Raw genomic sequence first — 982,159 nt, 5'->3', positions numbered from 1 at the left:
ACCCTCAGGAATATTTGAGCTCATCCTAAAGTACTGACCTTCCTTTGGCCAGCTGACTTGCCCTCTAGGCTCCAGTGGTCAGACTGATGCTGACTGTAACGGGGCCCTACACACTAACCCCTGCTCGACTTCCGTGTCCTAAGCAGGAGCTGAATCCTACCTTTGCTGTCCAGACTAAAATCCTGGCAGGTCTTTGTGAGTGCCCACTTGGTTTTGGTTCAGTTTTTAATCTTTCCTCCCTATGTCTCCTCCTTTCTACATCCTTTCCTAATCATGGCAGGTGACAACCCTATTCTGCCTGTCACTCAGGCTCCCAACCTGGCCATCGTATTAGCTGGGATTTAGCTGAGCTGTGATTACTGAAATCTCAGTGGTTCTTGATTTCTGACTTCTCTAACAGCCAACCTTCCTAGCAATGCATGCAGGTAAATCTCTCCTCCAGACACCCAGTTTCATACCTAGATCCTTGCAGGTTCCCTTCCATTGCCCTTGAGAAATTCAATCCTACGCTGCTCCTGCCCACGGGCTATCAAAGGTCATTCTCTAGCCTGCATTGCCTCTCACCTTTCTTTTTCCACACTGCAATCTTTTTCTCAAATACATTGAACATAAGCTTTTTGCTTTGGCTCTCAACGTGCAGCTTGGCTGGTTCCCTACCTTCTGCAACAGCTTTCGTTGCCTGTCAAGGCAGTTACCCCCTGCCAGGGTGTCATCATCCCCTTGTTAAATTTTCCAACAAGAACCTGTATACTTTCTTCCATCAGGCCCTCAGGCCTGGGAAAGACATCTTGCAAAGAGCCACAAAGCTACATCATTACCTGCTTTCAAAGCTCTTATTTAAATTCTCCTTTGCCATAAGGCTTAAGGAAAAAAAACCACCTTTGCCTTTACACAGACTACAAAAGTCTATTATACTAAATAATATGTTTGTTCATGATTTCCTGTATTCCATGTAGATTTTTTCTTACACTTTGATTATAAGCAATTTAGGGTAAAAGAATTGCATTCCAGAGTTTGTTATTAAGACTCCAAGAACTGAGAAGATGTAAATACATCATAAGGATAAATAAAGGAGGGTAACAACTCTTTCATTAGAAGGACATGCCTAAATTTCCTGTCAGTCGGCTGTTGTGAGCTCCATTAAGAGCTGTGAGTGTTGACATCAGCTTGCCTAAATCATTGCCATTTTTTCTAAGGTAATAAGGCGTGTTGTGAGCTTTGAGAGCACCTCATTTCAATCAGCAGTATAAACCACCAGCTTCTTCTTCACTGCTGCATTTTTTGGAGAAGCCACTGGAGGGACACCTCCACTACAAAACTAAAAGCAGCCACAACCTGCTCCAGCACTTCCAGCCTTGTCCGCTCCTGCTCTTCTTGGGTGGAAGACTCCAAACACCGGCGTTATGTTGCCGGCTACAAATTATTTCTGGTTTAGAATCAAAGACCTAACATGACTTAAAGTTATTAGTTCTATAGACATAGGAGGAAAAGAAAGAAAGAAAGGAAAAAATGCTCATATCACTTCGGACCAGCGTTAAAGCTCAAAACTTCATGGGGGGACGTCAGAAGGCCTGCTCCTGCACAGCCCAACTTGCAGAGCACCCTGTGCTGAAGTGAGGTGGGCTCACACAAGCAAAGGCTGCGAGACCAGGCCAGGAACAGCCGTAGCACAGTCTGAAGCCAGCGGACATGTTTAGGCAACCAACTCATCTCTGACGGCCAGGCTGTTCCTCCTGCTGCTGCAGGTTTTCGGGAGTGATGTCCATAGCAAAGCTGAATTTCCCTTTTCTTTTCCACATCAAGTCTACTTGTGTTACTACAAGTTGACTCTTGCCAAACCACAATTTTTGGGGGAGTTAATAAACTAAATTTATGGCCATCCAATACTTTCCTGTAAAAAAATAACAGTCACCCAGGAAGTCGCCATCTGAGGAAGACACACCAAATGTGTCTAAAACATATCTCTGTGCAAATACGATTCTATTTTTGTCTGAAACAGAAGGCAGGAAACATTTATGTTCCTGAGTATCTAAATTTATCTTGAAAAGAGTATTTATTAAAGTCACCATAGAAACAGACATTTAGAAGTATTAGACTTATTCCAGTTGTTACAATTACTATTTCCTCCACAGCATGATCTGTTATATAGCAAATAATGAACAACTCAAGAGCTGTTATAATCTTATTCCAGAGATTTTTGCTCTTTGGTGGAAAAAAATCCCAACTTTTGTGGCATGTAAAACTGCCCTTTCACATCCCTACTTTAATTTACTGAACAAAAAGAGAAAAAAACTTGGAATATTTACCTGCAAGTAAAGATGCAAAGAAAAAGTTTGAACTTGCAGTGCTTAATTTTAGGGCAGTATCCAAGAGTGTTTGTCAGATTTAAAAATGTTTTTTTATTCGCTGATTAATAAGCCAGCTCCAAGGCTAACTGTACACATTTAATGAAGAATCTGCTCTGCCTGGTGGTCCAGTGGTCTCTCTAAATCATGTCAACAGTTGTCACAGCTCCTGCTTATAAAGCCATTTTAAAAATGAACCTACCACTGATTTGCAGGAGACCATTTTTGTGGTGTGACTTCTTTAACCACAGCATCCCCTCGTCGACCCAGCGATGAGCTGCAGCCCACGCTCGCTCCTTGCCTGGGACGGTTCCCTCTGGTTTATGCCGGGGATTCCAGTTCCGGCGGGATTGCCTCGCACTGACCACTCCTGTACCAATGCACTCGATGTGGGAACTATTTTGGTTAGTGAGCTTTTCATAAAGAAGCATCCTACAAATGCCAAACTCTGAAATAACTGTTTTTATGTGCTAAAAAACAACTTTTACCATGAAAAATGTTCTGCAAAGAATGAAACAGTCTACGCTCTCACCCTTCCTTGGTGCAGCCTTTCACGCTAGCTATTTAGTACAGTAGCTACTCCAGATTAACAGTAAGAGTTTCATCGTTTACGATACGGTTGACATAAACGTCCTATCATGAAAGCTTCACCTTTTCTTATTGGATGTATTTTCTAAAAGTGACAATGTAATCCTGTATGCACAGGTTATATTTATCACAGCTGGCTTAGGCAGAGACCGAATTAATTAGGAAGTGTCTCAAATGTCAGATCATTAAATGCAATTGTAAAAAGGTAAATTGTAGTCTTCAGTGAGCAGATATCTCACAAAATGATCCTTGAAATAAATTGCAATTGCTGTAAAATATTCCTTTCTTCTTTACAATCGCTTATAGGGACAATGTATATGGTTCCACATAAACTCTAAAACTTTCTAATTTGATGTGAACGTCAGCATAGAGGGTGCGATGAGGAATTTCTTTTAGTCTCTGTGGAATGACTAAACACTGAACAAATATTTAATTTGCATTTTACATTCCTATTGAATAGACTTTTCTTCTTCAAAAAATTCCCCTAGAGTTTATTTCAGTTCTTTTCTTGTCAAAAATTTATAGGAATAAAGTGGAAAAAAACAAGGTAAACATAGCAAACAGCTAACATTTAATAAATTCTTCCCTTTTTACTATTTTATACCAAAAAAGGTACTGTAATAGTGAAAAAAAGGAAAATGCAGCATTTTTCACCCATTCCACCCTCAAGTGTCAACTTTTCTACCCTGAAATCAATATTTAGACTCAATAGTAGAAATGCATTTTATTGGGAGAAACTCTTGTAGTATACTTTTAAAATCACGAATGTGAGGTCTGTTATTTTAATGCAGTATTTGAATCCAGGGACTCGCACGAAATTTCTGTATCAGGACGCTGTTAGCTGCATTACAAAAGGTAACAAATTAAGACAGAAAGCAGCATGTGGGAGATGGCATATTATTTTCCTCCCTTCTCCCTCTTTCCTCCCCAAATCAATCCGTTTAGACTGACCCAGTTCTAGCTGCGGTGTCAAGGCAACACGTTATGAAAAGGGATGCTTTGAAAGGGCTCCCGTCCCTTTGCCAGGGTATTTTGTAGGCCATTTTGGGGACGTCCAGACCCTTGTTGCTTACTGACTTTGCAGTACTGACACGATGCAGAACATGCCAGCGTACACGTGCAAACACAGGCGGGTAAACAAGCCCTTCTCGCCGCAAGAGCTAGTGTTACTGAGCTGCAGTGAGGAGGAAAGTTGCATTAAAAACAAGTACATGCTTTCCTCCCACTGCTTCTAGTGCACGGAGGACGTATCAGATCCAGAGGCAAAGGACAGGATTGGATAGTAGCAGACACAGTTAGTATGTCAGCACAGTGTTGAGGTTATAATATAATACAGACCTGTATTATATTAATGTTAAACGTAACATCTATAAGCAGTGGTCCTAAACATGCCAGAATTTATTTAAGGGGCTTGTTTCTTTTTAAGTTTCCCCCTAAATCTGCAGCTTTTCTGTGGGCACCCAGCTACCTGGCCTCACTGTCTTAAAATCTGTGGGTCTTACACATCCACACCGATAACTGATAAGAGGGGCTTAGGGTTGGCCACCCTCACAGGGACCCTTCCCTGGGCTTTCTCCTCAGTGGTGTGGTCGTAGTGACGGTCTCTACTCACTCTCCTCTGCAGAGCAGGTTGGAGAACCTGTTCCTGAACTTAGCGAGTGCTTGGCAAGTGAAGCTACCTACGTGGAAGGCCTCCAACATTTTTTCCCTATAAAACATTTTTGACAGCCCCCTGACTGGTCCCTCCCACAGTCCCAGCAGACTTGGGAAGAAGGCAGTTTTCAGCAGAAAAGTGAACACAGATTCCTGTGCTGCTCTCTCTGTCTCCTTTGCACTGTGCTGGAGAGGGGGGGCTAGGGTCTGTCCCATCTGCTTTCCCAGTCCTAAATTCACTGAGAGAGAAGGGACCATGGCTTGGAGAGGACATGTGCCTCTGCACTTGGTATGTCACTCCCTGGGACTGTACTAGAGGTGGGAAGGGACGCAAGGGGCCAGTGTACTGAAGGTGGCTCTGAACTGATGCTCAGGCACCAGCACTTGTAGGTAGGAAGCTGGATAGCTTTGAAATTCAGGTTTCAACTCTGCCGTTGTGAGTCCCCTTTGTTAGACTGTGTCAGCACATATTGGTACCCACAGGCATATGTACGGTAGCTTCACCTAAGGTATGAGATGATACTCACTACGTTCATAACCTGCTGTAATGGAGAAAGTATTTCCACCTAGAATTTGGCAATTTTCTGCGACGCCATCAGACTTTCAGTGCTCAGTGAGTCTGGCAGTATATGCCAGTACAAATGTCTGTGTGCTTAAAGGAATCCAAAAGGGACTGACCATCAGCCTCTAGGCTTCCACCAATCTTGCTGAATTACTTTCATTCAATCTTCCTTTGTGTTCTTACCTGCTATCACATTTATCCCTTCATGCACGTTCCTCCTATTGAAAGCACAAGCCTTAAGTCATCTGTTAAGAGGGTACAGCGAACGTTGCATGAGTGTATTCTTGGATTTTTTTTTCTTTGTGAACGGTTAAAATTGCTTCTTGAGGACATGAATGCCTTTTCTGGCTGTCTCCGCTATTCTGTCTTCATCTTTGACACTGAGGACACTTGAGAAGTATGGGTCATGTTGCATGGGATCATGGGATGCAGGAAGCTTAACACACGAATCGCAGACGTTCTGTTTTATTCATAAAGAAATAATTGGGGATTTTGTTTTCTCTTAAATGAATCTTTTGATTAACAGGCTGATGCTGGGCATTTTTTTAAAAGGAGTATTTTTTTTTTTTCAGACAGCAGGAATAATAAAAAGGTCTGTCTGCTTTTTGTTTCACATTATACAATGATTAGCCTGAAAGAGATATCAATTATATTTGTATAAGAACATTTTTCCTCACTGTTTTTAGCCCCGTGTGTTGCACTGATTAAGGGGAATTGATCTTTGCTGCCATACGAAAATGGGAAAACAAACATGAGCTCAGTGATTGTATAAGATGTGCATAATTTGAGCCAAGAGGAACGCTTTGTGGATTAGTCAGACCATGCAGACAAGTCTATCAAATGTACAACGTGTCATATCCAGATTTCTGTTTAGTGGACCTTTCTGTCCCAGCCTCCACATTTATCATTGTCTCCCTGACAGGAGCTCTGCCCTGTTATCCTGACTTGTATGTCATTTATCAGTGTTAAGTACAACAAAAGAGTATCTCTTTAAACCCCCTTTACCCTTTCACATGCTTCTACCCTTGAATAATGATATCTGTCTCTGCAGCCACAAATATTCCATTTCATCCTTTCCTTTGTATTATGATAGTTGTTCAATAAATGATTAAAATGGCATTAGTGCACTTTAAAATGAAAATTATTATATTATTGTTGAATTCGTGTGTAAGAGAAGAGATAAAAGCATTTGGGTGCTTTTGCCCCCTTTTTAGGCGTGTCAACTCAAAAGAATTTTGTATAAAAAAACCCCATCCACAAAGTCAAAACACAGCAATGCCAACTCAGCCCAAATCACACAGCCCCGAGCCCAAATCTGAATTTTCAGCCATGGCTATAAATCACTGACTCCAAAGCAAAAAGAGTGAATTATGACAAACACAGAAATGAAAATAGCATTAACGGTCTTTGAAAATTCTTTCACATATGACTATTCCATTTATTTTACTCAAGAACAAAGGCGGACATGGGGGAAATGGGCCACAAGAATCTTAAAAAGGTTACACAAAAAGTGAAAACAGTTGCTGGAAAAGATATTTCCCAGCAGCATTGCATGGCCATGTCTGCTGCCACGTTTTATAACAACGGACCGTCTTTATAGAAAGTTGGTAACACGCTGGAAGTCATAAGCTTCACGGAATTTATGTCTAGCTACTGCCTTGCAAGACATTTTATAGAGATGTGTTAGCAACTCTGTATAACAGGTACGGTCCAGGCTCAGGTTATTAATTATTAATCAATAAAAACCCCAAACCAATTACCAGTTCAAAACTTTGCTTCTCATTCTCTCATCTGTTCATACACATAAATCATCCGGTTCTCACACCCCTCCTCTTACACCTCCATCTCTGTTTTCCAGACCTATTTCCCTGTTCTTTTTCTGAAAGACAGAAAACACCTTGTCCTTCATGTTTTGCGTAGCCTCCTCATGCTCCTGGCTCTGGCAGCACTACACTGGTGGGAGGTGGGCCCTTGCACTCCTCGTCACCGTGCTGTATCCCTTCAGGCATCACTTAAAGGATGCTGAGACCCGCTCACTACTCCAGATCTGGGTCCTGAGAGAGTCATCAAGATTGCTTACATTTGTGCAATATCTGCCAAAGCCTCTCTGGCAAAGATGGGTAAGTGGCTGTAGGGTGAAAGATCCTGATGCTGAAGGGATGCCCAGGGAGGGGTTATTGGATGAAAACCAGGTCACCAGCTCCTGAAGCTGGTACACCAGGAATACGAGTAGGAGTGGAAATGGGGAAGTCATCTGGGAGGCAGGGTGTCTCCAGGAGCTCTTCATTCCCAGGTCTGGCAGCTGAAAAGGCTCTTGGGGCGTCTAGGTGCTGGAGGTTGGTTGCCATCCCTGAGAAGATTTGCCTCTTGTATTTGTTTCCTTGTGACCATTTGCTTTCAATGTGGTAACTAAGAGTCTGGCTATATATCTTGCTAATTGCTTTCTCTCTTGTTTTGCCATTGAGTTTACTTGATCCCCTGTGTACACTAGTCTTAAATACACTTAGCTGAAAATCAGTAGATTTTTACCGAGTAGAGGAATCAGGTTCTAGACCAGGTTTTCAGCAGAGGGAAAAAAAAACCCTCATAGGTTTACAAAAAGGACCATATAATGGTGTTTGCAGCACTTGTGTGCGGGCATGACAGACTCCAGGCAGCCTGAAACTTCCCTGTAGGTAGGGCACTGCCTGCTTCTTGTTGAGGAGTTGCTATCACAGACTAGAGATCTAGGAGTAAGTCTCTCACAGAGGCTGCCATCTGGCAGTATATATTTTTCAACTGGCATGCAAGTCCCAACCTCTGACTTCCCCAGGAACATCTCTGGAGGGCAGCGAGTCGGTCTGAACACCCTTCCTCTGGCTGCTCTGCAAAGATATCATCAAAAGATCCATCCCTGTGTGACTATCACAGCGTACGCAATGCTTCGGATGAGCTCCTGCCCAGACAAAGCCTTACTCAAAGACACTATGGCAGCAGTTTTCCCAAAATGGGATGCACTGACCTAACAGCCACTTCCCAGTAGAAGAAGGACCTATTCCTTTCCCTTTCCCCCATCTCTGCTCCCTGCCACACACTCTTGTCATTTACCATGTGGCAGGTCGGGGTCTCTCTGGATCCCTCTGCAAATGGATGCAGCTCATTAACTCAGCAAAAAACCTTTTTTTTTTCCTTGGTTACCAAAAATTACAGGAGACTGGACTGACAGGCAGCAGAGGACCATGAGAAGGGTCTGAGGAAACTAGAGAGAGTGGGAGCGTGTGGCTGAGTGTAGGGAAAGGGCACAAGACTCATGTCTCCATTTTTAAGGCAGTAGCGAGCCATTAGAACAGCCCACCAGATCATGATACTTAGCTTAATACATCGTTAGCTGTCCTAGAAATATTACTCCTGGTATAACTGAAGACAGCCTTCTCACAAGCGCCCCAGGCTGGTGGCTCACAGCTGCCCTACGATCAACTCATGACCTTTCAGTCATGAAAGCTCAGCCCAGTGATGAGCTCTCATCTTACAGGAGGTGTTTCGGGTGTTAGTTCCAGACGTATCAGTTAGTGTTTTGTACCTTGAATGAATTTCACCCTGTTTCCATTATTTCAGTCCACAGTGCCATGCAATTCCTTCTGTACAACATACCAGTTCTCCTGTTTGGCAACACCTCCCAGCTTTGTGCCATCAACACACACCATCAACACGCTCCTGACATTTGTGCCAATTTAGCATTTGCGTTTAGGCTACATTTTCAACAAACCACATGCTACTACATATACCTTGACAGAGGATGACGTAACCCCATGTCATCACTTAGTACAGCATTTGATGCTAAACACCCTCCTGGCAAGATTGTTGTAACTCCCACTGAAATCAAAAGGGGTCTTTGCACTGATGTTAGTGTGCCAGGCCACCACGCCGAACAGGCTGAAAAGTTTAAGATCAGTAAGTATAAGTTGTGAAGAAAATGGTTTGAATATGCCAGTGGTTTTTTAGGGTAAATTTTGTAGCTTTATATTGATCAATACAATGGGAAAAAAACCACCCTGTGTTTAAACAAAATTACAGTGAATTGCTCAAAGGCAAAACAAAATTCTCTGCTCAGCTGTTTGGCTCACATTCATCTCCCTTACTCCTATAGAAGTGACATTTTAATTAACTGTGTCAGGTGGATGTGTAACATCTCTGCTGAAAAGCCTGTATCTGCTCAGCTGTGTGTCATAGTTTCTACACCACTAACATCTACAAGAGGTCACGCTTTTGTGGTAGGAGGATCCAAATTCTGAACAAATACTTTATAATACATAATCTGTCTAAGCTTTTCTTCTACTTGGACAAATCTATGGAAAGTAGTGATTTCCTTGGATTATTTAAATACACATTCTTTTTCTATAAGCAAGCAAAAAAAATTCTATAGCAGGATCAAAAATCAGTTCTTTGTGGGTAATAAACAGTTTTGCATGGGACTGGCAGGCTAAATGGTAGCGATTTTGTTCCTCGAGTGAGTGCTTTTAGCTATGAATACCTAAGTGTGCAAATGTAAACTGCTGCTTCTGCAAATATATGTGCAGCTCTGAGGTTCACTTTCTGTGAATGTTAATGGACACAGAATTCAATCACATGAATATTCAAAGAAAGTGAACACAAAAGCAGCACAAGTGTGGTTGAAGCAAACAGATTTAAAAATGTAAGCCCAGAATCATGGCTTCCCCCCGCCCCACCAGTGTGAATGCCTGAAACTTTGAGAGCTTTACAGCATTGACCGGACTCTGAATTTTTCAGGTAAACACAATGGGATACAAGCCCTGAGACTCCACAGAGTCTTATGAGGAACGTATCGGTTGTATCACAAAGTCTGATTTGGATTTGAAGCTTTGCTAGTCAACTGTCAGCTCAGACCTAGATGGGACCGCTGTGGTGCGGGAAATGCTTCTACCGGGATGACAAGGAGATGGTCAAAGAAGAGGATCACTAGCTTTATGGAGCCCCTTGTCAAACCAGGAATGAGGGTGAGCAAGCAGGGAAATAATGTGTGAAATTCTGTGAAAGGTGAGGGATGAAGGTGAGCGATACGTTTATTTTTTTCAAATACAATTTGAAATACAAATACAATATTTTTTCAAAATAAGAATGTATGTTGGGGTTTAAATTGCAAGTGTGTGATTTTAACATCAGTGAGCGGGAGGGAGAAACAAAGGAGGAATGGAAATCTATATATACACTCATATATGTACTTGAACATATATTCTCAATCTGTCACCTTAAGACGTGCCCACTTAGCTGCAGCTGTGAGTGGGAACCTCTGAAAGAGTCACTGAAGCAGGAGTGGGCATACAAATATAATTAAACTCCAGGAGGCTGGAGTGCTGCATTTTGTTATTCAGGAACTTTCCTGATGCATTTTAATTTTACCAATAAAGAAATCGCACACAGACACAATCTTCAGGGGAAGAACATTGGAGGTTATGAACGAAACCAGTTAAAACTAAAGAGAAGCAATTCAGACCTTTGCAAAAACTAATGGCATTTTTCCAAGCGCATCATGAGCATACAATCAGCGGGAGCTCACCGCTCAACAGTAATGTGAGTAAATGGCATCTCCCACAGTGATAGTGGGGAAACTGAGGCACGTATGTGACTGGGGCTCTGATTCTGCAAAGCACTTACTTAAATATATGCTTCAAACATGAACCACCCTCACTGATGGCAAACATTGCTTTCCTGAATGTAGTAACCATTTGTCTCAAATCCCTCCACCTTAAAACAAGGATAACGCGATGGCTATGCTTAGAATTATTCTGTGGTTAGAAATATGCATTTGTTCACTTTGCTGAGACAAAAGCTACGCATATGGCTGAAGACCACAACAGGAGATGGTCAGAGACGGGCTTGGGATAGGAGTACTGTTGAGAATATCAGGCACAACTATCCCTGGTTTGATGGCAGTAGGAAGTGAGGAAGAGCAAGGACTGAGGCTGGTAGGTGATGGACAAGATGCGAAGGTATGTAGGAAGCCTCAGAGAGACGCACTGTTGAATCTGTGTGGCTGTTTCAATGGAAATTAAACGTAGCATGCTTACTACCATGCAAAATATGCAGTAACAAGCCTGGGGCTTCCTAGATACCCTTAGAGTACATCAATGTAAGCGGGGGATACTGGGGAAAGGCTCATTTTCTCCCCTCATTCACCTTGCAAGTTGGGCAAGACATGGTGGGGCAGAAATCAACCCATTTCTTTTCAGTATATTCCTTTCTAATCATCTTCTTAAGAACTAAGGCAAAGCTGCAGTGATTAGTGCAAGCTCCATGGTCAGAATCTTCATTTCTTTATGCCACCTTCATTTCTGCCACACAGCAACTTGCTTATTCAATAGCTTCAATAGAATATGGATTATATTTATTTATTTAGCTAGTAGGAAGGGTTTGGGTAACGTAGTCATTCTGTTAGGTCTTGATGCCTGTTCTAGTGGCATAACAGCTGATGACAGATCCTCAATAATCAAATCTAAATGCATTTTCAAAGAAATTAAAGACTACCTGTCATTATACTATCTTATTGGCACTATGTCTACTGCTGTTTTACTGATACTCCTCCAGACTAGTGAGATCTGATAAAAATTTGCATTTCAGTTTACATTATTTATCAGATTTTTAATTTTAGTATTCTGTGGCTGACTTCATAAATGTCTCATAACGATAATAACTGCAACTCTATGCACAGTTGCATTAAGACCTACCAAAACTCTAGCACACAAGGTTACTTGCTCTCTGTGTGGTTCCAACACAGAATAACTCTCTCTCTATTCCACTCAGTGCCAGCACCTCCTGCCTCTTCTGGAAATGCCACCCAATGACTTGGAGATGGTATAAACACATCATTGAAATCAATTTACTTAAAAGGATTGTGAACCTTGATATATGGGGAGATTTACTTTGGTAAGTTATGGAAAATTGCTGGAAAGGCCGGTACTACCTGGCTGCTTTTCCATTTTTCTTCAATGAGAGGATTTGGTGAAAAAGCAGAATTTGAGTAGGCTTCATCTCCCCTAACTTGAGTCATTTAGGAAGCAGGCACATAGTCTACACCAGCCACGTGGGGTCCCTCTACATTCAGGGAAGGGGAGAGACACCTTCATCTCTTACTGTGGGCTCTCAGAGCTTATGCTGAGGGGCCACTGCGATTTTGCACAGTCCCTCCTCAGGAAGACTTACTTTTCCCTGTCAGTGCTTTGCCAAAAATGTTGCCTTAAAAAAAAAATACTGACGAAAAGATTCTCTTTAAGTGTCTTTTTCACAAAAAGCCTGTGTTCTTTGAAAATTTTCTGATCCTTCACTTTGAACAGCATCCAAACACTGAAATAAAACCTAAACAATGTCTTGTTGCTAATTTTCTTTTTCCATATTCCAATGCTCCCTGCTTTCTCTCCATTTTTCTCTTCATTTTCCTTTGCTTTTCCAACAGAGGGAAAACAGAACAGAAAATACAGAGAGAGAGAAAGATTAAGCCTATTTAACTACACTGTTAAAGGCTCTCTGAACACACAGCCAGGGACCCACTCAGGACTCTCAGGGCAAGTATGGTTTCACCATAGGATATTCTCTGCAGAGTTGTATGGGATTAGGTGAGCAGGGTTACCTCTCCACTTTCTACTCAGCCATTAACCTGCAGCAATCTGCTCTTCATACTCCTGGGCTTCTCTGAGTTGAAGGGATAAGAGAGAATTTACGGTAATGGCTCATTTCTGCCATATCTGGGCCCTGGTAGCAGATATTGTGTTCCTTTCATCAACCTGGTGACTCAAAGCAGGCAGGATGCTGCAAGTCAGACAGAGCAGCCTGGTTGATTATTCTGCAAATATTTTGCTTTTTCAAATTTGCTTACATATCAAAATATGGGTTTAGCTGATAAAAGCCATTACAATCTATCAGGCAAATACTCAGTAATTTCCAAATTAGTCCATGGACTACAATACATTCAACTGATCTTTATAATCTCTCTTGTAAAAAAGATCCACCGTTCTAAGAATTACCTAAACATGGATTTACCAGGCAGATAGCTTGTAATGTAAATGACTTGTGTTTGGATAGGTAGAATGCATATCAAAATGCATGCTCAAATGAGAGACCATATTGACTCTTTCCGAGCTGTTATGGTCTATTAGATAAATATTATCTTGGTTCAGGATTGTGGTAGTTTTCTATATGCACAGTTTCCTGATAAGCCATATGGACTCTCAGATAAAATTGTGTCTTCAGATTTAGAAAGTGATATGGCTGAATAGCTGTAATGAGTATGAGGAAGCTCCTGTTAACCAATTAATCAGAATGTGTCACTGAATGCCCCCTCCCCTTTTTGTGTTAGTATGTGCTATAATATATACCCAGCAAACATGCATTGCTCAGTGGTATTTTGACAAAAAACACATGCTGAGGGCACGGCAACCAATCCTGGTACAGTTGTGGTTGTATTTGTATCCCTACACTACTGTGATTCCAGTCATCTTTCTGATTATTTTCCATCTTGTTCACACAAATGCACATATACGTATAACCACAGCTCACCGATATTAACAGAAAGAACTTCACTGATTTCAAAGGCATGGATTTTGGTCACACATTGCCTTTTCTCACTTAATAACATACTAAACACATTTTGCAATTGTCAATGGCAAAAGCTCAGTGGATTTACATTTCATCTACATGGAATGTGAGCTCCAGGGATCCCTGCGTAACTTGTAAAGAGTTCACATGAACTGACCAAGGCTGGGACACAAACCAAGAGAACCACCAGCTGAAGCCAGGTCCTAGCTTTGTAGGTGACACACCAAGCAACCTCTCCATCCTTAATAAACATGGGGATTTGTCCAGTGCATTCGTACAGCACATTGATGTGAGAAATTAGCTGGTGAATTCCAGTTTGTTAAAAGGGACTCTGTATCTCAGAGCTGACTATTTTTTCCCTTCTTGGTACACCTTGCAAAAGAGGTCTCTTGCTACTACCTAAACAACTGCTACTTGAAGAGGACAAAAAATGACATGATTTCTGGATAAACTGAATTTTGTCCAGCTGCTCCTCATGGTTAGAGGAATAATTTTCTCCTGAAGAACACCACAAAGGTGTACCTACACCGCATGGTTCAGCATTATGCAGAGATAACCAAGGTACCTTAGGGTACCACAGGCCTTATAAATGACCTCTGGGGTGCTTTCCCATAACTGCCACTCAGAACGGGCAGCACATCAGTGCTAAGTATCTTGTAAAAAGTTTTTTGAAAGAATCTAAAATTTTCTCCCAGCAGAAAAAGTGCCACATGGCTGCTGGGTAGGAAGCTCCCAGATAGCTGGGGAGGGCGAGTCTCACTTTGGGAAAGGGATGGCCCAAATACAGGCAAGGCCACGAGTGCCATTAGATTATACCTCACAAACGGGTTAAGCAGCTTTATTTTAGACCATTCTTTATTTTACCTCCAGACCTCAGAAGCTAAGGCAACAGATGGCATATTAAGAAAGTAATTGTAGCAGGTGAGGAATGTAACTTCATTTGGTCCTCTGTTCCATGACTTTCTTGTTATCTTAATATTACTTAAAAGTAGCTCTGCTTTGAATGGCTAAATTTGTTCTCTGAAGCACGCTGCTGAAATGTAAACATCATACAACTTTGATTTCTTATGAATAGAGAACACATGCTGTTACTGAAAAGAACATACAAGATTGCCACGCTTTTAGAAATCCAATGTTAATTATAAGTCGGGATTGGAGGACACAGTAAGCTTTTGCCCATTCACTGTGCCTAAAGATAATTTCCAAGCCTCTACAAAAATCGTACTTTGCAGGTCTGTTTGCATTCTTGTATTTCACCAGGAGAGCAGTATTTCCAGCTCCTAGTCCTTGCAGAGGAAGCTGCGGGCACTGTCTAATGCTGTTGCCTACCTTTGTGAAGAGGACATCACCATCTTGCCTGTGCTCATGTTCACAGCCATCCTCCATGAATCAGTGTTAAGATGTTCAGCTTTAAACAGCTCTCCCATGTTGTAAATGTGCTGTTGATGCTTTTATAGGCCAAATTACAGAACTTTTTTTTCATGAAAACATACCTCTTTCTGTGTATGTTATTAGTCTGTATGTCACACTTGGAATGTGAAAATAATGCAATCATGAGCCTGAAGCATCAAAAGGTGTCAAAATAAAACCAACCGCAAACAGTTGCTTTATCGTCCCAAAAATTTGACTAGAGGCAAGTGAAGATGAGGCCTCGTTTTCAGCAGCGACTGGATCCACTGGAACATGTAACTTACCAAACCAAAGCTGCACACAGTAGAAGTTTTGGCTTCCCTTTGCTTTTCCAGGCTCTAATATTTTATGCAGCTTATTTTAAATAACTAAAATAAATGGGAAAGAGTTGAGCATTGATAATAATGTTTCAAAGTTCTCCTAAAAACCACTGTGACTAAAAATGTTGACCCGCAAAACCCTAGGTAAGGGCACAGCCTCCCCTATTTCCAACATGTAAGTCACCTGGGAGGAACTCTTAGTGCTGGGTAGAGCAGAACTGGCAGGAAATAACGCACACTTTATTCTTGCTGCCACAGTGCAGGTTATTACAAGAACTCAGCTCGCTTTATTCAAATAACCATTCTGGAAATAGGCTACATTTCTGCGCCTTGTATTTCAGTGCACTTTTGGCGGTGTCAGACTCTAAAACCAGCAGTGCACTCTGTGGCCGGCTGTTGTGAAGACAGCTATCCCTTCCATTCTTCAGGAAACACTGTTCTCATGAGATTTCCAGGACAGCCCATGCTCTGTTCAAAAAGCTTGGATAGGCTTGAATAAATGTCTGACCTTCTTGAGGAAGAAAATGTAAACCTCCCTCCCCTCCCACCCCAGCTGGGATTCTTTTGAGGTTCTTTTCTACTATTTGTCTTTATTTATCAAGCAAAGACAATATGTTTGACCCTATATAAGAACAGAAGACTTTCAGACTTCAAGAAGTTTTCAGCTATAATGGAAACAAGTGAAGAAGTTCAAAATTGTGAATAAATATGAAGTTCGTAGGAAGGAAGTTTTTATTTTAAGTTTTTTACACTGTGAAGACTACACAGAATAAATAAAACCCCTCGTGCTTCTAGGTGCACAGCATATGATGAGCCCCACCCCCAGCTCAGTGTGACAACTGCTCCTATAATTATATTGCAGGTTTTGTGGAAGAAGTGCACAACTGTGTGGCTTGATCACCCAGGATTTGGAAGGTCTTTCATGTTTTTTATTTTACTAAAGCATTGCTATTTTCAGCCAATTTTAATGTGTGCCATCAAAACCCAAAAGTCAGTTAAATAGATGCAGGTTTTCTTTTTTATTAAATGCATGCCTTTTCACTTGCCTTTTTTCACTGAACATTTCATGTCCTCCTTCAAGTTGTTTTAGGTTCAGCCTCCAAGAGAGTAGCGAGGGAAAATCAGGCCATTTAAAAATAAAATAGATTACTTCTGCACAGCTTTCTTTAATCAAAACCATTATAACTGATGGCTCAGAGCCTTGATTACACCTCTTCAGAGGGCACCCCTTGATTTTGTGCGACATCCCTGATTATTTTATTTACTTATTTATTTATTTATTAGCTTTTACTTTCTGCCTTGATTTCTAGGTCACCGAGTTGAGGCTCTTTCTTGCTTTAAATGGACTTGCTTGTTTCTCAGTGGCAGGTTATTTTTCTTACAGGGGCTATGAAGTAAACAAGCCGCTTTTTCAGAAGAAGACAAAAATTCCCGTGATCACATATTCCTGGAGTTCTTTCTCTTTTTTTCACCCACTAGCCCCTGTGGAGAGCAAGATTGGACCAAGAGTCATTCCTCCCGACCTCTCCCGAGCCCCCGCGGAGCTAAGGGCCAAAAGGTCATTTTCTCAGGTTCCCTCTGGAGGGAGAATCCAAAGGTCATTCCCTCCCTCCCCAACTCACCCCAAGTGCATCTGACAGACATTTAAAACTCCTTTGAAGAGGGAGGGGAGAGACCGAGTCCATGTGCTTTACCTACTGCCCCTCAACAGCCAAGAGATGTGAACCGGGGCTGTGCATGAAATGTTTACCTTGACACTCAAACCTACTCAGGCTTGGCCCTGGGTTCAAGGTTTGGCCTTGGGTTCAAGGTTTGGCACTTTGTGAACTTCAGCAGGGATGGGCAGAGATTGCTCACACAGCTGTGAAGTGGGCCTAACCGTTTCTGCTTTCTTTTCTATTCCCCAAATCTTCCTCCTCCTCCTCTCAGTCCCCAGGATCCTCCTTCTCCTCCCAGATCGGGGTTTCACTAGGAGTTAACCAGATGCCATTAAGAAGTGGTGTTGAACAGCTCTGAACCTCCTGATGTTCCTGGTTCTTGGGGACGGAGCTGCAGGGATCATTTTATGACTCCCCTTAGAAAACAAACCCAGATAGACTCACACAGCCTCACCCGGAGCTCCTGCTGCTGCTGCCCACTGCCCTGTCATCCATGAACCCTGTGGACTGGTTTTGGAACCACTCTGCATTTCCCAAGACAGAAGTAAATACTCAAGGTTAGCATCTCTACACTTCCTCCTCATCCCTTTGAAGGAAAAAGTCTTTTTTTCTTGCTCTCTGAATGACAAAGGAAAAGAGAGAGATTTCTCATCCTTAATTTCTTTGACCTACCCGAGGAAGGAAGGGAGAGAAGAGCAACAGTTATTTCACAAGGTCCCCTGCAGAAGGGGGGCACCAAGGGTCACTTCCTCTCAATCTGTCCCCTCCAAAGGAGAGCAGTTTGGCTGTGTCAATGCCACGGTCCCTTTTGTGGTGGATAGGCAGCCGGAGGTCATCCCCTGCCCCAGCCCTGCTCTCGCTGCGGACGCACACACTCTCTTGTGCACTTGCTTTCTCTCGCACACGGGGGGCAGGGGAGATTAGTTCTTTTTTCCTCTCTCCGCTTTGTATAGAGGGAACTCACAAGTCACTACCTGGGCCCCTTTCGGAAAGAGACAATAACAAAAGGGCAGTTCCTAGAGGGTTTTTTTCTGAAGATTTTTCAGGGAGGCTGCTGGGGCATAATAGAATTAGCTGAGCAAAGCTTTAAAATCCAAACAACAGTGAAACGCTGAAGCATAGGCTTTGCGCCACTTGGAGGTTCTGGTGACACTGCCCAGCACAGCTGCAAATCCATGGCAAAATTTCTGCTGACTTCTGGGTACACACCAGCCCTAAATTTGGGGAAAACACTAAGGTCCTGTGAAGCACTGTAAGTAAGCAAGGATCAAGTGAAATACACTGGAAAATTCAGGTTCTGTGTTACCAGTCAGGAAACACTAAATAAAAACACCTACCCTGCTTGTTGTTTGGGGTTTCAACTGTTGCAGGTGACTCCTTTAGGGCCTGATCTGAATCCTTTGAAATAATCGAAGTGTTCTGGCTGAATTTCATGTGCCTTGGGTCAGGCCGCGACCAGGCTTCCATCTTCACATTAGTCTCTGGGAAGATCTTTAAGCAGCTAACGGGGAATTAAGAGTCCTTGTCAAGAGCTACCTTTTCACAGATGATCTTCTGATTCCTTCCAGTCTTGGGGCCAAATTTTATTCAGAGACAGGGGTTTGCAGTTCCCATTGAAGTCAATGAGCTAGTCTTTTCCACCTCCAAAGCACAGACAAGAGAAGTAAGCATTATGTAGCTGCTTACCTTGGAACAAGAATTTGGCCCTAAGATTTAAGTAGAAAACACACTTTTACATTGTAAAGGCAACCTACAATTTCAGCCTTCACTATTTTAAATGACAGAAACAGCAAACTGCTCAAAAAAGATGCGCAGACTTCTACGTACTCGTAAGACTGGCTGAGTAGAGAAACTAATTCGGCAGCATAAATTAACATGGACCCAGAACCTCCATGTGAACTCCTTAGCAAGAGTCAAACCTCCTTTTGACACACTCCAAGACCATTTGCAGGAGAGCAAACTGTAGTCCAAACTTCTTTCTTTTCTCCTCTTCCCCACTTCCTCTGCAAAGTCAGAATGACGTCTCTTAAGGCAGATGTTGACCCCTGCTACTGCGATTGCAGTCTGCACATTTCAGCGCACTGAAACAATTCAGGACTTTCCCACCCAGCTCCTGAGATAACGCATTGTTTCTATAGAAGCAGTAGCACTTAAATGTGGAACAACATAGTTTTTATACCCTAGGTAAAATATATCTCTGTGACGCTGCGAGGCTCGGGTGGTAAATGGCTACAAAAGACTTTGAGATCCCCGTGTATGTGTGCAATATTGATATTCTACCTCACCACTGTGGAGTTCAGGACTGATGCCGTTCATCAGTGCTTCAGATGACTCCCCTTACAAAGGAGGGATTTAGCCTTTGCAAATAGAAGTGACAAATTATTCTACACACTGGGTTGCACATAGGTGGGATGCTGGCCCTGCGCACAGCACTGAGCCTTTCTGCCCACGTCACTCAAGGATGTGAGGGGGAACAGGATCCGCTCTCCTGCACAGACTCGCTTGACTCATTCAAGCGTGAGCTCCTATTTCCACCCGTGGATCCGTGGCTCTGCCTCGGAATGTTCCACACTTCAAACTGCGCATGCGAGGATTCTTTATTAATTGTGATGATTTCGTTATTGCCACACAGTGCTGCTTGTTAAGAAGAACACAATGAATTTCAGTCATTGTAGTATCCTTTCCTCCCCTCCCTCCCCAAATGCAAAGTACAAATCCACTTAAAAAGCAGAGATCTTTTTGACTTCTAACAGAAACTTTTATCCGCGTAAGAGGATAAGAAATTCATTAGCTTAAGTTGTGTGATTGTAACAGCTCATTAGAGAGCACTGTGCCTTTCAGAGTGAGCATGCCTCCAGCCCTACGTGGAATCTGTCAAAGTTAAGGATAAAGGTATGGGACAACTTAACCGTCGTGGAAGGCAATTTCTTATTTTTAACTAGGCAGACCACAGGGTTCATTAAATGACTTTAATGAACAGTCACAGGCCTGATGTTCAAATCTTCATTGGTTTCTAATTGCAAGCAAAATATGAAATTGCTAAATTGATCTTTCTTGCCAGGAATTACAAATTTTAATTTACGGTCAGTAATTATGTTTTCAGATTCATTTTGACTAATTGTTGTCATTTTGGGTTTTTTTAAGGTAAAATAAACATTCTGATTTCAGGTTTAACTGCTGCAAAATACTGCTGTAAAAATCTTAACGTGGCTTCTCTTCAGACAAGGGAAAAACTGCCACTTCTAAACAGAAAACACAGTAATTAGTCCTACTAATTTGTTGAAAGAAATGCATGATAAAGCAGAGTTCTCAGCCATTTGTCAGATCCAGAAAGTTAGTGATACAGTATTTTTTAATCTGTGGAATCTCCAAAGGCATGGCCTTGACAAAGCGGGTCCTTTGCAACATTTTATAAAATATATGAGAGGAAATTGGAATGTATTTTTCAATCTTCCCCTGGCAGCCTTTGCGGCTTTAGTCAATTTATGCATCATCTGTTAAAGTTCTATACGGGGCACTGGGTCCCAAAATGTACTTTGAAGCATCCATAGCAAATCTTCTAATCTCTGCTTTCACTATCTGAGCAACATATGCATTAGAGTGGAATTTGGGATGTGCTTTTAGGTTGAGGGGTGAAATGCTTACTTAGATAACCTACAGTATCTCGGCTTCAAGTGTAATGTTCAGGTTCGGATAAATGATTGCTTTCATTTTCCCCAAAGATAAAAGATATGGTTTTATACTAGGATTTATAGACCTCTGTACCCACATATACATGGACATCAAGTATTTCTTTTAAAACATACGTTAAATACAAATATTGCAAAAGCAAGTATTTCCTTATGCCAGCCTGAGAAAAATGATACTATTTTACAGAACACGATGGTTGCAGTAAGCCACCATTGCGTGCCTTTAGTGATCGACGAGCTTTTCTGGCTTCACTATTCTTATTTAATCTAAACAAAGCTTAATAGCTTTCCTCCCCCTCAAAGAAAGGAAATTACACATTTTTGTGCGTGTAGCAGTACTATGACTTTACAAGAGTTTACAAAACTTCACAAAAGAATCACATGCGGGAAGGCTCAACGCTTTCTGCACTTTTGTTTCCAAGTACAGCTCCTACTACAGCAGATTTTTTGGTTGTTTTCACCACTATTCTCTTTCCACACTTCCTGCGTTTTTGCTTTGTTCTCCCGTATGTCATCCGAGAACAATGGCTGTGTCGTCTGAGGTGGGACAAGCTATCGGCATGGAAGGGCCAAGTCACAAAAGAATGATTATTGTTGTAGGGCGCAAGTGAAGAGAAAAAAAATATCTGATTTTTAAGCTGATTCTTTACAAAGTGCTCTCTCGTTCGCAGAGTATTACAGCGAGTTGTTGCAGAGTCCTTCTGCTTCGTGAAGACCAGCAGAGTATAAAACCATGTTTGTCGAATTACGCGGCTATTTGCAGTTAACAATCTTTATTTAAAAAAAAAAGAGATTTACGTAGGCTTTGTGCTAGGCAGGCACAAGGCATTTTTTCTCAGAAAGGTCCTTCTCCAGGTACAAGTGTTTTAAAATATACACGCTTGTCTGCCGCAAAAAAATAAACAAATCATTATACCACTTCCTGCTGATCAGAAACCCCCACGCCTTTTAGCGTCCACCCGCACTGTGACGCTTTGGCTGGACAGACTTTCAAAACCACCGAATCCCCTCAGAGCGAATCCCGCCGCCGGCCCAGCCGTTAACGGCGCCGCCTCGCGCAGGCTCGCGGCCGGCTGCGCGCCGCGCAGCGCCGCCCGTTGGGCGACGGCGCCTCCGTCTCTGCCGCCCCGCCGGATTGGCTAAGCGGCGTTAGAAAGGTGGTCGCCGATTGGCTGGGGCCGGCTGCTGTTGCTATGACTCTGTTGCTAGGGCCTCGGCCGTCTCCAGGCCCTGCAGGAAACATGTAATGAATTATGGATGGTTGATTTTCTCAAAGAGGCCTGATCTGAAATGCAGATGAGCTGCAAGGCCCCCCTTTTCTTCTGGGTTCTTAAAAAAAAAATATTAAAAAATAAAAAAAGGAAAAAAAAAATCTGAGTTTTAAATCAGAATCTGGCATTTGCGTCGTCCCCAGTCACAGCAGTGACTCCTGAATACTGATGTTAATTCTTATGCAAAGACAGGGCCAGAGGTCGCTATCTGTTATTTGTTCAGGAAAAGCTTGTAGGATTTTCACTGAACTCTGTGACCTGTTGGGGTATTTCCCCCCCCTCTTTGGTTCAGAGACAAAATAGGATACAAACACCAGAAGTGGTATTTTCTAACAGTTGGAGACAAAATTGTCCCCTTGGAGCAGGATGGAGCTGGAGGAATCCAGCAGCCAGGCCGGCCAGCATGCTGGCTTTTCTTGCCTCGTAAAAGATGTCTTTGCCCGAATATGACCTAAGACCTTCTGTGGGCATAGTTCGTGCGGTTCAGGCCCTCATTAATGGTTTCAATAGCCTTTGGCTGAAGAGAGGTTCCCTGTGAGTGCCACATCTACAACATGCCCACTTCACGCAAGTGCAAATCTGGATGTTGTTACCCACAGATAACGCCCCGGCTGGACTCCCCCACATGAACAAAGCCTCTGATGCTTCATACCTGGATAAACAGGTTGCTACAATGCATGTAATTTCCCTAATCTTCAACTATTAAGAAGTACGGTGGATGTTACGCTACAGAAATTATAATATTTTCCTATAATGAATGCTGATGTCAGAAAAGACACCTCTCATGCTCATACAGAGTTTAGTTTTGGGGTTTTTTCATACTGGTGACAAATGATTTCAATCCTTTCTGTGTCAAGCCTCTGTGGACAAATGTGAATTGAAAAATTATTAATTTTAGAGAAAATAATGAACCTGATCCTTATTTTGAGTCAGATTTAAGCTTGTGTAATTTTGGCCAGACTCAGCCAAGTGTGGGCATCCTCAGCTGTCCAAATACTGATCGCTGCGGAGGTCTCTTGGTACCTTGAAGGTTCATGACCGATGTGAGGAACGAGGCAGTCCTGCTCCTCCTCAAAGCCCTGTTTTTAAGGCAACTGCACACTAAGCGATTTACTCGGCAAGGAAATGACTGAGCAATTAGATTAATTTCCACAGATTTTGTGTCATGGAATTGATGCTTTTTACACCTCAACTCCTGACTGGTTCATGGCTCTTCCTCAGGGAGAAGCAAATGAACTTAAGCAAGAGCTCTGAGATGAAGATGAAATATATCCGACCCTCCTGTGATTGAAAGTAGAATGATACCTTATTTCCTTATTTCTAGGATTATCAAACAAAACGTTCTGATGTGTAAAAAGCAATGAGCACTAAAAAAAAAAAAGAAAGTCTGTGAAACACTACATACAGGAGTAGAAAACATGCTCAACTCTGACCATCAGGCAGTCCCTAAGAGCTTCAGCTGCAATGGCCCTTATGTTTTATTATTTTTCTATTATGAAAATGTTTGCTATTGAAGAAAATAGTTAAGGCGAAACTGTATTGCCTATCCCACCCATTCCTGACAGAACATTCATCAAACTCCATTAAAAAAAAAATCCAGGCTATAGATGTGTCATTAGAGACCCAATGATGCTTAAAGCTCAGAAATGTCTGAGATGCAGTTTGCTGAAAATACAGTATTAACATTTGTGTATATGGATGTGTTAAATTTGGGGTTTTTTTTGGTGACAGTGGTTCTGTGCAAGATACATTAAAATGAAAAATATGTTAACAGTTTGTACTTGCAGGAAATATAGGTCATGTTTTTGTGAACCAAATAATTGTGTTTTAAACTTTTCATTTAGTGATCTTTATTTTTGTATAGAATACTCTATGCCTAAGCCATTGGAAGATGATTATTCCCACACCTATATAAACAGAGCATGCACCATGAGATATGGAATAGCTTAAATAGTCAGTAAAGAGGCAGCAAATGACTTAAGCACATATGCAATTTAAACAAATACATATTTCCAGTGCTATAAATGGCCTCAGTATCTCTCCATGCTTTCTATTGAGGAGGCACAACAAATTCAACCAGCAGCAGCCTTGCTCTTCCTGTAGCTATGCTGTCAGGTTGTGGAAACGTCTTAGTAGAGCTGGGCATCGTAACGATGTCTGCAGCATAGCTTTTGCCTTCATACATTGGTCCTAACTTCACTAAAAGAGTGCTTGAACCTGCAGGGCAGAGAGACCTCAACTCCAGCAAGCCTCGTGTCTCCCCCAGGACGTTTTGTAGGCAGATCCTCAGGAGGAACCTTGCTGAGTTTTCCTGATTGAGATTTTATAATTCCCTTTGCTGTGTTTGCATGCTGGGGGGTGAAGGAGGGGCTGGAGGCCTTTATGGTATGGACCTAACAACCTGACTCAAACGGATACAATATATACTGGACAATAGCTCAAGTGCGAGAAGGTTTGGGGCCATCAACAGGGAGAAAAATGATGCAGGAAGCTTTCACAAAAGAAGCAGCTCTTAAGGAAAGAGCTGAATGAGGAAAGGGAACTTTTTGGTGCATGATGAGTGGGAGGTTGGTGTGTGGTCAGGGTGGAGTGGGAGGCAATCTTCAGAAAGCGGGAGTGGTTATGAGAAAGGAAGGAGAGGAAGTAAATTTTATTTTTTTTTCTTTATGTCTGTAGCATCTGATTGAAAAAAAATCAAATCTATTTCCAGAGAAAATATCAAAGTTATATTTTTCTTTTTCCAAATTTTCAGTGTTACTGTTTCAGTAGAAGTTTCTTTCTTTTAGAAGCAAAGGGCTTCTTTCAATTTCCTTAAAAAGAATGAAAACTTTCTAAGGCTCCTTTTCTATTAAGGACTGTATAAACAAAAAAGCTTTGCATTTTTAACAATAATAGTTTTAAAATAGTGCTTTAGCACAAACATATTCTTCACAAAGATCCTTCTATAATTTAAAACATTTTCTGGTGAAGTAATTTCAACCAGTTTATGCTATCAGTAATCTTCATAGAGTTTACCTTAATCCACAAACATTGTATAGTGTGATGAAGCTGATGAGAATCAACAAAGGATAAAGTAGAGTATTGCAGCCCAGATAAAGAAACGCACTGTTTAATGCCAGCTGCTCAGGAAATGTCAAAAGTAAAGTGAGTTTCGGGTCAAGGGCACTGGGAACACTGTGTTAGCAAACCCTAAGACATGCAGCTCTTGTTATTAGTATGAACAGGGATATGGTGAGTCCTTTTTAATCTATCCCTGGGCCTCCTTCTAGCTTCCCAGACACGAATCCATCCCATTTGGGCTCACCTCTGTGGGACTGCTGGGAGTTTTTCAAAACACACCCTCTTTGGTCTTTCTAATGTTCCCCATCAGGTTCACTAAAGACTGGGATTTCAGTGAAAATCCTGCTCCTAGGAGACATGTGGGCTCTGTGCCAGGCCTTGAAAGTGCAGCAAATCACAGGCAACTGCTCTTTTTTAACTTCCCATGACAGCAACGTTCTTTCTTCACCCCTTATTTTTCTGCCACAGCATTCAATAGTACCTGTGTCAAGCCCGTTTCCATCTTGCACACCTTTGCCTTTGAGCACTTTGGTGTACTATTCTGGAGCATTTAGATGGCAGGTGGTGGAGCGTACCTTGTTTATCTCTAGTTAAGGGAGTTGTACCTCTTGCTACAACACTAAATTGGGAGGTGAAACTTCTGAAGAAATAGGACTAGAGTGTGGGCAGGTTAATAGCTTGATGAACTTTTCTATAGGTAGCCCTTTCATGGAGGATGGGGCACCTTTTCATGTGACTAGGAAGCAGAGGATCTGGTTTGGGAGAACTAACATGGTATGCGCTGATACGGCTTGACAAAACGTCCCCAGCAGGTGCTGCAAAATTAGAAGAGTGTTGACATCCACTCTGGGATGAACAGCAAAGCAACTTGGCCCTGTAACTTTAAAGCCATAATAGGCACTTTCTGTACCTGAATTTCCTGTAGATGTCCTGTAGATGTGCACCAAATCTGCTGTGAAATACAAGGAATTTTGCAATAATTGTTCAGAGTTTTGCAGGTTAGCAGCATGGTTCGACTCTTTCCTTACTGATGTTTTTACCATCTCTGTGAATTTTCAGGGATCCCCTAAATGCATATTTAGTCCTTGAATGCTATGTTTTGTACCAGAGGAAAAATCCTAATATAACACTGTGCAATGTACTTCCTAACATGCATGCTAGTAACATGCAGTGCGATATGGCTTATACATTTTTATGACACAGCACTAGGAAAGAAACTTCTTAGGTACAAAGTCCGTAAGGTCAGCCAGGGCATTGGTCAAACTGATGAGGCTTACTCATTAAAAAGTTGTCATAATATACAAGTATGTTGTCACAGTTTTATTGTTTGAACAGTGGATATTGGGAGCTATAGATTGGGAAGAGAGAGCTGAGTGACTCAGACCCTGCTGGTGCCACAGAGATTTTTGCTTCTTAGAGCAAAGCAGTGTTTCAGAGTTAGTGCCGTTTGCAGAGTAATCGTCCTTCAAAATGAAGAAAGAACAGCCAACATGATGCCATCTACTAGGGATCCAAACCTTCACCTTCACAGAGAAGGGATTTATCTCATCATATGTTAGATGTTTACAGAAGAGACATCTACAACAGATCTAGTGGGCCCAGGCATTGGAGATAAACAGGACCTTTTGGCATGTAATTCATTTGATCTATTTAGTTCTGTCTTCCTTAGGTTGAGACAAACCCATGTCCTGGAAGTATGTGTGTTGGGACCACAAAGCCCAAAACAATATGCCATCACGACGGGCTGTGGTGGTCCAGGCTCTTCAGGAAACTCACTTTTTGTCTCCTTCAAAAGAGCTCTGTATCATGTTGAAATGTCTCAGCCATGTTGGTCTTTGCTATCTGCCACACAATCCTCTTACACACACAGCTTGTTTCTGAGCCTGGAAAGAGCCTTTTTCTGAACGAACCAATAACAGTTACTTCAAAGCAACTGGTTACTGGCCTTCCCTTCCCACTCCTCATACAGCAGCTGTTGGTAGGATCACTGCAAGTGTAGCCACAGAAATTGTTTTAAAAGCAGCTTGGTAGCTGCTTCAGCTTTCCAAGTCAGCTGGTTGTTGACTTGGGAAGCTGAAGCCAGCTGGCAGTGAGATGTCTAATACACCTCCGGAAACCACTGTGTATTTGCAGCGATTACCATAGTGACACAGCACACTGTTTTGTCCATGTTCTGTGGTCAAATAGAATAGGTCAAAATGTTGCCATTTATCCAAAACTGAGATAAAACAATGACATAAGAGGAATAATAGGACTTTGGATGCGGATCCCATATGCCATAATTCTACTGGATTGCAAATAGCTTCTATTATGTATGGGCTGGGAAAAAAAAGCCCCGTGATAGGTAGGATCTTTCTGGAGAAAGGACCGTGATCCCAGAATTAGAGATGTTTCATAACGAGTAAGTGCCCATGTTGCTAAAACATTGATATGGTAGTTGGCTGTGTGAATAAAAGTAGCATGGATAGTTAATGTGTAATGTGTAATAGTTAATGTTACTCAGCTTGTTTGCAAGCAAAAGCTCCAATTCCCCTTCAGCAAACTCTGTGTAACACAGTGGGCTGCTGTGTTGTGTATTGTTTGAGCTTTTCAAGAAGGTCTTGATCTCACAGCTATTAGCAAAGTTAGCATGTTTGAATCTGCCTATGCTAGCTTTGAATTTATAGAAATTCTGTTGGCAATGATATCAAAACTCATAGTGCAATCAATGAAAACAACATTGAGCTTTGGTTTCTTAGGAGTAATTTCCCCTAAGGTAAAAAAGCACCATAAGATCATCCTGTATAACACAGTCTATTCAGTTTCATGCAATTCACGTATATTTCCAGCATGATGATTTTAGTTAGATTAAAGCATTTATGTTTTCAGGGGTAACAGTTGCATGCTACAGGCATAGAACAGGAAGAGCAAGCTATAGTGCCAAGTATGTGTGAGGCCCCAGTTGATGGAGAGTTTGTTAAATGGGACATGCCTAATTGATTGCAATTAGTGAAAGTAATACCTTCTCCCATCTTTTAACTCATTTCTTTCCAATTCGACATGAGAAATTCTTCCCAATCTTAAATTTGCCAATCAATATGATTCTGCGCATGTAAGCCAGAAATACAAACGTACTATCTAGGAACATTTGTCTCTCTCTGTTCAGAACACAGATCTAGTTTCTTTGGAGTCTTCTTGTCAGTTATGGCAAATGTGTAATTTTGCAAAAAACCCCCTCAAACAGGCAAATAAACAGAAAATCCCAATCTCCAAAGCCCCGGTCATCTCCATTTGGCCAGTTGTGCATGAGAGGAAGAGGGAATCCTTCCTACCCTGCCTTGCTCTGAGGTTTTATTAAACCCTGTCTTTTAGGAAGGTATCTGGTATCGCCTTGAAACGTCCAGCCAATAGCGAGACCCTCACCTTCACTAGTAATCTTTTAGTGTTTAATTACCCTGTCTGCAGGAAAATTACATCTTGTTTCAAGGTTGAATTTGTCTAACTTCAACTTTCAGGTATTCAATCTTGTTCAAGCTTTTGTCAACAAGATTGAAAGCCCTTAATTAGGTCCACCAGTAAATACCTATATAAACTGATAGAATCATTCTATAACTTACCTGAAGTTCTGCCTCTAAAAAGCACTTCCCAAACTCTTGCTCTCCCCACATCTCCCTGACAGAGCTTCCTTTCTTCTATATGCTGCACGGTCAGAAACCAACACTGTCTTCTAGCAAGTGATGAGGAAAGAGGAAGAAATTATCTAAGAAAGAAAGAGGAGAGGTTCAAAAGGAATTGCTTGATGATTGATCGCTGTTTGTGTATTTGGAAGAGGCATTTTCTCTTGAAAAGCAAATCTCTGCTAAACATTCCCAGCCTACCCCCAAACAGGCTGTCAGCTCATTTCTACAATACTGATACTAAATGTTTGCAAAGCAATGCCCTGTCCTGGATCATACCTGACGTAAATCAGTCAAGCTCCAGGGAGGTCAGTTCCTGCCAGTGAAGCTATTGCGCTTTATATCATTTGAGGGTGTAGAAAGTGCTTTACAAAGAGGCATGTGGATGTTAAGGAACATCGGCTAAAGCAGTGATAACCTGCAGCATCCTGTATGGTGCCCTGTGTCCTTAATTCTCCTATCGCCAGTAAAATACAGGGCCCTCCAAACCTTGGGTGGGGAGCCGAGTCACAGTGAAATCATAGAAAACCCCAACCACTTACTGTAGCAAGTCCATATTAAACATAAACAGACAGTAAAAATTTCACTGCCAATCTTCTGTCGAGAAGTCTAGTTTCTCACCCTACCCATTGAGTTATTAATGTATTTAATTAGCACTTAACTTTTACATTATGAAAACATCAAGATAGACCCACCAGTCTAGGACATCACTAGATTAGGACAAAAATGTAATGTAGTCCCTATCCCAGCAAGCTTGTGGGACTGTAACACAAGCTATTTATAGCTGACCAGATCAAAGCATTTAGTGTAGAAGGAACAGGGGATCCAAAATAAGAAGGTGAGTACGGCTCTTCCCCACGGAGGAACCATGATCAGAATTCAGCTTTTGCCTGTGGTGTAGTTTCTGTGTGTACCCTACGGGGGTAAGTTCTCCAGCAGTGATTTATTTCCAACATCTTCATTTTTTTCTCTCAGGATGAAGCAAATGTTTTAAATTACAGCTATAGCATGGAAGAGAGAATTTAACTAAAGCACAAATATGAGTCATGAAAATTTTCGTGCCTTATTTTCAGGGTAATAACTAAACACCTGCTAAATTACATTTTAAAAAATTACCCAGTATTTCACAGTGGGTTTTATACTTTTGTCTCTTATTTTCTCTCTTAAGCTCCACTCTCGATCCTTGATCTGTGTGGGAAGATTGTCTCATCTATGCAGAGCTCCCAAAACTCAGCAGAGCTCTGCATGTACCGATGCTCTGCCCATGCGGGGCTGATTACAGGACAAGGACTAAGGTTTGTGCAACAGGGACAGCACTTCTTGGGGCATTTAGGTGGAGTCCTGGCATAGCGCTGTGTGCACGAACACAACATGAGAGAAGAGATCGTTACCCAGGAAAAACATAGACTTTTTTTGAAAGCTTGTGCAAGAGAAATAAGAAATTAAAAGTGACTTATCCGTGTCAATTCTGTCTAACCTTTACTTTCCCACATGTTGCAGTTTTCTTCTGTTAGCAACTTTAGCATAGTAAAAGCATCTCGCTGAGGAGGGGAATGCTGTAGATGGGCATTATCTCCCCCGAGATGTGGAGTGTATATTCAGTTATTGAGCCTCTTGGGAACATGGTGGAGGGCTCATGCTCAGTTTTCTGTTTTGCTTTTTATGTTTTCTTTAGTTGTTTTTCAGTCTGGCACTGAGTGGGCAGACAAGACTCTTGAACAATCTGTAATTACATAGTGTCACAGTTGATGAGGTTACAAAGGAGTAAATATGTAGTTGGTATTAGAGAGGATATTTTTAACAATACTCACTCTACATCTAATAGAGTGCATCTGTGTCCTCTGTGGGCACTCTGCCTTAGATAATATAAAAGGAGAGCAATGGGGAAGAGAGCAGCATAATAATATCTGCATAGTCTTCAGTGGAATCAGTTTCTGCAAATACACACTTGACATTTGAACTCTTTCATACCAGTGCTGCTCCTATTGATGCCAGTGGCATCTTTGCCCTTGAATAGGACCAGGATTGAATTCTGACTGTTGAATCTCTTATGACAAGAGAGGTAGAAGTTTCCCAGCATGATCTGATTGCTGTAGTCAAAGAGGAGAGTTTTATTAGACCATCGTGTCAGTAATTCTTGACCTGGGGTCATGACTGTGTCTCAGGGAGGCACGACAACTCTCCCTTCTTTTTGGCTCGCAAGGAGAGAACAAGAATCTGATATATTTTTCTGTTGTAAGATGGGTCACAGTGTAGAAAAGAATAAAATAGTTTCATCAGCCTGCCTCTGCTGGGTTGTTACCTGCTGTGTTTCCACTTCTGCTAGCCAAATTTTGGCATCTTGGTGATACAGAACAGCCTGCTCTGGACAGTACCACATGTCTAAAGTCATGAAATCATATTGTATTTATACCACTCAGAGCTGAGGGAAGTAACCTCTTAAAGAGTCAAAGACCAATTTTATTTTATGATGGCAATGTGAAAAGATTTGTTCAAAAGGCTGTTGCATACTGATGTATATTCCGTGGCTGAAGCAGTTACTAGACACACTCTTGGTCATCTTTATTATTTGTACTCCAACAGCACCTATGAATTCATGTATCTTGTCCAAACGTATAGAGTGACATTACTTGAAAGTCCATCATTACCAGCTTTCAGGGCAGATGTGAGAACAAGACGACTGACTTCCATGAACCAGTGCCAGTTCACCTCAGCTGTTGCTCTACTCGTACAACCTGAGGATGGGACTCGGGCTGTTGGGAACATCCCCCCACCTCTCAGCTTCAATATTCAAGGTATTGCAAGCATACTGATCTTCAGCAACAACATAGTGCCCCCTGCACATTACAATGAAATGGCAGGACTCTCCTGTGTATGGGGATGTTATTCCCTGGCTTATAGCGCAGCAGTAAAGGAAAAAGAACTTTTAAAAATACCTTTAGGAAAATAAGACAAAATTGAGAAAAGGCAACAGTACACTCAGTTTGCCAAAACCTGGACAGAAGCGCAGACCTGCACTATTTTCTAGAGTCACTTGCTGAATTCCTGAAGAAAGTACTAATAATTTGGTTTCGTTTTCCTTGCCTTGCTCTGTCTCTTTCTTCCTCAAATCCTGATGGCTTTCAGCATCTGACAATAGCACCACCTACGCAATACGGCAGAAATGATCAAGAAATAAGGGGAGTGGTTAGGTGATCTGCTTCTTGAGCAGCCTGCTAAGAGCCATCTTCTGTATGAATGAGAGAAGTCAGATGCAGCGTAGGAGAAATCCAACAGAGCTTGTTTGCTTTTTTTCTCCCCTTTCTTCCAGCCACAGGAGTGGACCGAAGCAATCTCAATCCCCTGGGCCTGTTGTGGTGTGGACAGGTTACCCCTTCCCCCAGCATGAAGGGTTATTTGTGACTTCTTCTTTTTGTTTGCCATTTACTCTGTTTTCCCTGTCTTGAGGTTTTCCCTCTCTCATTTGAACAGTGTTGCTCTGTTTTTGGCAGCAAGGTGTGCAGGACACAGCAGAGCCAGGCCTGCCTTCCTCTAAAAGGCAGAAAGAAAACAGTCCTTTTCCCTTTGGCTTTAGCACATTTTGTGGGATCTCTGCCTGACCCACACCATTCTCTTTCTCCGCCTCTGCTCCTCCTTTGGTCTGCCCACTCAAACGTTCCTCTTGCTACTCTTTACCCCCTTGTCATGTAAAACCTCAACATCCAGGTAATGAATGCCATCTCACCTCTTTTTCTTTACTCATATTTCTGCGAGGTGAATGAACCTGCTGACAATGGAAGGAGGAGATAAGAAATCCCCCACGGAAATATCACAAATACTTAAAATAATTTGGAGCAAAAATCCCTGCAGGTTTATTGAAAACACCCCCGCCTCGACACAGACAGATTTATTTATCTGCTTTACTGCATTTTGCTTACGTCAAGAGCTGGATTGCTCCTGTACAGCCCCCTCGCCAGGCAGATAATTGCTACATATTCTTTTGTATTGCTGCCACCACCTCCACCATCGGGCGCTTTCTCAAACAATCGCCTGCGCAGCCTCGGAGCAATCCATCTCTCTGCAGACAGTAGGATAACAGTGCTTTGATATTAGGGGTCTCCCAGGAGCAGGTGAGAGTCTTGCCTCTTTTCTTGAAAATCAAATGAAGTAAATACTGTGCATTTCTCCTTCCTTTTCCAGATCATTAGCAAAGATGTTAAATAAAACCAGGCTAGCTCTGTGACAGCTCCAGCCTCTTCTTGATGGTATCTTGTTGGCCGTCACTTCCATGCAGACACACCGACCTGATGCAGTGTCATTTATCATTACCTTTTGTTTACAGCCACTCAGCCAGTTGTCACTCTGTGTGACAATGCCTGTATTCAAGCCAATATGAATTTATTTTTCAAGAAAGACTTTCTGAGACTAAAGCTTATGCCTCACTAAGGATCCAGCTATACTGCGTTACTGGCAAGACCTTTTCCTTCACTGTCATCCATTATATTTCTGATTAAACAAATCATAGCATAGCCTGGCCTTTCTCTTCTTGTTATTTACTGCTCAGGGTTTCTTCCACGTGCTCATGCTTATCTTTTCAGCTGGATATTCATTAAGTTCTATTGCTATGCGTTCAGGCAATAACAATTTTTAGGCTTTCTTTGATTTCCTCCACCTGTCTCCAGCTCCTGAAGGCTGGTTTCCTTCTCAGCTCCCTGGATGTGGGACTGTCAGACTCTGTCGGCTGCAGGCAGCTGGAGACCTCAGCAGTGCCAGAACTAACCATGGACCCCAATTTTTGTCCTAGGAGAAGGATGCCTCTGACAAACATGACATCAGTATGTGTGAGGCAGGAGATAAACAGCTTTTTCTAGGTCACGGTAGCCACCGCAGTGGATCTTGGTTTTGAGCTTCTTCCTTTTCTACCCTTCCCTTTTCCCTTGCTGCCCAGTGAAGATGGGAGGAGAAGAGCCAGATGCAGGGGCAGCATGCCAGGGAGAGCTGGGCCGCATCTGGTCATCCCTCCCCTCCCTGCACTGGTGTGGCAGCGTGCAGGTGACAGCCTCTTTGCCACGGCTGTGGATGGAGGCAGGAGGACGTGCTCACCCGCTGGGTTTGCTGAGTTGTCTTCTGGAGGAAGGCAAAGCTGGATGGAGAAAACCTGCAGGGACTTGTTGGCCGTGATGCATGTCAGAAGCACGTTCAGCAAAATAGTTTGCTACGCTGTGGACAAGTAACGACTCTCCTTTCACTTTTTTTCTATTGTTAATACATTCATTGCCAAAGTAAATATTTCATTTCCCAGTACTAATGCAGCCCAAGTACCATTTATTACATATGTATTCCCTCCTCTATTGTCTCCTACCCCAACAGCACAAAATATGTAATTGCACAAAAAAGACTGGGGGAGCAGGGACATATCTTAAACTTCTTCTAAGCTGTCTACAACTTCAGAATTACAACAGGAACCAGATGCTGGGCACAAAAGACAGAACTGGATGAACTATTTTATGTAAAATTTCTGGTGAACCAGGAAGATTCCATGATACTAAATATTTACTTCAAAACAAACTTTATCTCACTGAGAATTTTTTTCTCTAATTTCATAGAAAGTATGCTTCTTTTTGATACTGTCAGGGTGGTATATTCTATTTTTTTATTGGAAAGTACATTTCAGCTAGAAATGACATGAAAATTTATTTCAAAAAAGTTTTAAATTCTCAATATCAAAAGGAAAATAAATTATTTTGGTACATGAAGCATTTTGTTTTATCTGATACAATGATTTTAAAAGTATTTCTCTGTTTGCTGATAACTAACAAACCAGTTTGGAATGAGACACAGTTATTTAAATGACATTTTTCCAGAGCTACTAGTGAGATAAAAATCCATTATCGGTAAAGCTCATGACTTAGACAATCTAAGTCATGAATGTTATGTTGAAAGCATCTTATGATCTTTAGGTGGTAGATGCTGTGCACTTGCATATATATATATATATATATATAAAATATATGTATGTGTGTGTGTGTTTGTATATATACATATATGAATGTGTAAGTGTATATCTGTAAACTACAAGTACATTGTACCATAGCAGTTTTGCCCTCAAATATAGTAGCTCAATATCGCTTATGGAGAGGCATGCAGTCTACATTATTACGGATATTATTTCTTTACAGCTTTGGACCCAGTCCAAGGTTTAAGCACATACTTATGTTTGAGTATATCAGTAATTGCACTGAGCTTTGCTTGACAGTTTTCCTTAAGTCTCTCCCAAAAGTCTTCCATGAATATATGGTGTGGGATTTTGTTACTAACCCGTTTAATAGTCCCCAATATCCCTCATTTTCTTCTGTTTTGGAAACCACCACAACACAACGCGTGCGTATGCAGCTTAGGCTTGTGTGCTGTATGTGCTAAGTGTTTGGCTCCCAGCTTTTCTTTGGTTCCCTCAAACAGGGCCACTTCTAAGAGCAGGCATAATAAGCAGGGCTGTAGCGTGCTGTGTAAGAGTCACGGTCCAGACGCCTTGGAGAGCAGACCTGCCCCTGCTGCCGACTGTATAAGGTGTTGAGGGCAGTAGCTACTATTTGGGGTGAGAGAGAGACAGCACTTGGAGAAGGTGTGTTTGCTGCCATCTCTGGCAGTATCAGGATCGGTAAATTCAGCTCCAAGCCTTCTACGGTGGGCGTGGATCCAGCAACCTGGCCCTGATCCTTCATCCTCAAGGCCAAATCTCAGTTTTGCCTGCTCCGAGTCAGACTGAGCCGCCTTTGCCTGTGTATGTGGATAGCATGTGTCAAGCAAGAGGTGCAGCAAGACCAGCACAGCCTGCTCAGCGGTGCTTAACGTGAGCGCTCCGTCAGGGTGCAGGTGCCACCTTCTTCTGTAGGGGACTGGAAAGCAAGTGAAAACAAGCAGATCAGCCTTTGGCTGCACAGAGCTACAGATCAGGTCCCCAGTGCCCAGCTCCCCACTGATGGACAGAAACGCGTTGTGGAGGCACTGTAGCATAGCTTGTTTAATGCCGCATTATGTTAATGCATACCGGAGAGCCATTAACATGGGAATCTTAGATTTGAAATATAACGAACCACACAATTCACTGTTTTGTAGCAGTGTGTACTCTGGAGTCATAAGCACATAAGTTTTTTGATCAAGTTTCAGCCCAAAGCAAATTTTCTCAGCTGAGGAGCTCTCTAATCTGTCTATCCGCAAATATATATATTTGTTTTTAATAAAATTTGTTAATATTTACCAGACACATAATGGCAATGTTATTTTTACCCAGGGTGCATGCTTTACCTATTAAATGTTATACAACCTTTCTAAAACCAAATTAAGCAAAACCATTAGCATCAATCCATTGAATGCAGGCGCTATTTAAAAAATGTAGATGTTTTCAAACACTAGAGTGAATGGAAAAATATTGCTGCCTTGACTGTCAGATTACATTTCTTTCCTATTGAAGCTAAGTGGGTTAAATTAAGTGATTAATTAACTATGCATCTGCACAGTTAGGTGGGCATTTTTATTCCGTTTAACTTATGTATTTATTTCTAGCTTGGGAAGAAAGGAACCGTAACAAGACAAAGGGAAGAACATCTAACAGAATTTGACATTCCCAATAGCACTATTGTAGTATGGATTTTACTATCATTTCCATTGTAGCATTGTTAATTCATGGGGTGTATAATTCAGGCATGAAAATTTGCTCCATGGTGAAATTTCCCAGTTAGAGGAAATTTTGCTAGATTTTATTTACTGTTTTTTTTAGACTAGAAAAGCTGTAACAACGTCTAACAAAAATAACCGCCTTTGTTGCAGGTTTTCTGAGTTTCTGCTTGTCACGAGCTGACTTGGCTCAGCCTGTCATTGTGCCATTTCCAAACCCAGCTCCTGAGCTGCTACCTGGACTTTTGTCTGCGGTGTGCGTGAGGGCGAGTAAAGGCGGGTGCTGCTTTGCAGCTGAGGAATGCTCAGCTGCCCAAGCCAGTCTGGGGCAAAAGCAAGAATCATAAGTTCGGTTTCCTCAATCCGCCTTCCAAAGTGCATGTGGATGTCAATAAACCTGCTGCTAATGTTCAGTGGAAGAAGGGCTCCTATGGCTTCTCCTCTCAGAGTAAAACTCTCTCCTTCCACCCCTTGCACTGCCCCCCCGTAACCGCAGCTGGGTGCAGCCTTGTGCTGGATTTTTCATCGAATTCCCCCTGCACGGCAAAAACAGAAGTGCTTTTCAGCGCTGCCGTTCGCCAAACCTCCTTTCCGAGATGGTTTTTATCTCGGTCCCTGCCAGAATCCCAGTCACTGGCTGGTACAAATGCTGTAAATGGACTAATGTGGGCCCAGCAAGCGCTGAGCCTACTGCTTTGAGCTGCACCTTTGAAAATAATGAGCTGGATTGTCAGAGCCTTCGGTCAGCAAGGCGAGAAAATGAGAACCCCGCGGCTCCCCTGCTCAGTTTGCAACTCCAGCTGCTGGCGGTGGCAACTATTCAACTGAAATTCCCTCCAGTGAGAAAGGTCTTTGGCAACATGGAAATGTTGGGATTTTTTTTTCCCCTCCCCTGTAACTTTTGTTTTTTGGCATCAGCTGCCTTGTGTCCTCATACAAAAGTTCTTTTATTTTCTTTTTCTTTTTCTTTTTTAAGCTGACATTTTGATTCTGCTTTAATTAAACCACTTTGGAAGCAGCATGACTCTGTTTTGGAATGAGTTGCACTGGTACAAGTTTTGTGCGGAGGCATCTCTATTTCAGAGTGACTACATCCCTTCTGACAGTCCTCCCACAGCTAGCCCACCTTGCCTTGCTTCAGGCCTCCATCAGGCTGGTTATTTTTTTACCTGCATGAACCCTACTGCTCTACAAGCATCCTGACCAGATGTCACAGGGCAGTTTACGTGCTGAGAGGCAACTGCTTTCGCCCCTTGGCTTTTCTGCTTGCTTGACACCCCTCTTGCTCCTTTCCCCCTCCTCCCTTCTTCCACTCAATTACTGACCCAGTGGGGATGCCATGCCCCAGGACTTCTCAGGCCTTTTTTCTCTCCCAGGAGAAGAGCATAGCCAGCCCTCACTGAATTAGTCAGTGCTTTGCTCTGACCTACCAAATGTCTGGGGCAGAGCATGCGGGCGGAAAGCAATTGTGGGGACAAGGGCCAGCACCCTACTACATCCAAGGAACATGGATTCCATTCCAGGAACACGGAACAATTCCATTACTGCAGGACAAGGGAGCTCTTGTGCTGCTCCCTCTGCCTAAAGTTCTGCCCCTGATTTTGCAAAGTTGTAAGTGGGTATAAATAGTGGTCGTTATAAGATCAGTGATTCTTTTTCTTGCTGTTTCCCTTCAAACCCACCCCCATCCTGCCCTGCTCATATGGTGCTCCTACAGCTTCATACTTTTAACAGCTTTGTTTTGTTCGAGTGTCTAATTTTGCAATAATTGGCCAAATGTCCCACCTTTTCCACGTCCATGTGCTTTAACTTTCTCTGTCTTGCCTGTTTAACCACTCTTCTCCTTTTTACCTCTCTCTCCTCTTCACAGAGCACAGTAGACATTCAAGTATCGGTATTTTGAACGGCATGTTTACTAGGGTAGACACTACCAGGTAGTGTTCATGAGTGAACACTCTCCCAGTTTTTAAACTATATTTATAGTAAAGGAGGTAAATCGCCAAACTTAAACCATGACAACATTACAAAAATCCGCGGGGATGACAAGGCAGAAATTCCCAGACGTCCTCTCTTGCAACTCCACTTCCAAGCTCATGAGCTCATCCCCACCAGCATTTCCTGCTTGGGGCGCATGCCTCAGTCTAGAAAGCACCATTACAAGGAATTCTTGGCTATTTTTAGTTAGATCCTTGGAATTTTTAACAATTCAGATTCAAATCTATTATTATAAAGTTTAGTTATTTGGATGTGCACTTTTATGATTGAAAAACGTATGGGAGAGGATTTAAAGATAATTAGTGCTCAGTTTCAGTGCCTGGGTTATAGAATAATACACAGCCTCCTCCTGGGGCTGTGTTCATTCAGTGTTTCCTTCCTACCCCAGCAAGGCCTTTCTGAGCACTAGTCTGGTACATCAGCATTGCTCCATTTCCAGGTCTTTTAGAGCCTTTTAAAGCAATATCCATTTCTGTTTTGCAGCCCAACATTTCAAGAAAGCATCCACTTACAGAAAGGAAATCCATGGAGGTTAAGAAATAATTACAAATCTGAGCAGAACTATTATAATTACAAATATTTTTACCCTGTGCTGTTGGTTAGTGGATTGAAAATTGAGCCCACTTGGATGAATTAAATGAAATGCAGGAGGAAGACTATTGGGAAGTGATTAGCTGGTCCCTGTGTCCTGGATCTCCTGTAGTGCACTACTAGGAAATTCATAGCATCCCCAGAGCCAAATGGCCGAATGCTGGATCACAGGATATCTTCCTGGGACACTGCACAGTTACTCTGAAAAAATCCAACACTACAATAAGCATGGAAATGCTCTTAAACTGGCATTAAAAATCTCACTGAATATGGTTAATAAAAATCTTATATCAAATACATTTTCTTAGGGGTGGGACCGAACTGGATAAGAAGATGGCAGACAGAATTAGGAAATTTGTGGAGTCCTGGCTCCGTGATCCATCTCTTATAGGAGAGAGAGAAAAGCAGCATTTTAATTCCAGGAAAAGAAGCACAGCAAATGTTTCTCCTTTGAACAAGCAAAGAGAGGAGGGAAACTGTGGTCATCCCTGTTCTGCCCCTGCTGCAGGGCAGCTACAAGCCATTGCCTGTTCAGGGCAGACAGTGAAATGCCAACCCAGCATAGCCTAGTGGGCTTGCTGGCTGCCATAACAGCTATGTTTAGAGGTGGGTATTTTCAGAATCAGGATTTTGTGTTGTAATCCACGTCACACAGCACCTGACTGGCAGATGTCTGGATACACAGCGAGGCTTGGAGGAATCGGTAGCTTGGAAGCGCTGGAGATTTTTTTTGACATTACTATTTTGATCACATTGTCTTTATTCCAAAAGTGAATTTCTAACTACACCCACAGTTCTGGGTCAGCAAAAAGCCATAACTCACATAAAAACAATCTAATTTTTAAAGTTGTCAGAATGGCAAGATCTTTAAAAATCTGTCAGCTCGTTAATATATAATAATCCCATGCCAGCTTGCCTTGCAATCATTTAGTAGATAAGATCTCATTTTGCTGATAACTAAATGAATTTTAGAACATTCAAGATTTTTTTTTTAAATCTGGTTTTCATTTGTGTTTGCTTGTAACTGTTTTTATCCATTTAATAACTAAAAAAGCATGTCCACAGTCTGTCCCTGGCTGAATTCCTCTGAATAGTTCACTCCTTCAGAGCGGTATTGGCCTAGCTTGTTGGTTCAGTGATCAGCATGATTTTTGAATCAATGTAACAGAGGAGAAGGTTTACATTACTGCTGCCACAAAATGTAATCAACTGCCTAGCATATTTGTCTGAAGAATTATTAAAGCATAGAATGCAAAGTGGCAGAAATAGAAGTATAATTCTGGTAAAATCATCAAAGGATGCAATAACCGAGTTAGAAAATGCAGTGACAGATCTAATTAACGAACTAAATTACAATTCAGTCCAAAAATAATTGTCATTAGAAGTAAAATCACATTTCTGTCTGAAGCGTCTCAGCATGTTTGCCATAGTGATTGGTAAAACTAGAAAGAAACCCACTCTCATTATTTTTTTAATGCAATTATTACACACAAAAATCAGTCATGAAATCGAATATGCCAGTTTAGCAAACCATTCTCAGCTAAGAGCCTTCCTTCTCACACCGCAACATAGAGGTTTAGGCTAGGGCTGCTGGATTACAACACTCTCCTTTTGTGCTCATCTTGGAGTCAACAGCATTTTTGGACTGACACCTTCCTCCCAAAGACCTCTTCATTTTCTGAATTAAAACAACAGACCATTTAATTTTAATATGGACCTAATTGTGCATCTGAATCAGTTGGAAGCTATCTAACAAAAGGAAAATACTAATAGGACACGTGCCAACTGCAGTTTAAGTTGGGCTGCTTTTAATATAAGCTGAAGAGCTTTTGTATTAAGCTCTAACAATGGGCAATACAGCCGCCGAGCTGATTACTTAAGCAACTTCTGGATATATTCACACAACAAATTTGAATTCTAAGTATTTTGCATACTGTTTCCACCTATATAATTGTCTGCTGGCCCTTATCATTATTTATTATGCAAACCTGAATTTTTTTTTAAGCATGAAGAATGAAGTAATTTAGTATGCAAACAGTTAAAACTCTCATGTGGATTCCGATTTCATATGTGTTGATAAATTCACTTACGATGACTGACAGTGTGAGACTTTTTGGGGTCATATCGGTCACTCTTTCCATGACACTGATGAAAATGATAAACTAAATGCCAGAAGTGTCCCTGGCGCATCATAGGATGAAATGTGTAAAATGTCAGTGTCTAGCCGGTGTCTATTAATAACTAAATATGATTGCGTGTAATGAGCAGAGATTTTCATGTTGATTGAAGTATGATTTCTTTTGATCTTCCAGATGTTGCTGCTTAGAAATTCATATTGCTCTTTTGCTGCTAAATGCATAATGACCTTTTAAAACCTTTTAACTGTTAAAAACCCTATTATTTTCAACAATGAAGTCAAGCTTCCAGCTTTTTTATGTTGATTGGAAGTTCCCCTCTCCTCCCGTCCTCACCTTCCCTTTTTGCTTTCTCTGTTCTCCTCTTCCTCTCTCTTTTTCCAACCCTTCTTTTCCTCTAATACATTTCTCTAGCAAAGTTCCTGACAACACACTGACTCCTGTGCTCAGAGGGGCAGATGGCATAAGATGGCTGGACCCTGTCACCACTTGTGTCACTGCTACTCCCTTACAGTCCCGGGGAGTTACCCAGCATTGCTGGGAAATTTGGCCCGAGCAAACATTTCATGCGAATGCCCAGGTCACCTCACTTCCGAGGTGGAAAAGAAACAAAGGCAGGTGTCAGAAATAAAGAATCATGTAGCCGATGTTGATAGCGGAGTGATCTGCTCTGAAGAAAGGAATCGCGGAGCATTGTAAGCTTTCTGCATGAATAATGCATTTGTGTCGCTCATTTTTGGGCTTAGTCACACCCTGCCTTCCACATTTGGCCCCTTTATAGTTGCACCTGTGCATGAATGGTGACTGCCTGAGAGCTTGCAAGAATAAAACGAGTCCTGGAGTAAAGGCAGCAGCAGCAGTACCGTAAGCTTCTCTTCATTATTCAGCTTTTGTGCCAGTCCCGCGTTAGCGGAAGGCAGTCTCTGGCCTGCGTGACTCAGCCATGTTAATGCAGGGAGCTGCTCCTGCACCACGAAGCTGTTTTAAGCTCTTAACCGATTCGGTTAGCGGCCACTGTGTGAAGAAAACGAAGAAGGGTTTTGGCTACTCCTGGCACTTTTGGCAATATGAGCTTTAGGATGCTTCAAGACCTCTGAATGGGCTTCTTCCTCATCACTGCACCATCCTAGCATCATTCACAATGAAAAAGGTCTTGGGGGACCATCTAGTCCAAACCCCCACCCCAAGCTGGGCCAGCACTGGCTTGAGACTTATTTTGCCCAACCCATTTAAAGTATTTTGGATGGGTCTAGAAGGAGAACTGTATCTGGTATGATTGGTACGGTATATTGTATCTGGCATGTTATGTTTGGTATGGTATATACTCCATGGGTTAAGGGCCAAATCCTCTTCATAGTCTCATTCTGAGCAAATGCGATGTTTCCAAGCAGTATTTACTCCTGTAAATTAGCACAAGGACAAATCTGCTTGGAACAGTTTGGCCAATTCACTGTAAAAGGCTTGTCCTATCTAGTTACTTCCCAACCATCCTTTGGGCCCACTGCCATCCAGCCTAGGAAGATGTTCATTGCCTGGACACTGGTAAACGATGGGAGGTTGCCAAGGGCAAGACTGAAGCACAGGGCCATCCTGAGGAGTTTTGTGACCTCTGAAATGGGGACACGGCTCACGGATCTCTTTTAGCTGTTGTGTAACAGCAGGAAAATGTACCACTTCTGCACAGGCAGTATGGAGATGGAAAAGACAATAAAGACAATAAAGCAAAGTAAAGCACCTAGCAAAATAAATCCCATCTCACAAAGTTTTTTACACCTAGAACTGTTCCTGGAAATTTTCAACATAAAACAAGATTCTGGTTTTAATTACAGACTCTGTGGCAAATATGCCACACAAAGCCAAACTCAAGAAGGTCCTACACCCTTGGAGGACCAGACCAAGTCTACCATGGCACAGGTAAAGAATGGCTGTAGCGGTCGCTGTACCAGATTATGCCAGATTTTTTGTGTTTGCAGGTGAAAAATGCTGTCCACCATATGGCATCTTTGCAATGTCTTTGTGAAAATGGCTGCATCTTTTACGGACTTCCCTGTGGATCTGTTTGTCACTAATGCAATAGTGGCAGTCCTGGGGCCCCATTGCTCTCAGCTACTGGTTCCTGTGCAATGTACTGTGTCATTCATTATATATGCTGGTCTCATCTGGTCTGACAAGCCTTCTCCATCCTCAGAAGCGATTACAAATAATAATGATGACAAAACCCAGCGAATTTTTGCCTTATTTTGAAAATGATTGTTTTGTGTAGCGTGAGGGCGCTTCCTGCCTATCTCCAGGGTCACCTGGCAACCATTTCCTAGCCTCCTGCCATCAGATCCATATCAAGCAAGGGCATCTGGAAGCTCATTTGGGATGGGAGCTGCTCCCTTTCACCATCCCTATGGGCCTTCTATGGGCAGAGGTGAGGCGACCGTGCATGCAATGGTTTCATGACCATTACTGTGATAGAGACTATTTAAACATATTGTAGCAGTTTCATTTGTGTGCTGCCAAAATATTAAAATAAAAGCTGATGCTAATACAGTATCAACCACCAACACTGCATAATTAAGCATGCATTATTTGCAGTTGATGTTTGTCTGTTTAATAGAATTAAGGATAATTAAGAGAAAACAGTGAGAAGATATCACTGCACAATATAACAATCTACCAAAGCAAGTGAAACAGTGAAAGCAATGTCTCCAAGTAGGATTGTTCACCCTGTGTGTTGCTCCCTCATTTCTTTAATGGGTCACTTAATCATAAAAATTATATATGTACATACATATATGTGTGTATATACATATATGGATTAAATGAAAAAGTGACAGAGCATGGTTGGGGCACATTAGGCTTTTAAAAGCTCTGTTTAAAGGGGACACTCAAATTTTGAGAGAGTAGAAGCATTTGCCACGTAGGGCTAAGATGGACACATCCCAAATTTCTCTCATCCAGCATCCTTTCCTTTTGTTTACACTGAAATGCCCCGTGACTGTTCCTGTCTGATCCCATTCCGCACTCTCCTCACCCTGAAGCTAGCATCTCTGAGTTGACTGGAGTAAGTCCAAAGGATGTTAAACACTGGTTTGGCCACTGGGTTTTGCTACAGGAGTAAAAGAGGATGAAGGGTTTGTGCCAATCCGTACCTTGGTAAAAGCATCTTCTTTTGATGTCCCACCTTGGTGCTAAGCCTCCTCCCTGGCTCTGGTGCCTCATATATAAATCACCTTTCTGTTGGTGGGTATCTCTTTGCTTCAAGGGTCTGTTCCTTTAATCAAAATCAGTAGGGACAGCAGAGGGAGTGTGGCTAAGGATGTATTTACTTGAAACATCCAGAGCTCTGAATATATCACCAACATGGGCCAGAATGGCCTGGGGAACATCTGTGCTTCAGCTTTGCTCAACAAAGACAAATATGTCTCACTCAGTGCTTCGCTCTTATATAAGTTTCCATATTGGTAGAAATAATTCAATGTATCTCAGTAATTCTGTTAAGGCAGGCTCACCAGTTCCCCCACCTCAGATTCGATAGTAATTGGGTTGATATTACCTGCAGGTATCTTTGTAAAAAGTTGCTGTTAATGTCACTACTCCAGAAGCTTTATCAATACATTAATTGGTGCTAGAAAGCTGACAGCCTGCCCTTATGAGTGTCTGGCTTTGAGCAACCTGAAACTTAAATTATTATTTGAAATTATTTTTGTTTTGGAAGATAATGTACAGAGGGACAGTAGAAGCAGCATCCTTAAACGGCACCTGGGTTTGATGAATGGATACCTAATGCAATGACTATTTTTATTTGTTCCTGTAGCGGAGGCACACTCAGGGGCTTTGGTGAGGATTAGGGCCTCTGTGCTCAGTACCATGTACAAACAGCTTGCAAGCGAACGTGGATTCATATATAAGAAAATGAAACCAGCCATTCCCTTTCAGAAAAATTGAATTCCCTTCCCAACAGGTCGATAATGCGAGCTCAGACGGCGGTGGTTGAAAAGGATAGCTGCCATGGTGTGCAGCGGAGCTTCTGCAGGAAGGTCCCATACCTCCATAAGGCTCCAGCAAGATGAATCTCTGCACCAACACAGAGCTTTTGGGAAAAAATCGTGCTCCAAGATAGAAACTTACTCCTCTGTCTTCATTCCTCCAGGGCTGCCTTTACAGGCAGGCACAGTTGGTGGTTCCCTGCAGTAGCAGGGGCTGGCAGACAAGGCACTTGGACAAGGTATGTGGCACAGCACTGCCCCAGTCCCCAGTCTGGCCAGTCTCTGTCTGCACAGCTGCTGGCAGAGACTGTAGGAGACAACGATTACTATTCTGGGGCTCAGCTCCTCCTCAGCAACAACTAAAGAAGCAAGTCCTGTTCTCCTTCCCCAGCCTGTCCCTTCCCTCTCTCACCTGATCCAGCATCTCCCATTCCCCACTCATGAAGCATTTGGGCAGATGGTCCAGTAGCCCAGAGAGAACTTAGAAAAGCAATCTTCCCCCAAACTGGTGTCTCCCAGCTTTTCCTATACCCTTCCTCTGAATCTCCTTTTTGCTTTTGCAGAATTGAATTTTACCCGTAGTAAGGATCAGCCTTGAGCTGGCATTGTGTTCTTAAGCTCTGCTGAGAGCTGATCCCGAAATGCACCTTTCTGCCTGGATTTTGCAGAGCTCTCTGAGGTCTGGTCCTCCTGGCACTGCACAAAAAGACCTGATGGGTTACCACAATGGGGTAATGAGGACTGCTGCTAGCGACCTGAACCCAGCTGGTCTAATTTGCATGCATGGCCGAAATTTTAGGGGCCTGGGGAGAAGGAAAAAGAGAGGGATACATCTATCTAAATCTCTTTGCCAGTCAATGCAAAGGCATAAGCAACTAGACTTGCAGAGGTTGCTCCGGTCTCCCTTACTTGTGAGGTCTAAGGAAAGTAGAGGGGAACCACTGGAAATGTTAGTTGACTTCATGCCTTTGAAATCTGCTTCATCACCCTTTCCTAAAGGCAGGAATCTAGTACTGGATGGTGCCATTTCTTATGTTTTGAACTATGTGGCAGTAGTTAGAGCACTGACTTAGGATGGGGAATATCTAGCTCTCAGCTTTCCTCCGATGGAGGTAGAAATGTTCTGCCATTTCCCAGATCTCCAGATCTCCCTGATCAGCAAACCACCCTGTACCCTGGACAAGAGCAGTCACCAACTCTTCTTTTCCAGCCAAGCCATGGTACAGCCAGGCTGTCGAGGTGGAAGAGACAGCAGGAGGGAACCGGGCAGCAGCCAGCAGCCAGGCACTCATCAGGCATGCAAGAGCAGTGCTGGGTTTTGCCCTGGCTTTCTCCTGGTTTTTATCCAGCAATGCTGAACTATAACAGCAGAGACGCCCCAGCATGCTGCAGCCGTAACAGCAATAGGGAAATGACTGCACCGCTTTGGTGGTATCGGAAGAAGTCCTGACTCATCTCCTGGAAACTGAGGCAGGGTGTAGGTGCCTGTTTGCCTACACTTGGGTTGCTTTAAGGTTGGTAGCCCCAACCATGCCACCTGCACCAGCAACTGCAGCAAAGAGCCTGGGCAACATTCAGGCTAAACCTGCATGGATTTAGCTGTCAATGTCCAAATATGCGATTGTTGAAAAGGAACAGTTTTGACGAACTGGACCAATGTCTGATATTTGTAAACCAGAGTGTGTCTGTGTTCATATTTATTCATACCATTCTCCGGTGTTCGAGTTCCTAGGTTGGTGTGAGGATAGTTCCTCGGAAATTAATAACTGTTAGAGCTCTGTGGCTCAGTGAATTGTTTACTTCTTTACATCGTTAATACTATCCTTGTAGGGAGAAGGAGTGTTGAAAATAATAAACACTCTTTCCTTCATTAATATTCTGAGGACTATGGGAGCAAAGGCAAGACCTGACTGCTAGCTACTGTGGGGCCTCCAAATGCAGCTGGTGCTTCGGTCGGTGCTCAGGTCTTTTCTCGTCACCATAATAAAACAGCGGTATCATTAAGCAAGCCCAAATTTGCATCTTTTCTGGCATACTGACTCTTCTGTTGTCTATCTCTCTCTGTATATGTGTTGTATATACATAATGTAGAAAACATGCAGGATTTTACAGGCTGGGCATGGGTTCTGCGGCTGGCTGGGAAATCACCTCTGAGCACTGGTGGTTGGTGGGGCTGAGGGTTCAGTAGGTGGCACTATTTCCTCTTGCTTTAGGACCAAACCCGAGTCCCAGCACGATGGGTGGGGAGCTGTCCGGCCCAAGTGCCCTGGTTTAAGTCCATTATCGGGGCTGGGTGTTTCCGAACAAGAAGTGAAGCTGCTTTTCTGGCCTCGGGTGGGAGGAGGACTGACCTTGGCATCGTAGTTAAAATTCATTTGTGTAATTTCATTCTGATTCTATAAAGCTCTTTTGCACATTCAACTGGGTATTGTATTGTTTTTTATTTTCCAGCCTAAAACCTGCCGTCTGGTATTCAATATGTTGTAGTAACTCTCTTAAACCAGTTATTACTGTCTACCCCAGAGATGGCTGCATTCCTACAGTGGAAAAGAAATGTGTCCCTATACATTCCTCCCCTCACAATGTTGAATCTTAATTAATCGCCACTTATAAAGTGCTTTGAGATCCCCAGAGGAAAAAAAAATGTATGGAAGTGCAAAGTATTGTTAATTGTTATTTTAGCACTTTAAAAGCACGAACCTGGTCCTGAAAACTAGCCACAAAAATGTACTCATTCCAAATTCTGCATGAGAAAACTCGAGGCCACAAGGGAATTTGAAAGGTTCCTAATTAGGCAGAATTCACAAGGCAGGCAAAAACTGGAAGACAAAGGTTAGACAAAAGAGGCAAGAATATATTTCATAGGAATCCAAAAGACAAGTAGAGAAATGCAGTGCCAGATACTTGGTCTAGACCACAGCCCAGGTGCAGATCCACCCGCGGAGATGCCCGCGCATTGGCACGTACTGCGCTGGTAAATGTGCTGGGCAAACCTATGCCTGAGGTAGCTCAAGCAACTTCCTTGGAGTGACACCAGGGATCTGCTTGGCCCCTTTTGTTTGGCTGATATCACAAGAGCAGAGACGGGGAATTGGACTGACATTGATAACTGCCTGCCGTAGAGTCGGGGGAGAGAGCGGTCATTTGTGTGCTGCTGGCTCTGCCTCATAGGGTGTTTGGATCTTGTGGGTATTTTCCCCCCCGTATTATTATTCTTACTATTTTTAGAAAATCCTGGAAAGGAGGAGCAAGTGGTTAGAAACACTAACTTAGAATAAAAAATGAACAACAGCCTCGGGGCTGGATTTACAAGGACAGCTCAGGACACTAACAGCCATTTTATATTCTAAGTCCAAGTGTAAATTTTCTAACTCTCTCCCCTCCCCTCACAGGAACCATTTAATTCCCTAAATGCCAAAGTTTCCACTGGTAAAGTCTGCCAGGTGCCATGGCACCGGGCTTGCACAGATAGACCTTCACCTGCAATTTGATGACTCTGAGTTGCTTGACATCTGTTTCACTGACAAATTGTTGCTCTTTCCCAGAGGAGGGGATCTTGCAGCCATACTTGGAGCCTGCTTTCCCCCCACCTCCCTGCTGCTTCTCACAAAACGCAGCCAAACACTCCTCCCCGCTACACACCAGTTCTTCTTCTGATAATCCTGGAGATCAGATCCCTGCTCTGCCTGTTTTGGGACAGAAACTCACAGCCACATCTCCCCTCTTTCTGGAGACTTTCTACCCAGTGTGGTACTGAGCAAGATAGGATGTAGTTGTCTCCGCCAATCCTGTAACAGTTATTTCCAATTTGCTTTGCATTTGCAATTCAGTATTCACAAGCTAAGGGACCCAGCCCTGCCTGTCCCCCAGTGCAGGTAAGGATCCAACCCCCAAGGCTGCAGAATCAACTCTTTACGGCTTCTTGTTCCCTGTGACTTAATGAATATTTATGTCTTTATTGCAGCATGGAATAGCTCAGGTCCCATGAGCACAGCAAGCAGGGGAATGTTTGATTTGTGAGCCTGAGATAGGGAGCAGCAGTAGCTGAAATTCAGGTGCCTTGGGGATTTCTGTAGAGGAGGGGAGAGCCCTGGTATCTATGTAATTTAGGCACCAAGGAGGTCTGGAGGATAGCTGTTTTGGAAGTTAGCACACAGAACAGCAGTTAGGCACCTCCAGCTCCCCAGTGAATCTAGTTCCAGAGGCTCCAGCACAATATCCAATCCATATTCACATATTTTGATTATTCAAAAAGGTTTTTACCTTCCCTGAAAATTAAGCACAAAGGGCCTAATTCTAGATGCTGCAGTGATATAACTCTTGATAAGTATCACTGAAGCTGATTAGCAAAACAGCGTTTCACATTTGCCTCTTTGAGAATGGGATTTGTTCCTTACCTAACCAGATAATAGTTTTGTCATCAGACTAATCCATACACCTGCAGAAGAAAGTATCTCTCTTGTTTTACTGTTGCCGTAACATTTCCTTTTTGGACATTCACTGCATATCTAAAGGCTCCACAATTTACACAGAAAATAGAGAGCTTCTCTTTCCTTGCTAGTCTTTGGTTGTTTTTACCTGTGCCCAGGATGCAGTAGTCAGTGTTCGTTTTCTTGGCGTAAGATACAGCAGATAAGTGTAACATCCTTAACAGAATACCACAAATACTGCATGGAAGGGTACAACATTTCCCTTTCAGGATGGATTTTTGCTTAGTGCATGCAGGTTTTTAATGTGAAATGTTCTCAAGAAGATTTTAAGACCAGAGCCCATTTTTCTTTGTGACCCCCCCATGAGTGACAGCTCAGGTGCTTCTTAGGATGAAGTTTTGTGAGACAGCTCAGCCTTACAGCCCACAGTCTGCAAAAGCGTAGTCTCCTCACTATGGATCCTGTGGTCTAACTGTTCCCCGTGCACTCCCTTGGCTCTTTGAACCTCTCAGCAACCAGTCTGAATCGTTAAAGAGACAACGTGGGGAAAGAAAAGAAATGAAAGTTTATATTAGTGAGCTGATCTGTCTCACTATGTTACTGGCTGAGCCAATGCGAGGGACTCGATGGGGCAGCACTGCCGGCAGCTGGGGGGTGCTCAGGGACGGAGGCTGCCCCCCAGAGCTGTGAGCTGTGAGCTTGCCCCATCTGCCTGTGAAACTTCACCCTTAGGGGTGAATAGATGTCATTCCTCTGTGTGACCCATCCCACAACCCTTCCAGCAGAGCTCCTTGTCTAGCATAGATGCAGCAAACTAGACCCAAAAGCCTTAATTAGTGTGCTGCCTTTGCATGTACCAGAAAGCAATCTGGGATGGGGGAGAGAGAGGACCTAAGAAGTGATGCTGGCTGTGGCAGGAGAAAATGGACTGCTTTCCTTCTGTGTTTGAGCCTAATTATTGCACTGAGAGTCTGTCTGCACCGGTGTCTTAGAGCTTTAGGGCTCTGTGCTGAAAGCAGGATAAGTGCCAGTAGCAAAGAGAGAGGGTACTCAGTACCAGAACAACAAAAACATCTTCATGAAGGCAGTGACCTGCAGGACTGTAATTAGCTCTGGTAGCAGCAGGACCCAGCTGTGATGCTGAACACAGATCTGAAGCTCGAAGAGACTCTGGCCAGCCACAAGCAGGCTCCGTAACTGTGCCAGAAGAGAAGGGAACAGAGGAAACTTCTGCCACGGTGACATGAAAGAGTGCTCAAAAGGTGTCTCGGGCTCTTGTGCCAGCTGGCTGAGTGGCTGCAGAGCCTAGGTATAGAGACTAATTTCTGGGAAATGTAATGACATCTATGTTTAATATTAGAGCTTGTGACTCATTTTCTCTATTTGCTACCCCAACTGCACAACCAAACACAGAGGCTCCAATCTTCTTTCCTATGACCTTCAATCATCTGTTGGAAAGTCACTTCATTAGGATGTAACTGAGAGAGTTTATTTCAGAAATTCCACTAACTGAGATGAAGAAACTTCTGTGCTGCATTTGCCCATCTCTCCTTGAAGACCAAAGATGAGGTGGGTCACCCAAAAGGCAGATTTTTCAGTCTTAAATTGTTCTGACCTTACACTGCAGTCTCCATATTTTCTTGAATGCAGTAAGCCGATAACCTTACCCTTGCCATGGTTTCACAGATCTGGGCCTCTGTTCATCATATTCCTCTAGGCAATTCCAGGTCTATTTTCTACCTGACCCCATGCTTCTGATTTGCATCGCAGGTTGCCTTTTCCTTTGCTTTTGCACATTTCTTTTGTTTAACAAAGAATCCCATCCTAATCCCTTGAATTTGCCCATGATTCTGCCATTAATCCCTCACAAAACCAGAAGGGTACAAAATGTAGACTCTCCCAGAACCCAGAGAAATCACTATCACAAGGCACATCAGTGCTAAATACTGTTGTTTACCCATGCACTCCAAATGCATTTATAGGTTACAAAATGGAGATGAGTTTAGGTTAAATAGACAGCTTTGTCACTTTGCAGATGACAGACCTTTAGACTCACAAGATAAATAAGACAATTCAAGCATGGCTTTACCACTCAACATACTTCTCCTTACATTCTTACAAAAGCTTGTGCAATTGTGTATTAATGTAAAAGGCACTTTCCTTCCTGTGATTATTTATGTAATCAGTAGGAAAAAATTCATGATGAACTAGACTCTGCGGGTCAGCCTCTGATCACTCTAATTTGAATGTTGGATGAAGAAAAAATGTCACAGGCAGCCAATATCCTGAAAAAGAGAAGATCTGCAGGGACACTGACAGGGGACTGGCAGTGAGTTGTCACAGTAGACTTCGCTGGTTATTTGCTGTCTTTCTCTCTGTGTATCATCTGGTCTTTTGCCCCTGAATTACTAGCTTAGGCTCCCCTGCATGCAAGACAGATGCCTAATTTGTGGATACCAACAGGAGTCATGTCCAAAATAGATGTTGAACTGCTCAGACCTGTTAAAACTGAGAAACTTCAGGGCACGTCTGAAAATACAACATTAGTTGCCTCAGGAACGCTGGTGCTTGAGGCTCTGATGCCTGCAGATTTTTAGGTGCCACCAGGTTTCATAAAGGAATGGTTTTGGGGGTACCGCGTTTTTGGGTCTTAAGCTTTAAAAAGATTTAGCTGTGGCATGGTCCCATAAGTCCTTGATATTTTTGTGCAACTCACAGGGAATCACCTCCACCTTGTCATCTCTGCAGTTTTGCTGGCTCCCCAGTTGGGGTGGGTGGTGGGTTACAGGGACACGGCATTCGGGCTCCTGCTGCTCCTGGGTGTTGTATGGGGAGCCAAGATGTCTGACTTGGGTGTGGCCATTCCTTTGTGTGGCAGGGTGCTTGGGTGCAAGGCTGCACCAGTGCCATACCAAGGCAAAGCCTTTTACCCCCTTTCAGTGAAGGAAAGCACAAATGCATTACCTTTTGGTTGGCACAGAAGTAAGTGATTCCAAGTGGCCACAGCAGCCTACATACTCATCGTTTGTCCGGTGATAATATACAGAACCTTTCCTAATCCCACCCTCATGTTCTTCTATCATAGAATCAAAGAATGATAGAACAGTTTCGGTTGGAAGGGACCTTTAAAGGTCATCTAGTCCAACCCCCCTGCAAGAGCAGGGACATCTTCAAGTAGAGTGGGTTGCTCACAGCCCCATCCAACCTGACCTTCAATGCTTCCAGGGATGGGGCATCTACCACCTCTCTGGGCAACCTGTGCCAATGTTTCACCACCTTCATCCTAAAAAATTTCTTCCTTATATCTAGTCTAAATCTACCCTCTTTTACTTTAAAACCATTACCCCTTGTCCTATTGCTACAGGCCCTATTAAAAAGTCTGTCCCCATCTTTCTTATAAACCCCCTTTAAGTATTGAAAGGCTGCAATAAGGTCTCCCTGAAGCCCTTTCTTCTGTGGGTTAAACAACCCCAACTCCCTCAGTTTTTCCTCACAGGAGAGGTGTTCCATCCCTCTGATCATTTTTGTGGCCCTCGTCTGGACCTGCTCCAACAGGTCCATGTCTTTCTTGTGCTTTGGACTCCAGAGCTGGACGCAGTACTGCAGGTGGGGTCTCAAGAGAGTGGAGTAGAGGGGCAGAATCACCTCCCTCGACCTGCTGGCCATGTTTCTTTTCATGCAGCCCAGGGTACGGTTCTATGATAAAGCTGACCATGGTGTTGATGCTCTCTGTCCTGAAGCTCTTCCCAGCTAGAGTAGGAGGACTCAGGTATGGCAGTGGCAGAGTTTCACAGGATCCTTACTGCAGTTCAGGAAAACAGTTTTATTGACACTTCTCAAAGGGGAGTAATCAATGGCTTGATGTCCGGCTGGTGGCCAGCAATGAGCAGAGTACTGGGCTCTGGTGAGATCCCATCTGTGATATTGTCTGGTTTGGGCCTCCACCTGAAGAGGGACAGGAAGAAACTGCAGCAGGTCTAATGGAGGGCAACCAAAATGGCAAAAGACTGGGAGCTCATGGCTCACAAGGAGAGGGTGAGGGAGTTGGATCTGTTCTGCCTTTGTGGAGAGAAGGCTAAGGGGCAAACTTATAACTAAAATGGCTTGATGGACAGCTACAAAGATGGAAGACCCAAATCCTTCTTGATAGTGCCAGGCACTATAAGAAGGGCAAAGACTACAAAATGTGATTTGGGATTGCAGTTTGGACATTAAGAAAACATGTTTCAGCAGGAGGGCACAGCAGTGGAAGAGCTCACCAGAAGTGTCGTGCAACCTCCATCTTTTGAGGTTTGCAAGTCTCAGCTACACAAAGCTGGTCCCGTGTGAGTGGCAGTCCAGCTGAGTAGGAAGATGGAGACTAGAGACCCCCAGATGTCCATTCCAACCAACATTTCTGTGATTCTGTGATTTAGACAATTCTGGGCATTTTTGTAGCTGTTATCTGTAGCACAAATGCAGTTCCAGGCTTCTGAAACAAGACTGAGTCAGACCAGGAGAACAGAACAAAAAAATCTGAGAGGAAAAGTTTTGCTCTGAAAACCAGTGCACCAGAAGACTGGAAGAATTTTATCCATATGCTGGTATAAGACAAAGAGCTGCGTGTTCGCCATTACATATGAATGGACTGACTGTGAATCTCCTGTCATGGTACGAAGAGCTGGGGATAACTTCAGAAGGAACCTGCTGGAAGGAGGCTCGGCATGCTAAAGTGATGAAAAGCTGCCTCTCAGCTGACAGCAGAACAAAGTCTTTTTATGCTCTAAAATGATCCTTATAGAGACTGAGAAGCTATTGTGTGTGGGGAGCCCCATCCAGCTCTTGACAGTGGTAGTGCTCTGGATTAAAATGTTAGGAAGAGAGAAGGAAATACCCCGAGGAAAGAAGTCAGCATTAATTTTACTGTTACTGGGGTTTGGGAGTGAGTAATGCTGAAGTCTCAGGCTTGCAGTCATCCATGTAGCAATAGCCCCCAATTTAGTCTGCAACAAAGAAGTCTGCTGTCAACACACACACACATCTACACCATCTTTCAAATGCCTTCTAGCACTGCTCACCAGTTACTTCCTATGTGATTAACACCTTCCTGATGAGCGGGCAACAGTAGCATTTCCAGTTTTCACTGTACGACAAGTCTTTGACTGTATGGGCTGGCTGCTGCACGAAGAGCAAATAGTGCACTGCCATTTCGCCTAATCCTGCGTGTCAAACCAAAGCAGCAGATTGAAGCTATGGCAGGCACATATCAGTGTGCATGGATATGAAACCTAAAAAAGAAATAAACTTGTAGATCTCCATGGATCTATTTAAATACAATATTTTATTCCATTCCATGTAGCTTTTTATACCGTTCTCATCACCATAGCAACAGAGGTCCAGCTCTTCAAAGGGTATTTAGGTATCCTTCAGCACCCAAGTCTACCAGCTGGGTGCTATTGCAGTCACAAAAATCTTATTAAGCTTCCACACACTCCTGTGTGTCTCCAAGGTGCCTGAGTACTGATGTACAGATGCTGCCCATAGCTGAGAAGCTGCTAAGGGCTCCAGCTCAAGCCAAAACAGGACCTGAAGACAGATCCTCAAAGTGAGAATTTCCCCAGTTGAGTCTCCAGTGCCTTGGGCACACCCTGGGAAGATGGTTAAATGAGCTGTGGGTCACCCAGTGGACAGCCTCGGAACAAGCATGTCCATATATTCATTTCTATACCTGCCAGTCTTGCCATCCCGGCAGCCCCATACAGCTTGGTGGTTAAAACACTAATGTGTGACAGACAGGTTCAAATTTTACTCTGAATCATTTGAAGGAGAGAAGTACACCTCCTTCTCCCACATCCTACCATAACCCTACTTCCAGTTCTCCCTGTTTGAATGAACAGGCTGAAGCAAAAAGATTTCCTCTGCAGAACTCTTTCCCCTCAGGGGAAAGGTTCGAATTTTGCCTCAAATGAAGCAAAACCAGGGAACTGAGCTCGAGTTTCCTGCAGCACAAGATTAACAATCATCTGTCATGGTTTGGTTCCGTTATCTTTTTGCAAAGGGAGATATGTGTGCAGGGGGATTTTTAAAATATACATATTTCTGTGCATATAAATTGTGTACTTCTTTGCATGTTTCTACTTAGATGAATAATGTGTGTATATTTAGCAGCATTGTACAGATATGGCATGAATAAAGGCTGTTGTGTACGTTTTTTATTTCCTCTCTCTAAATACCTCAATATATGTTGTATACAGTGATGTTTATGTTCAGACAGTGTGCAAGGCTGTGTGTGCATGGGCCCTGTTTGATGAGGGAAGGGGATCTCCTTGGCACAATACTTATTAGTATCATCAATCATCGAGGGTGTCATTTCCAAATTCCCTTTCCCTTACCTAATTTGCTAAACCTAATTCTTTATCACACTACAAAACCCAGCATGAGAGATGGAAGTGATAATGAGAGGTGGCTTGCTCATCCATGCTCTACTGTACAGAGGCAATGTCAGCCTGGCACCTTCTGGAGGGATTTCCCATTTTCTTTCTCTTTCCATGTAGGGTGCTCTGTATCTGCTCAACCCACAGCAATTAGCAGCCCATTGCATCCCTATTGCACTGTGACTTTATTTACTTCTGGCTCCTCAGTGTGCTCTTCAGTTGCTGGAGAGTGCCTAAGTCAAGCATCTTGCTTGATCTGTCTGCTGGTGCTTTCTTGCCTTAGATACATTTGCTAATGCATCCAGTTCAGGACACCTCCAAAATGCACTTCATTAATCTCAACAACCTAAGGTCATTTTTTTTTCCCAAGTCTCGTACTAAATTAGCAAAAGAAAGACCTTTATCAAAAACTTGCCTTATTGAATTTGCCAGTCCTGTTCTGCTTATGCAAATAATTGCATGTCTTTAAAACTTGGAGGGAGGAAAACAACAAACCATGAGTGGAATCTAAACTACTGACTCAAAACTCCCATCCTTGACAGGGCCAGGGCCAGGATTTCATCCTGTATGTGCTGTCACTCCCATCCCATATGCAAGTCTTGTTCTTGTCAATGAATTTAACTCACCAGAACTCATTGATTTCCCTGGGTTTATTCACAGGTTTGTCCTACACACAGACTCCTAATGGAATTAATGGATCTGCATCCTGCCCACATAGATTACAGCACTGGATTGGGGCCCAATTATTCATGGACGTGACTTTGTTTCACCAGCAGACCTTTAAAATACACAGCTTCTTCTCTCAGTTGTTGTAAAGAGGATGCCATAGAAAGAAAACAGAAGCATGTGAAAACAGTAATAAGGCAGGTCAGGAACCCTAGCAGGAAACGATCTTCAAAATCTTGTGCACGTTAAGAGAAAAAAAATTATACAAGCTCTGTTTTTCATAAGATGGGGAAGGTACGTCCAGTGCGTAAACCTTTTAACACCAACACAAAGGATCAGTGAAGCCTGACTCTTCTATTTGATGAGGAATGAGTAAGACTCAGAATACAAAGATGTCACCAGTTAGCAGCATCTCAGCTGGAAGTGTGAATATTTTTAGAAAACTGAAAGAAAGGGAGACTCATTTTTAAACAAAGAAGAGATTTTAATCAGATGGAGAAACAGATATTATGGGGGATGCTTTACAAAAATCCTTTGGGAATTTGGTTGCTTAGTGCCAGGAAGAACAGTACTTAACTCTTTTTTTTTTCTTTTTTTTCACTTTGGACATCTATGATTCCCCTCGTGACAACACAGTCCCACAAGCTAGACCATTTGGGACTCCCTGTTCAGATGCTGTCACAATGACATCAGTCTTCGTAGGAGCACAGAAATAACATTGTGGATCAAGGCACACAGTACTGAAGTTTCACTAAAACCAGAATCTTTATACAAGTCCAGTAAAACAGACCACTTTGGGAAGGACCTGCTCAAAAGGTGAAAAGTCACATCAGTAACTCAGGCCGACAGCAGTCAGGATTTATCAGAAAATTGGAAGAGAACGTTACTGACACAGAAGTTATGATAACAGGAGATACAGCGAAGGGTCTGCTTTGATAACTGGATTCACAGTGGTGCACCTTACCCACCCTGTGCGTCCCCCGGGGCAGGCAGGCAGACGTGCAGCAAAAGCTGTCACTCGGATGCCCCGTGTGCAGCAGCAAGAATCCCAACCATGAACTCAGCTATTTGCTCTGAGGCCCTGAGACCCCAAAGACTGCTTTTCCTTTACAGAGGAGATACCTGTTTGCTCAGCTTCCCGAGTGAAAGCCGTGTTCAGAGAGCTATAGCTATAAATAAAGGCTTAAACAATTGTATTTGAGATTGTAAAAGCTCTTCTGAGCAGGGATTGAATACTACACTGACTCAATGTTCCTTACTCTATTCTTGGTTGGCTTTTGGGCACCTCTGTAAAATTTACTCTCCAAGGAAAATATAAAAACCTTAAAGACTAGAAAATTGCAATATTCTATATAAGAGAAGTATCAAGCATAAGGGAGAACCCGTGCTTGCTACAGCCTAGACCTTTAAGGTAAATTGTGCTCTGATCTGGTCATTTCACACCCAAAGGGATCATGCCAATGCCAATGTCCAAGGAAAGGTACCATCAGGTTCCTTGTGTCCCATTGGATGGCCCATAAATGAACTTGCCTGATCAAGTCGTCTTTTCTGGGAGCTGTAAATACCTGATGGAAATGGCTTTTAGCATAGGGAGGCTACAAGGAATGAAGTAAGACTTTGGCACTGAAACTGCAAGTTGCTGGTCAACGGCTGTTTGTCTTCCCAGAGCCAGAACTCCAACTCTTCCCCACAGTAAATGCTCCAATATTCAGATTGTCTTAGGAGTATTTTGTTAGCCTTTTGTAGCAGACCTGTAGAGAAAAGAATCATCAAATAAATTGTAAGTGTAAAATAAAATGTGATTAGGCACAGGCAGTAAGCCTCAATTCCTGCATACTCCCTGCAGGCTGGGAGAAGTCCTTTTCCTCCCTTGCACCCTAAAGCTGTCCTGTGGGCTGCGTCCAGCTGCGTGCCTCACTGACACATGTCGTACCGCTACTCCCTGGAGGAGCTGCAGGATTCGCAGCTTGAACTCACAAGTTTTGGCAGTTCAACTCGTCTCCACGTGTGTGTCGCATTATAGTACCCTCCACACAAGAACGAGGTAGCCATTTCTCTGATGCAAAGCCAGCTGGTTGCTATGACAAAACATGGGTTTTGTTTGAATGCTGTTTTGAGGCTAATGTATACCTCTTGCACCAACATCTAAGGAGGTACTAGTCGAGATTTGTTTTAGGCTCCATATCTGAAAAGACCTTCCCTAATGGGTGGCCGTTCCATGGTGTCTAATATTTCTATGTATCCTATCAGTATGGCGTGTGAGTTAGCTCTGCTGAAGTTATCCTGCTCACTAGCAACATCAGGAATAGCCATGCATATAATCTGCTATGAGAAAACATTTAAGAACATTTTGCTGAGTGATGTGGCCATTTTGTCTCATAGGTCTATCAGAGAGGAAGGAGCAACCCCTATACAGAAGACCAACTCAAGAGCTACTTAACTCAGTTAGACCATAACAACCAACTGCAACGATGGTGAAGCTCCTACCCCCAGTGGCTGGGTTTCCACTCCACTAAGGCAGGCAGAAGTTGGTCAGGTCTCAATTTTTTTCAGTCTGTAGAATTTGAAAGAAGTCACCAAATTATTGCAGGGATAAATCTTTCTTGCATACTTTGAAATTGAAAAATATTATACTTCAAGGCAGAGGATTTTTTGACAGGTAAGTACCTTACGATTCACATTTTACTTTCATCAATCACAGTAAAAGTCAGGTAAGGCCAGTTAATAACTGTGCCTGGTAAATTTTCTCAACAAGTCTGCAAGGCTAAATGTTTCTACTATTGTATTTAGATAACTGCCACAGCCACCTACAAATGGATGGTCTGTACTAAGAAAAATATTATGACTTTTGCAAATCCACCAAGTTATGCACTGAGGTGCCATTCAAGCTAAGACGGTTATGAAGGCAGTTGTCACCATCCTCCTGCTGCTCAAAGGTCTGTGTAACAGTTTTGGCCCAGGAGCCAGCTGTACGCTGGGTTAAAACACCAGCAATTTTCACCTTGGGTTAAGGTTTAGTGGAACTCATTGTTTTTAATTTGCAGCTTTGAGAAGTGTAACCATCTATGTTTTATAGATTTTTCTTTTCCTATGAGGGAACTCATCAACTTTGATGTCTGTAAGTATTGATTCTCTGTATTAAGGGATTGGTAAAACAGATTAACCACAATAGCATGTTAATTAAGACCATGCTTCAGCTTTCCAAAATTACTCTCTTTTTGCAGAAAGCTGATGAATTGACTGGCATTAAAGACCATCCAAGCCAAGAAGCCAGAAGGTATAGATCACAAGGGAAATCAGCCGCGTACCCAAGAGAAAGTTTGGAGACAACGCAATCCCATTTTCACAATGTCCAGTGTGGGGCTGTTATATCGAAATCTTTAGTGGTGCTAACAGGATACTTCGCATAGACAGAGCCCTGTCAGATCTTCAGCCAGGTTGAGACTGGATTTGCCGTGCATACAAATCCCAGGATGGGGAGTCAAGACTAGGAACAGGACCTTGTCCCACAGAAAGATGTCCTGCCAAGCAAGCCTAGCCTATCAGACTGGGAATGTCTTCAGGTTTTCTACATTACCTTCAACTAAATCAACCATTTGGCTCCTTCCATCCTTAACTTTCATCTGTCTCGTGCAGTTAGGCTTCAACCTTTGGAGCAGACCCTTGTGGTGGGTTTGTGCCTGGTACAGAGGGTGCTAATCTGAGCTGGGGGCATTATGGCTGCCCTTGGGTAAATAACAGTTTTCAACCAAAAGGAAAATGCAAATGTCTTGTGTGTTGTGTTCACCCACCTTGGTGCTCCCAGACCCCTGCTCTGGAGCAAGGACTCTCTGCCGGCCTTTCACTCTGGCTTTGCTCTGCCTTTCCCAAGCCCCACTTCTGACTGCACTCTCACCGTTTATTTTTTTTTCAGAGGCTTTAAACCTCGGTGTCAGCTCAGCTCGCATTAGTGTCAGAGGAGTATCTCTTGGCAGTTTACAAAAGAGAAAATGGAAAGTCGAGCATTATTTAATGTATAATGTGGTAGAGTGCCTATGCTGAGCTTCTCTGAGAGGCTTGAGGCTCCAGCTACCTGAAAAAGTTGATAAAAGCTGCTGTCATCTGGTGATTCATCTCCCCTCTCTACCATGGCTCTGGCCCCGCTCTGCGTGGGAGACTCAACACACAGGAACTCTGTTTCTGATGCAAACTAGAAGTTAGCGGGGCTATTCACCCAAGTTTCACTTGCATTGATGTGTTTGTTGACTTTTCAACTGCCCAGTGTTCTTTTGAAGATATATTTAGTCAGGCAAATGCTGTGGGTTTGCTTTTTATGCAATGATGTGGATTGCTTTTTAGCTATTTTGGCTGGGAGTGAGAAGACCTGGATCGATTCCCAAGGGACGTCTCTGGTGCTAGGTCGGGCTGGTCTGATCCACTCTCAGAAGGGTACAGCACCGCGTGGGCTGAGTCACCTTCTACAGCAGACTAAATCCCCTCTCCATTTCTCCACTGCCCCTGTTACTCATTACAAGGGTATCCAGCAGACTAAATCCCCTCTCCATTTCTCCACTGCCCATTACCCATTACAAGGGTATCCAGTAGACTCTTGTCCCTCGTAGCATCATGCAAGCTGGAATGTGGGTTGGATTTCCAGAAAGAAATATTGTCAGTGCAACCCTTCAGGGTCATGTACATGCTTATATTCAGTTAATTTCTTTTTAATTTGGGCGTTGAAAAATGGAGGAGTGTGAGCTGTACAGCTTTGGAATATTGTTTAAAAATACATCTTGCCTGGGTAGATGGGAGTATGTAAAATGTGGATACCTTTTAGAAGAAGCCTCAATTTTATTATTGCTGTGATTTCCTACTTTCAACATTTTCTGGAAGGGAGAGGGATATTTGGTTCAGAAGTTATTTTAGCTCGTTCTATCCAATTTGCTGAACTGAATTCCTCCCCCCCTCCCCAAAAGGCTTTCTTTTTAATAACAGCTGTTATTTCTTTCCAAGTGCTGGGAAGAGGAGTCCAATAAACCCCTCCTTGGGTTCCTTCCAGAAATAAAAAAAAACATTTTGGCTGTCATTCAGGCCTCCCTTTTCATTAATTCTATTTCAATGTATTTTATATGACCGTGCGTCTGCCTTTGCAACAGCAAGGAATCTCAGTGGGACGGAGCAGCTTAATCGATCAGCAATCCTGGTCACCCAGAAAAAGTGTTAATTGGCCTCGGTACTTGAAGCATGTGACACCGCCTGACCTAATCATCAGAACTGGAGAAGTCAATAAATTAGAGGAGAAATGCAGATGGATAAAATAAGGACCCAATTCTATACCACACGCTGTGAACATTATTTCTGAAACCAGTAGCGCTATATGGAAAAGCCAAGTCAAACATTTGCTGGATAAGGCCCAGGGGAGCTAAGAGGAAGAATAGTTTTATGTTTTCAGAGTTTCACCTTTTAGTCTTCTGTCACGTACATTTGATACGTCTTAGCAATTTGCCTGAAAGCCCCTAACTGAATCTGTGAAAATTATTCATTTCCCTGCTCTAATAACCCAGCGGTGCAGCTTGCCTTGCCCCTGCGCTCCCCAGGGAGGGACTGAGGCTGGCAAAGCCAACGTGACCGGGTCAGGGGACCGGCAGGGACGTGCCAAGGCTCACCTCCCTCCGAGAGAGGAGCAGCGGGCACACAAAATCCAGCGTCGCGGTTAAATACCACAGGTGAGATCTCAGCTCCCTCTGCGGCAATGGGAGCAGGTTTCCTTAGCCACAGGGTCCAGCCAGGGCATTTACCTCCAACCACTGATGAGCTAATAACTTCAGGCTGCTAATTTAGGCCTGTAATTTAGACACATGAAGAGGCTGGTGTGAATACCTCCCATGGTGCCCGCAGTATTAGCCATCAGCAACGCCCGGGTGAGGGCTGAAGGAGAGTGGATTGCCTTCAGAGGCAGGGCGGTCTCCTTTTAGCCTTATTAAAAGTGCTCCCGTCCCTGTGCTGCAGATGAAGGACTTCAGTCCCCGGAGCCGGCAGGGGTGACTTTCCAAGCGTTGACTGCAAAGGAATTAGCATGTGCGAGCACACGCTGTCCCGATGAGAGAAGGGAAGGATTACCCTGCACACACAGGCAGGGCTTGAGCACGTGGGCTTTCGGCAGGCAGCGGCTGGCAAGACAAGAGTCCAACATCCCAAACCTGCATGGGGGCAGAGGCCAGCCCTCTGGTGCAGCATGGCTGGGTAGGACCAGGACACTTAACGTCCTTTCTGCAGGACTAGGTGGTGTCGGGATCGGATCTGGAGTAATAAAGCTCTTCATCCTGCCTGCTCCAAAGGCAGCGAGTACTGTAGTGAATCCTAAACCTTCTCTTAAACATTCAGAGAAAGAAGGAAATAAGCAGTAAATGCATTTGACAGGCAATGCGTAAGGAGCACCCCCACTGCCTGGTGTGTTCACCGTGAAGCACTGGCACACCAGCAGCACTGGGGTGCACAAGCCCCTTCAGGGTGGGACGTCTGGAGGGACAGACGCAGCCCTGGCCTCGTGGTGCTCGTGGCAGAGCCAACATCCCCAGGACCTTCCTGGAGAGGATGCAATGAGAAAAACTCATGCGGGCCCTGCTTGGGGTATGGTCCTCCTGGCAGCCAGCTATGGACGTGAGCAACTTCTCGGTGTGTTTAATGCCCCTGCTGGCCTGTCCTGCTGGGACGTGGCAGGTGACACAAGATTCTCAGATGTGGGACAGGAAACCCAGGGACATATGTCAACCCCCAGGTATGGAACCATTAGGACTGAAGCCTCCAGGATGAGGATGCTTAAAATTACATCTATCTCAACCTTTTGAACACTCATTTGGGTTCTGAATTACCTTCTAGTTTTTGTCTTTAAGGCTAATGGTAGCAAAGTATTTGTGACTATCTCTGCAGCCATGAAGGTCCTCAAAGGCTGAGGTGATTTTGTGATTAAACATTTCTGGACATGGTAGGTGGTAATTTTTTTCCCTCAGAACCCAGCAGGTGGCAAATGCATAGAATCCAGCCTGAATTTTTATGCAATGCAAAACAAAAATGGAGAGTTTCTTATGCAGAGGAGAAGCTGTGGGGACTGGGCTAAAGTCTCAGTCTGAGGTAGACAAGCCTCAGGAAAGGGTCCTTTGAACCAGAGGGTCCTGAAGAACAAATTTTCAGTGAAAGTTTTTCCATCAATTTTTTCAGCAAATATTGGATTTTTTCAATAGAAATCTGTCAGTTTTGCAGCTGACTCTCAAGCTAGTTGGAAAGTGGACAACTTTAATTTTTTTTTTAAAAAATCCAATTTAGAATTTTCCAGTTATTTCTTAAATTATCTCCAGGAATCCTTACAGCATCTCAGGTATCTTGACTGTATTTTGCTCCCTGACCCACTCTGTATAGCCACACAAGGGAGAGAGAAGAATCAACTGCAGATTGTGCCACTGTCTACAGCACCTCCCAGTACTCAGAAAAAACGAGCGTCACCATCCCTATTTTATATGTGGTGCAATGAAAATATTTATTTGCAGTCCCATTAGGAAACCAAATTTACTGGCTTCTTCTTTAGAACTTTGTCCCTAACCACCTCCCTTTTATTAATTTAAAAACACCCAAAACCACAGCTACAATGAGAGAGAGTTTCCTACCAGTTAGAAACACCTTGTGTCGGTGGAGCCAGTGGAGGGAACTGGTGGGAGAGGCACTGCTGCCAACCAGGTGCAGGGACACCAGTACAGGCAAAAGGACTCCCAGCTCCTTGCAGAGCCAAGATGGTAGCGAAGGGGTGGACATCTCCCACACCAAAAGCTATAGATGCCCAACCATGAGTAAGTGAACATGTGCCTGGTAGGAGTGCTGTGACGCTATTTTATCCAGCACAAATGTCTGGAGGTACTCTTATCCATCTGTTGGCTATCCACATAGCTGTGCTCTTTTTTTTTTTTTTTCCTGTTGTTGTTTATGTATATATAGGTCTGTGATATATATATCACAGCTCCAGAGATAGTTGCATAGATAAACATCTGTAGGCAAGGTATGGTCCACAGTGGGAAAAACCCACTGTGTAAGCAGAGAAGTTAACATAAATTTGCAGTCAAAAGTCCCAGACACAGTCCTATTAGTTGCAACTGTCCAACAAAATGTATTTTCAAAAGTAAGCAAAGCTTAAAAAAAAAAAAATATCAGGAAGAAGGTTAACAAGGCACTGCAAACTCATTTTGTTGCCCGTCAAGTGCCAGAAGGTGTTCAGAGACAGTGGACCTATTTATGTTAAGTCAAATATGGAGAGAAAGTAGACCAGGTTATAGTAGCCTGGTGGACAGGAAGGAGAAAAGACATGAGGAATAGGAGCAATAAAGTCTCCAGACCAGCTAGGTGAAAAGTGCAAACCTGTCTTGTCCCCTCCTTTCCATAGCTCACTTTTCCCCAGAGCCACAAAAGTGGTCTGTACCACATCCTTTATCTGCTGGCCTTTCAGTGGGGAAGACAGGGTTTTTAAATAAAAATAATAAAGCTTTCCATATATATTTTAATAAGGAAACATTCCTTTTTATCAGATTACCAGGCCTGTCATGATTCACCTCTAAGCCCTTCATTTGGCTAATGAATTTATGCCCCTCTTTCTAGGGGCGGACGATCTTGTCATTCACAAAATGATGCCGTTCTCAGCATATCTCACGCCAAGGCGAGGCAGGGAAAGAAATCCCTGCTCAGCTTCGTTGGTGCCTGTCCCTCCTTCCTCCTGTGCTCGGTGCTGTAAGAGGGCAGGTCATCACTTAGCTCTGACGCTGCTCTGTTCAAGGGCTGCTGCCCCGTCTCAGAGCCTTTGAGGTCAGAAGACACCATGGTGTGCTATGAAAAAAACCCTCACCTTTGTCCTTTCTCAGATCAGGAGCTGCTTACTCTGATACAGTGCAAAAAGCTCCTTCATTGATGCAGCTTGGGTGCAAACTGAGTGGAATAGGCTCCCCTGTGGCCCAACATGCCACGTCCTGCACCTAAAGGTTGAATAAGGGTGAAATTTTAGCTGAAATGTGGTCAAAAGAAGGCTGGACTTTGGTTGCAGTTGGGCCAGGAGGTGATTCTGCATCTCTGGTGTGGACAGGATAGTAACCCATATGGCCACATCACTCAGGTCGCTTCGAACTTTGCTAAAGACAGGATGTCTTCCATCCCCATCTATTTCTGAGCCATTTCACACCATGCCAGGGCAGCTTCTCAGCTCTGGTTCAGAACCCCAGAGGTACTGCCCACCACCTGCACTCCCATCATGAATATCTGGCAAACTTAGGCTTGAAGATGGCAGAAGAGTAAACTTGTGTCACAGCACACGGCACAGCCCTAAGAGCTGGAACACTGTCTGGTATTGTTTTTATAGTCTCTGGCTAAAAAAGAAAACAAAAAGTCATGTTTTTTTCCTATGCAACTTCAAAATGTCTATTATTCATAATCCTCGCACAAACTTAGCCTACACATGGGCAATCCCCGCGCTGCAGTCCTGGCACGGCAGGGAGGGAGGTCTGGCAGCTGCCTGTTGGCAGTGCAACGCTCCCCTAAGAGATGCAGTTTCCCTGACCAGAACCCTGGGCACACTGGGGAATGGCAACTTTCAGGGGAGACCTAAAGCCCATCGCTAGGTAGGAGTCCTTCCACATCTTGTGATGCTTTCCTTCTGCAAGAGAGGCTATTTCAGTAACGTCCTGCCTACTTAACGCCCAGCCTGTATTTTCCACTGGGAACAGTATTTTTCCACTTTCAGCCCCCAAACAATTCTGGGCTAAATAACTTACCACTGCTTATCTCTCTCTGCTGATCTGGGAGGAAGCCGAAAGGATTAGTGGAGACTACCACTTCATTTTTAGCTGGCTGGATTAGGGGAAGCAAATCCCACCCTCTATGCCTACATTACAGACTGAAGGGTTGGGGAACAGATGGGATGGGGAGAGGAAAGTGTGTGTGTGTGTGTGTGTGTGTGTGTGAATGAATACTTATTAAAGGGTTTATAAAAATATCTGTTAGTGGTACACTGCTGTGCTGTTATCTGTCATCTCCTGGATGGTCTAACCTGCACAGAGGCACCAGGCATTCCCCAGTCCTGGGTATGGGCAGGAGTTTATCACGATCCTGGTGCTTCCTTTCCCTCTTGCCCAACCCTCCATAGCTCACTGTACGTTAAAGGGAAACTCAGACAACTAATTAAATTAATTTTCCCTGACTTAAAAAACTTAATAATATTAAATGAGCTTTCACAGATGCCAAAAGTAAAAGGTATAATGGCATTTTCAGCCAACATTAAATTGTTAACTAATTCACATACATTAGAAATAGTGTAACACATGCAACCTCAGCCATCTATTCAGAACAAACCTTTAAAATGTGATGGTCTCAGTGACTCGTGCTGAGTCAGACCCAACTGGGTCAGACCCAGTTAGACTTGTATATATAACTGTAGGAGTCTGCTTTAGGATGGGGGGAATAGCATTGGTTATGTATGGCAGGGCTGTTTGTGCCAGCCATTTACCTAAGTCCTGCTTTTACAGGACTGGAATTGACCAAGGAAAATGACAAAAGCTTTTACAAGCCAGTGTTCTGCTAAAAAGGAGCTTTGTGGACATTTACGTGGTTTTGTGCACATTAGATGTTGTGCTAACAACTTTGGGTGGATGCAGAACAGGAAGAGCTGTGAAGGTCTCCCAGGGTAAATACCTACAACTGACAAAAACCGTGTTCTTTTTCTTACTGAGAAGAAGAAGATTATTGGAGACTGGAACATGCCCAGGCAGTGAGATGACAACACTGGAGATCACTACAAAGGTGTCCATCCATCCCGTTCCTGGGTGAATATGATGATATGGGGTTACTGCTGTAGAGCAAGGACCCACAGTTTTGCTGCAAGAGCATGTTAACAGCAGCCTTATTGTCAAGATTTCTATTCTTATGCCTTACACCCTCAAGTCCGAGCGGCACCAGCCTACAAACCATGTCCATCTCCATTTGGCATCTTGGCCATGGGGGATAAGGGAGGTGGAAGTCAAGCAGGGCATGTATTTGGCATAACAGAGATTCCAAGTGAGACGTGGTACAGAGTCAGGTTCAGCAAACACAGCTATAACAAAATCTTCCAGAACAAAAATGCTGAAAATGTATGAGCCAGCAGTGCATCAAAAATGTTTTCTTTCCCATTATCTCATCATGTTGTTATAGTGTCTTTACTCCCTCAGCCTCAGAGAAAAATAAAGTGATTTAACATAGCCTAAGGGTTTCTCCAAAAGGCTCAGCATTTAGTGCTAAAACTGCAAAGAAGGCCAAGTCCTACCTCACTGCTTAGGAACACAGTTTGCCTTGGTTGCCTGTCTTGTGGGTCTTTGCAATGGAAGTATGTGGGATGAGCAGAACTGTAATTCATTTCAGATGAATCCTAATAGATCCCAACTTGTTACTTCAGCTTCTATAATACCTTATTTAAAAAAGTAAAACAAAATCATGGGCTCTACTTAGAACGAACAGTAGAACAGATAAAAAAGTCAATGCTAAAGACCTTCTGTTCTGCAAGGAACGTCTCATTGAGTCAGGTCACTTACCCAGCTCCTTCAACCATGCATGGCTACACACACCAGATGTTAAATTAATCTCCCTTTTCAAAAAGAGGTGTGTATTCCTGCTCATGGAAACAAATCTATAAATAATCAAAAGGTAATTCTGGAAAAAGTAGTGGTTTGTTTTTCCCCTTCAGCCACTCATGAGAGCACTGGTTTCCTTTCAGCCTCGGCAATGCTTTTATCAGGATCACAAAGCTGTGGGTCCACTTTGGCTTCTGCCCAACAGATTAGGTGTAGCATCAGTAACACTGCACAAATTGGTCTTGCTCGCTCTCTGTCATAATATCCGTATGCAGGAACAAACATTTCTAACTTGGACAACACAAATGAAATCTGCTGGAAAACGGAGCAGATTTCCTGCGTGAAGGAAATAGATGCCACATTTAGAAACAAGTGCTACTAGAACACTGCTGTTCACTAGTTTTTTTACATGAACTCAAAAGTCTAAATACCATGTTTTTGGCCACTTTTCCCTTTTTTTCCCCTCTTGTGCTGGAAAGCAACAGTGCCTATGCTCCCACACAACGCTGTCACCGGCTGTGAGGTACACAAAGCCATTAAGCGCTACCCAGCATAAAAGCTCCTCTCCAGTTGTGCCCTGCTGTGGTCACCGCAGCACCTCGTGCCCGGGCTTGGCGTATGCTCAAGCAATGCTGTCTGCTGCTGAAGTCATAGCTCTCCCTTGAATCCAATACTGATGGATGTTCAAATGGGCATAATGAGGGTTTTCAAAAACTGCTGCCAGTTTGGGAGTGGTGGGTTTTATCTGGGAAACTACTGTCCTCTGAAATTCTCTCCCATACCTTGTGTCTTGGTAGAAGTAACAGAATACAACTGGTAGACACGTGATGTGGGATTTAGGCATCCAACGTCATTTGAGGCACCTCAGGAGATGTAAGCCACCAGCACAGGGCTGGCAACCAAAACACAAGACTTCAGCCCCTCAGCCATTTGGCATGAGTGCTGGAGGCTAGGCAGGATACCCACAGCATCTGCAGTGACATCGAACAGTTACAAACAAGCACTGAATCCTGCCCAGAGGGTGAGAGTCAGCTCATGGATTAAGACACTTAAATATAAATGCCTCCGTGTGTGCTACATGCCTGAGTGTCTACCACAGTAAACAACAACCTTGGTGGTGGAGCCTAGAGAGGGATTTGGCTGTCCAAGTGTAGGCATCTCCTTTTGGGGAGCTGATGAGCAATCAATCTGCATCAAGGGAAATTTCAATTAGGTCTTGAAAAGATATTTTTCACAAAGAGGACCCAGAGGAATCTGCATCTCTGGAGATACTCAAAACTTGTCTGGAAATGACTCCGAGCAATGTGCTCCAAGTGCTGCCTTGAGTGGGGGGTTGCACTAGCTGAGCTGCAGAGCTCCATTTTAAAGTTCATTCAGTAGCTCTCCACTGACTCCAAAAGGATACCAAAGCTATTTTAGTAGGTGTCTTACTCTATAAGCTGCATCCACCCCCTTGTGTCTAGAGCCTACATAACTGATGGCGTAAAAGGCAGGGAGAAGCAACATGGCTTTTGCAGGGGGAAGTCATATCTCAAAAGCCTACTAAGAGGCTTTGAAGGAATCAGTGAGCGTGCTGGTGTGGGTGATTTACTGGATATTGTGTATTTGGCTTTCCTAAAAGCGTTTGGCAAAGGCTGTCTCATGAAAGGTTCTTACAGAAACTGAGCTGCTATGGGATTCGGGGGAAGTTCTTTTGTGGATTAATGAGTGGTTAAAAGATAAGAAACGGGTTGGGAAGAAAAGGAGAGTTTTTGCAGTGGTGGTGATTCCCCAATATAAAGAATGTGAAAAAGGAGGAGGTGATAGTGAGGTGGCAGAGTGTGGATGACACATATTATCTAGAGTCGTAAAAACAAAAGCAACTGTGAAGTGTCATGGAGATACCTTGTGATAATGTGTGTCTGTGTGAAGATGGCAGATGAAATCACTAAAGATAAACATAAAGTAATGCACGTCATGAAATACATCCCTAACAATAAAGACAGAATGATGACCTCTGGGCGAGCTATTGCCCTGAAGAAAAGGAAGTTTGGTATTGCTGTGAACAAGGGTGGTCTGCGAGCACCAGCTCAGTGCTCAGCAGTGGAGGAGGGCAACAGAGTGTTAGAAATTCCAAAGAAAAGAAAAAAGAGAAAAACATCACTACGTGACAGTGCAGCTAGGGCCCTGTGCACCTGAGAGCGAACCTAGTAAAAACAGAGGTAAGGTGAGGGGTCGTAAAGGTGATCAAAGGCAGGAGACAACATCTGTAAGGGGAGAAATGACTCTGCAGTGTGGAACAGGGAAACGGAGGAGGAATAGCATAAGGATGTCTCTAAAGTCATGGTCTACAAAATCAGAAATGACTTCCCTTTTTCTCACAAGTGATCCGATGCAGTTATGAGGGAATAGGTTTACAGTTTCAAAAGGAAATGCTTTTCTACCTAATGCATAGTTAAACTTTGGAACTCCCTGTTTCAGAATATGGGGTGAATAGGATGATTCACCTTATGGTAGACACCCAAACCAGATCAGAAAAATCACACCCTAAAAACCACACCTTGAAATTTTCCTTCATTGACTACAAAGGAAGCTTATGATGAGTTGCTCGTCTGTAGATGTCCATGCAGAAGCTACTCAGAGGTTGGTTAAGATGAATCCTACCTCTAACCTCTGCTGGAAATGGAGTAACACATTCCTGTATCTTTGAGAACTGTGGCCAAAGCTCCTGCAGGGAAAAATCTGGTGCAGGGCAACTATGTCAGTTGCATAGCCCCAAACTTAGTTTAAGTCTGTATCTCCCAGGATGGTCATCCATGTAGAGTCTTTTTTCTGTATTGCTGATTTACCTGCGTGTGGGCGATAACTGGTGCATTCTCAAGGGGAGAAATTAATTTTTGGCTTAACTCCACTGCAGGAAGAAGAATTTCCCCAAGGATTCAGTTGTTTCAAGCACACAATGTGCCGGTCCTATCACTAAACCAAGAATAAACAGCCTACCAGTTACCCTTCCCCGTGGGTGCGTAGTTCTTTGTATTTGTTCAGCATGCAAAACAGAAATACCAATCCTGTCAGCACTGAAGTTTTACAAGTCCTAAAAATAAAGCCCTGAGGAACTTTGTACGACTTGAAAAGTTCCTGGTTTTTGTACCGTATGAGGGACTGCAGTTCAGCTGGGAGCAGGAGCAAGGCTCTCCCTTTCGCGCTGGTACCACGCAGGGCAAGAGATGGGCAGCTCTTTCCTCCTCTCCCCCAGTTTGCTGAGTGCTGTGTCCTCCTGCTTCCCCAAAAGCGTGAACAGCTCAGGCTCAGCGGAGGTGTGTTAGCAGAGATGGGCTGTGCAACAAGAGTATTCAGGTGTGCTGGGGCTGCTCCAGGCTGATACTCAAACCCAGCTCTTTCCGGAGCCCTACCAGAAGCCAGTACCCGCTCTGCCGTACTGTTAACGAGCTAGAGCCATAAACACAAACCCAAGAATAACAGCAACAAACAAAAAAATGCCCTTGGCAGCAGCTGAGACACCACCTCCAGTCAGAGCACCGGAGAGGGCAAGGCTGCGTGTGTCTGTGTGGCATGAAGCAAAAGCAAGCGCTGGCTGCATGAATCAGTGTATGCGCAACTGATGGCTTTCGTGTTTGCCTAGAAGATACATAATGCTCCAGTAGTTATATAGTTAAAGTTATTTCTCTCTTTGTCCTCCATCTGATGTTACCAGAGGCTTCAGAAAGCTATCTTGGAGATGAAAGGCCTCCTAAATTACACCAACAGGAAAACAGCTATAATGGTGCATATATTTTGCTTCCAAGATGAAAGTCACCTTCTTACACTGAGAAAGGCATAGATATTAAAACACGCAACTACATAAACAAGGTTAAAGAATGTACAATGTGATTCTTCTGATGGGATGGGAGTGAGCTGGACCAGGACAGTTTCTACCTTTCTATTTACACTTTCCTAGTTATTTCCAGGTGAGCGACAAACTGTTTTAAGTCTTCTTCAAAACACAAGTGAAATTTTAACACACAACACAGGACCATGAAAATTGCCATACCAGGGCTGCGTCTGATAACAGTTAACAATAGGTATTTCATGGAAAGATACAAACCTTCATATAATGGACAGTGCTTATGGGAAAATTACTTCCTATCCCCCAGAGAGAAGACCGGTTATTTTATGCTGTGCTTATGTGGGAACCTTAGACTTTATTCCTCTTAACCTTATTTAATATAACTGTGACTATTTCCCATTACCCATTCAAATCCTTCTGTGAATCCTGCTACTATTTTAAAACCATAAATCCTTGGGCAGCCCGTACCACCCATTATGTGATGCTCTGATCCACCAGCCTTCCCTCCCCAAAACCATTTTCCTGCCTTTAATTTTCCTGAAAGAGGGTATAATTTATTCCATTTGTTAACTTGTACACTCCGTGACACACACTATAGGCCAAATTTTTTCACTGCCCGGTTGTACAAGGAGGGTCACTGTAATTTAGTCATTTTTTTGCCCGCTTCACTTTCTGGTCTGAACACAGGGGTCTGCCTTGATCAAAATGTTGGAAGCTGCAATATTACAGGCCACACACCCAAGGCAGGGGTGGCTGCAATCTCTTCTGCTCAGAGCAGATTCAACGTGCACCTCTAAGCCGTCAGCAGGCCGTTTGTGCCCGTCAGCCCCGCGTCCCCACCTCGGAAACGCAGAATCCAGCTCTCCAGCAACGGACGGAGGTACCGCTCCCACCCCCAAATAAAGCAAAGCACCAGCTGTTAATGCTGTATGCACAATACCATACTCCACGGACAACGTGACTTTATTCACAAATATGATTTTTACAGAGGTAGAACAAAATACTTTGTATATTTTTTTTTAAACTATATACATATAAAGAATATAATAGAATGACAAGAAAGAAAAAGTTGTAAACAAAGCAATATTATGCCATCAAATACAGTACAAACAGCATGCAAGAACAGCTTCAAATGAAATCTTGCTGGTGTAACTTTATTTTATTTCTAATGTGGTAAATGAAGAGTAGTAAAGAGTCATGCTCTAATTGGATTGAGTATGCCAGAGCTCTGCAATTTTGTTTTAATTATTTTTTTTCTTTTACAATAAACCAACAGGATAGCTTTCTTTTCTATGTGGTGGGGAATGCTTTTGTAATGCCCAATGTAATCTCAACAGAAAAATATAATAATCAAATCTACAAAGTGTACTCTCATTTAAAAAGCAAAACCATAGAAACTGTACAGTTTTAAAAAGCGAAATATCTCAACTGCTTCTTAAGAGAATTTTCTAAACAAAGAATAAAATAGGCAGAATAAAAATTAGGAGAGCTATTGTTCTGTAACAAAGCTAATCAAACACTTGTTTTCCATTCCAATAAACAGTTTTTTTAATTAATGACTATTCTGGAAATTATTAAGTGGGCTGGGTTTTATTAATGTTCCACTTGACTAATAAAGCATGAACTCCTTACAGGTACTATAGCTGTCATTCCCTGGGGATGGATGGAGGTTGGTTCTGCATGCATGCTAGAGACAGGAACAAGGTTTAGTCATTGGTGTAGATTTAAAAAATATTTTAAAATGTTTTAAACGTTTAGTAGCATCTATAAAAATAATCTTGCTTGTTTTGCTACTGAATTGAGATTTGGATATGGGATTTTCTGCTGAAATTCATTCTTGGCCCTCACAATTGCTAAGGACTTCCACTGGATGTTACCTGGGCTGCACCAGGTCCCACAGATGATGGTCAAGAGCAATGGTTAGAGCTCATACCTGAAACACGTGAAGCCAACAGCAAACCCCACACTGTTTTCCCTCTGGCTAGGGCTGAACCTCAAGGATCTGGGCTTTGGGGAACAGTGCTGTCCTGCCCTTCCATCCTGCTAAATGCCAGCCCATGTCATGGGAGGGGCAAAGGCTGGAGAGAGCAACTGTGCTGTTACTCCTATGAACTATCAATGCTGGTGACAACCACCTCTCCGCCCCTCATATCTGCACACACTGTGACTACGTAAGTGTGGGGTCTGGCCAGGTCACTGTCCTGCTCGAGGCCAGCAGCCACGCTCGCTGCCACGCCTGTGGGAAAACAGGGTTTTCTCCCTCTGCCACAGGCTTTGACCAGCGAGGAAGGAAACTGGGAGCACTGGGGTTAAATTGCCTTCCTGCAGCTCCCCCCCTTAAATGTCACTTAAAGATTCAACCACACAAACAGCACCTGTAGATTCAATTTGTCTTTATCAAGAACACGAGGATGGTCAATATTAAACACATGCTGTTTACGGCTACACGTCAGGCACCAGCCCAAGCTTCAATCCCAATCAGTTTACTAAAGATCAAGCAGGATATTGAACAGGGAAGGACCGTGGGTCTCATTTGACTCTGGGCTCTCAGGTGATCCTGGCTTCCAGGAAGAAGCTCAACTCAACCTGCCAGCGAACACGGGGCAGGTCCCACATCCAGCGCAAGTGGCTGGGGACAGCCTGAACAACATCCTTTGCCAAATCACAAGGATTAAGCTAACTGCAGTGAAAAGGGTAAAGAGATACCTGCTCTGCATGAGAAATCCATCTCTGTGGCTTCATCCATGGCTTTGGCATCTTCCCGGGAAATGGATTGTCAAACCCCTCCGGATCGCCCTGGTGCAACTGAAACCTGCATTTCACTAATAGACCCTGCAGCAGATTATCACCCCCAGAAGCAGGGCATTTATTGAGAGGTGTGAACAGTATGCTACCTGCACAGATGAAATACTCTGTGTGATAGTTTACAGTCAACAGAGTAAGCCTGGCACCTTTTTGCGGAAGAACTGTACAAAACACGGCTGAAATAACAGGATTGTCAATGACATTCAGCGGGAGATACTCTAACCCTCTGAGTAAGACTGCATCTTTCTGTTGTGTAAACTGGTCTACAAGTATGAATAAAACAATACATCCCTGCCCCATTAGCCTTGGGGAAGATTAATGCCCTCTAATCTACGCTAAATAAACTCCGAAGCATGAAGACCAATATTTAAGTCCTACACTCAGCTGCTTGTGAATTAATAGGGATCACCCTGAAATTGCTATTATGAAATGCAAATATTTGCAAAAGAACAATTAAAAAATATTCCTGAAGTGCAAACGAAAGGCTCGTCAGCCATGTTTGTGGTATGCAGAGGGACAGTCAGAAGGCGAACGCTAATGAATCCCAGGGCAGAAATCTGTGCTAAAAACCCATTATCCCATTGGCAGTGGGTAATGGCAGAGCATCTTGCATGGGGCAATAATTCTACCTGATAACCGGAGGGCTTGGCTTAGGATGCCCTAATTTTGATTCTTTGGACAGTTTGCTTGGATATAACTACCTGTATTTTCAGAAAGCTGCAGTACATGGCTCACAGTAAATCTACTTCAAACACTTGCTGATACTGCTCAAACTGATCTCATCTGCCCTGATCTGCAATTTTGTGTTAGCTAAAGTAATAAAAGAATCCTGTTAAACCTAAATTATCAAATGAAAAAGGCAATTTTCTCATTCATACTCCATTAGTTTTTTTAGTTATTGCTAGGAAAGCTCTAAAATGCTTAGGCCATAAAATAAACATGTGGCTTAATGTACAGTATGTGTACTTAAGAGGATGATGGCATCTGCAGTAACTGCTCTGTACTGCCATAGTAATGGGATGCACAAATTAAGCAACAGCATATACCAAGTAAAGCATACAAAAATGTATGGCGAAAAGTAACAAGCCTTCCGCTTTTTTTTTTAAATAAGTCTTTAATTGCTAAAAAGAAGAAATCACCAATATCCACAGCTACAACACAAAATTGCAACATGGTTGATTTTGATAGATGCCTGTTACCTTTGTGCCAGCAAAACTCTGTGATATTGTTCTCTTTAACATTTCACTGATTAGAAGTTTATAAAAGCTTCCCCTTCCCAAATTAAATTCAATGATATATTTTCCAGTGCTGAAGTAATACGATTAGCCTAATATGGTTTCAAGCATACAACACTGTTTAGATTTTGGAAAAAAGCACCCCAAAATTCTTAAGTCACGGAGATGTAGGATAACATATGAAAAAGCATCCAAGCATTCACTTTTGAAAATGAAATTAAGAGCCTAGATCACTTAAATACCTTGGATAATTTTACTCTCAGGCCCTTCATTCAAACATACCAGATATTCTATCAATAATTTAAATTCCTTCAGAAGAGTACCACAACTAAACCTGTGAATTCACATAAGCAAGATTGCATAACCAAACCATTTACAGACATATTTTAGCATTACTTTGCAACAGTAGGCATTAGGATTTTGAGAACACAAGAATCTCTGAAATTCAGCCTGTGTGCTTCTTTATCCCTTAATGGTGAGTTAAAAGCAGTATCATTCAGAACAAGGAGTGAGCAGAGCCTCTGCAGAAAGGTGCAACCAATGTCTGGATCAGCCAAACTCGATGAGAATCATAAAATGCAGACTGGAGATTTCTCCTTCAGCCAGGCTTTTACAGAAATATATTTTCCTGGCTAAAAAGGATGGCACAGCACAGGTTTACAGAGGGAAATGCAAAAATATAAAGAGGAGAGTCCCATTTTCTTCCTCAGTAATCCCATAAACCCCACAATCTGTTTCCATAACAGCTCTGGACATGTACCTGAGTGCTGCCAGGGCCCTTCCCCATCACCTGAGGTGAGTCTACGCTCTCCGTTTCCACGCTGCCAGTGGTAGGTACATGGTCAGAGATGTTATGCTCGTTATCCCCCGGGTACCCATTAATGTGACCAACTTGTTCTCCCCAGTTGCAACAACTGTGCAGGCCTATTTACTTAGAGTTCAGATTTTCTTCCATTCATGGCACAAAGCTGAAAAGTAAACAACAGTTAAGAAAACATTTGCTTGCCAAAGCCCAGCAGGAGAAGGTGCAAGCTCTTTGCCAGAGCCTGGACTTGTGTTTACTCACACCCTCAGCACTGTTTCATGCTCTTGCTTGGCATTGTATAGGAAAAATCACCATCCTCTTCAGGCCCCCCCCCTCTTATTCAGCCTTGTGGAAGGTACAAAATATAACAGAACACTGTTTTCTGAGACTATATTGACTGCACTAATTACCCACAATACTGTATATTTGCTATTAAGAACATGAATGTGTGCTTTCAAAGTGTGACATTCAGGGCTTCGGGGATGTGAAAGGAATTAGATGGATTGTTCTGTCACTTAATCCGAGGCTTCAATGTACTTTTAAAAATTTGTTTAAAACCCCCCAAAACAGAATACACATTTTAACTGTTGAACTTTTACCAGCTAAAGGAGTTTGTAAGGACCCTATCACTATGTGGTTACAACAGAAGATACACAGTTAAGGTCAGGTCATGGTTTCCAAGAACATTCACAGGGACTGAGGATGAGGAAAACGAGGGACGGATCCTGCGGGAACCTTCAGGAGACTGAGCCGCTCACTGGGGAAGTGCCTTGAGTATTGCATTCACTTCCTCTGCAACCGCTGTCAAAGCAAACTCAAACTGCTCCTGCAGAGAGAACAAACACATACTCTGAATAATAAAACAAAACACTTTCCAAAAGCCTGGTGCACTGTTCTGCAGCCGAGCATCCTCAAGACATTGTTAAAAATATGAATATGCAGGATGAACTGTACGCTGCAACGGAAAGGAACAAAATGTTCTGGGATTATTGATGCCATATGACATGTTTGACAGTATCTTGAAGCCGGAGTCATTTTAATGGAGAAAAATGTTGGTAGCTGAAACTAAGCTATTGGGACAAAATGATGTATTGCAATTGCGTGGTCAGAAGCGTTTGGGAGTAGTTGATCATCAGCCATTTCCTTCTGACACAGAGATGGAAACTCGTTAACATAATTGAGATATGAAATAGGCGAGATGCTGCAAAGCAGAGCCTTTGGCTCTTCTCAGGACTGTTTCTAGTTGAAATCAGCTAGAATCTCCTCACCTTCTATCTATTATATAGAACAATATCTGCTTTTTGGTTTACCTGTTATTGTTCTTTTTCAGCCTCCCTTTTTAACAGCCTTTCTGCACCCACAAATTACCCAATGATGTTTAGACCGCTCCTATTTAAGAAACACTTGGGAAAGCTTTTCTCTGCTATTAATTTACTGTAAGCATAAAACCAAAATTACTAACAGGCTTCTGCGCTGCGTTGGCAGAGGTACGAAGGACACAGCCATGAATGGCCACCTCTTCTAAGTGCAACCCTAACGCACTCCTGAACTGTGTAGTCTTACAGAAGGACAAAGGAGCTTTACTTCCTCAAGGTTAACAGGTGTTAGATTTTCTAAGCAAGTAATTTTTCTCAGAAATTAAGCTTACTGAAATATCTGACAGGATGATTTGGTGTTTGCAACTTTTCAGATGAAAAAAGAAATGTGAGCAGTTTACTCAGAATATAGGCAAATCAAGGACACCAGACAAGGACTGTGGGGAAGTTTATGGATTTTCTAGAAGTACTCCAGTGGTTTAAGCCAGCCAGGATCAAGAGCTGTTGAAGAACCAACTTTGAGAATGGAGGTCTGAGATGCACCCTGCAACGTATCCTGAGGTCACTGCTGGGATACTAGCTGTGTCTCCAATTAGGAAATTGGTGGTCTGGCAGGTACCTTCAGCCCCTCGGTTTGCCCTGCCAGGGGCAGTGCGGGATGGCTGCAGTACGTACGCAGCAGTGGCGGATGGCTGCAGAACACAGCCAACCCCCAGAGGTGATTACTGGACTAATAGCATTCATTTTCCAAGTGTTTCATTTTACTGCAGAAATCTGCAGGAAGGATGAAAGAACAAACTACAGATGTACAACGCGTAGTTCAGAAAGACAGCTGACTTCTAATGCCTGCACTTCAGTGCCAGTCTTCTCTGCCTTGTCTTACCCCCCTGCACAGTCATCTCCCATGTGGAGATGCCTCAGAGAGAAGCAATGATGGGCACAGCTCCTGAGCAGAAAAAGAAAAACAAAACTCAGAATAATTTCTCAGAGACACTGACATTCAAGAATTTTGCTGTCTGCTTGGTGCTGTCAAAGTGGCATCCTTGTACATTTTCTGGACTGCAGCCAACAGTTTTTAATCAGACATTAATTCACCCTAAAGAGTAGGACTCATCCTCATTAGGCACAGAAAATGGTGTATATGTCTGCCTATGCCTCCCCACGCTCCCCAAGGTCTCTGCAATTAAAGAAAAGACTGGAAATGCTGGCGGCCACCCAGGAGCAGCAGTTATATTTTAACTGGAGCACAGTGAATGGGTGGAGGGCAGCGGAAGCAGAGGGCATTCATCTGGATGTGCCGTGCCAGAACCGAACCGGGTGCTTGTACCGGCTCAAGAAGCTTCAGGAAATTTGGGCTGATGCATGAGAAGTGCTCACCTCCGGGCAAAAGAACCTTGGGAGGAAGAGCCGGCAGCTGCAGGGCCGCGCTGATGCAGCCCTGCGAGGTGAGAGACCTGGGGAGCAGCCTGGGACGGGTGGGCGACCCTCGTGCCAGGGCTGGCGGGAGAGGGGCAAAGCGGGTGCTCCCGGGTGCTGACGCTCAGATGTGAGCGGGACAGCTGGTCCCCGTCGCTGCCAGTCCTTGGAGCACGGGGAGCACAGCAACAGAAGAGGCTGATCTGAGCACGACAGGGTTGACACAGTGATGCAGCCAAGTTTCAGAGATGTGCAGATGACTCTTCCAAGATGTGGGCGTCAGTTCAGAAGAAGGGAAGCTGCCCATGGTAATGAGGCTACCTAATGTGCTCTTCATCTGAGTATTTCACAGTCAGAAAAAGCTTGTAAGATCGGGGACTACAATACTTTAATATTAGTTCCATTGCTGAAAATAACTTATATTACTCTATTCACTGAGCAAATCTACCCTTTAGCTTTGTCGGTCCGAGATGTGCTCACCTTACTGTGGAGATCTGTCAGGCTGGAGACCATCTGACCTGCGAGTGCCTTTACCCCTCACGGAGGGGTACCCCTCACGTGAGCACAGAGCATCGTTGCACCGCCTGCGGAAAAGCATCTGTCTCGCCCAAGGACCGTGGACTGATCAACATGAACTCCAAAGTTCAGATATAGATTTTGGAGACAAGTTCAGTGGAGACCACCAGCTAACATTAGGTGTGACCCTAAACTACTGAGGCAAAACAACTTACAAAGCATAATCTTTACAGCCAGAGCTCAAAACTGACTGTGAAACACTGCAGTAAAGGGGACAGTAGAGCAGACACATGGGACGTGTGAGGACGTGGTCCTTCTGGGACGGCACAGCTGAGCTCTTCCCCCTCCTGCCTTCTGCATAATGCGCACAGGCGAAATGCAGATAGTGCAGCTTCCACTGATGTGCATCACCACCCGCCAAAGAAAAGCCTTTAAGCACCTTCCGCACCTTTCCATGAGAACAACCACAGTTAGAGCAAATGAATTTCAGTAATTTTTAAAGGAGCTCAGTTTGTTGTTTTGTACAGCTACGCTGTCATTCACGTATGCTGTTTGCATATACAAGATTGACTGGAGATGAATTTTAACATCTAGCTTTGCCTAGAAAACAGAGCTGGACAGGCATTTTGTGGCGTCAGTCCACCTATAATGCACGGGTGACAAGAATGTATTTGGTAAAAAATAAGCTATGTTTCATTAAGTCTACAAATAAAAATTCCCAGGAAAACAAACTGAGTTCATGTAGCAAATATGACACAATAAAGAATCTTAGCTAAATATTACAGATTGGGAGAGGAAAGATATAGAAGGAGAGAGAAAAAAAGGAAATGTATCTTTTTCCCGTCACAGAGAATACGCTTCCTCCGTCGTTACTTTTTCCTCTCACATGTGGCATATCAATTCTATTTTATGATTCTCCTGCAAAAAAAATACCCCAAACCACAAACCCTCTATTATGCTTCTCAGAAATGCAGAATGTCGTTATGATAATTTCATTACCATTTATTATATACAGTGCTTTTGAATTAAAGATCCCTTCCAGAAGACAAAATGTTGCAAACAAATCTTTCACATGCTCATTGAAAATGTGGAGCGCTGCCTGCTGGAAACACAATAACATTGCTGAAGTAAGTTGGTGTTTATTTTGCCTAGGGATATTCTGTAATTGGCATTTCTAACCTGACTTTTAATCCATTGTTTTAAATTACTCCAAGAGTCTAATATTCCTCATTTGTATTCAGTTGGGAAAGCACAGGGGTTTGTTTAAATCCATCAGAAAAATTCTCTGGGGATCGTGCATTGCTAGCATGTAACCAGATATTTATAATTTGCAAGACATTAGCTTGAATAAGTGATCTGGGTGGTTTTGAGAAAATGACAATGATGGAAGAAGGAGCAAGAGGAGAGATAAGTAATATCCCGAGAAAATTTTTCATCCTGGGTGAAAACACAGGGCACATTTCTTTTCTGGAGCTCTACCAGATAAATGTTGGGAGGGGAAAAACACATCTTGAGTGAGATTTTCATGGGACTCGGGTAACTATTTCTGAGCTAAGTAAGACAAGTTGTTCACATAACCTCATTCTTTGGTTCTGGAGCTATGTTTTTTCTTTTGTTGAAGGCAACAAGCTGTAATTTCTCTGCCCGGAGAGGGAAACTGGAATCTGAGCTCTATATTTCTACAGAGCTACCATACATTTTGGATGCATTTGCAGAGTAGTTCAGGACTTGCATCTTCCCTCACAGCAGATATATGTGACATTGGATACTGTGTGCTATATGAATTTCTTTTGCCGGTCTGAATAATCAAAGCAGAAGAAAGATTTGTGCAATTTTATGTCTTACTTGCAGATAAAGATTAGTTAGCTTTGACTGGCTCATCTTTATTTTTCATGCACTTACTTAATTGGTAAATAATAATGAACATCCCCCCAACTGTTCTCCAGCACCACTTCTCCTAGTATTAATGGGAAGATAAAATGATTAGGAAGAGATTCAAGAAAAGTTATGAACCAATGATTCCTGCAACACGCATTTATTTCACCTTTGTCCCTCAGCAATTTCAACTCCCTAAATGCTGCAGACTTTCCTATCAGTTCCAGCCTGGCCAAGACAGAGTGCTATCACATTGCTCTTGTTACTCAGTTTGGGGCTATAACTCTCATTCAATATTTTACAATGTCATATACAGGTTTATTTGGTCTCCATGCCCTGAATGAGTTTCTTTATTGTCATATTTGCAGCTCTTAACTTGCAGCAAATACCCCAAAATATCATTCCATACATCACTGGAATTGTTATAACAGAAACTTTCATTTTTAATTTAAGGGACTACAATCACACCATCAGCTATCTTTTAAAGTTTTACATCGTGGAAAAATGTCAAAACTATTACCACTGACAGGAATTATAGAGTAAGATGTTCACCTCACCAAAGGGTACAAATATAGTTACCATGCTACATCCATAAAGGACATGGCTTTAGGCATGATGTAAGCTCTTCCGTTCAAAGATACTAAAAATTACTTGATTTTCTACAAAACTGTATTTCCTTTAATTCAAAACTTCTTTTTTCAGGAAAAAAATCAAATGCAGCAGTTAGTTACATTCTCTTTAATGAGTTGAAGCTTTTAAAAAATATTACATGCACAGTTAAGCACAGATACTCTAAGAAAATAATCCATATTTCAGGATGAAAGCAAGAACATTCTTTCAAATGCACATTTTCTTTAGTAGGCTATAGATTGTTGTCTTGACTGCCCTTCATATATGGTAATCAAGATAGATGTTGGAGATGTTACAAGAAAGAACAGTAAACACCAAAGAAAGTAGCCTAGATAAATCTTCAGCATAAATAAACCTCAGTTGGTAGGGAGCCAAACAGAGTAATCAGCAAGCGACCTGCGTTAAATTAGGTCATACCCTCTCTCTTCTGTCATGAAAACAACTACTGTGAAAGACCTTTAATGTATTTAAAATCCCAGTGGATTTATTGACAGTACCTTTGTCTGGACCATGCCTGGTCTCTGGTCCCTCAAGTGCTCCAGGGTAGCAGCAATATCAATCTCTTTAGCACCTGCAACAAACCACAAATTGGGCTGAGTTCAGAGCACAAGATAATCCATGCTGCATCTGTCAATCTCTTGCTATCGGGTTCCCTTTGGGCTAACAGTCCAATTGAAAATTATTACATCCATCTCTCAGCAGACTTGGCAGGCAGCTGCAATTTTTGTGTTCATATAGAAAAATAAGAGGTTGGGGCAGCTTTTATTAACATTAATTCAGAAAAGCCAGAGAAAAACAAATTCTTAAAAATGTCTCTGCACCTAGAGCAGAATATATTTGGCAGAACCTAAGGGTCCGTCATGGCAATGCCACCGAGTGCCCCTTTGTCACTTCCAAGAGTATGCACTGAATTAAGGGCCCAAATCACACAAAGGTTTATGTTGTTAAAACAAGACTTAGGTGAATTTTTGTCACCTGCAACTGAGATCCAGAAAACCTGTCTGTGGCCTCCTAGTTCAGGACCTGCCAGACAATCTTGCTGTGTGGTCACCGTTTCAGCCGGCAAATCTACGGCACTTTCTTTAGGTTATACTTTGGGTGTCTGGCCACTGCTGCTGTGTAGTCATCGGCAGCACCAGGATGCAGAAAATAGGCATGCACAGCCTAGCTGCTGTGGGGACTGGCTCCCTTCCCCAGTGCACATGGAGGTGTTTTATTTTCAGACATGATCTGTGGAGAGCAAAGCAAGTCCTTGTGCCTCTCACCTTTCTTACGATAACCCAGAGCCTGGACAACCAAAGGGGATGGGGAGATGCTGATTTCCTCCTCAATTCTTCCTCCTCCAGTTTAAGATGTTTCAAGACCACCCTCTTCATTTTCCTTAAGTCCCTAACCTGACACATGTTTTTTGAAGGGATTGAGAGCAAATCAGGATTTTGGTCCCTCCTGTATCAACTCCAAGAGTAGAAGCCTGGCTGGAAATCCTCTGAGCTGAGAAGTTAACTACAGAGTTTGGCGCCCTCGCATCCGTCCCCTTCTGCATCTTGCAAGAATATCACACCGTGCCAAAGGATCAGGCAGAGGGGCAGAGGGTCATCCTAGCCCAAGTGTAACTGCCCCATCTCCGCTCCCCTGTCCCCTACTGCCCTGGTTGTCCATGCATTCTCCTAGGGCAGATGTGGGTCCACACCTTCTGAAGCTTAGAAAGATGCTGACCTCAGGTCTCTCTTCTTTTGTACGTACACTTTCATCACTAGATGGTTTATCAAGGACAGGGATTGGCTACAATTCTGAAATCTGCTCTGTTTTAAAGGATACTCAACAGTGTGCTCTGAAGACGACCGTGGCCCCTTGATGCGCAATTTGACAACCATTTCCTGTTGCCTGGCCCTAGGAATCTCCTGGCCCAGCCTGTGACAATTTGGGGCTTCCTTCTGGAGGCATTTAAATCTGCCCAACTATTCACAGGGGTCTCGGTGTCTAAGTTGTGGGCCACGCACCTAAAGCATTGCTGCTGCAATAGCTAACCTGTGCACATCTAGAACATATACTTGTTTAGTTCCCAGGACTGGATTAGGAGGATTGGGTCCAATGCTTACCACTCTTCCTACAACTCTTGTAATTTAAGGGCTTAAGCCTAACTGTAATTAGGTTCATGTCAATGTAAACATCATGCACCTCCTCATTTACCCAACTCAACTTTATAACTCAGCACCATCTTTTAAAGAATTCAGAAAAGCAACTAACAGTGAATGATTTAATTTTGTTTCCTTTGATAGAAGACAGAAGAAGATATTTAAAAATAACATCAGCTCTACAAGGATAATTTATTTGCAATATGTTCTTCATATCGATGAAAATATGTTCTTCAGCTGTATCAGAAATGGAATTAATTCATTCAGTAAATATAACAGTGACAAGTTAGAAAAGGTATCTGACAGATATTTTTGCTAATTACCATGGGTTGGGGCATTGTATGGCTTTTGCTTCCTCTACCACCACCCCTGCATTGTACAGGAATTTACAGGAATGAGCTTTGGAAAAAATAGAAAGTTTTATTTTAAAATAAAAACAACCCAAACCTCCTTACAACGAAGCAAAGCAATACATACTCACATATGCTGTAAAGTCTGATAACAGTGACAGTAATTATACCTTAAGTCTGTTGCAGGTTTTGCAGTGGCAGTTCATCTGGAAAGCATCAGTAAAGGTACACCCTTTGTAAACCCTAGCACTGGTGTAACATGGTAGCTCAATTCAGTGTTTAGTCTCACACGTGCACATGCAATTAGGTGGGATTTTCCTGTTCCACCACAGATGTCCATGGGAGCAGAGTTGTGTGAGTACCGTACATGCTTTACAGCCTTACTTGTGGCCTCATTAGGCTACCAGGAATTAAAATGTCCCAGCAGCATCCTGGCTCAACGTAAGAAGAATTCTCTCTTTCAGAAATTAAGATATCAGAAAAATTTAAGACACCAACATCCATGGATGAGGTTAACCACAGTCCTGACCCAGCCTCCGAGGTGTGCTGCAAGGATGAACCCGGAGATCCTCCCGGTGGAGCTGGCAGGCTTGAGTGCCACGTGGGCTTCCCCACGGCTGCAAACATGTATGTCCCCCCTCCAGTAAGGGATGGTCTTTACCTAAAAATACTCTAGCCTCAAGCCAACACAGTAACATATTAGGTGCAGGGAAAAGGTTCATGACAAGACCTAATAACACTTTTTAACGGCCAGATGGGCTTCTGAGCCTACCTTTGAAAGAGTTAATTCCTCCATTTCGGTGATGCAGATTGCAGGCATTTACTAGTGAACTGATGCTTGCTTTTTTATCATCATTAACGGAATGACATGCCTAATAGTGTGAACACCTGATTATAAAATACTGATTTAGCAAAACACCAAAGCATATGCTTGCACTGGAACATAACAATAGTCCTAGTGGGCCAGTGCGCTTAATGGGAAGCTTGTTTTGAAGTGTTTTGTCAGTAGAAGTCCCTGAAACATCATTTTTTACTGATCAGTGTCCCCCAGCCCATGGGTTGTGATCGGCACATCACCCACAAGCACTTCGGATGTCCTCAGCCATAGGTAATTAAAAGGAAAAGGAGAGCAAAGTATGATTTTGCCCAAAGCCCGTGTCTTGGTCAGAGGCCAGGGGGTTAGAAGCAAGGTGAAGCAGAGGCAGAGATTGGTTTGCTACCTCCTTTTCTCCATTTCTGAATGCCTCTGATACTATGGTGATGGGAACTACCTAAGTGCCTGGAGGGGCTGATCAACAAAACTTAGTGTTGGGCAGCTGTTTTGGAAGCAAAATATCTTGGAAGAAGAAAATTCACAGAAAAAAGGATGAAATCAATGGGATAGGATAAAGCCAGCATGACTTGTTTTCTCTCTGCATGAGCAAACCTCTCTGCCTCCCCCGCATCCACCACTACATGTTCTGCATCTAATCCCTTATTGTGCCTAAAACAAATGACTTTAAATATATATTGCTAGTCCACTATTAAATCTCATTTTGTGATGAGGGCTTTTTTTCTATTCAAACTTACGCTAGATTGCTGTTATATTATGTAAATTCAGCTCACTTCCACTGATGTGTGCGATAGCCTGTAGAAAGTTCTCCGGTGACAGAGACGGACAAAGGAAGAGATTTTCAAGGCACAAAGGGAGGTCTGAACCCAGCCCGCATTCACAGGTGAGAGGAGCTCAGTGTTTAACTGCAGTGTGAGCTTTCCACTCTCTTTGGAATTATTTTGTTGGAGTCTGACACAAATCCAACATCTTCTTCGCCACGCTGAGGCTTTCTCTTTAATCTGAGAGTACAGCAGTATGGCATAACATTCTATAGTACCCAATAACACTTGACTTATGCTTTGGAGCCATTTCAGGTGACAAAAAATACAGCATATGTTACATGCCATTGGGAGAGAGAGATATTGCATCTAAGGACATTAGGGTCAAATCACGCTCTTACTGAGATGGCCCTGAAATATCCACACACTGCTAAGATATTTTAAACATTGCTTATCTGGAAAGCCCACGTACAAACTAAATTTGATGCAGTGGTTTAGAGTACAAGCTGGAAGAACTTGACCCTCTGATTCCAAGGCTATCCCGTTATTGGAAGTGTTTTGCTCAGGCTACCAAATGATGAAGTCCAGTAATAGATGGAGATATCAATTTATTGTCATACAACAAATAATCTAGAGGAAGGGCTAAAAATACTAGGCTGGAGAGCACTGACAATTGGAAAAGAGAACACAAAATGCATCAAAAAGGCAATATTTTCTATCTTTTCTCCCCACCAATACATATCTGCTTAACAGTGCTACTGGTTTCGGAAAATAAAGAGTGGGATAAAAAAGGAAGCATTTAAAGAATAAAGAATTGCCTTTTCACCTTTTGACTGTATTTTACTCTGCAGGGAATAAATTTGGTTCGTATTTGTGACAGGTTCCTTTTTCACAATGGATTTCATTGCTTCTTTTAAATAAACGTAAAAATGTAACTTAGTGTGAGACTGAGCTAATGTTGTACCAGCAGCATTGTGAAAAATGACTGTGCAATGTGCGGTGTTGGTTTTTTTTAAACAGAACATGCATTTGCAGTAATTCACTGAGCCAGATACTACTAGCCTTCCCCCTGCCCTTAGCAGCTCAGTGAGCTAGCTGAGTAAATACCTCCAAAAGCACTTCCACCCCAGTGCAAGGCAGATTTTAACTTCAGTAATTAACTCTCATCTTCCTAAAGGCTTGAAGCATTCACAGTGAGTGCCCAACAACCCACATCAGGAACATTAACTGGATAAACTAAAGGAAAATAAGAGAAGATGCAAGCTGAATTATATTTTGCCCCTAAGGAGAGACGCGGTTTCTGAAGTTTAGGGTCACATCCTTTGCGACCCTTTCTCTCCCCGCAGGCACCAACGCAGGATGCACGCTGGCACTTAACAGCTGGTGCTCCTGATTAGCAGATCTCAAGGGGTTAAAGTGTTTGCCCTTAGATAGCCGCATAAATGCAGTATCCAGCATGTCATAAAAACATGGGTAAAAGTTGAATTCCCTTTTCCTCCTGCAATAAATAACGAGCTAGCCAAATTCTGCTGCAATAGGTTCCATGAGGTGACCAGCAGCAGCTCGCGATATTTAAAATCATCATGAATTACCTAATGTTAGTTTTATGACTATAATAATGACACCTTCCCTCTCTTCTCGTCCCCCTAACCATGGCAGGGGACCCATTTTGATAAGCACAAGAAACATGAGAAGCACTCTGTGGAGGATAATCCCTTCCACATGGCAGCAGCATTGCTGTCACTGTGATGGTACAGGAATATGACAGACAAAGTTTGCTGAGAAGGGTAACATCTTTTAATGTATCAGCTGGGAAGAAAAAACGAAGGCGTATCATTAAAAAGTGGTTTTCAGGTTCAGCAAACTACAGAGCTCATGCACCTGGAAACGTGCTGGGGTTTTTTTTTTTTTGTTATAAGAACAATCAACATTTGTTACATAAATGTATGAAAATTTTGGCTTAATTAAGGCAAGCTTTGAGATTTTATTTTTACGTAATAGGCTTGAACATACTTGCACTGAAAGCAAAGTCAAAAGTTCTATTTTATTCATTACTAATGAAAAGTGCAGCGTGGATTCTGTAAGACTGATAGAATTTTATATTAAAGGACTGTATTAAAAGGAATATTTTAGCTTCTAGATGCTCTGAATTTTCTGTGTATTTATAAAAATAAAATGATCCTTAAATACTTCATCAAAGCAGTTATTTGTGGGGGTTTCTTTTTCAATAACCCAAACTGAAGAGTTTTCTTTGTGATGTTTCACAAATACATATCACTCATAAATATTAAATTAAAAAGGATTTTTCTAGCTGGGAACAACTTTCAGATCTACTGGCATATATCCTCAAAAAGATACGATTATAACTCTGCGGAACGGCTATAAATTTGTTACTGTGAGTCCTAAAGGATGGCTTCGTCATTAGGTTGCTATGTTTTGATACATTCGAATTCTCTTCCAGACTGAGACTCCGACTTCCTACACCACTTTGGCTAAATCATTAAATTCACCCCTTGTTTCACACCATCATTTATAAAACGAACCATCTTTTTCCTACCTAATAAGTTATGAAGGCAAATCCATTAATGATTACAAGGTACTTGGACACTAGAGAGGTGAGGACCTAGATAGATACTCTATTTTTTTTCCAATACCCTTTGCACCTTTCTGTTCCCCTTGATCATAAAGTGATCACAAAGCTGAATATATGATGTAGGAGTCATGCTGAGCGGTTGTAAATGTGGGATTATTAGCACTGTTACCATTTCTCCTTAAGGAGATGACGATGATCTGTGTGGGAATAAGCATTTATCCCAATAGAAAAAAACCGGAGTACTGAGGGGAATACAGAAATGACCTGTCAAGTGCCTTTCTTTTTGCAGCAGTAAGTATTCAGTTTCATTCTAGTCAGATATTACCTGCTTAATGCATCTTTTTATATTTATTATATTGTATAGATTTTGAATTAGGCCTTGAAGGGCAAAGAGACTTGTTAGGTCAGATTAAAAACTGGCTCGTTAAAATCTCGAAGGAAGAGTCCCTAATACAGTTCTTTCACTGCTGTTGCTAGAAGCTGAAAAAGATCCAATTAATATTTGCGAGAGGCTGCTGATCGGCAGCCTTTTACCCTCAGAGTCACGCACGGCGCAGTATTTGCAAGCAGTCGGGAGTGCTGTGGAAGAATCACTTGTAGTATTATGAAACAGCAAAAATGCACATGAGAAAGAAAATAAGGCCAAAACCACAGTGTCAGCAAGGACAATCAGCTGTCTCATCACAGCGTGTCTGTGTTTAGGAAGAATACAAGTGGTTTTCGTGTTTGGGTGATGACTGCATGACTCATGCCTAAAAATGATGCTTCATGGTCAAAGCAAACTCGTGCACAGCGGCTTTATGCTGCCTTTCTTCCCTCCCCATGTGAGGACTCTGACAAATAGGCTTTTCTGGGTTTAGTACAACATTTTCTGGCCCTCTTCTGCATTCAGCTTTGCCTTGGCAAGGAGGCAGACAATGAACTGTGGAGACCCAAGGACAAACCTCCTGAAGAAGGACAGACAGTAACTAGACCCAGGTCTGCCAGGAGGCTAATATACCAAAAGGACCCATCTATACTGCTGGTTGTGATAGCGTATGGAAACCGAAGTGGGCTCTCTGGGGAGTTAGCAGGGTAAATCAGCACTCATGGACTATGACACTGGCGTAGCTATGCTGTTCCCAATGCCCAAGCTAGCTCGACGTAGCACAGATATGCTATAGATCTGCAACGCTTCTAAAGCCCTAGATGCCTCCAGCTTCCTACTGACAACTTCTAAAGGACAGTTCGCATAGCTGCTCCAGCGACTGTGTGCCCCATTGAGTACTTAATGTTGCAGCGAAACATTTAATCACACCATATGAGGGGCAAACTCAATCTGATTAAAGAAGAAAGGGTCATAACTAGGGGGAGTGTAACACCACTTCTTCACTGACCATTAGTTTTAATGGCATACCGGTAATATTTACTAACTAGCTTAGTCTCAAAGGCCCAGCCTCATCTCATCTACTCCAGCCATCCTTGAAGTTCGAATTGGAGTTAGTCATCTCCTCTCCCAACAGCTAAGAGAGAGAGGGGAAGCTCTGATGGGCAATTCATTTGCCTGAGAATTATCCTCCAGAGGTGCGTATCGTTCTCCATTGATGGCTGAGGAGACCTAGACAACTAGGTTAGGCGAGATGCTTAACGCTAGGTGCTTTATATGGCTAAAGTTAGCTGGAACGAACCTGGGCTGAAAAGACTAGAGTTTCTGCACTGCACTTTTGGGGTCCTGAATGCTAGAATCTGCCAAATCTAACAGTGTTTGAGATCTGTGTTTTCTGTCTTTGCCCTCCCCTCTTCCCTCACTCCCCAGTTTGGCAATTTTGATGGAAATGGCAAAAGAAAAAGCAACATGGAACCACAATGGAAAGATAAACCAGTTGCAGTATAGTGCAGGGAAGGCCATTGTCGTGGTTTAGCTTCAGTCAGCAACTAAGCACCACGCAGCCGCTCGCTCACCCTCCCCTCTGCCAGTGGGATGGGGGAGAGAATCTGAAGAGCAAAAGTAAGAAAACTCTTGGGCTGAGATCAGAACAGTTTATTATTATTATTATTATTATTATTATTAGTAGTAGTAGTAGTAGTAGTAGTAGTAGTAATGAAAAGGAAAATTATGAAAGAGAGAGAGAGAGGAACAAAACCTAGGGAAAAAAAACAAGTGATACAACCACTCACCACCCGACGACTGACGCCCAGCCAGTCCCCAAGCAGCAATTGCTGCCCCCCGGCCAACTCCCCCCAGTTTCTATACTGAGCATGACGCCATATGGTATGGAATAGCCCTTGGGCCAGTTGGGGTCAGCTGTCCTGGCTGTGCCCCTCCCAGCTTCTGGTGCACCTGGCAGAGCATGGGAAGCTGAAAAGTCCTTGATTTAGTGTAAGCACTACTTAGCAACAACTAAACCATCAGTGTGTTATCAACATTATTCTCATCCTAAATCCAAAACACAGCGCTATACCAGCTACTAGGAAGAAAATTAACTCTATCCTAGCCAAAACCAGGACAGCCATGGAAGTGAAAAAAGCATTGTAAGAGTAACTGCTGTTTGTATAGTGCTCTGCTGCAAAGAAACAAGAGTATTTTCTTCCTTCAACTTGCATTGTCTGAGTGCCCATTAAATAAAAACACTTGTAAATATTAGAGTTAAAAAAGGGAGCTGAACAACAGCTAGAAACTACAAAAATAAAAGCCATTTTCATTTGTAGTTATCCAGATGTCTGCTGCTGTAGCTGCTGGAGTTCTGCTGTTGGCCAGGAGGATCATTTGATGCTTTTCATGGAAAAAGAAAAGCGTCAGCAAAAACCTAGTGAGGGGGACACTTTTAAAGATAACAAAAAAGATAAATGTATTCAGGCTGGCATTTTCATTAAATGCTTATTCTTTCTCTGAGATGAACAAAATCTGTGTGCATGCGTGTATGCAGTTAGGGATGGACCCAACGTATACCTGAACCTGTGAACTGTCTGTAATTTAAGACAAAATACAAAAGGGCTTCTATACACCTAAAAATGACCCAAACTAAAATTTCACTACCTTTATTAAAACAAAACAAAACAAAACAACAAAACAACCACAACATGGAGGAGGGAGTACTTAAAGTAATAAAAGTGAAGTAATGAAAATTATTGTGACAGTCATACACACACAGAGTATAAATTACATAATGTGTTACTGTTTACACATTTTATATTAATACTTGAAAACTGCGTGTTATAAATGTATAAATGTAAGTGATATGGCTTTGTCAGTACACAATCCAAAGGAAGACAGAACACGTAGGAACAGCCTAATATTTTAAGAACTGCTACAGGAAAATAATGCTCCTAAGCTTTCACTGATTTCAACAGTCTTGCAGAGATAGAAATTCACTACTGACATGTCAGCTTTTAAGCTAATATCCGTTGTCAATGTGGAAGAAACATGCAGAAACCACTCACTGTAACTGAATGCAAATGGATGCTAATTTGAGGCCCAATCCTTCCTCACTTCCACTGTGCATGAGAACGTCACATCATACTCTATATCATCTAGGAATTGTTTCTCCTTTACATCTAGATTTCCCCCAGCCCCCCCAGAAGTTAAAAGTAAAAGGAATATGCCTAAATTACTACATGCAAGAAATAGAAGTTAATGGGCTGCATTCCATATAGGGTAAGATAACCCCTAATCACCTATGGTCACTCTAGAAAATATCAGTGCACACATCTAAATTTAACTTACACATGCACACGTGCGCACACACACGTGTACGTGCAAAGGGTAATGATAGCAAGAACTGTGGATGTGCTGCTGCTGCCTACTTATAGGTGTTCCCCAGTACCAGCTCCTGTAAAGTTCTACACAATTTGCTTCTTTTAGTACCTCTTCCAGAAACTGCCGGCGAATTACCTGGAAGGCAGTTCATCTCCACATGCTGAATCAAATATGAACAAACTTAAGATGCTGATTGCAAAAGTGACATTTCTGAAAACACGCCTCAGTTGGCCCTAAATTCTTGGAGTCTCCTTTGGAAAATGTGAATTTTCTTTACAGGGGACACAGAAGTAGCTCACCCACATGAATCTATTAAATTGGAAGAACTACATTTTATATTACTTTCATTTTACGTTGCACGTAGGTGGCAATGCTTTCACAAGACAGTACATGGAGTGACCTGAATAAAAGATGCAACTATTATGGATTCATTCTTTAACAAAGTTTATCCTTAAAAATGACTAAACTGGTCCAGCTATAGAAGTTGTGGAATAATTACACTTTAGTTAGGTAATATACATTGTACCCTTTACAGCCAGAAGACTACCATCTGGTCAATTAAACACTTCTCTTCAAATCCTTCTATGGACTGCTGCATGAGATTAGCTACAAAAAAAAGTAGTTCTTCACTCTGTATATAAACCTCCTTTTCCAAACATTTGCCCAGCTGCTTCTCAAACCGATAGCACAGTACTTCTATGACCAGCTTTTCCACTTTTCCATATTCTAACCTACCCATTGTGTGAAAAAATGCCGCCCAAATTCCTTATCTGCTTGTCTCCTCCTTAGTTTCAGTCAATGACCTCTTGTTTTCAAATTAGTCACTATCTCAAGCTGCTTACCGACATCAATACATTCCTTTCAGGGTCTTCTAACGCTCTATGGGGACCCCCCTTCGTGCTCCCTTTCCCAAGGAATAGCCCATGTCTGATCAGTCTTTCTTCACAATTCTTTTGCCCCAAACCCTGAATAATTAGGATTGCTTTCTACCACACTTTCCTAGTCCCAATTCTTTGCCAATAAAATCCCCAGAACAGCAAATAACAAGAAATATGGCTCTTTTAGAGTAATCCTTGACCACTAAACTATATAAAAAAGAAAAAAGCCAAAGAAATTACATCAATAACTTGTTTGCTTTTTGTTGGAAATCTCTATATGCCATAAAGGAAACCATCAAAAAATGCAGTCCATACAATGTGCACTAGGAAACATCAACCAACACCTTCCCCATGGTCACTAATTCATTTCACCACAGAAGCTTGTAGAACATGCTACTTTTTAACCTTCATTTTATGAACTATTAATCGATGACTCTATAGGGTCAGTAATGTGTCAAAAGCTTTAAAGCTTCATATGTCAATCTGTGTTTTGCAAAGGAAATAAACACTGTTTTAAACAGCTTGTTCTAAATAGCGAGAGCTCCCTGAGCATCACAGGCTGGACCGTAAAAAACTGTCCTATACATTCCCTATACACTTTTGCATGTAGCTGGGGGCCCAGCTCTCATTGTGATTAATTATCTGCTGGGAAAGGCTGCAAGGATGTTTGCCTAATTGTGTTTCCAGGGTAACTCATTACATAAAAGTTACAATACATAAATGCAGCTCATTTGAAAAACCGGCCTTATACCATATGACATGTTTACATGGACACTAAGAACATCCTTCAGAAATCGAAACAGCCACATTTCAGATTTACAGGGTTAGCATTGTTGCTGCTGAGAACTGAGGCAGTCTTGTGGATGGTACCATAGTGCACAAAGCAAAATCTAAGTTTTTGGCTTTACCGGCCTGCACTTTTTTCCTTTTTCCTAGAGATAATAACCTATCTCACCCAGCTCTCAAAGACCAGCAATGCCATTGGTTCAAACTTAGAACATGAAAACATCTACATTTTTAAGTCCTGAATTTTTCTGCCATAAATTTTTCTCCAGAATACCACCTATTTCTAATCCCGCTTCTTGCCCTCTTACCATTAAACACCACTTAAAAAAAAAGTAATCTCTCTTTTACACTGTATATTCTCTCAACCACTGTATGGCATGTAGTATGTTAAGTTTTATTTTCATGGGAGAAGCTGGATCCTGGGCTGAAGAAATATTTCCTCGTTCACCAAGAGCATGTCAGAAATACTCTGCTCTAGACTTGTATCAGCACAACCGAACAAGAGAATTTTCTCAGACTTTGCATAAGGACTCAAAAATAAGCAGATTGAAGCCATTTTAACATGAATATGGGCAAGCATTTTCTTTCATAAAACCCCTTCAGAGAGGAGCTAACCCCACAACTTCATTATGATTGTTAAATCCACACAGCAGATAAGCAAAACCTCAGCAAGGGTTCAGATTAGCCCAAATCATTTGATCACGATGAGTCAGAAGGCGAATTAAGGAATCTTTTGTTTTGCCTTAAAATGTCACGGTATAAACTGCATCTGCTCAGGAGCTGACTCACAAGACCCTCAGACAATAGGGTAGCGGGGGCAAGGAAAGGACTTGGGGAGATAACCTCCGCAGCCAGCCCAGGCCAGAGCGTGTGTGCTCATCAATTATAATCCAAGCTTTTGAATGTGAGAGAATAAACCGTTGGTTTGGCTTTGCTAAATCCAATCTTTTTGCTGGGTTTTAGAATTCGGAAATCAATACTTTAAAAGGATTTTAAAATTCATATTTGCCTTCCCTTTGACTCATCTCATTCCAGCTAGTTCAAACACAAGAAAATGGATGGTCAGCAAACCCCAAGCAGCTGCTAGCTGCATTAATATCTAAAAATCAAACTACTATCTACACTATCCAAGCCTCTCAGTTCAGAAAAATGAAAGTGGGAAGACTCATAATCTCATACTTTTTCTTTTTCATGCCAGAAACACTCAATAAAAATGTCTTGCAATATATCAAACTTTTAGTCACTACAATAAGCCTGCAGGAAAGACAAAAAAATGAGAACATTCGCAACTTTTCTCTAGATTGCACAAAAAGAAAAAACCTGATCAGCTCAGAGTTACTGTGAATTTGGGGTGAGGAAGGAATATCAAGCAGACTAATCTAAATCAGTTTATCGTCCCTAGTAACAAAGGATAAAACTCGTAAATACATCAAGAACGCTGACATTCTCAGCAGAAATCAGCCTCAGAAAAACAGTCTCTGTGAAAAATCCAGCAAGCATTGTTATCTACAAAAACAACCCATTATCATTTTCTGTATTTATTTAAATCATGGAAGCGCACATGGAGTTGAAATAAATAACTTCTCAACTTCTCACTCACTAGAGCTTGTCCTAAACTGTCTGCTGGGGAAATGAGAGGTCACTTGGTAACTGTCTCAAAATTGTAACACCCATGTAAAAATAGTATCATAGTTACACAGTTATCACAGTTAAATCACGTTAAATAGTACTTAAATGTGTTACTGTAAGGTCAGATGTAACACTGTTTAGTTTTTGTTATTACTTTGATGGGCATAGGATCAGGGTTTTGTAACGGCTCTGCATATGAATCTAGCAAGAAAAATAATTATAGTAATAAACTACATGATAAATAGCAGCGCTAAGCTACCGGAACAAATAAACAAAAGGATACACTTGCATTTAAAACTTTCTGCTGACACGACACAGGAATGATAGCACTGAATAGACACTGTTGTTCTCTGCCTGTTCCAGTATCTAATAAGATTATTTAACGTGGCTGTTCGGAGTGAACGCACAGAGGCAGTCATTACATTTACTGCACGGAAGCCAGTGAAAGTCATTAAAAACCCAACCCAACAGGAAAGCCTTCCTGATGCTGCGCAGAGCCGGAGGGAGTCCTGCAGGCTGGGGCTGCGCGGCTCCCAAAGGCAGCGGGGGGCCGGGACGGTGTTTGCCGGGCGAGGGCTCCTGCGAGCTCCCTGCGAGCCCCGGCGTGCCCTCCCGCCGGCGCACCCCCAGACTACACCACGGGGCAGTTCTGCCCTCGGTACCAACTCACACCATTCTGCAAGTGCGCTACAATAGGGTGCTTTGCCTTTTTTTTTTTAATTTTATTCCTGCTTTCTGGAATTGTTTGGGGCAGTCAGCCTGACGTGGCAGGTGTCGAGCACAAAATCCTCCCCAACTTGGTTTCTTTTCCCCTGCTTTAGGCTTTGCTGGTCCCTTGCTGGTGGTTTTTCAGGTCCCACAAGTCCCTTGCTGGTGGTTTTCAGCATCTAAAATAGTATGAGGGATGGCAACAGGCAAGACAGTAGAAGATATGAATTTATAACGTGTTTAACAGACTAAGTATTAGCACTAATTCAATGAGCGGTAGGAGAAGAAATTGTAAACGACAAAGGCATTTACAGTTAACTGTCTAAGAGAATGCAGGGAAGTAAATCATTACATGAAAAAGGAGCTCCTTTTCTCAACCTACCCTATTAAAAACCCCACTAAAGAGCCAAGGCATTTATTGATTGCTTTCTACTTTCCCACTGCCGAAACTAAGTACTCCTCTATTTACTTTGATTTAAAAATGCATTATTGTCTACTTTCTAATAAACCAGACAGTGGAACAAGAAACTCAAATTATTCTAAGTTTATTCCTAAAAGTCCGTTGTTTTTTTTTTTTTTTTTTGAAAGACTGAAGGCCTTAATCCTTAAAAGCCTTTTTGAAAGAAATGTTACTAGATGCTGGCCTTGCAGCTGGGCCCAGATTGAAAGTGCACTTACATTTTTATGTTTAGCGCTGAAGGACTCTGAAGTTAGCCCTCGCACTCCACATAAAAGCTTTGGAAAGGGCATTCTTTGCCACTCGTGCAATTCATTCTCTAAGAAAAGGAAATGGAAAGAAAGATTTCATGTCCAGGGCTTCAGGCCTTTGATCATTTGATGAACATTGGATCCTCAACCTGGGCCTCCAGCTTCTCAGGCCAGACAAAGAGGGCCCCGGCCGCATAGGCTGGGCCTCGGTTCCCGCCCGAACAAAACCTTTGGCGGCCGCACAGTGTGACAGCCTGGGAAAGGCCCACCTCAGCAGGGCTGAGATGCCCGCTCTGCCCTTTGATCTTTCATTTAAACCCCAGCCAAAGCACCAGGTCAGGGGATTTCGCGTCGCACACCCCTGTGGGCAGAGGGGAGCAGGTCAAGAACAAAATGGGGGTGACCGATCTCCAAAAAGCCCTGTGACGCCTTTCTCTGGCCAGTTTCACATGACTTGTCTGGTATTGTGAAGCGCTAAGCCCGCACTTAAAATGGAATTTGACATTACATGGTACAATGGAGTCAATAAATGGCATTCTTCAGTGCTTTTACAACAAAGTCAACCCTCCCTTAAGTGGCTGAAAGCCCCGAGCTAGAAAATACTTCTCATTTACTTCTTTATGCGAGTAAATTGCGTATACTTTAAATCTAGTTTTCATTACGGCTTCTCATTGCTGATGACTGAAATGAGCCGAACAAATACCTAACAAAGGTCTACATTAATTTTACGACGTACCATTGCTTCTATTTTTAAAGACTAGGTTGTCACGTGGCACGTAACAAGCGTTGGAAATATCTCCATATTCCTTCACAGAGTGAAAACCTATTTTCCAATGAGCATGAAAAACTAATCTCATCCCACTGAAAAAATTATTTTCAGTACAGTGCTAAGGAGAAGGCAAACACACAACTTCTTTTAACATCGGCAGCAAGTTCCGCAGGATGCTTGTGGGCAGAAAAGTAGGTCCATGTTCGACGAGACATGTTAACAGCCAGAATACGGAGAGGAAAAAATGCTAAACTCTTCTTTCTAAAGGGACAGGACGGCACTATGTCCCGCAGGACTGGGATACACAAGATGCAACAGATGACTGCAAAACACGGCGTGTATTTTTAAACTACATACAAAAATATGTCTGTGTTAGAAGATTTTAAACAACAACCGTAAAGTTATTAGAACTCAAAGAGCTAAATATTGCTTCTCTATATAAATTAATACATGTTTTTACAATTAATCTTTTTTCTTTAAATACACTTATGTGCATAATGCCAGATCAAGGTAGCTTAAGTACTCAGCTTAAGAAAGGCAAATAACTATTTTTTGTTTATTTTCAACCTCACAACCTCCTTTTAAAATGCGGTTCTGTGAAACTGTGATACAAACATGGCCAAAGGCATGAGGAAGGGGTAAAATATATAAACAAAGCTGACTATTATGTTTTTTTAACATACGGTCAGGTTTACATGCCCACTTTTACCCTCCTTCCTTTTGAAGACAGCATCAGTATCAGAAATTTGGTTGAGTTCTAACATGCAAAGACTATTCCAGGGTATCTCAAGTGAACCATGAACCATTTACCAATCAATAAAAAGTAAAGGAATGGTCCCAATCTCTAGAGAATCTATAGACTTCATTTTAAACAAACAACAGTATGTATTTATGTTGACAGATGATTTTGCACTTCATAAAATTACATCGCACAAAAGGAAACAAAGGAACAGAAAAGTTAAATAAATTGTTCAATATTGAACAGACAGTGGCAGAGCTGGGAACAGAGCATGAGATGATTTATTTTCAGTCCTCTGTCCTGTTCGCTACAGTTTTTTTCCTCCTAAGAGGCAAATTTGTGCAGCACACGGGGCCCTGGCCAGTACCAGCTCTTCCAGGCGCGTTGGTGGCAATGGGCAGCTACAAAAAGAAAAGTAATCGCCTCTGACCCTCGTGGCTGGGTAGGTGACGGGAGTGGGCAACAGCCACGAAGCAGCCCAGGACCTAACTCATGTCACCACTAAATAAGGATTGTACAGCCCCACGGTATCTTCTTCGAAAAACTGTAATAACTATTTTAAATGATAAAGTTAAACATTCCACTACTTCTCAACAGCACAAACCCCACCTCCTCATTCCCGAAGCATTTGCGTTCGGGTTTGTTGTTTGAAATGGCTATGAAAATAAAACTTGAGAACGTTGAGGAAAGAGTACAATTTCCCTCTAATTTATTCTCAGATTTTCTGTGAATATTGCTCCCCGCATTGCCATGGCAACACAAGCACAGCTTTCAGTACCGAGGAAGTAACAAGCCTTCGATCCTCACCTTTGGCCATTTTATTGAGAACCATGTCAATTAGAATGTAGGTTCCACTTCTTCCCGCACCATCGCTGCCAACAGAAAGGGAAAAAGAAAAAAATAGAGCCTATCAATGTGCATCTCGACTCAACAGGAAGGTACCTACCCTTAATGTTACACTGTTACACGTGGGGGGAGAGGACAGAACCAGGGGCTAAAGGAGGGTACTGAGAGAGGAGGGAAAGCTTGCGCGGAATTAACGTAAGCTGTTTGTGGAAAATTAACTATTAGCCTGCATGGATAAGAGGGATTTGGTTTGATTTTTTTTAAGCCGAGTTGTGTTAATGCAATAAAAGCATTTTAAACAACAGTGGAAAAGTCAGTAACCCTAAAGCAGGATACCATTTCTGTTCAACAAGTGTACGTATAAGGAGCTTATAGTCACTTGTATATGAGATCAAGAACCACAGAATAAACTAGACCAGAACGTTATCCTGAAGGGTCCCAAAAAGTCACGGATTGCATTTGAAGACAGCGGTCAGAGGGAACGCATGCAGAGACCTGTCTGGGAACCCAAGGATTTGATTACTGAGGGACTGCAGTCTTTCCTCACTATACATCACGAGTGATGTGTCTTTTCTGTTTACCTTTTCCTTTAATTCTTCCTTAGTTGCAATGACCAGAAAAAATGTTATCATGTAATTCCTAAGAAACAGCTTTAACTTTTGTGTATCATCAGCCCTTCCTCAGAGATGTGCGACCAAGCCTTGGGAGGGGGAAAGCTCCCTAATCTGAATGCAGCTTGTGTCCCTTTCAGAGAGCGACGTGTAATTGCCAGCATGATGCTCTTTTAGAGCTGCTGTTAGCAAACATAATTAAGACTTTAAGTAAAAGCTTTTTTTCTTTCCCTCCCCAAAATTTTTACAAAGGTGCATGTGTGACCAATTAGGCTGGTATGTAGTTTTATTAATTAAGCCATTATTTTTATTGATAGCTCAATTTGTGTACAAGAATTAATGAAAGGAAAAATAATAGAACAGCGTGAAGCACGTTATTGCATTTTGTTTACAGGCAGGCTATGAAACTTAATTTTTGTTAAGTCTCTGTAGACAGAAGTTTTTTTCTTTCAGTTACAAGATCACTGCTTAGAGAAAAGGAGGTAATGGTAATAAATTTTTTTTTCTATGTCTATGAAGGGAACAAAGACACAATCTTATTAGTTAAGCTGAATAATGAGAGACAAGGCAGCGATCAGGCCCAATAAAAACAAAAACTACTGAGCGGATGGTAGGCATTTCCATCCATCGCAGTAAGGAAAGAGCAAGAAACTTGAAGGCTCTTCATTCTCCATCAAATGTTTCTTTTCTCAGGCTTCCTGAAGGCGATGCAAAGAAGCCTGCTCCAGAGCGTTCACTTCTGCAGAGGGCCCCCTCGCAGCCGGTGGAAGGTGACTCTGCTGAGCCACAGGTGAGAAACACGTCCCTCCCTCCTCATTCCCACCCAGCGCGGAGTGCCACATGTCAAACAACCTGCCTCTTAGCAGGACTGGTTTTCTGTCTTCCTTATCTACAAGAATATTGTCGATAAATAAACGCAACATTCTCCTTATAACACAGAACCTCCAATGGCAAAACCAAACATTAGCGTTATTATGGTAAAGTTTTCCATTGGGCTGCCCAATAGCTTTCCTGTGCATCTGTCAGACTGTCGGGCCTAAAGATAATCTGGGTTTAAAGGATTACTCAATCTCTGGGTAGGTTTCCACTCCCTGACATTGCCCTCTTCTTACCATGATCACTAACAGCAAGCAAAGAAGAAATAAAACATAATTGAGTGTTAATAAAATAAAGAAGACTAAATTGGGAGGGAATGCAAGGAACTGCTATCATTTTCAAGGAGATTTATGAAATTGAAGTGCTACTTGTATCGGAAAGGGTGGCCGTACATTGTTAAGTCATGACACGACATCTATGAAATCATAGGAAAGGATAATTTTATTATGAAAACAGATCCTAAGTATTAATTAGCATAAAACCCCAGTTGGATTGTATTTAATACCTTCAGCCTACCTCACTATCTGTTTAGTGATTCATCTAAAGCTTTAATTTGCCCATTTTGTTTATATCTATATTAAATTCTTACACATACAAATCTCTCTAAAGCTATTTTAGAAATTGTACTTGCCTGCAATGAACAACTACTGGACAAGAGCGACCCCTGTAGCACTTGTTTACTTTTCTGAAATAAAACAGACACAAAAAATTAATTAAGCATATTACATACTGTTTCTTTAGCCAACTGTCAAAAATAAGCAATAAGAAAAAGCAAATATTGCAGTCTTTAAAGAAACAGTCAGGTTGATAATTTTCTAATATAACAAGCAGTTGTTACATACATAATCTTGTTTAAAGTTTGCTTCTGCTTTGCTGCTGTAGAAATCCCAGACAACATCCCATTATTGCTGTTGGCTAGGCAAAATAAATGATCTCTTTTCTCAAATGTCTCATGTCTTAGCTCCAAAACGAAGATTCTCTTGAGATGCTCTAATTTTAAAGCCAACTTTGAGTTCATGAGCTTGCTCAAAGAAACTTCGAGGGACATCAAACTGAATCCAAAATTAAAAATGGCCATTCCAATATACTTTGTACAATGTGTGCTGATTTGTAAAACCAGTTCGCCCCAGAAAGGCAAATACCAAATCTCCTGAAAAGCTTCTCACAAAATTCTAAAATGTAATCTATTGTGGTAAAAATAACTAAAACCATCAGTAAGCTTTACTGCTTTGGTTCTAGTGCAGAAGTCTTATATATTTAATATTTAGACATTATTGTTTTCTACAGCTTCCTGGCTACACATTCTCAGTGGCAAGAGAATATATATGAAGTCAATCAATAAAAGTACAGCTATAGAACAGGTCTGCTGATATGTAAACTCAATGAAGGAATTAACTAGTGCTGAAGCAAAGCCAGATACTCAGTCTAAGAATAGAGCCCACAAAATTGGTTTAAATCTATTTAAATTGCTTTACAAAAACCAAAATCCCAAACCCTCTCTTCTGCTCTAGGATATATTTTGCATGTCAAGTATGTTACAGACTCAAAAAACCATAAAATATGCACACATATGTTAACAAGGCAAGCTGAATAAAGGCCAAAATGGGAAAGCATTGCTTCAAGAAATCAAAACCTTTCATTCCATTTCCTTGATAAGATGTTTGAGTTTACTGGAACTAGAAGGTCTCCTATAAAACCATTTCACAAGGCAGCTTCCAAGGGGTGCCCAGACCCTCTAATAGTCCCCAGCTCAGCGCAAGTGTTACATAGGATCCTGACTGCTAAACTGAAGTGAGCTGCTGAAATTTGGCAACTGTGGTATGATGTTATTATGAATTTTAAAGCATAACTAACCTACTGAATCATTTAGTTCTTGGCTGTTCATCTATTCACTAACATCTGTGCTGTGAAAACATGCATATATCTTTAAACATTGCTTACAGTATAGCCTGAAGATGCCTAAACTTCTAAATCTGACAGGGAGTTGGGATACCTGGAACTCAACCCAAACAGGCTACAGAGATGTTGGTGATGTCCCATGAAACCGTGTTTGCACATTCTGCTTTTTATTATTTAAGATTCTAACCAAACTTGATAACAATATTAAGTTCTTGTAATGATTCCCTTTAAACATTAGAATTCAAGAATTTTTCACAATTCTTACTCTTTTGCTTACTGATGTAAATCATACTTGCAGAGACATTCTGTCCCTATTTATAGTCCTTGGATGTAAGTAATTAATGCAGTAGAACAACGTTCTATGAAATAAGTGGTAAGCCATCGAGAAGCACATGACTTTAGAAGTCAGATGGACCATTTCTATGTCCATAAATGCATATATACGCAGGCACTACCAAGCAAAACTTCAATGACTTAAGCTGCAGCAGAGTTTTCACATGAATGAATCATGCAATTCTTGATGGTCATATCTGAGGCTCAACTCCTTCTATACAATATAAAGCCTGATATTTTTTCTTTGTATTGTGCAGTAAATTATATTTGAAATGCCTGTAACAACATCTGATACAGGCAGTCTGCATTCCCCTACGTGCAGCTGGTCATCCTCCCCCCGCCCCCCATCATGTGCATTAGTAAAGAGTCGTTTCTGCATTTATAGCATTAACTAAAAGCTAATAACTACAGAGGGGTATTTACCATTTCTCTTTCTGCTTGTGTGGTTCCTTTGTTCCTTGTATGGCACCACTAATTTGATATTTGCATGTTGTGACTAGCCATCTACCAAAGTCCTAATATAATTTCAGTGACAAACTGGATCTAAACCTATCAGTAAATCAGACCTATCAGTAAATCAGACAGCCAGAGACACACGTTAGGGAAAGACATCTTATGTTTGTCAGTTTTATTGAAGGCGTTTTCATTATCACACATTCCAGAAAACACATTAAAACAAAGGGTTTCAATCCAGCTGGTTCATAGCTGTGTCTATATATAGTTTATGAAAATATTTAGAAGTGCAACAACATCTCATTTCATTCTTAGTTCTGGCTAATGAGAGTGAGCTGAAAATTCATCAGTAAGCAAAGTTCTCGAATGTTGAAGAAAATATATATTATATATATATATATATACACACGTATACAGGAAGAATTTACTTAGAAAGAATGATTAGTAATACAAACCAACCCTTGGCTCATTGAGTGAAAAAGAAATCATCATGCAAACCATCAGCAAGCAAAGGTCAGAGGTCGTTAGAGGCTCAGAAAAGGGGTTTCCCACATTGTCCCTGCAGCAGAGTCACAGTTTCCAATGATCACTTTTGTGACTATGCAACTGGGCTCATATTACTAGCTGCAACATCACAAAAATGACACTGGCAACCGCTAATTAGCTGGCAAAATAAGAATTTGTCCATTTTTAAAGTGAGCAGTGTTAGTAAATGCCATTGCACACAGCGAGAAGTGATAGCATAATAGATATATATTTTAAGCAAAGCCCTCACATGTGATGCTAATTATCTTTTAGCTTAGCAGTCCCTCTTTAAAGTGTAAATGTGCTCCCTCTGGGCTCAAGAAATATTTAATTACACATATCAGTGCATGACTAACAAGCTAGTCCAGAGTAATAATGATTGGTCTATTGTTCAAAATGAAATTAGGACTCCAGAAGCATTTAAAACTGACCAGTGGTTTCTGTAGTAGCCTCACCTCTCAGGGACTGTCTTTTGCACAGATTTTTTAAATATATGGAATAATCTCTTTTTGGCAATTTATACCTACATTATGAAAGTATGATAGATTATTCTGCAAAGTTTAATGTATCTGCTAAATGCAAAATCATCTAAAACGCTGTCTTATACATAGTAAGAGAAATGTAAGCTTTCAGTTTTCAAAGAGACTTGCAAAATTTACTTCAATAAAAATTTTAAGGTCCATATTTCCACAGACTCTGGGCAAGGTAATTTTGGGAATCCAATTTTTCTTGGTGATGAATTATAAAAAAATAGAGGGTTGGTTATGTATATGCTTAATTTCATATATGTATGTGAATATATAAATATACACACATATCCATATATATATACAAACACACTGAATGCACATAAAAACATAGATTAAAAGGAATGAGAGCAGCCCCTTCCTAGCACTACCCTACTACGAGTATGGTAGCACTGTCAGACGTTTATTCTGGGGGCTTTATGACTCAGCTGTCGTAATCCAGCCGTGTTTGTACTTTAAATAGGACGCTTCAGGTGCAAAACATGTATTGTATAAATGAATTCCAAATACATTATTTTAGCAATAGTGCATTAGGTTTTTTTGTCATTAAAAAACCAGCAACATCAGATGACCAAGAAAACTGAGATTCATAGACCAGCTATTGTGCATGCCAAAATTCCTTTTCGGGCGGAATTTTACTATGCATTCAGTATTATGAGTTCATTGTACAAAATCTGCACGTAGCAAATGATTACAGTACCCTACACTGGACTGTGAATACATATTAAATGAACACTCAGAATTCAATTAAATCTTAACAGGTTCATTCCCATACTGGCTTTAAATACAAAGAATGGCAGCTCCACTACTTTTCTCACCTAGTTATCATTTTTCTTTTTCAAAGTATTGCACAACACTTCTTCAACATGGCTATTTAACCCTTACACAATGTCACTCTAAGCAGTGCTTTCTTGGCGATGTGAACTGCGACTTACTGTAGACCTAATCCTGCAGTTCACGCAGGGACCTCAATTCTCACTGAAGCAAGTCGGAGTCGAGGTGCTCCGAACTTCAGACGTCCTGGCTGTACAGGCTCATTTATAGTCTAGTTACAATTGCTAGCAAATTTCCCACTAACTTCAAAAAGGGCAAAATTGGACGCTGTGTTGGCTCCGTGCTGCAGCCTCGCACGACTTAATGGAACCAATTCAGAATTTTCAGGACAGAAATTCACTACAGGCAAGTTCCACAAGCAAAGGGAAATCAACCTATAAAAACCACATTAAAGTTTGAACCCAGGCAAGAAAACCTTGAAAATTCAATTACAGTTTCAACTCCATCCTATGGCCGTGCTTCCTTCCTCCGCTATTGCTTTTGCATTGCGATTCTGTAGCATGTCCTTATATTCTTACCAAGCCATAGTTCCTAGTGACTCAGTACGGCTGTACTCCGTTACTTGACCTGCACCGTGTGAGATGACTCTCTGCTTTGAAAAGCCTTGCAATACGTACAAGAATACTGATGGATGAAGGGTGGCATTTAGTCCGAAATTTTTAAGGGTAAAATTTTGCCAACAGACAACTGTGCAACCAGCTCCCGTTGGATATAGGCCAGCCTCTCCCCTCAGGTGCAGATGCGTAACTCCGACTGGCATCAGTCAGAGCTCCCAGCACTTACTGAAAGAAACAAGTTTGGACCTTTTGAGCACTGAGCCCCTTATAATCACTTCGGGGGGTTGTAGGTAATATCGGAGTACAGAGAGGGAAACACACGATCCCACAGGCCGCTTGTGGATTGAGAAGCAACTCCCCAAACCTCCCGGAGATTCTTTTCATTAGTCATAAGCGTATCGCTGTGGATTAGCTGATACACACTAACACCTACACATGATGCACTGGGCACGGTTTGCAATCAAATGAAGATTATTTCGCTCCAGTATTTATCATGCATGGCTTTAATTTTCAAATTAAAATTTAGATAGACACAGCAAACATTAGAGAAGGTGGCAAGGACTTTCACAGGTTTTGCCTCTGTATATTTGTATTTTAAAGCCACGTTGACTTTCTTTAAAATTCCAGAGGGTATGCTTTGTCAACATTTTCATCTGCTTTCTCAAATTTCCACCTTCCTGCAGCCAAAGAAAGTCTAGAGCCCTCACTGTTTGATCCTTACGAGCAAACGCTCCCACGGGAATGCCGTTATTGCCACATGACTCCACTGTGATTCTTTTTTTCAAGCGTGCTCATAGTACATAATTTATTTGTGAGACTCCTGCAATAAGGATCATAGGGCAGCCACACAAAAAGCCTGGAAGTTGCAGAATGGATAAATACTTGGAAAACAAAGAAATACAGAAGCACCGAAGAGCTGTACAAAGGGAGGAAAGGAATCGATCTCTAAATGGGAAACGAGTATGTCTTAAAACCAGGCAACATCTACGTGTGAGACAACGCTAAAAATCAACCTACTGCAGATTTCTGTGTTAGTTGAGCATTGTGGCATCACAGGCTGAGGAACACCCTTTCAAACCAGAAATATTTAAAGGACAATTAAAAGGACTAGTTTAGTTCCTCAGGTCTGTATCATCTTAAATGAACTGCCATACTTTGTGCTTTACCTGCGGAAATCCAGCAGTGATCTTGTGGAAGCAGGAACCCTCTGATCGTTCCAGCTGAGGAAGTGGAACTGCGTCACTGTGCGGGTCTCGTTCGTCTGCAGGTTCTTCAGGTAGAAGCTCCTCACGAGGAAATCCTCGCACCAGATGTGCTCAGAGACAAGGTTTACCTACACCCCGCAGGAAGGAACAGACGGAGATCAGCAATTCCGGTTGCAAGCCACATCTTCAGGATTGCAGGTGTAAGATAGCTGGGATGAAGGAACTGCACGAAAGTTTTATTTTTATTAGCAAATTGGCCAGTGCTGGCAAAATATTTCTTTCTGATTTAGCAATCGGCGTAGTTGTCAGGAAGGCGTTAGCTGCCACTGCTATTTTATTGAAAACAAAAGAAATTCTTGAGACTTTTAATGCAAAAGGAATAATCACTAAATTGAAACTTTATATCGTTATGTGAATACAAAAGACACTGCCTGAAAATACGTTAGGCTGCCAGTCGCTTTCTACTCGGAAATGCCTACAATGCATTGCCCAGGCCATGCTCAGAGGTCTTAAAAATCTCAGAGTTGAATTCACATGAGAAGTGAAAAGTCAGTTTCCTCTGCTACGTAGAAAAGTAAGCATCAAAAATGCTGAAATGCAGAAAAAAGTTTGTTCACATTTTGGTTTAAATAACTCTATTTCTTCACATTTTCCTATTCTTCATATTTGGCATTGTGGCACTATTTTCTTCCTCTACTCAGCTGGACAAGTGGAAAAATCTGACAGCCATTATCAATGTTACATTGCAACAAAACTGGTGATACAATATTTTCGGCTAGAGAGGTAAAGCAGAAAATAAAAATATATATTTGTTGTTGTGACGGAGGCAAGAGGTAAAAATAGATAGCATTAATTACTAAAGCTATATAGAGGCTTTTCTACAAAGATATACATATGGTTTTCCTAAGGCAAAATTCACTAGTTCTAAAAATACTATTTTCCTATAAAATATAAATACACGGTTTCACATTTCAACCACTTGCAAAACCGCTTGAAAAACCAGATTGTTGTCCTTTTTTCATTGTAATACTTGGCTGATTATTTACTAGATTTTATTCAGCGGAAACTACCTCGCTATTAAAACTGTGCTTGAATTTCTCACAAATTTAGAACTACTCGAAGGCACACGAAGAGTACTTAAGAGCCGACCTCCAGGTTAGGTCAGCTTAAACCCCATTTTGCCCCGTAGGAAATCAACCCGTACACTTACTGTCACGTTTACAACCAGATATTTTGTTTAGGTACCTCATAGATGTGGTAGAGGTTTGACCCTTCGTCTGGCCAATAGTGGTAGCACTGTTTGACTCCATTTTCCGCGAGGGGTGTCAGCATGACAATAACGACACAGCCGTTCTCCCAGACCATCTGCAGACAAAGAAAGACACCGTGGCCACATTGTGACTGCCTAATTACTGCGTGACATGTATAATTACTGCACTCAGACACACAATCAAAATTTATTCCATTCACAGGAAATTTATTTCATTTTCATTAGACACTTTTACTCTGCAGCTGCTTTCAAATCCCTGAATAAACTGGCACCATATTTTGCAGGCGTCCATGAAATATTAAAGAATTTCCAGCGATTTCAATTCGGGTCTTCCACAAAATCTCTCCTTGTTCCTGGTACCGTGTTCAGCTGCTTTTCTGGCAAACTTTTAGACCCGCAAAGTGAACACTGAACGATGCTTGCGGAACACACAGCTATTTGGGTTTTGATATTTAATACCAAAGCAGCATGGACCTACTGAAGTTGCATGTACTGAAACCTGTTTGTGTCTTCAGCCCTATTTCTTTTTACAGTTCAGCACGTAGCAAAAGCTACTAAACTGCTGCGTTGCTGAAACAATCGTAAAAGTTGCATCTGAACAACCGTAACGAGGAAAAGGCAGGGAAACCCCAAACCAAATCTGTTCTTCCAGAAACATTTCAGACGGAGAGATGGTCCCTCCAAAAGCACATTTATAAAAGATTTGTTGCAAATGTGCATTACTTTATCTTTCTCTTTCTTCTTCCTTCTTTTCTTTCTTTCTTTTTCTTTTCTTTCTTTCTTTCCATTTTTCCTTTCTTATTTTCTTTCTTAATTTCTTTTTCTGTCTTTTTTCCTTTTTTCTTTTTTTTCTTTTAATGTTCTTTCCTCATTTTGTTCATTCTCCTCCCCCCTCCCCCTTCCCTCTTTTCTCTCTCTCTTTTCCCCTTTTACTTTCCTTTTCTTCCCCTGGAGCTAGAAGGCAAATCCAGCTCCTGCTGCAGCCCGTGCACTCACGGAGCACAGGTACAGCAGGAACAGAGGAAAACAGCGTACACGGCGTATCTTCACTACCAGCATGAGTGCTTAATAATTTAGACCAGCTACAGCGTAGGATACGGAATCCAGCGCATCCTCAACTAAAGGATTTGTGGATGTCTCCCACATACAGCAGAACAAGCAGAGATGCTCTGGTCTGGCGTATCTCTGTTCCAAACACAGCCCATGGCTGAACAAAAAGGCTCCTATGAATTAATACCAAGCAGCATAATCACTAAAAACTGTTATTATTATGCTGTACATTGATGTTATATTTGCATACAACTTTCATTGTCTTTTTGCTAGCATATAAAATTACTGAATGAAGAGTAAACTGCTCTTTTTGTGAAGGGTTATGTTTATTTCACAGAAATATTTATAAGCAACTGTATTGACATGTAAATTTTGTAAACAAAAAAGGCCTTTGTCTAAACTGTGCAAAGATGAGATGATACATTCAATTCAAGGATTATTTTTTTTAATTACATATCAAATAAAAAGGTTTCCCATTCATGGATAATGATGTTGTCTTCTCTTTTAAGAATAGCTTGCATATAGAGAAACAAATAACATTTTTCTTCCTTTTTGCATTTTGCAACATAATTAAAACAACTTTTAAAACCAGCTTAGAATTATTTAGAGAAATGAATCTAGGGTTTGCACAGAATAGGGTTATTTATAATTTGAACAGAAGTGGGGAAAAAAATTACAGTTGAATGTAACGAATAAAAATAACCTCTAATCTTCTTTTTTTTCCCCTCTTAAAAAGATTTTTTAACAAAAAATATCTGTAATCCACTCATCCTCCTGTTAAAAACTCACAATGCCACAAAACCAGCAAAAATACTTTAAGTTGATAGATAATTTATTTTATAGACAGACGTAGATTTATTATTTGTATCTTTTTTGTATTGCATTTGTTTTTGCACTGGGAACCTTCTTTGTATGTAAGGAAGATGATATAGATTTCATTCATTCTAACGTAGTTTCACCTTTTTCAGTCAGCGATCAGACTAAGATAGGAATTCAAAACATGTATCTTACTTTAAAACTAGCCCCAGTAAATCAGTACTTTCATCACATAACGATTTAATGTGCCTCTAGAAGGTATAGAAGCTCATTGAAGCCATTACGAAAATGAGGAGAAACACAGTTTTTATGAGTGTAATAAAAATACAATGATGTAGACCATAAACTAATCATCTAGCACTCTGCTTGTGCCACCCAAGTGTAACATTATAAAAGCCCACTCGTTTAGAGAGGAATCCTTACAGTTTGGCAACCCTATTCATTGGTTCAAAGATACAGCATTTCATTAGAGAGGGGCTGTCTGCATCTCTGAAGATTTCATTAAGCATAAATCCAAATGAAAGTTAATTTAAACAAACAATTTCAAAGTTACTCTGGGGTATAATATTTCTTTTAGGTCATTGTGTGAAAATGTAGAAGTCAAATCTACTAAATCAAGAAGGTAATACAATCTAGTGCCCTCAACCCTGTTACAAGCAATTGTCACTGCATCTCCTGTGCTTACCATTGAGATGGGATTTTCACTAAGACTCACAAGCCTGTGACTGGAGGACTACAGCATTTTCTTTGTTTCCTTGATAACTTAAATATTAGACCATCAGGCTGTTATCTGGATGTCTTTCCAAATAACGCAGAAGCGGGATGATTCAAAGGCAGTTCAGAGTTTTATACTGTTGCCTGCCCACCGCCCCATCTTTAACTTGGCGATGGGTTTTTCAGAAGCCACATCTCCCAACACCTAACACACTGCTGTGCTCAGAGTGTCCAGACATGGCCACGTGCTAGAAAGTGGCCCCAAGGAGTGTGTCTTTGTAATTAATGAAGGAAGAGATTGCACAGACCTGGTCTGCACAGTCCCAGTACAGCCTTCGGAGAAGTGCCTCTGGTTACCAAACAGACATTTCAGCTGGGGTTAGAGAATCAAGGAGGAGGTTCAGTTGCAAATTCACAGTCATTCATGTAATTCTGAACTCTGTATGCTTGCACAATAGAAAGTAAGTCAATGCATGTGACATAGGAATAAAGAGAACACAAGGTCTTCAGGGCAGAGGTTTTTCTTTTTAGGTAGAGCCCAGCAAAATTAAGCCTTAGACTCTAAGTGTTTATGAAAATGAAATATACATATATACATTTTTATATAAACTATATATTACATAATCAATATTATATATTATATATAAAACGTATAATATATAGTTTTATATATTATACGTGTATAATATATAGTTTATACATAACAGTTTATAACATATATTATACACATATAATATATATTATAATGTATAATATATAGTTTTATTGTATAATATATTAGTTTTATATATAATATATAAAACTAAACTTATTTCGATCACTTAGCACAGGCAGTTTCATGTTTGTAATTCATGGTAATACTTCCAGGAGAAGAAGAAATGTTGAATGGAGTCTTCTGAACGGAAGTGATAAAGTCCGAGTTATGTATAGGAGCTCACTATAGAGCTCTGCAATGCATGCTTTGCTGAAAAGGGAAGACAGTGTGTAATTTTATGTGACATGTCTACCTTCAGCCTATATGCCTAGACAGTAACATGTTAATGATCTTTAATGAGGTTCTGCCGTATGCATCATTCTCAAAACAATTCGTAGGCAAGAATAACACCATCCCTCTCCATTTACTGCAAATTAAGGGCTGAATCCTGCAACCCAAAGATGAGCAGTGCATTTGACATCCGCAGGATTTCCTGTTGATGAAATCCACCACATGTAGAGACCTCACGCTGTGGTTATCTAGTATGCCAGTCCCATTCAAAGGACTTCTGCATTGGGATTAATTGTATTTAGTACGAATTACTTGCAAAAGAGCACAGGATTGGTTTTTCAAGTAAGGAGAAAAATAAAGGCACAAATAGGAGAATCAGTGCCACAACACTGCCACAAATCCGATATAACGCCAGTTTTTGAAAGCTTGTATTTTAAAATTGCCTTGTTTACTAGCTTGTAAATAAAATAGTTAATATGAATCCTTTTATTTTTTTCAGACACTTCATCATTTCTAAGCTTCTTTTTATAATGAATGATCCACCCCAAACCCCTTTTTCAGTAATTTTCTTCTTTAGTTTAGTGATGGGGAAATGACATGTGCTCCGACCTGACACTCTTCTTTTGACAGACACTGGTGGAGAAGTTTCTAAAATGTGATGACTTAAAAGTAGGAAATAGATGGGATAATCAGTTAAGTCCAGCCTGTTCACCAAAAATAGCAGGCTAATCATACCAGCTGCTTTCTGGGAGAGATCTCCAGTAAACTAAAGAATTCACCTTTTCAGTCTTTTAGGCTTCCCAAATAGTTGGTAAATGCAACTGTTTGGAAAAGCAGACAAACAAGCAAACAAAACCCAAATAATTTCTAATGACAGTCAAAACTCAACATGAATAAACACAACTCCTAAAACAACAAAGCAAGGTACTAATCCTTTCTGGATCAGATAATATTCATCCCATTACATATCTTGAAAGTAATTAACTCAACTGTGACTTCTCTCAAGTTCTCCATTGGAAATAGGAAACACTGTACTGAATGGAGACAGTCAGAAAATTATATTTTCTGGAACATTTTAAGCCCAAAACACAATGTTTTAATGGGTTAAAAAAAAGCGGGGGGAGCTTTTAACTAAAAAAAAAAAAAATTGGGGGGGAATTTAGATTTTTGTTATCAACTAGAACTTCACCATGTATGCCAGTCAAAAAGCAACCTCTTTTGTGAAACCTTTTGGTTGAAAATGACTTATCATTTTGATATGAAATGGGTCAAATCTGGCAGTCAGAGCTGCCATTTGCAAAGTCAGAGCTGTGCCAGACAGCTAAGCAAATCTGTAGATTGAAAAATTAATGATCAACAATCTATGTTTAATTAAAAAAATTATCTGACTTTTGCAGTTGAAAAGACAGCTTCAGAGAGGACCATATATAAAAACGTGGTCGTCAGACTGGCTCCATGTGTTATGGCCCTGCTGTTGCAGCAACGCTTGTTTGGAAGTCAATGGGAAAGGCAAACTCAGGATGACTGTATGTGTTGCAATAACTTCTGCTCTCTCAGAGAGACATAAACTGCTCTTATTCTTCTCAGCAGACTCCTAACTCAAGCCTTATTATTAAATAATTTAAATAGCAGCGCTACTTAGTATTGCAGTGCTGACAAAACCACATTAAGGAGGGACAGTCCACCCAAATCACCAGTAACTAGCTTTTCACTTCAGTATTGGAAAGGTGGAACCTAAACAATAAAGGGACAGAAATTTTAAAAGGACCACTTCTAAGTACCTTCTCCAACTGGAGCCATAATTAGAAGTGAGTATGGTAAATATGCACTCCTTTACTGAACGCCTATGGAATTCCTAATGCTATATTTATTTCACATGGCTTGACAAGTTACTAGAGCTCTAGGGGCTACTGTTCTGTGCCTATCTCTCCCTTGCTGTTTTTCTTTTATTAAATTAAAATATGCATATTTTACACATTGAATTGCTTTGTGTCGCTTTTCATCTGCTCTTCTTTCTGAAGGTGAGAACTGATTAGACATGCAGGAAGTCCCATTCCAAGCAAGGAAAATAAAACTTGGGAATCAAGACTGCTTGAAAGCCCTGTGTTCTGCACAGAAGAACAAAATGCAGAAAAATAATTTAGTCTGTAAATTAATTTCAGCACTCACAAAACATGCTGAACTGGGAGCACAGAAACCAGCAATTAGAGCAGGGGAAGGTTTGGTACAGTTGTTCTTACTTAGCCCATGGGCTTGGAACACCGATTTTGCAGGGAGACTCATTCAGCTACAGGGACATGGTCTTCTGCCCACTGGGATTCGCCCTTGGAGATCACTGATGACTAATCCTTTTTACACAGGAAACAATCGACTGACAGTGTTTTGTATTTCTTTTGTTGAATTCAAAAACTGGAAGAGAAAAGCAAGTGCTGCCAAACAGAAATGCAAAGATTTATCATGTCCTGAAGACTGCAACTCCGGATTTGGGTTTTTAACATGCTGGTGTGATCTGGGAGGAAAACAATAGTCAGTTTTTGAACTGAGTCTGCTAATATACTCCTGAATATGGGTAGAGAAAAATTATTCTAAAAATAGTTTTAGATTAAGAAATGCAGCATCGAGGGCAATGAAAAGCAAATGTCAACCGAACTCCCTGGCTCAGATTAGGGCTCTACTTTTTACTCTTGGGGCTCTTTCTGCACTTTACATTTAATAGTCTTGCAATAAAAACAGAAAATAATCAAAGGAGCAGAGATGAGGTCTCTCCACTTCCCATAATCACAACAGTGTAAACCTCCACTCCAGTGAGCTTTCTTTTGGTTTGTTGGCAACAGATGCCCAGCTTTAACAAGAAGGGTGAAGAGCATTCCCAAGTTCAAGAGTATTTCATGTATTGGCAAATAGTGGAGGAAAGATGGGGTAATGAAGAGCACGGGCTTGATTCAGAACACGTAGGATGAAGCTCTTTCTCGCTTCCTGGAGCAGCATCCTAACCACAAAGGGGCAGCACCTGAAGTCTGCCTTCCTCGTCCTATGTCTGCCTCAGTGCTGTCCGTAAGTGGCATCTGCTTTGTCACCCCTGCCAGACTGGAGCCCTTCAAGGACTAAGGCATCTGGGGAACTATCTAGCCTAAGCTACAGACCTATTCAGGCAAAAGCCAGGGAATTTTCTGGTCCAAACTACAAGGGTTGACTGTATTTAATCTCATGACTTACTGTTGTAGGTGCTTTGAACCTTATTGAACGTCTGCAAAATGAGAAAAATAGTATTTCTCTACTCCTGTAGAAGTTATAGAATGTTCATATACTTATTAATTATGTTGGTCATGGAGGCAGGACATCACAGAAAGACAACAAATACTTACAAAAATATACATCATATGTGATTTCATTTTCTAAGGCAACTAAAGCATATCCTCTTAAGTCACTTAGCAGGAACTGCCTGATCCCTCCCTCTATTTCACTTAACATGGTAAAATAAAAAACCATGAAAATGCACTTCCCTCCAAAAAGGGGGAGGGGAAAGAAGGGCAAATGTGGGTAGATTTATGAAAGCAAGGCATAATGTGGGGTCCTTTCCAGAGGGGAAAATGATGGCCTCCTCCAGAAATCTCCATTTGGAGACAACGAACCTTAAGCAGACATTCAATTTATAAAACTGGCATAATTAAGAACAATTTTTCAGTGGAAGGACAGTTGGTTCTAAATATCCTAACTCCTAGGAATAGTTTCTTGCATATTATCATCCCTTGCTTCTTAGAATACTTTGCAAGTTAAGACATGTACTTCATGTCAAATACTTCATGGAATTATAACCCAGCACATACGGAAAATAATAAAATTTTATGCCTCCAGAATTATTCACAATATGGAACTCCTGCTGCGAAAACTTGTTATAGATCAGAAATGTTCTACATCCTCTTTCTTTTGAATTATGTTCAAAGAGATGTTGAATTTTAATAGCGTTATGTGAAAGAGCTGAGTGAAATCTCACTGAAGCTGCTGGACAAAATCATCACCTTTCATTCAAGATAAATGTAAGAAACAAGCAAACTCTTTTATGGAGCCTGATAACTGAAATTACAGAAGTTATCATCAAAACCAAGCGAAACGTGAAGCATATGGACCCATGAGTTTCTCTAGAAACTGATATGCTTAATGTAGAGAGAGAGGCATTAATCAAGGCAAGATGATTAATCCAGATAAGCAGCAAAAATGTGTAAAAGGAATAAAGAAACCACCAGCACAGCTCGACAAACTAGCATTGTGATCCTGGTAGAAGAAAAGCTGAAAGAGAGGTTGGGGGTAAAACACTGGGTGAATGAGGTTTGGAAAAAAGAAGTTATTGCCTGTTATTTGATTCTGCCTTTGTTCAAGGAAATAAAACTCTGTACTTTCTTTGTAAATAAAATGGAACTATATCAAAGCAAAACCCTATCCTGAGGATGAATTCTCTTTCCAGCTGAGAAGAAAACAACCCACAGACCTGGCAAATTGTTTAACCACTCAGGTAAAAATGGATTAATACCATGTGAGGAGAGGCATCCAGTTTTCAAGAAAGGGAATCGTGAGGTGGAATTCCCACTGAACGAAAATAGAATCAATGAAGGGGGTATCTCTCAGAAATAGTAATTGGTAAAAAGAGATGAAAACAAGACCAGATGAAATTAAAAGAAGACTTAAATCAGCTGGAGGCTTTTCAAAATTAATTAAAGTAGTAGCTGGAAAATTTCCAGAGCGGTCTAAGAGATGACATGCAGGCAGAGATGAAATCTCTGCTTGAGCCGCAAACACAGAGTATCCAGACAGATTAGGAAGTCCTGTGGCAAAACAGATCAATGAGATGACTAATAACACAACTCCTGCAGCTAGAAAGTTTTCAAAGAAATAGGTAAGCCAGGAAAGTTCTAACTTGGCACTTGCTGACTTAGAGGACCTATGCCAAGATTGTAAGGAGCTGGAGAAGTAAACTGGAGGGACACAGACAACTGTGGAAGTCTGATGCCTGGAAGTGGTCTTACGTGATTAGAAAAGCCAGAGTAAGAGTCTTGCATTTTTTTATCATTATTATTTTTACAACATATACAAGTTTGAACATCATTTGAAAATGAACAATATACAGGAGTTTGGACTCTCTCCAGCTCAAAGACTGTGTCTTTGAAAGAAGAACTTCCATCAAGCTGATCTGTCTCAGGTCAACATGAAAACCCAAATGAACAGAACGGTGTACAGAAAATCCTGAGTCTAATGGCCAGCACTAGTGCCTCAAGTTAGATGGTACTGAAGAACAATACCTGCTCTTTTTCCTCACCTTACCAAAAAGAACATAATCTTCCAAGAAGTGGTCACTAGTGAGATGATTGAAACTGGTCCTGCTCCAGTCCCATAGTGGTACTAGGCATGGGTTTGCTCACCAGTAGTAAGAATGCTAAACAAGATGAGCCTGGACAAAGCATCATCGACGCTTTATGAAAAAGCTTTGCCAAGTTTGGGAAAGAGAAGACACTGAGCTGACCGTGATCTTTGTTCAGATCTGGGCAACTTGAAAACAGTAAATGGGAATTTGATTGCTAAGTGTCTAATAGCACTTGCACAAAAATACTGGGCACTGGATCAACATAACAGGTTTTAGAGGGGCCGGCCAATAAAACTAGGAAAAAAGATTATCCACAACTAAATCATCTGTTTGGTCTTAAATAGAGATAATGGATGTGACCACATGACCATGTAGTTGACAGCCATGAAGAGCAGCAGACACTGCAGAGCAGTGTTAGAGCTCAGGAACTGAGCTCCTTTTGGAAGAAGCTTCCTCCAGATGCGTCTGTAGCTTTGTCCCCCGCCAACAGGCATTTGGTCCACTGGACCACTGAACAGTCGGTCTAAAGCAAAACCTACAAAGTAAATACTGTGACACTCTACAAATCCATTCCTAGTGGGCCACACTGCTTGCTAATGTAGACACAGTCACTGATGGGTGGAAGAATCTAATGCAAGTTTAAGGGAAACTAGATTTAGAAACTGTCTCTCTGGAATTCGAGCATGAAATCTAGATAGTCAGGACAAATCAGGAGCAGTTTGGATTTCATCACAGATATCAGCTGTGTTGTAAATGCCAAGAAAGTTGTCTTACGCTTTCAAGTAAAACAAATGCTTTGTAGACAAGTGTTTTCTAGAAATGAGCTTGAAATGCCTACAGGAATGGAAACAATTATAACAGTTTCTTGCTGGGGTAGCCTTTCAGCCAAGATAAAATGGAGTGGCTGATGCCCACCATGCAGCTAGGCTCTTGGGAATCTTAGCAGCTAAGTCTCTGCAGAAATAGGAAGCAATACATCTAGTAAACATTGCCATAGAAGGTGATGCCAAGCTCCAAGAGTTTCTGCTGGACTTGCTAAAGCATGACATTGTGCATTTAGACAAGGAACAGCAGAATAGTCCCAGGTCTCTCTGGAGTCAGTCACTCTTCTCACTCTCAGTCAGAAAACTGCTTCACTGAGCACACAAAAGGGGGAAAAAGCAACAGCTCAGCAACAGCTGGTATTAAGTGGAGGAGGGAAAGGGAGGAGAACCACTGAGAAGATGCATCAGGAATGAATAATTGAATTTTTAAACAATCCCCCGTGGCAGCACCATGGTCTGTATAAACTACAGAAGATTGTATTCAAGTAAACATCAAGGGATTCTGCCCTGACGGGAGTTAATACTCTTATTTTCCATAGCAAGTTCAGGTTTCTAATGCTTTACCTTAAAATAGGCATGATTAGGTGAAAAATGGATATAAACTTTGCTCCTGCATCTGCATTTGCTCCATATAAACTGCAGCAACGTCAAACCATGGCTTTTGATTTGTACAATGGACCTACTCCATTTCAGCGGATATGGATGCAGTGTTCTGTAAGGAGTTAATCTCTCCTGGCTTGTTTATTACACCTGGTTGATACCCTGGGCCATGTAAAAAGCTTGGGACAGGAACCGGCACATTGACACGCGGTCTGTAGGAAGTTTAAGTTTAAGAAAAGTGGGTGATGGGCCAATCTGACATCGGTAGATTGTTATGCTGAGGTAACAGACATCATCAAAATAAATGTAAGAAACATACTTTTCTATGGAACCTAACAGAAGAAACAATAAGAGAATATCACATCAAAAATGGACACATAGCCACAGTTGAGCAGAAGCTGAACCACGGTTGCCAAATGATTTCTGTGGAGATGTATACAGCAAATTTGGTGGGGAGATGGAGTGAACTTTCACTGATGGATAACCGGGAGGAGAAATCGCTAAAAAGGGCAGAAGGGAAGTGAAGGAAAGTGAAGACTCTCCACTCACAAATAGCATGAAGAAAGTCAAGAAAGAGACCTTTTGAGTACAAAGTTGAAATGAAGAAGATTGGATCACAGAACAAAGAAATAATGTTTTGGTTCTAGTTGCTCTGTGTCTGTGCAAACAGTTTGCCTAACTGTTTGAATTAGAAAGGGAGAAGAACAAAACATATCATTCATACTATGGTGGTATGATTAATTCTGATTTCTGTGTCAGCAGCAGTGCTTATACAAAGTTTATTCTTTAAATAACTTCTTTAAAAATGAGAACATACATTTTTTTTGACATGTAAAGGTGCACTAACAGGTAAAAATACACAAACCATAAATATACAAATATGCAAAAATTTACAATTAAAACCCCTGCGCCTTAGTAATCATAAAATATCATTACAGAATAGCTAACATGGTATTTGATTTTGCATGTTTAACTTACTTAAGAAACACATTTTCAAATATCATGCCTGATATAAGGAATCCACTCACCAAAGGAAAAAAGATATTGAAGACAAAAATCACAAGTTACTTGAAAATTTAAGCCAGAACAACAGCTCAACTGACTTCAAGCAGAAAGAATTTGCTCTGGACTTCTAAAAACCAGGCCCAAAATATCTCAGACTGAGCATTTAAATATCCAGGCACCCAAAATCAAACAAACTTTTTGAAAATGTCTTGATTCCCCATCAGAGACAGCAGGAAATTGTGACATGAGAAATGTCTTTAATAGGGATCAGTTAACACCTTCTAATCACAGACCAAGTGTTGCAGATGAAGAGAGATTATTTCAACTGATGCAAGCTCCTAAAATACAATGGCATTTCTGAAATTTTTACATAGATATTCTTTATCTTCAGAACAAAAGTTTCTAAATTCGTAATGCAAAACAAAAAATAAAAACATATGTTCATGTTGATAGTAAGCCCCAGTTGACCTCCTCCCCAAACAGCTTCAGTAAGCTTTCAGGCACGCTTTTACACTTACAAAGGAATACCTAATGCAGCATATCTGTCACGCAATCTCACACACCTAGCCTGGCGGTGTGTGTATGTCCAAATCTGAGAGCTGCACCAGCACGTAAAAAACCTGCATGCAAAGTATGCTCATATTTGTGCATCAGTAACTACTGCCTTTAGCCTCAGTCCTGCAAAAATGATGCACCTACTTAACTATGCAGCAGGGTCTTAACTCAGCCTTTAACTCAGCTACCTGTGGTAGGGAAAATACATAAGAATTTAAGCATTTTGGGGAACTGGGACATGTGCGAAGTAGGTTTCAATGGAAAAATTCATGGCACGTAGTGTTAGGTCCTTTTTGATCTGGAGAATGACAATGAATTCTGGCTACACTCTTAAGAAGGTCGGGCCCTCTGAAAATCATCCAGTCCTTGGCAGCAGTTTAATTACGGAGACCTGACCTGAAGTTTGGCTCTAAAATATGAATACTTTGGCTTGAGGTTTTCAATATAATTTCCAGATCAACTTTTTCTTAGCAGGGCTTGTCATATACATAAATGTCTACATAATATCCATGTACTAGATTTTAAGAAGACATTTCAACTAAGGTTTTTCCACCTATTGTGACTCAAGCACAACAGATTTTTATACACCTTACATTTCTAGAAGCACAGGAAAACATTTGACTTGTAATAGAAATTCAGTTTTCAATGAAATGTTTAACTTACCTGCCAGAAGTCAGCGACAGTAGCAGGGAGAGGGCCCTGGGTGGCAATATATGCAGGGTTTCGGGGGTCATGGTCCATCTGGAATAAGGAGAGAGAACACAGACTGGTTTTATTTAAAAGAAAATCCCTTGCTGTTTTAGAGACAGAAAGTATGCGAGGGCAGAAACAACGGACTTCCTAAAGGACTGTCACATCCCTCCATCCTTTATTGGCAAGCAAAGAATTTTATTTCTATTTATAAGCTCAGAGGAGACCTTTTTTCACAAAAGACTGATGCTACCAGATGACTATCAGCACACATGATGAGCAATGTCCTATGTCCTCAATATGCAGCGTAAGATCATTTATGGTGGTTGACAAAGGCATTTATTTGAGATCAGTACTCATGGTTTCATAGCAACCTAGGAGCCATTTGAAACATTTTTCTACACTGAGTGTTAAGAATGCGCCACACATCTAAATATGTTCTCCATTTCCACCGTGCCTGTCAAGGGCACATGTAACTAAAAACCAGCAAAAATGGGGAACAAATTCAGTTTCTGGCTTTTTCTGGTTAGCTGATTTATCTAAATGCACGGATTTAGCCTCAATAGAGGAAGTTCTGCTTAAAGATCTTAATTATTACATTTAATTCAAGGAGCAGAAAATTCACTGAGCAGAAAAAATAAAGAATCTAAGAAACAAAACCATCAAGAGTAAATAGGATTAGCGTGTTACAATGAATGTTTTCGAACTGATGGGTGGTTTTCTTGGTTCTAAATCTTAGGACCCATTCTGCTGAAAAAGAAGATCTGCTGATGGGATTAAAACCCAAGCAAACTCATTCTAACCCTGAACTGGGCAAGACAAAACTTTGAACATAAAGAAAAGAGACCCAGTTCAGCTCTCAGATGTGTGGGTGTGACTCAGTGACACCGAAGTCGGCGAGAGTTAACTTATACCCATGTAGCTGAAGGCAGAATTTGTCTCAATACACGATTCTGTTCCATAAGTAAAGATCTGAATAAGAATGAATGTGAGTCACATTTGCATTAAGAGGCATCTACTGAATTTATTCATAGCCTATCAAAATTTTCAGTGATGGTACATGTCAGCGTAAAAGAAGGCACCTCATAATTATGTGCAACATAAAAGAGGGAAGAACCATAAAAGAACAGATGTAAGTTATTCTAACAGAACAACAATATGATGAATGTTGCAAAAAGGAAGAGAACACTTTTATGTTTCTAATTTTCTGATGTATAATTAAGCCGGACTTAATATTAAAATTCTCCATGACAACACAGGTAGAATGAAGTCACTGAATCCATTTAGAATAAAAGCTTACTTTTGATTCACCACCCATAGTTACAAAAAACCTTGACCAGGATGTCTATAATACCATCATTTTATTCTGAGCTTCATTGAGATGCTTCTCTTATCAGCAAATAACTCTTCACAACAAGCAATTGCTCACAACAAATTTCAACCTTGCTTTCTTTGCCTTTTGACAAAAGCAATTCTGATAGCAGGACATTTACTACTGTGGGTATTTTGCAATCAGGGAAAAACTAGCTTTCTTCAGAAAGCAGTATTAGCAAAAAAACCTTAGGAACCATTTCAAAATGGGCAACTTTTTTTTGTTTTCATAAGAATTGAGACACTGAACTAAACACAGCTGAAAACACCAAATGTGATTAAGCAAAGTCAGGCTTAAAGGGTTTTTTGGCTCCATTATAGTTGAAATAATTTCTGTTGTTTTGTTTTGAATCCCACAGAGATCTATAGGATTTAATCATGTGCTTGAATGTTTTCCTATGCTGGAACTAAAAATCTTAGCTTAGAAAAATCGACCTGCACTGCAGAGGACTTGCTACTCCCAGTGGAAACTGTTGTAGGCTGCATCCACCTGAAAATGATGTCACTTGTCTAACACACGAGAGCCTGACTTGGAAATGTAACCGACAGTGAACACATCAAACTTTAGAAAAATAGTAATTTACTTTGAATTTCTTCTTAAACTAAACTCTTTTGTATGTAGACATGCCAGAAAACAAAGGCAGAAGAAATCAAGGATGATGCAAATAGCGCTGTCATGGAGGAAATACTTCTCAACATTCAGCTGATAAATCAGGAATAGGCCAATCTTGGCATTTCAGCATTAATCAACCTCTGTCACAAAGGTGCTGTTGGAACGTGGCAAACATTACAATAAGCACAGAGTAGTGAAGTGTATCAGCAGTTTAACAATAATTCAAAAGACAATTACAATTATTACATTCCAAGCACATTGTGTTGCACAGAAAACAATTATGAGCAGAAAGTCTTCTTGCTTGGAGCAAATAGAAGATGGCAGAAAGCCCTATCACACTATTAAATGATCTTTAACTGAACAAAAATAAAAGCAAAGATTAAACTAATTAAATGAAATTCCTGGTTTCATCAATTTTCTATTATATGTACTGTTTTAAAGGCCACATATTTCAAGAAAAGTGTGAAAAACCACTACTCTGGTCACATTCGATTTAATGTGAGTAGGTGACTGCAAGGGACGGTTCCTGAATGTTTTTGTTATGTTCTTTTTTATTCTCTCAAGGTCACTGAGAACACCAAGGGCATCTTAATCTATCAAAGTTAACAAAAGTTGGAATAAAGAAATAAAGTCACTAATGGGTTTTAAACTAACTAATCAAGGATCAAGTAAAAGGCTTTTTTTAATGTCAGTAGTCATTATCTTCTTTCAAGGATCCCTCAGATTTCTCACTTCATGAAAACAAAACAGAGAGTGTATTCTCCAGAGAAGAATAGAGAACAGCAGGCTCCATACTATCAAGCATTAAAACAAAAATTGACTGTTTGCTAACGTTTTACATTGGAACAACCTTCAGAAATCACCCTAATAGTAATTGTTCAAAAAGAACAGGATTTTTCCCTCTATGTCCCCATCAAAGCACAAAGTTCACAAGGCTTACATCAGAACTGGATCGAACAGCCATTTTTGGAAAGAAAAAGCTGCAATTATTACAACTGTTCTGCAATGGTGGAATTCTCATTTTCTGCTGCAGTACAACAAAAGCAATTCTGGTGATAATGTTTCAATCTATTTTTCCATGATTTTGTATCAGGGAAAGAAAGGAATCAAGGATTACTATAACTGACCATGCACTTGACTGGTGATTTCTGTCACTACCAATGTCAAAAGCAAATGGAAACAAAAAGGAGGAGCATTCAGATTTCTTGTTGGAAAAGAAATACTATAGAAAACTGAATGAAAAAGTCCCTATATGTTAGATAGGTTAGTGGCACAACTTGTGTTTTTCTACAGGGCTTTGTAATGAAAGTTGACTTACAGTATCTTAAAGTAGGAAAATAAATAAAGAACACAGTATCACAGTTAGTTGCATCTTTGTAAAATTAATATCAGACCACAATTCCACCTTTGCTTTACTAGAGAATAAAAGCTAGTCTGTTAGTTTTTCCTGCAAGAGTTCTACCATCCAGTTGCCTTATCCTAGGACTTTGCAAGGATTCCCTGAAGAACTCTGAATTTTGTTGAGTTTTTAGATAGAGATTGTGCTGCTGCATGATTTCACTGATAATGCTGATGAAATACAGCAAAATCAATACATTCTGGGAGTAAATCCTCAAATTTATTGTATTTGGACTTGAGAGTGGTACATACAGATTCCTGTTAAGTAGTCTTCTAAAACCGTAAACTGAAGTGTCAATAGGCATCAATGACCATTTTGCAGTCTCATGTAAATGATACACCAATTCCTTCCTGCCCTTTACCTTCCCTCTCAGCTTGTCAGATCCTTACTTTCCACACAGAAAGATGCTGGGTGAGATGTGGCCTCAGTCACACCATGTTTACCTTGATCTAAATCCTCTGAGTCCAGCTGAAATATTCCTAAATCATATGAGATCAGAATGAGACCCAGTGTAGACCAAATATGACAGAAAGAAAGTTGAACTCTGATTGACACCTTCAAAATTCGTACAGATTCAAGCTACTGCGTAGTTTCCAGATTTAATGTGTTTATAATACCAATAAAATCTTCTTTCATGCATGTATTTATTACACAGAGTATAGACAGTCTCTAAAAGTAAAAAAGTATATTTGTTTTTGTAAAAGAAAGCATATCCAGCAAATGCAGATGAACTTTGTAATCACATTCATCTCAGCATTAAAATTAAAAAGGTAGACTAGTACTCATCTTCATGTTTGAATTAAAATTTAAAACAATTTTTAAATCCTTCCTTTAAAACCCCTAATGGAATGAAAGAAGTAAATCTGGTTGTGAATGCCATTATGAATTTCAGAGTCTATTATTGGTGATGAAATTTGTATGCTGTGTTTGAACAAACTGTCATGCTAATGACATTCCTCAGTCTGGTGTCTTCAATAATAAGCAAACTGAGTTTTTAAATGTAGTTGATGGGATTTTTTTCTCTCTCAGACACCCTATGAGGAAAAACAGAATTCCCATTTACTTTCATGACCTCTGATTTAAAAGCAAAGCTTGCACATTATTTACTACTGGATGATTTTCCCGAAATTTAATGAGGACTAAGTACAAATATGACAGATGTAATTATCACAGTTTTATTCTGCACAGTCAGGGTCTCCTTGTGCTGTAATTGCAAGCCTTTCATTCAGCTGCCGATAGCAGAGTTATTATCATAGTACTTTATGTTATTTCAGAGAGGAAGGAAACAGATTTCTACCTCACTGTTACCATTCAAATTTCTCCTAAGGACTCATTTTGCCTGGCCTCACTCTACAGTGAAATTAAAGACCTACAGGAAGAACTTGGACTAAATCTCTGCTGATTCTCCTCACCCACTCCCAACCGTGGTGAGGCCATCACTCTAACCCCAGTTTTCACAACATATTGGAGGGAAAGGAGGTCTTGAGGGGGGTAGCACTTTTTAAAAGGAAGAAACATGTGGGCAGGTGGCCAGCTCATTGTCTAGCGCAGGGATTTTTTCATGGTGTACTGCTGCACTCATTTAGACTTAAGTTAAGGTTGAGCGAGCCCCAGCTGGAGGCTGGACCACTGACCCAGAAGCTGGAGATACCCAGCGACATGTACACAACTGGAAGCCTCCCTTTCCGAAGCTCAAATATAATTACTTTATTCTACACTCTTCACTCACCAGACAGCTCACACGCGCAGGGAGGAAAAATCCTCTTCCAGTCAGTTCAGACCATACTGATCCTGTGCTATTAATGCCCATCTTGCAGCTCACTACAATACTCACTCGTAGCCCAAGCGCTGCAAGGCGCAAATGCACCAGAAACATCACTGTATTGACATGATAATTACTGAGGTTATTTAAGTTGAAAGGCAGCAGTCTGAAGGAAAGAAACGGTAGGATTTTTGCAAGAGCGAATAAAGGCAGACTTACTGGTACTCCACATCCACTGTACACTTACAAAGACATTGATTAAATGTCTCAAATGAACAGCAAAAGCAATAGCACGTATGTCCAGCTCAGGCTGCAGTGGCTGCACAGCCACAGCAAATACTGCAGAATCCAGTGCCCAACATAATATTCCAGTAGGCTTCTGAGGCAGGAAGCAGGACTGAAAGTCTCTGTCACTTCTATATTCTACCTCATACAAAAGCAATACCAGATTAACAAATACATTTACACTAACCTGAAGAAATTTAATTTGTCTTGAAATGAAACAGTTTGCAGGGAATCTTTTCAAACTATGGGCTTACAAAGTAGTGATTTCCTTCTACCAATCTCCCACTGCATCACCTTCAGGAAACACACATTTTATCTATTGCTTTCAAAATAGCAAAATGACTATTGACTTAAGTGAAACAAACTCACAAAGCCATCTGGAGCATCTCTTTCCTTGGAATAACAGGTTGTCTACACAAATGTGGGCTGTGGCACTCCTTCCCATACAGTAGGGTCCCTATCCTACCACGAGAAAGAGGAACTCAAGAGTTTCTCTTGGAAGTTTTTCATGGCTATGCAAGATACTGGGTGCTTGTCCTAACTCAATGAAACACTCGTGCACTCACTTATCTCTGGGCATAGAAATATTTCTGTAAGAGCTACAGAGACAACCATAAGCATTTTGCTTCATCAGTGTGACTTGTTTTATTGGACAAAACTCTTGAGTCTGGGAAAGCTACAAAAAATAAATATCCTAACTTTCCAGAAGAAAACACCCTTAAGTGGTGGATGGAAAAGCAAGATTACAACCCTCTGTAAAAGCATGAGAGTTAAAGCAGTGGAAGCAGAGACCTTCTGCCTGCATTAGCTTCAGGCATGCTGACAAAGCAAATCTCTTCCCAGTTATGCCATCTTGGTCCTGCCTCTCCACACCCAACAGTACCTAATCTAATACTTTTCTCATCAGTGTAATTAACTACCAGAATTACAATTGCAACAGGCATATACACACATGCAACAATCTATCCCTCCCCCAACCAAATTCGTGTACTAAAACCAGTTAAGCTGTGTCTATACAGACTTCTGGGCAGGTTGCAGAAGCCCACCTTGGTTATTTGGTAAAAACACAGCCTCTGTACTGTTGCTAGCACTGAACCTGGCTTAGCACTGTCTACAGATGCTGTAATTGTGCTTCTGCACCACTTTGTAGTCATGCGAATTACAACCAAGCTCTTACAAGAATACAATATCTCACTTCCAGTTAACACCTCCCACTCCCGTGCTTGCCACAAAACCTCTCAGCTTCTACTATCAAATTAAGGCTTGACCGAACGTAGCTGTCTGAATGTGCCCTGAAGACAGGCAAACAGAGCACTGAAGCCCTGAAGCTGGACCTCTGTGCATGATTTACAAGCAGGATACAAGCAAGGTGCTCCTTGGAGCACCAAGTTACTCTGATCTCCCGATCCTGGGGCCAGCTAGAGCTTGGTCTAGTCAGAGACATACTTAAAAGTAGTCCAAAACCTGCTCTACTCTGTGCGCATCTACCCCTGTTCTCTAAAATGGCAGCTGGCAATCCCTGAAGCATGCAGGTGCTTTGGTTTACCCTCTACCCTAAGCCAAAGACAAAAGCATCCTGAAGATGTTTGTTGGGTTCTGTGCATCTTTTAACTCTTTGAATAAAACATTTTTTGTACGTTCAAGGAAATGAAGCTTTTGAACTCTGATGAAAGTAACAAAAACAAAGCTCAGAGAACAGTTTCTATGTAGTTGTGGGTTTTTTTAAGGAAAAAAGTATTGTCAACAACATTGGAAGGAAGCAGCCTGTAATTTCATGCTGTTGCAAATTGTCAGCTGCCTTGCCCACACAAAGTGATTTAAGTGGGGGAGTGATACTCCCCAGGAAAACGAGCCGGTAATGGCATACACAGCCCACTGCAGTGAGATCTAATTCTCCATCCTAGGTTCTTTCTCATAGTTTCCCTATAATAACTTTTTGGTGCCTAATTAATGTGAGTAAGAACCATGAGTAAAAGTGACTCCAATACTAGCAGTCTCACGGAGGTCAAGGACACAGTGCCTTTTTCCCCCTTCAAATGGATATCATGACACTTCCATTGAGACCCTATGACAGGGCAATGCTACTGGCTCTATCATACCTGTTTTGTGTCTAAAAATAGAGACCTTTTCTCCCTATCTCCTTTCACAGACAAGAAAGGATTCATATTCAGCTTACATAGGGTGAGAAAGGGCAGCTGGGCCATGCTGGAGTATTTGGAGGCAAAAATTGGATTGACCTATTCTGCAGTTTGAATGAATACACAAGTGGTAAGGGATCTTGTTCTTGCTTTCAGAACAGCTAGCTCAGAGAAGAACTGGGAGAGCTAGAGAAGCACAAAGCTATGCATCTGTAGGGCAACAGAGGAAGAGAGGTAAAAGGAAATGTCACTTCCTGCTGCAGAAGAAGTTCAGAAGCCTGTGCAGCTCAGCTCTCCACAACTGCAAAAACCATTCCTCCTACGACAGTAGATAGTAATACAAAGCAAAAAAAAACCAAGCAAGTTTTACCTCCTCAGAGAAGAAAAAACTCCGCTAAGGGCCTATCATTGAATTTATAATCCGTAAGTTAATAATATCATGTACAGAAACCCTGACAGTATCACAAGGTAGATCGATGACTATCTAGTGACTTTGTTTTCTTAGTACATAAACTTCAAGGGTATTGCATGCACATGTAGAAGATTTCTTTCTCTTCAATTTGAAAGGACAGCCTGAGACATCAGTGTTGTGAGGTGCTCACAACCTGGGGTTGCACAACCTGAGCAGTGAGGTGCCTCAAGTAAGCATATTTTAACAACAAGGAAAGACAGGGGCTCACTATTTGGATTATTTCTCATAGGTTACCATACTTACAATTGGGCTAGCATTGATGTAGTCTGAATTGTCGTGGCTATTTTCAGCTTTCAGGCATATCCTGGAATGATCATCTGCAAAGGAGAAATAAAGAGAAGAAAGTTTCTATACAAGTATTCTACCCATTTTAAGTTAAACAATTCAAAGTCAGATCAATGTGCATTTTAAGACAGGCAAGCAGGGTAAATATCAGAAAGGAAACTTCCTTCTGACTCCTAACTGCACATAGTCTTGATACAGCCACAGAGTCACAGCCTGACTCAGGAATGAAGCTCTAAGATATTTCAGAGGCTGAATATCAGAAAGCATGTCTTCATGAGATGCATCATAATGTGTTACAACCTCTCGTAGGAAAAAGGGGAATCTCTACTGCTCAGGGAGTTTAAGATTTAAACTAGGCAAATCACTGGAAAATACAGTATTATAGAAAACACTCCTGTGTTTGCAGGGTCCTGGAAGAAGTAAGCTGATGGACTTTGTCCAGCTGGCTTATCTATAAAATGAACAGCAGGAACATCGAAGTACAGTTCAGAGCTGGACAGAAAGTTAATCTGTCCTGATCAAAGACAAGTGCTGTGTGGTGCTACGTTAGTGATGAGGGGAGACGATATGACTTGGGGATGATTGTGGGAGAGAGAAAGTGCCAATAACAACTGCATCTAAAAGTACGACCAGAGCACATATAGCCATCTTACACTGCTGGTAATGTCGCTAGTTCAGACACCACTAGTAAAGAAAACAGCAGCTCTGGACATAGACTTACTCATGTTGTTTGCCCACCATCAAGATTCTTTTATCACTTTTTACCTTGTATTTTTACTGGTGCTAGCTCAAGTATGTTTAGAACAGGTACACCTCAAACTCCAGTCCTTTTTTTTTTACTTCAGGACATATGTAATGGATGGGTTTTATTTGTCTGCATTTAGACGGTGACAATGCAGATGTCTGCATCTGTTCCAGTCATCCAGACTCACTTTCTGCTACGAGAAAAGAAACATTTCTATGTCATGAATCATCTTGCCCTGATGTAGCTGTCTCAAACAGGCCAAATAGCACTTGAGAAGTGCCCGTTTCTTTCCACTGACTAAAGAAAGAAAGACCAGACCACACGCAGATAATTTATGCGAGAGATGTCTAAGTCTTTACATATGAATCTCAAACAACTTGTACCTGATACATAACCAGCACAATTGATACTTCTCAGCAAACCTACCCTGCACAGTATATTGTGGTGAGAGGTCATGGAGCTGCCCTTTCTATAACCCTCTACAGCTGAACATGGATACTGATGTTTTGAGAGGATCTTTCCACCATTTATTCAAACAGACAAAGTAAGAGTACATGAATACACCCTGTCCCCCTTCGTATCTGGTCTAGTGGTCCGTGACACCATTCTTAACAGCAGAATTACAAGTTGGCTTTTTAAACTATTAAGTACTAATAATTATTTTAATAATGAGCAACAATAAATGTAAGTAAGTACCACACAGGAAAGTAGAGACAGAGGGTCTGGACTCTGCTTGGGTTTATTCACCAGTAATGTCATGGCAGTTCAATATGTGAGCAAGACAAAGGTGTGCTTGTATGAGTGTTGTTTATAGTCACTCAATCGCATCAGCAAAATTTAACCCACCAATGTGAGCAACCTTCTCCTGGAATAAGATTAGAGGTGAACAAATCATGTCAAATGAATGAAGAGGCATTCTTTCCAGTTGACTGGAAGTTAGCAAAAAAACCCCCAAATCCCATCTACAAGAAGGGCCAGAAGGGGGATCTGGGGAACTACAGGCCTGTCAGTCTGACCTCGGTGCTGGGGAAGGTTACGGAGCAGATCATCCTGAGTGCGATCATGCAGCACGTTTGGGACAACGAGGTGATCAGGCCCAGCCAGCATGGGTTCAGGAAAGGCAGGTCCGGCTTGACTAACCTGATCTCCTTCTGTGACAAGGTGACCCGCTTAGTGGATGAGGGAAAGGACGTGGATGTTGTCTACCCACACTTTAGTAAAGCCTTTGACACCATTTCCCACAGCATTCTCCTGGATAAAATGGCTGCTCATGGCTTGGACAGGCATACTCTTTGCTGGGTAAAGAACTGGCTGGATGGCCGGGCCCAAAGGGTTGTGGTGAATGGAGTTTACTCCAGTTGGTGGCCGGTCACAAGCGGTGTTCCCCAGGGTTCTGTGCTGGGGCCAGTTCTGTTTAATATCTTTATCAATGATCTGGACAAGGGGATCAAGTGCACCCTCAGTAAGTTTGCAGACGACACCAAGTTGTGCGGGAGTGTTGATCTGCTTGAGGGTAGGAAGGCTCTGCAGAGGGATCTGGACAGGCTGGGTTGATGGGCCGAGGTCAATTGTATGAGGTTCAACAAGGCCAAGTGCCGGGTCCTGCCCTTGGGTCACAACAACCCCATGTAACGCTACAGGCTTGGGGAAGAGTGGCTGGAAAGCTGCCCAGCGGAAAAGGACCTGAGAGTATTGGTCAACGGCCGACTGAATATGAGCCAGCAGTGTGCCCAGGTAGCCAAGAAAGCCAATGGCATCCTGGCTTGTATCAGAAATAGTGTGGCCAGCAGGGCTAGGGAAGTGATCACCTCCCTGTACTCGGCACTAGTGAATGTGCCGAGTGCTAATGAACACACCTCGAATACTGTGTTCAGTTTTGGGCCCCTCACTCCAAGAGAGACATTGAGGTGCTGGAGCGTGTCCAGAGAAGGGCAACGAAGCTGGTGAAGGGTCTGGAGCACAAGTCTGATGAGGAGCGGCTGAGGGAACTGGGGTTGTTTAGCCTGGAGAAAAGGAGGCTCAGGGGAGACCTTATCACTCTCCACAACTACTTGAAAGGATGCCATAGAGAGGTGGGTGTCAGTCTCTTTCCCAAGTAACAAGCCATAGGACAAGAGGAAATGGGCTCAAGCTGCACCAGGGGAGGTTTAGATTGGATACTAGGAAAAATTTCTTCACTGAAAGGGTTATCAAGCATTGGAACAGGCTGCCCAGGGAAGTGGTTGAGTCACCATCCCTGGAGGTATTTAAAAGACGTGTAGATGTGGTGCTTAGGGACGTGGTTTAGTGGTGGACTTGGCAGTGCTAGGTTAATGGTTGGACTTGATGACCTTAAAAGTCTTTTCCAACCTAGACAATTCTATGTTTAACTGTTCACATAAAATTATTTCCTCTGGTAAGGTTTCAACACAATAGGAGGATGAAGAAAATGAGAAAGGGAACACGTGAACATGCACGTTATTCACTTCCACCTTACTTTGGCACCACTGCACAAAAAATCCGAAACATAAAAGTGAACTTGTGACATCTGAGATCCTGGGGCTGGCTACCCAAGATTTTGTATAGAAAGCTTTACAATGAGCATTGTCACAGAGTGCTTGAAGAACTACAGCTCTGAAACCTTTTGGCTATGCAGGAAATATGCAGGTTACATGCACTAAATGTGGTCTCTCATGTATCTTAAGCTAAGTAAGCACTCAGGATAAGTCCCATTCATTGGACTGCAAAAGTGTTTGAACTAATCACCAATGAAAATGTGTGAAATGTTTTCAAATGGATGAGGGAGAGAGAGCAGACAGTGATTCATTAGTATTTAGCAAACAGATGTCAGTGTGACTCTCCAATAAAAGTCAAGTGTCAGATCAGTAACTTCAGGATCTTTTTTTTTAAAACATAATGCTTTATCCAGACCCTCTGACTTAGTATACCATATCATTATCCTGCTGTCTTGGACGGTTTATCAGAGGGTGAGACATGTTAGGGCTTTGGTGGTGAAAAGGTGGTGAGACTTTGTATTTGCGCTCAGAAAAAAAAAAGGGTGCAAAAAAGGTTGTACATGTGTTTTCTGCATATATCAAGAGTTTGCACCCATGTGTGCTTCAGTGGCAGCATCAAGCGTTCATATTGACAATGAACAGATTGTGCTTGTCTATGCCTGTTATCACCTCAAAGCTTCTAGGAACTAGCATAATAGCTCTTCAGAAACAGGCAGAAAAAGAAGGGGGAAAAAAATAGAATACCATGGACACCAGTTTGTTACGTTAACATTAAGCAACTATGGGGAAAATGCCAAATGTACAAGATTTTTTTTTTGTAAAATGCATATTGATTATGTTAGAAGCAAGGAAAGAGAAGCAGGAGAAGCAGGAAATAAAAGGAAGGAAGGGGATGACAGAAAAGGAAGATATATAAGATCAATCTAAAAAGCAAGAAAAAACGATGAATGAAGAAATAGGAGAGGAGAGGGAGGGTAATAAGGAAGTGAGAGAAAAGACAAATGCTGCTACTAGCTACTGCAATCTGGCCAAGCTACAAGTAGTCATCATTTCAAATATCTACAATAGCTACTGCTGAATGCTGAACTACTTTGCATTTGCTACTGCTCCAGCAAAGCCACAGCTGAAAGAAAAGCGAAACATATAGATGGATATGCGTGGCAGAGAGAGGCTTCCTAAACAAGAAGGCTAGTACTAACCTATAGCTAAAAGTATAACACAATGTTGTATTTTATATACATATAAAATATAAAGTATAAAATATAAATTAAAGTATAAATTATAAAGGGTAGAGGATAAAGGATAAAATATAAAGCAAGAACACATGAGTTTGTAGTATATAAAAACTCAGTTTATAGACAGAAATCTAAGTTTTGGTGTCTACATACAGATATCTTCATGTGGACTAGGTTACAGTTAATGGGGCTTGATTTAGTTGGCTACACATGAACATGTCGTACCATTTGAGAAACTGTAGAGTCGATTAGACATTGCACAACGTTAACAGATAGGACACAAGACCTAACGACTTGTATCCTATTGGACCAGCATCTGAAGCTCACACAGGATATCTGAGGGCATCCTAGAGCTATTCATTTCACTGAAAATAAAAAACTTGCTTTTGGTCATTGCACAGATCTCTTGATGCCACTGCACTGACTAGCTCTTCACTGGCTGTAATGGGTGCTTTGATACCTGGCTTGCATGGAGGCAGCTACATGGAGATACTTAAATTTAGGCATCTTAATCTACGATATCACAGAATCATGCACAGAGAACTTGATTCAATGCCTCAGTGTAGGTTTGTAGTGAGATCTGAGGTTCCCTAAGGACACTCAGGCTAGCAGCTAGGAGGGCACAGGTCTCCCATAGAGCCTGTGTTATACCTACCAGCCCTGCGTGGGTGCCTTGAATACTTCAGGCATCTCCAATGGCACCAGATTCCTGTTTTTAAACAACTGAGTTCAGTGCAAAATGTCATATCTATCTGGATTATTGAAACAGCCACCAATACTACAGTAGTATGCCATCTCACAGCCTTCTATTTATCTCACAGTGGCCCTGTGACTTAATGAAGACCTATTACTTTTGCTGTTTTTCCAATGGGGATTGAAAGCTTGGAAAAATAAGACTCCCATCTTACCTAATTCCCTCTGTCTTCTGTTTCCTTTTAGTCAGATACTTCTGAAGGAACAGAACCAACAAACAAAGGCTGGACACAAGGAGTATGGGCGACTTTGGGTTGTCTGAATCCAAGCATCACAGAGCAGAGTGAATCTCACAACAATCAACTTGGCACATTCTGCCTGGATCATCATTCTCTTCCTTCTAGATTTAGGCTGATATTTTTTCTTCCATACAAAGCACTGTACAGAACCACACTGAAGTAAGAAAGTGAAGAACTACTGAGGAGCAAAAGTGGAGCAGTCTGAAGACTGTGAAGAATCATAATTTGTTGATTATCATTATTTTGCCCATAGGTTATTTGCACAAACTGGAACTCTTCATAGATCTGAACTGAAATCAAGTTCATTTATTCCAGAGCACTATTTGTACATGCATTACTGATAGGGATAATGCACACACCCAGAGCAAGCACCCTCTGCTCAGGTGTGCCCATCCTCGGTGCACATCCCCTGGCTCTGCTCTGACTGCACACAAGCCTCAGAGCTGAGTGCACACTCTGCCCGCAAACGCTTTGCTTTCCTTTGGGGGAAAATCAAAGCACAGAGGTAAGCAGGTTGCTCTAACATATACCATGACCCATGGACACAGCTACGGTAGACAGCTTTTGACAGATGTACACTGCAAAAAGTTGTCTGCCAAATGTTTAAAATACCTATATGTATCTATGGTATACATAAATAACAACATACAGTATCGACCCCATTGAGATGATTTTATTTTGCAGAGATGCAAGAAGAGAAAATGAAGTCTGGAAAGTTTTTTTTTGGACATCAACAAATTGAGCTGCTCATGTGTTCATACAGAAAAAAAGGTATCCCATTGCCCTAAATTATAGCAATCTGCTTGCTGGTTGGATAAAATGATGCAGTTTTGTTAATCTAGAAGGTCCGAGTTACTTCAATTGTTAGAATTTTTAAACTAGTAATTAATTAAGTGCCATGTCGAGGTGTTCTGCTACCAAGTATTTTAAAAGCTGTTTGTAAATAGAGAAGGTATAAGAGTAAACTCTGATAAATCTGTGAGATTAAAGGTAATGTTAATCTAGAAATTACATCAGTTGTGTAATCAGTAAAAAATAATATCATATTATTTTAAGACTGGTTAAGAAAGGAAAATGCAAAGTAAATACAACACGATATTAAAGCTTCTTTGAAGCCTTCCTAAGGTGAAATCTTTTACATGAATTGGCAATCTTGTTCTACCTTGTCAAGGTGATGATGAATATGAAAGGGGTAAGTAAATGCTAACAAAGCATTACTCTGTGAGAATACTTTGAATGTAGCATAACAACTTTGTAGCATATCAAAACCATATCAGCTTTGCTTCTTAATTTATTATGAAGCAAATCTGTGACTTTTTGCTATAGTTTTAATGTCAAATGTAGTCAAAAAGAAGTGGGCAAACTGGGCTCTTTCTCATCTCAATCTGATCTTAGAGCCTACAATAACCATCACCTTATCAAAATTTAATATTGTTTAAACTCTATGCCACACTTTCTACCCATCATCAAAGTAGTTTTAAGGGTACACCATGACAGCTGTTTACCAGTGCACAGCAACTTCAGAAAGTGAGGGCAGGTAATTTTGTGCAATTCAGTCAAAAAAAGAAAGTTCCCAGTGCACTAATAGCTCTAATAGAAGTTTCCACATTGTAACAAAGCCAAAAAATAGCATTTTACTCTCTTAAAAGTACTAAGGGATTTTAAATGTGCTAAAATACTCTTAATTAAAGCTTCAAATAAATTGCAGCCACCCTGTCCATGTCCAAATACCTTCCCAGGTAGTACTGATTCAGTCCAGACTCAGCAATGGGAAGAACAGGCATAACAACATGCCATGGAAGAAGCAATGAGCAGAGACTTGTCAACCGAAGGCTCATCAGTGTAGGATGATTCATCCGCATGGTACAATATAATGAAAAGAGACAGACTATCTCAGCTCTGAAAATAGTTCAGCTCTTTAGTATGGCATGACACCCAAGCTAAAAATCTCTGCTCTTTAGCACTGCCGCAGCTATGTTACATCCGGATTCAGAGCTAGAACGGCCTAGTCGGAGGGTCCCTATCTTATTGCTCATTGTATCACGCAGACACGTTTCCCACATCAGCTGAATAACCAGCATCAATTGCTGGCAACACCTGTAGTGCCCATGCTGTCTCCAGCGCAGCAACCAGAAACAATCTGGCTTAATTTATGAGCAGAGACTTGGAACAGCTTAAGATGGTCTGACTATAAGTCCATATTGAAAAGAACACTTTAAGCAGGAAGATCAATTTGCATCAATACACATTATCATGGAGCGATTTTTACTTCCTATCATGTCGGATAAATGCTATTCTTTCAGGATGGAAAAGAGCACAGAAGTCTTGCACTTCTTTAACTTTCATGGTTACCTCTTTAGAACTTTTCAACAGACCTGATCCCACAACACATGGAAGTCAGCAAACTGTTGCTGTTGCCCCAAAAGGCTTTTGACCAGCATGATATTTACTCAGGAGAATCCATATCGCCAAACTACTGTACTCCTCTCCTAGGCAGCAAAGTACTGCAGACAGAGCCAGTACATAAACAACACAGCCAAACCCTGCTGAAGCAAATATGCAAGGACTGATGGGCTCAGTTAAATTATCATGTACTTCCAAAGAATCTTCACTCTAAATCTGGCTCTGACATTTACTTAATGTGTTACCTGTCATTTCCCCATTTCTAAAGGAGGAATAGAACTTACTCAAGGCCCTCACAGGGAAAATTAATGTTTTCAGGGCACTTTAAAAATTAAAATAGCTATGTATTTTTGCCAAGCTACCCAGCTGGATTGTGGGCACACTGACTGAGAGCATTTGTGTTGCTGTGGACTATGCATATATTCTCAGTTTCAGTTTTGTTTCATTGGTTGCTTAATAAAATGTGTGGCCATAGATTACCAATGTAATCTATGAGATACATATATTTGCATAGGAAAAATATGTTGCTTTATTTCAAGCTCAGAAAGGTGGCTGCTTACAGGAAAGAGCAGATTCTAGGAACATAAACACTGGCTGGTTGGTTTTTTTTCTTTTTCTCTTTTTATCCTAAGCCTAGCAGAGAGAGAAGCCAGTTTGCAAGCTTATCCACTGAAGCCTAAAGGGGCTCATTCAGTACAGCTGAGTATCTGATAAACAGATCATCTAGCTCTGATTATAGACTGCTGGTATTACTGTTGGATGGACATGATACCAACTTGTCTAAACACAAGCCAAACTTCTTTCTGTTGAATGGCTACAGATGCCACTCTTGTACAGAAAGTATATTCCAGCATTGAAAAGCACTCTGGCTATTGAATTTCATGAGACAGCACAGCTGCAGCAGCAGTGCTATGTGACATAGTTGTGCATTTTTGTAACATAAATGCAACTTATAAGGAGTTAAACAGTGTCTGATATGACAACAGGACATGCACCCAACCCACAGTTGTAGCTACAGTTTTCTAGTACACGTGAGCTACTCTGTATTCTGTTTGCCTGTCATCTCTAGCTTTCAAACCACTGTGCAAAGGATATTGAGAAAAGTATCAACGACTTAAAACGCAATCATCTAAATTAGAGTGTACATACATGGTACTACAGCCCGTGAGCGATTCTTCTGGACATTTTCCTCCTGCTGTGCAATGGTGGTGGCATTGGGTTCAGCCTGGTAAGCACACAGAGCTTCCCACTCTTTCTCCAGACGATTCTTGTTTTTCAGATGATCTTCCATGTAGGACTGCAATTAAAAGAATACGGTATTAAGCATTGACTTAGCTAGGCTCAGAGCTAAGCTAAAAGGATGTATCTCAGGATGGAAAGCACAGGAATCCTGAGCTTTGGGGACAAAACACACTCAGTCTTATGACTAATTCATTCACTTAAGAGAGTTAACTTCAAGCTTATTTGTGCTATACAAAATGAGAACGCTAACATGTACCAGTGCTAACAGAGAAGAAATGCTTGAAACCCCCAGCTACTGAGCTTCAGGAGAAAAATATTTCTGCTTCAGTACCTAGAAAATGTAAGCCCAAATGTCTCTTTCATCAGGCAATGAAAAAGAAACAAAAGTCCATTGATAAAAATTACTACAACAACAGCTCACGTCAAACCGAAGGCTTTTGAAAGTAAAGTTCAAGCACATATGCAACTCACAACGATACAGCTGTTGAGAATTAAAAAATTGCCAGGCTGAAGTGTCACGACTCAAGTACCAGGTCATTAGGAACTCATCCTGCACATGGACTGGCACAGAGAGGGCCTTGAACTGAGAAGGTGCTGTTAAATTAATATTAATATAGGTTGTTAAAGATTGTACCTGGCATTCAGTAAAGTCAACAGTGTTAGGAGAAGCCTCACCAAAGAAAAATTAACTGGCTGTGGCAGGAATGATGGCCCATCACAGTATACTGGTGCAGGTCTTAAGTTTTTACAGATCTCCCAAGGCTAGAGATTCAGTATGGCAGCTCCAAAGGTTTGCCAAAAGCGAACTAAAACCCTATTCCTTCACCCCATGGACCTGAAAATCAATGCAGTAGGTGAAGGGAAGAGAGCAGACAGGAGGAAGGGTGGGGAAAGCCAGAAATCATCCCCTCCCTTTAACATGAAAAGTAAGAAAGTGATCACCTGGTACTGTAAGCCTACTTATACAGCCAAATTACCTGTCAGAGCCTGTCATCTTCTCCTACAGTAAGCAGCAGAATAATCACATTACACCCAGTTCGTACTTGTAAATTAAACTCCATATTACCTTTACAAGGTAGGTTGAAGTTAACATCCTTAAACAGATTAAAGAAGGGACAGACTGTTCAGGGGACAGGCACAGGGTCTGGACAGGGGTTGGGAGCAGAGCTGTGGGTGCCTCTGGCCCAAACAGCAGTCAAAGCGGTTCCCACTGGAGCACTCACTAATACAGCCCAATCTGTAGCAACACTCGTCTAGAAAAAGCTCCTGGAAAGGATTCACTGAAAAGTATAAAAAGCAGTTTAATTGCTTACAAAACCTTTTCCTTAGACAATCTCCGTTATGTTGAATAGCTCTTCCCAAACATGCTTTAAAGAAGAAAGGCTCGCATGCCCTCTCAGCAGGTTTAACAGAAGGTGCAAAAAGCTTGCAGCTTGTCTTCCACCAAATGGGAACGCTGCTAAAGCTGTCGCTCCACCGTGCTGCCCACCCCACCAGCGAGGCAGGAGACTGCTCTCTCTTGCAGCTTGAATGGTTTTTCGGTTACAAAAGAGCCCCTGACACTCAGCTTTGTTTTGTGCAGGGTTTGTGGGGTGTGGGTGTCTCTAGATGAGATTTGTAAATCAAACCTGTTACTGAAAAGCAATTCAAGAAGCGATGCTTCCAGAAAGAATATCTTTAAGGACGCAGAAATATATCGTGTTAGAAGAAAGGTTTCTAAAGGAGGTAAAAAATAGTGGTGGCCTAGATACAATCAAAACACCTACTGTGTGATTGCTTCTTTTCTATAATGAAGGAAAAAGCATCGCAGTGGACAGAGCCGCGACCTGACGGATGGGGAGCTGGGAGAGCTGCGTGGCCCCGTCGTGTGCTAGGGGAGCGCGTCAGCTAACGTGTTCCCAGCCTTAACCTGCAAGTTAATGAGAGAAAACCATCCTCTGATAGCTTGCTTGTCCTTGCCGAAAGGCTGTTGTTACTGGGGAAAGGAGGGAGGCTAAAGATCCCGTTCTCGTCTCCTAGTAAATCTGTGCCTGGACATGTATACTGAACATTAAAAAAGAGATAATCCCTCCTGAGCAGAGAATAGTTGGTATATAAGAATTTTTATGAGGCAAAGGGAAAAAACAGCAAAACCTTACAATAACACTGAGCCAAGACTCCTGGCTTCAGAGAAGCTGTTTAGCATGCAGCAGGCAGAGATCAGGCAGTCAAGGACCAGCCCATAGCATCTTCCCATTTTAAACCGCAGTTTTATAATCTGATTCATTTTGACATGCCCGTCACCAATGTCCCATAGATTTCAGGGACATTTTATGCAGATATACAGATCTGCCAACACTGAATCTCTCCAAAATACTGTGAGATCCACAAAGCTGTAGGAAAAGGGCTGTGAACATTTAATTCCTAAGGCAAGGCTGTATGTAGCAAGGAGTTTCCCATTGGCTCCAACTTGCCTATTTGATGATTTCAAGGATTATATTTTAAAAATAAATTTTATTTTCTTTTTAAATGGTCAAATGTGACACAGCTAAGGTAATTGGATTGCTTTTAGTGCACATGAATTTTTAAATAACTCATTCTCTTTAAAAAGGAATACTCTTTTTACTTTTACCTTCCTTTGTCAGGGAATCCTGACTGTAAAGACAAATGAATGTTCAAATGAAAACAAACTGAAATCTTTACTTTAACCGGACAACCACTTTTCGTGTAGTCTCAACACCTAGAACACACAGATCAGATTCACAGGGCACTTCCTGACAGATCGTGAAAAGGTGTTTGACTATTTGAACAGACCCATGGAAGGCTCTGTGCAATATAAACATCTGCTTTATGCACGTTTAATAAAGCTACCAAGAAAGAAGCTTGCTTTAAAACATTCAGAAGTCAGACAATTCCCTCAGAGTTAAGTAATCTTTCATTTACAGTCCTTCAGAGCCCCTACACTCATCCCCATTTTGCTAAACAGAAGCTTAGTGATTCTGAAACACTCTCTTGGGAGCTGCTGGATGTACATTAAATTGAGTGGAACTTCTGATATTTTAGCGATTGTATGTCTACTCAAATCCACCTCTTAATTAGGATGTTTTCATAAGACATTCTGCAGCGTTTGCCTGGTACAAAAGAAATTCATTACCAACATGTCAAACATGCACGTGATTGTCCTTGTCCCAGAGCAGCAGGTAAAATAAATAGAGGTTGTCGCCATTGTTACGCTACTGTAATGCTCCTCAAAGCCTGCTGAAAAAGGCAGAGGTCTAGTCTCACCAATATGTCCACATCAAGACAAGTCCTGTAACCCCAAGTATACGCTATTATTTAAACAAACACTGTCTGCTTGGCCAGATCTCCTGATGTACCTTAAATTTCATTAAGGCTTAATTTTCCTTCCACAGGGCCTCACCTGCAAGAACAATCAATAGCCTAGTTCATACTTTCTCTTGTATGCACAGATGAGATACTCTCGCTACCAAACATGTTATGGGGATAAGGAGGGTGCATCGATGTTATGTGGAGAGGGCGGATGTGTTGTAACTTCTATTATTATTGTGTGAGACATGCCAGTCGTAAGGCAAGAGATGAGCTTTCAGCCAGAAGATGAAAAACTGTCCCAGGGACAATGAATCTCTGGCCAAGAGAACCAGTGCCAGTGGCAAATATTAAGACAGATTCAGTGTGCCTGAACACAGGCACAAAGACAGAGCACAGCAGCCTGGCTTGCCTTTGGTAAAGCTCCATGAGCGCTCGGTTGATGTTCTAATATGGTGTCAAACCACTTTGGTTTTTTTTGCTTTTTTCTTTACTCAAGGAGAGGCATCCAGTGCATGCTCTGTGACTAAATGAAGGTTAACAAATATAACAATTACATTCTAATTGTCTGGTCAATCTCCAAATACCTTCTTCAGAGATACTATGGTTTGCATCTGTCAAGATATTTGTTTTAAAAACACCTATTTTATTAGCTGATGCTCAGCTATTACAAAAAGCAATTATTTTTGACAACGTACTTCCAAAATGGTACTTGATTAGACATTCTTTTCACGACCGAGGATGTCTCTTTCAATGAAAAATGGGCAACTGTTAAATTGACAGACCTCGACAGGTCTAATCGAATCTCAAATGTCAGCTGCAGAAGTGGATGGGACATTATCTTAATCCTCGTGAACGGTGACCACTCAAATCCACACCTTTCATCAGCAGTGTGAGAGCCACTGCTTTCAAACTGCTGCCGCTTCTTCCAGGTGCAGAGGGCCAGGCAGTGCCGTGGTGCTTCACTGGGTTCCTCAGAGGAATTTGGAGAGGAGAGAATTGGCCTTAGCTATTATATAGCAAATTGTGCACTAAACGACCATACTCGAAAGAATTTGTTTTGTTATTCCCTCCAATTGACTGAAGTAAAGGCTTTTTTTGCCTGAGTTCCTTGCTAACTTGTAGGCTACATTGTTCTGGCACAGGACACCCCAGCATTTTTGCTATTCTGCTTAAACTTCTTTGTCTTCTACAGTACATATTGCATTGACTATATGTAAGAGGAAAACTTTTCTGCATAAATCCAATTTACTTTCAACACAGCACAAGATTTTCTCCTTCCTTTTTCTGGCTTAATACCTTATCATTAGTGGCTTCACAGTAAATTTCTCTGTTCCCACTCATATTACTTGAAGTGCTATAGAAGTTAGAGACAGAAATAGCCTATCTGATTACACATTTCCAGGCCTTCAAATAATGCCTTGTGTCTTGTACTTCACTAAGAAACTTTGCTAACATTTAGGTGCCCTGTATCTGAAACAGAAGCCTAAAACACAGCTCATGACTATTGCTTGGGACACGAACTGTTCTGAACTATACATTGTATTTCTGGAAATACTCAAATATTTTCAGTAAGGAATAGTAGTACTCATTTGAGATGGCTTTTTCATAGGGATGCCGATAGTATTGCTTTTCTGTTGCAAACTTAATTTGCTACCCATTGTCACCAATCCATTTATTTCAACCTTACTCTGCTTACACAGAATATTGCTGTCCTGAATAATTTCTGCTTGTATATATTTCAGTGTCTTCACAGATCATGAATTAATGGATCTATGCAAACTATAGACATCTCTTCTTGCAACTCTTTTCTTCAAAGATAATTTAACTTTATTTGTTGTATGTGTTTTCAGGTATAAGGTTTTCAGACTTTTGAATTACTCCTCTGTCATCACTTCTGTGCAGAACTTTACACTGTGATACCACTTGCAAAAGTCATTAAGTCACTTCCATCCACTTCCAGATCATTATTTAAAAAGTTAAATATAACTGGATCTAACAGCAGTTCCTGTACTCTGCCAGCCACTCCCATACATAGCTTTTGATCATTACTTTCTGTATATCATCCTTTAGCCACATTTCAATCCACATAATTGTCTTCTAAAAAATTGACATTAATTTTTCAATTAACTATTCATGAGACAGTTTCAAGGCTTTATTAAAATCTGGATATTTTACATCTGTTGTTTTCATTTCTTCTACTGGTTTTGTAGTTTTAGTTAAATAAAAAGCAATCAAGTTTGTCCAGGCAAGATTTATTCTTTATAAAATTATGCACATTCTTACTCATTGTGCAGCTACCCAATGGAAAGGATGGAGGAGATTAGCAAACGCACAAAGGAAAGACACCAGCCTTCCCCATCCTCTTAAATGAGACCCTCACACTTATCTCCCTTTTATGCCCTTGAAAAATCTCTCACTAGATAATCAGCAATTTCTTTTTAAATATATGGTCCATTATTTTCTAGGGCTGGAGTCTGGACTCAGGGAATAGCAATAGAAAGGTTCATTTCTCTTCTCCTCTTTCCTTCTCTCCACTCCTCTTTTATGAAATTATGATTACTTTATTCTTCTATTTTGGTGCACCCACACTTGTCCAGATCTGCTCAAATAAAGCTCCCTGAGATAAGTGTCACTATGAGAATCCTGAGCCATATTCAGACCATGCGGAGCACCACAATATTTCTTCACATTTTCTAAGCATTTCTCACATCACCTAACACAGGTTCATAGTAGTGCTGAAGTTACTTTGGGCTCTTCCTTGTTTACAGAAGGTCGGTCTTTCTCTCTGAGCTTCTGTGGTGGTCTTGCAGAGACCGAAGGCTGGGAGGTCACCACACGTTTCCATGAAGAATGCTCTCAGTGGTGCCCCATGTAGAAGAAGAAAACACAGGAGCAGAGCCAAACTATGCCCATACCTTTCCTACCTTTCTTCCTTAACAAAGCAGACCTTCAATAAGGAGAGGATGCACTATCTCAACCAATTTAAGTCTTTCAATCAACTAACACAGTAAGAAAATCACAGTTTTCTCTAATAGCTATAGTTCTGCTAAAGCACCACAGATGTTTCTGATCCAACCAACTCGCAATAATGCAGAGCCTATAGCTGTTACTGAGACCAGCTCCACCTCTGAAATGTCACTCCATAACTGCTGTTAAAACCACTAGCTTTAGCCCTAACATGGCAAATCAAGTTTTCAATGTTAACTGTAGAGAAGTGTGACTTTATTGGGCTAGTTACATTTTTATATATATATATATATATATATATATATATATTCTTATATATATATTCTTATATATATATATATAAAAGATTCTGTTGTGGCAACTTATTGTCAGTATCTCACAGAACTTGTATCTGGAAGAAATCCTAGTAAATTAACATCTGGCTATAAAGTCTCACATATTCTCAATCCTGGGGAGCGTTCTGCATCCGCTGCTGTCAATGGCAACACTCCTGACTTCACTGGAGCCAGGATTTCATCATCTGATTAGTCAGTCGTTTTAGGCTGAAGGCTCCTTTCTCTTTTCTAACTTGTCTTGTGCCATCCCAGATCTCCTGATCTTATCAGCGAGAACTGTATAAGGTAATCACAAATGAAAAAATCTAGGAAATAAAACCCTGGGAATTTGTATTTTGTCTTTATAAAACACACTGAGAAATTACTTTTTCCTCCTCAGTGTTTGCAGCCATGTTACTACCATAATGTGTTTTGATCTAATTTTTCTCGTATTTCTCAGTACTTGACTACACCAGTGAAAAGAGTAGTTTTGAAGCATTTTCAATCCAGTATTTTAAACTACTATGAAGCTTTAATAGTAATTTGGCATTAAATACTACTAATATCATACATAATATGGTAGGTGATGAAGGAAAACTAAAAAAAAAACCAGAGGGAGGCAATTCTCTGACAAAGCAACCATTCAGCCTGGTTGAGAATAATATATTTATATTGTTTCAAAGAGGTTGTATTATTCGGAAATAAATTAACCTCCATGGTGATGTCAGCCAACAATAAAAAAGGACATTCCATAGTTTCAATTTTATATTTTTAGATGTAAAGATTATCGTAAACAACTAAGCATGTACACAGAGAGCACAGTCATGCTTTAAGCATGCCATCTAAAATAATTTTAAATGATTGTCCTTGAATTTCTAGAGAAGTATCAGCTTTGCATGAGCAGTTTATGACATTATCTATCAAACTAGACTATCGTGCAACTTTTGCAAGAATGACTGTAATTCACAAGTACATTAAATGGCAACCTATGTTCTGTTTACCTAAATTAATATACCCTTGATGTGGTGTATATCACTGCCTCCCCCTCTCTTAATGCTCTGATAATAGAGTTTTGTAACTTGTAAAAGGATTACTTCAATCCAATCAGCAGGTGCTGGGATCAGTGTGTGTCAGACAAATACTCGCTAATCCCTTTTCTTACAGCTCCCAGCTGCCAAAGGTGCTCAATGAAATCCCAGGGAAATGGCTGGGTACAACCTGGTGTGGACTGACGTAGGTTTTCAGCTCTGGAGGAAATCTTGGAAAATACATGTGATGCTAAACATTGCTTGAATCAGGAATGATGGAGGCAGGTATGCTTTTGAAAGGAAACATAGCTAAGAAATCAAACATTTTAAAAAAAGAGGATGTTTAATTATGAAATATTTACTCTACCTGGCTCTCTAAATATAGCAGAAGATAAAGAAATTCACTCTACAAAGAATCCTTCTTGAGGATTATCAGCTACTTAATGGTGTCTTCTAGGTCTTAAAATACAACCACCCCCATCTCCTCCTCCTTACCCCCTTTCTTGAAATCTAAATTATGCCTATGAAGCTTCACACCTGCAATTAATTTGCTTTAAATAAACCTCAACAGAAAGGAGAATATGATTACCATAAAAGGAATATAATTTGCTCCCTTACAATCTCTGTATTTCTATGGCTCCTTCTGTCCAACTGTCTGAAAGTACCCACATTACTTCTGCAGGGGAGGCAACTATCATTGCCGTTTCACAGATGGGAAATGAAAGGGCAGAAACACTGAAGTAAATTTCCCAGGGTCACAGAACATGCTCCTAAACCTCTTATTTTGCAGGGAAAATCAGAAATCAGTCATCTTGACCACTGTTCTTTCCTTTTCCCATGATCATGTTTATAGACAGGGCTAAAGGTTGTGCAACCTTCAGGGATCCATATCTGATAACATTTTTGTAATTAGAGCATACTAAATGTTCTGATTCTAACGGAATTAAAACAGATTTTGGTTTGGGGGTTTTGTTTAGAAGTACAGTGTTTAAGCGGTTGATGAGTAGAGGAATTTAATTTATGCACGTTAGATTCTGTTTATACAAGACACACCAAATTAAATAATAAAGATTTAAAAGATGAATTAGCCAAAATCAGTTTCCAGGCTTTCTGTGCTTCTTACGGTAGATTTCACAATAAAAATCTTAAATAATAGATAGCCTTTAAATAAAGGAAGAATGTTATTTCAAAAAATGGGGGGCTAGACCTCTTAGCCAAATACTATTTCACAGCATGAGATATGTTGTGACATTTCTTAAAAACAAAAATAAATCCAAAACAAAAAAACCCAAACTTCTCCATTAAAGACAACTCTGCAGTATAGGAACTGACGCCAAGGTTAGTGTCAGTTGAATTCGTCAACTGAGACACTCTGGGAAGTGCTTCTGGTAGCTTTGTTAAAATGCAAAAGCACAAGCTACACAGCTGAATAAAAAAGTAGCAGAAAACTGCAAAAAACCCCCCAAATCAAGTCCTTCAACTCTTTGTGATAAATATTGACACCCAATTCCATTCTCACAGGAAATTGCTATTTTCTTCTTACACATTAAACCTATTTTTCAGCTGATCCCTTCTTCTCACTTTATTTTTTTTACTAATGGTTTGAACATCATACCACAATCCAAGACATATTTGTGATTCATTTATATGCCTGCTAATGATGTTGTATGCCTGAAATGAAAACTTTAAAAATATATTACTACACACTAATTACCTAGCTGAAAACACAAAACCAAATTCCCTGCCTTCTTCCTCTCCAAGCCCCGCTAACTCAATTAAGCATCTAAATTTGGGCTCCCGGTTGGGTACTGTATTTGCAAATTTAGATTTTAATGAATTAAAGTCTGTGTTTCTTTTCAGAGCACTTGTACAGTCATCTTCATTTACTATATATAAAAATCACCAAGAGATAAATATAGAATTCTGAAAACATCATACTTAAAAATAATCTTCTCTTCAAGCGTGGTCAAGTTCTTCAGAGATAATGAGACTAGGAAAACCCAGGCAACCATGACCAAGTACATCAAAGCGATACAGCACATGATGTGATTTATAGATAGTCTGGCAAATTATGCCTCTGCTAGACAGTGGCCATCTTGAGGGTAGAAAGGAAAACATTATTTCTACAGACATACCATCCCCGCTAGAGCAAAGGGATAAGCAGTAATACTCTTACTACTCTTCTTAAATACGTGAATAAAAGTGAAAAGGTGCTTCTCCAGGAGCAGATCAGCTTTTTTTTTTTTTTTGGGAGGGGGGGGGAAGGTATCAAAATTGATCGTGAGAATCTGTACACAAACACACACAGGTTTGTGTGAAAATTGAGAATATGCAATACGAAATCCAAGAAGTCTTGCAATCCATGCTATACCCACAGCCTAGCGGCAGAATATGCATAAGCACAAGTGAACATACAGTCACCTGTGAGAAAAAGCAGGGAAAGCACAGACTGGATAATCAGCCTTTTCCTTACAAAACTCCCATAACGGCCAGAGACAGGAACCTTCAAACTCCATAAACATCTTTGATGGTCAAATCCTAACCCTCAAGACCATTTTGGAACCACATCCCAGACCTAGGATGCAGAGAAGTAACCCAATTAGAGTAACTGCCAGTGAGGACAGTAAGCAGTGAAGAAACTCTTTTTCCACAGAATTCCTTTCAGAACTTAATGGAGATGACTGTGGGAAAAGACATGCCTGACTTCTGCTCTATCCCTTCCATGTCACACTCACAGCCACAGCCAAACCACAGCAGCAGCAGACTGAGCGATGCTGGCCATGAGAAAGATGCAGCTGGCATCTACCCAGCCCCCAAAGCTAGAGGAAGTGTCTCATCTTTTAGGTAACCTTTTATCTATGCTTCATGGGATTTTCAGCTGAGGTTGGCCTAGCTCAGTGATTCTCAAATTCTCAAATATTTTTCTCATGAAAGCATTCAAAAGGAGTTGTGAAGTAATGGTAGAAAAGCTTTAGAAGTGCGTAAACTGAAGACATCCTACCTACTCCTGGGACTCTTGGGTTTCCATGGAAGCCAGTAAGGGATAACGCTTTAAAGAAGTTTGAGGAACGCTGGTCTAATCCACAGATGAGAATATTTGAAGTGACAGAGGGCAAAATAAGAACAAGGGAAAGACAACGGGAAAGAGGACAGAAAAAGAAGCCAAGAACAGACTGCAGAGGTCAACAAAGAAGTGAAATGATGGAAGAAGACACTGTACTGCGAAGAAAGAAAATCAGAAAAACAAAAACCAGAACACAGCAAATGAAGAAAATGCTATGGAAATAAGTGAATTTGGGTCATAACTGGTAACTGTTAACATTTCCTCATGTGCTGTTTCTTTTCCTTGGAACACTTCCCTTCACATGCTGAACCAAGGAGAAAACACTGAGAGTGACAGTAGTAGTTTTGAGTAGACAGTGAAAGTACTGCTTACTGCTAAACAGAAGGAAAAGCAAAATAAAGGACCTAAAATTCAGTGCATGTGTGCATGTGCATGTGTGCAATGGCTAAGGATCTAGCAGACTGGGAATATATTCTTGACAAAAACTGTTATCAATTCAGAAGAGACTCAGAAAATGAGTAGATGGCATCCTTTCCATCATAGAGGTAACTAACTATAGATTGCACATCCTCAGTTTGGTTTTCACAAGCTTTTCCAATGTGTATTTAATATCTTTCAGCCAGCTCTCCCAATATGGAATAGTTTGCTCTTAGATAATGAGGCCAAAACTAAACTCGCAGAATCAAATCTGACAGACCCAGGTGCAGAACTCCTTTATACTTTCATGTCATACTTTCACATCTTAAAAAAGACTAATGAGGGACAAAAAAGGGCAAAAATATTACCCTTCGATACGATCCTTTTTCTATTAAAGCCAGTATGATTAGTTGTGAGAGCAGAGCACTGGGACACCAGAGAATGGGGGTCTACTCCTGGCTCTGCTTCTGACCTTAAGGTTAGTCTTGGTCAAGACAGCTCCTTGTCTGTGCCTAAGCTTCCTGGACCAAAAAGACAGGATAATGACATTGACCTTTAAAAAGAGCTTTGAACCTACTGATCAAAAGTGCTATGTAAGAGTTGGCTTATTATTATTTTGGTTACTGAAGTGAGTTGAAAGGCTCCCAGTGACTTTAATCAAAATTTCTTATATCAGGCCCCAGAATCCTACCTGAAGGACAAAGTTTCTCAAAATTCAGTTGTGAGGATACACATATGGTAAGTCAAAGGTTGGTGCATACCCTCAGATACTGCAGTTTTCTTGATTCCACCAGAACTTTAAATGACACAAAAGTCATTTCTGGACTTCCAGAAGAAATAACGTATTAGGCACCATTAGTATATTCACTACATTAATAGCAATTAGACACTATTATAATGCTTTTAGTCAAACTGGTCTAATGCAAACAAAGACACTAATAGGTGAAAGGAGGCAATGAGGAAAGAAGAAAGCGCTTTTCTCAGGCAGGTATCACACATGCCCACCTGAGCAGCAGCAGGGCATCCCCCCACGATGAGCCACCACTGCCCTGGGGATTTTATGTTGCTGCTTCTGTGTGGTTGCTGTGGTTAATCAAACCAACTGTTCTGGGTGCCTTCCTACTAAAGCAGTAGGTAAATATCTGCATCAGAAATACTCCTGCAGTTAGAAAAGCTTTGGTTTTGAATTCTGCATTAGCTTCTCTGTTGACAAATTCAACCTCTTAACTACACCAGCCTACCACACTGGCATGGTGACTGTCTTACGGTTGTGGTCTACATGGTTTATTATGATTCTTACAGAGTAAGAAGAACCCTTGATGTCTTTGACTTAACACTTAATTATAATATATACAAAACATGCTTTTATAATGAAACTGCTGCTTCAGGTATTGTTACTGCATGCTATTTAACAACTGCTATGTTTAAGCTAAAAACCCTTTAATTTTGTCTGACGAATGAAGCCAACGTACAGTCTACGGCGCTTTCTGCTACAATACCACTCTGTCTGCAAGACTGTCGCAAAGGAACATTTGTAGGACTATCAATACAAAGATTAGTTCTGTAACCGGTAATTTTCTGAGTGAACCCAATGAAGTTCCCACAGAGGTAAAGCTCAGAGTAATCTCATGGTAGAGCAGGTACATGGGGGTCTGTTGTGTTGATGGTATCTTTACACAAAGTCCATCTACTCATGCAAATGATGTCTTAATCAAAGCATTTAAATGATCTCTATCTGTTCTGCTGGTAAGATTTGTCACTGGCAAAGACATGTGACATCTCTTACATTAGCTTTTTCTATAATGGGACACAAGCAAATTAATAGTGTCCTTTAACATACATCTCCTCCAGTACTTATGTGGCTGAGACCACTGCAAATTACATTTTGTAAATTACGACTGCTTTGCTTTTCACCATTTATGTCACTATATATTCGCAGTTTCCTCATCCTGAGGAGCGAAAACAGCCTTGTCAGCTTCATTTGTACACTCCTGTAAGAGATGAAAATTGCAAATGTTGCAAGGAAAAGTTTTAAAATTTAAAATGCCAAGTAGTTTTTCATTAACACTTAAAAGACGTGTATATTATATCTCTGCTCACAAATATTTATCTATACTTATATGAGGATACCGTTGCTGTACATGGAATTTGTACACAAGCATACGTGTGGGTGTAAAGCACCCACCACTGAATACTCACCTTAAGGTACATCACTCTAATAAAAATACATGAAAACTGAAAATATACCACCATTCAAAGGAGTAAGAAGGCCTACCTAAACATGAAGTAACATTGTTACCAAACACAATCATAGGCTTTTTCTGTGTCATAAAAATATCACCAAGATCTAGGGCCCGATTCTGACAGGGCTCCCACCAGCTAATCAGTCATGTGCAGATACAGCCTTGGGTGTAATTTCAGTTCTCAGGTTTTTCTGCTGTAGCTTTTTTCTGTTGTTATCTCAGTAGACATCTTCACTTTGGTAAGATGGATATTGAACTACCATCCTGCTACACATTCCAGGAATATGCACACAGCAAGCAGCTCGGCATCAGCTCACACATGAACAGCCTTAGCTCCCATAAAATATTCATTCATTTAAAAAATATTTGCACCCTGCTGTCAAACTTAGACAAATTCATACTGAGCTTCAGAAAATAGCTGTTTTAATGGTAAATGATGTTCCAGAAACCTCTTTCAGGCTAAACACTCTCGTCAAAATTATTTTAATAAGAAAGATTAACAATTTCAACATTAGCTGCTAATCCCCTTTCATTTGAAACTGTGCTGATAAAATTCTTTGCTTGTCATTCAAATAGTAAGTAATAATTATAGATTTGGGGCCTCCATCTCTTGCTTCATTAATAGTAAATTGCATGGAAGTCTGAAGCATAAAGTCAGCTTTGATACATCTCAAAATGCAATTTCCATAGCTTTCCTTAGCTATGTACAATTAATTACAGAGTTAATAAGGGGAATATGTTAATGAAAGGGAAATTATTCACTCAGACCACCTGGTCTTATCAAATTTCTTTAATATGTTTCCTTCTTTCTGTGAATTTGGATGACAGCAAGAACACAAATCATGGTGTGCATTGCTAGACCTTTAGTATTTTTATTTGCAACCAGCTAAAGTCCACTTAAATTAGATATGAAAAGAATGTAAGAACTATCCAGTACTAAATAACTCACTGTATTCGTTTTCTCAAGTTCAGTACCCTTTTAAAACAAAAATGCTTAAACAACTTTATAATTTCCAGACTCTGTTCAGTGCTCAGAGTATAAATATAACGTATCCAATAAGGAGACATTGTCATTGTTTGTTTATTTTCTTTAAAGAAATGAGTTGCATGTGCACATATTTAATAAAAGAAGTACAGAAACCTGCTTCAATTCACTACACTCTGACAGCTACTAGAGCTTAGCTGCTATGTGCAGTAGGGTTATTGGATGTTCATGGGAATATTTGAGATAGTACAAACAGCCCAGTCAGAAGGAGGCAAACCTTCACATAAGTCATCTTAAAAATAACACAGTTGTGATACATAGTCAGAGAAATATTTTTTAAAGACATGTCAAATCCAGAAACCAACCATCTTCAACAGACATGAATGGATTTACTACTAACCAGACTGAGGACAGAAACGTTTTAGGACCTGGATGCCAGCCCTCATAGTAATTCCAAAAAGAAAAAGGGCAGAGAATAATTCCCAGAGCAGTAACAGGTCATGCTTGAAGGAGGTGATGCTTGTGAGCAGTTTGTCACCCCTTCCTTCTATTCTTAGTACAATGCAATGGTACAGCAAGCAGCCAGAAGCAAGAGGCAACTCGCAATTTTCCCCAGCTATGAATAGGGTTTTCTTGGCCAGCTGGGCAACCTAAAGCAGCATTAGCACACAAGTTTAGGACAAGAGGATGAGGGAGACATGACAGCATTGAGGGAGAGCTACCAACTAGAAAAAATGAAAAGATATTACTCTCGTCTGAAACAAAAGAAGAGTTCTATAAAAGAGAGAAATTCATAGCAAAAGTACCTATTTTACAAAGGCATGCTGGGGGTGGTGGTAGTTGGAATACTTGAGGGTAGTAGACTTTCACATTATCTGGTTTTGACCAAAAAGTAACAGTCCTCCTTTACAGAACAGCAATGTTCTATGTCACCCACAAGTGAACTTCAGAGATTATTTTAATGGTTATCTCCTTAGCCAAAAATGTTTCCACAGCCGCATCGTGGGTGCATCTGCAAAATTTGATCATCACAGGAGCATTTTGTCTGTGTCCTACACATTAAATTTTCCAAATACCACCTGAATTCTGATACCTTACTCATGAAACACTGCCAACTTAAGGCCTAATCCCAGAAGGAGTTGCAGAAAGCAAAGTATAAAGATTCTTATCTTCTTGTTTATTTTTTTAACTTTGTTGAATGAATGGAGGGATTAAGCTGCCTTCATTGCCAGTAGCGTCTTAACCAGAGCACTTCCAATAACTTCTGCTGGCGTAGCCCACATGAAGAGAAGGACCTCTCCGAAATACCACTAGAGTTCTCCTCGATATCTTAAACTGCAACTGGTACAACGGTGCAAAAACACAGTGCCAGTATGATGTCCCCTCTTTGTAAGTATCATGAAGCAAGTCCCAGTTTCATCCTAAACTGTTACGTGTTTTCAGAAGCTCTAAAGTTGTAGTCCCATTTACCACATGACATTTAATCTTAGTGGAGCACCGTGTCTTGCAACCTTTGTGAGCCATTTCTTTATCCCACAGCGACTGAAAACTCACCTCCTTCTCACGTCCAAACTCTGCCACCAGCTCAGAAATACTCTATAACACGTAATATCAACTCGGGCCTCCTGCCTGAGAAGTCTTCCTGAACCACCCTCTTTCTAGTATTCTTCTCCTTCTAAATAGGCATTTCCACCTGTTAGATCCAAAATTATGATTAACTGCTACATCTGCTACAATGAGTTATCAATGACTTAATGCATGATGTGAGCATGCACAATAGGACAGATACAGCAAAGAGCACTTCATTACTGAGGACGCATTTGGAGCTAAAAGACAAGACCAGTAGCCTCCTGGATGAGTGTCCATCTCTGGTTTCTGCCACTAATGAGACTCTCTGAAGCAGTTGAGGACCCAGTAACATCCCTTCTCTTCAATGTGAAGTATCAAAACCCAGATCTTTTTCGTTAAATGACCTCTAGCATCTCTTGCTACTTGCTACAACTGGTACTTATCTTGCCTTGACATTACCTGGATGTTCTCTAGAAATGGAAAAAAGCTGGGAGAAACAGAAAAAAAGTTCAGACAGCCACCAAGTTTTGTTTCAGCCGTGGTAATGATCCTTTCTTTTTACTCTGTGCACATAGTTGCATAAGCTGGTTTTGTGTCATATATTTCTCTCAATGTAACGCTTTTAAAATTAGTACTCTAGAATATTAATAGCAATGTTTTCTTCATCTTTCTACTAAAAGCCTTAGGGAATGATGTAAGGTGGCTAAAAGTGTTCAACCAAAGCAGCTTAAACAAAGCTGGAATAAACACCTCACAGTCAAGCGACAGGCCAAGATGTAGTCACAGAAATTTGGCGAGTTATTTCTAATCATGAATACATCTGGGGAAAACAACCGACAGGGAAGAATTTAGGAAAAAAAAAATAAATCTGAAATTAATTTCATACTGTGTTCAAGAGGAATGTTTTTCTTGATTTAATACTGACTCTGTAATTGTCGTTATTTCCTAAAGCCCATTCAACAAGATTAATATAGAAAAAGGGAGGCAACTGAACATGAAACAAATAAAAACGGAAGAATCAAAGGGTAACCTGTTCATGAATATTTTTTCTGAGTTTTATTGATGAAATCTATGTAGCACATACATCCATTTATTAGATTTATGGCTCTATTAGTAGAGCTGTTTTCATATGCAATGAGATTTTTTGCACTTTTCTTTGCAGCTTTTCTTTGTTCCTATATGTCAAGTCCTGGCTTTAAACAAACAGAGGCAAATGTTTCAAAATAACTTAAACATTTAGGGAGGGAAAAAAACCTAAAAGGAAGGGATAAATGCCATTTCATCAGCAGAAGATCTTTCAGGAGGCAACCAGCTCCACTTGTCCCTAAAAGCGTGACAACTCAGGGAGAGAGGGGTAAAGATTTTCCCATCCACAGTATTTATGTCTTTTTGAGATATTGGCTATCTTGTCACTGAGTAATGCGATACACAACAGCCTTTTCCCTTGTGACTCCTCTCGTCTGACTGTTCGTGATGAAACGGCCTTTAGGGCCAAAGCCCTTCTTGGGACTTACATTTCGTGATACTCCTACAACTCTTTATACCGGCACAGTTGAAAGGTAAGTTGGGATTTAGACCCACTTAGCACATGTGTAAGGAGTTATGCTTTTAGCTAAACTTTGCCGGTGACTTGTTTCCCTTCCCATGTGAGGGAGGATGTTTTCTTCGTTTTCTCAGTTGTATGCTTTTTTTAAAACAGAGTATTTCTATTCTTGAAATTCATAAAGCGCTACAGAGAAATTAATGGTGGTAGAAGGAAATGGTGGAAAAAGAAAAAAAATTTTAAACCGACTAAATAATCAAACACACTATAATTGTGGCAAAGACCTTGTTTTCCGTACCTGCAGTCCTCACCTTTGTCCCTGCTAGCATTAATCACTTCTGCGGCATGCGTCCCCGGGCAGTGCACTGCACTCACACACCGTGCATCACGCTCCTTCGCTCAGGAAATGTTTTGTGTGTATATGGATTAAGCTCAAGGTGGAAAGAACACCTGCATCTAGCACAGTGCTATCGGTCCTCACATGCTGAAGTTTCTCTATTTATTTAGAGAAGTGTGTTTAGATGCCTTTTGCTCATGCTTTTATTGCAGCTTTAGGAATAAAATCAAGGGATTTCAGCAAAACGTGGTGCAGGATTTAACAAATATTTTTTCTTGTTGGAAAGTGTCTTCTATCACACAATCCCCCACTCTTCCACATTCAATCTATAAAGAAAATCTATAGCAGCTACCCCATAGAGTTCGTTTCAAACAGAGTTTATTTTAAAAAATGAGAGTGAGGGAAAATTGCTTAGAAACCATCAAAAAGTTACTATGCAGAGACTACAGAATACCAACGTTATCAAAAAACCCAGGTTCAACCTTGGAAACTATTCCCTGCTTGTTACCTTTCTCAGTCCCACAGCAACCTTGCCACTGATTCAGCATCAACACTAAATTGGATGCAAACTTCAGTATCTTGGGTTTGACTGATTTCCCAGCAGCAGGTCTCCATCCCATGTGCCCCTAGTTCAGGCTGTGTCCCAGGAGGTGCTCACAGGGGCTCACTCTCTGCGACACAACCTGTCCCAGAACTTTCTTTTGACACAAAGTCCTCATATGAAGCCGTCCTTCACTTCTCTAAGGGGAAAGTCCTTTCGGTTTTGCAGGCGAATTGCCAAAGACAAAGGGATCAAGTGGACTTACACCTCCTACATGCGAGGCCCTAGATTTCAGTCTCTAGTTCATTTGCTCCCACTGCCTCGTTCAGCCCAGTTATGAAACTTTCTTCTCCTTCTGAAAAGTACAGTATGCACAAACTATCACAGACTATTATTATTTCCAATACATACAGCAGTTTCATACCCTCAGAGAGAAGAATCTTCAGACTTCCAGCTTAAACAAGTACTGAAGAGCACCTTTTGGAAATTCACACTTTCTGAAATTCTAATTTATGTATAATGCTCCAAATTTTGCACATCTGTCTTTACAAGGAAAAAAAACCCAAAACACAGAAAATCAGTTCTGCTTCTGCAAATTCCCTCTCATATATGGTATTCAGAGAACAACCTCAAAATGTTATCATCAAAAGCATACGCTCCCTTCTTGCAGTACTGTTCTTCATTTAAAAACTCATAAAAGATCATAATTATTTTAACCAAACAAGCGTGGCAATATACGAAGCAGATGTGGGATCCAATCTACCTAACTTACTTGCTAAACTTGTGCTCCAGCACGAACAAAAGAGACTCCTTCATCTAAGCTGCAAACGTCAATGGGATGGTGCAGGCACAACAGGAGGCCTCCCAAGAGAAATCCTCTCTCTGCCTAATTCTCTGGAGACCTTCACAGCCACCCACTCACTTTACCAACTAGACGGGAAGTTTATGGACTCAAGTCAACAACACCACTTCATCAAGTGCCTAAAATGTAGCTATGTTAGAAGCCCAAGTCAGGGAGACTAAATCTCTCCTGGACACCTTCAACCCCCCCCAGTTCTCTTGCTGGACTGAAAAGGGAAGCGTTGCACTTTATTAGGACTTCTCTTGGCACTTGAAATATAGATGTACATATGTGAATAAAGTGGATGGAAATCTGCTTTTGAGATCCTACTCTTTTCCTTGCTGTGACCTTCCAAAAAACAATTGTTTTCTTGCAAAACCAACGGTGACCGAAATGAGGGCACTTCTTTGTTGTTGCTCATGCTGAAACCAGCCAGTCAGCGCCACAAACACGACTGCACACAACACGCTCCTCTAATTACACTTTCCAAAGTGCTTGGATCTTTTAGAAAGAGAATCAAAAAGTGCCATATGGGCCATCCTCCTGCTATAAATGTGAGGAAAAAGAATGTGAAAAAGGAAAAAAAAGCTCTGCATGTTGTTATCGCTGTCCTTCTGGGTCTCCTGAGTCCTCCCTGCTTCCTCCTGCCAACAGTACAAACTACCTCATGCTACTGTCAGCACTGCAGAGACATTGTCTTTGCTGTACAGGAAAGTGGCAGAAATGCAGGATTTTTCTCTTTGAAAGACTGGTTTCAGGTCTAAGTGAGGAGACTGCCCCACAGCCACATGGGTTTGGAAGATTCCTGGTTTCTCCAGACCTTGAGTACTACAAACGATGGGCTAACCACAAGTAGCAAGTCCTCCAAGAAAACAGTACCTGTGGCCAACCACAAACTCCAATAAAACCAAAGCTGAGGTGGCTTGGATATCACTTCAGGTACAACCTGCTAGCATTTTCCAGCAAATTAAACAGCTTTACAGAAATGTTTCTGACCAACGCTACCTCTGAGCAAGATTACATAGAGTCATTCAGCAGTTGCAGATGCATTTCTTCTAAGCTACTTTCATTAAAGATTTATTCTGTTTATAAATCAAAATAAAACATTCCCTGCTGCCACTTTATACAGTAAGCCATTGTTTTATTTTCTCTGGGGAGGTCCTGGCACCTATGAACAATAAAGACTGAGGAGCCCTAGGTCAGCTAACTGCTACTTCGCTGCACACTGTGGAACTGAAAAACACATTTACAGACCTGTAAGTGCATTTACCCTGCAAAGCAGATGGTATTTGCCATTCTTACTAGGCCCCTTGCTAATATTTCTCGTTGCTTTTTTAGGCACTGAGATATTCTTCACGGAAAATATCTACAAAATTTAAAAGATAAGACGACTGTGGCAGCAGGAAATGGGAAGAACTGGAAAACATCTTGTATTGAATGGTACAAAAGTTGCGAAGTGGCCCCTCACTCTCCTGCACTTGTAGCTGCAGGGCAAGGGGAGGAAAAGCTCACCTCTGGCGAGCCTCTTCTGTTGCTGAAGTCCAACAAGCCACAGCATCTCCAGAGGGACAGAAATTCAGGCAAATAAGGTATTAGAGATACGTGCATTTATTTTGGAGCAAAACATAAATTGGGTCAGCTCTCTGGTTTCAGTGTGACCCACGGTGACACAAAACATGAGCATTTCTGATCAAGTCCAATCATCTGCTCCAGTGCTGTAGCCAAGCGATGCTGATCTTCCCATGTTAACCTAACCTAGCTTCGCCTTCAGCAAATCTTGAATTTACAGTTTAACTACTTCCCTTAAGTAAACATCCCACTGCCTGCCTGACCCTCCTATTAAGCTTGCCCTGATATCCAGGCTAAATGCATCCTTTCGATTCTAACCCATATTTTCTTCCTAATTGTATCATCTGCATCCATTAAGAACAATTTTTTCCCATCCTGTATTTCAAAGCACATAGGCAGACTCCCCTGAATCACTGATTTTTGTTTGTTCAGTTTAGACTAAACAAATTAACTATTTTTACTCTCTCTGTGTGGTTTGTACTCTCAAGACACTACAGCATTTCTTTTACCCTTCTTTGAACCCTCACCATCTAAGATACAACATATGCTGTTAGATAGCTAACATATGTATGAGTTCATCCAGGGTTAAACAGGATTGACTGAATTATGGACACTGAACACCGTAACAGTGATCTTGACCAACCTGACTATTTTTTAAAGTTTATTTGTTGCCATGTGAAGACAATTCTTTCTTGCAATTTTGCAGAAATTCCCAGAGCCAGAATAAGTGGTTCCCATATGCAACTTTAAGCTTGACTTTGTGATTTTTTATTTTTCCCAACAATATAACTGAAAACAATTTTGCTCAATTTAAAGCAGTTGAAACCATTTGCAAATGTTAAATACATACTTCTGTCTACATAGGAAATTTTGCTCTTATTTCCATACAAATATATTGCCTTAGAACCTTACGACCAGAATTTGTACTTATTTTGAGGTTGGGCAATTGGAGACGTTCTTTTTTCCCCCAAGCATTTTAGTTAACTATGAAAGGAAATCAAGTTAATTTTAATTCTGGTTAGGCAAAAGTGGGACAGTAAAAACTATAACAAATTATTTTCTGTCATGGGAGCAACGCTTCCAAACTGCATTTGTATACCAGATTTTAACATAATACTTAATTAACTCCTTTGGGGGGGGAATAGGCAGGGCAGGGGAAGAAGTATGTACTCAGGATGACATACTCTGATGAAGCATCTGGTTTACAATCCTGCCCTGCTTTTGCTCAGTTTTATAGCTGACCTGATCAAGGCTGAAGGAGGTCAGTAACTTGGCTGAGGTCAAATGAGCTCTTTGGGTTTTGCTTGCCTTCATTCCTTTCTCCATTACGTGAGTTGGCTTATAAGAACTTGAAAAATATCTGAGAAGATAGTAACTTCAAATATAAGTCCAGAAAAAGAGAGAAAGAAGTTGGCCCAAAAGTATGGCATGGTGGAGAGTTTTCTTCTGAGAGACCCCACTGGTGAGTCTTCTCAGCAGTGCATAAATAAACCAGCAGGGAAGTTTCCAAAAGCACAACAACACTACCAACTGGAAAGGGTGCTTACTTTAGATCAACCGTACTAACAAATAGCAGAAATCAAATACAGAAAGCAAAGTAACACCTGACTCATCATCTTCACCATCACCATCTTTCAGCTAATTTCAGTGCACTCTACAAAGACAGCAAATATTTACAGAGGGAGGAAAATAAGGCACAAAAAATGGGGGATTACTCTACAGCTCTCCCAGCAGGACGCTAACAGAGAGAGACAGAAACAAGCTGCCGCCAGTCCCAACCACTGGATTCTGACTCTTACACACACACAGATCTTCACGTGTCCATCTTCTATACTGACACTGGTCGCAAGTCGTGTTTGGAAGTAACCCAAGTTTTCCAATGCAGACTCCATCAATAGAATATATTTGGATCATTTCAAAAACAGAAGAGATCCAGCTTGGAAGAAATTCAGCCAAGGACAACAAAATTCAGGTAAGGCTCAAAATTCGAATCCCTTTTCTTTTCTAAGTGTAATGGAAAACAAATTGCTCTGTATCACTAATATTCCGTTGCCTTCTCAGCTCAGATACCTCCGCACGCTGAAGATACATGGGAAAAAGCAGCAAGCTGATCAGAAATTTAGCAGTTTTCTTCAGTTGTCCAAGCTGAGGTAAACATGAATTAATAGGACAAAAGGACAACATGGGGCTTACCTTTTTTAAAGCAAGCACGCAAACAATTCGTATGTCCAAGATAAAACAATGTTCCCCAGAGACGAAAAAAGTCGATATAATGAAGAAGAAATGGAAAGAAAAATCCCTCTAGTTTTAATTATACAAAGCTAAGATTACCAACAAAGCTCAGGAATATTTTTTACCTGTGAAAAGACAGCTTCCCTTTCTTTAAAAGTTATCTCTTTCCAAAAGCTGAACAGGTACCTTAAATTCTGACGAAATTTCTCATGCCATGAAGACAAAAACACCTTACCAAGATCATGTGACCGGTGGAGATGTCCATGTTGGACTGGACTGGCTCCTCGCACCAGGACGACGTGCTGCTCCGGGCCGACGGGCTGGGAATGGGCCCATCGCTAAATTGTGAAGACACACTATTTATTCGAGAAGCATGCAGGGGCTCCGGGCGATCAGATGTTTTCACTGCCATGCGCTGACGGCATAGCTCCTAGAGAGAGAAAGAGGAAGAAACAACCTACGGTTAAGAGTAATTACAGGATACAGTCTACTAAAGACATATGATTTACAATATGTTTCCAGGCTGAAAGTGTTTTCCCCCTCACTGCAGTGATTTTTGGGAGGCTGTCTGTTCTGTTAGGCACATCTACAAAGAAATACTCAATGACATTACTATACGATGACTACCCTACCCTTTCAACAGTGTAATTATGACTGCACGTACAGCTCCTTTTAGATAACCAAAAATAATTTTTTGGAGCTTGACTTCTCTAACAGATAGCCTTTTTTCCCCCTAATATCACCCCACGTTCTGCGAAGCCACTTTTGAACTGCGCAACCTCCTGAAGTTAATGGGGTTGCACGGGAGTAATTGAGAGCGCTGCTTGGCCCTGGATATGCAAACTCAGCAAGCTCAAGGCAACTGAATTGATGTGCTCTCCAGTATAAATCCTAGTTGATAGATGCCTCATTTCTCTTCATTAAAATAGCAAACTCACAACACTTCCTCCCTGATGTGGGGCAGAGAGGATGAAGAATGACATTAACGAAGAATAAAAGCAGAAATCTGTCATTGTATTGTTTAAGCAGCTTTGGCAAGAAAGAAAATTCAAGCTCTCACACACGCTAATGCAAGCCGTGTTAAAACACCGAAATAGATCGCACTGGGAATACATATTTTCAGTTGCTCCCATGCATAGAATTCACGCAAAAATACAGAATTCTGGTTAGGTAACAGAAAATCCTGCTGGTGAAACCAACTCCTTACAGTATAAAATCCTGACTCTAATGGGATAAACAGACCCACAGTTACACTGTCATCGTTATAATGCTTTTAGAATCAGTTATGTGTGGTGAAATCACAGACAGGATAATAAAATTATCATTTTTTAACATATGTCTATTGTCCATGAGAGGTACTTGGCTGCCTGTGGCGCACAGCAAGACCGGCTAGTCCATAGTATCTGGACATATTGCACACGCGGTGTGGTTGCACATTTGTCTCAGATTACTCATTCTGCACAGACGAGTACTAAGAGCACAGTCTCTTGCCTCAGGCTAACAAAATAATACAGTCTGAAGAATTCATACTGTCGAAATGCCATGGCTTCTGTTTTCTTATTCGTTGATAATATAGTTGCAGCCCAAGCGCCATCAGTAGGATGATCTGAAAACCTCCATACATCAAGCGCAATAAAATCTTTTCAGACAGAAGTTAGAAATATAACTTTAAGACTATGGTGGTTTTTTTAACCTTGCAAACTTTAGGACACTGAAGGGGGAATCCTAATCCATGCAGTAGCAAGCCTTCAGACAAACCCACTGAAACCATTATATTGAGTTTCCTCTTGCCACCACATGGCAATGATTAAAGGCCCCTCCAAACATTTTCTTCTACCAAAGCTTCTGTTTGATTTGTCATTAGAGATGCTTATGTGGAATTTTACTATTTTATGGTGTGTAATACATTTTTTATATATATATATATATATATATGCATGTGCAAATTAAGATACACTGAGACAAAATTCGTATCATATATAAACAGGATATATTTTGTTGTCTATTACAAAAATACAGTCAACAGAAGTTTGGGAAGCACAGATTACTCCTTGTTTCTGGTGTCAGTTGTGGGACTAACTGTATAGACTGTCCCAAGTGAAACTGCTACCTGACTCCATCACTGCATTTCATATATTTATTAATTTCGTCCATGCCATGTAAGAATTTTTCAAATTTTTACAAAAAGCAGGGAGTTTTCCACACTTGACGAGAATGTTTTCTGTCACTTCATACCTTTGTTACTTCCTACTGACCTTAACAGGAAAAATATTCGGAAAAAAAATTAAACTTTAAAAATACTTTAAAATTGAGTCACATATATTAGTGTTAGATAGGTCAGTTAAACTATCAGTATTAAAACCAAGACTTTTTAACAGAAGAAAAAATGTTATTGTATTTCTCTTTTTTTAAATATAGGGACAAAGAAAAAAATCTCTCCTTCTCCTTTTCTCTGAAGGATCACACATGTCATAAGAAAAGATAGCGCTAGTCCAAAATGGCTATTACTAACCTCAGAACGACCTTGCGGTAGTGTAATTTCAAATCCCTGCTTTTAGCAGATTTTGGGAAAAGTATAAGAGTGCGGAAACTTTTTAGACAGAAAAATAAATCTACAGAAAACCAAAAAGCTGTTCAGATGTTTAGGTATCAGCCATTCTCAGAGGGAATGGTTTATTGGACCTAGCAAAAGTATAATAAGTAAAGGTATAAAAATATGTAGTCTATCACATAACTGCTAAAAGGATGTGTCTTCTGGCTAGCATGCCATGTGGCGTAGATACTAATTTATTATCTTCTAATAGACATCCTGCCACTTGACTCACCCCAACTCTGTGCTAACAATAGCATTTGTACTCAAACAGGATCTTTGTTTTTAAGTTGATCTGTTCCTGCTGCTCATATCCTGCCTCAAGTCATAATCCTCTGCTTTTACAAGTGGTTGCTGTGGAAAGGATTATAGAACTCTGCTAACAAAAAAGAATTGGGATCAAGTGAACTCTAAGAAATTAATATACCATTTTTACACAAATAATGACAAAAGAAGCAATATTATAGCCAACTGGTTCTGGAGCAGATTAACCTCCAACTAAAAAGAATGTTTTGGACATAAAGTATTTAATATGTTACTACGAAATGTTGTTTTAAAACTAAGTTTAACATGTTCATGGTCCTCATGAAAGAAGGTAAAGTTGAGAAACACAACAAATATAAATAAGTTTAAAAAAAAAAGTAACCTGATCTCAGATATTAACATATTTCTTTCCTGACATATATAGAACCAAAACAATTATTCCCAGAACTGCTGTAACTGTCAAATACCTTAAACAAAGCAACCACGTCACTGCACTCTGCCACAAAAAATGTTTAATGTAAACAGGAAGGTCAAATCATAGTTGCAGCAAAAACACCACTGAATTTCTTGATTGGTGTTTTAAATCTCCAAGACAATGGGTTTTCCCCTGCCTGTAAACAAGTTTTTTGTTTGAATTTATTTCCAGATTGGTCTAACGGCCCTGGACAGCTCTTCCTTCCCACACTCCCAGCCAGCCCAGCCCAGGCTGAGGAACCTGCCCCATGTGCACGTCAGCAGTCTCAGGACACCTACAGCTTCTGCTTCTTCAAAGCCACCTCTCTGTGAGCCCAACCATTTCGACTCCTGGTTGGGTTTTTAGCCTAGTGCTGCAGGGAGAACACAGTTACCACCACGTATAAAATCTCTGATGCGTGGGGCGTTCTGGGGAGCCCAATGGATTCCTCCAGGACATACGGACTGGGAAGGTCCAGCTCAGAGCAGGGAAATGTCTAAGTGTGGGATTTGGGTTTGCTTCATCCTTGAGATGGTCAGCAATGTCCCCTTCCTGCGAAAGGCATTGGGAATAGTGGGGTCTCAATGTGTGGGGTGTTTCACACCAGGTGCTCTAAGGGAAACACCATCCCTGGGCACTTACAGAGGTGGCATCACTTCACAAGCACACAAAGCCCTTGATGGTTAAGACCCTCATTAATATGGTATCTGTTACCTGTACTCTTCTCTGCACGCTCAGGTATGCTCTTCCCCACTCTCCAAAATCTCTACTCTCATAAGCGTTTAGCAAATCAGCCATCTACCAAACCACAATTAGAATTTAAACTTGACTAAAATGTCAAAGCTGCAAACTGTGAGAATGACACGAGCTGTATTTCTGTATCATCTCAGCACGTACACCATTAAAAATATTTTCTAAGAATGAATTCAATTTACTGTTGCACTTCTATATTTAGCCAAGTGGCTGAGGCTATTTCTGCCATACTGCGACTCAGTAATGTCTAGCCGTTGTTTGTGTATAGTTCGAGTGCCATTCTTTATTTAAAAACATCATTTACACCTAAAAAAGCAATCACAATGCATACAGTGAAATATGAAGAAATGATCCTCCTGACCCTTCGGGCTATGATCTAATGGATGGGTTGGACGTAAACATTTATTTAAAAGGTAATTTGAAGTTTATGACATTATTTCCCATCACATGGGAATTGCTATCATACTGAGGCACTTACTCTGTTTTTTATTTCCCAACATTTATTACCAAACTTATGTGGTGGTCACATGCAGTATATAATGGAAAAGTAATATCGCTGTGTGACAAAAACTGCCATAACCAAGACAAATATTCTGTAAATAATGTCCAGTTAAATGAGTTCAAAGTACAGCACAATGATCAACTACAGAGAGCTTTTTATTTGAGAAATAATTGATAACCTTAAACAAACCGTAACCAGTGTTCTCAGAAAACCCCTGGACCTCTTCCAATGAGGTTTTAAAGTGTTCCTAATACTTGGTTGTCCTCACAGAGACAAGGAGAAGCACGAAGCAACAATTATTTCCTCAGGTACAACAAATGGATTTTCAAATCCGTACAGTCCACTTGTGAATGAACCACACTGCACCATAAATGTAATTTATCCACATTTAAAGAAGGGCATTAAGAGACTTGTTGCACCTAATGGACAACAACCCACATGGATGGAGAGCCAGCCTTACCACTATGTTTTGTTAGATGGGTCTCTTGAAGAGATGAGTAAGAAGAGATGAGTTGATGAACTTGAAGAGATGAGTAGGAAACTCTCCTCTCAACCAAGGAGGCATCAAGTCTGTTCAGAAATGAACCCCACAGATACCTGTCCAGGTCTGGTTTAGAGATGCAACCTGCTTACCACCAGAAGTGTTAGGCCACCTCTTCTGGACGTCCCCAGCTAGTGACAGCAGCAGCATTTGCTGCCACTTGGCTTCGTGATGCACAGCAGCCATCAGTGTCACAGAAGGGCAAGACAGCAAACGATAATTTGGAGAAATGTTTATCTTCCATCAAGTTCAACTAATACAGTAGGTATCTGGAAAATCCATTAAGACCACATAGTTTACTAAAATGTTTGGTTTTGGAGAGAAATCTATGTATACACCCTGGTAAGGACTAAGAGTATAGGCAAGCATGGAACTAAAACCAGCTGGAACTGAGGCTTGAATGGTCAATATTGAATCTTTTCCCTTGTTTTATTTGCAAAAACGGAATTTGAAAAGCTCAGGGTGGCACGTCACAGGCAGGAGACCTGACCTGAGCATCCAGGTTAAGAGATGGTCAACGTGCACCTCAGCTTTCCACTCATTACTCTTAAAGATGAGGCACTCCACCTCAGAGCTGCCTCCAGCGAGGAGGTTGCTGTTTATTAAAATATACCCACTTAATGCGAACGCACTATGCAGTATCTTCAGGCAGTCCAAGTCCAGCCACCCACCACCGCACATGAATTGTTCTCATCTAGCTGGTACCAGGCGCATTATAAAGAAGTTGTTCAGTCCAAAGTAAATGAAAATAGCTTCATATCTAAAATACTGCTCTTCTTCCCCAGTCACATTCACCTCAGATCTGCTTAACAGGAGCCTGGGATCTGAGGGAAATTCCAACTTTCCAGTTTATTTAGAAAAAGAAACAGAATTTAATTACTATATATTAATGAAAATAATTTATTTTTGTAACTGATCCCCAAATTTGCATAATTCCAAAAATAAAGTCCAGGAAATAGGCCTAACATTTCCACGCTTTTAAAAATCTTTTGCTTAACAAATACAAATGGAAATCACCTGAGCTAGTCCAGAAACCAGTGTGGCACAATTATTTTCAGAATTAACAAAATATGAGACACAATAAACCCTTCCATGGTATAATTATTAAGAAAATGCAGAGACATTAGACAAAGAAATTACTGTTTATTAAAAGTGATAGCTGAGTGTACACCAAGCCCTTTCAACCTGACCTGCCTAATATTCTATCAGAAACAAATCTGCTTAAGCAGGCATGATCACAATAGCACTGTGTTCATTTTACATGCGAAACAAAATTGTTTTGTAGAAATTTTAAATTAAAAATGCTGACTATTAATTCTAAAGGATTCACGGCTATACTTTATAACAAAACATATAATGAAAACTAAGAATCTATGTAACCTTTTATATGCTAGGTATGTAAGAATAAGATCTTTAAAAATGCTTTTCTTCTCAGCTTTAATACATTTAATTAAATAGTAGCCTCACTTTCCTTTAAATTAAGGAGGCATTATTCACAGGATGAGCTGAGGTCTGCACATACAGCATGGATTTAACTGTTCTGCTCTGGATGCAGTCATAACACAGTGAGATTTAAAAAATGAAAAAATAAGGTAAGCTCATTTTTTTAAACAAATGAATCTAGGACTACAAACATCATTATTCTCTAACTAAATTTGCTTAGTGTTACTACAGGGTGAAGCTAAAGTCATTTGGCTGCCTTTGTTTTGCTTTTGCATACTTAATATGCTTGCAGGTGTTATAAATTTAACTTTAACTTATTTACTGTGTTTGTAGCTTTGGGGATAATTACAGTTTTATTACCATTTATTTTTGAGTTATTGAAACATACTTTCAAGCTTTAGTTTCATTTTAACACACTTTTTGTCCAGGAGTAAAAGAGCTGTTTACATATGTGGAATATTTGTACATATATTTTCTATCCTTGCCAGAAAAGGCAACTACTGAGATCAGTGTGCCTTCAGAAAAGGAACAAAGGGAGATACTGGAAAAATGTTTGAGAGTAATATTTTGAGAGACACAGCATCAAAGGTATCATTACATATCCATACCCTGTACAATTCATATTTATCTAGACTTGTATGTGATAGATCTTGGAAGGAAAAAAAAAAAAAGAAAAAAGACAAAAGTGAAATGTATTTATTTGATTGTCAATACGGCCTTAGTCTGTCCAGTTCAGTTTACTATCTGCCCTCTCGTACTGCACCACCCTCTGCAAAGCTGGATATAACTCTGAGTCTCGGTGTAGGGGTTTTGCTTTGTTTGGTTTTCAAATGACCTTAAAGACCTAAACAGGGCTGCTGTTTCTCTTTGAGAGCATTGCAGTCAAACACAGGCTTGAGACTCATTTTCCTAACAAAACCCCAATTTTGATTATGGTCTGTGAAATTAAAAATTTCAAATATTTTAGCATTGCGAGTGTTTCCTGGTGGTGAATCATGTAATTACGATTCCCCTCTCTTCATGTACACAAAGAAAGTAAAGCCCATGCAGGAGGGGAAAGGCAAAGAAAACATGGCTATCTTTATATGGAAAATTACTTTTCCTTTATTCGTATTTATTTGTTTTATTCCCTCTCTTTAAATTCAAGTCTTTGCACAGTGTTACACTACCAAACCAACCAATCAAAAAGCCATCACGGTCTTGTACGCGTCTCCAGAAGTCCAGTAGATGTGAAAATTTCTGGCTTGCACTGAGCCGAAGACAATGACTATGCAATACAGCTTAAGGAAATATTTTTACTTTAATTCTTTCAGTAACCTCTCGTCAACAAGGTAGACAACTAAATAGCCCAGAAGCTGCTGAAGGAGGGAGAGGTCTTTTCCATGGCTCGTGTCGCCAAGGAAGATGTGACAGCATAGGTCTAATGGTATTTCCTGGAAATAACGGTAGTGTGTTTTCCCTGCTGTCCATGCCAGGAAAGCACCGGCATCTTTGGGGATAATACTGCTTTCTTTCCAGAGGACCAGTGAAATTTGAAGACCATGTTTAGATTACTCTACTGGGGATTTTTTTCCTATACAAAAATACAAGAGACCACTCTAGCTGGGACTGTGTAAGTCAGTATGACTTTATATCCTTGATTTCTAAAAGAGGGAAGAGTTTTACGAAACAGATGCCTGACTTAACATGACTGCAGTACACTGGACTTCACAGAGAGAAGATATACGAAGAAATTTCATGTTTCTTTAAACTGATTTGAACTGGTATTTTCCCTGCATAATGACACCATGCTCATAATGACATCATGGTGGTTTCTCTCAGGATTTAAAGAGACTACCTGGATGCCTCCAAAGAAACCAGGGGCTATTTCTAATAGGACAGATCTGCAAACCATAGACCTGAAGTCACCCGAGATCTACTGGTGTTAAAGTACTCTGGTTTTTCTCAGGGTGTCCCTGACGGTGTCTGAGCATTACTGGTCTTGCAATTCAGACAACTGTAATCCTGGAAGCAGCGGGATATGAGATTGACTTACCTGCCACAAAAAAGAAAAAAAAAAAAAAAAGGGAAAAAACAAGAAGGAATATATTTTTTTGGTGGTTTCAACCAATGCTGGTTTCTAAATTGCATTTCCCGCATTTCAGCTGTGGTTGCATGTAGCATTTTACAAGTATATGGTAAGTATGAAGCTGGGAGAGGAAAGATTTCTTAAGGAGTCACTAGACAGAGAAAAATAATGTGTAAAACAAACTTCACCTTTTCCATACTTTGTTCATCTTAACTAACTCAAATACATGCTCATGAGGGCACAGCTGCTTCTTAATATGAATTTGCACAGTAAATTCACCGCTAGCACAGCAAGAGCCATACAGCACAGTATGGGTTACAAATAAACCGTAGTAACAATTGAATTAACCTGAAAGACCATGCAGAACCACGTGCAAATTCATCATGTATTTTGACTTTGTCTAACCCACCCAAAGCCCGATGCCAGTGCTTTCACAGATAACTGCCACAAATGTTTCCTTTTCCACTCCCAGCGTTTATAGTTGCCTGGGGCCCAAAGCAGGCAAAAAATACAGTCCCAAGCCAGCTGTAGTTTCTCAGGAAAGATATACATTAAGGCTGTGTAGTCCACTATTTTATTGCCCTGCAGGACTAAATATGGGAGATCATTTCTGCTAGGAATAAGAATTCTGAGCTCGCCAGCAGGACTCAGCATGCACTTCTTCCTCGGAAAGAAACAAATGTATAGCCACAAGTTTATGTCTAAAAATATTATTTTAGCCCATTGCAAATATTATTATTGCTTTCCTTAAGTCTGCGTAACTGCATTCATGGTACCAGATACTAAAAACAGTCAGAGAAATACAAAAAGAAGTCCTAAAAACTTCTAAAAACCTCAAATATGTTTTTTTTCGTAGAAGGTGGCTACACACGTAAGAAATGATGCTGGGATAAGGAAGTACTTAGCAAGGACGGCCATCAGCGACAAATTTTTTTTCATAACATCATCTATCATGGCAGTTGAAATTGCCAGTCATTACCTTCTCCTGATTTGAAAACTAAAGTCATTGCTTTCCACCCATTCCTGACTGAAAATAAAAACGAAATCACTCTTAACTCTGCTAGGAAGAACAAATACAAATTTTTTGAACAAGGAAACAGTGTAAAAAAAAGGATCTATATAACACAAAGCTGCTAGTAAGTCAGAGCAGGTTATTATGAGTGAAAAACTTGGTAATACAGAGAAACTCTCCTAAACTATGGAAAAAATAGTATGTATGAGTTCCATAGTGTCTCTGAGAACAGACACACACACAAAAGTCTTAAAGAATTAAAAATATTGGTCAATATTTCTACGCATTCACTTTATTAGTGTTACAGGAGATACTGGAAAAACAGAGGGTTTTTATACTCAGTACTGATGGTCAGAGGTACAGAGAGACTTCACATTTTGGAGAAAACGGCAAGAACAGCAAAAATGCACATTTCTCTTGGGCTCTCCCCTACCGCTCTGTACAACTGTGCTCTCAACCAGATCACGGTCGTGCCCTGGCACTGCCTGCCCGGAGGAGAGCTGCAGACCTCCCTGCCATCCCTGACCTGCCCCCCGGCACCGCTTACAATAAATACCCCGCAGCAGCAGCAAGGCGTTCGTGTGTGTGTTTGCTTTCAAAGACAAGAAATTCCTTGGCCATTACTGAAGCTCCTGGGTTTCCCTTCGCCAACTCACGCAAGCACAGGGCTTGTTAATGCCACCCCAGACCTCTCCGCCAGGCACCAGTTTGTCTGCAAGAAGCACCACAGGAACAGTGCATGAGAACACATACAAGGTGGGCACATTCCTAAAACTGTCACATCTTAATTTTGGATTATTTTAAGACCCGGGGCATGAAGTTACAGACATCTTCTAAAACATCATCAGCTATTTTATTACCTAGAATATTTTTTCTGACGTGCTTCTTTGGTTTTTGAGATTCCTGATAACAACTTGTGCATCAAGAACATTCTGCAGAAACAGTGTTGCATGTTGCAGTTGTATTATGCAGATAGCTTTTCCTCTATTAGTCTTTTATTTTATGTATTTAATGTAACCGAACATCTTTGCCCTGGTGCTGGGCAGAAGACAGAATAAGAGTTTCATGCTTTCTTCAGTTCCTCATTTTATATACTTTTTTCCTTTTCTACACTGCCACCTGTTACTGTTTTGGAAGAAATAATCTGTCTTTTCAATCTCTCTTCATATGAGTTTTCCGTGCCCTTAATCATTCTTGTCACCTTTTCCTCACTCCTTCCATTTCTGCAGCGTTCCTTCAGCAATGCACTCACAGAAGCCTCAAGCATTGATTTATACTTAATTAACTTCTAAAGCCCTCAAATAAACAAACAAAATTATTAGTCAACAATGCCTGGAGAGCCATTGGGTTGACCCAGACCTTCAAAAAGAAGCTGAAATTTGGAACAGCTTGCTAGGCAACCCTTCTGTATGTTTTAACTTCACACCCAAGAGCTTTCCAGTGAGGTTAATTAGGAATTGCAGCTCTTTATTTCACGCTTGTGGATGACAGTATATGGAATTTACATGCTCACATTCCCGTTTTACTGTACATATTATTTCCCCAGAGTACAGAGGGAGATGCTGTATGACATAATTTCACTATATAACATGAATTTACATATGTAGATTGTTCTTGCTCCCAAAACTACATTCAGCTCCATCACATTTCTTCTCCTATCTTATGTGGATAGCCAGCCACTGACGCCTTTCACTGTGATCCACTGCAGCAAAACCTCTTCCAGCAAATCACCCCGTTTCACTCCACATGAGGCATTTTTCTTTCCCAGGAAGCCAGGATGAACTCCAACTAAGAAGTTGGAAAAAGGTAAAATCCAAGTTTCTTTTCCCCACACTGTCAGAAAAGCAGCAGCATACTGAATTTTTCATTTTCATCTTTCCCTCATTCTTCTATTCACAGTTAGAGGGAAAATCAATATTCCTCCGACGGGAATATTCTGCCTGATACATTTTTGAAGATTAGGGGGACGTTCAGACCAGCAGTACCAGAAAATAGGTAGGGTTGGTAGTTATGGCTCTACTACAGCCCACTTCAAACCATATACCTCTGCTGTTGCCAGAGAGCACGACCAAGGAAAAGCCTTCCCACCTGCATGAAACGCATGTATCTATCTCCACGTTAGGTAACATTTCATGAGGGGAAAGGGGGTAGCTTTAATCAAGCTGTAAACTCAATAGCAAAAGTGAGTTTTATCATGATAATGATGAGCTGTTCCCACTTTGGAGAGCAAGATCAGCCACTTCTGAGATCTCTGAGATGCTGCCAGAACACAGTTCTGCAAACCAGCAGCAGCCCTACGTAGAAGGAAAAAGCAGGAATCATCAAGAAGCCTCCAACTATGTTAGCTAGACAGGAAAACAGAAAAATAAAAACTGCACCAAAAATGAATAGGATTTTATCAGTCTGAGATATTAAAAATTTAACAAACTATTTCCCTGATCAAAATCCGTGCTTGTTCAGAATGCAGTCATCCCAAGCAAACATCAATAAAACATCACTCATTTGTCTTTGGCAAAAAGTCTAGAAACTGGTCAGCAAAGCTTAGAGAAAACCTCATGCATTTTTCTCCTTTGGATAAGCCACCTACACTAAATTTTATTTTCTCCAATTCAAAAGCTATTCTCTCCCATCCCCCTCCAAATTAATTTTGGTTCTTTGCAAGATTCAACTTCTAGGAGTGTTCTTTTACAGTCCCCTTCTTCAGTCTTGATTTAGTTGTTTTGTAAGAATACAAGTGATGAAAACTGGATCGGCATGCTGAAAGCTGAGAACCTGAACTGGAAGATGAAGAGCTGCAGGAATGCCCCAGCTGACTTAAGCTGCAGTGACATACACTGGTACTATGAGAGCTTAGAACCTGCAATAGCAAAAATCACAGTGCAAAGACATCAGCTGAGCTGTCTCAGTCCTTTACTGTACCTCGCTGGTGTGCACTAACTCAATCAAATTTTCTTTTACAGTTCTTTAAACTGCTAGAAAGCATTTAGATCTCTGTTGTGCATGTAAATATATGAAAAGGAAAGCATCTTGGATAGGAGGTCCTTATCCCTGGAGCTGTAGCTTTGTCGCTGTTGAGAGGAATGAAATGAGGCCTCTTGTCCAGTCAACACAAATCACATCCTTGACTTCCAACTCTTTGTAGCTCTGCACACAGGCCACCCATGGGTCCCCCGCCCTCCCGTGTCACGCACGCTCCCGAGGCTGTTTGAGACACCACCTCTCACTTGTGCCTTTGGGAAGACTGGACCAGTTGAGCAGCATGACCCCAGTACAGCTCCAGTCTGCTCTACCCAAAGTTCTTATCTTATAGTTTATACCACAATAAAACGGGCAAAAACATCACCGTCCCCCCAGAATATTCAAGTTTGCAACATCCGCTTCCCTGCAAGAGCTGCACAACAGGGCTACAGGCAGAGGAAAGCTGAGGATTTAAAACCTACTTTTGTTCATCTGTCCCTCAAAACAGCCAAGTCCGTATGGGTTTACCAGGGTAAAACCTTAGGTGGCTGCCGTCAGCTTCAAATCCTTCACTAAGGCTAAGCACAAACACACAGTGCAGGAAGGAGAAGAGATCCCTGAAGCCGAGACCTCACTGGCTTTGGGCAGGACACAGACCTGCTCTGCCAGCACGCTGCCGAGCACAGCACATCTTCCCTGCCCGCACAGAGAAGGAGAAAGGAAGTGACACTGCATCCCCCACTCCCCTTCCCTTTCACTGTCCACCGTGTGAGACCGCTGTGCAGGATGAACAGATCTACCCAGAAGAAAGCAGGAAGAAGAATGTTTTTTATGCACCTTACAGACCTCAGAGAATAAACTGCAACCTGTTCCTGCTTGCAGGCAACATCATCCTACAACAACCGACAAACACCATCTACAACAGTTCTTTATGTACACAAAATTAACTTCTACTCTCTTCCAGGGAACACGACCCTGATACAAGATTCATTCCGCAAATAAAAAACTTCCCAGTTAAAAACTTTAATTTTTTTTTTTTTCTTCTAGTGCAGCACTCTGAGGGAATATGAGAGGCTCAGCAAGCCAGATCACAGTGTTAGCTGCTGAGCGTTCAGAGAATATACAATAGAAGAATGTGTCAAACCTGAAACATGATAACAGAGCTGCTCCAAAAGCAAAAAGGAAAATCCTAAAACAGAAAAAAGGGCAGAAGTGTGCAGGAAAGACAGGCCTGATTATCCTCTACATTACATCAGAAAAAAATGCCACTGAAGACAGTATAGTTATTCCAGAAAGAAATCAGGACACTTGAGATGATGTACTGCCTGGGACTGCAGATCAAATATTCTCCAGCCCATTAGGCAAGGCTGTGGTTATCTTTGGCTTTTTTATAACGTACAGGCACTGGGACATAATCAATTTACCAGAGGGAGACAATCCATTGTACTTATCCAGAACCAGCCCACGCTCAGCTGGCAAACAGCCTGCGGCGCGGCAGGGACGGGTGGAAAGGGCTCTGAAGCAGGAGTGGGATGCTCGGGAGCGGCAGCCCAGACCTCGGCGGTCCAGGACGGGGAGTTAGAGCAGGTAAAGCAACAGTGATTCTCACCCTCTAAAACAGGGTGGCCACAGCCAAACTACTAAGCAAACTGCCCAGTGAATGAATATATGTCTTTTTCTTGGGCTGTGCTAACTGTGCTGAGAAATTGTTTGGGAGAAAGTTGGGTGGCTTGGCCTGAAATGGTGCCAGGGCCATTCAAACAATTTACTGGTTTAAATTACTGGGTGAGATGCAGCCTGCAAGTCCAGAGCACCTCCAGCACATTTCTAAGAAATGCCTGTTTGGGTAAGGACTCTGGATTTCCCAGTAATTAAAAATGAGTCATTAACTTCATTTCCCCTCCTACTATTTTTTCTTAGCATTTTCTTACATCCTGAATACACAGAAATTATACTGCAAGATGCTTGGAGCACGTTTGTCCTTGTTCCACAAAACACCAAGCTCAAACGCCATATTCTTTACACAGGAAAAATAAACAAAGTCAGGTAAGGGGAGAGGGTCGACATCACCTCTCTGCCACTTTGCACTAGTCCCATGCAGATAAACAACCAACTGCTTGAAAAAGACAGTTTATATTACTCAAATCTAAACCCACATGGCACGTTCTTATCCAAGCACTCCAGGAGTTGTGTGTATACTCATTTTCCTTTCATGCCTGCAAAAACCCTCTCTCTCCACCTGCCCACTCTAATGTAAAGAGTATTTTACTCAAAAGCGTTGCTGCACTGCCACTGCTGCAGCAGCCCAGGACCTGGGCTGCAAAGGTAAAACCTTCTCTGCTCAGGGCAAGGCCATTTCTCCAACACTGAGTAATTTACAAAAGTTATTTTCTTAAATAGGAAAAGCTTGGAGGAGAGCTATTCGTAACAAGCCCAGCCAGCGCGGTTCCCCGGGGGCTGCCCCGCTGCCGGGGCCATGCGTGCTGGAGAGAGCAGGGCAGAGCAGGGGAGGAGGCGATGGGAGAGCACAGCTCCTCGCAGACGGACAGGGCAAGCTCAAATACAGATTTCCTGAAGTGCCCTCTGAAATCTGGGCCATTGGGCTTCAGCACTTAAAATGGGCATGTCTCATTAAGCAGTATTTTGAAGTTGATTTTAAACGCTAGGGGTAAGATTGATAACATACCCCTATTTATTTATTTATTTACTTACACCCCAATTTATCAAACAGGCATGTTTGATAAATTTCTGCTGATTTATAAATTCATACCGTATTTTGAAATGCTACTTTGAACATTACTACCATTTAACTCAATTTTATGGCTACCACAGGAAGCAAGGTTAGGGAATTACACAGCCCACTGCATCCCACGAATTGTGGATTGTTCTGAACACTAATCAGATAAAAAACAGATTAAAAGTTAAATACATATTTGTATACCTCCTGTTTTGCCTCATTCTGCTTTGCCCATCCACTGTCTGACTTCAGTGAAGTGTTTAAACATAAGGTAAGCTCTGCTAATCACCTGCAAACACTCCCCACTTCTTTCTTCTCTCCCATGATTGCTACACACAACTATTGTGTAGAATATATATTTTGTACATTGGGAAAACTGTCTCACCTTTAAAGTAGAGTCTATGTAACAACACTACATACAGTGTATTTGCAGGTTCCTGAGAATTTATTTTAAGACAAAATTCTAATTAAAGATAGAGAAAATTGTTAACATAATACACAATAAGCAGACTTAAATGGACAAGAACAACTCTTCTAATACATAACAATTACAGTTTGTCCTGTTGCTTTACATAGTCATATGAGATGATCTTTTTTTTCTCTTTTAATAAGGACACAGGAAAAGATAAGATTAAAAATGCATCATGTCCTTTGTTTTCCCAGAAGAAAACACAAGCAAGCCCGTCGTAGTAATCAGCCTTAAGGCAAAATTTTCATCTATCCAAAATCCTTACTAAAGGTATTCCTTACGGAATGTTTACTAAATACTTATGTACTGAATACATCTCATCCTCAGTGATATCTTTTTTGCTTCAGTGTCATGAGGGTCCTTGAAAATGAAACAGTTTTGCGTAGCCATGAGGTAATACTTCATGGTACTGATTCACCCCAGTTTACCAGCTTACTTTGGTCCCAATACTGATGGTAATTTGAATATTACTGAGAACTTGATAAATAAGAACAGCAAAATTTTCCTTTTTTTTTCCATTTCACTTAGTCCACAAAATTCCATTTTCTAAGGAGTTGATATACAGTATTACTATAACATCAAAGTCTAATACTATAATAACATGTTTGCTTATGAAAGTCAGTCTAGAGTGTAAAATATGAAGCCACATTAGAGGTAATGAATTATCTGTATTTAAACATACAAAAGAGGCATGATGGTTAAGTGGAGACTATGTTTCCAGTGGATTCTTTCAGTTGGAGCTTTTTAAAAATTTTGCAGCAAAATATTTATCGTAATTGTTGTAAATACCATGTTCTTAACATCTCTAATAACAAATACCAGCAGGATCAAAATCTTTAAAAGCACAAAGAAGTTCTTAGTGGCTTTGAATCCAGAAGGATCATGTAATTAATAAGACTGTATTTGCCAAAGGAATATATAATTTATATATAATATAACTCATGTAATAATGTAGAATTGAACATATAATTTACAACTATATGCCTGCCAAACGAAGTTATTTGAACAAGTTTTTAAAACAGCTGATGATGTAATCCAGCTGCACTGACAGTGCACGGCTCCTGTAACCTTGAACACTTCAGGCAGTTTAAGAAGGAACTTCATTGTAAACTGCTTGGTCTTTGCCCCCTTGCTTTTTCAAGGAAGTTCTTTTGGCTGAGATGAAGGAAAATTAAAAAGAACATTATTGACATAAAATATTAAAAGGCAGGCTTTCTCAAGCCAGCTTTAGTGCATTTTAACTTTTGCCTTTAAATTCCATTATGGGCAACGTTTTGCAGAGCATTATCAGTGATGCAGAAGACTATGCTCATCGCAAAGTTCTGCAGTGCAAAGTATAAAATATGCTGATGATTTAACATCTCGCACAACCCAGCGTTCCCCACACGGGGGTCAAAAGCCAGAGTTCAGCTGGACTCACAAATACATCACTCTTGAATCAAACAGACCATCCCTAAATAGTAGCAGTCACTAACATACACTCATTACATTAATAAATTGCTCGCTAATGGGAGCAGTGACAAGTAAGATGTGCACTTAGTGGCCCTGTTTGCAGCCCGCCCCCGATGCCTGAATGCCCGTTTTTCTCTGGGTTACGTTCTAAAGGCTTCAAAGTGCACGAAGAAAATCTGCTCAGTGTTGTGAAATAAATCAAAGACTGTCTGCTGAAAATTCCTAAAACGCTTTGGCCCTAATCTCCCGGACCAGAGAGTGGGCTTGCAGAATGCTAAACTTGCTTTTCAAAGAAGATCAAAGCAACACGAGCAACAAACACGGGTGCAGGTGTGCACATGCGCAGGGGCACCACGGAGGCACTCAGAGCCTCTTTTTAGTCAGCCCTGAATGCTAACGCTGACTTATCTAATCATTACATGTGTGATTTGAAAGGACAGGAGACGTGTTTAAAAGGTATGCAAAAATTGTCCACCTTTATGTATAAAATGCATTTTATGCACATGCAACATTTTCCGCGATACCCTATTCCCTTTAATTTTGAAAAGCTCCTTAGCCACTGCCTAATTAAACCAGCCTATAATTTTGTTGTTTAGTGATTCAAAGATAAATGAAGTTGTAATTGTGTATCTACCCTTCCTCGCGTTACTTAGTCTTTAAATAGGGTTTAGTCCCCCAGACCTTACTTTAACACTTTGAAGGCCAGCTGCTTGCCTTGCCAAACACCTGAAGAACCAGACTCACACCGCAACCTCTTCAAGCGGCATTGGGCCCTTTGCCAGCTTACCAAGGGCACCGCAAAGATTTTATTTGCCTGCTTCAACTTTTAGACGGTATTGGTTCTTCTGCCTAAGACTGGTCACTTGTACCCATGCTCACACAAGAAATACTCGCGCTAGTAGGTAAGTGGGCTCACACAAGAACTGCTCGCGCTAGCAGGTGAGTGCCCGAGGGAGAGTGACGTTGCATGACAGGCACTACGCCTCCGGCGCGGGGGGAGACTTAGCAGCCAACCTGCTATTTCCCTGACAATATGGTTTGTCTGTTTTCCCCTTCTCAAGCTGGTATTTCACTGCGCAAGCTAGAAGGGGGGGGGGCGGGGGGGGGGAAGCAGCTGTGGGAAAAAACTCTTTGAAGTTCACAGGGTGAGTAAGGCAGGAGTAAAACCCCGGATGAACTCTGCTGGCTGAACTGGGTTAGGATGAAAAATGCTTCTGCTAAATCTTGAAAATTTAGGTCAGTCTTGTTTATGTGAAGAAATAAACCACTGACATTTTGAGAAGCATGTGAATCGAAGTGATATTTCAGTGTTCTCTCTGAATCACATTGGGCCACCAGGCCTTTTTATACCGACCAATTTTTCCCTCTTCAAATTAAAAAAAATAAATCTGAATTGTCACTTAAGCTGTAAGCAGCAACATATTGGAGTAGCGTGCTTTAAAGTGTAGTGGCAGCAGCTGCTGAAATATTTCATATTTTTAAAATACACTGACTTAACCGAGTAGATACTTGGGAAACATTTAACAGAAGAGAACAAAGTAGGTACAATTTTCAAAGCTATCTGCTTTTTTCTTTCCTCGTATTAATACAGGCTACATTATTCCCCTATGAGTATCACAGAAAATGAGGAAAAAGATAATTGATGCTTTTCTGAGACCTAACTGATGTTACCCAAAACATGCATCACACCAGATATCCATTACATTTAACACAGCTCAACATAAGGCGATTTTGACGATGCGAATGGGGCTCAATCCTGTTTCTCTTCAAATCCACGTGAATAGTTTATCATATACAGAACCAGGCTCAGCAATTCATTTTGATAAAACGCTACTTAGCAGCATCAAAACTGCCTGAGTATTTTGTCTGCTTATACTGGGGCCTCCTACTGCTGCCATTGAAACAAATGGCAAAATTCCCATTTACTTCCATGGGAGGAGAGCCAAGCCCTGAGAAACCTTTGTATTTAAGGAAAAACATTTTTCCTCCCACTCATGACTACAGTTCCCCTGAAAAACCAATGGAAATGTTTAAGAAGTCAGGTGGTTAGGACTGGGCCCAAAGGTCAGGAACAAAGAATATTAATACAGTCTCGCTATTGAAAAACTGAGCAGCATCCTCGAAGCGTTGTTGTTGTTTTTAAACAGAAAATGACACTCTCAGATCTAACTAGGAAGATTTTAAAATACATATAAATCTGGGAAGAAGAAATGAAGCACACATTTAATTTAGTGTCTGGATTACAGATTCTTATTAAACAAACCAGAGCTCATTATAAAATCAATATCAACTTAACCACTATACTCCCAGGAGAAATGGCAAAAAAGGTCACTCCAAGAAATTCAAACAATTTTCCTGCTGGAAGGGCACGATTTTAATTACAGATACTATTAATTAGAGCTGTCAGTAGGAAGATTGTCCTGTTAATTATCACAAATTCAGTTTCAAGTGTGATTTTGGAACCTGGAGGGCTTCTTTTTTAAATTAAGAATTATTGTATTCACGTTTGATGGAAGAAAAAGACTACCTATTGCTTCTGTGGTTTAAATAAGTCAACAACAAGTTCCCTATTAAAACCAACCAAAAATAATTTATGGCCACAGTCTCTTTGGCCAACAAAACTGATCTGACAAACTGCTGTTTTGTTCACACTTTATCCTGGAGGACACTCCTTTTTTCCACTGGAAATGCTCTTGCTCTCGCTCTCTCTTGCTTTGGAAGTCATTAAATTTAAAGATGTAAAGTAATTTAAAGATGTTTTTTTTTCAGTAAACATTCAATCCAAACTGAAAACCATTCCTGAAGATACTAATTGTTACAGAAACATTCGTATTTATCATTCTGTACTGAAATCTCCCTGGACCCAGCCTGTGGAGACGTACTTAATACGTTACATCTTTAACACGTAAGAGGCACAGGCAGACCCAAACTTTGCGAGGAAATATGAGTTGATTCCCGTATGACTCCCAGCTGCCAATTTGAATCTACCTCAGCTCCAGAATCCAGAAAGACCATAATGTCTGAACCTAAGCAGAACAAGAAGGTAAAATAAAACTTGACAGAAGAGTGCCATTACCGAGACCCTACGGGGGCACAGCAGACATGGGTACTACAGCAACAATGTTTACACATTCTTGAATTCTTTTTCCTGGTCACACTTCAAATATACCGGGATAGCAGACCAGGGCTGTGTGGTGTAACACATGCATTGCCACACCAATAACACACCAAGAAATAAAGTGCCACGATCTCAACCAAACTTCAGGAAGATGCAGAGTGTCTCTCCAGCCAACACTTGTGAAATTGAAAGAGAAAGCCTGAGGTTTCTGATTTATTTCAGGAAATCTGAGTGCAGTCCTCCCGCATTACTGGGTACACATCTGCGACCATTGTTCTCCCAGAACCAGTCCTGGTTTACCTCCCCATCTATCAGCATTAGATTTCATTTTATCTGAATAATGGCAGAAGGTGGCAACAGATCGGGTCAAAGGCTCTTTTCATATCAGACCCTGAAGAAGTCGATTACTCAAAAAGAGAGACATCTTCAGATAACCGTGCAATCCATTCCTCATAAATGTTAAAGATTTTTCGTTATTAATAGTGGCAGGGGTGACAGATTATGGATATTAATGTTATTTTTCAGAGAATTTCAATGGCAAGGGCTTCTTCTTTCCTTTTTTTTTTTTTAAATGTTTCTAATTAGGCACGAATGTACAGCAACTACCAGAACAGCCAAGATTAATCCCCAGCAGCAAAAAGCCGCTCCAGTGAATCCGCGGGAATATGAACGGAGCCGGGGGGCAGCGTCGGGAACAAACCCACCCCCCGGCTCCCAGTACGGGAGGGGTCCCCCCGGGGGCTGCCGGGCACCCCGGGGGAGCCGGGCCGGAGGAGGAGAGCTCGGTCCTTACCTGATAAGCAGCGGGGGCGTCGGAGCCGGCGTCGGTCCCCAGGGCCGAGAGCTTCTCCTTCAGCCGGTGGTGGGCGCGGTGGCGGAGGCAGTAGGCGACCCCCGACGCCGCCAGGACCCCGGCGATGCCGGCGAGGGAGAGGAGGGTGAGGAGGAGGAATTTGGCGGACTCTGCCTCTTCCCCGCGCTGCGGGAGCGGCGGGACGTGGCTTTTCTGCAGGGGAGGAGAGAGAGGCAGCGCCTGAGTTGCGCGGTGGCGGAGCAGCGCCGAGCAGCGCGGAGGGGGGGGCCCCGTCGAGGGAAACACCCGGCAGCGCGAACTTTCAGCCAAGGATGGAGGCGAACGGGCGGGCAGGGCCAGCACTGCTGACATGCCCCCCCCTCCGTCCCCTCCCCTCCCCTCCCGGCGGCTTGCATTTAACGACCGAAAGGCGGAGGCGGGCGCGCTGGCTGCGCGCAAGCACCGCGCCGCGCCCCGCAGTTCCGCGCCCCCCCCGCAGGACCGCATGCAGGGCCAGGGGCTGCGAGGGGGCAGCAAGGGAAAATCCGGTATTTTTTTTTTCTTGGAGTGAAAAGCGAAACACGGAACGACGGGGGGGGGAAGTAGGTGGCGGTCCTTCCTTTTGTCTGTTGTAGAAGGAAAAGGATAAAGAAGCGCGATAGTTCCAAACTCCTCCAGATTACTATTATTTTTGCAGCGATAGGAGAGAATCCTTCTAGTGCGTTTCACTTGTCTCCATGTGCTAAAAAGTTGTACAATAATTTCCCCTCATTAGCTTCATTATAAGCTATATTAGCAACAATTAAAAACGCAACATGAAAATGAAAAGACCAGGCGCGCAAATTGCAGCAAGACTCATTTGGCCTGCTTTCCCCCTTTCACAATTACCAGGGAAATGAATTGAAAAGCACGCCCCTGCCTCAGTCCTGGTTGCTACAAGATGAGAACAATTAGCAAACTCCTTTCCACCACCTAATTTCGCGTGGTAACAAAATGGATTTTTCCCCATGAATGCCTAGCCGGCCTATTCATTATCTCTCCTCTATTAGTAATTTTCTGCTCCGTATTCAGCTAGCCAGCTCTTAATTTCCTCCTGTCTTGCAGTGTACACAGTGGCTCTTATGTCAGGCCCGGTCCATTTTTATCTTGTAATCATAAAGGCCACCAAAGCAATTATCGCTGGTCTTGACTGTAAAAGCTTGTCATTAATTAGCCTCCTTGCCTTCAGTGCTGCGGATTAGCCGGGGCTGAGGCAGAGTTAATGGAAATGCAGGCTCAATAAGACTCCCGGATTTTCTTGCCTGGATGCGCCGGGCGGAGGAGGGCTGCCGGGTTTGTAAACCCCGGGCGGCGGGGGGCGGGCGCAGGGCTCGCCGGGGCCGGGCATGTGCCGCCCGCCGCCGCCTCCGCGCCCGCGCAGCCACCGCCGGACCCGCCGCCTCCCTGCCTCCCTCCCCCAAACCGCGGCCGGCCCCTCCTCCAAATCCCAACAGCCACCAGGAGGACGGGGCTGACCCCCCCCCCTCCCCGCCCCGGCCCGGGGGGGGGGGGGCTCCGGGGCCGCCTCCCCGCGCCCACCCCCCGCGCTCCGCGGCCCCCGCCGGGCACCTGCCCCGGCCGCGGCGGGGGGAGCGCGGCCTCGGCCCGCACCGCTGCCCGCCCTCCGCACCGGGCGGGGGGCGGGGGACGGGGGAGGGGGCTTGCAAAGGAGACCCGGGAGGGGCAGCACCGACGGCAGCCGCCGCCTGCTCGCAGCTCCCGCCGCCTCGGCCCTGGGGGCCCGGGGGGGGCAAAGGGCCGCCGCGCTCTGCCATTAGCATCTCCGTGAAAGGCCGCCGGCCCCTCGGGGCCGGAGGTCGCAATCTGCATCTAAATAGGCAGCTCCAGCAAAAGTGCCGGCGCCCCCTCCCCGGGCGCTGCGCCCCGGGACGTTAATCCGCCTCGCCGCGGCGTTTGGCCTCCCATCAGCGAGGCAGGGACGAGCCGCCCACCCGGGCCCCCCGCGGGCCGGCCCCGCTCCCCGGGCGGCTCGGGCCGCCGCCCCCGCCTCGGGTCCCGGGAGCGGGCAGGGGCACCGCCGCCGGCGGCGGGAAGGAAGAGGCTGGCGGGCGGTTGCGGGCACGGCTCCTGAATCTCCTCTCTCTCCGCTTTCGCCATCGGGGTTTTAAACGATTTTCCTTCTCCGGTTGCCGTGCGAAAGAGCCGCACGAACACCCGGGGACAGGGCTGGGCGAGAGAAACAATGGCAACGGCGGGAGCACAGTGCTGTCAGATGCCCCGAGTGAACACGGGGGAGAGAAAGAGCGTGCCTGCCTTTCTCCCCCTGGAGTTCCAGTGATTTTAGATGTCGCTTCCAACTTCGCCAGGCAGTTCGCCCGCAAAGCCGGGGCTACCGTCCCCGGAGCTGGCTGCCCTTAACAAAAGAAGTGCTCGCCGAGACACCCCGCACGTCCCCAGCGCACGGCTGCACCCGGGAACGTGAAACACACACGGGGAAGAGTTTGAAACCTTCCGTGGGGTGTTGAGCATTGTTTACATCTCGGCAGGCATCTTCCGTGGGGAGCCGTGTAGCCGTGTCCCCAGTGATGGGCTCCAGGCAGGCGAGGGCTTGCAAAAACCCGACACGTCTGGGGGACCGGCGCCAACGCCTGCCCCGACTCTCCGCGCCCTGGAAGGGGATGGCGGCCCCGCAGCGGGAGGGAAGGGGCGACGGGGCACGGCCGCAGCCCGCCGCTCTCCGCCTGCGCGGCCGCCCGGCGGTACCCCGCCCCGTCGGAGCGGCTGCCGGGGAAGGGCGAGGGGCTGTGCCGGGGGGCCGCCGGCCCTTCTCCCCGCTCCTTCCTCCCGCCCGCTTCACGGGGAGCACCTCCGGAGCCGCTGCCGTCGGGGCCCGGAGGGTTCCCCTCTCCCCTCCCTGCCTCCGGGTGGGGGTGGAGGGGGGGGGGGGTTGGTGCTTAGGGCCACCTCGGCCAGCCCCCACGCCTCCCCTGGGAAACACCCCGGCATCGGTGACGGCTGCCGGCTGCGCGACCCCGCATAAAGCGCCGAGTAAAGCCGACGGCGAAGCCCCGCCGCCTGGCTCCGGCTGCGGGTCCCGCAGCGGCGGCGCTCCCGGGCTGGGGACACCCGGCGCCGCAGAGGGCAGCGGGGCCCGGCGCCCCCGGGCTGTCCCATCAGGAGAGCTTCAGGAAACAGTCCCCACTGCCCCCAACTCAGCTGGAGAGACCCGCTGCCCTTTCATCCTGCTTGATGTCTGACCAAACATCAAATTATGAAACGGGTAAAAATTAATCCGACGAGTTAGTTACCAGCTCCCCCCCCGAGCACAGATTTCCCCACCTCACCTAAACCCCTGATTCTTCCCTGCAGTAAGGCCCCAGCCTGAAACGGAGCCCAGGGTTAATTAGAGGCGTCCTGTCAGACTTGACTTGAAATTGACTTGAAATATTTATGAATTTGACATTTACAGTCGGATGTCTTTTAAAGCAGAACACCTCTCCCTGTGCTGGTTGGGGCTGCCACGGTGCGGGTGCGTGTGCCTGGGGTGGAAGGGGAACAATAGCTGTTGCATAACAAGAAAAACAAATCACCTTCCCCCCCCCAAGGCTTAACAAATAAATAGACCACATAAGTTACACATAATTAAATATTAAACTCGGCTACATGTAACTATGCATGGTTTAAACTTTATATAACAGAATATATTGACATTCCTCTGAATGATTTTCCGCTTGGAAAATTGTGTAGTATCACAGAGTCCCAAGTGAAGGAAAAACAACTAATTCCTAAATGGATGGCTTAGGAAGTGACTCTAAATACGGAGGCTTTGGAGATGTTCAGACAGTCTTTCCTTGCTTTAAAACAGCCCGGCCTGAGCTTAAATGCTAGAAGGCAGCGATTTACCCTGTCTCAAAACAACATTACACCTACCACTTACACTCAACAGTGTTTGCTTGAAGTACACTGCTTCTGTGAGGGTTTGTGGTGGTTGTTTTTTTTAAAGAGGGAAGAAAAAAATGCTTAGGATCTGATCTCATGTAGGCTTTCCCGCTCCCTCGACAGAACGCATTTTATATACACCCAAAAGTGAGTCAGTAACTAGAGCAGCCATAACTTTGGAGTCACAAATCACTGTTCTAATCAAAGAGCAGCATCCCGTTCTGCGGTGTCATCCCATGATGCAGCAGAACCGCCGACATTTCAAACGAATTCCAGGCAAATGTCAGTAAATATTTAATGTACGCTTTCATGTAAATAAGTTCTCACACCTATGTTGGAAGTGTGGGAGAAAGTCTTTGTAAGAGCAGAGAGGAGCTCCCATGCAGTGATGTGAAAGCTCACCTTCCAGATGCCTCAGCAGAATTACACTTCATTATTTCCTTTAGGACACGGGGCCTGATTCTGGTCCTTGCTGAAGCAAAACTCTAACTGAAGTTGAGGTGTTGTTTTGCTTCATAAATTTAAAAAGATATTCCTGATTGAAAACCCAGTTTGCCAGTTACTACACCCGACCTTTCTTCCAGTTTGCAAAGGAAAAATCACTCCCATTCATTTTAAACCAACTTGACATTATAATTTTTTGCAATTTTTGCATGCCTTGATTTTTACATTTATATTAGCTAGTTTTGTTTCTGAGCAATAATAAAAAAATGCAGATTTCTTAGTAAACATGGGCAAAAAGATGAACTTCAGAATACGATTTGTTTCAAAATATTAGAACGTTAAAAAACTCAAGAGGTGCTATTTTTAATTTGGAATTCACTATAGAATCTAATAAATGAGAGAAGTGAGGCGGAAATAATCATGTATTAATTCTGTGCGTTACAAAATCTTTTCAGAAGCTATTATCAGAGCAAGAGGCATTGTGGTTTGGATTCAGGGTGGGAGAAATCCTTTGTGCAACTGAAAGCTATTGTTCCTCTGTGCAGATGAAATTGTACTTGCAAATCTGCCATTCAAGGAGGGAAAAAAGTGCCTAGGCAGAAGAAAAGAATTCTACAAGAAAATAATTATTCTTAAAAATAAACTTCACTAAAATAAGTTTTAGTTCATCAGGGTTTTTTTTAGGAGAATCCTTTGCTAATAGTCGCAGCCACTGACATTAAAACAAACCATAAAGGATATGTGTATTATTTCCTTAATATAGAAAGCATGAAGAAAGGGATGTGTGTGGGTGTGTATGGAGATATATATATAATATGTATTCATATATATATATATACACACACATCTGTGTATGTCTGCTCGCTTAAATAAATCTAAACTTAAATTCACTTCTAGTAATATCCCTCTGTAAGGTTATCTGAGCAGGTTGAGATACACTATGCTGGCTAAGTTTTGATAGGTTACTAGAAAACCAGAGAAATACTTTACATCAGGAGGAGCCTGGCTACCCTAATCTGTCCCCAGGAAACCTACAGATAAGATTTTTTTCCTTTAGTAAAATAAGAAAGCAAACAGAAGGGAAAGCAGCATCTCCCTCGGTTTTGGTTCCTGCTTCTCCTCCCCTCCTTCGCACTCCCAGTCAGGTTAGACTGGGGCAGCAGGGCCTGGGGATGTTCACCTTCACTGCATATAATGTTTCTTGCGTTCAGCACTGCACTCCCGAGCTGTACGGTCTGGGCTACTTGTTGGTGTTTTAAGGGACTATCTTTAGAGTTAGTAAGAGGTTTCTGGGGCTGCTGTCCTCTGCCTCCCTCCTCACCCCCCTCCCCCCGGAAAGCTTGCCTGATGCCAGGATCACTTTCAGCAGATGTCAGTTCATCACCTGAAATGAGGTCAATTTAATGCTTTTACTCGGGAGGATGAAATCGGATGGGAAGGTACTTTTTGCTTCTTTTAGGGGTCGGAAAGATTAGACAAATCGACAAACACAAAAGGCAGATGGATTTCTGGGAACTGCAGCTTATTCAAATCACTGAGAAAGGTCACTGCAAGAGCCACAGATCTATTCATCTGTAGGGGTACAATGATCTTTCCGCAACCTTCAACACCACAAAGCACTCTGGAGCGTCTCTATACCTTTTAGTAGGATTAATACCACGAACAATGACTGAATACAATCAAGAATTCAGCGAGTTCAAAGATCCCTTGATCAATGGTAGATATTTTCTTCTGGCTTCCTAAAGGCAAACAGAAGTGAAGTTTCTGGTTAGAGTTACAAGAAATTATAACTATTATCCTGAATCCCACTACAAGGTGATGCTGAAATGCCAAAATGTCGAAGAACCCCAAAGAAGTTTGTGGCGTGGAAGGAATAAGGTTGCAAAAGAGGAAATTTAAAGAGCTTCAAGATTTTCCTGAGGATCTGGGTATTTTTTTAAGTCGGTACTTAGTTAAAGAGCACGGCACAAAAGCCTACAGCATCACTGACACACTGTAGGGGTAACACACGACTCAGGAAACCGGACAGCCACATCCATGCCTGTGGAGGAGGTAGGTGAGCTAGAGCCGGAGAAGCGTGGCCCGTCCTGCCCGCAGCCGCGCAGCGCGCCTCTGGGGTGGCAGCAAGAAGAGGAGGGTGCGGAGACTTCACCACGGTGAAGAAACTTCGATTCCCATCTCTAAGGGCTCAGGAGCAACTAGGGGAAAGCAGCAGAATGGGAGCACCAGGACGCAGGTTTCCTCCTCAGCCCAGGCTTTGTAAGCCAGAGTGAAACAGATAAATAGAGGGCTCAGCAGCTCCAAGTCACTGTCAGAGCCCGAGCCAAGAGGACGGTCAGCGACAGCCGAGCTTAATCAAGCATCTTCAGCAAGCAAGAGAAACACAAGCCGTAGTGCCAGCGCTGACCTAATGCTGATGCTGAAGGCACATAATTTAGGGATTAGACAAAGCGCCCTTAAAACCGAGTGCCAACAAGCGAGCCGTCTCTCGGTAACACGCTGGTGGAGCCCGGGGCCCCGCCAGCGGAGCAGCCGCCCCGTCTCGCAGGGAGCCGGGCCGGGCCCCGCGGCTCCCAGGCCGCCCCCGCCCGGGGACGGGGCTCCGGCGGCCGCCTCCGCGCACCCGCGGCGGGGGGCCCGTCCTCGGGGCACCGAGCCGCGAACGGGCCGAGGGGAGCGGCAAGGGCACGTCCTCGCCGCGCCGGGGCCGCTGCACCCGCTCCTGTCTGACGGCCCCCGAGGCCGGGGGCATCCCGGGAAGCGCTGGGCCGGGGGCGCCCGGGGCTTTGGCGGCCGCGGGGCCGGCAGGAGGCGAAGCGGCCCTCCCGCCGCCCGCACCGCTTCGCGGGGAGCCGGCCCGGCCTCGACCGACGGGGCGGGCGGCGGCAGCGGCTGCCCCCCATCCCGCCCGCCCCAACACCCCGCTCCTCCGCCCCACGCCGCGCACCCGGCTCCCACGCTCAGCCCCGGCCGGGCCGCCTCGGAACACGGCGCTCCCCCCCCCCGCCGCGTTTACCTGCTGCCATGGCGGCGCAGCCGGCGTGCCGGGACGGGCTCCTCCCTGGGAGGGCTCAGCGCACCTCGGCGGGCTCTAGCAATCCTCCTCCGGTGCCAAAACTTCCCCCGCTCCCCCCGCCTCCCCACTCCCCTCCTCGCGCAGACAAAGGCGGCGGCAGGCGGCAGGCACCAGCGCTCCTCGCAGCCCGCAGCCGCCTCCCGGCGGGGCGGGGGGAGCCGGCGGCCCCGGGCGGCCCGGCGGTCCCCGCGGGGCGCGGGCGCGGGTGGAGGATGCCGGCGCGCCCCGGCGCTGCCCTCCTTATATCGGGCCGCTCGCAGCCCCTGCCGGCTGCCGCACATGGCCCATCCACCGGTTGCTATAGCGATGCCTCCCCTCCACATGTTGCTGGCAGCAATTGGCTAAGGAGGTCTGGGCTGCTGAGAAACCCTTCGCCGGAGTGAGGCGGTGAATGGACACGGGCTGTGTCACTCATTTGGAAAAGCTGTTTGGGGTTTCTCTTGTGGATGTGTGGGGGGTTTTCGGTTCGGGGTTTTTTGTTGTTGATTTTTTTTTTTTACGCGTCCCCCCATCTCTTTTTTTTTTCTTTTTCTCTTTTTTTTTTTTTTTGGTGCCACTCTTGCAAGATGGAAGCGGAGGGTAGAACAATGACGGAAAGACAAAAATAAAATCAAGCAAGGACAGCAAGGAAAACCTAAAGATCATTTGCATGACAATACAGCAAAGAAGCCCGCAACGTTTCTTCCTGAAAAGACTTTCCTCCGTAAAAAAAGAAAAAACCAACCACACAGTGCCAACCAAAGGAGGTCCAAACTTTTCCCCCTCCCGTCCCGGTTCTCCAAATAACACACGAATTTAGGAAGGAGCAGCGTGCTGCGACCAGCCACGGGACAGCGGCGGAGCCCGGTTAAACAAATCACGGCAGGGAGTGCTGAGAGCCTGTGCGGTGCCGGTGCGGGGCCGCGCTGTGCCCGGCGCTGCGCACCCCTGACTCCGAGTTACAGCCGCTTTTCCGCGCAGGTGCCCGGAGCAGCACCGGCCCTTACAACGAAACGGACCCCGCAGTCTTCCCCGTCTCCCCCAAATTACAGCACGCCGCCGACAAACACTCTGCGGGGGCACCCCCGAAGCATCTGCCCGCGGAATGCGAAGGGGGGGCTGCCGGCTGGAGGTGACAGGTCCTTGGGAGGCCCCTTCAGGCCCCCCCCCGCCCCCGAAGCGCCCTCCCGCCTCCCTCTCCCCATTGTTTCCCATTGCCCCTACGGCTGGGGATGGCAGGCAGGGCAGAGCTGGCCCTCCTCTAACCGCGGGGGGAGGGGGGGGGCACCCTCCCTTCCCCTTCCCCTTCCCCTTCCCCTTCCCCTTCCGCTTCCCCTTCCCCTTCCCCTTCCCCTTCCCCTTCCTCCCCATTCCCCTTCCCTTTCCCCTTCCCCTTTCCCTCCGCAGCCCCCGCCGCCGCCCCTGTGCCCCAGCCTCCCCCGGCTCGGGCGGCGGCAGCCCCTGCGAGCCCCCCCGGGCAAAACCCTCCTGAGCCGAGAGAAGCAAATCAGGGAGGGGAGCTGCTCCCCCGAGGGCACCTCCCGCCCGCCCCGCTCCCCCGCCGCGGGGCGGCCCCGGTCCCGGTCCCGGCCCCGGTCCGGTGCGGAGGGGCCGGCGTGCGGGGCTGGGACGGGATGGACGGGGCGGGCCGGGCCGCCCCCTTCCCCACAGCCCCGCCGCACCGGCAGCCGTCGGGGGCACGGCCCGCTGCAGCCCGCCCGGCCCCGGCGGCCTTTGCCTTCCCGGCGGGACCGGGCGGCTCGGGCTCCCCGCGGCTTTCCCGGTGGCACTGCGGCAAGCCCGTTTTCCTTTTTTTCCCTCTTTTTTTTCTTCTCCCCCCCCCGACAGGCGCCTTGGCAAGCACTCGGGCCTGTCGGGGAAGCCAAGGAAGGGCGAGGGCAGCCTGGATCCCCAAAGCACCCCCCCGCCCCGCCCGGCCGGGACACTTCCCTTCAACCTGTAGGACAGCACCAAAAGTGTCATCACCGTCCACTGGACTGGGTCGTTCTGCCCTATTCAGAAAGGGCAGAGCAGTTGTGCCCTAGGCTCGCCCCCGATAACCGTACACGCACCCCGACCCTTCCCATTTCGGATTGAGGAAGGTGCTGTTTACACCAACACCATTTTTGACTCTAAGGTGTCCGGGGAGAAGAGGTACTCCTCGTGCTCCCACCTGGCTTCTGCTCACGGAAAATCCTTCACGTTCCCACAGATTAACACAAACTTGGCTTCTCCAAACATTTAATCAGCTACATTTTTAGTGCACGGTACCAACTTACTACTTTGTCAGTCTGTCAGCCTGATAGCACGCTTCTCTGTCTAATATTATCCTGCCCCAGGAAGAGCCATAGCATACATCATTTGCTCACTAACCTGTGTTACTTAAGTTGAAAGATAAATGAACCCGCCAAGAGATTTCATTAAAAGGACACGTGTGTTTGCATATTGATCCTCCTAATGAACTGTCTGAAACTGATAAATACTTCCATTAGCTTTGTAGTTTGTATTTCTTATTTACAAATATATTCATTATCATTTCCCGGGCAAATATTGCATCTTTTCAGAACTGTCAGGTTCTGAACAGGTTAAACATGAAATTGACTGGCCAAGTGTCACGAGACAGCAAAATACTATTTAAAATACATATTTTTTCAAAGCAGTGAAATTTTGAGAAATTTGTAGTGAAATTTAAAATACTTTTCATTTTAATGTAATTTTCATTACTTTTATCACATGCTAAATCCAGCCTTTGAAGGGATGGCAAATATCTGTGAGGGTTATGTCACAGGAAAGAAATTATTTAAACATAGATTATTTAATGTGCTATTCATTAAAAACGTAGGATGTGTTGCCAGACAGAAGAAAAAATTTTCAATAGTTTACTAATTCAAAACTTAAAAACTGTTTTTAAAGTTTGCATAGTACAGTTACTCACAGCCCTTATTTGTGGATCAGCTTACTGGTACTTGATCAAACCTCATTTTCAACTGAGTAACTTACATTTAGGTGATCTAAATACATTTTCTCATATGATTTAATGCATTTGTAAATGGGAAACCAAAAAAACTCTGACATCAGCAGCATTTCATTATAGAATTTCTAGAAAGTTTCATGCCTTTTTCTTGGAAAGCATTTGAAATCGAAAGTAAAAATGGCTTTGAGACAGTTCCTCTGGCTTTAGTGCATCTAAAATACCAGTATTTTGAAGATTCGCATTAACATTCATTGAAATTCAAGAGCTGTATTTGAACTATGCCTAAACTCAAAATATTCTGAACCTTGCAATTTCAATGGGAATGATGCTGAAAGATATTTCCAGTTTGCACAGAACAAAACTCTTTTCTGAGAACCAGCGATGTTTGTCAGGACTCCCTAAAAATCTGTTCCTCATAACTGGGTGCTGAAAACCACGCTGACCTTTTTGTCTTGATTTCTGACTACAGATCTGTCTGCGGGTTTAAGTTTAGTCACTTCTTTCTGCAAATGCATGCACAATATATAGCATGAAATAGATTTTCATTATTTTAAAGGATGTGTGATAAAGCTAAACCACCTTTTAATCTCATTTGTTGCTTTGTTTAAAAGTTTTATCTAACATCCTTTGGAGCCTTGCTCTTTAAATACAAATCCAAGTATGTTGCAGAGGATTTTCCACAGATTTTCTGTCCGCGAGGATCTTAAGATCAAAGTTGAATTTCCTTCACTCCTATGAGCAAAAAGGTTTTTCCAAATATTAAGTTCCTATACACATTTTTTTCAAATTACCTTAACTCTAGGAATACATGTATTAAGAAAGAGATGGAGCCCCATGTCTTGAAACCACCACACCTTTCTTATAAATAAACCCAACACCTAGGACCATAATTTGAAAATGGACTTAGCAGTATTTTAACCACTAGACTCCACTGAGTTTTATGTCTTATCTTCCCATGCTCATCTGTGAAGAGCAACACCAGACACTTTCTACTTCCAAGTAAATTCTAGAGCTCTCAGCTTTATTAAGAAAATGATTTCATTCTGGCTAAGATTTGAATCTAATTAATCTGTCTTGCATTTTAAAAATGATAACTACATTCAAGCTGCATACTATTCTTCAGAGACAGCTTAAAATATTAATTAAGTAAAGAGTGCATTTTCTATTTATTTTAATTACATTAATACAGTTTCAATAAATAAAATAGTTCTATGCTTCATCAAATCAAACAAACTTGAATGCAAATTTTTCTATTGATTATTTCTCTGTTCACATTGGCCCTTTTGACTGTTTATTTTTAAATAGGAAAGAGATGCAGAAATGTTTGGGGGTTCCCATTAGTGAAATGAGGTCCAACTGTCTGAACAGGTCAGCTCAGCCTTCTAGGAGGCTGATCTAGCCCTGTAAAAGTGGCATTCTGATAGCGTATTGCTTATAAAGGTAATCAGTGATATAAAACTGGATGTCTTTATAGACAATTTTAAACAAATGAAGATTTTCTTTTATTACATTTTTCCAGGTAAATTCAAAAAACCTGTTAGATCTCTCTGAGCCACTTGCCTGTGGTGCTTACTGATCCACAGACAAAGTATTACAAGACAACTGGATGAATTGTGGTTTTAATATTCAATTTAATTAAAGCTGACATGTTCTAGATTTGCAGGTGAACCTCTTTCTTGAGATAAACCACAGGACAAGACAGAGGCAGCCTTGTTAGTAGTTATGTCAAAAAAAAGTGTCATTCTACCTCATTCAGTAACGATTCTATCCTTCAAATATTTGAGCAGCAGCATCAGCTGAAGGAAAACTAAATATTGAAGAAAAAGTTTCAAAATACCTCAGGAGTCACAGCAGGTGGTTTGAAACATGTCCTTTATACCTTTCAGAACAGTTTGAATCTCTTTGTAATTTAGGGCCCAATCCTGCCCACCTCAATCTGAGAAATTCATTATAAATCAACAGAACTAATCAGAATAGCAACCGGATCACTATAGTAAATGTTTTCAGGGTCAGGCTTTATGTAAATCAATATTTCACAGAAAATACTTGCAATATTGAAGCCTTAATTGCATTGTGATTAGGTTTATATTCACAGAATATAGATAAAAATATTAATTTGAGTTTTAACATGAGACTAAATACTGTTATCATGAAAGCCTGATTAAGAAGCTTCTATAAAAATGCCAATTTAAAACCTGTTTATGGTAAAACGTTATGAGAAATGCATGATTTTACACTGTGATCTTGTTATAACAAAATGTGGCTATCATTGAAATGCTGAACTTATTTTACGCATCAATACCGTACGTGCCAATAATTCAGAGAACTGTTAGGCATCAGTTTTCTCTACTGTAACATCAGCAGATTAGTTTTGTTAAAGTGCTATATTAATATTGTCGTGAAAAGGGTATTTATTTCTTCTTTCCTGAGATGAAAACAAACTAGTAGAGTTTACATGTGAAAAAGTATTTTCAGAATAGTAGCCTGTGCTGCAAATCTGTATGAGATCTGAAATCAAGATGTGTTTTTTCTGCCTTTGACACAAATATTGCTCTTTCTATCTTATCTTCAAACACTGGTAGCCTCAGGACAAACATAGATTACATTAGAAAATTGTCCTTCATTATATTGATCGAAATTCACTTCCAACCTACCTGAATCTGATGTTAGAACATTTTTATTAGTTTTAAATTGTTTGCATTATAAATTTAAAATAACAAAATGCTTTTATAAATAGTTTAAAGTTCTAAAGCAGACAGTTTACAAAATTCTTACGTGCTTCATACAGTCCAACTGAGTTTCTTTTTACACCGACCTTCCATTTCTGACTGCAGAGAAAGACCACCTTTGTGGAAAACATAGCAATGCCTTTTACGAAAACATATTAAGACAGCATTTAAAATGTTGTTTTAACATTTTAAAACTTCTGACAAAGTTTTAACAAATGTCAGAATTACAGAGCACTGTCAGACCACCTAAAGTTCATGCACCGGTAGTACTCCACCTTATTTAAGATTTCTAGTTGGTGCTCCCATTGCTTTAGGGTCCCTGATAAGGGTCTTGCTTTTATGTTGTGACACATAGAAAGGGTGGAAGGCTGAACAGCATTAGCAATATCACCAGTAATATTGGTCCTGGAGCTGGGCTTTAACTGATAATTTGGCAAAGATGCCAGACACCCAGTAAAATCCTTCTTATACTTTCATTATATCTAATAAAGACACCGTGCCCACTCACACCCCAATTCTTTATTTTAGAAAGCAATTTGCCAGGGTTTTCCTCTTCTTTTTCTCCTCCTACTGAAGAAATGACAAAATGCCCCTAGATTGGAAGCAGGCCCTTGGTCAGTAAAGCGAGTAGGCACTATGTGCGTGGCATTTTTAATATAACTACGTTCCTGAAAGTATGAACGCTTATCAAAAAGAGAAGGAAGACCCTGACACTTATAGGAAGGAGGCTAGAGACTAGGTAACTTTCAGAAAGTCCCTTTCTTTCTCTGAATCATACAAGCATTCAAGTACATTGAAAAATTTTGCCTTTTCTGGCTATAGAAACAGGAAGGTGACTACATCGGTTTATGCAACCACAAGCTATAAAACCTAGATAAATAATTACGTGTGACAGCATGCTAAAATGAATGTATCATGCAGTCATTTTAAAAATACGTGCTTTAAATTTATGCCCTCAGATTACATATGAAATCAGAAAGATTGTTGAAAAAGTACTTATCCTATGCTTTGCATTTTGCATGTAATGAAGCATGCATATAGACACTCATTAGGTTTTTTCAATTAATATCAAAACAAAGTTTTTCTAAGTATAGATATGATATTCCATTTAAACCAGTAAGACTTTAGAGTCACTGCTTTATTGATACAGGTATGTCAATTTACACTAAATGTAGGTATGGTCTGTAAGCTTTTACCTGTACTCAGACACTTGGTGTTTGAAGTAATTATTACTGAAGTCTCATTTTTTTAAATGGAAGAAGAGGAGCAACAGTGCTGATTTATACCAACAGAAGCTTTCACCCTTAAACAGTGGTCTTAAAAGTGGCACCGAGAGCTACATCCACATGCCTGTCACTGGATTCCCATAACTTCGTCAGAGTTCTGGAAGGGCAAAGAATGAAGGGGTCATGCCAGAGCTTGATAAGATGCACACTGACAAGCCTCTCATGCAAAGCTAATTGCAGAGGGAAAGTCAGAGCTTCTGAAAAGATCTTCTGTTTATAACTTTTTTTGTGAGTTGCTCAGGCTTTTGAAAGAATATACCCTCTTGCCTCTTCCCTCCTTTTAATCACTCACTCTGTGTATGATAACTTTGTTCAAAAAGTTTTTCAGTAGATCTCAAAGATTTCTCTTAATTCAATATCAAATTTTAAATTGTTGGTAATACTCATGATACAGCCCTTTCAAACGCAGAGCTCAGGAAAATTTAGGAGTTCACCGTCTCAAACTACGTATAGAATTTAGTTTTCCACAATGAATTAGATACTCTGCAACTTATGTGTTACATTGTGAATTCAAGGAGAAACAGTACTTATGGAAAAACTTCCTCTGGAAGTCCTTCCAGCCCCCCTCTGATCCTGTCCTCAGAGCTCCTGAAGGCACCATGGAGATCTCAGGATGGACTTTAGGCACACCCAGGGAAGAGCTGCAGGTTTGGTGCTTGGATCGATCGCTTTGTGCATGAAAGTGTAACTCTCCCTCGAGCACCTCAGAGGCCAGGAAAAGAGTGCCACAGTCAAAGCTTACACCTTTTCCTACTACCTAGCCTTGCTTGTAGGACAGAAGCACACTAGGGCCTGACTTCACAGGAGGAAGGAAACTATGCCTTAAAGTACTGCATTGTTTAAAACGTAAATGTACTGAAAGTTTTTAGAGTTATAACTATGATTAATAGAAACATTCTGCTGTTTGGCTCTTTGAGCAAATGGAGATGCTGTTGAGAAAAGGACGTGCAAAGGCATTCTTTAAGGTCTTCATTTTCCTATGTCATTATCTCTAACTCACTGTTTTTAACAGTTTTGTTCCTTTAGATAAGTTAAGCCTTGGGATTGATCATCCTGTCTTCTGTTTCACTAAGCCGAACATTTGACGTGGCACTACTGGGGACTACTTTGCTGTAACCCCGCTACCTATGTTCCCTGATACACGCTTGTGCCTTTCACCCTGCTTTCATGCTTCCAAAAACCCAAGTCAAGTCTGTGAACCACAGAAAGTCCTTTAGGCCCCTAGTTAAGGGCTTAAGTGAGGTGCAACCGGTCCCTTGGTCTCCTGCTGGTCTAAAAGGGCTCATAACAAATATAATTTCTTTTCCTTTATGTTCAGTATATTCATTACTCTACTGTTGATCACAATTAAAAATCAACTGAAACAAATATAATCTCTTTAGAAAAGTTACCATAGAAACAACACCAGAGAATTCCCTTTAAAAATGTCAAGATTTCCCTCACATTTAAATACAGACTCCCAGGCATTACTCATGCACCATTAAAAACTGCAACATACCCAGTGAGTCATTAGTTTAAAAATATATCCATAAACATACACTCTTTCAAAGATAGAGATGTTTTTGTCTCAGTAAATATGTATCACGACATAAGCCAACTTTTGATTTTATCTTGTTCTGTTTTACATCCCCAGAGAAAATTTGAACACTGTTGTCTCTTGTTCAAACACCTGATTGAGGAAGGAGAGAACAAAAATCAAGAGTGACAAAACACACAGAATGTGAGAAATACCAGCAAAAGCTAGTCAGAAAGGAAGAATGACTTTGAATACATATTTACATGGTAGTAGACAAGATGAATGGGAAGAAAAATGTCTGAAATGAGACACAGTGCAGACATTCTCCACACACAGAGAGAATTTTAATGTTGTATCTTAAAATAAGAAATTTTTAAATTGAGAAATTTCCTAATTTAAACTAATCAAGGCTATGGTACTGTGCTATATCAGTTAATTTCCGTTTATTTGTGCCAATCTGTAGTATAACATTAGTCTCACATACTTTTCTACTCCATCCTTCTTCTGTGGGATCACTGGCAAACTCTGACAGATTTTGGCAGGGTAGAAGAAGGTCCATCTGCATAAGACACTTTGATCATATGGAAGCAGAAGAAAATATGCTGGAGTCAAAGTGGAAGGTGCTCCGCAAGTAATAATAATGCAAATTTAAAGAAAATTCAGAACTGGTCACAAAGAAAGCTGATAAATAGTTTATTCATAAACTCTTGCATATTTAGAGGAGATAATAATATAAAGGCATTGTGCCTTCCCTTTGCATTACTGGCTCTGCTGTAGATAAATAGCATGGCTGAATGGAACCAGATTAATGATAATAAAGACAGTTTTCTCATTTTCTTTGTAGTAGAGCCAACCTGAAAATGAGGAAAAACAACAAAATTGAACTAATTTTTTTTTTCTTCAGGCTCTTATAGAAATGTTTTATTTCTTTCATTTTCTTAATGCAAGGAGTCTTAGAAATTCACTTCTGAATTTTTAGTGGTAGAAGTCCTCCCATTCCTGCTTAGTCCTATTTCCTCCTTTTTTATCCTTCTTCCTCCATTTTTCCCTCCTCTTTGTCACTTACTCAAAGAGAGAAATAAATATGGAAGGATATATAGAAGAAAAAACAATAAATCCAGTTTAAAAAAAAAAGCCAAAAAACCTTATTTTTCTTTCTTCCAATTCTCAGTTTCTGCTGAGTATTTAAATTTGCAAAAATGCTGCAAACATTTCCCATATTAAAGATAAATCTCAAATAAAAATTTTATGAAATTTTTTAGCCACTTATCAATGCATATAATCATCATACTCTGATGGTTACAATATACCTTTAGTTTTTTGCTGTCAGAATTGTGTCTTCTGTTCCCTCTTCAACTGAATGACATGGAAAAAGAAGAATGAACCCAAGGAATGAAACTGCGATTATGTGAAGGTGAGGAGAGGTGCGGTATTAGGACAGATGTATGTAGAAGACAACAACAGAAAAACATATTCTGGAAGTGAGACCAAATTTTAAATTAACTTTCAGGTTTTGATGATAAATTTCTTGCCAATCAGAAAGATAAACACTGGTAGTATTTTTCCTCCTAAAACCAGGCAGGGCAGTGCATAGTACAGCTGTAACTGAGGCATCTTTGATATCTTGCTTCTGATTTAATTTCTTACTATTTCTAAAAAGAAAGCAGGTTTTGGAAATATTTCGATATCATTTTTCACCAGCACTGATCTCGTGAAGAGTCACATTCCCACATTTAGCCCAAATTATGCCCCAGCCACACTGATGAAAGGCTTTGCTCAACAGGCACCTAGCAAGAGGCAGAAGCATACCATTGCCAGCAAGGAGTGCAGGGAAAGGTTTAGATATGAAACACAGGCATATCGCGGCAAGTTTTCAGCTGGAAGTTGATTTTAAATCTTTGGTAATTATGTTTATTGCCACAGAAGGAGTTTCACACAGAAACAGGTCTGTTTGTTTCAAAACGGAGTTGTTCAACGTTGTCTGGATCGGCAAAACGCATTTTTTGGTTTATAGACTCAGTGCCATAACATTACATGGTGCCCATGAGAGCTGGACTTTGCATTTGGATATCAAAGGTAGATGATTAATGTGCTGAAGCTGCGCTGGCAGAGAGCTCCCTGCTGACCACACATCTGAGCATGGGCTATTTTTATGTGAAGTGTGAGATTTGCTAAAAGGAGGTGCTAGTTTCTTCAGTAGACCTCCTCACCTTGTTTCTTCAGTGGGATGTATTTCCTTTCTCTGTTATGAGAATTTCTCCATGTGCACCTCATCATTCATCTGCCTTTAGACAGGAACAAATACGAAATGGGACCAGCACAAAGGCCTGAAGTTCAGCCCTGAGGCCCCTTCTGCACGGTCCTGTAGCTTTGCCATGTGTAAGTAACACAGCTCACGCTAAAATCATGACACAAATCTCTATGCCACTCTCTGGTCTTCTCTCTGAAAGACAAGTCGCTGGAGCTGTAACAGTTTATGCTGGGGAAGGTCTGTCCTCATCTATTTTTATTCAAACATATGAATCACACTTCCGTGCACCATAGCTAGAAATAAAACAGTAGTCCACCTCAAAGCTTTAAATTACTTAGGGCTTAATTAAGAGTATGATAGAACAGATATGAAATTTAAGATGCAGTCAGTGGGTAAATTAATGTAGACACAAGCTCATGTGTCTGCTCTATACTTCAGTCTGGTAGTTTCATGCAGAACAAATTCCCCACTCATTTTTCCCCCTAGACATAACATAGAGTAGTGTAATAACTATGATTAGCATTATATGAAAATTAAACAATTTTGAAATGGCAGGGTTTGGAAACATGACTATCATATGTATGACAAAGAAAAAGGATATCTTTCTAATCAGTTTATCTTATACATGGATGAGGGTTGGATCTTGGCCCACTCCAGTTGCTTTGTGACACTCTGCAGTTTTCAGGCAACTGCGGGGATGGGTAGGCAGGTCCCCGAGCACGCTCCTGCATCAGAGGCAGACGAGTGGCTGTGTATTGATCCCTCCCAGCCTCTATAGAAGGGCCACTCCTTCAGGATAAGAATACAACACGAGTGCATTAAAACAAGAACATCGAGCTTCTTTTTAGAGAGCCCCCTTACACTTTTAATTAAGCTGATGCTAGGTGAGTGGTCCCTCAAAAGAGGAAATGTCTCAGAAAGACGACCAAAGCTCTCCTGTCTTATCCATGTGGGACGACCTATGAATCCTGCACACTCTTCCCAAGTTTGAGCATTCATCCGCATGGAAACAAGAGATGGAATAAGGTTACAAATTACTTCTCATCCCAGCCATTTCATCTGGCACTTTTTTCAAGAGGAATCCTCATTAAAATTGGGCTATTTTACAAGAAATTTCCCCGTTGCACTTGGTTGCCTGCAATAAATGCACAGTTGGGCTAAAATGCAGCATATTATCCCATTTCCTTGGTAGCACTTTGGTTTTGCCAAAGCGTTTACTCCATACACCAGGTTCCTTCAGCTGATGGAGCAGTAGAGGGGAGATGCTTAGGAACAGGCTCTGGCTCTTTGCTCTAGTATCAGACCAGTTTCTAATTTCTCTTTGCAGTCCCCATTCTGTCTCACCACTTAAATCTTTGAAAAAACCTCTCCATACCACTTTGGATTTTAAAAGGCAATTCATCTGCCTGAAGGATAATGAGGAGAAAACCAAACAAACAGATCATCAAGATCATTATTTATTTTTAAGCTGCTTCCTTTCCGTGGGTTTCCCGCAGAGCTCTGATTTTTGCTCTCTGTTGCTGTGTAGGACAGAGTTTAAGGAGAAGACTATAGATCTGAGACTAAGAAGGCTCTGTTGCTTTACACCCTATTACAACAATAAATGAAGAGACCCAAAAGTTTGGCTTTAGTCCTGGTTGTGTAAGTGTCACTGATGACATGTGGTAAGAAGGGGAAGAGAATTTCTTAAGAGTGTATTAACAAAATACAGTTTTGATTGCAACTTGTTAACACATTTAACAAAATGGATGTTAAACAAAATAAACTCTACATTTGGCCAGAGAGCTGGACCTCATTGTAATCAAGAGCCAGAGAACAAGAATGCTATAAATTGCTTTCCAGTGACTGAGAAAGGGAATAAATCCAAAGTCCTTTTTACAGGAGAAGAAATCAGGCGACTGTACTATTTCACAGTTACAGTGTATGGTTTAGGGCTACAATTACAAATCATAATTTTCAAGGGTGAACTCCCTGAATGGAGGAAACAGGCTGAGCGACCGTGTCCCTCAGCTGCACGCTAAGGAAACGTGCCCGGACTGACAGCGTTGCTGCCTCAGCTGCCGTCGCTCCCCTGCATCAGCAGGTCACTGCTAATGGCAGGTCTGAAGAGCGATGCTGCGCCTCCCCTCCTGCGTGCTCAGAGCTGGGGGACACTCCTTCCTTCCCGCTCCCTTATGGCGTTGGGACGCGGGAGGGCTCCTTAGATATTTGAGCTGTGCCTTTTTGCAGGAGAGAGAAGGTTGCTGGAAGCAGCCATGATGCTGCTCGGAGGGAGGGGGGATCACGACTTCCAGGAACTCGCACACCTGAGATTAACACGGCGCTGAACAGGGGAGGCAGCAGGGCTGAAGGCAGGGCTGCAGCCTCCAGCTTGCTCCTTCTCCCTGCACATCGAGGCACTTGGAGCAGAGAAGCAAAGGATCACCTCGGCGCCATCCTCCGTGCCTCTCAAAGACGCTCTCAGCATCTAGCTCTCAGACCTAGAACTGACTTTTTGTCGCATGCTAAGGCTCATGCATTGCAAAACTGTGTAAGGGTGGAGTGGGGAGAGCTTGGGCCCGACTGGTAGCCAGCCTGTGCCTTAGCCCACCTGCAAGCTCTCACACACAGAAGTGGCCATTCCTGAGCACCGGAGCCCATCACCACCTCCCTGCAGAAACATTGCATGACCACCATGGGGCAAGCAGGCCAGCCAGGCTTACTTGCAGAGAGACCTGATGTGGATGACACAAATGATTGCAGGTGGTGGAGTTATACAAGTTGATATTTTATTATAAATGCACAGATTCAGAGTGGGTGCTGTGCTCTCAGCAGCTGCAGACAAGCTTTCCCAAAGCACAGTGAGTCCTGGGGCAAAGCCCAGGTCCCTGGGCGCTGGCTGGAGCCAGGCTGCCCTCACCAGGCTAGATCTGCACGTGACCACTGAAGAAATCAAACCCAAGCGCTACAAGACCTTCATAATCATAGAGAGATGTGTATAACGACAGGCAATAACTGAAGGAGAGAGAAGTGAGGGCAGTTGGATTGCAATTTTGGATGCAGGCACTTCTCACTGCAGGCTTCTAAATCCTGCACTGAATTTAGCCCCAGATTTGAGGGGCAGCAGCTGCTTTATGCATTTTTCCTGAGTGTATCAGGTCTCAAACTTCTAAGAGCAGGGACATTAATCATCTACAAAACTGCTGGATTATTTATCATTGAAGAAAATCAAGCACTCTTACTCATACATTAATTTAAAATATTAATATGAATCTATTTGTCAGCAATGCTCTAAATGGTTATGAAGTATGTGCGGTGCAGCAGATTTTACTTACAGGAACACCAAAGCATGCCTTAACATCTCTTTTGCTGAAATTCAGCTATAAACTCTGTGACTAAGATGTGCCTTGACTTTAACACCTCTCCAGTGGCTTGCTGCTTTTCTTTATTAAAAAGGATCCCAGCAGAGTATTTTTTCTTGTTATAGATCACTTTTTGCCCCTTACAGTAGAAAATGTGTGCTCACAGTAATTTCTATATACCAGATTATTATTATTATTTTCTGTGATGATCAGATCTGAACAACTGGTCCTGGCAGAATGATTTATGCATCTCATTTCAATAAGAATAGGCCTCAATTTGATTTTAAAGGAAAGACGGGATTTTTTTTTTAAACAACCGAAGTAAAAGAGGATTACAGAGACCTCTGGAAAAATAAAAGATGCAAACATTTTATTTATTTCCTTAAATTTGCCTAATAAGATAGTCAGCACAACAACAACAGCAAAAGGTTTATTTTAAAGCCTAGAGGATTTTTAACACAGTTGGTATCGTAGGCTTTTAGTGCTAGGTATAGGCTAGAGCTGCTAGCTGGGAGGATTTGGGCAGATGGGAGGGGGATTGTGGATTTTATGGGCTGATTGGGCCACGGGGAGGAGAAATCAAGATGCCTGTCTAGGGGCAGGCCAAGACACCTTCATGGAAAGCCCTGTTCATCCTCTTACAGCCTGGTCACACACAGAAAATCACATTGGCATAAAACCATCTCACAAGCTGGACCAATAAATCCATAACTGGGGTTGGTATCAGTGCACCTACTCCAGGTGAGGGGGACAACTAAAAACTTCCTCAACAGCAGATTCCCAATGCCACCTACAGGGCTTATCAGCCCTCTCCTAATCCTCCAAAGTGCCCATCCCCAAATTAAACAATGTAGTTTCAACATATAATACTCTTCTTTTCAAACTGCAGTACTTTGGGGGGTATATAAAGGGACAGACAGAGATAAGAGGATGGGTGGGAAGAGGACAGGGTGATCTCCATCTTCAGACTCACGCCAGATCTCGTCAGAGCAGCATACAAAGCCTTCCAGAGCTAACAATGACAGCAAAGCGCTTTGCTCTACAGATTTCCATACATTTTTGGACCTTGGGAAGGTGAAGTGATAAGTGGGCATAGAGTTCCTAGTTTTCTTTCCATGTCAGTCCAAGATGTTTGGTATAATCTTTTGCAAGCCATTACATTTATCAGTTCCTGAGTTTTCTTATTTGTAAAATGGACATAGCAGAACTTCAGTCCCTCACAAGGCTGTTGTAGAGTTCAATTCATTAAAATTTATAAGATGCATTCAAGTTTTTAGCCAAAAGTTGCTGTATAAATTGCAAAGCTTGTAACATCTGTTTCCCCACACAGCTGAATACAAACCAGAAGAAAAAAAACCCTGTATACAGGTTTCCTTGTGCTACCATAGCCATTTTCTATCTTTTTCTTTATTGCTCAAGCTGAAAAGTTATAGGTGGGCATTCACAAATGGCACATCCTTTTTGAATAAGGTGTGACTCCCCTTTGGGACCCCCAAAAGAGAGCTGCCTCCAGATTGTGTGGATTTCTGGGTAACAGAAGTAGCATGAACTCACTGACTGTGGGGTCAGATCTCTGAGCCCACTGCAAGACTTCGATGCAATACTGCTAACAAGAAGTTGCAAATCAGACCAGGCACTGAAAAAATAAAATTAAATTAAACAAGTCGTCCAAGTGTTTTTACCCTGGTTTAAAAACAAGCAAGAGGGGCACAATGCAGTTAATTTAAATATCACAGCTGATAGACAGATGTTCAGACAGATTCCTGTAACAAGTGCCATAAAGCAGGAATAAACAAAGGTGGCTTTGTGAAAAATGCCAAAACCAGAATGATAAGGGGCAAAAAATAATCAGTTTTTGTGAAAAAAAAAAAAATAAAAAAAATTTCTAACTGGCCTTCAGAATGGCTCAAAGTTCACCCATATCATTGCAGGGCCAACACTGCAATTTCATGATCTTCCTAGGATCTTATAATACGCCATGGATATGACAAGTCAGATAATCTATCTCAGCTCCACCCATAAGACATGAAAAATATAGAGTTTAATGAGGTGGCTGCTGAGGGATAGTTAGTTTCATTAAACAACAACAAGAAGAACAACCTCTTGTTTCAATGTAGTCTTGGGGAGAAAGAAGAAAAAATAGAGAGATATGAATTGGTTGGCAAACCCCAAATATGTGAATATCTGGACAATGAATTTGTTACCTGCAGGCTGGTCAGAGAGATGAACTGCTTGCTTTAGCTAGGAAAGCCTGGTATCTAATCAGAGTCTTACATTCCAGTACCATGAAAAATCCCCCACCCCCAAACCAGAGGAGGCATTGCATACAATCACTAGCAAATTTAAGTAGGGACCAGAACTCCCAGGCTATATTGCTAGCTCTTGACTTCTCTTGGGCATGCAATTTAACTTCCCTGTGAAAGATTTTCATAAGCGCCAGAGGGATTCAGAAACGCAAGTCTCATTAATTTTCATTAGACTTGTGCAACTCCACCTCTTGGGTCCTTTGAAAATCTCCCTTCCTGTGTTTTTTAGTTGACTTCCCTGTTAAATAGGGATAATAATTACAACTGATCAACCTGTTTAAATAATACAGTTATAATATCACTATTATGTTCATAGATTATATTCAGCACTGAAATAAATGCATCATAATAAATAATGCAGAACTTTAACATCTGTTCTGGTTAGTAAATAATTCACAAGTCAATAATTAATTTTCTAGCTGTTCATTTATAATTCATAAATATTTGCCAAATATTCAGAATCTGAAAAATTTTATCTGAACTATTATGTGAACTTTTCCTTTTAATTATTACATACTCGCTATTTGTGTCATTTAGTTTGGCATTTAATTAACACAGTATTATTTTCTTTATCCTGACTGAATGAGTGAAATTTTACAAATGTTGGAAAGAAAGTCACTGTCAACACTGAATCATGAATATTCACTTAGTATCACTTTTCAATGCCCACGAAAATTCACAATGCTTTGAGGGCTCACCAGCATTTTCACAACAGCGTGATTCGTGGAGTCAATCTCAATGTGTTTATTCATGTTACATGCACTCGTACTATTTGACTTCATCTGCCAACTTGCCTACTTCCCAGTTGTTCCATTAGCCAGTTCTCCAGTTTACTCCCAGTTCTTACCTACTTCAACTGATTAGTATCTGCATGATGATTTGGAATTTGATGATCAAAATTTGGGTGGGAATATTTTTTAAACAATACCAGCATTTACAGAAAAATATACCTTTAAAGTATACATTCAATAATTCCCCAAGAACTTAAATGCCTTTTATAACCCTGTCACATTAGAAAAAGTGACAAAGGCATCTTTGACACATCAGGCTGTGGCTGTCTCAACAAAAAAAGACCCCAAAGCTCAATCACTGCTTTTTATTCTGCAAAACATGTATCGCTAAATATTGCAAATAATCATTACCATCAGTGTGCATTTGTAATGGAGCTTAGCAGCAAAAGACCTGAAAGATTGAGATTATCCAACCTGAGGCACCTTCCTTGACTGGTTAAATTGGGTAATTAGTTTCTGTAGGCTATTGGGGCTACAGAAAGTAATGAGTCTGCTCTACAGGGCAATTCTGGCTCTGGGCTGAAATGTTTTGAGGAGGCACATCTCGCTCTTTCTCTGGTGACTACACACAGGGCCAGAGCAGCTTTGCTCTTTAATCACTTCATGGAGAAATCGAGCCCTTAACTGCTGACTGAAGATGTTCCTGTTGTTTTAAAAGCAGGACAAATAAATATTCACTTGCTACTTTTCCCCTTGAAAGGGATCTCTGCATTCACCAAATGTTCCTGATTACGTGTCCGAAATAGTCTAGAATCAAAATGGATAGTTTTAGCCTGATTCTCCAGAGGACTCAAAATATGAAACTAATTTACATCTCAATTTAAATGCTTGTTCAGAACAACATTCTGCATGCAGACACATCCAAGCTCATGCCTGTGTCGATGCATGGGTGAGGGTACAGGGGTTAAAAATGGGACTAGAAGACAGGCTCAGGGCATAGCTTACTGTCTACAGCACTGACGGCTGCACTTCCTTCACTAATTAGTCCTTGATCAGATTAATCATGTATGCAGTCCTACTGAATGGAATGGGACTACTGCTGGGGACAAAAATAAAAAGCAAGTTTAAGTGCTGCAGGTGGTTAGAACGTCGATAACTAGAGCCAGAACCTTTCATATAGCAACTCAGGTAGGGAGAAGCTATCTTCTACCCAGCATTTCCATACCTATTACTTCACCAGAACCATTAGGATTGTTATACAGTGAATACCCCTGAAACAACAAAGTATCATTATAATGGATTTTTTATTAAGAGTTCATAGCATCCATAAGCTTATTCACACAGCAATGCGCAGCCATAAAGCTTTGAAGAGTGGGGTTTAGAGAGTGGAAAAGTAGCACAAAGGTAATTCAGTAAGATGTTGATCTCACAAACAGTATCAAAAGGCTAACTTTTACATAGATCATGACATTTACTTTTAAAGCTAAGAAGATTTTTCTTGTTCATATTATTTTCATTAGGAAGCTACACTTATTATGGATTTTTTCCCACTCAGGCACAGATGAATGAGACAAAAAGCCAGATATTTAAAACATTAATATAATGGACTGATACCCTGTAAATAAAGCTTTGTCGATTATCCATTTGCTTTAAATGTCTCTTTTGTTAAGCCACCATTTTTTAGGTCATCTCTGCGGTTTAATCCAAAATAGCTGTAACAGGTACTAGCCCTTGAATATAAGCATCACCTACAGACGTAAGAAGCAGACGGCAGGTGTGTTCATTGTACTCTGCTGTGAGGATCTTTGCACCTTTTAAAAGGGATTTGGTGCAATCTAGGATAGGGTCTACATTGTCATCAATGCTAAAATAAATTAAATTTGCTTTGAAACGATCTAAATACTCAGGGAGAGCCTACTATTGAGGCTGCCAAAGGCTGCCAGTTTCCTTAGACCTTATACTGGTCTAGTAATTTGTATACTTGTTTAGCAATGGACTCATACAGATCAGGAGGCTGGAACACCTCTCTTATGAAGAAAGGCTGAGAGAGTTGGGTTTGTTTAGCCTGGAGAATAGAAAGCTTCGGGAAGACTTTATTGTGGCCTTTCAATACTTAAAGGGGGCATTTAAGAAAGATGGAGAATGACTTTTTACCAGGGACTGGAGTGCTAGGACAAGGGGTAACAGTTTTAAACTAAAAGAGGGTAGATTTAGATTTGATATAAGGAAGAAATTCTTTATGATGAGGGTGGTGAGACACTGGAACAGGTTGCCCGGAGAAGTTGTAGATGCCCTATCCCTGGAAGTGTTCAAGGTCAGGTTGGACAGGACTTTGGGCAACTTGATCTAGTGAAAGATGCCCTTGCCCACAGCAGGGGGTTTGGAACCAGATGACATTTAAAGGTGCCTTCCAACCCAAACCATTCCATGAATCTATGATTTTATGATGTTACCCCCTTCTAGCCCAACAAATATTTAATCATTCCATGTGTGATGCAACAACTTTAATAGGACAGCTTGAAAGAACACATCTGAGAATGTGCTGGTGAGTTACAACATCTACCAGGAGACCAGACATGTTGGCATAATTCTCAAAGCATGGAAATTGAATCTGGTTGTCCCATGTCCTTGGTGATCTACAGGACAGAAGATAAGGCATTGGCAATTGCCATTGCCATTGTCTCCAACTACTGCTGTTTTCTTTTCTTGAAAATTGGCTGGTGGATAAAAAGCTACTAGTAGAAGAAGGTTCAGGGTTTTAATTCCCATCCAGATCTCCTGATTTTCTGTATTTCCTGATAGATATGTGGCTTAATCCTCTTTGGCCCCCTTAGGCAGTTCCCTACTCAGCATGCTATTTTTATGGAGGATCTATTATATATGCAAACCCTCCTACTCACTGAATGGGTAACCTGCATGGCGCATTTCTCTGAGACAGTGGACACCCAACCAATACACCCAGAAGCACAGGTGCTAAACCTGTCAGAATGGGAGGCTTACATCATTTTATAGGGTTAGCCTTAACTGACTTCCCTGAGTCAGAGCAACATTTGAATCTCAGCCTTGTGGCTACTGTGCTACTGTCATAACCAAAGGACTATTCATCCTTGTTCTTTGGAAACTCTCTACCAACACATATAGGCTTGGTTAATAAACTAGTTGGTATAACAGTGAATTTTTAAACTAATAATGAGTAGAAGAAAATTACTTTCAGAAATAGTGCTTATGAATCATGTCCCCATTATTCTAACCACATCAGTGAGTTAAGGCTAAAACAGGATACACCTCATTAAATCCGTGTTGTATCTAAAGGAAAAATCTAAGTCACAAATAAGTAACCTACTCCAAGGCCCAAAGTATCAGGACTTTTGAAAAGAATTGATGATAAATTCTGAAAGTATATGAACATTGATAAAGATGACTATTTCAGGTAAAAGTATAGGTAGGCTGATGTTGGGAGCAAAGGTATTCATGACAGTTTGCCCAACCTCTTCCTCTCATTTCTTAAATAATGCATGATTTGAAATGAAAGCAAGTCAACATCTCATTATCTGATGTACCTTCCTCTCACAAGTCACATCAACATGTAGATTCCCAAAGCGCTGATTCCCAAAGATGCAGCAGACTTGTCCAAGCCGTTATGAGTATCAAGAAACATTTCATACAACATGCTATCAGAAATAATTTCACACACAATGTCAAGTTCATCCTAAGCATATTTGGTGGCAAGAGTTCCTAATAAATTATAAGGCTAGAGAAGCCTAAGGAAAAGGAGGCTTTGTAAGTCCTTTGCTGAAAAGGGACTTGCATTTTCTTTGTCTGAAGTTATGACATTTTGCCTTTGGATGATTTTCTTGGCAAATACTATAGACCAGTGTCAGAAGGGGAGGAGAAAAAGAGAGACTGTACAATACTTTCTATTATATGCATCACATGGTGTCTTTTGGTTCAGTAGACATAAACAGCTTTAAAGTTCAAGGCTAATTCAAATTGGATTTTAGAAACACAAAGTCTTAAAACATTTGCACCAAACTAAGGGATTACACTCTTATCTTATCCTTAGAAAAGCTTTTGAAAAAAATATGGTAGCTCAGATTTTAAATTGGGTCTTCAAAACCCTCTTGTCTGTAGCTGTGTCATCTGCTTGGTTGCCTATTGTCAAAAGGTAAAATGTCTTATAGAGAGAAGGATTTGCATAAATTGCTATCACCTGCTGGCCACCCCAGGTTAATGAAAGTGGGGGAAAAAAATAAATGCATGAAGCCTTTGAGCCTAATCTTTCTTGACTGTTTCTGTGCCAAAAAAGATGAGCAAAATATTACTGTGGTTGTCTTCTTACCTTGCAGATCATTTACAACCTGGGCCCAGCCTTGCCCTTTGGTATTGCTGAAATCTTTATCTCCACCTACTGAAATCAGTCATCAGAAGGTGGAGGAACCTTTTCATAGTACAGATGCTTTTAGCTGTCTGCTCCCCACATGCACCAGAAAAGATGTAGCACAGGATACTGTGGGAACAAGCTGTACTAAAAGAAAATTACCCCTTAGTGGTTTGAGTAGAGCATACACAGCAATTGGACAATCAGGCTAGAAATAACACATGAGCAAAAAGCGTATTAGGCAAATGCTAATACTTTAAGTTAATTGTACATCTGGTAAAAAGGAGTTGAAAGGGCAATCTATAGCCGTCTACAGCTACCTAAGGGTTAGTTACAAAGGTGGCAGAGCCAAACTCTTTGCAGCAGTGTTAGATGACATACTGAGCACAACTATCATTGGCTGTGGCCTGGGAGATAAAGATAGCCCAAAGAGGCTGTGGAATCTCCATCCTTCATGGTTTTCAAGAGTAAGGGGGACCATACCATGACTGACCTGAGAGTGTGTTGGCGATAGCTGCAGTTTGAGCTGGAGGTTGGCCTAGACCTGCTCATGACCCTTCCAATCTCCATTTCTGTGATCCTATATAATGCTAACTATGAAAGTTAACACGGTGAATATAACTATTTACACAAAAGATAATATAAAAAGTATAGCAATTGTGAAAGCAGTAATTTTGTTCAGAGGGATAAAGAATGGTTCTGACAATTTACTACAGCATAAGGTCTTCTACCAGTCATGTCAAATGAATTGTATTTTATAGTGTCTGTTCTTTCCTGTTTAGACAATTCACAGGAACCTACATTAATATTCATGGAGATTTTATATTTACATCAGAAAAACAGATCACAAAATAATAGACAATGTTCACCTACAGGTGAGTCTCATTTCAAAAGGAGTCTCCACACTGCACTCTATTGTCTAACAAAGTTCCCCAAGTATTTAGACTTTCCAAAGTTTTCTCTCTTTTGCGCAGGAGGATAAAGGGGAATTTGGCTTATTGTTGGGGACTTTTAAACAGCTGTGAGACTGACCAAAGCATTGCCTGGAAATCTCAGAAAAAAAGTCACGGCACATGTGCCAGCCTATTCTATGTGCTATAACAAATATATTACCACATATATTAAAACACATTGAACTACGAATTATTATAATAGTGAAACCCTGGATTATGCACTAATCTATCCATGAAAAAGGTGTTTGATGCACATCTGCATTACTGCACACAGGCAGATCAACTATGCTATGCTGATACTGCTGCTTGGTATATCCCAAATACACCCAGCTCACTGCACATGCGATGCAACACAACACATATATTTCTTTCAGGGAAATCTCTGATTGATCTATAGGAGACATATCTGACTATACGAACAAGCATAAGAAGCAGTCTTGTTACACATGCAGTGCAAGGGATGCCCAGAGAAGGTTAATCTGTTCTCAGAAGTTGCTAAGTAACAGTACCCTGAGTTCGGGATCACTAATTACTCGATAGCTCATCTCCAAAGACTTTGACTTGTGTTTTATTGGCTGAACATCACTATTTCTTGATAGTCTGTTTGGACAGTAAGGGTTGAGGGGAGAAGAGAAAGCACTGAGTTGATTTAAATCAGCGGAGAATCTGCCTTGTCTCACAATTCTGAAGTTTGAATTAACATCTCAGTAAAAACTCCCTAGTCATGAGAAAACTCATCGACTTCTGGACCTATATATACTAATATGCCAAACGTTATTCACTCCAGCTACAATAGCACTATCTCTTTAGAACGCTCAAAATTCATTAGAAGGCAGGTGAAGTAAATTTGATTTTGTCAAGCTATCAAGTGAGTGCAGTATTACACAGAGAATGGAGGGCACTTATGTTTTGCATATCCTAGGTACATCATTTCTGTTTGCTGGAGGTTATCTTCTATCTGCCAGGGACTTTTTTTTTCCTTTTTTAAGAAAGAATCAATTGAGTCCCCTCCCAACACACAGGTAAATAAATTTGTACCAGCAACAGGATTAAGGTCAAAAACATCACCAACATTCTTCTGTAAATACCCAAGATTAAAATAAACGTATTTTTATTAATGCTCTTAGAAATCTCTCCAACATTTGAATTCTGTGACATTTGAACAATAATAATCTTTCTGCCTCTCACCGAGATGTGCATTTTTGTCAGCAAATACTGTAATACATGGCTTTAAGAGTCAAAATAAAGTTCTAGCAAACCTTTACATAAATTAAGAACAAGATCAAAGCCAAAGGACCTGCATTTGGTTCACAGGCGCCATGCTATTATTAGGGAGTAATGATGTACAAAAAAGAGTGCTAGCTAAAGCTGATTTGGTGTAAACATAATAGCTATTTCAAAAACATTTTAAAACAATATAAAAGATACCAATTCATGTAAAACATAATGAACATGCAGTTCCTTGTAGTGAAAAACATATTTTACAGGAGTTTGGCAGAGAGCACATCTGTAACTGAAATAAAAATCAATAGAATTTCTTGCATAACTTAGATGTAGCTTTATCCTCTTCTATTCAAATTAATATATGGGTTAGCAATTTATATGCCAAGTCTCAGCTCTCAGGGATTAGAAACAGCTGAGATATACTGCAACATTGAGGTTTACGATATGAAAATGCTGACAGACTCAAATAAAATAGCACTGCTGCTACGTCAGGTGGGAAACTTGATCCATGAACTATTACTGGTTGGGTGCAAATGTCTGAATCCACAGCTTCAGTCCAAAGGGTTCAAATTTGCCAACGGGATGTTGCCTAGCCTATATCTCTTTGTTTACAATACTCTTCAAAGTAATATTGTACCTTAAGTGAGCTTCAAATCAGCTACTTCTAGTAAAAGTATGCTGTAGTGGATCACCAGCACAAGGCTTGCATGACAGCTGAGCCTGCTTAACACCTTAAAGAAGGGATTAACAGATGTATTTTCTCAAGCACTGTGTGTGAGCCTCCTTCCTTCTCCTTCACTTCTGTCTCAGGATTCGCAGCACTGTGGTCCCTGCCCTGCTCTGATACCCCCCGTGCCCAGCACACATGCTGGTTATGGCAACCAGCTCTTCAGTTCAGAGGCATCCCAATGGAAAAGGACATTCTTCATAAATACAGGGTTTTTTGCTGTGGCCTTTCCCCGAAGCTGAAATGCCTAGATTACGCAGAAGCTCATGGCTAGACCCCAGACTAATCCCTGTGGATGAGGGTGTCGTGGCTTTCACCTGGTAAAGCTTGTTGTCAAAGTCATTTTACAGTGCAGCATGTTCCTCTCACCGAGGAGCTCTTCTCAGTGAGTCCAGGCCGTCCTGGGCAGTTGTAAAGGAAAAAACCAGCCCCAGTCACTGCTTTTGATGCCCGTGGAGATCATTACATTTTACTGTTTCCTCAGGCCACGGATAAATAGGGCTTGTGGTGCCTTGGGACTATAAAGGTGCATTTTTCTTTCATGGCACATCTCTGCTTCCTACAATACTTCCCCAAAGTACAAAAAAGTTGCAAAATAAAAACAAAATGTAAGGAAGTAGACTTGGAATGCTGTACTAAGCATGAAATTCCCCGAGGTGTGAGGTAATTGCAGCACCTAGCTGTCATGGTAACAGGCACGACTGCAATTAATAAAATTTAAAGTGTACTATATGTGGAAGATGTTAGGTAGAAACCTCCGCGAGCCTGTTTGTTTAAAGCCACTCCTGCCTTCCCACTTATCCTATCTGAAAACTCGCCTGATGCATCTCAGCCGGGCATCAGATTTTCTTCAGAGATTTCAAACCTTTGTGCAAAGCCACTGCCAGCCCTTCATAAACAGAATGACACTAAATTTTTCTGCCCTAAGGAATAATACCAAACACTTATAATTTGGAGAACGGAGTCTTCAGTTTTCTATGATGTGTGCTCTTGAATACCAGGAACTAATCTAATTTTGCATAAACCTCCTTTCACCGCTCGGCTTTATAGCCATCACATCAGCATGGTTTTCTAGCCAATGTCATGCTGCCCTGGAACTGAGAAAATCAATGAAGGTTAAAATCGCACACATGAAGGCATTGTGTTGATCTGCACTGCCATTAATTTAAACCATTTGGGGAGGCTAAAAAGCAACCCAATTATTTTCTATTTGCAATTCTAGTGGAGGGCTAATACACAGAGCAATACCTAGTATATAAGGAAATGTAAACCTGTCAGTTTACTGCTAAGTGACCCAGCTTATACAGATGTAATTAGAAAGTTATTAAACCAGAGTCCCTTTAGCCACGGCTTCAGCTGAACAGCTCTGCTACTAATACTATCCATTAAACTGCATCCATTTATAGCTTGAGCACTATCACTTTTTAATAGCATTACTCCTAACAATCAACCAGCATATGCTGTTTTGAGCATTAATCCTTGCCTGCCATGGACTACTTATAACCACAATATAAATTAAAATTAAAAGAACTGTAACACTATCCTTGCAGGTTGTGATTAGGAGGCACACCCTCTCTTCCAGGTGTGCAGGTGCCAAGGGCCAGACCTGCTCTCTTCTGATCAGTGCATGAGAGGCCGGAGGGACCACATGGCGTGGCTGGACGTGGTAGCTCACCTGGGGTGACATCCCACCTGGGGCTCAGAACTGTGTCATGTCACCTGCAAGCGAGCTGGTTGCCAGCTTGGTGGTAACAGTGATACCTTCCCCAGATGCCTTCACACCTCCTTTCAAGAGTCTGTGGCTAAGAGAGGGCAAAGTTTAGCAGAAACCGGCCAGGTAACCCTTACATCAAGGTGGAGCTCATTTTTTGCTGAGAGAATTTTTGCCCCATACCCATCCTTTCTGTGAACAGCCCGTAGGATCACAGAGGGAACCTGATTCAAAGTGCAAGTTAAACATGGGGATTTGTGCCATGTAACCAGATACTGAGCCTCCTCTGTCTAGTCCTTGAGAAAGGTTGAATCCTGTCCCCAGGAAAGATGTTGTCATTCCACTGACCCCTCTGGACATTTCTGAAATTCAAACCTCTACACAGGTCCATACAAGAGTTCATTAGAACCACAAAATATCTTCAAAATAGGTTCAACTAGAATGCAAATGAAGGCCTGTGGCAAGAAGACAAACTCTCTCTTTTTTGAGTTGACCTTTTCTATTTTCATCCATACTGACTGATCTGTATTAGCATGAGAAACACTATAATTTCAGTTGCAGCTCTTTTTAAAATCAGGCATTTCCCTAACTCCCTGCTCTATCTGTGGGAAGGTACCTTTACTAGAGATTAAATCTAGAAGCATCCAGGCTTCTGAGGTTGTACTGCATGGAATAGTTTAATTAGGTAATGGTACATCAGTATTTTTAGGAGAACTTTCATTTATTACATGGAAGTGATCATAAAAGTTGAATGAGCTCTGGAAATAACTTGTTCTTTTCTGAGACTATTCAAAACCTCATCTTTATTTTTAGATTTAAAATCTATCTTAATTTTAAACTGTATAGATACAGTGTACTTAGAACATATATAATTAGAAACGAGAAGTCTAGATTGCTCTAGATCAGGAGCTGTAAACTTTTCCTTAAGACTGACAGTTGCATTGAGTGTGGTTTACTATTGGAGGTAAAATATTTCTTTATAATAAAATGGCTTGCTTCTCAAATTCTTCCAGGTACAATCATCCATCAACTGAGTCTGCCGGATCTAACCTCAATTCTATAGATATCAAGACAAACAGAAATGGAGGAATTCTGCTCCTTTAATAGCCTCTAGTCTTTTCTCTCAGCCTTCCCTCCTGCATAGGATGTGGTATTGAACTCTAAGCCCAAAGGTTACATCAGCTACTCACGACTGTACCCACAGGTCCAATGCACTGACAGTCCCGCTTTTTCCATACATCTGTGGAATTTCTTTTGCTTCGCTAGATACTGTAGAAACTGTGTTTCTGATCATGTAGCTTTCTATACTGATTTTATCTGAAAGCTTGCTCATTTAGACCTAGGCATTTTTAAAATGAAAGTATTCAGCTCCTATACCCCAAAAGTATAAAACACTAAGGTACAAAGACAGAGTCTGTGTTTCTTAAAGCATTTCTAAGAAAAGACTGCAAGTTCCAGCGGGTAAGGCTCCCTGGCATTACGCAGTGAAAGAACTTAGAAGTAAAAAATCAAAGAAATTATGCAGTGCTAAAATACTAATAACTGCACCAGAACCATAGGTTTGAAGCAGTAAGGAGTATATGTGCACCTTCTCATCAGAAATGTTTAAGTGTGTACTGAAAATATTGATGTGGAAAGAATCAGTATAGAAAAACCTCAGCGTATGGATGGCTTTGCTGGAGTAGGCTGTCTTTAACAGTGGAGAAGAACAGTCTTTAAACACAGAGGCGAGCAATCTTAATTGCCCTGACCCTTGAAATAACAGCAAAACTACAGCATAGACCTCAATATGGCATGATTTTAACTAAGCTGCATAAAATTCTTGCCCTGTTGGCTCACCATTATGTGCTCTAGATGGGGCATGTAATAGAAAAGAAAATTTTTGTAGGAGAAAAGTCTCTTTTTCAATTTCTATTTGTTGAATAGTGATTGCATTGGCACTGAAGATGCTAAGTGTCTTGCTGGATTAGATGTTTTATGGTTCCTCATTATAGCAGTTGACTATATATATCTAAATGTTTTATAAGAAAAGGACACAAAGGGTCCTATCTGAAGAGAACTCCTGAGCCTGCATATTACCCCATTATAATCCATATAACCGGGTCTGACCTAGTGTGGCAGCTTACTGAAATATTGCCGTAATAACTACGTATACACATTGTAATACAGTTCAGGCTATTACCAATAAAAGTCAGTTGTCTGGCCTCTGACATTTATACAAGCCATAAATATCCAGAAATAAGAAAGCTAGATCCTGCTTTGCTACTTCTTGTCTTCCTAATGATGCAGTTTTTTTCAAACTTGTTAACAATCCTGTGTCCAAGAGCTGTTCAGCTCTATGCAGTCATTGTGCACGTTTCCATTATGCAAAACTTTCACTGAAGCTCTTTAACAACAATTTTTCCCTCTGTGATTTTGACACCTCAGTTATACTCTCCCTATGTTGTAAAATGAAAATTCTTAGATGACCTGACACAAAATAGTCCAGTTTTGACTTTTGTATTGGGACCTGTTTCCCTCCCAGGAAACACTTACAGTATAAAGCCAAAGCTGGTACAGCAGACCAAAATACTTTTTTTCATACTGCAGCTAAAGCATTGCAAAACAAAAAATAAATGTACAATAAAAATACATTTTCTTAAATTTTACAAAGTAGAAATGTAAGGTGTTTTTTAAAAAACCCAGATGTCCTCTATACTGGGCATACTTTGACATATTCTGTTTTACATCGACTTCAGCCACTGCAACTGTCTTCCAAAGTCTGCACAGGCATCCATGAAAATTTTAAATACTTCCATTCAGCCCTGGCACAGCAGCTCCTAATAGACACACTTGGATGGTTTAATACATTTACTAAAACATTTTAAGTCACTTGGTTCAGATAAAATCTGTGTAAACAGAGACAAGCCTCACGTGCCATCCTTAAACTGTTCAATCTCAGATCTCATCACCAAAAGTCACACAAACGTGCCCGACTATCCTGATGGGCATGTGCAACTCATCTTAACTTGAGGCATGGGGTAATGAGCAGTTGGAGAATTATACCTATTTTAACATTTAAATACAAGACTTGCTGCCTAACTTGATTGCCAGTTACAAATGTGGGCTTGTAGCTGGAAACCCCACTGACCAGGCCTGGCAAAGTCACAGCCCTAATGCCAAAACTGTACTCCAGATCAATGGGGATTTACTTAAGCCTAAAGGCTGTGTGTAAGGACAGGGAGCAACGACCTATTGCGCGGCTGGGGCTGACACATCTTTCCAGGCAGCCAGTCACTCTCTACCAAGTTAGGTAGAGTGGATGTCACCCAAACACAATTTCAAACTAGCAGACACACATGAAACAAGTATCTGTGTGAAGATCACCCTAGGAATTTGTGACGTGCTTTGAATCCTGATGAGGCGTCGACTGCTAGCTTCAGACCCTGATATTTCCTCTTGCAGGTGGCCCTGTTCATCTGTCCTTGGTTTTTACATCTTGTCCTGTCTTCCGTGCCGTCATTCTCATGTTTGTTCCTGCACTGCCTGCATTTGTTCCCAGGCCTCATTCTATCTTGCTGCTTTCTGAAATCCTCACCTCCTACCAGGCTCCTGCCTTGCCCCTTGGTTTGACTCTTTCATGACTTCTCCAGTTCTTGGTCTTGTTTGTCAAGATTTGTCTTGTCTTCTTTCACTCTGATTCAACTGAATTTAACCAACAGGCAGGACCACCCATGCCCCAGTCGTAACAAATTGAATCAGACTGCAACTTGCTGCATCTGCTTCCACCAAATTTGAGAGCCCTGACTACTGTAAATGTATAATAAAAGAAACTTGTTGAAACTGGGAGGCTCTACACTCCGATCGGTGTTACTTTTTTTTATGGAATGTAACATGATGAATTTTGGGAACGGCACATCTGCTCTCTTCCACAATTTCAAGGGGAATGTTGGAGGCAAGTTGCAGGAAGAAAAATGTATCAAAGGCTATTAAACACAAAGATACCATCTGTGGTTTAGGAAGTCCCTGGACTGCAAATCACCAAAAGCTGGGGAAATACATCAGCAAAGTGTCACTACACACTGGCCCTACTCCATCCTGCTGTTGCCTGCAGTTGGACGCAGACTTACACGGTCCAAGAAAGATGTTTTTATGTTCTCAGGTAGCCAGGGGAAAATTCTCATCAACATTTATAATCAACTGTATTTATTGAGGGGGAATCTGGAAAACTGAAGGCAGGACTCCTACCATCTGCTTAGTAGAGCCACTGCTTCAGGAACATCTGCAATTGCCTGAATGTCAAAGAACTGACTGATGGCACCAACGGACATCTTCCAGAACAGCAAAATCCCTGTATGAGTGTCTCCCCATAAAGTTTAAGGTGGTACCTTTTCCAAATGACCTGCCTCCTAGTCAGAGAGAAGGTGATGGTGGTGGGAAGAGGGATGTAAGCCCAATCACTCTGTGAGAGGGAAGGCAACAGGGGACCCACAGAGCCCACTGGGGTAACTGAAGGGGGGAGAAAAGGGACAGCCAGATTGAAACACCCCCCCTAGCCCCAGCCAATAGCATATGTGTCTTTTGTATGGGTTAGAGAAACCACAGAGCAAGCAGTGCCCCAGGCATGGAGGGAAAGCAGAAGTTTTAAGGCCTCCGTTAAGCAGAGGAGGCCTGAAAGAACAGTCCCTGAGCTGGGCCATGAGCTTGGATGACAAAAGCCACAACAGAGGTGAACCTCCTGGTAGATGGTATCCCCGACATCAGGAGATGCGACTCCTTGAAGCCTCTCTAATGCGAGGGTGCAGAATTAAATAACGTGTTGTGGAGACTTGCTAAAAGGTTAAAGAAGATCGTTCCATTTCTGAACAACTTGTGAAACACAGAGCTGGACTGTGTTCTGATGGAGCAGTGGAGCCTGTTTCAGCTTGTAGCAAAGAAGGACGAGATCAGACAGGATTTGAGCTAGGGTAGCACAAACCCTGAGCCCTAATCCTGTTGTTTCTCAAAACAGATGTGTTTCTTTTTTGCCCTGAATGTGCTTGCTCCTCAGTTCAGGCCCCAAGTACCGAGGAAGGGAGCGTGCCAAGGGACCGAGACACGCGGGCAGGAGGTGTTGGCTGCAGGTGAGGAGGCACCATGGCACGGGCGACTGACACGTGCCCCAGCCCAGGGCTGTCTGGGGATATCCCAAGCATCTGGCAAGTCTTTCTGCAGCAATGTTCTACACAATTTGTCCAAGATATTCTCTTTTCTCCCTCCTTGTGAATCCATGCAGTGACCTAGAGGACCCCTAGGAAGAGTCCAGATCCAATGCAATTAGCGCGAACATCAGAAAATGTCTCCCTGTCACACAACTCCATATAGCCAGGGCACAGCTTGAACATGTTTATTCTGTGCAAAGCTTATGAAGAATTTGCATTAGAAAACAGAGACAAATGGAAATTTTGGCTTTCGCTGCTGTTTTTAAAGCAAATGTCACCCAAAGAGCTATTTACCTATTATCTAGATTCTGTTGTTGATAATACTAGCTGCGCAATATGAATTTTTAAAATTTATTTTAAAGCAATATTAGGAAATGCATTTTGTACCATGTAATTACATTAATAAAGAAATTTGTTTGATGTTAAATATTTAGTCTTCTCTCACTGTAATCATATGTTTGATGCTGCATACATTTACAATGAAAAAATGCATTTTCAAATGTCTTCAACCTGGTTTTATGATTACTTGTTAATCACAATCCATTAAAACCTTAAGGTTTTGAGTGGAGGGTTTGGGGTTTTTTTTGTGTGTGTTTTTTTAAAATGGTCTGTTTTGCTTTGGTTGGCACAGTGAAAAGAAAAACGTAATTTGGGTTTAGCATGTAGAATTTAACTAAGCTTTATTTATTTTATTGTCAGAAGTAATAATAGGGAGTAATTTAAGTACTTTGAAGATGTGCATTTAGTGGTCTTTGAAGCATAATCCCATTAAGATTAATAATGAATTACATCTGAGAAAGACTATGTCCCTTAATGCTAATGTCTTTTGCAAGGTGGATAAATCGCTCAATTTAACAGCAAAGACGAATGTGTAGAGGAGCTGTAGTTGCACTGGCTTATTTGATGTGGGGAGGTTCTAATTTTGGTGTGGGTTTTTTTGTTTTTGTTTCTATCTAGAAGACCCAGAGACTCATGATCATTGAAAATTTTTGAGGAAAGCCATACTCAGGGATGAGTAGCTCCCTCGAAAATCACCACCCACTTCCCATGACTGCAAACCTTGCTGGCAATAGTTCCATCATTGTCGAAGACTTCAGGTTTCCCAGTAGGTCTTGGTCATGTTGTGCACAGCAAGCCTGAAGCAGCCAAAATGAGCTGAAGGGCTAAACGATGAAGAGAATGTAGATGGCCTAGTTCTAATTTGGCTCAATAAACTGTGCTCCTAAGCGTCCCATGTGGTCTTTCACAGGAATCAACGTTCAGAATATCGACTTCAAACTTCACTCAGCGGTACTGCAGTGCTCCAGAGGGAAGAGATTCTGCTTCTTTGCCTGGAATGGCAACATTTTTTGGGGTGTGCATAGCCATGAAGTAAAAGCTCGATGTAAAGAAGGACTTGGCTCTTTTAAGAGCAAGAGGGATGCAACGGAGGATTGAAACAGAGCCTGCAAAGTAAAGGACGAAGTTATGGCTCACACCCACCAGACCATACCAGGGAAGAAGCAATCTCCCTTTGTCCTCCTTTCAGGTCCAGCCTTGTAGCAGAGACCTGGTGGGACAGATCTCCCTTCCCACTCAGGTAGGATAAGCATCACTGGCAGGACACCAGGCAGAACCTCCTCCCATACCCTGCTATTACATGTGTGTCAGTCAGCTAAGTCTTCATTCTGCTTAATTTTTAAGAGCTAAAGAGATCACATTACACACTGGCATAACCACAAAATCAGTGCTGCTTTGCCCAGCAAATAATGGTATATGTCGCTTCTGATTACAACTGGTTCAAGAAGGCAACAAACCTCACAGTATGTGCAGCCTCCAAAGCACCTATTAAAAATACATTTTTATGTTGTAATTGCTTACTAAGATAGATGCATTGATTTCTTTCCCTCACATCTGAGAAGCAATTGCACAGACTTATATTCAGAAGAATGCACATAATATACTTGAAAAACTAAGCATGAAGAATCAGTTTAGATTTCACTGAGTGTGAATTTGGGGAGAAAAATTATCCCTCCACCTTCTCACTACTAATGCAGTAGGGTTTATTTTTGAATGAAGGCAATATGAGCTTAAATTAAATGTCAAATATAATTTAACATTAAAGCATGAAGTGGCTGAGTGTGTGCGTGGCAAAACTAGCAGCTCTTCTGAGTGGTTAATTGCTATCTACAAAATAATAACCTATAAAAAGATCTCTCATTTTCAGTAGTGAGGTTTAAATTTACTGTACTGGAATAATTCTAACAAAATAGAGCTTAGAAGCCTTTTTAGTCACCCATGCCACATGAAGACACACAATGCCAAATAAAAACATCTGCAATCTGGCTGCCTAGTTCTCTGGGAGATGTCTAGACTCCTTTTATAATCAGCAATGAGAAATAGACACTTCTAGGCTGCAGTTCATCTTGTCCTAAACTAGATATCTAAAATAGGCCAGAAGAATCACATCTGAAAAGTGCCTATTTCTCTCCACTGACTGTAAAGAAAGCCAGAAGTGATTAATTCAGAGGCAGAAAGCTACAAGGCAATGTGTAGTTTTGATCATTTTCTGCCAACAGGATCAACTGACCAATGCTGCAATTATATATTTTTTTTTCACTGACGCCTGATAGGTAACTATTATTAGTGTTAGAAAGTGGCTATTTTATGCAACATGCTACCCACTTTAGAAAGTAGTGAAATCCTTGGCAAAAGAAACTCCAAGTCTGAGATTTAGCTCTGGGGCTGAACTCTGGAAAGACGTTACAATAATCAAAACAGCTAAAACTGAGTAAAACCACCCCAACGGACCTAACCTTCCATCCATTTGTACACCTGCTTAATTCTAGCCATACAAATAGACCCATAGGGAAGATCTAGACAACTTTTTAAATAAGTTGTTGGCTACCAGTGGGCAAAGGTCTGTATGCTGTAGTACAAAGGACTGGCTGGAAACCTCCACTAAACCAGCTGAGTTCTACTCGAAGGAAGGGACAGTTTCGATAGGAGAAAACAAAACAGAGAGGACAACACATGTTTTTTATATTGGTATACTTCCTTCTCAAGGTTAAGTTATGTCTGAATTTTCCTTTTTTTTTTGGTGGTATTCCTAAATATGCAACAGCATAAATAATACAGAAAATCTGACTCAAATGCATTAGGAACAGCTAGACAAAATCCTGATATGTGTGAAGTTAACGGCAAAGCTATCACTGACTTAAATTGATTCACCACTTCAATCCTTCAGCATTTTGTGGTGGGTAAACCCTGGCTGGATACCACTCTATCACTCCCTTCCTCAGCTGGACAGGGGAGAGAAAATATAACGAAAGGCTCCTGGGTCAAGCTAAGGACAGGGAGATCACTCACCAATTACTGTCACGGGCAAAACAGACTTGACTTGGAAAAATTAGTTTAATTTATTACCAATCAAATCAGAGCAGAATAATGAGAAATCAAACCAAATCTTAAAAACACCTTCCCCACACCCCTCCTTTCTTCTCGGGCTTAACTTTACATCCTCCTCCCCAGTGGCTCGGGGGGAACAGGGAATGGGGGTTGCGGTCAGTTCATCACACGTCGTTTCTGCTGCTCCTTCCTCCTCAGGGGGAGGACTCCTCACACTCTTCCCTTGCTCCAGCGTGGGGTCCCTCCCTCGGGAGACAGTCCTCCACCAACTTCTCCAACATGAGTCCTTCCCACGGGCTACAGTTCTTCACGAACTGCTCCAGCGTGGGTCCCTTCCACGGGGTCACAAGTCCTGCCAGCAAACCTGCTGCAGCGTGGGCTCCTCTTTCCACAGGCCTACAGGTCCTGCCAGGAGCCTGCTCCAGCACAGGCTTCCCACAGAGTCACAGCCTCCTTTGGGCATCCACCTGCTCTGGTGTGGGGTCCTCCACGGGCTGCAGGTGGATATCTGCTCCACCGTTAACCTCCATGGGCCGCAGGAGGACAGCCTGCCTCCCCATGGTCTTCACCACGGGCTGCAGGGGAATCTCTGCTCTGGTGCCTGGAGCACCTCCTCCCCCTCCTTCTTCACTGACCTTGGTGTCTGCAGAGTTGTTTCTCTCTCATAGTCTCACTCCTCTCTCTGGCTGCAATTGTCCAGTGTTTTTTTCCTCCCTTCTTAAATATGTTATCTCAGAGGCGCTACCACCATCGCTGATGGGCTCGCCCTTGGCGAGCGGCAGGTCCATCTTGGAGCCAGCTGGCACTGGCTCTATCAGACATAGGGGAGGCTTCTAGCAGCTTCTCACAGAATTCACCCCTGTAGTCCCCTCTGCTACCAAAACCTTGCCACACAAACCCAATACACATTTATAACAACTAAAAATCTAAGGTGGTTTCCAGAATATGAAATAACAATATGTCATTGTAATGTCTCTATACAACTATTTCTGCTAGAAGAAGGAGGAAGAGATCTGAGATAAGAGAAAACAAGAAATCAGTTTTGTAAAGGCATTATCATTGGGGTCAATGAGTATAAAAGCAATAAACTATAATTTTCATCATGATTCCTTGTTTGTCTTCAAAGTTACATTTCAGAAGTGTAACACAGTTGTCCCATTTCTGTGGGGTTACAGGAACTTGCCATGTTCGTTTGGGCATATCTACCGATACAGAAGTTTTGATATAAAAGTTCACAAGGGTCATGTCTGTCACATGATGGAGAGTGTTGGAAAGTTAAATTAATAGAGTAATCTGAACATTAAATATACCTTAAATAGTAAGAATTACTATATAATCAGAAAAGCATTGAGTTAGATTTCTAAATGCTAGGTATAATACGGATGAAAGAAATGGAGGGTAAGCAGCCTGGAATCACAGGGGAAGGAGTAAGCAATTCCTGTCCAAACCTTTCTACCAAAACAGATACATCTAAGCCCTACGGAGCTGCCTTTTTACTTTAAGATGAAAAACTTTGAAATGTAAGCAAGGCTTAAGTCTCATTGAAAGTCACTGTTTTGTTTGTTCTCCTATGTCCAAAGTCAGCGCTGACAGCGGGCAAGCAGCCTGATATGGGACGAGGCCAGAGACAGCCTGTGGCTCTGGTAACACAGTCACACTCTGCATGGCCATTGCCAAATGTGCAAATCTGCAGGACGGTTTTACACAGTGGCACGAGCCTCGGGTGCTGACATCCTAGACTGCCTGCCAGCTTGGCCACCGCTTGCCCTCCCTGCGGATCGTCAGGTGCCAGCCGTGAGCTGGTTTGAGTGGCTCCCAGCTCCTTCTGCCCGCTGTGTCTGAGACAAGGTGCTGCCACATTGGCAAAGGCATCTCGGCACCGTCAGAGCAGCCCTGAACTACCTCATTTGCAGCAGCGGGAGCACAGGTCTTCGTTTGCCAAAGCAACAGTCACTCTTTGTAGCTGGGGAGGTTACAGCGGCCATGGGGGAGGTTCCTCACTCCGGAGATCAGAGAGGATCGGAGTGTTTTTTCAAGCCCTAGCACAATGTGCACAGCCACACCTCCTCTGCTGCCATCCCTCCCCTTGACATGCCATGGACAAGCACAGAGGGGCTTAGGGTTATTTCATGCCTGAGGTACTAAGGTACAAGATGTTGGTGTATTCCTGCTTTCCAGTTTGGTTACTGGTAGGAGCTTGCTGATGTGGCTTCTCTCCACATGTAGCTTGTGTGAAGCCTTTTACAACCTCAGTGCCTTTCCTGCACTGTGACTTCTGCCTACCCTCCGCTGTCCTGGCTCACGAGGGGACACAAGGACTATCTACCCTGTTAATACGCATGGGTCCACACCACAGAAAGTAGAAGCAGAAGTAGAAGGCCATGATAATCGTGTCTTCCTCATTTCAGAGGTATCCCAAACACTGACGTGCAACTACTCTTGCCAGCCCAACACAGAAAAAGCCAAAGAAAGACTGGTGCTTTGCTGCACTGGGTAGAAAAAACACCTATTCAGATTACTGGAAAAGGTAGTGTAACATCCAGGGGATGCTGTAGCACTATGTGGGGTGACTTGCATTGAACCTGCATTGAAAGGGGGGCAAGAACATCCTTGTGCAGTGATTCCGGTGATTACACTGTGAGAACAGAAAGTGGGTCAGAAGAAGAGGCCTGTGCGGAAACTGAGGCAGATGCAGTAAAACTCTGGCATGGGCAAATGTTACTTAATCTGGCATAAGGTCTGCTGACATCAGTTCCGCCAGGAATATTATCTATTTACTTGTTAGCGATTCTGAACTGGTGCAGTGTGGTGTAGAGTAATCACTGATTTGTGTCAACTGGTTGCTCCTTTTTCAGCAAAGTACCAAGAGCCCTCTTGCTACTGTCCAGCAACAGCCTTTGGTTCTTAGGCTACTGTAGAGACCTAGAGGTCTCTAAACCTGTGACCTAAAGTCTGGTAACCTGCTCCCATCAGTGCCATGATGCTTCATTAACATAATCCATTCACCAGCAGCTCTGCCTTCTGTATATTTGAAGTCATAAGGAGTGTTTTCAAACAAGAAATAATCACTTTGTCCACCAAGAGAGAATCTGAATACCTTATAATACTGGGCATCATATTAAAAATCTACCTGCAGTATTTGTTGTATGGTCTCCTATTCTGCTGCAAGCTAAAATAATTAAGAACTTTCTCTGAAACCTCAAGATTTGCTGATTTAGCAGAAAAGATGGGTTGTAACAGATGAACTCCAGCAAATTTTGCTGAGGTGGTTTAGATGTTACTGTTCTCGGTTATTTTTCCCCTCCTTCTGCCAAAGTTACTGCCCCTGGACAGAAGGGCAAACTAAAATGTGGGCCCATGTCTCACACCGCCCCTTCAAACTGCTGAGATATCAGTCTGCAAAGTGACGCCCTTGAAGTACAGGTGTCCAGTCTTTTTTTGTTGACCCTGATACAGGGCAGAGTTAAAAGAAATATCTCCATCAAAAGCCTTAAAAACAAAAGATGGAAAACCAAAAATGTATCAAAACTACCTCAGTTTTCTGTCCCACTTGTTCTCCCAATGAATTCAAGTCACAGCCTTATTTCTCTACAGCTGTGCTGCTAGCTGCTAAGTTTAGCCAGGGTCCTCCATTACAGGGCAAGATGAAAAGGAAGTTATGAAAGGATGTGAGCCATAGCTTTCCTAAACTTTTTATATTTTTTAAGTTCCTCAGTCGGCTCCCAAATACCTTTTCTGGTTCTATCACAATTCCAGCACACAGAATGGAAACACAAAGTGCCAAACAGATGCGGCTATTTGTAAGAAAAAGCCAAAACCTTCTGTCCTCTCTCAATGATCTCTGACTTTCAGAATCTTGCCTGAACATTCATCAAATATTCCCTTTGTCTGTTGTCATCCTTCTTACATACATAAAGAACTCATTCATGAATGTATAAACTTTTGTCAGTCTCTAAAGTAAATGGAGTTTTCTTCTAAAATGCTTTAAATCAAAATCAGTGCATGGTGCTCTTTACTGTTATCCTCCTTTCTTCAGAAAGTGTGTCTGCTTTTGATCCTTTATTCCAGACTTCTCCCCAGCACTGATTTGTCTGTCAATTTGGGAGCTGTGTCCTGTGTTAATGTTTAGATGGTGTATTTTGATGTTTTTCCTGTCTCGCTTTTAAAAAATCTCTCTCTTAAAATTGGTGCTGATAAAGGTTAAAGACGCGCAAGGAAAATGTAATTGAGGCTTTTGTTCTTCCTCTCCACCCCCCCACTATTATGTGAAGAAATAGTCAAGTAACTGTTGATGGGCCAGAAATTCCATTTGAGTTGCATCAAGCTCTGCACCTGCACAGGTAACAGACTTTGGTCCCTCCTACTACAGAATAAGGGCCCAAACTCACCAAGGACTAAAGACCATAGTCCAGGAAAAAGTTCCTCTTCAGGAAGCAGAAATCAATCTCTCCATTTCCTGCTTGGACCACCCCGCCTGCCCCGTCCCTCATATTGCATGCTGAGGGAATTATGATCTTGCTTTGATAAGCCATTTCTGTCATGCTGTGTGAGGAGACCACCACTTAGGATTCAGGAGTTGTGTCATCTCTTCCCAAACAACATTCAGTATTCTTTGGACAGTGCTTCATGTAATACCTTTCTCTAATAGTTAAATTGTCTTTATTCATCTAGTGAGAAGAGTGGCAACAAGGCAGCAGAGACTGAGTCAACTCTAAGGCAGAACGTAGCTGAAAGAGCAAAGAAATCTTTCTCTGGTGTATGCGTGTGTGTGTATATATATATAGCTTTTTTTTTATAAAATAAACTTTTGCATTACACTCACTTTCAGAGATAGAGAAGTCTCTGCTAAGAAGCAATGGAGAACTCTGAGACAGAGTAATTGGAAATGTGTCCTTCTGCAGCTCCTATTCACTGCTGGTGTTCAGCAATAAAAAGAGAATTGGAACCATGAATCACAAACACTACCATGCTGTCTTAATACTGCCTTTCAAGAACTGAAGAGACAAATACCACTTAGACAAGGAGAAACCCTCATATATCTGATACACCTCCAAATGTTCTGTGATTAATCTTCTTTCTTAAAAACAAACAAAACAAAACAAACACTGGTTGAACAAAAAAATCCCACATCCGACAATCTGGATTTCTAAAGTTTTGATGGAATGAGGCCATCGGTGAGCAACAGTAGAACTTTACATAGAAAAAACCCCAAACACTTTACTAAAGCTATCAAAAGACCTATTCTTTTAGGTAGTTTTGGAGTAAATAAAACAACACTTACTCCTTTAAGTGATTTGTTTGCATTAAATGATTCATTTGCATTTATTTGTCTAATCCCAGAGAGGTTATTGTGCTGCAGCATACTCACACATTCAATCGGGCTATTCTTTAAAGCCAAGTGCTGTGGCTTCTAAAGTGGGAGTGTGGATGCTGGATTTCAGCAGAGTTGGAAATCCACTACATAAATTGAAAGAGTTTGCTATTCTGTATTGTCCCTATCACGCTTGCTTGTTGAAACAACATCAGCCTTTCAGCAGTGGGAAGCGGGTGGCCCAGGGAGCAGGAGGGATTCCTGACGTGCCGCGTGGCCCTTTGGGAATCACTGTGAGATGTGTTTGCAAAAGCACTGGTGGCTGCCACTGTTCTCGCTATGAGCACTTTTTGAACAGCTTCCATAAGCCTCTTCAGGATTATGGTCCCATAGTGCTTAACTGGAAGGCAGTGAGAGTTTCAAGTGCAGATCCCTCCCCAAAGTCATGCACGCCCTTCGTGCTTCAAGGTGGGGCTTGAGTTTTTGGTTAGGCTGGCTGTCACTGCCATTTCTGCCTACATGCTCTTGCCGCTTCTCTTGCCCCGTCACCGGCCTTCATCTGGATCAGGGAACTGAACTGGCAAAAGACTAGAAAAAAAATGAAGTGAGCAGATTTTTGCCCATTTACCATCCTGAACTGGTTCACCATGATTGATCACAGGTTTAATGCAAGAAAGGAAATGGGAGCACACGGCTGGAGTAGGACAGAAGAAAGTTTTAAAGTGGTTTATCTATATTGTTAAACCACAGCCTCAGTTTATCTATGTATCTATCAATAAATCCTTCCCCATATGCAATGCTTTAGGAGCTGTGGTTGAAAAAGACACTGACGTAAGCGCTAATGCAATCTGAATAAATGGTGGCATTTAGGCAGGGGCAATGGGGGGGTGAGATAGCCATTACATAATGTAATTGGAGATTTATCCACCAAAGCTTTACATTTTGAGTGGGACAAACTGGATGTCCCAGAAACCAGCAGTTAAACAAACACTGAATTTGTAAACCCATTCAGAATTTGTAAAAAGTATTGTTGTTTTATTACTGTTATTTATCTTGATCGCGTTTGTTCTGCTTAGAAGAAATAAAACACCGGCACTCTTTGCTTTAATTGCTGGGCCTATTCTTTAGTAAACAATGAAAAGTGATTAGAGATGTTTTTTGGCATGCACAGTCCAAAACCACCTAGTGAGAGTTCAAAGAACAAAGCAAATGCTTATTGGAAGAAATTACTCAGCTAACTAAACTTGTATATCTTTGAGTCAGACATTTTTTCAGCATCTTTACCCCATTTATCAATGCACAATTACTGTCACTATTGTGTTGTGTCATTAGGCGTAAGGTTACAAGTGCCAGTCGGAATAAAAAAATTGCAGTAATGTTGGCATAATTTTTCATTATCATCTTCATTAACCACAGCTAGTGGGAGTAAGAGTTTATCCTTGCTGTTGTCATCGTCATGACAACGCTTCCAAAGCTTGTCTGTTGAGAGTTCACCAGATACAAAAAACTGAATGTCCTCATTATTCCGCTTCTCACACTCTCACCCATGCCAAGGGTGATCCGAGATGCACAGGGCCCTTGATTTATCCCCTGTGATTTCTCTTGACAGCCTGGTATGGTGTCTCAGCTTAAGGCAATCGGTCTGATTTCACAGTTTAATTACTGCTAATCTGAAGGAGCGTGGCCAATGCTAATGAGCCAGCAGCAATCAAAGCAATAATGGCTAAACTCGCCCTGTTTCATTCTTCTCTTTTTATTAAAACACCCCTGCCCTGAAATAAGCAAGTAATTTCTCCTTCTCTGCACAAGTGCATTGAGAGAACAGACGAGCCTCATGTACAACTTGGTGTTATTTCAGAAGCAGACCGTAGGATTCCTTTATATTTTGCACTTAAACCCTTGTTTAATGTTAGTTTCCAAACAGCTTTGATTCAAGAAAAGAATCAAAAGTTGGAAAAGACTCATTAGCGGATCACTAGCTCAACCGCAGATATCCACAGTGACACACTGGGGCCAAATCTGGGACGGAGACCTCCTTGATTTTTGCAGCTGGGCATCACCGAATTATACAGCAAATTAAAATATCTGTGACAGCACTGCTAGAGAAAACCTAGAATATTCAGAAAGGGCTTTATTGTAAAAGGAATTAATTATAAAACTGGATAACATCCTACCCTGCAAAATGACCAGTGCCCTCAGTTAACACCACCCAACGGCAGCGACTTGCACGTTCTCCCTTTTCTTGAGTGTCTCTCCTATTGTTGAAATAAATGACGGGAAGCATAGAAAAAAAAATCTTCAGGACTGATTCCTCTCAATCACACTAGCCCAAACATCAGGAGTAACTCCAGGAAAATAAAAATAATCAGGCCTCGTATCTGTCTTTCTGTACATCCTTTGGCTGCGTTATGAGTTCCTTCAGATAAATTTTCATTGTCCTTTTTCTTCCTCAGGGCAGAACCTCTATCTAAAATATTTACCAAACTTTACTGTGATTATTTGATTAATGTACAAAACCTTTTACATTTTAATGTTTCTCCAAACAGAAAGTAACGTAATAGAAGCAAGGGCCCCAACACCAGTATAAATCCTAGCTATTTCAGCAACGTTATACAGCTATTTCATGCTTACTCTGGTGAGACATAAGCAGACTCTGGCCCATTTTGAATTAAGCAGAAAAACTGTGTTTCAGTGCTACTGTGTGTGATTTATGATATATAAATAGAAGGTTAGGCAATATTTTGCTTGTTAAATGACATGGGAGGAAGAATGATAGAGAAATCAGCCATAAATAAGAGGTTTTAGAGGAAATTTTGAAGAATGTGAACTGCTTGTCTTGTGCTTGTCTCGAGTTTATCTGTCATTACTTCAAATTTGGTCTTGCTCAGTTAACCTGAAGGAAAATAGCTTTTTAAGAATTTTGTGAGCACCTAGGAATACCTGACCAGAGTGGAAAATCACATCTTCTTTGCAGATAAAGGTGTTTAATAAAACAGTAAATATTAGAATGTACCATTTGCTTTTTACAGCAGTGTCATTTAAATGTGTAATATAGCAAGACAGTGACACTTTATAGGATTAAGTCTATTATAAATCATTTTATCTCATCCATTCATTAAAGAGCTGTTCTATCAATGATTGTTTCACATTCACAATGTCATATTTAAAAATAGAAAAGTTCAAACTGTAATGCTACAGAGATCTATTATTTTGCAGTGTTTTTAAACCTATTTTACCTGGGTTTTTTTTACTCTGTCTCAGTACAAGAAAAATAATGCTATGGGTACTCACAAAATATGGCTATTTCCATAAGATATATGCGAGAGAGAGTGCCACAGGAGGGGAACATCATTCTAATAATATTTTGTACTTCATCATAGCACTGTCAGAAGATGCCAGTGGAGACTCCAAGTCATTTTAAAGAACCACTTCATTTACGGGGAAGGAGTTCACTCCTAATTAAGTTGGAAAGCCTCTGGGGCTTTCTCCAGCCTTTGCAATTCTGATTTCCTTGGAGAACTCCTGGTAAATCTAAGAGATCCAGAGATTTCAGTGTGATTAAGACCCTGTTGACACAGACATTAAAAAGGCGATAGTCAAACTATGCCATAAACCTTACACAAAAAAAATCCCTGTCCACAACAGCTCAGGTAAACTGAACTAGAAGTCTGCCCGTAATTACAGTAATATGGTGTAACTGTGAGGCACAAGTGATAACAAGGAAAAGAAGAAGAAAAATCTAGGTTTAAGATCTCACTTGTCTCTATTAGTACACCTTCTCAATATTCATCTGCCTTAGCTGGCTGAGGAGCTGGGAAATCTTGGTGTAAAGTGAAAAAAAAAATAATGTAGAGCAGGGAATTGTGTACGAAAGAGTTACAATTCCCTTATCTTCTAGCTTAGAATGTATCTATATGGCAAGAATGTAATCTGGTACCACTAGACTGATGTGGTATAGGTACATGGAGGGTCTCAAGCCATATAAATAAAACTGACGTGTCCACATAAGGCTAAATTCCCTGATTTGGTTCACTGGAAAACTCCACAAACTATATCAGTACATCAGGTGGAAGAGAAGGAAGGAAGGTGGCACAGTGCTTCTTTTACACTGATATTATAATAATAATAAAAAAAGAATGTACCTACAACTATGAGATGAAAATCAAATGACCTGAATTCCACTTAAGCCCCTATATTCACTCATTAGCTCATTAGCTAATCTGATTATGTCTAACACAGCCGTGGATTGTCCATATAGATGCACCCCAACATAGAAGGCAAGGAAATATCCATTCTCATTTGTAGTTCTGACTTGGTTCTCCCCTTTTATTGAACAACCATCAGAAGGTCTGGGTTGATAAGAAGTTGTCAGTCAAGAGTAAGTAGCAGACACGGGTACTTTGGCAAAATTGAGGCCTTGTAAATTTGGGTCAAAGAGAGCAAGTTACACTGAAAAGCTGCAATAGAGCAGGGAACTAATTTTATGTCATTCTGAATAATGGAAAGTATCACAGCCATTGAATTATCCTTCTCTTCCCATAAATGGGAATTGCTAGCACAAGTGTAAAGCCTTTTTGTCACTGAAGTGATACAGGCATCAAGTAAGAGATGTCATTAACAAATGTAGGGTATTTTAGTGAAGTGTGGTGTGATGGACCCTGTGACAAAAGACACACAATGATGACCAAAGACTTCTAAAATATAATGCAGGGACACATTAGTCACATAGAAGCAATGCAAAACAAAGAACAGACTGTCAAGAAATGCGAGTTGCTTGCCTTCTGGATGTTGTGAATTTGGAGGTCATCGGTTTTGGCTAGCTGTGGATCTGGCATTCTGGTACTCTCCCCCAAAAAAGGAATTTCTCAGACAATAATCTACCAAGTGGCCAGACTCAGTGCTGCTGAGACTGCACTTCTTACACAGTTTGAACTGGCTCAATTTTTATGTTATAATAAAGCAACTGCCAAATATTATTCTAAAATAATGTTGCTGCTGAGTTTTTTGCAAGACAGGAGTGAGACAGCAGTAGCAGGTCACTGCTGTGGAAAGAAGGGACCTGAGGAATCACAAGAAGAATCAGAAGAGAGGGCATTTGAAGCGAACACAAAGAGGGAAAACCAAAATTAATACAATTGGATAGACTTTCAAACAGAAACAAACGTCAGAGGCAAAGGAAAATAGAAGAAAGCAAACTTGGTTTGTTTAGCAACCAAGACTAATTCCCCTTCCTGTTAGAAAAGACCTTCATAGATCAAAGTATTAGAGTGCTCTGAATTCCACTTGGGCAACCAGCGATATCCTGATTAGATTTGTATTTAAACAGAATTCTCATACATTTCAATTATCAGAATCATTGGAGCCAAGTGCTCTGTCAAGTTAGACCTAAATTATCCATTCTCTAACAGAAAGTGAAAAGGCATACATATTGCTACCAAACATTGTTCTGTAGAGCCATATATACTTTTATCAGTCATGAGCATAAATAGAAGTATGCAGTATTCACACAGTTCCACCAGTTCCACTTACTACAGCAAACAAAAGCAAGCATATGCTTGGGTTTTAATTGCTTTAATATTCAAAGGATAATCTTTCAGCCTAGTCTTCAAAATCGTTCTTCAGAATAATTACTTCTGTGTGCTCAAAATGAAATAAAGATACTACAAAAGGTAGTATCATATGTTGGTATGATTTTCATACGTTGAAAGGGCAGCTTCTAAAAACAAGTGCCCTTGATGGCATGCCATTTGAGGGTGAAAAGCCAGATGTACCCCAAACCAGGAGTCTCTTTAAATGATGATGTGTGATTGATTGATTTGCACATTTGAATATCCCTAGTAGTGAATAGGAATCTAAATATCTATTGAAACAGCCCTGGAAGATAAGCATATTCACTGCTACTGACAAACAGCCTAATGGGTAATACCACCCAAACACAACAAGGAGGCTTGAAAGGTGTCTCTATAAGAGGTCTGGGCATCAGTGGGAATTCTAGCTGTTCCTTAAATGCACAAGAACATATATAGGGACAAAACATTCATCGTTCATTTAAAACTCATCAAACCACAAATTCTGTAAATAGCTGCTTCTCAGACTTAACACCTACATTTTGAAACGAGGATTTAAAAATGACGAAGACCCTTTTTTTTTTTTGTAACGTGGTTCCATTTTTAGGATAATATCACCACTACTTAAAAATGATGATTTTCTAATCTCTTGCTTTGGTTTTCTTACAGTACTGTATGAGGTTTAATGTCTCAACTTCTATTTGTTGCTATTCAGTAGACCCTAGGGGTCACGCTGTTACTATGTCTTATGCTGTCTGTAAAATTATGAAGTGTGTGCAGGATAATGGGGAGAATTCATCAACACAAGAGATTTTCTGTGAATAATCTTCCAGATTCAGAGAACCACCTCCCTCCTCCTTCCAAAATTTTACTGCTGAAAGAGATGACTCTGAATCACAATACAGCAAAACAAATTTCATCAGTGCTTGCTCCTATCGTGGACCTTTGACTGCTTTGTGATGGATCCCATCCTCCCTAGTCTGCTGCTGAAAGCAGCCTCTTTGCCCTCACTGCATTTTCTCACGGGTTCCTTCCACAGTATCTGCACAACATCCTATTTCTACTCCCAGACACTTTCCTTATTATAGCAATTTTCTCCAAAGAATGACGCTGTCTATCTCATCTGCAAGAAACAATAGAAAGCAAAGATGTTTAAAAATGTCATAGTCATCTGGATATATCCTTCTCATGTATCTCCTCCTCAATGTCCTCTAGGAGTCCCAGTTTCTGCGTTGTACTAAATGCAGTTACCTGGGCAAGAGATCAGCTTTTTCCCCATCTTACAAGAGACCTGATATATCTTTAAAACCCTAAAAACAATAATACACTATACAATAATACAATATAATAAAAATATAATAATAATAAAAGAACAAAGACTGCTTGTAACTTTTCCCTTATCTTGATGAAATTAAAAGTGAAGCAAATCTATTTATCACTAACACACCACCACCAACATATCTGAATTATGGTTTTCTCTTGTTTGATAGTTTAAACAATTTTAGAAAAATGTTAGGTGTACATCTGCTGTCTCCACTGAATAATTTCTCCAGAAGGTAGGATGACCCTACTCACACTTGCAGTTCTCTTGGACAGAAAAATAAACAAAAATTGTAATATGTATTTACCAGTCAGGTTCAGGTCTCATTTTAAGGAAGTAAAATGTCTGGGCTGGAAAATTCAGATATAATTCATATGTACAGTGGATAAAAAAGCATTGGTCTGAAAAACATACAAAAATTTAAAAGTGGCATAAAAATGCCAGATCTTGCCAATCTGTCCCGTTTTCTCTCTCTAGAAATTATAGTTTTATTTCTTCGAAGGGCTAACATATTTTACTAGCCCATGCGCCTAAGTGACACTGTTTTTAGCTATCACTTTAGATATTTACAGCACACTGGATCGTGTATCCTCTTGGGATCCTGTCAAAGCTGGCGTAAGTGTCTGTTACCCAGTTCTACCTCACCAGGTAAAATTCCAGAGTCAGGACCTTACTTTGCTTTTTGTCAATGAGGAGAAACATCAAAGGACCTTCTGTTGCTAGAGAGAAATGGGGTCATCTTCATCATTAGCAGCGATAACAGCTCAAGATGAACGTACAGAACCTCTGCAGAGTTGGAAATGCAGCACTGACACGCCCAGATGTAAATTGTTTTGTATTATCCAAAGCCCTTGTGCACAGTACTTCTCCCTTTTAACCCTTCTGTACGAAAGAGCAACTCTTTAAAAGGATGCCAGCAGTCTTCCTCCCATCCCCGTGGCAATATTCAGTATTCACTGAGGCACTTTTTGGGGTGTCACTAGATGCAGCTGTGTGTTTCCAAAAATTAGGTTTGCATAAGACTTGCACTTCTTACAAGCACTGGTGAGTCTGCCAGCCTGCGGCCCCTGAATTCAGCAGATGGCCATGTTTAGCCAGTGAGCTATGGGAACAACAAAGAGCAGGAACCGTCTCTCCTGAAACCATTAAGAAAGCACTGAAGCACTATTCGAAGTAGAGGCTCTGGAGTATTTTTATATATATATATAATGGGAAGGTGAAAAAAAATTAAACTGTTTAAAATTAAGGATATTATCACTTCAGTAAAAATGATGGACTAAGTCAAGCCATTTTACCTGCCCCTAGTATTTAGTTCTCTCACATGACAGCTACTGTGCCATGCTCTACAATAATCTCTGTAGGACAGGAAGAAAAACAAACACCCACCTTCCGTTTCAAATTATTTTTAGTAGGGTATATGAATCATCTTTGTCAACATAACCCAGAGGATATTGAAAGCCTTTAGAAAAGGCTCCTTCCATCACATCATTAAGCATATCTAAAATTCTTTAACTCATGCTCTGTCAAATGTTTTTTTTTGGGGCGAAAATGTTGTTAAGCCTCTTAACCATGCTCCTCAAATAAGAAGAGATCTGATTTTTCTTATATATGTTATTTACAGGCAAGAAAAATAACAAATATGCACAAGCAATCTTTAGGCTCCCTGTTTGGTATCCTTGTATGACTCAGTAAATAGCAAGAGATGCAACACATATACGTTTTAAAATAGCTTTAGTGATGCCAGAGAATGACTTTTGTATGGATCTTTGTGCTTTGCTCTTTCCCAGCTACACTAAACAACAGCAGTGGATGGTAGCAGGCAGTTGTGTTATGTACATTGTGTTATCCTACATGTATAAAATATTACATATTAATATAATCTACCTCTCTCCTTTAAAATCTTCCTTAGCACTGAAAGAGGCAATATCATCCTAACTGGACATCGAGTAACTCATCATTGCGATGAAGGCAGTCTGCTTCTCTCTTGTTTTAGACCATCTTCTGACTCAGACGGTCTTTGTCTTGTTGGTTTCCACTTAATTTGCCTCCTCATTATCTTTTCAACCATAAAAAGATGGTAACTTCTTTGTTACTTAAACAGAAACTCAGGACATCACCAAACTCTACCTGCAGACATAAAACTCTATAGGTTAAGATGTTTTTATTCGGTCTTTGATGGGAGGGGGGGAAAGCTAGACCACACTGTATGGACATTTCTTCTTTGCCCTAGGGAAAAGGCACCTGGGCTACTGAACAAGATTTACGACTGGGAAGTAAATCTTCCCTCACAGATGACCAACTCTAGAGTTGTCCCCCTTGATATTTACGACTTGAGCCAGTTTAACTGCTTTTTAGCTCTTGCCTGAGGCTATGCCTAGTCCTGCCTCAAGTCATCTTCCGAGAAGCCTCAGCCTAACAGAAAAAGTCCAAGGGAGCATGATAGAACGAAAACCCAAACCAGCTGACTGGGAAGCCAGAAAGATGGGAGAGGGCAAACAAGTTTGTGTTTCTTGAGGTTTACCAGCAGAGCACACACTGAAGCAGGGTGCAGGTAAGGAAGGCTACCAGAAGGGAAGCTCTTCCCTTCAGAAAACTGGGAAAGGTATAATAATAATAATAATAATAATAATAATAATAATAATAATAATAATAATACAGGTTTCCAAGCTTGAGTCTCAGTGGTTCATTCTCAGGAAAGAAAGCATGTAAAATATCCAGAGAACTGAAGAAAGCTGAAAAATGATCCTGTAACTAATCCGTCCTCATTTAGCCCACAGCTGTAAGATGATACTTCCCTAATGCAATCTTATAGTTTCTGTCAGTCCAAGACTTTGCGTTTTCCCGAACTGGAAGTTGTACCCAGACCACTGCATTTAATAACCTTTGATGCATCTTTCTGTCTTCCATTTGTCTAATCATTTCTTAAACCTTTTAAAACATATGGTATCCAAAACATCTTGTAGCAATGAAATCCTCAATTTATTTTGCATTATGAAGAAAAAGTGCTTTTCTGCTGCCTGGCAATTTCAGAGTGCCCCTACTTCTTGTTCTGTGGTAACAAGGGATGATCGTCTCCTCTCTGCATCCTCTGGATCATTTGTAATTTTGTACACCTTTTCACATCTTTGTTGTTCATAGTATTATGTGCACTGTGAGACTCCTTTTTCCCCAGAGTGAAGCGATTTGGTGCATTCAGTTTCTGCTTGTAGAGAAACTGTTCGGTTCCTCCACTTAGGCTGTCACCTTCTCTGCAGCTCTTCCAGGTCCATCACATCCCACTGGAGACAGGGTAACAAGAGCTGCACATAGCACATGAAACACAGGAACGTCACAAGTTAGAGCCAGGAAAGCATTTTCTTTTCTATTCTGTTCCTTTTCCGGTAACTCCTTGTTGTTTGATGAAGTTGCATTTTTACAAGCTTCTGGGCTGTGTGCCAGCATGATGGGAGATGACTTGACGTTTTCAGTGTTATTTTTCTAAACCCTGACTTCTCTGCAGTTGGCCGTCCTGCAGGTTGGCTTCCCAGGAAAGAAAAGAATTGGCCACGACTGAAGAGTCACTGCTACCTGTGTACAAACCACCCCTGCTATAGATTTCATCTCAAAGCAAGTGTTGCTGCTCTGGAAAAGTCCCTCTGGGAGAAGGCAGGTCCACACCATGGCTGAGCGGCTGCATTAGACACTGCAGTATTCTAATGTAATTAGAAAACAGCTGTGAAGAAACAGTCAATTGTTTTTTGGCAGTCACGGCCAATTTTGCACCAATGCAAATGATGAATCAAATCCTGCAAGTTTACAATATCTGCTGAGAGTGTAATGGCAGAAGCCACGCTAATGATTTTAAATCTCGTTTATACCATTTCTGGCTGATGGAGTAGTCCCTCACCCCCCAGAAGCCTCCAGTGTGAAGGAATTCCCATACACTGCACCATAACGCCTATTGGGAAAGGGGAGAGGAGAGCCAATGGGTTGGGTATGGAAATCAGGCAGCTGCCTTTCATCTACAGACTAAATATAGTACATTCTTCCTTACCAGAGCAGGAACCATGTCACTGAGCCATGCATTACTCAGCCTCACCAAATAAGCATAAAACTGGCAAGAGAGAATAACACGAAGTACCCAGTTACTACCAGGCTGCTCCTCCCTGACTATCAAACCCTGTCCACCCACTATGTATTAATGCATCAGAAATATTCATCCAGGAAAACAGCATTATTCTTTTAAACATGTTCCTCATACCAATTCTTTTAACAAACATCCAGCTCTGTTAAGGCTATCAAATATCAGCCTGTGAACTATCATCTGCTCCTAAAACACGTGCAACTTCACTGTCTGAATGATGACAATAATCTCTAGGGCCACATTCTCTTGCTGAGGCCCCCTGGAAGATCTTTCAAAATTATTGTATGCGTCAGCTGGGATTGGAAATGCTTCTTAGGAGGATAACTGCTAAAAACATATTTTTGCATTTGTAGCAGTGCCTGCTAACATGAACAAATGCAATCCAGTTGGCAATATGTTCGCATAAGTGCAAACTTTGTGATAAAGATGTTAGAAACAACATTTGAAAATGGCCCTTTGCCCTTCTTGTTCTGGCCTGAAAATAGCTGTGTGACCATCTTTAGAAGGCAGTATTTTCGGCCAGATAGTCAATAATTTTAATAGAATTAGCATGGGACAGAAATGCCATCCAAAAATGGATTCATGTTTAATCTGATAATCTGATCCCATATGGCACTTTAAAGAGTGGGAGGAATTAGTGTTTGCTGCTTAAAGAAATTACCCAGAAAATGACTGCTGAAGACAGACCAAATAGTACCTCATCAGCATTCAGTGTGAAAAAGATAAACAGCACAGGAACAAGAGAAGTTAAAAGGTGAGCCAGCAAAGAAAGCCAAAATTTGTTCCTGCATGGCTGGGAAAGGGATAACAATCAGATGATAAAGGCAACCTCACAAAGTACTGGATATAAATAAAGAGGAATTAGAATATATTGCACAGAAGGGTAGAAGGCAGTTTAAAAGCTGAACCTAACAATAAGCCAAGCTCCATCCTTAAATACCCGTTCACCTTCTCCGCAGTTCTGAGAAGGCGTTAAGAATGCATTGGAAAGCACAGTTTGGTCCCATATTTATCTCTAATCATCCTGATAAGGGAAGCGAAAGTCTCGGGCACAAGGCTCGTAATGACTGTCTTGGTCCTGACACTTGACTGCGCTTCAGGTCACAGTTTCAGGACACATTTCTGGGAGGCAAAACAAGCCAGCGTGGTTCTTTCTTCCTGCCCTCATCCCCTCATCCCTCAGTCCTGCTGATCCGTTTGTCTGTGCAGCCTTGTGGTGAACTAGATTCAGAAACTCAACTCACAGCTAATCCTGTTAAAGAATTAAAAAAAAAGGACCGAGCATATTTTTAATTCAGCTGAGGTCAACCAGTTCATCTGTAGCTCTGCAAAAAGTGGCTGTGGCACAACTGAGGAGCCACTCCTGGAGTGAACAGTTGGAGATAAATGGAGTAAACAGATGGAGATGAAGAGGAGAAGAGCGGGAACGGCTCAGACTGCCTTTGATACCAAAGACCGACTGCAGAAATGCAGCCTCAGAGCTCCCAGTTTGTGCTCTCTCTGGAAGTGTGTTAATATCTGCACAAACACAGTAAATACGGCCTTTGTGGTAAAAAAAATATAATGGCCAGAGAGAATAAAAATAGCTGAGGGATGAGACGTGACAAACATCCAAAGCACTGCAGGTTCTGGGCAGGCAGCTCAATAATTTCATGATGCCTTTTCTACGTTCTTCTATCAGGATATTCAGCTTCCTTGACCTTCCCCATGCTGGAAAACCTCCTTTCGTGACATCAACCTTCCATTTGGCCCATCCCCAAAAATCCTACGAAGTATGAAGAGCCCTTCTCTTTCACGGAAATTATGGAAGCTGAAGGGCATCAAAACAACGGCCAGTGAAGTTGCAGCTAAACCAAAGCAGGGTTTGCGGGTTGCAAATCTATTTAGTGCTTCTGTAACTTGACATAGACACGTAGCATGGGTTAAAAAACCAAAGAAAAGCTATTTTCCTCCTTCCCACCTCCCTGGAAAGGAAAGCATTTAGCACAAGAAAGTGTCTGTTGTAAAATGAAATAAGATGTGACTGTTCCCATATGGAGATTACACAAAATACACCCCTAAAGAATTATTCTGTTGCTTACTTCTCGGGTAAGAATACAGGATTTATCTATACAAGCAGCTCAGACCAGGGCAATGCAGTGGCTAATGAAACCCATGCCAATATGTGTCCAAATCCTTTCCTTTGTGTCACCCGTTCAAGCACACCAATTTGTGACAGAGCTACGAAATGAAAAATCACAGCCCAGTGCACAGAGATAATATAGACAATAACTAAGCTTTTGCTGCATGCTTATGCACACATGCAACACCCAGCATTCAGCTCAGGCAGAGCTTGGCTGGCTCACCAAAGCCAACAGCCCCGAGATAAAGAGTCCAAATTCGAGGGAGGGGAAAAAAAAATCTCTCAGGTGCAGTCTACAAACACAACAAAACACAGTACTTTTTGACCGTTATCCTGTGGTTCTGAACAGCCACAAACCCTGGGTCCTACACAAATATCCAAGGGCAGGATTAGCACTATGGTATTATGTCCTTAATGGGTATACACTTTTCTCTTAATTCTCCCTTTACTGCACCACCCATCTCCCTTCCTTCCTTTTAAACTACCTAAGGATGTCCAAATCCTCTGGAATATGTACTTTAAGAAACAAAATTAATTGCATCTATAAAGTCACCCTTTTGCTGAGTAAAACATCTTTTGTTTTGTTTACATAGCAACTGAGGCAAAGGGAGGACAACATCCATTTTTCCTCTAAAAAAAAATTAAAAACTCTTGTGAGATTCCCTAAAATTAAATACAGCTTAAGTGTCCATAGGAACGCGCCTAGGAAAACCTCTTAGATGAGTAAAAAAACCCAAAAAACATTTATGAGGACAGAGCAATATTTACTCACCAACAGTGTACAGCATGTCAAGGGGGTAAATACAATAAAGGTGTATATGTATGTTTCTCCTTACCTAACCAAGTAATCCATACAGTTTTCTATCTGCAAGATGCAAAACTGCAGCATGCTCTCAGGGTCTTTTTTGCTAAGGACTGGCCACTTCTGGCAGCTCTGTAAGCCCCCAGCCTCATGCCATTACCCAGACATTTATGTGGTTTAATGTTTATGAGATTATAGTTTCAGACTGGAAAGATTACAATTTGCCAGGCTAGATAGAGCCAGGCTAGAGGGCTTCCCCAATTAATAGCAACCCTGTTGTTATCACCAGTGATCCCTTCCAGCCTGTGCTTGATTTCCCTTGTTCCATTTCCCCTTTCCCTCCTCTAAAGGCCTTGTTTAACTCTTTGCAGAAAAATATCAAATAGGTGAACTGAGGTGACATAAAAGCAATTTCCCTACACTCACCTTCTTTGTGCTCTGGTCAGCCAGGATTTCCTTATTTCACCTAAGAGAAAGGTGAAGAATGTGTTCCTAAAACCAGCATGTTATTTGCCCGGCATCCTAGCAGGTTGTGCCACTATTAGCACGTCTAGCTCACTAACAGGACAGTGGTTGCTTCCCATCGGCTTTTACAAAAAAAATATTTATTGACAGGTCAGAAAGCAAAAATGGCAGATTGAATGTACTAGAGCAACCGTAACCGTAATCCTTTACTAAACCTATCCCAGAAGTTTCCTTCAGATTCTGCAGTGTGATTAAGAGGATGTCAGTAAATGATGTTTTTTATTTCAGGCTAAAATAAGGAAGATACCTTGCCTTTTTGACTGCTATATTATTTTCTTTATGGTCTTTGCATTGTGTCCCTCGTTTGTGTTGTTTCCAGATTCAGGAGTAACCAGACCTTCCTTATGGGCACACACTACAGTGCATCCTGCAGCAGGTACAACAAAAGAAGGACTCTTGTTTAAGCTCAGTTGTCTTATCCAATTACTGAGGCTTCAGGATAGATGCTGGAGACAAGTTTAGAAGAGGAACAACAATGCTGAACTCAGTACCATTATCTAGGTGCAAAACAGGGTGGGAATCAAGTCACAGATTACTGGAGACTTAATCTGGCAAGGCAATGAAGACTCTGAGCTCAGCCCTTCAAAGGCATTAGGCACTGCCTTAAATTTAGCACAAGTTCCAATGACTTTCAGTGTGTAAATAGAAACATCATCACTTCACATCCCTGAAAGGAATCACATTTAAAAGTCAAGAGGTTAAGCTATATTATCTAGAAAGACCAAGTTCCCCTTGTATCTCTGCAAGTCAACTGCTTTTAGGCAAGTTCAGACTATTACTTAATATGAAAAGCACAGGCTGCAGATGGAACAGGAGACATGTCAGACACGTGTCATGAAAAAAAGCTGGAATTAATGGAAGGATCTCATCAATCTCAACTTGTATTTGTGATAAAGACAGTGCAAAGTGAAGATATACCTTAAATAAGAAAGGGAATGTCAAAAGCATGACAGTTATAAATCCAAGGTCAACAGTAGCCTTCAAAGAGTTTTCTTAAGCAGTTGTGATGGGTTCCCAGTTTGCTGAAAGTTTTACATAAGACAGCTTGACACTTTATTGCCACAAGTTTCACAGCATAAAAATTTCAAGGCTTTCAGTTAACAGCAGATACATCTGAAGGAGATTATAGAACCTTGACCTAATTTGTGGTACCTATGTTAATTAAGCCATGAAGGGGTTCCCAAGTCATACAGGAGTGCTAAATTTTGCCAAGCAGTGGCACTCATTTCCTTATTTTGGCTACTTATAAACAACAGCTTAGTCTAAGCCAAAGCCCACAAAAGTCTTGACAAATATTACCATTACCATTGACTTTCAGATAAACCCCATAACGTCCTTTTCATCTTGAAGGCTATGTAAGCACTCCACACATAAACTGTTGAAGTTCAGCAGCTTTCAAACTGTTATAGAGCAACTATTTAACAATTTAGAGCGAATCTACACAATTCTTTGGAAGAGAATGTGAAGTCTACTTTAAAAACAGAATTTCCAGGGTTATCTTGGGTAGGTACAATGTAATCACTTACGCAGTTTAAAAGCATATGTTTTGCCTTGAATCTCTATGTAGTCCCTCTGAGAACGTAACCTTATGTGACCTTTTTTTTTTATTATTATTTTAAAGCTAATCCCTGAACAAGCTTTACCTTGTTCTCCCACAGCTCTCTCAGTGAATGCCAAAGTCTCTAAACTCCAGGTAAGGTCTCCAGCCTTCAGGGAATGACACAGCAGCTCAGGACAGGCTTCCCAGGAAAGACAGCACCTTCTGCCTGCTGGCATGCGGCAACGTTGTTTGCTTCAGTTTCTACGGTCTTCCCTGTTTCTTCTTCCTACCCCAAATCTGCCATCGCTATCCTTACAGTGTTAACACTGCAGCTCATTAGTTGCAGTAGTGGGCGACCTAGCTCTGTATTTTCCTCATTCCATTGGTTTTGCATTGTTCAAATAAAGTAAGTGGTTTCTCATTTCTTTGCCCGTCTAACTATGTCTATTCATTTGTAGCTCTTCTACAGTAGTTCATTCATACAAAATCAGAAGACAGATGTTAGATACCATAGCAGATAGACAGACACACAGATGTCCTTATATATGGGATTCCTTCCAATCTCCTTCATGTCTTGATCAAAATGAGAAATTATTTTTTCTTCAGCTTATATTGGGAATTAAACCAGGAAGCAAAAATATAAACAAATAGCAATTCTGCAGAATTACCAAAACAGAGAATTTACACTCACACTGTGGCGCATATTGGCATCAGTTATAAAACAGCACATCCAAGAACTACAAAATGTGTCATGGTCTCATTTCTAGCCATAGATGCTACATTTTAAATCTAGTCTGAAAGATAATTTTCAGGAGCAACCCACCTCCCACTTCAACTGAAGGAGCACAACTTCTGGTGCACTCTGTTTTCCTGGATACCTCCCGGGGGAGGTACCCTTCACTGCCTTGCCTCGATATCGATGCTTTTGCACAAGAGGTATAATGTGCTATAGTTCTTGCTGTAGCACTCCCACTCTCCTCTCCTGCTGAGCAGGTGAAAATGAGCAAAGAAGCTGCAAGGCTGCAGAGTATAAAGCCTTACAACTGCACTTTCATTACCAAATCTTTTCTATTGGAAACATAGCATTTAAAATCTTAGCTGAGAAGAGATTATTTTAAACAGTGAAAGTGAAATTACAGTGAAATTAAAATTTTCTGTTAAAGTTGCATAAGTGCAAAGGGCCCTATATATTTTGAATATTATTTTGTATTTGATGAAATTCTTAAAATAATAGTTACACCTTTGAAAGCAAACAATATTATTAGCTTTAATAAAGTTTGCCAAACGTTTCCTTTATTAGAAACATATTTTAGAATTTTGGGTGAAAAAAAAAAGTATCCCTTCCCAGTTTGACATCTCTCTTGAGCGAATTTAATCCTCATCCCAACCGCTATGTCTCCCACAACTTATTTGCTTCTCCTTGAACCTCATAAATAAGCTCTGTAGTGATCTGGGGAACAGGCTTGCTAGGTAATGGCAGTCACAGGCAGCAGGGGGGGCTCACACATAGGGTTACTTTGTTGGCCTTGCATATTTTCATGTTCATTTTCACTCTTTCCTGATGGTAATAGCAGAACAGAGAATTTCCATAGCAGTACTAAACTTTGGAACCTAAATTTTCTGATAATTTTCTTTGGAATTTCTGTACATGAATGCTTTTGATGATAATTTATATCTATTTCTTGCATCGAGACATTCATCAGTAAATCTCAAAGCACTTTAGAAAGGAGATCAATGTCATTATCATCATTTTGAAATTAGCTTACCAAGAGATTATTATTTCTGGTACAACGTGATTGCTATATAAAAGCAGTATGAGTGCAATGGCATTTGCCTTTGTGCCATAAGCTTAACACTGCTATCTAAAGATTTCTTTAACCAAATCAGAATACGACAGCCTTAGTCTTTTCTGCTATCTTGAAAAAAATCCCCAAAAACAACAAAGGAAGGATTGAGAGAAATATGAGTCTTTTTGACTGAATTAAGAAATCCAAGTTAACATTACTATATATTTTACTTAATTCCAAACATATAATTCCAGAAAGACTGACACACAGAAAAAAACCAGAAACACATGCACTAGAGGAAAGCTTTGCTGCTTGCAGGCTTGCTGAGCTACATGCCCTGTCCTCCACAGATAGAGCTTCACTGATATTTTGTGGAAACACTGTCTGGATCTTGAATAACACTGTGCTTGCTCTCTCTTAACAGAAAAATAACAGAGGCCTTCAGAGAAATCCATGCTAAAATGCCATATTGAAAATTGTTTACTGTTTTTTTGCTGCTGTGCATCCTTGACAGGGCTTAAACGTTGCCCTTACAATGCAATGTAGAACTCGGGCAAGCCATGACAACTCCTTGCAAGGGAGGGAAGATGGAAGGAAAACACTATGAATAAGTAACAGCAGCCAAAGTATTTCCGAGGAGTATGTTCTTGCATGAGCACCTTGTACAGCACAGGTCTAAATTGGATTTTTGCATATTTTTGCAGTAAGTGCATGAGAAAAACCATTAGTTAGTCTGAGAAACAGAAACTGGTAATGGTTAGCCAGAAATAATAATTTTTGCACTGCCAAAAGAAAAAAACATGGACAAATGTGTGTTTTGAAACAAAATTAAAGAGATTTGTATTTTAAATAGAACTGAAAGATGGGGGTTTTAATAACTTGCCTGTTTCTACCATTCAGGCATCAGCCTCAAGACAAAAAGCACATACAGCAAGAGAAAGTTCTGTAACCTTTTCAATATTCTTCATTAGACTCCACCATCCACAGCCCCTAGAGTGAACTGCATCATCAAATCAATTGCACCAAAGCCTCCTCTGATTTATGAAAGGCCTCACCATGGAGTTTTCATATACTAGTTATTTAAGTACTGAAAAGTCTTACCTATAGATCCTCAAGTAATTACACACTGAGAAAGCTCACGCAGAGCAGATTTTCAGCAAAGGGAGGCTGCTGTAGGAACAAAAGCCTTTTACAGCTGAAATCAGGCATGTATTACAGGTTTGTGTTTTTATAGGGCTGCATTAAGAACTGAGCCCTGAGACAGGCACAAAATGAGAGCAAGGGGACTTTCCCCAGTGATAAATCTGAAGAGCTACAAAGGCATTTCCAGGACCTTCACTATGATGGACGCCAGGCACAGGTTTTCCCTTTTCAACTGTCTGATTAAGCAATCTTTCTGGTGACCTGTGATGGCACACATACACACATGCATATGGTAGGTGCTACAAATAATACCACCTTTCTACAGTTTTTCAGTTTGGATTTTTTTTTTTTTTATGATCTCATCACCTTTACCTTCTCATTCCCCACCCACACAGAAAACAAGAGAACAGCCAAGTTGCTGCTTGCAGGAGTAGCATCTGCTGCACTCCTGCTTCTGGGATTTGGGCAGTGGATTTGTATGGGAGGTTCCCAGCCTCCGCAGTGGTGGGCCACTGTGTCGTGATGGTCTGGGTAAAAAGAATGCTCAGACCTTTTCTCTGAAACCTGTCCTTCAAACACAGCAGAAATGGGGCTTTTTAATGCATTTTGCAGGAGGAATGTTATCTTGGCATCTTGATTATTTCCAGCTACGTAAGTAATTCCCACTCTGCAATACAGTAAAAAGAGGAAAAGCAGCATCAATATCCTCCTCTTCACCAGTGGAAATGATTTTCCCCCCTTTCCTTCCCCCTCTCCAAAGTATCTCTAAAAGATGAACTAGAGAAGTGAATCAGCCCTCGTCCCTTCACAAAATGGAAAAAGACCACATTTATAAGTTTTATCCTCTTTTATAAAGATTTATATATACTTTATAAACATTTATACATGTTTATACTCTTTTAGGAGGGAGGGCAAACAGAACTTTGCAGAGCTTTTGCACCAAACTCAAACTTAACCCCTCTGCTCAACTTCAATCAATTCAGTTGGTAGGCTGCACGTTCACTGATATTTCGGGAAGCTCGCTGCATATTGTGGCTCCCAAAAATCTAGCTCCCACCAACAGCAACAGCTAAATTGACCTACCTGCTTCAGAGTTAGCTGCTGGTTACTGACAAATAGTTACGCATAATTGAGTTATATAGAAATATACTTTATACACGTTAAATCCCTACCAAAATGCAACTACAATTTTAATACAGAAGACTGAGCCATTGCAACTCTGTGATGCACCTCATGTGAGCAACTCCTGTGAGCATAGTCACAAGGTATTACGAAGGCATTGGTTTAGTTCTTGCTTATACACAATGATATATTAATTAGGTTACAATTTCATTGATATCCCAGGAGCTACAGCTACTTTCGCTGGGTGTCCTATAGTTTAGGATTTTTTTCAAGTAATTAAATATCACAGACTACAGTTTGGTGGATTTTAAAACACCTCTTTGACAAAGTCACTCAGCTGCTGCATCCTAACCATTATCAGACAAAATCCTAACCTGGACCCTGTTAGTTTAAGAAGAGCTGATGCTGCATTATTTTTAGCTACTTAGAAAGCACACAGTAATGCATAATGGGGGGATCGGGAGGAACATGATGTGCTCAACATAAAAAAGCTAAAAGGTCTAGAACTACCTGCAGGTGGACTTAATAAGACATCCTTCAGTTATGGCCTGCCCTAAGGACAAGAACTAGCACACAGCCAATTTGAGTGTAGTTAGCAGAACACCTTTTATTTTAAAATACTTTTTGAACCTAATAAAGCAATTTTAATTAGATCATTTAGTCAAAAGTTAGAGAAAGCCAGAATGAATATTGCTATCCTAAACACAAACCCTTCCTATAAACTGAGAGGGGCAGGTATTTTGAAATGGTAAAACACATGAATTTGTTCTATAGTTGTGCTTATACAGACCACCGTCTTGGATCACCTAGCAGATGCTCTGAATGCTTATGATCATATCATCCTTTGGAAGCTGAAACCTCATGTAGACTTAGGATAGGATTTTCAAAGGGTTGAAGCCCTAACTCTATTTAGGATCTTTTCCATAAATCCTAATCCTAATTGCCTGATGGGACATTTCACTGGTTACTGTATCTTTACTATTTTTAAGATATAAAGGCAACAGAGCTGAGGTTTGGGTTCATCTGATAGAACTCAAAATAAAAATACGGCATCTGGTCAAAAGATTTTGCCCTCAAAAGTGACTGATGTTTCTGATTTGTCATTGATCAAAGTGCAACTTATCTTCCTGGGGGAAATAAGAGGGACACAGGATTTTTCCAACAGGTGTGACTCACTAACTGTTTTCTTCCAAAAAACTTTTAGAAGTGAAATTATCATCAGATTTGGCAATGGGTGTCCTGGCTTTCCTACAACTGCTATTCTTACAGTGCTAATGACTTGCACTTGTGTCGGATCACACTGAACGCCCGTGCCACGAGGCTCCCTGTATCCCGAGGGATGCTGTAGCTCCTCGGCAGCACATACATTACCTGATGTCAGACAGCACCGTCTCCAACAGCAGCAGCATCCATCAGCTGCCACGAGCTAGGAAAGAAAGCAGCTGTTTCCAAATCTTTTTGAAATGATGTGTAATACACTCAAGCAAGCCTCCCTTCCTGTCCCCTGGGATGTATTATAATTATTATGAATTTGTATTATTAATACTGTATGAGTGTTAGAATATTTATTGTAAGTGTGGGGCCTTAACATTTGTACAACTCAAGTGCGTCTAGGGAGTCTCTCACTAAGTGCTGATATGCAACTTTTTCTAGATCAGTGTAAATATCACAGGACAAGATTGTACACACTGAGACAGAAAGTAAAAAACGTCATATTATCCTACAGGGCTGATGCTGGAAAGTATGCAGATGTATGACAGGCACCCAAGTGTGAATTTTGACAGGGCATTAGGCAGCCGGTCTAGCAAAAGTGTAATAAGATTGTTAACGAACAAGAGATCAATAGCCTTTTAATTTCTCCACCTGAAGTACTGCAAAACGCGCCCTGTAACACGAGGTTTTCCAGGGAAGGATGTCAACTACTCACTAATCAAAGCTACTTTCTGCAGCAGTGGTGCACCTCACAAATCGCCCTTTAAGAAACTGTTCCTGATTTACTTGCGAATCAAATTGCACTCGCAGCCCAATGTGGGATTGCTGTAATAGGAGAAAGCAACAAGGGAGGACACCTACTGATATATTACTTTTCTATTTTATTAGCAGGAACCGTGTTAAAGCCAATTAAATTTCATAGAACAGAGAACAGTTGTGCTCTTCTGGAGATTCCTGTGAAGGTTTAAAGCTAAAATTGAGAGTCTCCCACAGAAACTGTTAATTATAATTGTTCTTAATAAAGAGGGAGCACAAATGAAACCAGAATTTGAAACTATTGCTGCTGATTTAGCAGGTCTTTTAATAAAGCTTTGTTTATAAAAATTGTCCTCAAAACTCACTTTAATATTCCAGCAACACCAGAACTGCTCATCACAAGCAAGGTTATTTTTTGATTTTCAGTGCACAAAAATGCATGACTTCTTTATTTAACTAAAAAATTTCTGTCTAAACTTGGTATTTCATATCTCCAGCTAACACATGCATTAAGGGTCTGGAAATCGCCATTGCAATGTATTTTTCTCATTTTGATGCAAAGCACAGACCGTTCTGCTGGACCTTTCATAATTATTTCTGAAGCAGGTACACTTTTGATGTTCACAGTTTTAAGTGTTCAGGAAACTGATCTAACATAGAGAAAGTTTAACCTAAATTGCTAAATACACAGCTCACTCCTTTAGAAATAACAACCTTTTTGTTTTCATTTATAATTAAAAAAACCTCCTTATTCTGTTATAAGAATTTTTTTCCCCCACAAATAATGAAATATTGCATTTTCAATTTTTTAAAAGGCATTCTTAAGAAAACGTGATCAGGTGTTACTCCAGGAAAGAACAGCCATCCCTGTAAAGCTGCAAATGTTTCACGGCTGACTCAAAATATGCACAGAAGAAGGAAAACCCAGACTACCCCGCTAAATAATCACCAAGCTGCCTGAAGTCTCAACAGCTGCAAAATTCTTCTTTCTGACCTCAGCAAGCCCCAGCTTTTCAGCTTTGGGAGCTGCCACCCACCTTCTCACATGTACTGTGTCATCACTTCAAACAAACTTTTCTTTAGTTTCAAGAGTCAGTCCAAAAAAACCTCTCATTCTAAAAATTCTGCTGGAATTTGCATCTACCACCATCACAGACTCCCACTCTCCCCATGTTTATTTCCCAGTTTGTTCTGATCATCTGGATCACCAGGCGTGTTTCTGCCCTCTGACACAAGGTCTATGACCTTACACTGGAGCCTCTCAACCCAGACCTAAACAGCCACATCAGTGTCCTCTTTGGATTTCAGCCATGTAGACCTACCCCGCTCTACTTTGCCTTTGCTTCCCATTTCTTCCCTCTGAAGAGACTATTTGCTTCCTTCACATATATATTTTTTATATATGTGTATATATTGTCGTGGTTTACCCCCAGCTGGCAACTAAGCACCACGCAGCCGCTTGCTCACCATCCTCCGCAGTGGGATGGGGGAGAGAATCTGAAGACCAAAAGTAAGAAAACTCGTGGGTTGAGATAAGAACAGTTTAATAATTGAAATAAAATCTAATAATAACAAATTGTAATGAAAAGGAAAACAAAGAGAGAGAGAGAGAGAGAGAGAAACAAAACTCAGGGAAAAAAACCCCAAGTGATGCAACCGCTCACCACCCGCCAACTGACGCCCAGCCAGTCCCCAAGCAACCGTTGCTGCCCCCCAGCCAACTCCCCCCAGTTTCTATACTGAGCATGACGCCATATGGTATGGAATAGCCCTTGGGCCAGCTGGGGTCAGCTGTCCTGGCTGTGCCCCTCCCAGCTTCTGGTGCACCTGGCAGAGCATGGGAAGCTGAAAAGTCCTTGACTTAGTGCAAGCACTACTTAGGAACAAGTAAACATCAGTGTGTTACCACATTATTCTCATGCTAAATCCAAAACACAGCACTATACCAGCTACTAGGAAGAAAATTAACTCTATCCCAGCCAAAACCAGGACATATATATGTGTGTATATATATATATATATATATAAATAAAATAAATAAAAATAGATAGATATCTTAAAAACTTGGATTTTACCTTTTTTCTGTGGAAAAAGATATTCATACCATTCAGGTGTTCAGGACAACATTCTGATGCAACTCCCAGTTCAAGCCTAATGATGTGAATGGTGTTGTATGGAGGTGTAGTTCCCCCTTTCTGCTCCGTCATAATCTTATTTCCCCTACACAAAGTGTTCACACTGTAGTAGTCTGAGTGTACTGTGTAGTAGTATGAGCTCCCCAGCTGCCACCTTCTGGGAGAATATGTGTAACAACTCGTTTTAAAAATGGGTTCTATTTATTCATGCACTTGGCACTTTAAAGCCGTGATATACAATTTAATACAAAAATATAAAATCAATAATGATTTAGTTCCAACTATAAAGCAAGTCAAGCACAGATCAATTTTCATAACATGCTTATAATCATTTAAACACCAACTGAAGCCTGATAAAAAACTCAGAGAAACATTTTGCTGGTTTCCAACTTTGAGAAATAGATGAATTCTAAGAGATAAGGATTCTGCATTCAGTAAAACAGAGCCTTCACTCTGGAGCCCTTTTCCTCCTCCAACACTACTCCGTTATGATCATTGTACAAGAAGCACTGGATTAGGACTTCACAAAGAACTATTATACTCTAGCATGTCACGCAAGATTAGCAATTTTCAGTCCCAGAAGCTTTCACAGGGCTATGGTCCTAAAGTTAAGTAATCTCAAAAACGCAGGATTAGGTGGACCATATAAATGTTGCCAATTAGGATAGCCAATGCTATGGAAATGACAATATGGGTCAGCCTTTTCAAGTGCCGCCAAGACTCGGTAACCGTAGGCCTAGAACTGCTGAGTATGAATCAATAAAATGGAGAAATCTGGGCTACCTTCTGGAAAAACAAGATCCATCTTCATGGGGTTCTCAGTCTGTTCTTGTAAAAGAAATAATCCTGGTACTAAATACGTACAAATTCCATCACACTTGAGAAAGCTTAGTATAACATTAAGTTCAGACTCAGCTCCAGTGTGGACCACCTGGTTCTCAAAGACAAGGCATCAACCTCCAACTTGCTGTATCTGCTGTTCCTAAACTAGAGTCCAGGACTTCAAAGCCCTGTGACATCCCTGTGCCCTTCCAGGCCGGAGCCTCCCTCATGTGACCATTCACACAACCAGCCCAACCTGGGATGTGGAACCAGAAGTAAGGTCAACAAGGCAATATGTGAATGAGGCTGCCCAGAGCCAGCTTGTCCCCTTTCGCTGCAAAAGGAAGACTTTTGCACCTCTGAGCTAGGTAGCTTTGACTTACAACTTCATCCGGAAGGTAAATGCCATGGGACACCCAGACTGCCAGAGCCTTGTGAGGAAAGGGACCACCTTTTCACTAAGATGAGCAGAGATACCAAAAGGTTCTCAATTTTCAAGACTAATTTCTATGACAGCACAAAATGCTAAACCTGAATGCAATAACTGCTCATTATGTAGTGAAAACCCAGGAATGGGGAAACTAAGATTTTTGGAAAGGGCGACTTTCAGTGCCTTACTGGGTCAAACGAACCCTAACGCTCACCTCTGGACCCATGGGAACGTCTCTATACGCTGACTGCCCCTGCAGCAGGCAGGCCTCCTGCTCTTCCCAAGCACCTCTCCTTCTCTACCCTTGCAGTGTAGGCTCCTATTTGCAGTCCCTGACCCCTGCATGCTTCACCCAAAGGCTTTCTGAGGTTTGCTGTCCTCAGTTCTGCCAGGGGAAAGGGAAATAGCCTTCTTCCTTGGAGAGATTAGAGCCAAGAGAAAGCCCTCCGGCTTGCAATTTGGCTCATTTTAGTAAAGTGTACAACACAACAGGTATAGCCTGCAAAAAATAAGCTAGTTAATTATATCTTTCCTCCAGTGAAACAAACTTCAGATCCTTTCTTCAGAACAGTATTTCAATTTTGAGCTAATATGATAAAGGATTAGTTGCCTGAGAAGTTGCTATTCAGTTTTGGATAAACTTGGATAAGTGACAGCTAACTAAAGTTAACAGCTGAATCAGACATTATGATATACAATTAATCAGACATTCTGATAAAGAGTTTTCCATTTCAGACCAAACTGACAAGCTCAGGTCAAGGAAAGGCAAGATTTTGCATAAATGAAGTCTTTGCTGGAAACCAGTGTTCCCCCATGGAGGAGTGCAAGCTGCATGAAACGGAGCAGCCTACGCTCCTCTTCTCCCACTGTTTCCTGAAGCTTTGCGTGCGACTCCCCATACTTTAATTAAAAAATTGGCAAAGCTCCCAATACCCTGAAATCCATGATATTCATCTTTCCCTAGTAAACTGTGTTTTGGTTTAATCTGGGGACTGAAACACAATCGGCAGTAGTAGTCATTTCTCTATTGCATTTTTTCATTTTGATCTTATTGAAGATTAAGAACTGGAAACACCTTTTTAAACTGCGAATTTCAATAGAGAAATGTCACTTCTGCAGCAATATTTGGTGACATAGATGTTTCTTTACATAGACTTGTATTTATAGAGCAAAATTTGATATCTCAGTAATACATCGTGGTCCTAAAGAGGCAGCTCAGCAAATTATTTTGTTAGTGCTGACAATTTACAAGTTCTTCATATTAACACGTGAAATTGTGTGGGGTTGTGTGAAAGCATTTTTAGGACCTATTCTGCCTATCTGCGCAATAAAACTCACTTTTATATATTTCCTGTCATCTACAAGATCTCAAAGTCCCTCACAAACTTAAACTAATATGCAAACTAGAGAGACAAACACTAATTCCTCACTGCAAGTCAGCATTGCTTTAACAACACACAACACTAAATACAAAATCATCTTGTTCTCTCATACCTACTTCTGCAAAAGGTAATAAACCACTAGTGAATAGAAAGAGATGCGTTTGTTAGAGCACAAGGCAAGCATTTAAGAAAGTCTGTTGAAAAATATGAAATAAATTGAGACATCAATACCAGCAAAAATAAAATAATCCTGTCATTGATGCCTTACCAGAATTCACATCCCTTTGTAAGAGTCATAGTCTTCTGACTTAGATGGAAAATAGAGGAAACTTCAACCTTTTGTGGGATGTACATGGAGGCTGTATTCTCCACTGAGACTGCAACACCTCAACGTATGCCTGGAATGAGTAGCACTTGGAAGAAGAGTAGCAGCCCTATAGCCTTTTCCAAAGTGAAGACAGCTGTGGCCAGAGAGGGTGAATCGAAGCAAAGCCTGGGCTGGCAGAGCAATATGGCTTATTTTTCTCTTTCAAAGATCAAAATGGGGATTGACCTTTCCTTGGGTTTACAAACAAAGGACAGTCCAGCACATAGATTTGTACCTGAAACCTTGTTCCTCACAGTCTGTAGGTTGCAGGTTCCCAGACCCAGAGCTTCCAGTTTGTATCTTGTTTGTTCCATCCTTTTGGAATTATTTCTGAACCACATAATTCTTTTCTCTAAATTTAAACAGATCTGCAGTCTTTATTGTGAGCACATTTAGATTGGGATTTTTTTGAGTAGACGCATCAGTTTCACAGAGGGTGAGTATTTGCTACAGCAAGCTAGATAATTCATGGTAACACTTGCATATTTTAACCCTTTCCATCCTGAAATAATTATTTAGAAATATATTTTATTCTTTATCAGCTTTGTTATTTTCAGCTACATTCAACAATATTAAAATCAGAGGTTTTCAATGTTTCTTGCACTTTTGCAAAATTCAAATGTTGGAAAAGAAAGAAAAAGGAAACTCACAAAACTGTGTTTTAAATGTATTAAATCCATGCCAATCACATTGATGGTATTTGATTAATGCCATAATCATTCTCAGAATGTCTACATTTCACTTAAAGTGTGCCACACAGAATTTAAACATTTAAATGCAGAGCCAATATTGTCATATAATTTCATTTCCTGAGCATCAGTATGACATTTTTCACCTCTAAATAATAAAAATTAATCCAGGAGCAATCTGCTTATAAATAAGCATGAATCTCTGGAAGCACTGAATGTTGAGCTACTACTACAGGCAGTGGATATGTTTTCATTCACAACACTAGGGGCCTGACCCAGACCCTTGATGAGTATTGTAATTCCCTGTGTACACAAAACAAAACAGAAGAAGGAGAGTTAGTGACTGGAATCAAGCTCTGTGTCAAGGGTTGTCTTAGGAAATTATATTTTCCAGTTCCTTGTTCTCTTTTTGGGTGTTCAAGCCACACCTCTCTTTTCTGGTTCCTTTTATCTCCCTCCTGAATTGTCTTTCAGAATCAGAAATATTTTCCTTGGTCTATTAAAAAATGAGTTGTCTCTTACTCTCCCACAGCTACAAAATCCACATTTGACCTTCACACTGCATTTCAGTATAGCATTGCTTCATTTTTCACACATAATCTGATTTCATTATACAGGTCAGAATTACTCATAATGAAAAGTTGAACTAATAACAAGGGGCACCATTGATGCCTCTTGTCTCCTCATTAAAGGACTAGACTTTAGTTTATTATAAATGGATCCACAACCAAATTACATGCAAAGGAATCTTCATAGATTTAAGCTTTTTGCTTTTTTTTCTTTTCTCTTTGTATTCTTATTTTCTGAATAGAAAGTAATCAAGTTGGTTTATTTAGTTTTATTTAGATTGGAAAGACTATCATTAATCTGTTTTGGTAAGATGTTCCGCTCACAATACAACAGCAGCAGCACATTTTTTAATGCACAGCTCTGCATGAAAACAGAACACAAATCCCCAGCTCTCCACCCACTGTGCAGTGGAATCTGTGGGTGACAAAGTGCAGTCAGGAAAGCACATTTGCAGCCTGTAACAAAACAAATGTTATGATGGAGAAGAGAAGAAAAAAGGAAGCAATTTTTAGAAAGGGTTTAAACCATCATTTACCCTAGCGGGAGGATGTGACTGACTTGCCACTTTAAGGCTTTATTGATTAATAAGATTTGAGGATACAGCATAGTAAGAAAAGTTTTATTTAAAAAAAACCCAAAAACCAACCTTCAAAAGATGGTACACAGCTATTCAAAGTTGCTCATATTTACTTTGGGATTGAAATGAAGCCTTTGAGCATCAGGAATCCATCCCAGAGGGAATGAATGATGTATTTTGATTTTTAGACTTGCTATTGTACTTTTAACACACCTTTTGGCAACAACTCAAGTTTTTATTAGTTTAAAGTTGGAATGACTTGCTTATCTGTTGAACAGACCAAAGCAGAGGAGCCACTATTCCTGTATGCTACTGTGGGAAATGGGATGCTTACTGTTTTGAAAATACAAAACAAGGCTCCAGATCTGCAACTGACTCCAAGCATGGAGCCAGCATACGTTGCAAAGTCAGTCGCATGATCAGCGGTTATGTACTATTTAAAATATATCATTTTTATTACCCTGAAAATAAAAAATTGTAAATGTGTCTAAATTGTAACTCATTTTCACAAGTAGACCCTGACCTTTATTGGATTCAGTCAGTATATATCTGTGTCTGAGAGAAGGTTTGATTAGCAAATCTAGGACCTCAGTCTCTAACAAATAGGGCTAGAAGAAAACAAAAGAATAGTTGTAGAAGAAAATAGTGTAGTTTAATTCTATACTAGTTGAAGAAACAAGTGTTTTCACAAATGCATTTAGGAAAAGCTAATTCCAATGCGACTGCCATTGCCCAGGCTAGGCTAGAGAGTTACACTGCTGGAAAACCGAAGCAAGAGAAAGCTAAGACCAAAAGAGATTTTATTTCTTCCAGCTATTTTCAGTTTCACTTATTATTTCTTTTATGTCACACACTAGAAAGGACTCTCTTTTTTTTTCCCCCACAACACTTTCATTAAAAGAGAAAAAAAAACCCAACCCAACAGTAATTCAAAGCTCAGACAAAAAATAAAGGATGCGAGATTTCAAGAATGAAATAATTTTTTTCCTCTTTCCTTCTTAAAATGTCCTGGTTAAGAGTTCAAAGCCCTTTTTTCCTTATAGGCTAGGCTGGAATAAAATGCCATGCCCAAGATTTGACAAAGTACAATTTTTAAGGTACATGTAGAATTCAAATTGGCAACAGTAAGAGAAACTGGATACTTAAGAAGAATATCAATTTTTTCAGAGTCCCTGGCATTTGCAAGTTTGCACTTTTTAAAGAACATGGATCAAAAATTAAACCATAATAACTAAGCTGCATTTTCCACCCATTTAATTTGAAGACACTGACCTAGACCTATTGTTTGCACCAAGGATGCAGCCACCGTGCAGCTAACCTGTGGTCACAAGCAGGCCAGTAACAGAGCTGGGAAGTGAATGAAAGTCCCTGTGCCCCAACAGAGCATTGCGTTCATTAGGCAGGACGGCATTCCCATTTGTAAGCAGACCCTTTTAATGCTTCCAGTGCTGCATAAGAAATGGAGGCAACCAAATTATCTAAAATGTTTGAAGACTCCCCCTGTATTGAAATGAAAATGGAAGAAATAACAAAAAAACTGTCAAAGAATAGCTACTGATGTGCAGACTTTTCTTTCTATTAAACTGAAATGTAGTAAACCCATCACGATGGCTGTGTCTCTCTGCTATGTCTTATCACTTGCAAAAATTGATCATTTTATATAGATGCTGATATTTTCTCTGTGAAGTTTAAAATAGCGTCTTTATAGCACCTTATTAAGGGTCTACACTAATTTTTAAACAATAATATTTACATATGCCACAAGAAAGGGCCTTCCAGCAGTAGGAATCTCCGAAGCAGTAAATCTGTAGTAGCAAGGCTGTTCATTGTACTATGGATGCTAGAAGGGCCATTATTTGTAAAAGCCCCCTATGGCCAGCTTTCAAATTTCAGAGAGCGGTCAGTATTGAGTCCTTAGGGAAACATCATGAACAGCAGAGTTAAATAGAGGTTTTTAAAAGCCTGGGATTTGGGTTATGCCCTAATTATGAAGTTTGGATTTGTTTCTGTGTCTAACTGTGAAAACAAAGCCCCATGCAGGCTATACTATTACGATCCCCACCAGCAGCGGAATGAGCAATCTGCACATTTGCTGTGATTTTGCAAGTGTTGCATCACTTCATAAAGACCCCTGTCATTTCTCAAAAGATACAAGAGCATCCTACAAGAAACCCTCACTGCTCTAATTCAGATTTTTTGTCCTCTGGAATTTGCTAGAGCCTTATGTATTCCTGTATACAGACATGCTTTAGGTGACAAGGTACATTCAAGACTGGTTACTGATTGCATGTCCCATTGCCGTTTCCATAAACAGTTGACCTGCAACATGTGTATGCTTACAAAGGTGCAGCCTGATGTTTTAAAAATATCAAATCTGAAGTATATCTTCACTTTTCCCCTTATGCAGTTGTTTCCTATCAAACTAGGTAGAAGCTTTTGTTGCAACTGTATTCAGTGGTACCTGGAAAGATGGTGTTTAAGACTGGTTTGGAAAAAAACAAACATAAAACCCCAAACAATCTTGCATCTCCCCATCCCTACTATCCTTATTCCCCACCAACCTGGGGATCAGTGATTCAAAATCATTTATAGGTTCAAAAAGAATTGCTTGCACTGTAGATGCTGGTGAGCAGCCCAGTATGTAGGACTGCTTTTGTTAAATATTTTCATAGCATCTCTCGTTTGTGGGGTTCGTTTTACTCCTTTGGATATTTTGGCTGTTGTGCTATTAGATGTCTATTAATACATTAAGTAAATTGCTGTTGTGCATTAAAGCAACCAAATTTGACTATTTGAACGCTAAAATAACTAGCAGTTTCTGTTTATTTCATAGCTGATTAGAAATCTGCCTTTTGCGCTGAAGCAGTATTTACAGGGTATTCATGTAGCAGACATACAGTGTAATCTTCTTTCTCTGCAGCTGACAGCACACAGAGATGTTCAATGTAAAACTCAATGATGTACAAAGAATTTGACTGCTATGAGATAACTGGTCCTTTTCTTAGCCCTCTCCTGATGGATTGTGGGAGGCAGACAAAATAAGGATCTGCTACCAGGCTGATAAGTCATTTCTGTTCTCTAAAATAGGAAAGCAGGGCCATATTAAAGGTGAAACCATTTATAAATATAGCCCTGTGGAGAAGGAGATGGACAAAAGGTTATATGTGATGTTTGAGTACCTATTAAAAGAAGCAAGAACACAAAAACTGAGCAGATCAAAATACGTGTTTGCATATGCCTATTAATTCTGAGACAAACTTTTGAAGAATGGTAGCCAATATATTCCAGCATGAGTAACAGAAATTGGGCTAAGTTCGCAGTGAAGCACTTAAATAAATCACTTGATTTTCAGAGGATATTTGAAACTCAAATACAAATTGTAATTGCCTACCTTTAGGCATCAAATAATTAAACTGCTGAAAAAATTACTAACTCTCAGCAGCCATGAGTTCAAGGAAGCTCAAAGACTCAGACCTAATATTCATACACAGGTAAGAAGGTTGGGTTTTTTTTTTTTTCATGTTTCTATATGATGTCGTATGTGTTCCAAACTTTTACAAATGATACAATCAATGCATAATATTGTCTTAGGGACAGCCATAGCTGACATTTAGTGAATCTGATGGAAAGGTTCACCTTTACTTCCATGGCTACTGCCCCTGATCTTAATCTTTTTCTCTGTACAGTTTGGTACAATACTGTCAATTCTCTCCTTTTAGACAAATTTGTAACACTGGCATGCACTCATCTCTCTCAGATTTAAAAGCATTAATGAGATGCTGTCTTCCCAGAAGACTATATATCTGTATTTACACACGCATGCACAGTCGCAAGCGCGTGTGTATAGGAAAGCCCTCATATACATTATAAGATATTACCTTGAAATAGCCCTTGCTTAAAAACATTTAATCCACTGAAAAAGCCCTTGCAATGTTTATTTCAACATGACAAACTGATGATGGTGGGTGCTCTGTTTGGAGACCTGCTTCTAGGAATTACTGAAAATTTTTCCTGAACCTCTTTTCTATAGTCTTACAGAGGGATGGAGATGTTCAAAGTGCTGTAATGATCACAGAAACTAGGGCAGGCCCTGTTTCTAAGTAAAATGTAAAAAAACTATCTAATAACAAAATTTTTTTATAAGAATACTTTAAAAATAATTATTTTGGTACATATTTTGTTTCTGCATTTCTCTTCAGCTAAAAAGTTAACCTGTTATATTTTTTATTTAGTCAAATCTAAGCCATCTTGGCTTCTTGGTTCCTTTACTGCTCTGTCTAGGTTGGTAGCATTGAGAAAAAGTCTTCTAAAAACTTACTTTCCAGTGTAAATCTTATTAAAAAAACACAGAAACATTTCTCTGGCTTGGGTTTTTATAGAAGCCTGTTCTGACAAAACCTATATATTTTAGATCTAACACTTTTTCTTAGGTGCTCTGATTAAAAAGGACAAACTTCCTTGACACATTTTCTTCTCCACAGGAGCCAGGGTTTGTTTCAGTTTCAAACTTCACTTGAAGCATCAGACATCAAACCTTTGCCCTAGAAATTACAGGCTGCACAGACAGTTTCTGAAGGACGTGCAGTAACTTTATTTGCATGTTTTGTATTTCTAGTACTTCGTCTCTGCCTTTACTACAACTGAACTAACCATTGTGGAGAGAATACACAAGCCTCAATAAAGGGACTGGGGGTGATTAAGACCTGAGATGACCTTTATCAGGTATTTAAAGCCATAGAGTTTGTTAATTATAATAAATCTGCTGACAGCCATCCTACATTTGTTTTTGAAATGCTTTAGATAGGCCTTTTCAATTCTAATTTCTGAATTCTTAATGTCACCTGTATCTGTAAGGTAACTTGCATGCAACTGGAGAGACCCAAACCTTTCTGCAAATTTGATCACATGAAAAATTCCCAAACCTCTTCCCTTCGCTTTTCATCAGGAGGGATAGTCCCCATGGACTGACTTCCCTGTTGCAGAGACAGAAAGGCACTTTTGGCTGTTACTTGGTGCCCAGAAGCCCGGGAAGCCTTTTAGAAGCAGCAGGTTTAGGAGTCCGTTGTGCCTTCTGTTGCCCACTCTGACTGACATGCTACACACTCAGAAGAAATGTTTTAAATATTAAGATTACAGTGACAAGCCCTCAAAAATTAGGAAATACCAGAATCCATCTAGCTCATGAATATGTATTTTGCTACTGTCATTAATTACATGATCACAAAGCACTTTTTCACAAAGTCCTCAGCTGGTGCTCCCTGAATGAGCAACTGCTGAATATTTTATCTTAACTATTTAGTTTTTGCCCTGAGCCTCAGGGACAAAGTGAGAGAAGGTAACCTGCATTATCCATGAAGTCAGAATATTCATGGGAACAACTGCCATGAAGGAGCTGAACATGCTCTCGGTTTGCTCAGTTGTGGTAACTTTTCTGTAACCTAGCCAGTTAATTGCATTCTTGGAAGGTATCGGCCTGTCACAAGTGGGGACCCCCAGGGATCGATACTGGGCCCCATGCCGTTCAACATCTTCATAAATGATCTGGCTGATGGGATTGAAAGCACCCTCACAAGTTTGCTGATGACACCAAACCAGGTGGTGAGATGAATGTGTCAGAAGTGCAAGACATCTTACAAAGAGATGGCTGGAAGGCTGGAAGACTGGGCAAGTAAGAACAATATGAAGTTTAACAAAGACAAGTGCAGAGTCCTGCACCTGGAATGAAGTAACCAAACAGCCCAGCACAGGCTACGATCTGTGTGACTGGGGAACAGCCTTGCTGCAGGGGACTTGGAGGTCCTGGTGGACAACAAGCTGAACATGAGTCACAGGGCACCGTTGCAGCAACAAAGGCAAATTGGATCCTGGGCTGCATCTCTCTGGGCATTACTAATAAAGATAGAGACGAGATCATCTCACTCTACTCAGCATTGTCATGTCAGTCCTGGAGTACTGTGTTCAGTTGTGGTCCCCATAATTGAAGAAAGACGTGGACAGACTGGAGATGGTCCAAAGGAGGGTCACAAAGATGATGAAAGAGCTGGACAACCTGCTCCATGAGGAAAGACTGAAGGAGTAAGGTCTTTTCTCCCTGGAGAAGGCTCAGGGGGCACCTCATCACAGTATTCCAGTACTTAAAGGGCAGCTACAAAGAGGACGGAGGCTCTTTCTTCACAAGAGGCCACATGGAGAAGACAAGTGTCAATGGGTCCAGGTTGCAGTGGGAGAGGTTTCATCTCGATATAAGAAAGAATTTTTTTACAGTAAGAACTGTAAATTCACTAGAACGACCTCCCCAGGGATGTGGTGGAGTCCCTGTCACTGGAGGTTTTCAATACACTATTGGACAGGGTGTCAGATAATCTCATCTAGGCTCCCCTTCCCATGAAAGGCTGGACCAGATGATCTTTTGAGGTCCCTTCCAACCTGGGCTGCTCTATGAGTCTACGATTCTATGATCACCCAAATAGATTCAGTAATTATCAATGAAATTCAGCCTGAAAAATTCTTTGTAGGGAAGAGTTCAGGTTGAAGAAGTTAAGTATTTTTTATTTATAGAAAAATGCAAAGATTATCTTATTCTGGGAGTTTTAGGCAACCGTAATGGTAGATGGTCCTGCCATTTCTCCCTATGCATTAAATGTCTTGAATATTTTGTTTTTATTTATTCCCTACAATTAAGTCCAAGTGGTACAATACAGGCAGAGACCTATACAGAGGCAATTAGGTGAAATTAATTTGGGGAAAAAACAGTAATTAATGGATCTATTTTTATCTGGAATGCTAAGACTTTTCAAATGGAAACATATTGCTCTTCAATGTTCAATGAACACAGAAAAGAATTTTCATGGGGAGAGATAATTGTATAAAAATAATTCAAAAGTAAAAGATAAAATTGAAATAGCTTCAAACTAGTAAATACAGATTGTCTGATTTTGAAGGCTTAGAGCTGTCTTTATGAATACAAAAGAATTATCCATATACAATTGAAATTATTATTGCTGAACTAAGCATAAGCTACTGATTATGCCAATGCCTCACTGGCCCAGTTAGTTAGGGTAAAATACTACTCCCATTGAAGTGGTTAGAAAGGTACAGATTTCACCTCAGCATTACTGAATTTCTAAAGAAAAATTAGTAATAGAGGGACTCGCATGGAGTTCAGGCTTGATTTGCAGTGAAGATGCCATTAGTAAGAAAGAAGATAGTGCCCTAAATTGCTTTAACTCTTTTCAGTACTTGATTCTTTGCTATATCACACACAAACCAGCAGAGCTGAGCTGGAAACAGTCTTTCTTGCCTTGTGAAAAATTAAGGTGTTTAAAAAATTGAATTGTATTCATTGGATCAAACACAGAAATCTGAATTTTGCCCTGTAGCAAATTTTAATAAATTATTTGAATCATTGTAAACACTTTATTTAAATAATTTACAATGATTCATTGCTGTTTTGGCAATTTTTGAATTCTAAAATAGACTTCTTTTAAAATTTCAGAAAAAAATGGTAGTGCAGTTATGAAAACATGCCCAAGTGTGCATCTCAACACTTCAAAGCTGATTTAAAAAAAAAACTTGAATGCAAATAATTCTTTGAAACTGACCATCTTCCATTATAAATCTTTTGAAAACATCTTTTAAAGCAATTTAAAAGGAAAATTTTTGACTAGTCCCATAATGTGTACCACATGTGGTACTTAAACCTAAGTATTAATTCCAGATTTTTACTGAGCTTGGAAAGTAAATTTCTGACTGTTTTATAACTGCGTTTATTTTATTTTATTTTAATTATTATTTATTTTGGGTAAAACATCCAGAAGTGCCTGTCTGGGACCTCAGCTCACTTCCCAACATGCCAAGCTGCCATGCACTTATTCTGCAGTAAATATCTCTGCATCCACATCTTGCCTCCAGTCATCTGAAGAAGCCACACCTGACTGCATCACCCCTACGAGAATCTTAATTACCAGAAGAAGTACTCCTTGCAATAAGGGTGTAGCTCCTGACAGTCATTTTTTCACTGCTAAACTGGGTGATACAAAAAGTGAGGGAAATTTGGTTGAAGGGGTGAAGATATAATTCTTGCCAGGGTCTCTTCTGTTCTCCTGCTGAGATTACCTGGCTGTGACAGAAGTGGCAGCAAGAAATGTGTCTGCATCTCAGCTGCTTCAGTGCTAAATCCAAAGCTTTAATGGCCAGGAGCAGTGGTTCATATTAACCCTCTGGCTTTGCACTGGAGAGACGTTGGGTGCACATCTCCTCCTGCCAGTTCCTCTGTGTGGCTTATACCCTGTGACAGAAGGAAGTAACGGGGACCTGGTGGTTTCCTAAGCTGCTCAGAGCATGCCTTCCCAGTGCTCATTTCTCACCTTCTCAGTGCTCAATTCTTGGCTTCCCAGTGGCCATTTCTTGGGACTTGTGGTAAAATTAAGCTGAACAGACCTTAAAGAATAACTTCTGCTGGTCACATCATTGAAGTGGTAACATCTTCATTCTCCGTGTAGCCCTGTTATAGTCCAAATGAAGTACAAAGAAATATATCCAATTTGGGAAAATTATTGAAATCCAGAGAAATTGTTCTCCCAGCATGAGTAAACGTTAGCAGATTTTGTCTAATCTGAGCCTTCACTGATAAGGGTTAGCAGATTTAGGATGTATTAGAACTCCCTATTTTAAACATTGCACTATTTATTGCTACTCTCTTTCTTCTTATTTTTAATTGGAATGCTAGAGTTAATGTAATGAACAAGAGCATTAGCATACCAAAGACAATGATGGGGAAACTTCCCTTGTCGCTGTGCCCCTGCAGCCTCAAGCTAATCTCCTGCCAGCACCGACCATCCAGATAATGCCAGCTCGCTCTCTCACACACAAACACTTCACAACTTGTTGATATTCAACATAGGAATTAGGGCAGACCATTTTCATTTGTGGCTGCATATTGAAGCCAGTGAAGCAATTAGGAGCGCCCTACAAGTCTGATTTAGTTAAGACCATAGGAATACCCAAGAGCCAAAAAATCATCTTGATTAACACAGATCTGTTCCAACACAGCCCTCCAGCAAGTGTGCATTCATCAGTGCCTTTAGCAAGAAGACTTGCAAAAAAAGTGTGGACTGCCATATATAGATGATTGCTTTTGTTTGCAAATAACCCTGTGTGTAAGATTGGAACTGTGCTAGCCCAGCAAACATACCCCACCTCCCAAACAACAGAAATAATTTTGCACTGTAGCATTGCATCTTTGGATGCAGTCTCAGCTTAATTAATAATCAAGCCTTACACTTTTGCGGGCCACCTCTCAGCGCTGTCACAGATTTCCTTCAGCACGCTTGCTTGCTTTTGGAGAAACAGCCACAAGATTGACAAGTGCATGAAACAAAATTACCCCCCTCAAACCAGAAAGAAGGTGTCCTCTCAAGGTCACGTTCAGACAAATGGCATGAGCTGTGTGCTAAATCTCCAGCAATTTACCTGGGCTCTGGATAAACAGAATCCTTCAGTATCCTCTGAAGCTCTAATGCCAACTCCTCCTCCTTTTCTTCCTCCATCTCCCATATCAAATTCATTGTGAAGTTTCAAGGGGGAAAAGTACTCGCAAAGGTTATTCTGAAGCTCAAATCTAAATGCATTTTTAAACGCTGCTGCACTCACTGCAGCTGCCGTACGCTAGACAGAGCCACAGAAGGCCCACAATAATACGCTAATTCCATTGCTAGAAGAAAGGGAGAAGACTTCAATCAATCTTGAAATTAATTTTGCATTTAAAAATGTAACAGCCTCTGCATTGCATAGAGTGTCAATTCTTTTATCATGATTACTTGTTATGTGTCAAACCATTTAGTCTCACCTCCTATTGTGCCGTGATTGAGTTCATGGCAGCAAACATACTGGTCATAAAAACAATGAAAGCTTGAATGCTGCCCTAAATATTTGTTTCACCGAAGCTGAATAATCAAATGCACATTATGATTTTTTGTCAACAACTCTAATTTAGTTCTGTTTTACTGATTGCCTATGCCTTACCCATTTTCTGCTCCATAAAGGAGGCCTGGAGGACAAACAAGAAGTTGGTAGCTAAGGCTCATCTTCCTGTAAATAAAGGAATGGCTGAGAGCTTTTTTACATATTTGTTCTACAAATCCTCCTCTTATCTTCCAGTATCCCTTTTGCCCATTTTAAGTTTCTGGATCCAGCTGGTGGCTTCAAACTTTTCAACCTGGATCCCTAAAACATTTTCCATGAACTACAAATCCTTTGAAGTTTCAAAGACTTGGATTGTTCATAGCGTGTATGAACTTGCTCCTTTTAGACATGTTTTCTTGGTCCAAAGTCTGAAAACGTCCGGAGTTGCTGGAGTTTACTTCTCGGTGAGTGTGTCTGCAAGGCTCCAACTCATCTGCCATACTAACTAGCACTGGTGAGAAAGCATGCTTTCCACTGGCAGAGGATGTCAAAGCCTACGGCGAGGGCCACTGTGGTGCATGGGGACGGAGAGGCTGTGAACACCTGAGGGCTTCTGAGATCTGCTGCAGGAGTGTCCCTGTCCCCTTCTGCACCTTCGTGCATGCAGAAGGTGTAAAAGTGAATTACTTAGAGAGAGGAAAGTTTATAACTGAAGTGGCCAAGGAGACAAAATCAACATCTTCCAGGACACCTGATCATGCTACTATTCTTCTGATAATTGGCGTGTCCACAACGGCAGTAGACGCAGGATCCTATCAACTAAAATTCTCTTGGCTTTATTTGTTCTACTTTCTTAAAGCATTTCTTTTTAGGATGTGGAAAGCTCTGAATTTTCTGTTGCAACCTTTACATGAAATCACTCTATTTGAAGTCTTGTGTGAAAATTGTTAAAATTTCTATTTCTTTTTCCATCCACAGACTCTCTAACAACTAAAGAAATGCTGTGTTCTAGAAATGTAGTATAATTTTATCAAATTCCAATTTGATAAGAAATATTTTACTCCTTCTATGAAGTTAGGTATAAATTTTAACTTCCCCTGTTTATTACAAAGACATTTTCACTTAGAAAATGAAAATGATGTTTTAGCCTTGTGGTCCTGGTGTGAATATTTGAATACAATCCCACAAATAGATGAAGAAATGCACCAAGGTGAATATGTACGGAAAAAAAAATGGGAATGGGCTGTTTTGGCTATGGTTAAGAGCAGAAAACAGGGGGGTGGGCAACACAGAGTGTTGGAAGGCACACATTGTTATTCACTGTGAATTTTGCAGATCATTTTCTCTGCTTTACAACCTTTAAGCGCTGGTCCACTTTTTAACCTGCTCAATAGATCTGAGGGCACTGCAGGTATGCCCACAATACTACTTTATTAACTGCATATAATGAGGTACGCAACACTTCAAGTAACAATACATCAGTCAGCAGAACAGGAAGTCAAAATGCATGGCTTGGTTTGGCTTGCTGTTCACCTTCACTCAAGCAATTATAATGGCTTAAGGCTAAGACTGGAAAAATAAGAGAGATGGTATCATTTATCTTTTTCTCTTTTTTCAGAGAAAATCTTTTTAAGAAAGAAAGGTAATGTTATTTTTTAAGTCAAATTTATGTTTCGTATTTATTCTTTATGGGAATATACATTTTTGTTTTACATACAGGCAAAGCCAGCAAAATCGACCACTGTTAGAGGTAACAAAAGTCCTTTGGTTTCTCTGCCCACTTTGTCCATGCCAAAGCGCTGACCACCCAGGCTGGCTGCCACCACAGTTGTCCAGAAGGGAAAAATTTAGGATGTGACTCCTGCTAGGGTGAAGATTGGTATACAACATTGCCGCTGTGTCCGTATCTATTCCTCCTATCTCAGCAGCAAGGGCTTCATCCCCTCTCCCCATCCCTCTGCTATGCCTTGCCTGTCCTGTGGACTCTGGAAGAGCAAAATTTCAGTTTTGACTGAACCACTTAAAGTTTTGACTGAATGATGGCTCTGTTTTCTCTATATTAATCTCTGAAGCACACAACAGAAAGAACTAGACTATCTAATTGTCACAGAGTTAAACAATCAGACCACTAACTTGCTATAAAAGAGTAAAAAGTGAGAAATATTCAGTGGAGAGCCAAGTGTGAGAAGAGAGAATAACTACATTAAACTTTTTTTTCTACTTTGAAAAATTTTTATGAAATATTTTTTTGTGTGTTTACTGGTTCATTTTGGAAATAAAATATTGAATTAACCTACGACTGTCCCCAGTCATACTGTCCAAAATTAAAACCTCACACAACAGCCATGCTAAAAATACATTATTAATTGTATACTGATATCTTTAAGCTCTTAGAGACAATAGAAAAAATTGACTGGCCTTTAGATCGTGCCATATTTCTGATGAGGATAGAGAGTGTGCTCAGCAAAAAGTAAAGACAATTAGCTCTTTGAGATTTCACTTATTTTTGTGATATTGCTGTTGTCTGTCCATCTACTTTTATAAATACTGGGCCAAATTCAAGCATGGTATAAACGAGGGGATTATTTTTATACATTCACAATTTAGCAACAGAGTCACCTTAAATTGCCTCACTGAATAAAACTATCTCCTGTTCCCTAAAAGGGAAAATGAAAGAATCTCACCTAGCCTATGGCAACAGTTTTCAGTGGTTTTGTCTGCTTTTTCTGTCTTTCTTACAATACCCATGATTAGTGAGAAAAGAATCCTCTGTTTTCCTGTGGTTTTCCATTCAGAAACCACCGCATAATCTGAACTGTGTTTGCTTTATAAGCCCATGTTGATGGGTGAGAATGGTTCCAAGACCTGGGACGTTTTCAGGGGAAAAGCTGAGGATAAGCTAGAAATGCTCATTACACTTGGGACTGCTTACAGAACTAGAGAGGTGGTTACCCACTAGGAACATGCTGAAGACCAGCTGCCACATATTGCACCACAGCCAGGCTGGAAAGGGGCAGGAGATTACTGTAGGTAATGGGGGATGCTGATATGATCCTCCCATGACAGTACCAATGCCAGAGTCACTGGTCCCCCTTGACTACGGGACAGATCTTCCAACATCCTGGATGCAAAATCCTACAACTGGAAGGACAGAACTTCCCTCTTAAGCCTTTCAACCATTTATTCTGCAAGTCTAGTCTCAGAGGTCAGACATGTGCACCATGTAGCTACATGTCAGTGCAAGGGTGCTGGGATTTCCTCTTCACAGCAGCCATCATATTGCAGCCATGTCTTGATATCAGACATACTTAAATGAAAGCAACCCCAAAGTAAAAATCACACCAGTTACAAAAAATCATGGTACAGAAGCAGAAGCCCAACTTAACGTGCCAAGTTGCCAGTGCTTCTACAAACAACACACTTTATGAGCTGGACTGAGAGGCAACAGCATGTCTGAGAGCTGTCTGTTTGACACCATATTCATATTACTATATGTGGTCACTAGCTCAGCTTGACAGGCTTGTTACAGAGGTGTAGCAACTTTAGTTTCCAAATCAATTTAAAAAGCAACCACAGCAAGACTGTCTAGCAATGACATAGGGAATGGTTTATAGAAGCAAGATTTGAGGCTAAAAAAAGTTTTTTTCCTGCCTGTATTGAAATGGAAAAATCCTTGTTGTATTGATATGGAAAACTCCTCTTGAACTTCTAAAAGCAGCTAGGGAGTGAACAATAACTACAGATTGCAAATGCCAGGATCAATGGCAAATGAAAAGTATGGTAGAAAGGGATAGTTACAGTCTCCTTTTGAAATACACTGAACTTGGCCTAATTTCCACTGAATTGGCTACTGAGTTGTGAAGTCAGACTAGAGGATCACAACTGTCCTTTTTGGCCTTCCAACTTCTCTGTTTCAGTTCCACAGCCTAAGCTCAAGCCCAGAGAATGACCTTCTGGCTCATAGGGCTGCTTCAGAGTTAGCAAGGAGATAGCCAGATACCTCCTACCAAGGGATGACACTAACAATCCTTTCCTAGCAATGAACAGGCAAAATAATATCTCTTTTCCCGAAGGGTGTAAGTATGTCATGGAGATTTTGAACTTTAAAGATGTTTTGTGATTAAATATGGGTTCTTTGATACCACTAGAGGAAATAATGTTACATAGAGCTTTGTCCCAGGTAACTTCGAGACTATGAGACCTAAGGGCAAGGTACTTCCAAACGTGTATAAATTTAAGCACTTAAATAGTGATCTGATTTTTAGTTTCTGAATTGCTGCAATTCTCATTCACTAACTATTGCTGGTCAACTATTGCCATTTACTTTGGTCTTTTAACTCAAAACAGGTGAATTTGAAAATACTTGCCTAAGCACTTAGCAAAATTCAGACTCACAAATTTATGTCCATAGAAAGGGGTATTCATTATGAGTTAGTAATGATAACTCTAAAAGGAATGGCTAAGACCTGCTTTCTTCCTACAAATGCATTATTGTGCTGTGCTGCACCAACCCAGATGTTGGTGACATTTCCAGTAACCTGACATAAAACTCAAACTACTTATGGAGACAGAAAATACTGACTGGGAAAAAGGACAGATAAGAAAGAAAGCACCGAGGTAAACTTCTCAAAAAATCCGTTTTTTGCATCATGAAGACCTTTCTTGACAAGCTCCATCTCTGCTCTTTATATACATAGAAAATTAGCATATCATTTGATAATGACCTATCAAAACCTATGCTTTGATTACAAGCAGCTGCTTTTGATTACAATCAATGAATCGCTAATTTGTGCTCAACCACAGAACAGTTGGACTCCATCTATTATTCATTCTTGAAGTGGAGATCCTATTTAGAACTGGATTCCGAATTTCACTAAAGCTTTTACCCTCTTGGCTATTAATAATTTTGTTTTGAAGTTAGGTCTCTAAGGTTTCATGATGGCCCCTTTTGTTGTGCTTAAACTCTGAAAAAATATGCTCAGTTGTTAGCCGGATCTATGCATCTGTCTCCCTGACTGTATGTCTAGAATGGGCTAATTTAAGTCTTCTAACAACCACATGATACTCTCTGGATTTTCAAAAGCCCTAGCCTTTATGTCCGATATAAACTGAGCCATACTCACAAGGAACTGATATAACATGGTCTGTGATTGTGCAACATGAGATTTGTAGGTCTATGAATTTCTTTACAACATATATATATGCATATGACATGATAAAAAGATACACAAATGTCAGACGCCTTCTCAATTCAAGGTATTTAGCTTAAAGTCATGGGATGTAATGCAGCCTTGTATAATTACGTGTGCATAAACACACACATTCTTCAGATAAATCCAGACCTTTTGAGCTGCAAGATCTTATGTTCAGCAAGCTTTGATTACATTATCGCTAGTTCAAGATAAGGAACCATATGGTTTTTCTTAGATTATCAATGAGATGATTGTTCATAAGAGTGTGTGAATGACTTCTACTGTGGAAAAAACTCTCTCTTGTGTAAGTTGCTTCCAGTGTAAGACTGTCTGGCTCACAAATCTGCATGACTCCATCAACCAACATACAAGTGACACCTCATTTGATAAATGGATGATGACTAGACTCAAAATGAAACTAATGATCAATGTGTGCTGGTTTTCTATCAACAACAACAACAACAAATGTTCACCAGCAAGCAAGCAAGTTAATTTACAAGCCAAAATTGTCAAAAACACCCTGCTATTCAGTTTGGGTGGTAGGTCTGATAGATAATTTAAAAGGTCTACTCTAAACAACTGTTAAACATGTTAAAAGTATATGGAAACATTTTCAAAATGCAGCTCACACCTCAGAGCCTGAATACTGTTCATTGGCTAAATCTGAAGAAGACAGCTGAGGCTCGGGGTTCAGCCTTGTAGAGCATTACCAGCACTTGGTGGGGGGGATCACAACCCTGCTTTCCAGCCATGGGTTCTCTCACTCCTCAGAGCCTCATGAAATGTGGCAGAAACTGTAATTCCGAAAGGCAGCTGGAAACCAGTACCAAGTACCCTGGGGTGCATCCCCTAAACTGCAGACCTGAGGAAGGAAAATGTAGATATCTTGCTGATAGTGGGGTAGTCCAGAGACAAAATCAGTTTTGGCAACAGGATCTGCTTGGAAAACAACATTCTCTCTTAAATTTACTCTTAAATTGCATTCTAATTCTGCAAGTGAGATTTTCCGCCCACAAGAAAAAGCTGAGAGAAAGACGGATACCTTATCAGTTCAAAATGGTGGGCACAATTTGTTGCCAGTGTAAAGTGGCACCCACAAAACCAAAGATGCAATTTAAAAGTTGCACCTCAAGCTCAACAAACACAGGCTCCCAGGGACCCCGGTGCAGTCCGCATCTCTAACGAATGCTTCCTGCTCCTCCCGTCTCTGCCCATTGACTTTAATATAAATCGTGCCTCGTGATTTTTTAAAATAGTCAACAGAATGCTGTAATCTGTAACTCTCACTCATGTTAATAAGTACTTAATCATCTCAATAGGATCTAGATACACATTGGGACTGCTCCTGAGAATAAATTACTTCCCATTGAACACAAGGACTCAGGCCCATTTTTATTTACACATTTTATGTGAGATTCACAAAAAGACTGTGAAAATTCAGCCAGAGGTCTCATTACAAGAGTTGCTGGGAGCTAAATGCCTTTGAATATCTGGCATATAGTACCAAACATCTGACAGTCAATCCATAAGAGACAAATTTTGCCCTCAGATGTACGTTGCTCCCACTGAAGTCAGAAAGTTACACATACTTCACCAGGGAATTTGACCATAATATAGCTGTTAAGGCAGATTGGCATTTTAGAGTTCATTTTTAAGTAATGTAGTTCATTAGAAAAATAGCCATGTAACTAAACGTTTAACCACCAACACATAGATTTGAAATGTCAGGGAGGAATAAGTGTTACGTTTGCAGGTCTTTTTATTTCCCAGGGAAAGCTACATAACTCACTAGGCCCTTTACAAACAAACAAAAAGAGGAAAAGAAATGGCTTCATGCTCTTGGAACACCTCTGGGAAACAGAATGACTGAGTGGAGCAGCATAGCAATTCAGCTGTAATGGTCAATAGCTTCAAACAACACAAAGACAGCATAAATGTCAGATTTCCATTACTGGCAACCCGAAATCTTTGCAATAGAGTTGTTTCTATTAAGATTCAACGTCACCATATGCTCTAATTACTGTTAAAATACCGTCTATCATGCCAGAAGTCTTTCAATTTATAAACACATCTGCAGCCCAGGGCACCGGTAGATACAGAGTGGCAGTGTACGCTGAAACTATTATTGATGGGTATCAGCAAAATAAATGAAGGAGGGAAAAAGACTCACCAAAGTGACAAACACAGGTTGGTGCTCACTGGTCTCTGCACCGGATCTTATGGGACTGCAGGATCAGACCCCCGGCAGAGTCATAGCCTCCGCTTTATAAGACATTGTTTACAAAGTAAAGTTAAACGTCTGTGGCCTATTGCATAGATCTAGACTGAGGGAATTAAGCTAATGAAATTTGCATGTTGAACACCCTTACGCTCTTCTAAATGTTTTTTGGTTTAGCTGAATTTGCCTGCATGCAAGTTGAAACAAACTTGAGACCCCGTAAAATTGAACTCAAGGATCCTGAAATGGCTCATGCTGTTTCAAACATATGGATATAACATATCGATATGACTATAAAACTACTTTCCTACAGAGACAAAGCCTAAAGTAAGCTGAGTTTGTATTGATGTGAGAGAAGTACTATGAATTATCATTATTTGCTACATCGCAGTGATATACACAATGCTAGAAAATGGGTAACTGCATAAGACAGCAAGGATCAGTTGAATCTTCACTTGAAACCAAGTTCCTTTTTGCTTTGTGGGGGCACTAAGGACCTCTGGCAGTTTGCATAAGTGTGGGGTTCTGCTATCAAAATGTACTACCACATTGTGCAGTGCACGATACACAGTTGTTGGAAGTAATATATCTCATTATTAGGATTTTGGGTTACGGTGGACCATACCATTAAATTTCTAGGAGCCCGCTGTTGGCTAGATGTGGCTGTCTCTTCACATTTTATTTTTGTTCATTTAGGATTCAATTTGTTATATGAAAGGCAGACACATACAAATACCTGTACACAAGCTGCATGTGCTCTTTCATTCAATGCTTGATTTTTTTTCTCTTAGTATTCATGGGCATAAGCAAAGAACTTAAAGATAGTGAAGAAATAACAAAATCATGTAATTAAAAATTCAGTATTTGCTAAGTTTTGAGTGCTGCTTCAGAACATGAGTGGGGTGATATTTTAATGCAATTATTAATGAAAAAAGTCCTATTGGTAGGATGAACATGATATGCAGCACTGAAAGACTGATATTTTCCAGCAGTAGCAATTATCTGATGTGAGATTTAAAAAACACCAGTGAAACATATGTGACTTACTTTTCACATGAGAGATAACCACATCTTCTCTAAAGTTCACTGTGAATTTCTGGTGTTTTCTTCTGAAAATCGAGTTCATCAAAGTAACACTATGAAAGACAGCACCTTTTTTAAATAGCTTTCCATTAACTATTATTTTTGTCATCTTAGTATAATCTTTTGTGACACATCTGACCATTTTGCCATGGGAATAAGGAATCATGAATTGAGAGAGGCTACTGAGAGGAGCAAATCGTTTCGAGGACCTACAGGTACCTCTGTAAGATATTCCCCAGCCCTCTGTGTGCCTAGTAACTTCATCTCTTTATTTCCCTTATATCTTTATCTTTAAGTAGAGCTGCTTTATAACACTGCTGGAGATCTAGGGATGAACCAAGCTGTACTTATCATCAGATACTTCATAAGCATGAAAAAGAGGACAGGATAAACGCTATGGACAACAAATTGCATAAAAGCACAAAGCAAAATGGCAGCTACCTTCAGAAAACAGAATTATTCCTAGAAAAGTGCTTCCCTACACCTTAATCCACATTAATCTTTCTGCCACCCCTCAGTCTAGTGCTGGCTGGATTTCCTGGTCTTGTATTTCTGGAGGCTTCCAGAAGGAGACGCAGTGCCATAGCACAAATAGGATATAATTCTGATTTTAAAAGAAGAAACCTATTGTTTCCTGATATCCAAAGAAAGACAATCACCATTTTGTTTCAACTCTGAGGAACCATAGAACAGAGACGTCCTTTCAAATCCAGCTATGGTAAAAGTTTAATTGAAAGAATTTCAGCATTTCCTATTGCCCTTCCTTTAAAAAATATGATGCATAAACTAGGAAACTTGAATAAGCGGATACATTTTTTAAAAATCAGCTTGTATTCTGATGCTTGAACTGGTCTCAGAACCATCTTCCTTTTATTATAACTTTCTTTCGCTGAGGCCAACAAAAAGCAGAAGGCATGATTTTTGAGAGAAAAACAAACAACAGAGATTAAACTTAGGTCTGTGTATTCCACCTGCGATGCCAAAACAAGCTATCAGATTACTGCATAAAGGGAACTAAAAGCATGACCTATACATTTATATTTGCTCATGCTTTTCACTGTTCTGTTGGTTTTTATTGCAAGGCTTAATTAAAATTAATAGCAAGTCAGGCTAGCTTCAGATTATTTGGAAACACTACAGAACAATTGGATTGTATCTCCACCTACTGTTAGCACTCAGTTATCTTGAGAAGGGTACATCTACGGCACTTTAAAGCACTGGCATATATGATTCTCTGGGATATAAGCCGGACAGGTCATAAGCAAGAAAACAGCAAATTGAATTGATGGGGAAAGTTTAGTTTTGGCTAAAACCCATATTTTATTACTGTTATTAAAGGGCTGTAACTGAGAGCTTTGAGCTGCTTCTGTCTACTGTTTCCTTTCTTGTGTCAAAGTCAGGTGCATTCATGCAAAAGGAGCAAACAGCCTTTTCTCTTATTTCCATATATTACTTTGGAGATTTTCTCCTCCTTTGTATTTATGGGAAAGTTTCTTGTGAAGCCAGGGCTCACAGAAGCACCAGCATGCTTTGAAGTGCATAGTTTATAAACACACTTCAGAAAAGGTTTCTCAGGAGCAACCTTGTATTTTACATTAATGAAAAGCTTTCCTCTGAGATTATGCAGATTTCCCTGCAGATGCTACCTAACAACATGTGGACTACATCTTGCCATCCCTAAATACCCCTTTTTTTTTCTTTGGGCTAGAGTAACCCAAGGAGTTTGGCAGTGTCACTGCAACAACTACCTCTCAGGTACCCTGCTGCTCAGGGCTTTCCCAACTCTGAATTAGGCATTTTGGGGTACAAAAAAGGCCAGACTGAAGGGTTCACAGCAACCACCCCCCTGGATCTGCCCAGCAAGTAGAAGATGTCAAATACTTGGATATGGCTTCAGCCCTACATCATTCGGGAACTCACTTGTACAGAGGCATTTATTTGCATTTAGGGTTCAAACTCTTTCTTTAGATAAGCAAAGGAGGTCTGGTCCTTTCAAAGGACAAGGGCAAGATGATAGTGCCTCTTTTCGTCTAGTAGCTCAGTAATTAGAGTAGCTGCCTATATAATGTGGGCCCCTACCTTGATCAAAGAGCTCCTCCACCTAAGGGATCAGGATTCATCCCTCCCACTGGACAGCTGAAGCCACCAGAGCTGGGGTTTCCCACTGAGGCCCCTCTCAGTCCATTCTGTTGAAACTCTTCCTTTTTGCACGGCCCAATTAAATATTCATTGGGCCAGAGAGTGAGCATCACACTGTAGCTTAGTTGTTGTGGCAGTCCCCAGGGAGAGATTCCCATCTCTGCTCTGATGAATGTTGAAGTATTTTCTAGGAAGTATTGACTGGAACGAAGGCACGACAGCATTCAGTTCAGCACGCAGCCCGGAGGGGCCAAGCACGTGAGTCAAGTGCTGCAATGGGGAGGAGGGATTTGACTTTGCATCCTGCCTCTGGGGTGCAGGTTACGTCAACTTGTATGCCCCAAAGGAAGAGTTTTTTAGTGTCCTGTGGGACTCAAGACAAAGTGTTCCTGGGATGCCTTTTTTAGTTACTGGACTGAGGCTAGAAAACTGAGCACTCTAGATGTCAGGAAAAGCCAGGATTAAGGTTGCCTGCTCAACTCAATCTTGCTCCGTACATGTATTTTGAATTTGTGTTTTTCTAGAAGACTCCTCTTCACTCAGGGCACAGAGAGGCCAGTGGTTTTTGTGTCTATATTCATATTTGGCCATTGGCCTTATTTACCTCACATTACACAAAGCCTTCTGTGATGACAGACGTAAGCTGTAAGGACAGATTAATCATTTTCAATATTTTAATTTCCTTTTTTGGTACTCATTATTCCAGTATACAAACACTCCAAAATTCTAATGATTTCATATCCTGCCTAGGACATGAGTGGGTATTGTTCCCTCTTTAAAAAGCGGATTTGATGCACAGATTTATGTCAAAAAGTACTCATTAATTTTGGGTACCCAGTTTGAGCTGTCTCTATATTCTGTAGTATTTCATATATTCACACACACTCTCCAGTTCATAGATTTGTTGCGTAAGTGCTCACCAAATCTATGGGCCATGCCCTGCACGGAGGGTCGTGTGTATCTAGAAAATGAGAAAGAAATAATAATCTCTGACAAAACTGGTATAAGAAAATTACCCAACTACATATAAAGACTCTCTTGTAAAAACAAAAAAATGTGCTGTTTTAACCAAGAGACTATCCTGTCTCATTCACTCTATACTTTCTGGCTTACTTAACAAATGAGGTAGTGGCCTCTTAATTGGTTGCTTTACCACAAAGTCCTAGTTGATTGCCAGACCTGACCCTTTCTCCATACAAATGAAGCAGGATTCTGTAATTAAAGATTCTACCTTAATACACCTGGAAGAGTGGGACAAATTAAGGGTGCGCAAACAATATGATTCAGGCATCAAATCTTGAGGGTTTAACTTTGCAATTTTTTTCAAAGAAAATATTTTTTCAGAATAAAAAATGACATCCACAAGATTTTGGTAAAAAAAACCCCAATACCCTCCCCTCTGTAACTTGAATTTGTTTTCATATTGACACCAATATGGCTCATCACAGAACTTAATACCTAACAGCCAGACCTCTACCATTTGAGTTACTGGAATAAAGTAAGAGTAGTGAAGGAGAGGAAAAGCATTACCATTGCTTCCACATCTCTGTGCTGATGCAGGGGGACTCTCAGACAAAAACCAGTGACTTTGGACCATACTGTGAAGGAAGGTACTCTATGCAAAGCTTTTGTAACTACTGTCTTCCAAATTTGAACCCATCTTTTTCCCAGCCCCTTGTTCTTTGCCTACCCAGTCCCAGACTAGGAAGTCCCTCTGCTGGAAAGTTTCTCTCCATAGTTGTCTTGGCCGTAGCTTCCCCAGCCACTTCTGGAGACGCAGGTGCTTATCACCCCTGGTTGGCCCTGGAGACAGTACCTGTACCAAGGAGTCATCCCTGACACCCTCCCAAAAATATTCTTGACTGCTTGTGTCCTGTGGCATTGCTGACGCAGCAAATGTCAGGGAGGTTAAAGTCCCCTCTCTGAACCAGGTGTGTGTTACAGACATTTCCTTAAATTATTTAGAAAAGATCTCTTCCACTTCTCACCCTGATCATGCAGTTTGTAACAAACTCTCTGGATCATGATCCCCTAGCTCTCAACCAGCTTTTTGTCCATCCTATACATTCCCATCTGTCCATCCATGGGGATAGATTCCCTGGTGAATTTAGATGCTAAAATGGTGCAAGATTCTTTAGGGCATGTGTGAACCACACATATACACAGATTTATCACTACTTTGGAAAATATTTCTTGGATTTATATATAAAAAGAGCAAACGGCAAGTTCTTGTCTCATGGCTCCCACTGTCCGTCAGCACCGAGCAAAGGTAACAGGGATGGATCACTGGGACAGTTGAAAGAGAAGAGCACCATAACTTTTTGACACTGGTTTAAGGTCCATTTTCTCCAGTGCAGAGTCAGAAATGACTGAGTTGCTTGTGTTGTAATTTTTCTAAGAAAATTCAGCCAGAGGCGGAGAGTAGACACTAGAAATTTTCAAATTATTAAAGTTTGCAGCTGAAATTTCTATCAGGAAGTGCCAAGAAGCTTTAATGGTTGGTAATGCTGTCCAGCCTGCCTCTGGGTATAAGCTATAAACAAAATACCCGAGATAGAAATTTCAATATGCCTATATGGGACATCTTTTCACTATACCTTGAACGTTACCATGAATGAAGGCAGTCTGTACCTCCATCAAAAGTGCCTTTTATCTTCCAAAGAGAAAACACACAGCATACAAATGTATCCTCTGTACTGCTTCCAAAAGCAGAAAAGCTTAAAAAACAACTTCAAAAAATTAGCAAATACTCAATATAAGTGCACAGGCTACAGTTTTGAGCTCATGTGCTGCATTGTTTCATATTTAAGTAAATTAATTTAGGAAATGCAGTTGTCATGATTTTCTGTTAAGCTCTCAGGGGTGGCAGAGACAGCTGGCTTAAAGGAAGACTACAGTATGTGTAAGCATCAACCTGTACTTATGTCAGTCCCAAAATAAAAACAGAAACTTCATGAGTTGTGAGGGGCCCTGATATCAGCCTGGTCTTTAGTATAAATATGATAATGGATTTATGATTTTTGGTTCAAAATGGGTGAAAACCTTGTTTTCTATTTATTGGTTATGCTTTCTGGGTTATCTCTTTTTCAATTAAGGCTGTGATTAACTTTGATGTGTCTATCACCACTAGATCATAGGCTTACTTATCCAGTACTGCTGGGAAGCTGAAATATTTTAATGACAGTCTAGAAATGAGAAAAAACATTAAAGGACAAAAAATACTAAGGTCCCAATAAGATAACATTACATAAAAGGCTTCTTCTGAGATACCCATGTACACCTCAAACACCCATTCAAAGACAGAGATGAACCTTAACCATCAGTGTTGCTAAGTAGTCTGTCAGCTATTGACTACCATTTGTACCATGAAAACGATGTGGACTGAATGACTAATAGTCCAAAACTCTGGATCATTGCTACAAGATTACTAGATTACTAGAGAATTACTCGATTATGAAGATAGAACCCAATTATCACATGACTTAACTTTTTCAGATTTTATCCAAGCAACAATCTATAACTTCAAATAATTTTTGTGAGAAATTAAAAAAAGTAGCATGGATCTATCAAAGTCTCCTGGAACACGTATTCCTGCTTGACTGCAGCAAAACATGAACTATATTCACAAAGAGTTATTTTAATAGCCTCAGGAGTCAGTTTTATCTGCAAAACACTTTAAGAAAAGCTAAAAAAGCTAATTCTAGTAGGAAAAAGTATTTTGTGTCTCGAAAGGGATACATAGATAATGATATAATTATTATTTAACAGATTTTTTAAAAAATTTTGTAGTATATCTTATAATTTTAGGCAGCCTCATGGTATATCCCAATGTGTAAGGCAGGACTTTCTCCTCCTGCAGTCTTCTACTCCAAAGCTGATTTAGAGGTAGGTGCTGGAGCCAGGTGTCTGTGGGAAGCACAAGTCCTTAAGAAAATCAGTCTTGTTCTCAGGAAAAAAACCTAACTTAAAGGAGCCCCTCCCCCAACATTGTAATTGTAATTTCAAATGTGTATGGGATATCTCCTTTTACGTTTTCCACGGATTGTGCTGATGTTAGCACAAGATACAGAAGAATGTTGTGTTATTGCAAACAACTTTAATGTTGATGTATATAATTCATTTTTAATAAGGGCAACTACATATTTCCCCTTAGAAATGTATTTAAAAGAGCCGGTAATAAACTTCATTCTACAAAGCAAAGCTATTTATAGGCAAAAAACAAAAATCCAAGTATGCTGTTTTCAAAGAAATTGCTTAAGCAGGTGCGTACTAAAAAGCTGAGTTTGTTTGTGCACAAAAGCCTATAGATTTTTACTGGTAATTCAGAAACTTGGTGTGCATGTAGGTGGGCTTAAAAGCAGCAAGTATACAATATTTCCATATCAAACAAATGTTGATATGAAAGATTGCTCCTGCAAAATGTAAAAAAGCAACAACTTTCCCTATAAATAGGCATCCTGTCTTCAGAAACAAGTTTTCAAGATTACTTTATTGGAAATGGAGGTAGGAGACAAAGGATCTCAAATGAGATGCCCAACTAGAGCAGCTTAGTGCGGCATTTCAGTCCTGCCACTTCAAAAGCTGCCCCCGTATTTTCCAAAACTGAACCACTTTGCTTTCAGCTCCAGAATACATGGTGGGAACTGTACTCCTTGGTTCACAACTTCCGCAGAGGCTGTAGGATACAGTAGTTTATGCCATACAATTATGTCCTTCCATTCTGACCAAAACCAGCAATGAAAACCATCTTTATTTATGCTTGAACAATCAGGCACGGACCAGGGGTTTTAGGTTTGGATGATGAGGCAGATAGAAACCAGGAGTTACTGCATATCTGCCTTAGATCCTGTCCATCAACCCCCAAGCTCCTCAGCGCTGGTTAGGACCTCATCCTCTGAGTACGAAAAATGGAGGAAAACCATTGAGGAAAACCAGCCCTTCTTGGCAAACCCATGCAGCTCAGACTGGGTGACTTCCTCAGTGGTCTCTCCCTTGCAACACAAGTAAGAACACGGCAGCAAAAAAAGACAGGAGTACATTGCAAGAGTAAGCAGCTGGCCAGTTTGCCCCTTCCCATGATCAAAGAAATGAGAAATTTCATACTGGTGTTCTAGTTCTGACATCCTCCATTATAACGATTGTATAATATACTCTAGGATCGCCTACTCTTTGGTTCCTTTCATTTGATGCCTGGACTTGGCCTGCTGCATGCCATGCTTGTACGTAATTCATTGACGGGAGTTCAGTACATGATACATGAGGCCAGCAAAAATACACCAAGTTCCTTGGATGCTTTAAGGAAAAGAAGTGGATGAGACATCCATTATGGCGTTCAGCACCCATTTAAATTGGGCTGCTATCAAGAATAGCAGAATAACAGAAATTTAATAGTGAATGATGACTTTTATGGGTTAAACTCCTCTTTTAAAAAAGATGTACTTGACTTATCTGGCCTGTAGCCTGATGTGCATTTTTATGTTATGTTTTCAGAAGTAAGAGGATTTTTTTTTAGGTTGATCAGAGGCAGCTGTACTTTTTGAAATGGCTTATACTATAGCTGCACTTTACAATAATGGACTTCTCTGATGCAGCAATCCTAATCCATTTGGGCTGCTATGGATGGCTACATTTCTGTAAACTGGAGATAATTTTGTTCCCAATTTAAACATGGATTTGAATGAACATTAGTGATGGGCAAACAGAAATTCCAGAGGTGCAGTTCGGTTTGAAAAGGACTCACACATTTGCTTATCCGAACCTCCTGGGCTTACACAACGTGCAACTGCAAATGATCTTAGGAAGAGAAAAGCCTCTCATGACACTTTCAGCACTTCATGTATCCAGTGAAAACTAAACCCACAGATGCAGGAAGTGCAAGAGGATGAAAACACATTGTTCAAATAACTATTTGAATATTAATACACTTTTGTTAAAATTTTGGGTTACATCAGTCTGCAAGATGAAGGTCTATCTGGAATTGTTACTGGTTCATTTATTCATACTTCTATTAAAATAAGACTGGAGGCTATCATAGAGTGTGTTGACAGTATTTCCATGGTGCTTGTCTGTACTTTCTAGTTTCAAGGATGTGCTATATTGCTCTAGAAGCACCTTCTCTGATATACCAATGAAACTTCTAAAACTCATAGCATTCTCTGAGGGCAGTAACTCATTTTCTAAGCATTAAACACATTCAGCACAGTACTATTATTATAGCTTAGCCTATATCATCCTCCTGATACTGTCCACATATACAATTGGTTTACTGTAGAAGAGGTCCTAGGCAACCTATCCAACTGCACACATCGAGTCAGTGGTAAAGACTGAGAATTTGCTCAGGAGGCTAGTAGGCACATGTAAACTGGGCAATAGAGTGAGTGAGGGAGAAAGTGGGGGCTGACGGGGTTGTAGTAGCTCTGAGCACTGGCAACACAACACAAACTTCTGTGTTGCCTCAGCGTCCCAGCCATGCCGTAGGGCAGCACTTCTGTGAGCTGCAAACAGCTTCGTTTCTGACATAATGAGAACAGGAAATATGTGGATGCAGACAGAGATGCTTCACAAGTTACAGGCCTTTGGGCATTCCTTGATGCCCATCATCACCCAGCTGACATCAGGTACCATGCAGAATAATTTCCTTTTTTTTTTGTTATTCTTTCTGAAATACACTGTTGCTCTGATTTTAAAACCACTGGAGATAATGCCTGTCACAGGAAAGGATGTGTAATATATATCTTTTTTCTACATTAACAAAGCTGGCTATTGATTTATTTTATTAATTGTATTGATTTATTTATTGGGGTTTGGTGGTTGTTTTTTTTTTATTTGGAGATGGTCCTTGATGCCTAGGAACATATCTGCCCACAGTGCTGTAAAGGTGGAAGAGGGATCACCATTTGATTCTATAATATTTGATTCAAAACATGAGATGCTATAAATAAAGTAGATCTATTGACTTCTAAACACTTTAATTTAGGAATGAAGGCATAAGTTTTTCTCAGAGTGCCAGAAGAGAAGGAGGGATAGCCTGTAGGCACTGTCTCAATACAGTGAAAGCATGTATTTGTCATGGCCTCAGCCTTCTGAACGACGAATGATGATTTGGACACTTTTAGAAAGAAGAAACAGAATTAGAAAAAAATAAGTTCAAAATATCTTTTGGGAAAAACATTGACTGTGCCTTCAAGAGAATCGTTTTTGCCTTCTTGCCAATAAAAGCCTTATACAAGAGCAAGCCATAATTATGGCTTTTTTTTTTCCCCTCTGCCTTTCCTCCAAATCTCTCACAAATTTTCTTTCTTGAAAAAGAGCAGCCAAGCAATTTTTGCCAAAGAGAAAGAAACAGGAAAATCTATGCTACTTCTTTTCTTCTTTTTTCAAGTTAGCTAGAACATTTGGTCTTACCTCATTAACTCCTGTAAGTATAACTTTCTATGAATGGCTGAAAGCAGAAGGGTGGAATTACAAAAAAAATGCAGCTGTTAGAAGGAAATATTTCTGCTTTGATCAGAGTATTGAGTTTGATATAGCCTAGAAAGCAGACAGAAGTGGCATAAATACACTTTCACCTTTTGGGGGGCTGGAAAAATATTTCAAACAATTCATATTGGTTATTCAGTATAAAAGATGGGTGAAATATCCAGATTATACCCCAAAAATACTTCTAAAGAGATCAAAGATAAAGGCACCTGGTTAGTGAAATATTTAAGTTACTATCAGTTGTAACTAAAGGTGATGGCAAGCTCTTGGCACTCCAAATCCATTCCTGACCTTGTCAGGCCAGTGACAACCAGCGCCTGTACTCCTGGAGTCTTCTGCTTTCTGGACTGACAGACTTTGCTGCTGCCTCATGTATTATTCAATACAAAGCAGGACTGAATGAAATAGATTTAAAAGATCTCTTAAAAAGGAAAACCACGACAGAAAAATAAAGGTTAATCAGAGAACCTGATATTTTTTTCCTACAATTTATAAAAAAATTTGCAGCTTTCATAGAGCTGGAGGTGTCCTTACTTGTTATTACAAGAAGACCTTCAATTTTGCACATTTCTCCATGCTGACTTGCTGTCCGCAGGGTGCTTGTAGAACAGCATATGGTACACCGTGGACATTTTTTTCCTACTAGAGAACCATAGTACAGCTTTGGCAAGGAAGCATTTTAAGGATCAAGAGAAAATTTGGGAGTTTATTTTCTATGGTGATCCAATTAGAGTTACCCTGCAACTCCCAGAGTCTTTCTATTCTCTGACCTGACATAGCTGTCAGGAAACTGGAAGTGTGTACTCATTTAAATCGATACCGGATTGTCTTAAAAACACACACACAATATACTATAGACTGCATTATTCTCTTCAAGAAGGTCTATGAGTCAGTTCCATCTTTCCTTTACAAAAAGGCCTTTCTCAAATAATTTCCATTTAGGCATCTTGTCTGGTGTTGATTATTAAATGCAATTGCTTTCACACTAGAAAGATGATGCAGAATATGTATATGAATCCCACGCAAATATTTGATATACCAAGCATACAAATACGTTTATAAATAGAAACACGTACTGAGATATACGGCCTTGTCCAAGTATGTGCAATATGGAGAGCAAAAAGTATTTTTTGCATCTAGTTTTGTATTTCTGTGTTTTGTGCAATATTCTCATCTATAAGTCTCTAAAAACACCCACATGAGCATCACCTAATGTATATAGGCATTAGCATATTGCCATTGCAGTTGATAGGAGTCTCATTTGCTGAAAGTCAAAAGTGTATTAAAAAAGTTGAGATTTCTCAGCATCTGAAGGATGCAGGCTACAAGATAACTGGGATGCAGTTATACTGGGGATTTGGAAATTCAGTTCTATTCAAACTTGTAGTCCCACTGATCAATTTTTTTTCCTGAGTCTTTGAGAGCATCATGCATGTGTATCTGATTTATGATATATGGGATGCTACTTTTATATATATGCACAGACCCAGAGAACTCTATACAAGAAATTACACTAATAGAATCGAAGACCAGCTGGCAATACATGTTGGGCAAAAAACGGAAGATGTGACAACTTCAGCTAAGCCAACAGACAGAATCACTTGATTTCGTCTCTGCACATCTTTAAAATCATGCTCTGTGAACATTGTTATGACAGGGAAAACCAAGATTTTTTTCCCTGTAAAATTAAATGTCACTCTTGATAGCATAATATCTGAAACATCATCCTTCCAAGTCCACGCCAATACTTTACACAGAAAATTAAACTCTCTCTCTGTTTATTGAGTGGATAATGCAGTCTTCGAATGTGTGAGAACCCCTGCTAGGTGAGAAATTAAAAAAGAAGCACTATAAAGTCTAATGGTATGTATGAAATACAAAAAAGAGAGAAAAAGGTAACTTAATTGGTAATCAGAAGAAATCATAAAACTAATCATGCAATTAATGTCTTAAAAAGCCAGCATATGAGGTGTGTATAATTACCAGAAAACAATGCAGTGATGGTTTCAAGGATTAATGAATTAATGATTGTTGGGGGGAGGAGGATTTGATCTGCAATTTTATATGTTAGCTTTAAATCCACGCTAAACTATTACTTTGCTTTGTTTACAGGAAATGCCCTCACCTTACATGTAGAATTTATCTTTGAAATTAGTGTGTTTTTAATATTAAGTTTAAAATGTTTTCCTTGAGAGAGACACAGATGTGTTTCCTTTTCCTTCATACAGCTCCCCATCCTCCCCTCTTGTTCATGAAAATAGAAGACTGTTTGCAAGGGAAAGAATTTGGACAGCACATACATCAAAATGACACAAAGCCTAGAGAAAATCACCAATTGCAGGTGCTGGAATAAATTAACAAATATGTTAACATACATAAATATTTTTATTTTCTCTTTAAAATGTAAAGTGCTACACCACATATTATCAATTGTCCTTTGTTTTGTACACACATTAAAAAATAAATTTGTGTTCTGGTGCTGATTGCTAATTTACTGATGATCTTATACATCAAGATGTTAATTTGTTGATAAAAGGAGGTGATAGAAAATTACAAATGATTTAAGACTGCTGTACATCAAAACATGAGCATTCCTTTGATTTAGTTGCCAACTACAAAGATTTCAAACCATCCTATGGTAAACATTGGTCTTTGTTCCTTTTTTTTTTTTCTCATATGGTTCAAATGTGTGCATCTTCTGCTAGATGCGATAGCAATGCATGACGGGTGGAAGGAAGGATGAAAGGACTGGGTTTTTTAATGACAGCAGAGCCCCGTAATTCAACAGCCTTCAAGGAAGGGCTGAGAGGATGACCCTGTGGTGAGGGAGCTGGCTTAGGACTGGGGAGACCTGGGCTACCAAATGCATCCTCAGGGCTAACACAGCCTCTCCATGACTCAATTCTCCATTTGTAATTGAAGGATACACATTACTTCCCTACCTTGATGGACTCTCAGAAGAGCAAATGCCTTCAAGACTGCCAGGTAGCTGGATGCTATAGTAAGAGCAGACAGGCGGGTAGCACAGGTAGAAGCTTTAAAAATTGCATGGCTAGCAATTTAGAGATTTTAAAACTAAAAAATGAATGAGTCCTTGTAAAATGTGCCACTGTTAGAAATGTAGGCCCTTTCTATGAGAAGTTTGGCAGAGGCTGGGTTCCCACAAGGTCTGTGGTGCCCCGGGACTTGAGCTGCTCATGGGTAGTTCAGCTCTCAGCGCAACTCCTCCCTTAACCCCCAGATAAGGGAAAGGAGCAAAGTAAGAAAAAAAACAAAACAGAACAAAGAAAAGAAAGTACAGAAATGAGACTGAGAAGAAATGAAGCCAATTCTCAAGTCTGTTTCTGACTTTCTATGTGGGCTGAGATGCTCACAGTTCATTTCTACGCTCCAGCTCCCAGCTGTAAGAGTGATTATAATACTTGACTGCGCCTCAGAGGGGTTCCCAGCATCCCTTCATTAATGGCTGGGAGCACTCACACCGTGGCAGTGATGGTGACTATAAGACAGGCAGAATTAGTATCACACGTGAAAATGGTGTTTGCAGATATCTGTATGCTAAGAACTGGAGCGAGGCTGGGTAACAATAGCCACTTCATATCAAATAGCCACTTACATCTGATAATCTCTGAAATCCTTAAATCCTGCCTTCCTCTGCTGGTTGCTGCAGCCTCGTTCTCATGTATTGACAGGGCGGCACCAGAGTGAATGGGACCATGACACCCAGGGGTCGAAGGCTGTCAAAGCCAAAGGCTGCCACTTGCCCCAGAGAGAATCCAAAATTTTTTCAGAAGAGGAAGAACTGTGATTTTTTTTGCAGTGCATTTTCTTCCTTCAGTGAGTTTGGGACAGGTTTTTGTGGAAGCTAGAGAGTCTTACAGTAATTTGGATATTTCTAGATCACTTATTTTCTATTTTGCTGTTGCTGGAGGTCTGTGACCCACTGTGTGAGACAGCGACTGCCCTGTCATCCCAGTGAAGTCAGTGGCACAAGGCTGCTGGGAGGGCTGGACAGGATCATATTTTGATTTGACATACTAACAACTTCACTAAACTTCACCACTGAGAGCAAACGTATGACCTTGTCCGATTTTGCATAGAGTTGGACTTCTGCAGTCCTTTGAAATCACAGTTTGGGTCACGTAAATAAGATTTATTGTTGCTCTCTCTGCTGGACACAGACAGAGGTGATACCTGGCAACAAGAAAGACATAGTTTAAATCACTTTTCAGGACATAAAATCAGCTCAGACATCCAAGATTTTTCCTGGAAATATTTCAGCAGGATCTGCATCAAATTGGCATAGGCTATAAATGGAAAGTTTCCTTAATTCGTTGTATCAATACAGAAACTGTTTTTGCATAATTTGAAGAGGAGAATATTTTTATGCTGTACTAGCAAGTGGGATAAGCAAAGCTGACATTCCAAGTTCTATCAAAAACAGCTGCACCTTTGGAAAAAGAATGCAGTTGAACAAAAGATATAAAACTACTTGACTGGAGAGGTCCAAATCAGCTGTCTTAAAAATGAAAAACTGACTCAGTGGAGCATGCACAGAGATACGATTTCTTGCACCGTTTGCTATTGTTTGTAGCTACAAAAAAAGAATGTTCAGTATCACTGTCCACAGTTGGGATATTTCCATTCTCTGTTCCCACTTTGTATAAGTGTGAGTAACTACCTATGAAACATGGCACTGGAGGGATTAGCCCTTGAAAGAGCATGTCTGAGTTTTACTCCAAAAGCCAGAATGAAATCAGCAGTTCAAAAGAGAGGCACTGTTCTGCAGATGCTGGGGGTTACCTCATTTTGGAGGAGAGGGTTGGCTGGAAAAGGAGAAGCTCAGAAAGAAAGATCATCTTTGTATCTCTCATAGATAATTTTTAGAAAGAACTATTAAAATTTTTAGATGTGCTTGTAAACTGAAGAAATCCAGGAATAGAGCACTACCGGGTAGTGCACCAGGATTATCAAAAACAGGGTTACTCCTGCTGTGATATCCATATTGCTGGCTATGGTAAACAGCTTGGTAAGGATCATGTGTAAGTTGGTTTTCATGGAGACATCTCTGGGAATCCTGTTACTGAAATTCTGTGTTATACTGGGGAAGTCAGTTGAGCAGTTTCTGCCTCTCTCTATCTAGTGGTTTTCTCTTTTGCATTCTGCAGGATAATTCTCTTTTCCTACATTTGCACAGATGATATAAACATCTCTGTACAATAAGGGGATCTGATCAGCAGTGGAAACTATTCTTTTCTTAATTACCAAATAAAACTTGAGATGTGGATTTCTTGGTCTTTAAAAATATAGGAGTGACTGTACTGAGTTAGACCAAAAATGCACATAGTTCAACACTCTGCTTGTGGCAGCAGCCATTAGTGGGTATGTGGAGAAGAGTGTAAGAATAGCAAGTCATGAAACCTCCTCACATTGGCTGTGTGATGATCTCCCCAGTCTCCATTCTGTAACGCGGTGGGATTTAGGTTGGAGGCCGAAGGATCTCGAGCTCTTCTGTGGACACCGCCAGGTATGAAACATGCTCTGCTATCCCGTGATGTGAGTGCATCTATTCATGCCTCTAAGCGGAGCGGGGATGTATATTACTGCACCTCATATTGTAGAGGCACCCTATTTAAATTGCCTTCATATACTGAAGCTTGGGAACCTCTAGTCTAGTCAGAACCACTTTAACTGTTTTCAAGCTAAAAATGTTCAGAAGATATAAAGAAAGTTATAATGCATTGGCCTTGATCTTGCATAGTAAAAGGGCCAGGGAGACATGAATTTTTTAATGATAGTATGGATAGAGATTTGGTTGCTATGCTTTATCAAGGGGAGATTGAATTCAATATTTAATTCCCAAGCATAACAACTGTGCATTCCCTTGAGATGAGAAAGTAGTGTAAGGAAAGGCTGAACCAACAAAGCGATTACTCCTGCAGTTCTGTAGTGGTTGTCTCCTTATCCACATCCTGCAACATGACTCAAAGGTATCCAAGAAATTTGACAGTTATGCTTTGCTGTGACCATCCATAAGTTCAACAAAAATTAACTCCCTCATCTTGATGAATTTGCCTTGCCAAACATGCAATATCAAGAAAATTCTAGTTCTAGAACTAACAGGAAATTTCTCAGCAAAAGTCTTTTCTAGGCATCAGAGCCATTGACAACACTCAGAAATAGTCAGACTGATTAATTTTCTTTTTCAGAAAATTTATTAAATACTCAAAATTTCCAATTTGATATTTCATAATTAGAAAAGTTATCATTTCAGCTTGATGTAACTTTTTAAAACCAAAATTCAAATTAATTTAAGTGAATTCATTCTTAAATGGTAAACATGGAAATAAATGTTTTGATTAATATGACTAGTTAATGCATGAGATGGAAAAATAGATTACTGAAATTTCTACCCTCAACCCACAGTTTACTGTATAAGGAAATCCTGAAAATCAGAGCCAGTAATTTATGCTTTAAAGTTCCAAAAATAAAGCCTCATTTTCAAAAATGCTTGACATTCCGGGTCTCACCTGATTCAAATTGTAGCTTTGAGCGTTCACTAGCTTTGAAAATCAAATCACAGTGACACATGTTAAACACTGAGCCCCAAATCTAAACGATTCAAAATTAAAAAGTACTTCTGAAACTCTAGTTGTAAGAGCCTTCATAAGAGATGAAAATAAAGTTTTTAGCACAGCACAAAAGAATTTCTGAGTCCCCTAACCACACATGCTCAACCACGGCCACAAGACTATTTTTACCCCTCTAAGTCATGATCTGCTTTAGTGTATGAGTTGTTCCTTAAACCCATCTTTCCTGATTGTTTGTATTTTCAAAGCAATTCAGCATGATTTAATCTTAAATGACACTCAGATAGTGACTTAATAATTAATATACCAAGTAAAGCAGGTAAACTAAATCACCTCTTAAATTAAGAAACCAGATATTTTCTATTAAAGCATAAACATAATTTAAAACATTGGTCTTAATAACTCATGCTCTATTAAGGAAAGAGCAGGTGGCTTAGCGTTGCTAATGCTGAAATGATATTACAGAAAAATATGAGAATCTTAGGTTGGTGTATAATGTACTTCAGTTGCTTTCTAGCTGTACCATCAGCATTTAAATCATGAAATTACATTCCTATTCATGAGCCACACTCTTCTGAATTTGAAGATGCATGTTATAATTATTTTTAGAAATTAAGGGATAATGTTTATCCCCAGTGGATACTCTTTTTTTAATTATTATTATTATTATTAAAATAGCATGTTTTTAAACATTAACTACCAAACTGCAGGAAGCAGGACAAATATCTACTCCCTGAGTCAGTAATCAAACATGCTCCTTCCATTAGCAGGTTGGGTGGCAACAGCGGCTGGGCTGGAGTCGGCGTACACCGCCGTGCCCCATCATTAGAAGTTCAGGAAGTGTCACTGCTGAGACTCCAGGCGGCTTTGTTTAACTCTGTTTTCCAATGGTCATTTAAAGTTTTTATTTTGATCTTTTGTGCTCACAGACCTGCACCATAAAGCTCTTGTGCATGGCTTGCCAGCTGCTCAACATCCCTTCCAGGCAGAAACACTGAGAATTTTGTCTCCTACCTGCTCCACAGACCAGAATTCAATCTTAGTTTCTGCAGAGTAACTTTGTTGTGAGCCAGTAGCTTCCACTCTGTTTCATTGATGGCGTTGAGAATAGAGACGCTCTGTCTTTTGCTGGGCTGTGTGCCAGTTTTGCACTGTATTTTACACTTTGATGGTGAAAATGTAGTATTAAAATACATACTGTAGAGCAAGTCTGAAAGCAGATGCCTAAAAGATGGTACATAGAATCCACTGTCACCTCTTCATAAATTATGAAAGTAAATGTATTATAACGGCCATTTACTCATAGAATTTTCCTGATTTCCTGGTGTATATTCTGAACTTTTGGGTATTCATTCATTTTCCCTCTAGTCAAACAAAATGTTTTTTAATATACTGGTAGCGGTTGCAGCTAGCTCTCTTTTTCACATTGGGCATATGTAAATGATGGATTTAGTTACACAACAACAGGATGAAACTATCAGTGAGAATAAATCAGGAGGAAAACAGGAGGAAAAATCTTTGTACTGTAAACTGCAAAATAAGGTTATTTATTTATGTAAGCCTAGCTTAAAACGCCTTATTTTAAGACCTGTAAGAACCTTGTAAGAAATAAACTCCAAACCTGGATGCAAATTTGCTCATCTTTCACTTCAACAGGAATACCAGTTCGGACAAATCCCAAAGTTTGCTCCTTTGGATTAAAAATAAAGAGAAAGCAAAGGTAAAAAACCCTACAACTGCGGATGTCTCCAGTAGGAATTATTTATTTGATAAGTTAAGGGTATGGTCCAGGGCTGTCTTCTGACTCATTATCACCTACGCCAAGATGATGTAGTCTTAATACTATAAGATTTTCATTAAACATCTTTGCTGATACTGAGGGTTGACAGAAATTGTTAGGAATTTAACACTAGGATGGAGACAGAGTTAGTGATCTCACAGATAACTTAACGTGAGACAAGTCTTTTCACAGGGAATACAGTTTTCAAAAGGGAGACCACAGAGAGCTCACCAGTGGATGTGAGATGTAGATGTCAGGGGCAGATGCTGCTCACACCTGCTAGACAAGCATTTGTGTCAGAGTGCATGATACAGACTTCAGCTAAACCACTTGTTATTTATCTGTCATTTGTATGTAGGATGGCTTGGTTTTTGGAAGGATTGGGATATGTAGGCTCTGTTCTCAAAATTATCAACTGAGATGCGCAGGTTGGTAAGCAGGTGTCTAAAAGAAGGGCATGAAACCTGCTGTTACCTAATGCCAATGGATGCAGAGGCTCTCAGTTCAAAGCTTTTGTTGTCTGTGAAATGTGGCAATAAAAGAGAATCAAATATGCCGTAAGTACTCTTCTGGGAGCTAAAAAACCTTAATGCAGTCAGTGGTAAATAATATACTCACATCAAATTGAAAAATAATATGACCAGTGCCAAAAAAGTCATGCATGTGAAGTTGTCACTTAAATAACAAGACAGTGCTACACCAGCACACGGCCCAGGGTTGTGTGCACTCTCCTGAGGATGACAGGAAGGCTCCATTCAAAATGTCATTAGTAACTCCAAATCTGCCTGCTAGGATTTGAAAAACATTTATCAGGAAAGAATAAAAAAGGATATCTGAACATGGGAATGAGGGACAGGAGTCTTGGGTCCCAATTTTGGTCTCAATTCTTATCAGCTTAATTTAACAAATAACTTCCTGTAACTTCATGCTGCTGCTTGAAAGCTGCTTTTGATGAGACCAGAAGCAAACCACCTCCCTGTACTTTCAAACAGGGCTCACATCCAATACAGTCAGTTAAAAAGCTAATGAGGCAGGGATGTAGCAACAGCTCCTTTCACAGGACTGATCAGCCACTTTACAAATGAACATGGTACTTCTTTAAGAGAGACCCAAGCATGCTAAAATTGTCCTTAAGTCAGTCTCCAGCTACATTTCCCCCTCAAAACACAAAGAAAGAGATGAATGATTTGAAGTTGCTGTGGAGCTGACTGAGAGAAAGACTCAGCCACATGAAAAATGCTGTTTTTGTGAAGAACAGCAGCTGCCACGGTGTAGCACCACTCTGTGGTCTGGGGTTGCTGTTTAATAAATGACAGCACAAATCCTGCTGCAATCCTTTAGAAAAACTTCTTCTGCAAGACAAAACATCTTGTACACATGCAGTGATAACCACAGATTACAGAATGAAGCATAAATGGATTGTATGGCAAAATCCATCTGTTGTACCTGCGGTTTATATTTAATGCTGTACGATAAAATATCTCAGAAGTCACATAAATCATTGTGACATTCTAATCCAAGCTCTATGATCTCTATTCAGAAATCACAGCAGCTGTCTTTTAAAGTGTCCTTCCCAACAGTAACAAAATCTGACCCTATTAATGAGATCAAGGCTTAAAATGACTAGATACTAGTCAATGGTAATTATTGTTCTGTTACAATTACCAAAATTCAACCATTACACCCATAAAGCACTTCAAATTACTAAACTATAAATGGATTTTTCTTTAACTAACTTATATGTGTCGATATGAATTGGGCTTATGTGATGCACAGATATATGTAGTGCATGGAACAGGAATTACAGTAAGAGCAAAAAGTTTATGTAAAACTTGTAGTATATTTTTATCCTCAGTTCACAGTAGAAATAAATTATTTTGTACATTTATCTCTTTATGAATTTACGTTGTCCTTATCACCATTAGTGGCAGAGCAAGTCCACTAAAAATTACAAACAGAACAAAGCTCTGCCTTCTTTTCCCTGTGCCTGTAAGAGTAGCTTATGAAGGTCCATAAGATACTAATTACAATTTGTTCCAGCTTTCAGAAAGTCCTGAATCTGAAGCAAGTTATACAAAACATAATCCATGCTTTTAAGACTAGCAAAGGCTATGTGGTGGGTATTTAAAAGTCAGACTAAGGTTGTATTCAATGAATCCACACTAGAAAAATCCCAGGGGGATCCCTGGAGAGACCATGGCAATGCAATGGACAGCTACACCACTGTCTTCCAAAGGGGCCGGCTCCACTGAGTAGCATGGTGGCGAGCAAGGCTGTGGTCTTCCTTTTGGGAAATTTGCCCAGTGGTGGGTTTGGCTTGGAATTAGGCCAGGAAAGTGAACCCAAGGGAGTGGGGGACTATGGAAAAGCTCCTCATTTTCCTTGTCTTTCCCTTGTATGCAGGGACAGTTGGGTGTAGTAGACTCTACTATCTATGCTTTATCTTGCATCCTAATGATCCTAATGCATTTGTGTGAGACCTAAATCAAAGCAATTCTTCCACTGATTTCACTGCATTTTGAATCAGAACTGTTGTAGGCACACAGTCCTGAGCTTCTTCAGAGCTGGAAGCAGGCACAGGGGAATAAGCTCTGGTAGCAACTGTGTCCAGAACAATTCTAGTCAATTCTGAAAGTTTCTCTAGGGCCAAACAAGACTGCAGTACACTCATCCAAAGCCCCTGGTGATTCACAGAGGAAAAATAGCTGCAGGGAACTTTAAATTTGTTTGTCAAGCTAGCTCACACCAGCCAGTCCACAAGGTACAGAGAAAGCTATGAAAATGACGGTATTCTTCACCCTGCGCAGGGGTACAAGGCCACCACCACCCTGGCCTGGTAGGAGTAGAAAGGATGCTCTGTGTGATCATTGCTGATCGTCACCCCAAAGACATCTGTGGCAGATACATTTATTACATGCAGAGCCTTTGATGTATAACTTTGAGCATGGACTTCGAGCAGGTGAAGAAAGACAAAGAGAACTTATTATTATTTATCATGTGCCAGATGGCAGCAATGCCAGGATCAGGATGGTTGTACAAGGGACACACCAAGATCGCCAGCAGTCAGCAAAAGTCTCAGAGCATAGAAAACAAGTCCTTGGAAAAGGCATGAGGCCAGATTGCACAAGCAAGTTAGTACTGGGAGCATCCAAAGGATGAAATTTTCTTACAGGTAAGGTAGTAGTTCCACCCTTTTCCTTCTGCCTTCAAAAATTAGTCCTCATTTTCTAATACTGGAGCTGGAACTACCGGTATAGAAAGGAAATCTGCCCAATACAGTGTTGGCAACCACCCTGCTTTGAGCAGGAGATGGCGCAAGGTGACTCCAGGGTCCCTTCAGCCAACATTTTCATGATTTTGTGGTTGATTCTCCAGATGCTTCCAGGAGGCAACAGGCTTTGAAATATGACAGCAATATAAGGCAACTTGACCACACTTCTCAGAAACAACCTTGCAGGTCATCAGGGGTGAGCATTACAGTCATGGTTATCTGGGCCACAGGAAGAATAAGGCATAGCCGACAGTTCACCTCTGTCCCTCTTTTGGGCTACGGGCTTCATACAGAACCAAAAGCTGCACATCTGATGGATGTCTGGTTCACCTGGGCAGTACAAACATCTGCTTTTTCTGCTAGGCTAGGGAATGCACCCTTCCAAATTTCATAAAGCCATCATACAGAAGAGAGCAAGTAGTTGTTAGGTATTAGATGAAAACCTTATGCTCAAAGCTAACAGATTTTTGCAAACAAAAGCACTTATTGTAAAAAAAAAAAAAAAAAAAAAAAGTGCATGTTTTAGTACAAAGTTATAAGGTAAAAAAAAGGTTAAAAAGTAGCCTGAGGAAAAATACTATGCGAAGGGTTGCATCAAAATACTCAAGTGCTGCTGAATACTTGAGCTAAGGTGTGGCAGTCACCTCCAATTTATACCATGTTGTAAAACCTGAAATAGTGGGTTATGAATGTGCCCCTATGACACTGCTGCATCTGAAAGGTCTTTCCTCTTGCCTGGTCCTAGTATGACATGAGAGATGTGAACAGTCAGTTCTTCATGCAATTCCCAGGTAAAATTTAAAATACAAACAAAGTTCCAGAAAATTGCACTGATCTCTTTTTGACACTTCCTAATTTTCTCTTGGAAACATGCTTTAAGTTGTAGCAATCGCCTGGAAGACATAAAATATGACGGGGAAGGTGGAGGAAGGGAAGCACTTACTGCTAACTATATACTGGAGAGATAAGCGCCAGGCATGATCTGACCTGATATAATTTCTGTATGAGAAGGGGTTTTCAGAAGAAATCAAATGCTAAATACTTGTATATAATTGTAAAAAAAGTAACCTGTGCAGTCATGGGCTATTAACTAATCACTATACTTCCACTAATGGCAGCATACAGTTGCTAGGTAACCCCTGATAAGAAGTGTGCATTGGCTGCCTGAGAATTACTAGAGAAAAGTGATTCCCTCCGCCACCACCACCACCACCACCACCATCTCTGAGTCAAACTGATTACATAGGAGTTTCTGTTTTGACTGATTTTATAGGAGATAAATGCTGACTACATTGTGTTTAGACAGACGAAATCTGCACGCTAGTTGATAAAATCTAAAAAAATGCAATCACTGAAGTGCATTTGTTGCTTTTTCAATGGGTTCATTCACCCTTGACATCATAACGCTGCATGCTGTAATCCTGAGTTCTCCAACTGATTTATTTTTGTATACTGCATTATATTTCATAAGATGTGAAGAGTCAGATGACTGGAAGCTGACTCTGAAAATCAATGAGGAACAGATACCTACTGGCATATATGAGTAGTGTTGCCCTTTTACAATTTTTTAATATTTTTTACTCTCTATTTCACACTATCAGAGTTATGTGTTTGATAGAAACCTGGAATTCAATTCTATTTGAGCAATTTTTTCTTCATTTTGGTTCACCAAGTTAATATTAAATAAAAACGAACACTAAGCCAATTCAGTAAACAGTTTTTGAGGAAATATTATACTGGCTCACTTGTTCTGAATGAAATAAAAACAAAACCAAAACAGAGAAGAAAAAGACATCCACAATATGAAGAACTACATGGAAACTTCTGGCAGAAAATAATAGGTTTGATTTTTTTTTTTACCCAACTGTCTAGCATTCAGTATAGTATATAATACTCTGCAAACTATTTTATCAAAAAGACTTGCTATATCTCTAACAGTGAGTCTTAATATTATTCCTTGCCCTGGAAAATCTGGCACTCTCAAGCAAATTACTTACAAAGAATTAATATAAATTCAAAGCTATTTCACCCTTCTAAACTTATATCATTTTTATAGTGGGTGTGAGTTGTCTCCCTCTTCTGGCTGATCCAGACGACCCAAAGGACCTACACTGTTCAAACACATGAGGCTCCAGGTTTGGTGTGGGCACAGCCCAGTTAGCTTCTCTCATGTGTGTGAGCTTATATGGAGACTGCAGCATCTGCCTACAGGTACAGATTTGCAACTGGACATTTCCTTCATGGTAAGCACTCTGTCCTCTACCATGAGACTACATATCATCCCCTGGGAAGGGGTGAGCAAGCAATAAAAGAAAGAACAAAATAAGAGATGACATTATTATTATTTTTCTTCTGAGTTAGCTTTGAGGTTAGGGGACACACCAGGGGTTTCTACACTACCAGAAGAGAAACACAGTTGTTTGCATACGCTCCAAGTGGCATGACTATTTTTGTATCCCAATCACACATCTCCTCTGCTGCCATCAGCCAGGGCTCTTTCCATGGCATACATTGCTCACAGCTTGACGCAACAAACTGCCCGACAACTATATTGAGAAACAGATTGTTTTGTTTTTCTAATTTGGAAAACAAAGGCGCGCTGCAAGCTGCGCTGACTGGGAAGTCATACATCTTTAACACAAAGTAAAAAGGAAAAGAAAAGAAGGAAACATCCTTTAGTTAAGCAGACACCTTCCTCTTTCCTTGCAAAGTGCTCCGTCAGCATGGCCACCCTCATGACATTTTTCAACACCAGCTGAAAAAGAATGAAATCTTTATTGTCTTTGTGTTCAGAAGCTAATATTAGGGAATTTGTTGCCTGTAAAGAGAGGGCTTCAGGCTACTAGAAGAGACGCTTTCTCCGGTGGGATCAACTATGAAAGTAATGTAGACTACAGACTTATCCACTGCGTAGGTCAGCAGGTCTCAAAGGGTTGCCCTGGAAGGTAAGTTAACCACTGGGCCATCAAGATCCAGCCTGGCCCAGGATAACATGGTTCACCCTGAAATGAACTTTCATCTCCCCTCACACTCAAGTCTCACCTCCTCTTCCCAGGGAAATCCTTACAACAGGAGCCCTTGCAGCCCCATTTCAAGAAATCACCTCAACCTAGTCTTGGGGACACGGAGTGTAGGACAGGCCCCGTATGGCTTCTTAGAAGTGTACAAGGCCTGGGAGACCTGCTGGGCTTTGATTACCCAGCTGCTCAAGCTCAGTGTGCTCACACACTCCATGAACACACTCAGTGCCCAGTCAAGGACGGCCACAAATGGTTGAAGATAACACTTGGGAATCCCTAGGACAGGCTTATCAGACCAACATGGAGTTCAATGAACACTATTTGTACCATTCGTCTCTTCAGCCAACACTACAGATTGTGATATCCCAAATTTACCTAGTTATATACAGAATCATCCTGACACCTCAGATCTAGTGGAGATCCAACCTATTCAATCTTAGTTTTTGAACTGAGTCCCATTTAACTATGCAGCCCTAACTTTTGGCTTTCCCTGTAATCAGTGGTGGGCAATAGAAGGCAATTCCAATCATAGCTGGACTCTGCTGATTATAGAGCTCAGTTGACTACACTCCTATCATAGATGATTCAGTGAAGTGTCTGTACAACTAAGTTGGGTGGATAACATTAGCTACTAATAGACTTTTGTAATCAGTGGGCTCACATCTCACTGGAGCAGGTGAGGGTGCAGGGAAGCCTTGGAAACTGTGAGCCAGTCTTTCAAGGCTCTGGAAAAAGCCAGAGCCAGTCTTGTGAACCTGGAAACTGCGTGCCTGCAATTGCCTCCAGTGTCCCATGAAACAGAGCTGGTGTACAATTTCTGTAAATGAACAGGATTGCACCAAAGAAATAACTTGCATATATCATTCATCTTCTCAGGAAAATGACCCAGCAAACCTCTGAGTATTTGCTGATCTGTCAGGTATTTAAGATGAGGGAATCCAGCCTGGTGGTTCCCTGTACCTGCTACATCATGGTAATTAATAATCAAGGTATTGGACATTGGGCACGCAGTAAGGAAGAGACCTTGCACTGAAAACTTTATAGCCTGAATGGGCTGGGTAGGAGTACTGAATTTATACCCTGCAAATAAGCCATTTTACAACAGAGGAATTCTGTGGTTCCACCTCTCCTGAGCCAAAAAAGCCACAGCTGACACAATTTTTCAGTCTGCTCTCCTGACTTGTGGTCTGATAACAGGTTTCTAAGACCCTGTTTTAAATTAAGGGCAGGTGCCAATACAATATATCGTTGTGCCACTGTATATAATAAAGATGTCTGCCTTCTTCCGTTTCTTGGAGGTTATTTGCATTCCTAATTAGAGACAGAATTTGGCTGAGCAAATTTGGGAGTCCCCAGGATGAAGCAGAAATTTCAGCAGAAATTTAATTGCTTGAAATGTATCAAGTTGCCATATTTTGTTTATTTCCTGAGATTCAGTTACAAAAATTGCCAGCCTGCAACTCCAAACGCCATGACAACTGTTGAACTTACAGTCTCACAAGGATAATCACCCCAGAGCACAACACCACACACATTGCTCCCCTACCAGAAATGAATATAAGCTGCCAGTAATGGAAAAGGGCAGAATAAACTCCACACCTCCTTTATTCTCTGACTGGTATAATAAAGATGTCATTCTATTGTCTCCTGGGTGGGATCTTTTGTCACCTCAGTTGTTATAAGTTTTTTCTAGACACGTTGGGTACAAATATGGTTTCGCTTCACAAAATGTCTCTGTGCCCTCACCAGTCTGTTCATCCTTGTCAAATCAGGATTTCACACATTGTTTTCTGCACATTCCCTAATCTTAGTGAAAGTTTCATTTCCCCAGCCCATTGCCATTGGCTATTAGTCTGGCACAAAACTCGAGCTCAAAATGAAAAAGATAAAACAGAGAAAAGACAGCAGACACAGCTACTATTGCTCTGCTTTCTCTTGTCGCAGCTAACAAAATATGCTGAATAACACCATTGTGTCATTGGTGAGCCAGAGAGACAACCAGGTGTATCTTGTCATGCCCTATGAATATTACCTATTCCTGAAACAGTCTATATCCACCCATTAGTGTTTCCAGAGTTCACCATGGCAATAGACAGAGGAACTTTTCATTGTCTAATAGATACAAACCAGCAATAACAACATGGTATTAGCCACTGTGGATGTTACTGACCAACAAGGTCACAGACAACACCTGCATCTGCTCCAACCATCGACTGTTGAAACCAAAAGACTAAAGTCTTAAAATTACATTTAAATATTTCACACATTAATAACTATTTTTTTTATATTATGGCATCCTCATAAGATCTTAGTTATCTAAGAGACTTTTAGCTTTTTTGCCTACTTGTTATCAGCAAAGAAATTGAGCTTGTTTAGAAAAGAGATGAAATTATTTTGCATGAAAATACAAATATGTTTTAAAATGTAATGAAATCCTGTCAATTTGTTTAAAAAATTTATTGGCAGATTCTGGCTTCTATGGGTGAAAAACTCTCTTCTCTGGTTTCAAAAAGAATGATTTTTCTTTTAGCATTAAAATTTGCATGCCAATATACTTTGCATATAATTTACATACCATACTGTATCACAACCACTTCATTTCTTATTGTAAAATCCAAGATCAGCTCCTAGCATTTCATAGCTAGGATTATTAAAACATTTTGTTAAGTCAAGTCTGAAGATAAGCTTTCAGCCTGATGCTCCTGGAATTGCATACGAATGGACAGGAAAGGTGAGTGCCTGGTTCAGGCACTGGATTGGGCTTTGGGTCCAGTCCCAAATTTCTCACAGGCTTGTTTTCAAATTTGGAGGTATTTACTTAATATCTTTATAATTCATATGCTTATTTGTAAAATAAGAAAAATTATAATTTTTATTCCCTTTCTTTTCTAATCTTGTCTCTTTGAGTGATTATCTGTAATCACTCAAAGGCTCAGTTTTCCTGTCGCTCTATGTGTGGGCAAGTACTCAGTGAGATCCCAATCCTGTCTAGAAAGCATTACTGTAATGCCCCTGTTAATCAAAACTACTCAGCCTTTTTTCATTTAAATGATTTATGCAAAGAAATATCAATTTGCTACAGAACGAATTTTTTCATAGATCCACACAAGTTTTAGGGAAATTTTGAATAGGGAATTTTTTTTATGTCAAAGACATGATTTTTGGTTAAAGTTCAGGTGACAGAAAACTTTACCACTATCTACAGTTTAGTGTCAGAGCACTCCTACGGGAAACCAAAGTTCAAGCCTTCGCCCACTTGACTCAGAACAAGGATCTTAGTATGAACCAGGAGCTATGTTGAACACCTACCAGTCCCAGGTTCTCATAAAATACCTGGAATATTAAAAATATCTACATAAAATGAAACAATTCCTGGAGGCTACTACCCAGTGTAGCTGATGAGGTTTAGCCCACATAGAAGAGCAGTGCAGAAAATCAAGGTCTCCCTCCTTCTGCATGAGGACCTACACCTCCACTCTATTCTCAGTCTCTGTTATTGTGCTTCTATCATGAAAAGCTAGGAAAAGACTTGATTTAATCCGAATGGGAAACCAGAAATGCTCCACAATATCAAAAAGCTCTGCAGCACGCAGAACCACATCTTGCTAAGCACCGGTAGATGTATACGTGGTACTTTTGTGGGGAAAATCAGAGCACACATCGTGAAGCTGCCTGTGATACTTCAGTAGTGTGAAGTAGCAGGTCCCTGCAAGAAGGTGACTGGAAATGTGACCCAGGACCACAGCTGAGGGCCATGAAGCACCTGAAGTATCTTCCTTACCTGTGGTGAGAACCCAAGGACATTACTTAATACAGAGTACCTTAAGCAGCCAAAATATGTGCAGAGGTTAGTGGTGTGAGAACTCACACAGTACTGGATATATTGCTTACAAGTAGCACTGCACTGCTTTTCTCCAGATACTACCTTGAGATGTATTATGGCTTAATGCCAACAATGATGGTAAGCATGATCAATAGATCATCATCATCATCATCTCTCTACTTGAGACAAACTCAGATCAGCATTTCAGTAGAAGCTACTATAACTGATTTGATCTTTTTTTCCTAAATATTCATCTATTGTAGCCGAAGTTGCTTGTTATATACGAAGAATTCCCAGTTCTTTCCATGATGAAACAGTTATTATTTACACTAAAATTAATAGCAAAACGTGTAAGAAGGTGAAGTGAATCAAGGAGAACTTGGATCAAGTAGTGCTGCCTGACCTCAGTGCAGACTGCTGCTGTTCTGCTGCAGAACACGACGAACTTCACAGAGTCAATTTAGTGTCTTGGGGAAAGGCAAAGAGAAAAAAGGCAGCTCTGGTCTAAGCACTGCTCAGTCAAACAGGTAACAGTTAAGAGGGGCCATTAATCCTCTCAGGTAGCACTAGAAGAATGGGCAACTCTTTCTTTTAGGAACAAATAATGGGATTTCCCAGAAAATATCTAACTACCTTACATTATCTGGCACCTGCGTGCCAGACACCTGTACAATGCCGAACATCCATCTGCTATACATGCCACATGCATTTTTTTTTCTTTTTTTTAAAGCTTGGCAAGGGAGTTGATTAGGAAGATAAAGTCTCTGAAAAACATTTTGGACAAAGATACCAGCACAGATTGTACAGTAAAAGATATCAGGTCTGCCAATACATGCACACCACACTCTGCAGGCTGCTTACACTTGCCTCTCAATGATTTATTGCACAAATTACTGGAATTCTCAAATAGTACAAGCCATATCTGCATATTTCTATTTGGTATAGATTTGATAATGAAAGGATGCAACCTCCTCAACAAGCACTATTTGTATTCTAGCTATTCTCTTTTCTTGGTCAGTAAGAATATTCTTTCTTTCAGAGCAGCCTCTGCTTATCTTTCCTTTCTGCTCTCTCCTGCTACAGGCAATATAGCTGAATGCTGCTGATATGACTTTTGTCCAGTCCCAAATCTAAAAAAAGATACCTTTTGTACGACAGATTCTCCAAGAATTAAATAAACTCGCTGATGGTATTTTGAGTTTTAAAAGGACTGAGTCACCCATTGCTTGTGTGTGCACAGCGATCAGTAGCTAGATTAAACCACCTAGTGTCCAGCGGCACTCACAACTCTGCTAGGTAGATCTCAGAAAACACAACATTTTCCCACGAAAGGATGTGCTTATATATATGTGTGGTTATTTGTAAGATCAGGACCTTCATGATTTATTTCATTAAAAAAAGGTCATAAAAACCCCAAGAAGTACAAGGATAGACAAGAGATTATGTACAACTAGTTAAACAATAATAAAACCCAAAAAAAGCATGCCAAGGCAAGCACTTCTTTTAGGAGGCAATGCTAGAGGACCAGATTTTCTTGCTAGTGTAGACAAAAACAGTATCAAGAGTATTTTAAGAGATAAGTATACTAATTGAACATATTAACAGATATAGAAAACATACTACTCTCACTTTTTTAATAAACTATGATACATTTTATTCATTTGGTCTATGTTTTTTGTCAAGAACCTATTATGTTCTCCAGCTGGTAACTGCCTGACTCTTCCATTCAGTGCGCAGCACACAAAATAGAAGTCAGCTCTTCAGGTTGTGCATATGCACGCACAGATACATAGATACACACACAAAACTCTAAAGCAACATACTGCACTTATCTTCTTCCCATTTTTAGATCATACATATTTCATTAAGCTTCATGCAGAGTGTCTTCTGATTTATGGTAATTGTCAACAAAAGCAAAAAATGCCGACAATTTTAACCCTGCAGTACTGAGGATTTAACTGGGATAAAATTAAAATGTTTAGGGGGAAAAAAAAAAGGCACAACACCCCAAGCCACTAGAAGCTTGACCCTTGAGATGTTGTCAATTTTTTATTTTATTTTATTGTGTTTGTTGTCTGTAGAAGCAGATGCCAGCAGCAACATCTGATGTACCGGACACCTCCAGTGTTATCCCAGCATGCTCATGGCCTGGAGGACTTGGAGTGAGACTAATTTCCATATCAAACCCAATTTAGATGAAACATCTTGGTTTAAAAAAAAAAAAAAAAAAGCCAGCGCATCAATAGCCCCTTGATTAGATTTTCATCTCCTGAGCAGACAAATATGAATATTTATTACCATGAATGCAGATTTCCCTCTTTCCATTGCTCTGATCTTGAATATTACCCACTGCTAATTTTTATGAAAATTTGGGCAACATAATGTTTTCACATAAACTGACAGTTCTTGAGATAATCCCGTTATTGTTCGGTGGGAAATGACAGTTTCCGCTTATTCATGTGTTAACGAGGGATTAAATATTGTTTTTCATCACCGTAATCTAAGATGGACTGGAAATTAAAATTTGAACATTGTGCATTAGCAGAGCTTTGAGGACCAGAATTTGTTTGCATTCACTTAGTAAAGATCTGCAAATTAACAGTTTAACAATCAAGTGAAATCTGTATCATAAAAACAGCACTGACGTTTGTAAAATGAAGTCATTACTCTACCTGCTAAAGGTAAAGAGCCAGAGAGATAAATAGTTCGCAAAATGACATCCCTTTGCAAGAGCAGAGTGCACGGTGAACTGTTGTCAGCTGCAATGGTCCTCGGGCATTAATGGAGTAGGTCATTCTTCCGTGGCACAGAATCATGTCCCTTTTCCTTGTCACAGGTTCTGATACTCAAACACACATACTCAGCTCATATTGAAAAATTGCTCTATGATAGATCTATCCATAGCGCTAAAAGCAGTCATACCAACCCAGGAGCTGTTTGCATGCATGCTGACGTGCTGTGCTCACACCCTATCCAGGTCTTGGCATGCACTACTTAGACACGTATAATTCTTCACTGAAACGGGTATTTTACTGGAGCTGCAGTATATAGCTATAAAGAATCAGTTATCTCCCCCATGCTTGTGCCTAATGCCCAGCAATGCGAATCAGAGATACCCACATGTACCAAAGTGAAAGTAGAGACCTATCTGTGACATTCTGCAGTTCATGAGCCATTATATTGCTGTTTTTACAGAAGCTTTGAGTTACAAACTCAGTAGATTTGCAATTCTATTAGTAAAAAACTACCTTTTCCTTTGATACCAGTCAAAATGCATACAAAACTAAAACTATGCTTAGTCAAAGCAACTCAAACATCTGCCTAACTAAATCTTAAAACTATGTCATCAGTTTAAATCTTGCTGATTCATGGAAAAAAGAAACAAAACTGAGCTTCGATGAAATTAATTTAATAGGAATCCTTGTGCTTAAATTTAGAACCTTGTTGAAAGTATTCTGACTCAGATATGATTTTATATGTATAGTACATAAACCCTTGCATTCCGAAGGATGCTGAAGTGATGGACATGCAGCAGCACTACAGCAATGTTGCCTCTAAGGGTGGAAACTTAATGATGTACAGGTGCAAAACCATTCTGGGCAGGATGAAAGAAAATGTGCTACCAAACCTTCAGCCTTCCCAGAAAGCGGATCTGATCTTAACTTTTACAGCCTAGTACTAAAAAACCTACAATAAATGGCACAGGAATTCTTGTAAGTATATATATATATAAAAGGGCTGAGTCACTACCTGCAGCTGAAGCTTTGATTCTAGGGAAAACACGTGTGTTAACACCTGTGCTCCAAAGCAGTCCACAGTGAAGCTGCCTGCTACAAATAGTCCCTGGCCTGGATCATGCTTAGACTTAGAAGAAAAACAGCCTAGAAGAGTACTAGTTGGCATGGGACACCTTGTGAGTGACCGTGCCAACAATTAAATAGTACGGACGAATGTGGGACCGTGACAGGCTCTGTGCCCTGGTCTTGTTTATTTTACTAATGCTGATGTAGCTATTAGGCCCCTGATGCCAGGGATTCACATGGAAAGGCTGAATGTCTCACAGCTTGAATCTTAGCCCGAGACACTTATTCTCCTATGCCTACAGAACGAGAGCAGAGGTCCTGGCGAGTGGCTTTCCATGTTGACCTGGAAGGGAACATGCTGCCCAGGGACTGCTAGAGAGAGGGCTGAGGGATCAGGATCTGCCACCTCTTCCTCTCCTCAAACAATTAAATCTGTGTTCAAGATTGCTTGAAATCCATGTGTTCCTGCCAGGATCAAGTTCTTGCCTCTGGAAGAATGGCCCTTCTCAAACTTTCTGACCAGCTCTATCACTCAAACTTCAGACAGTTAAACAGAATTTAATCTTCATCTACAGCTTCCCCAGCCAACCCATTACACCACTGAAGATTTTGTTTTCCTTTGAGTCATAATGAACTGGCTGCTGGTGGAGGGAGGATGCTGAATTTCATGAATCAGTAAGATATCTAGTACAAACGATCACATTCTCCTATGTAAAGATCCTACATATCTTCTTTATGAATATATCAAATGCAGGCTGCAAAATCATAGGGTAGATAATAACATTGATTTTTAAGCAGAATTACCCTGCAGTTTGCTTTATGTAGTCAGTGCTAGTATCTAAATCTCTTTTCTCTGCAGATCTATAATGGTTTGTAAGGGAAGCTCTGCTTTAAAAACAATGGCATGACACAGCCTAAAACCAAGACAAATGCTTAAAACAAACATATGTTACTTTTTTAATGGAATAATGTTAACAAAGACAAAAAGAAACAACACTGGTAGGATGCATAAGTTCCTGAAGCCACAAGGCAAACCGTATCTTGTTCCATTTTACATGATACTGAATAAAAATTGAATTGCTGTAGTTACCATGGCAACTGCCACATCACTTGGCACTTCTGCTCCTTTAAATCACACAGTGCTACTGTAAAGGAATTCATGAACCAACATGACACTTGAATACTTGTGCTTTTTATACTGCTTCAGGAGGAAAACATAAATCAATATACACTGATAGTTGTCTCCGAAAATCAGGTTTGTTGTATTTTTTTTACGTAATCTCCTCATTTCCTTGTCGTGTTCTTTACAAATTTGTAAAGAAGGTGGAGGGCGTTGTCACAATCGGAGCACAAGAAAAGAAATTACTACTGACACCTGATTTCCAAACTGAAGCTGTGACCAGTCATTCAGATGTCAAAATACCTCTGCTATGCAATATTCAAATCAAATACAGGGTATAAACATTGGAACTTTGCCCCTCCACAACCAGAGACAGTGTGATATGTGACAGAAGATAGTCTCAGTAGCATCCAGGCATCTCTTTAAACTTATCAGTAGCTTAAAAGGAAAGTAACTATATGCTTAAAGCTAAGCATATTCTAAATGTTTGCAGAGTTGAGGCCATGATTTGTATTGTTTTAGTATGTTCTGTATATAACATGCAGTCACAGAAGGTATATGACAAAATAATGCGGTAAAATAATATACATATTCATGCTGCATATTTTTTGTTTTTATTTTGCCATTTATTAACACTCTGGATGCAATTTATTTGAAAAGCAGCCCTCTAGTGGGCTATGTACTGTAATGAATAGTTAATAAATAGCATTAACATTATTTCTAAATATTAGCTAAAATGCATTTTGCAAAAACATACAAGATCTTAAATAAATGAGCCATACAGCTCCATCATTCTCTTTGGAGAAATTTAATGTTCTGTTTAGCTTTATTCCTTAAAGTTTTTGAAGCATTACTTCTAAACACTACTATATGACTAACTTCTGATTAGCATCACTTTACTATACATGTGTGCTCACAAAACTGTAATAGTGAGATGTTATTCACTGCCAGTAAGACTCCATAAAAGTAGTATATTACTAGTATCATTCTGTGTAAAATGTGATCTATGAATTTTTAAGGGCTACACATCTTTAGAATCTATAATTTGTGTGTGGGATAAAGTAAATCTTCCTCATTGTGCCTTCACCAAGAATATTTCTAAGATTGTACTCCTTAAAGTTTACATTTAAATATTGTTTTTCTTATTTGTGTATATAGCCTTCAAGTTACATGTCTTAAAGCAAAGAGCCCATCTGTGACCTGACGCATACCTTGCCCATAGCAATGTATGTTGCTCCAAAACACCATCCTCCTGGAAATCGCTGTTCAACTGCTAATCAACACAGCCACAGTGATCAGCAAAAGCCAACAGCGAGAGCTGTCTGCAGGATTTCCAATCACAGATCTCAAGTAACAGGAAAAAATGAATTTGTTGATCTCTAAGCCATGGGTTTTGTAGGAAAAGATGCTGAAAGCAGGCTCACGGGAAAGACCTCCCTGGTGTCTCCTGGTCTAAGAACGCTTACACTTTAATGCAGAGCTGTGTTCCTTCATAGGCGCCTGTGCTTGGTTTCAGCCTAATTAGTTCTGGTAAGAGGAGGGTGGGTTTCAATGGAAGTTGAAAACTTACCCGTGACTTGGGCTAAAACTTGAATATTTACACATGCGCAGCTGCCGTTCCTACACCGCGGTCAGCATCAGAGCTACCTTAGCTAAGTGATCTTGGGTACAGCGTCCTTTTCTGTCCCAGTGTACCTCTGGGCGCAATACCCGCTCCAGATCAGGAGCATTCGCTGATTGCCAAGATGTCACTGTGAGAAAGGCAGCTGGAGTAGATCCCACATCAACTTGGTCTTTACAAGCCAAAAGCCAAAGCCAACCCTTAGCATTCTACCTAGTATTCGGAGAAGATCAGAAAAAAGCTGACACCTTATTCTTCAGCAATTGCAAATGATTTGTCAAGTTCTATACTCACTCCGATTTTTTATGGATTTCCAATATCATTCTGGGTGATATCTGGATACACAGACATTAATGACAAAATTTGGCAACATTAAGGAAGATAATAAGTTAGAAATCTGACTCCTGCCTCAGAGAGGCTTGCACATCACTGGAAAGTCTGTCTTATCATGTCCTCTAGCTTCACTAGAATTTTAAAATGCAGATTTCCTTTCTTTATTGTAGTAACATCACTTCATGCAACATCAACATAATTCTACACCTATCAAAATATCTCTAAATGATAATATCCTGAAACATGTCAAAATATCACTGCTCTATTTTAGAACATCTAGAACATCTAGAGGTACAGCAAAGTGTTCATTTCGCATATATTTTAGGTTATTTCCATTTGGTTTAGAAAACCATTCTAATTCTTATGTCTGCCATATGAGAACCATGATTCAAATTCTACAAACAAAGTTACACCATTCCAGTGATGAGTGTATTTTGTGTAGGTCTACTGGGGAATTGGAAGAGTTCATTTAAAATAATGTATTCCAGGGTGGGTGCTGTTTCACCAGTTCGAGACAGAAACAGTGCCATTCCCTCAGTTTGTTTCAGGACTTGATTCAGATCATTTATTATTCAAATCACAGCCTCTTAGCCTCCAAAACCTGATTTGAATCATTATGCTTTCTTGAGCCACTGGAAAGCCTGACCTGTTATATTGGGATTGTTGTTGAAAACAAATTTCATCCAAAAGCTAGATAAACAGTTATTTTTCCATGCCATAGTAACTGCGTTTGAACCCGTATTTGAAATTTTCTTAAACTGGAGCTGGACTTGAACCAGACAACCTCTGGTCACAGACAAGCTCAGAGTGGAATTGAACTAAAAAATACTGCTCTTTTATTATAATTCAAAAGTGCTTACATGAAGAGAAAGAAGTGGTTAAGTTCCTAAAGGATGTGGAAGGAACTCCAGGTTACCCTGTGTGGGGCTGCGGTTCGTGGTGCCTGCTGAGCTCCCTTGGGCTGGAGAGCAGCTCCTGGGCACAAGTCCAGTTGGACTAACTTTTGCATGGGACTGGGGCTCCCGAGCCCACTGAATCCTGAACTCAGCAGGAGTTAGGTGGAGCCGTGCTGCTGGTAAGGAGGCTTTCCCTCCATGTGAGACCAAAAGCTGTCCCCAAGATTTCCTAAGGGTGCTCAGCTATGCAGAACAACAAGTTTAACTCCTATTTCTGCAAAGCTCAGTGGTCCACATCAAGTTGGGAGCTAGGAGAATGGGGTTATGGGTCCTGCTTAAATGCTGTTTAGCTCTTCAGGCTTTTTACCAGTACTATGCCTCTTACGGTATTATGCAAGTATATGCATAGATAACACAAAACTTACATTCATACCCTCACATGCACTCAACTATAGGAGGTTCTTGAACTTCTGAAGATGACCTTAGGACTTCAGAGATTTATTTCATGTGTGGGAGATCAAAAGAAAATACCTCAAAGACAACAGCAGTTTCACCGTATCTGAATAACCAAGGTGTGAAAAGCTCATGATGAATTTGTTTGGCACAAACATCATGTATGACAATGACTCAAACAAATCTTGGAGGGCTACTGTATAGGAGTTTTAGAGCTGTTATAGGTGCTGGAAAACTCCAAACAGAAAATAAACATCTTAGGAAATATAATTCCAGAGGTAGTCAGTACTACAGCGATGCACACATCCTTAGGATTTCAGTATGGCCGTTGGTTTTCTCTACAGCAGAGTTATTCCTGGTTCTCTGGTATAACAGCCTTCTTACAAACAAGATAGGTGCCAAAACAATTAGCACCTTAAGAGTAATACGCAGCACATCAAACTCCCATCCAACTCTCTGGATCCCTGGACCATTGAATATTCTACTGGCAAATGTTAGATGTTGAAAGGATGTGCTGTGGAAGTACCAGTAAGGGTCTGTTCCGCAATAACCTGAAAGAAGCTCTGCTCACCCACAGTCCAGACAATGCTTTGCGCTATATCATCCAACCTTCCCATGAAATGTATAGAACTTTTAAGTCCACGTCCTGACACGAGCAGCTTTTTACGTTGCAGCTAAGGCACTCATTTGTAATCCTGTTAAAGCAGAGCCTACCCTAAGTTGACACAATGCAGCTACCCTCGGCTGTATCCAAAAAACTCACTGAAGATGTGGAAATCTTTTACATGACATAAAGATGATGAACTGTATTGTAGCTCTGGTAAACTCCAGACCCGTGTTGTTAATGACTACACAGCACATGTTTATGCAGTGACATAAAAGGAATTCATCAGCCCTCCCTGGACTTGACTGAACGGCTCAGTAAGCTTGGTGTGAATTTTATAATCTGTTGTTGCTTTTGAAACGCTTTTCCTAAGATAGATAGATACATAGAGATTCAGGAGCTCTGAGGAACATTTCTCTTCCCCAGAGAGAAAGTGACAGTTTCCTTCTACCACACCCAAGGCCTGGGTAGTCATTGGTGTCTACATATGTCTTACTGAGGCACAAATCCTGTTATCATAGATCAACACCTAAAACAGATTCCACTGTCCAGAGCAATACGTGAATTATTGCTGAGCTTAGAACAGTTCCTGCATCTGTTTATACAGCTGCTCCATTTGCCACTAGTATCTCAGCTATATTTCTCTTGAGCTATTTCAGATATGAAACTTGCCATGCAAAATCAATCCTTTTTATTTTACAGTCCTGCAAGTGAAGATTATATATCCATTAACTTTGTCATGAATCTGACCTACTGTCCAAACAAAATGGCCATTTCTCATTCTGAAACTAAAGAGTTTTTTCTAAGTACTTTTGATTCGAGCATCTTGACTTTGATTTACAGTTACCATTACACATAATTCCATTCCTATAGTGTGAAGAAAAAGAAATCCTTATTCAACAAAAGGCTCCTTCATTATGTTAAAATATATACTACCTATTATTTTAACACTGTTAAACACCAGGATGAATCAAAAACAAACTGCAAAACTGGATTAACATAGTTAGATTTAACCTGAAATAGCCTGAATCTGATACCCTATCAACAAAGACACAGCCTGGTTACAGGACTCCATTATTTTTCATGTAGGTGAGACTGCAGAAATGTATTCATTATGTACACAATCATATCTGATAAGACTTAGAAAGGGGAATGTACACAGCTGGGAGAATTCACATCCAACAAAATATATAAGCAGCTGAATAAACGTTCTTCCATCACCTTAATGTTCCAAACCACTTGGTTCTTTCGCTGCTGATCACCATATCTCAGATGTAGCCTGGAATATATTTAGGCTGAAATGTCTGCTCCCCTTTGGTTAATTCATTTTCACTTTTTGCCTTCTAAAAATACATATTTGGCAAAGTGTAAAGTACAACCTTCTGTCAAAGTCTTTATTAATCCAAGTAGTATCACCAGAATTTTTAAAAGCTATGATAGCCTAAACATATGGGAGGTGAGTTCTGCAGTGACTTTTACTAAACCAAGCACAAGAACCAGACTGAGAAGATCTCTAGCCTAAGAACTTGTCCATTTTTTTCCGGTTCTATTAGCTGGTCTTAAAAAAGCTAGGAAGTCCTCGAGGCTATATCTCCAGTACATCCTTAGACTACCATGGTTACAACAACCCTATTACTACAACGTGGATTAATGATGCATTTAACAGGTGACAACTGCTTGCATTTCAAATATCCAAAAGTGCTTTCTTTCTCCATTGACTACATATAACAATTCATTTAACAGTAAGCATCTGAAGTGGGCTTTCATTTTCCAGCTGCCTTTTAAGCCAACTGGAATCCATTCAGTGACTGGAATCGGACAAAATATATGGAGGTATTTCATTAGCATGAGGAGTCCTGTTGGGTAAAATGTTACTGAATGTGGCTTCCGTAGTCTGTGCCACAGTCCTGGTTCTCCTGTTATTTAGCAGAAACCAGGGTTTATGGATAGCACAAATGCAAGCTTCACTCTGGCTTGAAGTCAGGACACAGCCCAAGGTGCACATCCATGCTCCAGGATACACTTCCCAGCTCTTGAGGTTATGCATCCTTGAGAACCTCAACTGGTTAAATCAGCTCCAGTTAAGGGGAGGTGCTGGCTTTCATTTTCTGGTGATTTCACCTATGTTTGTTTCCAAATTCTAATTCTTACAGCTTTGATCCTGAGCATCTCAGCAGGTCTCAGTGTTGGTACCTCTTCAAGACCAAGTCTTTTAATAATCTGAATAAAGTTACACAAAGAACCTCAGAAATCCTGGCAAGTTAAGTTCTTAGGCATGAACTGATAAAAATTAGAAATATAAAAAATGAAAATCAGTTAAAAAAGAAAAAAAAAGTAAATTATTTCAGTATATTACAAGTTCATAATTCATTATTCTTAATACTGAGAATAATGTAATCACAAGAAAAAGGCATTTGTCTAGCCCTGTAAGCATTCACCACTAGCAAAATTACTTAAATGAAAAGGAAAAAAAACCCCTGTGTACACAAAATTAGCACGAGAATTAGCAATCAACTGTAGTTCATACAAGGTTCTTCGCAGATAGCATCATCTTTATTAATAAATGATGAAGTGCTTAGTGGAGTTTTTGCTTAGTGATATCACCATAATAACAGACACATGTTTTATTTATGTTTCAAGTTACATCCAAAATAAGCAAGTCATTCACTGTCAGATTCTCTCTAACATCTGAAGTCTCTTTACCCCAAATTTAAACTTTCATTGATCTAGATGAGATAGCACTCCATCGAAACCAAGGGGAGTAATACAACGACTTCAGTTTCTGTGCTCATCTTTGGGGATTTTGTTCCTGTGATACAACAAAGCAAAAAACTGCATTTCTTAAAGCTGGCTGCACTTTTCTCATAAGGATGGTATTTTTTTCTCTGTGGGATACAGTGCTATTTGTGCAGCAGATTGTATTTTGACAGATGCAACTGTATCATAAAAAGGCCCTTAGCACTATCAGACTGGTAGCTCACAAACGTTCATGAGCTCCAGGATTTCTTAAAAAAACTAACAATTAAAATGTTTTTGAGAGTGTAAAATGCCCCCAAGCCACTTACCTCCCCCACACCAGTCTGCAGAATTTTCAGTCCAGTTGTTTTTTCAAGCTTCTCTTTGTTTATGGCTGTAAGGAAAATTGAGATTGAGTGAGTTATGGGAAAGCTGCAATATGCACAATTTTGCAGCATTTACAGTATAACCAACCTTCTTTCCTCCATCAATAAATTCATGACAGTTCCTACCCATGCCATCTATGGAATATCTTTCCCTGATAGCAACTCTGCTTGTCAGTTTTTTGAATGCATAGGTACACCATTAATTGTTCATTATTACGTGAAAAAGAAAGCCAAACTAATTCTTGTTCCCTTGTATACACAGTAGCACACAACTTTAACACATATACACAATATGTTTGGAAAGTTATCTTCAGTGGAAACTTCCCACTGTCTTCCTTGCAGTGAAGAGCAGGGCAGCACCTTACCATTACAACAGCACTGTCACTGCGTAGGACATTTTGCAACAAATGACAGACTGTTACCTAACAGGTAAGATAAATAGTTTATCTCACAACATCAGGATGCAATGTACAATATTTTACTTTTCAAAATTTGGATTTTCCCTATTCATCCGCTTCTATATCAGTAAAAGCATTCAAAACAAAAATAAAGTAATCCAGCATAAAACAGCTAAATGCAAAATTGAGGCAGTAATCACTAAGACTACATCTATACTTGTAACCCAAGCATGTCAAGGGCATGAACTTGAGCACTGTCTTACCATTGCCCATAATTTAAGTCATTACTATCGTCTTCACATGATTTTGGCGTCTGCTCACTAGTATTCTCACAAAACAATGCCCAACCACAGTTCTGGGGACAGCACAACGATGAGACTATTCCCAGCTGGGGGTATGGGTCAGGTTTTGGATGGGAAGACTTTAACATTCTAGATGCCAACCGTGTCAGTTGGACTCATGGCTAAAACCCAGACACCTGGCTCAATTTATTTATGAGTAGAAATGAAGCCTTGCAGCCTTGTTAAACTCTCCTCCCTTTAGCTGTCTAGTCATTGACTATGTAATCCAAGTGAGTCATCTAGGTTCTCTCTGCAGTCAATGGAAAGGGATGGACATTTAATACGATGAGTCACCCCACATGTCTTACACACATCTGCAGGCACCTATCTCTTTCCTCTGATTACGGACACAATTTGGATAGACTCAGCCTCTCAATTTAAGTTGCCTAAAGGAAACATTCCTACCAGAAAGGACAAGAAGCGTGCTAGAACATACTGTAAATTTACATAAAAATACTTAAAGGAATTAATATATTTTTCTTTCATTTGTGAAAAATACTCTTTAATTGCTGCTGTTTGAAACATATTCAAAGCAGTTCAGATTGCAGCAGACAATTCTCAGAAGCAATATTATTGTGAACAAATACTTTATTTAGTTTGTCCAAAGTGCAACACAAATGACTCACATTTATTTCAGAGGTGAGTCATATCATTAGGGCTCAATCTCACCTCATATCCAAAATGTGGAAAGATTTTGGTAAGAGTTTGTATGTGCAAAGACTCAAGAAATGAAACCTCAAGCAATTCTAATACAGAGAAGCTTTTCTGACTGCGTTCAGCAAGGGTTGGATATTACCCATTATTTAAATGGAGAGGAAAGCTCTGTCCACCTTTTAGACCCACACTACTTTATTTTTGCTTCTTTTTAGTTTGCTACCGATTAAACAGATAGGAACATGGAGTCCCAAGCTAAGAAAGCTTAAACGCATATTTTGCTGGGTGACAGCCTAAAAACCGCATACAATACTCACATACTTAATACTTATGCCAAGCTTTACATGTTCACAAACATATTTATTCCATCCAGAGTCACAGGGACTACATGAGAAGGAAAGTTGCCTGGACCATGCGATTTGAGGCTACATTTTCACTGTGTTGTATATGTCGTGCAGTATGAGTTTCCAAAAAATAAGTAAATCTTTGCCAACAACCTCGATTTTCAGCCTTCAGATGGACTCTGGACTATGTTGCTTCACTGATGGCTGATGACCTGCCATGTCACATAACAACATTCTCCCTTTTGGATGTGCCATTTCATCGCAAAGGTGTGCCATGCTACCACACTGACCGCCTCACACCCAGTATACATGTTAAAGGCAGATTTCTAACAAATGCAAAAATTTAGGAGATTTATAAGAACAGAAAGCTCCACAGCCTCCTTCAAAGAAACTGAATGGTCCAACAAATGATTCTTTGGTAGCTTAGGATAAAAAGAACTGCACAACAGAGTAGCTGCAAAATAAATGGGTATAAGTAAACAACAAGGCTTAAATCCCAGTGTGCAATTTCCTACCACACGAACAGTTAATAGAAAATACTGTGTCTGCTGAATCACTGAATTTTATAATTACTATTACATATTTGACCTCCTTTTTATAGGTTTCCTGCAGACTTTAATTATTGAAGCTTTGATATTAAAAAACAAAAAAAAGTTTACTTAACACCCCCCTTTCCCCCTTGATATTGGCTAAAACACAAAGGACAGCTCTGACAGCCATGCTAACGTAAACCCTGCCAAAATTAGGAGGCATGAAGGCACGACGTGTTATTGATTAAATCATAACCTGAAAATGGTCAAGCTCAGGCACTGTCAGATTGCGGAGAGAGACACAGCAGACAGTCTCCGGCATGTTCATTCCAGGCGTGTACAGGAGCGTGTTTTAGCTAACCTTGAACTCCACAAGCAGTTCAGGAAGGTCAAGAAATTCTGTCAAAAACAGTGGTGCTGAAGCTGAAGCATCAACTACATATCAAGCAGCTGCTTCAAGCTGCTGAACAGTGAATATCACTACTTTTTTTTTTTCTATCTATAACGGTAATTGAGAATTTAAGACAATAAAACATAGTCAATAGCCTATAGATAGATGAGGAAGAAGTGGTGGGAAAATAAATTCAGATATTAAGAACAAGCTACTAATCTTTTGAAAGTTGGCCTAAATTTTTTAAAAGTATTTTAGTGTACTACCTGCTAGCTTTTATTCCAATACGAATAGACAGCAGATGATGTTTCTGTTGCAAATTTTATGAACTGGAAATGATAATTCTGGGTAAGATGGTATATTGCACATTCCACCAAAGTTGATTTTTTATGGCCACAGCTTAAAGTCCTGAAATACTAGTGGAGAACTGACAAACTCATCAGCAAAGAGGCATAATAAAAACAGCTATTCAAAAGAAAGCAAAGAAAAAAAAAAAACCAACCCAGTTAGCAACATATAAATCCCTTTTTTAATCTTCCACTGAAACAAAAAGGGCTTCCAAACACACAAAAAAGGAGGCTTTTAAATTAAATTCACTAGATGAAGGATATGCAAATTACCTGAAGAAGCGGAGCCCTATAATGTTCTCAAAATTCTGCAATAGCCTATTTAATTAGTATTTTAATTTATCAGAATAATTCTTTGCACTTGACAATTTATGCAGTATTCCATATAATTAAGCACGTAGCTACAGTGGAATAATTTTGCCTACTCTCTGTATACCAGTTATTTTAACCTGAAAGAATCTGTGGAAGTCTCTTCTGTGATCTAAATTACAATGGGGACAACTTAATGGCTTTGCTCTATTAGAGAGCACGATGAGGGTGTTACTGAGTGTTTAAGGGTAGGGATTGTCACTGTTCATAGTCTTCACTAACCTGAGGGAGGTCTGATGTGTTTTCTGAGGGCTAACATTTATTTCCTTTAGCAAAGTTATCTGTCAGTGGCATAGTCAGGAATTTGAGTGTCTAGTTTTGTAGTTGGCAGGTTTAACTTTAGAGTCCATCGGTTATTAGGAGAAGCAAGTTAAACAGGGCTCCGAGCAGACCTCCAGTCTCATTATAGCACTTCTGGAAGAAGGAAGCCCTGAAAAATGAGTGGTTTACAAAGGTTTGCCATAAAGCAGGTTGCCAAGCACAACCGCACCCTCCAGCTTACTCGTGGGAGCACACACTGGCACAAGCGGGACGAGGGAATGATTTCTGCAGGAGGCTTCCTGGGTCTGTCTCCTGTGCTGCTGCAGGATTTACCTGCTCCAGAGAAGAAACCATCCTTAAATATGAAAAGTAGATGTGGGAAGATGGTGTCACTCACAAGGAAACCTTATTTTTCTGCTGTGAATCTGACTTGGAGGGTGTGCTGTATTTAATTAAATGTAGAAAAAAAAGTACTTACAGACATATGATTCCCCTGACCTCTATTACATGCTCATTTTAGAATGAGCCAATTCATGCCCTAGGCTCACTAACTATATTGACTGGACCTCCAGTCAATAAAGTGATGGAGGGCAATTAATTCAGATTTACTGTAGGTTGTCAGATGAATTCTACAACAACCATCTTCTTCCCAACAGCTTTTTGCAAAGCTCCTTTCATAGAGCCACATTCAGAAGAATTTCATTTATTTTCCCCTCTGTGAGGAAAGGAAAGGGAAAAGGAGGAAAGGAAATCCAGAGAGATGGTAAGTGTTTATGACAGCTTTTAACTTTTTAACACCTTTCCCAAATCTAACACAAGCAGATGTTGTATTTGTTTACATCAAGTTAGTCTTTGTTTTCTCCTCCCCTACAAAGAACCCCCAGATTATATGGAAAGCTACTTCATAGGGTGGACCCGAAAGGCTGCCTTTACTTTTGACAGACCCAGGCACTGTGACATGCATATACACAGCAGATACTAAAACTATGGTCCCTTGCAATTCAATGAAAATGGATTCCCATAATATTTGGGGTCTCTCCCTGTTGAGAAGAACACAGTCCCAGAGTAAACCTGCCTTTGCACAGTCGATGCATCTCCTGAAACTGCTGAGGCATTCACACCATTAACTGAGAATGGGACAGAGGAAAACAACACTGTTGGTTCAGCACTCTTTTCCCCACAGAACAACCTGATGTTACGTAGGTTTTCCCACCTCATTCACTTTCCTTTGTTGGAAGTAATTAAAAAGTACTTTAATGAACTTTGAATTAGATACTTAGGTACCACGATGTTCAGAAGAATAGACTTTCTGGAATACAAGATAAACTCTCCCTGACTTTGGCATATGTGTACAAGGGTGGCGTGCGGAGACCCTGTGCTAGGCTCCCCCCAGCCCTGGGCACTCCTGCCAGGAGCTACAACCTGTGAATCTCTAACTCCTCTCCCTGGGCAGGAGTAGCATCAGGCTGCAAGTAAATAAGTCAAAAACACAATATGAGCATTCAAAATGCTCCAGCTTGAAACAATAATGACTAACTCAAGTGGCCACGTCCAAAGAGAAGAAGGATCCCTTTACTAAATTCTACAATTCAATTACTGAAGGACAAGTACACAGGATACAGGCAAGAGGTACTTTGTCTTCTAGTCTTTACTGGGTGATGGCGTGAGATAGTTGCTTCACGTGTAATTTCTAGTTAAGTGGCAGCCAGGCCTGGAATGAAAACGATTGCAGAAAAGTCAAAGCTGCATAGCTGTCCTAGCGACAGCCTGCTAAATATTATGTCATATTCAATTTTCAAGTCATTTTTCAAATGATTTTAATTAGATATTGTTTCAATCTCACGTGCATTAATTTAATTTCTGATATCAACATTTCAGCTTTCAATCTGTTCAGATGAAGTACCTTGCTGCCTGGAGTAATTTAAAATATCGTTTGCATCTCCAGCAATTTCGAGGGCATACATCCTTTACAACCTGCTCTAGCCAATAAAACCAGCAGATGGAAATTCAGGCCATGTTTGCCACTCCCAGTGCACCTTTGCATTCTCAGTTTTGGGTACAAGACAGTCAAATCTCCATGCATACAATCAAGGAATTTTCCATTTCTGTTTGTCTTTAATTCTGTTCAAAAAATACACACAAAATCCATTTGTCAGGCAAATAGCAGCACTGCACATTGCTGTAAGAGAAAAATTGGCCCATACTTGAGTAGCTGGCAAGAGCTGTATATTTTTTTAGACTCATTCACTAAAACAATGTCACTTCCCCCTCTCTAAACCATCTACCTCCCACGTCCTTAATGTCCCATGGTCAGATAATATTCAAGGATAGAGCAGCAAAGACCTGATACATCAGGACCTCACGTAGCTGTCTGTTTGCATAGACTAGGTATGTATTTTAAATACATTATTTCTGCCTGACTGCTTGCATTGATTTATTTTTACTTATTTAATAAATACATGCTCAATTGTATGTTTTCCCTTAACTGTCCTTTAAAATGACCACACTGCTATTCTAAAATGTGATATTTAAATTGTGATAAAAGAGTTTGGGATATATGAAATAACATTTTTTTAATTTCTTTGGAGCTTCTATGTTAATGGTGGGATCCATCTCTACTAACTTTGCTGTCTCAACTGAGATATAAGTCAAGGTTCCCTCACTAGTCAAGAGAAGTAAATAAGTATCATCAGAGATTGACTTACCCCATCCTGACACAGGTATAATTTATTCACCATATATAAATATAGACCTGGAAGGGCCTGTTGGGTCAACCAATCAAATTTCTTTTCCCCCCACAGGCAAACCTTTGTAAGAAACATACATATACAAGCTCCAAAATACTTTAGCAGTAAAGCACAGCATAGCTAGCCAGTCAAGGGATGTGATTGTCCCACTCTGCACTGCACTGGTGTGGCCCCACCTCAAGTACTGTGTGCAGTTTTGGGCACCTCAACAAAAGGACATCAAACTATGACTGTGTCCAGAGGAGGGTGACCAAGATGGTGAAAGGTCTCGAGGGCAAGACTTACAAGGAGCAGCTGAGGTCACTTGGTTTGTTCAGTTTGGACAAGAGAAGGCTGAGGGGTGACCTCATCACAGTCTACAACTTCCTCAAGGGGGGCAGCAGAAGGGGAAGTGCTGACCTCCTTACTCTGGTGACCAGCGATAGGACATGAGGAAATGGCATGAAGCTGTGTCAGGGGAAGTTCAGATTGGACATTAGGAAAAGGTTCTTCACTGAGAGGGTGGTTGGTTACTGGAACAGGCTCCCCAGGGAAACGGTCAAGGCACCAAGCCTGTCAGAGTTCAAGGAGCGTCTGGACAATGCACTTAGTCATATGGTTTAGTTCTAGATAGTCCTGCAAGGAGCAGGGAGTTGGACTTGATGATCCTTACGGGTCCCTTCCAACTTGAGATATTCTATGATTCTATGATTCTAAAACAGTCTGGCTGACAATGCCACGTCTCTAGAGGAATTCACTTTACTTGAATTTATCTTTGTCTTCCCACTGCTGGCCAACGTTAGACCTTTCAAGGTGTGGTGTCAATGTGATGGTTCTGTTCTTGAAGTATAACCAAAACCAGTTTTTATGAATTAGAACTGTAGAAATGAAAAACTTTTATCTATCCTAAATACTTTATTGCAGAGCTTCAGAAACCCATTATCAAAAATATTCTCCTAAATAATATAAGGAAGTTGATGTACATCAATAGAAGAGTTTTGAGTACTAATAACAAAAATAACCATGCTTCAGCTATGTGTGTTTTACAAATACAGAATATATTTCAATGAATTCTTAACAGTGACAATTTTTAATACTATTGACCATTTTAACAGTGATAATTCAATGCTGCACAGTGCTTGATGGAGTGCAGCACATGCATGTGTAACGATTTGCTTGCATACTTAAAACACTTATCCATTATTTATAGCTAAAGGTGTACCAATTCAGCCAGTGTTAGCAGAAAATGAAAAAAGAAGTGTCATTCCACCTTTCACATCAAAATTTGTTCACATAAATATTCTTTGACAAGTTTCAGCTCTGTATGGAAAATTCAGATAAAACAACCTGCGGTATGTTGAGCTGAAGCTAGAGCAGAATACATTCAAGTAGACCAAAGTGACATGACTACTGGTGCGAGCACAGACAATTTTTTTCAGCAAGCTTCTTTCTGGGCTGATTGTTAATGTCTAGATCAACATTTTAATTGTACTTTTTAAAGTCCCAGTTAGCTTAACATTAAAGTTCACCATCGTATGTTTAATCTTAACATTTACAAATTAGAAGGCAAGATTCATAGTCCCAGGGGATGGGTGGGTAAGAGGGACCACCTATATCTCTCTCAGCCCTTCTTAGTGCAGGGAAGTCTTTGCCTCCTCACCTTCACAACACTGTGGAAAGTAACATTCCATAAAATGAGTTTAAGACCACAGTGGAAAGTAACATTCCATAAAATGAGTTTAAGACCACAGCTTCTTTTCTTTCCTTTTAAATAGACAGGGTTTTGGAATAGCATTATAAAAGAACAGTTTTGCTGCCTTCTTTTATTTATAGTCAAGAATTCAACAGATTGCTTCAATTTTCTTGTGATGACAATACTACAACAAAATCAAACAGATAATAGCAGTTACTCAGCTTTTCAAGGATAGCTACATATTCCAGTTTTGTATCTGCTTTTTGCTTGTTTCCATATTCTGTCCTTCCATATACTTCATTTTGATCCCTCAGGATACCCACTCAGGTTATCTCCTTTTTGTGTTTTATTCCACCTAAATGGGAACAAAAATATTTACCTACCTAGTGTCCAGGAATAGTAGTATCTAAAATACAATTTTCTCCCCTGTTCTTCCTTTTCTAGCAATATTAACTGGGGTGGTTTATAAGCAGAAAGAACCATTGAAGTGATCCAGAACTTGCTACTTATGGTTGTAGCTTTGTAGAAATTCAGGGAACCCAGTTATCTGGAATTTAACTGACCTTGTGTGGTTTCTTTAGAACAGATGATGTGTTATTGGGGCAAGGGAAAGAACTAGACCATCTCTCCAGAAGCCTACCAGCTACGTTTTATATAGCTTCTATTATTTTTCAACACAAAACAAACCAAAGGACTCAGGAAAAGAAAACCAAGAACAGTCGTTGCACTTTTAAAGAAGCGATCCACTCCTCCTGAGGGTACGCTGACCCTCTTTGATATTATAATATATAATATTTAAAAATACACATATTGTCCTCTAATTATTAGTCCCCATCTTTGTTATGCTGTACATTTTTAGCATTCTCCTGCTTGCACCACTTTGAGTCTTCTCATATAAACAGCCTGAAATGTATGAATTATTCTTACCCTTATTTAAAATCTGTCAAAATTTTTGGATGGACACTGTAGTGTGTTTGCACTGGTATATGAAAAATTTAAGAGGCACTACCACTAATTCTCAGCATGCCAGACTGTTGTTATTTTTAATAAATACACATTCAAGAACCATCATTTTTTTTCAGTCATTTCCTCAGTTAATAAAACAGTACCCTGTAGGTTCATTTCTTTAATGATCCAAAACACAACTACAAGCCATATTATTTGTTATTCATCTACAACTACACTTAATGTCATCCTCATGGCACAAATGTAACAAGACTGAGTTGGGAAAACATTAGCAATATTTCAACTGACTGGCTCACTAAATCATGAATAACACAGCTAATGCACAAGGTCATTCACTAACAAAATCTATTTGCTGTGCCCTCAGAATAAAATGAAAATATTTATTACCAAGGATGCCACTAGTAACAGAAGTCACAATAAAGCTTTCAGGTGAGAGTGAACAGGGATGATGTTAACTTGCCCATCATTTCTCACAATAATTTTTCATAATTCTGCTTAATGAATACTTTGCTACCTTTAAAAGAATTTCTTTAAAATCAGCAAAAAGTGGAAGATTCAGTGAAGCTTGCTTTTAGTTCAGAAATATAGGCCCAATATTTTTTAAAGAAAATAAACTTTAATCATATCATAAAAAAGCATTATGCTTATCCTTGGATGGGTGAACTGCAAAATAAGGAGGGTAAATGCTTGCCTACAGGGATGACTGGGTTCTGAATGCATTGACAGAATTTGCACGTGCATGTGTGTATGCAGGTATGCACATTGGATGGGAATGAGGAGAAGGAGGATTTAACAGGAAAGATCTAAGTGTGTGAAGAATGGCTACTTTGCAGATCCTGGGGACAGCTTTACAGGGAAAGGTTAAATTCTCTATTGCTGGTCTCTGAAGACCTTTCTTCAGAGCTTGTTCAGTAGCTACCAGAAATTCAAAGCCCCAGTGAGTGCTTCCACATGTTTTTTCTCCCCTCCCCAGCGTCATCCTTACTTTAGACAGCCAGAACTGCTGAAGTCATACTCAAAATATTATGATTATTACTACATCACTCACAAATTCTTCTCATGGCCAGGATCCTTATGGGTAAGACACTGTGCAAACACACAACTAAAAGGTGGTTCCGGTGCAAAAGAGCTTATATCTACCAAACAACTGGAGACATTAAATGGCTACAGAGAGAGGAATACAGATAACGAGGAATTGATATTAGGCAACACGACAAGAGAATACTAAAGCAACATCCATGCCCACAACATGCTTTCTCTTCTTTTTTGGAACAGGAAGTGATGTGATCAGCTAAGTCTTATAAATCCTTTAAAAGCTGCAGCACTTCCAGCATTTCACTGTTTAGAGGAGCAGAAGAGACTTACAGGCAGGGTTTAAAATAAGGAGAAATGGTAGGAAAGGGCACTCTGATCAGCTCTCCCAGAAGTGCTGGAAGCAAAGGCAAAGCTTTCTTTTCTGTAATTGGTGTGATGGAGAGGGCTCTCTTTTGCAGTAGGCTTAACCCAGTACTTACCGGCATGAGTTTCTGCTGGCACCGTCTCTCCTCTAAGAATCCTATGAAAACATTTTTTAGGACATCCCTACAAAGTGTAAAAAAACGATACCTCGACTGTCCCACTCCCTGTGGTGCCAGTTCAATCCGAGTGGATTATAAATCAGATTATAAACCTCTCATTGGGCAAAATGCCATTCTGTATCTCAGATCTCTGTGCACTTTGTGGAAGAATCCTACATTCAGAAAGAAAAGCATTTCTGTCATGCTGGGTTTTTTTTAAGCAATCATAAGCAACTGCAGAAATCTTAGAACGAAAGAAGATAGATGAATTGACAGAGTGTGAGGCTGTGGACTAATACTGTGTAGCAGGAGCTAGCCCTGCTGGTAAAAAAGTTCACTGGCCATCAAAATGCCAGCTACGAACTCTTGTGAGTAGCCCCTCATGCTTTTTTGGCAAAATGTGCATCATCAGCAAAAAAATCTGCTATTTAAACTATTTGAGTTTACCTGGTAAATTTTGACTGACATAGTTTAGAGAGTGATCACAAGAGCAGTTCCACCAGCAGATACAAGACGGCGGTAACCTCTGTCAAGGGTACGATAACCTCTTTCATTGGCACTGATGCATTCAAAAGAGGACATCGGCCCACAGCCTTTATGAGGCTGTCAGACTTGTATGGATTATGCAATTTAACACATAGAAATCATTACTGCATACAATTTACGATAAATGTAAATGAAATGCCTATCCGCTTTATGCATACATGGGCATAGGTCACTATTAGAGTGCCAGCAATTTCAAGCAATTTCTGCATGCTATTTTCTGCAAAAATTAGCACAATAGCTTCCTTATGGGGTGAAAATCTATAGGAGAGTTAAAAGCTCGGTGAAATGTTTTCTGACTTCTCTCTGACTGCTCCATTTGGCAGGCAGACTTTCTCCTACCAAGACAGGCTGTAAAGTACACCTAAGGCTGCGCATGAAGCCATCCTTGCAGTGCTCTCCCCTCCTTGCCAGCGTGGCCACAGCGCAGGCTTGTTTCCAGAGCTTCCCCTTGATGCAAATGTATGGAAACCAGCCTTAGAAGAAATATTTGCTACTGAGAAAGAAAGGTGGCTCTTACAAGGGCAGTACAGATAATGACTTCCTCAGGAAAGAATTTTGTGAGAAAGTGTTTTGCATATTTCCTGACCCCCTTGCTTTTGTAGACTGCTAGATCCGTGACTGATTTCTAAAGGAGAGGATGCTCTTGTGAAAGCATTTTAAAATTCCTTTATATATATATATATATAAAAAATACTCCAGAGCCCTTTACTTTATAAATACCTACAATAATCTACACATACACACATAACATGTATGTCTCAATATAAGATATATACATATAGCTTATTCCACCCACTACTCTTCAAAAATGAATACAGAACAGTAGTATAAACATAAATTAAGTATGAGGTATACATCTCCGCCAATCAAGATTAATGTATATTATTATCCCTTGACCCCTTCTTAATGTTCCATTTTACCATGTTTCTAAAATATTTATACCATACAGGGTGTTAAATTATAGCAATTAAGACCATAGTATGGTTTTATTAATATTTCATCAAGAATGTTTCATAATTTGAATTTCCCTGGTGCCCTTCTGTTGCTTTGCTGTACACTGTGGGGATGGAGGGCATTTCTGTCTTGTTCTTTTTCATCTTTGCAGAACTTTACCAGCATTTTGCTTTATATAGTCAGATGCAGCATTTTGCAGCTACTGATTTTTCACTTGGTGACTGACTCTTGTAATAGTTTCAGGTTCTTTAGTTAGATAGTTCTTTAGTTTCTTTCCAGTTCTAGGTCTACAGCACAACAAAGACATCAGCAAACTGGAGAGAGACCAGAGAAGGGCCACGAAGGGGCTGGAGCATGAATTCCAGGAGAGGCTGAGACCGCTGGGCTTGTTCAGCCTGGGGAAGAGAAGTCTAAATGGTGATTTAACTGCTGCCGACTGCTACTTGGGCAGGATTATAAAAAAGATGGAGCCAGACTTTTGCAGAAGCTCAAACCACAAGGACTTGAGGCAAATTGCAACAAAGGAAATTCTGGTTGGACAGAAGGAAAAAACTGTTTTCTTAGTGAGTAAGTGATGATTGATTGTTGGGACAGGCTGCCCTGAGAAGCTGTTTTTTCTTTGAGATTTCCATAATTCAGGTGGAGCAAGGCCTCAAGAAGCCAAATTTCAGATGTGGCACTGCTTTACACTGGTTGTTGGACCCAATGACCTCCCGAGGTCCCTTCCGACTTAAATTTTTCTATGATTATAAATATATATATAACATCTTTAAAGACAGCGATTCTTCACAAGAGACTGTCTAATTCCATCCTGACATTTCTGAAATACTGATAAACCCTCACTTGAAATAGGTACTGCATATTTTTATGAGCAAAGGCTGCTGTCCTCAGGAGTACCATGATCTCTCAGACCTGGGTTCAGCAAAATATTTTTACTTCTGTTTCAGTTTGTTCTTATGCAGCAGAGCACTTCAAGACATGTTCAGCTGATGAATGATGGCCCAAAAGCACTGGAGTAGAGTGAAGAAGAGAAACACAAGAATTTGGGAAAATTCAAAGCAAACTAACATTTGGACTTTATTGCTTAGTTTTTGTGGCACAGAAAGCTGCACGGTCATCACAACAGTGCTGAACAAGGTTATGACAGCAAAACTGGAGAGATTTACAAGATTAAAAAATGGAACATTATGTGAATAATGAAAAAATAAAAGGAAAGGTTTTTTAGATAAAGCAATAATATTAGGACAGGCAAAAAATAAATAGAAGAAAAGGAATAATATGTAATGTTGTTCAAGTATGAAGAAAGGTCTCTTCCCGAAGCAGTATAATGTCACTGCATAAATGGCAGGCGATTAAAGGACACAACTGAGTTTTACTGCTGCCAAGCATGAGGCAGATGACACAAAGGTAGAGGAGGAAGAGAGACGGACCCATGGAAACAAAGAGGGATGAAGGTAAAGGAAAAATTACCCAGGACTTTGCATTAGGTTTGGCTACTCCCTATATTTTGCACTCTGTATTCCAAAGGTGGATTCATAATGCAGTTTTAGACATCTGAAAATTAGGCATTTAGTAAAAGCTTCTTGCCTACTTTCCCTATAGCTGATAGAGAGAGAGAGGCACTTCCAGAGAGCACTTCCTCCTCTTTCAGAAAGACATCATTCACATGTAAATAAAATGTCACCATCCATTTGATGTGCAGCCATGATATACCAAAAGCAGTTGGGGGTTTGCCGCAAAGATTCAAGGAACTGATTTGCCTGATACAGAAATAAGTAGGTGATCTCATGAGGAAGGGGGATACTGAATTAATGGGTAAAAAATCAAGATGGAAAGAAGGGGACGTCTCTGCTAGCCACAGACTTAGTCACCCAGGCTGTAACACGAAAGGCAAAATTCTACAGTGGTGTTTTCCCATAATTCTGAGACTGTAGTTTCAAACTCAAAATTAAGTCTGGGTTTTCTCCTAAAAAAAGAAAAATCAGTGTTATTTCTCCATCCATATATTTGTATTATTTTATATAATCCAGGATATAATGTAATAGTGAGCAATACTGACATAGAGTGATAAGATTGACTTAATCTAGCAAGAGAATACAAGAGTTAAAATGGTAGTTGTACAATATTTCATTTATTTTAAAACATCAAGGACAGTTTCTACTAGGTACAGCATCTTTTTCTTCTGAGTCATTAAATTGCTTTTTTTGTGCTGCAATTATGTTATATTAAATACTTTGATGAATTTTTTCATTCAGTACTCAGCAGCCTGTTTTCAAAATAATGGAATGTTACAGTTTTTATACTTTCACTTGGAAAAAAAAGCAGAATTTTGTGTATTGTAAGAATCAATTTTGATTAATTTCTGATAAGGTCTACAAAAAACTTCCTCCCCTAAAAAAGTTTGCTGAACAGACAAAGTTGACAAATTATCAGGAGGAACATGTGCCTCCAGGGTTATCCTGAAAGGATTTGGTTGTTGTGGGAATTCATATAAATGGATGCACCAGCAAAAGAGCACAGCTCTCTATATTACATTGTCACATAGCAGGAAGAGTCGATGCTCCTTCAGGTAACATTGTGCCACACATAAAAAATGAGCAATTTTGAGCAATTAGTTTCACCAAAGGTTGAATGAGAATCTGAACATCCTGCTGTCTTGCAAGTGAAGCTATGAAGGAGAAAGGAGGCTTGTTTTTCACGTGTAGGATGGGTGAGGAGATGAATGCAAGATAATTAACAGGTTGCTGTATCTCTTGTTTTTGATAGCCAACTTAATTAGATGTTCTGTAATTTTGTATCTGGACAATTCCTTGGTCAATGCAATTCCTACAAAAACTCATCTATAACAGATAAAAGCACCGTGGTCTTGTAAAATAGAGATATATGTAGGATGTAATTATATGTAAAGTGTATGTGTTTTGTGTGTATGATGTATGGTGCTGGAATAGGATTTGCATATATTTGAATATTCATTAGATCTTCAATATCTTGTGAAACTAAATGCAATAAAGGAAGGAATAGAAACAGAGATAACAGGGAGAAGATGCATCTCTTTCATTTTCCTAATTTTGCACTGTATAATGATCTACCCATCTATTTTCTTATTTAAAAATATCAACAAGATGTTTGGTATTATAAATAACATTAAATAATAGACATTAATAATGCATTATAGCCTTGCATTCAATTACAATCTTTAAATTAAATCCAAAGATATTAATACTTAAATAATAATTAATATAAAATTAACTTTTAAATATAGCACTGTAATACTTTGTGGAAATTACATTAGTAGTTATAGGTAGAGTACTTTAAAGACATAAGCCTGTCTAAATTAAAATGCAGGCACTGTTGACAATTCATTAGAAGGAATCAAAATATACTACTTATTTGGTAATTACAACGTATAAATACATTTCCATTATCATATCGATCATAGTACTCCATCTACCTCATTCTCTTAAACTACCGTATTATTACTTGTGCAATTTTACTATGTACATAAAATACTCTATGCCACATTTTAAAATTATTATTTCAGCAGCAGTAGTGTTAGAGTTAAAGGAAAATAGTGTTTTTATAAAGCCTAATATATCTGAAGGGAAAAGCACTCAGAGTATCTAAATATGTTTTCTATGCACAGTTTGAACTCCAGTTTTTCAAAGTGAAGTGTCGCCTTTGGTGTGGAACATGAAGTACTCAGGATAGAAGAGCAGAGCAGCATCAAAGGAAGACCAACCATCTGATGCCACAAAATGCATGTATTGATTTCATATTTTGAAAGGCTTCCTTTACCTTGAATATTTAGCAGATCCAATGAAAGTTTGAACTGACCCCAATGAGTTTAAATCCTGCTTCAACTAAAATGTAATACTTGAGAAGGACATACAAGTTATTCTATCATTATGCTTGTTATCAGCAAACCGGGTAGTAATTCAGAGACAGATATATGACACATTGGGCTTTTGGACCAGAGAGATTATACAAACTACAAATATTGCTTGTATTTGCAATGCTCAGTAGACTATGAAAAAGAAACTACTATGAAATAACTTTTATAGAGTAGGCAGAGGTTGCTTTTTTAATATCATTTAAGTTAAAATACTTAAATAACCTATTTTTTCTACTGGCTAATATTATACAACATGTTTTCAGCCTTAGACAAAACTCAACACAATTAAATTGACTATTGGATTTAACTTTGGGTCTTTTTTCACACTTGCAGCTTTTCATGTTATTCACCTTTTATTTTAATTATTACTTAATATTGACTTTCAAAAGGACCACGTTCATTATTTTACTTGTAGTAAAATCAAGACTTTCTTGTCATATTCAAGATGCTGATCCCATTTTAAACCTAAGTGCTAGATAATAATGTATGTGGAGACAGTGAAAAAGAAAACCAAGATTATTCTCTGTGTGGTATTCGGTATTTGGATTTCTTTCTCCAAGTGACATCTGCACATGTGCCCATTAGGACAGTACTTTCCATATAAATGTATATTTCAAATGTTATATCTAATTAGGACAAAACCAAGCAGGAGCCAACAAACCTAAAACCACGAAGCCTGGGGAAATTGAGTTAGACACATCTGGCATCATATATAGTTTAAAAACATTTTCCATTAACAATTTCTCATTTTATAGTGATGAACACTCTCCATAACTGACCCAAAGAAAAGGGACAGCTGATCAACTGGGACAGTTACTAAACTGCCACCCTGCAGTGACCTACACTTCTGCACAAGCCCAACATTAGTTATATCACTGAGCCTTCTTGTTCCAGAGTATAGCTGGGTTAAGTTTTCCAAATTAAGTCCAGCTAGCAATTTTGGTTAAATATAATGAAAAAGCACCCAAAAAATAAAAAATCAAAACACATTGTTTGACATACAAAACATATGATATTTTTACTTTGATTATCATTTGTTTTGAATTTTTCTAGAACTAATTGCTGAAAAGGCCAGAACAGAGTTTAAAGCACAATTGAGACCAAATACTTAGTTAAAATAGAAATAATGCAAGGAGATGTAGGAAAACAGAAAATTGTTCTTTAGGTATTTACCCAAATCAAATAATTTTTTTGTTTTGTTCTGGTTATCACCCACCCCCCACAGAAACACAATACCCCACCAAAAAAGCTCTCCATACAACTCTTTCCAAATCTCCAAAGCATGTTTAGGATCATAATAAAGGAAATATAAATTGATTTGGTGATTTCACTGAATCTGTTTGGAGTAGTCTTTATCTGGAATTGAGACACTGTAAAAAATTGTCTTCCTTTGTATGAACTGAAGATGTACCAGTATGGGAAGGAACATTGCACATATGTTCAACAAATTTTTTTTAGAGAACCAAAGAAAGTGGTTTTATGAGAAGTGAAAACAAAACAAGTAGACAAGTATCTTTTGCTTCCATTATTAGCTTTTTCTTTAAATGTATTTTAAAATACCTTCTTCTAATTAATACAGTTCTTGCCATTGTTCATATAATTAGCATCTGATCTACAGACAGGCAAGCTCCCTGGCAAAGTCTAGAGCACATACTTGGGGGAACCTAAGATGTAAGGTGTTGCTAATAATAGTTGCAGCTGGTACTCTTTTCACAGAAATTACTGCTGTAGAGCAGAGTATGTGTTTGGGTCTGAGCTGCCAAGGTGAAACGCTGCATCTTGGCACGCTCTGCCCTCCCTGGGCCTGGCAGAGACGGGATGGCTGGACACATGCCCCAGTCTGTTGATCTGCCATGGCAATGATAGCCTTGGCAGAATAAATGAGTAGGAACTATACATAACATTTTACATTTTGCAGCTAAAGCTATCAGAGCATGTCTGCCTGAGTCCCAGAGCTGAAGCCGTCCCCATGCATGCCTGCATCTAAATACAGCCCAATTAATCTCACTTTATTAAGAATTCAACTCTGAAAAAAGGATATTTTCCCTACTGAGCTTGCATTTTTTCCTGTTTTGCAGTTTGGTTTGAGCACTTGCTAACTGGGCACAGTGTTGGTTACCTGGCTGATGAGAGCAAAGCTGTCTGAATAATTTGTGGTTATAATAATAGTATACAAATATAAATATGAATTTATGGGAAATTCTTTTACGTGTTTGTAAGTTCTCTCCAAACAGCTTGGTGTTATGGCTTTGTTAGACCTAATTTGAAGAATAGTTTTCTGTGCATAATGTTTCGGTTATAATTCAGAATTTGATTCAGGGCTGAATCTTGGTGTGAGGTCATAACTGTTTTGTGCCTCACCAATTTCACTGCCGTGCTCCATATGGGCACTGTCAAATGGGAACCTTACCCTGTTGATTTTATAGGGTCATATTTTCATAGGCGTTCAGTTCAATTCACTCAAAATATAACTGCTGTGCATCAACTTCAGTTAGACGTAAAAGTCACACTGAGATGCTTCTGCTTTGTGATTGGAAAGAGATTGCATAATGTAGACACATCCCCTTTATACAGCAATAGCTGTGTCAGTAAAAGTCTTTGTCTTCCATATGAGATGGGAAAGTTGTGAAACACTGAGATAAAAGTGATTTGCTGTGAGTCACCCAGCAGCCTACTGCCAGAGATGGAAATTCCTCACTGTCCTGAAGTGTCACTGTCCAAACTCGGTGACACTACATTTCATCCCATGGTTCAGCAGTGAAAAATATTTCTATAAATACTGGTAGTTTAATGTGTTCACCCCAGCCTGGAATTTGTAATCAAACACTACCATGGGGGTGTTCAGAATAAAAAGAAATAAGTAAAAGTAAAATAAAATTATAGAGCTAAAGAAATCAGCTGGACTAAATACCCCATTTTGGTTTTTTACGCTCAGCTAACACCTTTTTCTGAAGAAAGGTAAAGGAAATTCTTCTGGGAAAAGGAGAAGCTACCTTTGAGAAAACAGCAGCAATCAGTGCACAACAATAAAATAATGGATTAACTGAAGGCTTCTTTATTATAAATACATCTAAAAATTCATTGTACTTGGTATTTTGGGCCCACTTAAAAATGGGCTGATAAAGCAGCATTATTTCTCAGACTGATAACCATCCTACTGAATTTCAGAGAGGTCAGAGGCATCCTTGTTTATTTAGCTGAAGTAGTCTTTTAGCTCTCTGATCTTCTCAGTCTATAGTTGTTATTATTAGCCTTCCTTGAGTTCTGCTTTTCAAATACCTTGTCTCCAGCTCACTTTGCATTTCCTATTCAGCAATTTAACCCTACAGACAGTTTATAAAACAAGATAAAAATCCATAAATTAGGCATCCATGGGTGCTTGTGCCCTATATCTTTGTCAAGGATGATCACAATCAAATGCTTGTTTCTCGAGACAGCCTGTCAGCGAGCACAATTACAGGTTCTCAACTTGCCCTGCCACAGCACAAGGCAGAAGTAAGACTCCTGTAGCAAGGGAAATAGCTTCATACTCATTCTTCATCTGTATCTTTTCTGCCTATTTTCTTGATTCTATTTATTTTCTTTACAGATTGTCATTAAAAAGCAAAACTCTATTACATGTGCAAGAGTTATATTCCTTTATAGGTATGGTTACTTCAGAAAATGTAGAAAACTGGAGTGTGGTGCAAACATAGCCAAGCCAGGGATGCCCAGGGAGTTTGGCAGCTCTGCCGTGTCACCATAACAGCGTGAAGAGCAACGGGAGGCACTGGTCCAAGGTGCCACAGCTAAACTGCTAGCAGCACCCCAGAAGTTTAAACCCTTATAAACATTGACAACCTCATGATCTTTTACTTCTAGATGTGAAGAGAAAATCCTGCCATCATTATGCAGAGCAGAAATTTTGCCATGGATTTCACTGAGATCAAAACTTAACTGAGATTTTTTTTTGACATTTGAGGAAGACATGGTAGGACTGAGAATGTGACTTACAATCGTGACTGCCCTTAGACAGTAGGAACAGTGTACTCAGAAACATCTTTCCTGTAAGTAGTGACAGTTTTTGGATGAATGCTGTGGACCATTCATCATCTGAAACAGGACTTATTACAACAGACTCCAAATTGTGCTCTGTTGAGCAAAGAAAGATGATAATGGTATAATAAAAGCCTATATAGCACAGGTCGTTATGATGGAGTTGAGTGGTGGGAGAGAAAATTTTCAGATTTCTGAGAGGAAATTCATACATATTTAAACGATTCATCCTGAAGTGAGCCTTAGTACATTGCCAAAAGGAAAAAGATAGGATGATGATGCATTGGTTTTGTGTCATTTCCTTTTACACTCCTCTAGGAACCATGAAATATTAGGAAACTGCAGTGGTCTGAGGGCTTTCCTATGCCTCAGCCTCCTCCAGCATGGCTCTGTCTTGGAGCACTACCTGGAGTCCCAACATCACGTGATACTTTTCTCCTGTCCCTGAAATGTGTCTCTTTTATCATCCTCACCCTAATATGCTCCCTAAGGACAGGCTTGAAGTCTCCTGTCAGGGTCACTATGCCAAGAGCCTCTGGGCACACCTGCAGATTGAAGACCTCCTTACTTCTCTCTCTGCATGCTGCAAAGAGCTCAGTGTTGCAGTAAGTCTTCCACCTTCATTTCCTATTTCTTTTTTAAAGGAAGCAGATTTGTCATCTAAAATATGAGCAAGCATCTATACAGCCATGCAATGCGCTGACACAGGGGTACATCTTGGTCATGAATTCCAACACTGTCTGGCTGTCACATTTTCTGCTTTTCTAGCAAATATTGCCAGTTGCACAATGTTATTCCACTCATAACAGGACTTCAGGCAGAGTACAAACCATTAATTAGTTCCCTTTGATTCCAACAATTCAGGCAGTTTTTCACCCTTGTACTAATCCACTCACTGAGACTGAAACGTCTGAACTTGAATTGATGGATGCTACAGGAGACCATGTCAAAAGTCTTGTTTAGGTCAAAGTAGATAACAACCACTGTTCTCTGCTAATCCGCAGAGCTTGTCATTTCATTGTAGAAGGCAATAAGGTTGGTCAGGCATGATTAGCCCTTGATTAATCCATGCTGGCTAGTCCCAGTCATAACCTTGTCCTTCACGTGCCCAGTAATAGCTTCCAAGAGAACACACTCCATAATTTTCTCAGGGATCAAAGTGAAGCTGACCAGCCTCTAGTTTCCTGGAGCATTCCTTCTTGCTCTTTCTGAAGATGGGTGCAACACTGGCCTTCCTCCAGCCACAACCCCCAATCTTCACAACTTTCAAAGAAGATAGAGTGGCCTTTCTGTGATATCAGCTACCTTTCTGAGCATCCTCATACGCATCCATCTTGACCCATGGACTTTCCTGTATCAAGATTTCTTAAGAGATCCATGACTCAATTGTCTTCTACTATCGTAGATTGTAGTTTCTCTCCTTGAAAACTATCTCTGCATATAAAGGCTTGGGAGACCTTTTTGCTGCAGGTCACAAAGACAATACTGAGCAATTCTGCCTATCTGCATTTGCTGTCACTAAATCACCTGCCCCATTTGGTAATGGACCCATGTTTTCCTCTTTTTTTTCTTTTACTTCTAATGCAGTGGTAGAAGCTCTTCTTGTTGCCCTTGATGCCCCTTGCTGGTTTGAACTCCAGTGCAGACTGGCTTTCCTAGCACCATGCTGGGTTCTATATATTTTCTATATTCTTCCTCTGCAGCCTGTCCTTCCTGTATACATCCTTTTTGCACTGGAACTCAGTCCTGACTTACCAAGCCAGTTTCCTGGTATATCTCATTTTTCTGAGTACCAGGAAAGAGCGTTCTTGTGCTTTCTGTCCCTAAAGACCCACCAGCTCTCCTGAGCTGTTTTTTTCTTTAGAGTTGCCTCTCACAGGATCTTGCCTATCAGTTTCCTGAAAAGCCAAAGTCTGATCTTCTGAAGTCCAGGGCTTCAGAAGGGCCTCGTACATGTCTTCCTCATTCCCCTCAAAATCTTGAACTCCCTTATTTCATGGTCACTAATTAACATACGTTTAATACAATTATATATGTTGATATAAGTACAGAAACCTGATTTAACTCATTCTATCTGGATTTCCACTTTTCCTTCTAGATTCAAAATAAGTGTGTTTGAACTGCATCCAGAGAATCCTGTGCCTAGGAAGAACCATCAGGCTGTAGCGGCAGGTTCCCTATGTAACTTATCTACATTGTACAAGGGTACTGGCCTAGGATAGTCTCCTATTGCCTTAAAAGTACCCTCCTTGTGAACATATTCCTTAATTCTGACTGCAGTTCCTCTTCGGTTCAATGTTCTGGCTCCTAAAATGCAATACTCCATACCTTGGCACCATATGCTGTCCTTTACAGTTTCTGCAAGGTATTTGCTTCTAAATCATACCAGCTGCACAGCTATAAATTAGATGTGAGGCAGGAGAGAATCAAATCAATGAAACACAATGCTATAATGACTGGTGTTGTCTAAGTTTTGGAAAATCTGTTTCATCCTGGTGAGGCTGAGTCCACCCAGAATCGCACCCTAAGTTTAACTGCTTCACAGCATTTTTCCATCTTGCCGTTCTGAAGAGCTTTAAATAAATTTTTGTAGTTCACGATATTTTGGGCATCATGGACTTTATTCTTCCTAATTAAAGATATTTCTTGGGAGGATTTTAAGATTTTTTTAAGTGCAGCATACTCTAAATTAATCCAGGCAAATGACCCAAAAATGCAAAAGCAACGATGTCTGAGGCCTCAGAGCTCTTGTGGTCTTAGAGCATTATCTCATCTCATAGCATTTCAAAGTCTTCAAACAAGTATTCAGTCCCTCTAAAAAATCTTTCTGTCTTCAAGAACCAAAGCTCCAGGGTTTTTGATCTCAACTCTTTAAGTCTTTCCTTAATCTTAAAGGCTTTAGATTTGGTAACTCCTTCTCTGCTGATAGACCTTATTACTAGAACATGCAGGGTCAGAATTTGAGATGACTGTTTCTCATTTCGAATATCTCTATCTGCTTATTTATTTATTACAACTACTAATTTTTTCTTCTAAGGACATCAAGTAACTGCAAAAGTATTACTCCTTTGGTCTTTCTTTACTTGAAGTTTGGCAAGAGGTCATTAAAGCATTTCTGAGAAATGAATGTATCATTAAAGTTATCATCATGTGACCCTTGATGTTCTCGTGGTTCCCATAGCCTTTTCATTAGACAGTCAAGACTGAACACTTTGAGGACTGTTGTATAAGGGGCTGCTCAAAAAGGACAGGTAAATGACTGTAAGACAAGGTAATTTTTTTTTTTTTTTTAAGCCTGTAAAATAAACAGTTGGGAATTCTGTATATCTGCAGAATGCAAAGCATTGCTCATTTTAGAGGAAACTATATGGAGCCCTCCTTATGGACCAAGCAGGAATATGTTCCATGCTGATCTTCTTCTTTGCCTTTCCTTTGTAAACACCAGTCCCCTTCAGACCTTGCCTCCACCCCACAGTCCTCCTGACTGCCAAATCTTCCTCCTGACTGCCAAATCTGTGCCTGAATGGATGAGCCAGAGAGGGAAGAAGGTCCTATCTCAAGCAGCAAATGCAGGTAACATGAGGTAGGTTTGAAAAAGGAGAACCTTTGCTAGTGATTTGAAGGATATAAATAACTAAGAACAGGAATTATCTCAGGAAGTCCACAGAGATTTCTACACAGTACTGGGGTGGAATTCAGATAAGAAGCATTAAGATAAGTTCAAGAAAAAAATAATTCCTAAAGGTGAGATCTATTAGGTTGCGGAACGGTCTCCTGCTGGAGGCAGTGAGAACAGAAGAGTTTGGGTTATATCATTCAAATGCTTCACATGGAAGTATATTTACAGTGTCAACAGCAAGCATTTCCATTTTAAAAAATTGCTGCTATACATGCGTGTCAAGCAGTCTACATTTAGAAAAGCAAAAGATAATACTCACTTTATCACCCATCCTATGTTTCTTGTTATTATTTTGCTTACCAGTGGGAACAGTTTTATTGCTTTTTTTTTGTACAGATGGCAAAGAGAAGAATTGGAAAATGCATAGTGTTTATAATGTTATAGAGGTTTGGAGGTTTTTTCTTCCTTCAGAGAGTAAAGATCAGAATGAAATTGTCTTCAGCAATTTGAATGTTTTATTTTTCCTGAATGGAAAAACACCTGAAGTGCTGAGGTGTAATTCCGTGCAGAATATGCAACATTACATTGCAGGGAATATATTTCTCAAGGAACTATTTTCCTCTTATGGCAGATATGTAACTGCCACTAAGGACAACAGAAATTACACATTTGCCACAGCAAACTGACTGTCGTGTCTTGCCCTGATATGGCCATTTTGCTACACCAGTATTTCAAACACTTCATATCCTTTACTAACCACAAGGATATCCCAGACACACAATTTTTATTCAACAAAAATATACACAGATATTTATCATTGTTGCATACTAATGCCTACACTTCAGTAGCATAATTTCTGAGGGAAAAAACATCTATATGCATATACAAAAGAATACTTCATATAAAATAGGGCTGAAAATCAGTGTAGCTAAGCTCACTTTGCAAGCCTGGCTCTTCATGGCTGCTCAAGGGCCCCAGCAAGACTTTGTTGGTAGTTGGTAACCCAGACGACTTCTCATAGCAAATTTGGCAGCAAGCAGAGATACATGAGGTACCTTTTAACAGGCTACATTGGGTAGCAGAACCATTTAACCTGACACTTTGCCTGGGCTAATTAGCCCTTCAGAGAAGATGGGTAAATCAGTTCAAAACACCATAATGTAACCAACCTGCTTCTTGTACCTAGGCCGGCTCACTAAGTGCTATCTTGGGTATCTGTTCAGGGTGCTGCAATTGTGGGATATTAGTTAGTGATATATCCCAAGTAACCAGCACACAGACCAGGGGACAAAGGAAGCAAGCTAGTGGGAATACTCAGAAAGAAGTAAAAAACTCATTTTCTATTGTGTATTGTCTCTCCAAAATATAATTCTCTTTGAAATAGATAACTAGGATGAACCTCTTCATAGGACAAACCTATTTTCAAATCTTAGTGTTATATGAAGGCAAAGTAGTGCAAGAAAATCTATGAATACATTTCATGGGCATGTAAATTATTTATCCCAGAAAATCACTAGAGCTATTTTAAAAATATCCATAGGTCATATATTTTCAGGTACATGACACTGGCCTTAGCACCATTCCTAGTTTTTCTTGGCTTATGATGTGCATTTTTCAAATTTACACAGAAAGCTGGCTTAAAAATGGAGAAAAATATTGTAGAAATGGAATAAAAATCTCAAATCTCTTTTAGCTAATTCACCTTCTAGCAATGTGATTTAATTGCATTATAACAGAATAGGCTGGACGTAAATGATTTTGAAGTCACAGTGAGGTAAATGATGAACATACATAAGAGAAAAGATATCACTAGCTCTGAATAATTCCACATTAAACTTTAAAAATACAGTTAATAAATACTATCTCTAATTCTAAAGATAAAGAAGAAAGCAAGAGGCACTAAAAGTATGTTTCTAGGACATAACCTCAGCCATCTAAAATGTAAGCATCCTGTCTGATACTGCTGTGAGAGAAACACAAAGTATTGGAGATAGCCGTGAATGGTAAAGTTGTCCTGTCCTGATCTTATTTTCAATTAGCCCAGGAATTAATTGCTTTCCTTCTGCATTTGTCATAATCACTATTTCTTCCTTTAAAAAAGTGTTGGAGCTTGTAAGATTCTGTGATTTAAATTAATATTAACTACTTTCACAGCCACAGAAGACCATCAACTCAAAACAATGGATTGCTGAGCAATTTGTCAGAACAAGGTGACTCACCACATGACAAAATTTGGGCTTATTTCTTATTGGTTATTTTGGTATCTGTTCATTATTATACAAATCCTACTAGTCTGCTTACTTGTCCATGTTTTTCAGTTATGTGGATGAAACATATCTTTCACAGGTCATCCAATACTTCCTAAATGCTTTTGTAAATTTACTACTACTACTTCAACTCAAAGTGCAACATTGCTTGGAGCAGTATTTAATTCTTTGCTTCAAAGAATATTCTAGTATCAAAATATAAATGCTATGGATTTCTAAATGCTTCCCCAAATATCAAGCTTTACACCTCAAACGATAAGGCTGCATGCTTTCACCTAGTAATATTAGCATGCATGCACACTTATTAGGACCAATGTATTGTGCTTTCCCAGCTCAGAAGAAGATGCAAAGAAAACTTTGAATCATCAGAGCTTAGAGCTCTGTCTGTTTCCTTTCCATGGATCACTTTTGATTCAAGCTTTTGCATGAGTTATAAGTATGTTTGGCACTGCCTTGGCACTGAACAGAGGATGTGTGGAGTGGCAAAAGGAGAAAGCTAGCAGTGATCAAGGCAAACACATTTATGTGCAGATTGCAAGTTTCATGCCAAGGAGTAGGACATAAAGGGACCACTTGTGAAGACTGGCCCTAACTAATAATTACCTGGCTGACATTTTAAACTTGCATTTTTTCTACTGACTGATTAATTCCTTTCTTAGAGAAAAGATATTGCCACCGCCATCTATTTCTATTGCATTCAGATCCAACGCCCTGTTGTGCTAAGTGATGCAAAGACAAAAAAAAAATATCCCTAACTAGAAAAGCTGCATCGTGGATTCATGAAAAATCACTGTTCAAAAGTTAGACGTTCAAGCCCACACTTTATCATCTGTGTAAAGACAGGTAGATCTAGAAGGAAGAGCTCCGACATATCCTGGATACCTGTCTGAAAGTAAGGCAAACAGAGCTATCTACCCCTCTGTACTGACTCCAAGGGAATATAAAGTGACTAACTCAGACTTACATGTCTAACTTTTGATGTTGAGATTACGGCAGATAAATACGCTCCATACTGTGAAAGAAAAAAGTGACTTAGAAAGATGGAGCAGAGTACAATCAAATATACGCATAATTATTTTTTATTATTATAAAAGAAGAATTGTAAACACCATCTATATTCATCTGTCCCCAACCTGCTCACTGGTGATTTATGTTGACACATATTATGAGACAAGTTTTGTAAAAGAAAGCAACAGCTTTTATTCAATGGATTATACAGTTTACTTGCTTTTTCCAGCTATAACAGTGGGTCCAAAAAAAGTCTTTTCATCATCAGAGTCCTTTGTTCTCTCACATCCTTAAGGATCAGAACTATAAGAATACTACCATATAGAGAAGATGTGTGATAGCAAAGATAGGTTTAAAAAGTCATTTGAAGAAGAAAATACGGGCTATCGGGTCACTTCTAGGAGGCCAAAGTCTCAATTTAGCTAAGGAAAAGAGCTATTATTTTTATAAAAAATAGGAAATGATAAAATCAGTCATTACATAATGTACTTATTCAAATAACAGGTCAGGATAAACACTGATTATACAACTCTGTGAGAATGATTTGCATTCTAGCACATGCACACAGTAAATTAGAGATTGGGGTGCTATCAAACACAAACTCCTAAGAGGAATCATTGCGTTTGCTGGTCCTCATCAAGTAATTCAATCAGTGCAGAGTTCAAACTGAGACAAGTCTTAACACAAAAATATATTGTAAGTCCATTACAGGAATGGCTCAAGTGAAGGTTGACCTTCTGGGAGTTGCACCTCTAGTCATCATGGCAATCTCAGCTGGCATCAGAGTTAACCAGACAAATCATAACATCCACTTCGAATAGTCATGCACCACTTCCCTATCTCTGCAATCAACTGAGCAATCCCTTCTGTGTTTCTTCCCATGGGACATGTAAAACAATGCACTTCTGCATGCCCTTGTAACAACCTGCATTTGTTAGAACTGCAGAGTCCAATAAGCTTCACTGCAGACGAAAAAGCCAATAAAAATACTGATTAAAGTGAAAGAAATGACTTTGCCAGTAAAGCACACTGGAGAACCAGCACTTCAGTTCGTGTGCGCTGATTGCCACACGTCTGATAGGATCGTGCTTCATCATCAGCTTCTTTATTGTAAAATCATAGAGAAAGGATAAGAGAAAACAGCTGGGACTTTGGTGAGAAATCTAATATGTAAGAAAAACAGGAGCACAAACCCCAAAAATAGTGACATTCAGAACAAACTCTGAACCTGCTTTAAATGGAAGATACTGGGTTGTGGGGTTTTTTGGCTCCCAGTGGAAACTGAAGAAAAGAGAGAGGATAAATTCATCTGTTTGAGAACATAAAACTGTTTGTGGAAAATGGAGAAGACAAGAATGTTCTTCAGCATTTCCTGGACAGGGAGCAAAGTCAGCAACCTGGAAGTGCAGTGATCAGCGGCGGTGTGGGAATCGCTTCCAGGGACCACATGCAGCGGTGGTGGCTGTGCCCTGCCAGTTGTTGGTGGCCCATGGGATACCCCCATCGCCAACACCCAGCTGCCATCTACCTCTTTTTCAGTGTCTTGCACTGAGTGGTGCTGAGGACCAGCACTTTCTGCACTCTCCAACAGGGTTTAGATTTTCATGCTTCATCCCCTGACCTCACATCCTAGAGATGACATCCTTCACAGAACACAAAAGCAGATAAATGTGGAAAAAGTTATTATGTGAGGTTTAGGGGAAGAGTTTTTTTCCCCCTGGTGTCAAGTTAAAAGAGGATCCAGGTGAGAGGAAGCCAGCTGCAGCTGCCAGGATAAAAAGGCAGCTATTTGAACCTAATTTGATATTTTATTTCCAGCAGCCTAAAAAGCCTTCAGTTAACTAAAGGCCAAGTGATACTCAGCAGAAGAAAATTAAAAAAACTGTACAGAGAGAAGGATGCTTTTTAGTCCCTCTAAAGTGAAATGCTGTGAACCATACAATTCCAATTTCAACCTCCCACTTAAGTATTCATGTGGATAGCCTTTGCACTGCAGTGGGAGTAAAGGCGCTCCCAAAGTCACAGTAATAGAGCTCTTTCTCATGGCAATATACTTCAAAGGAATAGGTTTACAGATCTACTTACAGGTGCCTAGGATCGATTTGAAAATGTGTGAGGCATCAAGGCTCAGCTGACCTCACAGATTAAACATGATATGTCATTTCTACAATAACTTGCAAAACCTTCCCAGGGATGCTCTCCTCCCCATAAATCTTGGGTTTAGTTAACCAAACAGTGAATAGGAACTTCTGGCTGTTTGCAAGTGGCTCTGTAAAATATTTGATCATCAGAGGGCTTAGTTACTCTGCAATGTATGTCACAAAAACAGAAGTAACAAACATTATAACAACAGTCATCAATGCAAAAGAAGAAGAAAATAAACAAATATGGAAACCTAAACTGGGGAAGCAGTTTTTTTTAATTTTATGCAATCATATCAATTAAGAAATATATTTGTGACCTAACAGAATGAGGTCAGGAAAGATGGAGAGAATAAGAAAGAAAGGTTCAGACTCAGCAATGTTGGAGTGAGATGTTCTACAGTTTATGACATTATTTCTCACAGGTAAGTACAATGTGAAAATGTATATACAGTCTTCTGAAGTTAAAAATACTCCAGATATTTCTATTAACTAAAGAGGAGTTAGTCTTCCAGTATGAAAAGTATTACACCGTAACTTTAATAGTCTTCTTGGAACACATTTTTAGGCATATGAAGGAGAAGAAGGTAACTGGGAAGCGTCAGGATGAATTAACCAAAGGTAAAACGTGCCTGATCAACCTCACTGCCTTCTACGATAAAATAAATGGATTTGCGGACATGCAAAAATGTGTTTCTCCCTTTTAAATGCAGTATCACCAGAAAAGAGAACATGCTTAGAAATAATAGGTATCTTCAAATTCTTGATCATGATATACCTTCAAATTTCAGCATCTGTGAGACACTGTAGCAAGAAGCCTTGCTTCATGGCACCAGTGTAGCAAAAAACACACCAAAAACTTGAAGGTAAGTCAGCAGTATGATGCTATTGCACAAAATTACATTTTATTCTGAAACACAAAATCATATTTCTCTTTTTCCTTTCATGAGCACTAGTATTGAGGAACTTTTATAATACATCAAGTTAAAAAGCAGTGCTCCTAATAAAGCCTTTGATGAGGTTAGATTCAAAATACTTCACCACATAACTGTTAATGGCTCAAAGTTTCAGTGGCTCCAATTTCCACCAGAACTGAAAGAGCTCTCCAGGACTGCTTTTCTTCCACCAAAAGTGCTCACCTGTAGGAAGGCATACTTTTGTCTCTTCTGCCCCCACCACAGAAAAGATACACAGTCAATAACTAGCTGCAGTTGCTGCCAATTGCAAAGTTTGTTCTTCACTGACTGTCACCACAATAATACCAGAATGCCAACAAGAATCAGCAACAAAAATCAGCTTATGGATACAGAGCAGCTCTTCAGAGCTGCGGATGTCTTTGGCTCTACCCTCCACTGAAGGCAGACCTTCCATTTCCCTGGGCTGTGCCAAACTTTGGGTGTTACATCATCACTCTCCAATATGCAATTTTGAATTGCATTAAACATATGTTTTAAAATCATTTATAGCCTTCAAGGATTGTCACTTCATCTTAGACAAGGTATTAATCATGTATCTGACCCATGTGTGTTAGCCACCTCTAGGCTCGACTATTTTGTTTTCCTGTGTCTGAAATGGAATGTGAAGATAGTATACTGCTCTTTGAGAATTAGAAAGGCATTCAACCACAGACAGGTTTAAATAATACTATTTTAAACAGAGAGTAATTATGGGCCAAAAAACACTAATTGGAGTAATAGGATGGAATTACCAAGACATGCTGATTACTTTGCACTGTGAGGGTGAAGCAAAGCATCCGTCGGTGCCATTTAAGCCACGGGGTAAACTGAGTTTGCCTTTGTCTTCTACAGAACAATATGGTGCAGCAACCCCGACAGAAACACAAATGTTTATTCTACCGAAATGTTAATTTACACAGTGTAGATGGTATTAATTCTTTTTTAGCGATACATGAGATGACAACACAAATTAGGCAAAACAATTTTTGTTCTATATTTGTCAAGATTCCTTACAATTATTGGAGCACATGCTGACCTTGTAAAGACTGAAAAATATGAAGAGTTGCTTTGCTGAAGTAACAAGAGCTACAACATTATGAAAATGAAGTAAATAGAAGGTAAAAAAAAAAGCCTCAAACCATCACCATGAGAATACACTCTTTCTGGTAATAAGGAAAATAAAATTTAAAAGAACAAATAACTCTGACTTCCTGTCACTATTAATGAAATTTCATTTACCTTTTCTATTTAGCAGCTATCAGTCTTCATATATCAAATTTAATTTTGCACAGTTATTCATTATTTTTCAGTTGTATCAATAAATTAACCTCATGGATTGTAAAGCCAGATGGGACCACTATGATCATCCAATCTGACGTCATAAACCAAAGAACATTTTTCTTGATTAAGTTCAAGCTGAGAGAGTGTGTGTGCGCGCTCACATTTATACGTATATATGTACATTTTTAAAATTTATTGTCTACGATTATACCAACTCAAGTTCTGATCCAAAACCTGGGTCTGCTAAATCCACTGGATTGTGGATCACAGCCTTAAGGTTGACACTTCCAAAAAACAGAAATGCATTTTTCTTTTTTCGTTACTTGACTGCCAAATTGGAAATATGGTGGCAGCTGCCTTTTAGTATACAGCATATGTATTTCAGTGTGGGAAAAGAATCAACATTTGAAAATTAAAATTCATCATTACCTTTTACTTACAGCACCTGAATAATTGTTAAAAAGAACTAATTACCTGCATACCAGAAAGCACATTTAATTAGCTGCTCATAAACAGAGTACATTTCGAAAGCCCTCCGGGGGGATAGGTGCAGAAATTCCATTAACCAAAGTTGTGCGTGAATTTGAGCACTTCTTCAAAAATATACTCTGGAGACCACTTGTATGCATATTAGCTTTTCTCTTCAAAGTACTTTCCCTCTTCCACGGGTGCATGAATGAAAAGATTTGTCCACCTACAGGGGTACAGGTTTTTATGAATGGAGGAATAGTGGGATTTTTGCCTCTTGTAACTCGGGTAAATGACAAGGATGTTGAGCATTTTTCTTTTATAGGTTCAGGGAAAAGTTACAGAAATTACATCGTCAGGATGGGATAGAAGATGGAAAATTTATATGGAAGAGACCACTTTCATTCAGAGAGAGACTGAGTACACAGTCACTAGGTTTCTGGGTTTGCCAGGCAGCTTTGTCTCTGAGCACGAGTCATTCAAAACCTTCTCCCCTGTTTTGTTACAATATTAAGACAATAGCACAACAGCGGAAAAACACACAACCGCCCTCTTGCCCTAGCAATATTATGGCCACTGAGAGACACACACACAGAGACACATACGCACACACCATCTCTCACATCCATTCACTTAATCCAATTTTCTCTTCTTTCCAGCCAAAAATGAAGCTGCAGCCAACTTATTGAAGCAAACAAATGTATAGTCTCTTTCTGTTTTAAAAGAAGAAGTTATCTGGATTCCCTCTTGACGAAGTAATGTCAATCCTTGTCTACCTTATTCCTTTACTGCAGAAATTGTCACCTTCAAAATTAATGGTCCTTTTCAGAGAATAGTGCCTATCTCAAAGCATTTATCTGATAGAGCTGGTAACATTTTTCCAAAGAACCATCCTCCATCAGGAAATGCTGTTTCATTGAAATTGAAAGTTTTAAGTGAACATGTTGATTTTTATAGTCTTTGACAGAAAAATTCAAATGCTTCAAATAAAAATGGAACATTGGACTTTCTTACTTGATTTTGTCCTAATGGTACAATCTTGTTCTATTTCTATTTGTACTTGTTTTAAAACTTAATTTATAAATAATGCAATATTGTTTCCTATAATTCAATATTATATTCTAATGTGCTAAGATTGTCAGGCTGAACTGTTTTGACATTGCTGAAATGAAAGTTTCACTAACAGTGGTCTAGATGTTTAGAAATATATTTACTTCAAAATTTCTTCTTGGAATTTCTTCTTTAAGTTGTAACTTTTTAATTCAGTGCAGATTGAAAGGCAGTTAAAATATTGGTATTTCACCAAAGAAGAAATTTTATTTTTTGCTCAAATGTCTAATAACTATATAAGTAGGAAAGTTCATGTAGACAGTTTTTTATATAGTGGTTGGTGTTTTTTTTTCCCTCTGTCTTGGTACAGGTAGTTCAAGGTCTTCTGGAAGGCATACAACACATGGAAAACTTCCACATAACACATGTTCAGATATGAATTACCTGTAGTCTGTACACATTATTGGTTTTCTTGCTTAAAGAAGGAATTTTTAATGAAACTATTTGTACCTGGGTGTAGTAAATTGTTTAAAGCTATAACACATATATTTGCATTTGTGTGTACATCTCTGTATAAACGTTCACACCCACCCCAAGCACTATTGTTAAAAGAGGTTTTCACTATACAATAACTTCCTAAAGTGAATATTTCCTTCCCAGTTTTATACCTCATGTAATGAGTTGTGAATTGTGATGACTTAAGAAAACTTTAGGTAAATGACTTGTAGAAAGCCTCCCAGACAGACTCTCAAAGTGATGGTTTAGAAGCTGAAGCCAAATTTCTTCCAGTATTATTGATCTTCTATAGCCAAAGCAGCTGGATTTACTGAATCACAAAGGTAGTTTGTCTGTTGTGATTTCTGCGTTAATATGCAATTTTATGGTAGTCTTAGGCACTGCTTATATTGCAATAACAGTGTCAAATAGCCTAATTATAATGTGATTGATTCCCTGGTCAGAAGAGGTGAAAAGTTGTCAAGTAGGCGAGATGATGAATGGATGAGACCTCACTGTTTGCCTGGAAATACTAAATCCCTCAGCAGACTCTTGTTTTATCTTAGGTAGCAAACAGTGATGATGTTTGGAGAAAGCTACACGTCACATGTGCTTTTGCCAAGGTTCAGACACCCACCGACCATGCTGGGGCCCAGTCTCCTGGCTCTCAGTACAACATAAACATAGACAGCTCTGTCACCTTCATTTCTTTGCCTTTGAAACATAAAACTCCACACATATAAAGTGGAACCCTCCCCTCCTTCAGGGGGGCAATTTTTCTGCCTTTATTCAGCCAAAATTTATGTTGTTCATCCTTAGGAATTAGATTAAAAAGAAAAAAAAGGAAGGATCGGTCAGCCCCAATATGTCTCTAGCCATGAATTTGAAAAGTTTATCTTTCTGATGTTTCTCAGATAAAGTTGGTGACCATTCACACTCTCCAAACTGAGCAGAAATTTAATTTGAAAAGCTTCACCAATTCTTTTGCACAAAAGACAAAATACTGCAGAAAATGGAACAAACGTTTGTTGATATTTTTAAGCATATATAGTAAGAAATAAAGATTTTTTATTTTTTATAATGCCTTGAAGTTATGAAAATCATAATTAGCTCTCTGGAATTTCTTATGACAGCATTAGTCATGATGAAATAATTTATGGTAAATAAGGAGTTCCTTATGAGTACCTCCACAGTATTTCCACCATAATTCAACATTAAGTGACTGTAAAGTATCGGAATTTTTAGCATCAGTTGAGGGACGGTACATTTCCCATTTGCATTAAGACACAACCCCCAAATGAATTTTAAAAAAAGACTGTTGCATTGTTGTAAGAAAGTCTATGGTGAAACAGCAAGGCTTTTCTTGCCTCAGGCTACAATAGCTACTAGTTTAACTCAATGGTCAGAGCACTCCCTGGGGAAACAAGAAGCCTTAATTCTACTGCTGGCAGTAACTTTCCCTTTGTTAGCAGCACATGTACAAAATTATTTTTAAAATAACACCACATGTATTAAACACTCACTCCAAGATGACTTATAAAAACAATGTTCCATATGTGCGAATGAGATTTTGGCAAGCACAAAATTATATGCAGAAATTACATTTGGGTATGGAAAAGACTCTTTTCACTAACCCAGATAGATATTTAATTTCTATGGGATAAATTGCATGCTACCTATTCACTAACATAATTTTCCTACTGATGATTGACATTTAGATATCAAAGAAGAAAAAAGATAGCATAACATTAGATTGCACATCTCGGAGGAGTAGAAGGTATTCATTAGACTAGGTATTCCAGCAAATGGCATGCTAAAGTCTTGACAAAAATCATGTCAAAAGTCATGTCAATCTTTTTTTTTTGCTACCTCAAAAGCACATCTGTCTGTGGATGACAATCACTCATACTGGCACCTGAAATATAACAAATAATACCCACACTCGAAAAGATGAAAGCTAGAATCAACGTGCGACACACTGCATTGCTGACCAGTATTCAAGGACATGGAACTGCAAATAAACAGGGCTTGAGTGTTCCCGCAGGGACGGTGTGCAGCTGAGGGGCAGTAAGGAAAGAAGGAAACGATGGCAAAGGAACTCAGGCCCTCCAGGGTGTTTAACCCTCCAGAAGGGGTGTGATGCACAAACAGCAGCAAAGCCCCGGAGTAGGGGGCCATTGCCACACGTTCTTCCGCAGCGCTTCTTTCAATCAGTTCAGAAATAGCATGCCCTGGCTCCAGAGAGAATCCAAGCCAGTGCCTGTAGCTAAAAAGAAGATGGTGTCTTTGATTAAACCTTATCAATTTTTATGCAAGGGTTAAATCAGAGGGGGGAAATGAGGAGTAATATTTTAGACCTTTAACAAGGATGGAAAAACATTCAGAATTCTCCCCCTGGGAGAAAGCCAGGACCTAAGTTAAGAAAATAAAAAGAGAGCTGCATTGCAGAGTAACTGGACAAAAACGACTTCCTCACACCAGACTGAACTATTCAGAGGAGAAGCACTACATATGGGAGCATGTATCCTGCAGTTAGCGTCTAGTTATGCTTCCCTCAAAATGGATAATGCTAACAATATAACAGCAGCAAGATAATAAAGGAAAGGAGGAATATTTGCGTTATCTGTGTTCATTAACCCAAACTATAATGCTTCCCTTAAATATTAAATACCTTTCTATCATTAGAAATACAATGTGAAAAGCTAAAGAAATATACTATGTGGTGGATTTTTTTAAAGAATTTTTTTCCTAAGAGACAATGAGAAAAGCAACTCAGCTCCTTTAATCCTGTAATCTCTCTGGTAGCAATCAGCTTGGGGTACATTTCAGTTTGTTCCCTTGTCATCTACATTAAGAGTCCTTCAATGAGCTTTTCTTTTAAAGTAAATACAGAATGACACATTTATAATTAGATCTCCCTGACCATTCCTTTTTAGGTTTGAAGGATATGAGATGTGGACATGTCATGCAGCCCCTGCTCCTGATCAGTGTGCTAAGGAGCTTAGACTTTCACTGTTGATTAGTGAATTGTAAAACAACCAACAAAATATACTATGGGTGCTGCTGGTTCAGATATTGTGGCCTCAGTTATTCCCTGCATGCAGGAACAGTCAGAAACTCAAGAAATGTTTTGAACCATACTGAAAAAAAAAAAAAAAGAGTTCAAACCAATCTTGAATTTCAGGCAAAGATTATTCAATCGTTTAAGAACAATATAAGCCCCTGTGAACAGAGCAGCAAGCAAAACTCCTGTTTCTGTTGAGTCTAAGAGGGGTAAGTATGTTTTAAGTTCATTAGGAATACAGTATAGTATTATATGTTAGTGTTTGTAATTCCCCTTGATATCCAAATCATTTCTTAACATTCATGGCCATTCAAACTGTCTATAACATTATTTCTCAGTAAGGGATAAAATGGGATTTTTTTTGTTAATTCCCTCTAGTTCAGATTTGGTTTTAATCATTCATGGCTTTGGCATCTCTGAGCAAATTTCTCAACAAATGTATCATATAATTTTCTTTGATAGTGTAGGAATAGCCTAATGATGCTGAATTTTCATGAGCTTTTCAAAATAAGAACTGTATTCCAATAGAGGGATCTATGCTTGCCTGCTTTTTTTCTTAATATATGGGACAAAAAGCTTTCTTTTTTACTGCCTTAGAACAAAAATCAGAGATAATTGCCCCACATATGTTCCTTTGTTGTATTCACTGATCAAGGGAAAATATAAGAATCATTCAGTACTTCAGCTGTGTGACTATAACTTTACTAAGGGAAGTCAACTTTGGGGATTTAGTGAATCAGCCATGTTCTTTAGCCTTCTGATTTTTACCGGGACTATTCAGCACTAACGTGGACCTCCTGGGACACAAACTCTTCCACTTCCATCAAGACTATAATGTAAAAACAGCCAACATTTGCCACTGTTCCGACCTCCCTCACTGTACCAGGAAAACGATCGATAACTTCCCACCTTTTTCTTCACAAAGTAAAGTTTTCTATCCCAATCTTCTACGGTCAACAAAATCTCTCTTGCCTGTTTTTATTTTGTCCTGTAGTCTACACGTCATCAAAGTTTTACATTAGGTGGCTCACTTTACTAGCTCCCCACCCAATATCATCTAGCATTTTGACATCTACGCTCTATTTATAACTCAAAGTTACTATTTACCACCTCTTGTCCATCAAATCTCTTTTCAAACAATAATACTCTTACAAATCCTAAGAATCCTAATCCTTCAGTTCTTGTAACTATGGCTACTCCAATAGTGTTAAATAAAACATGGCCAGTGACTGAACTCTAGTCTTGAGGCCCCTTCTACTCTACCCCACACTTGGCCATGGGCCTCCTCTGGACCCTTGCACTACTCTGTGACCATAAGGCACAATTATTTAATGTTTGCAGGGAGGGGTTCAAGTCGTCTGAAATAAGGGCTGTGTTGTAACTCACCAGAGAAATATTTCCATCACATGAGAACCCTGTATGCTGATTTCCCTGGAGTACACTATGAGGGTATATGGAGGATTATAAAGAAAGCAAAATCTGGTGCAGTCTTGTTACCTACAGGTAATGGTCCTTGGAGTACGCTGTTCCTTGAGCCATGCTCAGGCAGTGGAGAAAAATCCTAGTTGGGATGGGATCATGTAGCAGATAAGGAATACAGTGATCCCAACAGTCAGTGATCTACTGGTCAAGACTGCTCTCTGTCCATGTCTTATTCAGCAGTACAAAAAATGTGTACCTGGCAGTACAGACAAAAATATTTGATTCCTGTGTGGCAAAGGCAGTTAGAAAATTAGATAATCTATAGGGCAAGTAAACTCATAACAAAATACTTAATTCTTCAGGTAACTAAACATCAAAGATGGAATCTAAAAGTTTACTTCCAGCATCGGAGTCAACTCTCAGATTAAGACAACCAAAAATAGGTGTCTATCTGTGACCTGCATATCTGAAGTGATTCATACTGATCCAGTCAGCAAGGCCAAGGGAGTCTAAAGAGCTATTGCATTTATATAAGGTAGATGCCTATACTAAGTTCAGCTGATACAAGTGACTGTATTGACTGTAGCAGGAATGCAAATAACAATCATCTCACATGTAGGCATGTCTAGGGTGAACCCCATCTCTAGTCTAAACTATAATTCAGCTGCTTACTCGCTGATATCTAGTGCTATCTGAGATGTCCTTGGGTACTTTATCTGGTCTCCTGCAATCACTACAGAAAGGCACAGGTCTTCTGTATGTCCTGTGTCATACCTGACAATTCATGTGCAAGTATCAAGTACCATTTAAAAAGGCGTCAGACAGCTATGGCTGGGGAGAGGAATTGAGTCTGAGCTGTCTGGACTCTGTCAGTGAGGAAGACACCTTCAGAAGGCAGTTTAGTCCTTCCTGCAACAGTGGGAACACAATGAGCATTTAAATCAGGTGTTTGGTATTTGATAGGAGTAGGATGGCAGGACTCCCAAAATAAGGAGCCTACATAACCTACATAAACTACTTATGTTATCTCCATTCCACATATCTTTCTGCAAGGGGTGGAGCGATGCTCCAAAAGATATGCTGACTATATCATTAAAGGACTGAAAATGTCTGAACTAAAGGATGCAGTCTGAAATCCAGTCTAATGCCACTGAAGTTACAAATATTCTGATGATGATTTCAACAGTGTCAGAACTTTAGCTGAAATTTCTTAGTTGGCACCAATTGTGTCTCACAGAAACTAGGCGCTGGAAAGAATGATTATACCATCATAATGTAGATTATACAGCATCTAATGTTTGGGATTCTGAGAACACTACAGTCAAATCACTGTTTACAAGTCATATTGCCAACAATTCTTAATCTAGCATTATGCTGCAAAATTAACTCTCAAGAAAGTAAATTTTACCACAATGAAATATTTTATTTCTAATTAGCAAGAAGCAAGAGAAAATTGTTCACCTGTTTTCTGTAGTCTTGATTTCCTTGGGTGCTACAAGTACACAGCGCTTCAGAAGAAAAAGATTTTTTTAATTGTGGACCTAAATGTGGATTTAGAAGCTTAATACTAGCTTTTTAGCTTTACAGTAAGAAGACTAGAAATCTTAGTTGGAAGATTACTAAAGTAAAGAAGTAAGAAGCATGACTGCATATAGTCCAGAGAAAGCCAGATCAGGAAGGCTGTAGGGAATACAACATGACATTACTGCATGACAGAAAAAAGAATACAGTCAGGTAAACAGGGAAGACAAGATCAAGAATTATAAATCTGTAACGGAACAAAGGAAGCCTGTAGAGATACTTAAAGAGAGGAATGAAGTGGTCAAATCACAAGCTACAATAATAAACCTAACAGCTCCACTTGGTATGTGTCGGAGTTATGTTTGAGTTGGCCAGGACTGAGAGCAGATGCAAAGAGAAATTGTTGGAGAGTCAGCAAAACTTATGCACAGCCTATAGATGAAAAAGGAACAAGGGAAAAGAACTGAAAATGACACCCAAGTTGATGGGGAAGATGTTGTCATCAGCAGTATGCCTTAGCTACATATGTCTACTCTCTAGAAGTTACAGGCCAACATTCAGGAGAAGGAGAAGTTCAATACATTTTTAATTTTGCTGTTAAATTTTTAACTCAGCTCTGGGATACAGTTTGCGTAAGTTAAATACAAAGATTGAGTCACAAGTTTTCCAGCAAATATTGAGGGGCTATCCCTTGGAAAAAGCATATGAAATAGTCCAAGTGAAATCTAAGGCCATACCAACTGTCAGCAAGACACTGTCTGTTTACACCAGGTGAGGCTCTGAATTAATAGATTTGACAGATCTTTCCAAACCAAAGCAGTGATTGACATTAAAATACAAGAATCAGAAAACAGACAATGAAAGAGAACAGTGACAATGGATGGCATGTAAAAAAAAGCAGCTCTTTTCCCTTCAATGTCTTATTACTGGTAAAAACAGTAACAAATTTCAAAGAACGCTGATTTTCTGAATTAATGGAATTACAGATTAGAAAACACTGGACTTGATTTTACCTTCATAGCATTTAATATGAGATCAGCTCTCGTACTGGTATAGCTCCATTGATTTCAATTACTTTAACCTTCTGACTAACTATAAATCAGAGAAGAGAATCAGGACCAATGAGCCTCAATGAACATGAGTGTTGCAAGGACCTAGCAAGACTCTCAGGATTAGTTGTCAGGAAAAAGCTTTCAATCTAGGGAATATTTTATACCTCTCTGTGGAAGGCACTAAGCAGTCAGTCTAAGCTTTACATGGATTTTTATAAGCCCATGTACTAGAAAAAACACCTTTATTGAGCTAATTTAGAAATGTTCTTTCTGATCAATGTATTGATTTAGTTATAATTTGATTCCTGGCCTGGTGATCATCTTTATGTAGCTCTGTAAGTGTATTGTGAATTTGAAATGCACACGAATATGTAATGAAATCCATTAACTAATAAAACAATGATCAGTCAATTCATGAGAAATGGTGCAGATTTTTAAGATAAATGGCTAGTTTTCTGGTGGGGGTTCTTGCACAAACATTACTGTTGCTTCAGCACCATCTTATTTAATAAAGGCAGAACAGTGGCATTGTAAAGGACAGGAGTTTGCTATTTATCACTACCTCTGGAAGAAAAGATGGTTGCAGGAGATTCCTGTCAAAGCCAAAAGGAGAGCTGAAACTGTTCTTTTGTACTGGACTCTAAGTACACAGCAAAATATTCTATTAACACAAAAAATATATTCAAATACATATTGTTTCTTCTTTGGACCTTTCCTCAATAAAGTGCTGTTTTGAAGCACTGAATCCATATTCCTCCCCACTTACGATTCCTTACATTTCTGTGAATCAAGTTAAAAAACTTAAAGCCTGACCTTGCGCACAGGAGAGTATCTTTATGAGTAGTCCCACAGAAAACCTGTTCTTAGGGTGAATAAAGTTCCTTAGCTGATGTTTATAGGATGAAAACTAGTGCATATCCAGTAGATGTATTCTGACCTCCCTTACCTCGCTGTAATTCAAATCCCTTGTAGTCTTTGGAATTAATCCAGCCTAAATTAGATTATATTGCTGTCCAAGTATCCCTGATTTATCTCTGCATGGTGGACAATAGAATGATGTCCTGAGACCACCATAGTCTCTGCAGATTTGACAGTAGTTCTTTCCTCTCTCTTGGGAACACTGAGCAAGATTTCTAAACAACCACTTTTCTGTGACACACTAGAAGCAGAAATACTTCCCCTTTTTTAATAAGCTTCATAGAAGCAGAAGTACTTCCCTTTTTTTAATAAGCTTCATATTGTATTGTAGCAAACAGTGGAATTTTACTATAATTAGAGAAGTTCTAACTTGACTCTTGCTATTTCCCAGTCTCTCAGGATCATTACTTTCCTGCACTATTTTCCAAAATCTGAGTTCAACTTGAGCTGGAGGCAAAGTTAGGTTTTTTACTTTAGATTTTCATTTGGGCTCATCTTTCAAACACTTATTATTTGCCTTGCTGGCATATGTTTGCCCATCGTCAGTTAGAATCTGCATGATTTTACATTTATAAAGAAAAGTTAAGCAATTCAACCAAACCCATAAACTTTTTTCTAGGGACCAAAGTGGCAGCTTTCTCATTACATATCAATTTACAGCTCAAAATCAGGAATAGATCAATGCAAACCATCTGCACCTTGCAAGTTTTAACATATCTCCCTTTCGTCACTCTCAGTAAAGCAGAGGAAGTTATGCAGAGCATGTGGTCTGCTTTCACAAATAATTTCTATGGAAAACAGCAGTCAGACAGTAATACAGGCCCAAGGTGACCTCATTACTGAAATTTGTTCTAGTTGTCATTAGACATATCACACTGTGTCACTCAAATCGGGAAAGGAATAAGAGATACTGACACGCAGCACCAGTGATTAGAGATGAAAAATACTGTTACACCATAAGAATCCCTTGGCGGAAAAGAAATATGTATAGTGTTTAAGATTCATTCGCCCCCTGATCTGTCACTACTGCCTTTATGGCTTTATTCTTTTTCTACTTGTTAATTCTCCTTCACAAGGGACAACACATTTTCTTGAAGAATATTTCAGAGGCTGATGCTCACTGGCCAGCTACCTTGCATAAAATATTGCTGAATTTTTGGTAGTGACGCCCTCATGTTGTATAAAGATATTTACTGCAGTTGCAGTAGGCTAACATGGACAATTGCTTTTTTTGTGTTTATCAGTGCAGACTCTTGTCACTGCTTAACTGTAGACATGGCTTCATTCTTCACAACTGTAAGTTACGGTTAAATCAGGCCAAGTTTTCGCCTGATCTTCTTTAAGTCCATAAGCTGCAAGGAATCATACTGACAATTCAGAAGATGGCACCTTCCTAGCCAGAAGCAAAGCATGGCTGGCAAAGACCCTAGTGAGAGGAATTAAACTGTCTAGCCAACTGTCAGTTCCCACTCCCAGCTTTTCCCATCCTGGTAACTAAAGATCTGGGTCAATCCAGCCTTTGGGACTTCCTGCCCAAAGGATGTACTTCCATCCTTGATAAATGTTCTCCTGCTGTGAGTCCCCAGAGAGTCAAAGTCCCTCAATAGTTTCAGGACACACCTCCTGAAGCACAATAATTTGAATGAGATTTAGTGGCAGATGTTAAGGCTTAGCTGATTTACCTTGACTGAAGAAAAAGGTCTTTAAAGCCAGGTGCTAACCATTTATCATTATCAAAGATCTCAAGATGCTTTTTGCAACAGTGTCCCAGAATAAAAGCAAAATTATTGGGCATTATCCCAAATGTTACGGCCAAATTCCAGTTTGACTAATTACATTCTGCTTACCAAAATTCTCACTGCTAAGCAAAAGGAAGGGAATTTGCTTTGTTTCTGGCCTGGACTTTTGGACAGTTGTTACTGTGCACTTTAACACTGTAGCTTTCCACCTGAGAGCTGATGAGTCAAAGGACATCCTACAATCATAGAACCACAGAATGGTTTATCTTAACATAAAATGAGTTGGGGAGTCTACAGGATGAAAGGTGTTACCTGAAAGCAAGATGTTATTGTTCTTTTTTTCTTTACAGACTTTTGCAGCTGGTTTGCTGCTGAAAATGATTCATTTTTACACTGACCTAGACTTGGAAGGGGGAAGAGGAGATCCTAAGAGAATTTTGTGAAATGCTTAAAACATAGATGAGACCAAACAGGAAACAAAAAAAAAATTTTCACCTCAATTACTCAAATATAAAGCTCACTTTTAAAAGTTCGACCTTTCTTGCCACAAATCTATGTTTAATTATTTTCTATTATGCTGCCCATTTATGTCCTGTTGAATTCTCAATTTCTTTCCAATGCACTTTGTACTTTGCTAACTCTATGCTGAAGCAGGACTATGTGAGTCTGTGTTACCTGTCTCCTTACGGTGATTAAAATACTTGACTGAGCCAAAATCAGTGTGATTTTTTCAACGCAGCCTCTTCATCCTCTTTTGAAAGTATTTTAGTTCTCCTTTTTCCCATTCAGACATCTGTCCTGGTTGCATGTTTTCTTGAAACAAATGTATTTATGGTTAACCCCTTCTCTCTGAAGTCTAAGGCAACATTTTTGATCACTGTATTCTGAAGGACCACTATTTGATTTTCAGTCAAATCTAAACACAATCTCTCTTAAGCTTCTCATATTTCAGAAATTTCTCCTTTCAGTAAAATTCCTTTCAGTGCTAAAAGTACTGCAGAATGTCAAAAAATGCTTTCCATTATATTCCATTCAACTATAATGTTGATAGGTTATTTTTTTCTCTTTTTATCCATATATTTTCAGATTGGTACCTACTACATTTATTAGTCCTATCTGGAATAGTGGCAGTACTATTCTACTATTAACTTTACTAATAAAAAAATAGGACAATCTAAAAATGAGAAGTCTGGCCTGTGACAGCTCATTATACAGTATAAACCAGCCTCAGTACAACTGTGGGTAAATTGTCTCTTGTGAACTGTTCTACAGCTGTTAGGGTTCATGTTGTTCCCTTACAAACTAGAAATAGAAATTTTTATTACCTCTGGCCATAATTTAAATTACATGAGCCCAACTACATGCTGTAGATTAGTGTACTGCCATGCAGTTTGGCTTTTATTTTGGCATACTACAATGCAGCTCACACATGAACTCTACCATCAGTAGACATGTGATAGGAAAATAAAGGATAAACACTCACAGTATTAAAAATGCTAGAACAAAACCTTAGGTCTATAAAGAATTATTACTGTACTTGCACCTATTCTCATAGGTTATATTCTTGGCAGCTTTACATCACTAGAGTGAATGGTTGAAGCACTTCGCTTGTACTCGACAAACACTCTAAAGGTCAGTGCTGTCACCCTTTCACTAAAGCTCTTGCTTTATTTATTAAATAAAATTTGTGCTATAAGGTTTTTTCTGAGTCTCACATTGCAAAAAACTAAACCAGATATTTTTAACAATGCTTAAAAGTTAGAAATTTTGAGCAATCTGTGCAAATAAAAAAATCTATTCCACTTCAATATTTTAAAAAATAAATTTACTTTCAAAAATGTAAAATGTATCACATCAGGACTAAGAACTACTTTGCTCTTCAGAAAAAATGTCACACACTCCCCCTCCTTCCTACATGTATTTCTTTAACTAGAAAAAGGGGGGATTTAAGAAATATGGAGAGGTCACAAGAGAAATTAAAAAATACACCCCAACACGCAGAGTTAGTTGAGACAAAAAATAAAACCACTTCATAAATACCAGAAATAATCTGAAGCTGTCCCTGCACAGATTTAAGCAGAAATCTGTCCTTTCTCACTCAATTGCAAGCAGAAAAATTTATTTGGCACATGTATATTTAACAGAAGAAATACATATGTTATAATTTTTCCTTAACAAATTATATCCCTTAGATTCTTCTGTGAAGTCTTACACTCTGATATACCTTACAGTAAGCTGCAATTTATAAGCTGCCAGGACACAAAAAGAACGTGAATGTTACCCTAAGCCCGTTCCAGCAACTTGCTTTAGAAAGTCATAAACATTATGGCTAATTAACAACCTAATGGAACGCTGAGAATGAAGGTCTTGCTTCTCTCTGCACTTCTGGGCTCGCCTTTAATTGGTAAGAAATTTCCAGGGCTATAAACAGAACACCACATCTAAGCAACATTCAAAATTTACTTCTGGCTTTTTATCTCAAGTAAAAATAATAATTATCATTAGCTTTCCAATTAATTTTTATAACTTATTGTGGCTTGAATAGAGTTCCTCAAACCCAAGACTTGGATTAAGGGTTTTTGCATGTCTCCTCTTTGATTTCATTTGGTTTGTCATTGCAGGAAACAGTCTCTAAATTAGTAATTATTCCTTCATTTTGATTGCAGGACAAAATGTATCAGACAATCATGGTTTCACATCAAGTAGTTGTGGTGGTTAAAATGTGGACCTGGACTCAGAAGCTCTCAGGATTCTCATTCCCTGCTCTGCCCAGATTGAACCACATAACCTTGAGCTAATAGCTCAGTATCTCTGCCTGCAACGTTGAATAATAATCATTCCCATCCTTAGTCTCTTGAGACCACAAGCTCAAGAAAAGCAGCAGTGGCATCAAGCCTGGATTTGCATAGAGCCTTGGACAGCCCAGAATACTACTAATTTTACTAAACCATTTCTTACTCTCATCCTCATTATGAATATTGAATTATTTCAAAAACTTACTCCATGAGAAATGGTTCCCACAGTTTTTTAATGGCATATAAAACATCTTAAAAAATCTTTCAAGATGTGTGGCATAGAACAGAGAACAGCTATGATTACTTTTGGGACTGAATAAATAGGAATATATCTCCAAACAACTAAAAGAATTATTCCAAAGTTTGGAAATAAAAATAAAAAGACCAATTTTTTTTTTTTTTTTTTTCACAAAGAGTAACATAACTAGCTATTCCAGATGTGAGCTTCGCCAATACTTGTTTATTAAGTGTGAGGCCTTGCTCCAGCAATTAAAACCTTTGGGAGTGTATGCAAACCAGAATATTTGCATTTGGCCTTGAGCAATATACCTTCTGCACGACTGTGCTCCCCACAGTTTTGAACATGCTGACAGACTAAACTAACCAAACCTCCAGAGAACCAATGACTAGAACCTGCAATAATCCAACGGGAAGGATTACAGGCTTTATAAATAATAACATGGTAAACTAGCGCAAAGTTTATGGAAGAACCAGGCTCTGAGGTGAACATTACTGTAAAGGTGGAAAGGTTTTACTGTGGATACCAGCCAGACAAAGGTAGAATAATAAAAACAGGGGAAGACTCATTATTTTGGAGCTGATGAATGCAATTTCTGTAGCTGACCTTTCAGGGCCACATTCTGATCTTGAGGGAATAGGCTGACTGTACTGCTTCTGTTGTCAGCTGCATGGGCTCATGCAGATCTAATGATAACATGCCTGCATGACCTGTCTGGCCAACTGCTGTCGCTAGTCTTATATTTCGTAATCTTTTGAAATTCAAACACAATTAAATATCTTTAGAAATTATTCAAACAATATTTAAAGAGAGAATCTTGTTTCACCCTGTACAGAATCATCACAATGGTTTTCATTTACAAACAAATAAGAAATTAGGCAAAACACTGAATCTGTAGTTATTCTCACTTTTAATTTACTTACACGTGGGAAGAAGTGTGCTTTCTTTCCCTTCTTTTTTTTGCAATCTGTGGACTTCAGATTGATAAATGCTGCTCCTAGATAAGGTTAATTTTATTCCTGAAAAATCAACCTGGACATCATCTACCTCTTTTCACAGCATCCTCAAAATAGGATTTGAGTGGACAAAAGTGGCGGTGCGAGGGACTTATTCTCACATCAATGTTACCTCTTCACTGGGGACAGAATTAATTCCTATGCAAACCATTTATTTTCCTCATGATTTATAAACAATTTATAGTACATATCCTAAAATAAAATTCAAAAATTTTCTAATTAGAAAAGAACCAAGGCCTAAAAGAGGCTTGAAGCTATGTTTTTTTTAAACTAAAGTTTAAAATAAATTTTTGCTAATTTTATTTTACATTCTAAAAATTTATGTGGGTGGATGACAACCAAAGAAACAGGTGTCAAAAGCACAGCAGAAATCAAGACCAATGTGCTTTTAATCCTTGAACACAAATCGGGAGAAACTCTTTAAAGAAAGCCAATAAGGTTATTAAGAGTTACCAGAATATGTAAAAGAAATCCTCTTCATATGTGAGCTACATCTGCAGTAGTCAAACTGAGAAATCTGAGTAAGTTTGAGGGAAAATATACAATATGTGAACAAGCCATAGCTTCTTTTGCTATCTGACATGCACTAATAGCTAACAAACGAGAAGCTATTTCAAATGACCTGGTCCTGCACAGCTGAATTATGATAGGCAATGGGATAGGAATGAATTATAGAGCAACGCTCCCTGTCACAATATGCCTTTGCAAAAGCTACTTCCCTTCAGAAGTTATCGGCACCTGCCAAAGCCACAGGGATTACTCTTCCCCTACAGCAGCATGTAACAGGAGGGGAAAGTTTGGCTCCTGACCAAGTAACCAGAAACTGAAAAATGTACTAACAAGTGAAGTGAGAAAAGCTGAGCCAAAATTCTTTAGGAAATTAATAGATTTATCCATGCCCAAGCCTGACTTCTCATTGACTCTTAGCCTCCACTCTGCAGCATTAGAACTGCTCACAGAGCACAGTGGAAAATGGCAGACAAATCTGGATCTAAGAGGGTATGCTTCATCACCCAACCATGATTTGCTTAAGAACAACAAATTCGTAGAGAAATCTGACCCACTAATATCCTCTGTCCCACTCATAAAAAGCTGTCAATGTATATGTCATCTGACTCCAAAAAGCCGAGAGTCAAAGCATGGAAGGAAGCGCTGTGCCACGGGGAGTATAGGCTTGCAGTGGGCTGCTGCATACATCACCTGGAGTTACTGCCTTGAGCTGAACAGCAAAATACACTGAGGTAGCCTGGGACATTTGCCCAGTGAGTATCTCCAATGTTCTGGTCAAGAAATAGAGACCCTGGATCCCTTTGGCAAGAATAATAGCAGGAATCCCCACCTGATTGCCCAATTCCATCTGCCCTCCTCTCCGTTCCAGCCTTCTGAAGGTCCTCAACAACCTAAAAGCACTTCAGCTCAATTCAGTGCTCTTCCTGTTCTCCAAACATGGTTATCACTTGTAGTGTCTAGATAGGGCACTCCTTTTACCTTCTCTCCTTTTGCCAGTTCTTGCAACCTGTTACCCAATGAATACTCCCAGCCACAGAAAAATATTCTGTTCTGAAGTGTGTGATGGCAAAAAATCAGTGAAAGGGTAGAACATGTGCAGGGTTAAGGGGCAAACAGGTACACAAGGAGAGAAAGAGAGCCTAGACATACAGGATTTGATCGCTCTTCCCTGTATACACCAAAGTCCCCTCCAGATGTCTATGTGAAGGTTTAGTACTTTATATTTTTTGGTGAAAAGAAGGTGCACTTTATTTTCACTCTAGTGATTGATTCTCATAAAAGTTAAGTAGTCATCTATGAATAACATTTACTTTAAGAGCTCAGGTGCTAGTTGTCTCTACTATAAAGATGAAGATATAAATTCTGATCATCTAAGCTTAAGGTAAGTATTGTTCAACAGAGCAGAAATTCTGTTTCTCTATTTCTTTGCAAAGTATTGGAAATAATTACTGAGGACTCCATTCAAATTCCAGTATTCAAAAGGTAGGAAATACCAGATTAAAATTGCTTATGCAACTCAATTTGGACCTCTTGAACATATCTGCTATGAAACCGTCTTCAATTATGTGATCACAGACTATTTTTCCATGGCATAGCTGCAGCTCTTTTTGTGTGCACTGTGGATGGTATTCTGAGAAATAGTATTCTGGGAATGAATCAGGTTTATGTAGTGAATGAGGCCTTCATTTCTCTCTGCCTCATTTGTTTCAGGAACTGGAAGGTATATAATGAACCAGCAAGGGACTACAGAACGAGAAAATAAGATTTAATGGTTAAGGCAGCTGCCACTGAAGAACTGAATTCCATTTCTGGATCTGCCACAGAGTTCCTATGTGATGTTGGACAAATTACTTCACATTTCCCAGAGATGACCATTAATTTGATGTTCCTCATTTTCTGGCCTCTATACAAGACAATTGAGCTGAGCTATTGAACACTTAGAGCTGCAATTGATGTAGATTAAAACTGTATTTATATACACATAAAGATTGATTAAAATTATGGAGACTATGAAAAAAAATTATTTAGAAATTAGCTGATACATTGTCAACTATTTTGTTCTTCCTCTCTCTGTGCCTCTGTCCATCACCTGTGAAGTAGGGATAACAAAACCATGAATGGCCAGGGTATTATGCAGGTAATTTCATTACAGTGTGTGAAGCATTCAGGTATGATAGCTGTGAGAACAATAAAGCAACCAGTAATTTTGTATTCAGTGTGGGTTTTGATTGATGTGTAGTAAGGAAAGCCCTGGGGCCACATACTACATGAAGAGGATGGAAAGAAACAGAAGCTAACTGTCGATGAAGCAGGGTCATGTGGAAAAAACAGTATTCATTTTTAAAAGAATGTCAGAGTGTCTGCACTCAAAGGGGCCAAATTATGTTTTGCAGAAGCAACCTTAGTCCTGGCATTACGTAGTTTCAGTGTGGGCTTGATTTTCTTCTTCTCACATAGATTTGGAGTTGTGTTGTCTGCTTCTAAGAAGCATTCGAATGCATATTGTAGGTTTTATGTGAAGAAGAGAAGACTCCAGGCATCTACCACCTCTCCTGTTTCTAACCTATGTAGGCCACAGACAAAAGGGAGTTTGAATCTAAACCCATGTTTCATACGGACGTAGAAGAGATGGAATCTGATAAAGGTTAACGCCTTGGATTTGGGAAGGAATGTCCAGATTGATGTGGCTTGGAATGAACATGCAGATAGATGTGGCTCCACTGTCTGGAAAGGCATCCAGGCTTGTCCCCAGAAACAGGCCTGCCTCACCTCACTATACAAAAACTACATGTTCCTGCAGGGAGCAGATACCCACTTGGTATCTGGACAGGACCCCACTGTCTCACTCATTCGTTCAGGAAGAGCGTGGCTGAGCAGCCAGTGTCCGAGGCCACCAGCGGAAATCCACTTCACGAGCTCAGAGGATGTTAAACCTCATCTGGTCCATGAGATGGGCTGGGCAGGCTGAGGTCTGCCCTGGAGCTTGGCTTTTACCTCATCTTACCTATCTGCTTATCTGAGCTGGGCAACTCCACCACCGTGTCTGCCGAATCCTGGACAGGACCTGTGACCAGGTGAATCTGAAGTATGAGCTGGCTGGCTGTTGTACCTGCACTGAGGCCACCCACCTGTACTCACACAGATTGAAAACAGGGGGAGAACCGCTCTTTCCTATTAATACAAACAGATTTAGCTGGAGGAAGAAAGTAACTGGGGATACTTTGGCAATTCACTACAGCTTGTAGTTATGATAAGGAAATCGCAATGCAGGGAAGTCCTATCTTGTTACTAACTTCCCTATTATATGAAAGCCATGAAAGAAATGAATATTGATAGGGTCATGACTGCCTATAAAACCCGCATATTAAGTTGTGGGAAAGATTACTGCTGAATGCCTTGTTTTACTGTTCACCCTGGTTTGTAGCCCTCTATTTTCTGATACCTGCTATAGCTGATACTCGCTTTGCCAAAATACATTACAGGCCACGTGGAAGATCATATATCAGCAAATAATGGAATCAAGTTAAAATGCAAGTTTCCTATAATGAACTGAGCCAGCCCATTTCAGCATTAAGTTCAGGTGTTACACTGGGAGAGAAGATAGGCTTTAAGGTGCGCTTTAAATTTGATTGCCTGCGAGAACGCATATTTGTAACTTCAAAATTTCAGGACAACATGCCTGCTTTCTAAAGCTTAAAGCAGTTTCATTCATGAGGTTTATATTTTGTCGAAATATTTTCACTAGATTTGCATGCAAATTATGAAATACAAAACCAATTTAGTACAGCAAAGAAAATTATTTCCATCACTAAGGGAAATAAAAGTAACTTTTACTTAGAGCATGAGAAGAAAAGAAAAGCAAACAAGAGATTAAACGTATCCTCTCTTGATGAATTCCAGTGTTTGGCCTAGAGAAGATTAGCCAGAAGAGGAAAAATATTTAAGAACTTATTCATAAAAACTACCAACTGTAAATCTACATTCTGAATAAATTAAACATTCCTAATCTTTCACATCTTCATTTTAAGCTTTCCTGATCAGAGTAGAATAAAAATTGTAACTTGGACCTTGGGACCAAGCAGGGGTGCAAATTGCTCATTCCAAATTCCAGCCAGCATAAATTATCACAGACTCCCTGAAGTCATTTGAGTTGTGGTAGTTTGTACTATGTGAAGATTCAGCCCCACATTACTTGCCTCTGTGTAGCAGTTTATGACTGCATTTATTTTGGATCACACGAAACCAAAAGATATATTTTAAATAACCAGTGAGTAAATGTAGACATCATATTCATAGATTATCAGCAAGATGTTACATAAAGCAATTCAATATTAAGGAAAAAAAAAAGAGTTTAATGGGTCTGTATTCTGCTACCTGTACCCAAGCCAATGAAGCCCTCTGATGTTCATGCCTCAATTAAAACAGCATTTTAATACTGAGGTTGTGTGACAACAAACTAAAGTGAACAGTGTAACAGTCAACTGAAATCCTTTGACCAAGTACGTATCTCAACATATGAAGTATCAATCTCACTGGGCATCTGATTAATATTAGGAAGAAAATACAATTCCTAGTTTAAAAGTAGATGGTCTTTTTCTTAATTCTCATGTAGATGCACATACATGCACAACTTTGAGCAGAGCAAAACATGGTAAGGGAACAGAACAACAACTAGGCGCCTCCTATCTTAGAGCCCTAGCAAGATATTTTGGAAACAACTGTTTTTAAATATTCAACAGGTTAATTCCTAAAGCAATTACATATTTACTAGTATTTTGATTACAAATGAACATTTAATAGAGCATCCTCACTCAATTCCATTTGAATATCAGGAAATCAGAAGTACATGGGCTATTTTTAATTTCGCCAATCACCTCGCAAGCAATGAACAATCCATGAACAAGAGGTATAATTCTTTCCAGGATTCAAACTAGCTATTTAACTGACAGAGTCAGATGCAGATAAACAGATTTCTTTGAGTTTTGATCTAAGCACCAGGAAGCTTCTTTCATCTAAAAATTTTTGCCTGGGTATAGAAAAAAACAATTTTAAACTCCTGGACAGAGTATAAATATATTTAGATATAAAATTCTAATACCTATATTGTTCTGCTCTCACTAGACCAAAAAGACTCACTTTACTTATTGAAGTCATTTGTTGTTTTCTGTTACTTGTTTGTATCATTTTAATGACTATAGTCCCCAATGAGCATTATGATTACATTTTAGTAATTGTAGGAATATAGAAAAACACAAGATTCTGTGCACAATACTGTCAAGATTCTCCTGATGCACCTGATAAACTAGAAGAAGAATGATGATGATGATGATGACGACGATGATAATGATGATGATGATGAAGACGACGATTTGGCAAACACCTTACAAAACACATGGCACAACAAAAAGATTTTAAGAAAGGGAGAAAAGGAAAAAGCAGAGGGTAATCTGAGAAAACTATACAATTACTTATGGCAGTAAATGCACAGCAAGAGCAGCTTTAATGCAGATGAATAGTTTTGTACAGGTCCATCACAGATATAGTAGGTAAAAATAACATGAAAAAAACATTGTCTTCTACCACCAAATGCTTTGGGGACAAAAAGCAGCATTTAATGCAGGAGAGACCCACGCCCCCATACTGAATTAGTTTTAAAAAGGAGAGAGCACTTCCATACAACTCAAGAGAGCCATTGCTGTGTCTTGTTTATGCATTGCACAGCACAGTAGAGCTCTGACATCTGTGCACTACTGCAACACAAATAGGCAACAGTGGCGGAGCCAGAGCTTCCAAGCCTTTGCTCTTGCTGCTCCTTTCACCACTGCTTTCAACAGGAGCTACTTATTCTTGTGGAGTAAGGAGGGGAAATTGTGTTTCCCTCACAGGTGAGCAGGCTGAAGGCCCTCACACCCATCTCTGACTTCAGTCTTACCACCAGCAGGACAGAGAGCATTTGGGAAACTTCCATTCCAGTCAACAAGGAATGAGGCAGTATTTGCAATGAGCAAATATAAAATTCCAGCATATGGACATCCGTCTTAAGAAAGACATGCTGTGAACCATTCCTTTAGGCAACTTCTTGACTTGTGAAACCATGCAGAGGTACTCGCAGACACAGCAAATCATCAACCTATCTCAGTAAAGCAATTAATTTTTGTTTTCACTAAAGAAATTTCTTAAGATATGTTTCCTACAATAGTGCTAAAATTTGACAAATGTCTGGAGTGATACACAGAAAGTCCTGATGTGCAAGTGCCCAAGCTCCTTAACACAAGCCGTCATATTATTTTAGATACATGTGAAGAGAAAACACTTCACTAGGGAGATTTTACTTCAGTTGATAAAATGAGCCATGGGTATTCATCAGTCCACAAGGAATGCGTTGGTGTCCAAGGGAAGGAAACCCACAAAACTGGTGCAGAAAAGAGCTATCACGTATTCAGGCTACGACTCAAATCTGAAAAACTGGGGCACAGGAGCAGCCTGCACTACTTTGAAGTCTGGACATAGCCTCTACATAACTTTGCTTCCCAGCAGCACAATGAGGATTTTTCTTTTTGTTTGCCTGCTTCTTGTTTCTCTTTTCTAGTTAGACACAAAAGCTCCTGAATTCAAGGACTACCATCATCCCAGATAGCTGCACCTCTTGGGCACATCATGGCTGCAGCCCTGAGGGGCCGCTGGAGTACAAAAAGCAGTGTTGTGTATCAAGGTGCAGGTATAGACAGCATTAGGAGGATCTCAATATGCATATAGTCCCACAATATGAGCAAGTACAATAATTTCATGCATGAATTAAGTCTGCATGACAATCAGAAAGTTCAGCTCTTCACATCTTTTAATACTAAAGCTGATAGTGCAAAATGACAGCAGATTTCCTTTTTTTTACGTGAAGTTTACATAGGAACATTAAGCAGCAATTCTTAATGTGGAGGATGGTGTGAATGCATTGAAATATTTTTAAAAGCTCAGTATTACAAAGTGGAGTTGAAGGAAGAATTTTTATTCACTGTTTCGTAATAGCTTTTGTGTACTGTTCATCATTAATATTTAACCAAACTGTGTGAAAATAGGGCTATACTTTACTGAGATGCATTAGGCCAAGCCATTTACCTGCAATTAAAGTGGTAAAATATTAAGAAAATATAGCAATTCCTACTATGGAACTTTAATATAACTGCAGAATGATTTAATTTGCAATTTATCTTAAATGTACAATAACTTTTGGAACTATGAAATTAACACCTCGCTGAGCATTTTACTTCCCTATTTAAAGAGACTGAAAATAGATTTCTTCAGATGAGGAGGCACTGAAGTGGGACTGGAGTGGTATATCTCAAAAAGAAAAATAAAATGTTGCCAAAAATAACAGATAACTGTCCGTGAAGTCAATGCCTCAGGAAGATGTTAATGAAGAGCACATCAATGGAAGTGCCATCTTTCATACAAGGTATGAGAGCTCCTGACTGCTGTGTAGTCCTGAGTGACCCTGGGTATTTTTTGCTAATACCGGAGACCTTGGCCTCTGAATTTCTGCTGAACCAATTTGGTTTAACTGCATTCTGCAGACCTAATTCCTCCCCTGAACTACTAAACTATTCTGGTGTGCTAACTGTGTTTTCCTAAATACCTGTTACCCTCCACCATAGGAATCTTTGAAATTCTCTGCCTATATTTTTATGTTTGATTAACTACCTTTCCTATATTTTGGGAAGGAGGGGTTATTTTGAAACAAAAGCTATTTAAAATGTAAGCTTTTAATTTCAGTAAAAGAACTGTGAGACTATCAAACTGAATACAAACAGAGTAGTCCCATATGACAATATGTGTGCAGGGATTTTTAATTCTGGAATTTAACATTCTCCTTTTGTGTTGGCTGTTTCTTAAAAACTAAACGGTACCATCTGTATAGACCATCTGAACTGAACTGACCCTGAACAGGAACATGAACAGAATGAACCTACAGATATTCCACAGCACTTTGTCAAGCCTGATGGTAGCTAATTTACTTCCAAATAATATGGACAGGCAATTATTACCAGAAAACTTTAATGAACAAAAATTAAGAAGAATTCTCTTAATTTTGCAAACATTACTTTCCACAGGAGTTGGTTCTGTGGCGAAGTTTTCAGCAATACGAAATGATAAAGAAACAAGTCATAGGGGTTGGTTCTGAAACCAGCATCTGTTTTCCCACTCCTGTCAAAACCATTTACCATTATTTAGTGTGAAGTTTGGCTTGCACATTAGCAGAGCCTATGATACAGGGTATCACTATATGCCTATGAGAATTGTACATGCTGCACAGCTATCTCTGGTGTGCCTGTGTGTCCAGTCCCACATATGCTGCTGGTTCCACATATGCTACCAATAGCAGCAAATAACAATCAAAGAGTGGCAGATGAAGAATAATTACGTTTAAGGAATGGGGCAAGAGACTGAAGAAAATCGTAACACATCGAGACATCCTTGAGGAGATGTTGGCTTGCCTACTTTGCGTTCATGCCCGCTTGGTCCTCAAAAGCTCCGTCCCCACCTCCCCTCTTCCAGCATCCTGCCTTTGGGCACTCGCCCCACCAGGGCTGGCGGCATGACGGGAAGGCACTGGTACGACTCGACATCCTAATTTGCTCCAAGTGCTCAGCTGCTGCTGCAAGACTTCTGGAGCTTGTCTCCCCCACAGGGAAGTCAGGATAACTCGATTTGCTCCTGTCAAGGAGAAGGGTGCCAAGCCAAGAGCTCTGCTTCTGCTGAGCCCTTGGCACTGAAATCAAGCCTGCGGTTCTGTCAGGCCCTTTTTGTTGCTTGGATTCACGAGGAAAGGCTACAGGACTGCTTCCTCTCCCTGCACAACTAAACTGTACCACCGTGGGAGGCTTGAACTGTGTTTTTAAACAGGCTTCCTGCTGTTCCGTGTCACATTCTTTCTTCTTCTCCTTCCACAGCAATTTCGTATATATTACATTCTAAAACAGAGGGCAAACTCCAAAAATGAGCATCCTGCACACAATTTTCCAATGTTCATGGACAATTTGCTGCATTCTGCTGTGAATTTCATGACAAGGAATTCAGAAAGTATTAATATTGCATTTGATCCCTCCTCCTTTTTCCCTTGTACCCGCTGATGCCTGTGTACTCACAGTATGTGAAACAAAGAGGACAAAGGGGGGGGGGGGTCCTTCAAATTCCAAAATCTTACTACTTACGCATTTTTACATAAATTAAATTGACCCTGACTTCATGAAAATGCTGACTTCAAGAAAAAAAATACTATTTTAGGAGGATAACTGATACTACTACAACAGAAACACCGATTAATGTATTTAGTCACGTCCAGGGATTGATCTAATGCCGAGTTTAGATTTATTTATGTTTCATTCCCATTTTTACTTTTCAGTCTTTTTGGTAATGTAAAATAAATGGCTTCTTGGCTTACAGTAAGTATTACCATGTATTTTCTTAGAGTGAGGTGATTGCAAGAGAGCATTAATGATAATTGTTAAAGGTAGGAAAAAGTTAAAATTCAAAGGAATCTCTTTGTCTTTTAGTTCCTCATTCTTTGCCAAATACATACATACCTTTATATATATATTAAAAAAAATCAGAGGCAGTGAAACAAAGATTTTCTTTGATTTAATTTCAAGAAAAATGTCAAACACAGAGACGTATCCACTATCCTTTCCTAGACATCAAAGCTATTTTCAACAGAAGGGTCTCTGCTCGGCCAAAAATATAGTCTGTTTCCATACTGCAGCTGAAGTTTGCAAAAGCTCAGAGAGAAAGAGGAAAAAAAAATCAGTTTTCATGGCCATGTACCAATTTCTACAGGATGAAAGATGAAAGCATTTTTGGTTGAATCAGCCAGTATCTTTTAATTAGAAGAAGCATTTCCAAAAGTGTCTAGCTGTCTCTAGGAACACAAGTCTCGGTCACTGACTTCAATTTTGCAACAAAAATTATACTATGACTTAGTGACACCTTTCACAAAAATGGGTCAATTTTTCTTTCATAAAAAATGCAAGAAAACCTGACTTTCAAGTCATTTGGCCTTTTATTATAATATATTACATCCCATGCACTGTCTTGATGACATTTACTGTTTCCTATGCAGGATCCCACAGTATGTATGAGTTGTCCGAAGTTCAAAGAGGGCAATCATTAAAATTTGACATTTATGTCAATGTGTACACAGGGAGTTTACCTTTTCATTAGCTGCATATAATTTTTTTCTGGTGGAAAAAGCTGAATATGAAGTCGTGAAAGACTTGGAGAGATTTTGTGTGATCCCAGTTGAGACTAATAGGTAATTCTATATGATTGCAACTGAGATTACTGGGAAAAGGAATTGATTAAAGATTTTTTTTGTTGTTGTTATTTGCTGAGTTGTCAGGAGGTGTTGAGTCATGCTGTGAGAAGTTCGAGTGCTGAATCTTCTGCTGTCACATACAGAAATGTCACGTTATATTACACAGCACGCAGAACCAAGTTAAAAAAAAAAATTCTTTGTACATAACATGGTAGTTTGGTAAACAAAACCTATCAACTTCACAAATCTAGTTCTCCTTCCAATTGTACGTTATTTTTCATGCCTGATAAGCTCAGATATTCTCAGTGCACGAGTCCTAACAGATGTCTTTCTCCAGATGAACAAACTGATTTGAATACTGTAAGGATATGAGTGTTGTCAGCCAAGCTTTAATAGGTCTTTCTTTTGGTTCAGAAGTGTTTCTTAAACTCCTCTTGAAAACAAATTGCATGTGTTGCACCATTTCCTTGTTTGGCCAGGGTAAAACAGTCCAGCAAACTTCTGTCTCTCAACTCATCCCAAAATACTTTTACTGTTTTCCATTGTGATTTTTCAGTATAATTGCACTGCGATTTATTGAGGAGACAGAAAGACTGATGCTGATGTGATATGCAGAATCAGCTTACAGACTCAAGGGAACAGTTTTTATGCCTGGCCATGGTATGAAGTCAGCATGAAGAGGAATGCATGAATCTTGCTGTGAGTTTTAACTTTAACCAGCTTAGCTGAGTTGCAAAGAGTGGAGCCAAAACTCCGCGCAGGTGGGTCTTGGTTGGCATACAGCTGGGCTCCCGAGCACTTGGGAGGGAAAAGGAGATCCACTCTGAGAAGAAAAGTTGCCTGTGGTTCATATGGCTGTGAAGGCTGACAATAACTTCCCAGGGGCTATGTGAAGCCATCGTCTCCTGGAAGAAAAGCATCCTGACCACCTCCCCTCCAAAGCTCGGCTCAAAGGAGACTGGGGACGGATGAGGACAAGGTCACCCACATTCCACTTAGAAACTCTTCCTGCAGGGGTCCAGAGGGAATGGAGGGTGAGGAGATCACCCAGCAATATCAAGCTAAACCTTTTGCATGAGTTCTTATTTGGTCTAACTATAATCTTGTTGTTCTTTAATCCTGTGATTAAAAGATAGGCTAGGCTCTCCAGGCCCTTAGGAGGAATTTTCTAAAATTATCTCTATGCTCAGTGGAGGCAGTGAGCATTATACTCATGTATTATCTTCTCAGCACTGTGAGTACAATCAGCTATCTCATGTTACGTTAAAGGCAAGACCACACTATGCAAAAAGTGGAGGCACATTTGTGAGGAATAGGACAGTCAATGATCTCAGTGCGTGTATTCAGGAGCCTGCATTCAGTAGCTCTTATTCAGGCTCATTTAAGAAGTTGAATTTGCCTTATACAAGTGGACCTATGACCAGCAATCAAATAAATGATGTTATACAGCCAGTAATTCATGTCTGCAGCCTCAGTTACCTGAGACTTAATACCAGGGGACAAAACCTGCCTCTCCAGGAAAAGTTCTAGAAGTGGAAGCTATTTCAGTATGATTTCTTAAACAGCAAAATACTACATAATGTCAACATGAGAGGAAAGAACTGGCTGAATCAAGCCAGTAGGTAGTATTAGGTAAAACATACAAAATGACAGGTGTTTTCTTCTAGAGGTTTATGCGTATTCTTATTATCTTTATTTAAGAAAGAGAAAATCAATTAGGTAAATTTCATCTGAGCTTTCTGCTTTTATTATATTTGAAATATAATAAAAGGCTGTACAAATTACAGAAGAGATTTAAACCAGCAAACTAGAAGTTATAACATAAATAAGACTCCTCAATACTTTAATTTTCATCTTTGCACAAAACATAAGAAGGAAAACTCTACTCAGTCAAAATAAAGAGGAAATTCCTACCTTCTAAAATCTTCCAAAAAAGGAGATTTTCCCCAATTAGATCTGTACAAGTATCTTCTACATCTCCATTCTGAATTTCTATATTTGCTAATCATTTGGATGCTTAATTAATTTTTTTTTTTTCCTCTACTTTCTTATTAATCTGATTCACCTCAGGAGTGAGAGGCCCTTGATAAGGCTATTTCACTCCCCAATGCAATTCCATGAAGGTATAATTTGGGCCAGCGTATCGTGCCCTTACATGCTTTCCCATCTATCTCTTTAGAAATATACAATCTAATTTTAGTTATCATATTTACCTAAAGATCTCTGTTGCACCTATGGTTGAAACAGCTATTCTGAAAGTTCTTTTACATTAGTATATATACATAATTATTACAGTAAATGCTTTAAAAGCTGCCCAAAACAGGGGAGGAGTTTTAAAAGGTTTGTGGCTGCAGGTAAAGGTTTCACTTTGTTCGGTTTCCCTCTGCTCCTTTTAGTAACCAGCCTGCAGCTTCTAATGCTCTGCTGACAGCCACCTTTCAGATTTCTATGCATCTCTTAAAGACAATTACTGATTTTACCCAATGAGCTAGACTAGGAGCATCCTAATAGGGGTGTGAAAGGCTAACAAGCTGGAAGCCTTTGAGATGGCATCACTGTCTCTCATCTCTTGATGTCAGTGAGTTGATAAAATTGCTACTAGGTCGAGAAAGCACACACACATTCCCTTCAGCTAAGGCTAGATAGTTAAGGTCTTGTATCTCAGATGTGGTAAGTGGGCTGAAATGTCAGAATTCACTCCCCAGAATCTTCACAAACAGGGGGTTTTGTGTGGCAAGGAGGAGCCATTAGCAGGGAGAGAAATTGTCTCATCCCCAACTCTTTTTTTTTTTTTTTTTTTTTGTGAAGGGAATGCCATCTCCAGCCTCTTTCTACCCATAATCTGAGCAAGGTGTTGATGAAAAGATAAGACTTCTTTTAAAGATTATTCTTTCTTGGAAACACCAAGCACGATGCAGGTGTTGCTCTGCCATGTATGGTCTGACAATGCTCAGTTGTGAGGAAAGACATCCCACTCGAAACTGCTCAAGTCTGTGAAAACAGTCCAAGATTTAACTTCTCAGACCTGACAGCCTCCCAACACTGGAGCAGAGTCAGCCATCCTCGCTCCCCACCAGGCTGAACTGTCCTTTCTGAATTACCTCACTGACATCAACGGGATTATTTCAGCCACAGGTACCACTCGGTGTGAGCCAAAATAGCAGAACTCAACTCAGAGCTCCTGTTAATAACCATAACAACAGTAATAATTAACCCACCAATTTTAATGTTCAGTAAAACTGTGCGTGTGCCCGTTATCACAAAAGAAATAAAGCAGTAATGAATATCACCACCACCACAAGCCATTAAGAGTTTAGAAGCACACAGCAATACAATGTGATAATCTAGGACAGCAAGTAGAGATTATATAGTTGACTCTAAAAGTATCATTTGCATAAACTCTGCCTACTGAAATTGGATGTACACAAAGATACGGGTCCTGGTATCTTGTAGGGAAAACAACTAGCACTGTATCAAGGCCTGGATTGAAGACTGATGCAGAGCAAAGAGTGCCACCTACAGAATTACTAGGAACATTTCCTTCAACACTTTACGTCCTTTCCATTTGCAGACCATCTATAATGAAGTTTAGTTAGCACTGTCTGGTGATATCAAATCCAAGCTGCTGTGCTCTCAGAACCAATAAATGAACTGGAAAGCGAAGTAACGTAAGAACAAAGCTGCTGAACAAAAGAGATGTTTGAAAAATTTGCTAACACTACAGCTATAAGAAATCTTACCAGCTCAGAACGAGCCTGCTTTGCATGTACAGTCTTCCCACATGCTTGACATCGTAATAGGGCACATTCTATACTTGCATAGAATCCACAATACACAGCACCATGAGAAAACCTCAGAAGTACTGCTGCTGTGATTTTACCTTCATAAAGGCACTCTGAACTACAAGCTCTCAATGAAAAGAATCACAGAAGTTAAAATGTATGCATTTTGTCCTATTCTGCCTCCGTTAGTCAACGTCCAGAAGTATGCTGCTCAGGAAGGTTAACTGGATGGCAGCTTCCTCGGTAACTAGAGGCTAGTCGGCAGTTCAGAAACAGATGGTAGGTGAAATAGTCTCATCTGGTAGGAGTTTTTGCTTTGGCCTTTTCCACTTCCCTTTAGACTAATACATGACCATATTGCGACAGGAAGGTTTTACGTAGTGGTCAAAAAGTACAACAGGCATTCCTTATCCACATGCAAATATTACCCCATCCAGCCCATAAACTGCTGTCACCCATTTAACGATGACCATCTTGAAAACAATAATAATGTGGCTGGACTGTGAGCTCCAAATTCTATTGAAAAATATGCTTGTTCTGGGGGTGGTAATACTCAGGCATTTGGTCTACAATGAACAAGGAGAGAAGGATGCTGTCGCGGGGGAGAGAGAGCAAAAAAAGATCTTTCCTTTTGAATCTGATATTTGTAAAAAGTATTAAACCCCTTGTTTTTTGTGTGTCATATGGCTTGCATATCCTGAAAAATCAGACTATTTGGGGCTGAACCTGATCAGTCTGCTCAGCTACTGTGTGTCTGCCAAGGTTTGAGCCAATAACATATTGCAAGAGCCAGTGCAGTAATTATACAATCTGATCTCTGCATGCTACCAAAATAAACTCGTAGCTAATGATGGCAGTGCTACCACCATTTAGCAGGTTGAAGATGTGTGCCATATTTAATGCCTCCTCATGAGATCAGTTTCCTAATCTGAAAGAGATTTAAGACACTTAGAGAGAAACATGCAGCTACTCCTTTCTGCTGTTTTCAAACCGCTCCTGGTCATATTGGGCCTCTCTGCTCTATCCTTCAAATAAACAGAAAAGCTGCTTTCACAGCTCATCTCCAGATATGAAATTACTTTCATGGTGGCTGAGCGCTCTCTGCTATCCAAATTTCTCACAAAAACCATTGCTTTCATTTTCTTGTGCTACTGAGCTGAACAAAGATAAAAAGAGTCAAATAAAGATTATTGATTTAACGTTATCATTTCTTTCTTTCTCCTCCTTAGGAGCACTGTTGTGTATTTTATACCAACATATGCAGCAGCAGCAATGCTGTGAACAAGTCAGCTTTGTGACTGCAGGCTTGAGTTATCAGCAGCCACCTGTGCCAAACACTGTACTGAGGAATTAGTGATTTGGAAAATTATCCAATCCATACTATCAAATCAAGGGAAAGATCTACTGTTTGCAATTACTCTCTCAGAGCTTGCTGCTGCTCCTCCTTGCATTTGATAAAATTCAGCTAGTGGAACTACAGCACTGGCCCTTTACAGTGAGAGTTCACTGGGCTTTATAAGTATATTCTCAATGCCACAAAATATGATGGAATAATTCCTAGGGGGCAATTATAATGATTTCTTTCCTCTCAGGTTGAAGCTAGGTTGTATATCTGAGATGTTACGGTTACATTTCCATTTCCACCATGCATACAAACCCAAACAAAAGGAAAGTTTGAAATTCGATGTAGCAAAAGCTAACATCCTCCATGACGACAATGATAACAAGAAAATAGTAGTTTTCCCACATCTCCTGTAGGCGTATCATGAGGTGACCTCTCAAGAACCAGAACGTGAGCAGCCATGAGGTCTTACAGATACCTTTCCAAAAATGCCATTAACATGGATTCATTAAATGTTTTTATGAAGGGCAGAAAATGAGACCCAGTCCTCAGCTAGAGATTTTGGTTTTATCCTTTCTGAACCCAGAATCTTGAAAAAGTCTTGGTGTAGCTGATGACTCAGCATCTAAAATTTATGCAATGCAAAATGCTGCAAGTGTTTATTTGAAGGAAGCCTCAGTAACTGGAGACATTTTTCCTGAAAAAAACCCTGTAATTATCACATAACCACAAGACTTCAAGAGAGAAAACCCAAAATAGTGAAAGCCACCAGCCATACTTTATGAATGTGGAATACCTATCAACATTTTGGAAACAATTGGATGCATTAAAGTTTTCAGAAGAGCAGAGTTTACATTTATATAACTAAGTACACAACTTCTGCTTTAGCATGTATTTTATGACAGATTGGGAGTAGAAACAGGCTAACACAGTTCCCCGGTTAGGACAGACACCTCAGGCTGTGGTGAAACATGACCTTTATAGATATCTAGCAAAAAAACATTTAAGAAACAGATATAACATCATGACCTTTTTAGATATATAGCATAAAACATCTAAGGGGAAAATCCTGCCCCTCTTCCCATCTGCCACAGAAGCCATGGACACGGCAGGAACTGCCCAAGGGGCCAGTGCTGGTACCAGGAGTCGCAGGTTTCACTGAATCCCAAAATGACAGTATTGGTGGGACTGACTACACCTACCTCTGCCACCTACGTGTCTGTTATGCAGGCTCTCTCTATAGTTGCTGGAGGCAGGCAGGCAGCTCCATAAGTGGTGTTTAAAAAAATGTCTAAAGCAGAATATATGAATTGTAAAATGGAATATATGAATCGTTCTTTGGAGGTACTTCCGTTGCTTTGACTACAGAGGGACTACTAATTTCTAACTAGCGTTCACTCAGATGAACTGTACCTCAAGGGATGACGCTATTATTACACCCTCTGGTGACGAGGGACTGTTTATATTGCTCCCGTATGCAGAAGAGATCGCATTTTAGTGGAACTGGTGTAGGACGCAAGATTTCCTCGATCAAACAGAAGCTAAGGCTTAGCTTTATTTTTCTGCACTTTTGCTTCTAATGGAAAATAATCTTCTAAAACTAGAATTACTTCTTTGACAGATTTTTATTTCCTTTTTTCCCATCATAAAACATAAAAAGCAAGGGAGAGTTTATTTCATGAAGTTTGAGAAATTAAAGATGTAGCACTGCTAATGATAGTGTTGTTGCTGCTCCTGTGGTCCTACCACAGACAATCCCATTCTAGACATAGTCTGTATGGTATTTTTACCAAAAGAGTGCCAGAAGTGTTATTAAAATTTCAAACGAGAATTTTTTAAGGAATGTTAGCCCAAAGGCTAATAAGAATTTGAAAAACAGAAATGAAATAAAATCTCTAGGAAGGATTGGTGCTACTCAGAGAAAAATTAAGAGGGTATCAAAATGCATGATGGAGAAAGTGGGAAGATGAGAATAAATTCTTGACGGCCAGTGAAGTTATATGGAAATTAAGTAAAATTTGGAACTGAAGTGTTTGGTAGAGCCCTAATGGAAGTATAAGCTACAGCCAACACTCTGAAAGAGGAAAAGCTGAGAGTCTAAAATGATTTTGAAGTGAAAACCAGATAAGAGATACTTCGAGGACATCAGAATGAGGAGAATGAGAAAAAATTGCTCAAGACCAGAAAAGGCTAACGAAGAAGTTAAGGAAGAGAAAAGTCCACCCAAGAAACCAAACGATCCTTTGCCTCAGTGGAACAGGAGACCCTTGCTCCTTTCCAGTAATTAAGATGAAATACTATCAAAACAGAAGTGCCAGATGATCTGGAACAAAGAGCAAGCATCCAAAGCTGCTGAAAAAACTAATCTACAACTTATCTGAAATGTTTATAAAATACACTCTCTGTGCTGCTTCTGATGCACGCAGCATACTGCAACTATATTTAAAATCAATCCAGAGCTATAGAATCACTCCAGGGAATTACTGACCAGTGGATGTAAATGACAGTTCAAATCAGAAAAACAAAACACTTGGAAGATGATGATAATAAAGGGCCTAATCAGTGTTGTTTCTGTGAAGAAACACCATGTCTTGTCTCTTAGACTATAGCTCTATATTTTATTTTCTAGAAAAGCCATCTTCAGTGCCTCCCCCCTGCCCCCAGTTTCCACTCCCCTCACATATTTTGTAATGCCCTTACAACAATTGTGCCACCATAATTGTTTGAGAACTATTCTCTAAATTAGATTACAAGTAAAATAAAATTCCTTTAAAATTATATCATATATTTTCAAATCAGACCATATAACCCAGCTCCACAGAGTTGTGTTTACTACAGAGGAGGCAGTGATAGTGGCATAACAGAAAAAACAAGCAAGATCTTTAAGTTTGGTTTAGTGCTGAAGAAAACATGTCTTAGAGCTACAATCTTAGAAACCTTGTGATATGTTGATAAAATAGTGAATAAAGAAGAATCTTTTGACATACTTTATTCAGATTGCCAAAACGATTTTTCAAGGTCCCTTATAAGAGATGAGTACAGGTAAAGAGTTATAAAGTAAAGATGAAAACACTGCCCCAGACCAACAAATTGCCTGAAGAGAAAAAACAAAGAATATGATTAAATGGTGCATTTTTATCGTGGTGAAAGGTTAATGATAGGGCATCTCGTGGTTACTTTCTAGGTCCCTGGCTATTTAATAGAGTCATTAATAATCTAGAAAGCGATTGTGTGTCGGTAGGCAGCAAAACAGGCACATAGTAATTTTTCAGGTTATTCAGGACAGAGAGGACAGTGAGTTCAGAGTTTTTGCCAGAATATAGGTTTGTCTTTTTTTGACAATTTTGTCTTAAGTTATCACCAACTAATATATTCTTAAAACCACAGGGCTGTTCAATATAGAATACAATAGTTTTATCATCACTTAATTCTTTATGAACTAGAAATTCTTTCTTGATTTCACCAGATAAGCCTACAGGTTACACATATTAATTTTATTTTTTATTTTCTGTTCTCCTTTTTTCTTTCAGAAAATCTCCCAGAAAACAATGTAGAGTTTCACAGCAACACTAATTAAGCTATCAAGATCAAATATCAAAAAAACTCCAGAAATCAAGCTTAATCCAATAATGAAGGTTCATCAATGCTGAGCTTACACATACTTTCTATTTTTCCTTTGCCCTTTGAAGACTAATACTCTTCATTTGGCCTATCCTCCTCTCCAGGGAAGGGAAAGAAAAGAATATTTTTTAAAAATTCATTTTAATCCTCTCAAAAATTAAATAAAATAACAATAAGCTCATTTTTAAATAAATCAAAACCAGTAATGAAAATTATCCTGTTCTTACCAGATTTCTAAGACACCTTTAAACTTTTATACTTAATATCACCTAGAAGTTAATTTTTAAGGAAATATTCACAAAAGGTTACTCTTACAATATAAGGTTTGGGAGATTCACCTGTCATTCCATCCTGTGCAAATGCACAGGTATTATAATATACTTAATTTTTTTGTTCCTCACAGCCCTAAGAAGAGAAAAATTGTCAAGTTCTTGAAATCAGCACAGCAGCCGTACCCTGTATACAAGTGTGGAATCATAAGACTGCTTCTTAAGGTCAATGCAGCTTATGGTAATGAATATGGAAAGGTTACTATTGTTGTCTTTTGTTGATTTCTCCTCAAAAAATGCAAAGAACAAAAAGGTCACTAAGCAATGTTTCTAAGCTACTTTGGAATTTACTAATCTATCACTGAAGAAAATAAAAAAGGGTTAATAAAATATACTCTAGACACAGAAAATCAGATTAGAATTGGCATTTCACTGTGAAACCTTCTTTAGACAGAGAAAAAATAACCCCAAAATCAGAAAGGAAAGCTACTTTTAGACTTTGATCACTAAATAAATATTTACAAACCGAATAAAGCTTTTTAAAGTACAAGGCTGGAGCACCATAACACGTCATTGAGGAATACATCTGTGACAGCAGAGCTGACATCTAGTACTGTAATGAATGCTAGATGCAACAATCTTATGAAAATTATACTTGTCCAGATCAGTGAAAGAAGTTACTGTATATTGAGTTTTGTAGACCAAGCCTATACTGGAAGTGATTGAAAAAGCAAGCAGGGTGACAATGCAATGGCAAGAAGAGACTCTAGCATGATGTACTAAATTACCAGTTGAGAGATATCCAAGGAGGATACAAATTTGCATTGTCAAGCTTGGATAGCGAAGTGTTCGAATTAGAGGAAATTTGAGATGAGAAAAGAAGCCCTGTCGAAGGCCATCTGGATTGGCAGGTTGGCAAAGGGACAAAGGGACTAAGACTCTGCAAAGTGTGTCCAAAGGCACTCCTCATTCTTGGGTCCAGGTTGGGGAAAACTTCGATGCAGTCTAAGTTTAAAACTATGTCTCTCTCCTCTGACATGCTTTTGTCCGAAAAAAATTATAAATGGCTTTCAAGTCATCATTTGGATGCTGCCGGTGTCTCCAAGTGGAGGGTTTGCAAATAAGTCAGATCTACTGTGGAAACCCCTGGTGTTATCTAGGAGCTGTAGGGTCAGGAGATGATCTGAGAGAAGGATAAACTTATATTTCCATCTCAGTACACAGAGCTGGGGATAGAAAACCAGAAATGCACTCTGAGGTGCACTTCAGGGGCTATCTGAAATAGCATGAATAAAAGGTAAAATTTTACTAAGAAAAATTAGTAAGAAACTAATTGTGTTTCTATATGGACATTTCCATATATCTGTCAACAGAATATGCATGTCATAGATTCTGAATTATTGCGTATATTTATATTTCTGTGGTTTTCTCATGTTGTGTGGCCCTTTAGCTTTGCAGTAACTTGTCTACAGTATTTGTGTAGTGTGATGACAGAGTGGAAGAAGCAGCATAATCTTGACATTTTGGCATTACTCTTCATCTATCTTGCCTTTTGTGGAGGTTACTATATTATTTTAAATGCCAGATGTTCAGAACAATAGATAAGCAAATTCCATGAATTTTAATGGGAATATTTTATACTTTAAATTCAAAATAGGCTTCTTGTTTGAGTGGAGGATCAGCTTTGAAGATAACTGTGCAAACAGTGACATTGTTGAATTGAGCTGTTTGGTAGAATAAGTTTTGGATGAAGGAGAACATGTAAGTATTTTCATGAAACAGCCCTTTCACTGTTAGGGGATATGATAATCTACTTTAGAAACTCTGAAGTCATAAAGCAGTGGAAGTTTTCTATATAATGGCTGGTGCTGCTGGACTTATGTGATCATTTGTTCATATTTTTAAAAATAGAGATTACAGAATTAAGGGACATAATTACCCACACTGCACTCGAAATAAGCACTACTAATTTATCCATTTTCTATTACAGAGAATGACATCTTTAACAAAAGGAAATTTAAATAGAATTTTTAAATGGTAGGACCATTTTCTCATGCTGAGCTTATTCTTTTGTGTATGTATGTATATATAGGCAAAGGTTTGAGTCTAAATTTGCTTCTCAAGCAAATTTTGTTGAAACCACACATGATGTTATGTCCAGACGGAGTGTAGTGAGAAGAAAAGAATTTCAGGTTTCATCTGCATTTTCATTTCAGTATATATGTCAAATGCTTTGCCTTGTTTAGATAAAGGTCAAGAAAACACTAAGATTTTCCTTTTATCTTAAGAGTTTTTGTAAAACAAGGAAAATGTAGGTGGAATGATTTGGAAATTAGTTCCTTTTGAAATTCTCTACAGCAGTCCTACAGCTGTCCTACAGCAGTCTACAGCAGGGCTAAACTGGGGAAATTTAACCCTCCATATCATTAAATAGTATCCTAAAATCAGATGAGAATTATTTATTTATTCATTATGTCACAAGCCATTATTTTTGGCAAGGTATTTGCAAAAATTTGGGTAAGTAAATAGAAGACTAAACAGACATGTTAGAACACAGATGAAGGTCAGATACATTCTTAAGACAGATTCTCTTTAGTTTAACTTCTGCATCTCTCTCAAATTATTACAGGACCTCTCACTTTTTCCTGAAACAATTACGAGGTTGATACCTGTGGTATTTACCTACTCTGAGGGTGTTGTAATGATTAGGTAACTCACCCTTGCACAGAAAGGCAGCAGAAAACCCATGAATTAGTTGGACAAAATCAGTAAAGCACTCTAACTGATGATGATAACGACTCAACAGTGATTCACTACCACAGAAATAGTTATCAAGATAGCGAGGGATGAAAAAACTATTCGAGTACTCCTGGAAGGAAGCAGTCATAATGTCTTTTCACTCAATATGGGTAAAATAAAAAAGATATGTTATTTCAGGTCTTCTGTGTGAAAAAAAAAAACCCAAAACCGTGTATAAAATACAAAAAAAGACCTAATGCCCTTTACAGATTATTTTTTTTGTCTCTATAGATAAACTGTGTTGAAAGTTAGATATAGAAAGGTTACACTAATTAGATTTCTAGAAATAATTACCATCACTAACTAAAGCGAATGACAAATCAAACAGATTACTCAGTTCCAATGATGGCTATCAATCTACAAACATAAGCAAAAATAGATCAAAATCTTTATATACCTTTAAGATGATAGGCAATATCCAGCACAGACTATTCAGGTAGACTAGAAAAAGATTTTTTCTTTCTCTCCACAGATATTATAGAATTCTATAAAAAATTTAACTTCTGGAAGAGTGAAATCAGTTGTGTCAACACATACATGCACAAGAATAAGAATAAATAATAAATTTGACATAAATTCTTCCACAGAAATGTTTATTTTTGTATATCAGACATGAAAAAGGAAAAAAAAGAATTATGAAATTTGAAATATGGCTTTTTTTTTTCTAATCAGCCTGAAAACTGAAAATGCTTGCAATGCTCTGTAAAAACGACATTAATAAAATATTTTGTATCAAATGAAAGAGTTAATTATGCTTTCATTCTGATCTACTTTATTTATCTTCTATAAAAATATAAAGCTGGAACTTCAATAAGTTTTCAGTGCATTTTGATGCAAGCATCCTTATATTTTAAAAATGGTTCAGCTCTGGTCTGTTTAATATTAGCTTAAATACGTACAGCAATACAGACATGGTACACACATATTTTAGCGTCGGATACTAAGAAAATATTTTGTTACTGACACGTAATATACACTTTTGCAAACTGTAAAAAGCACTAATACTCACATATATCCTTTTCTAGTTCACGGGACAAAACTCCGCTTTCCATTTCTGCTCCCTTTTCTCTTTTAAAATGCAAATAATATATTTCCTATAACCATGCTTTTCAAGCAGAAAATGGCCAATGGCTTATTTTTTAAAAAGGAACCTTTTTGGAGCAAACCATAACTAAGAGAAACGGGACGGTTTAGAACTTTGTCCTTCCTCACTGAAGATTTTCAATTGACTTTACTTGCATTGGGATTGGGGCCCTAAAGGAGATGTAGAAATTAGCTTTGAACAGCTTACTAAGTAAGTAGCCCTATCTGCACTCCTTACTTAGATACAAAGCTGATCATTAATAACGTGGTAATTTAGGGGAAAAAATCAGGGTTCTCAAGCACCTTTCAGAACCAGACTGGAGGACTGCATTCAATGAATAATGACAGAAAGGAAAGAATAAAATTGCAACTGCCTTTCTTCCCATTAAAAAAAAAAAAAAGAAAATCAATTTCTGGATAAACCACTGGGTCTCAGATACTCTTCACACAGGAGAACAGAAAGCATTGTCATTATTTTTTGAAATATATATGAAGATAAATACCTTAATTGGTGAAAGAGAAGTACCCGACAGTGATTTGAAGATTTTCGGTTTTGTGAACATAAGTCAACTCTTGTAAAGAAGGTCAGCAGAACTTCAAAAGGATAAAAAAAATCAGCCTTTACTTTATACATTTTTCTCTCATTGAGAGAAGAATCAAACTCCTGCATGAAAATGCCTGTTTTGTTCCAATGACACATAGCAGGGTCTCTTCCTGAAGCCCTTGCACAAATAAACAGCTTTGAATTGCATCCACTGCTAAGTTAGCACATCACTCTGTTAGGCTGAAGCAGCTGCAGCCAGCGGTTTAAATCAAATTCATAAAATGCAGGGACTGATATTTTCAAAAGAAAACAACAGCTAATATAGATGAAAATAAAAGCAGATTTATACTAATCTCCAATTTATTTCATTTTAAAGAACGAAGCTTGGAACGGGGAGGGGGTCAAGCCTAGAAACAAAGCACTCTGAGGACGAGGTGATTTGATACCGTATCGAATGACCAAATTTTGGCAAGGGAGATTAGGAGGGGAATGACAAGGACGGATTGAAAGCTCATTCCTGCAAAGGTTTAAAAATAAATTCTCTGCACTAACTCAGTTTGAAGATCTGACATAAACATGTCTGCAGCTCAGCTAAGGAAACACTTGGTATCTTAGTACGGAGACAGGTTTCATCCCTTTTCCCCAGGAAGATGGTGTTGCAGCCCCATGGGAGAGGTGCAGCAGAAGACGACTGCCTGCAGGACCATAGGTTTAGGCTGGTGCCACTTAGTAAGATTTGCAGAAAATTTGAAGACCTGACCACTAGGAAGGTTTGCAGATCTGTGGTGTTTCCGACGTGTCCTAAGCTCTGACAATAATAATAAAAGAACAGAGGGACTCGCAATAGCAAGGACATAGCGCCAGTATGTTATCTTATTTCCTCATGAATGACAAGGATCAAAACTTTGAAATCAAAGATTTTAAAGTGAGGAAATCAAACTTTGAACATCCTGGTAGGCAAAATAATTGAGACAGTTCTCTTATTTAATAACAGTTCCCTTTTAGACTCTCCTGTACTTTTTCCTCTGTTTCAAGATCTTTCCTTCATTCTTTTTGGTGGCCTTCACCATTCACACTCATTCAAATGATGGAGGTGGATGTAGGTAGCTAAAGCAATTCTAAATTGTCACAGAGTAATGTTTTGTTTCCTAGCCCAGCTTCTTTTCCTTGACTGTTTTCATCTTCTCTTCGATCCCTTAACTCTCACTCTTTATTTTGTCTTTACTCCTCACATGTTTCTCTGTGGCTCTCTCTGCCTTTGGACATCTCCACCATGGGAAGCCTGGGAGCGGGCAAGGAGCCGCTCTGAGCAGCTCCTGCCCACGGACCGCTCACAGGGCTGGAGGACAAGCGCGGCAGCAGCTTCCCCACTTTGCCTCTAGGCAAAAAGCAGCAAACCTCGGGGACCAGCAAGGGCCCGAGGCAGCAGCCAGCCCCTCTCCTGCCACTCGCACTCTCCAGTATGCTCCGCACTGTGCCGCCCTCGTGCCCAGGAGGCAGGAGATGCACCACCTCGGTGATGCCCATGCAGCACCTTCCCATTTACCATACCTCAAAGCCAAGGATTTTTACTAGTTAACGCTTAATTTGTAAAGGCCAAAATTATACCTGGTAGAGGTCGATATGAACATTCTGCGCAAGGCTGAGGTGCCATTTGGTCTGTAGGATTTGAAAACAAACCCACAATCCTTCTCTGTATGAGTCTGACAGTTCCTGTATTAATTGGCTATCATACGGCATCCATGCATGCAGTGCTGGTAATTAAGGCAGAGTCAACACTCATACACCCCCAGATTTAAAGAAAGATTGCTTGGTTAATTAGGATACAATTTGGTTTTGTATGCTTCTAGAAATTGTTCCAATAATAAGTTTGTATACTATTATTACAAAATTAAAAACAGTCAGCAAAGCAGCTATAATTAAGGTTTCTGACTTAAAGGCATAACACCTGAATTTTGAGAATTACCTTTTTTAATGGTATGAGAAACAACATTGTTCAAGTTTAAAAGATTTGTCTAAATGAGTTTGTTCATCAAGAAGAGGAGTATCGGGTTTCCCCCTCTTTTTCCGGCATAACACATCATATTCAATTTGTCTTTATTTTCTCTTGGTTTTTTAGAATCACAGCTATATTGAATTAACCCATTATGAGAGGCAGAGAAGCGACAAATTCCCCCAGCTCAGCCATACAAGAATTTGCAGTTTAAAGACCTCGCCATAAAAACTTTACATACTGTATCTGACACACTGTGTCTATTACCAAAGATATGCATCTAAGCACTGCAAATTGTCATTTTTGGGGCAATGCGTAGCAGGGAACAACAATAATGAAGGGAAAAAAACCCCACACAGTATAAGCTACAATAATAGCGTTTAGGATGTAATCACTTAGCTGCTGTCTCTGACCACAGTGGTAGAATACTACTTTCCAGCTGAGTTTAGTCTCTGAAGGTCATTAGAGATGTGTACCAATAAACATACACTCTGCTATCAGATTAGCAGACAAAACAGTTTCCATGGCAACCATTGGACAAGAGAGCTCGCCTGCATTCAGCATTAATTTAAAATATTTTTTTTTCCTCCCTCAGTCTCCTTGGAGTCAGTACTGTGAAACACAAGTGCTTGCAAGCTCTCTAATCTGCGGCTGCCTTTGAAAACCCATCCAATGTGTGTTGAAGCTGAGCCAATTAACGTTACGAGAATTGGGTGAATTGCAGAGAATCTGGCAAGGCTGTGTTTACCAATTAGGGTTTTTTTTATGATGCAAATGTTGCACACCATGCAGCAGGAATAAAAGCCAGCTATGCTGAATATGAAACTGTTAATTGCATTTTTCAGAGACACGGCTACAAGGTGAAACTAATCATACAAATGATAACTGGGTTTTACCACCTACAGTGCTTTGGTATTGCACTTTCACTAATCTGTATTAAAATAGCCCATAAATTTTTACAGCGAAAGAAAATGCAGACCTTAGTACACCCTTCTGAATTTGGGGGGACATAAGGAACCAGGGAAATTAGCTATAGGTAACAAGGAAAGCAATCAAATTATTGTTAATAAATACCAAAGAGTGACTTCTTTTTTTAAAAAAAGAAAATATGTGTTTGCTACCAGACGAAGAGAATTATAATCTATTCAGCTCAAATGAAAATCCTCCTGGTAAAAGAGACTGGTAAAGATGTCAATGAGCAGGAAGTTTTCTGAATGAATCAGTCCAAAGGAAGATTGGGGATGAGGATGGAGAATGCTTGGATCAAAAGTCCTAAAGAAAATAGGATAATGTATATCTATGGGGAGGTTTACTGGATACTTTGCAAACAGCAGGAGAGACTAATATATAAGACCGCAGATTGCCAACAGGATTTGGGAATACTTTAGCCTCAAGAGAGGCTTATGAAGAGGACCTTACGTCTAACTGGTCCAAGCGTGTTGTAACTTTTTTAAAAAAGAATTAAAATATTATTTATTTTCAAGTATTATAATTCAGTACCGGAAAGTGCAGGCAAATGGATTTTGTATCTAGGCCTTCCCATAAGTTAAGCCTTATTGCTCCGAGGGTAAAACTCACCTGTTAGGGGAGTCCTTCATGAGAAATATTTAGAAAATGTAGTTAAATGAAAACCTTTGATAAAGTTTTTGATGGTATGGCAGTACCTAGAAACAGTGAAATTTTATTTGAATTTTATTTTTTCCTCAAAGATTTATCAGTATGGAAAAAGACAAAATAGATGGATTTTCTACCTTTTTCTCCTGTAAATGAGACATTGAAGTTTAATCATTAGATAAAACTATGAGATTACTTTTCTGATATGCGCCTGGTGAATATTTAGACAGAAAGAACACCTAAAAATGTTGCCACTAACTTTACCACTAAACCACAGACACTGCCACTAACACTACCACTATCTCATCCACTTGGAAGTATGAAGTACATTGCATATACTTAGCTAATTGTTTCCTGTGACAAATTAAATGAAACAGTCATGACAAATAAAACCCGGTCCTAAGGACGTTTCAGTAAGTAGGTTCAGTTGTCTTCAGGTGTGATAAACTCAGTACTTTTGGGATCCAGAGTCCTAAAGTGCTCTAGAAACTTTAATCAATTTTTCATTGAATCTTTATGAGAAAAAGAAGTATGATCTTTCCCATTCTGTACATAGTTTGTGGGCCTCTCTTTACTTAGTTGTGTCAATCACGTAGAATTAGAAACAGATACAAAATCTCCTGTCATCAATTAATTTGTAATAAAATTATCTCTATGCCTGTACTTTTGTCTTATGGAGGACAAAGCATGCAGCATGACAAACACTTGGAGAGCACAAATATTTGCTAAACTAATGTATTTTGTGGTCAGCAATCACATGTACATGACACTTAGAAAAAGAAGAAAACATCAGGCAGAGAGGGCTTTCAAATGTTGCATTTAGAGAAGAGGATCAAAGTAAATGCTGCAAAGAATAACCACAACTAGAGTAATACACTAGACAACTTCAATTGAAAGTGGCATGGCTTAAAGTAACAAGATAATAGGGCTGAATAATGCAAATGACCATATCCCATGTGGGTTTGCACTACAAGAGATCCTAAAACCACAGAAAATTAGGAAAAGGCATTGAAGAGCAGATTCTTGAAGAGATTTTCCTAAAAGAATAGAGAAAATGAGGACAGCTGGGAACCTTGAATGCACAGCAGGATGAGGGGCAAGGGAATGATTTGCTCTATAATAAGAACTGAGGGAAACAGTGACAATTGTAGAAAGTGCATGAAGAAAACTAGCCAGGAATGAATGGCCCATGTGTTTCTGAACTGCACTGGCAATCAATCATCTATTTTCCAGCAAAAGACAAAATACAAATTTGAATCGCAACTGCTGCCAGGGTGTGCTTAGCCCAGATCGGTACAGCATTAAGACAGCAAGAGAAACTCTGTCAGGCTTGATAAAATGGTTATTAGAAGGGACGAGTTGTCATGCGCTTTGGAAGACAGATTGGCCATGTCAGAAATGAACTGCGTCTAAAAAACATCCTTCTCTCTGTTCTTTTGTATATTTATTTACTTATGCTTTTCATATTCTTGGGATGAGTCAAAGGACGCTAAAGACGTCCAATAGCACTGGCATATACACCTCTAATAGCTAAAGATTTGAATTCTCTTCAGAGTTTTCTTCTAATCAGGAATTTACTGCAGGTCTGTTCACTTCCATTGTCCGTAATGTTAAAAGATACAGATTTGTAAAATTTGTTTTGCAAGAACTTAGAAGCTATTCAAAAGTGGCCAGAAATCATTTTGCTTTCAATTGTTGCAATGTATAAATTTGAAGACCTTGGATCTTCAGCTTAAAGAGAAAGAGAAAAATTAAAGTAATCGAGATAATGATCAAAGGATAAAAAAACACAATTGTTACTGAAGATTATAAAGCACTGAAAAATCTGACTGATTATCTCTGCAAACAAGCTATCAGATTGCTGGAAATTGTGGAAGTGTGGAGGCTATTAGGAAAAAGATAGCTTTGCAATGAATGACAAAATTATGGTCTGCCTTGTATTCCTGCAGTTGTAGATAGATGAGCAACAAATCCTCTGGTTCTTGAGAAAGAAACATGAGTTTAAAATTATTTCATGAACAGCAGTCTGGTATCATGGTATAAGGAAACTCACCACTTTTGAATAAGACTACTTGGCAACAGAAGGCAACTAAGAGGGTTTGAACATAAAACAAGTATTACAAATTATCAGTTTATAGTTATAGTAAGTGAGATGCAGGACATTTCCCAAGGCTTAATTGACCAGCTGGGAAGAACTGATATGCTCAGGGTAATAAACTCAAGGAAACAATTTAGGCCAGAAGATCACTGAGATTAAAACTGGATTCTTTCAAACAGATCTTTTTTCAGACATGTTTTTTGTGGTTTTTTGCTTTTTTTTTTGCAAATATGAAAATGCTGTTTTGCCCATTGCACAAGACCCACAGAAATCCAGCCATTTAAAATTACAATGTAGAAATAAACAGTTACCACCATATTCAGAATATACTTGTGCTCAACAAACACACAGAAGGATGGATGAGCTCTTCCTTGAAGACTATTTGATATTAAAAAGACAAGAAACAAAGAAGAGGGTGAGAATGAAAACATGAACATCATTAAAATAATAACTGGGCAAGGTTTTGTGACACTGTTGATTATCCTTGAACACACTTGGTTTTTCCACGTGGCTGGGGGTATACTGCTCCTAGTTCTTGATATGAGTTAGCCGGGCTTTTACAGGTATCATAGAAAGAATTCAAAACCAGAAAATAATTCACCTTAGTGATGCAACTTAGGAAGAGACATCCCATCCTCCTAAAGAAGACTGAGGAAGGTGTGGCTACAATAATATCTAGGACAGGGATAAATCAAATAACACTATTATTTTCCATTGCTGGAACTCTGAGGCTTCTTCATTTTGCTCCAGATTTTGCAGTCCCATCATAATAAAGTAGGTTTATACAGAACTGGTAGTAGAAATGCATTCTGAGTATGCTGGAAATCTAGATTGTTGATTTTTTATTATTTTCTACTCTGTTGCTACTTTCAAGATGTGGTATCACAGATGACAATCTTTACTATGTTAACAGGGAACTTGTCCAAGTTATTATTATACAGAAATGTTTTCTCCCTCCCAGGCACCATGGCGACTGCAGCACTAAAAATAAGCACTGTCTACAGAGAGATGAATGAAGATATGAACATGGCATTCTGCAAGCCATGGCCAATAAAATCACTGAAATTTAGATGGAAATTATATGGAAAGAAAACTCACTGTCATTTGGCCAACGAGCATTTGAAATGCAAGTATCACAGAGCTGGAGCCACATCAGCATGAGTCAGTAGTATCCTACCTATCCTTCTACTAACTGAGACAGTCTCAACAGACGTCTACACACAGTTGATATAATTGCTCTTGACTCAAAGTCCAGATACTATGGTAGCTCTAGGGGTTGTAGTCTCTTAAAGTTACAAAATCTAGCACAATATAATCATGATAAACCAGGTAAGTAAAATACCTAGACACTCTGCTGGCCCAAGATGAATCCTATTGCCATGCTGCCTCTGCTTCTCCCAAATTCTAATTTACACGGAGTAAATTTTGCGTTTTCTGAATTATAAGATTATGTCCAATATGTGTCAGAGTAATTAATTTGATAAGTTATGTAACTCCTTCAAAAGACCCACTGGACATCAAATTGTAGAGAAGACCTAAAGACTGTATACCTTGAGAAATAGTTTTTGAATCAGGAAGTGTTTGGATTTTTAATCTGACGCATGTTAATGTGTACATGTGTGTACTACTTGTATCACTAAAAAGTTCTCATAATCATAGTGTGAAAAGGAGCTGTTCTTTCTCTATGGATCATTGAGACCTCCACAGAGAGTAAAATTAAAGTCCAGGATGAGTCTGAATAGTATAATTTATAGTACAAAGCAGTAAAGTATTCCTTAGATTTCCAAAATAATCTACACCGATGTAAGGTAATACAGGAAAATAAAGCCCTGGTTTATTCCTGCAAGGCTTCCACAAGTAGAGTTTGTAACAGTCACCCACTGGATAGAAAAGCTTTATTTCTCTGAGAAATGAAAGAAAAAGAACATTTTCACTTGTGGATGAAAAGTAAATGAAAAGAGGGGATGCAAGAACATCCCTTAATCTATGTTCCTAGACCTGTATTACTATTATGCCTTTCACTACTCCAAACGGTATAGTTATCAAGTCAAAAGTAAGCTGATATGCACATGATACATGAAGACCATGACATTTATCAAGAGACTGAAAGGCAGAAACATTTTAGAGTGCGACATTAATTTCCCATCCTAGGTACATAAAACTGTACACAAAGTGATACAGCGCTGACCTGCAGTTACAGGATGATTGAGGGGAGAGGGGCAGCCAGCTCAGACGTCCCTGTGAACAGGAAGATTTGGGAGCAAACCAACTTTGAGCAGGAGAGGACACACCAAGCCCAACCCAAGGGTCACTACAGGGGTCTCCCAGCACATGTGACAAGCCTGGTGAATTGGTTGTGTGGATTCACTGTGAACGTATGAATTCACTGGGCTGAAACAACCAGGTAAGAAAACAAAGGCAAAATAAACCAAGGCTTTGCAACAGGGACCATAGATAAACTCAATAATTAAGTTGGAAATGTATTTGTTCAGGTGTTGGTATTGAAGGTTTACATTTGCACTGAAAAGCTTTGACCTAATTTTAGAAGGTATCTTTAGATATTTTAATCTAATTTATAATAGATTCAGTTAAAACACATAGGTTAAATATAATTGTAGTTATTGAATCTGCACATATATAACATCATGTAACACCTTTTGGACTTAGAAGAGCTAAATGTATGACATATAAACTGGGAATTCTTAGTGCAGATTCAGAACTACTCTAGTTAGCAATCTGTAATGTTAATTATACAAACAAACAATATTTTTTCATTCTAGTCTCCCCAAAGCTATCAATGAAAGATTAGTAATGTCACTGGAATGAAAGAATGGAAATGCATGTTTAAATAGCATACTAAAAACAGATGTAGAAACTAAAAAGAAAGCCAAAAGGACAAACAATTCCCTTTCACAATTTTCTTTCCTTTTTCTCATTCTTTTTAAAGATACCTCCTCAAATAACAGCACAGTGTACAGTCATGATTGCTAGAGTTGTTGCTCAAGAGCTGCAAATGTATTCTCTGACAATGGTCCCGAGATTTTGAAAGTAGAAACAAAAGAGATGTATGGTACATTTAGTGTATTGATTGACCTTTGTATACAACAAAAAAATACCTTCACTTTGTGAGCACAAATTACAAGAAGAAAGTTTAAGGCAACATTTCTACCTTTGGACTCACAGACCTCAATTTTCTTTTCAAGACTATAATAAAGACTAACCTACAGTTCCACTGACCTAGTGTAAGCACAAATTGGCTGAAGTTTGATGTTTCCCAAGGCTTCCCAGAATTTGGGAAGAAACACGTACTGACAAAAACGTTATCACCTCCCACATGCTCCACTATATCTCAGCCCAGGTAGAAGTGGGGATCACAGCCCTCCCCAGGGGAATGAGAGCAGAAGAAGATTGTACGTCCCCAGAGCACTGGAGCTGCACATCCTCTGTGGCCAAGGTTGAAAGATGAAACTTGTCCTCTTCGAGACATAGTCAGGACAGGATACTTTTTGAATAGCCAGGACAGGTTATTCAAAATTTGGATCACAAAAAACAAGTTGTTCCAATTCACAAGTTTGTACCCAGAACCTGAAGCTATATACAAAAAACATGTCCTGTAAAAGTAGAGAAACATCATAACACTTGAGTCATTGAGAAATACTCCAAGATTTAATAGCTACCTGTTAATCCACCCCAGGAAGACTTAAAAAGGAGGAAACAAACCTATTTCACCTTTTACAAAGCTGCTACCTGGGAAGCATTTCATCTCCCAGTGGTATGATATAACTATCATATTTTGCCAGAGGGGCCATTTTCAGGCTTGTTCTGTCTCCCACACATTTTCAGCCCTGGCTGAAATAAACATAACCACATATCAACTAGGAAGCCCTCATCAATCCCTGAATTTCAGACACTGGCCAGTATTTCTGTTGCAGCATCTTGTAAGACATGTCACCAGTCATTACATTTTATTTCCTTGTTTTAATTTCTAGTACTGAATATAATAATTCAAATTTTCTCACTTATATTTCCAGGAGTACTGTTGGGTTAAGGAATGGATCTGTAACTATACCTTTAATGATGGCTCAAAATTAAATTGCTGCTGTGGATATGGATATTTCTCCCTAATACATTACCAAAAAAGGAAAAAAAACCCACCCCAAAACCAAAAACAGAAGCCAAGGATTGAAATAATTCAGCAGACCAAATCCATCTATTTCTAGAAGGGATGCAGTATGTTGTGAAAAAAAATATTAGTATAATAACAGATATAAAGACCAGAAAGAAATGCAAATAAAGAGAGAGAAGCATATATTACCAAAGTTAAGCTTTCTGGATTAGTGAAACAGAAAACCTCCTATGGATCCAGAATAAAAATTTCCTTTCAGTTTATTTTCCGTTGTATGGGTTACTTTTCCATTTCAGTGGCTTCTGTAATGGAAGCAACTGGTCGTTATTGACCATTTGTATGGGGCTTCATTGGCAGTAGCATTTTGAGGGAAAAAGTGCCTTTCCAAAAGATCCTGTGTTGCTTTAAAGCATGTAACAGTTTCAGTATGCCAAATGCACGTCGTGCTGTGAGCCATCACAGCAGTACACAGATATTGATTTAGATAGAAACCAGAGGGCTGGGGAAGATAGAAAGGGCACAGTGTGCTTTCTGATGCGTATGCATTATTTAGCTTTCATAGTTTCATCTGAAGTTAGTGCCTATTTAGATAAAATTATAGAATCTGTATCTATAACCTGCATTCAATACAGGTACATCAAATTACTTCTGAACCAAAGAGATATAGACGATATGACTTGTTCGTTCTTGTGGCTACGAAGAAAATAGCTTTTAGTGAGGATCTATTTTTTTTTTTCTACTTCAAAAATATATCTGGAAAAAGTATCATACTGTGAAAAATAAAGATAGAGTCTTACCTGCTTGGTTCCCAAACAGGTACACTAGAGAAATCTATCATGCAAATTCCATTGATTCTAATACCTAGGAATGTCAAATGATTGATTTGAGACAACTAATTGGGAATTTCTCTAATATTGAAACATACTAAAATTCACAGAGTAAGGCAAGCAAAGGCAAAAGAAGAATGCAAGGAAGATGTATTCAACTAACAAAGGCAGGAAAGAATGGAAAGGTCACAAGAGATCATAACATTTACTTTAGTAGCTTGGATTAAAGTCCCAATGTTTTATTTCCACATTTTCTTAACATGTCTTTAACTGAGCTAGACAAAGAGTAGTTCTTAGACTCAAAACTTAACAACTTAAATTAACATATTTGTTCTGTATAGCCCTACTTCCTCAGAAAACTACCATAAATCATGTAGATAACGTTCTTTTTGGGCCAGATCTTGTACCTGAGAATGAAATCACAATAATTTATGCAATATTTTATGAGAGACTTTACAAGTGCAGTAATGAATGTGAGAAAAATCTGACACCCTCAGATGCCAGTGAAAAATACTTTGAATGTGTTTCGCTATTTAGAGTACCATATCTCGCAATTCCTACCAAACTTGTGTACTATTGTATTATAATTCTGATTCTGATCTACCAGCCATTTGTACAGAAACATTCTTAATTAACAGTATTAGTATCAAAAGGATTATTGTGTGAATAAGAGCTTCAAACTGAAACACTGCACAATCTCTGATAACAAGCTGGCAAATAAATGTATTCAGATGGAAACACTTACTTATTTGACTTAGTAGTGCAGAAACATTGACTTCCAGTCAAACACACACAAGCAGATGATTCTTACAAACTAGCCTGTGAGAGCTGAAACCTTCTGACAAGGATGAGCTGTTTTCAAATACACAAATGAAATGCTTCCTCTTGTATCTTTCTACCAAAACATTAGATAAGGATTTAGTAGACTTTAAAAATTAGGTTATGGTGCACCTGACAAGTAAATTCTTCTTTTAACGAAAAATAACCCAGCCACACCTGCCTCAAGAGTCATCACCAACTGTATAACATCCATTCATATAAAAATGTAAAGATTACATATATTTACTAGAACGTTAAAAAAAAAGCCCAATACTAATTCCACCAAAAATGTATGCAATAGCAGGTGATTTTTTCACTGACAATTATTTATTTGTAGACATGATAACAGTAGAAATTATTATGATTTTCTACTGGTTACAGTACCCCAATTATGTATGGTATAAGGATAAGCATAATTTAATCAAAAAGAACAGTTTCCAGTTATAATTAATACTAGCCATTGCATTTTATAATGCTGATGATACCTTAGAAACATTATATCCTTCTGGGCACATTTAAATTTGTATCTTTAAAGTTAGTATTCTCTCTTTATTAGAGATGTTTTTATTTATAACCTAACAGAGAAGTGCAAAAATAGACAGCATACATTTTGCTGTGGAGTTGCATGGAAAAGATGTTGCTACAGTGGCTTCTTTTCTATTATCCATTTTTTAATTTAGAAATCCCTTGAAGGCCTTAGCTAAATTAATGAATTGATATCAAGCAAAACTTCAAAATGGCATTTAAAATTTTAAAGAAGCTATATTTTATTATTTAAATAGGATTTAAATCACATTTTGTCTCAAAAGATACCAAACCTCCCCGCTGCCACACACACAAATAACCCCAGACCAGATCTTTGCAAAAATTTACTGGGAGAATATTTCTGAGAGCAAGCCAAAGTCCTGGCCATAGTACTCTAAATAATAGTTAGGGAGATGGGCAAGTCAGGACTGGAAGAACATCCCTTCCCATCCTTAGACCTTGGAGAAACAACTGCAAGAGACAGTTCACCAGCATCATAATTTGGGGCCCAGGTCCAGACGTTTTTTTCTGTGCACTTTTCCTGCTGAAAACATCACAAGAACAGCTGCTTTCACAGGATTTTTCATGGAGTCTCAGGGGATCTTCTTGTTATGTTACTGCAGTATTTTGAATGACAGTCAGCCAGCAAAAACAACAAGAACAAGATCCAAAGAGAGGAAAGAGTGGGGATAGGGGTCGTAAAGAGACAGGGAAGTAGAAAGATAAGGAAAAATGGATTATGAAAAAGGAAAGATTAGAAAATATCAGCAAAAATAGGGAGTTGGGGAACCAGAAAATTAGACAAAAATAGAAATGAGGTGAAAAAGATTTACAGGAAAGAAGTTTTTAAGATATGAGAAAGGAAAAAAGAAAATAGAGCATCCATCACAAATGCAGAATGCAGAATATATAAAAGAAAAAAAGGAAAGAAAAAGAACTTTAACTTAGAAGAAGAATTAAAATGGAAGGGCAGAATAAGGCCTGCATGAAACTTGTAGTAAGATGCAAGAGATGAATACAAAACAGATGCTGTGTAACTAGAAAGACAGAATAATCAAATTGTGAATAAATGACATTCACAAAGCAAGCCCAGCTTAGAATACGTGTGTTATTTTATTTTCCATTAGTAATAGAAACATGTGTTGAGTTTGTAGTATCCATTTATATCTTCTCTAAAACATTGCAGGAGCAGGTAGGACTAACAAGAGGTTGCCTGACACAAGTCTGGTAAACAATGATTGATTTTTGTATATTTATACATTATATTTTCGGCATGTGTTTCTTCCATTCTTTCTAGTAATGCTGATATAAAGTGAAAATTCACTGTCTACACACATGTACAAACACAGACAGTCAAGATGCAAAAGTGTTTGCTTTTTTGCACAACGCACCCCCCCCAACTTTACAAATATTAATATTATATAAATTATTGCCATGGGAAGACAACAGCGAGCCTGTATCAGCAATGGGACTACTACTGACCCTTAAACAGAGTTTAAAATTTGATCCTGCTCCTTTCCAGGCACTGGGGAACCTCCCATTTACATGCACTGGGGCAAGATTAAGCCATAATGGTGGATATTCAGATATAAGAGGGAACAGATGAGTCATGATTTGAAAAGAGGACTTAAAAAGGAATTAAAGGTACCAGCAATCATTGTGTGCTTTAAGCCTGAACTGAGGGCCAGGGATGTCAAAAGGAAAGCTTTAATTAGCTTCAGTGCCCTCTGACTCGAGTTCTTTTACATTCTGGAGGGCAGGAAGGATTATGTTTTGGAAAGCTGAGAGATTGAGATCATGCTACACAGGCATTACAAATGCCTCTTCTCTGCCTCAAGTGTGGCATGATCTCAATCGTGTGACTGGGGCAGGAATAAGACTGGAAACTGAGACTCCCGGTCAGGAGAGCACAATGGCATTCACATCATTTACCAGAGATGAAAAATATTTTCATGTTTTTCCTCAAGTTACCTCGCTAGCTATTTTTCCCTCTTCTTTCTATTGTTAGTGAACACAGCACAGAAAAAATATTAAAATGCTGAGTATTGTGATATTTCTATAAAACAGTAACAGTTCATTTAGGCTCATACAACTAAGTAATGTTAACTACAAGGTGGTATTTTGACTAATGGGTGAAATGGCATTTCCTCAATATTACGTTCTAACTTTTCTCATCAATGAATATTTTAAAGAAAGAACTAAAAAGATATTGTAAGGGAAGAAATATATGATTTTAATAGGCAAAACTTCTTAAGTAAGTCTCCACTGACAAAAATAGCTTAATAAGATGCCAAATGTGATGCTTTCTCTAGTCTACCTCTCTTCTCTTTCTCCCCCATCTCCAAATCCCCAAAATACACATGAAAAAATTTAATGACAGCATAAATAAAAAGTAAGACTCCAAGTATGCAGATGTGTAATTTTCACACATTTTTTTTCTCATGCAGTTATCTAGAATTAGCTTTGTAAAGGAAAAAAAGATACATCGTAACTTCTAAATCTCTCTTTTCCATCTTAAAGTATTAAAATATTGCTAATACATGAACAGAGAGGGTTATGTCTATTTTTACTTGGGAGAATGTAGATAAAAGGCAAGCACAGCAATTTTTTTTTCTGGACTGCTTCACATGCACATACACCCCTTTCCAATGTTGTTTTAATCTCAACTGGAGGTGACTACTCATTTGTAAAAGAAGAGAGGTTAAGAGGCACTAAATAAAGATGACAGATAGCTTCATAAAATAATTTAAATTACTCTGAAAAAGAACTGGGTAGAAAACAAAGATGACGCTGTTTACAGTAACAATATTTAAAATGTATTAATTAAACCCAGAGCAGAACTACAAAAGAGAGAGGTGCTTTGAAGATGGAAAGCTCTGAATGCCACAGGAAGCTTTGAAGTTTCTCAGTTTCCTTTGTTTCTCACTCATAATACATGAGGACACTCTGCAGTAGCTAAGCTTTAACTTTCAAGGGACCTTTTTCTGTTTGTTCCACCATTAATGAGGGGGGGGAAAAAAATCATACCCTGCTTTTGCTATCCGTCTTTAGAATTCATGGCAGAGAGATTCACTGCTGCCGTGAGAGTTTCTGGCTCCTATTTGGGAAGGCTGTTTTAATCTATTGAAGGTTACTCTGCAGTCAGATGTACCAATATATGCCAGACTTGAGCATAAATTAATCAAATCAGTCACCTAGTACAGCTTCCGTTACACTATGGAGGCAAAGGTAGCAATGCTACAGCCAGGGCTGGTTTCAAACTTGCTCTTAAAACTGAAACTAAAAATTTCAGTTTCATGTTCGATTACTTGGTTTTGTCTCCAAGTATCCTCTGGCAATCATTTTAGCAGAAAGTTATATCAATAGTAGGAAACATTTTCTAGTGGTATCTTCTTCATGTGTGAGGACAGAAGAATCCAGAGAAAAGGAAGAGTTTGAGTTGTTTTTACTTCCTGATGATGTCCCTGGAAGCCACTGTTGAGTTCAGTATTTGAATATATTGAATCAAAAGGTGAAGTCACACACATTTATAGGACTCTTGACCTTCCAATTCACCCAAGGGGAAAAAAACCCTTCATTCCTTACACATGATTCCTGCAGCAACAGAGGTCATCTTCCTCCTCTTTCTCCATCGCACTGTATGGATTTAGGTAGAGCAGTTCCACTATGTATATTATGTGCATTATCTCCAGAGATAACACGATCACATTGTCATGCAAACATGCAAATAACCACTTCTAGTTGCCATGGTTTCAAATTGAAATGCTGGCATCCTTTTATCATGGCCCAGCATAACTTACTGTAAAAAAAAAAAAAGGCAGCAAGGCAGCAACTACAGGACTAGCCTGCATGACACTAGAGGAATTTAGATAGCTCTAAACCACCTACTATTTAGAGGACTAATTCCTAGGTATATTTTTTAAATTCCAGTAGAACTTCTGATGCTGCATCTGGGTCCTGTTAATTAAAACATTTTTACATAAACTGGCTCACATTGCCTCTAATTTAAAACTAAATGAAAGGAAGGAACGTCAGGTTCCCAGCCACAACACAATACCACTGGGAATGTGCAACCTTCCAGTTTTAGCACTCAGGAAATACTGCATTAATGCGGTCAGAGTAGCTTTACATTAAAAAGGAAAAATAAAGTTTTACAAGTCTATTCATTGATTGCTTTTACAGAGACTTAGGAATGAAGTACCACAGAAGAGGTGAAGTCTAGGCAGGGGCAGCACAAAATTCCGTGTTGCTCTGCTGAGGTGCTCCTGTCACCCTCACGTATGGGCTGGAAACAGCACACTCAGGTTAACTGCTCTAACTCCGCTGGCAGTGCCAGCATTGTATTAATGGTTGGAGGAACATGGACGCATCTGTTGGAAATAATATGAAGACATCAAATTTTCTTGTATAAAATTAGCCAACAGATGCTAACAGTTTTGAGTGTCTATTAGCAAAAAACATGTTCAAAGGAAGAAAGTAACTGCTGTCTCATGTGTCACCAACCTGCATTTCCCCGCTGGACAACTCATTAATTTTAGGCATCTGACCTGCAAAGCCTATATGAAGAGGCTAATTTTCCAAAGACCCCTGTAAGAGAATGGAAAGAAAGAACTTTCTTTCTTTCGCTCTTACACAGGGTGGTTCAGAGACACATCTTAACTTAGACGCTCCGAATTGTCCTCTGGAGAGTCTTCCTGCAGTCCAAGATCTACATAAGGAGATTGTCCTCCTAATTTAGCCATATGAACCAGGTGGCCTGAATTCCGGGGTCTTGAACACCTTCCCAAGAGCCCACTTATCCATGTCCAGACAGGAACCAACATACAAAATGAACCAACAGAGGGATTAAGTGTGAAGGCCAGGTTAGACAGGACAATTCTGCTTGTAAGCCTCAAGAACGAAACCTGAAAGACCTGGCTTGCCCATTCTCAGAATAAGAGAGCCTGGGCATGGCGTTCTGCATTAGTTAGCACTGAGGAGCTATTGCTTCTTGTATGGATGTGACTGTGAAGGGATGATGCCTTGTCCCTGGTGTCTTTCCTGGATCAATGTTTTCTACAGGTGTGTGCCTCAAACACCTAAAATGGGTATTTTGTTTGTATTTGATGCAAGATAAGCAAAAGTAAAGTCAGCTAGCTGGAAGTTAATAAAACCCAAATGTTCTCCATCTAAAAACAGAAACTGAACGAAGATTTAAAGTATTTACTATACAAGAATGCCCACTGTTATCTTCTCTCCCCAAAATTAATATTTATCATACTTAAACTCTCTCTTACATCCATGTATACTCCACTTCAAGCCTGAATACTAAATATTATTAATAATTAAGGCTAGTACACTAATTCATGCAACCACAAATCACATATCTCTGGAGTCTAAAGAGGTAGACAGTTTTCATTAGGGGAAGTCCCAAGACATGAGCTCTGGCACTCCTGATTTTATGGAAGATTTTCTGTGTGTTTGTGACTTCTTTCAGTAAGTTAAAATAGCATGTAACTTCACATTGCTTTGAAGCCTCTTGTGGCTTTTCTTCAGTAGCTTCAGGGTAACCTTTCCACTGCCTGTGGCAACTGTTCTCTGCAGCCTTATGTCAGTGCCAAAGAACTAAATTTTTTGTAAGTTGTAATTTTTAGTGCCAAGGAGAGATGTGATCTCTTTGTCCACCAGTCAGACAACAGAGCATAGTCCAGAAGAAGTGAGTATTCCACCAATGATTTCAGGACAAACCTTTTGTTTCCAGTGTAAAAGGACCTTCAGTGGTCTTTCTATACTTTTTAAATTAGGAAAGATCTTACAAAAATGCTTTTCACCCATACTCTCTCATTTGTAGTAGCTATATGCATCAAACAAGAATTTTGACACTTTTACAACAGACTAGATCAAGTGTTATCCTTAACAAAACTATATAGCTCAAAAATGTATAAATCTATTATAAATCTAAATATTGTTTTTAAATAAAATTGCAGCAATTAATCCTCAAAGTTTTGGAATCACAGAATCCTAGCTACACCCTTGGGCTTTTTATTACTCCCTTTGGCTAGTATCCAATTGCTTTCAGTTGCCATCTCACTTCTCTCTGAATACCTTGGTTGACGGTCCAATTACACCAAACACTTCAAATGTCCCAAAAGAAGTTTTCATTTAAGGAGACTGGGGCTGGTTTTCATTTAAGGACACTGGGGCTGGTGCACTCGGGAAGCCTTATCATGCTTTTAAAGAAGGGTAAATGAAATTTTCACACCTAGGAAACACACATATAAAAAATTTATATCCAAATACTAATGTATTCCATTTTTTCTTCAACATATGATACTTTCCTTGGAAAAAAGGTAGCATATGATTTGTCTTAAGTAGGAAAAGCAGCATAATTTTAGAGTCTATTTTTGTATTAAGTCTCCTAAGACAAATGTTCTGCCCCATCTGCCAGCACAAACTGAAGGGCTCCAAAATTCCTTCCTCTCCAGTTCTCGCTGGTGTTTATCCTCCAATGTGTTCTCTGCACATACTCTTTCTCTGCCACATGTGCTTGTCAAATGATTTTGAAATATATAACTGCCTTGTGGCTACTCTGTTTGATGTAGCTTTTACATTCATGTCTCTCTAACATCTTAGTCTTTGAAACCAATGGAGGAAAAAAAAAAGTCTTAAAGCAGACTTTATTACCATTGTTACTTCATTGATTTCAGATAAATTCAAGTAGAAATAAATCTGGACCACTAGCATTCAAGATAGCATCATTCTGTAAGGAGCACTTAAGGACGTACTAATCAGTCTAAATTGTTATTATGATACCAAGCTGCAAATGCTAACATCCCTTAAATACAGAGTCCCAAACTCAATAATACAGTGGTAGAAAGCTAAAAAATGGCAGAATACAGTAAGTCTGCCACCTGATGACACAATTGATGGCACAAATAATTTGCCTAAAACCCTATCTCCAACAATGACTAATCCTAAATATTTAGGGAAACCTATGCAGAAAGGGAGACTGGTAGAAGTATTTTCCAGAACAGTGCTGTAAAATAAGTCAGGGCATTTCTGAGCCAGAGGTGGTATTTCGCGTTTTAGCAATCAATGGATTTTTCTTATGCTAATTTGTGCATCAGGTTTTTTTAATCCACATAAACTTCAGTATTCACAACAAACTTTGGCAAGGATTTCATCAGTTTGATACTGCATTGTTTGGAAAGCCACATTTTTCTGCTTGTTGTCAGCTTTTTACAGATCATTTATGAATCTCTTGAAGAGCACAAACCTCTGTGGAATTCAGCTGGTGACATCTCTGCATTGTGAAAATGGAACATTTATTCTTACCCTCTGCTGCCTCTCTTTATACTGACTATTTATCCATGTAAAGACCTCCCTAGTATCCCAGAGCAACTTAGCTGCTTTGTTGAGATATATTGTTGAAAGTCTTCTGGAATTCCATGGGGACCATATCAATGGTATCTCCCTCCTATATGCGCTCGTTACTGAATTCAAGGGCCTGAAAGTGGGAGGCAGGACTTTCCTTCTCAAAAGTTGAGCCATTCCTAGTATGCCATGCACACCCATGTGTCCGCTAATTTAGTACTTAGAATAATTTATACTAATTTATCCAATATAGACATCGGGTTCAGTGATTTGTTGTTTCTGTCAGTTTTCTCTGTGGCCTTTTCTACAAACCAGTATTACATTTACCATCTTCTAGTCTGTTAGGATGACGCTTTCCCATCACACCTACTGCCTCAGCTATTTCATTCCAGAGAGCTGTTTGAATGATTTTGTGCAAGTATCATCTGGCCATGGTGATTTATTACTCTTCATTTTGTCTATTTGTTCCATAGATTCAATTTTAGACATTGCCTGACGAGTTTCCCATAAAGAAGGATTCTTTCATAGAAACCTTGCTAAATAGTTGAATAGTGAGCATAGCTTTATAAAATTAACTTATTTTTTTCACTTACAGGGTCCTTTTCTTGGAGCTTTTCTTCAAGACCTTTGATCCTATGGACTCTGTGAAAGGCTTCCTGCCCCCAGTTAAGAATGATTTATTATTAGTTTTTAAAAATTTTGCAAGTTGCATGTCCAATCTTTTTTGGCTACTTTACTACATTTTTATACTTAACTTTCCATTACGACCTTTTTTATTTTTCTCTCTTGAACGTATCTCAGATTTCTTGACATATCTTCTAGTAGCTTCCATTCTCATTCTGTTTTAGCGTGTTGGCTTGATTTTTTGGTCTTTCTCAAGTTTTTTTACTAAGTGGCATGAATTTGGCTTGAGTTCCTAATATGATGTCTTTAAATAATCTCCACAGAACTTAAACATATGTAATTTTTTTCACTGTCCCTTTAGTATATTTTTAACTATATTTCTTCCCACTTAATGCATTTTTTATTTTTTAAATTAAGCGCAGGAATGGTGGATTTTTGTGCCTTTGCTGGGACATTGAATTTAAGTAAAACATGGTTTCTCTTATAGAGAAGTTCATTGACACAAACACTTTCAATCAAGTCTTTCACCAGTACTCAGGACCAAGCTGCTACTTCTACAGGTTCCCCGACTGCCTGGTTCCATCAAGCAGTCGTTAATGGGGTCAAAAAACATAGATGTGGCAATTGATGCAGACAGGACACAGACTTTCAAATCTCATTCAGCATGTCATTGTATCCATTGTAAGTCTATCATATTTTCCCTACTATATTGCATATTTTATTACTAGTTTATATCTTTTTTGTTGTTGTTTTTATTCTGTATTCTGTATTCTGTATTCTGTATTCTGTATTCCTTTTCCTATGTAGAACTGGAATTTCAGTCATAACTCATCGACATGGCTTTGCATGATGTGCTAATCTAATGTGATCGTCAGCTTTCTTTACCATATAAAAATTTGAAACAAACTCCACAAAATTCACCAAAGGACTCACACTGTCCTTTGCACGTTTTGTATCCTGATACAGCTTTCCTTCCAAATTTGCAATATATTTCTTATGTCAATAGTTAGGTACTCTGGCTGGTACTTAAATGGAGGAAGAGTCTTGGGATTCCATCTATTCCCATTGCTCTTGCAGACAGCCCAGACTAGGTGACCCAAAGCCTTCCTGCTAAGGCCAGTTTCTCATTTGGCCAAATAAGAATTGCAAGGAGTCTGAACATAAGCCAGCTATAGACTTGTGCCCTCCTATAGGCACAGGGAAGGGAACTGGTGATGCATTTTTGGAGCAGCCTGCAATTCAAAGCATTCTATGTGCACTCTATGACCTAGCATGGATGTGTAGCTATTGGGAATCATTACCTTTGGTAAAAGGACACTGCAGACTCTACAGACGGACATTTATGGACAACGTAATAATTGATTTACAGAATAAGAAGAACATCAAATGCCATTAAAAGATCATGTTACATATCAATGCCATTTATCTAGACACAATCCACCGATGGAAACATTTAAAATACTATTTACAGTTCAGAAAACTATGGCATGATACACACAGAGATTTTAATAAGATTGCAGGCAGGCCACAAATATGCAGAAGCTGAAGCAGGGATGTTGAATACGTAGAAGCCTGAGCAATTTTGTGCTATTACCACACTGTGGAAACTTTAGTAAGATCCAAATGGTAAAATATATTTTCCATACATTCTACATGCACACATGATGTGCAATTTTCCATACCTTAAGCATCCTCACATTTCAAGGGAAAAAATGCACACGTTCTGCTTTTGCCTATGCTGAAGGAGATCCAGAATCTTCACCACAAAATATTAAATCGTGCAGTAAACTTTCCCCACACTCTGTGGCATGCAGAAGAAGTGCATACTTTCCTGCGTCCTAAGAAGGCTGATACAAAGGATACAGGAGCACCATACAGACTACTGTGAGTAAAGAAATGTAACTATTTACTAACATTGCTCACAGACAGTGAGGAATATGAAGTAAAAGCCAATTACTGGTGGATATTAAATAGCTGTGCAACCAGAGATGTGTTTTTCATCACCCCACGTGTTACGCAGTTTCTGCTTCAGAACTCTTCTCTGAGGATCGCACAGCTCTTTGCAAACTTTATCAAAGCTCGGAAAACTTTCTTTCTGTGTTAGGCCTTTTATTATTTTACCCACTTAAAGGAAGATCTAAGGGACTTCACTAAGGTCACACAAATGGCACTGGTTAAATTAAAGGTGTGTGTCAAACTAATTGAGTTTAATATGTGGAAGATTGGGAGGAGACCGCCATACACTTATTGTCCTCTCAGCTCATCTGGCCTCAGCCAAAAAAAAAGCAAACAAGTGAGCTACTGTAAACAAAATAATAGTGTCTACAGCAAAATTCACATTAGCTTAAATAGGTAACTTTTAAAATACTTCATCTTAACCAATTAAACTGATTACTTCCCTATTTTATATTTCAAACAGGCTTTTATTTTCCTAACACATGTATGGGTAAAGAAAAAATTAAGGCAACAACAAGAAAATTAAAATTCTATGATGAACAATTACAACATACACATAAATATTTATTCTTGTATCAGCATGAGATGTTATTTTTATTGCCAGAAAGCACTAAGTGTGGTTCCCTGAACCACAAAAGCACAGATGTACCAACTCTCTTCCTTCTTCTCTCTTAGTAGTACATAAGGAAAAGCTCTTCCTAATGTTCCTCTAATTAGAACTGGGTCATTACTACAAAGGCTGCATATACATTCACCTGAACTGAAATACAGTCTGATCCAATGTACACATACATAAAATACTTGCAATATGAATGTAAGGCTGGATGTGGGAGGAACCACAAGTACACTCAAATCTCGTGTTCCCTCCCAGCTTATTAGTTAGGGCACCCAACAGTGGAGAAAAAAGATCCCTTCCTCCCAGAGTGTCTATATGTTGTTACGCTCCTTCATCACGGAAAGGTGCAAAAATAGTACATACAATGATCAAATTTCTGAAGTCTTTCCTGTTCTACTCTGAGACCCCCAACCACCAGGCCAGCGTCTGGCTGCCATCAGGCTGCTCGCTTCTAGAGCCAGCGTTGCTCAGCTCTTAGACGCGTGTGGGGCAGGTTTCTACAGCAGGGATAGGAAAGACCTTTTCCTTTCCCCTTCTTTTCACCTGCAAATGCCCTGTAGCCTGCTCTTCAGAGTCAGCTTCAAGGCTGAGAAAATTGTGGTTTCCAATCTCCCTGAGGTATAATATGTGTGGACTCTGAGAAACCCACTTCTTGAGGAGGACACGTTTTCTTCCTTCTGCCCTTCTGTTTATCCTCAGAAAGAGCTCTGTTCCTAGTATCCTCACAAACTGAGATACTCTATTTGTCCATTTTTCCCCATTGGCTAGCTATAGGTGGCTTCCAGCTCATCATTTAGATGTTTTGCATCATTTTCACTGCTTCCCCATTCCCTGCTTTGACTATATTCAGAGGAAAGGCTTACCTTTCCCTTCAGAGGTAAATCCCTTAATTTGGAGAAATTATGGCCTTACCTGTGTTTGTAATTGTCTGTTTCTTGTGCAGTCAAAATCTAAGTAAAATATTAGGAACTAAGATTATTTTCAGTAACGCCCTGAAATGAGTAGTGAACCAGTCAAGGAACCTAAGTGTGCTAAACTTATCTATATGTTGTAGTATGCTAGAAAATACATAAGTATAGCTGTCCACAGAAGAGAAATTAGAATGAGAAGTAGTTTGATGTGATCACCAAAGAACAGATCCCAGAGTACATTTAAAAAAAAAAGGATAAAGACTATCAGCTTTAAAACTTTAATTACCAGGGAAATTCAGGCATCAATGGTAAAAGACCAGAACAGGAATGGGAGAGTGTTCTAAGTTTATAGATACGCATATATAGTAGCTGTTTTACACTGGCATGGTTTGCTTTTGCTTGAGAGTGAACCTCTTGCACCTGAGCAAGTTAGTTTTGCTTATAAAAATATATATTAAAAAAAATATGTTCAAAATACTTGAGCAAATCCCCAGGGCAGACAGAGCTGAAGTCTAAATGTCACTGCTCTTTTGGAGACAAGATCAACCTATAACCTTATCAGAACACAAATTATGTCAATGAACAACATCCAAAAGCTGCAGAGGCATTTGAGAGATTTTTGGCATTCTAATTTATGGATTTCAGTTGCTGTTTTCTAACTTTCAGGCTGCTCCTTTGGAGAAAGACTTTTTTTTAGTTCACATTTTCTTTAGTTCATATTTTCTTTATTGGTTACAAAAGTCCTGAAAATCTATCACTTTTATCTTTCTGCATTTTGATGACGCATAATACTGATTAGAAAGTGTCTCAGCTGGTAATAAGTTCCCTTCATAATTTTTTTTTTCAAATGCTGTTTTCTATGCAGTTCATACAGGAATCCAATTAGCATATCATTGTGACTGATTAAATATGCCTCACGTAAATTTACATGTCAAAATACATACTGTACTTAAACAAACAGACAAGGATGCCAGTCTTCTATAAACAGCTTTGCATGCATAAGCTAACTCAGAAACACAAAAGCTTATATTAAATTCTCAATGACTACCTGAATAAAGATAGAGCGAAAGGGAGACAGAAAGGTAATGTTACTCATGCATGAAGTGAGAGAATGAATATAGACATTTGTCTCTCTTTGTCTCTGAAGAAAACTATTGACAAGAGATTCCCCATCTGCATATGAGGCTGTCACGTCAGATTAGCTCATCAGGTAATGGAAATTTGGCCTCTGATCCAGAAAAGGTCCCTATGCACTAAGAATCAAGACTGTTTCAAAGAGATTGTATTATCTTAGACAGCAGGATTAAATTAATATGGGAATGACTTCTACTGGAGGAAATTTTTTGTTAAACATGTGCTAATGTTTATTATGCAGAGCATCCACTTCTCATAAGTGATCTTTCTTGACATTTATTCATTACTTTTTGACCTTCCTTACAACTGAAAAACAAATAAGCGAAGTGCACCCCGTGTGACACATGGATGATATGGTTCCAACCAAAACCTCTAAAGATGCATTCATGCTAGCACATATTATGAAACAGTAGAATAAATTACACTGTTGTCAGATAGATCAAATTAATCCCCCAAAAGTGGAAAAATTATTGTGGTCAATCATAAAGGACTGGATTCACAAAGTGGATGTTGTAGCTACTGTTCTTAACCAGCAAAGGGAAGACCTCAGTTTCAGTTCTTTCTCCAATGAATAGTTCACTAATTTATATTAAATATGCAATGCAGGAAGGACTTGGAGAAGAGTCACCAAACTCCTGTGGAGCACCCACATACTAGGCTACAGTGCAGTATTCCCTTCTGCTCTCGTGCACTCTAGGTCAGCGAACGTTCAATTATTCCATGCAAAGTGTAACAGCGTCTAGAGGAAAGGCTGAGACTCTCCTCCCAATACTTTACTAGCATCGTGATTAAGGAGATGGGTTTAAAATCCCCAAGGCAGAGGAAACTGGTGAATTCATATCTTCATCCTGACCAAGTGCATTTCTGAGAGGAGACTGAGTTTTCATCTATAGAAATTAATCAGGAAGACTGATTATACAAATTTGCACTGTGGTTTGTAGTACAAGCCAGAGGGCATCAATACGTCAGGAGAGTAGCAAGCAGTTGTAGAGCAAAAGACAAAACCCCCTGTATATGACTAGATACATTCAACAGTTGCAAACAATTCCAGGTGAAGTCAAGCCTTTTCAATGACTTCAGTGGAAAATTGGGTTAGGCTACCACTGAGCATGGGAGAAAAACAAGAGGCCACCTCAGTCTCCACTTTAATGATGCCCCACGTGTAAAAAACATGTAGTTAATTTGATCCATAACATCTATTTCTGATTTCACACAAACGAGAAGTGCAATGGGAGGAACAACACATAACATGGAGATATTTTCTGCAGCGCAATGGTGTGTCTCCTAAGGGTGAGATAATCAAATTGCATATGCTTATTATCATAGCAGTGCCTCAATCTTCTGTATATTCTAGTATAGAAAGATGAACTACATAACTCAAGTAAGAGTCTGAAATAAGAAATGTGATTGAGGGGCATTTCAAAATAAATTTAGGATGTTGAAATAGTGAAATAATAGAAATATCAGGACAATGAAATGACATCTTGCTATTGACATTACAAAAAGCACAGGTCTCATTTAATCTAACATAATTGATATGTATCAGTGGTTGTTATTAAAACCATATACTGGGTCTGTTACTTCATTTAATATATAAAAAATCTGGAACAGATTTCTGCATTTTTCCAGTATCTAAAATCAGCAATTTAGAATGTTTCTTTGTCAGATTTAATATTGGCAGAATTAAATGCAGTTTAATTTTTATCCCAAAAGTGAAGAAATGTTTTTAACAAGTTTGAATCTACATCACAACCTTCAGTCTATATTAATAGCAATCTGAATTGTGAATGTTCTAAAAGAAATTGAAAACAGAAATTTATTGTTATAGCTCTAATTGCTGTCAAAGGGATGATATTATAATACTGACAGTGATAAGTGATGTAAAATTTTCAGATGCTACAGCAAGGAGAAAACTGTTATTTTAGTGAATTCGAATCAACTGCCTACCCATTTATTTTATCTTTGCTGGAAGCCAGGTACAGATGCTCAATAAAAGTACAAAAAATTGTTACTGGACAATCACAGAAAAAAATCACCTATAGGAAACTTTTTACTTCTTTTTTACTTTCTAAAAATGAAGCATATCCCTTTATGAAAATTTATCACTAGTAACACCAAGCAACTACTGATGTTTTAATTATTAATAGAAAGCTATAGGCAAGTTCTTATTTTAACAAAAATAACTACTTGATTTACCCAAGTTTTGTTTAAGACTAACTTGTAATCTGAAGGGTGTCTCACACAGTTTATGCAGAAAAGTCAAGCAAGACCTACAACGTAATAAACATTGCCAGACCTTTTGGTGCTTAGAACTGAGAAGTATTAAGAGTGCTAGGCCACCAAATTCAGGGGAAGCTATGGGTGGAATTCAGCTCTCATGGATGGAATTAAGACATCTAAATCTAAGTGCCTGCACAGACATGCCTACATATCAGCTGGTTGCCTAAGCTCCCAATGTAGTTAATAAAGGCCAAAGCTAATACAGTTAGGAGGGCTATTCACATCTCCCTGAATCAGCCACCTACTCTTGTCCGGCTGAATAGCTCTCTCGGCTCTACTGACTGCAGATTGCTGAGAATCCTGGACCAAGACTTACGTACCTAAGTGTTTAGTGCTCTTGTAAGCGCTGTGGTTATCCCACCTGATCTCTAGAAAGATGCGGACCCCCCATAAGCAAAGACCCAGGCAAGTATCTTAGACAGCTACAGCACCTCCAGTGGCCCCAGATGCCTCTATCAGGCAAATGAATCCCACCATCACTATGAGTGCTTACACACGTAGGTCAAATATAGGCACTTATATGTATAAATCCACATCTAAGTATGTAACTTTCTGAGCCAAGTACCGCATGAAATGCCCCCTCCTCTCCTCCCATAAGATACTTCAGGATCAAGCCCGTGGAAAGAAGAGACAGAAGTCTAAAGACAGAAGAACATTCTCAAATCATTAGCATTTTGGTTGACAGTTGCTTTGAGTACAACTAGTTATTCAGATTACATCACACAACAAAAAAATCTGCTACATCTAAACACTTCCTTCATCTAATGATAGCCAAACAGTGCTCCAGAGACCATTCACGTACGTTATAAACTAGAGAAGATGTGATTACATGGAAAATTCTGAGAAAATAAAGTAACTTGTCCCATGTAAGTTGTTTGAGAGAAAGTTGTATTTGATCTTCTCTTAGATTGTATCATCAGGTATTGTAAAAATGGTGGAATATAACAGTAATTATACTTCATGAAAAAAGATTTTGCCTTGGTTTACTGAGAGAAAAAATCTACTATTATACAGACTAAAAGAATACACATACATGCTGTGAAAAAGAAGCATACATGGACAATTTTCTAGAGAGGATTTTTTTTCAAAGCAGTGTGAAATTGCATATCCTGTGGCTTAAAAATATATCATTTCAGTTTATCTACAATCAAGATTTAGCTTACTGTATGTAAAAGAGAATGTCCAAAAAAAAAACTTCATTAGAGAAAAACACCTTTCACTTTTCAGAGGATGTATAAATTTTTCAGCCGGTGACGTTCAGACTCTGTAATAGGGAAATGATTCAGTCACAATTCAACCAACAATGTATGTAATATTCTTCCTATTAAAGCTGAGAAAAATCACAAGAAAATACTGAAAAATTGAAAATCGCATTGAGTAAAAGTGACAAAAACCATGTCTGTGATTTAGGAGCATATGGCTTTTTCCTTATTTTTTAAAGGCAATGACATTTAAAGCTGCTAAGATATGTCCAAAATAGAATTTCTTGAAGTTTTTATTCATAACACATCTAAAATTGAGGCTATTCTTAAAATAATGAAAAAGATTGTTGATAACATAGTAGATTATTTAATTAGGAAGTGGCACAAATAAAAAGAAGACATTGATTGCATGCTTGAGGAGGCTAACAGTGTAAGTTTAACGGCTGATAGAATTACATATGCTGAAATATTCTCTTCCAAGTAGAATATCACTTTCCCTCACTCCCCAAATTTAATGATTTTTTTAATTTTTTACCAAGTCCTAATTGCAGTGAGGTAATGGTTTCAACAAAAGGCAAGGCAAGGCTAAAACATGTTGGTAATCCTCTAGCAGAGATGAACATATGAGGGATATACACTTCCCAAGGAAGAAATTAATCAATTAATTAATTACAATGGAATAACAGTGATTGTTTCAAGCAGCTCCATTGCTACACATCCTGACTGTATCTTGCAATAGCAAGACTAGAAATCTGTTAATAGATGTGCTGGAACTTTCCCCATTGCCTAAGCAAATGGTTCCCCTCATTTTGTGCCAAAATATGTTTGATCATATATCTAATAATACAAGGTGAAGTGGACTGGGCCGTGTGCAGGAAATGTTGACACAATTACACCTCCAAGGGGTTTTTAGCCATCATGTGCCTACATGAGACCTCCAGAAGGTCTCCCTAAGACAGGCTGGCCAAGACACAGTCCTCCAGCAGGTTTGTAATGAAGTAAGAACAGTTTTCTTTGGCAGCATGCCTTTTGCCCAGATTTTCTTCAATATCCAGGAAAGGGGATAGGCAAACCGAAGTTCCTCCTAAAAGGACAAATGAACATGATGGGAAGGCTATGGTGTGATAACAAGCAGAGACTCAAATAACAGTCTAGTTAATCCCTGAAAGGATGTCCTTGCCTTATTGCTATAAATATTGTCATGAAAGGACAAAATAAGGATTTTTTTCTGTTTGAAAACCACAAAAGCTTTTACCAGCAATCAGGAGCAGGTTCAGAGGAGAATTTTAGGAACGTATGTGTTTTAGATTTCAAGTTTCACTGTTGTGTTTTGCTGTTCTTGTCAGTAAGTTAGACAGAGATTTAGTTATACATGTGCAGTTTGTGTAGGAAACAGCATTATTTATCCATATTAGACGATTTTATAAAACCAGTGGCTTCTGGAAGAACACTCAGAGATGCTCCAGGCCACATTAATGCAAAGAGTTTCTGCAGAGGTGGAGAGAAAGACAGGGTGGGGGAGAAAAGGAAAAAGAAGTGACAGTTCATATTAAAACCAACCTAGCCTTTAAAAGAAATTAATTTCAATATCAATTGCAATGTACCAGAAAACATCTTTCAAAAAGGCCTGCTGTTCTCATGCATTGATGTGCAAACTGGTGACTTTACTTCCATCACATACTGTCAACTTCTTGCCAAAAAATGGTCGCCTCCTTGGAGTAGAGTCAAAGCCAATGACTGCTACAGAAGCACTGAAACTGCAACAGTCATTTCTATAAGGATAGCTTGGTTTTTGTTTGGGTTTTTCTTAGAATTTGAAAGGAAGACTATTGTTAAGTGTACTACTTAATTATTTTTAAGTGAATGCAGTTTGCTCTTAGCATAAGCTAGATATGCACTGAAGTAGAATAAACCATTACAAAATTACTTGCATCTGCTATTGAACATCCAGGGTGCTCAGAATTAAAAAGCCATTAAAACTAAGGAATACTGTAATGATGTAACATAAAAGCAAATGTATGCAGGTGAACACTATGACCTACCTAATCACCAACAGTAATCTCCAGGTATGTACTTATGTCTGTTATTTCTACCCTCAGACTGTTTTCTTTAATTTTTAAAGGACTGGAAGAATCCCACATTTCCTTGATAAAGAGTATGGGCTTCCATAAATAAAAACTAAGTTTAAAATTCAAAACATATGTCACAGTTGTGGTACTTCGAAGGTCAGTGTCTTCTAGGGAATTTGCAATTATGAACTTCATTAAAAATTCAATAACATCTTAGTTGAAAGGAAGGAGTCACAGCTCAGCTATGTAGGGCTGGAAGTCTCCTAAGATTCAAGCAAGCTGAGATCAAGCCCTTTCATATGTTAAGAAATTTGATGTCATAAATAGGGCTACACAGCTATTGAAGAACATTTTCACTGCCTCACATTCATCCTTGACCTTATGTCATGCGCATAGACAGAAGTACAGGTGAAGCTGGCATAACTTTAAAAAGCCACAGCCAACAAAATGTTACCCTTTCCCCTTTTCCCCCACTTATTTATTCTGTTGACTAAATACAGCAGCACATGCTCTTTGAGGTGACCCAAGCACCTAAGATATCGGCATGGGGCTGGCAGAGGTGACACGGGACCATGAAAAACCAGCACTTTTCCGAAGCAGCATTTGGCAGCCACGCAGGGTATTGCTCAGTGCCCAAACTGCCACCAGACCACGCAGTTTAGTGAGCTGCATCCTGTCTTCTTTGCACAAGGGAAGGCAGAAATACCTTGCTCCAAAAAATGCTGCCTGTCCCTCCGCAACTGATTTCTATGCCCATGTTAATTCTGAAATGTGCTCTAAAGGTGCCTGAGAGAGATCTAAGGGATTTGCTTTAATTGGGAGATCTTGGCTGGCTCTAAATTTAAGCAAGACTCCCTTTGTAGTTAATGGAGAATAACAGTATCCTCAAGGGAATGATGTATACTCGACCTATCTTAGACACCAATCATAAGTGTGATAGACATGTATGAGATAGATGAGATATAGGAGATACAGATGAGACAGACACCTCTCATGGGATGAAATGAACTACCCTCTGGAAGCACTTATTACATTCAACTGATTGTAAAGGGAGCCGAGGTTGACTAGCTTACACTTAAAGTATCTAAAAGACAGACACCTGAGTTAGAGGAGATTAAAACCACTCTCACGTTTAAATTTGATTACAAAGAATTGAGTTAGCTGACATAATACTGACCATGACTGATTGAGTCTGTGCACAGAAGGACAACTCCAATTCAACATTGAGCTGCAAGGCAGCTACTGTAATTAGTTGACATGATGCTAAACACAACTTCTTTTTTTCTAAGGCATTCAGTGAACTCATTTTTAACATGAGCAGAATTGTTTACCAGTCAAGGGATGCAGCCTCAGAAATATGGGACAGTGAAGAATGATGTATCTGAGGGGTAAACTGACAATATTTGAAAGACTTTTCTTTAAAATAAATTGTAAAATTAGACCGTACACTGTCATGAGTTGAGTGAAGCTATCTTCATTTAAAACAGCAAAATTTCTGTTGCCGTAAGGACAGAAAAGGGAGTTTATACACATATTGAAACTTTTAAATTCCAGTACAGCTTATACATATGAAGATATTTATGTAAAATAACGGGCATAGAATTATAAAGAGAAACAAGTGACAGCATTAATGCATGAATGGCATGTTATGTTTTGCTAAAGATGACTAATGAACTGAATTCCTATGGAAATATAGTGTGCATGACATTCTCATACCTAACCAATGAGTTCATAATGATTACTGCTATTACAATGAATACAAAATTAATGAATAACAAATTAAATCCTTATACTAAATTGATATTAGGAGCCTCTTTAAGTCATTAATTTTTTGTAACAGTCAAGCCACAATCCATAATAACCTTCTGAGAATAACAAGTTACAGATTTAATTACAGATAAAAAGAAATGTCTTCTATTAAAATGTGGGAAATTATGCCCTAAAAAATTAAAAATGGAGCAGATGTTGGAAAGCAGCAAAGAATGTTCATAAACTAAAATAATAACATTAATAAAAAAGGAAATTAGAATGTCATGTTTTCACTTGCAATGTTTTCAAAAGAAATATTCCAGGATTAGGATAAAAGATGAACTAGCCAAGCATACTTATGAAAAGTTTGATTGGTTTATGACTTGTCAAGTGTAGAGAAACTCTTTCCTTTCTATACACAAAAATCCTGTCATAGGAATTAAGCTAACATTCAAAATAAATGTCATATCTAAATGTGGCAATCCTCACTCAAGTTTCGTCAGAAATCTAAAATATTAAAGTGAATTTTTGTTCATATAATCTTCCCAAAAATCTTCCTAGAGAAAAGATAACTGTCAGCCCCATAGATATATGGCATTTTGAAAGTTTAAACATCCTTAGAAATAAAACATGGAAGATATTTTAAGCACGTATGATCTACCCATGTGTGCTACCACATTTACAGTTAGAGATTCTGTATGCCAATATTTTAGGGCAATTTGGACAACTTTCAGAATTAAAAATAAATCACAGACATTTTGATTTATCATTATAAATACCAGCCTCTAAAAAGTGATGTTGAAATAGTCAGTACAACAGCTTAGGCTCAATGGCACACCGGTGGAGACCTATGACTTCCACCTCCCTTAGCGCAAGGGCAGAACCCGTCTGTGCATTCTGGGACATGTTCAAGAGCTCTTTAAGATCCATGAACAGAAGATGCATTAAAAGTGCAGAATGCACACAGTTGTTACAAATATAAAAACATTCAAGATCATACCTTTTCAATATGACTTTTTTGCATTTCTATCAGATATAATAACTGTTTCTGAATAAAATAGTGAAGAATGGAAATCTGATGGAATTCTTTGTATTTTCTTATGACTGAAGATCAGACATGAAAGAAAGAATTTGAGAATGATACAGAGAAAGACATAGTACATTTAAAATCTGTAAAAAGTGATGTTTTGCTGAAGTTGGTTTCTAAATGAATGGCCATATCTGTCTCCTTTAGTCATGTATCGTATCTCCAACAGTGTTCAAAAGGAAAAGACAATGGAAATCAGATATAACTGGTTTCACTTTTTTTTTTTTTTTTTTAATGTACATTGCCTTCCAGGTATTACCTCTTTAATGAGATAAAGGTGTTGAAAGAGTGCAGGGTATCTTTAAATATTAAAGGTATAAATGTACTATCTAACTTTTAATATGTGTAATTATCAACATAGACAACCTCTCCCACATAATTGCCTGGATGAGGGTAGGGCTTCACCAACAATAGCATTCACATCTCTACAGGGATCTGCCCCAAACTCAGTTTTACCTCTTGTGATACCAATCACTAAGAGTGGTTTAATGAGTATGTGTGAATTGCTTGTGTTTATACAGAAGTGGAACTAGGGGGATGAAGGATGCTCACCAGCAGTAACAGTACATTCTGTGAAAATCTGGTAGCCATTTCTAGATATACATTAAGAACCAAACTGACCTTATTCCTAAGGGTACCAGAATTTGAACTTGAAAGTATACATGTGATAGTGAAAACATGCTGTAGACTGTCTGCTGTGTTACTAACCATTCTGTCTTGATAGCTTCCATTTACACTTTTTTCCTTTTCTTAGTGAAGAAATCTGAGACGTAAACATCTTTTGGAATGAGGAGTCTTAGATACTTACTGCCTTCTGTCTAAAGCAAAGATTTATTTAACTGTATGGCAATACTCCACTAAGTTTGTTTAAAACTCTTAAGGGCACGTTATAATTCATTTTGATACATACGCCTCTACACATAGATATATGCCAATTCTAACATTTATGATTGCTTGCAGTGTAACAGATAGCAGTATACAACAGATATCAATATAACAGAAGACACAGAATTAGAGTTCTTAAACTCTCTGATACTCTTTACCTACAGGAAACACACCAAAAAACCAATATGTCAAAGATAGATGCACTTATTCACTCTGGCAAAGAGGCAGAGAAACTGAAGCAATGTAGAAATAAATGTGATAAATATGCAAACTCTGCCTCATCACCAGTTTAATAACAATGGAAGAGGATCAGCTTCCTCGTCCATACTGTCACTTCTGGAAACAGCTACCTGTACCTCTGATATTCCTGGCTTTCCACATCTCCCAGCTTTCAGCTCTTTTTTGTCCACTCTGCTGATTTCAGATGTTTAGTTATCCTAGGAGAGCTCTGCTGCCAGTAGGAAAAAGAGCTATGGATAGAATACAGGAGGAAAAGGGACCAGAACAGAAAAGCAGAATCGCAGGAGGACTGAGAAAACCATTGCAAACATTCAAATTCATCCATGTTTAAATCAGAAAACCTGAGAGGGGCATCTGATTCTTTACAGTTAAGTTAACAAAATATTAACTTATCATCAAATAATAATTGTTAACATATTTTCCTAAGGCTTATAGAAAGCAGAGTAGTGGGAGCTGCCAAGTGAAAGATAGCTTACTTGCTTTAAATGTCACCTAACTTTGCAAACATTACATTGTAACATAAAATAACAGGTTCTACAGCAGGTGCATTTCTCAATTTGAAACACATTAAAAAATTAATGTTAAAATACTTTTAATTTAACATAAAATAATGTAATAACCCAGTTAAATTCTCAGTTCTTAAGTGGAAATAATTGCTGTTTGAACATGCCAATCCATTTTACAGCCAAGGGTAGTAACTACACCCAGTGTGGTTGATTTTAGCTGCACATTTGCCATTAATGTTAATGTGAGTTTCACAGCTATATCGCTGCACATGGGCAGAGAATATACCCTCAAGTTGTTAAATGGCAATGAAAGAAGAGAATGAATATGTGGTGATTCCCTTGAAGAGGAAAAATGCCAAGGAAAGAAATGTCAGAAAGGATAATATAATACACAAAATCCATCCAGAGAAGGAAGGATGGGGGGAAAAAAAACCCCAACACTTTCTGGTCTCTTTCCAAAATCAGTCATGTTCTGGGTTCCCTGCAACGATATAACAATTGAAAAAGACTTAACAGCCTCCTATAAAAGCCCAGTCATGAAATCCAGAAGAAAAAAGCATCTTTTTCTCAGTTAAAGTCTATGTTTCAGATGGACCTACTACTTCTTTAGACCTAGATTTAAAGCTTTATCCCCTTTTTTTTTTTCTATTTATCTACATGCTATGGATTACACGTAAAGTCAAAAAGAGTTAGAGGAATATTTTCATCAGTGCTGCATCCCTGTGGCTTTTTGTTGGTGACAGTTCAACAGTTTGCCTGGCAGAGCTGATCAAGGTTAAAAACGACTCAGCAAAAAACCAATCCTTTTAAACTGCTACTACTATGAGGTTCCAGTCCAGCTCCAACTGCAACCATGGAAACACTGCAACTTCATCTTATTAGGTTTAGGTCTAGGATTAGGCCATAAAATCCTGACCTGCATTTCCACGGTACATACCAGTCTGCCCAAAACCATTACTTTTTGAAGGTTTGCATTCTTTCTCCATGCACGGTAAGAATTTAATCATGGTCACCATATACCTATATTAGGTATTTCAGTTCAAGCAGCAAAATCAGAGGGAACAAACAGTTAAATATGTGTAAAATCACTGCAGATTTGAGGTCCTCGCTGGGGTTTGGGAGCATAGCTGAACACCCTGAGTTCCTCTGAAAAATTCCTTGTTTATCTCTTTCTGTCTTTTATATATATACACATGCACACACTTTCTGTTGCACAAAGAATAGCACGATAGGGGAGAAAAGTCATTTAGTTTAGCTGGATAAAAACAGGAATACAACGCCTTGAAGAGGCAGTCAACATTATAAAACAAATGATACTTTTTATAAAAATCTTCATTGTTTTCATAATTGTTTTAATATATTTATTTGGGGGGTTGCTTATTTTCCTATATTTTGCTAAAGTACGTTATCAGTTTAAAATCCATTATAGGAATCCATTCATAGAGTATTGCTGGATGAAGTGATATTGATAACTCCCACAAGAAAAATGGGAGGTTTTCTCATGCATTGAATTTTTGCAAATGAAATTTCCAGCAAAATTTTGCAGCCTTATCAAGTAAAATAATTGCATTTTTTCTTTTTATGATTAATATATTTTCAATGTAAATGAAAAGTATTAGCATTATTCATCCTGTGTATGTGTATAGCCAAATATGCATGTATAATATAGACATACAATGTATATGCGTGTATATATAATACCACACATACATATATTGGCATATAAATATGTATTTCATTTGTTCCACAATATCAGTTTTCCCATATTTCTCCAATTTCACATTGTATGCTTACTCCTAAGCATCCATTTAGCCAATTTTGTAAACTATGATAAATGAAATTACTCTGTATTATTAGTTCAAGTATGCTCAGCACAAAACTACAGTGAAAACTGGTTTCCACAACTTCTAATTACAAAACATTAGCTACCTGAGTCTTCTCCAGCTGAGCAGATTAGCATAGATCTTCTCTGCTGACAGCTTTGACCTTCACTCCAGCAAACACTTGTCAAAATGCCAAAAGTAATTACCTGGCTGTTTAGGAAGGAGTAATGGGGTGTAGCTACCTACCTTTTCTTGTTACTGATCTAAAATGTCTATAAAACTTTGCCAAGAGGCACCCTCTGGATTTTGGCATGCGCATTTTTTTCTCATCTGTCTGTCTTTTTTTAATAGACTATCAAATATTAGCTATATGATCTCCTGCCAGCCAATCCCATCACAATTCTGGGGGACAGGCTAAATAACACACTAGATGGATCTTTCAACCACAATGATTTTACAATTGCTGTCATCCTGATTTTGTTGCACTGATGCAACCAGGAAAATAATACAAAAAAGCAGCAGAAGCAGCACAGGAACAAATGATCATAATTATGCTATAGAAGAACATACTGTCTGTCCTCTGAATTATCTTAAAAAATCATTATGTTATAGCTTTTTTATTATTTCATAAAAAGCCTTTTTCCTATTAATATTTCAGATTTACAATTAAGAAAATAGAGGCACAGAGTATTTACAGGTACTTCTTGAAAAATCTACAGTTAGATTAAATCTAGCACATCTTTTGACTTCAGCCAACGTAAAGTCATATAATCTCTCTTAATCTGGATTGTTCACATTCATAGAAAATATTTTCCAAAGAGAACAAAGAGATTTAACATGTTTTCCTGAAGACTGGATAATACTAGAAAGATTAGGTGTTTGCAAATTATTACAATGGTCATTAATCTCTAAATCCTGCATACAATTTTTGTCAGACAATGGAAAACATAATCTCCAAATAAAAATAAGATCAAAGGTCTATAAATCTGACTCCATCTTATTTTACATGTCAGAATTGATATCTGGAGATAAGGAAAGCTCAGGAAAAAAAAAACCCTTCTTTGACCATAGATAGTCCAGAAAACAAAATTCCTGACCATCAAATCACTCGCCTTGTAGTCACAACATTCCCTAACAATTGTGCAGGCTATCAGGTAGCAGCAGCAGCTGTTGAAGCAGCCTTCAAGCCATAGGAGAAATATGGCTTAAAATGAAGGCACTGTTAAAATACAGGACTGAATACTGCTGACAAGTGTGCCCCTGTGAGTACTGCCAACAAACTTCTCTTCTCTTCAAAAACTCTCCCAAAGCTCTCAAATAGTTCCGTGTCCCACTGTCAAGAGCTCATTATTTCCCCTCTCAGATACATTCCTCCACGAGCTATCAGCAGTAGAAGGTCATGCAAGTGGCTATTTTCAAGAGGATGATACGTGAATCCTGCAGACCTCCTACCTAAGCCTTTGTCAGCCAAAAACCCTCCACCTGCCCTTTCATCCCAGGTCATGTCTGTGCCTCCTTCCCAAGATGTCATCCCATAAATCCTGTTCTACCGAGAGAGCAGATTGCTGCCAGGTTCGGGTCAGCCGCTCCTACACACTGTTACCAAAACACCATGCTTCTGGAGAAGTGCCTTTTCATGTTATTACTTTTCTCCAGCAAAAAGGGATGACAGCCTGATTCTAAGATGGTTCTGTGTGTAATTGATTTTGTGTTTTTTCTTGTGCTTTAAATAACAGTTATTTTTCATAGAGTCCTGAAGTAGCACTGCTCTCCCTCACAATTTTTTATTATTTGGCTGATATGAAAGCTATCACTTACAATCACAAGATTGCTAATCATCCAATTTAATATATTAAGAATGGGACATTTAGTTACATCAGATAAAGAACATTTTCCTGTTTGCACCAACTAAAGTAGAACATTATCCCCTGCTCCATATGGTGCCTAGTGTTTATTTGCATGCATAGTTTAAAATTTTTAGGTTTATATTGTTGTTCGACATTTTGAAAAGTTATACTCAATCTGTCTAATTGGTGGAAAAATTGTACTCAAAATTCTTTTCCAGGTAAAGGTTAGGTTACAATACTATCTGACATAAATTAGTGTTTCTTTAATTCCCTTATTTATGCTTACCTAAAAAGGTACATATTCACCAAAAAATATTAGATCAGCTTACCTATTCTTTACATAAATGCTGCCTTTTATGTACGTGCCTTACCAGATTTCTTCTTACTGTAGCATTCCTAAATAATTTGGTTTAATATGCTTAGGATCTGCTGTGAACAGCAACAGTCTCCGTGTATGCACAAAAATATATAAAAATTTATTAAAGGACTATAACATTTAAAGATGTCTGGAATTGTAAGTATTATGGTTATATATGCCATATCACATATATTTTCCATTTTCCTGGAAAATCTGTTGCTTATCATAAAAATGCTAAATAGCAGCAATTTTGCTAAATAATATGATGAAATATGACATTAAGCAGGTTGTCTTAGGTTTGGGGATTTCTGCTTGCTTTGCTTTAAATTAGAATGAAAGTTAGAAACAGAAATATTTTAGTATAGGGACTTTTTGATACCGTGTCCACAGTGGGAACCCACAGTACTGCTGCTATACCAAAAATAATACAGTTTTGTTCCAATCACACATTCTCAGTGCTATGGACTTCAGTGCAGCTATTTTTTTACTTACATCAGCTGAAAACAGTCCTTTTAAAATGTACAGGTCAGTTTGAAACATCTGTGAAAGGAACTATGTAGCAAGTTTAATATGGAAAAAGACTTTTCACTTCCATAGTCAAAAATGTATTGTGAGATTTCTTGGACTTGGAAGAAAACCACTTTGCGCTTTAACGACATGACAGTTTCATCTTGAATAGCTGGAGGTGTGAACAAGCTGACTGCAGGAATTTGGTTGTTTAATAATATTACACATGGTAATATTTATCAAACTTGAAATCTTTGTGAATTTACTCAATCTCAAATTAATTTTGAATTCTTAAGGAGCTTTGAATATGTTATCAAAGGACAATGTAAATGAAGAAGGCCTAAGTAGAAGAAATCAGGCTTTGCACCAGAAGACTTTAAGAGATCTAGCAGAAGAAAAAATATTTCTGAATATGTTACCAAGCAGGGACTACAGGAAGATCCTGAAAGCTTTCCACTGCACTAAATTCTACAATCCTGACTTTGACCAATCTCCCTGGATTTATCTGCAGTATGTATGTATGGCAGTCCTATCATCAACAATATCTATACATTTCTGTGGATATTAGTGATGGCTTTCTCTCACCTACTTTTATCCACTTATGATAAGCGCCAGTTCATACAATCTTTTTTCTTTGAATGTAGAGGCAATCTAGACAACTAATTTTGAATAAATGCCTAACCTTTAGGCAGAAACCGGGTTAGATGAATTCTACCCTTACTATTACAATGTATTTAGTTATATTACCAGAGGGCTCTTTAAAAAAGTCAACTTTAAAATCACTATTAACCTTTAAACCATGACATAAATTACTTTAATAGAGGTCTTATTTTTACCTGTCTTCATAGGCTTGCCTATAGATTTCAGAAAAAGCAACTAACAGAAACACATGAGTAGCTGCAAATCAATCTTTGCAGCTATATATTGTTCTAAGCATTAATTCTGGTCTTTCCATTGACCCTTTGATAGAACTGTCTGGTTCAGGTATCAACTATTGTATTCTAAAATATTAACATATATACTACACCTGCATGTGTGGTTATCTTTATTTTAGTTTAATACCAACCTGATGGTTTTCTATGAATGGGTGTTTAGTAAGAGGCATCAGAATGCAATGACATGAGCCATCGTTGCTTTAATTAAAGAACATTGGCTACATAATGCTACTTAGCTCTTGTTTTTCTCCCCAGTTCTATAAAATTATTAACTAGCTTTAGAGTTCCCAATAGTTAAGAAGCTTGATTTAGGGGCTTATGCTGGAATAGATTCCATCGCTTCATAAGGTGAACAGAAGGAAGTTCTGAAGTTTTCTGTTACAACGGAAAGTGGTTTTAAGGCAAGAAGATTTCTTTCTAAAATTAGAGACTGAGTTATTCTTAGAGGAAAGAGGTGTATGTTAAAAAAAATCCATCCTTACTAATCACAGCAATGAATATCATAAATAAAAGGAAGTCACTGGAGAAGAGTCATAACCGAATGCTTGCTATTCTTCAGGATTGAGGCACATGTACTGAATGGTAGCACCCATCACCTCTGCTAAAACTCATTCCATTTTTCAACAGAAGAACGAGGTGGGAAGGAAATGCCATCTCAAAAATTCATTAATCATTGTATCAGATATTTGGTAGTGCAGGAGACAGTTCAGATTCTGAATAATGCTTCAAAAATATAATGACATCCTTTATTCACCAATGGAAGGATTTGAGGAAAATACTTCAGATAGATTTGACGATACAGTAGGTGAAAGGGAATTGATCTACTACAGAGGGGTCAAGAGGTGAAAAAGGACAATGTGAACTAAGAAGGCTTGAGTAGAAGAAATCAGGATTTGCACCAAAAGACTTAAGAGAGCTAGCAACAGAAAAAAAGCTGTCAAACTTTTACATTTCACATTATAGAGCAAAGAATTGTAATCCTCCTTAAACCAGGGCAGCAGCAAGTGAAATCAGATGGACCTCACAGCCTCCTGGCTACATTGTTCAAAGTTTCTGACACAGAAGCTGTCAGTTTGCTTCAAAGATGAACTTCAAATTATTCATAGACACTCTCTTTGTTATCGTCTCAGAGAGAAAGACATCTAATTGCATGATCTACAAAAATCTAGATAGAGGGAAGGAATTCAGCCTGTTCACTTCATCACAGCTGAATTATCAATCTGACAATGAGTGGCCAATGAATACTTTCAAAACAACCATTATTGCTCATGGTTGCGGGGTAGAAAAAGGAAACCAAGACAGTATGGCAGGATGGATGTGCTTGTGACTGAAGCAACAGAGTTCATCTTTCTGAAACTTCTCACAAGACATGCAAAGCTTATGCCAAAAATCAACAAGACAACCAAAGCTGGTTATAGCCATTTAGAAAGAACAAGGACTTCTTGGAGAAGAGGAAGACTTTTTATCCAGAAATTGAAGTTTCCTGCTTCTGATGATATAGAACTCATATCTCCTGCACTGATGGTCACCACAAAAGAGATGATGGATGTTGCCATTAACAAAACAACACAACGGACATTGCCAAGTTTCATTATGTCAGCAGCAGAAGCAGTACAAGGAATAATAAATTCTTAGATTACACTTAGTTCAGTGAAATATGTTATGCAAAGAACTTCTAACAATTAACCAACAATGGTCTAAAAAGCAACAAAGGCCAGACAGTGTTTGATCACAAGCTAAAATAAACACAGAGAGAGAAAATCACAGTGTACTCCAAACTCACTACGTTAAATGACATTTCCCAGGTTTTGTTCAAATTCCTCCACAAGACCATAATGCTCATAAGACATGAGTCAGTAATATCAATTATTCTAAATATGCTTTTAACTAAATATATGGATAGCTAAATAAAACTGCATAATCTTATTGTTGCAATTGATTTATTCCTCATTGTTCTGTTGTTCCTTCTCCTAGTCTCCCTTCTCTACATGTATACATTCTTTACATATACACATTACATAGAGCTTTATGAGATGAAGATACAGAGTTATATTATATGAAGATAAATCTCAAGACAGTTCTCTGTCTCCTAGAAAACTTTTCTTGCTAATACTGGATAATAATATAGAGGTACCATGTTTCTGTCAACAGTGTTGGCATGGTCAATACTTATTGGCTAGAGAGCAGAGTGAGCCTTTGCAGCGTTCCTAGAAATGAACAGTCAAGTTGTGTACTAGATCCTTATCAATTGATTCTCTAATGTTGAGCAAATTATCTTCTTTCTGTGCCTCATTTTGCCAAATTTCAGATCGTAAAATTAAGAGGTGTACAAGCTTTATAGAGGTATTTCATAAATGTGATTTTTATTATATGTATTTCTACTATGCAGTAAACCAGAAAGATAACCCCCTTTGACCAATAAAAAGAGGACTACATTTCATGACTACAATGAATACGAGAGAATAGTCACATATATCATCTGCAATATTTTAGACTTACATCTAATTTTCTAAAAGTTGCAATGTATATTTCAATTATACTAATACAAACAGTTGCTGCAAACAGCTAAAAATTGCATCTAAGATTATAGCTTTAACCGATCATTTGTACTTTCATAGTTAGGTCTTTTAAATTATATTCATAATGGAAATTTTTAGCACTGAATTTATAAGGAAATCAAAATATGTTCATGTCAGAGTCTCAGCCCTTTTTAACAGGGCCCGGATTGGATGTCTGACAAAACTGAGATTCTGCCAAATGCGCTTAAGAAATGGGAGCAATAAACAGATTTCTGCAGTGACTGCATAAGGCAGGTTCCTCACTAGTATTTCCAAAGTTGAAGAAGAACCTGGAATAATTTTTTCTAATGCAGGTGGGGTGCTTCACTGTCTGACATGGTTTTGAAATTTAAATTTCTTGATTTTTCTTTAGAAAATTCTGTATTTCAAGCCTGCCAACTATCCAAGGTCATTAAAGGTTTGTAGGGTTTGATGGGAACTAAGAGCCTTTGAGATTAGACCACTGATTTAGACGCTTAAGCCCACATATTTAGAAGAGTAAGTTTTGACACCTATAAATACAGCTCAGGCCTGCCTAGCAAAATAAACATATCAGAGGCAGAACAAGGCATAAATAGCTTCTCCATCAACTAATCCATCAACCGGATAACTAATATGACCGGCCATTTAGTCATCCCAATTAAGATTAAAACTATGACATCTTGGACCGCTCCAAACCAATAGACACCATCAGCTTAAATCACTAGACAGGGTAAGGCAACTCTAAGGGTTTTGAAGTACCCTTTTCATCTCAAAAGGACTGTTTAATGCTAAAAGCTAAGGATCATGTTTTGTCTGTCTAGAGCTGCCAATTTTAGCAAAAATATTCACTTTCAATGTCAAAAAGTTCTATTGCAGTATTTGTTGCCATGGATATTTCATCACAGCTGGGACATGACCAAAATTTGTAGGTGTCAAATCTCAAAATCTGTAAGTTCACAAATTTAATCATTTGCAGTTGTTTAAAACTGCTAAGGAATTCTATAAGCATTTTTTATCTATTCCAATACTTTTGAGGCAGTATCTTTATTCAAATTATCTTGTTATACAACTAAATTTTAATGATAATATAATATTTTGCATTTGTGGGTTTTTTTCAGCGGAATTAATTTTGCAATGCATTTTTTTCAGAATTAGAAAGCTGGCAGAGAAATAGTTTTTATACTAGAAGGTTATATGATTCAACACCCTCCTCTCTAAGTCATGATTAATGGTCCCTGTCAAACCATGCATGTTGTGAAAATGTAGGTTTCACCAGCAGGGCAACAGAAAAGTAAAAAAACCCCTACAAACCAAAACCAAAACCAAACCAAATCAACAGCTTAGTTAAAAGGTAGGGGAATTTAAAAAAAAATAAAAAATTTCTTCATATTCTAATATATCTTCAAAATTCTTATTTTAAAAAATGAAATCAAGATTTCTGACTTTCCATAATGGTATATATCACAGTATATCTCAGATACAAGAACCTGCACACAAGACCTATTAATTCTCTAATATCTAGTTATGCATTGCCTTTTGCTGTGCTACCTGTCCCCTATCACTAATGTGCCTACATTATGCATACATCTCTTTGCTCTTCTGTTCCTGTTTTTTACAACAACTAAATGGCTGCATTTTAATACAATACCAAAAAAATGTAAGCATGATTCTAACCAGTGAAATGCTGCAGGTACACATAAGCAAACGCTCTTATTTCATTTCAGCAATGCTGAGTATCTGTGCACAAGACTCTTTTTCCTACATTTTTCATATGCGCAGTATATATGTGATCATTACAGCCATCTGATGCTAAAATTCGATGTTTGGGAACATCATAAGATTCCTCTTTTCTAATTATTACTATTACTTTACATGTCTTTGTATAAACAGTAGAGTACCTATAAAGCCGTATGAAATCAAACTCATTGCTCATTACTGTACTGACTATATTGCAATTTTATATAAATAGAGTTATCTTACTGATAATTGTTCTCTGCTAGATTTCTCCTAACCTTTAAACTGAAGAGAAATGAAATCCACATTCATTTGTCTAAATGATGTCATGTGCCAAGTGTAATTACTTCTAAAGCAGGTCATCTATGTCTAGAGAAAGTTTATTTCTTCAAAATGTTGAGATGAAATTACACTGCACCATTGAGCCTGACTTATTAAACAGAAATAGGCCAGAGGACAGCTACTTGATGCAAGATATGTTCTATATTATGAACATCAAAGTATGTAACGCTGGCAAAACATTGGCTGTCCTTCTGCTCTGCAGTCAAAGAGCAAATAAAAGTATTGTTAATGTGAGAAAGCAAGCTATACACAATTTTAAATTACTTTGTTGTCAGCTTTCCCATATAATTATGTAGCCCTAGAAACTGCAAAAAAAGTTATGAAACATTTACACGGAATTGGAACTGTGGATTACTAGAAAACAAGTTTTATCAGCAAGACCGTGACTGAAAGATTTGAGAGAGCTTTATGTCTCCTCAAGCTGGGTCTCATGCACACCAAGAAGAACATCTCAAACTCTAAGAAGATATAGGAAATAATTTTTATTATCATACTTCCATATCTCTATTTTTTAGTAGATATTCTAAGTCATTCATTTCTTTGCATAGTTGCTAAAGAGTCCCATGCCTTCTCTAACCTGCGCATTTGTCAAACTCCCCAGGAGAGGATGGAAAACTTTAAATGTAGTACCCTATATTTAAGCCTAAATAATGCAAGGGAAGTTTATCCATTTTGGTTACAAAAATATATACGACATGAATAATAAATCAAACTGCTGCACAGAAACTGTTCCTGTGGATATCAGTGAGACATGCATGTACATAACAGCTGCAGAAATAGATTCCTTTTGCAAATATGGGTAATTTACATTCCCATAATTACTATGGCATCTGATTACCTCAGTTTCTAAATTCTTTTCATTTCTAAGGATGTGACGGACAGTGAAATTCCTCTGTCAGTTTGGTCTATTCATTATCTGTAAACAAGATCTGCTTTCAGAGTTCCTGGATGGATGTCAAGTTATCTAACAGCAGTACACCATGGAGTAACGCATTTACCTGTGTCTACCCTGGAAGTATGCATTGATTTATTCTGCTTTGATTTCCTTTGGTAAATTAAGTTTTTGGAATGCTTTTCTTCAAGACACTGTTGACTTTTAAAACTTCTAATTACAACTAAAGCCTGAAAAAACTTCTTATGTAAGTATATACTGCTGTTGATCTTTTAACTGAATTTATTTTTGGCTTTTTGCAAGTAAGAAGTTTGCTTAAAATAAATTAACCGATTAGCAAGTACATTGACAAGCTACTGCAACCTTATTTATTGGTTAGAAAAGAAAAATGCAATACTTTTTAAATTTAAAATGTTTGACGGCTGGACAGAATTGTGAGCAGTTTTTTTGTAAAAGGCAAACACAAGGTTTAGTTATAACAATACTATGGACATGGTGACATACCAAGAGGAGCTGATGTAAGACTCCTACAAACCTCTTTCTGCAGCCATCAAAACCTGAAAATTTTGATGTACTAAACAAACATAAGTTAGGAAATGCCTGGGATAGGTATATATAGAGTAGACAGAATCGCAATATAAAAGATTAATTTAAGCTGGTGAATCTGTAGAACTTCCTCTGGGGTGACATTTTTTTGTCCCCAGAACCTCCCTACTTTGTCAGCAACATTTAAGTTACGGAAGTTGAAAACAACTACTTTGATCCCAGCAGTAAGAAAAAAACCTAATGTTACTTCTTAGTTGTGCTGAAATAAACTACTCGTGGCATTTATCTACTTCAGAGTAACTTGCTAGGGACAGGCCAAAGCACATCAGGAACTTCCTGAACTTGACAAGGTTTCTATGGACTTGCTAAATTTCAGCAGATGTCTGTTCCATGAACTTGTAAATTTTTGAACACATGTAAGCTTCATTACCCACAACAGGCATAGCTACAAATAGCATTCTGACTTATTTTGAACTTGCCTTCTACCAGTTTCATCTGTTCTTACATTGTTAGAGCCACTACACAATCCCATCCACGTTCGCTGTGCCACTCTGGACTTGACAGACCTTTCTCATACCATACTCATATTTTTTTTCCAAAATAAAGATTCCTGCCTTATTTCACCATTTGTTATATGGAAGATATTCCATACTTACAGTTATGCCTTCTGCCTTTCTCTGAATCTTTCCATTTCAACTGGAGTTTCCAACCTCGCTGAGGTATGAGAAGCAGAACTATATGTCGCTTTTAAATACAGGCAAGGGATAGATTTATGCAAGAACAAATGAGATTTTGCTGTTTTCTATTCCTTTCCAAATAATTCTTAAAAACACTTTCCTTGTTTAACTGATAATGGAGACCTAATTGTTATTTTCTTTAAATTACCTATTACTACACTAAGTTCTTACTCCAGACCAGTAATGGTCTATTTAGACATATAACTTCATATGTAAAGCTATTTTTTTCTCCATATGCATTTTGTTTACACTAATTTATAATGAATTTCATCTGCCATTTTGAGTCCAGTCACTCAGTCTGGTAAGGTTTTTATACATTTCTAAGACCAACTTTCACCATTAATACTGTGAATAATTTAGTACTATTAACATGCTTTCTCATCACGCTGCTCACCCTCTTTTCCAGCTCATTTGTAAGTATGTTGAATGCCACAGACCCAGCAGAGATCCTTTTCTGCTATCTTTAGCCTTTGAGAAAACTAATAATTTATTCCTAATCTCTGTTTCTTGCCTCTTAACCAACTACTGATCCTGCATTTTCATGTTCCATGTTGCACATTCTAAGAAGCAATTAATTTCCTTAGAAAATTCTAGAGAAAGAACTTGTCAAAAGTCTTCGGCAACCCAGGCAGGCTCTACCAGCTGCATCATATTTGTTGATCCCTTCAGAGAGATTCAACAGGTTTACATGGCAGGGTATTGCTATAAAACTGTATTAATTTTTCCAACGTAAATCATACACATTCAAGTGTCCCATAATTCAATAATTACTTTATTGTAATTTTCTAATTTTGACAGTACACATCTATGGCTTTTTGGTTATTAAACCCTCTTAAGAAAAATGGTATCTCATTTGCCACTCTCTAATCACAAGTTGACAAGAAAGCTTAAAAGTGAAAGGTTTCACACCACTGATAGTGCTTAACCTTTTTTGTTCTTAAGCTCCTTAAAACACAGAATGGATACAATATGGTGTTGGTGACTGCTAAATGTTCATTTTACTGTTTTTCATAATCTCTTTCACAGACACTTTGAGATTAATCCTCCAATAGGTCCTGCAAAGAAAAGTTCTGGAATGGGAACTACTCCAGTTCCTTCTACAGCTAAATTCATCCATGGTGAAGCAAAAAAAGTTAATGGGCAGTTTTGGGCTCCCAGTGTTTCTCTAAATGAACTTTTGTTTCTATTTTCAAGCAAAATTGCAACTTGTTCATTCATAATTTTAAAAGCTATCAATTGGGTAATTTGGAAGCAAATCGGTTATCAATTCAGTTACTTTGCAGAAATGATTTCTTACAGTCAACAACTCCATAATACAGTTAGTAGCCAAGTTGACAAGAAGCCAACAGGAGTCCTTGGAACAGTGGTACTTATTCAGAAGCAGCTTAGCTCCAGAAATACAATGTTTATTCCCAAGATTAACTTGTCATTGAAATTGCCTAAAGAGCACACAGACAAAGGTATATTTCTATCATGTTTTGATCCAGAAATCAAGGCTAACATGTAATAACATTTTTGTTCCCTGAAAAAAAGTATCAGAAAAGCGAAGGTATTACACCCTCATTTACAAATAACCAGTCTGTTTTTATGAGTTCATGACAACACCGAAGAGTTTTTCACTATGCTACGCCTTGACTACAAGTCTCTACTTAATCCTTTTCCTCGACAAACAAGGAAGTCAGAGGCAGTTTTAATTGACTCGGAGATGTTACACTTCAATTTCCCGTATGTGCCACTCACCTCTCAACCGTCTCCCTCTTTAAATGTCAGTCTTCCTGGGAGACTGGGATGTCTCTGTGCTGTTTGTAGTGCCACTGTCTGCTAAATGGATGCTTGGGAGGTCACAGTTTGGGAATGGAGGACAAGGACTCTTACCTGCTGCTTTGGCAACATCTGCAGTTGAAATGTTTTGGAGGTTTGAGTGCACTCGGAAAGTCACAGCTGGTCCCAGCACGCTGGAAGAGATTATTAAAAAATGTAAGATTTTAATAATGTCTCATAATCAATTTTAAAAATTTCAATTTTAAAAATGTCTCATAATCAAGAGACATGGCATAATATTGCTTATCAAAATATATTTTTAAGGATAAACTATTAAGACACCATTTAGCCCTCTTCCTTTTGCTGCATTAGCTACATTTGTATACATTTCTATACCTGTTGTGGTTTCTTGTGTGTATCTTGTTCCTCTCTGGAAGAATTTCAACATTAACTAAACTTCAGGACACTCCTGTAAATACTATTCCTATTAGGAAAATGGCAAAATGGAGGCACTGAAATTGCTATTCTGCCAAGTACAGCATAAACCATCTCTGCAAATCAGCATCCAAAGATTACATGTAGTTTCAAATTTTATATGCCTAACATCAATACAAGCTTAGTCCTGTTATCATGACTGTAAGTCAAAGGGACAATAAAGAAACTCAGAAAATTTATCGTGACCATATTCTGCAAGAACATGTGTGGGGAAAAGATTTTGGACATATCTGATCCAATGGCTGATTTTGAACAGAAAGATACCACAAAGTATTTATCTTTTAACAACAACAGAGGTAATCACCTCTTTGAATAACTTATGAAGGAACATTATTGACTCTATGGTGACCTTTTTGGGTATAGTCTGACAGTCCTTTATGGCATTAAAATCTATGAGGCATTTACAGAGGAAGGTACTGATTAGCCAGATGAAGAACGGCAGAGTAAAGTATTCAGGGTTTCACAAAAATTTTTAATTGTGCATTTTTAAAGAAAAATAAATCTGTATATGTAATGTTGCATTCATTCTCCACCCATCCCAATAATATCCAACTTACATGCACATCTGATGAAAGGAATAAAGAAATTTCAGTTCTAATATCCTTAATACTATACTAAAGTACATATATATGAAAAACATAAGAAAAATACACACACACAAATATAGTAAATGTATTTTTGAAGAAAATTTCCAGGTAACGAGACTGTAGAAACTATAATGTAATAATTTACAGAGGAGAAGAACGCAAGGCTCAACAAAGACGAAAATTGGTACTATTATAAAAGTTAACTTACATACTATGTAGTATGTGAGTTACTCACATACTATGTGAGTTCCTAAGTTTTTATTATTCATACAACCAGTGAGAAGAATTACATTTATACTATGAATAACAACCCTGCTTAAATGATGAAGTACATTGGCTGGAACCATATGTGTAACATGCTTTGACCTCCTATAGCTGTGGCTTATGAGAGAATGAAGTCTGAAGAATTGCTGCATAAAAGAAATAACTTGAAAAATATTTTTGTTGCAGGGCTTGAAATGAAGTATTAAATTATTCTTTTACTAACATGTTAATATTTTGCATTCATACAAGGGAGAGCACTTAATGAAGTGTGCTTAATTGCATCACATATATCCTAGACAGAAATACCTTTAAACTTTTTACATTTCAGGAGGAAAAAAAATATTACTAACCATAAGACTTCATTCTGAAGTCACAAAGGGAATCAGAGTAAGACCAAGAAGCATCCTTTCAATCTTTTATTAGCAAAGCATGCACTGTGCACATTTTATTCTGGAGTTAATAGGAACTGTCATTAATCAATCATTTTTCTCTAAATACTCAGGGGGGGAGGAGAAAAAGGAAAACAGAGATTTTATTGCTAAAGGACACTCCATATGCCAAGTCATTAATGTACAAGAAATGTATTTTAATAATGTTAGGTAATTAGAAAGCATTTATCAGCATCATTTAAATAATATCTTAGGTTATAATACTCAACAATTGCAAAGTATATTTTATTTGAGATAACTGCTTTACAAAAATTCAGGCCATTCCCTGATTCTGTCACTAACGCTGAGATAATCAACTGTAAAAGACACCTGGGAGTTTCATGATACCATACACTGAATATAACTAATCTTGCACTGTACTTCTTTCTGCATTGCCAGCCTAGCAGAAATGATGATTCCTCTCTGGCTGCTCGGACATTTACAGTGTAATTAGCAGTCTGCTTTAAATAAAAGCAGGCACCAACCCAGTATATAGCTGTCGTATGACTCTAGATATTCCCCTCAAATCTACACTGCGTAGTCCATTATAGCTGAGAACCTGGAACCAACGCAAACTTTCAAGCACAGTGTAGTTACACTTTGGCTTTATCAGCAAAGACATAAAAAGTTTCCTCCCCTCCTTCCCTTGCCTGAGTTTTTTGCTTCTGTCTCTGGCCCAGAGCTCAGTCCCCCCTCAGTTTTCCTCCTGCCCCACTCACTGCAGCTATGCACTTCATGGCATCACTAAAATCATATAGATTAAAACCAGGCAGCGCGAGGCAGGGATTTCAGAGGTGTGAAGCCTGGCAGGGATCATCGCACTATTCTCTAGTGACTCCACCTGGATAATCCAGGAACACAACAAGATCTGAGTCGTGCCCATGTATGCATTGCCACAAGCACTGTCATTTCTCCTTGCCACTGATGAGAAAATATAGGGAAACAAAGAGGAAAAAACAGGGTGGGAAAAAAATTCCTTATGCAAGTGGCATGATATTGGGTTAACACCATTCTTTTGCAGGAAGGAAGAAATCTCAGAATCAGTTAAAATACCCCCTCCTATATTGCTATGTGGGGTATTGTTTTTCTCTACTGTAGCAACTGAATGCTTGAACGTAAGGAATCACCTGAGCACCACATGAGCAGAGCTTCACTAGGAATATTTACAAAATACAGAAATTAAAGCAGCTCTTGTCACAACTTTTTGCACATTGGTATTCTACCGTTTATTTAAAAGCAAACAAAAGGCCTTGAGATTACTTGGTCAAAATTGCATTTCTGCTCGATGTTTTGGGAACTGACTGCTTCAGGAGCTCATAAACCGAGATTTTTCTCATGGGGGGCTTCTGCAAAAGCACTCAATAAATAAACATTTCAATAACAATAGATGCCCTTTGGGGAATTCCTCGCTGTTCATTATGTGTTGGATGAGAACATTCAAACAAAACCAGTAATTATTTGGCTGCAAAATATTTTTTAAAAGACTTTTTAACAAGAGGGCAGCCAGCCTGAGAAAAGGTTCTAAGATGTATAAAATGCACCCCTGATACTTCCTAACCAGGAACTTTAAATTAGATAGATAAGACTGCTTTTTTTGCGTGGCTGTCAAACCCTCTGAAGCCTAGCTAATATTAATGGCAATTGTCTTTACATCACTCTAAATACGGAGGCTCACTGAAGTGCACACGATTGTTTATGACCTGATGAATTGCAAACAAACCGTTCCCACGGACCAGGGAGGGTGCTGGCGGTGAGCGGAGGCATCCCTCCTGCCTGGCAGGTTACATCACGCCAGCACTCAGCCAGCTGTGTGGGTGAAAGCAAGCAGAAATGCAAACCGCAATGTCCAGGCCGAAACGTAACCGACATCCAAGACATGCATCTGCCGTAACTGAGATTAAAAATGTTAGGTAGTAGCACTTTTAATCTAGAAAGACAATGTTTTATTGCAGATTTTTTGTCTGTCTTTTCCCCCCAAGCTGTATGCTACTACAATTACACCTACGTAAATTTGTAGTTGACCCTTCTGACGTAAGTGAACTTACACCCACCTGAATAAGAGAAGCCTGTGAGTTTTAGAAGGCATCTGGACTATACTATTATAATTGCACATATCATTTTTTCCTAATACTTTGTTATGATGGTTTTTTGAACAAAGGTAAGCAGGTCTGGCTTCAAGGCTAATAAACAGTGACTTCTCCCCACGCAAAATGTAATGTCTGTTGCAATGACCTGCTAAATTTATTACTTGAAATTTACTGACTAATTACCCCCTCTGTTGGCTGTCACAACTTCTGGGGTTTTTTTAATTTCAATAATGTTGCCTTCAGCCATAATAGGTTTTTTTTTAACAAAGACATTCAAAGCATATTGCAAATTGTCACCCTTATGTGCTGTTGTCTTATATTCTGTTTACTAGAGATGAAATAATTACAGTGTTTATACCAAAATGACTTGAAGGTTGATTGCTGATTTAATAATAACACCTCCCCTTGGGTTTCTATTTCCCATCTGAAGGTGGGAGGGTGCACAACATGCACAGAAACAAACAATATTCTTTGTGTAAAATAGAAGTATTTCCTTTCATTAATTGTTTTACTGACTAACTACATTCTTATTATATTTTGGCTGTCAACAAACGTATGATCTGAATAAACAGAGCTGGAGCATCATCAATATGGCAAGGTCCATATCACTTTCAAGCCGTAGGTTATAATTATATTTATGAATGACAGGATTTAAATCTCCATAAATTATGTACCAACCTTTGCCTGCCTGTTCTTCTCCCTCATGTGTGTATACTTTAGTATTACAATATCATACAGAAGGTTTACGGTGAAAAACAGTCACAGTCTATCATACCCCCTAGTGGAAAAGGATTTGAGAAACAAGTGCCAACATGGTTATGTGTATTCTTGAAGATGAGACATAGAGCTGATGCCAGATGGAAATGAGTTGAGGTTGCACCGCATTTTTTAAAAAATACAGGCAGAGTGCAATTTCTCAAGATTGGAGGAAGATGACGAGATTAGGATTGGATATTTCCAACATTAAACATTCTCTTAATGACCCTATTTCGTAAAACAGAGCTTGCCTTAATAAAGCTTAGATTTGAAATTAGAGTCTCTACTTGCCTATATGTTCATTTCAAAATCCTTTAATCTCTGGAGGTTAAGAAAAGCAATTAGTAACGCTCCAGAGGATTGTGCAAAGTAAATTTTATAGCAGCAAAGGTAATTGTCTCAGGAAATGTTTGGTGGGCTTGAACTAATGACTTGCAATGTGTACACATTTCTGTGCTTACTGTGTTTAGGAATTTGAAGCTTAAGTCCATTGTTTATATTGCACTGAAGCCTCCTTTTCACCTTCTCAATTTGGAAAAATTAAAATGCTCATACTGCTGTAAACGTGTTATATATTATATATATATAGGTATATAAACATACTTAAGTCAAATCAAATTCATGGGAAAAAGCACATGATTAAAAGAGGCATTTTTGTAATACAGTATGTTTATACTACACAATTTACAGAGCAAAACAAAGGCAGAAAATTGTAGCTGGTCATTGTCATATAATACATAAACAGAAAAGAAGTGCACACGGCCTATTTTGTTCTCCGTTACTCAGACCAGCTGTAAGTCCATTGACCACTTGATTCAGGTTTCACCAAAATTTTTGACCGGAAATGTTGACCAAAATTTCTTTTGTGAAGCATTGCGTCACACTCTATATTACATAAGCAGATACCTGACTAAACTTCAAAGATTCAGGAAATCTGTGAAGTATATATTGTGCTGGTCTACTACAAAATAACTTCCCTGAACTGTTGAGAATATTGATCATCACCCAGACTTCATACTAAAAAGGCACACATCTTTCACTCTTTAATATCCTTACTTTTCAAAGATTTGCTTCATTTTGCACCTGAACTGAACAAATGTCAATGTACAGCTGTATGCATTTTCACGTTTCTACTGACATGTATGTACTTACAGCTTGTAATCAATTAAAAAAGCTTTTTCTGTTTTAGCAAACAGACCTTCTTGAAAAGAAGACTTCTCTGGAAAATCTCAACATGCTCCTTAAACTGCAGAATGGCACACCGTGTTCCACAACATGCTGCAATACAGCCAAATATATATTATCTATTCATATTTATATGCTTTATATACACTAAGCGTGAACTGTTTGCTTGCAACATTGCCTACAGAAATGTGGTCCTGTAATAAACATATAGCTAGCATGGAGAGAGAAAGTTAAAGATTTGTTGTACTAACATCACACCTTATGTCTGACAATGGCCAAGTACTAAAGAGGAAAAAGCAAAATCCCTGCTAAGGGAAAGACATTAATTGCAGTGCTCACCAGTTAGTGGTTGATTTTCTATCCCCACTTGCATTTCATTAGAGTGGTTTACACCATGCAGCTGGGTGAGGTGTTAACAGATAGACCACACAGATTAGATAGACTGACAGTTTCAGAGTAATCAATCACATCTGGAAAATGTAACTACATGGAAACAAAACTTAGGTCTGGATTTGGTGGTTGTAGCTCAGACTTACCTCTGCAAGCTAAATCTACAGCCTTCATAAATCAGGTAATTATTTGGACACCTTGTACTGCCCTCTTTTCTCCCCCTGAAACGATCAGTGCTGCAGGATGACCTCATGGAGCACGGCTTCAGGAGGAGAGAAGAGGACCAAATAATGAAATGTATTCTGACTGACATGCTACTGCCATTAGAATAATTTCAAGAGTAAAGTCATAGAAAAAGGATGACTGGTCCAGAAAGGGATGCTTTCCAACAACAGCAGTCCATGTTTGGCGGGTCTCTGATACCAACCAATACTAAATGATGGACTTTTAATTATTTTACATTAATCATTAATTTTACATTAATCATTTAATCTATATGCACCAAAATTGTGTTAAGTACACTGATACTAATCTACAGTGTAAAAGACGATGAAAGAGTATTTTAAAGATTTTACAACTCGCTTCATCTCAGGTGAAGATTATTTTGCTAAGCCTACAATTTAAATGATTTTAAAAAACAGACAACACTCAATTTAGAGATTGATGCTACACTCAGTTTGTCCTATTTTTATTCTTCACAAAATGCAACTTCTGATGATTACTCAATATCTATGAATAATTTGCAGAGTTTTAAAATAATTTTTCTATTAATCTGTCACAAGCTATGAAACTTGACATTTTCACCACGCTGAGTACATGAAAGTTGCCAGCTTTGCCTGCCATGCAAATAAGGTTCTTAATTACAGTATTTAAAAGAACAAACCATACAAGTGTTATAATTTTTTACAGCAGAAAGGTGTTTGGACCCTGAGAGAGTGGGAAAATGGTCTCAAAATGCTGCTTAAATGTACAGTGATTTTTCTTTCATTCCCCAAAGATTAAGCTAAAGGATAAAAAAGTTATGTTATTTAAAAAAAAAAAAAATTATATTCTATTTATATTGCCATTCTTCTTCTTTATACCTTTTAGTAGTCTGCCTGGTACACAAACAGCAGACAGTTTTAATTTTTAGCCAGTAAGCATTCAATGCATTTTACTGACTTCAAGTCTACGTACCCTGTGCACACCTGTGTTGTTAATGGAGTCTGTTGAAAACACATGTAAAATTTGTCTACTGGGATGATAGTCCCCTTAGGCTCAGTTTGTACAAGTGACTTAATAATTAATGAAGAGCATGATTCCTGTTAGGACTTTTGCAGAGGTAAAGGTTCAGCATGCTCATAGCTTTGATAGCAGCCAGATAGGACACAAATTTCTTTGATGAGGATTAGGCAGCACAGCCAAAGACCAAAAAAACCCAAACTTTGCTACAGCCGCGATTCAAAAAGCTACAAAACTCTGAGTGCTACAACCAGAGCATTCCTGCTTGCCCTCTTAAGAACCTGTTGGCTTCTCCTTTAGCTCTGAGGAGACCAACTAGATTTGTTCTTGAGCTTCTGCTGACAGCTGTGAGGGAGAGACATTTGCTTTGCAAAGGAGGGACTGCAAGTGGAATTTATTGGGCTCTTTCAGTTGCACCTACAGATGTATATTTGCTCCGACTGCTTTTATAGCTCCTAAGGAATACAAACCCTTCCACAGGCAGGTCGTGGTGCAGCTCATAGGCCTGGATATGCAAGATTTACTGGCTAGGGTGTAAAAAAAAAGTGCAGAAGAATTATTTATCTTTTTCATCTGGGTCAGCAGGTCTGTAATATTCATGCAATCCATCCATCCACCCACCCACCCATCCAGGTGACAAAGAGAGAGAAAAAAGTGTGTGTTGAGGATCAAGAAAGATATAGACATAAGATTAATTTTGTACATTTCTTATAGGGGACTATTCTTTTAAACAAATCTCTACATGATAATTTTTTTCCATTTCTAATATTAGTTTTTCTATTTGTGGACCAAGCTTTAGTTCAAGAGTGAGAATCACAGTTCTCAGTTTCTATTCTCATATCTGTCACCAAGTTCTGTACCATCTTAGGGAAAATCAAGCAAACTGTCTTGAGTTTCAATTTACCCATCTGTAGAATGGAAATGATTACCTGTTAATAATATGTGAAGTGTTATATAAATTAAATGGAATGGCACATATTCAGTGACTTGCTTGAAACAAGAGAGTATATCCTGCCTACCCTATAAAGTTATGAACTTTAATTTTATTAAAAAAGGAACATGATGGCATTCTCAGTCACACAGAGTGATGTGTAGTAGAGAAATATGAAGTTAAAAATAGATAGATAAACTGCAGAAGCTCACTTATCTGTAAAAACCTACTCTTGAGTACAGACCTATGAGTACATGGAAATGTATCTATAATACTGGATTTCATTCTGCTTTTGATTACAAAGGTGTAAATCCTTTGATTTAATGAGATGAAATGTTGTAATGGAAAGCCAAACTTCGTACATTTTTATTTATAAGAGTCTCCCTAGATTTTTATGGTCTTTCTGTTTTGTCACCTAGAATTCATAAAATGCTGCAGGCCAAAATCCTTCTTGTTATTTTAATGTATTTTTATATTTTTCTAGCAGGAAAGTTACAGTGGAGAAGCCAAAGTGATCTTGGTTATATGCACATTTATTAAAGAAAAGCACACAAAATATATTGTACCTCAGGGGAAAAAGCCACAAGACTAATGTAATGCTAAGACTGAGAAATCACTCATTTTTAAGTAAAGGAATGCATAGTTGAAACTTCCACCTCGTTTTTGTTTCCTTATCCTCATTCCTTTAAAAATTGATGTATCTTTATATTATAAATTAGTTGTCAAATAAGACAATATGTACCAGAAAACACAATGTAATTTCTTATAAAAGTCTGCATGCAATGAGTTACAGCAGTACATTTTTCAGCCAATTTGTTTTCCAGATTCATTAATTCTGTGGAAGAAGTCAAGTTTGAATAAAAGTGGTTCCATTATTTCTGAATTATGCTTTTATAACATTTTAAACAAGATTATGCCAAATAGCCCTAGTCTGTTGGTTTGCTATTTAAAATCAAAGAACAGATGGCAAATATTGCTCAACTTTTTTGAAAGGTATGTCTTTTTGTTGAGACCAAGCATAGCATGGTTCAAATTGAAATAAAAATGTTGCTTAATTTCTGGACAATGAATGGAATGGAATAAATGGAATAATTTGACAAAAATTCAATCTATTGCTAGTTTATGCTGCAGCACCTTAAGGAGAGAAGAATGGACTATATGTTTTTTCATAAGCACAATATTAGAACATTCCTCTCAGTAAATCTAAATGGCATAGATGGCGGAATCCAGAATCTTCCAATCTCAAAAAAACTTTGCAAGAGTATTAATCCACAGGGGTTCAACATACAACACAAGAAAAGATTAATCACACCAAATCAAGGACAAAGGAATCATGGAGAACCTGTACAGTAGAGGGAAGTTTGCAGATACAAACTTAACAAAACACTTGTCCCACTACTGCTCAGTGGTTAAATAATCCTCCCTCACACTATCCTGCCTCTCAAGCTACCAATAATTTCCTGAGTTGTTCACATTTAGAGCATATATATACCACATGTCATAATCCATCAGCATGATGAAGTGAAAATACCAAGTACTGTTCCAGTGTTTAGGTTCTGGGTGACTGAATATGATTAACTGGCTGATTGAGTTTTTCAGGTGTTAGAAAAATAACATGACAAACAATGAACAAAACCTATATAGCATGATTAGGACACTACAGCCAACGCACATGTTCATAATAGGTGAGGCTGGGAGCTCCACTCATCAGTCTGATTGCCCAACACTTCCGATTTGAACGCATTTAAAGCTTCTCCAAACTTTCACCACTTGGTCTGATTTTCAGACATCTTCCTCAGTTCAAGTTCTTTTCACTGGGATGGCTGGCTGGCTTTTCAAATTGTATTTATTCCAGCCCAACCGTTTCAGCCCTTCCTAAGAACAAGGATAATTATAGGTATTGTTTGGTCGCATAAGGCCTTTTCTTTGAAAAGGAGGTGGAAAGTATCTCTAACACCAGTACTTGAAAACAGAGATTTGAGGTATGGCAAGAATGTGCTTGTAGCTGCCCTCATGTAAGCCTTCCAAATTCAAGCTTTTGTTAGATCACTGTCTACATAACAATATGTAAAAAAATAGTTGGCACTAAGGACATACTACAGTAGAATAGGAAAAATCAATCTTTACTTACTTCGTATCTAGATATGCAGTCTTTCTTTTCAAAGTGTTTTTTCAATAGGATCCCTGACATCCAAGGATGAATGGTGGTCAAATAGTAGAGAAGAGCAATATTTTCAGGGGCTTCAACTTCATTTTTATCAGACTTCAGGAAGTATGTTGCAAATAAAGTATGGAACTATAAAGATGTAAAGGTCCTACTGTTACTTTGAATTCTGCTGGTACCATCCAGTTCTGCCTCAGATTCAGATTCAGACTCAGTTCATTTGAAGCCAAGTCATTTCAGGCAATTTTTTTTACAGACCAAGTAGCACTGCCTAAACTGAGAGCTGACTTCTGGGACTGCTGAACACTCAGAATGGTAATTGAAGCCAATGGAATCTCCGTCTCAATAAGTGAAGCTCTTTACAGAAGAGGCTAAATAAGCTATACCCTTGAGACATCAGAGTGGACACCTCTTACTAGCTATTACATTAATCTCTTCATAGAATCATAGAATCGTTCAGGTTGGAAAAGACCTTTAAGACCATCAAGTCCAACCATTAACCTAGCACTGCCAAGTCCACCACTAAACCACGTCCCTAAGTGCCACATCTACACATCTTTTAAATACCTCCAGGGATGGTGACTCAACCACTTCCCTGGACAGCCTGTTCCAATGCTTGATATCTCTTTCGGTGAAGAAATTTTTCCTAATATCCAATCTAAACCTCCCCTGGCACAACTTCAGGCCATTTCCTCTTGTCCTATTGCTTGTTACTTGGGAGAAAAGATCAACACCCACCTCTCTACAACCTCCTTTCAGGTAGTTGTAGAGAACAACTCTACAGGGTCTCCCCTGAGCCTCCTTTTCTCCATGCATAACTCCAGCTCTGTATGGTCCTAATGATACCTCATACCTCATGTGAGTTAAGTATATCATTTCATGTTTGTAAAGCATTTTGATAGTGTGTGAAGAGCACCATAGGAAAAGGAAAAAAAAACAACAAAAAAAACAAAACAGAAACCAAAACAATAGGAAATGGGTTTTCTGACCTCAAAGCAGGATTTGAATAATGTGCAATAAATAAATCCTGAAGCCACACATTGAACAATGAGAATAAAATGAAACATTGAAGAGCTGCTCATTAACTGAACATTTTATTTCCTGCATATGGAATAAGATGGAGGGCTGTAGAAAAATACATAGATATGATGAACTGTTTCAAGACTATATCATAATTAGTCTTTATCAAAAGATTGATATTTTTGGTCAGCTGAACAAAAAGAAATAAATATGAAAATAATGGCTTGAGTTCAGTCCAAAATCAATCTTTTGTTTATTCTTATCACCAAAACAAAAGCATTTTCTTTATATGCCAAACTTAGTTAAATTTTGAAACTAGTCATTACTTTGAATTTAAAAATTATAGTATTTTATTTTCAAAATGTCAAACCACACTGCTGTGGCTGCTACAAATTTTAAAAGGTATTTTTCAGCTGAAGCCTCCATACAGTTTCCATACATACCTTCAGTTAACATGAATTTTCATTTTTCATATAATATGCTATTCAAGTAAAACACTGAATTCACTTCTAGTCTCAGTGTGGGTAGGGAAAGTGGTCAGGTGAAAGCTGAACAACCAACCCAAGGCCTGGGAGTCTGAGCTTTAGACTACGAAAGATCAGTGATTTGGTCTTTTAACTTAGCTTTGGATGTACAATATAGATGCAATCAACCGAACATGATAAGGGAATATTGGTTACGTTTTATGGCTTTGCAATCCAGGACGTTATATTAGATAATCAGAATCAGCTTTTTCAACTTGCAAAATCTATTTATATTAGCATTTGAAATGTCATATAAGTATCTCATTCATCCCAAACATTATATATATAGATTATATGCTTATATAGGCAATTATTGTTACACTTCAAAACAACAGCAGCAGATAGAGATTAATGTCATTTTATGGAATGAATATAGAGTGCTCTGCTACAGGTGTTCCACTGAAAAATTAGATATGGAAATAGGCACGCTTGTTGGTCAAGTTATCACGTCTCCTGAAAGGACAGTTCTTTGAGTATTGAGTTTAGGTATGTTAGAAGGCAAACATGACAACGATGTCCCTTAAGATGAATGGGTGGAGGAAGCCAAAGCATTAGAAAAAAATGGGGAAAAAAGAGACACCTAGAGCAAGAGATCTTCAATGGCAATAGAGAAAATCATATAAGGCTAAAGAGAGAAATGAGAAGGAAAAGAAAAAAAATCAGTGCTACTGCAACATCCATCAGAGAATGTAATATTCAGCTAAAATATGTATGAAATATTCAGTGAAATATTCCCTCTTAACTGGAGGCTGAGAATGGTAGGATATGCAGTCTGAAATACTATGAAATCAGAATAATCTGTTTTCTTTCCATACAAAGGAATTCAGCTAAGCTTAGTGCTGAAAACCCCCCTTAGCAATGTTCTCAGTAAATACCCAAAGTATGAGAACATTAAATAAAAATTCAGAAATAAATCGTATCCTCATCAGAAAGCAAATAAGTCATGTATGTTCTAATTCAGTGGCTTTGACTGTAGATTCTGAGTGTCCTTTCCACTACCCTCACAGTTTAGCTTACAGATTTTAGTATTTTTATTATATGTGGTTGTTTCTTCATAATCTCTTGTGTTTGTAAGTTTACTGTATAATGTGTGAAGAAGAACTGTAATTACATGAAGCAGGTCAATGTTGCAGATTGCAGAGTGGTAAAATTATTTTTTTTTAAATAAATACAAACTCTCCTAACACTACTACCCATCTGACTTCAATCCATGATACCAGTCCAACAATCAATCACCAGGGTCATTGGACACCCATAATTAGATTATAAAATCATAACTATAGTCATTTTACGTCTGCTTGCATAATTACATCAGCATGCTAATATCCTTTTAATGGTCTCTAATGATGTAATAAGAAATAATGGAATTTATTTGACAGCTACATAACCATTAACAAAACATATTAAGCATAACTATTACTTCCATAAAGATTCAGGCTGTATCCAAAAGTGACAACTAACATGTTGGATATTTTCTTCAATGCTGAAATTTTTCTAATTATGAATTCCCCAAATCTATTCCCACTCATCTGCTTCACAGGGTGAGCAAAGTTTATGTCAATGCAAACTTGACAACAAACCAACTGTAGAAGTGGACTGAACGCTCTGGGAGCCAAGCCTGAGGCTATACTGTGAATTGCAGGCCATCGGTTAAAGTTGGCAGGATTGTGAACGAGAGAAGATAAGCTGATTACTACCATGCATCAACTAATCAAGAACTAACAGCCTGGAATCGGTAGGAATCCGTGGCAAAAGCAATTGTTCACTTACCAAACTCCAAAGCACAGGAAAAAACTAAAAATATAGGGAAGAAAGAAAGAACAAAAGATATTTGCAGACAAAACTAACCAAAGGTAGTAAGGTATTTGTGAAACAGTCTCTTTAAAAATTCTTTCAGAGAAAAGGACAAGAAACTCTTAATTGATAATTTAAAGAACTTCAGAAGAACTCACCACTCATTCTCTCTCCTTAGGTCTTCTTACACTATTCCTATTGAATGTGATGGTTTTTTCTATACTCTCAAATTAACCCTGTGATTCTCATTAACATGTCTTTACTCTGAAGTCTTTGCAATAGTCTAAAAAATTCAGGCCTACACTGTTACTTTCTTACTATTCAGAATTCTTGGAGGGAAAAGAGAGAATTGAGAATTTTACACCAAGTTAATACTCAGGTCAGAGTTCAAAGTAGACTTTAAAAAAAATGAATCCCTAAGTAAAAGAGTACTTTTAGTTGCCAGTAAAGAAAATAATTTAAATCGCCCATGATGCCTTAGGCCCAGTAAAAAGCATATTTCCTGAGAGGCCTCATTCTCACACTCTGATATGTCAAAGGTGGATTAGGAATAACCATGACATCAAGTCTTTCCTGAAACTCCTCCCCATGATGCCACTCAGAAGCTAACCAGAGCCTTCAAATTCATGTAGTTTTCCAACAATGGCTGTGTAGTGATGACAAAAGAACAAATCTAAAAAGCGTTAATTCTTTGCTTGGTGAGGCTGTTTTCTAAAGCCTCTACTACTGCTATATCTACTAGCCAGCTCCACATTTCTTTAGTATTTCATGGGTTTAACCTGAGTCAAAACATCTCATTTTCTTGAGTAAAGAAAATTTATTATGGATGGATTCTTCACTAACTTCAGATTTGGGATAATCTTTCACAGATTTATAGATCTTTTTAAAAGGCAAAGGCTGTGTTTGTGTTGATAGACAGAATACTTGGTCCTGTTTGGAGTTACTATCATTCAAAACACATTTTTAAAATACCGATCATACAATAAAAGTACTTGCAGTACAGTCATATGACTGTATATTAATGGACACAAAACAACCAGCTTCCCTAATGTCGCACATTAAAAAAAGAGAAAAGATTGTTCATAGCTAGCTATATCACTGGAGGGATATTTTTCATTAGAGAATGAATCTACAGCCTGCCAATTGCAATGTTGTTGTGATTTATCAAATGATAAAAAATAACCAAAAGGCTTTATGCTAACAATTAGAAAGGTAGGTGAAAGTGCTCTTGTACTGTAAATGAATGAAGTTAATGAAGCAGAACCCCTTGATTCCAGCAAAGAAATTCCTCCATGGGATTACCCTTTTAAATGTGCGGCAGACTTTATCTGCTAGTATTCAAAGTCAAGGTTGCAAATTCTCTTTACGAGGAAGATCATATAATATTGTCATTTTTTGTAATTTCAAAACTCAGTTTTCATAAAAAATACATTTCATAAAATACAAGCAAAAAGACTTTCAGCAATACAAAGAATTGTTCTAGCAAACAAAATATAGGAATAGTTTCCTTCTAAACAACTAAAGCAAATATGCCTGGTATTTGTCAGATTTCTAAAAAGATTTTTTCACCAGTAGTCTATTTCTCCCTACATATAGAGTAATAGAAGAGGTAGAATATTTTTTCCAAATAATAATACACACTTCAACCAAAGATGAAACATCTTTAGATTATGGCTTAAAACACAGTATTAAATGATGAATTACATTCAATGGAACTGAAGGTTAAACAAAAGCTGATGGCAACACAAGTAAGGATGAGAAAGATGCTGCACTTCAACAACCTGAGTCATGGGCCAAAACAAGCAGCCTCAAACCCTCTGAAACATAGGCAGAAACTGGATGCTACCCAGATATCAGCTATTTTCTGTGCGCCAAGATGTGACTTCTTTCCAGCAAGCTGTCAAAAACCTCCCACAGCTGACCCTTCTTTTCCATTACTTTTCTATCCAACTACTTTTATTTTCTGTTTTACAAATTAAGAGTTAAGTTTTGTGAAGTAAATGTTCCTACCAAAATGATTTCAGAAAATCCCCCATCTAGCAATTTTTACCGGACATGGCAAATCATAACCTCCTAGGTCAGGAGATTAACATGCAGAGCATTCATCAGTATGAATCATAGGAAGAAAAACAGTAGCTCAACACAGCTGAACTCCCTGTGACTTGTTAAATGAGTAGCTGACCAAGAGGCATGACCTAGTGTGGCAATGCCAGACTCAAACCCAGGGACCAAAGTTGTTATCCATCTCTAATGTCATTTTCCCCCTCAGCAATGCTGGGCATACTGACCCTTCACAAGACTTTCCTTAGCTAGAAACTGTTAAGTAAAGTTGGTAATATTTTTACAGCACTTTGAACAGACTATTTTTCCCTACAGAAGCATAGGAAAATTTCAGTCTTTATAATTTTTTTTTAAATAATCTGTTCCTAACTGTGTGTAGGGGCATTATAAAGATCATCAGCATATTCTTTTTTGTCTCTCACACACTCTCATTAATTTTGGCATTAAAGAGTAGACACTTCCTTGTAAGACAAACTATTCAAAAATAATGAGAAATCCAATAAAATAAAAAGGGGCAAATTCCATGTACGTACTTGACATCATCGAAGACACTCATCTGCAGCTTCAGGAGATCTGCCACTTTCTTTATTAACTCCAAGCCCTTTTCCACACTCAGGGGGCTGTTGAAAGGGAGCAAGAAAACAGAGCATTACGAAAATGGAACTCATCAATACTTGAGAGGCTAAAAGTCCCAAAAGAGTTATCACCTTGGCTTCTTAGAGTCTGAAAGCCACCACTAACTGTATTCCTGTCACATAGTGATCGTGATATCAAGGGAAATGGGATCAGGTGCTTCTTCAGGCATGATGAATCACCTGAATTTTCCAGCAATAAGACAAACAATAAGGTGTAAATGGAATTGTTAGGAAGTGTAATGGGCCCATGATGCAGCAACCAGTTCATCTCAGTCCTCAATAAAAAATGTAATAAAGTAAAAGGACAGAAAGAGAGAAAAGGATTGACGAGACAAGGAGGGAAACAAACAATGAAAGTCAAATTGCAGGTTCGGTATCAAATGGACAAGGGAAAAGCATATTTTTAAATTCATTAGTTTTTAAAATGAATCTTTGCCCAGTGAAAGGATACAAAATTATTATGGATTTGAAAGTAAACAATGGAGTAAGGCACACAGTCCAGAGGATGCTGATTAGATACATAGGATTTAGTTTGGTGTGTGCATGCACTGCTGACAGAACCCGCTTTAAATCTTTTTAACCTTTGTCAATGCCACATTTACATTTTTTAATTTAGAAAACAGGTTGCAATCAAGCCTAATACAAGAGGACTGCTATCATTTAAAAACCCACTTATCTAGATACAGAATTTATATTTGAAAAAATTTCAGGTTATTAGAGTTGTTACAACTCTAAAGATGCATTAAGAACATTCTGTCCCTAATATACAGATCATACCTTGTTTAGTTGTTGTTCAGTACTGTGGAGCCAAATACAAAAGTATTAAGAAAGTAAAAAGATAAGGAAATGATATAACAACGTCCAATGAGAACAACAGATACAACATTTTCTGTCTAAACTGTGATTATAGAATTATTCTCAACATTGTTAAAGCCGCAAGGATCATAAAATTAAACCTTACAAGCTTGATACTTATCTAACTTATGCCACAGAAAATCAGAAACAGCTTTGATGAGGCTACCCCAGGGGAAAAAAGGTTCTGTATTTTTTCCTTCAAGGATTTATAGCAAGTAGGAGAAGGAGGTGTCAAAAAAAGTATGTACTATTAGACATGATCTTTTCAACTGGACTGAGGGGAAAAAAAGATTTTTTCAAAGCTCTGTACCTAGGTTATTATTTCTGCTTCACAGTGAAAGTTTTTGAATCTAATTTTATATCATGGTAATCATTGCCACAATTTTATTAATTTTCTGCAATGAGCACTGTTTATTTATTTATTTATTGCACTGGGTTCTGCATACACCGCCCTAAGGGCACCTCTATTTAAATAATGGGATGTCTTATGTGGATCTCGGTTAGGATGGAATTGCTCAGCCTCCCTTCATGCTACTAACCCAAAATGCTCAAGAGACCTCCTGTCACACAAGCAGAGGTAGCCCCTCAAGGCACGAGATAAATTTAGAGTTTTTCTAGATGTCTAAGACAGAAATGTTCTTGTGTGAAAGTAACAAAAGAATCTGATTGTTTCTGTAAGGAAAAAAATGTACTATAGATTATTCATAAAACCCCTATATTTCAAGGACTGACAGTGGGTAGAAATGTGATTATTCCCATCACTATGAAAGCAGATTGTCATAGTGAATCAGGGGCTTATGTGTTAATTAAATCTTTTCTCCCAAAGACGTTGTCTTAAATTTTATGGAAATGACTGGTGTCAGCAAGTGGGCTTTTACTGTAATAGCAAGTCTACGCAGCAGTGCAGGCAAAGTCTGCTGCGTACATTGGTGCCATTTTTTAACCAAGGGAGTCTCATTTGTAAAAGCTCAACCTCCTACTCCCTGCTTACCCCTCCTCCCCTGAAAAAGCATTCCCCAGCTTCAAAAACAAGGTATGCTGCTACAAGCTAATGTAGCAACAGTAATGGGGGACGTAATCAGAGCATTTGAATGCTACAACCCAGCAAGAATGCTGGAGAGAAAATGGGAGAGAAAATGGTGCTGGAAGGCCATTCTTTTGCAAGCTTGAGCATCCAGCAGTAGTCTTAGTAACTCTCATCCAATACCAAATGGAAACACATAGGTTCACAAACTCACATGCTGTTTGTTGGTCTAAGAAATTGTCATTCGTAACGGTGCAGGAAAGCTGCAGAACCACTACTCTTTGGTACCAGCACTATTATTGATCACACTATCACATCTGAGGATTCACATTAAGAATGATTAATTTATATCATGATATTTTGCAATGCAATTTTTCTAACTTCTTAACATTGATACATACTAGTACTGTTTATTACAGTTCTGTGATAGTTGTATTGCAGGAGAGTTGAATATTCAAAACCTTTTTCTAAAAATGCTAGAACATCATTCTCCACACTCTGTTTCTGCTTTGCTTTTGTTTAGTGTTGCATTTTGGTCAGTGTTGCATGGTTTGTACAGTGACTGCCTTCAGCTTTGTTTACACAGAGAGAATACACCGTGCCCACCAGCACAGTGTTAAGCAGATTAGCCTGCATTGCAACAGCACCGAACACCGACATCACCCATCTGCTTTCAGGTTTATACAAGGACTGTGACCAGAAGACAACTTGCAAACATCACCTGTCCTCCTGCCCGTGGTCCTCCCTCACATCCCCAGTGCAAGCACACAGTACTTGTGGAACAGCCACTATTTGTGATCTTTCACATACTATGCTTGGTTTTCGGCTTGTTTGATTCAGTCCTACATGGGAAGAAGTTTCTGTATTATAGAGGGGGGTTTTTCTTACGGATATGATTCATCTATTGATTGTGAGGTTTCAAGAGCTATGGAATTAATTCAAAGGAAAGTGTTACATAAACCAGGAAAGACAGACAAAAGCCAGTTGTTCAGATAACGAACAAATAGTGGCATACTCTAGACAGAAATTGTAATAGTAGAAAGAAGACTCTTTAGACAACCCTGGTGATTAAACTATTTTATCAAGGCCAAAGACTTGGAGGAAAGCTAAGGGTGGGGGTAGGGTTCACACTACTTTGTCTGAACTGTCAAGATGGTCATTTCAGTTCCCTATAGTGGGGGAGGAGAGAGGGAAACCTCTTTTTGGTAACGGACCTTGCTGGCACTCGGAGCAGCACGGCACAGAGTGAGTCTCTGGGCTGTGGCCCCTCAGTTTCCAGACATGCTACAACACAGGTCCAACTCATATGCATTTTCTTTTGGGAGCCTATGGTAACACATTTCAGCACACCAGTAATGGTGAACCCTTAAAAGAGAAATCACAACTTACATAGGCCTCAGAGATACAAAGCATGTACTGGGAAAAACAGAAGCAGCAAAAGGCCCACCCATGGATGCTATCTATGCATTGCAAGTTCTCCTGAGGCTGGCTAACCCTTTCTATATCAAAGAAAATTAATGGCTCCTGCAGTATCTTTAACAGTCCTTCTTGATTTTACCACTACTTGTTTTGATTGCCTTGAAGGTTTCTGATCACCTTCAATCTAGATTTTGGCCTTAGAAAGAATAAACTGTTGGATGGCACAGCACCTTTTTGCAGATGACATAGCTGTTGCCAGCTGAGATCTTGAGACAGTGGATACTTTGAATTTCCTGCCTTTGCTCTCATTTCACTTGCTGTAGATTTCTCTTTTGCATCTTCTTTCAAGTTAACTGCGCTAATGATAATAATAATAATAGCAGCTAAAACAAAATGTGATACATCTCACAGTTTAAAATAATTCTTTTGAGGTCCTTTTTAGGTTTCCATCTCCAGTTCTCTACAGCTTGGAAGATGAAAAGAGAGTCAGAAAGTATAGAAAATTCATGTATAACTAGCTTCCTTCCATTGCTTTATCTTCTAATGCCATCTCTATCTGTGAGTGCAGCCTAAATATTATTTTTCAGTTGACAGATTCAGACCCTACTGAACCAGTAGCAGAACTCTGTCTCACTGAGATGCCAATCTCCATCTCACATTATTTGTAGAATATACTTTGTTTGACAGATTAATGGCAATGAAGAAATAAATGGGGAATGAAATATAAATATTTCCTTTGGGGTTTATGTAGATATATATAGTTTTAAAGTCTGGCAGAGTGTCATCTGCAAAATATTTCACTGCTGCTTTTGTTTAACCTCCCTTTTCAGGGCACAGCTCTTGCACTAAACTAGTTATACCTGCTGGAGCATATGGCTTATATCTCTGCTAAAACCAGCCAATGTTATATGGTAGTACTACATTACACCTTCAGATGAAATGACTCCCCAGCTCAGTGCAAGACTCTGATGTCATAATTTAACATCATGACATAACCTTGAAAACTTCCCTATCCATTTTAACCATGTGAAAAATAAATAATCCAATCCATACCTACTTGTTTGAGCTAAAATAATCACGAGTCAATCAGCTCCCTCTAACTTCATCAGGAGTTTTGTCTCACAACAACAACAAAAAAGCAGATCTAGGCTATAAAGCTATTTTATTTAGCGATGAATCTGAAATGAAAGTACAGGAATAAATATCTCTTAACTTTAATGTGAGCTGCTGAGCACTTCTGAAAATTAGTGTAATCCATTTAAATGCTCAGGAGTGGATATGGGAGCCCAACTTTATGTAATTGTCTGTTAAAACATTTCCACAAAGTGTACTGGACATTGAATACAGGAAAATTAGATTGCCTGGTGAAAATAATGTTCTGTATCTTCCAATATCTAAATCCCTCTCAGTGAGGGAGCTGAAAACAGAAATATTTTAAGGAACAATCCACTTACAGAGGTAATTTAAATAATAGAACATTGGATGATAATCTTCCTCTGCTATTGTCTATTAAAGATTTCACTTTTCATTTGCTCAATTTACATGAAAAATACAGTGATGAGGAGTCATTTCTAAAATCTGGTCCCAGAAAGTTGGCACAACTTAGAACAATCCCATTAAGTGATTTTCTTCTCAGTCACTCCTACAAAATGTATAGAATTTGCTAGCCATGTTTTTAAACGTGTCTATACAACCCCACTGTCTTCAGTGGTTTTATACATAAGTGAGAGAATATCTGTTGCTGAATGAACTGTGAATGAGGAACAGAATATGTCTTCATCTGGAAGAGGCCTATCGAGTTACCCTGGTCAAGACATCTTCCTGACCCTCAATTTCACCATCCATAAAATGAAGGCAGTGGTACCAACTTTCTTTGTCAGATGCCTCATATTGTTATATAAAAGACTGTTATTATTTGACTTGCATCCCTTCTGGATCTAAGAACAGAAAGAGCAGTACTACCGGCTGTCCCTAAAGGCTATAAAATTTCTCCCTACCAAATATGGAGAAGATGTTGTAGTAGCGAATACCACATAACCCAAAAATTAACTTTCAGTTGTAATAAAAACTTCCCTCATTTCCCTACCAAAAATTTTGTTCCAAACTTTTTCAGCACAAGGGATCTGATGGGTTTTAGAGCACATCTAGCTGATTTTAGAGCATATTTAGAGCACCCAGATCCAGGTGAAGATAACTTCTCCCTCACTGGTGAGTTAGTAGCCTTGCTAAATGCCTGCTGTTGGCAAATGGAGTAGCAGGCAAGAGTCTTATGGACAGACAAGCCTCACAAACGGTCAATTAGACCACTCCAACAAAAGAGTAGTGCTGAATATTGGATGCTGATGTCAAGACCAGTTCAGCTTCATGCTGCAATTACCCAAACAATGCTACAAATGGATGCCACATTTCCATGAAATTCCCAAGATATACTACAAATCTGATGAATGAGAACAACCACTTTGAACAATGGACCGTCTATTTTTGACCTGGACCTAATGATTTATGCATTCAAGGCTCAAAGCTTCCCCTTCTGGTTAAAGAACAAGAAACAAACATGTAAATGAAGGAACAGGAAGAGTTCTGTGGGGAGTGACACTGGAAGCATGGCCCGCTCTGCATGCTGAGCTAAATGGAGCTCAAACTCTAATAAAAGCCAGGGGGCAATGTCAAAGGGAAGAAGAGGAAAACCAGAAGTAAACAATGATGAAAACTACACGTTCTGTATTTCCCAACATGCCTGTCAAAACAATCCCGTAAATTGATCCATTTTGGTAGTGAAAAATCTGATCCAGTTATAGAGATGGCTTGATTGCTAGCATTTTTCACGCCTGCTCTCAGCCCAAGGAGAGCAACATGTAGCTCAATGTTACGCTGAGGTTATGTCAGCGTTGCAAGCAGTTGCTCTCATTTGCTTTTTCTCCTCCCAATTGCCAAGTGTCTTTGGAAACCCACTTACTGAATTCTGAAATGCTCCCTTAGTGCCATCATTCAAATTATGTATTGTCTTTACCAGACTGTACCTAGTGTCCTTCCAATAGTCTGTTTAGCAATTGTAATGTAGCACTATAATGGACATCCAGTCAGCCCTGTCAGATTAGTTCAATTGAATCATTTTCCGCAAAGATGAAGAATAATCTACAGTACAGAAATAGGCCTGACACCGGGAATTGCACTCCTTAAACTTAAATGTCAGTCTAATCCGCAGTGAAATCTTGAGTAAGGTAGGGTTCAATCCACCTAAAATTTGCTTAAATCCGGACACAGGCAATGAAGGCCAGTTTGACCATTTTTAAGAGTGCTGAGCACTGTACTAAAATTGCAAGGCATTTCTCTACAGCCTGAAAGTTGCCTGAGTGCTTAACTCAGGAGGATACAGTCCTCCTGGCAGTATCAGAAAGTGCATTTTCTGGGGAGGTAAATGCCACTCTCACACCCAGCCTCTCGTTTGCTATCCAAAGTCAAGCACAGTGGCATCTCCGCTCCACCTATTTCCCCCAGAAAAGGTTCAAAAGTTTGACTACACCTGTGTTCAGCTTGAATAGTATTGAATCCACATCTCAACCAGAGGAAGGTAGAACCTGAACCCAGCACCTAGGACTTTTGGGGAGGAGACATTTTTTATTTAGACTAATGTTTACTTTTAAACCCACTTTCAATATTTACTAATGTAAAATGCACACAGTCTTGAAAACTAAGTTTGGACCAGCAGTCTTCCTTTCTCCTGAGTGCTGCAAGTTGAGAGTCATGTTCTCTCTTGCATCTTCTCTATCTTACTCTGTTGCTTTTATGCCTCAAGATAAGGCATCCTCTGGGCCATCAAGAGGATGATGGACAGTGCTATCGCTCAGGGCTCGTACATAGAGGACTCTCCTAGGATGTGGGAGTTAAAACTGCTCAGACTAACTTCATTAAGATCTCTTCCATCTCCTGCTTCACTTTCTAACCCCTGCAGTAGTAAGCAGACAACAGACAGAAGATACTACACATGGTGCCTTTCAGCAGAGGAGCACTAGACACACTGGATCCCAGAATACCCTACTTGTTTGGCATGTCTCAGTGAAACAGGGAGATACCTTGCCATCTGGGCTGTCCTCTGGAGTCTCCAAAAGTCCCTTCTAACCAGTGGAGGAAAGGACGCTCCCAACCTCCCTGTGTGAGTATGTCTTCACATGAAGTGGATGATATCCCCATCCTTGGGGAAGATGTGCAGCATCCAGCAACTCTAAGTTTGGCACCTAAATGAGGCAGTCTGGCTTTCACCCTGAAATAACCGCATTTGAGCTTTAAACCTAGAAATATGCCTTAATGGGAAAAGGTATTAACCACATGGATAACAAGACAGATACCCAACGCTCTTGAAAACAGAAGCTGAATGGACTAACTGTGTTGAAGAATTTTATTTCAGTAATCAACTCTTATTAAGCAATAAGAGGTACATGGAGATTATGCCCTGCAGGTGAAAGCATTGGGTTAAAACTGTAAGATTCTTTCTCACATGGGTCTTTACCTCACAGATTCAAATGTTAGCAAAAATAATCTACCAGAAGACCTAGTCTGATGATCGCCTGGATGGGTTCACCAAACATCAGTGTCTTCTAGCGGTGGTACTTTACTCTAGAAGTTAATCTGAGGCTTGAGCTGACAAACATAATTTTGTTGGTCCTGCCTACTTCTGTATTTATTTTGCGTGTTTATATCTAAGATTTTTTAAAAGTCGTTCACTTAGGAGGTACACACAGGAGCTTCTTTCACGTTGAAGGTTTTCTTTTTTTAGTACTGATCTTAGATACATTTCTTTTCCCCCAGTCTTTTAAAATATGGAATTTTAAGAAAGACTCATTCCGTAGTTTAAAATAATTATTTAAGAAAGTTCCACCTGGCCATTTTTCAATAATGTCTCTGTGCATTGACATCAAATTGGCTTCCCCTCATTGACAGGGCAACAGTCTATAACAGTATCACCTTCTTAATATGCAGCACAGTCTCCTTAGTACTGTAGATAAAAAGCTATGCCTGAAAAAATAATCAAAGTTCAGAAATATGGGTCTGGAATACCATATGGAATGCTTTAGAGAGTCAAACAGAGGCCACCTTTAGGATGAATAATGTTGAGGACTAGTTTTCTCTGGCTGCTAAAACTGTTTGGCAGCAGCATGGGCATTGACTAGGCTGCAGGCAAACTCCCTGCTGATGGGAAGCTGGGAGGAGCCGCCTGGCCAGCTCCAGCACAAGCTGCCATCCTCCCTCCATGCCTGGAAAAGAGCAGGTGTATTTGTCACAGGGCTCAGGCTGAGCGATGAAACGCTGAGGTGTATGGAGGCATTTCAGAGCTTCTTTAAAGTGACTTACAGATATGCTAGGAACTGTTTGCTTATTATTTGCTCTAATGAACACAAAAGATTAAATCCAGCAGAGGGGGTCTATTTGAACAGGTGACAGTAGCTTCAGCATTTTTAACCACCCACCTGCATGGGCCAGTATCAGGCCTGATTCCTTTCCCACCATACCTCCACTCTCAGTGCTTTGCTTGGCAAGGAGAAGCAGGGGAGCCAGAATGCCTTGAGAGCTGCTTCTCCATGGGCAAGCTCTCAAGGCATACCAGCTTTGCCTGCTAAAAGCAGTCAAGAGAAAAGGGTAAAAGGAGGGAACGCAATTCCCAATTCCTGCTGCTGGGATCAAGAAGGAGTAAGAAGAGCAATTGCTGAAGGGAGCACATTCCCAGGAGTACATACAAACCCCAGACCTGGAGTCAGTTCTCAGCAGCAGCCACCAGCACAAGACTGGAGGTTATTTTAAACCACCTTGGACATGCTACTGCCTGATTTTCTTAAGCCAGCAGTAAATACAGGAGAGTCCAAAAATAAGACTTAATAAATAAAATAAAGTCCAAGATAATTCTGGAAAAGTTCTGAAGGAGGGCAGAGAAGTGGTCAGTGGAGATACATCTCTGTAAGACTACCTAAGGAGCAGTCTACCCTGGGAAAGACAGTGCTGTGACAGACAGAAACCATTAGTTTGGGGTTTTTTTGTCTTGGGCACTGTTGTGTTCACATTGCTAAAAATCAAGAAAGAAAGGTGTTTAAAAAGTTGTCCAATAACAGTATTCAACATTGGCCTCAATTCCCTGAGGAAAAACTTAAAAGGTTTGAGGGTTGCTATGATATTGCCAGTATTCAGGCAGTTCCCCAAAGCCCAGCTGAAAACTAGCAAAACACCCATATTCTATCCCAGGAGTACTAGGGACACCTAACCAAATAAATGAGAATATTATAAGCTAAAAGACCAGATTCCAAGTGATTGAGTATCTGACTCCAGTGGTCAGATACAAGAATGGTGCCATTTTATCCTTCCATGAACCTCATGAAACACATGAACCTCGTGTTTACAGATTGGGATGATAATCTCAGCCACGCACTCTATTTCCACGTGCACCCACTGCACTGCAGCCTAGGCAAAAAACAGACATCAGAAATCAGTCCCTCCTGTCTTATACCCTGAAGCAAGAGTATTCCTTCTGAAAATAAATAAATAAGATTATGGTATAATTCTACAAACAATTAGTTAATGTGATTATGTATATGCTCATTACTTATAAAAATCTCTTTTTAAAAAATCTTCTGCTGAACTCTTGACCTCAGTGATATGTATTAGACTAGTTTGTGTTTTAGAAAGACACGGCAGGGAAATGGGCCACCTACTTCAGGATTTGCATGCTTTCTTTTAAATTTTCAAGTCTGAAAATATGTGTCACCATACCAAGGGCAATATTCATGCATCTAAACACAGCAAATCTTTTCTTCAAAATTTTCCACAGCCTCAGAGCCCAGACTATGAGGAGTTTTAAGAATACCTTTTCTTTTTTTTTTTTTTCCAAAAAGGACTATTTTTGTTAATGTCTATTATTCTGTCACACTTATTCCAGCTGAATTTCATCTACCATTGTGCTCCTTAATCCCTCAATGTATTTAAATCCATCTGGAATTTTTCTAAATCCTCCATAGTTCTTCCTAACAGAGACAATTTGCCCATGGGGTACCACTAATCTCTCTACATGCTGAGAAGCAGCAGTTCATGATGAATCTTTCTGTCCTATCTCATAACCAGTTCTTAATCCGCAGTGACACCCTGGCCCTTGCTCTGTGACTCACTCTCCTTAAAGTCGGTATGAAGAACATCCTATTTATCTCCTGTTGATTTGAAGGGTAGGCACAACTTGCGGTTTTGTTGCAACAGCAGCTTTTCTCCTGGGAGAGTCTGATGTATCTCATCAGAAGGGCCTTCGCTCCTGAGGGTCTTCCAGGTCCGGTGCTGCCACGAAGGAGAAGAGAGGGTCCCTGGCACTGCCTCCTGGAGGCCGAGGCTCAGTGGCCTTCAGATATAAATAGCCAAGGCTTAAAATGTGAATAGTAGCTTATCATTGATGTGGTCTCAGAGTAGGTGATCACAGCACTTCTCCACCTCAGAGAAGCTGAAAACAATACTAGGAAAGCTTTTATTTTAAGGACACAGTTTAATTTTTTTGGTCTTCTCTTTTCTCTTTTTTTTTCTGCTAAAATTAGTAAATATTTTAACAAGCAACATACTGGGAATCTCAGCTACTGAAATATGAAATAGAAGGATGTGGACCTCTTTGTGTGCAAATTTCAGTAGTAACTGAACTATGGAAGAGCTGCTGATGCCATCACAATAAACAGACGTAGCTTTACCAAGGTTTCTCAAGACATTTTCACTCCCCTCTTCCCACTGACTCCTGTCTCCTGGGGATTGGCTTCATGGCACTTTCTAGCACAGCAACACCACTATTCTCTGACCTGAAAGGTCACTTACCAAACCTGGGTGATTTAGCTGCTAGCTACCAACATCTGAGCCATGCACCTCGCCATCCAGAGGAAAGATGTTGCATTTGCCTGAGGAGGGAATAAATGGTGTATGGTGTCATCTACACATGCCCCATGGAAGGAGTGAGTGCTCCTGGCACCTTAGGTAGCACTCAGCATGTCAGAGCAGGCATGGCAACACAGTGACATGACTCTCCCATTCTCATCAGGTTGGCAACCACCGGTATAAAGCTATTGAATCCAGCCTTCTTCAACTCATACTTCTCTTTTTCTAGACACAAAGAAAGTCTCACTTATCACAAGAAAGATGCATATTATCCATAGAATAGAGAAGAAACTGAGACATTAGAGTGGTTTGCTCCAGGTCACAGAGGGGGTAAGTGGCATAGCAAGGACTACTGGGAACATTTTAACTTCAAAGTAATTTATAGTGTTGCCATTAATTCTTTCAGAGCCTACCAAGCTTAAAAAAACATTTAGACACCAAAATTGTATTTATTTCTCTTGTCTGGAAGTGCCCCTGAGAGTAACTCATCCGATAATCTATAATGAAAGTCCTGGGCACTGATGCTTCAAGTCCATGATGTTACAACAGCCTGCCTTGCCTGTCTGAGTTTGAGTCTTTTGTCTGTGTTTCACTGTAGTTTCATACATCTTGAAGCACACATCCCCAGTAAAGACAGAGAAGGAATGTATTTCAGCACTAAATGGATTTAATTTGGTTTGAACATGGTCTGTGCCTTAAATTTAGTTAAATAATGATTAATTTTGTAAATGGTTCACATTTATTCAGGATTCTTGAAAGCAACCAAATAACTTCTGAGCACAGAGCTACTCACTGGATTGTTTGAGACCTGCCTGACTTCACAGCACTGTTGTCGTAATAATTTTAAGGACACTGCAATTTTATTGCCTTGGGTGGCAGTTTCGTTTTTCTATGCTTGTTTCCACAAAGGCTTTATTGTCCATAAAACCTTTTTAAGCTTACTTCTGTTTTGACAGCTCAGCAAATTCCCACTTTCCATATTTTTTTCCCTCTTCTCCCACCACCAGTAGGTGTGAATTTAAACCTCTTAATGCAGACAGATGCAAGTCCAGACCAATTTGTAACACAGGTGACACTTGGTAAAAATCAATGGCAGTGGTCAGGCTATGAAGGTCAGAGGAGATAACGGCATCATGGAAACACGAGAGTGATAGAGAAGTTGAGAAGGATCAACTCTCTAGAGTTATAATGGAAGTGTGACACTGTGCCAGCCTGTACTTGCATTACTTCAAACATGCACTACCTCCAGCTGTGTTAATAGCAACAAATTCATACAGATGCTTTGTCGCTAGCAGAAGCATGGAAATAATGGCAATAATCTGTGCTGTAATTGTGATATCCTCCTTTCTGAGACTGAAATGGACCCCACCAAAGTACTCCCTAATGCATTTTAAGCTGAATGTTAGAAACAGCACTGGAGCCCACTTGTCATGAACCCTGAATCTCTGACGCAAAAAAGCCTCGAAAATGCAAAAATGTTCTTTCATATCAAATTACTCCTTCATACAAGTAATTAACAAATGAGAGTGAGGACAACTGATGATACACATTTTAATGTACTTCTGACTTTTCATTCTTTCCCTTCCTTCATATCTTCCCTCTTCCTTCAAGGCAGCTTAAAGCCCAGACCAATTTATGATGCAAATGGTTTAAATTACAAATGACGAAGAATATCCAACAAACTAGTGTCAAAAGAAAGAAGTTAAAGAAACACAAAAATTCCTGTAAGAGATACAAACTTTAAAGATTTTTGAAATAAGTTTTTATTAAAAATATTCTCCATACTATTAAGAAATTAACTGTAAATGTATTTCTACAGCAGATATCCCTAGTCTTTAGATTGTGGCATACCTTCTTCAAACAAGTGTCAGTGGAAAGCCAGAATATCTACTTGAAAGAAAAATTAAAGCATTTTCTCTGTTCCAATTTATTCTCTGTGTTCTGAATTAATCCTCACTTATTTCCTACTTATGAAATTTCATTTACATGAAATACAAATTATTTAGAGTGAGATTAAAAAGACTTCATTCTCATTTTTAGTGGTCGAGTGTTTACATTGTGTACTCATTATCTGAGTTAAGAAATTCAAAAAAATTTTCAGGCATGAAAATTAAATTATTGCATTTTTATGTATCAGCTTCCCAGAACTGGGCAGAACAGCAGTGATGAAAAAGTATTGGTATATAACAGACTGCATTATGATTCAGTTTGCAGCATGTCCAGGAATCCTGATCTTTGGCTTTCTCCTTCTCACTCATTTCAAAAGCTTATAATTCATCAGTCTTTTATAATGAACTACATGGTAATTACCCCAAAACCACTGTGATACACTAGAAGTATTGACCATATGGTATTGTGAGATATTGCAGCATCTCAGGGGTTTAATGACTACCACTGTTTATAAAAACAAGCACAGTTCACGGCCCCATCCCTAGTTCGGGGATACGTAACGTGCAGCCTCAGCGATTAAAGGTCTATAGCCTGGAGACAGCAGAGTAACCTGAACCTGCTCACAGAGAGGTTGTGGAGTACCTGCACCAGCTGCTCTCCCGAAAAAGCCAGAACGTGATACCTGAACAAGGGATGCTAACGTGGCACAGAAAGCATGGAAAGACAGAAATGGGAATGTCTGGGAATGTCTGTTCTGGGAAACCAGGCCAACAGCCATATCTGTTCAGCTAAGTGGAGAGATACAAATGTGAGCTAGTCCTCGTGGCACTACTGGGGCCTCCAGGCGCACTCCTACAATTACCCGTTGCCTTTCACTGACTCAAGGGACCAGAGTGATTCCTTGCCGTTACTGTTACTAGTGTGACAAATCAGCTGGTCAAATTCAAAATTTTGCTCTGGATGTTCCTCTAGAGGTAAAAATGAACAGATGGTCCCAATAGGAAGCAGAGGAAAACATCTGGGGAAGTGAAGCCCTAAGAGGAGGGAAAGATGAACCCTTGGAAGGACTCTTCTCTTGTAAAGTGATCTACACCAGCAGGTGAGACTCATGTTCTGGGATAATATATTTCAACAGATTTTGGAAGCACAAAGGTAAGAGCAGGAGAAGTAGAAGAGACTATCCTCTTATCTCTGCACATACAACAGATAAGAAGGAATTCAAAATATTCAAAGCTGAACTCTGGTAGTGAAAAAAAACCTGCCAGTATTTATTGCTCTCTATGGCAAAGCTACAGTAACTGCTGTTTTTCTGTTATTTTCTTGTGCATGAATAAGTAGCATGAAGTATCATTTTCCTATGGGAATATATAATATCAGAATTAAGGCAGTGAAGCAGTAATGTGGGGGATACGATCTCTGTCACTTTCTAAGCATCACAAGGAAATTGGAGGATTAAAGAGGGAAAAATGATTTTACGTCTAGAAAACTCTAGGGAGTGAATAATTACATGTGAAGAGTTAACCAAGGAAGATTCTAGATTTATGTCTCTCCACCAGTTATGATGCTGAGACACAATGACAGAATTGTCTCTACTGGATAAATTCATAGGCAAGTATCTTCCATCTGTATTATTTAGGTAGGGAGTCAAGCTATGTCATCAGAAGCAAAACTTTTGGCTTTAAAATCAATGATGGACATTTATGGAATTTATTTATAAAAGGGTAGAAACTGCTAGGGAAAGTGACAAAATGGGGGATACAAATGTTACATTTAACTTCTTTTTTAATGTGAACATTGCTGTCTCTTGCTGATTTTAACACACTTTAGTAGCAAGAGCTTTTCTGTTTTATGTATGTTTATAATTCCTTTCAGTTTTTAAAGCTAGTTGTAGAAGTTAAGTGAGGAATATGCACAAATCTTTTTCCCTTGATAAAGTGCACTTGCAGGTAGAATAACAATTTCAAAGAGGACATTGAGATATGCAGAGAAGGTCAAATCAGTGTTTCTGTTTGTATATATGTACTAAAGGACAAGAACATTTTGTTATTATTTTCTAAAAAATAGCTGAAAAGCCTCATGCAATACAAAAACTCAGCTTCCAAGAAACATCAAGACAACAAAGAACAATAAAAGTTATCAGCCCTGTTTCATTGCTGTAGATATTGTGAATCATTTTCTCCTATTTATTTTAAATTTCATTTTTAAATGCAATTAAAATGCACTAAATATTTTAACCTGGTAGGGGAAACAAATAATGAAGATCATAAAAATACAATTCTTTAATGACTTGCCTAGGAAAACAGAAAACTTGGGGAATAAACCAAGAGTTCTGCACAACCCAGTTTCAGGGTCCTAACCTGAACACCATCCTGCGGAAAGTAATCATTATATGCAAAGCAGTATCATTTATCACCTTTGTAAAGGTGGAGAAATAATATCAAGCATTTGGAATTAACCTAACCCTTCAGCATGTTAAATGGGTCAGACTAATCATATTCCATAGCAATTTTGTACTATGAACACAAGATCCATTTTCAGCTTTTTCACAGCATCTGAGCAGAATACCAGCTACCTCAAATTAAATGCATAGAAATGTATGTATGATCCAATTAAGTTAACATGTTGTGAACAGATTTACAGCCTATATAATTTTACACAGACAGCCTGGAATTGAGAGTTAACATACGACAAAACACGAAATATCCAGGAATTGACTAATACAACAATGCCAGAATTTGGCTCACAAGCTAACAGAGCTGCCATGAGCTGTCTGTGATCTTGTATTTATATTAGAAACTTCAAGCACATGCATTCTGATAAACCACAAAACAGGACAGGTTCCTCTACATTGGGTGTCCAAGCACAGCTTCAGAAAAGCATGACTTGACTTTGAAGCTTGAAAGACTATGATAAGCAGTGAAAAGAGATGATCTTTCTACTCTCAGATTAGGATTTTTCCTAGTGCATTTAAGTTTAACTACTCAATCTCATATTTAAGGAATTGCACACCCGCTTGACTATTTAAACTGCTGAGCACGCAGCAGCTTGCATTTAGTTTTACTGAAGGTGGTAAGAACTACATGTTCTGGAAAGTCAGGCTTTGGGTTTCCTCATGAGGGACTCAGGAGGCTAAACATTGTTTAAATGTTTTGATTGTGGGATCTTGGCCCTCAGTTTAGAGCATATCCTGCCAGACAAATGGGAGTGTTGGCATTATTTCCAACTAAAAAAAAGCTTTCCATACTTGAAGAAATAGAAGTTCAGAAAACAGGAAGAGTTCTTTAGTCCAAAGGCAAAGACTTCTCTGATTTGAGAGCTCACGTTGATGTATCCCCTCAATAACGGAGAGGTATTTTATAACTATAGCCAAAGTAGCATAGAGATGAAAATAACATCCTGTAGATAACTTTGTTTTATAAGATTACTTTAGAATTTCAGAGCTAAAATTAGTAGAAACGGTTCAAAGAAGTTACACTGAGAAAGAAACAAACGTCTTTCACATAAATCCTACAGTGTTAGAATACCAATTTTCTGAAGGAGAAAAGAGTAAACAAAGTAAATAACCCAATTTGATTGGTTTCTCAGCATAATAAAGTGCTGAAGCAGCACAGTGGAGGATTTGCTGGACAATTTTCTACACTGAAACTGTCAATTCATTCCGAAGCTTAGTGCTGATGGATATTATGGATTGGTATGGATTGCACTGCTCCAACCATCTGAAAGGTCACTCGACAAACACAGCAGGAGTGACCTATTGTTCTTGCCATTGACAATCAGACTGCCGTTTTGACAAGTCTTTAAACTATCACAAATCTTTTCTTCAAGTATTACATGGAAATGTTTATCTTTGCTTTGTGGCACAATTAAAAGCTGGTATCTTAGGAGTTCACTGAAGCAGTCTTAATATCTCCTTGGGTCACACTTGCAAAGCCATGGAAGCCTGAGAATCTAATAGTGAATAGATCACCCCTGACATCTGTCAACTATACCACCGAGTATAATCTTTTCAGTTCCCTTTTCAGATCAGAAGGTGAAAAGAACTCAAGCTATTATCCCCAGTGTACAAATATGTTGGACTACTTCCCTTTCTCACCAAAAGACCACTGTTTCAGCTGTAAAAATGAAACTTCACTGCTCAAAAAAATCCTGGCCAATAAAAATTGATGGTTTGAAACTGTGACCTATTGCTTTATGGAGGAAGAAGAAAAACACACAAAGATAGTAGTATTGGAAAATAAATTAGTAACTCTCAAGTTATATTTCGGCCTTTGTGTGCAGAAGTTACGAGTGGATTAAGAAAACCTACCTAAATCATAATTTTAGGTTTACAATCTTAAATGTGTTAATTGCTGCAAGAAAGATACTTCACATATGAATTTGACTAACTCTCAGGCTGTTAGAAAGACATTATTTCATGCCTACCTTTAGCTCCAGCTTCCTCTCTATTTAAAATAGAGAACTTTAAAAAAAGCATAAAGATCTAAACACAAAATATCAAAAATCAGTTGTGAAATTAATTTCCTGAGTACTTACAGACTACAATCACCTCTCACACAGGAGTGATTTTAGACTTACAAAGATTAAAGATCTGACTAGGAATAGTTCCAGCCCCTTTACTTCACTGTATGAATATAACATCCATGTGCAGTTATATATAAATGTGTAGCATGCACCTAAGCCATTTATTGATACTATTTATTTACTGCAAACAGCCAGTAAGATTTTCAGTACAAAAACGTGATGATACAGGAAGCTTACTAAAGAAATGTTTCTTAAATGGACATTAAAGTTTCTCTTCTGTGCAGTGATAGTTAACAAACACCCCTTTCTCTATCCTCTCTCCCCCAGGAAAAAATACAATTACAGCAACATTCATGAAAACAAGTCCTTACTGAAACTCTTGGCTACACTGATCCAATTGCTCTCTAAGGCCACTTTATGTACTAAAGAAATGGTTGTGGGAAATAGTAGTATGTAACAGATCCGTCAACTGCTGTAGAAAGTATTTCACTGTTCCTGCAGAGTGGACAAGTCCATTTTTAGCATGTGGAGTTTCCTGAACAGGTTTTATTATTCTTATAAAATTCCAGAATATATAAATTTTGTTTTGCAAAATATGGCATTTTCATTTTACTCTATCTGAAAAGCATCTTGTCCAAAAGTTACTAAAATTGTAATAATCTAGTATATAAGAAAAGTCCTTTTTGTCTTTCTGGTATTGAAAATGGTAAAGAAGCTGAACAAATCTATGCTAAATTATATTTGTGTATATGGAATCCTCTAGGACTAAGCACCTTTGGGCAAACAACCCTCTTCAGCAAGTTTCATTGAATAATAATAGACACAATTCGGGGAAAACCCATGAGCGATGGACTAGCTAGGAAGAAAACCAGGTAAGATGACATAGCAAAGAATCTACATGCTGTGAAGATTGAAAGTCAGAACGTTTCCCATTACATAGGGCTGTGAAAGGTCTTAGCTTTTAGAGAATTTATGAGCCAAATAAGTCTGGATGGTCAAGGGAGATAGTGTCATTAAGATACTGTTGGACATAAAGCTGCCTTCCAGACTAATGTGAGTGAAAAGGCCTGGGGGAAGTAGCACTGAGCTGGGGAAAAACTGGCTTCTACTGCTTCACATCACATTCACAGGCAGGAACCAAGAGGTGTGGTTAAACTAGGGTGTACCATCAGTTTCTGGTAGACTGGTTTCAAAACACAGAAGGAGACTCCTGAGTGCCCCCTTGACAAATAGCAAACAGAAATGTAACCTACCTGAAGGACTAAGGTATGACCTAGGCAAAAAACTGGAAGAATACTCTGTAATAACTAGCTTTCTCCTGGAGCAGGTTCTTGCGAATAGTGAGAATACAGGAACCAGTCAACGAAAATTAACGTTACAGGAAAACAACTGAGAAGTGTAATTGCAAAAGAAGTTTAAAACTGGCTAATTAAATCCAAAGCACTTGGTCATTAAATAATGATTAACAGTGGTTATTGACACACAGACATGTTAACAGAAGTATGAGTACCTCAAATCATTTGGGACTTTCCTTAAAGCAAGTACTCCAAAACTCCCAAAAGGTCTTTTCTGAACTCTAGAACTGGGTTTCTTTAGAAAGTCCATAAAATTTAACTTTAAAATGGTAAAAATGAACTCAGAATGAGACAAGATAGCAATGCAAGCATCTGTTAACACAACTCTCATCCCCACTATGTCCTCACAAGGCGAGCCCTTTCCTTCTGCATCTCTCATTCCAGTAACTAAGTAACTTTTATTTTCTGCAGGGTAACCTCTGAGTCCTTATGAAATATATTCCTTCCATTATCTCTGAGGAGTGGATGTTTGTTCCCTACTTTTTTGAGAAGTCTCTGTCTCTGTCTGTGTCTGTCTGTCTCTGATGTTTGCAGGTTGCCGAGCCTCAGCTTTCAGTCTCCTCTCTTCTGCCTGTCCCTCCATGCACCGTATAAAATCTCTTCCCCCCAAATGGCATCCTTTCTCCGTGATCCCATCTTTCTCAGGTGTAGCTCCTGGGAGAAGGCGAACAAGAAGCTGTCCTATGATATGCAGCCACATGCATTTCAAAGCAACACTGTGGTAAAAACAAGAATCCTCCACAATCCTATTGCCTTCAATCCCATTAATAAGTATGAGACAGTCGAAAGAGTCAATCCATGCTATAGAAGTTTCAGTCTCAGTTTCTCTATAATGCTATGCAGAGGTTTGTAAGCCCATCCTAGAAATTCTTAATTTCTCACAGAAGATGAGCTAACCAAATATAACATTGTTCTCACAGGGGAGGAAAGGATGTAAAAGTGCCCACATGGTTCTAAACTCCCAAATGTTCCTATAATAAACTGTGTATCACCAGGGGAAAAAAGCTGTCTTTTGAAAGTATAGTATTAAATGTCAAATTCATTAGTGACATGACCTGAAATCATTAGGTCTTTCTTTCTAAACTAGCTGCATATGTGATGTTTGGATTCCTATATGTGTTATTTTCAGATCAAAATGAAACCACTGAGAAAATATTGTGCTTTATTATTGTGTGTCATTTCTTGAAAGAATGACTCAGGCATTGATATTTAGGCTACTTTCAAGTCAAATATTTAAAGCCCACATCCTAACCCATAAGCACACTTACTGACATATTGGAAGGTCACCGGAACATGAGAAGATAGAGAGACGTCTAAGCAAAAGACCTACAAACTAAATATCTTCCGCACTGGAGGAAAGGCAACTGTAAGAAAATGGAACTGTTTTCTTGTATTTTCATCAAAGTACTGAACAGGTTCCAAACAGTTTCAGATGTATTAAAAATCGGGCCTGTGGCATTTTCCTTTTGTACATTCATATTTCATTAGGTGCAATGACTTTATTTTTTCTCTATTTAAAAACGTCATTCGAATTGGCTGGTGTACTTACTCTTTCACTGTCACAATATAGCCGTATTCTTTCTCCTCGGAAGACTTCACTTCAAGTTGTAAGCCTTGTCCCATATTTTTCTGAAGCTCTTCATAGGAGTTTCCATCCTGCATTAAAGCATTCTTAATCCAGTAGCTGGTCTCGCTTGGGTTTTTGGAGTCAGATTCACTGTTCTTTGCAGCTGTGAGTTCCCTTGAGAAAGTCTCACTTTTTACATTTTCCACACCAGCATTTATTTCTTCTGAGGAAGAAGAGACAGTATCTTCTGATTTCTTGGTTTCTGTCTTAGTAGATTCTTCAGGTATAAGGTCTTTAGGCATATTTTCAGGTAATACATTCTCATTCAAGAAGTTAACTAGTTTTGCAGTGTTCTCCTGTATTAAAAGAATATAATTGTTTTTAAAACTAAACAGAGGAATGTTATACTGATCCAAATCTGGATATAATCTTTCCAACTCTTATTGAAATGGTAGAGTCTATTCATACAAATGTCACATGGTCATTTTCTTAATTTCTACATGCTGCCAGACTATGTAAAAACATAATGTTTACTCAGTAATAATAAAAGAGCATTAAATTATGCCACTGTATTTTTCAATAGTTTTAATAAGGGCAAAGAAATTCTATAGTTAACAGTTACTTTCTTCTTCAAATATCACAGAGTCTAGATAGCATTTTCTCTGTCTTGAACATCCAGAAGAAAATGCTGATGATATTTTCATAGTGTTCATTTTCATGTGTCTGTGAGTTTAAGTATTGATGAGAATAAAACTTTGTTATCAAATAAGTTCATGAAAAGGAGAAATAATAGAAATATCCATCAATATGCCTAAGTGTTGGGTCTGGAAGCATACCTCTTGAGTCTCACAAGGCATAACACAGGAAAGGGAACAGATATTATGTGATGAATTATATTTCACTTATCAATCTCTAGAAATTGTGACAAACTGTTTGTGAGTCACCCACTAAGCTAAACATATGATCACAGAAAAAAATCTGTCTAATAAATCGAAACAATAAGCAAATGAGCAAAAGTCAAAACACATGCCTGGAACAACTCGTGAGCTACTTTCCTTATATAAGTTTATTGCAGCCAAGCATTTGGGAAGAAATGATGGCTAGCGGGCACTTTGTGCTCTGTGTCACAATATATTCTTTTCTATCATATCCCCTCTTCAAACTGTCACTGAGAAATCTATACATGGGATGCTCTATAAGTCTATTGTGAATGCAGTGCTTCATTCCTTGAAGAATTTCATGTGGGTGGTTAAAGCTCCTGCCACATTGTCCACTTGTGTGTTTTCCTTGCCTGGTAGAAGGGCAGCTAATAAAGTGATTTTACTGTGACCACAAGAGGGTTTGCCCGTTTATGAGGCTTGCAGTGTTAGCTTGTGATGGAGGATATAGGAGGAGAAGTTTCATGGCAGTTTTAAAAAATAATTCTTTGAGATTTTTCTGCTCCATGCGACCCAGAAAAAGAAAGGTGAATATACCTCAAAAATGGCTGAATATTGGACATAAATCTATAGGATATGATTCAAAACTCATGAGGAATATTGTAAAAGTAATCTGGATTAAAATCCCAAATTTTATGTTACCACCTAGCATACGAGATGTAATGCCTAGAGCTTTTGAAATACCTCTGATATTCAACAATTTGGAAGAATTAATGGTAAAGTGAAAAACTGAAGAATGATGGATCCCATGAAAGTAGAGGGAATTTTGAACCCTCCCACAAACACATGCCCTCAGAGGGAATGTTTACTCATCTGCTTCTGAAAACCAGAGAGATTATCTGAGCAAGGATGCTTACATTCCCCAGAACTAAGAGCCAAAGGACACATGAAACAAGGGTGTTTTCAAGAACACCTCAATACTCAAAATTTACTAACCTGAGGAAAAGCCTGAATTTGTCTGAACTTTGGGATCTGTTCTGAATGAAATGACTATTTCATTGAAATAGTCTATTTACAAATGAAAGAAAGGCAAAACAAGACTTGATTTTGTTTTTTTGAACTGCAAAACTCATTTTGGTTAAGGTTTAAATAAAAGTTCATTGAATATTTCAATGCATCAACAACAATATGCCTGTCGTGATACTGAACTATATCCACACAAGACACAAAACAAGTCTTATGTTTCAGAAGTGTGTTTGTGACCTTCACTGCATATAAACTTGATATTCAGAGATGGAATATTTGTTTTGTTAAAATTACTGGTACTCTACCTCTTTATCAGTTCTCGCATTCGCTTCATGCACTCCATTGTCTGTAGGATATGAAAAGCACGAATACATAGTTATGAAGGGAAAACATCATATATGAAACAAACACTGCTTATAGCTTACTTGGTAGTGGTGGTCTTTTAAGGTAATTTAAACATTAAGACATCAAAGCTGAAAAGGCAGAGTAAAGAGCACTGTATAATTCAGTATTGTTATTCTAACCCCACTTCAGTAGCAAATTAATGCAAGATCAATAGACAGAGTACTTCAAGAGCCAATGTAATAGTGTTATTTTGCTAATTAAGTGTCCAATCTTCATATCAGTTTATCAATATCTAAGAAAAAACCCAATAAAATGGCTCTAGCTAGCTGAATGGAAATTTACATTAAAGAAAAAGGAAAATTATGCATCCCTTATACATATTTTGGTGCAAGAAGGCGACTTATTTCAAAAGATATCGTCTACCAAAAACATGTTACAGTTTAACTACAGTGATGATATGCAGTCACATCATTAACCTCAGTCAAATAATGCTGGCTTTTTGGTTTATGAACTGAGTCTTATTCATCTCTCCCAGCATGATCCAGGACAAACCTCCAAGTCTGCTCATTTCAATCTACAAAAAGAATTGGCAATTAAAATAACCAGTATATCCCTAACTATTAAGGATTTCAATATATCACCATGAAAAAAGACAGTAAGTTGAAATCCCTGTTTATCACTTATAGCATATGGTTTTGGTGTCCTAGACATCTTAACATTCCTAAAATAGAGAATGGGTAAGTTGTAACTTATGTCCCACTGTGGTATCAACTCATTAATGGTAATTACTGTGGCTCCTGAACCTGCATCACCAGGAAAATATGTGTCCAGACAGAAGCACATAACAATAATAACTCTTTTATTTCCCTAAGCAGGAAAGAGAATGAGTAGTTTTCTACCTGTACCTGTCTAAGGCTTTCTTCTGCAAGTAATTGTGGTACATTAAAGAACAATTATCTGTAAAACACAATTTTCTTCCCCACATATTTTGAAATACATTCTGGAATATAATCATTTTTCATTATCATTTTGCTTAAACATCTTATTTTCAAGAAAGGGAAATTAGACCACACAGCATAAAGCAATTTGTATTTCAATATAATTGGGTGTGTAGGTTTATCTTGTTTGTGAAGCTTGAAGACCAAGTGTTCACAAAAAGATGCATTTTCGATAAATAAAGTATCAGCTGTAAAAAGAAAACAACAAAGCTAAAATTGTGCAGCCTTCAGGGAAAAATAAAGAAAATTTCCCTCCCATCCACTTTAAAACTAGTTTAAAAAAGTCTAGCACTATTGTGAAACAATAAAGGAAAATTGGGGTAGCTATATTTTGCTGTACTTAACTCTTAGAACTAATACCTGGTATATTAACACTGCTTTCCATTAATCCAGTCTGAATCTCTGCCCTTCCTTGAGCACCTCCTTTTTTTATTTCTCCTTCTGTTTTGTCTTCTCTAGTTTTTCCAGCACCCTCCTCCATTTCTTCCTGAACGCCAACTGTTTGAATTGCATTGGCGATAGTATCAGCGATCTCATCCAGTTCTGTTGAGCTGAGATTCTCCACGTTCACCTGGTGTTCCTCTAGGTCCTTCAATACATCTTTAATAAGTGTCTCTGGATCACAAAACAACATAAGCACAAGATTTAGCTGCATACATGAAGCACATGTGCTTGTATCAGTAAGTATCTTTCACGTTTCCTAAAAGATAGCTTTTCCTTCATGGAGAGCGTCTGTTTTCCAAAAGACTGCATACATATTCATGCTGCCATCTTTAGAGAAAACACAGTATTATAAATGGATGTCAGAGTTTATGACAAGGTGAATCCATGCCAGGCACTGGGGGATGTATGCCACTACAACCCGGCAAGTTGTCCTAGAGAGAGGGGTATAAAATTGTCACTTTCTTTACAAGAAGAGCATTGTTTCCTAGTCTAAACCAACTCAAAATACTGAAGACAAGTGTTAAGGGAGCTTAACTTTTTTTAGCTGCACTAAGATAGCACAAACAACACTACTGTTTATTAAAGATCAGGTTTCTTCGGTGATTTGCTTTTTGCAAGGTAAATAGCTATATAGAGTTCTGGAAAAAAAGAGTCATTTTGTCTTTCAATCAAAAAACTCCTCTTCAGTTAGAAGTGGATATGGATATATGTCCATTACATACATAGATAAGTAATGGACAAACCTTCTATGTAATGGGCAAACCTTCTAAATTGTATTGATTTCTCTTGGAAAATATATATTTTGTTAAAAGTGAACTTTACTGTTTTGGTTTGTCAGCTATGAATGTTATATCAGGTATATTGAGGAAAGAAATGTTAAGATGAATTCCAGGCCAGGAAAAGCACATGGGCCTATATTTAGGAGGGGGAAAAAAAAAAAAAAGAACAAAACAACCCTAATGTGAAAAAAGTTTTGAAGATGAGGAAATTCAAGGACAATGGACATAAAGGTGAGTTAGAAGATGTAGCATAACAGCTCTTCAGGGAAGGTACTTTTCTGACTGCATATATCCTTCAGTACCAGTCTGTATAATTCTGCAAAACTCAGCCTAATGTCCCTTGGAGTAGGGACACTAAATGTAGGGCTTACTCTAGCATACCAAAACCATTTTCAATCATGCCTCTGTTCTGCTTATTCATGCTGATCAGGAATTTAGCATACATATGCATACGCATGCAAGCAAGAAAACTCTTTCACATAGGTAGTATTTCACGTTCATCATCATCTGTAAACAAGACTTTGGGACCATGCTGTCAGCTTTCAGGCTTACATAAAGGTGAATTAAAAAGTAGGTGTGCAAAGGGGAAAACACTACTAGCAAAAGGGCTAAAGAGAAGGTTTTGCTTCTCACAGCAAAGGAGGATGAAGTAGTAAGAAACTAGGAAAGAAGAACGAGTAGTTAGAGACTGTTCTGCCCCAGGGAAGAGGCAGCAGAACATCTGTGATTTTGCAGGGAAACAAGAATGAAGGATTATTTGTCATTGGGAAAAGAGGCCGAGACCTTGGACACGTCTGTCATTTTTGGGACCCCACAGTGTTAGCTGAAGAGGTTAGAGCCTGCAGCTGACCATCAGCTTCTCAATGCCGTCTCAGGGCAGAGATTAATTTCTTCCGACCTGCCTCACAATTCACCAACTAAACTAATGCTGTTTTCGCTAAACTAATTAGTGAGTATAAACCAAGATAACTTAAGCAGTTTAAACAGTAGGTTTACTGTGAGTCAAAGAGGGTTTTGACACATGGGGAAGATGGTTCTTTGATGTACTTCCTTTTCCAGGTTAAAAGGACACAGCTTTCCAATACTCCACCATGACGATATTACAAAATTCTACTGATTTCATTATAAAATTCAGCTGAGGTTGTATGCTGTGAACTTTTGAAATTTACTTACAAAAGCATAAACACACCTAAGTGCAACTGTCAATAAAAAAGACAGGTTAAATCTATGATGATGCTTCAAACTGTGGCCGCCAACAAAGATTACGGTACCATACTGAAATAGCAGAGTGCTTTGGACAGGAAAGCAAGTGTTCAGTAACTATTGTCAAAGACTTAATCTCATGACCTATGCCAAAGTCTCTGGGCCAAGATATTTGGAGGCAGCAAAATTAGGACTGAAGTTTGATGGAAGCTGAGTAACACTTCACAGAAAATGTTGAATTCTTTCCTTTCCACATTTCATTGTATTGTATCCATCCCCTGTTATGAATTTAATAATATAGTAAAAACATAATGACCAAATGCTTTTGTTTAGGAAGGTAATCTACAAGAGCAAATTGATCCAAACTGCAATAAAAGTTTTCAGTAGGCTTGATAAAACTGAGTTCAAGAAACTTTTTCAAGAAGCACAACAGCTACCTGGAAGATGGCCATTAGGAGATGTTACACATAGCAGCAATGCAGGAAATTAATCTGTAGGAAATACCAGCACTGCCAGATTACCGCAGAAGGTATCATTTCTGTTCTTATGTTTTATAGAACTATCAGACAATAACCTGACAGAAAAACCTAAATTATTGAAGCAGAGCTAATAAAGTCAGCAAAGAAAAGACAGAATATATGTCAGTTCCAAATCAAAACTGAAACTTTTCAACTAAATGTATAAAGACACATTCCAAGGCACATCACAATAGGAAAAAGTGTTCTTGGAACACCATTTGATTACCTGGAATCAATGCATCAACAAAACAATGAAAACTATGATGACTTCAGTGATTCTCTTTTTCAAGAGTTTTTGCCATTTATCCATTGATATGAATAACCCATGACGTGCAGCAGCTAACAAGCTATGAATGAGATTTTGAAGGTTCTTGCAATCATGTGGAATAATATTTACAAATGTTCATAAGAATTTTTAGTGCAGATGAAGAATTCGCCTCGGTATTTCTAAACCCCTTGTAAATATGGAATGGTTTTAGAAAACACCTATGCCAAGAATGAAAGGTTTCTAAGTCACACAAACATCATTCATTAACATTCAATTTTACACAAAAGAAGAGAGAACATACCCAAAACAGCCAGCTGATTAGAGCCCTGAACATGAGTTTCCCACAATCCAGATGAGTTTCCTAACTATTAAATGATACTGACTGCTTTAGGATCACTCGCTCACTTTCCTACAATATTTTTGAAGCATTTTTTATTTGTTCAACTTCAGAACAGAAACCACGTTTCTTTTCCCTTGACTTAGAACCCCTGCTTTCTAGCCATAACACGTTGAGAAGAATGTCATTCAGTTACTATGATTTTCAAGCTATTAGGAAACATCTTACCAAGAATTGGGATTTATGAAAAAAATTCAAAAACACATGCCTAGTAGCACTATTTTTTCAAAATTTAGACTCTCAGGTTCTCAAGTTTACTCAGTGCTAATGTTACTTAGAGTCCTGAAAGTTCATCTCTTTTCTGAATACGGGACCAAGATTCTTAAAATACTTCAAAAGAGCGGTTAGTAATACTATGAAGGTTTTAGCAAAATGCATTAGGGACGTGTTTCAAGCAAATTCCAGCAAATGGAACAGCATAAAAGCAATTGCATCACTGAGTAAAAGTTGTACAAACAATGTTCATTCATTTATGATAAAAACGATAGTTCAAATTACAGGAATTCAGCAGCAGATTCAAGTCAAAAGTAGCTCAAAATTCTGATTTGAAAAATCAGCAACCTGAGGTTTCCAAGCTGAAGGCAAGTTTTGAGCCTCAGAAAAATAATTTGCATCTGCATTTGCCTGTTAAATTTTATTTAAGCTAGACACTGGCTATTACATGAATATTTGAAGACAAATCTTAAAAGAGAATTATATTTCAGGACGCATATAATTAAAAGAGCTATATTAATGTAGCGCTACTAGATTTTTGTTTATTTTGGTTGTTTCACAGCCAGCTGGCAAGACCAACTACTGAGCTACTCAACAACATGCAGTCAATATAGACTTGTCATTTCCATTCCATTTAATTTTTCTCCAAACTGACTTTTCTTTGTATCTATTATCTTAGCCAAGCCTTCTCTCTCCAGTCCACTCCCACAGGTTCATAGACAATAACAAAGCAATCTCAATCTCAAACAAAATGGAAATCGGGGAACGGGGTGGGGAACCACATGAGAAAATGAGTGGTCACAGGCCCTGCTCTAGATAACAGGCTCACTGCAGGTCCTCCTGGTTCATTAAATAAACCTGTTATAGAGGAGCCTCCTGCTCCTCTGATGCTGCTATTCCTGCCCTGGTCAATGCCACCTTGACACAGTTCATCAAATGAACTCCTAAATACAGACTCGTGTCAAGGTCAGTAAAACTTAGCCATTATATGCTACCTTTACTGAATAACTACAAGTGTGATTTAAAATGTCAAGGACCAAAGGCGATAACCCCAGCTAGCAAGTAAGAGGGCCATCATGTGTTCAGTATAGCAGCAGGAACAGTCATTGAAATGTCTGTAACAGCCTGGTGAAATGGAGGTCTACATAAAGAATCTTGCTAGCTTCATGAAGTTATGGATATGATGTTAATACATGTCCATGCTAAATACAGATGTTTCCACCTCTTATTATGGCACTTGTCCATGTTTGTATATCATTTTCATACTGTTGGATAAGGCTGATGATACACAAATAACTATCAGTGTCTCTATTTACAAACACCTTTGGGTAATTTAAAGAAATTATTATGAACTTATTAAAATCAGAAAATATTGTTGGAGAAAGACCAAAGAGCAGATGGATACTGCAATGGCACATCACTTAAGCAGCACATGTACTTGAACTTGTATCTGTGCACAGCCTTTATACTCTCCCACTGACCCCTTCTAAACAGAATTGGCAATGCTCAGCCATGTTTCACAGGGCTTGTAATGCAAACTAGATTTCTTCCTTAGCTCCAGCTTCCGAACCGAAGAAGGAAAGTTGCCTTTCATAGCTGCCTTGGAACCATGATCACAGTAAAGGCACATATATCTTAGATGATGTAGTTTTTAATATCAGCTTCACCAATAGAATTCCCCTAGTAGGTAACAATAGCAGCTTAGCAAGGGAAAACAGCTTTTTATTGTACAGTATATAAATCATGCTCCATACTCCATTGACACAACTGCCAAAGCCAGCTTGCCTTTGTATGGCAGCGGTAACTTTGCTAGCAGTCCTACAGGGTGGTCTGTCTTCTTCTACCCCATCACCCTACTGACCACATATTAGCTATCCTCAGCAGCTCAGCACCATACAGATTGGTGACCACAGCTTTGCAAGACAGAGGATGTTCAAAAATATCTTTGCTCTATAAACATGGAAGTTCATTATTTTTGGAAAAAAGATATCTGAATTACTAATTTTGTGACCTTTCCAAAGCACCGGAGAGATGTATTCTGTAATATTTAATACACCAAAAATGAGTAGACTAGAACAAATCTCTTAAAACTGAGCCAAATTCTAAATACGGCTGGTGAAGAAGACAGATTAACAATTTCGTTATTGCACAGTGACTACAAAGGCAGTACCCACACACATCATGCTACTCCTAGAGGTAATAGTTTCCAAATCTGATAGAAAAATACGTCCACATTTCCTTCTCGTATTTCTCCTTCAGGGTGCCTTGTTAGCTAATTTACCTGCCACTGTTTTGCAGCAATTCTCAGTGCTCATCTGCTCAGTAACTTCTGGATTGTTATCCCAGTCAAGTTCCTTTGGATAATCCTCTATCAGATGCAGCAGAGAACTGAGCTCGTAACTGCACCCCACACTTTCCAGGTTTTGAACAGTGTTGTGGTTTAGAGAGTGCAAGAGAGAAACAACCCGCAAGCGTACAAAAATTCTGAAGCACCAGAGAGGTTGGAGGAAGGTTCAAGAAGAAAGAGATGGTGCGGTCAGCCTGGCAAATCTGAATCCAAACCATCATCACTCCAATGGAGAGCACTTTAAACAATGAATACGCTGGGGTCTGTCCTCACCACTTCCTTATGAGACTATTTCATGGCTCAAAAATACAAAGGAAACCATATTATTTCCTACTCAAACGATTCATAATTTTATGTCTTGCAACATTTAAAAGCTAATGCAATGGAAGAAGTTCCTACAGGGCACATTATGTATGTGAAGTCAAAGCAGTACAACGCAATGAATTGTGAAACATGTTATTCCCTCTAAGTGTTAAGTGTTTTTTTCCCGGTTGGCTCCTACTAGGAAAGGTGAAGTGGAACAGCTGGAGGATAATGAAACCAGCATGTGCCTAGTTTGTTTTGAGTCTAGCAACAAAATTGTCTAACCTGTGCAGGAGACTTACAGTGCCACCTGGATTTGATTTTACATTATAGTTCGTTCCTTGAAACCTATTATCTCTGGGCACCATACCAAGAATTCTTTCACTTCTGAGCATCCTTTAGATTGCAAGCATTATCTTTCCTCTGCTGCAACTTTGACATTTCTGTGTGTTCTGTTTTTTAAAAAAACAAAACAAAACAAACAAAACAAATCAAAGAACGTTAAACTTTATGGATAATAATAACTACAGAAGGGATTCAAAGGAATCCTCTTCCATTTCACCAAAATCCATTGGGATAGTGGAGACTACATTGTAACAGACGTAACTGCTTGGCAATGGCTGAGGATCAATTCTTTCATTTTTCAGGCATTCTGAACCTGGAATAACATCAATAGTTAGGTTAGTTTAGAGAAACAACAAAGTGAATGAGAATTATTTTCTAAACTCTACCTGATCCCCAGCCATGATGTGAAGACCCATCTTGTCTTACAAAGCAGCACTTAAAATGTATCACAGTATCCCGTGAGGTGTTACACTCCATCTTCATTTAAATATTTGTCAAACTATCACATACAAAAGAAATCAGGATCTGGTCATAGTTAAGCAGCATTAGCAAAAAAAGATGAAAATCCAGCAAATGGGTTGTTTGTTATAGAATGTCCAGCCAAAGGCAGCTGTAACCCCACCTTCTCGTATTGCTCTGTGTCCACCTATCCACATAATTGACAGACTCCTCCCCTTTCTGTGTTCTGCGTCAGAATTTACCTCAGTGTTAATTACTGTGTCTAATTTTGAATTTTACCCATGGCCTTGGAATTTCTAGTTAAATACAGAGAAAGGGAACAAAACCAGGTATATCTATATTACCTATATATAGTGTGGGATGCATGCATAAAAACAGATTTGACAGCAAAGATATACCCATAATTACATGTTGTTTGTAAAATGCTTTGAAAATATAACAAGTTACATAAATGCTACGTCTTACTGAGTGCCATATATTTCTGCATGCATATGGAAGGTGGGCTGAAGAATGTGGGTAGATGTTTGCAGCGAAAGAGTAGTTAGAATGGTGAACATTATTATTGTAAGTATCATGGTAGATATAAATATGCCAATAGCAGGAGATACATCAGAATGTCTAATTTTTTTTTCTTGTTTCTCAAAAATGCTCAGTGAACATGAGGGAAACTTCAGATAAGTTAAAATAAGTAAATATCAACTTTACCATCCACTACACTCAGAGGGTCCTTTGGATCATCCCGGGAAGCAGATTGACGATTCAGCATTTCAGGGGTTGGCCCCAGCACTCCAGATGCAGGTCTTGGCTGGAACAGCTTCATTTTAAAATCTTCTGCTTTTCCTTTGGCAAAAGTTCCATCAAAAGGACTGACTTGCGAAGAGTAGAATCTATCAGCATAAGTGTGAGATCCTTTAGTCCTGCTGTGAGAGTTTTTATCATTGCTTTGTGCTGACAAGTTCTGAGTGATGTACGTATGCAGTGCAGCCATCAGAGTCTTCTGGTCAAGCCCCATTTGTGACTCTGGCGAGAACTTGTCTGGCTGAGGCTGGCTGAAGGTCCTCCCACGGAGATTTTCAGCGTGCTGTTGATGGGATGTTGATGCATGGGCCGAAGGAGGTGCTCTTTCATTGGGTTTTTGCATCATGTAGTACCTGATAGGATCATTATAGATGTAGCTCTAGAGAGAGTAGAAGGTGGAAGAAAGGACTGGGTCATTATTGCTTTGTAATTTTTGTTATGCAGGAATCACAGGCATAACCCTTAGTGTTTACCGATCAGGAAAACAATAATTAGAATCTGTAATGCATAGGTAGACTACAAAACTCAAACTGGTAAGTTTGCTTTAAAGAAGAACTATCACTTTAGCACAAATTTTGTGAAACAGTTTATTAGATTATTAAAAGGAAAGAGAAAGAGATTAGAGAGAGAATGATAAAATCCAAAATTGATGTTAACTATGTATGCACTATTTGTATTCAGTTGGACAAAGAAAATTAAGTAAAGCCACTTTCCCTCTGTTTTTTACTAGACTTCTAAGAATAACTTTGTTTTTTTCAGGTTACTTACCAAAAACTGGCAAGTCAAAACAAAAATGACAGTTTTTAAAGAACACTGAGAAAACAAACAATTCTTTTGTATATATAAAATACTTTTTAAAATTTAACTAATCAAAGATTTCATTAATATTTTTTTTCACTAAATTAAATCTCTAATCAATACATCCTTTGACAATATAAAGAAATGCACAAACAACCAATAAATTAGCTTTGAATTCCTTGATTATTTTTAAGTAAAACAACTCAGCAAATTAAACAAGAATGTATAAAATGTTTAAATCATGCTAAAACCGTGTTTTCATTGAAAAACTGCTGGGGAAAAAAGTGGAAAATTTGGGCTGGAACTAGGTTTTCTATTTTTAGTTTCGGATTTTCAAGAATGCATCAATTGGGAATCTAGCATTGCAGGATAACATCTGTTTTCATTGACCTTTTTTTTTTTTTTGATGATGAAATTTAGTTTTGAGGAAAAATTCTAAATTCCCCTTAAGTACTTTAAACCTTTATCCAGCACATAAAAAAATAAACTCATTAATAAGTATTACATTTACTATAGTTTAATCCTTGAGACATTTTTTGTTATGATCACAACCTGAAGGCAGCATTTTTTGTTTTTAACAAACTGGTGCCACCCTCCCAAATCATTTGAAAAAGACCTTTTCCTTCGCTCCCTGCTAAATACAAATTTGAACTGAGAGATTTACTTCTATTCAGAATTACTCCAATTAGATTCTTTGTTTATAATTCCTTCAGGACACTTTGCTGAAGTTGCATCGCATGCTGTATGTATGTTGAAGAATGGGTCCTGCTTCTCAGCTGTGGTTTCTTGGTTAAACTGTCATACAAACTACATTACAACGTGGGAAGCTTAGGACAGGGAATATTTCAGCTCTCACTGCTATGAATTGTAGTGGATCGCTACTGTCCCTGTGCACTGATAGCAGAACGGTTTAGGACAGAAAGAGCTGCAAAATACATCCAGAGTGCAGAGACTATACACCCCAGAGGAGAGCAATTAGTAGAATTCGGCCAGAAAAATCATTATTTATATATTTCCTAATGGATTTTGTAAAGGCAAAATAAGTAAGGCTGATAAGCTATTCCAGAGATGAATAAAAACTTTTAGATTTCATCTAGTTCTTTATTTACGGACAATAATTTTGCTCTCCATCTGAACAATTTTATTTCTTCTGATAACAGTCAGTTGACTTTACAATAATTTTACTCTCCATCTGAACAATTTTATTTCTTCTGATAACAGTCAGTTGATTTTATAATATATATTCATAACCCTTGCTTTCCAAGAGGGTTATCCTCCCCCTGAGAAATGATTGAAGAGGTTCATTCCATGATTCCATATCATGATTTGTAGATTTATGGCTTATGCAACTTTATTGCAGAAAAAAAGGCACTTTGGCTTCTTTGGTTTGTGATCCTCCAGCACAAGGCATTTGACTTCTGCAGGTGGTCTTTAACATAGAAAAGTGTTTTGTTAATGCCAAGAAATTGGGCTAGAGTAGGACAGTGTCAAAGAATACAGAGCTAGAGATCAAGCAGCTTTGTGTATGAAATATTTTAATGTCCCCTGGGAACTCTATCAAACAACAGCAATGCAGCTCCGGTTCAGTGCACCAGCTGCAGGGTATGCACTGCTCTGATCAACACCAAGAGGGGAGCCAGTTGTCAAAATACAAGTTGAACACTGTTTACATACTTAATAGCAAATCCTAGATGTGAAAAGCTACTAGTCGTATGTATTTACCTCTCAGTTTCCATGGGTCTTTGCATGGGGTAAACTCTTTAATGATACTCACTCCCTAGAAGGAACTGCAGAGGATGACACAAAACAGTCCCAAACACAGCAAGTAGTTTACAGAGAATTCCCATAAACTGCCGTCTGCCTTTCCCACCCCTGTACTCCCTACCTCGCCACCTTTTGGAGGACCTTCTGGGGACAAGGGAAGGAAGAACAGGGAAAGGGAGAAACACGACAGGGGGTTCCTCGTTCAGCCATGGAAAGTCATTAAGTCAGCTCAGTCCAGCTTGTGTAACTATACCCTAATTTGTATCTCTGTCCGATATCCATCTGCCTCTTTTGCCTCTAAAGCTTTACTAATAAATCCAGCCTTAGGGGGAGCAAAACTGCTAGACACTCTCAAACCACTTGTGAAAGATCAGGGTCAGGAGATGTGGGCTGGCTTTTGATGAGCTATTTAACAAGTCTAAATATCCTTTCACATTAACAGATCTGTGATTTCCTGCTCTTGCAGACAACAAGCACGTCAAGAAAGAAAACACAACAAAAACTCCAAGTGATTGTAAACAAATGGGATATAAGTAAGTGACGGTCCTGGGCTCAGAGCTGCCTGCACCTCTATCAAGAAGGGGCAGCATCTCAGCAGCTTGACAGGTCACACTTTGGGTAGTAAGGGATGAAATATTAAAAGTTCTAATTAAAGTACAGCACCAACAGCTCAGCTGTCTTCACAGTGCACTCAGATACCACCTTCTCAGATGTAGCTTAGTCTGATTTAACTAAAGGGGTCTCACAGCTGTATGGCATAGCAATCCTCAACTTGGATGAGAAAAAATCCCCTTCCTCAGCCCTCCCACCTCATCTCAAACAAAACACAGCACCAAAAATATATGTGCCAGGTGAAATATGCAAGGTGAAATCCAAGTAAAATTGCAGCACAGATAAATACAACCCTAGACTATGGGTTTGTGCTAAGTGGCATGGGAAAAAAACATATATTTTTTACAGAAAAAGATAGGAGAAAAATATCTGGTATATGTAGTTTAGAATCCAGTGACAATTTACATCTTAAGTTATTAATAACAGTTGCAGAGCACTGTGATAATCTTATTTGAAGTGTTTTTGACATCTAACCTCCTGAACATGGACATTGCTAGTTTGACTTACTTCGAAGTCCAATGGCATAATCAATGGTCAGTGAAAAGAAGAATCTGTAAATTCCTTTGTTGGTGCCTTTGGAGAAGCTGCTAACACTATGGAGAAGCAGAGGAAAACAGGGAGCAGGAAAAATTTAAAAAGAAATTTAATTTCTACACTGATTAAACTGCATTTATATAAAGTACTGCCAGTAATTGCAAAAAAAAAAGGACAAACATTAAATGCTATATACAAGACTAAGAAGGAATACTCTAGTTACTATATAACTGGTTTATACTGAATAGGGTTAGAATACAAATCCCTATTGCTATCAGGAATCATCTTTTTTTAATAGATAAGATACTGTTGAATTCTCTCATGTCACTGATACAGCATCTTTAAAAAGTACTCTGAATTGCTAAAAAACTCAGTTTAAAAAAATCTTTTCTCCATCTGCACAAGATTTTCCTCTTCTTCACCACCTTTCAAATAAGCTATCTCAATAATTCACACATTATCAAAAAACCCCACACACTAACCTTTCTGAAGATGGAATTGTTAGGGCAATGTCTTGTATGGTTTAGGTATGTAAGTAACTGACATTTTCTGCGTGAAAGTTCACAGAAGGGCACATTAAATTACACCCTGCAGATGTGCTGTGCAATAGTCTATAGACTACACGTTTTCTTCAAACAAAAAAAATTAAAAACGGGGCAGGATTAGATACATACAACCCAAGGCACAGATAAATGCTGTTCAGTTTATCCACTAAGGGATAGAGTGATTTGAATATTTCGCCCCAGTGCAGAAAGAATGGAATTAAATTCATGACAAAATACTTCCTTTCTTGAGGATACATTTGCTAAATCTTGAAGACATATAGAGCTAACAAAAAATCCCTTAGGAAGGCATAAAGAAGAAATCTTCCTCCCTCAATTTCATTTAGCTTTTTCTGTTTGATGCATTTTCAGATATTAATTAATGTTTGCTACCACTTAAATTTGTGGACCATGATTCCACCTACAATACTTAATTTCCTGTGCCTATCTGAGACAATGGTGGTATGCTCTCTAAAATGAGAAAAGAAAAACACACCAAACACTGAAACCAGGCCCTCCCTCATCAATGGTGGGATAACATAAAAGTTTCCAAAGGCTACGAAAAATGAAATGACCTCATACTTTAACTCACTGTATGGAGTGAAAGAAGTTTAGCTTTTTCTACCAGAAGCACTCTTAGATACTTTGCGAACCACACACACTTGCCTCGTGTAAACTCACTACATGCGAAATACCATGTACTCACGTGAACCCCTAACTAAGCAGGAGCACAAGAGGCACTGCCTGATTGCTAGATCGGAGTGCGGGCTGTGAATTTGTACACCTCAATTTACCTTTACCTTGAGAGAAATCCAGTCAACAATGAAACCTGAGGGCCGAATGGGTGTTATGGAGTGGATTACAGTGCAAAAGTCCCTGGGATGGAGCTGAGTAAGCAGTACAACTGTGTCCTTAGAGCATCACGCCTAAAGTAGACAGACGTATGCTAACTAACAAAGCCTTAATTCTTTCAGCCTATGAGCTGCTGTTCCCATACATTGCTGCACTGTCAGGAGGATATCTTAGCAGGCTTCCAGCTAGCTTCAAACTAGCTGAAAGGGGGAAACTCCTCTTTACAAGGCTCTGTGTGCTGTAGTCACAATGTTACACACTCTGCACCAAATTCAATGTTAGGTTTGTCCGAAAATAATAGATAAAGCCAATGAAAGAATTTAATTTTCTGAGCAACAGTGGAGCAAAAGCCTTTTCTACCAGTTGATAATGACCTTTTCACTTACTACAGATAATGATATTAGATGATACCATGCATAAAAAACAAGAACTTGGAAGACTAATTCAGAATCCAGAAACTGGTAAAGAGACCAAACCAGTGCCTCCTGCAGCGATGGGATAGCATCAGGCCATGGTCTTTTGACAGATTCACAGGCTTAAGGCAACAGGCACCATTACAGTCATCTCATCTGACCTACTATTTCACTAATAATTTTCTGTAACTATCTCCTATTTTCTTTCTGAGAATTACAACGGCTTTGAAACCATTTAAGAACTACATCAGAGAAGTAAAGATGGCAAAGATTGTTAATTAACACCCTGTAGTTTGCAGTGTCAAAAGCTTGATCAAACAAAAGGGGTCCTCAGAGTCTCCTTTGATCAAAACTAGTGATGACTTTGCTTCCTAATTCTGGTTGTGAAGCTGCAGTATAACAGGATTGTCTGGGGTCTGACTGTATACCATTCAATAATCTACATTGCTGTAATTTCAGATGACACAGATTTGATTATAAGTAGCATATTCTACCACTCTTAAACAAAACAACCCTCCAAAACAAAAGAAAAAAGAGAGAGGATAAATACATTGGTTTATTTCATGTATAAGTTACTATTTAAGAAACTCCCCTTTAAGTCCCAAATGTTCCCAGACGCTCTTGGTCTCCTTTGGGATGCTCTTAGCCGCATGCCTACCCTTCAGCCTTCTACAACAGACTCTCCTGCATAAATAATTTTTATCGTGAGTTGCCATCTCTTGTACTACTGAGAAACTTGCTAGCTTTAGTCTTCATAACTAACGGCTAGTTGTTCTCTCTGTTTCTGATAAATCTCCATCCTATGGGTTAACACAAAGTTTCTAAAGTATTTCCTTTGGTGTAAAAGGAGTGCTGCATTGTCTTTCCTCAGCATTCATCATTAGCTCACCACAAAATGAAATGTTAGTTTTACACATCAGGTTACATGATAACCTGGCTTGTCTCCACACATAAAGGAGCAGAGAAAAATGACAGGTGGATGAACTCCAATAAATGGAGGAATGCCAAGGGGGCCCTGCCCCGGCTGCTCCCCAGGCCATCACAGCGAGCCATCAGCCACGATGTCCGGGAATGCCACCCATCAGATGGGTCAATGGGAGAAGCTCTCTGGACACCCTGTGGATTGAAGGGGTTACTGCCGACAGAGGCATGGGACGCCTTATGGGATGCCAAGAATAGGATCTTGTTGTGCAAGGCATATTATGGGTTGTTTAGAGACAGGACCAGACAGGGAGGGATCAAGGTGGATTGGGAAACAGCTGTGGTAAACAGCGGGAAAAAGGAATAAAAGGGACCAGTAGCGTGTAAGCAGGCTGGCCAGCATACTTCTCTGACCATGCCTTGTGTCTGATCACCACAGTCTGTCCTGTCTTCTCAAGAAACTCAATTTCTAACTATTTTTCTGGGTGAGAAGCTGTCCTGGTTTTGGCTGGCATAGAGTTAATTTTCTTCCTAGCAGCAGGTATAGTGCTGGATTTAGTATGAAAATAATGTGTTGATAACACACTGATGGTTTAGTTGTTCCTAAGTAGTGTTTACACTAAGTCAAAGACTTCTCAGCTTCCCATGCTCTGCCAGGTGCACCAGAAGCTGGGAGGGGGCACAGCCAGGACAGCTGACCCCAGCTGGCCCAAGGGCTATTCCATACCATATGACACCATGCTCAGTATAGAAACTGGGGGGAATTGACCAGGGGGCAGCGATCGCTGCTCGGGGACTGGCTGGGCGTCAGTCAGCGGGTGGTGAGCAGTTGCATCACTTGGTTTTTTGTTTTTCCCTGGGTTTTGTTCCTCTCTCTCTCTTGTTATTTTCCTTTTCATTACAAATTATTATTATTATCTTATTTTAATTATTAAACTGTTCTTATCTCAGCCCATGAGTTTTCTTACTTTTGCTCTGCAGATTCTCTCCCCCATCCCACCAGGAGGGGGGAGGGTGAGCGAGCGGCTGCGTGGTCCTTAGCTGCCAACTGGGGTTAAACCACGACAGAAGGTCTCTATGTGCACTTGTGTGTGTGTGTGTGTGTGTGGTGATCTGAGTGCCAACAACCAGAGTCAGACCATGGGTCCTGTGGTGCCTATTGGCAGTACCTGCTCCACCTGGCTACTGGCTAGATGTGATGACATGGAGCTGAAGCACCTTCACCTCCGTTGGGCTACCAGGTTCACCAGCTCCCTAACATTACTAACAGGAACCAAAAAGTGACAGTCAACCCCCAGTGGACAGTAGAAATTGTGCAGCACGACCATCAGTGCTGATAGATATACCAGGGTTTATCAGCTTCCCTTGTCTGAGAACAGTTTGCTCATATGTCAATAAGTCTGTTACTTAAGGTTTCAGTGAATGATGTTTAAACACATTTTCTGTAGGCATATGCTGGTATATTGAGCTAACTCATTATCTAAAGATGATTTACATAGAAACATGAAGATCTTCATCTGCCAAAAGTTGAGCACATTAGCACCAATTCAATATATTCATAACTCTAACATATGAATCTAGAGACTATTTTTACCCAAAGAAATGCAAGTGGACAGAGATCTGCAGGATCCATGTCTATAACATTGCTTTACAACCCCATTGAAAGCAACCAACCATTTCCTGGACAACTGCTAGAGATAAGGTGAAGTTTTTTTCCCCTCATTAAAAAAAATTGTTGTTGCATTGTCCTGAAATGTATACACCAGCACACTCACCCAGAAGTTAGATAAAATAAGTTTAAATTTTTGTGAACTCTATCCTCTTATTTGATAAGCATGATCTAAAAATAAACATGGAATACACATTAAAAATGATACCAGCTCCACCATCTTCTATTTACTTAGCCCAGTGTACTGAAGTACAGTGAGTAAATATTTTCAAGACAAATTAGCAAGCTTGCAGGAGAAAGGACAGAAACAAAAACTCCAAACACATGGTATTTGGCAAAAAAGAGTTGATTTTAAAGGGGTGGGGAGAGATCTGAAAAAGAAGCAAATCTTATTGTCCAGTCAGTATTTTAAAATTATCAACCTATGTTTCATCTGGAAATTACTAGAAATTAACGAATTGATCTTTTAAATAAGCCTCCAGGCCTACACACATCATTTATAATATCATTTCTACAGCACTTGTATCTTCAAATGATTGTACAAATAATCTTTTCAAGATTACAAATTTTATAAGCTGTGTGATAAGGGAAATTGTGATTTCTATGTTAAGACATGGAAATTCTGTCACTACATTGTACATAAACTGATAGGTTGTAGGTGAAGGTAGGTGTTAGGTCTGAGACTTGAAGAGCACGATACTGGCACTAGAATCTTCACTTGCCAAATTATTAAGCTCAAAAATTAAATCACAGATCACATTAGATTGCCAAACTGTGTATTTATGCTCCAAACAAACTGACTGTAATTTCACTAGGCTTTGTAGCCATGATTCTGTTAGATCTTCAAATGTATGGGTACCAGTCCTCCCAGAAACAAATTTCTATCTAGACCAGATTCATGCAGGATAGAATTTACCACATCTAATTTTGTATAATTAAATTAGAATGGATGGATCACAACTTGGAAATTCTTTTTTTCTCTCCGCTGATCATAAAATGAGTTTAGGCTGACTTGTACCAATAGAAACATCTGTATTTGGTCAAATGAATTCTGCTCCAGTGCTTATGGGGTTTTGTTTTTTTCATTGGGATTTGGGGTTGGGATTTTTTTTTTTTTTGCTTGTTTACATTTTTTTTAAGAGGACTTTAAAGTTTCTATTTTGCTGAAAAGAGCCATGGAGGGGAGAATGATCCAAAAGATGAAATACTTATCTGGGATTTGAGGCTTAACTTTTAGTCTACGCTCTACCAAAAAATTCTTGCACGACCTCAGAAAAGCTATCTAATCCATCTGTGAAATAGGGGTCTTAGTTCTTCCCTACTTTGTAATGGTATTAGGTAAATAAATACGTCAATGCTTGTGAGACGTTCAGATATTACTCTATTTGTTGTTGTATAGATATGCCAATAGACGGGCAATTCTGTAGCTTCAGGGAGACACTCCTTTATCAATTATTCCTGATATTTTTATGAATGTGTTTATGCACAGGGTAAATTACATTTTTCTTGCTTATACATAATCCCCCATATATGAAATATTAAATTTTACATTTATATCAGCAGAATTTAAATGCATACTTTGCAGAAAGATTTTTGACTTTTCAGCAGTCAGCCATCAAATCATTTTCTGATGATCTTCATTCAGTACTGTATTTTAATCAGTGTTAGATAAATAAGGGTCCCACTTTTTTGAATTAAAGGTCCAGATTAAAATGAGCAATGACTGTGTAATTTCTTACTAGTTAATCACAGCAATTATTACTTGCAGATAAGTTCAGAGTACATCTTTGAGCACTTGTGCACTCAGATTTTCTAAAATAAATAATAATCTTTTTTAATAATTATCACTCATCCTAATTCTTTCAGGAGATCAATTACAAAGCATCAAACAATTGATTTTCAAGCCAGCAAATCTATGAGTATGCTTCCCTGAAAGTGAAAGGGGAAAAAGGGTTCCCTTTTTTACTGAGGACTAAAACATAAGCTTTACCAAATGCCTTGTCTAACCTTCATACCCTTCTAGATTCCAGCAAACTGACTCTGCCACAACAGTTTTTATTTGCACCTTGTCCCCTTTCAGCACCATTGTACTGCTGATCTAACAACCAGCCATACCCCTCTGCCACTAACCAGTCACTTTATCTTTCTTTTTCCCTTCACGATTCTGTAAAGACCTTTAATTTTATTAGCGACTTCTTTGATGTAAAGATTCTGTTTTTTTCCAAAGTCTTTGCTTTAAAACTTACAAGAATACCTGAGACTTGGAGGTTTCTGTAATCACACTATTTATACATAAAGTTTACCTTAAAAATGAATGCAAGTAAAACCCAGAGAAACAGAAAAAGCAGAAAATGGATGAAACTCCCTGAAGACTCTGAGATAATCCTTTTTCTCTCTTCCTCCCTACACTATGTACTAGGGCCTGAATGGCACACCAGCCTGAGGAAGACCTTAGCAGCTGGTAGGACCCATATCTGAAGACCTCAGAGGCAAGTCAAGATGAAAGAATAAGAGCAATTACATGCATCTTCTAGCCCTAAAACTTAAATGATAAAACAGAGACCCCTACAATAAGAAATGCAGCACTAGCACAAGTGTAGCACGCAACTTCCTTATACCTACATCCTGCCCAGAAGGTTTCCTAGAGGAGCCGATGGAGCATCCAGCCCCAGAGTGGAGCTGGGAGATCAAAAGTGCGAGGAAGAAGGTGTCGGGCCATATGGCACGGTGGACGCGATTGCTGTCTGCTATAGCCCCTGCGTCTGAAATGAGCCCAGTGCAGTGCTATGTTACCAAAGCGGTGGACTTTGCCAGCCTGAGGCATTAAAAAAATCACAAGTCAGGCTACCAGAAGGCAAGAGAATATGTAAAAATGAGAGCTAGTTCAAAAAAACCCCAAGAAATTCCAGGTAAGTTATTTTTATTTTCTTCCTAATTTTGAGACTTTTAAGTACATTTGGATCACATTTCAAATCTTTTCTCTTTCTGTGATGACTAAAAAATTGTTCTTGGTCAGAAGAAAGCAGTATAATTGAAATCTCCTGTTACTATTCAACTGCAGGCATTTGGACTTTTTATAAAACTATAATGTAAGATCATTCCTCACTGCCTCGGCTAATGGCTGGTGAAAAGTAGACAACAGGAGTATTTGTTTCCACACTGATCATTTTTGCTGCCTGTCTTTTTGCTTTGCTGTAACGGCCGCTGTGGATATAGCTAATTTTTTCTTTTTCCACCTCCTTTATTTAAAGATTTCCTCAAGGCTTCCCGCATGCCCTGCTATTCAAATGCTCACACAGAGCTCACCAGCAGGGCTGCCATCAGCAGCAAAGCAAGCAAGCTCTCCTTTTACAGCTGACTAGCTTTTCTAATATCAGCTATGTGCTGTCCCTTCAAACCCAACAAAACTCTGCTTCTCAGTTTCTGTAGGAATGTCAACAGTGTAGTGTTTTTTTCAGGGTTTTGGGTTTGGTTTTTTTTCTGGAAGAGAGGGGTTTGCTCTAATTGGAGGGGAGAAGAGCAAGGGAATTCACATGTGATTTGAAGCCTCTGCATTTCTTGCCTCAGTAGATGACATAAACCAAGCTTTCGCATTATGGTATGTGCCTGGCTATATGTTATTTTCCTTACAAAGTCCAGGTTTGGTATAAAGGAGTAACAAATACTGATAATGCAGCATTGCATTACAATGAATGGTAAAACCTTAATTAAGCCCAAGTCAGGGGAAAAAAAAAAGCAAAACCAAAAAACCACTAGCTAATGCTTAAGTAACAAATGCCACCAAGTGCCCATTTTCTGAACAACTCTTTTCAGCTGAACTAAAGTGAAATGTTCCTTACAAGTGTAATCCTCAGGAAACAGACCCACCACATCTTCTGCTTTACTGCTATTTATCCACTAGCAGAGTCATTGTCAACTGGCTAGATTACTGCCTGCAGTAGATACTGTCTAAATACTGAGAAAAAATTCTAAGTTAGTGATGAACTTCAAGTGCTTCAAAAATCACTCAAAGAAACTCTTGCAATAAATGGTAGACGTTATAGGGATTTTGGTCCATCACATGATTTAACAGTGTTATTTCTGCCACTGTTGTATCAAGCCTCAAGTTGACAGTTGTTTGAACAAGGGAAATAGGAAAAGAGTTACCTGGTTTAGGTTTTGCCGTGTCTTATTTCACAACTTTATGCATAACTGTATGTGTGCTGTCTACTTGGTAATGTTGCAGCTCTGTAATTTTATTCTGATAATACATGTGGAAGATAGTAGGAAAACTAGAGACCAAAAGTTTGTAAAAGAGTTTGATTGATTACAAATATTTATGTTAAGATACTAGCACTTTGGAGTATGCTGTGGTTTAACCTGAGTCAGCAACTAAGCACCACACAGCCGCTCGCTCACCCTCCCCCCCAGTGGGATGGGGAAGAGAATCAGAAAAAAAAAGTAAAACCTGTGGGTTGAGATAAAGACAGTTTAATAGGACAGCAGAGGAAGAGAAAATAATAATAATAAAAATAATCATGATACAAGAACATACAAAACAAGTGATGCACAATGCAATTGCTCACCACCTGCCGACCGATGCCCAGCCTGCCCCTGAGCAGCGATCGCTGACTCCCAGCCAACTCCCCCCAGTTTCTATACTGAGCATGACGTTGTATGGTATGGAATAGCCCTTGGGCCAGCTGGGGTCAGCTGTCCTGGCTGTGCCCCCTCCCAGCTTCTGGTGCACCTGGCAGAGCATGGGAAGCTGAAAAGTCCTTGATTTAGTGTAAGCACTACTTAGGAACAACTAAAACATCAGTGTGCTATCAACATTATTTTCATACTAAATCCAAAACACAGCACTATATTAGCTACTAGGAAGAAAATTAACTCTATCCCAGCCGAAACCAGGACAGTATCCACCCCTTATTCTATACCATCTACGTCATGCCCAGGTTCTACTCTTTCCAGTACATTCCAATTAATCACCACCACTTTTCCTGTCTTTTGATATAACCACACAGTTATCATTCCCTTGGTCTATGAGCCATCCCTCTAAAATGTCCGTTGGGTTCATTTAGTCCATGACTTTGGGTTCCATCTGTCATAACAGGGCAGGAGAGATGGTGAGTGGTGTTGGATTGTTGCATGCTGAAGCCAGTTCTGGTTCCATCACTGCTGCACTTTGCTCAGTTTCATCATGAAGAATGAAGTTCATTCTTCATTAGTCTGGGTGATTCTTACTGTAATACCATTGATATGGCATATACCCACCATAAAAGTGATGACACACAGTATTATATAGCAATTAACATCATATAATTTAGTTCATTGGCTATTCTCTCCCAAAATCAAATCCCCTTGAGGTAAAGAGTGGAATTCCCCATCCTCCCACATCACCCACCAAGTGGACCCAGGTCGCTGAGCAAAAGCAATCCTACAAATGTGTTTACCTTTGCCCAAGGCAGGAGTAACCCAGACTGTCTTCCCCAGCATATTTTTTATGTGCACTACAGGGACTTTATCCCCTTCTGCAGTACATAAAAGTTTTGATTGGGCAGGGCCAGCTCGATTGGTAGATCCTCTAGTGTTGACTAACCAGGTGGCCTTTGCTAAACATGCATCCCAATGCTTGAATGTCCCACCACCCATTGCTCTCAGTGCAGGCTTTAACAGTCCATTGTATCGCTTGATTTTCCCGGAGGCTGGTGCATGATAGGGGATGTGATATACCCACTCAATGCCATGCTCTTTGGCCCAGGTGTCTATGAAGTTGTTTCGGAAATGAGTCCTGTTGTCTGACTCAATCCTTTCTGGGGTGCCATGTCGCCATAGGACTTGCTTTTCAAGGCCCAGGATAGTGTTCTGGCAGTGGCATGGGGTACAGGATATGTTTCCAGCCATCCGGTGGTTGCTTCCACCTTTGTAAGCACATGGCGCTTGCCTTGGCAGGTCTGTGGGAGTGTGATATAATCAATCTGCTAGGCCTCCCCATATTTATATTTCAGACGTTGTCCTCCATACCACAGAGGCTTTAACTGCTTGGCTTGTTTAATTGCAGTGCATGTTTCACATTCATGGATAACCTGTGCAACAGTGTCCGTGGTCAAGCTCGCCCCTCAATCACAAGCCCATTTATATGTTGCATCTCTTCCTTGATGGCCTGAGGTGTCATGGGCCCACCAAACTATAAATAATTCACCCTTATGTTGCCAGTCCAGATCCACCTGAGCCACTTCAATCTTAGCAGCCTGATCCACCTGCTGGCTGTTTTGTTTTAATGTTCTTCAGTGGCCCGACTCTTGGGTACGTGAGCATCTACGTGATGTACTTTCACAACCAAGTTCTCTAACCCAGGCAGCAATATCTTGCCATAATGCAGCAGCCCATAATGGGTTTGCCTCTGCACTGCCAGTTGCTTTGTTTCCATTGCTGCAACCACTCCCACAAGGCATTTGCCACCATCCATGAGTCAGTATAGAGATAGAGCACTGGCCATTTTTCTCATTCAGCAATATTTAAAGCCAGCTGGATGGCTTTCACCTCTGCAAACTGACTCGATTCCCCTTCTCCTTCAGCAGTTTCTGTGACTTGTCAAATAGGACTCCATACAGCAGCTTTCCATCTCTGATGCTTTCCCACAAGACGACAGGACCCATCAGTGAACAGGACATATTGCTTCTCATTTTCTGGAAGTTTATTATACAGTGGGGCCTCCTCAGCACGTCACCTCCTCCTCTGGCGATATTCCAAAATCCTTGCCTTCTAGCCAGTCCATGATCACTTCCGAGATCCCTGGGCGACTGGAGTTTCCTATTCAAGACCATTGTGTGATCAGTGTGACCCACGTACTCCACGTAGCATCAGTTGCATGATGTGTAGAGGAGACCTTCCCTTTGAACATCCAGCCCAGCACCGGCAGTCAGGGTGCCAGGAGGAGCTGTGCTTCAGTACCAACCACTTCCAAAGCAGCTCGAACACCTTCCTATGCTGCCAATATCTCTTTTTCAGTTGGAGCGTAGCGGGCCTCAGATCCTCTGTATCCCCGACTCCAAAACCCTAAGGGTTGACCTCGAGTCTCCCCTGGTGCTTCCTGCCAGAGGCTCCAGGTAGGGCCATTCTCCCCAGCTGCCGCGTAGAGCACATTTTTTACATCTTGCCCTGCCCGGACTGGCCCAAGGGCTACTGCATGAACTATCTCCCGTTTAATTTGTTCAAAGGCTTGCTGTTGCTCAGGGCCCCATTTGAAATTGTTCTTCTTCTGGGTCACTTGGTAGAGAGGGCTTACGATCAGACTGTAATTTGGAATATGCATTCTCCAAAAACCCACAATGCCTAAAAAAGCTTGTGTTTCTTTTTTGCTAGTTGGTGGAGACATGGCTGTTATTTTGTTGATCACATCCATTGGGATCTGATGACATCCATCTTGCCATTTTTTTCCTAAAAACTGGATCTCCTGTGCAGGTCCCTTGACCTTAATTTGTTTTATGTCAAAAACAGATTTCAGGAGGATTTGGACTATTTTCTTCCCTTTCTCAAAAAGTTCTTCTGCTATGTTGCTCCACACGATGATGCCATCAATGTATTGCAGGTGTTCTGGAGCCTCACCCTGTTCCAGTGCAGTCTGGATCAGTCCATGGCAAATGGTAGGGCTGTGTTTCCACCCCTGGGGCAGTCGATTCCAGGAATACTGGATGCCCCTCCAAGTGAAAGCAAACTGTGGCCTGCACTCTGCTGCCAAAGGGATTGAGAAGAACGCATTAGCAGTATCAGTTGTAGCATATAATTTGGCTGCCTTTGACTCCAGTTCGTATTGAAGTTCTAGCACGTCTGGCACGGCAGCAGTCAGCGGCAGCATGACTTCATTCAGGCCACCATAGTCTACTGTCAGTCTCCACTCTGCATCAGACTTTCGCACTGGCCATATGGGACTGTTAAAGGGCAAGTGAGTCTTGCTGATCACTCCTTGGCTCTCCAGTCCATGAATCAGCTTATGGATGGGAATCAGGAAGTCTCAGTTGGTGTGATATTGCCACCGGTGCACCATTGTGGTGGTGATCGGTACCTGTTGTTCTTCGACCCTCAGCAATCCCACAACAGAAGGGTCCTCTGAGAGACCAGGTAAGGTGGGCAGCCATTTAATTTCCTCTGTTTCCAAGGCAGCTATACCAAAAGCCCACCAATACCCTTTCAGGTCCTTGAAATTCCCTCTCTTGAAGTAGTCTATGCCAAGGATGCACGGAGTCTCTGGGCCAGTCACAATGGGGTGCTTTTGCCACTCATTCCCAGTTAGACTCACTTTGGCCTCCAATACAGTCAGCTGTTGGGATCCCCCTGTCACTCCAGAAACTCAGATGGGTTCTGCCCCTTTATTGCTTGATGGCATTAGGGTACACTGTGCACCTGTGTCCACTAGAGCCTTATACTCCTGTGGGTCTGATGTGCCAGACCATCAAATCCATACAGTCCAGTAAACCCAGTTGTCCTTTTCCTCCACCTGGCTGGAGGCAGGGCCCCTCCAGTCCTGGTCATGGTATTCACTACTCACTTCTTGTAAATACAAATCAGAAGTCTCTTCACTAAGATCAGGAATAAGATCAGCCCTTCTACCCTGTGTGGGGAACTGCCCACTGGAAACTGGAGCGGCAATTTTCCTGGAAGAACCCCCTTTGGTGATTGTTTTTCCTTGCAGCTCACGTACCTGTGCTTATACGGTCGAGGTAGGTTTTCCATCCCACTTCCTCATGTCCTCTCCATGGTCATGTAGGTAAAACCAGAGAGTGGCCCGTGGTGTGTACCCTCTATATCCTCTCTCTTGAGCAGAGGAACGCTGACTCCTAATAGTTGAGATACTGGTCCATACAGGTGGGGAGTAGGACCTATCCTCTTTGAATCGCTGGAACTCCTGGGACAGTTTTTCAGCTAGCATTTCCTCCCTGTAGGGAGGAAGAGAGACTTTCTTCATATTTCTGGAATTGACCAGCCATTTCATCCACCATTTGTCCCTCTCTGTCTTTCCAGGTCATTACTGCCAATGAGTTGGCATACAACAATGATGTGCTCTGTACCAACTTCCGCCACATGGGTCGTGTGCACCAGACTTCATCTGGATCTTTGGATAACTGCTTGTTGTCCAGGTCATCATAAATCACCTCAAGCATGGCTAATTCCCTCAGGTAGTGGATATCTGTCTCCATGGTGGTCCACTTGCCAGGGTGACATAGAACATCTTCCTTGAAGGGATACCTTTCCTTCATAGCTGACAGGAGTTGCCTCCAGGGGCTGAGGACTTGTGCTCCTTTTCCAACTGCTTTGTCAATGCCCCCTTTCCTAGGAAGGGATCCCAGCTGCTTGGCTTCCTTATCCTCTAATTCCAGGTTACTGGCCCCATTATCCCAGTATCAGAGCTGCCAGGTGACAATGTGCTCGCCTGGACGACAGCTGAAATCCTTTTGCATATCTCACAGCTCACTGAGGGATAGAGATTGGGCGGTTACCGTCTCGTTTATGAGTTGTTCCTCTCCCTCTAAGGAAGAGGAGAAACCCTCCCACCGAGTTCTTCCTTGGAAGGAAGCGGGGAATTCTTCCTCTTCCTCCTCCTGTTCTCGTGCTGGCCCTGCTTTAGAGTACTCTGCCTCCTTGCTGGCAGGGCAGTATGCTTCTTCCTTCTGTTCCCTCTTAGGAGAAGCTTCTTCATCCCTTACTAAACGAGCTGACTTTTGCTTCCAAGATTACTTCTTGAGTGACTGATACCAGCACTGGTTGGTTCTCTGGTTCAGCTCAGTGGCTGTCATGGGGGTGGGAGTAGCCACAGTGCCTGTTGCAGGGTTTCAGTAGCCGCAGTGCCTGTCACAGGGGTTGGAGCAGCCACAATGACTGTTGCCAGGGTTTGAGTAGCCACAGTGCCTGTTGCTGGGGTTGGAGTAGCTGCAGTATTCTTAAACAGTTGTTTAACCCTAAGCAAGAGCTGACACAAATTCAGGAGATGTAGCAACAGCAACATGCTGGTTCGAACATCCCAAGGATATTCAAAATTCTCAAGAGCTATTGTAATTAGCCTGGAGGAGAAGGGGAAGATGGAGGAGGTGTGTCCCCCATAGGCTGGCTCTCCAAGGAGAAAAAGTAAAAAGTATAATTATTTCTGGTAGATGGCTCCCAAAGTAATGACAATGTTGAGAATAAATACCAGATTGATCTCATGACCAATAATTTTATCATACCGTAAGTGTTACACAGTACAGCAAAGCGATGACCTTATTCCACCTCCCAGAGGTGATAAACAGCACATAAATACTGATTAACAGTATATAAGGCAAGCAAGGTGTTACATAACACAACTCCGAGAACAAATACAACAACTTTGAGAGCAAGTAAATCAACATTGTGATTGACTACTAAACTGAGATAATGAATGCTTATAACAAATTTGTTTTAACACACTCAGGTCAGATCTGTCGTTCTCTCAACCCATTGTGCCCCACGTTGGGCGCCAAAAAGAGCTGTCGTGGTTTAACCTCAGTCAGCAACTAAGCACCACACAGATGCTCGCTCACCCTCGCCACCCCCCCAGTGAGATGAGGGAGAGAATCAGAAAAAAAAAAGTAAAACCTGTGGGTTGAGATAAAGACAGTTTAATAGGACAGCAGAGGAAGATAAAATAATAATAACAAAAATAATCATGATAAAAGAACATACAAAACAAGTGATGCACAATGCAATTGCTCACCACCCACTGATCGATGCCCACCCTGTCCCCAAGCAACAGTCACTGCCCCCGGCCAACTCCCCCCAGTTTCTATACTGAGCATGACGTTGTATGGTACGGAATAGCCCTTTGGCCAGTTGGGGTCAGCTGTCCTGGCTGTGCCCCCTCCCAGCTTCTGGTGCACCTGGCAGAGCATGGGAAGCTGAAAAGTCCTTGACTTAGTGCAAGCACTACTTAGGAACAACTAAACCATCCGTGTGTTATCAACATTATTTTCATACTAAATCCAAATCACAGCACTATAGCTGCTATTGGGAAGAAAATTAATGCTATCCCAGCCGAAACCAGGACAGAGTATAATAAATATTTTAAAGCCTCTTTGTCTTTTTTCTTCCTTTGTTTTACTCTTGGCCAGAGTACTCTGATGACAGTTTTGGAACAAATCAGAATCCGCTCAGGAAGTCTGCCTAGAAGCACTAAATTTCTGCAAGATTCAGCTATACTTCATAGCAGGTAAGGTATCAAAGCAACCAGAGTAGTGTTACATCTCCTACTCCCTGACAGCACAAATGAAGTGACAGAGGTAAATATATACTTGAAAGAAAATGATTTTTAAGAAGGGCAGAGGCCCAAACGATGCAATACTAAATTTAAATAGGGCAAAATACCTCTGTCTTACCCTTATTTTTAATCAGAAAAGTGCAAGAAAGTTAAAAATATAAGATCTTGCTACAACTATTTCATGTAGGTTCATAATTCATCTATATATGAAATACGAAAATAAGGTACCAAGATTTTGTTGAAGCATGCAATTAAAGTGCCTAAGATGGCCCTTTTCAATTTCAAGTAGTATGACCATATCAAATGTAGCTCTTGCAGTTACTTTCCTTCCTACTCTTTTCAAATCGTTGAATTTTATGTTTTTTTCTGCTTCCTGGAGTAGCAAAAATTCTGGTTTCTCTTTTGTTTAAATGTTATTCCATTAATGACCAATGAATCAAGGTACAAATACGGTGTCCTTCTTCTTTCTTTTTAAAGAATAGCAGTTATATTTGATTTGCAGAGGATAGAGAAGTATCTCCAGGATCATTTACAGTTCATTATTGATTACTGCTTTTTAAGATAATTTTCCTTTTTTTTAAAAAAAAAAATATTATAGGTAACACATCTGAGTCAATGTCTGTTGTTTTAAAATGCTCCTTAGTAAACAGAAGTGTACTGTTTGCTCCTGTACGTGCTTCATTTCCAGATTTTCTCCTCTTTATCCCACTCCCCCAGGCTTCAGAGTACCCATCTCCATGGCAACACTCGATAAGGTTGGTGGGTGGTGTTATCACAGCAGGCTTCCCCACAGAAGGTCTCAGCCATATGGATTATTTATGAACTTGCATGACAGCACCAGACCCACTGAAATACTTCTTGAGGAAGTTTTCTTGTCCCTGAAAGCCAGTGATTCAAAGCAGGGCATCCTCACTGCAGTCAGCTCCAATGAGTAGAGACTGGAGGAAAAGTACCACGAAGGTGGTCACTCACCTTCCGTCATCCCCAAAGCTGTCTGACCGCTGCCTGCAAGTTTCTCTTACCCCAGATGAACACCTAATGACATACGCCTTAAATCATAAGTGTTATATACGCCAATGAGTGAAATTGGAAACTTGCGGCTTCTGACAACAATAATAACATTTCAGTTATACCATTACTAAATCGTTGATACAACTGATACTGTTGTTGGGAGCTGGTGTTGCAGATACACTGCAGTAGTTCTGTGTCTCTGAGTTAGTTCCTGGAAAAAAAATAGCAGTTTGGCTTTGACACCTTATTTTCTTCACCTGATTTTTTTGCTAAAACTTCAGTATATTTTTTAGCTAAGGTTCTTGCATTTATACTGTATTCATGCAAATAGCACAATTTTTTGAAAGGATTGCTATAATAGCAGTCTACTTCTTTAAAATAATAGACTGCTTTGGAGAAACGCATTTTTTGAGCAAAAGATCTAGGGCTATAAGGGCCTGTCACATGCAACCCCTTCATCCAATCATTTTTGTAAATTTATCAAGCTCCATCTGAGAGTGAGACAGATTTTCTCTAGGAAAGAAAAAAAATGTTTTAGTTTTCAAATAGGCATTTGTGTGGTTTTTTTAACATAGCCAATACTCAAAATTTAAGTTGTGATTTATCTTCCTAGCTATCCGTATATTTATAATGTATACATATGAACCTTAATTGGTCATGATAGGCTTCCCTTATGATCAATAAGAAGTAGGAAATGATGAGGCACAATTCATTATCAAATGATAATGATATTCTGCTCAAATATTATATTAATTGTACTCTAAGCACCATAAACACCGGCAAGAATTCACCGGGTAGTTCAGCCAGCTTTTTGGAGAGGAGCAATTCAGATGCTGTAAGAAGGGTTTCAGATCAGCCATTGAAGATGTTACTACCTTTATCCCACTCTTCCTGCTTCCTCACATACAATCCATCCCTAATTAAGCTAAAATGCTCCAGATTAGAAGAGCTCTATCGTTTACAATGCTGAAGCTGACTCCACTCATTTGGAGAGAACTTGGTTAGTGTAGTTATGATAATCAGTTGGAGGAGGCGGTAAAGAAACAATGTCTGGTCTTGAGACAGAAGAGAAAACTGAAAAATAAGGAGAATTCAGAGAAGAAGGAAGGCAAAATCACAGAATGTAGGAAGCACATTAAAAATACTACCTTGACAGAAGCTTTGTCATTCGTCTTCCTTGGATACAAATTTGTAGCTGCAGACTGCGAGAGAATACTGAGATATTTAAGATATTGCTGAAGAGACTTGGCCAAGTTCACATCATTTTCCAGATCGTAATTTCTTTCATTATCTGCATTCTGTCCCAAAGTCCTGCACAGCAAAAGCAAGGAAAAGAAAGTTACCAGGCTGTACAACATACAAAGTGCCCAACTAAAAAGGCACTGCAAACCACTGAAGTTAGTTCCATACATAACAAAAAAGTCACTCAAAAGCTTAGCAACCACAAAAGTATAGAAAATTCAATGTTCCAGCAAAAGCAGTCAAAAAATCTTGCACTATTAACAATTTATTGCAAGAATCAAAGTTAATGATCCAACAGTAAATCAAATAAAATGCCTACATCAAGGCAAAGCCATATTTGGAAGAAAAGAAAACGCTTGTAAAAAGAAAATATGCATGATTAAATTGCACCCCAAAGAAATACGAGATGGTTCTAAGATTTACAAAAATTGCTGGATGATGATGAGATTCAACATCAGTTTGGCCCTGTACCAATTTACAGAGTACAGTGAGACTACCGGATGTGCAGAAATAACTGAGCAAGTCAGCTCCAGCAAACGGCTTATAAAGGCAATAATGAGACGGAACAAGTATCTCTTCTGATCTTCTCATGTGCCTGGGATTCACAGAACAGCAGTGTTTCCTGACTGGTTTAGAGAGATCTTGGTGACGTTTGTAAAGAAAAGCTAAAAATGTGATTAAAAAACAGCAGTGTAGAGGTGTTTATATGGGATTCAGAGCGCTGTGTGCAATGAACCTGAGTTATTACTGGCTCTCCTCATCTATCTCAACAACGTGTTAATGATGATGATAATTTAAATGTCAACACCAGCAACTATTTCATTCCTTGTGCAAGAAAGCAGAGAGGGTTCCCAGTCTGCTTCCTTCCCTGTGAGTGATACATTGTTTTGAGAGAAATCACTGTTTTGGTGTCACCATTTCCTACCCACATGCCCACGCACTTCTTTAGTGAAGAACAATTCCAGGTGGAAGAGCTTTCCAGCTCAGGGAGACAAGGCATCATTTGATTTTCAACATCTCCAAGCCACTGTAAGCAAAATTTTATTCTACCAGCCCACACCATGGTGCTTATGGAGGGGCACAGCTTGAGAGAGTACCATTATGTCATTTTTCAAATCTTGGGTTTAATTACATCACTTTATGCACAAAGTAACAGACTTCCTTCCATGCTCACAGTTGTATCAAATGTGTGTCCTGACTAATTTAATACCAATAAATGTAATTAATAATCTAATTGACTGTGGTGGCATTGCAACCAATAGTGCTCACAGGGTTGATCACTTTGAAGTACCAGAAAAACCCTCCACCTCTCTCCAGTGTAAAACAACCAGCTACCCATCAGGCACACAAACTCTAGGAAAATGATGGTTTACTGTACAGAGCACTATAGCAATCTTGATATAATTCACCATAAGTCTTGCTTCCTCCTCATGCTGTTCATATTTTTCTCTTATTCCAGAGCTCTAAATTCTGCCTTATCATGGGGGGTGGACATGCAGGTAACATTATTCACCTCCTTTGCAACTTAAAGCCAGACTAAAACTGTTCTGCAGTTTTAGAAAGAGCTGGGCAGTATGCTTTCTGCTTCAAGAGAGACAAACTAATCCAAAGAGGCTCTCATCATAGAAGGTGTCCCAGTTTCAAACACGCATTTTTCATTTATCAATTAATTCCAACACCTATCTTCTCCTTTCTTCACTAACTTTAAAAAGAAAGTGAAAATGGAAATACCAGACCAAATTCTGCCCCAAGGATTTCCACTGGAGCTAATGGGAACTGAATGCACAGATAAAAGACAGTATTTAGGTTAGCTTTTCAAGCCATTATTTACAGTATAATAACTCACTCTGGTGGCAGAAGCAAAATCTGGGGTGTAAGATTTCTCATTCTTCTTATGGAGACAGTAATTGCACTTAAATTGTGTTTAAATTCCACATTAGATATAATATTTTATGCTATAAACTTTTAAACAATTAGAATGCAAAAGTCTAACAAAGCATTACATTTCATTTGATGACAACTTTAATAAAATCCTATGAATACATCTGAAAGATTTTTAAAAATTTTTTTAGTTCACCAGTGTATCACTGTTGTTCACCTTGTTAACACAGAAAGTAAAATGCATTAAATGAGCTATTATTGCAACTGAATTAAAATATTTCTTTGAAATTTGACAAAGTGATATTGGAAAATGGATGAAAGACAAATACATAAAAGGACCCGGTAAGTAGGAGAAATGACTGCCAGCTGAATTCTTGTGCACTTATTTGGAGTTATTTTCAGTTTTAATTTGTTCTGAAAAAGGACCTTGTGTACAATGAACTTTAGGCTATAAAGACAATAACATATATAATTATTTATCCACAGAAATAATTACGTATTTCCTACAAAAATCAGTGCTTTAGAAGCTTTTGTGTGGAAATATATAAATCACTGCACCTCAGATATATCTAGAATGTTGTCAATTAATAGATACCACACTTTTTAGAATAGAGTTTCTCCCTTTTAAATGCTGTTAGAATCTTATTACTGACTTAACGATGGTTTTATTGCAGAAATAATGCTATACCCCATTTCATACATTGAAGTTTTCGGAAACGTTTGTGGTTTTGCCTAATTGCACCAATGAACACAACTGACATTTATTCCCTGTGTGCAGAATGGATTTTTTTCCTTTATCTTGCATCCTCTTTCAAGAGTGGGGTTTTTTTGAAATTTAATAAGGGCCCAGGAAATACCACGTACACTCCAGTTAGCCACCAAAGAAAGAACTTTCATCTTGAAATCAAGCTCCCAGTTGCAGCATTTTTTTTTAAGATGAAATCCATGTCTTGTGTTCCATCAGATTTCATACGCACTAATTTAGCCTAAGTCAATTTACCTTTCAAGTGTCTGAGTCTATTTTCTTGCTCTCACTAGCTCTGTGGGGATTAATGACTCATTAGTATGACTTCATATTGTCTTATTACACACGTTACCCTTAATAAAAGGTCTTCCTGCCATAATGTTTCTTTGATAATTAGATACCGACACTAAGTTGCTTTTTAAATTATTTAATTATTATCTGATAAGATTTTAGCAAGCACATTGAGCACACTGAGCATATAGCAAACTTGATCAGAATCTACAAGATGCTAGAAAAAAAGTTCCTACTGTTCTCTGACCTACAGAATATATTGCAAATGGACAACCAGAAAAATCAATTAATGCTTTAAACTGTTGGCACATAAGATAATGTTTTCAGAAGCACAGCTTGGTAACTTTGGAAAATCTATCCACAATAGGAACTGGTATAAGTGGAACACATTTGAAATTCTGATGTTCCTAAAGTGTCAATACACAAAATGGGTTATTTTTTTTAATGTATAGTTCTAGTTAAAAATGCAAAACAGCTCAAACCTGATCACAACAGGAACTCCTAAAAGTGATCATCTGTTCTCAGTCTAAAACCTAAATTATTTCTTGAATCTCTATATACATTTTATTTTTATATAACTGTGAATCTTGAACACTGCAGAATACAGTCTTGATCTCGTGGAAATCTGGCCTATTTTATCTTACTCTCATGAATAAAAGTTTTAGATACACTCATTCTAAAAAAAAAAAATCCCCCAGAAGATATTCAAAATCATTTCTGCTAACATGTACAGAGAGTAATCCATACAGTAATGGCATTTTGTATATCTAAGCAGTGAAAACATGTTTATGGATTCAACCACATGTTGTTATCACCTTTATGATAATATATAGATCAGTATCTTCTTTAGAAATTAAGTTTCTACCTTACTGTACTCCTGAAATGTATGGTGCTGTGATTTTAAGGAATGGTTTTGAATCAGCAAATATGTGAAATACAGGGTCAAATTCTGTGAATTAAATCAAAACAAAGTGAGGCAAACACAGCTGAAGCCAGTGGGCAGTATCAATTACACAGCATTTTTATTTCCATAAAAGAACAACCTAGAAAAGAAATGGTTCTGCAGTATATGCAAACCACATATTGCAGTATATGAAGATCTAAAGTCCTACATTTAATATCTTGCTCATCAAGGCTAGAAGCTCAAGCTTTGTCCCACTATGAAGAAAGTTTTCTAACAAAAAGCAATTTCTTTCAATTTCACTTTCAAGAAACACATTTCTTAATATCATGCAGGAGAAAGCAAAATTTACCATTTTTAACATTCCTAAAATTTTATGCATTTTAAAATTTCCTTCTGGTGTTTCTGTGGCTGGATTGCACTTAAGAGCCTGTAGGACAGAATAGACCAGGTAAAAGAGTATATTTATATGTGTGTCTGTATATGAAGATGATACAATTGCAGGTCCTACATCCATATCACTCTACAGAATTATAGATGTTGTGTCTCTTGCCACCAATAACCATTAAGTCACCCCTCAGTATCTTTCAAACCATGAGGAAAATGGCTTCTATAATGCAAAGAATAGATAGAAATGTCCCAACGTTGTTTTCTGTCACGGGAACTTGCATGAATCTTTCCTTTCTGGACAAATTTTGCAACTAAAGCTGAGAATCTATGGACTTCAAATCAATTACAGCTATGTTTTGGAAGAATATGAGTTTGAAAATATAATTAGTTGCTCAGAATGTCATTCAATACTTCTTCTTTCTTTTTGTTGGCTTATTCCAGAACAAAATGTCTCCTGTGGATGAGCTACTGTAGAAGTCTGCCTTTTTAAGCCAGTCATAAGTAGAGCTGGCTGAACTGACACTAGACACTGCATAAACCGGATAAAAGTTCTCATGTTTTGAATTCTGACACCTAAATTAACAACAGAAGGCATATTTTCTTAAATTAATTATAATCAGAAGAACAGGGTTGAGGGTTTTCATCCATTCTGTCTGCTGTTTTCCTACTGGTGTTTTCAGTGCTGTTGTACGACTGGTTTCCCTTTATCATATAGATAGCGGTTTCAGTGATTTGTTTAATTCGGCTTCAGTGCCAATCTATTTCTCATCATTTGCAAACCCTCCCAAAAACCTACCAGGCAAAAACATCGTTGAAGACTTACCTTCCTGTGTCAGATCCTTCAGATGCAAATATATCAGGGCGTCTGTTGTGGATTTTGTGAATGGTTGAGAGTTCCTGACCAATTACATGCTGTGTATAATCATCTCGCCAGGTAAAACCTGATAAATAATGAAACAAACAAACAAACAAACAAACAAAAGCACAAAACCACTATTTAATAACTTGAAAGTTTGGCAAAAATGTGTCCTATATAAACAATAACAAAAAAAAAAAGAAAAAAAAAAAAGAAAAAAAGAAACTTTATTCATTTGGAACCCAAGAGTGAACTACAGATTCTTCTCTTCTGTATGAAATTTTGTTAATCAAAGTTTCCTTGCAGTGGAAGGAAGACAGTCGATGATGTGAGGAGATTTTGAAAGACTACTCTTAGCAGAATTTTAGCTAGTTATAAACTAGCTTTAATAGATAAAAAAGGGTTACTTTGGACAGCTATGGAAAAGAGTTATCTCAATAGCTGGTATCTATTTCACTTCTTCCCCATTCACAGCACACTGTCCCTTCTCTGTTTTCTCCATGAAATTACGCTTTTAGAACATTAAGGAGCTAGTACTGCAGTGGAAATAAGTATTTTGAGTTTTAGTATAATACATGTGGAGGTCAATTTATGTTATCTTTATAGTTAAATGTTGTGACAAAGAACTTTATAACAAGGGGGAAGTGCAACTATGAAGGCAAATTCCAGTCATTACTCATTAATTACATGCACTGCCAATCTCATGGTAATTATACTTGAAATAATGATATAACTCCAGACATAATTGTTACCCGATTTGTAGATTTTAGATGTTATGGTAACACTTTAGTTCATAGAACTTGCCCATGCAATTATCTGTAATTATCTAATAACTCAATATCACATAATTGAAGAGAATTTCTGCTTTTATGCCATGGGCAGTAAAACACCACAAAACCCTCAAATGAATATTGATAAAAGTTCCAGATATGGTTATCCTGCTAATATCTTCCTGTAAGAAACCACCTAAAGAAAAATCCTCTCTAGCACCAGAAGGAAGGGGACATATCTGGTTGTTAGAATCAGCCTCGGAAGGGGGATTTCTGGTTCAGACCCTATTTCATACACACGTTATAAACTTCATCATGATTTGCAGTCAACATCAGATTTGCTGCTATAGGCAGTCTCTTAGGATGCAGCTAAAGCATCATCAGTCTCAGAAGAACCCAGAACATGGCCACCTCACTCCTTGGATGAGTGCTTTATCCAGTGGGATATTAAAAAAAGGGCTGTATTCTTCAGATTTTTCCACTGTATTGAGGTGAGTTCATTGTCTGTTTACTTAAGCCCAGAATTAAAAAACAAGTCTAAATAGCAGATTTGTCCATTCTGCCAAAGCAGACAGTTCTGAGCATGCAGAAGTAAAAATTACTTTAATATTTATCAAATTTTCAGCCTAAGGAGGAGATACTTAAAGAAGTTGGGTATAAGATTAGACAGGCCTAGGAAGTATTCAGACTGTGCTATTGTCTGGGATTTAGACAAGTTTTAGGAAATAAAGTCGCCATTTGGGCAAGATTTAGGTGGACTGCATCCCAAACTTTTTTTTCATTAATGAAAATAATAATAATAAACAATCTAGAACCAATGTAAGTATGCATGAAGGTTTTAACAAACAAAAAAGCTCTCTGACACTCTGCTTTTGCTCCTTCTTTCTCCTTTTCTTAAATAAAAATGTTACTCGAGTTTATTGAGGAAACACTTCACCTGAAATCATGTTAGATGTTAATGGCTACAGTAAATGACTCCAGACCCTTGGGAGAGGGAATAATCTCTGTCTCTATCTAATCTATTTTTAGTTCTGATTCATCCTTTTCAAATGCAAATCTCACCTTTTCAAATGTGCCGTGTAAGAAGATGGATTCAAATAATTTCATAAATCTCAATCTAAAGCTGCTCAGAGCATGTTCTTAAGTGAATACACAAAAATGAGTCACTATGCACCTATTATTATTTTGGTGTAGTGTTATTAAAATGATTTTTACATGAAAGTTTTTATATATACGTATGTTCGAGTTTACTTCTCTGTTGCCTAGCACTACACATTTCTGTTTGTTTTATAAATTCATGCAGGAGAAAAAAACTAAGATAACATTCAAGTTTAGAAAAATGTGCAAGAAAATGTTCAGCTAAAATGCACATATATTAAAATCATTCACATAGCCATAAAAATATTAATTTATGAACTATGTGTCCAAAATCACTACAGTTTCACTTTGTAACTCTAAAAGCCAATACTAGCCCTATTAAAGGCTAATGAATACACGATAAATAACATAAACTTTTAAGAAAAATACACAGAATTACTCTGAAGAGTTTTCTTCAAATTAAAGCAAGAAGAGTTCATCCATGGTACTTGCATACAGGCAGGAAATTAATCTCTCTCAATCCTGAGCAATATATATGGCTGCAGACACACAGGTCAAGAGTTAGTTATGTTTTTATGCCTCCACGAAACAATGTTTTTGGTAAAAGAGCATGAGAAACCATTGCAATCCCAGTTCTCACTGGTCATGGTAACATTGTATCTTTTGTTAACTTCAGTATGTTTTCTTTCTCCTGCAGCACTATTTTAACATTTTCTCCTAATGCATTTCAAACCAGTACAAGTATACCATCCTTAATACTGTAAAAGAACACAACTCTGGTGTTAAAGGAGAGTAAATAGATGAAAGAAAAACAGGCTACTTGTTATAGAGCTTAAGAAACTAGAGTTAAGAAAATATGCCCTCAACTGTATCTCCTAGCACTTGAGTTAGAACACTCACGTGAGTTAGAACAAGACGGATGAAAAACGCAAATTTTAACTAATTCAAAAATCCCCTCATCAATAAGTTAATATTGCTGTTTCTTACACAACTATCTCAGGAACTGCAACGTGTCTAAAGCTAACCTTATGCCAATCATTTCCCAGCATTGTTTCAATTTCAAAAAAATCTCTCCCACACACTGAGCTCAATAAAGCAGCACATTCAAGAACCATAATGCCACGCTGACAGCTGCAATCAAAATTAAGGTTGAGAAGGAGCATATGACGCCGTATGGCAATTTCCTGTTCCCTTTGTCTCTGCCGTCACACCTAGCACCAGCTCCTGCCTCACCACCCAATTATTACAATTTATCTCCGCTGGCTGAGCAGGATCACAGCAGTGCCCTTGTACACACGTTACTTCCACGTCACTAACGGGGAACGGTACGGCGGACGCCCAGCCCCTGATTAACCATCCCCCCTGCTGCAGGTCTGCCCAGGACCTGCGTCTCCCAGCCGTGAATTCCCACAGACAGACAGTGCCAAGGAAAGAGAGGAGTCCGGTAGATGCTGGAGTGACGCAAATACTATGACAACAGCAGCAGCAGCAGATATAAAATTGCTCTCAGTTGAAGAGCATTGATAGTAGTGAGACCCCATGAAAAACAGGCATAGGTACAAATTTTCCCCACAAAAAGTAGCACTTTTCACTGGTGTCAAAGGTTTAATTCTTTTTTAATTTTAATTGAAACTCCAAAGCATAAATGTATGTGAAAAGGGAATGCTAGTGTAGAGACAGTGAAGACAAGACATTAATACCTTTAGTAAACCCAACCTGCACATCAAAACCAATGGAGGTGCTTCAGACACGATGCCGTCTTTCCTTATTATCATCAGGTATCTCCCTGGATCTTTTCTTTCCACAACACAATTAATTATTATTATTACCAACAAATAATGAAATTACTATTGTCTACGTCCCCATTATGTTCAACACTTAGCAATGACCATGTCAAGAGAGAGTATATGTCTAAGAATTATTTTATTAACTGAAATCAAATGAAAAGCAAGCAGTGTAAACAGTGGAAAAAAACATTTTCACAGATTCACACTAGTGAAAATAATATTACCTTCTGTCTCCAAAAGTAAAGTCAAAATTGTTTTCACATTTGTCATACAATTTCACTTTTAACCTGCTTAATTGGCTTTGCTGCTATAACAGTTACACAGAATTACTGAAAAATAATCAAAATTCAAATATGTATTTCCTTCTCTCAGCTGTTCAATTTTTCTAAGTAATAGTATTCCTTCCTACTCTGTTTTTCATCTTAGAGAAACCTGATGCCTCTCCAAATATACCTGACCACATCTTTAATGCATGTAAATTATATTAGCAACTGTTGAAAACATTCATCTGCTACTTCTCTGTCTCACTTATTCTAGTTCAGAATTATTCATACAAATAATCTTCACCCCCTCTGAAGGCCTAAGCAAGAGAAACAACAGCTTTTTAACTTTGCAAAGAAGTTCTGGTGTAAATCAGTAGAGCCCAATTTAAGTTCCCTAAAGAAACAACAGTTCTCGCCACCCACAGATTTGGCCGTGCAAATCTTCCTGCTCGTACTCCTGACCCTGTTCCCGACCAGTCTGGCTGAGGCTGCGCAGGGCTCTGCAGGCAAGTCCAGCGAAACCTGCGTCCGACAGGATAACGCCGTGAGACTCTTCCAGCTCTCGTGCCAATCGAAACCCAAAATGATTAGTTCTGCATCAATATCTTAGCAACAAAATTATTTTTACGTACCAAGTCCATTCAAAGCCACAGGAGATTATTATATACTGGCAGAAACCTATATGCTAAAACTCGATCATTCTTTATCAGGAAAATCCCTGTATAAAGGCCAAAAAATCTCAGAAGTATTCAGACTTGAAGCCAGAACATGTTACTATTTTTGAGTTGTGATATTATTTTTTCCCCAGTTTTTGGTAATGTTATCCATTTTGTCCCTACGTGGTGTATGATAAGATAGGTTTTTCTCTGAGCTACCTTCAACTGCTACTTCACTTCGGCCAGGAAACTCTCAGTTGTAGAGCTCAGAGACTTTCATCCCCCATGCCATGTGTTGCAAATTGTTAATGCCTACTTTAGCTGTTGGAATGTCTGCAGAATTGGGAATGTTTGGCTTTCTTCCCTATTTTCACAACAGACAGGTCAATGTATAGACATGCCTTTCTGCAGGCTGCCTTTCCACATTCCACAGAGGAGCTGCACTTGTTCTCATCCCAGACCTCCGTTTTCAGAGCTCAAGGACATACCCAATAATGTTCACATATTTCAGTACTGGCTAAGTCAAAATTGCAGCTTTAATGCTGAGGTTGCTGTGTGTATAACAAAACGAATTCTTTCAATTGCTATAGTTTCGACAAAAGAATGCAGCCAAAAGATAAAATCCTGATGTTTCGTCTTACAATAAAAGAAAATTAGAACTTCTTCCAAAAGCAATTTTGTGATATAACTCGCAATGGCAGGTTAATGGCAAAAATAGTAATAGAGAAGTTAAACCCACCTCTTAAACCACAAACTTTTAATTCCCCTGTATCTTTGGCTTGGAATATTCATTTGTTCTGAAAATTGTGACTAAAGATGGTTTCTACAAAATCAGAAGAAAATCTGCCAAGACAGTTTTGCACTACCCTTTCATGAAAACGTACTCTAATCTAATTTGCTTGCTCTGGTCAAACATTGTATTGTCTTCTAGACAAAAAGAAAATCTGATACAGACTGTATTTGAAGAAACGATTGGGAATTATAAGCAGTCACCACCACTCTTGTTCAATCCATTTCAGCAGGAACTGTGGTCATCCTCTCCTGGAAGCCCTCAGGAGCTTCTGTTGCTTCCTTCCCTTTTCTACTGCATTCCCCAGCAGCAGCACCGAGTACCAGATTTGCATTGGTGAGTTTTTTGCCCTCTTTTGGAGCTTCTAGTGGGATCTTGTCTGTAATATGCAAGAATTTCAGTCGCTGCATTCAGCAGCGATTCACTCACACTCACAGGCAAAGAGCTTCCATTTGAATGAACAGATGAAAGGGCTGCCTAAGGATTAAGGTTTCAAATTTTCATATATTGTTTTATTATACATAAAAGTGATAATCTCCATAGAATTAAATTACCAGCATGATCTCCTTACAGCCCTGATTTTAATTTACTCTAAGTAACTATCCCAGAAGGTGGAGGGAAGGCTTTTCTCTTCAGTTTTTTGGAATTTCTATTATTTGAAAAAGCCAAATGAGTGCTTCATTTGCCAAGGAGATTACAAAATACTCTCACAGGACTCAGTATGCAGTGTTTCCTTACCTTTATTTCAGCTCTTGTAGACAGCTACAAATAATTGATTTATACAAGAGAAAGTTTCAAAGCGTTACATAAGATTTGTCTGCCACTGGAGCTGATAGTAATAAAGGAATAAGATAACGCAAAATACATCATCTAACTTCCAACTAGAATAAGCTACTTTCCAAAGACTAGAACAGAATGGATACATGAAAAAGACTTCCCAAATCTTTGAGATAAATCCCACGCTATTCACCATGTCATATAATCTTTTTCACAAATTGATGACCCTCAGTCTGAAAGCAGATGGTTCCGTTCACAGAAATGTTTTTTAGGAAGGAAGATATGCAAAAGGGGGCTTCTTGTGTGGTTACAACTTTATATTAATGTTCAGCCTTAATTTAATTCATGGACAGTTACATCTTTAACTTGAATGGCTCTCTGTGGTGTCTAGGCTGTGACATAATTATCAAAAAGCAATCAAATATAATATATGGTGAGTAAAGGTGCCCCTTCTATTCCTCCATTTCCTTCTGAACCTGGACTATGCACAGACATTTCCTCCGTGCTGTCGGCCCAAGGAGTTTTCATGAACATGAGGAAATATTCACATGCACCCAAAATAGTAATACTAAAATAAAAATGAGACCGCTTTGCTTGTTTCACCGAGCTTTGAACCCACCTGTGTTAGCTGACAATCACATCAAAGTGCATGTGACTATTCCAGATTTAACCCCAAAAGCCTGACATTAGTTCTACACTGCAAAACAGCTCGCTCTACTATATTAATCCTCTGCAGTCTCCTTTTAGAATAAGAAGTGGTGATCTTCCATTTTCTGTCAAAATACCTTTCATTTTTCTGTTCCCTTCCTTTTCTATCTTATTATTCCTTTCCAAGATGTCTTACACCACTCTAAACTTTCATTCACTCATCTCATAATGAAGGATCTCTTTAGTATGCAGAAATTGGCTGTAATGCTATACTGTACAATGCTAAGAATGGAGATATTGTCCAAATAGTAGTTAACAATGCATATAAAATCAGCAGGTCTTCCTTCTCATTTTATTTTATCCATTTCATTTCATGCTAACAGTAGGATGACAGCCTTATTGTCATGAAAAATATAGTTCCTGGGAAAGGACTTCTGAAGTGCTTTCAGTCTGGGAATTAAAACATTACCTGTAACAAAGTAGAATTGGTCAGAAATGTCCTGGCACTTAAATAAGTATAGAAAATTAAGTGGATATACAGGTTACACATATTCTAGCAAATTAATCTCAGATCTACAGTTCTTCATGTTTTTTTAAATGCCTACGAGCAGAACTGTTCTTTCAGCTCCACATAGTCGTTCACACCTCCATTTTATGTAACTGCTGAACTCTCATTGATGTTTGAGAAAAATCAATTTTCGGCTGTCAGAGGAGTGCTTTCAATTGCACATGCAGAGTCAATATACAGGAGTGCCAAACTGGGCAGTACAGCAAAGGCTGCAGAGGCAAATGCACCTCTGCATTTGGTTCTGAGCATAAGTCTTTAAGACCAACGTACAGACCGTTGCAGCAGCCGTATGGAGGGAACGTTGGAACGAGTCAGAGCTTCACAGCGTATCACACAGGGAAATCTGACATACTTGAAACATTTTCTCTAGCAAGGGCCTTTGGTCTCCTGCTCATCATGCTCTGTCCTGCATCAAGACCAATGAAAATTAAAGTAGAAAAAAGGTATTTTTTTTTCATTTATATGATAGGCAGAAAGTCTATATATAGTTTGTGTGGAACCATATCCTCCATTTTCCACTTTTAAGCCACTTCCCTTGGACAGTAAATTCCTCCAGGAAGAGGCCCTATATTGCATGCATTTGTACAGTCTCTTTCTACAGCAATAACAACAACAATAACAATAATTGTTATTGTTGCTATTTTTATTAATAAAAACACAGCAGTCGCAGAAGTTAGGGTTCCCTTAGGAACCTCGTAAAGATCTTGGTGGCTGAAAGCCAGGAGTTTTCCAGGGAAGTATGTTAGCCAAGTCAGTTTGCCTGAAGAAAAGATGAACAATCTGCAGGTCACGCTGCTCCCCAAAAAAGCTGATTAGTGCTCCTCAGGTTTCATTTTGAATTCACCTCGTGTACAGAAAATATACACTGTGAATTTGTGCAACCTGAAAGGCAACATAGCATTTTCAGCCAGAGAAGTATTTGAATTATCTTTTTTTCTGTTCTCTTGTGCGCCTAAACTCTTTGGGTTTTGACCTTCCAACAATTGCAACGGAGGATGCAATGCACTTTACTGTACATTGCATGACAGATATTTTTTCATTTAAGCATTTTTAGTCTTCACACCTCAGGGCTCTGATTTATAAGCCAATTACAATTAACAAATTACTGTACCACATGTTAGCTAAGGTACAGTGTCTTCCCATGTATTTCGCTGGTGTCCATGGGTAAAAATGAGATTTTTTGACTTATTTTAGCCAACAATGAAAAGGATTTAGTGAGAGAAGCTCTGACTGACATGATTTCCTACCTGGTGTTCATTTCCCTCCCTTGTCTCACAGAGTTAATACCTCAGTGAGCTTTAACAACATTTTTGGACAATTCACATAATGCTGATTCACGGGTTCACATTGATGCTGTCAGCTGCACGCGCTCTGATTTCTAGTTCTTTCTGGCTTCTTTACTGCCTTCTGGGGTTGATCTCTCTGAATATTTAAAATATGCCATGCTATGAGCTGTGATTCAATCTTACCACAGTGTATCACAACGCTACTAAAAAGCAGATTTTTTCTCAATTTCTGAATGAGTTTTTGAGCAAGACTGTCGATGAATTAAAATGTTTACACTGGAAGAGCTGGAACAATCAGATATGAACTGAAAGCCCCTAAAATTTGAGTCTTTGTGAGCACAGTTCCAGCTGATGTCCATTCATAACACATCACTTCATTCAAAAAGCTCCCTCATTTTTTGTTCATAACCACAGAGATGCTAGGTTTAAATGTCATTTACTGAAAACTCTGACATTAACAAAATGCCTCAAAACATGTCATGATGACATAACACTGAAATAAAACATACACAGGGAATATAAAATTCCTATCATTCTTGGGAGCAATTTTACCTTTGTGTGTTCTATGCTCAGCTAAAATCTGAATATTCTGAAATAGCTCCACTAACTTCAAGCCACCAAGGTCTAACATTAACTGCACAGACCTGCTATACCCACTGTGCTCAATATGAACTAGAGACAACTTCCTCTGGGCAAAGACCATGGTTTGAGATGTAGCCTGGACCTGCAGGCTGAGCCACAGGGGAGCAAGCACCGGGAGGGGGGACCAACAGCACATTTGCCTTCTTTTGAATCTGCCCTTCAACTTGTAATGCGACACAAGCTCTGTGGTTCACTTCTCTATCTGCAACATGGATACAATAAAACACAATTTTGGGGGTTAAAGCTGTACTGCATTTTGTGAGGCGTTCAAATATCGTAGAACTGGGCTGGCATAAACAAGAAACAGTAACAAAAAGAGAGTCCACCGGGAGCTACTCCAATGTGTCATTAACTAAGTGGCAGGTAGTTGCTTTCTTTTCTTAACTAGTGCATTTCTACTATGTAAGGACTAGCATCTAAAACCAAGGAAGTGAACGTATTTTCAAAAATACCATTTATTCCAGAAACTTGTCCATCAGCAATTTTGAATGACATACAAAGCAACAGACTTCCTTTAGAGCAAACACTGAAGTGAACCAGCAATAATGTTAAAGCATTTCAAAAACATTGGTGGTGTAGCTCATATTTCTCTCTTTCACTTAGTATTGTTACAGAAGATAAGTCTTCTGATCAGTGGCTGCCAGCTTTAAGAAATAGTGATATATTTCTAGATAATCGACTGCTACCTATTACCATACTTTTGATGTGGTGGTACATTCATGTGCCTTATTTTCCACTTCCTCAGGGTATCCTGGTTAAATGTCACATGCATTTTTCTCCCATGTTAAGAAAACAAAACCTACATATTAATTCTTTTTAAGAGAGGCATAAATGTAATAAGAAGGGAACATTGATTATTCTATTCATCTATAAACTACTCCAATAGATGTATAAATAATACTGGAAAACGTAATGCAACCTTAATTATCAGCAGTGTTACCCCTCTATTTATAACAGTTGTGATAGATGAAACCTGCAGCAATCAATCTGATTGCGCTGATAGCCGTTTAAGCTAATTCACAACAAAAGACACAAAGTTAAAAAGCAAGACTATCGCATGTATTTTACAAGCATATTGTTATTTAATGAAAGATCTCTGTTTCATTAACCAGATTTCTGCTTGTTAGTAATGAAATTATGAGCAAATGTCCCTGTAAATGTATCCGAGAGCTAAGGTGTCCAAGAGCTCCATACGCTCCTCCTTAACTGTTCCTAATATCAGAATGAAAACACAAAGAATTGCCCTTTTCTCACTCCAAAATGCTCGTGGTTCAGTTCCCCAAATCTGTAGCCCGGCAAGGCAATATACCTAGAAAATATTTGCTATCACAGCCCCAAAAGGCACAAATCTTGGAAAGGAAAGAGCAATTGAGTGAATAAACTATTGAAAATGTTGTGCTTTGCCTATTTACATGCTACAAATCTGGCCTTCATCTGGTGTTCCCTATTCACAGTAACCTCACACAGTGGTAGCACTTTCAAACAGGAAAAATATTCTCTTTTTTCTTGAGAAACAATCATTTTATTTACACTTTAGGACTATTTGTTGCAAGGAGTAAACTAGAACCTGGGATTAACTTGTTTTATTTACTACAACAAATAAAACAGAAACATGGGGCATTGAAAATTCAACGATTTATTGTTAATTTGCTGTTCCTACTCACCGTTGACTCCTATGTCTATATAGAAGATAAACTATATTTATAGATATAGATTTTACTTTATTTACCTTATATGACATATGAAAGAAAATATTTCCTTCTATCAGTTACTTCTTAACTAAATGCCAAAGGTTCAAATGTATAACCTGAAGTCTGTCCTGACAGCCAAATAAGACTGTAGCTTTTGTACTTCACATTATATTTAGCAGTTAGTCAGGTTTGATTCATTTCATTATATGCAGTGCCAAGGTATGCCCTTGAATCTTTTACATTTTTAAAAGCTAAATGGATTCAGTGTTTCTCAGCAGGATAATTTTGGTGGTCCTTTTTGCTTGAAAGTACTTTAAAATTAGTCAAGATTTCCAAGCTTACAGCAAAGATACTCCTATGCCACATTGATATGTCGTCAAAAACAATTAAGTTCCTCTTTCCTCATCCATTCTGTATTTAGAAAAAAAATCTGTCACGTTGACTGTGATGTTTATATACTTTGTGCGTGTGTGATGTTTTGTGTTTAGCTGTGATCCCGCGTTCTAGCCGAGGCTAAATAAGAACAGCACCAGATTGCAGCTGCCCGAGCACCAAGGCTGCACGGCGTGCTGCAGGCACCAGGCGTCCCTGCCGCCGAAGCACCTCCCGCACTGCCGTCAGGGGGTGCAAATGCCACCCCGGGTTCCCCCAGCGGTACCTGACACAGAAGCAGGGCCACTTATTTTCTGTGGTTCTCCTAGAGACTGAGCAGGGTCTTTTAGGGGGGCTATTCTATGTGGATAAACACTCTACAATACACCTTTCTCTCCATCAGTACTGATGAAGTTTAGCAGGCCAGTTGCCCAGCACTGGTTTTGCCCCAATTCTTTGTGTAGCCTTTGGTGGCGTGGGGATTTGCAGGATGTAGTTGGATGAATGGGTGCAAGAAAACTCTCCTGAATGGGAACTCGCATAACTATTGTACTGACAAAGCTAAAATAGACACTTTCCCACTCTCCCCACGGTACCTGGCCTTGCATTGCTAACAGGAATAACAGAAAAAAATGTAATTTTTTTATTAATCCTGTTACTCTTCACTTTAATGCCATGTCACACAAATCTGGTAGTCGAAATGAGGATCCTAATGGTTGTAAATCCTATTTACTTTTAGCGTAAGTTCTTCAAATGCCACCTGAGCAATGCAAAGCACTTTTTTTTAAAACAGAAGTTGGGCCCGTGAAAGAATAGCTTCTAGTCAGGTATTATGATTCAGTTATCCCTAGCTATTAAACCAAACACCCTCATGTATACAGCCGAGATGCATCCCTTCTCCTATTATTCTTTGCATTATTTTTGTTAGCCAGGGAAAGTTTCCCTGACATAGTTTTGACAATTCCACAATTAATTTGTCTTCGTTTCATTGTGTCCTTAATAACACTATATAGGCAACAGATGTCAAGTTTTTCCAAGTGGAATGAAGCAGAAGTGAACTCACATCCCTAATAAATTGTTTATTGAATATTTATTTTTACTTGGATGACAAAGTGCTAGTGAATCCGCTGGTGGTAAAGCCCATGCTTACATGCTACAGCACAACATTTATTGAAGCAGCTATTCTTGCCAACTCTATATTGCATTTATAAATCTTCAAAACAAGCCCTGGTAAATGTCACTTCTTCTTAAATGCTCGGCAGAATTAATGACAAGTGATGCTGCCTTTGCCCTCAAAGAATTCATGTGTTTGGATCTGAGTCCAAATTCTAAAAACCTGTTCAGAAACGCATGCAGTATAAACACACATGCAATGTACTAGAAGCACCAAAGAAAGAAAGGAAAAGTTACCTAAATGCAAAAGTTAAATACAAACAGGAAAGCCTGTCTATTGTTTTTCTAGACTTTCTTTGTAAGCTGTGTGAAATATGCTACTACAAAGCCCATTAACTTACTTCCATTCTGCACTGGAATATTTTGCAGCTGTCTTCCATATGCTACCCAAAAGCAATGAGTTGCTTTTGACATTTTCAGTATCCCATTAAACACCTTTTGAAATAAATATCAATATAAAATAAAGAAAATATAAAAATATAAAGTTACGATACCTAATTCTATCTAACAAAATTTTGAAACTATTCTGGCATAACATCAGGGAATACCTTGTGCTGTATATTTATTTGTGTTTCCTATGTATGTATCCTTCATTTACTGAACAATAACTCTGATTTTTTATTATAACTTCAAGTTCAAAGAGAAATGAAATACAAAAACTGAGCAGCACAGTAAACAATTTTGTATCTCCTCTAACTTCTTGAGTGCCGCCAGTGGATTCTGCACTGTGGAACAGTCTGCTCGGAGTCAGTGGGATGCCCGTCTCCAAAGAGCAGAGCTGCTCTGCTAAGCAGCCCACTCCAGATTTGCTGCCATGCCTGGCGTGGTGCAACCCAAATGTTTTTCCAAGGAACGCATTGCAACGTCCTCATTTTCCAGCTGGTTTTGTAACAGCCGTGGTTTAAAAGAGTGTGGGGCAGTCTATTCAGGGCACTGAATTACATAGCACATACTATTCTTCAAGAGCATGTCAACTGGCTTAGTATAATGACATGTTTCTGTGGCAGAGCTGCAGCTATATAATCTTTTTGCCCATGCTGGATTTCTCAGAGTTAGGGGAATTTCCTCAAGGGGAAATGCTGTCAGCAGAGTACAAGGAAAGAGACCAGAGAAAGAGAATCCATGGAGATCCAGCAATGGAGATTCCCTCTCTCTGTTATAATCCCCACAGCACCTTATACCCTCCCAGCCACAGAGAGTCAGGGACGCAGCAGCCCCCACTCACTCCCTTTATAAGGAACTTTTCTTCAGGGGAGAAACTGGACGTGTGGTTCTCCTGACTTGACCCACGCCTATCTTCAGTGCAGCTCCCTCACTAACCAGAACCAGCATTTCTTTTCTTTTTAGCAAAACCTACACTTGTTTCACTCACAAATGGTGCTGAACATGTTAATTAAACAGAAAATAATTGGCAGAGCTTGTCATAGAAATGACATTTTAATGGTAAATGAAATCTTGGGGTGATATTCATCAATAAAATATAAAGTGAAATGGAAAAAAGCATTGATTCAAATCAAGACCTTCTGCTTATTGCTAGAAGAAGTCATCACAGTAAAAAAAAAAAAAAAAAAAAAATTAGTCTCCTTCTATTGATGGCTGCCAGGCTGCTAATTGCCTCAGAATGGAAAACTGGCTTTGAAATGGGAATAGTTCAAAAGCAAACAAAAAACCCACAGCCTAAATAGTGATGATGAGCAAAAAATGACCTCTGAAGCGCACATCCAGGAAAATGGAGGACAACAAGATTATGAGCTACTTTGTTACTTTTTGAGTTAAACAAAGCACATTCACCAAAACAAAGGAAAAAAATATTGTAGTTCTAATCCTTTCCCTTTCTTTATAGTAATATTTGATAGACACACAGGTAGGATGAATAACCTAAGTCAGCAATTTTACTCTGTTTAGTAACATCCCTGGGGACAGTATGTTCTAATTGGTATGAAGAGGTTTATTGTGCTCCATGAGACTTTAGAAAATGTGATTATCACATTACTGCATTGTTTTATTCTAAATAAAAGATAAACCCGCTGCTCTTACAATTTAGATTTCGGTTTGATGTCAGCATGCAGTGATTTGTAAAGCTTATAAAAATGCTTAAGCACATACCACTTCTTTCTCTCTAATTCCTGTATGCTTTGTTAAATAGTTATTTTAATGCAAAAATAGCAGGCTATTTTGGATCTTTGCAGGAGAGGTGGATTACATGGCAGCCACTAAATATCGGCAAAAGCGTCACACATTGTACAAAATTTCCAGATGTGTAATGCAAAGAGTCTTTCATTTCAACCACCAACCCTGAAGACATCTCAACTGATAAAAGGAAAGATTCCACCCCCCTTCTTTGAAACCCACCGAAAGCCAGGTGTCAAGATGCTGGAAAGCTGCCCTTTCACCAACTCTCTTTGGCTATGTGACAATGAAGTGAGAACCTGCTGGAACCAATAAATGGTTTTCCATAAGTATCTTTTCAGTCTTTATGGCTCTAATTCTATACAACTATAACTGATAGCCTTGATTTGGAAAAAATTGGGGGAATTTTTAATGTTCCCTAAGTGCAATGAATTAAGGAGTTAGAATAAGGCTTGAGGGAAGAAACACAACCTGGTTGTAGTATGGATTACAATGAAATCTAAATAAGATACAATTTCCTATTACATAAGAACGTGTTTAGTCATCTCAAATTCTTCACTCTCCTCCTTGTATCTCTCTACAAAATGTTTAAGGTTGTATGATGGAAATGAAGTATGACAGGTTCCTAATCTGTAAAACAATTGAAAAATGTTATTTTTTGCAGAGGCAATGCCACATTCATCTGCTGCCTGAGTTAGAGTTTCCATCTGGACAGTTGGCAGTCACTCACTACAGTTCAGACTACCTCGAACTGTAGCACAGAGGCTTTGGGCGAACTCTGATTTAGATACTTGGTAAGGGAAGAACAGGTTCTCACTAAAATCACTTTCATTTTCAGATATATCAAATGAGCAGTAGTTTAATTTCCATTCTTCCAAAAACAGAAAGGTAGAAAACCACTTGAAAGCTGAAATTGTCATCATGGGAAATTTGTTGTGCCTTAAATCTCTAGATATAGCTTGAAATAAAGCTGACAGGTTTAGTCCATTCATGTCTCCTCTATCCCTTCTCCATCTAGAAACAGATCGAATTAACAAGTTTTTTAAAAAAAATTAAAAATCCATGTAATGAAGAGAAAAAGCCAGTATTTCTAGAAACATCATTATTTGATTAGGGACATTCTCTGAACATCACTGTTGTCTGCATTACACAAAAAAATGGAACTGCAGTCACCTTTTTCTCTTCCTGTTGCTGTTACCATGTTGTTAATTCCAACTGCGAAGCCACTGACCCTTGAAATTATTTTCACATGCCTAGAAAACACACGTGGCTTTTCCTTACCTTTATCTTTCTAGAATTGTTCTTTCAAAATTCTGTGTGCCCCCTGGAAAATATTAATTCACACAGGATTCTGTTAACAAATATCAAAACTTAGCCTTAGTTTTAGCCTTAGAGACTTAAACCTCTAATGAGGGAATTCAGAGTTCATCTTGCATTATTCCTCACTAGTAACATAAAAACAGGTTCAGCATATGTTACACTGCTGCCGCTTAAACACAGCAAGATATACCCTGAACTTTCAAATCCCTGCTTCTTATTTGTACAAGCCAGGCTATGAAAACAGACAATTCTAATGAATTCACTGAGAAATCCTTAGTAGAAGTAGCAATGGCAGACTTAGAGCTATAATATTTAAAGCAACTGCAAAATTGTGCTTTCATCAGGAAAGGACAAAAGCTTTGTTAGTTCTGAAGCTTACATTTATATTCAGCATAATAATTCAAAGTATCATTGCCTGCCACAATTAGGAGACAGAGGTCAAATATGGCAAGTAAAAAAAAAAATTACATTCACAAGCTATACAAAAGAGAAAATAGGCTCAAATTGTATGAAGTGCAGTGACATTATTTAAATGTCTTTGTTAATCAGGGTCCTGACATAAGAGATGGTGCTGAGAAGAATTTGCTCTTCAGACTCTTCTCAGCATGGGTCAAATCTGCTTAATATTCCAAACACTGAGTCTAGCTGAACCGTGTTACCCCTTTATGATCTCTCATCTATTTTTTTTCTCCGTTGAATTCAGGATGCACTGGTATTTTCAGTTTTCATCACTGCTAAAGGGCAGAGAAGCTATAGTATAAACAGTGAAGTTCCTTTCAAGCCTTGTTTATAATGATTTATACATTATACAGCTGTTAGACCTGCAGAAATTTTTGCAGAAAGTCAGAACACAAAAAAGAAGTTTGGGAATGTTTACTTTTGACTTTATTTATTTTTTTTCCAGTTGCTCAATGAGAGACAAAAAATAGGACTATCTGCTGATTCATACATGAGAAAATAAGAGCAGTCTAATTTCCACCCCATATAGCCACAACGGCGTGAAGCCCATGCAAAGCAAAGAACGACGAAGCCCAGAGAACATTTAATGTACAGATGCTGCTGCTTACTTATCCGCACCAACATCTCATTTGAAGCACGGCCATGAGGACTATGAAGGACGTTTCAGGTGGTCATTTGTCACTCTTTAATGGATGAATAAAAGATAAATAAAAAGACCAAAGTCATGCAGGTTGTAAATCTTAGCCAGTACATTGGTGTCCCCATTCCCCGGTGATGTTTATGGAAAGCAAAAAGGGTTCCTTAAAACAAAAGGTAGCTCTGGCCCTCCTGTTGGCACCACACTGCAGAGAATGCACTGTACAATCACAAGATCAAGAACTTGTGTTCCTCTACAATTCCTTCTTCCCCCAGCACCCCTGTAGCTCCTCCAGCCATCCACAAGCTTAATCCCTGCCAGCTGCTTTCCCATCACCCAGACATGCTACCTGAGGGGTCTGGAGGCTATTTTTGTTTCCCTGTTAGAATACTCAATCCATGAAAGACTTTCTCCCATTTCAAACAAGACATACAGCACAATGAGAGGACATGAAAGAGCAGCTGGCCAGTTTATTTTGATTTATTGGAAACATTATGGGATTGCCCAAAGGCCTTGATCAGAGTCCAGTTGTGCTCAGAGCTGTTCCACCCTGTCTGCAGCAGTGTAAAACAGTAAGATAGATGACGTTGCTCTAGACAAGATGAGATCCAACCCACCCAAGGACAAGCATTTTTGCAGTGGGGATTTAGGAAGGGCATACTACTATAAAGACCAGCTGCACAGTTGTTTAAGATTTTGATAGCCTGATGTAACTGAAAGATTTGAGGAACTGCAATGACACGAATCAGATCATCTGATATGATTCCCTTTCAGGCATTCAGATAAATGTAATAAGTTTTCACACTACTGATCAGCATTTGTTAAAAGCTAGTTTCCAAAATGTTCCTGTTCAGAATCAAAACCAATCCAATCCTAACTACTCACTTAACAGAATGTCATATCCTGTATTTACACTTAATGGTTATTTTTTTTAATTGCAGATAGAGTGGGGAATGCCCCATTTAATTCAGAAGGGACAAAGTTATTGAATTCAGCTTTGAGACAAGTCTTCACCAAACCAGTGTATGTCACAGGGTTTTCATCCATAATGTTGAAATAGGGTGGCATACTGATCAGATAGCTAGGGTTATACTACAGAATATTTTCCATGTTTTCAATGGGTTTAATATACATTCCATTATTTCTTGTCCATGGCTCTGATCCCTCTGTTCACCCAGCTGTAGACACCCAACCCCAGTGAGAGGTTAAGGGCTATAATTAGAGCCTTGCAAGTTAGGAGGAGACACCAAAACTGTTGGAAAGGCTGAAAATGTTTTGATACCTTCTTCCATGATCAGCACGGGCAGCAACAACCAGGTGCTATGGCTGAGCCACTTCTGGGAAAGGAGGGGCACTACACAGTGTATATACAACATAGTATGAATGCACTGTGTTTTATTGCAGATGGCATACTTGCACTTCATTTATTAAAAAAGCTCTCAGAAGCACAAAGTGAAATAACAAAGAATAGATCACAGGAAGAAGTATGAGATAACAGGAGGAAGGATTTTGGAAAAGAAAGGGGGGAAAGAAGGTTTAAAGGTATTTCTTCCTCTCCCTCTTACAATTTTCTTCACGGTGTTTTTCTCTTTTTCAGGACCAGCTTCAGAAGAAGAGTATTTAAGGATTAAAAGAGAACTCTTCCCTTCAGAGAACCAGTTTCACCAAATATAAGGTTGACAGGCACTGTACATCTATGGTGTGTATTTGGGAAGACATAATAAATACGAACTGAAAAGGTCACATCTCACACAGGCACCTTTGACGACTCATGCAGACTCTCAAAATACAGCTCAGAAGTACATACAGTAACACATTCCTTCCCTCCAGCATTCACAGTAACTAGGGTTTCAAAACCACTTAAATTTCCTATTAAAAATCTCAATTCAGAAGTATACCCTGCTTTGCTTTAACACGTTCCCAGAAAGGCAGTCGTGCTCCTGTATTCTATACAGCAGTCCAAGTCTGACATGGAATTATTTCTTTTTCATAACTATAAATAAACAATACAGTTTTCAAAGGAAACAAAATAGACAGCAACCCTACTCATTCATGCTCACACCCTACTGCCAATAAATATTTACGACATTAATGAGACTTCAAACTGTAGAAAAACAGTAAATAACTGCAATGCTTTTAAGTAAAAATCATGTGTGAGGATTTCTCTTCTTTTTCATGGTTAGCTATTGGGATTGAATGGGTTAATTTATTTCCTGAGACAGAAGACCCTAGATAAGCTTGGTGGTTATGTAGGCATGTCTGGGTTGCTAGGAGTTTAAACTATCAGCTTGCAAATGGAGCTATTTCAGATCCCAGGTGATCCAAAGAATAGGTTCTCCTCATGCACTAAACGATGCAGGGATTATGTGAAAAAAATAGTATGTGATCATATAATCAGATACCGCACTGTAACACGCAAGCACAAAGATGCTGAATTAAGGCAGTGCAGGAAATGCCAGAATTACATTTGTCTACCTTCTGAATGTTTGATTTGCAGTCCTCAGAAGGGGGTTTTTTATTCTTATTTTTATTAATCATAACTACTGTGTATAACACACACAGAGAATATGATACAGTACTGGCTAATAATGAGACCTCTTGTGTGCAGCTCCTGCTCGTTAATTGTCCTGGTATCTTTCTTACCTGGACATGGATATTCCAGTGGTTAATGATATTATATCTTCTGTATATCAGTTCACTCATGCATATGACCACTCGATTGCCTCACATACACTGTTTAACCTAATTATCATAAATACTGACGTCTCAAGAATTTTCTGTGACTCCAAGCTCTGCGCTATTGAAAACAGGCATAACTCTCTAAGCAATTTCTGAGCTTGGTCACAATACAGTAAACCTGTGCCACTTCGCTAAGTCTGATGCATCATTGATAAACACTGCTGAACCTGTTTCAACAATATTGTGTACCTTATGCTATTGTTTGTGTTAAAGCAAAGGCTAAAATGCCTACAGAATAAGAAGGGCAGGAGCTCTGGGGGAAGGGGAATTGCTTTTGTGGTTTTTTCCTAATAGTTTATATAAGCATGAGAAACACCACAAAGTACTTAGTAAGAGGAAAAAAAATACAGGCTTGAGTTTATCCAACAATGAAAGTAATCAGAACCTGTCACGCAGTATATAAAATATGTTCAAATACATACTTGACTTTAATTTATTGGTGCTAAAGCTCCCACTGAATTAAACTGGAGTTCAGGGTGCTAAGCACCCCTGTAAATCAGAAGCTTCATGCACGTGTGATTGTGGTCCCGAGCTGCCTGTTTAACAGGAAATCACTTTTATCATCCCAGCGAGTCGAGGAGAGAAGCCCATGACCAGAATGCTATTTTTATCTACCGAATCTGTGACTCTGTGTAAACTATTTCTACAGGAAATAAATATGTAAAGGTGGCTTCAATTCTTACAGTTTCAATTAAGGTACTGAATGGCAGGAGATGCCATGCGTAGCAGAAATGACTAATTTGATAAGGGAATAAAGTACATTTTTCAGATAGAGCTGGTTTGTTTGTTTTTTTTCTTTTTAAGAATTTAGGCAGGATATTTATTCTGTTTTCAACAAAGGAGATGACAGTATCCACGCATGATAAAAAATTTCTCACTTCCTCTTCTCTAGGCAAAGGTGGAGACACAAGGCTAGTTTTCACATTCAAGCCCCTCCAGTATTAGTTTTTCTACCTTCCCAGCCCTTGCCAAAAGCCTCAGCTTTCCTTCTTTCTTAAACATCAAAGTAAAAATCCTGAATATGTGATCCTGAACTGAGAAACAACACAGAGATTAAATACATATGTGTGCATGTGGACGTGTGTTTAGATCACCAGAAATTAATACCTCGTGTATCATCATGCTAAAAAATCTTCATGATTGCCTATATGACACATGATTGTTGATTTTTACATGAAGCATATTGACAAAGAATCTTATTTGTAATGGTTTGGGTTAGGTCAAGGGTTTGAGAAAAAAATGACAACAAAATGAATTTGCAGAAATTACACAAGAACTGACCCTGTTTCCACTGAATTCAGTGAAACTGCTCCATATGCTATATGCACTCCATTTAACTCACCTCCTGAAATTATCAGCAAAGTGGTCGGGAATGGCAGGGCAATCCTTGCAAATGAGTAATTGAAATGATATTGCTGCTATAACACAGTACCCTACATTTATGTAGTGACTGCCACCCCCAAGGGTGCTAAAGCATCTCAAACTCCAGCGTAAGGAGTAAAAGCCATATAAACAGGGTGAAGCCCAGGCTGTCAAACAGCGTCCCTGGCACTCGCTTTGGTCTAGGACAGCAGATCTTTTCTCTCCAAAACCCACATGAAATTTTCCACTTAGACAAAAAGGGAACCTCTCTGATCTCTCAAGATACGAAAGAGCAGCCCATGTTTAACTTCACATAACTCAGATTCTTCTCATGCCCCAGTCTTTTCCCTGCCCATATTTCTCTGCTTTAACTTTTCTTTCCCTCCAGTCAACTGCGAACATATATATGAAGATTTGATTTTCGGGAAGCACCTTCAACTCGATTCACTTCAGTTGAATCTTCAAACGCTCAGCCTCTCTGACTATCAGGCCATAAATATAAGAGAAGTAAATATCTGTACCCTGCAACCTCTCTCCTTCTCTCTTTGTGACAGGGCTGCTCACAGCTTCCCCAGGGACTGATTTATCCACAAGGCTGGCATTTTAAATTCAACAATGTGCGATTCATTTTCGCAGTCCTCAAAGATAACAAATACTCAGTTTTAAATTATTGAATCATTCATTTAACTTAGGATGCCTAAAAATTATCATTTTTATGGAAAGTAATAAATTGTAATTGCAAGTGATAAAAATATAAGTAAAGAGAACACCCGGACGTGCCACAAAGAAAATACCTCATTCTGTAAATGAGTGTGTTTAATTAATGATGATTTCTAATTGTAACACATCACTTACAGAATTAACGCTTTTTATATCTATCTGCTAACCCCAATTTTAAAAGCTATTTCAGCTGTGAATGATTTGTGACTTTTTTTTTAATAATAGTTCCTCTCAGTTCAGCCTTCCTAGAAGTAGCAGGAAGCGATGACAGGCTTTGGCTGCTCAAGCCCCTGCACGGAGCATTTTCAAGTGGGCACATAACTGGCTGTCTGGACTCATGCAAAGGTTCACGTTCAGTGAACTGCTGACGGTGATGTGATGTAGGCACTCCTGAAGACTACACGTTAAGAAAATATTTCTACTAAATTGGCAGTCCAAGATATACTAAGGTAATCTTCGGTTCAGTATCTTGCAGATATTGCAGTAACCGTTACTTTCCTGTTTGCCTGGATGAAGCTGTAGTGTTGGACGCAAGCTGGAGCGCTAGCCCCGTTGCAAGAATAGACACCCTTCCTGGACAATATCAGCCTTCCTAAACAGTCCCAAGTGGTTAAATCCAAAGGCCATCTCCTGCTTAAGAGAACAGCAAAGCTCCAATAGTATGGAGTAAGCTGTTCACGCTGGTTGTTATAATACTGCTTGTACAAAACAATAAAGTATCATACTTATCAGTGCCAGTGGCTGCTAGTCTGGTATTATGACTGATTACTGCAAGATTTAAAATTTGAGTCTAGATCTTCTCAAAGTTTACTGGTGATGATATTCTGCCAACACAGAAGAATCCTTTGCACTGTTCTTCTCCGTTTATTTAGCAAGTTTGGCAACAGTGATACTGTGCTGAGGGCTGCCTTATTCGAGCTGGAAAAAAAATCAGCATCTTGACTTTCATTTTTCATGAAGTATTACTCTGTGATTAAGGTTGCTTCTCTTGTTGTTTGTTCATTTGTTTCTGCTTTCCCATTTGAATTCATCTGGATTCAGCTTCCAGCCTACTTCAGCCAAATCTTGCCTTTCTCTGCTAGATTATAGAGGCTTCTGGTAACCAATATTTTCAACACATTAAGACCCTTCTGCACTGTAAACAAATTGTCTCTCTCTCTTTGAGAAAAGCAGAACAGATGGAGCTCTAAGTTTCCCACTATAAGGCAGTCTCTCAAAATTATTCTTCTGGCCCATTCGTTTACCTTCTTCAACTTGCGAACATAATTTAAACAAATGTGGACACAAACCCAAACAAGATACTCCAGTAGCTGCCTGACTAATGCAATACATCTAGAGAAAAACACTACCTTCTTGCTAAGTCACTATTCTAATCTGTATATCTAAGATCCACATTAGCCTTCTTAGCCCCAGTTCCCATAGAAAGCCTCAATGAGCTGCTTGTCTGGTATGACCCTAATACCTTTCTCAAGTATAAGCCCTCCACAGAACAGATATCCTCATTGCAACCCCCAGCCTGCGTTCTCCTTATATATATTTTTTTGAATGGCCTATGTTGGCAATAATTCTAAATTCTCTGGTAGGACTTAATTACTATTCACAGTTCCAATGGTCTATAAGTCATCTGGAAGTTTTTTTACTGGCAGCTAGTATATGTATATCTCCAACTTACCAACGAAGTTGTGCATGAGAATTGAGCCAGCATCTATCCCTAAGGAATTTCACTAAAAACAATCTTGCTTCAGTCTCATTATTATTTTGGGAGTGGAAAGCATCCTTCGATCCAGATAAGGAGCAGTATTCATATATTAAAAGATATGCAAAGCCAGACTTTCCAAGGCATAGCAAATGATGGGCTTCATTATGTAGAAATGTAAAGGCCATGTATGAAAATAACATGCATGTATCAAAACCAGCAGTCCTTAAAAATCGATTCCTTTTGAGCAAAGTTCCTTAGACCTTGTGTTTTGCACAATTCAATGTGCATTAGCAGAATACAAAATAGTACTGTACAAAATAAAGAATGCATATGTTTATACACATTTGGACCACAAAGACAAGAATTAACAAAAAATTTCAAATAACTGCAATACACTTTGGAAAGCACACTAGATGGACATATATAAATGCTTCCATAATGGTGATATTTTATTCAACACGGGCTCTGTCAAGGATATAAACCTTTTCTGCCTGTCCCCAGGGTCCCCAAGCCCAAAATAACACAAGATTAACTTTCATGACAGACTTTTTTTATTTGAGGAGGGGAGGAAGGCAGAGGGAAAAACGTTTTGTCACTCTGAAGGAGGAAGTCTGAAAGCAAATACAAGTTCATAACAGAAAAAAAATAATCTTCATTATTTTTCAAATTACAAGAACTCCAGAATTCAGGAAAGCACCGAAACGTGCAGCAAATGCAACTTACAGCAATGCTAAAATCTTTCTTGGATAGGAAAGCTTCTAAGGGGCTTCTGCATTACTGCTCCTGACTCCTCCTCAGTTCCTCCTCCTTTGCTCTCCACTCACCAAGAAAGATGGCCAAGGCTGCACATCTCAGGGTGAAATTTGTAATATAATCAATAAGATGCCACAAAGCTGAATATTTGATGCTAGTTTATTATTCTCATTGTGCTTCCGCAGGTTTGGTCTCCCTCCCCCCAACCTGCTCTCCTCCCTCTCTTCTGCAAGCCCCCTCCAGAGGCACCAACAATTCTAGCTCAAAAGCCATATTACCTCTCATTTTACGAAATTTCTGCAAGGAATAACCTTTAACCCATACTTTGCCTCCTCCCCTTCCTGGCCAAAAGCTTTATTCATTCAATTCTTTTTCAACCTCAATTACTTCCCATTTAACAAATGGTTGGTATAGCCGTGAAGCACTACAGTAAGAACAAAGGTTGGTGCTCCATTGCAACCTCTTCAGGGTAGAATTAAAGGCAAATTCTCTATCAGAGAAAGCCACCTCTCCTCGATTTTTCTGTCACTGCATTATTATTATACAGCTTGTCTCTGAAAGGAAGGCTCTCAGGGTGTCATGAACTCTCAGAGAATTTCTAGTCTACAATGCCTTTCAGTAAAAAAGGGAATGCTCCAGAGAGAAAATAACCTTTGTGTAAGGAAAGGTTTGTTCTGCAATATCGTCTGAGCATTGGCTTTACAAGGAAGAAATGAATCTTTGCATTTGCATCACCAGAGCGTAGAAACTGGTCCAAAGAATATCACTCTGCACAGCTCGAGCTACACTGCTCTCTTCCCTCTGACTGAGAGACGGAGAGACTTGAGCAGGATTAGGCAGTTTATACAATCCTTCCTCTATTGATACATGTTCACAGCAGAACACACACAACTGAATTCAGAAAACATGAATCCTGCTCATTTCAAATGGCATTCTTTAATTAAAAAAAACACCCAAACATGTCACTTACGACATCTCTTTTCTGATCTCATTTGAAGGATAAGGGAAGAACATATTCCTAATTGCCTTTTCCCCCATTCCTCAATCACTCTCTTGTATTTCTTTCACCGATTTTAAATACTTTAAATGCAGGCATAAATTCCTGCCTTTTGCTGGAATGTCTATAGCAGCAGTTCGTGTCGGCAACAGGACAGCAACATTCTCATGGAGACAAATTAGTGATACTCAAGAAGAATCCTAAACTGTCTTGTCTAGAAAAAATAAAGAGCGCTTATAGAAGGTATCATTCATACGTATATAAACATACACACAAACACACCTGTTCTGGTACAGGAAAGAACGAAGGACAGACAAAAGTGACAGATACTCTTAAAAAAGGAAGGAAATGAGGAGACGATTCCAAGCTGTGTGAATCGTTAAATGCCCATTGAAATAAATGGAACTCTGATAATTAATTCCAGCTAAGGATCTGCCCCTGAGAAATGAAAAGTGCCTCTCAACATGCTCACATCCTGCTTTCTTGAATTATTTTAATTACATGAAAAGTTAGGGGGTTTATTATTATTATTTCATGTAATTTTATGTATTCCACTGGTCATTTTAAAGAATGATTTTTTTTCTATTCTGTTTTACTGTGGAACGTTTTCTTTATCCAAAGGAGACTAGAGAAACAGAATGTTGAAATGTAAAAGGAAGGTGAAATGGTTAATGGAAGAAATGACTTATAAATACATAGGAAAAAAATAAAGACCAGGAAAAGAAAAGTAAATTTTGTAGTATTCAGATTTAGGTTCAAGCTCAACAAGAAGCATGATCAAAATGTATCCTCCCTGGAGAGTTACGGATTACTGAAGACAGTGGTACTTCATACACTTTTCTTAATACTGTTTACAAATTACATCCTTCTGGGAGTTGTAGAAAAAAAAAAAAAAGTACTTTAAAGGCATGCACGTGGGTTACTAGCTAAAGCTAATGGCCACCATTCCCACTTATCTGAAAGATTATTTTTCTCCCCTGAAAGAAAAATAAACTTAAGAAAAATGGTATCATAATTGATGTTCTGCAAACATTTTAATAATACATAAAGTCTGAGTTAGAAAGGAAAACAACTCAAAACCAAATCAATAAAGTCTGTAATACCAAAAAAATTTCACTTTAGCCTCCAGTTACTCTATGCCAGTGTTTACTGCATGTCGTACAGGCTACTTCACGTACCTGCGTGCCTAGGATATTCTTAGTGCTGTGAATCCTTTAGATGTATCCCAAATGCTGAGATACCGCTATTTAATTCTCTGGAATAATAAACAATTAAAAAACCCCGCTACTGCTGTCATTCAGTTATACTTTAAAAATAACCCAGCTAAGCAGGTGGTGAGTAGTGATTACTGCGCTTGCTGTCACCGATTGACTGCAGACTGTGCACACAGCAAATCTATGCCAAGATACCTAGTTATTTTTGTTACTCATCTCCCTTCCTACTCATCAACTTTACCTAAATGTGTTTTTCAGCTGTAACATCCTGAATTTTAAACTGTAGACTCCTAAAGGCAGGGATGATCAGTCTAAACTTGGTTACTACCTGTAGAACAGATCTTAGACTGCAAACTAAATTTTCAGCCTAAGACTTTGGTAATCACTCAATGGCATCTTTGGAGACAGACTGACCCAGTAAGGGTAAATACGAGCAATAATGGGTTAAGCCTTTAGGTTCCTGAAGACTTTTTGACAGTGTTAAATGCTGAAAAAACATAAGTATACCAGGATTTGGTATGCTAGCGAAAGGAACAAGCTGCAGGTTGTAAAATTTTAGGTTACCCATTTGTTAAATTACCATCTATTTGTAAAATTACTTCAAGTTTGAATGATATGAAAGATGAAGACAGACATAAATTAAGTATACTGCAGTTACCTGCAGCGTTTCACAGTTCATTTCCAGAATATTTGGGGTCTTGTACTCTATGGCTCTTTTGTATAAATCGTTTAGTACACCTGGTCAGCTCATCATGACAGTACTTCTTCAGTATGATGCAGGAGAAATCATAAGAGGCTTTTAAAAAGGGAAAAAAAAAGAAAAGGTTTTCAAAACCATTGTCAAAATGAGGGTCCAGAAATCAATTTGTAATTATCTGCCAACACAAATCTAAAGGCTTTTCTGTGATAAGGGAGGTAATACATAGGGCTGTAATGTGAATTATTTCAAAGAATAAAAGACTGATTGTCTTCATGACCTATATAGCTTTTAGTGAGCTTTAAAACAAAATTACATTTTATACTTCTCATGAATGGCTTTCTCCCCCCTCTTTCCCCCTTTAAAAATGCAGGGGTTTTGTCCCATCTAGTAGGCTTTCAGCTTTAAATAGGACTCGGTTTCTTCCAATGTTGATACATTTCGTTCCACCGAAAGTGAAGGCTCTGGCTTTGCAAAAGAGCTGAAGCTTCCCCTGCACAAAGGCAACCCTTTCCAACATGTTTAAAAGTAAACTACAAACCATATGATCCTGTTATTTTTACACAGAAGCTCAGCACTAGAATTATTTTTTTCTTTTTCTGGAAAACTTTTAGCATAAATATATGAGAAATAAAATAAGTATTTCACAAGGTACAAAAATATCAGGGAATAGCTTATCAGAGATTAAAATACAGTCAGATGAATATGAGGAAAAAAATACCGGGTTTGGTATTTGCATCAAATTGAAATAAAAGACAAAGTGCAACATTTTCTAAGAGTATAAGAGCCATATTTAGATGGCTGTACTTAATCACCTCTGCTCCTGTGGCCTGATGCCAACAGAGTGATTCTGGATGTCCCAGTAGGTGACTACAGGCCTTGCTTTTGATCTTTCAGTGGTATTGAACATACACTGTAGCCTTGCAGACCCAAACCCATGAAAGTTTCTGTGTGGGATACCAGTTGCAATTGTCTTACACAAAGTTGCCTCCAGGTGTTTTTATTTGTGGTTGCTTGAAAACTGCTTTCCAGGAAGACATGGTAGTTTCAGTGAATTATTATGGTAAAATATTAAACTTATTATACCATTAAATATTTTAGAGAGTATATACCTACAGAACCATTTAATTTTTGGAGAGAATATTTGTTTTTGTTCTGTTGGCTTTATCCAGAGATTCAGAAGAATCAAGTATTACTTAAATGTATTAGTCTGAAAGTGTTTGGACGTTGGTAAGTAAGAGGTCCCTGGAATAAATACATACATCCCACTCTTGTTAACAATAAGCCAGATTCTTAATTGAAGTACCTGCTGTCATGTATGTCGGGATTCCTTTGCACTAGCAGCTAGATCATACTTTGGAAATGTGATTAATTACTTTACCAACCTAAGACTCTTAAAACCATTTCAAAATTAACTTAATTATTCTGGACATTTAGGACAACTGTTCCTAAGAAAATAAAAAAATTCAATTGCCTGTGTTTGTTTTTTTCCCTGATAATCAAACAACTTTATATAATAACTACCATGAAAAACAAGGAATACTCTCTGCTTTGACTTCAGAAAAGGTTAGACAAGTAGTTCTTTCCTTGTACACAGTTTTAATCTTTAAAAAAGGGTTTTCTAATCTATTAAGGTGAGATCTTTTCATAACTATATCTACCAATTTTCCTGAGAGGTTTTCTGTAGTATCATATTCTTCCTGCTCATAACACAATACATAATTTGTACATTGACCCTGTATGTTCGGATACTGCCTAGCATTTTAAGGCTGTATTCAGAAGTCCTGCATGAGGCCTTTTAAATAATAAATAAAAAAATACAGTGCCAACATATCCCTGCCAACTTTTCTGCAATTGGCAGGCACTGCTCATTTAATAACTTTATTTTTCGCTAGAGAATAAACCTGTCCCCATAAGCCATATGTCTTTTTCCAACATTTGTTACACTTGAACTTAATTTCTGAAGGGACAGTAAAGTACAAAATGTCACAACAACCTGCTGATATATTTGCTAATGCTGCAAGCAAGGTTATCCAGTCTGTTCTTAAACTCCAAATGGTTTTTATTGGGTCAAAAAAGTTGAAAGGAAGCAAGGTGGAGATCAAAACTGTTTAGTTCCTTCTTATTTCCCAGCTTAGATAGTAAATTAATGGTGGGTTAACAAGATAATAAAAGCACAGACTGGATGGTCCACCCAATCTGATGCAAAACTACCTAAGACTTTCTGACAAATCCTCTTCTGTGTTATGACTCCTTTCAGTTGGCAGAAATTTCTCAGTGCTTATTAAGGAAAAAACCACAAACTAGTGTAAGGAGTGTCCTGATAGCACTCAGCTGACACCCAGTCCCTTGGGAAATGTCATCTCCTGAACACCAATAGGGGCAGCTCTGAGGCTACTCTAAGCTACACCACAGACAAAGGAAGATGTAAATACTCAGCCAGCACAAACATAAGGACACAGAATTACCTTCAGCACTTTATCCTTCTCCCTGTTGTTCAATCAGAACCCAGCACCTGGCCTTTGAACGAGCCAAGCATGGCTGAAGAGAAGACGCAAGTCTATAAAACTTCTAGAACAAACTCTGGTAAGAAGACAGAAGTAAAACTCACTGCACTGTTAATCAACTCTTATCTTTTAGTGAAAAAAAAAATGCAAATGTAACATCATTAAAAAAATGAAAACTTTTAATGAAAACAAGAATTACTCATACTGTTCCACAGAGGATAAAAGATCTCTCTTTGGATTCCACTCTAATCTAGTTTCAGGGTAATTGTTAAAGTGTTTGAAATATCTTATCTCTCCCTCCCCCCGTTTATATTCTTGACTTCTTTAACGTAGAGATTGCCTTTAATTTGGTTGGTTGGGATGTCGGTTCTGTATAAGGCTCTAATTTAACTCCTAGTTAAATGAGCATTTCCCAAGAAATAACCTTCTGTCCCCTCTCTTCTGCAATACATTCAGCCCAAAATGCCCATCACAGTTCCTATGACAAAGGAAATTTTATTGTCTTCTCCTCACCCCATCTTGCAGGTTCCTTCCCACAGATGTGCAAGAGAGTGCTGTTCTCAGACCCTGCTTTCTTCTCTGCTTGTGGTGTAACTCTGCCCAAAAGAGCCATTCTGCTCCAAATCATAGTGGTACAACTTTTAGACCCTGTTTTGTTTCTCTATTGCCCTGATTCATAATGACTATTCTGTGCTAAGTAGCTCAGGTTTTCTCTTCATAAACAGTGCTTACCCCGCAGAGTAAATCTTATGGTCTTTATGTAACTAATATGCACACACTATACTGTGTATACTATAAGGACTTATCACTATGAAATCTAGACTATAGTCTCGTTCATCTCAGTTACTTTTCTGAAGTTGTCACCCCTCTGTGCCTTTGAATAGCCCTATATTTTTTGCATTATTTTCCTGACTGCCTTGAACCAGAGAGATCAGGGAAACTGAATCTTATGTGTCCCAGCAAGATACCAGTAAAAGTTTCTCAACTTATCAACAATTTCCTCCAGGCAGTCACCTCAATGCATAGAGGAAGCAATAAAGGCTGTGTAACATATTTGAAAACATTTGTTCTTTTCTTTGGCTGTATCTGCCTCAGTAGGAAATGATCCCAACAATACGGAACAGGAAAGCCTAGTAGGTCTGAAAATGTATCTTACAGTTTGAGGTCAAAGCCTTTTTGGCTTTCTTTTCCTTCACCGAGGTAATGGACAGTGTGTGGTAGCTCAGCATGCTTGTCACTAACTTCTCACCTCCACCTCTCCAGTTCATAGTAAGATCAAAGCAGAGGAACACAAAGGAGGATTCTATCATATGGATCGTAGAGAAAGACCTATTTTTCATCCCCTTTGTATACAACAACCCTTCTGATTACTGGCATTATGTTCAGTTCCTCTTCCCTTTTTTTAAGTCTCCACAGTATTGATTGGTACAATGGCTACAAAGAAGTTCATTCAAAAAGGAAACAGACAACAGAAGAAAACTACTGATAATTAGAAGAGGAGCTGTAATAATTACTGACATTTTGACTGAAACTCAAGTATGTAGAGATACTTGAAGAGTCCACTGATTCCAGAGTAATTGCAAAAAGGTAAACTATTCAGCAACACCTAGCCAGTCTCAGGTTCAGCAGCATCTCCTGCACATTGACAGTACAAAGCAATCCACCTTAGTCACATAAATGGTAAACTCCCAGCGATTTAACCCACTGTAATCTTAACTCTTTCCACTGAACAATTCAAAAGCAGTGCTGCTCTCCAAGTCCCACTTGCAGGTAAGAAGCTTTGTCTTCCTATGTTTTTATTATTCTTGACCCAAACCAAGCAGTTCCCTCTGTAACTCAACCGCCCACAGTAATCCAGCCTGGCTCTCCACTGCGCTGAAGTCACCAACAGCATACAGCAACAGCTGAGAGGAGTTACAAGATCAGAGGTCATGTCCTGGTTTCAGCTGAGATAGAGTTAATTTTCTTTATCGTGGCTGGTATGGGGCTATGTTTTGGATTTGTACTGAAAACAGTGTTGATAATACAGAGATGTTGCTGCACTAGTAAAGGACTTTTCAGCTTCCCGTGCTCTGCCAGGTGCAGAAGAAGTTGGGAGGGGACACAGCCAGGACAGTTGATCCAAACTGACCAAAGGGCTATTCCATACCATATGGCGTCATGCTCAGCATATAAAGCTGGGGAAGAAGAAGGAAGGGGGGACGTTCGGAGTGATGGCGTTTGTCTTCCCAACTAACCGTTATGTGTGATGGAGCCCTGCTTTCCTGGAGATGGCTGAACACCTGCCTGCCCATGGGAAGGAGTGAATGAATTCCTTACTTTGCTTTGCTTGTGTATGCGGCTTTTGCTTTACCTATTAAACTGTCTGTATCTCAACCCACAAGTTTTCTCACTTTTACTCTTCTGATTCTCTCCCCCATCCCACCAGGGGGGAGTGAGCGAGCGGCTGTGTGGGGCTTAGTTGCCGGCTGGGCTTAAACCACGACATCTTAGCACATCTTATGTGCTAAGATGATTCACAGCATCCTTAGAAAGGGGCAAACAGCCTTACTCAAGTGTCCTGTCTTACTCTTCTCCATCACCTCTCACCTTCTGCACTAAAACAGGTGTCTCCCTGTACATATCTTTGCCAGCTTCACCTAATGATTATTCAAAGCTTCATATTCTTCCTCCAACAATGCTACTAATATGTTTTGACAACTTGAACTCCATGACAATTATCCTTTGGGGAATCAAAAGAACATCCTATTATTAGCTAGGAACATAACCTTGCAGAAAGTACAAACCCAGGATTGTCATCAGGCTGGGTTTTTTTATGAAACATCTGACAGATCTCAAATAGGGACTAACAGGAGGGACACTGCTGTTCACTGAACAGGCATTAGTGACCTGGGTAGTGCATCTGATAGCACCACTGAGTATCTAGGGGCTTTTGGAACATCACTGTTACAACTTCTACCATTATTTGTTATATAGTTTTCTTAGATTCAGTCAATGGGGGAGGAACAATCTCTCATTATGTGTTTGTACCATGTTTAACACAAGGAGATCCCATCTTCATGCAAAAATTAACACTATCTACAGTAGCAGCTAAACCACCGATGGAAAAGAAGCTACCGCTTCCTTCATCATCTCGTAAGCTTATTTTATCTTATTCTTTGCAAAGTTATGAACACTATCCTATCCCCATCTCAATAGGAAAATAGATAAGACTGGTAAGAATCACTGTAAATTAATGGAGGGTTTTAATCTTATTTAGCCTTGTTGTTCTCTTGACTTTCAAAAAAATAATAAAATTCATGCATGACAATGTTACATAATGAATAATGACAGCTGATTTTTAATTTTTTTCATTTTAAGTGTCAGATTGTGAAACAAAACTTTGAAATCAGTATTGTTTTAATGGGGATTATGAAATCTTTTTACTGGTTATAAATATCACCATAAGATGCTAAATTTCAGGTAGATATCTGAATAATGTCACAGGAAGACATTCCTCCTGCTAATCAAAAGCAGAGAGTAATCACAGTAGTTCACAGCACTAGTTTAACTGCTGTCAAATACTGCCATGTAAGAGTAACTCTGACTATGCAAATAACCTCAGAGATATGACCCACACCCAGGTCACTGAAAATCTAATTGCACTGCATCAAATTTACCAGAAAATCACAAGGGCAATCACCAGATGATCACTGGCCATACTAGAGTATGATCATTCTTTCTAATGACATCTCCAAGCCATCCAGGACATTATCTGTTTTGCTCAATTTCCAGACAAAACAGTTTAACCGATATTAATGCAATTTAGAGTTTAATGCTCCCTCACACAAATGCTTTCTCTCCCCACTCCAACAATCAACAATCTCTTCTTTCCATCTCATTTGAAGCAGTGATTTTCTATCAGGAAGGTATAACATACCTGGGGTAATTCCTCAGCACTATTGAAGAATATTTCAGCTTTAGGTACATAATGAGACAATTCCACATACGGAGAAAAAAAAGTTGGATAAGTAAAGCCTATAGCTTTATTGTACTGCTTTTAGCTTTGAGTAGACAACAGTGACTACTCAAAAGGACACATGATTTGAATCTTCTATTAGCTTAGAACTTTTCAGAGACAGGGCTCTGTTTAGAAAATGTTCTGGAAAACATTTCACAGCAACCTGCTTTCCTACCCATTCACCTAGGAAGAAAAGCTATACGAGAAGCCCTGGGAGCTCCAGCCTGCCAGCAGAGAGCCAGGCAATCCTGGCAATTCTTCAATCCATGGGAGCTGAAACCCTGAGGACTTCAAGTAGATGGTGCTTCACAAGCCCCTGGGAGTTCTAAAATAATGAGTTATATACAATTTATTTAGGAATGATCAAAATTTCCCTTCATACATCAGTCCATATCCCCCAAAACAACATCTTTCAAGTGTTAGAATTTCTCACAGATGAGAAATTCTGATATTTAGAATCACAGAATCATAGAACAGTTTGGGTTGGAAAAGATCATCTAGTTCCAAGCCCCCTGCCATGGGCAGGGACACCTTCCACTAGACCAGGCTGCTCAAAGCCCCATCCAACCTGGCCTTGAACACTTCCAGGGATGGGGCATCCACAACTTCTCTGGGCAACCTGTTCCAATGTCTCACCACCCTCATAGTGAAGAATTTCTTCCTTATATCTAATCTAAATCTACCCTTTTTGAGTTTAAAGCCATTAACCCTTGTCCTGTCGCTACAAGCCCTTGTAAAAATCCCTCTCCGGCTTTCTTGTAGGCCCCCTTTAGGTACTGGAAGGCTGCTAGAAGGTCTCCCCAGAGCCTTCTCTTCTCCAGGCTGAACAACCCCAACTCTCTCAGCCTGTCTTCATAGGAGAGGTGCTCCAGCCCTCTGATCATCTTTGTGGCCCTCCTCTGGACTCTCTCCAACAGGTCCATGTCCTTCTTATGTTGGGGGGCCCCAGAGCTGAACGCAGTACTCCAGGTGGGGTCTCACCAGAGCGGCGTAGAGAGGCAGAATCACCTCTCTCAACCTGCTGGTCACGTTTCTTTTGATGCAGCCCAGGATACGGTTGGCTTTCTGGGATGCAAGCGCACATTGCCGGGTCATGTTGAGCTTCTCATTGACCAACGTTCCCCAAGTCCTTCTCCTCAGGACTGCTCTCAATTCATTCTCCGCCCAGTCTGTATTTGTGCTTGTGATTGCCCCAACTCACGTGCAGGACCTTGCACTTGGCCTTGTTGAACTTCATGAGGTTCATGCGGGCCGACTTCTCAAGCCTGTCAAGGTCCCTCTGGATGACATCCCGACACAGCTTGGTGTCGTCAGCAAACTTGCTGAGGGTGCACTCGATCCCACTGCCGACAAAGATGTTAAACAGCATCAGTCCTAATACCGACCCCTGAGGAACACCACTCGTCACTGGTCTGCACTTGGACATCGAGCCATTGATCACAGCTCTTTGAGTGCAACCATCCAGCCAATTCCTTATCCACTGAGTGGTCCATCCGTCAAATCCATGTCTCTCCAATTTAGAGACAAGGATGTCGTGCAGGACAGTGTCAAATGCTTTGCACAAATCCAGGTAGATGACGTGAATTGCTCTTCCCTTATCCACCAATGCTGTAACCCCAACGTAGAAGGCCACCACATTTGTCAGGCACGATTTGCCCTTAGTGAAGCCATGTTGGCTGTCACCAATCACCTCCTTATTTTCCATGTGCCTTAGCATACTTTCCAGGAGGATCTGCTCTATGATCTTGCTGGGCACAGAGGTGAGACTGACTGGCCTGTAGTTCCCTGGGTCTTCCTTTTTTCCCTTTTTAAAAAATGGGGGTTATGTTTCCCCTTTTCCAGTCAGTGAGAACTTCACCGGACTGCCATGACTTCTCAAATATGATGGATAGTGGCTTAGCAACTTTATCCACCAGTTCCCTCAGGACTCATGGATGCACCTCATCAGGTCCCATGGACTTGTGCACCTTCAGGGTCAAGAACTAATCATTTGATTAGTTCTTCTCTAAATCTGTTCTCCTGCAATTTGCTCTGGCTCAATACTGCTATTATGACACTCCTTAATTCATTTATTCCAAGGTAAGATAGAAAAGTGGCACATTTTGCCACATTACTCAAAATTTAAGAAAACAGCCAAACATATTAATGGAATCATAACTGCCTTTCCAGTGAATCACAATGTAAATGCACAGGGTACTCAAATACAACAGTCACATAATCCGTTTCAGGGAAAATACTGACAGAGTATTTTCAAGACATTTCAAAGTCATTTTTAGACAATTTCAAAGACATTTTAGACCATTTCAAAGACAATTTTAAACAAGGACCAGTGTGAAGCTTAAATCCATATCAAACTCTTACGTTTCTCTGGATTTCTTCCCTTCCTTCCCATGTCCTTAGCCCTCAAAAATTTGCCTCAGTTAAAGAAAGCAGTAGGAAATGGAACTACATACAGTCATTTCTCTTACATAATAATTTCTATTCTGGGCTTTTACCCTATCCCCATTTTACAGGATACCAATTCCTTTTTGGAATAATGCTTTCTAGGTTTGGGGTTCTAAGATTATTCTCTTTTTCTTTCTTAAAAAGAATTTCAGTACCCTAATTGGCATTTCAAGAGAAAGTAAAAATCCCACCTTTTTTTTTATGTGCATGCTTTGCTCTTTGGAACAGTACTAAAGCTGAAAAATTGAGGTCTGAAAATAGAAAATAAGCCAGAAAATGATCCATCACACTATCTTGTACTGAAAGCAATTTGGTTTTGGATTCGATCTTACTAGTAAATCTTTGAAAAAAACTGGCATTAAGCAGTTCTTTCATCTAGCAATGTATGATCTTGCACAAAAGTCTGTGGAATGTTTCAAAGAACTTGTTTAGATATATTTACGTTATTGCCATGCCCATGGGAGAAGAGAGCCTTTTTTCCTGACACAGTTTTCTATAGTTCATTGTAAGGCGTTGAGGCTCCCTCCTGCAAAATGACAAGCCACTTCTGAAGGGAGCTGGCATTCTTCACTCTGACTTGAGTTACCTCATGCCTTTCAGAAACAAGGTCTTGCTCAGTCCCAGTCATCTGAATCGGCCATAACTTCTCAGCTGAGGAAATAAATGTCTAGATCTGAATTAAGACTGTAAAATAGTAAAATTTTTTATATGTTCATGCAGTTAGAGACGTTATCATGCATGCATTTAGACACACATGGGTGTAGAAGTGAAATTTGAATGTGACATCCATGTTGGTAGTGCCTGATTGCTTGCACAGCTGTTGAATGAATGTGATGTTTTGCAGCTAATGTGATGCTCATTTGTTACTTCTTGTGAAGCCAATCGGTTTTCCCACAGTACTTCTTTTTTTTCCTTAAAATGTATTTATAAATAGCTGTGGAGAAATAATGCATGTTGTACAATCATTTGTCTGAGAGTACCTCAGCAAAATTCACTTGTGTCCCTTAAGGCAGATTAGATGAACTACCATTTAATGGTATTGATGATGGATGCAGTAAACAGCTTTAGGCCTGGGAATATAATCTATGACTCCTAGAAACTGTTAGTGTAGCAAGAAGCTCATTTGCAGCATTTAGACAGCACTAACTATCAGTCTATGCCATGTAAATGGGAGGAAAGAGGTTGTGTTTTGGGATGCAGAACGTTCTGTGAAAAGTAAAAGGGCTATGCCTCTCATCAGAGCATCTCCCTGGTGAGCACTTCAGATCCACTATGGGCAGTGTAAAGGCTTGGATCAATTATCTAGTAATAACGTTATAATCCTTGGAGATATGGACAGAAGAACACTTATCAGTAGCAAAACTTCTTTTTCATCACTCTTCTAAAAACAAAAAAACCCTCTTTATCTTTCCCTCTCAGTTTAATTCCTCCCAAATCTACTAGGTAAAATTCCTCCTTGTGCACAGGGTGATATAAGGCTAATTTACCCCTCATTTCCCATTTAAAGGGCATTAATGAGGAAGCACCCAATGCTAGCCCATTCATTTATAGCTGGGAGTGGCAAAAAGAGGTGTTTTAAAGGGCATCTAAATCTTGAATTATCTACTCACCAGAGATGGAGGAGGATTATGTACTTCAGCCAAAATACAAAAGCATTGATTCACTAATTCAGAAAACATTGAATTCAACTGTTCATCATTCAGTCTCAGGCCTGTTCATGCACTGGCTTCTCTACTGAAACGAGCTGCAAAGGCAGAGATTTTGGTAGGCAGGTTTTTGTAAACTGGACAGTCCATATGGAACTGGATCACAAATCTTCAAGCCTACAAAACTGATAGTAAATAAAAGGCAAATAAAGCTCTTGCATGTAAACTTGCTATCACACCAAACGAAAAAAATCCTCAGGGAGAAGTACCAGAGAACTGATACATATGGTGAATTTGAAGATACTGGCCTTGTAAGGGTTCCTTGCATACAGACTAAATTTTACTGTGAGTGGTTAGATTCCCATGGTAAATTACCAATAAACTCAAAATATTTCCTTTGTGAAAAGAGAAGAAAAACAGCAAACTTGATAAGCCTTTTACGTTGTAAGCTAGTTTATAGCAGGAAGTCCATACACGAAGGACTTGTTCAGAAATCTATTTAAGCAGTAACACACAACCCACTCTACTTCTAATGATGAATGTGATGAAATCCCTAAAATTAAGCAAAATTTAAGTAAATATAATAAACAGGGTAAGCACAAAGTTGATACCTGAAAAATCTGATAGAAGTTTAAGGTAAGGGTTTAGCATGTTTAATGCCAAAAAAAGGCCAAAAAGAGAGATTCTAAACTTGAACATAAATAGTATATCTACACAGCAAATGGACTAACATGAAGAGATACTTAAGTTGGCACTGGTAAAGCTATAAGGTGTACAAAACAAAGCACTGTAGACCTTAGTAGGCCTAATTAACCCAGGAAGAGCACTATGCTGACACATTTATATTGAACCCTATCCAAGCTGTATTGTTCAGTGCTAACCAGGATGCAAGGACATAAAAGCATACTCTAACAAAGGCAAAAACATCTTGGAAATTTTAACTAATTATTTTAACATTACAATTTCTACCTGGATTCACTCACTTGAAGTGGCTGAGCACGCTGAAAGCTGAACCTGGTGACCTGTTAATAAAAATATTTGTGTATTCATCTCAGGGAAAAAATCAGGGATTTTTCTCAGGAAAATCTCAGGAAAATCAGGGACAAGATGAAGGAGGAGAATAGAGACTTGATTTAGAGTGGTCAGAGCACTGTTTTCGCTTAAATGGTATTTACAGTTTATAGCAAGCACAAGCAGGTACTGGATGTTCTCTTTCCTTCACTAATCTCACCTTTTCCAAAACCCAGATACGCAGCAGAAGGGAAAAGAAATAGATTAAAACTCTGAACTGGGTCTTTCTTCAATAGGAACAATGAAAAAGGGAAGGTAAATTGGAATAGTCTTAATGAGAGCTATTTTATTGTGCTGTTTTATTTGCTATTTATGCTATTAGGTAATTTCTTACTATGCTGTTTCTACTCGCCATAGCATGCTTTGATCTCTGACAGGCTCTAAATGGAGGCCATCGCACAGGTCAGTTTTCCATGAAGTCCCCCAGGTTTAAGCAAGCACCCTAATCTGCTTTGAGCAGGATAACCTGGAGTGAGTGCAACAGCAGAATTCATCCCATAAGCCTTGCAGCCCAGTTGCCTATCTCAACCAAGGTGAGATCTCATACAGCTCCCCGCTGCTTCTCACCTGGCCCTTCCTAGTCACTGCTCCAGGCAGAGCGTCCTGTCCAGGCGAGCCTGCCTCGACCTGAGCTTTAATTAAGAAGGGGATGGGGTGCTTTCTAGCCCTCATATTTCCCTTCCCTTGTTAAAAGCAGAGTATGACACTTTCTCCCCTTTGTGTGCCTCTGTCTCCATTCAGCCGGTACCAGTCTTGGCTCTCAAAGAACATGAGCTTTGCTAGAACTGCAACATGGTTTTGTTGTAAAAGCAACCAGGATGCCAGTGAGGCCTTGGGAAGAAGCTTTGTTCATTAGCTCCGTAACAATTATAACTTCTTTGTAGAGCTACATGATTACCTCTTTGCCTGCAGTAACGAGGTCAGTGCCCTTGGTGCTGGATCCCTGGGCCCCAGCTCAACCGACAGCCGACGTGCCTGTATAATGCAGGCATCTTTCCTACACAAGACAGGTTTTGTTCTCTGCTTAATATTTGATTTCTGTAACAGAGTGTGGAAGGACTTTTAAAAGCAAAATCCAGATTGGGAGTTTTCCGTAACAACCACTGCCATAGTATTAATTTTATTTCTAAAAATTATTCTATATTCAAAATAAAATTCAAACTTACATTCAAAAATTTTATAGACCTGCATTTTTTTTTCCCCCCATTTTTCCATACAGGAGTTCTTACAGCCTTTAGCACAGATAGGTTTCTTTCAAAGCAGCATAATGTTCTTTACCACTTCCCTCTCGCAATGACAGGTCATTTTGAACGCTTGCCCATCCCTGCCTGTATCTGATGCTCTTGACACTAGACACACACATTTTAACAGAATTTCTAAAAGGGCTGTTTGAAAGAAAGGGTAACCTGACAGAAAGAAAATGTTACTAAAAATCTTTCAAAGTACTTTCATGTGAAAATCTGTTTTGTAGCCATACTGAATCTATGCATGCTGTTATAGCTTCCAGTAAAAATGAAAAACAGAAGAGAAAAAAAAGAGAAGTCACTTGGGGGGGAAGTTTACAGAGGCCTGGAAGATAATATAACATTTATCTAAGAAAGTAATCACATTCTCTGTTATTAAATATGTTATTGCACATCATGGAAAATAGTTTACAGTGAAAATATTTCAAAATAACAAATATTCTATTTGGTTTCACTTCATATATATTTTAGCATTAAGAAAATGAAAGGAATAAAGCAATTTCTATGGATAATGTGGGAATGAAAAATAAGCTGTTAGCTGGACTTTCAAAATATTACTAAATCAAAAAGTATTAAGCATAAAATAATTTTTATTACCGTTACCAACAACTTTTAGTATGAAAGCACTAGAAAACTATAGCTTTTTTTTTTCATCTGAGATTAATATGTTGCCCTATGTGGGCTGGAATACAGTGCCTGTCTGATAGTATAAAGCAAAACTGAACAGCTGATAAGGACAACGATTAAATAAGTATAATGGATTTTATACGGGTGTGGGAGGAATTTAGGAAAGAAAATTGTCCAAATTAAGTTTGTGTCAGTCACTGAAATTTATGTTCTTCTTCTTGCAAAAGGTGTCTATCATCTTTAAAATCCAGAGGGGATCAAGGCATTATACTCCACAGAGGCATCTGTGCCTGAATCAGCACACTCTGCTCTAGAGCCGTGCCGGATTATTGGTTTAATGTTAAATAGACTCAGAAAGAAGGAAAAAGATAAAAAGGAACAGCAGCAAAACAACTGCTTTGTATACCATCTTCAGTTTATCACTGGTGGTTTCCCATTCAAGAATTGACTGAACTCAGCTTCAATTAACTCTTACATTTTTGTTGGTCTAACCTATTCAGAATTATATCAAAACTCCAACCCACCAGAACAATTATATTGCCTTTTCCGTATTGAAAAAAAAAAGATAACCAATGCTGTTAAATCCCTTCCTATCGGTGCAGGCAGCTTTTAATATTCCATACCATTTTGGGATTTCCCCCTTTTTCCCCCTTTAAGAAATCAAGACACTTTTTGGTTTTGACATATTGCTCAATACTTAACGAGAATCTCACCAGAAAATAAATCCATAGTTGTTTTCATGACAGCAAATTACATGCCAAAGTGTGACATTTAAATGTTGAATTTTAATGGCTTGTCAGCAGAAGTGAAATGCATTTAAAAAAATTAATACGTGAGAGAACAATGTGTCTGTCTATAAAATAATTCTGTTCATAGTAGACATGAATGGTAAATACAGCGTCAAAGGTATTCTATTTCTCAAAGCCCATCTTCATTTAGTAAGAAAGGAGCTATATGAATAGGGGTTAAATTCTCCTCTCCCGCTGGCACAGTGGGTCTCTGCTGCAGTCGTACTGGTCGGGAAACTCCTACCAATATCCATTTCCAGGAGGTTTCCACGGGCAGGACAATTTTAGCAAAGGCAATACAAGGCAAACTGGGCAGCCTGGGGAGAGGGAGGAGTGTCCACCACCTCTTACAAGCACTCAGTTCTGACTGCCACATGCTTGCTGCTTATCTTTTTCCTTGGACTGTAGGTAGTGACAATGATTTTCAGAGAGTAAATTCAAGAAATGATTGACCAAAAATATTTTAATCACATTTAGTCACATGCAAGCATTTCCTTCCTGCTGTTTATCTTACACATTTCCATCAATAAATTTTTCACTTGCTACCAAAAAACACTTGTGCTATGTAAAATGTTGATATTTAACTTAAAAATAGCAGTAAGGAGAATTCCCTTTTCCTCCTACAATTACAATGATATAAAAAATGATTCTATTTCAGTGCTCTTGCTTACATATAAGGTCCCTTAGGATCTTCAGATTATTTAATAATGGTCTATAACGGAGGTATGACAGGTGGTATGGACATGTTCACAGGCTAATATATATCCTCAGATTAAGGAAAATCTAAGGAAAATTGTGAAGAATCAGGTTCTTGACAACATGTGGGAATCTGAGAAAACAGAAAGTTAACTGCTGAAAAATTGTATACATTGGACAAAATTTATGTCTATACTTTGCTGGGAACCAATATAATTCTCTTCTTTTAGGGGGGGGAAATAAATGGAAAGCTTCTCTATGTGCAAATACAGACAACAAAAAAATGCTGAGGAGCACACAAAGGCTCTTACTAGTCCTAAAACATTAAAATGTCTGAATGCCCTCACTAAAATACTCTGAGCAGTTTTGCCCTGCTGATCTAAAAACAAAGAAAGAACAGGCTCAACACCAGACAATGAGAATGATTAAAGAAATAGAAAGCATGTTTATGAAGAAAGATTGGAATGGCTCTTCTTAGCCCTTTATTCCTTTATACTTGAAGCATTTATTCCTTTATGCCTGAAGCCTTTATTCCTTCAGGTACGTGTCCCACCTCCACAGAAATACCAACTCCCTTCAAGTATTCTCTGCTGCTTTCTCCTACAATTCTGTCCCATTCTCCTTATGTCACCACAGGTCCTACCCCAGTATTTATATTTCTCACCTTTATTTACTCTTATCATTCTTCTAAAATGTTCATTTTCTTTCAGGTGCCTCCCTGCATCTTGTGGCTAGTTTCAAAATATCTGTGTATCGCCCAGCCAAACTCATCACCCAAACCATTGAGTGGTCTCTCCCTCTGTAGGGGCATTCACTTGGGAGTCTCTCCTTGACCCAGCCACCAATTTCCACAAAGTTCATAGATACTGAACATATTTGAGACCTTGCCTTTCTCTCAAATTGGCTAATAAATTAAAAAATTATTGAAGGACTGAGCTGGACTAATGCAATGGGCAGGCAGTTCCCATCCTTACAATGCTACATTAAAAAAAACCAACAAAATCACATCAGGTAACAAATAATTGAGAGGGACTCACGGATACGTGACTTCATGGAGATCCTGGTAGGAGACTAACATTAGGTATTTGTTTGAGTAAATACAAGGGTATCCAAAGTTCTTCTAGGCAGGAGCAACAGACTTCCTTTGTAACATAGGAGAGAGCAACCCTGCAGCACTGTTCCACTGCTATTAACACAGGACGGGGAAAATGTCCAAATTATAGAATCTACAGAACCTCCAATGTCTCCTTCATGTATCTTGCCCTGGTACTGCTAGAAATAAGATACAGACTTAGACGACCCAATAAGGAATAGGAATTTTTCCACTTTCCTGGACAAAGTACACAGACTTAGGTGGACCTGTACATTTCTCTGATCCATTTGCAATTTGCATTATTATTCCATGTACAGAAACTTTTTTCCCTAACACTTACACAGAGACATTCCTTCTCCCCCAGAAAGACTCATGTGACTTCTACCAGACTGTCAACATTGGAGGCTAATGGAGGCTCACCCACAAAACAATTAGTGCATGGGAAATAGCAAAGCATAGTTCCTTAAATGCCTTGACGATATGCCTCCATCTAGAGGCACATCAGTTCATCTCCTATGCCTGTTCAACCCCTGCCCTTTATACTTTAGAAGAAAGGCTGACACATCAGAAACTTGTCCATTTTTTTTCCAAGTATATCAGCTGTTACAAAAATCATATTACCTCTTCCTCCAAAGCATACATCACTCAAACTGATATTAACTTAACTTTAACTTCTTTCATACTGCCCAAATCATATGGCAATAAGTAACTTCAGATCACCTAGAGTAAATCTAAGCTGGTTAGTCCAGAGATGCAAGAGTTGCATTCTTACCATCACCACTCTAAAACATTTGTTCTTCTGACAGATGTTATCTTGACACTCACCCTTATGATGATGATAACTTTTATTTAGTTAGTTTCAAGGTGTATTTTTAAAGGAGACCAGCACTAAGCTGTCTTATTCTTCAACTTTTGTCATTGCTATTTGTGGGTGAGACACTGAAGTTTTGTACTGAGAAGACTATATAACTCTGTCTCCCTTCAGGACTACAGGCTTCACTTCCACTGCCGGCTTTGAAAAGCCAGCTAAAAAAAGGTGGCACTAAGATCATACCCATTGCATGGCAATTAAATGAAATGCCTTTAATCAGTCAAGCTTCTTTAGAACAGATGAAATGAGATTTAAATTAGATATAGGATTTGCAGGTAAAAATATTTTGGTCTGTCAATCAAGCTTCAGCCAATTAGTTAGCAACATATAAATTTTATTTCTAAAAAATATGTGCAAACATGTTACAAAATTAGGCAAACCAAAACTCTTTATACTGCCAGTTTTCTAACTGCAAAGGAGACTTTTAAAATCATTCTGAATACCTATATACTGAATTTTTAGATATACTCAGACTGGAGACCATGTTCCACAAGTCATAATGTACACAAGTCACTGCTAAAGCCTGTTATTTAAAGAGTACAACTATTGGGCAGAATTGTTGAAAGCAACATTGTCTAATTAAGCAGCAGCGACCTGACAGAAATGTCTTCGCTACCGCTTCAGCCTAAAACATTTAGAGAACCTCCTGTTGAATGGTAACATAAATACAGGCAGTTCAGTAGCAAGGATGAAGGGTTGTCAATAGAGTGACATTAGCATGCACTTTTGATTTTCTCCAACTAAACATTATTAAACACTTAGTTTAATAAACTGAAACAATTTTACTGCTATAAGTGGTAATATCAAGATGTTGGACGAAGGGAATCCATAACAGAACAGTAATGAGGCTGCAGTATTGAATTTTCACCATTGAAATCCCCAGATAAGTTCTCTTTTCTCCTGGGCTTTCAATGGAAGGAAAAATCAGCCAGAAACCCCAGGTACAACCTACTGATTTCCTTTCACCAATCATTTGGAAAGTACAGAAGTGACTGAACTAGGAAAAATGCTGTTGTACGTATCAGACTTGAGGTATCTAATATTCTTGCCTAAAGCTGTATGTTCAAGTCTTGACAGAGTGAATTGTTCATACAGACATATCACCCTTTCCTCATCTCCGTAGGGCTCCTGCCATAGCAAAAGTACTGTTTATATACTGACCCATATTGTTTCACAGTTTCCATATGCCACGCGGGTGCTCTTTAAAGGTCCATCTGTTGTCTCTTAACTTGTAGGTGCCCCAGAAGCGGTCTGTGCTGATTCTATACTGTAGCAACCAAAAGTCCACAAGTAGAGAGTAGCAACTAAGAGTCCGCAACCAAGAGTCCACAAGTAGAGCTTGCTTACTGCAGCAACCAAGCTTACTGTAGCAACCAAGAGTCCACAAGTAGAGCTTCTAAGCAGTATGATAATACTGTAGAGTTTGGTTAAAAGAATCACAATTCTATGTTTTGGAATTTATTTGTTTAATTTTGCACTCGCAGTTTAAAAAAAAAAAAAAGAATCTGCCTAATCTGCATGTACACAAGAAAAGCCTGCTTCACTTTTCACAACTGTGTTCACCACAGAAATGGAAGTACTATCAAGATAAAAAGGACTAAAAAAAATCCTGTTCTTAGGAGCAAGCCAACCTCAATCTAAATCAGTAGCCCTGCATCATGTATTACCTTCTTGAACTCAGAGACCATATATTTGATGGCAGGCAGCTTTTTATATGGTTTTTTCCACTGTTTTTTCTACATTGTTTTTTAAACAGACTTTCCTTTATTCTTTCTTTTTGTATTTAACACAGAAAAGACTATTTTGTTTCATGCAGGGGAAGAAAATACCCTTACTGTAACAATCAATATAATTATCCCATTATCCTACATTTTGGTATTTACATTCCTCTCCAGAATTAATTCAAGTAACCTTTGTTACTGTATCAACAACCCTTACATCAAAGTGGAAGCAAGAGACCTTATTTATTTATTTTAAAATCAGATCTGTGTTCCCAGTTGGTGAAACTGAAAAACAGAGTAACAGTTCTTCATCACCTTTTGGAAGGTGTTTTGACCTGCATGTTATTGCCAATACTGTGAGCGTCAGCGCACAAGTGACAAAAATAGCAGCAATATCTTTTTATTGATACTGTATTCACTTTATCCCTCAATGTTAAATTTATAGTTTTCCCTAGAGAACTGATATCATATTCACATCCCCATCATTACAGCTGTATGAAGACCACTCTTCAGAACCAATATCAATCACACCATATGTTGTCCTGGAAAGCAGATAGCGCAGACAGGTCACCTTACCCTCTGACCTGGAGAATTACAGTTTAATTATGAACACAGGCTCCACCTCCTTTGTTTTCAATTGTGCAATAGCACAAAAGAGGTTATAAATATTCAGAAGTTATCACTTTTACCTACTCTGTGCTTTTCCCTCACCCCCCCCTCCAATTCTTCTGATACTGATTCTTTTAACAGTACAGAGAGATTTCACTTCTGTCCCGAAGCTGTATCTCCTCTAGCTTTTGATCCAACAGCATTGGCCATCTCCCAGCAAGCACTAGGTCACTTGTAAATGCCTTTTTAAAGTCAATTCTGTTTCATAATGCCCAAGGCAAACAGCTATCAAAGCAGCTTTCTCCACCTCTGTCCCATTATGCTAAAACCAGCTGGGTGAGAATGGAAGGCTTAGACTTCACATAATCCCAGCAAGCACACAACAAAAAAGATGAACTCAAAGAACACTAAAGGGTTCAGATCCCTCTGTCACTACTGATTTCCTGTAAAATCTCAGCTAATCACTAAGGTCCATGACCAAAAACATATTTAAGCATCTTATATAGGTAGGAGACTTGCCACTGAAATCAATGGAAATATAAACATTTACATATCTCTGTGAACCCGACCCTTTAGTCCTTCCAGGTCCCATCTGTAAAATGAGGATAACATTAACTCTTTATCTACCAGAGACAGAGAATACAAATACTGAAAATTAGAAGGTGCTCAGATTTCACTGTAATAGAAAAACAAACAAAAAACCATTTTAAATGGGAGAAACCCTTAAAATTTGAGAAGTGGGAGAAACATAGACGGACTCAGTGATGCGTTAGTCTTAAGGGTAAACCTTTTCAGTTACAAAGGAAGGATTCTAACTTCAATAGTGCCTTTACCTTATTCCTGCTTTTCTGGAATATGCTGCCCTGAATCCTTCTGCAGAGGCAGGCAGTATATGATACAGCAGATGCTGAACCTTTTAAGTCTTTGACAGTTGTGATTTTTTCATAAATTGTAACATTAAGCCCAACCACTCTGTTTCATGTTTATGTTGCCTCTTTCAGAGGAGCCTGCTTCTTCAACAGGAACACAAAAGCAAAATAGTCAAGCTAATTCAATTTTGCATTATTTGCCTGGCAACATGTTTTTAGGAGATCCTGGAACATTTTTGGGGTCTCCGAGAATAAGGGAGAGAGACCCTTAACACTCTTCCTCAGCCCAAAGAGATACCCAGGCATCTTTCATCAAGAGGTGTATGCTTTGCTGTGGACAGCATCAGGTGAATTGATACCACCTTCTCTATCATTTCTCTTAGCAGAGTTGAGGCAGAGTATGCCAGCAGTGAGTCCTGTTCTTCAGCGAGCTCAGCTTCTTCAAAAATTCATAGGGCAAAAATCTGATGACAATACTTTTAGAAGAGCATCTGTTACAATTTATGCTTACTACAGTTAGCCAGCTTTCTAGAGAGTTAGTGAATAACCCAAAAGTGTCTTAAAAAGGCATCTTGTCCAAAATAACACCCCATAGCAATGATCGCAAACAGAATATAAGGAAAGCACAGCAGGCCCAGATCCTGCTAAACTGTTTTGGGGCAGCATCTAGACTACACTGGCACGCTGCTTCTGGCGGGATCACAACGCTGCTTTTCTGCTAATATTCAACTTCCAATAAAATTCTCCCTAAGCACCAGCCTTGACACTGCTTCTACACAGAAAGAAAAGAAAAACATATAGAAAAAGTAATCCAATCTTTTTTTTTGGTGTAGCAGAACATCCTTTTTTTTTCTATAACACACTTTTTTTTCTACAGTAATGAAAAGTCACTATAGAACATCAGAAATGAAACTTGATCCCAGAGATAGCAACAGGAGATGGGGCCAACAGCAGTGTTTCAATGCAGCCAGAATTTGATGCTAATTAACAGCAATGTAAGAAATTAAAGGGTAAATGGACCTATTAGATTATCTACTAAGTATACTGTCCGTAAAGAAACAGCTTGTCTAACAGTCAAATGATGTATCATATGGCATAGTCACTCTGAATCCCAAAGCTGTCTGTCTTTAGAGGCTGTAGCGTTTCTTAGTGAAAAATAAGCCAAGACACAGATTTCAAGGCAGATGGAACGCAGCTTCCAGGAACTCAGTTTGCAAAAGATTAAGGGGCAAATAATTGGGTCCTTTCCACAGCTGGATCACAGTTAATCTTGGGGTGCCAAATCAGGATTTGAAATGGATCCATGGCAGATTCATTTTTGCTCTTAAACTTTCCAGTACTTTTCCACAACGTCATCATTTCAGCGAAATCAGTCCATCTGTTTCACTACCCAAACCAGAAGGTGCTGATGTTTTCCTTTTCCATTAAAAGCATAAACGCATGATGTATGAAAAATTCATAATGAGAATGAGTGGTGATACAGCCAAAGTAAGAAAACAGAAGATAAAGTGGAAATGTCTATGTGATATTCCGAAAAGTGAGGACAGGACAGTGGCCCAACAGCCTGTTATTGTGAAAACCTAAAGCAAGCCTCCTATGAAATGTATCACTAGCATGCATATCATGACTTACAAATCTGACTTCAATAAACCAGTTAGCTTCATTTATTAAGAAAACCAACCTTTACTCCTGATAGGCCAAAAAACATTAGGATAAAAATACTAGATCCAGGTTTCATTTACACCATACTGCAGTAATTAGAATTAAGTAGAAAGTGTCTTCTGGTGGAGCGGGCAGGGGAGTAGCATGCTCTCCCTGGGCTCTGGCACCAGTGCAATGTTTGTCCTTAGAAATGCAGAACTTTTTCCAACTGTGGCTCTACTTCAGAATAACTCAGGCTCCTTTGAGGGATGCCAAGGGGTGTTCACAAAGAGCTTTGGAAGCCCTGGCCGAAAGAAGAAACTATTAACTATCGTAGAAATTATTTTAATGAAAAACAGGACAGCTATCCCAGGAATGTGCTATATAATTTTCTTGAGAGAATTCAAGAATTATTATGAATAATAAGAATTTTTTGCTTGAGGGAAGGCAATATTCCAAAAAAATGTTTCTAATACTCATAGACTAAATTTGAGAGACTGAATCTCACTGATCTACAAAGGACTTTTAAGAGAACACTGTGTGTGCTGACTAGCTGCAATTATTGCTCATCTTTCCTCCTATTTCATCACAGGTCATGGCTTCTTTGCTGTAACATTAGTATTTTAGTTGCTTCTACATCTACAAATAGTTTTTCCTTAGCTGTATATAGGAATTGTGAAGTCCCTAAACCACTGAGTGTCAGAAATCATATAAGGGAAAAGCTTATTCTATACTTGCTCTGTATCTTACACTCTTTCCCTAAATATCTGCTACCGATCACTGTCAGAGGAGGATGTTCAGCTCGATGAATCATCTGAGTGAGCTAATACTGCACTTCTTCACTTACCAGCCCAGAGCAATGGGGTTTTATGCCTATCCAGACTTGCTAGGTGGTGAAAACAAAAGATCACTTCTGGATTTGTTCTTTCAGTCTGCAGAAATATGTTAGCAGACCTAATGACTTACAGGGGAGGGCAGGAACAAATGCAAAAATTCAAAACAGTATTTTGCTGCAACAGGGTAATAAAAATAAGAGCTTATTTCAGACAAAGCTCAGCTGTAACCAAAAACAGCAGCTACATGATGGGACTGTGTTTTTTGCATCTTCCAGATATCTTCTGACTAAGTTTTCACCCCACTTTGCCAATACACGAAAACTAGTTGGATTCTATTCTGCACCGCGTGTGGAGTAGGGAAGCAAAACAGAAATGAGTCATTCGAGCAGCTCAAAGACTCTCTTTGAACACTTCTACTGCAGGTCGGGTTCGCAATGCTCAGTATTAGAAACACTGGATGTAATGGTGGACAATTGAAGCAAATAGCCAAAGTCCCAATGGCCCTTCATCTTTAACTTGTAAACAAAGCAAATAGATACAGAGGTTAATGAAAATGATTAGAGGTTGATAATGTAATTTTCACAATTCTAAAGCTATGAGTTACAAAATAATTACTGGCACAAAGAGCCATGTAACCTTAACTGGTGTAGTATAAGACCAATTCTCATGGAATGAATACATATAGCTCACTCACTGTATGTGGTCCAACAGTAAACCCACTAATAAAAATGAGCTTCCTTCCAACACCACAGCCTATAAACATACACACACTCTGCAATGATTGACATTTTATTGCCTAACTAACTCAGCAAAACAAAGCTGAGTAATTCTGCAGTCTGGAGATGAAGGATCCACTTCAATATGATCTAAAGTTCCTTAAATCTCTTATTTATAGGAGCTGTAGTATGCATTTCACAAATCTCGAAGAATGTAAGCATCACTTGTGCAACAATGGACTGTGCTTAATATGAGAGCTAAACCTAGAAATGCTGAACTTAAATTCATTAATGGGAGTCCTAGCAAAGCAGGTAAAGAGACTGATTGTTGATTATTCTCTATGTATCTGTGATTCAACCCCAGATCAATAATTTTTCTTTCAAAAGTAGACACAGACACCTGATGAATCCTCCAAAACCTGAAAGATCACATGGAAAATTAAGATTCTTTATTCAAAGTATTGAGTAATACAGCAAGCACCACCAGGAAGAAAATTCCAAGTCCATACTACTATTTATAACAGGGATAATAGCCTCAGGATATTTTCTCCCATCTCAGGACAGGTGACACTACTCTCAGGGTTCCCATATTTTGTTTAAATTCTGCTTTGTGGGATTCAGTGTCCTGCAGTGCGAAAATCAATATGCATGCTCCATCTGCTGCTTGCTCTTTGTTGCACCACTAAAGTTGCAGCATCTACACAGGGTGATGTTGGATGTTTTGGAAACTCATATAGAAGGTTATAAATGCTCTGACTCTTACAAAAGGTTCTGGCTTCTGACATCATGCCTGATTTTCATACCTAGAATTACCTGTAAAAGCAACTCACCAACTCACCTAAATACACTGTCAGAGGACATACAGTCAGCTAATCAGACTTCACTGTAGACACATTTGTGAAATTATTTATGCAAGTGGAAAACTTAAAAGAGAAATCAGGTAAAAAAACCCTTAAAAATAGAGAAAATAATATCAGTGAAATAAATAAAGAAAAGCTATTACTCTTATACCTTGTTCTTAATGCAAACACTGTCTATGCCACTAGTCATTGGTAGCATAATAACAAAAAGTCATATTGATTTAACAATATGCTGCTTCCCGGAATGAATATTGTTACACTTCTGCAAGAAGTTTGATTTTAAAGGAAGAGCTTGTTAGCCTATTGCTCAGTCATCCATGTGGGAAACCAAGAGACTCTTAATTCTTGCCCTTTGATTTCTCAAGCCCTAGATGGTTGTATCGTTGTAAAACTCAGTCTGGGAAAGCTAGTTCACCCAAGCTTTTCAATGTCTCAGGACAAATCCTCCAGAAAATAAGCACATTTGGGGTTTTTTTCAGGCATGCTTTGATTTCACAGATTTTTCAGGCACACTTTGATTTCCTAGACTTCTGAGCATTTTTCTTCTATTTTTTTGAATCATTGAAAAAGAAAAATGAAAATAAAGAGAAACATCCCAAAATACTCCTGTATGACAAAATGTAGAAAATCAATGCCATTTCCTTCTCAGCATCACCCACCCTCAGCTGCAACTTGCTCAGTAAAACAGCAGGGAGGTGAAAGCTTCTAAAATAGCAGATTTTATTATAAAAAATGATGCTTTCAGTAGCCTTAGCAAAGAGTGACTAACATAGAGACGGGTGCTGTATTTTGAAATTAATGAAATAGTATCAAATAAGGCCATTCCAGACCTACTTTCTTTGTAAAAGGGAAGATATTGCAGTCTGACTATTCCAACAGATGTTACCACAGCAGTTGTGAAATTTATAAAGATACAACAGCTTTTTTCTTCCCCCACAAAAGACAAATATTCTGAAGGATCCCAGTCGATCTAGTGCATAGTTTTAAAGCATTGCTTTAAGGAAAATGGAAAATAATACTATGTGACGTAGAGTCACTAGAAAATAAAAGACATGTAAACAGGTTTATGTTGTCCCTAGTTTAAAGAAAACTGGTGAAGAATAAAACAACAGAAATTTTAAGGTCACAGGAATATTCTCATGGCTAAAAGCTGAACTACCTTCCAATAAAGATAAGTTGTCAGGAAACTTATCAGTTGTCAGGAAAGTGCCTGTACCATGACCTGTCAAACTGAAGTTCAAGATAAATCCAGGATCTATTCTAGCATGAGTTGCACAAAAAAGTTTACGCCAAAAAAACACAGCAGGATTAGAAATTGCCTGAGTGCTTGCTATTCAACAAAGGTCAGAATTTGAGCACTGATTAGTTTATGCTGCTACACGGACAACTGATGAGTACCCAAAGGATTTCAGAAAAATAATTAAAATATTGCAAGAGTATAGCCAGGGCAAACTGCAGCAAAGTTGATATTTTTTTTAATGACCCAGCACTGGGAATTTGAAATTGTTTCTCAGGATCTGTTCAGTCTGTATAAGACTATTAAAGCTGTACCGGAAGCTACTTATCCTTAAAGTACAACTTAATTCCTCTAAACACCTCTCCGCAGGGCCTGAAACGTGGCTGAACTTAAATATTGCATTCAGTGAGGCACAAAGGACAAAATTCACGTGACTAAACAAAACAGCAGAGGTAATCAGCCAAGGACGCCCTAGTCAATGGAGAGCTAAGCAATACAGTCAGTGAAATCTACAATATGATTCACTGCATCCTACAGTTGTCTAAAATTACACAGGTGAATCACACCCTAAAAGCGCCCGTTTCTCTACTGTTTATAAGGAAAGCCCCAGTAGACAGCGACTGTAGACTCACAGCTGTGTGTGATGGATGCCATCCACACAATCGGAGCACACATTTTTAGTTCAGCAACGGCAGAGTCAACCCAGGGTGGCAGAGTGTTTGAAGCACTGTCTTGGGACTCACTGTCATTAAGAATGGGATGGGATGGGATGGGATGGGATGGGATGGGATGGGATGGGATGGGGGGTAAGCGAGGGGGTAAGCGAGGGGATCAACAATTTTGCAAATTTGCAACCCCTTAACATTTTTTTAGAGTTGAGATGGGTCCCTGTAGAACAAATTTAAGCCTACCATCAACAGAGCTGCTGAGAGCACTTGAAATAACATCTCCACCCATATAACGTGCTGGCATTATCAGAATGTGGATCACCTGCCTCCATACACATTGAGCCAAGTGGCGTAAGGGAAAAGATCTACTTCTTTAAGAGGAGACGGCAGACTTGTGCTAGAGCTTTCTGTGATCATTAGCTGCTAGCATAAGAATAAGAGATTAATGTTATCTCTTCCCAAAGTTCAAAGGAGAAAAATTAGTCACAAGGAACCTGGGATGAGGTGAAGGATAGATTCCTAGACAGAAGAAAAGTGCAGAACAGCCAACAGGGAGAAGGGCCAGGTCACATGCGAGAAATAACAGAGAGATATTTGCACATGTTGTTAGGTCACCACTCCCTAGGGAGAAAAATAGAGGGGATTTTATAAACAATGAGCCACTAGTTTTAGAGCCAATGTTTGTATGTACACATATTTTTATACACTAATTTTGATACTGAAGGTACGTCTTTAAGACAACCCAGTATGATGTCAGTAATGCTTTACTATCAATGCTTGGCTGAGCCTTCAAATAAATTTTTTAGCATAATGCAGGAAGGAAATCTGTTGGTTCCTAAAGAAGATGAATGCAGTAGTAAAGATGAAACAATAAAATTATTCAGAAAGATTTCAGCAGAACAGGTAAGTGACCAATTTTATGTAAAATCTTACCAAAACATGAAGTGGGATTTCTTATATACTAAGTGCTGGAGTTGAGCACTTAATTAGACTGTCAAATCTAGGAGGACCAGAAGTAGATTAAATTTTGGATATTCATACATAGTGATCAGACACTGCAGTGCAAAGGAAAGATTAGATGATCACAACTAATCTAAGTTTTAATTAAAATTTAAAAGCAGACAGGTTTTGCACTGCCCACAAGGGAGAAAAAGCTGAGTTCCACCGAGATGGGTTCAAGCATATTTTCCTCATTTCTGAATTGAATTTGGTATCCAGTCTTTCTATCGTTATTCTCAGCTTAAAGAAAATTCTCCCATTTTAAGCAACTCACGCTGAAGGCCGCATTCCTTTTCTATTTATTGACTGGTGGAATTACCTCACAGGTTAATAACACGGTACTAAGAAGTTTTCAGTGTCGATGAACATTTTAATTTTAAATTTTAAATCAGTGTATTCCTCTCCGAGCATTCACTGCCCCCTGCTCAAGCCTGCAGGCAGTGTCCAAACAAAGTTCACTTCAATGGAAGGAAAGGGAAGAATATTTTATCATTTTCTCTCCCACATATATGCAAACACATGCTAATGCCCAATCTTGCAGAGATTTTCAAAGGAAGATTGGTGGTAATGTAGGAGCTATAACTCAAAACATAAGATAATGCATTTTACTTCCTATGTAGGACTGATTGACTTATTCATTATGATTTCATTAGGTGGTGAGTTTAACCCTTCTTCTGTTTATAAATTGTTTCCAATTCAATTCTGACTTATGTAAAAGTATTCATTTTTCATAAATATTTCATGAAGTCTTTAGGTGAACAATTTTAAACTTAATGAATTTTTTAATCTCTGTTTCTTTTTCCACTGGGAGTGAGTGGTCCAAGTCACATAGAACTGACCTTAGCAAATACTTTCAGTGCATGGCGATACTCATCGAAGGTAGTATATGTAGACTTCTTTCTGAAATGAGGATAAACATAATAAGCCTATCAAGTATAGAAATTTATGGATGATGAATATCAAACATTGTTTGAAGAGTCTAAGTATTATTCTTTAAAGAGGAAAAGTCCAAACCTTTAAAATTTTGCCCTTTTTAGAAGAAAAACTACAGGAGATGCCAGGAGGAGACTGAGGAGCAGAGGCCCAAGGGGTCACTTGGCACAAATATATTGCACCAACCCTCCTCCTAGACAAGAGGTTGCTGGCACTCCATGAACGTGCTGTATGGAAAAAGGGCTTGTAGGAGCAGCACGCAACCTGGAGGAGATAGAAGGGTTCAGAGTCTGACAGTGGGGATGCTGTCTAGCAATACCCCAGAGAAAAGTGAAGCAAAGATTCAGGAGGGCTCCATATGTCAAGTGACCGGAGACCAGTCTCTGCACAGGAACAAACTGCCTGTTGTGTTGCTTCTGTGCAGGGGTGAGGGCAAGGGGGTAACAGCAGGGAGGCTCCATGGAGGCAGGGAAATGCTGCGCTTCCAGCTAACATTTGGGGGGCAGAAAAAGTAGGAGATGAGAGCAGGTATATTTTTGTTTTGGATTTATATCTTGCTTATACGTTTACACTGCTGCTCAAATGGGAAAGCTGGAATTTTATGGAGAATAGACCTATCTCATGAAGAGTTGCAAAGAGAAAAGGTACGTGACCGAACAAAATAACTGACCTTTTGATCATGTAGAGTTTTGATTTAGGATGGGGTTTTTTACATTGTTTTGCAGTATTGGCTAATATTAAGTCCCTCTAACATCTTGAATGTGTCTCTTAGCTGGATGCCTGTTAAAACCTAATAACTATAAACGGAATAGAAAACTTGATGTTTGATGCTATATTGAACGTCACTAACTATAACATTATCAGAAATGACTGTAGTAATGTTAGAATCTACCTGGAAAGACCTGAAACTCATCAAACTATTTGAAAAAGCTGAGCTGTAGTGCTAAAGTCTTTTCACTTGCCTACTCTCGTGCAAGGGGCAGAGGGAGGAAGAGAGCACCTGTACCAAATGCATAAGCAACTCTCAGAACAATGGAGAAAAATAATGCTGCCTAACTTAGTACTTCCTTAAATTCAAAGAATAGTTTATGAAAGAGGTAATGTGGCCCAAGGAGTGCCTCTTGGCTTGCTTTCCTGGCACACTAAACAAAACAGTAAAATAGAAGTGATTCTAATAGTCTGTATTGGGCTACATTAGGAGAATAGACAGAGGTTCAAAAGAGGGGTTTTGCCCCCCTCTACTTAGCAGCAGTGTGGCCACATCTAGATTATGTGTCCATTTTTTGATCCAATTTCTTGTACTGGGGTTCAGTAAAGAAATTGAGACACTGGAGAAAGTCCAACAGAGGGTTACCAAGCTGACTGAGTCATATAACCAGAAGAACCATATAACGTAAGAAGAGATAGCATGGGAACTGCTTTTGTATTGTGAAGAAGCGGCTAAGGGTGGACCTTAGCCACCACCAATGCAGCCTATAGCAGCATGGAGGGTAGTTGAAAAGACAACATAGTCAAATTCTTCCTACTTTTGGCTGATAGTAAAACAAGGGGCAAAAGCTACAAGTTGTAGTTTGGGAGGTTTAGGCTGGACGTGGCAAGAACCTCTTCTCTCAGGGGCTAGCCAAACAGGTCAAACATTGGGTAAAGTCCAAAGGGTTTTAAAATCCCTTTCCTTGGAGGTTTTCAAGACTCAAGCACACAATCCAATATCGTTTCCAGTTATCCTGCTTTTAGCCAGAGACTGAACTAGATAATGTCCAGAGGACCATTTAACCAGCACTTTCATGATTCCTCTAAGCATTTCCATTTATTTAACATGAATTATTTGACTCGTAGTTGTTAAACCTTTCACATAAGGACAACACCAAAGGACATACAGTAACATACCCTAGTAATTTCTCAGAAAGTCTTTTTTACTATGGACAGATATGTAATATTGCATATTGGTCATTTACCATGAAAGACATAAATTAACAGCTCTCAATAAGAACCAATGTGCAATATAAAGTTTGTGAAAAATACCCTGCCAAAAGATATCACCTTGCAAATATAGCAATAGCAACATAACAGCTCCTTGAAGACAGAGGAAAAAAAATCTTTTGCAAAATATATATCAGTTGGAATAGCTCAGCAAACACAAACTGCCTGGAAACTGAGAAAGTTGAGTAGCCAAAACATCATACAAGCTGCAGTCAGTTTCAAGTTGTGCGATTGGGCTTGTACAGAAACGGGCACGGGTCTCATCTGTGACTATGTGTGACCTTCCTGCCATTCCTTTACTCCCACAACTAACACAGACTTTTGTTCGCCATGGTTGTTTCTTAACATTCAAGTACAGCAAAGATATTCCAATGTGTTACCAACCAGGTGCTTACAACACTGTGAGAAAAAAAACCAAAACCACAAAACATTATTAAATAAAACTCAGTGCTTATGGAATTAAATTCTTGGCTAAGGCTGACATATCTTTATCATTTTTAAATCATTTTATATTTTTAACATTTTAATTGTACCATCAATTAAGTCAGGCAGTGTGATGCTATCTATAAGGGTAAGTAGCACTCCCAAGGGCCAGATCTGGGGCACTCCGACTCAAATCAGTTGCTGCTTGTCAGCTGGCTGGAGCTTGATGGAGAAAAAAATATACAGTCCCTCTCCCTCCACCCATTGCCTTTTTAGCCAATTTCTTTTCACTTATAAAAAAGGTTTGTCAGCACCCTGAGCCCACGCGTCTAGTACAATCCTCTCAGCTCGGGATAGCACCTATGTTATTCCCCTGTACACATGCTCTCCCCCTGCCTGATGCGCCCCCTGCACTTTTCTGCAGTATCCGTGGCTCCTCTCCATGTGTCCCAGATAGCCTTTTTGGCCTGTCAACTGGGTAAAACACAGACCAACTACAAAATACAGAAATAATGTATTGGCTGTAACATACGTATGCGAGAGCCAGCTGCTTCTAAACAAATGGGTAACAGCTGATTTTACCCCAGCAGTTACACTAATACCCTTCTGCTCCTCTACCTAGCTAGTGATTTTCAAGAAAAGCATTTGATGATATTTATTACACATGAAAATCTCTAGTCTGGTCAAATAGTATCGAAACCAGGAAGACGTGAAAAACTACTAGAAGAGAGAGTGATGGATGGACAGAGAGTGCTTCTGTCTTTAACAGCACTTTTTTATCAGTCAAAGAAAAAAATTAATAGAATAGTGAATATGATGGACCATCTAAAGACTCAACACAGCTTTCTACACAGGAATGTATCAAACAACTAGAGGATGCTCAGGCAGGAATTTTTCCTCTTCACAAAAGCAAGCGGAGCTACAAAAAACTTAAAGGAACAAAAAGATAAGTTTCTAAAATATTGCAGATTCAGGCAGCCTTACACTTTCTTCCAAGTCAGAGGTTTTGTGTTGTTGGATAGCTCACAGATAAAATAAAGAAAAGAAAATAAATTATCTGACCATGCTAAAGAAATGTGAAAATACTGAATTCAAAAAACCCCACACAAACCCCAAAATGGGGTAAAGGAAAAAAAAGTACTTTAATAGCTATATGTTTGACATGCTAAATCAAACAGAGGAAGAATATTCAGACTTCCTAAAAGATTGGAGACACTTTAGTTAAATATGTGGTGCAGGTTTGTGCAATGCTTAATTAGAAAACAGATAGCAATAGGAATAAAAGACTCAAAATGGGGGGAAAGTCCTTTTTGCACTTTTAAGACTGTGAGAAGCTGCAAAATAGAAACTGAGCAACAGACAAGTGTTGGAGGGAAAGTACGATTTTATTACCATGAACTGCACTGTCTATCCATGACTGTACACATATGTACAGGCAAAACAAAACAGAAGGAGAAACTTGGGAAATACAGTGAGTATATGCTAAGAATCAGCATGAAAGAAAACACAAGTGGAATTAAAGAAGAGATTTAATATCACCCAGCCTTTGCAGGAAACTGCTACATTTGTCAGAAGCATTCTGCCAAAGCTGTAAGATAAAGAATGAAAATATCTTAAGCGAAAAAAATGCATATATATATATATGTGTGTATATATATTTTCTGTATAGCAAAGGGAAAAAAGAACTTTTGTAAGAATTCATACTGATTACTAAAATAGTAAAGCTTCAATCATATCGTGGTGTACTGTGCGGGACACGATCTACCTATTGAGGTTTTGTATGAATAAGATTAAAATCATGATTTTGGAAAAGTAAGCCTAAATGTTTCAGAATTTAGAGTACCTATTGTAAAGCTAAAAATACGTCAAACACTAGGTGTCATTAAGACCCGATATCTTAAAAGAACTTGAGGCACTGTACATAGAGATAAAATCTGTAGATAAAGAAATACAATGAATATAGAAATATAAAAGGAAATCAAATTCCCTAGTAACACACAAATAAGGAAGAAAACACTGGTAGTGAAATAATAAAAAACAGTCTTATGTTGAATATGTAAATGTGCTATAATTATAGATTAATGGTACAAAATTGGATAATTAGTTTGGATATGCTATATTTTTATTCACAGTTTCCAAAAGTAGCATTATTAGAGAATACAGCAGCTAAAGAAGTAATCTCATGCTTGAATTGATATTTGCTGACATTCCAAGTGTGGGAACAACTGATAATGAACTGCAATTTGATTGCTGTGTTTTCAAGTGCGTTTTAAAAACATATTGTGTACCCATATCACTTCAAGCCTAGTGTATGCCCAGTCCAATGGTCCTGTGGAAGGTGTTAATTTTTTTAAAGAATGATCTAAGAGACTAAAAATGAAGTTCAGAGCCGCATGTGACATCATTAACAGGGCAGCACGTTAATGAATAACCCAAATACAAAGACTTTCTGTTGTTGAGCTGCTGCTCAGTCTAATGCTGAGAACAAGGCCATCCAGAGGAGGCCTGGCAAGCTTGCTCAGTGAAGTCCAACAGGAACAAGAAGAGACATCTTTAGTTTCTTCCACAGGAGGAAGAAACACAGACTATCTCCAAATTTCAAAGATCAGAAGGAGAACAAACTGTGAAAGAGCCAGCGCAGAGAGCTTCATGGAAAACACTAAGCATTAATGCAGAGGTTAAAATCCATGAGGTGCCACAAAGATCTTCAAAACAAAGGAGGCAAGGCAGGAACTGATCGACAGCCTTTGATATTTGCATTCTATTACCACTAATTTCTATGTTTCCTTCGGAAGAAGAGCTGTAAAGTTATCTGGGCCACAAAGAATTTCATACATTGTGATCCCAGTCGGCAGTTGTCACTGCTAGCTGACAGAAACATGACACAAAGGAGACATGCAGACCTTTTCTCCTTTCTATCAAACATATTAGTTAATGTGTTATTTTATCAAAAATACAAGTAAAATCTCTGATTGATCATTCTTTTTAAACAAAAGGAATATGATGCTATTGGGTTAACACACCTATCTTCCAAAAAAACCAATATTCAAATGATGCAAAATCAAAAAGATTTATACAACAGTGTGATGAATGCAGATAAAACTAAATATATATTAAAAAGTTTTCTTCTGTACTTTCAAATATCTTTCCCACAATACATAGAATCTGTTTTACCCCCATAATCAATTTTTGTAATGCAAATACATTCTTCATAAATACTAATTTCCTGGAAAGAACATTTTTCATAAATGTCTTATATGGCAAAGAGCAAGTCAATGCCATATCAGATTATGTCTGGTAAGCAGATTTCAAAGTGTATTCTTTCTGCTGTTTTATAAAATAAAACTTCTTGCTTTTTCTGAAACTCAGTCTTCTGAAGTTCTGTTTAGGTTTTGAAGACGAAAAAATACCAGTGGTGCTTTAAAACTTAACAAAAGCAGGAATTTCTTGCAACCTTTTCAGTGCGTTATTGTCCATTGAGCCAAAAAGTTAAGGCAGCATGACAGGGATACCAGGAGAAGGTAAATACATCCAGTCCCAGCTGAGTTCCTCCAGTGTTGCATGTCATGGGGTTTATGCTTCAGTTCCTGGCTTCAGCACCCATCTAGGAGAAGAATTTGTTAAGTACATAGATGTCTGGAGCAAGCTGATGCCTGGGAAATTTTATGTAAACGCACTGCTCTATTCAAGTAAAACTTTTTTTTTTCTGAAGACCAAAAGAAGAGTTTGCCTTCCTTTATATTAATATTTGAATTTAAAGAAAAACCTGCTTTCTCCTACCTCTCTTGTTTTCAGCTTTCTATATACCTCCACAATGATGTGATAATCACCTTGCAAATATGTGCAAGAAGTGTATCATTCCTTTTAAGATTATTTCAAAACTAAGCTTATAAAGGTTTACTTTCAAGTCCTTCATTGCAGTAACAAATGATACTTTGCCTTGAAAAATAGTCCTGACTGAAATATTTAGCAACCCTTTCGTACTTCACAAGCTGCATGTGACAAGTCACATTCATTTCAATTTTCAAGTTAACTGATTGTAAATCATTTTAGTTTTCAAAACAAATTTGCTGTAAGAGTATAAAATTATGTCTAGCAAAGTTATATTAATCACCTCACACTTAACTGGTTAAAATTAATTTAGAACAAATATTTTTTTTTCTCCCTGTCAAGAGCTTTCTGGGTTGCAAAGAAGACAAACGAGGAAAAAAGTGCTATTTTTTTCAAATAGTCTGTAAATCTGTTGCCTATTTCCACAGCCCATGAGCCTCTCAAGAATATCTTGCTGACTTGAGCTAAATTAATTTAAAAGTGTACCCTACTCTTTTTGGTTCTCCTAATAACATTGTTGATTTTTTAATATCTTCAGCAGGACTTTCTTCATAATAGTGGAAAAGAAATTGCTTTCCTTGAAAGTAAAGTTTAGAACAAGAAGGTGTTATAGCAAAAATTAAGTAGCAGCAAGCATACTCAGGAATCGTTTAGTAATGACTCCAACTTACATAAACAAGACAAAGAACATTTATCTGATTTGTTTTCCAAATAGGCATGCTGCTCGGTTCCTGCAGTAAAGTGACAACAGCTGTAATTTAGTTAAAATTTAAGTAAAACAGAAGACAGAACCTCAACTACCAATTGTTAGTGTAACATGCCTTGTTTCTAATACACAGTATCCTGTTGAACTGTGCTAGAAACAGTGTCCACCGGGCATACAGCAAACACAAAAATATGACTTCTAGCTCAGGAGAACGACATGCCACCAAGCACATAACGCTGAGAAGGTATGAACGCTGTGAAATGCTTCTGTATGCTTGAACTTTCCTCACATTTTTTCCCTAAACATGCACAGTGGCCACTCCCAGAGGCAGAATCCTAAGTCAGATGGAAATTTGTTATGACCCTGAGCAATCCCCTTGTTCTGATATCTTTAAGGAAGTGTGTCCTCCAGGCTCCATCTCTGAGCTCTTTCTTCTACTAATGGCTCATTGCTATGGCAGCTGCACTTTCACAGAGTTAGTACCATGTTATCAGCTAGTCTGAATCACTGGATAGAAACTATTCTATCAAACAAATGTAAATCCCTCTTGGAGTAAGCAAGTTGAGAAATACTACTGTTCTCTTTTATTCTTGCTTATGCTGATATTTCAAGTACTATTTATGCATTCACGCTTGAGTTATAATGTACCATGATTAGTCCTCCTATCTCATTTTCCATGCTTCTAGTCTTATAGGTCAACCATCAGCATGAAACTGTGTTTCCACAATCTTGCTAAGAATCTTAGTGATGCAATCACTTTGCCTTCACAATAATATTGTTGAGACAAGAAGAAAACAAAACATTTTATAATCTGTTTAATCCATTTAAGTAAAAAAAAAGTATTTGGTGCATTTTAGCTAAACAGGGAAGTGTATAGATGATTTATCATTCTTGGTATATTCCAAGAAGTATCTTCTCCCAAGCTGGACAAGAAGATGCAGAAGATCAACCATAGGGATAAGTATTTCCATTTCCTTCAGGCACTACTCGTTCACCCCTCTATGCTGATACTTCCTTCATTCCCCTTTTCCAATGATTCAGTCCTATCTAAACAGCATCGTTTTGATTGTTCTGTTTATCAGACAATGAGAAATGTTTCAACTCCTCATAAATTATAGCACTACCAATTTCAGAAAGTGATTCATCATGTTTCAGCAACTGTGAGACGGGCTTTTCCCATATAGATAGTCACATTTATAAAAATTGAATCTTCAGAAAATCTTCTTCATGAAGGGTATTTTGAAAGATTTGACTGACTCAAGGACAGTGTGAGTGAAAATGCCATGAACAAGGGTATTTGAATGCTAACAGATCATTTCTTTGTAGGAAATGCTAATATTCCAAGGCATTCATTTCTATCATCAATCTACCAGTAGATCGTGTAGTCAAAGATAGACTCAATGTGTAAAGAAGACATAAAAGCTATACCGTTATGAAACCTGAATTCAATTTTAGTCAAAGTCCTTTATTAAACAGATTATCATCAAGCGTGTCACTCATCTAAGCTTCTGTTGTATGCTTCCCTATTGTAGTAAACATTTTGAGCTGGCACAATCAAATGATATTTGCTATTCATATCATGTTGTCCTTTGTTTTATAGCACCTGACCATACAATCTTCCATTTGGACCTTGATTCAAATATAGGCATGACTTAGAAGTGATCAGCAAATAGGAAAGAAAGAGGACGTAAATTTTACGAGGCTTTCTATGGATTATTTCTTTTAATCCTATGAAAATAGATATCAACAGACTATTGCTAGAAAAAAAATAGGAGATTAGTAATACTGGAAGATGACATCAGGAAGGGAACAAAAAAGAAAAACCAAGTCACATTAGAAAAATAAATATACAAAAACCTTGAAAACCACTCAAGATAATAACCTCCAAATTATATGGTCCTTAAGTGTATATATGTCTAACAAAACCAGAAAGTGTTCAATATAAAGTTTATTAAAAGTTTTACGTATCGTGGGACCTACTATATAGTTTTCCAAGATAAATTTGTCCTGCTCTTTACAAAAAGGAGAGAACAGATGCTGTCGCCTATCCCTTACAGGGAAGCTGGGCATCAGCAAGTGGAGCTAGCCAGTACTCTTTTGGAAAGGACAAGAACTGGGTGTTACGTAGATAAAGGAAATAAGACCTCTGAAAAAGTGAAGCCCTTTCTTCAGGTTACCTGAAACATTTGTGTGGGCTTGACAATGTCACGCTTATCTGTACTGCAGAAATGGTTATAATGTTTTGCACACAATTTGCAGGAGAACAGCATTAACTGTGCAAGTGACCACCACAGCCAGCAAACATGACCTAAGGGCTGGATGTATTACATCTGATAGCACCAGCAAACAGCAGAGTCTTCTCTGAGCCACCTGATATCAGTAATCCCTTAATCTGATAGCCTGTATTGATTCTACTCCTTCCATATTTCTGTCCTCACTAAACACTTCAGAATTTGCCAAGGATACTGAGAGAAAAAGGAAAAAGAAAAAAAGTTATTTTATGACATCAATCATTTGAACAAGGACATTCTAGCATTCTATTATCTTTTACAGATATAGTTGAGATTCTCATCACTGGGATACCCACAGGCCACAAAGACTGCCTGCAGAAGTTTTATATCAGTTCAAAGCATATACACATTTGTGTATGCACCTCTAAATGTCATGAGTAAGAAAAGATAAAAGCAAAAGTACTTTCATTCTCCGCCACGGCTTCAATCTGTGTGTTCCTTGTCATTCTCTTGCTATGAAAAAATATGAGACAAGTCCAAATTTCAATGCCCAAGTTTCCTTAAAAGAAGCATACTGCAGTTTACTGCAACAGCTACATCCAGGGAGGTGGGTTGCTGATAACAGAGATCCTAGGGAAGGTTAGTTTATTGATCAGAGAAGCACTTAGTAGGGGGAGGTCACAGGAATTCAGTTGAATTAACCAAAATCTTATGGTAGTCAGGTAGGTGGAGACAGGTAAGCATCATTTGAGATGGCCTGGGATATCCCATCGGCCTCTATATGTACCCCTCCAGAAGGGCGGGGGTCACCTCTGACTTCCCTGTGGAGGAAGCTTTACATAGGACTCATCACCAACATTCAGGCAATGGAAATGAGTGCTAGCTGTCCATGCAAGCGTGATCAATTTAGATATCAATTTAGGTATCTTAGTGAGAAGAATTTGGCTCTCCTTCTTCACTATATTCAGAGAGCAGATACTAGCTTTTCCACTCATACAGTGTTGCCCTGATGAAATAGTATTTTCACAGATTTGCTTGCATAACTTAGCCTTTAGAAAATGACAAGTGAAAAAGCCACAAGTACTATTCACATGTAACTGTTAATCAGCCAGGAGTTACTACAACCAAGTTTTGTCGAGTTTGCTTCATTTGGATGGGCTGCTGGACAGGACATAAATCCCTGGAAATGTTTTGAATTCTCTATATCAGTGGTTTCCAAACTAGAAGTCCAGCCTCTACACATAGTCATGAAGTTGCAAATCAATTTTTTCTCACAATTAGGCTAGCATCATACTAATACAATATTAGTAGTTTGTAATTGAGATTGTAACTGGAAAATATTTAGGAACAAACATCCACACCAATAATGCAAGTGCAAAATTAACCATTCCAGCAATCCTCTTGGGACAATTTAGATCACAAAGATTTCTTGATCCTGCAGCTGTCTACAACAGAGGTATATTTCATGTATTAGTACCTAAAAAGTTTGTTCACCTTATCGGCTTTCACTTTATCCAAGTTTTGATTTATTAGTTCAAGTTATGTCATTCAGAAGCTAGAACATCCTTTCCAGCTTTGGAAAGAGCACAGAGATTAACTTCAGAAAGCTGAATAAAAATTAAAAGGAAGACAGTAGATGCAGCAGCTTGTAAGGAAATCAGAGCAGTTCTACTTACCTGAATTCATTAGAAGGTTAAGAACTGTTTCTAGCTCACTAGAAGTTGTGTGTGTTCTGCCCATGCACCCTGAAATATGCTGTGGTGCAAAAGTATACATGGCAAATTATTTTTCTTTCCTGCTGATTTATTTATATGACACCAGCATTCATAGATGCTAACATTTTATTGTATAGAGTGTCAGTCACAGTTATGCACTACATAGAGAGGAAGCACCTCTCCTGAAATTGCCTCACCAAGTCCTTGTTGCAGATTCGGTGAGTCAGACTGCTTTTTACTCTTATAAAATCTGTGCTACTGGGCTTGAAACACACTGCGTTCAAAAACTTCTGAAGACGTCCCCTCAGAGGGGGCACAAAATAATTGTAACCCCCAGTGCAACTAACCCTACTCCAGAGTTTTTACTATACCTCTGTGCGAGAGCTTCTCCAGGACGATCCTTAGGCGCTGAAGAACAGGGGGTGAAATGTCATATTTATAGTTGTCTATTACTGGAACTCGCTGACATCTCCCAAATATTCCATCTGCAGGAGAGAGAAAAAGAAAAGGAAAAATATACATTTCGTTTTCTGAGAGGAAGAAACGCGTGATGAGATGCGCATTTCCAATGTATCCTAATTATATACTGAAGGAACCTTTTAAAAGACACTTTAAAAAGCTATCAAAGGACTACTGAAGTCATGAGACAGGGTATCTTCTACCAAAATAAAAAAATACTGGAAAGAATATTAGTTGCAGGAAGATTCTATTGTACAAGTTATGCATACAGTTTATTTCATAAAGTAAGTTCAGACTTCTGCCTCCCAAATCTTTTGATGTAAAACTTTACTGACAATTCAGGGGGAAAAAAAAATTAATGTTCAGCACCTACTACGTTGCAGATGAAAAGTGCAGCATCCAGAAACATAAATATTAATTTGCAGAAACTATGAGGATTTGCTGAAACATTTTTAATGCAGGAGCTGTGTGTTAGGCATTGGTAAATGAGAACTGAATCCGTAATGGCTAGAAAAGACTCATTTCAAGAAGTACCCTCTAATGAATGCAATAAAAGAAAGCTGCTCACAGAACAATGAGATATTAATGTGGCCTAATTTATTTAGCTCCATTCCATTTGTCTAAAATGACAGACTCTTCTCATCAATGTCTTTTCAAATAACACCTTCTAATTAATTTAGCTTCTTATTAGTCTTTATTTAGAGAATTGTTCATTTTGAGACAAGCTTCCTGTGTATGTGTGGGAGGAACAGGGAGTTCAAACATTCAAATTACCTTTCTCTCTTTTATATAAAAGACTAATTCAGAGCCTAGGTGCTTCACATACAATCTGACCATCTGCAATCCTAGGCCTCTGAGAAAAAAGTGGTTTCATTTATTGTTCAAAACGGTTCTCTTCTATATAGTGATCCAAAGGAAGCAATTTAAATGCAACAAGTTTAATTAGCAAAATATTCTGCTGCAGTACTAGTTTTAACACAGTAATTACTTCTGCTCTGATATTACATCTATGCTCAAAAAGGATAGCTACATCAGATTAGCAGAAAATAACGGTAAGTATTAATTTGCAAACGTCCATTACTTTCTCTGCTACTTCACGGCGCTAAAAGACTACAAATGGGAACTACTGGCCCAGCCGTTCACTAAACACAAATAACGGCATAAAAGAAAATAAACCTATCCAGGATGCAGAAAAAGGGCATTATTAGCCTTCACTGTTAAACACAAATACCTCATTGAAATTAGCCAACTTTCGCTTTCTTTGCCTTTCCAGTCCTCCTGTCACTTACAACTGCCAAATTAAGTTAATCCAAATTAAAAACTTACCTCTGAGTCTAATTTTGGTATTGGAAACTAGGTTTAATTTAGAAACCACACACAGAGATCTGGTTTGGTTTTCTGCCATATAATGTATAAAGCAGCCTAACAGCAGATTAAAATATTCATCTCCGTTTAAAAACCTGTTACAGTTGGAAATAAACAAAGTATATAAATATCAGTCGCTTGTCAATAGATGGATAACAGGAATAAATAAGGTCCTGGTTCAGAAATGAATAGAAGAACATTTTAGTGTTTAAGAACAAGATTGTTCAAAATGAAATATGACTTGAAATAGTCAGCTCTATTTTGGAATACCACCATTACTGGCTACAAATAATTAGGACAAAATCTATGTTTATATAAACAACTAATATTCCATGATTTTTAAAAGATCATGTACTTTAAAAATAATTATAATGTTAGAGTCCAGAAAAGCATACACATTCAGCATGAATTAAGGGTTTTTGTATTAACTATCATTTAAAGGTATCTCAATGGATGCAAAAGCTAATTCACTCACAAACTCCAAAAGAGACCAACCTTTTTTTCTAAAACCAGAGTTTTCAGAAACCTTTAGCCTACTGCCTTTGAATAGAACAAAACCTATTTAAATTCTAAAATTAACAATTTGCACATGAGTCTGAGCTGCATTATACAATCTATCCAAAAACACTAAGACTGCTTAGGGAGAAACTGCAAGTTATTTTAGCTTTTGTACTTGAAATATGGGCATAATAAGCTTTGAAGAGGCCGCAATCACAAATAGTGCTCTGCTCTGCTAAATGCAGGACGAGGAGAGTTGAGAAGGAGCAGTATGCCCCAAGGAGCGGTTGGCAAATACCATCTCTAAAATACAGAGGGACTTTATAGTGGGGATTAGAGTTAGACTGGAGCTGTGCAAATAGTAGATTTCATAGTTCAGTTCAGTAGCTTTTTTTAAAAAAGTAGGAATTTTCCCAGGTTTTTCTATAAGTTCGGGGGTTTTTTATTTTTTATTTGATTGGAAGGTTTCCGTGGCAAGATTTGACATCTAACAAATTAAATTGAGGTTGAGCATTCACTTTCAGGGTACGTTTTAAGTAAACCTTCTTAAAATTACATAGATTGTGGGGAAAAAAAGGCAGGGGAGAGCGATTTTACAAAAAAAGTTTGCAAAAGTTCCCCCTCTTTTTCTTTCCAATAAATCTATTTGGCAGATGTGGCTCAAATTCAGAAATGGCTTTAGTCTAGCACAAACCTCATTTTCACTTAAATTATAGCTAATGTTTAAAAACTGTCCAGCTTAGTCTGCCATGGACTATCCAAAACCACTGATCTTTAGAGCAAGTAAATACATGGTGCGTCTTTCCAGACCAGCTGCACCCACCTCTGGCGCAGGGCGATGTGGGGCTGTTGCAGTGTGTTGGTGTCCGAGCACCCTGTCGTGCACCCATTTGACCTCTAACAGCCTCCAACGAGCAAATTGCCCAAAGCTGTCATGAAGCAAAAAGGAAAATGGAAAAACCCCCAGATTTTACAGTAAATGTCACATGGCAGAAGAAGTTCAAAGCATGAGTGATGCTTTAATAACCACCATCCAAGGAAAAGCCCTGTATGCCTATAGCCATTAAGAGTGTATTCATTCTGAACTTTGATTAAAATTTTATTCTGAGAAGGAATGTAATATGCAAAATACATCTGCTCTTTACACATGCTCAGAATGAGGGAAGGTTGAGACAACCGATCAATATACACATATGGTTGCTATTAAAGTGCTATCATGTGCTAACCGTCAGCAAAAAGTAGTATCTGAAATTTCCGTAGTAATATCTTATAAATTATACTTAGACCTGGAAACATCTGCGTTAACAGCATGGTAATGTTGACTTTTAGAAGCCTTCTACATTTGTTTCCAAAGAAGAGAATAAACAGAAGAATAATATACCCAAGGAGACAGTGAGATGCTTCTTTAGGTATTTGGCTATTTTGAAATAGGTTCAATATTTGAGAAAGGATGCAAGCATAAATTTTTAAGAGCTGCTATTTAAAATCTTGAATTTTGACAAATATATATTACAAAGTTAGATGCTAAGATTAAAAGACACAAATTTAACCTAACCCAGGTGCCCAGAAAGATCTCAAATAGTGGCAGATGAACCTCTTTTATTAGATACAACACCCTGGAGCATGGTACATGTATTTACACTGAATATTTATCAACTTCTAGTGGAAAAAATACAACTGACAGATTAAACAGTGAACAAGTGAAAACACAAGTTCTGGAAGGATGATTTTTGAGGGAGAGTTAGAAGCAAATGGAAAACTCCCATCTTAATTCATTATTATTGCCCATTTGTGATGAATTAGTGGATATTTATGATCTCTATTACCTACTGAGGAAGAAAGCACAGCGTTACATTCATGACTGACATCTAGGTACTGAATTACATAAAAGGAGAGCATGAAAAACTATAGTCTGAAACACAGTTTTGAAAAGTTGATTGTGCCAACAATGTTCACTTGGTAAGATAGTCAGGCATCACACGCGTAACAGGCACTAAAAAGTCTTTGGAAACTTGCACTAAGTGACCACCTTCACCTTGAAAGCAAGACTACTTGTGGGCAGCTGATTCATTCAATTCATTTTAAGTAGTGTTTCCCACAAAAAAACCCAGTGTATAATAAGTTGTCTTTGGCTAGAGAAACGTATCCCATCCTGGAACCACCAAGTATGGCTAATCTGACAACTGAAACTAAGATGTATGCAAGACTTGGCATGGTTTTGAACAATACCAGCAAAAAAAGAATGAGTTCTTGTTGAATGTATTCTGCTACTGAGCAAAGTTATGAGGACTGGTAGAGACACTGGAGTTTGTCTGCAGGCTGATGAAAGCTTGGTAGATGTAAATTAAAAGACTGTGTTCTGCAGTAATTAATTACTTAGATCTACATACAGTGAAATTTTCACATGGCACTGACAAGTGACCTTTGCAAAGGAGCCTTCAAGCAGATACTTTGAAGCACCCAGTTCTTCTGCTCTTCAAACTTCCTGCAGCAGCCAGAAAGGAAGTGGCTCTCCAGACAGTGACTCTATTCGCATACATGGGTCGACCAACACTTCAGCTTCCCTAACCTAATTACCTGACAATTATTAAAAAATTGTAAAGTAGAGCTTTGTATAAAATGTAAGTTTTGCCCCATATTGCAGGCATTGTGCTTTGTTCCTGTGTCGTAATGTAAACAAGAAAGTCCCCAGACCCAGCAGTGTGTCAAACAGCATCTGCTGCCACCTTTGCCTGTATCATTTATGCTCTTGCAGTTAATCAGAGAACTTCCTCTAATGTTTCTGCAGAGTTTGCAGTGGGCATCATTCTTCAGCAACTTAACCTTCTGTAAGAAAAGGATTCTTTCTTCCCACTGAATACGGACATTACTTCACACTCCTTCCCCCAGCTATTGGTTTAAGGTGCTGTAAGGTCCAGGAGTAGTCCAGGACTAATGAAAAGGCCAGTGCTTGATGTCTTATAACCCAAGGTTAGAGCCCGAGGTACCTACTGGAAAGATTAAATCATTTTCCAATGAGAAGCATAATATTTGCATCTCAAAAGTCTCATGACACCAGACTTTGAGGTCACAGATGTTAAGGCGATTTGAGAAGGAGACTGTTAAAGTATTTTACTCTGCCTGCTATTTCCCTCCAGTATGGTGTTTGTTTTCAAAATCCTTTTTTTTAAAAAAAAAAAGTAACAGTTCCTTGAAGAGGACATTAAATTGCATATCAGGAGGCTTATTTCAGAAGACATAGTCCACAAACCCACATTCAACATTTACAAGTAAGCTCTTCAGCAAACAGCGTATTTTTAATATTCCATTTATTAAAAAAAGATTTGTTCATAATTTATACCTCTACTTTTAAATTCTCTTTACAAGTGAGGTAGAGATCACACAGATAGAGCAACAGTGGCTTCTACAGTGTCATTTCTCATGCAACGTTTTGAAAATATTACTCCAGTGCTTTCAAACAGCAAATGCTTACAAGTCTCACTGCAGCAGTTCGTCAGAAAAGCCGCTGCTTGCAATCACGGTTAACTGCATTGCAAACCTGCAGCGCTCTGCGGAGAATGCAGCCTTCCTAGGAGGCAATCTCCCTGTGTTAAACTTTTAAAACCTTTTTACCATTTTATTTTGCTTATCTCTGTGCAGCCTCAGTAGTCCTTGGTTATTTCCGTTTCGGAGCAGTAATAGTGGCATCTAGTGGACGGTGTCCTGCTCAGGGACCAGTGCTGGAGCACAAGCTATTCACCTTCTAGAGTTCCTGCTTTCGGATCCATTTGGCTTCATCTGGAACACACAGCTACGCAGTTACAGCCACCCTCAGTCTACCCTGTCCTTTAATAGGCAGGTGGAAGTTTTACTTAAAATTATTTAAATACGGTTTATTAAATTGTTTTAATTTAAAATATTTTAAGTATTATTTCAAATTAAGCACCGTTATTTAAAATTAAGAAATACAATACAAAAAAAAGGCTAAGATATTTGTTTCTAGAAGTAGTGCATTATTAAGGCAAGCAAGCAAAGTGCATACAAATTGTTTTAAAAAGCGTCTGTGGTGGTATTCTGCTTTTGCTAGTAAGGCACAAAACATTATGCAATAAAATAAATCCTCAACTGTAAATAAAACACAAAGCATATTTTTTGTAGATTTATGTTGTAGATTTAATAGAAACACTGTAAGAAGCAGAAAACAACAATGTAAGGTGTCCTAAACTTGATTTTTTTTTTTATTCAACAAGAAAATACCATGCAGTGGATACTTTTACTGACAGTCCAGTAAATACACTCTTCCTCAGATACTAAATAAGCTGCTGCCTGGAAGGCAAAGGTAGCTTTGTAAACTCTGCTGAAAGCCAGACCACCTAACAGTCCTATAAAAGGACTCTAACAAGATTTAATGCCTTTCCTCACCTCTTTGGACACAGATATTTAAGGAAAAAAGTGGATGGCCGGTCTGCTTTCAACCAAAAAAAACCCCAAAACCCAAAACCCCAAAATATTTCTGGGGTTGAATATTTCTGATTGAAAGAACTGGATGGCATGTTAGCGATTACGAAAGTGCTAATATTAAAAGATAAAAGTTCACATTAACAGCAGCATTAGTTAGCTGTTGTGCAAATATTGTGATAGGGCTGGGATTTGCAAAGCTCCAAATCATCCCGAGGCACGTCTGAGAGCGAATAGCTCCTCTGGGGTTTACAGTCCCCTTGTCTCAAGGAGCAATTCAGAGAGCGAGTTCTGGAGGACTCCGTTCTTCCTTCATCAAAAAAAGATATAACCTTCAACAGAGGGGAAACATGATTTTAGGAACTGTTTCCGTGCTAACCTGCTAATTTAAGTGGTGGATTGTATGGTCCCAAAATATTATGCACACTTTCACTTGAGAGGTTTTTTTAAGTTACAACAGAAATATGTGAATTGTAGAGAAAGTAACTAAAAAATCATGCTCTCTATTGAGTACAGCAAAAGGAGGGAAGGAAAGGATTGTGAAAAAGCCAGCTACAATTTAACAAAGCAAGAGGAGAGCAGGCTCGCCATAAAAAGAAGTGCTGCCAGCTTCCAAAAAGCCCCTAAGTTAAGTTATGCAGCTAAGAGAATGAGAGGTCCAGATTTCAATGCCTACTTTCTGCAATTCAGAGCACAGAAATGAACCTCAGTCTTAACAGGTCGTATGTAGGCCTCCCAACCACAGAAATAATGGCCATGCCTTGGGAGGAAAGGGCAGCAGGGAGTTTAAGAAAAGGAAAAAGTAGAGATGAAAAGAAAGCAAGTCTTAAATTTTTGCTGGTAGAGCTAATGCTCCAGTTGAATAATGCTTGAATAACTTGGTACTTCTTAGAGAACCAAACTTGAATTTTCCACAGCTTGAGTAACTACGTGGAATGAAAGCTGTGCTTTTTGGCTCCATGATGAGGACAAGAAAGGATGACAAAGCAGTGACTGAATCAACACCTTCCGCATCCAGATGACCGCTGCAGTCTGTAAGCCACAGAAACCATCTGCCTCTACTTTTGATCACAGAGGCCAACCCAGACTTGAGAAAACTTGAGAAAAAAAACAAGAAGCTCTAATTGTAATATATTAAGATAACTTTTCTAAGCAAAACTACATATTCAATATTAGCTATGATGTCTCTAAGAAAAAAGAGCTTGTAATCAAAACCATCTGAACAGCAACTCCTTTTTTTGTCAATACTGGTACTAAAGAGAAAAGGGAGGAAAGACTTAAACATATAAATGCACCTCCAAGAAGAAAAATACTTTAAATTCAAATATAAGACAAGTATTAGTAGGCTTACAATAAAGCTATCTCTTTTTCTTTAGCATATTTAGTCATTGGACTAACAAGATTAACATGTACATTTCTACTTTACATTGCTATCTCATTAGAGAGAAACCTGAGCCATGTACCACCCCCTGTCTAGAAAAAGCTATTTTTTTCCAGAAGACAGAGAGAATAGTGCACTAAATTCTGACCACATCACTACCAGAAAGACATGAATAAACTAGAGAAGTTCAGCGAAAAAGGAAAGAAAGGAGGTAGCCACACAGATCCTTAAGCATTGAACTATCTGACTCTTTATGGGAAAAGACTAAAAGTTTATGCAACCTGGTTGATTAATTATTTATGACATTATTGGGAGAAATGGAGTGAAAAGACAAAAATGAACAATCTGAATCAGAACAAGTTTCAAGCAGGGAGAAACTATTCTGAAGCTGTTCAACTCCCTCCTGGAAGAGTAATGGAGCTCCTATTGCTTGCACTGTTTAAAATTAAGCCAGAGCAATGGGGAATGATGAAACATGAACAATTCTTTCTTTTACTCAATATGCATTTATGAACAGAGGTTACTGGAGGGACTAAGAATTTATTTATGGAAGCAATGAGATGCAAATATACTAATGCTTATTTATGCACACTAATTTTCCAAGTATCACTGAGATGTACTTCAGTCACTTCAAGGATCCCCATTACGTTTTCGATTGGTGCCAAGAACTACTCTGGTGCTGGCAATGTCTTCACTGTGTGATCAGACTGTAGCTGCTCTTGCATCTGTATTCCCAAGGCAAAAATAACTGCAAGGAAACATGTTCAGCAAAATGGATTTCTGCATTAATTTTCATTTTGTATTAAAAACGAAGCAGTGAAAGTTTTAACTTGCGCTGTCTAAGTGCCAAGAGCTTATATTTTGAGAGTTAGTTATTACGGGTTTGCAGGAGACAGTGTTCTTGTGAAAACATGACTAATGACCATTCCATTCATATTCATCAGATGCAGTATCTAATAGAGCAACCTTGGTTTATTTCTGACCTTTGCCAAACTTGAAGCTTTCTAGATCTTTGCAGGAAAATATTTATTGAGACAGCAGATTACTTTTGTAATCTGAGCTACTGAATTTATTCCTAAATGGAATTGACTTCAGACATGCATGAAATTATAGTAATAAAGATCTCCATCTTCTTCCCTAGCTGCAAAGTATTACAAAAATTATGGAAAATTATGTTATGCCAACCTGAACACATCAGCAGAAATTCTAAATGCATTCCTTTATGAAGGGGAGAGGAAACCCTTATAAACTAGGGTAACTTCACAGAGTGCTGCACCCTGTGGACTGATTAAAACTGTTTGGAGCTATCTCAGAAATCTCTTCACCTTGCTCGAGTATGAAATGTCAGCATGTCTACAGAAGCCATGGCACATCAAGCTGCCTCTGTCAGCTTACGCATGGGCACTGGAACAGCTGAGAACCTCACCTCAAACTTTGACAGAGTCATGCTAACAGTTTCTGCTGAACAGCCTGGAGAACGTGAAAAATCTGACAGTTTTCAAGCAAACTGTGCTTTAAAATAGCTAAATAGGATGTTGCATACCTAGGACCACCTATCAGAAGATGCATTCAGAAAAGTTATTTCTATCACAATGAATTACAGGTCCCGACACAGCTGCCCCCCCCGCCGTGTGACAGAGCCTGAGCACCACCCGTAGCTTTGCTAACAGCATTGGGTGAAGGGCATGAGACATTACAGTCCTCCTTGCTTGGTTCAGACCCCAGCATTCAGTCTGAAACAATATCAGGGCAAAAGCACTAATAAGGTTTGTGGATATAACAGTTGGAATAAGGAGGTGACATCATTCAGTATGCAGCATTGATGAGGTCAGTGTGGGAATACAGAGTTCTGGTGTCCAAATTTTAAAATTAATGATAAATTTTGGAAAGGATGCTGAGAGAAGCAAAAGAGATTATCTACGGGCTGGAAAAAGCCCTACGGTAAAATGTCTTTTCCAGCACAGAAGTCTTCAGAATAGAGGATGATCTTTTGTCTCTATAAGTAAGCCTGCAGACAGAAGAAATGATACGGGAACAGAGATCTGGAACAGGACTGGGGGAAGTTTCAGAAGTATTTAATTCTCCTCTGTTTTGTGTGTTATTGTTCATAACAACTTTTAATTTGCAAGTGTCTGAAATTATGGTAAGAATGAATCTGAAAAGCAAGATTTTTCTGCTTTTGCAATGGGTGTGGAGATCCCTCAATGCATGTAAAATGTGCAACACCAAATTGCTTCCTATTTTATTCGCAGAATGCATACAGCTTACAGGAAATATTTAACATTCGAGCATACTTATAAGTTGTAATGTGCTTTTTAAAATACTGTATACAATTAAAAACCATTATTTAACTGGATTTTGGGGGCAGAATTTAAGCTGCTCACAGCTTTAGATTTTCCTGCAATTTGACTGGTTAAGTGCAGAAGTTGTATACTCAGCATATATACTTCTAACAAGACGACAGAATAAATAAGAATAATTTTGAACAAAGTATTCATACTACAAAAGGAGGAAATAACAGTTCATCAAAGATGCAAAATAAAAACCTTGAAAGCCAGGATCAGCGAAAAAACCCACTGAAATAATATTTTACTAATGAGCGCCATACTGTATCTTTATAAATTTCTCCCTCATATTATATTGCTTATGAAGTGCCAGATTCTTGCTTGGGATAACAAAACTACACAGAAAATAGTGTATCTGTTTGTTGTCTCTTCTTATACTCCAGCTGAATGGTCTTCCAGGCAGAAACCATTGCTTTTTTTGGTATGTTTTGAGAGAGCTAACAAAAAGGATTGCAATCCTAAGTGAAGGAAAATCCCTCTACCCAAAATCTATTATTCTGAACCTTCTGCTGGATTACTGAAAATAACACACATTTAAATAATATTGCTGAACTTATGACACTCATTAGGTGAATAAGTATTTACCTAGATCTCTGCACAACGACTACTACTTTTCTTAAGCACATCACCTCAGAGTTTCACTCTTCTGCCGGTGCTTTGCCGTTCCCCAGTTATTCAACCAGTCAAGCCTATGCTCCCATTCTGGCCAACAGAAATGTTTTCAAAGACCTCTTCAAAGGCAAAAATGTAAACAGAACTGTACAATCACTAATGAAAGCAAAAGGATAAAGCAACATTTTTTAAATGTGAGAGGAAAAAGGAACGACAATCCTGAAAAAGCCACCACCTTCCATCTCTAATTTGCCAGTCAACAAAATTCTTCTCTGATGAAAAGTAATTTGGATATACCGAAACTAGAAAGATTTCCAAGCCATGTACAGATAGAAACAGTTTTTGATGCATCCAGACATTTTTGTTTAATCTACAATAGCATTTTCTTCCAAAGGCATCAACCAAAATAGTCAATTTTTATCTTTTAATCCAACTTCTGCATATCTAGTAACTGCAGTAATGTTATAGTGTATTTCATTTATTTCTTCAATGTCTCTAAGAACAGGAGCCAGAGACAACTGTTAAAAATATTTGCTGCTATTTTCAGTGTTTATGAATGGAGAATGTAGAAGCAGAACATGCCCATTTCTCTCACATCTGGAGTATCACCCTTTCAAATATAAATGTTGACCCCGAAGTCAAGAAAGGACAGTCCAGAAAACAACCTGCAAATTTCAGTAATTTCAAGATTTTAAAGGTTGCACCCTAAGTCTTTTGCACAAACTTCATTTGCCGCAAAGTTCATATTCTGCCTAAACCACTGACTGCTGTCATATTTGGTGCAACTTGTTATGGGTGGAAAGATAAGCAGCAGGGCAGCAAAAAGAGGAGGTTTATCTATGGCAGCTAATCTCCTCAATCAACAGCACTCAGCTCTGCTTAACAGCCGTTGCCAAGTAACGGGGACCAGCTTTTCTTATCAGCTTCATAATGTTTCATTGACTATTCAGACTAGAATAGAAAGCTGTGACACTCAGGGTTATAAGCAGCACAAAATGAAAATGGCATATTATGTGGTATGAAGAAGAGAAATCTTTTAGCCCTCACCTTATCTGGACAGTGACTGTTACTCAAAAAAAAAAAATCATCTATCATTTTCTGTTCTGCTTATTTTAATACCACAAAACAAACAGAAAAATATATCTACATAAACAAGATTTTTTTTTAGCATTGTTGGCAGGTCCTCAGCAATTCACTGACATTACTGATACCTCTTACACAGAGAGACAAGGGTTGCGCAGATCCCTATTGCATTACTGAAAAGCAAGCATTCGCTGCTTATTCTAAAGCTATCGCAGCAGCTTCAATGCGTTGAGGGATGTCTTCTCACAGTAGGTGGGATATTCCTCAAACATTGATAACCACGATCTGAATAAGACAATCTATGCAAAACTGACAACATTACATTTCTTTAACAGTATTACTACTTCTCTCTCCTGTCTTCATCTCTGCACAGATTCTGATTTTCTGTTCGAATATTGATACTGTTCATGTACCGGAACAGGAGCAGCAAAGCCTTATTGCTATTCTTCTGATTATGATTTTTAGTATAATCACCTTTTCTGATTATCTGGTTACCAAAATTTAAATCTGGGGCCATCCAGAATTATGATGAATTGCAACTGTCATTGTATTTGCATGTTATAATCAGCATAGACAGAATTGCATCATTAGCCACCATAGGAAATGTGGTAAATAAGTAAAAGAATATACTTAGAGACATTCACTGTATCAAAGAACCTAATGATATACTGCCCAAATTAGAAAATAAATTTATTTACCTTTATTCCACCCCAAAGAATGACTAACCATCCCCAAGTCACCATCTCCAGAGAGCTATGACCCCTCAATGTTTTGTCTTTGATATATTTACACATGCCCAGAAAATGGAAGGAATATCCTGCAACAAATTTTGCACTCATGGAATTCTCTGTCTTTCACAGAAAGTTCAGGTTTGGATTTTGGGCAAATATTTAGAAGCATTTGAGGTTGCAAGTACTTCTGAAGGATGTCGTGTCACCCAGTCTCTCCGCACAAACTCCAATGCATTCAGTTACTGTTAAGCACATGCCTAAATTTACATTCATTGCAAGTCTCCCAGATGCTACTGGGAATATTTCCATGCTTAAAAATAACTATTTGCTTAAGCAATTGTCTCTGCTGCAGCCTCAGTGTTCCATGGCTGTCTTGCTTTTCCAAAATTTTAGAAAAACGTGAAAAAATTAAAAGCAGTTGCAAAATGCTGCAAATATCATATCATCCCCTTCAGGAAATTTTAAGTTTTGCTGTAATATGGAGCACCTAGGATGAATATCATCTACTGAAGCAGAAACACACCTTTCTTTTGCACTGAAGTTTCCTATGCAGATGTGATTTCAAAGTACTAATTGCACTTAGGTTGAAATGTCTTATGTGATCATGATACAGTGTGGTATGGCTACGGGCTCTCTTACATTTAGAATGGGATTGATGAATTCATTTCACAAAAGCATAATTGTCAGTCTTCTTTCAGTGAAAAATAACTTCTGAGATATACTCCCAAAGCTCACCACACACTCACTAGTAAACCTGTAGTTTTATCTAGACAATGTATTTAGAGCACCTAGAGCAGGGTTATCAACTTCTCCACCTACTCATCTCCTTCCATTTTTCACCATTAATGAGAATAGAGACATTTCAAATAAGAGAAAGTATTATTTCTAACAACAAATAAAGGCAATGTTTCTTTTTATACTAAATGGCCTGAGTTTTAGGAAAAAGTGTTTTTAAATCTGATTCAGCCCACCAAACCTTGCATATGAGATTGGATAGGTAAGTTAGGAGTGTAGTTGCCACAGGTTTCCTCCAGAGCTATCAAAGAGAGGGGGGCACATGCTGAAGGTGATTTGGCTAGACTAAAATCTAAATCATTAAATTGAACAGATATGTGCCTTGATATGAATAAAGTCACAAGGCTTTGATGAATGGATTAGCCATAAGAAAAGAACAACCTCTAAAAAAATCTGTGGATTCAACCTTAGCTGAGGGGCTACTATCAGTTTTGCTGGCTGAAAAGCCACCCAGCTTGGCTTTTCAGCTAACGAACACTAAGAGGAGGTCTTACACCTATTTCAACTTGCTTAAGTACAATAATAAAGTAAGAGAAGGTTCAGATAGAGAGGTGTTGAGTTTTCTTCTATCGCTCAAATAAGTACATTTATAAATTTATTACTAATTTGAATCTATTAATCTATCACTAATTGAATCTTTCTATTTGAAATTATTACTATTTGAATAATTTATGGAGCGTTATTTTAACCAGAGTGTGACCACACACACACAAAAAATTCTGTTTCCAAATATATTCCCTTCATTACAGGTTTGTATTTCAAAATATATTCCCTTCACCACACTTCCATGAAGATATATAAACTGTAGAAAAAAAATAGGAACATCAGTAATTTTGGTTCTTAAGACTTTTGCTTTTTGCTCTCAGCCAGGGAGAGAGTGCTAAGATCTTAGTCATGGCAAGGTGACAAGGTTCATTAAGAGCAAATGCTGGCATAGACTGAAAGAAGCAGAATGTATTTCATCTTTTCATCTCAGAAGCAACTGCAGCCTGATACAAATGAGAGGCCTCTTCAGCCATGACCACATAGTGTGACACAAACACTGCAGGTGATTGCAGGACTCAAGTTTCAAGTCCCATCAAGAAGAGAACACCAACTCTTGGGGCCAAACACTGTTATGTTAGGATGTATCCATCACCTGAAGTTGCTTCTTAAAATGTTAGTACAAGAAAAACAACTAACTCTCTGGCAGATCATAAAGAGTATCATATCTCAAAAATCCATTTAAATTTCTCTTTGAATAACGTATAATTGCCCCTTTACTCCTGTGCCATATCAGTAGTGACATTACTTTTGAACATTCACATCAGGATCCCAAAGGGCCAGATTTTCAAAGCTGAGCACATACACTTAAGGAGCAAAGGAATAAAAATATCAGGCACAGGTATGGAGATCCACAATTTTGGGTGTGCATAAAATCAGTCATACAGGCTGTGTCATAGGCAAGCAAATACTAACTGCAAGTGGAGGTACAGGAAGCATTTCTGTATTATGATGTACAACCTAGGGAAGATTGCTAGGCCGAAATCAGGGCAGAGGTTACTGTTCCTGTTTTGACTTCTGTCCCATGGGGATTCTGTTCCAAAACTGTAATTTTAAAATCCCTCTCATGTTGTTTCAGTCCCTTCATGTTTTTGGTATCTAGAGTAGAAAAAAGAGGGAAGGAATTGTCTGAATAGAAGCTAACAACGCTAAACAGATATTGGAATAAAAATTTTGCAAAGCAATATGAAAAAAAATCTTACTTTATATTGAGTATAAAATCTTATACTCAAAAACAACAGGCCTGTCAGAGAAATAGAGTTTCCATACAGATCCGTCATTAGGCATCATTCTAGCAGAACCATTAGAAGTGCCCTCTTTTTACCTACAGGCAAAGCACTTATGCTAAGCTGCTTCCATACATTTAAGGAATTGATTTCAACAGCACTCTGGTTTGGATTTCCTTTTTTTTTTTTTTTCTCCTTTGGTAAGAAGGCTTCAGAATAATTTCTACAAAACCAACATGGATCATCTTTAATTACTGCATTGCAACCATGGCTATTTAAAAACCCAGTCTCAGCAAAGTAGATGACAAACATTAATGAGCAGTAATGCACACATGGTATTGTAAATGAAAGGATAATGAAAGCAATTTATTTGAAAATTAAAATATGATTAAGAATGGCAGTCTGTACTAGGACCCAGATGCCAACAGAAAGCAGCCAATGTGCAAGCAGACTGTCATTAATTTGGGAACCGTATGAAATTGCTTTCCTTTCTTTGACAGTTTTTAATATAAAGTATCTTAACTAATAGACAGTACATATACACTGGAAGCCACAAGACCTATGGAGATTTTTAGAAGAAATAAAGAACACTACAGGGAAAGTCTCCAAGAGAAGACTCTCTAAGAGAGAAAGAGAGAAGGGAGTACCTTAGAAGATATTTCAAATTTTAGATAGGATGAATTACACTCTGTAAAAGTGCCTCTCTACATTGACTCTGGAGAGACTGTCAGTTCTTAACTCACACTCAGCAGAGTGCCTAAACTGAGGTCAGGTGAACCTAGAGTGTATCTCCAAGAGCAGGTGCTCACACCAGCACCTAGTTAGGAACAGGACACTCAGGGAAAGCCCAAAAAGCAGGTGCTTTGGAGTTAGCCATGTGCATGCAGAGGAGGTCTAGAAGCAATTAAACTACAATAGCGTTCTCCTTCGCATGTGTTAATAAGCCTTTCTGAGACTATGCAAATAGGTTTAGGATCTAAACTGGTTCCATCTGTACAGTGTGGGATGCTAGCTCAAGTCTCCATCACTTCAAGGACCTCTGAACTATGCATGAAATCAGAGTACAGCATACATTGAAAACCTGAATTAGTATTAGGTACTAGAACAAACATGCTGCTCTCTGGTTTTTTTTAAAGTGTCTGCTTATCCCAAGTTGCCATTGACACAACAGCAAACAATACTCAGCAGATTGCTGTTAAACCGTCACTTATACCTATATTTAAGCACCCAAGTTTGAAAATTTCAACCTAAATAACTTCATCAGAGGTGCTTGAGTTCCATGACAAATTACTAGACCATACATCTCCAAGACCTACAAATATGTCAGGATGTACAAAAAAACTCATTGAGAAAGGTTTCTCTTTTTTAAAAAAACTGATTAAAACACAGAAGGGAGCTATGCTGAACAAAGCCAAAGGACCACTCTGTCTTGATGGTACTAAGCCCACCTGTTTTTTTCCAGCTGCAGCAGGTCAGGGTCAGGTATCACACATTTATTAGTCTGATTTCAGAAATTAAATATAGTCATTTGGATAGCTGTTCTCAGGGAGATAAAGTTCCTGTTAAGACATATCTCCTGTTACAAAAATCCACTTCATAAACATATTAACTTGGACCTAACACAGCATAACCAGCTGGTGAAAAGAGGTGATTATCCAGCTGTATTCAATGTTGGTGCAGCTTCACCTTGAGCCCTGTGTGCAGTTCTGGGCCCCACAATTTAAGAAGGATGTGAAGGTCCTTGAATGTGTCCAGAGGAGGGCAACAAAGCTGGTGACAGGGCTGGAAGGCATGTCCTATGAGGAGCAGCTAAGGACTTTGGGCTTGTCTAGTTTGGAGAAAAGGAGGCTGAGGGGTGACCTCATTGCTCTCCACAGCTTCCTGAGGAGGGGCCGTGGAGAGGGAGGTGCTGATCTCTTCTCCCTGGTATCCAGTGATAGGATGTGTAGGAACGGTTCACAGCTGTTCAAAGCTGTGGAGGTTTAGACGGGACATTAGGAAGCATTTCTGTACTGAGAGGGTGGTCAAACACTGGAAGAGGCTTCCTAGAGCAGTGTTCGATGCCCCAAGCCTGGCAGTGTTAAAGAGGCATTTGGACAATGTGCTTTAACTTTTGATCAGCCCTGAATTGGTCAGGCAGTTGGACTATATGGTTGTTGTAGGGTCCCTTCCAACTGAAACAGTCTATTCTAAGGTTCAGCTTCAAAGCAAAACAGAATACTATGCTACTATGAACAGGATTTTGTTATACATTTACCAAAATATTTGTACAGTGTTTACAAGATATGTAGACTAAGGAAAATCAAGGTAATCAATCAATAGCTTCTTTCACCATACTTTCTTGAATAAATTTATATTTTATGTATATAAATCACTTATCCTCCTATCAAAAGACACCTCAGAAAAAAAAAATTCATCAATATGGCTCCCAAGAACTGGTATTTTCCACTGTATCTAAGGCCTGAGGAGAACTTCTTACTCAATACTTGGCTGTGCAGTAAACACAAATCCTCCTAGCAAGAATGAACTATTGAACACTGCGGACATCTTCCATCCATTTTTGTCTTGGATAAGATATTACATATAATAATTTCTGTATATATTACAAATGTAGAAGTAAATATCTAATTATCTAAAACAAAACTGGCAAGTTTTTAGGGGTAATAGCTGTACCCCAGCTGAGCTGAACTGGTACCCTATCACTACTAACAGCACAGGAAAGACAAAGAAAACAGTTTTGTCTGTAGAACTCCATGCCTTAACAAAAGGCTATTCCCTGGCCAGAATACATTTTTCCCCCACCCCTTTTTTTCCCCTACTGTTGCATTGCTTTAGCTATTACTAAATTTTACAAAGATTCTTAGAATTTTCAGCTTCTAATTATTCCTTTTCTGTCAGTCAAGCCAATCACTCAACACATCTTCTTAAAAACTGCTTCGATCTCTGTTTGAACAATGCCACTTTTGGGTAGGTGACAAGGGCTAATCATCAATGAAAAAATATAAATAGAACCAATGGCTGCTTAAAAATATATTTTAATCCTCAAGAAATCCACTGGGATATTAACAAAAGGTGGTTTTGTCTGCAAAAAGGCATTAACATAGCCATTTATAAAACTAATAGGAAAGCGAGCACTGCTCCAGTAATAATGAAAGTACACTGCAGAATAACATTATGGAAATAGGATACCAAATTGAAGAATTGACCTTGGGGCCCTGGCTTATCCTGGATGAAGATGACTTGTGAAATGAAAATTTGGCTGTAATTTGCTCTTGCTTTCCCTAAAAGGTTGAAGGCATTTCTATTCCAAATGAATAAAACGACTGTTAATTTCCTAGCATTAAGCAGGGTGTTCTTAAATATAGTTATTTAAGTGTATTCAAATACATTTTCAGGTCTTATTTTTATTCTTAGAAAAACAGAACTGGTTTTCTGTGATTTGTATCACAGTCAATTTCTATCAGTTAATTTTTAAATCACTTCAGAGAGAAGTACCTGCTACAGCTGAATCAGTTGGATGCACTATTCTTATGTATCAAGTGTTTATTCTTGATTTAACAGCATCCATTGGTCTGAGCATTTGATACTATAAGTGAACGTGAAATACAGAACATGAGGACATTCCTTCAAATAATCATATCACTTTCAAATAATGGTAAAGAATTATAATCTGTTACAGAAAAAAAACAACAGCTAAAAATATGAGCTTCATAGTTTTGTTTAACGTGAGACTTATTTAATAATGGCCATCAGTGCATCCATTTCAGAGAATGGGTAAATGTCATAATATGGTGGTTAAAGTCAGAACTGAAATAAATCAAAACAAAGCAGAAGTCACAGATGGATCATACTATATGCAAAGTCAAAAATTTGCATACAGTACTGTCCTTGAAGGTACCAGGCATATATTAAATAGCACCAAGAACCAAAGGAAAGGAACATGTGGTATAAGATCCACAAGTCTTCCAGCATGTCTTTTACACCAGTAGTTTTAATTATTGATATCATAGCAGTGCCTAGCATCCTCAATAATTCTTCAGGGAATATGTTTGAAATGCAAACGTACAACAAAAAATCCATCCATATATATATATACACGTATAACTATATTTATATGTGCATATATATATTGTATTTTAATATTATATATACAAAAAAAACAGTGTATATATATATATATAAAATAAAACAGTTTATATATATATATATATATATAAAAATAAAATAGTAATTTAAAAAACTCTCCCCCCCAAGGAGATTACATTCCTAAATTGGTATTTATGACATTCAGATATGGATACACAAGTAAGAGCTTGGCAATACCAGCCAGAATGAGAAGTAATACTAAATACAGTCCAGTTCCCTGAACATACTTTGTATGCTTCACGGAGAATTTCAAGAAGGAATCTGAAGGACAGCTTTAAGTTGGCTTATGAATGGTTACAAACAGCTTCTGTCAAACATGGGGGATATAAGGGAGAAGGGCAAAGGTGCTTATTTGAAAATGAATACAAAGAAGATAAAGCCTGAGGTAACTGGTCAAACAGAAAAAGGAATTAAAACCTGTATTATTTATAAGAAATAAACCTAATAAATTCTGAACCTGTATTCAAGATCAGAAAAATTCTCAAATTACATGTCTAAACACAGAGATTCTAAATTTGCTATGTATTTTACCAAATTTCAAATTAAAAAACCCCATATTTTTCAAATTAGCAACCTCTTACAAAATCTTACTGTTCAGTACATTATTGATTTTCTTTCATTTAGTAAAGTGCAATCAAGCACAAACAGTAAAAACCTTTCAGAAATCCATGATTTCTAAGAAAATATTATTTAGTAGCAGTTTACCAAGCTTTTTTAAAAAAAAATTCTTGTTTCATTCTACAGTAGATAATATTTGATCTATTGCTTTACATCAGAGATAACAAAGTAATACAATTTATATTTCATGTGCTCATCTAGCCACAGTCCCAGCCTAAGAGAAAGCCCAACAGCTCCATATGCACTGGTAAACTAAACCATGCTACAGAACCTCCTGGGCACCAGCATGTGGCCTGCATCAGTAACACATTAGAAAGGTCTTTGTCATGGTTTTGTCCCAACTAATACTCTTCCACGCTAACTATATGGATAGTTCATGAGCTACAACATTTCAAGACGCACTTACAGGCGGCAGTGCACCTGTGGACCAGAGATGGACCACTCTATGCTGCCCAGATGCAAGGCCAGACAGCGGGCCCTGGTCATTTTTGTAGCCTATACAGCCACGTATTTTTAAGCACACAGCATGAACAGCAGTGGCTATTGATTTCCTTAAGATTTTTTTTCTTGAAATACCTATGTATCTCACAAGCATCTGAGACCATTGACAGAAGTGCAATTTTGTGTAACGGACAGCATAGCAACTGAGTTTAAAGCCAAGTATAGGATAAGAAGAATGAATTTCCTCTAATGTATATCACACATCACACAATTCCTCTGATAAAAATATATCAAACTTCATCTTCAAGACATTTCTCACTTTTTCCTTCAAAGTTCCTACCTGAAAGGTGGGCTCCAGAGCCCAAAGTCTTGGAAGGATCCTCTAAGTCAGATTCTGAACCTACCCATGAGTCATTAGTACCGATCCGTTCTCATGCTAATACTAGCCTTTAGCTTAAATAGCTCTTTTCTCTCCCTGGTATTTTATCAATAACATACTTACAGACATCAGCTGCATCATCAGGTATCATCTGCATATCAGGTATCATCTCTCTGGCTTAATCTGCAAGGCTAAATAGGACGTCCTCCTCTAGTTTCCTCACTGATGAGATACTTCATTCTCTAATCTTATTACCAGCCTTTTTTCTGCACACTCTCCAGTTTCAACTAAATCTTCTTCAATATATTTGAAAGAAAGTGTCCGTATGAGTATTCCAGGCAATCTCTTGTTAAGGCTATATACACTGCTACTTGTTTATCTCTGCCTCCATGTGCCTAGATAGATGCATACTAAAGTTGTCCATGGTCTTTCATGGTAATATCATAGTAAGGATGCGCAATCATCCCACAGTTGAAAAATAGTGAGAAGAGGCCCTTCTCTTCCTCTGCCATTTCCAATGTTCTAATAGTCGAGCTTTTAGTCCTTGTCTATATGAGCTTTCACTTTGTACTGTTCATATGACTCTGTATCATTCTACTTCTCAGAGCTACATGTTCTTTTCAGTGTAATATTCCTCTTCTCTTTTTATCAAGGAAGCAGCTCAGTTTTCTGTCAGGACTATCTTAATATTTGTCCTAAAGTCACTAATAAAAATAGAAAGTGAGATCTTTTACAAAACCAATTCTTTAGAAATTCCTTTACAAAGCTCAGTCCAAGTACTTCTTTCGTCAATACTACTCATTGCCATATTCTATTAAGACATTGTATTCACGTTACAATTCCTTTCATAGCCTCTGTACTCTGAAATTTAAATAAAAGTTTCTTATAAAACCAATATAAGTCCAGTTGATGCCATTGCCACCGTTTCCTGTCTAGAAAGTTAGTTCTCCTTCAAAAATACAACAGGACAAAACAAAGCAAACCTTTTCAGGCCACTGGTATGATGCATCTTGGGTAGATTTATAGTGTCATCTTCCCATGTAACTCAGATCAGATTTACAGGCTTGCATGTGCCTGACTCACACCCTCTGCCTTTTAAATATAAGCAATACTATCTTTTCTCCACTCTCTGTTGCTGTGTTTACAATACTTGCTGCCAGACCCACCATTTTGTGTGCCAGTTCTTTCAGGAAACTGCGATGGAGATTATTCAGCATCAAGTCCCTTAAATGGGTTTTACACTTTAGTTATAGTAATTTCCATTTTTGCTAATGATTACTCATCTCGGTTAACATCAGTCTTATAAAGATCAAGGCAAAGTATTAACAGAGCCATAGGATTGTCTCCTTTGAAAACTTTCAGCAGCATGAAAGTAGTTCGGCTGGTAAATCTGTTGCTACTTTATTGCCTGGAATATTAGCTGGTGAGGGGTAATTTTACCAACTGAAGCTTTGTTTGCATATCTCCTGTCCATTTACAAGGCCACATTTTAAATAACTACTTCCAGATGGATATTTTAGTAACACACGGTCTGAGCAGCCACAGCCGTTAACTAGGCAAAAGAAGGGGGAAAAAAATAAATATACATATATAGTCTGATAAGTATTCTAAGTTTCTTGTCTCTTATTTAGAAGATTAATGAGAAAAGCATTAAGGGAGAAGAATCAGAAGAGGTCTGATGCAGTAATAGCGGTGTCTCTCAACAGATTTCACAGGCTAAAAGAAAAGTCTGATACGTAGATGCCCCTAAGAGCATTTTGTGCTTCTAACACAGGCACTCTTTCCTACTCAGTCAGCAATCACCTCTCGGTCTTTTCCAAAATACAGCAACTGAGCTGTTGGCAAGACACACAGGAGCTTGCAGCTCTGCACACTCACATGTAGGCATCTCCTCTCCAGTACTTGCACACCTACTAGTTTTTCTGGAAACCACGATAGCAAAGGTTATTACAGTAGTTAGCATGATTTCTGTGCCGTTCCTATATGGTTGCACTTAACAATATTTTAATACTTTCTTTAGAAAACAGATGTAACTATTACAAAACAAGAGAATACTTGTAGAGAGATATAAATACAGGTATTTCTCACATCATTTTATATAATTAGCTACCAAATAATGGTATTATGTCAAAGAGTTCTTAAAGAAACGTTTCAGATTTCATTCATGCAAGTACAGAACATGCAAAGTCCTAAATAGGATTAAAATATATGAAGTCTATGTATCATGCTTCATAGTAAAGACCAGCAATGGGCTCAGGAAGAAATTTCTGCACGGAAATTTGCATGTGGACTGAAAATTGTATTGTTTGTTGAACCTCAAAGTGCTCCTTTTTTTGTTCTAGCAGGGAGAGAATTGTTAATGATAAAAGCATACATTCATTCTTTGCTGGCTTGCTATTTCAAAGATAACAAAAAAATAGAGAAAAAATCCCACAGTTTGCTAAAAATCTGAGATATAGAATATTTCCTCTCTATTTCAATTTAATAGCATTTTTATTACTAGACTTAAGCTGGAAGTCTAACTAAAACAAAAAAACCCATGAAAAACAGAACTGACAAAAATAAATGACACAAAAAGCTCTCAACTCTCTTCAGTGTTCAGAAAAGTGAATTAACATATTTATTGAATTACATTGGCAATGAAGACAGCAATATATTGAAATTCATTGATTTTTTTTTTCTTGACTTAAAAGCAACACAGATGCTTATTACAAAACAGCGGTTCCTCTTCTCATTTTTATCAACCCTCTTTTAACAGCCACTGACATTGACAGTTTCAAGCTTAATTGTACATTCAGCATGTACTGTTAATGACATTAGATAAATGGATCACATCAGAATGCAGTATCGTCAAAAGAGACCACGTGCCAATCTTACAAATTTAAAATCAAACAAGCTACTCTGTAGACCCTGACTCTTCAAGTTGTTTATCAACTGAGTACTAGAGAATATTTTGAATGTCATTATACATCAAAAGATGAAAGATGTGCCTACCACAGCCCATGTTCCATTTATACAATGAAATTTAATTACATGTTATAACTATGCTGTCTTAGAACTATGGTAATTAAAGGGGTACAGTACATTGGTGTTTTATTCATTGTAAGCCCTTATTTTCAGAGGGCTTAACTCAGCCATGCAAATTTACTCCCTTATCAAAGGGAGGAGTCTGTCACAAACACAGCAATGCTTGCTGCAACTATGCTAAAATATAGTTGAAACTTATTTGCAGCATCATTTGGGATGTTGTTAGAACAAACCTAAAAAATCTCCATTGCAATATATAAGGACTCAGAATAATAGCTGTTTAAAATATCAGTTTATGTTTACAGGAATGTTTTGTTTGTATACATCTCTAATCAGATCTCTGAGCCAAATACTCTCAACCTCATGCAAAATGTCTTTCTGCAAGCCCATTAGTAGCACAAGTAGTGAGCCTCCCAAATAATTAAGAACCTTTTTGGAAGCACGAAATCTAGGCCCTTAAGCAGCAGGGTGTTTGGATAAAATTTTCACCTGTGTAGGCAGTTGCAAATTACAATCCTCTGCATCTACATGGGTGTCCGAGCAAGACCCGGTGGCTGAGTGGAGGCAGTTTAATTGGCTGGCCGTACTCCACAGGAGCAGTGAAGACTAGCTTGGAGAGGTGCCGAATTAACACATCTCACAGATTTCCCAGTCCTCACTCATTCTCTGCTTTATAAAACCAGCCCTGCCCCCACACGTCTTCCAGGCACCCCAAATTATGCTGGCCATCTTCACATATGTGCGGTAGCAGAGAATATCCAGATCTATCTTCCAAGATGTATACAGATACACAGTAAAATGAGCACTGTGTTTCCTTCCCAGACAAACTCTCTGTTCGTGGCCTCATGCATTCTTGGATTTCCAGTGAAAAGGGAAACAAATCCATAATATCGATTCCCCATAAACTATTCAAGATTCATGATACCTTCATTAGCCAAATCTGATATTTTACCTGTTGTTAATGCAAGGCTACTTAAAATGTGACGGTGACAAGTTTTCAGGGAGTCTAATCTCACTAGATTTATTGCTTCCACTCAAGTTACACAGTGTAATGTGCATAGCATTTCTTGGGGTAGGACGTTTGGCAAATACTTTGCCCAAACATATATACAAAATATAGTTGCACAAAGCATCAATAAAAATAACTTTATCCTCAATCCACTGAACAAGGCATATGATTTCCAATAAGCAGTCATCCAGTGTAGCAAAATCCTGTGACAACCAACAAAAGGGGCAATTTAAGGACGGAGCATTGCCTTGCTTCTGCAGATCTAAGACTTATTTTAAGCTTGTTTTTGTGTGCGATCAAATCAGCATCAACCCAATTATGCCTAAGGTCTATCTTCTTGTTAGATGGCAGGGTCAGTCACAAATGAGCAGCCTCTTGCAATTTTCCATCGAATCAGCTCTGTAATTTGAGAGCTAATGCAGACATCTCATGAAAACAAATCATCAGACAGTATCAGTTCTCCCCCTCCTTCCCAAAATGAAGCATTCGGAGGGATTTGGGTTTCTCTTTTAAAAGCCAATTTTCGTCTCCGCGAAAGCCAATGCAATCTATAGTAAACAAAAGTCAGTAGTAATTTTTAGACCTTCATGAATATTTCAAACCTCTGTGCACCTTTTGTACAAAAGCATTCTCACTTTGTTCAGTGAAAGATGGATTATTAATTTTAAGTACAAAATACACCTTGTAAGCAAAGATATTTTGCAAGAAATAAGACATTTGCATGAAACTGCAAAATGCAAATCTATAGTCATAAACTTACTTGCCGAGAGCTCAGCACCATTACAATAAACACATTCAGGGGAAAAAAACCAAACAAACAAACAAACTTTATGTTAAGTGCTCTTCATAATTCATAAATACCTAAAATCTTCAGAAAAAGCTGGTTATTTCCAACAGGGGGAGAAAGTGGCTGTGCATAATGAACGACAGACAAAACCAAACTTGAGCTGTTTCATTCACCCAACCTCTGCCTTCTTTCTGAAAAACTAAGCCACTGAATCTGTAGATCTAAACTGCCAACGAAAACAGTAGGATGATAAGGAAGATCCCTAAATTATTCAAAGTGGTTTCTGGGCTTCAAAAGACTCCTTCACTTTGTTCCTTTATATATCTACAGCTATTTAAGTTTGCCTCCGGCTCTGACACAGGCAGCATTGTGCCTGTGATGTTGAAAGAGAGGAGCGATTCTTTAAGTTTGGGCAGACGCTTCTCCGGCTGGAGCCGACGAAGAACAAGATGGCCACTTTGGCAGGTCTTGGTATGCAAGGACTGTAACTGTAAAGAAGTCGTTCCCTTCCCCCACCTTTCTATTTCTAATTTCTCCCACCCTATAGCGCTTCTGCGTATGCCAGATGGAACTTGTCAATCTCTCTGAGGATCAAAAAGTAAGATGCTATTAACATATGCTTTTACTGCTTAATAGCATATAGACAGCGCTCCCAAAGGGGGCCTGAGGCTTCTAAAGAAGAAAAAGATACCAGAGTCAACATCCTGCCCTAATTCACAGGTCTACCGCTGGTAGAGCCCACAAGTGTTACACTGCTTTTTTGTGCTTCTCTAATGCCAGCAGCCTCATTCTTAACGACAGACAATAGGCTGACAGAGACACTGAGCTTAGGAAGGTGTAGAGTTTTCTAGAGCGTTGCCTCTTGGATACAGATATCTTTTTATTCTCATATCTGCAGAAAAGACTGGAGGAAATACCCTTCTACGTTCTGCCAGATGCTGGCAAAAGGCTCCTGAGCGTACAGCCTTTCATATAGACTCCCGCTGAAGTCAATGGGATCACTCACATGAATGCAAAGTTGCTAAATCAGGCAGTCCAGAGTAATTGAAAAGCCATCTGGTAATTAACTTAAAAATCTATTTTCATCAGATATGTGAATATACTGTATGTGCTTCTCTATGTGCTCCTCAGATTTAGATCCCAAAATGCGGAAAAAGCCTGGGACCTGAAAACTGGCAGTCAGGGTGAGGATTGGGACCTCATACCAAGAAAGGAAAATATTAAAGCAAGAGCTCATAAAAACTTTTTTCTCCAGCTAACTACTCACAATGCAATGCAACCAGTGTAGTCTAGTTCAATAAAGAGCTCGCAATTTGGCCCTAAATTCATTATGTGCACAGCATTGCTGCCAAGGGGCTGGTGAAAGCAGAACAGCAGCGCTGCGGAGAATTCAGACTCTGTTGTCCTTGGAAAGGAAAGGTCTTGGCAAACTGGCTGTGACTCAAGGCCAGATCACAAGTACAGTCAAGCAAAGGATATGGTGCCTTGCACATCAACACACGTGCTCACCTCAAGCTATCACCCATTCCTGAACAACTTCCATACCTACAAACAAAGGGGCAACAGAAAAAGAAAACACTCCTTCGCCCCCCTGGAAGATAAGCATTTTGTTTTCTTCCTGTTAGAGTCCTTTAAATCTGTTTTTCAACAGCAGTCCAGCTCCGTCTCTGCTTCCACTAGCAGTAACATCAGTGAGCTAAGACTTATAAGAAGTGAAGGTTGCTTTCTTGGATAAAAGGGATTTTCTAATGTCTGGCCTTCTGGATGTTTCTGGTGTAGTTGTTTGGCATTCAGAAACACTGACTGCTTATTTCAGTTCCAGAAATCTCAAGAAGCTGTTTTATACTTTAGCAAGGATACCGCCATGCTCCACACACTCATTGGATCCCTGCATGCTCTCCCTGTGTCACTGTGATAGATTCAGAATCAAAATATTTATATGTAAGCTTTATAAGCAGGCTTAACCTTTCCAACACATCTGCCACAGTAATGTTCACATATAATATTTTGTGTATGTATTAATGAGATATGATATTGTCTATACAAACATACATTATGTATTGCATATATACAGAATTGCATAGCTACAAATACTATGTACCTTTACCATAATGCAGGCTAACATTCAAATGACAGCAGTTTTGGAAATATCAGTCCAGCACCAGCAACTACTACCTACATGTAAAAATGAAAAGCTTTTAAATCAGCTTCTTGGGGGGCCTGCTAAGCTGGACACTGCAGATACCGACCATCCAAAAGAGATACTGACCTATATAGAAGATAGATGCCAGATCTTCATGTTGTAATATTTTTAAGCACAGATTAGAGGCACTTTTGAAGCTTTTAATGATTCTGAGCCCTTGACTGTAGAATATATAGTAACTAAATATTTATCATTAGATTTCCAATAACTTTAAGGCCCACAATGGAAGTGAGTTCTTTAATAACATTTTGCAACAGTCGTTTTCCGAGCACATAGGTTAGCAACATTCATTTGGGAACGAGCTTTCTGTCTGCATCCCAGAATTACTCAGTAGCAGCCAAAAGGGGACAAATCACCCAAGTGAAGATGTAGCCGTGGCACAATTTCCATCATGACTCTATTCATGGGAAAGAGGGGCAGGGGGAGAAAAAAAGCAGCAGGAGTTGATATAGCCTTTATGGCCAGGGGCTGTGCCTGCGCCTGCATTAAAAGTCATGTCTCTATTTCTAGCGCCCTGGATTAAAACAGATACCATCTGACTTGCCATTTATTTATTCACACTGGGTTTCAATCTACAGGGAGCAATAGGAACAGAGTACTGGAGGGTTATTTAACACGGAAGCTGACAAGGCTGCCAGCAAAAGAAAAAAAAAAAGTTTTCTTTTCTGTAACTAAACCAGTAAGAAGTGTTCTTAAAATTACCCTAATCATAGTTCCTTTTATTGGGTATTTCCTTTCTATATCAGACATCTGACTTTTCTTCTTACGCCCTAAATCTTCTAATCAGATTGCGTTGATAAACTCTTGAATTTGTGCAAAGGCCCTTTAAAGCCAACAAAACATCATACAGATTCCCACTTGTGATTGCTGAATCAAGGCTTTCGATGAGGCACTGACTAATTCCAAATTGGTGAGCAGCAAACCGTTACTAAGGGCTGACAATAAGGAATATTGCTACATACAGCAAGAAATGCCCAGGTCCTGCCACAAAATCCATTTATTGTACATCTCTTGTGGCAACATCTGAACGCCAGGAAAAATATACTTTGACCACATTGTTCTAATATTGCAAACCACCAAGTAATTATGATCAAAACAATCTGTGGATTTTATTACACATATGTATGAGTCCTCAACACACAAAGATTCAGAATGGGAAATAATCTGTATTGACCAAATGACAAATGCGCAGGATGAGGCCTTTTGATATATTGCTTGAAACGGGGAGAAATAGTCTCATGAAAATTCAGAGTTCTCACCTAATTGAATATGGAGTAAATGATTCTTCTCTTGCATGGTCTTTGTCTATCTTCTAGGGACATGGTGAGAATGAATCTCTAAATATAAGAAATATTCATATAGGGGATCTAGAATCTATTCAGGTTATAGGGTGAGGAAATTCAAAATAACAGGAATTACATGCAATGTAAAAATATATTTCTAGTTGCTCTGGCAGTACCTCATAGAAAATTTGCAAACAGATGCATTTTATAGACTGTAACAACAACTGAAAGAAAAATAACATTAATCTAGGAAAAAAACAACCCTGCCATTGTCAGAGCCATGATACAACTGTAATTCCAGCAGGTTAGGATGAAGATATAATACAAAGAAAAGCACTAATATTATTTGCTTTTTCTAAGATCCTTTTTTCTTCTCAGTGGCTTCTGCCACTACGGTTGCAATATCAGTTATTTTCCAATCTTTTGCAAATGGAAAAGGGGGAAGGGGAAATAAAACATCTCTTATTTGCTCATGTTTGGATTTTCAATATTTTTTCCCTTGATAGCTTCTCCTTTGAGCAATAGCAGTGTCAATTCCCCAAGGGCAGAATTCAGGTCTCAGAAATATGTACACAGCATACAAATCTTCCATAATGCTCTTTCTAATAGTTTGTTAAACTCTGAGAAATGTTATCCATGGATATATATATATGCATTTCATAAGCCCAAACCCAGGTACCGATGCTATCTGCATTGAGCCATAACAACCATTTATTAGCTTTATAGAAAACGCTCATAGTTTATACAAATAACTAAGTTTGAATAGCTCCTGCCAAGATGAATAGATCATCTATCAACACGCAAGACTTCTCTGTGCAGTCCCCAGAAAACATCTTCCAAGTCCGCATGGCAGTGTGCACAAGCTGCAACTTTGCGAAATGTTTCAGAAATTACTGGGCAGACCTGACTACAAACTTCCAGCTTTCTACAGAGCTGAAGAAAGCCCTCTTTGTCCAACTATCCACCAGCCTGCCTCGAGCCTGAATTTATTCCTAGTGTCACTGAAGGGCAGTTCTGCTTTCATAACCTGTGAAGCTCTGGATCATTTTGCCAATTAGTATAAAAGGTTGTGCTGAATTTGTGATGCGGAGTGTAAGAATGGAGCAGTCGCCACAGCGATCACAAAACACCCAATAATGGAAAGAACTTCTAAGTGCTCCTGATTATAGATGAATCTGCTGATGCACAAGCAATAGCCTGTTGAGGTCATAAAATGAAATATGCAGACTTTTTCTTAGTACATGCCAACGTTACACCATCCAGAGTGAAGCAGATTTTCTGGGCAGACTGCTATTAAATCAAGTCTGAAGGTTTGCAGTAGCAAAAGCACCCCGTTGACAAGAATTTCACCTGCATGTATTGTTCTCAATTTTCAAAATAACCTGCAACTTTTTTAGGAAGATAGCTTCCACTAGCTAAAATGCAAACGTTAAGCAAAATGACAGCACCTACATTGGTACAATTCCAGCTTACTTCCACATAATATTTTAACTCTAAATGTTTTGTTCTATAAAACTGTTTCAACAACCATCCCAAGGCCTGCATATCTTCTTTTTTCATCTATACTTCTAACAAGCACCGAACCCTGCTTCTCCTTCTAGATCTTGCCCCTCTAATTTATTAGTTTAGTTTGAAGTCACAGCCTGCAGATGAGCAATATGAGCCTTTTTTCAACCAAAATTATTCCAGTATTTTCTGAGAGAGGTTTTACATAATTTGAAACACTTTCTTGAAATTATTTAATGGGTATAATTTATCACTAGCAATCAATGTTAGAATTCCCATATTCTCATCCTTTACAAGTCATTAGCTAGAGACAGCAAAACATGCACGTGTCAAAGCCTTTAGCTTGGCTCACCTGCAGAAACAGTCCTTATGAACTACATATCTAAAAGCATTTTCTTCTCCTAGTGTGGAATTCATTTCCAAGGCACTCATTTAGAGCCAGAACTGACAAATTTAATGAAGCAGTTCTGTACGCAACACTGTCTCAGAGGGATCTCTGAACAACACCCCACTGGAGAAAAAGTTCACAGCACGAATGAGAGTAGCATAGCTGAAACACAAAGCACAATGCCACTAACATCAGTAAAAGTTCAAAATAGCCATTAATTCTGTTATTCTAAGCCTGGGTATTTAAGAATAGCATATATACTCAGAGAATAAATACTTTTTGAATGCCTTCCTGGTTCTTTGGCCTTTATATATAACCTTGACTGACAAAACACTTTTCAGTTTTATTAATGTATGACATGCAAACTAGATACAGACATAGACATGATGGGTGTGGAGCACTGTAATTCATGTGGCAAAAGCACAAAGTCTGTCATGAAGTACTATAAATACCAATAGGATTTTTCTTCTTTGTTTTTAAATTGGCCACTTTCAGCCAAAAGGTAGACAGTGATTGCCAGAGCTATGGCTTAGACCGAGATTTTGTAGAAAGTGATTATGGCTGTCAACATAGAGGGATCAGAATAGCATGTTCCCAGGTGTGCTTTCCAATTCAAAGAGGTACTTGAAGTTTTAATGGAAATTTGGTTGAAGCACAAGACAAAAAATGCTAAAATACCATGAAAGATTATACTTTTGATTAAAGATCAAAACTTCTAAATGGAAAGAAAGATTATGGCTATTTTATATTGGTTTTATGAAAATAGCCACACTGAAGGAGTTATCGGAGCCAGCCACACATACCAGAACAACATGACCAGCTGAGGAGCAAAGCCCATGTTGCTCTCACAACATGCTAGCCCTGAGCCACCATGCTAAAAACCCACATGACCTAAACTGATATGCTAAATGAAGTAGGCATCCATTTTGCATTTTCTGGAGATATTATCTTCCTTTACCTCCATTTCACATACAGTGTTGTCACAGGAAAAAATTGGCCAAGTCACATGGTTTAAGTGAAATCAGGGTTGAAGTGATTTATTGATTTATTAATGGTATGTAATTAACTGGCAATCAGTGAACTATACATTCAGGATCAATATCAGCAAAAGAACATCTAAACCGCAATACCAGGCTCTTACAAAATGATAACAAATGCTTACAATTTTCTAAACATCCTTCTACTGCTAGCTCGAAAAATTTCTAATCCCCGTGGCCATGTTCACACAGTTGCCTGCACAATCAACTCACAGGCAGCATATGAAGGTCTCCCTCTTCTTGGGTGCAGGTTCATAATTTCCAAGCAGATCCTTTGGGAGACGTGGGGGCTCCAGCTCCGTGCATACCTGTCCTGCTTTCTTCACTTGAAGAATTTGCAGGCAGTGAGCAAGATCTCCCACAGCCAGGTATGAATACCCAAGGTGGGTCCCAGCAGTGCTGGATAAACACAACCTCTGGCAGAGAGGATGCACAATCTGGATGCAGGTTGTGATACTGGTGGGGCAACCTCCAGCACTGGCAAACCCCATTTTGATGCTGCTCTGTTCCAGTTTCTCTCTCCCCACTGTAGCAAGTTCTCATGCTTCTTTTACACTTCTTTTCAAGCTACCTAGCTACCTCTTATTTCTTTTTTTTTTTTTTTTAAGTATTACCAACAGGTGATCATACATAATGAAACTATTTTTGCTAGACATTGGACAGGTGATGCGACAAATGAGCTGGAGTTTAATGGTTGAGTTCAACCAGATTGCAGCAATGTTTATGGCTAGACATATCATAGAATCGTAGAATGGTTTGGGTTGGAAGGGACTTTAAAGATCATCTAGTTCCAATCCCACTTCCATGGGCAGGGACACCTTCCATTAGATCAGGTCGCTCAAAGCCCCATCCAACCTGGCCTTGAACACTTCCAGGGATGGGGCATCCACCACTTCTCTGGGCAACCTGTTCCAGTGTCTCACCACCCTCATAGTGAAGAATATAATTGTTAGCCCTCAAAAAAAAAAAAAATTAGGAAGAATTAATATCACAATGAGAAAGGTTTTAGAGTTGGGCACTAGTTCATAATAATGCTGTTAAGTTATAACACAGTATGAATTAAGCATGGATTCACCAGCCAGTGATATTTTATTCAACACCAAAATAATGAGAAAGAATGCTTGCAGTAACACTGATGTTAGAAGAACTGGTAAAACACAGATGTATAAGACAACACAGAAGGAAAACCAATTTTCACGATCTAGAAATTGAGGCAGTGTGCAAGTGTAATAAAAATAAAACAGTCACTTGCCACAGATGACGTTCTAAGACTATGCCCTTTGGTCCTGCAGTGTTAGTATACTTTATGAATACATGCAACCTTTGGAGAAAATATTGCCTATTCTTCAAGATAAAGGACATTGAATCTGTTTTTTTGCCTGAAAACATCTCAGATAAGTATCAATAATAAGATAAGAAAGATGAGAACGATGATGCACATCAGTGCAAATGGATAAATTAACTCTTGATCCTTCAAAGATAGCTCAAAAAGCAATCAACAGGGCAAAGAAAGGACCTCAACATAATTACAAAGCTCAGTCACGAGGCTAGTTACAGGCATTTCAAATTTTCTGTTGTATGTTTTGTGTCATAAGTGTGTACAGTTCAAACTGAAAAGTTTACTAGTAAGGAAGAAATGTGGAATTTGTTTTCAAAAGTCTCATATAACATAGAGGTCCAAGTTATATACAAAAAGGGAGTGAACAGAGATGCTGAATGAAGCAGATCTGTCAAGTGACCTGTCCAAGGATGATTCTTGACTACTCCTTTTCCATTTGCTAAAGCAGCGTTTCTCCTCTAACAACATGGTCCTCACCAGCAAGGCAGGAGCAAGCAGGCAAGGTTTTGAACCCAAGCGAAGATACACTGTCAGCCTCCTGCAGACTCTGTGCACGGCCTGCGTGGGTGTCAGAGCACCACCCTCACCAAACCACCCTCTAGGATCCCACCTGAGGATCCTAGAGATGACAAGAAGGAATTCACTTCCTTTTGGTGCTTTTAAGCAGTTCAGGCTCAGCTGATGTGTCCCCAGAGGGAACTCGTTCCCCTTCACCTGTTCCCATGGTGAATATCTATTCTGTAAGGGCACCTCTGCAAATAGATAAAGAGCCTCTCTCCTCCTGGAAATCGCAAGTTTCCAACCTCCCCCATCTTAGGAGCCTCCAGCCTCCACTCATTAAGGTGCAGCCATCCCTCTAACCATCCCTTCTTCCCTGCAATGTAGGGTTTGGGCTTTTGCCCTGCACGGTCTCTGCAAAAACCCTGCTCATCTCCATAGGCTGCACACTGTCTCCTACAGCTTCTTTGCGTGGTGGCTACGTAGCTCAGTGTCTCGACCAGAGCACATCTCTCACTGGGAAGGCCAACGTGATTGCCAGCCCCAGCCCTGGCAGAGGCCCCAGGCAGTCTATACAATCTGAGACCTGGATGGCCGTATCCTCTATCTGGAGCTTTCTTCTAATGTGACAGGGTGGCTGGTCCAGCACATGCTGGGGAATACGCCCTGGGGCACATCACTGTGCAGTCCAATATCATCTTTGGCAGTACAACTAGGTCCATTTGCAGCCTCTTATAGGGAAACTGTCATGCAAGCAGCTGATTTAGCAGTTCAGTTCCCTGTGCATCCTCATATGTAAATACTTTTTTAAAAAATAAAACAAATACAGTAATTCTACACTTTGGGGAGAGATTAGAATATAGCAGAAAACAACTCCAAGAGTTGTTTTCGTGGAAACCCACTCACATGTAATGTACTTAGAAGACTCAGGGGCTGAAAAAAATTGTTCGTACACGCTCAGTGTTGACAGTTTCAGCCCTGTTCTCCCTGGTCTCCAATTTCCCAATTGGTGAAATATCACTTTTCCTCATTGAGTAAACTCATTAATCTTGTTGAAAAATGTAAATAGTACAGTAGTGACTGACATTGAAACACTTAAGAGTAAATTAATTATTATGTATTCAGCAGACAGTGTGGATATGATGTGTAGTATACACAGACTGATGAAAATTAAAATAAATATGGAATAGGTACTATTCATTGAGCACAAAGAGACATCCTCAGATGCTTACGTTCAAATAGCTGTTTAAATGTGGACTTGCATAAGCACAGGTCTGGTCACATGAATAAGTGCTTTGGTGGATCTGGTCCACTGATTCTCAACCTCTTTCAGGTATGAAAGCACAGGGCAGAAACCTGCAATTCTCTCTCCCACTCATGCCCAAAATAAGTCATTTCTGAATGTTAGATAATAAATATCACTTGTGACATCATCCTAAAGGGTAAGAAGCGATTTATATTTACATGAATAGACATGGAGGACAAATATGACCTATGGGAATATGCTGAATGTCTTCATGTGAAACCAGAACTCTAATATTAACAGAAAAATTGTCTCTGAAAGATATTTTCTTGCAGCCCAACTGGTATCAACATACATATCTGCTAACATTTGCATTGAGTAACTAGATTTACACATCTGACCATCTTTCAAAAGGGCAAATGCCTTGGTTTCATCATCAATATACAAATACTTGAAAACAAACAAAAAAAAAAGTAGTTTTTAAATTTAAGATTATAGATTACTAAACTGGTTTGGAAGCCAGCAACATAAAAATTCAATTTCTAAAACTCTCTGTTGTTTTGAAACAAAGAAATATCATTATTGTTACCTATTTAATTTAAATAGGCTTTGCAGCTTTATTTATATTGGCAGGGAAATGGATTCAGACCATGGTGTATGCCTAGTAAGTAAACATCTCTGAGGAAAAAAGCAGGTCACCAGCACATAAAGTGGATTTGGGAACTGTTAACTATGTTTCTTCTCGATATTCATTACAGCAAAGCACCCAGGGCATCTATTTGACTTTACATTGTTTATTGCAATTTCCTCTCCTGGGAATTTTAGACCTTGACAACTAGAAGTTATAGCACCAGCCCTCAAACCAAACTCACTCACGTAAGAGCACTGGTCACATTCGATGTGACTGTGGGATCTGAGTTAGACTCTAACAATACGCAGTACTGAAATGCTTCTGGGTTTTGGTCTTGATGCTAAACAGTCACAGTAGCACAGCATACAAAAATCACATTGATAGAGACTGGTTTTTTAGATAGTTTAATAAAGACATTGTTCTGTTCACCCCAAACTATATCAGCAGGGAGAAAGCACAGAGGAAGTGTGATCAACTTTCATGACATTGCATATGGGTATGAAATAGAAGAATTTTGGAAATTCTAAATTTTGGAGTTTAAGCAGCAGAATATGCAGTTGCATTTTTTTCTTTTATTCAGACTTTTTTTTTTTTAATGAGTTCAACCTTAATTATCAGAATTAAGCTCTGTTAATTAGGAGAGCTCTCTGACGATCAAAATAATTCTCCCAAATTTAAACCGCTCTTAATGACAGGTATGGTAGCTAGGAGAAAAGTGTCAGTATTGTCACTCAATGGAAATGAATCCAAACACTACTGAAACTCTTCTTTTCCTGTATATTCTTCATCTTGCTCAGGAAGGGTTTATTACACTGTCAGCGAATGAATCACTTCACTTCCCAATTGGCAACGTTGGGCAACTGTTAATTTCCAACTATTAAATAATTTAATAAGCTAGAAAATAAACAAGTGCACAGGCTTTTGTTATTGCTGTTTTTCCCCAATGAGCAGTGAGGATAAGAAAAAGGAATAGGAAGACAAACAGAACAAGAAATAAGAGAGTAAGGAATGGTATGCACAGACACTGCAAGATTAATATGCACAAAAGAAATGAAATATTTCAAACCAGAAGCAGAACTTCTCATCACACCAGCCTAACTACCCTGAGAAAAGCCAGCTCAGGAGTCATGAAAAAAACCAGAAGAAATAGCTTCAGTGATCTGAAAACTTTTATAAGGTAAGAAAGAAAATGAAAGTGGTAAGAGAAAAGATCTGAACATAAGTTTTATATTTTGCCCTTGACTTCTCTTTTCTGCCCTTGACTTTTCTTGGCCATGAAGTTACATCTTGCTCTTGACTTTTCTTTACCGAGTAACTGATGTGGTACTACTGAAAAATCCTCCCCCCCAAAAAAACAAACAAACAAACAAACCCAACCCTGTATTTTCTTCAATCCTAGATATGAATGTTCACCTGAATTAATCCTCCTGCTCTCCTCTGACTATTCTTTAAATTGCTATTTGGAAAGCACATGGTTGGGGCCTTCTTAGCTGTTAATGGTTTAATGAAGCATATGGGATAACACATCTGCATTTCTTCAGCCACTCAGAGCAGACAACATGGTGAAGACAACACTATGCAGTCTTTTACTTGCAGAGTATTTCCGCAGAGAGACGATAGAGGGAACGTGGGCAGGACTGAGCAGGATATGCTCTCAAAAAACTGTAAATCTGTATTAAGATTCAGGATAAAAATCAGGATGCTATAACTCATTCCTCTTAATAAAATGTTCAGGAAAAATCCTAGCTTTTTGAAACCAAATACAGCTGTACAGCTACGGACTTCCACAGTCAAGAATTCACCAAAAATTTAGCACACACCTAAATAGTGTTGCTGGATATTTAATAGATTTCCATCACTTTTCTTCCATCCTCCTCTATGCCAAATAAAATACTACATTCAGCACAATTTTATTCATTTCACATAATGCCATAAAAAACTTTGCAGACAGTTGTAAAATCTAACGTGTCTACTTTCTTTCTTGCACAAATTAAATTTGCCATTTCGCTACTTGAATTCAAGTGGGGATATAGCTTCCAGTAGATTTGAAGGCATCAGCAATGAAACAACATAGTTTTTGAATCATAAATGGAATTTTTTGACTGTTGGCATTCAGACGACTTTGGCATAAAAGTGCAATATTTTACATTTAAAAAGCAGTAATTAATTCCATGCAAAGCCAACAGCTCACTAGTGATACAGTTATCTTTCTCTATTTTCCTCAAAATACTTATGGTAAGAAAATAAGCTGGTTTCTTTCAGTAGCTGCAAACATTTTCATATAACTACATAGTGTTAGTTAAACTGATAGTAACTGACTCATTTATGGCCAGTAATTTATGACATCTGCTATTCACAGAAAAGAAGAAAAAAAACAAACTCCCTGATCATGTTTGCCTAGGATGCTTTATTTCAAAACATATCTAAACTTTACAGGTAAAAATGTTAAAACCACCACTTTCCGAGGAGAGGGGAGAAAGAAAAAAAAGAGATTGAATATTTGCTGTGTGTGTACATAAAATACCATTAGCAGAAGAAAGGAAATTAATTCTTGTTGGAATGTTACTAACCAACCATTCTGCCAAAGATCTGCTCTACCACTTTGCACTTTTTTGTACTCCTGTACAGAGCACAGAGATTGGCATGGCATAGTTGTTCTTGTTATCTATCTATATAAAAATAAAAGATACTATATGCAAAATAGCAACTTTAAAAGAAGTGGCTGCAGCAGAATAATAGTGACTTCATTGCTAAGATTAAGTCAAACCTAACTTGTATTAAAACTGGCTATAGCTTTTGGTCTAAGCTTCAGACATGTAGGTTCATTAGAAAAAGATTTATAATACTTTCCTCATACCTTGTCAGTTCAATTAATTCTCTGGTTGAAAAATGGAGAACACCAGACTGTGGAACTTTTTAAATTTTTAAGATATTAAGTAATGCAACAGGTCACAAATTTGAGCTGAATTATGAGACATTCTTTCATCCCACCATGAGACCACCCTTCTGGCTATACACTTTATAAAATTATCTATTTTTATATCTATGTAATACATATATTATTTATAAAAGTATTCCTGTAGATCAAATCAAAATAAGAATATACAATACTAAAAGTATTCCTGAAAGAACCTATGCTAGTTTTCTTCAATTTCTTTAGCTGAGCTTTAAGACTAGATACCAAAACTACTGAATAGCTGAAAGATTGACTTAGATTACCATTTAGAATTTCATTATTAAAAAATTGCAACATATACTGACTGACATGAAGAATAGGCTTTCTCCCCATGATTACTCTTCTGTGTTTACTACTTATTTACAAAAGTTTCCTGTGTAAAAAGGAGAGACATACATCAGAAAAATCATTAACTCAGTTCAAAAACCAAAGGGTAACCATTGGGCAAGACTCAAAAGATGTGGTTGGTATTTTTTTTCTAGCTTTCTGAAGTTTTGTCACTATATCCAGAACAGAAGTAGTTTAAAATGTTTAGGAAGGTGCAAGTTCTGGGGAACTGCTTCCCTTCAGCTGGCTGAAATACTCCAGACCAGGTTGCCATGAATTTGACACATTTCCTTTGAGCCTGCTCCAAAAGCAAAAAGTAAAATGAGAAAAGACAAAAGAGAAAGCAGGGAGATCAAACTATAATAATTTAGTTGAGTTTCAAAATTGATCACTATAGTTCTTAATCTAGTTCCACGATTCCTACCTCCTGGCTGACTCCCTTACCCCTTCCAATTACCAAATTCAATTCTTTCTTCTGTGATTTTCTAAGTAGACCTTTCATTGCAGGGCTAACCTTAGAGCTACATCCAGTTTACTCTCAGCTTGGTGAAAGCATCCACAATGCACATCTACACTCAGCTCATATCCACTCCCGTTCTACACCCAACTGTCCAATATGCAAAGGCTTCCCCAAATTATCCTGAGGCTACTGGCACCAGGTACATAACTCAGTCAACTACTGGAAATCTTGTTTCATCTTCTACACTACAATTCAAGTTTTCCCCATCGATTCAGTTAACTTCCACCTTAAAGTGGTCTAGAAACAGTCTCTGGCTACTGTGTTTCTCTGGGCTGAATTTTAGCTTGTCACCAAGAATTATGATCTTTTGCAGAAAATGATGTGTTAACACAAGCAACCCTTCGAGAGGAGGCCACTCTAGGGCTGGAGACACAAGGAGCATATGGCAATAGCACACCTTCATTCCCTCTCTGAGAATGGGATGGTGTATTCTGTTAAGGATAACCCATGGTGATTTGATGGAGTGGACCTGTAGAAGGATAACGTCCTGTACAGCCTGGAAGTTTTGGAGCACAACCACAAATGGCCAATGCCTGCAGTGGATTGAGAACTTCTGCGTGAGCAGTGACCTACAGGTATTTGTATGAGGAGCCTGTCTCTGCATCTTGGTGACAGAATTACAGATGAGCACAATCAGGTCATCCACAATGTGTTATTGTTATATTTTTATCTGCAACTTACCTACCTCAGATTTCTACAGCTCGGTAGATCCTTATTTTAGTAAAGACAGCTCTTTGCATGGCGCTCTGCTGGGTAAATTTCTTCTCCCAGTTCACTGATACACACCCATGTCATTCCCAGTTACTATTCGCACTGAGCGCTCGTGGAAACTCAGCATCAAACCTTTCATCACCTGGTAGGATATCCAAACGATTTGCAATATAACATTTTGTTCAAGTGCTGGGAGATGCAGTAGGAATGCAGTTATGTGCCAACTCACTATATATTGTACACTGCAACCTAATCCATTTACTTCCCATGTGAAAGCTAGCCTGCATCACCCCAACAAGACTAAACTTTAAATTTTAAAAATCTTTAAACTCAATTTAGAGGTTTTAGTACCTGGACAATTAATATGTTGGGGCACTCAGTAAATAAGAATCCACATTAGCCTTGCAGTGCAGATGCAGTGATACTGTGGATCAGTTAGGTTGCTTTTATTTCAAATGGAAATGTGTTTCTTTCACAGGATAGGTGTCAGTACAGCCATAGTCTTTGGTTATGTATTCTGCTTAGAAATAGAAATGTTCAGGGGGTTGTTTTGTTTCTGTTAAAAGTTGAGGCATCAACACCACCAGAAACGACCAAAACACTATGACAAAAATGTCTGAAGGCTTTGAAACAGATCAAACGTACAGTGATTTGTTTGATCTAATTTGCTTTAAAAGTGAATATTGAAATATTTAACATGCTTAGCTCCCACATAAGAAAATTACTGTGCAATTCCTCTCTTTCCCCCTACCCTGAAATCCCTCTTTGATACCTTCTCCAGCTTTTTTCCTGTAAAAAGCTTCCTTCTAGATCTAAATATGGTAATCAACGGGAAGAAACAAAATTACAATTGTGGAGCAATATTCCATTCTTCAGTGAGCTGAATTCGCTTAACCTCATGATCAAAATGTACAGTACGTCTCAGTATTTGTTCTCATGTTTGTAGGAAATTAATATTCTGGCAAGGTGCACTCAGTGTGAGACTGAATTCACAAATGATATTATCAACAATAAAATAAATAAATCATGTTTCATACTAAGACATCATGGCTTTTTTTAGATCAAAATTATCCTTGAAAACAGACATAAAACATAATCAAATAGACCAAGAAAAGAATGAAAGAAAATCTCAGAAGGGTTTAAGTATTTGAGATAAAAGACATATAAAACAACTTTGGATGTAGGGAAAAAACCACACTTGAATAAGAATAGAGAAATATTTAACAGGAGCAATATTTGTGCTTCAGAGTCCACATTTCTTCCTTTCAGTGATGCCCAGTGAAACCAGTAAGAATTTATACAAATATGCACTGGAAGAGCAACATCAAAATACGCAATAAATGTAATAGGAGAAACTCAAAGATTGCAACTATGCTCACTATGAGATAAGGTATTTCATACCTTCCTATTATATCTAGATACAAAGCATTATAATATTTTATACTAATATTTTATAAAATTCCTTCAACATTAAAGCAAGAATTACAGCGGAGAACATGGAATTAATTTTTCTTACTAATAGTTTAACAGTGGGTAAACATTTCCATAAGCCACCAAGAGATCCTATCATTCAGCATAAGTAGTACTGTATATTGGAGTACTATATTCTTTAAAAACCATTCTCACAGCGTAAGTCTGCCTTCAGTATTTGTGTATCAGTCATGGAATATGCAGTCATGGTGAGTTTCCATTTTACTGTCTAAAACTTTAGTTTATAAAATTCTTCTCAGATGACCTTACAAAAAATTATTCAGGGAAAAAAAATTCCATTTGACAAACTACTGTATTCCTAATTGATAAACTCAGAATTCCTAAGCTGAATCACAAAGTCAGGACGAGGCTTATTACATTATCACTTCCACTTTGTGCTTTACTTTCCCATCGTTCATCAATTCTTATGCAAGCACTGCATAATTCTACTTGCAGTGCCTAATATAACAAAAAAATCAGCCCCCACATCTCAGACACTGCCATGATAAGGCATTGTCACACTCTGTTCTTAATGGCCCTAGCTGCCCTCCTCACATAAAATCCAAGTTCATTCTTTATACAAGATGAACTTTTGTAAGGATGCAACTACTCTGTGCATGCCTGAAAGGCACTATTTTTTACAAGGGTCAAAAAAAGACCCTTGGTTCTCCTAGCGCCGGGACCAGCAGCAGTGCCACTTCCACAGTGGTGAGACAAGGCGACTGGACTGGCCCAGTGCAATCAGCATCACTGTGGAAGTCACAAATTTTATGATATTGTCCTATATGATAATATCATACTATGATACTATCATATCATATTATCATATCATAGTATATCATATCATAGTATCATATCAAACTACATCTGTCTAACATTTTGATAGAATTAACAAAAAAGTCTGTCGCTGCCACTGAGGCATGTTAATACAAATCTGATAACTTGCATGATGATAAGCCAGTCATTTTTAGAAATATTTCTATGAGAAGGAACATTTTCATAGGCCTAAATCTCTAATATATGATAATAGCATAGTATGATATTATCATAGTATGATATGATATAGAGCTCGACAAAGGTACAGAAAAGTATTACCTACCTCCCTACCCTTCTGAAATCATTTTGTTGGCGTTACTCTCAGAGTCAATTATCTGAGTGGCAACCGCTGGACAGCTTGGTGGGAAGCTAAGCACCCACAACCTGGACGGTGCCCAGCGCTCAGGCTGGTGCCGTGCCTCTGCTGTTTGCTACGCGGGAAGCTCTCGGCCTTAGGGCATAACAGCGTTCCAGTACCAAATGTCTCACTTTGCCCAATTACAGCTTTAGAAATTCACAAGGTAAATATCTGGGGATTACTTGGGTCATCACGTCTTTCAGGGCACTTCATCTCACATGCTTTGGGACTAGTTTTAAATATTTTAGACGCTTGTATTAGCAACAGAGGGGAAAAAAAAATTTAGAAAACCAAAGTTGAAACTGAATCGGCCTCCACAATGCTAAAAAAGATTATGGAATTAATTTGTGCTTCAATAGGCACTTAAGCAGACATATTTTCTACCAGTCTGTGCCAGAAAGTTATGGAGAACAGGAGGACTCCAGAGAACTAAAAACTGAAAACAATGATGAAAGACAGGCTGCACTGAGACTAGGTCATCAGCAATACTTTTCAACTTGGCACAAGAAACATTAATGGAAGTTTCTTAATTGGCTAAACTACATCTGTCTAACATTTTGATAGAATTAACAAAGAAAAGTAAAGTCTGTCGCTGCCACTGAGGCATGTTAATACAAATCTGATAACTTGCATGATGATAAGCCAGTCATTTTTAGAAATATTTCTATGAGAAGGAACATTTTCATAGGCCTAAATCTCTAAGATCTTGAATGACACAGCTCTTTTCCGAGTGAACTATAAGCAAGTGGCTCCACTGATTTCCATAGGATGCTCCTAGTGAGCAAGGATGAGAGAACAGTACCCCACAGATATACATACAATACCCTTGCAAATGATAAACAAAAACAAACAAAAAAAAAAAAGGAAAAAGTTCTTTCTGGACCCGCACTTACCCTTTCAAATGCATATTTACCTAGTGAGATGCAACACCATGTCAGAGCTACCCAAACTAGCATATTTATACAGCACCATGCAGGGATATTAGCTGAGGTCTCAGAGAGAATATAACCTCGTTAGAGCAACATTGTGCATGGGCTAATTAGGCTTGCCTCTCAAGCAAGGCTAATTATTCCCAGTACAGCACCATACTGATATCGCTCTGTGGCTTCTGGGTTCTGGAGCTAGATTATTCAGCAGTAGCTCAGGGATCTCTGCCCCATGCTGTATTCAAAATTGTAAACAAAATCGTGAGAAATGGAAGTATTATTCTGAGATAGCGGCATGATGCACCGCACTGTCTCGCTTCATCTATCAAGGACATCAAAATGAAGGATTAACATGTCTACGCACTGAAATCATCTTTTAAATGGGAAATTCCACAGCTAGGCCAACAGTTGTGCTAGAGAGAAAAGTTGGACTGTGGGGAACAAATATCCCAGGACTGGAGTCCAGGGTGGCTACAATCATCTCACTAGGCACGTGCCACACTCATCAGGCCCTAAGAAACACAAAAAGGTAAGTAAAGGCTGCAGAGAAGATCAAGACTTCTGCTGTTTTTCTTAAAGACAAGCTTTGAGTAAAAACTAGTGCAAAACAAAAGGTTTCTTAATCTGTTGGCAAGGCAGGTCCCAAACTGTTAAAGTCTAAATCAGAGTTCCTGTACCATGATGGAGTATTAGCCATAGTTAACTGAGAAACCTCGGGATGCCTTACCACAAGTTTTAAGGCTTAGGAGAGTTTGTCCTTGTTGTTTCAGATGCAAAAGCTGATAGCAAATCTGTGTCAGTGAGAGGCTTACAGAGCCCAAACTAGAAACAACAACTGAGCTGGGACTGGAGCCAGCTGCCCTGGAAGCACACGAGGTCCCAACTCTGGAACCAGTTGCAGGCGAGACTTGTGCACCAGGTGGATTCAACCAGGCAACAGAGTGATCTGCATCGGATAGGGAAAAAGAAACTGTTTGACACTCAGTATAAAAAGAAAACCAGTGCTTTTACATAAAATATACACAGAGGAGTCAACAAAATTTTCGTGTGTGAGGCAGCCAGGAAGCTTCCTATTTATTCAGTCGAGAAATTTTCTTTGTATCTTTAATTCAGCTATCTTCTTATTAAAAAAAAAATAATCTTTGAAATAAAAAGGCAAGGTGAGGTCTCTCGCATCACCGCAGAACTGAATGCATCTTGTTTCGACACACCTCTAACAAGCAGCCTAATGTACAAGAATGAAGACTTAATAACCTCCACTAGGATTTGAGCCCTGCATTGCTGACACACACTTCTGTGATAAGACTGAATTGCCAAGAGCCTTCCGTTAAGGACAGTGTTTTTGTCCAGTTCTTGTTGTGATGCCAGGTAACAATAACTCTAGTTTTCAAAAGAAACTCTAATAGGAAGTGCAAAATAACAGAAATGTGAGCTAACATTTTAAGATATTAGCATACTGTATCCACTTTTTTTTTCCTAACTGGCAATGGTTACCAGTATAAAGATTTGAAAGTACAAATAATAGCTTCTAATGAAAATGAAAAGAAAAAGAAAAAAAAGAAACAGAGCTGTGATGACAGCTTGTTCCTTAGAATTCCAATAGAATTAAACAATCAGTGTTGATGAGGGGAGCACAGGGACAAGGCAGAAAGACATCATCAATTTAAAGTCAATTTACCTTTGTGGTTACTAGGCTGTAAATGAATACCTCTTCTGTAACAGCATAAGCAAAGAGTTCTTTTGGGGTTTTACTTAATACCTACCTTGTACAAAAGATACCGGTCCAAAATCTGAAATCCTGGGCAACATAGTAATAAAATAAGTCATGAGAATATCCGGATTAATTTGGTCCCAATCCTTCCTGCTGCTCAACTTGTCCATTATAAATCTTATTTTAATTTTTTTTTATTAACCATGAATGGAAGAACATTCAGACCATTGCCCACATCTTCTCTCATTGCACAGTTTAGAACCCCTACCAATGCCCAAAATACAGTATTTCAACTCTAGCAGAAGAGTGGCAAATGCCATAAAGTCCACTAGGTATTGGACTATGGCAAATTTATATATACAGGCATAAAAGTCATAAAGAGCATAAAACCTTAGACATTAGGAAACACTAATTTAGGGAACAGAAAGAGGAGAAATTTTGTTCAAAACAAAATAATTCACAAAGAAAATTTAAAAATCTCAGTCTGCAGAAGAGAGAAATACTGATAGCAATGAACATTTAATCCATTTTCCACTCCATTTTCAGAAATATTGATATCTATTCTGCACAAGCTAACAAAATGAAAGGTTTTAGTAACACAAAGCTTATCCCATCCAACCTCTGCACTTGTATACCGTTTAACATACTAGTGCCTGATTGTTTCTGATAAAAAGATATAGTATATCTTGCTAAAGCTGGTGATGTGCCAAGTACTCAGTGACGCAGTGACAAATAGCCTTCTCGATTCCTGACAAAATACTCCCTCTGCTGTACAATATACACTTTTACATAAAGCCCAATGCACATACATACATTTTTAAACTCTGAAAAGGTCATGGGTTTCATAAACCAGACAATTCACTCTTTCAGATTTTTTTCTGAATGACCTTGCTGAAAATAGCAATATCGTTTGTATCCACCAAGTATAAAGTTAATTGTGTCTTAGTTCAAACAAACAGGATGAATATACTAAGGTATAAACCTATATAGGTGCCCAGGCCTCAAAGACTACTATAACATTCCTAAATGATTTAAGTTCAATTTATAGTGCATGTTGGAAAATAAAGGCTTGAATGCCCAGTTAAGACATAGGTAGGTATGTCAAAATACAAATATCTAAATATAAGGAATACAGAATGAAGGAATTAATTCCGTTCTGTTTGGGGGGTTTTTTACTGCTTTTTGTTTTGGTTTGTGTTTTACTGCTTCTATTACATACCCAGAAATTGCCTTCATTCAAAATTGGTCTGTATCTATAATTTCATCATGCCTCTATAGTAAATACTAAGGTGGTTAACAAGACTGAAAAGCTTAACATTTCTGAAGGGCTGGAAAAATATTTCCCGATAAATTTTTCATTTAGAAATTATGTAATCCAAACTACATAAAAAGACTTGGAAAACCAAAGGCATTCAGGAGACCACATCTGGAGCAAACTGAAACAGTTGTGCCGAGTACACCAGAATGAAGACCTGTCCATCCCATGTAAAACCAGACCAACCTGTAGTACATGAACTCCTGGAATGGCATCCATGTGCCATCCCCGTGCCATATGTGACGCAGAGGCTCTGTGCCAAAAAACATGGAATGACCTCTCCAAGTTTATATCATAAATATGTTTTAATATTTAGTGTGCACAACCTCTCCCTCTCCTGCAGAAAGCTGAACACTTCTCCTAGGAGAGCACCAAAGTACATGCATAGTCACAGAATAAAACACTATTATCCATAAACAGAGGTATGATTTTCAGCTTTTAAAAAAGTTAAAATTGGTTTTAAGGATGGAGATTAGTGAACCATCTGAACGCAAAAAAACCTAATCTACTTCAATTTATATTAGTAGTGCCTGATGCAAACACTTTCTCCCTGCCCCAGGCTCTTCCACTCATACAATTTCCACTCGTAGAAATGTGTTGAAGAAAACAGTAATTGAGGAACAAAGTCATCTGCATCTCATGTTTTCATTATATATGGTTTGGGTTATTCCACAGAGGTGTTAAGAAATTTAAGTTCTAATTTAAGGCATATTGTCATTATGCACTAAATTTCATTAAATTTTCAAATTTTATCTAGCTGTCATGAAGTTCATTTAGAGAAATTAGCCATTCCAGGGCAGAAAGATGAAAACACTGTAATAACAATAATGCTGCCTTATCTGGGAATGCAAAGCCAAAGAGAATTTCTTTCCAGAAATTCCATTAAAATTATTCTTTTTAAAGTAAAAGCTAAAGATTAATTACTTCTAAGAGTATTAAGTAGTAACCAGAAGTTTTTAAATTTTATTTTAAAAAGGATTTATATCAACTATTAATGTTATTTCAGAAACATGTCAAGAATATATAATTATCCAAAGAGCAGTATTCAGAAGAAATTCCCTTTGCCTTTTTCTCGTGGGAAGCACAATAAACATCATTGTTTGCTTACTAACAAATAACAACTGCAGCTAGCTGCAGTGTATGCTGAACTGCATATACGGGGGGGAATCTATATTGTTCATATGACACCTTTGGGTACATGTGCCATATGGATATACACCAGGAATAAAACCAAACTCTATTCAAAACAAGAATCAGGGCATGATTTATTACAGCCGCAGCATCACACTATAGTCCATGTTTAAGCAAAGCTTGACAAGCTCGGCCCTTTGCAGTATATCAATATTGCCACAGGATGGCAGAAAGAACACCTGATAATTTCACTGGCTTTGCAAATTCCCAGGATGCTGGTGAAAGCCTATAACCAGCTGAATTCTCTGCTGTCCGCGTTCTGTTGCATTTGCAGAACAAGCGCCAATTACATGCAAGGTCTCACTGGCAGAAGCTTACACAACATTGTGAAAAGCCTGAAACACTACAATTATGAGTAGTTTTAGTGCTACTCATTTCCGCATTATAATCTCTTAAGAGCTACAAAAAATAGTTGTAGTTTACACCTTGTTGGAAAAAAAGAATCGGTTGAATTTTTAAACCATACTATCAGTCAGTTCATGGCAGGTGGGCCATCGCCTTGTGCCGTTCTTTTGGCGAAATTAGTGTGATGTGTCTCCAAGCACGCAATCCCCCAGATGGAAAGCTCTGTCAGATAAATCTTCAGGCCTCCTGTTCAAGGAATGTGTTGGCCGTACACAACGCAAAAGCGGGATGAAACTGAGACGAACCAGCAGCACACCTGCATCAAAGGGTGTTTCTTGTCCTCAGGCAGAAAGTAATCTCAGGAGGTATTTTATTTTTCCTTTTCTTTTCAAGCTGTTTACTACCACCAACAGGTATTCAAGAGATCCAGAGTAACTTGGAGACAGTCACTTGATAAATGATTGAACTAAGGCAACACGTGCCCTAAAAGAAGAGATTGCTTACACGGGACATTGGCCACCTTTGGTCCCATAGCCTTGCACGTGGATGTTATTCCTGCAGTCACAGGATTAGCGACAGTCTGGAAATGAGCAGAAACGGCTGCTCATCAGTTTACCCAGCTCTTTACTCATAGCACACTTCTGCTCACTTACAGCACTGTGATGGGGAGACTCCAGGATGCTGCAGCTTGCGCCTCCATCCCTCTCCTTTTGCTCCTGCCAGAGCAACCTGATGTTCCAGAGGGGGGGAATCTGGGAAGGAAGTCTGTGGGAAATTTCTGAACTTCTGAAGTTCAGAAAAAGAAAACACAATTTTGTTTCTTTAACCAAAGATTACTGGATCATGCTTAAATCTTTTTGGTGTAGCAAGCTGAGGAGAGAAAGTCTTAACCACAGCTCCTATGGAAGATTTTAGACACATTTCCCCCCCCAGGAAAGGAATATTACAAGATACCATGCTTTTGATCCTTACTGAAATCATGAAGTCTACTCTTTTTATTAGGCCAGGTAATTTTAGCATGTCTGTTGAAACAACAGTTGAGACACACCTCTCTTTCCTGCTGCATCAACTAATAGCCTGAATTAGGTTTAATTTCTACATTTTTCCCTTGTTCTCTACCTACAAAATTGAAGACTTTTCACATTAAAATTGCTATATCTCTTTCCTGCTGAAAGAAAAAAAAGATTAAGAAATAACTGATACTGCAGACAAGATCTCTCTGCTTTGGCTGAGAAAAAGATGCCACTCACTGAAAGAAAGAATTTATATTAGTTTCAGAATACTGATAAGAACAAAGAATAGCTTTTTTTCTAGGTTTTGGACAAGGATAAGGATTCAGCGAGTTCAGTCAGTTGAACAAATCATGTATTTTAGCTAATCCAAAGAACTGAAAGTGCTGTTTCTACTACTGAGCTTGAGAAAAATGTTAACCATACCCCTGGTCCAGTCCTTTCTGCAGTATTTGTAATGTAACATATTTCCAGTCATTTAGTGACAGCCTTGGTAGTAAGCCTTGGTAGGTTTGGCTGGTAGTAAGAATCTTTTTCCCAGCAGAAAATCCATTTCTCGCTTTATCCAAATGGAGTTAATGGAAACCAATAGCCTCTAGAGCAGCTTTTATTTTTCCAGACTACTACTCGTTTCCTCTTGTTTCTTCCTTGGAAAGCACCACGCACTGCTCTCTGCTTTAATAAGGTACCGGCTTAACCAATTTGAAGCAGCCCACCAGTAGTCTTAAATTAATTACAATGTCATCCATCCCTTCCCCTGACATCTGAAGATGACACCTTGTGGCAGCTTCTCCTTTAGCATTGTCTTTAAGAGTGATACATGATTGCAATTTTCTTCCATCTGCTGGGACTGCCAGCATAACAGCAAGCCTGGGGACTTTTTGTTGTTGCTGGTACTTTTGATGGTAACAGATTTGCACCTTAAACACATACAGCAATATTTGACTGTGTGTGGTAGGAAAGTACCAGATTTCAACCTGCTCTGTGTTTGTACCCACAACTGCGTCTTCATTTTACGCAACACCATTGACAAGCTACTGATTTTTCAGCATTGCGAGCCCTAGTTTTCTTATCTAACTAGGCTTCAAAGTTGCTACGTTTGGATAAACAAATGCATCCTGGATTTCAGCCGGCCCTTTGGGATCTGCAGCTACACAGGAACAGGCAGGCCTTCGATGGTAGAGTCATTTCTAGAACACAAAGCACACGGGACGTTCATTCCCCTGGTTTTTTTTGTTAATGAACTATAGTGCATTTTACCTGACTTTCTCAAAAAAGTCTGTTCTGCTTCGCTGGATCATGGATGTACACAAATTGGCACTGTGAACTGTTTTCTCCTTCTTTCCTTCAGTGAACCTTAGCAATTGCACAGATTACCCTAAAAGCAACTATAGAGTCTATATACTAGGCCTAGAAACAGTATCTTTTCTAACTGCTTTTTAGTTATGTTTTATTTGTAATTCAGTGATCGGTTTAAATTTGCATTCAAGCAGTCTCACATGCTTCCTAATGGTTTCACAATTGAAATGCCTTGCTTTTCTGTTACCTGCTGTTGATTGCTTCAAGCAGGTTTAATTTATATAATGATTGAGAATACAGACCATAATATTAAATATGTTTTCATGCTCAACCCAGTGTAAATTTGTGCTAAAAATAAACAAGAAAGGCTTTACATAATAAGCAAAGCATCATAAGAGTCCATCATACACTGGAGCAGCTATGTTAAAATTATAACCGTGTCATGAGCATGGATGAATCAAGAACAATTGCAACACCTCTTCACTGAGAGTATCACAAATACTTTCTTTTTTCCTCATACACAAATCAAAAATAACTCAGAGTCCTTACATCTTGACAGGTGGGGAAAATATCGCTTTGCAGTGAATTTCCAAATATCACTTCGAATTTCATTTCTGAATGATAGGCAGTAGATATTTCAGCAAAGTTCTGCTTAACTCACTCCTTAAAGAGATTGGGAAAATATACTACTATTATAAAGAAGCAGAATGCAAATCAGTTCTGATGTCTGCAGAAAACGAACATCTTCCTGTTCACATCAACTTTCAAAAGTCCAGCTCCCGCTTTCATTTTTGTGTATATGAAACATTTAAAACTCCCCTAAACATTTTCCCTGATGTTAAATTTGTTCTGAACGCTCATTTTATGCTATAAATTAAAGAAGATTGCCTCTCACCTTTACCACTAAATAGCAGAAGATACAAATCTACTGCATTCTTACATTTGGGACCTCATTATGGGTCCATTCTGACCCCCAAAGCTCTGAAAGATCCTAATTTGATAATCTACCAGTAAACATGAGCTAACCTTTGCATTTGCTCATTCAACTTTTCGCACAAGAAAATACTGCAGAAGACAAAATTAGCCTAAATCTAGAAGCAAGTCTAAAACAATAAAATAGAAGAAAATAGAAGAACCTTAGTGAAATTTGAATCTGCATTTGAAATTTTACTTTTAATTTAAACATTTTTGAAGACAATTTCATGGAGCAAGTTGGAATAGCCCACAAATGTGTTCTTTAATATCAAATCCTGCATACCTCACTCTTAACTGAACTTCAAGTAAGAACTTAACAAGAAAAACATTGCTAGCAATCTCATGTAACATCTACAAGAAAATTTGATCTTTCAGTATCAAATCCACAGTCTTCTGCAAAGCTCTTCATATCAGTTGTCTTCTCAATGACCAGCAATGGGTTTCAGAGTAAACATCCTTCAAAGATTATTAGGGTCACATCGCTTTAAAACAAAAGAATGACTATATGTAAGTATATCTGACTATCTACACATTAGGGCAAATAGTGCAGCAGTTATCCGCACTGCGTTCACAATTTAAAAAGCCATTTTCATAACTACAGTGGCAAGCAAGAGAGATAACGGTAATGGAAATTCAGAACACAAGATGGCAGCCTCCAAAAGGGAGTAGGAAGTTGTCCCAAATCACTTCCAACAATTACAGACTTCTTTGTAGTGACATTAGGTCTTGGACTGCAAGAGTCCAAACTTTGCCATCCTTTTCATATGAATTAATCACAGAAATCATGAATAAAAGGCAAGGAGTAAATATGAAGCTAAGATGTATTTCATTAAGAGAAAAGCACATTAAAAGTAGCTTATGGGAAATATTTTGCATATTTCCATCTATGACTTCTCAACAGGCTTTACTTCCAAAGGCAAAAATGCAGATTACCATTCCACAACCAAAATTCACAAGTACAACTTACTAATACTTATACGTAAGATCATCCAAGAACTATTCACATCTTTACCATGCAAAAATTAATGAAATAAATGCTTCTTCCCATAAACAGACATATTTTATACATGTATGGCTATATTGCAATTTACAGGGGAGCAGCTAAAAGCCAGATTTCAGTTACAAAGCTGCATGATACTAATCCCCATTAAACTTCACCAGCGTTGCTGGTTACCTGAGACTTGCTACGTACGCTATACACTATGCAAAGTAAAGGCCTAGCCCAGTTTACTTTCCTCCTTAAATAATATGCAAACTGCATGCAAATAGAAACATAACTCCATGGATGGGCTTAATCTTCTCTAACTTCTACCTCCAAAAGTCAGACAAGCTCTTCCAGACTCTCACGTAGCAGAGAAAAAGATTAAACTACAGATTTCATAAGGAAACCTGGGGGAAAGAGAACCTAAAAAGCTGGGTTTTGGACATTGCTTTAACCTCCATCCAGCTTATTTACACAGTAATGACTCAATCATAGGTTGTGTACATGATCCCACAACAAAATACAAGTAACTACTCCATTCAATGCAGTTCCATTTGCATTCACATCACAGTAATGACTTAATTATGTCTTGATAAGTCATAATATCTGTAAAATATATGTATGACTAAGTCAAAACAAAATTATATTAAAAAAGCTCCTCAGTTGTTTTTTGTCTTTTTAAGCAAAACATATTCCAAAACTAACAAACCAATACACCACAAAATGTATTCCCCTAATGGCTAGTTAATAAAAAAAGACACTTTCCACATCAAAGACAAGTCATACTTTCCTCTTCTACTGTAATCAAAGCTTTTACTTCCTTTTTTTTCCAGATGCAAAGTTCTTTCCTTCAATGTTAACCACTAAACTCCTTGTCTGAAGGCACCTATTGCCATCCACTGCCCAGAGGAGAAACCTAGAGTTGTTTAGACTAAATACCTAAACCTCCAAGTTGCTAAATTTAGGCAAAACTAATCCCATATTCAAAGCAGGAGCATCCAACTGTGGTGACTTGTGGTGACAATAGTGAATAAAAATATCAGTGACTAGAAATTTAGATTTCCAGTACTTCCTTGGGACATCAGTTCAGAACAGACAAGGAAGACGCTGCAACAACAACAGGCATCCTACAAGAACCATTTTATCTGGAAGGTTTCTGTTACCATCCAAATACTTCCCCACAAGCCATATGATACCTCAAAATGATTTGTAATATAGAAGACCAAAGTGACAAAAAACTTTCATGTCTCAAAGTTTAAAGACAATTTAAAGCTTGAGGCTGGCATACAAGATGAGTGTGTAGGCAGGCAAAATCCTTTGCAAGAGCAAGGCCTGAAGGATGCTGCAGTAAGAATCGTAACTAATATAACAGATGGTAGAGCGTAGCATACCCTTGTATTCTGGCACATTTCAGTTACTGCCTATCATTTGGTTGCACCTGTGTCTTTCTCTACTCAAAGATTAAAGTCCTGGGAAGCTGAACATATTTTGCTTCCATTTTTTGTCTCTTCCATACAGTTCCTCTGGCTCTCGAGTCTCTGAGGTCTCCACCCAGGCAAGCTGGCATCACAGGAAAAATAGGATGTACGTTCAAGACCTCGTGAGATCAAACAGCCCATCACCCACCTCCAGGCAGGAGCAAAATCCCTAAACCATTCCTCTAGGCTATATCTCACTAGAAATCTATTTCCGTAGTCATGGTCTGTAGGGTTTGGACATTTTTCCTCATGCTTTATGTTGATATCCCATGATGTAGCTTAAACTACAAGGGTTTGTTCCCAGTATAGGGAGACCTTTTGTCTTCCCTCTCAGGCTTTTCTTTTTCAGAACAGCAATTCTTTCATCGGTCTTTCCTCACATCACTCCTACATCACCCCAAACAGACCTCTTCCAGCACCAAAACTGGCCATTTCTCCAGAATAAGCCTCACAAAAGCGCTGACTAGAGTAGAATAATTATCTCCCATACGTAGAACATAACATTCCCCCTTAAACATAGCAGTAGGACACTTGATATTTATGCAATATGACGATGGGACCAACTCAAGCACAGCTTGCAACACACTTTATATCCCAGAGTGTTTTCTGCTTCTTAGCCAGCCTTCCCCTTTTCACGTGTGGTACACTACATATAAGTGTGGTACTTCACACTTCACTGGATTGCACTGAATTTATTTCAGGCCATTTCTCCAATTTTTTTCTAAGTCATTATGGATTTCAAGCCTGTCCTTGAACATGTTGACAGGCCCTCCTGGCTTGTATATCACCAGCAGATTTCATAAGCATGCTCTCAGCTATATCATGTAAATCATTATGAAAACATTAAAAAGCACCAGATAAGCATCTCCAAACAAACGCACGCGGCTGGTCAGTAACTGCCCCCATGGAGGTGTTTACTGGAATCACAGGGTGAAAGGACTCAGCACAGGCAAAACCAAGTGACCCTGCTGCCCACGGGGTGTCCACCAGTACCAGGTCCCATCCTGGAGCAGGTTTTGCTCCGTTAGAGATGCACGCACCAGGTTAGGGACTTTCATATGGACAGCATCTACACAACCTGCATGTGAGAATGCAGGTGTCAAAAACCTCCTTAAAGTCATGACTTAATCATGTTTACTGTGTATGCTTAGCCCTGTGGCTTGTTACCCTGTCAAAGGATGAAATTAGGTCATATGAAATCCTTTTGGGGTTGTTTGGGGGTTTTTTTTGACAAACCGATGTTGTCTGTTTGTTACTTAGCACTTTTTTTTTAAATAAGTTAGAGGCTTATAAACAGGCAGCTGAAGTACATAATCCAGCCTTTTCCCAGAAATTTAAATTAAGCTGAGAATGCATCCTCCTTTTTTGACGTTACCTCCTTAGCTCTACGTTACCCTTTATTTTTCCCAGAACACCAGACCCTCTCTATGATCTCTCTAAGGTTGCTGCTCTAAGACTAGATTGTAAGACTAGATTGAATAAATTTCACTGCAAAGCATCTGGAAATAGAGTGAGGGGATCTCAAATCATCTCACTTAAATGGTTTCTGACTTTTGCTTCTTTCCTGTTCCAGCAGAGTTGTTACTCCTCTGCTGCTTGCGTCAACTACGCAGAGCTAATCTTTTTTGCAGACATAGTATTGAAGGAGGGAGAACAATACACAAAACACTTTCATCTTCCCAGTAATCTTCCGTTGTTAGCTTTCATTGGGTAGAAAAACAACGTTGTCATTAGTCCATGCAGCAACAGACTGAGTAAGAAGAGGAAGTAAGTATTCTCATTTCATCTCATTTTTCTCAGATCATTCACAATTTTATTGCACTGGAAGGGTTTGCTTATTTGTTTAGTTTTGCTTTTATTCCTAATGAGAAAGAGTGCTCTTAAATAAGTTGGAAAAGAAATAAGTAAAAAAAGCTCTGGATGATCTACCAGAATCTCAGGTCCCTGCTATCACAGTGCCTGCACAGGGCGTTCCCTAAAGATGATAAAGGTTAAAGTGAAATCAGGCTGTTCATGTACAAACCTGCAGAAAAAAAGCAGGCAGAATCAGAAGCTGAAGACAATGTTGCAGAAAGCAGTGCAACTCTGATTGCGGGAACCAATCAATAATCCTGAGAAGGAGGAAGACCACTGAAAAATGTATCAGCAACAACAAAAAAACCCCAGGAACTGAGGAATGTAGTAGTGACCATCAATAATAACGTGGTTTTGAGAGCACCTCCGCAGACGAATGGATAGATAGGACTGCTCTGTTTTAGGGGAGATTGTCAGCATTGCTCCCTTCATTAAAAAAAATACTCAAACAAACAAACTAGACTTCATCTCTTCTGGCCTCCTTTTCTGTGAAAGGGTCTTATATTAATTTATATATTTCAGAGTTTGGTAAGCATTTCAGTAATGGAAGATGGTGTTAGCACTACCAGCTTCGTTGCTTCTCTCTCTAGGAAAATCCTTCTATTTCATACTAGGAAACACATTTCAGACAAAACCTGAGTTTGGACAGGGTTTCCATATGAAATTTCATGTCAAACACAATCTTTGGCATGAAGACTTACAAAAATGGGAGGAGGAAGGTGTATTTACAGTAGTGTTTTCTTTCACGAGTCATATGTTTTTGTGGCAAATCTCTGCTTTGCCCTCACTGAACACACTTTGGTTTCCATAGTGGACCACACGCATTCACCCTCTTGAAGGAAATGAGCTCTAGTGGTGTTCAGTCCCAGGACCGGACTAGAGGTCATCCAAGGGAAAGCACCTCCTGAAATCCGTGCAAGCCTGGATGTCAGGTTTGCAAATGAAGTGTTTTGCTTGGTAGGTCTGCTCCAATTGCACCACATTATGTGCGAACATAAACACAGCCAGAATCTAGCTGAGAAACATTTTGCCTTCCTTCAAAATCTATAATCACATTTACACAGTCTCTTTCTCTCTCCTTTACAAGAAAACATTCTGTCATACCAAATGTTCCCACACTATTGATATTTACTCGTTCTGCGAGTTTCGTTCCCTCAGGAATGGTAAAGTTACTTGCTAATTAAGGTCTCCTCATAACAGATGCTTTCCTCCTTTGATTTGATCATATTTTATGTCTCCCTCTTGTGGGAGAAGGACTGAGGTTATACAAGAGAGTGCAAGAAAATATTTGAACCTAATACCCCTTTTCACAGTGTATGATTCGAGGCATATGCAATACACACATACGTGACTGCAGAGAACAATAAACTCAGCGTTATAGTAATTTTTTTGTTTGTTCACATTTCATCAAAGGAATTGATGGGCAGTGTGACCACTTAGATGTAACATACCCAGCACTGTTTCACCCCAGGCACCCCAGGCCTACAGTCAAGGAACAGGTAGGCTACATGGAGGAACAACCCAGCACAACTGTTACGAACACGCTGTTTCCACAACAGTCACCCCAGTCTGCCCAGGCATATCCTCAGCGGTAGTGGCACGGACCAGATGGCTTTCCACTCACATTTCCTGCAGTTCTTATTACAAGGCTCTCCTCACAAGGATTTCTTGTAGGGTAACAAACGCGCCTATTTTCCTGAATAAACTCCCAAAGAAACAAATGTTAACATTCCTGCTAAACACAGCCCTACATTAGAAATTTAAGACTTTGTTCTTTGCAAAGAAACAGAGAGCAAGAGGTGAAAGTGAGAACAAGGTATTAGAAAGATGCTAAGAGATTTCCTTCCAACAGTGTGAACTGTGGATGACAAGAGGGATGTACCTCCTCTTGACCTACTTTTGTCAGAAAATAAGAATGAAATTCTGTCACATACTTTAGTGTACAGAGAGGAGGTGCTGGAACAAACACACAGGATGAGAAGCAATAAGCCACCAGCCTGGTCACATTATCATCAGAACCAGGGTTCAAAAAGAGAATGATGCTTGAGGTCTCGCAGCCAAGCATGACAGGCACTAGGGTAAGAGACACTAGGGTAAGGTGAAATTTTGACTTCGTTGACATCAGTAGGATTTATGCATCGATTTGATTCAAGGTGCTGCGTTCCAGCATTTCCACAGAGTAATTCTAATGGACTAAAATGTATTGTTTGCTATGTTAAGACAGAGCACCAACTCAACCTAACATGGGAGACTTTTGAATACTTCGTATTATAAAGCTTCTGTGTTTTATAATTATTTTGCAAATAAATTGAGGTCAACCCCACAAGAACCATAAACTGTTGTACATATTAAAGCCTGAATATCATAGCATCTCTTACATGATGTATATGCCCTGTAAAGTGAATTACAAATATTTGCAGAAATTACACATCTGCTCTAAAAATGTCAGATCTTGCTGACACTAGGAAAAACACAGGAAGAGTTATGGGAGCAGTATGCTATAGATGAAAATTCTCCAGTGAGTACATTTTGATTAATGTTGCTGCTGCATTTGCTAACAAATGACAGGCAAGGTCGCAAGTAATTTCAGTAGTCCTCCATACTACAACCTCCATGGCTATATAAGGAAAGCCCCATATTTTACAGGAGCACCTCCCTGAGATGAACTAAAATACTTTGAAAACAGTAATAATATACATAAAGCTGTGAAATTCACATGAGATAGTTGGATATATAAAGTCATAAAAAAATTATACCTCATATTTTCTTATGAAAGATCAAGATATCTTAAAAAAATGTAAAGTTATTATAGACATTTTTCTCTCTATAGTACATTGTCTTTCTTGCAAAATCTTAAGAGCTAAAAGGCAATCTACAACTTTAATCCAGTGAAGCAAAAGAGTCTGAGGATACAAACTACCTGGCAAAGCTGGAACATTATACGACTTTGCCTACTGAGACAAGCTTAATTAAAGCACACCTGCAAAAACACTCTACTACTTTTTTATTTGAGAACTAAGTTATAAAACACCAGAAACCCATATGTTACCTATACGTACCTGCCATTCAGACATGCCCTATTTATATAAGGCTTAACTCTGGATATTAGATCAGATGAGTAGTGAGGAGTTAGTAGTTTTATCTGCATTTCACAAGGTTTTTAAATCAACATAAGGGAATAACAGTTTCTTACTGTAGCCTTACCATGTCAAGCCCAAAACAGCGTAGTTAACTATTTGAACTCCCTACATGTTCTTCACTGTCATGCTGAAATTCACCTCAACTCATTAACAGTTGAGAGTGACTTCTATCACACAATCTATCCCATTGACTTTGAACCACCCCAGCTCATTTGTAACCGATGATATTACCAACTAAAGAAGAGCTCTTCCTCCAAACTCCCCTCTCCTTGTAGTCAGCATGAAACACACAATGAATAAATAGTCTCTGCAGCCAACAATTTTATTTAACACTATTCTAAGCAGCTTAAGAATGCTAAAAGTTGGTTACTTTTCAAACATATTCAATGCCACCTGATTTTATTGGGGTTTATATCAGCTGGAACTCCTGCTTTTAATCTCAACCACTTCTATTTGCATAGCTAAACAGAAACAGACTGCTGCAGGGGAGGGAAGGAGGAAATAATGCACTTTATGCATTTAATACCTGGCCATCTGGTACCTCAGAAACGTGTTCAACTTCAAAACAGCAAGAAAATAAAATGAAGGAGCCAAAAGAGGCTTTGCTGCAGCAAAAATGCATTTATTCTATACAAACAGGGCAATTGGCAGCTGATGCAGAGGATATACACATAAATCCAAATGCTAATACACAGGGATTATATGAATAGAAATACTGTACGTAAGCAGTATCAATGGGAAACAGAATAAAGTGTCTGTCCTTGACATCCTTATTTAAATGAATTTTTTCTAATTTTCTTTTCTGTACATCACCAAAAAAGTGGGAAGAAAACTGAATACTTAAGGCATTTCCCTTCACCTAGAGAAGAAAAAACAAGAAATGCAATAATGTTTAGCAGCTTCAGCATCCTCAACATTTGCTAGATGTCTTGGGAGAAGAATATAGATAGTAGGTGGAATTTCTCATTAGCACACTACATGACTGCAGTACTGAAGAGAGAGAGGGAGTCATTCTGCTTTGAAGAAAGACCTTAAGACAGGTACAGATAAATGGGTTTATCTGTAGACAAAGGTGGTGATCCCATTGCAGGAAGAAATCAAATTGGAGAAGGCCTTTTACCGCTTCCAGGAAACTTCTGAACTTCTCTTAATCCCCCTCTTTTTGCCACCTGAAGGATGCATGGGAAAAAAAGCACTGAGCTGTGTTTGCTGTGAAGCCACAGGATCTTCTGGCAGAAATCTGTCTAAAAGAGCAAATTACTTAAGGACAAGCTTTCCATCACTGCCAGATGGTAAATGCTAATTCCCCTGTTAATAAAAAGCCTGTGTGCACACAACTGATTTGCCCACTGCTGATAGCCTTGCTGGGGTATGCACTTTGGGGCACAAAAAAAAAAAAATTAAAAAAATGTATATACAAGTGGAAGGTCATACAATTTCTGGAAAAACAAATCTTTCCTAAAGATCATTATGTTTAGACAGCGGTTTATAGGTTTCTAATATGTTTTATCAACTACATCAAAAAAAGACAAGAACACTAAATACAAAGTAGAAGAGTAGAACTACCAAGTACTCACTGGAAGCAGAATGCAGCAGGACACTCTGGGCTATTTATTTACATAAAAGCATGTGAAAGCAATAGATGAAGACCCTCAGCAGCTCATTCTGGCAGAAAAGAAGGGCTTTTCAAGACCTGTCAGAGGCACTATGGGTGCAAAAGATGGTGAAATGGCAAAGGTCATTAATCCTTCATAAGAGAAGAAGGATGAAGTGAAGACTGAACTCTGGAAAGACCAATTTCACTGTGCCTAGAGATCTGGTAGGTAGATAAATTACGAGCTCTTAAAAATAAATCACTTCGGAAGTCAAATTAGTAAGTAGGAAAAAAATAGAAAGAGCACAGTGGGACAAAAGTCAGAAAGATCAAAGTATAGAACGTAACATAAGGAACAGGTAAAAAGAACATGCCTTAGAGACACAGAAATAGTATGGAAACAGTCAGAAAATAGATGGTTCAATCCTCCACAGTTTCTCTGTCTATGGTTGGCAGATCACCTGTGGTCCCTCAGAAGATGGTTCATATATAATAGTAGAGAAAAGTGACAAAAAAGACCCACATACACTTTGAAAATATTTGTAAAATTTTCTGCAGCATTTATAGAAAAAAAGTGGAGGAAAGAAAAGGTAATAATATATTGCAGTTGGTTCACAAATAAAAGCCACTGTAGAGTTACATTGTATGAAAAATACCTGGATTGTTTTAAAATACTTAGGCAACACATAGATTTTTCTGGGGGTTTTTTCCCACAAAAGTATACTGAAAACAACAACTGCATGTTACACAGGAGAATTATCAATAGGTGACCATGAGAAAAATATTCAAATTACTTTAGCTTCATTTTTCATTAGAAAGAGAACTGTGATCAGGCAATTAATCACAACACACCAGGAAAAAGAAGAAAATGGAAGCTAGAATAAGGTAAGTGAGCGTTTGACCAATTCTACGTTGTCAAATCACAGGCCTGATGAAATTCATTCTTAGAAAGCACACTAGAGGAAATTTAGAGCACTTAGTACTTATTTAAGAGGGCTCATGGGAAAGAAGTGTGGCTCAAGAAGGCTGGAAAAGTAAACCAAAATTCAGTTTTCTCTCATTCTGAAGATAGGTAAAGTTTGGGAAATGTGGACTACTTGGTTTAAACTGAAGTCCCAGAAAAACATTGGAGCAAATAAAAAGCACCTAGAACACAGAACAGATTACATAAGTATTGTCAACATGGATTTTTAAAGAACAGACTGTTGAATCAAGTTGATTTTCTCCATGACAGGATAACAGCCCTTGTGTGAAGGGAAAAGTAAGTAGATCTCTTACGTTCACCTTAGCAGGGCTTTTGGTACTGTCTCACGTGACATTTTCATTAGCAAGTCTAGATGAACCCTCTTTACAATGGGTAAAACTGGTTTGTAAACCATATTTAGACCTATCAATGGATAACTGTCAAAACAGAATGTCAGAAAAGGATGTATCAAGTAGGATTCTTCAGAGGGTCTGTCCTGGTTCTAGTAGTATTTATTCAGTAATTTCATTACTCATTTAGATGGTGGAACAGAGTGAATGCTCATTAAACGCAACATTTGTCTGCACACGACACAGGGCCTGCAGCTTCTTTCAAGCCCCTAGAGAACAAGATTAGAATCAAAATAGTCTTGACAAATTGGAAAAATGGCATAAAAAAGGACATGATTCAGTAGGGAGAAATGTGAGATACTATGCCTATACCCAGGTAGAAATAATCATCTGTACAAGATACAGAATAGTTGTCTTGGATAACACTTCCTGATGAGAAATTTTGGAATTGTAATGGGTTACCTACATGAATCAACATTATCATACCCTTACAAAGCATGAGTTTTAGTAAAATGATATATACAGTTTCTAATGCTCCACAGAGTCTAAATACAAGTTTACATTCCAGTTCAAGAGCAGACAGTAGATGGAGTAGAAATCGGGATGAGCTTTCTGCTCCACTTACCCCAGCATCAAATTCCTGAAGCACCTCAGTCACATGTTATTGGACTGGGAGACAGCTCTCAAAGACTTACTGTACATCAGAGATATTCTTTTCGGGAATAATGGAGGGCTTAGAAGGGCAGCTCTTCTCATCTGGGAACCCTTTTCAGCAAAGGGAACAACTATATTCTTTCTAACTGGCTTGAAGTTCACCGCACCACTGGGACAGGTCACGTGAATGAAGACAACTTCAATTTCATTTGGAGTTATGATGTGGAAAAATACATCTAGAGTAAGGTAAGGAATTTAAATAACTTAATAGGCTTTAGAAAATACTTACTGATAAACATCCAGAAATTTGGCTGACTTTAATAAGTTTTGCATCAAAAATCAGACCTTGTCTTTAGTGAAAGGTAGTAGGTATTATAATACTAAAGTCATACAAACAGCTTTGAATTCTCTTACCACAAAATGGTCATTTAAAAAAAAAAAAAATGATTCTGTATTTGAAGAATCAAAGAAGTTGCACTATATTTTCCTCAAGATCCTTAGAAGAAAAGTCTCGTATGAGCCCCATGTCATCACATTTATGCAGGCAATGAAACAAACAAATAAATGAGGTAAATAGGAAAGTCAAAGTTGGTAGAATTAAAAGTTCGTTCCAATTACAAGGCAGGATTGAACATTTCAAGCAAAGCCTCAAACTGCAGGAGACTATTGAGTTTCCACAACAGGGATGTGAAATGCACAATACTTAGTACAAGCTCTGTTTGTTTCAATTTGAGCAAATTGAGGATTTCACTCTAGATTTACTGCTGTGCTACATTTAAGATTTGGTAGGTACTGCCAAAATACTGGTTTTGTATAATACACATTCTTAGGAGGCAGCTTTATCATGGTGTGTCTTTTGTGGAGGGTGGGGTGGAAGAGAAGCAGTAAATGTCAACAGATACTTGAATTGTATTTGCACTATGACAACTCTCTCAGAGTAACTGAGAACTTGATATCTTGCAATAAAAATAACTTTATGCACTACATATTATTTCCAGAAAAGTCCCCCCTCCAAAAAAAACCAAACAAAAACCACCATACCACACCAAAAAAACCCACCAACAGAAAACCACCAAAACATTGTATTGCATGTCGCCACCATACAAAATGGCAAAGGAACACTGACCAGCAAGCATCCCATTCTGCTTTGACATTGCTTAAATGAGGATCTCTGGGATTATTTCAACAGAGCTATCAAAGCTTTTAGCCCTGACACACTAGTTGAATCTAGTCACTGGAACTCAGATAGGTCCACTTACAGGATTAAGACTATTTTGGTGTGAGAAGGAATCTATGCTTCTCTCATGCCAGGCAAACAATTTTTTAACCCTCTTTTTTTATATACATAAAGCTGATCATTAGAAGTGAAAGTTCTATAAATTCACTTCACAGCAAGTTTATTTTGCCCGTTAGTTTTCTGGGTTTTTTCATTTGTAGTTTTTTTTTAATACCGCATTTTCTGTGAATTGCCGTACAAGTACATATTAGGAATCAACAAACTTTCAAAATTCAGTCTGTATGGTTGATTCAGACTCTTACCAGCTTTAGATGTCTTATGTAAGGTCTATTTATTTTTTTTTTCCTTAAAAGACATATTGTTACAAGTCCTAATGTATTTAAATTTGTAAAATGTTTGGAAATCCTTGGATGGAAATTAAACTGCGAGTTTATAATAACAATTTTTTTTCATGAAAGATGTGTTTATTCCACAACACAAAAATATCAGGTTCATGTTAGGCAAAGAATCATATAATTATGTAAAACTATCAGTCAGAGATGAATCATCACCAAAACAAGGTCTGACAATTTCTTTTCACAAGTAGATGGAGAAGCTACCAGCCATCTGGTAGCAGCAATTTCAGATACTCAGTTGATAACTCAAACCAAATACAAAACTTAGTTTCCCACCTTCATAGCAGCAATGCCATCCTCAGATCCATAATACAAACAGAACATGAGCATACTTCCCGCAGGAAGCTTTTTAAACAAGAAGAAATGCTTCCAGTCAGTTAGCTATTATTTTAAAACTTTGAACAAAACCCATGAGATCAAAGATTTAAATAATCTCCCGTATGATAAGCAAGTCAAAATGGATCCCTCTTGTTACAATTACCATGCTTATAAATACATTTCTATGACTTCCATGAAATGTCCCTTACCTGAATTATTTTCTCTACAGTAAATTGTTATTATTTCTGTAAAGTAGCTAATGATTACAATTTTACGTATATACCTGTGAAGTAACAGTTTGATTTTGACTTACAAGTTACCAAGGGGAGTGGCAAAAGTGGTAACACCAGTCCTCCTTGTATCAGTAGTTTCCACAACCAATATTCCTTCCAGCTGTCTACCTATAAAATTATAATGCTCAGGATTCTTTAAGAGAGTAAGGCTTTTGCAGGGAATATTTTAGTCCGTTATTAAACCTGGGCATATAAGATGACAAAAGCTTTATAAATGTGCTAAATTTCCTATTACAGCAAAATATCAAACTCAAGCATATATCTAGGCTTTTAAAAACACCTTTTGATTATTTAATGACCATACATACACAGGAAATCTCTATACCTTTTATAACTTCTGGCCTTTGGTGACTTTTAATCATACACACACACATATATATCAGCCCACACACACAGAGAGAGCAATCTGAAGCAAAGGCAAATGATAGATGAACCATGAGGCCATATTGATTCCCTCTGCTGTAATGCAACTCAGGAGTGCAGTACAGCATCATTAGAGATGCTGTCCATTAATTTTTCCTTGCTCTGCAAGTCCTTAATTATAACATATTAGCAGTGCATGCCTGAGTGAGCACTGCTCTAATTTGAAACTGAAACAATGCTTGCGTCCCACCGTGAGCAATATTAATTAAAATCTCTCTTCTGTTTTCCCTGAACTCTCCTCCTGACATTTCCAGGTAAAGTTACATATTGACATACATTTTTATTTAAAAGCTAGCTATCAGCAAATACATCATGTAACTGAAGTACTGGATGCTGAATGTCAATTTAAATGGTTTCCCTTTGGAAACTGTGTGTGTGTTTGTCCATGCAATTTCATATTATGGTCTTTATTAATAACAGTAATCATAACAGGCAATCTTTGCACATTTGACAAATTGATAATATCACAAAAGATATATGCATGCTTTCTGGGATATTAAATGTAATACCAAGTAATAACTCATTTGTGCATTTATTGATACTCCAGCTAAGACCAAAAAAAAATTAAAAGTGAAAAAAATAAACATCAACGTTTTAAGAAGAATTAAAACATATAAAATGAAAGCTTGATATACAAGATAAAGTAAAACATACAGCAGAACAGGAGTAATAAACAAAATAATCCTTGTGCGAAAATTCAGTATCTGAAAAAAGTTTAGTATGTCCAGTTCAGGTCTTTCAAGCTAAGTTAGTTGCTGTTGATATCAGGTTGTTTAGCTAATTACAAATAAGCAAACAGAGTTTATAAAAGCTCTTGGGTAAAGTATACTTCACATACTCTGCTGTGCAACCAGCCCTTTTTGTCAGGGAAGTAACTTGGTCAGCAATGTTTGCATAACTACATTTAAGACTATTCATTCTCAAGATGAAATTTGTAACAGAACATATACATAATATTCATCAGTTTTTCTCCAACAGAATCTTAAAAGATATCTGATGTACACACAAACCTGTGTTCAAATTACTGCTATTTGGTACCTGAGTAGTAGTGCCCATGATGTCCATTCCTGATGAAAAGGACTACTTCATGTGAAACGCTGGCTGTGCTGAGCATGAGGAACGTTATCCCAACAGAAAAGCCCAGCTTGCCAACAAGAATGATACCAAAAAATGCTCTTAACAAAGCTCCTACTGTTGCAGCCAGGAAGCATCCAAATTGCAATGGTCCATTACTTTCTGACGACAACCAAATTAAGCAAAGTCTGACTGCGAGATGCTAAATTCAAATGATGCTAAATTAAATGTTTTCTAGAAATGACCCACATCTGAGAGAATAAATCAGTTGGCCTAGAAGTTTTTCATTCTTTCTTCTGGATCTTCTGTTTTCTCAGCTAGCTAGATAAAAGTTCTCATACTGAACCACCTTCTAACTACATTTTTTCCATCAGAAGAATTATATTCCTATGTATCATATTTCAAATACAAGCAATCAACAGCAGCAGCATAAATTCAAATCTCACTTCTGGCTCCTTTTTTTTTTTTTAAATTAAACCTATTCTGTTGTCTGACAACCTAGCCAGTTGTTTTTTTTTAATGGAGCACCCTTCTGTAGAAAACAGGTTCTTTGTAATATAAACTAAGCTAGTTGAAAATAAGGGGCAGAGGGTGCCAGAAAAGATGTTCTGATCACCTTTAACAAGAGGAACTTAACTTGTAATTTAACTGCCCCCAGTGTAACTTAATATAACTTGGCAATACATTTTCAATTAACTGGTAAGTACATTAAGCTCATGTAAAATTTAAAGAGCAAGTAATTGAATTAATACATAATATAGCTCAAGATCTGAGAGAGATTCCCACAGCATGTAGAAACAGAGCCTTGTGTTACCTGCTACTGAGCACACACTTCAATTCCTTACTATAATTTAGTAAACTAAAAGAAGATTTCCCTCGTTTCTTGTGTAAAATATCTGCAAAAGGATGCAACCTTATTACAGCCAGCCACACACACTGGCTCATCAATCCCAGCTGCAGGGTGTCACACAACCAGCTCCCAGTTCTAGTGTTGGCTAAGATGACAACTGTCACCAAACTGCAGGTGGTTGAGCTTCCATTTATCTTTATTAGGAGATGAATATAACCTGTGACTACTTACACTCACCTTCCTAAGGGGTGTAGGGATATGGTCACCTGCAATCCCCGAGATACAAGAGCTGACCCTATCTTATCCTGGTACAATTCCAGATTTTGTGGGCTCACCTGGCCTTGTACTCAAGTCCCAAGAGCAAGATTGTGGTTTTGTGTTCAGTGGCTTCAAAGCAGCCACATCCTCAGATGGTTTACAAGCCAAAGTATTATCAACTACAGCAAACGAAGGAGGAAACGCAATGCCTAAGGATTTACTCGAAGTGATTATTTTTTTAAAAAGTGATCTGGCAGAGTTTTCTGAACAGATCCAAGTATAGTGCCAACCAAGTTTTAAGAGAACTGTTTCAGTAACAGAGTTTAGGTTTTTCTTGTTGTGAGGGCTATTTTTGCTTTACTTCTCTATTTCATAGGCAAGAAAATCCTTGTGCTTACATGGCAGAGAAGCAGATTCTTGGTAGAAGAAAGCAAGTGGCAGAGCTCAGTTTTCTCCTGCTTGGACTTACCCCAGAAAGCTTGCTGAACTTCTAGGGGAGTGGCCAGCAAAGATTTGGACCTTCATGTAATACAGTTTCTTAGGAGTTCTCAGACCACTGATGGAAGAGCACTACTAATGTACAAAGTATTGTGAAAAAATCAAACTGCAACTAAACTCACACCTTAAAATACAAAGTAGACCTCATTCATTTAAATCAATAAACCCAGAACTTAATGGAGTCTGACATTCTATTAATTACCGCTGGTAAGGCAAAGGGAAATGTTTTATAAAGTAGCATTTTATGAACCACAGCAACAGTACTAGGAATAGTACTTTATAGCCTTTGAAAAAGTGTGGGAGATTGTAGTTGAGGGAAGGCAAATATCAAAAATAAACAGAAGCTTTAGTTAATCCTGTGGTAAACACCTATGGAGAGTTATGACAGCAAGTTCTACAGATAACTGTTGCACTACTTAAGGTTAAATCCAGCCACTTTCAAAATATGAAATTATCTAGGCCAGCTAGAAACATCAAACAGCTTTCCCCAAAATACTTCAGTATTTGCACAACAAATTTTCAACAAACCCACCTACAAGTAGCTGCAATTCCCACAATACTGATACCGGTGTATTTAGTGATGATAAAGCCCAATAATTCATAAACAAAGGTGCTATTAGGGGTCTTAATTGCTGCCCTTTCACTAAAACTAAGAGAAGACTTTTGAATCAGCTATATACATTCACCAATATCCAAATCAGTCTGCCAAGCGATCCCAAAATAAGGCACTCCTTTGCTCAGGAATAAATCTTAGCATGGTATGTGGAACACAGCTCCTTGCTCCATCATCAAACGTCCTCAGGCTTACTCACATTAGATCAGTAACAGTCACCTGGGAACAAATGAAAACTTCATCATAGAAGCATTATGTGTTGTCACTAAAAGGAAAATCTATTTCCTTTTCTAGCTTTACATAGTTCATGTAAAGAGTATCCTCTGACGCATAGTGTGCTTGTGTGTGAGGCAGGACAGAGTAGCAGAAAAAAAAATTTAGTTGTATTTATGTTAAAACATAAAATGCATTGCAAAAGATATTGATAACCTCAGGATTAAAAAAGCCTACCACCACACAGTCTAAGCCATTCCTTCTTAGGGGGACTGTTTTAATTGTTAAATTGTTCTTAACTGGCATTCAGTACAAAAAAAAAAATCAGTATTACACATCAGACTATCACTCTATTTACAATATTCTCACTACAGATCTGAAATCATGCGCTCCACTCCAAATCTGGGATACAAAACCAAACCTTCAAAAGGCTGCAGAATGCTTAAGATCCCAAAATAAAATAGTGACTTGCAGTGTACCAGCAATGCTCAAACCAAACAGTCACATCCCATGGGCACTCTAGGAAAATGGCATAAAATTTATTTTATGCATCTTGGCAGGGAGAGAATCACAGCATACCCCAATAGGAATAACCAGATAATCAAAACCACAACATATATCCTTATGCTGACTCAGCACAAGTATCGCCCCAACTGACCTGAAGACTCTACGAGTGCTTGCAGTTCTGCTTCTGTGTGCTAGTATAAATTCTCAGTACTAAGTCACCAGGAGCCAGACTGCAACTGCAAGTCCAGCCAAAGCCCAGAAAATACCAGTAAAGCCCTGTATTTTTCTGCTTTAAAAAATATGATCCCCACTCCCATCATTCTTGGTAACAAACTGGAACTGTCTCTGAACAAGCCGGGAGCCCATTGTACTCGTGTGTGTTGAGAGCACCAACTGGATCCAAATATTCAAAGTGAGGGTATACTCAGTATCTTTCTAAAAAGCCGCTCTTGGCTAGTAGGAACTGTGAGGGAGTTACATTTATGCATATATAAATATACACACATGTATAGCCTACTGACTAGCACTTCTGCTCAGGAAATGAGAAACCTAAGTTCTTCAGTCTTAAGAGGGTTCACTCCCTTATCTGCCATATCACAGGATAGTCCCTAGCTATTAGGCTTTAAGAGGAGCTAGGACAACTCTCCTTTTTGCTGAAGCCATGCCAATGAATAGAAAAGCTGCATGGAGCCAGAAAGAGAGCAAAAGGAAAAGCATGACTCTGCACCCTAATAGGATATTCAGCGGGAGAGAGTGCAATTATCATTTCCAGCTTCTGCTCCCAAGATTGTTAATGCATTGTACGTTAAGTAGCTATTCAGTGAAAGTTTGACATAATCTTGGGAACAGGACTCAATCACAGCACAACCACAAGAGTACAATCCTGTTCCCTCTTCTTCTCTTTTTCCAGCTCTGCGAATCTTGTCTTCTTTTCTATACAATGGCTTTAGCAAAAGGGAAAGTCTGTCTTTACTCAGTGCAGTCTGTAGCTTAGTGATTATTGGGCTGCTCCTAGAAGTTAGTAAGATCTTAGACCATACTTGTGGGTGTTCCTGCTGACACTTTTTAAACTGTTGGCATGTCTAATCAACCATGGTTTGAAAAGAAGGGAAAGGTGCAAGGCGACAGCTACTCGTGCTGGGTCGGTCTATCCTCCCTGGCTTCTTGTGGTATCAGATTCCTTGGTCGAGGCTACACCATGTTTTGTTGTTGACCTGCCCAATGTGACCGGTACTTGCTTTAACTAATTAGAGCAAGTTTCCTTCACAGTGGGTAGGTTTTCGATTTCACTTTCAGACAATCAAAGGAAGGGGACAGCGATTATCCTGGGGAGTGCTGACTGCATTAGGTACTTTGTACCTGCCAGTTCTTTTGTTTTGCCTGGCAGTACCAGAAACTGGCCGTTATCCAAGACAGCATGGATGGGATTCACGTGGTTAAAAGTAGGTCTCATACAGAGCAGATCTAGTCATCCTATCCACTTCTTTTGCAGAGATGTAGTCAAGGGAACAATTTATTTCCTCTTACTGAAAAGATCTAAAGCATGTTAGATCAGCTGTCACCTAAAAATGCTTATTTTACTCTCAAATATATGGGAAACTTTGGGCAACCAGCTCAGACACTGACATCCAAACTGCAAATATCTAAGGCGAAGCCTGATGAACCCCCCTCCACATGTCTCTGAAGCAGAGCTTTCTCTTTACTTCATCCTTTGGCTTCCCATATGCTGACATGAACATACTGACCACAATCCTGCTTTGGGCCAAAGATGACAGGCTAATCCCAAAAATACACTGGATTATTTCACAGTGCTTTGGGTAGGTTTCAACTTCAATAAGCATTGGATTAAGCCTTATAAACTTAGATGTTTTCTTTCTGTATCTCACTCCCTACTCAACTCTCACTAATTTAAACAGTAAATTAAGGTAACTGTCATCATCAGAACAGTCCAAGTACTTATCACAAATTTGCAGTACAACCATAAACTTAAAGCCATCTATAGTACCCAAAGGAAAAAAAGAGCACAGTTCACCCATTAGATCTAATGAAAAATTTCAAAAGCCAATCACTAGTTTTGCAAAGGAAATTAAACACACAGACACCTACTTTGTTAACTGTTAGAGAAGATGTTTTTCAAATTTGCATGTCAGATTGCACCTTGCTGATACCATCGATATTCTGGAAGAACATTCTCTTCAGGGCCAATTTCTTTTCAAAAAGAAGTGTAATTGGATGGGCTAAGCTAGGAATGGCTATCATAGATAACGTGCACGGTAAAAGGTCTAAGAAAGCTGAAATAAACCCATAAATTATTCTGCGACAAAATTAAAGCAGAAAAAGATTAACTAAGAAACCTGACTAGAATGCATCAAAAGTGAGGAACTAGCTTGTTGCCCATGAAAGAAATGTTCCCTACAAAGCAAGCAGCGAACTAAGAATTAATTTAGAAAGTGACCCAGGATCAAATTCTCATAGTCTCTCTCAAACCTTCTCTGCTCAGGACGTTTTAACGAAAATCCTCCCCCACCACTGTTATTATAAAGTGCAGCTCTGCTAGTAATGGCAAGGCTATGATTAATACAACAGTTCCCGCCCTAGGAAATGGGTTATTTAGATCTGAGGTGGTCAAACCTGACTAAGGCCATGTTAAAAGTGTTAGAGATGGCTCAAACTCCATCATGACAAACTGTGTCCCCACAGTAGCATGCAGTTCAGAAACAGGCCAGAAAGAGTGCAGACCATGATTTATCTGGTTCCCAAATTATACTCCAAGTGTCCTTTCGTGCATTTACAGAAACCTTTATTCCTGAATTGCAGTCTGTGTACTCCTACGCACTGATATAGCAAGTGACCCAAACTGCTCCATTGCTTTATAAAAATTCAACAGCCAGAGTTCAGCTCAGAAGAGATCATTTGCCCATTTAACCAAACTGTTCATGCCTCTCGGCCTTCAGCTTCATTCCTCTGTTCATATCAACTACCTAATGCTGCAGAAAAACACATTCAAATAACAATACATTAAAAAAAAAGATAGTCGGGCTTATTTGAAGACAAGTGACAAATAATCTATTTACCTACTTTAGTTTTTGCTCACCAGTTCACAGTAAGACTCTCTTCTTGCTTTGAAGAGGTCCTAGTGCATGGTATTTGCTGAACATTAAAATACTGTCACACTGCAGTCATGCAATGTCACAATATTCTTATATTGTGTTATTATTATTATTGTGTTTATATTGAATATTATTCTTATATTGTGTTTATATTGAAACTGAAAAAAATTGAGTCTTGTGCCTTAACGTTTTCTCAAACCTAAAATCATTTCAGCTACTCTTTTCTGCCTCTATTCCAATTTTTGACAATTTTAAACACTGGCATGACAGTTTTATGCAACATTCTCATAATGGCCTTCCATTAGACTTGATGAAAGTTAAATCAAAGCCAACCCCTCATGTCCCCAAGTTACACTTTGTTCTCGCATCATGAATCATATCAACCTTTTTTGCCATGATACTAGAGTAAAAACCTATATCAAGTTCTTTTCCACCTATATTCATTACTGAGGAACTGCCTGGGAGACTGTCCTCCCCTGTTTTGCACAGCACGCATTCCCCCCTTCTAGAAGTACATCTTTACATTTGGGTGTACCAAAACTATTTTTGCTTGAAAGCACAAAAGCAGCCATGCCCTCATCAAAAACTATTCTGCTCACTCCTTGTGTCATTTGCAATTATTTATTTTTAGGAAAGAAATTATATATTTTTTTCCTAATCATTTGTAAAACTGAATAAAGCTGAACCCTATTTTAAAATCTAGTTCATGACTAGTTTGAAATTGGTCAAGTCTGGTTGAGAACAAGGCCAAGTCAATCAAGCCATATTCCTACTTTCTTTGCTAGCTCTACTTCAAAATCTTTTGGCTTTATGCCATTATTTAAAAAAAAAATAGACATACATAACTGTCTGTTAATGAACTTATACCATGGCTAGATTTTTTTTCCAACAGTTTTATCAGATTCATGCCCTTAAACCTCTTAAGAAATTATTATTCCCTTAATAATAACAGTGATATTACAGATGGGGTTTTTTCCCTTCACAAGAGGTCTTGGAAGGCAAGCGAGAGCACAAAGTGTGAGAGGATAATTACATTCTGCACAACAGGAAAAATATATTTAACTTCATTAGTATATTCAAATATTGTAATTAGTATTTTAATTTAAGTTAATTTAACTAACATAATTAATTTAAATATATTAAAGAAGCAGGAATTAAGAAAAATCAACAAAAGCTGTATAAACCCGCATTCTGGTTTTAGCAATTGTATATTCGTATCAATGTATTCAGTATCCTGGCTATTAGATTATTATTGTTTAGTTTTGCATATACTTTCCGCATCCTCACAGTCCCTCTTTGTCTCCTTTTTTTTTTTCCCTGTGTCCATTGGAAGCAGGCAAGGAAGCTCATTTCTCTTCTGTTGGTATTGTGTCTACTACATGACTGGAGCTGCTTGCTACTCTAGCTATATAGATAGTGAAAACATGCAAGTGTGCAAGATGTGCAAAATATGTTGATTATTCTTTTACATAAACACATACCATACCTGAAAATTAGCATATTTACAATTGCTTACTATTGAATTAAAAAAATAAATTAATTCCCAAGTCCAGCTTTGTGTTCATTACAATCTTTGTTGCAATTACAGATCTAGTTAGCTTCCTAATTTGCTTTCTGAGAACTTAAACTAATGCTTAACTTTAATTTAGGTGCCAATTCCATTGCAGATGTTCAGCATGCTGCTTGGTTAAAGGATTTGCAATTACGTTCTGTAGATTTGTTCTTAACTGTCAGCTCTATTATCAATAAAGCAGAACTAAGCTCTGGCTCAGTGGCATCCCTGCCCTCCTGAGTTATGCATAAACCTGAGCTTTTTGCTATATGTTTGGAAAGAAAAAAAGCTACAATATGGGAGCTTAATTAATTGAAAAAAGAAGGACAAATCAAGAAGTTAAGGAGGATTTTTTTTAATCTGGGCTTCTATACCTTAATGAAAGTGTCTTCTTTTCTATATATACATACATAGATGTTTATATATATATTTGTTGGTTTTTTGGTTTTTCGGGTTTTTTTTAATATTTCTCACACCTGGTCATTGAATATGCATGGCTTGCTAAATGTAATTATGATACTGTACACCTGCATTTCTTTGTTGCCAGGAGGCACCCCCCTGGTTCCTGCAAAAAAAAAAAAAACCACAAAAAAAAAACCCACAGAAAAACCCCACACATCAAGGAGAGGAAAAGCTGACCCTTTACTCCCGAAGGGTTGAAGGGTTGTGCCTTGGCATTGCTGCCCCCTGCATTACTGGCAAGATTTTTATTTATTTATTTATTAAATTATGACAATGTTAATTTCAAAAAAGCACAAGTAATTCCAAAGACGCCTAACTACTATAGGCTTGTAAATACCTGTCAAGATTTAACATTTATTCTTTAGCAGTGGTGTCTTATACTATTATGAAGAGATCCAGAATCTACTGAAGGCATCAGGAGTTTGAAACACTGCGCAGCTGAGCACTTCCCACACCAGGGCACCTGGACTTTGATTTTTTTCATCATATTGGTGCTTAAAGACCTTTGCCATACACTAGAAGTGTTACCATCAAAGTGATCTGATGAGCCCTCTCCAACCCTTAAGGAACAGATACAATCACCCCTATGTATGGCATGTGAAAATCCCAGCTAGAATACAGTTGTGGTAGGAGCGAGATCAGTGAAGGCCTGGACAGAGACTGGTTTATCTTTTTATTCCCAATATGAGGCACTCAGCTGGACCCAACTCTACAAAGTAGCCTGAACCCTTTCTGAACAGCTGCCCCAGAACCTTTCTTATGAATCCAAACGAAAACTTAAAATCCAGTTTCAAAATACATCTTTACCTATTCCAATACTGCTGAAGTTTCACTTGAAGTTTAGCCACAGTGTCAGGGCCATTTCTTTGCCCAAACTGTGGACAAGCTGCATTTCTTACGAGTTCCAGTTCTGAAGTTGAACTTGCACCTTTACAGGCCTATTCATTGCAAGATAAAAGTATTCAGCTAAGTAGCTGCATACCTCCTACACAGCACACCTTACAGTGAGTCAACCACACCAAAACGGTTATGCAATTTAATTACAACTTTGGATAATCTCTTTAAAATCAGGGTGTTCTTTTAGAGATTGGAAGCCACATAAAGGCTTCAAAGGAGTGCCATGAGTCCAACACTTGTTACATGGACAGCACACATTGTTTTGTTGTCTTCTAGGACTGGGAAGACTTACGAGGTAAAGAATTTCAAAAGAATTTCAGGTATCTTCCATTTTGGGTACCTAAATACAAATCTTTTTTTAAAAAAAATTGTATTTCTAGCAAATATTAAATATGCATATTCTCTCAAAATAGATAAAGTTTAACCCAATACCTTGTTTGTAAACAAAAAGCCCAAGTTTTGCATAACAGAGCTTATTTTTGTGCATTCTGTTTCAGTTTATAAAAATCAGTTTTAGAAAAATGCATCTTTTATTAGAAATAGCTAGATTTGTTTTTTAATAGCATAACTATTTATTCCCTAATGCTATCATTAAGAGGACAAGCTTACTCTGTGAAGAATCTGCAATCCACTTAAAATATGTCATTACTACAGGGAAGGGTGTGCTCTTCCACATGTTCCCAACTAAAACTGTTTCAGGTTACTGACTGAAATACATTTAATAAAAGATGGTAAAGACTTGATTTATTGCTCAAGTCTCTCTTAATTACACCCTCTGAAAAAGCCAGAATTAAATAAACTTGATTTTGACCCTCTATTCATTTATACTATTTAGTTTCTAACGGGGAAAAATAGACCACTTCAAAAGCCGCGCTTCCCCTAGCAACACATGGACCACAATGCAGATGACAAGTAAGTTCAAACTCCATTATTTCAAATCAGGTTGCAGAATCGTAGGAGCAGAGGCTATGGCACAGAGGACCTGCAGTGAGGGCCAGACAAAGTGAAATGCTCACAAAGTGCAGAAAAAATAATTCTGGTTCTGGTATTGAGCTAATAAGGAAGCTGCTTTGCATCATAGGTAAGTCAAAATGGATGACACCAAACACAGTAGTTCCCTCTCCCCCGACAGTCTGCTACGGATGCCTGCCTCCCTCCCTTGTGTAATTATGCAGGCACATTACTTATCCACCAGGAAGATTTACTGAAACCCAAGCAGATCTGAAAAAAGGGCTCTGAAACCAGAGAAACACCCAGTTCTGGCACAAGGAAAGCGGTGGGTGCTTGTGGCTGGGGAGGGAGAAGAGATGGCAATCACCCTGATGGTGATCTGGTTGGTTTAACCATAGCAAACTGCACCCTAAAATTCACCTCTGAGAAGACCTACTTAGGTCAAGTCCAACACTACAACACTATGCAGGTCCAGGTTCCAGTTTCAAGACCAGTATGGTCAGTGTCATTCTGTTACAAAACAAATTAAAATAAAGTTTCATGTGTTGCAGACATAACTTGGTGTGTTTATTTTGCAAAGGTAAATAGTAAAATTTAAAGGAAAGTCTGGCATCAGTGGATGTAGCACAGTATATTTCCAGAATTCTGGCAAAGTGCTTAAACTGTGTCTTTGCTGAAATTTCTTTCAAAAAAGACTTTCCCCTTCACACATGCATTGTGTGTTATTTCCTCAGGTCAATTTTTGTGCCACTTATAAAAATAAAATGGACAGGGAATTAATCATTTACTTGCTTCTATGAAAATCATTATTAACTTCCCTGTTAAGAAGAAAAAAAAAAAAAAAACCAGTGAACATCCAAATGTGCCATAAAAGTAGCTGTATCCTTAGTTTATAATGAAGAATGAATTGTGCTAAGACAGATGGATTCAGGTGGATTGATCTAATGTATTTATTTCAGTAAAGGTATTTAACAGACTTCATAAAGGTATATTACTCATGCTAAAAGTGCAACCCTCTTCCTCATTTCTGCTCTACGGTTCTCTTCTTCATATGCAATACAATAATGCCATGCCACATCAACTTCTACCACTGTATGCTATTTTTCATCAAAAATTTACAACAGGACATGCTTTTGAAGTTGGTTTTGCTTCTTACAATGAGCCTCTGAACATTTGGAGAAGCATTCAGCAGTCATTAGGTGCCTTACTTCTCATTGAGGTCTAGATGGTAAAAGAACAATGAGAAGAAAAACATTGCCAAATCACTGCAGAAGAGGACTAATTTTTACAATTACTACTGCAGATTTGTCCCAAATCAGAACAGCCATTATATAGTCAAGGAGATTCAAGTTTCAGAAACGAAACTGCATCACTGACTGAATACCAAAAAATCCAAATAAAAGTAAAGGAAATTATTTAATGTATATAAATCTGTTCATCTGTTAGTCTGTGCCACATCCAACAGATCATGCTGTATTTTTGTGCATACAGATCCATTTTATTCCATTATGTGAGATCGCCTGAAAGATATTTGCATAAAAATCTTTCAAACTGCATAATCAATGGCATCAGATAGTACAAATCTACAACATACTACACATGAAAAGCATATTTCCACCGCTACTGTATCACTTTTTTTATTGTGAACCAGTAACAGCTACAAATCAAACTAATATTTACAACATCTCTAGTTTTAGACAGACTGTGCAGCTGTGACAATTGCCTTTCCAACAGGTGTTTTCAGCTATCTAAGGAATTTTGAGATCCGCACAGCTCTGTTTTCATATATTAATATGCCCCTTCCCATCCTCTCCAGTAAACAGAAACCACATACTTAGGTGATTAACTGATTTATTATCCACAGAGGTACGGACATTTATGAAGCAAATCAGGAACTAAGATGGAAACAACACCTGTGAGGCAGTTACATTTAGTTCAAAAGTGTTATTCTGCTAAAAGAGCAAGCATTGCAAATTAAAGCATTTACTGTACAGATGGTAATACGACTGCTGTTGCTTTTCAAAGCATCACTCAGAAACGCAACATTGCATCTGAAAATTCTATGTGCAAGCTCATGCACCTAAAAAAGAATAAAAATAATATAGTCTACACTCCTTAACCCAGTCCTTTGTACCTATATGTTATGACAGAGTATTTTATCCCTATAGAACTCTTTCCCCATTCATAGTATAGTGGAAGGCTCGTCACTAGGCATCTCGAACTGTGGCTGCAGAGGGTGTGAACTGATTTCTTGCTCAATCAAGACTTCCGTGAATTTAAAAGTATTATTTCCTTGTGGACTTCCACTATAGCATCTAAGATAAAGAGCTAGATAGAGCCATAAACGAGCATGTATAAGCAGGGGTTACAATTCCCATAGCCTTAGCAGTAAATAGTCTCATGCAGTTCTGTACGTGATTGAGTTGGGTCTCTAATGATCATGACACACTCTATATTTCTGCTGATTTATATGACATATACTTGGTATAACTCTGTGCTGACATACACCTGAACAATTTTTTGATAAACATATACAGGCACTCCAGAAACCTGTCCATTACACACTAGTGTGAATTAAATTACCCATTTCTGTATTACATTTGTGCTCTCCTAGCAACTGACTGCTAGTCAAAGAACAACATTTGGATCTCTAGCACTGCATACTGCTAAAAAAAGCACTAACTTGAATTCTTACCCCAAAACCTGAAAACCCAATTACCGCACCAGGGCGTGAAGATGAACAAACCTTCCCCACTCAGCAGCACATTCCCTGGCTTTCCCAAATCCAACTGTATGCAGACAAAAGGAAAATGGTGGTAAAAAAGAGCAAGCCCAAAATGACCTGTAACTCTCCTGAATCCACTCCTTTTGCACTTCTGACTGACTGAGAGGTAATTAACATCCTGCTCACACTGTTACATACCAGTCACAGGTCGCTGTTGGTTTTTCCAGCTCTTTAGGCAAGGCAGTTCCTTGCCCTTAAGCTGGTGCCTTCTGTAGGCTTTGCTGCTCCTGAGGAAAGGTGCTGCACGGTCGCGATGCCCAGGCTCTTTCTCCAGCCAGCTCATACAGAGATGTTAACACTGAGCTCATCATGCCCAAGACTTTCAGCCTAAGGTTTACTTTTCAGTCTCATAGCCTTTCTCTGGCATAAGTACAAAATGTTTTCCATACCATCTGCTCATCTATGATATAAGCAGGGTCAGTGCAATGTTGCATCAAAGTAATTTATACCTATTCATGCTCGCTTAGCAATAAACAACACATCAGTACTAAGATGAAACTATCTGCAGACTTCCTAAGGTGCGCAAGCATTACTGAGAGGCTTCCCTAGCTATACTGCATGTGTAACTGCCAACCACATCATATAATATAAGGATTTACCAGCTACCAGTTACACTATCATTATGCTGTAGCAATCCTAGTTTTAAGAACTCGGCTCCACAGCTTTCTAGTAGCTTGCTTTTCCATTAAAAAAAAAAAAAAAAGAAAATGGACAAGCTTGTCAGTCTTCTCTTGAATAACTGAACCAAGATGCTGTATCACTTGCGGAGCGAGGGGGCTGGTTGGTTGTGGGTTTAAAACTGAAGTTTCAAAATTCCCTTTCCTTGTGAAATTTCAGGACCTATCACAATGGCCTGGACTATGAATTCTGCTTTCTGAACAGCTCTACCTGTCATCACCCTTCAATGACGTTCACAGGGCATGTTTGGATCCTTAGCTGTGGCTTCTGTGTGATCCACTCTTGCACTTGCTTCTGAGGGATGCCTGCCTCAGCAGGGTACAAGAGGGAGAGGTTGATGAGGAGTCAAGAGACAGAGCTGCATTAATGCAGGAAAATAAAAGGTCAGAACTCAAGGAGGGACTAATGAAAGCGAACAGGAGGAGAGCACAATTCATTCTGGGGGAGAACAGACTGTTATTTTCAATTTCATAGGACGTTAAGAATTTTCTCTCAAAATTAAACATTTTTTTCCCCCAGTACAACACTACTGTTACACCAATTCCCTTTCAACAAAATTAGCTGCCTTATAACAAAAAATATGAAATAAACCCACACTAAATAATTATGTCATAATACAAAACACTGCATTTTGTTGAAACATTTCTTTTCCCCTCTACTACTACCCAGAAAAATATTATAAACTCTAAAATGATGCATAATTGAAAAGTACAATATTTTAATTATGAATAAAATTGATGTATTTTAGCACTTTTAGGTTTTTCCTACTTTTATTTGCAACTATTCCTCATATAAAATTGCAAATAAAACATAATTTTGATCATATAAGACTGTATTCTGGCTATTACTGACCAAGGATGAGCAGCTGCTGAAAACAGAGTTTGTGTATATTCATAAAACATTTAAAACAAAAGTGCTGACGGACCCTTAACAACAACAGTCCCCCTAAACACCTCTGTCATAAATTCATCTGTTTAATAAGAATGTCATCTAATAAGCAGGTCAGCAGAGAACTGCAAAGCAAACAGGGTAGCTGTGCTGCTGCAACTACTCCCCAGAGGATACTCTCATCACATGCAAGATAGACATACATATAGCATAATGGTTGTTACAGAATAGGTCATTTTAGCTGTACATTTTCCAGATAGGGAGTACTGCTATGATTTCTCCTTTAAAAATAAATTAGTTTGTTAAAGCCATACTCTTGAACGTGAACACTGTATACCCTTGGACTGTCTAAAAATAGAACCTTCCTTATTTCTGCATCTGTGATTATTACAGCAAAATAAACCTCTGTGTGTGTGGGAAAAGGGAAGAAGGATCAGAACTGTCCCCCAAAAGGGACATAATGATTGACTGACTTTCGCTAGAGTTTTGGTCCAAATTATGCTCCAAAAGCACATCAGCAAAAGTCTTTTTTGGAGGTTTTCAGTTTTGGGTGTAAAAAACAACAACAACAACCCAAACAAACAAAAAAACCCAAAAAACCAACAAAACAAAAAAACCCAAGCCAATTCTGCTCTGTTCTTAACTGAAAGGGTCTGGGGAAATATCCACGCAGCTACGATGGCCTCATGCTGTGGGCACATCTCCAGCCCCAGGAGGATTTCGCAAAGCCACATTGCCAGCCTGGCAGGGATCACGCATGGCTGTGAGACACCTCCCACCAGCAGCACAGCCTCAGGCACAACCCAGAGGAATTTCACTAGCCAAATGCATGCCTCCAGCCACAAGACCCCCAACACATTTTGGCCCACCCGGCAATCAGACGCAGCAATGTGCTGCAAGTCTGGATCTCTGCTGGGTCAGGAGGAGAGAAGGACCTTCCCCGGAGCAGGAGAAAGATGGGGATTGTGCTTCTGCTTGTGGATTTTCTGTTTATCTGCGAAGAGATCCTTAGTGTGGTATGGAGCTATGTGAAGGACAGGACACGCTCCTTAAGCTGGGTTTAAATCCCAGTATCACCTTAGCTCTGTGCTCATAGATTTTTGAAGTTAGCATATAGGACATTACAACATGGCCTCTGGCAGACCACCTTCTATTTGCACAAAGGTCACATGCAAACTACCTCTGGCCAACATTAACATGCCTCTGGTCAAGCAGAAGATACAACCCAGCTTAATAATCAACCTTATTCCACCTTCTTTCCATGCACACCAAAGGCTGAAAGCCTGGCGGAATATCTTGCTCCCTCCTGCTCCTCCTACCACCCGTTCAGAGTGGCAGAAGGGACACTGTTACTGGCATATACCCAGGTCTTCCCAAATGCACCAAGAAGATTACTTCAGCCGGATCCAGGGTATTCCTGGGATGAAAGCAAGAGGCACACCCCAAGGGAAGACAGGTTTTCATAAGGTGTGTCTAGCCCAACTTCAGCCCAACAGGCAACCCTCTCCATCCTAATGCCCACTGGACTGCATAGGCCGCACAGGACACAACCCTCATGGGGTACAAGGTAGAAAGGGGAACCCACATCACCCTCACCAGTATCAGCCACAGTCAGTCTGAACCAGACGATGCAGCCACAGCAGTCAGGGACACAGAAAACAGCAAGTGCTATTTTCACATTAGCAATATTTCTGACCAGAGAAGGGAAAGGAAAAGGCAGAGAACTCACGAGAACAGTCAGGCTGCCTGCTTTTGCTCATGAAGATGCCAGGGAGGATGGGGAAGGAGCATCTGGAAGCTGCAGAGAGCAGCCAAGAGTCTCAAAGAAGGCTTGGGATTTGGAAAGGGCATCCTGGCCACAACAGCACAAACAAGGTGGACTCAAGAGAGCTGTATCTGCTAAGGCCATGCCCAAGACCATAATACCTCATTATTGTTCAGGTAACAGTTTATTTTAAGCACGTGAGTTTTCAAAACCTGTAGAAACTATATCACAGGTATGGACAACACAAACATAAGTTTAAGTTTTCTTTTATTTAGTAGGAGAACACCTCAATACCAATTTTCTTTAAGACTTTTTACACATCACATTTGACCATGTTTATGTTGCTTACAGGTACACATGAACTTTGTTGTAAGACAGGTGGCATGCCACAAAGAAAAAATAATTGCTTTTTCAACAAGTTACTTCTAAGACATTAGAAAACTTATAAACTTCTTCCTGACATAAAAGTGGCCTTACTAAGAGAATCCAAATACTTTTAAACAAACCATAAATCATCAGTCACTACTGCTTCTTGTGGTTGATGCTGGATCATTCTAAACAGCGAAGATTTGCAAAGTTGCAAGTGTTCACATAAGTACTGCAAAACTTTGCCATCTTTAATTACTTTTCTAACTCTTAGTATTTTTGTTCTTCCTTCTCTTTGGTATCTGCCAGCTCTATCAAATTCTCTGAATCTTCAGCAGCTATGAATTCTTTGCAACCTCCGTTGCCTCTTACCAAAACCAGCCCTGAATCCATCAGCTTTCCACGCCCCATTATGTCATTACTCCTTGTTATTGCACACCAATTTCACTGATGCTCTTCCATTCTCTGACAACTAATTTTAACAGGAAAAGGTACATGGCTGAATATATGGCAAATGAACTAGCATTTCTAGCTCTCTCAAACTAATCTCAGGCAAGACAATTTCTTTGGATTCTTTCTATCCTACATAATCCCATTACATCTGATAAATTAATTATCTCACAGGAACAAAAAGAGAACATACATCAAGTATGTGAAATCCAGTACTAAAAGCTACTTTCTAAGCCATGTTATTGTTACTCAAGATCATCTCAGAGTAAGGAAGTATTTTTAAGAGACTAAGACTTGCCAGAGTAGTGAATTTACCTCTGTAACATTCTTGCTTACCAGTTTCACGTTGTCTGCCACTGAAATAATGATGGACAAACAAAGAGGGCTATCAGGTAATTCTGGAGTAGAACTTGGCATCAGGCTTTATCCATTCATTCAGAATTTCCCGTAATATTGATGGAGCTGCCATTATGGCACCCATCCACAACTCCACAAAACACACGGCCACCAACCCCTGACAGATCACATTACTGCTTAAGTAATGGTATTTTTTTGCAGAATCACAGATTATGTTGCTCCAGTTACGCTTCTGTTTGCAGTAGTTTTAGTCATGACCCTGACATCATGGGGCTGTCAGTCAAGTCTGTCCAGCTTACCGCTCTACACTGCTAGCACCTTTCGTCCTGCCTTAGCAACCTAGCAAATGCATCAGGCAAAACAAACAGTAATGGGATTTAGAGATTAACTAGTTCATCCAGCTACTGCTGAACCACTGCTGGTTAGGGCAAGACAACGATAACAGATTAAACCTGTTAAAAGCAGCATAGTGATTAATAGAGGTAGTCAGACATCTTAACCTGCTATGCCTGCCTACTGGCTTTATTCAGCATCAGTGACAAATAGACTCTCAACTGCTCAGAAATACCAGGTGAGAGTTATTAAAATACAAACAAGTACATCAGCCCATCTCAGAATTTTTGCTGCTTTTGCCTGACTAGGGGGGGAAGAACTCTCACACCACCTACAGAACAAGAGGGATGTCCATGCAAGTGCTGTGTGTTATGGCCTTTTCTGACACGTTCTTTCATAAGTTCTCACTTTAGACAAAGCATTTAATTTACTATTTTTTCATACTTCCTATTCTCTGAGAATAAGGTTACCAGGCCTCAAAAGAATATGGAAGATTCAGGAAAAGAAACTTTCTTCCCCTTATGTGTCTCCATCTTTCATATGATCTTCCAGGCCTCTGGCACTGAAGCTAACTCACTCCTCAGGTAAACCAAGACTTCTAGCCTTTTCCTCACACAAGCACTCTTGATGCAAATGAACAAACAATGACTCATGGAATAAAATTAGGGGCCAACTCTATAAATTATTTTTCCTAAGAGCACTGTACTTTTCCCCCATAAAAAAAGGCAAGTTTCCCATTTAAAAAGTAAATATTATTTTTAAAAGATGAAAATAAAATAACATTTGCTATATTTTTAAACTATACTAAATTATGGATTGATTCAAATATAAAATAAAAGTCAAAGCATGCCTACAGCAAATCTTATTTACATGTTATTTCTGAATATATACAATAACTCTCATTAAGTACTATTTTTTACTTTTTTCTCTTCAAAATTGCTGGTGAGGTGTAGCTTTACCAAAACATTACACATCTCTCAGGTTCATATAAGCTTTTAGAAACCCCTAAGCTACTAATATACCCTGACACTTATCTCAGAAGTCAAGACTTAGCACAGTAAGATGTGTGGAGGGCTCCTATGAATCTAAAGAACAAATATTTGAGATTAATATTAATTTGGGTTAGTAACAGATTTGGGGATGGAAGTGGAGGTATAAGGGCGTGTCAACGGAAATAATGTCCAAGGTTTCTCTGTAGGGATCTGTCAAGCTAAACAATTTCTGTGCTTTTGACCCAAGTGGCTGCTGCAGAAGACAATATGCAAGTTAATCTGAGAGCCTGGCCCAACAGAAATGGCTTCTTTATCCCAGTCTTGATGAAGCAAAAAGAGAAGTTATTTGCACTGGCTCCACACCTCTCCACCGTCATGCTTTCTCCATAGGTGTCCTTTTCAGAAAAGTACCCAGTCATGTCTTGTCCTCACCCAACTCTGAGGCTCCTTTCATTGCCTAGGAGATCCCTCAGCCACAGAGGCAAAACTGAATTTCACTTTTGGTGACACCCTGGGGAGGAAGGGTGAGGGTGTGTATGGGAAGGAGGGCTGGGGGGAGCCAAGATGTCCCCAGCCTGTTACCATCTTCAGGATTCCCTCATTTCTTTCTCCCTCTCTTACATCCCTCCAGGCTCCCTCCACAGTGCTGAAGCATCTCTCTTCCCCCATTCAGCGTCTTTTCAGTATCCCCACACTTGATTTGCAAAAAAATCAGCTTCCCTTCCCTCAAGCACCAAATGCTGCTCATACAGGGCATCCCAGGCTACGGCAAGAAGAAAAGGTGTCAGGTCACAGTCAGACTCTGCTCTGATACAGTGAGGACAGCACAGCCGGACGTGGTAAAACAACACTGAGCTGAGGAGCTCTGGAGAAGAGAGCTTACTGTGGCCCACCTGAAAGAAGAGCAAACCACTACCTTTGCTGACCCTGTCCCCTGGACCAAAGCTGCTGTAAGGAGCAGCTGAAGTCAGAATATTTCATCATCATCTTCTTCTCAGCCTTGCCAGAAAGAGCTGCATTCTTCGGTTGAGTCTGAAGTTGATTCAGATATTGTTAACAGCAAAAGATGAAATTATGAGTTGTTAAAGCCCCACTCAGATTGTGTTCCACCTTCTGTAAAAATGGCCACTAATCAATACTATTCACAGTTTCTTGAAGTGCAATTGTGTACCACGTTTCGAGAAGCTGCTCACAGGGGGCATCAGCCGCTCGGCGCACAGTGCTCACAGACCTCTGCAGAGCACGGATCCAGCCGCACAGCCAGCACGGCTCACGGGCACAGACAGTAAACAAGTAGAAATAAATCAATCTGTTCCCCCATAAAACTGTTGCCACTTGAACTGCAGTATCTCCCACACTGATATTGCAGATAATTCTGTTTCATCTTGGTTACGACCAGTATTAACACCCAAAGCAATAAAATCTTTCACATTCTCATTTTATTCAAGCCAAAGGACAACCCTGCTGCAGTGACATATGGCTCTGCTCCTCTGTGAGTATGTTAGACTGCCTACAAAATCTCCTTGTCTAGCAAAGGATAATGCTTTTTAAAATCAATGACCTGCATTAATTTGTATTTTCCACCAAGAAAACCTCACATATCATCATAATCATCTTTCTATACAACAGATAGATGTGTTCTCACATTGTTTGCGTTTTTTTCTCCTTTAATGGAGTGGTTTTAGACTGTATCATTGATTAAACAGCCAGAATGTGTGATTTTTTCCAACAAAAAAAGTCAGCTTGGGGTTGACAGACTGCAGCGCAATTCCTGTGTAGTTGAAACAACATAACAAACCATCTAGGGGATATGGACTGAGGATGGGACTAAGTTTTGCACCACTTTGAAAACAAGAGGCAGTTCATAGCCATTCACTTATGTATGATGTTCAAACTCAGGGGATTTGGTATGTCTCTAGATATTTTTTTTTCTTTAATCCAAAAACTTGCTGTACTGACACCCAAGTGAGCATCCCAAACTCCATGCAACAGGATTAAACCCCCTCCTGCTCTTCTCCTGGCTGCATGATTGCTCCCCATGTTACTGCAAGATGGGCAGCTGCCATGGGGAGTGCAGAGATTATCCCAGGTCACTCTTCTGGGAGCAAGAACTAACATTTCCATCTCTGTGAGACAGACAGGGACCTGAAACTATGGTCCCCCATGTCCTGAAGGGGACCTTTATAAATGGCTCCTTGTAAACCTTCCTTGTGAGGATGGAACAGATTTGTATTTTCACATGGTTAGAAAGTATTTCTCTGCTTGAAGATGCAGGTTCACATAATAAGGAGAGCTGCAGCTCCATAAAATCAGAACAGCTGATGTACAAGCACCAGCTCATTAAAAAAATAGGCATAAACAGGTAGGAAAAAAAACTATTTATGCCTCCTCTTCTTTTTCTATCTAAACCTACACTTCTGAAAACAGCTGATTTCAGACCAAGAAAATTCTGTTTGTTTATTGTTTTTAACAAAACGTCTTCTGCCTGTGCCAACAATTTCTTAATAGTAAACAGGATGCAAACTGCATGACATACAGGAGCAGATTTTGTTTAGCAAATGCTTAATGTCATTGTCATGGTTTCTAAAAAGGCAGCTTGTAATGGCACTGAAATTTGCACTTACTGCAGCTTAATTAACAAATGCCCATTTCCCGTTTATATCTAACGTAGAGACTTTCAGATTAAAAAAAGGAAAATATTTACTCATGTACTACTGTACGCAAATGAAACGTACGATGGAAAACCCTTAGCCCTAGAATTCTGAACTATCATTTCCTTTGGTCTATGATGAAATAACGTAGTCATTCTCCCCATAACTGGGGAGAAATCATAATGTATTATTTCAGCAAGCTGATGTACATTTGTGGGATACTTGTTTAAGCAAAGCAGGAAGGAACCATCGCATTAACTTCACAAGCCATTGCAGCCCTGAGAAAGTATGGCATCTCCAGAACTTAGAGTTTCAGTTAATATGTGTTGGTCAAGAGATGTCTGAGGATAGAGAAAGGATTGTTTGTGGTAGACTGATTCTTTCTACAGATTTTTGAGGTGGAATAACCTTTTTGAAGCTGCCGATGCCTTCCATTCTAAAATACGCTGTTAACCTCTATTCCGGTCATAACTTATTTTCAATTACCATGCCAACAAAATACATTGAAAGCTGTAAATCTTTTTTTGACATCATTTGTGGAGGGTAATATTTCATGAAATAACAAAATAATTTTACCCAGAGACCTAATTAATTAAAAAAACCCACACAACACGGTTTTGGAGGCTAGTATAAATCTCTTTTTAGATAATTTGAAATAAAGCCCAGCAAGAAGGAGTGACTTCTAATTGGCAATGAATGCATTAGATCTAGGGACATGAAATGGGCACTAACTGGCTGATTACCTTTTCAGTGAACATGGATTTATAATTTGTATTGCTATGTTAAACATGCCCATCAATCCTTTGCCACTGAGCACTCCACCCTCCTGTGAAACAGTGCTGAAACAGGGATTCTCTTCTTCCCAAACTTCTTTCAGAGGTTTTCATTTCTTCAGTTATAATAATTTCCGACTCAAGTGTTTGTATGGGTGAGATCTAACAAGAGGAGCAGAAATACTACCCTTTGGGCTTTCAAGGCAAAGGCAGTGACCCTATTTAAAACAGTGACTGATCTACTAAAAGAAAAGGAAATTTTAGTATTAGACTCCATTTCAAACATTTTTAACAAAATATTGACTGGAACTTTGGCATCTAAAGTTAAATTTACTATAACAAAATTGAAGCAAATAAAAATTTCGAGACATGGAATAGGACTGATATTTCTTAACTGTGTATCAGCACTACGTTATCTTATGTTTTGTTGAACATATTGGCCCATTTTTATCCAACCATTATTCACAGAAATTTTTTAACTAAGGAAAAAAATAAGTGGAAGGGTAAAAAAAGTTACCTCATTTAAGAATCAAATAGTTATAACACAATCATTCACCAAACACATGTAAGCGATTAAACTTATAGGTAGAAATTCAAGAGGAAACTTTTCTAATAGCTACTGTCAGTGAAAGAACAGTTTGTTCTATTAAATTACCCAGCGTAAGCCATCAACAAGATTCCATTAAAATGAAGGCAGGCTGTCAGTAAAGAGAAGTAGGAACTCTTAATTATTGTAGAAGTCTAGTAATTCTTTACGTCTTGAACTTGAAAGTTGAACATTGAAGGGAAATGAAACAACATCCGAGAAAGATGAAATCAGAAGACTAACAGGAGACCATTATAATTTGGAAAGGTTTGGGGTTTTTTATGTCACAATAAACACAAGAAACAGTCAAGCTTATTCCTTAAAGCTAGAAAATTAATTAAAATTTAAAAACAAAACACACACCACCACCCCACCCCCAAAACCACGCCACCTCCAAAGGAAATGAATTGATTTAATTTTGGAAATCCACAATCCAGTTAAACTGCTTCCACTGTGATTGGGTATTGCAGGTTGTCTTCTATAAGTGTCCAACAAGCTATTGGCAATCATACCATCCAAATGTCCATCCATCTAACTGTCAATCTACCCCTAATACCTTTTTATCTGAATATCACTGGAACAGAGATACAGCAGCATGATGTAGAGTCAAGAGAGGACTACAGGACAAAGGAAAAATTCTGAAGGAAGGTCTCACTAGTTTTCAACTCTACCCTCAATTTTTTTCCCCACCAGCAAGTTATAGAGGTGTATTATCCAACCAGAAACTACTTCTCATCTATTATAGAGTTCACCATAGAGAAAGAAGCAATTACAGCTCAATAACAGAAAGAGAAAGCTAACAAAAGACATTCTTGCCATTGAAAAATTGCATAGTGTGCAACTGTTCACAATCAGACCTGTCCTGTTACTTCCAGGAAAAAAATATGATTGTATAGTCTAATCTCTGAAAGAGTCAGTGAGATAATGCAGTTGAAAGACTAAATACAATCTTAAAAGGGCTAAGATTAAACAGAATAAATTAGGTACACATTTTCAACCTTATAATATTGCAAATTCAATATTAACCCAAATGTTTGCTGCATTACATTAAAAACCAAAACACTTTCTTTTTGATAGACATCCTCCCTTGAAGAGTTTAGAGTCAAAACATTAAGTGTTGTATTCCCTTACTCTCCCTTAACATCCACTATTGTTACCAACCTTCTTAAATCATGCTGATCCTACCTTAGGGCCAATAGAGGAACATGCTGACACAGCAGCAAAAGCAACCAAATATTTCTCAACTTATGCAGAGCAGCAGCCAAAGCTATTAAGTAAAGGACTAAATTACAATAAATATTTTGGGACCATAAAATATATTTATTGTTCTGCCTACCTCTAGAGCAACTTTTGTTGCTGTTGCCATGGAGGTTGTAGGGCATGAAAGAAAACTCTCTTTAAATTAAAGCCTTCGAATAGCTTATAATGGAGAATGACTTTTCATTAACAGGTCTTTACCTGTTAATCAACAGTACTATGATTAGTTCCCTTTCAGATTGTTCTCATTTATTAAATGAGGGCATAGAACAAAAAAGCCTGTCACCGTTCTTTATTACAGAGCATTTATTCTAACCATTAGGATAGAGAGAAAGTATATATTTTCTAGCCCTCTTTAGATCAATGTTCTACTTTGGACCCAATCCAGTCCAAATTAAGGACTTCCAGTAATAGGTTCACAACTTGGGATAAAACTTCTACATTCTTTATTTAAAAATAAAAAAAAGCAAATGTTGTGTCTGTTCAGAACAATCACAGTCACCGAAAGTTATTTTCATATATATTATATATTTATCTTTTTCATGTGCATATGAACCTGCATTTCATATTTAGAATATTATAGATTAAAGTAATTCCCTCCTCCTTAGCTTCCTACATGACATCATGGATGTTATTTATTACTGAATATATTTTCACATACAAGCTATCTTCAGACAATAAAGTCCCTATGTCTTGCAGAAACTGTATTCTGAGTTTTACTCTGCTGAGGCAGATATGCTTTCAGGTAATCCAAGTCATAAGGTTTTGCTACTCGGTTCTCTCATGTTCTTTGAGAAGTTACTTAGTCAGGACCACAACATTCCCTGCTGCAAAACATAATTTTTTTTTTCCTATTGAAGTCAGCAACAAGAAGGTGTTCATTAAAAGATTATTGTAATGCAACAGCAGTCAACCGATGCAGTCTGGCCAGCAAACAGGAAGGATTTTTGATAGAATTTTGAAGAAAAAAGAACGAAAAAAAGAAAAAGAAATGTATAGCATCTTAAGCACAGAGAAACTCTTAACTGTAAAGAAACATCCAAAAGGATGTTATTCAGGAGACGTTTAAATCTACAGCTTTGCCTCCCACACACCCAAGAAAATGCAGAGTGAATAGTCAAGAGTCATTCATTAATGGCCTTGTAAGACTGGTACATTTTGAAAATATATAGAATAGACCAGACTATTTCAGTTGGAAGGGACCCTACAACAACGATATAGTCCAACTGCCTGACCAATTCAGGGCTGATCAAAAGTTAAAGCATATTATTTATTAAGGGCATTGTCCAAATGCCTCAAACACTGCCAGGCTCGGGGCGTCAGCGACCTCCTAGGAAGCCTGTTCCAGTGTTTGACCACCCTCTCGGTAAAGAAATGCTTCCTAATGCCCAGTCTAAACCTCCCCTGGCACAGCTGTGAACCATTCCTACACATCCTATCACTGGATACCAGGGAGAAGAGATCAGCACCTCCCTCTCCACGGCCCCTCCTCAGGAAGCTGTGGAGAGCAATGAGGTCACCCCTCAGCCTCCTTTTCTCCAAACTAGACAAGCCCAAAGTCCTTAGCTGCTCCTCATAGGACATGCCTTCCAGCCCTGTCACCAGCTTTGTTGCCCTCCTCTGGACACATTCAAGGACCTTCACATCCTTCTTAAATTGTGGGGCCCAGAACTGCACACAGGGCTCAAGGTGAAGCTGCACCAACATTGAATACAGCTGGATAATCACCTCTTTTGACCAGCTGATCATGCTGTGTTTGATGCACCCCAGGATGCAGTTTGCCCTCTTGGCTCCCAGGGCACACTGCTGATGCCTATTGGGCCTGCTGTCGACCAACACCTCCAGATCCCTTTCTGCAGGGCTGCTCTACAGCCACTCCTCTCCCAATTTATACTTGTGCCCAGCATTACTCCATCCTAGGTGCAGAATCCTGCATTTGGACTTGTTAAATTTCATCCCATTAATCATTACCCAATGTTCCAATCTATCTAGATCCCTCTGCAAGGCCTCCTGTCCCTCAAGAGACCCAACAGCACCTCCCAGTTTGGTATCATCAGCATACTTGCTAATGGTGCATTCAACTCCTGCATCCAGATTGTTGATAAATATATTGAACAGGACTGGCTCTAGAATTGAACCCTGAGGAACACCACTGGTGACCAGTCGCCAGCCAGATGTAGCCCCATCCACTACAACCCTTTGAGCTCTGCCCTTCAGCCAGTTCTTCACCCAGCACACCGTGTACCTGCTTATCCCACAGCTGGACAACTTGTCCAGAAGGATGCTGTGAGGGACAGTATCAAGAGCCTTACTAATATCCAGAAAAACTACATCCACCGCCTTCCCTTCATCCACTGGGTGGGGGACTTTATCATGGAAGGATATAAAATTAGTCAGACAGGACTCTACCTTTGTGAACCCACGTTGACTGTGCCTGATGATTGCATTATTCTTTAAATGCCTTCCAACAGTACTCAGTATCATCTTCTCCATAATTTTTCCAGGAACCAAGGTTAGACTAACAGTTCTGTAGTTCCCTGGGTCTTCTCTCATGTCCTTCTTGTAGATTGGAATAACACTGGCCAGCTTCCAGTCAGCAGGGACCTGCCCAGACTCACAAGACCTTTGGTAGATGATTGAGAGGGGTCCTGCCATAACATCTGCTATCTCCTTCAGTACTCTGGGATGAATCCCATCAGGCCCCATGGACTTGTGAACATTCAGCTGATACAGCTGGTCCCTGACAATTTCAGTGGTCACAAATGGAAAGTCACTGTTCCCGCACTCATAGTCCTCCGACTCAGGGGACCCGAGTCTGATTCATGATCCCATATTTTAAGTATATGTAGTTAGACAGAATTATCGAAATTTTCAAAAAGAAAGACACAAGCAGCATGCGTATTAAAAAAGCATACCATTTTCTGAGGCAGGAAATGTGTCCAAAGTTTTCTAGTCTGTCCTCTTTTAGATACTCCGGTCAATGCCTCTGTTAATTACCAAAGTACCTTGATAATTAAGGATAATAATTAATCTGACTGACCCAGTTAACCACTGCTGCACTGAGACAGTATTCATTTATTTCTATTCAGGGGGACAAAGGCAAATATCACAGTTTCATATCTAACAGATAAGGTGAAGTCCAAAATAAGCAAGTAGATCCAAAGTCATGCACTTCATTTTTGGAAGTACACATTCATAAGTAATCAACATGCTAAGTAGAAGATATCCTTGTAACACCAGGAAAAAAAAAAAAATCATATCTCATTCAAATCTGGAGTTGCCCAATAATTGTGATATGGCTGTGTAGCTGTCACTGCCGACTCACCAATTTCACATCTCCTTTACTTTGACAATTTTTATTACTATTCTTCGTTCATAAATATGTTTATGCAGGGTTGGTTTTTTTTTTTTTAGTAGAGGTGAACAATTTAAAGAAAAAAACCTGCCTACTAATCTATTTTTTCAAAAGCCACAATCCAAACATCTTAATCACAAAGTAACCCATAACACTTCCGAACGCCCCTTGACACAAGGAAGGGAGAAAGTGTGATGGATTTTCAGCAGAGGCACACTGCTGCAGTGTCACTCCAAATCAGGATTCATTTGCTTTCCACCTCATTGCCAGAACATTATCCCTTGGTGTTCTCTTCTTCTCTACAGACCATGCTGTCCTTTTCAGACTCTTGTGTTTCATGATTCATCAGGCACAAATTTTACTGAGACTCCCTAATGCCTTTTTTCAAACGGGCTGTACTTTTCCATGGTCTTCCAAATGTTACAATTACTTTTTTTTTTGTGTGTAATACAATAATGAAATAGGGAACATCTCTGAACACGTCCAACAAATGTGCCATCAGTTGCTACATAGCTTACCCAAAAAGAGTTAACCACCACACACTAATAAGGTACATGATAGAGACAATACCTCAAATTCCCAAATACATTTTCAGGAAACACTTAATATGCTAGTGTAACATACAATTTAGGGTAACTTTGAAAATGTATGTATCCTGCCTAGTACAAGTTCCAAAAAGCAGCAGACAAATAGGATTTAGTTGTTTTTTCTAATAAACACACACACATCTTGTAAGAGTGAAGACTTCATATCAACTCAAATATTCAATGGAGAAATACTGAATATTTTAAAAAAAAAAAAAAGGCAAATCCAAGAATTCCAGCGCTTCAATCCTGCTTAATATGAGATCATTACATTAGATTTTGGACACTCATCCACATTATCACTGCAAATACATAATTTGGGTAAAAGAGAGAGAGATACTAGATAACTAAGTTTACTCTCCAATGATCTAGGCCCCTCCTGCGCCCCCCCCCCCCCCCCAAACCTACAGGTGGGGAGGTGGAGTCTTTTAACCAAACTTCTTGACTCAAACACCAAAATCCCCCCAAAAATCACTCAAACATATACTGGTTAAGCAATTTTACTTGCAGTGCTTGTCCTGGTTCTGTGAAACACAATGCACAACACGATTTGGAGCAAGAAAATACGCTACCACGAGTCACAGCACTAAGATAAAACAGAAGTTTCTATATGACAACACAGCAGCGTTCTTGCCTGAGCTGTAAGAAAAAGGAGGTCTGTCCACATAAAATAATACTGTGCAACACTCAGCAGCTCCAAGACTTACTTACTAGCACAGGACACAGGAACATAAAGGATTACCTATGGCTGGTGGTAGATTTATGGTTGTACATACTTGCCTCTCACTTGGTGCTGGACAGCAGGCTGTCAGTGAAGTCTGAGTGATGTTTTTTACCCTGCAGGAGCTACAGCTTGAGATTCTCCACAAAAAACCCACAATAAAGCTTTTGGTGACAGCTAGGATAGTGGATAACCATAGTTGCATTATCACGCTAAGCATCTTTTCCTATGGAGAAGACAGTAACTTCACCTTTGATCACTACTCCAGTCTTAATGCCAATTGTGCTAGACAATTCTACCTGACTATCACACAGGTAGCTATTTTAACACCACAGCGAGACAAACACAAGACACAAATAGATAGTTTTGAAGACAGATGGGCCTTTTCTTCAAAGAGAAAAAAAAGCACCATGCTCTCGTGCAAGGTAAAGCAGATGAAGTCATCACTACACTGACATTTTTAACCTTGCGGTAAAACTAAAATGTTACTTTTTCACAGTGTTTTTACCTCAAATAGCTCAGAAACATTCAGCATCAATGTTGAAAGTGTTCCTGTCAGTGAACGCTGAGTATACTCAGTAGCAAACCAGACACCTCTAGTTTAGAAACCGAGCTGGTACAATTTATTTGCAAAGCAGCAGCATGGTGGGGTGGAGTAGAGCTGGGCAACCCTCAAATTCCTCCAGTCGCCATCTCCTGCTCTCTTCCGTTGTGTTATCACCATTCATAACAGAAGTCGTGTTGCAACTTCTCTTCCGCTCATTAATCCTGAGGAGCTCTGACACTGTCATTAATACAAGTGTCTTTAGAGCTTCATAAGACAAGGGGACGGGAGAGCTAACATGAGGGAGTACACAGGCTAATGGGAAACCGGAGTCTTCCTCCCAAACTCCATATAATTTACTTGCTCCTATTACATGACTCTGTCACATAACCTAATGGAGAACACGTGTGGGGGGAAAAAGTGAGCAAATTTTAATCTTGGTGTTTATTTCCACAGAATTATTTCAAAAGGTGTGTATGAACTCTTTAAGAAATGCAAAATATTCCTAATAACTAAGGCACCATCCTCACATCCACAGATTCTCAGGAACATTTAGGTGTTAACTCACCCCTGATTTCAGCTGAATGAAGTGCGTAAATACTTCCGAAGATGTGGGTTTTCAGAATACCATTATACAATGGTAGATTTTAAAGTTTACTCCTTCTTGAGTATCACAGCAGATTCTGACATTCTTCTGACATACTTATTCAAAGCATATTTTTAAAAAATTAAAATCTCTGACAAAAAAACCCCATGATCTCCTTGAACTGGTATGGAAAAACCACTGAAAGTAAATCCTTATATTTAAATAATTGATCGGATTTTTTCTCCAAATACATGTATTCCCATTTACCTCAGAATTCAGGTGAGAAATTACAACATCAGGTTTACCTCATAGGGTGGCATTAGGACTTCAGTTATTTGTGAAGAATTCCCACATCCTTGGAAAGCACAGAAATTCTCTGTACACACAATAAAGCAACAGTATGCAGAGTTACCACTTAGAATTACTCCTCAGAAGTCTGAATTTAGTTATAACAAGCACTGATGCCTACTGAAAGGCTTCAGAAAGCTTAGGCACAGATTTATAGTGTCATTTGACAAAAATTAAACAGCTTTTGTAAGAGCAGTGCCTTGCAAATGCAGATGTAGCTGCAGACATCTGTTAGCTAAACAATGCTGAGGTGCATCTCCCTCTGTAATTCCATCCTACTAGGCAATGATCTGGAAAACCTCAAAGCGTAACACATTAAGTTCAAGAAACCATTTCAGGGATCCTGACTCCTCTCCCTTATCATCTGTAGCACATGTTTACCATTTATGGCTCATCACCAGCACATGCAATCACTTATATTCCAAATGTTCAAGGAGCTCTGTAGCTGAGGAAGAAAGTACATTAATATTCTGAACTATCTGGAGACATCCAAACTTGGAAAGGCTCATGACTTTGTACTGCAACGCTTGGACACCTTTGACACACCGTGCTAACCTAAGTCCCTCCTAACAAGTGCAGCTTGCATACATAAAGCAATATTGATTCAGCTGTGCATAGCTGTTTATACAGCCTTTCACAAGCACAGCATCTTCAAACACTACTGCAGACATTAGACCGTGTCTTCCTAGGAGAGGTTTAGTGGTTGTCAGTGAGGCTTGACTTAATGATGCACACTGCGCCAACAACCGTATTTAATTAACTTTTTTGGTTGGTCTCACAGAGCTGTTTTCTACAATCTGATCTTGACTGCATGAACCCTGTTATGATTTCATGAGGGAAGGAGGCTTGCAGCCACATCTTTCATAAATAAAACTGCCCTGATTTATAAAGGCTCTGTTGATAAGGAGCAAAGATATCATAGTATCCACACATGGATAAAACACAGCACAAAGCTTCTTTCTGAAGCAAAATATCTGGAGATTAAGCCTAAAGGAAAGAATGGCATCCTTCTAAATGAGCAGTTCAAACAGTTTAGTAAAAGGAGGAACGAGGACAATAAGGGGTGGTTATTTTGAAATGAATGCTTTTATCTACACCACATGGTGTCTTTCCCAGTTGCACAACCAGAATTCAATAGCATGATTTCATAAGAAAGGAGAACTAGTCTTTGCTTTGCTGCTTTCAGGAGCCAGTTTGTTTAAACCTTCCAACAAGGAACCTATGTGAGCTGATGTTTTACATGAACTGCTTTACTTATCACTTAAAATGCAAAACAGAACATGACATTCCCACATATCCAACTGTACTAGGTTTAATATATAAATCCAAGGAGTGTTCGAGGATAAGTGAAGGATCTCGGTCTCAGAGATCATCTAAAAATTCATTCTTGATCTTTCTTTTTCTTTCCTTTTTATACAAACACATTCTAGGCATAACAGTTAAGAAAATAAAAATAAACATACGGGCAAACTCATTTGCTTATACTTCTAACCCAGACAGAAAAACGTATGTGAATGTGTGAATGCCATATCCCTCTCTACCCACAGCTGTGTCACTACACATACCCTCATTTCAAATCCTATTCCTTATATTATTCTTTTCCCTTCTATATATCTTGTTTAACATTGTTATTTGCTTCCTTTGGCATCTGTAGCAGCTTATCAGTACTTATTGGGGAGCAAGCATTTCCAAGCTTATAGAATGCTAGATTATTTTCTATTAGGGTCTGCAGCTCATAAGCATATCCACCTTTCATATCAAGTCTTAGCTGCAAGCTTCAAGCATTTTAGATGGGTGAAAATATCAGTTCCTCCAACTGTAAAATAGAGGTAATGATTTACAAGAAGTGAAGTAAATGACACCTAAGCCACTTTGCCCCACGAAGTTCTAGCTTTGTAAAGGAAGAATCCAGGAAAAGTAACTTGGTCTTTTTGTCTGGCTTATCCTTATGCCATTAAAATAAACATGAAACAATATGTTCCTTTTTAACCACTTGATGAGTCAGTGCAGCTCAGGAAACTGATAAAAGGTTTATGGAAATAAATTAATATTGCATGAATGCTGCTGGAGCTATTAAACAAACATAAGCGAGAACCCATAACTGAAGCCAGAAGAGACCTTTATGTGATGAGGGGAAAGCGGCAGAAAAGTCAACAATCATTATTACAGCAGGTTGTTTGCCCTACAAGAACGGCATATGACCTAAACAGATGTAAGTGATGCAACTGATACAGTTATGCTGTTTATACCAGATCTTACACCTGGATCACATTGCTTTTAACAACAATAGAAACTTCTCTTAACATCCTTTTTTTATTTATACAAATGAACATTTCTCAAAATCTATCAGGCACTTAAAAACCACTTCTTAAAAAAATACTATTCTTTCCTTCTCATTTATTTTGAAGTTGTAGAACAGCATGAAACAGCTCAGCTAATGGTGGTTTTGGTTATCCTTTTACAAGTCTGATGCATGATGAGTACTTGAAGTCTTCAGCTGATGACATGATACGAGATAGCAAAGACTGCAACTTATGTCTTCAATAGGCAAACCCAGTTTCATTTTTGAAAATGCGGTCAGTTCAGCTACCTTTGCTGGAGGCCGAGAGAAAGATCAAAATTATCTGCCTTTCTGCAGGAGTTAGACTCAGATCTACAGGTCACAGATGCTTCAAAGATGCTACCCAAAAGTAGCTGCTGTTTCTTACCCACATTGACACTGTACTTCAGAAATATGCACTTGTGTGACAACAAAGGAGGCAAACCTTTCCATGACCTTGCAACGCACAAAGTAAGCTCTGCTCCTGAGCATAGTGACCTACACAGACTTAAGTTCCTGAGCTTTCAATCCAGCAAAGCACTCACATTTTAATATATCAGGATTTCTGAAGAACTTCAGAGACAGATGAACTAGAAGCAGTTTGGACAGGAAAAATGGGAAGGACTGCTCAGAAGTAAGCAGCCCTTTTCTTTTCTGGTATATATAAAAAGTAAATTCTGATGGTATTTTAGTACTTCAAAGTATGATCCTCCAAAGATTCTGTTAATTTTCTCAAGAATGGTGTATTTTTACTTGCATCAAGGACAGCATCTAAAATCCACTCTAGACAACATTTGCCCAGCTAGGGCAAAATAATGAAATACTTTGCAGTGACCATAAACACACTGACAGAATCCCTGCATGTATTTTTTTAATTAAGATCAGCCATTAAGAAATATCATGAATCAACTGGCTTATTCATTACTGACTTTTCTTTAAGTCACAGTTATGCCAAGATAAGAGTAGATCTACAGAAGAGGTCCATTCTGAATTCAAAGATACAATTTCCATAGGTTAATTTTGCACTCTAATGAAAGTCATGTTGAGTATTTAAAAACTGCATCTTCAATTAAGAAAACAGGTAGAGCAAGAAGCTATGAAGTAACCTTTATAGGAACATCTTTACTGAAGACTTTTTGCTGTCAGTTGAAGTACATACATTTCTCTACTATCATCTGTTGCATAAACTCCTGTTATATACCGTCTGCCAAATATAACGGTGGCCTACCATAAAACCCAATTAAATATACTTGCACTGGGGAAGACAACAGCTAGGCACTGAAGACCATTGGTAGTCAGCAAAATGCACCACTGTAGAAAACTGCCACTACCCTTCCTGGTGTCACTTATGGAAATTGTCAATGCAGAATTTTTGCATATTATTGGAACAACTTCAAATAACAATTTGACACAAGAATTATCTTTGGAGATGTTAATAAAGGCACTGTTTCTAACCTTCTACCTATTTTAATTCCTCCTAACTCCTCAACCATATTTCTGTCCTTTATTCCCTTCCCTGCATGCATTTGTCTGACATTCAACAATATTGGGAATTTAATCTCATTTCATCTTAAATATTTGTTAAATTAGGATATTAATAAAGTTTATCTATTAACAGACCTATATTATTGGCTCCCATGTTTGATGGAAAACAAAACTACTTCTTCCTTATGCCATACATTCACAAAGAGAAGTTTCATATATAATACTTAATTTTTAAAAAATCCCTACTTACAAATCTACATATTTTACAACAGTAATTGCTTCAAAAGATCTCTCTCTAAACATGGTCCGTCCTTCACCAGGACTTAAATGATTTCATATAGCACTTTAACAATCTTTGACTATTCTCAGAAAAGTCATTCCTACTATTCCATTAGATGCATTCATACATTTGTGTTGGCTTTTTTGACTTACTGAAAGGAAATTCTGAAGGAGAGCAGAAGAAAGCTGCTTTTGCATAGTTCAACTAAAATCACAGAAAAAGGAAGCAGCATAATCAAGAACAACAGTAGTCTTTCTTTGAGACCTTCTTCTTTTTTATAATAAATAACAACATTTTGAAGAAAAGGAGACTGATAATTACTCAACATCATCCTTTAAAAAGATGAACAACCAGAAAATAACAGTTATTTTCACCCTGTATTAAGAGAAATTAATTTTAGCATATTTCAGTGTGTTTAAATTAGTTACAATCCATTTCTCATAAAAGAAGATGATGTTGTTCAAGGTTGAGAGAATATTTAAATATTTTAAAATATATTACATTTCCCCTCATTGCTGACTAGACTAGTCATAACTGGTACTCTTCACCCCCCCCCCCCTTTCCTCTCCTTCTCATTCATATATATATATTTGGCTTATTGAATTGACCACATAGCAACTACACAGCAGAGGACAGAGTAGTCAGCAAACAAAACATTCAAGACTTACCATTTACACAGATTTCAAAAGATTTGCAAAGGTCATCCTCAAACAGGCAGCCTAAAAACACAATAGAAAGGTAAAAATTAATACAGGTTTCAAACTGTGGATAATTAGTGCAGACTGAAGACCTCTCAGGCTATTAAATGCTCAGCAAGAGTCAGACATTGCATTGGCCTTAGGAGTCTAAATTGGGCAGCACAGAAATTCAAGAACATGGAAACAGGTCTGGTGAAATAGCATATCTTACTAACTGGTTATGTCCAGAATAACCTTTGACGTTTTTCTTCCCCCTCATTCCTCTACTGAGGGTTCAGTTTTTTCTGTGCATGTCTCTCCCATTTAGTAATTTGAGGAACTTTATGTGCTCTCAATTTTGAATACGTTATTATACTACAGCACAGTAATGCTGCAATACACTACAAAAATATATACCAAGAAATCAGGAGTTTCCTCAAGATATTTCTACTGCAATGAGACAAGCCTAGGAATCAGGTACTAAATCCAAGCCTAATTTGAGCAATTTATAACTGCAACCACAGACCACGCCTAGATCCTCAGGAGCACTAACTCTTTGGAGAAAGGCTTAATATTTAAGCCATCCATACCAACACTGTGATACCTCCACAGACAGCTGACAAATCAGTACAGGTCTATGAAAAATATCCTAGGGTTATTTTCCATTTAAAGCAGGAAATTTGTTCCAAAACATGTTGCTTTATGGGCCCCTGCTATGCCAGCCCCACACCTCACCCTAGAAACTGCATCCAGGTTGGCAGTCCCAGCTCATCCACATCTTCATGGATGAAGTAAAGTATTCTGTTCCCCTGTTGCTAGTATCACCTAACCAGGTAATGAGACACTAGTTATTATCCTCTTTATCTTCAAATAAGATGAATTCCTGCTGATATTCGTGAGGGCAGCAGAGAAGTGGGCAGAGTACACCTCTGCTCTGGTGACTCCACACTGGGGGATGGGGACAAGGACCAAGTACAGAAGCAGCATGAAATACCGTGCTATTGTTAAGGGCATGCACTCTGTTAACCCAAGTAGTAGTTTGGTTTTTGTGTTTTCTGAAAAAGATAAAGAGCTAGGACTGGATAAACTCCAAGGAATACGGCTGTATTTTGAATACGGAAACTGCCATATTGTCACAGTTAAGCCTCTCTGGAAAGTACCTTAAGTTTATAAATGGACACAGGGAGTTATAGAAATTAAGCAGTCTTGAGCAGTTTCACACTATGCATCCAAAAACATCCAGGAACTTCACCACATCTAAACACAGGAGCAAATTCTCTCTCCCCAGCCATGCCTACCTCTGCCGAAGCACAGAGTACAAGCATCTCTATTCATCAGAGAGTCAAATGGATTAAGTAAGTAGGTTATTCTTATAAAAGAAAACTGAAAGGCTCAAGACTCTGCCTATGAATTAGTGAGTCCTAACCCTGCTAAAAGAAAAGTTCAGGGGGCTAGAGTGACTTATGCATGCCTGCATAGCCTTGCAGCAGGTAACTGTATTAGCACATCATTAAGCCTGAACTAATATACTCTGTCTCTCAGCAGGATTTATTAGCACAGTGCTAGGTCTGAGCTAAGCAAGCACATCTACATGAATTCGAGTCATTTGGAGCACCAGCAAAGCCCCTTTTATCTGTGCCACACCTGCCTGCAACAACCACATATGCATAACCTTAGCAGATAATGAAAGCCTACAATACGCACACCAATAGAAGTGTTCTCTCGTCCTTTTACCTATGCACCAATAAACCACAGAGATACATTTGGTAGCCTTTGAAAGGTAGAGGAAGCTTCAGACCATGAAAGGCTTCTTCAAGCAGAGTATGGCAGAACAGTGTGTGTCTACACAATCCACAAACTCTGGTTTGTGACATATTTTTTGCGATATGTGTAATTTTGCTCCAGACAAGTTTACTGGAACAGCTGTTTGACCTGAAACAGCGTTCGAGAACTCACTAAAGATATCTGATTGCAGCCTTGGTGCCAACCCAGCAAAGCAGGATGCCTTAACTATATATTGACTCATAAAGAACGCAAGGCAAGAATGATGACAGGCAGTGGCCAACACACATCAGCACACAGTATAGAGCACAAGAAGAGCTCTAATTAAAAGCATAGTAATGATCACTTGAAAAAGGAATGCTTGCATAAAAAAAAAGAAGGTAAAAGACTTCAAGTGCTAATATAAACAAGATATACTTCAATATTCCTGTTTTCAGAAATGTGAAGTTATCTCTTCTAAAAGAAAAGTTTTTATGGTTAGGAAAAACCCCTGGTTGAATCTCTCTGCCTTGTTTTCCTGAGACATCAAAAGGGTTAAAACCAGAAGCCTGAAATGGCCATGTCCAATGAAGGGCTATAGAAGGTGTCCTGTGATGGAGGGAAGACAGGCAGTTTTGTAGTTGATTTCCCATCCTGCAGTGGCTGTGCTGTAGATCCAAAAAGTGTCAGATGAGAAATTTCAACCAGAAATATTTCTAGTGGAGTCACAGATAAAAACAGTGACTGGTTCACCCAGACCCTGCTGATTTTGAAACACCTGGGAGCTGGGATCACAGCCACCTGCTGCCCATGGCCACCTGCTAGAGGTAGGCCATCCTATAACATACTGATATTCTCAGAAGCACAAAAATCCAGATACAAGATGAACAAAATGAATATGTTCAGGTACAAAGAAATAAACAGCCAGGCTAGCTCCATACAGAACTCCCATTGAAATGCACTCTGATTTCGCTTGACACATTTTGCTTTATCTCCTAATATATTTTCCATGAAAACCACAAAAGAAAACTGATTTTATCATGTTTTAGTTTCTCTTTTAATAATAGTTGGTTGTTTGATGCTCACTGCAGCAAGGCATCTGACGCAATTAGTCTTGGAAACTTATTTCTTGGACAGCAAATTAATAAAGTCAATGCATGGCAAACTAGATCCATCCATGATTACTCTAAAATAGAGGAGGACCTCCAAAACTCCTTGAAAAATATTTTGTTTCAAGTTATTTATTGCTAGAGTTGATTGTTATGCATATTTCACCCAACCAGTCAATATGCTAATTTAACTACTAATTTATCTTTTGTTGTTATTTGCTGTGACATTAAGAAGCATCATATTTCATTTTAAATATCATCTACCTACCAATAGTAATGGTGGTAATAAGTCACCACTGAAGAGTGAAGTGATATTGTCTCCAAAAAGCACTTAATTCAGTTCATGCCTTATGGGATCAAAATTACATTTCATTTTCTATCAAACAATCCCTCTACCAGAGACCATCTCCCAAAACACAAACTGTTGATGCAATAACTTCAAACCCCACAAAAAAAACCCAGCCCCCAATCTTACTTCCTACAGCAGCCCTGAAATAACAAATTCTCCGTATAACCACTCAACCAGCTGACAGAGACTAAAACTGAACAGGTACACATATATTGCTTTGCTCAATCTAGAATTTAAACACAGGTTTCTTACTTATCTTGCATTAAAGATTCACCTCTTCACTAACACATGTATGGTCCCCACATCTCAGTAGTGACAAAGAAGGTTGGAGCAGTGACTTATGCACAGGTGCACCAGCACCCACAAGAAGTTCTGCTGATCATCCTCTCCCCATGTAACCAAGGCACACAAATCTATGCTGTGCATCCCGTAATATAGGGAGAGTAGTCCCCTGACACATATTGGAGCTATTTAAAATTCAGTTAGCATGGCAGTAAGGCTTATCCCATATACTTGGATAACTATATGTTTTTTCACATTCTTAAATATAAGGGTGTGCAAAGGTGTGGTATATGTCCATTAACTTCTACTGACATAAATCGCGTGCTTATAAACTTTCTTCTTGATAATTTACCACAGTGAATTCCAGAAGAGTTTACGTGAGTAAAGCTCACTACAGGTCAGGAAAGCCCACGCTGACTCTGTAATATAAACCAATATAGTGAACTTCCATACACCAAGGTAAGTGGGTCTCTCAGAGGGAAGTCAAGAATAAATGAATAAATACCCAACTTCATCCCTTCTTCCAAACACAGGCCTTTGTAGCCTGCAACTCTACTAACTTGTGTCAGGTACGAGGACCGTTTGTATTGAACCCACCCATATACACACACATTTTCTCAATGTTTTTTAACTTTATTACTGCTTAAAATAAGGGCAGGTATCTATGCTATATATTACAATCCATTTACATGGTATATTCTTTGTTTACTAGCCAGGAAAGTAAATTCCATAGGGCCTCTCAAAAACTTCTACCTCCCTTTCTTCTCCCTCTACCCTACATCTCCAGTACTGTTTCTCAGACAATCAGCACAACATAATCACAAAATGCTGTTGTGAGTACAGGATCTAGAAGTTTAAATCTCTTTATGAAGATATTCTTCTCGTAAGACACTAATAAAACTATTCCCTTCCTCCTTTCACCAGGTATACAGCAGTTCTGCTTTCCTAAAGACAAAATAGGAAAAAGCTTAAACCACACTGGAATATATGGTTTGTTTGGATTTATAGGAGGCACCTCTGAAGGTTATGACAGTCAAGGCACCAGCTGAAGTCCCTTGAACTTAATCTAGAAAAAGCTGTAGTTAGTCACTTATCAGGAAAATAATTTTTAAAAATCCACTGATCAGACAGATTGTATTGTGTTTATTTCTCTATCCTTTCCCCCAGTTAACCAACGCATAATTTTACATTAAACATTTCTTCTAAGAATGCCCACAATCTCTAAGCATTTGTATTAACTAAGATAAAAAACAGGCCACAGCCCTTCTTTATCAAAAAGTGTCTTATGATCATCAAAACAAGAAAACAAACAATAGGGAAGAACAGCAAAGTTTTCCCTGTACTTATCAATCAAAATTGGGAAAATACAAACCTCCTAAATCCTTTCTGTTGTTGGGGGTTCTCTGCCTCTTCTTTTCATGCTCTTCATTCAATTACCACGCAACCAGCTAGTGCCTCTTCACATTTGCAGACCATACCAACCTCACCTTATCACAAGGTTTTAGCCAGTATGGGTTTCTTTAATCAAAATATGTCAATAATTATTAGCATTTTTAATAGCCTAGAATGAAAGCTCACTGCACATTGATCCGCTTCTTTCAGATTTAGTTGTTACCTAGTAAGGAGACCTTGAAGGGTAAGTACTGCTAAAGAGAGAAATAAAAAAGGAAACACCTGGCTATGCCAACACTGGGCATGCCTGATGGGCCTCGTTGGGCCTCGATTTAACATCACCTGTGAATGACTCTAAAGAAAGAGCACATGTTTATTTTCCTGTAGTAAAATTACAAAATATGGTCCAAGAATGGCATTTTAAAAGTGCTCAGCTCACATAACTGGAATAGCTCTAACAAACTGGAATAAATCAAGATAGTGCGCAACAACAGTAAGGAATGGTAACATGAATTGATTGGTAGGAAGAGTCAAACATAGTTTTCATGCAGAAAACTGAATGGAGAAGTGATCTGATTGAGAGAGACATATTCTTCTCACTAATAGAGGTGAGAGAAAATTTTGTTCAGCCTGCTAAAGCTGTGATCTATCAAACACATCCTCATCTGTTTGCCATACATGTATACCTAACAAGTCTAGAATTACACAAAATTTCAAGTATGGCTGGGAAAAATGTACTTAAAGCTGATCACGGGTTTTAAGCTGAGTTCCTCTTGGTTTCCCTACTCTTTGGTTACATAGGTGCCATAGGTGTACATACACGTGTAATGTGCGTATTACTCAAAACCTATCAGTTGCATGTGAAAAATCAGCTACTGTTTCTTTACTTTAGTTTTATTTTAGCATTCACTTTGATAATAAATTTGGATATTCCCTGGCCATAGTTTTTAAATTTTTGTTTTTATCCCCTTTTTTCTTTGCCTTTTTTGTGTTCCAAACATCTCCATTCTCTTTCTGAGAAGTATTTTTTCTAACTCCTACCCATTCTCTTGTATTCTCCAAGAAACCATTGTTCCACCACCAGAATGCAGTCGCCCCTTTCTGTCCCTCCCAAGCATACGCATGCTGTACTCAGGCACTACCCTTCCTACCCATGCCTCTCCTTTCACTCATGCAGGTAAAGAGCATGTCTGTCGCCTTTTTATCATTATTGATTGCTGGCAATTTCTGGATCTCCACTCTCACCCTTTTCCATGGGTGCCCTCCACTTTCCTTCTTCTGGCACACTCAACCATTCCTCATCTACCTCCCTTCTGGTGTGTTGACCAGGAGAGAGGTAAAGAGACAGGAGGTAAGAGAGGGGCAGAATTTGTTCCATCTTGCTCTCTCTATTCAGAGCTTTTCAGGAGTGGAGTAGGTTCAGCCACGTTCTCTCTTTCTCCTTGGGTTCTCAGGATATCCAGAATATTCTTCATTGAGAAAGGCATTTTATCAAGACTTTAGAACCTGTGATGGTTTATCAACTGCTTAAAACTAGTTAGTTTAACTATGAAAGAAAAGTAAATCAGTTTGATCAAAAATAATATTAAAGGAGCACATAATACTAAAGGAGATCTTTTTCCCAGGAGAGAAAGTGAGAAAAATACATGACAACATAAGAAGTACTGAGCTTTGATTTTCTTCCTTTACTCCACCTTTTATGTTTTTTGAATGTAATAGGTGCCTGATGTTTTTGTAATACTGTAAACTCTTGAGAGCAGGTGGGTTTTTTTTCAATTGTGTGCATGCATAAAGCCTAATATAATGAAGCACTGATCCCTGGTGAGGAATCCAGACCTTACTGTAATCCAAATTAACAGTCATAAAGATGACAAAATTAATCCCTGCAGTGGTTAACTGGAGGACTCTGCAATCTCTTACATGAAAAGTTTCCAAAGAAAAGTAAGGAAAGATTTCCCCTAAGTGTTACCATATGGTGTTAACACTTCCTCATCTCAGCATTACTCCTTTTTTCAATCATTTTTCATACACGCTGATTTTGTATATTGAAATATGACCCTTGCCAGAATAATTCACCATGGAATAGTTTTCATTCAAAAAGGAAAAATGGCAGTACTAAGCTTATAGGCAAGATTTGCCCCTGAAGCCTCAATGACAGTATATATTAGTGCTTCATTTACCTTCTTTATATCACTTGCCCTTCAACATGTATGGATTGGCGCACTAAATAGGTAAAATAGTACCAAAATGTTGTGATGTATGATACTATTTCTCACTATGTAAGGGGGGTACTTTGTCCTTTCTGCATTTAGAAAAAAAAAAATTATTACATCCTTTCTTTTGCATGTAATTAGTCCTGAGCCTGTCCACCACTAAAGAAAGGAATTGCTTTGTGGTGAAAATACTATTAACTTATCTGATTACTAATGCCATGATCGCAATGATGTAGGGCTTTTCTTCTGGGGAGCATTGAGGAAAGGTCACTACTAAGAATAATTGAAGATGTGAGCAGTAATAATAGTTCATGAGGCAAAGAGACAGGGAAAGGCCATCACTGGAAAAGCTCCAGAACAGCATTTCCATTTGCCCAGGGCTCAGAAAGAACATGGCATTTCATGGGCTTATACAAGCAATGTGTGTTTTGGTGTACCTTTTTGTCATTTTATCACACTGAATATTAAAAGAACTTGCATTGCCTCCCCTGAAAAATTACTGTTCTCTCAATGCTACATTTCCCAACTCTGTTTCTTTAGCAGAGACCACTACTAGCTCAGATAATTTCAGCAAATGGGGAGCACAGATATAATACTTCTGGCAAACAAGTAGCTCCACTAATACTTAGTTACATTGAACACTAACATGCTCTCCATTTAAATAAAAAAATTGCAGATAAACCCATTGTTGGAGAACAAACTAATATTAAAATTATTGCTTCTTCGGAACAAGACTGAAATCTTTTACCCATACCATTAACTGTGGCAGGAGGGGTCAAATGTGCTTTTGCTCAAGTAACTCAGCCCCAAACAAAAGATCTTTGCCATGGTGGTAGCCCATATTGGGACAAAATTAGGATCTCTACAATATAAAATGTATTATCTGTTCCTTCAAAATTAGAAAATGTGAATTGAAGTGCTCACAAACTGTATAGAAAATATCATAAAGATCCAGACCAGGCCTTTAATAACTTCAATTCAATACCTTTTACTGGTCGCCAGCTGCTAAAATTAATTTCCTTACTGGGCAGTAAACTGAAATCACCCAACACCCACTCAAATCATGACTGTGACCTAAGCAAAACTTTTTTTGCACTTAGCAGAGAATTTGAGGGCTGAACACCATCACCTCTAAATGAATAATTCCACTTTGCTGTTTAAATACATCAAAAACAGCCTGAAATTTTTCCCCTGCTATTGCCTGTACAATATCCTTCCGCACAAAATCTGTGGGCAGCAAGGCCTTCTAGTATTTCTCATAGCTGTAAGATATTAAAAACTGAGGCTTACATACAGCAGAGTATGATGTTACCAGCAAAGCCTTCCTCAGTATTCTTGCACATATACCAGCAAACATTGCAGTTCAGCGGCCTCTGTCATATTTATTCTGTGAAAGAACTACTGTCATCATTATATCTGTCAACCCCGCTTTACCCATCAGTAACTGTCAGTCTATTCCTGTATACTTGTTTTACAAAATTGCAGAATGGAGTGAATTCTAAGTCCTAATTATAACATAATTCTAGCCTTCTTCCACGGTCAGGGTTAAGACAAGCTGGGTCAAAGAAGTAATGAACCATTAGCTAGAGGAAATAGGAACTATCTGTCTGGGGGTTATGTGCTTTGGTAGTTCTTTCAGATAAAATGTTCCAAAACACTTACGTGATAAAGAAAGAAGCTTATGTCCCATCATCTGAAGCTAATCGGTCTCTAAGATGCACATTTAGTGACAGTTTTTTTAAAAAAGAGTTCTTTAAAGTTGCGCCTCATGCTTTGGGAAAACTCCCATTATTCACATAATCAAAGGAAGGAAAAGAGATATGTTTCTCATTTTCCTCTAACGAGCACCAAAATTTTGTCTGCATTATTTGTCAGAAAATCTTAATGAGTATCTGCTTGGTGCTTGAAAAAACATAACCAGAATTCACAGCAATTCTCATCCGGTTATATTGCCTCCAAAAGTAAGTAATTACCCAATATTCAGGGGTAATGCACCTCTCCCAACACTGTCTTGAGAAGACTTCAAAGGCAGAAACAATTTTTTGCAGAAGACCTCTTTGGAATGATTGGCTTTTCTGTTCTGTTTTATTTAGAAAATAGTACAGCATCTTTTAGCCAATGATGCCTGTGCCCACAGCTGCAGTACACCCCGTACCTGTCACATATGATCCCTTCTTTTTCCCTTCCCCATTCTTCTTAGAAGATCACTCTCCTTTTTGTTCCATCTCTCTTGCACAGTTAATTTGAGCTGGGTGGACTTGGCAAAAACATGTGGGAAGGAAAAAAAGAATCATATAACTCAGTGGAGTCTGAAGTGCAAGGGGATAGTCCACAGTCTTTTACTGCAGTAAAGTAATTCTAATCTAGACAACAGCACACATGAGTTTGGGGGCTACACTTAACAGATGAGCTCCAAATAGGGAGACAGGACACAACCAGTACTCTAAATCTGTTTATTTCTGCATATTCATATTGAGGCCTGCTAGATATTGAAAACACTTAAAATTACTATTACTGGGGGTCTGTTTGGAAAAACAGCTTCATACCTTTATCATGCACTTTTGAATCACATTATAACGTTTATTTAGAGTGCCAAAATGACCTAAGTTCATCTCATGAAAAAGACCCTATTATATACAGTTGTTAAATTCTTTAATAAAGAGTTTAAACAGTCCAGAATAGTCCACATTAATTATTCATGTGTTGGAGAAAAATAATGAAAGTCAATGCAGAAAGCCATAGTCTCTTAAAGTTCCTGAAGGAAAAAGAATAATATTAGGTAAAATTCAATAGACTGTGGCACCAAGATTTATCTATATAATTTACCCTGGGAATCTGAGTTGTGAACAAAGCTGCAGCATTCTCTAGTATGGGACAGAGTTATGAGAAATAGGTTGTACAAGGATACTGGTAGCACATCAAAGTTAACAGTACTTAGTGAAGATGCCTAAAACTTTTCCCTTTCCACAGAAAAATGAAAGAATCTTATAAATTTTTCTGTACTAGACATTTTTTTTCAAAGCTACCAAGAAATCAGCTGTTCCAATCAATACAAATTATCTCTTGACATATAATCAATCTGCAGCACCCTGTGGCTTTGTTCAAATCCTGTTGGACTTGTAGCGTATGTAACCACGTACATGGGCATCACTCCACTTTCTTGTCTGGGATTGATGTTGAGGGGCAGACTTAGGACAACACTTTGTTCTGCTGATAAAGAATTAAATCTATCCTGTATTGATTCAAAACTCATTCCAGATGGTAGTTTAAATTCATTACAGAGTAAAATGATCTGCTTCTACTTACTTTTGTGAAATTACACCAATTTCAAAGAAAATCTGGAACTGAGAGTGAATGGTCCTGATTTTGACCAGTAATTGTGCTCTAATTACTCCTGACTCACCCTGATGTATCTGAGGCTGGCATTAGAGCCAGCTGTCCCAGAATACGTTATGCCGTTGTCTCCACTGTGAAGTAGCTCTGCCTACCCTGTGACACCACTGAGATGTTTTTTTCCCCAGGCTAGCTGTTGAGAGGCAGGCACTATAATGACACATATCAGAGAAGTAGTTAAGAAAAAGACTAATGATTAAAGTAATTTGGGGAGGAAGCCAAGAAAAGTAGAGATAATTCTGAAACATGACAAATATGATGCATGCGAAATAGCACCAGAATTCATATTCCTAAAAATTACACAAAAGGCAATTTTTCTCTCTCTAGAAAAAAAAAGATCATTAGAAGACTAAACCTCCCAGTTTCTAAAAGCCCATCTAACTGTTAAACTCCTTTAAACAACAAGGAAAAACTGCCCTTGAGAAAATTTATTTATTTAGGGAAAAAAATCTGAAGCCTGGATGCCTTCAAGGAGTTTATATAGGTGCCTTTCACCATTAAGAGTAGCCAAAATTCATTACTATATTATAGCCATATAGTCACCAGCTCTCATTAACTTAGCATCTAACGCCTGTTGCTTTTCATGGAATTGAAGTGTCTGAGCAGCTTTGTGAATTAGAGCCCAAATGCCTACTTTTTTTGTGTGTGTGTGTTTATTACCTTTGTTATTTTTCCTCTGTAAATAATAACCTCCAAAGTGCCTGTGTGAAACTTGTGCAGTGGGAGGAAAATATTTAGAACTTTTATTGAACAGATAAGAAAAGATGTTAACAAACAGCTGATGTTGCATGTCCCCTGAATATCTGAATATCATAAAGAGGAGATACCAAGCTACTTATAAGCCAGACCTACTAGCAAGGTTACCAGACTACAATCCAGCAGACTGGAATTCTAGTCTTGGGCCTGATTTTTGCTGCTGGCTTGGGCAAATCATTTCACTACAACTTTCTCTCTGTATTTTGTGTGTCTTGTCTAGTTAAATGCTAAAATTTATGATTGTTATCATGTGTTTATAAGTGTTTGGCAAAACAGAGATCCGGTCAAGTTTGGAGTGCTAATGATCATTATAATACAAATAATAACCTTTGTATACCTTTATTTAACTTCTCCACATCTCACAGAAATGTTCTGAATCTTAAAGAAAAGGAATTAGCTGCATAAAGTACTGGGAAGCATTCAGGACAATGTAAACAAGCATTTCCTGAAGACTGTGGTTTTTAATGGTGATTTAAGTAAAGCCAATGCCCTCTACCTCTTTTCAAAAAGTGCAGGGATTTCAACATAGAATGTGAAACAGCTCCTTGCCTGCCACTGAACTCTACAGTAGAGTTTATATTCCCCAAGAAGCAGGATGGGGTGGTGGCAGGGGACTGAAAAGTATGGCAGGGGACCAGAATTCTAGTTAGGACCCTGAAGTGGCCAAGTATCAGACAGGCAAGGAGACCTCCAAGCCTCAGGTGACAAGTTGTACAAATTTCCATATGGCTTCAGGAGCACTATCTGTCATTCTTTCCTGACTTGTTATACAGATACTTCTGAGGAAGTTATAGATTGCTCTTCAAATCTCAGCTCAGATTGCTTCTTTCTACTGTGAGTTTGACTTATCTAACAGTTTGACTTTAATGAAAGGGAAAATAAGGCATATATAAAGTAAGGAAAAAATATGTCTGAATCTTGTGTCCATCCTCTAACATACTCCTTTTGGATAAGGAGGAACTGCAGTCGGAGTGATTACACTGCAGTTACAATTCATAAAACCTGTACAATGCATGTAATGTGTAGCACCCTGGAGTTGTACAGTGTCATGATCCACCTGAGGATAACAATCAACTTCTGAGAACAAGTGAATGCTAGTGTTGCATTTTTCATATTCCCATCTAAACTTAAGCTGAAGACTGAAGTCAAGAACGTTTGCATTTCTTTAGCATCACTCAAAGTCTCCAGATCATCTTTGCTGAAAATACATTCCATACAGAAGGCAACATATCCCACAAAAATATGCAGGTACTTCACTGAATTTCTACACATCTCATCAAAACAGCGTGTCTTATAAAAAGCCAAATACCTTTTACTGCTTGCATTTATGCAGCAATCTTTATTCCCATCATTACAGCCTCCTCTGTGCTCATTCCCTATCCCGTCATGGATGTTACCTCTGCTCCCGAGAGTTACCAGGTAGAAGGCACATAATGGAAAAGCGAAGGCAATGAGGATTTTCACATCAGTATTCACCAATGGGAAACTACCTTCCAGCTTCCTCCACTGCCCCACAAAGCTGCTCTGAACTCCAGAGCTGGCTGTGCCTGCTGAATCCAGCCTCTCACTAGGAACGATAATTAGCCCAGAGCCTACACAACAAAAAAAGAATGGGGCATGTTAACTTCACAAAGGGATTACCAAAATTTACTTCAGAGGCTGCTTTTTTTTTTTTTTTTTTGAAATACAGAGAATGAAGATGGATGAGGAAACTTAGAAACTTGGAAACAATAAGAGGTAGAAATTTAGAAGAAAACACTGGAGAGAACTACACTTTTACAGAGGAAATAGTAAAGACTTCACTACGCAATAAGTGAAGAAAAAGAATGTACAAGAAAAGAGGAAACGGGAGAAAATAAGAGTCTGAGAATGGAAGTGAAGGAGAATAACCTTCACAGAAACGTCTGTAATGCATGATAAGTTAAAAGTGATAAAAAGTCCAAAGTACAGAGATAAGCCACTGGCAGAGATAAGAACAGAACTGAGTTTTCCCGATAGCATGTTACACTGACTTTACAGGAGTGTTGCCTCGGGATTTCAGAGAGGTTAGCAGAAGGGGGCTCTCTCATTTCTTGCAGGCATCCTGAAAACAAATTGTTTTACAATAATCCCATTGATAGTTTGCAAGCCTATTGTAAAGTTTCATTAATTCAAGACTGGATTTTATTTTTTTTCCTCCAAAAATGAGGTGATAATATTTCATGAAGTTCCAGACATGAGTCTTCAGTCTACAGTTGACTGTAAGTTGACTGGCATTTGCATAATTCTGTGAGACATGATATTCAATGAGGTTTAGAATCAGTCTGGCACCTCATATGGGAGCCTTCTTAAGAATTCTTAAATTATTTTAATGAACCAGTATTATTCAAAAAAATATTTTTTTTCCTTCAGGATTTGAACTTCAGCCAAATCACTAAACCATAATCTTTAAAAGTATTCTTGGAGACTTTCTATTTGATGAATATCTTACAAATCTAATCCTGTGTTGTTTCTGAATTTAATACCCTGCAGACAGTGAAGAACAATGTGTAGGCAATGTTTTGTACATCAATATAGTGTTTACAAAAAATCCTAATTATAAGACTCTTAAAAAAAAGCACAAAAACCCAACAACTAAGTCACTCAAACAAAACAAAGCTTTGTGACCTTTATCCTCTGTTCTACAAACTATACATCATGCAGCAGAAGTACAGGAACAAGAATATTAAAATTATGTCCAAATGAGTAAATGAAATTTTTTTACAGTGCAACCTCATTTGAAGTGTTCTTTTAAACCAACACAAGATTGCAACAAGAATGTCTGAAAGCTCTGAAATTGTTTCATAAAAGGTATGTCAAAAAATGCAAAACATGGAAGAGTGATGTGTTATTAAACACTAGTCTGTACAAGGAAACAATACACAGCTACTTCTCTTCATTTAGCTTTGCTGAGAATAAAGTTTAACTATCAACTCACATCAGGTACTAGCTTTTTTGAGGAGGTGGCTTTTGTGTCCTGCAGACAGTTGAAGAGTACCAGGTCAAGGACCAGAACAACAATCACTGTATCTACAGTTGTCTACCTTTTGTATAAATTCCTGGAACGTTTTCACTGGAGGGCACATGGAAAAAAAAATTGGAGTTCACAGAATATGAGCTGTATTGTTATTCTGCTGTTGAAAAACTAGCAGACTCTTGGCTGGAACTTGGTTCAGGATAGCCTCAGGATTTTCACAGCTAAGAGATTTCGTCTATTGATACAACTTCCCTTTAGCTACTAATGTAATGTCGGAACAACTAAAACAAAAAATACTTTGCGCCACTTTCTGTGTAATCACCACAAACAGTTTTAACAACTTTACATAGCTAAAAAGAGGAAGTTAACGTGTGTAGGTTCAGTGAAAAAACAGTCCTCAGAATGGCCCAAGTCTGCTGGAGTATTACATCAGAGTAACCAAGCTCTTCATCTTCCCAATTTAAACAGAGCATGAGGACAGGGTGCAACGGTGATGGGATGGGAGAGGGCTGCTCGTGGCTGACAGTATGTGAACGTACCTGCATCCTCCCTACCTCCCAGAAACTCCTTACTTTCCTTACACTCAGCAGCTCTGTCCATTGACATCTGATGATATAATAGCATGCAATTTATGTAACTCTGGGTTAAAGGTAGAACACACATATAAAATATAATTACTACACATTTAGTCTTGCTTTAGTTGTAATGCTTTATTTACAAAGAGATATGAAAGTGTCTGCACACTTTCAAAACAGCAACTGGGTACTAAAGCCTTTCATCACTCCAGAACGCCCAAGCCTTTACCTGCACTGTCGATAAAACCTTCTCTAGGGATGCGATTCCCTTGTCATTGCTCTTTGACAACACTATAACTTTGCTCTAATCTGTTCTCTTCTGAGATCTCCACCACACCTCCATAGCAGTACCATACAGCTTACCAATAAGGACCTTTTGAGCAGGACAGTGAGTTTAAGCCATGGATTATCCCCCCCAGCCACTACCTTTCCAGATGTGTGAACACCTTTATTGCTACTGCTAGTCTAGTGTATAACTACAGAATGCTAACAGCCAGCCTCAGAAAATATTACCCAGTCTTCTTTCCTTTTATGATCCACATAGCTCACAACATTTACATTCCCAGACGGAGAACTGATTCCATACCCTGAGGAAGTTTTTTTTTAAAAAAGTAAGTTAAATATATCAGAAGGAAAAACTTACTAGTTTGTAACTTCATAGAAGCTTTTTTAATATAATTTTTACTAAAATGTCCTAAGAGATTTAAGGTGACTCACAAATGACTAAAAATATGGAAGCTATTTTCCTCCTGTGTGTTTCTCCCTTTATGATGAAGGGAAGCTAAAAGTACTTTGCTTTTGTTTCTTGTTATTTTCCACTGAGTTTCTACCTTCCCTTTTTGTAAGACTAATAATGTACATTATGTTTTTACTTGAGAAGCTCCTGAATGCGTACCACCTGTATCAGCAGGAGGCACGGCAGATAAAAAGCATTAATCATACAGTTGCAATTACAGATCAAAGATGACTGCTCATCTTACTAACTGCTACATGTTAGTTCTCCCACTTTCAGTCAGTGCCATCCACTTTGCGAAACAGAATCAATGTTTGTCTTTGAAAACTACAGGTGTATCTCTGTATTACACATGTATGAATGTACATATATTAAACATGTATATATGATATGTGTATTATATATGTCAGATTATTATTATTGTTATTATTAATAATTATTATCATTATTATTATTATTATAAAATAGGGATGAAATTTGTTGCCAAAACATTGGCATCTAGTGCCATATGAGATACCACAGACTAAGATACCCACACAGCACTGGGAGGTATGGTACAGGACTTGTGGAGATTTCAGTCCTTTCTGTAGTGTCAGGTAGGTTAGGCAGAATATTGAAAGGCACCTGAAACAACACAAGGTGCCCTTCTTTAGGCAACTGAATCCAGCCTTGTTTTCTAAAGTAATTTAGGTGAGCCATGCCATAAAAGTCCTATTTCTGTCTATTGATCTTGCAGGTTTCTCTGTAGTGATCTTAGAGGTAAATGTCAACTGTCCAAGCACTACAATTACCTGAGATGAGACCCCTCTACTGTCTTCTTTGGGATGTCAAAAACCAAAAGTCCAGTTCTTCAAAACTGGTAATTTTGTTGAGACTCAATCATCTGAATACCTTTGAAAAATACAGATTCAGAGGATACAAGGACTCAACAGGAAGGGAGAACTAAAAAGGAGGCATTGTACACTATATTTAACTTCACCATGAGACTTTAAGGTTTGTTGAATGTCTCTACTTGATACTAGTTCTGTTGGCATTGTAACCTTGGCTTGTCTGCTCCTACGTGCCTCTTTTTCTAGTGTTGCAGGTGGTTGTACTTCAACAATATAACACGCAACAGTCGCCAAGGGAATAATCTTGTTCCTGGTGTAGGCACTGACAAAACTTCACTGATTTTTGAAATAACAAGTCTGGATCCTAAATGTTCAGGACAGGAATACGGGTTAAAGCAGACTGGAAAAGCGTTCTTGCTGCATTACAGAAGAGATACTGTTCCTCAACTGAACTAGGAATAGAAAAGCAAATTAATCTTTCTTTCTACTTGAAAAAGAAGGAACAATATGCTTTCCCTCCCCTATATTTTGCTTTAGTCACACAGAGTGCCTTCTCTTATTTATAAGCAACTCTGTGAATCAGAAATAACTCCACGCTGCAAAGCACGCCATTTTGCCTGGAAGTATTATGGTAAAGATGGAGGCCTAGCACAAGAGAAAGTAGACCCACCTTGGCTTTTAAAGGAGAAGGTAGGAAACAGCTAAATAACTTTGCATTACATTTTTAGGATCCATTCCTAAATATACTTGAATTTATCTAAATATTGGTGAATATTCTTAGAAAAAGAAGTCTGACACATGAAGATTTTCCATGGAGACCCAAGGCTCAGAGATGCAGTCACCATGCCAGGTCACTGGCACATAGTGAAAGACAAGTTTGTGTGATGAAAACAAATCTAATGGGTTTATTTTTAAATACAAGCATTTCATAATGAATATTCAGCAAGACAGCTGCAGCACAAAAATCATCCACTTAACATAGCCAGGAATGGTTTCAAATAATCATTGCATACATGAAAAAATCCAGAACATTCCTCACAGGTCCTCCTCTAGCCTATGTATTTGGGATTATATTTTTTTGTTGTGTGTGTTATGTATACCTAAACAGTATTTAAAAGGCAGTTTATAAAACTAACAAAGCAGCACCTCTGGAAGCACTAAGATTTTGGTTCTAGAAATGTTAATCTGCCAACTTAAAAATGTTCATCTGTGGAAGTAAGGCAATGATTTAGAAACTTTAGCTTGTTTTTTTTTTTCTCCTTTCATCTCGATGAGAAGGTAGAATCTCATCCTGTACTTCTGTAGTCAATATTAGACCTGAAATTGTTTTAATGGGGTTTAGCCTACTTTATGCTGGCTGCTTAAAGAACAGTAGGATAAAGGAAATTAACACTTCAATCTTCTTTGCATTACTATTTCATCACTGTAAAATCATGGGGTAATAAACCAACCTGCAGAGAAGACTGTCATCAAACACACACACACATATACACACAAAAGATAAAATAATTAAGCTACAAAATTCAAGCAGGGCAGCACCCACCTCCCTCAAATCAGGATGGATGGCTTCATAATTGTTTATGATAAGGAACTGATATTCAGTATTTCTCCCATCTCTAAAGTTGTTTTAACTGTACACATAGCAGTGAAATTTTGCCACCTTAAAATTAATGGCAAACTCCCACTTGTTGCAACTGGCTCCAGGAATGTTATTCTGCAGATTTATACTACTGATCAGAACATAAAATGTCATTGCTGGACACACTGAATAGGTATAACAGAATAACAAATAGCATATTTTTAGACCATCACCTATGCTGGTAGTAATCAAGCTTAAAAAATTATGAGATCTCATTCACACAAAATTTCTAGACATTTCTCTTTTCAAAACATAAACTTGGGTATCACATTGAATTATGCATTCTGTACAGAACAATAAGAAGCTCTAATACTGTGTAACACAGAAAGTAGGCAAGAAACGAGAGATTCTAGTTCTCTAAAACTATCTTAGTTCAGAAGGTTAATTTTTAGTTCGACAAGTGAGAGATTCATTCTCTATTTCTGTGCCCCACTGCATCTGAATCCCTGAATGATCTCTACAGAAAAAGTGTGAAGGAGCAAAAATGTAAGGCTATTTCAAGTCTATTTCAAGTATTGTAGGAGTTTGACAGTATTTCATTTTTCAACATATGCTAAAACACCGTGGGATGACTTTATAGCTTCTGCAACTTCATGCAGATAAATATGGCTAGATAGGATCTGGATGTTTCATGCAGTCAGAAAGATGTAAGGAACAGCACCAGCAGGTTACTTTCTACAGTGAGGTCCTTATAGAGAACAGCAACGTATGAGCCCTGCATAACTAGTTACAGCAGCTGGAATCCAAGCACAAAGAAACAGAGACTGCATCCAAGCTCATTTGCCTAGTTCACAAACAAAGGCGACACAGGATCTGAATTGTACTTTACTGTAGTAGGCTAGTTCACTTGGGGCCAATACCTCAAACATTGGTGGATGACTAATTTATGATGACTAACTGAAGAAATTTCATTTTTAATGGAAACGATTCAAAGCCAGGAGAAATAATGAGAAAGGAACAAAGAATAAATTCCTGTTACGTGACCCACTTCAAGCTTAACTCTGTATATACTATTCCTGCACAGTGAACTTTTTGCTCCCATTTTGTTTCCTGTTCTTCTGCTCTGTAGAAGGCAGCACTGTCAACCATTTCCAGCCGAGACCTTTTCAACTTCCATACTCCAAGGGCTCTTTTAGATCTCCTCAGCTCAGCAGAAGGAAACACAGGCAACAGAAGATGCAATGTTTTTCTTCCCCTTTTATGACAGCTGCCATTTGGTCAACTGAGGTGGTGCCGATAGCACAATAAAATCACCAGCGTGAAACTTAATGCGTCCCACAATAGCATGCCAATTTTAAGAACATCAGGCTGGCCATTTGCATCAGGGGAGCTCTGTCCAGACCTGGATTCTGGCTCTGAAAGCGGCCATCAGCAGATGTTCAGGGAGAGAGCATCAGAAAACCTCTCCAGTGTGAGGCAACACACTGTTTAAAAACCTAGAATTAGAGGCTGTATTTGGACTGTGATGTCTGAGAAGTACCAATTCCCCTTCAGAGCTCATTTATTCTTTTGGCTTCCATGAGACTCTTCAAAGCCCTTGTGACAGGCAGGTAAATAAATATTATCTACTTTTAACAGGCAGAAGAAAATGTGTTATATAATGTGTGCCAGATGTTGTGAAAAATAAGCAATTAACAGTCCTAGCAGTGGTCTATGTGCCACTTGTGTGTCTCTTTTTGCCTTAAAGATCTTACAGTCTAGACAGATGGCATAAAATACTCCAGCAGAACAGAAAAAGTGTCTAGCCTGACACTTGGTAGAGTTATTATTATTATTTTTCTTTTTTTTAAATATAGGAGTGGGTGACTTTTATTCTTCTTCTATTTTAATGCATTAGGCCTTCTGGTTCCTAATATCTGATACAACACTGTTAGACCAAAATGCTTCCCTGTTTTTCTCTTACTTGCTCAGTACATTACCTTTCCCACATATAAATGTTAAACAATTTTTTTTTTTTTTAAGCCATCAGCAGAAGATAAACTACTTCACAGGCCGGAAAGCATTACCATCTTCATTACAGTCCAGTTAGATCATCAGTAAAGTGAAGATAATACTATTTTCCTATTCTTCAGTCATAAAATAAGAAGTTCTAAAGTGCAAAAGATTCAAATACTGGAATTCAGGCTAGGCTGGAAATCAGGTTTCAGTGTATTTAATCCTTCTACATTTGAACAGCAATTTTTACTTTCAATAAAGTCAGAGGTAGACTTCTGGGATCTAAATGCCAAGGAGATTTAGGTAAGGTAGGGTATTTTGTGTTCATATGAGGAAAGTTATGCAAACATGTACAGATTATATCCAACTAACAGCATTTTTCATGCTAATGAAATTTTCTTCCTTTATGCACCGAACAATATTTTCAACTTGAGTGTTTTAAGAAAAGAATTTTATTTCATTTATCCAAGCAGTAATGTGTATCCAAAGGAAAACACAAGTGCTATGATTCATATATTAGAGTTTTACTGTTCTTTGAGCTACTGTAAATTTTCTGACTTTTCCTTTCCAGCGGGCAAATCCATGAATGTATACATCTAATTAAAACAATTGAAAGGACTTGCCACAGTCTTCCCAAGCACATAAATCTTCTGGGAAGAAGAAAACGTGCAGAGTTTAAACCCTAGAGATGAAACTTTTGGAAATGTATTAGCATGTGATAAAAGGGGGCAAGAACCAAAACTTTTTATACTCACTACATAACCCGTGCCACCTGCTCTCCTATAAAAGTGCTCAGTTTGCTTCTGCGTTGCTTTGTAAGTTTTATGTGACTAGAATCTTTTCAATACATCCAAGGATTAATTAATACTGGCAGTTCACATATAAAACATAACATGTAATATTTATAATTGTGCACTAGAGGTCTATCACTTTTTGGAAAGACAATTTATCCTACAAAACAGCACAGTGCACCTAACTGTAGTAGTACTGAAGAAAAATGCCAAGGGCTATGATAGTCGCCTGCAATTGCTTGTATTCAGCTTTCCACATGATAGTTAATGACAACCATAACTGTAAACTTCATTGCAAGAATAATTACAATTTACATATGGATTTAGAAAAAACATAGATAATTATCAGAATGTATATTTCCAGCTAAGCAACAAAATAATGACTGGTGTCTTCATTAGACATACATTTGTTTAATAGAATTCAGAATTGCAAATGAAACCAAAAATCATTATATTTTATTAAGCAAGCAAGCAAGTCTTCCACTTTGGAAAAGGAAAAAGAGATGTTCGCAACTGGTGCTCTTCACAATACTCACAACAGCCTCCCTCAGCATGCACCTCTCACTGATGGCAGAAAAATAATAGTGGATAACATTTAAACTGATTAACAAGTTTGTGCTTTCCCCGTTACACACACAAGATATTCTCATTCTGCAGAGGATGATTTTAAGAAAACAATATAACAGCTCATTCATTTTGTGAGTATTGGTGGTCATTTTGTCACCTTATTAGAAATACATTTGAAAACACTGGATAAAACGCATAAAAAATTACTATCAGCAAATGAACTTACTTCAACTCCACATATTTTTAGCCACTTGTGCTATTAATCAGCAGCACAGATCTGCAGTAGGATAACAAGACCAAGTTCCTGACAAACAAGAAATGGAACAGAAAACACAGTGTGACCAAACTAAAGGTTACAGCCATAATACGGAAAACAAAACAGACTGTGAGAGAACCTTGCTTTACAGAAAGAGCAGAACACAAACATTTGATGTTTAACTTCCCTGTAATAACTGTGTCCAAGTGACCAGAACCCAAAGTAGAAAAGAGTGTTCTAAAGTCAAAATTAGCAAATAAAAAAATGGAGTCTGGAAGAGTGCTAAAATAAAGCAAGTGTATTATTCAGTGCTTTGGAAGAGGCATAAGCACCCAGAAATTTGAAACCAAGAATCAAACTGTCAATGTGTAAGAAGCTCAAGTGCTAGAGCAGATTATTTTATGATTTGGAAGAAATGCTTACAAAATGAATTTGCTTTTAATTCTTAGTGAATGAAACAGATAGACAAAACTCGGTTTACTATCAGTTAAAAACCTGTTATTGAAGGTCTTGTCTCCATCCTACAGCTATATTACCTTCAGACTTCCTGGCACACTGATTGCATTTCATGGCACACATCTATGCAAACAGAGGTAAACACACAATAGAAAAATGAAAGAATTTACCTGAACTCACCTTTCTAGTAATTCTTTTCTTTGTAAATACATAACCAAAATGCAAGCAATTTTGTATTAGGCATTCCTTGCACCTTATAATTTTTCTCATGCAAAGTTTGATTTCTAAAACAAAATTTAAGAGATTTTCATTACTTTGTACAGTTTGCTCCTAAATAGTCTTCCCAGACAATATAATACTTGAAAGAAACAAAGCCACGTGCTAAGAATAGCAGAAACAAAACATCGAGGATGATAAATAATAGACATACTTTGAGCACAAGTCAGAAAGTGTCTTATCATAGGCTTCTATGTTTAAACTGAATTTGCACTATACATTTTCCAGTCATCTTGGCATGAAAGGAGACTGTTTTGAAAGAAAAAAGTTCCTAGTGTTGGCTTTTTGTAAATGCAATGTTTAAAGCTCACCTTGATTTAATTAATCTATAGTTTTCTAGCGTGCAAGAAGTTAAATACCATAGCTTCAATTACTTTTCCATGCCAAGAGCAAAAATTAATCTATAAATAAATAAAGAGATAAATTCTCTGCTACTGCTAGAGAAAGAAATGCTTAATGAATCCAAGGCTACTTAAAATATTTACATCCTAAATAAACCTTCACCAGTCACTCTAGTAAGTGGAGAGCAATACTCAAAATATTTAAATTACCACAGACAGTTAACTCCCAAAAAGACAGAGCACAGAGGAAATGGCGTAGGTATGGACTGAATACATTATAGACAGTCTGGTTGGATTAGGGAAGAAATTTTGTCTCCCAGCAAGCCCCAGAGTTGTCATGGCACCATTCAAAATAACCAGAACTATCACCTGTGACTCCTATACTTGCATTTCTTGGATGATAACATGATGGTAGACTGCATACCAATGTTTTCTGCAAAGACTATCCACTCCTCCTTTTAGGAGAGAAAACATCTACATTTGTATAAATATGTACAAGTCAGCAGTAAGGATAATTTTCTTCAATAATAAAGACCTCATGAACAACAGCTCAGTTTTTAGTGACTCTTTTACAAAAGAAGAGTAATTAAGACACTAATAAAAAAGCTGGCTGCTAGTCAGCTGCCACAACTGTGTAGACACCAGGATTCAGGCCAGGGCAGTTTTGAGACAGCATCCACTGCTCTCACAAATAACCTCCTCTGCTCCACTAACACGGAAAATGCATCCAGGCTCATCCCATTGGGCTATGCTGCAGCACAGGAAAGGGCAGTCTCCTCGGATGTTCGTGGCTGAAATGGTGCTTCCTCTCAGAATGAACCCAAAGGATCATCTCAGCCCTCCGCATTACGTTACTGAACACCAATCTGGGAAAGCCGGAGAGGTAATTGCACTGAATTAGCAGCAATGCAGGTAACCACAATTGTTTCAGTTGAGATAGGAATGGCATATTCTCCTACTGTTCTCACAGCCTGGCTGAAGTCAGCACTTGACTGAAGACCAGATGGCTAATCCCAAAGCCAGAAAAGAATGAGGTGTGGGACTTGAACAAAGGAAGCCTTTTGAAGAACATGTCATTATTTCCATTAAAGTAACAAGTAGGACTTTCAATACAGAGAAAAACTCAATAACAGTGAGCCCCTTCCAAGCATGCCTCAGAGAATATACACCTTAATTATACATTAGCATTTCTGTAAATTTAAGTTCCAGGTACTCATTAAATAAAACTTCTGAAAGCTGAAGAGTAGTAGATGTGACCATATAACCTTAAATAAAGACTTATTCGCTGAACAGAGATTGATTGAGAGAGATCTGTGGGAAAATGCTCTCTGAGTACATAATTTAAAAATTGTCACAGTGTATGTGTGCAAAGGGAGCAATTTAGAACAGGTGTTTTCCAGCGTAAAGTGCTAAATGCTACAGCCAAAGACTTGGCCACATATAATAACCTTGCCACAAAGAAGGCTAATGGTATCCTGGGCTGCATTAGGCAAAGCATTGCCAGCAAGGTGAGGGGGGTGATCCTTCCCCTCTGCTCAGCACTGGTGAGGCCACACCTGGGATACTGGGTCCAGTTCTGGGCTCCTCAGCACATGGACATACTGGAGAGAGTCCAACAAAGGGCCATGAAGATGATCAAGGGACTGGAGCATCTCTCCTATGAGGAAAGGCTGATAGAGCTGCGGCTGTTCAGCCTGGAGAAGAGGAGGCTCAGGGGCACCTCATCAATGTGTACAAATTTCTGAAGGGAGGGTGCAAAGAAGACAGAGACGGGCTCTTCCCAGTGGTGCCCAGTGACAAGACAGGAGGCAATGGGCACAAACCGAAACACAGGAAACACTTTTTTACTGTGAGGATGACAGCACTAGCACAGGTTGCCTAGAGAGGCTGTGCCGTCTCTCTCTCTTAGAGGTATCCAAAAGCCATCTGGACATGGTCCTGGGTTCTAGGTGGCCCTGCTGGAGCAGGTGTGTTGGACATGATGACCTCCAGAGGTCCCTGCCAACCTCAAACATTCTGTGATTCTGTGATAAAAGCTAACTCACGAGTTAAGCTGAACTCAAAGAAAATCACTTTACTTCTGAGTGCCCACACAGAGTGGGTGTGTAACAAATGTGGCACAACAAATTCCCTTTAAATTCACACTTTTAATAATTCAGGGTGTCTTGTTTATGTGTGCCCATGCAGAAAAACTCTAAGAAGCAATATTTTCCTATTTTGGGGATGTGTTTTCTTTACTTTTTTGTTTTAAAGGAAAAAAAAAATCTAATTATCTGCAACTGTAGCAAATCCTGTGCATCAGCAGCTGTCTGCTCTGTAGAAGAGGCCTTTACCACCTAACCTGTAGGACTATACCCTTTGCTAAAAGCAGTAGAAGATTGCGAGACTGGCACTGCATCAAGCTGACCTTGAGCTGGGAATTAATTTCCAGGAGTCCATTCTTTCCCCTCATACTACTTTTAACAGACTTCAGACTTTCCTTCTGCAAGGACTGTTATTTCTGCAAAGGTGGTGTGCAGTTATGCTTAGGTGATTCATTGTGTTATTCCATTTTGGAGATAAAAGTGTGAAGAACACTTTCAGTTCAAAACATAGCAAAACATTTCCTTCTATCTAAAAGTTTCATCAGATTTGTAACTACATCAGAATATTTATTCGACAAATTGGGGTAGCAGAGCAGTTCAGTACTTTCATTTTAAAAATACCGAGTAGCACATAATGGTATCTATTTCTTAAGAAAATTTCTACCTGAAGTTATAAAGTGCATACAAGAATTTAAGCTAAAGCAACATGAAAGGCACATGCCAGGAAGTGCAAGAGATCATCAGCAAAGACATTAACCTTGTTTGTCACAAAATGTTGCAACAAGAATAAAACAAAATCACAGTAAATACTCCTTATTTGCTATCCTCTTTTATTTAAAATCGGTACATATGTAAATAAAATACCTTCGTTATTTAAAAATGGAAACATAATTTTCAAGTTGAAAGCATTCCTTCAGCTTTTCCTTATATAAGTTAATAAACATTTTCCTAACATTTTCAATAATGAGAAGGCAAATGCACATAACTAAAAGCATATCACTATTTCAATTTTAAGACTACTCAAGAAGGGACATCACACTCAGGGGGATTCCAAGTTGTCAACAGTGCCTTATTTTTCACGGGTAGGTCTTTGCCAAACCATTTAAAAGCAAGCTTGCTATTTTGCACATCACTAACGCCCACCCATCCTTCACATTTCACTCCACTACTGCCCTTTTGTATTATACATCAAAGCACAGACCTCTTAAATAGCATGTTGGAAAAAAAAGAGACGCTCTAATGTTACTTACATTCCATCACACTGTTACTCCTTGCTTTTACTTGTCATTCTCTTTGAATCCCCTATTGATGTGACACGTTGGGACGTGGATATACTACAGATGCAGCATGATTCATCAGGAGTACATGGGTCCACTTCCAACACAAAAATGCTTTTAGAAGATATCCAAGTTCATTGACTCAATGTTTCTCACTAGGAGGCTGTTTTAACACTGGTTTTCTTAGTTTTCTCATGCCAGAGTAGTTGTTGCCATTTTCCCTGCGTCCCTGCTTCTGAAGTCAAGTAGCATGCTGTTAAAGCCTCGTAGGTGTAGGTACTGGGCTAAAGTAAAATAAGCCTCTGCTAAAATCTTAGTGCTGCTTGCTAGATTGTTCTCTTCATTCTGCCTTCTTGTAGTCAAAACCACTACTTGAATTAGTTTTATGAATTTTATGAGTTAATTTTAACAAATCCTGACAATTTGTTGATCTGACAAATATCCGAAAACAGCCTTGTAGATGTGAGAAACCACAGCAACCTAACCAGGATAAAGCAGTAAAAAGAGATAAAAGGACAGAGAGCAAAATAAAAATAATCCTGACTGGTTTAGACAATAAGAATATGTAATTAAGGATTTTTAAAACACGTTGTTGCCAGAAAATCCTCATAGCTGGTAGAAACTTCATTGTGACTAGATCTGACAACCATCTTGAACTTCTGACACCTGACAAGTTAATTGAGTCATTTGCAACCCACTACCAGCTCCAGCTACCTTCATTTTCTCAGAAAAAATACCTGCCCTGAAGCAAATCTTTCTATGACACTAGAACATAGTAGCTGGTTGATGATGAGTAGCCTTGAGGAGATTTTACCATGGCTCTGTCTCAGGAAGAAGAGGACATAATTATCTGCAGAGATAGAGAGAAGGAAAGAAACTCTGGAAAATAACAATTCTACGAGCACTTAATACCGGCATAGAGTGGCATGATCACAGCCCTGAGTATGAATTCCTGCCTCGTTCACCTCCGGCTAGTTCTAGCTGGGATTAGTTCTCCCAGCCTGCAGAACAAAGGGGCAGTACGAGGCAGCATAGCGGGAGCAGGAAATGATTGCCAGCTCAGTAGAAGGCAGATGAGCAGGACAGCTTGTTTGGCAGCAGGGTAACTTTGCGCTAGCTTAAAATGCACATGCAACTACACTGTTAAGACTTATTATATTGTTGCCAGAACTCAAAAGTACTATTTTGTTCTGTAGTCCGCTTCTTATAAAAACCTTGGACTTCTGCAGGAAGAGTATTCAGAAGTACTATTCCAAGCCCTTGACTGGAGGTTGTGGCCAAACCTAAACTGAAATCCAACTCAGCACCTATATTCCTTCCAAATTACTTTAGCTCTACAGAAAGCCCTGTGCCTTCCTGCTGCTTGCCACAGGCTGATCTTAGCTCCCATGGAAAGATGCCTTATTCCAGACCAGTTCTTTTGCTTAATTATTGCTAGCTATATTGAACTATCATTTCCAAATCAAGGTCATTCTTTGCAGCAGATATATTTATCTAGAATAAGTTTAGCTGCCATTGTTACTCTTTCAAGACAGTGACAGTCCAAAAGGATGATCAAACAATCCTAATACCGTGCATTTCCATTACTCGGTGTAGTTTTGTCAAAGTTGCTGGCACACAGGCATTCATGTTAAAGCCAACATACATGTACTCTGTAAAGTAATATTAATTTTGTTGTTTCAAATAACTGAGGACAAATCTGGCTTCCAGCTTCTTAAAAATATTGTCTAGCACTCCCTGCACACTCCCTGGCTCAAACGCTAAGTTGTCAAAGGTTTCATAACTTAAAACTTTTTGAGAGATAAAAATCTTCTAAGTTACACTAACTTGCAGCCCTCCTGTGTGACTGCACAAATTTGATGTAAAATAGACATCTGTTCCAAAATATTCAAAGCTTTCTCTCTAATTTTTTTTTCTTAAGTTGTAGAATGTGATCTATGCCGTCTTTCAGTTACTGGAAACACCTATATACATCACAGAAATCAGGCAAAAATCACAGTTATCCAAGGGGGTTTAGGTTGAATTAGGACAAAAAATGATTACTAGTGCAGCCAACCCATCAGATTTTATTGCCAGCAATGAAATATAAAATAAAATAAAATAAAATAAAATAAAATAAAATAAAATAAAATAAAAAGGTTTTGACAATAAACTTCCACGGCTCAAGATTATGGAAGAAAGCTGTAAAACATGATCTAGAGTACATAAAAAATGAATCCTGATTTTTGGAAGCATCTCATAATTTTTCCAATTTTTGCAATATTGAGTTGCTATGACTATTCAAATCTTTTAAGATGTTACATCATTTCTACTTTTGTATTTATTAGAATGAAATTTCTAAATTCCTAACATATTATGGCATGACTCTGGCATGTCTCTATCCCCCTTTCTACTTGGAAATGCTTATTAAAAATTATTTCACAGAAAAATATGTAATGTTTTAAAAACTGTATTTTAATGGCATTCTAAAATGTAAAGACTAAAAGATGTATGAGCAACAGGAAAAGTAACCAGACATGGAAAAACTACAGCAACATAAAAAGAATTCAAGACTAGAGGAACAAGCATTGTATGAAACGGAATGACAGAATGAATTACAACCTTGGCCTCAAATTTGACTAAAATGCTAAATTAAATTTTAAAATGGTCACATAGTTTCTGTCAAAATTAAACATTATTCCAAATCTAGAAACCTGAGTAATCAAGTTAGAGCGGCAGTATTAGCACATTTATAAACCTCTAAAATTCCTGAGTGTAGATAGTAGAAGTTACTTTTTGTCCACTCTGATTCATATCAGTGAAGAGTCTGGAGCAGTTTGCTTTAAAAGCAGTTCAGTAACTAAATGTGACATCCACAAAACTGCAAGATGAATGATAACTGCTTGCTGCAGGAGGTCAGTGGTTTAACTCATCTCTGGGTTTCCATTAAATTCAACAACTAAATTTAACACAGGACATATTTAAAAGAAAACAGAAACATGTCACCTTATTTGTGATGTAGCTGAACAGAAGACAGAGATGTCTTAAAGCTGAGGATTCTGAGAGATACTAAATAGCACTGTGTCATAATACAAGACACAGAAAATATGTACAGAGAATGAAGAATACATTTTTCTCCTGGGCTGCTCGTAAATATTTAAAGTTAGGGAAAAGACACAGTAATTTATTGGCGATTGTCAGAGGAACAGAGGAGGAATTTTTCTCACCAGTAAATCACTGCTCTGTCTGCCAATAAGTAATCAGTTATTCCACACAGCTACATCTCAGCTGCTCTTACTTGTCACTGTGATGTATCTCCACTTTGAAAAGAAGTCTCTAAATACAAAATTTATACTACTTTGTAATTAACGCAGTTTTTTCCTTAAGCTCTAATGCAGAGTTACTATTGTAGCTCAGTGAAAAAAAATATTATTGGCCAAATTCTATCACAACATACTTTATGCAGAATGAAAATCAAAGCAGTCACTCAGGCCCTGTGATGATGAAAGGTAACAGTGCAGAGGCAGAAATCTGAATCCTTTGGGACGGGACAGGTAAGGAGGACAGAGAGCATCTGGTATCCTGCTATAGCGATGCTCTCTGGGGTGATCGAACTTCATCCAGAGCTCAAAATGAGAGGTAAAAAATCCCGGATGACCTCACTTCAGAAGCAAATGGTATATATCATCACAGATAAAACCTTTATTTTCAAAGCTGCCAGCCCTGCTCCAGGCTATGTGCAAAATTAGCTACTTAGGCAAAAAGCAGAAAAAAATAAGATTAATTAAGCCTAACATACTGTGGAAAGAGACGGAAAAAATTCTGGCAAATCAATCAAAAAAGGAAAGGATTGACAGTTTTAGTCTAAAACTCCTCTAGATTTTGTCACTTTGTTTAATATAAACATAAAATTATAATCAAGTTTCAATAGATATTATTGCCCATTTATTATTCATATTAATTACTATAACCATAAGCATAATGAAACAAAGAAAATTAGCATCTCTAAAGCAAAATATAACTTTCATGCTGATATTGTTTCTTTACACTTAAAAAGCTAGCTTATTTACGATCCAAATTTTGCCAGAGCTATATTCCCATTCACTTCCACCCAAAAGCCTCACAAGTTATATGAGCTTTGTTACCTCAACCATTCTGTCTGTCAGGCTTTTCCAAGCTACAGCAATTAATATCATTCTACTCAAATAGCACACACTTATTGTTTCCTAATTTTTCCAATTATCAGCATAATTTGGAGATTTAGAACCACACTAGTTCAGGTAACAGCATTTTCTCATTTCATTAATTTCTAATTTAATTTTTCAAAGTATATCCCATTCATCTCTTTTTAGTTAGGATTCGTATCTACGTGTAATCTCATGAACAACTGCTCTTTTCTTATTACTCTAATATAGAAATTAAGCAAAAAAACCAAAATTAAACCATAGAGTAACATTCTCAATTTGTATAAATAGTCTTAAAAAGGAAAATACATAGTGGACTATATATTGCTACAGGACAAATAAACCGCAGGTTTCTTGCTACTATTGAAACAAGTTGAAATTTTGCACTCCTCTTGATGCCTACAAAATTGTACTTGGGTAGGACTCCCCTCCAAACTTAGCTAGTTCATCGATATCCTCTGCCCCACAGTACTATTTATTTTAGAGCTGATTTACTTTAACATTATGAACAAAATAGTAAAGAAGCTTGAATGCAGGAGTTTTCTAGGGAACCACATCTGTTTCCTATTGATTTAGAAAACCTTTGTTATCCTTAATTTTCTTCCCCCTTGAAAAGGTATGATTACAAAATATTTCTTAATTTTAGCAAGTCCAAAAGGTAGGACCACAATTATTGTGAAAAATTGCTTTTATTAACCTGCTTCCTATGAAGTTTATTTGACATTCGTGCAAACTAAGATTAGATTAACACTTAGGACATAAATGGTGTTTGCCAACATAGAGGTTAGATGAAGAGGAACTCATTTCCCCTTCAACTAACTATTATGACTAGAGAACAAGATCTTAGACTGATACCATGATACAAGGTTCCATGAAAACATCATCTCTGTCCTCGGTTATGGTCAAATAAATCAATCCAGAAAAAACAGTGAAAGGATTCAGCTTGTTCCCCAGCTGAGGGAGGGGGTAAGACAGAAGGCTTAAAAATTCATAAGTAGCATGGAAAAAGTAAATAGGAAGAACTAAGTTCACCATCCCTTCAACCACAATAAGCACACATTTTTAAAAAATTACTCTTATAAAACTCTAGAAATTAGTGCCCAAGAATATGATATAATCTTTGATTTAGGACTCCCCGAGCTGAAAATTTCTGAAGGCTGGCAAAATATACCAGAGAAATGTGACTATATGCTTGCCTTATTCTTTTGTACTCTTTTAGGTAAATGCTATAGGCAATGGGCAAAGAGAGTGTATGGGGCTGTATGGACCCTGAGTGTGGCCTAGAACAGCTCTTACCAGGTTCACTGTCAGGTAGCAATGTTCCACCATTAAAAATAGGACCAAGGTTACAGAAGTAAATAGAAGCCAAAAATAGATACAGAAGTTCCACGTGATATTCAGTTCCAGATATTATTTCTCTGTAGCATATGGTTATGGATGGTCAGCTGGATACAGATATTGCAGTGAAGGGATATATATTTAAATTTGAAGAAATAGTCAATAGGATGACCAAGGTATTTTGGAAATAATCCTAAATTCTTTGTTTATAATGCAAACATTGCAGAAGTTTCCTGTGACGAATTTGACTAAAGGCATATTCTTCACAAAGAATGAAGTAGCTGTGATAGGTAACCAGTAGACACAAAAGCCAATAGTTATTCTGTTCACTCTAACTTAACTACCCACATTAGATCAGCTGAAAAGCTCTCTAGACTTGACAGATTATATTCACTACAATGGGAGCTTAGATAACTAATTCATGTATAGACACCTACATGGAGACATCTAAACATAGGTGTCTTAATCTGTAGCTGAATCCTGCCACACATAATTCAAATGTGCCTTGACTATTCATATTTAAGTAATGCATATTATAATGCTTTTATGATTTTATTATCTTTCAGCCAGGCTTTGATTGCTGACCCCATTTAGCTTTCCAGTTAAGAGCTATTTGATGATTTGCCAAAACCAAAATCATGTGTACAGATTGTTCTTTGCTGAATTGATTGATTCAGGACTTATTTTCAAGATCATGTCTGCCCCATTTGCAGATGTTCTGTTCTTCTTAATAAGGACAGGAAAACTGACAAGTCTTGTTAGAAAATTCATATCACTTCTCTTCTGTTATTCCTGTCTGCAGCTTGTCTGAAAACTTGCTGCTGCTATTCATTTTTTTAGTCAGAACCAATAAATCCCACACTTCATCCAATTTTTATTTTCAGATAGGATTTTCAAAGAGACCTAAAGGATTAGACTTCTCAGCTCTCATTAGCAGTCACTGGGAACTGGGCTTTTAACTCTTTGAAACTCCTTATCTTACTCCTGTAAGCTTTCACATTCTGCAACTCTGACTCAATACAGACAGCAGGTAATCACTGACACGAAGCATGGTTTAAAGCACTGTTCTTAAATCAAGGAGCTACTTACCTGACCACAACAAAAGCTGATGCCTGTACCATTAAAAGCTTGCTAGCCAGTCTTATGACTCCTTAACACATAACTTCAAATGTCAAGATAACTCTGGGATGGTGGTACTTGTTCTTTCAGGCTGCTTCTAAAAATAAATGAAATGGGCCAGCAACAGTTCTCTGACCCTGGTATTGATTAGCACAGCATGGCTCACATCCATTTGGCTGACTTCTCTCACTCTACTCCTATCTCCTTACTCTCCAAAACAGAACAGCTGCATCCTACCTGCCTCTTTGCAGTGGTCTTTGGCCCATAATATATCCCCAGTCCTTGCCTGCGTATTGTCTGGAAAAGTGCTTATTTAACACTCCAAACTCTGCCATGGACATGACCATGCTAGCAATTCAGCAGTATGGATGATCATGTATCTGTGCTCAGGCCCAAATTCTGTCCATGATTAGTTTATTAACAAAGACATAACCTCATGCTCCTAGCGTATGATGCAGTTTGGGTGATAGTTGGATTTTTTTAGTCTGGAACTGTAAGGAGAAGTATACCTCTGGATGGGTGCATTTCACTGAAGATTTTTTTTCCCAAAGCAATTAAATTCTTCCCTGGGGATGTAGCTTTCTCTGTCCTTTCTTAGCCTGAAGACATAATGACATTCTCCGAAAATGGAGAAATAACTCAAAAAATCACTTAGTCATCTCTTCAGTGTGGCGGGATCTCTCTGCTGAGGGATGGCAGTGTGAGTTTCAGAAGACAGCCTTAACAAATCCCTTAACAAAAATATTTTGAGAGGTGCCTATTTAATTCACCTTCACAGTATAAGTGTCAAAGTAAAAAGGCGAAGACCCACAGTCTCAACTACAGGGAAGTTTAACTACAACTTTGAGACAGGTGCCCAAATCCAGAAAAGAGGGAGAGTTTAGATTGTTGCTTCTTCTCCACTCCCAGTTACTGCTGTGTATTTCCAGTCTTGGTGCCTTGCATGCTCTTAAGAGCCCCATTTCCATCAGGTGCCTAACTCTTCCTGTTCCTTGTTCGGAAAACTGTTGCCTAAACCAAAATTGCTTAGCCAAACACTTAATGTATATGCATTGCTGGCACAGGTAGTCCTAACAGTGACCAGGTTCTTCTTTGGATCTGCTCCTCAACATTTTTGCTGCTTTTTCTTGCCTAATTCAGATATCATTTCCACTTTTCCTATGCTATTTTCATGCTCAGTTCCTTCATATTTCCCTGGTTTTTGTTCTCTCATTTTGAAAACATCAATTGTTCCTTAAACAACGTGCTTTTTTATCTCACGTCCTCCCTTTCACCCCTTTCTTTCTTCTGTAACTTTTCTGGGGGAAAGGTTTTCCTTGTCTTAGGTCTGTTGTCCGTCTCTTCTGCCACACATTAAAAAAAATCACCTGTTGCCTTATTATATTCTGATTTTATCCTTCTCCCAGTCCTCTTCTAGACACCCAAATCATGTATGTTAAATGTGAGTTCTTCCTTAGGCAAACCATTTTACTGCGATGCTCTCAGGGCCCTGAGTTCTCTCCTCTCCTCCTAGAAGCAAGGCAGCTCAAGGCCAGCTCACTGACAGGAGCTGTTATGAAAAAAGAGCTGGACATGGGGGCTCCCCACTCTGTCTCTTGGGAGCTGCTGTTAAGCCGAGACCCTTGGCCCTAGCCTGAACTGCACTGCAGCTCTCTTGCCACCGTATCGATGCCTGGGCATGCACCCTATTGATCTGGGCCTTGACCCAGACCTTCAGACTTAATATCCCAGCCTCATCTCAGGCCTTTCTCATCACTGTGGGCTTGCTCAGTGGCCTGGACTCTCAGCTAAACCTGGCTAAGGTCACCAGATCTGCCCTGCTTGCCTTGCTCAGGTGCAGTGGGACTGGGTCCTTGTCAGTGAGGCTACTGCCTCTGCCAGCCTTGTTACCATCCTCAGCTCCTGGCTCGCTTTCCTTTAGGGAGCAGACTGCCTTTGCTGTTCCCTGGCAGATTCTTTCTGAGCCATTTTTCATTCAGACTTTTACTTCTGCTGAAGTAGCACTTGGCTTTTATCATCTGAGAGACAAATACGTTCAAACAGCTCTTGCTTCTTTCATTATTGTTCTTAACTACTTTATTTCGATGGTGTGTATCAATCTTACCTTTTATGATAGAAGTAGGTTTTGGTTTTGTAATCATATAAGCAAATATTTTTTTCTCTTTTCTCTCTTAGCAGTCTTTCAGGAAATATGGAGATTATAATCACTTTCCTTTATTAATAGGCATCTCCCAAGAGTCTAGCAATTTCCTTTTTAGCACTTTCTAGTGCTTTCCTTCTTTCACACGCCTTTTCTAAAGAGGCTTTCTTCTTCAAAGCTACAGTTTCTATTCTTAAATTGAAAACATGCCTTTCCAGTTTTTCTCCAGTTTCTTTACTACTTCTTCTTGGTTTAATTCTATTGACTCCAAGGAGAAAAATAATTGAACACAAATATAAACTAGGAAAATCCTAGTCTGCTTCACTTGTCACCCTTCTTTATTACTACTTAGAAGTTATTTTCTATCCACCTGCACTGCTCTTATAATTAAAATGTGAAGATGTACTATGAGATCTAGACTTGGTAAGAACTGTTCAGTCTTCTAATACTTTTAGAGATACTGTTTTGTCTCTTACTTTCTACATTTTTCCATATTTTTACCATTTCAGTTCTGTTTCAACATCTCCCATTTCCTTTTAACACCCCTTCAAAAGACTGAACAGTCCAACTTGTTTTGTTGCAAAAGTTATTTCATTGCCATACCCTTCTGTTGTTCTTATCTAATTTTTTATCAGAGACATTACAAATAAAAATGGAAACATTAGATGCAAGCATCTAATTGTTTTCTTCACCTGAAAGCTTCAGTGGTTCTCTAAAGCCCATCCTGTCCTTTCATGTACAGTAATACATTATTCTTCTCCATAAGTTTATTATGGAGAAAGCAGAATACTTATGCAAAAATGAGATTAAATTAGAAAGTACATATAACTTTATTTTTTAATATGATTTCTTTCCTTCACAACACAAAGGTTGCATAAAAAAACCCTGCTAATTGGGCTCTTGGAATATCTCTTTATTGAGAACATTTACTGTCAATGATTCAATCCTTTTGTGAAAGAATTTATACTGTTATGATCTGCATTTGTGTAAAACTCTTTGTTCTGAGTCATTCAGCTGATGGCTACTTTCCAAAATACTGGAATTACTCATCACAAATCTACTGCAGTGACAGAAATGTAAGTTTTGAATAATGGATTTAAGGAGCCTATATTACATTTTGGCTCACAAGATGTATTACTATAAGATAGACATCAAATATATGTGCGCAGTGCAGCAAACTTCCAGAACTCAACAATAGGGTAACACATGACATGAGAAATTTAAGGTTTTCTGGAGTTTCTGAAGTCAGTTGGGATCCAGTTTAGAAAAAGTTAGTCTTATGATCACAGAAATCTAATCTTTAACACCAGAATTATTACTACATTCAAAGGGGATGTTAATTGAAAGCATTAATCTATTTTTCAGAGCAATGAATACACCTGGTGATAAATTAGAGGTTTTCTTGATGAGCAAAAGTAACAGAGGATGCTATATCTTCTTTTCACCTTCTACCCTTCTTCTTCCTCCTTCTTCCTATATTTCAAATTTCTACCAGGTTCTGCATACTAAATTCAGACCAAAGGAAGGCGAGGGAGGGCAACCCTTAATATGCCCACCCAAAGGGTTTCCTCATCTTTCTCAGCTCCAAGCAGAAATTATTTATTGTTTTCCAAATACAATAAGGGCAGAAGGAACTCGGAGAAATTTTGATAGACCAGCAGCAAAATTTCGAGGGTCTCATTAGCAGGAGCAGACCTAGGGGAGTGGAACAGGGTTACTGTTAATATTCTTACTGCTTTTTGTGTTCTTCAGAATTTAGCAGGGCAAAACTAGGCAGCATTCCTAAATTCCCCTAATTTTGTCAATAATTCACAGCAAAGCACAGAGCCAAGTTCATCACAAGAATTAGTGGCCTTATCACTATGATGAATTAGCTTCTCAAACTTTTTAATATGGGAGAATTGTACTGACTCTGGGTTGGGGGTGGGGAAGAGAATAGAAGACAGAACAATAAGTAATTTTTTTCCAAGGGTGGAGAAAAATATAAAACCTATTGCTAAAATGTTCATATTTTCAGTAAGACTTAAATAAATAGCCATGGATATCACCTGCAAACCATATGATGACAATTATGAAAAGAAACATGGCTCATGCTGCCATCTTCACATAGTTTTATTTCATTAGCATAATGGCAGATGTGCATTTCTGGCAACATGACTGGTGATATATATTCTGAATCAGAACTATACTGCTAATCTGATCAGGACAATTAGTATTATGTCCTTTTTTCATTATGCTCTTTGTATTTGGGCAGTAAGAGAACTAGAAACTTATCATATAGCTAGACTCACCATTCTAGAATGAGATCTAGATACCATAGATTTAGTGGGAGGAGGAGATACTTCTACTTATATTGGGGGTTTTCTTGTGGATTTGGTAAAGTTTTCATTTAAACAGTCTTTTTCAATCTACATATGCCAATAGCAATAAGAAACCACCTGGAATACCATTGGTCTTAGTCAAGCATTATGATAAAATCAGGAAAAAATTCACAAGAATGTTGTAAAAAAGATAGAGATTCAGCAATTTTGTATTTTAAAAAGTCATTTCTGTGATTTCAAGTCATGAATAGTCTCTCACTACACACTGAAGAACCTGTCTACACTTCAGAAATAAGACAAATATAAACTCATTACTTTTCTCTGGCCTTTGGAAGACTTATGTATTTGAGGAGTTTTTTAATATAGGCTTACAAGCACTGTCATAAATTATTCAGTTTGATTTTATATTGGATTTGTTCCACAATGCAGTGATCAATTTGTGCTACTTTCAAAAATGAGAATGGCAGTTTGTGTGAATTACAGAAGTTAATAAATTCTGGTTTAATTGTCTGTAGTCTCTCACTGTGGGTCAGACAATGGGTCAGACATTTGGTTTATTAGTGCAGACTGTAATCACTATGTTTTGCCACATATTCAAGAACCAGTTTCTCAGTTCCTTTTTAGTTTTTATTTAAGGAGCTACAGAAGACCTTTCATATGTATTGATGATTCTGTAACTCCATTTGCTTCCAGGTTTTGCACAGGATTTCATCATTAGCAGATAATTACTGCTAACCCTTATTTTCTGCCATATTGCTCCTCTTTTCTACTGCAGTCATAGAGAAGCACTTCTTTTGACACCTACTTCACTTTCACAACTGTTTTAATATTAAATACCTTGCTAATTTTCTATTTTGCTCAGGAGATAGCTTGCATATAGAGCAGTATGGTCAAAGAAAACAAATGACTATGCCTTCCAGCTAAGAAAAAATGGCATCTCATGTAGCTGAAGGAAATGTGTCAGTAATCCTATTATTGTTAAAAAAGAAAAAGGAAAACTTTTTTCAGGAAGTAACACATAGGCAAAAATATTCCTTATCAATTTTAATGAGATGTGGTAATATACATCAACATTTCTCTTCTCTTCTTAAATACCTGTAGATTTTTCTATTTGTTTTCCAATATCATTACAATCTTTTTTTTTTTTAAACTAGATTCTTTTCAATCCTACTATTCTCCCTCTACCTTCACACTCCTCATTGTACTGTTGCTGTTCTGAGCTTGCCCTCTCTCTTCATCTTCTGACCAGTCTTTCCAAAACTTGCATTATTTAAAGTTGATTATAGCATTCTGGAAATAGACATTCAGTAGTCAATAACAGTAGAATAGAATAGAATGGAATGGAATAGAATAGAATAGAATAGAATAGAATAGAATATTATATTTCAGTTGGAAGGGACCAACAATAATCATCTAGTCCATCTGCCAATAGTATGCAAATATATCATGCAACTTAGCAGAAAGTTGCCAGTTAACCTACTAATATCTCTAAATATGGAGAATACTCTAAATCACAGCTAATATCTACATTAAGTACTGCAGGTAAAAACTTCTTTTTTCCTTTAGTGTAAATTAAACTTTTAAAGGAACTAGAGCAACATATGAGAACAATATTCTTTTCAGCTTCAGGAACAAATGCAGCCCATCTAAATGAGGAAGCTGCATATCTGCAAATGTGTATTGGGTTTACATGGCAAGGTTTCAGTAGCGGAGGGGGCTACAGGGGTAGCTTCTGTGAGAAGCTGCTAGAAGCTTCCCCTATGTCCGACAGAGCCAATGCCATCCAGCTCCAAGATGGACCCACCGCTGGCCAAGGCCAAGCCCATCAGCGATGGTGGTAGTGCCTCTGTGATAACATATTTAAGAAGGGAGGAAAAAAACACTGGGTAATTGCAGCCAGAGAGAGGAATGAGAATATGTGAGAGAAACAACTCTGCAGACACCAAGGTCAGTGAAGAAGGAGGGGGAGGAGGTGCTCCAGGCGCCAGAGCAGAGATTCCCCTCAGCCCGTGGCAAAGACCATGATGAGGCAGGCTGTCCTCCTGCGGCCCATGGAGGTTAACGGTGGAGCAGATATCCACCTGCAGCCCGTGGAGGACCCCACACCAGAGCAGGTGAATGCCCGAAGCAGGATGTGGCCCCATGGGAAGTCCGCGCTGGAGCAGGCTCCTGGTAGGACCTGTGGACCCGTGGAGAGAGGAGCCCACGCTGCCGCAGGTTTGCTGGCAGGACTTGTGACCCCGTGGAAGGGACCCACGCTGGAGCAGTTCATGAAGAACCATAGCCCGTGGGAAGGACTCACGTTGGAGAAGTTTGTGGAGGACTGTCTCCCGAGGGAGGGACCCCATGCTGGAGCAGGGGAAGAGTGTGAGGCATCCTCCCCCTGAGGAGGAAGGAGCAGCAGAGACAATGTGTGATGAACTGACTGCAACCCCCATTCCCCATCCCCCTGCACCGCTTGGGGCGAGGAGGTAGAGAATTTGGGAGTAAAGTTGAGCCCAGGAAGAAGGGAGGGGTGGGGGGAAGGTGTTTTAAGGTTTAGTTTTTATTTCTCATCACCCCACGCTGATTTGATTGGTAATAAATTAAACTAATTTCCCCAAGTCAATTCTGGTTTGCCCATGACAGTAATTCCAATGTCTTCCTGTCATTATCTCGACCCACGAGCCTTTCGTTATATTTTCTCTCCCCTGTCCAGCTGAGGAGGGGAGTGATAGAGCAGTTTTGTTGGGCACCTGGCATGCAGCCAGGGTCAACCCACCACAACATGGGTATCACACAGCAGTGGATAGATTTAGTAGAGGGTATAGACTCCTTCATCCCTTCAAGTAAATCTGTACCTGATAGCATTGCTGAAATCCTGAACAGAAAAAGAAACGTAATATAATAGAAGCAACAGAATGACAGCATCTGGAAAGCAAGCAAAAATGTTCTTAAAATTAATAAAAAATAAAGAAAGGTTTTATTTATTAAATAAATCATATTTCATCATAATATGATTAAAGTTCCTTTAGGAATTTGCAGTGTAGGTATTATTGTGTTCTTACTAGCATAATCCTCACACACATTTATTTTCTAAAGATCTCAGAATTTACCATGTAGCATTTATTGGTTTTGAACCTCTGTAAGCTAAAGGAATTTTGTAGAGCTCTGTTTACTGAAGTGGATGGCAACTAATTTAAATAGAATATAAATATATTTCAGAGATTTCTGTGGCAGCTGGGTAAAACCAAATGAAACTTTAAAGCAGTCCAGTTTTACTGGAGGGATGGGGCTCATTTCATCCACCTCGAACTATCTATAAGTTAAATTATTGGTCTATGATCTCCCTGTGGTACAGAAGCACTTCAGAGAAGTATTCATCAAGAGAACTAGCAACAAAATTGTTTTCATGAGCTGCCTTCCATAAATGTTTTGCACGAATCATTTAAATGACCTGTGCAACTTTAGGGCATATAAAAACTATAAATCTTATATTTTCTGTCAAAGTCTCTAAGCATTCCAGGCTGCCTGGAAAAGGTATGGGATTCCCAAGATTTTCCATGAGTTTTGGTCACTAACTTGATTACTTTTTCAGTTGGGTTTTTTTTTAAGTGGAAAATTACTGTCAAAACCCTCCAGCCGCTCACATTGTATTACAGATACAACTTTTATCTGCCTTTCCTCAAGCCTTACTTACCTTGAACTATAATAAAAATGTTGACCAAGTTGGGGATATTTGTCTTTTAGGTATATTTTGAACTGATATTTATACAACCATTCAAACATACTTAAAAGTTCCCATCTGTTTTTAAAGTATAAATATATAGGTATGGGCCCAATCCTATGCTGTCTCATTCCAGAAGAAGTTAGAACCTCTCAGAAAAAAAGAACTTCTCAGAAAAAAGCTGTTGAACTTCTACCTGATGCTGTAGCCTTTTGCTCAAGTCCTGGTACATAAGATAAGTAGTCTTTTCATTAACCTTCCTATTTTCCAGTAAGCTTCCTTATACTCCTGGGCCAACAGGACTCCTGTCTTCTGCCTTGGATATCATCCAAAGCATTAACAATGATTGCTGAAGTTTGCTTAATACCTTAGTAAATAAAACAGTTTTACTTTCTATTTCAGATTGCCTGTCAGCCACCTTCTGTGTTCCCAGACAACACCGAACCAATGTATCAGCAATAGTATTTAGCTGCTACTTTGGAAGAGCTGAAACTGCGAATATCTCTTCAGATAAACAGTTAATCAGGGTGTCCTTACTAGCATGACACTCTTAGCACTGTTTTTACTTTGGTGTTTCACTGTGAGCTATCTATTTCCTGAGCAAAATAGACTATATTCATTCTAATAAATTATTTTGACTGTCTTCTGTTCTCTTACTACACCATATAAATGAACTCACACTCACAATTTTTTCCTATTAGCAGCATTGGGTAAGAAAGACAAACTGTTTTGGATTCCAAAGGAGAACCACAGGATGATTTGTTCACATTGATGAAATAAAAACCTGAATCTTGAGTGTCTCTTTTACATTAACTATGTGATTCATCCAGACTGGTCTATCAGGTTCTTTATTTTTACTGTACACACTTTTTTTACATGTATACACTTTAGGTCCAACACAACATGTGTACATTTTAACTTACGGCTCTTTGTGATTTAGTTTTTCTTTTTATTTTAAATTGTGCATTTTTTCCCAGTTGCTATGTGATGTTTTAAAATCAATTCATTAAAATGTACATTTTCTCATGCAACTGCTTTATATTTGACTGGACTTATTTGAAGGCTTTTTTCAGCTGAACAGTATTGTGGTTCCACAATACTGTCCTTGCGGAAGCTAGAAATGGTTTCCAGTTTGGAATCACAGGCACGTCACGTGTGTCAATGTTGATCTTTTCAACTCATTTCTAATAAAGCCTGAAAAGAAAAAACATGTAAAGATAAGAGATGGAAAAACACACATCTGTGGAAAAATAAACCTTTTCTATCTGCCCAGCCAGATCTGCATCTTTGTTACTACTGCATCACTGAGAACAGACTTTAAATCATAAATTGGCTCTAGCAAGATGCTCAGCACTTTCTGTCGAAAGATGAATGTAATTTCCCAGTAATTTTAGAAAGGGTGGAAACTGTGAGAGTACTATGATCTAGCTGGATGAGGAGAAATAGAGAAGACTGAAGCAGAGCCAGTAGACTTGATATTTTTAAAATAATCACTGAAGACATATTTTTTATTGAAATCCCCAATAAGGATGGGCATTTAACTCTCTTAGGTTCCTAAGAGAACCAGTGCAATCTTACTATTCTCCTAATCCATTTTACAGGTAATAAGAAAGACTGACAAATCCCCTATTATAGAGATTATAAACAGTCAGTCTGCTACATATTTACTATGGAACAGCAACAAAGACACTTGCTGAGATTATTCAACATCTGCCAAGTATTTAAAACTAAATCACAGGAGACTTTTTTGGGATTTTAGCCAGTCAAGTAAGAATCTAAAATCTATGCAAAACAGTCTGTCTCACATTGCTTTTGTATTAGGTCTCACACCCCTACAGACTGTATTTTGCATTTTTTTCTATTCTTTAAAAAAAAAAAAACAAAAAACAACACAAATCTGTATCAAAATCCATCTAATAAAGTCCTTCCTTCAGCAAAACAAAGAGAACAGATAGTCTGAACTGCTAATTCTGGCTTTCTACATTTTATCACTGTCCCTCACTCCAAGAAGACAGGAAGTATTTGAATTAAGAGCATGTTTCCTGTAGGAAGGGGAAGGCAGAGGAAACCACATTGCACATGGATATTTACAATTTTACCCAAATCAGAATAATTGACAAGTACATAATGTCTGAACAAAGATATGCAGCAGAAGGAAAACATAGCCTGTAGCTGACATTTATAACAACACTTTCAGATGGTCAGAAACACTATGTTCAGTCCTCAGCTAGCAAGGTGTTTCTGGCTACATCTGTCATCTCTTACAAATCACTGATTCAGACTGCCACATATTAAATTATTTCAGTATATGTTCATGGATCATTCAACCTGATACAGCTCCTCCAGCTAGGCACTGTACATCTATTTGCCTCCTTCATTTGTATCTCTTTCTGCACTGTTTACACTTGGAAAACTGACATCTGTTTTCCAGGAATGGTAAACTACTATTAGCATTGCAACTAAGCATGAGTGTAGGTCTGTAACAGTAGCAAAATCTTGCTCGGAAGCTAAAAGAGCCATACTTACTGGAAAAAATGCAGGTGCTACTTTCATACAATTAAATTCCTGCTCTTTAATATAAAGCAAATCTACTTAAACATCAAGCTTGGACATCACAATCAAATTGATGTGTCCATGCTACCAGCTCATCAGTGAACTGTGTTTATCTGCAGAAGATGCAATTTGTTCTGTAAGGACCACCTCAAATAAGCCATCATTGGGTTTCATATAAAGCTTTGGAAAAAGGAAAAAAAAAAAAACAAAACCTCAGACATTTACTGTTCCAGCCTGTATAATAACTAGATACAGAATCCTCAGCTAAGTGTATAAAAAATCTCATTCAGCTTTTTTCTTGCTGTCCTAGAGTTCAGCCAGTGGAGCGCAAGGTCTCTTTTAATCTTCTCGTTCTTCACCCTGTTCTGCAGGTAGGTTCCACCTCATTATATAAACTCAACAATAGTCTGTGAAAAATTGTATTTGACAGCTCATTCCAATCTATGCCTCTAGGACTGCGTAAAGCAGCAATTCTCAAACTTTTTGGAAATGTAACCCTGCTTTGGTTGTCTGTCTTGGGCATGATATCTCCCCTTCCTGACAGCTTCCTAGGTTTAACCTAATATGCAGCACGGTCCAGGAGTGCCAGGTTTCATAATTGTTGGCAGGGCCTAGAATCCTCCAGGGCTGAAGGGTGAGAAGAGGCTGTAATTACTGGCTATAGGTGTTTCCATTTTCCAGGGAATTGTTAACTGTCAGCAACTAAAAATAGTTACTACTGCTGTGACAAATGGAAATATCTGCTTCTAGTAATGATAGCTGCTTGTAATTCTCCCTCCTGGACAAAATGAACTGTTACTGTCTTATCTGAGTAGTACTCCTAGGCTGTACTCCTAGAATCTCATCCTATTGCTGCATGGCAGAAATATTGTCTGCATGAAAAGCAAGGATTTCTTACTCGATTTAAAAGTGAAAAAAAAAGCAAAATAAACTTGTTCTTAAATACCAGATCTAGTGAATTGTTTCAATGAAGATTAATTCACCAAAGATATCACTTCAAGACAATCTCAGCTTTGTAAGTCCAACTCTAGTTCACTAATTTGAGCTGAATTTTGCTAATAGTCCTGATGGAGAAAGCACAATGTGATTGGTGCTTTCTGCTATGCTGCACCTCAGCAGTTAGATCTATCAAAGACAATGTGAGGAATTTGAGCGAAAATGCCCTTGCAGCCTCATTGAGACAAAAGACCTGCACCCCAGTTTCTGTGGACAACCCAAGCCACCAAATGTTCCTATGGCCTGCTTAATACCTAATTACTTTTATACAGAGTGAGACAGCTTCAACAGGACCAACTCACCTCTGAGTATCTTTAGAGCTCAGAATAAAATGGACCAGCTGAGTAGCCTGGTGAGAGAGGCAGAAGGCATCATCTCTACCATTTTGGAAATTATGCCTAAATCCCCTTGGCAGTCCAGCTCTTCATTTCAACCTTTCTTTTGTTCTCACTTATGAAATGTTTGCATTTGTTCCTAAAAATGAATCTAACAAAGCATCTTTAAAAATCAAACAATTTAATTTCAGGTCGACATAAATTTGTCACAATTCAGTCACCAATAATTTATGTTGTTCTAGCCACACTGCCTTTTCTTATGCTTCAGTTAAAGCAGTTTTCTATCTATCTCAAATGTATGTAGAGGATTCTAGTTGAACAACGTCCCTCCTTTAAATCTTAGTTTTGCATCTCCAGTAGTCTTGTGTTCTACATAAGGTGATATAACCTTGAGTGATGTTAAGTTACTCAAATTCTTGACTACTAGAACCAAAACCTTTCCTCTAGAAATGAGTGGCACCCCTGTTAAGAACATGGGCTTTCAGTCACAGGTAGATGCATCGCCAGGGTAGTTCTATTCTGGATATAGGTAAGCACATCTTGTAAGAATTTGGATTTAATTCACTAGTGTTGACTAGAACCGCTAGATAGGGAAAGTTTTGAAATGTCCATTATATAGATAGAAGCATACACATATGCTCCATAATTTAGGTTTTCTATAATTCAGATTTAAAAAATATTCTCGTTTTCTCTTTTTTCCTACACTAATCTGTCCTGCATCATGTTTCTAGACTTCATTTGTTGGACTGTGACAATACGTTATGTCAGACAACATTTCAGTAAAACTACCCCATGATTCTGAGGGCAACTCTCTCAACTCTCTAATCACCTCATTGCTAGCAAGACAATTCCCTCACTATTTCAGTAATTCTGAGATCCAGAATCAACAGAGTTGCCAGTGAAGCTGGCTTCATAATTCTGTATTGCACAGAGCACTCTGAGATGTGTGACACACTGAGTTGTGTCCATCAGGTTTCTAAAACATAAGACCTAAAAGGCATGCAATAATTTCTAAATGTTGACATTTCTTATGTTTCTGGTAAGATTTAATAAAATAAATACTTAAAAAGAAAAGAAAAAATCAGTCTTACTAGCTGATATAAAAAATCCTTCCCAGAAAACAACAAGCAAGTTGTCTGACCAAGAGTAACAGAGGTAGGTCAGTATTTGGATGACAGTCAGAAAGTGGGTCATCACCAATAGCTATACTATATGTCACCAGACATATAATAGCATTCTCTGTAGCTTCAGTCATGCACTTATAGATATCAGCTAGCAGCCTTCTTTAGTGATCACTGAGTATATTTTTTCTTTGCTGCTTTCACTGTCTAAACATTTTCTGGCTCATTTTCAACATTTCTTGTCATTTAGCAAAACAGCTGTCACACTTATGCACCATTATCTCCAACAAGCTGAAGCTGGCCATACATTAAGACTCTCAGCCTAGAAGGACACGCCTTTCTTTAGGACAAAGTGCTAGAACAGCACACTGTTCTGAAGTACCCCCTAACTATCACAGCTATCTCTTAATAATTTTGACAGGACAGAAATGTTTCAGTAGCTTAATTACTTCAATAGCTAGAAAAAAAATCTGTAACATTTCAATAGCTAGAAAAAAAATGTGCAAGAATATGGAATAAAAGAAACCTCTGCTGCTTCAAGAATAGCTGTTCTTGTCTTACTTTTTCACCGATACCTGCCGCATCTTTTGCCATGAGAAAATCATACTATTATTTTTCACTGTGAAAGCCAGTAATTTATGTCCTTATTGACATTTTCAGTTACACAAATTCCTGCCTTGTAAAATGGAAGCAAAATACGGTGAAATTATTTTATATTGCCAGGTTTATTACGCAAACCACTATTGCTCCTGCTGTCAACAAGAAAAGTTTAGTGCTACTGAAAAACATTAAATCTATTCTTGCAAAACATGACATGAACTGCATGTAAATTCGACCACGCCCTCTAATGACTCATATCCCATTTGTCTTGACAGCACAGATATTTTCAAGGAAAATAGGTATACTTTTGTTGTTACAGATAAGATTCTAATTCAAACAAACTAAGGGGAGGTGGGATCCTTTCATATTTCGATGGTCATAGCTATTTTTTTTACTCTTACTGCATTGTCGACCAGTTATTTTTCCTGTCATTTGTATGAAACTTAAACACCACAGCAGAGGGTGAGCCATTAGCAGCCATTTCCAAAAATAAGAAAATTCTATTGTCTAATCATAAAAAATAGTAGAGGGGTAATGGACAAAACAGTATCTGAATAAACTTTCTGTTCATTTTTGAAAGATGACCCCGCATTTCAGCCTCTGCTTGTTCCCTAAAATCTCTGCAGCAGTTGCAGAATGCTAAAAGACAGAAGCTCAAATACATTTCTCTCCATGCTATATGTGGAACACCTGCTGGCTTCCTTTTCTTTGATGTAGATTTTGGCAATAAATAAGAAGACTAAAGAGTCTATATGAGCCACTGATACAGTGCCCACTGGGGCGTGACCCTGTACTGACTTGAAGTCACAAGACTCATTCTATTTCTTCAGTGACAAACACACCAGAAAAAGCTGCAGAAGAAGGCACAGAAAGCTGCACTGCAGCAAAATACCAGGCCAAAAAGAATAATGATGTCTCAAAAGAATAAGATCTCTTTTCCATCAAAATAATAAAAATACATTCAGTGCTTTGGGGTCAAAAGCTATTATTGCTATATTTTAAATTCAGATTAGTCAGATTTTTCTATGTGTAACTTCATTCCCAGTTACCATAAAATCAGCCAGCCGTATTTGGATTATCCAACCGCAAACACTGCAGAGGGAACTAAACGGACAAGTGCAGAAGAATCCAGTGGTGGCTCTAATGCTTTCTAATACTGGTGGTGAATCGCAGAAGAAAACTCTGACTTCAGTGTGCATGTGTCTAACGCAGTGAGTATTTAAGAAAACAGTGAGTAGCTGTGAGCGCTACTGTACCAGTACACGAATGCATGAGAACCCAGGACTGGATTTCAGTATTAATAACAATATACATGTATATATACACATACCGTACATGGAAATTTGTTACATGTTGAGGATTTCACTGTCTATCCCAAAATGTAGCAACTTAGACTGAGCACTATGAGTGACATATAACAGAGTGCTACAAGGTAATGCTCATTCTTTCTGTTTTTCAACATAAAACAACTAGATGCTCTCATCTTAGTACTTTCTTGATAATAAATAACTCATACTGGTTTTGTTGAAACTCCACTTGAAATGCTTCTACGTTACTAAGACAGAACAACAATGAAAGATTTTAGCCAAGTGTATAAAGTTCTGGTGGAGATGAAAACCACTGTCCTCAAGGGAAAAGCTGTCCTTGGAAGAATCCACTCTTCTCCAAGACTTGCCCAGATGAAAAGCAAGAACTAGGAAGAAGTCTGATGACAGTTTATTTGGAAATTATTTCTCTGGTTTACTACTTCAGGATTTGATCTTGTTCCTATTGACTTCAGTGTTTTAGGAGCAAGTCCTCAAACATCAATTTAATAATAGTACAAAGGGAAAAAAAAGAAAAATTATTTTCTGTTTAGCACTCATTATAGAATGAGGACCTCCATCCTTTTCTTCTGCAATTTGTACAGAAATAGTAAGTAACAATTAGATATGCTTACTTATATGACTACAAGCAATCAATGTAAAAATTATGAATACAAAACAGTCATCCATACCAACTTCCTACAGGGCAACCCATTACAAAATACATTAAAAGAAAACAACCCTTTGCAATCAAATATATTTTAACTGAAGCTGATAAGCATTTTTGTCTTTGTATGCTGGTAAGATTGGCCAGATTTTCTTAGCCCCCGTTATTCAGAATAAGTAAAAATTGCTTTGTTTTAATCATAAAACCACCATAAAATTATTTTACTGTGGAATTAATAGGTATCACCATTCACATTGCATGAGCAGTACAGGAACAGTGAAGAAGCAAAAATCTATACAGAATACATTTCACAGCAATGTAATGCACTCTAACATATGAGATAAACAGAAGTGTGATTGACAGATTTCAAGGTCAGAAAAGACCATGGTGAGCACATTCTACATTAAAAACATCAGAGAATGTCATCAAGTATCATCAGGTGGTCACTGCAGTCAGTCCACAATTTCTGTCTGAGTAAAAGTATTGCCTCATATGCCCCATTTCAATCAGTCCAATGGCTTATCATCCCAGTGATTAAAAAATACTCATCTTTTAGCATTAATTTATTCAGCTTCAGCTTTCATTTTCCACCATTCATTATAGGTTTTTTCTTGACAAATTTAACAACTTCCTTCTTTTACCAGAACTCCAAAGCTGCCGTTAAGGAAACTCTCCAAATTCTCCTCAGTCCAAACCTCCATGTTTCAGAATCTACTTTTTGCACATACATAGAGAAGATTTTTATTGCATTGGATCTTATAAATAGGTTTTGGGTCTTAATCAATAGTAAGTATAATTTTAATAAAAAGACCAGGAATATTAACAGCAAGTAGTTTACTACAGATGAGAGAAACAACAAAATAAGAACAGAAAGAAAAATTATTTTAATTTACCTAAGCCACCAACACTCCCACAAATTGACTCATTCAGATATAGGTTTTCCCCAGATCTCTCACTCATTTTGCATATAATGTTACATTTAGAAAAGATAAAGTAAGTTATTTTCAAATGTCAATGAAATTATTACCATCTTCGAACAGGAGCTCTATCCCATTTTATGAAGAACTTTGTATATTATGTGCTTTTGGATTGCTGTCATGTCCAACTGTTTTCCAGTGCATGTCAAGTGACATGACTAATATGTAACTTTTGGAAATAGTTTTCTCTCTGTTTCTCTCTTTCTTTGTGAATTTCTCCTGGTCTTGCTCATTCACTTTCAGTGGTATTCATTTTGGAGGAGGGTTGCTTCTTTGTCTTTTACAAATTATGTACGGTGTATCTGTATTAACAGACAGAATATAAAAGAGTTCATCCTATGTAATGAGTATACGTGACACAAGTCTCAGATGGTTCTGAGTCTTGCTTCAGGTTTTTTGTGTAAGTCTGAAACTACTCAAAAGCCCCTCTCCACTGTGCAGACAAGATTTGTCTTTGAGAAGCAGAGTTTTTATCAGCAGTTCTCATCCTACGTCTCTGGTGGAACCATTAGGTATTTTGGACTATTTAGAGGATCAGGAATCTGGCTAGTGAGTGCCTTGTAAACAGGGATATAGGCTTTGAACTTGATCTGTAGGAGAGTAGTGTTCAGAGCAGAAAACAACTCAAATGTACTTATCTCTGACTGTGTTGCTGAATACATACAGCGCTATGTTCTGTATTACCTACTCTTTATTAAGAAACAATAACTTTAAACCACAGTGTATTACCCCAGTGAAAGTGTATAAAATCCACGTCTGGTCATCATCTACCAGCATAAGACATAGTACTTTAACCAGCTGGACATGGTAAACAGGAATCCTTAGAGACAGTACTGTGTGAAATCATCAGGGACCTCACAACCATTCTTGAAATTCAAACAGATTTAATTCTTTGCTATTTTTCAACTTCAACAAAAGGAACAGCAATCTCTTGCTGAATGTGACAGTGTGCTTCCCCCGCCCCTGACCTTTATCTCCTGCAGCCCTGCTTAGGTGATAACCACCAGTGGTGATTGTAATGGATGCATCTGGTCACGATGGCTGCATCAGCTCAAAGTGGATTCAGGAGACAGATAACAACACAATAGCCTAGGGCTATTGTGCAATGCACCCACTGAAGAAACTAAAACCTGTGGTCGGCATGCAAATATGACTATGGGTCAATCATCTTATCCCCATAAATAGTGAGCAGCCCAAGAGCCCTTTGAGCTCTCCTGCACGGCAGCGGGCTGCACGCCAGGATCTCCCCTTGAGCAGGGACGCCTCTCAAGGTTACTCCTCGAGGTTGAGAGATTCCTTGCCACAACAGATCCTCGGTAAGTGACTAATAGCATGCTAAACTTTGAAATCTTAGCTAAGTGATATAAAGGATTGATTGCGCATATATAATCCTTTAGATATAAACCGTTGACCAAGTCTGGGACTAGGACTGGATCCAGCCGCACCTAGACTCCTCTCTGAGAAGGAGGTTAGAAAGCAAGGGGATCTTTTTCTGAACCTCATGACTCAACAGGAGGGTTTCCCTGACAGTTTTGTCTGACCCTGTCCTCTATGCAGTAAATAATCAAGTGTACCTTGCCATCGAATCTTGTTAAAACACTGTCGCATTGAACTTTGTTAACTCCCTATTCTGTATCAATAAACTATATTTTTACTTCTCTCTAACGAGTGAAGTGCACTCTCACTCCATCCGCAACACTGAAAATCCTCCATGCACCTTCAATATATGGGCTCTACCTGTGGTACAAATTAGAATTTCATGTAACTGTGAGCATATCTTCCAAATAAATTCAAAAAGTGTACCTAAGAGCACTGCAAAATGGCACATGAGAAACAGGTAAGAAGGGCATCAGTAGAATTCATTGTTTTCCTAAACTGTTTGAATATTTTCCTCTTTCAATGCTGTATTCTGGAGGTTGACCAACCATACGTAAACTATTGTTTTTACGCAATTTATCAAGAAAGCAGTTGATTTTCTTCTGCCTTTGGCAAACCTGGATCATTACAAATTCCTCATTTGACATAAAAATGGTCTATGTAAAACCAAGTGTTCCCTCCAGAACGATGTAGTTTCTCTGCTGTACCGTATTTTGCTTTTACAAAATGTACCACTATAAGCATATCTTATGTGGCTAGATCTTATTTGGAAAATAAAATAAATACATCAATTGATGCAAGGATTGCTGCCACGGATGACAATATTATTTCACGTTTCTCTTATGTAATGAATAGGGACACTAAATTTAACAGTTAGTGATACAGTATAATCTCCTATCTATGTATTTTAAGAAAAAGCTTAGAATCATGAAGTCCAAAAAGAAGCACTCTTCCTCATTAACTATTCAATACGGCTACAGATTAGAAAGAAAATCACCTCGCAGAAACTTGCTTTCCATAAATAAAAAGCTTTGTATACAGAAATCAAGCTCTGCAGAAATCTTGATTGCAGCAAAATATGTTAATGGGTACTACTAAAAAATATAGTGTAAGGTCAAGGAAATTGTAAATCTAATGCTTTTACAGCACCATGTTCATTCAAGAATTTTTAAAATTAGTATAAATATCTCATTTACATTGCACCAAGACCAGGGTTGTCACCACAGTTCTCTACTTGGTATGCAGGCATTATCCATATTTTCTGCTCATAAAAAATAGAGAAATGTCATGATTTGCCTAATGTCACATAGCAGGAAACAGAAATCAAATCCTGTTCTATGACCACTTGACATTCAAAGCCCTTCATAATCTGCTTCCTAATATTCCTCTCCTCTCCTGTCACTCCCTCCTCTTTCAACACTCAAACAACTTGAGTCCTCCAATTTCTTGTATTCTTATTCACTGTTTCCTTTCATGCTGCTAATACATTTGGAGTTCCCTTTCTGAACCAAGATACAGCTTCTCCTTTATTTATTAATGCTCAGCTTAAAACACAGTCCTTCATGACTGTCATGGACCATCACAAGATGTCCCTGTGTGTAACCAATTGTCGGTCCCATATCTACAGATGTATTACCCATATCTACAGCCAACTTTCAGTCCCTCTAGCCTAGTGTAGTTGGGTTGCCAACACGCAATAACTACATATTGCTCTTACTCCAATGAGCTAAAAAATCTTTCTTCTTACTACAGAAAAGCACTCACTGTCAGGACTTCAAAATCAGTTAATGTAAACAGCATATTGTTAACCATCTTTATATTACTATTCATTTATGCAACCTCTAAATCCTTACATTTATTATATTGTCTAGCTAATTCATCAACCCCTTCAGGCTGGAAGTGCATCTTTTCAAAGGTCTGTAAAAATCCCAACACAATTGGTGGCAACATAAAATAAATAAGCACTATATAGTTCATTATAGAAATTTGAAAAACCAGCAGTATTTCTATATATAAAGTAGTCCACATCAGATGTAAAGACAAGGTTTGTTTTCTAATGAACACAGGTGAAAGAAAAACCCCTAAAAAGTATCTCTGCATTATTCACAGTACCAAGACAAGTTAGTACTCTGAGAAAATAAAATAATATGCTGAATATGAGCAAAGCATCATGAAGCAAACAATCATCAAAAATCATGAAGCCTGTTATACTGTACAACAAGAAGGAAGGAACGTATTTTCAGTCAAGTGTGTCTGTGCTGGTACATTTGCATGATTATTTTTCATGGCCAACAATTTTTTGAGATTAGAAACAAACTGGAATTTAACTGCATCTTTTCCGTTTAGAGTTAATGATTACTTAGAATTTACTTGGGAAATTCTTATATTTTAATTGCTTACTTCAAACAAAAAAATAATCTATAAACAAATCAAGAAGATTACTTTAAAAATTCAAAAAATTCATTTTTCAAAAATATAATTTAATCCCAAACGATAACATATTCCATTGCTGTAGAGGTAAAATGTACTTCAAGAGAGGGAAGACCACGCTATCATTCTACAGATTTCCTGTTACTGTGATTCCCTAAGTTTTAAAAACTTTGCAAGAGAATATATTTGCCTCTTATACAACGTGGTTTTCAGGTACAACAAAGGCCCTGCTAAAGATGATAAACTTTAGCATTAAAAATTACTCTTAAGAGAGAGGATTTGGAAACTATCCCATGTGAAGGTAAGATACAGATGTCAAGTTTAAAAAGTCCATGGAGATATTAGGAAGTTTGGATGGGAGTTTATACTCCTTTACACTTCTCTGTCTATAACGCAGCCTCTGTTCATACCATGCTGCTTCTGCAGTTGATGGAAATCTACTCAGTTTAGCCAAATGTTCCTGGAGTACCATTCATCTCATCCTGAAGCAGACACATAAAATAGGTCAGATCAATTATTTCCCATAGTGCGTCTTTCTCTTCAATGACTATAAATGGGCCACAGAGTGACTGACTCAACTACAGACATCTGATGTGAGATGAATCCCACACCCCACAACTAACTATCCTGCAAAAGTTTTCTCAATAAAGTAATGTTGAAATGTTTCTTACCAAAAGGATATTTAAACAACAGAAAATAAAGACAGAATTTTAAATATTTAATCTAATACAGTCTAATTTCTGAGAAAGTACTAAATTGCTAGAGCTGAAAAAGAATTTGTTGCATGTTGTTATTTCTCATAGTGTTTGTCAATAGGTATAATTTCCAGTCTGTCTGGGATTAGGAAATAATTGAAAAATTGAGCAGAACCCATTTTTGCTGTGATTCCCTCTAGAGGACAGATATCTACAAATTTTGTGATCTTTTGAAAAAGCTGGAGCTTTTGAAAGCACATAAAAACACACCAATTTTGTTGAAACCAGCATATTCTTTGAAGACAGTTGGAAAACAGGCTTTTTTCCTGTTATAAAAAAACAGATCAGGCAGCTGATACCTCAAGAAGGAGAAGTAAAAGCTTAGAAATATCACTTCCATGACAATTCCACTCACATTCTGCTCTTATGCAAGCAAAATTGAAAGATTGCTTTATTTTGGTTTTTTTTTGAAACAAAACCAACTAACTTCTCTGACCATTCTGATCCTTATATAAACTAAAGCTGTTTGGAGACTGTCAACAGGTCTTTCAATTACAAATGTAGTTTTCAGAAAATCAAGGTTCTACGGCTATTTCTCATGAAACACTTCACTGGATAAACTGTAAAAAAGTACTCCAGTTAATTGAAACAAAATATTTAATTTGGGGTCAATTTAACACTGCAGTGCATCTGAGCCAGATATGAATGGTGGGACTTTGATTTCAGGTGTTTCAAATCCCCCTTCTAAAGTGTGGCAGTGCCTCATGGATGAGTTGAACAAGGAAGCCTGACCCAGTGACAAGACTGGGGCCTCTGATGCACAGCAGTAGCTCGGCAATTTCCCTCCTGCCCACCATGGGCATACGAAGATCTGAAGATACAAATTCTAGCATCAGGAGTAGCAAAACCTTCTCTCTGCCCTCAGGCTGACAACCCGGCAGTTCAGGCTGGCAAAGTTCAGTGGTACCTTAAAAAAAATTTTTTTTAATGTTTCAGTATTTTGCCTTCTCCAAAATTAATCTTTTTTAAAAGGTTTTATTCCATTAAAACATCCTCATTTTTCATTTTTGTCTTGATATGGAGCAAAAACAAATGTTGAAATATGAGAAGCTCCCATAAGAAAAAAATTCCAAATGTTGAACAGATAAAATTAAAACCTCTTCAAGGAACACTCTCTGCTGCAATGAAGGACTGAAAGGAAAAAAATAAGTATAGAGGCAGAACCATCCCAAAGTATTATTTATTTGCTTGATCTGTTGGCTCTTGTAAAACATAACTTTAGTATCATCTGTACTGCACTTAGAGTTTTAATCCAATAGTCACACAAAACTAACGGCTCCAGAAGTTAAAAATGGCAGCTATATGGTATCTAATAGCCATATTGCACTTGGGAGCAATCTGAGATATCTTGCTCTTCAAGCAAAAACTCACAATCATTGCTCAAACAACCTATATACAACAGCCAAAGATGAGAAAAAACAACAGCCACTTTCTATCACTGTAGTAATTTTTGGTGAAGAGTTAAATGTATTTATTCTCCTCCATTATATTTATTTTAAAGAAAGTGATAAATATATATTTATAGGCTTATTTTAGAAGAACAAACCTGTTGTGATAGCTAGAAGATTCAAGGAACTGTTCTGTTTTAAACTGCATATTCAGACAACTAGAAGCACTACTACAAGGAACAAAGATGCTTCATTTTAGTTAAAATTTCTCACCTCCATACTTTAAAGAAGCCTTCAAAAGTTAAGCTTTTTTAAACGGAGTGACTCAAGGTTACAAAATATTAATGGATATTCCTGAAGCTGTATTGCCTTTCTGATCAACATTATCATCTTTTGTTTGCTTGTCTCCACACCTGACTATTTTTAAAGACTTTGTTCATTTGTGAAAGTAAACCAAGGCCATGAAAAAATGGGTTCAGCTGAGGTTACAATATCCACCAATCTGGTATAAGATTGTGATAAATTAGTAAAATACATGCCTACTGCACCTCTTTCTACTTTATTCAATTACATATTTTCTGAGTGTACTATAGAGCTATTTTCCCTTTAAATTCGGCTTGCTTGCAATTTCATCTTCCCTCTCACACAGATGTCATGCATGATGGTGCACTTTTATTATTTCACACCCATGTGAGGAAAAAAAAATCCACTTTCTTCTGTTGATTATATATATATTTCTCTATGTGCAAAATAGAGAACCCCAGATTAGTAGCTCTCAAATTCTCATAAACTGAATAGCGATGGATCTCACCAGCACTCACGTAAAACCTCCACATTACTTAAGTGTTGCAGAAACCACAATTCTACAAATGGCACACATCCTTCTAGAACAGTACTGGACCGTTGTTTCAAAATGAGGCAGAAGGGTAACTGATTATTGAAAACCGAGTCTTTAAAACAAGAAATAAAACATCCTTGTCCCGTTCCTTTCCAATGCCAAGAGCAAAGAAATTAGCTGAAGGGCATACCCAAATCCCACTTACATTCACTTACTCAAAAGTCCATCTAACTTGATTTCAATAGCTTTCACATGCTACCGTACAGCACTGCTACGCAGTCTTAAATTGCTGCCTTCTGCAACAGGCAGAAGACTGAAGTGATGGTATTGCTTAGGTGGGTAGAATGATCCAGCTCAAAAGCCCATAATACTTGAAATGTGCTTTCTGTCTTGATGGAATATCTTTCCATTCACACTGTGTCATCTGTACTGAAATCCAAAGTATAATGCAAAGGCATGGGTTTTTTCTGCTGCCAAAGTTAGTTATATACATTCCATGGCTATGGGAACCCAGCGGGAGCACTTTAATATAGACTAGAAACTTCTGGATGGAACACAAGTCTAAAAATAACATTTAACCTAGTGTATTTTCTGGCCACGTGACAAGAAATACTTAGCACTGTATTAGCCGTTTACTAGCAAAATTCCACTTCATTTTGTTTCTTATAAAATATTATTGTTTCAGGGCCTAATGAGCAAATACTAGCATAATTTTGGATTCACAGTTACTGTGACTATACTTTTTTTTTCTTTTGAGGAAAGTTTGTGTATATCTGCATCTAGAATATTTGTCCATTTCCGAATTGTTCTATCGTTAGTCAGAATATCCTCAGGACTGCGAGTCTCTTGTCCCCATCAGTCTATAGGGGAACACAGGCATTATTCAGGGGGATGCTATTGGTGCTTACCCAGTTTGCTCTAGTCGAAAGTTTCTTAGGAGCAAACCATACAAAGTGCCATATCGGATTAGACCAAAATCTGTCTCTGACAGTGATCAGTAGCAGTTGCTGAGGGAAAGAGGGTAAGAATGGTACAATACACCATGACACTCACCTTGGTATGGCCTTCCCATTTGCCAACCATCCGCCACTGTCAGACAATTCTCAGATCTATCAGGCCTCATACCAGCCTGGAGAGCTGATCCACCAACAGAGATGTGTCCCTCAGCAGATGCACAGAAAAAGGGAATCATGACTGTATTAATATTTTAAAGCCTCATATAACGGAATGGCAAAACATTACTGCAGGTAAGATTCTTAAAAACAAAAGTCACTATCTGAAATCATTCTTTTCCTCTTTGTACCACTTGACTATTTCTTGATAATTCATTCCACAAACACTATATATGACATTGAAAAAAATTCTTACTGTGAAATCTGGAAAAGATGCAGACAAGAAGGACACTAAAGCTTTTTATAAAATCTGAAAAATATTACTTTACTGTTGCTACAGTAACATCTTCCTAATAAGCCCTTTAAATTTAAACACTGTCTTAAGAGAGTTCTAGGTCAAGTTAAAAAGCACAGACAAGCTCTTCGGAGGAATCAAGTTTATATTCAGCATGGGTAAGAATCCAATGGAAAAGGTGAACTAAAGTTTTTAGCTATTTCCATAATGACTTCTCACTTGCTGTGGTCTGTCTTTCTTTCTTTCCCCTTAGCCACCCAGTAGTCTCTCTTCTGAGGAGACAATCCTCAACTGCCTCTAAGGAAAAATTCCTAATAATTTTTTATCCTGTAGCAACATATCATCTTCATTTAAAAAAAAAAAAAAGCTTAGATTTGCAAAAATATATATTTGCAGATATAAGTTTGCACCTCCTGAGATGAGACCAAGAATAAAAAGCTATTTCCAGTTTCTCACATATGGAGAATAACTACACATAGATAATATATGAACTGAGAAATTGCAGAGTGAATACAAAAATCATTCATGAGGCACCTGGGGATTATAACAGGAATTTATATTTATTTGCTCTATAACTACATGATATCTCATGTTCTCTTGCTGATCTTTAAGGTCCAGAGTTAAAGTCATTCTTCTGGGGGAGAGCTGGCAATATGCACACTGGTGATCATCTTTGGAAAAGGAGGAACAACCTCTTTCAGTTTTCATGCAGTTGTAAAGCATCAGTTAGTGGATTTTTGGCACCACTCTGGTTTCAGAGAAATGTTCAGTTAATTTGCATCTTCTCAAATGTAGATTTTTACAGTCCTTCCCAGATGTCACCAGATACCTACTCATCAGAGGAGAATGAAAACCAAGACATCTAACTTGTCCTAAAGTAGTGTGCCATATCAATTTTTTAAAAGTAAATGAAACACACAAAGTATTATTACTGCAGAAGGCACTCCAAATAGCAGATTCAAAGTAATTTGAGGAATTCCTATCTCGTTTCACTTTAAAAAACTGTTCTAATTATCTTGTTTGGAAATGACACAAATTCTTTAAGTAACCCTAAAAACGTACACAGGTGCCAGTACTATGAAGTTTGTTATTACAAACTTTTCTAGTGTGTGAAATTTTGATGTCATTAAAGTGCTCAATTACCAAAGAAATGAGTGAAATAAAAGTCCTGATTCTACAAAAATTCAAGGTATAATCAAAACTCCTGTGACCTATTTTTTCCCATGCTGAAGGCAAAAGCGGTGAACAGTCCCATTTACTAAGTGACAATACCACTTACCTATAGTTAGGCACATACCTAAGTACTTGCATTGGTAATCAGAACCAAAATTAAACAGACTTAATCATAGCTTTCAGGTAATAAACTATTATAGAAACAGCTCTCCTGTGATTTATGACGTGAAAAAACTGTCATGATAATACCTGACATATGTTGTTCACAAATGAAATGTGACTAAAAATAGATTATGAATAAATATAATGTAAAATACTGTGGAATGAACAAGTGTTAAGAAACTACATAATGAAATTAATCTGTTTCCAACAAAGCTGCCAGTTCGCTGATTTTTTACTTACAAAGACTAGGAAAAAGAGATGTTGTATACTGACTCCAACATAACAGAGATTATTATAGTACGCTAACTTCCATCTTGCCACATTTAAAGGCTATTTATTCCTAACACTCTCTCTCCCCGTTTTTTTCTCTTTTGGTATTTGCCATCATATCTGGTCTCTATCAGCATTCATTGCTTTCATTTATACGCATTTGTATAATTAATTTCTGAAGCTTTACTTTATAAGAAAGTTATGTATTTTATCTAATGGGTATTCAGGAAGTGTCATATCTGCAGTCTGTAAATGGTTTGGGTGTGTTTTTTTTTTACAAACTGGTATTTATTTGACATCTGCACAACTGGGAAGGACTTTCCAAAGGTTACATGGCAATGGTGAAGCTGGTCAAACAGAGTTCTGTTAGCACAGCTGACAAGAGCTGAAGGAACTGGAAAGTGGAAAAAAATCCCAGGTATGAATGAGTCTTCACTGAACAGAAACCACAGTAGAAAGGTAGATTCTTCACCTCAAGTCAGTACTCATTTTGGAGGATGAAAGATGACCAAAAATAATCTGTCTCTGGGAAATTTCATTAAGCATTCTGATAATTAGGTTAATCTGACAGTCTGGTGAAGCCAAACCAGGATTACAGGTATAAGAATTTTATGTGATCTTTTTCTGCACCTATTTCTTTATATAATAGTTGTTTTACTGAACTCTGCATAGAGTAGAATACTTGCTCTCTTTTCATTTGTACATGAACATCGTCTAACACTGAGGAGTGAGTCAGGTGTGGCTGGCAAACTACAGAACACTACACCCTCTGTTTACCAGGGAGGGACAATCCCAAATAAAGTAACGCTCACACCCCATTCTACAGGATCAGGGTTGCAAGACGATACACCACCAAACCACCCATTCTTCGGCAAGAAGAATTCTCTCAATTGAGAAGAGTTAAGCAGAGTATCTTTGTCAAGTAGCAGGAAAACATGGGCACTCCCAAGCCAAGGCTATCTTACAGACTGCAACAGAGACAATGGAAAACTGACTAGAAAGAAAATGTTCAAATATTTATTTGCTAATACTCTGTGTTAAATAGAGCTAAACATACTCTATAAAGCCAGGTCTAGGCAAGCCCTGTTCAAATATTTGATGCCTTAAATCACCTTAAATCCAGGAACCCTGGACTAATATCAGTGACATCAGAAGGAACTGAACCTGTAACCATTCTTATTTACACCAAACACAAAAACGACTTCAGGAAAACAGGTGAAGCCATTCATAAAAGGCTGTATTTTATACACTTCTGTTGATAACAGAGTCTCCTTGTGCAGTGATGAACTTTCATCTGGAAGCAAGTTAGTATTATTCTAATGCTGGATGGACAAAAAGAAAGATAATGAATGACAAAAAGCTCACCCTGTTAAAGGAGCATTAGCTGGCCAAACGTATGTACACCCAAATTCAGATTCTGGCAGCTTCATGCAGAGGCTTAGGTGAGGCTCATCCCCGCTTTACATGCACCACTATTTAATTTAGTATCTCTGGCATGAACCTCCCTAAACTGCAAGTTAAGAGAAAGAAACACACCATGCTCCTTTTAACAACCTGCATAGCCACCCCGTCACTGGGTAGCTGATCATGTCAGAGCTTTTCCCTATCTGCTAAACTATGAAAATAGTTCCGTAATCTGAAGATGATAAAGTATTGTTCTAAAATTCTCTCAAGTAATTCTTTAATTAGGAAAGTTTGACAACCGGGTGTGATCAGTTCCTTCATTCAAGCTGAATCAGATCCTTCATAAAAGCTGTGTGTTCTACTTTCTAAAATGTCAGCCATTTGACAGCTGTTTATTCTCAAGCCTGTGTGCTGTGTCCATTTCCTCCTCCCTTCTCAGTTATTTACTTTCAGATTATAAACTCGTTAGAGCAGGTGTTACTCAGAGAAACAAAAGCAAATGGACAGGGGAAAAAAAAAAAGCCCTCAACTGTAGATCTTAGTCTTGTTGGGCAGCATAAAACCAACCAGATCTAGTACTACAACAACCTTCCCATTCTGCTTTTTAAATGCTATTTGATTACAGTGTTACAAATTGTATACTATCTAAAAGTGTGAGAGATTGCTCCCAAGGAACATGATTGTTTTATTTTTCTGCAGCTCTTAAGATGGAAATTCACCAGATAGTATCAGTTAACTTTGGTTTTTCCTTCAAAATTTCTGTTTTCACTATTATTGCATTTATTTTGAATATGCAATTTTTATAGCTGCCCTTTGTCCTTGGAAATCATCCTCTGCATGTAATGTATGTTGGTAAATTGTAATTATGAGCTGACCTAGTTAACCAAAACAAACCTCCAGATAGGTAGTACTAACAAGAATATTTTAACAACTTCGAAATTTCACTTCACAATTGAGGAAAGGGAAAATTGCAGATTCTGACCCCAGATTTCAAGGGTAAAAAAAAACCCCAGTCATTTCTTAAATATAGATCAAACAAAAATCAAAAATCTAAAAGGCATACCCTGTGCTGAAGAATTTGGGGGGCGTTTATCTCTGCCAACTGTGTCGCTAACTCCAAGATGTCTTCACCTACCTAAATGCTTGATGATACTTACCTTGGTATCTTGTCTTCATTAGTATCCAGCTATTTCCAGAAAGTCATGACAGATGTATAATTACCAAATTTCCCTTTTCCCCTCCTTTTGTTCTTCCTTTAGGACATAAGTAAGAAGTGGGATAGTCACCGGTGACTACAGCCTTCTCCAAGCAATGGAAGGTGTTGCTATAATCCACAGGGTCATACTATGACAGTAAGAAACAGTGTTTAGCTGAGAAGCTGGGATGAGAGGTGCAGCCAGGTCACAGAAGAAGCTGGGTATAATATTTTGCTACTGTAAGTAAGGCATTGTACTGACTATATACTGAGAATACTGAGCTGTGCTACAATCTAGAAAAGGAAAGAAGATTTTATGAGTAATAGTTCACTGAAGATATTTTATAGTCTAACATCAATCATATCAGATATCAAATAAAGCTGAAATATAAACAGCAAGTATATAATGTATTCCACAATCTAAACTAAAATTATAAAAAATCATTCTTCCAAGAGAAATACACCATAATGTATACATTCTTTAAAAAATAGAATAGACATTCACATTCTTTGGTGGTGATTTACCTGCATTAATCAAGAGTTATAATCTTTGATGCCACATTTTTAATTCACCACTGAAAAGTAAATAGAATTTAATGTCTAACTTACAAATCAATTCTGTAAGAGAGGTCAGGTTAATAGGAGACTATCTTTTACAAGGACACAAATCAAAGTTTCGTGCCATTGAGAGCTCGGGGCAATAGTGGCATAAACTAATCCTATCCCCAAACCTATCTCCCTGTCACCATTTCATGGATACTAATACCAGCACTGTTTTCACTGCTTACAAGCAAGGCTGTGATTTAGACCCTTTTTTTTTTGTTTCAGCCAAACCAATACCCTTTACAAAGGCAAGATCAAGCAGTAACTGGCAGGAATACCATAAACTTTTGTTATTGCCAAACATTCTGTACTGCAAAGCTGCAGCCTGATAATAGTTGAAAAAACACAATTTCTTAACACAAACTCTTCCTCAGGCCTGAAGATGAGGCATGACCTTCCAGGTGAAGTAAAGGAGTTGTCTGAAACGACTGCTCTGAGTTTAACTGAATTGTATTAACCAACTTAAAAAGTTGTAGAGAAAAGATAGCCCTCCTGGTGCAGAGCAGAATATTAATAAGAGAAGAGGTTATATCTTTAGCCCTTTTAGGACAGCAACAGACAGACAGGTAATTATCTCCTGCAGAATAATGAGAGCAGAAGATTTCTGTGTGCCAGAAATCCAAAATATCTATCAGTTTTTCAGCATCCAGGATTGACTTTTGTAAGGTATTTTGTAGAATTTGTTGAGGTTCAAACTTGAGAGATCAAAGATTAATCGGGGGGGGGGGGGAGTAAAAATAGGGGTTTTACATGTATCCAGATATTTCCTGACTTTTGTTGAACTTTGTAAGTTTATTATAATATGTAGTGTGTGGTTGGTCTCAGTTGCATTGTTTTCTATGAGGACATCTGGAAGTATATTACATTTTGGGAGGCACATATATCTCTGTGCATTACCTTGTACTTGTTGGCTATGATTTCAAGCTTATGTAACCATCATTGCATGCTGTTAAGCTACGACTGAAAGAAAAGACCCTACACCCACTACAACCGGCTGTACTTCCCATAAAACTTCTAGTTACTCATTTTTACACATTAAAATAGCTTGGTTTATTAGCCTGAAGCAAAATAGGTATGCAATGTTAAGTGCTAACTCTCTGTTCAGAGAGACTGTGCATCAACAAACTATGTTTGGTATTTAAGTATGTTTCACTGAAAGAAACTATAGGAAAAAATGCATTAAGATGCAGTAATTTACTAAGCTACTTTACTTCTCAGAAATTCCTTCTCAAAAGGAATACATTCTATAAAGTTAAGCCCCTCTAATCTTTTCAGAAAAAAGTTCCCTAATTTTTTGATGAGCACAGCTGTTCTGAATGGCATACTGTTATTTGGTATACTATAGTGTATTGACACTATGAAATGGTTGAGATAAAAATAGAGCCCTTCCACTCCCCTCACAAGTAAAGCCCCCAAAACTCGCATAAGAAAACTCAGTAATCCTGTGTACACATTAACCTCCATGCCCTTCATGCTTTCTCTTGACTGTCCAAAACTAGTAAGTCTTCATGGTCCTCTTCCTTCAGCTCTCCAGTACTAGACTCTCCTACCATTTGCCTACCTTACCTGCAGACCTCCTGTTCATTTACCTGCTTTTTTCCCTTTGCTTGCTCATTCCATTACGCCTGTTTCTTCTCTGTCTCATTCAGATGTCCCCTTCATTTGTTTGCAATTACCAGAGGGTGATTTTCTCAGATAAATTTTTTTCCAGGACTACTAATATCCTTCAGCCACCTCATTTGTTTCAATCCCTTATGTGACAAACCTGCCTAACTACTCACAGGACCTTCCTAAACAGCTTACTTGCAAGACATATATCTCAAAGTCATGCCTCTGGTTTTCAAGTAATGTAGTAGGTGATCCTCAACCAACCTAACTTTAGTCTAAACTACTTCATTAGTCTCACCTCAGCATGAAGAGACAGGTGAATCACTTTCTGAATGTGCTTACTTCTCCCCAAGTTTAACCTGAGCATCTGATTTTTGGATAGCTAAGGTGCAGTACCTACCACATAGATATTTACAGCCAGATACTCACCCTAGCCTGGGAAACATATTAAGACAATACTAAGTGGAAACATATTAAGACAATACTAAGCGGAAAGCAATAGCTGCATTCAGGGAGACATTTATCTGACCTATGTTAGATATGTACAGTTGGGTAAAATTAATTGAAATTTATAAACTAGATACAGGTTAAAAGGAGTCTAGAGTGATTAGCTCAAATAATTACATTTAGTTAGACGAATTCCGCCTCTTACATTAAGAGAAATAAAACCTTTCTATTCCCAGAGCAGTTTCTCACAGTCTACACGCATTTCTTGACTCCATTTTGCCACAGCTTTGGCCTAAATGAATGAATTCATATTTCTGTTTTGTGAATCCCTTTTCCTTCTTGTCACCTTGCCTCATTTTCTCATGCCTCAAACTGGTCTATTGAACATCTCAGTTTTGCTGTTGCATTTGACTGTCTCTTCCATGAGAAAAAGTAACTCCACCAATCTTAAATTTACATCTTTACAGATCGTATACAACTCACTAATCTCCATTCCTGATTTCCAATTCCAATAATTTTACTTCTACTAAACATTTCATTTCTCATTCCCTCTTTTAAACATCCACATTCCCAACATGCCTCTGTTCCTTGGCATCTCTTCTGATTGTTTCCCTGCAAACGTGCTCTTCTTCTTCTGCATCTTCACCTGCTTGTTCTCCATTTGCAAACATAAAACTGTTTAACCAGCAACAGTATTACTTACCGCCTTCCTAGATTTATGAATAATGACCATGCTGAGCCTAACCAAATATACACCCAGCTCAGCATCCTGTCTTTGACGGAGACTAGCAGTGGACTTTGCTTCTTGGATACTTTCCCTCCTTTGCCAATTTTATCACCAAAACCAAATTGATCTTTCTTCCAATCTTTATTGAATGCCCTCCTAAATCTGTCTGTCAACACCAACACAGATTTTAGCAAGACATTATATATACTGATTTTGTAAGAATAACTTCAGAGATTTTATCTAAATTTTAGACTACAGTGTAAGTGGGATGAGGCCAAAATATGTATCATTTTCAGGAAGTTGGAATATACGCTGCCTTTTGGCTTCCACAGGTCTTCTTATGGATTTGGATACATATGACTGACGGTAATCACCTACATCTGAGCTCGTGTTCTTATGCTCTCTTTCCAGCCAATGGAAATCTGATCGACGCAGAAGACCTCAACTCCCTCCTTATCCGTGGGCTCCACTACCTTCAGGGACTGCAGCTGCCCTTTTCTCACTAATGGCAGTCTCTCCACACTGAAGTTTATAAGCATTGCCGTTCACTGTAACAAAGGACACAGGCAACTGCCTATTTATCATTAGTCTGCCAGCATTAACTACCCTTGGCTATTTCAGCAGAACTGCCCAAATATTCCAGGATCTAACAACTAGGAGGAACCTAATTTCCTCTCAGTAGGCTGACTGATGGCATAGTATGATGATGGTGTGGTATGATGACGTTTTTGGGACTAGTGTTATTCATTGGTAGCAAAAAAAGAAGGAAGACAAGTAGAAATATTCTCTTTTATTTCACCAAATACAGAGAAATGTTGGGGTACACTCAGGTAGGAAGCAGAAATTAGCTTATATTTCAAAAAACTTGTCTGTTTCCTCTCAAATCAGTAAACAAAACAAAAAGAAAAAAAATCTCCCTATAAATCCCATCCTATGAACAACCTTTAGAGCGCCCTGCAATTACTTCCTTTTACTGATAGAGAAATAACTCACTTCCTGTCCATTTGAAACTTTCAGCAAAAAGAAGTTAGATAGTAAAAAGATATTGCAGAACAGTCATGGCATGATGCCAAAAACATTAATGCACATTCTTACCTTTAATTCAATGGAACTAACAGACATGCCTTGATATCAAGCTCCTTCCAAGTTGCTTTCTAACATAACTGATTACTTAAGACACATTTCTAGAATATACAAAAATATTTCTGATGAAGGGAAGCATACAGTTCCCTACACTGAATTTTTCACGTTCTGAGCACATAGCATTGTCTTAATTAAATTATTTTGTTGATATTTTTATTTGCTAGCATTATATCATAAATTATACTCCATCATCAATAATTACATCAAATCAACACGATATCAAAATACCTGAGTGCCTATGAGAAGTTGCAAATTAATTTAACTGGAAAGTCAGGCAATTTTATCTACTGAACAGATGGTAACACTGTAATTCCCCTACTTTCTCAGCCAGTCTGCTACAAGCCTCAACCAGCATTCTGATCCAAATGCTACTAAGTCAATGGGAAGGTTGACATTGACTTCAGTGAACTTCAGCTCAGCTCAGAATTGCTGCAAGAAGCAAAATTTCAGTCCTAATGGATCTCCAAGACAGTTGACAATGACGGCTGAGAACAACAGTTATGTTACTTTTGTTGTAGTAACATCTATCCAACAAGAACTACACCAAGATATACTTTTTTGCTATTCCCCATGAAACACTCAACAAAAGCTCTCTGTCACTGCTTCCTTTGGATTGTATTTGAAGCACTGACTGAAAAGCCAAAAAATTTGTACCTTTTCATGTGTCCTACTCTTGATTTCATTTTCTTGTAATTCAAGAATCAACACTGGAGAAATGCTTTCCACCAATGGTAAATGAAGTCCCTGCTCTTGTAATTTCTCACTTCTGATCAAATTTAATCACTTGAAACTCCTAACCCATGTCTAAAATATTTTTTTCAGTTGTTAAACATGCACACCATACTTTGTGAAAGTCCTACAATTAACATGCAACATTTTTTAAAAGTCTTTGAGTAAAGTTTCTATCCTCAACTACATTTAAACCCTAGTGAAATGTAAGACACTTTATTTGCTCATTGTATGTGTCAGGAACTCACAGGTACAGGTTTACAAGAATATTTCTTGTTTATAAGCTGAAATGTGACCGACTTTTTGTTAGTTAGTTAAAAACTAAATTCACAGGCATTTGACTTGCAAATATTTTGAATATGATTATTTGAATATAACTTTGAAGGAACTTTTACATGGTGTATGGAACAACTGTTTCCAGAAATTTCCACAGCATATTAATGTACTCATTTAAGAAGAAAATGCAGACTGAAAAGTGGGATTGCACGCAGCACGAAAGATCAAATTATATTGCAAAATTATACTCGTATTCACTGAAGGTTATAAGCATCATTTTACACGTTAGAGGTCAATGTGAAGGCACTGCAGCAAGCACACACTCTCCTTTCTAATACACATGAGGATGACTTCTGCTGTAAAGTATTGGTATTTTAGGACTAATGAAATAATGTGATTAAGAATGTACACAGTTTACCTTGTTCCCAAGTTCTCTACCTCACCCAGCCTATCTAATATGAAAAAAAAATACCACTGCAACTTTCTGAAAAGATTAGTCTACTTAAAAAGCTGTACAACTGCATGAAAATACTTTACTTGCTGGAGCTGCAATTTTTACTGAAGTAACTGCTTAGTGTTTATTGGAAGGCATTTTAAGTTTAACTGCTTCCTCAGCATAATTATTTGCTTATAAGAAAATGTCTCATTGAAAAAAAATCCCTACAACCATCACTACAGGAGCAGAATAACCCAAATCTGTGGAATTTAGCAAACATGATCAGGATATATTGTTCACAGATGATCACTTTGTAAAACACTTAAAAAGAAGTTCCATAATCTTAAATGGACTGTGTCTTATAAACAAATAAAGATTTATTTAGAATATTAAACTCCCAGACCCATTAGCCTTCATCAAAGACTAATGAACACTACTATGCACTCAGCTGATTTTTTTCTGTGGAAAAGGTAAGAATCTACCTCCTGGGCTAAACCTGGGCAAGACACAGAGAGAGGGGAAGGGCTATACTTTTCCTCATTTGTTCACATTTAAAATGCTACTATAAATGTCAAGAAATTGAAGAATATGTGCTTTTGTTGATAATAGCATCTTATAAAAACACCTTCCCATAGGAACAATCTACAAAGCCTCATGAATTATATAGCCAGAAGAAGCACAAATCCAAATCTTTTATCTTATTTAACTGTAGCTTTAAAACTTCCAATTTCTTAAACAAGTTTGTAAGTATGTTACCAAATAGATAGGTCACCATTTGGAGATGATTACTATATTGGAAAGCATAGACAAAAGTTCACCAAAAAAAAGGAGGAAAATAATTAAATTGGATGAAAACATCCTATGAAATGGTAAAGGTCATGAACTTCTACTTCTGAACCAGCTTTTAGGAAGACTTTCTGAAACACTTAATAGGAACAAATTAATACAAAACTGTTTCTATAATTACATGGCTTTTAAGGCACTTTCCAGCACATATTATAGAGGTTTCATAATGCATCTGTCTTCAATTTTCAATTAAAGAAGATAGGACTGTGCACAAGAAGAAACCAAATTAGTATCTTCCACCTATAACCACAAATAATCCCAAAACTCAGATACCTTGTAAAATTACAGTTGCATCTCCTGACTGTGTCTACAGACTGTGGTCTAAAATTGAACAGAATCTATTATAATAAATAGTTTGAACTCAAGATTAATGAGATCTGAAACACTGGTCAATAAAAGAAATAAAGGAACTCTAAGGGAAGAGACAGCTAAAACTGTTTCACTTCCAGCAATGCAAACATTTTCCTGCATCTTGCCAAACACAATAAATCCTTTCCCATCTTTCACAGAGATCTGTGAGATATCAGTTAGTTCCCTATCCCATCAAGAAGTAGAAACGCTCAACTTTTTTTACTGCTATTGAAATATCTCTGAATTATACCTCGCAGACCACTGGATTCACTACATGAAATCAAGCCTGCTCTTCCCCCATTCCCTTCCACACAAGGACAGCCTTAACTGTCAGGCAGGCATCCTTGCCGAGGCAGAAGCACAGGGAAGCTACAGGGAAGTGACAAACAGACAAATTGTTTTGTAGGTACAACACGCTAAAAAATATTTGGTGATCCAGACTGATTTGCAGTTTATGTTTAGGGAGAGAGAATCAAAATCTGACTAGTTTGAAAGCAAAATGTATAGCCTATTGCATTATTAAAGGTAAAAATTACAGCTATTACTTTCAATATTTTTATGAAAGCTTTCTCCTCAGCAGATTAGGAGAAACGATCTATATCTATAGCAACCAGGAGAGAGGAGGGAGGGATATATCCAGTCCAAACCGTTTCTCCCTAAAACCTTGCATCACTACAGCAAGCATTTAATTGCTCATTTTTATTGCCACTTGACTGAAGCCTCATTAAAAACATGGTCAGCTGATTTTATTTCCTTCTTAATAAACAGAATGTACATGAGGAAGACTGCACTGATGATACTTCTGTGGGAGGCTTCCTTTGTTTCTTAAAGTAATTCTATTTTTTGTCTTAGAAAAAGATTTCTTAGGGACAGATAGTTTAGCTTTCATTCTCTGATCTCCATAACTGCTCTAGATAGGTATTAAACTGGGAAAAAATACAAAATTCTCCAAGTTATGATCTTCTTGACTTAAAGTGAGTTTCGGAAAGATACTGTGAGTGAAATGAGACTGACGGTATTATTAGTAGATATCATTGGAGAAAATTCTGGTGAGCATACAGTCATGAGTGTCTCAGAGGACTGCCAGGGAGAGTGGCACAGGAGAACAGCATTGATCTTAAGCACACAGAGTTTGCTTTCAGGATCCCTTCGTGTTAGAGTGGGCCATTTTAGCAGGTGGGGATGTTTATTGCAGACGGTATCTTCTAAAAGAGGAAGGGGTTGGTCAGAGAATGTCTCAACAGAAGGAGGCTGTTTAATAGTCTTCACCGGGCAGCACTGGGTATTTTTAGACACCTCTAAAACAGCCTGAACCAGGAGCCAGTGCTGACTTCCACCTCCAGCAGAATGAGTTAGGGGTGGACACCAGCGAAGGCTAGGCTGCATCTGGGGGTTTGTGGCCTGCGGATTTCCTGTGGTTTCCAATTATGAGGGCATTTAGCGGGCTGCATCCACTAAACAGGGAGGAGGGTTAAATATGTGGAGGCTAGATGCATTTTTGGTGACTCCTCACTGGTGGACCTCGACTTTAGAGGCCTCATGATTGTCTCGGCAGAAGTTTTCAGCATGTGGGGAGACTTGGTGAGACCAGCACCTCGGAGGTGTCCCCAGAGATCCTGCCGGGACGCGCCGCTGGGGCAGCTGGGCCCTGGGCCGGCCTCGGGGTGACCAGGGACCGGCGGGGAGAGGCGGGACCCGGGAGGTGTGAGGGGCCGGGAGCAGGTCGTGACGGGCCGGAGAACAGGGACCCTCAGCGGGCAGCCGCGCCATAAGGAGCCGGAGGACGGGGCCCCTCAGCGGGAGCCGGTTGTGAGGGACGAGAGGACGGGGCCCCTTAGCGGGAGCCGGTCGTGAGGGGCCGGAAGACGGGGCCCCTCAGTGGGAGCTGGTCGTGAAGGACCGGAGGACAGGGCCCCTCACCGGCATCCGTGCGGGCGCGGCCGCCGGGGGCCTGTCCAGCTGCCCCTGAGGAAGCTCTGGGGCAGCAGCGGAGGGAGCGAGGGGACGGCGCGGCCCCGCTCCCCGTCAGCCCCACGCCTCCCGCCCCTCGCCCCACTCACCGATCCGCGCCTCGGCGGCGGCTCCGGCGGAGGACGGTTGGCTGCGCGGGGCTGTGGCGAGAACCTGCAGCAGCGGCGGCAGCAGCAGCGGGAGGACGGAGCCGAGCGCCCCCATCATGCCTGGCCCATCGCAGGCGGCTGTCCCGCTCCCCTGCCCGCCGCCGCCAGCCCTCACTCCATGCCGCCCGCCCGCCCTTTGCCTCCCGCAGCCGCTCCCCGGCTCCGGCAAGCGGCAGCCGCAGCAGATTCAACACCCAGGACAGCGACCAGCGCCGCCTGCCCGCCCCCGAGCCGGCCCCGCCCCGGCCCGGCCCGGCCCGGCCCGCCCGCCCGGCAGGCGGGGCGGTGAGGGGCAGCTCGCTCCCGCTCCACGGCGCCGCCTTCCCGCTTCCCGCTCCCCGCTCGGCTGCGGGGGGAGGCCCTGCCCTCCCTGCTGGGATCGCGGGGTAGCGGCCCCCCCCTCCGGCAGGGTGAGGGCAAGGAATGTCCCCCGGCCCCTAAACTGTCACTGGCCCTGACGGAGGCTCCGGCTCAGGCGGGCAGTCGGCCTCCGGGCACTGCGGGAGCCCTGCGCCGCCGGGTGAGGGGCAGGGGCGATCCTTCCCGCCAGAAAGGCTGTTCGCTTGAATCCCCCATAAAGATGGCTGAGAATGGGAAGGGAGTTATTAAATGTGCTTGTTCCACACACCTGTATGTAAAACCAATTCAGCTCCTGTCAAAGTTTTGTCCTGAAAAACGTGCTAGCTGGGTGGACTCTCCCTGCGGCCTCCTCAGTAGTGGTTTATTTACCGCGGTTTTTTCTGCAGAAAATTACTTGCCATCCTGAAGGATTTTATGAGCCCTCAGGTAAACACCTCCCGCAGCTGAGGTGTGCGTGTTTGCCTGGGAGACGTCCGCACCCGTGACGTGTTCATCCTCCACCTCCTGTCCCCAATTCACTCCACGTGAGCGGGAACGCTCGGCCTGGGCTGCCGGGAGGGAGCAGGAGTCTCAGGCACGAACCCGTTGACTCCCTCCTCCTTCACAGGCTCTCATCTTCTCACAAACTCGGTGTAATAATATTTACCCTTTAACGCAGCAGTGACAGCCACCGAGGTGAGCCATTGCAGCTGCCGTGCCTCCTGGCAGGGGATGCGGTTTTGACTGGGACAGCCAGATCCCTGCCACGACGAGTGATGGCTGGTCCCAGCCCCCTCTGTCACCCTGACATCTGCTTTATTCCTCCCTGAAGTTTCAGATTCTGACAATCTTCTTCATACTTGAGGTAAACAGCTCTATGCTCCCTGACATGCTTCATCCCTGGCTTTAACCAGGTACAGTCATGACAGGCTCACACTCAAGGTATTTAAAAGAAATAAAAGCTGTAATACATGAAGTGGCTTTGCCATAGACCAGAAAACTAAATAATGAAGGCCCACAGAACAAACTAACCCTGCAAGAGCGCAGCTGCTCCTCCTTGCTCACCTCAAAGGTGGCAGAGAAAACAACGCCAACGCATCCAGACCAGGGTGGACACGAGGAGTCCAGCCACCATGTCGGCACCAGCTGGGACCTGCCATGGGGTGGTCAGCCAAGCCTGGGGGCCCAGGTCAGAGCTTTGCCCCAGGCTCTGGGCAGAGGGGCTGGGTGGGGGCTCGTGGAGGGCACATGGGGCACTTACAGCTCCTGGTGCCCTGACAGACAGTTGCAGACTTCTCTTATTCTCTCAGTTTTGCTCTGGGGGAAAAGTGTAAGCCTCTGCACCAGGGAAAAGGAGTCAGGGTTTACAGAGCTGGTGCAAAATTGCCTCCTTTCCTGTGTGGTTAAGGTTGGCAACTTGGATGCAAAAAAGGGCAATATTTGATTCAGAAAATGGAAATTTAAAAACAATATATTGATACTGGGTGGTGTTCGCTGGCCCAGAGTTTGCAAAAGGGTTGGATGGTCTTTTCAAGCATTTCTGTCCTTGAGGTCTGTTACACGATTGCTTACATCTTGCAGGGGAGTGGTTTCACTAACCCAAAAGGTCCCTTTACCTCAGGAAAATCAATTTTTATGACTCTGAAAGAAATCTGAGCACTGAAAGGAGAGAAACAAAAAGGAGGGAAAAGCATTCTATGGAAAGCACAAGATGAGAAATTAAAGTGCTGAAACATAAATTAGTATATTCTCATGGGTTATGCAAACCATCTGGCTTTAAAAGCTAGTAGTAGGAACAAGGAAAAAGGTCATCTGAATTAGCAAAGAACTGCAAAGCAACTGAAGGTAAGAAAGGAGCAAATGGCAGGCACAGAGAAAGAACAAGTTGTTCATCAAAATACAAAATAGCAGCGGTATTACTGGAAGTCATTGCAGCTCTGCAACGAATGATTTGCATAGCTCCTGTGAATTTATGATCAAATACTATGCAGATTTTAAAAGGAAATTAAAATTCTCATAGCCACTCCGTGCAGAGGATTAGGAGAATAATGACATTTGTTCAAATGCGTGTGAAGCAATATGAAAAAGCAGGAGAGAAAGGGCATTAATTGAAGACAGGAAGAAATCCTTGAGTACACAAGGTTAGTAAAGACAGGAGTAAGGTGTCAAGGAAAGAGGAAAGAGTCAATTGGTAGGTGAAGTGGGCATTTGGAAATAACTCAAGTAGCAATTCTCAGGACTGGAAAGTGTAAAGCATTCCCTACCTGGTTGTGTTTTGCAGTTTTGTAGCAGGCTGCACCTAGCAAAGATACACAGATCTGCCTTAAAGCCCCAGGAGCAGACAGATTGAAGCCAGTGGTATTAGATATAATGAGTTTTGTTAATGACGTGTAAAATCTGCAAGACTTGAGTCTGTGTGTAAATTAGATGAATAACAGAGTCACAGTGTAAATAACATGTTATGACACATGCAGGTTACTTGCTGGTTCACAGTCGTTTTCTCAAGATATTTCTCAGTGCCAAGGTTTTTAATAGTTTGTATAATAAATTAAGCATCAGTGTTTAGGTCTGCCAACCTTGTGAGATTGGTTTGATTGTGGTTTTTATTACCATGTTTTCAATAAGTTTCTGAACTGTGGAAAAAGAAATCCTAAAAGGTATAAGTAATTTGTGAAAATTACTAGAAAGACTAGAAAAATGAGACTCCATTCTTGAAGTCAGTGATGTTGTGGGGCTCTAACAAAACTTTAGAACTCGATAGTTTTGAAAGAGGAATAGAAGACGGTATCAGTAAGTTATTTCTGTAAAGGCATACTTAAATCTTTTTGGTAAGGCTTTCTAAACTGGTAAAGATACTGAATGGATGCTAAGAGGGTAGAATATCAACTCTCCATTGCTAATGTGTCTGGAGGTGAATGTGAGGCTATATGGAAGAATGACATTGGAAATTATAGATCTGAAAATTTCAGCACAGTGAATAACATATTGAAGTTTAGCATGTCCTTAATTGCTGGAGCTGAATCTTTATATGACACCCATACAGGTGTGACAAACATGCTAGGCAAAGTGAAAGAAGAGCTGGATAATCTATATGGTTTTATATGTATAAAAGATTTACATCCTTAACCATGGTAACCAGAGCTGAACAGTTTTTCAAGGAAACGCTTTTCTGTTTGAAAATGCTGTGTTGTCTGCCTAAGGTTTTTCACGAGAAACATATATGTTTTAATCAAAAATCCATTCGTAAGTGCCAGAAAAAGATCCAGAAAAGGCCAGAAATGATCCCAGAATGGGTAGTTGCCCGGTAGCCAGGACACCTGCGTGGGCTGAGATTTTAAAGGTTCAAATTTTTGCTCTGGCTGATTCAAAGACATGATCTAACCATTGGACAATAAGGTCGGCCTCTCTCTCGCTCTCAATTTCACTGGGCCATTCAAGATTATATTAAAAGCAAACAGCCCTGCTAGAAAAGACATTGGTAGGCAGAAGTAGTTTAGCATGGAAGAGGCAAGAAGATGAGTATAGGATTTATTTTGTTGATTTAATACTGTTTAGAATGAAATGGTAGGATTAATGAATTAATAAGCTGGGAATTGAGTTAATGATAGAATTTTTAGAGATGTAAGAAGAAAAGGTGCCAAAATTACATGAACCAAAAAATTAGGTGGGGGAAAAAAGAAGATAAACACAGGATTCAGTTAAAGTAAAGTAGAACATTTCCAGAGAATAATTTAGGCATAAAAATACACAAAGGGAAAATACTCATAATAGTTATAAACTTATAAGTAATTAAGTGATGTAAGTAAAATGTTGTAGACAGGATTAAAATAATACATGATAGTTGAAGGCTAAGTGTAAGGACTATAAAACACAAAGGTAGCATCTGAGTTTTACTGTGTACTTAGTTACTGAGGTCATGTTTGTAAGCCTTTGCAGCTCTGTTTTTTAATTACAAATGGGAATTATATATACAAGCATAGGTACACCTGCATGACTGTAGAAATTGTATATGTATATTTGTACAGGATAGAACTGCATGTTTCGTCTAAGGATCACAGAGCTATTTGTCAGTTTATCCAAGCATAAAGAAGAGCCTGAACAAAAGGTCAGTTCCAGCTATGCCAAATACAGTCTACCTGCACAGGCAAACACACCCTTTAAAAAAAAAGAAAAAGCAGGAAAAATAACCTTCTTCATTTTCTCTCTTCCTCTCATCCCCCTGTCCCCCCTATACCTCCCTCCCCAAATCAAGGCTTCTGAGCACGTTAATTGCAGATCATTTGTCCTGTTAATGCGTCCAAAATCCACAGGGAACAATATCTATCAGGCAGTTTATCTAAGATTCAGTAACCTAGATATCTTGGCAGAGCTTTAAGATGTATTGGGGGTGGGGGGGGGTAGGGGTGAAAGAGGAGAGAAGGAGATGGAGCGGTTTGTGCTATATCCATGCCCAGACAAGAGAGAATTTAGACTATTTTATTATTTACATTTGCTGGCTCTAGAGGACATAGGTAAAATATTCAAAGCCTGTAGGTGTATATACAGACACAAAGGGAGTCTTTTGGAGGCTCAGCGCTGCACATGTAACCTTCACCACTCTTTTTTGAGGGCAGAAAGAGCTGGTTGAGCAGCAGTAATCCTCCCGCACCTTGCTTGTGATTTGAGGACTTCTTTCAGAAGACTGAAAAAAAAGGCTAGAAAAACCATCTCTAGAGCCACATCTTGGAGTACCATGGTTTGCATATGTTATGCCGCCTTGCATATTGCTGGTGTGAGCAGCCATAAACTCTGTTGTAGGAGGTTGACGAGCACCGGACCGTCTTCAGGATGATCTGGCAAAGACACTCTTCGAACAGCGACTGCAGAACTGTTCACACATTCATATCCTGGAATATTTTGATTATATTTTTTCACTACTGTTGATGGAAAGTTTAAAGTGGCAAGATTTCTTTTTAAATTACGGGGGGGGGGAGATAGATAGCATTGCAACTGTATTGCAGAGGCTGTAATAGCTCTTGGGATTAAAAACTATCAAAAAACTTAACAGAAATTTTGCACTATGCACTTACAAGTAGTTTATTTATGTATGTTGAAAAAGTACATGCATGGTTATATAGCTCTGTATATTCGACCCTTTCATTAAGAGAAAACATTTCACTTATTCCATGTACACATTTTTTAAAATATAGAATTAAAATAGTTAATATTTTAAAGCAGTTAAGAATGAAAGACTTTATCCTGCAATAGTGATAAACAGTATGTCTAAAAAGCCATCCAGGGCTTCAGACACTAAGCGTGTTTAGAGGATGAGAGGCTATACAGAAGCCTGGATTACTGAGAGCTAAACTCATATAACTGTCTCCATAGCAGTAAAAATACTCACTTAAATTTCGATTTAGTGGATGTATTCTACAAGCTTACTGAAGGAATAGAGAGTTCCTAAAGGGAGAAGTCTTTAGCTGGTATAAAAAGGTATAGCCCCAGGTTGCATCAGCAGTGGTTGTGGTCTGTCTTTCTCAATTATTGAACATTTCATAGTATAAGTAGAAGTACTTGAAAGGATTTTTAGCATCCAATACAGAAATTACTGATTTTCAGTATTAGTTATTTCATATCTATAAAAATAGCACAGCCTATGAGATTTTTAAATGAATTCATACTGAATTCACTTTAGCATGCAAATATTTGCAGGGTCTAGAAGATGTCAGATTACTTGATGGAAGAGTGTGGTAGGATTCATTTTATGAACATCTCAGCAATTCAGTTGTATCTAGGAATAATGTTTAATGTACTGGTGATTTCAGCTATTTTAAAGCTTTTCTTCCTGTTTCCAAAATTCTATTAGAAAATGTCTTTACTCTGGAGCATGCTAAAAGTTTTACTCTAGATATTTCTGCATCACTGAGGAGCAGGAGTTCAACATGGAGCCAGAAGGAAAAATCCTTGAGAACTGTGCAACTGTAGGACTGATTGATAGAGTTTAAAAAAGGAAAGGAAAAAAAAAGTAGGTTGATTTTAGTTATGACTGGTAAGCTGTGAGCTGGTCTTTTATTCCCTATGCTGTAACTGAATGATAATGGGTTTTATGTGTTGCTGGAAAGAACAGTTGGAAAGGAGCCTAAAATGGAGTGTTCAGGGCCTAAGAGATGAAATGCAGCTAGAGAAAATTACCTGTGAGAATAGGAGGAGATGTGACTTACATTAACTGAAAACTATAAATGTGACTTACATTAACCGAAGACCTAAACAACTGTGCATGTAAGTGCTCAGGGCAGCGTGTTTTGAGCTGACTTCCAGGGCTGTAGGAACCCTTGGTACCAGACCAGCCACTTCAGTGTGCATGGTAATTTGGGCTTGCGAGGAAAATTTCCATACTCTTTTGCTGGTTTGCTAGGGATGCTAGAGAGAGCAGCTTCTGTAAATGTAGGCATTTGCAGGTCTGGATTGAACCCAAATCCATTTGAGATTCATTTAAAATTCTAGCTGACTTGTTCAAATACCACTTACGGTGATACCTACATTAAACAGGGTGCTGAAGCTGTGTTTGGTATAAAACTGGTTGAAGAGAAGGAAAAGGCAGCATGAAGCGACCTGTGAGTAACAATGTATGGATGTTCAGAACCTGTGAAGAACAGACCTCCGGTGTCTCAAGACGGGAATACAATAACTGATGACTCTCAACTCTGAGGCCACTTCTGACATCTTTATATGTAGTGTGAGGCTATGAAAGGGAATTTGGGCTTCACTGGGAGAGGGATGGCCTCTATGAGACAAGCACAGGTCACTGACGTGCACTAGAGCTGGCCCCTTTTAATTGAGAAAGGCTTGGTTTCTTGCTAATGCCCACCATCATCTCAGATCAACATAGAGGCTAAACTGTGACTTGCCTATCTTGAAGTCATTGGAGACAGATTTCAAAATCAAAACCACCTGAAGTCCTACTAATTTTCATGGGTGTTTAGAGTTCTCAGCACAGCTGAAAAACTCACTGTCTGAGCATATCAAGGTGGTATATCCAGATTAATCGATTAGACATTAGTACATGTTTTTTGCAAATGGGTTCTTGTTTGTCGAAAACCAGGTTGAAACCCCTAGGTGTGCAATGGATAATTAGATTTGGTTGCCATTGATCAAAATTTATTTGAAATGTCAATAGGAAGCCAAATTTTTAAATTAATTAGGTGCTTTTTATGGGAGGGAGTTCAGAAACAGTTAAAAAATTCTATTTTTATCCATCTTTGCTAATCTGTAAGATTTGATACTTGGTGAATTAATTTTACAACCGATAACTAATCCCCTGAGATATCCACTCCTCTTGTGCTAAATTAAAGGATGAATGAGATTACTGCACTTTGTCATTCTGAAAGAATAGGCCAGTAGTTGATTAAAGCCACTGGGGAGCTCTGGTTATGTGTCCCTCCCTTTCTCTGTCTGACTTGGGAACCTGAAGTCTGATTCAAGTGCTAAGCACCCACAACTGCAGCTGGAGACAGGCGCTTTGAGGTGCAAGTGCTATACAACGTGACATCTCATACTGAGTTTCCAAAATTGGTAGAAATTTTTTAACTTAGTCTCACTGTACATTTGTAAAATGGCGATAAGTAAACCGACGGGGAGTTGGAAAGATACATGAATCATTGTGAAATTCTGGGACTGCAGTGAATAGTACCATAGTAACGCCATTGTGGCAGGTAACAGTTTTGTCCTCAGAGCTGGGTATGAATAGCATGGAGCAGATTAAGTGTAGAGCTATATGTTGAACGATGAGTGGAGAAAAAGCACTGAATATTTGCTGTGTCGTCAACAGCAAGGGTTTTGAATCATCCGTAGACCAGACTGAGCACTGAGTAGGGAACAGTTTAGTAACTTGTCTTAGTGTAATTAAAGATATCATGTCATTCCACACATAATCAAAGGTGAGGTTAAAGCTGTGCCCACCTTCATTTTGATACCTCCTGACTTTTGAGTGCCTGACTTCTCAGCTCTAGTAGTGTTCTTAAACCATGCTTTCATCTGTTACATACAAGGGAGGGTCTGGTTTCACAAAGCGCAAGGTGCAGACACTTGCATTTTCCAGCCCGTTGCTGCGGTGGTGAGAGGAAGTGCAGGACAGCAAACAGTCAAGAAGCCACTCATGCTCCTCCATTTTTTTCTCCAGCATGTGTCTCTCACTTTGGCTGCTTATTGCTGAAGACATACTATGCTTTTGGGTAAAGCTCACCCTCTCTCTGTGTTCTATCTGGGAAACACTGTTGTCCTGCTTACTGTAGTAGACAGAAGCAAACCTGGTGGTGACCTAGAGGCTAGAATATTTGCTCTAGCTGTTGTATGACTATAAACTTGGAGTGTCATTGAGAAATACCCTGGGGGGAGATCTAGAACTGAACAATATGTTCAATAGCAACTCAGAATGGAGCAAGAACAACTGAGCTCAGATCATTTGCACTTCAGTTTTATAGCTTAATGCTTATTGACATGGGTTATTTTGAATAGCAAAAAATAAAGAAATTAAGTACATAGTTTCTAGTGGAAAAAAAATTAGAAGATCTTGCTCAAGGCTTTCTGCTATCTCAGAGCACAAGACTGCTTGGACCATTGCCTATGATGTGTTTCTTTTAAAGGAAGGTTACTGAGGGTATGCTGTGACCAGGAAAGAAAAAAAAGAAGTAGGGAAAGTTCATGGTAATGACAGCTGGGGAAAGGAACATTGTTTGGACTACACTGAAATTACGTGTCTTTGTAAGTACAAGATTATGTTAAGAATAGTCATAGGTTTTGGTGGAACTATTAAAAGTTGAATAATAGAAGAGACAGGATGCTCTTTTTCTGTTCTGAATTACTACTTTAAAAAGCCTTCCCTTTGCTCTCTGTGGTAGTTCAGAGTGTTCCAACAGAGCATCAAAGACCAAACAAAAACACTTACTTGACTTCTCAAGGGAATCTTCCTCCTAGGCTGAGCATTTTCCATGAAGTTTTCTGCTCTGTGTAATATAGCTTCTACAGAATTCTTTTCTTATGCAATAGTGTTAATAAATGTGGATGCACTGCTCTTGGTAAAGCCAAGGAGTGACTACCAACTTGGAAAAAGGAGGCCACTATTGCAAAAACCTTACTATTTAATAATTCATGTCTCCTTATACCACCCTAACCTACAGTTAGCCTCTTTAGTGTGAGAAAATTATGATGAGGTTGGCAGCCCCTAGCCTGTAAAAAATGAAAAAAAGGGAATGGGGGGAAAGCAAAGATACTTTGCCGGGGTCCCACCCACTGAATGAAGGGACGAGGGTGGCTGAGCAATAGCAGCCGCAGAGAAGTAGCCTAGTGAGGACTAGGGCGGGCAGCCGGCCCTGGGACTGTCAAGGTGAGTTCCTTCCCTCACAGGCCCCCTGCGTGTTTCACTAGGAACTATCTAGAGCCTGGGCCTGGCCTGGGCCCCACTCTGCTCGAAAGAAATGCACTGACAGGAGTGCAAGTTCCACCTTGTGAAAGGGGAATTTCTCCAGGTGATTCATAAGACAGGTGAACAAGGTTCCTGCTTTGAGGTTTATGATGGATATTTAGTATTCTGTCATTAAATCTCCTGTATCACCAATGAAAAAAGGAATATCACGGTGAAAAAGCGGCAAAGGTACAAAATTCTACTGGCAAGGATTACATTAAACACAGTTAGAAAGAATACTAAGGCAAAAATAAACTTGTAACTGGCATTTTCTTTCATTAGCAGTTGAATAAAATTAGAGGTAAAAGAGCTGTCCTAAACTGGAACTGCAACAGGAAGGTTGAGAGCTAAAGGGACGAAGATGGTCTTCACAATAGGTTTGTGAAAAAAGAATTCTCCTCTTCCCCCTCGCCATAATTTCCAAAAAATAAAACTGTTGCCATATATAAATTTTTCCACAAAGTCAACGCATTTCCAGAGCCAAACGCATCACACCTGTTCAGATGTGCTAATTGCACAGGAGAGTCTTTCATCAGAGAGCACAGAGTGCTTTCTAATATTAGATCACATTGAAACAAGTCTGCTTTTACGCATTCGATCAATGGATCATGATACACTGATAAATTAAAAACTGCAAGCTAGATCCCCTGCTGCTCAGGCAGTTTAAGGCTCTGTGATCTTAACTGGGAAGATAAGAATTCCCCAGAGGCTGGCTGACCTGTGATGGATGGCTTAGGAGCCAAATATTGCTGTCAATTCCAGCGTAGATCAAATCAGGGAATCGGGAGGCTGTAATCAGATCCCTTGATAAGTTCTCTAATTTTCTTGCATCAAACAGTTCTCAATTTCATTGCAGATGGACTTGTTTTACATTTCTTCTTTTTCAGTCTTAACATAACCTTAACTTTTTAAATTCTGATAATAGCAGACATCTGAAAAAGTTAAAAAAACCCCTGATAAACGCTGAAAGTTAGTAACCCCACCTTTAATTTTTTTCATTTCAAAAATCAGATTCTTGGGTCATAGACACATAGTACACCATACAGTATAAGTCTCAGACATTTTTGCTACTGCCCTTGAGTTTGAATACTGTTGCAGGAATCCAGTGTGGATTGAAACATCTGAAGAAGGTAGGCTGTTGAGGTCATCAAACTGCACATTCCCCTAGCAGCTCTCGTACATGGGACAATTCATCTGCTAAGCCCAGTGACTGGCTAAGGCACTTGACAGAAACAGCTTTCACTGTAAAACAAATACTTTACACGTAGTGCGTGGAGAGCCACGTGGAAACAGCCATCCTGCAGCTCAAGAGCAGTGATCCATGAGAGGGAATCTGGGGATGAGAGAAAGGTAACTCTATTTTTATCATGAAGGATGGTCACTTTTCATAAAGGACTGCTTTTAAATATAGGACAAGCCTTAGAATTTCTCTCTGTATGGAAGTCAGAAAATACTGAGAGTAAAATCTTTTTCTTTATACTGTGTATTAGTAGTGTCCAATCTTAGAGCACGGTGTAAGGAAGGACACAGCTTTTGCCATTATGATCAGTAAAATGAGCTCCCTCAGTAAAAGGAGCTTTTCCTTCAGTGGAACGGTGGGAGAACGTCCGTGACGCTGTCATTAAATAGCCTAGAACAGGACCTAGGTTCACCTTTTTGGTTTGGTTTGGTTTGGTTTGGTTTGGCTTTTTTTAAGTACTCTCTTAGATTGGTCTAATTGGATTCGTAGCCTCTTACAGATGCCGTATCTGAGAAAATAAAGTTGCTAATACTTGCCTTTTTTTAATAAGCATGGCAAGATTTCAGAAAGGTCAGTGCACGAAGCCTACATTTCTTGCTATTAAGCTGGTACTCGGGTACCATTTTAGGCAATTGGTAGGTAAGGACTGTTACATTATGAAACAAAAGAAAAAAACTGCCAAATCAATATTCTTTATTCAGTGAAAGTTGAGCTAGCACAAACAGTTTATATCAGTGTTTACTAATTACCCTAAAAGGCAGGAAGCGTGTGTCGTTACACATTGCAAAGAACCCAGAAGGAGGCTGGGCTGGCTCTGTCCTGTGTGTCCTTTGATGTAGGCACATGGCTCTACAGGATTCACGTACCTTTCCAGCAAGAACTGCTAAAATGTACCTACTTAAAATGTAAGGCTTTACAGCAAAGCATCTGGTACTGCAGCATATAAAAAAATTATTAACCCAAGACAAGGATTATTATAGGAATAGTAAGATGGGTAAGGAACTAATTGAACGGAAGAGGGAAATAGATTAGGCTGAAAAGGAATTACTAATGATGTTTTGGAACGGCACCTTATTTAATATTTTAATTAATGACGGTACAAAAATAAGCATAAACTAATGAAATTTGAACATATATTTGAAACTGGGACAAAGTTGCCAGCAATATCAAACAAAGGACTACAATTTTACATTGGAAGAACTTAGTAATGTGAAGTCTGAAGTAACATAAGCACCATGAAATAAATAAGTGTAAAGTTACATATTTGAGAACCAAGTTATTTTGCTGAAAACAAGGTGCTCAAAACTCTGGTTAAAATAAAAGACACAGGAGAAAAAGAATCTGGTAACAGCTTCTACTTCCTAGAGTCATAAGCAGTAAGAAAATAATAGTAACAGAACTCCTACCATGACAGTTTTCAGAAAATGCTAACAGATAGAACAGAAAGTGAATTGCCGCTGCTGAAGTTTCCTCAGTACGAACACGTATCACTTCTGCAGCTTTTCCAGAACCATGATGTGGAACTGGACAGAGACAAATGACCCACTGTTATTAGAGAAGACTGAGGACACATCTATGCCGAACAACCCAACCCAGTGAAAAAATCCCAATGATTGCTGAGTAAATTAAAGCTAAAATTACACAGCTTTGGGAAGCCTAGAGCTGTGCCTAGGGTCACACTCAGACAAGCAGCAACACAGCTACACGAGCCCAGGGCTAAGAAGTCTTATCTGAAGTAGATTAGGGAAGATTTGTGCCTATTTGCCAGGGCTTAATGAAACTGCAGAACTGCTGGCTGCCTGTGGAAAGTTTTGCAGCTGCTCCTGAAAGCTGCCCTTGACCAGGTAATTGGCAAGACCTAAGTCCCTGAGCCATGCTCTTCTGTCTGGAATGGGCAGCTACCCCTGTAGGAACTCCTAGCACAGACATGGCAGGATGCTGTACAGTGCTCTTGGCTCACAAGACACTGGAACAGATCAGCGAAGAATTCTGCAAGATAGCTGGTGTGTCTCGTGATTTCACATTGCAGTCATTATCATAAGTATTCTTCACTAAGCATTTATCAAGTGAGGGGAAAGACTTTATCAAAATTAGTCTCTCTGATTTCCTTCTGTAAGTCAGAAGACCTCAAAGCACTTGACAGCAGCAGCACATGTGAGTTTAAATGCAAAGTGAGTTGCAGCTATCACGGGAGTAAACAGCAGGTGCAAGGCAGATTTTTTTCTTTTCCTTGGGGAGTCTGAAAGTTTGTGTGCTTGGATCCATACCTGGAGACATTTATTTGCTAAGGAAGAAGCTCGAGAGCTTCTCCTGGTTTTTCTTTAGCTCATAATTTGAAGCTGTGAGAGATGGAAGACTGCTGGACTTTGTTTCCCAGAGAGACAACAGAGCAAATGAAGACTGTCATCAAAAAAGGGACCAAGTCCCTACAAATAAAGCTAAAACATAGAAGACTAGTGCAAATAGTTTAAAGCTATTACTTTCTTCAGTAATATTTATACTGAATGCGTGAAGGGGAGAGAGAGCTATAGGCATGCCACTTACAGGTACAACTGTGACTAAAAATTTATTCCTCAGGCAGTTGTACATTAACAGTGGCTGCCAAGGCAAGTTGCTCAAACGGGTATCTTAGAAAGGTGTTATCTTGTTCATATTTCAAGCAATTTTATTAAGCAAAGTCAAGTTCAACTTCTTGAAAAAGCTGAACAGGTCTCAAAGGGTCTGTCTTAAAATTAGGGGAAGTTCTCAGACATACAGTTAGGATAGTGCAGGTGGCTGAATACCAAGATTGTTTCATCACAAAAACCAAAGACCAACCCCTCTCCCCCAACAGCACTTCAACTGCACTTCTGATCAATAAGGTGAAACAAATCAATTTTACAGGTTTGCAAAAGATAACTCAGTTTAAGGAACATACTATTTATTTATATCTTCGAAACAGAAGGAAAATGTAAGGATTTAACATTTTGGCAAGACTTAGTTTGCAATGAGAACAGCATGTAAAACCTAGAACTCTTATGATACTTTTTGTGAAATTTGCCACCAAGACCCAAGGAGAAAGCACTGACAGACCTTGGCTCAAGGAATCCCAAGAACATAATTTGTATTGCAGAAAGCCAATGTTTTTTCATCTGTCAGAGCAGGTATAGTAGAGCTGGACTAGAAAGTGAGCCAAAATCTATACAGCAGCTGCACGACTAACGCAAAACGATTTCAACACTCTTGAGAACCACTTGTGTACCAGCCACCAGGAGGACAAAGGTTTCTCTTTACATTTTCTTACCCGCCCTAGCAATAGCACCTCTGAGTTCTTCAGAAGAAATCTGCATATTTCTGATGTTGGTACTACCTTTATTTCTTTCAGGCTCAGGGATATTACATTTGTAACAAGTGTTCCATGAAAAGTGAAAACTGACAAAGCAATATTATACACTGAGGAAAAACAAGGCAGTAAATTTGGACTCTCTTCTAATCTAATAATATGAGCAAATACTGAAAAACTGAGAAGCAGAAAAAAGAAACTGTGATTTACATATTCATTAAGTAATTTGTATAATCAAAAGATTTAAAAAGGTCATTACTGGAACACCTGCCTGTTAACAGATGTAGAAGAATGAAGGCCAAAGAACGCAGTTTTTATAAAGATGTTGATAGATAAACCCTTGGCAGATCTACAGCTACCTGCTGTGGCAGCATTAGTCTTTTTGGCTCAGGCTCCTGGTGTGGATAAGGTAAATCTTCTGGAAGTCATGGATCCATACACATGCTGACTTTCCTCTTGTAAAGCCTGACAGTTGTTTATTAAGAATTTGATTGCTTTTAAATATCAACATTCCAGCTAAATAAGCTTTTATCCAGTAGGGAAGTTTTATGCACTAAGGTCAAGTATGAATTTGATGTAAAGCAGGGTGAAGGTAGTTCATTGCACTGGACAGAGCAGATATTAGAAAAAAACCTTACAATCTCTTGCCACAGAAAGAAAACCAGCAGAGTAGATGCCTGTTTAGATAGATGGGGGTACAACACTGTGCACAAATCTTAATCAAGAGTGAGGAGGCTGTCTCAATTGGGTTAAATTTGTTAATTTCCGTTTCAGTGCCACTCAGGAACATTGGAGACCTCAATAAGCCGTTTGCACAGGCACACAGCGAGAATCACTTCACTTAATGGTAGGTACCTAAGTGTTAGATATCCACGTCTAAGCTAGTCACCGTATGCTACTTTTAGTCCGTGGCTGAATCATTTTCTGGGGATTCCTGTTAGAGCTCCTTCTAAAACAGACAAAACCACAGCATTATGAGCTGTGCTGGTTTTAGCTGGGGTAGAGTTAATTTTCTTCACAGTAGCTAGTATGGGGCTCTGTTTGGCTTTGTGCTGGAAACAGTGTTGATAATACAGGGATGTTTTAGTTACTGCTGAGCAGTGCTTACACAGTCAAGGCCTTTTCTGCTTCCCACCCCACCCCACCCCACCAGCGAGGAGGCTGGGGCTGCACAAGAAGCTGGGAGGGGACACGGCTGGGACAGCTGACCCCAACTGACCAAAGGGACATTCCATACCATATGGCGTCATGCTCAGCATGTAAAGCTGGGGGAAGGTTGGCGGGGCGGCCACTGCTCGGGGACTGGCTGGGCATTGGTCGGTTGGTGGTGAGCAATCGTTTTCATTTGCATCAGTTGTCTTTCTTGGGGTTTATTTTCCTTTCTGTTTTTTTTTTTTGCTTTTCCTTACAATTTTTAAAAGTTATTATTATTTCTTTTTAATTATTAAATTGTTTTTACTTCAACCCATGAGTTTCTTTCTCACTTTTACCCTTATAATCCTTCCCCCATCCCACTGCGGGTGGGGGGAGTCAGTGAGCAGCTGTGTGGTGCTTAGCTGCTGGCTGGGGTTAAACCCCGCCCTGAGCTTAGCCATCGCACATACAGCTCGCTCAGTGAAGGCAAAATAACATTCTGCAATCAGCATTCTAGTACTAGTCTTAGGAGAGCATCTGGTCGCATTAAGAAAATTAAATAAGTGGCTTACATGTCTGCATTATCTACATCATTAGTATTAATTTATAAAAATAGCTAAATATAGAAGAATTTAACTTATGTATTAATCATGTATATGTTTAATGGCTAGGGCATTTCCCCTCCAGTACCCTTGTCACTGAACCACATGAATGTTCAAGTTGGGAGGAAGCTCAGGAGATAATCTGGTCCAATCCCCGGCTCAAGCAGGGCTAGCTTCAAAATTCTGACACGATGGTCAGGGCCTTGTCAGTCAAGTTCTGCACATCTCCAAGGATGGATGTTCCACAGCCTTTCTGAGCAACCTGCTCCTGTTCCATTTCCAGTTTCAATTCACTCTCATAATGAAAAGTTTTTTTCTTATGTCCAACAAGAATTTCTCTTGCTGCAAGTTGTTTCTGTTGCCTCATATTCTCTTCATGCAAACCTCTGAGAAAAGCCTTTTCCTAATCCTCATCCAGGTAGGTGAAGACAGCAATAAGACCACCCTTCTGCACTTACCTATGCTCGTGTACAGGATTAGTCCATGTCATGGTTTAACCCCAGCCGGCATCTAAGCCCCACCCAGCCGCTCGCTCACTCCCCCCAGCGGGAAGGGGGAGAGAATCGGAAGAGTAAAAGTGAGAAAACTCATGGGTTGAGATAAAGACAATTTAATAGGTCAAGCAAAGCTACATGTGCAAGCAGAGCAAAACAAGGAATTCATTCACTGTTTCCCATGGGCAGGCAGGTGTTCAGCCATCTCCAGGAAAGCAGGGCTCCATCACGCCTAACGGTTACTTGGGGAAGACAAACGCCATCACTCCGAACATCCCCTTCCCCTTCCTTCTTCTTCCCCCAGCTTTACATGCTGAGCATGACGCCATATGGTATGGAATGTCCCTTTGGTCAGTTGGGGTCAGCTGTCCCAGCCGTGTCCCCTCCCAGCTTCTTGTGCACCCCTAGCCTCCTCGCTGGTGGGGTGGGGTGGGGTGGGGTGAGGAGCAGAAAAGGCCTTGACTGTGTAAGCACTGCTCAGCAGTAACTAAAACATCCCTGTGTTATCAACACTGTTTCCAGCACAAAGCCAAACAGAGCCCCATACTAGCTACTGTGAAGAAAATTAACTCTATCCCAGCCAAAACCAGCACTGTCCATTCCAGGTAAAGAGGATGTGTCTTTGTTGAACATCATGAGATTTGTCGATCCTTAAGTCCGGCTTGTCAGGATCCCATTGAAAGGGACAACGCTACCCCTCAGTGTGTCAACCATTGCTCCCAAGTTGGTGTCACCTGCCAACAGACTGAAGTTGCATTTCATGCTGTCCTCCAAGCTGTTAATAAAAATGTTAAATAGTATTGGCAACAGTATCTGCCCTGAGGAATGCCACCAGTAACCAGCTTTTGATCTGACTTTGTAGCATCATTATTCTTCAAGTCTGATGGTCCAGCCAGTTTGCCACCCACCTTCTAAGTCCACCCATCCAGTCCACCTCTCTCCAATTTGGCTATAAGGATACTATATAAGCCTGTGCAAGTGTCTTTGCTAAGGACAGGAAAGATGACATTCTCTGCTCTCTCTTCTTCCGCAAAAGGGAGGGAAATCAAGTTGGTTAGGCAGAGTTTGCCCCTGGTGAATTCATGATGGCTATTCTCAATCACCGTTTTGTCCTTCACGTGTCTCGAAATGAAATGCATTTCCATAACCTCTACGAATATGCTCTATAGTCTTCCCAGGGACTGCGGTTATGTGCTACCTCAATCACAAAGTATATAAGATACAATTATTATTTGTTTTATAAAAACAAAGATACACCCCCTCCAAATACGACATTGTTATACAGAATAACCTCTTTACAGCTGTTTGAAAAATCTTTACTATTACATGATTTCTATACACACTTTTATACATTTTGCCTGCTTTAAATGTACAGAATAACAGAAAACAAACTTTAACTATTAATAAGTTTACAAGATAATCTCTTTACAAAACAATACATCTTCCTTCCTTTAATTTTCATGACAAAAGCTTCTGCGTGGTCAAGGATTCAAAAATTCATCCAAAATGTTCAGAGATGATTCATACAGGATTCTGAAATGGCATAAAACAATGGGTGACAGGATTAGATATGCTCAGTGCTAAATCAATCCTCGACTGTTTGATTCTGAGAGTATAGCTGCCGCATGATTTCTTTGACCAGTTCTTCCATATTAGTTTAAGTATTAAATATGCCTTTACAAATTACTTTTGAAAGAGCTGGGGTTTTTTTTTCAACTTTTCCATTTTTCTGCTGATCATCTCTAGCTATAGTGTAATCTACAGCAAGCCAGTTTAAATTACTATGTCAATTCAAGCACATTTTCTAATATCTCATCATCTATTTAAAGAACACACTCGTTTTCTTCACAGCATTTTTCAAACACAAATACTCAAATCCTTTACTGACAATTCATACTAAGGCCACTCTTCAGTCTTTCACTTTCTTCCTTTCTCCCTCATTCTTCCGTCTTCATTTTTTTTCTCCTCACCTGTGGCAACTTTTTTCCAAGCCTGAGCTTTCTATCTTATCCTTATTAGCAGCTGCCTCCTTCAGCTGCATATACATCCATCTTAGTCCCTTTCTGACTCTTTTGCCTCACATGACTCCCTAAGCAATCTCAAAGGTCAGCTCTGAAATTTCCATTTGGCAGGCCCTTTTTCTTTTCTTGCATTCCCTGACATAGTCACTCACCTAGCCTTCGTAGTTGCATTCTCACGCAACTTCTAACACTGCTCTAAATTATCCTCAAAAGACAAAAATGGGCACTTTGGTCTTCTGTCAAAACATTATTTCACTGTTAACTGCTATAAACTTTATCCTTCCCGTTACTTTTGTAAAAGATTCGGTCACCTGTATTTCATCAAGCATTTTTTTCTCCATATTCTTATTGCAGTCCTAGACCGATGCCCCAAATAAGCAAGGTTAGTCAGTCACTAATCATGAGGAGTTAGGGCATTCACCAGGAGACAAGAAGACCTGAAATCCAAGTGGCTGCTCTGCATTTTCATATCAGTGTACTGGATGTTAGGGCTCCCTGAATTCAGGCCACCATGGGCGTCACTTGCTCCTCTTTATAGTGCTATATCCTTTAAGCCATGATGGAACTCAACTGTCAAAATAAGCTAGTATTATAATGTACTACAAAATTAGTAAAATTAATTAAGTACTGTCATTTTAGACATGATGCTACTTGTATAAATTATGTTTTGTTAGAATTTAAGGCTAGTAAAACAATAGATCTGTAACGTTGGACCACGCACCAGCAGCACATTGGACAACAAGCCATCATTCAGAATAACTGTACACGTCCCCAGACAGACAAATTTAAGTCAGTTTTACCAGGTACTTTTCTAGTGAACTTTTAGATAGGTGGCAGACAAATCATACACAAAGTTATATTACAAAACAATTCAAGAATCATTATTTACAGATGCAATGAGAGTGCAATAAAGAGTTTGGGAAGCTAGCTAAATGATAATACCAAATAAATATCTTTCAGCACAGCCATTAGCTAAATTTAAATTCTAATACCGATACATCAAAATGCTAATTAAATACAAAATATTAAGTCAAAGGTATTATTCTATAGCACATTTGTTTTCGTAGAGCATGGAATGTTTTTCTCTAGCCTCCAAATCACTGCATTGACAGCTTTATTCACATTTTTTTTGCTAGGCATAAATATTTGCATTTTATAAACTAACCTAATGTGTGTGCCATTACTCTTGAGGAAATTCTCTCAATATACAATATGTTGTCCAGAATTTTTAAGTGCATTGAACAGCATTTTTAAAATAATAGACCCACAGGGCCATCTTAAACTGCTAACTCAGCTGAAAAGGGAAGACTAAATTACAATGAAAAGTTTTGCTTCTGAATTAGTGCAACGATTCCTTGTTTAAGAGCAGTACTTTAATTACTACGCCAGAAAGCATTTTTACTTTTTTCTTTCTTTGCTAATATGTAATAGATTACTTCTAAGTCTAAATTTAAGACACTGGCACAGAATGCCAAGTCTCTTGGGAAATTAAAGAATGTCACTATCTCCTGGTATACCTGGGTATTAAATAAAATAATCCCTCAAGGAGTTATTATGAGATAATGCATTCAGAAACAAAAAGTAATAATACTATTAAGTATGAGTTAAAAAACCAGTAATATCTTTTAGCACACATCAGTGCAGCACTGCGTGTTATAAGATTGTGCTCAACGGCACGATCAAAGATCTAGCTTGGAGCATACCATAAGTAAAATTTTGGGGTTTGGTAAGCAGAGTAGGCTGATAAAATAGTTTACAAACAACAGGGCGCATTTCAGACTGTATATAATCACATTTTAGTTATACAGTAGCACCCTAGTACCAGAGCACTACAAATAGCATGTCAGAAGACACTAGAGGCCCACAGCCTGCTCCAACATTATGTCTATCTAAGAAAGAGCAAACACACTTTAAATTAGTCAAGCAAAACCTAATCATTGAAGAACTTCCTCCTAACCTTTTTTTGGCATGAATTCTTTTACACTTCTGGAGAGAAAAAATCCCCAACACACCTGTACAAATACGAATCCTCCCAAATTCTGCAAAGCTGTGTGATAGCTTCTGAATTTTCTTATCATATTGCAATTCTGATTCTTGTTAAGAATACTTCCCATCATCATGTTCATATTCCTAATCTTTTAGTTTTATCTGCAACTATCTCTTGGTTTTGTATTATACAAAAGTAGCCATTCATATATCACGAAATTAAAACACTGTGTAGCATCTTATGCTCTTCATCTGCCCCGACTTCTAGGTTGATTTGTCCCTGTTCACTGGGCAGAGATTATCATACGATTCATAAAGCAATTATCTGTGTTCTTACTGAATTTTATAGTCAGTAGTGCACTCAAGTGGCAGCAATTATTCATTTTAATGTGCCTATTTATTTAATCATGTTAAGATTTGCTTTAATTTCTCAGCCTTTTCTACTGTCTTGATTAAAAGTGCATCCTGAATCATGATGCTCTGCTGCTCACCTTTCTTTTCCAGATTATTATTATTTTTAAAAATATTCTAGTAGAACACTTGGCAACCCTATGTTAAATGATTTCATGGGAAAAAAGAAATGTTTTTTGTTTACTTTTGTTTGATTTTGTTTCCAAGCTAAGTTCCAACCAAAAGAAATTTGTTCACAGCCGAGCAACTAACTAAAACAATCTACCCAGGAAGCAGAGTCACTCTGAGTTTTAGAAGTCCAATTATGTAGTGATTTTTTTTTTTTTTTTAATTTTTTTTAAATTTAAAAAATTTTCTTTTTAAAATATTTTTTGGTTCTTTATCAATTTTATGTTACATGAGCACAGTGTCCTTTGTGGAAACCACTCAAAATCTTGACAGCAAAATATCTGTTTTCTACTTACTTATGCCAGACAGGAAATGGAAGTGAAGGGTGCACTGGTTTTGATTTTTTTTCCCTGCTCTTTTTTTTTATATAAATCTCATTTTTGATGGTATATAACTGAAGTGGCTTGTATATATAATAAAACTTTGTGGTCTAGTTCTTAAGATTATATCTCTCTTTAAAGAGAGTTACATAATACCTTTTTGGCTCTGATACAATAGAAGATTTAAATGAATGAATGAATATTTTGTTAGTAACAACACAGCTGCTCTATTGTATTGTCCTGAATATCAAGCTTTTTTTTTTTACTGGAAAAATCAAATTTACCTTCTGCACTTCTGAACCAATTCCAGATGGATATTTACTGTACAGACCTCTCAAAGTTCTACCACTGCCAGAACACTTAGTGTAGCTGTTGAGCTTCTTGATAAAACTCAAGTGCAAGCTCTAAGGATTTGAAGTATCATAATAGGAAAAGGATATAGCCCATGTGGTCTCCTTGATAAACTATCTTATTTTTCATACAGTAGTGTCTCATAACTTCAGTATTGGCTTTAAATCAGTGACACCAGTTCAGGCATAGCACAGCTGCCAAAGGTCTATGTCTAGTCATTACAGCGCCAGAGAACAGCATGCCTCAGGCTAGTGATCCGCCAGAAGAGTGTGCTGTGGAAGTATACTTAGGACTGAAGGGCCCCGCAAGAAACTGTTGAGTAAAATGAAGTGGGGTTTTTTTGTTTTGTTTTGTTTTTTCATTTCAAGTCTGTCTACTCTACATCCCTTGTTTGACTGAATAGTAAGGATCATCAATTTGAAGAATTAAAGATTGCAGGGGCCTCTGCATGTTCAGGCCACTGTGGTGCATTAATAACTTTCTCAGTATTTTTTGATGAATGTCCATAACTATAGTCTGTTTTCTCCATATTCTATGTTTGTGCTTTTTAATGTCTACTTTGCATGTTTTCTAATTCCATGGGCAGTTCAATAACTAGGCACAAATCAAATGTTAACAAATTTTTAGGCTTAAGCAAGTTTGAGACACTTAAGGCTAAAGCATTCATCATGATTGTCGATCTTAGGCAGGTCTGAAATAAATGATTGCAAATACAATGTAGCCAATCACTTTCAAGAAACTTATCCCAAAAAATCTAAAAGTCAACAAGATAGAACACCGAAATCCCAAAAAAGAGCAAAATAAAATCACCTGTGGAAAGGTCTTAAAGTCATTGTTATATTCAGTTAAATTTTTACCATCTGCATAGGTATGGATACATATGCCTAATACCAAAATGTGGGAGAAAAATCTTCTAGTAATAAGAACAGTAAATAGACTACTTGCTTTGTTCTACACCTGCTGCTAACAGAACTGAATTTCAGAACTGAACCCTGCAATATACAGCATCATGTCACAACACATTCAAATTAAATGCAAAAACCCAAACTAAATATGTGAAGATTGCAATCACAGCATATGTATGGGCAGGAAATTTAAATACCTGGGCTCAATACCTCACAATTTTTTACCCACTATTTTAAACCTTGCAATCATTCAGAATGCTCTAACTGTAGTACGTAAGTACAAAACACAGCCAATTATTGCAGAGAGGGTATAGGAGAGGTTAGTGTTCATTTCCCACAGCACATTTACCTTTCAGTGCTGCTAGATTTTTCTGTGGCAGCATCCTTGAATGTTTTCAGCTTCCTTTGAATGGCAGATGCAATATCCTTTAGAAGTGAAGTTTTGTGCTTACCTATTTGAAATAAGATTATGTTGAAAAGTTGGACAAAAATAATGATTTATCAAAAAAACCCCTGCATATTTTCATCAAACATTTTTTTAATATAAAAGATTGTTTAATGAAAGATTAGATATTAAATTAGATTTTCACCATCCTGGATTAATTACTGTGTATTTCAGCAAACCAGAATATAGAGACTGACCCTATGAGTTAGCAGACAGTTGTATTTTTAAAATCACTAGACAAAGATTGAAAGTCCAAAGCTTAACAACATAATTTACAAGTGATATAACCTTAAATCCTGTAGAAAAATGGTAACTTAACAGGATGAGGAGAAGTGCCTGTTGAAGAACTCAGCTTTCAAAATGTATCACATAAAAAAAAAAAGAAAAAAATGGACAAAAATGGTTTGACCGACCTTTAATTATAATCACAATGCAGACAGCAGCTGTTAGACTAAAAATCCCTTCAATTTCTTCAGAGAGAATGCATTCCATTAATTCATTTAAAAATGACCTGAGGAAAAAATAAAGCAAAAATATGTTATAAATCATGTTTCTTTCAAAATAGAACTGAACACAACAAGTTTGTGATTATGCTACCCTGCCACCATAGCTTCAAAGATACCATGCAGGACAAAGCAGTGGTTATTGGGTAACTGAAGACTACATGCTGCTTCTGGAACTGAGAATATCTGCGCTAGCAGAATGGTAAATTGCTTGGGAAGAAAATAAAAAAGTTTGTATGCAGAATAAGTAGCTGTTAAGAGAAATTAAGAGCTCATGGACTATTTTGGGGAAGTCAATCCATGAAAAAACTAGTGGTTCTACTGGAATCTAACCCACATAATTTGTATTAAAATTTCTAACTTCAATTTCTACTGAAGTTTAAAAAAATACGTTGTATGACTCCAATGGTTTGTTAGTAACTACTCATGCCCTTACAACTATTACTACATGTAGCCTGATTATAAACTGGAGTTTAATTAACACTTTGCTCTAAAATGCATATCATCAAAAGTAGGGGTTTCCAATTACAAAACAGTGAAGAACGTTTATAGCAAAATATAGCCCCGAAACACTTCCAAACTACATTTTAGATATTGAAAGTATGGACAGACTAACAGAATCAAAACAACTGTTTATTGTAAAGTCTGAGATAAATACTAACTCTATATGTATCTTAAGAGCCTCGCTTTTAGCAAGAGATGACAGTATTACCAGCAAACTTTAGAAATGTTTTGGGACATATATTAAGTTAAGAAAAATGAAACAAGGGAGTCAAGGAAGAGTTCTAGCAACCAAACTAAACTGCAGAATGGAATAAGGCAATACTACAGAATGAAACCACTAATTAGTCATTATAGTGTTAAGAGTAAAAATAACATTTAACTCAGAAGCAATTCTCAAAAACAGAGAAAAATAAAAGAACAAGAGGGATAAAGCAGGAGATGGACAAGATCTGTAATCCTCATACTCCTCAGAGCACAAAACTAAATGCTCTGTGAAGAACTAAAGGGGAAACTGAGAGTAGTAGATGTTACAATAACTTTCCTTAAAATATTTCAAAATACCGATGGTAACATTATTATCTGTTACCAAAACTGAACATCATAAATACCCAGTTTTGACTTTAATTGTTCTTCAGGCTTTTATTGTGCTAAGATATCAAAATGAAGTACGCCATTAAGAAAGGAACCAACCTCCACTAGTGATTCAGTAAATAAGCTTTGTGGAAGCTCAAATATTGCTTCAAAGAGCTGAGAAAGATGAAACCTCTTTATGTTCTGAAATAAGTATTATGAAGCCACTCATGCATTGCATTAGTTTTATTATATCATTGTGGACTAATCTGACCAAGTATCAATTACATTTCATATTGCTCTTACATTGCTAACTGACAGTACTCCAATCAGAGTTTTCACTTTGTTGTTATCACTGTTTAGGTCAGTAAGCACACTCTTTAGTTCCATGAAGGAACACTGTAATTTTATTAACCTATAATAAGACTCACTGCAGACTCAATGCAGGTGCCTTTCCCTACCTCCCTCTCAACAAGAGAGCCTGCAGGCAAAGACAAAATAGAACAGAACAATAAGCTATTTACAAACACATATAAGTAAAAGAGATAAGTAATTGGTTCCTACAGATATACAGGAACTATCCTACAGATAGTTCCCTACCAAAGGCAAGGATACTCATACAATTTGTCAGATATTGCCAATTCACTCAGTATTATCACTGGTATGGGGACTGAAATTCAGTGCTAGAGATTGACTAATTAGTAACTGAAAACGTAATAGACACTGCAGAACCTGGTGCAAGATGATTGCATGTGTTCACAGAACAGAAGATCGCATCAGATTCTGTAATGTCAAAGACTTTTGCATTGGCGTGGAAAGATGATAATTTCTGAGATATTGAATGATTTACTGCTGGACTCTGATTATGGCCTATCAATACAGATGAATAAAAGAAAACAGCCTTAAAAGTAGTCTCTGTCCTGAGGCACCAGTGGAATCAGATGTAAATTATCTCCTGACTTAGATCTTCTTGGCACCAAAAAGATAAATACTAGAAGACAGATACATGTTTATCAAAGTACTCATCTGGTCCAAACTAGCAGTTTTCTCTGTCAAAAAGTTTCAGAGGAATTCTTTGAATTTCTGCATCTCCTTTCAAAAGAGGCATCTAAAATAATTGTGTTTCACTAAAAGAGAGCACCTTGATGGACAGCTGCTGTCTCACAGAAGAACAAGCTCTGGATTAGGAAACCTATTGCTGGACTCTCTGGAGTCCTTTGTTTTGCAAGTTCAACTAGAACTAGAGAAGGATTAAGAAGGAAAAAAAAATCTCATGACAGCAGAGACAGGGCTATTCAATGCCTGTCAGATGAGGACATTAAGAATAGGAGTTAGTTGTGATAAGTCATGGGGAATGATAGGACTTCTAAGGAACACACATTAGATCACCCTTGATCACTCAAAATAACTCTGGTGTGTATAGTCACGTGACTAAAAATTGAGTATGAACAAACTAAGCAAAGGAAGATAATGAAATTCACTTGTGACAATTTTAGAAGATAGTCAGGGTACCCACTAAATATAGCAAATAAAAAAACCCCAGTTTAATTAAAAAAAACCCACCAACCAATGATATAACCCTACTTTTGGGGGCTTTTAGGACTCAGATACTTTAAAACTATTTTGAATTTTGTGATTTTAATACAGCTATAGTACATTTGTCACCTCATTGCAGGTGTTCAATTAAAGGATCAATGCTATTTCTGGTAAATATTTTACCTCATCTAAATACCTCTGTATTGAGGGGACTAATGTTTATAAGTATCTTATGTGTGATTAAAGAACTCATTTAGACGAACAGTCTTGTAAATAAGAAGCGCTCTTAGAAGCAGTAAAAAAATGGAACCAACCCCCCCAATCAATACCTACGAGCAATATATCAAGGGAAAGGGATTATGAAGTAGCACAGGTAAATTTAGTAAGCACCTAGTTTCTCAAAATTTATTTGAATTTAGAAATTAAAACTTTATTGACAACATATAAGCTGTTCTACATTAGCAACAACCTTGGACAAATTAATGTAGAAACATTTACCTGACAACATTAACTGACTTCACAATTATGGCCATTAAACTGCTTGAAAGAGGAGGAAGGTCTGAAATAGTCTTCGGTATAGTTAAGTCTTTTTCACTGGAAGCCTAAAAAAGAAAAATATCAACGACTGTTGTAGATCAAGCAACATATGTATGCAGAAAACATCGAAGCAAATCTGTATTTCGGTAATTACACTAACCAAGACCTATCCTTAAATAATTAGAAGAAACATTCACGTGTGTTCTTTGAGTAGCCTTAATCCAATTGTGTTGTGTCCAAATAAACAAAACAAATTTAAATTAGAAAGGCTAAAACAAATAAACAGTAGTTGTACCAAGACAAATATTCTCCACAGTTTTTCTGAACAGAAGTTTCTTTTAACTACATTGTTGGTCACTGTTTATAAAGGCACAGCCCACTAAACACAAATGAGTATCCTTTGTGTCTCCAAGTTTAAGTGTGCATACATAATTTCTGAAAATAACTTCAGTGACAGTGATTTCCTGATTCCCTGTGTCAGCTCTTTTTGGTATCAAGTTCTGAATAGCATGGCAAGTATTTAGTTAGAACTGAATTTTGATTTACTAGTACAACAACCGGGGGGCAGGGAAAACTCCAGCTCAGATGACTTACTGCAATGAACATTCATAATCTATGAGTTTGAATCTGCAGTATCATTCAAGACCATAAACTTTTACTCTGCAGCATGTGTAAAGAGCATGCTGTCATCCCACAACCCCTCAGCTGATACGTTAATATTTGCAGGTGAATCTGTGGTATTGTTTCAGTTCCTTCTGTAACACAGAATCTTAGAAGCAGCTCTGTTGTACTCAGTACTTTCTGGCAACCGTTCACTGCTCTGACATATCTAGCAACCACAGTAAGAGTACAGCCTCTGCTAAAGAACCTCTGCTCTTCCTTGTTAGTTCTCAAAGCTTCCAATCTTACTAGCCGTATTTGCTCCTAACACTACCTGCATTAGGAACACACATTGTGAATGTTACCCTTCTCCTTCAAGGACAGTAATGGTTCCTTGGACTTTTAGCACATACAATAACCTCTGTCTATATATTCTTCTCAGTATTAGAGCTTCTTTCTTTACTTTCCAAAGAAACTGAGATCAGATATTTGGAAATCCTCTAAACAAAAACCAGAGGAACCAAAAAAAAGAGGTAGTATGAAACAGATATGTATTGAAGCAGAGAATGCATGAGTGATCAGTGCCAAGCAAGACATCAGCCTGCTTTGGAAGAGGGTTACAGAACCTGATGGGACAGTTCCTTTCAGAGATCAGTGGTTCACTTCTTAAGTTCCCTAACGCTGGGTGAGACAAAGTGAGGTAGGTTTAGAACAACCTCCCTTCCTCCTCCTTTCCCTGAGCTTTTATTGCTGAGCACAGCATCGTAGGGTATGGAATCTGCCTTTGGTCAGTTTGGGTCAACTGTCTCGGCTGTGTCCCCTCTCAAACTCTTGCCTACCCGCAGTTTGCTTACTTTTTTTTAGGGCAGGGGGTGAAAGGAAGAGAGAAAGCCTTGACACTCTGCAAGCACTGTTCAGCCACAGCCAAAACTACCTGCTGTGCCCTCAACACTGTTTTAGCCACAAATGCAAACCACAGCACCACAGGGACCACCAGACCAGTACAAATACACAGAGAGACATCTCAAAAACCATATCGTTAATCTCCAACACCGCCTAATTTCTAAATTCTTCTGTCAGAGGCAGATAGTGAACTAGGTATCAGGACAACTCTGTTCTTACACGGCTGTATTCGTAAGTCTGAGAGATGCACTGTAATAGGAAATTTTGGCAAATAAAATTTCCTGTTTGTTCCATGCCAAGACACACAAAATCTTGATCTGCAGTACAAAGATCACACTTTCTGAACATAGCTCTATTGTTCTAATGTAAAGCTTAAAAAGCAGTAAGTGTAAAAACCAAAAAGTCAGCATTAACTTTACCTTCTGTAGCACATAATTTATCTCTGCTACTATTGCAGCCAGGAGAGTAGAGAGTACACCTTGGTGAACTGCTGGGCAAGATGAATGCCAGCACTGGACTGTACGTATGAATTCTCCAAGAGGCATTTGAATAGAGTGAATCAACTAAAACCAAAGAAAAACAGATCAGTTTTTTTCAGATTGCTTGAGTATAATTGAAATATTTCAGCAAGCTTCTCTGTGAAGAAGTGCAGATCACACCTTGAAAGCTATTGAGGTATTCTAGTCACCTGGCATCAGAGGGAGAATCAGCAACATGTTTGGGGAGTCTACTTGTAAATTTGAGAGAAACAAACAAAACAATGGTTGTAACAAAAAAGAACTGAATGTTTTTCAGAAGTCCTGAAAAGCAGACCATCAAATTTTCCAGAGTGATCCACCCATCTCACTATTATCTAGGCTCTGCTATAAAATACAAGAAGCTAACTTTTCTGTGAAGATAGGAGGTTTTGAAGAACTTTAGGACATCATACATATTTTGAAGCTGATATAATTCAGGTTGAAAGAAATAAATTAAATAATGACAATTTCTCCTCCCTCCCAAGATCATAATATATATAATCAAATTATTTGCTCTGGATTGAGAAAGTTCATTTAATTGCAGATAAGATTAATAACCTATAAGTACTAGGGTAGTTCAGGATCATTGGTAACAGAATGCATTGCTCTCCAGTTTACTAGTTTTTCTGTCATGATGAGACCAATAATGGATAAAAAAACCCCATTGGTAATGAGGAAACTTAGAAAATTTAACTGAAAATTTAATCAGAAGTCAACCTGAATAACAACCTCAAAGTGTCTAAGTATAATACATTTGTGTAAAAAGTATGGATTCATCTACACATTAGGTAGCAATTTCAAGTGTAATACGATACCTGAATCCCTTCTTCCTGTTGTTTCTTGAGCCTACATGCCACACATTCTAAAGCTTTCTGGAAGACGCTCTGTACAGCATGGAAAAGATTTGCCACTTCATCTGTCTCAGTATTCTGAGTTAAAGAAGCTTCAATAATTTCTTTTAGAGCATACAGCAACACTGGAGCACAAAAGCCACCTCTCTCTAGAAAAAGAGATAAATACCACGATATAAAAATTGTAATGAGATATTCTTCATGTACAAGCTTAGAATGAAACTCAGTTATATAACATAAATAGCTATAGTTTACAAGTGTAGACAATATATTTACTTTCTGAGCATCCTTAGCTGAAATTTTCATACAGTTCAATCAATATTTTAAGTATAAATCCAGTGTTCCTTCCAGTCCTTGAAGTATAGGGATTAAAATTGTAGATTTCTTCAGGAATTGAGCTCTAATTCTGTCTATACTGTAGACATAACTTTCCAAATGTGAGCCAAATTTAAATAGTGCTACAATGTTGCCTCCTAGGGCATATATCTCTCTATCTATAATCACTTTATACATATATAAAACCCCTGCAATTATATAATAATAACTGGAATCTAAGAGCAAGGAAGAAACATTAGTTATCAACAGTGACATGGGTCTGGGTTGGATCTCTGCTTGTTTTCAGTTTTCTGAAAAGCTGCTGTGACTTTTGACCATATTATTGGTACTAGCTAGCATAAGGAGTACTAGCTACCATAAGGAGTAAACACCATTTTTTGCGAAACAGACTCCAAAATGCTAAAAGCAAGTTTGGCTAATATAAGAAAAGTCAGCTATGTATATATGGAGATGTTGATGTTAGTAAAATATTGTACCTGTTTGTATAACTGAAAGAGCCGTATCTAAAAGGCGTGCTTGAAATGTGAGGTTTCCAAGGCCAACCATTATGACATCTTTACATACTGTCAGGTATGCCTAGAAAAGAGATGCAAAGGTCTATGAGAAACAAAATTTATGTAAAATAACCGTTCAGTAAAACCTAAAAATAATAAAAGCATGAAATCTTAGCCAAGTTGCCTTGAAAGCTGGTGCATCTACTTGGAGTTATTCAGTTTGCAACCTTTGAAAATCAGGGGTTCCAAACAGTTCTCCAAATGTTTCCATTGCCCTTTCCTCCAGTAAACAGTTTCTCAAAAGGCAGTAAATCCTCCATCTTTTTTACTCAAGCTCAGATCAGAGGCATTGATACCTAAGACTTACCAAGGCAGAATATGACATCTCTACCTATCTTCAATAGCAAAATTAAAAACAGCATACAAAAAGAGCTTTTCCCTAGAGCCACATGTTACATACTAAACAGATTATAATACTAATGTATAGACAGAGTACAGTAGAGAATTTTAACCAGTCTATGTATACATGAGCTGGGTTGTTCAAGGACACTGACTGTGACTAAAGTTAGTACAAATCTTTCCCTTGACCAAAATCTGAAAGGACCCATAGCTCAGTGCTAAAATTCACCTTGGATTAAATGATATGTCAGGGGAATGTGACAGAAGACAATTCAAAACTAGCTAACCCCTCCTCCTCCCCCCCCATATAATAAAATGCTTTCTGTGAAGGGCAAATGAAGGTAAGGGGTAAGGGACACTGTCAGTGATGACACTGGAGTTTGTGTCAGAGGGCCTACCAGCCCCACTCAACAAATCAGTGGCCTAAAGAGAACGGCCCCCCAGTGAATCCCTGCCCATAACAGCAAGTGCAAAATTGAGTAATGGACCAAGCAGAGAAGGAAGGGTGAAATGGGAAAGAATGAGATATGTCATGAGCAAAGTGATAGAGAAATGTCAGTGGAAAAAGAAGAGACATCCCAGTCCCTTCTCATATACAACAGTATTAAAGAAGCAACCCTAATTATTCTATATTATATGGATATTTTGAGACAAACTAGGTCTGCTTTTAATGGCAGCATTGTTACCAAATATACACTCCAAACAATTAAAAAGCACAATCAATACCTCATGCCAATAAAAACCCAGTAAACTAGGTGAGAAGCAAATAGGAGCTGCTTAACAAGCATGTGGCTTATTACAGGAGATGCAAGAGGCCTGGATTCTCTTCTTGACTTCCAGACAAGTCACATCAGTCTTTACACCTCAGTTTCTTCTCTGGAAATAATGATGCAAATAAACTTTAAGATCTACTAGTAAAGATCGTTGTGTTTCATTATTGGCTAGTCAAGTAATATGTCAGATGGGTTGACAGGTGACAACTGCCCATCTTCTTGCTTATCAATAAAGTTTCATTTTAATTTTGTATTCAAACCGAGGAAATTGATCATAAACATTCTGGTAATGCTGGTAAAGATTCCGTATTTTGTGTCTTGTCTTTCTATAAGCTTGAGTTCTGTGTCTCAAACTTTTGAAAAATAGCCACAAGAGTTATGACGTGCATACCAAATTTTTCATTCAGAGAGGAGATAATAGCATATAAAACACACAAGAAACCTGTACCATGAACAACTACAACACTTGTTTGAGTTTCCTATCTCTTTATATCTTTCAAAAAGCCATTTGGATGCAGCAGCAGGATTTAGTACAGGACTGACCTCCTCATTATTAAATTCCTAGATAACTTACACCCTACCTCTCTGCTGACTTCCAAAGATATGTTCTATGGGACTTAGCACTAGAATGAAGCATACTGAATTCCTCAGGGTATAATTTTACCTATTTCTTTTGGGAAAGCACGAAGGAAAGAAAGAAAGGAAGGAAGCCAGCAAGCAAGCAAACATGAGTAGATCTAAATCCTCTCTCATAATTACACCACCTTCCTGGTCCTCTAAGTTATCCTCTGTTGTGCTATTCAACACAATGTATGCAGCTGCAGTGATTCTATGTCATTTCCAGGACCTTCTACGCTACAGAAGAACAGGCTATTAAGTGCTAGCATACCAGGTAACTATACCCTTGTTTTCAGCAACTAATTTTCTTCTCCTTTTCAGAACTGAGATTCAGTGACAATCTTAACTTTACGTTAATGCACTTTTCATAAAACAGCATAAACATTATCTTTATTTAATATGGGGGATGAGAGACTGACGACAAGAATTACTTGTTAGAAATCTAAAATTTGGTACACCCAGGTTACATCACCTGCTGCGCTAGAAATTTCTTGAGTGGGCATTTTCACGAGTGTGAAACATAAAACATGTTCCATCTTCACTTCAACAGATATGATGAGAATATATATTATGCACTGGTAGGTGAAAAAAGTCTAGATAAGAACAAGGTATTGATGACTCCAACTACTTGATTTAATTGCTAGGGTATGCGCGATTATATTTATATATTTTTATATTTATACAATATAAATGTTATAACTACACTCAAAGCAATTAAAAAAAAAAAAAGTGTGTGATTTTAAGCAATCAAAGGAATAGCAAAAGCACAAAACTGTAACCTCAAAACAATCAGGACTGTATTTCATTAGCTCATTAACTTGCTGGGCTCCAAAAAGTCCAGTGCACTATGTTTGTCAGTATACAATTGCTACATATATGGCTTTTCAGATTGGTAGCAGTTTGATTTATAAGAGACCTCTAACCTGGATAATTAATTCAGAAACATTACTGTATTTTGAAATGCCATCTTCTTGATCACTTGGTAGTATAAAAGGTACAACTTGACTTTCTATCCAAGCACCTGTCTCCTCCAGAAGTGAGAGGTAATCTTTTCCTTCTTCAGAAAACTGGAAAAAAAAATTAGAAGAAGATTACCAATTGTCTTTCCCATTCTTTTGGAATTTCCTTACACTGTCAGCTGTAACTCCAGCTTATACTGAAAAGGTATAACCATACCTTGTTCTGAAGATGAATACTCAACCTGCAAAAGAGGCTGAAGGCTCTTAGGCCAGTTGCTTGATTGCATCTACTAGAACCTCCATTATTCGCTTTCAGAATCGAGCCAAGAACCTCCTGAAATATCAAGGTTTACATTTATATTTTCCAGAAAATCCTTTCAAATGTTTCTTTTCTCAACAGCTTTAAACAAAAGATTTAAAAACCAAACAAACAAACAAACAAACCCCACCCAAAAAAACAACAGGCATACTTTCCATTACTTTCATTTTGCAATGCCATATCTGATTTTCAGACTATTCCTTACATGTACATTCCAAAAGTCAGGTCCCTTAAAAATGCTCAACACTAGATCACAAAAATTTGGAGACACCTAAAAATGACAAGCTGGTTAAAATCTGCCATTTATAAACAATTCTGAACTAATATACTTCTAGTTTAGAATATTTGTTTGAAGTACAAATCAAAAGGAAAACCTTTTCATAGAGGGGAAGAAGGGATCACGAATCTTATTTATGTATTCTTGCAGGCCTTTAATTTGATTCAGGTAATATATGATGTTAAGCACTCTTTTATAAGCACTGTTATGGTAAGGAGAATACTACCTTTGCAGCACTGAGAATTTTCAAAAGCTTCTTCAGTTTCTTTTTAGGAACAGAGAGTAGGCAACCACGATTAACAGGATGAGTCAATAAATATTCGATGTAATCAATTGCTAATTCTGGCTTCGATTCATGTGTTACATTGATACGTACTCGTCGTTCAGATGTATTAGTACTCTAAATAAGAAAGCACAAAACCAGTACAATACTGTTAGTATCTTACTTTACAACTAATTCCAAAGCAGAATAATATGGCATTAAAGAGGTTTCTTCTATTAAAAAAAGAAAAAAAGCACAATGCCTTTATGTAATCTAGCAATTCCTTAATTCTTTGACGTATGCATATGCACACCTTTCTTGGGGTTAGCGCGTCAGACAACCAATCACAGGCTAATTCCATAATATGTCCCACTTGACCCCAGCGACACATGCAGTCTATCAGGGTAGAATATTTGCTTTGGTCAGCTCCATTGTCAATATTTTTGAGTCTGGAGATCACACCACAGCTTAAAAGAAAACAAACAAAAAATAAGAGATGCATTAGCTTTACATCCAGTGCAGAAATAATTCAAAGAAAATCAACCAGTATAATACCAAAAAAGATTCACCAATGGCTCAAAGGCATATTTGCACCTCAAAGATTTTACTAACTTATCAAATTTGTTTAGTGGATTAATTTATCCAAATGGGCATTTAATATGTCAAGTTATGAAAAATTAACACAGTCAACAAGAGATTTCTTGTCATTCATCTTTTGGATTTAAAAATAGTACCTGAATGTAGGAATAGCAGCAGGGGGCATAAAGGATGCCAGAATAACCAATGGAGTCACGCAACGCTCATCCTAGGATAAAAAAAGTACGCTATATGATGTACATGTACAGATGGCACACAAAACTAAAGAGACTACTGAAAAAGTATTATTAAATTATCTCAAATTAAGGATTTCCCTTTTTTCACTAGAAATGGAACTGAAAGAAGCTCATAACAACATGTGGCTTGCAATCTGAAACTTCTGATTCCTATTCTCAGAGGTCAATTATCAATTATCATTCAGCTTTCTGACAAACTGTCAGAACAACTACCATGAATAATTATGGCTCTATTAGATTAATAACCATTGCAAAAGAAATAACAGCTCTAGCATACATTTTTTTCTAGTAGAGGCTAATATTTAATTGTACAATCATGACGCTATCTAACTCCTCTCAAGTAACTAGTGCCTTAAATGAATATTCATTCACATCAGAAATTTATAAAAAAGACTCCAAAGGAAAGGGTGCTTATATAACAATGGTAATGTAAAATGCACTACAAGTCGTTACAACACATCATAATAGAAGGTCTAGACCATGACACAGTCTCACTCGGATTATATAGAAACCAATCTATGTGAAAGACTTCAAAAATAGTGTATCTGTATGTCCAAGCTTCATGAATACAATCAAATGAAATTATTTACCTACTTAAGACATTTGAAGAGCTAAAACCTTTTCAAGATGATTTTTAAAAGAACATTTAAAAATATATTTGTAGCTTTTCAGGAAAGAGACACGCTGCTTCAATCTGTAGTCTTTTAGAAACTAAGCCTCTGATGACAGGTCTTTTTAGATCCAAGCTACTTAATCACTGTAAGAATATCAAAGTCAAAGAGGTTGCTTGCTAAAGCTGGATATCCTGTCTGCTCACCAGAACCTTTCAGGAGGGATGGTACATCCTCTACCAAAAAATATTTGGAATGTCTTTGACAACTTTTGTCTCTGACAAATGCTTTCAGGGTAGAGAGAGCATTTGGTATATGTGTGCTGCCGAATATTATGTAGCAGTTAATTGCTTTCCACTCCCTGATTATCTAAAGCAAATGTTCTTAAGTGTAACAGCCAGCATAATTCAGCATACTTCAGCATAAAAGCCATAAACAAAAAAAGACATCCAGTAGATAATCCTTCCAAATGCACTACAGGGTGCAGCAGATACTATTAGCCACTATCAAAAGACAGCATCCTGAAGAATAGCACTAGAACAATTAAGCAGATCAAGGAGACTGAAAATATGAAAACAACTGATTTTAATTAATTGCTTATATGAAACCCAAACAATAAATAAGTGCATCAAAAGGTCATTAAAGAGTAGAATCAAATTAGTGGAAACCAAACACAAGAAAGTGAAAAAGGAGCCTCAGCTGCTTCAGCTGTCTGTTCCAGCAGCTGGATCATAATAAGAAGTGGTGGTGGTGGAAAGGTTTTGGGGGGAGCGGGTAGAAAAACATGTGGACTCTCATCTACACTGAGTATTTATTCTGCAATGGCATATTTTCAGTTACCGATTTCCAAAAGTTCCAAAAACATTCAAAAGAATGGAATCCTATAAAAACATTACAAGGAGAGCAATGTGTTGCATAAGTATTTCTGTGTTGACTATTCATATAATGGTTCATCAGTCAGATATTGCAATTGGAGAATAGCTTCTACCCATTTGTGGAATTCCAAGAAACTTGCTCTTGTTTATGGTTTATAGCATATAAACAATAAAAAAGAATACTTAATGCCAGGAAAATAGATAAAAGACATAACACATGAAAGCATCTGAAGAAAATACTAAGCACTTACAGGAAAATCTAGGCTTTCTTTACCTTAAATACTTTAAAATATTCAGGAAGTACAGAAGCGAATTTTCTGATAGCATAATCTTTAGCATCTTCATTGTGATCTAGTGCTTTGTGAATACTTCTCCAGAGAATTACAGTAATCTCCAACAAACTTGCCATGCTGGACACATCATTTACTGACAACACATTATTCAACTCCTGAAATACAAACACTTAGATGATATTACCTATTATATTCTCAAATATAAATTTAGGTTAAAATAAGGTTTCAAAAAAACCTGAAAATCCTTCTATTAATTTCACAATGGCATTGTATTTGTTGTATAACATGAACTCCACAATTCATTCTTACTCTATATATATAACTTGAGTCATCTTGTGATGTTAATTTTTTGAATAATTTAATTGCAGAATCAAACCAATTTATAATTAGTACTGGAATTAGGGAGGTATTCATTTAAAATAAGCTTCATATTTCTTCTATCTTATTCTAGCTACTTCACCAAATTTCTGCTATTGCAGGGCATGAAAACACCATAATGGCAGTTCTCCCCTCCTAATTCCACAGATGCCGAAGTGCTTTCCTTTAGATTTCTGTCATATCATTAACTGCCTATGTCTCAAATTAAGCACCACAGAGAAAAAGTTACCAGAACTTATCATAAAGTGGACTTTCTTACACTTGTATTCTCCTTTTCACTTTCACCATCATCATCATCATCACCACTATCATGAAGACTCTCTTTCATTGCTTTCTGGATGCAGGCATTCAAGCAGCGCCGAATAGTAAGCATCAATTTAGCTACATTTAAATATGAGAAGAATAAATTAGCCATTTACTATTTGTTAAGAGTGTTGCTAGTAAATGCTTCTAAGTGTAATGCTGGAAAGCCAGTCTGAAAAGCAGGCAACAGAACCAGAAATAACTAGGAAAAAAAAGATAAAATTTCCTGGTAAAAGGAAAGGGAAAAAATGTGAAAATGTTTTATATCCTCAAGTATGAAGACAAAATGGCAACATTATCACCAGGTTCTATAATTTTGTTTAAAAAGCCTACTCAAAAAAACCCGAAAACAACCACCACTTTATCAGATCAGGATCAGAGGAAGCTCCCACCACTCCTACATTCATCTGGCATAGCTATTAATTTAATGACCTATGTTCAATAATACATCCCCTCCAATGTCAATTCCAATTATTTAGAAAAGATGTAGTAGCCTAACCATTGCACTCCTTAATGAGGAGCTCATCTCTAGATAAAAGTGAAAGGGTTATGTCCACTCTGGTGAAAGTATGACTAGCTGAAATACACTAGCACATGTTATTTCAAAACTACGTTAGCAAGGTAATCAGTCAAGGGGCAAGGCTTGAGCATTTTACCCAAGTCACTCCATGCTGACTACTTTGTTTGTATAGTATCAGAACTCCTCTGAAACAAAATTTTCCCGATTTTACTTGGTTCAATAGCACTTTTATAAAAAGCAGCTATACTCTGTGCAGTACATACCCTTTTCACTGAAAGTTTCTGAAGCTTTTAATAGGAAGGAGGGCTTTTTAGATTGTTCTCTGAGCAACTTGAAAATACTACTGATCCACAAATCCCAGATAATCAGATTATCAGACATAAATATTTTTCACCTTCTATAGAATCTTCCACATAAAGATCTCCAATCACTTGAGACACCAGGGTATTTTATTTCACTATTTCTGCATGATAAATAAATATCAACTTAGATAGTTTAAAGCTACATGTGAGGAGAAAGGGGAAAAGAGAGACCAAATAACAACACCGACTAGAGAGTATAGTACAGCACCTAAGAGTAGAAACAAAAAGCTTTGGTCTCTTCATTGTTGAAAAAGCTTATGACTGTTGTCACCAGGGTTCATTGCTGGTGTCAAGAATTTCAAAAACTACAAACTAGTACTATACTAAAAACAAAATATCTAGCAACAACCTACCACCATTAGAGAAAAAATTTTAAAAGCAATTACATGGTGTGATATTAGTATTTCCAAAGTCTCATAAGGTTTTGTACTTTACCTATATTGGTGGGGGCAGTATATTCATAAGCGTATTGATAGAACTTTCTAGCTGCTGCTGAATTCATCTGGATTAGAGTAACACAGCGCTCACACCACACATCCTCAGGTTGGTTAATGGGAAAGAAAGAGTTGAATAAGAGATTCACAATGCGTCGTGACACAGGCCGTGAATCAACTTCAAGACGAGCCAGAAGATGCTCCATGGGACAGATTTTCCAGAACTTTTTAAAACGAGAAAAAGATATTAAAGGAGTTTAAAAAATAAACAGGAAAAAACAATCACCCTTATTAAGTGTTGTCCACGTCAAAAGTCTCAATAAATATAAATAGCATTTACCAGAAAAGCATGAGCATTTTTAATTTTTACCAAATTACCAGTGTTTACTTGAGGTCATATATTGCTGCAACAATGCTACTTTACTGTTCTGACGCACCTCTAAATCTCCCAGTATCTCTGATAGACCACTAAAATTCTGGTTCAAGCAATTCCAGCTCAAGATACCTGCAGTGCTAATGCAATTCCATAGGTATAGGGAAGAATTGTTTACTCTACAAGGATATCACCACAAAATATAATTATTTGTCATTATGTGCCAGGTTTCATATTCTCATCATAGGACAAAGTAGGACCAAACTACCTACAAATATGGCACACGCCCTAAAAACGTGTATAGAACAAGACCCTTTCCAAAACCATCCCAAACCATAAGTGCATCCCATCGTTAACAGAGCTCTAGCTTATTTGTAACACAGTAATCAAACACTATGAAATTCAGAAAGAATAAACAGCAGTAATACTACTCACGTTTGTAATTTTTGTGAGAAGATCTTGAATTATGCTGTGCACTTTCAGATAAAAAAAAAACCACAAAACAACACCCCCCCCCAAAATAGGTTTTTTTGGCATTGAAGAATATTATTTTATTCTTGAGCAGAAATATTTGCAGCAAATTTCCCTACTGATTTCAAACTATGGGCACCCTACTAGAATTACCATAAAAAGAAGGTCCTTGGAGTAAGCACTGAAGTAATCCCAGGACTTACTAGAGATACATATTACAGTTTTTAAATAAATAGGAAGTTACTGACAAAACATCTAACACTTACGAGGATCTTTTTTTCTTTTATGTAAACCTGATCCTTCCTTTAGAAGATCTGAATCTTTTACTATGTAAAAATAAAGCACAGAGTGCATCCACTATCCATTATGAAGATATCCATTATGCCTAAAAAAAAATCCCCGAAGCTGATAATTATCTTTTTCCTCTGTCTTTAATGGTAGCAAATTCAGAATAATTCCGAAAAGCCAAAAAGATTGTTTGCTTGAACTTTCATACTGAATGACAAATAACTTTAAAACAAGAATTTTTTATACATTTAACAGCAGCGTGAATACTTTATTTTTAAAAGACTGTACACAAAGCAACAACATTAAAAAATTAATTTAAAGCATTACTGATATTGGATACAAGCTAAAAAAAGCTTGGTTGTATTTTACTGTACAGATAACTGATATTAACGGATCAAATCATGACTGTAGGTGCCAGTCCTTTAAATCATACTTGTATATCATACCTTATGAAGAGTTAAAACTCAGCACAAGAAAAAGTGCTGAGTGACTGTGAGATCACAGTGATGTAGAAATGAATATTAAAAAATACATAAGATTATAAAAATGACATGTAACCAGATTATTAGGGGAATATGTTTGTTGAGTATTTTTAGAATAATAAATAGTAACACAAGAATATGATAGAAATAATGATTAAGATTTCAGAGTCCAGCACTTTCAGAACAACAGTGCCATGATCTGTTGTTTCTGCTGATTCTGTGAACCAACTGATACATCTCCTAACACACAGGCATCATCAGTGCAAGGTCCAGTGTCACAGTGATAAGTCTGCCATTCTACCTCAGTTTTACCTGGCAAAGCCTGGCTTTAGAACCTGCTGAAGCAGAAACTTCAGGGAAAATGCTATCTTTTAGAGTACTACCACTTATTTATAACTCTGAATTGCCTCCTCCAGTTATCTCCAATAATCTTAACAACCAGAACCAATTGCCTAAGTAAAGGTATAGCTGCACATTGTTAATCTCAGGAGATCTGCAAACATTACTAGGACTCTGCTGGAAACTTTTTGTGCTGACAGTCTAAATGATAATACCTTGTACTTGCAGTGTTTGTCTCCCTTTCACATTTTCTGTGGACCTGCCTAATCAATGCATTGAGGTATGTATTATGGAAGTACCAAACTTGCTGTTGCATCATTGTAATCCTTATCCTGAACCTGTGTGCAAGAAGCTGAAAGCTCTCAATTCCGAAATCGCCTCCCATTTATCTTGTCTTCTGAGCATATTTTGGGGAATTTGGAAGGTACTGAGGTGGTCTAATCTCCATATATGTCTTTGAGATCTTGTCATCAAAGCTGGAACGCACACATTTGACAAGTAGGTAATTCTCGTGTTAGGAATAGATGTGTTCCTTGAGCACTGAAGCCTTAAAAATCTGACAAACCAAATATTTATTTAATTCTCTCCTGAACAACAGAGATACATACCTCTGACTTCCTATAGTATATGTGCCTAGCACAAGATAAGCATGTCCTAATAACTAGGCTTAGCAAGAGACAAAAACATGATTAAAATAAAATATAAAATTGAAATTAGGAAACCATTAACAGCAGAGAGTGGAGAAAGTGCTCAAAGACACTGTAATGCCTAAGGCTGGACACCTAAGTATCACCCTAAATAAGGCTCCACAACAGAGCACAAAGTTCGTTCAAAATCACTATAAAAAGATATCAAAATCCCAAAGGACATTTCCACAAAAGACAAACAGAAATTAGAAAAATAGGTAAACAAAAGTAAAAAAGCAATTCGGTAAAGGCATTAAGGTTTTAGAAGGTGAGAGTCCTGACTTGAGCTAGCCAGCTGAAGTGTGGCGGTACAGACTGCTCTGCCCTGGCATGCCCACGAGAGGGCAGGGAAGACAGAAACATGCTGAGAAAAAGCTCTGCTGACTGCTTGTGATGCCAGCAGCCACTGAAAAAAAGCGGGCAAGGACAGAGATGCTACTGGACCTACCAATCATCCCAAACTAGTCAAAAATGTGGGGGAGAGGAAAAGGAGAAGAGCGTACTTGGCTCAACTAAGAAGCAAACTTTCCAGCATGTCTATAAAATCTCTGCCGTAGTAATATCCACATGCAGTACTATCTCATATAGCTAATTTTTCTGCGGAGAACAGCTCTGGAAAGGCTGAAAGCTCACCAGGACTAGTTACAATTTCTTTATTTATTTTAAAAGATTTTTAATGGATACCATGATTTCAGTAGAATTCACAAATCACTGGAAAGAACTACTTCTATACCACTACCTACATTTGGATCAAAACCTTTAAAATGGACAGAAGTAACTAACAGCGACAGAATCCAGAAGTCTTAGAAATAAACTCAGTTATATGCTTAAATATATAAAGAGGGGAAAAAGTGAAACTAAGAGTATTACTACATTAAGCATGAATTTTTTTCCTTTTAGTAGTCTCAGTACTACTGGTAGTCTGCAGTAGTCTCAAAAGGTACTTTTTTTTTTTTAAATAAATGCCTTGATTTTATCTCCTTCTTGCTACTTATCAAGTGTCACTTATCCTACCTTAGCAGCTTTGGTAGCCTTAATTTTCAGCAACATATCAACAAAAGCCACTCGCACTTTCTCTGAATTGTCATGAAGACTGTGTTTGACTGCTGGCAGGATCTGTTCCAGTAATGGATGACTTAGTTTGTTGTCCAAAATTATCGGTAGGCACTGCAAGAAAAAAAGATTATGCTAAAAAAAAAAATTAAAGAGTAGATTTGCAAAAAGATGTAGCTAAAAATTGTTGAACTGGACCATGACACTTCTAAGGTTGAATTAAGCAGGGACAAACACTGTGCACGTGTATTTTTCCTGTAATATTCTTTAGTAAAACTTGCTACGGTTATTTCAAATTTCCAGTGAACAATGAACTCATTTCAGATGAAGCAGCTTCAGATCTACACTGAGGCCATGGTCTTGCCTTCTACCTGAGGGCGCAGTGTCAAGTACTTTTTGTGGTAGCAAACTCTGCTGATTTCAGATTAAAAATATGTCTTTTTTTGCCAAGTTATTTTTAAATCAGCACTTTCTGCTTATCCAGTATAGACCTCCATGCAGCTGTAGTGGAGCAAGTGAGGATTAACATGAAGATAGCTCCAAAGTAAGGCTATCTAACACAAAATTTTTAAGTGCAAATACTGCTTAGGGAGTTCATTTTTCTGTCCAAGCTATTAGTTATTTACCAGATGCCAGAAAGATGTAGCTGAACTAATCCTAACAAACTGAACCATGCATGGGAGGCCGGCATTCCCAGAGAAACAGTATGTAATTATATTTATCCAAACCTCAGAAACACAAAGTGGGGTACAAAATCATAACATAATTATGCATGTCTAAGGATGGGTTAAAACCAGTGATGTAGAAACATACTGGAACCTGCCTGCATACATTTTCAAGTCTAAGCATAAATTCTAATAGCTATCAGGTCCAAACAATGTATATAAGACTAGAAATGCAAAGTGGTTGAGAGTCACAAAGCCAAACAGTCACTGTTTTAAAAGGCATTTGTTCATTCCAAATATGTGGCTTTTATAAAACGTGTGCAAAACTTGCGTGTATTAGGAACTTTATTGTATAAATCATTTTGCAGAATAAGTAATTTTCTTGACTTAAAGTGGCCTATACTAGAAACCTGTGCATCAAATAAAATATAAAAATGACAATCATGATTTTAAATTTAGAAAAAAAGATTTACTTTAAAAACAGAGCATCGAACATCAGCAGATGTTATATCACATGCCAGCTCTCCAGTTAGTTTTTTTAAAAGATCAGCAAGAATTATTGGAGGAATCATCTCCCAGTATTTGGATGTTATCTGAGTAACTCCGAGTATCCCTGTAGAGCGGACAACTGGATGAGGATCTTCTAAGAGATTCTAAAACAAACAGAAGAATAATAACGTGAGTATATGCATTATTGTGACTCTACTGCTGTTTGACATTAACCTATCATAAACAAACAGCATTCCATTACGTTTTAATCATTATGCAAATTGTCATACTATGAAAGAAATGTAATATTAATATTACCTCAAGGCATTTTATTATGAAGCAAACTAGGGAATTTAAATCAGAAGCAAAATTAAGACAAATATTGGCCAATTTTTTTTAATTGGACTTTTGAAATAGTTTTTTAAAAAATAGCTCACATTAAGTCTTGCATCTGTGACTTAATTAAGAATATTTGGACTTCTATTTACATATGAGTTTACACTGGCCACTGTTCCTAGGCAACAATATAAAAACTTTGAAATTCATTCAATTATCTGATGTTTACATTTTTAAAGACCATACTCAGGATTTCCCAAACATTTTCTTAATGAAAACACTATGCCCATTCCCACCCATCTAGACTGGTGAAGAGTTTTTTATGTTCTTGTCTTCATTATACTTCATTTCAGAAGTATTTAGTAATACAGTACTAAACTTCCATTGAATGCTTACATATTAAATGTAAAGCTCTCTTCACCAATACTAGGTTAAGTAAGGATCATTGCTTATGCGTCCAGTCTTTCAAAAGCATCTTTTATTCACAGATTAATGAAAAACAATCCCAAATATTTCCTTTTCAGAGTTGAAAATGCTGCATGTCACCTGCTGTCAACATACTACAGAAATTTAAAATATTAGTTTATTGTTGTATTTTCTGCATCACAGGCTTCTATTTCCCTATGGATACTATCCTGAAATTTCATAAATTTTAATGGCATCAACAGCTTATTTTTGAGTTAGCTTTGATGAAAGTTTCATTTTTAACATTTTAGTTTCATTAAAACTTACAAAAAGTTCTTCAAACTGTTTCTGAATTTCATTGTCCATCTCTTCAGTGTTAAAACTGGGATCACGAAGAGGAAAAGCATCAACAAACAAAAATGCTGCATTTGATCGAACTTCTGAGTTTCTGGCCTGTTACAATGAAGGAAAAAAGTATTTTTTCAGTAAGTACAGACTTTTAATATCAAAAGACATATCCTGTCAAATACTGCTCTCCAAACACTTCTAGCAAGTTGATATTTTTAATTAAGTAGATGGAAGAGATGAATTTTTAAATGTATGGAAGAAATTATAGTAACATATGATTTTTATTTTTTTTCACCTTACATTTCTGCCCAGTCAGTAAAACCTCAGTTATTAGTACAGTCAGCTTTCAAGGTATATCAGGTTCAATGACCCTGAAGAGACACAGTCAGAGCCCTTCTGCTCTCTGTAATGCTGAATAAATTAAAAGCAGTTGGGATTTTTCTTGGTCACCTTAAAGCTCCTCTTCAGAATACAAGAATCTTGAATTCAAGCAGATTTAATTAATTACATTGCCTGTCAGGAGACAGGCGATTTAATTGAAAAGCTCAAGCCTACTTCTTCAAGAAAATAGTATTTAGAAACTAAGTGCCAGCAAGCCTGAGGAGTAACTTATCCAACATAAACATATTCAGTTCTGCATCTACGCTCATAAGTAATAGGACCATGTCCTGAGCTCCAGGCAGCTCATCAAAAATCTAAGGCAACCCTCATAACCCTCAGACTGTTTACCATTTGAAATAGTATTCAGTGTGTTACACTATACATTTTGCTGGTTGCAGAACCCCAAATGTAAAGAAAAATGAAAAAAGTGTATATTTAGACTTTGAGTCAGTATATTTAGTCAGTGAAAAATAATTGTCCCTGTGGACTCTTAAGGATAGAAAAAAAGAGCAGGCAATGAAATGAAGAAAATATGGAATTCAAGATATCTCAGGGAGAAACCTGAAATCTAACCATCAGACTGCATTTTATTTATCAAAGACAGCAGTACAATGGTAAGAGCCTGTGCTCACTTCTCTTGCAAGGAAGAAGGAAGCAAGAATTTTGTTCAGATTTTGCGTCCAGGATAAACAAACAAATGTGTGTGATATATATGTGACTATATATATACAGTCTAATAAAACAAGCAAAGTAGGCTTAATTTTAACAGCAAGATAAGAGACAGTTCAGGAAACCTCCTGACTCTTCTGATCATCACATTTTCTTCTTCCCTTGTCATAAGAGACATTCAGATCAAAGGCAGGAAAAAGAGAAACGAGGATAACCATGTAATATTTAGAACTAGATAAACTAATGTCAAATAAAAACAGAAAAAACACAAAAGAAATGAGCAACAATTACTTCATTTACAATTTATTTTGTATTTCCCTTCTGGACCAATATGGTGGGGCACATCTCTGGGTAGAACCAAAAAAGTCCAAATTCTTCGAGCCAATAAAATTAATAGCAATTCTAAATTTAATACTATGAAGTCAAATAAAGCCCATATATACATTCTTTAGTTAGAGACTTGTGTTTTACTTTATTTGTCATGGATAAGACAAACAGTCTAAAAGTGAAAAGATTATAATTCTTAATTCAATCCTATAAAGCAGTAGAAAATCCTTTAACTTTGAGCTTGTCTGTATTGAAGAATTAATGCATAACAAGCTAATATGTGAATTCAGGGTGAAATAGCTCTTCTGCACTAATATTGCATGTGAAAATTAATTCAAGCATGTTTTTGTGCAATAACCTAGACCTTGTCTACCATGGCCATTCCAGAAAGTTAATTTTCATAAACTTTCGAAGTGCATTACACTGAATTCCATTAAGCTCACTTTAATTCTGAACTGAGTACCCACAATTTAAATTCCTGCCTTTAATTAATTGGAATTTATCCCAAATGTATTTGCATATTCAAGCTCGTAATAGAATAAATGTCTTCACAGAGGCAGAAGCTAGGACTTTAAATTCATATCCTATTTTATTCCACACTGACTTTTCCATGCAAGACGAGCCTGCAGTTATTTAAATGACTAATGTTTCTTTACCTTTATGCTTGTACTATTCTGAGGAACTTTCAGAAGCTTTTTAAACAATATTTTAATTTTTTTGTTCAGTTAATTTTCAGAGCTTTCTTTTAAGTTTCATCTGGTCTTGCAGGTCCTGAAATTCACTTCCAATTATTTAAAAAACTGTTTTTCCCCAGTAAGTTAGTTTAAAAGTGTGGCATGATAAAAAAAACCAACAACAACCAAACACACTACTTAAAGGAATCACTTCCTTCAACAGCTTGAATTCCTGGGGCAGTGGTTCTTGACTTTTTGAGCTTGATAAGAAATAGCTTAATAACTACTGATCTCACAGTAAATATCCATATTTTTATATTTATATAGCTTCTTATACTAATAACCAATCACTGCACAACTGTCTCTGCTATGTTTGCCTGAGACTTACTTTTCATAATAAAGACATGAAAAAAGAGGAAGAAGTTACATGAAGGCGTATATTATAAAAACTTAAAGTTGCATAAAGGCTTATAAAATACGTGTAGGTAAAAGCCACAAGGGAAGCTTGTGCAATCTAAGTATTTGCAAAACAAGCAATTTAAGAAGAAACAGAGAACTATGCATTACAAATATGCATTCTCAGTTTAAAGATTTCAGAGATGAAATCAAGTGGTTTCAACACGAACAGTTATGGAATCCTTTGTATTCTTACAACTGAAGTATTTTTCCTTTCTGCAAGAAGGAGGGGTAAAGAGGTCATTCTATGAGTTCCCTTTCTGCTTTGTAACCAGTGCTCTAGAACAAGATTTGTTCTTCACTATATTAAATTAGGGATTTGTACGCTGGCTAAAATAGGAGCATCAAACTGGTTATCTGAAATTAAACTGACATTTCAAGCTTTGGAGCAGAATCCATACCAGTAAGGACAATTATAAGCTTCCCTTCTTAGCTCTGTATCTTGAACTATTGGTGATTCTGAGTCACAGCAACAGTTATCTTAAAAATGCCAAATACTTCAGCATACTATATGAAAAAGAAAAATTAACTATACAAAAGTCACACAGCAAGACAGTGGCCTAGCCACAAATAAATTGCCAAATTTTGACATTCAGTCACATGTTTCCTTTCACCAATCACAAATATGGTACTGAATTATTTGGAATTCAGAATCTTTCCTTGCACTGAATCATTATGTGTTTCATATAATTGCTCCATTCAATTTTTTACAATCCTCCCGTTACCATTCTAAAATCTATGTTCACAACAGCTGGACTATTTTGCTGTATTAAAACAAATTCTCCATGACCTATTTGATATGGCTGTTATCACCTAAGCTTAAAGTGCTTAACTACATATGTAGAAGCTGTTGAGATAAAAACGAAACAAAAAACCTGCCAAAACCAACAAAAAAACCCCAATCAACCAACCAACCAACAAACCACCCCAAAAAACTTCCTAAAATTCAGATTTGTTCTAGCATTGGAACCATTAGTGATGTGAAAATTATGAATAGCAGCTGTTAAAAATTTGAACCACTTCTGGAATCAGGAATTTCTCCCACTGTCTTGCTGCAAATCAATAATTAACCTTTTTTCCTCAAGCCAAACCTTTCTGTTACATTTCTCCAAACAAATCTATGCAGATTTAATAAGGTTTAACAGAATGTTCTTCTGAAGTACCCTAAGCTTATATTTGAGTTGAGTCCTGGGCTTTGGAAAGTGAACTACTAGCCTCCATTTACAGATAGCAGCTCCCTTAAGAATGGAATACCATGTTTCGCTAACCACTCTGAAATTGTTTCTGAGACACTAGTCAGGAATTTTGCTATGCTATAAAAAATCAATTAAAAACACTATTCTTTTTAAAGACATAAATGTAGAAATTAAAGAAAGCCATGCTTTGTAGCTATTATTCTCTTGCACTGAGAACATTTATGTTTCATCCAGAAGGATTCTTGTTTATATTCATTCTAAAGGGATGGGATCCAATCCTTAATGTAAGACCAAACAAGATACTGGTCTAGCGATGAGTCTGTCTATCTTCCCACTTCTACCATAGGGTTCTGTTGAAACCAAACAGCTCTCAACTCCTTCCTGTAACCCATAAAATCCATTTTAAACAACTTTTAAAGCTGTTTTTAAATACTTTCAACTTCAAGAGTTTTTAAATACTTCTCTCATGGCTAGAGAAAATGCTCTATGACCAATCAGTAAATGAGACTTCCTTAAATGTTAAACAGCACTTAATTTGGCTGTAAAGAATGGTATGTGTATGCTCTCACTGAAGGAATTTCATAACCTCAGACAAAATAAAAGCTGTTCACAAAGAAGGAAGCTTGGCTCATCTTAATCGTAGAGTATAACTGAGTAGGTAAACTGCAGTAGGTACCCTTTAGTTTGTGCATGCAATCCACAGGAAGACACACACTTACCTTAAAAGTACTAGAAGTCAGAAATTTCATTCTGAATGCTTGATTAAAAGCATATCCATATCATCAATGTCTGTACATACAATCAAACCAGAATAAAAGGTTTTCTAAAATAATACTCAAATTAATTGAGCTGTATTCTAAGGCTGGTAATTAATCGGAAGGTGAGACTAAATCATCCTCTGAACGTTTCTGGCTTTGATCAATAAAGCACTGATCATTCCATAAAGAACTTGGAAAACAGAATACAAGATTACACAAAATTCCCAAATTGAGAAGAAGATGAGAAGACCAAAGTTAGTGTTAGTTCCACTGTCTACTGCAATCCTGGAAAGCAGTCTGTATACCTGTAAACAAAACTGAATTATAGAAGTAAATTTTATTAACAAATTAGAATACTGTTGTGTAAACTATGCCTAATTACAACTTGCAAAGTTACTCTGCTACAGCTGATATGCTAAACACACTGATTTTTTTTTCTATGGCCATTTTATTTTAAAAGCAAATATTAAAATCAGAATATGTGAGAGGGATCCAAAATTTAGTAGTTGGAGAAAGATAGTCCTATATTCTGAAAAGGATAATTACCTTCAGTGCTCTCCAAAGGATAGGTTGATACAATCTATAGAGCATTTCTTCAATTCCTTGACGAACTTTACTTTGTTTATGAAGATAACTCAGCATCTGAGAAAAACAAACAAACCAATCCCCAAAACCATTTTTAACAGTACTTTCTACATTCAAGAAATGTGCAGGAGTTGTCTCATTTCATCATTTATATAAGACCAAAGAGTTTTCCGTACTATGGAAAATTATAAAACTAGACATATTAATTGACCCTATATTTTATTAAAAATTCTCAAAAACCATAAAAAAAGAAATACATCTAATAAATATCACATTTTATAACTGTATAGATTCAATAATTCTATATAAAGATCTACAACTGAGAAATAAAATCATGGTTAGAGAGTCAGTTTCACAGCAACCACTTTTTGTTAGAGTAAAAAACTCGATTTTTAAAGTAACTAGCAGAAATACTTTGAAACCATGTAATTATCAACTACAGATAAATAACCCATTTCTCTGTTAAGAACAAAGGAACATTATTCGATAACTGAAGTTATCCAAATACAAATCTACAAACGTAATACGTTTTGTATGCATTGATGAAAAGCAAGTATCAGCACTCCTTTTGACTCAGAACTGTGCTTTGTTAGCTAAAGCCCCTTTTATTTTTTTATCTGAATTATGCAGAAAAAACAGGAAAGTAGAAGACCAGAGCAGAATAAGAGAAAGGACATCATGTAACTCAACAGAAAGTAATTCCTCCACCCAAAACACTGGACAGTTTGAAAAGAAGTTGACCCTCTAGTGGCAACTTTGAATACTTTAGGTATTCACAGCCACAGCTAGACAGGGAAGCCTGTGAATAGCATCTACAGAAACAATGCTACAGTGGAAGTATCCCTTTTCTCTGGTTTTGAAAAATACCGAAGTAAAGACATGATATAATTTATAAGAGACTATGTAGCTCTTAATTCTACATGAGAACAATGGATCTAACCCAGGATTAATGGCAAATCAGTACTCTTTTGTAATAGATTTCATTAGAACAGTGAGTATCAGATATTTGCAAAATGGACATAGGTTTTATAATCAGAACTTTGAATTCAGAAGGGAGAGTTGTACGTGTTGCTCCCTCCCCCCCCCCTCTTTCAATAAAATAGCCCAAACTTCGCTCAAGTGAATAACTGTGGTTGGTTACTCTCCTAATTGCTACAGGAACTTCTGGATTCTAAAGGACCATTTTAAATCAAATTCTTGCATACTGAAAAAGAACGCATCACTCAAATTTATTCCAAGACCCACTCCCCTCGCAACTCAAAGACAGATTTATTTACATCACTCTCCTCTTTCGAGATCATAAGCTTCTGAGTCTGAAAAACAAGAAATGCCCTGTCAAAAGCCTACTCCATCAATCAGGAATCAGAGGACAAAGGAATCCACTATAGATATGAGAATCTATTTACATTTGATTAAAAACAAAACAAAACCCAAAAACCCAACCCAAAACAAACAAAACCCCAAATATAGGATTGTATACTAGCATAATCAAGCTATATATTGTACATACTATACACTCCAGCATCTATATATTTGGGGGAAAGCATGGGAGGTGAAGGAGCATAGATCAAATACAAATGCCTTGTCTTAAAAAGCTTCATGCACTTCTCATTCTGCTTCAAATGTTTTGCTGATGAATAAAAGCCACAGATAGACAACTAGAATCTGTAACTGAATCAAGGCTTGTCCCTATAAACATATATACAAAACCCCCATGTATAACAAAAAGAAAAAACAAGTTTGGTTCCAGACCCATCTACTAAATTTGCCTCAAGGAGCTTATGACTTTTCATCCCTGTGATCAGCTATGGAAAGGTCAATTCTCTAGGTAAAGAAAAACTTAAACAACAGACAGCAAAAACTATTTCTGGGACTGTGGAAAATCCCCTTGTATTTCTGCTTTTGAGCACCAAAGACAAATCTGGTGCAAAACTACAAGCAGGTTCCTCCTAAAATTTGTTCTAATATTGTTTCCCAGAATATGCTATTTTTTAAGTAAGTATTTGTGGTGGCTTGGCCCCAGTCACGAGCTAAGCACCACACAGCCACTCACTCACTTCCCTGCCGGTGGGGCAGGGGAGAGAATTGGAAGAGAAAAGCAAGAAAACTCATGGGTCGAGATAAAGATAGTGTAATAAGTGAAGGAAAGAGGACAAAAAAACCCAAAACAGTGATGCAAATGCTATCACTCACCACCTCCCACAAGTAGACCAATGCCCAGCCAGTCTCCAAGCAATGTCTATCTCCCCAAAATCCACTTTCCCTCAGTTTTTATTGCTGAGCATGATGTTATACGGCATGTAATATCCCTTTGGTCAGTTTGGGTCAGCTGTCTCGGCTGTACCCCCTCCCAATTTCTTGCCATCCCCAGCCTACTCACAAGGGAAAAAAGAGTGGGGAAGAGAAAGCCTTGATACCATGCAAGTACTCCTCAGCAACAGCCAAAACATTGGTGTGTTATCAACACTGTTTTAGTCAACAAATCCAAAACATGGCACCATATGGGCTGCTATGAAGAAAAGTAATTCCATTCCAGCCAGACCTAGTATAGTATTTTAGGATGAAATGGAAATTTTCCACTTTATAGTAACTGGTCTGATTTTGATGCTACTGTTCATGTCATGCTTTACAGGAACTTACCTCTCTAACTTTAGAATGAACAGAAGAACTTTTGGGAAGATGAATTCCATGATGCATGAAATCCTGAATGCAGTTATGTTCAAGTATCTACAGTAAAAACACAAACATGCTACTGTTAACACACAATAAAACAATAATAAGTACTGTAGGCTGTGCAAGAACTTATATTTTTCTCTAAAACAACTGAAAATAGTCTTTGATATTATTTCTTACTTGGCTTCTGCTAGGCCCAAATTTTTCCATGCTAGGGGCCTCTGTCTGCTTAAACTGATTTTCAAAATTTCAGAATATACAATTAATCCGATTCACAGAACCAAGTTTGAAATTCAAAAGCGCCTTCACATGGTAAATAAGAACTATTTGGTATGTGAAATTTGGCTGTAGCACTGTTGTGTTGCTGTAATTATGCTTTTGATCATCTCCATGGAAATCCACAAAAACTAAAAACTAGATAAATATTTAAACTATCAAATATATAGACTTGCATATACTGAATAAAAGCTTCAATAACTCAGATAACTAGTGTGTTTACAAAAAATATTGTGTATATGCATAGTTGTGTGAAGCAATATTTCAGCAGCAGAATTAAAGGTGTTTAAATGCAACAAAGCTGATCACAACAGGCAAACATTCAAAGCATGACATGCTCTTATTCCTTGACAATGCTGAAGAGACCCTTTCCTTAGGGAAATAATTCCTTAAGGCTTGCTTAGGATCCTTTCTGAAGTTGAAAAGTCATATATCTTCTCCATCTTGAAATTCAAAACTATCCAAATGAAATTTCAAGCACAGTATTACCTCTAAGAATTCTCCTGACACCTTCTTCCAGGCCCTGAAGTAAACTTCTGAAATGTATTCCATCAAGGATCTGTATTAACATATGGGAAACACTTTCAAGCAAGCATCCTAACCATATCTATGTACAATTCATAAAGGTAACAACATGAAGTTTTTGATAAGTACCAATATTATTCCTAATTCTGTGCATCAACATTATTTTTAGAAGAAGCAAATATCTTGAAAGTCTACACCGATAATTACAGAAAACCAAAGTTAATTGTTAATTAATGAATGCAAGCAGTATTAAAAAACACAGAAAATATCTCTTATGGTGGGAAAGTCCAAACATTAGCACAGATATTTTATCATTTGTCTCACAACTAATGCCTTAAATTTTTTATAAAGATGTACAGGTATACATTATTCTAATTGAAAGCATTAGAAAGCCTCTGATTTTAATATGAAGAATTACTTCTGTAATATTTCACTAAATAATCAAAGGAAAAAAAAATCCATGCTTTTCATCCATCAGTCAAGTTCTCAGGCTATGATCCTGCAAGTCACTTCTTATTAGGATATCTCTATATAGAATCTTACCAAAGTAAATTAGAGATTGCTCATAGAAAAAAATAAAAACACCTTAGAGAAGCAGAAATGGACCTGCAATTCTCACATAAACACTGCAAGTAATACAGCACAGTTTATCACAGAATCATAGAATGCTTTGGATTGGAAGGGACCTTTACAGGTCATCTAGTCCAACCCCCCTGCAAAAGCAGGGACATCTTCAACTAGACCAGGTTGCTCAGAGCCCCATCCAACCTGACCTTGAATGTTTCCAGGGATGGGGCCTCCACAACCTCCCTGGGCAACCTGTGCTAGTGCCTCACCATTGTAAAAAATTTCTTTCTTAAATCCAGTCTAAATCTGCCCTCCCTTAGTTTAAAACCATTGCTCCTTGTCCTGTCACAACAGGCCTTGCTAAAAAGTCTTTCCCCGTCTTTCCTATAGGCCCCCTTTAAGCACTGAAAGGCTGCTATAAGGTCTCCCCCCAGCCTTCTCTTCCCCAGGCTGAACAACCCCAACTCTCTTAGCTTGTCCTCGTAGGAGAGGTGCTCCAGCCCTCGGATCATTTTCATGGCTCTCCTCTGGACCCGCTCCAACAGCTCCATGTCCAGAAGGACATGTGCTGAGGGCTCCAGAGCTGGATGCAGTACTCCATGTGAGGTCTCACCAGAGCAGAGTAGAGGGGCAGAATCACCTCCCTCAACCTGCTGGCCATGCTTCTTTTGATGCAGCCCAGGATATGGTTGGCCTTCTGGGCCGCGAGCGCACATTGTCGGCTCGCGTCCAGCTTTTTGTCCATCAGTACCCCCCTTTTCCACAGGGCTGTTCTAGATCACATCATCCCCCAGCCTGTATTGAAACCGAGGATTGCCCAGACCCAGGTGTAGGACCCTGCACTTGGCCTTGTTGAACCTCATGAGGTTCACACAGGCTCACTTCTCCAGCTTGTCCAGGTCCCTCTGGATGACATCCTGTCCTTCTGGCGCGTCAGCTTCACCACTCAGCTTGGTGTTGTCTGCAAACTTGCTGAAGGTGCACTCGATCTCGCTGTCAATGTCATTGATGAAAATATTGAACAGCACTGGTCCCAGTACGGACGCCTCAGGGACACCACTCGTCACCAATCTCCATCTGGACATTGAGCCGTTGACCGCTACCCTCTGTATGCGACCATCCAACCAATTCGTTATCCACTGAACAGTCCACCCATCAAATCCATATATCTCCAATTTAGAGAGAAGGATGTTGTGGGGGACCGTGTCAAAGGCTTTACAGAAGTCCAGATAGATGACATCCATTGCTTTTCCGTTGTCCACTGATGTGGTAACTCCCTTATACAAAGCCGCTAGGTTGGTCAGGCAGGACTTGCCCTTGGTGAAGCTATGCTGGCTGTCTCAAATCACCTCCCTTTATATAAAAGTCATTTGCTTTAGCTTATGCTAAATAAGCATTTTACTACACCTATAATTGTATACATAAGCACGTGCAGAGCAACTATTAAATGAAGTTGCTGAAACAATATGGTAGTTATATTCAGGAGATTTGAAGGTGTCTGGATTCTGATATATTTTCTCAATATACTAGGTATTTTAGAGTGTGAGACAAACAAGATTTTAGCCAAGCTCATAATGATCATTAAGAACTCTAACTGTGATGCATACCTTGGAAAAAATTGTAATTGGTTTTTAACAGTTCCATGTATCATTTTAATGAAGTTTACATTCCAGCTGAACAAAAAGCTCAAGAATCTTCTTCCCTATTGGGAGAGGAAAAGAGGAAAAAAAAAGGGAAGTGAAACCCCAGAGGAATACCCAATTTAAGAGCCACCTCAAAAATTAGTAAATACAGAGCTTAAATATCAAAAGAAATGACACCTTTAATTTTAAAAAGCATAGATGAGATTGTTGCAGGAAAAAAAAGTAAGATTCTTCATTTTTAAACAGAATTCAAGCATTACTGTTATTTATACTGAAGAGAAAACACAAAACAAATGAATATGTGGATTACATATCTGCCTGCATTTTTTTCAATGTCTATTCTGTTTTGGTGTGCCTTCAAGTACTGTTCCACAATGATAAGGGACTGTGCAACTCAGGACCCTCATCAAGGCCACATCATCAGAGCTCTGTCAAGTGCAATGTCATTCCAGGATGATACTCTAATGACAGTGAAGGTACAAATAAAATAGCATGACAACTCTGTCAGCATTGGATATGGAAACATTTTTGAACAAAGACACAGAGAACAGCTGGGCCACGGAGGAAAATAAATGTTCTGATTAGCAAGGACAATTCCTTTTCTATTACCTCATGAAAGGTAATATTGCAAACCTCCTGGAACTACTTTAATTCACAAAAACAGAAAAAAACCTATTCAGTTTTTTTCCTGAATTAGTTTTCTTCTGTTTTAGCAAGTAAGAAATGGTGATGAGAAATCTGATGAGCCACAGAAATTGTGCAAGAAAAAGCAGTGGAAGGCTGTGGATGGAATAAATAAGCCCTTGCTCTTCTAGAATCAGCAAGATCTGCCCGTGGAATTAGAGCCTTACACAGTATCTATACAGACAGCCTCACTCTGGCTCATCTTACAGATGAAGTGAAAGCATCCAGCTTCTGAGACTTCGAAAAGTTTGATCATACATAAGGGTGAGTCAGCCAGTTGTAAGGGTCCTTTGTACGTGTCAGCTTTCTAGCCAAAAATAAATCAGGAAAATTAATAAGGAAGTGCAATAATAAAGAGTACATTGGCAGAAGTTCAAAAGGTGCACTGAACATTTAGCAGGGGTTCACAGGCACTTCCATCGAGCACTGGACCAACAGTTATGTTCAGACCTATGACAAAATAGAGAAAATAATGCCAGACATGCTTTGAGCTGGAATATCAGAGTAGGGGTAGAGAGAAGGAAACATATAGGCAGAAACTGCCCTTTAGTGGAACTGATAGCTTAAATGCCTTCAGTTCAAGAAGTAATTCAGAAGATCATAAAAATCAAGACCTAAAGGCTAAATACAATGTCAAGATCCTTGTCTACAGGTCTGATGGAATCCCTCCTGTTGTCATAGAGAGCTGCTTCTACCGAGAAAGAAAACAATTGAATAAAAAAGGTCACTTATCTCCAACTTTGGTGGTATAATACATATATTGGAGTCCCAGTGGTGCACTCTTCCATCAACATCCCTGACAAACCAAAAGGTCAAGGGAGTCTTGACCTACAGCTTCTGACTCAACAAGGCAAAGATGAGGCCAAACTCAAACTCATCTCATCTCATCTTCTACAATCCCGGCAGTGAGACAGATGAAGAACAGTCACAGAGTAGCTTTCAGCAGTTCAATCAATTCTTTTTTGCCTTAGATTTCAACAGATTGACCCTGATCCTGAAAATAGTAAGTGCCTCTAATTTAATCTGCTGCTTGTGATCGATGGATCTGAAATGATTACTGTTATCAACATTATCAGTATCATGAGAAGTAAACTGGTGATAGGCGAATAAGATTGCAAACTCATCATCTTCAGGGTTAACGCATTAACAGAATGTTGAGCATCTTGTACTGCTGTGCTTGTGGACATAGTACATGTGACTTTGTGAGTTGTATACACACACAGAAGGTTAGCAGGGAAGAAGAGAGTAGAACAGGCCTACCTATAAAACACAATAATATATGTTCTGCAGGGCTCTCCAGCTGTTTGACTGGAAACCCCACCTGAACAAGAATGTTTTCATAAATCGCAGAGAGATATAAATTCAGAGGATCATTCCACTAATGCAGCCTGAAAATAAGCTTCTGAGAAATATTACTCTGTGTTGAATAGTACAGTCTGGGACAGCAGAAAAACTGAACTCAGTGATCTTGCAGTGAGGCATATATGTGCAATTCCATATCATTTTAATCTGATCTAGAACCAGGACACCACATTTCTGACCCTCCCCTACACTTCATCCTTGCATATGATCAATCCAGGCAGTTAATCTGGCTGAAAAATAATCTTACTAGGAAAAATACTGATCTGCTACCTCCTTGAATCAACCCATGACATAGCTGCTTGAGCATTCATACTCCAAAGAGGAAAATAGGAATGCTAGCCCATGGCAACACAGGATCATTGTAACCTGGAGTTACATCAGCTTAAGCGGCTATGGAGCTACACTCTGGGACGTACTCTAAAAAGTATTAGGTATACTTTTCTTAGGAACTGTAGAACAAGCCTGCAGGCAATAAAGGGAATATTAGCCGTGATATATAGTTCAGTTTCGTCTCAAGGTAATTCATACATCATGTTGATATTTGGTATGACTATCAGCATTTTAGAAATAGACACAGAATGTAAGAAGAAGGTCCAGCAGAGGTAGTGGGGGCTTGTTGGATATGTTGCTACAGGAAACCTACCATTAGCAAAATGAGCCAGGCAGGGAAACTAGAGAACACACATGGGGTGGGTTGTTACTAAAACTAAACTCTGTCAGGATGCAAAATCCCAAAAACAGAAGGACTTGCAACAGAAGCACAACAGTTTTACAGCAACAGGAAAATGGTTTCAATACTGTGAATTTCAAGACACTTAATCTCCTGCCTGAAGAGCTAGAAAAATCCCAGACAGTTATTCTGCATCTGTACTGGAAGTTCACATACTGAAGTTGTGTTTCAGCTCACAAATTGAGACATCTTAATTTGGATGTTTAAGTCCCTAGAATGTTAATTGCCTGGGGAGTGATTCAGGTGATCAGCTGTTTAGTAACTGCTTTATGAAGCTGAATTGTTCTGTTGACTCCTTTCACTAGGGGCAGTATGCCACTACCCAAGCATAGAGCAATTTTAAACACTCAGATGGTTTTCCAGAAGTCAGAGATCTATGACAGATCCTTTGTTTTAGGTGCCAGCCCCATGTGGATGTCTGAAGCAACGTCGGCCATTTAACATAGCAGGGGTCATTCACTTATACTTAAGCAATTAAATCCTTCCCAGGACCTGTACATATTAGGCTCCTGTGTAGATGTCTAAATTGGTTTCAGACACCTAATTTAACTGAACACTATCTTGGGGTCTTTCCAGAATGGGTTGTGGTTCCCCTCTTATTTTGAATTAGTTTCCTCAAGGATGTAAAGTGACTTATGCATTGGGTTTACATGACAAGGTTTTGGTAGCAGAGGGAGCTACAGGGGTGGCTTCTGTGAGAAGATGCTAGAAGCTTCCCCTATGTCTGACAGAGCCAGTGCCAGCTGGCTCCAAGACGGACCCACCGTGGCCAAGGCCAAGCCCATCAGCGACAGTAGTAGCACCTCTAGGATAACATATTTAAGAAGGGGGGGCGGAACTGGGCAATTGCAGCCAGAGAGAGGAGTGAGAATATGTGAGAGAAACAACTCTGCAGACATCCATGTCAGTGCAGAAGGAGGGAGAGGAGGTGCTCCAGGTGCCAGAGCAGAGATTCCACTGCAGCCTGTGGTGAAGACCATGATGAGGCAGGCTGTCCTCCCGCAGCCCACAGAGGTCAATGGTGGAGCAGATATCCACTCTGCAGCCCATGGAAGACCCCACACCAGAAGAGGTGGATGTGCCCTGAAGGAAGCTGTGACTCCCTGGAGAGCCAACACTGGAGCAGGTCTTCTGGCAGGACATGTGGCCGCACAGGGGATCCATGCTGGAGCAGTCTGTTCCTGAAGGACTGCACCCCATGGAAAGGATCCATGCTGGAGCAGTTCCTGCAGAAGTGCAGCCCGTGGGAAGGACCCATGCTGGAGAAGTTTGTGAAGGACTGTCTCCCATAGGTGGGACCCCACATTGAAGCAGGGGAAGAGCATGAGGAAGAAGGAGCGGCAGAGACAACGTGTAATGAACTGACCGCAACTCCCATTCCCCATCCTCCTGGGCCACGTGGGGGGAGGAGGTAAAGAAGTCCAGAGTGAAGTTGAGCCCAGGATGAAGGGAGGGGTGGAGGGAACATGTTTTAAGATTGTTCTTATTTCTCATTATTGTACTCCATTGTTAATTGGCAATAAACTAAACTAATTTCCCCAAGCTGAGTCTGTTTTGCCCGTGACAGTAATTGCTGAGGTCACTTGGTTTGTACAGCTTAGAGAAGAGAAGGCTGAGGGGTGACCTCTCACAGTCTACAACTTCCTCAAGGGGGGGCAGGAGAGGAGGAGGTGCTGATCTCCTCACTTTGGTGACCAGCAATAGAACATGAGGAAAGGGAATGAAGCTTGGACAGATTGGATGTTAGGAAAAGGTTCTTCACTGAGAGGGTGGTTGGTCGCTGGAACAGGCTCCCCAGGGAAGAGGTCATGGCCCTAACCCTGTCAGAGTTCAAGGAGTGTCCAGACGATGCTCTTAGTCATATGGTTTAGTTCTAGGTAGTCCTGCTGGAGTTGGACTTGATGATCCCTATGGGTCCCTTCCAACACAAGATATTTTATTATGTCCCTATCCTTATCTCAACCCATATTCTCTCTCCTGTCCAGTTGAGGAGGGGAAGTGATAGAACAGCTTGGTGGGCACCTGGTGGCTAGCCAAGGTGAACCCACAACAACTTGCCAAGTAAACAGAGGCATAACAGAGTTCACTTCCTACCAAAATAGATTCCCATTAGACAAATCACTGAAGAAATTGAAAGGGTAAACTAAGTGATAGCAGAATACTGCACTGACTGAAAAAGCCTTGTTGGATGATACAAAAAGCTTCCCTGACTGTAGCAATACACAAATATAGCACTAAGGTTAGCAAGACATTTTCCAAATGGAAGGACAGAAAAAACCCTATGACTTAGAATAAGAGAACACTCAAGTTGGAAGGGACCCATAAGGATCATCAGCACCTCCACCTCTGCTGCCCCCCTTGAGGAAGTTGTAGACTGCAATAAGGTCACCCCTCAGCTTTCTCTGCTCCAAGCTGAACAAACCAAGTGACCTCAGCCACTCCTCATAAGTCTTTTACCATCTTGGTCACCCTCCTCTGGATACACTTATAGTTTGATGTCCTTCTTATACTGAGGTGCCCAAAACTGCACACAGTACTCAAGCTGGGGCCATACCAGTGCAGTGTAGAGTGGGACAATCATCTCCCTTGACCAGCTAGCTATGCTGTGCTTGATGCACCCCAGGACATGGTTGGCCCTTTTGGCTGCCAGGGCACACTACTGACTCATATTCAACTTGCCATCAACCCAAACCCCCAGATCTCTTTCTGCAGGGCTGCTCTCCAGCCTCTCATCCCCCAATTTGTATGTATAAGCAGGATTACCCCATCCCAGGTGCAGAATCCAGCACTTGCTCTTGTTAAATTTCACATGGTTGGTGATTGCCCAGCCCTCTAGTCCATCCAAATCTCTCTGTAAGGTCTCTCTACCCTCAAGGGAGTCCACAGCTCCTCCTGGTTTAGTATCATCAGCAAACTTACTTAATGTACATCTGATTCCTGCATCCAGGTCATTTATAAAAACATTAAAGAGCACTGGCCCTAAAATTGAGCCCTGGTGAACCCCCTGGTGACTGGCTGCCAGCCTGATGTAACCCCATTTACTATAACCCTTTGAGCCTGACCCATCAGCCAATTGCTCACCCAATGTATTATGGACTTGTCTAGCTGTGTGCTGGACATTTTGTCCAGAAGGGTATTGTGAGAGACAATATCAAAAGCTTTGCTAAAACAACAGCAAAAAACCCCAAAAACACGTATGTACTGGCTTTCCTTGGTTAACTAGATGGGTGACCTTGTCATAAAAGGAAATTAAGTTAGGTAAGCAGGACTTTCCCCTCTAATGTGGGATACTGGACTTCTCCGTACTTGTTGGTGCCGAACACAGAGGTCGCTGTGAATCAGTGGGGAGTAGCGGGGCTAGCCTTGAGCAATGTGCTCATCTTGCACTGATAAGCACTGGATAGCAACACACTTATCTTGCATGACGATTTACAGTCTAACACTCTGAGTGTTAAATCAACTGAGCTAATTCACTGAGTGACATCTGGGGTGAAGCGAAGGTCTCACAGCCCGATGTTGCTTCAGTAAAGTTGTTTCTGAACCTCGTGACTCAACGGGAGGGTTCCCCCCCCAGCCACACCTCAGACTCCTATTTGTAACACAACACCCTCGTGAACCTGGGCTGACTATGACCAATGATGACATTGTCTCTCAAGTGTTTTTCAGTAACTCCCAGGATAACCTCCATAATTTTACCGGGCACTGAGTGAGACTGACAGGGCTGTAATTACCAGGGTCTTCCTTCTTACCCTTCTTGAAAATTGGGACGACAATGCAGTAGCATTTTCAGAAGTTCACACACGCATTCTTCTGCAAACGTTTGAGCATTAGGTCAGAGCATGAAGCCCAACTGGCAACAAGTCAGTAGTGGTGTATCCCAGAGGTAAATACTGGAGCCAACACTGTTTAACATCTTCATTAATGACCTAGATGATGAGTCAAGAGTACATGCAATTTTGCAGCCACATTGGGAGGAGTTGTTGATACACCTGATTGGGTGTGCTGCTGTTCAGAGGCACCTTGGCAAGCTGCAGAAACATGCCAAAAGGAATCTCATGAAGTTCAACAAAGGGAAATGCAAAGTCCTGCACCTGGAAAAAAATAACCCTATGCTTTAGGACAGGCTAGGGACTGATCAGCTGGAGAGCAGCTTTGTAGGAAAGGTCCTGGGGTTGACAAGTTGAACAGAAGTCAGCAATGTGCCCTTATGGCAAAGAAAACCAACTGCATCCTGGGTTGCACTAGGAAAAGCATTGTCAGCAGGTCAAGGGAGGTCATCCTTCCCCTCTGCACAGCACTGATGAGGCACATCTGGAGCGCTGAGTCCAGTGCTGGGCTCACCAGTACAACAGAGATACGGACATGCTGGAACGAGTCCAACAAAGGACCACAAAGATGATTAAGGGACTGGAGCACCTGTCATGTGAGGAGAAGCTGCAAGAGCTGGGCTTGTTTAGCCTGGAGAGGAGAAAGCACGGGGGGATCTTATCAACATATATCAATACCTGATAGGGGAAGTAAAGACCATGGAGACAGACTCCTCTCAGTGGTTTCCAGCAATAGAACAAAAGGCAATGGACACCAATTGAAATACAATAAATGCCTCTTAAATATAAGGAATATTTTTTACATTTTATTTTAATTTTATTTTTTTTTATTTTCACTGTAAGGGTGATTGAACACTGGAGCAGGTTGCCCAGAGAGGTTGTGGAGTCTCCATCCTTGGAGATACTCAAAACCCATCTGGACATAGCCCTGAGCAACCTGCTCTAGCTGACTTTGCTTTGTGCAAGGGTGTTGGACTGGATGATCTCCAGAGGTCCCTTCCAACCTCAAACTCTGTAATTTTAACATTAATGCTCAGTAACATTACTTACTTTGCAATAATCAGAAGAAGAATTAGGAGGAGCAACTATTCTTTCCTCTCCCTCCCATGTTAAACTTTTTTGGGGAAAAAAAACAAAAGCCAAAACCAAACCCAGAGCATTCCTAAATAGGTACAGATTAAAATTAACAAAAAGTCTGAGAATGGCCAAAGCATCCTTGATTACATGGGAGAGCTTATCAAGCTTGAAGATGAAGAGCCTAAAGGTCTTTCAGGTCCTGAAAGCCCTGAAAAGGGAGACATCCTATCAAGTTCTACCTACTATCATAATCTAATAAGCAGGTCAGGTCCAGAACTGAATCTGGCAACAGTGACTATGGACCTGTCAGCTGCACTGACAGCATTTGTAACTTTTTGTAAAGAGGTTTAGGCTAATAAACAGACCTCAATAATATTAAAAAGGTATTCTCTGCAATTAAGAAAGCTCCCCAAGCCCACTCAAAGTTTTCAGCACTCCGAACTGATGCCTGGCAGGCAATACTAGTAATTCAATGGAAAGAACTGATGAGAAGATTGGATGTAATCAGTAAGAGTCTATATTTGTGAACAGTGGTTTAGATCTTTCACCTTTATCAGAAAGGAATGGATGGACTAACAGTGTGCAAATCAAACTCCCAGCTGGGAGCTGCTACTTTCAGTCAGTCCTTCTAGCCATAAAGCTAAGGATTCAGGATTAAGGATTTAAACCACTAATGATCATATGCCAGAGCAAAGAGTGCAGTAAGGCGCTCTCTATATCTACCTAGAAAGAGACAGGCATATGAAAAAGAAAACGTGACAAAATGTCAAGAGACCAGAAATCATGAGGAGGAGAGAAGAGCAAAAGCTTGGGCGGAAAAGTAAATATGCAAAGTGTGACCAAACTTGCACATTCTTGTGGAGCAAAGGGGATGTGTTTTGATATGCCAGGAGAAAGATCCAGTACTAAGTCTGATCATTACCGCTTTTTTCCCCAAAAAATTAAAAAACAAAGTTTCATACTGAAGGCTGTGTTTCACCCAAAGATTCAAGGTACAAACTTTCTTTAGAAAAACTTATGTGTAGTACTTAACGTGTTATATTAAAAAGCTCACAAGATGTGGAAGAAAAAAAACTAACAAGAAGTTGCTTCTGAGCCTAGATAGCAGTTTCATTTTACATATATAATTGCCAATTATTTACTGTGCCTATATGAATATGAAATATTGAAGTGATGCAGTGGATTCAAATAAAACAGAAGAAAACTATTAACACAGAATCAAATATAGCTAAGGCATTCTAAGTACTGTGACAAAGAACACATACAGATACACACTTTTTCAAGAGGACAAAAAATGACCTAAATGAAATATACCAAGGACATAAAACCAAATACAAAATGAGTCAATAAAGTCTTACCTGTCTTCCCTCTTTCCACCCATGTTTTCTCTCCTTCCTTTCCCACCTCTCATACATCCCAATTTTAGTCAAAACTAAAACATCTTAAAATACAATGTGTAAGTAACAAAAAAAAAATAAAATCTTAGTGTCAGGTGTCCAAAACCTGGTCTATCAAACATTTCACCCAATTCAGTCCCTACCACCATCTTTAAAACTGTATATGCTCATAGTGCCACAGTTATGCAGCAACTTCAGAGCTCATTTTATGACAGAAGTTCATATATTCTGTGAAAGGGAACATATGCGTTTTAAACAGGCAAGGAGGAGTTAGAACTTAGGAGACAATGTGAGGTTATCTTGTCACCTAACCAGAAAAAAAAGCTTGGATACTACTATCTTGGTGCATACTAAAAACTATATTCTTCACACTAAAAAGCAATTCTTCACTGAGAGAAATATAGGTAGTAAAATAAAATAATTCTCATTTTGCTGTAAAGTTGGGTTTTTCTTATGCTACTTTTAAAACAGACTATGGCAATGCAATCTTCTAAATGGAATCATTTAGAAGGGAAATTATTTTGCTACAGTTATCTGTCTCCAATAAAAGAATAACTGCTATAAAAGAAGATAATTATACCAGGGAATGGTTTCAAGTATTGAGGGACATGCACTGGAAGCAAAGCACTTGGTTCTTATTACCTCAGGATACAAGAGCTTGAGTGATGATTTAGACATATACTTTTATATTCAAGTCAGAAATAGGAATAAAGGGTTTTCCAAATGAAACAGAAATATCAGCCGTTTATAGCTTGGAGTCAGAGCTGATTTGTCTTGTATTGCTACCTACTGTACTGTAAAAAAAGGCTTAATGCAAAACCATTAAAAGTAACCAAAGCCTACTCACATAAAATCACAGTAATATAAAAAGTTTGCTTACCTCTTCTTTTTTAATGTGCTTTACACTCATAAAACACTGAAGCAACAAGTCCTTGACTTCATTACTCTCCTCTGAATCATAATCAAAACAAAGTAATGTCTGATGTAGATTCCATAGACGAACTACATCTGCACCCTGACAGGAAAAAAAAGCCCACATTATAGTGAAGTAGGTACAGCTTCAATGTGAAGAAGCATTTAAAGGATTTTAAATAATTAATTTGAAATGGTTGGTACAGGTAGAAGATTTTCAGATTGTAAAATTATGAACATTAACTGACTTTCACCACATGATTGTGAAAAATTACACAAATTTGTGTAACTGCAGAAATACTGACTTCCAACAACTGAAGACATACTCAGTACAGCAAGAAAGCTGGTATTTCATGCAAAATACATGAAAACTGTATTATTCCACTTTTGAAACCTTACAAAATGAAAGCAGTTAACAGGGAAAAATAAAAGAAAGTAGTAAAGGAGATATTTATTGGGTTAGTGCAAAAGATGTATGCCACACTACTCTAAGTAACTTACACATTAAAAAAAAGATTTGTAGAGACATACAGAGGAACAGAAAAATAAGCTTCCCACATAAGAAGTCGCTATAAGTAGATGAACGTAGTACTTAAAACCTGAATTAACTAAAAGAGTTAATTGCTATTTAAAACTTAGTAATTGGAGTTCATAAATGAGTGGAGAGAGGGGAAAAAAAACAGCAGGGGGGCACGAAAGGGGGGGAGAGAGAGAGAGAGGCACAAACGAGAGGGAGAGAACATGAACATGGGGTGGGGGGGAGAGAACACAAGAGAGAGAGAAAGGAGAAAAAAAACACGAAAAAGTAAGAAAAGTTCACTTGCAAAATTGATGGCAAAAATCTTTACAGTTTGTCCTAGAGAAAGCAAGATTTTAATATGTTGCTTATAAAATGCAACACTAAAAAGACACTTTGTAACCAACACGTGTCCTGCGATTCATTAATTGAGCACTAGGACATAGAAAACAAGTTAACTTGCAATAAAAGGTATTTTGGAGGGACAATCTTTCTTGGAATATTCAGTAGTAATCTAAAAGTCAATATAGCTTCAGCATACCGTAGCAGCTTTATTCAGGCTTTTTCTTAGCAGAATGATAAATAGAGTCTTCCCTAGCTGCTCCTTGCCTTCCAGTCCTTTCTCCCACCACATCTCACATACACGTTGGATAGCACCCTGCAGGATTTTTTCAGATTCAGGTAATGCAGGAAGAATACCTACAACAGTAATGAAGTAATTATTTACTGCAATGAACCAAGTTATTCCTGCAAAACATTAGTCTGTTAGTACACTAACTATACCTCACAATGTCAACTGGCTCTTGCCACATTTACACATCTTAATGGCTTATTCTCACTGTGGGTATTTAGGCAGCTTTGTTAACTCTAAGGTTTCGGCCAAGTTTTTGTATCAGTAACAATAATCCAAAGTTAACAGTGATCTTAAGTTTTGCCTTGAAAATACTATAAGGCACAGAATAAGGAAAGTTATCTATCATTGGGTGAACAGTTGAGATAAAAATCAGTTACACAGTCTAAAAGTTGGAACCAAAATAGTTTTCTTTAAGTACATGCTCCCTTAATTTTGTCTCATAAATAAGAACTCAGGTCAGTACCAACTTTTCTCCTGTAAATTCTGTTCCATAAGCCAGTCAGGTCAAACAAAAAGCCTAGTGAACTCATCTGCTAAAAAAAAACCCATATAATGCTGTATTCTATAAGAGATAAGTACGTACCATTTAATATAAAAACACATTCTAGAAGAGCTTTGTAGTTTACAGTTTCATCCACCGCAGGTATGGAAGCAATAACTACAGCTGTCACTCCTTGGATCACAGCTACAGTTTGTTTCTGAAAGAAAGCAATGTCGAGAAAACAATTCTGCAGTTTATTTTATACTCAGAAGATAATTATGACAAGAAATAAAACTTAGCAACAGAGAGCAAAGCTGAATTGTTATTTAGCTTCCACTTTGTTCAAAGAGTATACTGGCACCCAAAACCTATCAAATAAGAGGCAAAAGCACAGATTTTAAAGTACATCCATTTGAAAAAGTTTGAAAATGCCTTTCAGCTCCAGCTAGTAGATAATTTGGCAACTGTACATGTGTATCCATTCTGCCATTAAAAAAATGCATCTGCAACAAAACCACTCAAACACACATCCATTTCAAAAATAAAAAGACCCTAACTAGCAGGGTCTTGTGCAACTCAAAAATGTGTAGATCTGGTGACTTTGGATCCAAGTACATGATTCTATAGACCTCGGTATGTATGATGGATTTTCTACAAGCCTCTAGGTCTCCCTAATGATTTCCCCACTGCACTTCTTTTTTGCTTCCAAAATTAAATAACCCGATATTCTCAAGACTACGTGGACTACAGTGCAGAAGGCAGTATATGAGGGCTTGAGTCAGAGAAATTCTGTATAAGCTAAATTTGTGGGAGGGGTGTTCAAATCTAGATTTCATGATCTTCATTCAGTAAAATGACATAATAAAACAGGCAGTGAATTTCTTGTAGTATATGCCAGATACTTAAGGAAAGTCTGAGAGATCAACATTTGTTTACTGAAATAAGACATACAAAAAGCCCACTCCAGTGCAAAAACTAAGTCCCATCTTTGATAATCAAAATTATCAGCAGGTCTAATCTTTTATAGTGTAGACCAATCACAAGTTCAGCTTAACCCAAGCATGATAGTTAAGAAGTCAGTTAAGAATGGGGCCGGGAGATGATGTTTGGAACTGACCTTGTTTGATAACCCTTGCATGTTTTCAGATGCTATGAAAATATTTCATTTTATTTCTCAGAAAATATGAAATAAACATATTTTTATTTTGCAAGGTTTTTACCATTTCTGGAACTCTCTCAACTTCCATGCCATCATTAGTTTCATCATCTTCAATCCTCTGCCATGTTTCCACAGGGTTCTCCATCAAAGTCTCTGTCAATAGCTGTGTCAGTCTCTCCCATAGTACTTCTTTTTGCTTTCTTGGCAATTCTTGAAGTAGTTCATTCAAGTCGAAAGGATTAAATGTATTTTTCTGTGAATAGTCAGAAGATATCACACCATTCCACATCACTGGTTTATATTTCATCATCATATTTCCTAAAATTAATGCTTTTTTTACATTAAGGATTAATTTCCATTCCTCTGCAGTTATAGAACCTTCTAGAAGTTGTATTTCTTTAAAAAATAGCACAAGAAATTCCTGCTGCTTAACTATTTATTGTGAAACAAGAGTGCTTCTTTTAAGACTAAAGTCTTTAGCCCTTGATAGCAACAGTACTGAACATAGATGACGTCCCCATAACATCAACTTCTCTCTCTCACATGTTCTAAATACTTCGTTCCCAAAGGGGGCAATTCCATACCCTTAGTCAAGAAGCTCACAACTGCAGAGAATTAAAGTCCCTGATCTTATCTTTGCTATCTTAAATATAGATTGATGATGGCTGTTGAAAGAAAATCCTTACACAAGGACTAGAAATGTAACAGTCAGTACAGCCGTAGGGAAAGCACTACAGGCTTTGGAGTAAAATCTGCATAGAACAGTGCTCAGTATACTGCACTATTTTAAAGTCCCCCCATCAAACATTAACCCTATACTTCCCTCTTAAGCTCTGCTGAATGGGAAGCCACTATTAGTCTGTAGAAAAGATTTCACTAAGAGACTGATCTGAACTATTTCCTCAGAAGAACCTTGCTAGAAGAATTTACCCCAGAGATGCAAAGAGCCTCTTAGCATCAAAGAAGGGTAGGCAACCTGCTAGGAAAGGCAATATGCAGAGAAAAGATGACAAGCAAAACCAGACACAGCCAAGAGGAAGTACAGATAATTTTTGAGATGTAATTTGCAATACTGAAGTGAAGGTCTACTGGATTAAAAACACTTCAGAGGAAAGAGGGAGAATGTCCATGATCTTGAATAAAATAAAAATATTTTTAGTTTGCAGATACACTAAAAAACAGGAATCAAGAAGAAAAAAAAAGTTGAAGGGAAAAAGAAAAATAGAAAATAATGAAAGCAGCAGCAGTAAGTATTAGAAGGTTCCCAGAAGGGTATGAGAAGAAAGATCCTGTTACATATTTATAGCAGAATTTCTACCCTATTCTACAGCTGGAAACAAATACAATAAACCAAAGGCCACATAGGGAGTTCTGCAGCCCTCTACTTCAAACAAACCCAAAAGACAGGATATTAGATCGTACTGTTTTGAACAAAAAGAATGAATTCATAATAAGACCAGAGCTTTCTGATCTTTCTTTGGGATGAGATGAGATAGAATTATTCCACAATCTATGAGGGAAAAGGATGTCATTGAATGATAGTCATATCCTTGATTCCTATTTTCCTGTCTAAGAAATAATATGTTTTCTTGAACTGGAACAGGATTTAGTGGAAAAACTTAACAGCACCTGATAAAGACTTCAATGAACAGCACCACAATACAGTAATATTTTTAAAAAAGATTACAAAGAAGGAAAAGTGAAAAGCCCAAGGCAAACCTTGAAGGAAAATTAGCAAACCCCTGGAATTTTGGAAGATGTGAATGAAACAAAACATTGAGAGGAGGGAAAATGAAAATTAAAAGGGAGCAGGAGGGTATAGAAATGAGACACATTGAAAGAAGTAGTAATGCTAAGAACAGAATTTTTAAAAAAGTTAAAAAGGCAAATTCTGAGGCTAGAGCACAAAATAGGTAGAAAAAGCAGGGCATAAATATAATATGAAAACTAAGGAAAGCAGTGAGGCTCTAACCACGCTTTCCTCTTCTTTCTACCTTTATACATCCGCTTCTAAAGGACAGAATACATTAACATGGCCTCCTCCAGAAAAGCAGTCAAGAATTATTCAAGGGAGATCCTAAAATGAGAATCATCATCCTAAGATAAGATATGGTCAAACACCCTTCATCACTGAAGGTTTCAAAAGAAAATTAATAAAATAACTCAGGTTTCTTAGACAAGCAAAAAGTAATCTGAATATTCATGTTCCCTTATCCTATGAAGGCATGAAGACAGTTTTAATCAATATACTCATTATAGCTGGTGATACAGTGTCCAGAGATATTGGCAACACCTGAAAACTGTTGCAAGACAACTCCTCTGAATTGCTGATGAAAAATAAAAGGATGAAGAAACAATTTTTAATCCAAACAGACCAAGATATGTTAAGACAGATTACTGGATGAAGATGGCAGAAACAACACAATCAAATTAATTGAAAAGGAAACACTGCAAGTACCATACGTTATCCTAAACAGAATAGTTTCGTAAAGTGTTTAGATTTGGGGAAAAATGGGAAGGAGACTTCAAGCAAAGGAAATCTGTTAATAAAGTTGTCACCTATAATTACACACAGGACTGCAAATGAAAAAACTAGCAAATTTCTTGGAAAGAGAGGTTCAATGACGTTTGGGAGACAAACATTCCTAAGCTTATTACATAGAACATGATCCCTATCATAGAAATCATAGGTTTAATAAATCTGCTACATTAGTAAATTAGTTCGTGTCTCTGTGGACATAGAGGTCAACTGACCCACTTACTTTAACCTGATACAGGTAATATTAGGAAAACGCTGATTAGAAAGCTTAAGAAACTAACCTGACAATACCGTTTATTAAGGCTAGCAAAAGATGTTTTAGAGAAATTGTGTATATCTTAATACCAGACAGATTGAAGCTTAGTGCAAAACACCATAATGCAAATTATTATTTCTGATTACTATGCAATATCATATACACATTAGAATGAACTTTTAATTAGTAGATTTCAGTGGATTTGTTTTGTTGTTCCTTCCGCTTCTCTCCGCACAGCATTTAGAGATAGCAATCTATCACATCTCTAAAACATTCAGTGATAAAAAGAGCTATGAAGTACAATTGCACACGGACTAAAGAATAAGTGGACAGCCTAAACTATCAAATGAATGAACAAATACTACTGAAACATGCCTCTGCTGTGTTTGTATATTAGCTCATATTCATTACACAGCAATAACCTTTCATAGGTTGAAATTCAAAAAACCAATACTTCATCAACATCAAATTAGTACTTTTTTTAGTATTACCACAGTACTAATCATTTTTTTTTAAATAAAATGTAACCTGTATGGTACAACAACCAAGTGTTAAAAAATCAGTTAGTTTATAAATAGCAAAATTTCAGATTCTACAACTTTTTCAGGTATGTTCCATTAAGTGCCATTTGAACTTATTTTCTACAGCAATTACTCTAGCATATCTACAGATACCAGACAAATAATTTCTGTCCCTATGTCACAAAATTTCTGCACAAATAACAGACAAGGTTTTAGTAGTAATGCACATGTATCATGGCTTACTTACAGGATTCTGAGTATAACGCAAGAAGTCTTCAATTGACTCTTTAGACACAACTTGTAAAAATGCTTCGCGTTTCATTGTGGTCTTGTTTTTCCTTACCTTATAAACAAAACAAAAAAAATGTTAGAGAAAGTACTGTATCGCAAAATAAGATCATTTTTGGTCTCAGTGAAGAATGTATGAACTTACATTCTTCACCTACATAGCTATAAATAAAAGATGTTTCCCCCTCCAAATTACTTTACAGTTATCTGGATCAGCATTTAGATTCATAACAACACTAGGCTGCAGTATTTGCATGGATTCTTTTTAGTCCTTTTTTTACTAAAGAAGTCTCAAAACAGAAGAGCTTTTTAATGGATACTTTCCTTTTTAAAAAGAACAGTGTATCCAGCACATACCCCGTACTTAGCTAGTCATCATTCCCGGCAACAGCATTTACTTGTATAATGGGCAGCAAGATACTCTCTGCTTTTCTCTTGTCAAGTGAAGACTACGGGAAACGGGCAAGGCCACTTTTTGACACCAAGAGCTTAATTTACGCACCTCAGCATTCCTTCCATCCTAGGTGATTCCTGATGTGCTTTTCCCACCCCTACCAGCTGGGAGACTGCTTACATAGCCTTTACCGTGTGTGAAACCATATCACAGAACGGGGCGGGTGCCGATGCAGGGCGCTGGCCCGGATCGGGCCGGGGCTGCCCGCCCGCCGGGCTACCGCCAGGTCCACGGCGAGGCCTCACAGGCCGCCGTACGCCCCCCATAGACGATAAACGGGCCGCTTACCTAGCGCTCCACAGAAATAAATCCTCGTAGATCTACGGGTTGCGTTTCCAATAACGCGGAGCTGCCTGCACAAGCGGGAAACAAAAACGGCGACCGCCCGGATTACAAGCCTGCGCCTCTCGGTAGCAGTGCCTACGGAAAAACCCGTTCATACGAACGCTCCGCCGCCCCACCGCCGGAGGAGGCACGGAGCCCGGGTGCCGCTCGGAGCCGGGACAGCACCCTCCTCAGCCCCGCTGCCGGCGCTCCCCGCGCTGCCCGCACTCACACAGCGCTGAGGCGAGACCGAGGCCCGGCCCTACCGCCACGCGCGCTGCCGGCGCTTTCGAATTCTCCCGCGGCGGCCGTTGAGCGCGGGCGGGCGCGCGCGCGGGCGCCGCGGTCTCGCGAGAGCGCGGCGCTTGCCCCCCTCCCGGCGCGCAGCACCACCGGGGGCGGGGCCCAGCCCTGCGGCTCGCGCCGGCGCCCCGCCCTCCCGCGCGTGGCGGTAGCCGTTAGGCGGCGGGGCCCGACAGCCCCGGGCGCTGGCTCCGACGAGGCGGGAACCCGGGCTTTAGTTCTCCACCCCTGCACGGGGCTGTGTTCAAAATCCACGTTTTTCGCCTTTTTGCGCTTGCCTGGGTGGGGCGTTCGCGTTTGTGCGAAGGGGAGAGTTGTTTTCAGTCAGGTGCCGCCTGTACACGTGGGTGACTTTCGGTTCCTCGCTGCTGCCTCCAGCCGAGGCCACCGCTGTCCCCGTCCCCCAGGCCACCTTTAATAGAGGAGGGGGCTGAAGAACGCGGCCGCCGGCGGGACGGAGTTGGGGTGGAGGAGAGGCGCTGGGTAGCAAATCTCCCTGGAGAGGACAGGCCCGCTAACGGGCACGTCTGGACAGCTGCAGCCCAGGGAGTACAGTAAGGAGTTCAGTGCTGGCTATGCTCGGTTTAAAATTTGGCTACGCTGAAATGCTTCTCTACTGCTTTCACTTTATAATAAAGGCTGGCTTGCTTCCACATCTGTCCCTGGAGGAGCGTCCAGTCAGTTATCCAGAGGTGGCTGACGGGAAGTCAATCTACATACCGGCTTACTGTTACCTTCCTGGAGCTAGCTCTTAAGTTTCAATGCCTTGAAACGGAGATAAGATGTTTAGTTAAATTCACGAATAGGCTTAAGAAACAGTACGCCTTCTTCCATGGGTCTTGGGTAACGTGGATGTACTGTTCTTACAAAAACATTTCTGCTAGCTCGCAAAGCCTGCGTTACCCATTTGATCACACTGACTTTTTTCACCAAGAATGTTTTTGTTGCTAGTGTTGACAGCTACACATTTAATCTTAGTCATGAACAGTAAATGCATTGCACACTCTTCATCCAAAGCGATGAAGAGCTAAACAGGCTACTCACCAGAATTTATAGGAGACTATGTAGGCCAGATGATATTTACACTTTGATAACTAAGGATTTTTTTAATATATCAGGAAATAGCTGCTTTCTGTTTCTTCTCAAACTTATTTTGCAGTGTTCAGAAATAGTTGGACTCAGTTCCTTGAATTAAGCGTAATCAGCTTTCAAATTCTGTAATATTCCCCATTCCATTTGTTTGAGCTCTTCTGCAAACCAAAACCAGTCAATATGTCTTGTTACGGGCTTAATTGATATCTTTCAATTTTGCACTTGCAGTAGCATAATATTTCTCAATATTTCTCAGTGTTGTTAGCTGTTCAGAAGAGGTAGGTGCTCGACTGAAATTGTTTACTTTCAGTCTGTGATAGCAGTACAGCATATGCTGCTTTACTATGCGGACAAACAGAAAACCAACAATAATTTCCATAGAAGTTCTCACATCTGATTGGACTTTTCTGGATTGTAATTTTTAAAAACATGATTAATTCAGATTTTATGAAATATTATATGTAAACATTCACTACTTTTTAAAGTCGTATTTATGACTTCTGCTAATATTTTCATTTTTAACATAGAATCATAGGAGGATTAAAATCCTACCCCTCACAGTATCAGTTTATATTCAAAATTAAGACTTGTCACATTTTCTGCCATATATATTTGACTTACAGACTTTTCCTGGTTTATTTTTTAAAGTTTTTGAGTAAACTATTTACCTAGTTTTTATACAGTTTGAAGACTATAGGATGAAAAATAGTTTATTATATGCTTATCCCATATAAATAATGCTATTCTGTATTGCTTAAAAAAATGTACGTAACAGATGACTAATGTCACTGAAAACAAAGATAAAACTGTTTCAATTCCTGAATCATCAATTGAGTGCATGTGAAACTTCTGAAATAATTGGACTTCAAAACAAATTTGGGCCGGACAGAAAGTACCGTAGACTGTAGGCAGTGTAGGAGAATGGGTTATGTGACTTGCAAGTTGTCGTTGAGGTGGTCGTGCACCCAAGGCAGGGACAATATGGCAGAAGGAGTTAGCAGCCAAAAACTCATTGTCTTGAGCATCATAACTGCGCAGCGGCAGGTCAGTGCCGCTCCTTGTCTCCACCTGAAGCCAAACATACACGTACCTCCCCACATCATATTTCCATCTAGACAAAGGCCTGTCTCCTTTGACGTGTGGAAAGGGCAATCCAGCAGATTACCAACATCCACCTCCCAGCAGCCATGGAGAAAGTCCCAGGAGAGACGGATCCCTGGACAGTCACTTGAAATAGCATCTGTCCTCCAGTGCTAAGGCCCAAGCTGTGACAGCCAGCAGGCATGGACTTCCAGAAGCAGACTACCAAAAGGAGGGAGCATTTTGCTGCTCTGCAGGAAAGAAGGATCAAGAATTAGGGTTGTTTCAGATCCTATGGACCTGACTTTATTTCTTAAGTTAGGTATTCAGCTAAGTGCAAGAAGCCTGTGAAACAGTTTTCTTGAAATAAGTTGTATGAGCAATCATCATACTTGTAGAATAGTAAAAGCAAATAAAAAAGTATGAAACCTGACATTTATACATTGTACTAATGTCTACCCTTTCTGCATATATGAAAAATCTTTGCCATTTTAGATCCAAACTGATGGATTTATTTATCATGTCTCGTGTGGACTGAATATTTCATTAATACCTTGATTAGTCTTTTAATTGGGTGCTACATTAGTCACCTGGCTACTGTTTATTTAGCCAGGCACATATCCATTTAGCAAATGAACTAAAACATATTTAAGCTTATAATTTGTGTTGCATAGCAACCACAGAATGATTTTTTCATAGTATTGAAACTAAAAGTTGACACAGATAACAACAGACTGAGTAACACCAAAGGATTCATTTTAAAGGACGACACAGAGAAACCAGAGAGGCAGAATAGCGTTTTGTACGTTTTTCCAAGAATTGTGCATGAACCGCAAGCTAATAATGTAGCTACAACTCTATTTTCAGTTTCTGTAATGTTCTCTCTTTCAAGAGTACCAAATTACATGCCTCTTTTTGACATATCTGTTCATCTGTTCAAAATAATCTATACCCTGTGATAATAATCTCATATTTATTATCATTTTCCTGTCAAGTCAAGTTAAGGCAAAAATGAAAAATAGGCCTTCCACACATGGTTGCTGAGCAACAGCAAATAAAGATTTGCTTTTGTGCTACCGCTTCATAAACTAGTCTTTATTCTTGTTGGTGGCCTGTATGAGAGATCTCAATTACAAATGTCTCTCACAAGAATATCGTAGTTTGGACTATAGCAAGTATTCTATTTTAACCTATATGATTCAACATGATACACACTTGTAAAAAATAAACAAGTAATTCCCTGAATGTCAGATGCTTTCCTGACATTTATAGTTCTTTTAATATTTACAATGTTATTTTCTAGATAATAGTTTCTGATGAGATTATTGTACATATTATCTCCTAACATGTTAGAATTGTTACTCCTATTTATTTTCATTTGAATATATAACAAAATTTGATATAGTTAATGCAGCATCCACGAAATCTGCTCATCCTCTGAGGCAGGCTGTTAATAATTTACACGCATTCATTTCCCTTGATTTTTTTTTTTTTTTTTTTGATCTTCACATACTTTAATAAATAATCCAAACAGCACAGGAGAGAGATGAAGTTTCACACCATTCCACTTCTCCACATCTCCCCTTGCCTGAAGGTAATACTGCCAGCCATGCCATCCTTTATTCAGGGGCAACTGTCAGTTTTCAGTGGTGCTGTGATTAGACCGTGAAACTGCTTATTTCCCTTAAATTATTAATATTAACACGAAACAGTTTTAGAGTTTAAGAGATTAAGTAGGAAAAGCCCCCATTCACTACAGAAGAAAAAAAAAATGGTCCTTGTTAACTGGAACAAAAATAAGGAAAATAAAAAGCTTTTCTGAAGAGCCACTCCCTTGAGCGGCTGCAGAGGCCCTTGAAGTACTGAACTGCCGCCCCGTGGGAGTTCGCCGGTATTGCTGGGTGTCCTGCAGGTTGTTCACACCAAGATGAATTTAAGGCGTGAAAACAGCGCAACTTCATTTATTTTGCCTTATTATTATGCTTTATTATAAAATAGTTATTTATTATTATTTGCTTTATTATTATGCTCTTACTGTTACCCCTCTTTCCTTATAGGCAGCGTTATAAATCACAGTAATTTTACTCTGCTGTTAGTACCATGGAAGTTGAAAGACTTCTGAAATGCTATAAAATGCTCACAGAAATTACAATAACAATATTTGCATAGCTAAACCCATCCCACTGTAAATATATGGAGTATCACTTTTCGTGATAACCACAGCAAACATTTTCTAGTATAAAGTCATTAACATCTTTCAGAATATTATGTATCAATGAGTAAATTTATAATACTAGTTTGTCAGTTAATTTGTTTCAGATGTAAAACACTCTAGTTACATCTGCCATGTCTAGATTACTTGAACCCTATTAAATTTAACATTCTGAATTATTAGAGATTTACACCTCTTGTAAGTTTCTGTCTCCTTTCAGCTCTCATTTTATTTTAGTCTTTATTGATAAAGAGAAGAATTGTTTCTAAAATACAAAAATACTGTTACTATTAATTTTACAAGTGCTCTTAGAGGTTTCTGCTCTTAGAGCAGGCACATCTCCTCCGTGACTACCCCACCTTCCCAGATGCCCTTGCACAATAGGTGTGAGGCTCTGCAAGTGGAAGCAAACAGTGACGAGGACAATGGTTCATCTAGCTTGGAGGTGTCCCCGAGGTTAAGTTGGCCTACGCCCTGCGTCAAAACTGCTTTCATAAAGAAAAAAAGACAGGTCATTGTCATAGGGGACTCCCTTCTGAAGGGAACAGAAGGTCCAATATGCAGACCGGACCCCCTTCTTCGGGCAGTCTGCTGCCTCCCTGGGGCCCTAGTTAAAGATGTGAAGAGAAAGCTTCCTACCCTGGTACAGCCCTCAGATTACTATCCATTACTGATTTTTCAGGTAGGCAGCAGCGAAGCTGCAACTAGAAGTCGAGGGCAATCAAGATAGGCCTTGGGACAACTGGTTAAGGGATCAGGACCACAAGTAATGTTCTCCTCTTTCCTTCCAGTTGCAGGGAATGATGAGGGAAGAAACAGGAAGAGCCAGCAGATCAATACCTGGCTCCGAGCTTGGTGTCACCAGCAGAATTTTGGGTTTTTTGATCATGAGTCGGTCTACATGACACCAGGCCTGCTGGCAACAGATGGGGTACACCTTTCTCAAAGAGGGAAAAGGATCTTTACACAGGATTACACAGTTAGCAGGGCTCATTGAAAGAGCTTTAAACTAGATTTGAAGGGAGAAAGGGATAAAACAGGCCCACTAGAGATAAGCCTGAGGGTGGCAGGCCAATGTTTGAAGGATTGTGTGCTAACAAGGTCCTTTGGTCTCCCATCTCAGTGGAGGTAGGGGATGGAGATCCATGCGGCAGCAAAGATGAAAGGGTTATGGATGTGTTAGAAACCACAGAGGCACTTGAGAATGGTCACGTAGGAATTAGGGCTTCTTCCCCCAAAAAGGTGACGGGATGAATAGCCCAACTGAATTGCATCTACGCCAACACATGTAGCATGGGCAACAAGCAGGAGGAGCTGGAAGCCATTGTGCAGCAGGAAAACTATGATATAGTTGCCATCACAGAAACATGGTGGGATGACTCACGCACTGGAGTGCTGCAATGGATGGCTATAAACTCTTCAGAAAGGGTAGGCAAGGAAGGAGAGGCGGTGGGGTAGCCCTGTAAGTTAGGGACTGTTTTGATTGTCTAGAGCTTAATGACAGTGATGACAGGGTTGAGTGTTTATGGGTAAGAATCAGGAGAAAGGCCAACAAGGCAGATATCATGGTGGGAGCCTGTTACAGACCACCCAACCAGGATGAAGAGGCAGATGAAGTATTCTGTAAGCAGCTGGGAGAAATCTCTCAATTGCTAGCCCTTGTTCTCATGGGGGACTTTGACTTACCAGATGTCTGCTGGAAATACAATTCAGCAGAGAGGAAACAGTCTAGGAGGTTCCTGGAGTGTGTGGTAGATAACTTCCTGACACAGCTGGTGAGTGAGCCAACTAGGGAAGGCACCCGCTGGACCTGTTGTTTGTGAACAGAGAAGGACTGTGGGTGATGTGATGGCTGGAGGCTGTCTTGGGCAGAGTGATCATGAAATGATAGAGTTTTCAATTCTTGGAGAAGTAAGGAGGGAGGTCAGCAGAACTGCTGCCTTGGCCTTCCAGAAGGCAGACTTTGCCTTGTTCGGGAGACTGGTTGACAGGGTCCCTTGGGAAGCAGTCCTGAAGGGCAAAGGAGTCCAGGAAGGCTGGACATTCTTCAAGAAGGAAATCTTAAAGGCACAGGAGCAGGCCGTCACCACGTGCTGAAAGACGAGCCAGCGGGGAAGAAGACCGACCTGCCTGAACAGAGAGCTTTGGCTGAAACTCAGGAAAAAGGAGAGTTTATGACCTTTGGAAGACCTTTTGGACAACTCAGGAGGACTACCAACATGTAGTGAGGTTGCGCAGGGAGAAAATTAGAAGGGCCAAAGCCCAGCTGGAACTTAATCTGGCTACTGCTCTAAAAGACCATTAAAAATGTTTCTATAAATACATTAGCAACAAAAGGAGGGCTAAGGAGAATCTCCATCCTTTATTAGATGCAGGGGGAAACATAGTGACAAAGGATGAGGAAAAGGCCGAGGTACTTAATGCTTTCTTTGCCTCAGTCTTTAATAGTAGGACCAGTTGTTCTCAGGGTACCCAGCCCCCTGAGCTGGAAAACAGGGACAGGGAGCAGAATGAAGCCCCCATAGTCCAAGGGGAAATGGTTAGCAACCTGCTACACCACTTAGACACACACAAGTCTATGGGGCTGGATGGGATCCACTCAAGGGTACGGAGGGAGCTGGTGGAAGTGCTCACCAAGGCACTTTCAATCCTTTATCAGCAGTCCTGGCTCACCGGGGAGGTCCCAGTTGACTGGAGGTTAGCAAATGTGACACCCATCTACAAGAAGGGCCAGAAGGAGGATCCGGGGAACTACAGTGCCTTGAGTGCCATCACGCAGCACGTACAGGACAACCAGGTGATCAGGCCCAGTGAGCATGGGTTGATGAAAGGCAGGTCTGGCTTGACTAACCTGATCTCCTTCTGTGACAAGGTGGCCCGCTTAGTGGATGAGGGGAAGGCTGTGGATGTTGTCTGTCTAGACTTCAGTAAAGCCTTTGACACCATTTCCCACAGCACTCTCCTGGATAAAATGGCTGCTCATGGCTTGCACAACATACGCTTTGCTGGGTAAAAAGGTGGCTGGATGGCCGGGCCCAAAGAGTTGTGGTGAATGGAGTTTACTCCAGCTGGTGGCTGGTCACAAGTGGTGTTCCCCAGGGCTCAGTATTGGGGCCAGTCCTGTTTAATATCTTTATCGATGATCTGGACGAGGGGATCGAGTGCACCCTCAGTAAGTTTGCAGACAACACCAAGCTAGGTGGGAGTGCTGATCTGCTTGAGGGTAGGAAGGCTCTACAGGGGGACCTGGACAGGCTGGATCAATGAGCTGAGGCCAATTGTATAAGGTTCAACAAGGCCAAGTGCAAGGTCCTGCACTTGGGCCACAGCAACCCCATGCAACACTACAGGCTTGGGGAAGAGTGGCTGGAAAGCTGCCTGGCAGAGAAGGATCTGGGCGTGTTGGTTGACAGCCGCCTGAATATGAGCCAGCAGTGTGCCCAGGTGGCCAAGAAAGTCAATGGCATCCTGGCTTGTATCAGAAATAGTGTGGCCAGCAGGGCTAGGGAAGTGATCATCCCCCTGTACTCGTCACTGGTGAGGCCGCACCTCGAATACTGTGTTCTGTTTTGGGCCCCTCACTCCAAGAGAGACATTGAGGTGCTGGACCGTGTCCAGAGAAGGGCAACGAAGCTGGTGAAGGGTCTAGAGCACAAGACCTATGAGGAGCAGCTGAGGGAACGGGTTGTTTAGCCTGGAGAAAAGGAGGCTGAGGGGAGACCTTATCACTCTCTACAACTACCTGAAAGGAGGTTGTAGAGAGGTGGGTGTCAGTCTCTTCTCCCAAGTAACAAGCCATAGGACAAGAGGAAATGGCCTCAAGTTGTACCAGGGGAGGTTTAGATTGGATAGTAGGCTACATTTCTTCACCAAAAGCATTGTCAAGCCTTGGAACAGGCTGCCTAGGGAAGTGGTTGAGTCACCATCCCTGGAGGTATTTAAAAGACGTGTAGATGTGGCACTTAGGGACGTGGTTTATTGGTGGACTTGGCAGTGCTAGGTTAACGGTTGGACTTGATGATCTTAAAGGTCTTTTCCAACCTAAACAATTCTATGACTGATTCATTGTGATAGACATGCATCACCGAGATATGACACCATCTCTGTTCCATCTGTCTAGTATGAAACATGAAAATACTGTATAAATATCAGAATGGACATGATTTGCTCATCCATATTAGGATTTTTATATATATATGTATATATACATGTATGTACATGCATACACAAACACACAACAAACTACTTTACATTGCTTGGAGAATATACCAGCATTTACTTGTCTCTCACATCAGTGCTGGCTTTGTCAAGGCTGAGACATGGGTATTCCCCGTGTTCCTGATCCAGACCAGGAACCTAACCAAAGCCCATCGTGCTTTTCTTACAGGCTGCATGTCCAACTTCCTTCCTGCAAAACTAACAAATAGGGAACTGAGTGAGTGTAGTACTTGCTCCGTGCAGTATCAGACCGGGGGATACGTTTGGAGTCAGGCACCTGAAAATGCTCACAAGTTCACTAGTTCAGACATACCTGTCAATTATCCCTGTTCTGTGCATCAGTTTGAGCATCACAAGACCTTGTGACAATGTGATTTGGCAAATACTTTCTGATCATATCATTAAACAAAGGAAAATTGTTTTGTAAGATACTTTTTCTAGTAGAATTTGGTCTTTGCCCTCTTTTCCCCCCTGTGTTTATTGTACTGCTCCATGATGGATTTCATTTTTGTTAGATATCCCGAGTTTCTAGCCTCATCCTTGAACCAACAGTACAAATAAATACTTAAAGCATGATGTTTCAAATGTGCTGGTCAAGGCCCCTTTCTGTGTCTTAAACTGTAATTTCACTTCTGCCTGCCTCTGATTAATTTCAATTTTTTGCACTTAATCTTATTAAAGTTGTGTCAGCAACTCGAGGGAGTTCTATCAGCAAATCTAATTGTCTAGGCCAGGTATCTAAGGCACGAAACACCTATGGCGAATTGCTGACAGAGGCATGCTAAATTTATGATGAACTCAGAACCTTAATCTTCCAGGAGAAGTTTCGTGTTTCCTCAAATCATGGACCAGTTGTTTTATTTCCCAGTGCCTCACGACTAAATGCTTTTACAAAAACATTTCGGCAAATTGAATCCAGATATTATTAACCCGCGTTATGAAACTCAATTCTTTCAGTATCACCTGTGCCTCAGAGCAAAGGGGGAGAGCAGAGCACAATGGGGACCATGCCTGTTTTTCACTGCTTTTAAGCTAGGATGACTTCAGGCTCCACTCCCAAAGATGCCTAGAATCCAGACCACTTCAGTACTGTACAAGAAACGAAGTGCACAGGCAGCAAGAAAGGCTTTTCAGAATAGGGACTACACTACCATCTAGTGGAATGTAATGGTGTCTTCAGAAAACAAAAATTGTGCAGTAATGAGTATAAATCCAAAAAGTTTAAAGTCTCATTGTGAAAGACAAGATAAGCAAAACTAAAATGCTTTATACAAATTTTTTAAAATGAAGCGTTTTTTACATTTCCAATAACCTGAACTTGAAAAAGCATATTAAAGTAAAAAAGACCTAGAATGAAGTTGCCTAAAACTCTAAGATTTACACCTCTTTTCAGAAAGCTCATCTTAGTATTTTAAACCTTCAATTCCAACTTATTTTACGTGCAAATTAATTAATGATTTACTGAATAAAACACAAAGAACCAGCATTGCCACAAATACCATTCTACGAGTTGCAAACAGCCATTTCCATTAACTCACTTTCATTACCTTTCATTTCATTTTCATCACCTGTATAAATGACAGGTCTAGAAAGAATCCAGGTTCTTCGTTTGGATGCTGTTGTCACAGTGCGTCAAATTTATCCAGCTGGGCTCTGAGCTGAAAGTTACAACAGAGCACCTGTTCAGTGGTTATCATTTACATTTGCTTAGAGAACATTTCACGATTCATGCAAAAATAGGTAAAGGGTCTTATCAATTCTAGGTTGAAAACATTGCAACATGATAACTTCAGCTAAACTTCCAGATAGCAATGAAAAACTATGCAAAATACGTCAGGGATTTCAGCCTATCATTTGAAGTATTTCTCCCATGTTGAAGTCTGCATGGAACTGTCTTGCAGAATATTCTTTATTAAATTATTAATCTTTGTGAAATGCTTGGTAAGCTCCAGTTGTCAGTCTCTGAGAATTTGTAGAATAACACATTAGCTTGCAAATCCAACTGAAGAATAAAAAACCTTATTTGAAATTCCATGCTGGAATTTCACCATTAAATGCGTGTACCGTTTGGTTTTTTTTAGGGATTTCATCCCATTTATCCAGTGACATTAATGACCTTCATTCAGTGCCTACAGACAGTTATCACTTTGCTAGCATTATCTACGTTGCAATGTTCTATGCATAGATTAATGTATTTTTAATTACTATGCAATTTTTGCATCCTGACTTAACAAAGCTTGCAACTTCCTGCTGCATGCCTCCTTTTTTTGCCCAGCCAGAGTTGCTACGTGCCCATCTCTGAGAGCTTGGGGTCAGGCAGCAAAATGCCCAGAAAGACCTACTGCACAGGCCCAAGAGTGCACAAGAGCTCCAGAACATTTACTGATCTTTAACATTTAAAAGAATATACCTGAGAGTCATAGAATAATTCAGGTAGGAGGGGACCTCAGCAGGTCATTAGTTCAACCTCCTGCTGAAAGGAACTACTTTGCTTAGATAATAGTTAAATAAAATTGATCATCAGTTACACAACAGATTCTTACCACGCACCTGATGAATGAAGTCACAGGACAGCTGGGACGTCACAACTGTCTTCTGTATGTCATTTCTTGCACTGAGGCTGAGGTGCTACACACCCAGCTCTGAGGGCAGTTGGATTATCAAGTCCTGGCAGGAATGGACCCCACTATCTCCAAGCCAAGAACCACCCCAAACCAAGAACCACCCCTACCACAGCCTGGGTGTGAAAGGCTGGAATCTCGCCTAGCTTTGTCTGTCCTTGAACCTGTTTCTGTATGGATCTTAAAGGGAAGAATGATCACTATTAGCCCTTAGTTCCTTTGCAATAAAGTTTACAGCTACTGAGGACTCAAACAACAGGGGAAGACAGGTTGGATTCACTTTGGTAGCATCTGAGGAAATAGATATGCTGTAGTCTGCTCAAATTGGATTCCACTGTAGGTGACTGGCAAGCAATATTCCCTGCAGACAGTGAGAACAGAGAGCATCACCTCTGTCACATGAATATAGATTAGAGAACTTTCCTCCCAGAGCTGCCATCTCATCTGGCAGCTAAATTCACTGCATAACACTGAAAGAAATACAAGTGGATTTTTTACTTTAGCGGCTTTTCATTTTTCAAATAATGTATTTCAGAAGGTGGCTGAGAATATTGTTGAGAGCCTGCCAGTTAGCCTTAGAAATCAGTAGGAGAGCATACAACGATAAAGTTAGATACTTGGTTAAGATGTATAAAAACACCATTTGTGATTAAACAGCCTGACTCCTTCAGCAACCAGCTACAGCCACAAATAGGTCTGGGATCATCTGAAGTTTTGGTTCTTTCTACCAAATAGAAAAGGTACCATCCAACATTCAGAGTTTGTTTGGGGGAGAATATAAATAATTAAACTGATTAAACCAGAAACCTCACAGGAAACCAATTTTATATTCAGCTCTTAGCTGAGAAAATACCTACAATAACCACATTGGTAACTGTATTGGCAAACACTGCTCTTAGATAGAGACTGATGAACTAAATGATGGCCCAAGAGTTTAAACAGTACAGCAAATATTAAGGAAAAGTCTAGGCTTGGCTGAGCCCATCAAATTAATACCAAATCCATCTGGAGGAGTGTCTTGCACAATTACTTCTGCTCTCTAACAAGATCTTGTGAATACATAGGCAGCAGGTACTGATCCAGTTACCACCTGTCTTGTGGGACTGAATGGAAGGTTTGATTATGATCCAGTTCTGGAAAATGCAGACACCTAATCAGTCCTGGCACTGCCAGGAAGCATGCCATCCAGAAACACCTTGCCACGAGGGAGTTACGAAGAAGGGCATGCTTTTACTTGGCTTTAGCTGCCTTCCCGTTGATTAGCAGAAGCCCTTTATTCTGCTAAAAAAGGAAGATATCTCCCCTAGAAGAAAACCCTGAACAAAATTTTGTAGTTAGTATCAACAAAGATTATCCAGTGGGGTCCCTTCTAAATGTGATAGTGACTGGGTGATGAACTTCTGCAGCTTTTATCTATGGCTGATGAAAACTGACTGACGATTAGGAATACATACAAGCTGTAGCTGTTTAAGGGAAGAGGTATCGTAATTAATTATAGTATTATAATTAATTAAAAAATAATATTTAATGCAAACAGCATAATTTCTGTGGTTGTTTTTCTGTAATAGATAGAGGATCCAATACCCCTTTTCTTATTTATGCAGTATGTGATTGTATTTTCTATCCGTATCTGCCTTAACAAGCAGGTGGAAGGACAGGAAAGATTGCCACACCTAGAAATCTGCTGTCTCTAAATCTAAGGCGATTACATGCAGTTCTAGGTCCTTTTGAAAACATAATTCATGACAATTGATGTGTAAGTGCTAGAATTGTGACAAGTTGTTCAACTGATCATTTTAAGAGGAAAAATTCTAGACACTTAAGTTGAACAAAGGACCTACTAATTCTTATGTGTCAATCTGTTCCAGCCCAACAAGCAAGAAATTCCCCAGTGAAGTATCCTGCACTTCTCACTCCACTTTCTCTCATATAAAACCCAAAAATCTGCCTACACACCTGCACACATCTGCAAGGCTATGTAGGTTAGAGTAGTCAGCATACATGACTATTTTAAAAATTCACCTCATCATATTACTGATTAGGACAGGGATATGCAAAAGAGGGGAAAAGGGAGTGTGTGTGTAGAGGGAAGCAACACACTGACTTCCATATGAACTATTTATTGAATAAATACATGCATCATAATGTAGAATTACATGAGCAAAAAAGGCAATCTGTACAAAATTGATTACCCTTTGTTCTCATTTCAACTCTCACCGTTTGCTGCAGCTCTGATAAAGGATTCAAGACAGAAAATGAAAATTCTTTTAATCCAAATCCAAGTGATATGCATGCTGATTTGAGTTCGGATTATACAACTGCTGTAACTCAGAAAGCTGGTTTTCTTGTCAGTGAAGCAGAGTAATTTAAAAACAGTTTCAATAGTAGAGAACATGTGTTGGTACATACAGGTAACAAAGCTTATTTTTAGCCATTTCTTAAACATCTTCATGTTCATATTTTAAGGCACAGGATAAACAAGAACTACATGAAAAGCTATCAGTTGATATTGAATACATTGACTTGATAATGAGGTGCAGTTTTTGCTCAGAGGAAAAATGATGTTCGTCATTCCTGCTTCCATATAAACGGCACAATCAGAATTTGGTAACTATGATACAGAGGTTTGTTTCCACTATCAAAAGAATCAGTCTCATCTAGGCAGTCATATTCTGATCCAAATTCACTCAGAAGAACATTTCTAAAGAGTCTGGCATCCAGGACTGATTACAGTCAATGGGAATTACTGTTACTGAACTACACTGCCAATTCAATCTCTTAATTTTAGATTCTTAAATGGGAACTGGGCTCTCTTAAGAACCTATCCCTAATTTTAGGTTGTGAGCTATTTTGGAAACCTGTCCCATATACTTTATTCAGTTACTCACTTTGTGCTATCATCTCACATTTACCCAAACATGGCATTTTTTTCCGCCTTGAGACTTTAGAAGACAAAATGTGCAATTTTTTTAAGTGCAGTCTGCTAACATCTGTCCCCAGACTTCACTTAAGACTTGAAACACCGAATCAGTCTAACAGCCCATTTGTTGGCTATGAATCAAACTATAGGGAGTCACCGGCCAAGAGGTACAGCAAAAGTCCTTCTACCTCGGGCTGAACCAAGGCAACAGACAATTATGCTGAACTGCTGCACTTAGACCTCCTTTATGTAGATCAGCTTTGCTTTCTGCATTTTCATTGCATTAACAATAATTCTCTCTTTCCATTCTTAACATTTTAATGGAGAACTAGCAAAGAAAATATGTATTTTATAATATATTACATTTTATATGAACAGATGAGTGTATATATATAGATAGATAGATACTCATACATTCCAATATAGAGTGAAGCCTTCAAATGGAAATGTTTTCTTACAAAGAACCTCTCTCTATTGCCCAGTCCTTCAGAAAGTAACAGCAGCAAAATTTACAATGTAAGTTTGTTGCTAAAATTGTCTTGTATAAAATGTGGCAATAAGAAGGCCATCACTGTATAGAGGTGTATGTGTGCGTGTCACAGGCATCCGTGACAAATGTTCATGTTAAACTGAATTTAGACAAACTGAAATGAGTCCATTCTTAAACTTGAAAAAGACAAAAGCTACATCTATGGTAGGCACTTTGGTACATCTAGTAATGTAGGCATATTCTACATCTAGAATTAAGGTTCTGTCAGTAATCTTACAATAAAGCTAATTTCAGGAGTTTATTATTTTTTAAATATTCTTTAGCATTCTTTCTTGGCTGAGAGATCATTCCAGAATCCTAGCTAAATAATACACTTTGTCTGTCTAATTGCATACTTATCCAAGAATGAGGGTGTTGACTCTGAAAAGAGCTGAACTGTTCTCTTGGATTCTTAATGCACATTTTTGTAACAGTCTGAGAAAACTTACCAGAAAAAGAAAAATCAGTTCTGAATACAAAAAAAAATTCCCCATAATTCATAAAGTTAGAGTTATGAGCTCAGCTGTTTGGGCTGATACTCTCCCTTCAACTCCCAACTGTCTACTTTTATCAGTTTGTGCTAATTGTAACACTGCTGTAGTCTTGCAGCAGACTATGGCAATGCCTCAGTAGAATGCCATTATTTCTCAAGAAACCTGTGTGGACCACTGAGGTGCATTTGCATGCACCAAACAAACTAAGTAGCAATGAAGGAACTGTAAAGACAGTTTCAACTCAGTTTCACACTTTCTTACTTATTGGTTTTCCATTTTAGTATTACAGAAGATAGAGCATAATATACTATTTAGCACAGTATTGTGTAATAAAAATAACATCTTGTACATATGCCTACTATATGCACTGACATTGCAAGCTGATTTGTATACCTTTTAAATCCGTGAAACAAGGCAGTAAGAACAGTTCTAAGTGGTTAGAGATTTTTTGTTTATAATACAGAAATACCCATGTCCTCATACCTTCAAAAGGTCACATGTCTAGTACTACAGAGTACAGGAATAAATAACAAAATCCAAGTGAACCTGTATAATAAAACTGTACTGTTTGTCATGTTTACTCCATTAAATGAAAACTTAGATTTAGAAACTGTGATTCATGGACCTCATCCTCTATTTATACAATATTTATAGAATTTTCACTTTTGTTTATAATATTCTATAGCATGATTTTCCAATAATACATTTATATATAAATATTAAAATGTTAATGTTTTGTACATTTTAAACTAGCCACACTGGGCCAGAAACACAATAAAGTAAAAATGTTTTTCTGCAGTTTGTTTTTGAAGAATATCACAAAATGATTAAGACCATTGTGCTACAAAGACAAAAAAAGAGATTCATCTGAAGAAATTAACATGCATTTAGAAGAAAATATCTATATCCTTTATCTAATTTTCTTCTGAATTCAAACCAGCATGAAAGAATTATAAAAAAATAGTATATATTTACATGGTATGGTATACCTTGGTGAGATATAAAACAAGGCAGGAAAACAGCAGAACATAATCTTTTCACTTTCTAATAGGTACAGCCATCATTAAGATCAATTTAAACACAAAATGTTACTTTACTGTACTATTGCACATTACAGTAACACATAAAATTGTTTAGCAAATTAAAAATACAAACTTTAACAATGAGAAAGGCTATGTCTACACAAAATGACAAAGTGTTATAAAATTATTGGGGATGTCTCTAAGAACTAAATCAGTAAAGCTATAAAAATAATATTGGTACATCTGTGAGAACAACGCTTTAAAAATATATAAAGGTTGGCAAAAGTATGCGTGGGGAATTCCCAGTATCCATGGGCCTAACTTGCACCATGTGGCCTTGTACCATCTTCTGTTAAATCATACCTGAAAATGAATAAAAAAACAAAGGAAATTTTTTTTACATTTAGCATGTATTGTTAAAACTATTATTGACACACCAGTTATTAGTATGTAGTAATATTATTAATAAAGGTAATATTATACTTACCACTGGGTCCAGCCTTTAGCAAGTTCTTCAGATGCCAGAGGTATTAATAACTGTGGAAAGTTAAGTTAGCAATCAGTGCATTATGTGTGCCTTTCATTCTGTGTCTTTTAAAGATCAAATCTGACAATCCTGTAAACTACAGTATAAGTAATGCCATTAATAAACAATGTATTTTATATCCTTGTCATCATAGCTATCTGCCCGACTTGTAGTAAGGTTTCAAGTTGCTGGTTTTGAGCTAAAAATCTATACCCTTTAGTGATACAGTCCCAGAGCACCTCACAGGCTTAAATGCTGAACGTGGCATGTCTTGGCAATGGCAATCAGCTGATGTGTTTATGCTAACAACGTTCCTGGTAAACAGTAAAATTAAGAACACTGTTCACCATGAACTGACCACGATTCTGATCTCTCATCCTCTTTACAGAGCTCGAACACGGCAATTTGCAAGGGTGTACGAATTTACTATTCCTTTTTGCATGCTCCAAATCGCATATGTAGAAAATAGAGTGATTTAATGGGTGCCTATAGAACAGTGAAGTTGTAAACACCATAGCTGGTTTTGGCATTGGGAATGTCTCCAGTAGCAGTTCTTAGGGATTTTACAATCTGGAATTTTAATTACTAAACACACATTTGTTCTGTGTGCTTCTCTAAGTACTCTTGCTTGTCTTTCCAGTTTTGTCTGAACATTTTCTGCGATATCACCTGTTTTCTACTGCTTATTTTCTTTCTCTGACGGTATGATTAATAAGTCTGACATACAGGTTTCTTTTGTTACTGCGAGCCTTGGAACTTACCATTCTAGAGAAGAGATTACTGCCTCATCTTTTGATGTCTGTCTCTGCGGTTTGTTCCTTTCCTTACTGAAGCTTGACATCTAAGCCATCTATATTTTTTAAAAGCTTTGTACCTGAATCAGGTGCTTCAGTCAACACTAACAAGCTCATATCACAAGAGGATTTTAGTCTTATATAATAACATGCTGTATGAACAGAATTTGCTTGTTGTCAACTTACTTTGCCAAGCAGGCCTTTATCTTTGGACAAGAAACCACCACTGTTCTTCACTGCTACATCTAGTGTTCTTCTCTGTACTTCAGGCAGGGAAACACTGAAATCAAATCTGACAGGCAAAGTGATGCTTTAGAGAGAATTTTGTACCTGAAGTGCAAGTTCAATTCCTACAGCTAAACAACAATTCAAATCATAACCAAACCATCCCCCTCGCCAAACAAAAAATGAGGTCTGAGATAAATGAAGAAAAAAAATCCCAATGTTTTGCCTAAAATTTTTCTTCAATACTATGATAAATATCAACATCAAATGTTTGAGACTTCTGTTACTTTTGGTCTCTAGAAGACACTGGTAAAACAAAACAAACAAACACACACACACCCCAAACAAAACAAAACAAGGAAAAGGTCAACTGCTGACTCTACAGAGAGGAGAATGAGGAATCCTACTATCTTGACAGCTCAGTATCACTATTCTCCAAAAGGGAAAGACTGGTCAGTCTTACTGATCCTCAGTCCTCTAGAACCAGAGCTCCTTTTCTTTCCTGGCACACCAAGGAAACCTATCAACTTTTAAGGAAGAACGCATTTTGTTTGCTAGATCTGAAACTTACAGAAAGTGAGGGCAAGATTATACCACAGTCTACATCTATTTGTCACTACAGTTCTTAAACAGCTTTATTGCTTTGCATTTTACTTGGAAAGGCACAGTAAAACAAATCTATTACCTGGAATAAACAGGAGAGAGCTGCAGTACCAGGAAAACCTCCCAGAGCCTCTAACTAATGATTTACAGATCTCCCTTGGACAGAATGGCCTGAAGTGTTGTTTTCCCCAAATTAAGTTTCTGTCTATAGAGAAGGGTCGTCTTTATTGATAAGTGATGGGTGGGGGAGGAAGGGGTACACGTGTGAGGGAAACTACCATCAAAAAGCTGAGTGCAAAGACAAGGATTTTTATGCAATATAATGTTGCACAAGTTTGCACAACTTCCAACCTATGGGCCAGGATATAACCTACAAGGAAATTTCCTGACTCCCTGGATGCTGAGAAGTGCCACCAAGTAGAATGACTGAGCAATTTGGTCATGCATAGACACTGGCTGGCCAGTTCTACCGAGGAGGCAGCATCTATCAGCCAGGCAATCGGCCAGTCAGAATTGACATGCTTCCTAGCAGGAAGGGATACCAACGGCATTGCCCAGCTAAAAGGTACTCATGCTCTGACCACCTGCTGGAAGAGTGCACACTGCTTCTTAGCTACCAGCACAAAGGGGATGTAACTGACATAGGATAAGGCAGAAAATAAGAGAGAAGTGACTGGTAACAGAGTAAGAAAGGCTATAGTGATCACAGGGAATATAAGGATGGGAAAAGCTATTATAGCAGCAGAGAAAGGTACGATCAAGTCTGGTGGTGACAACTAGGAGTTTCGACAACTCATCCATTCAGGTAAGCTGAGAAACTTTGATTTGACAGCTTTGTAATTACATTATATAAAACTACTACACATAGTTTAGAACATACATTTGATCAAACACTGGATTTAATGTCTTCTTTGATACATGTGTTTTTCTTCTTCCTGATCGTCTCTTATCAGGCAATAAATACATTCGCACATATGGATCGGATCCTTCTTCTGAAAATGCTATGAGATTTCTGTGACCAGTGAAAAACAAGGAAAAACACTTAGAAAATAAATGAGACATTGCTGAATATAAGTGTCTACACTACTATCACTTAATTTAGTACATTAATCAGTTGTGGGATATCCTGCACAAAGTATGATGTGCAGGATACAGCACATAGATGACAGCAGTGGAAAAGAAAAACTAAAAAAAAAATGCCAGGCAGTGACTTGTACAAGATCAGATGAATGTTCAGACAGCAGAGGTGGGAATACGATGTTTCTTAAATTCCAATTCAAAGTTTAGATATGGCTTTCCAAAAATCATGCGGTTTTGTCATTCCATGAAAAATTCAGTCTGTTAGAGATAGCTTTCAGACACTGCTGATAAAAATCTACATGCCATTTTCATTTAAAATCTGACAGAGGCATAATAGACAAATACAAAATCACAGCAAAATCTTCAACAAAGTTTTTACTGATTCTGAGTATAGCTCTGTATGTTTCTGTTTTTACACATAATTACAATCAGTATGTTATTTTAAAAATAACAAAGATCATCCAGACAACCAATTTAAGAGCATAAGTCACGATATGACAAGGTTTACAAAGAAATACGCACAGAAATGAAGTTTGGTATTTTATGCTCACCTGCAGGAATGCACTACCACAATCAGTTTGTTTCTTTGTGAGCTATGACGAATTGTTAGCTGAATCTGTCCTAATGGAGACTGACCCAGAGTTGTTCCGCTGCAGGAAAAAGTAGAACATTACACTTCATTTTTAAAACGCATATTTAAAGTAAGACCTAACTGAAATACATGCTGAGCAATTTTCCCAGAAATCATGTATTAGCCATTTAACTTTTCACTAGACCAATGTGAAAGAAGAGAGCACACACAAGTTAGCACATGAGCATATCTTCATCAGTTTCTTGTACTTCAGTTCCTTGTCCAACAGCTCTACTCTCCAAAATAAGCTAGGTATTCTTCTCAGTTTAGAAGTCTGCTGCTCTTCAGTACTTTGAAAACCATTATCAGTAAAGAACTTGCTTTCCCCAAAATAAACATTAAAGCAGTATCTAGGAAATTGGAAAGAATAATGGTGCAAACTACAATGAAAATCTCAGCGATGGGCCACTCTTACCTACGGCCAGGAACCAATTAGAAGACTAGCTCATTCTTTTCTAAATTCTCTAATGTAGAAATATAGATATTCTTGGGATTAAAATAGTGATACTTAAACCCACTTATTGTCTTAAAAGCTCAAATAAGGGTATAAACACAGCCATTTTACTTTTCTGTAGCTCATGCCACACTGAAAATAAGATTAGAATCAAGTTACACTTACAAATACAGGTCATGCTTAAATAAAAAGCAAGCACCATGTTTAAGAATTTCTGTTTTAAAGAATGGCCAATATTTGCAGAGTTTCCTCATCTCTATGAAATGCTTATTTTAGTTTGTGTAAACTGACTCTGAGTATTTTCTGTTTCACACAGGACAGTATATAGCACACTTGGCATTTCTCAACCACCTGAAGGATATCTTAACTTCAAGGAAGAGGCATGCCTCTTTTGTGAATAGCTACTACAAAGTGATTGCTCCATTAAAATTCCCAAGTCATTCACTTTAAAAACTAGAATGAAGCATTTCAGTTCAGTGTTTTCTTAGTTAAAATAAATTTTTAAAACCCTATAAAAATCAGAGCACCTAAAAACATGGGGCCTGCAATAAAGGACCTCCTTAGTCGTAGCTTTACCACTCTTATCAAATGAGAAAGTATGAAATTTGTGTATTAAGTAAGGAGTAGTATTTCAACATTTATCATAATTAACAGAGTCTAACCCAGTTTTGGGCCCAAAAAGAGACTGACAAACTGAAGACAAGACAGTGGAAGACCATAAAAGATAAATGGAGGACTGGAGCACATAAGCAGATGGTGAAGGAAATGGGTTTGTACAAATTGAAGAGAAGGCCAACAGCAGATTCAATTGCAGTCTTTCACTACTTAAAACAGACATTATAGAGAAGACTGAGTCAGACTCCTCATGGCTGTGGACAGTAAAAGAACAAGAAGCCACAGTCAAGTTGCAGCAACATAAATTCTAATTGGAAATAAGGAAAAAATGTTTTCACAGTGGAGTGGTTAAACACCAGAATTGCTGAGAAAGTTTATAGAATCTCCATCCTTGGAGATATTAAAAACTTGTTTGGACAAGGCCCAAGAAACCTGATCTAACTTTGAAGTGTTATTTGCTTTGAGCAGAGGGCTGACTGACCTCCAGAGATTCCTTCCAACCTATATTACTCTGTTGATTCTATGAACTCTGATAGAGAAAAAGATGAATCGGTTCAATCCTTTACAAATAAAAAATTAAAATCTTTCTACTTAGCTTCACAGAGGAGCTACATGAATAGGGAATTAATGGTTTCCATTCTCCTATTCAGAGCAGAATGGCTGCTCAGCTATCTTTACTGGTAAGTATAGCTGCCTGTTGAGGCAAGTAAAAAAAGAATTAGAGAATTTAAGAAAGCATGGCTGCAGCAATCCTCATTAATTGAATAGTAACTGACTATTCATTTAACATTCTTTATAGTCAACTATCCCTCTGAGCGATTTAAAAAGGCCAGCTATATTCAGCTTAATTGGCTTTATATTAATGCTAATAGGATTCAGTGGTGAAACAGGCAACTATTGCCATGAAAGTGATAAATGTTGTATCGAAAAAGATCCTTCCCTCTTGCCATCCCACTCTTTTTAGCACTACACAGTGTAGCTATGAGAACAAGGTGGACTTTATCTTGCAGATCATTGCAATGGTAAGGTAACTTCTAATTGCAGAATCTGTCTAACTGAGGTACCAGGAGGAAGCAGAAAATCACAATGACTGATTTTCAAATGCCAGGCTCAAACTGCAACAGGAAAAAATATTACTGAAATGCAAACTAAGCGCTCTTTCTTTGGCTGCACTGATGACATTTTTTATAAATCAACTTAGATGTATTGCAAAAACAAGTAATTAACACTGTACTTTTCAAGCTGTCGTAGTCTTTGCCGTAGCTCCTGCGTGGCAATAGGCAGAGATATGTCTGAGGCTATGCTAGGAGTGGGTTCTTTGACTGAGAGGTGGCTGGGAGAATAAGAGAAGTTAGAGGCATGAAGACTGGAGGAACTTCGGCTGAGATCTCTTGGCCACTGAGGGCTGGCATTGGGAGGCTGACTTTTTTCAGCTGTATCAGTCTTTTTATCACTGTCAGTCACTGGGGAAGCTGGAACAGGTTTGTTTGAATCAGGTGGTGGTGAGACAGGAACCTGAGGCTTAAAAGATGATTTTCTTGCATCTTTGGAAAGAGATGGCCTTTTTACTTGGGCTGAGTGTTGATGATCTGGAGATCTTGCTTGCTTTTCAAGAGAAAGGACCTAGATACAGTAAAAATGCATATAATATTACTATTTTCCAGTATAAAAAACAGGAACAAGTTTGTTTCTACAAGAGTACTGGTTCATGACAAGTTGTTAAGCTCAGACAGTAATGCAGGACCCAAAATACTCGCACTTATTCACTCTACAATAGGAAACCTTTTGCACAGCAAAGCACAGCTCCATCTTTGTGGCAAGTGCAGTAACTATAAAACAATGTGAAATTCTCCATTCATTTAGAATTATTCTCCTCATTATTCCCTTCCCATACTTTACACGCTTCTGGTGCAAGTGCTATTTACTTTGCAGCTTTAGCCACCTGAAAACTATTCTGTAATTTTTTTCTTCTAATATTTTGAAATTGAATGCTACATCACAAGTTCTTCTCACTCATTGTCCTTACTTTCTCTTTTATAGGTTATTTTCATTTATTAATGACAAGTGAGCAAGAAAGTGCTTTAGAAAAGAACAAATAACAGAAGTTAACAGAAGTTTGACAATGTTTGCAAGGAGATACACGACCTTATTAAACCAAATAATTTAGCTGGGGAAAAAGACAAACCAACTTTCAGGTAGGCAAGTTTTATCTTTAAAATTCCAATGTGCTTGAAAGTTGGTCTGAATTTTTCTAGTACTATGAAGGTACTTCCTTTCCCTATAAACTTTATTCTTTTTAAACCATCATGACCTCAGTTCCATTTCTATAAGATAAAGGTGATTTCACTGATCTGTAGCTTACTGAGTTGTAAGAGACTTGAAGGAATTCATATTCCAAACATGATTACCGAACCTAAAACTGCGGGGAACCTCAGTCTTAATTAATGCAGCTGATTACTGTTTTGTTGGGAGAATTTTCTGGTTTTGAAATAGAATGTATTTAAATTAGAGGTTATCTTTATGTTCTTGATAGCACTGCCACAGCTAAGGACACCTGGCATTGTGACACCCAAGGAAATGTACTATCTTCTTCATAAAACTAGAAGACCAGAAGTCACAATAGTCTTAAATATGTTTTCAGTATTTACAATGGGAAAAGTTTTAGAGTACCCTGAGTGCAATCTTCATGTTTATGGTGCTGTTTGGACCGGAGTTGTTCAGGTGGAACCGCTGATGCATAGTTAAATCTTCACTCTCCAGCAATTGGCTTAGAGGCAGTTTGAAGTTCCCCAAAGAACACTGGTGCTGTTCGTCCCTCACCTGAAGGAACACAGAAGCTAAGTCATTTTGTATGATCTGCTTTGTAAGAATTCAGAAAAGAAAAGGAAATGACAGTTTTATTTAAAAACAAAAAATCCAAACAATATCGAATGTAGTTTGTTCTTAAACAAAATTTCCCTGATCATAAGATTACTTTACACTGAAGAAGGAAATAGCAAATATAGTCAATGCCTAGTTTCTTCATCCTTATCTTCTACAGCAAAAGCAAGACTGAAAACTAACCATCACATCTACATCTACCTGACCCCTGATAAAATAACTACACGGTTTCCAAATGGTCTGTGTGAAAAAGAATTCCCACAACTGTTAGAGGAATAGTAACTAGGGCAGTACACATTTACACTTCACTCTTTTTGAACTATGTAAATGACATGTCAGCAGTGTAAAGGGATACAGTATTTGGATAAAGCAAAGACTTCCTTGGGATGAGAGAAGCAGCAAATCAGCCATACACAACAGCAATTTCTGCTAGCAGTTAAGACAAGGTTCGAAACAGGTATCAAAATTGACCTTTTTTCCTTTTTTTTTTTCTTTTTTTTTTTTTTTCAAGTAAGACACCATCAACTATGTTCTTCTGGTGAGAGACTGGTTATAGTCTTTTTTCTTTTTAGTAGTAAATGCAGATACACATTTCATAGCCTGGTCTTAAAAACCACTTTAAGTATAATTTTAATGGTGTTCACAATATATTCAGTCTCATTTCATAACAGCCTGTAATGTCTGAATGTTACTACTGAAATGTCTTAGAAAAGAAAGGTTTCTAAAGAAAGTGAGACAACATACCTCAACTTCAAGATCTTGTCTTTTGGGATTGTGTACAAAGAAAGTAAAGTTTTCCTCCCATACTGGTTCATTGGTCTTGTATCGAATCTAAAGTTAAAGAACAGGAAGCATACAAATTATAAAACATTTTTGTCTAATAAAGCCAGTGTCAAGAGTTGAGTACATTTTTCATTTTGGCTTTGCAAAATTAATGTCTGAAACCTGACATATTTAAACAAAGGCCAAGTGGGATCTACCCAAGGCATATGTAATATCACATATAAAATTATACACAGGACATGTAATAGAATATGTTTTGCATTAAAGTTGCTGTAAAACTCCTGCTAAAGAACCTTTACTTCACACCTGTCTATGAACAAATGCAAGGTCTTCAGACTAGCACATTCTCTCTCTTCTCATACTTCCTTATAAGGGCTCATCCTGGTTTCAGCTGGGATAGAGTTAATTTTCTTCACAGTAGCTGGTATAGTGCTGTGTTTTGGATTTAGTATGAGAATAATGTTGATAGCAACAACTAAAACATCAGTGTGTTAAGTAGTGCTTATACTAAGTCAAGGACTTTTCAGCTTTCCATGCTCTACCAGGTGCAGAAGAAGCTGGGAGGGGGCACAGCTGGGACAGCTGACCCCAATTGGCCAAAGGGCTATTCCATACCACATGATGTCATGCTCAGTATATAAAGCTGGGGAAGAAGAAGGAAGTGGGGGGATGTTCGGAGTGAGGGAAGAGAGAAAAAAGCCCTCATTAAAAAAAGCTATCTCCAGGAACAAAGGAACAAATTTCTATCTCCATTCTCTATTAAGTATCAAAATTAAGACTCTATACAAGATCCTGTTTAGGCTTTGTAACAATTTTTGACAGGATATGAAGAAGCCAAATTAGATGTCCTCTCCTTTTGTCTCACTGACACTTTTACTTTAAAAAAAAAAACCACACCAAAACACAAAACAAACCCACATTGCATATATCTACCTATCTAGGTATCACTTCATTGTTGCTATTTTATTTTAAAGAGCTGTTTGAATGCACACAGGTTAGTTATGGACAAGACACGTAGGTTGAATGCCTTGGGTCGAAATCAGAGGGATCACCATCAAGATCGACCTCATGACAAGCATCTGTTACAGACCACCCAATTAGGAAAAAGAGATGGATGACGCCTTCTTCAGATGACTCAAAGGTGTCTTCAGGTTCTCACTGAGAGCTTCAACTACTCTAAAGTTTTCTAGGAAAGCAGCACAGAGGTGCACAAGCAATTTAAGAGTTTGTGCTAGGAAAATACACACTGTTGTGTTACAGTTGTTCTCAATCATTGGATGTGTTGACTAGGAGTGGTGTTCTTCTGAATCTACTACTTATAAATGAGGAATATTGGATTGCAGATGTGACTATCAACAGCAGCCTTGGCTACAGTGACTGTAAGATCACAGAGCTAAGGGGCATGAGGAAAACAAGTAGCAGAATAAAAGCCTTGGACTTCAGAAAAGCAGATTTCAACTTGCTCTAGGAACTGTTAGAAGGGATTCCATGAGTGTCTACCTTGGAGGGCAAAGGAGCTCAGGAGTGCTATAAGACAGCCTTCTCAAAGCACAGGAGTGGTCCATACATCAAAGCAGAAAAAGCAGCAGACATAACAACAAAGTAGCCTGGCTAAACTACAAGCTCCTGAGGGCTACACAGCATTTTGGCTAATCTAAGACCCTACTTTAAACAGAAGGTTCAAGCAGATGATCTTCAGTGGTCCCTTTCGACCTGGGCATTTCTATAACTCTGTGATTTTCAAATCTTGATCAGTATTTTGAAGCCTGCTCTTTGCCCATGCTGTTAGTTATATAATCACTACTGTAGGAATCCCAGTTGCAGATCAGAACCTACTGCGAAAGGATATCTACAAATTGTTAAAAATCTGGTCTCTACTCACAGACAGTTTAAATTGAGTAAGCATCCATTCAATCCTTGGCTTCTTGCTGGCAATTTCAGTTCTGGTGGTAACTTTTAGTGCAGTGGATACACTCAATGGCTTTAGCCAATGCCAAGCACACAGAGCCACGGAATGTTTGTAGACAGAACCAAGTATAAAGGGTAGGAACTTACCTTACTTTCCTGTGCCTTGTGTCCAACTGACAGCAAAACAAGTGGGTTGGGATTGCTGTTTATTTTCTTTCCTGACTGGTAAAGAAAAAGCAAAAACTTTGCGTTCAGAAAACAGCAAAACCTCTCTCCTCTCAAACGTAAATGTTTGTACCTTAAAAATACAAATCATATGCATTCTACTATATGCTTATCTATTATTCTCAGTATTTTATTCAACAGGCTTGAATGGCAGACTGGCTAGTAACTTGTGAACACATTAACATGAAGGCATCCAACTACCCTAAATACGCTGAAGCGAAACGCTACAAATAAGCAGGAGTTTTAGACTCCTTTTCGTTTTCTTTGTATGAAATTGGTAAGGTGCAAATTCTTATCCTTTAATAAGCATTACAACCCCCAAAGCTAATGAAGCGTAGTTAAAACTGCAAAATGAATATTGCATGCAGATGGGAGATATGGTGAAAGCACAAACTCAGGAAGCTTACTTTATTTACATTGCAGTAGTATTATTAAATTGGATGTAATATCAGAACACTGATATTCCCCCCTTTTCAATTTGGGGAGAAAGAAGATGCACTATAATGTACCTGATGTATATTTCTACAGTTTACCAAATACTCTTTATTAGAGAATCAACCATCTGCCATATCTGAGCCTTGCTCACCAGGTGTATAGCATTACATCAAACTGTGAAAATAAACATCAGTTTAGAAACAAATTATATACACAAAGGAACATTTCCAACTACATGTTTCTTTCACAAATTTTAGATTAACCTAACAAAAATCTAAGTCAGAAAGAAAAATTAGACATGAAAGTTAATCATCTCAAGCAGGTGTTAATGCAGTTTAAAAGGCCTAAAAATATAGTATACATGGTTAATAATATACTTTGAATTCTACCATGTAGAAAATTGTACAGATCAGGTATGTAAACAGAAAGTTAGTTAAAATCTACTTAATGCATGTAAGGTCACAATTACAACCAAGTGATTAAAATATTTTATATTTTTAAATTAAGAATGTGCATATTTGAGGCATTTTTGGATCTGAACTTACATTTTAGACACCATACTTCCACTAATATTACTTGACTTTAATGTGACACACTGCTTATAACCATACTTTCCTTTAGAAAAAAAGCTGTTAAGAAAGCACTCCTTTCTTGGATGAATGCCGCATTTCTTTTTTTCATTATTTCTAATTGAAAATGTTTAGTTCTCATCAAAGACAACAGAATACAAAGGTTTAAGGAACAGAAAGAAAGTCAGATTACACTCCAACTGATGGTGTTTAAAAATGGTAGGTGAAATTTGTTTCTTTTTTTCTTTGTCCGTAAAAAGGTGCCTGAAACTCCCTTTTCTTCATAAAATGATGAAACTACTGAAGTCAACAAAAAGATCCTGGTACTTATGCTGATATGTAAATATAAATAATTCTAATTCATGCTAAATAGGCAGCAGTATGTACACACACACATAACACACCTCTGACACCTGCCACTGACAGATTTTTTGTTGACAGTCTATTAGAGATTGCCTCTTGTCCAAGTTACTCCAGCTGAGAACTTGGCTTATGCTTTCCAAGTTTGTCTCTCAACTCTATGTCTTCCATATCAAAAAGCTGGGCTAAACTTATTTAGCATTTATATAAAAGACGTAAAGCCTTCTAAAAACATCCAGCAGAAACAAGATTATTTCAAAACATGTCAGAGATTGATTTTATTGGTTAGTCACTCAGAGTTGATCAATAAAGTATCACTCAGTATGTAAAAGATGTTTTAGCTTTCATGTCAGCTTTGTTCTTTAGTTACTAATTCAAATTAGTTCTCAGAACTATTTTTTTCCCCAGTCTTCTAAAGCAGTCTATACTCCACTCAACTGATCTAAAATTCAAATTACCACAGACCGTAGTATTTTACCAGTGTCTTGAATGCTTCTTGAAACCAAATTAAAGTAAAATGGAATTGCACTAAATATATATCTGGTAACAGAAATTCCATCCACTGTTGGAAGAGTAGTGTTGCAGGCATTTGTGCATTTCCAGTTACTTTTGTGACCTTAAATGGACAACTATATTAGTTTTACCTTTAGGGCTTTCTGAACAGCAGCCTTCTTCAAGCCATCAGGGTTAAATTCTAATGGATTATGCTTTTAAGTCAGGAGAGAATGAACATAGGAAGGGTTAATAAGTCATGCAATGAAGCAATTTCGCTAGGTTAATTATTATGACATGACAACATAGGACAAAGTGGGGAAAAAAATCAACCTAAAAAAACCCCAAAAATCTTTCAAACCAAACAACGAAGGACCCACAACAACAAAGTCTGACAAAACTTCTTTTTTTCCCTCTTGTCCTCTCTGAATGTTTGTATTCTGCTTTAAAACTAATATACTCACTGTCAGTCCACTTATATTTCCCTTACCAGTTTTTTTTACCATAATAAAGAAACTTCACAAAACAGGTTTTATTGAATGCCTGATGTCCTATGGACTGCCTTCTGAATGAACTTTTTTTAAATATGGTGAAGTACATTTTCACAACATAGAAGCTTCTCTGCTGATAAGTCAAGTAATTACATGAAGGAGTCCTTTTATGGGAGAAATTACTATACTAAAAGTATTGATAGGACTTAGATCATTATTAAAATGTAAATCATTTGAGCCTCTTCAGCAGATAAATGATACAAACACTGCATGCTAACTAGAATGAAGGTCTACTACTTTAATCAGTTGAATGAAGACATGCAAATACACTAAAAATAGGAATCTGAACCGATTTAGCAGGACAAAACCTCTGACTACTTTCCATTAATTAAGCAAATTTTTAGATTTTATTTTAAGAATAATATATTGTTCTTGAAGTGACACATGTAAAGTACAAAAATGTTACAGAAAATTTGCATTCAACTCATAAGAAATAATTTCAGGAAATATGATTTTGAAATAAAACAGTCTTCAAGTTAGTATACTTATGGCTGGCTTTTTCTTTAAGCACAAATTTTTGTTTCAAGGGAGAACTCTGCTTTAAAAGCTGTAGTGTATGGCAACAAAAAAATTGCATAATGGCCTTTTTAAACATGCTGGTTTATGAACAGGAACCGATGCTATTAATGCTCTGCCAAAAGAAATGCCTTCCTGAAATTCAAATCCAAAAGTGACTAAAATTTGAAGAGAGATTTAAGCTTTGTGCAGAAATACTTTTTTACATTTTCTTTTGGAATGTCATATCCTGAAGTTGGCCAATATATATGACGAGATTCCTGGCATTCAGCTTTAAAATTTCTATTTCAGAATGAATATACAATATGATGAAACTGGAGAAAACCAGAAATAAGGTTTGGTTGGTTTTGTGGGATTTTTTTTTAATCATTATTTTTCTTAAAATAAAATTAAGGAATCTTCCACAGCTATTTATCTGATACGTTAGGGACTTACTATTGTACTTAAAAGACCTTCAAATATGGAGACTGCACAATATCCCTAGACATATCAATCCTAATGTTTAACTATCCTTTTCATTAGAAAACTTTTTAATGCTCAACAGGTATGTTCCTTGCTGGAGTTTAAGCACTGTTTCTTGTTTTCTGACAAATATGAAAAAGTCACTTTGTTTGCAGCAGCCTTGTATCATTTCCATCCCCATCTTTACTTCCTAAGGCTAAACTCATCCTAGTTACTCTTCCTCTGCTACTCATGTTTACTGACTTTCTCATTATCATCACTGCTGTCCTCCAGATCTTAAATTGCTGCGGCCAAAATTAGGGCCTTAGTAATGGTGAAGCAGAACAGAAGGATTAGTCCATACATCTTACAGGCTACAATCCTCCTTCTGTATACAGTATGGTGTTTGTCTTTCATAACAGCATGTCACAGCACGACTACAGATCTGTTTCCATAGAGCTATCCATCAGACAGCTATTTCCATCCCATATTTATATGGTGCAATGACCGTCCTCTATGGAAAAGTACCTTATTTTTCCAGATCATATCTGCAATTCATCAAGATAATTTTGAATCCTAAACTGCCCCTCAACTTACTGGCCATCTTTCCTTCACATTTGCACCTGCATATTCAGTACACATCTTTTTCCCCCTATACTATTATTTCAAAGAATTTTAAAAGTCAAAAACAAACCTATGTGATCAATAATAAAGGCAGGCAACCAATGATTCCTGGATATTGAACATGTCTCAATTCCTCTGGAATCATAGCAAGGATAGGCCAAGAGGGACATCAGCTGGGGCAAATATGTTTAAGCCAGACTTCAGGTTTCAAGGGAAGGAGCTGCACGTCCATGAGAATGGTGGTTGAAAGGCTGGGCGGAAGGAGACTAGGAGAAGAAAAGGGAGTATTCAATATAAAAAGCCAAGAAAACGTCTTGCCTTGGGTGACAAAATTGTCTTGCTATGGTTCTGAGTGTCTCTGCAGTTATAGGAAAAGGGGACGGGTATCCAAGAACTATACTGATAACTGACACAGTGGAATAAATCAGATTTCAGGCTAGCATTCTGTAACAGCCAGTGATATTTGCAGTAAATCCTAATAACAAACTCATAAATTACACTGCAACTAACAAGCTGTTTTGTTATTAAGCCAGATCCTAATTCAATATGCTTTTGAGTACGACTGATTACTTCTGCTGACTCAGTAAGTCTTGCTGGGATTAAAACAGGGCTTTAGAAGTGTCTAAATCTGAGTGCATCCTCAGTTGATAACCAGAAGACAGTCACTGATCTGTAAGAGCTGATTTAAAATATGGATAATTTATATGTTATATAGACACCAAATTAGAAGAAAAATTGTTATGAACTAATGATAACGTATCATAAAACTAGTGTTACTTTTGGAAATTGTACTAAGAACACTATTCATACTCCTTAACTTCAAATAAATCAGATTTAGATGGGTAAATGTCTGAATTAGGCGTCATGAATCTAGGTTTCCCAGCAGTCTATAAAACTGTCTAGAAAGGAACAGAGAGGACTCAGGGCATTGGATTTTCCTCTCCCTATATAAAATGAGCCCCCTTTTTAACACTCCCCCCCACCAAATAACTGATGTTGCATGTCAATTAGGTATCTGAACTTGCAGGTGTGAATGTTTGCATAATACCTCATGTTTAAAGATGCCCTGAAAACAAGATGCGGTTTTATGACTGCTGAAGCTGTTACTATCTCTGGGCTACTACAGTCCTCTCCTCTCTCCTGGCCTCCAGCTATAAATCTCGTCCTCTTGCTTGCTGCAAGACTAGCACCCATGCAACTGCAGAACAAGGCAGTTAACACTGCTGTTGAAGGAAATCCAGACCTGGCTATCTTAAAATGGTTGCTGTTTCACTCTGACTCACAAATTGCTTCGGGGATTTGGAAAGTTTTGTCCAATGTCTAAATAGATGGTGTTATATGTAGATGACATGTCCTAATGAAAAGACCCTAAGATCAACAAAAACATCAGGACTACACTCTTTATCAAGCATTTTGATTTTCTTTTTTAAAATTATTATTATTTTTAGGATGTATCTAGTATTTTTGTAACTAAAAGAAACAGCAACTACTTATCAGTTTTAACACTAAGATAACTGAACCATAGCTTATGAACTGCATTTCTTATTCATTAAATTTTAACAAGATTTGGTAATGGATGTAACTTTTTTGATACTTTAAAATGAACTTCTACACAGAAACTAAGTGAAAGGACCACAGAAAAGCATTTTGTTGGAATTGGGGGGGGGGGGGGGGGGGCAGGGGGAAGGTGTTTTTAAATCAAGGTTTATGATATGAGCCAAAAGTAGCCAGCCAGCAACAAATTTATCTGCACAATCTACAAAGGCATACCCACCTCTCTCTGCAAAAGAGTTCTTATTCTGAACAGATTCTCATTCTTTCTGAAGATACCGAGGTTGTGTTTACAGATTTAAGTGTAAGATATTCAGAGGCTCATTAGTTTGTAATAACCTTGTAGCATTAAATTCAAGCAAAAAATATTAATTGGTGGTTCTCCCTAGCCTGGATTTTCCTGACTACAGACTAATTTGAAAAAAAGAAAAGGAGCTTGGGAATTTGCAAAACAAGGAACATCATGGAGTGAAATAGAATTTACAAGGGAATTTATAGTTTGGGGAGCACAAAGAACCACACCCATTTTTAAAGGAATACTTGAGAAGCAGCGTGGAGAGGTTGTAAGGTCTTACAAACATTGAGTGCATCACCTTTTAAAGAAACTACAGGGATGTTGGTTGTAATATTTATTAGTTTAATTTCTTTGCATTAAAAGCCAACAATTCACCAGCACACAGTGTGCTAGGATAGTATGCATTTTATTTCTCAACGAATCAGCAATTTAAGTTAAATGTAAGAGCTTTTACAACAAACTTATCTTGGGTTTTTATCATAAAAAGTTAATTACTTACCCAATGATAGGCTGATCAATGAAATTTAAGTAGCCTTTAAAATGCAATAAAAATAGCACAAAAACAATGCACACTTGTTGAAACCATGCAGCAAAACAAATTGCATGCTCTCATTCCACTAGAGTGAGTGGCTTTAGTAGCACTAATCCACACTCTGGCAGATAAAAGGTACAATATAAATAATACCAGAGAACTCACAAATAGTGCTCTATAGAGTGAGGTAGTGTTTTCACAAAAGACTAGTCCCGATGCTCTCCTCTCTTTTAAGTATCCACACCCAAAGTTTCCCTCGTAGATACTCTTAGGAAGATGGAAATGGAAGGAGAAAGCAGAGTGATGGGATTGTGGCAGAATGAATGCATAAGCAGCTTTACTACACAAAAAAGTTAAGGAAAACAGTCAAAGGATTCCAGAGAAAACAGCAGATAACAAAAAATAAGTAAATATTTATCATTACAAATAGTTTCATCTGTTAAATTACTTTCTATAGCGCAACAGGGTGAAAAGTTTTTTGATTTTTAATTTTTAGTAATTATTCAAATATATTAACCCATTTTCCAAGCTTACTCTTGGTAGTTCAGATATATGTGGCAGATCCAACTAAGTAAATTTAGAGACCAGCCTTCTACACCATTTCTATTTAACTTGAAACGTATTTCAGATAAATCATCCCGCTGTCTCAGAAACCCACAACTATGATGCATCTGTGCAAAAGAAATGCCTGTGCTGGGAATTATCCACTATAACTCAAACAAAACAAGGCTGATGACAAGATCTAAAATGTACCAGTGATAAGCATTAACTTACGAAATCCATTTTGAAGGTAATAAAAAGTACTTGTTAATCTAGAAAATATTTCATCTGTAACATTAAAGTTGTGGACAAAAGTCTTCAAAACTATTAATAAGGGTCAGTGTAATTTTAACACTTCATTCTCTTTGAACTTTTTGTTCCCCATAAATACAAGCAATCCAAAAGAGCAATTAATTTTGCTATTACACTGCACAACCCCGTCAGTGAATATGAACACAACATGAGAAGCCAGCAGACTTTCATGTTTAGTCTTGTAAATGTTGTTCCATATTAGAATCAAATGCACATAAAAAAGCTGTATTCACTATAATTCACTGCAGTTTGTCTAGCAGCTCCATGACATTATCTAAGCACTGTCTTTATAGAATCTATAGAAATCTTTTCAGTTCTCCCGCATGAAGAAGTCTTCCCATGATATTTTTCCCCCCCACTTAACTGTGAACCCTTTTTGTAGCTGGTTTTGGACAACTTGAATTTAACAGAGTATTGTATTATTTTATTGTTGTAAACTTGTAAATGGAATTTTCAAGTGTTCAATGTTACTTTCTATCATATTCTTTATAACACATTTCTGGAAAGAAAATGACTTGAAGTGAAATACTGAGTCATTTGTAGCAACTGCTTTTCTGGGCTGGTAGAGCAAGGAAAAAAAAAAAAAAAAGAGGGTTAAACAGGTCCCACGCTACAACCATCCTTATTCTCAACCCACCCAGGCAATCTTGTACTGTAGACAGAACATCAGACACAGCAATAAGAAATTTGGGATCCTGTTCCCAAATTTCCTAACTGGTCAGCTTTGTGCAAGGAACTTCCCCATTCTGTACCCTACAGTTTAGAGATCTACTGATTAGAAGTACTGATTAAGACATTGAAATTTAAATACTGTCCCCAAAAGTAGGTAGAACCTAAGACTTGCAGCCTAATCTTTCTGAAGGAGGGAGACAATGTTACAGAATGCTTGTTCAAAACAGGAAGGGAAAAAACTAAACTTATGACAAAGCCTCTGAGTATTTGCTGGAGAAGCTAATCTAATATAGAGAAGCAGAGTTGTATGGAAAAAAATTGGACACTGTGGATAAGAGAACTTTAAACTATTCAATTTAAGTAAGAGTCTTTAGTGTATTTTAACAAATATATTAAACTTGTAACAGTTTGAGTAAAACCCAGTAGCCGAACAAGAAAATACAGAAATGGGTTCAATTTAATCTAGTGCACAAAACAGATAGCAGACGGACTTTTTCTGTGTGTTGCAGTATTCTGAAACTGATGTTAAGCACATCATAATTCTATTCTATTTCTGCTTACCCTGTAGTAGAGTAATTCTACTCTTTTTCTGCTAAGTTACAGAGTTCCCCTGAATTCAATACAGTGAGGTTACAAAGATAATGCAGAGCTCTATTTCAAATGAGCTACATCTTTTTAGCTTTTAAAATAACCTATAAATACTACTTCCAAACACTGCTCTATGCACCCTGGAACAGACATGAAATCACTAGCCAGTGATGTAAATTGTTTAGGCTACTAAGCTTTCATTTGTTACCACTCTGTTTGATGCAGCATTTTAACTTAAATTGGAGTGGACAAATTTGCAAAATGCATGCAAAAAAATCTGAGGCTTGAAAACTTTATTCTCTGATTAGTATTGTAGTCATCACTTCCAGAATTTCTCATCTAATAGCAATGCTGAAAAACAGCAAAACTCAGTGTTATGCTTCACGTATCTATTTATGGTCAAGTTTACTTTATTACTGCTATAATTTACAACCAGGAACAGTACTTTACTAACCTGAAATAAACTCCAAAACAGTCTGTGCTTGTCATAAACAAGCTCCTTCACAGTCCCATAATATAATCCATATAATGACAGAACCATTAATTTTTTTGGTTTTATGTTTTGCATGAGCAAATAAACAATACTCCAAATGACAACCTGACAGAAATTTCATAAAAGTATTCTGCCACTGTAACATCAACCGCACAGTATTAATTTCATGATGAGGACTTCAGTACCTTCAAATCTACCATAGATACCCTAAACCAAAGCAAGCAAGTGTACCTGAAGTCAAGGAAGTGGGCCTCTTCTCAGTTAGTTCCTTAAAATTCCTCATGCTAATCCCATACTATTTATGGAAAACACTGTGTAATAAAAACATGCAGCCTTTCAAGTCCAGGAAAGGAGCATTCTTCAAAGAAAAATCACACTGATTAAAGAGTAATGTTTTATTAAATATATATCTATAATACTATACTACTAGAAATGTGGACCTTACATTACACGTTTTGAAACAAGAGAAAGTATAGAAAACATGGCATAATGTGTGTTAGTAAAGCAGTGTGCCATACTACCAAGCAAGACATGCTGGAAGCACGCAAGAGATACCCATGACAAAAGGGTATCCATCAGAATATAACTTACAGGCAGGTTTCTTGCTGAGTCCAAATAGAGAATAAGCAATGCAGAAGAAAGTCCGTCATTGGCTTGGTCTTTATCAGCTCTAATGCTTGTTAGCACCTAAACCAAAACCATACTGTAAGCCTTTCTGAAAATCAAATATTATTATTATTTCTGTCCCATTCCTGAAAAATATTTTTAAAACATCTCCGAAAAGGCAAACATTCACAAATGCACACTATGCGCACTATGTAAGAAGTAAGTTTTCAAGACTCATACAGATATTTCAAACCCATCTTTATGGAAATTTCCACCCCATTTCCTAATTATTTTTTTTAGACTGGACAGATTATAATATCATACCCAGCTTTATCTCCCAGGCTAATGAAATGTTAGCTGATATTCTCAAACTATAATATTAAGAGAAAAGAAGACAGCGACAAAAGCATTTTAAAATCCCATGCCACAAGAGTACATTGACAGTTATGACTGGTTTGAGATTTCTAAAGACAAACAGCTTGGAATAAAGTTACAGGTTTATCCAAATTCACAACAGCTAGAGAATTAAATTACTTACATACGTAACAAAAAACAACCAAACAACAACAACAAAAAAAAAACCAAAAAACCCACAACAAAAAACACCCCACAACAATTAAGATTAGGATAAAAATAATATGTTCCTTTAATACCTTGTCTAGATTTTCAGCAGTTGGCATCAATGTGAGCCATTCCAGTTTTAAATGCAATTTTCCTTTGGACACTTCATCCAAAGTAAACCACTAAAAGTTAAGCAAAGTAATGTGAAATAATCTGACGCAAAACAAATACATGATTGCAATTGGCTGTTCAGGACATTTAGGAAATGCTAAACTCTACTAGAAATCTTGTAGAGCTGAAGTCTGCATAACCTGAAAAGATCTGATTCATTGTTTAAAATGTCCTATTTCACACTAAATATTACAACACACAATAACAAAAACAGCCACGCAAACCTCTATGTTATATAGTAAAAGCATTTTTAAAATATCAAGAGAATTCTTTAAATTCTGTAAAGATGTTCTGGAAATAAAAACCCTGCATAACATTACTATAAAATCTCTCTTGCACGTAGGACAAAAATTAGTCTGCTAAGTCTAATAATAGGCAGTTAACTATTCTCCTGCAAGAAAAAGCTCTCACCAAATATGTAAGTTACTGGGTTTTGCATTTACGTACTAGTAATCGTAAAACCCCAAGACAGAAGAAGAATGGCATTATCATTTGGATTTCACCAATTCAGATATCCCTTAAACCACTGTACTGATCATAACGGAACCTATTTCTATAGCATTAAGGTTATTCTTGCATATACAGGAACTATCCCCAAGAAAAAAATAATAATACAAGAACAACTACATATACAACAGATGGGTTTTTTTAAACCAAAACTTACTGGACACTTACCTCATCTAGAAGACGCTCTTTTTCAACTTCAATTAAATCTATCATCAAACTAGAAAAAAGAAAAGAAAACAAACAAACAAAATCAGTATTTTAGCCAAGAAGCAAAAAATCTAATACAGAACTCAAACCCCACCCTGTGCTTGCTGAGTATCCAGGCTTCCACTGAGATCAAAAGAGCAGAATACTATTCTTTTAGCCCCTGAGAGAGGAAGAAGTAGGGAATGAAATGGCTGAACGAAGATGAATGCAGGATAACAGAAAATATGCCTATACTAGAGCCTATTTTGTAGCAACGAGGGCAACTGGCACAATAAGGCTCACATACGTATGACCAAACTCTCAAAACAGTGACCACATCCAAACTACCCACTGGAAATAGCCCCTGGACATATGCTATGACCGAATTCATGCTTTGGCATTGTCTGGGAGAGTGCTAGTTCACACAAGCTAAAAATGTACCGGGGAATCTGCTAAAAATTAAACAGGGCAGACAACTGCATGCCAGTGCATGAACATTTGTCGTGGCTTTATATTTTATTAGTACTGATGTACACATTATGCCACTTCCCCCCCCCACCACTTCAGTGTAAGATTAGGGAAGTGCAAAGAAAAGAAGCCTTTGTACTACCTACTTCTTTATTTTAATGAGAAGAGAAGTAGGTACTGTTGCTCCTGTTAAGAGAGAAGGAGCTGGAAAGATAAGGGAGTTCTACTCTGTATGGAAAGCAACAATGGGAAGCTCCAAAACTCTGCAAGAAATAAAGGTGACAAATTACTGGAGAAAGAAGCTGACTGAAACCCTGAAATGTTTATGGGTAAACACTAAAGGTAGGCCTATGGAATCTAAGAGTGAGTAATGTTTGCGAAAGCATTACACCAAAATTTTTTCTTTAACCAAATAGTTAAGATCAGCTCTTAGAGAAAAATAAACTGTGAGCTAGCCATTTAAAAACTATGAAGATGAAGAAGATACACAGTTATAAAGCTATATTAACTTTGCCTGAAGAAATAATTAAGACTTAGTGCTAGCTTACGAACATTAAAGCAGGTAGGGTACAATTCCTAAAAAAAAAAAAAAAAAAAACCAAAAAAAAACCCCAAAACCACAAACCAAAAGAAAAACCAAACAAAAAACCCCACCCAAACCCAACCTTTTTTTTTTTTCCGGGTACCACAATACTTACCTTATTTTTTTTTTTTAATATATAAACATATAGATGCATATGTATACACACAAGCATTTTTATATACATATATTTACATATATGAAGTAATTAGGGAAATACTACCACCATTTTTAAAACTTAATGTATTTATAAATATAGTAATATAGCAGAATTACAACTGCAATAAAACACAAAAAGAAAAGAAAAAAACCAAACAAAAAACCAAGATTACATAGAAATATGTCAGCTCTTTTCAATACCTACAAGCATATTCTCTATAACATTTACCTTCCCAGGAAGTCATCTTTATCTGGATCTTCATCAAAGAGCTCAATCTCTAGCTCCTGTCCTGGATGTTCATATACTAAGGCCTGGAAGTACAGTAAGATGGCGCTGTCAATGGTAAAACTAACCAGCTTTGTTAAAAGGTATAGTAACAGTAAAAAATTGAACTGCAGTGCCTTTGTGTATTAAAACATATCAACAAGCAAATGCTTTTAAAAAGATGCAATTTAATGAGTAGAGCAAGTATAAGAGCTTTTCAGATGCGATTTGCTAATGTTGGCTTTAAGAGACTAGGCTGCTTTTCAGAATTACTATGCCTAGTCTAGACAAAAGTAGTATATAAATCACTGGATAATTTCTGTTTTGTTACAGAACTTTAGGCTTTTAGAGGGAGACATCAAGAAGCTCCTCGAGGAAGTCCCCAGAGTATCATCTTTAACAAAAGAAACTTTAGAAGACAACTTTACACAATGCACAACAAGGTATTTTTATTGATTATACCTCATAAACTTCATTCCATTTTGGATTGAGATTTTCTTTGATGACCTTGCTTTGGAAAATCTGGTTGCCCACACGGATGATTCCATAAGGATCTGACTTTCCTTTGACAATCCCTTTTAGGTAAGTATCTTTCCCCTCCAGGTCCTGAGCTTCAATAAAGTGTATCCTTAGAACACCCTGAAAAAGGAAAAGATGAGTTTATGTAGTAATCTGAAAGCCTCCATGTCATCACAATTTATGCAATATATGTTTTATAATTTCCATTGCGATTTCCTTAACATGAAACTTAGTTTGGACACCCTGTAAATGGAGGGATATCAATGATGATCCACATACACAGTAGACCTAGCATTCAAGAGATTCCTGAAAAGAAAACATCATCAACAATCAGAAACATGCCAGTTATAAAGAAATGCCATGCTACTGGAAGTGAGTAGCAATAAGTAGTAACAACTTCAAATTGAAGAGCACTAACAATAATTTGCAGTGATAATATAAAACGTGCTACTTAATTTTTAGTCTATACAGTTGAACTATATTTTAACAAGTAATATGTTTAAGGTGCTAGCAAAACAAAAAAATTATTCTTGGTGTTATTATGAAACGCTAACTCCACAGAAATTATTATAAATTAAGGCAATTATTTTAAGTGACTGGATTCACAATAACTTGTACTACTGCAATAACTATATTTAGAAATTCACACAGATGTGTGTACCTTTAACAGTTACTACTACAGAAAAAAATAAATGCCAAATCATTAGTATTAACAGAAACATGCTTACCTTTGGTATAGGAAACCTCAGCTGAGCAATCTGCACTTCACTGACAAGAGGGACTGTAATTCTATTTGGAAGGACCAGGTAGTTGGATATTATATCCAGTATTATTGTATCTGATAAGCCACTGTTGGAGAAAATAATCCTCAGTTACTTCATGAGAATTAAACACATATTATGTCACACTAATATACTCCTTCTGCTGCTTAACAACCTAAATGGAGAAAACATTTGCCTTTTTGGGGGTGTAGAAGACATCTGGTTTTTAAACACTTTTTTTAAAATAAAGGATTCTTGCCAAAATGGCCACCAGGTGGAAGCAGCTGACACCGAATAGCAGAAACCACAGAGATGAATATAAAGTTCTCTTTTCCCTGCCACCGCCAAGTTCCCTCCTCACCCCTACTCCGCTTTTAAAGCCACCCAGGGTAAAAAGCTGTTGCATAAGTTTTCTTGCCTGCATTGCATATAACCAACCAGATGTTAACTGTTAATCTACTTTTGTATTTCAATAATGATTTAACTGTCCCTGAAAGTTTGGCTAACCATTCCTGTATTGTTATGAAACAAGTTGTCCTCTTGAGCTGGGAGGACTGTCATTTAAAACAGAAACATAAAGAAAACGTGCTCGTGGCCAAGTAAAATATAGCCTAGGGAAGTAAAACAGGTTTTGTTCTGGCAAAAAGGGAGTGGCAGTACAATCACATTGGTAATGAATCATTTAAAAAACCCAACCCATACCTCCCCACAAACACAGAACAGAGAAAGATTTCCTAAGCTACAAGTTTGCCCAGTTTGGGTCTGAACTGACCACAAATCAGTACGTTGTCAGACCAACACCACTGGTTACACACATTGCCTACACTGGCAAAAAGGCAGAACTGGAGTGGTACAATTCACCATGGAAGCCAATTATCCAGGAAGATTTTAGGGGTATGTACAAAGGTTCAGAGAGAAAATTATAAAAATGCTTGAGATATTCTGAATGGCAGGTGCACTCTCACTAAAGCTGGTGGAGCTGCTTCAGGGATGAACTATTTCTCTTCCTAAATACACTTTATGATTCTTCTTTTACAGTCTTTATGAAATTAAGATGCAGATAATGTTTGATTACTTAGAACATTTTTCAGATGAAGCACTTGTGTGTAATCACCTTCTGAAGGTTTTCTAAGACTGAATCTGCAGTTGGGAGTAGCTCTGACTCAGCAGCTAGCATATTTATAAAAACACAAAAGCTGCAGTGAAACGTAATATATATTACATCTTCATTTGGGAAGAAAATTTTGTGGTGAGCAACATGTTACAGTAGAGAGGGGTAACATAATTATCCCATTAAATACAATCTGGCCCATTTCAAATTCACATTGATCTTTCTTGACAGAGATTTGCAACCCGTATAGCCTGCATCCCCTTGGCTACCCACTTCCACTGTAAATCCAGATGAACTATGATACATGATAGAACATGGCTGACAATTTAATGGGATCCAGTACAATATGAACAGAACAAACTCAGGGCTGCATCAAGATCAATGGACAGGTCTGTGCAGATTCTCTGAAAGAAGCAACAGTGGACGATGTCAAGAGGAAATGCTCAGAGGAAAAGTTTCCTCTCAACTTCGGTGAGTTCACATCTGCCCTAAAGAGGAGTCTTCATTCCCCTTCCTTTCTTGCAGAGCTTATCCAATCATATTTACAAAGATTTTCATTCTACATGAACACTTAACCCTACAAATTTCAGTAATTCTTAAGACAACTACTACAAGAAGATAATTATGTCATTTGAAAATAAGTAACTTCCTTTAGTCACAATTGTAATGCATGTTGCTTTTCAAATTTTTTCAGTTCCATTTTGCTAAACATCAAGTTTTCAACTTACATAGCTAAGCTTTCTCTAAAATGAGCCAAGAAAATAGAACCCATTATCTTGTTAGAGTTGACTTGAAAATTTAGAGATAAACATCTCAAACGGTCTTAAAGTTAAAAGGAAAAAGAAAAAAAAAAGCTGAGGTGATGGTAACTATGCAAGCAACAACCACACTTTTCGAAATACAAGTCTGATGACAAATCTCCAGTAGAGAGATCAGGTAAGTTTGTTTTGTTCATGCTTTTGTTAGTGTCCCTACCTGGCAAGAAGAGAAAGCTCTACCTTTATGCTCAGTAAAGTGCATGCCTTAAGAACAGATGATTAATGGAGAAAACTAACTGACCAAGGTCAGAGAAAGCAAACTAGCAGTGCAAGAGAGGCAATGATACCAGAGCTGCCTTGAAAGAAACATTACCATGCTCTTCTCTAGTATTGAGTTAAGATCACATACATTATGAAATAAGCTATAGGCATAAACAAACCTATCCTAGACTAGCAAAAGGTTCACAGATCGATTAATGTTCAAATGGAGCTACAGGAGATCTCCTTAAATAAGAGAAAGAAACAGCCTGAAGCACAACAGAGCCCAGTCACTTGCAGGATTCGCAATCCTTTATGCTAGGACCAAACCCCAACTCTGTGATTCCAAAGCTCACTCTCACAATTTTATCCCAAGATAAATGCTTGAATTCCACTAAAACATCTGAGAAATGCATATGAAAAATTAAGCAGCGTTAATGGCATTTCACAAAATTTTACAGAGAGAAACTGGACTCAGAGGAGGTAGCAGATATTCAGTCTTTAAAAACAGGGAGCTGAAAAAGAATACCGAAGATTGTAACTAATTAATGAATTAAATTAATTCTAAAACAACGTGGCACTTTCAAGCTGTTTAAAACTTATCTAACCAAATATTAGCCAATTGGGATGCTCCCAGATGGAAAGTATTCTTCATGAATACAAGGCAAAAATGACAATCTTTTTAATTATTTTATTACTTAAACTAAGAGGGTCTGATCTATGGAAAACAGAGACAAATCACTCATCAAGCAACAGAGAAAGATGTATCAATTTAAACCCTTATGTTGATGCATCATCGATAAACAGCTTCTTAAGTAAAACTCTAAGTCATTGATTCTAAGTACAACTATTTTTTCAGTTCACAAAAATGAGAAGTGTGAAATGCTTCAGATAGTTTATTATAGTAAATGTCTTCAAAAGCTCAATTTCATTGCAGAAAAATAATTGGCAGTTACCTACTCTGTTGTATTGCTCTCTGTTTAGCTCTACTTAACTTTTAGTGACAGAATAAGCAGCTATATATTTTTTCTGCATCATCTTTATTCATACTGCAGAGACAGCACATCTCTGACTGCATGGAGTATTTTTACTACATCTCAAGCAACCATAACAGAATTCATCTTCCCATCATCCACATCCACATCCCCTGCCGACAGCACTTGAGTATTCTCACAGCCTGGCTCCTCCTCACATAGAGATTTTAATTCCACTCCTCCGTAAGCTATACTAATGATGGAATATGAATTACTTTTGTGTCCTTCTCCTTGTGGAGTCATATATGAAGAGCAATGGAAGTTGTTAACAGCTGACAGAAAAGCTTCCAGCAGCAAATGCAGAAATTCATTTAGCAGAAGGCATTTGCAAACAGAGTACAAATAAGTAGTTCAGCGTGCAGCCAACAGCCATAGGACAAAAAAGGTATCTGTGGCAGCAGCTATCTCTTGTTCATCACTGTTCATAACAACTACAATATGTCAAGCTGTCATACCAAAATATACAATCTATCTCTGCAGATAAGGAAACCAAATACAGCACTGAAGAAATCTCTTGGCAAGGCAGAGCATGAGTCACCTCAGTTACAGTTACCATAGAAACTACACCACATCTAGATGGCACCATTATATCCATATGTTGCCAAGCTTGGTTGCTCTGGAAACCATAAACTTGAGATACTTAGAGAGACTTTGTTTACATTTGAGGTTTTGTGTTTGCAATCAGGCAAATATGTAGCATGATATGAATCACAGGAGCCTAGTAAGCTTAAGTACTAAACGTAAATTTATTAGTGTTATACCAAAATAGCAAATTATTACTCAGGAGCTGTACTTTGGAAGCCATTTTCTCACTCGTCAAGAAAACCTCTTTCCTCTGAGGCAATCTTAAGCAGGTTTGAAACAAGCAATTCTTGCAGCCATTAACCTACTTAATGCAAGTTCTAATTTCAAACTGTTCAACTGGGATTCCATGCAATGGCTTCACATGTCTAAGTAAAGCAAAAACCCTTTCAGTCACGCAACTGAGCACTAAAGGATTAATTTAATACCTAAATTCAAACTCTTGCTCTTAAACAATAAAAAATAACTCTGGAGTCAGGCAATTCTTGAGAGTATGGGATCCAATAAAAGGACTAGTCACAAAATCCAGGTGTGTATCAGATCCACCATTATCTCCTTAGCCATTGTCTAAATATTAAAAAGCCGCTGGGTAGCTATTACAACTTGATAATTATGAATATATTCATGGATTTAACCTTATCAGGATTGCAGTGATTCAAAACAGCTTGGTTTTCACCTCTGCTTCTGCTGTTTTCTTTGGGGTTTTATAATGTACTATTTTGAAAAGCTCTGAATAAGCCAAGCATTTTTTCTAGCTATATATGGTCAATATTTTTGCTACTCCATTTGATCTTCACATAATAAACGGAAAGCTTTAAAAGTTCTTGAAGAGATGAGAAAGTTTATTTAATTTGATTACTGTCTTAAGGTATTTCTAGCTACCTTTACACAAGCAACTAGAGATGTATCAACATATAAAAACATAAGCCAAGATGTTGAGAACCCACTGGAGTGAAAAGTAAGGCTGTCTTTCTGCTGTCCTAGGAGACGGCAGATAGGAAATTCTCAAGATTCTGGAAACCTGAAAAGGCTGAGAACACTAAAAAAAGCAGATCAAAAATTATCTTTTCAAAATGTTTTTAACAAGACCTACTAGATATACTTTTGATGTACTCTCATTTGTAGTGAAATCACTACCTTCTGCATATTGACCAATGTCATATAATTCTAAATTAAGAGAAAATGGCTCAGAGTCATTTAACCTAAAATTATCCAGCTTATGGTCTTCAGATTTTCTGGGGTTTATTGGGGTGGAGGCATATCAAACACACTTTACATATACTCACTTCAGTCCCGGAACATCCAGAAGATTGGTCAGTCCAGTCCAGTTAATTTCCAAAAGCTGTGAATTACAGAGAAAAGAGACAGGAAAAAAAAAAGGAGGGGGGGGAGAAAAGCAGCTTAGAATTCACAACACTGAATAAACAAACCTGACCACTATAGATTCTGATCAGTGGAGGGTTAATAACCAGTTTGCAGGATTTTCTTAAACAGAAAACCAAAACCTCTTCCATGCTGAATAATTTTTAGCCATGGTTTTTAAAACAGAGCTATAAAAACAACTCACCATCCTCTTACCCACCCTTACACACACACATATAAATACACATATGCACCCCCCAATATACACATGTACATAATATCTACTACATACAACCAAGATCAAACAATGAAATGTGGTCCTATTTTCTGGAGAAGTATTTTAATATTCACCATAGAACTGTTATAGATGAACAGTCACTAACATGAACTTGCAAAGTGTAATAAGCTGATGAAGAATCCCATTTGAGACCAGGAAAATAAGAGCTCTAGAAGACATGACCAACAGAAAGAATGAAGGATTGGGATTATGAAGGTGGAAGGAGGACGTGACAACAGCTTGCAAACACAGAGGAGGCTGTTTTCAATGACAAAGAGACAAATTCATTCTACCACTGATGCAGTAAAGAAGAAAGGTGTCAACAGGATTAGGTATCGAATTGAGAAAAATCCTCAGAAATAATTAATAGGGATAACTCCTTGCTAGATCATATATGCTTCCTTCAGTGAAAATCTTTACAGAATATTAGACATACAAATGCTATAAAGGTCCATTATTCTCTTTCAGTGCTGCTGGCATTAACAACTAATGTCTAATGTCCTTTTCAATCCTATAATCTTCTAATTCTAGATAACAAAGCTAATAGAATCGACTTTCCTTATCCCTCTTCTCAGTGAAAACTTTCTATTAACTGCATAGAAGTTAACTGAATATAAGCAACAAACAAATCCAAACTCACCCAACTATCACCATGCTTCCAAATCCAATTAACCCAATCTAAGGATAACTGCATGAAAAAAGGTAAAACGATTTTGAGATTCCTCAGTTAAGAAACTAATTGTGGTGGTTCAGTTAAATGCTGAAACAAAACAACAAATCTCTACAAGAACCTATGTTGCATCTTTCCACAAACAGGCAAGAAGAATCACCCTACTTTCATTTTCTATTAAAAAAAACAGCACATACCATTCTTTATAAAGGATCTATTAATAGTTTAGTTAGTGATTTCCCTTGTGAATACTTCAACTAAAGAGAACACAGAATACGTTTACTTACATAAGGAGCACTGTTACTTAATATACTTTTGTAATGGCAGCCAAACATTTCAACAATGTTACCTATGAAGCACCTAGCCGACCTGCCACAAACAATTAAGCACAAAAAAATCATTATCCTTTCTTCAACGGAAAAGGTAGTAAGATTTAATAACTGAATATTCCAATTCAAAAGGCAAGACATATCATGGGATACTGCAAGAATCTACACAAGCCAGCAACATGACCTTGCCACAAAGAAGGCTAATGGTATCCTGGGCTGCATTAGGCAAAGCATTGCCAGCAAGGTGAGGGGGGTGATCCTTCCCCTCTGCTCAGCACTGGTGAGGCCACACCTGGGGTACTGGGTCCAGTTCTGGGCTCCTCAGCACATGGACATACTGGAGAGAGTCCAACAAAGGGCCACGAAGATGATTAAGGGACTGGAGCATCTCTCCTATAAGGAAAGGCTGATAGAGCTGGGGCTGTTTAGCCTGGAGAAGAGAAGGCTTGGGTGACCTTATTAATGTCTACAAATACCTGAAGTGAGGGTGCAAAGAAGAGAGAGCCAGGCTATTCTCAGTGGTGCTCAGCAACAGGACTAGAGGCAACAGGCACAAACTGAAACACAGGAGGTTCTCTCTGAACATCAGGAAACACTGTTTTACTGTGAGGGTGACAGTGCTGGAGCAGGTTGCCTTGGAGGTACTCAAAATCATCCTCCATCAACCTCCATCCTTGGAGGTACTCAAAAGCCATCTGGACATGGTCCTGGGCAACCAGCTGTAGGTGGCCCTGCTTGACGAGGCGGCTTGGACTAGATGACTTCCAGAGGTCCCTACCAACCTCAACTATTCTATGAGTCTGTAAACATATTAGAACACAAACATTTGGTCCCATCCAGGGAATGAGATTAATGTCTTCCTAACTATGTCATTGAGAAGGGTGAATAAACCCACAGACTTCAACAGAACACTTAAAATCTAGCATTTGCCCTGCTGATATCCATTCAGAAAACTGCTGCAAGATTTTTCCTCCTTCTTTTACCATATTATACTCCTGTAGTCAGGAGCAAAACAGAAACAGGGACTCCTCTAATATAGGCATCTAACTCTCTAACTTTCTCTCTACCTCCATCAACTAAAAGGAATCCAACAGAGATCTGCGATATTTCAACATTTAGAACAAAATAATTATCAATTTATACAGATCATTACAGTTTATCTGTTTGCTTCTTCTAAATGCAATTTTCTAAACCATTCAGGATATTCATGTTTCCCAGACTCTGAAAGAATGAATGAAAGTCAAAACAATTTTTCATTCCATCATTACAGCATCAGACAGAAGAGCCCTCAGAATGACAGCTAAACTTCATGGTTTAGCTCTATTCAATTCATTTTCTTACTTCACATAATTTTATGTTGTGTGAGTTAAAATGCAGTAAATACATTTCTGCCAGTTGTATGTATTTTACTATATTTAATTAGGACTTTGCATCCTGCCTTTTCCCCTTGAAAATTACAGAGTATTCCCTTTATCCATCCATTTCATATACTGATTTTGCCCAGGAATTATATTAAATATCTCAGATACAATAATGATGAAACTATGATATCAGGAGGGGAAAAAAAAAAAAAAAAAAAGAAATCAACATTGTTATTGTTCTGCTCCAACCTTAAAAAAACACTTTCCCAAAGTATCCACAGTAAAGGAGCAGCAGTACAGAGAACTGAAATGTAAAGCTTTAGACACTTCGCTGAACTATGAGTAACGTGTTTCCTATAAGCCTAATTCTGTGGCTTTAGAAATAACAGGAGCTTTCTAATAAGATATTGAAGAATTGATACTACTGTGAAACCTTAGGTTTATTTAAAAGAGATTTCTAAAACCGTATTTCACAAGTTTCATCAGAAAGTTAGTTTTTCCTTTTTGATTTACTCTTCAGCACAATATGCCAAACAGACACTGAAAATAGTATGTCAGGGGAGGAAAAAAAGTAACAGAATCTTGAACTTTTTACTAAATAGCAAAAATTTCTTTTTGCTGTTTAGGCCATAAAGAAACAAAGATAAAATACTTCTTGCATTAGTTGCTGGTATCACTTCTGTTTTAGCCTTTTCATCATTGGTGAAATGCACCACTGGATAAATTGAAAATGAAAAACTTTATTTCTCTGCTGGTAATTACATTTCACAATTAAGATATTTTGTCTTTATAACTAGTATGTTCCAAAGACATCCTCTCACTTAATTGTTTATTTACTAGATTATGTGTATTAAAATTATCTTGCAGGACAAATTGAAACACAGCATCAGATACTATTTAATATAAATCTGAATTTTTGAGTTCATGTTTCCAGATGCACACAACATTGGACGTAAGTGGAATAACATTATTAGGAAAGATATTCTCCAAATGTAACAGTAGCTCTAGTGACCAAATTGCATAAACAGGTGGAAATAGATAGCTTTCAAAAAATAAATTCTGTGATAAAATAATTGATTTTTGGACTCTAGAAATTTTAATGAAAAGTCTCCTTAGCCAAAGGCTGGAACACATCTAAAATCCTAACTTTTATAAACACAAGGTAAGCAGTTATGGTCTCTTTGCTCTTTTACACGATATAAACAATTAATGTTAGACGGCTACTCTGCAATTATTCATATCTGTGAAGTAGTATTTCCTCTCTTTATAAAATAACTTCGAAACACAGAATGTGTCATCATCTCAGAATGGGATTTTTTTTCTGAATTGTACAAGGGCTTTTACAACGCTCAAAAGCATTAACGGAACAACATGGTAGAAATTAATAATTAAAGCACATTTCACAATAATCAAGCAGATCATATTCTTGCTACTTGTAACAACAGTCATTCTAAAATATATAATAAATATCGGCAGGCTTGGTTTTAGTTTTTAACTTATGAAGCAATACAAAACCTGGATGAATGTGCAATAAATTAACTGAATAATAGGTACACAACACCGACTAAGTGATGAATGCAATGGTAAAATGTGAGACAATGCTATACATATGAGCATCTTCAGAAAACTTTTCAAATTGAATTTACTTTTCCTTTAATGTCATGTACAGCACACTTGATTACTGCGTAAGTGGAGATTTCCCTTGACTGGGAAATTTAAAACTTTACAGCCAGGCTTTGGTTTCCATTGCACAAAATATCCCAAAGCATTTTTATCCTCTGCCCAAGAAATACACGATTTTGGTTCTGAGATAGGAATATAAACCTGTCTGCCAGAAGACACATGCAAAGAACTGTCTCTGCTGGTCTGAAGGGAGGGTACTACTTCACTCAGTTTTCTTCTTCACCATTTGTAAAACCATTACAGGCTCGTATATCCTGAGCACATGGTTACTTTCAGCAAATGGTTATACAATATCAATCCAAATTTTTTCTTCTAAAACTTAGTGGTATTTCAAGTTGTTTGGTGGTTTTTTTAAAAAAACTTTTATTAATTTTTGGGAAGTTTTGAAGTCAAAATAATTGGGATGAATGCCAGGAGTAAAAATTAAAATCTCAGAATAAAAATAGTGGTTTAACTGACCATACACAGGCATCTAGTTCCATTTGAGATCCATTAGGATACAGAAACAGAATAGTTGGGGTTGGAAAACATCTGCGGAGATCTGTGGTAGGGTGACCCTGGCTGGATACCAGGTGCCCACCAAAGCCACTCTACCACTCCCCTTCTCAGCTGGACAGGGGAGAGAAAATACAATGAAAGGCTCCTGGGTCGAGCTAAGGACAGGGAGATCACTCACCAATTATTGTCACGGGCTAAACAGACTCGACTTGGGGAAATTTATTACCAATCAAATCAGAGTAGGGTAATGAGAAATAAAAACTAAATCTTAAACACCTTCCCCCCACCGCTCCCTTTTTCCTAGGCTTAACTTTACTCTACGTCGTCATCCCCAAGCGGCGCAGGGGGATGGGGAATGGGGGTTGCAGTCAGTTCATCACACATTGTCTCTGCTGCTCCTTCCTACTCAGGGGGAGGACTCCTCATACTCTTCCCCTGCTCTAGCGTGGGGTCCCTTCCATGGGAGACAGTCCTCCATGAACTACTCCAACATGAGTCCTTCCCACGGGCTACAGTTCTGTAGGAACTGCTCCAGCGTGGGTCCTTTCCACAGACTGCAGCCCTTCAGGAACAGACTGCTCCAGCGTGGGTCACAAGTCCTGCCAGCAAACCTGCTCCAGCGTGGGCTCCTCTCTCCATGGGTCCACAGGTCCTGCCAGGAGCCTGCTCCAGCACGGACTTCCCACGGGGGTCACAGCCTGCTTCGGGCATTCACCTGCTCTGGTGTGGGGTCCTCCATCGGCTGCAAATGAAGATCTGCTCCACCATTGACCTCTGTGGGCCGCAGGAGGACAGCCTGCCTCATCATGGTCTTCACCACAGGCTGCAGTAGAATCTCTGCTCTGGCGCCTGGAGCACCTCCTCCCCCTCCTTCTTCACTGACCTTGGTATCTGCAGAGTTGTTTCTCTCACATATTCTCACTCCTCTCTCTGTCTGCAATTGCCCAGTTCCCCCCCGACCCTGCCCCTTCTTAAATATTTTATCCCAGAGGCGCTACCACCATTCCTGATGGGCTCGGCCTTGGCCAACAGCAGATCCATCCTGGAGCCAGCTGGCACTGGCTCTATAGGACATAGGGGAAGCTTCTAGCAGCTTCTCATAGAAGCCACCCCTGTAGCCCCCTGCTACCCAAACCTTGCCACACAAACCCAACAGAAGATCATCCAGTCCAACACCCCTGCTCAAAGCAGAATCAGCTAGAGCAGGTTGCTCAGGGCCATGTCCTGCTGGGTTTTGAGTATCTCCACGGATGGAGACTCCGCAACCTCCCTGGGCAACCTGCTCCAGTGTTCAATCACCCTTATTGTTAAAAAATAAAAAATAGTAAAAATTCTTTATGTTTAAAAGGAACTTATTGTATTTCAGTTGTGCCCATTGCCTCTTGTCCTGTCACTGGAAACCACTGAGAAGCATCTATCTCCATGGTCTTTACTTCCCCTATCAGGTATTTATATACATTGATAAGATCCCCCTGTGCTTTCTCTTCTCCAGGCTAAACAAGCCCAGCTCTTGCAGCCTCTCCTCATTTGACAGGTGCTCCAGTCCCTTAATCACCTTTGTGGTCCTTTGTTGGACTCGCTCCAGCATCTTCATATCTCTGTTGTACTGGGGAGCCCAGCACTGGACTCAGTGCTCCAGATGTGCCTCACCAGTGCCGTGTAGAGAGGAAAGATCACCCCCCTCAAGTAGCTGGCAATACTCTTCCTAATACAGCCCAGGGCGCTGTTGGCCCTCTTTGCCATAAGGGCACATTGCTGACTTCTGTTCAACTTTTTGTCCACCAGGACACCCCAGATCTTTTTCTGCAAAGCTGGTTTCCAGCCAGTCAGCCCCCAGCCTGTCCTGGTACATGGAGTTATTCCTTCCCAGTCACAGGACTTTGCATTTCCCTTTGCTGAACTCCATGAGATTCCTTTTGGCACATTTCTCCAGCTTGTCAAGGTCCCCCTGAATAGCAGCACAACTATCCCGTGCATTGACCACTCCTTCCAGTTTTCAGCAAACTTGCTGAGGGTGCACTCTGTCCCACCATCCAGGACAGCCATGAAGATGTGTTGGCTCCCATATTTACCCCTGGGGTATACCACTACTGACTTTCCTCTAACTAGGCTTCATGTCACTGACCACAACCCATAGAGCCCTAAGAGTTCAGCCACTTTTCAGTCAAGCTCATTGTCCACTTATCTAGTCTGTACTTCATCAGTTTACCTATGAGGATGTTGCAGAAGATAGCATCAAAAGCTTTACTGAAGTCAAGATAAGCAGCATCCATTGCTCTCCTCTCATCCACCAAGCCAGCCTTCTTACCATAGAGGGGCCATCATCTTGGTTAACCATGATTTCCTGTTCATAAATCCATCCTGACTAGTCCCAATCACTTTCTTGTCCCTCCTCCCTTACCAGCAGGATTGAGATCACCGCTTGGGCCCTTGAATCAACCCCAGAGCCATGCAGTCACACTTGTTTTCCAGAGGAGATCTGGAAGTGGTGTTGGTGCCCACATGGAAGAGCAGCAGTGGGTAATAGTCTGAGGGCCAGACAAGCTTTAACAGTTGACAACATCCTGAGTCTGAGACCCAGGCAAGCAGCAAACCTCCCAGGACAATAGGTCAGGATGGCGGATGGGGCTCTCTGTCCCCTGCAGCAGGGAGTCGCTCAGTACTATCACTTGCCAGTTCCTCCTGGTGCTTCAGTGTAGCTCAGGCTCTGCTGGCTTGGATACTCCCAGGCCCTCCTCTGCTACTCTGGTCCATACAATCTGTTCTATAGTTGCAAATCTGCAGGTGGGGTAGGAGTCATCTTCCTTGTGCCAGAAAACTTCCAGCTTTCCCCATCATGGGAGAATCCCATCCAGTAGTGTCTCCAGAAGGTCAGAGGTCCTGTTTCAGGTGTCCCCCCTCTACAGAGAATCACACTAAATGCATGTGTGAGGGTAACTGAATTCAGTCTAAGCCATCTACTTGTTCATACACATTTGTCATATCTGAAACCAGACTGTCAGAATCCAAAATGAAAAATACTACCATTAGTAGTTGTACAGAGATTGTACAGAGCCCGGTACAGAGACTGGTGACTTTCATCATTCTCCAGGTGAAAGCATGAAGGTATCATTGGCTCCAGTACCATTTTGTATTCAATGTCTTTTTAAAAAGATATTTCATTTAAAAATAGTTTTGCCCGCTTTCCAGTACAGTACTAGTAGGATTATTTGAGTGAGAAAAGGCTAACCTACCTTACACAAGAAAAAGTACATACTTAAGCACATAATATGGAAGAACTGATGTGCTGTGGAATTCACATCATCACTTACCACACTGTTATTTGACTATGCATCCATATTCTAATAAACATACTGAAAGTTCAACTAGTACATGTGAAAGTTTCCTATACTTCTGAAAACACTGATTTTTAGAAAATGCTTTTGAGAGACTTAGGTTATCAGGCTCATTTTCAAACAGACAAAAAGAAGGTTAAAACCACTCATCCAGTTTGCCCAAGAGCCAGTATTTACACAAAACCTCTACCTTTCTTCCTCCAAATTTATCTTCCATTAGCATACAATGCCTCTATCAATTATAGATCAAGCTGTCAGCCAAGCACTTACAAGAAGTTGTGCATGAAAGATGAACACAGACACTAGGAAAACAGTTTTGCAATTAACATTTTCGGCAAGGGAATGCACAGTTAACAACTGGATTTGAAAAGATCCTCCAGGTATGTGGGAGGCTCAGTTTGCTAAGGCATATCTGTTTATGGAATGCTAGCAAGGCTAAGTGGCAGTAATACCTTCCAGAAGTGGATCTTACCTAAAACTCATACAGTACACTGAACAGTCTTGTTGGATTTTTTTGTTTTGTTCTTTTTTTTTTTTTTAAGGTGTTATGATTTCTTATCTACATGAATGTCAATTTAAAGCTATCAGGTTTTTAATTTCCAAATGCAAGGAAAAACTGTTAGAAATAATTTGTTGTAAAATGGGTTATTTTACATTCCTATGTAAGTTTTACTTGTACAGTTCTACAATAACAAACTATGAGTTAGAACACACAGAACATTTATATTTAAGAAAATTGAAGGTAATTTCAGTGTATTCTTCTTTGAAAATTAATGGTGCAAATTATTAGTATATGTTCTCAAATCTCATGCTCATCTTAACTCTGAAAAAAAAGTTAAGAAATAAATAATTAAACCAGGATGAAAAGTCCAACTTCGCATGAATAATTTTGGGTTTGTACTACTTCCTTAATCCTGCAAACTCACAAATGTTTAAGTAATATAACATACAAGTAGCTTGGTAGTAGCTGATAAGACTAACCACAACTTGTGCTTTCAGACTGGTTCTCATGTTCTAATCGCAAGTTTTGACATTATGTCACACTTTAAAAATATATGTAGGCTACCAAGGCTCTGGAAAAGTAATTTTATACTGTTTCAAGACAAAGAACCCACTTTATTGCATGATTTATTCCCTTTGTCACAGACAAATTAGAAGGCAAATACACACCATAATTACCTCAAAAAAATGGTCCTAAGGTGTTCATATCTGCATCCCATATTTAGCAGTTTTACATACTGATGTTTTCAGAACAAATAGAAAATGAGAAAATATTTGCAATTCCTTTTGAGTTTTTCATATTTTTTTAGTATATTGCATACAGCAGTTAACATGGCAAAGTCCTGTGCCTTCTCCTAAATAGACCTAACTGAATTAAATGAATTGAGCAACATAATGCATGTTGAAATTCAGCATTGAGAAACATCTCCTACACGAGACCGAAACATCTATCAAAGCCCTTTCTGTGTTAACTGCCACAACCCAAAACAAAACAAAGAACAATCTATGAGATACTACAGAGAACTGAAAGATTTTCAATTTATGTGACCAAAAAGCATTTCAAAAGGTTGCAACGCAGCATATGAAACAAATACAGTGCCTATGGTACAACCTTACTATCAATACTTTGATTATTACACAACCCTTCTCAAAAACAACGTTACCACTTCATTCTGTCATCGGTCCTTAGACCATAAAGCATGTAAAAAATAATTATACAAAGAAACTGAAAAAAATAGTGCCACTAAGAGTGGCCATTTAGACAAGAAATGCAATTAGTACATACAATATCAGAAACTTCTATTCATCCACTTATTGTACAGGAATAATTACAAAGACAGAGGTCAGTTTCAGAAATGTTAAAGACACATACTTCTCCATTCAAAGTTGGAGCTAAGAAATTAAAAAACGTTACTAAGGCTAAGCACTTTATAGGATTATTAGAAGAGCTTTGCAAATAAATCTTAAGCCATGAAACATTTTGGAAGGAATACGAGCCTTCGAACTCCTGGCATAAATCAAGCCTTAACTACTCGGGCTTTGAAGGTAAGTTCTCCTTGCAGACAGCATTTGCTGCATTTGCCCACCACAGAAGTTCTTTTCCAGTTCTACCGGAAGAGCCCAGCAGTAATGAGGCACACTGGTATCACTGCAGTAACACACACTCTCTAATCTTACTATATGTATATTAGTGACAGATGCTTTTTTCTTTTTTTTTTTTTTGGGGGGGTGGTGGTGGGGGGTGGTGGTGTTCTTCCCCCCCACCTCCCACATTCCTCTCAATAAGTTTGTTTCCAGTCTGCACTTTTGGCTTCCAAACTTAATCAGACTTCAGCATAAGATACACCTTTTGTAACATAAGAAAAGAAGAGTTTTCCAAAAAGCAACACCAAGTTCAGGCAAAAAAGCTTATACTTGCATTAGAATGGAAATAGCGCTGACAGCAGACAAACTCACAGTAGAGAAGTAGTCAAATCTATGCATTGCTTGACACACAAGAGGGAGCCCTTCCAGCCACAGTCCAGTCAAATAACAAGGATTTTCATTCTACATTTCTACATTATCATATCATGGCTTGCTGGAGAGGAAGATGACCCCCTAACTTGTGGTTCTGACAGTAAGTTAAAGCAATGCCACCACCCTATCAAACTGAAGAGCCCTATGGAGAAAAAGGGAGCAAGCAAAAGACTGCCAGTTGATGAATCATTTTTTGGAGCACTAAATATAAAAAATTCCATACTTTAAAAAGAGTTTTGGCCTAAAAATCTCCAAAATAGCTCAACAATATCATTTCCTTCTCTGTCACCACTTTGAGCAATGCATAAATCTCTTAGTTTAGCTAAATTCAGGGAACGCCAGCTGGTTCTCTGCAGCAGAACTAACAGGGCACTGGAAAGACTGTGTTCAGGATTTGTTACCGAGTAAAACTCTGCCAGGAGCCAGAAACGATGTGGTGTCTTTCCACAACACATTGCAACCGAGAGAGGTGATATGCCTTGCAGCGACTGTTAACAGCCAGCTCACTGGCCTAGAGCGAGATTTCAGACACCAATTACACTTTCTGATGAAGCCGTATGTGTGTTATATTACTCAAAGCTCTTTTGGTTCTTCCTCTGCTCAGAGCAGTGAAAACAAGTTATGTTTCCTCCCTGAAAACCAAGATATTTTTGTCTTATCAAGGCTCTGTACTGAGAACTAATGCAACGCATGCTAAAGTGTACTCATAACAAGACACAAATCCTTCTTACTCCTGTAAATGCTTTGTTACATAAGTTAGAGGAAAGGGAAAGGAACATAAAATTATTATGTGCTGAACCAGTGATTGTCCAACATGGTTAACAGCTAAAAATTGATAAGACATCTTTGTACTCAGAGGGTACAGTGACTCTGTTATTGCACCTGCTATTCCACTAACAAAACACATTTAAATGTCTACATTTAAATCCAGACTTGGTCCAAAGCTCATGCTCATGGGCTTACTGGTTTAGGCCCTGAGCTAGTGGTAAAGGTAGCCAGAGAGCTGTGATCTCATGAGGCAGACACAGGAGTCTGGACACACAGTTAAATAAAGTTTGGAACTACTAACACACACAAAGGACTACTTATATGCTCAGGTCACAGTGAAGCTGTCCAGATGAAGGTAAGAAAGGCTGCTAGTTGCTCCATACTGGGCTACTGGATGTCCGATCAGGGCACCATCTAGTTAAGAGCCAGAAATTACATCTCTTGCAAGAGCAGCTGAACCTACTGAGCAGAGAAGTGTTTAGAGTGAGGGGGAGACAGTGTGAGCAGTGATGCAGCAAGGGCACTCATGTAACACCTTCTCCTAGCCTTTCTTCCAAGGGTGCAAGGACCCCACATGGAAAAATAATCAAAACTAGTTTTCAAACTTTTCTAGTTGACTTTGATTCAAATATTAGAGCTGAGATCGGTTTTAAAACCTACCCTATCTATTTTGCGTTTTAGGAAAACCCAGTGATTAAATGTGTTTTGGGGTACCTCAAAACCCTGGCTGACTTAAGGTCTCATCACAGGATAATGTAATTTTGGAATTTATCAAACATTCAACCAAGACTGGATATCATGTGGAATCATATTGTATATTATGTTATATGGTGGCAATCCCAGCATAAGCTATGACTTCTAAATAGTTATTGAGTTTTCCCTTGTTTGCTATTTCCTTCCTTCCCTACATCTTTTACTCGCAGTATTTGAGACTGTCAAGTATGCTTAAAAAAAAAGCCCTCAAACCCACGAACACTGGAATTCACCTACATAACACAGTGGCAGAAGCATCATGAAAAGTGGAAAGTTTCCAAAGCTTATTCTAGAGAGAGCTTGCAGAAAACAGAAATGGAAAGTTCCCATATATACTTTATATGTAAGAGACGGAGAGAGTTGGTTATGTGCGATGCTTATTAATCATCTGGAAAAGTGATGGTAAAGAGAACTGGAAAAAACAAAACAAAAGAATTTGCTAATTACCATGCTGCTTTTTCTATTTCAAGAGACTATGAAAAAGGTCAAAAGCATCGAATGTACAAGGTGTGTATTTTAGTGTTGATAAAGCAAAATAATGCAAATGAATAAACACACATTATTCAAATTCACTGTTGGGGAAATAGCCATGCAGATGTCACAGTAAACACAGAAAGCTCTACTTCAATCTCTTAATACATTAACGAGTTTGATAAATCCCGGAATAAGTTAGATGCAACACAGAACAAGTGTCAGGATGCATAAGTAGTAGACACAAAAATAATTCTGGTGTTCATATATGTTTAAACAAACAGTAATAGAACAGTCTTCCTAAAACCCTGTGAAGATCAACAGCCTGTGAAGTTGGGATTTTAACTAAGATGAAAAATGAGGAATACAAATTAGATAGAATTGATAGGACAGGCTTATTCACCTTTTGTTAGAATGCAAGAAACAGAATATTGTAAAGATGTGACTTACACTTCCATTTATTATGTGCAATAGAAAAAACCAAGTCCAGCAAGCAGTGATCCTTTAAAACTTCCTGGTACAACACACCACTGAAGGTACAAGTAGGAGACATTTTTAAAAGTTAACCATGTAACTGAGCTTTTACTCTTCTGAACAGAGACATTAACAGCTCAGTTGATTTTTTTCTATTCTGTTCAGTCATGGAATTATACTGGCTGTATGGCATGCAAACAGGACTGACTACTGCCTTCAGTTCTGCACCAAAATTAATTTATTTTATGTTATTTACAATTTATGCTTTTGTGATTTCATCTGTGTTACATTGAAAGAGTTTAAAAAACATATATATCCCTGCAGCCTATAAGAAAAAGTAGGCTAAAAACTGATTAGCATTTTTACATATTTGGTGTTCTCAATACCCTAGATGCCTTTACAAAGGGAAAAGAATGTACTGGAATGTAGAATATACAGGGCCATTACTGAAGTTCATAGCAGCACAAAGGCAGCCTCTAAACACTGCCAACCTTGTGGCTTGATTTGGCTGCCATAAGCACTACTAATTCTCAGAAGAGAAGCCACAAAGTATTTTAAAATGCTGATGAACAACTTCCTGCTAATCAAGTTATGGAAGTATAAGATTTCTGCAGGACAAATTTAAGGTCTGCTACAGGGCACGATGATACAATTCCATGGGATAAATTGTGTTTCTTCTCAGAAATTTATTATAAGAAGGGAACTAACATGCTCTCTTCTGTTACTTGTGAATAGTCATGCAGAAATATAGTACAATTTGTCTGCTAGTAGAGTGCAGCCCATTACCACTACAATGCTAAAGTGCTAACATTATTGTAACAATTTAATAAGTAACATTATCATAATAATTTAATAAGTAACATTATCCAGTGTATTTCCCCAGTAAACATATAATAAACTCAGCATCATAAAAAACATTCGACTATACAGTACCATAGAAAGTAGAAATGACACCATTTTTCATCATTGCTATAGGAAGCACAGCATATCTCTGCACAGGAACTGTGTTTAACAGTAGTAAGTTTTTCAGTGATAACTGTCTAAAGATTTAAGTGAGACAATTTCTACAGAGATAAAATGTATTAGTTGTGGGGTAACAGACAGAGCAGGCAAGTTTTTGAGTTACGGTGACCAGAAGAAGGGTCACAGTTGGTCTAACAAAAATCCAGTGCACCTTGCTATTCTCCATAGCGTCAACTACTCAAAGCTACAGTTCAAGCCGATTCCCTCTACTTTCTACTGCTTTCTACTCTTCTACCAGTCCTGCATTTCTGTTCACACCCTCACACTAGTACTGACACTCTCCTGACTCCTTAGTGAGCCAGCTCAAGATGCTAAAATACATCTGAAGGACAGGAAACCAGTCACTTCTTGTTATGTTTAATATTCTCCTAGCTTACGTCCTTTAACCAGCTTCCTTCAGGAGCAGAAGTTTCAACACTGGTTTAAGAGAGACAATAACACTGAGTGGGAGGGCACAGAGAGAGAAGAATATGGTATTGTACAAGCACCAACTGTGATGACCCTTAAAACATTCCATAAGCTATCAAAATAAAAATTAACAAAATTTAAGTTATAGCAAATTATAAGTATACAAAGTAACAGCGCAACTCACTTTGACTTTATAAGCAACAAGACTAATTCTTAACAAATATTATTATAGCAGTACCTACACTTCAGAATTTATCCAGGTGTTCCACAAACCCCTTTTAAAAGAGGTTAAAAAGTTATGAAGCAAAGATACTGGCAGTCTCCCATGACATGAAGGCATTTTGATCAGCTAAAAGCAAACCAAAATAACATTCTTCTGCATTCTACATGATCACTTTATGTTTTTTTCCAGCCATTTCACTAGGGCACATTCTTGGTGCAAGCCCTCCTTTTGAGTCTAATTTTCTTCAGTACTGATAATTTTGAAAATCACATCCAGTACTGAATTTTCCAAAGGCAGCCAATATTAAATGAAACTAAACCAATATTAAATAAATAAAAACTGCAGGACAGACCCAATCTGTAAAGTGAGTAGAGGGAGAGCAGTGCTCAAGTCAGCAAGTGGAGGGCTAAAGTGCGAATATAAAAATGAGAGCTTTGGAAGACTTGCCCACTTTTCCTGGAAGGCATTCTGTTTTCCAGCTGTTGGTTTTTTTAGAACAATAATATTGGTAGTCATGTGTCTGTCTGTCTGTTTGTTTGTTTTAAAGAGAAAAGGGTTGGGTTAGGACACACCTTCAATATTACGTATGCCACTAAACAAGCTTTTGAAAATTACCAATTTGCAGTACAGCTATAAGCCATATACACTGCTATAACTGAACCAAAAATCAAAATAATTAGCCATGTGGTATTTTGTTCTAAAAGATAACCACACTTAGAGAAGCCAAATATATAGTAAATATACATAATGTTAACATAATGAGAAGTAATGTGAAAAACCTTACAAATCCTGACCATTTACACTGTATTAACTTCTCTCTAGCATTGAAGCTCAGAGAATTAAAAGACTACTTCAAGACATTAGAATGCACATATTTCTCTCTTGAAATCTCTTACATATTTGGATATATTTTATAGGCTGATGAAACATTTAGTACCTTCTTCACAATAATAACAACAAAATACAGTATTTTAAAAGTTTCATCCAAAGTAAAAACTCTTGCAGCATCAAAAACTTCATGCATTACTCACAAATACGAGACTGGTAAACTCATTAAATAAGTATGTTTGGAACTATTAATTTAGGCAGTGTTGCCTTATATAGTCATTAAGGCCAGCAAACAGATGATACAGAGCAAGAGGAATTGTTGCCAGTTACTTTAGACTGGAAAATATGAGAACAAAATCTAATGCTAGCTGCCAACTAATTCCTCTTCTCTTCTAACAAAAATATTGAAGAAAAGCTTTCCTTGGCTGCAGCCACTTACTCTCTAATAAAAGGACAGAATTTGGTTATTGCTATAATAAGCATTATTTTACATTTTTCTACAGAAGTTAGAAAAATAAACTCTAAGACGACACACTGCAGTAGGGAGAGAAGTCTGCTTGGAAGAAAATAAACATCCATGTATAACTGTCAAAATTATGGAATAACTTGATTCCAAGATACATTTTTTTAACAATCCACCCTTAAGTTTGCTCAGACCTTGACCACTAGCTTAGTTTTTAAATGAAAGGAGGGTGAAAAATACTTTTAATATTTTTGTAACTGAATACTTTTGGGAAGGGGTCGACTTTTTAATTTTCGTACTCCAGTCCACTTCCCATCCTTTTTTGTCCCACTAAGTCAACTAGATCCCTAATAAAGTGGCATGGGGGTAGGAGTAAAGACAAAATTACTCTGGATAAAGCCTTTTCCCAACTGACGTGTTCAGAAAGCTACTGACCACAAATGAGAGGTGTTTCATTTGATGTATTTTCAGTTTATTATCTCAGGTCCAAGTTGTCTGAGTTAAGCACTTAGCAAATGCATGGCACTTAGCATGGATCAGGGACAGAAAGGATTGGGCACAGGTACCGGAGCTAAAAGCTGACTGGAGAGGTATTTGGGAGTACCAGAAATGAAAGGTTCAGACAAATGCTACCAGAGCACAATGCTGGGAGTGGGAAACAGAGGAAGTGTCAGGAACTGCTTGTGAGCACGCCGGCTGCTGATCTCTCCCTCCCTATCCCCTGTCAGCTTTCCTACCTCTCCCCTAGAAAGCCACAAAGAAGCAGTAGCTGCAGGAGGTACCCCAGGAAAACAGTCCAGACATACTGCATCAGGTCATGGCGCCAGCACCAAGTGTGTCAGAATGGCTTCTGCAGAAGGACTGTACACTGGTTTCTTTCTCAGGGGATAGAAAACAGAACTGAGAGAGACAACACGAACCACATCTACAACACAAAGAGAGCTCATTCCTGTAGAAAAAAAAATGTAAAGCCTGTGTCCACACAGGCTGAACTCTTCTCCCTGCTCCTCTAAAATAGAGTGTTTGCATTTAACTTGTTTATTGGATGGTCCCTGTAGTGAGCTGGGCACTGTACTGAGTCTGGAAATTGTTTGGGAGAGCACTAAATAGCAAAATAATATCAGAGAGTACGCTAACAATTACACAGTGCAAACTACGATAAGGCAGTGTTCAATCCTTGCCATGGCCCTGCATAATTTGTTAGTGTAAACATGAAAATTAACAGATGCCCTACATTCATACTGCTCAGCCAGAAGGTAAAAATGAGAGAAAACTTAAGCAGACATCTCCTAATATTTAGACTCGCTTCAAAGAAATGTGTGGAAATCCAAATTTGGTTCATCCCAATGTACTTTCCCAACCCTTTCCAAATAACAGCAATGATGTTTTATCCGTTTTGCATGAGGTATTTCACTTTTACAAAAAAACTCACTAAATTATCCACAAAACACTTCCAAATTCTTGCCTGTTTTACTAAGATTTAAGTCTACATTCCCTCTACCCAAGCACACATGGTTTCTCTAGACAGATGAAACAAGCCACATAAATGACGCAAGTGACACTATAAGTTTTTCCTAGACCATACATAAACACCCATACAAACCTATCGTTTCCACAAGTTAGCAAAAATTTATCATAGGACATTCGTTTAAAAGCATTGTGTTACAAGAATGTGATTTTATTGAAGAAAATAACAACATACCTTCTAAAAGCTGTTGAAGTAAAGAATTCACTCCCATGCCCCCCAAACTGTGAAAACTAGATCAACTTTTTAGAGTTGCAGACTGCTGAGGAAACCTGAGATGATCAATCTGAGACTGTTTCAAAGTGCCTAAACCCATATACTTGTAATTTATGACCTAGCATAGTCTGAAACTGTTAAATCTTGACATCACAAGTTTTACTGTTTAATTAGAACATATCCAAGAAACAAAAGTTTCCAATGGAAAATATACTTCCAAGTATGAGATGGAAACGATTAATTTCTTTAAAGAGGTCTGTGTAGCATAAGAACTCCATGATGTTCACATTTTCTATTCAGCTCTCTTACTGATACTCATCAAAAGCAATATCAAACTTCCAGTCGCTGAAACTGCCTTACACACACATATACAACATCAAAGAATTTTTGGCCACCAAGTGTGCAATGTGTATTATGTTCTCTTTTATATTTTTCTAAAATAAGATTGTTGTATGGACTTTGCAACATCTGTGAACATTTCTTGATGCATCTGTAGATTAAAAAAGAAATTTCCTGGAAGCAGTAAAACCTAGACTAGAATTACTGTCATATTTTATAAGATTTAATTCAATTAAAACTGTAGAGTATTTGTTACTCATTTTCAGACACTGAAAATTACATTTGCTATCTATCCTCTGTTCTTCTACCAATGCTGCACCAAGTTACCAACAGACATACTGGTGCTTGTCAGCCAGTCTTACCTGCAAGATTCAGACTACAGCTTTTGAAGTGAAACAATCACTCCAAGGTACAACAATCCACTATCTATAGTGCCTTATCATAGCGCAAACTTCAATTCCATATATCTATCATTTTAATGTAGAGGAAAGTGCTGAACTGAAATTTTATGACTACACCACCCAGGTTCCCAGCTTTCAAAAACTGTATTAGTTTCAAATTCGCACGTACTGTATTTTAAAAAGATCGTATTTAACTTCAGCACGAAAAGGCAAGACATATAAAACGCAGCTTCTCAGGAAAAGTAACTATCAGGTAGTTTGTGTCAGGCCAGAATTCAGAAAAGTTTGTGGCCTCAGAAAACTTTTTCTTCATTTAAAAGGTGAAGAAAAATGAAAAAACTCATTTTCCTCGAATTGCTCAGATGCAGAAGTTTTCTTGCTCTTCAGTGAGCTAAGAATCATTCTCTTTAATTCTCTTAATTCAAGAGAATTTAAACATGTCTGGAGTGACTACAACGTTATTGAATCCTGCAAGAATACATATCATTTTGGTGCCACACTCCATGACACAAATTGATATTGGCTGAGCCAAAAAATCCCCAAGCACTTTCATTGTTGTTTGGGTAGTAAAGAACAGGGAACCCTAAGAAAGACTTCTAAAGTATATCACAGTTTCATGTAGATAAAGAAATCAGTTACTTCTACAAAAAAGGTGGTAAAACACAGTAGAATCCTATACAAATGCTGTAATACCTTGAAAGTAATTTCAGTTTGTACATAATTATATTATTTAAAATTAAAACCTTCTTTAATTACTAAGAACTATTTTGACTCTTATTAAGTCATGGTCAACCCTTCTAGGTAATGCCAGTTAGAATGCCCAGGATCTCACCTTCTACAAGACTCACTAGGTTGGATACAACCTCAAGAGCCCATCTGTGTGCATGGTTCTGGAAGAGCTATACTTATGTCAATCCTAATGGATGCAGGTCCAATCTGTTCTTAAGAGACATCAGCAACAGAGATTCACAGTGTCTCCAGGCAGCCTATCGCAGTGCTTCACTACACTACCATTCAGGCCTTCACTCATCCCCCTTGTCCAGCTTGAATCTTCCTTGCTGTGATTATTTGTTATCCTATCTGCCATGAATATGCAGAATAGATTGCGCGTTTCTTTTCTGTAAGAGCCTTTCACATTTTTGAAGAACGTGTTCTCCTCAGTCTTCTCTAAACTAAACAATTCTCATTCTTTTGGTCTGTCCTCCAGGGTCAAGTTTATTCTCATCTCCCTACTTTGGACACTCTCCAACTGGAGAGTTCAAGTGCTGTGCCTAAAACTGAAAGCATCTTGTGGGTTATCCTCTTGTTTAGACATGCCAGTCTACCTATATCATTTTCATACCAGCAAGACCTTGTTGGCTTACCTTTGTTTCACTATTATTCCTGCCCAAATGCGCACTTTGGTCTAGCACGTATTCCAGTTGAATTACGTGACACCCTCTCCCCCTCCAACTTCTGCTACTGTCATGTTTGTTTTGAATTCCAATTTCATCTCACTCTGTGCTTCATCCATTCTCATACTTGGGTCATTGGTAAATGTAATGGAACTTGCCCACCTGTTATCTAGGATAAAAACTTCAATCATCATAGTGGGTAACCTCAATACACCCATTCTAATTTTAATTTGTGGTAACACTAGCATGGTTTTCAAAAGATCTTGCACAGATCTTGGGGAATTTTAACTTAGATCATGTTCACCTGCAGACTGTCATGAGAAACAGCAACAAAAGCTTTTTTACAAACAACCTGGATGGTATCTATTGATCTTCCCTTATCCAGAAGGCTTGTAAGAAAAATTTGACAGATTTGACAAAACAGTTCATAATTCCAAGGTAATTATTATTCATCTTGGTTTCTTCTAGTATTCATAAAATTTGTCCACTGTTTTTCTAGGAAAGTTCAACCAAATGGTAGCAATTTCCCAAATTCTTTCCTTTTGCTGCATAATTCTCGCTCCATCGTTTTCTGACTACTGTCATCAGCACTCTAAAAAGAGTAGAAACAGAAATAAAAGTACTTACAGGTTTCCTAAGGAAAAAAAGGGATAGTGCTCCAATTAGGGGCATGTCTCCAATTAATGGTTCCAGGATAACCCTCATAGTGCCATGGATCTATGGAAGGGGAGGAAAAAAAGGCAATGGAATTGAATTGAGTCATAAAATTGAATAAAATTTATTCACTGGTAATGTTCATACTTCTAATTCATTAAATTCTTGATTATGGAAGAATTGTTAATATATATAGCTTTACATGTCATCCAAACCCAAAAAATTTAACACAGGCACTAAATAGTTGGGCTTTCAAATTCATTACATTCATCTACATGATGCTGTGTCATGTTAGTGGTAATTTTGCTAAAAATATGAAGTAGATTATTTATACAGCTCAATGTAAGCAGATGTGGCACAAAGCAATATAATGGCATCCACAGATACTAGAACAAAAGGAGGTAAATGCTTATAGGTATGTCAAGACACACAAACAAAAAAAGCATACTACATTTCCTCGTTAGAGAGAGAGATCTGTTATCAGAAAGTTAAGGAAATTTGAGAAATAATATCAGAAGGCAAGGCTAATAATAATAATTGCATCTAAACTAATAATTGCATCTAACACTGAAATATTAAATAAAATAAAATTTTAAGCTCCATGTTCCCTTTACGAACCTACACATCACATGAACATTGGCTTGATGTGAAATTATCTCCATCTTTTCCAGTAGAAAATGTTATATATTAAAAACTGTTCTACATCTGAAAAGAATTTACCCTTTCAGCTAAGTCATGTTACTGAACTTATTACGCGATATCAATATTATGCAACTAAGAAAAAAATAGTAAGCAACAAAACTACACAATTACTGTTTCTCTCTTATAAACTATTTCATCAGAAAATAATAATTCAGTGATGACTCGATACCAAAATCAAAAGAAAAAAAAAATTGGATTTCACCTGTATACTTTTTACACCAGCTCTGCAGAAGTATCTCTTGATCTCCAAATCAATTTCACAGTTTCCAACAAAACTAAAACAAAAAAGAAAGTATACATTTCATTTTTATGGATTAAACTGCAATACACTGTTAGCTCTGTTTTGCACTGTCATGACAATATATTCTGTATCTCAGTCTATGCACAAAAAATGCATGTTACAACACTACAATATATAACAAAGTCAAAATTAAAAAAAAATTACATCCCCTTCAAAACATCACCACTGTCATCAAAATCACTCAAATTAATACAGAGGTATGTTATCATCTCCAGAAGCATACATAAGAGAAAACACACAAGTAGCCTTACTTTTGGGAAATAATGGACACAGAATTCATAATCCATTTGAGGAAAGCTCTACATAGGTCTCATTAATAGTACATGTACCCAAATCCACTCTCACCTAATATAATCATGAGAAGCACTAGACAGAGATGGTTATTTTGCTAAAAATCAAAGTTGTCTGAAATATTCAGAGACTTGCAAAACCAGTCATATTTAGAAATTTAGTAAGCTGGGCATGCTGAGCTGGATGATCCACTAAGCAAGGTTTAAGCTGAAAAGAGCTGAGCCCTTGCTGAAGGGAGAAAGGAAGCAGGAAGCAAATTAGAAAATAATATATTAAAAACGATGCAAGTTTTTCCCTGAACAGTTCTTGCATCCCATTTTTGGGGATGCAAGGTCAAGGGCTCGAAATTTTGCAGATGCTGCCCTATATCTCAGAGACAGATTTGTAGAAGATAGTAAAAAAAGCCCCGTCTATTTTGCCCATGCTACAAGGCTAAGAGATTATTTGCACATAACTCAGATTTTAGCAGCTGCTTTTCCTGAAGCTCCATGCAGGTCAAGCATGTACCAGCAGAGTTGAGCAGATCTTTTCCAAGCACTGGTGCTGCTGTGAGCCCCATTGGGTCTGAAAACAAACTAATTCTGAGACTCAACAAGGGATTTAGGAAGAAAGCTTGAGACACTGATTTAGCAAGGGAATTGGTCAATGATTCTATAGAATGAGAGCTAAAAACAAAAACCAACAGATTGAATACCAAGCTACAGCTAGGGAGAGACTGGCCAGATAAGGAGACTGGCTAAGAAGATACGGGTTATAATGAAAGGACAAATGAAATCTGAAGAGCTTTCTGAACAGACTGTCCAGTTAAAGAAAATGGAAGAAGGAACAAAGTGGGGAGGAGATAAGGCAGCTTAAACAAAGCCAGGCATTGCTGGGGTGGAGGGGGGGAAATTTGTTTTCTCTACAGGGCATCCTGTTCCAGATTCTGCAGTAGAGCCCAGGCTTCCTCACATGAGGTTCCTCAGACCTAGCCTGTACACTGAAAAACTGTTCAGCCATGTTTAGGGAGTCTGACGGAATCTTATTACAGAAATGTCTGGGAAATTATGAAGAAAATGGGGCCATTTTAGGTTCAAGTCAAGACAAAATAAGTTACTCTCACAGTAAGAGCAGAACAGCAGGACCTCTGTCTCCTCCCCCCAACAACTGATGACCACAATGCTATCAAAAGAAAAAGAAGGTGAGAGTTGCTGCATTCAGGATATCCATTATTCAAATCATCTGTAGCCTCCTGTGCTCTGTGTGCGATGGTACTGTCTATGGGATTTCAAGCAAATGCAAATCTTTTCAATTCCTTAAACAGAAATAAACAATAGTACCGAGACATTCTTGTAAACATCCAACATTGGAATTTATTTTGGACTATTCAAAAGATAACACTCTGTAGAATCATTTTGGTACAATGACCAGTTTGGGGGACTGGAAGACAGCAACATGACCGGGGTCTATGTGAAGGGAAGGTGACCATTGCTTTCCCCGGAAAGAATGTAGTGTGACTGTGCAGTTTAAAAATAGGTATATAATTTTTAACGCACTATTTAAAACGATGTAATTTCTATTTTTACCTATCCAACTATATATAGAAATAGTAGATATATATAAATACACACACACATATATCATTGCATAACATGATGACACAGAGAACCAAGGTCAATTAAAACCTGCAACTGAAACCTCAGTCTTAGCACTTTGTAGCATCAGAACTATTTGTGTTAAATCTGTGAAGCAATATGCTTGTTTGAAAATCCATAACAACATGATGACAAATTGGAGTAAAAATAGTAACAAACTGCATTTGAGCGTAATAAGTCAACAACTTTTAACCTTATCATAAAGTTAAACATGGTTTTATCCCCTAAGATATTTGGCTGGATCCATTAACAGCTGACGCCATACAGAATTCCACCGTAACATAACATACAATTTGAAGTAAGTAAATACAATTCATTCAAATAAATAAATTCAAATACAATTTGAAGTTAGTAAGCAAATTCTATACATTCAGACCATAATATCCCAGAAATATTTGTGACCCCTGTAATGTACAGATCATGGAGACAGATTACAGTTTAATGAGGACAGTCTTGTAAGAATATAACAGCAGCTGTACTGAATCAGAAGAGAAGCACAGTATGCTATATGTGGTCATTCTAGCCCATAGAAGACACCCAGAAGAAAAACAAACAAACAAAGAATAGGACAAACATATTTCCCAGATTACAACGATCAGTGATTCTGTACTTTGCACTATCTTAATTATTTTTAGAAGGTCTTCAGACCCCATTTTTACATCTGTCTTCTGCCACTACAATGGTAGCGAGTTTCTCCATTCAAGTATGCCACATGAAAAAAAAAATTTCCATGTGTTTAAACCTGCAGCCTACAACTTTCTTATAGTGCCTCTATTTTTTGTGTCATGAGAAGGTGAAAACACTCAGTTGTACACTATTAACAAGTATTTCCTCAATCTCTCAATCTTTTTTGGCTTTCTTTACTACAGTTCACATTTAATTTGACAGATTTGATCTTGTTTTCTATTGATCCATAACCTTTAATTTTCCCTAAGTGTTTACTACATTCATGCACTTTAGCAAATATAGGATTTCTATTTATTAACAATTTATTTAGACTTTATCTTCATTTGCTGAAGTACTTAAAATTTGTCCCTCGCACATCTTTGTCACCAGAAGCTAGACTTTTAAATTGTAACATGAGCTTTGACAATTTTTTTAACATAAAGCTCACAGTAAGTAAGAGAAAGGTAAAGTGTTCCCTTTAAAAACGTGGTCCTGAAATTGAATCTTTAAATACATTTTCCAATGACTGCTTTGTGGATTAGCTAGTCAAGCTGCTTACAAGAGTGAAGTTCTTAATTGGATCCTGAGCGATGCAGAGGACCAGTTTCAAAAGGTTCTGAAAAACACTCTGAAGCAATGATCATAATACACTCAATATGCTTGCAGAAACAATAAAAACTAAACCAAAACACACTCCTTTTGCAATTAAACTTAAAGCAAAGAGCAAAAAAAATCAAGGAAGATGCAAAAAATACTAAGGAAGTGTTTTGGAGACACATTGAAACTACTTAAATGTACTGTATGGAAGGTCCAAAGCAAATGCATGTACCCCATCACAAACAACTGACAGTAGAAAGGGCTAAGCAAGCCACAATGGTGAAAGAGCAGGATAAAAGGAGATTATTAAAGGAATGAGTGTACTTAAAAATAAATTAAAAATATAAATAAAATCTTTCCTTCCCTCCCCCCTGCCAACCCCACAGAGCTTGGCTTCATCCAGCTATTCTTACAAATGCTTAGAGATTCTTTTCCTTCTCAACTGTATTTAGGGAATTAAAGGTTTATAGAAATTCCTAACTTTAAACTTAAAAATAAATTAAAATTAGAACAAACTAATTTAACTGAAGATTAAAACCTACAGGGATAAATACTCTGAAGGACAGACTCTTCTCCAGCAGTAAGACTGTTCTTTATAATCTTGCAAAACTGAACTAAAGTTGATTCCCTAAGAAATAGTTTAGGCTTGGTATCTGTACATAATTCTGTATCTAAACATGCCAAGAACATTTATTACAGAGACTCTTATTCTTCCTTCGTGTTACTACTGAAACAATCCCAGTGATGGACCCTTAGAGAACATTAAAAAAAAAAAAAAATAATCAAACAGTAAGAATCGATACTGGGGTGCCATCTGTCTTAAACTTGCATAAGTAAAAGCCTTTGAAAAAGAGCCCTTTCCCAATGAGAAGGTGTCAAGGACAAGTCTTAAATATGAAATGGGACTTCCTTTGATGGTGGTTTTGTCTAAGCCTTAATTGCTAGAAACTATGATAGTCACCCCATAGCTCTCCTGTTTCCATTTTCTTCCTGGAAGCCTATGCCACCGGCAGTAGGGACAGGCTGTTGGGGTAAATGGGCACCTAGCTGACTCAGCACTATTATTGTTATTTAAACCACTTCAAGGAATTTATTTCAGCCTTTTAGATTGAATTCTACTCCAGCCGTTATCAATTCTCTAAGTGGGTTGCAATGTAATGCAATGAGACATATTGGTAAAGATTTCCTTCAGGTCTAGGTAATAGGACATTATTCCTGAAATTTTTGTACATACCTATTGTCCTTTTTACATTTATCTGTCCCAATCTACTTCATGATGGTGAGCAGGAGAAAAAAAAAAAGAAAAAACAGAAACACTAGATTTACCCTCTCCTCCTGTGGGAATAATTCTGCTTTAAAGGGAAGAAGTGGTCTTGGGAGACTTGGCCCCTCAAATGTCTCAAAAATAGCTTCTCATAAACAATTTATTCGCACTGTGTGGTCAGACAAGTCTGTTTTCCTGTGGGCTTTAGTCTGAAGAGGTGAGGCTGCTCTCACAGCTGCTATATAAAAGTGGCAACAAAGAGAAAACTGAAGGAAATTTCTCCATTCGGGCTAACAGCATCCATCCAGTGAAACAAGCTCTCCAGAGACAATCCTGCTCTATTTTATCCAGCAACACCAATCCCTAATTTAGATAGCTGTCATTTTCCTACAGAAGTGAAGTGATTCAATTCAATAAAGATTGGGCCCTGATCACAGATGTAGCCCTCACCCTCCTCTGAAACCCAGGAAAGGATGCAGCAGCATCTTCTCTTATCACTCTGGGGCCCAGCTTTGACAAAGAAGCACAGTATTTAACATAGCTGAGATTTAGATAAATAATTCAAAATTAAGAATAACCAAGTTCAAACTTTGGAAGTGACTGAAAAATAAAAGCTGAGAGGCCTGATTACTCTCCTGGTTACTGCCAGGGAAGCAGCAAGAAACCCAGAAGGCTGCTCTTTGCTGGATCATCAGTGACTGACAAGTCCGGCCTTTCCACAAGCTACAAACAGGCAAAAGTGGTCAGTGTAACACATACCTATGATGGTCAAATATAAAAACATTGCTGGGTTCACTGACTGAACTTTAAAAAAGTCTGTAACTGCAGATTGTGTTGAGAAAGACTTTGGCAAATGTTGGGTAGATCTATTTATAAACCTATATAAAAGGGGTCATGATGAAAGGGCAAAGAAACCTGAAGCAGTGGAGCACAGTCACTCTGGCATTATATAATACATCGATTCACTTTGGTCAGTGGTATGAGCACAAGTACTGCAGTAGCTGTTATCCTCTTTTTCTAATACCGTGATTATTAAAAAAATCTAAGTAACTGAGAAAAGTAAAAAAACTCAAACATCTTATAGCCCGAATTTTACACTAGACTAAACTTCATGGCAAAGTTTTAATACATTAGAAAAAAATTCAAAGACAGTGAATTAGCGTTGGAAAGTATTTTTTTATTAACCAACATTACTTTAATGATGCAATCACACTGAGTTGATATACTATTTCCCTCAGATAAATGCTATTTACAGCATGCAGTTCCTTCCTCCATTCATACACAATTAGAACTAACTACATTTGCGTAATGAAGCAATTCTTCTCCTTTCAGGCAAGCATAACTGCTGAATCAAACAAAGCACATATTATAAAGCATGGGCACCATCGTAACATGAATAAAGTTTACCTGATTTGAAGATCCAAAATGATCTGCCTTTTGTCCACATTTTCAGTGTACACTTTTACACCGTTTATCCGCAGAGGCTGAAACAATAAAGCAAGTAAAAGTTGGATCCTTTTACTGAACTATACCATATTTAACTCTTAATTTCGAAATAAAGGTGAATATACACACATTCGTGCCTGAAGTTAAAAATTTACTATAAGCATTATTAAAAGGTGTGAAGCAAAGCTATCAGTTTAGCTCAAAATGTTATTTCAAAGGTAAAAATTGCCTTGCTAGGATCCACTCAACCTCAACCCTTCTGGCAATTACCCTGAGTTTAGACCACTAGATTTCAAGATTTACCAGAGATTTAATATCAAACTTTCTCTCTCCCTCCCAAAAAACATCCCATTTCTCTGTACTAGTATATGTCTAACACTCCCAGACAAAGTGTTCTTTTCTGTGCAACTAAAACAAGCTAAATTTAATTCACAAAAATGTAGTTGCTTAAGTGGAATTTAGTCAGAATGGATGGAAAATAATCCATAATCCCCACAAGAAGTTGTGTCAACCACTCTGTGCTCTCTCTCCAAACCGCTGTGCTTGCGCTCTCCCTCTCTCTCTCCCTCCCTCTCTCATACAGAAACAACCATAACAATCAAACATTCCCAAGAGTCAAATGTTCACCAAATACTAGGTGGGAGAGGATGATCAATGACCTTACTTAGCACCACCTCCTGTCACATTTTGAGTTTTTGCTTTCTGGAAAAATTGCCATATTTCTATTTACACCTTTTTAATAGTTTAAGTAAAATGGAAATCTCACTGCTGTCAGATTCCCACTGTGTTTGGGTCTGTGCAGATCACAGGATGCAACCCAATCAAGGTTGCAACACAACGTAAGAATAGCTGTTTCTCGTGTCCAGGATAACTCAGTCCAGAAGCATACAGAGGTGGGGAAGCTAATCTAAACCCTACTTAAAATTAGTATGGCTTAAAAGGAATGCTATTCTATAGTCTGTAATACAGGTGTATCCAGGGCAGGACAGAGCCCCTGTGTAAAAGGATTTACAACTTTAAAAAACCAAAACAAACACTACACAAAAGGTGCAGTAAAATATAATTAACTGTAATATACATGAAATACAGTCACAAAGAGAGAAAAATAATGCCCCTCCATCACACCTGAAACTTAACTTCAGTTTTCCTAAAATTCGGGGGGGGGGGGGGGGGGCAAGCAGATTTTTAAATCCTTACTTAAAATCCCATTTATGACAAGCAAGACAACACAAAAGACCGCTTCACAAAAAAGCTGTTAAGCTACATGTCAACAGAAGTAAAGTTCTGGTTGATGCAGGTAAGAGTAAGTAGCGACGAACTTACTGCAAGCAGAGGTAACTTATTCTTAGCTTGGACTGGTCAAATAGGCTCTTCAGCAGGCATGTAAGAGCTGTATATTATGAACCCTTCTTTCATGGGACCGAACAGAAGGTAAACACCTATCTGCTCCTTGATACTAACGTTATGTGCAGTCCTTTGGAAAGCTGAGCCAGCACCCTTGTCATTGGACTCCGTACATAATACGATTAAAAGTTCATCCGTTACAAGAAAGGTAACTGCACTTGGACCAACTGACAAGAAAAGGATAACAGTCCCTGCTCACTTAATGTAAAGCATTATATCAACAGTATTAAAATCATGTTGCTATGAGCTCTTCACATGACCAGGAGTTACTATACTTTGAGTCTTCCCCCAGTTCTCAGTCAAATTTCTGAAGCAGAGACCCCAGGAAAAAAAATAAAAAAATAAAAATGAAGCCTCTGCTAAGAAAGCCACACACGTTTTTATTTTAATGTTACAACAGAAACCAGAATCAGGCTTACCACCAAGTGTTACTGAAAATATTTCTGTGTAGATTTAAACAGGCTACATGAAAATGGTATGTAAGACAGAGCCTCTTAGAAAAACTTCACCAGACACTGACCTGATGACCAATATCAATCTTTGTAAAACTGAAGGTACTGAGGTGGTTGTTTGCTCCTCTTACTGCTGGTTCTATGGTCTCCCGGAAGAGTTTCTCAATAAATTGGCAAATAAAAGGCCACATCTGTTTTACAGTCTAGGGGGAAAAAAAAAAAAAGAAATCAAATCTACATGGAACACAACTTCACACATAACCAAAAAATATTTTTTTAAGGCATATAAAAGAAATTTTGTACAAACTTTTAAACATACAAGTTTTCTATACAGTTCGTGACAGACATGCTTTCTGGAATTCTCAGTTTGTGTGTTTTATACATTTGCACAAATCGAAAGCACTGGAGGAGGAGAAAAACAACATTAAGAATTTTATTCTTTTATCCCACGAATGCATATGCATTCAGCACTGATGCTGAATGTTGGGGAGAAGGGTGGGGGTGGAGAAGGTTAAGTTTATTTGCATGCAAAGAGAGGAATAAGAAAAAAATGGGTCAAGTGCATTTCTTAAATACATGCGTAAGGTTTATAAATGTAAAAAATAGAGTATTTTAATGTCATATCTGAAAATTCTATATTGTTTATTTTTTCTCACTATTTTCTATTAACTCATGTTCTTCTGTGCTCTTTGAATGAAAGATATTTTTAAAAAACTCAAGCTACACAGATCTATATCTCAGATTATCACATATACAAATCAAAACTGCAAAATTGATTTATTTTTAGATTGTAGGTCAGGAACCTACAGTAATTGGAAAGTATCCCAGACAAATGGAACATAAAAGACTGTGTTTACAGCTGCTATGACTTCCACACAATTATAGCTGTCATTATTTTAATGCCACTTAAAGTCATTCTGCAAAACTCACAATTTCAAGACCATGAAAATAGATCTAATCTTTCTCGTGACTAACTGGATCAATGACCAGAAGCTTCAAGTGTATAAAGAGCACAGAAAGTTAAAACTACTCTCTGTTCTCAGATTCTTGCCTCACCGTTTTTGTTTTTTTCATCTCAGATTTCCCTCCTCCCCCTTCCCATTTGGAAGCAATGCTAATGACTACCCTTACCTTGTTGAGCCATTCTGCCCTCTCTGTGTCTGGAAAATGGACCTAAAAAAAGAAAAACACCAAACCAAAAAAATTAATACAAATACAAAATATTCTTTAGTTAATCATGTCCAGTCATTTATAATACAGGAAAGCTTAGGGATCTCACTATGAGCAATGTATACAGTGAACAAAATATTAAGCAGTTAACATTCTTGACAAGAATTCAAGCAGATAAAATATGAGCTCATTTCTGAATTACATAGATACAAGTCCAAGCATATATTTAATAGTGGCATCTGGAATAAAGTATTGCTTTAACACTATAAATGAACTAAAAAAAAATAATAAGCATAGCTGACACAGCTAGTGTCAACCAAATTTACCTCTTATGTTTCAGGGGTTTTTAACATGACACACGACTGCCAGAGTCCTGACCGCACTTCTACTTCCTTTCATTCATGCCAGATCTTCTGCAATATCAGTAAATCATCATGGCTAGAAATATTTAATCAGTGAAGCTGAAGCTCAGGAATATGGATTTAAGTTCCACCAAAAGCCCTTCAAAAGGCATTTTTAGTGATTTCTTTTCTTAAACAACTGCAGAAATCAGTAAGAGACAGAAGGATGACGGTATATACACGGGATGGAAAGTACCCATCACAACAGGAAAACATGAATTAAACACTGGAAAAACAGACGCAGTTTTCCAGACACAGATGGAGAGAAGGGTTAGTAGCTTTACAGCTTACACACACACACACAGAAGAGAGAAAAACCTGAACTGAAGCAGTTCAGTAGAAGCAGAGTTAACAAACATTCCTTTAGAAACGAACAGCTTCTACAAGAAGATGCAGATCACACTTCTGAAACACAAAGAGCCTTTGAACTCACTAAAAACCTGTGACCTACATATACTGACTTTCGTGAAGCAATGTCTCTGCTTAACTGAATTGCGAAGTCTTAATCTCTTCATAGCATAACAGATTGTACCACTGGTTTCAACAGCAGTGCCTACTGGTTATTTTTATTAGGCATGTATTCCACATGTGAACAGTCAGTTAAATACATATTTTTTTAACTGTAATTGTCAACCAGTTGGATTTGAAAGCAAGCCCCGTTAATTACTTCGTCTAGTTTTTATTAAATTATTGCATTAACAATCAGCACTATCATATTCTTGTTAGCATATTCTCAAGTTACCTTCAGAGCAGTCCTTAATTTCATCTAAGCATCCACGTTTTAGCTATGCTGGAGGATTGGCCCGTACAGCGTAATCAATATTGTCAGTTATTTTTCCCCGTCTGTTTCTCTCTCAATATTCCCAGGTCCATAACTAAGGTAAGCCATATATTTTTACAGATTATTAAAGAATTACAAATACTGCTGTCTTCCACTGTCAAAAAAGAGGCTCTCAGCATCTTTTTCAAATTACTTTTTTCAAGTATATCACATATCTATCAAAACCATTACAAGTGGCACAAGAATGACCAATGATCTGCTTGACTGTAACAAAAATATTCAATAGGATTTATTTTACTTAGTGAATTCAAAGAATAGAATTATTAATAATGGATGGAGCAGTTTTGGAACTATATTATTATATTTTATTTATTTAGAATTAATTTCCTAGAAAATTATGGTGGCAAAATGTTAGAAGTCTGTATTTAGAGCATTGGGTGGGGTTTTTTTGCTTTCTTAAAAACAAAAAATACCTTTTTTTTTTTTGGCATTTGCAACAACACATGCAGTTACTGTATGTACATGATTTTATAGCTGAACAGAGCTTACACTCTATTTTTGTCTTGCAGAGTTCTCAAGTTGCTTCCAGTGGTCAAAAAGTTAAAGGAACAAAAAGAATGAATACTATGTTAACCCTAACGCTAATAACTAACATTTTGATCTTTCTCCTAAAATATCTGCCTTCTGAATCTGCAGACAGAAAATGTGCCAGTTCTCAATAATTACTTATCTCTTAAGCATGATGTTGGATCAACATGAATATTTCATTCTGATTTGCTTAGGAGAGCAATCAGTGATGTTCACAGGGTAGGAACTCAAGAGCTGTTCCACACAGGGGAGAATATGAACAACAGCTGTTGGAATGAACAGCAACAAAATAAATTTAAAAGAAACAACAAATTAAACACACAGATGAGGAAAAGAAAAGAAAACTCATGGAAATACCAAAACCAAACCTGTCTGCTACAAGTAATGCAAGATATAAGTAATGCAAGATATACCATGTTCACAATTCATTTTTAGTCTTTGTACAAGTATCCAGTTGACATCAACAGGAGAGCCACACTAGACTGAGAAAGACTTCCTGTCCTAAATATAATCTCAGCCCAGATGAAATTAATCTTCTTCCATAGAGTGATCCAACTTCCCAGATTTAGGGTATAAACTCCCCAAGGCATAGGCTACGTTCCCTGTGCTATGCACATGGCTGACTTTCAATACACCCAACTAGAATAAAACAGGTAGCACCTCTCTCTTGCACCCATCAAGCACCCTTCACGTTCAGTCCTGAATTATGCAGAAGCACTTGAGATAGGTTGGGAAACAAACAAGAGGCCACATACACTAATATCTAGCCATATATGCTAATTTATTAATTTTGAATTTTATCTACTGTACAGTCTTTATTAAGACCTTGCTTAACAAGATATGGTTCTTAATTTTTCCACAGATTTAATAATTACTGTTCCTTTAGTGTGCCACACATATCACGCTCCTACCGTTATTGGAGTTAGTACTAGATCAACTCCTTAATTATATAAGCCTAGTTTACTTCTACAGTTGCCCATGTTAATAGGCAACAAATAATACAATGAATTACATCTTCCATTCCTGTTTCTCATCCCTTTTCCATCCTTGCTTTCTACTCACTACACTTTTAACATATTGTATTCAGTGTCTAATCTGACATCAAAACCAGAGAGAAGAGATTACAATCTTCCATCTTCAAGACTGACATTTTTAATCCAGCCAACCTTGAATCAAAAGTTGAGCTTTATTTAATCTTTAGATGCTCCACAACCAGGTAGTCTGAAAACAAGGCATAAACATTTATCAATCTACTAATTCCATACATTTTTAGCCTGCCATATGAGACTGCAATATTAATGGCAATATTATATTTTGCTTTAAGAGTTTTGGTATCAAGCACAATCTTACGCAAAGACATCTGGGGAAAGCCTGAGGGATGGAAGTTGGTACTCTGGATCGGTCAGGACTGACTTGAGAGCATCAAGGCAACTGCACAAACATTTCACGGCCAGAAACAGAAGTAGGAATCAGACTAACTGATGTGCAAAATCTGTTAACTCCTGTATAAAATCTATTAGACAAGCATGACAGAAGGAGACAGAAGTCAAGATTTCAGTAAAGAGAGTCAAACACTAAAAGAATTTTCCACTTAGTTTCCATTATTAAATTGCTCATGCAGGTTTGGTAAGTACTGTCATTTCAACCACTTGGTGTAGTTATTTATTATTCAAAGGAAAGTATAACTAGAGAGAACTGTTGTAAGAAATACCCTAACAACCATGTTCAACACCAAAAACATTATAATATTACATGTTCCAGGACAGTTCTAATATTAAAAGCTATATTGCAAAATACTTGGAAGTGCTCAAAAGATGCGTTTCTGCACATTAAAAATACATGATTTAGCTTTCTCACACAACTGCTTGTGCTCAGCTCTAAACAACTCACATGTTTACTTCCCATTTCTGATGTGCCTACATCCTGCACTGTCAAAAACTCAATTCAGAACACATTATTTTTTGTAGAGATCAATAAAATACCAGAAAGAGACCACGGAATGCAGTTCCTTGTTCTGTCCTGGAAGATACTAAAACAAAACAGGGACAAAAGAAAACCACTAACAAGCTCCTATTTCCGTAATAACAGCAGAAACATTTCTTACCCACAATTATTTTATTATTCAAAGTCTCTATGTACGCTCTTCATATTGGCTAAATTAACTCTGTTTTCTGCCCAGATGATCATCGGCATCTTTCTAAGGAAACAAGGCTACACAAAGAACAATAATCATTAAACTCAAACCCCACGGACTAAGGTTTGGTGGGAAATTCTGAAAAGTCTGTAATCAGCAAATGATATAAAATGAGTTTCAAAGCACAAATAATAATATCGCTGCCTTAAATATAATTCTTCATTCACATAAGGGAGGTTTCACATATCTACATAAACGTCACTAAAAGCAAGCATGGACAAGAAAAATCAGAAAGAATGAAGTTACAACACCGTTCTAGAAGTAATGGTGAGTTGCTCTCAGCACAAGTTATAGGTATTAATAATCTACTTTAATATATAAATTGCACAGTAGTAGTTATTATTCACTGATCCCTTCACTGTAAAACACTTTTTAAAGTTATCTTTGTAACCTCCTCCATCCTTAAAGCTATTTATCAGTCAACCCTTGTTATATTTAACTTCTATTTAATGATTATGATTAATACAGTACATAGGTCCTAAGTATTATTTACATGAACTGAAACAACAAAAATGGCACCTACATTGAAAGTACGAAACTACTGCTATTGACCAGAGTATTCCATAAAGTGAAAACTTTTTTTGCTACAAACCAATCACTTTCTCATGAATTGTGTATTACACCAAAGTAAGAAAAGGAAGCAATAACAGCAGTGTAGATTAAAAACACAACAAAAACCAAACCAACAAACAAAAAACCAAACCAAATGAAACCCCCACACCACTGTGTACTGGCTTTTTTCCCTTCTGTTCCCCCCAAGGATTAAAGGTAAGAATTCAATTTTCAACTACATTAGAAATAATATGTTATAATAGCTATGTTTAATAGATACTTGCCTGAGTCAGCTTATGTCTAGTTCCTTCTATTTGCACTGTTTAATTACTTGTTGCTCCAGATGAAAATCTTAAAGAAACTATACCAGTAAAGGTCACACAATATAACCAAGTTTCTTGATATAGTTACAATGTAACTAAGTATTCTTGAACAGTTTTCCAGCTATGTCACAAGCATCTCTTATATTAGATATTGATCTTTTCTGCTTACTTTGGAAAGCTAAAAGTACATACAAAAATCTTCCTCTCTATCAAAAGCACATCTGACTAGCTTAGATGTAAAACTGTAAAAGGGTAGCACAACTAGCCTTCATAGTCTCTTCATGCACCATCAGTGGAGAGGGAGAGCATCCCACAGAAGGAAATTCAAAACAGAAGCCCAATTTAGGTGCTCTAAATCACCTTCTGAACACACAGCATAAGCGGTTATTTAACTACTAAGCCTAAAGCTAGGTGGTGTGGCCAAAAAGAAACATACTAACATTAAATTATCCTTTGAATTATAACTGCCAGATTAATTTGTCTAAACTCACTGCACTTGTAACTCAAAAAGGCCAGAGAAATTTAGTAAAAGAATTAAGAAGAATCCCAGCATGAACAGAATAAAAGTGTCATACAGTGGTATTCAAGCTCAATTTAACAGCTTATTCACTCCAGCGTTTTCCAGTCGGTAAAGCAGGCTGGCCTAGGGACATTATAGGTAAAACAGAGCAGAGCAGGGCTAATGGCTTAATCCCACCTATTCCAGCCAGCAATCTCCTCTCTCTCTGTGGAGAAAACAAGGAGCAGCAGTAGGTGAAGTATCTGTTCCTTTCCACAGGGGAATGGATGCAGAGTCTTCTGCTACTCAACACAACGTGAAGAGGCTTATCCTCAAACACAGACTGGGGGGACAACCGCTCCTTTCTAACAGCAGGTAAAGAAGGGGAGGGCTGGAGGGGAAAGCAGAGAAACCAGGCTGTTTCCTGTTACTCCAGTAATTCACCTCCAGGGTTATCCTAGCAATTTTCCTAACTTCTTCAATCCCAGAAATACTGTAGTTTTCATATCTTCTGAATTACAGGGAAAAACGCACTAAATATTTACTGTTGCAGAACTGCAGGATTCAGTGTTCCTGAAAGAGAAGGTTAAACTGATAATAATTAGGGTTCCTCAAAAATACTGCAATGAACCACAGGCACTTGCTAATAAATTAACAAACAACTGCTACTTCCATCATTTTTGGTAATCTGATTCTGCTTCTGTTGAGCATGCTTTGGCATGGATTTCGTGTTTGCAATCTTAAATGTATTAAAATTATTAGCCTTTGCACAGCAAAATTCGTATTGAGTATTACAAATGCTGTATGTTTTCAGTATGGGGATTAAACAAGGACTCTTGAAACAGTTTTACTGAGGATCATTAGGGGTGTGTGGCATATGTAAAGTCTTTCAACAGAAACATCTGGAAGATGCAGAAGCAGGCTGAATATAGAAAATCAGTTTTGTCGAATACACTATCAAAGGGTACTTCACAAAATGGTAGTTAGAAGGACCCGTGTAAATCAGTACGACTAACCTAAAATTAAAAGCTACATAAATAAGCAGTACAGGTTTTGACAGTAATTGTCAATAAACAAAACAAAACAAACTAAACATCAGAAAATTAAGGGGAGGGGGAAAAAAAACAAAAACAAAAACCCAAAAAAACCCCCAAAAACGACACACACAGAGTAAGAAAGATACAGAGATAAAGGAGGTGGGGAAGGGCTCTAGAGTCGTTGCCATGGCTCTCTGATCACTATAAAACCTGAAAGTACAATGGAACTATTGGAAAAAGTGGAAATATATCTAAATGGAAGAAACAGTTGTAATGCCAGGCGAGATTAAGGATGTATTTATTTATAAACTGGAATGTAAGCCATTGAAGTGCTTGGAAAACACATCAGAAAACAAAATAAACCTTAAAAAAAAACCACAAACCAAAACAAAAACACCCAAGGAATTACATGCCCTTTGAGTCAGATTTGCAGCTATGAGACGAGAGTGGTATTAGAAACACACACTTGGTATCCCACCAAATGTTCCTAAAACATTCTACCAGCACAAACATTGCCATCCCACGTGAACTGCCACTATCAGTTCAGCAAGTCCTAAGAGCTGCCACAACAAATTATAGATGGCTATTCAGCACAAGTATTCCAGCGTGATATCTACCGTATTCTCCACTGCCTCTCAAGCTATCTGCTTCAGAGTCAGCGTGAGCATCCAGGTGAAAAGTAATTCTTTCAACAACACAGCAATTAAACACAAAACAAGTTGCACTTGTATAAAGCCTGAAACAAATGGCTTTTCAACACCTCTGGGTTTCAATACTAAAACAGGAAATCTACTATAATAAAATCAATGTACCTCAAGTAATAAAACTGAGATTCTTTATATGGTATAGAAAGTTTTATTTCATTGCAGCCTTCTGTTACCTCTGTTCCTCTCCCCTTCTTCTTAAAGTCTAAAGAAAGGCCTAATTTACTAACCAGTTCAAACCTGCAGTAAACAGCAGCTCACATACACAGGATACTTCAGCATCCTGGTATGTCCTGAAGGATGTATTTCCTAACATACATTGTAGATATCATATCTGGGAATCAAGGAAAATGACTAGCAGCACACAGGCAGTTTTTTGTAAAGTCAAGCTAAAGTAGCATAAAACAGGTCTTCATAAAATGCTGCGAATGGTAGCAGCACTGTAAGAAGAGCCACCACTATCCATACGCACGCTGTTGAATTTAACTAAAGCCCAAACTACATAGAGGAATCTCGCATCCACCCATTCTTCTGTGCTAGAATTAAAACATAAAATGAAATTCAAAATATTTAATGCTTTTTAAAATTTTAACAATGACCATAAATGTACCTGTGTTTCCCATTTCAATAATACAAAGATGCTACTTTGCTTAGATTTAAAAAAATATATAAATATATAAAAATACATATATAAGACTGTAATTGAGAAAGTTGTTCTTCTGTTTTCCTTCTCATTACAGAATTCACTGGAACAGCATTTAGAAAATTAATAATACTCCAGTTTTTGCTAGCAGCCTAGCAAAAATCTGATCAGCTTAAAGTTGTGGCAGCTGTGCATTCAGAATCCATCCCTCTGCAGCCCCACAATACCACCAGAATATTCTCATCTGGACATTCCCCCCAACTTCTACGGCAAACAATGTCTTTGGCAATGCAAAATAATGCCGTATTTGCAAAAGAAAAGCCCTGACTAAAAGAGGCTCCAGAGCTCTGATATGACTGAAACAGCAGCCCAGAAGCCAGTGCAGCAGTTCAGAACTGAAGGATGCTGAGACATTACAAAGGACAACAGTTTCGTTTTCTCCATGCATATCTGCCACTTCAATATCTATTAAATATGTTTCACTCACACTGACAGTGAGGCTTGTCAAGAACTGCATTACTTTTCAGAAATTTGACTCACCAGTACAAAAACTAGATAAAATTTGCCTAAGTGCTGCTATTTTTGCAGAGATGGAGCAAGCGTGCTGCAATACAAAGTTACCCAGAAACCTCCTACTTAGCAGCAGCTTGCCATAACGAAGTCCTCCAGGACAGGCATTATAAACAGCTGCTCTGGAAGAACGACAGAACAGTAGTTTGCTAGTAAGGGAACTGGGAAATCCTACTTCTAGCCTGACACTCAGCTTTTGCAACCCCAACCCAAGAAAAGCTGTTCAGGCTAGAAATTAAAAACTGAGCATCACTAACTTCCAGAAGCATCCTGGCTTAATCGCCTGAAGAACACCACATAAAACAAAAATCCCTTGCTTTACCACTAGTGGTTAAACAATTTCCTTCCAAACATCTGGAAATGCATTGGCATGAGTTTCTGTCATATCTGGATGCAGAATCCATCCTAAACAAATCCATCCAGCAAACTATGTCTGCTGGAGAGATCCACGTAGCTTTCCTTTGCTCGTCCGTTATCTCCTTCTAAACAGAAACCTTTAAGCCTTCAGACTTCTACTGCAGATTCATCTTCTAGTGCAGCCTAATTTCAGAATTACCTTCAAGTACTCATATACTAGTACTATATCATAACTCAGGCTTCAATACACAGATGAAGTCAACTCTGTAACCAAAATGCTTTATTCTCACTGCAGTTGAAGATGATCTTGTAATTTTTCCTGAATCATTGTGTTCACACTTCTTTTCTACTTTTCAGCTGGAAAAGGATTTTAAATTTTCAGTGATCAGTTTGGACTGGGACAGGACAGTAAAAAAAAAAAACAACATAGAAGGTATATGGGGCATTAAGTTGCAGGAAGCTTAATGGTTTCCACTTTCTGAAGGATTCACATGCAGAACCTCTGACATAAGACTGATATCCTGACACAGAAAGAGATATTTTTCACACCTAGCTAGTATTTTTTCTCTAGAATTTAATGAAGGTTTCTGGACCACATCTAAAACAAGATCTCTGCTTCCCAGGGTGGGAGTTTTCCAACAAGTAACTTCAGCAATGTGGCACAACATGTCAAATTTGACAGGAGGTGTTCCTAAGACTCAAAACAAGTTATTGTGAACAAGAGATAGAGCCTTTAGAACCAAATTTCACTAAATAAAAAGATTAACCTTGCCTTAATCTTTCTCTACAAGAAAAATAAATTCATCATGATAAATACAGAGACTGAGGAAATGAAGTTATGCTTCTCACAGTTTGATGGCTAGGTTTTTTATTTTAATTTTAAAAATCTCTTTAATATAATGATAAAAAATCCTTTATATTTCATATAAAGTTATTTAAATTTAAAAGCATTCATGAAATCACTGGATATACTAGCAATGCAAGGACTAAAACCACCATTATGTTCAGCATGCAGGTCCACTGAGACCTAAGACGACACCTGCATATACATTTTCCTTACACCCGACTGGTACCTGCTGCCTGGCAGACCTGCCAAAAGACAACCCTTCAGTTACACCGCTGAAGTTCATATCCATCATTCAGAACCCATCAAGAATAAAGACTCACTGAAAGATAGCAATCTTCACATTTACAGGAAGTGGAAGACTCCTAACAAAAATATTTCAAGGCATTCTTCATCTAACCATTTACCATTCTTCTAAATTGTCAGCTGGAACAGAAGTGATGTTAAGCACTTCTTCAAGTGAGGCAATATAAGCACTTAGATTTAACATTTTGATTGCTTACTACCCACAGTTACAACAGTGCTGTTATCTACACTACTTCCTTATTCAGAAGACCAGAATTCACTATCAACTGTTATGACAGCAGGATGCCCTTTTCCAATCTCACCTTCAGTGGGCATTCACAGCAATAACAATTATATTTTAAATGCTGATGTCCAATGAAAGGCCAGGACAAGCAGAGTTAAAAAAAACAAAACCTGAATAGCATAACACTCTACACAAGCAAAATATCGAGAACTGGATTCATAATTAAAGTCTTGCTGTCACACCAGGTTGTAGACACCCAGTACAACCAACGTTTACAAAATAAAACACTTCATGACAGCCCACATTAGCACATCTCCAAATTCCCACAAGCATTGCAATCATTACTGAAAGCAGAGACCCAGATTTTAAAAGTTTAAACTGCTGAACGGCGTAGCATGAACCATAGCTGTAAGGACTCACTGAATTTTACCACTTGAAAAATCTTGCACAGTACTACTTTTTGGCATGTTATCAACTTTACCCTTTTATTCTCAAAAGTAATTTCATTCCTTCTCCTCCTTTCCCAAATAAAGTCTTAATACCTTGAAGTTCAAGCTTTCAGGTTTTAAAAATTTTATAAAGGCATTAGCACTTTATTTTCAATTTGTCACATTTCAAAAACATGACATCTTTTGTATTTTTAAGCCTGTATAATAAATTCCTTTTCAGTTCCAGACATGTTCCCACTCCACGGCATGCCAGAGTGTCTTGCTCTCTTGATGGTCAACAGAAGAAAAAATTTTCCTCTCTGGATTGCTAAATATTAGCTTTCAAAATAGCTTATACAACCAGTGTCACAGCACAACTTACTACCCTTTGAACTGTCTACAGCTATGAAAAGAAGTGCTGGGCTCTGCACCAAATTGTCAGCCATCCTTGTTGTTGCTGTCTAGACTAAAACATTGAAGGTTTCTTCTCCTTTCACTCCACTGACCCACTACCTGCTCTACTAACCCCTGTAGTCAGGAGCTCTGATTCACTAAAACTAAGATTCCTTCATCAGGGAGATCTTACTCCTGTTAACACTTGCTAGATTACATAGCTAATCTCTCTAAGGGAACCATGCAGGTGTTCTGTGTAGACTAAAAGGAACATCAGTTTTCAAGAAATATAAGTCTACACAAAGTACTGACCACCTTCTGCAGGACTGCCTGTCCTCTTTCTCAGGCAGATTAAATGTCCTTTCCTGTCTTTAACTGGCTTACCAGCAGCTAATTACTGAAAAGTAAAATTATCTCCTATGGCTCAATGTGCACATTTTAGCATGAAACATCTCCATCTACTGAACCCCAAATTTTATAGGTCAACCTTTTTTTCTTTTCTTTCTTTTTTTTTTTTTTAATGTAACCTATAACTCACAATACATTTGAAACAAATCTATGTGAACTCTGACAAGACAAGCATCATTCACTTACTTTTTATTGGTTTGGGGCTGAGCAAACTGCAAATTTGTGTTTGAAAATACAAAAGAGCAAAAGGGAGAACTTGATTTTTTTGTGGTATTGAAGCTAAATACAGTATCAGAGCACGCAAATTCAAGCTGGGTTAACCTGCATCCTAAGAAGTCAAACAAGTCCGTAGAATATGCTCATTATCTATCTCCTATGTGCTCATTATTTAGTTCTTACACTATAAGAAAATATACGCACACTCATGTTTTGACTGAATCTGACTCCTAACACCAGCAAAAGTGTGGAACTTCTAAGTACTGCACTGTGTCCAGTACTATCCAGCCAGAATTTGTTCTTAGTATTAAAACATTTTTTAAACATATTCAGAAATCATTCAAGGTATAATGGGCATTTTAAAATCCCCCGTATAATTTCTAGCTGAAACACTAGAAACTTACTATATAAAATCCAGAAAGTATAAAGAGTATAGGCAGACTGTCTGGCAGTTTTGTTGAACCTCTAAATATTCAGTGATAAACTCTCTCTGAAACTATAAAACTCTGCTGAGAAGGTAACAGAAAGCAGAACATTCTACTAATGCGAAATCAAAAAGAATAGCAATGTTTAATTTGGATCTCAGTTAACATAGTGATAACAAATGGTGGGGAGGAAAGCCCCCCGATAGCATCAGGTATCAGATGACAAACAGCTTACATGTGTAACTCACTCTGGTTCTTCCATTCAAGCATTTAACCAGGTTCTTATACCAGGTTCTTAAACAAAGCTCAATATTTCAGGTGCAATAATCAAATGCACACTAAAATTTTTTAAGATTAATGACATTTGTTCTCTATCCTCTCTAAAACAATTTTGTCCTCCCTAATGGACTGTATTTCAGCACAGAATACAGTATGGTATTATTTGTTAGAAAAAGATACTCAAAATATATCACACATTTCATTGGCAACACATAACATAGGAACTTCTGCACTAGAGATCAAAGGTCCAGCTAACACAGCAACCAGAAGTGATGTCTAAGGAAAGGAAAAAACAAAGTAATACTATGGAGTTATCCTTCTCTGAATACTGTCTCAGCTTCTACAAAGGCTGGCTGTAACTCTTAGCAGCTGTTGTCACCCTCCTTCACCCCTTCTACCCCAAAAATGCTCAGTCCCTTGCAAAAAAAAAAAAAAAGAAAATATTCATTCAATTTTCAATTTTACAAGTTCCCTTGTATCAGATAAGTTTACTTAAGGCAAAACTGATGCTCTAGATTTTTAGGGCAGCCCTTATCCTCACGCAGGATCATGCTGAAAATACAAGACCAACAAAATACGTAACTAGAAAACACTCTGACCACTGAATTCCAATCCCCTGCAATTGCAGGCATCATTATCCTATTTCTGTTTATAAACTCCACCTTAAAACCATGGAGTTTGCTACCATTCCTCAGTACAGACCAGGAAGGGCAGCTCTAGTGTGTTTTTGGTAGGCTGGGTTGCTAAGGAAAGACACTGAAGCACTCCCTGCTAAACCAAGTTTCTAAACTTAGGTATGCTACATCATATGTTGGAGTTACAAGGTGGAACTAAAACCCAGACTGCCTCCCAACTAAATTAACTATTATCCTCATCCTTAAATATCAGTCTTACTATTTTGACTCTATGTGTTAGCAACAAAAGATACTTTAGAGGAAAAAATCTTCATCAAGAAGACAATGTTCAACACAAATAAAAAACCCCACCAAATCCCCACCCAGTAACATAACTTGGTTTTGAAGTAGGAAAGGTATTTTCATTATATATCAAAACAATTTTACAAGCATGTTTTCAATCTGCACCCACAGCTTGTAATTCCTGTACACATCCAAATTGTGGATCTGTTTTGATAGCCTATCTTTCAGCTGGAATAGCTGTCCCATGACTGAGCTTAGCATCTCTTATCCAAGAAGCTATTTTAGAAAAAGCAGCGTAACTGTACTTCAATCAAACCTGCAGAAGGAAAGGACACTACTGAAACCGCCATCCTCTGAGGAAAACACGCATGCTTATGCTACTGGATTGACACATATGGCATCTGTACAGTATCACATCCAGCAAGTTGCAAGTTTCCTGCAAGACCAATGCTTTCTGTCAGCCACACAGTCACCAACAGAAAAATATTGTGGGAAGGTCAGAAGCAGTAGGTTTTCATATATAAATGCAAAGTGTTTTCTTTTTTTTATTCTGGAATTAGAAAAGTGGTAAAAATCCTGGTCCAAGTAGAGTCAGCTGCCAAATTCCTACTAATTCAGTAGGCTCAGAGGAAGAATCCTTCAGCAGGTGGACACAACATATCGAATTTTTCCCTGGAATGTGGATACAGTGCCTAAGACAAATACAACATTAAAAATAGACTGATAGCCCAGCACTGAGACTTAAAATTGACAGTGATGAATTCAATTTTCATTAAAAATAGTAAAAAATTGAAATAAACAGAATTTCATACTTACAGAAGTTGCTGTTCTAGACTACACACAGAACAAGTAGGAGGACAAAGTGTGCTTCCAGTGTTTCTCTAGAACTGTACAATAATTTTCATCAGAAAGTTATTTCAATACCAAAATACACCATCCACAGCACTACAAGATTTGTGATCATCCACAAACAGATGAATACTGCCTGGCAGGCACCTCTGAGTTTGCAACATAATAAAGTCCACACTTACCAAAAAGGAAAATGAAGCTACTCAAGTGGAATTGAAACAAATGAGTAAGTGAGCACCCAAGGGCATGCAGTACCTTTTCTCCAACACACTCCACATGTTGCAATATTTCAGTTAAAACACACCTAGATATTTGCTAGTCTTGTTGATCCTTTGACTTGTGTACACAGCAACATTTGTTCAGTCACTTGTCCATCTATGCAACTCTTTACAAATCAACAAAGCCAAGGGAAAAAAAATACTGCTATAAGTAGGAAATCAGGACTAAAACCAACATTCGACCTTTTTTTTTTTTTTTAATTAGTGACCAGATTTCAAGAAGATGACATCTTTTAAGAGATCAGTAGTAAATACAAAAATACAAATGACTAAATAGAAATAAAAAGCCCAGTTGTCGGCTTGCAATGCTCCTCTTCACCCTACCAAAGTTCCTGCAGGCCCTGGTTCCAGGAAACATCCCCTGAGATTCCAGCTTCCGGCAGACACAGACACTTTCTCTCATGTTATGACTGCAAACCACCACTGATACCACCTCTCAAAATAGTTGTCTTACAGTGCTCTGCATCAAAACATTTTCCAGCCTCTATTAAAGAGTTTTTCCATCTTAAAAAACAGGGAAAGAAAGTGATCATAAGCTCTAAAAACCATAAATTCTCTTTCTAAGCTAAGCTATTTTTTAAAACAATACTGGAAACTAAAGAATCTGCCTTCCTCTGTTGTTTAGTAAGTTTAACGTTTGGCTGTATATGACTTAAAAGATACTTCATTTTAATTTCTCTTCTTTTAATGTAAATTCACTTACTTTATTTGCATACATTTAGAGAGGCATTCCTGTAATTTTTGAAAGAATATACTGTAGTTTTTATATAAGCAATTACAAAACCAGCCCTTAAGTGGAAAGTAAACTGTGGAAAAACTACCATCTTGAGTATATACCAAAGATTTGCAATAATACCATCAAGGTACTTCCAGGTAGCATGCCCAATCAAGTGTGCATAGTTGCTGACCTGAACCACAAAAACTTGTTTCTATACACACAGCCATTGCTTATGCTCAGCAAGTGCTTGCATGAAGGTGTTTACCCACAACTGAAACTAGCCCTTGTATAAAGGCAGTTACTGCCCTTCAAACAAATGATGGGTAGCAAGCAACTGAGTGATTAAGATTCGGTATTTTCTTGGACGCGGAGGAGGAACGTTCCAGCGCTAGACTGCTGGAATTGTTGGATGTTTGATAGAGAGGATGGAGAGGTAGCAAGAGTGAAGAAAAGACTAGCTGGATACATTTTGCCCTTTATAAACGCAGCACAGAGCTGTCACCTCTTCTCTTGTACTACTGATTATCATCAGTGTTGAAGATAACCCAAGCATTCAGGGATCTCTTGAATAATCTTTACCCCAAACTCAACCATGACAAATAGTCAATATTCTTCTACTTCCAAGTTTAGCACTAAAAATAGCCATCATAAATCAATACTACTTTAATTAATGACAGCAGTAGTAAGTCACTTTATAAACATATTGCCTACAATTGAATAATAACATTAAGCACACAACAGAGTCTTTAAAGACTGAGTTCCTTGTAACTGATACTTAAGCTCACCATTTCTACATTTTAATCCATACCTACTGTCCCACTTTGGATTATTTATACAGTGTATAGCTGGAACAGAGAAAATCAGATCATACCCACTAAATCCTGGTTGCGGTTTACAACAGGAAGACTCTTTTTACATCTCAGCAACCCTTTTTACCTATGTATGTCTATAAAGGAAACGTATAAAGGTTTCCATTTTAAAGATTCAAATACTGGTGATGCATAGACAATTGCAATAGTTGAATTATTCTTCTCTGATTTTCAAAATTCTATCTTCGACATGTCCAAGAATAATCTAGTCACTCTACGCTTGCTTTATCATTAATAGAGAGAAATAAGGGCCTCTGGAGAGATACATCTGACATCTTGAAACATTTAGCCTATGGTCAGATAGAGTCTTCTGGAGATGCCTGTATTGATCATAAATGAATTTGGACTTGTATGTCTAAATTTAGGTTCAGCAAATTCTAGCTCTAAGTGGAAACCAAACTCCTTGTGCCTAAAAACAAACTGAATATTAATTCTATGAGTGGAAAGAAATCTGTCAATTAAAAGCAACTGCCTGAACTGTGAATAATCAACCACCTAGTCAATCAGTTCCCTCAAATGTAGCTTCAAGAGGTCTTAACTAAATAGTTGAAGATCTATTTGCCTATGGAAATGTCTGCAATCAAAAGTAACTTGTAAACTATATTGGAAAAAATTAGAACAGTCTTTGAGCTATGTATTTCGATGTCTCGTTCTCAATATTATCTTTTATCCTCAGAGGCTCATATAGTTACTTTCTGTTAAAATAGTGACATCTCAAATCCCACGTCATTGACTAATCGGAGCTGCTCCAAATCAGAGGTTTTTTCCATTTCACTTAGTGGGAGATCACAATGTAACAGCTTTACTTATACATTGCTGTCACTAGAGTATGACAGACAGGAATGTTATTTCCACGTGCCTGGCAATGCAAATAATCACAGCAGCAGAAAGCAGAGCTGGAGCTCGTCACTTTGATTGCTGGAAGAAGAAACTAGAACAAATGAAAACCCACAAGACAATTGGGACTGACAAAAAGAAAAACCATTTCCCCAAGCACTCCAAGTCTCAAGCAAGAAAGCAAGTGACCTTAAAAGTTCTTATAGGTTACATCTAAAGTAGAAGCTTATGTGTTACATGGGAATCAAGAATCAGATCTTTACAGTAGAGGAAATTCCAAAGTGATTTGTCAGAGCTTAAAACCCATTAATTTTAGGAACACTGACGAACTAATCTCCTCTCTCTAGCAAGTGGATACATTTCCATTGCTTTTCAATAAGTTGAAGCTTAAATGATATTCTGTAGTTTTTCAGCTTGCACCCTGAGGACACAGATGTGAATCAATGTTATTAAGTCAAGGATAAATGCTTTAAAGCAACTGTATGTAAAAGCTACAATCACTTGCATCCCTTTAGCAGAGTTTCAATTCAAGCACAAATGCCTCCACTTCTTACTCTAAAAAAAGTTTTAGAAAACATCTGCCAAGTATTCTACATCCCAAATACCAAACTCATTTGAAGTGAAGATGAAAGTTTGGTTGTCTTCAGCCAGAACCAACACAGATTGCCCCCCAGTATCTCATAGAGTTTTCCTATTACCCATTTCCCAGGTAAATGTTTGAACATCTTCAAAAATTGTCCATTAGGCCTTAATGGTCCTATCTTCACTTATTCCCAAACAAGAACTGCCCACTGCAATTCCTGCGTAATATCCAGAACAACACTGTGCAGACCTTCTCCCCAAACCCAACAGAGGTTTAAGGACTAGCAAAAAAAAACCCAAAAAAATTTAAAGAAGAGGAAAAACACCTGATTTCAGGTATAGACACTTGTGCTTCCATTGACAGCTTTGTCAGAAGTATTGTTTATGGTGTACTAGTACAAGAGACTTCCTTCCTACCTATGCCAGAAAACTGAAAAATATAAAGGAAGCAGGTACACCAATAACAACATGTGTGTGCTGGAACAAATCACTTAATCCTGAATTACTGTTTTAAAAGAACACATTTGTAGTTCCTCATCTCTCATATAGTAAAATTAAAGTTTGTATTCTTATATGATAAATTGATTTGTAAAAAAAGTGATTTTTTTTTTTTTTTAATCAAATCTATTTTCAGGCTGTTGCTATGGCTCTGCATGTAATGGATTAGTCTAATGAACTAAAAAGGAAAAAAAAGCCCAAAACTTCATTGGCGATTTTTTGCTAAATTAAAGTAACAAAGTGAACAGATTGGTAACATTTTTGTTATTCACTGTAGAGTACTCATAAAAGATAGGACACATACAGGAAAGAAACTTCAGACTATAATTGCAACATTGTCTAAACACAAAGGAACTGAAAAAAACCAATTGTTGGCAAATGTTTTCTGTTATCATACATCTATGTTAAGATCTAAAAACAACACAAGCACATATTATATGCAACTTTTTAAAAAGCTTTACACATAGCCAAATTTCGTAGAAAATTAATTCTCATGATAAAGACTTATTTGAACAAGACAGAAATAAGAAAACTGATTTTATCAAAGGAACATGGACAGTTTAGGCACATTCACATCAACACAGTACTCATACGTAACACACCCCAAAAATAAACAAAAAAAGTAAAAAACACTTTCAAAAGCCCAAATACTTTCACTAAAATATAAACCAAAATAAAGACTATCATGAACAAATAAAGAACAAGAAATTACTACAATTTAAACGAATTTATTGATGACAATTGAATATTCTTATAACACATAACAAGTCAAATGACTGAACATTGGTTTTTTTGTTCCCCCTGTGAAACACTCTTATCATTTCCTGGCTGCTATCTGACATTTAACTGGCAGAGGGTGGGTGGGTGGAAAAGTATTCTTTTTCTAGTTCAAGTATTTTAGGAGAAAGTCATTGGGTGAGGAACACAGCATTTTAAAATATACATTTAGACTGCATCATAAAATTGCTTGCTAGACTAAGACAACTCCCTAGCCACACATACAAGAGAATTTAGCATTCTAGTTCAACAATTAACAAGATGAATCAATAGACTGGGGGAGGACGGAAGAGACTTGCCACAACACAAATTACAATTTTTCAAAATTCTGGACCAGCAAGCTTACTGTACCAGGAAATATCAACAAATTAAGAAAAGACATTTCCTCATTTGAAGCATCATACATTCACTACATGAACAGTCTGCTTGAAACATGCAGACAGATCAAACTTGCTAACTACCAACAAGTCCTGGGAGTTTGCTCTGTAAGACTGCACAAAAACAGCTCAGGGCATGTCTTGTAATACTCTTCCCTGCAGAAGAATGCCACAAGAGTTCTTGTTGAGTTTTTGGATATAAAGCTGTAAACTTATTCACTATTGTTTTTCAAAGCTGATCAAGTTAACAGTCTACAGAATATGCTATGTGAAGAAGGACATCTTGAGAAAGCACAGATACATTTTTTCGTATCAAGCTATACAGATCTGAAATAAGGCATGAAGACCCATGCCTTACAAAGAAGCGGTAATAATGCTTAAATATAAAGCAAACTATAAGCTTCCTGAGCTGATAAGTTCCATTTGAGTTCCCTTCCACAACATTTTCCTCCCCACAATCCATTTTTTTAGTAAGCTATTTTAAAAATGAACACTCACAAACTTTCAGAGTAGAAGTGTGGATCACAATACTGCACAATTAATTAAAATCAGAACAATTAAGGTTTTACAGATACCTTCATGCTTCAAAATATCTTGTGGTTACTTTTAAAAATTAAACAGGAAGACACTGCATTTTTAAAGATTCACCCGCTTTCTTCCCACCTTCCTTTTAAGGTGGACGGTGATGGGATACAAGACAATGGATTGTCAATACATTTAATTTTGCGTTCAGTGCTACATCTTTCAAAACGTTCCCAAAGGAAACTATTTCAGTCAGTTTGGATAATTCATGTGAGCCAGTATCTAACCGAAGGAATGCAAAGGTTATGAAAACAACAGTGTTAGAGTCTGTACTAAACTCTCTCAAAGCCTTCATTAAAACAGACACAAAAAGGTGTGCAATTTACATCACAAGTATAAATCTCTTAGGTGAAAGTGCTTGCAACTGAACTAATGTAAACTTGACCCATGCTGCTATATGATAAGGACAGCCAAATGACAATGTAATGCTTGTCTGTCATATGACAGTTATTTTCAGCCAAGTAAAACTAGTTTCGTATTTCTAGTAACAACTTCATGGTACATAATTCTAGACTGCTTCAGCTGAAAACCATTAGCCCTGTTTCAAATTTTCAGCTCCTAAGGAGAATTTTGTAGTCACATCAGGGTGTAGCAGACAAAACTTTGTGCAATGACTCATTATACAGGAACGCTCCTCTTCCAAAGGTTATTTATATAACAGGAGTTCCATTTCAAAATTTGTATGTTTTAGCCATTTGCTGCACAGAATTTTAATACTAGCTATTTAGCTGACAGGCATCTGAATGACTTAAAAAGTCTCACTACCTCCCACAAAACACCTCTCTAAAGATAGCCATCTTTTTTTTTTTTTTTTTTTGCTAGTACACTTAATAGTTAAGCAAATACTGGTATTTTATGAAGAAAAGGTTTCTTACCATTTGTAAGCCACAACTGGAGACTGAAAGCTAATTTAAATGACAGCTTAAAACAAAAACAAAAATCAGAGAATAATTCAGGTTGGAAGGGACCTCTGGAGCTCATATGATCCAATCACACACTAAAAACAGGGCCAACTTTTAAGTTGGACCAAGTTCCGAGAGTTTGTATGTTTGGTGATTAAGCATGTTAGCAGGTCTGTTGAAATGTTATAAAACAACCTGGATGTGCAACTTGACATTATAAACTGTTCACATTCAAACTTTGCTTCCCCACAAAGACAACTCAGCAGTGTTATTTGTCACTTCTTTCTAAGAAGGTCCTCTTCATGCAGGCTATTGTTCCATTTCACTTAAAGCTGACCACAGGCTTCCTTTTTGTAGGCACTAGCACTTGTGTGGCTGCACAGTAAACTAACTCAAGGAACTGATCCAGCTGAACACTAAACCTGGCAAAAAACTTACAATTAAGTGGCCAAGTAAATTCTAATGCTGGCATAAGAAAGCAGCAGGAAAATGCAACTGGATGCAGAACATCCTTTTTGTCAGGACTGCACATTTACTTTCTTTTCAAACTGCAGAATAATTTTCTTTAACTACTAAACCCCCTGATTCTCTCTGCAATAAGCATATTTGAATGCAGAGAAAAGCCTACAAAGAAAATTTAGGGATGCTATTTATACATATGCTCATGAATAAGGAACCGTTAGTAGGAAGAAGCTTTAAAATTCTCACTGCTCCTCTAACTTTTAACAGTATCACAGGAAGCAGATAGAGAGAACAAAACAAAACAGAAAAGGCTGCACCATTTAAACTGCAAAGAAAATAAGAACTCCATCAGTCTAACAAAGACTGGTCTATGAAGCTTGGTAGAAGCTATTGGGAATAAAAAAAAAATAGAAGTAGGTTGGGGATGGGGATCAAATGACTGCAAGAAGGCTGAGGAGCACCTCTCTTCCTCCCTCTCCCGGGCACCATACCAATGGGATTCAAGAGGAGATGGGACACAGCTCCTCACCTGAACCCTGACATAAAGACGGAGACTATACAGGACTATGTTAAGGAACAAGGGATCAAAACAAAGTATCTTGAGAAGCTGAGGTAAATGGAATGGACTTAGCAAGGCCAGCGTACTTGTTGAACACATGCCCCCAAAGTCAGGAAAGGATTCAGGATTCTCAAACCTCACTTTTGTAATGAAACTTCCTTATAAAGCAAGTTTAATCTGGACTAAACAGAGAAGAAACCTACTATTGCTATCAGTTAGTCCATTAGCTGATGTGGCAAGTTTGTATAACCTCACTTTCCAAGCATGACAATGATCCATTTTGTGACTTATTATTTGATTGCCAGCTAAGAAAAGTCACTAAACTTACATTAAAAACATAATAAAAGGAACATCTGTGAAATCAAAACACAGAGAAGATGGCAAGTGCCAGAAAGAAAACAAATTTAAATTGGTTATTTTCAAAAAAATACATACACATCTTTAATTACACTATCATCTTTTTCTACTTGCCCCAACAGAACTTTAGTCTCAGCCAGTGAGAAGTCAAGACTGCCTCAAGAAAGGTATTAAGACTGTGTAAGAAATGCAAGTGCTGTCCAGATCCTCTCTTTCTTTTGCTGCAAAATGAGAAAAGCGTTTAGTGCATGGCAGATGGGACTGAAGAAGGGTCCTTGGTCAGTTCATGCCATCTTGGACAACTACAAACTCTGTCACACAAACCAAGCTGGCAACTGGCTTCCACCATTTCACACATGGTCACTTTTAGCAAACTCTTGATTTGATTCGTCCCTCTTATTCGTCATCCAACATTTTATTTATGAACTTTACAGAACTCTCTCCTCATTCAACTGAAACAAATCTTACCCAGAAATATCAAAGTGCCATACAGGCCAAAGTTATACAAATGATAAAATGCCAGACCTCCCTAAATAGTTCAGTTTCATAATTTACTTAATTCAAACAGTTGTTTAAAATAAAAACAGTCTCCCCTCTTCTTATCAAAATAGTTTCCCCACTGTTGTTATTCACATACAATTCTATGTTGAATACTCCATCTCTGTATATCCTTTATTTTCATTAAGTGTTCACAAACACCAGACAAAGATAAAGATTTAATTTTCTTCTTTGAAGTGGTGCAGTGTTTCCCCCGAATATGCAAAAGCAGCTCTACATATACTACATTTGAAATTCTGCTGGCCTGTCAAGCTTGGTACATAAAACTTAGAAGCTGGCGCCTGCTAGGCCACAGAAAAGCTCCAGAGCTGCTGGTGGGGTGTACATTCTAGACTTCCTTAGGAAAGGGTAGTATCAGATTTAATTTATATTGTCCAACAATAAGGAAAAACAAAGAGAAAGACGAGACTTCACAGGTCAAAAACCTCTGTATCTAAACTACCAGTGTCTCATACAAAATCTCTTATTTCTGTAATCCTTTCAGATGAATCATACTTTTTTATTGATTCCCTTGTATCTACATGTCGAAACACACCAAATCAATGGCATAGGTTAATTTATAATCATTAACTGCTGCTTTCAGAATCTGATATACTACTGTAAGGCTCTGACAAACTGGTTTCAGACACTACAGAGGCTATTTAAAAATTAGCATTCTTTTAAAACTTCGTATTTTAAAATAAGTTTTAAAAACAGCTTCCACAAACCCACTCCTCAGATACAGTACAGGCATATGGTCAGCACAAAATTGTTGCAAAGCTCAAAAGAAGTTATGCTAAAGGCAATTTCAGCAATTAGAGAACCCTTCCAGTTCTATAATTAGTGACGATTTGATAAATGGGAGATAAATAATTTGATTTATATTACAGTTTAAGTCAAAGATTTTTATCTTACCAGAAACAAAACACTGCCTCTTCTTTCATTTTAAAAAACAAGAACAAGACACCAAAGAATTGTTTTGAATACTTAAAATTTCTAGAACAGGCTTTCATTACTAAAAACTACAATGAAAATGTTTTGACAATAACCCTGATTCATCTTCCTATTTCCCAACAGGCTCTCACGTGCAAAAAAAAAAATAATCTTAGAATGCATATCCAACCACACTCTGTGATGTGCCAACAATCTCAAAAAGCAGTAGTAATTTAAAGTGAGAAGAATCTTGTAGAAGGGGCAGAAAAGGTCCACTGATAGTCTAGACTTATTTTTCTTTCATAAAACCTCAGTCTTTACTGACAAGATCTTTATGACTCACACGTTTTCAAATATGGCTAAAGGTGGGCCAGCCCTTATATGCAAAACTGTTTAGGCATGGAAACAACACTAGCAGACTAAAATGAAAATAATAAAAAAAAAACAACCAACAAACTAAAAAGACGTGTACACATCTTCCTTAGTTATTCAGACAAATGGCACATTTAAAGAACACATTTGCAGTAGTCCCAAAAGTCAGTAATAACTGTTATGTAATACCAATTTGTTATGTGAAAAAGGAATGTATTATACACATATATTTAGAAGGCCTGTGGCACCCAAAAACAGTTCAAGAAGCATACTAATACTTTCAGGTTAATATTTTTCTTTAGTATTTTCATATCATGGTCATAAACATCAGTTCATCACGTGGCCTTCTACCATAAATATTCTGGAAAAGGATCTTTGCATATGAATCACATAGTGACACTTACCACATTCCTATGCGAGACTGTGTTGTGTGACAGACATCATCTCAGAATAGTTTTAACACACTAAATTTGAAAACTTTATTTGATAAACAGGAAGATATGATCAATTGTCCAATATAAATGCCTTTTTTTTCCTCTGGTTCTCCATTCCTAAAATCATTCACATGTCTCTTAACTATGGAGTACTCTTAGAAAGTCACCCAAGTTACCTTCTTAACTACAAGAAGTAATACTGCACTAAATTAAACTTCTTCCTGGAAAAGAAAAAAAAACAACAAAAAAACCCAACCCCAAAACAAAACACAAACCACAAAAAAAAAAAAAGTCACACAGCCCACAATACACATATGTAAGTACACATATACAATGAGGCACCTAGAACAGAAGACAGTTTTGAAAAAGAAAATAATCAGGTAGAAGAAGGACGTGGACTTCAGTTGTTAAGTACTCACAAGTTATTATTCTATTCTTACTCACACCCCTTCACACTTTCCAGATGCAGGCTGGCAGCCTGGAGTATATGGCCATCTGCAGTACTAACCATGTAAACTGATTAGATCCAGCTTAGCATTAAGTAGCCATACATGGAAGTAATTTTTCTTATAAATCACTCCTCCATAAGTTCAATCTAACATGCTCAACTAACATTTGGAGAAAGGATCAGAAGAATGTGTCACAATGCCTCACAGCCTTCCTCTTCATATTTTAGTGTGTTGTATAAAAACCCACCTACAATTCCTACAGCTACAGTAATAACAGCATTAACTGAAGCTATAATTAGAAGTTAAGAGGAAGATCTTTTTGTCCTATGGCAATTAAAAACAAACATCGCATTGCAGAAGTCCACTTGTTTATCAGGTTTACTGAGTACATACTTAACACCCAAGAGCAGGGATTCTTTGGAGATTCCTGTCCTTAACTATCAATCTAAGATCCAGATAGCAAGTTTCATTCTACATCATCAAGAAATCTTCATATGAAATACACATAAGAGCGTAACCACCTCAACCTTCTCTGCAGATGTCACTCAGTACAGGATATGACCCTGCAGTTAGAGCTACCTAACCATCTTTCTTCCACAAACATACTGGGTCTGCCTTCCTAATATCAGTAAATACCAAAGTCCTTGTTGCTCTAACCACATAATTGGCATATTTGATAGGAAGCTCATGAAAGGGCTTGGGGGCGCAAAAAAAAGTATGTATGCATATTTTATTCTAACACATAAGACTAAATACAAATAATTTCATAGTTATAAATCAATTTCCTTTTTCAGACACATGTTCTGAAGTCTGCTTTTACTCGGAATGGTTCCTCACCCCTTAAACACTAGCAGTTTGCTCAACATTCAGTACAACATTCAACTAAGAAATATGCAACTACCATTGAAGTCATGCTTAACTGAATATCACCATTGCAAAAAAAACACTCAACTAAACATGAGTTGATAACTATTTTATTGATTATTGTAGCTATACATCAGCATCTAGTAAAAAGGGTACATGCTGACATTTTCCCTCCCCTATAGGTGTAGCAGTCATATAGCAGTTCAATGGTAGTTCACAATACTCGCAGTCTGCAAGAATTTCATACAGCTTCCCAAGAGAAAGAAGATCTACCAGATTTCTTTACAATCGGACTGTAAATCAGTTTAGCTAAAAAGGTGACTAGACACCTATTTAGGTTTAGGCAGATTTTTCCTTTTACCTTAAGCAGATGAGAAAACAAAACAAAAACAAAACCCTAAAAATCACTCCAAACTAGAGCAGAAACTCAAGGGAGTCTGTGGGACCCAAAATGCTACAGCAGACTTGTAATTAATGTTTTAATATGGCATTACTTTTACTACAATGATGTACAGTATTTCAGTTTCTGTATAATACATGGTATGGGATGCAAAGAAAATTCTCTAAATCTGTTTTCAGAATCAATTTTTTTAAAATGCTAAGATTTATTCCTATTTTGGTCTCCTGCTGATTACCAACAGACTGCCCACAGATACAGCTCCTGGTACCAGGCCAAATTTACAATTAATCTGGGAAAAAAAAAAAAAAAAAAATCAGCATCGCTTTTTATCTGTATGTTGAAGAAAACAGGAGTCAAAGTTTCACTCATTCAAAAAGATGTCGAACACGGTATGTTGGCATGTTATAAAAGTCACATTAAGCAACCAAAAACCCCCACAATGGCAAAAGTAGATTAACTTTTTTGTTTGTTCTGAGAAAGAACAAAGTAAATTTGTTATGCCACTTAGATTATGAAATTCCATTACTGTTTTAAAAATAAAAGGCAATATGATACCTGGCCTTTAAAAAACTGAGAGTCCTGGTTTCTACATTCTATCCTCTAAGTAGCGATACTTAATTTGCCACTTTCTTTATATATGTTTGCATCTTAATGACATTCATTCTAGTATAAAATACATCTAGTGTATAAAAATGTTGCTGAGAAAGGGGAAATGTCAACTTTATTTAAAGACCATTTTGATCTCCAGTCCTCTCTCATTGTAAATTCTGCAGCGTAGTTTTAAATGACTTGGAAAAGCACCCACCTCTGCTCCCTCCCACCCCATATAATCAGTGACATCTTCCAAACACGCAGCAGAGCTATAACTACATGTTAGCAAGTCTATGAGTACAGATCTTATTCTTTTAAGATGGTAAATGCAATATTTTTTAGCACATACATATTTCTTTTATATAATTCACTGCTGACATTTTAAATAGCATAACTTGTATTCATGTTGAATTAATTCATTTTACATGCACAGTACAGAATATTCCTATTGTATAATCCCTTGCTTATGGAAGAGGTAAATCTAATTTAGGAAATTAATAATTAACATTATGAACTCTAGTGTGATAGTACAACAGTATCACTTTCCAGTTGTAACTGAGCATAGTGCCAGCAGAAAAATCTTAATTCATTACTCCTGCAATAACCACTTTCTTAAAAATAAATAACTTAATGCACTATTACTGAATTCTTAACATGAATTGCTAAAGCAGCAATCAATCCCAAGGTGGGGGGGGGGTGGGGGAAGGAAATTTCACCTTACGTACACTGCTGGCTCAGATGAAGTTCTATTCCAATCAAGAGCCCAGAAGGATACCACATGTCAAATAAATGTTTGGGATGTTACATAATTTTAGTTGAAAAATGGTTTATCACATCTCAGTTTCAGTCCCAAAAGAGTAAAAAATTTCCTATATTTAAAACACAGCACTGTCCCACTCAAGTAATTTGAAGTTTATTTCCCTGACCAGAAACCAAGGGAACACACTCCAGTTTGGAGCTCACATTGAGATGGATAAAGTCGATACCTATTAAAGAGATGTCAGGCTCCATATACCATCCAGTAGCTCTTATTTGAAATACGACTGAAATTCATGAATCTCCAAGACAACACACATAAAGCAGAAGGAAGGAGAATAGCAGTTTTCCAAGACACATTACGGAGGCAGCAAAAAGACTCATATAAAGCTTAATGACTATGACAGCAGACATTGAAGACCACTTTTGATTTAAGTGGGCCTTCAGTTCTCAGAAGACCTCTGTTTTCCAGATTGCATTTCATCCGGAAGCTACATTTATTTGGAAGGATGTTACTTCCAGAATATAGCATATACGTCAGCAGAAAGAAAAGAACCAAGACCTTTAAAATTTAAGAACATATTAAAGAGGGGAAAAAAAAAAAAAACACCACACCAAAAACCCAACAGTGATTTACAATACGTCTGCCAACTAATCTATCAGAAGGTCACACTTTTGGGGAAACCCTCCATATTGATCAGTTGGTTTCTCATAATACCATAGGATATGCAGGTGTTTGCAGCCAGCACTCATTCCTCTGATTTTTTGCCTCTGACTTCAGTCAAGAGGCCCCTTTCTAAACCTTCAGTTATTTGGACAACTCCACACAGGAATTAATCGCCATTTTATCAAAGGTAACAAACTGTGACTTAAAATAAATTTACACACAGCAGTAAGCTTGAATATCTACTGTTTAGTTGCAGCAGATAGTTACTATATACAACCCTCCATAACAAATCTAGCTTCAATTAATTAATTTTAAATGCATCAAATCAGAATGCTTCCATTATATGGCTGCATGATTACAGCGGAAAAAAAACACAACACAGAGCTAACATAAGAGCTATTGACCACATTATTTAACACTCACATCTCAGCTTCAAGCAGTAAAACCACCTCATCTCTTTTAACACTGTCCCCATTTTTACCATGATCTTCCACTACAACTTGGGTAAAAGAGATGAAGAAATAGGAGTAAAAAAGCCTCCCATTTCACACCTACACACTATATTCTCTCCAGATGTCTGGAACTCCCATAACTTCCTTAATAGAGCTGGGACAAGTCACATTAGGTACAGCAATTTGATCACAAGAAAACAGCTACTTGGATACTTATCATCGCAACACTGGTCGATGCACAGTCACTGCAAAGAGTACCTAGCAGAGATGTGGATGGCTATTACTGAGGAGTGGAAATCACACGGAAAGATTTAGCAGAAATCTTCAAGACTTCAGGTATGGGGACTAAGAGAGCAGCAAGCTCTGCACAGCAGATCACCGGGGCAGATCAGGATGTACGGAGGCCTGGATGAGCACTGACACTGTCAGGTGGCTGGCTGTCAGCTGTATTTAAAAAACTGTTAATCCTCCAAAGTAATAATGACAAAGTATTCAACTTGGAAGCTGAGTTTCAGAGAAAAAAAAATAATAATGGTAGTTCTAAAGACTTATTAGAAAGTCTGAAACTTTCAAAGGAAGACTCCACTTTCAAAGAAAACCTTTTCAAACCAACCACAACAATTCACAAATAAGACCACCAAAGCCCCTTTCCCTTAGTCCTCCCTGAAACCGGTCAGAAACACCACTTCATTTTTCTGTCACTCCCTATTAAGTAATGCTTTACTGAAAACTATAAAACCATTAAGATACCGATTTTGTCTGCCTCTAATCTCAACTCCCTAAGAAGACGTTCCTTCCCAAGTCACAAGATCTGTGCCCCGTAGAGCCCTCGCTACATCCAGAACGTGTGCGTCACTGGCATCTGAGGGGAAAAAAACCCAAACCCTGAGGTAAAGTTTATTTCTGCGAGGGAAACCCCGGCCATGACAGGTTCAGCGCTGCACGGCAGCGCCGCGGGGCTGTCACCACACAGCAGACGCGGCCGCGGCTGCCTCAGCTGCCGCGGGTGCTAACGGACCAGGTGGCCGCGCCGTGGCGGGCGGGCGGGCCGCGGGGACAGGCCACCCCGGCGGAGGGGGGGGTCCCTCTGCCTGCCCACGTCCGGCAACGCCGCTCCCGCCGCTGGACGCCAGGTCTCGAAAGAGGCTGACAAACCGGGACGAGTAGCCTAGGGGCGCGGGAGATGCCATCTCCCCACCCCTTCCCTCCCGCCAGGCCGGCTCGGGGGCTCCGGCCTCCGGCCTGTCGCGAGCCTCTTCCCCCGCAGCCCAGGGAGAAGGGGGCCGCCCCGGGGGTGGGCGTCACGCAGCTCCCGGGGAGGTGACAGGCCCCAGCCCGCCCGGCGGCTGCGCTGCCCGCCGGGCGCGGGTGCTTCCTCGGAAGCGCCGAAGGGTGTTGGCCACTCACCCACGCAGGCAGATCTGCGGAGGAGACGCTGAGCCGCACCGCCTCCTCCTCGTCCTCCAGGAAGGCGAGCGCCCGGCCCAGGCGGGAGGTCTTGCCGCCGCGGTGCCTGCGGATCCAGAAGAGCCCGCACAGGGCGATGAGGACCCAGCTGAAGCTCAGCCCCAGGTAGCCCAGCACATACACGGGGAAGATCAGCACGAAGCTCCTCGCAAACTGCGACACCAAACCCGTCACGTCCACGCTCAGCAGCGGCGGCGGCGGCTCCGGCACCGAGTCCCCAGCCGCCGCCTTCTCCGCGGCAGCGGGATCCGTGCCGGACCCCGCGCCAGGGGACTGCTTAGCCGCGGCCCCGCTCATGCTATCGCAGCGGCGGTTCCTACTACTGCTGCCGCTCCTCCCGCTGCTGCTCCTCCTCCTCCTCGGGCGCTGGCTGCGAGCGGGCAGGGGGGCAGGGCGGCGGCGGCGCCTCGCATCCTGCGCCCGGCCCCGCTCGCCGCGCACCGACACCAACCGCCCGCTTCCGGGTTCGGGGCGGCCCGGCCCAAAGCAGCGCCGCCGCCGCGGGGAGGGTGGTGCGGCGGGGGGCGGGTTGTGCCACCGCGGGGAGGTGCCTCGTCCCCGGCCACCGCCGCACCAACGCCCTCTCTGCTTTGCCACCTCCCCCCGCCCCGGGCAGCCGGGCGTCCCGCGGCCCCCTCCCCGCTGCCGGGCCCGAGCCGGCGTTACTCTCTCTCATCCTTCCCTTCTAGGCCTGCCCTAGGAAGCGCGGGTTCGGCCCGCACGACGGGATCCAGGCCCGGAGGAGATCGTCGCCGTCTCTGGCCGAGCTCTCCTTACTGCTGCCGGGACCCCCGTCGCCTCGGACCCCCCGCCCGCCTACGCTTGGGGACAGCCAGCCCAACTGCCCGCCCGTAGTGCCACCGGCCATGGCTGCTTGGCCTCGCAGGAACGAGGAGGGCAACGAGGGGGAAGAGGGAGCCGTAACAAGGAAACGAGCTCTTGCTGGGTGGCACGAAGCAGAACCAGCTTGTCAAGGCGTTAGGGACCATGAACGTGCTAGTGTGTGCTTCCTCACAGGCAAACCACACCATCTCCCAGCTCTCTTTAGTCATGTGTGCAGTTGAATGGTTTCTACCTGTTACACCCATCAGTAACAAGCTTCGTATTTTTCTTTGTTCTCTATTGGGGGATATTATTAAAGGACTGACTGATCAGTGGCTCAGAGGAACCAGAGGCCCGTCACTCCACTCCTTAGTTACAACAGGTGTTCCTGAAGCTTTGCTCACACATCCTCGGACAAAGCTGACTCCTCTCTCGTCTTGTTAATACACCAGAGTACCTAGCGTGGCACCCATGATCCAGGCAGTGGGGATTACACAAGCCCTGATCTGTGGAACTAAACTGATTTTCTACAGGCTTGTGTCCTGTATCCCTTTCTCACAGTAACACCTGGTTCCCCCATCATTCCTCCTACCATTCCTTTATCTTTTCAATAATTTTTATGTAACCATCAGTTTTGGAAGAGGCAGCTGTTGCTTGTCCTTAGTTGCGTGCTAATCAGTTTGCTGGTACGCACTTGCTGACTAAACTCAGCATTTACCAGGAGGTTTTTTTCTTTTGGCTTTAAATAGCCAACCTTTCACTTAGCAGGCATGAGGGTCCTTTCTCTTCTCTTCAGCTGCCAATTTTCACAACATTTGTAGGACTTTATGAGGCTAGTATTTGCAGGCAAGGAAGAGGGCAGAACAAATTTAGCCAATAGGCTGAAAAGTTATGAAAACACATACAAATGGACAAATAGGAAAGCTGCATAAGTTTCATTTCCTTAAGTGAAAGCAACCTCATCTCAATTATCCAGAGAAATGGAAAGTCAGAAAGGCAACGGCACAAAAGGAAAAGTTGTTTGCTCAGTGCTGCACAGCAGAATTGGAAAAAGAATCCGTATCTTGACAAATGAATGTGCTGTTCTGTTGTATCATCTTTCCAAATTCCATCCATGCCTGCTGTCAGACACAAGGGACCACTCTAAGCAAAGAAAATTTCTGGCAATAGGCTCATGTTGCTCTGTTTTACTCCCTCTTTGCCATTGACGGTGTGTGTTCTCCACCTGTATAATTAGGTTAGTCAGGATGAAAATTCAGAACGACCAAATGATACAAAAAGGAATAACAGAATCAACAATTTACAACTATATGGTAATCCAAGCTTTGAAATGACAATTTACTTACTTTGGGTCTTTACTTCTAGAGAACGCAAAACACCTACAGGCTGTAAGACTGAGGGGACTGAAGGGCAGCATAAGACCCTATAAAAGCTTGTTACCTTAAACTGGGGGTATCAAGTATGATTCTGTGACAATAATATCAAACTACCGTAAATGTGGGTGACTTTTTGCATTTATTGCATTCCTCTTCAAATTACTTAGTTTGCTATATAGACTTTCTTGTGAACTCCTCAGTCACAAGTTTCAGTAACACCTAGTACAAATGGCTGTATTGTATGTTTTCTCCCTCCATTACAACCAATAATATTAATATTTTCTCATTTTTTCAAGTCCTTTTCTCTCAGTCTTGGACTCCATTGCTCCATTTTACTTCCCTATCTGGCTTCACAGCATCTGAAACAGAATACAACTGTACCACAAACCAAAATGAAAATTCAAAACAAGAAAAAAAAAAAGTGATTGAATTAACATGATGTTTGCCAGCTAACACTTTACCATATGCTGCATCTTATTCTGCTCTCTTTTATGTCTCGGTATGTATTCTGCAGATGAGCTGGGTATAGAATTTGTAAAGTACCCTGTACAGTCAGTATTAATACACTGGAGCAGTACATCAGAAAAAAAATTAATCTTGTAGTAGCATTTAGGATGACAAACACATAACTGTAGGCCCGACAGCCTAGCATTGATCCTGGGCAAAGTAATTCATTAGTTGATATGGAAGTTTGATTAATCAGCACTAAAGGTGGGTGATACTGTGCCAATCAAATGGGAAAACAGAAGGAAGATCTTGTAGCATTAATTTGATAGCATTTATCTGTAACATCAATAGAAAGTTCTGATAAAGAGGTGACCGCTAACTTCTTAGAACTTCTGTAGATAACTGGCTTGGCCCCACACAGTATTTTGGTGAAGAAACTGGGTGCTATGAGATTAGCATGCCACTATTATAATAGGGACAAGAGAGTCTTGTTAAAATCGAGATATAAACTCTGCTGCTAGGGGATAAACTAGGGTCAGTTACTCTATTATAAAGCTTTTCATAAAATGTTCTGGATAAACACAAGTTATTTGTTTATTCTAATCTTTTTGGTGCTGATAAATTGTTTAATAATTTGCTTGAGAATGTTGGAATTGTTAATTCACCTATTTACTGATCCTATTTTTTAATACCTACGATAGCAGTCTTCAATGCATCAGGAACTCTTGAAGATACTCACTTATGGCACAGAGATTACTCTGACTTTTCCTTAAGTATCCTATAGTGAATTGTATCAGCTACAGAGCGGATTTATCTAATTTAAATAATAGTTATTCTTTTCATATCCTGCTTTGTAAGTCTGTTGCCTTCTTAGAATTTTAATTAATACTTTTTGCTTGCAGTATTCCTTTATGCCCATTCTTAGCCATATGTATTTGTTCCTCCTTTTTATTGGATTCCTTTTTTGCCTTTTCAAGCTCAATAGCTTCCATTGGAGTCAAAGTAGTGTCTTACTATGTTGATCTTGACCTTGCATCATATCGTTTTGCCGTGATGCTTTTTTTCCAGTAAATGCTGACACTATTCTTCACAATAACTTCTCAAAATATCTTATTTATACATCTGGGTTTTTGAGGATGAGAAAAATTGGCAAAATTCAGTTTGTATGGTAAAAAAGAAAATCTAAGTTTCCCCAACTTCTTTGGATTTCACACAAGAAAACATGGTTTGGAAGCCATTTTAATTGCTGCTTCTTGATCATTGTCAGTAACAGTTAATCTTCCTGAAGAACAATATTTTATATTATACCTTATTTTACCCAACAGAGTTATTTCAGTCTGATGCTTCTCTCTACAGGTTTATAGTAGATTGACTAGAAAGCTGAGAATGTTTACTCAGGAGTTTTTTCCTAAAAATTTTGGAATTATTAATGGAAATACTGTTTACATGCAGTCTCATCATAGTAAATTCTCATGATGGAATGCTCACTACTTCTATGTTTGATTTTATCCAGCTGTCTTAACCTGCTTCAGATTATCTAGCATATAGCACAAATATTTTCTGCCTGCTTCAAATTATCTAATATATAGCTCAAAGAAGAGTCAGAATACTCTACCATACCTGTTCAGTACATAGAGCTTCTGTTGTCTGGAACAAAACCAAACACGTCTGATCCCTGGTATCACCCAATCTGTCTTCAGTTTCACTGAATGCATAAATTGTACTCTCATGATAAGATCCTCAAATATTTATTGTTCCTGAAGACAGAAATACTTTCCACTAAAATGTGTTTCTTAATAAGTTTTCACAATAATTATCATCTCCTTTTTTTTCCCTAATGGGATTCTTACAAGTTACCGTTCAAAACCAAAGGCATAAAGTTTACTTCAGAGATCCACATTTTTGGTGTTTCTGTTTATGAACCTGGAGGACTGACTAACAGAATCATTTTGAACACTTTGCAAGAGGTCATTTATGCACCTCCATTGATAGCAATATTTGAGTTTTCGTCCCATCTTCATAAGCCGCAGCAGAAATTGGTTAAAAAAAGTGAAAAAATATAGCTACAAAGCCTAGATCCTAACAAGTCTCTTCCTTCATACAAAAAAGCATTATTTTCTTTTTTTTGGTAATAATGAATCATCATCTTTAAGCATAGTAGAGGGTTGCCAAGTTGTCCCTATGAGGGTTGATATTTCCAGTAATTTTTTGGTGTAATGCTGTGGTGTGTCATTCCATACAGAGGTGAAGAAAAATGCAACATTGCTTCACAGGATTAGAGGAACATCCAAAGACAACAAATAGCTTATTACTGCAGAATGTATAAAGCAGAGTTATTTCATATTCCTGTTTTTCAGATAACAGTGCAGGTGAAGAAGAAGATATATGTACCAAGCCAGACAAGAGAAAAGCATGTAGAAGCTAAAATTGTATTAAAATTCCCAAGGCTACCAAAAGCCTTGTTTACAACACTTTTCTTTCCAAAGAAAGCTAGGGCATCCTTTTATGCTGTCTAGTAATACAACAGATACGTGCTATTTTATTGCCTGTATTCACATGATTCTAACACTCATTTTTATCAAAACAGTAAAACTACTGATGTATTCATTTTTTCCACTACATTGGTAAGAAACTGTAGTTTCCTTTAATACATGGTGGAAACACTTAAACATGCACAAATTTTAGTTCTGTTATTCCAAAGGTGTTATTCCAGCTTGTGTTCTCATGCAGCAGTTAAGCTTCAGTTTGATCCTTGGCTTTATGGTTTGAAAAGTTCTTTCCAAACCCTCTAGTGGTGCCTTCCCACATCTGTAATTTTTCTCTTACAGTAAAGCTGCCTGACTAGTATACTCTAGTAGGGGTAAGAAAAAGCTATTGGCAGCCAAAACTGATATTTTTTTTTTGTAACAGATACATATGCATATTCTAAAGAGTAGACGGTAGGACCAGAACTTGAAAAAAAGCTTTTTCTTCTGTCCAGTCTTTGGTATCACTGTCACATTTGCTAGTTTTAGTTACATATATTTGCTATATTGTTGTTAAAAACAAAATTCAGTTACAGTTTTTGAAGGTAGCTTTTGTCCTTCAGCCTCTATATGTAGAACAGCATTTCTGTAGAGTATCCTTTATTAAGCAGATGCCTAGTTCCATGTGTTTGTAACAGTGTCACCACTTTGGCTGAAGAGCTCTTTGAGTTAATCTAAGATGGCTTATAAATGCATTTTTATTTTTCAGGGAGGAAGATATAAAATGCTTTTAGATTATTGCTCTGCCAAAGACAGCTAAATCATTCATAAGAATGTTTATAAATAGTTTAGTATCCATAGATGCTTATATTTAGTGGATATAATTTAGCCCTTAAAGGTCATACTTACAGTTAGTGGTGGTTTGTTGGTTTGGGTTTTTTTAATAAAATATTGAGGGTTTTTTTTCCCTCCTAATTGCTTGCTTAATTTGCCTTTGCTTTTCTGCTACATGATAAAGGAAAATATTTCATAGTCCAGACAGTGAGGCAACTTTTACAGCATTTTTAATTATTCTGGAAATGTGAATAAGAGGCAACTGTATCAAGGCTTTGTATGTATTTGTCAACTGGCTGTATAAGGCCAAGTACAAGGGATTAAATTTTATCTCTTTGAAGTCAGTGTGACAAACTCCTGTTGAACTATGGCAAGAATGTTTCTCAAATGCAAAAATGCCTCTTCCTTTGCTTCCTCCCCCCCCCCAGTAGTCAGTTTTTTACAAAAAATAATTAATATTAGCAGTAAGTTACATATTAACTTTTTTTTTTTTAACTCTTAAAAAGAAACAATAGGCAACAAAGTTAAAAGTGCCTAGAGGAATTTTCACCCGGTCTTTTAAATTGCATGTTAATAGGTTGTAAATACTTGCTGTGAAAATAGCGCACACCTTTCCTGCAGGCAATCATCGTTTACGTCGTTTGTTTCACGTGTTTGGTAAGCTGCCACTTGCTCTTTGTTGCAGAAAACAGCTCCAGTATTTGTTACTGTGGGAATATTATTAATATTTTTATTTCTACAGGTATGCTTCATACCTGCCTCTGTCTAACATCTGGGTAAACGGCACATTAAGTTAAGCGTATCACCCTTATCCTTAACATTTTTTTCCACTGTAATCGTGTATGATTTTACTAAAAGTGAATCGGCTACTATTAGGAATGGTTTCATGGTATACTTAGCCTATAAAAGGTCAGCAGTGAACAGGAGAACAACCGTGCTTTAAAAGCTGCCTGGGTGAGTGCCCCCTGCCCACCTCACAGGATAGTGCTCGGCGGGTCCGAGCCCTCCCCAGGAGCCCTCCCCAGGAGCCCTCCATCGCAAGAAAACCAGCTGGCCACCGGCTGGGGCAGGAAAACCTTCCTGCAGCCAATTTAGGCATCCCAGACTGCCGCTTCTTGCTAAGAAAGGGCTGGAGATGGGCGGACGCCATCCCGCCGCGCCGCAGTGGAGCGGGCTACGCCATAAAGCGCCCCGGCGCCTCACCGGCGGGCGCCCTCTCCCTTTCCCACAATCCTCTGCGGCAGCAGCAGCCTGCCGGTCTCGCGGCGGGCAGCGGCTCATCCGTCGCTCGGCCGATCGGCTGTTTCCCCCTCGCCGCCTGTTGCTAGGCAGGCCCTGACGCAGCTGCCGTGGTTTCCTGCCCGCTCGGAGGCGGCGAGTGGCGGCGGAACGCGGCGCCCCGCCCGCTCCGGGCATGGAGGGTGACAAGGTGAGGGGCCGCTGGGAAGCGGTTGGGGTTCCGGGAGCCGGCAAGCCTGCCGGCGCCACCCAGGCCCGACTCCTGCCGGCACCGCGCGCGGGGCCGTCTCGCCTCGCCCCTTTCCCCCCTGTCCAGGAGGGCCCTGAGGAGGCGCCGGGGGCGGTGGCAGCGGGACACGGCCGCCACCCGGCCCGGCTTGTTTTTCTGCTCGGCCTCCCCCTGCTCCAGGCCCTTTATGCCTTGGGTGCCTTGGCGCCTGCCAACGCCATCCCCTCAGCCGGCCGCGTCTCTCTGACGCCAGTCGTGTCCCTTGGCGTTGAATAAGCCAGGGCATCAGCGGGGGCAAAGGTGGGAAAGAGCTCTAGTGTTTCTTCTGCTGGCCCTGAGAAACCCCGATGGCACTCCTTCGACAATTCAAGTCTCCTTGTTTTGTCAGCACGCCGATGAAACCCTTACCCAAGTAGCGGTAGTAAGGAAGTCATTCCTGTAGCAGAAGGATGAGACTGTATCCACCACAGATCTTTCTGCAGAAGAGGATAAGTGGTTTATGAAAATATCCAAAGCTGTTAATGTTTCAGATTGTAGATAAAGTATATTTAATAATTGATACTCCTGTAACTGCTAATTGTTGCATTTTAGTTCTTTAGGAACCCACATAAATTTTGCATGTTAAATTATGAAAAGTTTGTAGAGCTCCAAAATAAAGGAAACAAAACCACATGGACATGCTAACATCAATTACTGTGTTACATATTCACTTGAAAAAGCAGAAGTATCAAATCACTTTTATTACTGTTGTGAATCTGGATTTTACAGCTAATTACTTTGTGGCCATACTGAATAGAAAATGGAGTAGGAAATAGAGTGGCTGGGCAGGGTATGTGAAGTAGTATGTTAGGACCACTCTAAAAACTGTCATTCAGATATTTCGGTAACTGTGGTACATCAATAATGTCTTAACTGAAAAGAGGTGAGTTAGTGAATTGTGATGGGAAGTTAAACTTTGGTCTAAAATTTTTCAGGTGCGTTGGTATAAGACTGCCAAAGACCCAGAGGCAGTTGTACTAAGAGCCACACTGTATGAGAACCTCCTTTTGCTGTTTCTATTCTGTCAAGTCTATCACTCATGCTGTTTACCTATTTGAGGGCTCTCAAATAGGCAACTCATATTGGAAATAAGAAATATAAATATTTATATGTAAAAAATAAAGTACTTTTCTTTGGCTTAAAAACTACAGACATTTTACTGTTTTTCTGTTGCTCTAGAATCAGTTAACTGAGTTCTTACCTTAGTTAAAAACTTAATATTAAGTTCTGAAAACCTCTAGTCTTTCTAGGTTGTGAGTGAAGAAACCTCCCTTGATCTCTCTTGAAGAGTTTATCTAAAGTTAAAGTAGCAAGGTCTTTTATTCTGCTAGCTTCATAAGGCAACATACTTATTGCTTAGTTTAAAGGACAGATTCTTAAATGTTAAAAATTTTCATAGCACTTTTTCAGTTCAGTAAATCTATGGCATTTTATGTCAGCTGATGAGCTCCCCATGCTCTCAGGTGGATGAGTTAAGTTAAACCCCAATGTGGTTTAAATAACTAATCTTAATCTGGATTTAAGTGAATATATAAGGATTTATAAATTAGCAGACAGGTGAGAAACATCAATAAATCTTTTTAAAGTTTGTTTTAAACATTTCTTTTTGTGTGTACAATGATTCCTCTACTTACAGAGGGACAGTGGTTTCAAAGGTATTAAGTTTCTTTAAGCTTTATAAAAGATCTCTCTTTTTCTATTTGCTTGTTAGTCTCCTGCAAAAGCAGAGAATTAAGTGGAAAATCATATATAAAAGCAACAGATTCTAGTGGTGGTGGTGAGATGAAAACTGCAGACCCTAGAAAAGTGGCAGATGCACCTTTTTGGGTACTAGCAAATCATGTCTAAATGTTTGCTGCGTGCTTTTTGCCTCAGCTTTGAAATAAATCTCAAACTACCTTATCTAATATTGTCTCTTGGTTATACTGGTTTTAGGCTATTAACATTAGCATTCTTTCTTTGTTTGCTGTTATGTAACTAAATATTGTCTAAAACCAAAACATAATAATATATATTAGGGCTTTTAAATAGGTTACTATTTGAGACTATAATACAGCGCTCTGTTCTCTTCTCATCTATATCCTTCCTTCCAGCTTGCTCTCACGCAAGTTCTGTTGAGTTTCTTAGGCTTTGTTAAAACTCCACTCAAGAAAATGATCACCTTTGGTTTTACTTTCTCATCTGACTTTCTGCAACAGTAAATATTTGTACTGTTTTGTCTTTTTTAAGGATCAGCAGAAAATAAAACTTAAAGGGCACTTTCTTTTTGTTACAAAGGCTGCCTTCTTGGTACTTCTGATTGACTTTAGATGAAGTTTACCAGTCCACTACAATCTTCTATAAATCCCAGTTTGAGAAGATAAGAATTTTTTCATATAGAATAATTAAAAAATTAAAATACACTGCTAAAATGATGCTTCCATATAATCAATTAGCAAAAAATGGGCACCATATGTTTATTTTCTTCCACCAGTGCAGCTCATCATTCAAATATTTATCAGCAATTATTTTCTTAATTGCTTTAGTAACTGTTACCAAGTCTAAATGTGAGAATAAGTGTAGCCTAGTCATGTCACTTTGCCTGTAGTCATCATCCTTAAATGAACTAGTTAAAAATATTCAGTAGATTAAAATTTCTCATTTGCTTTAGTGATCTCAAGCAATATGACTTTTTTAGTTTAATCTATTTAGCAGCAGCCAAGCAGTTAAGGGCAGTAACTGCAAATGAGGATAGAAGAAATATAACCTATTTAACTAGGGAGAATTCTAGTGAAACAGTCTCCCTGTATACTCTGATTATTTTCATTATCGTTTTACTTTTTTCTTCAGTGCTACATACAAATATTTCATATGGCAGTCAACTTACACATGTACACATGTAGTCCGAACCATTTTAAAATATTGAGTGACAGTTGATAGAAAAATGGTGCCAGCATTTTTTGAGATGCATGCAATGATTAAACTAGAAGCTTCCTGGGTTCACTTGAAATGCACAGTAATCTATTTTTAACTTTTAGTGTTTAAAAATCTAACAAAAATGTGTTGTGGCTGTGTCAGATCCCTGCTGATGGAAAAAAAAAAAAGGATTACATTTGTCATGGTATTTTTAGATTCACTGCTTGCCCATGTTATTTATCCCCTGAAATGTCCTTACATCTGAGTATGGGCTGCCTCAAATGAATGTCTGAGGAAAATACTGTATTTACTGTTTGCCATGTGAAAGGGTTCTGTGAGTGGTTCTGCAGAAAAAGGATCTGGGAGTCCTGGTGGACAGGAACTTGAACTTAAGTCATCAGGGTGCTCTTCAGGCGGTTATGGTTAACCACATACTGGTTATGTGTATCATGAAGACCATAGCTAGCAGGTGTAGGGAAGACTATTCTCCTCTGCTCAGCACTTGTGAGGCCCTGTCTGCAGTACTATGTCTGGTTTGAAGGCCCCCAGTACTAAAGAGATTCTAGACTGAGGCATTGAGATGGCTATGGGGCTGGAGCCCTGATGTATGTGGGAATGAAGCTAAGGAACTATGCAGGCTAGAGAAAAGAAAACTAAGAGGGCATCTAACTGCTGTCTTGAAGTATCTAAAGAGGATCTGTGGAAAAGGTGGAGACAAATTATGCTCTGAGATGTACCAGTGAGAGGACAGAAGGTAGTGGCCCTAACTATCAGCAAGGGAAATTATGACCCTGTATAAGGAAAATATTTTTAATTGAGAGTGCTCAAAACCAAGAAGCAGGTTTCCCAGAAAAACTCCAACCTCAGACATATTAAAACTTCACCTGAATAAGACCTGACCAGGACTTTGAAGTTCAATCTAAGAGCAGAGAAGTTACATCTAAGATCTAGAGCAGGAGGTTGAACCTAATGACATTGATACATTGATTACTTTCCAAAAGAGCCTGACTGTGTGTACCCATTTGGTCTATCATTGGAAGACCAATTTTAAGTCTTCCTTAAAGGGCCGCACTGTTATCCACCATAGGCACTGACCTCTAAATTGGTTACCGTGTGTATGGAGCTGGATAACCTAGTAGAAGTCTGAGCTTCAGGCCTCTTCCAGCTCCAGTCAGATCAGGTACGCTGTAAGTATACACGTTAAGGCTAAATCAAATTAATGTTTACATTACAAAATTCAGTGGTACTTGCTATGTATACCTTGATCCTTTCCTTTTAAAAACTATTAATTGTTAAATTATTTACTTCTCTCTGCAAATTGATTACTCAGTCTTTTGCTGTCTTTTCTATTCTAGAGAAGAACCAAAGAAGATACTTGGAAATCAGAAGAACTTAGGAAACATCTTAGGGTGATTTGATTTTATTTTATTTCTGCTAGTTTTGTTGTTAAGTTACCTTACAGCAGTGGAATTTATTGACAGGCTAAACATAAAGCGTTCGCTGCTTTTTCTACTAGCCACTTTGCCTTGTGGGATCTATAATATAAGGCTTTTTGGTACACCAGACACTTTAAATCTACATAATTGAATACAAGCAGTCCAGATCTTTAATGTGTAGCTGCTAACTTCCTTGCCGCAGCTGACTGTTCTGGAATCTGTCTAGTCCAAGGGTGCCCCGAGGCTGGCCCACTCAACTGTTTCTAGCTACACAAGTCATATAAGATTACTCTACAGATTTCTTAATTAGGTAAATGGAAAAAATACCATTGTTGTGGTAATCACAGCACACAATGGGGTCTGATTTGCTGGCCACCCAAATCCAAGTTACAGCTCTGCTTTATATATACTTATTCACTTTCCTACATGTATATTAGGTATTGTATTTGTTATCATCATCTATCATGTTTGTCATATGCTTTTAAAGTGGTTAATTACTTTACCCACTGGTCAAATAGGCATTCAGCCTCCAGTCAGTTACACCATTGATATTCATATTAGTTTTGTGCTATATTTTTTAAAAGCTGTTTTCCAATATATATCTTCTTTTCTATGTCTTGTGCAGATCTTCATTATTCCTTTGATAAACTAAAGCATCCTCCTTGTTAATCTATTACCTAGCTTTCTATCAATTACATTGCAAAGCTCCCCATTATTTCAGTGCCAGTGCTACAGTATGAGTACTTTGTATTTTTTAGACATTCAGTAACATTTCCACTACTTCCATATGGGCTAAAGCAAACAAATTTGAGTTGAAATGCTTTAGTTCCAACAGAAGTGGTGTGGTTGGACTTTCATTTCTGTGAAACAGATGGATAAAGTTTAATTCACTTTACTCATTGACTATAGTCAAAGCAGGTTCTGTTTGTTCTGAACTGAGTTAAATAGCTGAAATCGTGGATTTAGTGAAATCAGTGGGAGTTGTGCTACTTGCTTCAGGAATATATAATCTCTTAGGACTTTAGAAAAATATAAGAATAGTTGCATCCTCAAGGGATCTAGGCCACAGTTTTTATATGCTGCTTTCTTGTTCAAGTAAAAGCTAATCTTCTATTCTAAAGGCAGCTGCAGGATGTCCAGTTATCTATCATTTGGTTTTGGTATCATGTTTATTGTTTATATCTGTAACATATTTTACAAGATGGCACAGTTTCTGTCTACATAAGCTAACAGCTTTAAGATGCTTAGTCAGTTTTTCAACCTAGCTCTAAACAGAATGCACAGTTCCACAGTAAATTATTTTTTTTACCAAATTATTTTCAAATACATTGAAAATGCAGCTTAGTATTTATTTAATTTATTAGTTCTTTTTACAATAAGTACAGACATAATGTTAGTAATTTTATGAAGTAAGCTTACAAATAGATCAGCATTTTAATACAGTTTGGTAAATTAAATTCATACTTAGCAATCCACTAATTTTTTTTTCATATGAATATACTATATCAAAACAGATTGCTGAATTATAATACTAGATTTTTAATTTATTTTTTTTTATTTCAGGCATCACAACCAGATAGTCAAAATGAAGACCAAAAACACAGAGAAAAGAAACAGCAGAAAGAGAAGTCTGTTCATGACCCAGACACTCATAAACATGAACGCAAAGACAGAGGGAAGAGCAAGGAAAGAACGAGAGAGAGATTCAAATCTAGTGAAAGAGACAGGGACAAAATGAGAGAGAGAGAAAGGGGGAAAGAGCATCAGAGAGAAGGAGACAGAGAGAGATACAAAGATAAGCTTCAAGAGTCAAGTCTGGAGAAGGAAAGATACAGTGTACTAAAAGATAAAGACAGGGAGAGCGATAGAGAACGAGACAAAAAGCATAAAAGACATGAGATAAAGCAAATAGATAGACAAAATAATCTGAAATCATTTGAAGGAAGAGATAAAGACCATCACAGAAGAAGAGAAAGCAGGCATCATTTGGGTAAGTTGCTTTGGGTTGCTGTTGTACTTTGATATTTAGATAGAAATACTCTGAAACCATACCCCATCTGTACAGAGAGGATAAAGACAGGCAGGCAGGTATGAGTACCTACTGAAATGTATATCTTTACGGAGTCTTATGGTAACCTAGTTTTATTTTGGTGCTTTTAAAAATTTTGATGCTCGTTTCCCTTCCTCTGAAGAGAGGGTGAATGTCACTGGTTTTGTTGGTCAGTTGACTTGAAGAGAATAAGTACCTTCCTGCCTAGACATTCTCTACTGAGTGATCCATTTGAATCCCCAAGTTGCAGGGTGATTGCTGAAGTTAGTAGCATGTGTCATTACTCTTACCATTACACAAGACAATTGAGATCAGAGGGATTCATTAGGAAAGAAAAAGGAGTAACCAGCTTTGAAGAGAGAATTTCAACAGAATATTGTTATTTTTAGAAAGCTCTTATGTTGTAGAAAACCTATGTCACTGAAATACTATTTTTCTACATGCTAGAGTTAATTATGTATAGAGTTTGAGTATAATAAAGTTTGTGCATTAATTTATATGTATATTTTCTAGTGGAGGAGAAGACAAGAAGTGAAGAGCGAGAAAGAAGACATACAGAAAAGAAGGTAAAGGAAAGGAATGAAGTGTTTCATAATGGAATAAGATAAAATTGTAGAATAATGAATAAACTGGATCAGACTCCAGATCCCAAGAAATCCAAGAGATACATAGATAGTAAGGTCCTCACAAGTGTACAAAACACACAACAACAAAATATATCTGAGCCATTCTATTTTAAGAACATCCTTCATTCTTTTTTTAAAGTAAAAGTAAAATAAAATTTGCATCGGAAACAGTGCTTTATTTTTGTATAGCTACATCAAAATTTTCCATCTGCTATTTATGCCTTTATTACAAGGATATTGGTAAGTATACATCCTATTTTATGTTAGACCACCTAGTAAACAAAGAATTAAATTTTTGTATGATGAATACATAATCCAAAGAATTTTCTGTAGCAAAGTACGCGATGTCCCAGAAGAAATATCAGAATCTGAAGTGATATGATAATTTGGAACTTGCTATCATAGGAGATTAAAAAAACCCAATGGCTGGAAGATCTATGTGGCAGAAGAGATTAGGTACTTAAAAATCCATCATTCTAATGGTCAAAATTGGATAGATTTGTGAAGGTAAAACAGTCTTGGAGAACTTTCTAACTCTTTAATTTATTTTTCTCTTTCCAGGATAATGATACCAAAAAGAGCATTGACAAATTTTTAGCCTACAAGGTTGAAGAAGGTGAACGTGTACACAAGTTACAGAAAGACCAAGAGTTGGATAAAGAGGGAGAAAGAAGACACAGAGAAAAAAAAGAATATTCTGTTAGGCCAGGAAAAGAGAGGCTTTCGAAAGAGAGAACTCATAAACGTTATGAAAAGGAAGAGGAAGAAAAACATAAATCAAAGAAATCTAAAGAGGGATCTTCCTGTGGAGACAGAGAAGGGCAACCACCAGAAACTAATGAGAGAGTAAAAAGTAGAGAAAATGAAAGAAAGAAGCATGATCTAAGGGTTAGTTTTGTTAAGACTTTAAAACATTACCTTGTGACTTACTTTAATTATTGATATATCATCATTGATAAGGTGAATAATAAAAATACTAGGATTGTAAGTCAACATTTTCTGAAATTTGAGGCTAAAGTGGTAGATTAAAATACTACATCTGCATTTAAGTATCCTAACCGAGAGCCGATTCCTTCCATGAAACTTAAACTAGAAAGTTGTTTATATCTTAGAAACATATTTTATTCATAAAATTCTTTATTGCTATGATTTTTGAAATTTTTACTAACACTTTGAAGTGGAGATGAGATTAGGCTAGAAGTCCATTAAAATGTATTGGCTGCCTTTATAGAAAAAAAATATGATATTAATAGAAGCTATTTTCAATGTTGCCTATAAAGGGAGCATGGATATCTAACTCACAAGTAGGCACGTGAGTATAGATTACTTATATTTATGTTTTTTACCTCTACTTCTGAAGCCACAGAATATCTTTTATGTTTCTAATACAGAGCATGATGTTATATCCTAGAGACTTAATCAAAACTTTGACATTTTTACTGGTTTTTATAATACAAGTACTCATTCTACAAGAATGAGAGACAAAATATATAGTAATTTGTAACTCTTAAGATCAGGTAAGTGTTATGGAACATAGAACCATTCAGATGGCCTATGGTAGTTTCTTCTGCTGCCTAAAGAGTGAAGATGTACAAGCTTCTCAAAGAAAAGTTCAGAAATATCTTTTCTAGTGAAAATACTAGGCATCTTCAGTGTAGGGGCCCACCACAAGTGATTCCTGTAACTGACTTTTTGCAGCAGAATTCAAAAGTCTATCAGGAGCTTGCTCAAGGTTTGACTTCCTTAGAAATTTACTCAAGTAGCTGTTACAGAATACAAGCACTGATGCTGATGCTTCTCTCTCAGAGTTGTTTCTTCTTCTGATGTTCATGGATAGAGAAAAGCACCTTTGTCTTAAACAACCTACTGAATACATTTCCAAACTTAGGCAAACCTTCATAATACAGAATTTAAGAGTCAAGTCCCTATAGTGGGGATTAAAAGTGCCTGAGACTGTTCTCTGTCCCTCGGTCCAACTGGTGTGAATTGTTGCAGTCCATAGAGTTAAAATCTCATTCTTTGAAACAGGCTGGCCACAGCCTCCTGAGGTCAGCCCTTAGTCCCTATCAGTTTTTCAGCCACACCTGAGAGTTACTTAGGAAAGTGCTCTGGGCTCACAATTTAAGCAGTATGCACTGGGCCCAGAGCATTTTTTAACTATTGTTACTAATGTAGTAATGTGAAGTTAGCCTATTAAAAAAGCTGGAATTTACTCTGGTAAAGCATTATAAGGTTTTGTTAAGCAAAGGAGAAGACTCAGGATCCCTTCTTGTTTCCTTTCTGAAATGCATTGGAGAAGGGGATGTAGCCAAACTTCACTCTCAAGTGTTTAATATTTTCAGGAGAAGCTCATATTATCTGTATACCATATCTTTTATGGGTGCTTATTTTCTTTGCTTACCATATGTTTAAGGAGGAGATTATTCTGACATTACTTCATACACAGAACTTACAAGCAATGACTGATAAAAAAATAGTATGTCATTGAAATAATTCATTAGAAACCTTTCTTACTGTTTAATATCACTACTGCTAATACAGGTTCATATATATATTTCCTCCCAGCATTTCTGACACATGAATATTGTGACTTCTTTTACAGTACAGTGAATACAGAAATGAGGAGAGGATTCAAGAAGAAATGAGCCATCAGCGTGTGAGGTAAATTCAGAGATTTAAAATAAGTATATACTGTATGGTATCTACTAAGATTCAGTCACCACCAAAACAATAAGCATGAATTCTTGATCTCAGATATCTAGGGTGAATATAATTTTTTTCATAGGCCCTTTGTACAATACTATAGTAATTAAAAAAAAAAATCTGTGTTTTTCCTCTAAGAGGATTAATATAAAAATGTATGTATTTCTATTCCATTTATTTTTTTTTCTACCCCAGGATAGCAAGAGATATTTTGCAGTCCTTGCAAACTACATATATATTAATCTGGGCACTTAGTTTGGGAGACAGAAATGCTGTATTGTACCACCTGGAAATTCACTATGCAGTCACGTGGACATATGTAAGGTTCATGATGAACTACATAGGACTCTCTTATATTGTTTATTTTAAATTGAATAGCTCTACTTAGTTCCTACTCTGGATGGTATCTAAAACATTAGATATATATAGCAAGTTTACTGTTGTATGTGAAAGGGAAAGGTCAAGGTCATCCTCAGTAGGATCAATACAATTTCAGGATGATATTTCCAAGTTTTATTACTAGCAAATATAAAATCTTACAGAAGTTCTCTATATAGTCTAGTTTTCTTTGCATTCTTTAATGCTTCTGCCACGTGAAATTCCTATAAACTTTCTGAAGTGTAACTCTCCGGCTATGTTGTCAGTCGCAATTCTCGTTCTTAAACCCTAGTTTAGCTTCCTAGCTAAATAGAAGACTGGCATGCTGGCTTCTGGGGACACTGACAGAGATAGTGAAGTTACTACCACTATTGGCTAAGTATTACTACTGTTTGTTAAGTATGGGACAGATCACTTTAGTCTGTAGTGAATTTGTCATTGTGGAAGTGTATTCCTGTACAAAAGAAAAAAATGAAATATTTCAGAATACATATGTTGGGATGCTTCCTAGCAGCAGCACTCAACTGTGTCAAGCAGTGCCAAATATACAGGATCCCTGTATATCCCATATATACACAAATATATATTTTGAAGCTATTGCTGATGGGGTGTTGTGGGGGGGAGTCATTGCTTGTGCATAGCTGAGAAAAAGGAGTTAGCCATTTCTGAATGGCAAGGAAGGCAATATGGTTTATTGGGATGTCCCAAAACCCTGGTTCAGCCTCAAGCACTGCCAATGTTGAATCATTCTGATTTGTTATGAGAGGATCCAGCCAAATTTTTATTTTTATTGTTGCCTTTTCTTATGTTCATCAGTCCCAACAGCAGTATATATGAACACCTTCTTACTTAAGAAATCAGAACATTCTCTTCTTGAAGTCCGATAGTCTACTTATAAAATAATCAAATAGATTGTTAAGGAGCAGAGCTGGTTGTTGATTTTCTCCTGCTCTCTGACCCTGATTGTATTGTCCTCATAAATAAAACCCTTGAATGAAAGACCAGCTTTGAATGTCAGTCTATGATTTATAGCTTTAGAGCACATTACACCAACCTAATCTTGATCTCCAGTTTGCTGCAGATATTAATACAACTAATAGATATGTGGGTTCAATAGGTTTTTTCCTCCTTACTTTTTCTTCCGTTTTGATGCAATTATAGGCATTAAATTTGGACAAGGTTTTTGCAGTTCTTAGCTGATTAATCACTTGGCTGTTTCATTATCATTTTGTATCATAAATAGAGATCTATAAAAGTATTTGTACAAATATTTCAGTTTATTGGAAATTTTCAACTTTTTTTTCCTTTTCAGGAAAAAAGACCTATTTTTTCTAAAACAAACAGCCCCCCCCAAAAAAAAACAAAAACAAAAACACAAAACAAAACTAGTGCTTTCTTATGAGTTAACCAATACAATTGATGTTCTCTCTGTCAATAGGACTGTAAAAGATAAAGGAAAACTCATTGAAAAAGAGGAAAGGGACACAAGACAAGAGGTAAAAATATTTGGCTTTGGAACTTAGAATGTTGCATTTTTCTTAGAACTAATAACAATTACAATATGTATTTCAATATAATGCCATTCTAAGATAAGGTAAGATTTATGTATATTGGTCTTCAGGTATCTCCTAACCTCTCTTTCTGGATACAACATTAGAAAATTAATTTATTCTGTATACATTTGCTAAGCATTGAAGGTAGCCATCTATTCAACTGTATTTCAATGTCTTCTATGCCTGAAAAAATAATTCTCAGTAAGTGGGAAGAGTTTAGATGTGTAATACAAATCATCTACACATACCTAAAATATGTTATTTCTTTCTATAAATAGCTGACCTAGACAAATAATATGTAGTGTAAGCCAAGTAAAATACAGCTAGCAATGTAATTCATATATGTCTCTTAAAACAGTTGCCATAACAAAGAGGAAAGTATTTTTATATGTTTAAATGGACAGGTGCAGACAGAACCAAGTTTTCAGCAAGTCTGAAGTGCAAGCTGTATAGACTTGGGTTTATTTGGACCAATCTGTGCAGATACAGCCGAACTCTACCATAAAAAGTTTTAAAATATTTTGTCATATTTTCAGCTGTTCTTAACCATCCCCCAAAATCCAAATTCTCTTTTGGAATGTTGTAGGATTATGGTCCTGATCTAGGAAAAAGTAGTAGTAACTAATGAAGACATCCTTTTCCATATTCTCATATTATGGGCAGCCATATATCTTTCAGATATCTTTCAGCCATGTATCTTTCAAAACCGTACTGACTTCTGTTAAAACCTGGCTGTTCTCATGCCAGAAATACTTCTCTTTCAAGGATGTTCTAAGACCTCTGTTATTCTTTTCTTCTAATTTCCAACATGTTTCCATTATTCTTGCTTTAGTGCTAGCATTTAGCTCAAATACTTTTTTAGGGTGGTCTTCCCCTAATGAGCTTATAGAAAGCATGTTTGTATCTTCTCTGAGTTAATTTTGCTGACCTATACAAGCCAAATTCTTCATTCCTCTCATCATTCTAGCAGCTGCTGTCTGTTTCAATTTGCAGTAATTTTTCTTGAATATGGGTGACCAGAGTTGAACACAGTACTGAATGTGAATTCTCATCACTGCCTTCTGTAACACTATACATGACACAAATACTTATCTCTTCCTGAAAGAAGTAGCTTTCTGACATATTCTTAGATTTAGTCTGCACAGCTCTTACCACTGTGGCCAACAGTCATCCTGGATCAACTAGTATGTTCAGACTGTTCTCTTCCTCAATTGTTTCCAACAGCTGAGGTTCCAGGTAGCAGCTGGCATTGATGCTAATCTTTAAGGCCCAGATTCAGTTCACTTTTAGGTGTGAATTGTCTGTGGTGAGGACCTAAATTTCCCTAAATTTCCTTTGTAGTTTGTGGAGAGAAATAGGCAGTTCAGCCCTTTTATATTTGGTCTCCTTTTCCATTATCTTCTCTGTCTTCATTGGCAATAGGAGGCAACCCAGGAGGGTGAGATCCCTACTTAAGACCTGACTCAGCAGGGGTAATTAAATAAAATTCCATGGGTTTGCACTTTGTGCTGTTGAATGTCTTCATATATTTGTTACTCCAAATGCCACAGTCATCCAGGTATTCCAGCATGACTTCCTAATCCTGCTTTGTATTGACAATATATTCTCCATATATTCTTTAAAGTAGGAACCTAGCTGTGACAGCATGATTCTGATTTCCTATGAGAATGTAGGAGGTTCTTATGAGGATGGTAAGATTTTGACAACTACTGACAGGTGGAGGTTTTCAGTGTGTAAAAACTACGTGTGTAACAGATGCAATGTTATAAACATCTATGTGTTATTAATAAAAATTACAGCTCTATAGGCATATTCAGAGATGATTATAGTAAGGTAATAACGACTATAACCATCTTTGGCTGTATTATTAGGTGTGTCTTTGACTAAATGGAATAAGGATTTTTAAAAAATTCTATGTGAATTAGTTACTGCTAGGTACCTGCAACCTTGCAGGCAGAACAAATTGGGGAAATTTTGCCCAGGTTTGGCAGTTTTGCCAGGATGGGCAACCTGACTAATATAATTTATTCTTGATCCAAAGATTGATTTGAGAAATGACAAAAAGCAGCAACCAGAAAGAGTGAAGTACTAGTCCTAGTTCTAGGAGTCTGATGACTCTGAAAAATAAGGTATCCATAGAAGCTGTTTACTGCTATATAATGTCCTTAATACTTTTGAAAGTACTACATTCTGTGAAAACTGGGTGGTTCTAGCTCTTGAAGAGTCATGAAAGGATCAAAAGTGTGCCTAACTTGGCGTTTGACAGCCAGCTTCTATCCTTTGGTTGTAAATGTAGAAGCAGGTAATAGGTGTGCTGTTATGCTGGATAATTGTCATAAAACCTCACATCTATTTCCATTTTGAAATCTGTTGAAATCCCTTACACGTGGATAATGTCTATGAATCTATGAGTTTGAAGAGGCTATTGAAGGAAAAGGCTGACTAAAGATGGGATAGATCGCTGTGTGTCACTTTAAGTTTTATGTTTGTTTGGGGTACCTGTTGGGGTAATTAAATGGCATTATTTTAATCAAGTTCAATAAGCTAGAGAAAGGCAATTTCTTTGAAGTTATTTCAGGGATGCCATAAATCTTATTTCATGTAAATACAGTAGAGGATTCAATGTTAACAAAATTATTTATGTTTAAAAATATCTTATTTTCCTCTTGTATCCATGTCTCTTTTCCTGATTCCAGTATCTGCACTATTTTATTAGTCCCCCAGTATAACTTAGGTATAAGGATAATTTTGTCTAATCCTTGGAAAAGTAGAACAGTCTTATTTTGTTGCTATACCATCATAAGAGCTACTGTATACTGTTGAAATTATAGGTAACACAGCAATTTTATATCTTTCCCAGTAAAAATACTGGTGGGAAGACAGGTGGTCTTCCCAAGATAGGGTTGAGTTCTGTTTTCTCTTCTTGTGTTATTATTTTAAGTCAGTAATTATCACTGTTAATACACTTTTATTTATATTTCTAAACTGAATTTGTTGTTGGTTGCTTGAAAATGTAGAAATATCTGAGAAGAACAACTATTCATCTCTCTTTATGCTAAGATTTGGCAGATAAAGATTTAATTTTTTTGTAAGATTATTTAACAGTTTATTTTTCTCATTTAGGAAATGAAAGATACACGCATCTATAATTCAGACACAGGATTTGATAACTTTTCAGCAAATTATGAGGATGATTTTGAAGTAAGTAAAAGCATACAATTGTCCTTTGGAAGTAATTCTCAAGTATCAAAATAGTGATTAACTTTATTCACAGAAATAAAAATTACAGGATGTTACATGGTTTTTACTTATTCTTTTTTTGTGACAGTGACCTTAACTTGGCTAACAGTAGATAATAAGTAACTAAAATGTTATGTGGAAACACTCTGCTATATATTTACTTAGTTTTCATCAGGGGTTCGGAACCAACTTTTGCTTTTGAGTTGAAGTTTTCACAAAATGCTCTGTCTTCCAGGACTTAAATTATTTAAATTATTTTCTGTGAAAAATGCTATTTTTTAAAATAATGGGAGCAAATAATCAATTTCAGGAGGAAAAAAAAGCATCATTGTTTTTCATTACAAAAATATCGTAGAAAAAAGTATTGACAGCAGTCCCTTCACTAATTTGTTTAATGGAACTCTCTTACTTTTAGCTCTCTCATGTTTACTTTAAAGTTATTAAGATAGAATAGTGTGTTGAATGTGCTTTCATTGCTAGCTGAACCAGCTACATCTTCGTTCAGCGAAGCTAGAATTCATCTCCGCTTACGTTAGGAGTCATGTCCACTGTTGAGCTGTTCACTATAGTAGCCCTTTGCCATTCAGTGGAGAGAAATGAGCACATTTAAGACTTGTTCATATAATTTGTGTTAGGTGACTATTTTAGCATGAGATGAATTGTCTTAGTTAAGAGAATTATTGAAGTATGATCCTTATGCATGGACTTGCAAACAGATAGTGTGGTAGCTCAGTAAATTTGAGCCTGCCATTGAAGGGCAGCTTGAATGAAAACTATAAAATAAACAACTTTATACATCTATGAAGCACTTATAACACTGAACACTGTCTTTTTATTTCTTTAAAGCACACATAATTCACCTAAACATATAGTTCCTACTTTATTTAAAGAAAAAAAAAAAGGATTCTTCTGGGCACTGAAGAAAAACACTGTGAGATTGTCTTCTCTTGATTAAAATTATCACACAATCAAGACATGCCATTTTCTTTCTATCAAACAGTTATTTTAAAATGCCTTTCAGTAAGAGGATTTATAGGCATCTGTATGAGAATTTTATTTTTATTTAGACAGCCTTTTATAATTTCTTAAAAAGATCTTGAAAAATACATCTATAATCCATGTTTATTAGTTATTTAAAGTCCTGTTACTTTTAAAGGATTATGAAGATGATTTTGATGATTATGAAGACAAAAGTGCTGAAGAAAGAGATGCAGAAGAAAACCTAAGAGAGATTCCATTTTCCAGAACATCAGAAATTGAAGAAATTCAAAGAGCAATTAGTGCAGAAAACGATAGAATTTGTACTTCATTGCCAAAGAAGATTGAAAATGAAAAAAAGGAACCAATCATGGGTATGTGACTAGATAGCAGTCTTTTTTTTATAAAATGTATGAGTAACACATACAACTTAGAGTAAACAGGCCACTTTTTGTAGAAGTTTGCCTAAAGTCAGAAATCTGGTCCTCTGGATGAGTCACTTAGGTTTGTGGGCAAGTACTGTAACTTTCACATTGCTAAAGAATGATTCAGAGGCATTACTAATCATTTAAAATGTGAAGTATAAAAATTTACAGACTGACATTTAATGTGTCTTATTTTGGGTAAGAGGAGGATATGAGAGTCTGGATTTTAAAAACTGGAGGAGTGCCAGAACAGTTTGGGGCTTCCGGTGACATTAATTCGCCTTTTTCTTTTAAGCAAAGTTGAAGCCACTGCTCTGGGTAGGAAGGCAAGAGAAATAGACGTACTACTTAAATATATAGTTCTATATAATTTTTAAAATGCAGTTTTCTGAAATGTGACTATGGAATTGTCTTGTATTCAGTAGATCTGATACGTGTGAGTGCCAGATCTACTTATTTAACTAACTACAGCTGTGGTTCCCCTTTGCAGTCTCCCCTCATGTGAACAGCAGTATAGAATCATTGTGCAGAAGAATCTTAAACAGCTTTTTACTCTAGTTCATACAAAGTTAGTACAGTCATGGAAGAATAGCATGGAGTTTCTGTAAGTCTTTACAGTATCAGTAGATTTTTGGTTAAGTAGTCATTGCAAGTCAGAATCAGTATAATGTAATATGAATTTCTTCTTGCAGAAGATTTATGCAATTATTATTATTTTTCTAATAAACAATATGGAATCAATAAAAGAATTCCATTAATGCTATAGATCTAATGAACAAGATGGAATTCTAATATAGAGTCAGATTTTAAAATTCTGAATTGTAGCACTTAGTGCTTTATTGAAAATTACACAACACTCTTTTTTGATTAAGTTTTGATCTCATTTCATTAAAATGGTTGTTGAACATTCTGGTAATGATTTTAGAAGTTTAAAAGCATTTTACAAGTATTATGTCAAAAGGCAGCCTTCCTCTGAGGAAGTGAAACGCCATTGGTCCTGACTGGAAGTTGGATATTAAGGTCAATTAGCTACCACCTAGCCAGGACAGGGAGTAAAATCAACATGACATCAGATATTGTAGTTGTTCCATTAACTGTGGCTTTTAAAGCAACAGTTTTCAATGTTTTGCTTATTCGTCCAAGGGCATCAGTTAGGCTTGTGTTGATGAGGTTCTCCGCTAGCTATAGTGATGAATTCTTATTAGAGATGTAGCATGCACATGGTGTAGTCTGCGTGAATTTGATATGATTTTTAGAATTGGTCATAGAGCGTTTTACTGTACATAGGGGAACAAGGGACCTGCTAGTGGCAGGAGAAAGAAAGAGGCACTTTCTGCGTCATAGTCTTCTAAAATAAAAATTACGATGGTCAGTCATTTTGAATTGATGGTAAGGGACCATAACGAGGGAAAAATGCTGGCCCATTACTGAAGTTAAGCAGCTTATTGTACTGATAACTGTGCTAGAGCACGTTGTGTAATGTGCAAACTAAGTAACTTTTAGTAGCTGTGTTGTAATAAATCTGTTGCTTTTTAGATTTACTGCTTTACATTTTAATGCACTGTAAAGTGTGAATTATAACACTAATAATGTTTTATAAAATCACAGAAAGGCAATACCCTTCTGTCAGAAACTCTTTTTGTGGAATATTCATGGATTTTCAAATGGCAAACCAACGACAAAGTAGCCGAAGTATGGCTAGTAAGCAGAAGTAAGTGTATTTTAAATAATGCACACAAAATGGCAACTCACTGTGTGAGATGTAATTTTTTTCATTATATTTGAAATAGGTGAAGTTTATAAACTTGAGGCTTTTAGAGTCAAATATTATTTTGTAAGCTAACAGTAATTAGTTCTTAAGTAAATATAATTTACAGGCTTTGCTACATGTCATTTTATAACAGAAATTTATCTATATATCAGTTTATGTGTATCATTTTATTACAGAATTAGTTGCCAGGATTGTCATTTCTTTGTATGATTCTTCAGTCACTTAATTAGATATTCACTTATAGTACTAAAGAGCAAGCCTTTTAGCTGCTGTCAGGGCTCTGCAGAAGTGTAATTTCTTGAAATAATCAAGACTCTATATGGTACATACGGTTGCCAAAATAGCATGTTCCCTTTCAGGGATAGCACCAGTTGGTGCAAAAACATGTTATTACCGATCTAAAATTGATCTAGATTTGAGACATCGAAGACATCTCTGTATTAAAGAAACAAATTGATGCCTATTTCTTGTGGAACTTGCCAGGAGCTCCAGATTTATCTGAAGCGCTATATATATCTCCGATTTTCTTTTGCATCAATTGGATGCATAAAGCAAGAATATTAAATTTTATTGGTAATACTAGATTCCACTGCTTCATGGCTACACATCAGTGGCTAATCTCCACATAAGGGAGATTTTATTCTCTAGGCTGTCTAATTCACCTTGCCTAAATTTATATGCCCAAATTTTACACGAGTCCATTGTCTAGCCTTCCTCTCTAGACCGTGGAGACAGATGAGGAAATTCAGGAAGACATCTCTCTGAAGACTTGCCTTCTGAAATGTTTGTCAGCCTCTATTGATTATATACTATGACTGATTATGACTATGTATATAACTTTGTGTACATGCTAACAACATATATAGCCTGTGAAGATAACTAGCATTCCCATGGAATGAGAGAGAGTTTGTGGAATTTAATGCTGTAATAATACGTTGCTACCAGTGAATATACTGAAAGCATCCCATAAATGAGCTGTGGCACTTTGGAGTTGTAAGTATTAATATGAGGCTTATTAGTTTATTTTAAGGATTTGTCTGCATGTATCACTAAGATTTGTAACTAGGAAGCAACTATAATGCATCTGAATTAGATCTCAGCAATCCGTGCCACAACGTTTGTGAAGAGGTGGTGTATTAGGAAGTAGAAGTAAAAATAAAAATGTGGATAAGAAAATGCAATAGATGTCATTAAGTAGCAAAAAGGAGATGTGAAAATTGTCCCTAAGCATAAAGAAAAATCCAGCCTCAAATATTTGAGGAGCAGTTCCAGCTCATGTTGCTCTAGTCTTTTCCCTTTTCAAAGACTATCTTACTGAGAAGAAATTGCAACTAGACTATGCATCTAGAAGACTGTTTAGATATGGAATTGCTACAGACCCATAATTGTATCTGGGTTGTATGTATATTAAGTATATTTAAAAAATCTGAAGGTGCAGGAGAGAGAAAGGGAAAAGATGACAAAAATTTTCTCATTGCCAAGAAATTTATATGATAGCAAGAGCATGGAATTAACTTGTAAACTGACATCTGTATGTAATTCAAGCAGTTAACTCTTAAAATGAAATAATATCTTAACAGTTTTATGACATTAAAGTAGATAGATAGTTGTGTAAATTGTGACAAAGATTAACTATGTTTTCATTATCCATACATCCATACAAGTGGAGCGGTAGGAATCTCTTTGTAGTTGATGATAACAAGTAACATCACATAAATGTTTTTAGCATCTTGTCGGAGTAAGATACAGTATATGAAGATAGACTTGTTTTCCAATTAAGAATAGAAATATAGTTTTATTTGTGAGCAAAGATGAAAAAAGTAAGAATTGAGGTAGGCAGAAAGTAAAAGGATGGAGGGAAGCTGGATAAGGCAGTTGAGTTATTTTTTTGGTCGTTCCAGAAAGGGAATTTAGGAAGATGTAAAGATTTGGCATTTCATAGGACAAAGAGATTCAGGTATCTCAAATACTGTACAATGTGCTAATCTTATTCTAAACAAAAAATACGAGTGGAAAGTCTACCTCAGTCCTGAGTACTCATTTTCATACAATTTAGATCAAGTGCAGTAGTCCAGTAACTGATGTTTTTTGGAGGCCTGCTTTTTGGGGAAGAGGTCAGTATTCATGTCCACAGGTTAGGAATCAGCAATAAATTAATTTCATGTATATATTTAAAATTATTTTAGGACTGCTGCTATTATTGTTTCCCTGGTCTTATAAAGAGGTACAAATTCATGCAGTCTGTTACCAATGGAGGTCATTCAAAATACATTTGAATAAGCCTAACAAAACCAAAACATCTATCTTATGGATGATCTTTATAAAGCATGTACACGTATAGGTGATATAAGTTAATAAAATGAGTTTAGAAGAATTATCCACTATCCTAACTATAGGAAGAAAGTGACATTCATCTGTTACCTCACAGAACAGCTTTTGAATACTTAGGCAAGGTGGTGGTGCTAGGCTTTGAAAGTTTGGGTTTGTTTTATAATAACCACATAAGTTTGCCACTTGCAACCAGTATTGCATTTTCAAATCTGATAATTATCTCAGTGTAACATTAAATGAGAATTCATAACAATATTATATGTACTTCTATTGATATATTTTTATCTATCAATTAATTTTGGTGCAGCTTCAGTTCACATAGATCAGTGGATTGTTAGATCTCTGATACTGTACAAAATCAGGTTGCTTTTCTTTTGGGATACCAAACACTTGGTCTTAACCATTTTTTTTTTGTTTTTCTCTTGTAATTCATTCTAAAGAAAACGGAGTTCAGAACTTCTGCCACTAATTGATCTGGACTTCTCAGTTAGTTTTTCTTTACTGGATTTGCCTCCTGTAAATGAGTACGACATGTATATCAGGAATTTTGGTAAAATGAACACTAAACAGGTAGGTAACAAATACGTAGTAATATTTAAATCCTGAAAGTGCTGATTCTTATTGTGGAGAATAATTTTCCTTATAAAAGAAAGTTACTAAAGCTAATAGGACAGTAAAGTAATAAATTAATATTTTTCGTCTCTAAGCCTTACTTACCGTAAAGCAATGATATTAAAACTTTTTGGCCAGACAGGCCATTTCCTTTCTGTGTTAGCAGAGGACTCTCTCATGTTCCTTCCCTGTGTTCTGAAGGACTTTCTTTATGTTTGTGGCTCACTGTCCCAGGTATGCTGGGTTTACTGTTTACGCATAGTGTAAGACATTCTGTATTTTTGCAGTAGGTCTAGCACTCCTGTGCGAAATGTGGCGAAATGTGCATGCACAAAATAGTGGCGCTGTCTGTGTCAGTATGCTTAGGTCTGAATTTACAAACAGAAGAGGTTGAGCACATCAGTTTTAAAATGACTGTTTAAGTTTTATTCAGTTATGTGCTGTCATTCCTAGCTGTGTCGCCCATATATTGATCACTTTATCTTTCTACATTAGGCATATGTTCAGTGTAATGAGGACAATCTTGAGAGAGACATTCAGACTGAGAAAGTTGAGACGTTGGAGAAATGGACACAGCATCCAGGAGAAAGTGCCCTTGTATCTGGAGGTGAATAACATTTTAATCTCATTCATTTATGGATGTATGCATGTAAACTTTCTCTTTAGAACCCATTAATTGTCAGAATTTGTGATGTGGCAGGCTGCATTGACAGCAAACTGCTACAGGCACTCTGAATCCCCTTGTGGAGGGGGTGGAGAATAAATGGCAGAAATAGTTTCTTCCTTCTGGGATTGCCGTTTCTGTTGGCAGCAGATATGATTCCCCAACAGTTCTTGTTCTTCAGTACTGTTATTTCTGCTGAAGAGAAGATGATTCCTGCCACTCTCCTTTTGCTTAAAAATTACGTTGTTCTTATGGTTCTCTTACTTGATTCCCTTTTGAAGCTTCAAGTTTAGTTTTGGGTTTTGTTTTTTCTTAGGTCCCATACACAGCCAGGATATGTCAGTGATTGGAACTCTAACACCTAAAATTGATTCACAAAGATTAGCAAATTTCCTCCGGTCTGCTTGCCAGGTACACTTATGTACTTAATATCCCTTATGAGTTGTGTGCATCAGTATACAGTGTGATAGATCACTTACAGTACTTGTTCTGACTAATTTAAATAAATTACTTAAATAATACTCATTATCAGTGAGATTCATCTCTCTGCAAAGGAATGGAACCAGAGCTGTGCAACTTTTACCTCTGTAAAGTCGTATTTGCAAAGATATAAAATTAACAAGAGAGTTGATAAAGGTTTATTAAATTAATCCACATACTTTAGAAAGCTACAAATAGCAAAGCTGAAAGATAAGACGACCTTTTTATTTCTATAAATGTAATTATGTTTGAAAGGTGATTGCTGTTTTGCTAGAGGAAGATCAAGTTGCAACACAACCCGGGTGGAAACTAAGATCTCGACAAACCAGTCTGTCTATTAGTGATAGCTGTTTCCAGTTAAATACTAACCAGCCATTCCTCCATGGTAAGGGAACTTTATTCTACACCTTTTAGTATACAGTGTGAACTCTTCTTCCTTATGCAAAATACCATGCTCTTTGTCATGACTGAAGTGCAAACAGCACATACCGGGATATATAGATGATGTAAATTGTGCTAATCTTGCTTTAACTCTGTGCAGATTGGTTTCACATAGGGAACGTCAGAGCATCCTAGCTGCTGTGAAACCAGAAATCTAGCCAGTGATTAGCATGATATAGGGGTGCCCCGGATGTAATTTCTTGTTGAAAGGCCATCCCAAGAGGTGTAATTTCATTTAGACTCTTTATGCTGACAGTAGAGCCAAAGTTGCAAATAAAGCAAGGTTACTGAACAGAGAGAATATAGCGTGATATATTTGAACTGCAGTTGTATCTTCCCCGTATAAACAGTAGATGTTCAGATGAAAAGAAAAATGAAAAATAAAACATCTGTAATTATGTTAGGAAGACCTATTATAACACAAACCATATGTATTCTAACATGAACACATGAAATGAAGCAGAAAAAGCCTGGCCTGTGCTGTTTCCTGTTTGAGACAGCGTAATTTTCAGTGTTTATACTGGCATCAAATCAGATTGGCTTGCTTATGCCCAGAATAATTATTCTATTAACTTCCTGGCTCTCTTCCTTTTTGCTTTCTACTTACTTCTAATTTTTTGCATTCCTTCTCTAGTCCCTCCTTTTTTCTTGTATAGCATCAAAGGCCACCCACCATTAATAGAAATATTCTTCGTAATTATGTCTTAGCTTCTTTGGTTGTTGCTATAGCAGCTAAATATGCTTTTTCATCTGCAGTGAGTTTACTTTTTTATTTATTTCTTTTCTTTCTTGATTTTTTTTTTTAAATGGTTTAGACCGAAAAACATCCTGCCTATATGTCTCTCAAGTTCAGAAGCAGTTGCTACTTTCTGTTCATGGATTACCTGAAAAGGCAGGTGGTGTTTTACTGAACAGAAAGAGCATCATATGTGTTTGGAACATCTGGCAGCCCTCCAGTCCTCAGAAAGTTTTAACATGTGACTCAGAGGTATGTTTTAATAACATTGTATGGTTGCACATTGAATAAATGGCTTTATTATGTGTATTTTTTCTTGTCTTGCTGCAAGATATGTTATCTTTTGAGGTACACATTTGAGCCTATTGAGCAAAACACTACTCTAATTCCATTTTGTGCTCCAGTACTAGAATGTCGTGATGGTCATAGTGGGTTGGTTGGTTGTTGTTTTTAAATTTTGACTCCATTTCGTGGCTGAAGAGTGAATGGAAGTAAAACAGCTGGTTCAGATGTCAGGACTTCTCTCTACCCATCACTATCATATAGTTGAATCACACCCTTCAGCTCTGTGGCAGTAGATGCAGATTACACAACAGTTGTCTTGAAAAGGGAAGGCTTACTGAAAGTCTTGTATCCTACTTCAATTTTAAATAAATTGTCCTTCTGCTGCAAACACCTGTCTTTTCTGGATTTGCATGCCTAGGAAGAACAAACATATTTCAGGCTTATCAAATCATTGGCCTTTATCATAATATCAACCATGCATATTTTTACTGCTTAACAGGTGGTATGTTGCTGCTTTAGTCCCAATAAAGCAACGTTAGTTTTTGCTGGAACAATAGATGGTTCATTGTTAGTGTGGGATCTTCAAGAAGACTCAAGAATGCACCCTCATATGATGATCTGTGAAACTGACTGGACGTTTAGAGTTCCAACATTTTCCACTGGTTAGTATCTATGCATTCTGATTAGTCATTTTGTGGGTGGTGAAACAATTCCACTACTAATTCTGCTAAGAACACTTTTTCTCAGTAGGCTAGTTTAGCCGGTTCAGGGATTATGTTTAGTCTAGTAAAAATTGCCAATCAGTAATAGCTGTAAAGAAATGTAAGCCAGCTTGATATGTATTGAGCAGTGATAATAGAGAGATGGACCAGATGTAGAACTTAAGGATCACTGTAATATTAAAATGGACTACTCTACTACTACCTCATCTGAAATCATTAGCTTAATCAATTTTCATCATCTTATCTCCCTTAATATAACCTCCTTTAAACACACATATTAAGTTGTAATTAAAAAAAATCGAAGTAATTTAAGACTGTAAAACAGAGTTTTTCAAACATAATTTAAAGGTCTCAATCAGTACAAATTGTCCCCTAAGTATTGATGTTTCTGTAAGGTTGCATGCAAGATACGTATCCAAGTGTATGCATGTGTAACCTCTGTTAGAATCAGTGCAGTGCTACTCTGTGGGATCTAGAGAGCTATTAATCTCATCCTAATGTAGATATCTGTATATGGTTAGCTAGATTGATTGTTTTGATTAGATTTAGTTTCACTTACAGATATTATACAGCTTTCTTATATGTAGATACCATTTTAAGCGTCTTAATCTTTGGTCTGAATCTCACCTTTATGCATTTTAAAATTCCACTTATGTAACTTTATCCCTTCTAGATTCTATCTAGATACACTAAAAGTTGAGTCAGGATTCTGGGTTTTTTATTGCCAATTTATCAATTGTTGTAGCAATGTATGATCTAGGAATTTCTCATTTTCATTACATATACAACTGTCTTTTTATGATGCTATTGGTTCAGCATATATGAGTAATTTTGGGGGTCACATCATTGGAAACAAGCAGTATATGAAGGCTAAATGTCAGAGGTGATCTATATAATGGAGTAAGTTGAATTCTAACTTCATAGTCAGCAGTCAGTTACTTTTAGTCTTTTGTTGAAGGGATTCTGAAGCTGTGACTAAACTTTGGGGCCCAAAAGCTCTCTGGTTCAGTATCTCTAGAAATGTATCACTTGTATGTTGGAGCAAAACCTGGACGTATATTTTTCTGTCATCCAGCTTGCCACATGAGCAAAATCTCTAGCACTGGGGCCAGTTGGGAGCTATAGGATGGTCTCTCCAGGTCCTTAATGGGAGAGAAGCACAGCTACAAAAAATAACATGGAATTAATTTGTTGCATTGTTTAGATATGGCCTAAATTAGTGTTGCATACGTATTGGGAAGCCAGAAGAAAGTTTACTTTTCAAAAGTGCTTGTGGGTGACTTCCTTTCATCCTTTGACATTTTCTTGTCGTTGCATTTCTCTTTTTTTCTACGCTTCTGATCCCTTAGTGTATGATCAAAATAACATAGGCTTTTGTAAATTTTCTTATAATCCGTGGATGACGAATTCAAAAGTTAGCGAAGTTTATTTAGGGCATATAACTGACATACTAGAAGACGCAATCCAAAGTACTTCACTCTGCATTTGAATTGGTGTATGAGATCCTTACAATTTTATGAATCTGATGGAAATGAACGGATCTTTATGCCTATTACCAATGTTTGTCATTGCAAATTTAAATAGAGGAGCAAGTCATTAATCTTACTGAAGTTTTCAATGTATGTAGTTGTATGTTGAGAGCTGGGAATAAGGTGTACATACCAGCATTTTGACCCTTGATTCATCTCAGTCTTAATTATAAATTGGTGCCATTTTTCTTGGCACTGTATTGTACCCTAGAGTGAAAAATAACGCAGAGGAATATGTTTTTAATAATTCTATTATTGCAAAATAAGTCCTTCTTTATGTATTTTTCCTTTTTTTGTGTGCGGGTGCTACCATTTAACTTACACTGAGGTATTATTATTTTTCTAAAAAAAACACCACACACATGCACAAAATCCTCTTTGTTCACAAGCGTATCTAATTGCAGCAGCCACGTTAAAGTAAACATTAGTTGGTTGTTGATAGACTTTTAATTTTTTTAGTAAAACAAAGATGCTTGGTCTTGTGTTGCACAATGGGCTAGTAGTGAAATGTGTGTATACAGTTTCACGTAGTTGCTTTTATAAGCAAGCATTTTTCAATGCTGTATACTTAGGAAGCTTTATGCCTTTAATCTTAAATGAGATTCAGTTCAGTGCACAGAGCAAGTCCAGAAATCAAGAGTATCTGACAAAGAAAGCATACTGAAATTGCTCTAAATAGACATTTATTTAAATATATTATTAAAGGATAAATGCATATTCTTGTGGTGAATTGTTTGTTTCAGCGTAGTTACTTTCTATTAAATAATACTCTGTAATAGTAATTTTTATTCAATTTTGTCTTTTCTATAGGAAGCAGTGATTTATTTCTACTTCTCTTGTTTATGGGGCTTGAAATTAATGTAATTCTTTTCATGGTAACCCTGAAATGGTGGATTTTCATGAAATGTCTCATACAGTGGCATAAATGGTGCAGCAGTCATTTGGAAAATAAGAAGTAAATATAAATGGTGAAACACTGATTTATCTAGTAGCATTTTGTTAATTTAGAAAACAGTTTGCAGTATTATACTTGAGACTTTTACAAAGTAATTCTTTATGAAGTTGTTATTTGCCATTCATTCTTTGTGATCATCATTCTCCTATAAGCTGAAAAGTGATTAGGGTTTTGCTGTTGTTTGTGTTGAAAATAATATAGTGTTTACCTTTCATAATCCTTAATTACAGATGGCATTCTAAAATCAGTAAACCACACCTCTCCTATACTAGCAGTGGAACCTGTCTCAACCTCTCTCTACACTGATCAGAAGTATGGGCTCTCAAGCCTCTCTTATCAGGAGGGTATGTAAGCTGCTCTTCAAAGCATCAATACATCTGAGGTTTTCTTTAGGTATCTAGTGAAACAAATATATCATCGCCAAAATCCAGTTTATAATTCTATTCTGCCTCTTGAGTTGTCTGTAGTAACAACTGCATACAACATCCATGGTTTTTTTCTGCTCTTATTTTTATGTAGTGTTCATTCAGTGCAGTTTCATATCAGATGTGGGTGCATGCTTATTATAATATCTGTTTTCAAGACAATATTTTGTTGTTCCATAATAAAACAAGTTATCACTCAAAAGCTGCCTTTAGAGAAGTCTTAGTGCTTCTGTAATGTCTTTAAAGAAACCAGAATGCCTTTAGAGAAGTCTTAGTGCTCCTACAATGTCCAAAAAAACCCCTATCTAAAAAAGTGGAGCAACTTGCTTATATCTGAAAGCACTTAAAATATGTGACTGTACTTGGTGGTTCTTCCTGTGCCTTTTGCCTAATTTTTTTATGACCAACCTTTGCAAAGAAACTTTAATCCTCATGCCCCAAAATTCTCAAGCAGTGTGCTAGAGGAGTCATTATTACTTCCATTGCAGATTTTCACTTTGAAATCCATAGTAGTCCAAAGAAATGTGCTGCATATTGCAGGTTTTGCAAGATTTCATCTATTGCACTTTGTTCTGTTCCAAAGTCCGTGCAGAATCCAGACGTTTTAAAAGATGAAGACAGAGAACATCTCCTATCTAGTAGGACAAACTGAACATACGAGTTTCATGCCTTTTTCTTCTTTGGTAGAATTAGGGCACTTTCCTTTTTTATGCAGCTGAGAGGATCCTAAAAGTTTCAGAGAAGGTATTAACCTAGGAAATGTTTCAAATTGTTTGATATTGTTCAGGATGAAGGTCAGTGTATGAATATAAATTGTTACTATTCCTTCCATAGAAATGTCAGGCCCTCCATTTCAGATAGCTTCTATGGATGAAAATGGAATCCTCAATATGTGGGTGAGTAATATATGTATGAAAAGAGAGAGTATCACGTGTTGGAATAAGAAAATACTTCTTCAAATATAGCAACCCAAATCCAGGATTTCTGATGAGAATTTCCTCCCTGAGAAGTACAGCAACACTAGCCATTCTGTTGGAATTCTCCTCAAAATTTTTGACCTGACTCCCTAATGCCATGATGTTATCCTTAGGCAAAACTATTAACAGGTACATGAATTCATGAAAACAGGCAATCAGTAGTTCTGCTTCATAGGAATATGTTCACATGTTTCTATTAATTGAATAATAGACCTCAGTCCTCTTTCACACACCTACTTTATTTTATTTGAATCACAGTGGTGTCAGAGACTGTGCTGGATGTATGTGAGAAATGACATTCATAATTTATGTAAAATAAATGTTCGAGAGGCAAAATGTGAAAATCTGTGGGTAACCTTACCCTGCCTAAAATATGATGGGCAGCTAAGCACCAGGTCTGTTGCTCTTAATTACTGTTCTGACTACTCTTCTTTCTATCAAATGTTTTCAGTCTTTTTCTGATGTAGCTTTGGCTCAGCTGCTGAACCTATTGTTTGCATCTGAATTGATCTTGCTTGAGGAACTGAATGGCTCAGTGAATAATAAGGGGAATAAAAGTATTTCCCTTCTGTATTACTAGTTAAGTCCCTTAAAGTTCTAAGTAACCTTAGTAGCAACAGATTCAGGCCAAATGATCTACCCTTTCTATTTCATGAATAGTGAAAAACACAGGAAATGTGTTACAGTTCCTTATTTGGGGGTTTAGGGTGGTTTTTTTTGTGACTGACTAAACCAACAAGATGCCAACTAGTGATTAAGTGTAGAATGTAACTTCCCATGTTCTGCTTTCTGGCAGGGAACATCCAGCAGGCATGTGAAGCTATTTTTAGCATTGCAGACATTGACAGGGGATAGAGAATCTACCTGTAATCATTGTAATGTTAGACCTACCTATCTAAATGGTCCTTTAGAGTTATGTCATTATTACAACTAGTTAAAATATTTATTGCTTATTAATGTTAATATTGACTTTTCAGGTAGTTGTTGAATTACAAAAAGCGGATTTAGCTGGTTCACAAACTGATTTAGGTGAGTACTGTACATTAGAGGTAGAATAAAGTGCTTGAGTTTTGAGGTTATAAAGTTAAAAGAGAGAGGAAGAGTCAGTGATGACAAAAATAGTTTAGAAGGTGGCAAAATTACTGAGGAAAAGATTCATTCTGAATAGGACATATATCTGATATTTGGGGTTGTTGGCTAGGCATCATGAGAGAATAGCATATTTTCTCTGCTATCTGAATCTCATCTGCTAATTCTGTGTTGGTAATTGCCACCACAGACAACCACATTTCTTATAATGTCAAAGCAGGTTTCTGTGTCTTCAACAGCTTTTTTCCAAAGAATATGAGATTTTATGTCCTTCTTGGTCCTTCAGTTCTTTCTTTAGTTTTAACCAAATCTGTTACAATGCTTTTGTTGTTGCCTATATCTTCATTTTGATAATTGTCCTGAAAGTTCTCTTTTGGGTAAGATACTTAACTTAGTGTGAGAAAAAGGTTTCCGTGAAAAAAGTAAAGAACAAAGTCCATTTAGCCCTTTTTGAGTTATGTGAATGAAGAAAATTACATTTTTTGTTCTTTGAACAAATTTAGACTTACATACTTACCTAACTGGAAAAGGCTGTGATTAAAATCCTAATACATTTTAAAATACATGTATAAACAATGAAGTAATGCTAACAAACTAGAATTTTTGATCAATTTTCTAATTTATAAGCTCATGTGCAATGTCTGGCTATATTAAGCTGCTAAAGCTGGGTATTATATCTATGGAGAGGTACATTTTAAAGATATGGTCATGTGTTGACACAGTTTTACTGCCACCAGTGTTCATTTTTTTCCTCTTAAAAAATTCTTGTTTGAAGGATTTGAATTATTTATGTTATTCTCTACTAACAAGTAACATAGACCAACTTTATGGAAGCATTATTACAGTCTCTCATTACTATAATCCCTTGTCAAAGATCCAAGTGACATAAATGTGCATTTTCACCATTGATAGAATTGGGTTTTATAGAGTGATATTACAGGATGTTATATGCATACTGTAAAACTAAAACAAACATGTAAACATGTTTCCCTTTCTCTGTCCTCTTTCTTTGATTTCTGTCAAAGATTACTACTCTTCACATTTGAATTCTGAAGTAAATAGTTCTAAATTATGTAAGATTCTTGCATATCAAAAGCTGTATCTACAATAAACAATTTAATTATGAAGTGTCCTTTTACTTATTAGCTTGGATTTTAATTTGATGATAGCACTTTCTTAATGCAAAGTGCTTAAATCAGTTTAAATAATTATTTTATATAATTTTAGGTTTAATTCCTGGAGGGAAAGTGAAGTTAGTACATAGCTCTACTATGGAATTGAATAACAGGTAAGAAAACAGGGGCATTTAGATTTTACATGTGTATCTCAAAAAGCTAATTTTTCCTATACTTTATTAATTTGCTGTTATGTAAGATATATTTAACAATATTTTCATTAGTTTCTTGGGGTTTTTTTAATATACGCTTCTTCCTGGAGCTAGTCGTAGGCATTTTATATCAAGAGTTTCTCTATGTACTTGCATAGCTTTAGGAGACAACTTCCTATACTTATGTCATCTTTTACCTTTATGTTTTTCCTAGCCTTTTCCCAAAGGATGTGCGCCAGAGAATGCCCCAGACACTGACTATTAAATTTCTGTCTTCTAATCCTAATCATTTCATTGTTGGAACAAACATTGTGAGTAATGTGCTGAAATTTAATCTCATTGTTATTTTTTGTTTTGGAAGCTGCCCTATTTACTTGGAATTTTACCAGTAGACTGTATATAAAATTTATAATTTGAGACTATTACTAAAATCTGTTAACTATTAACATTTGTTAGCTGTTAAGGATCTTTTAAGGTAGCAGGTCTGTGATTTTCACTTTTTCCTGTAATACTGATAATGCAAATTTTTGTTTTGTTTTGTTTAATTAATTTTCTCTATATTGTTCGTAGGGGCTGGTAGGCCATGGTATAAGACATGATTTAAAAGTTGTTCCAAAGGTATTCAGACCCCAGGAGAGTGCACTGAGATCAATAAGCATCAATGCAATTGATTTCTTCCCGTTTGGAAAGCCACTATTTTTGGTATGAAAACATTTTAATATAATACAAGTTTCATTTTTTAATTACTTGCTGAGGGAGGATTTCTAATTTGATGTATGTAACTAGATGTGATAGTTGATTTACCTCACTAATTCCCATCTGCCATGAAGGGTGACAACAAATCTTGTGTCCTGGTGTTCGAACTTCACTTATGTAAAAGGTGGACCATCTGGCTCACAGAAACAAATGGCAATCTCACTTCAGCCTTATAACTTATTCTTTGTTTTTACTGAAATTCAGCATTGCAAGCAGGTCCTCTGCTGTTAATGAAGCCTCAGCTGTTTGTCACTCTTATACATCTCTTAGTGACATAATAATTTCAGAGACAAAATATCTGTATTGCTGTGAAATAAAGGTCTGTGGGGCAGCTCTGGGCATTCCCTGCTTTCCTTTCCTCTCCATATCAGGCATATATGCCTGGCAAGTGTACCGTGTGGTCAGGTGTGTTCAAATCTGCCCTCAGCAGTTCATATTGACACACCCACTGTTTTTATTTGTCTCCCTTGTGAAAGTTTATTCAATGCAAGTTGAATCTAATGTTGGTAGGATTTTCTATCTGCTTATCCTTGCATATATTTGTACTTGATCCTCTCTTAAAAATGCTTTCTTTCTAAATATGCCATGATTTACATGACTTCATTGGGATTGCCTAAGGTATAAAATTAACGTGTTTGGCTACAGCATACATATTTTGTCATCACTGCGCAGTCAGAACTTGGATGTTCTTACCTTTTTCCCAAATGCATTTAGAGTGATACTGACTTCTACAAGTTTGAATCTGCAGAGTCCTTTTAAATGTAAGCACAATTTGCAGAGTCACTGTAAAAAGTCATCATAATTTGAAAATTCTAGGAAGTCTTCCTAATGTAGAGGTGGCCCAGGGTAGTAAGTTATTTTCTGTTTTCATAGAATAGTTTCTTTTGCACCTGGATTAGAGCAAACTTGTAAATGTTATACTAGGCAAGACAAAGGTTATAAGAAAATATCTGGAAGCAATGATATCTGCCTGTCTTTGGATTTAGTTGTTCATTATGAATCACTTTAATATCATTATACAATATGTTAAGCACAGCCTGTCCTACTGAAAGCTATTCTTGGTTTTACAGCTTACATGTGTTACTTAATTAGCTGTCTGAATTGACCTTGCCCTGATTCAGACTACTGTCAATTTGTGCTGGATCACAGTATTAGTGAAGTTGATAGTTTGAGAACTTTTTTAAAAATAAGAAATTAAGGCTTCATCCTAGGATTAGTAGATTAGATTACTGTAGTATGCTCAGTACAGAGTTACTGCTTTTGAACTCAAAATCACATTAAAAGTTAAAATCTGGATAGTCCATAGAGTGAGATATGAGATGTGCCTCTTGAGTCAGTAACTAATTTTATTTATATGCTTGATATTCTCAAGAATCAAATTGCATTTTTTATCCTGCTTAGTTTGTTTTGTTCCCAGGAAGTATTTTCTTTTTGACTATGATATAGGTTGGCTGTTCAGATGGAAGTATTAGATTACACCAAATGACGTCAGAGTATCCCCTCATGCAGTGGAATGACAGCACAAATGGCCAGCCAATTATTGCCCTGCAGTGGGCTTTAACAAGACCTGCTGTGTTTTTTGTCCTGGATGCATCATCTAATATTTACATTTGGGATCTTCTGGAAAATGATTTGTTACCTGTGGCAAAGCAGACTATTCCATCAGAGAAGTAAGTACACTACTCTATTTTTAACATAACATTATCATCTTCATTTTGATTAGAGTTTGGATGGTTTATTTTGTTTGACATTAAATGTTCATTAGAATTTGCTTTTCTAACTGTATTTTTTAAACGGTTGGAGGTGTGGAAAGAGACTATAATGAGCTAAATTCTAGTTTATCCTTATTTACTTATTATTTTATACAGTCTGATAAAGGAGAAATAATGTTAGTATAAATCAAAACCGGGTATAGTGTTGTCAGTTGGGACAGATGTCTGTACATGGAGCAGTTGCTGTTTATATGAAGAGAAAAATTTTGTTCCCACTAAAATCACTGGACTGCTTAAGTTCAAAGATAGCTTTGCTGGATCAGGATCAACCCCTAAAATAGGCAAGATGTTGGACAACATTTTAAAATGCCTATATATAGTATGGTTACCAATACAAAGAAATATATTGTGTTCATTGTCACAAAGTAAACAAAATATTTTTGGCTACCACGTATTCACCAAGACTCACAATACTGTTCCTGTAGTCAGTGTAGAGATCTGGGTATCCCGTAGATTGATGCAGAAAAGGAGTTTAATTTAGCCTTTCCAAATTATATTCGTGAGGATTCTCTTTCCTCCCTGATGGGAGCCCTACTGGGAGACGCTGTCTTCCCCAGGCTTAAGTTAGTCTTGGTGACTATCCCCCCTCTAACTAGAAGTTTTCCTTGTAGTCTTGTAAACTATAGCAAAGTGCTGCTCGTTTTGGGAGAAAGTAATATAATTTTTAAAGTTGCTACACTGTACTGGAAAATACCATAAAATAGTTCATTTTTACAAGCTTGAAATAATTTTTAAGTCAAGATTAGAAATTGATGATGGAATCTGTGAACAGGGGAAGAATTGCCTGTTATGTTTACATTAAATGATTGCAACTGGTGAAAAGCTAAAGAACATGCTGGGACTTGAAATAGTGAGGAATATCACACTGTGATGAGCAGAAAAAAGGAATCAGCTAATTATAAGTAACCTGCTAAAAGCACGTTTGAAAACACCTATTTCTATTAATTTTGCCTCAGTTAAAAACTCCCCTGTTCTTTTGATTTCAGTGTTGTAACTATGGCTCTACTGGGAGAACCAGAAAAAACAAACGGACTGTTAGGCATTGCACTGGCCAAAGAATCTGGACAGATAGACATTCAATATGTAAAGAAGAAGTGGGCATTACCTCAGCCTGAAGAATCTGAAAAACTACATTTGCTTTTATTGCAGTCTTTTTAGAAACAGTACACCTGTCTGGGTGTACAAATTATTGCAAAGTATTTAGATGATTTTTGACGGCAATTAAAAGATTTGTAATGTAATTTTGTATTTGTATATAACTTGTATATATTTTTTAAAATATCAGTACAGTATTTTGGCTGAAACTATATATTTTATCACAAAAATGGCAGAACCAAATTTAGCATTATTGTACTTAAAAAGATGATGAACAGTACTTCATTATTGAAAGTACTCTAGATGTATATATTTTCAAAAAAATACGAAAAATATATTCGTGTAAATTATGCTGCTGTTTCTCATTATTCTGTTTTAAAGTAAATAATAGCAATCCTTTGTCTGGTGAGCATAAAGTTGTACCTCTCTATAAGCAACCTGAACGTATGCAGAATTCTACCTCTGGGCCTTTTACACACTAACACTTGGTAAAACTTTCTTAAATCCACGTAAAGACATTACGCAAACATATCAGAATACAAATTTACATCACATGATGTCTTACTTCTGATTTTGACCCTGAAACTTTGCAAAAGGAATACCTAACTCAAGTTGTCCCGATATGTGTACTACCTGTTTGGATCAAACTATGTAAACAATATGCTTGTGAGATTTACTGAAATTCTAAATTCTTTGAGATTTCTCATGTAAAATAGAAAATACTGACCTGTTGAATCCTGCAAATCATTCACAAAGCTCTTGTAGTGAGGAAGAGGATAGTTGTCTGTAATATTATTCTAATTTCTGTACACTGTTGGTAAAGTTTGAACCAAGACCAATCACAGAAAATGTCTTTAACTTTTGTAGTGTAACAACTTCTGATGTAAAAATCATGAGGAGAGCCATGATTAAACAAGCACAGATTCAGGGGGAAAAAAGGACAGTTGGAAGACAATGTGTTCAGATTTTTGTGATCATATATTTAAGATATGTACCATCTCCTTCTAAAGTAGACTGAAACAATTTGTAAATTCTAATTAATTTGTTGCAAACATTTTTCTGTGTAAATTGTTACTTAAATTGAGTAAACTCAAAGTGGCCACATGATGGTGCCAAGCCACAGCAGTAAAAAAATGAGTGCCGTATATAAACAACATTCACCACGTCAAGAATGAATTTGTTGTAGTCCATTGCACGTTCCCCTTTCCTCAAAAGCAGTGGCTGCAGTCCAGAGAGCCTGATGAACTGTCAGAGGGATGCATATTTCAGATATCATTTTCAGTATCCTAGTTCCCTGGTCAGCCATAGATTTTTATTTTTTTTTTTTTTAATGGGCATAAACACAAATGACTCTCCTCATCTTCATTGTTGGGTTTATATGATAATTATATCCACTACAAGTTAAATTAGAATAACTTTAGTAATTCAGATAAAGAACAAATGGCAGGTACTTTTTTGCAATAAGGTAGCAGAGCATCACAACTGAAATCCATAGTAAAAAAACTAAACCCAAAGCTATTTCTCTTTCCCTCTCAGAGAGACAGATGCACACACACCCCCCACCACTCACTCCCTCCCCTATTTAAGTTCAAAATTAAGCTTTGAAATTATACTAGTCTTCTGAAAGAAATCTCTTATATCATTTCATCACTTTGAGGACTTACCATCCTGAATTTTCTTACTGCAGCCACTTCTGCACATGGAAACTGTAAACAAAGGGTTGGGTTTTTCTGCCTTGTGCTGTGTGCAGTGGTGGTGGGTTTTTTCGCAATATGCAAAAAGAAAAAAATAGTGTCAACCTTCACACAGAAGTACCTGTTGCTACTTTTGAGCTGCTGTTGATAGGTATGCTTGAATTTAAATATCCAAATATTTTAGGCCAGTTATGCTTGTAGTGCCTGGAGAGCTGAGTGTGACTCAGCTGTGTTTCCTGCCTAAAAGATGAGTTTTCTCTTTTGAACTGCAAACTAATGTAATAATATAAATGTATCCTGTGCTGATAGTTGCTGTTATGAGAATGTGAGGGAAAAAAGTGTAGAAGTTGCTGCTCTCTTGCATGTTCTCTCACTGGGTAAATGCACACCATTGGAGTGATGCTCCATGTAATCTTATGTCCTGGTTTTGGCTGGGTTAGAGTTAATTTTATTCCTAGTAGCTGGTATAGTGCTGTGTTTTGGATTTAGCATGAGAATAATGTTCACTGATGTTTTGAGTTTGACTAATGTTGAGTGATGTTTAACACACCCATGTTTTAGTTGTTGCTAAGCAGTGCTTATACTAAGTCAAGGACTTTTCAGCTTCCCATGCTCTGCCAGTGAGGAAGTGCACAAGAAGCTGGGAAGGACCATAGCCAGAACAGCTGACCCAAACTGGCCAAAGGGCTATTCCATACCATATGACATCATGCTAAGTATAGAAACTGGGGGGAGTTGGCTGGGGGGCAGCAATTGCTGCTCAGGGACTGGCTGGGCGTCAGTCGGCAGGTGGTGAGTGGTTGTATTATTTGGTTTTTTTCCTGGGTTTTGTCCCTCTCTCTCTTTTTTTTTACAGAATCACAGAATCGTATAGGTTGGAAAAGACCTTTAAGATCATTGAGTCCAACCGTAAACCTAACACTAACACTAACACTTTTGCTGCTTTCCTTTTCACTACAATTTGTTGTTGTTGTTGTTATTATTATTATTATTTCAGTTATTTAACTGTTCTTATCTCAACCCATGAGTTTTCTTACTTTTGCCCTTCTGATTCTCTCCCCCATCCCACCAGGGGAGTGGGGAGGGTGAGCGAGAAGCTGCGTGGGGCTTAGCTGCCAGTTGGGGTTAAACCACGACAGCCCTTTTTGGCGCCCAATGTAAGGCACAAAGGGTTGAGATAATGACAGATCTGACCAGAGCGTGTTAAAATAAATTTGTTATAAGCATTCATTATATTAGTTTAGTAGGCGCTGGTCACAATGCTGTTTTATTTGTTTGCATGGTTGTAATTCCTCACTTGCAGTATGCATTCCCTGCGGTGCTGTTTATCACCTCTGGGAGATGGGTAAGGATTATCATTTTGCTGTACTGTGTAACATTGGCTTATGATACGATAATATTACTGGTCAAAAGGCTAATTTGGTATTTGTATTTGGTATTGCTGTCATCTCCGTACCTGGGGCATCATCTCTCAGAAATTATTAATAATGACTTTCTTAACCTTTTCTCCTCAGAGCCAATCTGCGGGGAAGACGAGGGGGATGCTTTGCCCTGTTCTTTCACCTTCCCTTTCTCCTTCAGGCTAGTTACACCAGCTCTTGAGAATTTTGAATATCCTTGGGGTGTTCAAACTAGCATGTTCCTATTCCTATGTCTCCTGAATGTGTTTCAGGTCTTGTTTAGGGTTAAACAACTATTTTAAAAAATTGCCCAGAGATCTCCCCCAAGGCTGGACAATCATGGGTGGCACAGCATGTGGGAGACTATGGGCAGGTATTTAGAGAACTTCTCACCTACAATAATCTGGAACTTCACTCCCAAACAACTACAGGATCCTGATGAAGTGATAGAATGCTTGAAAAAAAATGCTGCGGTTATTCCGAAGAGGCACAACTTATCGCACTGTGCTGGGCCCTGGCTTGTATCTACCAAACATGTGCTTGGTATTATGCAGCACCCTCAGGAAGAAGAGAGGGAAAACAAACCAACAGGCACTGTGGCTACTCCAACCTTGGTGACAGGCACTGCAGCTAAACCAGGGGACCAACCCATGCTGGTATCAGTCATCCCTATCTATAAGAAGAAATATTGGAAGCAGAAGTCAGCTCGTTTAGTAAGGGATGAATAAGATTCTCCTAAGAGGGAGCAGGAGGAAGAAGCATACTGTTCTGATGGCCAGGAGGCAGACTACTCTGAAGCAGGACCATTACGAGAACAGGAGGAAGAAGCGGCAGGGGGCATTGACAAAGCGATTGGAAAAGGGGCACAAGTCCTCAGTCTCTGGAGGCGACTTCTGTCAGGCATGAAGGAAAGGTATCCAGGTATCCCTTCAAGGAAGACGTTATATGTCACCCAGGCAAGTGGACTGCCATGGAGAGAGGTATCCAGTACCTGAGGGGATTAGCCGTGCTGGAGGTGATTTATGATGACCTGGACAACAAGCAGTTATCCAAAGATCCAGATGAAGTCAGGTGTACACAACCCACGTGGTGGAAGTTTGTACAGAGTGCGCCACCATTATGTGCCAACTCATTGGCAGTAATGACCTGGAAGGACGGAGAGGGAAAAATGGGGGATGAATTGGCTGGCCAGCTCCATGAATACGAAGAAAGTCTGTTTTCCTCCCTCATCTTGGCTGTGGAGAAACTGTCCTGGAAGGTCCAGCAAATTGAAGAGGATAGGTCCTACTCACCACCTGTATGGACCAGTATCTCAGCTATTAGGAGTCAGCGTTCCTCTGCTCAAGAGAGAGGATATAGAGGGTACACACCATGGGCTACCCTGTGGTTTTACCTGCGTGACCATGGGTAGGACATGAGGAAGTGGGGTGGAAAACCTACTTCGACCCTAGAGGCACGGGTATGTGAGTTGCAAGGAAAAACAATCACCAAAGGGGGTTCTTCCAGGAAAATTGCTGCTCCAGTTTCTAGTGGGCAGTTCCCCACACAGAGTAGAAGAGCTGATCTTATTCCTGATCTTAGTGAAGAGACTTAGTGAAGGGTGAGCGAGTGGCTGTGTGGTGCTTATTTGCCAGTTGGGGCTAAACCACGACATCTTAGCAGTTGGGCGTATTCATGTAACCATTTTTGAGCATATATCTGATCAGAAAAGTGAGAAGTAATTGTAGGCTGCAATACAAGAAATGTATTCCATGCATAAGGACTTACAAAATTGTTTCAAAAAATATTTAATTTTCCATTAGCTACTTCTAATGATTGTCAAGTTTGTATTGTTAACATAAGGTGTGGGATTTTGCTCATGTTTCATAACCAAGCAACAACATGACCCTATATATGAAAGAAAAAAGTGCACTGTTAATTCCAAATTCTTTTCATATCATTTTTACTGGTAGCTCTGATATGTGTGCATATGCACACATTATATAGGAGGTAAACACTACTATCGTGAAACATTTAAAATAGCCCAAATAATATATATATTTTTTCCACCTGTGGGCAATTTTGGAATCCGTATTCTTAACAGAATGAACTGTAGTTAAAATTAACTGGCCCATATAATAGAAACTTACCATTCAAATGATAGAAAAGTTGAATCACTATCCACCCATATTAATAACTTTTATAAAATATAACCTCTTGCTCTTAACAAATCCTGGCAGCAAGGCTGAAAAATTTTAAATATGCAAAATGCCAGAAAGTTTTGGATAAACTTCTGCTTTTATTTTCCACTTTATGAACATGCTTTGAAACCCTTTTCTATTTAGAACATAAATATTAATACTGTTTTCACTGCATTTTGTCATCTCACAGATGGGAAAATGAAGTTTTCAGTAGCTGAATAACAAGTTAACTGAGGAACAGAATTCTTGAATCAGATGGCTGATTTCTTACAACTGTTTAGAAATGCTTTTATTAACCTGTCAGCCTATATTTGCAGTAGAGCTTGGGAGAACAGAAATAGCATGATTCTTCTTTTGTACCAGAACATTTGTTTTTAATTGTACTGAAGGTGACCATCCTACCCAGTGCCATTTTGCTGTAATTAATCACAGCTGTCATTTAGTTAAGACATGTTGAAGGATAGAGGAGCATTGTAGCTTCCATAGCAATGAAGGAATATTCTACTAGCTGGAATATTTTTAGCAGAACACAGTTAAATCATAAAAATGGTTATTCTTTTTAAAGACAGATGTTTTTTTCCTGAGGGAATTAGAAAGTCCATCTAGGTTTGTTCTGGGTGTAGAAATCAGCTGGACTAAAGCAAATACTGAAGTGTCTTTGGATTACACAGACTCTTGGAACAGGCCTATCTGTAAAATTCACTTAGGAAGTAACCAGAATTTGGCCATCAGTGGCATGCGTGGTGGCATGCAAACCAGGAAAAGTTATGAAGATAGTGGGGCAGGAAAATGGCTAACGAGCCATATTTTCATTGCTAGCTTAATTTCCAATCAGGCTTATCAGGATTCTATTTATAGATAAATGCTCGTTTGTCCATGTGTTTCTGAGCCTCCTCGGCTGTGAGGAGGAAGACGGCAACTCCATTTACAGCTCCCCTTAAAAAAATCAGCTTCCTTCTCTTTTACTACCAGTTCCTGAAGGTTTCAGAAAGTATATCAATAGAAATCTCTTATCCTAGTTCCTGATGTAGGCCTTTTCATGCATTATTCAAATGGCTATAGGAGGGCCTACGTCTTGATGTTACAACATAGGAAGAGGTGATTTAGGTGCCACTCTGTGAAAACTGAGTAGCATGTGGAATTATGTGTCCTTTTCTTTTTTTAACGCTACATGAAATATCCCACTGGGAGCTATTTAAGTATGGATTGTATTTCAGACTGTTCTTTCACTCAGAGCCTCTTAGCATCACTACAGAGTTTTCCTGCTCACCTCTCACGTGCTAATCATTGGCATGAAAGGTGGAGAAGAGATGTGAGCTGCCCAGTCCTAGAAGCTGGGCATTATTCAGACTGTTCTGAAATTGAATAAATAGGATAACCTGCTTGCTGCTGTGGGGACATACTGAAGATATCCTCACCCAAGCCTGCCAGTTACCAACCATGTCCTCTTTACGAAGGCAAAGAAAAATACATTGTCAGTGTCTGATGCTTCAGCAATTGCAGTGTAGTTCACAGCATTTGGCATTCTTTAAGCTGTTAAAACCAAAGTAAAGTTCACTTGACACAGTAACGGTTCCATCCCACAAGATTTTACAGGTGGAAATAGAGTGACAACAAACCAAGCCAAGCAAAAGACAATCATATCAATTATCGAAATTACACTTCTGATTATATTTTGCAAAAGCTTAGCACGAAGGGGGAAGTGTTTACATATACTCTTAGTGGTAAAAATTATAATTTTTTTTTCTTTAGATCACCCATGCCCAGCATTAGCTATTTTTAAAGAAGTCAGCAAATGCAATTATGCAAATAGTTGTTGACTATGGCTGGGAGGAAGGAGATGCTTCCTTCCCTCCTTGCAATATTTTCCACAGCCTTTCTCTACAAACGCTGTGATTCATTCAGCCTTTCCTTTTTATGTTCTCCAGCTGCTGGTACCAAGCCCACTATACTGGGGATGAAAAGATGTCCCTTAATCAGATCACCTGAGACCTTGAATGGTTTAAAGTGTTTTGATAGCTGGATCTGGAAGCTGTAGATTTTTACCTCCACAGCAGATATTGCATTGGCAGTAGCAATGGAGACTTTCTCCATGTCTGACAGCATGCAATAGTGAACCAGTCCATAACAAAATAATTTCTTTATACCTCATGGTTCGAATTGAAGCAAACTGAAATCAACAGGAATGTTTCCACGTATATCTTGCATTTCTCCTATACAGGCTGTGAAAAGTAACAGAAAGTAAATTTCTCGCTGCAGGTCTTTATTTTTGCTGTATTTATATACAAGTATTTATGGGCACTGATCATCCCCTGCTGCCCTCTCCCCCCCCCCCCTTTTCTCTCCGTCTGCTTTCAGAAACTATGTTGTTTTCTCTTGGATGGTCAACATTAATATTGGTTTGATGCTGACAACTGCCACTTGAGAAAGGTAAAAGCACTCAGTCTATTTTCAATAGTTTAAGGTGGTTTAGGTGGAAAAAATTCTCTGAATAAGTGTTGAAGAAAGTAATTTGTAAATCCATTAAAATGCTCAGAATGAATTGAATGGCACAGAATTAGGAGAATTCAGGTGTGTGTGAGATTGATTTCCAGCTACTAACAGCAGCCAGACCTGGCCAGCCTGCCTCCTTACTGAGGTGCCAGCTCCGCGCTCTGGAGATCCTTGTCTTCTGGATGCAATGGTGATTTATGCTAAATCCTGAAAACTGTCGCATACCTGTGTTGTTAGGATACTTACACCAGTATGAGGCATGAGGAAGTCTAGTGATCTACAAGATCTGGATTCAATTTCCATCCCTCTCAAAATTTCCCATGTTACGGGGAGCGCTGGCTCTCCCTGGCCAGGCAGGGAACAGGTTATCCACTGCTGCTCTTGCCTGGCTGCCGTTCGGTGTGACCTTGGTGTGCCTGAGCGTTTGCAGCAAGACAAGGCCAGCTCAGAGAATCCTGCTTTCCATCAAATCTGGTTTTGGGACAAGAAGGGGACATGTGAAATACAGGTTTAATTGTGCCTTCTTGTCCTCTGTGATGATGCCAGTTCAGACACTCCAGGAGCTGCATTGTGTACACATTTTCCGTTTGTAATCAGAAACACAGTTTCTTCACAAAATATGGTTTGTCAGTCTTGGTGGCTTAGTGCAATGTGGTCCTGAGTTAAACTGACCTTAGACTGGCATGAGGGCATCAGACCAGATTTACGGAGGTAGACTAGAGTCGAATTGTTTGGTAGGATTGATGGGCTTGATTTTGAGTGCGAGGAAATCTGCTTTTTTCTTCTCATTGGGTATTGACATAGTGTCAAATACAGACTCAAATAAAAGCACTAACACTTGTACATAGTTAGAAAAATCTATATTTTTCCAGGATGTAGCTTAAACTTTTTGACACTGTGCCATTAAACTGATAGAATTTCAGCTCCAAATAATTTATATCCTATTATAAATTAAAGCAGCCTAAGCACTCTGTTTTCCAGTTTTACACTGGTGCAACCCAATTGAAAGCAGCGATGATACCCTAGTAAAAGCAGGAGTAAAGTAATATTGTAATAGCCTATACTACCCATTGACATTTATAACATGATTATTTTTCACCTTTAGTTGAACCCTTACTTCTATTGGATTCATTAAATTTTGTAATATATTTGTTGCCCTTCTCTCCCAGATGTCAAGTGGTTTTTGCTTTTAGGAGTCTGAAATATAACAGCTTCATAACAGCTTCACTGGAAACTAATCCCATGCACGGGTCAGACAATCTGTTGCTGCTGAATAGGTTTAATACAATAAATAAAAAGCAGTTAGAATATATTATTAGTCTTTTTAGTTGAGCCTTGATGTGGCTACAGTGTTCTTTAAGAGGTCTTTCCTCTTAGCCAAAAGTTCTGCTTCACCAGCTGATAATTTCACTGCTATTCCTCTTTTATGTTGTCTGTCTTGTGACCAGGCAAAACCATTCAACTCATCTAGAAGACAGTTGTTGGTCTCAAACTGCAGTGTTTTTTCTCTCTTTTATAGAAAAAAAGACATAACACAGCAGCTGGTTAGACACATTTTAAAAGCCACATTTTTAATCCACTTGGTTCTTCTTGGAGACAGAAGAACAGAGAGCTGGGTAAAATAGAGTTGTTTAGAGACATGGAGAAACTCTTCCAGAGGCTTAGAGAATGGATAGTCTATAATCAGATATTTTCTATAATTTTTAAATAGCAGAGTCAAGCAGTGAACCCTTACAATGAGTTACACAAAGATGTGATTTGCCATGACTACACTCAGTACTGCAGATCTCAAATGCCATATCTTAAGGGCAAAGAATTAAGAGAAAAATTTAATAAACTTTCCTCATCTAGAATAATATTTTACAACCTTTTGGGAGTCAAGTTCTATTGTGATGTTGAAATAAGTAACCAAGAAAAGAGTCCTTGTCTCACAGAGCTTATA

The 982,159-nt window shown here is 38.7% G+C and overlaps 4 protein-coding genes and 2 long non-coding RNA genes across 13 annotated transcripts; 1 reads left to right on the top strand and 5 right to left on the bottom strand.

The window, feature by feature from the left end:
- Nucleotides 1-73,067: 73,067 nt before the first annotated feature.
- On the bottom strand, nucleotides 73,068-753,382 carry PTPRN2 (protein tyrosine phosphatase receptor type N2). The gene is given in 29 exon segments (XM_072851628.1): nucleotides 73,068-77,764; nucleotides 83,189-83,262; nucleotides 100,123-100,187; nucleotides 102,280-102,333; nucleotides 107,943-108,109; nucleotides 109,227-109,346; nucleotides 121,820-121,897; nucleotides 130,130-130,203; nucleotides 139,191-139,338; nucleotides 162,478-162,672; nucleotides 183,397-183,609; nucleotides 318,225-318,289; nucleotides 438,341-438,420; nucleotides 454,667-454,753; nucleotides 475,266-475,639; nucleotides 477,493-477,533; nucleotides 478,891-479,145; nucleotides 486,512-486,983; nucleotides 508,117-508,279; nucleotides 513,242-513,359; nucleotides 579,857-579,970; nucleotides 680,865-680,915; nucleotides 751,849-752,046; nucleotides 752,049-752,139; nucleotides 752,141-752,246; nucleotides 752,248-752,345; nucleotides 752,407-752,481; nucleotides 752,483-752,536; nucleotides 753,353-753,382. Coding segments are annotated over 29 exon segments (3,732 nt in total). The 3' UTR covers nucleotides 73,068-77,692.
- On the bottom strand, nucleotides 186,825-191,188 carry LOC140648534 (uncharacterized). Its single transcript, XR_012041266.1, has 3 exons — nucleotides 190,796-191,188; nucleotides 189,418-189,518; nucleotides 186,825-186,935 (listed from the first exon to the last, which is right to left on the bottom strand). It is a non-coding gene; the product is annotated as an uncharacterized lncRNA (long non-coding RNA).
- Nucleotides 753,383-767,505: 14,123 nt separating the features above from the next.
- Nucleotides 767,506-824,819, bottom strand: NCAPG2 (non-SMC condensin II complex subunit G2). 4 transcript variants are annotated; one of them, XM_072854700.1, is made up of 29 exons: nucleotides 824,713-824,818; nucleotides 824,445-824,576; nucleotides 823,662-823,757; nucleotides 820,160-820,351; nucleotides 819,042-819,156; nucleotides 818,366-818,523; nucleotides 817,276-817,410; nucleotides 807,283-807,377; nucleotides 805,073-805,142; nucleotides 804,275-804,361; nucleotides 801,596-801,691; nucleotides 796,568-796,693; nucleotides 795,484-795,663; nucleotides 794,307-794,459; nucleotides 790,655-790,877; nucleotides 789,294-789,415; nucleotides 788,638-788,811; nucleotides 786,779-786,849; nucleotides 786,358-786,511; nucleotides 786,009-786,182; nucleotides 785,404-785,520; nucleotides 785,151-785,294; nucleotides 782,420-782,519; nucleotides 781,572-781,756; nucleotides 780,658-780,801; nucleotides 778,697-778,800; nucleotides 775,499-775,596; nucleotides 774,990-775,092; nucleotides 767,506-770,011 (listed from the first exon to the last, which is right to left on the bottom strand). In XM_072854700.1, the coding sequence occupies exons 3-29, from the start codon at nucleotides 823,734-823,736 to the stop codon at nucleotides 769,960-769,962; spliced, it is 3,447 nt and encodes a 1,148-aa protein (XP_072710801.1). In that variant the 5' UTR covers nucleotides 823,737-823,757; nucleotides 824,445-824,576; nucleotides 824,713-824,818; the 3' UTR covers nucleotides 767,506-769,959. The 4 variants fall into 4 exon arrangements, with proteins under 4 accessions (XP_072710801.1, XP_072710802.1, XP_072710799.1 ...); XM_072854701.1 differs by having other exon boundaries at nucleotides 824,445-824,509; nucleotides 824,713-824,798; XM_072854698.1 differs by having other exon boundaries at nucleotides 824,445-824,819.
- A 13,292-nt stretch (nucleotides 824,820-838,111) lies between these two features.
- On the bottom strand, nucleotides 838,112-931,259 carry ESYT2 (extended synaptotagmin 2). Of its 4 annotated transcripts, XM_072854694.1 has the most exons (24): nucleotides 930,689-931,259; nucleotides 901,053-901,094; nucleotides 899,990-900,124; nucleotides 898,027-898,103; nucleotides 892,069-892,141; nucleotides 891,138-891,227; nucleotides 871,472-871,519; nucleotides 870,479-870,534; nucleotides 865,417-865,537; nucleotides 864,632-864,808; nucleotides 864,134-864,216; nucleotides 862,680-862,728; nucleotides 861,926-862,015; nucleotides 861,258-861,353; nucleotides 853,704-853,766; nucleotides 851,618-851,692; nucleotides 849,524-849,610; nucleotides 848,570-848,719; nucleotides 847,134-847,522; nucleotides 844,751-844,849; nucleotides 844,000-844,131; nucleotides 842,478-842,583; nucleotides 841,459-841,508; nucleotides 838,112-841,334 (listed from the first exon to the last, which is right to left on the bottom strand). In XM_072854694.1, the coding sequence occupies exons 1-24, from the start codon at nucleotides 931,043-931,045 to the stop codon at nucleotides 841,289-841,291; spliced, it is 2,691 nt and encodes an 896-aa protein (XP_072710795.1). In that variant the 5' UTR covers nucleotides 931,046-931,259; the 3' UTR covers nucleotides 838,112-841,288. The 4 variants fall into 4 exon arrangements, with proteins under 4 accessions (XP_072710795.1, XP_072710796.1, XP_072710797.1 ...); XM_072854695.1 differs by lacking the exon at nucleotides 871,472-871,519 and having other exon boundaries at nucleotides 930,689-931,258; XM_072854696.1 differs by lacking the exon at nucleotides 853,704-853,766 and having other exon boundaries at nucleotides 930,689-931,257.
- Nucleotides 931,260-932,518: 1,259 nt separating this feature from the next.
- LOC140648532 (uncharacterized) lies at nucleotides 932,519-937,972 on the bottom strand. Its single transcript, XR_012041265.1, has 3 exons — nucleotides 937,666-937,972; nucleotides 937,303-937,399; nucleotides 932,519-932,795 (listed from the first exon to the last, which is right to left on the bottom strand). It is a non-coding gene; the product is annotated as an uncharacterized lncRNA (long non-coding RNA).
- DYNC2I1 (dynein 2 intermediate chain 1) lies at nucleotides 937,871-973,130 on the top strand. Of its 2 annotated transcripts, none has more exons than XM_072854693.1 (24): nucleotides 937,871-938,121; nucleotides 942,450-942,503; nucleotides 944,094-944,520; nucleotides 945,094-945,146; nucleotides 945,768-946,094; nucleotides 947,809-947,867; nucleotides 949,726-949,783; nucleotides 952,964-953,041; nucleotides 954,237-954,432; nucleotides 956,092-956,194; nucleotides 959,026-959,155; nucleotides 959,693-959,804; nucleotides 960,178-960,272; nucleotides 960,597-960,726; nucleotides 961,598-961,770; nucleotides 962,303-962,465; nucleotides 965,240-965,353; nucleotides 966,269-966,330; nucleotides 967,389-967,440; nucleotides 968,728-968,788; nucleotides 969,042-969,138; nucleotides 969,398-969,529; nucleotides 971,093-971,253; nucleotides 972,342-973,130. In XM_072854693.1, exons 1-24 carry the CDS (start codon nucleotides 938,107-938,109, stop codon nucleotides 972,511-972,513), a joined length of 3,024 nt encoding a protein of 1,007 aa, XP_072710794.1. In that variant the 5' UTR covers nucleotides 937,871-938,106; the 3' UTR covers nucleotides 972,514-973,130. The 2 variants fall into 2 exon arrangements, with proteins under 2 accessions (XP_072710794.1, XP_072710793.1); XM_072854692.1 differs by having other exon boundaries at nucleotides 937,873-938,121; nucleotides 971,030-971,253; nucleotides 972,342-973,129.
- Nucleotides 973,131-982,159: the final 9,029 nt, after the last annotated feature.

The sequence above is a fragment of the Ciconia boyciana genome, chromosome 2 (assembly GCF_034638445.1).
Source record: "Ciconia boyciana chromosome 2, ASM3463844v1, whole genome shotgun sequence".
NCBI classification, from domain to species: Eukaryota; Metazoa; Chordata; class Aves; order Ciconiiformes; family Ciconiidae; genus Ciconia; species Ciconia boyciana.
This window is presented reverse-complemented; position numbering and strand designations above follow the sequence as displayed.

What these genes read in the sequence shown, in the direction of transcription:
- DYNC2I1 (XM_072854692.1), top strand. An exon ending in GAAAGAAGCATGATCTAAGG is followed by an intron (nt 946,095 to 947,808) that starts GTTAGTTTTGTT and finishes CTTCTTTTACAG; the next exon opens with TACAGTGAATACAGAAATGA. An exon ending in GTAAAATGAACACTAAACAG is followed by an intron (nt 959,156 to 959,692) that starts GTAGGTAACAAA and finishes TTTCTACATTAG; the next exon opens with GCATATGTTCAGTGTAATGA.
- ESYT2 (XM_072854694.1), bottom strand. Translation starts at nt 931,045, where the DNA reads ATGAGCGGGGCCGCGGCTAAGCAGTCCCCTGGCGCGGGGTCCGGCACG. An exon ending in TGAGGTTTCCTATACCAAAG is followed by an intron (nt 864,809 to 865,416) that starts GTAAGCATGTTT and finishes TTCCTTTTTCAG; the next exon opens with GGTGTTCTAAGGATACACTT. An exon ending in AGACTACGACAGCTTGAAAA is followed by an intron (nt 844,850 to 847,133) that starts GTACAGTGTTAA and finishes TTTTTCCTGCAG; the next exon opens with CGGAACAACTCTGGGTCAGT.
- NCAPG2 (XM_072854698.1), bottom strand. Translation starts at nt 823,736, where the DNA reads ATGAAACGCGAAGCATTTTTACAAGTTGTGTCTAAAGAGTCAATTGAA. An exon ending in GCCTGAATAAAGCTGCTACG is followed by an intron (nt 817,411 to 818,365) that starts GTATGCTGAAGC and finishes TTTTCCTGTCAG; the next exon opens with GGTGCAGATGTAGTTCGTCT. An exon ending in TTTCTGAATTAATTATCCAG is followed by an intron (nt 782,520 to 785,150) that starts GTTAGAGGTCTC and finishes TCTCTTTTCTAG; the next exon opens with GCATACCTGACAGTATGTAA.